This window comes from Pituophis catenifer, unplaced genomic scaffold, assembly GCF_029215685.1.
Source record: "Pituophis catenifer annectens isolate HBS135680 unplaced genomic scaffold, rPitCat1.0.hap2 SCAF_8, whole genome shotgun sequence".
Classification (NCBI taxonomy): domain Eukaryota; kingdom Metazoa; phylum Chordata; class Lepidosauria; order Squamata; family Colubridae; genus Pituophis; species Pituophis catenifer.
The window spans coordinates 27,314,034-28,467,466 of NW_027256888.1; the positions used below are offsets into that span (position 1 = coordinate 27,314,034).

The 1,153,433-nt window shown below is 42.0% G+C and overlaps 1 protein-coding gene across 2 annotated transcripts; it reads right to left on the reverse strand.

Annotated features, from left to right (window-relative positions):
- Window positions 1–118,388: 118,388 nt before the first annotated feature.
- LDB2 (LIM domain binding 2) lies at window positions 118,389–698,467 on the reverse strand. Of its 2 annotated transcripts, none has more exons than XM_070948509.1 (8): window positions 698,336–698,467; window positions 376,959–377,061; window positions 275,907–276,079; window positions 260,048–260,170; window positions 257,953–258,036; window positions 124,227–124,350; window positions 121,521–121,666; window positions 118,389–118,619 (listed from the first exon to the last, which is right to left on the reverse strand). In XM_070948509.1, the coding sequence occupies exons 1-8, from the start codon at window positions 698,465–698,467 to the stop codon at window positions 118,389–118,391; spliced, it is 1,116 nt and encodes a 371-aa protein (XP_070804610.1). The 2 variants fall into 2 exon arrangements, with proteins under 2 accessions (XP_070804610.1, XP_070804609.1); XM_070948508.1 differs by having other exon boundaries at window positions 121,515–121,666.
- Window positions 698,468–1,153,433: the final 454,966 nt, after the last annotated feature.

Genomic DNA, 1,153,433 nt, shown 5'->3' on the forward strand with positions numbered 1-1,153,433 from the left:
ACGTTTATCACGCCTTCGGAGGCGTGCGTCCAGGAATGATGTTTCATTATCACTTTGATTCGAATCAGCTGTCTCCTCTCCCTCGACCGGCACTTGAGACAATGCCAGAGGGGAGGGGCCTGGAGAGGGAGGCCTGGCTGACTCCTCTTCCTCATGCTCGGAGCTTTCTTCCTCCGATGGGACAGGCTCAGAGGGCGGGGCCACAACAATAATATAACATCTGAGGTACTGCTCCAGGAAGCCATTCATATATTCACAGCCCCTGTTAGTAGGTGCGTGATGCAAGGAGCTGAGTTCCTGAGTGGTCCCCAAAGTTTTAGGAACTCCAGCCAAACTCCTGCCAAACTGCAAAGTGCACTCCGCAATCTGAGATTATTCTTTCTGGAGCATCATGCAGCCAATAGACATGTTGCACAAATAGTTTAGCCAAAGTGCGCACAGAGGAGATTTTTTGACAGAGTAAAAACTTCACTTGTTTGGGAAACAAGTCACTGTATTTCTTGAGCTTTCAGGCAGTTTTACAATAAAATCTGTTGATATTTCTTTCCATGGTAGCAGAACTTAAAGAACTTCTTTAAATTCTGCTACCAAATGGAGAAGCCCAGTTGTTTTCCCTTGTCACCTCTTGGCAGAGGCACAAATGGGGCAGCTAGCTACATAACCCTCTATGTTCTTCTTCAATGACGGCTACCAGAATTGCTGGATGATTAGGTGCATGGTTTTTATGAAGTCAAAATGCCCCACCACTTTTGAATCATGGCTTTTTTGTAAAACAATTAATCATTGGCTTTGTGGGATATATAGTTTGGCTCCTACCCAAGCTAGACAACCTTGCACTGTACATTCCCACTTGTACATTTGGAATCACTTATCATCCTCCAAGGCTGCCTTTAGGATGCTCTTCAAATCATTGGCTACTTGGGCTTTCATTCTGGCTGGTGCCTGGAGGGTGATTGGGGCCACCAGTTGCCTGGAGGGGATGACCAGTTTAATCACCTCCAGCTTTGAACTATTATATTGTGGCAGCCTGGAAAAAGCCTCTGCTAGAAATCCCCCCCCCCGGTAGGTATTGCAACATGGTTGAATCGGTTAAACTACTGGGCTGACCAGGCCTATTTGGATTATAGTCTCAGGGGGTTGTTCAAGGTTTCTAAGTTTTTATCATCAGTCCATACTTCAAATGGGCTTTTCCTTCCTTCTAGAAAATGCCTCCAAGTTAGGAGTGTCCAGTGCACCCATAGACTTCCTTCTCTCAAGCTGCCCATCTTCACTCCATCTTATTTAGCTTTTTAGAAATATAGATGCATGACTGTAGGACACCTTGTTCATTTTCCAGTAGAAGCACCATGCCCACTGTGACATCAGTGGCATCAGCCTGAATGACGAAATTGGGGTCAGGGTGTTTCAACACTGGCTCCTCTGTGACCAGGTGCGTAAACTTTTTGAATGCAGCCTGGCATTCCATAGTTCATTTAAGCAGCTGGCTGGGCTTGGGTTTTCCCTCCCCTTTTGTCTTTAGTAGATTGGTGATGGTGAGGGCTATGTGGGAAAATGAGGGGATGAATTGATGCTAAAAGTTTGCAGTTCCCAGGAAACTTTGTAGTTGCTTCCGGGTGCAGGGAGAAATCCACTCTAGCACAACCTGTACCTTTTTGGGGTCCATCTCTATCCCCTTATGAGAAATGCAGTAGCCCAGATAGTTAATTTTACTCTGGTGAAATTTGCATTTGGACAGCTAGGCATATAGTTTGACCTCTCAAAGCTTCTTGAGTACAGCTCTGACTAATTTTATGTGTTCTGCCATGGTCTCAGTATAGATTAAAATGTCAACCAGATAAACTAAGACTCTGTGATGGTCTCCAAATTTTTTAACAACCAGTTCTCTGCCCTAATGACTGGCAGGGTGGGCATGGCTGGGTGGGTCATGTGACTGAGTGGGCATGGCCAACTCTATGTCACTTGTGTGGGTGGTACCTGTATGAGATAGGCAGGGTTGGGGAGGGAATCCAGGGGTCTCGGGTGTGGGGGGGGCAGGAGGAAAGAAAGATCCAATGTGTGTGTGTGTGTGTGTGTGTGTGTGTGTGTGTGTGTGTGAGAGAGAGAGAGAGAGAGAGAGAGAGAGAGGGAGGGGGAGGGGGAGAGAGAGAGAGAGAGACTGCATCAAATTAGACTGGAGTAAGATGGCTGTGAGAGGAAGAGAAGCTGGGTAAGCTCGACCCAGATGCTTTCCAGGCCCCCTCATCCCAGAAGAAGCAGTCTCGCACTCTCCCCTCTCTGCTAGCTCCCTTCTTCACATGGGATTGCCCAGCAGCAGAGACAGAGAGGGAGAAGGGGACAGCAGTGGCTGCTAGCATTGAGGTGAGAGTGCCACACAGAAATGGGAGCACACAAAAATGCCACCCCCTTCTCCCTCTCTGTCTCTGTTGCTGGGCGATCTCATGTGAAGACAGGGACTAGCAGAAAGGGGAAGAGGGTGAGGTTGCTGCTTCTGCGACAAGTGAACCTGGGAAACATCTGGCTCTGGCTCACCCGACTTCTCTTCCTCTCACAAATTATCTTGATTACAAAACATTTCTTCAGTGTCGGACTTCCAGTTGGCTCCATGGACTTCGCTGACGCTCCTCTGTGGGCGTCCGATCCCCGGTACTGTAAAAGCTCCAGAACAGCCGAAAAACAGCTGTCTGGGACTTGGAAACCCTCTCCCCGGGCAAAGGGGAGAGAGAAGAGCTGACAGGCGGAGGTAGAGCCCCCCAAGCGCCCTAGGAGAAATCTTGGGGCGCGAAGGGCGAGGGCTCCCTAGAAGTCTGTCAATCTGCTCCGGACCTGGGAAGACTCCGCTATTTAGCAGGGCTAGAAGCTGCGACCATTTCTGCCGATAACAAATGAGGGGATTCTTAACATCTTTAATTGTTGCAGGCAGAACAAGCCAGGAGAAGTCAGACTGCAAGTATTTACACTTAACTCCAAAGTTTATAGCCTCCTTCGGAAGTAACAAGTTAGCAATTTGCTACAAAATGGTGATTGAAGCTTGAAAGGGAAGGGCAGAGAAAGGGAAAGTTACAGAAAGTTTCGTTTCCTTGGTAGCCTCTTGTCTGGAAAGAACTGTTGTGTTGACAGAAGGAGGATTTTAAACATTAATTTATGATTGGGAAATTTTTTTTACTTTGATGAACTTTTCTTTTTGGCTTCTGAATAAAATACAACAATCAATTTAAACTGAAAATGGCCTCAAAATCTGTAAAGACCGTTCCTATAAAGGAACTGGGAGCGCTGGAAGCTCCCCAGCTCATACTCCTAGATTGCAAGCCTCTGCCCCTCTAACAGACCCATAGACTTTAACGTTTGAGATGATACAAGAAGCCCTACAAGCCACACAAAATAAAATTGCTACTGTGACTAATGAAAAAATTAATGAAACTAATGAAAAAATTAATGAAACTAATGAAAAAATACAGGCTGTTTCAGATGAGATTTTAATTCGGAATTAGCAAATCAGAGATGATATATTATTGGCATTTAAATGTTTGGCAGGTGATATTGAAATGGTGGATGATAAAGTTGAAGAAATTAAGCAATCTACGGAAATTTTGGATAATAAATTGGGAGAGACTCACAGCAGTCTTGAGAGAGCTGAAGTTGATGTAACGATGTTACAATATAGAGATATGGAATTTGCTTTAAGATTCAGAGGGGTGACGGAGAATAAACAAGAGAACTTGAAAGAAAGTTGCTGTGGGAGACGAAAACTGAGCTGGGCTGGCAGATTGACAAGGCATATCGTGTTAACTCTTGGGTGGCCAGACAGAAACATTTACCAAGAGACATTGTAATATATTTTACTACAAGGAGAGTACGCAATGAAATTTTACAGGCTACTTTTAAAAACAAGCTTCAGGTTGAAGGCCAGGAGGTGATGACAATGAAATAAATCCCCCCCAAGATGTTGAGAGCTAGAAGGGAGTATGCTTTTCTGGTGGATGAGCTGAAAAAACGTCAATTACAGTACAGATGGGAGGTCCCAAATGGTTTAGTGGTGACGTATTCTGGAGAGAGATATCGGCTTAATACAATATGGAAAGCAAGAGATTTTTACATCAATGTATTAAAGGCTGGGACACCCAAATCACCAGAAGGAAAAAGAAAGAAGGAAGTAATGGAAGGAGAGAGAGAAGAGCTACTGACAGTAGTTCAGGGGGGAGCTTTGACTGGTCAAGAAGAACCACTACAAATTCAGATGGTTGTTCAAGATGTGGATTTAATTGATATATTTGCAGAACCGAAGGATCAAAGACAGACCAGAGCAGCAACAGCTAAGCGTAAGGAAGAATTAAGACAGCAACAACAACAACAACAACAACAACAACTGCAGATAGCAACCCAAGAAACTACTAAAACAGAAGCTGTGGGAGGAGCAAGACCTAAAGGTCAAATGAGGCAAGATCATCAGAAATTGCTCCAGACGCTTCAGAGGCCCAGAGATGGGAACTAGATTTTTGACCTGTAATGTCAATGGTTTGAATTCTCCACAGAAGAGAAGGAAAATATTTCACTATCTTAAACAATTTAAGAATGAAGTAATTTGTCTACAAGAGACTCATATTAGGATACAAGATCAAAAATATTTGACAAATGCAAGATTAGGTACACATTATGTTGCAGCAGCATCAGAGAAGAAAAATGGTATAGTTATATATATGAAAAGAAACTTAATTGCAAAATTAGTTGAAGCAGATGATCAAGGAAGATTTTTAGCGATTGAACTTTTAATAAAAGGAGAAAAAACACTTGTAATTGGAGTATATGCCCCGAACCAACAACAAGAAAAATGTTATAATTTACTACACTCAAAGTTGACACAATGGAGATATAAAACTTGTATCCTATTGGAGGATTGGAATGGTGTTTTGGATGTAAAAAAAGATAAGAAGGGACCTAAACAAAATGTTTTAACAAGAGCAAAATTGCCCAAACTGTTCTGGAAGATGATGGACGACTGGGAGTTGAGGGATATTTGGCGTGAAAGAAACCCAGAAGAAAAAGATTTTATGTTTTTCTCGGATAGACATCAATCTTTTTCAAGGATTGATTTTATATTAATTACTAATGATTTATTATCTAGGGTGAAGAACACGAAGATCTGTTCAAGAACATTGACAGACCATAGTCCAGTCTGGATGAAATTGGAGTATGGGAAAGGGCCTAGGAGGTCCTGGAGATTAAATGATAATTTGTTTAGATACGAAGAAAATGTAAAAGAGTGTAAAAAAATTATGAAAGAGTTTTTTGCTATGAATATGTAAAAGGGTACATCTATGGAAATGGTATGGGATGCAAGTAAAGCTTACATGCGAGGAATTTTGATATATTTAAATAATAAATTTAGAAAGAAACAGGGGGCAAAAAGAAAAGAATTAGAAGTTGAGATTAATAAACAGGAACGGGCTTTAATAGCCAACCCAACAGATAAGAAAATTAAAGAGGCAATCAATTTATTGAAGGGTCAGTTTAATATGTTAATAGCAGATCAAGGGGCAACCAATTTACAATATGCAAAACATAATACTTTATGTAATGCCAATAAATCAGGTAGGTGGTTGGCATATTTGTTAAGGAAAAAGCAGAAAGCAAGGACAATAGAGAAAATAAAATACAAGGAGGTTTATGAGCAAGAATTGATTAAAAAAGCTTTTTTAGAGTTTTATTCAAGGCTGTATACTGGTGATAAAATTCAAGATATAGATATAGATAGATATCTGCAGAAAGAGAATATTTGTATAACTTCAAAAGAGCAGAGGGATACGACTTCCGGTTTGCTAGCCGACGGCGACGACGGTGCCTTTTTAAGGACCGCCAGCCCCGCCGCCTGTAGAGCCGCTTCGCGATCAAGAAGCGGCTCGAAAACTTCAAAATCCTGAGGATTGTTGGAGGAGAGATAGCAGGGCACAGGTCGAGCCCCTGTAACCCCCCCAGGGAACTGTTTCTGGGGAGGAAACAGGCGCGGCTCCCTCCCAACCTGCTGAGACTCCGGGCGGCGTGGGACGATTCTGCCTTTGCAGAACAAGCCGGCTGCAGTAAACATTTAAAGTGAAAGGAACCAACCTTAACAAGCAGCGGATATACATTTGAACCCTGAAACTTGGAATTGCAAGTATTAGCTCTTTGTTGACTTTTCAATTTAAGAAAAAATGCGAATGAGTGAAAGTGACTTGAAAAAATATGGCGCTCAGCATTAGAGTTAACGAGCCAGCGAGTGTGGATTGGTGAAGTCATCTTGCTTTGTTACAAAGTTACCAAGTTGCTACAAAGTTGCTTCGCTTGTAACAAGAGAAACAAGAGAAAAATTCCTCTTTTTTAATATTTGACTTTGCTTTACTCCAGTTCCCATTTGATTAAATCTGGGGGACTTTTTTAGAAGTCTCTGTGGAGGTGGGAAAGGAAAAGGGACTTCCCTCTTCAGAAAAACTAGTTTACGTGGCAGGATGGCCTCAAAGAAGCAGGAAGGGAAGGCAGCATGGGGGGGATCCCCCACACACAAACAAGAAACGCAGCTTCCCCCTGCTCAACAGTTACAGACTCAGAAAAAAGATTTTGATGTTGGAGATTTAAAAGAATTTATTTCTAAAGTTTTGGATGATAAATTTCAAAAATCCCAACAGGAAATAGATGATAAACTTCAAAAGTCTCAACAGGAAATTATGCAGGAAATTAATGAAATTAAAGATATGGTGAAACAGAATCATAGCAAGGTGACTAAAAAAATATCAGATGTGGCGTCTGGCCTTGCAGAATTTATTATCAAAGTTGATTCTAAAGTGGAAGAATTTAAATCAGAAGTCAATGTTAAGATGAAGGACAATGACTATAAAATTTCTGATGTTGATGATAAAATGCAGAGAGTTGAAAATGAAATTGTTATGATGCAATTCAGGGCAATGGAATTTGCCATAAGGCTTCGAGGAATCAGAGAAGATGACAGACAGGATTTGAGACAGACCTGTGCTGAGGCTCTGGCAGTGATTTTAAAAATTAATCCTGATGTGGTTTTTTACAAAATAGATAAAATTTACAGAGTGAATTCTTGGGTGGCCAGACAAAGACAATTGCCTAGAGATGTGGTCATATATTTTACGGACAGAGCAATAAGAAATGTTATCCTGCAAAAATCTTTTCATACTTCTGTGCAAGTGGGGGGCTCACAAATTGGAATTTACAAAGAACTACCACCTAAAATGTTGAAAGCCAGAAAAGATTTTGGCTTTCTTGTTAAAGAATTGCAAAATCAACAGATACCATTTCGGTGGGATGCCCCAACTGGCATAATTTTGAAATACAAGGGAGAAAGACATCGTTTGAACACTGTGGAGAAGGCGGAGCATTTTTACACTACTATTTTTAAAGAAAGAACACCATCTCCACGTACATCTACAGTTCTGGAGATTAAGGAGAGTGATAAGAAGCAACTTCAACAAGAATCGCAAGAACAGTCTAAGCAGGAGCCAGAGGAAATGCAGGGTGCTGAAGGAGGTTTTCTGGATGAGCCTTTGTTGGAATCTTCTCCAATCTTGGACCTGGTTCGGATGGTTGAAGTTAAGGATCAGCGTATAACCCGAGCAAAATCTAAGCAACTTAAAGAAAAGCAACAACAGGAAAGACAAGATAAAAAGGGAGCTAAGAGTACTACACAAGAGACTGGAGCCATGGGGGGAGCAAGACCAAAGATTTCGGAAGACATTCGGTTATTCTGCTCTTTGCTCCAGAAAGATAAAGATGACGATTAAGTGTTTATCTTGGAATGTGAATGGGTTGAATTCAGCACAGAAAAGGAAGAAATTATTTGCATATTTGAGACAATTTAATAATGATATAATTTGTTTACAAGAAACGCATATCACAACTCAAGATCAAAAATATTTGATAAATTCTAAATTAGGAACACATTTTATATCTTCAACTTCGCAAAAAAAGAATGGTGTGGTTATTTATGTAAATAAAAAATTAACAGCTAAAGTTATAGAAGCAGATGAAGATGGTAGATTTATAGCAATTGAATTGCTTACGGTAAATGGCCAAATTCTTCTGATTGGAATTTATGCTCCCAACCAACAACAGGACCACTTCTATAAAATGTTACATACTAAAATACTGCAATGGGACTATAGATCTATTTTAATTATGGGAGACTGGAATGGAGTAATTGATTCTAAACTAGATAAAAAGAGTTTGGCGAAGTCTAGGATCAGATTACCACAGACTTTTTTTGATATGAAAGAAGATTTGGAACTAAAAGATATTTGGAGAATACATAATCCGAAAGAATTGGACTATACTTTTTTTTCCAACAGACACAGATCCTTCTCTAGGATTGACTTTATTTTGTTGTCAGATGATTTACTTGTCAAGACAAAAAGAACAAAGATTTTTCCAAGAACCCTGACCGACCATAGCCCAGTATAGATAGAAATTGAGATAGGCAAGACTGAGAGACGCTCTTGGAGATTAAATGAGAACTTGTTCAGATATGAAAAAAATATAATAGAATTTAAAAAGCATTTGAAAGAATTTTTTGAAATAAATTTGAATAAAGGTACCCCAATTGAAATTGTGTGGGATGCAAGCAAAGCTTATATGAGAGGGGTGCTTATTTATATGAATTCTAAACACAGACTGATTCGACAAAAGAAAAGATCTGAATTGGAAGCAGAAATAAAGAATAAAGAACAGTTACTTATTAAAAACCCAACAGATGAAAGAATACGTAGTGTTATAAAACTTTTGAAAGACCAATTTCAAATGCTTATGGCGGAACAAGTTGCAACAAACTTACAATATGCGAAGCATAATACATTTTGTAATGCCAATAAACTGGACAGATGGTTGGCCTACACATTGAGGAAAAAACAGAGTATACGGACTATTGATAGTATTGATATTGGAGGGAAAGAAATTTTTCAACAAAAATTAATTAAAGAAGCTTTTGTGGACTATTACACTAAACTATATGCTAAAGAGGATGTGCAGAATGGACTTATAGAAAAATACTTAGATAATAAAAGAGTTACAAAAATTACTGACCAACAAAAGGAAAGAATGAATCATCCTATAACAGAGGAGGAGATAAGAGTAGCAATTAAACAATTAAAAACAGCCAAAGCTCCTGGAACGGATGGTTTAACTGCAGTGTATTATAAAACTTTGCAAGCAGAAATGGTGGAACAACTCAGAGATCTATTTTGTAATATTCAACAAGGGGGTAAAATGGACCCCCCCCATCATGGACAACAGCGTATATTTCTTTGATACCAAAAGAGCAAAAAACCTAAAAGATTTTAGGTTTTTTTTACCTAAAAAACCGGGGAATTATAGACCAATATCTCTTCTGAATACTGATTATAAAATTTATGCAAAAGTACTAGCCAACAGGTTGATGCCAGTAATCCAAAAGGTGATTCATGATGATCAAGCAGGATTTATCGAGGGTAGATACATGAAGGACAATGTAAGGCAAGTAATAGATTTATTGGAATATCTTGAGAAGAATAAACAGATCCCTGCAGTGCTGGTTTTCTTGGATGCAGAGAAGGCCTTTGATAGAGTGGATTGGAATTTTCTACTAAAGACTTTAAAAAAGATGGACTTTGGGGATCAATTTATACAGGCGGTTTCAGCAATTTATCAAGAGCAAAAGGCACAGATTATTATTAATGGAAGTTTGACAACAGAGTTTAAAATTGAAAAAGGAACTAGACAGGGATGTCCGCTGTCCCCACTTCTATTTATTTTAACACTAGAAGTCTTGTTAAATACAATACGGGGCTCTAATATCTTGAAAGGTATAATGATAAGGCAAGAGGATTACAGAATAAAGGCATTTGCAGATGATCTGGTTGTTACCCTAACACAGCCAATGGAATCAATAATCCAGATGAAGGACATTATACAAGACTATGGTAAAGTTTCAGGTTTTAGATTGAACCAGAAAAAAACTAAGATGATAGTTAAAAATATGACACAAGATCGTAAACACGAGCTTGAAAGGAGGGCAGGTTTTGAGATTGTACCAAAGGTAAAGTATCTAGGAGTTCAGGTTGCAGAATCAAACACGAAATTGTTTCAAAATAATTATGAGGTTGTGGCGAGAGTTGCAGAAAGATATGGAGATTTGGAAAAAACTGCAGTTGTCTCTACTTGGAAGAACAGCAGCAGTTAAGATGAACATTTTGCCAAGATTTCTTTTTTTGTTTCAAATGATTCCGGTGCTTAAAAGTGACAAACAACTGAAAGTGTGGCAAACTGGAGTGAATAAGTTTGTCTGGAACGAGAAAAAACCGAGAGTGAAATTGAAAATTATGCAAGATGTTCCAGAAAGGGGAGGTCTTAAACTTCCAAACCTACAGTTATATTATGATGCAGCAGCTTTGACTCTAACAAGTGATTGGTTTGGAAGGAAAAAGACTGGAATATTGAATATAGAAAGTTTTGATCTTGAATTTGGATGGCATGCTTACTTATTTTATGATAACAAAGTGGATAAAGTATTTAAAAGCCATATACTTAGAGACTCTTTGATGAGAGTTTGGAAGAAGCACCGACTCAAATGGGATTATAAAATACCGCTATGGCTGGATCTTGGTCATACTTTGTGGAATACAAATATAATGTCACTCGGGGGGGGGGGTTATACAAAGAGGTTCTTTTTACAGATGCGGGCAGATGGCAGCTGAAGACATTACAGACACTGTTGGCTGAAGGGATTAATTTAACTTGGCTACAATATAATCAATTACAATTGAGATGGAAAGAGGACCAAAAACTGGTATTATGTTGCATGAGGAAGAATTGGTTAGACATATAAAAGAGAAAGGTCCAATGCATATTAAAAGGCTTTATAATGTTTTGTTAGAAAGGGATTCAGAAACTGAATTAGTTAAAGATTGTATGATTAAGTGGGCACAAAATTTTGAAGAACCAGTGATGTTGGAAACATGGGAAAAAATTTGGGTTCAGAATGTAAAATTTACACAGTCGCAGAATTTGAGGGAAAATTTCTATAAAATGTTTTATAGATGGCATTTAGACCCCAAAAAATTGTCGTGTATGTACCCTAATGTTCAGGCAAAATGTTGGAGATGTGACTGTTTAGATGCTACATATTATCATGTTTGGTGGACTTGTAGGAAAGTTAAGGCTTTTTGGATAAAAATTTGGTGGGTCATGCAGAATGTCTTAAAGAAAAAAATTCAATTTTCTCCACAACTGTTTTTATTGGGTATAGTTAAGGGTTTTACATTGGGTGAAATAAAGTTGATATTGTACATGATAACAGCAGCGAGATTATTGATAGGTAAATACTGGAAAAATGAAGCCTTGCCCACTATCGAGGAATGGACTTTGAAGATGGCCAGTTTTGCAGAGATGGCGAAGATTTCAGCATATCTAAAAGACTGTTCACAAGAGACTTATGAATGGGAATGGAAAAAGTGGATAGATTATGTTCAGAACAAATACCAAACTAGGAAGTATCAAATAGCTTTCATTTGAAAATGATATATCAAGATAGAAATATGTTAATGTAATGAAGATAAAAAAGAAAATTATAAGGGGAAGGGAGGGGTTCAAGTTTTATATAAGTTTTATATAAAGGGTTTTTTTTTTTTACTTGATATGAGTATACTGTGTGGAAGTCTGGGGGGAGGGGAGGGTTAGGGAGGGTTAGGGAGGTTGGGAAGGTTGGGGTGGGTTGAGGAGGGGGGGGGGAAGGGGTGAAAATGTAATTGTAAAACTTTTGCAATAAAAAAAAAAGAGCAGAGGGATACCTTAAATCAATTGATAACTTCCGAGGAAATTATGTTTGCAATTAAGCAGTTGAAAGTGGGTAAAGCTCCTGGAACGGATGGTTTGACAGCTATTTATTATAAAAGTTTACAGGAGGAAATGGTGGAACCACTGAAGGAATTATTCAATAATATACAACAGGGAGGAGAGGTACCTCCAACTTGGAAGACAGCATTTATTTCGCTGATCCCAAAAGATGGGCAAGACTATACAGATCCTAAAAACTATAGGCCGATTTCACTTTTAAATACAGACTATAAGATTTTTGCTAAAATTTTAGCAAACAGATTAATGACAGTTATGCAGCAAATGATTCATCATGATCAAACTGGTTTTATAAATGGGAGACAAATGAAAAGTAATGTAAGGCAAATTGTTAATTTATTAGAGTATTTGGGAAGGAACAACCAGGTCCCCTCAGTGCTAGTTTTTTTGGATGCTGAAAAAGCTTTTGATAGATTGAATTGGCAATTTTTATTAAAACTAATAGAAAGGATGCAATTTGGAGAACATTTTACACAATCTATTAAGGCAATATATCAAAAACAAACAGCGCAAATAATAATCAATGGTGGTTTAACAGATAATTTTAATATAGAAAAAGGAACAAGGCAAGGCTGTCCCTTGTCTCTGTTATTGTTTATTTTGATGTTGGAGATTTTATTAAATAAAATACGTGGGACTGATATAATAAAGGGAATTAGAATTAGACAGCATGAATATAAGCTACGAGCATTTGCGGATGACCTGGTGGTTACCTTAGCGCAACCGGTACAATTGATTACAGCCTTGATGGATATAATCTGCTCATATGGACAAGTATCTGGTTTTAAAATAAATACAGCTAAAACAAAGGTAATAGCTAAAAACATGGACAGAAGCCAGAAAGAAGAGATAGAAAGGTTAACAGGATTTGAAATAGTTAAGAAGATTAAATATTTAGGGGTTTATATTATGACTGTAAATACAAAATTATATCAACATAATTATGAACCGTTATGGCAAAAAATACAGAAAGATATGGAAAATTGAAAGAAATTGCAACTGTCTTTGCTGGGTAGGATAGTCGCTGTAAAAATGAATATCTTACCAAGATTTTTATTTCTTTTTCAAATGATACCTACTTAAAAAAATGAAAATTTGAAGGAATGGCAGAAGGGCATAAACAAGTTTGTGTGGGCAGGGAAGAAATCACGAATTAATCAAAAGATAATGCAAGACACCCGAGAAAGAGGTGGTCTTAAAATGCCCAATTTAAGACTGTATTATGAAGCTGCTACCCTCTCAGCAATTACAGATTGGATAAATTTAACGGAGGAAAAGATACTGAATATTGAAGGATATGGTCTGGTCTTCGGCTGGCATGCTTATTATTGTATGACAAGAAAGTAGATAAGACTTTTAAAAGTCACATATTAAGAAATGCTCTACTGCGTGTCTGGAAAAAGTATAAATATAAACTAAAGGATAAGTTACCAATATGGACAGTACCCAGACACGCGATAGAGAATATAAATTTAGAGCAAAAGCAAGATGAGTTTACATATAAGGAACTCCTTTATAAGGAAGGAGTTAGATTACAATTAAAACCTATGGAGCAATTAAGAGAAGAAGGAATTATTAAGACTTGGTTTCAGTATCGTCAGCTGCAGGCCAGATGGAGAGAGGATCAAAAAACTGGTATTTTGCAGCAGGATGAGAATTTGATAAAGCAAATAAGAGATAAAGGTCAAATGCATATTAAAAGGTTGTATAATGTAGTAGTGGAAATAGATTCGGAAACAGAGCTAGTCAAGGATTGTATGATAAAATGGGCACAAAATATTGGTGAACCAATAATGTTGGATACATGGGGAAAGATATGGGTTAGAAATGTAAGATTCACACAAGCTCAAAACTTAAGAGAGAATTTTTACAAAATGTTTTATAGATGGCATTTATTTATTTATTTATTTATTTATTTATTTATTTATTTATTTATTTATTTTTCATATTTGTATACCGCCCTACTCCCGAAGGACTCAGGGCGGTGAACAGCCATAATAAATACAAATACATATAGAAGTTAAAAACTATTAAGAAACAGATTAAGTAATTTAGGCTCAAAGATTAAAAACATCCAAATTTATCTAAAGAGGTTTAAAACCCAATTTAAAAGCCAGTTTCAAAGCCAATTAAAAAGGGAGAGTTAGGCCAGACCAGCTTGTTGGAATAGAAATGTTTTCAGGGCACGGCGGAATATGCGTAAGTCTTGGATGTTTCGTAACTCCGGGGGAAGCCCGTTCCAGATGGTAGGTGCCCCCACAGAAAAGGCTCTCCCCCTGGGGGCCGTCAGTCGACATTGTTTGGCCGACGGCACCCTGAGGAGTCCCTCTCTATGGGAGCGAACTGGTCGGTGAGAGGCTATTGGTGGCAGGAGGCAGTCTCGTAAGTACCCTGGTCCTGAGCCATGGAGCGCTCTAAAGATAGTAACCAAAACCTTGAAGCGCACCCGGAAGACCACTGGGAGCCAGTGCAGCTCGCGCAGGAGGGGGGTTACATGAGAGTGCCACATTGCTCCCATTACCACCCGCGCGGCCGCATTCTGGACCAGTTGGAGCCTTCGGGTGCTTCTCAAGGGGAGCCCCATGTAGAGAGCATTACAATAATCCAGGCGTGAGGTGACAAGGGCGTGAGTGACCGTGCGTAACGAGTCCCGATCCAGAAAGGGATGCAACTGGCGAATCAGGCGAACCTGATAAAAAGTCCTCCTGGCTACGGCTGTCATATGCTCTTCAAAAGACAGCCGTGCGTCCAGGAGGATGCCCAAGTTGCGAACCCCATCTGTGGGGGCCAACGACTCACCCCCAATAGTCAGAGATGGCGCCAACTGACTATATCGGGACGATGGAAACCACAGCCACTCGGTCTTGGATGGGTTGAGTCTGAGTTTGTTCCTCCCCATCCAGATCCGTACGGCCTCCAGGCACCGGGACATCACTTCAAGGGCATCGTTGGGGTGGCCTGGGGTGGAGATGTACAGCTGGGTGTCATCAGCGTACTGATGGTACTTCACCCCAAAGCCACGGATGATCTCACCCAGCGGCTTCACATAAATGTTGAACAGAAGGGGCGAGAGGACCGATCCTTGTGGCACCCCACATATAAGGGGCCTCGGGGTCGACCTCTGCCCCCCTGTCAACACAGACTGCAACCGGTCAGAGAGAAAGGAGGAGAACCACTGTAGAACAGTGCCCCCCACCCCCAACCCTTCCAACCGGTGCAGCATGATATCATGATCGATGGTATCAAAAGCCGCTGAGAGGTCTAGTAGGACCAGGACAGAGGAGCAACCCCTGTCCCGAGCCCTCCAGAGATCATCAACCAATGCAACCAATGCTGTCTCTGTGCTGTACCCGGGCCTGAATCCCGACTGGAACGGATCTAGATAATTCGATTCATCCAGGTACTGAGGCAGTTGCACATCTAGCTGTCAAATTTATACCTAAATATTTCACCTTTTTTACTATCTGTAATCCTAATTCATTAACTAATCCTTCTATTTGTTTTCCTGTTATATTTTTCGTTACCATTTTAGTCTTATCTTTATTAATTTTTAAACCTGCTACTTTTCCAAATTCCTCTATCTCTTTTATTAATATTGGTCCTGTTTTTAATGGTTCTTCTAAGAAGAATACAAGGTCATCTGGAAATGCTTGGACCTTGTATTCTTCTCGTTTTACATTTAATCCTTTTATTTTTTTGTTTGATCTAATTCTTATAAGTAAATTTTCCAATGTTAAAATAAAAAGTAAAGGTGAAAGTGGACATCCCTGCCGTACTCCTTTATTTATTTCAAAGAATTTAGTAGAGTCTCCATTTACTAGTATACTTGCTTTTTGTTTTATATATAAAGCTTATGTGAGAGGACTAATGATAGCTTATAATGTAAAATGAAAAAAGGAGAGGGAAAAAGAATATAATAATGTACAAGAAGAGATTAAAAATTGGGAAGGAAAATTACAAGATAATCCTGGGGATGAGCAAATTAGAGGTAAATGGATAGCAGCTAAACATAAATTGAATATATTAGAACAGAAAAATCATGTAAAGGCACTGAAATTTATAAAACAGAACCATTTTGAGCACGTGAATAAGTCAGGGACGTGGCTTGCTTATAGATTGAGAAAAGAAAGGGAGAAAAGAATAATTCAACAACTACAGGACAAAAGGGGTAAAATGCAACATAGTTTAGAAAAGAAAAAGGAGATAGTAATTCAATTCTTTCAAGAACTTTATGAGCAAGATAAAGTGACAGCCGAAGAAATAAATCAATATCTGAGTGGGGAGAGAATGTCAGCATTAACAGAGGAAGAAAAAGAGGTGGCTGAGTCAGGCACCGTAGCTCCGGACGGTGAATGCAAGCAGCTCGTACTTGTCCTGTAGGCCGGCAGAGATGGTCAGTGTCTCCTTTGATTGTGTTGATCCTGGTGAAACAAACTGGCTTCAGATCAGTGAAACAAGGCTGTATACTCTCTTTTGTTATCCTGACTATAAGCTGAATACATATTGACGGAGGCTGGACTGGGAGAAGATAAAAAACAGAAATATGTGCCTTTAATCCAGTTTTTACTCCAGTTTTTACTCCTTAATGCCTTAGGCTGGTCACGTTCCTGCAGTTTTCATGGCAAGATTTTCAGAAGTGGTTTCCCCTTGGCTTCTTTTACCCAGGGCTGAGAGAGAGGACTCACCCAAGTCATCCCTCTGACTTCATGTTTATGGCAGAACTAAAACATTGATACACATAAAAAGTCAGTGGAGTTTTGATCATACCAACATGGCTACCATCTTCACTTTTTGACCATACCCAGTGGATACTCCCATCATGGACTTTCAGGAACTTGAAGAGGCTATCACATATCCAGCAGAAGAAAGCATCAATAGACTCCAGTCCAGAAAAGTTTCATGCAACAGGAACATGAAGGATCTAGGTTCAAAAATTTAAAATTGTTTTTGCATCTCCACTATGAAGGGCAAATGACATGGATTTTGTAATTTGTTAACAAACAGTTACTTTGTATTTTAATTTGATTTATTTTCTCTCTTTTAAAATGATGTTCAGTTTTATTCATTTTTAACGTTTCTAAATGGATAAACAAGCTGGAGACTAGCTCCAGATAAGAAAAAATTTGTTAGTACAAATTGGGGTCTGGTTTATCTCTTTTGTGAATTCCAAACAATTTTGTCCCCTTTTCCCTTACAATTATGCCTCTTCTGATGTCAGACCTCATTTTAATGAACATGTGTGATATTATGGGATGCAAATATGTAACATATTTGACTACATGTAACTGATTTCCTATGCAAAGGGGAGGTTAGTTTTATCCTGTCCAATCAACTTTCCTCTTGCATTTTCTTTGTTGTGTTAACTATAAAACGGAGTGAAATATGGGGCTCGAGGTTCTCTCTCTCTCTCCTTTTTCATAGAGAGATCCCACTTTATCAAGGTACCCTAATAAACTGCTTTTAAATTATCTTCTGATTTAATTGCTTATTGGGAAGGTAAACAGAGGCAGAACCTAGGGCGAGATTTGGCTTTCAACTTCCAGTCTGTTCCACTCATCTTAGAATCTTTATCTTTCTCTATCCTGCAGATGCATCACTGTTAGAATTCGAGGATCTAGCCCAATGATTACTCAGAGTCTTTAATAGTATTTTAATATACTTTTAATTATGTCTGTTCTCTTGCAGGAGAAACAGAGAAAAACCAAGAACCAAGGGAGTTTCACTATATATACTAAGGAGGAGTGGTCAGAGGTAACTAGGAGTGGTGATAGTGATGACAATAACTAAGTGGGAGTTGGCTATAGATATATACATTAATAAATATTAGGCATTTACATGTATGACAGAACCCCCTCTAAATGCCTAAGATAGATGAATATTTAACTTAGATCTTAAATACAAATGCTGCTTATTGGGTAAAGGTTTCGTAAGTATGTCCGCTATTTGTTCTTTTGTTTCACAATGAATGGTTTTCAAAAATCCAATGTTAGAGAGTTGTCTCGCATGCTTATGTTTAATATCGATGTGTCTGGATCTTTGACCCACTGCATCTGATCTAGAAATTTCAATTGCAGCTTTGTTATCTTCATAAATAGTGATGGGGTAGCTTGGTTCATTCCCTATGGTAGATATTAAGTCGTCGAACCATATAAGATTGTTAGAAGCCTTTGAGAGACACACAAATTCGGCCTCAGTTGTAGATGTTGCAACCAAGTTCTGTTTTCCAATGTACCAATGTACAGGGCAGTCATTGAGAAAAAAGATGTACCCGGATGTACTTTTCCTACTTTTTATATCTTCTGCCCAATCCGCATCAGTGTAGCAGGAAAGTATAGGTTTTGTTGAAGTACTTGGTTCCAATTTCAGAAATGCACTTGAACTATGTTTTAAATATTTAAGAATTCTTTTTACAGCTTCCCAATGATAAATTGTAGGTTTACTTACATATCTAGATAATAAAGTGACAGGCAATGCTATGTCAGGTCTAGTCCAATTGGCTATATACAGTAAAGACCCTATTGTTGACCTATACAGTTTGTTATTAGTAAAAGGCTCATCTTCGTTATGCATGTTTTTCACAAAGTCAGGATGCATGGGTGTGTCACAGTATTTAGCTTCACTCATGTTACATTTATCTACCAGTTCTAATATTTTCTCTTCTTGGGAGAGTTGAAATCGTTTTTGTGTTTGTGTGATGTGAACCCCTAAATATTTGTTTAATCTTCCTAAAGATTTTAGAGAGAAGTTATTGTTTAACTCTTGAGCGAAGGTGTCACATTAATGTTTTTGTTTACCTATATATAATATATCATCTACATAAATGAGAACATATTCTATAGATTCCTTATCTTTTCTAGTGAAGAAGCACATATCTGCAGGTGTGGCAGAAAAACCTATTGATTTGAGTATAGTGGACAAACAATCGTACCATTGCTTTCCGGACTGTTTCAGTCCGTACAGGCTCTTATTCAAAAGCCAGGTATCGTCTTCTGTTGGGTGTATTCCTGGAGGAGCTTTAACATATATTTTTTTGTCTAATTTGGCATGCAAATAAGTGGTTTGGATGTCGAATTGATACACATCTAATTCTAAAATGGAGGCAATTACTAATGCGCACTTTACACTTTCTATCCTAACTGTGGGCGAATAAGTTTCCGTATAATCTTCTGGGTATTTTTGAGCAAATCCCTGGGCCACTAATCTAGCTTTGTAAATTGTTTTGTCATTATCTAGGGTTTTTATTTTTACCCATTTCGTTCCAATCGGGTATTTATCCTTTGTATTTCTGATGGAGTGTATACATCTAACTCTTTTAGACTATTTAGTTCCTTTTTCATAGTCAGTTCCCATTTGTTTTTTTCTTCATATGGTAATTTTGTTACTTCGTCATATGAGTTTGGAGCAGATTTTTCTTTGTGTATGGACATGATAAAGTCATTAAATTTACTAGGTTTTTTATTTCTATTTGCTCTGGTGGGTCTATTTGGCGGAGTGACTGATTCATGAAGGTATCTTGCTTCTTTTTCAGAGAGAGTGTCTAATTTTAGTGATGGGTGGTTTTCTTTCCACTCTTTAATGTTAATCTCTCGATGATTGGGCTTGGTTGTTTGATGCTCATTGTTTTCTACACTATCTGAACTTTGTTTACTATCTGAAGTGTGTGTTGTATGAATTATTTCATTTAGATGTATTTTAGACCAATTAGTGTGTTCATGGAATGTGGCTGATCTGGATACTATAAAGTTATTCTGATTATCAATGAATCTATACCCTTTGGTGCCAGATTCATACCCCATGAATTTGAGTCTTCTGGATACCTTGTCCCCTTTTCTTCTGAGTTGTTTAGGTATGAGGACATCAGCCGTAACCCCGAAAATGTGTAGATGTGATATATTAGGTTTCTTTTTATACATTAGTTCGTAAGGAGTTGAATTTATTGTGCTGGACCATAATCTGTTGATTGTATAATTAGAATATAGTAAGGCCTCTGATCAAAATGATTTTCCTAGTCCCACATCCTCTAATATGCATCTCAACATTACCTGTAGTGCACCATTTTTTCGTTCTACAATACTGTTCTGAAAGGCCGAAAAAGGACAAGATGTGTAATGTAATATTCCCTGCTCTTTTAACCACTTGGAGAAGTCCTTAGACAGGAATTCTGAACCTCTATCAGTCATTATTTGCTTTATTTTTGTATTATGTTGGGTTTCTACTCGTTTATAAAATTCTCTGAACTTTTGATAAACTTCATTTTTGTGTTTGATGGTATATACGAATCCATACGACTGTAGTCGTCTACTATGGTTAGAAAAAACCTTTTCTTATACTTTATGGAAGGCTTAAATGGTCCAACTAAATCCATATGAACCAATTGAAAGATGGAATCAGTGGTGCGTACTGATTTTTTGGGTCTTGGTTTGGTTTTTAGTTTGGCAGATTTACAAATTGAACACTCAAGATAATTGTCACAATTTTTTAATTTTAAACCACTAGTGTATTCCTTCATCTTTTGTACTGTGGGGAAACTAATATGTCCTAATTTCCTATGCAGGAGGTGTGCACAGTCATCATGTAATAGTTTTCCTATTGAGGGCTTATTTCCTTGTGTTTCTAGTTGAGTGTCTGTTTCTACATCGTTATCAGTTGTGAGTAAGTTGGTAGATAAGTGATTGATGTCTTTTGTGCTAAGGTATGGTAAGCCATCAATGATGATGGTCTTCCCAATGCTCCTTCCGTTTTTGTTCATGTATATCTGACCTGCTTTGATCTTAATTTCTATATCTAAGTCTTGACTTAACTTTATGGCAGCTAGAATGTTATAGGGGATTTCAGGTGTGAGAAGGACCCCCTCTATTTTTCCAATTTCTGCTAAGGTTATATTTCCTTTTCCAGTTACCTTGACATTTGTTTGATTGGCTACCTTGACCACGGAATTTTCTTTTGTAAATGATGATAGTAAATTGACATCATAAGTGGTGTGGTTGGTTGCACCTGAATCAATCAACCAAATATTTTCTGCTTTGAGATGTTTACTAGTGTATCCCTGCTTTGTGAGTCCATATAGTGAGCCTGAATATCTCTCTCTGGATCTGTCTCTATGATCTTTTCTGTTGTTGGGATTAGGGGAGTCTCTGAATTTAAGTCTGCATTCTGGGGAATGTTTGTACCTGTATTCTGGCTTATCTCTATGTTGGTTGTGTTCTCTACTTCAAATGGCTTTGGGACAATCTCTTTTGTAGTGGCTTTTGGATCCACATATGTAGCACTCTGGTAGGTGACTATATCTATCTGAGGGACTTGACTTTCTATCTATTTTGTGTTCCCTGCATGACATATAGCGATCTTTCCTCAAATTATCTTCAGCAATCAGTTTACTTGAGAGGCTTTCTATGGATAAGTATTCTATGTTAAGACTATCTATCTGTGATATGAAAGTATCCCAGCTTTGATCTAAAGAATTAATAATAATACTCTTCATGCTTTCATCTGTTATGTTCTCACCTCTTTGAATCAACTCTGCTCTGGTAGCATTAAGTGTAAGCAAGTGTTCGCTCATAGACATTCCTGTTTTGAGTTTTGCTGAATGGAACTCCCTGGAAATACTAGTAGTGGTTGCCCTACTTCTGCTGTAAAATAGATTGAATAATTTTTGTATCATTTCAGGTACAGTTAGGTGGTGGCTTAAACTGGAGTAAATACAAGGGGATATGCTAGCAATTAACAAATAGAAAGCTCTGTGGTGTAAACAATCTATCTCAAAAGACCAGGGTTTTTCTGGTGGATTAGTAATTAGAAATAAAATGTTCTCTTTTAAAAAAATAACTTGCAGCTGTTGGTTCCACTCTGACAAATTAGTTCCATCTAGTTTCAGTTTAGGAAAGTCAATAGGTAAAGTTCCAGTGTTGTGTGGTGTATTACTTACTGGCAGGTGCTGTCCATGGTTAAGAATATGAGGAAACTCACAATATGGTATTGGAATACAGTTTGGTAGTCTGTACTGACTTGCTTCTATGTTCTTCTCTTCTTTTATAGGTGGTCGGTTCTGCGCATGCTCAGCTCTCATTTTTGCTCTGCAGTCGTCAGGGAAGGATTTCTCTGCAGGAGCTTCCAGCTGAGGGCCCGATTCGCCTGGGTAAAGTCCTGGTTCGGGCTTAGGGGTTCTTGGAAGGACAGAGAGGCTCTGGATTGTTGCGTGGGTCGCCTGGATGTCCCTCTGGATCGCCGTGTGTCCTGTGAAGCCTGCAGCTGCAAGAGAAACAGCCAGGAAGTCTGGTCCTGCATTCCGTCCATCTAACGAGAGTGGATCAAAGATGTCTGCTGCTGGATTGAGGTATCCCTTCTGTGTCTGCTGGATCGGTAAGTATTTTGATTGTTCTCTAGGGATCGATGTGGTCGCTGTTTGCTGTACGTGGGTGCCCCAGGGAAGTAACGCTGTTGGCGAGAGTCCGGTGTTGTTGTTGTTGTTGTTGTTGTTGTTGTTGTTATTATTATTATTATTATTATTATTATTATTATTATTTTATTTCTATACCGCCCTTCTCCTGCGGGACTCAGGGCAGTGTACAGCCAAGATAAAACATTGCATATAAAATTCAAAAACAATTTAAAAAACAATTAAATAATTTCGGCCCAAAATATTAAAAACAACCCAATTAAAACCAAATTCAATTAAAACTGAGAGGATAGGATAAAGCCAGCCCAGCTAGATGGAATAGGTGTGTTTTCAGGGCCCGACGAAAAGTCCAGAGGTCTGATATCGTGTGTATCTCAGGGGGCAGGTCTTTCCAGAGGGCGGGTGCTGCCACAGAGAAGGCTCTCCCCCTGGGGGTCGCCAGCCAACACTGTCTGGCCGACAGCACCCCGAGGAGGCCCTCTCTGTGCGAGCGAACTGGTCGGTGGGAGGCTGTTGGCGGCAGAAGGCAGTCTCGCAGATAACCCAGCCCTAAGCCATGGTGTTGTTGTAAGGCCCCCTTGTATAGGTTTCGGTTGTGTCTGTTTGGATTTGGCTAGTTTTTGGAGTGTTTGGGGGCATTTTGGGAAACTTTAGGTTTTTGCCGAAGGCTGCGGTTAGAGTTTGCATGGCCTTCTCGATGTCTTCTTTACTGGGTAATTCTTTGGGAGGGTCATAGTCATCTTCCTCGCATTGTTCATCACTGTCGGATAGGTTTTCTTGCGAGTAGCCCTCATTTCCCGCCTCATTATTTGAATTTGGGGGCCTTTTCTGTGATTGGTCGGCCACCTCTGGTGTGATTACTGTCCAAGATGGCCGCCGCGAAAAAGGTGTGAAAGTTGTTTTGGCCTTTTCTGTGGATGATAGACAAATGGGTGAGTCTCTTACCAGATGGAAGTCTTTTTGTTCTGGTTCTGGATCAGATTTGTTAGCCTTAGTCGCTGTCCACAGTCTTTGATTAGGTCTTGGAGTTTCACAATTAGGTCTTGTATTTTTGATCATTTCCAGTAGGTTATTTCTGAAGTTGTCTTCTTTGTTTGGAGAGACATTGATGAGGATTTCTTTTTCTTCTCCTTTCGTCAAGGTTTCCTTCTGGGTGCTGCTTTCAGGTGATAGTTGGGCTGCCATCTTTTGTGCAAAGGCCCGAGTAATGGTTCTTTTTCTTCTAGGTTTTTTAACTTCGTTGTTTTCAGACATATCTGGATGTATTTGGGCTATAAACCATCCTCTGCTACCATATTTGTTAGAATTCGAGGATCTAGCCCAATGATTACTCAGAGTCTTTAATAGTATTTTAATATACTTTTAATTATGTCTGTTCTCTTGCAGGAGAAACAGAGAAGAACCAAGAACCAAGGGAGTTTCACTATATATACTAAAGAGGAGTGGTCAGAGGTAAGTAGGAGTGGTGATAGTGATGACAATAACTAAGTGGGAGTTGGCTATAGATATATACATTAATAAATATTAGGCATTTACATATATGACAATCACAGTGGATCAAAGTTGCAGCAGCAATACAGAGATTGAGCAGAAAATGTGCTGTGCACTTAGAGCTTAAAAATGTGTGCTTGTGCCTGTGAGAATCATCCTGGAGGAAGATGTGTTTGGCTATTTATTTCTCGATCAATGTATCCACCTTTCATAAAATAAAGCAGTTCTATCATATAAATCCTCTTTGCAACACCATCATTTATTTTATTCATTCAGCTACATTTTAATTATTGTAGAAAAATTAAGTTGATTAAACATACATATGTGTATGTCTATCTTCTGGGGGACTGCCCCTTAGTTTCTATTTGAAAGGTAGATTTACTTGCAGAGACTTTGGATATTTACTACTGGCATTTATGACTTCTGGGACAGTTGGAAAGAACATGTGAAAAGAGAGAAAGTGAAAAAAAAAGGAAAGACATTCTGAGTCACAGTTGGAGTTAGAATCTGCTTAAAAGTGGAACAGGAGATTCATTTTGAAAGTGATTTGCACTTCTCAAATAAGAGGTCAAGCCATTGTCTCACAGAATAATTAGGAGATTTAATATAATAATTAAAAGCTAGATTCAGTGATGGTGCTTTTTATGGTGCAGGTGTTTGTGAACATTCATGGCATCTTTCACGCATAGGCATCCATTGTGCAATCTGCCAATTTAGGAAAATGTTAAACATATAGGCAGTCAAATTCTTGCTCTCTCAGGGAATCAGAAAACAACTGTAGAAGCACTAGAAGTAGTGGTGGAATTCAAATAATTTAACAATCAGTTCTCTGCCCTAATGACCGGCTGGGTAGGCATGGCTGAGTGGGTATGTGACTGGGTGGGCATGGCCAACTCGATGTCACTCATGTCGAGGAGTGCCTCACCTCACCCAGCCTCTCCTCACCAAACCTGGCCTCACCCCGCCTCCCAGCCACTCACCTCAAAGGCCTCAACGTATCTATAGTTCTGTAAAAATGCTCACCTTTTTTTAACTTTATTATTTGCATCTACATACTATAGAAGTACTTTCATGGACCACTGACAGAAGGAAATGGCTCACATGCTTTGCCCAAGAGTATGATAGGCAGATCACAAAACAGGCTTTTGAGAGGCTGTCACAAAGAAGGGGGGCAATGTATTTTTCAAAGCAGCAGAAGGCAAAACAAGAAGCAATGGATAGAAACTGAACAAAGAGAGAAGCAATCTAAAACTAAGGAGAAACTTCCTGACTGTGAGAACAATTAACCAGTAGAACTGCTTATCTCCAGAAGTTCTGGGTGCTCAATCACTGGAGGTTTTTTAGAAAAGACTAGACAGCCATTTCTCTGAAATGGTATAGGGTCCGTCCCACCCAAGGTCCCTTCTAAGTGTTATTCTGTTGATGGGCTGTATGCTACAATAAAGCCAGGTCATGGCACACACTTGAAAGTAAATCAAGGAAGACTGTAATTGTGGAGGGTGTCTGGCAAGAACGAAGAATGCTTATCTACAGGAAATATGCATATGTAAATCTTGTAACAATTCTGGGTAGTTAGAAAGCTGATAAAAGTAACAAGAGTTAGACAACTTGCAGGCCTCAGCTAAAAATTAAGAATACAGATAGCCTGCAGCCAATAAAATGTGTATTAGATAACTCCTGGGGCATTCATTAGCCAAGGCTTAGGAATAGGGACAGCTACCATGTTTCCCCGAAAATAAGACAGGGTCTTATTTTCTTTTAACCCCCCAAATAAGGGCTTGGCCTTATTATCGGGGGGAGGGGTTGTCTTATTATTTTGGGGGTGCAGGAGGCAGCGAGTGTGGGACTGGACGTCCCGTCGCTGCCATTGCCCCCTCCCTGTTCTTCATGCCAGCCACTGCCCTGATGTGTCCCGCCGCCTCCGCTTCCTTGTAGAGCAGGATTCTGCAAGGCTTGTGCCATTGTATGCACGAACTGCAGCACCGTCGTGAGCTTCATCATACTGGCACAGCTAGCGTCCTGCTGCTCGCAGCTGTGCTGGTATGTCGAACCTTGCTGCCGTTCCTGCATGCAACAGCACAAGCCTTGCAAAGTCCTGCTCTACGAGGAAGCAGTGGTGGCGGCACGACAAGTCTCACAAAGAAATACTGTCTATAAGTGTTTGGAAGGTTGATGTTTTTATGTTGTTTTTGTTTAAAAAATAAAAAACTTTTTGCAAAAAAAAAGTCTCACAAAGACTCATTTCTGGTAGGTGGGGAAGGGGAGAAGCGAGACGTGGAGCTCCCCTCATCTACTCCTCTCATCTTTCCTTTCTCTCACCCCATTCTCTCTCTTTCCTCTCTCATCCTCCCCCCTTTCTCTCTCCTTTCCTTTCTCTCATCCCATTCTCTTTTTCTTCTCATCCTCTCCCCTCTTCTTTCCTTTCTCTCACCCCATTCTCTCTCTTTTTCCTCTCTCATCCTCTCACTCTCTCTTTCTTTCCTTTCTCTCACCCCATTCTCTCTTTTTCCTCTCTCATCCTCTCCCCTCATTTCCTTTCTCTCATCCCATTCTCTCTCTTTTTCCTCTCTCATCCTCCCCCTTTCTCTCACCCCATTCTCTCTTTTTCCTCTCTCATCCTCTTCCCTCATCTTTCCTTTCTCTCACCCCATTCTCTTTTTCCTCTCTCATCCTCCTCCCTTTCTCTCTCCTTTCCTTTCTCTCACCCCATTCTCTCTTTTCCCTCTCCCTCTTCCTTTCTTTTCCTCTCTGTCTTCTTTCCTTTCTCTCTCATTTTCCTCTCTCTCATCCTCTCCCCACCTCTTCTTTCCTTTCTCTCTTCCCATTCTGTCTCTCATTTTTGCTAGAGGTGGTGGTAGGTGCCAGTAAGGAGTGGGGCTAAGGAGTGGAGCATGGGGCACGGCACTGGCTTGTCACTCTTTTTGCAGTGGCCATTGGCTTGGCGTGAAGGAGTTGAGTGCAAGACATGGCACTGGCTTGTCACTCTTTTTGCAGTGGCCATCGGCTTGGCGTGAAGGAGTGGAGCGTGAGACACGGTGCTGGCTTGCCACTCTTTTTGCAGTGGCCATCAGTTTGGGGCTAAGGACTGGAGCGCGGGGCATGGCGCTGGCTTGCTTCTCTTTTTGCGGTGGCCATCAGCTTGGTGCTAAAGAGTGGAGTGCAGGGCATGGCGCTTTTTGCACAGTAAGGGCATGTGGGGGTGCGTGGGGCATGTTTCCCCCTTCCCCCCCGGCCTCACTGCCTCACCTCATGTTGTTTGCGCTGCAGGCAACCAGATGAAATGGTGGGACTGGTTGCACATGCGTGGAAGTAGTTGGTTGGTGGGGGCTTATTTTGCGGGGGTGGCTTATATTATCACATGTGCTGAAAAGCCCGATTGGCCTTATTTTCGGGACATGTCTTATTTTTGGGGAAACACGGTATTATTATAGAATTGTAGAATATTGTAGAATTATTACTAAAATGTTTATTAGATGATATTTCTTATTATCTTGCCTTGTCCTGCTTTCTCTTTTAGTGAAAATATATAAAGCTTACTTAAACCTTTATTCTTAGCTCTTGGCATTTTGACCAGGAGCCCTTTTCCTTGGAGTACTCCAATAAAAAGCAATCAGAAAAACTGCACCTCGTGTCTGGCATCCATTATTGGCTTTGGCACCAGGCTCAGACCCGAATTGGGGACAACGTGTTATTCTGACACCTTTCCCAGGCCCTCCACTCAGATTTTGGTATCCTGTTTTCCTACCTGAGCAGGGGTTTTGACTAGAAGATCGCCAAAGTCCCTTTTAACTCTGTTATTCAGTTATTCCTGAGCTAAATACATTGGCCCTCATTGGGACCCTATCTCTTTTGCTCCCTCTGGACTAATGAGTTAAAGAGCTGCCTCTAGACATTCATTTTAATAGATTTTTAGAAACGTGCAGTTGAAAGTTCTTCACGTCTCTTTACCCTGAAGACCCAATTTCATTTGGAATTTAATCCCAAACTGATTGCCCTTTTAGCATTTTTCTTGACACTTCTCCAAAATGCACCCCCAAGAAACCACATCTCTCTCCCTCTCCCTCTCCCTCCCTCTCTCCCTCTCTCTCTCTCTCTCTCTCTCTCTCACACACACACACACACACACCAGTGGTGGGTTTCTACCGGTTTGCACTGGTTCGGAAGAACTGGTAGCTGTAATTTGGCCTGGGTCACCGAATTGGTAGCGACTGCTGGCTGGCTGCATCCCCAAACTGGTCATCCGGTTGCCGCTTGCTCACCCCGCCCACCTGCCCCACCCAGTCACTCCTCACCTCCTGGACAGCTTGCCTGCCTAAACTGCCTTCTTAACATGGTGCCTGCCTGCCCTGCACCTCAATTGAGCTGCCTCCTCCTGCCTACAGGTAATTTGTGCTAGCCCCAGAGCTTGCTCCCCCCCATCCCCCCGAGCTCACTTGGCTGGCTAAGCTGCTATGGCTTGGCATGTCTCCATGCCAGGCCACACTGCCCATAGCCTAGCTTGCTGTGCGCCCCCCACCATCCCTACTGGGCTTGCAACCTTACCTTCCTTCCATGGCTGGTGGCAGAGGGAAAGGCATGCCAGCGCCCATGAGGAACATTGTTGTTAAGGAGAACCACTCCACAGCCCTAGGCATGCATTTTCAAGCCCGGGCTATTGCAATAGCTTTTCCCTCCAAGCAGCCTGGGCTTGAAAACACATGGCTGGGGCCGATGAGCTGTCCTCCTTAACAACCTCCAAAACTGCTCCAAGCCTCGGTTCCTCGTGGGTGCTGAAAGTACCCACCTTCAACCTGGCTGTTCCTCTGTGCCTGGCTTTCCGGATGGGTCCTCAAAGCTCTGTGCTGTGAAAGATGCTCCCCAGGCAAGAGATCGGTGGAGAGAAGAAGCAGCTGCTGATCACATGGAGCATTTTTCTCTGGCTACCTGTTTTATCTCTCCTGCTCTCTTGCTGGAGGAGCATCTTTCACAGCACAGCGCTTTGGGTCCTGTAGTGTAAGTCCCATCCGGAAAGCCAGGCAGAAATTTATTTATTTATTTATTTATTTATTTATTTATTTATTTATTTATTTATTTATTTATTTATTTGTTTATTTAAAATTTATATACCGCCCTTCTCCCTGAGGACTCAGGGCGGTGTACAGCCAGAATTAAAAAACATAAAATACAAATATTAAAAAACAATTAAAATATATATAAATTTGGCCCAAAATTAAAATACAAACTAATTAAAACATTTAAAATTTCTTCTTAAGCCAGCCCGGCTTGCTGGAAAAAGTGGGTTTTAAGGGCACAGCGGAAGGCACTAAGGTCTTGGATTCTCCTTATCTCTGGGGGCAACTGATTCCAGAGGGTAGGTGCCCCCACAGAGAAGGCCCTCCCCCTGGGGGTCACCAGCCTACATTGATTGGCTGATGGCACCCTGAGGAGGCCCTCTCTGTGGGAGCGCACGGGACGATGGGATGGGTTGAATCCTGTTTCTCTCTGGCACAGCTCTTACCAGGACCCAAAGCGCAGTGCTGCAAAAAACTCTCTCTCTGTCCCAGAAAGAGAGCGGGGGAGAGAAAACAGGTCACCAGAGAACACTTGGAGGGCTTAATCATGTGCTCCCAGGTCAGTGGCTGCTGCTTCTCCCCCCTGCTTCTCTTGCCTGGGAGAGAGTTTTGCAGCACTACGCTTTGGGAGTCAGGCTCCTGTAAGTCCCATCCAGAAAGTATGCACTTTCCCTGGAGCTCCCCTTTCGGCCGCCGTCACCACCACCCTGCCTGCCACCACCTGGAGCTCCTGTTTTGCTTGCCGCCACTGCTCCCCCACCTACCACTGCCTGGAGCTCCCGTTTCAGCTGCTGCCACCACCTGCCACTGCCTGCTGCCTCCTGCCACTGCCTGGAGCTTAGCACGGCAGCCCTGGACGGGCGGGCAGATGTACCAGGTTTGCATTGCAGAAAAGCAGCAGTCACGGCTCCAGCACGGCATCTCCTCCGAGGGCCACCCGCCGTCAGCCTTACTTCACAGGCAGTCATGCCCTGGTTCCATTGGGATCTGAAGGGATTCCATTTAAGGTCGGTGGAGGCATGTGGAAGATCTAGAAGGTAAGTCCGATGCTGGTGGCGGGGGCGGGAGACCCACTGCACTTGGTCAAAGAGCCGCCTTTTGGCGTGCTCAGATTCTGTGGGGCTGCCACCTGCTTCCCTTCCCCTCCACCTCAGGTCCTGCTGCCCACATCTAGCCCATGACTGGGGATGCTTCTGGGCCGGGCCAGCCAGCGGGTGAAAGAGACAAAGAAAGAGAGAAAGAAAGAGAAAGAGACAAGAAAGAAAGAGAAAGAAAGAAAGAAAGAAAGAAAGAAAGAAAAAGAAAAGAAAGAGACAAAGAGACAAAGAAAGAAAAAGAAAAAGAAAAAGAAAGGAAGAGGAAGGAAGGAAGGAAGGAAGGAAGGGAGAGAGACAAGAAAGAAAGAAAGAAAGAAAGAAAGAAAGAAAGAGAAAGAGAAAAAAGAAAGGAAGGAAAGGAGAAAGAGAAAAAGAAAGAAAGAAAGAAAGAAAGAAAGAAAGAAAGAAAGAAAGAAAGAAAGAAAGAAAGAAAGAAAGAAAGAGAAAGAAGAAACTTTCACAGCAATCTAGGGCTGGAAGGGATCTCAGAGGTCATCTAGTGATTCTAGTCCAAAACCCTGCTGCAGCAGGAAACCTTACATCGTCTGGATTATTTTGGTGCCCCTAACAGAGAGGGAAATTACCAGAAAGAAGGAGTTTACTAGGACAAGGCTGCCATGCAGAGGAAGGCAGAGATAGTCCTTGGCTTATGACCACAACTGAGCCCAAAATTTTTGTTGCTAAGCAAGAGCATTGTTAAGTGAGTTTCACCACATTTTATTCAATCCATGACCTCTTCTGGTTCTAACAGTTATGTGCAAGCTAGGGAAGAACATCTGTTGGGGTGTGTAATGCTCGAATATACAGAAGTTATAGTTAAATGTGTGGCAGAAAGTGGACTCTGGGTGTTTTTTTCCATATGTAGTAAGTGAGGTTGAATGTGTATAGTTTTAGAAGAGCTCTCTCTCTCTGTGTGTGTGTGTGTGCATACACATACAGCATATATAGTAGATAATGTATCTTTTTGTGTGCCTATACACACTCTATACTATGTAATATGTATGTACACATATAGCATATATACATAGGATTAAATAGTATATTTTGGATGTTCAGTAACAGTAAATAAATAGACAGGGAAATTGTATCTCGTTGAGGCCTTTGAGGTGAGTAGAGGCCAGGCACCCTAACCCTAACCATTGACATGAGTGACGTCAAGTTGGCCATGCCCACCAGTCACATGACTAACCAGCCACGCCCACCCAGTCACATGATCACCCAGCTACGCCCACCCAGTCACATGACCACCAAGCCACTCCCACAGTCACATGACCACCAAGCCACTCCCATCAAGCAAGCCACACCCACAGAACTGGTAGTAAAAAATTTGAAGTCCACGACTGACACACACACACACACACACACATTCAATTTAAGCAAATTCCCTTGTTTTGCAGCCTTTCTGGTAGAGTTAAGATGACAGGCAAAGGTTCCCAGGTCAAAGATACCATTTGTATAAATAATCCACAACTGCTCAGTTTCAAAGCCATGAAATGTCCAGCAAAGAGCCTGTTGAAAGGTGAAAGAAAGGAATGGGAATAGGTGTGAAGGAGGGAACTTGTCAGATCCCTAAAAGTGATACTGCCATTCAATTGGGAGAAGCGGTGGGGTTGGATTCAATTTATTAGCATTGCTGAGTCAACAGATATTTTACAACCTATATCCTGGCGCCGAAGCGCCCTGAGATCTCCTTACCTTTGGGGAATGTTTATCACAGCCATGTGGGTTGTTTCACTTTATTTCATTTTATTTTTTTTACATATATAAACACACAAAAAACACATACACATACAAATGTGACAAATACGACATTAATAACATAAATGACATCTAAACGTAGTGTCTGATTTTATCCGACATCAATAACCTAAATTCCTCAATATATATTCCTTCCTCTCGCCTTATATAACGATATTATTTTTTAATCTTTAATTATGGGTTGTTATATCTTATTTGGTACAGAATTTTATTTTATTCTTTTAGGATCCTCTTTTGGTTTTGTTTTTCCCCTCTAACCATTGATACCACCTTTGCCAAACCAGGTAGTAGTCAGATTCTTCCTTTCCTTGAATTTCCTTGGTAAGTTTGTCCATCTCAGCACATTCCATGACTTTAGATATTATTCTATCTTGTGTTGGGATTTCTTCCAATTTCCAATTTTGTGCATAAGTGATCCTTGAGGCAGTCAAAATATGTGTGATCAAGTATATTGTTTCTCTGTCGTAATTACTTGTAAATATGCCTAATAAATATGTTTCCGGTCTTAGTGGTACTTTTTGGGCTGTTATTTGTTCCAATTGGGTTTTGATATTATTCCAGAATTGTTTGGCTTTGGGACACGACCACCACATGTGGTAGTATATCCCTTTTTGTGCTTTGCATTTCCAGCAGAGTGAAGATGTATTGGGGAACATTTTGGAGATTCGTGCTGGTGGGAGATGCCATCTATAAAACATCTTGTAAATATTTTCTTTGTACGGTACTGATAAGGTTAATTTACTGTTAATTTTCCATAGTTTTTCCCATTTGTTTAATTCTATAGGGTATCCAAAGTTCATCGCCCATGTAATCATATTTTCCTTGACTATCTCCTCCTCTAATTTATATGCCAGTAAGAAATTATAGATTTTTGTTATTAATTTCTCATTGGGGCCCAATAAGATTTTGTCCAGTTGGTTTAGTTCTTTTTGGATTCCAAATTTCTCCATATCTGTTTTGTGTCTGGATTGTAATTGTAAGTATGGCCACCAATCCATTTCAAGCCCTTGAGTTCTTAGTTGTTCTATTGTTTTTACTTCTCGGGTTGTTTCACTTTAAAGCAGTGGTGAAATCTATTTTTTTTTTGCCACCGGTTCTGTGGGCGTGGCTTGGTGGGTGTGGCTTGGTGGTGGTCATATAAGTGGGTAGGCGTGGCCATTTTTGTTTTACTTTTTAAAGCATTTTTAACTAGTAAAAAATGTAAAAAATGCTTTTAAAAGTAAAAAAAAAAGTTTCCGATGATCAGCACCTAACCAGCCTGGCCCCCCTCGCCAAGCCAGATCCAACGCCTCCTAGCCCCAAAGATTGCAAACCTTTTTACCTCAGCCACCCAGTTTGGGAGATGACGGGGGGGGGGAGAGAGAGAAACAAAGTGCTCAGCTGCTCCCCCTTTTCACTCACCCCGAGCTTCCTGTTGTGGATTTTCACACCTTGCTTCATGCACTCGGGATTGTCACCTTCATCTTCTTCTTCTTCCTCCTCTCCAAGTGGAAAAATGCCAGGAGCAAGTGCAAAAAGAAGTGCTTGCTTGCTCCTGGTCTTTTTCCATTTGTAAGGAAGCTTTCGTACCTGTGAAGGGAAGTCTGGCCTCCTGCGCTAAAAATCTCACCAGTACCGCTGTGTGCGCAGCTTGTGTGTGTGTGTATGGATGTCGGGCATGAGCTGCTGTGAAGACCAGGAGCAGAGACGCACACACAGAGAGAGGCTTTAAAAGACCTTTGAATGAAGGCAGGGGTGGATTGGAGGGGTCATTTCCTTCCCCCTCTCTGCACTGACATTCAGTGCAGCACACACACACACACACACACACACACACACACACACACAGGCTTTAAAAGACCTTTAGAGTGACTTAGGGCTCCTTCAGGTTGGCCTTCAAAGAAAAGAGGAATGAAGGTGGGGATGTCTACAAGAAGTACATATTAAAAAACAGCATGAATATCTATTGACACAACCAAAATTGGGGAAAAATTTTCATCACTAGCACAAAATAAAAAAAGAGGAGTTGTAATATATATTAAAAAAACAATTTTGGCAGAATGTAAATACTCAGACTTGGATGGAAGAATTTTGATGATGGAAATACTTGATAATAACAGAAAAATTCTTTTAATAGCAATTTATGCTCCAAATGAAAACCAAAGTGACTTTTATAGAAGACTACACAATAAAGTAATTGAAATGGATTATGACAACATATGCATGATGGGAGATTTTAAGGGAATTGTCGAGGAAAATTGGGACTACAAAACGAATAAAGCAACAAAGCACAGTAGGAAAATATTGCCAAAATCCTTTTTCAAGATGATGGAGGAAATGAATATGAAAGATATATGGAGAGAAAGAAATAAAGGAAAGAAACAATATATATTTTATTCAGACAGACATTTATCATGGTCTAGGTTAGACATGATATGGTCGACAATGGAATTGTTGTTGAATATAGAACATGTGGAAATAGAAACTAATTTATGGGCGGATCATAACCCGATGATGATAACTTGGAAAAGACAAAAAGAAGAGCTAGATGGACTTTAAATAATACAATATTAAAAGAGCAAGAGTTTGTGCAGAAGATGGAAAGAGAATTGGCCTTCTTCTTTAAAGAAAACAAGAAAGATGAGACATCTATACAAATCTGCTGGGATACAATGAAGGCATTTGCCAGAGGATTAATTATATATTATACAAGAAAAAAGAATGTAAAAAAAAGATTAACACTGAAAATTCTGACTGACGATTATTTTATTTTATTTTATTTTATTTTATTTTATTGTTTTGTTTTGTTTTGTTTTGTTTTGTTTTGTTTTGTTTTGTTTTGTTTTGTTTTGTTTTGTTTTGTTTTGTTTTGTTTTGTTTTGTTTTGTTTTATTTTGAATTTGTATACCGCCCTTCTCCCTGAGGACTCAGGGCGGTGAACAGCCAAGTAAAAACATCAAATACAAATATTAAAATACAGTTAAAATATATATATAAATTTGGCCCCATTAATTAAAACGATAAACAAAACAATTAAAAACACTTAAAAAGAATTAGGCCAGCCCGGCTTGTTGGAAAAGGAAGTGTTGCAATATTTTCAGGATCAGACTCAATAAAGATAATAGAAGTTATAGGTTTAAATATAATTCTCTTTAATCATAATAGGCATTCTATATTCGCTGAATATTCAAGATAGAAGCAAGGAAAATGGGGAGGATGGCTCCTTTTATATACAAGGGGCGGAGCCAGGAATGGGAGTGGTAAAATATGAATACATTAAAGCTCAAGTAATAAGTTAACCCCTGATGTTCCATATATACATTATTTACACATTAGAGAATAAGGCATTTACATCTGACAAATCCCCCTCTAAATGCCGGTTCGTTATACAACACCAGTTACATTCAGATTCAGGACAATATAATACATATAATTTAGAAGTTAAATATTTGTGTTGTTTAGAAGGTAAGGGTTTTGTTAATATGTCAGCTAATTGTTCAGAAGTATCACAATGTATTGCTTTGATGAATCCGTCTTGAGATAGTTGTCTCACGTGCTTAAATTTTATATCAATATGCCTGGACCTTTGTCCAATTGCATCGGATCTAGAAATTTCAATGGCCGCTTTATTATCTTCATGCATAATAAATGGTAAAGTAGGTTTCTTCCAAACATCTGTGATCAAATCATTGAACCATACAAGGTTATTTGCGGCTTTAGACAAGCAAACATATTCTGCTTCTGTGGTAGAGGTGGCTACCAGTTCTTGTTTACCAGTATACCAGTAAACTGGACAATCGTTCAATAGAAAAACATAACCAGAGGTACTCTTTCTGCATGATGTATCACCAGCCCAATCTGCATCAGCATAACAAGTAATTTTTGGTTCTTTGTCATTATTGGGTTCCAATATTAAACAAAAATCTAATGTACTTTTCAGATATCTTAAAATTCTTTTGACAGCTTCCCAATGATACAAGGTTGGTTTGCTAACATATCTTGACAATAAATTGAGAGGTAATGCAATATCTGGCCTAGTCCAATTAGATATATAAAGGAGTGAACCTATAACTGATCTGTAAAATGTGTTGTCTTTAAACTCAGGGGAAGATTCATCATTGTTTCTAAGAAAATCAGTTTGCATAGGTGTGTCACATGTTTTGGCATTATTTAAGTTACATTTGTTTAGGAGTTCAATGATTTTATCTTTTTGAGTAAGTTTGAATCCCCTTTTTGTTTTGTTAATTTGTACACCAAGGTATTTATTCACTTTACCTAGTGATTTCAATGAGAAGTGTTCGTTTAACTTATTTACAAAGATTTCCCTGCTCTCTTTATGCTTTCCAATATATAAAATATCATCCACATAAATTAATACAAATTCAATATGATCATTACTCTTTTTTACAAAGAAACAGTTATCAGCAGTGGTGGCGTTGAAATCCATGGTCTTTAGTACTTTTACCAAACAATCGTACCATCTTTTGCCAGATTGCTTCAATCCGTACAGACTCTTATTTAGTAACCAAATTTCGTTCTTATTAGTGTATTGACTGTGTGGTGCTCTTACATATATTTCCTTATCTAATTTTGCATGTAAGTATGCAGTCTGTATGTCATATTGAAACACGTCTAGATTGAGTGCAGATGCTACTACAAGAGCTGTTTTGACACTCTCTGTTCTCACTGTGGGTGAATATGTGTCAGTATAGTCTTCTGGATATTTTTGTGCATAACCTTGTGCAACTAGTCTGGCCTTGTATAAGGTATTACCTCCTTCTAAATTCTTAATTTTATAAATCCACCTGGTACCTATAATTGTTTTATCCTTAGGTGCGATCGCAGGTGTGAATACATTTAATCCTTGTAAACTTTTCATTTCTTTTTCCATAGCTAGTTCCCATTTTTCTCTTTCTTCACGGGGAAGTTTCAATACTTCCTCATATGTATTAGGTGTTATTTGTTCTCCATCCATATGCATAATATAATCTTTGTATTTATTTGGTATTTGGTTTCTATTATTTCTAATATTTCTTTCAGGTTTGCTATGGTTGTCATGCAAATATCTGGCTTCCTTTTTTGTTAATGTGTCTGTCTTTATTTTATGCTGACTATTTGTCCAAGTTTTGGTTTTGTTCTTACTTTTGTTAATATTTTGATTTTCTGTTGTTCCTTCCTCGCAAGATATATTATCTTTGCTTTTATTAGGAAAAATTTCATTAAGGTGCAACTTAGACCAATTGGCCTGCTCATGAAACACAGCTGTTCTGGATACTATAAATTTGTTATTATTATCGATGAATCTGTACCCTTTGGTTCCAGTTTCGTATCCCATGAATCTTAATCTCCTGGATACGTTTTCTCCCTTTCTCCTCAATTGTTTAGGTATGTGCACGTCTGCAGTAACTCCAAATATGTGCATGTGTGCTAATTTAGGTTTTCTATTGTACATCACCTCATATGGTGTCTTATTCACAATACTGGACCATGTTCTATTTTGAGTGTAATTTGAATAATGTAAGGCTTCTGACCAAAATTGTTTGCCTAAACCAGCATCCTCTAATGTGCATCTAATCATGGTTTGTAGTGTGGAGTTCTTTCTCTCTGCAATCCCATTTTGAAAGGCAGAAAATGGATTGGACGTGAAATGTAGCATCCCTCTATCCTTTAACCATTGGGAGAATTCTTTAGACATGAATTCACATCCCCTATCTGTCATAATTTGTTTTATTCTGATATTATGTTGTGTTTCTATGCGTTTGTAGAATTCCTTAAATTTCTGAAAAGTTTCATCCTTGTGCTTTAATGTGTAAACAAAACCATAGCGACTGTAATCATCCACTATTGTTAGGAAGTAACGTTTTCTATAGGTAATTGATGGAGTTAATGGACCAACTAAGTCCATATGTACCAAATCAAAAATATTGTTAGTTGATCTGTTAGATTTTTTTGGTCTAGGACTGGTTTTTAGTTTGGTGGATTTACATACTGAGCATTCTAAATAATTTTCACAATTTTTTATTTTTACACCTTCTGCGTGTTCAGTCATTTTTTGTACTACAGGAAAGCTAGCATGTCCTAACTTCCTATGTAAGATATGAGCACACTCATCATGAATTGGTTTACCTATTTTTGGTTTCTTCTCATTGTGTGTATTTTTGTTATCATGAGTTAATTTACATTCATCATTGTCACTGTTACTGACATTTTCATCATCTGCTTCAATACAATCTTCCATATTTGAATCAATGTTATGTAACCATCTTTCTTTGATTATTAGATAGGGTAGACCCCCTTTTATCATCACAGTGCCTACATTTGTTTTGTTCTTTTCTATAGTTGCTTTCCCCTTTGAGAAAACTATATTGATGTCAGATTCTCTGCTTAGTTTTATAGCACTTAGTATGTTGTGAGGTATTTCTGGGATTAATAATACCCCCTCTATTTTCCCTAAACCAGGCAAGGTCACATTTCCTCTGCCTAATACTTGAACCTTTTCTTGATTAGCTACCTTTATCACAAACTTATCTTCTGTAAATGAAGATAATATACTTTTGTTATTAGTGGTGTGATTTGTTGCACCAGAATCAATAAGCCAATTATTGTTCTCATCTTGTTGTGTTTTGGTGCTGTCTTGTTTATTTAGCCCATTTAGTGACCCAGATTTTCTCTCTTTTGAATTTTCTCTACCCCCTCTACTTTCTCTGTAGTTTGGTGGACTTCTATATTTGTGTCTATCTGTGGAAGATTGTCTGTAATTGTATTTGCTCCTATATTCTGGCCTATGTCTCTCCCTTGAGACTTTGGGACAGTCTCTTCTACTGTGTTCCCTGGATCCACAATTGTGGCATCTAAAGGCTTCATTATATTTATCTTGAAAGACTACTTTCCTAAAAGATTTGTGTTCTGTTTGGTTACTGGAACGATTTTTTCTTGAATTGTCTTCTGCTATCAATTTGTTAGATAGACTTTCTATTGATAAATATCCCAAATTAATGGTATCTAAGTGTGACATAAAGCTATCCCATGATGGATCAAGTGAATTGATAATAACACTTTTCATAGTTTGATCTGAAATCACTTCCCCCCTCAATTGCAGCTCAGCTCTTATTTTGTTTAGATTTATCAAATGTTCACTTATAGAAACCCCTGGTTTCACTCTAGAAGAAAAGAAATCCTTAGACATTCTTGTGGTTGTGGCTACGCTATCGCTGTGAAATAGATTAAACATGCATTGAATTATTTCTGATACAGTTAGGTTTGGTTTGATGCTATGATACATTGCAGGAGACACGCTAGAAATTATTATGAAAAATGCTCTATGATGTAAACAGTCTATTTTTAAAGTCCAAGGTCTTCTTGGAGGACTAGTTATAAAGAATAGTAAATTTTCTTTCATAAAAATAACCTGAAGCTGTTGGTACCACTCTTGTAAATTAATGCCATCAACTCTAAGTTTTGGGAAGTCACTGGGTAAGTTCCCCACATTATTTTGTCCATTACTTACAACCTGAGGCAGTCCGTGGTCTCTCAAGTGCAGGAAATTACAGAACGGCATTGGGATGCTTGTAACGAGTCTGCGCGGTTCTCTGGCCAATTCAAGTCTTTCGGGGCCGTCTACGTAGTTTTGCACATGCGCGTTGCTCATTTCTTCTTTGGCGCCGTTGTGGAAGGTTCTCTCCATTTCAGCTCTCTCGATCCGCTCCTCTTCAGATGAGTCGGTCTCTGGCTCGGTTTTTGGGGCTTTGGTGATGGCGGCGGTTCTTCTCTTTCTCTTGTGTGTGCTGGCACTCGATTCTGTCTGCGGTGTAGGGCGGAATCGGCATGGCTCTCTGGGTTCGGGTGTCGTCGTTTTCGAAGTCAGGATGGGAGCGTGCAGGTCTTGAGTTGTCGGTTTGATTTCTTGCTTCTTCGTCGATGTCTTGGAGATTTTCAATCTTGGCCCAAAAGCAGCAAAAAGCGTTTTCATTGCTGACTTTACTTGAGACTTTGTTAAATCGTCTTCACTTTCTGATTTTGGTTCATCTGAAGAGTTTGAGACTTCTTTTTCACTTTCTTCGTCTGATAGTGTTTTTCGCGCCAGAAATTTTGAACTGAGCGTTTTGATTGGCTCTGCTTCACTCTCTTTTGAAGTTCGTTGAAACCAAGATGGCTGCCGTTCAAAATTTCGCGCGGGGTCACATCTTTTCTTTTTTACAACTATTTTCTCAGTAGTCATTTCACTCACAGTTTTTTGATCTTTGGGTTTTTCTTTAATGACGCTTTTCTCTCTCGCTGCTCCGCTGTTCCTCAGCATCTCCTGGAGGTCCGCGATGAGGCTTTCATCATTCTTTTGGCTTTTTAGTATTTTTAATATTTCTGACCTGAGTTCGTTATTTTCTATTTCGATTTCTTCCTGGTCGTTATTTTCACTCATCAGTTCTTCTTCTTCAGTGGTGTATTCTTCGGATTCTCTCGAAATCGCATTAGTGGATTCGTTGATCATCTCTTGATCAGTTTCTATTTCTTTGCTGTAGGCCCTGGTGTTGGGCCTATCTTTCTTGGACATTTTTAATTACTTATTGAGTCAATTAACCATCCTCTGCTACCAGCTTGTTGCAATATTTTCAGGATCAGACTCAATAAAGATAATAGAAGTTATAGGTTTAAATATAATTCTCTTTAATCATAATAGGCATTCTATATTCGCTGAATATTCAAGATAGAAGCAAGGAAAATGGGGAGGATGGCTCCTTTTATATACAAGGGGCGGAGCCAGGAATGGGAGTGGTAAAATATGAATACATTAAAGCTCAAGTAATAAGTTAACCCCTGATGTTCCATATATACATTATTTACACATTAGAGAATAAGGCATTTACATCTGACAGGAAGGTTTTAAGGGCACGGCGGAAGGCACTGAGGTCATGGATTCTCCTTATCTCTGGGGGCAACTGATTCCAGAGGGTAGGTGCCCCCACAGAGAAGGCCCTTCCCCTGGGGGTCACCAGCCTGCATTGTTTGCCTGATGGCATCCCAAGGAGGCCCTCTCGGTGGGAGCGTACGGGTCGATGGGAGGTCGTCGGTGGCAGCAGGCGGTCTTGAAGATAGCTAGGCCCTATGCCATGGAGCGCTTTAAAGGTGAAAACCAACACCTTGAAGCGCACCCGGAAGACCACCTGGAGCCAGTGCAGCTCACGCAGGAGCGGTGTTACATGGGAGCGCCACGCTGCTCCCGTCACTACCTGCGCTGCTGCGTTCTGGACCAGTTGGAGCCTTCAGGTGCTCTTCAAGGGGAGCCCCATGTAGAGAGCGTTGCAGTAATCAAGGCGAGAGGTTACGAGGGCATGAGTGACTGTGCACAGGGAATCCCGATCAAGAAAGGGCCGCAACTGGCGAATCAGGCGAACCTGACAAAAGTTCCCCCTGGTTACAGCCATCAGATGTTCCTCCAAGGACAGCTGCATATCCAGGAGGACTCCCAGATTGCGAGCCCTCTCTGTGGGGGCCAAAGACTTACCCCCAATAGTCAGTGATGGAGTCAACTGACTATATCGGGATGCCGGGAACCACAGCCACTCAGTCTTGGAAGGGTTGAGCTTGAGCCTGTTCCTCCCCATCCAGATCCGTACAGCCTCCAGGCACTGGGACATCACTTCAAGGGCATCGTTGGGGTGGCCTGGGGTGGAGATGTACAGCTGAGTGTCATCAGCGTACTGATGGTATCTCACCCCAAAGCCATGGATGATCTCGCCCAGCGGCTTCACATAAATGTTGAACAGGAGGGGCAAGAGGACCGACCCTTGAGGCACTCCACATATAAGAGGCCTCGAGGTTGACCTCTGCCCCCCTGCCAACACGAACTGCGACCGGTTGGAGAGAAAGGAGGAGAACCACCGTAACACGGTGCCCCCCATCCCCAACACGGTGCAGCATGATACCATGGTCGATGGTATCAAAAGCCGCTGAGAGATCTAACAGGACCAGAACAGAGGAGCAACCCCTGTCCCGAGCCCTCCAGAGATCATCAACCAACGCGACCAATGCCGTTTCCATGCTGTGCCCAGGCCTGAAACCTGACTGGAACGGATCCAGATAGGATGTTTCTTCCAGGAATTGCGGAAACTGTCGCGCGACCACACTCTCAACAACCTTCGCCATAAAGCGATAGGACGATAGTTGGCCAATATTGCCGGATCCAGGGACGGCTTCTTGAGGAGAGGCTTCACCACTGTCTCTTTCAAGGCCGTGGGGAAGTGACCCTCACTCAACAAAGCGTTGATAACACCCTGGAGCCAGCCTCGTGTAACCTCCCAGGAGGCCAGTACCAACCAGGAGGGACACGGGTCCAGTAAACATGTGGCCGCACTAAGTCTCCCCAAAATCCTGTCCACATCATCGGGAGTCACAGCATCAAACTCCTCCCAGATAACATTCTCAAGACTATTCCTCATCACCCTGCCCTGATCTACCCAGTCAGAGTCCAAATCCCCCTGGATCTGAGCGATTTTGTCATACAGGTATTGTCCGAAATCCTCCGCCCTGCCTTCCAAGGGATCCTCCCGCGCTCCCGGATGGAGCAGGGAGTGGGTTACCCTGAACAGGGCAGCCGGACGATTCCCTGATGACGCAATAGAGGCGGAAAAGTAATTAAACTTTGCCGTCTTTATCGCCACTAGGTAGGTCTTAATATGCGACCTTACCAGTGTTCGGTCAGATTCAGCGCGACTGGCCCTCCAACCACTCTCTAGGCATCTTTTCCGGCGTTTCATCTCCCTCAGCTCCTCGGTAAACCAAGGAGCCGCGAGGGATCGACACCGGGTCAGAGGCCGCAAAGGCATGACTCGATCCAAGGCCCCACCAGCCGCCCGATCCCAGGCAGTTACCAGGTCCTCGGCCGAGTCGTGTGCCAGATCATCAGGAATTGGCCCAAGCTCTGTCTGGAACCTATCAGGATCCATCAGGCACCTGGGGCGGACCCATCTAATTGGGTCCGCCTCCCTGCAGTGGGGTGTAGCGGTACGAAGGTCCAGACGAAGGAGTGAGTGATCTGACCATGACAAGGGTTCCATGTCTATATCCCCTATAACAAGATCACTCCACCACTGGCCAGAGACAAAAATCAAGTCTAGAGTGTGTCCCCCCCCCCGTGAGTGAGGCCATGAACTAACTGGGTCAGGTCCATGGCCGTCATGGAAGCCATGAACTCCCAAGCCATCCCAGACGTTTCACCAACAGATGGCAAGTTGAAATCACCCATGACCATAAGCCTGGGTGTATCAACTGCCACCGTGGCTATCACGTCGAGTAGCTCAGGCAGGGCTGCTACCACACGGCAGGGAGCCAGGTACGCAAGCAGCAAGCCCATCTGAACCCCATGACCCCATCTCACGAAGAGGGACTCACATCCGGCAATCTGAGGCACAGTGGTCTCCCTCGGACCAAGACCTTCTTTAATAATAACCGCCACCCCCCGCCCCTCCCCTGGGCTCTCGGTTGATGGTATGCTCTGAAACCTGGTGGGCACATCTCAACCAGAGGGACTCCTCCCTCTGGTCCCAACCAGGTCTCCATGATACCTGCCAGGTCCGCTCCACCCTCCTGGATAAGATCGTGAATGAGGGGGGCCTTATTTACCACAGACCTGGCATTGCACAGCATCAGCCGCAGGCCCAGGTCCTGAGTATCTAAGCCACCTAGTATCCAAGAGGAGCCTTGGGGGCCGGGGCGGGCAATTGCTCTCAAACAGCAAGTGCACGTCCCCAACACATGATGTGGCCCCCTGCTCCCGCCATATCTGCCCCTCCCAACCACCGTGCTGATGGTATTTCCCTCATTGGGATAGCCCTCTGCCCCCTCCCCATTCCCTCGTCCTATATCCTCCAAACCGTTACCCCGTGCCAGGCTCAGCTCTGACCTTGATGGATTACCCCCCCATCCCCTTTGGTCGTCCTCCCGGTTCCCCTTAAAAAATTATTAAAAACCCTAATTAAATTATAAGAGACTTGAGAAGGAACTTCAGAATGATCTACATAAGAAGATTGTCAAAATTAAAATGAATACAGTAAAGCGTAAAATAAAGGTGTTGGTTACAACCTTTAAAGCGCTCCATGGCATAGGACCTGGGTATTTGTGGGACCGCCTTCTGCCGCCGATAGCCTCCCACTGACCAGTACGCTCCCACAGAGAGGGACTCCTCAGGGTGCTGTCAGCCAGGCAATGTCTGCTGGCAACCCCCAGGGGGAGGGCCTTCTCTGTGGCAGCTCCCGTCCTCTGGAACAATTTGCCCCCGGAGATAAGAAGGATAAGAAGGATATCGGATCTCCGTGTCTTTCGCCGTGCCCTGAAAACTTTTCTTTTCCATCAAGCAGGGCTGGTGTGAACCCCCCCTTTTTTAGTTTTTTAGTTGTTTAGCTTTTAATCTGTCAATGGGTTTTAATTCGAATTGTTTTATAATTGGACCAAAGTATATAATTCTTTTAATAATTTTAAATTTTGTATTGTTATGTGTTTTAGTTTTGGCTGTGCACCACCCTGAGTCCACTAGGAGAAGGGCGGTATACAAATTGAATAAAATTAATAAAATTAATAAATTTATTGGAGAAGGAAGAACTGGCTCAGAAGATAAGAAGTGCTAAACATTTTTTTTTGAAAACGCGAATAAACCAGGCAGATGGCTAGCATATAAACTGAAAAAGGAAAGAGAATTGAGGAACATAACACACCTTATTGATGAACAAGGGGAAAGCAAATTTGGACATAAAGAGATGGGAAAGATTATACATGAGTTTTACAGAAAACTTTATAAAAGAGAGACAATAGAGGAGGAGGAAGTGTCCAAGTACTTACAACATGCAAAGTTACCTCAGATTAGTAAAGATATTGAGGAGATGTTGGAAAGAAACATAACGATGATGGAGTTAATAGAAGCAATTAAGAAACAAAAAAATGGCAAAGCACCAGGGCCCGATGGCCTACCAGCTGAATATTATAAGACACTGAAAGAACCTTTGACCATCCCATTATTGGAGGTGATGAATGAAATGATGATAAAGAAGGAAATACCCAAATCATGGACAGAGGCATATATTACTTTGATTCATAAAGAAGATACGGGCCCACAACAAATAAAAAACTATAGACCTATATCCTTGTTAAACTCGGACTACAAAATTTTTGCTTCAATATTGGCAGAGAGACTTAAGAGATACTTAAATAATTTCATACATACTTAAACAATTTCATATAAAATGGATTTCTTCCAAAAAGACAAATTAGGGACAACATAAGAATAATCTTGGACACTTTAGAGTATTATGAAGCACACCCTGAAAAGCAGATGGCTTTGGTTTTTTTAGATGTGCAAAAAGCCTTTGACAACTTTAACTGGCAGTTTATGACCCTTCAAATGGAAAGAATGGGCTTTGGGAGGAAATTTGTACAGGCCATTGAAACTATCTACTCTAAACAAACGGCAAAAGTAATGATAAATGGAGAATTGACGGATGCGATTGAAATAGAAAAAGGCACGAGACAAGGATGTCCTTTATCCCCATTGTTGTTTATATTGACATTAAAAGTTTTAAATAGGCATGTCAGAGGAGAAAAAGAGATAAAGGGCATGAAGATTCGAAAGGAAGAATACAAACTCCAAGCTTTTGCAGATGATTTGGTTTTTATTATTGAAGAACCATTAACAACAATAAGTAAATTAATAGAAATTATTAGAGATTTTGGAAAAGTAGCTGGTTTGAAAATTAATAAGGATAAAACAAAAGTAATGACTAAAAATATGTTGAAAAAACAGAAAGAAGAATTGATGCAGATTTCGAAAATGCAGATTAAAAACAAAGTGAAATACTTGGGGATACATTTAACACCAAGATGTAGTGCTTTGAAAGAAAACAATTACAACAAGCTTAAACAACAGATAGGGCAAGATTTGTTGAAATGGGGCAACTTGCAATTGTCTTTGATTGGTAGGATTAAGATGAATGTCCATTAAGATGAATGTCTTGCCTAGAATCCTGTATTTATTTCAGACAATTCCAATCAAGTTGGATAAAGAATTTTTTATAGACTTTGACAATGTTAACTGGCAGTTTATGACTCTTCATTTTATAGATAAAATGATAACGAGATATATATGGCAAAGGAAAAAGGCAAGAATAAAGTTAAAGCTATTACAAGATGCTAAATCAAGGGGGGCTTCGGTCTGCCCAATTTTGAATGGTACTATCAAGCTGCTAGTTTAATGTGGATGAAAGAATGGATAACTTTGAGGAATACTAGATTATTAAATTTGGAGGGACATGATTTGTTGATGGGTTGGCATGCTTTCTTATGGTACAAAGGAACAAAAATACAAGGGTATTTTTGAAGACATCAAATACGTGAAGCTCTATGGCTGAATTGGGAGAAGGTTAAAAAACTTTATTATTTGAAAATATCTGTTTGGGTATCCACAAACATTTTTCTTATCCCGTAATATTTAGAAAGGAACAAACTATTAGGTACAGTGAATTACTGGATGAAAAGGGTGAACTCAAATTAAAACAGGAACTAGAGGAACAGAGATTTGAGATGGATTGGTTTTCATATATGCAAATATTTTCTAGGTATCAAGAAGATTGTAAGCAAGAAGGGTTCTATAACGCTTTGACTAATTTGGATAAGATTTTAATGGGTGCTGATGATCATATTATTAAAAAGCTGTATGGGGTTTTTGCTAGAGCTAAAATTGGAAGAAGAACAAGTTAGAATCAATGATAGTTTGGAGGAAAAACTTTGGTTATGGGATTGATTTAGAAAAATGGCAAAAATTATGGTCTCATAACTATAAAATGATAATGTCTACAGCATATAAGGAAAATTTGTATAAAATGTTTTGCAGGTGGCATTTATCCCCATCGAGTATTGCCAGAATGTTTCAGAACAAATCGGAGAAGTGTTGAAAATGTCATCAGAACCTAGGATCCTATTACCACATGTGTTGGACATGTCTAGAAGCAATCCTTACTGTAAGCAACGTCTGCAAAACCGTTAACCCAGAGAAGCAATCTTCGCTCTACTGAGGGGACCTTGCAAACCATGTCTCAACAAAGCAGGGAGAAACTGAATGATGGAGGGAGACATCAACTATCACCCAGCCGGATACCTGCTTCATACACCCCATCGGAGAAGATGAGGTAACCCTGGAAGATCCTGAAAAGCCCCTCTGGTCAATTGGCATCGGGAAGAAAGATAGCTGGGATGAGAGAACCAGAGGAGTCACCCTCAGCCATGGTAATCAAAAACTGGGGTGAAAACTGGAGCTAGAAGCCCTCTCTGACCAGGGGGAACTAACCGAAGCACCACCGAAGGAGGATTGGCTGAAGAGGCATATAATCCAATTGGTGATGGAAACTTTGGAAAATTTCAACATCCAAGGGGAGCCAGAACAACAGCCAAGGAGCACTGAAAGGGCAGCAGCCTTGGATGATGCCGGGGGGGCACCACCCCTCTGGAGCCCACCAATCAAGCAGAGAGTGCAGCAGCAGTGGCAGAATACCCAGCAAACCCTCCCCTCCAGGCAGCATGCACACTGACACCCATTCGCAACCAGCCCCAAGCCCTGCAACTGGAAAGAAAAACTCCCTCCTTGGGGTGAAGTTTGATGGGGATCTTCAACAATTAGGATTCTTTGTGGCACACGTGCTCAGCTACATGCAAGAGTATGGGTGTGATTTCCAAACCCAAGAATCCTGAGTGTGAGTTGTTACTGTAGCCCTAGAGGGAGCCGCTGCCAAATGGATGGTGACCCTGCATAACACCGATGCACCAGAACTGCGGGACTTCAACCATTTCATGATGGCCCTACGACGACAGTTCGAAGACCCCCTCGGAGATCGCAAAGCACGCGGCCGCATTAAGGTGGTGAGGCAGGGGTGATGGCCAGTAGCAGAGTATACTGAAGAATTCCGGGACTTCGCATGCCGTGTGAAGTGGCCAGAGGACATTTTGGTGAGCTGTTTCAAGGATGGGCTGACTGATGATCTATACAATCCCTGCATGGCCCGAGGTGCACCGAATCACCTACATGAGTGGTACCTCACCACCGAAGAAGCCGAGATCGATATGGCCAGAAACCAGTACCGAGCGGGGCAAGTGTGGAAGAAATCCCCACCCCAATGGAAGCAAGAGCCCCTCACACCACAAACTGCATTTTCTCTAAAATCCTCAGCCTGTTTCAAATGTGGAAAGGTGGGCCACTGAGCTGCAGAGTATCATTCTGAAACACCTCCCCAGAAACCAGAATGCCCGCCGGGGGGGGGGGATTGCGAAACCTGGCCAGCATGGGAAGGAGACTGCCCTGAGGAACAGGGAGATCATAGAATTTCCATGCCCCCCCCTTTGGGGAGGAAACTCTGGCATCTCAGCAGGAGGAATCACACTCATTCAGAAGCAATCCAGAAGATGAATCACTGGTAAACAAACCAATTAAACCGCTTACCCTCCCCTTAAGACTATTTATCCCAAATCAGGACAGGGAGATATATATCTCCATTTTAGTGGACTCAGGATGCACCTGCTGCTTGATCAGCCCAAGTGTGGAAAAGAGGGGCACTGAGCTGCAGAGTGTCGTTTTCGCAAACACCCGCCTGGAACCACCCACCGGGGGGGGACCTGCAAAACCTGGCCAGTGCAGGAAGGATACTGCCCTGAGGAGCAGAGAGATCATAGAATTTCCATCCCCCCACCCTCTTTGGGGAGGAAAACCTAGCATCTCAGCAGGAGGAATCACACTCATTCGAAAGCGATCCAGAAGACGAACCACTGGTAAGCAAACTAATTAAACCGCTTACTCTCCCCTTAAGATTATTTATCCCAAACAGGGACAGGGAGATAAATATCTCTGCTCTAGTGGACTCAGGGTGCACCCATTGTTTGATCAGCCCAACCCTAGTAGGGAAGTTGAGGATTAATGTAAGAAAGCTGAAAAACCCCATCACTTTCTGCCAACTAGATGGGTCAATAACAGAGCGGGGGGAGAGCCAACAGAGGGGGGGGAGAGTCAGCATCAGGAGCCATGAGGAAATACTTACATTTATACTTACTTACATGGCCCTACACACATGGGGGGAAACACACTGGACTTGGTTTTTGTCTCTGGACAGTGGCTGAGTGGTCTCGAGATAGGGGATATAGTCATCAAGCCCTTGTCATGGTTGGATCACTCTCTCCTTCGCCTTGACCTTCGAACCGCTGCACCCTGCCGCAGGGAGGCGGAACCGATAAGACGGTACCGCCCCAGGCACCTGATGGAACCTGATAGGTTCCAGATGGAGCTTGGGCCAATCCCCAAGCTTCTGGCTCACACCTCGACTGGAGATCTAGTGGCTGCCTGGGATAGGGCGGCCGCTGAAGCTCTGGATCGAGTTGTGTCTTTGCGGCCTCTGACCCGGCGCCAATCTCACCTGGCTCCTTGATTCACCAAGGAGCTGAGGGAGATGAAGCGCCGGAAAAGACACCTAGAGAGTAGTTGGAGGGCCAGTCGTGCTGAATCTGACCGGACACTGGTAAGATCTCATATTAAGAATTACCTAGTGGCGATAAAAGCAGCAAAATGCACCCATTTCACTGCTCTTATTGTATCATCAGATAATTGCCCGGCCGCCCTGTTTAGGGTGACCCGCTCCCTGCTCCACCAGGAAGCGAGGGAGGACCCCTTGGAGGGAAGAGCCAAGGATTTTGTTCAGTATCTGTATGACAAAATCACTCAGATTCGGGAAGATCTGGACTCCGACTGGGTAGATCCAGCGGGGATGACGGAGGCAGGTCCTGAGAATGTTATCTGGGATGAGTTTGATCCTGTGACCTCTGAGGACGTGGACAGGATTCTGGGTAGACTGAACATGACCACATGGTTGTTGGACCCGTGCCCCTCCTGGTTAGTGCTGGCTTCCCGGGAGGTGACGCGAGGCTGGCTCCAGGGGATAATAAATGCTTCATTGGGCGAGGGTGTCTTTCCTGCCACCTTGAAAGAGGCGGTGGTGAGACCTCTCCTCAAGAAGCCTTCCCTGGACCCGGCAGTATTGGCTAACTATCGTCCAGTCTCCAACCTTCGCTTCTTGGCGAAGGTTGTTGAGAGTGTGGTTGCGCGACAGCTCCCCCAGTGCCTGGATGAAACAACATATCTAGATCCGTTCCAGTCGGGCTTCAGGCCTGGGTACAGCACGGAAACGGCATTGTTCGCATTGGTGGATGATCTCTGGAGGGTTCGGGACAGGGGGTGCTCCTCTGTCCTGGTCCTGTTAGATCTCTCAGCGGCTTTTGATACCATCGACCATGGTATCACGCTGCACCAGTTGGAAGAGTTGGGGGTGGGAGGCACCGTACTATGGTGGTTCTCCTCCTTTCTCTCCGACCGGTCACAGTCTGTGTTGACGGGGGCAGAGGTCGACCCCGAGGCCCCTTATATGTGGGGTGCCACAAGGATCGGCCCTCTCACCCCTTTTGTTCAATATTTATGTAGAGCCGCTGGGCGAGACCATCCGTGGTTTCGGGGTGGAGTACCACCAGTACGCTGACGACACCCAGCTGTACATCTCCACCCCAGACCACCCCAGCGATGCCCTTGAAGTGATGTCCCGTGCCTGGAGGCCGTACGGATCTGGATGGGGAGAAACAGGCTCAGGCTCAACCCATCCAAGACCAAGTGGCTGTGGTTTCTGACGTCCCGATATAGTCAGCTGGTGCCATCGCTGACTATTGGGGGCGAATCATTGGCCCCCACGGAAAGGGCTTGCAACTTGGGTGTCCTCCTGGATTCACGGCTGTCTTTAGAAGAGCACTTGACGGCCGTGACCGGGAGGATTTTTCATCAAGTTCGCCTGATCCGCCAGTTGCGTCCCTTTCTAGATCGGGACTCCTTATGCATGGTCACTCATGCCCTCGTCACCTCCCGTCTGGACTATTGTAATGCTCTCTACATGGGGCTTCCCTTGAGAAGCACTCGGATGCTCCAACTGGCGCAGAGTGCAGCCACACGGGTGGTGATGGGAGCGACATGGCGCTCTCATGTAACGCCTCTCCTACGTGAGCTACACTGGCTCCCGGTGGTCTTCTGAGTGCGCTTCAAGGTTTTGGTTATCACCTTTAGAGCGCTCCATGGCTTAGGACCTGGTTGTTTACGGGACCGCCTGCTACCACCAATAGCCTCCCACCGACCAGTACGCTCCCATAGAGAGGGGCTCCTCCGGGTGCCGTCGGCCAAACAATGTTGACTGGCGGCTCCCAGGGGGAGAGCCTTCTCTGTGGGGGCACCTACTATCTGGAATGAGCTCCCCCTGGAGATACGGAGGATCCCGGATCTGCGTACCTTCCGTCGCGTGCTCAAGACTTCTTTATTTCATCAAGCTGGCCTGACCTAAGTTTTTCCCCTTTTTAAATGGAAATTTTAAATTTGGTTTTAAATTATTGGGGTTTTAAATTCAGCCAAATTATTTAATTCGTTTTATTCTATTTTAAATTTTGTATTTATATGTTTTATTCTATGGCTGTTCACTGCCCTGAGTCCTTCGGGAGTAGGGTGGTATAAAAATTCAATAAAATAAAATAAAATAATAAATAAATAAATAGTGGCACCTGGCATGGAATGGCCATTAGTCTTGGGCCTTGCATGGCTGAAAAAATGGAACCCCAAAATTAAATGGAAGCAAGGCATCATAAAATTTCAGATGCATGTTACTTTTGCCAAGAATCCACATAAAGAAACTGAGGGGGTAGAGCACTGAGAAACAGCCATACCTGGTCACACCATGCCAATCATGGGCATACCCATAGAATACAAGGATTTGGCTGAAGTTTTTAACGACAAAGCCTTGGACAAGCTCCCCCCCCACCGCGCCACTGACTGTGTGATAGAAATCTTACCCAGTGTTAAACTCCCTAAACCCAAGATGTACAGCATATCCCTGAGGCAGCTGGAAGAACTGAGAGCATTTATTGAGAAAAATCTAGCCAGGGGTTTCATCGAACCAGCCCAACTAAAAATCGCAGCTCCAGTATTATTTAGAGAAAAAAAAAAGATGGCTCAAAATGTCTCTGTGTTGATTTTAGAAATTTAAATGCAATCAGTATGGAGAACATGTACCCCCTCACCCTTATGAAAGATATGCTAGCACACCTTGCTAAAGGGAAAAAAAATTCAAAGCTGGACTTAAGGGAGGCTTACTACCATATCAGAATTAAGGAGGGGGACGAGTGGAAAATGGCATTTAACACCCCCCTTGGGTGCTATCAATTCAAAGTGTTCCCCTTTGTGTTAGAAGGGCCCCTCGCAGTGTTTATGCAATTAATAAATGAAGTGCTACATGAGCATTTGTATAGGGGGTCCTGGTCTACTTGGACAACATTTTAATATATACCGAGACCAAAGCAGAACATGTAAATCTAGTCAGGGTTGTCTTAAACTAACTCCACTCTGCCAAACTTTATGCTAAACTTTTTAAATGTGAATTCCACCAAGCAAAAATTGACTATTTGGGGTACCACATTTCACACCAGGGCATACAAATTGGCCCACAAAAAGTGCAGGTTGTACTTAATTGAGAACCACCCCACATGCGTAAACAGTTACAAAGCTTCCTGAGATTCGCCAACTTTTACCATCAGTTGATCCCCACTTTCGCTCAGATTGCCCTCCCCATTACCAAGCTCTTAAAAATGAAGTGGGAGGGCAACCCTAAACCAAAGCAGCCTTTGAACTGGACTATGGAATGTCAAGCTGCATTTGAAAAACTTAAACAGCTGTTCTCAGCAGAACCAATTCTAAAACACCCTGACATGGAAAAACCATTCGTCATACAAGCAGATGCCAGCGATGTGGCAATAGAAGCAGTCCTGCTTCAGAAGAATGAGCAAGACCAACTACAACCATGCCCTTACACATCCAAAAAGTTGAATGACACTGAGCAAAGGTGGGCCATTTGGGAGAAAGAGGCTTATGCAGTTCGTTGGGCATTGTTAACCTGGAGACACTTCCTAGAAGGCCCTAAGAACTCTTTTGAAGTCTGGATAAAAATCTAGAAGCACTAAAGACCCCAAGGAAACTCTCCCCAAAACAAATACGATAGGCTCAGTACTTTAAACTGTTTGATTTTACTCTAAAATACCTCCCCGGGGGGGAAAACTTTCTGGCGGATGCGCTATCCAGAAAACTGCAATACAATAGTGCAAAGTCAGACGTAATCAAACCCATAGTACAAAACAATTAACTAGCTGCTAAAATAGTCACCAGATCTCAGGCAAAACAAGAAACATTGATGGACAATGACACCACTCAAACTTTTAAACAAGCATTGGCCACTGATGAATGGTTTTTGAACCATAAATCCAGCTGTCTGATGAAAGAAGACTTGGCTTGGGTGGGAAGGAAGTTGTATGTTCCTGCCAGCCAAAGACTATGCTTAATGGTAAGGTGCCATGACTCCAAATTAGCTGGATATTTTGGGTTTGTGAAAACTTTATACCTGATTAAAAGACAATTTTGGTGGCATCACTAAAAAAGGACATAGAAAGCTATGTAGCTAGCTGCCCCATTTGTGCAGCAGCAAAAAAAACGTCAGGGGAAAACCCCAGGTCTATTGCAGAAAGTAGCTGAGCCTTCAGTGCCATGGAGAGAGATTGCTATGGATTTCATTGTAGAATTGCCAAACAGTGCAGGAAATACTGTCATTTGAGTCATGGGAGACCTGTTTTCAAAACAGGCACATTTTATACCTTGCCAAAAAATCCCAACTGCTAAAAGTTTAGCCAAATTATTCCTAATACACATTTATTGGTTTCATGGAACTCCACAAAGGATCATCTCTGACAGAGGGGTTCAATTCACTTCCAGATTTTGGAGGGCATTGTTGAGCTTACTTGCCACTGCCCAGGGGTTGAGCTCATCACATCACGCATGTACTAACGGCAATTCTGAGAGATTGAACTTGGTGCTAAAACAATATTTCCACAGAGAGAAAATCCAATACTTAGTTGCTTGGAAACATTTATCATCATCCCAAAACGAATGGGTCGCTAAACACCATATTAGGGCTCCTACCTTACTGAGAAACTTTCACTCCCAATACCCTAACAAAGCTTGTTAATATAGTATAATGGATTTTTTGTTTATATCTTTTCACAGGTAGATCCTTTCTTCTTCTAAGGAAGGCAGCATGTCAGATCCCTAAAAGTGATACTGCCATTCAATTGGGAGAAGGTGTGTGTGTGGGGGGGAGGGGCTGGATTCAATTTATTAGCATTGCCTGTGTCAACAGATATTTTACAACCTATATCTGGCGCCAAAGCGCTCTAAGATCTCCTTACCTTTGGGGAATGTTTATGACAGCCATGTGGGTTGTTTCACTTTAAAGGATAATGGAGGATAACAATGCTTATCCGGTTCTCAGGACAGTTGGTAAAGAAAACATCTTCACACTTGTGTATTAGCTAAAATCTGCATTCTGGCTAAAGGGAGGGATCTTTACTGCTTTAATCCTACTTGTCTTGCCTAAGAGTATTTAGACGTTGCTTTGAAGCGACATTGATGTCACTTTTTCTTAATAAAAGGTTCCTTTTGAAATACTCCATTTCAAGAGTCTTCACTTTCTTAAGTTAGAGGGAGAGGCAATCCTTACAGAACTAAACACTTCCTCTAGTGGAAACAATCAAGCTATAATCAATTTTTTTTGTTTTTTTTAAATTTTATAGACAAACAAACATACAGTACATAGTCAATTATTCAGTGTATCATCTGAGTACATCTTTTGTGTCTTCTTCTTACTCCTCCAAGTTCTCACTGAAAATTGATACTGTGCCTTTACAGGGAGGATATGGGTGTGGCCTACTGATGACAGCTAACGAGCTAGAAATGGATCTATTTAGGTCTCCCACCTAGCAGTGAGAGCTTGCTAGGTGTTAGAAAAGAAAAAAGCCCAGAACCGAGTAGATGAGATTCTACTGAGCTGGAGCTACAAAAAAAACCTTGGCTACGTAGGGAAAACCTGGCTAGAAGAAAAACACATATAAACCCTACGAAGAAGTAAGAAAATTGATAGTGTGCCTTTACAGGGAGGATATGGGTGTGGCCTACTGATGACAGCTAACAAACTAGAAATGGATCTATTTAGGTCTCCCACCTAGCAGTGAGAGCTTGCTAGGTGTTAGAAAAGAAAAAAGCCCAGAACCGAGTAGATGAGATTCTACTGAGCTGGAGCTACAAAAAAACCTTGGCTACGTAGGGAAAACCTGGCTAGAAGAAAAACACATATAAACCCTACGAAGAAGTAAGAAAATTGATACTGTGCCTTTACAGGGAGGATATGGGTGTGGCCTACTGATGACAGCTAACGAGCTAGAAATGGATCTATTTAGGTCTCCCACCTAGCAGTGAGAGCTTGCTAGGTGTTAGAAAAGAAAAAAGCCCAGAACCGAGTAGATGAGATTCTACTGAGCTGGAGCTACAAAAAAACCTTGGCTACGTAGGGAAAACCTGGCTAGAAGAAAAACACATATAAACCCTACGAAGAAGTAAGAAAATTTATATATATATATATATATATATATATATATATATATATATATATATATATATATATATATATATATATATATAATATAAATATTATATATTTATATAAATATAAATATTATATATTTATATAAATATAAATATTATATATTTATATAAATATAAATAATATATATATAAATATATATATAAATATATATATATATATTCTCTAACCAATGGTAAAATTGCTCCCATATGTTAAAGTATTCCGATTCCTCTCTTTCTTTAATTGTCAAAGTCAATCTATTCATTTCTGCACAATCCAATATTTTCTTAATTATTTCTCCCTCTGTAGGAATTTTCTCTGCTTTCCATCTTTGCGCAAATACTATCCTCGCTGCAGTTATAACATGTATAATCAAATATATATTTTCTTTAATAAATTTCTCTGGTAAGATACCCAATAGGAACAGTTCAGGTTTTAAGTCTATTTGTTGTTGTATCATTTTTTCTAACCATGTTTTAATTTTAATCCAATAATTTCTCATTTCTGGAAATGTCCACCACATATGGTAATATGATCCTGGTGTCTGATGGCATTTCCAACATTTAGCTGATTTATCTTTAAAAATTTTTGCCAATTTTTTGGGTGGCATGTGTCATCTGTAAAACATTTTATACTGATTCTCCTTATACGCTGTGGACATAATTCCTTTCCCATAGCTGCTGCCATTTATCTAACTGAATTGAGTATCCAGAATTTTTTGCCCAGGCTATCATTATTTCTTTTACCTGTTCTTCTTCTAATTCCATACTAAGTAAATGATTATATACTTTTTAAATTATTTGTTCATCTGTTCCTGTGAGTATCTTATCCAATTCTGTCATTTCTAAATAAAAAACCACATAATTTAGCATCTTTTTCATATCTTGTTTAAATTTGCATATGGGTATACCAATCAATCTCAATCCCTTGTTCTTCTATTTCTTGTTTCCCTTTCAATTCCCCCTTATCAGTTAAAATATCTTTATATTTTATGGCCATCACCACTGCTGCTTCAGCCTGCCTGTGCTGCAACAGCACCATTACCTCACTTCAGCTGGTGAGGGCTGCACTATTCCTTGCACCACTTCTTGTACCACCCTGTATGGCGGAGATTTCCAGCCCCACCATGAGCTGCCTGGTGAACCGGTGCAAACCAGCTGAATCCCACCACTGACTAGAAGCATCCTATATCATTTTCAGGTTAGTGCATATTGTTCATTCATGATCAAGGTTACATGATGTGAATCATTCTGTAATGTTTTTCTGCTGCAAATTTTATACACAATGCAAAGATATTAGATGAGGAAATATAGAAACTTTACTCATTCTTCTCCAACAATATTAAAGAGTGTTTATTTTTTTGTTATCATTTGGTTTTCCCTTAAAATTTTTCCTTCAGGGGGGAGTTTCGACGAGTCAAGAAGAATCGCTACAGATCCAGATTGCTGTTCAAGATTTGGATTTAATTGATATATCAGAAGAACCAAAGGATCAAAGACAGACTAGAGCAGCAACAGCTAAACGCAAGGAGGAATTAAGACAGCAACAACTTCAGATGGCAACTCAAGAAATTACCAAAACAGAAGCAGTGGGAGGAGCCAGACCTAAAGGTCAAATGAGGCAAGACCATCAGAAAGTGCTCCAGATGCTTCAGAGGCCCAGAGATGGGAACTAGATTTTTAACCTGGAATGTCAATGGTTTGAATTCGCCATAGAAGAGGAGGAAAATATTTATTTATTTATTTATTTATTTATTTATTTATTTATTTATTTATTTATTTTTGAATTTGTATACCGCCCTTCTCCCTGAGGACTCAGGGCGGTGAACAGCCAGATAAAAACATCAAATACAAATATTAAAACACATTTAAAAATATCTATAGATTTGGCCCCATTAATTAAAACGATAAGCAAAACAGAACAATTAAAAAACCCTTAAAAAGAAATTAAGCCAGCCCGGCTTGTTGAAAAAAGAAAGTTTTAAGGGCACGGCGGAAGGCACTGAGGTCATGGATTCTCCTTATCTCAGGGGGCAACTGATTCCAGAGGGTGGGTGCCCCCACAGATCTTAAACAATTTAAGAATGATAATGAATGAATAAAAGGAGAAAAATTACTGTTAATTGGAGTATATGCCCCGAACCAACAATAGGAAAAATTTTATAATCTTCTACATTCAAAATTGATACAATGAGGATACAAGACTTGTATCCTATTGGGTGACTGGAATGGTGTTTTGGACATAAAAAAGGATAAGAAGGGACCCAAGTAAAATGTTTTAACAAGAGCAAGATTGCCCAAATCATTTTTGGAGATGATGGATGATTGGGAGTTGAGGGATATTTGGCGTGAAAGAAACCCAGAAGAAAAAGATTTTACTTTCTTTTCGGATAGACATCAATCCTTTTCAAGGATTGATTTTATACTAATTACTAATGACCTTTTTTCTAGAGTGAAGAATACGAAGATTTGTTCAAGAACATTGACAGACCATAGTCCAGTTTGGTTGGAACTGGAGTATGGAAAAGGGCCTAGGAGGTCCTGGAGGTTAAATGACAATTTGTTTAGATATGAAGAAAATGTAAAAGAGTGTAAAAAATTTATGAAAGAATTTTTTGTTATGAATATGCAAAAGGGTACATCTATGGAAATGGTATGGGATGAAAGTAAAGCATATATGTGAGGCATTTTGATATATTTGAATAATAAATATAGAAAGAAACAGGGGACAAAAAGAAAAGAATTAGAGGAAGAGATTAGAAAACAGGAACGAGCTTTAATAGCTAATCCAACAGATAAGAAAATTAAAGAGGCAATTAATTTACTGAAAGGTCAATTTAACATGTTAATAGCAGATCAAGTGGCAACTAACTTACAATATGCTAAACATAATACTTTTTGTAATGCTAATAAACCAGGCAGGTGGTTAGCATATATGTTAAGGAAAAAGCAGAAATCAAGGACTATAGAGAAAATAAAATACAAGGGAAAAGAGGTTTATGAGCAAGAATTGATTAAAAAATTATTTTTAGAGTTTTATTCAAGGCTGTATGCCAGTGATAAAATTCAAGATATAGATATAGATAGATATTTACAGAAAGAAAACATTTACACAACTTCAAAAGAGCAGAGGGATAGTTTAAATCAATTGATAACTTCTGAGGAAATTTTGTTTGCAATTAAGCAGTTGAAGGTGGGTAAAGCTCCTGGGACGGATGGTTTGACAGCTGTTTATTATAAAAGCTTACAGGAGGAAATGGTGGAACCACTGAAGGAATTATTTAATAATATACAACAGGGAGGAGTGGTACCTCCAAGTTGGAAGACAGCTTTTATTTCTTTGATCCCAAAAGAAGGTCAAGATTATACAGATCCAAAAAACTATAGGCCGATTTCACTTAAATACAGATTACAAGATTTTTGCTAAAATCTTAGCAAATAGATTAATGACAGTTATGCAGCAAATGATTCATCATGATCAAACTGGTTTTATAAATGGTAGACAAATGAAAAGTAATGTAAGGCAAATTGTTAACTTACTAGAGTATTTGGGAAGGAACAACCAGGTCCCCGCAGTGCTAGTATTTCTGGATGCTGAGAAAGCCTTTGATAGATTGAATTGGCATTTTTTATTAAAATTAATAGAAAGGATGCAACTTGGAGAACATTTTATACAATCTATTAAGGCAATATATCAAAAACAAACAGCGCAAATAATAATCAATGGTGGTTTAACAGATATTTTTAATATAGAAAAAGGAACAAGGCAAGGTTGTCCCCTGTCTCCATTATTGTTTATTTTGATGCTGGAAATCCTATTGAGTAAAATACGTGGGACGGATACAATAAAGGAAATTAAAATTAGACAGCATGAGTATAAGCTATGGGCATTTGCGGATGATCTGGTTGTTACCTTAGCCCAACCAATACAATCAATTACAGCCTTGATGGATATAATTAACTTATATGGACAAGTATCTGGTTTTAAAATAAATACAGCTAAAACAAAAATAATAGCTAAAAATATGACTAGAAGCCAAAAGGAAGAGATAGAAAGGGTAACAGGATTTGAGATAGTTAAGAAGGTTAAATATTTAGGGGTTTATGTTATGACTACAAATATGAAATTATATCAGCACAACTATGAACCGTTATGGCAAAAAATACAGAAAGAGATGGAAAATTGGAAAAAATTACAATTGTCTTTGCTGGGAAGGATAGCCGCAGTAAAAATGAATGTTTTACCAAGGTTTTTATTTGTTTTTCAAATGATACCCATACTTAAAAAAGATGAAAATTTGAAGGAATGGCAGAAGGGCATAAATAAATTTGTTTGGGCAGGGAAAAAACTGTGAGTAAATCAAAAGATAATGCAAGATACACGAGAAAGAGGAGGTCTTAAAATGCCCAATTTAAGATTGTACTACGAAGCCGCTGCCCTCTCAGCAATTACCGATTGGATAAATTTAACGGAGGAAAGGATATTAAATATTGAAGGATATGGTCTGGTCTATGGCTAGCATGCTTATTTATTGTATGATAGGAAAGTAGATAAAACTTTTAAAAGTCATATATTAAGAAATGCTCTATTGCGTGTCTAGAAAAAGTATCAATACAAATTAAATGATAAGTTACCAATATGGACAGTACCCAGACACGCGATAGAGAATATAAATTTGGAGCAAAAGCAAGATAAGACTACATACAAGGAACTCCTTTATAAAGAAGGAGTTAGATTACAATTAAAATCTATGGAGCAATTAAGAGAAGAAGGAATAATTAGAACTTGGTTTCAGTATGGGCAGCTGTAGGCCAGATGGAGAGAAGATCAAAAAATTGGTACTTTGCAACAGGATGAGAATTTGATAAAACGGCTTCCGGTTTGGCTTCCGTCGTCGCAAGATGATCTTTTGGGACCGCCAGCCCCGCCGCCCGTAAAGAGCTGCCTTTACAGCTGAGAGGCGGCTCGAAAAACTCCGTTCTTTTAAGGAAATGTGAGAAGAGCCAGCGAGAACAGGTAGAGCCCTCTGTGAAGTCCCCAGGGTTTTATTTTTTTACTCTTGGGGAGGAAGCAGGATGAGGCTCCCTATCCAGCTCGCCGTTGCTCCGGGCTTCGGGGGAACTCTGCGCTTTGCAGAGCTAGATGATGTGACCAACCTAATCAGCAAAAACTAACAGATTGCTTAAATAAGCAGGATGAAATTCGAATTTGGGACTCTAAACTGCAAGTACTTGTAATAACCCTATGATTGATTTTAAGAATGAAGAAAGAGTGAAAGGGGAAAAAAATTTAAAATGGCGGCTGGCTTTAGAGGCTTGAGAAGAAAGCTGAAAGCGAAAGTCCTTCCGTCTGAATGGCTTAATATGCTACAAAGTATCTGAAGTAATAGTGCTGGCTGGAAGAGAAGGGGAAAAATTTCTGCTTCATGCTTCTCCTTTCTTAGAGATTTGATATTGATATTGTGTGGAGAGAAGACTTTTTCTTTAAAAAGAGTCTGTCTGTGTGGCAGGATGACGCTAAAGCTGACAAAGCCAGACAACAAAGCTGCGGGGGGGGGGTTTCCCCATTTATAAATCACAAGAGCAATTTTTGAACTTACAGACGCAGAAGAATGGTTTTAAAGACTTAAAGGAACTTGTTGTGGAGGCGTTGGCAAGACATGATGAGATTATGAACCAGAATTTTGAAAAATTTAGACAGGAAATTAAAGAGTTGGTTCAACAAAAGTATGATAACCTGAAGCGATATATTGTAACAGCTTTGAAAGGTTTTTCAGAAGTAATTGTACAAATGGATAAAAAATTGGAAGAAATCAATTTAGAAATAGAGTCTAAAATGAAGGAAGCTGATTATAAGATTTATAATTTGGATAATAAAATGCAAAGAATTGAAAATGATTTGACAATGATTCAAGAAAATAGCTTAAAAGTAGAGTCAAAAGTGAAGGAAGCTGATCACAAGACTTACAATGTAGATAATATAACGCAAAGGATTGAAAATGAAGTTACAATGATGCAATTCAGATCCATGGAATTTGCGATTAGACTGAGGGGAATAAAGGAGAATAGAAGAGAGGATTTGAGAAAGATGTCTGCTGAAGCTCTGGCTGTGATTTTAAAGGTCAGCTCTGAAGAAGTATTCTGTAAAATTGATAAGGTCTACAGAATAAATTCTTGGGTGGCAAAGCAAAGGCAATTGCCTAGAGATGTGGTGATTTATTTTACTGATAAAGGAATAAGAAATGATATTGTCCAAAAGTCTTTTAACTCCACTCTAGAAGTGAATGGAATAAAGATCCGGATATATAAAGAGCTGCCGTCTAAGATGTTAAAAGACAGAAAAGACTTTGGATTTTTGGTGACTGAGCTAAAGAAACAAAACATCCCATTTAGGTGGGATGCTCCAGTTGGTATAATATTGAGATATCAAGGAGAAAGATATCAATTAAACACTGTTGAAAAAGCGGAAGAATTTTACTGCAAGTTTTTTAAAATGGGCCCAACATCTCCACGTATGTCATCAGTGTCAGGAATACAGGAGGGTGACAAAGAAAAGCAAAATGAACAAGAGATTGCAGCTCAGGGTAAGCAGATGGAGATGGAGGTAATGGAAAAACAACAAGTTACAGAGGGCTTTTTGGATGAGCCGCTTTTGGATTCACCCTCAGAGGCTATAGTTGGATCACCTATAAATATAAGAGAGGCGGCTTTAGATCTCGATTTGATGTCTTATCAAGTTAAAGACCACCATGCAATTCAATCAGTTAACATACAAGATCTAAGCCACAACAAGTTAAGAAAAGAAGAAGTAGGTTCTACAAAACTTAAAAATTTTAAACTAAAAAAACTTTTTTTACCCAACAGACTATGCCAGTTATTTAGAGATGATTTAATATAATAAGCGGGACTTATAGAAGGCAGATACATGAAAACATAACGGAGGCAAATTATAGACTTATACTATTTTGAGAAGAATAACAGATCTCTGCAGTGCTGGTGTCTTTGGGATGTGGAAGATGGCCTGTGATTGAGTGGACTGGAACTTTCTATTATGGACTCTATGAAAGATGGACTACGCATATATTGAGCTACAAGGCAAGAGAACTATGGAATAGGGGCATGCAGATGATCTGGTTGTTACCCTAACGTAGTTGTTGGAATTAATAATCTAGACAAAAGACATTACAGAAGATACCATATGGAATATAAATATAAAGTCACACGGGTTTTTTTTTTATATATAGAAATACTTATCAATGATGCGGGCAGATGGTAATTGAAGATACTAAATACACTGTTGGAAGCAGGATTTGATGTTACCCGAACATGGTTGATGGAATTCACAATCTAGTTGAAAGACATTACAGAAGATACTATATGGAATACAAATTTAAAGTCATTTGAGGATTTTATTTATATATGGAAATATCTTTTAGTGATACAGGCAGAAGAATAAAGATATTAAATATATTATGTATGGTAGACCTGCAGGAAAGTGGGTGAAACAAAATTGATATGGTACAAGGAGATAGGTTAGGTTACTGATTGCTTAGTTTAGGAAAACGGATGTTATGTTTAGATATTAATATACTTAAAAGATTTGAATTAAGAGATATACGTATGGGGGAGGAGGAAATGGGTAGCTTATGAGTAGAATAAATGCCAAATTAGGATCTATTATATAGTTTTATAGCCGAATGCTGTTTTGAAATGTATAGTATACGGGGGATATAATAATAATGTTAGAAAGAAATGTTTAGCACATAAGGGGTGGTGTAAAAGGGTGGTAAAGTATTATATAATGTGATATCAATTTGGATTTCATCTTGGAGAAGCCATGGGGGGAGGGGAGGGGGAGGGGGGTTAGGGGGGGGGGAAGGGGAAAAATTTGTATTTGAAAAACTTTTTCAATAAAAAAAAATTTGATAAAACAAATAAGAGACAAAAGTCAAATGCATATAAAAAGGTTGTATAATGTGTTAGTGGAAATAGATTCAGAAACAGAGCTAGTTAAGGACTGTATGATAAAATGGGCACAAAATATAGGAGAACCAATAATGATGGAAACATGGGAAAAGATATGGGTTAGAAATGTAAGATTTACACAAGCCCAAAACTTAAGAGAGAACTTTTATAAAATGTTTTATAGATGGCATTTAAATCCAAAAAAACTAGCCTGTATATATCCAAACTTACAACCTAAGTGTTGGCGATGCGAATGTGAAGATGCTACGTATTTTCATATATGGTGGACATGTAAAAAAATTTAAGGTTTTTTGGATAAAAATATGGTGGATTATTCAAAATATTTTAAAGAAAAAGATTAAATTTACACCACAGTTTTTTTTGTTGGGAATAGTTACGGATTGTACTGTAATAGAAACTAAGTTGGTTTTGAATTTAATAAGAGCTGCCAGGTTACTGGTGGCACAGTATTGGAAGAAGGAAGATCCACCTACTATTGAGGAATGGACACTAAAAGTCGTGCATTTGGCAGAGATGGCAAAAATTTCATCATATCTTAAAGACCATTCAAATGAAAGATACATATCGGAATGGAGAAGATGGATCGACTATATTCAAAACAAATATCAGACTAAGAAGATTCATATAGCTTATGAGTGAAACATTTTCAATCTTTAGCTTATGTTTATAGTGTTTTGAGTTATAAGGAGTTAAAGACCTAGAAAGAATTTGAAGTCAACAATTTGTTAGCATATTTTAGTTTTATGTTTGTGAGTGCTATACCCTGTGCTTGTTCTGGGAAGTCTAGGGAGGGGGGTGGGGGGAAAGGGGATGGGGGATGGGTGGGAGGGCAAGGGGGGAAGGATGGGGTGAGGGGGGGAAGGGTGTGGGGGGGAGAAAATGTTTGTATTTCCTATAAAACTTTTCAATAATAAAAAAAAATTTCCTTCATTCTTTATGCTGCATAGATCATTTTGGCTCCAGTTGTAAGGTGCTCTGGCGAATGGTGCTCAGGTTTGTGCATTCAAACTGTTCTGCTTTGGGAGTTGTTGTTTGTGGTTTGCCTGGCATCTGCAGAGTTTAATAGAAAAAGTCAAGAAAGCAAAACCCTGATTTTGCTTACATTAGTGGTCTGGCAGCTACTGTAGATTTGATGTGTGTAAACTCAACTATTTCAATATATTCATCTACTATAGTCAAACTGTAAGGATTGCCTCTCCTTCCAACTTAAGAAAGTAAGAACTCTTGAAACGTAGTTGTTCAAAAGGATTCTTTTATTAATCAGAAATGATAGCCACCTGGTTAAAGCAAGATCTGAATACCTTAGGCAAGACAAGTAGGATTAAAGCAGTAGAGACCCCTCCCTTTAAATCAGAATGCAGGTTTTAGCCAATACACAAGTGCGAAGATGTTTTCTTTCTTAGTTTCCCTGAGAACCCGAACAACCATGCATTCACACTGTTATCCTTTAAAGTGGCTATCATAAAAATTCCTCCATGTAAAGAGGATCTCAGGGCTCTTAGGATATAGGTTGTAAAATATCTGTTGACACAGGCAATGATAGTAAATCGAATCCAAGTTTCCCCTTCCTTCCAATTGAATGGCAGTATCACTTTTAGGCATCTGACATGCTACCTTCCTTAGACAACGAAAGGGTCCACCTGCAAAAAAAACCAAATATACACAAAATTTCATGATAGTATATTAGCAAGATTTGTTAGGATATTGGGAGTGAAATTTGCTCAGTAAGATTGGAGCCCTAACATGGTGTTTAGTGACCCATTCATTGTGTGTTGATGGTAAATGATTCCAAGCGAATAAGTATTGGATTTTCCCTCTGTGGATCCTAGAGTCAAGGATTTCCTTGATTTCAAAGTGTTGTTCACCTTTAATCATGATGGAAACAGGTGGTGTAAATACGGGTGGTCTGAGGGATGAGATTACTTCTCACTTGAGGAAACTGATATGGAATACTGGGTGGACTTGCCTGAGTGTCTTTGGAAGGAGTAGTTCAACTGCTACTGGATTGATGACCCTAGTGATGGGGAAAGGTCCAATGAAATTTGGCCCTAGTTTCTTTGATGGTTGTAATGATTTCAGGAATTTTGTAGATAAGTATACTCTGTCTCCAACATGAAAAGGTTTAGGTCCCATTCTTTTCTTGTCAGCTTGAATTTTAAAAGCCTCTCTAGTTTCCTTTAAGGCTAATCTAACCACTGGCCATGTGTTTTGCAAATTATCCATCCACTCCTTAAGTGAGGGGAAGGTGGGTTCTTCTGTGGGTAGTTCAGGCATGGGACTGAAATCCTGGCCTGTCACTACTCTAAAAGGGGTAAAACCAGTGCTTGAGTGTACAACATTATTAAACGCAACTTCAGCAAAAGCAAAAGTTCAGTCCAGTTATCCTGTTGAAAATTAATAAAACATCTTAGATATTGTTTTAGCACCAAGTTCAAAATTTCAGAATTTCTATTAGTAGATGGGTGGTGAGAAGAGCTCATCCCCTGGCCAGTACCAAGTAAGTCCAAAAATGTCCTCCAAAATATGGAGGTGAATTGAACCCCTCTGTCGGAGATGATCCCTTGTGGAGCGCCATGAAGTTGATAAATATGTATTAGGAATAATTTGGCTAAACTTTTAGCAGTTGGGATCTTTTGGCAGGGTATAAAATGTGCCTGTTTTGAAAACAGGTCTGTCACAACCCAAATAACAGTATTTCCTGCACTGTTTAACAATTCTACAATGAAATCCATAGCAATCTCTCTCCGTGGCACTGAAGGCTCAGCTACTTTTGCAATAGACCTGGGGTTTTCCCCTGACGTTTTTTGCTGCTGCACAAATGGGGCAGCTAGCTACATAGCTTTCTATATCCTTTTTTAGTGATGCCACCAAAATTGTCTTTTAATCAGGTGTAAAGTTTTCACAAACCCAAAATATCCAGCTAATTTGGAGTCATGGCACCTTACCATTAAGCATAGTTGGACTTTTTGGATGTGTAAGGGCATGGTTGTAGTTGGTCTTGCTCATTTTTCTGAAGCAGGACCGCTCCTATTCCCACATCACTGGCATCTGCTTGTATGACGAATGGTTTCTCCATGTCCGGGTGTTTTAGAATTGGTTCTGCCGAGAACAGCCGTTTAAGTTTTTCAAATGCCGCCTGGCATTCCGTAGTCCAGTTCAACGGCTGCTTCAGTTTAGGGTTGTCCTCCCCCTTCGTTTTTAAGAGCTTGGTGATGGGGAGGGCAATCTGAGTGAAAGCAGGGATAAACTGGCGGTAAAAGTTGGCAAAACCCAGGAAGCTTTGTAACTGTTTACGCGTGCATGGAGGATCCCAAACAAGTACAGCCTGCACTTTTAGAGGATCCATTTCTACGCCCTGGTGTGAAATGCGGTACCCCAAATAGTCAATCTTCTCTTGGTGGAATTCACATTTGGAAGGTTTAGCATAAAGTTTGGCAGAGCTGTACATCTTGGGTTTAGGGAATTTAGCGGCGGGCAAAATTTCTATTGCACAGTCAGTGGCGCGGTGGGCAGAGAGCTCGTCTGAGGCTTTTTCGCTAAAAACTTCAGCCAAATCCTTGTATTCTATGGGTATGCCCTCAGTTGGCATGGCGTGACCAGACATGGCTGTTTCTCAGTTCTCTGCCCCTTCAGTTCCTTTATGTGGATTCTCGGCAAAAGTCACGTGCATCTGAAATTTTATGATGCCTTGTTTCCAATTGATTTTGGGGTTTCATTTTTTTCAGCCATGCAAGGCCCAAAACTAACAACCATTCCATGCCAGGAGCCACTATAAATGTAAGTATTTCCTCGTGGTTTCCGATGCCTATATGTAGAGGCTTGGTGGCAAAAGAAACTGGCTTCCCCCTTGCTACTGACCCATCTAGTTGGCAAAAAGGAATGGTGTGTCCAGTGTGTTTGTCCCCATGTGCATAGGGCCATGTAAGTAAGTATAAATGTAAGTATTTCCTCATGGCTCCTGATGCTGACTCTCCCCCCCCTCTGTTGGCTCTCCCCCCACTCTGTTATTGACCCATTTGGCAGAAAGTGATGGGGTTTTTCAGCTTTCTTACATTAATCCTCAACTTCCCTACTAGGGTTGGGCTGATCAAACAATGGGTGCACCCTGAGTCCACTATAGCAGAGATATTTATCTTCCTGTCCCTGTTTGGGATAAATAATCTTAAGGGGAGAGTAAGCGGTTTAATTAGTTTGCTTACCAGTGGTTCGTCTTCTGGATCGCTTTCGAATGAGTGTGATTCCTCCTGCTGAGATGCTAGGTTTTCCTCCCCAAAGAGGGTGGGGGGATGGAAATTCTATGATCTCTCTGCTCCTCAGGGCAGTATCCTTCCTGCACTGGCCAGGTTGTGCAGGTCCCCCCCCCCCCCGGTGGGTGGTTCCAGGCGGGTGTTTGCGAAAACGACACTCTGCAGCTCAGTGCCCCTCTTTTCCACACTTGAAACAGGTTGAGGATTTCAGAGAAAATGTGTTTTGTTGTTTGAGGGGCCCTTGCTTCCATTGGGGTGAGGATTTTTTCCATGCTCGCCCTGCTCGGTAGTGGTTTCTGACCATATCGATCAGCTTCTTTGGCGGTGATGTACCACTCATGTAGGTGATTTGGTGCACCTCGGGCCATGTAGGTATTGTATAGATCATCACTCAGCCCATCCTTGAAACAACTCACCAAAATATCTTCTGGCCAGTTCACATGACATGCGAGGTCCCAGAATTCTTCAGTATACTCTGCTACTGGCCATTGCCCCTGCCTCACCACCTTAATGCGGTTGCATGCTTTGCGATCTGCTAGTGGGTCCTCAAACCATCGTCGCAGGGCCATTATGAAACGGTAAAAATCCCGCAGTTCTGGTGCATTGGTATTATGCAGGGTCACCATCCATCTGGCAGCAGCAGGGTCACAACTCGCACTCGGGATCCTTGGGTTTGGAAATCATGCCCACAAAGAATCCTAATTGCTGTGGATTCCCATCAAACTTCACCCCAAGGGAGGGAGTTTCTCTTTCCAGTTTCAGGACTTAGGGCTGGTTGGGGATGGGTGCCGGTGTGCATGCTGCCTGGGGGGGAGGGTTTTCTGGGTCTTCCCCGCTGCTGCTGCACCATCTGCTCAATAGGCAGGCTCCAGAAGGGGGGTGCCTCCCCTGGCATCATCCGCGACTGCTGCCCTTTCAGCACTCTTTGGTTGTCATCCTGGCTCCCCTCGGATGTTGAGATTTTCCAAAGTTTCCATCACCAATTGGATTATATGCCTCTTCAGACAATCCTCCCTCAGTGGTGCTTCGGTTAGTTCCCTCTGGTCAGCAAGGGCTTCTAGTTCCAGTTTCCACCCCAGTTTTTGGTTGCCAATGCTGAGAGTGACTCCTCTGGTTCTCTCATCCCAGCTATCTTTCTTTCTTTTTTTTTTTTTATTGAAAAAGTTTTCAAATACAAATTTCCCCCCCACATTTTTCTCCCCCCCTCCTCCCTAACCCCCCCTCACCACCCATCCCCCCCATGACTTCCTCCAACAAAAACCTAATTCATAACAGATTATATAATATTTTACTATCCCCTTACATGACCCTTATTTACTAATAATATTAATAATATTATTACTTCCCCTTTTACCATACATTTCAAAATAACATTTTACTATAACATTGCGTAATAACTTCTAATTTAACATAATAATATTATTATAACTCCCAATTTAACAGTAATCTGCCCTATTTCTCCTCCCTATGCTTATATCTGTATATCTATATATTAATACAACATTTCATAACAACCTTCCCTTTTGTAAAACTATGTAATAAATCCTACTTTAACATTTAATCTTTTATATGTGTTAATATAACATTTCAAAGCAGCCTTCCCCATAAATCCTAATTTAGCATTTATTCAGCCCCATCCATTTACTCCACCCCCATAGATATATCACTTAAGCATCCCTTTTCTTAAACTAAACAATCAGTAAACTAACCTATCTCCACCCACTTTCCTACTAAGTTACCATGCACAACAATTCTTAATATCTTTAATCTACTACCCACCCTACTACAAAAAAAAATATTCCATTATATAGAATAAATCAATAACTTTAAATTTATAATCGATATAATATCTTCTTTGGTATCTATCCACTGGATTGTTGAGTACATCATCCATATTAGGGTAACATAGCATCCTAGTTGCAACAGATTGTTCCAAATCCTCAGTTGTCTTCTGCCCCCATCAGTAATAATTCTCCTATATATATAAAAAAGAAAACAACCACCCGAGTGACATTATGATTATATTCCATACAATATCTGTAATTGTGGTTTTCTTCAGGATTATTAATTCCCATCATGGTAGTGGGTAACAACCAGATCTTCTGCATGCCCCAGCGTAGTTCTCTTGCCTTATAGCTCGACATAAATATAATACATTTATCAATAAAAAAGAACTCCAGAATAGATGATTCCAATCCAACCAGTTTAAGGCTCATTTCACACCCCAGGCTTACGGCATTGCAGAGGTCTGTCACTCTCCTCAGGATATTGTTAACCAATACTTCGCCTCAACTGTCTTTTCATATATTCATTCAAAAAAAAACAACAAAAAAAAAACTGGCGTCGCTGTTGCTTAGTTTAGAAGTTTTTATATTTGTGAGACCTATATCTTTTTCTCTTTTCCTTTTGTGGGTTTGTTCTCCATCCCAATTTCCTTTCTGCAGGTTGTATATCAAGTGAGCAGTTTTCATTCTGCTTTATAACTTGATCTTGTTGATTTTGCTTTAACTCATATTTCTTTTCTGACAATTGTATATCAGCTAAATGATTATGCTTGTCTGTGACTTGATGAGTCGTAATTACATTAGAATCCGATACCACTTCTCTTTTATTTATGAATAATCCAGCTGGGGTATCTGAAAAATCCAAAGGCAATTTGTCTACAAAAACCTCTAAAGTTCGATGTTTTCCCTTTATTTCCAATTCCTTCTGCTTATCCTGTATTGTGCCTAAAGATGTTGAATTCATTTTCAAAAATTTTTGATGAAATTCTTCCGCTTTTTCAACAGTATTTAATTGATATCTTTCTCCTTGATATCTCAATATGATACCAACTGGGGCACCCCACCTGAATAGGATATTTCTCTTTTTAAGTTCAGTCACCAGAAAACCAAATTTCTTTCTTTCCGATAACATCTTGGGCGGGAGCTCTTTATATATCCAAATCTTTCTTCCAAACCATTGCAAAGTAGAGTTGTAAGAATTTTGCACAATATTATTTCTTATCTCCTTGTCTGTAAAATAAATCACCACATCTCTAGGCAGTTGTTTTTGCTTTGCAGTCCAGGAATTTATTCTATAAACTCTGTCCATCCTACAAAATACTTCCTCAGGTTGAACCTTTAAAATCCCAGCCAGAATTTCAGAAGATATTTTCCTTAAATCATCTCTGTTGTTTTCCTGCAGCCCTTTCAATCTAATCGCGTATTCAGTGAAATTATATTGCATCATTAAAACTTCTCTTTCAATCCTCCGTTGCATATTTTCTACATTACAAGTCTTTTGATCAGCCTCCATTTTAGGTTTTTCTTCTGAGCTATAATCTTGAGTATTTGTCAAATCATTTTCAATTTTTTGTATTCTATTGTCCAAATTATCCTCAGTTTCTTCCATTTTAGACTCTAATAACTTAGTATTTGTATCCAACTGGATCATAAATTCTGAAAAACCATTTACCACTTTTAAAATCTTTCGTTCCAAAAAATCAAACTTTGATTTCACCAATTCTTTAATTTCCTGCTTAAATTTTTCAAACTGCTGATTCACAATCTCATCCCTTCTTACAATCTCCTCTAGAAGAAATTCTATTATATTAAAGTCAGGTTTCTGAGACTGGAGACTTAGAACTTGTTCTTGTAATTTGTTAATGGGGGAATCCCCCCCCCGCTGCTTGTTTGTCTGACTTTATAAATCTCATTGCCATATTTCCGCCCAGACAAACTTTATTAGAAAAGAGAAGAAAACTTCTTTCCAACCAAGATCAATATCAGATCTCCAGGAGAAAAAAAAAACTCAAAAGTGAAGTTTTGTCTTCAGTTGTAGCCAAAAGTATCTATTCCGCTACTTTGTAATAATAGAAAATGGAAGGACTTTCCCTTTCAGCCTCTCCTCGAGCCGCAGCAGTCGCCATTTTAAAGAATCTTTTTTCCTCTTTTTTTTCTTTCTTAAATAAGTTTTGTAAAATAAGTAAAATACTTGCGATTCAGGATCACAGGTCCAGCTCACGTCTTCTTTAGTTAATCTGTTAAATATGCAGGTTTGCTCCTGTCGCCTAGCTCTGCATTAAGCAGAGATCTCCCAAAGCCCGGAGCGTCGGCTAGGGATATGGGGAGTCTCATCCGCTCCGTCCCAAAAGTAAAAGAAAAACTTTTGGGATTATGCAGAGAGCTCTACCCACCCCAGCCGGCTCTATCTCCGTTTCCTCATGGAAACGGAGTTTTTTCGAGCCGCCATTCCGTTGTGAAGGCGACTCTTTACTGGCAGTGGGGCTGACGATCCCGAAAGAACATCTGGCGGCGACAAGCAGCAAACCGGAAGTCACAAGCAGCAAACCGGAAGTCCCCAGCTATCTTTCTTCCCGATGCCAATTGACCAGAGGGGCTTTTCAGGATCTTCCAGGGTTACCTCATCTTAAACCAGAATGTAAATTTTAGCCAATACACAAGTGTGAAGATGTTTTCTTTACTAGCTGCCCTGAGAACCCGAATAAACATATATTCACATCATTATTCTTTAAAGTGAAACAGCCCACATGGCTGTCATAAATATTCCTCTACGTTAAGGGGATCTCAGGGCTCTTTGGCGCCAGGATATAGGTTGTAAAATATCTGTTGACACAGGCAATGCTAGTAAATCGAATCCAAGTCTCCCCCTTCTCCCGATTGAATGGCAGTATCACTTTTAGGGATCTGACAACAGGAGTCATAGTGGCACAGTGGTTAGAATGCAATTTTGCAGGCTAACTCTGCTGACTGCCAGGAGTTCAATCCTGACCAGCTCAAGGTTTACTCGGCCTTCCATCCTTCCAAGGTTGGCAAAATGAGGACCCAGATTGTTGGGGCCAATATGCTGACAAAGTGGCAGGACAGTCAGAAAGGCTGAAGAAAGGGGTAAATTATAAAATCTATCTTTAGACACAGATGAAAGGCGATATAATGAACTCAGTAACAGTAGATTAAAATTCTGCACCAGGTAAATTCCAGCCATGTGCCATTCTAAAGTAAATTCTGCAAACTGAACAATTGAAATTAAGCAAATATTCATAATTTGCTATTTTAGGTTGAATGCATTCTACTTCCTTTTCTTTCTTTTTTATTTAGTTTTATTTTTGTAAATTTTCATTCATAAACATTTTTGAAAAACAGTGCATTGTCAGAGCATCATTTACAAACAGAACAAAACCAAGGTAGTAAATCTTAGCATATAAACTAATAGCAATAGTAATATATAATAGCAGTAATAATAATATAACCAAAAAGCTTTACTAAGTTTCTTCTTACATTAGTTTATTTACATTTTTATCAATTACTATGTTTATAGTTATATACCTCTTTACTTTCAATACTTATAATATTAACATTCATAATCTTACTTTCTCTAATTTCTACCTCTTTTCTCTATCCATTCATAAAATTTATTCCATGTCCGATAGTATTCTGAATCTTCTTTATCTTTAATTTTTAAAGTTAGTCTGTCCATTTCAGCACAGTCCCAGATTTTTCTCATTTCAACCTCATCCAGTGGGATGTTCATATTTTTCCAGTATTTATCATATGTAATCCTTGCTGCCATCAGTATGTGTAACACTAAATATGTGATCGCTTTATCATAATCCTCTGATAGTATACCTAAAAGGAAGTTTCTGGTTTAAACTCAATATTTTGTTCAGTTATCATTTCTAGCCAGTTATGTATGTTCTCCCAATATTTTCTTACTTTACCGCATGTCTACCACACGTGGTAATAGGTGCCTGGGGTCTGGTTGTATTTCCAGCATTTGGTGGATAGGTTGCTGAACATTTTTGTCAGTCTTGCAGGTGGTAAATGCCACTTGTAAGACCTCTTATAAAGATTTCCTTTGTATGGTGAGGCCATAGTCAATTTGTAATTTCTGTCCCAAAGTTTTTGCCATTTCTCTAATTCTATATTATGTGAAGTTTTATGCCAAAGCAATCATTGTTTCTTTAACTATTTCTTTCTCCATTTTGTAGTTCAGTAAATAATTATATATTTTAATCAGTTTTTCATCCGTCTCCATTAAAATTTTTTCAAATGCTGTTGGTTCTTTATTTACACCTCATGTTCTAATGTCTTTCTCATATCTTGACTGTATCTGGAAGTATGGCCACCAAGCTAGATCTACCCCTTGATTCTGTAGTTGTTGCCTAGATTTAAGTTCAGCCCTCTCATTTAAAATATCTTTATAGAGTACAATTTTTTCCAGATTAATGAGGTTTGGATATATTAATGCCTCCATCGTGGAGAGCCAGACTGGTATTTTTCTATAATGTTGTGATTTATTTTTTTCCCATATGTTAAGCAATGCATTCCTCACATAATGCCTCTGAAAGTATTTATGAACCGTGTTTCTACCATACCAAAGAAAGGCGTGCCAACCTAATTGCAGATCATGTCCTTCTAATAATAATAGCCTTCTGTGTTTCAGCCATTCTTTTAACCATGTAAGAGCTGCTGCCTGATGGTATAGTGTTCAGGCTTAACAAACGTGTTTCTGGAATTATAACATGTGGTGTCAGAGAGTTAATTAAGGATTGTACTCTGTTTTGGAAATCTTTGTGGAAAAAACAAGATTGGAATTGTGACGGAGACAAATATTATTGAACCTTGATGGATTATAAATAACGTGAATTAACTGATATAAAATAAATAAATAAATAAATAAAATTCTTATCTTGATGATGTCTGGGGAAACAGCAGTCCTTATGGATTATAAATATCAATGAAGAAAATAAAAAAGATATAAAAAGAAGATACCAACTGGGCAGGAGGAAAAGATTATATTGGAGCTACTGTGGACTTTTTTGGATTACTAAAACCAATTGATCCAGGTTTGACTCTGAGCTTCTGTATTATTGAGACTCTAAAAAATGAAAGACTGACTGAAACTGGATTGAAGAAAAATGGAAGCTGTTATACTGCTTTCCCATGTGTGTGGTTCGGGGCAGGGAATTTGTGGTGGGTGGGTGGGGTGTTTGGGGATTGTTATGTGTGTTGGGCCTGGTCTTTGGATGTTATGTGAATTTTGTCTTATGGGTATACTATGTACAATGACAATAAAGTTTATTTATACCTCAATACATGGGTTATTTGTTATCTGTACTGTTGTGTATTGAAGGTGGGATATATTGATTGCATTGGAATATTTTCGGTGGTTAACTCTGGGTTGGCCCACTTTTTAGTGGATAGTAGGATTGGTGAGAATATCTACCTACTAAAAATATTAATTGCTAAAATGTCAACCTTAAATATAGCAAAAATAGCAAAGAAGGCATCTTCCACACTGTCTTCAGCATCCTTAAGCCCTTCTAACCAGAGATAGATTGAAAGTGTTTTACAGCAGTGTTTTAATTTATAATATAAATTATAAACTGACACAAGCAAACAAAAAGTTAGAAAATATTGTGATAATGTTAGGGACAGAGAAAGCTGACCACTATCTAAGGTTTCAAAATATAGAAGAGGAGAAGGGAGAAGATTTACCAGAGTTAATGAAAGAACTATTGGTGAAGGCACTAGGAATAGATAAACAGGAGATGGATATTGACGTGGATGAAACATATCGGATCTACAGAAACTATGTGAGAAGATATAACCTTCCCAGAGAAGTTCATGTAAGATTCATGAAAAAATCAATACGAGATGAGTTCCTTAATAAGGCGAGAGACAAACCACTAGACTACAAAGGGAAACAGTTGGTGGTTTTGAAACAAATCCCTAGGAGAGTAAGGGAGCTCAGAAAACAATATCACTTTCTGACCACAATATTCATTAGGCACAATGTAAATTTTAGGTGGCTGATACCTGAAGGGATTTTAGTCAACTGGCAAGAAAAAAGACACTGATTAGATTTACTTCACAAAGCAATGGACTTCTATGAAAACTACTTTACCTCAGAATAGGAACAGGAAGCAAGAGATGAAGAGCCAAGGGCCAAGAAGTACCAACAAAAGAAGACACAAGGGCCAAGAAGTACCAACAATAGAAGGGAGACACTTACAACAAACGTAGAATGAAAAGGAGAAAAAAGAACATTCAGAACAAGAAGGAGCAATAGCAAAAGAACCCAGAGAAGTAAGAGCAATCAGGACTACCAGACCTACAGTAGATATAAGTAAATTAATGGAAGAAGAAGTAAAGATGCTCTCGGTTAACATTAACAGGCAGAACTCCCTACAAAAAGGAAGAAAATATTTTCTAAACTACAAAAATTAAAATTGGACATAATAGGACTTCAAGAAGTGCACATTAAGAAACACCATAAGAAATTATTGGAACACTCCAAATTGGGAAAACTATTCTATTCACTATCACAGCAAAAAGAAAAAAGAAAAAAAAAGAGGGGTGCTACTATATGTTAAAGAGACAATAAATGCTAAACAAATTTTTAACAATGAAGAAGGGAGAATTTTGATGTTGGAGGTGGTTTTGAATAAAAAACGGACTCTCCTGGTTGTTATATATGCACCAAATACAGGACAAGAAGAATTCTATAAGAAACTTAATAAAAATATACTAGAAGTAGAATATGAAAACATTTGTATCACGGGAGACTTTAACACAATAGTTGATACAAAACTGGATTACACTAGTAAAACAAATAAGAAAACAAGAAGGACCCTACCTAGACCGCTTACTAAAATGATGAAGAACTCTCAATACATGACATTTGGAGAGAAATAAATCCTGAGAAAAAACAGTATACATTTTACTCTAACGTGCATCAATCTTAGTCTAGAATAGACATGATTTGGATGAATTCAGAATTAAGTGGGAATGTACAAGAGATTGAAATTGAACCAAATTTTTGGGCAGGCAACAATCCAATAAAAATTAGCTGGAAGGGACAAAAGAGGAAAATAAGATGGACCTTAAATCAATCAATAACCAAAAGACAAAGAATTCATACAGATGATGGAAATAGAAATGGGTTTCTTCTTTAAAGAGAATAGAAAGGAACATACTAAGAGGGGCATGGCTTGCAACTTGGTGGAACGACACAAATTCTGGGGGTCTGGAGTGAGCATCGATATCTCAGCTGTTTTGGGGGTTCATAGAGGACCATAGCTGACCTGTAGGGGGCAGAAAGGGGGCACAGGCTGGTGTGGACAGGGAATCTGCAATTTCTCTGTAACGCCAGCAAAGAGCCTTTGACTCTACAGCTGGGAAGATAGCCATTGAGAGCTGTCACAAAGCCAGAGCAGTCACGAGTGAAGAGAAAGAAAGAGGAAACAAGGCATTACATCTGGGTGAAAAAGTAATTGCTGTTTTGGAAATAAGACTTCTATTTTTTAAGAGATAATCTGAACTGTAAAAAAAATTTAATTAGAACGAAAAGGAATGGCAAGAGTGAAAGGGAAGGAAGTGGATATCTGGCTACCTCCCCATTTTTGGATCAGCGACTGTACAAGATGCTGGCCAAGAATAAAAATTAATTTTTTTAAAGAATATGAACTGATTGTGAAAATAAGAGAAAGCAGATTGGGCAGAGTGAGATTGAAATACGGATGATTTGTGGACTTTTAATTAGAAACCAGAAAGGTCTAAGTCAGAACAAAGTCTAACAAAGACTTTAGATCAGAGAAAATAAGTTGTGAAGGTGTACAGTGCCATCTAGTGATGAAAAAAATCCTTTTTTGGGGGGGGGAAGTGTGGAATGAACAAAGAATGACTTTGAGTAACATTTGAGATAAACTGTCTTATGACTCAGTGGAAGTAAAAGAGAAGGGGAAGAAGAAAAAAGATTAACAACTGACTAATAGTTCAAAGACTACTTTGTTGGAATTTTTTTTTTTCTGTCTATATATTATCTGCTGATATATTATTTTTGCTGACTACCTGGAGTGCAAATTTTTGGATCTTTTCTCTTCCTTTCCTCTATTTTTTTTCCTGTTTAAATCCTGAAATGTGGAAAAGCTAAAATTTGGATATTGTATTTTTCTTTCTTTTTTTCCCCCTTTTTTGGATTTTGCATTTCTTGACATTTAATATTTTGTATTTGGGATAACTACTCTTTTTTCTTCTATTTATTGTTTTTCATTGCATTTTGATAGCCAGATTTTTATTTTTTATTCGCTTATATTTTTACTCTCTTTTTTATACTTGGGTTTTTTATATTTTTTGGCTGATCTTTGGACTTCTTGCTTTTGTTTCTTGATTATTAAAACTTCTTTTTGGCAGTTGGTGGGTTTTTTTTTCTTTTTTCTTCCACTGCCTGGATTTTCTTTTTCTTTTCTTTTTTCTTCTTTTTTCATATTTCAGTTTCCCTTTAGGGGGAACATTAGTGTTTGATTTTGTTAATATCATTTTTTAAACGTATGGATTAGGGTATAAAGAACCTGAAGATCTGTGGTGACCAGGACAATAAACGTGGATTATAAATATTGATTTATGAAATTTGGATTATAAATTGGGCGATTTGAAAGTAAAGATTAAAATTAAGAAACAACCACAACACTTATCATCACCATTAATAACAGCAGCACCAAGCTCCGCAGTACAAAAAGCAGCAGAAACAACAAGACAACAAGACAAAATCAACATGGAATTAAAAAGCATGATACAAGCAATGCATGATGACCTTAAGGAAATTAAAGAAATGATGGGAAAAAATGAACAAAGATTGATAACAGTGGAAGAGAAAGCAGAAGCGATAGAGAAAAAGGTGGAGGAAATGGACTATAGACTCACAACTACAGATAAAAGCCAGGAAAAGACAGCTTGAGATAGAGCTTGAGATGGAGAGGGCAGCTTGAGGACAGCTTGAGATGGAGAGGGCACATTTTTACTTAAGATTCCAAAATATAAAGGAAGAAAAAGGAGAGAATTTACTAGAAAAAAATGCTGGAATATTAGCAGAAGTTATGAAAGAAAGTCCAGAAAAGATAATTAACGAGATAGATGAAATTTACAGAGTATATACAAGATATGTGATGAGGAATAATCTACCCAGAGAAATACATGTTAGATTTACCAAAAAAACATTGAGAACAGAAATTTTGCAACTTACGAGGAACACAACGATACAATATAAAGGTAGAGATATAGTGGCATTGAAACAAATTCTAAGAAGAGTGAGATATTTAAGAAAAGAATACCAATTTTTGATGAAACATTTGATCAAAAAAGAAGTGAGTTTTGATGGTTGATACCAGAAGGAATCTTGGTGAATTTACAAGAACAAAGGCACAGATTGGATACAGTAGAAAAGGCAGAGCTTTTTATCGGCAATATATAGAACAACAAGAAGAAGCAAAAGTGAGAGAAGAAGAAGGGGCAAGCTGCCAGGAAGAGAAAAGAGAACAACTAACGGAGACAACCAAGGAACAAGAGGAAAGAACATTGAGAGAGGGGGCAAAAGCAAAAGAGATAAAAGAACAAAGAGAAATAAGAGTGACTAGCTCTACTAAACAAATAAACAAGTAAAAATGGAAGAAGAAGTAAAAGTAATATCAGTGAATATAAATGGACTAAATTCAGTAATAAAAAGAAGAATATTCAATAAATTAGAAAAATTAAAATTAGAGATTATATGTTTACAAAAAGTTCATATTAAGAAACAACATAAATATCTATTGGAGCAAAAGAAAAAAAATAATAGAATATAATATGAAGAGATATGTATATTAGGGGATTTCAATGCAATAATAGACAATGAGTTGGACTATAAACCTACAAAGGTAAATAGGAAGATAAGAAAAACATTGCCAAAAACTTTTTCCACAATGATAGATGAATTAAGTCTACAGGATGCTTGGAGGCAAAGCCATTCAAAAGAAAAGCAGTACACATTTTACTCAAATAGACATCTATCGTGGTCAAGAATAGACATGATATGGATGTCAACAAAACAAAACAGACAAATGCAAAAGAAGTTAGAGGAAGAATATAATACGCACGGTCACTCATGCCCTCGTCACCTCCCGTTTGGACTATTGTAACGCTCTCTACATGGGGCTCCCCTTGAGGAGCACTCGGAGGCTCCAACTGGTGCAGAGTGCGGCCACACGGGTGGTGATGGGAGCGACGTGGCGCTCCCATGTAACGCCTCTCCTGCGTGAGCTGCACTGGCTCCCGGTGGTCTTCCGAGTGCGCTTCAAGGTTTTGGTCATCACCTTCAGAGCGCTCCATGGCTTAGGACCTGGCTATTTACGGGACCGCCTGCTGCCACCAATAGCCTCCAACCGACCAGTATGCTCCCATAGAGAGGGGCTCCTCCGGGTGCCGTTGGCCAAACAATGTCGACTGGCGGCCCCCAGGGGGAGAGCCTTCTCTGTGGGGGCACCTACGATCTGGAATGAGCTCCCCCCGGAGATACGGAGGATTCCGGATCTGCGTACCTTCCGTTGCGTGCTTAAGACGTTCTTATTTCATCAAGCTGGCCTGACCTAAATTTTTCCTCTTTTTAAATGGAAATTTTAAATTTGGTTTTAATTTATTGGGGTTTTAAAATTGGTTCAGCCAAATTTATTTAATTAGTTTTATCTCTATTTTAAATTTTGTATCTATATGTTTTATTTTATGGCTGTTCACCGCCCTGAGTCCTTCGGGAGTAGGGCGGTATACAAATTTAATAAAATGAAAAATGAAATAAGAGATTAGAGATGGAACTACAAAAAAACTCGCACAACAAAAAGATTAAAAATTTGTTGGATTTGAAAAAACATAAGATGAATTTAATGGAAAATGAAGAATTGGCAAATAGAATAAAAGCGACAAAGCAAAACTTTTTTGAAAATGCAAATAAACCAGGATGATGGTTAGCATATAAAATGAAAAAAGAGAAAGAAAAGAAACTAATAAGTCAATTAATAGATCAAGATGGAAAGATATATTATAGAAGTGAGGAAAAGAAGAGGATAATTGAGAAATATTACAATGGATTGTATCAACAAGAAATAATAAAAGAAGACGAGATAGAACAATATTTGAAGAAAATGGAATTGCCTAGAATCCTGGAAAAGTTCAAAAAATTATTAGAAGAAACAATATCTATGATGGAATTAATTGAGGAAATTAAAAGACAGAGAAATGGGAAGACACCAGGTCCAGATGGATTACCAGCAGAAGTATATGAAACTCTACAAGATGTACTAAGCAATGTGATGCTGCAAGTATTTAATGAACTATTACTTAAAGCTAAAATTCCGGACTCATGGATGGAGGCATATATAACTTTAATACCAAAAGAAGATGCAGATCTGCAACAGATAAAGAATTATAGACCGATATTTTTATTAAATGCGGATTATAAGATTTTTGCATCAATCATGGCTGAAAGATTAAAAAAAATTATTAAACGAGTTTATACATTTGGACCAAAATGGCTTCTTACCAAAAAGACAAATTAGAGATAATATGTGAACTATATTAAACACATTAGAATATTATGAATTACACTCAGAGAAACAAATAGTGTTGTTATTTTTAGATGCACAAAAGGCGTTTGACAATGTGAATTGGCAATTTATGATAAAACAGTTGAAAATGATGAATTTCGGAGACAGATTTATAAATATGATCCAAACTATATATAGAGACCAAGTGGCAAAAGTGATGGTAAATGGTGAAATGACAGAGAAAATAGATATTAGAAAAGGAACAAGACAAGGATGTCCTTTATCTCCATTATTATTTATATTGACATTAGAGATTTGAAATAGAAAAGTGAGGTAGGAAAAGGAAATAAAAGGAATGAGAATTAAAAAAGAAGAATATAAACTACAAGCATTTGTGGATGATTTGGTGTTTATCATGAAAGACCCAATAGAAACAGTACCAAAACTATTAGAACAAATAGAAGAATATGGGAAAGTAGCAGGTCTGAAAATCAATAAAGATAAGACAAAAATATTAGTTAAAAATATGAGAGAAAAGCAAAAGGAGAAGATGGAGAAACTGGACATCCAAATTGTGAAGAAAGTGAAATATTTGGGCATCTATCTGACATCAAGATGTGCAACGCTTAAGAAAGACAATTATCATAAACTGAAAAAAAACCAAATTGAAATAGACCTGGAGAAATGGAGAAACTTGCAATTATCACCAATGGGAAGAATAGCATTAATAAAAATGAATGTATTATCAAAAATATTATTTTTATTTCAAACTATACCAATAAAACTTGAGAAAAAATATTTTGAAGAGTTGAAGAAAATAACATGGAAATATGTGTGGCAAGGAAAGAGAGCAAGGATCAACATAATTGGCCTTCCGAATTGGGAATTGTATTATCAAGCAGCAGCATTAACATGGATTAAAGAATGGATTTTATTAAGGAATACAAGACTATTGACATTGGAGGGTCATGATTTACAACTGGGTTGGCATGCCTTTTAATGGTATGGGAAACAAAGGATACATGGATATTTCCAAAGACATTATGTAAGAAATGTTATCAGTGTGGGAGAGTGTGAAAGAAAAACATTATTTGAATATTCCAATGTGGCTTTCTACAATAGAAGCGCTGACATACCCAAATATTGTGAACATGGGGAATATTGTTAGATATAAAGACATTTTGACAGATCGGGGAGAACTGAAACAAAAACAAGAACTAGAGAGACAAGCGCTTGAGATAGATTGGTATACAAAACTGCAAATACAATCAAGATATGAAGATCGTACACAATATGGCTTTAACTTGGGGAAATCAGAACTGGATGAAATATTGACAGGAACAGATGAGAAAATGATTAAGAAATGGGGCATTGGTCCTACCTGATACGCCCCTTCTCGTTGGGTGGAGACAGCAGCCAGACGTGAGTTGTGCTCATTGGTCAGAGGTTGGACTGAGCCTGAAATTCTTCTTAAATCCTTCCCCTGTTGCTAGGACTCCCAGTTTTTTGTCGAAGGAGACGGAAACAGACTCGGTGTGTGGAAAGAAAAACAGGAAACAACAATAAGATAAAACCAGTAACAATAATGACCAGACTGAAGAACAGGAAGGGGCTGGCTGCTGTCTCCACCCAAGAGAAGAGGCGTATCAGGTAGGACCAACGCCCCTTCTCCCTTGAGGGTGGAGACAGCAGCCAGACATGGGACATACCAAAGATCACTGTCCCATTTCACGGGCGGGAACAGTCTGGGCAGAAGACCCCTCCCGAGTGACAACACCCTGTAACACACGCCTCCCAAAGTCAGCCTCCGCCGAGGCGAACTTATCTAGCTTATAATGTCTAATAAAGGGTGAAGGAGATGTCCAAGTTGCCGCCCTGCAGATCTCGACCAAGGAAGCCTTCGAGGTCCAAGCCGCCATGGTCGCAGCACTTCTGGTAGAGTGGGCTGTGACAGAAGCAGGAGGAGGCAACGACCGGAGTTCGTATGCTGTTGTAATCGTCGCCCGGATCCAATGCCCCACCATGGAGGTCACTCGTTGTCCTAAGGAAGATGGTAAAAATGAAACAAACAGTGATTCTGTCCGCCGAATATCAGCAGTCCTCTGGAGGTAGAGGCTAAGTGCCCGGCGGACATCCAACGTGTGTAGATGGCTCTCTACTGGATCGGAAGGAGAGGGGTAGAAATCTGGTAGGACCAGTTCCTGTAAATGATGAAATGGAGAGTTAATCTTAGTTACAAATGTAGGATCCAATCTGAGGACCACCCAATCCTCATGAAAAACACACAAATCATCTCTAATGGATAACGCTGCTAGTTCCAAAATTCGACGCGCCGACATAATTGCAACCAAAAAGGCCACCTTGCCGGACAACAGGCACAAGCTGACTGACTCGAGAGGCTCGTAAGGTAACCCCATAAGGGAGTCCAGCACGAGAGAAAGATCCCAAGAGGGATACCAATGTAGAACAGGAGGGCAGAGATTGGTTGCACCTCGGAGAAAACGTCGAATCAGAGGTTGCTGAGACAACGAATGTATTGAATTATACGTCAGGATGGAAGAAATTGCTGCAACCTGTCTCCTGAGGGTATTAGGAGACAGACCTTTGTCCAATCCAGACTGAAGGAAACGAAGGACTTGCAAGACTGAAGCTCGAATAGGAGAGAAACCATGGGATGCACACCACGAGGAAAAAGACCGCCAAGTAGCCGAATAAATTCGATCTGTCGATGCTCGTCGGGAGGCCTGGATGGTGTGGATCACGTCAGAAGGGATGTGGTCCCGCTGTAGAGCTTCCCACTCAACTGCCAAGCGGTCAGATGGAGCCACTGAGGATCCGGGTGTACAATTGTCCCTTGGCTGAGGCAATCCGGGGAACACGGAACTTTCCAAGGAGGAGACACTGACAGATGCATGAGGTCTGCAAACTATGACCTCCTCGGCCAATGAGGTGCCACAAGGATAACCTCCGCCTGTTCCAGCAATAGTTTTCGAATCACCCTCGGAATGAGGGGAATCGGAGGAAAGGCATACAGCAGTCCTTGTGGCCAAGGGGAGCGCAGAGCATCCACAGCTTCCGCCTGATGTGCAGGAAAGCGGGAGAAGAAGCGGGGCAACTTGTTGTTCTGAGGAGAAGCAAATAGGTCGATTTCCGGAGTTCCGAAATGCACTGTTATCTTCTGGAATAGGAGCGGGTGAAGACTCCATTCTCCGTGATCTAAATGTTGGCGGCTCAGCCAGTCCGCCATCACGTTCGAGACACCTGATATATGGTCCTCCTTCAAGGAGGCCAGATGCCTCTCTGCCCAAAGACCTAGTCTCTTTGCTTCCCGCATCAGCGAGATCGACCTGGTACCGCCCTGGCGATTGACGTGCGCCTTGGCCGAAGTGTTGTCGGTCCGAATCAGCACGTGTTCGTCGGACACCAGACGTTGGAAAGCCCGGAGAGCCAGGTAAATTGCCCGCAGCTCTAACCAATTGATGCTGCGGGACGCTTCCATGGTGGACCAGGTCCCTTGCGCGAATTGAGCCCCGCAGTGAGCCCCCCAGCCGGACTTGCTGGCGTCGGTAGTCACATTACCCGCTGGGGTTCCAGGAACAGACAGCCCCTGGAGAGCGCAGGAGATCTCCACCAGCGAAGGGATGACCGTACTCCCTGTGGAACTGTCACCTTGGTCAAGGAAGATCCCTTGCCCGCTTTCTGTAAAGGCAAGAGAAACCATTGAAGGTCTCTAAGGTGTAATCTGGCCCATGGGACAATGGAGATGGTCAAAACCATCTTCCCTAGTAGTCTAGAAAGAAACAGAGGGGAAACCTTCCTCTCCCCCATGACTTTAGCTACCATGGATCTCAAGCCAGCCTGCCTATCCGGGGAAAGGAAAACTTTACCTTGAGCCGAATCAATAATAGCCCCCAAATGAAGAATTCTAGTCGAGGGTTCCAGGTGGCTCTTCTCTACATTAACAGAGAAACCGTGTGATGCCAATGTCTGAATTGTCAGACAAAGATCCAACATGGCCTGCTGACGGGAAGATGACATAGTAAGGATATCATCCAGATAGCACTGGAGACGAACGGCTTGAAGCTTGAGATGGGCCGCTAAGGCTGACAAAATCTTGGTGAAACTACGGGGTGCAGAGGAAAGACCGAAGGGTAAGGCCCTGTACTGGTAGTGAACCCCAGCATAGCAAAAACGAAGGAATCTTCTATGAGAAGGGCGAATGGGGATATGGAGGTAAGCTTCTGTGAGATCTATTGAACAGAGGAGATCGCCCCTCCGTACGCCGTCCAGGATTGAAGACAAAGATTGCATTTTGAACCTTCTATAGACCACAAACTGGTTCAACCGCTTAAGGTCCAGAATAGGTCTCCACCCACCCGATGACTTAGGGACTAAAAAGACCCGAGAATAAAAACCCTGTTCCGCCTGGTCATGAGGCACACGTTGAATAGCCCTAATGGCTAGCAAATGGTTGATAGCCGACTCCATGAGGAACCGACGTTCTGCTATTGGGGACAGAGGACAGCGGACAAAAGACAAAGGGGGGGTGGAAACAAATTCAATGGCCAGTCCAGATGAAATGGAGGCCAGGACCCAGCAATCAGAAGTAGTACCCTCCCAAGCCTTGGTGAAGAGGCCCAATCGTCCGCCAATGGGAGGATCCCTGGTACTACTAACGACGGCGATGGATGGAACGACCCCCTCCCCCTCGAAAGGGCCGCCGAGGTCCGAAATTCTTCCCCCTAGCAGGTCTCTCCTGGAAATTCCTCTGCCTAGAATGCAAGGACCCAGGGTAGAAATTACCTGTGTTTCTGTGGGGACCCATTCCCCCTTCCGCCGGACAAAAATGAGAACGAGGTGGATAAGGAAAGACCCGAGGTTCCCCTCTATGGAAAACAGCCGGTAAGACTTTCCTCTTATCTTTGGTCTCAACAAGGAACTTGTCCAGGTGCTCACCAAACAGTTTTGATCCTGAAAAAGGCACTGAAGTCAGACGCCATTTATGCCTCGCATCAGCTTACCAATGGCGAAGCCACACTAAACGACGGGCCGCAATGGAAGAGGCTAGAGACTTGGCTGCAAATCGAGTGGCATGCAAGGTGGCATCTGCAGAAAACTGTACCGCAGCAATAATCTTATTCAAGTCCTATTTCAACCTAGAGTCCTCAGACGACATCTTTTCCTGCAATTGTTTAAGCCACAGAATCGTTGTCCGATTAAAGAAGGATGCGGTGGTCGCAGATTTAATGGCCCAAGCCGCACCAAGGTGGGCCCTCTGAAGAACCTATTCTGATCTGCGCTCCTCAGGTCGAAGACCCTCCTCTGGATCTCCAGGAATGGAAGACGAAGAGAGCAAAGCCGACACAGGAGCGTCGACCGAGGGAACTTGGAGTAAGGACTCCAGGTCTGAAGAAACAATGAAGTTTCTTTTGTCTGTGGAAGTTAGCACTGGAACCGAGGATGGAGAAGACCACTGCTTCTGGATGACTTCCAGGAAAAGTGGAGGTGTAGGAATGGCCGTCACTGCCTTTGGCTGCTCGGCAAACAAAGGATTCAAAGAGCCCGCAGATGGAGGCAGCTCAGGCCGAGAAGTAGGACCCAGTTGAGCCGTATTTACCGCCTTAAAGAGCAGTGATTTAAAAAGAGACTGGGGAAAAAGGCCCGTGAAGGCTGGCTGGTCAGGGGGCAATCCCTCATCTTCCAAAAGCTCAGGTTCCTGGGGTTCCATATTCACGTCCTTGGAATGATCACTGACCCCGGAAACGGATGGAGAATCTGAACCAGCTAGAGAAATGGCATCCTCCATATCGAAACTACTTAAAGATTCAGTCAGGTCTGAAAAGACCGAGCGAGAAGGAGCCGGTCCCGGAGCCGGATTGAAATGGGTAGACAACGATTGATGTACCACAATGGAAATCATTCGTTGAATGTCTTCCGGTTGCCAATTGACCAGAGGTTGACCTGGAGCCGAGCCGGCCTCCAAAGAGGCTCGGACCGGAACAGAAGGAACAGGAGGATGGACCATTGGGGAAAAGGGAGCGCTAGACTCCACTGTAGAACGAACTCCCGCCAAGGAACGGATCCCCAAACTTCTGCTGAAGAGACTGACAATGGAAAGTCCTGCAAGGACCTTTGATCCGTAGTCAAGGAAATTTCTCATCTCAAGTCCTCAGAAGACTCTCTGGCTGTCCTACACAGTGGGGCTTCATTACCACTTTGCCTTTTTGACACCTCAATGGGAGGTTTTCCCTGGATCTTAAGCACCTTGGAAGGTAGCGAGGGTCGCTTGGTGGTGGGAGCAGGAGCTCGCGCCCCTTTGTCTGGGGCCTGAACCTGGTTTTCACGCAAAGAGGCCTCCGATTGTTCGCGGACCGTGGCCTTACGGCCATGCCTAGATTTAGATTGTGCCTTAGGCATGATTAAAGAAAAACAACGAACAAACCAGGCAGGCCAATGAGGGGAATTAAGACCCCGCTGTGTACAGTAAAATACACAAGGTCAGAAATATAGGCTAGAGAGGACAGTAAAGGTCAACAGAGCGTGCCAGACAAAGAACCCCTTATGATGCGCAAAACAAGTGCCCAAACTCAAAGAATTTTACTGCCGAGGGAGGGAGAGGCTTAGTAGGCCTGCAGACTCCGCCCTCCTTCTCAAAATGGTGGCCCGACAAAGTGACAGGAAGAGCTCGAGTTCTCCTGTTACAAAATGGCACCCCAGAGAACGACCGTTAGAGCACGAGGCTCTTCAGCACACCAATGCGCTCGGCGCCAAACTGCTGGAAGTGGAGCCGGCGAGGGCGAGAATTCAAAAACAGCGAAGGGGTAGCTGAAGGCACCCCCGATGCCGAAAAACGCCTGCTAAGGTAAGAACAGACCCTTTTTATTAAAGCCGACAAGCGGCTAAGTCAGGGAGCGCGCCGCTCCGCTCCAATTACAAGCGCCAAACAGCTGAGCTAAAGGGAAAACAGCCGCCGCAACTCCGTTCACAAACTCCGAGCACTAAGCCGGCTAGCTAGCGTTAAGAACTAGCGCTCGTGAGATTGGAGTCCTTAGAAGACCCCTTGGTGTGCACGGGCTTCAAAGGCAGCTCGGAGAAGAGGAATTGTGAGAGCCGACAAGCGGCTAATTCAGGACAGCATGAGACTCCACAATATATCAGTACAGACAGATGAACTGTTGAAGCCGATGGGGAGGGGGCGCGAGGCTCCACAGGCTCCAAACGCCAGGTAACTGCGTTTAATTAAGGATTATAGGGCAAGGAGCTGCCCCTTCCCCCCAAAAGGGGAGCGAAAAGCTCCACCAGAGTTTTGACTAACCCATTTAGTCGAGGTTGATCGTAGCTGAGAGAAAGAAACTCAGCAGCTCACAAGAAGCTGCTGAAAATCAAATCCACTTAAACAATCCAGCAGGCTAGAGAATAGTCAATAGGGAATCCAAAGTCAAAAACACAGAATCAATCAGATAGAAACATAACTCTAACTCAATAAGGAGATAGAGCACACTTTCCACACAACTGTCCAGTCTGATGACTGAGCAAAAAACTGGGAGCCCTAGCAACAGGGGAAGGATTTAAGAAGAATTTCAGGCTCAGTCCAACCTCTGACCAATGAGCACAACCCACGTCTGGCTGCTGTCTCCACCCTCAAGGGAGAATAATTATTTACTGGGTATTAGATTAGAAGATGAAGAAGTAAAAGAAACAATGATAGCATGGGCAAATGCTATGGGCAAAAGCCTATAAAGAAAACTTGTATAAGATGTTTTATAGAAGGCATATGCCACCAGAAAGATTAGCTAAGATGTTTAAAGATAAATCAGCTAGAGAATAGATGGGAGAAAACAATTAGAAAAATAGAGACCCAGATTATGTCAAGTAAAAGGAGAAAGGGGAGGGGGGAGTAAAAGGGAAAACCTCTTTGGCTGAACAGGTTGTAGAAAAAATGCTTTTAAAAGCCTCTGACGATCCCAGCTGAGTTGCCTGATCGGTAGAGACTTTTAAAAGCATTTTTTTTACAACCTCTTTGGCCGAAGAGGTTGTAGAAAAAATGTTTTTAAAAGAAAAAAAAAAGCCTCTGATGATAGTGCGGCTCAGGGGGGCATGGGGTGGGGGCAGGGATTTTTGCTACCGGTTCTCCGAACCACCCACCTCCATCGCTACCGGATTGGGTGATCTGGTCCGAACTGGGAGCATTTCATCCCTGGCGCTGGAAGAAGAATATAAAAGACTTGAATTAGAGTCACAAAAGGAACCACACAAGATAGGCTTAAGAAACCAAATGGAGCTGATTAAGCACAAATTAAATATTATAGGAAAAGATGAAGTGGCACAACAAATAAAAAGAACAAAGAAAAACTTTTTTGAAAACACCAATAAACCAGGAAGGTGGCTAGCCTACAGACTGAAAAAAGAAAAAGAGAATCTAATAAATCTAATAAATAAATAAATAGAAGAATTAGATAATAAAACTACAGGATGAGAAAGGTACATTACACAGCCAACCTGAAAAGAAAAAAGACATAATACATGACTTTTATAAGATGTTATATGATGACGATAAAATACCAGAGGAAAGAATAATATAGTATTTGGACAAAGCTAATTTACCCAAAATTCCAGAAATGGTGAAGAATATGCTGGATGAAAGAATATCAATGGCAGAACTAACAGACGCAATTAAAAAGCAAAACAAACAAACAAACAAACAACAATAAAACTCCAGGACCGGATGGTGTATCAGTAGAAATTTATAAAGAATTACAAGACACCCTGAGCCTATCAATGTTACAGGTATATAATGAAGTGCTACTGGAAGCCAAAATCCTGGATACATGGAAAGAGTCCTATATCACCCTGATTCCAAAAGAAAATTCAGATATAACACAAATAAAAAAATTATAGACCAATTCTGCTATTAAACGCAGACTACAAAATTTTCGCATCAATAATTACTGAAAGATTAAAAAGATTCCTAATTGACTTTATTCATCCAGACCAAAATAGGTTTTTACCCAAGAGACAAATAAGAAACAATGTGAGAATAATTCTGGACACACTACCGTGTTTCCCCAAAAATAAGACAGGGTCTTATTTTCTTTTGACCCCTGAAATATGGCCTTGGCCTTATTATCAGGGGGTCTTATCCCTAAATCTCCTCCCCAGAGCACCAACCAGCTGCTTCACCGGTGCTACGCAGGCCGCTGCCTCCAGCAATCGTGGCAATTTTATCGTTGCTTCCCGTGCAAATAGCATGAGGTGAGGAGGCGAAGCGGGAGGGAAGGGGAGAACATGCACCACACGTACCTGCCATCCACGCAGATTTCTTTTCCTCCTGGGTGATGACAGTGTGTTCAGCTCCCCAAATCTGGCTTGCTTATCTTGGCTGACAAGGGGGAGTGGCAGGTGGGGAGGGGTTGGGGAAGGAAGGAAATGGAATGGTGTGTTTTGGCACTCCTCTTTCTGTCTACAGTCCAACGAAGTGTGCGAGCAGGTTAGTGCTGGGTGGCTATGTGGAGATGCATGGGGGGGGGCAGACTGCACTCCCCTGTCTTAACTTTGGCTGCCTCCACCACGCGCAGGCCCGACTTCAAAGACCCAGCATCTTTCTTTCAGGATTATCTGCAATAGTGTGGCTTTGTGAGAAAAGAAGAGCCCCCCCCTCACACGTCTCCATGCAGCCCCCAGCAGCTCGCAGTCTGCATGGGGCCCGCTTGGCAGGCATGGTGGTCCAGAATGGAGGCCTGTTTCCTGGAAAGGCAATGCAAGAGAAAGATGGGCCAGGCATTCCCAATCAGAGTTCCAGGTCCAAAGACTGCGGTGAAAGCCCGCCGCAGAGGCAGGGGCTGACGCCATCCAAGAAAACACTTCCAGTGAGGGGCTTCGAGAGTTAAAGTCATGGCACCTTTGCAAGAACAGAGTTCCCCTTGTAGAAAGAAAAGTCTTTCGGTCTTTCGGTGAGAAGACAAATTCGACATGTTCCTCTGCAGAGGCAGCCAAAGTTAAGACAGGGGAGAGCAGTCTGGCCATGTTCTGTTCACAGTGCACTTCATATGAAAAAAAAAGAAAAAAAGTAGAATCCTACTGAAGATGCACTAACACTTCATTGGACTGTAGGTGGAAAGAGGAGTGCCAAATCACACCATTCCATTTCCTTCCTTCCCCACCCCTCCCCACCTGCCAGTCCCCCTTGCTGGCTGAGATCGGCAAGTCACATTTGGGGAGCTGAATGCAGTGCCGCTGCCCAGGAGGAGAAGAACATCAGAAATGGGCTCTCTCGTAGCGCCTCCTTTCTCTCTTCTTCTCCTGAGTGGCAGCGATGCGTCCGACTCACTGAAAAAGTTGTTCCGCATGGATGGCAGGTTCATGTGGGGCACGTGGGGCATTTTCCCTCTCCCTTTCCCCCCCTCTCCGGCCTTGCCTCCTCATATCAAGTTGTTTGTGTGGCAGCTGCGCATGTGTCTAAGTATTGGGGGGGCCTTATTTTACCGCATGCACTCGAAAGCCCAATTGGGCTTATTATCTGGACAAGTCTTAGTTTCAGGGAAACACGGTAAAATATTATGAAACTTATAATGAAAAACAATTAACATCAATATTTTTGGATGCACAAAAAGTGTTTGATAACATAAATTGGCAATTTATGTTGCAGTAACTAAAATGTATGAATTTTGGTGGGAAATTTTTGAATACGATAAAGGCAATTTATACTCAACAGAAAGCTAAAGATTAATGGAGTAATACAAAAAATAAAATTAGGGAAAGCTCCAGGTGAAGATGGATTACCTGCTGAGTTTTATAAAGAATTTAAGGAAATAATAATACCAAAATTGCAAAAACTATTTAACGGAATTTTACATGGTGGAGAAGTTCCATTGTCATGGAACAGAACGGTGATATCTATAATCCCTAAACCAGATAAAGACTTAGAAAGGATTGACTCCTATCGGCCCATCTCTTTAATTAATCAAGATGCAAAGATATTTACTGCCATTATAAATAATAGATTAAGTAGATTTATAGATAGATATATAAGTTATAACCAAGTAGGTTTTGTGAAGGGTAGATACATGAGTGATATTGTCAGAAGAGTATTAAATATTATAGATGTTGCTGAATATAATGCTGATAAAATAGGTATAATATCATTAGATATTTTCAAAGCTTTTGACTCTGTACAATGGGAAACTATTAAAACAATTGTTGAGGTACTAGGTTTTGGTAATAAGTTTATACATGTTATTTCAAAACTGTATCAAAAAAGTAGTGCAAGAGTGAAGGTGAATGGAAGGCTGACAGAAGAGATAAGATTGGAAGCGGGTACAAGACAAGGATGTCCCCTGTCTCCAACATTATTTTTATTAGTTATGGAAATTTTGACTAAAATGATAGAAAAAGATGAAGAATTGGAAGGGTATAAGGGATATAAGATAAATCTGTATGCGGATGATACTTTGATTATTTTGAAAGATATAGAGAAAGATTTGAAAAGGATACATAAGCATTTAGAAGAATTTGAGGAAATGACAGGTTTGAAAATAAATTGGTCAAAATCTGAATTATTAATGAATAATTATGGTAAGGAGTGGGAGAATATGCAAGAACAACTTGGGATAAGGATTAAAAAAACATTGAAATATTTGGGTATAACACTTTCACTCAAAGTTAAAGAAATGAAAAAATTAAATTATGATGTGGTGATGAATGAAATTGAGAAAAAGATAGATAAATATAAAATGATAAAGTTGTCTTGGTTTGGTAGAATTGCAATGTGTAAGATGATGTTGTTGCCAAAGTTTAATTTTTTATTTGAGATGTTACCGTTAAACTTGACAGAGAAAGATATTGAAGGATATCAGAAGAAATTGGATAAATTTTGCAATGGTGGGAAAAGACCTAGATTAGTGAAGAAAATGTGGTATCAAAATCAAAAGGAAGGTGGATTAGGAATCCCCAAACTACTCGATTATTATTGGGCTTATGCTATTCGGACTGTGGTAAAAATATTTAAAGGTGAAGATAGTCATTGGAGAGATTTAGAATTAAAGGACATCAAGAGATTTGGCTCAAAATGGTTTTTAGATAAAGCAAAATCAAAATGTGTAATTAATAGCTATTGGTTAAAGGGACTGAGTAAAATTTGGAACAAATTTGTTAAAATTTTAATTCCAGATATAATTTTCTTAGGGAAGACAATTGAAAATTGGCCGATTAAAACTAATATAAGTCGTGATAGGGTAATGGAAGATGAAAATATACAAACTATAATAGATTGGTTAAAAACTTCAGAAAATGAAAGGAGGAAAAAAGAAATCATTGAAAAATTGGGTTTAGGCTGGTTTGAAAAAATACAGATAGAAAAATGGACTAAGAAGGTAAGGGACAATTGTTCGATAAGTAGAAGTAAAACTGAATTTGAATATTTAGTATTCCAAATTATGAAAGATGAAATTGGGCTAAAGGGACTCGTTAGTAAGATATATAAGATTATAAATTTTGATGGAAAACCACAAAGGGTGATGAAGATGAATTGGGAAAAAGAACTTAATATTAAAATATCAGATTTAGATTGGAACGTGAATTGGAAGAGTAGAATTATGAAGACTTTATCTGTAAGGATTAAAGAGCATAATTATAAGGTTGTTTGGAAATGGTATTTGACTCCATTAAGATTGTCATTGATGGATAAAAAAATTAGTAAACAATGTTGGAGATGTGACATGGAATTAGGGACTTATGAACATATGTGGTACAAATGTGATAAAGTTAAAAAGTTTTGGCAACAATTGGAGGAAATGATATTTGAAATGATGGGGAAAGCAATAATATTGAGACCAGAAACTATATTACTGTTGATAATTAAGGAAATAGAACCAACAAAATATGAGAAAGAATTGATTAGAATTATGATTATAATGGGTAGAATTATAATAGCCAGATATTGGAAATTAGATGTGAATTTTAGAATAGAAGAATGGTATTGTGAAATGTGGAAATTAGCTTTAAATGATAAAATGACATGTGATATTAAAATTAGAAATGGTGACTATAAAGAAGACATTTTCTGGAAAATTTGGAAATCATTTGTGGACTATGCGCTGGGAAAATTGGATGCTTCGGTACCTGTACCCCGAGAACGTGGATTTTGGCGATCATGAGGATATATCCGAAGAACCAAATCTTCCTTTCTTATGTATAGCACAGGGTGAAATATTGTATATGTTGTTTGTAATGTTAGTAATTTAAAATATAAAATGTTAAAAATAATAATAATAATAAAAAAAAGAAAGCTAAAGTATTGGTAAATGTGACAGAAAGCTTTAGTATACAAAAAAGGAACAAGACAAGGATGCCCACTCTCTCCATTATTATTTATTTTAACACTAGAAGTTTTAACCGGGAATATCAGATTAGACTTAGAGATAAAAGGAATGGAAATTAAAAATGAAAAGTATAAATTACAAGCATTTGCTGATGATTTAGTATTTATATTAGAAGAACCTTTAGAAACTGGCCCCAAACTGATAAAGAAAATTGAGGAATATGGAGAGATGGCAGGGATGAAAATAAACAAAGATAAAACTAAGCAGTGGTGGGATTCAGCCGGTTTGCACCGGTTCGCCCAAACCGGTAGCTAACCATGCCCGGCCACGCCCCTTGCCCCTCCCAGCCACTTGCCTTGGATGAAGCTGATATGTAATGCCTTTTCTCTTGCCGCACGGCCCTCCCAATCAGCAGAGGCTCCCTAAATGAGAAAGATGGCCGGGGTCAGTCCTAACTTTGCTATCCATCACAGCTAGGAATCTTAAATAAAGCCAAGAATGAATACTTGTGTTGCAGCCAATCTGGGCACTAGCTAGGCAGGCGCCCTGCAAACTCCGTGGTCTTTCGAGGAGCCTGGCCGAAGTTTCACTCGCTGAGGCACCAGGACTCCTGATGACGCGATGGGGTCCTTTGAACACTTAGTTTGGCTACCTATTAGCTCCAGCCCCACCCTCCGCTCAGCGAGTGGAACACAGCCGGGCTCCTCAGGAGACAGTTTGTAGGAGGCTGATCTAGGGACTGGTTGTAGCACAAACATTCATTCTCAGCTTTGAGATTCCTAGCTGCAATGAGCAGCAAAGCTAAGTTCGTCCCTCTGATCCAGCAGCTGGAAAAGGGGATGGAGAGAAACAGTCCCATTGCCAAAGTATGCGTGGGTCGGAGTTGGGAATAAATGCAAACTTCAGCCTCCTGGTGCAGCCGCGGGGCTTTGGGCAAAGGCTGGAGGGAAGGGCCTCTGGCTCGCTCGTGCTCTCTCCCTCCCCAGTCTAGGTTGACGCAGGTAGAAGCTCACATTGCCCTTTCCAAGCCTGCTGTCGGTGAAGCTGGGTGCTGGTGAGGGCTGGCTTTTTGCTTAGCTTTGTCCAGCTGTCGGGGGGGGGAAATGGACGGGGGCCTGGGGAGGAAGCCATGCCCCCCCGACAGTTGGACAAAGCTAGGGAAGGAGGGTGGGAGAGAGATATCCAATCCAACCTGTGTGGGGTGTGTGTGTGTGTGTGTGTGTGTGAGGGAGACGGAGAGGGAGAGGGAGAGAGATGTGGCTGGCTGGAGAATTCTGGGAGTTGAAGCCCACAAGTCTTAAAGGTGCCAAGTTTGAAGACCTCTGTTCTAGTCCAACCCCCTGTTCAGGCAGGAAAATTGAGGATGCCAAATCTGAGTGGAGGGCCTGGGAAAGGTGTCAGAATAATATTTAGAAGGGACCTTAGAGGGGACCCTATACCATTTCAGAGAAATGGCTGTCCAGTCTCTTCTTGAAAACTTCCAGCATTGGAGTGCCCAGAACTTCTGAAGACAAGCAGTTCCATTCGTTAATTGTTTTCACTATCAGGAAATTTCTCCTTAGTTTTAGATTGCTTCTCTCTTTGTTCAGTTTCCATCCATTGCTTCTTGTTTTGCCTTCTGCTGCTTTGGAAAATACATTGCCCCCCCCTCTTTCTGGCAGCCCCTTAAAAGCCTATTGCCTATCACACTCTTGGGCAAAGGATGTGAGCCATTTCCTCCTTTCAGTGGTCCATGAAAGTATATCTATAGTATGTAGATGCAAAGAATAAAGTTGAAAAAAGTGAACAACATTTTACAGAACTATAGATACGTTGAGGCCGGGGGTGACAAGGGGTGGCTGGGAGGGGAGGGGCTGGGCAAAGCGCCCCTTGACATGAGTGATGTTGAGTTGGCCACGCCTACCTGGCCATGCCCACCCATGCCCACCTGGCCATGCCCACCCAATCACATGATCACCCAGCCACACCCACCAAGCCACACCCACCAAGCCATGCCCACAGAACTGGTTGTTAAAAAATTTGAATCCCACCACTGAAACTAAGATATTAGTCAAAAATTTTACAGACAAACAAAAAAAGGAATTGACAGAGAAAATTGGTTTACAGATAACAAAAAAGGTTAAATATCTTGGTATCCATCTAACAGCAAGGTGTGTGACGATCAAATATGATAATTATATAAAATTGATGCACCAAATTAAATCTACTTCCTTTTCTGATAAGGGGCAAAGATGTGAAAATCCACCCTATTGTAAATTTTGTTTAGCTACCACCTGATTTCTAACTTGTCCTCACACTTTGACATGGAAGGACAGAAAAAGACTGGGAAAAGAGACGTGAACTCTGGGCTGCTTCATTGAAACAATACCACCTTGTGGGACTTAGGAGTGCACTTTCTTGTGGTGATCTTATGGAATGACCTTTCTCCTGATGTGATTGGCCCTAATCCTTGCTGGCTTTCAGAAGGACTGTTAAGATCTAGCAATTTCCCAGGCCATTGAGTCTTGATGTATTGGATCTCTTATGAATTATGGCATTACTTCTGTTTTGATCACATTTTATTATTTTTATTGGTTTATATACCATGGTTTCATACTTTTATAAGATTCTGTTGAATTTTCTGTAACCTGCCTGCAATCATTTTGAATGATTCCAGGCAGGTTACCTGGAATTGGGTGGCTGTACAAGTGTTTTAAATAAATTTGGTATTTTTATATGAATCAGCAGGACCTATTCCAAATAAATGTGTTTAGGAATATAATGTCCTATTAATGCATGTAATCCTTAGGAGCTTTTTCTCAAGCAATGCTTACACAAGTTTAAAACTGGCACCATTTTTGTATATCTCCATGACAGAATGGGGAATGGAGGGAATTGAATGTACATGGCAAATTTCCAACACAAGCCAAAGGTAACTTACATGGGGCTCTTCCTAAATTTTTATCACCACAACATCAGGCATATTGAACTGAGAGAAAATAGCTGATTCCAGGTCATATGGGGGAAGGGAGAGGGAGTATAGTTGACCTTGGATATAGAAAAGAATGGGCATGCCATTGAGGAGAGGGAGGCTTGCAGGAAAGATTATGAAATCCTAAAAAGAGGGAAGCCCAACAAAAAAAAACTGAAGATAATTTCACCTTGGTTTTGTTTAGTATAAGATGGGACAGACGATACTGGCAGGCTTTCAAAGTTATTATTCTATCTTATATAGAGCATTCTTGGAAGGCCTGACTGCCTGTTTCTTGAGATGGCCTACTTCAAGGGGCTGACAGCATTCAATAATGTCTGAACAAGAACCTGCATCTTTCCATTCCCCATTTTTACTCCAACCTCTTCACCACTACCCCACACTGGCTTGGACCAAAGTTACCCACATTGGCCTGGATCAAATTTACCTACCAAAAATATAACCATAAAAGGAATACAAATTAAAATCAGAAAAATTGTAAGAGAACACCTGTCAGCCTTAGATGAGTTCAAAGTACCTGATGGAGCTGGCAGATGGATCTTGGGACCATTGTACCATATATTTCAAAGATCCTGGACCTGGAGCACCCGGAAATTACCAGAGGACTGGAAAAGAGCTGATGTGGTTCCCATTGTCAAAAAAGGGGAAGAAAACAGATCCAGGAAACTACAGATGAGTAAGCATAACATCAATACCTGGGAAGATCCTGGAAAAGATACTTAACAGATCTGCAAACACCTAAAAGCAAGCAAATTTATAAACAGAAGCCAACATGAAGCTGTCAAAAACAGAACATGACAAACAAATCTTATTCTTATTTTTTAACAAAGTAACTAAATTAGTGGACATAGTATACTTGAATTTCAGTTGCATTTGATAAAGTAGAACAGAACCTACTTCTTGTAAGCTGGAAAAATATGGGATAGTCAACATCACCACCAGATGGATTTTAATAGATTAACAGAGTTGGAAGGGACCTTGTACTATAGGTCATCTAGTCCAATCCCTGCCCAAGCAGGAGACCCTATACCATTTCTGACAAATGGCAGTCCAACCTCTTCTTAAAAGCCTCTAGAGATGAAGCTTCCACAGCGTTAGAACGCAAGCTGTTCCATTGGTTGATCGTTCTCACTTGTCAGAAAATTTCTCCTTATTTCTAGGTTCAGTCTCTCCTTGATCAGTTTCCATCCATTATTCCTTGTCTGGCCCTGAATCTTGAGCCTATCATCTAGGGCTAGGTTAGTATCATCTGCAAATTCCCCTTCTATTCCCTCATCTAAGTCATTGATGAATATATCAAAGAGTACTGGACCTAAGACGGAAACTTGTGGTACCCCACTGCTTTCTTCCCTCCATGTAGACATAGACCCATTAAGGACGACTCATTGAGTAGGGTTTATCAGCCAGTTACGAATCCATCTGGTGGTGGTGCTATTTATCCCACTGTATTCTAGCTTATCAAGAAGTAGGTTGTGATCTACTTTGTCGAATGCTTTGCTGAAGTCTATTATGTCCACAGTATTTTGCTGGTCTACTAATTTAGTCACTATGTTGAAGAATGAAATAAGATTGGTTATTATCTCCTTATTTCTAGGTTGAATCTCTCCTTGATCAGTTTCCATTCATTATTCCTTGTCTGGCCTTCAGGTGCTTTGGAAAACAGATCGACACCCTTCTCAAATATTTGTAATTGGCTGACAAACTGCACTCAGCATGTAGTCCTTAATGGAACTATATCTACATCAAGGGAAATATAAGCACTGGGGCACCTCAAGGTTCTTTTTTAAGCCCAATACTCGCAACATCTTCATAAATAATTTAGATGAAGGAATAAAAGGGGAACACATAAAATATGCAGAAAATACTAATCTGGCAGAAATAGCCAACACCCCAGAAGAAAGGCTCAAAATCCAGATGGATCTTGACAGACTTGAATACCGGGGCCTGTCTAACAAAATGAAATTCAACGGTGAGAAATGTAAGGTTTTACATTTAGGCAGGAAAAACCATATGTACAGGTATAGATTAAGTGAAACAATCACTTAAATATGAGCCAAAAAAGCAGCAGCAGCCAAAAAAGCCAATGCAATTCTAGGTTGTATTAACAAAGGGACAGAATCAAGATCACGTGAAGAATTACTACCACTTTATAAAGCCTTAGTAAGACCACACTTTAAAAAACTGCATCCAGTTTTGGTCACCATAGCAGTAATATACTTTATTGATTAGCCCTTGGGCCATATCAAAGTTCCAGACACAAATTATTACTAAAATCTGATAAAAACGTTTTAAAATGGAATTGGATAAAATACAATTTAAAATGGAATTGGAATAAAATATAATTTAAAATGAAATTAGAATAAAATACAGTTTAAAATGAAATTGGAACAAAATACAATAAAGTAATATATAGATAAATAAAATATAATAAAATTATATTTTGGTGTCACCCCTACAATCTACCGCAATCAGTCCCACATATGCCAATCTCAACTGAACCATTTTGCTTAAGTACTGTGCTGTGTTAAATGCTATTTTCAGATTCTGGCTGCACATAAGATAAGTTGTTTTGATATGGGGATCCCAATGGGTCATTCCTTTGGCATATAGACCAAGGTACCTGTCTCTCACCCTCTTATACAGGCAACAATCAAACAGGACGTGAGTCAGTTCTCCTACCTCTGCTGCTCTGCAAATGCAGAGACGTCCATTGTAGGTATAGAATGGAATCTCCCATATCTGATCATTGTGTCAAGCTGTTCAAATCTTGTTCATGTAAATACCTGTCAACCCTGAAGCTGGCCTAACTGTGGCCATTTTCTTTTCTGTGGCTTTCCTCTAAGGAGGTTTCTCTTCACATTGCTTCAGGGCTGACACAGCCTGAAGCTAAGGGGCAGGGAGAGGAGTGTAGAGATAACTGGGGTGTTGTAGCCAAAATAAAATTCTTTCCCCTGGGAATCAAGGATGTTCGTGCAGGTATTTAAAAGATGGAGACTGAAGTCACCTAGCAACTGGACTATATGTTGACTGGATCATGTGACTGGTGATTTTAGGGGGAAGTGACCAAGTTTTACTTTTAATTGGGTGTAAAACTGGCGAGAACTTAGAGCTGGTTTTCTACCAAGTCTGTGCCAATTTGATATGTCCCAATAAAATGTTCTTTGAGGAATATGCCTGCCTTGGAGTTCTCATTGTTGGGGGTGTATTACTTGGAACCTTGACATTAAACCAGTGTCAGCATTCCAGAAAACCCCCGACTCCCAGTAAAGACGTGGAAGCAGGCATTTTTCAAAGTTCTCTTTATTAGAAATAGGTAAACTGGCACATCTGGAAAATCCTGAATCTGAAAAGCCTGGGCTTTCCTTCAGGAATACAAAGCTCCCAAAGCCACCCCCTTTCTCCTCAATCAATCACATGCTCCAATCAACATCCGTTTCACCTCGACCCAGCACCTGACCCTCCTCCTCCAGATGCTGGATCACCCTGACCTTAACCAATAGGAAGAATGCTATTATGTCTACTAATTCCCCTCTCCTAAATCCCCCTCCTACTTTCCCACACATGAGGAGGTGGCAGCATTGAAGCTTCCAGCCTAATATGGCTTCCAAGGCTGACAACCAGCTCTGCAAACTCTAAGGCTCCAAACTGGAGTTGCTGTCTCCGGCCACTTACCTGGTCTACCCGGGGAGCAGAAAAGACTCAGGGAAGATGGAGAAGGAAACTGGAAAGATGATGAGCACCGGACGAGCCTGTGGGGGAGTTGAGGAGAGCCTGCCATTCCCCTCAATGCCTCAGCAAGTGGCTGCGGCCAAAGTTGAGCACCAGCTGGGAGCCCGGGCCAAGGTGCATGTCAAATGGCTGGCTTCTGATGAGCTTTACCATGCGGAGGGGGACCTGGAGTCCAAATCAGCTTCCCAGGACCAAATTAACAAAAGACCAATCACATCCATGAGTGAAGTGAGAACGACGATCCTGGAGTGGAGGTCGACCGGAGTCAGGAGAATGGAAATACCAGATTTGCAGCCAAACCCTGGAGGAACTACCAAAAAGATTCAAGCAGATGAATCTAGGCAGCGTCTTCCAGCTGCAGTGAACCAGCCATGTGCTGGCAGTCCTTGGCCAGCCAATTTTTACATTTCCTGCACAGATGGACCAGTCTACCCAAGGCACAATGCCTCAAGCTCTGCATTAACCTGGAATGCAGCCAAATTTGCCCAGAAGGGACTGGTGAACTATTCAGATGACCTGAACTACCAGCCTTCCACCACCGCTATTGGCTTGGTCAAGTCCCAGTTCTTATCGGAGCTCACCCAGGTGCAGAAGACCAGCCAGCCCACTGGGCCAACCCTGGCTGCCACCAGTTGGGGAGGTGCCCCCTAGATGGGCCTACTACCCTGGACAAGGCCGGGTCCAGGTCCAGGCACAGTGGATTCCAACCCCGCTGGCTGCACCAAAGCCACTGCCACCTTGGCCCAGAGGGGAGGCTCCACTGTGCTTTTGAGCGGTGTTCAATGGGACCCCAGATAAATTGGTTTACTTTTTAAACCAAGCGTGGGCGCATATCAACTGCTATGGAGACGACTACCAAGATGACTGAGAAATAGTTTCCACCTTCACTGACAACCTGGAGGGAGAAGCATCTGAATGGGTGACCCAATTTCATGACAAGGGGGCTCCTGAACTGGGGAATGTTGATGACTTCCTACAGGAATTAAAGAGCCGATTTGAGGACATATCCCACAGGCAAGAAGCAGAGGCAGAAATCAAGAAAATCAAACAGAGAGGCCACCCAGCCAAGGAATACATCCAGGAATTTCAGAGAATCACCGGGAAGCTGAGGCGGTGGCCTGAACTGCTGCTGGTCCATTACTTTAAAGAGGGCCTGGACAAAGAACTGCTCCAAATCTGCCTTTGCTGGGGAGTTCCAGATCACATCCACAACTGGTTCCAGATGGATTTAGCAATGGACCTCAAACTACAGTGACACTAAAAGGAGACCCTGGAGAAGAAACCTAAGAGGCAATTGGGACAGTGATCCAGCCCATGCCAAGCTGAGGAGCCACTAAAAGGGAACTCCATGATGCCCATTAAATGCTTCCAGTGTGGACTAGAGGGTCACCAAGCGTCTGCATGCTTGGCCCCAGCCCCTGTGCCACAAGTCAGAGGTCAAACCTGTCAGTGTTCCAAGTAACACCCCCATTGAAAGAAAATGCTGAGGCTTGAGTTTCCTCAAAGTTACATTTTATTAGAGATGTAATATTGGCACATCTGGGAAAACTGAATCTGAAAGCTTCCAGGGTTTCCCCACCCAAAGGAAAGTTCAAGTCCCTGCCCAACACCCACAAGTCCATCACATGGTCCAATCAAAGCACCATCCCAGCTGGAGATGTCTCCAAGTTCCAACCTCCCAGGTGCAGGGCAAGATGTCCTTGAATCTCTAAGAAAGGAATGTTATTATGACTGTATATCACCCATGCTCCATACAATCCCCCCTCTCAATTTCCCACAGTGGTAAATGTGGCAGGTCTGAAGGCCCAATACAAAAGATGGCTTGCAGGCCTGACAGAACCCCCATGAAGCCAAAGAGACCACAGCGAAAGACAACAGAGAAGGGGAAATTTGCCGGACAAGCCATTGAGGTCTCCCCTCCCCAAAAGGGGAAGAGGGAACTCCAGCCCCTGACATGTGGTGACAGCAGCGACAACAGTGAGAATGACCCAATGTTAAGTGAAGTCATCCATCCTTTCACTATTAAGTCAAAAATAATAGTGCCAGAGACAGGAGCCCAAGGGAAGTAGAAGCCATCATAGACACAGGCTGCACCCATTGCCTTATCAGCCCCTCCACAGTCTCTAAGCAGGGCATCAAGACGAGACCCCTAGCAAGCCCTATACAATTTGAACAGTTCGATGGGTCACTAATAGGGTGGAGCCCAGCTGCGCTTGTCACCAAACCTGTCAAACTAGAGATAGGATGCCACTGGGAGCTGATTCTGTTAGTAGTGGTGCCAAAAATGACAGAGTCCATCATACTGGAACTGGCTTGGCTAGACAAATGGAGCCCAACGATCACCTGGGATGGGGGCTACCAAAAATTAAAGCAGATCCCTAAGAGTAATACTGCCAATCAATTGGGAGAAGGGGGAGGCTTGGATTCGATTTAATAGCATTGCCTGTGTCAACAGATATTTTACAACCTATATCCTGGTGCCAAAGAGCCCTGAGATCCTCTTAATGTGGAGGAATGTTTATGATAGCCATGTGGGTTGTTTCACTTTAAAGGATAACGGTGTGAATACATGTTTGTTCGGGTTCTCAGGGAAACTAGTAAAGAAAACATCTTCACACATGTATTGGCTAAAATCTGCATTCTGACTTAAAGGGAGGGGTCTCTACTGCTTTAATCCTACTTGTCTTGCCTAAGGGTAATCAGATCTTGCTTTAACTGGGTTGTTATTACTTCTGCTTAATAAAACAAGGACCCACTTGCAGATTGCAAAGCACGCAACTGCATTAAGGTAGTGAGGCAGGGGCGACAGCCAGTAGCAGAGTATACTGAAGAATTCTGGGACCTCGCGTGTTGTGTGAACTGGCCAGAATATATTTTGGTGAGTTGTTTCAATGACAGGCTGAGTGATGATCTATACAATGCCTGCATGGCCCGAGGTGCACCGAAACACCTACATGAGTGGTATGTCACCGCTGAAGAAGCTGAGATCGATATGGCCAGAAACCAGTACCGAGCGGGGCAAGCATGGAAGAAATCCCCACCCAAATGGAAGCAAGAGCCCCTCAAACCACAAACCGCATTCTCTCCAAGATTCTCAGCCTGTTTCAAGTGTGGAAAAGAGGGGCACTGAGCTACAGAGTTTTGTTTGCAAACATCCACCCAGAACCACCCACCGGAGGAGAACCCTGCAAAACAGGGCAGGCGTGGGAAGGAGACTGCCCTGATGAGCAGGGAGATCATAGAATTTCCATCCCCTCCCCTCTTTGGGGAGGAAACCCTGGCATCTCAGCAGGAGGAATCACACTCATTCGGAAGCGATCCAGAAGATGAACCACTGGTAAGCAAACCAATTAAACCGCTTACCCTCCCCTTAAGACTATTTATCCCAAACTAGGACAGGGAGATAAATATCTCCGCTCTAGTGGACTCAGGGTGCACCTGTTGTTTGATCAGCCCAACCCTAGTAGGGAAGTTGGGGATTGACGTGAGAAAGCTGAAAAACCCATCGCTTTCTGCCAACTAGATGGGTCAATAGCAGAGGGGGAGCCAGCTTCTTTTGCCACTGAGCCTCTACATATAGGCATCAGAAGCCATGAGGAAATGCTTACATTTATAGTGGCACCTGCCATGGAATGGTCGTTAGTTTTGGGCCTTGCATGGCAGAAGAAATGGAGCCCCAAAATCAATTGGAAACAAGGCATCATAAAATTTCAGATGAATGAAGGACTTCCAGTTTGGTGTTGCAGCGAGACAGTTGGGGAATTAGCGGGCTCCGATGAGGTCCGCGAAAACCCCGGCTGACAAACTGCTGCAGAGGGGTCTGCGAACCAGAACCGTCCTGCAGGGACGGGGAAGAAAGAGAGGCACCTCGGATGACCAAGAGGAACAGGCAAGTTCCTTGAAGGTCAGAGGAAACTCTCTGTGACTCGGTGGCGGGGGATGGCAGCCATGGCGGCTGACACGAAGCTGGGACAACCGGACTAAGCATAAAGCTGGAGAGAGGAGAGAAATGAAACAGAGTTTTTTGAAGCCGGGTGAGTGACAGTTAACCCAGGCATGAAACAACAACAAGGGAAACATCTTTCAATTATAAGACCCCTAATGATAAATAGCGGCTAAGGAGCGTGGGGCAAAAAAGACTTTGAAATGTAACTTTTAAGAGACAACAACCCGATAGAAAATTGATTTTTGAATAAACTATTTGGAAATCTTAAACAATTGGATAATGGTCAAAGAATTGAAAAGAAATAAAGAGATCTTTTTTTTTCTTTCTTCTTTCTTTTTAAATTTTAAGAAAAACAAAGGGAATGGATAATAAGCTTTTTTAAAAAAGAACTGATGTACAAATAAAAGGAAAAAAGGAGAAGAAAAAAGAAGTGAAAAGAGCTATTTAAATTTGGACTGGAATTTAAATATCATTTGATATTTTTAAACCTAAAAGAAAAAGAGAAGCTAAATAAGATTGTTATGTAATTGAAACAAAAAGGATACTTTTTAAACAACCAGAAATTGTGGATTGCAGAGAGACACCATCTGGAGTAAAAAGGAATATTGATTTTTGTTATGGAAAATGTGGACTTTACAGATAAAATCTGTGAGAACTTATGGGGGAGGATTTTCTTGCCTACAAGCAGCTTGACTTTGGGAGAAAAAAAAAAAAGAAGGTTCCATAACGAAACTCTTATAATTGGAATAATATTAATTTTAAAAGGAAAATGGCGCAGGAATCAGAAAAGGAACAAATTGATCTATTTGACTTAGACAATGGAAATAAGAGAAATAATTATAATATTGCACAGAGGACAAAAATTCGAGGATACAGAAGTTAAAATCTAGTATACATAAATGGACAAGAAAATGAAGAAGGAGGAATAAGATATAGAGGTGGAGAATAAAGAAGATAAAGACAATGTGTTTAAATATGAATAAATAATTGATCATGTGAATAGTAATAATAAAAAGGAAGTCTCTAGAGATTATATTGAGATTATAACAATATAATGATGATTACACTGGGATTAACAGTGAATGATAAAAGAATAAAAGGTTGGAAGATATTAAGGAAAATAAAAAAGTTCAGGGCTTGAATTTATAAAATGACTATATTGAGATCAATAAATGTGAGAAGAAATATGTTACAGATACTTAGAAATGAAATATGGATTGAAGTTAAAACATACAAGAAATAGACTATGTTAAAAGAAAATATATTAATGGATATAATGAATCAATTTAATATTAAGATGTTAGAAGGTATTACTTGAGAAAATTGATGGTTATAATAACTTGAGCCTTGATAGTACAGTGGTCTACACACCCTGTTATTAACACAGCTGCCTGCAATTTACTGCTGGTTCGAATCTCTCCAAGGTTCAAGGTTGACTCAGCCTTCCATCCTTTCTAAGGTAGGTGAAATGAGGACCCAGTTTGTGGGGGCAATAAGATGACTTTGTATAAATATACAAAAGTATGAAGGCTATTGCTTAACACATTGTAAGCCACCCTGAGTCTCCGGAGAAGGGCGGCATATAAATCAAATTAAAAAAAAAAAAGACCTGGGAGATTGTTTAAATAACTATAACAATTGTAACAATTTGAATACTTTTAATAATGTATTTATTTAAGTAAAAGATGATTATGCTGGGATTAACAGTAGAATGATAAAAGAAGGTTTTTAGAGATTACACTGGGATTTACAGTGGGGGAAAAAATAAAGATGATTACACTGAGATTAACAGTGGAAAAAAAGATGATTACACTGGGAATAGCAGTGGAATAAAGAAGATTACACTGGGATTAACAGTGGAATAAAGATGATTACACTGGGAATAGCAGTGGAATGATAAAAGGAAAGGTTAAATTAGACCAAGTAAAAAGGAAATATAATAATAGACATAATGAATCGATTTTTAATAAGATGCTGGATGGTATATTTGAGAAAACTGATAGCCATAATAATTGGGATATTGTTTAAATATGTATAACAATTGTAATAAATTGAGTATTTTTTACTTAAGCAAAAAAGAAAAGAAAAATTAAAACAATATATGATTATGATTTATAAACAAAAAGATTTATAAGATTTAAATTTGATAAAGTAATACTGGAATAAAGATTTAATGGGAACTATATGAAGTAATAAATAAATGTAAGGAAGTTTTAGAAATGGAAATAATTTTGACATATATAAACATGTTTAAACTGTACTGTTAACAGTGAGGACTTAGGGTAAGAATTGGGAAATGTAGTATGGGTTATTAATTGTTAAGATTTAAGGGGGGTTAATAGAAGGGTGGTTGTTTTTTGATTAAGCAAATATGAGTAAATTTTTTCTAAGATGGTATTAGTTGGAATATGTGATATAAAACTAAGAAAGAAGGATATGATAAAATAGAATATATAAAATTTTGGTAAAGATGACAAAAAATGAACAAATTGATGACCAGATCAAAGCTCTGTTCTGAAAAGATGTAATTTGTGTGTTTGGAAAAAAAATTTAAAAAAAATTTGCAAAAAAAAAAAAAAATTCAGATGAACGTGACTTTTGCTGAGAATCCACATAAAGGAACTGAGGGGGCAGAGAACTGAGAAAAAGCCATGCCTGGTCACGCCATGCCAAGTGAGGGCATAACCATAGAATACAAGGATTTGGCTGAAGTTTTTAGCGAAAAAGCCTCAGACGAGCTCCCTGCCCACCGCGCCACCGACTGTGTGATAGAAATCTTACCTGGTGCTAAACTCCCTAAGCCCAAGATGTACAGCATGTCACCGAGGGAGTTGGAAGAACTGAGAACATTTATTGAGAAAAACCTAGCAAGAGGTTTCATCGAGCCAGCCCGACCAAAAATTGCAGCTCCAGTGTTATTTAGAGAAAAAAAGATAGCTCAAAACGTCCCTATGTTGATTTTAGAAACCTGAATATGATCAGTGTGGAGAACATGTATCCCTTCCCTCTTATGAAAGATACGTTAGCACACCTTGCTAAAGGGAATTTTTTTTCAAAGCTAGACTTAAGGGAGGCTTACTACTGTGTCAGAATTAAGGAGGGGGATGAGTGGAAAATAGCATTTAACACCCCCCTCGGCTGCTACCAATTCAATGTGCTCCCCTTTGGATTACAAGGAGCCCCTGCAGTGTTTATGCAGTTAATAAATGAAGTGCTACATCAGCATTTGTATAAGAGGGTCCTGGTCTATTTGGACAACATTTTATTTATTTATTTTATTATTTATTAGTTGCATTTCTATGCCGCCCAACTCCCTAGGGACTCTGGGCAGCTTACAGCAAAAAAACAATGCGAACAATATCCCGTAAAAATTTTTTTAAAGAAAACATTAAAAACCCATACACTCCATTCCATGGCCAGGTCTCGCAAGATCGCCGTAGCGAGATCAACGGCCCCAGGCCTGCCGGAAAAGTCAGGTCTTCACCGCTTTCCGGAAGGCCAATAGGGTGGGAGCAGTCTGGACTTCAGGAGGTAATTGGTTCCAGGGAGCCGGGACAGCCACAGAGAAGGACCTCCCCCGCGGGCCGGCCAACCGACATTGTTTAGCTGATGGGACCCGGAGGAGACCAGCTCTGTGGGATCTTGCCAGTCGCTGGGAGCTGTGCGGTAGAAGGCGGTCTCGAAGATAGCCTGGCCCTGAGCCATGTAGGGCTTTAAAGGTAATAAGCAACACTTTGAATTGCGGCCGGAGATCGATAGGGAGCCAGTGCAGCTCACGGAGAATTGGTGTAATGTGGGTGTATCTAGGTGCACCCACAATAGCTCACCTGGCTGCATTCTGGACCAACTGTAGTCTCCGAACACTTTTCAAGGGTAGCCCCATATAGAGCGTGTTGCAATAATCCAACCATGAGATGACAAGGGCATGAGTGACTGTGAGGAGAGCCTCCTGATCCAAGTAGGGTCGCAATTGGTGCACCAGGCAAACCTGTGCAAAGGCCCCCTGAGCCACAGCTGTCAGATGTTGTTCCAATCTTAGCTGTGAGTCTAGGAGGACACCCAGGTTGCGAGCCCGTTCTGAGGGGGGCAATTTCTCCCCTCCCAGGACCAAGGATGGACAATCAACATAGTCTTTAGGAGGCAATACCCACAGCCATTCGGTCTTATCTGGGTTAAGTCTGAGCCTGTTGACTCCCATCCAGGCCCTCACAGCCGCCAGGCCACACACATCACATCCACTGCCTCACTGAACTGACGGGGGGTGGAGATATACAGCTGGGTATCATCAGCATATTGCTGATACCCCGCCCCGTATCGTCGGATGATTTCACCCAGCAGTTTCATGTAGATGTTAAATAGGAGGGGAGAGAGGACCGAGCCCTGAGGCACCCCGTAAACGAGGGGCCTAGAGGTCGACCTTTGTCCTCCTACCAATACCGACTGTGATTGACCAGAGAGATAGGAGGAGAACCACCACAGCACGGTGCCTCCCACTCCCAACTCCCTTAGTCGTCCCAGAAGGATACCATGGTCAATGGTATCGAAAGCTGCTGAGAGGTCAAGTAGCACCAAGATAGAGGAATGACCCCCATCTCGGGCTCACCAGAAAGTGTGACCAAGGCAGTTTCTGTGCTGTAGCCAGGTCTGAAGCCAGACTGAAAAGGGTCCAGATAATCCGTTTCATCCAATGACGGAGGAGCTGAAGTGCCACCACTTTCTCTACAACCTTTCCCACAAAGGGTAGGTTGGAGACTGGCTGAAAGTTCTTTAATTCTGCTGGGTCCAGGGAAGGCTTCTTGAGGAGGGGCCTTACAACCGCTTCCTTTAATGGTTGCGGGAAGGACCCCTCCCTCAAGGACATGTTAACTAAAGCCTGGAGCCAGCCTCGTGTCACCTCCCTGCTGGCCAAAACCAGCCAGGAGGGGCACGGGTCCAACAAACAAGTGGAGGAACTCATTGCACCTACAGCCTTGTCCACTTCCTCAGGAGTCACTGGCTCAAACTCCTCCCACACAATAGGACTAAGACCCACCCCCATCATCTTGGTCGGTATTGCCCAATCAGAGTCCAGGTCCATCCGAATATGAGCGACTTTATCCGACAGAAACTGCACAAACTCCTCAGCTCTACCCTGCAAGGGCTCCTCTGCTCCCCCTGCATTAAGGAGGGAGCGAGTCACCCTAAATAGGGTGGCTGGGCGAGAATCAGTGGATGCAATAAGTGCAGAAAAATGTGAGCACTTTGCCACCCGTATCACCACTAAATAAGTCCTAATAAAAGCTCTCAGGAGTGTTTGGTCAGATTCGGATTTACTGGTCCTCCAGCATCGCTCTAGACATCTCTTCTGGCGCTTCATCTCCCGGAGCTCCTCGGTAAACCAGGGAGCTTTCCTGGATCCACTGCCATTGAGAGGCCGCAAAAGCACAATCTGGTCCAATGCCCCAGATGCCGCCCTATTCCAGGCAGCCACTAGGGTCTCAGCCGGACTGTGGACAAGGGAGTCAGGTATCTCCCCAAGCTCCTTCTGAAACCCTTCAGGGTCCATTAGGTGTCTGGGGTGGAACCACTTAATTGGCTCTGCCTCCCTGCAATGGAGGAGTGGCATCTTAAAGTCCAACCTCAACAGGAAATGATCTGACCACGACAAGGGAAAACCTCTATACCCCTTAATTCCAGATCATGTCTCTACTGCCCTGAGAGAAACACCAGGTCGAGCGTGTGTCCCCCCTCATGGGTCGGACCCTGAACTACTTGGGTCAGGTCCATGGTTGTCATGGAAGCCATGAAGTCCTGAGCCACAGCTGAGAATTCGCCAAGTGACGGCAGGTTGAAGATTTTAATCTATACCGAGACCAAAACAGAACATGTAAAACTAGTTAGGGCGGTTTTAAACAAACTCCACTCTGCCAAACCTTATGCTAAACTTTCTAAATGTAAATTCCACCAAGAGAAGGTTGACTATTTGGGGTACCGCATTTCACACCAGGGCATAGAAATGGAACTTCTAAAAGTGCAGGCTGTACTTGATTAGGAACCTCCACGCACGCGTAAACAGTGACAAAGCTTCCTGGGTTTTGCCAACTTTTACTGCCAGTTTATCCCTGCTTTCGCTAAGATTGCCCTCCCCATCACCAAGCTCTTAAAAATGAAAGGGGAGAGCAACCCTAAACTGAAGCATCCATTGAACTGGACTATGGAATGCCAGGCGGCATTTGAAAAACTTAAACGGCTGTTCTCAGCAGAACCAATTCTAAAACACCCGGAGAAACCATTTGTCATACAAGCAGATGCCAGCGATGTGGCAATAGGAGCGGTCCTGCTTCAGAAAAATGAGCAAGACCAACTACAACCATGCCCTTACACATCCAAAAAGTTGAATGACACTAAAGGTGGGCCATTTGGGAGAAAGAGGCTTATGCAGTTCGTTGGGCATTGTTAACCTGGAGGCACTTCCTAGAAGGCCCTAAGACCCCTTTTGAAGTCTGGATAAAAATCTAGAAGCACTAAAGACCCCAAGGAAATTCTCCCCAAAACAAATATGATGGGCTCAGTACTTTAAACTGTTTGATTTTACTCTAAAATACCTCCCTGGGGGGAAAAACTTTCTGGCAGATGCTCTATCCAGAAAACCGCAATACAATAGTGCGAAGTCAGATGTAATCAAACCCATAGTACAAAACAATCAACTAGCCGCTAAAGTAATAATCAGATCCCAGGCAAAACAAGAAACATTGATGGACAATGACACCACCCAAACTTTTAAACAAGCATTGGCCATTGATGAATGGTTTTTGAACCACAAATTCAGCTATCTGATGAAAGAAGACTTGGCTTGGTTGTGAGGGAAGTCAACTCCAAATTAGCTAGACATTTTGGGTTTGTGAAAATTTTACACCGAATTAAAAGACAATTTTGGTGGCCATCACTAAAAAAGGACATAGAAAGCTAAGTAGCTAGCTGTCCCATTTTGTGCAGCAGCAAAAAGATGTCAGGGGAAAATCCCAGTTCTATTGCAGAAGGTAGCTGAGCCTTCAGCGCCATGGAGAGTGATTGCTATAGATTTCATTGTAGAATTGCCAAACAATGAGGGAAATACTTTTATTTGGGTCGTGTCAGACCTGTTTTCAAAACAGGCACATTTTATATCTTGCCAAAAGATCCCAACTGCTAAACGTTTAACCAAATTATTCCTAATACACATTTATCGACTTCATGGAACTCCACAAAGGATCATCTCCGACAGAGGGGTTTAATTCACCTCCAAATTTTGGAGGGCATTTTTGGACTTAACTTGGTACTGACCAGGGGTTGAGCTTCTCCCACCACATGTATACTAATGGAAATTCTGAAATTTTAAACTCGGTGTTAGAACAATATCTAAGATGTTTTATTTATTTTCAACAGGACAACTGGACCGAACTTTTACCTTTTGCTGAAGTTGCGTTTAATAATGCTGTACATTCAAGCACTGGTTTTACCCCTATCCCAGCCACTCCTTATCTTGCCTTGGCTGCTCACCTAGAGTGACGCCCGGGGCCCAGCCTTAGATCTGCAGTGCCACCTTGGCCTGTGCACAAGAGGCAGAGAGCATGCAGGACCTGGCAATTGGCATCCCTGGGGACTGCTTGCTGAGTGTTGCCCTTCATCCAGGACACCAGTCCTCATGCGCTTGGAGCCTGCTGTGTGCACGCCTAGGGGGCGGGGCCGAAGTGGCAGCGTGGATCTAATGCTGGCCATGGGTGGCACTGGCGCCTCCTGTCCCTGCTTGCTGGCCTTTCCCTACCCAACCCCCACATGGGAAAGCCACGTCCCTACCTGTTCATGGAGGAAAGAAGAGGTGGGAAGGAGAGGGCATGGGAACCAGGGCAGGGATTTCTGCCTGCCAGCCGCCATGGGTATGAGATCGCACAGGCTTGGCAGGGGGCACGTGGAGGTGAAGGGAGGTGGCATGTGGCTTCTGGCATTGCGTGGGGGGGGGGAGGAAGCAGAGTTTCCCTTTTGGCATCAGGCTTGGAGGCAATGAAGGGGAAGGTGGACAAAACAGGAAGCTCTGTAGGTTTTTTTTTTTTTAATGGGCAGAGCCTTATCATTTTGATCCCCTTCCCCTGTCGTTGCCTCTGTGCCTGATGGACCTCTGCATGATTCTCAGATCACCTCTACAACATGTGCATGTACCCCTTTTAGAGTAGTAACAGGTCAGGATTTCAGTCCCATGCCTGAACTACCCACAGAAGAACCCACCTTCCCCTCACTTAAGGAGTGGATGGATAATTTGCAAAACACATGGCCAGTGGTTAGATTAGCCTTAAAGGAAGTTAGAGAGGCTTTTAAAATTCAAGCTGACAAGAAAAAGATGGAACCCAAACCTTTCCATGTTGGAGACAGAGTATACTTATCTACAAAATTCCTGAAATCATTACAACCATCATAGAGACTAGGGCCAAATTTCATTGGACCTTTCCCCATCACTCAGTCATCAATCCAGTAGTAGTTGAACTACTCCTTCCAAAGATACTCAGACAAGTCCACCCAGTATTCCACATTAGTTTACTCAAGCGAGAAGTAGTCTCATCCCTCAGACCACCTGCATCTACACCACCTGTTCCCATCATGATTGAACAACATTTTGAAATCAAGGAAATCCTTGACTCTAGGATCCAGAAGGAAAATCCAATACTTAGTCGCTTGGAAACATTTACCATCAGCCCATAACGAATGGGTCGCTAAATACTATGTTAGGGCTCCTACCTTACTGAGAAAATTTCACTCCCTATATCCTAACAAACCTTGTTAGTATACTATCATGAAATTTTATGTTTGTTTTTTTACAGGTGGACCTTTTCATTTTCTAAGGAAAGTAGCATGTCAGATCCCTAAAAATGATACTGCCTTTCAATTGGGAGAAGGGGGAGACTTGGATTCGATTTACTATCATTGTCTGTGTCAACAGATATTTTACAACCTATATCCTGGTGCCAAAGAGCCCTGAGATACCGTTAACGTGAAGGAATGTTTATGACAGCCATGTGGGCTGTTTCACTTTAAAGGATAACGATGTGAATACATGTGTATTTGGGTTCTCAGGGCAGCTAGTAAAGAAAACATCTTCACACTTGTGTATTGGCTAAAATTTGCATTCTGGTTTAAGGGAGAGGTCACTACTGCTTTAATCCTACTTGTCTTGCCTAAGGGTATTCAGACCTTGCTTTGACTTCATTGCTGTCCCTTCTGCTTAATAAAAAGGTTTCTTTTGAAATACTACGTTTCAAGAGTTTTTACTTTCTTAAATTATAAGGAGAGGCAATCCTTATACCTGTTAAGAGGTTTTAATATAGATTACAGAACCTATATCAGCAATGACAAGAGACAATTTAAAATTGAATAGATGTGAAGGCATGATAATACATGTAATTTATGCTCAAGATTAAGAAAAAAATAATAAGCAGTCATTTGATGTCAAGAAGCAATTGACAAAGCAAATTTCAGAATATTTTGTATATACCAAATGCTGAAGCTCATGCCAAAAAAAAAACAATGATGTGATCCAATGATCCAATTTGCAGAAAAGGGGGTGAGGGACAATTCATGGTCCAGTCAATGTTAGATTTGGATTAGCTGCTAGATCTTACTGTCATATGAACAGGAGGTATTTTTGCTTGATGATCAGGAATCAATGTAATTGTTACAGGCAACTCCAGAAGAATTTCAGTATTGAAGCTAATCCAATACACATTTTTTATAAGCTACAATGAATATTTTTCTCATGAAATTTCTGCCTTCTTTTATGGAGTGATCTGGTACAGCTAAATAATTTTAGAATGGCAGGGATCAATTTTCCTACCATTACCTCCCAAATTTTATATCTGTTTCTGCATTCCTGAGGCCAAGAGAAAACCAACAATTAATTCCTTGTGACTAGATTGGATGGGGAAAAGGGAGTGTGGGTTAATATATAATCAAGCTGGTCTCTTTGTCGCTGAGGTACAGACCTGCTTAGCAAAGGGGCCATAAATTTTGGTTTTGAACTGTCTGGAGCTGATGGGGTTTCCTGTGTTTTAGTCAGATCTAGGTCCTTAAACCTGGAAAGTTCAGCCCAGCAATACCAGTAGGGTAGTTGAGCTGGCTTCAGTCTACACCTAAGTGCTTTCAGGGTTGAGTATTCAAATGTACTGCCTTCTGGCCAGATCTGTTTCCTATATTCATTGGTAAGCAGAGCCCACTTTTTACATAGCCTCTGTGCTTTTTTCTTTGTCATGCCCACCTGGACAGGCAACCTCTTTTCATCCTAGGCATCAAGTAAGTCTTTTATTGAGGAGCCTACCATGACCCTCGAGCTAGAGCATCCCATGTTTCCCCTCTGATATAGGGATTCAATTTGGCTCTGCCGGGTCCCAGTGAACTGAGTCTCCTAGTGAGACAACTGTCGCGCCAGCAGTTTTCGGATATAAAAAAGAGATCCATGAGGACTCTGGTTTCCTATCAGAGTATGGGCACCTCCAGTTAGGGATTCTCCTGCCTGCAGTTTTCAGACTGAAAAAAAAATGATATGGGAGGACTTTACTGGTCCCTGCTGTAAGTATGGACACCTTCTGTCACTGGCCTCTCCCTCACTCACAGTTTTCAGACTCAGGAAAGTCCAGAAGGACCCCTGCTTGTTTCCAGAGATAAGGGCCCCTTCCTCTCACAGGGCTTTTATTTACCAAGTGCTGTTGGGTGGCTCCGGTCTACCAATACCAAAGCTAGAGAGAACACAAAGAGAGTGAGATCCAGCTGTTGTTGGTAGAGGATGCCCCCCCCCCACACACTCACACAGCTGATTCCACTTTCCCCTTCAGGGAAGAATTGTTGGGAGGAAAATGCCTTCCGATGAGGATTCTTCCAGCCGGGAAACAACACTTTGAATAAATGGAATAGCAAAGCAGAGCTGCTGGAAAGAAGTCTTTTAATGGCAAGAAACCAAGACAAGTGACATTCAGCAAAGTTTCTTGGCTGAAGAAGGTAGGCTGATTGACATCCAAATATGAGTTTATATATTCTTTCTGAGCCTTTCAGTTTAACACATGTTTTTGATAATTAATTCCTGAATTTGGTGACTTTTTAATTCTATATCTATTGATGGGATAATTTTTCTTAGTTTGGCTTTGTTTGGAAGGAAAAAGGATTTATCTCTGTTGAAAAGAAATGAAGTTGGGAAATCTGACTAGTTCCTGTGCCTTGTTTGTCCTAATAATTGCTTTAACAAGATGGTAATTGGTTTCACAAGACATCGCTACTGTATTATGTGTCAGCCACTGTGTTATGCATCTGGCTACTTTGTTGCTACATTCTGGTGGTTTTGTTAGTCCTTTTGATTAGCACCCCCCACCCCCCCCCCCGCCCCCGGGGCTGTCAGTTCTGGAAATGAATCAGACAAGGCTAGTGTTTTAGTTGAAAGGATTTAAATTATGATTTAATCATTTGTATTTATTTGTATTGTGTTTGAATTATTTGCTGCCTCATGGTTTCTTCTTCTATCTGGGGAGGGGGGTCTTCCTTCACTTGCCAGTCTCATTTGACAAACAAAATTGTAAGCCGCCCTGAGTCTCCTGAGAAGGGCGGCATATAAATCAAATTTAAAAAAAAAAATGCCAAGCATGTCCTATTTGACACTGAATCAAAAATAAAGCTAAACTTGCTTCTGTAATGCAGATAAGAAACACATTTGTATATTGCTACAGAGACTTACCACATTTACCACTTTTATTGACTGAATAGTACTGAAGGTGTAGAATCATTGACAACTTTCACTCCAAATGTCTGTTTGGTTCTCCTGCATGTCAATGCCACCTTATGTTTTCCTGTAAATTCATAAAACTCTTTTAAAAAAATCATTTTATTGAAAAAAATAATGTGTTGCTCAAATATTCTGCTCTAGTAAGCTCTCTTTAAATGTACTGTACCAATATTTTTATAGCTGTATATTCTATTAGAAAGGAAATGTAAACAACATGTTTGTTAACATAGTTTATTGGCACACGTATTGGGAAAGCATACATAAAATACAATTGTATCATAACACATCAACTCACTGTATTTTTACATGATGAATTGAAAATATTATGTAAATGAAAAAAATAGTTTATTTTATAAAGTTTCACATAAATATATTATAATCAAAAATTAATTAGTTTAAGGGCTTTACAAAAAGTATTATTATACAAGAGATAACGCATGAAGAAAATCAAATAAACAATATGCAATAAAACCCAAATTGGTTTTTGTTCAAATCGTTCACAAAATTGATGGATTACATGGCTTTCAAAATTCAGATCAACAACAATTTTACAAAGCATAAACTTTCATAGGGTACAGCTACCCTCCTTTCACATAAAAATATTTGTTATGTGTTTGATGAAACAAAATGGCATTTATAATTGTTTCAGTGCTTTTCACAAGGGGATAAAAAACTTTGATTTAGAATCTGTTACATTATTTGCCTGAAAGCAATGAAGACTAGAAAAGGGAGAGAAAGAAAGAAGGCAAAAGGTCAACTTGTGTCAGAAAAGCGAAAATTATGGAGATGTTGAGAAAGACAGGGTTTTTTTACAAATACCAGCTTCAGGAGAATGAAACATGTGTAACTTTGATCTCACAATTATTCCTAGCCAGTCACATAGCTAGATATGCATGCTCACACCCCTTTCAAGAAACCTGAAGTTTTACCAATCATCTTTGGAATTGGAGTTTTCAAGTTTCAGAGTGGTAACACACTGGCTCTGCTATGGATCAGAGCCACAAAAAAAGATATTGGGGTATTGTTATGATCTTATTGCAACAGCTTAAAGAGTTATCATTTGAAATATTAAAGCTGTATTTTGTAACCAGCAACATTAGAATGATTGGATCTTTAATAAAGCCCATATTATCATAGCTGAATCATTGCTGTCCCAGAAAGCTTGGTTTTCTTCTTTGAGAAAATATTTTAACCAAATGTTACAGTAGCATTCTCCACCATCAGATCTGGTCCTCAATTGCTGATTCAGTTCGGGAAAAGTTTCAGTCCAGAATATGTAGACTAAATGCTAAAGCTTTGCTACTGTTTTTTTTAAATAACAATAAGCTGTTTTTGGAGCCTGATTAAAAAAAAATATTCTCTCCTGCCTCTTGCCTTCTCAAATGGATAGCCAGAAAAATCAATGACACGGACAGAAAATAAGGGCTGTTTCCAGATTGTCTGCTCTTTCCATTTATATTGCAGAACAAAAAAAAGCCAGGATGTCCTCTTTCATGGTAAAAAAAAAATTCATTCGATCCTGAGCACTGACAGAAGATATGGCCTTTATAGAATAAAAGGGGATTATCCTGGGGAAAAATCCTGCATCGAAATGTAAAAATTGTCATGAGGTGCTACTTACATATTTAGTTTCACTGAGGTCAGTGCCAATATCATCGCAAGTACAAGAGTTTCTGAGATCATTCCCTGGGGCTTATAAATTATTTTTCTAATTTCAAAAAAGATAGCTGTACATCTAGAAATAGCTTCTATCTCTGTCGAAAATCTAGAGGTTTTTGTTCTGCTTATCTATGGAATGCTATGAGATGGAGGTTAGTTGCTGTTACCAGTCAAGCAGGAGGTGGGTATGGAGCTCTACTGGGAAGCCTGGGGTGTGGGGTTCTCAGACTTGGTCTCCTGGTTGGTAGACGTTTTACTGTTCCAAGGACTGTTATTTCCTAGGGCAGGGGAATTGTTGAAGTCTTCATCATCATCCAGGCCATTGGCTGCATCATATTGCGTGTTCTCCAGTCTAGTGATCAATCGCTCATCTTCATCACCAAATTCTCCACCCATCAGAGTGGGTTCCCCAACAACCATCACATCCTGGAAAGGGATCCATGATTTGTTAGTTGTTATAAACTAGAGCAAGCTAAATAAAGTATCTCAATTCCTATGAGAGGATTACCCAGAATCCTTCCACACATTTCCCCATATTATCACTGCCAGGCCTCAAAGGGATATATTCAAACCTGTTGGCATTCTGTTTGTATATGCTAACTTGGAAATCCAATTTTCAAAAATTCCAAACTATTGACTGAAAGGGTTGAAAAAGTTGTGTAAAAAAGTAACATGACACTGTATAGAATCAACACATTATTTAGCAATCCACATTCATATTTGTGGGGTTTTCAGGTAGCAAAAGCAAGTAGTATCACCTCAGGAATAGTTTTGTTAATCTCAAAGACAGAATCTAGTGAAATCTGTTCTAACAAGATGCTTGGAAGCTGTCTCCTGATTAAATCAGGGGTGGTCAAAAAAAGTCAAGGTGCTGGCTGTGACTGCATGACTGAAGTCCATAGGCTCATCTTGACTTTTCTGACCATCCTCCCCATATAACCCTGCCTGACTTCTTTACATCCTAATTTATTTCTCCCTTCTTTGCTACAACCCTTTAAAGAGCTACCTTTAATGCCATGGGGAAAAAGAATGAACTCAGGACTTCATGTTCTTTGCTTTATTGGATGGTTGGTCCGAGATGCTAAGTCCTTAAAAAGACTGTTTTCCTGAGGTCTTATTATAGTGAGGTGGTTTAAGCCAGGAGATCACAAGGATTGTCTGGCTGCCATTGTGGAAGAATTCTCTGACTCTGTATTTTTGCCTGGGGGACTCCTGAGTGTAGGATTCCTATACTCTTCATAGGACCCAACATGGCAGATATACTAATCCCCTCCATAAATGGGGAAAGCTCTCCTCTTTGGAATGTAGCTGTGGCGCTCCAAAGCAGACGGTGGGACATATTCTGGAACAGTGCCCTCTGAGTGCATATCGGAGGAACCCCAAAGACCTTCTGTATGCAACTTTGTATTGAGTATATAATCTATCTCTGAATTTGTAAATAACTAGTTTAATATTTACTCTTTGACAATGTAATTCTCATGTGCTTTTTAATATTTTTGCCATTACGCTAAATAAATAAACTCCTAGCACAACTGCTTGTTGGTACTTCGTGACTCATCCTAAGCTAGCAAGAAACACACAAAGAAAGGAACTGAGCAACCTTTCTTGACCTCATGGCTAATTATGGGGAATCTTCTTCGAATGCAATAGCCATATGGGTCATGAGCATTTATGAGAAGGCTTCATGTGTAGCACAATCCCATCATGCAAATGACCTCAGTCACATCATTAGCCCATAGATGTTGTGACATGCATGGTACCAGTGTGGCTTATTCATAACCTCATTTGCTTCCTGCAATCCATCCCAAAGAAATATAGCTCTGCTGATGTTCACCCAGGAACAGAAAAGGAAAGAGCACCCTAGATTTAAAAATTCTTCCTTCCTGAAGAAAAAATTAAAGAGAATAAACACTTCTACTTCTAAACACTGTAGCTATTCAGTGAACCATGTGGTCATTAAACAAATTGAGCTTCCCACACTACTTGTTGGAAGCTAGCAGGGAAGTTGCAAATGATATTACATGACCCTAAGATGCTGCAACTGTTGTAAATACATGCAAATTGCCAAGTGCTTGAATTTAGATCATGGAAGCATGGCAATTCTGCAGTAGTGTAAGTCCGAAGACTAGTTGTAAGTCACTTTTTTCAGTGCTGTTATAACTTCAAATGGTAACTAAATGAATGGTTGTTAAATCAAAGACTACCTGCATAGTGCTCCTCTTCAGACCAGAGGTGTCAAACTCAATTTCATTGAGGGCCGCATTAGGGCTGTGGTTGACTATGGGGGGCTGGCCGGGCATGGCCAATTGGGTGGGTGTGGCCAACTAGGTGGGCATGGCCAGCTTGACATCACTCCCCAAACTGCTGGCATGTTTCCTCTTCGCAATGGGTAGACTGAGCCAAAGCCACGCTGGCCTGATCTTTCTTCTTTGCACTGGGTAGACTGGGTTGAAGCTATGCTGGCCTGATCTTTCCTCTGCACACTGGGTAGATTGTGCCAAAGCTACATTGGCCTAATCTTTCCTCTTCATACTGGGTAGACCAGGCTGAAGTTACGTTGGCTTGATCTTTCCTCTTCCCACTGGGTAGACTGGGCCAAAACTACGTTGGCCTGTTCTTTCCTCTTCGCACTGGGTAGACAGGGCCAAAGCTACATTGACCTGATCTTTCCTCTTTGCACTGGGTAGACTGGGCTGAAACTACATTGGCCTGATCTTTGGACTAGGGCTTGTTTTCAGGGTAGGTCATATTTTTGGAGAAACACGGTACTTGTCCTAGAGTAGAACTGTAAAGGCAGCCTCCAATTCAACCCTGTGTTATCTTCACTAGCTAGTTCGGTATAATAGCCACCAACCTGATTGCTTTGGGATCACCTGTGGGAGAGGGGAGACATTGAGGGACAACACAATGATATCATCATATAAATTATGTCATATGCATTGTTTGCATGGTAGCATCAAGATGTTAATGTGGTTCTCACTTGATGTTTATGCCTGCACTGCTAGCCAAGAGTGCTTGCCTGCCCTGCCCATTGTTTTTTATGAATTGGATTCAGTTTCCACAGGTATGCAGCAATGCATGGGAGCATTGCTGAGCTCTATGGAGGTCAGGTAAAGGTCCCCCTTGAGCCCAGCCCTTCCCCACTGGCCAATGCCAAGAAGCTAACTTCTGAAACCCTGCTTGGTGCTTGAATAAATTGCAGTCACTTGGGGACCCAATATGGGAAGGGGTTGCTTAATGATTTGCAGCAGTTTTTGCTCTTTTAGGGATCCTGGCCTACAGATGGTCTTACATGAGGCCTAAAAGGAAAAGGAGACTTACAGGTACCTGACTGGCAAGGCTCAAGTTCGCTGCTGCAGTTTTCTTCTTGCTGTTGGTGCTGTTGATGTTATTTCCCGCACTGCTGTTGGAGGTGCTACTGGTGGAATTTTTTCTTTTTCTCCTTTTGGTGGTGGGCTGTCTTGCAGGCTCTGCTGCGGGAGAGAAAAGGCTGAGATGCAGCACGAAGGCATACGCAGAGAGTTGAAGGAGCCAGGCTGCCATGCATGAGTCTGCGCCAGTGGTGGGTTGCCCCCGGTTTGGACAGGTTCACAAGAACTGGTAGTAAAACCGCCAACCGCCCTGGATGTCGTCATCAGCGATCTGCACATGCGCAGAAGCTTCCCGTTGCAAACTGGTTGTAAAGGTAAGTAGAACCCACCTCTGGTCTGCGCCCTCTCAAATTCATTAAAAGAGGGCAGGCACAATATTGAAAATAGGGCTAACTATTGAGAAAGTTAACCTGAGTCAAAAAGCACATATAAATTAAGAGTAGGAAAAAGAAGGAACAGTTGTTTATAGTTTGGCATCCATGATACAAAAACAATGCTCTGCTATATACTATTCTGTAATTCAGTATAGATTGTGTTGTTTTATAGTAGTGTTTTCCAACTTTAGCAACTTTAAGATATGTGGACTTCAACTCAGAATTCCCTAGTCAACCATGCTGACTGGGGAATTCTGGGAGTTGAAATCCACATAACCTTGCCAAGGTTGGGAAATACTGTATCATAATAATAGTATTTTATAGTCCTTGCACAAAGTTGCTTGCCACAGTCAACTGAGCAAAAAGAGGAGACAAATTGCTTGGATTCATAATGGGCGCTATCAAGAAATTAGATTACCTTGGCTCAGAGTCAGAATAGAAATTTAAGATTTATATCCATTCACTTTGCCCTCTAGAAGTCAATAGAAACATTAGCTTGCATGGGGTGCAGTTAGGGGTTTATTTATGCAAAGATCTCTTCTGTTCTGGATAAATCCTGAAATGGAAGGGATACACTGAATACACTGAATCAAAAATGTTTTCTACCAGAAAGACCTCATAATGGGTGTACATGTATAATGTATCATAGGGTTGGAAAGGACCTTGGAAGTCTTCCAGTCCAACCCCCTACCCAAGGCAGAAGTCCTACCATCTTGGACAAATGGTTGTCCAATCTTTTCTTGAAAACTGTCAGCAATGGAGCACCTGCACAGCTGGAAACATTTCCTAGATTCTGGTAGGCAAAACAACCAGTGATAATTTTAGGAGATAGTATGATCATGCTTTTGGTCTCAATCAAATTTATTAGTCAAAGACCAGTACAATTAAAAATGCTCAAAAGAGTATCTGGTTAAAAGTTGTAGAATAAAATAATAATAAATAAAATCTGTATTGAAATCATAATTTGGCAGCCTATATATTGGTTGCATGTAAACAAGAGTATGGCCTGAGCTATGTAACAACATTCCTTAAATTGTGGAGGCCTATAATTATTAGGTACTAAAATACAACAAGGTGATAATATGAAAAGATTTGGAGCGTTAAGTGTATAAAATGGTTATAATGGATTATTCATCAGGCTTTGGCAAATCTTTAATGCTGCTGTAGCTACATTTAGTCATCTGTTACTAAATCTTGCTGGACCATTCATAAAGGAGAACATCAATCTACAATAGCAAATGAAAGACAAAGCATGAAAATGGAATTAAAATAGTTAATTGTGCTACATGGCTGACTGAAGTCATGTGACGAAAACAGTGTTGTGACTGCAAACATGAAAGGGATGGAGTTTGCCTTGTGAAGGAGGGACATTGCTTTCATCATTTGGATGAAAGGCATCTAAGAACAGGACACTTCAAAACGTTTGCATGTAACCATGGAAATAAGTGCATATTTAAACATATCTAAACAAAGTTGTGGCACCCTTCTGGAACCTCAGAAACATCATGAAAGAGGGATCTGCTTGCAGGAGCAGAGCACAGAACAGCTGCCTTTCTGTCTCCTCCTCTCTTCTGGACATGCCAAATGTCAGGCTACAGCCACTGGGCTGAGTAGGAATTTATTCTCTTCTGGGTGGGGGTGGGGGTGGGGGCAACATAAAGATCAAGGAATGGTGCCACATGGTAAAATGAAAGGTTAAAAGGCCCACATGGACCACTTCTCACCCTTCCTCATGGAAAGACCAGTGTTACCCAAGTTTGACTTCAGGCACAATCTAAAAGCTTCACCCTCAACCATTTTTATCCCAGATGTTCTTGACTCTGCATACTGCAAAACATCTTGGGAATGTTACCTGCATACTTTAGGAATTGTGCATTTTGGGCAACCTCCACAATGGCTGGCATGCTAATTTCAAGAGCAGTTGGGTTTCCATACCCCTTTTTAAGGGTGTAGGATTACATCTGTACATGATCCAGAAGACCTGCATGCAACTAAGAAGATGGAGAAGTAGTTCCATGTGCTAGGCAGAACATATTCTTTGTCATTATTACAGTATATAATGCACACCATTTGTACAATGATGATCATCATGTGTATGAGGTCATGTACTCTCTTTCTCCATCCCCCTCTCATAGAAATGCTCATATCTAGGAATCCAATAATTCTATTGAAACACTGATTTAGAGTGAATATCTGCAGAATAGTCACAGGACTTTCAATGGTATTCCATATTCTTAAATTCTTACTCTTTCACCCACTTAGAATCAGAGACCAGAGAGAATTCCTACCTGGAGGTGCCACCATCCGCTGCCATTTTTGAAACAAACATGTTTTCAAGCAGTCCCGAGGACTTAAATTATATGTTTTATGTCTTGACATTAGTTCTTGCATTGGCTCCAATATTACACACAACTGCAAAGAAGGAACAGAAAAAAAAACCACATTTCTGGACATTTTAAGATTCAACCATTTCTTTCGTTGCTCTCCAAACTTCTTATTTTCCTGCTAAGCAGAGAATTATGAATATAAATTGTGATTAATAGGAAGTTTCCCAGTTTTAGGGTTTCAAAGATGGATTGCAGGTTCATTATTTTGTTGCAAATAAATATGAAGTGAGCAGTATAACCTTTTTGTTTGGATTTTAATCAGATCAGAAAATTCACACTTCTACTGCCAGGGGCAGATTTACAAACACTCTTCCCAATGTATGGTTGCCTTCACCATCACTGTTTCCCAGCTAATCAAATGCTCCCTACTTTCATTCCCCCCATCCTCTCCCCCAGCTAACCCAGGAGTATCAAAATTCTGCTCTTGTGTTGTAAAGATCCTTGGTGTAAGGCCCGGCCTCTCCCCCTTAATCAAGAAAGTAAAGACTCTTGAAACTTTGCATTTCAAAAGGATCCTTTTATTGAGAAAGAAGTGATAACTGGGCGAAAGCAAAGCAGGATCTGGGGTCCTTAAGGCAATACAATAGGAATAAAAGAAGTTAGAATCCCCTCCCAACAATTTGATATGGATTTAGCCAATCCGCAGGTGTGAAGATGTTTTTTGTAAGGGATGCTCTGGGAAAGTGATAAGAAGACTTTCTCAGGCTCATTTCCTGAGTGATGCAATCCACATGGCCCTCTCTCCCCACGCATTCCCTGAAAGATGAGAAAGTGCCAGGGCACTAGGCGCCAGGCTAGAAGTTACAAAACAATTAATTACATGGTAAGGATATATAAGAAAGAAGGATAGAAAAATCTAAAGGAAATATAGCCCCCACCCTCTTCCCCTGAAGAATGGCAGATTCATGGGCGTGACACTTGGCGTAGAACAGATACGTCCATTTTCTCTCCTCCAACCTGGGAAACCCGTGAGCCCAGAGGGGAAGGGGGTTCAGGCTGGGCTGGGCTGCAGGGTCCTGGTGCTCTAGGTGCTTAAGGGCTGGGCGGTCGCAGCAGTTTTTATGGGAAGAGGGGAGGGGGAAGGAAGGAGGAGGAGAAAAAGGTGCCAGTTGGATATAACAGTCGCCGGGAGCCTCTGCTGCTGTGCACACCATGGAGGTAGGATTGGTTGAGGGAGTGGGAGGAGCAAAGGCAAGTAGTGAGTTTTCAGAGTTTGGCATGGGGCACCATGGAGGCCACCATCACCACCCGCCTGCCAGCTTCCAGGCGCTTCCTCAGCGGTGCTTTCTATGCAGACTATGATGTCACCACACTGAGTGGGAGGGGGACGGGCTCTGCTCTCCACCTCCTAAACTTCAGCCTCTGCTTTAGTTCCTTGTTGGCTGGGGTTTACAAAGAAGTCTATCCAATTAGGTGCATTTGGGGCCTTGGTCTTTTGACGTAATTCCTGGGAGTTGACATAATTCCTGGGAGTTGCACTCCCCATATTGCAGAGGAGGCCATGAGAGTGTGGGGAGCCAGGCTGGAGCCAGATCAAAAGGAGGGTTCAGTTCTTGTTCTGTCCGTTGTTACCTCATGTGGGATTTGATGCCGTGAATGAAAAAGAAGCCTCTTCATTAAGGCATTGTCATCACAACTCAGAGTTGTATCAAATTGAGTCTATTTACTATATTTAAAATGCTGCAACCTCACCCCACCTGCCCTCTTAATAGCATAACCCTGTTAACTTAGGTAGTTTATTTTGAGACTATCTCTGGACTAAACTCCATCTAGAGCCCCTTTATAGCTGCTGTTACAACTTTTAAACTGTGTTTGCTTGCAATATCTGATCCATCATATTTTCACAAATCATTTTATCACCTCCAGATGTCAGTGGAGTACAGTTCATGTATTGAGTTAATCCTAGGCTTTGTATGGAAAGCTGAAAAGCTTGAAGGTTTTTTCCCCCCTTTTGGTTAACATTGATTTTTAGAAAATCCATGGGGCATTGTCGAAGTGTGCATCACAAAATCAAGGAATGCGTATTCACTCCAGAATTTTGGTTTCCCATAAGACCAGGGGTGAAATTCAGCAGGTTCTGACAGATTCTGGAGAACCAGTAGCGGAAATTTTGAATAGTTCAGAAAACTGGCAAATACCACCTCTGGCTGGCCCCAGAGTGGGGTGGGAATGGAGATTTTGTAATATCCTTCCCCCAGGAGCGGGGAATGAATGGGGATTTTGCAGTATCCTTCCCCTGGAATAGGATGGGAATGGAGATTTTGCAGTATCCTTCCCCTGCCATGCCCACCGAGCCATGCCCACCAAGCGACACCACGCCCACCAAGCCATGCCCACAGAACCGGTAGTAAAAAAAAATTGAATTTCACCACTGCATAAGACTGCCACAAATGAAAATAGTAACATTAGGATAAATTCCTAATGCAATTTGGCTCTTTCTTAGAAAAGAAATGGGTCGGTTGATTATTATTTTATTATTATTTATTTATTCAATTTATATACCGCCCTTCTCCTAGTGGACTCAGGGCGGTGCACAGCCAAAACTAAAATACATAACAATACAAAATTTAAAATTAGTTAAAAGAATTATATACTTTGGCCCGAATTAAAACAGTGCGAATTAAAACCCATTAACAAATTAAAACTAAACAATTAATAACCATTAAAAACTAAAAAAGGGGGGCGGGGTTCACGCCAGCCCTGCTTGCTGGAAAAGAAGAGTTTTCAGGGCTCGGCGAAAGACCCGAAGATCCGATATCCTTCTTATCTCCGGGGGCAAATCGTTCCAGAGGGCGGGGGCTGCCACAGAGAAGGCCCTCCCCCTGGGGGTCGCCAGCCGACATTGCCTGGCCGACGGCACCCTGAGGAGTCCCTCTCTGTGGGAGCGTACTGGACGGTGGGAGGCTATCGGCGGCAGAAGATTAAACCTCCCCCTCCCCAATATGCTGTTTAGATTATGAAAAAGCCTGGAAGAATTATTTTAATCTGGAACCTTAATTTTGGAATTTAGGCCCAGTACTGTATACAGGTAGTCCTCCATTTACAACAGTTCATTTAATGACAGTTCAAAGTTACAACAGCACTGAAAAAAGTGATTTATGACCATTTTTCACACTTACAACCAGTGGTGGAATTCAAGTAATTTAACAAACGGTTCTCTGCCCTAATAATTTCTTCCAACAACCAGTTCACCAAACTGCTCAGAAAGTTAACAACCGGTTCTCCCGAAATGGTGCGAACTGGCTGAATCCCACCACTGCTTACAACCTTTGTAGCCCCATGATCATGTGATTAAAATTCAGGTGCTTGGCAATTGGTTCATATTTATGAATGTTGCTTTATCCCAAGGTCATATATCCCCTATTACAACCTTTTAATAAGCAAAATCAATGGGGAAGGCACATTTACTTATCAAGTGCATGATTCACTTAACAACCATGGCAAGAAAGGTCATAAAGTGGGGCAAAATTCCCTTAACAAATGTCTCACTTAACAACAACAATTTCAGGCTCAATTATGGTCATAAGTCGAGGACTACCTGTACACTCAACTGGCCCTTTTAGGGCAACCATAATGCTGATGCAGCCCTCAGTGAAATTGAGTTTGACACCTCTGGCGTAGAAGAACAAGAATACAATAAACCGTGCTCTGGATAGGGTGCCAGTGCTATCTCTACTAGTTTAAAGTTCAAAGGAAAGAATGACAAAGTACCAGAGTACTCAGATTTTAATTGTGAGAAGACAAAGACTCTCCAAGATATTCAGGAGCTTCTCCAAGAAGGGGTGATATGGTCTTCCAATATCTAATGGGCTATCACAGAGAAGAGGGTAACAATCTATTCTCCAAAGCATCTGAGGACAGGACAAGAAGTAATGGATGAAAACTAATCAAGGAGAGAATCAACCTAGAACTAAAGAGAAATTGCCTGTCAGTGAGAACAATTAATCAGTGGAATGACTTGCCTCCAGAAGTGAGGGATCCAACACTGGAGGTTTTTAAGAAGAGAATGGACAATGTCTGGAATGGTAATTTGCATCCTTTTAGAGGGTCGTTGAAGCACTTGGAAGTTTATCTGAGACCTCAGGGTCACCTGTCAGAGCTGAAGAAGTTTCTTAGATAAGAAGTGAAATGTCTTCAAAAGAAAAAACAAAGTCCAGTTGCCTCCTGAGAAAGCACCTTTGTGTTTCCTTGCTATGCAATTCAACCAGCAACAAATTGGCCCAGTCATTGAGATGATCATCCAGGAAGAAAAGTGTTCAGTCCCCAAAATCTCTTGGAGGAGTTTCCCCCTTTTCTTTTCTTTTCTCTATTCCTACCCATAGGACTGGGCAGTGGTGGAATTCAATTTTTTTTACTACTGGTTCTGTGGGCATGGCAGGGGAAGGATACTGCAAAATCTCAATTCCCACCCCGCTCCAGGGGAAGGATACTTCAAAATCCCCATTCCCACCCCACTCTGGGGCCAGCCAGAGGTGGTATTTGCTGGTTCTCTGAACTACTCAAAATTTCTCCAGAACCTGTCAGAACCTGCTGAATAGCACCCCGGGACTGGGCCTTGCCAGCAGCAAGACCAGGCAACAAGAAAAAGAGTCTTTCTCTCCTTTAGCAGCGGTTGTAGCAATCTGCATGGGTTATCACCCAGGAAAATGAAACTAATTTCAGCATAGGTTGTGTACATCGCAGTTTGCTCTCCTATGGGAAACTTTATTTCAATTAATATGGGTAGAAAATGCAAATGAAATGAATGAAACCCTGAGATGGAAAGAATTTAGGAGATCAAGATTGACAGATAATTTTTGTTTATTTTTCACAACACACAAAATTCTGCTTTTCATCATATAGAAATTCAGGTTTCCCAAAATAAATCCTGTCCGATTTTGCTTCATCTGTATCATATCCAATTTGCTTTCTTGTATGTTTTTCTCTTCTTTTTCTCCGACCCTGTTTCTGTGATTAAACAATTCCTTTATCCCTCCTGTTTCTATTATTTTAATCTATTCCATTCTAATGAAAACAAATTTACCAATAATAATTTTCTTTGGATTGAATTAACTCCACAATCTTCACCATCCTGTGGCTTTAAATACTTTGACTCAGGCTGTCTTTCTTGAAATCCCTTAGTTCAGAGCAATAAATAACACTTTCATACATACAATCTGGGACTACAGATTTGTGAAATCACTAGCTATGAAAGTGGGGGGGATCAAGTTTCTTCAAGATGAAATTGACTACAAGTAACTACCTGGACATATCTGTGTTGTTTCCTTGGTATCAGGACAAAAGTAGATTCCTTCTACCAGCATCTTTTTTCCCAACTTCTCAGTTTAACCTAGAGCTTTGAGCATTCCTGGTTGCCTAGGTATGGTTGATCTACTTTCTGAGATCAGCTAATTTGTTACACATGGGAAGATGCTATAAGGACTTGCCTCTCCTATCCCCTCAAGAAAGCAGAACCCCTGAGAGACCAGTTGGTGTCACGGTGGGAACGGTCTGGAAATAGTGGAGCTCTGCCGAGCTCTGTGAAAACCAGACAGTATCTGCTTTCCAGGAGACCCTATGGGGTCAAAGGCGCCCTGGAGGGGAGGGTGAAGAAAGGAGAGGTACTTCATCAATCATGAGGAAACTGTAATTTCCTCGTTAGATCCAAAGAAAACTCTCCTGAACAGCAGAAAGGATGATGGCCATTTTGGCAAGTTTGACAAGTTGTGACAACTGGGACAATAAGATTATGTGCAGGAGCAGTTCGTGGACAGAGCATTGAAACTGGGTGAGATAACTTCTAACTTTTATTCTAGAGATCTAACCCAAATAAAAGAATTCCAAAAAAATAATCTCCAAACATTAAGAGAGCGGCAATTGGATACATGGAGAAAGATCAAAGACTCAGATGTGAAATAAATGTCTAATAGAAGCTTTAAAACATAGAAAGGCTGGAGAAGAGTTAATAACAACTTGAAAAGTAATTATTGGGAGAAACTGCTTTTCTTATTTTTACTTTTAACCCCCCTTGAACTGTTGACAGTCAGCTGTTTGATTTTTGCCCGCTGCTTAATGTTGGAATTTGGAGCAGGGGAGCCGTCTACTGGAGGGAGAATATCACTGCAGTGTGGGAAACTCATGGGAAAGTGATAATTGTTAAATATAAGCAGAGGAAATGATGGAAAGTAAATAACACCTGGAAGGCCACTTGACCTTGATTCTATTTCAGTAGGCGATTTGGATATTTGGAAATATTTAGTGACCTCTTTGAAGATCTTTAAGACAAACTGGATTGCAAATAACTAAAACTCTATTGAAACTGTTCACTGGATGGTGGATTTGAAAGATTTGAGGAGAGGGGAGACTTCAGGCAGTGATGTCACACTGTAGCAGGAAGAACAAACGGGGCTCCGCTTGTTCATACCTAATTTTCATGTTTTTGAGGCTTCTATCGGCAGGTCGGATCTTGAAGAGATCGGCAAGGTAGAGGGGTTTCCTCGGAGTTGGATTGGGGAGTAGTGCGAGCTCCCGTTCAGCAAGAGGAGCCCTCTCGATATACACAGAAGAAATCCTCCTGAAAATGGCAGATCCAGAGGCGTGACAGCCTGATGATTTGAGCAGGGAGAAAACAGTGAAAAGTGGCTTGAAGAACTGGTGAGAGGAGAAATAAGAGTGACAGAAAGGAAAAACTCTCAGGGATTATAAAACGACACTAGACAGAAGCGGCAAAGTGAGCAAAAGGTGAAGTAAGCAGCGAGTCAGTAGTGGGAGCAGAGACTGTGAGCTGTCAAAAAGGGAAAGGAAGTTACTGTGTGAGCGGGAGCAAACGAGTGGATTGGGCTTTTATTTCTTTGTTACTGTTACCAGAAAGAAGCTTCTGACTTTCAGATTATTGTTTGAAAAGAGAGAAAGTGTTGGTTGTGCTTGATGTGTTGAAGGTGACAGAACCAGGGTGAAATGTAAAAATGTTTGCTACCGGTTCCATGGGTGTGGCTTTATGGGCGTGGCTTGGTGGTCATGTGGGCGTGGCCAACTTGACGTCAATCACTGTTAGAGCCAGGACCTGCACATTTTGAAGCTCATTCTGCCCTTCTGAAGCCCCCAACGCTTTGAGTTTCCCTCCACCACCCAAGCAAACATTGGAGCCTTCTCTTGCAGAAGCAGAATCCAGGCACAGAAATGGAAAAACGAGGGGGGGAATGGGGAGGAGAAGGTGTAATTAGCAGAATCCAGCACAGATATGGAAAAACAAGGAGGGGAATGGGGAGGAGGAGGTGTAATTAGCAGAATCCAGCACAGAAATCGAAAAACGAGGAGGGAATGGGAAGGAGAAGGTGTAATTAGTAGAATCCAGCACAGAAATGGAAAAATGAGGGGGGGGAATGGAGAGAAGGTGTAAATAGCAGAATCCAGGCACAGAAATGGAAAAATGAGGGGGGGAATGGGGAGGAGAAGTGTAATTAGCAGAATCCAGGCAAAGAAATGGAAAAATGGGGGGTGGGGGGAATGGGGAGGAGAAGGTGTAAAAAGACGTTTCCTTAGATCACTGACGCTCCCAACAATGAGTTTGGCGGCGATATAAGGAAATGTCTTCCAGCTCTTCAAGATTGACTTTAAGCTGACAGCAAAAGTAGCAGGGGGGGCAACAGGGGCGTGTGCATTTGTGTGTGTGTGTATGTCCCTCCCTCTGCAAGGACTTGGAGGCAGACGCTGCCCCTCTGAGGAAAAGAGGAGGTGGCGAAGCCTGGCTGTCACCTGGGAGAGGAGGAGGGCATGTTGGGAAGGGAGTACACTGCTAGCTCCCTTCCCCGCAGTCCTGCAAAGCTTGCCTGCCTTCCACATGGCCTTCTGCTTGCCTGCCTTTGCAAGCTGGTCACGGAAAGGCTGCATGGGAAGGCAGGGAAGCATGGCAGGACTGCAGGCCATGGTCCGGTTCGGGGGCATGGCCAGCCACTAATTGCTACCAGTACGGCGAACTAGCCTCAATCTCCTCTACCAGTCCTCCCGAACTGGTCTGAACCGGTAGCATTTCACCCCTGGAACGAACAGAATCTACGCTACAGAAAGCAGAGGTGAGTGTACAGTTTTGAATAGAGAAGACATCTTGGAGGAAGGGGGTGGAAACCCCACCCCCAGACACAGGTCTTACAGAGAAAGAAGAAGAATAAGTAAAACAGAAGATATTATGAATTCAAACATTGACATATAATATCTGTCTACAAGAACTTTTAGGAAACTTTGGTTTTAGTAAAGAATTAATTGAGGAAAAGATTAAAGAGTAACAATTAAGATAATAATAATAATAATAATAATAATAATAATAATAATAATAATAATAATAATATTTATATATTAATATATTTATACTTATATACTCACTGAAATATTTATAATCGTATATTTATATATATTTATTGGAATATTTATAGATCTATACCTATATATTTACTGAAACATTTATAACCTACAATAAGTTTTGCCTACCTTTATAGTCAGATACAGTTATATATATTTAGACTTGCATATTAATATATATGTTTATTCAATCGTAAGACAAACAGATAGTATTGGAGATTATCGGGACATTAAGTCAGAAGTATAACTATTGAACATAACTGTAAATTTCCTTTTTATAATATCTATATAACACTGTAGTATATATATATAGAAATATATTTAAGACTGATCGTTGTAATTGAACTTTAAGAAAGAAGGAGTGCATTTAAGAATTAATTATTACTAATTATTTATCAATTAATTAATTATTAGAAATTGGCAATAAATCAACCAAGGTCTATATCAAGAGATTAACGGGAGGTATTATAACAATTGTATGGAAAGAACATAGAGGAATTAAGGAAGGATAGAGATTGAAAGAGAGGAATAGAAGAATACGGTTGATTATATGGTACTGTGGAAAAACTTCCTTAAAAATATTAAAATTACAAGCACAACTACCACAGTCACTAAAATAGGGGAAAAAATAACTTCAATAACTTCCCCCTCAGGATCAAGATCTGTGGAAACTATGTTGGGAGGTGAATAATCTGGTTCTACTGTTAATCTACAGAGTATGCAGGCAACTCTATTGGCAATACAGGAAACAATGCTTAAAATACAGGAGGTTATGACAAATAATCACAAAGACATTAAGAACGATATGGGAGAAGTTAAGGGGGAGATACATAAGCTAGATGATAAAATTGGCACAATGCAGGAGATAATAACTAAAAATGAACAAAAGATAAAGATGGTAGAGGTTAAAACAGAGCATATGGAAAAAAAATAGGTATAGCAACAAATAGAATGGTGGCAGAACATAGGGAATTACAAGAAGCTATAGTAAATCTGGAGATGGAAAAATCAATGTTTTACCTCTGTTTTCAAAACATTCTGGAAAGCAAAGAAAAAGAACTCCCTAAACTGATGGCTGAAGCGGAACCACTGCAAAAAAGTAAACAGGAGCTGGAAAATGAAATTGATGAAGCATATAGGATTCATACGAACTACGCTCGAAGGCATAAACTCCCGAGAGAAGTTCATGTTAAATTTGTGAGAAAGAAAACCAGAGATGAAGTATACAGTAAAACATGAGAAGACCCCCCTGACCTATAAAGGAAAAGAGATTATAGTGTTGAAGCAGATCCCGAGAAGAATAAAAGAGCAAAGACAAAGTTATCACTTCCTCTCCACACAGCTGTTAAAATATAGAGTTATGTTTCAATGGCTCATCCCAAAGGGGATGTTAATAACATGTCAGGAGAAGAAATTCCAGATTGACACCTTGGAAAAAGCACAGGAATTCTATGACCATTATATAAGTGGGGAGGATGAACAAGGTAGTAGAGAGGAAGGAGAAAGTAAAAGCCAGGAAGATCAGATATCTGAGAAAACATTACGGAACAAGATACAAGAGATCAAAAGGAAATAGAATGTCAGGTGAGAGAAGGAGCCAGAATTAGAGCACAAACCGAGAACAGAGCAAGGGGAGGACTAAGACCAACAGACAAATAATAGGATGGAAGGTGAAATAAAGATGATATCACTAAATATTAATGGCATCAATTCACCTATCAAACGTAAACAGATACTTACAAGACTTCAAAAAGAAAAGATGGATGTCATCTGCCTGCAGGAGGTATATATTAGAGAAAAGCACAGTGATCTTTTAAAATGTCCTAAAGAGGGATTGCTGTATATATAAAGGATTAGTTAAATTCTAGGAAAATATTTAGTGATAAAGATGGTAGAATCTTAATAACGGAAATAACAAACTATAAGAAAATCATTCTAGTGACGATCTACACATCAAACACAAAACAAAAAAAATTCTACAACAAACTACGTAGGAAAATAACAGAATTAAGGAAAATATTTGCATAATAGGGGATTTCAACACAGTGGCAGATAATAAAGTTGATTTTAGGACTACAAGGAAAAATAAATATAAAAGACGAAAATTACGAAGTACGTTTTTCGGGATGGTGCAAGAGCTAAATTTAAGAGATGCGTGGAGACAATTGAACCCAGAGAAAAAACAATACACCTTCTTCTACCACCCACACAATTTGCGGTCACGCATTGATATAGCTTGGATGAACCCAGAATTGATTAATAATTTAGAAGAGATGGAGATAATGCCAAACACCTGGGTGGATCATAGTTCCTTAACATTAAAATGGAAAGGTAGGGAGAAAAAAAGGAAATGGATTCTAAACCAAAGAATTATAAAAGAAAAATCTTATATACAAACAATGGAAAGGGAATTAAATAGCTTTTTTAAGGAGAACAGGAAAGAATATACAACACCGCAGAATTTATGGGACACCACCAAAGCATATATGAGGGGAATAATAGTGTATGTGGTGAGGAGAAATAAAGAGAAAAGGGAACAACAAGTGTTAATATTGGAGAAACTCAAAAAATTAGAAACAGCTCTACAGAAAGAACCCCAGAATGAGAAAATTATAGAGGAAAGAGACTTAATAAAACATAAAATCAATATATCACAACAAGAGGCAATGATACGGAATATAAAGCTGGCAAAACAAAATTACTTTGAAACAGCAAATAAACCCGCAAGATGGCTAGCCCACAAATTGAAAAAAGAAAAAGCTAAAAAGTTGATACAACACTTACAAGATGAACAAGGGAACTTGCATTACAAGATTGATGAGAAAAAAAATATTATTCAAAATTACTTTCAAACACTATACTGCCAAGAAAATATTACAGAAGAAAATATCACAAAATATTTACAAGAAAGAAAACTGCCAAATATATTAGAGGAAGATAGGGAAATGTTGAATGACAAAATTACCTTAACAGAGCTGAAAGAGGCAATTAAAAAACAACAACAACAACAAAATAAAACACCAGGGCCAGATGGAATTCCGGCGGAAGTATATAAAAAATTTCAGGAACCTTTAGAGGAAATTATGTTAGAAATTTACAGTGAGGTATTAGAGAGAGCCAAAATGCGAAACTCGTAGACAGAGGCATATATAACATTAATCCCAAAAGAAAATACAGATAATCAACATATCCAAAACTATAGGCCCATGATGGCGAACCTATGGCACGCGTGCCACAGGTGGCACGCTGAGCCATATCTGTGGGCACGTGAGCGTTGCCCTAGGTCAGCTCCAGTGCACCAGCCAGCTGATTTTTGGGCCTTCCAGGCCCACTGGAAGTTGGGAAATTGGCTGTTTCTGGCCTCCAGAGGGCCTCCAGGGGGTTGGGAAAGGCTGTTTTTGCCCTCCCCAGGCTCCAAAAAAGCCTCTGGAGTCTGGGGAGGGCGAAAAAACGGCCTACTGGGCCCACCGGTAACCTTTTTGCCGTCGTGTGCCAAAAGTGGGGGAAGCACGGGGGGAGGGGTGGGACATGCACAGGGGGGTGGGACTTGGGGAGCATTGAATTATGGGTGTGGGCACACACATGTGCGACACCCCTGCACTCCCCCTGCTTTTGGCACACGACAGCGAAAAGGTTACCCATCACTGCTATAGGCCAATCTTGCTGCTAAATGCCGATTATAAAATCCTGGTGACAATAATGGCAGAAAGTCTCAAAAAAAAAAATTAAACTAAATTATTCATTTGGACCAAAATGGGTTTTTACCCAAACGATGAATAAAAAACAATACAAGAATTATAATGAATATATTAGAGCAATATGAGGCCCACCCTAAAAAACAACTAGCACTAATACTGGTGGATACACAGAAGGTGTTTAACAACCTAAATTAGCAATTCCTAATTACACAACTAACTATGATGAAATTTGGTGGAAAATTTATAGAAATGATTAAGGCAATTTATTCAAATCAAACAGCAAAAATTATGGTAAATGGAGACCTAACAGAAAAAGTCAATATAAATAAAGGGGTCAGGCAAGGATGTCCATGATCTCCTTTCCTATTTATTTTTTCATTAGAAGTCTTACTGACTCAGGTAAGGGAGAATAAGGAAATAAAAGGGTTAAAAATTTAAAAAGAGGAGTATAAAACACAGGCCTTCACAGACGATATGGCCTTTATAATAGAGGATCCTCTGGAAATGGGAGAATTGCTATTGCAGGAAATAGAGGAATTTGGTATAGTTACTGGCTTAAAAATAAATAAAAACAAAACAAAGATTACCAAAAATCTTACGCAAAGCCAAAATAAGAAATTAGAGGAGAAATTAGGAATTCAAATAGTGAAAAAAGCAAAGTACCTGGGCATTTGGCTAACAGCAAGAACGTCTTCAATAAAGGAAGATAATTATTTTAAATTATTGCAACAAATTCAAAAAGACTTAGAGAGTTGGCCGAAATTACAAATATCATTGATTGGAAGAATTGCTACTATAAAGATGAACATCCTACCAAAAATCCTATATTTAAAAACTGAACAAAATAATTCTTAAATTTATATGGTTGGGGGAAAAGCCCAGAATTAAACTAAAACGTCTACAAGATTCTAGAATTAAAGGTGGCTTTGGCCTCCTGGATTGGGAACTCTACTATCAGGTGGCAGTAATATCATGGCTCAAAGAGTCGGTAAATTTAAAAAATGGAAGAGTACTAATGATTGAGGGACATGATTTACAGAGGGGTTGGCACACCTTTATCTGGGAGGGAAAGAACAAAGCCCACAAGTACTTTGAGAGACATCAGATGAGGGAAGCCCTGTTAGAAATCTGATTGAAGATTAAAAGAAATTTCTATACAAAAGTTCCCAGATGGTATCAACAATGGAAGCCTTGGTTTACCCCAATTTAATTGACTTAAACAAAATAGTAACCTATAAAGAGTTGTTAGATGGACAAGGGAATTTGAAATCTAAACAAAAATTATTAGAACAAGGAATTAAAATAGATTGGTGGCCTTATCTACAGATCCAAACAAGATACAAAAAAGATTTAGAACTATATGGATTCCAAAATGAACAACAAGAAATGGATAAAATATTAATAGGGACTGATGAGAAAATAATTACCAAAATATATAATTGTCTTCTCAAATTTAAAATGGAGAAGGAAGCAGTGAAAGAAACAATGATAATTCGGGTGAAAAATTTTGGATATTATATAGAATTAGAGCATTGGGAAAAAGTATGGGGAACAAATTATAAAATGACATTGTCGGCTGCCTATAAAGAGAATATCTATAAAATGTTTTATAGGTGGCATTTACCCCTGGTGAGATTGTCTAAGATGTTTCCAAATAACCCACTGCACTGTTGGAAACGTAACCATCAACAAGGGACATACTACCACATGTGGTGGACATGTCCCAAAACCAGAGATTACTGGTTAAAAATTAAAAAGTGGTTGGAAGAAATGACTGAGCAAAAAATTGACATGAAACCAGAACTATTTCTTTTGGGGATTATAAAAGAAAAAATGAGTAAAGATATTCAATACCTCATGCGCCACATAATCACTGCCGCCAGAATTTCATTTGCCCAAAATTGGAAACAACAACCTGCTCCATCAAACACAATAATCATAAAAAAGGTGCTAGAGTGTGCAAAATCAGATAAGTTAACGATGGGACTCAAAGAGAGAGAGGAAACGATTTATTACGAAACATGGAACAGATGGTATAATTGGCTGGAAAAGAAATCTAAAATCAATGTATAGTGATGGTTAAGAGAAGATATTATAGTGAAAATGCATTATTCAATGTCTAGTTGTATTTAATGTAGTGATTATATGAATAAATATGTAACAAACAAAATGCATATGTATATAATTGGCCAAAGGATAAAATGGATATTACTAAAGATGCCGGTATTGGAAAATTTTAAAAGTGTAATTAAGATTTTAAAGATGTAAATGTCGAATAAAAATATTTTAAAAAGAAAAAAGAAAGAAAGATTTGAGGAAATTTAGTGGGCAAATTTGGATTTGGATTACTAATGCTACTTGACAAAACATCCTATGAGGTGAAAGAAAGGCGAAAGAAGAAAAAAGGAAAGAAGAAAAGCTAAATAAGACTGTAAAACTTGGACAATTGGGAAGGTGTAAACTGGAAAATTATAAAGACTAAAATATCAATTTATACCTTTTAAGGACTATAAATTTAGGGGATTTGGTGGTATAATTTTGACTAAATCTTATTAATAATTGGCTTTTTTGGAGTTTTTAGATATTGGGACATTGGAATCTTAGTGGTATATGGAGTAATTCTTAATATATTAAACTATTACAAAATGACTCAACAGGGGACAATAAAAATGTATGAAGAAGTGTTATTGATGCTTAAAAGTATTTATGAAGATGTGACTAAGAATCATAAGGAAATAATGGTACTGTTCAAAGGTAAAGATGTGAATGTAGAAGATCCTCAACAAATGGGGAAAAAAGATGAACACAATATTCAGAAAACAGATGAGAAACCAGAAGAAGGGTTGGAAAAGATAAATCAAAATAAATTACAAGAAGATAAAGACATTGAAGAGATTGTAACAATAAGTATTATGAATCAAATAGATAATCCTTTAAGAGTTTATAATAGAAGAGAGAAAAAAAAAGAGAAAGATCTCCCCAAAACAATGAAAGGATTGTGGATGGGTATTCAAACGACACAGCAGAAGGAGACAAGGGTTAGGGTTAGGCACAGTGACTATTCAGTTTGTATAAAAACATTAGAAAGAGATATAAGATTCCAAGAGAGAAATATAAAAGTTACCAAAAAGTCAATAAATGATGAAATTTTGGCTTCCGGTTTGGCTTCCGTCGCCGCCGGACAGTCTTTCGGGACCGCCAGCCTCGTTGCCTGTAAAGAGCCATCTCTACAGCTGAGAGACGGCTCAAAAAACTCCATCTCCTTGAGGAGACATGAGATAGAGTCGGCGAGGACAGGTAGAGCCCTCTGCGAACTCCCCAGAGTTTTTTATTACTCTTGGGGAGGAAGCAGAATGTGACTCCCTATTCAGCTCGCCGTTGCTCCGGGCTTCGGGGGAACTCTGCTTTTTGCAGAGCCAGGCGACGGGACCAATCCAATTAATGAAAATTAACAGATTGTTTAAACAAACAGGATGAAATCCGGATTTGGGACCCTAAATCGCAAGTATTTCTAACAATTTTATAAGTGATTTTAAAAGCAAAGAAAAAAAAGTTTAAAATGGCGACTGGCTGAGGCTTGAGAAGAAAGCTGAAAGCGAAAGTCCTTCCGTTTGACAATTTAATACGTTACAAAGTATCTGAAACAATAGCACTGGCTAGAAGTGAAGAGAAAAATTCCTATTTCATGCTTCTTCCTTCTTAGAGACTTGATATTGATATTGTCTGGAGAGAAGTCTTTTTCTTTAAAAAGAGTCTGTTTGTGTGGCAGGATGGCGTTAAAACTGACAAAGCCAGACAACCAAGCTGGGGGGGGGGCTCCCCCATTTATAAATCACATGAACAAGTTTTGAGCTTGCAGATGCAGAAGAATGGCTTTAAAGACCTAAAGGAATTTGTTTTGGAGGAGATGGCAAGACATGATGAGATTGTGAACCAGAATCTTGAAAAATTTAGACAGGAAATTAAAGAGTTGGTACAACAAAAGTATGATAACCTGAAACGATATATTGTAACAGCTTTGAAAAGCTTTTCAGAAATAATTATAAAGATGGATAAAGATATCAACTTAGAAATAGAGTCTAAAATGAAGGAAGCTGGTTATAAGATTCATAATCTGGATAATAAAATACAAAGAATTGAAAATGATTTGATAAATATTCAAGAAAATAGCTCAGAAGTAGAGTCTAAAATAAAGGAAGATGATCACAAGACTTACAATGCAGATAATATAAAACAAAGGATTGAAAATGAAGTCACAATGATGCAATTCAGATCTATGGAATTTGCGATCAGAATGAGGGGAATACAGGAAAACAACAGAGAGGACTTGAGAAAGATGTCTGCTGAAGTTCTGGCTGTGATTTTAAAGGTTAGTCCTGAAGAGGTATTCTGTAAGATTGATAAGGCCTACAGGGTAAATTCTTGGGTGGCAAAGCAAAGGCAGTTGCCCAGAGATGTGGTGATTTACTTTACTGATAAAGGAATAAGAAATGATATTGTGCAAAAGTCTTTTCACTCTACTCCAGAAATGAATGGAAGGAAGATCTGGATATATAAAGAGCTGCCGTCCAAGATGTTAAAAGATAGAAAGGATTTTGGATTTTTGGTGACTGAGCTAAAGAAACAAAACATCCCATTTAGGTGGGATGCTCCAGCTGGTATAATATTGAGATATCAAGGAGAAAGATATCAACTAAATACTGTTGAAAAAGCGGAAGAATTTTACTACAAGGTTTTTAAAATGGATCCAACATCTCCATGTATGCCATCAGTGTTAGGAATATAGGAGGGGAATAAAGAAAAGCAAAATGAACAAGAGATTGAAACTCAGGCTAAGCAGACGGAGATGGAGGTAATGGAAAAACAACAAGTTGCAGAGGCCCTTTTGGATGAGCCGCTTTTGGATTCTCCTTCAGAGGTTATAGCTGGATTACCTATAAATACAAGAGAGGCAGCTTTCGATTTTAATGTGATGTCTTATCAAGTTATAGACCAGCATGGAAATCAATCAGCTGATATGCAAGTTCTAGAAAGGCAACTAGGATGGAGATCTAAACCACAAAAAGCCAAGAAAAGAAGAAGCAGGTCCTACAAAACTAAAAAATTTTAAACTAAACAACAGTCTAATGCCAGTTACTCAAGAGACGACTAAATATAATAAGCGGGATTTATAGAAGGCTGATACATGAAAATATAACTGAGGCAAATTATTGACTTATACTATTTTGAGAAGAATAACAGATCTCTGCAATGCTGGTGCTTTTGGGATGTGGAAGATGGCCTCTGATTGAGTGGATTGGAACTTTCTATTTTGGACTCTTTGAAAAATGGATTACGTATATGTTGAGTTATGTGGCAAGAGATCTATGGGATTGGGGCATGCAGAAGATCTGGTTATTACCCCAATGTAGTGGTTGGAATTAACAATCTAGATAAAAGACACTACAGAAGATACTACATGGAATATAAATATAAAGTCACTCGGGTGGTTTTTTATATATGAAAATACTTATTATTGATGGGGGCAGATGGTAATTAAAGATACTGAATATACTGTTGGAAGCTGAACTTGATATTACCCTAACATGGGTGATGGAATTAATAATCCAGTTGAAAGACATTACAGAAGATATTATATGGATTACAAATTTAAAGTCATTTGAGGATTTTATTTATATATGGAAATATCTTTTAGTGGTGTGGTGTGGGCAGAAGAACAAAGATATTAAAAATATTATGTATGTTAGACCTGTAGGAAAATGGGTGGAGATAGGTTATTGATTGTTTAGTTTAGGAAAAGGGATGTTATGTTTAGATATAAATATATGCAAAAGATTTGAATTAAGAGATATATGTTTGGGGGTGGAGGAAATGGGTAGATTATGAGTTGAATAAATACCAAATTAGGATTTATTATATAGTTTTATAGCTGAAGGTTGCTTTGAAATGTATAGTATAGTATAGTAGTATACATATTGATATATAATAGAATTTATTATATCATAAGCATATTAAGGTTAGAAGATGGAAGACTATGATTAGGTATACTTAATTGTATTGTTATTATTAACAGTGTGTAAAAAGTATATTGAAATTTATAGCTTTCAAGGACTATAAATTTAGAGGATCTGAAGATATAATCCTGGGATTGATTAATCCTTATTAATAATTGGCCTTATTGGTGTTTCTAGATATTGGGAGATTGGAATTATGATGAAATATAGAATAATTTTTAAAGTATTAAACTATTAGTGACTCAACAGGGGACAACAAATACATTGTATGAAGAAATGTTATTGATGTTTAACATAATTGATTTATGAAGAAGTGACAAAGAATCATGAGGAAAGAATGGTATTGTTTAAAGACAAAGATGTGAATGTAGAAGAACCCCAACAAATGGGGGGGGGGAGATGAGTACAAATTGGGAAAATAGCATTACACACACAGATATATAATAGAATCTATTATAATTACAATGTGCATGTTAAGGTTAGAAATTGGAAGACTCTGATTGTGTATATTTAAGTGTATTATTATTATTATTGTTGTTAGCATTGTGTAAAAAGTATATTGACCCAGTCAATACACTATCCACAAAATATGTATGGCTGTTAAAGGAAAATTACAAATAAAACATATATACAAAAAAAGGAAAAAAAGGAAGCAGAACTCTTGAAACAGGCAACATTTCAAAAGGAACTTTTATTGGGAAATGGTAATTGCAAGAAGAATAGGCAGGATCTGAAGTTCCCACTCAAAACCATTAAATTAGACATTGTAGAAATCCCTTCCCCCCTCCAGTCTGAGGCAAGCCAACCCACAGGTGTGAAGTTGTTGTGGGAACCTCGAGGTGAGAAGGTGATAAGAAGTTAGGTGCCACTTGCTCATTCCCCCGGTGCTCAGACAAAACAGATGGCCCCAAACCATTCCCTCCCTCCTCCCTAATCCAGGAAGATACATCAAAGTAAAGGCCCGAGATTTAAAAAGCTCATAAAATGTCAACAGCCCTCCTCTCCTCAGAATGGCAGCATCCCAATAGGGATCTTTCGGGACCTGACATGCTGCCTCCCCACCCCCCCAAGAGAAGGAGAGGTCCACCTGGAAGAAAAGAAAATAAGGAGGGGGAAGAGAAAATATAAATAGTTAGTTAGTCTTATCTGGATAATGGGTGTGAAACTGTTTTAGTAATCTATGGGCCCTATTATGTTTTTTATGTACCCACTCATTTTCAAACGAGGGGAAGTTTTTCCAAGCCACTAGGTACTGGGCTATACCATGGTGCTTTCTTGAATCAAGTATTTTCTTGATTTCAAAATGCTGCTTGCCCTCAACCATAATGGGCTGTGGCAGTGCAGCAGTTTTAGGCAGGGGTGAAATGCTCCCGGTTCGGACCGGATTGCCCGATCCAGTAGCGATGGAGGCGGGTGGTTCGGAGACCCGGTAGCAAAAATCCCTGCCCTCCCCCATGCTCAGCTGAGCCGCACGATCATCAGAAGCTTTTTTTCTTTTAAATGGCTCTGATGATCCAAGCTCTGATGATCCCAGCTGAGTTGCCTGATCATCAGAGGGTTTTTAAAAAACCCTCTGCCGATCAGGCAACTCAGCTGGGATCGTCAGAGCCTATTGAAAGCATTTTTTTACAATCTCTTCCCCAAAGAGTTTGTAGAAAAAATGGTTTTAAAAGTTAAAAAAAAAAAATTGGTCACACCCACCCAGTCACATTACCCCCCCCAAGCCACACCCACAGAACTGGTAGTAATAAATTTTAGATTTCACCACTGGTTTTAGGTCTTAAAGGTGAGGTTATTTCGGGCTTCAAGAGGCTACAGTGGAATACTGGATGTACTTATCTCAGGGTTTTTGGTAATTGTAGTTCCACCGTAACTGGGTTTATGATACATGTAATGGGGAAAGGTCCTATGAATTTGGGTCCCAGCTTTTTTGAGGGCTGCAGGGACTGTAGAAACAGAGCAGAGAGGTGTATCTATGACTCAGAATGGTTTAGGTTCTATTAGTTTTTTGTCTGCCTGTGCTTTGCAAGCAGCTCTTGCTTCGTCTATGGCTTTGCATATGACTGGCCAGGTGTTTCATAATTGTTCCATCCAGTCTTTCAGGGATAGTATGGTGGGTTCTTCAGCTAGAAGTTCTGGCATTTGGTTGAAGTCCTGCCCAGTAGCCATGTGGAATGGAGTAAATCTGATGCTGGTATGGACTGCATTCTTGTAAGCAACCTCCGCAAAGGGGAGGAGGTCGGTCCAGGTGTCTTGTTGGTAGTTTATGAAGCATCTGAGGTATTGTTCCAAGACCAAGTTTGTTTGTTCCATCCCACCATTCATTTGTGAGTGGTGACTCGAACTCAAACCCTGATCTGTTCCAAAAGGGCCAGAAATACCCTCCAGAAATTTGAGGTGAATTGGACCCCACAGTCTGAGATTATCCATTGTGGGGCTCCATGTAGGTGATATATGTGGTGTAAGAATAGTTTGGCCAGTGTTTTGGCTGTGGGGATTTTTTGGCATGGGATGAAGTGGGCTTGTTTCGGAAACAGATCAATCACTAACCAAATGAAAGTGTTTCCTGTTTCCCCTCCCTTTCATCTTTAGTAAGTTAGTGATGGGGAGAGTGATCTTGGTGAATGCCGGAATGAATTGCCTATAAAAATTTGCAAAGGTAAAGAAGCTCTTAGTTGCTTTCTCATGCAGGGAAGTGCCCATTCGATCACTGCCCAAACTTTCTCTGGGTCCATTTCCACTAGTGGTGGGTTTCTACCAGTTCACACCAGTTCAGGCGAACTGGTAGCAGTAATTTGGCCTGGGTCGCCAAACTGGTAGTGACTGCTGTCTGGCTACGCCCCTGAACTGGTAGCCTGGTTGCTGCTCACTTGCCCCACACCTGCCCACCCGACTGCCTAGAAGCGGCTGGCAAAGAGGTGGCAGCTGGGAGGTTTCTTGCAGTCGCATCAAAAAAGAAAAAGTGGGGCTGGCGTCGAGACGAGACGGCGGGAAGTTTTCGGGGCTCCGAAACTACCGCCAATATCTTCACCGCGGGACGATCCAAATTGGATCTCACTGTCCTGTTGAGATAGTGATAGAGGAGGGCACATTCTGTTGATCCCAGGGACTCCGCAAAGTCCCTGGTTGATCCAGAAGAAGCTCTTTTTTCCGGCGCTAAAGAGGCAGCCATTAAGCTGCTGAAATTGGGACAGCCCCGAACGGAAGAGAATGAGTGAAAGTGTTACGATCTGGTGAAAGTTTTTCTAATTTGATTTTAAGAACACCCTGAAGAGCAAATGCAATTAGGATTCAATATAGAAGTAACTTAGCGGCAGAATTGAGCCTGAATTTAAGTTAATTTTCCTAAAATATAAACTATTCCTATGTGTGGATGTCAGTGGAAAGTTTTACTTTAAAATTGACTGGACTGGACTAGAAAGGAGACTCACTTTTCTATCTGCTTAAATATTAAATTTTTGATATAGACTGAGATTATTAATTTTGGAATTAGATTTGTCATTTTTGTTTTTGGCAGACTTTTATTTTTTAACATTCTTTCTGCTTTATTGCTAATTGAAAGGAGAAGTGGAAGTGGAAGAAATAAGAGTCTGTGACCGTAAATAAATTTATTATTATAAGAGACATTGCCATCTAGTGGATTGAAACATTGTATTTTTCCTTTGTTTTTTTTTAACTGAGGGGAAAGAGAAAAAAGTAGCAACTGTGTTATTTTCCAAGGTCAATTGGCTAACTTACAGATAAAATTTAAAAAGGACATCAAAGAGCGTCTACAAGTTTGTTTATACAGGTGACTTGCTGGGAAAAGCATTGTTGAAAGGCGATTAAAACTGGAAAGAAGAAAATAACAGCGGCTCTGGAAAAGAGAGCTGTTAGATTAAGTGTGCACAAGAAAGAGATTTTGAATGTTACACAGTTGTGGACTTTTAAATTAGATGGAAATTCTTCCCCTTTCTAGTTTTACCTTTCCACTTCCCTAATATTTTCATTTTTAAAACATTGGAGCAGATATATACATATATTTTTTTCTCCCCCCTTTTTTTTCTTTTTCTTTTATTCTTTTATTCCTTCACAATAAGTGTTTACTTAATTGGATTAAGGCACATAAGAGCATGAAGAATTTTTTTTTAAATCTTTTTAATTTTGTCAAGCCATTCCCCACTCACCACACCAGGGAAAACTTCAAGGCAACGAGCTCACCAAGCAAAACCAGATGCACTCTGGAAGCTACGATTGCAGGCTGCAAGGGGGAGGGTGCATGAACAGCACATTCATGGTGAAGGGGGGTGCTGGAGGCTCGGTAGGTGGACGGTCACCCCGCGGCCGGGCTAGGGGCCGTTCGGGTCGTATCGCCTTCAAGCGTCCGGGTGGCGAAACGGTCTGCGCAGGTGCGAGGCTGTAAACCCAGAAGTAGAGGGGATTGGCTGGTTAATTAGGCACCACTATTTAAACGGCGTTGGGTTGCGATAGATCCCAACGCCGACTTTGTGTTATTGTTACTTGAACTCAGTGTTGTCTCCTGCAAACCTGGCAGATGAATAAACCTGAATCCTGTTTGAAGGCAATTTCTTGCAGCGTGGTTTGTGAAGTGCCCAGGTTTTGAAAGCGTTTCTGAGAGAAAGTCGGCGTTGCTTCCTATGCGGCGTTTTTGCCGTCCTGAGTGGCCACGGAGCGGATGGGGTGGCGGAGGGCACGACAGCTGAAGTGCCGGTCGCTGTGGAAGAGGGGGAGGATACCACCGCCATCCTGGAGAAGCTTGGTGTACAGAGCAGCAGCGAGCCCCCTGTGGTCCGACCGAAGGAAACGAAGCCTCTGCAGGTGGTGAGCACTGGCGAGGAGCAGGACCCTGGGTTGCCTAGTGGAATGAAGAGCGCATCCGGGGATTGGTGGCAGAGTTCGGCTATCACTGGCCCAGGTACGCACAGTACGCAACCCCCGTCCAAAACCCCAACCCCCTTCCAGGGCTGGAGAGAATGGAAATGGATAGACGATGATGACGGTGAGTGGAGTTGCTCCACTGGACTCGGAGCCTCCACCTTAGATATATTGAGGGAGAAGTTTGGAGAGGCCAGCTTCCGTGATGCGGCCTCATGGCAGCCCTGGATGACAGGAGGGGAGGCCGCTGAATCCTGGCATGGGGGGGAGTGAGCTCGAACCCCGTTTCAGGCTAGCAAGTCCTAGGTTCCGGATGGATAAAGGGAGTGGCAGGGGCAGGTCCACGGAGCAGCAGCTTTCAGACCCCCGAACACCCTCTGAGGGTTCTCGTGAGACAGAGCAGGATATACACCGTAGGTCAGGATATACACCGTAGGTCAGAGAGTCATACAGCCCTATGGACTCAGGTAGGCCAGCGTAGATATGAAGGGAGGGATGCGCAGGGTGCCCAGGGCGCTGGTAGTCCACCTATCTGGCTGCCCGGGGTATGGCCTCACCACCACCAGCAGCAAATATGGGGACCCCCTCCCATCCAGGCCTCTTTTGATGGTAGTGCGGATAGGGTGTCTATTTTCCTAAGCCAGATACTTAGCCATTTGGATTTATACGGCCATATGTATCCCTTGCAGTGGGCTATGATTATCACCATTACTGCTGTCTTGCATGTGGAGGTGGCTAACTGGGTTGCAGACCTCCATAGCGAGCATGCAAAAGAACTAGCTGATGTTGGCTTATTTTTGGAAGCGTTGAGAAGTCATTTTGAGGACAGTGCAAGGGTCCAGGTGATGGAGGGGGAGTTGTTGGCATTGAAACAGCGAGGGCATCTGGCTAGAGAGTATGTAAAGGAGTTTCACACTCTGGCCGGGCGACTCCGATCCTGGCCTGAATGTTTACTCGTGCACCAGTTCAGGGCTGGGCTAGATAGAGAGGTGAGGCAGGCATGCGTATATCGTGGGTGACACCAAGGCTGTCAGAATGGTTCAAGGCGGCAGTGGAGTTGGAGGTGGGGTTGAGGGAATTCCGACCACGTCCGCCTCAGCCACAATGGTATGCAGCGACCAAACCGTCGAGCCAGAGGGAGCCAGGGACAGGTGGTTCCATGTCTGTCCGACCCATGATGGCTGGGGGCAGAGGGACTTTTTGTTGTTTTCGATGCAACCAATTAGGCCATTGTGCAGCCGAGTGCCCCATACCGCCTTTACAAGCTACCCTGTCACGAGGTCCAACAGTCGGAAGCAAGGATCGGGAGCGGGTTCGTTCTACGTCTGAGCGGCTGAAGATATCCACACCAACGCCTTCTAGTGGTACCCGTTCCACATTACCGGGTGGCAAGAGCCCATTGGGCAGAGAGGGGTTGCCAGTGTTGTCAGATAACAGCGAGGAAAGTGCACCAGAGGACCCCATGGTAAGCGATCCGATTCAACCATTCATAATACCAATAACATTATGAAATATACACACCTCTGTAACAATCCAGCAAGGAGCCCTAATAGATTCCGGGTGCACTCGTTGTCTGATGCGGAGGACGGTGGTGGACAGCTTGGGTCTCTGCATGTTAAAATTGAATGCCCCTATATGGTTTGAACAAATGGATGGGTCTCTTGGGGGGGGCGGCTACGTACGTCACGGAGTGTGTACACCTGGAGATCGGGGAACATCAGGAACAGATTCATTTTGTAGTGGTAGATTGCATGATCGAGCCGGTTATATTGGGGTTGGCCTGGTTAGATAAGTGGCGTCCCACGATATGGTGGGAAAGTGGCTACCGGAAGCTGCGACTCAGTACGGGTCCAGAGCCAATCCCCGAGGTCCACTCACAAACCCAGCGATGTAGGGAGAACTTTAAAGCTGATGTAGGATATCCAGAGGTGTATAAGGATTTAGCTGCAGTTTTTGATGAGGAAGAGTGTGAAACATTACCCCTGCATAGAGCAACCGACTGTGCTATAGAGTTAATCCCTGGAGCCAAGCTACCTAAACCACGCATGTATGCGATGACTAAAAAAGAGTTAGATGAACTACGTCAGTACATAGATAAAAACTTGGCTAGGGGTTTCATTCAACCCAGTCGGGCACGTATGGCCACCCCAGTCTTATTCCATGAGAAAAAAGACGGGAGCTTACGTTTATGTGTCGATTTTAGAGAACTGAATGCAGTATGTGTTGAGCACCTCTACCCTTTACCCTTGATGAAAGACCTTCTAACCACCTTATCAACAGGGAAGATATTCACGAAGCTCGATTTGCAGGAAGCTTATTACAGGGTACGCATATGCCCAGGTGACGAGTGGAAAACCACCTTCAATTGTCCCTTAGGTAGCTATAAATTCAGAGTAATGCCCTTTGGGTTACAAGGGGCCCCAGCCGTTTTTATGCAGGTCATCAACGAGGTCTTGCATGAACATTTGTATCGCGGTGTCCTCCTCTATCTAGACGATATTCTTATATATTCGAACGATTTGGAGGAACATGTACAATTAGTGAGACAGGTATTGCTCAAACTATTAAAGGCCAGACTCTTCGTGAAGTTGTCTAAGTGAATTTCATTGCACGAAGTTGGATTACCTCGGGTATCGTATATCTGGAGATGGTGTGGAAATGGACCCAAAAAAAGTAACAGCTGTATTAGAGTGGCAAGCACCCAGGACCAGGAAACAGTTGCAAAGTTTCCTTGGCTTTGCGAATTTCTGCCGGCAATTTATTCCATCCTTTGCTCAGGTAGCTCTACCATTAACCAATCTGTTAAAAACGAAACATATGGTAGGCAGAGTAAGACCAGGACAGCCGTTACCATGGACACCAGAGTGTCAACAAGCGTTCAAGAAGGTGAAGGAGTTGTTTTCTCAAGAACCCATCCTGAAACACCCAGACCCCCTGTTACAATTCGTAGTACAAGCGGATGCTAGTGACATAGCTGTCAGTGCTGTATTGTTACAAAGAACGAAGGATGGAACTTTGTGTCCCTGCGCGTATACGTCACGCAAGCTAACCCTGACAGAGCGGGTCTGGGCTGTCTGGGAGAAAGAGGCTTTCGTGGTCAGGTGGGCGTTACTTATCTGGCGGCATTTATTGGAAGGTGTTGATATTAAATTTGAGGTTTGGACAGATCATAAAAACCTGGAGGCCCTCCAGACTCCTAGGAAATTGTCACTGAAGTAAGTACGTTGGGCGCAATACTTTCAACGGTTCAATTTTGACTTGAAATACATCCCTGGAGGAAAAAACTTCCTGGCTGATGCGTTGTCATGGATGCATCAATTTAACAGTAAAAGAGAAGATGTGGTACAAGCTATGTTGCCAAAAACCCAACAAGCAGGGCAGGTGCACAAGAGACCAACAGTCCCTACTTGGAAGGAGGAGTTACGGTGAGCGGTAGAAAGCGATCCGTGGGTAGCTGAGAACAAAACCTCAGTAACAATGCGTAACGGCTTAGCCTGGATGGGAACAAAGTTATACATACCACCAACGTTATGAACAACAGTATTAACCAAATGTCACGATGCCAAAACAGCAGGTCATTTCGGATTCCTTAAGACTCTGCATCTCACCCGTCGGCAATGTTGGTGGCCTCGCATGCATAAAGATGTCGAGTGATATGTAAAAAGCTGTAAAATATGTGCAACAATGAAAATGAGGCCTGGCAAACCACTCGGCCTATTACAATCGGTGGCAAACCCTAGTAGACCATGGGACGAGATAGGGATGGACTTTATAGTAGACCTACCCGATAGCAAAGGACACACTGTTATATGGACAATAATTGACCTTTTCTCTAAACAGGCTCATTTCATCCCTTGTAAAGGGTTGCCCTCCGCTAGAAAACTAGCCCGCTTATTCGTACGTCATGTATATCGGTTGCATGGAGCTTCCCGTCGCATTATTTCAGATAGAGGGGTACAATTCACAGCACGCTTTTGGCGTGAATTTCTCACTATGATAGGGTCGTCCCAAGGGTTGAGTTCAGCTTATCACCCAAGTACCAACGGAGCCGTAGAAAGAGCCAATGCTAGGGTGGAAAGATATCTTCGTTGTTATATTTCCTATCAACAGTCCGATTGGTCAGATCTAATACCCTTTGCTGAGGTAGCATATAACAACACGGTACACCGAAGCCTTGGTGTTACACCATTTCAGGTAGTCTATGGTCATGAATTCACTGCAATACCAGAGCTCGAGACACAGGACCAAGAGCAGGTTTCCCCAAGGGAGTGGGGGGTCCGGATTGGACATCTTTGGCCAAAAGTCAAGAACACATTACAAAAAACAGCTAAAGAGTATAAGCTATATGCTGATAGAAAACAGGCGGATCATAGGCCGTTCCGGGTGGGGGACCAGGTATATGTGTCTACTAAATATATCAAACTAAAGGTACCCAGTAGAAAACTGGGTCCCAAGTAACTTGGCCCGTTCACCATCACAAAAGTTATAAATCCAGTAACGGTTGAATTAAAGTTACCTCCTTTACTGGGTAAAGTGCACCCGTATTTCACAGCAGTCTGCTGAAACCGGTGGATGAGATACGAGATCCCCCTAGAACGTCCAGGACCGTTGGGTGAGAACCAATATGAAATTATGGGCATACTGGATTCCAAGGTACATAGGGGGAAACTAAGATACTTGGTTCAATGGAAGGGCTATATAGGGAGGAGGCGTCCTGCGCCCCAGTTGAGGCTCTTAATGTGGATAGGTTGAGAAAAAGATACCACAAAGAACATCCTCATAAACCCGGAGGCCTTGTATGAAAGGGAGTTGATAACTGTTACTAACACTTTCCTTTATTTCTTGCAGGTGGACTCCTGGTAGAGGGAGCCGCCTGTCGAGCCATTCTCCGCTTGCCACACCAGGGAAAACTTCAAGGCAACGAGCTCACCAAGCAAAACCAGATGCACTCTGGAAGCTACGATTGCGGGCTGCAAGGGGGAGGGGACATGAACAGCACATTCACGGTGAAGGGGGGTGCTGGAGGCTCGGTAGGTGGACGGTCACCCCACGGCCGGGCTAGGGGCCGTTCGGGTCGTATTGCCTTCAAGCGTCCGGGTGGCGAAACGGTCTGTGCAGGTGCGAGGCTGTAAACCCGGAAGTGGAGGGGATTGGCTGGTTAATTAGGCGCCACTATTTAAATGGCGTTGGGTTGTGATAGATCCCAATGCCGACTTTGTGTTATTGTTACTTGAACTCAGCGTTGTCTCCTGCAAACCTGGCGGATGAATAAACCTGAATCCTGTTTGAAGGCAATTCCTTGCAGCGTGGTTTGTGAAGTGCCCAGGTTTTGCGAGCGTTTCTGAGAAATTTAGTGATTGGAGACAGTTATTTGAATTTGTTTTTGGCTATTTTACACAATTGGATTAAGACATACAAGAGTCTGAAGAAACTTTTCCTTTTTCTCTTTTGGCCCTTTTTCTTTTCTTTTTCTTTCTTTTTTTTTTTTACTTGCTGATTGGAAATTTTTACTTGAATTTGTTTTTGACTATCCCAGATGATTGGATTAGGGCACACAAGAGCCTGAAGAGTGTTGTTTTTTGGGGGGTATTTTTTTTTTCTTTTCTTTTCTTCTTTTTCCTTTTTTCCTTTTTTTGGTCTCTTTTCTGGTTTTTCTTTTTATCCTTTTGTAATCTCCTGCCATCTACAAAACGGATTAGGGTTGAGAAGAACCTGAAGATATATTATCTCACTGTGTCGAGTTGGATTACTTATAGAAATGAGCAAAAAAGCAGCAGTTATTAGCTCTGCTGGATCGACCCCCTCTTCCTCACCAGCGGGAGGACAACAATCAATACAGACAATGATTCAGCAGGAAAAAGAGAAAGAATGTGAGAAAGAAAAGGATGCGACAATGCAGATGATTTTGCAAGGAATACAAGATATAAAATCAAAAATAGAGAAAACAGATGAAAAAGTGGAGAATATACAACAGATGATGAAGAAATATGAAGACAGACTTGAAAAATTTGAAGAAAAAGAGGAACAAAGAGATAAAAAAATCAGAGATATAGATAATAGATTAGAAGAAGTTGAACGTGATAGAAGCAGCTTAGGATGGGAGATGGATAAATCAGAATTTTACTTAAGATTCCAAAATGTGGAGGAAGAAAAAGGAGAAAATTTGGCAGAAAAAAATGATACAAAATTCTTGCAGGAGCTCTAGAAATTTCTAAAGAAAAAATGTTTGATGGCGTTGACGAAATATACCGAGTATATACTAGATAATGCAATGAGAAATAAACTACCAAGAGAAGTCCACATAAGATTTACTAAAAAATCAATTAAAACACAAATATTGCAGACAGCAAAAGAGAAGGCATTGCAATACAAGGGCAAGGAAATTACGGTGCTGAAGCAAATACTGAGAAGAGTAAGAGAGCTGAGAAGATAATATCAATTTTTGACAAAAATACTGCTCCAGAAAGGAGTGAACTACAGATGGCTGATACCAGAAGGATTGGTGGTTACATGGCAAACGCAAAGATTTAAAATAGATTCAATTGACAAAGCTAAAGCATTCCTTGTGGAATATATAAGAGAAAAAGAGGCTGAGCCAAGAAGGGAAAAGACATTGCTCCAACTACAAGAAGAGGATCTCCTGATGATGGGAAAGGAGGAGAGCACATTAGAAGGCGCAGTAGGAGGTGCTATAGAATACAAAGAACAACGTGAACTGAGACCTAATAGATCAACAAAACCAACGCATAAAGTATAAACATGGAGGAGAAAAAGTTAATTACAATAAATATAAATGGACTTAATATAGCAACTAAAAGAAGAAAAATATTTCACAAATTGGAGAAATTGAAAATGGATATAATCTGTTTACAAGAAGTGCATATTAAAAAGCAGCATGAATTACTTTTGGTACAGCCTAAACTAGGGAAATTATTTGCTTCACTGCCACAATGTAAGAAAAGAGGAGTGGTTTTGTATATTAAAGATACAATATTAGCAGAAAAAATTTATGAAGATGGAGAAGGACGAATTTTGATGGTGGAAATGACAGACAACAATAGGAAAATATTGCTAACAGCGATATATGCTCCTAGTGACAATCAAGAAAATTTCTACAGAAAATTACATTTGAAATTAATAGAGCTGGACTATGACAACATTTGTATGATGGGAGACTTCAAAGGAATAGTAGATGAGAAAATGGACTATAATACACAAAAGACAACAAAACAAAGTAGGAAAACTTTGCCGAAATCTTTTTTTAAGATGATAGAGGAAATAAATTTAAAAGATATATGGAGAGAAAGGAATGCAAAAAATAGACAATATACTTTTTATTCCAATAGACATTTATCTTGGTCCAGAATAGATATGATATGGTTGACAATGGACTTGACCTTGAACATAGAAGAAATAGCCATAGAGGCTAATACTTGGGCAGATCATAATCCAATGATGATGAGCTGGAAAGGACAAAGGAGAAGGTCCAGATGGACTTTAAACACTACAATATTAAAAGAAAAGGATTTCCTACAGAACATAGAGAAAAAATTAGCTATTTTTTTCAAAGAAAATAGAAAAGAGGATACATCACTGCAGAACCGATGGGACACCATGAAAGCTTATGCCAGAGGCCTGATTATTGATTATATAAGGAAAGGAAATATTAAGAAAAGGCAAGCATATAAAATTTTAGAGGATGATTATAAGACATTAGAAAAAGAACTGCAGAAGTTCCCACAAAAAAAGACATTAAAATGAAAATGGACATGATTAAACATAAAATGGGATTATTAGAGAAAGAAGAGCTAGCACAAAAAATTAGGAACGCTAAACAGAAATATTTTGAAGATGCTAATAAACCAGGCAGATGGCTAGCATATAAATTGAAAAAAGAAAGGAACTCAAGGAAAATAACACAGTTAATAGATGATCAAGGACAAATTAGATTTGGAAATGAGGAGAAGAAGAACATTGTACAAGACTATTATAAAAAGCTATATGAAAAAGAAAAGATAGAAGAGAAAAATATTAAACAATATTTACATAAGGCGAATTTACCTCAGATTCCAAAAGATGTTGAGATGATGTTAGAAGGGAATATAACAATGATGGAGTTGACAGAAGCAATTAAAAAACAAAAAAGTGGGAAAGCACCAGGTTCAGATGGATTACCGGCGGAATAATAAGACTTTGCAGGAATCACTGAGTCTCCCATTACTAGAAATTATGAATGAAGTAATGTTACAGAAGGAAATACCCAACTCATGGTTAGAAGCATATATTACATTTATTCCAAAAGAAGATACCGACCTACAACAAGTCAAAAACTATAGGCCTATATCCTTACTAAACTCAGACTATAAAATCTTTGCTACAATACTAGCAGAAAGACTTAAAAGATATTTAAATAATTTTATACATCCGGATCAAAATGAATTTCTGCCAAAAAGGCAGTTTAGAGACAATTTGAGGATAATTTTGGATACATTGGAATATTATGATGCGCACCCAGAAAAGCAAATGGCTTTGATGTTTTTAGATGCACAGAAAGCCTTTGACAATGTGAACTGGCGATTTATGATACTACAATTGAAACAGATGGGCTTTGGAGAGAAATTTGTCGAAGCTATAGAAGCTATAGAAGCTATATATTATAAACAAACAGCAAAAATAATGATGAATGGAGAGCTGACAGAATTTATTGAAATACAAAAAGGAATGAGACAAGGTTGTCCATTGTCACCACTGTTGTTTGTGTTAACATTAGAAGTACTAAACAGAAATATCAGAGAAGAAAAAGGAATAAAAGGAATGAAAATTCAAAATCAAGAATATAAATTGCAAGCATTTGCTGATGACCTGGTGTTTATCTTGGAAGAACCATTTCAATCTGTAAACAAATTGATAGACAAAATAGGAGACTTTGGGAAAGTGGCTGGTTTGAAAATAAATAAAGACAAAACGAAGATGTTGACAAAAAATATGTTAAAAAAACAGAAAGAAGAATTGGCGGAAGTATTGATACTTCCGCCAATTGGTCACGAATAAGGTTAAATATTTGGGAATACATTTGACAGCAAGATGTGGTACTCTTAAGGAGAATAACTATGATAAGCTTAAACAACAGATAGCGACAGATCTAACAAAATGGGAGAATTTGCAGCTATCATTGATAGGGAGAATATCAACTATTAAAATGAATATACTGCCCAGACTTTTATACTTATTTCAGACAATTCCAATTAAGTTGGGGAAAAAATATTTTGAAGATTTAAATAAAATGGTGTTAAAATATATATGGCAGGGCAAAAAGGCAAGGATAAAACTAAAATTGATGCAAGATGTTAGATCAGGAGGAGGTTTTGGTTTGCCAGATTGGGAATTATATTATCAAGCTTGTAACTTGATGTGGATTAAAGAATGGATAACGCTAAGGAATATTAGATTGTTGACTTTAGAAGGACATGATTTATTGTTGGGTTGGCATGCTTTTATGTGGTATAAAAGTACAAAAGTACAGGGTTATTTCAGAAGGCATATGATACGAGAATCTTTGTTATTAAACTGGGAGAAGATCAAACAATATTACTATTTAAAAATTCCAGTCTGGTTATCACCTATTGAAGCAGTCTCACACGCAATAACATTCAGAAAGGAACAAATTGTTAGATATGGTCAATTATTAAATGAAAGGGGTGAACTTAAGTCGAAGCAAGAACTAGAAGAACAAGAGTTTGAAATGGATTGGTTTTCATATATGCAAATACAGTCTAGATATGATGAAGATTCTAAAATGGAGGGTTTTTATAGTAACTTAACAAACTTAGATAAAATCTTAACAGGTTCTGATGACCATGTAATTAAAAAATTGTACAATCATTTATTAGAAGTAAAATTGGCAGAAGAACAAGTTAAAGAAACAATGATTGCATGAGGGAAAAATGTGGGTCATGGGATCGACTTAGAGAAATGGGAAAAATTATGGTTGCAGAATTATAAAATTACAATGTCAACAGCATATAAGGAAAATTTGTATAAGATGTTTTACAGGTGGCATTTACCCCCGGTGAGAATAGCCAGAATGTACAAGAATAAATCAGAGAAATGTTGGAAGTGTCATCAGACTCTGGGCTCATATTACCATATGTGGTGGACATGCGCAGAAGCTAAAAGATATTGGACTAAAATCCACAAATGGTTGGAAAAAATGACAAAGAAACATATTGACTTTAAACCAGAGATATTTTTATTGGGGATTTTACCAGAAATATACAATAGAGAAATGAGATATTTAATTGTGAATGTTTTAACAGCGGCTAGAATTGTATTTGCTAGAAACTGGAAAGGAGAGAAGATACCCACAGATGACGACATTATCAAGAAAATTCTGGAGTGTGCTGAAATGAATAAATTGACATTTGAAATCAGGGAACAAGAAGATAAACAATATTATTTATATGGGATTTATTTTAGCAATGGTTAGACAAGAAAGAATGGAAATGAAATATGAAATATGAAATGGATATGATAATAAAACATATAAAGGGGTTTTTCTTTCCCCTTATGGAGGATAAGTCTAATTATTTTTCCGCTCTTATTGCGTCATCAGAGAATCATCCGGCCACCCTGTTCAGGGTGACCCGCTCCTTGCTCCATCCAGGAGTGCGGGAGGACTCCCTGGAAGGCAGGGCCGAGGATTTCGGACAATACCTGTATGACAAAATCACTCAGATCGGGGGGATTTATTTATTTATTTATTTATTTATTTTTAAAATTTTTATACCGCCCCCTCTCCCGAAGGACTCAGGGCGGTGAACAGCCAAAATTAAAAACACACAATACAAATATTAAAATACTTTAAAACGAAATTAAATTTATCTTTGGCTTCCCCAATTTAAAACCCCTTACCCATAAAATTCCTCAATTAAAAGATTTTTAACCCAGCCCAGCTTGCTGAAATAAAAAAGTCTTCATGGCCCGGCGGAAGGTCCGGAGGTCCGGGATCAGTCGTATCCCTGGGGGTAGCTCATTCCAGAGGGCGGGTGCCCCCACAGAGAAGGCTCTTCCCCGGGGGGTTGCCAGCTGACATTGCCTGACAGACGGCACCCTGAAGAGGCCCTCTCTGTGGGAGCATATTGGCCGAAGGGAGGTTATCGGAGGCAGAAGGTGGTCTCGTAAATAACCGGGCCCTAAGCCATGGAGCGCTTTGAAGATGAGAACCAATACCTTGAAGCGCACCCGGAAGACCACTGGAAGCCAATGCAGCTTGCGCAGGAGAGGTGTCACGTGGGAACGCCATGTCGCCCCCATAAGTACCTGCGCGGCCGCATTCTGCACCAATTGGAGCCTCCGAGTGCTCCTCAAGGGGAGCCCCATGTAGAGAGCATTGCAGTAGTCCAGGCGGGAAGTAACGAGGGCATGAGTGACCGTGCATAGGGAGTCCCGATCCAGAAAGGGGCGCAACTGGCGTATCAGGCGAACCTGATAGAAAGCCCCCCTGGCCACGGCTGTCATATGCTCTTCTAAAGACAGCCGTATGTCCAGGAGGACAGCCAAGTTACGCACCCTCTCCATGGGGGCCAATGTCTCACCCCCAATAGTCAGCGATGGCACCAGCTGACTATATCGGGACGCCGGCAGCCACAGCCACTCAGTCTTGGAGGGGTTGAGTCAGAGCCTGTTCTTCCCCATCCAGACCTGGAAATGTACAACTGGGTGTCATCAGTGTACAGATGGCACTGCACCCCAAAACCACAGATGATCTCTCCCAGCGGCTTCACATAAATGTTGAACAGGAGAGGCGAGAGGACCAACCCTTGTGGCACCCCACAAACCAGGTGCCTTGAGGTTGACCTCTGCCCTCCAGCCAACATGGACTGCGACCGGTCGGAGAGATAGGAGGAGAACCACCGTAAGACAGTGCCTCCCACTCCCACTCCCTCCAACTGGCGCAGCATGATACCATGGTCGATGGTATCAAAAGCCGCTGAGAGGTCTAATAGGACCAGAACAGAGGAGCAACCTCTGTCCCGAGCCCTCCAGAGATAATCTACCAATGCAACCAATGCCGTTTCCGTGCTGTACCCAGGCCTGAAGCTGGACTGGAATGGATCTAGATAGACAGTTTCATCCAGGTACTGCGGGAGCTGTCGCGCAACCACACTCTCAACAACCTTCGCCAAGAAGCGAAGGTTGGAAACTGGACGATAGTTTGCCAAAACAGCGGGTCCAGAGAGGGCTTCTTGAGGAGGGGCCTCACCACCGCCTCTTTCAAGGCGGGAGGCAAGAAACCCTCACTCAAGGAAGCATTTATAATCCTCTGGAGCCAGCCTTGTGTAACCTCCCGGGTAGCCAGCACCAACCAGGAGGGACACGGGTCCAATAAACATGTGGTTGCGTTCAGGCTCCCCAGCATCCTGTCTACGTCCTCGGGGGTCACAGGGTCGAACTCATCCCAGGTAACAGTCTCAAGACACACCTCGGACAACCCGCCTGTACCCACCCAGTCAGAGTCCAAGCCTTCCCGAATTTGAGCGACTTTATCGTGCAGATAATGCGCAAAATCCTCAGCACGACCTTGCAAGGGGTCATCCCACGCTCCCAGATGGAGAAGGAAGCGGGTCACCCTAAACAAGGCAGCTGGGCGATTATCTGCCGACATGATAAGAGCGGAAAAGTAATTACACTTCGCCACCTTTATCACCACTAAGTAGGCCTTGATGTAAGACCTCACTAGTGTACGGTCAGATTTGGAGCAACTGGCCCTCCAACTACTCTCTAGGCATCTTTTCCGGCGCTTCATCCCTCTCAGCTCCTCGGAGAACCAAGGAGCTGGGCAGATTCGGCGCCGGGTCAGAGGCCGCAAAGGCACGACCTGATCTAAAGCACCAGCAGCTGCCCTATCCCAGGCGGCCACCAGGTCTTCCGTCTAGTCGTGAGCCAGAGTCTCAGGAAATGGCCCAAGCTCCATTTGGAACCTATCAGGATCCATCAGGCGCCTGGGGCAGAACCACCTGGTCGGTTCCGCCTTCCTGCGGTAGGGTGTAGTGGTCAGAAAGTCAAGTCTAAGGAGGGAATGGTCTGACCATGACAAGGGTTCAATGACTATATCCCCTGTATCTAGGCCATTCAACCACTGACCAGAGACAAAAACCAAGTCCAGCGTGTTTCCTCCTATGTGAGTGGGGCCCTGAATTAACTGGGTCAGGTCCATGGCCATCATGGAAGCCATGAACTCCCGAGCCACCTGAGACCCTTCACCGATGGACGGCAGGTTGAAATCCCCCATGACTAAAAGCCTGGGGGTATCAACCGCCACCCCGGCTATCACGTTGAGGAGCTCAGGCAGGGCCGCTGCCACGCAGCAAGGAGCCAGGTACGCAACCAGCAGGCCCATCTGCCTCCCATGGTCCTACTTCACAAGGAGAGACTCACAGCCGGCTATCTGAGGTACAGTGGCCTCTCTAGGATCAAGACCTTCTTTTACAATAACCGCCACCCCCCCCACCCATACCCTGGGCCCTCGGCTGATGAAATGCGCGGAAACACGGTGGGCACATTTCTACGAGGGGGACCCCCCCTCCAGGCCCAACCAGGTCTCTGTAATACCCGCCAGGTCCGCTCCCCCCTCCTGAATCAGCTCACAAATGAGGGGGGCTTTATTAACCACAACATCAGCCTAAGACCCAGGCTCTGAGAGAAGCGGCATCTGATTTCAACGTGATGATTCACCAAGTCAAAGACAAGTATGGAAATCAATTAGCTGACATACAATTGGCAAAAAAGAAATATGAGATACAAAAACAAAACCAACAAGATCAACTTATAAAGCAGAATGAAAACCGATCAGTTGATATACAACTTGTAGAAAGGAAAACAGGATGGAAATTAAACCCACAAAAAGAAAAGAAAAAAAGAAATAGGTCTCACAAAAACAGAAATTTCTAAATTAAGCAACGGTGAAGCCAGTGATTTTAAAAAAATGAATGAATATGTGAAAAGATAGTGGAGGCGAAGTATTGGTTAATATCATCCTGAGGACAGTGACAGACCTCTGCAATGCCGTAATTTTGGGATGTGAAAAGAGCCTTAAACTGTTGGATTTGAATTATCTATTTTGGATTTCTTTCTTGTATTGATAAATATATTATAACTATTCTGAGCTACAAGGCAAGAGAGCTACGTTGGGGCATGCAGAAGATCTGGTTGTTACCCATTAGGATGATGGGAATTAATAATCCTGATGAAAGCCACAATTACAACTATATGGAATATAATCATAATGTCACTCGGGTGGTTGTTTTTACTTTTATATATATATGAGGATATTCATTACTGATGGGGGCAGATGATGACTGAAGACTTTGAACAAACTGTTGCACCAGGATGCTACGTTACCCAATTATGGATGAGGGACTCAACAATCCAGTGGAAAGACATCAAAGAAGATATTATATGGATTATAAAATTTAAAGTTATTGTCTTTTTTTTAAATAACGGAATATATATATATATATATATATATATATATATATATATATATATATATATATATATATATATATATATATATATATTAGCAGAGTGGGCAGTGGATTAAAGATATTAAGAATTGTTGTGCATGGTAATTTTGTAGGAAAGTGGGTGGAAATATGTTAGTTTACTGATTGATTAGTTTAAGAAAAGGGATGTTTAAGTGATATATTTAGGGCAGTGGAGGAAATGGATAGAGTTGAATAAATGTTAAATTAGGATTTATGGGGAAGGCTGCTTTGAAATGTTATATTAATATACATAAAGAATAAATGTTAAAGTAGGATTTATTATATAGTCTTAAAGTGGAAGGTTGCTTTGAAATGTTGTAATAATATATAGATATAAGTTTTGGGGAGGAGAAAAAGGGCAGATTATTGCTAAATTGGGAGTTATAATAATATTATGCTAAATTAGAAGTTATCATACAATGTTATAGTAGACTGCTTTTTTTTTGAAATGTATGGTAAAAGGGGAAGGTAACAATATCAATAATATTTTTAGTAAGTAAGGGTCAGTATATAGAGGAGGGAGTAAGGAGATGGTAAAATATTATGTAATCTGTTATGAATTAGGTTTTTGGTGTGAAGAAGTCACAGGGGGGGATGGGTGGCGAGGGGGGGTTAGGGAGGAGGGGGGAAGGAAAAAAGGGGGAAAAATTTGTATTTGAAAACTTTTTCAATAAAAAAAAAGAAAAGCATTGGGAGCTGGAGCACGTTACTGCTTGGAGACAGCGGGTAGGCGCCCCCACAACATGATATGGCCCCCTGCTCCCACCATACCTGCCCCTCCCACCCACGGTCCTGATGACATCGCCCTCTTCCCTACCAACACCAACCCCCTCCAATCCCCGCTCCGCACCTCCCCTAACGCGACCCTGTGCCGGGCCTGGTCCCCTCCCCAGCAAATCACCCTCCCTATCCTTTGCCAAACAACCCTCCCCCCTCCCAAAACCCCTTAAAAATTGCCAAATGACAATTTAAAAAAAAACCCTCAACCCCCTCTTCGCTGCATGCCACCTCTCGGGGTTCCAAAACCCGTCATCGAGGTAGAGTGGAGGGGGGAGTCTCGCAGAACAAGAAGCTCAGCTGCCGAATACATCTTGCCACAGGAGGATAAGTGACCATGTCCCAAGGGTCCAGATGGAAAATAAAAGGTCCAGGGAGGACAAATAAATTGGGGGCATCCAAAGTCCAAGGTCCAAAGTCCACTGTCCCCTCACCACAGTGGGCAGGATCTCTTGCCAAGTCGACACAGTTCAAGGGGGATACAATCCAACCGTCTTCTCACAGTGATTGGTCTGATGGTCAATCCCCTCTACTGGTGAGATGGAAGTAGTGAACCACTGCAATGTCAAACACAGCACAAGGGGTTAAAGTCCATAACCACCCTCTCACAGTGGTTGGTTTAATAGTCCACAACCACCCTCTCATGGTGGTTGGTCTGATAGTCAATTCCCTTTGCTGGCGAAATGCAGATAGTACCATACCGACTCAGCCCAAGGGGCACAAGAACCCTGTTAGACCTCTCAGCGGCTTTTGATACCATCGACCATGGTATCATGCTGCGCCGGTTGGAAGAGTTGGGGATGGGGGGCACCGTGTTATGGTGGTTCTCCTCCTTTCTCTCAGACCGGTCACAGTTTGTGTTGGCGGGGGGGGCAGAGGTCGACCTCGAGGCCTCTCATTTGTGGAGTGCCTCAGGGGTCGGTCCTCTCGCCCCTTCTGTTCAACATTTATGTGAAGCCACTGGGTGAGATCATCCGTGGCTTTGGGGTGAAGTACCATTAGTACGCTGATGACACCCAGCTGTACATCTCCACCCCAGGCCACCCCAATGATGCCCTTGAAGTGATGTCCCAGTGCCTGGAGGCTGTGCGGATCTTGATGGGGAGGAACAGGCTCAAGCTCAACCCTTCCAAGATTGAGTGGCTGTGGCTCCCGGCATCCCGATATAGTAAGTTGACTCCATCACTGACTATCGGGGGTGAGTCTTTGGCCCCCGCAGAGAGGGCGCACAATCTGGGAGTCCTCCTGGATACGCAGCTGTCCTTGGAGGAACATCTGACGGCTGTAGCCAGGGGGACCTTCTGTCAGGTTCGCCTGATTCGCCAGTTGCGGCCCTTTCTTGATCAGGATTCCCTGTGCACAGTCACTCACACCCTCGTCACCTTGCGCCTGGACTACTGCAACGCTCTCTACATGGGGCTCCCCATGAGGAGCACCCAGAGGCTCCAACTGGTCCAGAATGTGGCCGCATGGGTAATTATGGGAGCCGCTTGGCGCTCCCACATAACACCGCTCCTGCGTGAGCTGCACTGGCTCCCAATGGTCTTCCGGGTGTGCTTCAAGGTGTTGGTTACCACCTTTAAAGTGCTCCATGGCATAGGACCTAGTTATCTTCGAGACTGCCTGCTGCTACCAATGGCCTCCCACCGACCTGTGCGCTCCCACAGAGAGGGCCTCCTCGGGGTGCCATCAGCCAAACAATGTAGGCTGGTGACCCCCAGGGGGAGGGCCTTCTCTGTGGGGGCACCTACCCTCTGGAATCAGCTGCCCCCAGAGATAAGGAGAATCCAAGACCTCGGTGCCTTCCGTCGTGCCCTTAAAACTTTCTTTTTTCAGCAAGCTGGGCTGGCTTAACTTATTTTTTAACATATTTTTAATTTTTAATTGGTTTGTTATCTTAAATTGGGGCCAAATCAATATATATCCTTTTAATTGTTTTTTAATGTTTGTATTGTATGTTTTTATTTGGCTGTACACCGCCCTGAGTCCCTCGGGAGAAGGTGTGGTATATAAATTCAAAATAAAATAAAATAAAATAAAATAAATAAATAAATAATTTACTGTTAAATAATTGGTAAATGAGAATAATAATGTAATAAACTGTTAAATAAGAAAATGTTGGACTTCCGGTTTGCGAGCCTCGGCGACGGCGGTGTTTCTTCAAAGACCGCCAGCCCCGCCGCCTGTAGAGCCGCCCCGCGATCGAGGAGCGGCTCGAAAACTCCAAAATCTTGAAGATTGAAGGAGAAGAGATAGCAGGGTACAGGTTGAGCCCCTGTAACCCCCCAGGGAACTGTTTCTGGGGAGGAAACAGGTGTGGCTCCCTTCCAACCTGCTGAAACTCCGGGCGGCGTGGGACGTTTCTGCTAATTAGCAGAACAAGCCGGCAGCAGCAAACTCTTAAAGCGAAAGGAACTAATTTTAACAAACAACGGAAATATCAACTTGAATCCAGAAACTTGAAAACTGCAAGTATCAGTGCTTTGTTGACTTTCTAATTTAAAAGAGAAAGTGAGTGAGTGAAAGTGATTTGAAAAAAAATGGCGCCCAGCATTTGAGTTAACGAGCTAATGAAAGTGGATTTGTGAAGCCTTCCTGCTTTGTTACAAAGTTATAAAGCTGCTACAAAGTTGCTCTATCTAAAGAAAAAATTTCTTTTTCTAAAATTTGACTTTGTTTTACTTCAGCTTCACTTGATTAAATCTGGGGGACTTTTTTAGAAGCTTTTGTGGAAGAGGGAAAGGAAAAAGAACTTCCCTCTTTAGAAAAATTAGCTTACGTGGCACAATGGCTTCAAAGAAGCAGGAAGGGAAGGCATCAGGGGGGGGGATCCCCCACACATAAACACCAAACGCAACTTCCCCCTGCTCAACAGTTACAAACTCAGAAAAAAGAAATTGATGTGGGAGATTTAAAAGACTTTATTTCTAAAACTTTGGATGAAAAATTTCAAGAATCTCAACAGGAAATAGATCATAAACTTCAAAAATCACATGAGGAATTTCTGCAGGAAATTAATGAAGTTAAAGATATGGTGAAGCAGAATCAAAATATGGTGACCAAAAAAATATCAGAAGTGGCGTCTGGCCTGGCAAATTTTATTGGGAAAGTTGATTTTAAAGTTGAAGAACTCAAATTAGAAGTTAATGTTAGGATGAAAGATAATGATTATAAAATTGAAGAAGCTGATAATAAAATGCAGAGAATTGAAGATGAGATTGTCATGATACAATTCCGGGCGATGGAATTTGCCATACGGCTTCGGGGAATTCGAGAGGAGGAGAGACAGGACTTGAGACAAGTTTGCTCTGAAGCCCTGGCTAAGATCTTACAAGTTAACCCTGATCTGGTATTTCACAAAATAGATAAAATTTACAGAGTGAACTCTTGGGTGGCCAGACAAAGACAACTGCCTAGAGATGTGGTCATATATTTTACTGAGAGAGAAATTAGAAATGAAATCCTCCAAAAATCTTTTCACACCTCTGTACAAGTGGGGGGCTCACGACTTGTAATTTTTAAAGAATTACCTCCTAAAATGCTGAAAGCTAGAAAAGAATTTGGTTTTCTTGTTAAGGAATTGAAAGACTTACAGATACCCTTCCGGTGGGATGCGCCAGCTGGGATAATTTTTAGATATAAGGGAGAAGGATATCGATTGAATACTGTGGAGAAGGCACAACATTTTTATAGTACTATTCTTAAGGAAAGAACACCATCTCCACGTACATCTACAGTTTTGGAGATTAAGGAGAGTGAAGAGAGGCAATTGGAAGAACAGCCTAAGCAGGAATTAGAAAATGTGCAAGGTGCAGAAGGAGGTTTTCTGAGTGAGCCCTTGCTGGATTCTTCTCCAATTTTGGATTTGATTCAGTTGACTGAAGTTAAAGATCAACGTATAACTAGAGCTCAATCCAAATTACTTAAACAAAAACAACAACAACAACAGGAAAGACAAGACAAGAAGGCAGCAAAGAGTACCCCACAAGAGAGTGGAGCTATGGGAGGAGCAAGATCGAAGCTCTTGGATGAACTTCAAATATTTTGCTCTGCGCTCCAGAAACAGGCCGATGACCCTTAAGTGTTTATCTTGGAATGTTAATGGGTTGAATTCAGCACAGAAAAGGAAGAAACTATTTATATATTTGAAACAATTTAATAATGATATAATATGTTTACAAGAAACGCATATTACAACTCAAGATCAGAAATATCTGATAAATTCAAAATTAGGAGTACATTATATATCTTCAACTTCGCAGAAAAAGAATGGTGTGGTTATTTATGTAAATAAAAAATTAACAGCAAAAGTTATAGAAGTAGATCAAGATGGTAGGTTTGTAGCAATTGAATTGCTTACAGCAAATGGTCAAATTCTTTTGATTGGAATTTATGCTCCCAACCAACAACAGGATTGTTTTTACAAGATGTTACATACTAAAATAGTGCAATGGGACTATAGATCTATTTTATTTATGGGAGATTGGAATGGAGTAATTGATTCTAAATTAGACAAAAAGAGCTTGGCAAAGTCTAGAATTAGACTACCGCAGACCTTTTTTGATTTGAAAGAAGATATGGAACTAAAAGATGTTTGGAGAATACATAATCCAAATGAATTGGATTATACTTTCTTTTCCGATAGACATAGATCCTTTTCTAGGATTGATTTTATCCTGTTGTCAAATGATCTACTTATTAAGACAAAAAGAACAAAGATTTTTCCAAGAACTTTGACTGACCATAGCCCTGTATGGATAGAAATTGAGATGGATAAGGTTGAGAGACGTTCTTGGAGATTAAATGAGAATTTGTTTAGATATGAAAAAAATACAATAGAACTTAAAAAGCATTTGAAAGAAAGACTATCGGGGGTGAGTCTTTGGCCCCCGCAGAGAGGGCGCACAATCTGGGATAGAGGATTAAGCACAAAAGATTTGTAACCGATCAATACACTTTCTGTAATTGTAATGGATGATAATTGTTTTATGTTTTAAGTTTTGTTTAAAAAATAAAAAAAACTTTCCTCCCCAAAAAAAAGAAAGAAAGAAAAAGCCTCTTTGAGAGCTGCGTTGCGGCTGCAGTGGCTGGCCACAGACCGCTAAAAACTACCAGAGGTTGCTGAAAAAGCCGCTGCCGTTGCTGCTCTATTCTTGCACTGGCTATGCACTCGCATCCCATTGCCTGCTGCGTTACGCTCGGACTGACGCAGCAGGCAATGAGATGCATCAGTGCGAGGGGAATGGGATGCAATGACAGCGGCTTTTTTGGCGACCTCTGGTAGTTTTTGGCAGCCTGCCGCCATCCACAACAGCTGCAAAGCAGCTCTCAAAGAGGCTTTTTCTTTTTTGATGCAACTGTGAGAAGCCTCCCAACTGCCACCTCTTTGCCAGCCACTTCCAGGCAGTCATGCGGGAGGGCAGGGCAAGTGAGCGGCGACTGGGCTACCTATCAAAAAAGAAAAAGCCTCTTTGAGAGTCACTTTACGGTTGTGGTGGCTGGCCTATGACGAGATCAATGCTTCGTTCTAAAAAGATGTATTTTATGTTTATGGTTTAAAAAATAAAAAAACTTTTTTTTAAAAAAAAAATTGAAATCCACTACTGATTTCCACTCCATGAGAAATTCAATAGCCCAGGTAGTCTATTTTTTCCTTGTGGAATTCCCATTTGGAGAGTTTGGTGTATAGTTTAGTAGCACAAGTTTGTTTAGAATTGCACAGATGAGGTTCACGTGTTCAGCTTTTGTTTTGGTGTATATTAATATGTCGTTAAGATGGGATGCACCAAAACCCCCTTATATAGGTGTTCATGGAGCACTTCATTTATCAGCTGTATGAACATGGCAAGGACTCCTTGTAACCCAAAGGGAAGTACATTGAACTGGAAACATCTGACGGGGCAGTTAAATATGGTTTTCCACTCATCTCCCTCTTTGTTTCTGACTCTGTAATAGGCCTCCCTGAGGTCTAATTTAGAAAAAACTTTCTTTTGACAGGTGAGCTAGCATGTCTTTCATGAGGGGAGACAGGGTACATGTTCTCCAAGCACACTGTGTTCAAGACTCCTATAATCAACACATAAGCAAAGAGACCCATCTTTCTTCTCCCGGAACAGTACCAGGGCAGCTACATTGAGTCTAGGTGGTTGGGAAACCTTGGGCTAGGTTCTTGCTATGAAGGCGTGTAACTCGTTCAGCTCTCTGGGAGTCATGGAATATAGTTTTGGCTTTGGCAGCTTAGCTCCGGGGACAATTTAAATTGCGCAGTCTGTAGGCTGTTGAGGGGGGAGCGTGTCAGAGCCTGTCTCACTGAATACCTTGGCTAGGTCCCGGTACTCGTGGGGTATGCTCTGCAGAGGCTCATTGTTCAAAGCCACAGTGGTTTCTTTAATTTGACCATCCCCCTGTTCGTGGTTGCTGCTGCTTGGAGCTGGGTCCCCTCTTGGGAACTTCAGGAATCCCTCCTTCCAATTCACCAGTGTGTTCCATTGCTTAAACCATGTTAGTCCTAAAACGAGGGGCCATTCCATCCTGGGTGCCACCACGAAAATTAGAGTCTCAGTGTGGCTCCCTATGGCTAGGTCCAAGGCCTCAGTGGCAAATGTGGCTGGGACTTCACCTGTGACAGACTCATCCAGTTGACAGAATGCAATTGGGTTTTTTAGTCTCTTCAGGCAGACCACCGGGCTCCCCACCAGGTTTGAGCTTATTAAGCATCTGGTGCGCCCCAAGTTTAGAAAGGCTCTTAGCTTGACTTTCTTTCTGAAGCTGGGGATTAACAGTTCTAGGGGCAGGGTGACCAGCTCAATCGGCCCACTTACCAGGGGGTCATCTTCAAAATTGCTATTGGATGGGCCAGGTTCCTCTTCTGATGAGGTCTGGAATTCCCACTCCTGTCTTCGGGAAGGGACAGAACTTGACAACCTTGCCACTTTTCAGGGTCGTGTCTTTTCTGTACTACATGGGTTTTGTTGGTCTCTCCCCAGTCAGGTGGTCTCCCTTCTTGGCCAGGGCTTTCACTCAGCTTTCTGTAGCTCAGTGGCCTTCCCTGCCACACTTGAAGCAGGCGGTTGAGCACAGAGGCTCTGCTGGAAGCTTAGTGGCATCTCGCTTTAAGTCGAGTGAGGACCATTTCCAGACTCGGCCGGATCGGTACTGGTTCCTCGCTTGGTCGATCTCTGCCTCCTCTGCGAGGATGTACCAGTCTGGCAGCAATTCGGGGTTCTGTGGGCAATGCAAGCATGGTAGAGGTCATCATTCAGCCCATTTTTGAAACAGCTCACAAGGATGTCTTCTGTCCAATCCATGTGACAAACCAGATCTCAGAACTCCTCAGTGTACATCCTGCCTAATGTAAGGACTTACCTTTCCTATCCCCTCAAAAGAGCAGAACTCTTGAAACAGGCAGCATTTCAAAAGGAACTTTTATTGGGAGATGGTGATAGCAAGAAGAAGAGGCAGGATCTGAAATTCCCACTCAAAAGTGTTAGGTTAAACATTGTAGAAATCCCCCTCTTTGTCCAGGCCGAGGTGAGCCAATCCACAGGTGTGTTGTGGGAACATCGAGGTGAGAAGGTGATAAGAAGTTGTTGTCAAACACCGCTTGCTCGTTCCCTCAGTGCTGAGACAAAACAGATGGCCTCAAGCCATTCCCTCCCTCCTCCCTAGCCTAGGAAGATACATCAAAGTAAAGGAAAGGCCAGAGATTTTTCACTTAAGGTCAATACCAGGAGCTGTTTTAAAGGGCAAAAAGAGTTGCCTCTTTTCTAAATTTTCTATGCTGTTGTATGCAAGCCATGGCTAGAAGATCCCTCCTAGCCAAGATGGTGATCATGACCATGTTATTGAAATGTTACCTGCTTTTTAGATGTCACACATTGTGGCTGCCATCTTGACCTTTTTTTATAACCATGCCTTGCAGATGCCCTGGGATCAAATAATTTCTCAGCAAGACATTTGAAAAGATTATTCTGCCTGTATACATTTTGTAGTATCTCAGAGATTGAATTTTGCCCAGAATTATTATGCAGGTTTTTGTATGGGATAATGTTTTTGCAGTCTAAAGGAAACACACACACACACACACACACACACACAAACTGCCAGGTTTTATTATATTTCTTATTCATATTGTAATTTTCTCCAATCTCTCATAGATTTTCATCACATACAAGCAAGGTAGACAATAATCCAACCCTCCTATCCTTTCATAAGGGCCTAAAGACATGCTTCTGCCAGTTGGCTTGGCGCTCTAATGAGAGAACAGCACAGTGAAGGTAGTTGATCAAGTAACAACAGATCCCACATTTCCCCACTTCACCCCTGCCCGCACAACGTGTCCTTAGATTTTAATGTTTGGGTTTTTTTAAATATAGAACTTGGGGACTTCCGGCGGCGACCTCAGTGCGTTAGGGATGAAAGGGACGGCGCTCCGTTCCTGAGTCTCTAATAATCCCACATCTGGAGCTGAAACAGGCGCTATCGATCTCGGAGGGATTGATAGTTTAAAGGGAAACGTCTTAGGACCTCAGAGGAGATCGCAACTCCTTTGAAGGTACAAGACAAGCCCTTAATCCAGAGTGAGGAAAAACCAGCCTTCCGAGACTGGCCGGAGGCGCTGACAACTGCGTGAGTGGGAAGCGAAGATTGAAAAAAGAAAAGAAGTCATCAACAGAGGACTTTAACCTAAAAAACCCAAAAAGCATTTGATGAAGAAGCAGACGCTGGTGGCAGAAATATCGGGAAAAGACATTAGATAAGCGGCGGCAGAAGGATTGGGTGGATTGGAGCCATTTTGAATAGATATGACAGCGCAAAAACTTTGAACAGCCGAGAGAAAAGAGAGAGCAACGAGAATTGCGGAGGATTTAACTCTGATATAACCGGATTTTATTGGGGTGGACTGGATCAAGAGGACTAAATTGAGAATAAGAATAAGAACAGATCTTGCGAGATTGAAGGAAATAAAGAGAGAGTGAGGAGAGCGGTGTGCCGGAGATCGGAAGGAGGATTCTGGACGGATTTCTACAAACTGATTGCATTGGACTCTATTGGCTTCGGCCGGGCGGATTGGACTAAATTGGAAAACCGAGTGTGAAATAGACTGAAGGAGAGTGTGGACATTGCATTGACAGAGACGAAACAAACTTCTATATAACGTATTTTGAGCGGACTTCTAGAAGCTATCAATATTTCCACCATTTCCACTGACACTTCCAAAAAACTGGGATATATAACGATCTAATCATTAAATATTGAACTATTTAACTATTGAACCATTGAAACAACTGGTGAACAAACGGACGATATAGCTATTAATGGTCTGGCTTAATCTTATTACAACATATTAGAACGCAATAGAACTAAAAGAATATTTAATAATTTAGTATTTTTTCTTTTTTCTTTTTTCTATTTGTGACTATATAAGAATAAGTTGATTATAACAATAACAAGTTGATCATCCAAACAATTATAGAGTACTATATGTGTGATAAATATTGATTGAAAGTTAATTAATTTAAACAATTTAATACAGTTATAACAATTAAGATAATTAGAAATATAAATTGACATAGAATTGATTTTAGAATTACTATAAATACTGCTAGTGAAATAGATCTCTTAATTTGCAATTAATTTAAGAATAAGGTAATTTATGAATTGCTAGAAACGTGCCCTTTCCTCGCTGTCTCCCCCATTTCTACCTTCCCTCCCCCTGCTTTTCTCTTCTTTCTATATATATTATTATATTGCTGATTGCTGATTAGAAGTATTTCCACTAATATTAATTCCAACAATAACATTTCATTTAAGCCATTAACATAAAGTAGGCAATACATAATTATATGAAATTGTGGACAAGACTAACACGTATAATAGACATGGCTACTTCAAGTATATCAACTACCATTAAAACAACCAAAAAGGTAACCCAAACCCAAACACTTCTAGTGGCCTCTCCAGTACAGCAAAAGACGGGAGAAGAAAAGACCAATACTATCATAGGCGTGCAGAATATACAGGCTGCCCTCGCAATGATACAAGAGGGAATGAAAAGGATGGAAGATAAGATGACGCTAAATCACGATGAAACTAGAAAAAACCATGAACAATTGCGACTGGATGTAGGGGAAATCAAAGATGACATTAGAAACATAGATGAGAAGATAGTGAAAATCCAGCAAACTATCATAGAAAATGAACAGAGAATACATAAAGTGGAGGAAAAAACGGAAGCTACAGCCTCTAGGCTGGAGAGGATGGAGAACCAACAAACGATGAGGAGCCGAGACACCGAAGATGCACTTACATTTCTTGAAATGGAGAAGGCATCCTTCTTCCTTAGATTCCAAAATATAGAAGAACAGAGAGATGAAGACCTGGGCAAGATTATGATCGAAATACTGGCAAAGGCAATGCACAAAGATAAGGATGAAATTAGAAATGGAATTGATGAAATTTATAGAGCCTTTACAAATTATGCAAGGAGAAATAAACTCCCCAAAGAAGTCCATATTAGGTTTACAAAAAAAACAATGAGAGAAGAAATATATAGAAGAATGAGAGAGGAGATAGTCATGTACAAAGGGAGGGAAGTTCTAACATTGAAACAAGTACCGAGAAAAGCCAGAGACAGGAGAAGAGATTGCAATTTCTTAAGTAGACAACTGAATAAACTCAAGATAAAGTTTAGATGGCTCATACCGGAAGGCCTACTTATTTCATGGGAAGGAAGGAAAATCAGAATAGATACAATAGAAAAAGCTCAAGACTTTATGGACCAATATCTAGGAAATGAAGGAGAACAGGAAAGCAGAGATAGTAGAGAAGAACATAACCCAAGTGACCAAGAGATACAAATGACAAACAAGGAAGACAAAGAACAAAAGAAGGGAAGATTGGAGAGGGAGGAAACAGTGGGGATCTCACAAAGAGTTACAAGAAACACAACAAAACTCAAAATAACAGACAAATAAATACTAGCGGAAATGGAAGAAGAAATAAAGCTCATTTCTATAAATATAAATGGTTTAAACTCACCAAGCAAAAGACATCAGATATTTACAAGGTAGCAAAAATTAGAGGCAGACATAATCCCGCAAGGGTCAGTCCTCTCACCCCTTCTGTTCAACATTTATGTAAAACCGCTAGGTGAGATCATCCGTGGTTTTGGGGTGAGTGTTCATCAGTATGCTGATGACACACAGCTATACATCTCCACCCCAGACCACCCCAATGATGCCCTTGCTGTGATGTCCCGTTGCCTGGAGGCCGTGCGGATCTGGATGGGGAGAAACAAGCTCAGACTCAACCCCTCCAAGACCGAGTGGCTGTGGCTTCCGGCGTCCCGGTATAGTCAGCTGGTACCATCACTGACAATAGGGGATGAGATCTTGCTCCCCACAGAGAGGGCCCGCAACTTGGGTGTCCTCCTGGATTCACGGTTATCTTTAGAAGATCATTTGACGGCCGTGGCCAGGGGTGCCTTTTATCAGGTTCGCCTGATCCGCCAGTTGCGTCCCTTTCTGGATCGGGACGCCTTGCGCACGGTCACTCATGCCCTAGTTACCTCCCGTATGGACTACTGTAATGCTCTCTACATGGGGCTCCCCTTGAAAAGCACCCGGAGGCTCCAACTGGTCCAGAACGTAGCCACGCGGGTGATTATGGGCGCAGCTCATTACGCCCATGTAACACCTCTCCTACGCGAGCTGCACTGGCTCCCGGTGGTCTTCCGGGTGCGATTCAAGGTGTTAGTTATCACCTTTAAAGCGCTCCATGGCTTAGGACCTGGGTACCTACGAGACCGTCTTTTGCCACCAATAGCCTCCCACCGACCAGTTCGTTCTCACAGGGAGGGACTACTCAGGGTACCGTCAGTCAAATTATGTCGACTGGCGACTCCCAGGGGGAGGGCCTTCTCTGTGGGGGCTCCAACCCTTTGGAATGAACTGCCCCCAGAGATACGGAATATCCCTGATCTCCGTGCTTTCCGCCATGCCCTCAAGACCCTGATGTTCCAACAGGCAGGGCTAAACATACAAACATGCAAATGATTTTTTAAATGTTATCTAATTCTGGGTTTTATTTAATTGACCAAACTAAGTAACAATTTTAATTAGCAATTTTATGATGTTTGTGTGTCTATATTTTTCTTGACTGTACACCGCCTTGAGTCCTACGGGAGAAAGGCGGTATAGAAATATAATAAATAAATAATAAATAAAATAATCACATTACAAGAAGTACACATAAGAAAACAACAGAAAAAACTACTTGAAAACAAAAAATTAGGAGTAATATACACATCTTTAGGAGATTGCAAAAAAAGGGGAGTGGTAACATATATTAGAGATCACATAAGATCTAAACTGATTTACACTGATAAAGAAGGCCGAGTCTTAATGGTAGAACTAAAATTGGAAATAAAAACAATATTGTTAGTAGCTATTTATGCTCCAAATGGAAATCAATTAGATTTTTACAAAAAATTACATGACAAACTAAAGGAGTTGGACTACGAAAATGTATGCATTGTCGGCAACTTTAATGCGATAGTAAACTTACGAGAAGATTACCACAACATTAGGAAGAATAAAAATAAAAAGAAGACATTGCCACAAACATTCAAAGATTTAGTACAAGAAATGAGCCTACACGACACCTGGCGAGAACTAAATATCAAAACAAAACAATATATATATTTTTCTGGCCCACATCAATCGTGGTCCAGGCTGGATATGGCTTGGATGACACCTCAACTAAGTAAAGAAACACGCGAAGTAGAAATTATGTCTAGTATATGGGCCGATCACAACCCTATCAAAATAGTCTGGAAAGGTTTTTGAAAACAGAAGAGATGGAAAATGGACACAAGTATAATAAAGGAAAAAGAATATCAGCAAATGATAGAAAAGAAAATCAAGATATTTCTACAAATAAATACAAAAGATACAACATCGTTACAAAACCTATGGGATACCACAAAAGCCTATATTAGAGGCCTAACTATTGCATATGTGGCAAGAAAGAAAAAAGAGAAACAAAGAATTAGAAATGAATTATTGGAAGAAATTAAGACAGAGGAAATTAAATTACAACAACAGCCCAACAACACGACTGTGCTACAAAAGCTAAATTTGGCCAAACACAAACTGAATCTAACCACAAAAACCGAATTGGCACAGAAAATAAGAATGGTAAAACAAAATAATTTTGAACATGCTAACAAAACTGGACGCTGGTTAGCATATAAGCTAAAAAAGCAAACAGAAAAAAGAATTATACACCAACTCCAAGACAAATCAGGAACTCTTTACCACACATATCTGGAGAAGAAAAACATAGCTAAAAATTTTTTTCAAAAACTTTATCGCCAGGAAGAGGTCCCGGAAGATCAAATAAAAAAATACCTCCAAAAAACCAATCTCACACACTTCACAGAAGATCACAGAGAGATGTTAAACCGGCCCATAACAATGCTGGAACTAATGGAAGCCCACAAAAAACAAAAGAACAATAAGACTCCAGGACTGGATGGAATTCCTACTGAATTCTATAAACTTTGTCAACAATCGATAGACCAAATACTGTTACAAGTTTTTAACGAAGCACTATTGATAGCAGAAATTCCAAAATCCTGGACAGAAACTATTATTACATTAATACACAAAGAAGACTCAGATCCGACGCAAATTAAAAATTACAGACCAATTTCATTACTCAACGTGGACTATAAGCTATTCATGTCAATACTAGCTCAGAGACTCAAAGCAATAATACATAACTATATACACCCAGACCAAAACGGTTTCATACCTAAAAGACAAATCAAGAATAATTTGAGAATGATTATAAATATTCTGGAATACTATGATCAGAAGACAAATAGAGAAATGGCCATAATCTCCCTTGATGCCCAGAAGGCCTTCGACAATTTAAATTGGTCTTTTTTCATAAAACAACTTGAACTAATGAACTGTGGAGAGAAATTTCATAACCTGATTAAAAAAAAATATTCCCAACAAACAGCAAAAATCTCAATAAACGGTGACATGACACAAATTTTTGATATTCAGAAAGGAGTACGACAAGGATGTCCCATGTCACCGCTAATATTTATAGTAGCATTGGAGGTATTATTAAATGAAATAAGGAACGAGGAAGAAATCAAAGGACTCAAGATCCGGGGAGAGGAGTATAAATTGCTCGCCTTTGCAGACGATGTAATTTTCAACTTGGAAAACCCAAGACGATCTGGACCCAGACTGATGTCGATGATAGAAGAATACGGGGAAGTCGCGGGCCTCAAATTAAACAAACAAAAAACAAAAATAATGACGAAAAATATGACCCAGACTCAGAGATTGGAATTAGAAGAAGAATTAGGAATCCAATTAGTAAAGAAGATAAAATACTTAGGTATTTGGCTGACAGCAAAAGCAACCACGATCAAAGAAGACAATTACACGAAATTACTAAAAAAAATTAAAAAAGACCTGGAAATCTGGAATAGGCTACAATTGTCATTGATGGGCAGAATCAGTTCAATTAAAATGAATATATTACCGAGAGTACTATAGGTAATACCATTACATCCAGGAAGGGACTTCTTCAAAAATCTCAACAAAATTACAATGACCTACATAGGGCAGGGAAAGAAGGCTAGAATTAAGATTAAAGCGCTACAAGACACACGAGACAGAGGAGGCCTCGCAGTACCAGACTGGGAGCTATATTATAAAGCAGCCGGATTGACCTGGATCAAAGAATGGATGAGATTAGATGACAAAAGAACTTTATATCTAGAAGGCTTTGATCTCATACGAGGATGGCACGCGTTCCTATGGGATGGACCAGACAAACAACACATGTACTTCCAAAGACACATAATTCGGGCCTCACTCTTCAAGATTTGGCAGGGAATTAAGAAAACTTATTATACTAAAATACCAAAATGGTGGTCCCCGATGGAGGCATTGATATTTCCAAATACTCTTGAAATAGGAAAGATGATGAGATACCAAGATTTACTGAATCATGAAGGAGAACTTACTCCAAGACATCAACTCCAAAATGGCGATATAAATATTGATTGGTGGCACTATACTCAAATATATTCAAGATACAATGCGGATAAAATCAAGTATGGAATTGCAAAAGATCTGAACGAACTGGACAGAATTTTATTCGGAGCAGACCAGAAAATGATTACTAAAACATATAACTACCTTTTGAGAGACAAATTAATAGAAGAAACAGTTAAACATAACATGACAATGTGGGCCAGGGACATAGGACATAATATTCAATTGGCAGATTGGGAGAAATTATGGAAGCAGAACATTAAAATGACAAGAGCCACATCTTACAAGGAGAACCTCATTAAAATGTTTTATAGATGGCACCTACCACCAGCCCGACTTGCCGAAATACACCCAAACACTCCGGCATTGTGTTGGAAATGTAAAACAAAAAAGGGGACATATTACCACACTTGGTGGAAATGTAGGAAAGCCCAACACTATTGGCAAGATATAAAAAATATTATTGAAGAAATAACGAACATTCAAATAGAAAATAGTCCAGAATTCTTTTTATTTGGCATGATAACGGCACAATATCTTAAGGAAACGAAATATCTTATCATACATATCTTGACAGCAGCAAGACTACTGTTCGCTCAAAACTGGAAATTAGACCAACACCCATCCAAAGACAAAATCATCGCAAAGATAACAGAGTGTGCTGAAATGGACAGATTGACGCTGGAACTCCAGGAAAAGGAAGAAAGAGAATACTATCTTGTATGGCACCAATGGTATCAATGGCTGGAAAGGAAAATCAGCAAAAATGTAGAGGACAGAAATTAGGGTAAAGACTTGCATAAGGAGATGAACTCATAAGAAATGTAAATTTGTAGTGTAAAGTTATAACATTGGAATTAGACATTTAATAATTACTCTTTATTAAAATATATAAGCTCAACGACATATATTCTGTTGATGACAAAAACGTATATGTAGAATGTTAGGTAGGTGGTGGGTTTTTTGTTTGTCTTTGTATTGTATTGTATTGTCTTTATATCTGTGTTTATATTTTAATAATATTTTTTTTAAAAAAAAATAAAAAATAAATATAGAACTTGGGAAAGATTCCATGGATGAAAATCCTAAAGGGGAAAACAACTCAAGAAGCTTGGGAAACTCTGAAAAATACAATCATAAAAGCCCAGTCCAGCACAATACAACTGAAAAAGAAAAACAAGAAATCCAAGAAGAAACCAGCATGTCTGCATCTTTCTGACAAATTGAAAGACAAAAAGGACAAGTACAAAAAATGGAAAGGACACATAACTAAGGCAATCAGCATCTGCAAAGATGAAATTAGGAAAGCAAAGGCTCAGAATGAACAAAGACTTGCAACAAAAGTCAAAGATAATAAAAAAAAGTTTCTTCCAACATATAAATAACAAGGAAAAAAATCAAGGTAAAAATCCACTAAAGAGAGAAAATGGCAAGGAATTAACAGCCAGCAGAGAGAAAACAGAGCTGCTTAACTCATTCTTTGCATCAGTCTTTGTGCAAAAAGAAACAATAGCCCAATCTATCAAAAACATAAATATAAAATACAGGCTAGAAATAAAAGTTAACAGAAGCAAAAAAATGGTAAGAGATCACCTGTCTGATTTTGTTGAATATAAATCACCAGGACTTGATGGATTTAATCCATCCCAGAGTTCTAAAGGAGTTGGCAGATGTCATCTCAAAACCACTGTACCATATCTTTCAAAAATCCTAGAGCACCAGAGGACTGGAAAGAGCTGATGTGGTTCCCATCTTCAAAACAACAACAACAACAACAACAACAACAACAACAACAACAACAACAACAACAACAACAGCAACAAAAACCAGAGCCAGGAAACTACAGACCTTTCAGCCTAACATCAATTCCTGGGAAGATACTGGAAAAGATAATTAAAAAAACAGATCTGCCAACATCTAGAAACAAATAAAGTAATAACTAGAAGTCAGCACAGGTTTGTTAAAAACAGATGATGCCAAACCAATCTTATTTCATTCTTTGACATAGTGACTAAATTACTAGACCAGCAAAATGCTGTGAACATAATATACTTAAAACTCAACAAGTCATTTGACAAGGTAGACCACAACCTACTTCTTGGTAAACTAGAAAAAAGTGGGATAGATAGCATCACCACCAGATGGATTCATAACTGGCTGACAAACCATACTCAGTGAGTAGTCCTTAATGCTACTATGTCTCCATGGAGGGAAATAAGCACTGGGATACCACAAGATTCTATCTTAGTCCCAAGTACTCTTCAATATCTTCATAAATGACTTAGATGAGGGAATAGAAGGGGAACTGTCACGAGTGTTTTCAGGATTGCTGTGGCTACTTGATCAGTCACAAACAGTATGGTTTAAATCAAGCCATCTCCTGTTTGCAATTACCTGCAAGCCTTCTCCGCCCTAGTTAATTGCAGGTTAACTCCCCATATAAGCAAGGACCTTTTCGCTTGCTACTTGGGCCTAAATGCTGTTTAGGCCTAGATGCAGAGCCCCTGCTGGAAGCTGGATGCAGAGCTCAGTGCAATGTTACAGAAGGGAGGAGAACACAGATAAGGACTCCAGACGCTGTTGCAGAGATACTCCTACGGATGCTTGCCTTTTGCTGTTTTGAAGCATGCAAGCTATCATCAGAACTGCTGCTGCTGGACATTCTTCCTCCCACAAGCTTCAAGCTACGTTTGCTGATTGAAATTGTTTTTTCTTCAGGTGACTTTTTTTAGCTGTGAAGTTTATGCTGCCGCCCTTCTACTACCTCGATGATGTATCGACACCAAAGCTGCTTATTGTCATGTTAACCTTTTTCTCTTGTGAACTGTTTCGGTATTGTGGAGAGGAATCTAGGGAGATAGCCTGGCTTCACATAACCAAGATAAGACTTTGTTACTAATGTGCTTTTTTAAAGACAGTGCTTTTTAAATGTTTTAAAGTAAATTATATTTTTACACAAGACACCTCTGTCAGATTTATTTCAGTCCTAGTGTGTTTGCTCATGAGTTGGTTCACGGTCCGGGGTACCCCTCAACCCCACTTCATAACAGTTGGTAGCAGAGGATGGTTTAACGAACCTACACTCATGTGGTAATGCGCTAGACTGAAATGTCTGCAGTTGAATAGATGTTGACTAGGGCAGCTGCAGCAAAAAGCATGAAGCCACAAAGTGGACTGTCTGGGGCTCAGGCCAAAAATGCTTTGGCTGAAAAACCCCAAACCTTAATTGATTTAGAGTGTAGTGGAGCTGTAGGTTTTGAAGCAGAAGCTTTAAATTCTGAAGTGCCTAAGGCAGTGAGTAAACCATCATCACCAAAAGAAGTAGAGACTGGAAGAACGCCACTTCAGGTCTCAAAAACAAAATTAGAGGTGGATGATGAATTTAGGAAGGCAATCCTTCAATTTTTAGGATTGCCCATAACAAGTCAGAATCCAATTGTTGACTTTAGCGAATCATTAAAGAATCCAGTCATAACGACAGCTAAAGGAAAGAAGATCGAAGCCTTAGAAAACACCGAATCGGTAAGAGACTTTCAATCCCTTCCTAAAACCCCAATTTCAGATGATAAGTGGAGAATGGGGGATAATAGACTGCCTGATTCGAATGTTCCTGCTTCTTTGTTAAACCAACATGGCCAAGTTGATACTGCGCCACCTGCTGTCGAAGCCATTATAGATCAGGCCATAAAAACTTTAGCTCCCTTGATGACATCAATGACTTTTGCTAAAAACTTTTTTTTTTAATTTTATTAACATAAACAAACGTAAAATACAAATACATGTAAACACTTATACATTAACAAAAAGTCCATCGACTAACTTCTAGAAAACCTTTGCATCAGTGATTAATATCCATTTAACCAATTTTCCTTAATCATACTATTTACAAATTTACTTGCTTATACCTTAATACATTCATAGAAGTTCAGCAGTATCTTTCTACGATCATATTAACCATTTATTTATACAATCCTACGGCTCATCTCATGTATCTATTTCTGCGATTCTTGAGTTATGTTCTCCTAGTGTCCTATGTTGTTGGCCCTATCCTTCCTTCTAACCATGTGTACCATTTTTGCCAAACTAAATAAAAGTCAGTGTTCTCTTTGTCTTGGAGCTCTTTTGTGAGCCTATCCATCTCTGCGCATTCATTTATTTTTGTTATTATTTTTTCTTCTGTTGGTATTATCTCGGATTTCCAATTCTGAGCGTACACTATGCGTGCCGCTGTCAATATGTGGATGGTAAGATATTTTATCTCCTTGGTACACTGTGGTGTAGTCATTCCAAATAGAAAGAATTCTGGTTTCATTTCTACTCTTTGCCTCGTTGTTTCTTCAATTATTCTCTTAATCTCTTGCCAGTAGTGTTGTGCCTTCCTGCAAGACCACCAGAGATGGTAGTATGTCCCCTTTTGTGTCTTGCACTTTCAACACATTGATGATGTGTTTGGAAACATTTTAGCCAAACGTGCCAGAGGAAGGTGCCATCTATAAAATATCTTGTATAAATTTTCTTTGTATGGAATCGACAGTGTCATCTTGACTTCTGCTAAAAATTTAAGAGACTCTTATGTTTGTTGTGGCCCCGCCCTCTGAGCCTATCCCATCGGAGGAAGAAAGCTCCGAGCATGAGGAAGAGGAGTCAGCCAGGCCTCCCTCTCCAGGCCCCTCCCCTCTGGCACTGTCTCAGGTGCCGGCCGAGGGAGAGGAGATTAGCAGGGAGACAGGTGTCTCGGATGAGAGTGAAGGAGAGACATCATTCCTGGATGCACGCCTCCGAAGGCATGATAAACTATTGCAGCAGCTCAGGAGGTGTGCTAGGGATTAGAATTGAGTCACTGGACCACACCCCAGAGACTATATAATAGAGGGTGGTGGCCAGTGATCCCTGTGACGAACAAAACTAAACCTTGGATAGTCACTAGAGCATCGTCCGAAACTGCTGAGAGGAATATTTATTTTTGTTGGACTCTTGTATGCTGAGTATATTATCTTTCTGTTTTCTGTGGAAATAAAAGCACTTGGCAGACGGTGTGTATATCGCTGCCAAGTTGGAGATAAAGACCTGGGTGTGTGCCAAGTGCTTCCTTAACCCTTGGCTGGCTGTGTTTGTGTGTGTGTGTGTGGACGGGGACAGATCATCTTGTTCGTCACCACATACTCCATCGTTAACCCACGATGGACCAACAGCTGCAGCAGCAGTTACAGCAGATGCTGGAGGCCAATCAGCTTCTGCAACAGCAAGTAGCACAGCTAACTGCCCAACTTGCTTTGGGAAATGCTCCTGCAGCTCCCCCTCCTCCCCCTCCCCGTCCAAGATGCCCAGTGAATGTGCCAGATAGGTTTTCTGGGCAGCAGGAGATGTTCCCGGCCTTCTTTGGGCAACTGTTCATGGCGATGAGGCCGGAGGATTTTCAGGATGACCGGGCTCGGGTGGCATTTGTTATCAGCTCCCTCTCTGGCACTGCCGCCCGATAGGCCACGCCCCTATTGCTGCAAGATAGCCCCTTGCTCCTGGACTATCAGGGCTTTTTGCAACACCTGCACACCATGTTTGAGGACCCCCTCCGGGTGCAGACGGCAGCGAGGCACATCAAGGACCTCCGCCAAGGCAAGCGCCCCCTGCAGGACTATATTGCGGAGTTCCGACTGCTAGGCCAGGATTCGGCTTGGAATGAGGTGGCGCTGATGGATGCCTTCCAGGATGGCCTCTCCGACAAGATGCAGGACGAGCTGGTTCGTGTGGAGGCGCCACAGACCCTCGATGCCCTGGTGACCCAATGCCTGCGCACCGATGCCCGCCTGCAACGGTGATGGCCCTGTTGGGCTCTTCCGGAACCACCGACAGCGTCGGCACCCCTGCGTTTCGCACCGACAGCGCTCCGGACCACACCACGTTTTGTGGCGACGGCTGAGGAGCCCATGGAGCTCGGAGCAGCCAGACCTCAACTGACGGCCCAGGAGCGGATGCGGAGACACCAAGGGGGGTTGTGCCTCTATTGAGGCGAGGCTGGACATTTTGCCACCTCGTGTCCCCGGAAGCGGAGTGGACCATTCAAGCTTGTTCCGGAGTCTCGGCGTGACCAGCCGGGAAACGGGCCAGGCCTGGCCTAGGGGAAACTCTGGGTCAGGCACGTGACCATGCCCCGCCGGAGTCGGTGGCTGTGGACTGTGAGCCCCCTCGGCACCTGATTTTGAACACCCGTGTGTTGTTGGCTAACCGGTCGGAGGGGCTCCAGGCGCACGCGCTGGTGGACTCTGGGGCCACCACGAACTTTATGGACCAGGCCTTTGTGGCCCATTACAAAGTCCCCTTAGTTCCAGTGGACCCTCCGTTGAGGGTTGAGACTATCGATGGGCGGGAACTCGTGGCGGGGCCCATCAAATTCCCAGCCCTTGCGCCTCGCCATTGGGAACCACAAGGAGGTGATCCAGTTTTACGTAACGGGGGATCTGCACTTTCCCTTGGTCCTGGGGATGGCCTGGCTTTGGGCGCACGACCCTCAGGTGGCATGGTCGAGAAATGCCATCTCGTTCCCGAGCCTGCAGTGTGTCGACCACCTTCGCCACACCTGTGCCAGCCAGGACGTCTCTGCCCCGAACGTCTCCTTGCCTCCGGAGCTGACGCCCTTCGCCGACGTGTTCAACGAGAAGGAGGTGGACCGCTTGCCCCCGCACCGACCCTACGACTGCGCGGTGGACCTGATGCCCAACGCGCCCCTGCCCTTGGGACGCCTGTACTCCATTTCGGAGCCCGAGCTGGCCGCCTTACAGGACTTTCTGGAAAAGAACCTGGCCCGTGGGTTCATCCGGCCTTCGACCTCCCCGCTCTCGGCCCCGGTCCTCTTCGTTAAAAAGAAGACAGGGGACTTACGCCTGTGTTGTGACTACCGGCGCTTGAATGCCATCAGAGTGCGAAATCGCTACCCCCTGCCGCTGATCCCAGAGCTGATGGAGAGGTTGCGGGAGGCCTCGATCTTCACTAAGCTCGATCTCCGAGGGGCCTACAACCTGGTGCACGTGCGAGAGGGGGACAAGTGGAAGACGGAGTTCGGCACTCGGTACGGACACTTCGAGTATACCGTCATGCCGTTCGGGTTGACCAACGTCCCCGCGGTCTTCCAGCACTTAATGAACGACGTGTTCCAGGACATGCTGGATCGGTTCGTGGTGATCTACTTGGATGACATTTTGATCTATTCCCGGACCCCGGAAAGTCACCTCCAGCATGTCCGCCAGGTCCTGCAGCACCTGCGGGAGCACCAGCTCTATGCGAAGTTGGAGAAATGCTACTTCTTCCAGACTTCCATAGAGTTCTTCGGGCACGTCATCACCCCCGAGGGCATCGCGATGGACCCGCGCAAGGTGGAGGCCTTGCGCAGTTGGGAACCCCCGCGTCGGGTGAAGGACATCCAGCGTCTGTTGGGATTCGCCAACTACTATCGGACCTTCATCCCGGGCTTCGCCACCCTGACCTTGCCGTTGACCCAGCTCCTTCGGAAGAAGGTCCCGTTCCAGTGGGGGCCCCCGCAGCAGCAGGCCTTCGAGGTCCTCAAGCAGGCCTTCATCACGGAGCCAGTCCTGAGGCACCCCAATCCACTCCGTCCGTTCGTGGTTAAGACGGACGCGTCCAACGTGGCGATTGGGGCGGTGCTGCTACAGGCTCCGGTGGATGGCGGCACTCTTTTTCCCTGCGCTTACTACTCCCGGAAACTCAATCCTTCAGAGCGCAACTACACCATCTGGGAAAAAGAGTTGCTGGCTATCAAGGCTGCGTTCGAGGCTTGGCGACATCACCTCGAGGGGGCCCGACACCAGGTGGAGGTGCGGACGGACCATCGGAACCTGGAGCACCTCACCACGGCCAGGAAGTTGAACCAGCGGCAGATCCGGTGATCGTTGTTTTTCGCCCGGTTCAACTTCCACGTCACATACATTCCGAGCAACCTCAACCAGAGGGTGGACGTGCTATCCCGTAAGCTGGAATACTTTTGCCCCAAGGACTCCCTTTCCCCCCGGACGGTGCTGCCAGCGGACTCCTTGGCCGCGGTCCAGGAACCGGTGGACCTGCGGGCTCAGGTGCTGGAAGCACAGCGACAGGACGACTGGTCGCAGCAGCGGAGAGCGGACGTCGGCCCCACGTCCCCATGGACAGTGGAGGAGGGCTTGCTCAGGCACCGGGGTTGGCTGTACGTGCCCACGAGTCCGCTCCGAGCCCTCGTCATGAACCAGTGCCATGACAACCCCGCGGCAGGGCACTTCGGCTTCTTTAAGACTTTGAACTTAGTGACGAGGACTTTTTGGTGGCCTCGGGTACGGCACGACGTGCACGCCTATGTGACGTCCTGTGTGACGTGCCGATAGGCCAAAGCCACGTCCGGCCCCCCTCCTGGACTCCTCCAGCCACTGCCAACACCGGAGAGACTGTGGAGAGCCATCTCCATGGACTTCCTGACAGACCTGCCCCTGTCCGCTATGTTCACGACCGTCCTCGTGGTGGTGGATGCGCTCACGAAGATGGCACATTTCATCCCGTGCCGCAGCCTGCCCTCGGCCCGCACCACGGCTCGCCTGTTCCTGCAACACATCTTCCGCCTCCACGGCCTGCCGGACTGGGTGGTTTCGGACCGCGGGGCCCAGTTCACGGCCCGCTTCTGGAAAAGCCTGGTGGACACGCTGGAGGTGCAGGTGTGCCTGTCGTCGTCGCACCATCCGGAGACTGACGGGGACACGGAGAAGGTCACCGGCATACTGGAGCAGTACCTCCACTGTTTTGTCAACCAGCAGCAGGACAACTGGGCCGAGTATCTTCCCCTGGCAGAGTTCGCCTTTAACAACTCCCAACACACCTCCACCCAGATGACCCCGTTCCATGCCAACGTCGGATACTATCCACGGCTTTTCCTGTTGACCATCATGGACTCCCCTGTTCCCGAGACCCGGGACTTCCTCTCGGAGCTGCAGGCGGTGCAGCAACAGGTGCGGCGGCAGCTGATCCGGGTGAAAGAGGATTATAAACGGTTCGCCGATCGCGCCCGCCGGGTGACGCCACCGCTGGAAGTAGGACATCGGGTGTGGCTGTCCACAAAACACCTCCCCACGGATCGGCCGGTGAGGAAACTGGCCCACCGCTTTATCGGTCCCTTCCCTATCGAGGCGGTCATCAACCCGGTGGCCTACCGGTTGACTCTACCCCGCTCCATGCGGCTCCACCCCATTTTTCATCGGTCCCTCCTGATCCCTGAGGCCCCCGCGAGCCATCTCCGCCGCCCGCCGACGCCTGCTCCCCCAGCCGCAGCCGACGAGGACGATGCCTCGACGTACAAGGTGGACAGTATCCGAGACTCCCGTTGGCTGAAGGGGCGCTTCCAATACCTAATCGCCTGGAAGGGGTATGGGGCCGAGGATTTCACCTGGGTGGACCCGTTCAGGCCCCTGACCTGGTGCAGGCTTTCCATGAACAGTTCCTGTCCCGACCCCATTCCGACCGTCAGACCCAGGGGAAGGGCCCTGCGGTGGGGGATAGTGTTGTGGCCCCACCCTCTGAGCCTATCCCATCGGAGGAAGAAAGCTCCGAGCATGAGGAAGAGGAGTCAGCCAGGCCTCCCTCTCCAGGCCCCTCCCCTCTGGCACTGTCTCAGGTGCCGGCCGAGGGAGAGGAGATTAGCAGGGAGACAGGTGTCTCGGATGAGAGTGAAGGAGAGACATCATTCCTGGATGCACGCCTCCGAAGGCATGATAAACTATTGCAGCAGCTCAGGAGGTGTGCTAGGGATTAGAATTGAGTCACTGGACCACACCCCAGAGACTATATAATAGAGGGTGGTGGCCAGTGATCCCTGTGACGAACAAAACTAAACCTTGGATAGTCACTAGAGCATCGTCCGAAACTGCTGAGAGGAAGACCCTGTTGTTCCGCCAGGCCGGACTATCAATACAATAGTTTTAAATTGGGGTATTTAAATTTATTGGGGTTTTAAATTTGAGCCATTTATTTAATTATTTTAAATTTTATATCATTGTTTTGTTTGTGTTTTTAAATAGGCTGTACACCGCCCTGAGTCCTTCGGGAGAAGGGCGGTATAGAAATAAAATTATTATTATTATTATTATTATTAATATTTATTTTTGTTGGACTCTTGTATGCTGAGTATATTATCTTTCTGTTTTCTGTGGAAATAAAAGCACTTGGCAGACGGTGTGTATATCGCTGCCAAGTTGGAGATAAAGACCTGGGTGTGTGCCAAGTGCTTCCTTAACCCTCGGCTGGCTGTGTTTGTGTGTGTGTGTGGACGGGGACAGATCAATGTTGAGTGTAAGGTTGCAAATGTGATAGAAACTTTAGCAACCATTTTGGACGATGGTTTGCAGGCGCCATCAGCTCAACGAATAGTAGCTGCATGTACCCCTGATGTCTGCGACTAATTCAGCGCACGCCACGAGTGGGACATATCCATCTGTGACTACATCGACATCTAGGGCGGTTCCAGAGGCTGCCTCAACTGAAGATAGGAATTTAGGAGCGCGTCCGAAAATTCCTAGAGACGTGCACCAGAGAGGACCCTCAAACCCTTGTAGTCAAAGCAGGACAAGCTTTGCATCCGCACAACATGAGGTTTTAATCCCTCCCATTGGGGAGGAACCACCGTCAGAATGCCAGATGGAAGACACTGTGTTGTGTGTTTCCATTCCAATGCCTTATTGCCCATTCCAGGACGGACCACACCCTGAACATCAATTAATGTCTGTTTCCATGTTTAATAATGTACAGGTTCTTCCTCCTAATTTTAAAAGTTTAAGTGTGAGTGGAGGAAATTTTAAGGAATGGGTTAAGAGTATTCAAGTAATTTTAATGAAAGGGAATGTTTTATCGTTGTTGTTAAAACCCCCACCTAGACCATGGTCTTTGGAAGTTGACCTTTTACATCATAAGGCCTTTTGTATCTTATTGATGTCCATTAACCCTGCACTATATCCCAGTATACCTGGTAACCTGACCGTAACGGAAGTCTGGGTAAAACTGCATAAGCTATTTTATCCTAAAAGCTCCCATGCTACAAACAGAGTTTATAGGGAGTTCTATTCCGCGAGGTTGAAGGCGGGAGTAGATATTAATGAACACTTATGTGAGTTAAACAGGTTAAGGCAGGAATTGATGTTGAAGGGGGAAACAGTGTCTGAACAAACCCTCATTACTGTTATACTCAATTCCCTTGATTCTAGCTGGGATAATTTTATATCGTGACTGGATAATGTTGATTGTAATAACTTATCTTTAGAAGTGTTATCTGGCAAATTAATAGCAGAAGATAATTTGCGAAAATGCAGGGCGGCTTTCCACAAAAAGGAAAAACCTTTAAGAAGGCCCAATAGTTCAGATAGAGCATATACTATCGGAGAATGCTTCAATTGTGGTTCAAGAGAACATTATAGAAGGGATTGCCCACAAAACGTGAACGCTAGGGCAAGTTTAAAGACACCTTCTGATAGTAAATGTAAAAGGAGGTCATTCCCCCCAGGCAGAAAGCCAAATGGAGATGTTCCTAACCACAGAAGGGGTAAAAAGCCAAATAGAGGCAACAAAGGGAACAATCTTAGGTTTAATGATGATTCTGTAGGCATAGTGGAAACTACTGAGTCAGAGTTTATGAAGGAACAGCGAGAGCAACTATGGTTAATGGATAGTGGAGCCAGTAACCATGTTGTCAGTGACCGAAGGTTGTTTGTTAATATGAAAAGGCATCAATCCATGGTCAAAGTTGCAAACGGTAAAAACGTGAATGTTGTTGGCATTAGAGATGTTTATGTCCCTGGGATAGGAGAGATTAATGGAGCATTGTATGTACCTGAGATAGATCATAATTTGCTAAGCTTAATGAGGATATGTGAGAACCCCAGAATGGAGATTCTGTCCTCAGGAGGAACAGCTGTGATCAAAAATAACAAATGTGTGATTGGGGAGGTTTTGAAGATAGGTGGTTTGCCTTATTATTCCCCCAATATGAATGCTGAGACATTTAGTGCTAGCAATTATACTATCTCATCTGGTAGTAACAATGAATCACAGTTAGAACTAGATGATGAGGATCAAGACTTTCAACAGAGGAAGCCTTGCAATGATGAATGTAAAGTTAATAAAAAGTTTACAAGTTTTAATTTAGAGTCAGATAATAGGGAACCTGAAAATGCTAATGCAATTTCTATAGGTGAGCCGTTGCACAATGAATGTGCTCACTTGATGCATCGCAGGTTAGGTCATGTGAGTTTTCCTATAGTGAAAAAGGTAACCGAACACTCAAGGGGAACCAAGATCAATGATTGTAACACATTTCTAGATTGTTCAATTTGTAGGAGTGCAAAGTTGAAAGTGAAATCTGCGCCCAAGAGGTCTTAGAGGTACTCTGAACACTCGTTTCAGCTCGTCCATATGGATTTGGTGGGTCCATTCGCACCTTCCGTTGGTAAGAGACGGTACTTCCTTACCATAGTTGACGACCATAGCAGATTTGGGTTCGTTTTCCCCTTGATGTCCAAAAACGAAACGTTGACTAAGTTTAAAGAATTTTGTAACTTAGTCGAGAACCAGCATAAGGTCAAGGTTAAGAAGATCTTAACTGACAGAGGAACTGAATTTAATTCGAGTCAGTTCTCTAGCAGGTTGAGGAGTAAGGGCATAGCCCACCTACGCACCGCGCCTTATCTGCATTTCAAAATGGCGTCGTAGAACAACGCAACGGCGTATTACAAACGATGATGCGGTGCACCCTAGAGGATGCTGAATTAAACTTCGCATACTGGGTGGAAGCAGTTAGATACGCAAATTACACCTTGAACCGAGTGTGGTCTAGCGTGGTGCAGAAGACCCCATATAAGGTGCTATACGGCCATAAGCCCAGGTTGGCACACCTCCACGTTTTCGGGGTGATGGCCGATGTTCATGTCCCAAAGGAGCTCAGGAGGAAAGGAGACCGAATCTCAGTTAAGCTGAGGTTCGTTGGTTACGAGCAGGGCTCCAAGGCATTTAGGTTTGCCTACCTTAATGGGAAACTGGTTATATCAAGGTCTGCTACCTTTCATGAAGGGGCCAATTGGAGTAAGATCCATGCCAATGAGATTCTTACTCAGAACCCTTCCCGTAGTTGTTGTAAACAAATGGAGGATGTATCGGAGAACCTACCTGATGATAGGGATACATCTGGTTCTGGGAAGCGTGCATCCCAGGTACCCTTGAAAGGGATATTAAAGCGTAAGATGGGGGAGGCCGGGAAGGATAGGCACCCAGCTTTTGAGAAGCATAGCAAGGGTCACGAGGAAGATGACTCATCAGATGACTCTGATGTGAGTGACACGCCTAGAGACAGACCAGTTAGAACTACTAGAGGCAATAAACCTAGGAGGTATGACGATTTTGTTACCTCAGTCAACCAGGTTTCAGCCACACCTCAGAAATATGAGGATGTGCTGGCCTTACCTAACTATGAACGACAGAAGTGACTTGCCGCTATGGATATGGAATTAGACAGCTTGAAAAGGCTAGACGTATTCATGCCAACAAGATTGCCCAAGGATAAGAGGGTGATCGGCACCAGGTGGCTTTTTAAGAAAAAGCCCATTGAAGATGGAGGTTTTGTCTATAAGACGAGATTAGTAGCGCAGGGATTCTCGCAGAGATTCCCTGACGATTACGAGGACACCTTCTCGCCCACGGTGCACCCTGAGAGCATGAGAATGGCTCTCACTATTGCTACCATGCGAGGCGAATATGTACATCAGTTCGATATTCAGACCGCGTATTTGCACGCCCAACTAGATAAAGAGCTGTATGTGAGGATTCCTCAGGGAGTAAGCCATCGGGAAGACGATGTTTGGTTATTGAACAAGAGCCTATATGGCTTAAAACAATCTGGTAAGCAATGGTACGAGTGTCTCACTAAAAGCCTGAGAGAGATGGGCTTCTCACCATCGTCGGCTGACGAGTGTGTTTTTGTCAAGGAAGATCAGGGCATTAGGGAAATGGTACTGTTGTACATTGATGACATCTTATATATTTGCAAATCAGACAACAGGTATAAGAAGTTCTCTGAGGACCTAAGCAAAAGTTTCGCTTTAAAACCATTAGGTCGCATTAACAAATTTCTAGGGGTGCGATTCGTAAAAACCGAGAAGGGGTTTCGGCTCTCTCAGGAAGATAAGATTCTGGAATTGCTTAAAAAATGTAGCATGGTAGAGGCAAACCCATGTGATACCCCTATGGCAACAGACTTCCTTAAGAATATGTACACTGAGAGCATGGAGTTTGAGGATAAGACCCTTTACAAGTCCGTGATTGGGTCACTGTTGTACATTGCAAATTGGACTAGACTAAGTCTAAGTGTAAATGTGTTATCTAGACATTCGGAACATCCCACACAGTACCATTGGAGTGGAATCAAACAACTCCTGAGATACTTAAAGGGTACTGTGAACTATTCATTGTTGTTGGAACCAGAAACAACTAGAGAACTAAGATTGAGTTGTTTTTTGGATGCCGATTGGGCAGGGGATGTTAGATCTAGAAAAAGTACCTCGGGGTACATCGTATACCTGAATGGTAGCCCCGTGTATTGGTACTCTGGGAAGCAGAAGCTAATTGCAACTTCCACAGCGGAAGCTGAGTATGTGAGTTTGTCCAAAGCTTCCAATAACCTAGTTTGGTTTGATGATCTTTTGGTAAGCTTATGGAGGCAGCCCATGCATCCTATAAATATCTATGAGGACAACATGGCTGCCATTAACATATCGAAAGCTGATGCTATAGGCCAGAGATCGCGCCATATTGATATCAAAAACAAACATGTGAGGCAATTGGTGAAAACAGGTTTCATTAAAACTGTATATTGTGAAACTAAGGAACAGGTAGCAGATGTGTTTACCAAACCGCTGCCCCGTGACCAACACCACTATCTCCTGGGTAAAATATCGATGGCTATGTGAATGTACTTACCATTGATGTGTACATATACCCAATGATGAATGTATGTTTTGTTAACAAATCAAATAGCCGCAGAGAAGGGGATTGTCACGAGTGTTTTCAGGATTGCTGTGGCTACTTGATCAGTCACAAACAATATGGTTTAAATCAAGCCATCTCCTGTTTCCAATTACCTGCAAGCCTTCCCTGCCCTAGTTAATTGCAGGTTAACTCCCCATATAAGCAAGGACCTTTTCGCTTGCTACTTGGGCCTAAACGCTGTTTAGGCCTAGATGCAGAGCTCCTGCTGGAAGCTGGATGCAGAGCTCAGTGCAACGTTACAGAAGGGAGGAGAACACAGATAAGGACTCCAGACGCTGTTGCAGAGATACTCCTACGGATGCTTGCCTTTTGCTGTTTTGAAGCACGCAAGCCATCATCAGAACTGCTGCTGCTGGACATTCTTCTTCCCACAAGCTTCAAGCTACGTTTGCTGATTGAAATTGTTTTTTCTTCAGGTGACTTTTTTTAGCTGTGAAGTTTATGCTGCTGCCCTTCTACTACCTCGATGATGTATCGACACTGAAGCTGCTTATTGTCATGTTAACCTTTTTCTCTTGTGAACTGTTTCGGTATTGTGGAGAGGAATCAAGGGAGATAGCCTGGCTTCACATAACCAAGATAAGACTTTGTTACTAATGTGCTTTTTTAAAGACATAGTGCTTTTTAAATGTTTTAAAGTAAATTATATTTTTACACAAGATGCCTCTGTCAGATTTATTTCAGTCCTAGTGTGTTTGCTCATGAGCTGGTTCATGGTCCGGGGTACCCCTCAACCCCACTTCATAACAGGAACTTATCAGATTTGCAGATGATACTAAATTGGCAGGAGTAGCCAACACCCTAGATGATAGGCTCAAGATCCAGATGTATTTTGACAGACTTGAATACTGAGTCCTATCTAGCAAAATGAAATTCAATGTAGAGAAAAGTCTTACACTTAGGCAAGAAAAACCAAAAGTACACATATAGATTGGGAGAAACCAGGCTTAATAGCGGTAACTGTGAGAGGGATCTTGGAGTCTTAGTAGACAACCAGTTAAATATGAGCCAGCAGTATGCAGAGACAGCCAAAACAGCCAATGCAATCCTAAATTACATTAACAGAGGGATTCAATTAAGATCATGTGAGGTACTAATACCACTCTATAAAGCCTTAGTAAGACCACACCTAGAATACTGCATCCAGTTTTGGTCACCACACTATAAAAAAAGATGTTGAGATTCTAGAAAAAGTGCAGGGAAGAGCAACCAAGATGATTAGGGGACTGGAGACTAAAACATATGAAGAATGGTTACAGGAACTGGGCATGGCTAGTGAAGAGGAGGACCAGGGGAGACATGATAGAAGTGTTCCAATATTTGAGGGGCTGCCAGAGAGAGAAAGGGGTCAAGCTATTTTCCAAGGCACCTGAAGGCCAGACAAGGAATAATGAATGGAAACTGATCAAGGAGAGATTCAACCTCGAAATAAGGAGAAATTTTCTGACAGTGAGAACAATCAACCAATAGAACAGTCTGCCTTCAGAAGTTGTGGGAGCTTCATTACTGGAAGCTTTCAAGAAGAGACTGGACTGCCATCTGTCAGAAATGGTATAGGGTCTTCTGTTTGGGAGGGGGGTTGTTCTAGTTGACCTTATTAGGTTCCTTCCAACTCTGTTATTAGATACATTTTTATGACTGTAAGCTCTCCACAGTTACTCTATGGTTAGATGGGCATCCACTACATTTTATAAATACATAAATAAAGCCACCATATTTTTACACATTCTGAACTCAAGGTGGCAGAATTAAGTCAGGAAACTAAAATCCTCCCTTGAAATTCTGCAGTAGATCACACATGGTAATTGCGTTCAGATTAATTAATTTGTTAAAGAAATACAATTTGTTTTGAAGATTTCTGGGAGGAAAAAAATGCTCTAAAACCTAAAGCTATAAGATTGAAAATCCAAAATGCAACTATTTTAATCCTTTACAGTATAACAAAGACAAATGCTTAAGATGTGGATCTGATCTTTAGTGAGACTTTATCTGGATCTCTGTTGAATCTGAATTAATTGTGCATACCTCATTCCAAAGAATGTGGTGATTCTTCTAGAACCAGAATTCTTATACAGATGTCAGCTGTGATATGCAGCAATGCTAGATAATCTGTGCCCTTGACCCTGCTGCTGAATCTGAGCTGCCAGCTCTTGTCAGCATGGCTGGAGAGTCACAGATTGCTTAAACTGGAATGCCAAGTGATTACCCACAAAGAGTTAAGCACTGGGTTTCAGAAAAAGGATGGCAGGAATTTCACTCCCTTTGGATTTGACACTCCCCAATGCATACGTCAGATTTCCTCAAGAGATATCCCAAGAAGTACTTCTAATGAAAAAAAAAAAGGGGGGGGGTTCCACTTGATTTAGAAAATGAGATTGCCTCTGGACATTTCCATAGAGTCTTTGTGCCTGTTTAGAATAAGTTCTGGATGGGTTTTGTCTCTAAATGTTGCTTGTGATTTGTGATGTGAAACCACAGCAAAATAGTTCTTTTCCCTGAAATTCTTTAGATATGCAAATTTAGCACCTCCATTTTCCAATTCTTTGAAACACAGCTGTTCTTGACTCCTGGTCTCTTTCTCTCCCTAGCCAGCAAGAGCATTTTCCCAGCAATTGGAAGTTACCAGGAGAAAAGTTACAGAAGGTTAAAAGATGATGTTAGTGGTATGAAGTACAGGTAATCCTCAAGTTACAACAGTTCACTTAACGACTGTTCGAAGTTACAACATAACACCCCCCCAAGTACTTAAGACACAATCCTGAAATTACAAATGTTGCAGCACAATAGCAGTTGTTCACACATACGAATGACCGCAGAGGCTCTGTAACATTTGCCCTGCCTATTCTCCCCCCACCCCTGCTGGATCTCTACAGGTACTAGGCCTGTGGATACTCACCTTGCAAAGATCTAGTGAGCCTTCAGTTTCTTGGCCTGTTCGGTGCTTCAAGCCTTGCAGAGAATGGAGGTGCATTTGCAGAAAATGGAGGCCTAAAGTACCACAAGATCACATGAGATCAGTTGCGTAAGATCTCACGTTACTGATCTCACCTGATCTCATGGTACTTTAGGCCTCTGTTCTCTGCAAATGGAGGTCTGGATGAGATCTGGAGCAAAAGGCTTTGCAAATGGAGTGAAGGCCTGAAGCACCGAAGCCTTCCCTCCATTTGCAAAGCCTTTTGCCGTATTTGCAAAAACCCTTTGCTGTTGAGAACGGAGGCTGGGATGGCTGCACTCGTCTCTCCAGGCATCTGTTCTTGTCAGCAAAGGCCTTTCCTCAATTCCTTTGCAGATGAGAATGGAGCCTGGGAGGGGCGTGCACATCCCTCCAGGCCTCCGTTCTTGTCGGCAAAGGTTTCCTCAAGTCGTTTGTCAACGAGAATGGAGGCCGGAGGGATGCGCATGCCCCTCCTGGGCTCAGTTCCCATCGTCAAGGGACTTGAGGAAAGGCCTTTGCTGACAAGAACAGAGGCCTGGAGGCACGTGTACAGCCATCATCCTTGTAGGCCTCAGCAAGCCTTTGCTCAAGACAAAACCATGGCAGACAGGCTGGAGAGTAGACAGCTCCATTGATAGAAATCTACGTAAGGTAAGTGACTTGTTTGGGCAAGATGGGGGTGGGAAGCATGAGTTTATTTCAGTGGGTTGGGGAAAGCACTAGGCCCCCCCATGGCCTTCCCCACCCTGAGATATCTCATGCACTTAACAACCTGCGCATTTGATTAGTGAATGTGTGGGTGAAAACAAAGAGTGATCACGTTGAAGTTACAAGAGTCACTTCTATGAATCCTCTGGTTATGAATGTAATTGGCAGGCTCCTTTACATTCGTAACTTGAGTTCTACGTGTACTGAAATTGGTCTGGGAAATTAAAATAGAAGATGCTTCAGTCTGATCATTGATAAGTGCTTTGGCAAGAAGTGAAAAAATGTAGAATCCTTGCTGCTCTCTGAACTTGGTTGTTTGCTTGCCAACATTTCATTACCCAACTAGTTATATCATCAGTGCTAGTGAATATGGGATTTGCTTCCTATTTACATACAAGGAGTGTGTCAGTGGTGAAATCCAATTTTTTTTACTACCGGTTCTGTGGGCGTGGTGTGGCTTGGTGGGCGTGGCTTGGTGGGCATGGCAGGGGAAGGATACTGCAAAATCTCCATTCCCACCTCACTCCAGGGGAAGGATACTGCAAAATCTCTATTCCCACCCCACTCCTGGGGAAGGATACTGCAAAATCTCCATTCCCTCCCCACTCCTGAGGTAAGGATACTGCAAAATCTCCATTCCCCCTCCACTCCAGGGGAAGGATACTGCAAAATCTCCATTCCCTCTCCACTCCTGGGGAAAGAATATTGCAAAATCTCCATTCCCCCTCCACTCCAGGGGAAGGATACTGCAAAATCTCCATTCCCCCTCCACTCCAGGGGAAGGATACTGCAAAATCTCCATTCCCTCCCCACTCCTGGGGAAAGGATATTGCAAAATCTCCATTCCCTCCCCACTCTGGGGCCAACCAGAGTGGTATTTGCCGGTTCTCCGAAATACTCAAAATTTCCCCTACCGGTTCTCCAAACTGCTCAAAATGTCTGCTACCAGTTCTTCAGAACCTGTCAGAACCTGCTGGATTTCACCCCTGGAGTGTGTATATAAATGGAGTGTGTGGAAGGCTGGGTGGCTACTTTAGTAGCAGGGACCTGGTGGTCTTCTAGTTCAACCCCCTGCTCCAGTCATCTCCAGTGATGGAGCACTCACAACTCCAGGAGGCAAGCTGTTCCATTGGACTACTTGGTTAGCATGGGTTGTTTTTTAATAGAGTACCTATGTATTTGTCTATTGAATTGTCTATCTAAAGAAACTGTTAAAAAAACAATCCACACTAATCAAGTGCTCCATTACCAAACTAACAAGCCAAGCTCCTGAAGGGACATAATAATAATAGAACATGTAGAATTGGTGGGACATAATAGTAGAGTCAGTAGAATTGGTTTGACTTGCTGTTTTGCTTCTGTAAGAATTGCTTTGCTAAGATTGGAATTACCTCTGCCATTTGCTTCTACCAGTGATCTCACCTCTATGTTATCCTGTTATCCTGTACCACTCTGTGCCTGATGGATATCTCAAGAAGCACACACACCCCTTCCTTGCTGCACTGCCAAAGGAAGGGAAGAGCCAGGGGGGCAGAATTGGGTACTAAGATGGTGTTTCTGAGGGTATAAAAGGATGCCATACCTTCCTCAAGGTGTGGCTATTTCCTCACATGCATTGTAACTGTATCTTCTAGATATAGTCCCACCCAGTATTTTGTTTTTGGCCATAAATAAAATCTGCTTCTTTTTGGAAGCCTCGTGTTGAGTCTCTCTCTCTGGCATTCTGGTGACTCAAGTACATTTTGGGACCTTACACTCCCACAAAAGTTGCTGTGTAAGAACACTATTCAGACTTGTACAAACACACTATAACAACCCAGAACACCAGAGAAAGGAAATAGACTGCTTCTATGTTTAGTGAGCACCTTGGCTAAAACTGAAGTGAAGCAACAATCTCAAATGAGAAGAACATAGCCAGATTATAAATTATTATTCCCTAGTTTTCTAGTTTGGAAAAAAATGCCACACAGCATCACTGAGTTATAAACTATCAGAAACTTCTATGCAAATAGTATCTCTAGGAAGCAGCACAGGAAAGGTGGATTTCCTTATGTGTTGTTTCCTGTCCCCAAAGTGTGTGATGCTGCTGTATGAGATTTCCTTCCTTTCAATTTCTCCAGAGGCAAACAATCTCTATTCAGCCACACTGACTCAGATCCAAAGATCTGATGCCCTGGGTATGGAAACTGCCAGCTTTCCCTACTTATGCAACAATGAGATAACAATCACTTTCCTGCTTTCCATTCTAGCTCCAGAGATCCTTCCATTATTGTTGGGTGATCCTGGCAGCTTCCCTTGATTGTGGTGGGGTGTGGATTTTATAAAGCTGCTTGTCTTCACCAATTACAAGCCACTGATGGGTATCTATCTATCTATCTATCTATCTATCTATCTATCTATCTATCTATCTATCTATCTATCTATCTACTTACCTACCTACCTACCTACCTACCTACCTACCTACCTACCATCTATCTCTGTAATTCACACAATGAAACATTCAGACAACTTGAATTCTGGTGAATTTAAAAATATGTTCTTCCAATGTCTGAGGCACCATACATTCATCAGTTTGTATCAAATACCACCACCAAACTATCCAAGATGGTCACATTGTCTGGCATGCTGTGAAACTAAAGGAATATTTCTGAAAAAAATAGAGAAAGAATTCTAAAAATGTAGTTGTATATGTGTATATTTGGAGGACTAAACATAATCCCTACCAATTTTATGTGCTGTATTCTTTTTCTGAGGATTTAAGATGAAGCATGTGAAGATCTCTCATTTTTTCCAGTAACAATTGCTAGATGAGGCTGGCTGGCCTGAGAAAGAATAACTGGGCCAAACTTATTATGCAGAACCAGGACCTAGCAGGATCTGGGCCTTCCTCCTGCATTACCTACACTTTAACTTGATGCTGGTTGTGAGAGGAATAGATATTGGGCAATATTAACACAAAACCCTAGAGTATTGTAATAGATGTAATTTGTAGATAACCAAACCCTCTATTTTTACTTGTTATCCAAATTAATTTTTTATAAAAGTGTTCAGATTACAGATTAACAGAGTTGGAAGGGACCTTGTAGACAGTGGTGGAATTCAAGTAATTTTACAACCGGTTCTATACCCTAATGATTTTTTCCAACAACCAGTTTGAAAACTGCTCAGAAAGTTAACAATCAGTTCTCCTGAAGTGGTGTGAACTGGCTGAGTCCCATGACTGCTTGTAGGTCATCTAGCCCAAGCAGGAGACCCTACACCATTTCTGACAAATGGCAGTCCAACCTCTTCTTAAAAGCCTCCAGAGATGAAGCTCCCACAACTTCCAAAGGCAGGCTGTTCCATTGGTTGATTGTTCTCACTGTCAGAAAATTTCTCCTTATTTCTAGGTTGAATCTCTCCTTGATCAGTTTCCATCCATTATTCCTTGTCTGGCCTTCAGGTGCCTTGGAAAATAGCTTGACCCCTTTCTCTCTCTGGCAGCCCCTCAAATATTGGAACACTTCTATCATGTCTCCCCTGGCCTCTGCTTCACTAGCCATGCCCAGTTCCTGTAACCATTCTTCATGCGTTTTAGTCTCCAGTCCCCTAATCATCTTGGTTGCTCTTCCCTGCACTTTTTCTAGAATCTCAACATCTTTTTTTATAGTGTGGTGACCAAAACTGGATGCAGTATTCTAGGTGTGGTCTTACTAAGACTTTATAGAGTGGTATTAGTACCTCACAATCTTGATTGTATCCCTCTATTAATGTAATTTAGGATTGTGTTGGCTTTTTTGGCTGCTGTTGCACACTGCTGGCTCATATTTAACTGGTTGTCCACTAAGATGCCAAGATCCCTCTCACAGTTACTGCTATTAAGCCTGGGTTCACCCAGTCTATATGAATACTTTTGGTTTTTCTTGCCTAAGTGTAAGACTACTTTTCTCTACATTGAATTTCATTTTGTTAGATAGGGTCCTGTGTTCAAGTCTGTCAAGATCCAACTGGATCTTGAGCCTATCTTCCTGGGCCATGATGGCGAACCTATGACACACGTGCCAGAGGTGGCATGCAGAGCTCTCTCTGTGGGCAAGCATGCCATTGCCCCAGCTCAGCCAGCTGGTAGTTGGGTTATGCATGTGCGCCAGCTAGCTGGTCATCAGGTTTCTGGTGATTTGGTGCGCACACACTCCTTCCGGTTTGGGCACTCTGTGCCTAAAAGGTTTGCCATCACTGTTCTAGGGTGTTAGCTATTCCTGCCAGTTTAGTATCATCTGCAAATTTGGTAAGTTCCCCTTCTATTCCCTCATCTAAGTTGTTTATGAAGATTTTTTTAAAAAAATGATTTATATGCCGCCCTTCTCCGGAGACTCAGGGCGGCTTACAATGCATTAAGCAATAGCCTTCATACTTTTGTATATTTATACAAAGTCAGCTTATTGCCCCCATAATCTGGGTCCTCATTTTACCTACCTTAGAAAGGATGGAAGGCTGAGTCAACCTTGAGCCTGGTGAAATTTGAACTTGCAGTAATTGCAGGCAGCAGATGTAAGTGGATGTTAATTAGTCTGCTGAGCCACCAGTACTCCAATTAAAGAGTACTGGCCTAAGACAGAACCTTGTGGTACCCCATTGCTTATTTCCCTCCATGTAGACATAGACCCATTAATGACTACTCATTGAATATGGTTTGTCAGCCAATTATGAATTCATCTGGTGGTGGTGTTATCTATCCCACTTTTTTCTAGCTTATCAAGAAGTAAGTTGTGGTCTACTTTGTTGAATGCTTTGCTGAAGTCTTATTATGTCCACAGTATTTCGCTGGACTACTAATTTATTCACTGTATTGAAGAATGAAATAACATTGGTTTGGCATGATCTGTTTTTAACAAACTCACACTGACTGCTAATTATTACTTACTCATTTCTAGATATTGGCAGATCTGTTTATTATCTTTCCCAGTATCTTGCCAGGTATTGATGTTAGGCTGATTGGTCTGTATCATGTTTCCCTGAAAATACGGTCAATTCAAAAAGTAAGGCCTACCCCAATTTTTTTCGAGTGGGAGTAATATATGCCCTACCCCAAAAATAAGCCCTAGTGAAAGGGCTGGGCATGGCCAGCACAGGAGGTAGCCCTTTTCTTCCCTGTTATCTCATGGCTGCTTGGCCCGTGGATCAGCTGAGCCAGCGAGGTCTGGGAGTTCTGTCTCTCTGGGTGCCTGGAGATATTTCCAGTGCATTCTTGCTAGCCCTAGCCCTGCCTACGGCGCTAGGTAACCTTGCAGCCAAGGGCATCTCTGTTCCACAGTTCACAATTTGAAAGGGTTTCCTCTGCGCCGTTTCTCTTCTCTGCTCCATCCGCCTGCCCGCCCATCGCACCTGGGCCTGCCGGGCACCATCTGCCCCAAACCAAGCAGCAGGGAGGCTTCAGGACAGCACCCTTCTAGTGCCTGCTACCCTGGCAAAGACATAGCTGAAGTAGGCAGGGCCTCCGATGGCTTCCCCACCCTTGCCCTGCTCAGGGGCAGCCCATACATGAGGTGTTAGTATGGGTTGAGTTTGGCATTTCGCCTTCCTGCCTTTTGCGAACTTTTGGCTGCATGCAAGGAAAGCAGCAGAAGCAGCAGAAGTCTTTCTTTCTCTCCCTCAAACTCCACAGCCTCTTGGAGCAGGACACTACAAGGCTTGTTGTGCCATTGCATGAACAAATGGCAGCACCGCCATGAGCTTCATGATAGCGGCACAGCTGGAATCCTGCCCCTAGCTTAGCCATCTGTCCCTTTATCAAGGGGTGGGGCAGGGGAGAAGTGAGATGCATGGAGCGAGATGGGGCTCCTTTTGCTATCTCTTCTCCCCCCCTCACCGGGCATGGCAGGGCTTCCTGCCCCTCGCTTAGCCACCCGCCCCCACCCACCTACTCTTTCTCTGCCTTTCAGCGTCAGCTGTCAAAAACGAGGATTTTCTGGGCATAAAAGCTTGCCCCACCCATCACCACCCAGGTGCCCTCACTTCCTCCAAGCCATTCTTTGCCTACTGGTACTTGATTTCCAGCTCCATTGCATTTCTTGCCGTTGTGTGCAGGGAAACAAGTTTGTGGGACTACCATAAAAAAAACTTCTCATGAGAAGTTGGAATTAATTGATTGAATTTTTTCTACGGTAGTCCCACAAACTTATTTTCCTGCACACAATGGTGAGAAACGTAATGGAGCTGGAAATCAAGTACTGGTAGGCAAAGAAAGGCTTAGAGGAAGTGAAGGTACCTGGGTGGTGGTGAGTGGGGCAAACTCTTCTGTCCAGAAAATCCTCGTTTTTGACAGCTGACACTGAAAGGCAGAGAAAGAGTGGGTGGGTGGGGGAGGGTGGCTAAGTGAGGGGCAGGAAGCCCTGCCATGCCCAGTGATGGGGGGAGAAGAGATGGCAAGAGGAGCCCCGTCTCGCTCCATGTGTCTCACTTCTCCCCCACCCCACCCCTCCCCACCTCCCACCCCCCTTGATAAAGGGAGCGGGTGGCTAAGCAAGGAGCAGGGAACCCTGCCATACCATGCTTGGCAAGAGGGGGAGACTGCAAGAGGAGCCCCATCTTGGTCCACGCGCCCCAATGAAAGGCAACAGCAGCCCGGCTGCTTCCCTTCTCTGCCCTCTCCGGCACTGGAAGCCAACAGACAGGCGTATACTCAGTTGCTCATTCATCCCTTTCTCTCTCTCCCCCTCACCAGCCAAGATCAGCAGGCTGAAATTCAGTGAGCTGAATGTGAGAATGTGAGAAATGGGCTCACTCTCAGTGCCTCCTCTCCTTCTTTTCCTCCAAGTTGTTGACAGTGCATCTGGCTCATTGAATCTGGCCTACTGATCTCGGCTGGCAGTGGCAGCAGCAATGGCTCTGACCCAATCCTGGCCGGCAATGCTCTGGGCAAGAACTGGCCACACCGATCCCGCTTCATGGCTGTGCAGACAGAGCCTGCACCGGCCACTGTTTGGAGCTCTGGCACCGGTCCCCCTCCATCCAATCCCAGGTTGACAGGGCTAGGACTGGCAAGAGTGTGCCAGAAACATCTCCAGGCGTCGGAGAGACAAAACCTATGGCCCACGTTGGATCAGCTGATCTGCAGGTCGTGGTTAAGGGGCTGAGCAGCCATGAGATGATGGCACTCGCCGCCTCCTGCACCTCATAAAAAAATAAGACCTCCCTGAAAATAAGGCCAAGCACTTATTTCGGGGGTCAAAAGAAAATAAGACCTGGTCTTATTTTCAGGAAAACACAGTAGTTTCCTGGGTCTGTTTCCCCCCCCACCACCTTTTTTGAAGATGGGAACCATATCAGCTTTTTTCCAGTCCTCTGGTAATTCCCGGTGCTCCAGGATTTTTGAAAGATGTAATACAGTGCTACTGAGATCTGCCAGCTCCTTTAAAACTCTGGGATGTAATCCATCAGGTCCCGGTGATTTGTATTCATCAAGATCAAGATTTTAATTGGTTTTAAATGGGATTTTAAATTTGGGGTTTTGTTAATTGGGCCTATTATTTAATAATTTTAATTATTTTTAAATTTTGTCTGTCTTTGTGCTTTTAATCAGGCTGTACACCGCCCTGAGTCCTTCGGGAGAAGGGCGGTATAGAAATAAAATTAATAAATAAAATAAATAAATAAGATCAGACAGGTGTTCTCTTACCATTTTTTTGCTTATTTTAACTTTTATTTCTAATCTGTCTTTTACAGTTATATTTTTGGTAGGTTACACTATTGTTTCTTTTTGTGTGAAAGCCAATGCAAAGAATGAGTTAAGCAGCTCTGCTTTCTCTCTGCTGCTTCTTTGCCATCTTCTCTCTTTATTGGACTGACTGTTTCCTTGATTTTTTTCTTGTTATTTTTATGTTGGAGGAAACTTTTTTTGATTATCTTTGACTTTTGTTGCAAGTCTTTGTTAATTCTGAGCCTTTGCTTTCCTGACTTGGTCTTTGCAGACTTCTGGCTATCTGCTGATATTCTACCTTAGTTATGTGTCCTTCTTTCCATTTTTTGTGCTTGCCCTTTTTGTCTTTCAATTTGTCAAAAAGATCTTTGTGAAGCCATGCTGATTTCTTCTTGGATTTCTTGTTTTTCTTTTTGAGTGGTATTGTGCTGGACTGGGCTTTTATGACCATATTTTTCAGTGATCCCAAGCTTCTTGAGTTGTTTTCCCCTTTAAGATTTTCATCCAAGGAATCTTTCCACATTCACTCTGAGCTTGTTAAAGTCAGCTCCTTTAAAATCTAGGACTCTGGTATCATTGTGTTCCATTTCTTACATTTGTGTTATGTTGAATTCTAGTATGACATGGTCACTCTCACCCAAGGTTATTGCGATTTCAACTATCACCTCTGTTTGTAAGAATTAAGTCCAGTATGGCTGTCCCTCTAGTTCCCTCCTACTACCTTTTGGGACAGGAACCTATTCGATTTCTCACTTGGCACAGAATTAGTCTTCCAATTGATGTCAGGATAATTGAAATCCCGCATTACTATTGTAGTGTGTTTCCTAAATATATTTGTTAGTTGGTTAGCAAATTATAGTTTATGGTGCTCATTTTGTCAAGCCTACAGGTGCTCACTTCTGGTTCCCAGTCACTGTTACCTTTGGTTCTATCCTTGTTGGTCCTCCTTCTGTTATTGCTTACCCCATTTCCTGTTTGGATACTCAGTGCCACTTGTATTTTAACAGGTCACGATAACTGCCATGATGGTACATGGCATATAAAGTTTTTCAATTGCAACTGCCCTGTTGACTGTTTTTAACCATCCTTGGCAGATTACCCCTGTACTGTAAGAAGTCTCATCATCAACAACCATTCAGCATTAGTGTCTTCTTGATTATGCATTCTAATTTCCCAATTCTAGTCTATGCTGTTGCTAATTTGGAAGGCAAATTAAAACTTTCCATATTCAATTAAGCTGCTCTCATGTGCTCTCCTGCTGGATCTAATAACTCTTGTCTTGTTTCTTTCAAGGAGCTGAGGATAGGAGGTGGGTTTACTCCAAAACTCCTTTTTTTTTCAGAAAAAAACCAGGTGGTCAATCATATACTACCTTCCTATTACTTTAAGTCTTGCTTTCCTGGCCTTTCATGAAAATAATGGAGTAAGTGGAGTAAGATTACAGTCTGTCCCATTTCTCAGAACTGTTTCCACTCTTGGCCAGAACAGTATGGTCAGTTTCCCAAGTTTTAAGGGATACTGCTAGCATTAGCACATAGCCATTTTTCTCAGCTATGTGGATTCAAAGGTAATGGTGACTGGGAAAATAGGGGTGCCCAAACCTGTGGACAATTTTGCCATTCAACAAAAGCCCAGAGGCTGCAGGAGACAGGATCTAAGAGACAAGGCTTTGTTTCTGTCAGTGGGCAAAGGACAGGCCTCCATTAGCATCTAGTACAAGCCACAATGACTATTGCTGAAACTATTCGTAATAAAGAAACACTCGTAAATGAAAGACAATATTCTTTTTAGCAAGAATACATCCTAAAACCTTTATCTCTTTCAGTATCAAATAAAAAATAGTTTGCAAAAGCTACCAGATCTAAAGAGAAAGAAGTCAAACTTCAATATTTTCAATATATTTGATACATTAAACATTTTTCAATATTTCCCTTCTCATTTTCCTCCAGAAAAATCATTTTTTTCAAAAACAGAAAGGACCCCTAGTACCAAATGTATATCCAAATCACAATAATTTAACTAGGACAACTAAAAAACCAGCAACTGCCTTTATGCAGCATGTTAAACTGGATTTCTGTTAACCTTGGCTTGTTTCTGTGAACCTTAACAAACTTGGCTCAAACCCAGGCTTGTTTATTTATGACTTAGTGGATTGTGTAAATAGGAAATGAGCTGATTCATGGCTAATTGACACTGTATGAACCTAACCAGTATCTTTTCATTGAATCAAATGTGGTTCAGCTGATTAATCAATTAATTTTTATTTGATTCATTTATTAGTAACATTGATTAAAATTTCTGAATCTTATTAGGAACTACCTACACGTGATCGTGACATGTTTCCCATTTACAAGATGCAAACCTTCTGTGTACTAAATCTCCTTCCAGGTCCATATTAAAAAATCCAATTTTTATACTAGTTTAGGCACAAATGTCATGTTTTTCACATACCTGGTTCTATTTTTAGACTGAATTGGAGGAAATCTGATGCATTAATAAATGCGAGAACTACATTGCCTGGTAACATAGTCCTTCAAATGTAGACTTGGCCTTTAGCCAAAGAATTTTTGCCTGTTGTTATAACTCTGGGAGAAGGTCTATTAGCATGATTAATAAATGGCCAAATTCTTGATCATGTAGTGCAAAGTTTTGGGTGATTTGGTGACTTGTTTTGATATTATTGTAAGACTCAATACTGTCTGTGGAGAATATCTGCAGGACTATGTGGTTGTGGTCACCAATTAGACTCCTCTGTTCCCCTCTTGTAGACAACCCTGGAGGCCTCACTCTGTTTTAAAATAGTGAGGAAAATACACATTAAAAACCACAAAATGTTCTCTAAAAGAAAAGAAAAATATTAGTAGTAGTTAACAAATTCTCCTTTTGTGGCAAACATGCTAGAAAGTATGAGTATCCTACCTGCCTAAAATCTCCCATCTTAAACGAACTTGCTTGTTCCCACAATTTCAAAGGACAGAACTCTTTCATTCTTTCTTCATCTACCCATTTTCATTACAATCTCTAGATTTGGATACTGTGGCCAGATGGATGCATATAGCTGTATTGATGCTGCAATAAATGCTAATTTTGAAGTTACACAAAATAAAGAACTGTCATGCGGAGATGGAACTTTTAATGAAATATATTTGAAGGAATTAAGAATTAATTATTTTAAATTGGAAGGAAATGTATCGCAAGGCTTTCAGCTCTGGATACCAGAACTGCATTGACAATCTAAGGTTTAGGACAATTCGCTGCATCCATTTTGCCCTAGTTCTTCACCACAGCCCCTTTACCCTAGCCTACCCACTCACCATGGGACACCTCACTATGAGATAATTCAACAATTCAATTTAATTATTTAAAATTATTTTTAAAATTATTTTAATTTTTGTCATTCACATTTCATTTTGTCCCTTCTCTGTCATCCTTTCTTTAATGATTCTAATCCACTATTTCTTCAATATAAGTGTAACTCTTGTTCCGCGAAGAGTTGTCCCACAGCGAGTTGGCCATGATGAGTTATCCTGGGGCAAGTTGGCCATGGTGAGTTGGCTTTGGTGAGTTGGCATGGCAAGTTGTGGTAGATCCCACCACAGGTGTTCCTCCTAAGGTATCCCTCCCTGTTCACCCTCCCTCCACTGCCTCATCCCGAACAATTCACTGTAAGAGAAATTACCCCAGCTGATTCACCATGGGGGACAATTAGCCATGCATGATAGCTCCTAAAACACAGATGCCAAGCAGAGGTGGTATTCGACTGGTTCGGACTGGTTCAGATGAACCAGTAGCAGAAATTTGACCTGATTCGCCAAACCAGTAAATACCACCTCTGCATGGCCCTGCCCCTGCCCTCTTGCCCCTCCTGCCCTATATATATGTTGCCTTCACCACGCAGCCCAGCTAATCACCTTGCCAGTTGCCTCTGTGCCTTGCCCGCTCTGCTCAGCTTACCAAAGGTAAGCATGCCGCCCACTCGCCTTTTGCCTTGGGTCGGCGACCGGGGCCCAGGGATGTGCCATTCCTCAAGGCCCTGGAGCCTCTGCCTGCTCGCTGTCTACCTTGGCCAGGTCGGGGAACACACCATTACCTGGCTCCGGCCTTGCCCCGGAGCTGCTGCCCACTCTCTGCCTGCCTCTTCCAGGTCGGAGAATGTGCCATTCCCCAGCTCCAGCCTTCCCAGGGCTTCCTCCTGCATGCTGCCCATCCCGCTCTCCATTTGCCACATGTCACCCCGTTTCCCCTCCTTCAGAGGTCCCGGCCATTACTCAATCTCCCCACTTCCTCCCCCATGACTGCCTCTTTCTTCGTCCTGCGGCCACAATCTTTCCTTCTTCCCACAGCTGGCTGCCAAGGAAGGCAAACAAGGGCTAAGCCATCACAGCTGGGCTCTGCTGGCACCCGCATCTTGCCCCCCTTGTCGCAAGATGCCTGCAGCAGCCACCTCTTTTTTCGGTGCGAGAAGCCTCCCAGCCACTGCCTCTTTGCCAGCTGGAACCGAGTCAGCAGCAACAGCTGGCTGCAGGCTTCTTGCGTGCAACCAAGCAGAAGAAATATATGAACTCTGGCTAACCAATGTCTGTAGGAAACACACCACAGTAATAATGGATGACTTTAGGAGACAAACTCTGCATCAAGTGGGAGATTGAATAGGTTCCTAACCAACCTAGCTGACAACTCTGTCATCCAAAGGTAGAGGAAGAAACTAGAGGACAGCTGTACTGGACCTAATTCTTATTAATAAAGAAGTGATTAGAGGCAGTTGAAGTTGCCGGAACTTTGGCCACAAGTGGCCATGTCATGTTGGAATTCAATATAATGCAGACAGAAACAATATAACATAATCAAACAACTGTCTTAGACTTTTAAAAAGCTGACTTTAACAAACTTAGAGAGAGTTTGGGAAGGATTCCATGGATGAAAATTTTAAAGGGGAAAACAACTTAAGAAAGTTGGGAAACTCTGAAAAATATTATTATAAAAGCCCAGTCCAGCTCAATACCACTGAAAAAGAAAAATAAGGAATCCAAGAAGAAAGCAGCATGATTACACAAAGAACCTCTCTAATAAACTGAAAGACAAAAAGGATAAGTACAAACAATGGACACATAACTAAGGCAGAATACAAATAGCTTGAACTTGCAAAGATGAAAGCTACCACTCAAAATGAAGTAAGATTTGCAACAAATGTCAAAAATAATAATAATAAAAATCTTTTAACATATAAAAAAACAAAAAAGGAAACAAACAATCTACTAACGAAAAAAGATGGCAAGGAAGTACTGGGTAGTAGAGAAAAAGCAGAGCTGCTTAATTCATTCTTTGCAAGTGTCTTTACGCAAAAAGATTACCCAGCCTACTAAAAACACAAGCACAGACTAGGAATACAAAGTAAAATAAGTAAGAAAATGTTAATACATGTCCACTCTAGATGAGTTCAAATCAAAGGGATCTGACAGATTACATTCCAGAGTTCTGAAGGAGTTGGCAGATGTGATCTCAAAACCATTTTAGTATATCTTTCAAAGATCCTGGAGACCGGGGAACCACCAGAGGACTCAAAAAGAGCTGATGTGGGCTTCCGCTTGGCTCCGCGAGCCTCGAAAGACGTTCTTTTGAGAGCGTCCATTCCCTGGCTCTGTTAAAGCCCCAGAACAGTTGACAAACGCTGTCTGGAGGCTTGAAATTCAAAGGGGAGAGAGAAGAGCAGGCAGGTGGAGGTAGAGCCCCCCCGAATGCCCTAGGAAAGATCCTGGGGCGCGAAGGGCGCGCGCTCCCTAAAAGCCTGTCAAGCCGCTCCAGACCAGGGACGTCTCCGCTAATTAGCGGAATTAGAAGCCGCGACCAATCTTGCTGAATGGAAATGAGGGAATTAACATCTTGAACTAACAGCAGGCGGAACGAGCAAGGAGAAATCAGACTGCAAGTATTTTTTACCTAACTCCAATGCCTAGAGCCTCCTTCGGAAGTAATCACTTAGTACTTTGCAACAATATGGCGATTGAAGCTTGAAAGGGCGGGGGAAACGGAAAGTTACAGGAAAAGTTTCATTTTGCTGGCAGCCCTTCGCCTGGAAAAAAAAAAAAGCTATTGTGCTGACAGAAGGAGGATTTTAAACGTTAATTAATATTGGGAAATCTTTTGAGGAACTCTTCTTTTGGACTCTGATTAAATATAAAGACTAATTTCAAACTGGAAATGGCCTCAAAGTCTGTAAAAACTGTTCCTACTAAAGGAACTGGGAGTGCTGGTAGCTCCCCAGCTCATATTCCTAGATTACAAGTTCCTGCTCCTCCAGCGGATCCACAGACCTTAACGTTGGAGATGTTGCAACAAGCTCTCCAAGTCACCCAAAATAAAATTGTTGATGTGATTGATGAAAAAATTAAGGAAACTAATGAAAAAATTAAGGAAACTGATGAAAAGATACAGGCTGTGTCAGATGAGATTGCAATTCGCAATCAGGGGATTAGGGATGATATATTAATGGCATTTAAGTGTCTGGCAGGCAATATTGAAATGGTGGATGACAGAGTTGAGGAAATTAAACAATCTTCTGAAATTTTGGATAGTAAAATAGGAGAAGCTCAAAACAGAATTCAAAGGGCTGAAGATGATGTAACAATGATACAATACAGAGACATGGAATTTGCTTTAAGATTCAGAGGGGTGAAGGAGAATAAACAAGAGAATTTGAAAGAAATGATGTCAGAAGCATTGGCACCACTGGTGGGGGAGTCAAAAAATGAACTGGGCTGGCAGATTGACAAGCTGTACCGCGTTAATTCCTGGATTGCTAGACAGAAACATCTACTAAGAGACATTGTGATATATTTTACTACAAGGAGAGTACGTAACGAAATTTTACAGGCTACTTTTAAAAACAAGCTTCGGGTGGAAGGCCAGGAAGTAATGACAATGAAAGAAATCCCCCCTAAGATCTTGAGAGCTAGAAGGGAGTATGCCTTTTTGGTGGATGAACTGAGAAAACGCCAGATACAGTACAGATGGGAGGTGCCAACTGGACTAGTGGTGACTTACTCAGGAGAGAGATATCGGCTTAATACAATTTGGAAAGCAAGAGATTTTTATACTAATGTATTAAAAGCTGGCACACCCAAATCAACTAAATCACCAGAAGGCAAAAGAAAGAAAGAACTAATGGAAGTTGAGACAGAAGAGCTCTTGACAGTAGTTCAGGGGGGAGCTTTGGCTGATCAAGAAGAAATATTACATATTTCTATGTAATATACTTTGTGGAATACAAATATAATGTCACTCGGGGGGTTTTTATACAAAGAGGTTCTTTTTACAGATGCGGGCAGATGGCAGCTGAAGACATTGCAGACACTGTTGGACGAAGGGATTAATTTAACCTGGTTACAATATAATCAATTACAAATGAGATGGAAAGAGGACCAAAAAACTGGTATTATGTTGCATGAGGAAGAATTGGTTAGACATATAAGAGAGAAAGGTCCAATGCATATTAAAAGGCTGTATAATGTTTTGTTAGAAAGAGATTCAGAAACGGAATTAGTTAAAGATTGTATGATTAAGTGGGCACAGAATTTTGAAGAACCAGTGATGCTGGAAACTTGGGAAAAAATTTGGGTTCAGAATGTTAAATTTACACAGTCGCAAAACCTGAGAGAAAATTTTTATAAAATGTTTTATAGATGGCATTTAGATCCTAAAAAGTTGTCATGTATGTACCCTAATGTTCAGCCAAAATGCTGGAGATGTGATTGTGTAGATGCTACATATTATCATGTTTGGTGGACCTGTAGGAAAGTTAAGGCTTTTTGGATAAAAATTTGGTGGGTCATGCAGAATGTTTTGAAGAAAAAAATTCAATTTTCTCCACAATTGTTTTTATTGGGTATAGTTAAGGGTTTTACACGGGGTGAAATAAAACTAATATTGTATATGATAACAGCAGCTAGATTGTTGATAGGTAAATATTGGAAGAATGAAGCTTTGCCTACTATCGAGGAATGGACTTTGAAGATGGCCAGCTTCGCAGAGATGGCGAAGATTTCAGCGTATCTAAAAGATTGTTCACAAGAGACTTACGAATGGGAATGGAAAAGGTGGATAGAATATGTTCAGAACAAATACCAAACCAGAAAGTATCAAATAGCTTTTATTTGAAAATAATGTATTAGAAATATTTTTATGTAAAGAGACAAAGAGGAAAAATTATATAGGGGGAGGGATGGGTTCAGGTTTATATATTAGTGTTATTAGTTAAGAGTATGTAATAGGGAAGTCTGGGGGGGGAGGGTTAGGGAGGGTTAGGGTGGATGGGAAGTTTGGGGAGGGAGGTGGGGGGGTGAAAAAAGGGGTGAAAATGTAATTGTAAAACTTTTGCAATAAAAAAAAAAAAAAAAAAAAAAAGAAGAAATATTACAAATCCAAATGGCTACTCAAGAGTTGGCGCTGATTGATTTCTCACAGTTACCAAAGGATCAAAGACAGACCAGATCGGTGACAGCTAGACTCAAGGAAGAATTAAGACAGCAACAATCCCAGATGGCAACTCAAGAAATGATCCAAGATACTACTAAAACAGGAGCAGTGGGGGGAGCAAGACCTAAAACTCAAATGAGATCAGAGCATCAGGACTTGCTTCAGAGGCTCCAAAGGCCCAGAGATGGGAACTAGATTTTTGACTTGGAACGTTAACGGCTTGAATTCTCCACAGAAAAGAAGAAAAATATTTCACTATCTCAAGCAATTTAAGAATGAAGTAATTTGCTTACAAGAGACTCATATAAGAATACCAGAAAAGAAAAATGGTATAGTTATATATTTGAAAAGAGACTTAGTTGCTAAATTAATTGAAGCAGATGATCAAGGAAGATTTTTAGCGATAGAACTTTTAGTAAAAGGAGAAAAAATACTTGTAATCGGAGTTTATGCCCCGAATCAACAACAAGAAAATTTTTATAATTTACTACATTCAAAATTGACACAGTGGGCATATAAAACTTGTATCCTGTTAGGCGACTGGAATGGTGTTTTGGATGTTAAAAAAGACAAGAAGGGACCTAAACAAAATGTGTTAACAAGAGCAAAATTGCCCAAAGCATTTTGGGAAATGATGGATGACTGGGAGTTGAGAGATATTTGGCGTGAAAGAAACCCGGAAGAAAAAGATTTTACTTTTTTTTCAGATAGACATCAATCCTTTTCACGGATTGATTTTATATTAATTACTAATGATCTTTTATCTAGGGTGAAAAATACGAAGATTTGTTCAAGAACATTGACAGACCATAGTCCAGTTTGGCTGGAATTGGAGTATGAGAAAGGGCCTAGGAGGTCCTGGAGGTTAAATGATAATTTGTTTAGGTATGAAGAAAATGTAAAAGAGTGTAAAAAATTTATGAAAGAATTTTTTGTTATGAATATGCAAAAGGGCACATCGATGGAAATGGTATGGGATGCAAGTAAGGCATATATGCGAGGAATTTTGATATATTTGAATAATAAATATAGAAAGAAACAGGGGACAAAAAGAAAAGAATTAGAAGATGAGATTAGTAAACATGAACGGGCTTTAGTAGCTAATCCAACAGATAAGAAAATCAAAGAGGCAATCAATTTATTGAAAGGTCAATTTAATATGTTCATAGCAGATCAAGTGGCAACTAATTTAAGATATGCAAAACATAATACTTTTTACAATGCCAATAAACCAGGCAGGTGGTTAGCATATTTGTTAAGGAAAAAGCAAAAATCAAGGACAATAGAGAGAATAAAATATAAGGGTAAAGAGGTTTATGAGCAACAATTGATTAAAAAATCCTTTTTAGAGTTTTATTCGAGGCTGTATACTGGTGATAAAATTAAAGATATAGATAGATATTTGCAGAAAGAGAATATTTATACAATTTCAAATGAGCAGAGGGATAGTTTAAATCAATTGATAACTTCCGAGGAAATTGCATTAGCAATTAAGCAGTTGAAAGTGGGTAAAGCTCCTGGGACGGACGGTTTGACGGCTATTTACTATAAAACCCTACAGGAGGAAATGATAGAACCGTTGAAAGAATTATTTAACAATATACAACAGGGAGGAGAGGTACCTCCAACTTGGAAGACAGCATTTATCTCGTTGATCCCAAAAGAAGGGCATGAAGATACAGATCCTAAAAATTATAGGCCAGTTTCATTATTAAATACAGACTATAAGATATTTGCTAAAATTTTGGCAAATAGATTAATGACAGTCATGCAGCAAATGATTCACCATGATCAAACTGGTTTTATAAATGGTAGACGAAGAGTAATGTAAGGCAAATTGTTAACTTATTTGGGAATTTGAGTATTTGGGAAGGAACAGCCAGATCCCCGCAGTGCTTGTGTTCTTGGATGCTGAGAAAGCCTTTGATAGATTGAATTGGCAATTTTTACTAAAACTAATAGAAAGGATGCAATTTGGAGAACAATTTGTACAATTTTATTATTAATTTATTATTTAATATTAAATATTAAATATTATTTATTATTATTTAATATTAAGGCAATATATCAAAAACAAACAGCGCAAATAATAGTTAATGGTGGTTTAACAGATGCCTTTAACATAGAAAAAGGAACAAGGCAAGGCTGTCCTTTGTCACCGTTATTGTTTATTTTGACGCTGGAAATTTTATTAAACAAGATACGCGAGATGAATACAATAAAGGGAATTAAAATTAGACAGCATGAATACAAGGTACGAGCATTTGCAGATGACCTGGTTGTTACCTTAACCCAACCGGTACAATCGATTACAGCCTTGATGGATATAACCTGCTTATATGGACAAGTATCTGGTTTTAAAATAAATGTAGCTAAAACAAAAATAATAGTTAAAAATATGGTTAGGAGCCAAAAAGAAGAGATAGAAAGGTTAACAGGATTTGAAGTAGTTAAGAAGGTTAAATATCTGGGGGTCTATATTATGACTGCAAATACAAAATTATATCAGTACAACTATGAACCATTATGGCACAAAATACAGAAAGAGTTGGGCAATTGGAAAAAACTACAACTGTCTTTGCTGGGAAGCTAGCCGCTGTAAAAATGAATATTTTACCAAAATTTCTATTTCTTTTTCAAATGATACCTATACTTAAAAAAGATGAAAACTTGAAGGAATGGCAGAAGGGCATAAATAAATTTGTGTGGGCAGGGAAGAAACCACGAGTCAAACAAAAGATATTACAAGATACTAGAGAAAGAGGTGGTCTTAAAATGCCCAATTTAAGATTGTATTATGAAGCTGCTGCCCTCTCAGCAATCACAGATTGGATAAACTTAACGGAGGAAAAGATATTGAATATTGAAGGATATGGTTTGGTTTATGGCTGGCATGCTTACTTAGTGTATGATAAGAAAGTAGATAAGACTTTTAAAAGTCATATATTAAGAAATGCTCTATTGCGTGTCTGGAAAAAGTATAAATATAAACTAAATGATAGGTTACCAATATGGACAGTACCCAGACACGCGATAGAGAACATAAATTTAGAGCAAAAGCAAAATAAGATTACATATAAGGAACTCCTTTATAAGGAAGGAGTCAGACTACAGTTAAAATCCATGGAACAACTAAGAGAAGAAGGGATTATTAGGACTTGGTTTCAATATGGACAGCTGCTGGCCAGATGGAGAGAAGATCAAAAAATTGGTATTTTGCAGCAGGATGAGAATTTGATAAAGCAAATAAGAGATGAAGGTCAAATGCACATAAAAAGGTTGTACAATGCATTACTGGAAATAGATTCAGAAACAGACTTAGTCAAGGATTGTATGATAAAATGGGCACAAAATGTAGGTGAACCAATAATGATGGAAACATGGGAAAAGATATGGGTTAGAAATGTAAGATTTACACAAGCATAAAATTTAAGGGAGAATTTTTACAAAATGTTTTATAGATGGCATTTAGATCCAAAAAAACTAGCTTGTATGTATCCAAATTTACAACCCAAGTGTTGGCGATGTGAGTGTGAAGATGCTACATATTTTCATATATGGTGGACATGTAAAAAGATTAAGGCTTTTTGGATAAAAATATGGTGGATTATTCAAAATATTTTGAAGAAAAAAATTAAATTTACACCACAGTTTTTTCTGTTGGGAATAGTTACGGATTGTACTGTAATAGAGACTAAGCTGGTTTTGAACTTAATAACGGCTGCCAGGTTACTGGTGGCACAGTACTGGAAGAAGGAAGATCCACCTACTATTGAGGAATGGACATTAAAAGTTGTGCATTTGGCGGAAATGGCAAAAATTTCATCATACCTTAAAGACCATTCAAATGAGAGATATATATCGGAATGGAGAAAATGGATTGATTACATACAGAAGAAGTATCCAAATAAGAAGATTCATATAGCTTATGAATGAAATAATATTAAGTAGTTTATGTTTGTTTTTTCTGAGTTATAAAGAGTTAAGGACCTAGGGAGAATATGAAATGTAATAATTTGTTAGCAAATTTTAGTTTTTGGTTTGTGAATGCTATACCCTGTGCTCGTTCTGGGAAGTCTAGGGAGGGGGGTGGGGGGAGGAAGGGGAAGGGAGGGTGGGAAGGGGAGGGTGGGGTTGAGGGGGGAAGGGTGGGGGGGTGAAAATGTTTGTATTTTTCATAAAACTTTTCAATAAAAAAAAAAGAGCTGATGTGGTTCCCATCTTAAAAAAAAAAAAAAAAAAGACCCAGGAAACTACAGACTAATCAGCTTGGCATCAATATCTGGGAAGATCCTGGGAAAGACAATCAAGCAACAGATCTGTGAACATCTAGAACATAGAATTGGAAAGGACCTTATATGTCATCTACTCCAACCCCCTGCTATACAAAAAAGGTAGTTATATAACTAATTGATTTATATTAAAATGTTGAATTTATATTAAACAACTGTAATATTACATAATTAACCAATGTGAGGATGGATATAAAAATAGATGACAATGGGAAGGGGTATAATATAGAATAGAAGGGAAAAATTGAATTTGATTAAGATTAAAGATGAGGATGAAGGGTAATATTGGTTTTTTACAAAAATAGATGAGGAATAAATATGGCAAAAAGGAAATATAGAAATTGTAAATTTAATTGAAATGACTAAACACTGTTTAAATTTGTGAACCGGCCAAATACTCTGTTCAAAGAAAATACATTGTATGTTTGTATGTGTGTTTCTAATTATTGTTATTTATTCATATTTGTTCTCTTTTATTCTTTAAAGTTTAACAATTCATTCTTTATCTTAATATCTTTATATTTGTTTGGGGTTGCCTTTCTTCCCTTTCATCTTTTTTATTGTACAGCAATCTTTCTCCTCAAACCTACCGCCTCTCTCTTTTCTTTCTTTCTTACTTTCTCTTCCTCCCCCTCTTCTTCTCCTCCCTACTTCCTCTTCCTTTCTCCTTCTCCTCCTCTCTTCCTCCCTCTCTTACCCTCACTCCTACTCTAATTTCCCTTCCCTTCCTTCATCCCTCTCTATTGCTGTATCCTTTTATGCATATGGACTACTCAGAGGGCTGAAAAAGTTATTTCTGACTGGTCCTCGCACTTTTGACCAGTCCTCAAACTTACGACTGTCCTCACATTTTACATTTTTGCCCTCTCTTGTCACCATGGTGAAGAGAAGCAGTTGTGAAATGAGTGACACGGTTGTTAAGAATGCTACAATGGGCATAAATGATGACCAGTCATAAGTGCGAAGACCAGTCAAAAGTGCGAGGACCTGTCAGAAATCACTTTTTTCAGCCCTCTGGATAGTCCTTTTGTGCATATGGACTATTCAGAGGGCTGAAAAAGTTATTTTTGACTGGTCCTCGCACTTTTGACCAGTCCTCGAATTTACGACTATCCTCACATTTTACGTTTTTGCCCTATCTTGTCACCATGGTGAAGAGAAGCAGTTGTAAAATGAGTGACACGGTTGTTAAGAATGCTGCACGGGCATAAATGTGAGGATGGTCATAAGTGTGAGGACCAGTCAAAAGTGCAAGGACCTGTCAGAAATGATTTTTTCAGCCCTCTGAGTAGTCCCTATACACATAGCCATGGCCATCCGGTCACATGACCAGCTAGCCATGCCCACCCAGTCACATGACCACGATTAACACAGAATTGAATTGTCCCATGTTGAGTTGTGCTGTGGTGAGTTGGCTATGGCAAATTGTCCTACAGTGAGTTGACTATGGTGAGTTGGCTGTGGCCAGTTGGCAATGGCAAGTTGGCCGCAGCGAGTTGTCCTAGACTCCCTGCAAAATGAGCAGGGAGATGTAGTGACAATTAGAGGAGTTTTTTCTTAATTTGTTTCCTTTAAATCTTCCTGAAAAGTTTTTTCCTCTTTTCTGACCCGTCAAGTATTGGAAATCAAGGTCAAGAGCACAATGCCAGTTTGTGTATATGTACAGTGCGTGTATATGTCAGATATGAAGTTTCCACAATGAGAAAATAGGTTAAAGAAACTGGATTTTTAAAAATACCAAAGAACTTGTGTCAATTTATTTACTGTGTTTTAACTGTGGGCCAAATTAATTTAATTGGATTTTAATATTGTTTTAAATTTTGTATTTTTTGTATTTTATCTGCTGGCTGTTCACCGCCCTGAGTCCTTCGGGAGAAGGGCGGTATACAAATATAATAAACATAAACATACTGTGTCATTATTACGACCTAGATTTCTGGAGTCTCTAAGCAGCTTTCATTATTAATATCAGAAGAACATGAATAAAAGTTGCATCCCCTGTAATAATTCTTCAATTTGAGAAAGAGGTGGACTGTTCCCATAACAAAGGGATGTCTCATAATTGGACAATGTGGGGAGAAAGAGAAACCATTGTTTAACTAGGCAAGCATTTGCACAGGAAAACCAGAGCTGGTTTTGATTCTTCAGTACCAAAATGGTGTATCCAATAAAGTTTTACTTTTGGGAATTCAAAACTCCTGAGAGTATTTCCTTAAATTGGGTTCACTAGTTGGACAGTTGACATTATCATATAGTTCTTTGTGCAATCATGCTGGTTTCGTCTTGAATTTCTCATTTTTCTTTCTCAGTGGTATTGTGCTTGTGAGGGATCTCACAAAGAACGATGGTTCGTTGAGGGCGCTTCCAAGAAAAGGTCAGCACGCAAGGATGCAATCAAATTAAGTCTTTATTTAGAAGTAAAAGTAGAGTAAAATAAGTTCCCAGGCATGGAGGCATCCATGCCTGGATTGAGCCCATGGCTCAGTCCCATAGGAGAGTAGAACAAGAGCAGGGAAAAAGGGCAGGGAAAAGCAAAAGGCAGGGAGCAGCCCCTGTGCAGGGGTTCTTATAGGGGCCCCTGGCCCCTCCCTTACCCATGTGTGTGAGGGGGCTGGAGGGCTATTAACTCTCCCCAATGGGGCTGCAGGGGCTGGAGCCCCTTGACCCACCAGTGGGATCAAAGGTGCCTCTTTGCCCCCATCTGGTGGCCTTTGAAGAGACTGCCATGGCTGGCACAAAACACCTAACAATTCCCCTTCTTGCCAGCCAATGACAGGTGACGGTGAATATGTCTGAGAGGGCGAGCAGATGTCATAGACATACAGATGCATCGTTTACAGGACCAAACACAAACGCTTACACAGAAGGTTCTGTCGGTCAATGGGCACAGGTTTTGTAAACAGGTCAGCTAACTGGTCGGTTGTGTTACAATGTTTGATGTGTACAAACCCAATTCTGGCAAGCTGCCTGACATTCTTGTAGCAGATGTCTATATGGCGGGACCTAGAGCCCACCGCGTATGCCCCTGAGATCCCAATTGTGACCGTATTATCTTCCTGAATTTGGACGGGCAGAGTAGGAGGTGCCCAAATGCTCGTTACCAGAGCATTGAACCAAATCAAGTCATTTGCAGTGTCTGATAGGCTGGCATATTCTGCCTTGGCCGTGGAGCAAGAAACAAATTTTTCTTGCCTAACATGCCAATGGATAGGACAGCCATTTAGCAGTATGAGGAAACCAGAGGTGCTCCGTCTACTCTTGGTGTCACCAGCCCAATCTGCATCCGAGTAAGTGGAGAGCTGGTCTGGCTTCCCCTCTCTGGCTCCAGCATAAGGAGGGCATCGGCCATGCCCCTGAGGTACCTAAGTACCCTCTTGACAGCATTCCAGTGGAATTCCTTTGGGTTTTCCACGTGCCTGGACAATAGATTCACGGCTAAAGCTATGTCAGGCCTGCTCCAATTGCTAATGTATAGCAAGGAGCCAATCACAGATCTATATAATTTGATGTCTGTGAAGTCAGGGCTGTCTTTGTGATCGTGGCCGTAGTAATCACTTTGTATGGGACTACGCGTTGGGTTAGACTCTGCCATTTTACATTTGGCCAACAATTCTTCAATTTTTTCTTTCTGGGATAATGCAAATCCCTTTTTAGTGGCCAAGATATGTATACCCAGGTACCTGTCAACCTGCCCCAAGGATTTCAGGGTAAATCTTTCCCCCAGGGCCTTGGCAAATTTGTCACACCTTTCCTTGTCAGGCCCTATGTATAGGAGGTCATCTACGTAAACCAACACCCATTATATGTCACCTTTGGTGTCACGTGTAAAAACACACTCATCGGCATGGGATGCCCTGAAACCAATTCGCTCTAAACCCTTTTTGAGGCAGTCGTACCAGAGTTTCCCCAACTGGTTGAGGCCATATAATCTTTTTTGGAGTAATCATGTATTTCCCCCCTCCTGCTGGTAACCAGGAGGGGCCCTCACATAAATCTGCCGGTCCAAGTTGGCGTGGAGGTAGGCCGTCTGGATGTCGAATTGGTAGACTTCCTTCCCCAGAGCGGCTGCAGTTACGAGGGTGGCCTTGACGCTTTCTGCCCAGACAGTTGGAGAGTAGGTCTCTATGTAGTCCTCCATGTAGCGTTGGGCGAACCCCTGTGCTACCAAGCGGGCCTTGTACAGATAGTGGCCATTGGCAAGTGGTTTGGCCTTGAAAACCCACCTTGTGCCAATGACCTTCTTCTCCTTGGGTGGCTGCCTGGGGGTGAAGACCTTGAGTTTTCTCAGGCTCTCCATCTCCTGTTCCATCGCGAGCTGCCACTTCTCCTGTTCTTCGATGGGCAGCTCCTGGATGTCAGAGAAAGTCTTTGGGGTGACCACGATGCTGTTGACAGATGCGACGTGCCCAATGTCAGTTCTCTTTGGTGGGACCCCCTTGTTGGACCGCTTTGACCTTCTGACCTCCTGCCACTCACCACCCTTTTCCTCTGCAGGTTCTTCGCCAACTGGCTGTTCACGACCGGGATGTGGAGGCCCTCAGTCCCAGGCGTTGGGCATCATGGGCCTCTGGAGCGTCGCTGGAGGCAAAGAGTCAGGTGAAGATGGCGTGTCTTCCCCCTCAGGACTGGACGGCTCATCTTCCTCATCTGGACCAGGTAGGCTGACCTTTTCGTCCTGTTCCTCGCTCTCGTCGGTGGCAGGGTCTGTGGTTGCTTCAGGCGGTGTCATGGTTGGTGTGGCTTTGCTGGGCCGGTTGATGCATGGGCCGAGATCATTTGAGTGGATCTGGGTCCAATTGGAGTCCTCTTCGAAGGAGGCAGATTGGGAGGTCACAGTCCTGCCTCCTTCTCCCAGGAATTGGTAGGCCTTCGAGCCAGGGGCATAGCCCAAGAACCTCAGTCTCTGGGAGACGGATCTCCCCTTCTTCCGCAGCTGCTTGGGGATGTGCACCCAAGCGTAGGAGCCAAACACACGCAAGTGTCCCAAATTTGGCTTCCTACCGTGGACCAGAAAATATGGGGTCTGGTTCACAACGCTGCTCCAGGTGCGGTTCAGGGTGTAGTTGGTGTAGTGTACCGCCTCCGCCCAGTACGATTCCGCAACCCCAGCATCCGCAATCAGGCTGCGCACCATAGTCTGCAGAATGCCATTACGTTTTTCTGATACACGTTCTGCGCAGGAGAAAAAGGTGCTGTACGAAAATGGTGTATGCCCTTGTGCCTTATCCAGTCCTGGAATTTTTGGGACATGAACTCGGCCCCACGGTCGCTCTGAAGCTGCGCGATCTTTGTCTTGTACTGAGTTTCCACGTAGTTGTACAATGATTTTATGGCATCAAAGGCTTCAGACTTTTCTGTGAGGGTATACACATGGCCATACCTCGAGAAATCATCGACGGCAGTGAGGAAATACTGTCTTTTTCCTAGGGACGGTGTAAATGGCCCAATCAAATCAACATGTATTAATTGATATGGGTATTGAGTTTTACGCAGTGACACCTTAGGTATTGGGACGGCCTTCCTCTTTGCCCTCTTACAGATGGCACAGTCCAGAAACACCTCACAATCCTGGAGATGAATCCCCTCAGCGAATTCCCCCATCTTTTTAACCACTGGGAAGCTCGCATGGCCTAACCTCCGATGTAAGAGGTGGGCACATTTAGTATGGAGCGGCTTTCCCACTGACACCCCTTGGCTCTGGTTGCCTTGGGCGGTGCTGGCACCTTAGGCCCTTCTTTGGGCTTACCTGCCTTAGGTGCCTGCTGAGGCTCGGGTTTCTTGCCCGCATTGGCCTTGGAAGGCCGTGGTGCCGGTTGAGGTGGCGTGGGCGCAACTGCCTCAGTCTTGTGCATCTTTGACAGCCTGGGAGCTGGCTGTGGAGCCTTTCTCTCTCTCTGCACACTGGCCCCTTCTGGGGTGGCACCCTGTGAGCTGTCTCCTGTGGCTGGATACTCGGGGGAGAAATATGGCAAACCATTTATAATGGTAACATTCCCAATGACCCTTTTGTCTCGAGTGACATGACCTCCCCCTTTGCGAAACAATACCTCCACCCTGCCATCATCACATAGCTTGGTTATGCTTAACAGGTTATTGGCTATAGAGGGAGCATGTAATACACCTTCGACATTGCCCAGCCCTGGTACAGAGACAGTGCCCTCCCCAACGACCAAAGCATTGTTACCATTTGCAACCTTAACGGAGGAGTTAATTCTCCTTAACCTCTTAAAGCCTTGCCTCAAGTTAGCAATGTGAGATGAAGCCCCAGAGTCCAGTAACCAGAGGCCAGCAGGGCCATCAGCCTTTGTGGCGGGGGTGAAATAGCTAGCATACACAAAATTGCCCTTAGCACCACCTTTGCCCCCGCCAGGCCCCCTTCTCTGCACTCTGCTCCTTCCTTGATTGGAACCACACTTCGGTCCTTGCTGGTAATGGGGGCAGTCCTTCTTCAGATGCTCCTCAGAGCCACAGATGAAACACTTGGGTAGAGCATTAACCTGCTCTGAACTCTGGTGCCTTCTGTTGATGCAATGAGTTGTGGCCCTGGTGTACTCTCCCACATCTCTACGCCTCCTGTCTTCCTCATTGAGCCTCCCTGTGAGGTAGGACAGAGTCATGGCTTCCTTTCTGGTTCCCTCTAGTGAGACAATAAAATTGCCCCAACTTTTGTCCAGAGATGCCAGAATGACAGCGATCATGTTGGCCTCAGTCACGGGGTAGTCCCTGAGCACCAGCTCTGTCCTGAGTGCCTTCAACTTTCCCAGGTGCTCAGCCATGCTAGCCCCAAATTTTAGCTTGGTGTTATAAAACTCTGTTGTGAGTCTTGTGGTGGAGCCCAAGCTATCACTATTAAATAAGCTATATAACAACCCCCAAATTTCTCCAGCTGTGAGCCCATCTGGAATGCTAGGGTACAATTTAGCATCCAGTGAGCTCAGTAGAGTGGTATAGGCTCTCCTGTGGTACCACTCTTCTTGAGGTCCCCAAGGGAAAGGTGGGGGGTCTAAAACCATTTATAGGGTCCCCTCTTTTAAGAGACATACCTGTATCTCTTTATTCCATATGTTAAAATTTTCCCCTCCCAGATGTAGCTTCTGAAAGTTATTTGGGAGAACAGACACAGCTGGGGCAGAAAATGCTGATGTATTCTGCTGTCCTTGGTATCTCTGCCTTGGTTCCATTGAAGTAAATGGGAGAGGGATCCCTCTGCTGGCCGGTGTAGGTATTTTTCTCTGATTATTTTTCTCCTTTTCACTTGGAGCGAACTGAGCATGCTCAGAGCTCATTCCAGCCCAGGAGCCAACCCGAGCAGACCTCTCCCTCTGTGCTTCAGGGCCAGGCCTGGGCCCAGGACTATGGAGCTCTGAAGAGTCTTCTGGAAGCCCCCCTGGTACTGGAACACTTACCAGGGGGTGAAGGCTGCAGGATGGGGCTGGAAAAGCCCGAAAATGCTGAGGATCGCCTGGAGGGGCCCACCACTGGTCCTGAAGACTCCGGAGGAGGCATCCATCTTGGGAGGCGGGAGGCTCGGCTGGAAGCCCCCTGAAGTCATCCAGGTGAGTCCTCCGTTACCTCGGTGGGGGTGTTGGGAAGGCTGGAGCCCCCAGGGGTTCTTTTGGGGCTCTCTGGAGGCCTGGGTCCTGGCTGGGGGGCTCCGGACTGGACACCCCCCCTCGCTGGTCCCCTGGGGGTGTTAAGGGAGGCTGGCTGCCCCCGAGGTTGAGGCCACGGTCATTGTGGCCTCCAGGGCTGCGACCAGGACTTGGATTGCAGCCCTGATGCCCGCTGCAGCAGGAGCGGCTGGGCAGACTTCGAGGCTTGCCTGTGGGGGGGGGGGCGAGCAGTTTGCATGCTGCTTTGGCTGGCTGCCATCGGTTGCTGGGCCTTGTGGCCTAGCTGAGGCCTACCAAGCCTTGCTGGAATAGGTGGCCTGAGGGCCGCCATGTTGGGGAGCCTCCTGGGCGCTGGGGAAGGACTTACCCAGTGTCCAGAGGCCCCCTGTGCTGGTGTCCCACGTGGCTGGGCTCCTGGCATCCCTTGGGCTGCTAGGAGCGTTCTTAGCAGCTCTCTGCATTCCTCACCAGTGAGCTGGTCTACACTGGGTGTGGCCTGGTCCCTGGCCTCCTCCCCGGTGTCCTGGAAGTCCTGGGTGGACTGCTGGCCTTCCATGCCTTCCTCTGTGGCTTGCAGCTGCAAGGAAGCATGTGAAGGGGTCCCTTGCGTTCCGCTGGGTCCTCTGGGGACATAGAGATCATCTGTACCCTCCTCGAAGCTCGCATCAGGGACTGGATGCAGGGTTGCTAACTTTGCTTGGAGACTCCTGGTCATAACGGGGGAAGTCCTACCATCCATCTCTTGGGAGTTCTTGCTGGAACCTCCTGGCATCTTGCTTCTGCTGGCTTGGAAGCATTGCCTCAAACCATCCTCGGCTACCACTTTGTGAGGGATCTCATTAAGAACGATGGTTCATTGAAGGCGCTTCCAAGAAAAGGTCAACACGCAAGGATGCAATAAAATTAAGTCTTTATTTAGAAGTAAAAGTAGAGTAAAATAAGTTCCCAGGCATGGAGGCATCCATGCCTGGATTGAGCCCATGGCTCAGTCCCATAGGAGAGTAGAACAAGAGCAGGGGAAAAGGGCAGGGAAAAGCAAAAGGCAGGGAGCAGCCCCTGTGGAGGGGTTCTTATAGGGGCCCCTGGCCCCTCCCTTACCCATGTGTGTGAGGGGGCTGGAGGGCCATTAACTCTCCCCAATGGGGCTGCAGGTGCCTCTTTGCCCCCATCTGGTGGCCTTTGAAGAGACTGCATGGCTGGCACAAAACACCTAACAGTGCTGCACTGAGCTTTTCCATTTGTATGTTTCAGAGTTTCCTAAGCTTCTTGAGTTGTTTTCTTCTTTAGAATTCATCCATGGAATTCTTCCCAAGTTCTTTCTAAATTTGTTAAAATCAGCTCTTTTAAAGTCAAAGACACTGGCTTGATTATGTTCTATTGCTTGTGTCTGCAATATGTTAAATTTTAATATATATGGTCCCTTTCCTCCAAAGTTCCTGCAACTTCAACCTCCTCTATCATTTCTTCTCTGTTAATGAGAATTAGGTTGAGTATAGCTGTCATTCTAGTTCCCTCCTCCATCTTTTGGATGACAAAGTTGTCAGCTAGGTTGTTCAGGAACCTTTTTGATCTCCTACTTGGTACAGTTTGTCTCCCAGTTATTTCAGGGTAGTTAAAACCCCCATTTCTACTACTGTTTCCTACATACATTTATTAATTGACAAGCAAAATGTGCATCTATTTCTTGTGCTTGGTTCAGTGACCTGTAGTATACACCTATGGCAATATCATTCTTTTTTCATTTATGTTAACCCATATGTATTCTAGGAGGCTTTCTTCCTTGGTTTAACACATTTCTTAGAGTTGTAGTGATCTCTTACATATAATGCAACTCCATCTCCTCTTATGTTAGGTCGGTTTCTTTTGAATAGTTTGTATCCTTCCATCAATACATTCCAATTGTGAGTTTCATCCCACCAAGTTTCAATAACGGCAACTATATAATACTTGCTTCTATGTACTAGTACTTCAAATTCACCCTGTTGTTTCCCAAACTTTGAGTGTTAGTTTATAGTTATCTGGAATCCTTTATGGCTGATCCTGGGTATCTTTCCTGCATCACCTAGTTTGTATCTGAAGTTTTCTTTCTTCCCCTCACTCTCTACCTCCTTGTTTGATTGGTTGTCTTGGGGTTTATGCTTGGGATTAGATCCTAAAGCTCCTGGAGATTGGTCATCTTCCTCCCTCAGTTTTAATTTAAAGCCCTTTGGTAAATTGAGGCAATTGTTTTCCAAATACTTCCTTCCTGATTCTTGTGAGGTGCAGCCCATCCCTTGCCAGAGGCCCTTCATGTAGGCAATGCAGACTGTGGTTGGTAGTACAGATGAAAACTTGTGCTCCTAACTCCTTAACTTTCTTTGCCAAGATGCTTGTAGTCTGTTGATATTGTTTTTTAGGTTATCATGTCATTCATCCCCACATGAAGGGGAAGGTACGGATAGTAATCTGTGGCCTTGATTATTTTAGTAAGGATGTCAGCTACATCTTTGATTTTTGCTTCAGGGAGACAACATACCTCCCTAGAGTGATTGTACATCTACAGCAGGGGTGGTATTCACTTACCTTTGCTACCGGTTCGCAAATGTGAGTGTGCGTGCATGCTCGCTGGCTTTGCTCGCAAGCGCCACCTCCACACATGCGCAGGGCCTTCCGTGCATGCGCAGAGCATCAAAAATGGGATGAGATGATGTCTGGGTGGGTGGGTGGAGCCTCCCACAGCCACCGCTACCGGTTCACCCGAACTAGATAGAACTGGCTGAATACCATCACTGGTCTACAGACAGTTGATTCTGTTCACCTTCTGTTTTTCAAATATTTTAAAAAATTCTGAAAGTTCTTATAAAATTAAAATATTCAAACATGTTCAAAATGTAGATTTTTTTTGTTCTTATTAGTTTGTAAAATAATTAAACCAAACATTTTTATTCTTCAGTGTTTGTCTTTGGTCCCTCTTATGGCTAATGTTGAGTAGGACTTATATGCAAGTTAGGTTGCCCTCTAGATTAGGTTGTAATCCACAGTTTTGTAAAAATGATAAATGTATATATAAAATTACAGATGACTGAAAATATGAAAGAAATTAAAAAAATCTCAGCTGAAAAGAAAAATGGTCTCTCAGCTGAAAGTATAAATGTAATATCACTTTGTAACTTGTACTAACTGAGACTTTTCCATTTTTTGCATTGCAAAATCAGGCAGTCCTTTTAGATTTCCTTAGATTTTGACACCGAACCTTTCACAGGAACTCTGGTTATTTTACCAACAGGAAAAATAGAAATAGGAATATAGCACTGATCAATTTTCTTAAAGTCTTTTTTCACTGCTAATCTGTCTCCTGTCCAAACACTGAAGGAAGGGAAGGTCACTCATCCTGAATACCAATCACATCACCTAGTCTATACAACAGAAACCTCCAAGAGAATATTTGAAAATAAGAATCTGCTTTCCTGCTAGTGGACACAACTGCCACCTACATAAAAACTAGGAAAATGCCAGTGACATCATTATGGATGGGCATTTAACAACAGGGTTAGCACTAATGGGTATAGATCTATGGTATGTGTGTATAACAGGACCCTGGCTCCCTTATAATAATGGCTAATGATTGTCTTTTTGATTCAGCAGACTTCAATAAAATGAGGAGGACTACAGTTGCTTCATGAAGAGCTATCCAGCAGGACATGAACTATTTAGAATTACATAGCATTGATGCCTTTACCATCCCTCCTGCTGACAAGGCATTTTGGCTGCCAGATTCCCATCATGGAACAACTGATTTGTTTATGCTGGGAGTAATGCTATACTCTTCAGGAGATTAATTTAATGGAACAAGGGGATGGTAGTAAAAATGGGTATTGATCTATACGCTTGTAACCATTGCTAGGCCTTCACCTTTTATGTGCATTTATTGTTATGTCATGTATTTACAACATGTATATGGGCAAACAAGACTTTAGCAAATCCATCAAATGAAACTCCAGGGAATACTCGTGGAAGATTGGATGCATAGATTCTGAGAGTTGAAGCTTGTTGACTTAACTGGCAATAACAATATTTTTCTGCTCCCCTGTTCAATGCACACCCATCTGGCTAGGGCAGATCTGGAAATGTCTCCCATACATCAAAAGGACAGAAATTTTATTGATGTGCAAGATCCAATAAATTAGTCCTGCAGAAAGGGGAGAACAACTACAAGAGTGGAAAGATGGAATATAATTTTCCAATCAATAAATGCCATTCAGAGAACAAACACTGCCGATCTTTGGGACTGGACTTAGATCTTGAACACAACTGATTTCAGGACATGGGGAACACAATTATTACAGGGATCCCTAATATTTATTTATCAAATTTAGAAACTCTCTCACCAAGAGACTCTTGAACCTCTTAGCATGAGTTTAGATTCTCCAGTTGAACATTCTATGTAGATAAAACTCTGTAGGAAAACAAAGCACATGATTTCAAATCAAGAGTTTGGGATTTTAAAAAGAGGGAATAAGAACTTGAATTACAAAGCCTTCTCCATGAGAAGAATGTGCAGGGACCCATTGAAGGAACTCAAGGAAAAAAAAATGGCATTAGCTAGGTTAAGCAGACCACCACCACGTCTCCCTGTAATCTTTCTTACATAAACCAAGCCAGTAATAAAAATACTTGGAAGGCAAAGGAATGTGGATAATGATAAGGGATACTTAGAAACAAAGAAAGCTATAGGAAGCAAGGCAAACACACCTAACAGTAATGGTCAATCTAACACAGTCTCTGGATGACTTTGAAGTCCCACATTGATTAACTCATTGCCTCTGACCTCATGGATTCCATGCGTATTTTGATTTGCATAAATCCATATAAAGGGGTTGAACTTTCTTTAGCTTCTGGTATTGAAATATGGGTAATTTAGGTTTCTATTGATGAGAATTCTAATTTCTGTTATTAAATGCTAGAATGCATATGGGTCAATATAAAAGAAAAAAAGAATGACATGGCCATAGGTATACTACAGGCCACCCAACCAAGCAGAAAAAATATGTGTACTGTATTTTCTGGCGTATAAGACGACTTTTTAACACATGAAAATCTTCTCAAAAGTCAGGGGTCATTTTATATGCCGGGTGTCGTTCTCCTGTAACCAGGCAGACCAGCCCGAAAGGCTCTGAAGAGCCTTAAGTGGCTCTGACGATCCAAGCCCTGACGATCTGCTAATCAGGCAACTCAGTTGGGATTGCCAGAGCCATGGAGAAGGGAAAAACTTTTCTCCTTTCATATGGCTCTGACGATCCAAGCTCTGACGATCTGCTAATCAGGCAACTCAGTTGGGATCGCCAGAGCCATGGAGAAGGGAAAAACTTTTCTCCTTTCACATGGCTCTGACGATCCAAGCCCTGATGATCTGCTAATCAGGCAACTCAGCTGGGATCGCCAGAGCCATGGAGAAGGGAAAAACTTTTCTCCTTTCACATGGCTCTGACGATCCAAGCTCTGATGATCTGCTAATCAGGCAACTCAGTTGGGATCGCCAGAGCCATGGAGAAGGGAAAAACTTTTCTCCTTTCACATGGCTCTGATGATCCAAGCTCTGATGATCTGCTAATCAGACAACTCAGCTGGGATCGCCAGAGCCATGGGGAAGGGAAAAACTTTTCTCCTTTCACATGGCTCTGACGATCCAAGCCCTGATGATCTGCTAATCAGGCAACTCAGCTGGGATCGCCAGAGCCATGGGGAAGGGAAAAACTTTTCTCCTTTCACATGGCTCTGACGATCCAAGCCCTGATGATCTGCTAATCAGGCAACTCAGTTGGGATCGCCAGAGCCATGGAGAAGGGAAAAACTTTTCTCCTTTCACATGGCTCTGACGATCCAAGCTCTGATGATCTGCTAATCAGACAACTCAGCTGGGATCGCCAAAGCCATGGAGAAGGAAAAAAGTTTCCCCCCTCCAGCTTGCTTACCTTAGCTGCTTGCCTTGCTTCACTTGCCTGAATCCATTCCATCAGCAAGCAACTCCCTGCCTGCAATCAAGCAGGCAGGGAGTTGTGGACTTCAACTCCCAGAATTCCTCAGCCAGCAAAACAAAGCTGGCTGAGGAATTCTGGGAGTTGAAGTCTACAAGTCTTAAAGTTGCCAAGGTTGGAGACCCCTGTTCTATTGGGTAAGTTTTTTTCCCCTTTGGGATCTTTAAAAAAATTGGTTAATTGGGTTTTTTTTTAGTTGTTCTTTTTTAGACCTAGCCATTTAAAGTTTAGGAAGTTTTAAATTTAGCTTTCATATTAAAAATAATAATAATAATAATATTTGTGCAGCTTTCTGAGAGTTAGTATGTTTTTGTAGTGTTTCACTCTAACTACACAAACACACAAAATCTCACAAAGCTGTATGTGGAATTTTGTGTGTGTAAAGTGTGAAAGTTGGGTTTTGGGGCTTTTTGTGGCTGTGTGAGGTTCCTGCTTGTTTCAGGGGCCATTTTGGGTCTAGCACAGCTGCTTTTACATTGTGGGTGAGCCAGTTGTGTTGTGTTGTGTGTGTGTAAAGTGTGAAAGTTGTTTTTGGGGGCTTTTTGTGGCTGTGTGAGGTTCCTGCTTGTTGCAGGGGCCATTTTGGGTCTAGCACAGCTGCTTTTACATTGTAGGTGAGCCAGTTGATGTTTTTTAATTTTTATTTGGTGTGCATTGGGAGAGGGGTAGTCTTATACGGTGAGTATAGCCCAAACCCTATATTTTAACAGGAAAATTCAGGGGTCGTCTTATACGCCCAGTCATCTTATACGCCGGAAAATATGGTACCTTTTGCCAACCAACTAACAAATATATATAGGAAACATACTACAGTAGTAATGGGGGACTTCAATTACCCTTACATCAACTGGAAAACGAATTCCACAGCAAATGAGAAATCGAATAGGTTCCTGACCAACCTAGCTGACAACATTGTTGTCCAAATGGTAGAGGAGGGAACTAGAGGGACAGCCACACTGGACTTAATTCTTACAAACAGAGAAGAAGCGATAGAGGGAGTTGAAATTGCAGGAACCTTGGGTGAGAGTGACCATGTCATACTAGAATTCACATAACACAAACACAAGAAAAGGCTTTGTAGCACCATAAAATGTCATTAACTAGACAATATGAAACTTCCAAGATGGGTCCCCAAAGTAATAGTGGTCTGGAATGGTCCTATATCATGACTAAATATAACATATAATTTGAGCAAACTAGTTGATATTCTCTCTCTCTCTCTCTCTCTCTCTCACTCACTCACTCACTCACTCTCACTCTCTCCACATGAACATGAGAGTGTTAATTCCAGCAAGATTAGGAGCAAACAGCCAGAAACAGATTTATAGAACAAGGAATAGGTGGAAATTTTACATTCTGCCAGAAGTAGGAAGCCTCCTGTGCAAAGATTCAATTTTGAATTAACAATAAATAGGGCTGGCATTTTGAACCTGGCAATTGCTAGAATTCTTCCTTAAGTTCTTCCAATACACTTACTTAATTAGATCTGTGTCCATGACTCATTGCCTTTACAACTTTTGGATCTGGTATCAACCAAGAGAAATCTGACAGGAGCAAGAAATGGTTATTGCTTAAGCACCAGAGCTCAAACAACAGCAAGAGCCCACAAAAGACTGGATCAGGAGAAACCCAGCTTAATTAGAATAGAATAGAATAGAATAGAATAGAATAGAATAGAATAGAATAGAATAGAATAGAATAGAATAGAATAGAATAGAATAGAATAGAAGCTGGAAGGGACCTTGGAGGTCTTCTAGTCCAGGGGAACCTATAACTCTCAGACAAGTGACTGTTCAGTCTCTTCTTAAAAACCTCCAATAATGGAGTGCCCACGATTTCTGAAGGCAAGCTGTTCCACTGGTTAATTGTCCTCACTGTTAGGAAGTTTTTCCTTAATTCCAGGTTGCTTCTCTCTTTGATTAGTTTCCAACCATTATTTCTTGTCCTGCCCTCTGGTGCTTTGAAGAATTATTTGACTCCCTCTTCTTTATGGCAGCCTCCTCAAATACTGAAATACTGCTATCATGTCACCCCTAATTCTTCTTTTCTTCAGACTAGCCAGACCCAAAACTTGCAGCCGTTCTTCATATGGTTTAGTCCCCAGGCTTTTGATCATCTTAGTTGCTCTTCTCTGAACTTTTTCCAAAATCTCAACATCTTTTTGTAGTATGGTGACCAAAATTGCTTGCAATATTTCAGGTGGTTTTACTAGGGTTTTGTAAAGTGGCACTAATACTTCATGTGATTTTGATTCTATGCCTCTGTTTATACAACCCAGGATTCAATTAGCTTTTTTGGCTGCTGCTGCACATTGCTGGTTCATATTCAAATGACCATCCACTAGGACTCCAAGGTTCCTCTCACAGTTACTGTTTTTGAGCCAGGTCTTGCCTAATCTGTACTTATACCTTTGATTTTTCCTGCCTAAATGTAAAGTTTTGCTTTTCTCCACATTAAAATTCATTTTGTTGGGAGGACTTCTGGTGGCACCGTAGGCGCCGAAGACGCTCCTTTTGCAAGCGCCAGCCCCACGATCTCATAAAGCCGCTAGAACAGTGCAAATCAGCTGTCTAACTGCTTGAAAACTTTCTCCCCAGGAAAAGGGGAGGAAGAGAGCAGACAGGTGCAGGTAGACCTCCCCAAGAAGCCCCAGGAACAATTCTGGGGCTCGAAGGGTGAGAGCTCCCTGGAAGCCCGATAGAGCTCCGGATCTGGGACGTTTCTCCTTTAAACAGAAGACGCCACGACCACCCCTGCAAACAACGCTTGGAATAAAACATCATTCGGAAGCAGGCTGAGCAAACTCAGGAGAGATCAGATTTGCAAGTACTAAACTTTAACTCCAAATGTGTATTACTTCCTTCTGATTTACTAAGGGGAGAAAGTGAAACCAAGATGGCGATTGAGCTTTAATGGGGCGTGAAAGCGAAAATTAAAAAGGAAAGTTTCATTTAGCGCTGACAGCCCCGGTCTAAAATTAGAGATTTTTGCTTGGAAAGAAAGAAGATTAAAAGTTTAAAAGACTATAGCAGTGTTTTTAAAAAAAATAAAAAAGGATTGATATCATTTAAAGACTGGAAATCTCTGGATTTGGTGGATTTGTTGTTCTGGTTGCTGCATAAATTTAAATTGGAAATTAAAAATGGCTTCAAAACAAATAAAGACTATTGTTCCTAAAAGTGCTGGGAGCTCACCAGGTCAAACGTCCAAATTGCAATCTCTCTCTGTTCCAACGGAACCACCAATATTAACACTTGAAACGTTGCAGGAAGCCCTTAAAACACAAGCCTCTGTTATAGAAAAAAAAATTACTTCGGTGTTTGAGGATAAAATTTGAGATGTTGCTGAGGAGACGGCTCAAATTAAAGAGTTCATTCAAAAACGTAATCAGGAAATTAGAGAAGATATTATCATGGCAGTCCAAGGTCTGGCAGGCCATATTGAGGCAATAGATGAAAAAGTGGAAGAAATTAAGCAGTCTAATGAGAATTTGGAAGATAAAGTGGGAGATGTCCAGAATAAGATGGAAAGAGTTGAGGCCGATGTGATAATGATACAATATAGAGATATGGAATTTGCTTTGAGAATAAGAGGCCTCAAAGAAAATAAGCAAGAGAATTTGAGAGAGATTCTTTCAGAAGCATTTGCACAGATAATGGGAGATCAAAAAGCAAATCTGGAATGGCAAATTGACAAAATTTACTGTGTCAATTCATGGGTTGCCAGACAGAAACATCTAGCAAGAGACATTGTAGTTTATTTTACAACAAGGAGAATATGTAATGAAATCCTACATGTCACTTTTAAAAATAAACTTCAAGTGCAGGGGCAGGAGGTTTTAATACTGAAAGAAATCCCCCCCAAAATGTTGAGAGCCAGAAGGGATTATGCCTTTCTGGTGGAAGAACTGAGAAACTGTCAGATACAGTACAGATGGGAGGTTCCAGCTGGACTAGTGGTGAACTATTCAGGAGATAGATATCGTCTTAACTCAGTGTGGAAGGCAATAGATTTTTTACACCAATGTACTAAAGGCTGGATGCCCACAGTCCCCAGAAGTTAGAAGGAAGACGGAAGCAGAGGGGGCAAGAAAGGGGGAGAAGGAAGAATTGCTGGCACAGGCCCAAAGGGGAGTTTTGATTACTCAAGAAGATTTAATACAACTTTTGACTACTGTTCAAGCCTTGGAGATAGAAGAACCTAAGGATCAAAGACAGACCCAAGTGGCAGCCAAGCATCAAGAAGAATTAAGAGTGCAGCAAATTCAGATGATTCAAGAAACTACAAAAACAGAAGCAGTGGGAGGAGCAAGGCCAAAAAGCAAAATGCATGGAGATTTCCAGCAGATGCTCCAAAAGCTTCAGGGGACCAAGAATGGCAACTAGATTTCTGACTTGGAATGTTAATGGCCTAAATTCGCCACAAAAGAGGAGAAAAATATTTCATTATTTGAAACAGTTTAAAAATGATGTAATCTGTTTACAAGAGACTCATATTAGAAGTAAAGATCAAAAATATTTAATAAATGCAAGGTTAGGTATACATTTTGCTGTATATGCTCCCGAGAAGAAGAATGGTATAGTTATATACCTAAAAAAAGACTTAATTGCCAAATTAATTGAAGCAGATGATCAAGGAAGATTTATAACAATTGAACTTTTAATAAAAGGAGAAAAAATACTTTTAATTGGAGTATATGCACCGAACCAACAACAGGAAAAAATTTATAAGCTTTTACATTCCAAGTTACTACAATGGGATTACAAATCATGCATTTTATTGGGCGATTGGAATGGAGTTTTGGACACTAAAAAAGATAAGAAGGGGCTCTTGCAAAATATCTCAACGTGTGCCAGATTGCCAAAATCGTTTTTTGAAATGATGGATGATATGGAGTTGAGAGATATCTGGAGAGAGAGGAACTCTGAAGAAAAAGACTTTACCTTTTTTTCTGATAGACATCAATCTTTTTCTAGGATTGATTTTATATTAATTACTAATGATCTTTTTTCTAGGGTGAAGAAGACGAAGATTTGTCCAAGAGTTTTAACGGATCATAGTCCAGTTTGGATGGAACTAGAGTATGGAATGGGATTTAAGAGGTCTTGGAGGTTAAATGAAAATCTGTTTAGATATGAAGAAAATGTAAAAGAATGTAAAAAATTTATGAAAGAATTTTTCATTATAAATATGCATAAGGGTACATCTATGGAAATGGTTTGGGATGCAAGTAAAGCATATATGAGAGGTATTTTGATATATTTGAATAATAAACATAGACGTAAACAGGAAAAAAAAGGAAGGACTTAGAAGAGGAAATAAAAAAAAAAGAACAAGCTTTGATATTGAACCCAGTAGACCAGAAAATAAAAGGGGCAATTAACTTACTGCGAGGGCAATTTAATATGTTAATGGCAGACCAGGTCGCAACTAATTTGCAATATACAATATATTTGCAATGCAATATAATACTTTTTGCAATGCTAATAAACCAGGGAGATGGTTAGCATATTTGTTAAGGAAAAAACAAAAGTCATGGACCATAGAGAAAATAAAATATAAAGGTAAAGAGGTTTATCAGCAAAATATGATTAAAAAAGCATTTTTAGAATTTTATACGAGGTTGTATGCTAGTGATAAAATTCAAAGTATAGATGTAGATAGATATTTACAGAAAGAGAATATTCCTATAATTACAAGAGAGCAAAGGGAGGGTTTAAATCAACCAATAACTTCTGAAGAGATTATGTTTGCAATTAAGCAGTTGAAAGTGGGTGAAGCCCCCGGGATGGATGGTTTGACAGCTGCTTATTATAAACACCTGCAGTTAGAAATGGTGGGACCACTCAAAGAATTATTTACCAACATACAATCTGGAGGAGATGTACCCCCATCCTGGAGGACAGCTTTTATTTCTTTGATTCCAAAGGAGGAGCAAGACCATACTCAGCCAAAAAATTATAGGCCTATATCACTTTTAAATACAGATTATAAGATTTTTGCTAAAATACTAGCAAATAGGTTAATGACAGTCATGCAACAAATGATTCATAATGATCAAACTGGTTTTATAAATGGTAGACAAATGAAGAGTAATGTAAGGCAAGTGGTTAACCTATTAGAGTATTTGGGGAAGAACAACCAAATACCTGCGGCGCTAATATTTCTTGATGCGGAGAAAGCATTTGATCGATTGAATTGGCACTTCTTATTGAAAATAATAGAAAAGATGCAGTTGGCAGAATATTTTACACAATCTATTAAGGCAATATATCAGAAACAAACAGTGCAAATAATAATTAATGGTAGCTTAACAGATACTTTTAATATAGAAAAAGGAACAAGACAAGGATGTCCCTTGTCTCCATTATTGTTCATCTTGACTTTGGAATTTTTGTTGAGTAAGATACATGGGTCGGACAAAATAAATGGAATTAAAATTAGGCAGTATGATTACAGAGTACGAGCATTCGCAGATGATTTGGTTGTTACTTTAACCCAACCATTACAGTCAACTGTAGGTTTAATGGATATAATTACGCAATATGGGCAAGTATCTGGATTTAAAATAAATGCAGGGAAAACGAAGATAATAACTAAAAACATGACTACAAATCAAAAACATGAATTAGAAAGATTAACAGGATTTGAAATAGTAAAAATAGTTAAGTATTTAAGGACTGTATGATAAAGTGGGCACAAAATATTGAAGAACCAATAATGATGGAAACATGGGAAAAAATATGGGTTAGAAATGTGAAGTTTACGCAAGCCCAAAACTTAAGAGAGAATTTTTATAAAATGTTTTATAGATGGCATCTAGATCCTAAAAAGCTAGCCTGTATGTATCTAAGTGTGCAACCTAAGTGTTGGAGATGTGAATGTGATGATGCCACTTATTATCATATATGGTGGAAATGTAAAAAAATTAAGGCATTTTGGATAAAAATATGGTGGATTATTCAAAATATTCTCAAAAAGAAGATAAAATTTTCTCCACAGTTCTTTTTGTTAGGTATAATTACAGATTGTACTGTTATAGAGACTAAGTTGATTTTAAATTTAATAACAGCAGCCAGACTTTTGGTGGCGCAGTATTGGAAGAAGAAAGACTTGCCTACTATTGAAGAATGGACACTAAAAGTAGTGAACTTAGCAGAGATGGCCAAAATTTCAGCGTATTTGAAGGACCATTCAAATGAAAGATATACATCGGAATGGAGAAGATGGATTGACTATATTCAAAACAAATATCGGACTAAAAAGCTTCAAATAGCTTATGAATGAAACCAACTTTTTCTTTTTGAATTATGTTTTGTTAGTTGAAAGGGGAGTTAAAGAGCAAGAGGGAATTAAGAGCCTACAGAAAGTTAGCATATTTTAGTTTATGTTTGTTAAATGTTATATCCTGTATTTGCTCTGGGGAGGGGGGTTGGAGGGAGAGGGGGGATGGGGGATAGGGGGTGGGTGGAGGAGGGAAGGTGGGAGGAGGGATGGGGAAAAAATTGTAATATTTGATAAAACTTTTCAATTAAAAAAAATTCATTTTGTTGGATAGGGCCAATTGTTCAAGTTTGTCAAGATCTTTTTGGATCCTGAGTTTGTCTTATGGGGTGCTGGCTATTCCTGCCAGTTTAGTATCATCTGCAAATTTGATGGCCATAAGTATATACTATAGGCCACCCAATCAAGCAGAAAAAATAGATGTAGATATCAAATCAAAGGTAGAGGAGGGAACTAGAGTGACAGCTATACTCAACTAATTCTCATTAACAGAGAAGAAATGATAGAGGAGGTTGAACTTGCAGGAACTTTGGAGGAGAGGGACCATATATATTAACATTCAATATATTGCAGACACAAGCAATAGAACATAATCAAACCAGTGTCTTAGACTTTAAAAGAGCTGATTTTAACAAACTTAGAGAGAACTTGGGAAGAATTCCATGGATGAAAATACTAAAGAGCCTTGGTGGTGCAGCAGACTAAAGTGCTGTTAAGTAGCACCAGCTGCCTGCAATTACTGCAAGTTCAAATCTCACCAGGCTCAAGGTTGACTCAGCCTTCTAGGTAGGTAAAATGAGGACCCGGATTGTGGGGGCAATAAGCTGACTTTGTATAAAAAAGAACACTGCTTAGGGGGGGCCCAAAGCCCTACTAAGCAGGTATATACAAAAGTATGAAGGCTATTGCTTAATGCATTGTAAGCCACCCTGAGTCTCCGGAGAAGGGCGGCATATAAATCAAACCAATAAATAAATAAATAAATAAATGAATAAATAAATAAATAAATAAATAAATAAGAAAACAACTCAAAGAAGCTTGGAAGACTCTGAAAAATATGATCATAAAAGCCCAGACTAGCACAATACTGCTGGAAAAGAAAGACAAGAAAATCCAAGAAGAAACCAGCATGGCTGCACAAAGATCTCTCTGACAAATTGAAAGACAAAAAGGACAAGTGCAAAAAAATGGAAAGAGGGACACATAACTAAGGCAGAATATCAGCAGATAGTCAGAATCTGCAAAGATGAAGTCAGGAAAGCAAAGGCTCAGAATGAACAAAGACTTGCAACAAAAATCAAAGATAATAAAAAAAGGTTTCTTCCAACATATAAATAACGAGAAAAAAATCAAGGAAACAGTCGGTGCACTACAGAGAGAAGACAGTAAGGAAGTAACAGTCAACAGAGAGAAAGCAGAACTGCTTAATTCATCCTTTGCATCGGTCTTCATGCAAAAAGAAACTACAGCTCAATCTACCAAAACATAACTGTAAAAGACAGACTAGAAATAAAAGTTAAAATAAGAAAAAAATAGTAAGAGAATACCTGTCCCTGATCTTGATGAAAACAAATCACCAGGACCTGACGGATTACACCAGAGTTCTAAAGGAGCTGGCATCTCAGAACCACTGCACCACATCTTTCAAAAATCCTGGAGCACCGGGGAACTACCAGAGGACTGGAAAAGAGCTGATGTGGTTTCCATCTTCAAAAAAGGAAAAAAATCAGACCCAGGAAACTACAGACCAATCAGCCTAACATCAGTACCCAAGAAGATACTGGAAAAGATAATAAAAAAACAGCAACATCTAGAAATGAGTAAAGTAATAACTAGCAGTCAGCATGGGTTTGTTAAAAACAGATCATGCCAAACCAATCTTATTTCATTCTTCAACATAGTGACTAAATTAGTAGAGCAGTGAAATACTGTGGACATAATATAATATTATGTCCATATAATATTATATGGACATAATATATTCAGCAAGGCATTCGACAAAATAGACCACAACCTACTTCTTGGTAAGCTAGAAAAAAATGTGATAGATAGCAATCACCACCACATGGATTCGTAACTGGCTGACAAACTGTACTCAACAAGTAGTCCTTAATGGTACTACATCTATATGGAGGGAAGTAAGCAGTGGGATATCACAAGGTTCCATCTTGGGCCCAGTACTCCTCAATATCTTCATGGATGAGGGAATAGAAGGGGAATTTACCAAATGTGGAGATGATACTAAGCTGGCAGGAATAGCCAACACCCTAGATGATAGGCTCAAGATCCATCTGGATCTTGACAGACTGGAACACTGGGCCCTATCTAACAAAATGAAATTCAATGTAGAGAAAAGTAACGTCTTACACTTAGGCAAGAAAACCAAAAGTAGACATGTAGACTGGGTGAAACCAGGCTTAATAGCAGTAACTGTGAGAGGGATCTTAGTGGACAATCAATTAAATATGAGTCAACAGTGTGTAGCGCCAGCCAAAAAAGCCAATGGAATCCTAAATTGCATTAACAGAGGAATACTGTCAGATCCCTAAAAGTGATACTGCCATTCAATTGGGAGAAGGGGGAGACTTGGACTCCATTTACTAGCATTGCCTGTGTCAACAGATATTTTACAACCTATATCCTGGTGTCAAAGAGCCCTGAGATCCCCTTAACGCTGAGGAATGTTTATGACAGCCATGTGGGCTGTTTCACTTTAAAGGATAAAGGAGAAACGATGTGAATACATACTTATCCGGTTCTCAGGGCAGCTGGTAAAGAAAACATCTTCACACTTGTGTATTGGCTAAATCTGCATTCTGGCTTACGGGAAGGGTCTCTACTGCTTTAATCCTACTTGCCTTGCCTAAGGGTATTCAGACGTTGCTTTGAATCCATTGCTGTCACTTCTGCTTAATAAAAGGGTACTTTTGAAATACGTTTCAAGAGTTTTTACTTTCTTTTTTTTTATTGAAAAAGTTTTACAAACATTAATTTTCCCCCATTTCCCCCCCACATCCCTTCCTAACCCCCCCAAACCTCCCTCCCCATGACTTCCCCAAGGTGAAATCCATCCACATTATATTATATCATACTTTAACAGCCCTCTATTCTCCTCCCTGTGCACTATACATTTCTACATAACAATAAGCTATTTTGCCCCCTATAAACTATACATTTCTACACAACATTTAGCTAAAAGCTATCTGGTACTTCCTAGTTTGGTATTTATTCTGCACATAATCTATCCATTTCTTCCACTCCCATGCATAAGTCTCTTGAGTCCAGTCTTTTAAGTATGCTGATATCTTCGCCATTTCTGCAAAACTGGCCATCTTCAAAGTCCATTCTTGAATTGTAGGCATATCAACCCTTTTCCAATATTGACCAATCAGTAACCTAGCTGCTGTCACCATATACAATATCAATTTTGTTTCACCCACTGAAAAACCCTTAACTATACCCAGTAAAAACAATTGAGGAGAAAATTGAATTTTTTTCTTTAAAACATTTTGCATAACCCACCAAATTTTTATCCAAAAAAGCCTTGGCTTTCTTGCATGTCCACCATATATGATAATATGTAGCATCTAAGCAATCACATCTCCAACATTTCGGTTGAACATTAGGATACATACATGACAATTTCTTAGGATCTAAATGCCACGTATAAAACATTTTATAAAAATTTTCCCTTAAATTCTGCGACTGTGTAAACTTAACATTCTGAACCCATATTTTTTCCCAAGTTTCCAACATAACTGGTTCTCCAAAATTTTGCACCCATTTTATCATACAATCTTTAATCAATTCATTTTCTGAATCTCTTTCTAACAAAACATTATAAATCCTCTTAATATGCATTGGGCCTTTCTCTTTTATCTGTCTAACCAATTCTTTTTCATGCAACATTAAACCAGTTTTTTGATCTTCTCTCCATCTCAATTGAAGTTGATTATACTGTAACCAAGTTAAATTAATCCCTTCTTCCAACAGTGTGTTCAGTGTCTTTAGTTGCCATCTGCCCCCATCATTAAAAAGTACTTCTTTATATAAACCCCTCCCGAGTGACTTTATATTTATATTCCGTATAATGTGACCAAGATCCAACCACAACGGTATTTTGTAATCCCATTTGAATCGGTGCTTCTTCCATACTCTCATCAAGGAGCTTCTAAGTATATGGCTATTGAATACTTTATCCACCTTGTTTTCATAAAATAAATATGCATGCCAACCAAATTCAAGATCGTGGCTTTCTATATTCAATATTCCAGTCTTTGTCCTTCCAAACCAGACACTTGCTTGTGTAAATGCTGCAACTTCATAATATAATCTCAGGTTTGGAAGTTTAAGACCACCCCTTTCACGAACATCTTGCATAATTTTCAGTTTAACTCTTGGCTTTTTCTCATTCCAAACAAACTTATTCACTCCTTTTTGCCATTCAGTCAAATGTTTATCACTTTTAAGCACCGGAATCATTTGAAACAAAAATAAAAATCTAGGTAGAACATTCATTTTAACTGCTGCTATTCTTCCAAGTAAAGACAGCTGCAGTTTTTTCCAGGTTTCCATATCCTTTTGTACCTTTCGCCACAACACCGCCACAGTTTTATATTTGAATCTGCAACTTGAACTCCTAGATATCTCACCTTTGATACTATTTCAAAGCCTCCCTTCCTTTCCAGTTCCTTCTTTTGATCAACTGTCATATTTTTAACTATCATCTTGGTTTTTTTCTGGTTCAGTCTAAATCCTGATACCATACCACATTCTTCTATAATGTCTTTCATCTGAATTATTGATTCCATCGGCTGTGTTAGGGTAACAACCAGATCATCTGCAAATGCCCTTGTTCTGTAATCCTCTTGCCTTATCACTATTCCCTTCAAGATACTCGAGTCCCGTATTGTATTCAACAAGACTTCTAAAGTTAGAATAAACAACAATGGGGATAATGGACAACCTTGTCTTGTGCCTTTTTCTATACTAAAATTTGTAGTTAAACTTCCATTAATAATAATTTGTGCTGTTTGTTCTTGATAAATTGCTGCAACCGCTTGTACAAACTGATCCCCAAAGTCCATCGTTTTTAAAGTCTTTAATAGAAAGTTCCAATTCACTCGATCAAAGGCCTTCTCCGCATCCAAAAACACCAGCACTGCAGAGATCTGTTTATTCTTTTCAAGATATTCCAATAAGTCTATAATTTGCCTCACATTATCCTTCATGTATCTGCCTTCTATAAATCCTGCTTGATCATGATGAATCACTCTTGAATAACTGGCATTAATCTGTTGGCTAAAACTTTCGCAAAAATTTTATAATCCGTATTCAGGAGAGATATTGGTCTAAAATTTTCCGGTTTTGTAGAGCCTGCCTCCTCTTTCGGTATCAGAGAAACAAAAGCTGCTTTCCATGAATGGGGTACTTTTCCCCCTTGTTGTACGCTACAAAATAAGTCTTTATGATGTTCAATCATTTCTGCTTGTAAAGTTTTATATTACACCGCAGTTAAACCATCAGTTCCTGGAGCTTTAGCTGTTTTCAGTTGTTTAATAGCAACAATAATCTCCTCAGCTGTTATTGGTAAACTCGTTCTTTCCTTTTGATCATTAGAAATTTTTATAACTCTCTTTTCTTCTAGGTATTTATTTATAAGTTCATTCTGTATATCATCTTTAGCATATAGTTTGGTATAATAATCTAAAAAGGCTTCTTTAATTAGTCTTTGTTGAAATACTTCCTTTCCTCTATGCTCAATATTCCCAATAGTCCGAGTACTCTGCTGTTTCCTCAGTGTTTAAGCCAACCACCTGCCCGGTTTATTGGCATTACAAAATGTATTATGTTTCGCAAATTGTAAATTAGTTGCTGCTTGTTCCGCTGTAAGCATATGAAATTGATCTTTCAAAAGTTTTATAACTCCTTGTAATTTTTCATCTGTTGGATTTTTTATAAGCAACTGCTCTTTTTTCTTTATCTCTCCTTCCAATTCTAATCTTTTACTTTGTCGATTTGATTTGTGTTTAGAGTTCATATAAATCAGTATCCCCCGCATATACGCCTTTCTCGCATCCCAGACAATTTCAATAGTGGTACCCTTATTCAAATTCATTTCAAAAAATTCTTTCATTTGTTTCTTAAGTTCATTTACATTCTTTTCATATCTAAACAAATTTTCATTTACTCTCCAAGATCTTCTCTCATTCTTTCCCAATTCTATTTCTATCCATACTAGGCTGTGGTCTGATAAAATTCTCGGAAATATCTTTGTTTTCTTTGTTTTTGAAAGTAAATCAACTGTAAGTAAAATAAAGTCAATCCTAGAGAAGGATCTGTGTCTATCTGAAAAAAAAGTAAAGTCTTTTGGGTTATGCATTCTCCAAATATCTTTCAATTCCAAATCTTCTTTCATATCGAAAAAAGCCTGTGGTAGTTTAACACATGATTTTGCCAAGCTCTTCTTATCTATTTTAGGATCTATTACTCCATTCCAATCTCCCATAAGTAAGATAGATCTATAGTCCCAGTGTAGTATTTTAGAATGCAATAATTTATAAAAATTTTCTTGTTGCTGATTAGGAGCATACATTCCAATCACCAAGATTGGGCCATTATCTGTAAGAAGTTCTATTGCTATATATCTTCCACAATCATCTGCTTCTATAATTTTTGTTGGCAATCTTTTATTATATAAATCACTACACCATTCTTTTTTTCCAAATTTGAAGCTATAAACTGTGTTCCTAATCTAGAATTTATCAAATATTTTTGATCTTGTATTCTAATATGAGTTTCCTGTAAGCAAATAACATCATTATTAAATTGTCTCAAATAATGAAATATCTTCCTCCTTTTCTGTGGTGAATTCAATCCGTTCACATTCCAAGATAAAAACTTAATTGTCATTTGCGGGCTCTTGAAGCAATAAGAGCATTTCTGTTCCACACTGATAGTCTTCAGCTTAGCTCCTCCCATAGCTTCGGATTTTTGTGCTTTACCATTGACTCCCTGTTCGTCTTGTGATAACTTAGGACTCTGATGTTGTTGTTTCTCTAAAAATTGTTTATAAGCTGCTCGAGTAATGCGCTGATCTTTAGCACTATGCAACATCAAATCAAGATCCGCTGCCACTTCTCTTGTATTTTTAGGTGGTTCAGCTAAAGACTCTAAGGGGAAGATCCAACAAAGGTAGGCCCCCTGCCGCTCCTTGAGTCTCTAGTGCCTCCCTCTCCATCTGTTTCCTCTGCTCTTCAAGCTCTTGTTCAAATTGCTTATCCTTCTCACCCTCCATTATGGCTAACACCGAGGAAGTACATGGAGATGCTGCACCAGGTTTAAAAACACTGAAATAAAATTCTTCCGCTTTTTGAAGAGTATTTAATCGATATCTCTCTCCTTGATACCTCAATATTATGCCAACTGGAGTGTCCCATCTGAATGGAATTTGTTGTTTCTTTAATTCAGTCACCAAAAATCCAAAATCTTTTCTATCTCTCAACATCTTAGATGGCAATTCTTTGTATATCCCAATCTCTCTTCCATCCACTTGAATAGTAGAGACAAAAGATTTTTGCAAAATATCATTTCTTATTCTTCTATCTGTAAAGTAGATCACCACATCTCTAGGCAATTGCCTTTGCCTTGCCACCCAAGAATTCACTCTATAGACCTTATCAATTTTGCAAAAAATCTCCTCAGGGTCAACCTTTAACATTACAGCCAGAGCATCAGCACAAACCCTTCTCAGGTCTTCTCTATTATTCTCTTTTATACCTCTGAGTCTCACAGCAAACTCCATAAATCTGAATTGCATCATTGTCACTTCATTTTCAAGCCTTTGTGTTTTATTATCAACATTAGAAATTTTTTGATCAGCTTCCTTCATTTTAGATTCCACTTCTGAGCTAAGCTGTTCCACTTTCTTATCAACTTGGAGCACTACTTCTGACAAACCAGTCACAGCTGTCAATATTTCCCGTTTCATTTTGTCATACTTTTCTTGAACCATCTCTTTAAATTCCTGCTGTGATTTTTCAAATTTCTGATCTAAAGCCCCAGCAATAAATTCCTTCAAATCATTAAATCCAGATTCTTGTGTTTGGGTCTGTGTCTGTGAACTCAAAGGCTGCTCTTTTGGTTTATGAGTGGGGGAGCCCCCCCCAGCAGCTTTAGCTGGCTTTGTTTGTTTTGAAGCCATTCTTCCACGCAGCCTGACTCTTTCTAAAAAGGATGTCCTCTCCCCCTTTCCACCACAAAAACCTTTCAAGAATTTCCCCAGCTTTAATCAAGTCCCAAGGGAGAGGGAACAAGTCAAATCACTTTTAAAAGAACTTTTCCTCTTTCTTCTGGCCAGCGCTGTTACTTTTTGTTACTTTGTAGCACAAATACACTCAAACAATTCCACTTTCGCTTTCAGCATTCCTTATTGCTAAAGCCGGGCGCCATTTTAAAAGAACTTTCACTTCTTCTCAGTTACTAAATTCATTCACAGGGCTAAGAAAAATACTTGCGGTTTAATTTTCAAGACCAGATTCCACCCTGCTTATTTTTAACAATTTTCTTGGCTTTCTCTCATTTCGTTGGTCGCGTTGCCTGGCTCTGCAACTGCAGAGTCGTCCTTGGAGCCCGGAGCCTCAGTGCGCTGTATAGGGAGCCTCACCCTGCTTCCTCCCCAGACGCTGAAAAAACGATCTGGGGACTTCAAAGGGGGCTCTACCCTGTCGCGCCGGCTCTTCTCCCGATTCCTTCGGATCGTGGAGTTTTCCAAGCCACCTCTCAACTGTAGAGGCGGCTCTTTACAAGCAATGGGGCTGGCGGCCTTAAAGGGACTGTCTAACAGCGACAACGGCTCCAACCGGAAGTCAAGAGTTTTTACTTTCTTAAGTTGGGAGGAGAGGCAATCCTTACAGAAAGCAACGTCTGCAAAACAGTCAACCCAGAGAAGCAATCTTCGCTCTACTGAGGGGACCTTGTAAACCATGTCCGAACGAAGCAGAGAACTGGGAGAAGCCGAATGCTGGGGGGAGACATTAAGCACCACCCAGTCGGATGCCTATTTCGTACACCCCATCGGAGAGGATGAGATAAACTTGGAGAATCCTAAAAAGCCCCGCTGGTCAATTGGCATCGGGAAGAAAGATAGCTGGGATGAGAGTACCAGAGGAGTCACTCTCAGCCATAGCAACTGAAAACCGGGGTGGAAACTGGAACTAGAAGCCCTCGCTGACCAGGGGTAACTAACCAAAGCACCACTGAGGGAGGATTGTCTGAAGAGGCATATAACCCAATTGGTGATGGAAACTTTGGAAAATCTCAACATCCGAGGGGAGCCAGGATGACTACCAAAGAGCGCTGAAAGGGCAGCAGTTGCAGATGATGCCAGGGGAGACACCCCTCTTCTGGAGCCCAGCTATTGAGCAGATGGTGCAGCAGCAGTGGGAGAAGACCCAGAAAACCCTCCCATCCAGGCAGCATGCACACTGGCACCTACTCCCAACCAGCCCCGAGTCCCGCAACTGGAAAGAGAAACTCCCTTCCTTGGGATGAAATTTGATGGGGATCCACAGCAATTAGGATGTGTTTTTTTGAAAAAAGTTTTTTTTTTTAAATATAAACATAAAACACATTTTTTCCAAAACGAAGCATTAATCCGGTCACAAATTAATACAAATTATTAACAAATCTTATTTTTCAATTAACACAACTTAATATTTTACTCAGTTATTTTCCTAAATTCTATCAATTTAACTATGCCATTATCCCAAAAACCCGTTACTTAAATCTTAAATCCTAACCAAATATCATTCCATTTTTCTCTTTCTTTTTGCTTAGATGGATATATTTTAACAATATAAATCATTACAGTTATTGTAAGCATTTAAAAAATATTGTAACTATTGCTCCCAATATAATCATCTTCATTACTTTACTATTAATCCTAACACAATCATTTCATTTTTACTATTCCCAACATAAACATTTTTGTTTTTTGGCTGTTAATTCCAACATAATCATTTTATTTTTACTGTTGAACTCAACTTTATCATCTTAGTTTCTGTTATTAAACCCAATTTATTCATTTCATTTTTACTGTTAATCTGAACATACTCCTCCTTATTTTGGCTGTCCTACCCAGCATAATAATTTTTATTTTTTTGGCTGTTAATCCCAGCATAGTCATTTTATTTTTACTGTTAAACCCAGCATCATTATCTTTGTCTTTGTTGTTAAACCTATCATAATCATTTCATTTTTACTGTTACTCCCAGCAAAATCATTTGTTTTGCTGTCCTACCCAGCATAATCATTTTTGGTTTTTTTGGCTGTTAAACACAGCATACTCATTTTTATTTTTTGGCTGTTAAACACAGCATAATCATAGTTAGTTTTACTATTAATCCCAGCATGGTCCTCTTTTGATTGTTTCCATCCATCTATACATTGTTTATTTCAGTTAATCATATTTATCATTATCCTTTTTTTGACAGTTTTACATTGAGACATGGTTCTTACTTAAAACATACCTTTGTATATATTTATAAATCTCTTTTAACATGCTTAATTTCTCTTATGTTCTAATTTCCATCAATATTTCAACTTTATATATCTATGTCATATTCTTCTCATATTCTTATTCATCCATATTTGCCTATAAAAAACCTCCTTTTTATTATTACTACCCACCTATACATTGTTTCATTTTTAAACACATTGTTTCAATCTTCCAGCCGTGTATTCCTTATTTCTTCATTTTCTCGCCTGCTAGCATATATTTCCTTCCATTTTCAAAGTCTTCAAATTTTGTCCTCCATATGTCATATTAAATCTTTTTCTTATTTTTATTCCGGATATAATGCACCAAGTTCCCTTCTCTTGAACCTGCACTAGATCCTTCTTTTATTCCTGTGCCAGTTTTTTAAATTATTATTATTCCAATTATAGGAGTTCCATTGTAGTTTCCTTTTCTTTTCACCAAAATCAAACTGCCTGCAGACAAGAAGAAAAACCTCCTCCACAAAATTCCAAGGCTGTTATCTGTAAAGTTCAGAATTTTCCATAACAAAGACGAATTGCAATGTTCCTTTTTAAACCAGAAGGTGTCCCTCTACAATCCACATTTTCCATTAGTCATATTCCATTTTGTTTCAATTATATAACAGTCCAATTTAATTACTCTTTTTCCTTTGATTTTAAGAATATCAAATCTTCTTCTTTTTTAAGATCCAGTTCAAATTTTAAAATATCCAGTCTTTTCACCATGTCTTTTTTTTTATTGAAGTTTTTTTTAAAAAAAATTTACAAACAATTTTCCCACCCCTCCTCCCCCCTCCCAACCCAACCCTCCTCCCCCCCCCGGACTTCCCAGAGCAAAATACAGGGTATAGCATTTAACAAACATAAGCTAACATATGCAAACTATCTATAAACTCCTATCTCCCTCTTACACTTTAACTCCCCTTTACATGACTAAATATAAGAATTCCCTTAAATATCTTTTTTTTTCATTCATAAGCTATTTTTTTTTTTAAATTTGATTTATATGCCGCCCTTCTCCGGAGACTCAGGGCGGCTTACAATGTGTTAAGCAATAGCCTTCATCCTTTTGTATATTTATACAAAGTCAGCTTATTGCCCCCACAACTGGGTCCTCAATTTACCTACCTTAGAAAGGATGGAAGGCTGAGTCAACCTTGAGCCTGGCGAGATTCGAACCTGCAGTAATTGCAGGCAGCTGGTCTTAATAACAGGGTGCTTTAGACCACTATACTACCAAGGCTCTTATTTGAAACTTTTTAGTCCCATATTTATTTTGAATATAGTCAATCCATCTTCTCCATTCCAATATATATCTTTCATTTGAGTGATCCTTCAAATATGCTGAAATTTTAGCCATCTCTGCTAAATTCACTACTTTTAATGTCCATTCTTCAATAGTAGGTAGATCTTCCTTCTTCCAGTGCTGCGCCACCAAAAGTCTGGCTGCGGTTATTAAGTTCAAAATCAAATTAATCTCTATAACCATACAATCTGTAATTATACCCAATAAAAACAACTGTGGAGTAAACTTTATCTTCTTTTTAAGAATATTTTGCATAATCGACCATATTTTTATCCAAAATGCCTTGATTTTTTTACACGTCCACCATATATGATAATACGTGGCATCATCACACTTACATCTCCAAAACTTGGATTGTAAACCTGGATACATACAAGCTAATTTTTTAGGATGTAGATGCCATCTATAAAACATTTTATAAAAATTTTCTCTCAAGTTTTGGGCTTGCGTAAATTTTACGTTTCTAATCCATATTTTTTCCCACGTTTCCATCATTATTGGTTCCTCAATATTTTGTGCCCATTTTATCATACAGTCTTTGACTAACTCCGTTTCTGAATCTATCTCTATCAATACATTATACAACCTTTTTATGTGCATTTGACCTTGGTCTCTAATTTGTTTTACCAAGTTTTCCTCATTTTGCAAGATACCAATTTTCTGATCCTCTTTCCATCTAGCTTGCAGCTGTCCATACTGAAACCAAGTTTGCTTTGAATCCATTGCTGTCCCTTCTGCTTAATAAAATACTACGTTTCAAGAGTTTTTACTTTCTTAAGTTGGGAGGCGAGGCAATCTTACAGATTCAATCAAGATTATGGTAGGTACTGAGGTTTCCGGTTACGTCATCGTGCCAAGCAAGACGGGTATGGAGATTGCTCCTGTCCCTTTTTTGTAAACTTTCCAGCCTGGGCGGCTTTTCCTTGCCGGCGGCGGCCCCGGAGAGGCGGCCGTAAGCGGAGAGGAGCAGAGAGCGCATGTGCAGTGGCAATCTGACGTGCGAAGGCGAATCTCTCCTGTCACAGGCTGGGAAGACGGCACCAGCAATGGCGTCCCTAAAGTGATGACTACCTATATTGGAAGGGAAACCCGATTGCAGACAGGCAAGGAGCCCTCTTCTAATTAAAATTAATCTACACTGAGATGGACCTTTGACCTTTTTGATCTCCCTATTGTGAGTGCTGTGGTGGTGGAGGAATGTTCTGAGTGCCCTTTTACGATTGGAGCTAAGACGGGGAAAGCGGCTGCTAGTTTATCACACCATGAACTTCGAGCCGTTATTGAATTGTGCTGACTGAAAGAAATATTGGATTTGTATTTGATTGGTGGGAAGTATTGCTGGATGGTTTATTTCCTTTCTTCCTGCTGATAAATTAAGAATTAAGAACGGCGGTCGAACGGACAGATATATCCCTTGGTAGAGAAATACTCCTTTCCCCCTTTTTTTTAATCATTAGAGGATGTGTGTGTGGAACAGTACTCTATCTCCCTCTAGTGGCGAATTGTAGAATTATATTATACATTGTGCTCTTAGGAGAGAAGAAATCTGAATCTGCTCTGTACCTGATTGTACGTGATTGAATGAATTACCCCCATTGATTATTATCTTTATTGACTAAACTTGACATGAAGGACTTGGAATATAATATATTTGTTGAATTGACTAGCTTAAAAGCTGATTAAGATATATTGAAAGTGATTGGGAATATCCCTATAAGCAAGATGTCAAGTGCAACAATTGTGACAACCACAAAAGCGGGGAAAAAAGTTCTGACACTTCCAACGGTTGCTACTCCAGTCACACCTACATCATCATCTTCATCATCATCTAAATCTTTGGATGACTTAGCTGCTGCAGGGAAACCTCCATCGTTATCAAGTCTACAGAATATGCTGCAGGCAATGTATGAAGTGATGACAAAAAATCAAGAAGTTATCTCCAAAAACTTAGAGGACTTAACATCAGACCTTAAAGGGGAGTTGGGAGCTGTTAGAAACAATATCAAAATGTTGAACGAGAGACTGGAAGGTGTTCAGGGGGTGTTGACACAACAGGAGAGTAAAGTTTAAGACATAGAGAAGAGAGTGGGACGATGTGAGGAGAGACTGGATGGAAATGAAAGAGAACAGCTCTCGGTGAATAAAGCCCCCGAAGAAGAAATTATTTTTCTTGAAATGGAAAGATCAGCTTTTTACCTGAGGATACAAAATGTGGTGGAAGAATGGGGGGAGCCTCTAAGATATTGTGGTGGATATTTTGGCTGGGATTCTGGAGATAACTAAGAAAGATGTCCTGAGAGATATAGATGACATTTTTCATGTATATACAAGTTATGCCAGTAGGCAGAGACTTCCGACAGAGGTCCATGTTAGACTATCCAAAAAAGCTCTTAGGGAAGAAGTGATTTTGAAGTCCAGAGACAAAATGGTGACATATAAGGATAAACAATTGATAATACTGAAGCAACTCCCCAGACGGGTACGGGAAATATGGCGAAACTATCATTTCTTAACTACTCAACTAAGAAAACACAAAGTATTATATACAGGTGGCTATTACCAGAAGGGTTACAATTTACCTGGGCAGATAAAAAAGTGAGAATTGATAACCTTAGAGATGCCAGAGACTTTCTGATAAGATATATGAACCCTTTAGAAGCGGATGTGGGAGAAGAGTCAGAGAGTAAGAGTGGGGAAGAATTACTAGAGGAGGAAGAGAGAGGGGAACCAGAACAGCTAGATGGGAGAAAGAAAGGAAGAGGACAGATGCAGATACAGGCAGAAATAGGAGCCGAGGGACTAAACCAGAGAGAAACAAGACAAACAAAAAAGAAACTCCAAGTAGAAGGCAAGTAAGGGCAACAGAAGGGAGAAGGGATGCGGGAGGAAATTCGTTTATTGTCAGTTAACATCAATGGGCTGAATAGCCCAAATAAGAGAAAAAAGATCTTTAATAAATTAACAAAAGCACATCTGAATATTATATGCCTTCAAGAAGTACACGTGAAAAGAGATCATCTTTATTTACTGAATTATACCAAATTGGGTCAATTATATACATCTTTAGTGGAAACTAAAAAAAGAGGAGTAGCAATTTATGTTCAAAAGCATATAAACTCGAGACTAATTTTTGCAGATGAAGAAGGGAGACTTTTGATGATTGAAGTAGAAATTTGTGGTAAAAAATGCCTACTGGCTTGTATTTATGCACCTAATGGGAATCAGAAAGTTTTTTTTCAGAATCTTTATAGTAAATTGGTAGAATATGATTACTCACACATTTGTGTAGTGGGGGACTTCAACGCCATAGATGATAAGGATAAAGACTATATATATCTGGAAATAAGAATCAGGGGGGAAAAAAGAGATCAGCAAAGAAAAGATTGCCTACTATTTGTCATCAAATATAAGAGGAATTTGAACTTAGAGACATTTGGAGGGAAAAACATCCGGAAGATAGACAGTACACATATTTCTCCGCCAGGCACTCATCCTGGTCGCGGATAGATGCGGCTTGGATGTTGGGGAAACTGAGGCAGGGAACACAGAAAGTAGAAATAGGTATCAATGAGTGGGCAGATCATAATCCACTATGGATATCATGGGGAGGTTTGAAAACAAGGCCTAGGTGGAGAATGGATGTAAGGGTCCTCAAAGATGAACAATTCTTAAATTATTTAAAGAAGGAGATGGGTTTTTTGTTTCAGGAAAATAATAAGGAAGATGTGAACTTTTTAAATGTCTGGGAAACAGCTAAAGCAGTGTTTCGGGGTTTAGTGATAAACTATATAGCTGGGAAACGGAAGAAGGAGAGGGCTAAACGAGATAAATTATTAGAAGACTTGACAAAAAGTGAGGCTATGTTGCAACAGGACCCAAACAATAGAGAACTCAATATGAATTTGAAATTAGTATGACATCAAATTAACTTATTAGATCAAGAGGACTTAGAAAAAAAAATTAGGTGGATGAAACAACGACAATTTGAAGACGCAAATAAACAGGGAAGGTGGCTCACATACCGATTAAAAAAAGAAAAGGAAAGGAGTAGAATTCACAACTTGAGAGATAGGAATGGTGAATGGATTACAGGGGAAGAAGAGAAGAAAAGAATAGCGCAGGAATTTTATACCAACTTATATAGAAAAGAGGATAAGTTCGAGCAGGAAATAAAGAAATATCTAGAAGAATCTGACCTACCCAAAATATCGGACATGTCTAGGGAAATACTGGACAGGGAGATAACTGAAGGGGAAATTGAAAGGGTTATGGGCAAACAAAAAACAGGAAAGACTCCCGGTACAGATGGCCTCCCAATAGAATATTATAAGGCACTTTGGGAAGTCTTAAGTCCTTATATGACAGAATTATTTAATGGGGTAATCCAGGAGGGACAGATTCCGAATTCCTGGTCAGAAGCATTAATAACCCTCTTGCCGAAGGAAAGCAGTGACTTATCCCTGATCCAGAATTATAGACCTATTTCGCTTCTTAATGCAGACTACAAACTATTTGCGGCAGTACTAGCAGAAAGGCTAAAAGGTTTCATAAGTCAATTTATACATGAAGATCAAAATGGTTTCTTACCTTGTAGGCAGATTAGAGATAATGTGAGAATAATTATGAACGTCTTGGAACATTATGAAACCCATATTGATAAACAATTGGCTTTGGTCTTTGTGGATGCGCAAAAGGCCTTTGATCGAGTGAGTTGGAGTTTTTTAGTGGGTTTATTACAACATATGCAATTTGGGGAAAGGTTTATCCAGGCAATTTGTTCAATCTACTCGAAGCAGTCTGCTAAAATTCTAATTAATGGAGATGTTTCTGAACAAATCTGCATTGAGAAAGGAACTAGACGGGGTGCCGCTCTCTCCGTTGTTATTCATTCTAACATTAGAACCTTTATTGAGGGAAATTAAGTGTAACTCGGGGATAAAAGGACTGCATATTAAGAACCAACAATATAAGGTACAAGCTTATGCTGATGACCTAGTATTTATATTGGAAGATCCCATTTTATCGGGCCTGAATTTGACTTACGAGTTAGAAAAATATGGAAATGTAGTGGGCTTAAAAGTAAACAAGGAAAAAACTAAGGTTATCATTAAAAATTTGACAACAAAGCAGGGGAAAGAATTAGAAGCGAACTTGGGATTCCAAATTGTCAATAAATTATGATATCTAGGTATTATATTATCAGCCAAATGCACAACAATTAAAGAAGATAATTACTTGAAATTACTTCAACGAACAGACAGGACTTAGAGAAATGGAAGAACCTTCAGACGTCTCTATTAGGTAGGATCGCAATTATAAAATCCTATATCCTCCCAAAATGGACATATCTATTTTATATAGCACCAGCTAGACTAGACAATAATTTTTTAAAAAAGTTAAATCAATGTGTCCTTAAATTTATCTGGCAAAATAAAAAGCCCAGAATTAAACTTAAAATGCTTCAAGAGGTGAAAGAAAGAGGGGGATTTGGCTTACCAAAATGGGAATATTATTATCAGGCTGCAAATTTAGTTTGGGTAAGGGAATGGATCCTGCTGAGAAGAAGACGGTTGTTGATTCTGGAAGGTTCGGGGCTACAACAGGGTTGGCACTATTTTCTTTGGCAAGATAAGGTTAAAAAACATATGAGTTTCGCAGGACATTATGTAAGGAATATCCTAATTGATACATGGAGGAAAATTAAGGGTAAACTCTACTCCTCGACCCCTTCTTGGTTGGTCCCGTTAGAAGCTATAACATATAGTTCGCTTTACAATAAAGAAAAACATCTATCCTACCGGGAATTGTTGGATGCCCAAGGCTGCTTAAAAACAAGAACTGAGTTAGAGCTTCAAGGAATAAAATTGGATTGGTGGTCTTATGCCCAGATCAGCTCTAAATATAAGAAAGACAAGGAACAAAGTGGTATAGATATGATCCAGCAAGAAATAGATAGTATTATACTAGGAAAGGAGGAAAGAATATTATCTAAGATCTATAAATTCTTAATAACCTATTGGATAGGGGATGAGACTGTTAAAGATTCAATGACTGCCTGGGGGAGAAATATTGGTTACTCAATTGAACTGATAAAATGGGAAGAAATATGGACGAAACAATTGAAACTCCTGATAGCAACCACTTACAAAGAAAACTTGTATAAGATGGTGTATAGATGGCATCTCCCTCCTGCTCGATTAGCCAAAATGTTCCCAGGACTCTCCCCAAACTGCTGGAAGTGTGGGGAGATAGGTACTTACTGGTGGACCTGCCCTAAAGTAATCGAATTTTGGAGATTTATACAGAGGTGGATATTAGAAATCACGGGATATAAATTACAATTGAAACCAGAATACTATCTATTAAATATTAGGCCAGATAAGATAGGCACGAATATATGGTGTTTGATTACATATATCACAACCGCAGCAAGAATATGGTTTGCTCAACATTGGAAGGGGAAAGACCTACCGGCTGAAGATTTGATTTTGGGGGAAATTATCGAATATGCGGAAGCTGACAGGTTAACAAAAACTCTGAGAGATCAAAAGGATTCCGTATATTTTCAATGTTGGAACCAATGGTATATCTGGTTGAATAATAGAACAAAAAAAGGATAAGGTTAGTGTAGATTTTATTTTTTATGTGTATATCTTGACTGAAGTTAATATACTGTGTAAAGCTCCCGTCGCGATCTGTGTGTGAATAAATATTTTGTTGTAAAGAAATAAATATATTTTTTTTTTAAAAAAAGATTATGGTAGGTACTAATACCACTCTATAAAACTTTAGTAAGACCACATCCAGTTTTGGTCACCACGCTATAAAAAACGTGTTGAGACTCTGGAGAGAGTGCAGAGAAGAGCAAAGAAGATGATTAGGGGACTGGAGGCTTAAACATACGATGAACGGTTGCAGGAACTGGACACAGCTAGTGTAGTGAAGAGAAGGACCAGGGGAGACATGATAGTAGTGTTCCAATATGTGAGGGGCTGCCACAGAGAAGAGAGGGTCAAGCTATTTTACGAAGCACCTGAAGGCCAGACAAGGAATAATGGATGGAAACTGAACAAGGAGAGAGTCAATCTGAAAATAAGAAGAAATTTTCTGACAATGAGAACAATGAACCTCCAGAAGTTGTAGGAGCTTCATTTATTTATTTGTTTGTTTGTTTGTTTGTTTAAACTTATATGTCGCCCTTTCTCCGAGAGGACTCAGGGCGGCTCACAACAATAAAACAGAAAAATAAAACAAAAACTCTGGGTTAAAAGTTACACAAAAAATCCTAAAATCAATTAAAATCCATTTTAAAAAAACCCCATCAGTCCAGGCCGGCCAGGCGAAATAGCCACATTTTTAGTTCGCGGCTCTTTCCGCCGCGAACTAAGCTTCATTACTGGAAGCTTTCAAGAAGAGACTAGACTGCCATCAGTCAAAAATGGTGTAAGGTCTACTTGGGTGGGGGGTTGGACTAGATGACCTACAAGGTCCCATCCAACTCTGTTAATCTGTATCTGAAGTGTATGTGATGTTCCAGAGTGTGGAATTAGGACCAGTTTAGTGCTTTTATCATTTTTACAAATAACTCAAGGTAATGAATATATTTAACATATCTTCCTCCTCCTATTATTCCCACAACAACCCTGTGAGGTGAATTGGGTTGAGAGAGAGTGATTGGCCCAAAGTCACCCAGCTGGCTTTCATGGCTAAGGCAGGGCTTGTACTCATGGTTTCCTGCTTTCTAGCCTGGTGCCTTAACCATTAGACCAAACTTCCCATTCAATTTCCCATTCAAATGGAAAACTTGCCTGTATGCCTTTGGGCCAGTTACTAGTCTGCAACCTAACTTACTTCACAAGGTGTTGTGCATTGTTTTGACACATGGGAAAACAGGAGGTAAATGCAACTGCATAATGTAGAATAAAACTATGCAAAAAAGAGTGCTATATTTATCTTTTCCTGCAAAAGATTTTAAACTTTGTAATGATCCTTCTGAAAGGCAATGGTATTAACAAAGCATATATTGTCTAAGGCAACACAAATGAAGGGGGAATAAGTATTTTCATTGTCGTAGAATTTTTAAAAATTGCCCCATCTTCTGACTGGACTAGCCAAGTTGTATCTTTTTTTTTTTTTTTTTTAAATAGTTTTTATTGAATATAAATATTAAAAAAGACATACGTAACATATACACAACAAACATTTATACACAAGTTGTATCTTTGTTGAGAAGAACCACTAAGTAGAATGTGGAGCAAACAGATTAATCCCAGATTTCCAGAAAACTAGCTTTATTAAACATTTTTGTTGTGACTTTAATCATGAAGATGATGAAGGCATGCAAAGTTTGAAGGTGAAGAAAGAACAAGAGTAATGCTTGAAACGAATCACAGAAAGCTTACCCTGAGGTAGTTGAGAGTGAAGTTAGTCAGACCCATACGAGTGATATTTTTGGACAGCTGCTCCAAAACCTGAGGGTCTTTTGCCTGCACCAAAAAATAGATATATCTTTTTATGTTTCAATGAGAGACATGCAGTACTTCAACACAGTTTGCAGTTGATCAAACTCTTACGAATCATCATTCTTAAAAAAATGATACCAAGGTATCATAGAATAGTTAAGATGGTGGCTTTGATCATAGTTGCTATCTTGAGAGGTTTTTAAATAATCTGTCACTATATGTTACCACAACACTAAAAAAAGCAAGGATACTGAAGTGATACATTTTTGACATCTTCCTGAGGAAAATATTGCTTTGAATCATAACTCTAATGTAAAGTTAAAAGATGAAGATTAAGTAAGTTAAGATTTTAACTTGATCTAATTTAGTTCATAGCTTAGGACAGTGATGGTTAACCTTTTTGCCATCACGTGCCAAAAGCGGGGGACGCGGGGGAGGGTCGCATGTGCGTGTGCCCACACCCATAATTCTATCCGCTCTGTCCCCTTGCACATGCACGTGTGACTGCCCTGCGCTCCCCCCGCTTTTGGCACGTGATGGCACAGTGGGCCCGGTAGGCCCATTTTTCACCCTCCCCAGTCTCCAGAGGCTTTCTAGGAGCCTGGGGAGGGCAAAAATGTCCTTCCCCACCCCCTCCGGAGGCCCTCTGGAGGCTGGAAACAGGTCTGAAAATCAGCTGGCCGGTGCACATATGCGTGCCAGAGCTAAGCTCGCATGCCCACCAATATGTGCCTAGGTTCGCCATCATGGGCTTAGGACATTCACAAGATAATGAACTCACATTATTCTTCTGAGGTGTTCTCCCATTGTCTTCAGGGTTTCTTAGACACTGCTTAGCACAACAATTAAAAGACTCAATTTGATTTGATGGTTTTAATGGCTTCAATCTTGAACCTAGAAGAGCATGGGTTCTAGTCTCACTTTAGGCACGCACCCCACTGGATGACCTTGGGCCAGTCCCTCTTTCAGAAGAAAGCACCTCTGAAAATATTAGCAGGAACCATGGAGTTAGCAAAACAGTAATAATGCAACTTGTCTGATGCTGATAAAACTCAATTGCATTTGGGGCTCAGAAATGAATTTACTTCATATCTAACTATTCCTAGCAATTGTTGATGTACCTTTTGATTTATTTATATTGACTGAAATATTTATATTGCTATTTAAATATGCAGTTCCCAAAACAATAAAAAAAAAAGACCCATAAGTCATTTCCATCCCTCTAAAACAAAACTATCCGGTATACAAAGAGAAAAGAATGGTATCAACTGTTATGTATACAAACCACTATTAATTAAAAACAGAACTAACTCTTCATGGCCGTTTAAAACTAAAGCCCACCTACTTTCAGGACAAAGATGTGTAGAATTCAATATAATGCACAGAAGGTTTAGTTTTGGGCCAGGTACATCAACCAATGGTTCTAGAATTTAAATTTTTTAGAATAGGAAATTGTGAAATTCCAGATATGATCCACCTTGACTCAGATCATATCTGAAAGGCCAAATTAGCCATTTGGAGAAAGCAAGAAAATTATTCTGGAAAACAGTGAAATATCCATGCCTGTAATGCAAAATTCTGTGCTAAGTAGAGAAGATGACCATTTTTAAAATAAATAAATAAAAGTGGATTCAGTACTTTTTCTGTTGGAAGAGGATTCTGAAGATAACTATCCACTGAAAAGTCCTTGCTCTTCTATGTACTATTTAACAAATCTTGAGGATGAACCTGAGAACAGGATCTTGTAGCTGATCTTCCTGGCTAGCAAGTGACTTGTTCTAACATTCAGTAATCCTGAATGTGTGCAAGTATGGCATTGAATGTACCTCTAATTTTATTTCAAAAAGCAAGGTATTAAGTGAAATTTCAGAGATATCCACCTAATGCTCTAGTTCAACACATCCCTGAACAATAACAAAGGCAATGCCACTTCTAAGATTTTCTCCTTCAACCTAAGATACATTTTCTGGGACAATAAATTATGGCTTTGATGGTCTCCAAAAGTTTTAGAAAGCAATTTGGGCTGAATACTTACATGCATGGCTAAAATACTGCGAGGGACAAGTTCTCTGTATTGTCTAATGGTAAAGTGCCATGTTTTTATTCTCATAAGGTCATCAAACATAAATTCCAAGATCAGACGTCCTTCTGTGCACACCTACAAGCATAAAATAAAGGGCAACGAGAAATGTAAATAGATTTACTAGAAAATTTTTGAAAACTTTTTCAAATGTCAATAGAGTTTGCCATTTGATTTCATTAGGGCAATTGTATCCTTTCCTGAGCAAAGAAGAATTAAGAGAAAGCAACTGATGGCAGTTGATCAAGCTGTAAATTTTATGAGTACTAAAACTTTGTTTATCTCTTCCTTCTCTCTGAAATTGCTGTTGCTAGTTAACAATACTAAGCCTGTTAGTCTGAGTGTGATCAGCAGTAGTACATTCAGGATAGCTGATTTTTGAAGTAGATGATGCATTTGTACCCATATAGGCATATGATATTGATAGGTATTGAAATACGAGTAATTATTCAACTGAATTCAATACAGACACATCTCACAGGTATTAATCTTTATCCCATTTCATTTACTGTAGTTTTCGTTTCTTTTCTTTTAGACTTTTTCTTTAGTTTTTTCCTAGTTCCTTCAGTCAGCATACCAGCCATGGTTAAAACATGCAAGTCATCCATTAATAACATTAATTTAAATAAGGATGAACTTCCTCTACCTCTACTGGGATGAGATAGCTTTTTTCTGTTGAACTTATTTAGTGAGCTACAGACAAAGTTTAAAAACTGGGTGATGCAACACCAGAAGGGGGAAAAAACCCTCAACCCATTTAAAATGGCCACCCTTCAGTCCTCCAAACTACTACATCAATTTAAAAAGAGAGCAGTGTTGTCTTCAACCAATGCTTCAGAGGTTCAAGCAGGACAATGGGCTTTTTAAAAAAATAAGCAAACAACTGGACTGAGGGTCATGTTTGCTTGAAAGAAAAAGGCATAATGGCAAAAAAGCACTGCAGAGTCAAAGGTTGCAAATCTCTGTTTTAATTATCCTTAGTCCTCTTTATTTAAATTCCTTTAAGTAAACACTGAAGGACAGTAGCCTTGTTAGGCTGGAATTCTGGAATTGCAAGGAAATTAAAGCAAGCTATCAGTCTCTACTCTCTGCTCAAGAAAGTAAAGACTTGAAACATCAGCATTTCAAAAGGAACCTTCTATTGAAGGAGAGTGATTGCGGAACAAAAGAAAGCAGGATCTTCACATGACTTGGAGGTCATGTGACTGGGTGGGCGTGGCTAGCTGGTCATGTGACCGGGTGGCCATGGCTATGTGTATAGGGACTACTCAGAGGGCTGAAAAAAGTCATTTCTGACAGGTCCTCGCACTTTTGACTGGTCCTCACATTTATGCCCGTGCAGCATTCTTAACAACCATGTCACTCATTTCACAACTGCTTCTTTTCACCATGGTGATAAGATAGGGTAAAAAACGTAAAATGTGAGGATAGTCATAAATTCGAGATCTGGTCAAAAGTGCGAGGACCAGTCAAAAATAACTTTTTCAGCCCTCTGAGTAGTCCATGTGCACAAAAGGACTACCCAGAGGGCTGAAAAAAGTGATTTCTGACAGGTCCTCGCACTTTTGACCGGTCTTCTCAGTTATGACTGGTCATCATTTATGCCCATTGTAGTATTCTTAACGACCATGTCACTCATTTCACAACTGCTTCTCTTCACCATGGTGACAAGATAGGGCAAAAACGTAAAATGTGAGGACAGTCGTAAGTTCGAGGACTGGTCAAAAGTGTGAGGACCAGTCAGAAATAACTTTTTCAGCCCTCTGAGTAGTCCATATGCATAAAAGGATACAGCAATAGAGAGGGATGAAGGAAGGGAAGGGAAATTAGAGTAGGAGTGAGGGTAAGAGAGGGAGGAAGAGAGGAGGAGAAGGAGAAAGGAAGAGGAAGTAGGGAGGAGAAGAAGAGGGGGAGGAAGAGAAAGTAAGAAAGAAAGAAAAGAGAGAGGTGGTAGGTTTGAGGAGAAAGATTGCTGTACAATAAAAAAGATGAAAGGGAAGAAAGCCAACCCCAAACAAATATAAAGATATTAAGATAAAAAATGAATTGTTAAACTTTAAAGAATAAAAGAGAACAAATATGAATAAATAACAATAATTAGAAACACACATACAAACATACAATGTATTTTCTTTGAACAGAGTATTTGGCCGGTTCACAAATTTAAACAGAGTTTAGTCATTTCAATTAAATTTACAATTTCTATATTTCCTTTTTGCCATATTTATTCCTCATCTATTTTTTAAAAAAACCAATATTCATCCTCATCTCTAATCTTAATCAAATTCAATTTTTCCCTTCTATTCTATATTATACCCCTTCCCATTGTCATCTATTTTTATATCCATCCTCACATTGGTTAATTATGTAATATTACAGTTGTTTAATATAAATTCAACATTTTAATATAAATCAATTAGTTATATAACTACCTTTTTTGTATATTAATCAATATGAACATGAATATTCCAATTATTTCCATGCAATCCAATTTCTTACAAATCAATTAATTATATTTACCAATAATAATAAACCAAATAATTTCCCCCATATATTCCTCCAAACCACAACTTAACCATTTCTGCTTTCAACACAATATACAATTAATAGTATCTCAATTATTACAATTCCCTAGTTAAATAGAGCTTTTTTTCTTTTGTGTTTTAAAATCTTGAACTCTCCTCTTTTTCCCTAAATTTCCCATTGTTTGCAGTTTTGCACCTACCTTTTTTGGTGAGGAAAAAGAAAAAGAAAACTCTCTGCCTCATTTTGTCACGTTGCAGCAAAGACCCTGCTTCCTTACTTTCAATTTCGCTTTTTCAGCATAGCTAGGGGAAAAAAAATTTGCTCCAGGAATTTATCTCTTTGCAGCTAGCTCTTTGAAGCCCTGCGGCAAGAATTTAAAGTTTTTTTCCCTCTAGCCATCAGCTGGGACTCCGGAGGCAGCAATAGATTGGGAGTGGGCGGGATAAGCGAACGGCCGGCGATCCAACAGAGCAGAGAGTGAGGGTGAGTGAAGGTGTGCGTGGGGGCGAGAGAAGGCTTTGGCAATCCCTGTGAAATGGCCGTTCGACCCCCAAAGGGGTCGCGACCCCAAGGTTGAGAACTGCTGTTCTATCCTTTTCTTGCCAGCTTGGGCTTTAAAGGCAGCTCTAGCCTTGCTCAAAGCTTTTCTTACTACTGGCCAGGTGTTTTGTAGTTGTTTTATCCACTCCTTAAGGGAGGGTATGGTTGGTTCTTCTCCTCGTAGTTCTGGCATTGGGTTGAAGTCCTGACCTGTGGCAACTCTAAAGAGGATGAAACCAGTGCTTGAATGCTCTGAGTACATGTGATGTCTGCAAATGGGAGGAGGTCGGTCCAGTTGTCTTGTTGGCAGTTGATAAAACAACTTAAATACTGCTCTAGAACACTGTTCGTTCTCTCTATCCCACCATTAGTAAGGGGATATGACTAGAACGTAGGCCCTGGATGATACCTAGAAGGCTCAGGAACGCTCTCCAGAATTTGGACATGAATTGCACCCCCTGGTTGGATATTATCCTTGGTGGGGGGACACCATGCAGCCGGTAAATGTGATGTAGAAACAGTTTGGCAAGTGCCTTGGCAGTGGGGATTTTTTGACAGGAAATAGAGTGGGCCTGTTTAGAAAACAGGTCCATTACAACCCAAATAACAGTGTTTCCCCCCACTTTCTGGCAGTTCTACGATGAAATCCATGAAGATCTCTCTCGAGGGTGCTACAATTTGCAATAATCCAGGGTTTTTTTCCTGCCTTCTTTTTGCAGCTGTGCAGACAGGGCAGCTGGTGACGTAGCTTTCTATGTCCTTCTTGAGGGATGACCATCAGAACTGCCTTTTAATTAAGTGCAGGGTTTTCACGAACCCAAAGTTGCCAGCAAATTTTGAGTCATGGCAGGCTTTCATGAGAGGAAGTCTCTAGCTGGATCGGATGTATAGCTTTCCTCCCACCCATGCCAGGTTGTTTTTAAGGAAGCAGGTATTCTTATGGGCCTAGAACCAGTCATCCTTGAGTTATGGCTTGCTTGAAAGCTTAGGTGGTGGCATTGTCCATTAGGAGGTTTTGTTTAGCTTGAGCCCTGGTTATAACTTTGGCTGCTAGCTGAGAGGCTGGGTCCAGGGGTTTAACCACCCAGTTTCTGAGGGGTCTTAAGGGTCTCGAGATTTTTGTGGTCAGTCCAAACTTGGAAAGGGATTTTATTCCCCTTCAGGAAATATCTCCATGTGAGGAGAGCCCATTGTACGGCATAGGCCTCTTTCTCCCAGATAGCCCATCTCTGTTCAGTCTCTGTTAATTTTTTACAAGTGTATGCACAGGGTTGTAGTTGGCCCTGCTCACTCTTTTGGAGTAGGACGGCCCTGATGGCAATGTCACTAGTATCTGCCTGTATGACAAAAGGTTTTTCTGGATCTGGGTGCTTTAGCACTGGTTCAGTGAAAAACAATCATTTCAGTTTGTCAAATGCTGCTTGGCATTCCATGGTCCAATTTAGGGACTGTCTTGGTTTTGGCTTGCCTCCCCCTTTTGTTTTCAGCAAGTTAGCGATGGGGAGTGCAATTTGTGCAAACATTGGAATAAATTGCTGATAAAAGTTTGCAAAACCCAGCAAACTTTGCAGTTGCTTGCACATGTGGGGAGGGGCCCAGTCAATCACCACTTGCACTTTTTCTGGGTCCACCTCCATGCCCTCATGAGAGATTTGGTACCACAGGTAGTCAATTTTATCCTTGTGGAATTCACATTTAGACAGTTTTGCATAAATCTTTGCGGCATGGAGTTTGTTTAGGACTGCCCGTTCAAGTTTTACATACTCAGCCTTAGTTTTGGTGTATATTAAAATATCATCTAAGTACACCAGAACTCCTTGGTATAGGTGCTCATGGTGTATCTTGTTTATTAGTTGCATGAACATTACTGGGACGCCTTGTAGTCCAAATGGGAGCACCTTAAACTGGTAGCACCCCAAGGGTGTGTTAAAAGCTGTTTTCCATTCATCCCCTTCCTTAACTCCGACTCTATAGTAAGCTTCCCTCAAGTCCAGTTTTGAGGAGAGGTGGGCTAACATATCTTTCATAAGGGGAAGTGGGTACACATTCTCCACACTTATAGCACTTACATTTTTATAGTCTACACATAGGTGCAAAGACCCATCTTTCTTTTCTCTGAACAGTACTGGTATGGCAATTTTGGATTGTGTTGGTTGGATAAACCCCTTGGCAAGGTTTTTATCTATGAAAACTCGCAATTCATTGAGTTCCCTGGGGGAACATGCTATACATTTTGGGCTTTGGTAGTTTGGCCCCTGGGAGGATTTCAATGGTGCAGTCTATGGGGTGGTGGGGAGTGGGAACTCGCTGAATACTTCAGCTAAGTCCTTGTATTTCCAGGGAATGCACTGAGCTGGCTCGGCCCTCCCAGCCACAGCTGTTTCTTTGTTTGGATTTTCTCCCAAAACCTCCCTTTGGTCATCTTGTCCGGTCACTCCTCATTGGACTCTTAGGGTCCCCTGCTTCCAGTTTACTCTGGGGTTCCATTTCTTCAGCCAGGTGAGAACTAGTGGACACTTCATTCTGGATGCCACAATGAATGTGAGTCTCTCATCATGGGTCCCCATAGCTATTTCTAAAGGTTCCATGGTGAAAGTGTGTGGCTCCCCCTCCCCCCGCAACTGACCCATCTAATTGGCCAAATGCAATGGGGGTCTTTAGCTTTCGCAGGTGGATGCCCAATTTCCCCACCAAGATTGGGCTAATTAACCACCAGATGCACCCTGAGTCCAGGAGGGCTGAGACATTTACTCTTTTCCCCCAGCTGGGGATGAATAGTTTTAGGGGCAGTGTGACTGGTTTGATCAGTTCACTTACCAGTGGGTCGTCTTCCAGGTCGCTTTCAAATGGGCCTGGGTCTTGTCCTGGTGGGTTTTCCCCCAGTTTTGCAAGGTGCCAAACTCCATGGCCTCTCCACTTCTCAGTGCAGTGTCTTTCCCACGGGGGGTGGGGTGGTAGTTTTCGCAGGCTTTCCATTTGACAGGCACTCAGGTTTTCGAGCAGGGATTTTTGAGTGGCACTTGGCTGCATGGTGCCCTTCCTTCCCACACATGAAGCAAGTGGATGATCACAGTGTGAGAGTGGTTTGCGGCTTGGATGGCTCTCACTTCCCCTGGGGAGGGGATATCTTCCAGGCTCTCTTTGCTCAGTACTGGTTTCTGGTTAGGTCGATTTCTATTTCTTCAGCCAGGATGTACCAGTCATGAAGGCAGTTTGGGGCCCCTCGGGCTAGGCAGGCATTTAGCCCATCCTTAAACCAGCTCACCAGGATGTGTTTCACGTTCTGATCCGGTTGCAAGCTTTTCGGTCTGCCAGGGAATTCTTGAAACAGTGGTAGAGGGCCAGCATGAAACGATTGAAATTCTGCAATTCGGGGGCATTGGTATTGTGGACGGTCACCATCCAGCAGGCGGCCGCCCCTTCCAGGGCTAGGGTGACCACTTGGACATCCGGGGTTTGGAAATCTCTCCCATATTCTTGCATATATGTGAGGACATGTGCCAGGAAAAAACCCAACTGCTGTGAATCACCATCGTACTTCACTCCTGGTGGAGGAAGGGTTCCTTTCCAGTTGTGGAGCTCTGGCCTGACTGGGGACGCTTGCAGGAGCTGGTGCTGCGCAGGGCGGGTTTGCCAGAATGGCTGCTGCTCCCACTGTGCCATCTGCTTGATCTGTGGCTGTCAGATCTGGGATGGTGGCTCTGACTCTGTCGGCTACTGCTGCCATCTCACCTCCTCTCTCATGCTGGTCCAGTTCCCCGAAGGCTTCCATCACAAATCGGTCCACTTCCCCGAAGGCCTCCATAACAAATTACATGACATGTCTTTTGAGTCGATTGTCCCTGGCCGGTTCCTTGGTCAGTTCTTCCTGGTTCGACAGGGCTTCCAGCTTACGTTTCCAGCCTGGTTTCTGCCTGCCTCAGGTAAGGGTGAGACCTTTGGTTCTCCCGTCCCAGCTGTCTTTCTTCCCCACTCCGATTGACCATCTTGACTCCATGGAGTCTCCCAAAACAGCCTCGATGTCTTTGATGGGGCACATGGACCTTGCATCTGCCTGGGTGGGGATAGAGGTTTCACCCCAGCATTCTCCCTCTCCTTGCTCACCGCTTTGCTCAGACATGGCTTGCAGGGTCCCCTTGGTAGAGCAAGTTGCTTGTCCAGGTTGACCACTTTTGCAGATCCTGCTTTATGTAAGAGTCTGCCTCTCCTCTCCATTCAAGAAAGTAAAGACTCTTGAAGCATTAGCATTTCAAAAGGACCTTTTATTAAAGGAGAGTGATTGCAGGACAAAAGAAAGCAGGATCTAAAGTTTGTCAGTGTATAAGAATTTATGAACTGGAATAGCCATAACAAGTCAGCCAATGGGAACTGTTTGGTGACTGAGGCACAGGATTTCTTGTGAGCCATGTGAGATGGCTCAGAGCCTGGCCGTGATTTAGCTTAACTGTTCTGTGTATATAAGAGTTTGTTTGTCTTTGCTTGATTGTTCTTCTCTATTCCCACCCCCCTCCAGGGGAAGGATCCTGCAAAATCTCCATTCCCTCCCCACTCTTGGGGGAAGGATCCTGCAAAATCTCCATTCCCACTCCACTCTGGGGCCAGCCAGAGGTGGCATTTGCTGGTTCTCAGAACCTACTGGATTTCACCCCTGCTTTATAGGCATATTTGGACCCTTTAATACTGACAGAGAGGGAGGATTTTATGGTTCCCATTGTTTTTTAGCAACTGGTTCTCTGCCCTAATCACCAGCTGGGTAGGCGTGGCTCGGGGGCTGTCATGTGACTGATGAAAGTGAGTGACGTCAAGTTGGCTACGCCCACCAAATGTTCGTGGAGAGTTTGGAACTTCAGCCTTGCTCTTTTAGCCCAGCGGAAGCACCAGACTGGGCCACAGCAATGCGTGGCCGGGTACAGCTAGTATGTATATAAATTTAAATGTAAATATGCATTGAGATATAAACAAAAATGTACAAAGATGCAAATATATAATTACAGGTATAATATAGTTTAATTGTAAACAATTTTTAGATATAGCTTTTATGGTTATTAGTTCATGAGTTGCTTACTTAACCACTTAAATATGTATAAATATTTCTTCAGGTCTTCTTAGTTAACTTGGTAAATTAATAAATAGTTGCTTGTTAACATTACTTTCAATGTCCAGGCAATTGCTTCTCCTTCTTCCTTTTTAATCCTCCATAGGGGTCTTGTTATCTATTAAATAGTTTTTAATCCTCTCTTCTTCCTTGTTCAACACCGAGCCCTTCTGCTCCCTCTCTGTTTTGTATCGATCTCTGTGAGTCTCCCATCTCTTATTCCGTCATTTTGGGACACCAGTTTCTTCCTACAACCTCCATCTCAAATGCTCAAGCTTCTCTCACCGCCATAGTCCGCCGTAGTCCATTCTTGCCATTTCTCACCTTTTTCCTTCTTTTCTTTTCCTGCCACTCTGGCTCACTGGATCACTCTCCCTGCTCCTCTTTTCTTCCTTTTTTCCTCTGATTTTTATCTGAATACCCGCTCGTCTCCTTTCAATCTCACCTCTCAAAAGTTTATGTCCTCTCTCCTCACTTCACTCTTGCAGTTAACTTTATTATGCTGAGTCACTGCTCCTCCTGCCGGGTCGCCACTCGTTCTTCGGGGGATTCCCCCCAACTGGAACTTCCTTTATAACTGCAAAATCAGGAGTTACTTTTATGGCCAATTATCACCTTTGCGGCTCTGAGATTTTCAGCCAGATAGAATGTCACAGTCTGTTAAGTAAATCTTCTCTTCCTTAGCCTCTCTGGCTCGTCACAGTCTTGGACCGCCAATAATGTGATGGCAGACACTTTCACATTGGGTTGACAGGGATTTCCTTCATTGCAGCAAGTAATTGCCTTTCACCTCGCTGCCGTCCAGGTTTCCCCTCTATTCCACATGGCTCTCCAGGCTCACCACGCCCCGAAGGGTCCCCAGACATGAAAAATTTGGGATCTAGGAATGGAAACCATTTTCTTTCTCCTGCACCACTATGACATCACCACCAGAAGTCCAATATATTATTTTTATGCCAGTCACCATATTATTTTAACATACTTGATAAAACCATCATTCAAATTCTGATTTCCCCTCTTATTATTATTATTACTTCTCCTTATTATATAAAATGTGTATTTTATTAATCCCCTTCCCTCTAGTTTCCATACCTATTCTAACTTTTGGTTATGCCACTACTATATTTAAACATATTCCCTTTCTAGCCATCGTCTCTTACATGCTTCAAAGCTTTAATTGCTCGTTTCTTAGCTTGCCTCCCATATTTCTCTCTTGGATCTTTATTTCTATCTACTTCCATATCTTGACTACTCATTTTAAACATTTCTCCTTTCTCTACCCTTTTCCATTGTCTAGCTTTCAAAATATCTACTTTTGTCCCTATCTCTCCTCCAGAAAAATCTTCCTGGTTCTCTGGTTCCTTTTTTAATTCCCTTAGAATACTCGCCCCTTGGCTTATTTCATCAATCCTTATTATTTTTGTTATTATCTCCTTCTTGTTTCATTTGTTTTGTCTGTTCCATTTTTTCATCTACTCTTTGATTTGGCTCCTCCTCTTCCTGGGCATCTTGATCACTCATTGTCCTTTGTATTATATTTCCCAGCTTTTCATCTATGCCCTCAATTTGGTTCATCAGTATCTCCCTTGTACTTTGAACTAACTATGCCATCTCTTCCCAAATTCCATTAATTTTTTCCTGATGAAGCATCTTGTTAAATTTTATTGTGTCCCTCCTTTGTCCAATAATCCAAAAACCATATATTCAAGCCTAAAGTCATTTCTCAAAAAATTCAATATTCTTAATTTTTTATATCCCACAATTGAGCAACCTGTTCCTCTGGATAGTCCCATAAGTTTTTCAGAACCTCCTTAAGTCCATCTTGTGATGTAATCTTCAGGGCTCATTTTAATGATAGTGTCTTTCTTATTTCCACATTTACCATATTTTTTGGTCTATAAGACACACTTTTCTCCCCCCAAAAAGTGGGTGGAAATGTCTGTGTGTCTTATACAGTGAATGTTGCCAAAGCCCCGCCCACCCACCAGGCCCCATCCTTTGGCCTCTGCCTCCTAGCAATTTACCTCCTTGCAGCAAACAGCCTGGTCAGCTTCATCACAGCCTGATTTAGCACAAGCAGCTGATTAGTGATTGGATCGGCCTCCCAGAATACTGCCTATCAGGTGTTCCAGGCTGCAGGGATTGCCACCGCCCATCGCCATTGCTGCCTATTGCTGCTGCTGCCTATCACTGCTGCTGCCTATTGCTGCCTGTGAGTGTCCCATTTCAGCCTCCATGTGCCCCATTTTTGGCTTCCGCGCATCCCCTTTTGGCCCGTTCCAGGTGGCAGGGATAGGCGGTGGTGGAAGCGATCCCCGCCACCTGGAATGGGCTAAGAATGGGAGGTGCGGAAGCCAAAAATGGGGCATGCAGAGGTGGTGATAGGCAGCAGCAGCAATGGACGGTGACAGTGCCAAAGGGCTTGTGCTAAATCAGGCTGTGCTGAAGCTGACCAGGCTGTTTGCTGTTTGCTGCAAGGAGGTAAATTGCTGGGAGGCAGAGGCAGATTTTTCCCCCTTATTTTCCTCCCCAACAGCTAGGTGCGTCTTATACTTCGGAACATCTTATAGTCCGAAAAATACGGTAAGTCTCCAGTAATCAAGTATTTCCAAGATTTTGGGAATGTATTATACTTCCTTTCATCAGCAGGTGGCACTCTTAGATTAGATTTCAATGTTAACCAATTTTTCCAGTTTTTCACAATGTAAAAATAATGTTTTTAAAGTAGATAATTCCAGCATTTCAAAATGCCTGTCCAAAACAATGTCTGTCCAATTTAAAAATCAAATTTTCTGTATTTTTACATTTTTTCTGCCTTTTTTCCTTTAATTCTTTTTCTTTCAGTTTTGAAATTTTCCTCAGAGTGTTAAGTCACTGCTGCTTTTAAAAATAGTTAAGAGCGTCTCTTTTCCTAATATTCTTTTGAAGTTAAAATTTGAATAAAAAGGATTCTTCTCACCCAGTTCCAGACACTCACCCAGTTCACCAACTTCACTCTAGCACAAGATAGATATTCCTTGACTGTCCCAGCTTCATGGCAGCCATCTTAGACTGCCTTTTCTCGCTGTGACATAGAGGGAAAAAAGCTCTGGGGTTCAGCAGGAGAGTTGCAATCTCTCAGATTGCCTGTCCTTAGCTTTGCCACCCCTACAAGGTGGCTTTGGCTCCTTTCGGAGCCCACAAACAGGGAGAAGCCAGCACAGGAATGGAGAGCTCTGTTTCTTGTGACTGGTAGTGCTGCAACGTCAGCTGGAAGTCCCCCATTTTGATTTTTTTTGTTGACCCCTTCATGTGGATATCCCATGATATGGGTAAATCTGAAAGGCCCAGATTAAAGGCTATGAAATTTGGTCTGCAAATATTAAAGGGTCCATTGGAGAACAGCAGAGGGTCTTCTGCATGTTTCTACTGTTCTCTAGTGGCTGCTGGTGGTTTTGCAGCTCAGATCTGTTTGTAGTAGTTCTAGTGACTAGTCCTAGTTCAATACTGAGAGTTTGATGTAAATATTCACCTCTTCCTAATAAAACCAATGGTGGATCATGTCCACTGAAATCCACCTCCATTAACACCAGAATTTGCATATCGCTTCTTGAACACCCTTCTTTAGGAAAAGCTGAGCAACAGCAACCCCCAGATTACAGCACACTTTATAAAGACATTCCCCTTTCCAATTTGTAGAAAAATAAAAACAACCCTAAACTTACTTTCTAATCAATTAAGGCAAAATCTTATTTGAAGCTTTCCTCCCTAGCTACCCTGCCAGCTGCCTTCCCCACAAAATCCTAAATGAAAAAGGTCTCCAATTAAGAAAACATTTTCAATTGTGCTGAATTCATGTTCCTGCACTATGAGCTCTGACATTCTGTTTCTGTGGCAACCCAAATCAGCTGATTTGTTGGCATAGTAACAGAAAAGATATAAATCTGCCAGATTGTTTCTAATCAATGCCCCCAGTACAGAGGCTCTCTAGAGAATCAACAAGAAAGGGCCCATCAGCTTTCAGCAGATCACGTGGAGGTGCTAGAGTAGGCCGGGGAGGAAAGTGGGGAGAGTGGAAAAAGAACATTTCTACAACTCACCAGTCCCTGGTTAATCCTTCCCTCTTCTTGGCTAATGATAACTATGGCTAAAATAACTATGGATTATTTTTTGACCTTCAGTTTTATTACCGAGACCAAAAACCTTTACCTGAGATATAGTTTGTATAAATGTGCAAAATAAAGTATGTGCATTTTCCTTTTTTTTAAAGTTCAGATAAAATTGGAAAACATAAATTGAACCTCAGGGTTGTACCCAAGATTGAGGAAAATGCTTCTGATTGCATAAGAAGGAAAAGTATATTTTAGTTGTATCTGGAGTATATTATTAACATTTTTATGTGCTAATGTCTATAAAGAGATTTATATTAAGCTATAAGAATATACTGACAATCTATTTTTAACCAAATCCATTTCTCTCCACCACTGAGACAAACCATAAAAGGTTATATTCCCATATGTGAAATACAGGAAAAGAATGAGGCTCAATTTATCTATGATCTAATTAAGGAGGTCTCTAAAATGTTGTTCATATAGTAACATTGGAAACAATGCTAACAACTGCAAAGAATCCAGTATAAAAGACATATACTTTAAATAGAGTATCCTTGTTCATTTCATTGAACAGCCTGCCATTGTTCAGCCTGCTATATCCTTCAAAAATCCTTTTTTTTTTTACTTTTTAAAAGCATTTTTTTACTTGGGCGAATAGGTAGTAAAAAAGTGCTTTAAAAAAGTAAAAAAAAAGGCTCCAGTGATTGCGTGGCAAAGCTGTGATCGTCGGAGCCTCTTTTTTTTTACTTTTTTAAAGCATTTTTTACTACCTATTCGCCAGAACCGGTAGTAAAAAAAATGCCTAAAAAGTTTTTAAAAAATTTCCGACGATCAGCTGAGTGATGCGTGATCATCGGAACTTTTCTTTTTACATTTTTTACTACTGGTTCAGCGAACCAGTAACATTTTTTACTACCGGTTTGGGCGAACCATTTCACCCCTGCTGTTAAATCCTGTCCAAGCTATTTATACTTCACTGAAGCAGAATTTACAAAATAAATAATCATTTATCCAGTTATGGATCAAGAGAGCTAAATACAGTAGTAAATATTTTTAAGGTACTTGAAGTCAAGCAATGCAGTGGTAATGCCTACCTTCTCTCTCTTAAAGTTTAAACATTCAAATTAACACTCTTTTAAGCCAATTTGGCCTCTAATTTTGAGTTAAATTGGGATTAAGAAGGTGAGACATAATAAAAACAATTCAGACCAGAAGCAAAGTGATCCATTAGTAGGGAAGCGGTCTTTTGTTATTAATGAATCAGCTGGGTTAAGTAATTCTTATTTATTTGGTAGCATAGCAGGGGATTACCAGCATGCAAACAAACTCCTGATTAATGGACAGTGGTATTGCGCTTAACAGTGCTGATGAAATCTAATGAAATGTTACACTTCTCACCACGTTGAGCCAGTGCCTCTGAGATGCTGATGATCAAACATGAAATGGTTGCAAGCTCCTTTGGCCAAAGAGATTGCATTTAAATAACCCTGAGTAGTAAACCAAGAAGATATGAATGAAGATACCTTTTTAGTTATAAAAAACCTGCCCAATTTTGAAACCAAAAGAAAAGTACATAGCTTTCATAAGTAGCTGAGAATGTATCACCTGTATTTAGATTTAATAAATAATTGGAAGTAGCATTTGCCAGGGTATGGGGTAGGGGAGGTAAGTAATATCATGCACATAATTATGCCACAATTCGCATCATTTGTGTGTGAAGCCATGTTGTGCCTGGCATCATTGTGGCTTTTACTGGATATTGTTATTATTGAAAGTGGCAATCATTTTCTCAAAAAGATAAAACCTGTTGCATAAGGGAGATCTCCCAAAACTTTGGAATAATGGGCAACTATTTATCTTTAAAGGTAAAATTATAGAGAAAGGATGTTAACCAGAGATATTACTGGATCACAACTTTTATCAGCTGGCTTCTGAGTGGAATTCTAGTGGTAGCTTTAACTTATTTATCCAGAAGGCTTGACACCAAGATATTTGCAGTGTCTACAAATCCCATTTTTGTAAGATGGGGGAACTATGACAATAAAGCATTGCTGAGCAACTATTCTTTTTGGAACAACCTACTTCTAGAACAGTGATGGTTAACCATTTTGGTGCCGAGTGCCCAAAGCACAAGCATGCATGCAAGAATGCATACGCCAGTGCCTGAAACCCCAAAATACAATGCAAGCACCCCCCATGCCCAGTTTTGGACCTGGAAAGCCTCCTGCACCAACCTGGAAGCCAAAATGGGGTGCGGGGGCACTGTGTGAGGCCCCCCTGCACCCCATTTTGGACCTGGAAACCCTCCTGCACCAACCTGCACCCCCCCATGCATCCACCCCACCCCTGGACATACACACATGTCCCCCTCATGCTCCCCACCCTCCATGAATGCACTGCAGAGACTCGAAGACCAGCTGGCTGGCGGGAGGCGCGCACACATGTGCAGTGGAGTTGGGTTGGGGCGATGGCTGGCGTGCCCGCAGAGAGGGCTCTGCATGCTACCTGTGGCATGCGTGCCATAGGTTCACCATCACAGCTCTAGAAGGTAGAATATGTACTTTGGTAATGGATTTCCAGAAGGTGTTAAATATAGTTGGGTAGTGATCCTTTCACCAGCCATTTTATGATTTTTAAAATTTTTTATTATTAATGCTACTTTTGATTTGATTTTAAAGTTATTTTGAGCTCTAGTGTTATGAGGGGTGTAGAGTAAAAATTTAATTATTACCTTTTCTTTGTTTACCATGGGTGTTTAATTAAAGTTGGATTTATGTCATTTTGTTCAGTTTTTAAGGAACTGGAAGCTGTAATGACTTGATGGCACTCAAATACAATGATGATGTTGTTGTTGAGGATGATGATGTATGATCATTTGTCATGGCATCTGGGATTGTTGGAATCTGTCCAGCTCCCTCAATACCTAGGCACAAAGAGTTTTTCCATTCCATTCAAGTGCATGTTCAAACATTCAGCATGAATTCTTCCCTAGCTTTACTTTCTCCAAATTAAGTAGCTCTTCTGGTGCTGCCAGACTCATTATATTTTTGGCTATCATTGTTCTCTTCCAGAATGTCTTCTGGAAGACTCTATAGATAGATAGCCTGTCCCTATATAGACTGATATGCTCATTTCCTGATAGAGAATAGGGACAGATCACCTCCAATTTAATACAATATATGGCGTGTGCATATGTTTGTGTTTGAGTAGTGCAAACTTGGTCTCTATACAACTGAGTCTTTGCATGATATGTCAAGCTCATGTTTAATGGAACTGTTGTATGACTGTCCCTTTGCTAAACAAATTGAAGTATCCATCTAGGCTTGTGTCCAGATCTGGCAGTCTCTTTTTCATACTCTTAAACAAAATATATTAAAATTAATAGCGGCGCTTTCCCCCAGTTTCTTGTTTATGACTAACAATCTAGTTATATGTCCCTTAAAAAAAGAATACTGAAGAAACCAAGAAATTCATCAACTCTCAGGAGAAAACATTTGTTATACACTGAAAAGTATCTCAAACACCCATTATTTGCATGTTTCACATCACTCTTTCCTATTACCTTTGTGAACATAGGTTTTCCATGTTGGCTGACCATGGTGCATTGATCACAATCCACTGTGATGGAGGAGCTATGATAGGATTCTTTTGAATGCTTGAGGATGTAATACAGCTCTGTCACTCCTCCTTCAAAGACAGTACTAAAATAACGAGGGATGAGGGTCCTTCCAATGGCTGTGGGGAAAATACAAAGCACATGAGCTGCTAGAGAGAACATGTTAAACTGTTGACAGCTGTTAATTGACTAGACCACATTGACTTTATAACAAACCAATCCTAATCCAAAAACAGTACTAGAGTAGCAACTGGACATTATTCATTAACAATCAGTTGCCACCGAATGGTAATTTTATTGTAACTTTCATTTCTGCACCATGGGTCTGCAGGGGTGGATTTCAAGAAAATTACGACTGTTGGGTCTATGCAATTGAAGTCCTGCATCATGTTGTATGCACTGCAAATGCATACAGTTTTGTCCATCACCTTAATTTTTGTGACAACCATACCTGCCCCTCTGGATTCTCCTGTTACATGTCTTTAAGTAAGACTTGAAAGGTGGAATATTCTTGCTTAGGATTCCATTTCATTTATCCTCTGTTCTATTTCAGAAAGACAGCATTCCAGGCCTTCTCTGCCTATTTCAAAGCAACTGGGCCCATCCTTCATTTTTCAGTTTTCTTTCTCCTTCTGCAAGGAGACTTATTTCCCTCTATTCTGGGTAGATAAAGGTGCTTCAGATACATAATGATCCAGCTATTAATACATACAGTATTATAAAATTATCACTGTATAAATAAGATTATAAACTCCTGCTCTGTTTACTGAGGTTAACAGAACTCAAGAGTTTTTTTATTGTGATTTCCATGGTTTTAGAGACCCCTCATGAATAAATTTTACTGCCTTATCAGATTTAGAATTATTCACAAGTAAGTGTGCATAAGGTTGCAAATTCACCACTCTTCTGATAACCTTGAGAGGAAGAGGCTCAAAAGAGAGTAATAGGAAGACCTTTGGGTGTCTGCTTTCTTCCATGGAACAAGTTGGAGCCCCGTTGTCTCAATTGGGACCATTATCTCTGACTCAATCACATTCATCAAGTTCTCTTGGAGTGAATTATACCTCAGTTAGTCTCCTTCAACTAGTCTTCAGACTAAACTTCCAATTATCCACCAATCCTAGTTCTTTTTAGATGAGAAGAAGGCGACCTCAAACAACGTTCAGATCCTTTCCTCACTGCTGATTATTGTTGATTGAAGTCAACTTTTGGAGGATAGAAAATTGGTTTATATTTTGCTCCTGTTTTTCAGACAGCCATGGATTCCTGCAGAAGATTCCTGCTCTTCTTAGCAGGGGACTAAGCTCCACTGGTGTGTAATACCTATATGATGTCAAAAGGTATGCCCAAAGGAGGTGGGGCTTACATCACAATGCTTTTATCATTCTGCCCCTTGCAACATCCCTTGTTGATGCTGCGAATATACTTGATTAAAACCTAAATTAGCCAGTGCCAAGTATTCACTTTTCCTATACTCTTTTACACATCACTGCATTTTATTTTTAATTACCAACACACACACACAGCAGACCAGCATCTTTTCTATTTAGTGTAGGGAAAGTATCTGCATAGTTACAAATATTTTTATTAAAAAATCCTTCCAGCTGCCAGTCTGTAAAAATGATAACCACAAGATTTAGCAGTTTGCTAAGCATTATTTCATTTATTTGTTTTTTAAAAAACATGGTAGGAAATTTTAGTATACAATACTCAGTTTAGTAACCCTCTTAAATCAAATGCGACCACAGGACAGATCCTTGCATGAAAAATAACATGAACCCACAGCAGGTAGAGAAAAACTTGCTCATTATTTAAAGGAGTGGATGTATTTGAGCAAAGGAAAGAGGTTGCTGATATAATTATCAGTAATATCCTATTAGAGATGCAAGACTATTTTTAGATTTATTAATGCAGTGCTGGAATGTGATAAAATACTTCTTCATAACTTCTCAGAATCTTGGGATACAATTTATGGAATTACTGTTAAATCACATTACTGGAATGAAGATTTATGCAGTCTTTACAGATTGAAGTACCCTCTATCTATACAATGTTCCTCAACACTAGTAATTTTAAGGTATGTGGACTTCTTCCTGGTATGGCTGGGCAGTTCAAGTGGTTGAAGTCTACACTACACATCTTAAAGTTGCTAAGATTGAGAAATACTGCTCTATAGAATAAGCTTGTTCTCTAATTAAACACACTCAGGATAGCCTGAGAACTGAAGAAGGCAAGAATGGGTTTAAGAAGAAAGCTTGATTATGGAGAAAACCTTCTGATATCATGTTTCTCTGTCAACTTTTATGGGCTTAAGAATTTTTATTAGTAAAATAGGTGAAATATTGCTGACTGGTTATTTCAACTCACATCCCTTTACGATTTGGAGATGCTTCTTTATCACTGTAAGCCAATGCAATTTCTTGTTTTGCCATTGCAACTTCCGATCAGCATGTTCTGCATTTTATTTCTCTCATTTAAAAATTAGCCAGAGAAAAGAAATGGAAGGTCAGCATACAGTTATTTTTTCAAAAAAGGCAAAACATCATGTGCTTTGCTTTATGATATAGAAATATATAAAAATGTAAAATATATAAAATGTAAAATATGCCCTATTAAATTGATTTCTTAACCTCCTGGGTTAATCAATACAAATTACATTTCAAAATAATCATGCTGTAGTTGCCATATAATACCAAACAGTTTTCCTCCTACGATTTGCCAAATATATTTGCATTGTTTACCATTATATAAATTTTAATAACTGATGATCTCAGGAAGTAAGCAGAGATAAGGAGGTCAATTTCTCTTCCACTAGGAACAGTATTGCAGTTCTCTCTGCCTAGCCCTTCAAGATACTACTGGTATTGTCATACACTGCTGGTAATGTGGTGGTCTGCACCCCAAATACTGTCTGCAAAACACCACATTGGATATGGCTGGTAAGAAGCTGGAGCTGGCAATGAAATCCCTAAAAAGATTCCGTCAGGACTGTGGGAGAGGAAGTTGTTATCTAGACAACCGATGACCAGCAGTGGTAGATCTATTTAGGTAAAGAGCCAGAGTGATGGATAAAAATGCTTTGGGATCTGTGGAAGAGATCAAAAACTGCTTGAACTGGGTGAAAGTCAAAGAGGCTTCAGCATCAGGAAGCAAAGCCATCCCTAGAAGAAAATATTCAGATACATAGAAAAGAAGAATCATTAAATGTCCCTAAAAAAGTAGCACCATCAAATGCTTCTGTGATAGATAGAAAAATGCCCCAAACCTTCCTGATGTCAGCGTTCCAAATTAGGCTCTCTTCCAGCGCTGACATAACAAGATGAACTTTTACCTAGTTTTGTATGTACAGATAGTGTTTCCTGGGAGACGAGGGTGGGGGCTACATTCCTGTGAATAGAACGTGCCGGGAGGTAGAGATGGATCTGCATGATGGCCAATGGGACATTGGGGTTGGAGAGCGGAAGAGGAGGGGGTTGGAAGGAGGGGCCAGTTTGGCTGCAAAAATGAAATCAGGAATGTCGGCTTTTTATGTTCTTAAATAAAAATGATTCATTAGAGAGATTGCGCTTGAAAATGAAACTTATTTAAGATAACACCGAAACCTGACAGACAGCCAAACTGGCCCCTCCTTCCAACCCCCTCCTCTTCCGCTCTCCAACCCCAATGTCCCATTGGCCATCATGCAGATCCATCTCTACCTCCCGGCACGTTCTATTCACAGGAATGTAGCCCCCACCCTCATCTCCCAGGAAACACTATCTGTACATACAAAACTAGGTAAAAGTTCATCTTGTTATGTCAGCGCTGGAAGAGAGCCTAATTTGGAACGCTGACATCACCTCGCCCGGGACAACCCCTACAGTGGGACCTGACCTGCCAACAGGCATTTGAGATGCTAAAAGGACTGTTCGCGAAAGAACCTGTCTTAAAACACCCGGATCCGGAACAGCCTTTTCTCATCCAAGCAGACGCAAGTGATCTGGACTGTAATAGACTTATTCTCCAAACAGGCACACTTCATACCTTGTAGTGGACTGCCTTCAGCCCGTCAGTTATCCAAACTGTTCCTGAAACACATTTACCGCCTACATGGAGTCCCCAGGAGAATCATTTCCGACAGAGGGGTCCAGTTCACAGCAAAGTTCTGGAGGGAGTTTCTACGATCCATAGGTTCATCCCAAGGGCTCAGCTCAGCATTTCACCCGAGCACCAATGGGGGGGCAGAAAGACTGAACGCTATGATAGAACAGTATTTAAGATGCTACGTCGACTACCAGCAGTCCAATTGGGCAGACCTCCTATCTTTTGCGGAGGTTGCATATAATAATGCTGTCCACAGCAGCACGGGGCTAACCCCGTTCAAAATAGTGAGTGGCATGGATTTTGTTCCCATGCCAGAATACCCGAGGGAGCCCCCTTCCTCAGTCAGTTTGACCGACTGGATGGCAATGTTGAGACAAACTTGGGAAAATGTAAAGAGGGCGCTGGCAAAGGTGGCTCAATCTTATAAGGACCAAGCAGACAAGCACCGAACTCCCCAAAGACAATTTCAGCTGGGAGAGAAAGTTTACCTCTCCACCAAGTACTTGAGACTTAGACTCCCGAGCAGGAAATTGGGCCCAAAATTTATAGGACCATTTCCTATAATAAAAATAATCAACCCCGTTACAGTGCAATTGCAGTTGCCACGGCTTTTGGGGAAAATTCACCCCGTTTTTCACAGTAGCCTTCTAAAACCTGTAGTGGGGTCTACTTTAAGGCCAACTCCACGTGAACCCCCTGGGCCCCTGGTTGTTGGGGGCCAAACGCACTACGAGGTGCAGTGGATTCTTGATTCGAGATGGCACAGGGGGCACCTCCAGTACTTCAATTGGAAGACTAATTCTGCACTAAATGAGAAATCAAATAGGCTCCTAACCCACGTAGCTGACAACTCTGTCATCCAAAAGGTAGAGGAGGGAACCAGAGGGACAGCCACACTGGACTTAACTCTTACAAACAGAGAAGAAATGATAGAGGGAGTTGAAACTACAGGAACATTGGGTGAGAGTGACCATGTCATACTAGAATTCAACACAACACAAATACAAGCAATAGAACATAATGATACCAGAGTCTTAGATTTTAAAAGAGCTGATTTTAATAAACTCAGAGACAACTTGGGAAAGATTTCTTGGATGAAAATCCTAAAGGGGAAAACAACTCAAGAAGCTTGGGAAACTCTGAAAAATATGATCATAAAAGCCCAGACCAGCACAATACCAATGAGGAAAAAACAAACAAAAAAAACAAGAAATCCAAGAAGAAACCAGCAAGGCTGCACAAAGATCTCTCTGACAAATTGAAAGACAAAAAGGACAAGTACAAAAAATGGAAAGAGGGATACACAACTAAAGGCAGAATATCAGCAAATAGCCAGAATCTGCAAAGATGAAGTTAGGAAAGTAAAGGCTCAGAATGAACAAAGACTTGCAACAATAGTAAAGATAATAAAAAAAAATTTCTTCCAACATATAAATAACAAGAAAAAAATAAAGGAAACAGTCCACTACAGAGAGAAGACAACAAGGAAGTAACAGTCAACAGAGAGAAAGCAGAGCTGCTTAACTCATTCTTTGCATTGATCTTCCTGCAAAAACAAACTATAGCCCAATCTACCAAAAGCATAACTGTAAAAGACAGACTAGAAATAAAAGTTAAAATAAGAAAAAAATAGTGAGATAATACCTGTCCCTGATCTTGATGAATATAAATCACTGGGACCTGATGGATTACACCAGAGTTCTAAAGGAGCTGGCAGATGCCATCTCAGAACCACTGCCCCACATCTTTCAAAAATCCTGGAGCACCAGGGAACTACCAGAGGACTGGAAAAGAGCTGATGTAGTTTCCATCTTAAAAAAAGGGGGAAACAAAATCAGACCCAGGAAGCTACAGAGCAATCAGTCTAACATCAATACCCAAGAAGATACTGGAAAATATAATAAAAAAAACAGCAACATCTAGAAACGAGTAATTTAATAACTAGCAGCCAGCATGGGTTTGTTAAAAACAGATCATGCCAAACCAATCTTATTTCATTCTTCAACATAGTGACTAAATCAGCAGACCAGCGAAATACTGTGGACATAATATATTTAGACTTCAGCAAGGCATTCAACAACATAGACCACAACCTACTTCTTTGTAAGCTAGAAAAAAGTGGAATAGATAGCATCACCACCAGATGGATTCGTAACTGGCTGATAAACCGTACTCAACAAGTAGTCCTTAATGGGTCTATGTCTACATGGAGGGAAGTAAGCAGTGGGATACCACAAGGTTCCATCTTAAGTCCAGTACTCTTCAATATCTTCATAAATGACTTAGATGAGGGAATAGAAGGGGAACATACCAAATTTGCAGATGATATTAAGCTGACAGGGCTAGCTAACACCCTAGATGATAGGCTCAAGATCCAGATGGATCTTGACAGATTTGAACACTGAGCCCTATCTAACAAAATGAAATTCAATGTAGAGAAAAGCAAAATCTTACACTTAGGCAAGAAAAACCAAAAGTAGACATATAGACTGGATGAAACCAGGCTAAAAAGCAGTAACTGTGAGAGGGATCTTGCAGTCTTAGTGGACAACCAACTAAATATGAGTCAACAGTGTGCAGCGGCAGCCAAAAAAGCCAATGCAATCCTAAATTGCATTAATACAATCAAGGATACAATCAAGATCAAGTTAGGTACTAATACCACTCTACAAAGCCTTAGTAAGACCACATCTAGAATACTGCATCCAGTTTTGGTCACCACACTATAAAAAAGATGTTGAGACTCTAGAAAAAGTGCAGAGAAGAGCAACCAGGATGATTAGGGGACTGGAGACCAAAACATATGAAGAACAGTTACAGGGGACTTCCGGTTTGGTGTCGTGGCGATGCAGTCAGGGAAATAGCGGGCTCTAATGAGCCCCGCGAAAACCCCGACTGACGAACCGCCGCCGATGGGTCTTCGGACCGAACCCGTCTTGCAGGGACAGGGGAAGAAGAGGTGTGCCTCGGACGGCCGAGAGGAACAGGCAAGTTCCTCGGAGGCCAGAGGGAACCCTCTGAGTCGGCGGTGGGGGGCGGCAGCCATGGCGGCTGCCATGAAGCTGTGACAAACTGGGAAAAGAATTGTGCAGGAGGAAAGAAGAAAGAATGAGGTACTTTGAAGCTGGGTGAGTGACACCAACCCTGGCGGGAAACAACATTTGAGTATGGACTTTTACCAATAAGACCCCCAGCTTTAAATAGAGGCTGTAGATTTGTGGGGCATGAAGATTTGGCAAAGTAATAAGAGGAGACAAAGACTCATTAAGGAATCTGCCTTGGTACAGGCTGACTTGGTAGAATTGATTATTAATATACTAGAAAATTGGGTTTTTCTTTAAATTGGAATTGATTTGATCCTTGGAAAAAGAAAAAAGAAAAAAGCGATAACTATGGATTTAACACCTTTAAAAGTTAAAAGAAGAGAGACAAATGGATGGTTACCTAATGGATACAAAATGGAGATTGCTGTGACTAAGTGAAAGTGTGAATTGTAGAGACTCGCCTTCTGCTTGAAAAAGAAATATTCTGACTTGCTACTTGTTCTGGATTATTTTGAAAATAATTATGGACTTTTGGATTTTGGAGATTCCTATTCTGTCTATGGGTGATTTGATAAAGAAAGAAGAAATATAATGGAGCGATTAAAATCGAAACTAACTGGCGCAGGAACAAAAGATGTGGCACAGGAAGAAAAGAAGGGAAGCTGATGGATTTTATATGGAACAGATGTTGCAAAAGAATTAAAATGAGTTATAGAGTTTCAAACATGGAAACACGGATTTTGAAGTGGAATGCCTATGGACAGATAGGGAAATGAAGAAATAAAATAGATAAAATTAAAATGTAATGTTTAAATGTTCAAATATTTAAATGACTTTTAAATATAAACAGGAGGTGCTTATAGAATAATAAAGATGGAGAATAAAAGAAGGTTATTAAAATAGAAAATTGATGTAAAGGTGGTTAAAAATGAGATCTTTATAAAAATACAAGAGTATATACTAATATAAGATAAACCTAAGAAAACTTATTAGATTATGAAAGAATAAGAAGAGAATACGCCTGGTATAATATGTTTTAATTTTAAATTGTAAACAAAGTTGAGAATGTAAATATGATTAAATTTGAATGATTAATGTATTATTGGATGATAAAACAAGATATACAATTGTGATTGAACTTAATGTATGCTGGAAATGATTAATATTTAGAAATATGTTGGGAGTCACCCTGGAAGAGTATGTTAGGAACTAGTTAAATAATAGATTAAATAGATTGAAAAGAAAACAGTTAAAATAAGATATGCTGGATATCAGCCAAACAAGAGTTGGAGAGATGGAGGAGAATATGCTGGAAATCAGCCAAAACAAAATATGCTGGAAATCAGCCAAAAAATAGGTGGAGATATGGAGGAGATTATTCTGGATATCAGCTAAAATAAAATATGCTGGAAGTCAGCCAAACAAACAGTTGGAGATATAGAGGAGAATATGTTGGAAAATACCTAAAATAATACAGAGTGAAAAAGAATATGTTGGAAGACAACTAAAATGAAGCGAAATGAGTATGAGATGAATCTGTGTAAATTGAAATGTGTATTAGATGACAAATTTAAGAAAATTAAGTGTAATTGTTAAAGTTTAAGATTTAAAGATTTGATGAAATGAGTCTAGAGATTAAGGAATATAGATAAAATTTTGATTTATAAGTTGAAATAAAAATAGAGTTGTACATATTTTGGAACTAAGATTTGTGGTGATAAAATAGTAAGGTAAACATTTAGATCAAGATGTTAGATATTTTTTAAAATTTGTGTTATTGATTTTAATGTTAAAAGATGTAAGGGAGGGAATTAAGCTAGATAGAATTTTGATTTATAATTGGATATAAGAAATGAGTAGAGTTTATTTGGAAACTAATATTTTGGTGATATAATAGACTGGTTTAGATTAAGATGTTAGAATTTGTGTTAAAAACGTTTGTTTTGATTTCTAATTTTAAAAGATGTAACGGGGAAATTGGGAATAGAGCTTGTTAAAGGAATGTAAACGATTGTACCTATCTATGACCAGATCAAGACTTCGTTCTTAAAAGATATATTTTATGTTTATGTTTGGAAAAAAATAAAAAAATATTTTTAAGGGAAAAAAAAGAACAGTTACAGGAACTGGGCATGGTTAGTCTAGTGAAGAGAAGGACCAGGGGAAACATGATAGCAGTGTTCCAATATTTGAAGGGTTGCCACTGAGAGGAAGGGGTCAAGCTATTTTCCAAGGCACCTGTTGGCCAGACAAGGAATAATGGATGGAAACGGATCAAGGAGAGATTCAACCTAGAAATAAGGAGAAGACAGCGAGAACAATCAATCAATGGAACAACTTGCCTTTGGATGTTGTAGGAGCTTCATCACTTTCAAATGGAGATTGAACTGCCATTTGTCGGGGATGGTGTAGGGTCTCCTGCTTGGGCGGAGGGTTGGACTAGATGACCTACAAGGTCCCTTCCAACTCTGTTAATCTGTCTATCTCAAAGAAGCAAGCTGAGACCTCTTATTACAGACAGACCTAACTCAGTTTGCAGCTATGGGCTTCGCAGGGTTGCTAAAAGAATACTTTCAGATGTTTTGAATGTTGCAGGCCTGTATGTTTTGTAGCTATGTTTTACTTACAAATCAAATTAAATTAATATTCTAGCACAAATCAAAGCACATGCAAGAAACTAATTCAGCCCATATTTGTTAGCAGGACATTCTGATTTATCACAGTAATCAGATTCCTAGGCTACAGGTAATGTGTTACTGATGCCCCATCTGCTGTTCATTGTGATATACAAATGCAAAAGCAGTGGTGAGGTGCATCCTTAAGTTGGGGTGTCCAAGCCACATAATGTATCTTGCATCATAAACAGAGGAAACCACAGTTGAACAATGAACTTCAATGAGTAGTTGCATTGAAGGAGTATGATGAATCTTCTCATTCTTCAATCTTCAAGTGGAAAGAGCTTTACAAATGTGCTATTAATTTAAAAGAGAAATAAAACAGATTATAAACAACTGGTCAATTCATTAAATTCTTTTCTTGAACTAGCTGGATGTACAAATGGGATTGTACATTATTATATGTGTGCTCTGCCATGTGAAGAATCAATAACTTCTTAATACTACCCTCAAAAGTTGGCTGCAATGAAATTAGGACTGCATGATACTATAGTTAGAAAACAGTTCAACACTAACTTTACCATGGAAAGATGCACAATAAGCAATCAGAAATTTCAGCCTATTTATCCCAAGCAAGAGGTTCAGCAGATCACAGACAAAAAGGTAGGTAGTCAGTTCAGGGTCAAACCAATGGGACTCAAGAGGTGGTCCAGTATGTCATCCTACTTCTGAGTAGTGCATGGGAATTAACGTTATAGAGACAAAGCATTTTAAAGGTTAAGGAAGCTAGGCAATGTCCAAAGAAAAAGATTAGGGGTGATAGGATAGCTGTTTTCCACTGCTTGAGGGTGTCAAGTTTCCGAAAGAGGAAAAAAGAAAAGAGGGGATTGACTTATTCTCCAAAGCGCCTGAGGTCAAGATAAGATGCTAGGTGGAAGCTTGATTAAAGAGAGATCCAACCAGTCTCCTGACAATTAGAACACTTAAGCAATGGAACAGTTTGCATCCTGAAATTGTGGGTGCTCCATTGCTGGAGGTTTTCAAGAAAGGATTAGACATTTATTTGTCTGGATGGTATAAGGCAGGGCTGTCAAACTTCCGGCCCATGGGCTGGATGTGTCACGCACTGGCCACGCCCACGCCAGGTTTAGTGAAGGGGAAAAAAGTCCTGATACATCACATGATGCTGCCATGACGTGAGTTTGACACCCCTGGTATAAAGTCTCCTATGTTGGGCAGGGGTTGATCTAGAAGACCTCCAAAGTACCTTCCAAATCTATGATTTTATAAAGTTCAGGAAGTCAGACACAATGCAGAAAAGATGCAAGGGCGTAATCATGTAGTATGAAGAGAAACAATATGATTTCCTGCATGAGCCATTTCAGAAAGTCTTAATGCTCTTCCCAACTTGGACAGCCTGCATTAATAATGTTAAAGATGGTGGCCAACTTGGGAAAAACAGCAAGTCCACAGTAGTAACTTTTTCCTCCAAGCTGTGATTTGGCAACTTTTGATATTTAACCAGGTACCACTGTTGTTCCTGCACCCTTAGAGGCTGCAGAAGAAAGAACACAGTCTGAGGATTCAACAGCCTGCATAGTTCCCCACATCTGCATTCAGAAGCAGGGAAGCTAATGAAAACAGTGAATTGAGGCTTCTCTCACTTCTGATCAGGATGGCAATTTGAACAAAGAAATGATTTCTAACCTGGCACTAGGTCTGGGTATTATTCAGAAGGAAAGTTGGCAGATGTTGACTTAGGTGCACAGCTCTCAGTTGTATGCAGGTGTAAGGGAACAAAATATAATCTTCTCTTTGCTAGGTTGAACATAAACCTTTGGGTTCCTTATACCACAGGAAACAAATTATATTTGGTCAGCACATTTTTACAAATCTGGTTACCTGTTCCAGTTTTCTTGGAAGATAATTCTATTATAAATATTGGACAAGTAGAGATATGCAAACTAAATATGAAAAAGGAAATATTGAGAGATGGTTCTACCAAAACAAGAAAGAAGCAAGAACTGGAAAAGATTGGACTATTTAAATCCAAATTGCAGGATCTGTGATGAGTAGGAGCAAGGAAAATGACAAGTCCTTGTATCTATTGCTAAAAAGTGTTACAACACTACAGACACTGTTATTAGGAATAGGAATAAGAACTTTTGAATCAGAGGCATCTTTGAAGACTCAATGACCTGGATCAAAGGCTGATGATCATTGAAACACATCAGAATTCAAAATGTGTTTCAGCTAAATTACCATCATGTTAAGCAGGAGATTATTCATTTACAGAAATTGAAAGTTTTGAGGAAATGTTGGATTATTTGGTTTGATCGGATGGTGGAAAATGATCAAATACTGTGAATATCTGCAGACTGTCAAGGACAGTTCCCATTGAAGGACATAACTAAAGTTCTCAATGCTTGATATGATTTTAACATAGGAAGTCTTTTAAGTGTGATAAGCTATACCACAAAAAGCAAGTTAGGTATTTGTAGTGGAGTAGGCTGGCTAAATTATACTGATGCAGATCTTACATAGTTTGTGGGTCATAGAATGATCTCTCAGATCTATTTTTTCAGCTCCCAAGTTTTAATATTGTGTTCTATGTTATCTATTGAAATGAATGATGATCCTTTATTAACACATAAAACATCCATAGCAAATAAAATATTCTTGTTATGGATAGTGGGATAGAGATCAAGCTTGAACCCAAGACATGGTGACTTCTGTAACTGTTAATAAGATCTCTTTCTCTTTTCATAGTCCCATTGCTGGGGTTCTAGCCACTGATCAAGGTAGAACAGGTTGACATGTTGTTGACAAGCTTTTATAAAATAAAAGTAACACTAGATTATCTTATAATATTCTTTTACTATTCACACTGTACTAGTCACTATGTAGAGACAGTTTGGTCTATGGGTTGAAACATTGGGCTAGACATTGGGAGACCCTGATGGTGTCTGAAGATGAAGAAGGACATAGAGTAGACCTAGCCAGCTGCCCCATGTGTGCTTCGATGAAACAGTTGCCCAGCAAGCCCCAAGGACTGTTGCAGTCAATGACCAACCCTACAAAGCCCTGGGAGCTAATCTCTATGAACTTTACTGTGGAGCTGTCAGAAAGCCCTGGGAATACAAACAAGCCCATTTTGTGGCATGCTCCAGGATTCCTTCAGCCTGGTCCTTGGCTAAGCTATTTGTGCAGCATTTATATCAGCAGCATGAGATCCCGAAGCTATCATCTCAGACTGGAGAGTGCAATTCATGTCAATGTTTTGGTAGGAATTCCTGAGTTTGATAGACTCCTCCCAAGGAGTCATCCTCAAATTAATGAGGCTTGCGCCAGTCATCCTCAAATGAACAAGGCTTGCGAACGTAGAAATTCAGTTTTGGAGCAATATCTGCAATGTTATGTAAATTATCAACAAACCAACTGGACTGAGCTTGTACCATTCACAGAAGTGGCCTATAATAAGTCAGTACATAGTAGCACCAGATTTACCTTTTTCGGGTTGATCACTGGGTTAGAGTTTGTGCCTATGCCAGAACTCCCTCAGGAGAGACCCTCATCAGCCTCATTGGCTGAATACTTTGTAAGCCCTATGGGTCACAGTATGACGTGCACTAGAAAAAGTGAGGGAAGCACAGAAGAGACAAGCAGACAGGAAAAATGCACCCCAGTTGGAGATAAAGTATACCTGTCCACGAAGCTTTTGAACTTGAGGCAACTTGCAAAAAGCTGGGACCCTCCGAATTGTCCAGATTGTAAATCTGGTGATAGTGGAATTAGAGCTGCCTAAAAGGTGCATCCATCTACCTTTCCATAGCTTGGTGTTAAGACCAGCTATGAAGCCACCTATGAAGCGGCACATCCCGCCGTTGTGGGCAGGATGCAGGATCCAAGGTGGAAGGAAGGGCAAGCAGGTGGCAGCCACTAGAGGCCCTGCAGAAACCAAGAGCCAGGCCCAAAAGGCGGCCAAGCCTCGCCGTACCCGTCACACGCCTTTCGGCCAAGTGCAGCAGGCCTGGAGTGGGTCTCCCTCCCCCACCGTTGGCCTTACCTTCCCACAGGGCTCACACTGTTATGCTCACTGTGGCTGCCCGTGAAGGTAAGGCCAACGGTGGGGGAGGGAGACACACTCTGGGCCTGCTGCGCTCAGCCGAAGGGCTGCCTTGGGGGGGGGGAACACAGTGAGGATTGGCTGTCTGTTGGGCCCGGATCTTGGCTTCCACTTGGCCTCTGGGCAGCTGCCACCTTCTCGCCCTCCCCTCCACCTCAGGTCCCGCATCCAGCCTGTGATGGAGAGATGTGTCGCTTCTGGGCCAGCCCGGCCACTCCCTCAGGGGAGTGCTGCACTAGGGTAGAGGCTGCTGCTCTGCTGCGGTGTGGCAAAGTGCATGTGTGCAGCCCTGGGACATCTGCCTGCCTGCCAGGAGTACCACCACCCATTAGGTGCTTGGCCGGTGGAGGCTCATGGAAACTCTGGAGCCCCTCAAGGCCTTTAGGACAGATCAGGTCATCCAAGGCTTTGCTCCCCAGGAAGGGTTCCATGGTGGAGGGCTGTGTGCCAGACCAGATGCTTTCTCTTGGGCCTCCTGCCCAGAGGCCCTGCAGAAGCTGAGAGCTGGGCCCTTGCTGTTTGTTCCCGCCCCCCCCCCCAAGTGGCTATTCGTCTGAGTGCAGCAGGCCTGGAGCAGGTCTTCCTTCCCTGCTGTCAGCCTTATCTTCTCAGGCCAGGCAAGGAGTGGCTTGGAGGGATGGGGCAAGGGGCAGGGTATAGCGAGGCATGCTACTCAGCTGGTTCACTGAACTGTACAAAAAGTTGGCTACCAGCCACATGCATCAATCCTGACCTCATTTCTTGGCTGGACGGCTTTCCGAAAGGGCCTCTGACAGCGAAGCAGAGGCTGGGGGCGAAGTGTGCGAGCGGCGGCAAGCAGCCACAGAAGTGGGCCAGCAGTGGATTCCTGCTGGGTGGGGCTGTCGGTGCTGCTGCTGCAAGGTAAGTCAGTGTAAGACACCCCCCTCCTCCCTGAAAATAAGACCTGGTGCCTTTTTTGTTGGCAAAATATAAGACAGGGTCTTATTTTTGGGGAAATGCGGTATTATTTATTGTTCAATATTTTGATTCCTTCCTGTTAAGGATATTGTTGTGTTACCAACCAGCAGAGTAAGTGCACAGAGAAACGGTACTGAGAGCAATGAATACAATACATACAAACTGGTTTAACAAAGATTTTACTTTGTAGTGAAAAACAATTGCATAGTCTTTTAATCAATCCAAGTCTTTAGCCATTCAAATCAGTCCGAAGTTACAGATATTTTCTTACCATACAAACAACAGTAGGTAATAAACAGCAATTCAACACTAGTAACAAATCACGATGGTAGCATATCCATCCACTTCTTCACACACAACGGTAACAGTTCCAACCAACAAGTCAAGCAATGATGAGAGCAGGTCCAACAATGACTATAGCTTGGCTTCCTTCTTATATACAGTTTACACTAGTAATTATCCACTTAAGATAAGTGAAGTCAGCAGTGCAATGACTCAACAGTACAATTATGATAATTGCAGTCAGTAGTCAGTCAGCAGTCATTAGTCACTACAATGACTCAGCAGTACAATTACTCAGCATTACATTTAAAGTTACAGAATACATTTAAAGTGATAGAACACATATATTGCCTGGACAACTTGTTAGACTTATACCATATCCTAACACTTTCTTTCTTTGTAACAGTCACTATAGAAATCGCAATACTTCATACAGATTACTTAGAATGTCATGGATACCAAAGTAGTCTGAAACAATGACTAATTGATGTTAAAAATGAAAGCTGTTTAAACTGTGCGCAGAATTTGCTAAACATCCCACTGTTAAACCTGTGGCCCATGTTCAAGTTCCTACTGAGAAGTTACTAAATATTGTAGAAAGACTCTATCCAGCTGTTCTGTTTATATTTTGGAGAGTTATTAAAAATAACATCTGTCATCTACCAGTTTATATATTCATTTCTTCTCTTTCTCTGTTTTCAATTTATATGCCAGCCATCTACCTGGTTTATTCGCATTTTCAAAGAAATTATTTTTAGCATTTTTAATTTTTTGTGCCAATTTCTCTTTATCTAGTAGATTCATTTTATGTTTTATTATGTTTTAATTTGATTTTTTAATATTTTTTTTGTTCTTTCTGTAATTCTAATTCCAGTCTCTTATGTTCTTCTACTAACGTTTTTTGATTTTGTTTCTTTTTCTTGTTTTTTCCCCTGTATATATTATACCTAATCCCCAGGGGTGGGTTCTAAAATTTTTTACTACCGGTTCTGTGGGCGTGGGTTATTTTGTGGGCATGGCTTGATGGTCCTGTGACAATTCTTTAGGATTTAGCAGAGGTACTGGTCTACCAGGTTTTAACTGCTTGCAGAACTGTACTGGTCTACTCATATGTTTCTGGAGGCACTGGTCTACCCATTTATTTTTGCAGGCACCAGTCTACTCATTTATTTTTTCAGGCACTGGTCTACCCATTTATTTTTGCAGACACCGGTCTACTCATTTGTTTTCTTTTAACACTGATCAGCTGTAGGGCAGCCGTTTGAAGCCTCGTGGCAAGAGTTTAAACAGGTTTTTTCCCTCTAGTCAATCAGCTGGGACTCAGGAGGCAGCAATAGATTGGGGGTGGGGCCAAATAAAAGGTAAGAATGATGCAGGGGGGTGGGGGGCGGGGGACAGAACCGGTCCGGTGATGTCATATTGTCACCGCTACCAGCTCGGTGGAACTGGGCCGAACCGGGAGGAACCCACCACTGCTAATCCCCCAATATATGCCTTAGCAGTGTCCCAAACATTTTGTAATGAGGTTTCTTCTTTCCTATTCTCTTTGAAGAAAAAGTCCTTTATTTTTTGAAGAAAATAAAGAAAAAACCAAAATAATAGTTAAAAATGTTACAGACACACAGAAAAAAGAACTAATGAGGAAAATAGGTATAGAGATAGTTAAGAAAGTTAAATATCTAGGAATTCAACTAATGGCAAAGTGTGTAATGATTAAAGAAGAGAATTATTACAAACTGGTGCAAAAAATTAAAAAGGATTTGGAGAAGTAGAAAAATCTACAACTATCATTGATGAGAAGAATAGCCACTTAAAAAAATGATTATGTTGCCAAGTTTATTATATTTATTTCAAATAAAATTGAAAAAAATACTTTGAAGAATTAAATAAAACAATATTAAAATATATTTGGCAAGGGAAAAAAGCAAGGATAAGTTTGAAAATGTTTCAAGGTTCTAAAAATAGAAGTGGTTTTGGGCTATCGGATTGGGAATTGTATTATCAGGCTTCAATACTTACTTGGGTGAAATAATGGATTGGTTTGAGGAACAAAAGACTATTGACCTTGGAGGGACATGATCTTGAATTAGGTTGACATCAGGGGTGAAATCCAGCAGGTTCTGACAGGTTCTGGAGAACTGGTAGCAGAAATTTTCAGCAGTTCAGATAACCGGTAGTGAAAATTTTGAGTAGTTCGGAGAACTGGCAAATACCACCTCTGGCTGGCCCCAGAGTGGGGTGGGAATGGAGATTTTGCAATATCCTTCCCCCTGGAGTGGGGTGGAAATGGAGATTTTGCAGTATCCTTCCCCTGCTACACCCACCAAGCCACGCCCACAGAACCGGTAGTAATAAAGAATGGATTTCACCACTGGTTGGCATGCTTTTTTATGGTATGGAAAAAACAAAATACATAGCTACTTCCAAAGACACTATATTAGGAATGCATTATTATTAGTATGGGAGAAAATTAAAGAACAACATTATTTTAAAATACTGGTTTGGCTCTCCACAATGGAGGCACTGATTTATCCAAATGTTATTTATATAGACAATGTTACCATATATAAAGATATTTTAAATGAAAAGGGGGAAGTTAAAACTAAGGAGGAACTGAGTGATCAAGGGATTGAGATAAAACGATGGTCATATTTGCAGATACAATCTAAATATGAGAAGGATATTAAAATGTATGCTTTAAATAAAGAATTAATAGAATTAGATCAGATTTTAATAGGGACAGATCAAAAATTAATAAAGAAAATATATAGCTATTTGTTAAGTATTAAGATGGAAGATGAACAAGTAAAAGGAACAATGATAGTATGGGCTAAAAACTTCGGCTATCTGAATGAATTAGATAAATGGCAGAAACTATGGGATAGAATCCTTTCATGGATTACTGCCTTGTCATGGCGAAGGGGCTTGCGTAGCTCAATGAATAGAATAGAATAGAATAGAATAGAATAGAATAGAATAGAATAGAATAGAATAGAATAGAATAGAATAGAATAGAATAGAACTTTTTATTGACCAAGTGTGATTGGACACACAAGGAATTTGTCTTGGTACATATGCTCTCAATGTACATACTGTAAAAGAAAAGATACATTCATCAAGAATAATAAGGTACAATACTTAATGATAGTCATAGCGTACAATAAGCAATCAGGAAACAATATCAATATAAATCTTATGGATACAAGCAACAAAGTTACAGTCATACAGTCATAAGTGGAAGGAGATGGGTGGTGGGAATGATGAGAACATTAATAGTAGTGCAGACTTAGTAAATAGTTTGACAGTGTTGAGGGAATTATTTGTTTAGCAGAGTGATGGCATTTGGGAAAAAACTGTTCTTGTGTCTAGTTGTTCTGGTGTGCAGTGCTCTATAGCGTCATTTTGAGGGTAGGAGTTGAAACAGTTTATGTCCAGGATGTGAGGGGTCTGTAAATATTTTCACAACCCTCTTTTTGACTCGTGCAGAATACAGGTCCTCAATGGAAGGCAGGTTGGTAGTAATTGTTTTTTCTGCAGTTCTAATTATCCTCTGAAGTCTGTGTCTGTCTTGTTGGATTGCAGAACCAAACCAGACAGTTATAGGGGTGCAGATGACAGACTCAATAATTCCTCTGTAGAACTGTATCAGCAGCTCCTTGGGCAGTTTGAGCTTTCTGAGTTGGCAGAGAAAGAACATTCTTGTTGTGCTTTTTTGATGACATTTTTGATGTTAGCTGTCCATTTTAGATCTTGCGATATGGTGGAACCTAGAAATTTGAAGGTCTCTACTGTTGATACTGTGTTGTCTAGTATTGTGAGAGGTGGAAGTATAGAAGGATTTCTCCTAAAGTCTACCACCATTTCTACGGTTTTGAGTGTGTTCCGTTCCAGATTGTTCCAGTCACACCATGAGGCTAGTTGTTCAACCTCCCATCTGTATGCGGATTTATCATTGTCTTGAATGAGACCAATCACTGTTGTGTCATCTGCAAACTTCAGTAGTTTAACAGATGGATCATTAGAGATGCAGTCATTGGTATATAGAGAGAAGTGGGGAGAACACACAGCCTTGTGGGGCCCCTGTGCTAATTGTACAGGTATCTGATGTGATTCTGCTTAGCTTCACCTGCTGCTTCCTGTTTGTTAGGAAGCTTATGATCCACTTACAAGTGTGTTGAGGTACTTGTAGCTGGTTTAGCTTAGTTAGAAGAATGTCTGGAATGATGGCATTGAATGCTGAACTAAAGTCTACAAAGAGGACCCTTGTGTAGGTATTTGGAGATTCAAGATGTTGTAGGATGTAGTGCAGAGCCATATTAACAGCATCATCTGTTGATCTATTTGCTCAGTATGCAAATTGCAAGTGGTCTAACAGCGGATCCGTGATGTTTTTCAAGTGGGACAGCACTAGCCTTTCAAAGTTTTTCATGATTACAGATGTTAGAGCAACTGGTCTGAAGTTATGAGCTATGCCGTGCAGGGCCACCCAAGATGGACAGGTCATAGCAGAGAGCTCTGACAAAACATGATCCACTGGAGAAGGAAATGGCAACCCACTCAAGTATCTTTGCCATGAAAACCCCTTGGACAGTACCAAAAGGAAAAAAGATATGACAGAATGATCTCAGTTCGAATCCAAGGCAAACCATTCAATATCACAGTAATCCAAGTCTATGCCCCAACCACTGGTGCTGAAGAGGATAAAATTGACCGGTTCTATGAAGCCCTACAGCACCTTAGAGAATTAACACCAAAAAGTGATGTCCTTATCATCATGGGGGATTGGAATGCTAAAGTAGGAAGCCAAAAGATAACTGGAATAACAGGTACGTTTGGCCTTGCAGTACAAAATGAAGCAGGGCACAGGCTGATAGAATTTTGTCAAGAGAATACAATGGTCAAAGCAAACACTCTTTTTTAACAACCCAAGAGATGACTCTACACATGGACATCACCAGATGGTCAACACAGAAATCAGATTGACTATGTGCTTTGCAGCCAAAGATGGAGAAGCTCTATACAGTCAGTAAAAACAAGACCAGGAACTGACTGCGGCTCAGATCATGAGCTTCTCATTGCAAAATTTAAGCTTAAATTGAAGAAAGTAGGGAAAAGTACTAGGCCACTCAGGTATGAACTAAATCATATCCCTGATGAATGTACAGTAGCGGTGACAAATAGATTTAAGGAATTAGATCCGATAGACAGAGTGCCTGAAGAACTATGGATGGAGGTTCGCAACATTGTACAAGAGGTAGCAACTAAAAGCATCCCAAAGAAAAAGAAATGCAAGAAAGCAAAATGGCTGTCTGAGGAAGTTTTGCAAATAGCTGAAGAAAGAAGGGAAGTGAAAGGCAAGGGAGAAAGAGAAAGATACACCCAATTGAATGGAGGATTCCAGAGAATAGCTAGAAGAGGTAAGAATGCCTTCTTAAATGAACAGTGCAAAGAAATAGAAGAATATAATAAAATAGGAAGGACCAGAGATCTCTTCAAGAAAATTGGAGATATGAAGGGAACGTTTCATGCAAAGATGGGCATGATAAAGGACCAAAATGGCAGGGACCTAACCGAGGCAGAAGAGTTTGAGAAGAGGTAGCAAAATTACACACAGGAACTATACAAGAACAAGCTTAACATCCCTTATAACCACAATGGGGTGGCTACTGACCTTGAGACAGACATCCTAGAATATGAAGTCAAATGGGCCTTAGGAAATCTGAGCAACAACAAAGCTAGTGGAGGTGACAGTATTCCAGCTGAGCTATTCAAAATCTTAAAACACAATGCAGTAAAAGTGCTACACTCAATTTGCTAGCAAATTTGGAAAACTTTGTGGCCACAGGATTGGAAAAGGTCAGTTTACATTCCAATTCCAAAGAAAGGCAATGCCAAAGAATGTTCAAACTATTGCACCATTGCACTCATTCCACATGCTAGTAAGGTTATGCTTAAATTCCTACAAGCTAGGCTCCAGCAGTATGTGGATCGAGAACTACCAGAAGTACAGGCAGGATTTCAAAGAGGAAGAGGAACTAGAGATCAAATTGCTTAGCGCATTGTAAGCCGCCCTGAGTCTCCAGAGAAGGGCGGCATATAAATCAAATTTTAAAAAAAAATTGCCAACATACATTGGATCATGGAGAAAGCTAGGCAGTTCCAGAAGAACATTTACTTCTGCTTCATTGACTATGCTAAAGCCTTTGATTGTGTGGATCACAACAAATTGTGGCAAGTTCTTAAAGAGATGGGAGTATCAGACCACCTTATTTGTCTCTTGAGAAACCTATATGCGGGTCAAGAAGCAACAGTGAGAACTGGACATGAAAACAGTGATTGGTTCAAAATTGGGAAAGGAGTCCGGCAAGGCTGTATATTGTCACCCTGCCTATTTAATTTATATGCAGAGCACATCATGAGAAAGGCGGGGCTAGATGAATCAATAGTTGGAATTAAGATTGCAGGGAGAAATATCAACAACCTCAGGTATCCAGATGATACCACTTTAATGGCAGAAAGTGAAGAGGAACTAAAGAGCCTCTTGATGCGGGTGAAGAAGAAGAGTATAAAAGTTGGCTTGAAACTCAACATTAAGAAAACTAAGATCATGGCATCCGGCCCTCTCAATTCCTGTCAAATAGATGGGGAAGAAATGGAGGTAGTGACAGATTTTATTTTCCTAGGCTCCAAGATCATCGCAGATGGGGACTGGAGCCAAGAAATTAAAAGACGCTTGCTCCTTGGGAGGAAAGCTACAGCAAATCTAGACAGCATGCTAAAAAGCAAAGACATCACCCTGCCAACAAAACTGTGCATAGTCAAGGCTATGGTTTTCCAGTTGCAATGTATGGCTGTGAAAGTTGGACCATAAGAAAGGCTGAGCGCCAAAGAATTGAGGCCTTTGAACTATAGTGCTGGAGAAGACTCCTGCGAGTCGGTTGGACTGCAAGGTGATCAAACCGGTCAGTCCTAGAGGAGATCAACCCTGACTGCTCTTTAGAAGGCCAGATCCTGAAGATGAAACTCAAATACTTTGGCCACCTAATGAGAAGGAAGGACTCACTGGAGAAGAGCCTGATGCTGGGAAAGATTGAGGGCAATAGAAGAACGAGACAACAGAGAAAGAGGTGGCTGGATGGAGTCACTGAAGCAGTAGGCGTGACCTTAAATGGACTCCAGAGAATGATGGAGGACAGGAAAACCTGGAGGAACATTGTCCATGGGGTCACGATGGGTTGGACACGACTTTGCAACTAACAACAACAACAAGAACAAGAATAAAACAATGGTTAAAAAAGATGGAGATATGTATGTATGTATGTATGTATGTATGTATGTATGTGTGTATGTATGTATATGTGTATTTATGTATACACACACACACACACACACACATGTCCCTTACAATCCACAACATGCTTATATAGTTATTTCCCTGCAGAGTTGCTGATATTTCCATTTCCTTAAGTAAGGAACTATTGCTTAATATCACGTCAAGGACAATTCTTGTGCTTTCTTTCATCTTAGGAAGATTCAAGCTGTCAATAATACAACTCAGGAATTTCCTGGAAGGACCATGTTTGGCAAACTTTCTAACAAATGCTGGGGAAGATAGTCATCTTTTATTATGACTGTATGCCTCCTGGAAAGATCTTCTTTTTTTTTTTTTTTTTTATTAAATATAAACTTTATTGTTTAAAAGAAAGAACATTTAAAAAAAACACATACAAGTTTCTCACAATTGAGAGACAAATTTACATATACAGTACATAAACGTCACCTATTAACTAATTTCCATTATTCTATATAAATATATATATTATATGTACATATATATAAACATACAATAAAGTATTCCATATTCTATACCTCTGACAGTGCTGTTTTTTGTTATATTGATTTCTTCTAAATTTCATCTCTAGCCATTTCCTTTCCTCTGGTTTATCCATTGGTACCATCTATTCCATGTTTCATAATATTTAGAGTCTTCCTTATCCCGTAACTCTAAGGTTAGTCTATCCATCTCTGCGCATGTATATATTTTTTGTATTAATTCCTGATCTGTTGGCAATCGATCGCTTTTCCAGAATTGTGCTAATACTAATCTTGCCGCTGTGATTATATGAAGTATTAGGTATTTTATGTCATTTCGGATGTTCTTTTTGATCATGCCCAATAGGAAAATCTCAGGTTCTAATTCAATTTCACAATCTGTAATTTCTCTTATCCATATCCTTACCTTATTTCAGTATTTCTTAATGACGGGGCAAAGCCACCAAGCATGGTAGAAGGTTCCCTGTGTTTTTCTGCATTTCCAACAAGTCGGATCTACATTTGGGTACATTTTCGCAAGTCTTACGGGGGCCAGGTGCCATCGATACCACATCTTATAATGATTTTCTTTGTAGGCCACCGATTTTGTCATGCTGTAATTAGTTTCCCAAACTCTTTCCCAGTCTTCTAGCTGTAGGCTGTGCCCGATGTTTCTCGCCCATGCTATCATCTGCCCTTTCACTAATTCTTCTGCCAAATCATATTCGAGTAAATATTTGTAGATTTTTGAAATTAATTTCCCTTCTTTAGATTCTAATAATTTATCCAACCTGTTTTGTTTCAAATCTATTCCCCCCTCCTCCTGATCCTTCCTATATCTTATCTTTATTTGTGAATAGGGCCACCAGTCTATTGCTATTCCTTGTTCTTTTAATTCTTCCCTAGTTTTTAATTTGCCCTGTGTATTCAATATTTCTCTATATCGTAATATTTTTTGTTCTGATAGTGTATTTGGGTGGGTAATTGCTTCTATTGTTGACAACCAACCGGGGATTTTCATATAATGCTTACTTTGAATTTGTTGCCATGTACTAATTAACGATTTCCTAATGGTATGATTGTTGAAATATTTATATGATTTGTTTCCAGAGTTCCAAATAAAGGCATGCCATCCCTTCATTAGGTCATGTCCTTCCAGCTTTAACAATCTTTGATTCTCCAAAGTTATCCATTCCTTGATCCATAGTAAACTGGCAGCCCTATAATATTTTTGCCACGCTGGAAAACCGAAACCACCCCTAATTTTATCGTCTTGTAATATGTTTAATTTTATTCTCGATTTTTTCCCCTCCCATACAAATTTTGAGGTTATTTTATCCAAATTATCAAAAAATTTCTTATCCAATTTTATTGGGATCGTTTGGAATAAATAAAGGAGTCTTGGAAGTATGTTAGATTTTACTACTGCTATCCTCCCCAGAAGGGACAACTTTAGTTTCCCCCATTTATCTAAATCTTCTTTAATTTTCTGGACCAAGGGTTCGTAATTATCTTGTTTTATTGTTACAGTTCTAGCTGTCAGATGGATCCCCAAGTATTTCACCTTCTTAGTTGCCTGTAATTGTGAAACCTTTACTAATTGCTCTACTTGCTTTGCTGTCATGTTTTTTGTTATCATATTTGTTTTTTCTTTATTGATTTTTAGGCCTGCTACTCTTCCAAATTTTTCAATTTCTTTTATTAATTTGGGGGTCGTTTCTATTGGATCTTCTGCAAAAAAGACAAGGTCGTCCGCAAAGGCTTGGACCTTGTACTCCTCTTTCTTAATTTTTAGCCCTTGTATCTCTTTGTTTGCCCTAATTCTAATTAATAGATTTTCTAACGTTAAAATAAAAAGCAAAGGGGATAGCGGACATCCTTGCCTTACTCCTTTATTTATTCCAAAAAATCCCGTTGGATCCCCGTTTACTAATATACATGCTTTCTGATCCTGGTATATTGATGATATCATTTTTGTAAATTTGTCGCCGAAATTCATACTTTTAATTTGATGTTTCATGAATTGCCAGTTTACTTGGTCAAACGCTTTTTGTGCATCCAGAAAGATCAGGGCTATCTGTCTCTCTGAATGCACTTCATAATACTCTAAGACATCCATTACCATCCTTAAATTATTTTTTATTTGTCTTGTGGGCAGAAAACCGTTTTGGTCTTGATGTATTTTGTTTTGTAATATTTTTTTCATTCTATTGGCAATTATATTCATTAGAATCTTATAATCGGTGTTCAACAAAGAAATTGGCCTGTAATTTTTTATCAATGTGGCATCTGCCCCTTCTTTTGGTATTAGGGAGATATACGCTTCTTTCCATGTGTTTGGTAGCTTTGCCTCCGACAGAGCTTCATTATATACTTCTAATAATATTCCGTTTAATAGTTCTCCGAATGTTTTGTAAAATTCTGTTGGTAAGCCATCAGTCCCCGGTGTTTTATTATTTTTCTGTCTCTTCAATGCTTCTTTTAATTCACCCATCGTGATCTCCCTGTTTAGTAATTCTTTTTCCTCCTCTGTTAATATTTGTACCCCCTCTCCTTTTAAGTACTGTTCAATTTCCTCTGTTGTTGCTATGTCCTTCCCATAGAGCCTCTGATAGTATTGAAGTATTATTTCCTTTTTTTTCTCTATGCTTTGTTGGATCTTCCCCTCATCATCTTGTAGTTTCTGGATTATTCTTTTTTCCCTTTCCTTCCTTAACCTATACGCCAACCACCTCCCTGGTTTGTTTGCGTGCTCAAAGTGATTCTGCCTTATATATTTCAAATTTAGTACGTATTTCCCTTGTTCTAATATATTGAGCTTATGTTTTGCCGCTATCCACTTCATCCTTATTTCTTCATCCCCTGGATTCCCTTGCAATTTATATTCCCAATTTTGAATTTCCTCCCGTATTTTATTATATTCTTTTTCTCTCTCCTTTCTCCTTTTTGCATTGTACGCTATTGTAAGGCCCCTTACATACGCCTTAGTGGTGTCCCATAAATTTTGTAGGGAGGTGTGTTGTTTTGTGTTTTCCTTATAGAACAATTCTAGTTCCTTTTCCATATATTTCTTATATTCTTTCTCTTTCATTACCTGTAAATTCATTGTCCATCTATTTTTTTTCTCTGGTGCCCCCTCCAAATCATCATTAATGGGTTATGATCTGCCCAATCGTTTGATAAGATTTCTACAGTTTCTATCTCTCTCATTAACATACCAGATACCCATGCCATGTCTAACCTGGACCAGGACTTATGTGGATTCGAGTAGTATGTGAAATTCTTGATTTCGGGGTTATAAAACCTCCAGCTATCTATCATGTTTAACTCTTCCACCATTTCTGTAAAAGTTCTAGGTAATATATTTTTCCTACTTTTATTTTGCTGGTCAGATTTATAATCTTTTTTAACATCCGAAATGGCATTAAAATCTCCAATTAAACATACATTTTCCATTTTTTGCTCTATGATTTTCTCATGTACTTTTTTATAAAATTCTAATTGTTTGCTATTTGGTGCATATATCGCTACCAACAATATATTTTTGAAATCAAGTTTTAACTCTACCATCACAATTCTACCTTCAGTGTCTGTATATCTTATATTACTATCTATCCCTTCCTTAATATATACCACTACTCCTCTTTTTTTTTCTTCTGCCAGTGATGCATATGTTATTCCTAATTTCTTATATTGTATGTAATTTATATCTTGTTTTCTTATGTGTACCTCCTGGAGACATACTATGTCGGACTTTTGTTTCAGAATCTTTTTGAAAATTTGGTGTCGTTTAGATGGTGAGTTGAGGCCATTTACGTTTACTGATAGAATTTTTAGAGTTCTTTCCATGTCTTACTGACTTTCCTGTTGTTTCTTCTTTGCTTCTTCTAATTCCTTTTTTTTGCCTCTTGTTTGTACTCCTCCTTCCTCCTGAGTCTCTCCTTCCTCCTTTTTCCCTCCCTGTGGTGAGGTTCTTTCACGTTCCTGACTCTGATTTCCTTTAATGCTTCTTCCTCTCTCCTCTCTGCTGCCATTTGTTATCTCACTGGCCATCATTTGATCGTATAGTTCTTTTGCCTTACTCTGCGAATCCACCTTTATTTTCCTTCCCTGCCACGTTACCAACATTCCCTCAGGTATCGTCCATTTAAAAGGTATATATCTCCTGTTTAGCAACGTGGCCAGGAACCAGTAGTCTTTTCGCAAGTCTCTTATTCTCTTAGGAATTTGTTTCAGAGTTATTATTTCTTTATTCTTGTAAAGCATAGGTTCATCCTTTGTTATTTTATAAACGATATCTCTCACCTTTCTTCTCACAAATCTTATGTGTACCTCCCGTGGAAGTTTGTGTTGTCGGACATAGTTTGTGTGTACGCGGTACACTTCATCTAATTCATTTATTATTTCTTCCCTTTCTCTTTGGAGAGCCTCAGCTATCATCTCCGCCATTATCATTGTCAAATCTTCTTCTCTTTCTTCGGCTACATTTTGAAAACGCAGAAAAAATGCCGCCTTTTCCATCTCCAGCTGGACCACTGTGTTCTCAAGCTCTTTATTTAATCCCGTCATTTTTATGTCCAACGCTTCCAACTTTTCTTCTGTCAATTCAGTTTTTTGTTCTATTTCTTTTATTTTTTGATCATTTCTTTGGATAATTTCTTGGATCAAGTCCATTTTTTCATCAATTTTTTGGATGTCATTTTTAACTTCCTTCTTTACCTCATCCATATCTTTCCTAGATTGTTCATGGTTTCTGGTCATGCACTCTTGCATTTTGACCATTGTTTCTTGTATTGAGATTAAAGTGGCTTGCATTGTTGGCAAACTGGATGTGCTGGATTGTTTCTCTGGTGCAAACATTCCCTCTAGAGTTTTCTGTGATACTGGTGAGGCCGATGGTCCAGCTAAGATTGATGTCGTTTTTTTCGCAGTCTTCAACGTTGTCGTGGTGGTGCTCGTCATCTCTTTCAGAATTCTATATTGTTCCACCAGTATTTTATCAACTTTCTCCCAAATCACCATCCAACTTTTATGTAATTTCTTTCTTTCCCTTTCCTTTTCACTTATAGAAGATTCAATTCAATGGTCCCTCATTTACTTTATCTATTTTCTTTGAGTAAGATTACTTTAACTAATTAATTGTCTCTTATAAAATTCTTCGTAAAAAATACAGTAAATATATAATATAGGTATTACAATATGTTAATATAGGTTAGTCTAAATAGTCTAATTATAGATATAAATAGATATAAATACATATAAATATAGATATATGAAAGTAGATAATCACAGGCTTTGCAAAGCAATTAATTCAATTAGTTCCCACTATTTCCTTCTATAACACTATAAATAAGTTTAAATAGATATAAATATAAATATATAAAAGTAGATAATCACAGGCTTTACAAAACAATTAATTCAATTGGTTCCCACTATTTCCTTCTATAGCAGTACAATTATTATGAATCCTAATTTATTATATACTATATATTGCATGTACTATTATATACTATATACTAATTTATTTATTAATGAACCCAAATACCACTATGATTCTTAATTCCGATAAATATCAATAACAAAGCAGTTATCTATATGTTGTTGTTGTTGTTTTTTAAAAGAGGAGAGGATTATATAAGAGTAATATATTTCAATGACTTTCTATGACTTTTATAAGTCTTTTTCGTCGTAATTCCAACAAAAGAGAGGTCTTTCCTGTTCCAATATGGCGATCTCCAATCTGCACAGTCACAGTCCACAATTTATTCTTTGCCAAAATACCTCTCTCCTTCCGTTAGAGCAGCCAAAAAAAAGGAGGATATAATAAATGTTCGTTCTCTCTAAGTCTTTAAATCTCTATACTTCAAATCCACCTTTCCTCACCTTCGTCTTCACTGTTTAAAGTCTTCTCCGCTTGTCTCTGTCTCGTCCTCTTCCTTTCTGCTCACCTCCTCAGTTGCCGCCCCCTTGTGCTCTGAGATCTTCTTCTCCGTGCTGCCCCTCCGGAACAATTTTTTTCCTCCTCGGGTTTGCGCCAAAGTATTTCAAAATACTCCAAAGTGACAATCCTCGCTTGCTCACCCTCGTCCGTTTTGCACTGTGCTCACTCCTCCGCTTCCCCTGCTGGTCTCAATCGGCTTGTCGGGCCTCCGGGCCAGCTGCGCTCGCAAGCTAGCTTCTTCCCGAGCCTGGATTGAGGGATCTTCTTGGTACGGCGGGAGATCGCACCTCTCCTCGCCGCCCCCGAAGTTTCCCCTCTCTATTCCCAATCTCTCCAAGATCGGTCTTCGCCGAATAAGGCACCAAAAGCTCGGAAAACCGGCAACAGAGAGAGAGCGCTTCTCTCCTGTGCCGCCACAGCCCTACGTCACCGCCGGAAGTCCCTTTCTCTGCTGGAAAGATCTTCAATTTGTTTTTGGAAGGCACTGGCCACCTCTTCTGCAAGGTTGGGAGAATGACAGTAGACACTAACAACAATAAGCACCAGGTAAATTGTGTTTAGCTTTCCTCTTACCTATTTCTGGCAAATACTTCCTACCATCCAACATATTTGTCAAATTAACTCCAGAAAACAGAACCTGTTCAGAATCCACAGTAAGGAAACCTATTTATTTGTATTCCTGCTGGTATAAAAGTAAGAGCTGGGAGCATCTTTGTTTTCTGATGTTAGCAATTATTCCTGAAAATAAATTATACTTGAGAATTAAGGACAAAACGTCTTCTGTATAGACATTGCTGCCATGTTTGACTAGAACAGATTCTTGAAGAGAAACTACACACTGCAGCAAGAAGAGACAATGAAATTTCTACCTTTCAGGACTGAATCAAAACAAACTTGTGCTCCAAAATGGTAATTTGTTATATAACAAAAGGAGAAACAGGAAATTTATACGTTGCATGTACAAATTTTATTTCAGAATTATATCCAGGATGTAATTCATATGAATATCTTACATTTCCTCCACTGTAACTAGGACAAAATCCCTATCATAGTCTAAATGTGCCCTGTTCTGTTTAAGTTTAATATGCCTGGTGTCTAAAATAATAAGCCAATATGTTCATCTCTAGCTGAAGTATGGGCACATTTTCTTTTCTAAAACAGAAAAAATAGATCAAGAGTCTAATGCAGTGGTTTATGTTTAATGATTTCTAAAAGGAAAGGAATTGGAAGGGTAATCCAATCAGTGGTGGCAGCAATTCTAATAGCATCACCAGAAGACCTTCTCTACACAATATCCTAAGAGAGAACAAAAAAGGAACAACAGTCTTTGTGACAGCTGGAAAAATATCAAAACAGCTACTGGGTGATAGATAGAATCATTCAGATGGAGAGACAGTAGCACTTTAGCTGACTGGTGATGGAATGCTTGCCTTGTGTGAATGTGGCCACTAAAACTTCTTGCTAGGAGCCAGTAGCAAGACACAAATGCTTCAGGTGGGAGACAAGGCTAGGAAATGTTTATAAACTGGAAGAAAGAGATTCTTCTTTTATATTACTATATCTATACTAAGTACTTAAACTAAATATATCTCAGTTGGCAGCAGAGGAAGGCCAACTAAGGCTTATTATGGTGCAGGTATCATGCAGGTATTGAATATATATTATTCTCTAGAGAAATATTCTCAGTAGAACCGCATTTGCCTTCTTATGCAAAGCAATGGTAAAATTCCAGATATATGGAGAATAATTTTTTTGTTGCTAATATTTCTGTCACTCTAAATCCCAACACTCAGCAGAAGGATACATTGTGGCTCTTTTAGAAATTTCTCCACCAATACAGGCAGGTGTTGTCATGGACTAACATCCAAGTGGGATCTGACTAGCATACAAATGAATAGATTTGCTATGTGGCCCACTGCCAATGGCTGGGAAAACAAGTGCACAGGTTTGAATGCAGCAGTTAGACATGGATATAAAACATGATGAGACAGCCAAGTCTCTTGTTAGCTGCTGGTGGTGGGTAAGCAGCAGGGAGAGAGAATGAGGGAGTGGAAGAAAATTGGTCCAGACTCGCATGGCAGTGAAACTTAAATTATGGAATTAAATGGAAAAGATGGAATGTCTACAGAAAAGAGTTTAACCTATGTAATTTATGCTCTTGTCCTCTGTGGTTATTGCTGTTATTTAAGCACCACTGCTGAGGGTCTGAACTCTGTAACTTGTTTTCTCCTTATTAAAAAAAATAAAAAGGGAGAACCTGCTTATACAGCAGCTGTAGCACAGCCCTGTTATGAGTAGATAGAAAGGATAGATTTGGAAGAAAAACCAGTGGAAGCATTTCTAGGGAAGGGAATCACTTTGCACACACTCCCTCTTCTGTCTGGTTCATGGTCCATCTCCCTTTCCTCCTTACTTCTCCTTTCCACTTGATTATTAACGGATTGTGGTCCGCCCAGGTATTAGTTGCAATTTCTATTTCTGCTATATCTTTTTCTATTTCTGGGTCCATCCACACCATGTCGATCCTAGACCACGAATTGTGGGGGTTGGAAAAAAAGGTACATTGATTCTTTTGCAGATTAATTTCTCTCCATACATCTTTTAAATTTAATTCTTGGACCATTTCAAAGAATGCAGTTGGTAATGTTCTCCTTTCATGGTTCCCCCCCCCTTTTATAATCTTTCTTTGGATCTACTACTGCACTGAAATCTCCTAATATACAAACATTGTCCAATTCTAATTCTACTATTTGTTTGTGTAATTTACTATAATACTCTTTCTAGTGCATAGATAACTGCAATTAATACTCTTTTTTGTTTTATTAAGACTTCTATCACTAATGTTCTTCCCTCTTTATCTTGTTTAGACTTTAGCCATTCCTTTATATATACTGCAGTTCCCCTTTTCAGCCAATGCTAGATATAATTTCCCTAATTTGGGGGATTCCAAGATACCACTTTTTTCTTTTTGGATATGCACCTCTTATAAGCATATGATGTCCACATTTAATTTTCGAAGTTTGGTGATTGTTTGTCTTCTTTTTATAGGTGAATTTAATCCATTTATATTAACCAATATTAAATTCTCCTCCTTTTCCATTCTGTTACTTATTTATATGCTCTTGTTCCTCTCCTTGGTTTTATTTCCCTTTGGTGTCTTGTCCTTGCTCCTTCTCTTTCCTGATTTTCTGTGTCTATCCTCTCTCTCAATTCTTGATCTGGTTCACTTTCCTCTGTCTGTTGCTCCTCTTGGCTCTTGGTTTCTAACTCTTCTCTGCTGTCTGATTCTTCCCCTAAACATTGCTCATAAAATTCCTGGGCTTTATCTACAGTATCCACTCTTAATTTCTTAGCCTGCCATGATATTAACATGCCTTCAGGTATTAACCAGCGAAACATTATTCTATGTTTTATCAGTTGCAAGGAGAGAAATTGGTAGCTCCTTTGTTGATCTCAAATTCTTTTCAGTAGTTGCTTAAGTATTATAATTTCCTTTCCTTTATAAATCAGTTGATCTTTTCTTGTTCTTTTGTAAATTTCATCTCACATCAATTTTTTCACGAACCTTACATGGATTTCACATGTGTGTCGTTGCGCATAGTTGGTATGTACTCAATATGCTTCGTCAATATTGTTTCGTAGTTCATGTTTGTCCATTTGCAGTGGATCTGCTAGCAATTGCATCATGAGCTTGGGAAGGTCCTCTTCGTTGTTCTCTGTTATGTTTTGGAATCTTAAATAGAAGGAGGATCTCTCCAATTCTAGATGGATTATTGTCTCTTCCAAGTCTCTGTTCACTGCTGTCAATCTCTCCTCCACTGCTTCCAGTTTCCTTTCAGTTCGTTCTGTTCTTGCCTCTACTATTTTTATCTTTTGCTCACTTTTGGCTATTGTTTCTTGAATCTTTCCCATTCTATCATCTAATTTCTTTATGTCTTCTTTTACTTCACACAGTTTGCCTTTCATTTCTTCGTGGTTATTGTTTATTGTCCTGCGTTTTCATCATAACCTCCTGAATCATATTCAATGTAGTTTGCATATTTTGTAAGGTTAATGCTGATCCTATTTTTTTGCTGTGTGACATGTCTGTTATTAATTTCTGATGTGCTGGAGAGGCTGTCATTGGAATTGTCTTCTCTGCAGTTTTAGTGACTGTGGAAGTGTTTGACATTTTTAACTTTTGGAAAAGATTATTCCACAATGCCATAAGTGTCTAATCTTCTACTCTAAAGGAACTTTCCTTAGTCACTATCTCAGTCTATACCTCCTTTTATATCTGATATTTGATCCTAGAACAATTATAATATTTTTACAATTACAATGAAAATGCAGTGTAATTCATCAATTTATGAATTAAGGCTTAGGACCTGGTTATCTACGGGACCACCTGCTACCACCAATAGCCCCCCACCGGCCAGTACGCTCCCATAGAGAGGGGCTCCTCCGGGTGGCGTCGGCCAAACAATGTCGGCTGGCGGCCCCCAGGGGGACAGCCTTCTCTGTGGGGGCACCAACGATCTGGAACGAGCTCCCCCCGGAGATACGGAGGATCCCGGATCTTCGCACCTTCCGTCGCACGCTTAAAACATTTTTATTTCATCAAGCTGGCCTGGCCTAAATCATCTCCTCTTTTAAATTTAAATTTTAAACATAAATTTTTAATCTGTTTAATTATGGGGGTATTTTAAAATTCAGCCTAAATTATTTAATTTGTTTTAATTTATTTTAGATTTTGTATTTCCTGTGTTTTATCTTCTGGCTGTTCACCGCCCTGAGTCCTTCGGGAGAAGGGCATTATAGAAATTTAATAAAATAAAATAAAAATAAAATAAATTTAGTCCAATTTATAATATCTATTTTCTGTGCACAATTGTTTATATAAATCACCATTATATATTATTCTATTTATGATTAATGTTATTTAATATACAGTACCTTAACTTAACTTAACTATTTTTTTCCTTTACTTAATCAATAGGAAATTAATATTAATCAGCAGTTATTTTCAAATCTACGATAGTGAAAAAAAGCAACCTTAATCTATTTTTAAATATATAAAAATCTATAATCAATATATAGAGAGTATGTAAATATGTAAAAAAAAGTAGAAAGAAAAAGAAATATATAAATATATTAGGTATATCTATATATATGTATATATAAAATATTAAGTTTTAAAATTCAAAGGTTCTATATAAATCTCACAGTAATAAGTATCTCTAAATTATATAAGAGTGTTTAAACGATCAAGAATATATAGATAATATAGAGGGGGGAAAGGAAAAAAATGGCTTTTAGACAAGTGAAACCAGGAGTTGTTAAAGGAGGGGGAGGTTCTCCAGTTGTGTCAGTGGTGACACAGAAAGCACAACTTCCGGTTGATTCACAGAGCCAGACTCAGAGTCAAGATGCAGCACTTAATGATTTTAAAGAAGTTATGAAAGAAGCCATGAATAATCAAGCAACAGCAATGAGAGAAGCTATGAATAACCAAGCCACAGCAATGAATAACTTAACACTACTTGTAGAAGGGAAATTTAAGAAAATTGAGGAGGATATAAGTTCGATCAAGGAAGCGGTTGCAGAGGAGCACGATAAAATAAGAGATGATATTGTTTTTGCTGTATCAGGATTATCAAATCTTGTTATCCAGCTTGATGGGAAAGTTGAAGAAATTAATGAAGCCAACTTAAATTTGGAAAGCAAAATGGGTGATGTCATGACCAGAACAGAGAAAGTGGATGATGAATTGGTAATGTTACAATACAGATCCATGGAGTTTGCTCTGAGATTGAGAGGCCTGAAGGAAAATAGCAAAGAAAATTTAAAAGACATTTGTGCTGATGCTATGGCAGAGATAATTAAAGAAAGACCAGAAGATGTGGCAATACAAATTGATAAAATTTACAGGGTTAATTCTTGGTTGGCAAAACAAAGACAGCTGCCAAGAGATGTGGTGATCTATTTTACAACTAGGAGGATCAGAAATGAAATCCTACAAGCTTCTTACAAGAATAAAGTTCAGGTGGCTGGGCAAGAGGTGGTGGTTTTGAAAGAGATTCCTCCAAAGATGTTGAGAAGTAGAAAAGACTTTTGCTTCCTGGTAAATGAGTTGAGAAATCAACAAGTGGCATACAGATGGGATGTTCCAATTGGTCTAATAGTGACTTATAATGGAGAAAGATACCGGTTAAACACAGTTTGGAAGGCAAAAGATTTTCATGTAAATGTTTTAAAGGCTGGATACCCACCCTTGCCGGGGGGGGGGGAGGAAGGAAGAAAATGGAGATGTTACAACAAGAAAAAGATGGAAAACAGATACAAACCTATGCTGAAGTTGCAGCTGGAGGAATTATCATGGAAGAAGATTTGGATCTTGGGGGCTTACCCCCAACTTTGGAACCACCTAAGAAGGGAGAGCCAAAAGTACAACGACTGACCCGATCAACTTATAAATGGCAACAACAACAATAAAAAAGGCAACAATCTCAAGATTTTTCTCAAGAAGTCCAAAAAACAGAAGCGGGGGGGGGGCTAGGCCGAAGAGTAAGGTGGAGGAGGAGCTTCAGCTGATGCTCACAAGGCTTCGAAAGGCTAAAGATGGCAACTAAATTCCTATCTTGGAATGTCAATGGCCTAAACTCACCACAAAAAAGAAAGTATTTCACTACTTGAAACAATTTAACAATGATGTTATTTGCTTGCAAGAAACACATATTAGATTATCAGACCAAAAATATTTGATAAATTCAAGATTAGGTACACATTTTGTGGCATCAGCACCAGAGAAGAAAAATGGGCTAGTCATATATGTAAGGAAAGGACTATCAGCTAATTTAATTGAGGCAGATGATCAAGGAAGATATATTGCAATTGAATTATCAACACAGACTGGAAAAATGCTTTTTATTGGAATATATGCCCCTAATCAGCAACAAGACAAGTTTTATAAATTTTTACATACTAAAATAATACAATGGGACTATAAATCTTTTATATTAATGGGTGATTGGAATGGAGTAATTGACACACAGAAAGATAAAAAAAGCTTATCAAAGATTTCAACACGTGCAAAACTACCTAAATCTTTTTTTGATATGATGGAAGATATAGAACTGAGAGATATCTGGAGAGAATGTAACCTGGAGGAAAAAGATTTTACTTTTTTTTCTGATAGACACCAATCCTTCTCCAGGATTGATTTTATACTAACCACAAATGATTTTATTTCCAGGGTGAAGAAGACGAAGATATATCCAAGAACCTTAACTGATCATAGTCCGGTTTGGGTGGAATTTGAACAGGAGAGGGGAGAAAGGAGGTCTTGGAGGTTAAATGAAAACTTATTTAGATATGAAGAAAATGTAAAAGAGCTTAAAAAACAAATGAAAGAATTTTTTGTTATTAATATGAATAAGGGTGTCAGGCTTCGGTGCTATCTTAAATAAATTTCATTTTCAAACGCAAAGTCTCTAATGAATCACTTTTATTTAAGAATAGAAAAAATCCGACATTCCTGATTCAAGCTGCAGCCAAACTGGCCCCTCTTTCCAACTCCCTCCTCTTCCGCTCTCCAACCCCAATGTCCCATTGGCCATCATGCAGATCCATCTCTACATCCCGGCACGCTCTTTTCACAGGAATGTGGCCCCCACCCTCCATCACCCAGGCAACACTATCTGTTGCATGCAGAAAACTAGGTAAAAGTTCATCTCAGCAATAAATCAACTCTTTTGCTCTCTGCTTCATTTCGTTCATGTCAGCGCTGGAAGAGAGCCTAATTTGGAACGCTGACATCCGGCCCCTCTCCCTTCACTTCTGTGATGTAACCTATCCCATAGGGAAAACCACAACAAGATAAGTATCATTAACCCCTCCTTGGCTGCGCACCCCCCTCCCAGCTTTCCCGGGTGGTCTGCATGGAATTTTGCTATAAGGCGGTCAGCTTGGATGTTTGCACTCTTCACCCAGGAAGCCTCTGACAACGGGTAGCCCTTCCATTTAATTAAGTACTGGAGGCACCCCCTGGGCCATCTTGAATCAAGAATCCGCTGCACTTCATAGTGCGTTTGGCCCCCAACAACCAGGGGCCCAGGGGGTTCACGTGGCGTTGGCCTTAAAGTAGACCCCACTACAGGTTTTAGAAGGCTACTGTGAAAAACGGGGTGAATTTTCCCCCAAAGCCATGGCAACTGCAATTGCACTGTAACGGGATTGATTATTTTTATTATAGGAAATGGTCCTATAAATTTTGGGCCCAATTTCTTGCTCGGGAGTCTAAGTCTCAGGTACTTGGTGGAAAGGTAAACTTTCTCTCCCAACTGAAATGGTCTTTGGGGAGTTTGGTGCTTGTCTGCTTGTTCCTTATAAGATTGAGCCGCCTTTGCCAGCGCCCTCTTAACATTCTCCCAAGTTTCTCTCAACATTGCCATCCAGTCGGTCAAACTGACTGAGGAAGGGGGCTCCCTCGGGTACTCTGGCATGGGGACAAAATCCATGCCACTCACTACTTTGAACGGGGTTAGCCCCATGCTGCTGTGGACAGCATTATTATATGCAACCTCCGCAAAAGATAGGAGGTCTGCCCAATTGGACTGCTGGTAGTCGACGTAGCATCTTAAATACTGTTCTATCATAGCATTCAGTCTTTCTACCCCCCAACTGGTGCTCGGGTGAAATGCTGAGCTGAGCCCTTGGGATGAACCTATGGATCGTAGAAACTCCCTCCAGAACTTTGCTGTGAACTGGACCCCTCTGTCGGAGATGATTCTCCTGGGGACTCCATGTAGGCAGTAAATGTGTTTCAGGAACAGTTTGGATAACTGACGGGCTGAAGGCAGTCCACTACAAGGAATGAAATGTGCCTGTTTGGAGAATAAGTCTATTACAGTCCAGATCACTGTATTTCCACTGCTCCTCGATAGGTCTACTATAAAGTCCATTGCAATCTCCTCCCATGATCTTGTTGGCTCAGCTACTGGTTGCAACAGTCCAGGCGGGCACCCTGGTCTTGTCTTCATCATGGCACAAATGGTGCAGCTTTTTACATAACTGTCTACGTCCTTTCTCATGTGGGGCCACCAGAACTGCCTTCGTACTAGGTGCAGAGTCTTTAGGAACCCGAAGTGTCCCACTGGTTTAACGTCATGGCTCCTCTTGAGAATCAGGATGCGTAAACTCTGTGGGACATAGAGTTTTGTCCCCCTCTATGCTAGTTCATCTCTTTTTGTCAAGAGATGTTGATTGTCCCGATACCAGGGGTCTGTCAGCGTTTCATTTTTTAATTTTGCAGTTAAGTCACTTGCAAGTTGGCCTTGCTGGTCATGTTGTTGCCATCTGGTGATCACTTGGGCCGCAGCTTGGGTGGAGGGGATGATGGCATTCACTATCTGCTCCCGCTCACTGTTGTATTGGGGCATCTGGGAGAGGGCGTCAGCCAGGAAATTTCTCCCTCCTGGGATGTGCTTAAGCTCGAAATTGAAACGATTGAAGTATTGTGCCCACCGCACTTGCCTGGGCGACAGTTTTCGTGGGGTTTTTAGGGCCTCTAGGTTTTTATGATCAGTCCAGACTTCAAATGGTTTCTGGCCTCCCTCTAGTAGGTGCTGCCAGGTCAACAAGGCCCATCTTACTGCAAACGCTTCCTTCTCCCACGCCGCCCATCGCCTCTCCGTATCGGTGAGTTTGCGGGAGGTGTAGGCGCAGGGTTGTAGATCACCTTGGTTGTTCTTTTGGAGTAACACGGCTCCTACTGCCACATCACTTGCATCTGCTTGGATGACAAAAGGCTATTCCGGATCCGGGTGTTTTAAGACAGGTTCTTTCACGAACAGTCCTTTTAGCGTCTCGAATGCCTATTGGCAGGTCAGGTCCCACTGTAGGGGTTGTCCCGGGCGAGGTTTCATCACTGGGCTTCCTGTCTTTAGGAGGTCCGTCAAAGGTTTGGCAATCTTCGCGAACGAGGGGATGAATTGTCTGTAGAAATTCGCAAAGCCTAGAAAACTTTGCAGTTGTCTGCAGGTGCAAGGGGGCTGCCATTGTAGAACTGATTGGACCTTGGCTGGGTCCATCTCTATCCCCTCGTTTGATACTCGGTAGCCCAGGTAGTCTAGCCGTGATTGGTGGAAATCACATTTTGACAGTTTGACATATAGGTTTGCTCGTAGCAGTTTTTTCAGTACTTGGCGGACGAGGGGTATATGTTCGTCTATGGTTTCCATGTAGATAAGACTATCGTCCAGGTAGACGAGGACCCCTTTGTAAAAGTGTTCATGTAAGACTTCATTTATTAACTGCATGAATACTGCCGGGGCTCCTTGCAATCCAAAGGGCATTACTTTAAACTGGAAACTACCCAGGGGGCAGTTGAATGCTGTTTTCCATTCATCTCCTGCTTTTATGCGTACTCGGTAATAAGCTTCTCGAAGGTCTAGTTTGGTGAAAATCTTCCCTTTAGCTAGGTGGGCTAGCATGTCTTTCATGAGGGGGAGGGGGTACAAGTTGTGTACGCAAACAGCGTTGAAACTTCGAAAGTCGACCACCAGTCTCATGGAGCCATCCTTTTTCTCTTTAAACATGACCGGCGCCACTACCCTTGGTTTTACTGGCTCAATAAATCCCCTTTGTAAGTTTTTGTCTATGTAGTCCCGCATTTCCTGCATTTCTTGGGGCGTCATGGCATACATTTTAGGTTTGGGTAGTTTCGCTCCCAGGATAAACTCGATGGCACAATCGGTCTCGCGGTGGGGGGGCAGAATGTCACAGTCGGCCTCGCTGAATACTTCTGCAAGGTCTTGGTACTCCCCTGGGATCTGATCTGCATTACAAGCGGTGGTGGGTGCGGCTGCCAATTGCTTTACTGTACCTTCTGGGAGGGACCCTTGTGTTGGTGGTGTTTTGTTTTGTGGTGGAGGGCTGCTTTGGGGTCTCAGCGTGGGAGGGAATTCTTCTGGTCGGGGCGGCAGGAGTTGGGGGCCCTTTGCTATTCTCAGTCTGCGGGTCCCCTCTTGCCACCAAATGATTGGGCCCCATTTGTCCAGCCACGAGAGTCCCAATATGACTGGTTCTGTCATCTTGGGGGCTATTATGAAGCGGATTGTCTCCCAGTGATCTGCGACTTCTAGTCTCACGGGTTCCGTCAAGTGTGTGGCGTACGCTCCTCCCACTAGGGACCCATCAACTTGCTCAAAGCGAATTGGTTGTTTGAGCTGTTTAGCTCGGATTCCCAATTTTAGAACTGTGGATAGGTTGATTAGGCACCGTGTGCTACCCGAGTCTATTAGGGCTTGGAAAGTCTCTTGGGCCCCTGTTTTGGGGGCTGTTAGGCGTATGGGGAAAAGAAAAGGATGGACGGGTCCACTCACCATCGGGTCATCCTCGCCTTCGTCCTCTGTGTCATAGGGTTCGGGGGACTGATCTCCCTCATCTGGGATTCCTCTGTTTTCGGTCAGATGAGCAAAAAACTCCAGGATTTGGGGAGCTTCCCGTGGTACGTGGGTGACGCGCTTGGGCCCTCGTTCCGGTCATGCTTTGGGCAGTGGAGTTGGTCCCGGTCTAGGCATTCCACATCTTGCTGCTATGTGACTGCTTCCTCCACATCTGTAGCATTTCAGTAGGCTCCGTGGGGCAGTTGGTCTGTAGGAGGGCTGTGATGTTGGGGTTTCTCGTCTGTTGAGTGGCCCCTGGTCTGGTCGGCCTCTCTCCTTTCCCTCTGGTGGTTTTGATGTGTCACTCGCCCACAGATTTTTATCGCTACCTCAGCGAGTCAGTTTGGGATGTCATGATAGGCAGTCACTTGGGAAATTCTTTTATCTAGGCTTGTTCTAAAAAAATACACCAGCAATCGCTCTGGTAGGGGAGGCAGTGTCCCAATGTCTCTCCTGAATTCACGGATATGCTCTCTGATAGGCTTCCCCCTCTGCATTAGGTTTCTGAGCTCGTCTTCCGCATAGGGGTCCTCCTCCTCCTCCTCATAACGGGCTCTCAATAGTTGCAAGAACCCATCCGCATCTTGTAGCTGGGGGGCCCTGTTTTTGTAGAGTGATGCTGACCACCTCTTTGCTTCTCCCTCCAGCCCTTCCGAGATAGCATTCACTAGGGCTCTGGGGAAAGGGTAGAGGTGTCCGAACCGCTCTATGTATATCTCAGCTGAATCGAGGAATTGGGCGAGGTTGTCTGGGTCACCATCGAACTTCCCTCTGAACTGGGATGGCTCCTCCCTCTCTGCCCTCTCCTCTCTGTGCTGAGCTCTGTAGGGCTGGCCTTGGTGTTGATAGTCCTCTGCCTCGTCTCTCATCTTGGGGTAGGGAGGTGCTGCCTTGTCTGGGCTTCGCTGCCATTCCCATCCCCAGTTCGCCCTTCCCAATTCACTTAAGGGTTTTTCTTTATCTTTTACATTTGGAAAGGGAAATCCCGCCTCTGAGGCTTTTGGCACAGTCCCCGGGTACTTATCTGGCTCATGTTTCTTTGCTTGAAGTTCTGCCGGGGGGGAAGGCAGAGAAAGTTGAACCTTTGTATTTTCCAAGTTGGCTGGGATCAAGACCGCTTCTGCTCCTCCCGTTGCTTGAAGCAGGCTTTCCTCCGAGAGCTTGGCTTCAGCCATAGTCCATCCGACCAGACGTCTGGGAGGGAACGGGATGATTTAAACTCAGCCAGCCTGGGTTTGGAGGAGTTTGGCTGTCTGTCAGGCTTCGGTGCTATCTTAAATAAACTTCATTTTCAAACGCAAAGTCTCTAATGAATCACTTTTATTTAAGAATAGAAAAAATCCGACATTCCTGATTCAAGTTGCAGCCAAACTGGCCCCTCCTTCCAACCCCCTCCTCTTCCGCTCTCCAACCCCAATGTCCCATTGGCCATCATGCAGATCCATCTCTACGTCCCGGCATGCTCTTTTCACAGGAATGTGGCCCCCACCCTCCATCACCCAGGCAACACTATCTGTTGCATGCAGAAAACTAGGTAAAAGTTCATCTCAGCAATAAATCAACTCTTCTGCTCTCTGCTTCATTTCGTTCATGTCAGCGCTGGAAGAGAGCCTAATTTGGAACGCTGACAAAGGGTACTCCTATGGAAATGGTCTGGGATGCTAGCAAGGCTTATATGAGGGGTATCTTAATACATATGAACAATAAATATAGACTAAAACAACAAAAGAAGTGTAAAGAGATAGAGGAAGAAAAGAAAAGAAAGAACAATTACTTATATCTAATCCAGGAGATAAGAAAGTAAAAGAAACAATAAATATACTACGAGGGCAATTTAATATGTTAATGGCTGATCAGGTGGCAACTAGTTTACAATATGCTAAACATAATACATTTTGTAATTCTAATAAACCAGGTAGGTGGTTGGCCTACATGCTGAGGAAAAAACAGAAATCACGAGTCATTAGTAAGATAGAATATAGAGGTAAGGAAGTTTACCAAGAGAATATGATTAAAAAGGCTTTTTTGGAATTTTATACAAAGTTATATGCTAGTGACTCAATACAAGGTATAGATATAGATAGATATTTAAAGGAAGGGAATATTTTGGAATTAACGTTGGAACAGAGGGAAGGATTGAATCAACCAATAACTTCTGAGGAGATTGTTGCGGCAATTAAGCAGTTAAAAACAGGGAAAGCTCCAGGAACAGATGGATTAATAGCTGTTTATTATAAGAACTTACAGCTTGAAATGGTAGAGCTTCTTAGGGCTCTATTTTGTAAAATTCAATTAGGGGGAGGAGTTCCACCCTCTTGGAGAACAGCTTTTGTTTCATTGATTCCGAAGGAAGATCAAAACGGTATCAAACCTGAAAATTTTAAGCCAATTTCTCTTTTGAACACGGATTATAAAATCTTTGCTAAGATATTACCAAATAGATTAATGCCAGTTATGCAACAAGTTATTCACAATGACCAATCAGGTTTTATAAAAGGGAGGCAGATGAAATATAATGTTAGACAAATTATAAACTTATTGGAATATTTGGATAAAAATAACCAGGTCCCTGCAGCGTTCATATTCTTGGATGCAGAGAAAGCATTTAATCGATTGAACTGGCAATTCCTGTTTAAAATAATAGAAAAAATGTACTTTGGGGAGTATTTCATACATTCAATTAGAGCAATATATCAGGAACAAACAGCACAAATAATAATTAATGGAGGTTTAACAGATGTGTTTAAAATTGAGAAAGGTACGAGGCAGGGTTGTCCCTTGTTGCCATTGTTGTTTATTTTAACTTTAGAAGTTTTGTTGAATAAGTTATGTGATTCTGATAAAATAAAAGGAATTGTAATTAGACAGCAGGATTATAGACTAAGAGCGTTTGCAGATGACCTGGTTCTTACTTTATCTCAACCTATAGAAGCGGCTCCCTATATGCTGGACATAGTAGCTCAATATGGCAAAGTATCTGGATTTAAAGTAAATCTTCACAAGACAAAGATGATAACTAAAAATATGTCCATAACTCAAAGAGAAGATTTAGGGAGAATAACGGAGTTTGAAGTAGTTAAAAAGGTTAAGTATCTAGGAGTATATATATTGCAGCCTCAAACACGAAATTGTTTAAAAATAATTATGAAATTCTTTGGCAAAAAGTACAGAAGAAATGGAAAAATGGAAAAAGTTACAATTATCACTACTGGGAAGGATAGAAGCAATAAAAATGAATGTACTACCTAGGTTTTTATTTTTGTTCCAAATGATACCAGTGCTTAAAAAAGATGGAAATCTGATGGAATGGCAGAAAGGGGTTAATACTTTTATTTGGGTTGGGAAGAAACCAAGAGTGAAACTGAAAATCATACAGGATATACGTGAGAGAGGAGGTCTTAAAATGCCTAACTTAAGATTGTATTATGAAGCAGCAGCTTTATCACAAATTAGTGATTGGTTTAACTTAACTGAAGAAAGAATGTTAAACATAGAAGGTTATGATTTGTTATATGGATGGCATGCTTATTTGTTATAGGAAAAAAAAGTGGATAAAGTGTTTAAGGGTCATATACTCAGAAATGCATTGTTGAGGGTTTGGAAAAAGTACCAATATAAGCTGAACTATATGGGAAAATCCCAGACATGCAATAGAAAATATAAGTATAGAGCAAAAAATAGAGGTGATTACTTATAAAGAGCTTCTTCTTTTGGAAAGGGGTAAGTTGCAACTGAAATCTCTAGATGAATTAAAAGAAGAAGGGATAATTTATACTTGGTTTCAGTATGGTCAGCTTCAAGCTAGATGGAGAGAGGATCAAAAAATTGGGGTTATGCAAAATGAGGAAAATCTGGTGAAACAGATTAGAGATCAAAGTCAGATGCATATTAAAAGGTTGTATAATGCATTATTGGAAATAGATTCAGAAACGGAATTGGTTAAGGATTGTATGATAAAATGGGCACAAAACTTTCAGGAACCAGTGATGATGGAAACGTGGGAAAAGTTTTGGGTCAGAAATGTTAAATTTATGCAAGCACAAAATCTGAGAGAGAATTTTTATAAAATGTTTTATAGATGGCACTTAGATCCTAAAAAATTATCATGTATGTACTCGAATTTGCAAGCTAAATGTTGGAGATGTGAATGTAATGATGCAACCTATATATGGTGGACCTGTAAGAAAATCAAGGCATTTTGGATAAAAATTTGGTGGGTGATGCAGAACATTTTGAAAAGAAGGTTGAAATTTACTCCTCAATTGTTTCTATTGGGCATAACTATGGACTGCACAGTATCAGAGACTAAATTGATTTTGAACTTAATATCAGCAGCTAGGCTGTTGGTAGCTTAGTATTGGAAGAAGGACTCTTTGCCTACTATTGAAGAGTGGATATTGAAAGTAACAAACCTAGCAGAAATGGCGAAAATCTCAGCGTATTTGAAGGACCACACACAAGAAAGATACGTATCGGAATGGAGAAGATGGATTGATTATATTCAAAATAAGTATCAGACAAGAAAATATCAAATAGCTTATGAATGAATGTTAGTATTAGAAGTATTAGGTTATCTATAGTGGAGTTAAGGTTTCAGGGGGGGAGTTAGTACTTGGAGGATAAGTAGATTAATCTAGTTTATGATTGATTAAATGAAATACCTTGTATTTTGCTCTGGGAAGTATGGGGGGAGGGTGGGATGAGGGGGGAAAGGGTGGGGGGAACATGGGGGGAAGAAAATTTTTGTATTTTTTTTGTAAAACTTTTCAATTAAAAAAAAAGAATATATAGATAATCAATATACACAATTGGTTTAATGAGTCCAGTCCAAAGTTCTTCACCCAAATTACCAAAGTTCTTTATTACTCAATCTCTCTGCTTTCTATATTCTCTGCTATGTCCCGTTCTCCAAGTTTAAAGATTTGCTTTAAACTCTCCAATTTGCTCAGTCACTGTCCCTCCTCCTCACTTTCTCCGTCTGTCTCCAAAAAGACCCTTTCTTTTCTTCTTTTTCCAGTCTGTTCACCACCTACACGAACCCTCAACACACATCTCACAGCCTCAGTCCCAGTGTCAGATCAGTATCAGTGATCTATTAGACCAGCAGTTCTCAACCTGGGGGTCGAACGGCCATTTCACAGGGGTCGCCAAAGCCCTCTCTCGCCCCCCCCACGCCTTCACTCACCCTCACTCTCTGCTCTGTTGGATCGCCGGCCGTTCACTTACCCCGCCCATTCCCAATCTATTGCTGAGATGGAATCAGGATAAATAAGAGAAAATAAAAGGTGAATAAAAGAAATAATCATTCCAAGTCAGATATATAAAGTCAGATCAAATCCTATGAACTCTAAGCAACCTTTGAATGAGCTTATCTATTCACTTAAAGATACGTGCTGGCTAAAAGCAGCTGGACCGCCTTATTAGTCAAATATATCTTCTGATGAGGCTCAACTGTCATCCTGACAGAAAAGTTAAGAGTGGAGTTTGGTGAATAGAACTAAGCAATTAGTTCATGGATGTCCCCATAATCACTTGACCTATGGTCCTGTGTCCAACTCTCTGATTCTATACATCTTCTTAACAGAATCAAATGTGAACATCTGGACGGATACAGGGGATGCAAAAGGTTATTTATTGTTTAAAAGTATAGTCATAATTTCTGCATTTACACATTACAGCTTTTAAAGAACAGTTGTAAAACATAAAGTGATGGGTTAGTTAAGGTATAATGGTTTAATCATGAAGTAGTGAAAATGTATAGCCAAAATAATTGTATTAAGTAGTAGGTAATGGTTTGATAATTAGTAAAGTGTAATGTAAGTGAAATGTATTTTTAATGTAACCATATATGGAAGCCGGAAAAGGCTCATGGAACTCTTTGTCTTGAAAACATATTTAAGTAATAGAAAAATGACCCATCTTCATTCAGGTTGCAAAATTCAAACATAGCCCTGAATCTTTGCGCAAATAAACAGATCTGTCTGACCCAGGAATGTGCTTCAGCTCTTTATTTCTACAACATTGCTGCCTCCTGAGTCCCAACTGATGACTAGAGGGAAAAAAACTTTAAATTCTTGCTGCGGGGCTTCAAAGAGCCGCCCTACTCTCAGCTGTTTTGCGGAGGGCTCTGTTGCTAGCTAGCTGCAAAGAGGTAAATTCCTGGAGCAGATTTTTTTCCCCCTAGCTATGCTGAAAAAGCGAAATTGAAAGTAAGCAGGGTCTTGGCTGCAACGTGACAAAATGAGGCAGAGAGATTTCTTTTTCTTTTTCCTCACCAAAAAAAGGTAGGTGCAAAACTGCAAACAATGGGAAATTTAGGGCAAAAGAGGAGGTTCAAGATTTTAAAACACAAAAGAAAAAAAGCTCTATTTAACTAGGGAATTGTAATAATTGAGATACTATTAATTGTATATTGTGTTGAAAGCAGAAATGGTTAAGTTGTGGTTTGGAGGAATATATGGGGGAAATTATTTGGTTTATTATTATTGGTAAATATAATTAATTAATTTGTAAGAAATTGGATTGCATGGAAATAATTGGAATATTCATGTTCATATTGATTAATATACAAAAAAGATAGTTATATAACTAATTGATTTATATTAAAATGTTGAATTTGTATTAAACAACTGTATTACATAATTACATAATTAACCAATGTGAGGAGGGATATAAAAATAGATGACAATGTGAAGGGGTATAATATAGAATAGAAGGGAAAAATTGATTTTTTTTTCAATTCTCTAATCATCTCTAATTAAGATTAGAGATAAGAATGAAGGGTAATATTGGTTTTTTTAAAAAATAGATGAAGAATAAATATGGTAAAAAGGAAATATAGAAATTGTAAATTTAATTGAAATGACTAAACACTATGTTGGAAGAAATATCCTTCTGGGTTCTGCTCCAAGTGGGGAAAAAGACACTGGAAACATGGAGACTGCTTGGAAAGATGGTTTAATGGTGGACAGGATCACATGGCTTGAGTTCCTGAACAGAAAAGGGGCAGATACAGTAAATCCTCAGGTTTTTATGTTTTCTCTGGCTTTGCATTTCTTGGGGCCCCAAAAGAGTATCCTGATTGGTTGTCAGACTCCCAGGGGGTGGGGGTTTTAGCTAGCCTTGCTGGCTGATGGTCACATGTGCTTCCCAGGTCACATGCTTCCCAGGTCACGTGTGGTGAGTTTGGGTTGCTAGATGGGGCCCATTTTGTTAGTTTCTGTTGCTATTGTGTTGCAAATGTCCTTTGACAAAGGATTGACTTTCTGCCTCTGGCCCATTAACAAAAGGTGGAGGGCAGGAAGGTGGGAGCTGCTTTGTCTGTAAAATATGCTTCTCCATTTCTCATCCAGGGAAATATAATATTCTGCCTTTTTAATATTTCATTCTTCTAGGAAAGGGGTGGGTGCTAACCTCCTACAACTGTTTAAATTTGTGAACCAGCCAAATTCACTCTGTTCAAAGAAAATACGTTGTATGTTTGTATGTGTGTTTCTAATTATTGCTATTTATTGCTATTTGTTCTCTTTTATTCTTTAAAGTTTAAAAATTCATTCTTTATCTTAATATCTTTATATTTGTTTGGGGTTGGCTTTCTTCCTTTTCATCTTTTTTATTGTACAGCAATCTTTCTCCTCAAACCTACCACCTCTCTCTTTTCTTCCCTTGTTACTTTCTCTTCCCCCCCTCTTCTTCTTCTCCCTACTTCCTCTTCCTTTCTCCTTCTCCTCCTCTCTTCCTCCCTCTCTTACCCTCACTCCTACTCTAATTTCCCTTCCCTTCCTTCATCCCTCTCTATTGCTGTATCCTTTTATGCATATGGACTACTCAGAGGGCTGAAAAAGTTATTTTTGACTGGTCCTTGCACTTTTGACCAGTCCTCGAACTTACGACTGTCCTCACAATTTACGTTTTTGCCCTATCTTGTCACCATGGTGAAGAGAAGCAGTTGTGAAATGAGTGACACGGTTGTTAAGAATGGTACAATGGGCATAAATGATGACCAGTCATAACTGAGAAGACCGGTCAAAAGTGCGAGGACCTGTCAGAAATCACTTTTTTCAGCCCTCTGGGTAGTCCTTTTGGGCACAGGGACTACTCAGAGGGCTGAAAAAGTTATTTTTGACTGGTCCTTGCACTTTTGACCAGTCCTCGAATTTACGACTGTCCTCACATTTTACGTTTTTTGCCCTATCTTATCACCATGTTGAAGAGAAGCAGTTGTGAAATGAGTGACATGGTTGTTAAGAATGCTGCACAGGCATAAATGTGAGGATGGTCATAAGTGTGAGGACCAGTCAAAAGTCCGAGGACCTGTCAGAAATGACTTTTTTCAGCCCCCTGAGTAGTCCCTATACACATAGCCATGGCCACCCGGTCACATGACCAGCTAGCCACACCCACCCAGTCACATGACCTCCAAGCCACGCCCACAAAATAAGCCACGCCCACAGAACTGGTAGTAAAAAAAATTAGAACCCACCCCTGGTTGGGGGTCACCACAACATGAGGAACTGTATTAAAGGGTCGCGGCATTAGGAAGGCTGAGAACCACTGTATTAGACAGTCTTTCAGATTGCCACTCGCAAACACTTTCACTCTGTTAATTCTATACTGTCTCTTTCTTCTTTCTTTTCCACTCCCACTGCTAAGGTGCCACTCTTCACACTTTGAAGGCTCACTTTGTTACTTGTTTGTAAATCCCACCAATTTAAAGAAGTAGTTCGGTATTTCACTTTATTTAAACTCTCTCCGCCATTACTTCTTGCTGTTTCTCACTTTTTTGCTTCCTCACCATTCAATCACGCCTCCAGACCTAGCCACGACAGCTGGTTTCTTCTGTGCCAGATTTTGGGGTTTTCACCCTCTGTGATGGGGGATCGCTCTTCTCCCCGCCACCTCTGGGTTATCCTCTCTCTATCGCTGTCCTCTCCAAGGTCCAAGGTCCAACTTTACCTCCAGATGTGAAAAATCAGACAAAAGGAGCGAAGTCTTGTTCTCCTGCACTGCACCATTGTGACGTCACCCCGGAAGTACCACAGATTTGAGCAAAATGGTGAGCTATGCAGAATTACTCGATGAAAAAGGAGAATTAAAACCAGTTCAGGATTTGAAAATGCAAGGAATAAATATGGCATGGTGGCCGTATCTACAAATTAAAACTAGATTTAAAAAAGACCAGGAACAATATGGTATATATGAGGAACAATTGGAAATGGATAAATTACTACAAGGATCTTGGGGGGGGGGGGAATGATCACTAAAATTTACAATTTTCTTTTAAGATATAAAATAGAAGAGGAAATAGTAAAAGAAACAATAATTAGTTGGGCCAGAAATTTCGGACACAATGTAGAATTAGAAAAATGGGATAAATTGTGGGAAAGGAATTACAAATTTACAATGATGGTAGCATACAAAGAAAATATTTACAAAATGTTTTATAGATGGCATTTGGCTCCAGCAAGATTGGCCAAAATGTTTCCAAATTTATCTCCCAAATGTTGGAGATGTGGCCATACACTAGGAACGTACTACCACATGTAGTGGATGTGCCCCAATATAAAAAAATTCTGATGTAAAATTAAGAGATGGCTGGAAGAAATTACGCAACAAATGGAGCTGTTCTTATTAGGAATAATAGACCTGAAAATGGAGAAAAATTTGCAATATATAATACTGCATATATTAACAGCGGCTAGGATTACTCTCACACCAAAGTGGAAACAGATTAATATACCATCAGAGGAAATAGTGATTAGAAAGATTCTTGAAAGTGCAGAAATGAATAAAATGACTATGGAAATAAAAGAAAGAGAAGATTCGGATTACTATAAAGTGTGGAATAGAATGTACGAGTGGCTAGAAAACAGAAACCAAAATAAGAAATAGGAGTTTAAACCTAATATCGATTAAATAAAAACCAAAAGTTATTAATTATTGTTAATGTTAAATTACTGACTATGTAAATAAGTATAGTGTAAATATATGTAACAAGTGTGGTTACAATAGTTGTTAAAGTTGTTATAAAGGATAGAAAGATAAAGTAGAAGAGTTAAGTATAAAAGCAGAATATACTGTACATGCCAATGCGGAAGGCTGTAAAAATATGACACAATGTTATGTTTGTCTTGTTTTTTACTATTTTTTTTGTCCTTTTTCTTTCTTTCTGTTTTTAAAGGTGAAAAATGCTTAATAAAATCTATTTTAAAAAAAGAAATACTATCTTGCTATGATAGTTCAAATAATAAGATGGAACTAGGAAACTAGTAAGTTTTGATTATACTGCAAAGCTCTGTTTCCATCTGTAGAAAATGTTCATATTTGACATAATAGGAAACTGAAGAATAACAACTGTGGTGAGCTTTAATTAACACTTGTGAAAAGGTTTGAATCTCTGAAGTGAAAGTAAAATATATAAAGTACATTCATGAATCAATGTATTTGTCCAAGAATATATACCTTAGGGTATAAATATTTATAAATGCTTTGTATCCAAATCCCTGGATATAAAAGAGTTCATTTGAAAATACCCTGAGAAATTGGAGAGTACAGACAGGTAGTCTTGGTACCTGACTCATGTAATATTTAAGACAGTCATACAATTTTTTTTTCTTTTTTACCTCAAAAAAAAAAAAGCTTCCCTGTTTACCACATCATGGCAGAAAAAAGAAAACAAGTTCTTGTTAGTTTGAAATGTTCTATTTTTTTTTTCCTGAAAGAAGGAAAACGCCATGATCTATCTTCCTTCCTTCCTTCCTTCCTTCCTTCCTTCCTTCCTTCCTTCCTTCCTTCCTCCCTCCCTCCCTCCCTCCCTCCCTCCCTCCCCCCTCCCCCCCTGAATATGTTTATGATGATTATGATTTATGATATGATTAACAGGATATAATAGAAACTTAATATCTAAATCTAGTCATTGCGTATTCTAGAGCAATTTGCAATGTCTTGCATTCCTAATTGAACTAATAGCACTGTAATAACTTTCTCATTTGCAAAATGAGCCTACTGCATATGGAATTTGGTATTTGCTACTAAAGGAGTAAAGCACATGTAACCAGGAGTGATACTCATCTTTCTCCTTGTGGGATCTTTTAAAGGTTAGAAGCTTTAATAGCTCCTTAGCTCTGATGCAAATAATATAGTAAATCAGGCAGGAAGAACTGTTCATGAGAAAGCGATATATATTTGTTTCCCACTTTGATTATAGCCCCCTGACCAGCCAGCCCTCCACCATTTTGTTCAGCACAATCAAGCTCAGGATTATACCTTTCCCAGAGGGACTGGTCTACCCCCGCAATATCCTGGGTGACTAGCCCTCCATTGCTCCCTTCGGCGCAGTCAAGCCCAGGACTGCAATGGAGCCCACTGAGACATCAGAGAGCAGCCAGCCCACCTGGCCAGCCCCAGCTCCCACCAAATTTTCAAGTGCCGCCTGGCTGGGTCTACTACATGGGGCATGGCTGGATCCAAGCCCAGTGGACCCCTGCCCCTGCATCGCCACCACCGCCTCCACCATCAACTCGGGTTGCAGCTCCACCACGCTTCAGAGCTACCTTTGTCAGAGACCCATACAAGCTGGCTGTCAGCCCTGGAGGCCATCTTTTCTTTTGGATCTGCCACACTTAGTCTGTGGGAAACTGGGAGGGAGGTTTATTGATAGAGGTATTTAGCCATAACAATGTTCTTTTCTCTGAGAGTCAAGGATGTTCAGCCTCCACCTGGAGTGGCGTGACTGGGAGGCATCCCTAGTTGGGATGGTGGATTGATTGGACCATGTGATGGACATGTGGGTGTAGGGGAAGGGACTTTGACTTTCCTTTGGATGGGGAAAACCCAGGAGCTTTCAGATTCGGGTTTTCCCAGATGTGCCAATATGACATCTCTAATAAAATGGAACTTTGAGGAACTGTTGGCCTTGGAGTCTTCATTGGTTGAGGGTGTTACTTGGAACCTGACATTAACCTGAATCAGAACCCCCTTTGAAGACATGGCCCATAGGCAAGAGGCAGAAGCCCAGATCAAAGCCCTGAAGCAAGCAGGCCAACCCCCAAAAGACTTTGCCTGGGATTTCCGGAAGTTGGCAAGGAAACTGAGAGACTGGCCTGAACTGTCAGATCCCTAATGTGATACTGCCATTCAAATGGAGGGAGGGGGGAGCAAGGGGATAAGCTGTATTTTTATAACCGTTTTCCTTGTGTCTAAGCACCCTGCAGTATTCTCACCTTCTTTGGAATGTAATAAGGAGGGAGGGCCATTTCAGTTTGCTGAAGGTGGAAGAAGATCCTGGGAACTGCTCCTTATCTGTTTCTCAAGATAGCCATTACAATAAACATCTTCATACCTGTGGATCAGTGGTGGGTTGCTCCCGGTTTGCACCGGTTCGCAAGAACTGGTAGTAAAACTTTTTAATAGTTTGGAGAACTGGTAATAAGATTGATTGGCCACGCCCCTGAACCGGTTCCCGGGCCAGTCTCCGGTCACTTACCCTGCCCACCATCATTGCCCGCATGCAGCCCCGGGACTCACTCTGCCCTTTGCCAGCCAGGAGCACTGCCGCCAGTCGCTCCCATGCACCCGGCTGCCTGCCTGCCTCGTCACCGCCACCATGAAGAAAGGCCCCGAAGTTCCGCTGCCTGGGATTGACATGGGCTGCTGCAGGGAGAAGCCAGGTATAGCTGGCTGGACGCTGCCTGGAGCTGAGCTCAGGGATGGCAGGAGGAGGAACGTTGCCTCTTAGCCGGCTTGACCGAGGGATAAGCCATCCGCCCCAGACACATGGGAGCAGAGCAGAAGGCGAAACTTGTCCCAGAGGCCGCCACCCCCCGCGATGCGCCCACTGCGCCAAACACAACTCACCTGGGCGCGTGGTGCCCAGCATCCCCACGACCTTCCTAGGGCCCTGGGTCTACCTGCAAGGGTCATTGTGCAGAACCCGTGGGGCAAAGACGGCGAGTTTTCCACGGGGATTTACCGGCTCTGGCCGGATCGGAGAGCCAGCAAAGGGCGTGAGATGCATGACGCATTTCCTCCGTGGGGCCGGGCCAAGTTTGAAAAAGTTCCCTGCCAGCACCGGACAGGCTCCGGTGGCTGCAGTGGCGACGGCGGTGATGTATTGTATTTGTTTATTGAATAGCCCGAAGGCCTTTTCAAACAAAACAGAAAAGAAAAAGGCAAAAAGGCAAAACAGTTACAGAAATAACAATCTAAAAATATATGATATATGACATTAAAATTTTACAATATCAGATTTCAATAGCTAAATTGCCAAGACTAGATAACCCAAATAAGATAGCTCCTCTCTAACTCAGCTCATCTTTCTTACAATCAATGAAATTCTTTTTGATATAACTGGCTCGTATTGCTGTCATCCTTTTAAGATAGCAAGTGATAGCCTTTACCATGGGAGGAGAGTCAGCCTTCAACAGAAATGCTAATTTATGCCTTATATTCCAGTGGGGAAATTTATTTATAATTGGGGACAGATATTGTTTTCTTACTTCTTGATAGAGACTACATTCGAATATTATATGCGCCATGTCCTCCACGACTTTTACCCCACATATACATGTTCTTTTGTCATACGGGATTTTCCGGTAACGGCCGAATTTAACGTTGGTATCTAAAAGTTCGAATCTAAACTTAACAAATAACTGTCTCTCCACTGATGGCATTTCTAAATGTAAATACTTTTCCAGAGTGAAAGTTGTTTTAACTGCTGTCAGCAGTTTAAGGGAGTGATTAGTTGAAAGAGTTGCCATGTCCATTTGCCCATGTATATCTTTAATCCGTTGTTTAACTTGCTTCAGTGTGTCACACAACGGGAACCCTACGCCATATCGGTTCAATATTTCTGACAGCCAGGTTAGCCAAGAATACCTTTGAGGATTTGAAATCTGCTGTTCCTCTAGGCAGATTTTGGGGAGTCTGCTGGCTTCCATCTGAGTCATTTTTAGCCAGTAGGCTACCGCCCTAGTGATTGTATAGATGTACAGTGAGAAATGTCCCAATTCAGCTCTGACGGCTGCAGCTGAAGTGGAATTGTTTACCCCGAGCATCCTCCTTAACAAATTATTTTGAGTTCTCTCCAATATGGGGGCCTCTGTAAGACCCCAAATTTTGGCACCATAGAGCATGATCGGAACAGGTTTAGCCTGAAAGACTTTACGAAAAGGTAAAATGGAGGTAGGTTGGATACGTTTACTTAATTTGGATACAAAGCTTGCTCCTGCTCTGACCTTTTGAGAAAGGTATTGATGGTGCGGAGTCCAACCTCCTGCACTGGAAAAAACAATTCCAAGATAAGTATATTGGGTAACTTGCTCAATCTTTGTGTCATTAATCTGCCAATTGTGCTTTTTATTCTTATTGCCAAAGACTAAAACTTTTGATTTAGCTACATTTATAGTCAAGTGGTTTGTAGTACAATAATGTGTGAGCTTGGCAAGAAGTCTCCTCATTCCTATTTGGGTTCTAGAAAACAGCACTAAGTCATCGGCGTACGTTAATACGTTAATAAATCTAGAGCCTATTTGGGGGCTATGCGACAGAAGATCTTCCAGCTGTGCTGGGATATCATTTATATAAAGGTTAAAAAGAGTAGGGCCCAGCAGGCAGCCCTGCCTCACTCCTCTAATTGTCGGTATGCTGTTTTTTGAGGCCCCATTTGCTGCATATCTGACTCTAATTGCCGTATTAGTATAGAGAGTCCTGATCAACAAAATAAGTCTGGGGTCCATCCCCATGACTTGTAGTTTCCTCCACAAATGGTTCCTATCTATAGAATCAAAAGCAGCGGTAAGGTCAATAAAGGCGGTATACAGCTTTTTCCACTGGGTCTTGTATTTATTAATTAAGTGGGAAAGGACAAAACAATTGTCAATGGTAGACCTACCTGATCTAAAACCTGCCTGCTCATTTGCCAGAATTTCCTTATCCAAGGACCAGTCCTCTATTTTGTTTAGCAGATGTTTCGTATACATTTTTGAAATTATATTAAGAAGACTGATGGGTCGGTAGTTGGATGGGGCGGCTCTGTCACCTTTCTTGAAAATTGGAAAAACTATAGCTAACCTCCACCCTTCAGGGATTATCCCTACTTTATCGATATAAGTAAACAGTGCTACCAGCACCGGTACCCAAAAGTCAATGTTGGACCTAAAGAGTTCAGGAGGCAGCAAGTCCTCTCCAGGGGCCTTCCCGACCTTTAAGGATTGAATTATATGTTTAACTTCGGTAGAGGTAACTGGTGTCCATTCCGGACATTTCCTTAATTCCTGCTGGAGAATATCCAGTTGCAAGACATTTATTGTATTATTACCATCAAATAAAGCAAGATAGTGCTTCTCCCATTTTACTGCTGATATATCAGTGTCCATAAATGGGGAACGTTGTTTTAATATACCAGCTATCTTATGCCAAAAGATCGTAGGGAATTGGGATTTCGCTGCCATTTCTACCTCTTTCCACATCCTGGTATTATAGCTACTTTTCTTGTTTTTCAGGAGGGATTTGTATGCTCTCCTGAGTTGAACCATATTTGAATAATCACCATCCTGTCTGGACCGATTAACTTTCCTAACTGCGGCTCTTAGATTTGACCTCAAGCTATGGCAATCGTCATCAAACCACTTTCTAGAGATCCCATCTACTTTTCTATCTTTCTGGATCATTAAGTTCTTAAGAGTAGAAGTTAGCTCTATATAAGCTGGCATTGCGGTGTTGTCTCTGGGTTTAGATTGGGAGATTTCCCTTGCTAGCTGCCTGGCTTCGTCTGAGCCCAAATAAGTGGTCACAGATTTGACATCAAGTCTGTGCCAATATAACCTTTTGTAGTTATAAACCCGGGCGTTTACTAAGGTGTCAATTTCCTCTCTTGAATGAGGCCTAACTTCTGAAGAGAGTGAAACCAGAGCCGTGATGGGAAAGTGGTCACTTTCCTCTCTAAATATAGCTCTTACATCTGAAAAATGGTGTACTAAACTAGAGGAAGTACAGATATAATCGATAGAGGTTGATGTTTTGTTGGACGAGAAAGTATAGGGATATATATACCCATCACTCAAGCCACTAAGTACTTGCATATCATTCATAAACAGCAGGGAAATTAACCTCTGGGCATATTTATTGGTCCTCTTGTCCATTGAGGACCAGGTGAACTCATTATAAAAGTATCCAGTTGGTACCAGGCCTCGGTTAGCATAGCTCTTCATTGAGGGGCCTAGTCTTGCATTAGTATCTCCAGCTAATATAATTTTTGCTTGGGGAAAGCGTCCCTTTAAGGTAGCTAATACTGAATCTAATTCGTCCCACAAATCCCTTCCTAGAAGGTGGAATAAAAAAGGAGCGATATATACATTAATTAAGATTAAGTCCATCCCCCTGAACGGAAATTTAAGAATATATTGGAATTGAGGGTCTAAAGAAATTTCTTCACCCTTCCATCCCGTATCCCTTTTGACCATCGTGGTTAAGCCCCCAATTGCCCTCCCTCTTAAATTGACTTTGCCTGCCAGTTTATGCCATGAGGCAAAGCCCGGTAAGCTGATCTGTGGATCATTAGTAGTCAGCCAGGTTTCTTGAAGGAGGATGAGATGATGTGTTGAAATCAATTTTATAAAATCCATCCGGTTTGCAATGCCTTTCCAGCCCGCTATATTCCAGGACAGGAGGGAAAGGCTAGGGATATAAGATACCCTAGTTATTGGCCATTTGTTGTCTAGTCAATCACCCCAAGGCACTACTCCTTGTATCTCTTCCTCCACCCTTCTGGTGAAGGGGTCCGGAATTACTACCACCGCCTTCTCTGGAGTGCCAAAGGAGTCAAAAGTGGCCTCTGATTGTTGCGGAAGTGCCTCCCCTGTTCTCAAGGAAGATGAGACAGATGATGGCATCCAGGCAGATCCAACAGGTGAGACCGCAGGAGGCACTGCGCAGTGCAGGTGCGCCTGTGCAAAGCAGCCTCACGGCCAGTGCCTCCTTTCCCCAGCCGGGACTGCTGCGCGTACGCCACTAGGGAACCGGCGGAGGGAGTGGGGAGGGTGGGCATGGGGGGGGTTTCCTATCCAACTGGGCTTTTGCAAAACCAGGCATGAGTTGGGGATTCTGACGCTCCATGCGCGTTTTGTGTGGCTCATGGGAAGAAGGGGGTGGGCGGGAATCCGAGCCTGTGGATTGGCTTGTTTGGGGTGGGGGCCAGGATCTCTGATGACTGGGACTTCCAGGGGATGCCCCTGCCTTTGCAGCGGAGGGGACTTTAAACCTGCCTTATCTGCATTCCTTTTCTTTGCAAAGATCCCCCCCCCAAAAAAGGACAGGTCGCCCAAACGTTTGTGCTGCTGGCTTCCCTGCCTGTCTTGGCTCTGTCAGGATTGGGTCTCTCTTGCCTGGGGAGAGGGGATATGTATGTGTGTGTTGTGTTAGGCTAGGCAGGGAGGTGTGATTCACATGGTTGTTAACTTAAGTGAATCCGGCTCCCCCACATTGACTTTGCTTGTTGGAAAGGCTGCCCCCCCATCATCGCCATCTCAGCCGAGGAGGTTGTAGGAAAAAAAATCCCTTTAAAAGCCTCTGGCGATCCCAACAGATTTGACTGATTGCAACCTCCTTAGTCGAGAAGGTTGTAGGAAAAAAAATCCCTTTAAAAGCCTCTGGCGATCCCAGCTGATTTGCCTGACTGCCAGAAGCTTCTAAAAGCATGTTTTTCTGCAACCTCCTCAGCCGAGGAAGTTATAGGGAAAAAAATGCCTTTAAAAGCTTCTGGCAATCCCAGCAGATTTGCCTGATTGTCAGAAGCTTCTAAAAGCATTGTTTTCTGCAACCTCTTAAGGTTGTAGAAAAAATGCTTTTAAAAGTAAAAGTAAAAAAAAAAAAAGTTGGCCACACCCACCCAGTCCCATTCCCCCCCCCAAGTCACGCCCACAGAACCGGTAGTAAAAAAATTTAGAACCCACCCCTTGCTGTGAATTGGCTAAATCCACATTTGGATGGGAGGAAGGGATTCTAAAGCTCTATTTCTAACTGTGTAGTTTAGGAGGGAATTTAGAGTCTGCTTTGCTTGTTATGCTATCACTTCTTCTCAATAAAAGGTTCCTTTTGAAATACCATGTTTCAAGAGTCTATACTTTCTTGGGAAAGGAGGAAAGGGAGGTCCTTACAGAAAGCAGACTCTGCAAAGTAGGTCAACCTGGAGAAGCACATTTCTCTTTACATTGAGGACCTTGCAACGATGTCTGAGCAAAGCAGCAAATGAGGAGAAATTGAATGCTACATAGATCGCTCAACCCAAAGCATACTCCTCATACCCAGTTGTGGAGTTGGGGATACCCCAAGAGGACTCCAAAAAACTGTGCTGGTCACTCTGAATTGGGAGGAAAAGAGACAGCTGGGACGGGAGGACCTGAGGAGTCACCCTAACCAGAGGCAGTCAAAAGCCTGGCTGGAAATTAGAGCTGGAAGCCCTGTCTGACCAAGAGGAAACTTTCAAAGAAACCAGGAGGGGGGACTGACTGAAGACCACATCAACCGGCTGGTAATAGAAGCACTAGAAAACATCAACCTGAGGGGGGGAACCATAACCGCCACCCAGAGGATCAGAAGCCACAGACGGCAACCGGGTGATTAACCCAGACCCTGCCGCAGGGGATCAAGCCGACACTGCTGAAATAGCTGCTGCTGCAACTAATGATCTGAGCTACTGTGAATACACCAGGTCAGCCCAGGGGCCCGCAGTTGGAGAGACAGGCACCACCCTTAGGAGTGAAATTCAATGGAAACCCACAACAGCTGGGATTCTTTATGGCACATGTACTCACCTACATGCAAGAATACGGGTGCACATTTCAAACCCAAGGTGCTTGAGTACAAGTCGTGACGCTTGCGTTAGAGGGAGCCGTGGCCAGATAGATGGTCACCCTGCACAATGCAGATGCCGCAGAGTTGAGAAACTTCAACAAATTCATGATGGCTCTACGTCACCATTTCGAGGGCCCTCTTGCTGATCAAAAAGCCCGAGACTGAATCAAAGTCGTGAAGCAAAGGAACTCGATCGAATTTTGCCAATTAGATGGATCAATATCCAGGAGAGAACCTGCCATGTTTGCTATTGAGCCCCTACAAATAACTATGGATAATCACAAAGAGACACTGACATTTGTGGTGGCACCCGGGATGGAATGGCCATTAGTATGGCTGAGAAAATGGAATCCCAAAATTAACTGGATGTCAGCATTTCAACGCTGGCATAGAGAGCAGAGAGAGAGAGAGAGAGAGAGAGATAGATAAGCTCTGAACTTCTGCCTGCTAAATCCCTTTGATGTCCGGTTGTCGTGGAAATGAAGGGGGGAGACATTCCTGGGAAATGACAAGACAAGAAGTCTGAAGAATGACTTGGAAGATAGCCAATCAGAAGCAGAGATTTGGGGATCGGAAAGGGAGGGATTGGGGGGCAAAAGGTCAGTCTTGTCCGCATCGAGTCATGATCCGGTGGCTGTGCTCAATTAAATAAAAGATTTTCTTAAAGATTGGCAGTTTGGAAATTCATTTATTTTGAGACAGCATCGAAGTCTGACACTGGAAGCAAGGGTCAATCAGATTTCAGTTATGGGTAACTTTTGTAGATGACGAAAAGGGAGACCGGAAGGGGGGGTGGGCTGACCGCAAAATAGCGATGCCTGGTTGGGGAATGCCGAACGGAGATATACCATAGGAATACAGAGACCTAGCTGAGGTTTTTAGTGAAAAGGCATCTGACGAACTCCCCCTCCGACTGCACAATCGAGATCTTGCCAGGGGCAAAGCTTCCCAAACCAAAGATGTACTGCATGTCCCCTAGAGAACTGACAGAATTAAGAGCTTTCATTGACAAAAACCTGAAAAGAGGGTTAATTGAACCAGCATGCCTGAAAATCGCAGCCCCAATACTTTTCAGAGAAAAAAAAGATGGCTCTATGACATATTGCGCATGTCCAAGATGGCAGCGCCCGCTGGGATCGCGATCTGAGGACGGGGCACCAACCTACCTTTTGGGTCTTTTGGGGGTCGTTTCAAGGACCCATGACCCCAGGACCAGTTAGGAGAGCTCCTTGCCAGTACGGAGAGGCTTTTCTTTCCTCCATGACTGAGCAGAGAGGAAGGTGCGATGTTGGGAGCAGCGGGCTGCTCAGCTGGGCGGCGGCAGCGTTTTCCACAGCCGGAGGCCATCTGAGTGTTGGAGTGGTGTTATGCTGGGGGCGCCCACCGCGTGGCGAGATTCCAAGCCTGGGGGGGTTGCCCGAAGAGTTGCAAGATATGTCGGGCACCCCCGAAGACCTCTGGGACGCTGCCAGGCTCTTTTGTGGTGCTGGTGGCGATGGCGATGGCGATGGCGGTGGTGGCTGTCTGGCGGTCAGAGGGCACTGGCGACCCCCCCCTTGGAGTTGGAGTTGAGGGGGGCAATGAAACAACAAGACCTGCAACCACGGTTGGGGCTAGGACCTGGTGTGATATCTTTTCCCAGGCCTTGGGAGGCCTCAAATTGTGGCTGTGCGGGGGCTGGGGGCTTGAGACAACTGCCCCATTTCTGCCCCATTTCTTTTTCCTCCAGCGTTCCCCTTTTAGGACTGGGCCCACCTGGCCCAGCTGTTAGCCTGTGGGACTCACGTGTCGCTATGTTTATTGTCATCTGAACCCCCCTGACTGTGGAGAGGGCTATTTCCATCTGAATTGGAGGTTGGTACATGGCTGCATCCCGTTGGCTGAGGGGCTGGACATCAGTTCAACCACCGTGAGAGGGTGGCCTGGTGTCGGGGCCCCTGGGGGCTGAACTAGGATGATTTCACATACTTATGCATTTTGTCAGCGGAGAGGACTTGACCATCGGACCAACCGCTGTGAGAGGGCAGTTTTTGGACCTGATCCCCGGACGCTATCTGTCTGCATCGGTTTCATCGCTGCCATCTCACCACAAGAGGGGGCTGACCAACTGACCTAACCACCATGAGAGGGTGGTTAGATCTACCACCCCCTTGGATTGTGGTCGTCTTGGATCTGGACTTGTCCTCTGTTGTGAGGGGACAGTGGACTTGGTCCTGTGAACATGTCTTCGAGACCCCCCATTTCTTTGTCTTCTCCCCTGGTCCTTCTCTATGATATGGCATATCCCTCAGGATATGGTCGTGTTTACCCGTTATGGTCAAGATGTACTCAGCAGCGGAGCTTCTTGGTCTGCGAGACTCCCCCCTCTCGCAGGCTTGGCCCTCCACTCTATCAAGGGCCTACCTCGATGATGGGTTTTGGAACCCCGAGAGGTGGCATGCCGCAAAGAGGGGGCTGCAGGGTTTTTTAAAATCATCTTTGTTTAATCTTTTAGGGGGATTGGGGAGGGGGGTTGGATTGGAACTAGGGTCGTGGGTTTGGGGGATAACCCACCAAGGGGAGGGTTGGGCCTGGCCATGATGCGCGATGGGGGGGTGGGGGATCCAGGGATAATGGGGGGGTTGAGCTTGTCCAGATTGTGTTTTTACCATCGGTACTGTGAGGGGGAGGGGTAGATATGGCGGGAGCAGGGGGCCATATCATGTTAAGGGAGCACGCACCCGCTGTCTTCGAGCGGTAGGGTGCTCCGGCCCCCAAGGCTCCACTCGTTCTCCAGGTTGCACAGATCCTCAGGGCCCAGGCCTTCGACTGATGTTGTGCAATGCCAGGTCTGTAGTAAATAAAGCCCCCCTCATTTGTGATCTTGTTCAGGAGGGGGGAGAGGACCTGGCGGGTATTATGGAGACCTGGTTGGGCCCAGAGGGAGGGGTCCCTCTGGTAGAAATGTGCCCACCAGGCTTCCACGCATTCAGCCGAGGTCACAGGGGAGGGGCGGGGGAGTAGCGGTTATTATTAGAGAAGGCCTTAGGCCGAGGGAGACCACTGTTCCTCAGACGGCCGGCTGTGAGTCCCTCCTTGTGAAGTGGGGTCATGGGCTTCAGATGGGTTTGCTGATCACGTACCTGGCTCCCTGCCACGTGGCAGCAGCCTTGCCCGAGCTACTCAACGTTATCGCCGCGGTGGCGGTTGATACCCCCAGACTTATGGTCATGGAGGATTTTAACCTGCCATCTGTGGGTGAAGCGTCTGAGGTGGCTCAGGAGTTCATGGCTTCCATGACGGCCATGGACCTGACCCAGCTAATTCATGGCCCTATGCACATGGGGGGAAACACACTGGACTTGGTTTTTGTCTCTGGACAGTGGTTGAGTGATCTCGAGATAGGGGATATAGTCATTGAGCCCTTGTCATAGTTGGATCACTCTCTCCTTTGCCTTGACCTTCGAACTGCGGCACCCTGCCGCAGGGAGGTGGAACCGATAAGATGGTACCGCCCCAGGTGCCTGATGGAACCTGACAGGTTCCAGATGGAGCTTGGGCCAATCCCCGAGGTTCTGGCTCACGCCTCGACTGGAGACCTGGTGGCCGCCTGGGACAGGGTGGCCGCTGGAGCTCTGGATCGAGTCGTGCCTTTGTGGCCTCTGACCTGGCGCCGATCTCACCTGGCTCCTTGGTTCACCGAGAAGCTGAGGGAGATGAAGCGCCAGAAAAGATGCCTAGAGAGTAGTTGGAGGGCCAGTCTTTCTGAATATGACTGGATACTGGTAAGATCTCATATTAAGAATTATCTAGTGGCGATAAAAGCAGCAAAATGTACTCATTTTGCTGCTCTTATTGCATCATCAGATAATCGCCCGGCCGCCCTGTTTAGGGTGACCCGCTCCCTGCTCCACCAGGAAGCGCGGGAGGACCCCTTGGAGGGAAGAGCCGAGGATTTTGTTCAGTATCTGTATGACAAAATCACTCAGATTCGAGAAGATCTGGACTCCGACTGGGTAGATCCAGCGAGGGTGATGGAGGCAGGTCTTGAGAATGTTATCTGGGATGAGTTTGATCCTGTGACCCCAGATGACGTGGACAGGATTCTGGGTAGATTGAACACAACCACATGTTTGTTGGACCCGTGTCCCTCCTGGTTAGTGCTAGCTTCCCAGGAGGTGACGCGAGGCTGGCTCCAGGGGATTATAAATGCTTCATTGGGCGAGGGTGTCTTCCCTGCCTCCCTGAAGGAGGCGGTGGTGAGGCCTCTCCTCAAGAAGCCTTCTCTGGACCCGGCAGTATTGGCTAATTATTGTCCAGTCTCCAACCTTCGCTTCGTGGCGAAGGTTGTTGAGAGTGTGGTTGCGCGACAGCTTCCCCAATACCTGGATGAAATGACGTATCTGGATACGTTCCAGTCGGGCTTCAGGCTTGGGTACAGCATGGAAACGGCATTGGTCGCGTTGGTTGATGATCTCTGGAGGGCTCGGGACAGGGGTTGCTCCTCTGTCCTGGTCCTATTAGATCTCTCAGCGATGCTTGATACCATCGACCATGGTATCATGCTGCGTCGGTTGGAGGGGTTAGAGTGGGGGGCACCGTGTTACGGTGGTTCTCCTTCCTTTCTGTCCGAATGCAGTCTGTGTTGACAGGGGGGCAGAGGTCAACCCCAAGGCCCCTCATATGTGGGGTGCCGCAAGGATCAGTCCTCTTGCCCCTTTTGTTCAACATTTATGTAAAGCTGCTGGGTGAGATCATCCGTGGTTTCGGGGTGAAGAACCATCAGCACGCTGATGACACCCAGCTGTACATCTCCAACCCGGACCACTCCAACGATGCCCTTGAAGTGATGTCCCAGTGCCTGGAGGCCATACGGATCTGGATGGGGAAAAACAGGCTCAGGCTCAACCCATCCAAGACCGAGTGGCTGTGGTTTCCGATGTCCTGATATAGTCAGTTGGTGCTATCAGGTGCTATAAAGGCAAAGGACCAGGAGGATTTTTCATCAAGTCCGCCTGATCCGCCAGTTGCATCCCTTTCTAGATCGGGACTCCCTACGCACAGTCACTCATGCCCTCGTCACCTCTCGTCTGGACTATTGTAACGCTCTCTACATGGGGCTCCCCTTGAGGTGCACTCGGAGGCTCCAACTGGTGCAGAGTGCAGCTGCGCGGATGGTTATGGGAGCAACATGGAGTTCCCATGTAACACCTCTCCTGCGCGAGTTGCACTGGCTCCCGGTGGTCTTCCCGGTGCGCTTCAAGGTTTTGGTTATCACCTTTAGAGCGCTCCATGGCTTAGGACCTGGTTATCTACGGGACCGCCTACTACCACCAATAGGCTCCCACCGGCCAGTACACTCCCATAGAGAGGGCTTCTTCGGGTGCTGTCGGCCAAACAATGTCGACTGGCGGCCCCTAGGGGGAGAGCCTTCTCTGTGGGGGCACCTACGATCTGGAACGAGCTCCCCCCGGAGATACAGAGGATCCCGGATCTGTGCACCTTCCGTCGCGCGCTCAAGACTTTCTTATTTCATCAAGCTGGCCTGGCCTAAATCTTCTCCCCTTTTAAATGTAAATTTTAATTTGTTTTTAAATTATTGGGTATTTTAAATTGTCTCAGCCAAATTATTTAATTCGTTTTTATTCTATTTTAAATTTTTGTATTTATGTGTTTTATTCTGTGGCTGTTCACCGCCCTGAGTCCTTCGGGAGTAGGGCAGTATATAAATCCAATAAAATAAATAAATAAAATAAATTATGTGTGGACTATAGGAATTTAAATACAATAAGCGTAGAAAACATGTATCCCCTCCCCCTTATGAAGGACATGTTGGCACACCTCTCACAAAGGAAAATCTTTTCAAAGTTAGATCTGAGAGAGGCATACTATCAAATAAGAATAAGGGAGGGGGACGCGTGGAAAATGGCATTTAACACACAACTGGGCTGCTACCAATTTAAGGTACTTCCTTTTGAATTACAAGGAGCCCTAGCCGTATTCATGCAACTAATAAATGAAGTGCTCCATGAACATTTATATAAAGGGGTTCTGGTTTACCTTGACGACATTTTAAACTATATGGAGACAAAAGAAGAACATGTAAAATTACTCAGGGTGGTCCTAAATAAACTCCGCACAGCAAAGCTCTATGCCAAGCTCTCTAAATGTGAATTCCACCAGGAAAAGATTGACTACCTGGGATATCACATTTCATACCAAGGGATAGAAATGGATCCCCAAAAAGTCCAAGCAGTAATTGACTGGGAAATGCCCTACACACGCAAGCAACTACAAAGCTTCCTGGGATTTGCTAACTTTTACCGCCAATTTATCCCCGCCTTTGCAATAACTGACCTCGTAAAAACAAAAGGGGAGGGGAAATCAAAGCCTAAACAGTCATTGAACTAGACAATGGAATGCCAAGTGGCATTTGAGAAATTCAAGCGGCTTTTTTTGGTTGAACCAGTTTTAAAACACCCAGACCCAGAGAAACCGTTTGTAATACAAGCGGATGCAAGTGATGTGGCAATAGGGGCAGTCCCAGTGGTGGGATTCAGCCGGTCCTGTCTGGTTCACCCAAACCAGTAGCGCTGCACAACCAGCCATGCCCCTTGCCCCTCCCAGCCACCCTGGCACTTCTTGAAGCACTGAGCTGCTTGCCTTTTGAAATTCAGTGCTGCTTCTCCAGCTTCTGAGCCTGAGCACTCTTGAAATCCAAGAGTGCTGGATTTCAAAATAAAAGCCAAGGAGCTCAGTGCAAAAGGAGAAAAATTTCCAGGAAGCCACTGTTGCTGGAGCTGAACGGCCAGGCTTTAAAGCATTTTAAAGTAGCCTGAAGCAAGAATCCCTCCCCCCCCATCTGCGCCTATCCCATTTGGAAGATATTGAGTTTTGCTGTAGCTGACTACCTCCTCCATGCTTCCTAAATGAGGTAGATCGAGTGGCTGGTGTATGTGGGTGTGAAATTAAGCCTCCTTCCTATAAAATCTATTCAGAAAACACAAAGGAGCAGATATGGTTTAATTCTGCTTCAGCCCAGATTGTGGGAGAAAAAGTAGTTTAAAATTATTATTTAATTGACTAATTCATTGGAAATTGCTATGTTATGGCTTTTCATTTGCTGTAGTGCTTATGATGGGGCTATAAACAGGTAATACTCAGCCTTAAAATTATGTTATGGAGTTAGAAAGACAATTAGATTTGCTGGCCTTTCTAGGTATGATTTTCAGTAGTCAATCTCTGCTGCTTTACACTATTAATATAATTAATACAATATAATTAAACCAAATACCTATTTCTAAATTTAAGACAGCACTAACTCTAGAACATTTTAATGGATTAGGAACAGCCATCCTGAAAGAGATATTTAGGGGGAAAAACCCTTTGTAAAGCTGTGTCCTTGTGATGAAGGGGCAGTTTATATTACATTTTGATAGATTAATCCACCAATAGAAAATAGGTAACATCCATTTGAGGTCAATCCATGCATTTAGTGAGGAGTGTTAAGGATATTGTTGTTGTGTTACCAACCAGCAGAGTGTAGAGCACAGAGAAACGTTGCTGAGAGCAATGAATAAGAGATGTGCAAACTAGTTTATCAAAAGCTTACTTTATAAGGAAAAAACAATCTCATAGTCTTTAAATAAATCCAAGTCTTTGCCAGTTAAATCAGTCCAGTGATACAAAATCTTCTTACCACACAAACAGTAGAATATTGGTTAGAATAACAAACGTACTCTGGTTCACAAACCACGATGGTAGCAGATCCATCCAATGATGATAGCACAATGGATAGCAACTCCACACACTATGGTAGCTTATCATCAACTGAATACGTTACAGTACCTTTCTTAAATACGTTCACAACTAATTACAGCATGACTCAGCATTACAATGAATCAGCAGGAAAACTTTAAAGTCACACAATACATATTCATATTAAAGTCACAGAACACATATATTGCCTGGACAACTTGTTAGGCTCAAACCATATCCTAACAAGGAGGAGGAGGCAATATTAAATCAGAGCCCCTCAAAATGGTACAAGATATCAGGGTACCAAAATGGTATCCAGTAGAAGCGCCTTGATGGTTCTGTCCAAGCAGAGACACGAGCGTGATAAGTATGGAATCTTATTAAATCAATTCATACAGAGATACAATGCTCAATATCTTTAAAGTTGGTAATTCTTTCATGTTACTGACTTGGGAGTAATCAAATGATCAGATCTCATGCTGCCTGGGGAATTCTGGGAATTGAAATCCACATGACTTAAAGTTGCTAAGCTTGAAAAACACTCAGAAGTACAACAACTTCATTTGAGCCTAGGTTATTCTCCTGCATTTTGGGAATAAGGAAATTATCCTCTTGTGCCTGGTGCAGAGATGCAGCTGAAATCTAGTTAGATGTTAATTGGAAAGTTAAAGCCACAGATGCAGATAGTCCTTGAATAACCATTTGTTTAGCCTTCATTCAAAGTTACAACAGCAATGAAAAAAGTGACTTATGACTGATCCTCTCACTTATGACTGTTGCAGCATCTCCATGGTCACGTGATCAAAATGCTTGGCAACCAGCATGTATTTACGATGGTTGCAGCATCCTGGGGTCACGTGGTTGCTATTTGCAACCTTCCCAGCTGACTTCTGACAAGCAAAGTCAATGGGGGAAGCCATATTTGCTTAACAACTGTGTGATTCACTTAACTGCAGGGATTGCTTAGCAACGATGGGAAAAAGTGTTGTAAAATCGTGTGTGGCTCATGTAACAACTTGTTTGCCTTGTTAGCAATGGAAATTCTGGTCCCAATTTTGGTCACAAGTTGAGGCCTACCTGTCATTAGATGTTTAACACTAGAACTAAGGAGAAATTTTTTAATAGCGAGCACAATTAACCAGTGGAATAGCTTCCCTTCAGAAGTTATGGGTGTTATGGATGCTGCATCACTGGAGACTTTTAAGCAGACTGGACAGCCACCGATACAGGGTCTCCTGCTTGAGCAGGGGGTTGGATAGAAGACTTTCAAGGTCTTTCCAACTTTGTTATTCTGTTATCAGAGGAATGATTTCAGTGTCATCTAATTTGGCTCTTTTAAATCTGTCTTTTGATTGCTTTGTAATATTTCAAGATTCAGTGTACGTTCAGCCTAATCATGAGAAGTTCTGAAGCTAACTGAAACTTTTTATCTGCAATATTTTATAATTTTAATGAATGGAGCATTATTCGGTAGTAGACAAAAAAATGACAATGTGAGTTGGTTTCTTGAAAGAAGCACTTCCCTACCCTCTGAGAATCAAAAATTATAAAACTCACATACTTAAATTATTGCTGGTGTGCTCCAGGGGTGCATCAAGAATAACAGGAACAAGTTAATATCAGAGCAAGATTACCAAAGATTTATTGTCCACAAATGAATTGAACCTTTTCTTATTTTTATATAGTCACTTCAAATAAATGAGTAGATAGATAAAGCAGAAGTTACATCAGCATAAATGGATATGATAACAGAGGTGAATTAGATTTTGTCTTTAACAACACTGTGAGACAAGAATCTTGGCTCCATAATTCACATTTGTTAGGCGGATTTCCAGTGGGCTTCTGCCAACAGCATTTCTTGCTCAGCAAAAAATTGATGGAACGTGAGTCTGTGCCAGCATGGGGTTTGAAAGAATTAAAATGAGCTTTCACAGATTCAATTGCTTTATATGATCTGAATGCTCATTATACAGGCTGGTATAAATGTTGTATATGAGACTGAATGTAAGGAAACTGACAATCTGTCCAGCTATTATCTGATTCCCCTGCATCCTGGCTTCCCTGCATCCCCTGCCCACTGAGATGCCGCTTAAAATCCACTTCAACTGTAGAAGCTCACTGGGTGACTTGGTCAGTCATCCTCTCTCCTCCCATCCTATCTTATAAGGTTGTTTTAGTGATAAATAATAAAAGATCAATCCCAAAAACTGGTGTGATATAAACCCAAAATCAACCTGCATAGATGTACCATTCAGAGGCATTTTTCTTGAACTGAATCTCTGTGATACAGAGATGATAGGAAGGGAGGGAGAAATAGATGGATACAGAACCTTGATGCAGGGTGTTGGGAGGCATCTGGGTGGGTTGCTCCCAGTTCGGACCGGTTCGGCCAAGCCGGTAGTGGTGACTATGTGACGTCACCAAACCGGTTCTCTTTGACTGGGAGCTGGGCCCTCCCACCCGCCCCCACTTTATTCCTTATTTATTATTTACTTTATTTCTGGTTTTTTAGCCCAGCTGATAGGTGTGGCAGAGTGGATTGCTGCACCTCAGCTGGCCAGAAACCTAACATGCTTGCATGGAGCACAAGTTTGGTCACGCATGCAAGTGAAGTGAGCATGCATGCGGCGATTGCGCGCAAAGCGTGTGCATGAAGAGAACTGGTGGTAACACCGGTTGGAACCCACCAGTGCATTGCACCCTTGCATCTACATCTGGAGGGACCCTGTCCAAGTACAATTCCAGAATTTGAAATAGTTTTAAATAGATCCAAGCTAGTGAAAAACTAATCCACTGAAATTCAACTTCATAAACCAGTTTGATTTCCCCATTTGTCATTTACTACAGTGGTGGGTTGCTATACCAGTCCCCCCCAGATCGGGCAAACCGGTAGTGGTGGCAGGAGGCTCTGCCCACCCGCCCGGATGTCTCTGTGCATGCATGTGCATCCATGAGCAAACTGATAGTGAACAAAATTGAAACCCACTACTGATTTACTGACTTCAATGGAGGATACCAGGAGCCCAAAAGAACATCTAGTCCTCAGGTCTCTTAAAATGTGACAGCCAAGCACAACAGTTACAACCTGACTCCTTTCCACTTGATTGAACACACTGGGAGGGATATTACAATATTTGTATAGATTTTGTTTTCTTCCTGCAAAGGTAGCTTTCTGTGATGTCAAAAGACACTCAAAAGCATTAAGACCAAAAATCTACTTCTTTGGCACTCACTCCAGGAATTGAAATAAGTACAAATTCTCCCAATTGTCTTGGATCCTTGCTTGTACCACCAGCATTTTTGCTGCAAGAACTAGTTGTTCTGACAGTGTTTGCATCTCATGACAAATCATCCAGAATTCTGAATTGTTTCGGACCCAAAAAGAGTGTTGAAGAAAATTCTGAGGTTGTGCTCACACTGGTTGAATTCACAGAATGCCTGCATATATGGTGTAATTAAAGGCTTGCTAGTGATGGCTGAAATCATCTCATATATTAGTTTGGGACAATGTTTGAACTTCGCCATTCTCTGTTGAGATTAGTGACAATTATTTTTTTCAATGATTTCTATTTAAACATTACACAGTTTATCACATAATGATTTCAACTATAATCCTGGTGCAGAAAAATATGGTCCTTAACATGAGTACTATACTGTAAAATGCTTATAAACTATTATGCATGAAACAATTTCTGCATTTAATTACTCAGTATATTTAATAATCAGCTAATTGATTGTTTTTCTAATGTACATAGCAATCTCAAAATAACAAAGCATAAAATTAATTAAGTTTAAGAAATCAAAATAGCTCTTTTACTCAGTTTTTGTTTATATTATAGCAACCAGGAAAATATCATTTAAAACTGTCAATATATAAAATGTCTATTATTTTTTAAAAATCTTATTACAGATTAAAATCTTATTTGTTTTTAATTTTTTAAAAAAGAAATGTTAAAATTAATTACTCTACTGGTGTTATGACTGTTTTCTAAAATATATTGCATGACGAAAAGCTGAGAAATTATCATTCAAAATATCATGAATGGAGAGCATGTTAAGTCTAGTAGTGAAGGAATCAGGCTAGAAACCATGAGTCTGTGAATTCTAGTCCCTCCTTAAGCATTAAAGATTGGCAACTTTGGGTTAACCACTCAGCAGGGGTGAAATGCTCTGAAGTCTGCTATCAGTTTGCATTGCGCACGCATGTGCAGTGCACGTCAAATGCCCGCTTCGCGGGCATGCACACTTCAAGCGCTACTGCGCAGCCCTGAAAAAGGAGGATTAAGAAGCCTTTTCTGAGTCTGCAAAGATAAGTAGAAAGCAGGATTTCCTGCTTTCTAGCAAATATAAATCACACGGCACAGCTGATTGTCGGAAATACCAGTTCACCTGAACCAGTAGCATTTTTTTACTGGTTCAGGTGAACTGGTCCGAACCGGTAGCATTTCACCCCTGCCACTCAGCCTAACCCATATTACAGGTTTGTTGTTGTTATGTGAAAAATAAATAGTATATCTAGTGTTAGGAATGCTCGCCGGCTTGAGTTACTTATAAAAACAATAAATTTGGATATCAGTCAATCAATCAATCAATCAATCACGAGCTTGGGGTCAGACCAGGGGTGAAATGCTCCCAGTTCAGACCGGATCACGATGGCGGCGGGTGGTTCGGAGAACCGGTAGCAAAAATCTCTGCACCCCCCCTCCCCATGCCCAGCTGAGCTGTGTAATCATCAGAGGCTTTTTTTTATTTTTAAAAGCATTTTTTCTATAACCTCTTCAGCTGAAAAAATGCTTTTAAAAGTAAAAAAAAAAAAGGCCTCTGAGGATCGCGCAGCTCAGCTGGGATCATCAGAGGCTTTTAAAAGCACTTTTTTCTGCAACCTCTTTGGCTGAAGAGGTTGTAGGGAAAAAAAGCCTTTAAAAGCCTCTAATGATCCCAGCTGAGTTGCCTGATCATCAGAGGCTTCGAAAAGCATTTTTTTCTGCAACCTCTTAAGGTTGTAGAAAAAATGCTTTTAAAAGTTAAAAAAAAGAGTTGGCCACGCCCACCCAGTCACATTACACCCCCCCCACCAAGTCAAGCCCACAGAACCGGTAGTAACAAATTTTGGATTTCACCCCTGTGTAGGACCCCCGTTGAATTTGGCCCCCATGACATGAGATAATTAAAAACATTTCACTTTGAACCATACTTGTCTTCGTACTATAGCATTAAAGGCACACCATATTTAATCAAAATATGATTTGTGTGGGGCCCACTCTTTTATAAACTCAGCCAATCATAATCCATTCACTAAAACATGATAAACTATGGCTTATCAATGAGTGAAGCAAACATCCAATCAATTAGGGCAGGGATTCCAAACCTGGCAACTTTACGAATTGTGGACTTCAACTCCTAGAATTCCCCAGCCAGCATGTCTTAAAGTTGTGAAGTTTATAGTCTTAAAATTACTAAGTTTGGAGACCCCTGAATAGGGTAATGTTTTTCAATTTCAACAACTTCTAAGATGCATGGACTTCAACTCCCATGCTGGTTGGAGGGTTCTGGGAATTGAAGTCCACCCATCTTAAAAGTTTCTGAGATTGAGAAACACTGCTCTCTAATAACATCACTAAAGTCTATTTTGACGCAATATTCCAGAATCAATAGAGTCCCCCAACTAGTACCTAGTTTGTTAAACTCAATTTGTTGGACAAACATTTCTTAATAATTTTTACTGCTAAAAACACATGTTTCTTTATTGTTCCATACTAGTCATTTCAAATAATATTTTACTTGGACAAATAGGAATTTTGGGGAGGGAGAGAACTTTCAGAAGTACTTCTAAAAAATCTAGTACAGGGCTGTTCATTGCCTCAGAAATAATAATTTGAAAAGGTGCCTTGGACGCGATGGAGCAAATGACACTTCTTTGCAAGTCTGCTGGAGAAGCTCCAAAGAACTCCCAGGAAGGTGTTCAAAAGGCAACTGTAATATCATTTTCCTTTTCTTCTGTAGAATCTTATCATTGAAACCATTTTGCGGTGCATGCACAAATGTTTCTACCCTGCAGCATGATTTGGCGAATCTCAAGATTCAAAGCTCATTTTTTCAGCATAATTACTGAATTGTAGTGAAATTTGGGTAATAGAATTATCAGCAAAACTTTGGCTGCAATAATAATAATAATAATAATAATAATAATAATAATAATAATAATAATAATAATAATAATGTGTTGTCCTGATTGTAATTGGAGCCCTTGGAGCAATACCCAAAGGGCTACCCCGCTATTTAGAAATTCTAAATTTGCCGGACTTGAACATTTTGACTCTACAAAAAACCACCTTACTCGGAACAGTTTACATCCTCTGACGATACCTTAACAGTTTCTAGGTCCTTGGTTAGGACTCGAGCTGCTGAGCTATTAACCAGCCTCAAAAGCTGTGAATCTCACTAAAGATTAAATAATAATAATAATAATAATAATAATAATAATAATAATAATAATAATATTTTTTAAAATTTAGGTAATTTTTTTTAAAAAATTTACCAGACTTGAACATTTTGACTCTACAAAAAACCACCTTACTTGGAACAGCTTACATCCTCCAACGATACCTTAACAGTTCCTTGGTTAGGACTCGAGCTGCTGAGCTATTAACCAGCCTCAAAGGCTGTGAATCTCACTAAAGATTAACTAATAATAATAATAATAATAATAATAATAATAATAATTAGTAGTAGTAGTAACCAAAGCGTACAATTTATTGATATTGCTGTACCAGGAGATGCCAGAGTCGAAGAAAAAGAATTGGAAAAAATCACGAAATATTGCAACCTGGCCATCAAAACTATGTGATTATGGATGAAACATGTAACAGTGATATCCATTGTCATTGGAGCACTTGGTACCATGTCCAAGAATTTTACAAAATACACCAAGAAATTGCAGCTTCCTGCAATAACATTAGTGGAACTGCAAAAAACTGCTACTCAGAACATTTTAAGAAGATACTTGGTTGATACCTAGGATGCTGGCAGCAACCCGTATCAACCATCAGCACCAGTCAATGATATTTGTGATACAGTTGACTGTGTTTCATGTTTAATGAATAAAAGAGATAATAATAATGATGATGATGTAATTATTCTCTCTCTAAATATTCTAAGCAGCAATGCTTAGAAATAATGAATACAAAAAAATTATAGCATTTATAGGTAATCTTTGACTTCCAACCATGTTTAGTGACTTTTTGAATTACAATAGCAGTGAAAAAAGTGACTTATGACTGATTCTCATTCTCATGACCTACACAGCATCACAATCAGTGGTGGGTTACTCCCAGTTCGGTCCGGTTCGGCTGGTAGCAGTGATGATATGACGTCACCGAACCGGTTCTGCCCGCCCCCCACTCCGCCCCCCACGTTATTCTTACCTTTTATTTGGCCCCACTCCCAATCTATTGCTGCCTCCTGAGTCCCAGCTGATGGCTAGAGGGAAAAAAACTGTTTAAACTCTTGCCGCGGGGCTTCAAAGGGCCACCCTACAGCTGATCAGTGTTAAAAGAAAACAAATGAGTAGACCGGTGCCTGCAAAAATAAATGGGTAGACCCAGTGGTGGGATTCTACTTTGGTAGAACTGGTTGTTAAGTAGCTAAGTAGTTAAGCCAGTGGTTCCCAAAGTAGGCGGTACCGCCCCCTGGGGGGCGGTGGGAAGCCTTAGGGGGGCAGTAAGAGACAAGGGAGGGTGGCAGGGGGCGCTAGAGGCAAAAGGGGGTGACGGGGGGCGCTAAGTGGCAAGGAGGGTGGCCCTCACCCTTTGGCCTGTGCCTCGCAGCAGTTACCTCCTTGCAAGCAAACAGCAAGAAAAAACAGCTTCAGCATAGGCTAATTAGCCCGTTGATTAGATCTGCCTCCCGACTCTCAGCTGATTTGCTCTCAGCTGTTTTGCACAGGGCTCGGCCGCTTGCTGCAAAGAGCTAAATTGTTGGAGAAGATTTTTTTTCTCCTTATGCAAATCAAGCTGAAAATGAAAATGAAAGTAAAGCAGGGTGTTGGCTGTTACGTTGGAAAATTAGGCAGAGGCAGATTTCTTTTCTTTTTCCTCACCAAAAAATAGTAGGTGCAAACAATGGGAAATTTAGGGCAAAAGAGTAGAGTTCAAGATTTTAAAACACAAAAGAAAAAAATCTCTATTTAACTAGGGAATTGTAATAATTTACAATTGTAATAACCAAGAGCCTTGGTAGTACAGTGGTCTAAAGCACCCTGTTATTAAGAACAGCTGCCTGCAATTACTGCAGGTTCGAATCTCACCAAGGCTCAAGGTTGACTGAGCCTTCCATCCTTTCTAAGGTAGGTAAATTGAGGACCCTGTTGTGGGGGCAATAAGCTGACTTTGTATAAATATACAAAAGAATGAAGGCTATTGCTTAGCACATTGTAAGCCGCCCTGAGTCTCCGGAGAAGGGCGGCATATAAATCAAATTAAAAAAAAAATTGAGATACTATTAAATATAATAGTAAATATAATTAATTGATTTGTAAGAAATTGGATTGCATGGAAATAATTGGAATATTCATGTTCATATTGATTAATATACAAAAAAGATAGTTATATAACTAATTGATTTATATTAAAATGTTGAATTTGTATTAAACAACTGTAATATTATATAATTAACCAATGTGAGGATGGATATAAAAATAGATGACAATGGGAAGAGGTATAATATGGAATAGAAGGGAAAAATTGAATTTGATTAAGATTAGAGTTGAGGATGAAGGGTAATATTGGTTTTTTTAAAAAATTGATGAGGAATAAATATGGCAAAAAGGAAATATAGAAATTGTAAATTTAATTGAAATGACTAAACACTGTTTAAATTTGTGAACCGGCCAAATACTCTGTTCAAAGAAAATACATTGTATGTTTGTATGTGTGTTTCTAATTATTGCTATTTATTCATATTTGTTCTCTTTTATTTTTTAAAGTTTAACAATTCATTCTTTATCTTAATATCTTTATATTTGTTTGGGGTTGGCTTTCTTCCCTTTCATCTTTTTTATTGTACAGCAATCTTTCTCCTCAAACCTACCACCTCTCTCTTTTCTTTCCTTTTTACTTTCTCTTCCCCCCTCTTCTTCCCCTCCCTACTTCCTCTTCCTTTCTCCTTCTCCTCCTCTCTTCCTCCCTCCCTTACCCTCATTCCTACTCTAATTTCCCTTCCCTTCCTTCCTCCCTTCTCTTCCTTCCCTCTCTCTCCTTCCTTCTTCCATCTCTCTTCTCCTTCCTTCATCCCTCTCTATTGCTGTATCCTTTTGTGCATATGGACTACTCAGAGGGCTGAAAAAGTTATTTTTGACTGGTCCTCGCACTTTTGACCAGTCCTTGAACTTACGACTGTCCTCACATTTTACATTTTTTGCCCTATCATGTCACCATGGTGAAGAGAAGCAGTTGTGAAATGAGTGACATGGTTGTTAAGAATGCTGCACGGGCATAAATGTGAGGATGGTCATAAGTGTGAGGACCAGTCAAAAATGCAAAGACCTGTCAGAAATGACTTTTTTCAGCCCTCTGAGTTGTCCCTATACACATAGCCATGGCCACCAGGTCACATGACCAGCTAGCCATGCCCACTCAGTCACATGACCTCCAAGCCACGCCCACAAAATAAGCCACACCCACAGAACAGGTAGTAAAAAAATTTAGAACCCACCCCTGATCACAATGATGACATGATGAAAATCGGGGCACTTGGCAACCTGCACACATTTACAATGGTTGCAGCATCCCAGGGTTAGGTGATTGCCATTTGTGACCTTCCTAACAGGCTTCTGACAAGCAAAGTTAATAGCAACACTGAATTCTCTTAATGACCATGTGATTCACTTAATAATTGCAACGATTTGCTTAACAACCATGGTAAAAAAAGGTCATAAAATTAGGCATTAGTCACTTAACAGACTTTTTTTGCCCCCCCCCATAAGCGATGTTTCTACAAAGTCAGCTTATTGCCCCCACAATCCGGGTCCTCAATTTACCTACCTCAGAAGGATGGAAGGCTGAGTCAACCTTGAGCCTGGTGAGATTTGAACTCGCACTAATTGCAGGCAGCTGGCAGTTAAGTGCTACATAACAGCACTTAGTCCGCTGCACTACCAAGGCTCTTCCAAATCCCACTTCTGTTCATAAAAGTCACCACAGAAGTGGGACCTTGTGATGATTTAGAGAGGCGGAGCTGACGTCGCGATGGTACAACAGACGATCTTGTAGCTCCAAGATCGTCGTCAATATCTCCGCCGCTGGACGGTCCTTTTTGGATCTCACTGTCCCGTAGAGACGGTGATAGTGGAGGGCACATTGATCCCAGGGACACCGCAAAGTCCCTGGTTGATCCAGGAGAAGCCCTTTTTTTCAGCGATGAAGAGGCAGCCATAGAAGCTGCTGAACTTGGGACAGCTCCGGAATGGAAGAGATCCAGTGAAAGTGTGTCGGCTTGGTGAGAGAACTTTTAAATAGATTATTTGAGAGAACACCCTGAGGTCTTAAGGAAGTTAAAATTGAAGACAGAATAAGAGGAAGCAGTGGAATTAAGCTTGAGTCGAAGGTAGTTTTTCTTATTTTTCCATTTATTTTTACTTGTGGATGCTTAAGGACAATTTTATTTTGTAACTTGGACTGGACTGGATTGGATTGGTGATTTCCACTCTACCTATTTAACTACTAATTTTTTAGTGCCTTTTTAGTATAAATCTTTTATTTGTTTTCTTTTTATCTATTTTTTTTTCTCTTTCTCTCCATTTTTATTTTACGGCGTATTGAATGACAAGAAGGCAGGGAGGGTGGAGAAAATAAGTAGCACTGCCATCGAGTAGATTGGAAACATTGTTGCCTTTTCTTTTCTTTGGCTTAAGAAAGTAACAACTGTGCTATTCTTCAAGGACTCTGAGCGTAGTCATAGATAAGATAGTGGGAAGAGCATCAAAGACTGTCTGCAGGATTGTTTACTCAGGTGCTCTTCTGGGAACTGTCAGTGGCAGGAGTCTGAAATTGAAAAGAAGAAGATTACAGTGACTGTGGAAAGAGAGCTGTAAATATATATTTGAGATTCAACAAAAGAATTTGTGGTTGTTACATAGTGGTGGATTTTCCCTTCAGATAGAAAGATTATGGGTTTTTTTTCTAATATTTTTTCTTTTTTGGTGCTACTTCTCCACTCTCCCTGTTTTAAATTACTTTTAACCAGACTGTGATTTTTTGAAGGACTCCTAATTTTCCACATATACATAGATTTTTTCCAAGTGTTTTGCTCTTTGTTTCTTTTTTGGTGTTTTTCTGTTCTCGTTTAATTGGATTAAGGCACACAAGAGCTTGAAGATTTTTTCTACTTCCTTTTTTTCCTATTTTTATGGTTTTTTGTGATTTTTTTTCTTTGCTTCTCTTTTGCTTACTGGTACCTGGGATAATATTTGTCCTATATATAAGTGGATTAAGGTATAGAAGAACCTGAATATTTTTTATTTGTTTGAACTTTTCCTAAGCACTCCACAGAAATGAGCAGAAAAGTAACAGCTATTAGTTCATCTACATCAACCCCTTCCTCTTCACTGTCTGGAGGACAACGATCAATACAGACAATGTTACAACAAGAAAAGGAAAAAGAACAAGAGAAGGATAAGGAAGTGACACTGCAGATGATTTGGCAAGGAATCCAAAAAATACATACAAGAGTAGAGAATATTGAACAGAGAACAGAAAAAACAGATGAAAAGGTGGAGAACATACAGCAAATGATGAAGAAATATGAGGATAGACTGCAAAAAATTGAGGAAAAAGAAGAACAAAGAGATAAAAAAATATTGACATTGACAATAGATTGGATGAGGTCAAACGAGATAAAAGTGGAATATTGGGATGGGAGATGGATAGAGCAGAATTCTATCTCAGATTTCAAAATATAGAAGAAAAGAGTGAAAACTTGGCAGAAATAATGATAGAAATTCTAGCAGAAGCATTAGAAATTACTAAAGAAAAGATGATGGATGGTATAGACAAGATATTTTGAGTCTATACAAGATATGCAATGAGAAATAAGTTACCAAGGGAAGTCCATATAAGATTCACTAAGAAATCGATTAAAATGCAACTACTGCAGATTACTAGAGAGAAAACATTGAAATATAAGGATAAGGAAATTGTGGTTTTGAAGCAAATACCGAGAAGAGTAAGGGAGATGAGAAGAGAATATCACTTCTTGACCATAATATTACTTAAGAAAGGTATGAACTACAGATGGTTGATACCAGAAGGCTTGGTGTTTACATGGCAACAACAAAAATACAGAATAGATTCAATTGATAAAGCAAAAGCTTTTTTTTTTATTGCAAAAGTTTTACAATTACATTTTCACCCCTTTTTCCCCCCCTCCACCCCCCCAAACTTCCCAACCTCCCTAACCCTCCCTAACCCTCCCCTCCCCCCAGACTTCCCTATAATATACTCATAACTCGTAAAAAAAAACACAAGAAAAAAACCCTTAATATAACACTTATGTGTAAACTTGAACCCCTCCCTCCCCTGTATAATTTTTCTTTTTACCTCATTACATTAAAATATTTCTAAAACATTATTTTCAAATAAAAGCTATTTGATACTTTCTAGTTTGATATTTGTTCTGAACATATTCTATCCATCTTTTCCATTCCCATTCATAAGTCTCTTGTGAGCAATCTTTTAAGTATGCTGAAATCTTCGCCATCTCTGCAAAACTGGCCATCTTCAAAGTCCATTCCTCAATAGTGGGCAAAGCTTCATTTTTCCAATATTTACCTATCAACAATCTTGCTGCTGTTATCATATACAATATCAGTTTTGTTTCACCCGATGTAAAACCCTTAACTATACCCAATAAAAACAATTGAGGAGAGAATTGAATTTTTTTCTTCAAAACATTCTGCATGACCCACCAGATTTTTATCCAAAAAGCCTTAACTTTCCTACAGGTCCACCAAACATGATAATACGTAGCATCCAAACATTCACATCTCCAACATTTTGGCTGAACATTAGGGTACATACATGACAACTTTTTGGGATCTAAATGCCATCTATAAAACATTTTATAAAAATTTTCCCTCAGGTTCTGCGACTGTGTAAATTTAACATTCTGAACCCAAATTTTTTCCCATGTTTCCAACATCACTGGTTCTTCAAAATTTTGTGCCCACTTAATCATACAATCTTTAACTAATTCAGTTTCTGAATCCCTTTCTAGCAAAACATTATAAAGCCTTTTGATATGCATTGGACCTTTCTCTTTTATATGTCTAACCAATTCTTCTTCGTGCAACATAATACCAGTTTTTTGGTCCTCTTTCCATCTGAATTGTAATTGATTATATTGTAACCATGTTAGATTAATCCCTTCGTCCAACAGTGTCTGCAATGTCTTCAGCTGCCATCTGCCCGCATCTGTAAAAAGAACCTCTTTGTATAAAAACCCCCCGAGTGACATTATATTTGTATTCCACAAAGTATGACCAAGATCCAGCCATAGCGGTATTTTATAATCCCATTTGAGTCAGTGCTTCTTCCAAACTCTCATCAAAGAGTCTCTAAGTATATGACTTTTAAATACTTTATCAACTTTGTCATCATAAAATAAGTAAGCATGCCATCCAAATTCGAGATCAAAACTTTCTGCATTCAATATTCCAGTCTTTTTCCTTCCAAACCAATCACTTGTTAAAGTTAAAGCTGCTGCATCATAATATAACTGTAGGTTTGGAAGTTTAAGACCTCCTCTTTCTGGAACATCTTGCATAATTTTCAATTTCACTCTCGGCTTTTTCTCGTTCCAGACAAACTTATTCACTCCAGTTTGCCAGACTTTCAATTGTTTATCACTTTTAAGCACCGGAATCATTTGAAACAAAAAAAGAAATCTTGGCAAAATGTTCATCTTAACTGCTGCTATTCTTCCAAGTAGAGACAGCTGCAGTTTTTTCCAAGTCTCCATGTCTTTCTGCACCTCTCGCCACAACACCTCATAGTTATTTTGAAACAATTTCATGTTTGATTCTGCAACCTGAACTCCTAGATATTTTACCTTAGGTACAGTCTCAAAACCTGCCCTCCTTTCTAGCTCATGTTTACGATCTTGTGTCATGTTTTTAGCTATCATTTTAGTCTTTTTTGGATTCAGTCTAAAACCTGAAACTTTACCATAGTCTTGTATAATGTCCTTCATCAAGATTATTGATTCCATTGGTTGTGATAGGGTAACAACCAGATCATCTGCAAATGCCTTTATTCTGTAATCCTCTTGCCTAATCATTATACCTTTCAAGATATTAGAGTCCCGTATTGTATTTAGCAAGACTTCTAATGTTAGAATAAATAAAAGTGGGGACAACGGACATCCCTGTCTTGTTCCTTTTTCAATTTTAAACTCTGTTGTCAAACTTCCATTAATAATGATCTGTGCCTTTTGCTCTTGGTAAATTGCTGAAATCGCCTGTATAAATTGATCCCCAAAATCCATCTTTTTTAAAGTCTTTAGTAGAAAATTCCAATCCACTCTATCAAAGGCCTTCTCTGCATCCAAAAAGACCAGCACTGCAGGAATCTGTTTATTCTTCTCAAGATATTCCAATAAATCTATTACTTGCCTTACATTATCCTTCATGTGTCTGCCCTCGATAAATCCGGCTTGATCGTCATGAATCACCTTTTGGATTACTGGCATCAACCTGTTGGCTAATACTTTCGCATAGATTTTATAATCTGTATTCAAAAGAGATATTGGTCTATAGTTCTCTGTTTTTTTAGGACCGACTTGTTCTTTTGGTATCAAAGATATATAAGCAGTTGTCCATGATGGGGGTATTTTACCCCCTTGTTGAATATTGCAAAATAAATCTCTAAGTTGTCCCACCATTTCAGCTTGCAAAGTTTTGTAATACACTGCGGTCAAACCATCCGTGCCAGGAGCTTTGGCTGTTTTTAACTGTTTAATTGCTACTATTATCTCCTCCTCTGTTATAGGATAATTCATTCTTTCCTTTTGTTGATCAGTAATTTTTGTAACTCTTTTATCGTTTAAATATTTTTCTATAAGTCCATTCTGCACCTCCTCTTTGGCATATAGTTTAGTATAATAGTCCACAAAAGCTTCTTTAATTAATTTTTGTTGAAAGATTTCTTTCCCTCCAATATCAATACTATCAATAGTCCTATACTTTGTTTTTTCCTCAATGTGTAAGCCAACCATCTACCCGGTTTATTAGCGTTACAAAATGTATTATGCTTCGCATATTGTAAGTTTGTTGCAACTTGTTCCGCCATAAGCATTTGAAATTGGTCTTTCAAAAGTTTTATAGCACTACATATTCTTTCATCTGTTGGATTTTTAATAAGTAACTGTTCTTTATTCTTTATTTCTATTTCCAATTCAGATCTTTTCTTTTGTCGAAACAGTCTATGTTTAGAGTTCATGTAGATAAGTACCCCTCTCATATAAGCTTTACTTGCGTCCCACACAATTTCAATTGGGGTACCTTTATTCAAATTTATTTCAAAAAATTCTTTCAAATGCTTTTTAAGTTCTGTTATATTTTTTTCGTATCTAAACAAGTTCTCATTTAATCTCCAAGAACGTCTCTCAACCTTATCCATCTCAATTTCTATCCATACTGGGCTATGGTCAGTCAAAGTTCTTGAAAAAATCTTTGTTCTTTTTGTCTTAACAAGTAAGTCATCTGACAACAAAATGAAATCAATCCTAGAGAAGGATCTGTGTCTGTCAGAAAAAAAAGTGTAGTCCAATTCTTTTGGATTATGTATTCTCCAAACATCTTTTAGTTCCATATCTTCTTTCATGTCAAAAAAGGTCTGTGGTAATCTGATCCTAGACTTTGCCAAACTCTTTTTATCTAATTTGGAATCAATTACTCCATTCCAGTCTCCCATAATTAAAATAGATCTGTAGTCCCATTGCAGTATTTTAGTATGTAACATCTTATAGAAATGGTCCTGTTGTTGATTGGGAGCATAAATTCCAATCAGAAGAATTTGGCCATTTGCTGTAAGCAATTCAATTGCTACAAACCTACCATCTTCATCTGCTTCTATAACTTTAGCTGTTAGCTTTTTATTTACATAAATAACCACACCATTCTTTTTTTGCGAAGTTGAAGATATAAAATGTGTTCCTAGTTTGGAGTTTGTCAAATATTTTTGATCTTGAGTTGTGATATGCGTTTCTTGTAAACAGATTATATCATTATTAAATTGTTTCAAATATGTAAATAATTTCTTCCTTTTCTGTGCTGAATTCAACCCGTTAACATTCCAAGATAAACACTTAAACATCATCTTCATCTTTCTGGAGCAAAGAGCAGAATAATCGAAGGTCATCCGAAAGCTTCGATCTCGCTCCCCCCCATGGCTCCAGTCTCTTGTGCAGTACTCTTAACTGCCTTCTTGTCTTGTCTTTCCTGTTGTTGTTGTTGCTTTTGTTTAAGTAACTTAGATTGAGCTCGAGTTATACGTTGATCCTTAACTTCGATCATCCGAACCGGGTCCAAGATTGGAGAAGATTCCAGCAGAGGCTCATCCAGAAAACCTCCTTCTGCGCCTTGCATTTCCTCTAATTCCTGCTTAGACTGTTCTTGCAGTTCTCGTTGAGGTTGCTTCTCTTCACTCTCCTTAATCTCCAAAACTGTAGATGTACGTGGAGATGGTGTTCTTTCCTTAAGAATAGTAGTATAAAAGTGCTGTGCCTTCTCCACGGTATTCAAACGATATCTTTCTCCCTTGTATCTGAAAATTATACCAACTGGGGCGTCCCACCGAAATGGTATCTGTAAATTTTGCAATTCCTTAACAAGAAAGCCAAATTCTTTTCTAGTTTTCAGCATTTTAGGAGGTAATTCTTTATAAATTCCAATTTGTGAGCCCCCCACTTGCACAGAAGTGTAAAAGGATTTTTGCAGGATGTCGTTTCTTATTTCTCTATCTGTAAAATATATGACCACATCTCTGGGCAATTGTCTTTGTCTGGCCACCCAAGAATTCACTCTGTAAATTTTGTCTATTTTGTGAAAAACCACATCAGGATTAACTTGTAGAATCTTGGCCAGGGCCTCAGAACAAACTTGTCTCAAATCCTGTCTTTCCTCTTCTCGAATTCCTCGAAGCCGTATGGCAAACTCCATTGCCCTGAATTGTACTATGACAATCTCATTTTCAACTCTTTGCATTTTATTGTCAACATCAGCAATTTTATAATCATTGTCTTTCATCTTAACATTAACTTCTGATTTAAGTTCTTCAACTTTAGAATCAACTTTCCCAATAAATTCTGCCAGGCCAGACGCCACTTCTGATATTTTTTTGGTCACCTTGTTTTGATTCTGTTTCACCATATCTTTAACTTCATTAATTTCCTGCATAAATTCCTGATGTGATTTTTGAAGTTTATCATCTATCTCCTGTTGAGATTTTTGAAATTTATCATCCAAAGTTTTAGAAATAAATTCTTTTAAATCTCCCACATCAAAATCTTTTTTCTGAGTCTGTATCTGTTGTACTGGGGGAGGCTGTGCTTTATGTGTGGGAGATCCACCTCCTGTTGCCTTCGCTTCCTGCTTCTTTGAGGCCATCCTGCCACGTAGGCTGGTTTTACTAAAAAGGGAAGTTCTTCTTCCTCTCCCACCTCCACAAAGACTTCTAAAAAAGTCCCCCAGATTTAATCAAATAAAAACCAAAGTAAAACAAAGTCCAGTATTAAAAAAGGAGAAATTTCTCTGTTATTCTCTTGTTACAAGCGAAGCAACTTTGTAGCAACTTAGTAACTTTGTAACAAAGCAAGATAACTTCACCAATCCACACTTGCTGGCTCGTTAACTCTAATGCTGAGCGCCATATTTTTTCAAGTCACTTTCACTCATTCGCATTTTTTCTTAAATTGAAAAGTCAACAAAGCGCTAATACTTGCGATTCCAAGTTTCAGGGTTCAAGTGTATATCCGCTGCTTGTTAAAGTTAGTTCCTTTCGCTTTAAATGTTTACTGCAGCCGGCTTGTTCTGCAGAAGCAGAATCGTCCCACGCCGCCCGGAGTCTCAGCAGGTTGGGAGGGAGCCGCGCCTGTTTCCTCCCCAGAAACGATTCCCTGGGGGGTTACAGGGGCTCGACCTGTGCCCTGCTATCTCTCCTCCAACAATCCTCAGGATTTTGAAGTTTTCGAGCCGCTTCTCGATCACGAAGCGGCTCTACAGGCGGCGGGGCTGGCGGAGCTTCAAAAGACACCGCCGCCGCCGAAGGCTAGCAAACCGGAAGTCCAGATAAAGCAAAAGCTTTTTATGTAGAACATATAAGAGAGAAAGAAGTGGAGATAAGAAGAGAAGAATCTTTGATCGAATTACAAGAGGAGTGTCTAGCAATGATAGAAAAAGAAGAAGGAGCAGTGGGTGGCAATGTGGAATACAAAGAGCAACGTGAACCGAGATCCACTAGAGCAATAAACCCTTCTTATAAAATATAAACATGGAAAAGAAAAAACTGATTACAATATTTATTTATTTATTAGTTCAATTTATAATAAACATAAATGGACTTAATTTAGCTACCAAAAGAAGAAAGATATTTCATAAACTAGAGAAATTAAAGATTGATATAATTTGTCTACAAGAAGTGCATATTAAGAAGCAACATGAACAAATATTGGTACAGCCAAAATTAGGGAAAATATTCTCTTCATTGCCACAATGTAAGAAAAGAGGTATTGTTTTATATATTAGAGATACAATCCCAGCGCAGCAAATTTATACAGATGAAGATGGAAGAATTTTGATGGTGGAAATAACAGAAAATATGAAAATACTTTTAATAGCAATATATGCACCTAACGATAGTCAACAAGATTTTTATAGAAAATTACATATGAAAATAATTGAATTGGACTATGATAATATTTGCATGATGGGAGACTTCAACGGTATAGTAGATGAGAAATTAGACTATAACACACAGAAGACGACAAAGCAAAGTAGAAAGGTTCTTCCGAAATCCTTTTTTAAAATGATAGAGGAAATAAACTTAAAAGATGTATGGAGAGAAAGAAATGTAAAAAATAGACAATATACTTTTTTTTTAATTGAAAAAGTTTTACAAATACAAATTTTCCCATTTCCCCCCCCCTTTCCCTCCCTAACCCTCCCTAGCCCTCCCCTCGTCCCATGACTTCCCCAAGGTGAAATCTAAATCCAAATCATATTATATCATACTTTACTGCCCATCTATTCTACCCCCTATATACTATACATTTCTACACAACCTTCAACTAAAAGCTATCTGGTACTTCCTAGTTTGATATTTATTCTGCACATAATCTATCCATTTCTTCCATTCCCATACATAAGTCTCTTGAGTCCGGTCTTTTAAGTATGCTGATATCTTCGCCATTTCTGCAAAACTGGCCACCTTCAGAGTCCATTCTTCAATAGTAAGCATAACGTCCCTTTTCCAATATTGACCAATCAGTAACCTAGCTGCTGTCACCATATACAATATCAATTTTGTTTCACCCATTGAAAAGTCCTTAACTATGCCCAATAAAAACAATTGGGGAGAAAATTGGAGTTTTTTCTTCAGAACATTTTGCATAACCCACCAAATTTTGATCCAGAAAGCCTTCACTTTCTTGCAAGTCCACCATATATGATAATATGTAGCATCTAAACAATCACATCTCCAACATTTCGGTTGAACATTAGGATACATGCATGACAATTTCTTAAGATCTAGATGCCACCTATAAAACATTTTATAAAAATTTTCCCTCAAATTCTGTGACTGCATAAATTTAATATTCTGAACCCATATTTTTTCCCACGTTTCCATCATAACTCGTTCTGCAAAGTTTTGCGCCCATTTTATCATACAATCTTTAACCAATTCATTTTCTGAGTCTCTTTCTAACAAAACGTTATAAACCCTCTTGATATGCATTGGGCCTTTCTCTTTTATCTGTCTTACCAATTCTTCTTCATGCAACATTAAACCAGTTTTTTGATCTTCTCTCCATCTCAGTTGAAGTTGATTATACTGTAACCAAGTTATATTAATCCCTTCTTCCAACAGTGTATTTAATGTCTTTAGTTGCCATCTGCCCCCATCATTAAAAAGTACTTCTTTGTATAAAAAACCCCCGAGTGACTTTATGTTTGTATTCCGTATAATATGACCAAGATCCAACCACAACGGTATTTTATAATCCCATTTGAACCGGTGCTTCTTCCATACTCTCATCAAGGAGTTTCTAAGTATTTGGCTATTGAATACTTTATCCACTTTATTTTCATAGAATAAATATGCATGGCAACCGTTCAAGATCATAACTCTCTATATTCAATATTCTAGTCTTTGTCCTTCCAAACCAATCACTTGCTTGTGTCAACGCTGCTGCTTCATAGTACAGTCGTAGGTTTGGAAGTTTAAGGCCACCCCTTTCACGAACATCTTCCATAATTTTCAATTTAACTCTTGGCTTTTTCTCATTCCAAACAAACTTATTCACTCCTTTTTGCCATTCTGTCAGCTGTTTATCACTTTTAAGCACCGGAATCATTTGAAACAAAAATAAAAATCTAGGTAGAACATTCACTTTAACTGCTGCTATTCTTCTAAGTAAGGACAGCTGCAGTTTTTTTCCAGGTTTCCATATCCTTTTGTACCTTTCGCCACAACACCTCATAGTTATTTTGGAACAGTTTTATATTTGAATCTGCAACTTGGACTCCTAGATATCTCACCTTTGGTACTATTTCAAAGCCTGCCTTCCTTTCAAGTTCCTTCTTTTGATCTTCTGTCATATTTTTAACTATCATCTTGGGTTTTTTCTGATTCAGTCTAAATCCTGATACCATACCATATTCTTCTATAATGTCTTTCATCTGTATTATTGATTCCATCAGCCGTGTTAGGGTAACAACCAGATCATCTGCAAATGCCCTTGTTCTGTAATCCTCTTGCCTTATAACTATTCCATTCAAAGTACTCAAGTCCCGTATTGTGTTCAACAAGACTTCTAGAGTTAAGATAAACAACAACGGGGATAGCGGACAACCTTGTCTTGTGCCTTTTTCTATACTGAAATTTGTAGTTAAGCTTCCATTAATAATAATTTGTGCTGTTTGCTCTTGATAAATTGCTGAAACCGCCTGCACAAACTGATCCCCAAAGTCCATCTTTCTTAAAGTCTTTAATAGAAAGTTCCAGTTCACTCGATCAAAGGCCTTCTCCGCATCCAAAAACACCAGCACTGCAGAGATCTGTTTATTCTTCTCAAGATATTCCAATAAGTCTATAATTTGCCTCACATTATCCTTCATGTATCTGCCTTCTATAAATCCTGCTTGATCATGATGAATTACCTCTTGAATAACTGGCATTAGTCTGTTGGCTAATACTTTTGCAAAAATTTTGTAATCCGTATTCAGGAGAGAGATTGGTCTAAAATTTTCCGGTTTTGTAGAACCTGCTTCCTCTTTTGGTATCAATGAAACAAAAGCTGCTTTCCATGAAGGGGGTATTTTACCCCCTTGTTGTATGCTACAAAATAAGATGTTCAATCATTTCTACTTGTAAAGTTTTATAATACACCGCAATTAAACCATCCGTTCCTGGAGCTTTAGCTGTTTTCAGTTGTTTAATAGCAACAATAATCTCCTCAGCTGTTATTGGTAGACTTGTTCTTTCCTTTTGATCACTAGAAATTTTCATAACTCTCCTTTCTTCTAGATATTTATTTATAAGTTCATTCTGTATATCATCTTTGGCATATAGTTTAGTATAATAATCTAAGAAGGCTTCTTTGATTAGTCTTTGTTGAAAAACTTCCTTCCCTCCATACTCAATACTGCCAATAGTCCAAGTACTCTGTTGTTTCCTCAGTGTGTAAGCCAACCACCTGCCTGGTTTATTAGCGTTGCAAAATGTATTATGTTTCGCAAATTGTAAAATAGTTGCTGCTTGTTCCGCTGTGAGCATTTGAAATTGATCTTTCAAAAGTTTTATAATTCCTTGTAATTTTTCATCTGTTGGATTTTTTATGAGTAACTGTTCTTTTTTCTTTATCTCTCCTTCCAATTCTAATCTTTTTCTTTGTCGATTTGATTTATGTTTAGAATTCATATAGATCAATACCCCCTGCATATACGCCTTACTCGCGTCCCAATCAATTTCAATAGGGGTACCCTTATTCAAATTCATTTCAAAAAATTCCTTCATTTGTTTTTTGAGTTCATTTACATTCTTTTCATATCTAAACAAGTTTTCATTTACTCTCCACGATCTTCTCTCATTCTTTCCCATTTCTATTTCTATCCATACCGGGCTATGGTCAGTTAAAGTCCTCGGAAATATCTTTGTTTTCTTTGTTTTTAAAAGTAAATCAGCCGTAAGTAGGATAAAGTCAATCCTAGAGAAGGATCTATGTCTGTCTGAGAAAAAAGTAAAGTCCAATTCTTTTGGGTTATGCACTCTCCATATATCTTTCAATTCCAAATCTTCTTTCATATCAAAAAAGATCTGTGGTAATTTAACACATGACTTTGCCAAACTGTTTTTATCTTTTTTAAGATCTATTACTCCATTCCAATCTCCCATAAGTAAAATAGATCTATAGTCCCATTGTAATATTTTAGAATACAATATTTTATAGAAATTTTCTTGTTGCTGATTAGGAGCGTAAATTCCAATCACCAAAATTGGACCATTATATGTATAAAGTTCAATTGCTATATATCTTCCACAGTCATCTGCTTCTATAATTTTAGCTGGCAATCTTTTATTTATATAAATCACTACACCATTCTTTTTCTCCGGATTTGAGGCTATGAACTGTGCTCCTAATCTAGAATTTATCAAATATTTTTGATCTTGTATTCTAATATGAGTTTCTTGTAGACAAATAACATCATTATTAAATTGTCTCAGATAATGAAATATTTTCCTTCTTTTCTGTGGTGAGTTCAATCCATTCACATTCCAAGATAAAAACTTAATTGTAATTTGTAGTCTCCTGAAGCGTTGAGAGCATTTGCTGAAGTTTCTGTTCCAGCAGCTTAGCTCCTCCCATAGCTTCGGATTTTTGTGTTTTACCATCGACTCCCTTCTTATCTTGTCGTGGCTTAGACCTCTGCTGTTGTTGTTTCTCTAAAATTTGTTTTTAAGCTGCTCGAGTTATACGCTGGTCTTTAGCTTTATACGACATCAACTCGAGATCCACTGCCACTTCTCTTGTATTTTTGGGTGGTCCACCTATAGCCTCTAAAGGAAGATCCAGCAACGGTTCATCCAAAACACCCCCTGTTGCTCCTTGAGTTTCCATTGCCTCCACCTCCATCTGTTTCTGCTGCTCTTCAAGCTCTTGTTCAAATTGCTTCTCTTTATCACCCTCTTCTATACCTAACACTGAGGATGTATGTGGAAATGTTGCGCCAGTTTTAAAAACATTGAAGTAAAATTCTTCCGCTTTTTCAACAGTATTTAATCGATATCTCTCTCCTTGATACCTCAATATTATGCCAACTGGAGCATCCCATCTGAATGGAATTTGTTGTTTCTTTAATTCAGTCACCAAAAATCCAAAATCCTTTCTATCTCTTAGCATCTTAGGCGGCAACTCTTTGTAAATCCCAATCTCCCTTCCATCCACTTGAATAGTAGAAACAAAAGACTTTTGCAAGATATCATTTCTTATTCTTCTATCTGTAAAGTAGATCACCACATCTCTAGGCAATTGCCTTTCCCTTGCCACCCAAGAATTCACTCTATAGACCTTGTCCATCTTGCACAAAATCTCCTCAGAATTAATCTTTAGCATCACAGCCAGGGCATCAGCACAAACCCTTCTCAAGTCCTCTCTTTTGTTTTCTTTTATTCCTCTCAGTCTTACAGCAAACTTCATGAATCTAAATTGCATCATTGTCACTTCATTTTCAATCCTTTGCGTTTTACTGTCAACATTAGAGATTTTATAATCAGCTTCCTTCATTTTAGATTGTACTTCTGAACTAAGTTCTCCCACTTTTTTATCAATCTGGACAACTACTTCTGACAAGCCAGTCACAACTGTCAGTATGTCACGCTTCATCTTGTCATACTTTTCTTGAACCACCTCCTTAATTTCCTGTTGAGATTTTTCAAATTTCTGGTCCAAAACTTCATTTTGATTCATCAGAGCCGCAGCAATAAATTCCTTCAAATCTTTAAAACCAGTCTCCTGTGCTTGGCTCTGAGTCTGCAAACTTAATAGCTGCTCTTGTGACTTATGAGTGGGGGAAACCCCCCCCCCGCAGCTTTAGTGGCTGGCTTTGTCGGCTTTGAAGCCATTCTGCCACGCAGTCTAACTCTTTCTAAGAAGGAAGTCTTCCCTCCCTTTTCACCACAGAGTCCTCTCAAAAATTTCCCTGGCTTTAATCAAGTCTCTAAGGGAGAAGGAACAGATCAGAATCACTTTAAAAAGAACTTTTCCCTTTTCTTCTAGCCAGCACTGTTGCTTTAGATACTTTGTAACGTATTAAAACACTCAAGCAAATCCACTTTCACTTTCAGCTTTTTTCCTCGCTGAAGCCGGACGCCATTTTAGCAAACTTTCACTTTTTCTCCATTCTTAAATTCAATCACAGGGCTAATACAAATACTTGCAGTTTTGAGTTTCAAGTCCAGATTCCACTCTGTTTATTTTTAATAATTCTCTTGGCTTTCACTGGTTATGTCGGTCACGTCGTCTGGCTCTGCTAGATGCAGAGTTGTCCCCGGAGTCCTGAGCCTTGGCGAGCTGGATAGGGAGCCTCACCCTGCTTCCTCCCCAGAAGCAAATAAGACAATCTGGGGGCTTCGCAGGGGGCTCTACCTGGTCTCGCTGGCTCTCCTCACATTTCCTCAGGAACATGGAGTTTTTCAAGCCACCTCTCAGCTGTAGAGGCGGCTCTTTATGGACGGTGGGGCTGGCGGTCTTGAGGAGACCGTCTAGCGATGATGACGGCACCAACCAGAAGTCCTGACAATATACTTTTTATTCAAATAGACATTCATCATGGTACAGAATAGATATGATATGGATGACAAGGGAATTGGTTTCTAATATAGAAGAAATTGACATAGAAGCAAATACCTGGGCAGATCATAATCCAATGACAATGAAATGGAAAGGACAAAGGAGAAGATCTAGATGGACTCTAAATAATACAGTATTAAAAGAAAAGGATTTTGTACAGAAAATGGAGAAAGAATTGGCCTTCTTTTTTAAAGAAAATAGAAAAGAGGACACATCAATGCAAAATGATGGCATGCGGCAAAGAAGAGACTGAGGGGTTTTTAAAGTGGGTTTTTCATCAAAATTTTAAGGGGCTCGGGGGGACCAGGGTGGGTTTGGGGGTAATCCACCAGGGTTAAGACCGGGCCCTGCGAGGGGCTGTGGCACTAGGGATACAGGGTCGGATGTTAGGGAGGGGGCTGGAGTTCAACTTAGGGAGGGCCGTTCTATCAGTACTGTGAGTGGGAGGGGCAGATATGGTGGAAACAGGGGGCCATATCATGTTCGGGTAGTGTGCACTCGCTATCTTTGAGCGATTGCGCACTCCGGTCCCCAATGCTTTTCTCGTTCCCCAGGTTGTTCAGATCCTCAGGGCCGGAGCCTCCGACTGATGTTGTGCAACGCCAGGTACATGGTAAATAAAGCCCCCCTCATTTATGATCTTATTCAGGAGGGGTGTGTGGACCTGGTGGGTATTATGGAGACCTGGCTAGGCCCGGAAGGGGGGGTGCCCCTTGTTGAAATGTGCCTGCCAGGTTTCCGGGCATTCCATCAGCCGAGGGCTCAGGGAAGGGGCGGGTGGTGGTGGTGGTTATTATTAATGAAAGTCTATGTCCGAGGGAGGCCACTATTCCTCAGATAGCCGGATGTGAGTCCCTCCTTGTGAAGTGGGGCCAGGGGGTGCAGGTGGGCCTGCTGATTGCGTACCTGGCTCCCTGCTATGCAACAGCGGCCCTACCTGTGCTGCCTGACGTGATAGCCGGGATGGCGATTGATACCCCCAGGCTTATGGTTATGGGGGATTTCAACCTGCTATCGGTCGGTGAAACGTCTATGGCGGCTCGGGAGTTCATGGCTTCCATGACAGTCTTGGACCTGACTCAGTTAGTTCATGGCCCCACACACACGGGGGGGACACACTTTGGATCTGATTTTTGTCTCTGGTCAGTGGCAGAATGATCTAGAAATAGGGGACTTAGTCACCAAGCCCTTGTCATGGTCTGATCATTCACTCCTCCAACTGGACTTTCAAACCGCTAACGTTCGCCGCAGGGAGATGGAACCGGTTAGATGGTTCCATCCCAGGTGCCTGATGGACCCGGATAGGTTTCTGATGGAGCTTGGGCCATTCCCTGAGGCTCTGGCTCACGGCTCGACTGAAGAACTAGTGGCGGCCTGGGAGAGGACAGCTGCTGGGGCTTTGGGTCGCATCGTGCCTTTGCGGCCTCTGACCTGGCGCCATTCTCAATTGGCTCCTTTGTTCTCTGAGGAGCTGAGAGAGATGAAGTGCCGGAAAAGACACCTGGAGAGCGGTTGGAGGGCCAGCCATTCCGAATCTGACTGAACACTGGTAAGGTCCTATATTAAGACCTACCTAGTGGCGATAAAAGCGGCAAAATGTAATTATTTTTCCGCTCTTATTGCATCATCAGATAATCGCCCAGCTGCCCTGTTTAGGGTGACCCACTCCCTCCTCCACCTGGGAGCGCAGGAAGACCCCTTGCAGGGCAGGGCTGAAGATTTTGTGCAATATCTGTATGACAAAATCACTCAGATTCGGGAGGGTCTGGACTCCGACTGGGTAGATCCGGATGGGGTGATGGAGGTGGGTCTGGAGAATGTTAGCTGGGACGAGTTTGACCTTGTGACTCCCGAGGACATGGACAGGGTTCTGGGTAGATTGAACGTGGCCACATGTTTATTGGACCCGTGCCTCTCCTGGTTGGTACTGGCTTCTCGGGAGGTTATACGAGGCTGGCTCCAGGGGATTGTCAATGCTTCTCTGAGTGAGGGTTTCTTTCCCGCCGCCTTGAAAGAGGCGGTGGTGAGGCCCCTCCTCAAAAGCCTTCTCTGGACCCGGCTGTTTAAACCAAACTATCGTCCGGTCTCCAACCTTCACTTTGTGGCGAAGGTTGTGGAGAGTGTGGTGGCGCGACAGTTTCCCCAGTACCTGGATGAAGTGGACTATCTAGATCCGTTCCAGTTGGGCTTCAGGCCTGGGTATAGCATGGAAACGGCATTGCTCGCATTGGTTGATGATCTCTGGAGGGCTTGGGATAGGGGCTGTTCCTCTGTCCTGGTCCTATTAGATCTCTCAGCAGTGCTTGATACCATCGACCATGGTATAATGCTGCGTCGGTTGGAGGGGTTAAGGTGGGGGGCACCGTGTTACGGTGGTTCTCCTTCCTTTCTGTCCAAACGCAGTCTGTGTTGACAGGGGAGCAGAGGTCGACCCCGAGGTGCCTCGTTTGTGGGGTACCGCAGGGGTCGGTCCTCTTGCCCCTCCTGTTCAACATTTATGTGATGCCGCTGGGTGAGATCATCCGTGGCTTCAGGGTGGACTTCCATCAGTACACTGATGATACTCAGCTGTACATTTCCAACCTGGGCCACCACAATGATGCCCTTGAAGTGATGACCCGGTGCCTGGAGGCCATACAGATCTGGATGGGGAGAAACAAGCTCAGGCTCAACCCCTCCAAGACCGAGTGGACCGAAGAGCGAGGAATGACCTCTGTCCCGAGCCCTCCAGAGATCATCCACCAGCGCGACCAATGCCGTCTCCATGCTGTATCTGGGCCTGAAACCCGATTGGTATGGATCGAGGTACTCCGCTTCATCCAGGGCCATCGGGAGCTGATGTGCCACCACGCTCTCAACAACCTTCGCAAGAAAGCGAAGGTTGGAGACTGGTCGGTAATTACTCAAAACAGCCAGATCGAAGGCAGGTTTCTTGAGGAGGGGCCTCACCACCGCCTCCTTCAAGGCTGCAGGAAACGTTCCCTCCTCCAAGGAGGCAGTTATCACCACCTGGATCCAGCCTCGTGTCCCCTCCTGCGCTGGGTAAACCAACCAGGAGGGACACGGGTCCAATACACATGTGGCCGCACTCAGCTTCCTCATGATCATGTCCACTTCTTCTGGGGTAACAGGATAAAACTCTTCCCAAAGAACAAGACCCACCGCCTCCTCCCCATCTGACTCTGTCCAGTCAGAGTCCAGACCATCCCGAATCTGAGCGATCTTATCCAGCAGATGCTGACTAAACTCCTCAGCGCATCCCTGCAAAGAATCGTCCCCCGCCCTCTGATTTAGGAGGGAGCGGGACATCCTGAACAGGGCAGCCAGGCGATTATCTGTGGACGCGATGAGGGCGGAGAAGTATGCCCGCTTCGCCGCCTCCATCGCCACCAGATAGGATCGTGTGAACGATCTCAACTGGGAATGGTCGGATTCGGAACGGCTGGCTCTCGAACCGCTCTCTAGGCCTCTCCTATGGCACTTCATCTCCCGCAGCTCCTCCATGAACCAAGGAACTAGATGGAGTCAACTTGTCAGATATCAAATTTGTTAGTTGTTTTATCAGCTGAAGAAGCATAGGTACATCAGCAAAAAAGTAATTAATGTCCAGTGAGATTGGACTGGGCTACATATGAAAAGATTTATCAAGGGGAGGGGGAACATTCCTGCTGTCACAACTAATTTTTATTAATTGCACAACAATTAACTGGCATTAGTTCATGAGAGAGCAAATTCATAAACTTGATCTTAAAGTGAAAGACAAAATACTTGCAAGTGGGCTTAAACAGTTGTATTGTTTGGTACAGCTCTTTCTCAATCCAATTACAACAGGGATGCTGTTGGTGGGTGTATTTGGGGGTTGTGTGATAGCTGTCTTTTTCAAAACAAGCTGGAACTTAGTGACTCTGAGGAATGCCCCCTGTTCCTGGGAGTGGCCTGTTGGCCTAGCGAAGGCCTACCTTAATGACGGGTCTTGGGACCCGGAGAGGTGGCATACAGGCTCTAAGGGTTTTTTTAAGGGGACACTATATTGTTTTTTAACTAAATTTTTAAGGGGATTGGGGAGGGGTATTGCCGGCGGGTGGCTGGGGGGGCTCCGTCAGGACAGCAGCAGTTCAGGCTTTGGGGGGAGAACGGTGGAGGGGGAGTGGGATGGGGGGCCCTGGGGGCCCTAAGGGAAAGGGTGGGAGCTCATATTCTGGTTGTGATTGGGAATGGAGGCAGTTGGATCAATGGAGGGCCATATCAAAACTCAGGAGCTCGTCCCCGCTCTCTTCGAGTGGTAGCATGCTCCGACCCTCCTGGTTCTATCCGACTTCCTGGGGATTTGAGAGACAGGAACACTGGGCTCCAGTTGGTCTATTTTAATGCCAGGTCTGTGGTTCACAAAGCTCCCCTCATTCGGGATTTGATTGAGGTGGAAAACGCAGACCTGGTTTGCATTACGGAAACCTGGTTGGGCTTAGAGGGAGGTGTCCCTCTGACTGAACTTTGCCCACCAGGTTTCGGGATGCTACACCAACTGAGGGCCCAGGGAAGGGAAGGCGGGGTGGCGGTTGTTATAAGGGAAGCCCTTAGTCCGCGGGAGGTCACTGTTCCGCAGATAGATGGATGTGAAACCCTCCTCATGAGATGGGGTCCACAGGGTCAGTTGGACCTGCTGATCACGTACCTATCTCCCAGCTGCATGGCAGTGGCCCTGCCTGGCCTACTCGATGCCCTGTCGGGGTTGGTGGTGGAGCTCCCCAGACTTATGGTACTAGGGGACTTCAACCTGCCTTCCCTGGGCAGGGGGTTGGGGGTGGCTCAGGAGTTCATGGCATCCATGGCGGCCATGGACCTGACTCAGATTATTCAGAGACTGACTCATGAGGAAGGGCACACACCCGATCTTGTTTTTATTTCGGAGCAGTGGTGTGTTATGCTCGGGGGGGGGGGGTATTTGTCATTTCCCCCTGTAATGGACTGACCATCATGTCCTCCGGTTGGACTTCCAGAATGCCACCCCACCTTGCTGGGATGCGGAACGGACCATCTGGTTCCGCCCCAGTCGCCTGATGGACCCGGAGAGGTTCCAGACAAAGCTTGGGATGATCCCTCTCTCTCTCTCCACGCCCCGGTCGAGACCCTGGTGGAGGCCTGAGATAGGGCAGCTGCTGGGGCTCTCAACTGTGTCATGCCTTTGAGGCCTCTGACCTGGCGCAGACCCCGGCTTGCCCCTTGGTATACTGAGGAGCTCCGGGGGATGAAGCGCAGGAGAAGAGGCCTAGAGAGCTGTTGGAGGGCTAGTTGTTCCAAATCTGACCAAGCCCAGCTAAGATCGTTCACACGGTCTTACCTGGAGGCGATGGCGGCGGCGAAGTGTACATACTTCTCCGCCCTCATCGCTTCCGCAGATAATCGCCCAGCTGCCCTGTTTAGGGTATCCCGCTCCCTCCTGTATCAGAGGGTGGGAGAGGACCCTTTGCAGGGGCGAGCTGAGTTTAGTCAACATCTGCGGGACAAGATCGCTCAGATTTGGGATGGCTTGGACTCCGACTGGGCAGGGTTGTACGGTGGGGAGGTGGCAGGTCTTGTTATCTGGGAAGAGTTTGACCCTGTTACCCCAGAGGAAGTGGACAGGATCATGAGGAAGCTGAGTGCGACCACTTGCATACTGGACCCATATCCCTCCTGGCTGGTTTATGCAGCTCAGGAGGTGACATGCAGTTGGATCCAGGCAGTGATAACGGCATCCTTGGATGGAGGGAGTTTTCCCGCTGCCTTGAAGGAGGCGGTGGTTAGGCCCCTCCTTAAGAAACCTGCCTTGGATCCAACCATTTTGGGTAACTTTCATCCGGTCTCCAACCTTCGCTTTTTGGCGAAGGTTGTTGAGAGCGTGGAGGCACGTCAGTTTCTGGTGGCTCTGGATGAAGCAGATTACCTAGACCCATGCCAATCGGGTTACAGGCCCAGTTACAGCACGGAGACGGCATTGGTCACGCTGGTGGATGCTTTCTGGAGGGCTCGGGACAGGGGTCATTCCTCGCTCCTGGTCCTATTAGATCTCTCGGCGGCTTTTGATACATCGACCATGGTATCATGCTGCGACGCCTCAAGTGGCTGGCACTGTTTTACAGTGGTTCACCTCCTACCTCTCGTGTCGTACACAAGCGGTGTTGGCAGGGAGGCAGAGGTCAGCCATGAGGCCCCTTACTTGTGGGGTGCCCCAGGGGTCGATCCTCTTGCCCCTTCTGTTCAACATTTACATGAAGCCGCTGGGAGAGATCATCAGTGGTTTTGGGGTGGGGTATCATCAGTACGCTGATGATATCCAGCTTTTTATATCCACCCCGAACCAGCCCAGTGATGCCCTCGACGTGATGTCCCAGTGCCTGGAAGCAGTATGGATCTGGATGGGGAGTAACAGGCTTCGACTCAACCCGGCCAAGACCGAGTGGCTGTGGATACCGGCATCTCGGGCCGAGCGAGAAGTTCCAATGCTGTCTATTGGGGGGCGAGGTATTGCCCCCCATAGACAGGGCGCGCAACTTGGGCATCCTCTTGGATTCACAGCTGAGTTTGGAGGGACATATCACAGCCGTGACCGGGGGGGGGGGCGTTTGTCCAGGTTCACCTGGTGTGCCAGTTGCGACCATACTTGGACTGAGATGCCCTACACATAGTCACTCATGTGCTAGTCACCTCCCGGATCAACTACTGCAATGCTCTCTATCTGGGGCTGCCCGTGAAGACCACCCGGAGGCTTCAGCTGGTACAGAATGCGGCCGTGTGGGTTGTTGCGGGAGGGATCCGATACTCCCATATTACACCTCTCCTGCGCGGCTTGCATTGGTTGCCGGTTGCCCTCTGGGTGAGATTCAAGGTGCTGGTGTTAACCTATAAAGCCCTTCATGGCTTAGGCCCAGGCTATTTGTCGGACCACCTGCAACCAGCATCAATTTCCCATCGCCCGGTGCGCTCTCACAGAGAGGGCCTACTCAGGGTGCCGTCGGCTAGACAATGTCAGCTGGTGACCCCCAGGGGTAGAGCACTCGGTCTTGTCTGGGTTAAGTCTGAGCCTGTTGACTCCCATCCAGATTCTCACAGCCTCCAGGCACTGGCACATCACATCCACTGTTTCACTGAAATGATGCGGGGTGGAGATATACAGCTGGGTATCATTGGCATACTGCTGATATCCCACCCCGTATCGTTGGATGATCTCCCCCAGCGATTTCATGTAGATGTTGAATAGAAGGGGAGAGAGGACCGAGCCCTGAGGCACCCCACAAACGAAGGGCCTAGGGGCCGACTTCTGTCCTCCTACTAACACCGACTGTGACCCACCAGAGAGATAAGAGGAGAACCAGTAACACGGTGCCTCCCACTCCCAACTCCCTTAGTCGGCCTAGTAGGATACCATGGTTGATGGTGTTGAAAGCTGCTGAGAGGTCAAGTAGCACCATGATAGAGGAATGACCCCCATCACGGGCTCGCCAGAGATCGTCCATCAGAGCGACCAAAGCAGTTTCCATGCTGTAGCCAGATCTGAGGCCAGATTGAAAAGGGTCCAGATAATCCGTTTCATGTCCATAGGAGCTGAAGTGCCACCACTTTCTCTACAACCTTCCCCACAAAGGGTACTTTGGAGACTGGACGAAAGTTCTTTAATTCTGCTGGGTCCAATGAAGGCTTCTTGAGGAGGGGCCTTACGACCGCTTCCTTTAATGGTTGCAGAAAAGACCCCTCCCTTAAGGAAGCATTAACTAAAGTCAGGAGCCAGTCTCGTGTCACCTTCCTGCTGGCCGAAACCAGCCAGGAGGGGCACGAGTCCAACAAACAAATGGAGGAACTCATCGCACCCTCAGCCTTGTCCACTTCCTCAGGAGTCACAGGCTCAAACTCATCCCACAGAATACGACTAAGACCTGCCCTGGTCATCTTGGTTGGAATTGCCCAATCAGAGTCCAGGTCCATCTGAATCTGAGCAACTTTATCCGACAGAAACTGCACAAATTCCTCAGCTCTACCATGTAAGGGCTCCTCCGCTCCCCCTACATTAAGGAGAGAGTGAGTCACCCTAAACAGTGCGGCTGGGCGAGAATCAGCAGATGCAATAATTATTTATGTGATGTGTGATAATTCTCCTTCTTTTGCCACATAATAAGAAAATGTTGAAAAGTAGAGATGGCTGGCCTACCATAAAGCAAGAACAAATCATGTCATATCAGTAAATAATAATTTAATGATTAAGGTCTGCTAAGGACCTCCCTTCATTTCAGAAACCCAGACAGAAAAGTAGTTCTAGAATAGCTTCAGGTATGTCAAATGGACAAACAAGCTGAAAGGGAATCCTGCTTTAAGACTAAAGGCTTTGTAAGTATACAAAAATGTTCCTATTTTTTTATATGATGAGTAGTCTTTGAATTGACTCTTGAAGACCATAACAGAAGAACTACTCAGAAACATAAAACACTCATGTAGTTAACTGCACCAGTGATATCTTTTTTCTTTTGCATCAAGTAACTGTAAGTCATAATTTGCCATTATTTGAGAACTGGATTAGAATGAATCAAAAGTACCATGATAAGATTACACAGTATAATATAAAAATTCTGCAACTGAAACTCTCTTTTAAAAAGAGTTGGGCTTATGGAAATATTCTGGGAAACAATCTATGACTGCTCCCTCCCACTTACAGGCTTTTCTTGTTTCTTTTATTTGTGTCAGAAATAGACCAGAAGCCTTTCTTTTCACATTATCTGCCTGCCCATGATGTTTGTATCAATCTCCAATTCAGCTTTCCAAATAAATGCCATATATATGAAGTTTACTCTCCTTATTCAAATACAGACTGGATGCTTGGAAGGGATCATTTCATTTCATTTTTACTTTAGCCTCTAAATTTGGTCAGAAGAAGAGTTTCATAATCAATATAACCCACAATTGAAGGAAGACTTTATATATCTCCTCACTTCATTACTGATAAGTTTTAGCTCTGCCACAAGCTAGTGAAATATTAAAATATATTTTTTTTCCTTACTGTATCGCTTTGGTCCATCTTCCAAACAAAAGGAAAGTGTTAAGGTTGCATCATCTTCAAAAAATTCTGTCGCAAAGGCATCCCACCACAGGTTGTCACTGTCCTGAGAGAGAGAAAAATGTTCTTTTTACAGGAAAGATATATTTTACTATTTTAAAAACAATATCTGTTCTTATCTAAATATCAAGAAAGGGAAATTACTACATATCAGTAATCTACAGTTAGATTTACAGCTTAAGACTGGTAGATATTTAATAAGGTTCTAACCAAGGAGCTAAGAATTATTAAGATAGGATCTAAGAATATAGGCAATTCCAAGCAGGGTGGGATTTTGGAAAAGTAGGGTGCCCAGGTCTGATAAATTCTATATTCCCAAATATAGAGGAATTCCTTTAAATATCTCTCTGAGGGCTCCAGGCATGATTTCAATGGATTTCATTTTCCATAAGCATTCAACTTGTATTCAACCTGTGATTCCCAGTATTTCATAATTTATTATTATTTTTTAAATATTGCTAATAATGAGGGGCCTCTGCATTGGGAGGGGGAGTTAAAGACATTGGATGGGACTGTGCAATCAAAGTCCTGCTCTTCTTAAGGTATCTCATGCATAAACAAGGAATAAAACCTGGACCATACAATTTAGGGGCACCTCTTGACTTTTATAACCCACATACATCCAGGATGCCTTTATTAATAATTAAGAATGCCCTGCATCTTACTTATAATCTCATATGAGCCTTGGTGGTTCAGTGGTTAGAATGCAATACTGCAGGCTACTTCTCCTGACTGTTGGCTGCTTGCAATGTGGCAGTTCGAATCTCACCAGGCTCAAGGTTGACTCAGCCTTCCATCCTTCTGAGGTTGGTAAAATGAGAACCCAGATTGTTGGGGACAATATGCTGACTCTGTAAAACCACTTAGAGAGGGCTGTAAAGCACTATGAAGTGGTATATAAGTCTAAGTGCTATTACTACTGCTATTTGCTAACATATCAAACAAATATTTTTAAAGAATAATTTTATATTAAATGACCAAATAGGATAAATGTAAGTATGCAATAGATTCCATCTCCAGTTTATTATTTGTGCTTCACCTTGTCAGGCAACACCCTGAGCAAGACTTTCAGTACATTAAAAAAGAAGATAGATTTTAACTCTTTTTGTTCAAACATGAGCCCTGCTCGTGAGTGTGATCCTATTTTCTCTATTTTCTTTTTTCACCACAGCAAAAGAACAAGTTGTCAAGTTAGTGAAATATTTATTCATGTGAGATTATTAAAGAATGCTTAAGATAAATATCAGGGACCTCAGCTGCCATACTTATTATGCTAAAATAAATCTCACATTGCAATGACACTTCAAACAGGGTGTAATATCTAGAAATATTACCCTAGAACAAGCAATGATCCTCTATTTCTGTAAATGTTGGCACCCAGTCTCACTTCCCAAGAAAGATCTCAAAAGCATAGGCAATTGGGTCAGGTAGAAGTAAAAAACAGGTTTTGCAGATACTTCAATAAATCTTTCCTTCCTTCCTTCCTTCCTTCCTTCCTTCCTTCCTTCCTTCCTTCCTTCCTTCCTTCCTTCCTTCCTTCCTTCCTTCCTTTTTATATGAGGGAAAACCAGTAAGATATACAATGCATTCACTGAATTAGTGTTATGCTTAGAGCACACCATCCTATGCACATTTGTATGTCTATGTGTATGTGGTAGAGTAGAATAACAACATACACATTATCATACAAATTAACTAATTTGTTTCAGTTGAGCAATGACATCACTATAGCGTCTACCGGACACCTGTCCTTTTCTATCACAAAATGTAGTTGAAGTATTTCTTTTTAAATCAAGCTTAAATTACCTTTAAGTCTTGTGAATTTACCCTTGACATTCAAAACAAGGGAAGAACTATGCAAACTAGCTAACAAATATTGAGTTATACTTTTTTTTTTTAACAAAATTGTGATTATTCTGCACTAGAATATTAAAATATATTTTAACTCAATATTTTCAGCAAGTAAATAGCATAAAATCCTTCTTGAATTGCTTTGAAAGAAAAACAATCATTGAATTACTTATTTATTTATTGTACATTTGTACCCTGCCAGTCAGAGACTTTTAATGGATTACATAGAACATAAAACTAAATAAAACTTTTTAAATTGACCAACTATTGAAGTGCTAAGTTCCTACATGTAATAATTTGAGGAACACCTTGTATATTATATAGTTCAAAATTAATAAAGGTTTGGGTTCAGTGGTGAAATCTGAACCTGTTTGCCACCAGTTTGCTGGTCACGAATGCGCACTGCATGCCAAGCGTGCTATCAGCATTCCAGAAAACCCAAACTCCAAGTAAAGACGTGGAAGCAAGCATTATCCAAAGTTCTCTTTACTAGAATAGATAAACTGGCATATCTGGGAAAACCCAAATCTGAAAGGTCCGGGTTTTCCCTCAGTAAATCAAAACCCCCAAAACCATCCCCTCTGTTGATCACATGCTCCAATCAACATCCATCCCATCTCAATTTAGCCCTCCGACCAATCCTTCTCCACATGCTGGATCGCCCTGACCTTGACCGACAGGAAGAATGCTATTATGTCTACCAACAGCCCCTCTACTAAATCCCCCCTTCTACTTTCCCACACATGAGAAGGTGGCAGCATGGAAGCTTCCGGCCTAATATGGCTTCCAAAACTGACAGGCGTCCCCCCCTGCAGAAAAAACCACATCCTGAAAAATAAAATAGACAAAACACAAAAGAAGGGGTTAACATCTTGTACAGTACCCCTTAACCCCCTTCCCCCCCCAGGGGAACTTTTTGGTTTCTCAGAAAATTTATCATGAAATTGCTTCACTAGCATATCAGCATTCACATCCCAACTTTTCACCCAAGTAGCTTCAGATAATAGGTACCCTTTCCAGTGCACCAAATATTGTAAGAGTCTAGAGTCAAGGATCTTCTTCACTTCATAATGAGTCTCCCCTTGCACTACTAAATGAGGGGGGGAGCAGCAGGGCCGGATTTTCCTATAGGCTAACTAGGCTTCAGCCTAGGGCCTCAAGATCAAGAGGGGCCTACACAGTGGTGGGATTCTGGGGGTTCTAGGGGGTTCGGCCGAACCCTTTGTTAAATTGCTGGCTCGCCCACCCCTCGCCTCCCACCCGCGCGGCGCCAGCCTACTGTAGCCAGGGGTAGGCAATTGTGGCTCTTTTACAACCTGTGGACTTCAACTTCCAGAATTCCTGAGACAGCTTGGCTGTCTGAGGAATTCTGGGAGTTGAAGGCCACAGGTTGTAAAAGAGCCACAATTGCCCACCCCTTCCCTAGCCTGAGTTCCGCTGCCTGGGATCCACGTGGGCTCCGGACGCAAGAGAGCAGGATGGAGAAAGCAGCTTCCACGCCTTCACTCACCCTCCCTCTCTGCTCTGTTGGATTGCCGGCCGTTCGCTTACCCCGCCCACTCCCCATCTATTGCTGCCTCCGATGGCTGGAGGAAAAAAAAACTTCAAATTCTTGCCTCGGGGCTTCAGAGGGCCGCCCTAGAGCCAGTGCTGCAGCCGAACCCTTTGTTAAATTGCTGGCTTGCCCCGCCCCTCCGCACCACTATTTATTGCCAATAAATAGTGGTGGGCAAGGGGCGGGGGAGCCAGCAATTTAACAAAGGGTTCGGTGTTTTTTTTGTAATTTTATTGGTCCCCGGAGCTTCAGCAGAGGCTAATTAGCCCTTGCTTAGATCGGCTCCGGACCCCCAGCTGATTTGCTCTCAGCTGTTTTGCTCACGGATCTGCTCCTTGCTTGCAAAGAGTGCTGATTTTTTTCCCCCTAGCTATACTGAAAAACGAAAGAGAAAGTAAAGCAGGCTGTTGGCTTTGCACGTTGGAAAATTAGGCAGGCAGATTTCTTTTTCCTCACCAAAAAAGGTAGGTGCAAACAACAGGAAATTTAGGGAAAAAGAGGAGATTTTAAAACACAAAAGAAAAAAAGCTCTATTTAACTAGGGAATTGTAATAATTGAGATACTATTAATTGTATATTGTGTTGAAAGCAGAAATGGTTAAGTTGTGGTTTGGAGGAATATATGGGGGAAATTATTTGGTTTATTATTATTGGTAAATATAATTAATGGATTTGTAAGAAATTGGAATGCATGGAAATAATTGGAATATTCATGTTCATATTGATTAATATACAAAAAAGATAGTTATATAACTAATTGATTTATATTAAAATGTTGAATTCATATTAAACAACTGTAATATTACATAATTAACCAATGTGAGGATGGATATAAAAATAGATGACAATGGGAAGGGGTATAATATAGAATAGAAGGGAAAAATTGAATTTGATTAAGATTAGAGATGAGGATGAGGGTAATATTGGTTTTTTACAAAAATAGATGAGGAATAAATATGGCAAAAAGGAAATATAGAAATTGTAAATTTAATTGAAATGACTAAACACTGTTTAAATTTGTGAACCGGCCAAATACTCTGTTCAAAGAAAATACATTGTATGTTTGTATGTGTGTTTCTAATTATTGTTATTTATTCATATTTGTTCTCTTTTATTCTTTAAAGTTTAACAATTCATTCTTTATCTTAATATCTTTATATTTGTTTGGGGTTGGCTTTCTTCCCTTTCATCTTTTTTATTGTACAGCAATCTTTCTCCTCAAACCTACCACCTCTCTTTTCTTTCCTTCTTACTTTCTCTTCCTCCCCCTCTTCTTCTCCTCCCTACTTCCTCTTCCTTTCTCCTTCTCCTCCTCTCTTCCTCCCTCTCTCTCCTACTCTAATTTCCCTTCCCTTCCTTCATCCCTCTCTATTGCTGTATCCTTTTATGCATATGGACTACTCAGAGGCCTGAAAAAGTTATTTCTGACTGGTCCTTGCACTTTTGATCAGTCCTCGAACTTACAACTGTCCTCACATTTTACATTTTTGCCCTATCTTGTCACCATGGTGAAGAGAAGCAGTTGTGAAATGAATGACATGGTTGTTAAGAAAGCTGCACGGGCATAAATGTGAGGATGGTCATAAGTGTGAGGACCGGTCAAAAGTGCAAGGCCCAGTCAGAAATGACTTTTTTCAGCCCTCTGAAAAAAGTCTATGCACATAGCCACGCCCACCCGGTCACATGACGAGCTACCCATGCCTACACAGTCACATGACCAGCTAGCCACGCCCACCCAGTCACATGATTGCCAAACCACACCTCCAACTAAGCCACACCCACAGAACCTGTTGTTAAAAAATTGAATCCCACCACTGGTGAAAGGGCCTCATAAATGGAATAGCCTAGGGCCTCTTTCAATCTAAATCCGGCCCTGGGGAGCAGCTGGTAAGGGCCTTAAGTTAGATTCTTTTGCTGGTTTCAATAAGCTACCGTGAAAAACTGGGTGCACTTTCCCTAATATGCGAGGGAGGCAAGTTGGACAGTCACTGGGTTAATCACTTTCACTATAGGGAAAGGACCTATGAATTTGGGTTCAAACTTCTTGCTAGGTAACCTCAATCTTAGGTACTTCGTTGACAAATACACCTTATCTCCTATTCGGAAAGGTGGTTAGAGACACCGGCGTTTGTCGGCTTGGGCCTTATATTTCTCTGGTGATTCAGCTAAAGCTTTCTTAGTATTCTCCCAACCCTTTTCAACAAGTTCATCCATTCTGTTAGAGACATGGAAGTGGATGGCTCTCTAGGCAACTCAGGAATCAGCACAAAATCCATGCCCGAAGTTATCTGAAAAGGAGTCAACCCAGTACTGCTGTGTACTGCATTATTATAAGCCACTTCTGTGAATGGTAGTAAGTCTGCCCAGTTTTCTTGTTGATAATTTACATAACACCTAATGTATTGTTCCACCATTGAGTTCAACTTCTCAGCCGATCCATTAGTCGATGGGTGGAAAGCTGAGCTAAGCCCCTGGGATGACCCAATAGACTGTAGGAACTCTCTCCAGAACTTAACGGTAAACTGGACCCTTTGATCCAGTATTATTCTCCTTGGAAACCCATGTAACTAGTAGATATGTTTCACAAACAGCTTTGCCAGTTTCTTGGCTGAGAGTAGTCAGTCCATACTTCAAAAGGCTCATTAACACCCTCTAGAAAGTGTCTTCAGGATAGGAGAGCCCATCACACCACAAAAGCCTCTTTCTCTCATACTGCTGATCTGTGCTCAGCATCTGTTAACTTCCTCGGTACATAAGCACATGGCATCAGATTGTTTTGGGCATTCCTTTGCAGTAAAACAGCAGCCACTGCCACATCACTCGCGTCCACCTGAACCACAAATGGCTTATTTGGGTCGGGGTGCTGTAGGATCGGCTCCTCAGCAAATAGGCATTTTAACTGTTCAAAGGATTTTTGACAGCCCATTGTCCAAGCTAGGGGTTGGCTAGGTTTTGGCTTGGTGGGGGACGGATCGGTTTTTAGCAATTCTGTCAAAGGGAGAGGAACCTCAGTGAAGGCAGGGATGAATTGTCTGTAAAAGTTTGCAAACCCCAGAAAGGTTTGAAGCTGCTTAGGAGTTCGGGGGGTGGGTTGCCAGTCCAACACTGCCTTCACCTTCCCTGGGTCCATTTCGATTCCTTGATTCGACACCCTGTATCCCAGGTAGTCCAAGGACTCCTTATGGAACTCGCATTTGGACAACTTCACATAAAGCTTGGCTGCTAGGAGCTTTTTCAGCACTTGTCTGTCGAATTTGACATGCTCTTCCATACTTTTGCTGATTATAAGGATGTCATCAAGGTAAACAAGGATCCCCTTATACAGGTGCTCATGCAAAACTTCATTGATCAGTTGCATGAAGACTGCAGGGGCCCCTTGGAGTCCAAAAGGCATGACCCGGAATTGGAAGCTGCCCAAGGGGCAGTTAAAAGCAGTCTTCCATTCGTCTCCCTCCCTTATGCGAACTCGGTAGTAGGCTTCCCTTAGATCCAGCTTGGTGAAAATCTTGCCTTTTGACAAGTGGTTCAGCAAGTCTTTCATTAGTGGTAGGGGGTAGCTATTTTGTATGCAAATGCTGTTCATGCCCCTAAAATCGACACACAATCTCAGCGTACCATCTTTTTTTTTCTTTAAACAATAGTGGGGCAGCCACCCTGGATTTCAAAGGCTCGATGAATCCTCTGACTAGGTTGGTGTCAATGTACTTCCTCAACTTAGTCATTTCAGCAGGTGTCATGGAGTACCTCCTGGGTTTTGGCAATTTGGCTCCTGGTTCTAATTTGATGGTGCAATCCGTGGGCTGATGAGGGGGGAGGAGGTTACATTCCTCCTCACTGAAAGCTTTGGCTAAATCTGTATATACCTTAGGAATCTGGTGTTCGCCTGGAGGCCTGTCTGAACAAGCCACTGCTGTTTCTGGCAGCTGGCCGTTATGAATAGGCTGCTCATTGGGAGGAGGGCCAGCGGGTAATGGGCCAACCCCTATTCTGATTTTTCAGTTATCCATCTTCCCATTTGATGGTGGGGGGCCATTTGTCCAGACAAGACAAGCCCAATATGACAGACTCTGACATTTTTGGGGTTACTATAAATCGTATAAGTTCATGATGCCTTCCGATTTCTAATTTAACCAGTTCTGTAATATGGGTGGCGGGGACCCTCCCAATTAATGTTCCATCCACCTGGTGAAATTTAATTGGGTGTTTTAAGGCTCCTGTTCTGATCTCCAATTGTTCAATAACTGGAAGTCCAATTAGACATCTGGTGCAGCCAGTATCTATTATTGCTGGCAGTTCTGCTTGCCTCCCTATCTCTGGCACCACCAGTTTCACTTTAATTGAAAAGGGGAGAATGGGTGGACTCACCATCGGGTCTTCATCTTTGCTAGCCTTGCCAGGAGGGGCTTCTTTAGCCGGAGGATCCTTGCTCTCTTCAGCAGGGAGGGAACCACTACAGCTTGTCAGGCAAATCGGCTGGTGTCTGGGGCTTTTCTTGGAGCCTTCCTGCCTCGTGCAGCTGAGGCAGGATGTTGTTGTGGAACTGGGGCAGGGGCCAGGCACTCAGAAGCTCGATGTTCCAATTGTCCACACCAATAGCATTTAATTGCACCTGCCGGTTGAGAGGGGGTGATTTCAGTAGCCTTTGAAATGGGCCGTCTAGATAACGCTCTCTGCTGGGGGTGGATTTCTTCTTTGCTGTGGGGGTGAATTTCTCTGTCTAGAGCTATGGACATGGCATACCAGTCGTGCAGATGCTCAGGCACCCCCTGGACCCCACAGGCTTTTCTGACTTCCGGATCAATAGCTTCTTTAAAATAGTGTAGGAGTATGCGATCTGGCCAATGCCCCAGGTTCCTGGCAACTCATGTAAAGTCCCATACAAAATCTTTTATGGATCGATTACCTTGCTTCATCACTTTTAGCGTGGCTTCACTTTCATTTATTTGGTCTGGGTCTTCAAATCGGGCCCGAAGCAGCTCAATAAACCCCTCGGCATTATTCAGTTCCTAGCTGCACAATAGGCTATCCATTCAGAAGCCTGCCCCTCATTCATCCCATTGGAAATCACCGACACCAAGTTCCAGTCTTACTCATATTGGTCTCTGTACTGATCCACAGGGGCCCAGACCCTGCTGAGGAAATAAGCCAGTTTGGCAGGCCTACCATCAAAGGTTTGCTCTGAAGCGGGGTGGTGTTGGCCTCATGGGTGGAGGGCCCCTGGTAGCGGTTGGGTGAGCTGGAACTTGTTGCAGAGCTGTTCCTGGTTCCTGCTGTACTCCAGCCGGCTGCTGGGGGAGGGGGTCCAGCCACTGAGCTGTTCTCTCCAGCCCAGCAAACAGCCGAGTTTGCTCGGCTGGGGGGGGGCACTCCAGCCAGCTGCTGGACTAGTTCCCCCTGTTGTGCTGGGATTGTTGGGCTATATTGGGACCATGGGGATCCCTGGAAGCTTGGAACAGATGGCGCTGGATACCACTAGCACTGGACCCATCCCTGGCCGGTATAAAATCCCCAGCCTGGCGGTATACTCTTAGCAGGAGGTAGCACAAAGGCAGGCTGGCAAGGGGCTCCAAAAGAGGTTTTTTGCATTTTGTATGCTGGCTGTGTTTGGTGTCTCACAACTGCAGGATGGCCAGGCTGTGCTGATCCACTCGTTTCGCCCCTGGCCAGGTAGAGAGGTGTCTGCACCCTACTAATTCTCCCTCCAGGTCCTGGATCAGGGAAGGTGAATGTAAATTACGCTAATCTCCATCTCACCTCAACTTCCATCCATTCAAAACGCTCCAGGAGCCCAATTAAGGATTGGCTTCACATTGGGCGCAACAGGTCCCAGTCCCAGAAATCTCCGGATCCCACAGCTGTCCCCATTCTCCACTCTGGCTCCCGGAGCTGGGTCAGACTGGTGACTCTTCCAGGAATCTGATGCCTTGGGCCAAGCCCTAGCTTTCAGGCTTCCTCTGCAGCCTCAATGGCTCGTACCATTTCCTCAGAAGGAGAAAGCAAGGACTCAGTAATTCCTTGAGCATCCGTCCCCATGGCCCCCTCTACAATTTCTCCTTTCTCCTCCATCTTCACTGAGTCTTCGCACCACCCAAGATTTAGGTAGATGCTGGGGCTCAGTACCCCCAACAGCCCCCTTATGGGGTGCCGTTAGGCTTTAAGAGAGATTCGGGTTAATGTCAGCATTCCAGAAAATCCCAACTCCAAGTAAAGATGCAGAAGCAAGCATTTTCCAAAGTTCTCTTTACTAGAATTAAATTAAATTAAATTAAATTAAATTAAATTAAATTAAATTAAATTAAATTAAATTAAATTAAATTAAATTAAATTAAATTAAATTAAATTAAATTAAATTAAATTAAATTAAATTAAATTAAATTAAATTAAATTAAATTAAATTAAATTAAATTAAATTAAATTAAATTAAATTAATCTTTACTCTTTACTAGAAACTGGCACATCTGGGAAAACCCGAATCTGAAAGGTCCGGGTTTTCCCTCAGTAAATCAAAACCCCCAAAACCATCCCCTCACTCCTCAGTCGATCACATGCTCCAATCAACATCTGTCCCATCTCGACTCAGCACTCTGACCACTCCTTCTCCAGATGCCGGATCGCCCTGACTTTGACTGACAGGAAGAATGCTATTATGTCTACCAACAATCCCTCTACTAAATCCCCCCTTCTACTTTGCCACACATGAGAAGGTGGCAGCATGGAAGCTTCTGGCCTAATATGACTTCCAAAGCTGACACGTGCGCTGCATGAGCGCATGCACAGTGTGCGCCAAAAGGACGCTTGGGAAGGTAAGTAGAGCAGTGAGGGGGGAATCAGCTGTGCTGTGTGATTTAGATTCACTAGAAAGTAGGATTTTCTGCTTTCTAGCAATTTTAAATTGCGCAGCAGAGCTGATGGTTGGAAATACCAGTTTGGAGGAACTGGTAGCTTTTTTTACTATCGGTTCGCCCAAACCGGTAGTTTTTATCACTACCAGTTTGCCTGAACTGGTGCAAACTGGTAGCATTACACCACTGGTTGGGTTGAACAATTGCTTGATTTCTGCTCATTTCATGTGCTTATTGCTTTTATTTACAACTCAACATTCTAGGTCAGTGGCCTCCAACCTTTTGGGCACCAGGGCCTGGTTCCATGGAGAGGTTTTTCTGTGGACCAGAGGGCAGTGTGGTTTTGTGTGCTGCTTGTATTCCGTGGATGAGGCTTTGTTTGTTTGCATAGCCCAGTTTCTGGCATCCACGGACCAATGCCAGTCTGTGGACTGGGGATTGTGGTTCTACCTGCAGTAAACTATAGAAAATACCTTAATGGCTTCTATGTAGGGAATCCACACACAAGCTCATACATTCACATAAAATCCTTTATGTGTACTTTTCAGGTACAAGTTGAACACTAGCCAAGATTTTTAATCAGATCTTCATGCTATAAATCAACAGAAAGAAAAGTGAAGCCATCCTAATATATATATATATTCCCCCATTTTTAAGAGAAAGAGTAGAGGCTGCCCTAGTCATCCTTAACTCAAGCACTGACAGGTTACCTGGGATTTTTTGGCAGAGTAATTATTTTCCAATTCAACAATAATGAGATATTTCCATGGCAACCCTTCTTTCACATTGCATTAATGCTCTCCAACACTGAAATAATGGACAAAAAAATAATACTTAGAAGAGTACTTTAAAGATATATTTAATGTATGGGACAAAAGAAGGAAAAAATACAGAAGAAATTCCACAGAAGAGGACTTACCTGTGACCATTAAAAACTAACTAGAGATTTTTATTTTTTTAAAAAAATCCATTTTAATTTTCCTTGTTGTTTTCCCCCAAAATCTATGTTCAAATAAAAGAGAATTTTTTAAAAAGATTGCTAGATTTCATTGTTGCCATTTTCTTGAAAATACGGAAGCTAGGAAATATAAGCTTCTGTTAGGGTCTCTTCTCTAAGTTATAGATTTCTGTGACATTCCCCCAAATTTTACTCTTTGACATCAAATATTAAGATGGGACCTTTTAGCCATAGTCCAACTCTTACCATAGACTTTAAATACGGATGTGCCTTTGCAGGCACATCAAATCAGCAGGCAGGGGGCTAGAGCAAAAAAGATGAAGCTCCAGGTCATTTCTGCTTCTGCACATGAAACCTCCAAATTGGATTAGGTTAACAATCCTAATTGTTCTAATTTTAGGCTAGCTCAATTTTAGGTCCCTTTCAGACATTGCATTTGCATAGCACTAGAGACTGCTGGGAAGAGCTGCTCACTGTGAGTTCAGGAGGACTGAGACCAGTGGTGGGATTCAAATAATTTAACAACTGGTTCTTTGCCCTAATGACCGGCTGGGTGGACATGGCCATGGTTGGCATGGCCAGGGTGTGTGACAGGCAGCACTCGGTCTCCTGCATCCTCCAGGGAGCAAAAACGGGCCATGGGGGGACGCGCCCCCCGTGTCTTGTTTTGGGCCTAGTAGGCCTCCCTGCACTTACCTGGGAGCCAAAATGGGGCATGTTGGATCCTTGGAAGGGACATTTTCTTGGCAGTCAGCAATTTAACTACTGATTTACCTGAACCAGCTGAATCCCACCACTGAGTCTGAGATGAAGTCCAGTGGACCAAGATAGGCACCTGGGAGCTGAGTTACTGGTTGCATCTGCATTGCATTTGCATACCACCAGAGACTGCTGGGAAGAGCTAATCAATGTGAGTTCAGGAAGACTGAAAGGAAATCCAGTTGACCAAGGTAGTGGCCCATGTGCCTAATGGTGTGCAAATCATATAACTGAAAATCAACAGTGTTTCATCCTTGGTAAGTGCTTCTGTGATTGCAATTTTATTTTAGAATGTCTGGCTTAGTTCAATGCAATATTTGTTTTGCAGCTGTCTTTCACGGTACTCTTTTTAAAATTTGGATATTGTCCTATCTGTAAGCAAATTGCTAGTCTATCTGGACAGGTTGCTTATCTAGACTCTCTAATCTGTGCTCTCCAGGCAGAAATTAGATGTCCAATTTAGCCGTTCTGTTCTATTGAGCTGTCTCACTATCAGCTCCCTCTACCACAAAATCCTGCAGGAGAAGGGCAGTAAGGATAACTGTGTAATTTGGCAGGGTGATAGCTGTGAGCCATACACACAAAGCTTTTGGTATGTCCTTGTATAACAGATAGAGTGCCCTTGCTGAATAGGGATAGCAGAGTGGCAGGTCAAGCTGTTTGTGACAATGATAACTGTCAGCTGCTCATCTTAGCTTTCTTTGAAGTTTGCTAACAACTGTCATAACCAGGGGGGAGGGGGCATCTGGGAAGGGAAGCATGCTGGAGGTGTATAAGAATGCCATGGGAAATTGGGAAGTATTTATTTATTTATTTATTTATTTATTTTCATTTATTTATATGCCGCCCTTCTCCCAAAGGACTCAGGGCGGCGAACACAAATTAAAAACATACAATAATAAAAAATCCTAATTAAAAACCAATTAAAACAGGATAAATAAATAATACAACCCAAGAATCAGACTCAGCCCAGTTGTTGAAACAGCCAAGTCTTTAGGCCTTGACGGAAGGAGCGTAGATCAGGGGCCATCCAGAGTTCAGTGGGTAGCTCATTCCAGAGGGCAGGGGCACCCACAGAGAACGCTCTACCTCTGGACATCGCCAGCCAACATTGTCTGGTTGACAGTACCCTGAGGAGAGCAGCCCTGTGAGAGCGGACAGGATGGTGGGAGGCGGGTAGGAGATGGTCCTGCAAATACCCCGGACCTAAGCCATGTAGGGCTTTAAAGGTAAGTACCAGCAACTTGAAGCGGATCCGGAGGACCACTGGTAACCAATGCAGCTTGCGTATGAGAGGTGTTATGCGGGAGTAACGGGGAGCTCCCGTAACAACCTGTGCGGGCACATTTTGGACCAGCTGGAGCCTCCGGGTGCATCTCAAGGGCAGCCCCATGTAGAGGGAGTTGCAGTAATCCAAGCAAGAAGTAACCAGGGTGACTGTGCGAAGGGCATCTCAGTCTAGGAAAGGGCGCAACTGGCGCACCAGGTGAACCTGCGCAAAAGCCCCCCTAGTCACGGCCGTCAAATGATCTTCCAGCGACAGCCGGGAATCCAGGAGGACACCGAAGTTGCGGGCCCTTTCAATGGGGGCAAGTACCTCCCCCCCCCATCACAAGTGATGGGACCTCTAGACCACGAGGTGCCGGCATCCACAGCCACTCTGTCTTGAAGGGGTTGAGTCTGAGCCTGTTCCTACCCATCCAGGACCGCACCACCTCCAGGCATCGGGACATCATGGAAAGGGCATCCCCGGGGTGGTCCGGGGTAGAGATGTATAACTGAGTATCATCAGCATATTGATGATACCTCATCCCGAAACCATGAATGATCTCACCCAGTGGCTTCATATAGATGTTAAAGAGTAGTGGGGAGAGAACCGAACCCTGCGGCACCCCACAGGTTAGGGGCCTCGGGTTGACCTCTGCCCCCCCCCCCCGCCCATACAAACTGCGAGCGACCTGAGAGGTAGGAGGAGAACCACTGTAAAACAGTGCCTCCTACCCCCAACCCCCCAAGTCGCTGCAGTAAGATACCATGGTCGATGGTATCAAAAGCTGCTGAGAGGTCAAGTAGGACCAGAATGGACCACAACCTCCATCCTGGGCCCGCCAGAGATCATTCACCAGAGCGACCAATGCTGTTTCCGTGCTGTGCCCATGCTGGAACCCTGATTGGTATGGGTCTAGGAACTCCGTTTCCTCCAGGAACTGTGGAGCTGTTGCGCCACCACGGATTCAACAACCTTTGCTATAAGACGAAGGTTGGAGACAGGCCGATAGTTATTAAGTGAGTCTGGATCCAGGGCAGGCTTCTTGAGGAGGGGTCAAACCACCGCCTCCTTAAGAGAGGCAGGGAAGACCCCCTCCCTCAGAGAAGTGTTGACAATTGCCTGGATCCAGTCCCCAGTCACCTCATGGGCAGCCGAAACAAGCCAGGAGGGACACGGATCCAACAAACACGTGGAAGCACTCAGTCTACCCACTATCCTGTCCAGTTCATTGATGGAAACAGGGTCAAACTCAACCCAGATACTACTTCCAAGGCATGCCCCAGTCTCCTTGATGGATTCTGCCCAGTCAGAGTCCAATCCAGTCCTGATCTGAGCGATTTTATCTTGTAGAAACTGTACAAAATCCTCAGCTCTGCCCTGTAAGAGGTCTTCCCTCGCTCCCTGATTGAGAAGAGAGCGGGTCACTCTAAACAGGGCTGCTGGGCGGTTTTCTGCAGATGCAATGAGAGCGGCGAAGTGATCCCGCTTCGCCGCTTCCATCGCCACAAGATAAGACCTAATATGGGTTCTTAACTGTGTTCGATCAGATTCAGACCGGGAGGACCTCCAACGCTCCTCTAGGTGTCTTTTCCGATGCTTCATTTCCCAGAGCTCCATGGAAAACCAAGGAGCCACCCGGGATATGCATCGGGTCAGAGGCCGCAAAGGTGCGATTCAGTCCAAGGCTCCGGCAGCCGCCCGCTCCCAGGATGCTACCAGTGCCTCAGCCAAATCGCGGGATTGGGAAGCAGGAAATGTCCCAAGCTCTGTCAGGAATCTCTCTGGGTCCATCAGGTGCCTGGGGCGGAACCATTTTTCTGGTTTAGCCTCCCAGCGGTGAGGGTTGGTGGGTTGAAAGTCCAGTCTAAGGAGAGAATAGTCAGTCCGTGACAGGGGGACAATGGAGAGTTCCCCCCTACCCCGTCCATTTATCCACTGCCCAGAGAGAAAAACCAGGTCAAGTGTGTGTCCACCCCTATGAGTTGGGCCCTGCACCACCTGAGTCAGGTCCATGGCCGCCATGGAGGCCATGAACCCCTGAGCCATCTCCGATGTCTCACCAATCGATGGCAGATTGAAATCTCTCACAACCGGAAGGCTGGGGAGTTTAATTGCCACTTCAGCCCAGACATCGAGCAGTGCGGGCAGGGCAGTGGCCACATAGCTGGGAGATAGGTATGTGACCAACAAACCCGACTGAACTCCAGGGTCCCACTTCAATAGGAGAGACTCACATCCACCTATCTAAGGAACAGTGACCTCCCTAGGACTAAGACTTTCTCTAATAACCACCGCCACCCCCCCACCCCTTCCCTGGCATAGCGGCTGGTGCAGTATACGAAAGCCTGGGGGGCATAAGTCAGAGAGAGGCACTCCCCCCTCCTGCCCCAACCAGGTCTCCGTAATGCAAGCCAGGTCTGCGCCCTCCTCATCGATAAGATCTTGTACGAGGGGGACCTTATTCGCTATGGACCTGGCATTCATATACACCAGTCGGAGTCAAGGGTTCCCTGCTCTCGCATCCCCAGGGAAGCAGGATGAACAGTGGGAGCAGGAGCGCGCCACCACCCGAATACAATGGGTGCAGGGTCCCCGGCCCCCACTCCCATCTCATCTGCCCTCCCTACCATCACAGGTATAAAATGTCCCTCTCCTCTCCGAACTTCATCTTCACCATCCCCACCCAACCCGTCGAGCCCATCCGACTGGCTGGGCTGTTGATCCTTAAGAGGCCCCCCAGCCTCATTATTTACATTAGAAACACTCTCCTCCCAGGTCCCCTTAAAATTGACGCTAAAAATCTATTTAAAAAACCCCAAAGCCCCCGGTTCTTAGCACACCACCTCTCGGGGTTCCAAAACCTGTCATCAAGGGCAACCCTCGATAACTGAGAGGGCCAAACCTGTGAGAGGGGAGAATCTCGCAGTGCAAGGAGTTCCGCAGTTGAATACATCGAGGACAGGAAAGGACTGGAGGTGATGCAAGACAGTTCTTCTTCTTTAGGGTGTTGAAGATGGTTAAAACAGAAGGGAAGGAGGCTATTATACAGAAAGACCAAATACAGTGGAACATCGGAACACCACTGTCTTCTCACGGCGGTAGGAAATCTTGTGGCTATAATAAGTCAATCCAGGGGGGGAATAAAGTCTCAATGACCACCCTCTCACAGCGACCAGTCTAGAATCACAAAGACGAAAGAGAGGATGGTCAGTCCCCCCAGCGATGTAATGAAGAAATAATCCAAGACTCTCGGTATCCGTGATTCCTACCCTCCTAATACCAGTGAAAGCCGAGGATTAGGTCAAAAAGACAAAATGGAATAACAAGGCGCAGTGAAACGAGATTGAACAGCCAGAGTAAGACAGGGAGGAAAAAGATGTTTAAGTGGAGGCAGCCAAAGCCGATCGAAAAATGTCTAGTTTATGCTGAGCAGCCATACTAGGCCGAGGCCTAATGGGGGGGGGACAATCAAAGGGAGAGACCAAACCATCATCCCCCTTCTAGCAGTCCTCAGCCCTACACCACAATCCCGGATCTTCTGCTTTAGGGTACTCAGTTTAACTAGTTTAATAAGCCCCCCCGGAACTTCAAAAAGTATAGACACTAACAGGAACCATAGGTGCCAAAGTGAGCCATATGCCGAGCTTTAAGGATGCCAGTCCTGGGAAAGAAATTTACACCAGCACCTGAAGTACCAAGTTCCCAAAACATCGGAACAAGACCTGATTGGACTGGACCCTTCCGGTGGCTCCGCCAACGCCAAAAGACGCTCCTTTGTGAGTGCCAGCCCCAGGTTTCCGTTAGAGCTGCTAGAACAGCGAAAATCAGCTGTTAGCGGCTTGAAAACTTTCCCCCTGGGAGAAGGGGGGAAAGAGAGCCGACGGGTGTGGGTAGAGTTCCCCAAGAGTCCCAGGTTTCTTCTTAAATCTGGGGCTTAAAGGGTGAGAGCTCCCCGGGAAGCCCGTCACTGCTCCGGACCTAGACGTTTCTGCTTCAAGCAGAACTAGACGTCGCAATCACCCCAGCAACTCAACTTTAAAGAAAAAAAAATTTGGACTTGAAAGCTGGCAGAGCAAATACAGGAGAAACTAAAATTTCAAGTACTAAACTTTAACTCTGAAAAGTCTATCACTTCCCTCTGAATTTCTATGGGAGAAAGGGAAAGTAAGATGGCGTTTGATTCTAACGGCGTGTGGAGAAGTTAAAGTTAGATACAAAGTATTATGTGGTGCTGAAAACCTCTGTTTAAAAGAAGAGGATTTTATTTTAAAAGGAGAAAGATTTAAAAATCATTTAAAAAAAAAAGACTTGTACCACTTAAGGATTGCAATAATTGATTTAGTTGCTGGAAAAGTATAAAATGAAAGTTTTACTGGGGAAAAAAAATGGCTGGCTTTTCTGAAAGTGATGAAGGCTCACCATTACATACATCAGCAAATACACAAATACTGACTGTGGATCTTTTTGAAGAAATTTTAGAATCATTTACCTCCGCGTTTGTGGAAAGAATGGAAGGGTTTTTCAATAAGAATTTTACACAAATTCAAAACAAAGATACAAGTGAAGATACTGTATCGTTTCAGTTGTCAAACAATAATGAGTTGCTGAATGAAGAGGCGGACGAAACAATCCTGTCTAATGTGCCTTTGGAAAATGAAATGGAGGCTTTTCAAATTAAGAAGGAAAGGCAGAGAGGCTTGAAGGAGCGTAACCAGGAAATATTGAGAGACATTTCTTCAGAGGCTTTGATACAGACAACTGGAAAATTGTCAGGAGGTGTTGGGATTTCTTATATAAGAAGGAAGATTCAAAGTGGAACTTTACAATTTTTTTACAAAAATGGATTCCCAATCACAGTTAAAGAGGTGTTTTTACTGAAAGGAATTACTTTGCGAAGAGAACAGGATTGTGAGGTTCAGCAACTTCAGTTAAAAATTCAAGAACTTATAAAAATAAAAAAAGGTGGAGGAAAAAGACTGAAGCAGAAGGTTCGCAAAAAAGTCAGGAAAAAATGGAGAAGGAAAAATTACAATCCTCTTTCTTGGGGAGGATAGTAATAGTGAAAATGAATGATTATACCTGTATTTAGAGACATGATTTGTTTTGAAAAGTTATATTATAGTGAAATGAATGATTTACTTATATTTAGGGACATGATTTGTTTTGAAAAGTTATATTATATAATGTTATGGTTGAATTGTTATGAATTGGTGAAGAATTTATATAAGTTTATGGGTTAAAAAGAAAAATATTGTGGATGTAAAAATTATGGACAGTGTAGATCATTCAATATAAGTTTATGGGTTAGAAGAAGGATATTACTTAAACCTTTATACTTTGTTTTAAATTATATTAATACTATATTAAAGAATGCTTTGTTGAAGAATAAATATAAACTTGTGGGGTATAAGGAAAATATAAGTGGTGCAAGGGTTGAGGGAAGGTTTTTGACAATATTTTATATAGATATTAAATAGTGAAGATGTTATTTGATTATACGTAGTGGATTTGTAGAGAATATGATGAATAAGTTTATGCAAAGCTATTAAGCAAGGAATGTTTTCAGGAAGAATTAATATAAATTTATGGGGTAAAAAGTAAAAATAAGGTTTTTACAATATATTTTATTTGAGATTGGTTAAAATATTTTGTTAAGGTATTAATATATGTAAGGGTTGGAGATCTGATGGTTAACTGTAGCTGGGCTCCGATTGTGTAATGCTGGAAGAAAGAAGACTTGCTTATTATTGAAGAACGGACAAGAACAAAGTTGGATTGATCACTTTCAAGCAATAATTGGTCTAAATAGTTATATTTAGATATGAATAAGGGGAGTTAAAGTGCAAGAGGGAGATAAATCTGTAGTTAGCTTATGTTTTTTTTATGTTTGTTAAATGCCATACCCTGTATTTGCTCTGGGAAGTCCGGGGGGGGGGGCGGGAGGGTTGGGGCAGGAGGGGGGAGGAGAGGGGGGAAAATATGTGTAAACTTTTTTAAAAAACTTTTCAATTAAAAAAAAAAACTGATTGGACTGCTCTCCCAGAGGAGGAGGTTTTGAACACTGGGGATTCCTTTCAATATATGATTTTCACTAGGGGTGAAATCTAAATTTTTTTGCTACCGGTTCTGTGGGTGTGGGATTGCAGGGATTACAGCAAGGTGTTGCGACCAGCAGCTAAGGTAAGCAAGCTGAGGGGGGGAGGGGAGGGATTTTTGCTACCGATTAGCAGGCAACTCATCTGGGGTCGTTAGAGCTTGGATCGTCAGAGCCATTTAAAAGGAAAAAAGTTTTTTTCTTTTACATGGTTCTGGCGATCCAAGCTGAGTTGCCTGATTAGCAGGCAACTCAGATGGGATTGTCAGAGCTTGGCTCATCAGAGCCATTTAAAAGAAAAAAAAGGCTCTGATGATCGTGCAGCTTAGCTGGGCATGGGGGGAGGGGCAGGGACTTTTGCTACCAGTTCTCCGAACTGCCCGCCACCATCGCTATCTACTCGCCCAAGCCGGGAGCATTTCACCCCTGATTTTCACAGTTTCTCATCAGAACTTACCTCATCCATGCTACACTCAGCATCTCTAATAAAGGGGGTGTTGGTCCTACCGTGAACACCGTTTCTCCAAGGCTGCGGAATGGGTCAGGAATGGGTACATTTCTCTAAAACCTATCGGGTCAAGGGTTATTCTTTCCTAGGGAATAGCTGGGTCCAGTCTGACAATAACTCAACTTAGCAGGAGATCATGATCTGAGAGAAAGAAGTTGTTCTGGATAGGGGAAGGTATGAATCAGATATTACAAATCAATCATGTGAGGTGAGGAGGTATCTAAAAAGAGAAGCTACCTTCAGGTTGGCGATTCAATTGTAAGAGATGTCAATTTAGGAATGGATGGGGAGATTTTGAAAGAGGTGAGGTGATCTGATGAAATGTTGTACAAAAGAGATGGTTTGCATCCATCAAACAAAGGGAGTGACTTACTTAGTACTAAATTCAGGGGTTTTCTGTAGAAATATGTAAACTAAACAATGGGGACAGAGAGTTAATTGACACAGATCATTTCTGTCCCCAGCAATCTAAAACTAATAGGGTTATCAGTACTTCTAACAGATGATTGTGCAGTTAAGAACATCAACCTTACTGTCAAGGAAAATCAAGTTTTTGATAGTACATAACATAACATGTGCTGGTATGTGGTAAGAAAGAATGGGAATTCAGAAACAAAACAGATTATGTAGAAAGTAAACACAAGGTCAATCAAAAAGGACTGAAATGTCTATACACCAAAGCACAAAGTGTAAGGAATAAAAAGGGTGAACTAGAAATTCAAGTAAATGAAGGCAGATATGATATTGCTACCATTATGGAAACTTGGTGTGAAGAAACCTATGAATGAAATATATAGCTAGAGAGATTTAACAGATTAACAGATTTGGAAGGGACCTTGTAGGCCATCTAATCCAACCCCCTGCCCAAGCAGGAGACCCTACACCATTTCTGACAAATGGCAGTCCAATCTCTTCTTGAAAGCCTCCAGTGATGAAGTGCCCACAACTTCCGAAAGCAAGCTGTTCCATTGGTTGATTGTTCTCACTGTCAGAAAATTTCTCCTTATTTCTAGGTTGAATCTCTCCTTGATCAGTTTCCATCCATTATTTCTTGTCTACCCATGTCCAGTTCCTGTAATTGTTCTTCATATGTTTTAGTCTCCAGTCCCCTAATCATCCTGGTTGCTCTTCTCTGCACTTTTTCTAGAGTCTCAAACATCTTTTTTTATAGTGTGATGACCAAAACTGGATGCAATATTCTAGGTGTGGTCTTACTAAGGCTTTATAGAGTGATGTTAGTACCTCACTTGATCTTGATCGTATCCCTCTGTTAATGCAGTTTACAATTGCATTGGATTTTCTGGCTGCCGTAGCACACTGCTGACACATCTTTAAGTGATCATCCAATAAGACTCCAAGGTCCCTCTCACAGTTACTGTTTTACTGTTTTGTCTAATTTGTACTTGTACCTTTGGGTTTTTTTGGCCCAGGTATAAAACTTTGCTTTTCTTGACATTAAATTTCATTTTATTGGATAGTGCCCAGTGTTCGTCTGTCAAGATCTTTTTGGATCCTGAGCTTGTCTTCTGTAGTGTTAGCTACTATTGCCAGTTTAGTGTCACCTGCGGATTTGATGAGTTCTCCTTCTATCTAAATCATTTATGAAGAAATTGAAGAGTACTTGGGCCTAAGATGGAACCTTGTGGTACCCCACTGCTTACTTCCCTCCATGTGGATGTGGTACCATTAAGGACTACTCATTGAGTACAGTTTGTCAGCCAGTTATAAAATCCACCTGGTGGTGATGCTGTCTGTTCCACAATTTTATTTTATTTTATTTATTTGTCAAGCATATATAAGATAACAGGTAAAAGTATAAACATAATTTGAATACATGAAAAGAGTAAGAGTAAAAAGGAATGTTAAGACAGGGACGGTAGGCACGCTGGTGCACTTATGCCTGCTCCTTACAGACCTCTCAGGAATGGGGTGAGATCAACAGTAGACAGTTTAAGGTTAAAGTTTTGAGGGTTTGGGGAAGAAACCACAGAGTCAGGTAGTGCATTCCAGGCATTGCCCATTCTATTACTAAAGTCATATTTTCTGCAATCAAGTTTGGAGTGGTTTACCTTGAATTTGTATCTATTATTTGCTTGTGTACTGTTGTGGTTGAAACTGAAGTAGTCATTGACAGGTAGGAAATTGTGGCAGATAATTTTATGTATTACCCTTAGGTCAGACCGAAGTTGGGATAGTTCTAAGTTGTCTAAGCCCAAAATTTGAAGTCTGGTGGCATGAGGTATTTTATTGTGGGTAGAGGAATGGAGGACTCTTCTTGTAAAATATCTCTGGACTCTCTCAATTGTATTTATGTCCGATATGCAGTGCAGGTTCCAGACAGATGAGCTGTATTCGAGAATTGGTCTAGCAATACCAAGTAGTAGGTTGTGTAGTAGTACAAGTAGTAGTGGTCTGCTTTGTCAATTCCCTTGCTGAAGTTTAAATGTACTATGTGCATAGTATTTCGCTTTTCTACTAATTTAGTCACTTTGTCAAAGAATGAAATAAGATTGTTTTGGCATCAATCTGTTTTTAACAAATTGGTACTGGCTACTAGTTATAACTAGTAGAATTGCACTATATAACTAATATGTATGTATATATGTGTGTGTGTATATATAAATAGATAGATAGATAGATAGATAGATAGATAGATAGATAGATATAACTAATAGAATTGCACTATATATAAGAAATAACTACTACAACAGAGCAGAACAATGATGAAAACTATCTTCAATGCATTTAAGGTGAAGGTAAAGGTTCCCCTCACACATATGTGCTAGTCGTTCCCAACTCTAGGGGGCAGTGCTCATCTCCATTTCAAAGCCGAAGAGCGCTGTCCAAAGACATCTCCATGGTCATGTGGCTGGCATGACTAAATGCCAAAGGCGCACAGAATGCTGTTACCAAAGGTTGTCCCTATTTATCTACTTGCATTTTTTACGTGCTTTCAAACTGCTAGGTTGGCAGAAGCTGAGACAAGTAACGGGAGCTCAGCCCGTTCCGCGGCACTAGGGATTTGAACCGCTGAACTGCTGACCTTTCGATCGATAAGCTCAGAATCTTAGCCACTGAGCCACCACGTCCCTTGCGTCAATGTATTTAGGTCAACATAAAGGGGGGGGGAGAGAATGACATTTCCATAGAACATTGCCCTGAACCATGGGGCAGCTGGCAATGCAGCTGGCAGCTGGCAATGCAGACTGCAGGGAGCGGGGAGCTGGGTATATTTTTTTAAAAAAATAAATCTTTAATTTTTTTTAAAGATTCGGGTTAATATCAGGGTTCCAAGTAACATCCCCAGGAGAAATACAACTCCAAGGCAGGCATTCTCCTCAAAGTTCCATTTTATTAGAATGTCATATTGGCGCATCTGGGAAAACCTGAATCTGAAAGGCCTCCGGGTTTTCCCCACCCAAATCAAAATCAAAGTTCCTTCCCCTGCACCCACATGTCCATCATATGGTCCAATCATGTCCCCGTCCCAACTAGAGTTGCTTCCCAGTCACACCTCTCCAGGTGCAGGCTTAACATCCTTGACTCCCAGGGAAAAGAATGTTGTTATGGCTATACATTTCACCCTGTCTCCATCCACCACCCCTCCCATTTCCCACAGCATGCCCATCCACCAAGTGTGGCAGCCCTGAAGATCCAAAGTAAAGATGGCCTCCAGGGCTAACAAGTGCATTATAAATTCAGTGAAAACTAGAGATCTAGTGATAGGTTAATTCTTTGTTTGTTTTCAATTTTAATGTACTCTACACCAAGGAATCAGCTTTCCACTTGAATCTATAAGTGACTAAAGTATAGCTGACATAAACTAATAGACTGTATGGCATACTGCCATACAAAACAAATGGAATCTATCAGCCTTGGCAAAACAGTCATTTGAGGAACCAGTATCAGTGCTTGTACAATGAAACCATTGCCAAACAATAGGAACAATAGATAGGCTTTGCAGGAACATTTGATAACCCTAGGAGTGGTTTGAGAGTTTCTGTTAAACCTTCTATAAATGATTTCTTCAGTAAATTGGTAAGAATCAGTGAATGTAAAGCAAACACCTAGAAGAGCACATACACAACCAAATAATATTATTAGCAAGAGAAAAGTAAGAAATGAAATAGTAAACCTGAACAAATTATAATTGGGGGCTACCATAGACTTATTCAATTTAGGAAACTGCATTCATACAAAGAAATTTCAGCTTGGGTAAATTTAACGTGGCTGTATTAGAAAAGTGTTATCTACGATTTTTCAGAAACAGATTCAGAAACAGAGCTAGTTAAGGATTGTATGATAAAATGGGCACAAAACATTGAAGAACCAATAATGATGGAAATGTGGGAAAAAATATGGGTTAGAAATGTAAAGTTTACGCAAGCCCAAAACTTAAGAGAGAATTTTTATAAAATGTTTTATAGATGGCATCTAGATCCTAAAAAGCTAGCCTGTATGTATCCAAGTTTGCAACCTAAGTGTTGGAGATGTGAATGTGATGATGCCACGTACTATCATATATGGTGGACATGTAAAAAAATTAAGGCATTTTGGATAAAAATATGGTGGATTATCCAAAACATTCTCAAAAAGAAGATAAAATTTACTCCACTGTTAGGTATAATTACAGATTGTACAGTCATAGAGACTAAATTGATTTTAAACTTAATAACAGCAGCCAGACTTTTGGTGGCACAGTAGTGGAAGAAGGAAGACTTACCTACTATTGAAGAATGGACATTAAAAGTAGTGAATTTAGCAGAGATGGCAAAAATTTCGGCATACTTGAAGGACCATTCAAATGAAAGATATATATTGGAATGGAGAAGATGGATTGACTATATTCAAAACAAATATTGGACTAAAAAGTTTCAAATAGCTTATGAATGAAACCAACATTTTCTTTTTGAATTATGTTTTGTTAGTTGAAAGGGGAGTTAAAGAGCAAGAGGGAGTTTGGAGCCTACAGAAAGTTAGCATATTTTAGTTTATGTTTGTTAAATGTTATACCCTGTATTTGCTCTGGGAAGTCCGGGGTGGGTGGGTGGGGGGGGGGGGGTTGGAGGGAGAGGGGGAATGAGGGATGGGGGGTGGAGGAGGGAAGGGGGGGAGGAAGGAGGGCAAAAATTGTTGTAATACTTGATAAAACTTTTTAATAAAAAAAAATACAAGAGAGGAATCTATTCCAAATGCTTTGATTGCATGGTGAGTCTTTCAAGGTTGATAAGAATGAGAACAACTTATTGACTAATTTTTCAATGAAGAAAGAACTAAATGAACGAATGTAGCAGAGACTTTCTATAGACATACTCATTCTATTCTGGAAGGAAAAGAAAAACATAATCTTATGTAGTTAAATATTCAAATCATTTCATATTCAACAGGCGTCCCCAATCCCTGGTCTGTGGCCTGGCACCAACTGAAGGTCCACCAGGAACCATGCTGCATAAGCAAGTGAAGCCCTATTCATGCACGTGTGGGATCCAGGCAGCATGCAAAACCACACCCCTCCTCCCGGTCCATGGAAAAACCGTCCATTGCAAAAAGTATTATGTTTAGCATATTGCAAATTAGTTGCGACCTGATCTGCCATTAGCATATTAAATTGCCCTCGCAGTAAATTAATTGTCTCTTTTATTTTCTTGTCTGCTGGATTCAATATCAAAGCTTGTTCTTTTTTTTAAATTTCCTCTTCTAAGTCCTTCCTTTTTTTTCCTGTTTACGTCTATATTTATTATTAAATATATCAAGATACCTCTCATATATGCTTTACTTGCATCCCAAACCATTTCCATAGATGTACCCTTAAGCATATTTATAATGAAAAATTATTTCATAAATTTTTCACATTCTTTTACATTTTCCTCATATCTAAACATATTTTCATTTAACCTCCAAGACCTCTTAAATCCCATTCCATACTCTAATTCCATCCAAACTGGACTATGATCCATTAAAACTCTTGGGCAGATCTTCGTCTTCTTTACTCTAGAAAAAAGAACATTAGTAATTAATATGAAATCAATCCTAGAGAAAGATTGATGTCTATCAGAAAAAAAGGTAAAGTCTTTTTCTTTAGAGTTCCTCTCTCACCAGATATCTCTCAACTCCATATCATCCATCATTTCAAAAAACGATTTTGGCAATCTAGCACGCGTTGAGGTATTTTGCAAGAGCCCCTTCTTATCTTTTTTAGTGTCCAAAACTCCATTCCAATTGCCCAATAAAATGCATGATTTGTAATCCCATTGTAGTAACTTGGAATGTAAAAGCTTATAAAATTTTTCCTGTTGTTGGTTCGGTGCATATACTCCAATTAAAAGTATTTTTTCTCCTTTTATTAAAAGTTCAATTGCTATAAATCTTCCTTGATCATCTGCTTCAATTAATTTAGCAATTAAATCTTTTGTTAGGTATATACCTATACCATTCTTCTTCTCGGGAGCAGATGCAACAAAATGTATACCTAACCTTGCATTTATTAAATATTTTTGATCTTCCGTTCTAATGTGAGTCTCTTGTAGACAGATTACATTGTTTTTAAACTGTTTCAAATAATGAAATATTTTTCTCCTCTTTTGTGGTGAATTTAGGCCATTAACATTCCAAGTCAGAAATCTAGTTGCCATTCTTGGTCCCCTGAAGCTTTTGGAGCATCTGCTGGAAATCTCCATGCATTTTGCTTTTTGGCCTTGCTCCTCCCACTGCTTCTGTTTTTGTAGTTTCTTGAATCATCTGGAGTTGCTGCACTCTTAATTCTTCCTGATGCTTGGCTGCCGCTTGGGTCTGTCTTTGATCATTAGGTTCTTCTATTTTTTTGAGTACCTCCAAAGCTTGAGCAGTAGTCGAAAGTTGTATTAAATCTTCTTGAGTAATCAAAGCTCCACTTTGGGCCTGTGCCAACAATTCTTCCTTCTCCCCCTTTCTTGCCCCCTCTGCTTCCGCTTCCTTCTAACTTCTGGGGACTGTGGGCATCCAGCCTTTAGTACATTGGTGTAGAAATCTCGTGCCTTCCACACTGAGTTAAGACGATATCTTTCTCCTGAACAGTCACCACTAGTCCAGCTGGAACCTCCCATCTATACTGTATCTGACAGTTTCTCAGTTCTTCCACCAGAAAGCCATAATCCCTTCTGGCTCTCAATGTTTTGGGGGGAATTTCTTTCAATGTTAAAACCTCCTGCCCCTGCACTTGAAGTTTATTTTTAAAAGTGACTTGTAGGATTTCATTGCGTATTCTCCTTGTTGTAAAATAGACTACAATATCTCTTGGTAGATGTTTCTGTCTGGCAACCCATGAGTTGACACGGTAAATTTTGTCAATTTGCCATTCCAGATTTGCTTTTTGATCTCCCATTATCTGTGCAAATGCTTCTGAAAAAATCTCTCTCAAATTCTTTGCTTATTTTCTCTGAGGCCTCTTATTCTCAAAGCAAATTCCATATCTCTATATTGTATCATTATCACATTGGCCTCTGCTCTTTCCATCTTATTCTGGACATCTCCCATTTTATTTTCCAAGTTCTCATTAGACTGCTTAATTTCTTCCACTTTTTCATCTATTGCTTCAATATGGCCTGCCAGACCTTGGACTGCCATGATAATATCTTCTCTAATTTCCTGATTTCATTTTTGAATGAACTCTTTAATTTGAACTATCTCCTCAGCAACATCTCAAATTTTATCCTCAAACACCGAAGTAATTTTATTTTTTTCTGTAACAGAGGCTTGTGTTTTAAGGGCTTCCTGCAATATTTCAAGTGTTAATACTGGTGGTTCCGTTGGAACAGAGAGAGATTACAATTTGGGCGTTTGAGCTGGCGAGCTCCCAGCACTTTTAGGAACAATAGTCTTTATTTGTTTTGAAGCCATTTTTAGTTTCCAATTTGAATTTATTCAGCAACCAGAACAACAAATCATCCAAATCCAGAAATTTCCAGTCTTTAAATAATATCAATCCTTTTTTAAAAGCACTGCTATAGTCTTTTTAGCCTTTTAATCTTCTTTCTTTCAAAGCAAAGATCTCTAATTTTAAACAGGGGCTGCAAGCGCTAAACAAAACTTTCCTTTTGAACTTTCACTTTCACGCCCCATTAAGACTCAATCGCCATCTTGGTTTCACTTTCTCCCCTTAGTTAGTCAGAAGGAAGTAATACACATTTGGAGTTAAAGCTTAGTACTTGCAAATCTGATGTCTCCTGGCTTTGCTCAGCCTGCTTCCAAATCCAATGTTTATTCAAAGCGTTGTTTGCAGGGGTGGTCACGGCATCTTCTTCTGCTTAAAGCAGAAGCATCCCGGATCCAGAGCTCTGTCGGGCTTCCAGGGAGCTCTCACCCTTCAAGCCCCAGAATTGTTCCTGGGGCTTCTTGGGGAGCTCTACCTGCACCCGTCTGCTCTCTTCCTCCCCTTTTCCCGGGGAGAAAGTTTCCAAGCCACTAGACAGCTGATTTGCGCTGTCCTAGTGGCTTTACGCGATTGCGGGGCTGGCGCTCACAAAAGGAGCGTCTTCGGCGCCTACGGTGCCACCGGAAGTCCATTCCTCTCTTGTATTAATGTCATCCTCACATTAGATAATTCAACCACCTGAGTATATGAAAAGCTTGTTCATATTACAAGCAGTGAACTTGTTTGTGTCCAATACCAAAATTACAGAGAGTGGGCAGCCGTGGTGAGCAGAGAGGTGCGAGTCCTGCAGGCTGGAAGGCAAGGATGACAGTGGGGGAGGGAGACCAGCTCTGTGTCCGCTACACTCAGATGAAGGGTGTGGGCAACATTGGAGGGGACGGCAAGGCTCAGCTGCCTTTCGGAAGCCTGTTTTCTCTGGCAGAGCGCTCGGACTGCCACAGGCGCCCCTGACATGAGTAACATTGAGCTGGCCACCCCTACCCTGGCCACCCCTCCACCCCCCAAAGTGAAACACAAGCCTGATGCGGCACTCAATAAAATCGAGTTTGACACCCCTGGTGTAGGTGTTACCTAGCTCAATAGTAGTAATTGTGAGAGGGATCTTGGAATCCTACTGGACAATCACTTAAATATGAGAAAGCAGCTTGCTGCAGCTGCCAAAAAAGCTAACAGTCCTAGGCTGCATTAACAGAGGGATAAAATCAAGATCATGTAAAGTGATTAATACCACTTTATAATGCCTTGGTAAGACAACACTTAGAATACTGCATTTAGTTTTTGTCACCACAATATAAAAAAGGGTTTTTTTTGCAAAGATATTCAGGTCTAATAATGTTCTGACCTAGGCTCCCTTAACAAGCAGGAGGCAGGAATTGGTCCCGGCAAAACCTCTTTTATTTACATGACTGTGAATTACATTCATTCACAGTCAGCAAGGTTTATCCAAACAGTTTTTCAAAGGAATATTTCTCAACACACCTTATCTCGTTTGGCAAGCTGCCATGTAACTTATTTCCAACTGCAGTATAAGGCAAAACTTGGCACAGAGTCCCTCAGAGTCACGGAATGAACAAATTGTTTCCTGTAAAAGCCCACTCCCTGTTCGCTCCTTTTTTATTTCCTATGGGAGGGGCCAATCACTTCCAAAGTGTGGCTTTACTCCTAAGTTGACCCTGCTTTCTGAGTTGTTATTGTCTTCTGGCAGCTCTGCGCACGCGCACACTGGGAACAGGCTCCAGGTGTTCCTCTGCCTCGCTGCTGTCTAACTCTCTCTCTGTCTCCAACGCAAAGCCCTCACCGAGCTTTCCCCAGTCCCCAGGACTGGCCCAAGTTCCTCCCCAACCTCCTCACTGTCCGAATCTGCAGCCAACTCTGCTGGCTGCCAGCAGGCCACAACAAATAAGTCCACAATTTCCATGTATCTAGGCAACCCTTTGGGTATTACCCAAGTGCTCCTATTACTATTGGTACAACCATTGATTTCTTCCTCCATAGTCACTCAACTTCAATTTGCAAATCATTATTATTATTGATCATTACACAGTCAGCCAGATGTTCAGACTTAGTTTGGCATTTTTGTCTACCTATCAAGTCCTTGCCAGGGACCTGGGATAGGCAGAATTGGATGTTTGACAGTTTTTACAGATATCATCACAGGATGGAAATTGTTCTAAGTAAAGCTGCCTTCTGAAATTGATTGATGGTGAATTTGTCAATGCCAATGGTATTCAAGTGGTGCTTCAGTTGTTTTGGGATTGCATCCAAGGTACCTATTACTATTTGTACTATCCTTGCTTGCCTTTGCCATAGTCGTTCTATTTCTATTTGTAGGTCTTTGTATTTTGTTATCTTCTCCAGTTCTTTCTCTTCTCTTCTGCTGTCTCCATGCACTGCCATATCCATTATTCAGACTTTTTGTCTTTCTTATCGATAATTGTTAAATCTGGGGTGTTGTGTGACAGATGATGATGACGACGATGATGATTATAGAAGGGGGCATAAGGAGCAAAAGATGGGGTAGCAAAAGTCTTGATGACTATTAAATGGCTGCAAAAAGTTTGAGTTTTCTAAAAAAATTTTCTGTCATTTTTTATTGTCATGTGGATGTTAAATTAAGATAGGGCTAATTTAAAAAAAAACTCCTGATTTTTTTTTTTTTTTTTTTTGTTGGATTGACAGAGGATAATTCAGCCCAGCATTATTTTTCCCAAAAGACTTTAGTCTCTTGCTTTTGGGAATTCTGAAAACAGAACATAAAGCCAAAAATGCATTGCATTTTTCCCTCTTATGTACTGATTCCAAATATGGATAATCCATTTTGATTTTATGGTATAGTATAGTACAGGGATCCCCAGCCCCTGGGTTGCAAACCAATACTGGGCTACAGCCCATTTGGAACTGGGCTGAGGAAGTGGCTGGCAAGCAAGTGTACGCACACAGCTCCACTTACATGAATGATGTGCGAGAGCATACACCACAGCTTCACTTTTATGAATGGCAACATGCGTGCACAGCTTCATTGATGTGACTGGCAGATATGCATAAATGGAAGTGCATGCACTCACCCACCACTCACACAGAACCATTCCCTCCCTCTCCCACCGGTCCACAAAACCTAAAACTTGAGGAATTCTGGTATCATGTATTAGATGCTCTCCTTTGTCTATAAATTGGAGCAGGGAGGCAACTCTTCCAATTCAAGCTCTGAAAACTGCTTCCACATATGTATACCTTCTACAGTTGCGTCCCTTTCTGGACTGGGATGCCCTGCGCACAGTCACTCATGCCCTCGTCACATTCCGTCTGGACTACTGCAACGCTCTCTACATGGGGCTCCCCTTGAAGAGCACTCAGAGGCTCCAGCTGGTTCAGAGTGCGGCCGCGTGGGTGGTTATGGGTGCAACTCGGCGCGCCCATGTAACACCCCTCATGCGCGAGCTGCACTGGCTCCCGTTGGTCTTCCGAGTGCGATTCAAGGTGTTGGTCACCACCTTTAAAGTGCTCCATGGCTTAGGACTGGGATACATACGAGACCGCCTTCTGCCATCAACAACCTCCCACCGGCCAATACGCTCCCATAGAGAGGGGCTCCTCAGGATGCCGTTGGCCAAACAATGCTGACTGGTGACACCCCTTCTCTGTGGGGGCACCAGCCCTTTGGAATGAGCTGCCCCTAGAGCTTCGTCTTAGCCCTGACCTGCGTACTTTTTGCCGTGCCTGTTTCAGCAAGCCGGACTGGCCTAATATGAATTTTAAGTGGGTGTATGTGTGTTTTAATTTGAGGGCCAAATTGTATATATTTGTTTTAATTGGTTTTAAATTTTATAAATTCATGTGTTTTAATGTGGCTGTACACCTCCCTGAGTCCCCTGGGAGAAGGGTGGTATAGAAATCCAATAAACTCTAAACTCTACAAATGAACAATTAGTTTAATTAAGCATTATGTAAATATGTTTATATAATAAATACTTTTTATTTTCTGTCTTGAATCCTCTTTAACTTGTCAGTACACTTCAGCTTGCTTATATGTGAAAATAGTGCCATTTCTAGCTCCCTCCTATATACTATAGCTCAATCATTGTTTTTTAATTGAATCATTTTTATTTTCTGAAGAAAGCACAGATTAGTTCCAAGCTGACACTTCAACAAAAATGCAACTTAATTAATAAATCAGTTGCAGAATGAGTCTTAGGCTCTATAAAGTAGATTTCCTGGCAAGTCACAGGATAAGTATCATTAAATCAAAAACATGTTGTTCCTCATGCCAAGCTGTTAAATTTTTCTGCTAGTTTAAACATACACTATTGCAGAGATGGCGATGAGCCATCTTTGAGAATGAAAAAAGCTACTAAGGCTGTTAAGGTTAAACCAAAAGATAGAGAATTTACAAATTGTAAATTACAATTTAGGCATTTCTGTTCTGGCTCACCGGCGGCCAGCACAACTGGCAGCAGAGTCTGACAGTGAGGAGGTTGGGGAGGAACTTGGGCCAATTTTAATAAGGGATGAGCAAAGAGTGAGTGCAATGACAGAAGATTCAGTTTATTTATTAGTATAACATAATATGTCAGTCGCTCTTAGTTTTTAAAAATAATTTTATTGAAAGTTGTAATTACAATAGTAAAAGAAAGAAAAAAGGAAAGAAAAAGATGTAAGAAAGGAAAGAGATAAAAATAGAGACAGGACAGAAAAGAAAAGCTAAGAAAGAAATGTCCCACCTTCAGCATGACAACTGTAAACAATTTCATAATCTCTTTGTGTACTTCACAAGAACCAGGAAGGATGGGGATGACCAGTTGGTGTCGTGGCGGTAACGGTCTGGAAATAGTGGAGCTCCACCGAGTTCCATGAAAACCAGACGGTATCTGCTTGCCAGGAGACCCTATGGGTCAAAGCTGCCCTGAAAGGGTGGTGAAGAAAGGAGATGTGCTTTGTCAATCACTAGGAAACTGCAATTTTGTTAGATCTGAAGAAAGCTCTCCTGAATGGCAGCAGGGATGGAGGTCATTTTGGCAAGTCGTAAACTGTGACAACTGTGACAATAAGATCCAATATGTCCCAGAACAAGTCCAGGTGCAGGCGCCACTCTGAATGGTCTATGGTGGCCCTGCTCAGCCAGTCTGCTTGCACATTCCTCAACCCCAAAATGTGTTCGGCCTTGATGGAAAGTACGTTCTTCTCTGCCAAATGACAAAGCCACTCTGCCTCCTTCATGAGCGCTTTGGAGTGTGTGTCCCCTTCTCTGCTTATGTGTGCTTTGGTGGCCACATTGTCAGTGAGGATGAGGATATGGTGGCCTGCAATCTGCTCCTTGAATTCCTTCAGTGCCAGGCGAGCCGCTTTTAGCTCTAGCCAACTGATATTTTGGCGTAAGTCCATCTGCAACCACTTCCCTTGGGCCACCAAGTTCTGGAGATGGGTTCCCCAGCCCCCCAGGCTGGTGTCTGTGGTAATAGTTAGACGTTTCTGTTCCTTGAAAACACAGCCCCTGTCCAGGAGGTCTGATTCCCACCAGAGGAATGATCTCAGTACCGCTGTCAGGACCCGAACTCTCACAGGTGAGTTGCTCCTGCCTGACTTCTGGAAGGGGAGCAGAAACCACTGCAGGTGTCTGGCATGGAACCAAGCCCAAGGAACTATCCCTATGCAAGATATCATCTTGCCTAGGAGCTTGGATAGTAAGGCGGGGGGCACCCTTTCCGATCTGATCTGTCTTGTTATTGTCTTGATGCTCTCCCGTCTGTCTGGTGAAAGAAAAACCTGACCTGCTAAGGTGTCTGTTATCACTCCCAGATGTAATAGGCAGGTAGCTGGTCTCAGGTGGCTCTTCTTCACATTTATGGAGAAGCCATGGCTTTGTAGAAGCCATGCCATGACCCCTAGGTCTTCTTCTGCCCGTCTGTGAGAGACGGATTGTACTAGTACATCATCCAGATAACATTGTATCCGGACTGGTATTGCCCTGAGAAAGGCCCCCAGTGCTGCCAAGAACTTGTTGAACACTCTGGGAGCTGATGCCAGTCCAAAGGTAGGGCCCTGTACTGCAGATATCTGCCATTGTAACAAAACCTCAGGTACTGTCTGTGGGGTGGTAGAATCGGTATGTGAAGATACGCCTCCATGAGGTCGATGGAGGTCAAGAAATCTCCCTCTCTGACATTCTCCAAGAAGGACTGTAGAGAATGAATCTTGAACCTCCGGTACCATAAATATTTGTTGAGTCCTTTGAGGTTGAGAATTGGTCTCAAGCCCCCCGAGGCTTTCTGAATCACAAATAGCATGGAATAATAGCCCTGTCCCTCTTGTTCTACTGGAACCATCTCCACCACCTTATATATCCAGTAGATTCTGGATGGCAGCTTCCATGCTCTTTTGGTCATATCCTTGGATACAGGACAGCAGATAAAAAATCTCGGGGGAATGGAAAGAAATTCTAGAGAGAGACCTGATCTTATGGTCTCCCTGACCCAAGCGTCCATAGTTGTTTCGTCTCATTGGTGAGAGAATAGTCCTAGTTGGCCACCAATGGGAGCTGTGGCCCTGGAGTCATTGTGAGCAACGAAAGGGCGATTGCCCCCCCCCCTCAAAAGGGCCGCTTGTTCTGGGGTTGTGACCAATTCTTATCTGTGAACCCCTGCCCTGGTTGGTTATACTGCCTAGGCACATAACTCCTCTGCTGTCGCTGAAAACCTGACCCCGCTTATGGTCAAAAATAAGGCTTACAGAAAGAAGGGAGGGGCAGCGGTCAAACCTCCTGGAGATCAATGGCAAAACTCTCCTTTTGTCCCTAGATTCCACCAAAATTGGTTCTAAGAACGCTCCAAATAACTTGGCCCCTTTAAATGGCACAGATACCAACTTTACTTCCTCTTAGTATCTGCCTGCCAGTGCTTGAGTCAAAGGAGATGTCTTGCCATGACAGAAAAGGCAATAGCTCATGCTCCAAATTTTGTAGAATTTAGCATGGCATCCGCTGTGAATTCCGCGGCAGCCACCACTTTATTAAAATCTAGATATGTCTGGAGGTCACTGGGTGGTATCCTCTCCTGCATCTGCTTTAGCCAAAGCAGTGATGCTTGGGTAAAAAAGGAAGCCGCCGTGGCAGACTTGACCAGCCAGGCAGTCGCCTGGTGGGCCTTGTAAAGCATAAACTCCACCTTTTTTTCATCTGGCTTTAGGATGTCCTCAGCATCTGTGAGAGTAGCTGAGGGGGATGCTAACACCATCACCGGCTTGTTAACCTCTGGGGTCTGCAGAAGCTCGGTGAGGTCCGGAGTGACATTGTAAAATTTCTTCTCAAATGATGTGGGATTGGGATAAACCCCAGGACAAGCCCACTGACGTTGAATTACGTCCATAAATAGTTGTGGCACTGGAATGGTCTCTGTCTCTGCTGTAGGCTCTGAAAAAGGAGCTCAGTGGGATCTGCTGTCTCCTGAGAAGTCTCAGGCTTAGTCGAGTCCGTACCCAGCCGGGTTGAAGTTTTTGCCTTAAACAGTAGCATTTTAAATAAATGTGGCTGGAACAAACCCTTGAAGGTAGGTTGCTCAGGCACCATTCCCTCATCTTCTGATAACTCCTGATCAATCAGGCCCTCTTCCTTGGAGATAGTCCCGATATAGTCAGTTGATGCCATCACTGACTATTGGGGGCGAATCATTGGCCCCCACGGAGAGGGCTCGCAACTTGGGCGTCCTCCTGGATTCACGGCTGTCTTTAGAAGAGCACTTGACGGCCGTGACCGGGAGGATTTTTTATCAGGTCCGCCTGATTCGCCAGTTGCGTCCCTTTCTGGATCGGGACTCATTACGCACGGTCACTCATGCCCTCGTCACCTCCCGCCTGGACTATTGTAATGCTCTCTACATGGGGCTCCCCTTGAGGAGCACCCGGAGGCTCCAACTGGCGCAGAGTACGGCCGCGCGGGTGGTAATGGGAGCGACATGGCGCTCCCATGTAACACCTCTCCTGCGCGAGCTGCACTGGCTCCCGGTGGTCTTCCGGGTGCGCTTCAAGGTTTTGGTTACCACCTTTAAAGCGCTCCATGGCTTAGGGCCTGGTTATTTACGGGACCGCCTACTACCACCAATAGCCTCCCACCGGCCAGTACGCTCTCATAGAGAGGGGCTCCTCCGGGTGCCGTCAGCCAAACAGTGTCGACTGGCGGCCCCTAGGGGGACAGCCTTCTCTGTGGGGGCACCTACCATCTGGAATGAGCTCCCCCCAGAGATACGGAGGATCCCGGATCTGCGCTCCTTCCGCCGTGCTGTGAAGACCTTTTTATTCCATCAAGCGGGCTTGGCCTAATCTCTTCCCTTTTTAAATATGTAAATTTTAATCTGTTTTTAAATTATTGGGGTATTTTAATTTGTCTGGGCCAAATAATTTAATTTGATTTTATCGGGTTTTTAAATTTTGTGTATTTATGTATTTTATTGTTGGCTGTTCACCGCCCTGAGTCCTTCGGGAGTAGGGCGGTATACAAATCAAATAAACTAACTAAACTAACTAACTAACTAGAATTATCACTCCTTGTGGAAGAATCTGGAGAACATGGACCGATACTCAGCTATGTCCCCTGACTCCTGAAATGATCTCCCCTGCACTGGCAACTCAGGCACCATCGATAGTTTCTGAAAATGCTGCCTGCCGGCCTCAAAGCCTCGCTGAACTGCCTCAGAAATCCACTGCTGTACTATTAGTGGCATTCCTGTGTCACCCTCTCCTTCTTGACAGAGCCCCACCACAGTAGGAGTGAAAGTGGCCTCTGGCGTATGCCTTCTATGACTGCCAATTGCCCTATCTTGTGGCAAAGATGACACGGACTGAGGAGGCCACATATTGCTAGTCAAAGGGCCAGGATCTGCCATCAGCACTGAACCTGCCCTACTCCTGGGTGGCCCATCCTGGAAATTTGAACCTCCTGTTATGCTGACATTGTCTGGCTCCGATATTTGGTTGGAAGAAGGAACTGCAATAATGCCCTTGTCCACTAGTGGGCTTAGCTGCGTTATCTTCTCTGCAGCTTTAGCCACTTTTGCCACCTGCTTTTCTAAGGCCTTCTGAAGCCTCTGCTCTGCCTTCTCTTGGGCCTTACATGGTTTCTTGCTAGCGGCTGCCTTGATTCTAATCTTGGTTGCCGCTCCTCTGATCAGCCAGTGGTGGGTTGCTCCTGGTTCGCACCGGTTCTCAAGAACTGGTAGTAAAAATTTTTAATAGTTTGGAGAACCGGTAATAAGATTGGCTGGCCATGCTCCCGAACTGGTTCCGGCCTGGTCGCCGTTCGTGTACCCCGCCCACTCCCAATCTATGCTGCCTCCTGAGTCCCAGCTGATGGCTAGAGGGAAAAAAACTGTTTAAACTCTTGCCGCGGGGCTTCAAAGGGCCGCCCTACAGCTGATCAGTGTTAAAAGAAAACAAATGAGTAGACCGGTGCCTGCAAAAATGGAAAAAAACAGCTCCTTTCAGCTTCAGCATAGGTTAATTAGCTCAAGTTGATTAAATCAGCCTCTCAGCTGATTTGCTCTCAGCTGTTTTGCTCAGGACTCAGTCTGTTGCTAGCTGCAAAGAGTGCTGGAGCAGATTTTTTTTTCTACTACCTATGCTGCAAAAACAAAACTGAAAGTAAAGCAGGTTCTTTGCTGCAATGTGACAAAATGAGGCAGAGAGATATTTCTTTTTCTTTTTCCTCACCAAAAAAGGTAGGTGCAAACAATGGGAAATTTAGGGCAAAAGAGGAGAGTTCAAGATTTTAAAACATAAAAGAAAAAAAGCTCTATTTAACTAGGGAATGTAATAATTGAGATACTATTAATTGTATATTGTGTTGAAAGCAGAAATGGTTATGTTGTGGTTTGGAGGAATATATGGGGGAAATTATTTGGTTTATTATTATTGGTAAATATAATTAATTGATTTGTAATGATTGCATGGAAATAATTGGAATATTCATGTTCATATTGATTAATATACAAAAAAGATAGTTATATAACTAATTGATTTATATTAAAATGTTGAATTGTATTAAACAACTGTAATATTACATAATTAATCAATGTGAGGATGGATATAAAAATAGATGACAATGGGAAGGGGTATAATATAGAATAGAAGGGAAAAATTGAATTTGATTAAGATTAGAGATGAAGATGAAGGGTAATATTGTTTTTTTTACAAAAATAGATGAGGAATAAATATGGCAAAAAGGAAATATAGAAATTGTAAATTTAATTGAAATGACTAAACACTGTTTAAATTTGTGAACCGGCCAAATACTCTGTTCAAAGAAAATATATTGTATGTTTGTATGTGTGTTTCTAATTATTGCTATTTATTCATATTTGTTCTCTTTTATTCTTTAAAGTTTAACAATTCCTTCTTTATCTTAATATCTTTATACAGTATTTGTTTGGGGTTGGCTTTCTTCCCTTTCATCTTTTTTATTGTACAGCAATTTTTCTCCTCAAACCTACCACCTCTCTCTTTTCTTTCCTTCTTACTTTCTCTTCCCCCCTCTTCTCCTCCTCCCTACTTCCTCTTCCTTTTCTCCTTCTCCTCCTCTCTTCCTCCCTCTCTTACCCTCACTCCTACTCTAATTACCCTTCCCTTCCTTCATCTCTCTCTATTGCTGTATCCTTTTATGCATATGGACTACTCAGAGAGCTGAAAAAGTTATTTCTGACTGGTCCTCGCACTTTTGACCAGTCCTCAAACTTACGACTGTACTCACATTTTACGTTTTTGCCCTATCTTGTCACCATGGTGAAGATAAGCAGTTGTGAAATGAGTGACATGGTTGTTAAGAATGCTACAATGGGCATAAATGATGACCAGTCATAAGTGCAAAGACTGGTCAAAAGTGCGAGGACCTGTCACAAATCACTTTTTTCAGCCCTCTGGGTAGTCCTTTTGTGCATATGGACTACTCAGAGGGCTGAAAAGTTATTTTTGACTGGTCCTCGCACTTTTGATCAGTCCTTGAACTTACGACTGTCCTCACATTTTATGTTTTTTGCCCTATCTTATCACCATGGTGAAGAGCAGCAGTTGTGAAATGAGTGACATGGTTGTTAAGAATGCTGCATGGGCATAAATGTGAGGATGGTCATAAGTGTGAGGACCAGTCAAAAGTGTGAGGACCTGTCAGAAATGACTTTTTTCAGCCCTCTGAATAGTCCCTATACACATAGCCATGGCCACCCAGTCACATGACCAGCTAGCCACACCCATCCAGTCACATGACCTCCAAGCCACGCCTACAAAATAAGCCATGCACGAGACTTCCGGTGGCCCCGCAGACGTCGAGGACGGTCTTCATAGACCGCCAGCCACCCGATCTGTAAAAACCGCCCTGACAGCGCTAAACAGCTGTCCGGCGGTTTGAAAAAACTCTCCTTCGGGCAAAGAAGGAGAGGAGAGCCGGAGGGGGTGGGTAGAGCTCCCCGATAGTCACTGGATTAACTCCAGGGACTCGGAGGGTGAGAGCTCCCCAGTTCACCCCTCCCATCGCTCCGGATCGCTGGTGCCTCTGTCTTCAGAGCAAGACGTCTGTGTCCAATTCTGCCGGCAAACAGTGAGTTTTAATGATTTTCAACAAGGCAGACAGAGCGGAAGCAAGAGTGCAAGCTTTTTAAGAGAAACAGAACTTAACTCTGTGATTACATTGTTGCAAACGGAGCTCTCTGGAGCTGGAGGCTGGGAGGAAGCCTTTGTTATGGGCGGAAGGGAAAGTGAAAGTTAAAAGGAAACTGCTTGTTAATAGCCCTCTGCCTGAAGAGAAAACTACTGGGCTTTGAGTATAGTTTGAAGAGAGGATTGTTTATTTTGGAAAAACTTTTGAATATACTTTCTAAGACTGTTTACAAGATTTTCTGGCTGTAAAAGGAAAACTTTTTTTTAAATAAAATGGCTGCTAAACAACTAAAGCCACCAACTTCTAAAGGGGGAGGAGGTTCCCCTGTAGTGACTCAAAAACAACAACTTCCGGCTGATACACAGTCACAAGACCTTAAAGAATTTATAATGGGTGCCCTGAATAATCAGACAGAAATGATGAAAGGATTTTCAGAGGAGTTAAAGAAACTTACAAGTGTGGTGGAGGAAAAACATGATGAAATAAGAGATGACATTGTCTTTGCAGTTTCAGGACTGGCTACTCATATGTTAAAGATTGAGGAGAGAGTGCGGGAAATTGATGATGCTAATTTGGAGATTGCAACTAAACTGGGAGAGGTTATGATACAGACAGAGAAAGTGGATGACGAGATGGTTATGTTACAGTACAGGTCAATGGAATTTGCCCTGAGGCTGAGAGGTTTGAAAGAAAAGAGTGGTGAAAATTTAAAAGATGTTTGTTCCAATGCTTTAGCAGAGCTGATTCCAGAAAGGCCAGCAGATGTGGCAATTCAAATGGACAAAATTTACAGGGTCAACTCCTGGCTGGCAAAACAAAAGCAGCTACCAAGAGATGTGGTGATCTATTTTACAACAAGGAGAGTTAGAAATGATATTTTGCAAGCGTCTTATAGAAATAAGATTAAAGTGGAAGGACAAGAGCTGGTGATCCTGAAAGAGCTTCCTCCTAAAATGTTAAGAGATAGAAAGCAGTTTGGCTTTTTGGTGAACGAACTAAGAAACCAGCAAATTCAGTACAGATGGGATGTCCCATTTGGGATAATAGTGCCATACGCTGGGCAAAGACATCGCTTAAACACAGTTGGAAAAGCAAAAGATTTTTATGCCAATGTTTTAAAGGCTGGAAGGCCACCCTCACCAGGGGGTGCTAGAAAGCAATTGGAAATTACTCAACAAGAGAAAGATGGAGGGCAACCACAAACCTATGCTCAAGTATTAGCTGGAGGAGCTATTCTGGAAGAAGATCCATTACTGACTGGGGGTTCACCACCAACTTTGGAGTCATTAACGATGATTCAGCTGCCAAAAGATCAACGACTGACAAGGGCTACCTATAAACAACATATGGCGCAACAGCCTCAAGATCCAACTCAACAAGCCCAAAAAACGCAAGCTGTGGGAGGAGCTAGGCCGAAGTCTAAAATGGCGGAGGAGGTTCAGCTGATGCTCTCGAAGCTTGGAACGCCTAGAGATGGCAAATAAATTTCTATCTTGGAATGTTAACGGTTTAAATTCGCCACAAAAAAGAAAGAAAATATTTCATTATTTGAAACAATTTCAGAACGATGTTATTTGTTTGCAAGAAACGCATATTAAATCTTCAGATCAAAAGTACTTGATAAATTCGAAATTAGGTACACATTTTGTGGCATCAGCACCAGAAAAGAAAAATGGCCTAGTAATATATGTTAAAAGAGGCTTAGTGGCCAATTTAATTGAGGCTGATACTCAAGGTAGATATATCGCAATTGAATTAATAACACAGAGTGGGAAGCTGCTTGTAATTGGAGTATATGCACCTAATCAACAACAAGATAAATTTTACAAACTTTTACATACTAAAATACTACAATGGGACTATAGATCCTTATTTTTAATGGGTGATTGGAATGGGGTATTAGATACCCAGAAAGATAAAAAAAGTCTTTCCAAGATCTCCATGCGTGCTAAGTTGCCTAAATCTTTTTTTGATATTTTGGAGGATATGGAGCTTAGAGACGTTTGGAGAGAAAGGAATGTATTGGAGAGTGATTTTACTTTTTTCTCAGACAGGCACCAATCTTTTTCGAGGATTGACTTTATATTAATTACAAACGATCTTTTTTCTAGGGTGAAGAGTACGAAGATATGTCCAAGAACTTTAACTGATCATAGCCCAGTTTGGGTGGAATTAGAGCAGGAGAGAGGAGAAAGGAGGTCTTGGAGGCTAAATGAGAATTTATTTAGATATGAAGACAATCTGTGTGAGCTTAAAAAACAAATGAAAGAATTTGTTATTAATAATATGAACAAAGGAACATCGATGGAGATGGTATGGGATGCGTGTAAGGCTTATATGAGAGGAACATTAATCTTTTTGAATAATAAACATAGATTAAAACAACAAAATAGACGGAAAGAGATAGAGGAGGAAATTAAAAAGAAAGAACAATTACTTATAATTAATCCAGGAGATAAAAAGGCAAAAGATATGATTAATATTTTAAGACAGCAATTTAATATGTTAATGGCGGGGCAAGTAGCAACTAGTATACAATATGCCAGACATAACACATTTTGCAATGCTAATAAACCTGGGAGATGGTTGGCTTACACGATGAGGAAAAAACAGAAATCACGTATTATAGATAAAATAGAATTTAGAGGTAAAGAGATTTATCAACAGAATTTAATAAAAAAGGCTTTTTTGGAGTTTTACACAAAACTATATGCTAAAGATGCAATTCAAAATGTTGATATTGATAGATATCTAAAGATGGAGATTCCTGAATTAACGTTGGAACAGAGAGATAGATTGAATCAGCCAATAACTTCTGAGGAAATTGTTGGAGCAATTAAACAATTAAAAATAGGTAAGGCTCCGGGAACAGATGGATTAACAGCTGTTTACTATAAACACTTACAATCCGAAATGCTAGAACCACTAAAAAACTTATTTAATAAGATACAATTAGGAGGAGGAGTACCACCCTCTTGGAAAACAGCCTTTGTTTCATTAATTCCAAAGGAGGATCGAAATTCCACTAAACCGGAGAATTTTAGGCCAATTTCACTTCTGAATACTGATTATAAGATTTTTGCTAAAATATTAGCCAATAGACTAATGCCAGTTATGCAACAAATAATTCACAGTGATCAATCAGGGTTTATAAAAGGTAGACAAATGAGATACAATGTTAGACAAATTGTAAACTTATTGGAATATTTGGAAAAAAATAACCAAGTCCCTGCAGCGTTTATATTCTTGGATGCAGAGAAGGCATTTGATCGTTTGAACTGGCAATTTTTGTTTAAGATAATAGAGAAAATGCGCTTTGGGGAATATTTTACACAATCAATTAGAGCGATATACCAGCAGCAATCAGCACAAATCATAGTTAATGGAGGTTTAACAGAGGCTTTTAAAATTGAGAAAGGAACAAGACAGGGGTGTCCTCTGTCCCCATTATTATTTATTCTGACTTTGGAGGTATTACTGAATAAGATACGTGATTCACAAAAACTGAAGGGTATTGTAATTAGACAACAAGATTATAGATTAAGAGCCTTTGCAGATGATTTGGTTATTACCTTATTTCAACCTACAGAGTCGGCTCCATACATATTGGATATAATTAATCAATATGGGAAGGTATCAGGATTTAAAGTTAATTCACATAAGACAAAGATGATAGTTAAAAATATGACTACACTTGAAAGAGACAAATTAGCAAGATTAACAGATTTTGAAATAGTTAAAAAGGTTAAATATCTAGGGGTATACATAGCAGCTTCAAATACAAAATTATACAAAAATAATTATGAGGTACTTTGGCAGAAGGTACAGAAGGATATGGAAAATTGGAAAAAATTACAGTTGTCTTTATTAGGAAGAATTGCTGCAATTAAAATGAATGTTTTACCTAGATTTTTATTTCTGTTCCAAATGATACCTGTGCTTAAGAAAGATGAAAATCTGAGAGAATGGCAGAAAGGTGTTAATACTTTTATTTGGGCAGGGAAAAAACCCAGAATAAAAATGAAAATTATACAAGATACACGTGAAAGAGGGGGTCTTAAAATGCCTAATTTAAGATTATATTATGAAGCAGCGGTTTTATCACAAATCAGTGATTGGTTTAATTTAACTGAGAGGAGAATTTTGAATTTAGAAGGTTATGATTTGTTATATGGATGGCATGCTTATTTGTTATATGACAAAAAAGTGGATAAAGTATTTAAGGTTCATATATTAAGAAATGCTTTGTTAAGGGTTTGGAAAAAATATCAATATAAGTTAAATTATAAGATACCTTTATGGGCAAATCCTAGACATGCAATAGAAAATATAAGTATAGAACAAAAACAGGAGGTGATTACTTATAAAGAGCTTCTTATTATGGAAAGGGGGGCAATGTATTTGAAATCTTTAGATACACTGAGAGAAGAAGGTATAATTTATACATGGTTTCAGTATGGTCAACTTCAAGCTAGATGGAAGGAAGATCAAAAAACTGGCTTTGTGCAAAATGAGGAGAATTTGGTAAAACAAATTAGAGATCAAAAACAAATGCATATTAAAAGGTTGTATAATGCTTTATTGGAAATAGATTCTGAGACAGAATTGGTTAAAGACTGTATGATTAAATGGGCACAAAATTTTCAAGAGCCAGTAATGATGGAAACTTGGGAAAAGATTTGGATTAGAAATGTGAAGTTTACACAAGCACAAAATTTAAGAGAAAACTTTTATAAAATGTTTTATAGATGGCATTTAGATCCTAAAAAATTATCATGTATGTATTCTAATGTGCAAGCTAAATGTTGGAGATGTGACTGTGATGATGCAACTTATTATCATATATGGTGGACTTGTAGAAAAATCAAAGCATTTTGGATAAAGATTTGGTGGGTGATGCAGAATATTCTTAAAAAGAGACTGAAATTTACTCCACAGTTGTTCTTATTGGGTATAACTACGGACTGTACAGTTGCAGAGACTAAATTGATTTTGAACTTGATAACAGCAGCAAGATTGTTGGTAGCACAATACTGGAAGAAGGACTTTTTGCCTACTATTGGTGAATGGATACTGAAAGTAACTAATTTAGCTGAAATGTCTAAAATTTCAGCATATCTGAAGGATCACACACAAGAAAGGTACATACAGGACTGGAGAAGATGGATTGATTATATACAAAATAAGTATCAGACCAAAAAATATCAAATAGCTTATGAATGATTTTTTTTATTTGTATAAGCGTTATATAAGTGACATTAGAAGTATTATGTTTAAGAAATGGGATTTTATATATGGGGGGTTAAGAATTTTTTTTTTTAGGGATGTTAGTTTAATGATTGGTTATGCAATTTAGATTATTGTTAGAGATCAATAGAAATACCTTGTGTTCTGCTCTGGGAAGTCGGGGAGGGGGCGGGGGGGTTGTGGGGGGTGATGGGGGGTTGTGGGGAAAATATGTTTGTTTTTTAAAACTTTTTCAATAAAAAAAAAAAAATAAGCCATGCACACTGAACCGGTAGTAAAAAATTTTAGAACCCACCCCTGTGATCCCCCTCTTAGATTTAGAGGATCCATATCTGGAGCCTCGACTGACAGCCCTGTCTGACTGATTGTGGTTGACTGACTGATTATAGTCACTAACAGAAGCTGTAGACACTATCGTATGACCTGGTCTACCAGCTTGCTTCTTCTTCTTCTTCTTCTTCTTCTTTTTTTGTCAAAAGCCTGAAGGCTTCCAGCCAAAAACAATTATCTCACCACTCCCAGCAGGTCTTCTAAGGCTTCTAGAAGTCGGAGGTCCCAGTCTACCTCCCAACTGGGCAGGCTGCCTGAAGGAGCCTCTCTACGCCCTTCGTGGTAGATGCTGCTCAGGATCTGCGCTCCCTCCTGGGCAGGCAGCTGAGAGAGCTCCTTTTCCTTTGTGCTTCCAGCCAGCAAATACTCTAATCCGACCCAAGGCGCCAACAGCGGCTTCTGTTGTTTCTGTTAAGCTCTGCGGCTTGATAACACCTTCCTGCCGCTGGAGCACTCCCTCTGAGTAGCAGGCTCGAGCCTACGGCCCTTCACGCTATTCACAATCAATCTGGCACCTGGCCACTTGGGTCTTTCTGCCCGCTGTAGAGTTCATGCCAAAAATCAACACCCACATCGACAAGCTCTTCAAAATGGCGCTGGCTGCTAAAGGAGCCTCCTGCGCTCTGAAAATCAAGTCTCTGCTGCCCTTAAAGCTGCAATCCTCAGCAGCCCAGCTAGTAGCTCCTTTTAAGCTTTTTCCTGCTTCGGGGTAGTGGGCTTGAGCCAGTGGCCCTTCACGCTGTTCCCCAGAATGGTGCTGGCAGCCAGAGGAGTTTTTTACTAACCTCCATTCTTTTGCTTGCCAATCTCCACAGCTGACAGCGGGCTTGAGCCAGTGGCTCTTTACACTGTAAATATGTAATCTCCTGCTATCTTGAAAAGAACCTGCCTAGGTAAATAAAAACCTATTTCTAATCAGCTTTCCCTGATATGTCTAGTCGAGCTTTAGACTGAGTCGAAACTGAGGACTGTGAGCAGAAGGTGTGTCTTCAGTTTGAACTCAGTCTAAAGCCTGGAGTCTTATCGGAACCTCACTGGAAAAAGTATTAATAGGGCAAGCATTTGCACGGGAAACCAGAGCTGGTTTCATTTCTTCAGTACCAACATGGTATATCCAATAAAGATTTACTTTTGGGAATTCAATTCTCCCAAGAGTATTTGCTTGTTTTTGGTTCACTAATTGGACAGTTGACATCTGTGCTAGATGTGAAAGTTCCTGGATATCTGGTGAAAAATGGGCTACAGGACTCAAGACTGTTGGCTGAGCAGTCCTGAGAACCAGCCACTGCAGAACTATTGGAAGAAAGGGTGTTTACCCATCACAAATATACAGTGATTGAAAACAACAACAACAACAACAACAACAACAACAATCTGTTATTACAGATCATGTCCAGCAAGAAGAGAATATTTGAAACAAATGCACCAGCTCTGGAAAGAACAACATCCAGAATTAGAGATAACAGAACAAAGGCTAGCAGATCAACATCAATTTATAACATGAAATAAAGTATTCACAGAAGCAGAATTGGAAGAACTACAAAAGTTTACCCAGGGCAAGGAAATCAAAGACTTGCCAGAAGTAACTCAGAATGTAGAAGCAAACCAGGGGAAGTTCACAGTAGAGGAATCCAGCAAAGATAAACAATTGTTTTCATTTGGAAACCAGGCACCCACTCTTCTGCCTCAGGAAGAACAAAGCCTTCTAAACTAAAGAAATAAAGACTTCAAACAAAGAATAATTGAGCATCTAGAACAGCACAAAAACATCAGAATAAGGCTGTCTGCATTGAAGCTTGTTCCAAAGAAACAGCGAGCACACACATTAAAAGATTTAAATACTGCAATATCAAGTATAAGCACTGCAAGAAACAAACCAATTAATTTACAGCACAGTTGCAGTTATAACTGAATACTTGGGATGCAAAATCAACAGAGAAGAAAAAAACCCAAACAGTGCTCCACAAAAATGGAAGATTAGACTGGAAAATAAGATCAGCAAGTTGAGATCAGATGCAAGTAAACTAGAACAGATGAAAGAAAAGAAGCTGAAAAACAATAAGACCAAAGAATACCTAATCAAGAAATACCACAACAAGGAAGATCAAGGAAGCACTAGAAATAATAAAGCAGCAAATAACAGCTATAGCAGGGGTGGGTTCTAATTTTTTTTACTACCGGTTCTGTGGGCATGGCTTATTTTGTGGGTGTGGCTTGGAGGTCATGTGACTAGGTGGGTGTGGCTAGCTGGTCAGAGTCATTTCTGGAAGGTCCTCGCACTTACGACCAGTCCTCGCACTTACGACCCGACTCATTTGTTTGCTTTTAGCACTGATCAGCTGTAGGATGGCCCTTTGAAGCCCCACGGCAAGAGTTTAAACAGTTTTTTTCCCTCTAGTCATCAGCTGGGACTCAGGAGGCAGCAATAGATTGGGGGTGGGACCAAATAAAAGGTAAGAATAACATGAGGGGGTGGAGGGGGAGGGCAGGGGGGAGAACCGGTTCGGTGACATCATATCGTCACCGCTACTGGCTCCTCCCCACCGAACCGGGAGGAACTCACCACTGAGCTATAGCCAAGATCAGCAGATACAAAGCTCGAATTGCAAATTATAGGCAGAACCTCCCAATTTCAATCCAATCAGAAACATTTCTACAATCTATCAATGGAAAATGGAAAACAGAATCAGTTAGTACCTGACAAGGAAGAAAGGGTGCAGTTCTGGTCATAGATATGGGATAATCCAAAGATATACAACAAAGTTAAAAGCGGTGGATAAGAATAAAAAACAAGTTGAAATGAAAATAGTAGTACCCGCAGAAATGGTAGAGAAAAGAGCAAGGAAGATCAAGAATTGGTCAGCACCAGGTGAAGATGAACTGCATAGTTTTTGATTGAAACATCTAACTGGTCTATACACATATATACATCTATATTGTCCCAGCAAAAGGGAATATTATTTTGTTTTGGGAGATCTGTCAGAAAGATATTCTTTGTGTTTCCTTAATGTTGTTTATACACAACATTACCATCAGAGATTTAACATTTCTGGAAAAGAGTTGCAAATATTCAGAGAAATTCCAATTACAACATTAAGGAAACACAAAGAATATCTTTCTGTGGAGATGGGAGCCACAGCTGGAATCCCTGGAACATCCTTTTTATAACAGATGCATTGCAAGATTCTGACATGGAATGTTAATGGAGCAAATTCCACACAAAAGAGAAAGAAATTATTTCATTATTTGAAAAAAGAGAACCATGATACAATATGTTTGCAAGAAACTCATATAAAAAGGACTGACAAAAAATATTTAATAAATAATACTGGTCTGGAACTTATTTCTGCTAATTCTAAGCAAAAAATTAATGGGGTAGTTTTGTATATAAAACTCCAATTACATCCACATTTGTTTGCTGATGATCAAGGCAGATATGTAATTATGCAAATTAAATTACAGGGAATAAAATCTATTGTGGTGGGATTATACACCACACAGCAAGAAAAAGGCAAGTTTCTTAAACATTTGTCTGAACACTTATTCTCCTATTCTTTTCAGTATTGGTGTATAATTGGAGACTAAAATAGGGTAGTAACCCCACAATTGGACAGATCACTTGATAAAGGAATGAAAGAAACCCGAACATTTTTTTGAGCTGACCAATACTTTAGGTTTGATTGATGTTTGGAGGTGTAAAAATGACACAAATCCTTTTCTAGAATCAATATGATTTGGATTACAAAAAATCCAATTCACAAAACAACTAAATTCTTCCAACAACTTTTTCTGATCATAATCCAGTGTCTTTACATCTTAAATTTGGTCCTCAGTCTTTTAAATGGAGATTAAATTAGTCTGTTTTGCAGAGGCCACAAATTATACTTTTTAAAGTATGTAAAAAGGTACAGTATTTGGGGGTGACTCTTACTGAGGAAAATTATAAGCTTTATAAAAATAATTATGGTAAAATATGGAAGGAGATGAAATTTGATTTAAATAGATGGGAAAAATTCGATTTGTCATTAATGGGATGAATTTCAGTAATTAGAATGAATGTACTTTTGTACTACCTAGAATGATATTTTTATTTCAGACTATACCGAAATTTATTTGGCAAAATAAAAAAAAATTAAATTAAAAATAATTAAATCTAAGCTGCTACAAAATTCCAAAGATACAAGAGGTCTGGGTTTATTTATTTATTGGTTCGATTTATATGCCATCCTTCTCCGGAGACTCAGGGCAGATTACAATGCATTAAGCAATAGCCTTCATACTTTTATATATACCTGCTTAGTAGGGCTTTCGCCCCCCCAAAGCGGTGTTCTTTTTATACAAAGTCAGCTTATTGCCCCCACAATCCGGGTCCTCATTTTACCTACCTCGAAAGGATGGAAGGCTGAGTCAACCTTGAACCTGGTGAGATTTGAACTTGCAGGCAGCTGGTGCTACTTAACAGCACTTTAGTCTGCTGCGCCACCAAGGCTCCTTTGTTGTCTGGTATGGTTAAAAGATTGAATAACTTTAAAAAATTCAAAGCTGTTAGACCTTGAAGGTTTTGATTTGAGATTTGGGTGGTATGCCTATTTGCGGTATGACAAAGTAAAAATGAATCCTAGTTTTAAGATTCATACTATTAGGCAAATGATTGCATGTTATTTTTATTATTATTTATTTATTATTTATTAAATTTTTATACCACCCTTCTCCTGAAGGACTCAGGGCGGTGTACAGCCAAGATAAAAACCAACAATATAAAAGTTAAAAACAATTTAAAATTATTAAATAGTTTGGCCAATAATCTAAAATAAAATAACCCATAAAATAATATTTTAGGCCAGCCCTGCTTGATGGAATAATAGTGTTTTAAGGGCGCGGTGAAAGGTACGAAGGTCAGGAATCTGACGAATTTCCCGGGGCAGCTCGTTCCAGAGGACACCTGCTTTTGTAAAATGATGTTTTGCTTGTGGGGCTAAAGGGCATATAGCTAAGTATTGTAAGAATAAGAAAATGTCTGTTGGGGACAATAATAGACCCAAGAAGGGTTGTAATTTAGCTATATCCAGTTCAACTACTAAAGTGAACCAGGATTGGTGGGTTGTTGATAGTGGTGCTTCTCAATCTATTACTAGGAATAGAAATTTTTTTGTGGAATTGAATAAGGTAACCCCAGCAAATCGTATCAATGGTTTTAAAACCAAAAAGCCATTAGAGATAGTGTTTGTAGATTTGATTGTACCCAAAAAACCCAGTATAGGAGGAGCCTGCTATATCCTAAGCATAGTAGATCATTACTCTAGATACGGATTCTGTTATCTAATGAAAACGAAATGTGAAACATTCCAGCATATAAATAACTGGCTGCAATTTGTAGAAAGGAAACAGAAGTTTAAAGTAATGTGCTTAGTAACTGATAATGGCACAGAATTCACTAACCAAAGGTTAGAGAAATTTTTGCAAGAGGCAGGAATACAACATAAATGATCTGTACCGTATAGACCACAACCCAATGCTTATGTTGAGAGAAGGGGTCAAACATTACAAGCTATGACTAGAACAATGTTGGCAGATTCTGGTTTGCCTGAAACCTTATGGGGTGAGGCTGTTATGTGTGCTAATCATGTACTAAATAACGTTGTACATTCATCTACGGGTGAAATACCATTTACATTATGGCATGGGAGGAAACCAAACCTTAGTTACTTGCACACATTTGGAGCCCCTGCTTGGGTACATATTCCATCTAATGTGAGGAGGAAGGAACAACAGAGAGCCAAAAAAATGTTTTTTGTTGGCTATGACTCAAATCATCGGTCCTTTAGATTTTGGGCACCAGGAACTACTAATGTTTACTGTAGTACAAATGCAAAATTTCTGGAGCATGAAGGATGGGAGAAACTTGAGCGTGCAGATTACAGACAGGATGACAATAATGTTAGTATTGAGCATAAAATGTTTAACGATACCCCTGATGAGGATATAGACAATGTAGAGGTCTCTATTAAGGATGAAGTAGAGGAAGTAGGTTTAGGGGAGGAGATACCTGAAATGAGTCCTGAATTGCCTAGGAGATCTAATAGGGAAAGACATCCACCTGATAGGTATAAAGCAACCGTAGTTTGTCAGGTTAACATAGAACCTTCAAATTATGAGGACATCAAGATGTATCTGAGAAGGAGCAAAATGCATGGAAGGAGGCAATGAGTAAAGAAATCAACTCATTAACTAAATTAGGAATTTATGTAAATGTTAAATTACCACCTGGAGAGAAATTGATTGGTTGTAGATGGGTGTATAAATTAAAGAAAGGTATAGATGGGTCTGTAACCCATAAAGCTCGCCTTGTAGCTCAAGGTTTTGCTCAAACTGAAAAAGATTTTGATGAGGTGTTTGCTCCGAGTTTAAGAGCTAGCACACTAAGAACAATGCTAGTGTGGGCGGCAAAGAATAAGTATATAATTAACCATATAGATGTGGAGACAGCATACTTGCATGCTCCATTACAACATACCATTTATATGAGAAAGCCGTTAGGAGTTAAAACAAATAATCAAACTGATTGTTGGAAATTAAAAAGAAGCCTTTATGGTTTAAGACAATCAGGGTCTGAATGGAACCAGTGTATAGTTAAGAGCTTAATAATATTGGATTTCAGGAAGGTGTAGCAGACAAATGTCTCTTTAAAGGAGAGAATGATGGTTTAATATCATTTTTGCTATTATTTACTGATGATATAGCAATAGTAACTAAAACTGATAAAGAAGCAATGGAGATTATTAGAAAGTTGCAAGATAAATTCAAGATCAGGAATTTAGGTCATATTAGACATTATTTGGGCCTTGATATTGTTCAAACAGCTAGAGGATATAAATTGTCTCAGTCTAGCAAGATAAGTCAGATGTTCAACGCTATAGTATGGAGCTATGTAAGCCAGCTAAAACACCTATGGCACAGGATTTCCAACATGGAGAAATCCAAAGTCCTGGATTTAGTAAGGAGATCTATCAATCCCTAATAGGAAGTCTATCATATATTAGCAATTGGTCGAGACCTGATATTTCATATAGCGTAAACCAATTAGCAAGATATAATGCAGAGCCAACAGATCGGCATTGGGAGGCCGCAAATCCAATAAAGCTATATGGTCCAGCTGGAATATTATATGTCCGAAAATAATATTGCCGATAATTTCACCAAAGCGCAGGGTGCAGTCAAACATAAGATGTGTTGCGAAAGCTATGGCTCGGGAATATGAACTGTTATATATTGGCCTGTCCAAAGGGGAGAATGTTAGGATATGGTGTATGCCTAACAGGTTGTCCAGGCAATATATGGACAATATATGTGTTCTATGACTTTAACATGAATATGTATTATATGACTTTAAGAGGTACTGCTGAATCATTATAATGCTGAGTCATTGTATCCTGATTGGGTAAGCTCTGTTGTAACTGTATTTAAGAAGGGAGCTGAAATGTAGCTGAAATGTCATTGATGATATGCTATCATCGTGTGTGGATATGCTCCCATCGTGTGTGGAAATGCTATTATCGTGAGTGGATATGCTACCATCATGATCTGTTACCAGCGTGAATGTGCTGCTATTTATTACCTACTGCTGTTATGTATGGTAAGAAGACTTTTGTATTACTGGACTGATTTGACTGGCAAAGACTTGGATTGATTAAAGACTATGAGATTGTTTTTCACTACGAAGTAAAAACTTTGATAAACCAGTTTGTATGTATTTTATTCATTGCTCTCAGCACCGTTTCCCTGTGCTCTACGCTCTGTTGGTTGGTTAACAATATCCTTAACAGGTGGCAGAAGGCGGTCTCGTAAATACCCAGGTCCCAAGCCATGGAGCGCTTTAAAGGTAGCAACCAGCACCTTGAATCGCACTCGGAAGACCATCAGGAGCCAGTGCAGCTTGCGCAGGAGTGGTGTTACATGGGAGCTTCGAGTCACTCCTGTAATTACCCGCGCGGCCATATTCTGGACTAGTTGGAGCCTCCAGGTGCTCTTCAAGGGGAGCCCCATGTAGAGAGCATTACAATAGTCCAGACAGGAGGTGACGAGGGCGTGAATGACTGTGTGTAAGGAGTGCCGGTCCAGAAAGGGATGCAACTGGTAAATCGGGCGAACCTGATAAAAAGCCTCCCTGGCCACAGCCGTCAGTTGGTCTTCCAAGGACAGCTGTGAGTCCAGGAGGACACCCAAGTTGCGAGCCCTCTCTGAGGGGGTCAACATCTCACCCCCAATAGTCAGTGATGGAGTCAACTGACTATGACGGGACGCCAGAAACCACAGCCATTCGGTCTTGGAAGGGTTGAGTCTGAGCTTGTTCTTCCCCATCCAGATCCGTACAGCTTCCAGGCACCGGGTCATCACTTCAAGGGCATCATTGGGGTGGTCTGGGGTGGAAATGTACAGCTGAGTATCATCAGCATACTGATGGAAATCCACCCCGAAGCCACGGATGATCTCGCCCAGCAGCTTCACATAAATGTTGAACAGGAGGGGCAAGAGGACCGACCCCGGTGGCACCCCACAAACTAGGTGCCTTGGGGTCGACCTCTGCCCCCCTGCCAACACAGACTGCGTACGGCTGGAGTGGAAGGAGGGGAACTACCGTAGAATGGTGCCCCCCACTCCTAACCCCTCCAGCCGGCGCAGCATGATACCATGGTCAATGGTATCAAAAGCCGCCGAGAGATCTAACAGGACCAGGACAGAGGAACAACCCCTGTCCCGAGCCTTCCAGAGATCATCAACCAATGTGACCAATGCCGTTTCCATGCTATACCCAGGCCTGGAAACCCGACTGGAACAGATCTAGATAGTCCGCTTCATCCAGGTGCTGAGGAAGCTGTCATGCCACCACACTCTCAACAACCTTCGCCACAAAACAAAGGTTGGAGACAGGACGATAATTTGATAAAACAGCCGGGTCCAGGGAAGGCTTCTTGAGGAGGGGCCTCACCACTGCCTCTTTCAAAGTGGCGGGAAAGAAACCCTCACTCAAAGAAGCGTTAATAATCCCCTGGAGCCAGCCTCGTGTAACCTCCCGGGAAGCCAGCACCAACCAGGAGGGACACGGGTCCAACAAACATGTGGTCGCATTTAGCCAGGATTCTGTCCACATCCTCAGGAGTCACAAGGTCAAACTCCTCCCAGCTAACACTCTCAAGACCCACCTCCATCACCCCATCTGAACCCATCCAGTCAGAGTCCAAGCCTTCCTAAATCTGAGTGATTTTGTCATGCAGATATTGCACAAAATCCTCAGCCCTACCCTGCAAGGGGTCTTCCTGCGCTCCCAGGTGGAGGAGGGAGTGGGTCACCCTAAACAGGGCGGCTGGGCGGTTATCCGCAGACGTAATCAGAACGGAAAAATAATTAAATTTTGCCGCTTTGATCGCCACTAGGTAGGTCTTAATATGAGACCTCACCAGTGTTCGGTCAAATTTGGAACGGCTGGCCCTCCAACCACTCTCCAGGCGTCTTTTCCGGCGCTTCAACTCTCTCAGCTCCTCGAAGAACCAAGGAGCCAATTGAGATCGGCGCCGAGTCAGAGTTAATAAGGTGGTTAAATATTTACAATGTTATAGGTGACAAAGTTGATGCTGCTGACAATTGGTCTGAGTGGAGTTTCCTCTTTGTGGATTTTGGGGAATCCGTGTATGCATGGGGTGGCTTCCCCAGGGTAAAGATGATAATATTGTGGCTTGTTGATGGCATTGTCCTTCAGCAGGTATTGCAAGAAATCAATCACCATTTTCTTGTAACTGCTGGTGCGGTGTCTCTTCTGAGTCTCATACGTAGTAATCTCCTTCAGAAGATTGTTCACATTGGCCTTGTACTCATCTTCCTTTATCAGCTGGCAGGATGGTGATGTTTTGGTCTCTTCCTATCGAGCTCTCCTTTCTTGAATTCTTTCTTGTCAACAATTCACAGGACCACCAGCAAAGTTTGGAAACCAAACTGAACCTGGATGGAATCATGGTTTCCTATGATGTGATTTCTGTCTTCACCTGCATTCCAACAACTGAAACTATCATAGTAGTGAAAAGATGACTGCTACAAGACAGCACCTTAAGTGACAGAACCAACCTCAGCCCAAACCATGTATGTGTCGTACTAGACCTCTACTTGACCACTACCTATTTTAAATATAATGAAGGTGTCAGATAGAATCTCTTTCTTTTTTTCAAACCTTATCGCTATTCAACTTGACAATGAACTGAAGGGAGAAACCAGAGCTGGTTTTGTTTTTTCAGTACCAAATGGTGTATTCAATAAAGATTTACTTTTGGGAATTCAAAGCTCCCAAGAGTGTTTACTTGTTTTGGTGCATTAGTGCATTACAGCTGACATTAAACCAACTCTCTTTAATTTAATGCAGCCTACTTGGATGCCTCTAAGAGAGTTATGACATAACAATGTCCAGTACAGAGCAAAAAGTTGATGCCACAGCAAAGCCTGGATCTGGCCATCCATGGGAAGCATTCGAAACAGCCCAGGAGGACTCCGGGACCCAATCCAAGCTAAGGGTGGAGAAGACAGAGCAGCCACCAGTGCAAGAGGAAGGAGCCATGGCAGGATCCCTCCACCTTGACCCAAAAATGCGATGGCCAGTTGGGGTGGGGAAGGCAGCTGAAATAGAATTCCCCTTGATCCTGCCTAGGGTTGCGGTGACTCGAGGAAGCAAATGGAAAGCCAGGAGAGATGCAGACTGAGAAGAGCCAGCAGAGTGGAAATTCCTGACTGCATAACACAGCCCTTCGGTACAGCAGCTGCATGACAGATTTGTCGGAATGAAGATGCAGGAAGCAGTGTCAATGAAATTATCGGTCCTGGGAGCAGGGCTTGGAACTGGCCAAGTATCAGCAGCCTCATCCTCATCTCCACCCCAACTGGTGACGCCAGGGCACATGGGGCAAGGAGCTGGGGGTCCCAGAGGGGTGGCTGCATTCCCTCCAGAAAGACAAGCCCAAGGGGTCCCTGCAGTGGCAGGATCTCTGGCTCATGCGGTCTCAAAGGTAATGGGGCTGCCACCGGGCTATGTGCCAGTCCAGAATGACTGAGAACCCCTGCCTCTGAAAGCCATGTTCGATTGGTGGCCAAAGAAGTTAGCCTATTTCCTGAACCCGGTGTGGAACCACTTGGAGCGATGCAGAGCAATATACCTAGATGAAGTTGCCTGTGTGAAGTTGCAATTACTTCAAATCTAGAAGGAGAGACTGTGGACTGGGTGATGTTTCTCCACAATGAAGGGGCCCCAGAGTAGGGAAATGAGGATGCCTTCCTAGATGAACTTCGAGCTAGATTTGGACACACCGCCCAAACCTGCCAAGCAGCACCTGGAATCCGTGCCATAAACCATAGCCAAATACATTTGGGAGTTCCATAGCCTGGCTGGGAAGCTAAGGAGGCCAGAGCATTTCTGGTCTATCACTTTCAAGATGGAGTAAATAAGGAACTATACCAAAAAACTGCCTATCCCGGGGAATTCTGGACGAGCAACATGTGTGGTACCACCTGGCAACCACAGTGAAGCTAGATCTGTTGGAATATCAGCAGCACACAGCGCATCACGGTTGCGCCTGACGAAGCCATGAGAAGTGCCTTCTGGTGCTCAAAGGGGAAATAGCCCCTCCCTCAACCCCAAAGTAGAGTCTATGACACCCTTCCAGAGCCTGCTTCCAATGTGGGAAAAAAGGCCATTGGGCTGCAAATTGCCTAGCCCCACAGCCCATGTCAGTGCTCAGTCTTCCAAGTCAACCGAAGGCCAAAAGGACACCAAGAAAGACAAAGGAGAAGATGCAGGTGGCACAACAGGTTGTGGAGGTCTCTCTCTCCATTCAGCAAGGGGGACAGAACTCCGATCACCAGCAAGCCTAATCTGGTCCTCTATGACAGTGACAGCAAGGAGGATGATGATCCGATGGTAAGTGGAACTATCGGCCTTTTGACCATGCAGGTGGAGATGTTAGTGCCCTGCTCAGGAGCAAGGGGGTCTTCACTGCCCTGGTAGACTAAAGTGGCACCTGCTTGGCTGCTTGGTCAGCCTATGAACGGTAGAAAAGATGGAATTGAGACTTAAGAAATTGAGGCAGCCTATGAACTTTGAACAAGTTGATGGTTCACTCAGGGGTGTGCGTGCCTGCAACGTACCTAACAGAGCCAGTGAGACTGAAGACAGGGAGCCATGAGAGACCATTTGGTTTATAGTATTCCCAAAATGGCAGAGACTATGATATTAGGGTTGGCGTAGCTGAAAAAGTAGAATCCAACAGTTAACTGGAAGCGCAACAATTGGTGCTTGAGAAGTATAGCAGGCGAACTACAGTGAATGGGGATGATGCACAAAGTTGGCAAAATATCATTGGTGGGGAAGGGGAAGACAGAGCCCATTAATGAACTAGCTGAGAGTGCTAGTATGGTCGAGCATCTCAAAAAAATACCGGGACCTAGCAGAAGCATTTAGCAAGCGGGAGTTGGATGTACTCCCTCCCCATCACCCAATGGACTGCGCAATTGAAATACTGCCTGGGGCAAAATTAGCCAACTAAAGATGTACTCAATGACCCCAAGGGAAATGGAGGAGCTCAAGAACTCTGTGGACAAAAATCTAGCTAGGGACTTCATCCAAATGGCAAAATCCAGAATGGCAGCCCCCGGTGATCTTCAAGGAAAAAAAAAAAAGGTTCTTTGAGATTGTGCATGGATTTTTGAGGAATTAATAGAGTCTGCATGGAAAATATGAAACCCCTCCCCTTGTGAAGGACATGTGTCAGAGTGTTTACAGCACACACACACACACACACACACACACACACACACACACACGCTAAGCAAAGCCAGGCAGGCAATCAGTCTTCTTCAACTCTACATGGAGAACTACAATGCAGATACACGAGGAGAGAGTGATACACGAGAGAGAGAGAGAGATGCCCACTAATGGCCTCCTTTATATAGACAGCTTCTTAAAGGGCAATAACCCTGCTGACTCATCCTCAGTCTTAAAGGGCCACATCCTTACAACGGCTGGTCAGCTTTAAATCTACATTACCGACACTCCTCCCATTTAAAACTGAACATCTGATAATCCAAATGCTTTAACATGTTCCTGATTTTTGTACAAAGATATAGGCTTCATTAATATATCAGTTATATTATGGTCAGTAGAACATTGCTGTAATCTTATTAGTTTCTCCTTTACAGCCTCCCTAACAGTACAATATTTGATGTCTACATGTTTACTCCTGCTTCCAATGCGATCGCCTGTTGCCATCTTTATACATGCAACATTGTCTTCAAACACTGGTATGGCTTCTTTTACATTCCTTACATCCTTCAGCAATTGTACATACCAGGTTATTTCTGAACAAGCTTCACACAATGCTATGAATTCCACTTCAGCAGTAGAGAGTGCTACTGAAGGTTGTTTTCTGGATTTCCATCCAATTATAGTAAATAACCAATAACACGCAAATAACACAACAAACCCTGTGTTTGATTTTCTATCCTGTATATCATTTGCCCAGTCACTATCTACATAGCATTTTAATGAGAGGTCATCGGATGGTTTTATCCACAGTCCTAAGTCCATTGTTCCTTTTAGATACCTTAATATTCTTTTTACTCCTAACCAGTGGTGGTGTTTTGGTGCTGCAGTGTGCCGACTTAATATACTAACAGCATTGGTTATATCAGGCCTTGATTGTCATTCTCTTTAACTCTGGCTTCCTCCATTTATCTCGTTGTTCATTAGGCAATGACCAGGACCATACTGTATCTCTTGGTAATTATGGGGTTCATTCCTAACACTATCTACTCTAACCTCCCTTGCAGTGAACTGCTCAGGAGTTAACCCTTTATCTTACCCTTCAGGTCTCCTATGTATACCTCTGTTTGTTTGCCTTGGGTTTTTCTTACTCACAGGACACACCCTGTATTTTTCCTTACAAAGGGAACACAAACAGCAAACAGCACGTTCTACATACATCTTGCACTGCTTTGGTTTTTGCTGTGGCTCATGCCACCTAACTAGGTCTGGCATTTTCTGCAACTCTCTAACACTCGCATGCTCCACCTCCCTATGCAACAAACGAACAGTTACCATGTGTGGCAGCATTTGTACAAGTTCGTGCACAACTATTCTCCTGCCTTCCTAGAATGTACAGGCCACTTCTTAACCCCTCGTGCACGTATCCTTCCACCTTTTCTAATGGAGTACTGCCCTCCTGCAAACAATATTTCATAACCCTGCCTGTCTAATCTGGATACACTTAACAGATTATGATTTAATGCAGGTACATATAGAACATTGTACATACATCTTGTGTGCCTCAGTAAACATCCTCTAACTCAAGAAATGTCCCTCTCATAGCCTGCAGATGTGTGGACATGCTTTCCCCCTGCTTCAGTTGTGCTTTATACAGTCTTCTTGTCAGCAACACTTTACTGCACACAGTCTCTCTCATATACACACTGCGCGAAGCCTCCCAGCACTCTTTCACAGGCTGGAGACCCCTCATGTGTATCAGCTGACTGTCTTCTAAAGTCAGAATTATGTTGGCTAATGTCTTTTCATTTCTCCTCTGGTCTCCATCATCCAGGACTGATGATGGATTAGAAATGATCATTCACAACTCCTCCCTCTGCAGGTACATCTCCATCTTTACACTCCAGGAGAGGTAGTTTGTCTCATTCAGCTGAGACACTATGAAACCTCCTCCCATTATGCCGATAGAGGCCATGTTGCCTGCTTTCTTTCACAAGCCACTAACCATTATCAAACTGTGATGCACAACCCCTCTGGCTCTGGTACAAGCTCTCACTGGGTTTCTCTTCTCTCTAGTCTCTCTAGTCACTCTGGCCTTTTCTCTGGACTGGGCCTATAACCTGTCAGAATGTTTACAGCATGACTACTATTTTGAGACAAATATATATACACTGCTCAAAAAAATAAAGGGAACACAAGCAGAAGACATCTGAGATCTGAATGAATGAAAAAGCCTTATTAAATACTTTGTTCGTTACATACAGTAGTTTTGTGTTCCCTTTAGTTGTTTGAGCAGTGTATTTTTTTTTTTGAGCAGTATACATACATATGTTAAGCAAAGCCATGCAAGCAATCGACATGGAGAACTACAATGCAGATACACGAGGAGAGAGTGTGATAAACGAGGAGAGAGAATGATACATGAAGAGAGAGAGAGACTCTCTATAATGGTCTCCTTTATATAGACAGCTTCTTAAAGGGCAATAACCCTGCTGACTCATCCTCGGTCTTAAAGAGCCACATCCTTACAATGGCTGGTCAGCTTTAAATCTGCATTATCCTGACAACACGGTAGGATACCTGGCCAAGAAGGTGTTCACCAAACTGGACTTGACAGAAGCATACTACCAAGTGAGAATTAAGGAGGGGGAAGAGTGGAAAACAGCCTTCAATTTCCCCTTAGGGTGTTACCAATTCCCAGTGATGCCCTTCAGACTGCAGAAAGCACCTGCAGTGTTCATGCAGCTGATAAACAAAATGCTGCACGAGCATCTGTATAAGAGGGTGTTGGTGTACCTGAACAACATCCTCATTGATTCTGAAATGATGGAAGATCACGTAAAGTTAGTGTGGGAAGTGGCAAGGCAATAACAGGCAGTAGGGAGAAAGCAGAGCTGTTTAACTCATTCTTTGCATGTCTTTATGCAAAAAGAAATTATAGCCCAATATACCAAAAAAATTACTGTAAAAGACAAACTAGAAATAAAAATTAAAATAAGTAAGAAAAGGACCTCAGACCTCAGAGAGGAGGTAAAAGATATCGAAATAGCAGCAAACACCTGGGCAGATCATAACCCCATTAGAATAATATGGAAGGGACATCGAAAGCAAAGGAGGTGGATGATGGACACGGGAATAATAAAGGATAAGGAATATATACAGATGATCGAGAAAGAGGTTAAAATGTTCCTACAAATAAACACTAAAGAACAGACATCACTTCAAAATCTTTGGGACACAATTAAAGCATATATAAGAGGTCTTACAATCGCGTATATGGCAAAAAAAAATAAAGAGAAACATCAGTCAAGAAATAAGTTGTTAGAAGAACTCAGAACATATGAATTAGAATTGCAGAAGGATCCCCAAAACAAAACAATAAAAACAAAATTAAACCTTACTAAACATAGAATCAATCTGACTACCCAGACAGAAATCGTACAGAAAATTAAATTAGCAAAGCAGAAACACTTTGAGCATGCAAACAAAACGGGGCGCTGGTTAGCGTATAAATTGAAAAAAGAAAAAGAAAGGAGAACAATATTTCAATTGCAAGACGAAACAGGACAAATATATTATACCAACCTAGACAAAAAACGTATAGTTAAAGATTTCTTTCAAGGTCTCTACAAGGGAGAAGAGATTCGGGAGGAAGATATTAAGGAATACCTATGTAAAACAAACATCATAAAATTAGAGAAGTCCCACAGAGAAGCATTAAATAGACCAATTACGATGTCTGAGCTGGTGGAAGCAAGGAAAAAGCAAAAAAATAACAAAGTTCCAGGCCCGGACGGGATACCAACGGAGTTTTATAAGAACTGTCAAAATGCAATGGATGAACTGTTACTCCTGGTTCTCAACGATGCATTATTAGAGGCAGAAATTCCCAAATCTTGGACTGAAACCATCATTACACTTATCCCTAAAGAAGACACAGACCCCACACAAATTAAAAATTATAGGCCGATTTCACTGCTTAATGTAGATTATAAACTCTTCATGTTGGTCATAACGCAAAGATTGAAAACAATTATTCATAAATACATACATACGGATCAGAACGGTTTTGTCCCAAGAAGACAGATCAAAAATAACATAAGAACAATTATTAATGTCCTGGAACATTACGAGAAAAGAAACGATAAACAAGCAGCCCTACTTTTCTTAGACGCACAAAAGGCCTTTGATAATTTAAACTGGAACTTCCTCATATCGCAATTAGAAATTATGGACTTTGGTGCTAAATTTTTACAAATGATTAGAAGAATATATTCCCTCCAAACGGCCAAAGTTATGATTAATGGAGATATGACTGAAAACTTAGATATACAAAAAGGAGTGAGACAAGGCTGCCCCTTATCCCCACTATTGTTCATAATCTCTTTGGAAATATTATTAAATGAAGTCAGGAAAGACCCCGAAATAAAAGGTTTGAGAATACGGAAAGAGGAGTACAAATTGCAGGCCTTTGCTGATGACGTGGTGTTTATAATGGAGCAACCGGAAACAACAGGAGCCAAACTTTTAGCGAGGATAGAGGAATATGGAAGAGTTGCAGGGCTCAAAATTAACAAACAAAAAACTAAAGTGTTAACAAAGAACTTGACAAAGGTACAAGAGATACAATTAGAAGACAAATTAGGAATACAAATTGTAAAGAGAATAAAATATTTAGGAATTTGGCTTACTGCCAAAGCAATAACAATCAGAGAAGACAATTACAATAAATTAATGAAACAAATTAGAAAAGACCTGGAAGCGTGGAATAAATTACAACTGTCATTCCTAGGGAAAATTGCATCCATAAAAATGAACATACTCCCTAGATTACTCTACCTTTTCCAAGTAGCCCCAATCTGGCCAGGAAAGAATTTCTTTAAGGACCTTACTAAAATAACAACAAAATTTATTTGGAATGGGAAAAGGGCCAGAATTAAAATAAAATGTATGCAAGATACCCGGGAAAAAGGAGGCCTAGGCCTACCGGACTGGGAGCTATATTATAAAGCAGCGTCGCTAAACTGGATAAGGGACTGGATAGATCTTAAGAATAAAAGAATGTTATCACTAGAAGGCTTTGATTTACAACGCGGATGGCATGCCTTTCTCTGGGAGGGAAAGGATAAGCACCATGGGTATTTTCAGCAACATATCATTAGAGAAGCACTGTACAAATCATGGCAAGAGGTTAGGAAACACTACACCAAGATCCCACGATGGTTATCGACAATGGAAGCACAAATATACCCCAATGCCATGGACATAGCGAAAATGAGGACTTATAAAGAACTATTGAACAGTGAAGGAGAATTACAAACAAGACAAGAATTACAGAATCAGGGTATAGACATTGATTGGTGGCCATACATGCAAATAGAATCAAGATACAAAACTGATCGGGCACAATTCGGATTCCAAAATGAACCAAATGAATTGGATAAAATATTACAAAGTGCAGATGAGAAAATGATTACCAAAATTTATAAGTACCTACTACAATACAAATTGGAAGAGGAGGTTGTCAAAGAAAGCATGATAACATGGGCCAAAAACATAGGATATACTATTGAATTGGATAAGTGGGAGAATTTGTGGAAGATAAACTATAAGATGACACTGTCCATACCCTACAAAGAAAACCTTTATAAAATGTTCTACCGATGGCACCTCCCACCGGCGCGTCTAGCCAAGATGTTCCCAAATACATCTTCGATGTGTTGGAAATGTAAATCACAGAAAGGGACATACTACCATCTCTGGTGGCTATGCCGAAGGGCAAAACAATACTGGCAACAAATCAAAACAATGATTGAAGAAATTACGAAACAAAAACTTGAAATGAGACCGGAAACCTTTTTATTGGGAATCATCACAGCAAATTATACCAAAGAAATTAAATATCTAATCATTCATATCCTCACAGCAGCACGTATACTCTTTGCCCAACATTGGAAATCTGAACAGTTACCTACAGAAGACAAAATAATAGCTAAAATTACAGAATGCGCAGAATTAGATAAGCTTACAAAAGAAATACAAGAGAAAGATGATACTGATTATTATTTAGTATGGCAAAAATGGTACGGCTGGCTGGAGGCAAAAATAGGAATACAAAGATAGTTTATGATTAATCAATGGAAATGTATAGAAGTAAACAAGGAATCAATTATATATATATATATATATAACCATATAAACAGATGATTATAGATATTAATATAAATTGAAAAATGGAAAATACTCCACCGTTATAGTAACTTCTAAGAGTCAGTCATTGGACTGAATCGATGTTTGTTAGTTTTGTATGTCATTTTATGTATTTATGTTGGTTTTGTTTTTTCTTTTTATTATTAATAAAAATTAAAAAAAAAAAAAAGAAAATGGTAAGAGAACACCTAGCTAACCTTGATGAATATAAATCACTGGGACCTGACAGATTACATCCCAGAGTTCTGAAGGAGCTGTCAGATGTTATCTCAGAACACCAGGGAATTACCTGAGGATTGGAGAAAGGCTGATATGGTTTCCATCTTCAAGAAAGGTGGGAAACAAAGCCAGGAAACTACAGACCAATCAGTCTAACATCAAGACTCAAAGAGAAATTTTTGCTCTTCCATTCTGTCTGGCAGAAAGATAATGGTGGTGTTTTCCAAACCCAGTAGCAAAAACAGTGATTACATGAGGGTGCAGAAATGCAAAATAAATGCACCTGCTTTATAACAGGCCAACTTTAAAGTTATCATCACTCCTAAAATGTACAAAGCACAAGCCACTGATTATTTTTTTAAAAAAAAAACTGCAATACAGCTGCATTTTAAGAAAAATGTTTCTCCAAAAAGTCACTTAGAAAGGGCCATGTGACTCAGTAATTGAGTTTAGAAGAATTCTGTTTTTTTAAAGAAACCCTCTAATTATGGCTCTTACCCCCATCCATAAACTAAAGTGTAAGCTTATCATTGCCTTAATATGTTAAGATAGACTAGACTAGACTAGACTAGACTAGACTAGAATTCTTAATTGGCCAAGTGTGATTGGAGACACAAGGAATTTGTCTTTGGTGCATATGCTCTCAGTGTACATAAAGAAAAAAAAATACATTCATCAAGAATCATAAGATACAACACTTAGTGACAGTCATAGGTTACTAATAAGCAATCAAATCATATTAGGAAACAAATAAAACAATATAAATTGTAAAGATAACATGGTTATAGTCGTAAGTGGGAAGAGATAGATAATAGGAAGGATGAGAAGAATAATTGTAATATAGTCTTAGTAAATAATTTGACAGTGTTGTGGGTTTAGCAGAGTGATGGCATTCAGGGAAAAACTATCCTTGTGTCTAGTTGTTCTGGTGTGCAGTGCCTATAGTGTCGTTTTGAGGGTAGAAATTGAAACAATTTATGTCCAGGATGTGAGGGGTCTGTAGATATTTTCACAGCCCTCTTTTTGACTCATGCAGTATACAGGTCCTCAATGGAAGGCAGATTGGTAGCAATTGTTTTTTTCTGCAGTTCTAATTATCCATTGAAGTCTGTGTCTGTCTTGTTTGGTTGCAGAGCCAAACCCGACAGTTATAGAGGTGCAGATGACAAACTCAATAATTCCTCTGTAGAATGAGCACAATTACCAGACACAAACTCTGTAGATGAGCACAATTGCCAGCTGGTTAATTTTATTTCTAAATACCAGCCATTTTGCCATTTCTACTTTTTAAAAAATCACATTTTAACTCTGTTTTTAATCTTTGCACTAATAAATTGATATCTGAAAAAGGACAGAAATTCCCAGTGTTGTCAAAGATTTAGAAACTTCAAAGCAGCAAAAGCAGCAAAGACAAAGTGACACTGAAGCTTTTGTTGTGCTCCTGATAGAGGATGCTAGTTGCCAAAATGGGCCAGTTGTGAGAATGAAGTCTTCTAAATCCATCTGGATCTGCTTGGGAGAGGGAACTGACCCCCAGAATTTCATTCACTGACCAGCTGCAAAGGGCACACAAGCTGCTCAGCTTCAAGAGTATGAAAAGAAAGTAAATGGATTTATAGAGATTCTCACTCATCCAGGTCATGGTTGTCTCAAAGGTGCTTTTTCCAGAGGCAACTGGACTTCGTTTTTTCTTTGAAGACGTTTCGCTTTTCATCCAAAAAGCTTCTTCAGCTCTGACAGGATGCTTCAATTTGTGTTCGTTGCAAATAGCTGGTCATTTGCATCCTTTTGGAGGGTCGTTGGAGCATCCTGTCAGAGCTGAAGAAGCTTCTTGGATGAGAAGCAAAACGTCTTCACAGAAAAAACAAAAAAGGCCAGTTGTCTCCAGAAAAAGCATCTTTGGGACAAATAATAATAATAATAATAATAATAATAATAATAATAATAATAATAATAATAATAATAATAATAATAATAATAATAATAATAATAATAATAATTTTATTTCTATACCGCCCTTCTCCCGAAGGACTCAGGGCGGTGTACAGCCAATTTAAAAACACAAGACACAACAATAAAAAATTAAAATAATTAAATAAATTTGGCCGATTTAAAACCCCAAAAATTTAAATACCCCAATTTAAAATTATTAAGTCGATAGCCCGGCCTGGCGGAACAACAGGGTCTTCAATGCGCAACGAAACACCCGGAGGTCGGAGATCTTGCGTATTTCCAGGGGCAGTTCATTCCACAGGGCTGGGGCTCCCACAGAGAAGGCCCTCCCCCTTGGTGTCGCCAGCCGACATAACTTGGCTGATGGCACCCTGAGGAGACCCTCTCTGTGGGAGCGGACTGGTCGGTGGGAGGCTATTGGTGGCAGAAGACGGTCTCGAAGGTACCCGAGTCCTATGCCATGGAGCGCTTTAAAGGTGGTAACCAACACCTTGAATCGCACCCGGAAGACCACTGGGAGCCAGTGCAGCTCGCGCAGGAGGGGTGTCACACGGGCACAACGGGTTGCGCCCATCACCACCCGCGCGGCCGCATTCTGGACCAGTTGGAGCCTCCGAGTGCTCTTCAAGGGGAGCCCCATGTAGAGAGCATTACAATAGTCCAGCCGGGAGGTGACAAGGGCATGAGTGACTGTGCGCAAGGCGTCCCGGTCCAGAAAGGGCTGCAACTGGCGGATCAGGCGAACCTGATAAAAGGCCCCCCTGGCCACGGCCGTCATATGCTCTTCTAAAGACAGCCGTGCATCCAGGAGGACACCCAGATTGCGAGCCCTCTCTGTGGGGGGCAAAGATTCACCCCCAATAGTCAGCGATGGCACCTGCTGACTATATCGGGACGCCGGCAGCCACAGCCACTCGGTCTTGGACGGGTTGAGTCTGAGCCTGTTCCTCCCCATCCAGACCCGCACGGCCTCCAGGCAGCGAGACATCACAGCAAGGGCATCGTTGGGGTGGTCTGGGGTGGAAATGTACAGCTGAGTATCATCAGCGTACAGATGACACTTCACCCCAAAACCACGGATGATCTCACCCAGTGGCTTCACATAAATGTTGAACAGAAGAGGCGAGAGGACCGACCCTTGTGGCACTCCCCATGCGAGATGCCTCGAGGTCGACCTCTGCCCCCCTGCCAACACGAACTGCGAGCGGTCAGAGAGGAAGGAGGAGAACCACCGCAGAACGGTGCCCCCTATTCCTAACCCTCTTAACCGCCGCAGCATGATACCATGGTCGATGGTATCAAAAGCCGCTGAGAGATCTAATAGGACTAGGACAGAGGAGCCCTCCAGAGATCATCCACCAACGCGACCAATGCCGTTTCTGTGCTGTGCCCCCGCCTGAAGCCCGACTGGCACGGGTCTAGATAGATAGCTTCATCCAGGTGCCCGGGCAGTTGTCGTGCCACCACACTCTCAACAACCTTCACCACAAAACGAAGGTTGGAGACCGGACGGTAGTTAGCTAATTCAGCCGGGTCCAGGGAAGGCTTCTTGAGGAGGGGCCTCACCACCGCCTCTTTCAAGGCGGCGGGAAAGGCACCCTCACTCAGAGAAGCAGTTATAATCCCCTGGAGCCAGCCTCGTGTAACCTCCCGGGAGGCCAGTACCAACCAGGAGGGACACGGGTCCAATAAACATGTGGCGGCACTAATCCTACCCAGAACCCTGTCCACATCCTCGGGAGCCACAGGATCAAACTCCTCCCAGATAATATTCTCAAGGCCTGCTCCTGTCTCCTCCCCTGGACTCATCCAATCGGAGTCCAAGCCATCCCGAATCCGAGCGACTTTATCATGCAGGAATTGCACAAAATCCTCAGCGCGGCCTTGCAAGGGATCTTCCCGCACTCCCCCCCGGAGGAGGGAGTGGGTCACCCTAAACAGGGCGGCTGGGCGGTTCTCTGCAGATGCGATAAGAGCGGAGAAATGATTAGATTTCGCCGCTTTTATCGCCACTAGGTAGGTCTTGATATAAGACTTCACCTGTGTCCGGTCGGAATCGGATTGACTAGTCCTCCAAATGCTCTCTAGGCGTCTTTTCCGACGCTTCATCTCTCTCAGCTCCTCAGAGAACCAAGGAGCCAATTGAGATCGGCATCGGGTCAGAGGCCGCAAAGGCACGACGCGGTCCAAAGCTCCGGCGGCCGCACTCTCCCAGGCGGCCACCAGCTCTTCAGTCGAGTCGTGTGCCAGAGTCTCAGGAAACGGCCCAAGCTCCATCAGGAACCTTTCGGGGTCCATCAGGCGCCTGGGACGGAACCATTTGGTCGGTTCCGTCTCCCTGCGGCGGGGGAAAGCGGCAGGAAAGTCTAAGTGAAGGAGCGAATGATCTGTCCATGACAAGGGTTTGATGTCTAGATCCCCTCTACCAAGATCATTCAACCACTGACCAGAGACAAAAATCAGGTCCAGAGTGTGTCCCCCTATGTGAGTTGGGCCTTGAACTAACTGGGTCAGGTCCATGGCCGTCATGGAAGCCATGAACTCCCGAGCCGCCTCTGACGCCTCACCCACAGACGGAAGGTTGAAATCCCCCATGACAATAAGTCTGGGGGTGTCAACCGCCACCCCGGCAATGACGTCGAGTAGCTCGGGCAGGGTCGCTGCCACGTGGCAGGGAGCCAGGTACGCAGTCAGCAAACCCATCTGCACCCCACGGCCCCACTTCACAAAGAGGGACTCACATCCGGCTATCTGAGGAACAGTGGTCTCCCTCGGACAAAGACTCTCCCTAATAATCACCGCCACTCCCCCACCCCTCCCCTGGGCCCTTGGCTGATGAAATGCACGGAAACCTGGTGGGCACATTTCAACGAGGGGGACCCCCCCTCTTGGCCCAACCAGGTCTCCGTAATACCTGCCAGGTCCGCACCCCCCTCTAAAATAAGATCACAAATGAGGGGGGCTTTATTAACGACCGACCTGGCATTACACAACATCAGCCGCGGACCCTGGGCCTGAGATTCTGCACAACCCAGGACACGAGTCGCGCATTGGGGGCCGGGGTGCGTAATTACTTGTAGACAGCGTGTGCGCACCCCCAGCACATGATATGGCCCCCTGCGCCCATCATACCTGCCCCTCCCACTCATTGTTTCAATTACACAGCCCTTCCTATCGTCCCCCTGCTCCCCGGTTAAATTTCCTTTCACGACCCCTCTGTTGCAGCCAATCGACCCATCACCATTTTTTCTCTAGATCAGGGGTGTCAAACTCTATTTCATTGAGGGCCACATCAGGGTTGTGTTTGACCTCAGGGGGCTGGGGTGGGATAGGCATGGCCCTCTGCCAGTGAAAATGGAGCTCAGGAGGCCATGCACGGCCCCCGGGCCCCATTTTTGGCTGGGACAGCTTCCTGAAGCCCTCTGCCAGTGAAAACGAGCTAAAAAGAATCTGTTTTCATTGGTAGAGGGCTGCACGAAGGCGTCCCGGCTGAAAATGGAGCCAGGGAGGGTCGCGCACGGCTTCCTGAGCTCTGTTTTTGCTGGCAGAAGGACTGCGGGCCAGTCCTTCACTGTTTCCAGGGTATCCCTGCAGGCCAGATCTAAGGCCCGTGAGGGCCAGATCCAGCCCCTGGGCCTTGAGTTTGACCCCCCTGCTCTAGATCCATGACTCATTCAGATTGTTCTGGAAAGATGGGATGGGTATAAAAAGTGCCCAGCAATAGGGTCAGTTTGCAAAGAAAATTATTAGTCAAGCAGAGTTCCTTGGACTCCTTTCCAAAGAAGATTGCAAAACAATAATATCTGCTTGTTTGCACCAAGAACTCTGCTAAAGCTAACATATTCAGGGATTCCATCTGTTCTCTCCCTTCATCTATATAAATAAAAATGTAAATGTCTGTTTGTTCATAACCACACATCTCCGAAAGTTCTTCACTGATTGCTTTCAAATTTTGACACAATGTTACATTCGACTACGGGCATGTTTTTATATACCTATATTATATACATGTCACACCTATGACAGGTAAAAACATGAAAAACATTGGAAAACATGGAAAGACATTGACAAACATTGACAAACATTGAAAAACAGCACCATCTGCTGGACGTAAAACCAACATGGCAGCCTCCCAGCCCAGATTACGCTCAACAGATTTCTGCTCCTTATATTTAGACTCTCCATATTGCTTCCAAGAAACTGTGCATTTGGAAGGCAGAGACGCCCGAGGGCCATATCCTGCCACCAGGCTCGGCAGGTAGGCAGCCGGCTCCCTGCCGGGAAGCCCTCGCAGCCAGCGCTTTTAGGGTGGGCTGGGGCCCGCCCGAGCCTGGCTCTGACCTCCCCCTTCCCTGGCTGCCCTGCGAACTAGCCTTGCCCACCGCTGCTGCCCATCCCCCTCACCAGCCACTCTTGGGGCTCCCTCCAAAGAACACCTGGCAATCAGGCTGCCTGTGTCTGCCGAGTGGGAACCCTCCATCCCTCGCCTGGCCCGAATTGCACCTGGCCCAGCGCTACCACGGGCCCCGAGGTCAGAAAGACCAGCCGCTAACCGGCGCTATGTGAATCCGGTCGGTAAGCAGGAGATGGAGGCCTTTGATTTCCAGGTGGGTGCTCTGGCAGTTCACGGAGCCTACACAAAAATTTCGGCCTGTGCTTCGAGTGGGACCAGCCAAGAGGGGATTGAAGAGTAAAATTTACCCTTAATTTTCCTCCAGGACTCAATTAGAATATTCCTCACATAATGTCCTGCAAGGCACCTGTGCTTTGGGATTTTGTTTTGCCAAAGAAAACAATGCCAACCTTGATGTAGCCCCTCCCCTTCCAAGATCAACAACCTCCTTCTTCTCAACAATATCCAATCCCTGATCCAGACTAAATTTGCGGCCTGATAGTAGTATTCCCATTTTGGAACACCAAATCCTCCTCTTTCTTTAAGCTCTTGAAGCATTTTAAGTTTGATTCTAGTTTTTTTATTTTGCCAAATGAATTTAAGGACATAGTAATTTAGTTTTTTTAAAAAATTATTATCCAATCTAGCTGGTGCTGTATAGAATAGGTATATCCATTTCGGGAGTATGTAAGTTTTTATAATTGCTATTCTACCTAGTAGGGATATCTGCATGTTCTTCCACTTCTCTAGATCCTGACCTGTTCTCTTGAGAAGGTTCAGATAGTTGTCTTCTTTGATCGTGGAGTATTTGGCTGATATAATAATACCTAGATATTTTAGTTTATTTACAATTTGGAACCCCAAATTCGCTTCTAATTCTTTCCCTTGCTTTACTGTCAGATTTTTGGCAATAATTTTAGTTTTTTCCCTATTGACTTTTAATCCCGCCACCTTACCATATTTTTCTATTTCCTGGGTCAGACACGGTCCCGATATCAACGGATCGTCTAATATAAATACTAAGTCATCAGCGTAAGCCTGCACCTTATATTGTTGATTTTGGATATAAAGACCTTTTATCCCCGTATTACGTCTAAATTCCCTCAGTAGGGGTTCTAATGACAAAATAAATAACAACGGGGAAAGTGGACACCCTTGTCTAGTTCCTTTCTCAATATCAATTTGACCGGATACATCACCATTAATTGAAATTTTAGCAGTCTGCTTCGAGTAAATTGCACGGATTGCCCGAATAAATCTTTCTCCAAATTGCATATGTTGCAGTAAACCTATTAAAAAGCTCCAGTTCACACGATCAAAGGCCTTATGTGCATCCATGAATACCAGGGCCAATTGTTTATCAATATGGTAGTATCGTAGTATTCCAAAACATTCATAACTATTCTTACATTGTCTCTAATCTGTCTGCCTGGTAAGAAGCCATTTTGGTCTTCATGTATAAATTGGTTAAGAAATCCTTTGAGTCTCTCTGCTAAAACTGCTGTGAATAATTTATAATCTGCATTAAGGAGCGAGATGGGCCTATAGTTCTGAATCTGAGATAGGTCACTATCGTCCTTTGGCAAAAGAGTTATTAGTGCTTCTGTCCATGATTTTGGGGTCTGTCCCTCCCGAATCACCCCATTAAATAACTCAGTCATATGCGTACCTAGTATTTCCCAAAGTGCTTTGTAATATTCAGTCGGTAGGCCATCTGTACCGGGAGTTTTCCCTGTCTTTTGTTTTCCCATGACCCTTTCAATTTCCCCCTCTGTAATTTCTTCATCCAATACTTCCCTAGATAAACCTGGTATTTGGGGTATGTCTGATTCCTCTAAGTATTTCTTTATTTCCTGCTCAGACTTATCATCCTTACAATATAGGTTAGTATAAAATTCCTGTACAATTATTTTCTTCCCTTCTTCCCCTGTAATCCAATTGCCTTTCCCATCTCTCAAGTTATGGATTCTATTCTTTTCCTTTTCTTTATTTAGACGGTAAGTGAGCCACCTCCCTTGTTTGTTTGCCCTTTCGAAGTATCTTTGCTTCATCCACCTTATTTTTTTCTCCAAATCCTGTTGATCTAATAAATTAATTTGGTGTCGTGCTAATTTCAAGTTCATTTTAAGTCCTATATTGCTTGGATCCTGCTGTAACATAGCCTCACTTCTTACCAGGTCATCTAATAATTTATTGCGCTCAGCCCTTTCCTTCTTTCGTTTCCCTGCCATATAATTAATCACCAAACCACGAAACACAGCCTTCGCTGTGTCCCATACGTTGAAAAAGCTTGCATCCTCCCTGTTGTTTTCCTGAAAGAAGAACCCCATCTCTTTCTTTAAGTGTTTTAAAAATAACTCATCTTTAAAAACTCTTATATCCAATCTCCACTTAGGCCTTATTTTCCGGCTTCCCCATGTTATCCAAAGAGGGTTGTGGTCTGCCCACTCATTGACGCCTATTTCTGCTTTTTGTATCCCCTGACTCAATTCCCCTGACAACCACGCCGCATCTATCCACGACCAAGATGAGTGCCTGGCGGAGAAGTATGTATATTGTTTATCATCTGGGTGCTTTTCCCTCCAAATATCTCTGAGTCCAAATTCTTCTTGTATGTGATGCCAGATAGAAGGCAACCTTTTCTTTACCATATTCTTTTCCCCTTCCTGCTTCCTCTTTCCAGATGTATAATCTTTGCTTTTATCCTCTATAGCATTAAAGTCTCTCACTACACAGATATGTGGGTAATCATATTCAACCAGTTTAGAGTGCAAGGTCTGAAAAAAAACTTTCTGATTTCCATTGGGTGCGTATATACAGACCAATAGACATTTTTTATCACATATTTCTACCTCAACCATCAGCAGTCTCCCGTCTTCATCTGCAAAAATCAGCCTCGACTTTATATGTTTTTGTACATAAATAGCTACTCCTCTTTTTTTTGTTTCTGCTAGGGATGTATATAATTGACCCAGTTTATTATAATTCAATAAATAGAGGTGATCTTTTTTTATATGTACCTCTTGGAGGCATACTATATTCAAACGTGCTTTCATTAATTTAGTGAAAACCTTTTTCCTTTTATTTGGACTATTCAATCCATTGATATTAACAGACATTAAACGCATCTCTTCCCCCATCCCGTCTTCCTTGCTTGCCTTCTGCTTGAGGTTTCTTTTTTGATTGTCTTGTTTCGACACCCCTCTCTACCTGAGTCTGAGATTGTCCTTTCTCTTTCTTCCTTTCACCTACTTGTTCTATTTCCCTTCTCTCTTCCTCCTCTAGTACTTCTTCCCTGCTCTTGCTCTCTAGCTCTTCTCCCACGTGTAATTCTGAGGGGTTCAAATGTCTAATAAAGAAATCTCTAGCGTCTCTAAGGTTGTCGATTCTCACCCTTTTTTCTGCCCAGGTAAATAATAACCCTTCCAGGAGTAGCCACCTATATAATATTTTATGCTTTCTCAGTTGGGCCGTTAAAAAGTGATAATTGCGCCGTATTTCCCGAACCCGCCTAGGGAGTTGCCTTAGGAATATCAATTGTTTGTCCTTATAAGTTACTGTTTTATCTCTGGCCTTCACAATCACATCTATATAACGTATAGGCCTTTATATAACAAAGAAAATCATCTCTCTTACCGGGAACTTTTGGACCCCCATGGTAGTCTGAAATCAAGAAATGAGTTGGAGTTGCAGGGAAGACAACTGGATTGGTGGGCTTATGCCCAAATTTGCTCGAAATTTAAAAAAGATAGGGAACAAGATGGTATTAATTTGAATCAGCATGATCTGGACAATATTATTCTAGGAAAAGAGGACAAAATGTTATCAAGGATATATAAACTTTTAATAGACTATTGGATAGGGGATGAAATAGTTAAAGACTCTATGATTGCCTGGGGGAGAAATATTGGCTATCCAATTGATTTGACAAAATGGGAAGAAATCTGGCTTAAACATATGAAATTCCTGTGGGCAACATCATACAAAGAAAATGTGTACAAGATGCTGTATAGATGGCACCTTCCACCTGCTCGTCTTTCTAAAATGTACTCAAATCTCTCACCAAACTGTTGGAAGTGTGGGGAGATTGGCACCTATTTCCACATGTGGTGGACCTGCTCCAGGACGACTGAATTCTGGAAAATTATACAGGCATGGATCATGGAAATCACAGGTTATAACCTAATTCTGAAACCAGAGTACTATCTACTGAACATCAGGCCAGACAACATAGGCACAAATATATGGTGTCTGTGTGTATTTATCACCACGTCAGCAAGAATATGTTTCGCCCAACATTGGAAGGGGAAAGATCTGCAGGCTGAAGATTTGATTTTGGAGAAAATTTTGGATTATGCGGAAGCTGACAGACTGACTAAAGCATTGAGACATCAAAAGGACTCCGTATATTTCCAATGTTGGGACAAATGGTACGTTTGGTTGAACAACAGACGCCCAAAAAGTCAAGTATAACCAGGATTATGTTTAATATATGTTAAATCTGACTGAAACCTACATAACGTAGAAAGTGTAAATATCATGTAAAGTTCCTGTCGCGATCATTTGTTTGACTATTTCTTTTTTTTTGATGTATTGTTTTAAATAAATAAAAAAATAAAATAAAAAAAAAATAAAATTTCGGCCTGTGGCAGAAAAGGGGCTCCAGGGAGGCTTTGGGGGATGGAAATGGCCAGGAGGGAGGATGGCCGGCCCTCCTTCGTTTCGCCTGGAAGAGCAGGGGATTTAATCATTTCCCTGCCCTTGGCAGGCGGGGGAGGAGAACTGCGCAGCAGGGGTCCAGCGGGGTGTGCGTGGCTCCTAGCTTTGCTGCTTTCTTCCTTCGGGCGGGAAGCCCCAAACCAGCCTCAAACCCCCACCACACCCCCTCCCTCCCTTCCCTTCCCTTTCTTTCTCTGCTATGCATCTCCCCATCGAGCCCCCAGAGAACATCTGTGTAGGGAGGACGGAGGGGGCCCCTGAGTTTCTGCTGTGGTGCGGAGAGCTGGGAAGGCCTGGCCTGAAAAGGTAAGGGTGATGGCGGGGGATGCAGAAGAGGCCGGGCCAGAGACAGAGATAAACAGAGAGAGGGAGAGAGAGACATAGAGAAATACAGAGACGGTGGGGGGGGGGAGAGAGAGACACATACAGAGATACAGAAGGAGAGGGTGGGAGAGAGAGAGACATAGAGAGATACGGGGGAGAAAGAGACACAGAGAGATACAGAGGGGGGGAGAGAGAGACACATAGAGAGATAGAGAGAGAGGGGGAGAGAGAGAGAGACATAGAGAGATACAGAGGGGGGGAAAGAGAGATAGAGAGATACAGACGGGGAGAGAGACATAGAGAGATACTGATGGGGGAGAGAGAGAGAAATAGAAAAATACAAAGAGAGGGGGGAGACAGAGAGGGAGGATTTTGTGGTTCCCATTGTTTTTTAGCAACTGGTTCTCTGCCCTAATCACCAGCTGGGTAGGCGTGGCTCGGGGGCTGTCATGTGACTGATGAAAGTGAGTGACATCGAGTTGGCCACGCCCACCAAATGTTCATAGAGAGTTTGGAACTTCAGCCTCGCTCTTTTAGCCCACCGGAAGCCCCAGACTGGGCCACAGCAACGCGTGGCCAGGTACAGCTAGTTATTAATGAAATAGGAACTGTAAAAGTCTGTTCAAAATGTGGAGTAACCATCTTTCTTTTTCTTTCTTTCTTTCTTTCTTTCTTTCTTTCTTTCTTTTTCTTTCTTTCTTTCTTTCTTTCTTTCTTTCTTTCTTTCTTTCTTTCTTTCTTTCTTTCTTTCTTTCTTTTTTTTCTTTCTTTCCTTTCTCTTTCTTTCTGCCCTCCCATTTCTCCATTTCTCCCTATTTACCTTTTTCTGTTCACTCCTCTCTTCCTCTCCCACATCTTTCTGTCTTCCCCTCCCTCCCATTTGTGTTCCCCTCCCCTTTCTTCCTTCTCAGCATATTGACTGTTTTCTCCTGTAACTGGGAATATGTACTTTCTACCAATGCTCTTCATCTTGCAAAGCATTCTGTAAACAGCAACAGCTGGTATTGATTTATAAACAGCAGAGCCAGCTTGTGATTTTGGGTATTATTTTCCCAACACCCCAGCTTAATTATTTGCAGACAGTTATTCAGCCTACTGGATGGCACTCTCCCTTGTGCTTAGGGAAAGAAGTAGAACCGTATTTCTTAACACCACCTGCCACATTCTGCAAAAGTGTGACATGCACTTCTAGTATAGTTGTAATTTTCAAGGTCATGCACAGTTTTGGTTCCGAAAAGCAATTAATTTCTAGGCTCAGTATTTCAAATATGAAGCCACACTTAACATTGAATGTTATTCTCTCATGGTCTGTAAACCCTTCCAAAAATTGCATTGCCCAGTATTTGCATATTTATTAATTTCAAGATATTGCATATTGCACCACATGCATATTATGGAGAATTATGGAGGAAAAAAAAAAGAAAAATCACAGCAAAAGATCACTAAATTAATGAAATAAATATTTTAAACTGCTCCTTCCATTTTGCATAGTGGCTGCAGACACACCCACATATACTAAAATCAGAGTAAATAATTTTTAATTAAAACAAATAAATATTTAATAACAACACAGAAACTCAATCCTCTTAGCTGAGGATTTTGTGCAGTATCTGTATGACAAGATCGCTCAGATTCGGGAAGGCCTGGCCTCTGACTGGGTAAGTCCAGACGGGATGACTGAGGCAGGTCTTGAGAGTGTTATCTGGGAGGAGTTTGATCCTGTGGCTCCCGAGGACATGGACAGGATCCTGGGACGGATGAACATGACCACATGTTTATTGGACCCGTGCCCCTCCTGGTTGGTACTGGCTTCCAGGGAGGTTACACGAGGCTGGCTCCAGAGGATTGTTAACGCTTCTCTGAGTGAGGGGGTCCTGCCGGCCACTTTGAAAGAAGCGGTGGTGAGGCCCCTCCTCAAGAAGCCCTCCCTGGATCTGGCTATTTTGGCTAACTATCGTCCAGTCTCCAACCTTCGCTTCGTTGCGAAGGTTGTTGAGAGTGTGGTGGCGCGGCAGCTTCCCCAGTACCTGGATGAAGCTGTCTATCTAGACCCGCTCCGGTCCGGCTTCCGGCCTGGGCACAGCACAGAAACGGCATTGGCTGCATTGGTGGATGATCTCTGGAGGGCTCGGGATAGGGGTTGTTCCTCTATCCTGGTCCTGTTAGATCTCTCAGCGGCTTTTGATACCATCGACCATGGTATCATGTTGCACCGGTTGAAGGGGCTGGGGGTGGGGGGCACCGTTCTGTGGTGGTTCTCCTCCTACCTCTCTGACCGGTCGCAATCCGTGTTGACAGGGGGGCAGCGGTCGACCCCGAGGCGCCTTGTTTGTGGGGTGCCACAAGGGTCGGTCCTCTCGCCCCTTCTGTTCAACATTTATGTAAAGCCGCTGGGTGAGATCATCCGTGGCTTTGGGGTGGAGTTCCATCAGTATGCTGACGACATTCAGCTGTACATCTCCACCCCAGGCCACCCCAACAATGCCCTTGAAGTGATGTCCCAGTGTCTGGAGGTTGTGCGGGCCTGGATGGGGAGAAACAGGTTCCAACTCAACCCTTCCAAGACTGAGTGGCTGTGGCTTCCGGCGTCCCGATATAGCCAGCTGGTGCCATCGCTGGCTATTGGGGGCGAATCACTGGCCCCCACGGAGAGGGCTCGCAACTTAGGCGTCCTCCTGGATGCACGGCTGTCTTTAGAAGAGCATATGACGGCCGTGGCCAGGGGGGCTTTTTATCAGATTCGCCTGATACGCCAGTTGCGTCCCTTTCTGGATCGGGACTCCCTATGCACGGTCACTCAAGCACTCGTCACTTCCCGCCTGGACTACTGCAATGCTCTCTACATGGGGCTCCCCTTGGGGTGCACCCAGAGGCTACAGTTGGTCCAGAATGCAGCCGCGCAGGGGATTGTGGGAGTGACGGGGTACTCACATATAACACCTCTCCTGCGCGAGCTGCACTGGCTTCCTGTGGTCTTTCGGGTGTGCTTCAAGGTGTTGGTGACCACCTTTAGAGCGCTCCATGGCTTAGGGCCGGGGTATTTGCGAGACCGCCTTCTGCCGCCAATAGCCTCCCACCGACCGGTTCGCTCGCACAGAGAGGGCCTCCTCAGGGTGCCGTCAACCAGACAGTGCCGTCTGGCGACCCCCAGGGAGAGAGCCTTCTCTGTGGTAGCACCTGCCCTCTGGAATGACCTGCCCCCTGAGATACGCATGATATCAGACCTCCGGACTTTTCGTCAGGCCCTGAAAACACACTATCTAGCCGGGCTGGCTTGATCCCATCCTCTCAGTTTTTAATCGAATTCGGTTTTAATTGGGTTGTTTTAAACTTGACCCAAAATTATTTAATTGTTTTTAAAGTTTTTTTTAAATTTTATATGCTATGTTTTATCTTGGCTGTACACCGCCCTGAGTGCCGCAGGAGAAGGGCAGTATAGAAATAAAATTAAATAAATAAATAAATAAATAAATAAATAAATAAATAAATAAATAAATTCAACATAGAAACACTACTATAAAGGAATACTTTCTTTTAACCTATGGAGAAGAAGGACCAATTGATATCATCTCTTATTACTCTTGTGATTCTCAAAAGGTATAAATTTGGTTTCCAGGTTCTGTATTTTTCTATCCAGATCCTGCACAATTATCAGCATGGTGCCAATATCTTATGCTTTAGGTTATGCTGTTTTTATGTCAGATCCCTAAAAGTGATACTGCCATTCAAGTGGAGGAAGGGGGGACTTGGATTCGATTTACTAGCATGGCCTGTGTCATCAGATATTTTACAACCTATATCCTAGCGCCAAGGAAGCCTGAGATTCCCTTTACCTGCAGAAATTTTTATGATAGCCATGTGGGTTGTCTCACTTTAAAGGGTAGTGGTAGGAATGCATGTTTGTTCGGGTTCTCAAAGGAAATAGTAAAGAAAACATCTTCACACTTGTGTATTGGCTGAAATCTGCATTCTGCCTTAAAGGGAGGGGTCTCTACCACTTTAATCCTACTGCTTTGCCTAAGGGCATTCAGATTGTGCTTTAGCTGGATGGTTTTCACTTCTGCTTAATAAAAGAATCCTTTTGAACAACTATGTTTCAAGATTTCGTACTTTCTTAAGTTGGAAGGAGAGGTGATCCTTACAAAAAGCACAATCTGCAAAACGGTCAACCCAGAGAAGCAATCTACTGAGGGGACCTTGCAAACCATGTCTGAACAAAGCAGAGAGCTGGGAGAAACCGATTGCTGGGGAGAGACAGCAACCGCCACCGAGTCAGATGCCTGTCTCGTGCAACCCATCGGAGAGGATGAGGTAACCCTGGGGAATCTGGAAAAACCCCACTGGTCGATTGGCATTGGGAAGAAAGATGGCTGGGATGAGAGAACCAGATGAGTCACCCTCAACCATGGCAACCGAAAACTGGGGTGGAAACTGGAACTAGAAGCCCTTACTGACCAGGGGGGACTGACCGAAGCACCCCTGAGGAAGGACTATCTGAAGAGGCATATAACCCAATTGGTGATGGAGACTTTGGAAAATCTTAACATCCGAAGGGAGCCAGGACAACAACCAAAGAGCACTGAAAGGGCAGCAGTCGTGGATGATGCCAGGGGAGGCACCCCCCTCCTGGAGTCCGCCTATCGAGCAGATGGTGCAGCAGCAGCGGGAGAAGACCCAGCAAACCCTCCCCCCCAGGCAGCACGCACACCGGCGCCCATTCCCAACCAACCCCCGACTCCTCAACTGGAAAGAGAAACTTCCCCCCTTGGGGTGAAATTTGATGGGAATCCGCAACAATTAGGATTCTTTGTGGCACATGTGCTCACCTACATGCAAGAGTATGGGCGTGATTTCCAAACCCAAGGCTCCCGAGTGCGAGTTGTGACCCTAGCCCTAGAGGGTGCTGCAGCCAGATGGATGGTGACCCTACATAATGCCAACGCACCAGAACTGCGGAATTTCGACCGTTTCATGATGACCCTGCGACGTCGGTTCGAGGACACACTGGCAGATCGCAAAGCACGCGACCGCATTAAGGTGGTGAGGCAGGGGCGATGGCCAGTAGCAGAGTATACTGAAGAATTCCGGGACCTCATGTGTCGTGTGCACTGGCCGGAAGATATTTTGGTGAGCTGTTTCAAGGACGGACTGAGTGATGATCTATACAATGCCTGCGTGGCCCGAGGGGCACCGAATGACCTAAATGAATGGTATGTCACCGCCGAAGAAGCTGAGATCGATATGGCCAGAAACCAGTATCGAGCGGGGTGAGCATGGAAGAAATCCTCACCCCAATGGAAGCAGGAGCCCCACAAACCACAAACCGCATTCTCCCCGAGATCTTCAGCCTGTTTCAAGTGTGGAAAAGAAGGGCACCGAGCTGCAGAGTGTCATTCGCAAACACCCACCCGGAACCACCCACCGGGGGAGGGTCCTGAAAAACCGGGTCGGCGTGGGAAGGAGACTGCTCTGAGGAGCAGGAAGACCATAGAAGTCCCATCCATCCCCTCCCCTCTTTGGGGAAGAAACCCCGGCATCTGAACAGGAGGAATCACACTCGTTCGGAAGCGATCCAGATGATGAGCCACTGGTAAGCAAACCAATTAAACCGCTTACTCTCCCCTTAAGACTATTTATCCCAAACCAGGACAGGGAGATAAGTATCCCCACCCTAGTGGATTCAGGGTGCACCCGTTGTTTGATCAGCCCAACCTTAGTAGGGAAGTTAGGGATTAACGTAAGAAAGCTGAAAACCCCCATTGCTTTCTGCCAACTAGTTGGGTCAATAGCAGCAGGGGAGCCAGCTTCTCTGGCCACCGTGCCTCTACATATAGGCATTGGAAGCCACGAGGAAAGGATTACATTTATAGTGGCACCTGGCATGGAATGGCCGTTGGTTCTGGGCCTTGCGTGGCTAAAAAGATGGAACCCACAAATCAATTGGAAACAAGGCATCATAAAATTTCAGAGGAAGGTGACTTTTGCTGAGTATCCACATAAAGGACTTGAAGGGGCAGAGAATCGAGAAACAGCCATGCCTGGTCACGCCACACCAACTGAGGGCATACCCATAGAATACAAGGATTTAGCTGAGGTTTTTAGCGAAAAAGCCTCAGATGAGCTCCCCCCCCACCGCGCCACTGACTGTGCAATAGAAATCTTACCCGACGCGAAACTCCCTAAACCCAAGATGTACAGCATGTCACCGAGGGAGTTGGAAGAGCTGAGAACATTCATTGAGAAAAACCTAGCAAGGGGTTTCATCGAGCCAGCCCGACCAAAAATTGCAGCTCCTCTGTTGTTTAGAGAGAAAAAAGATGGCTCAAAACGCCTATGTGTTGATTTTCGAAACCTTAATACTATCAGTGTGCAGAATATGTATCCTCTCCCCCTTATGAAAGATATGTTAGCACACCTCGCTAAAGGGAAATTTTTTTCAAAGCTGGACTTAAGGGAGGCTTACTACTGTGTCAGAATTAAGGAAGGGGATGAGTGGAAAACGGCATTTAACAACCCCCTCGGCTGCTACCAATTCAAGGTGCTCCCCTTTGGGTTGCAAGGAGCTCCTGCAGTGTTTATGCAGTTAATAAATGAAGTGTTGCATCAGCATTTATATAAGGGAGTTCTGGTCTATTTGGACGACATTTTAATCTATACCGAGACCAAAGCAGAAAATGTAAAACTAGTCAGGGCAGTTTAAACAAACTCCGTGCTGCCAAACTTTATGCCAAACTTTCCAAATGTGAATTCCATCAAGAGAAGATTGACTATTTGGGATACTGCATTTCGCACAAGGGGGTTGAGATGGATCCTCTAAAAGTGCAGGCTGTACTTGATTGGGACCCTCCACGCACATGTAAATAGTTACAGAGCTTCCTGGGGTTTGCAAACTTTTACTGCGAGTTTATCCCTGCGTTCGCTCAGATTGTCCTCCCCATCACCAAGCTCTTAAAAACAAAGGGGGAGGACAACCCTAAACCAAAGCAACCATTGAACTGAACTATGGAATGCCAGGCAGCATTTGAAAAACTTACACGGCTGTTCTCGGCAGAACCAATTCTACAACACCCGGACATGGAGAAACCATTTGTCATACAAGCAGATGCCAGCGATGTGGCAATAGAAGCAGTCCTGCTTCAGAAGAATGAGCAAGACCAACTACAACCCTACGCTTACACATCCAAAAAGTTGAATGAGACTGAGCAAAGGTGGGCTATTTGGGAGAAAGAGGCGTATGCAGTTCATTGGGCATTGTTAACCTGGCGGCACTTCCTAGAAGGCAGTAAGACCCCTTTTGAAGTCTGGACTGATCATAAAAATCTAGAAGCCCTAAAGACCCCAAGGAAACTCTCCCCAAAACAAGTACGATGGGCTCAGTACTTTAAACAGTTTGATTTTACTCTAAAATACCTCCTGGGGGGAAAAACTTTCTGGCGGATGCGCTATCCAGAAAACCGCAATACATTAGTGCAAAGTCAGACGTAATCAAACTTATAGTACAAAACAATCAACTAGCCGCTAAAGTAGTCACCAGATCCCAGGAAAAACAAGAAACAGTGATGAACAATGACATCACCCAAAATTTTAAACAAGCATTGGCCACTGATGAATGGTTTTTGAACAACAAATCCAGCTGTCTGATGAAAGAAGACTTGGCTTGGGTGGGGGGGAAGTTGTATGTCCCTGTAAGCCAAAGACAATGCTTAATGGTACGGTGCCACGACTCCAAATTAGCTGGACATTTTGGGTTTGTGAAAACTTTACACCTGATTAAGACAATTTTGGTGGCCATCACTAAAAAAGGATATAGAAAGCTATGTAGCTAGCTGCCCCATTTGTGCAGTAGCAAAAAGATGCCAGGGGAAATCCTCAGGTCTATTGCAGAAGGTAGCTGAACCTTCAGCGCCTTGGAGAGAGATCGTTATGGATTTCATCGTGGAATTGCCAAACAGTGAGGGAAATACTGTTATTTGGGTTGTGACAGACCTATTTTCAAAACAGGCACATTTTATATCCTGCCAAAAGATCTCAACTGCTAAAAGTTTAGCCAAATTATTCCTAATACACATTTATTGACTTCATGGTGCTCCACAAAGGATCATCTCCGACAGAGGGGCTCAATTCACCTCCAACTTTTGGAGGGCGTTTTTGGGCTTACTTGGTACTGGCCAGGGGTTGAGCACATCTTTTCATCCTTGTACTAATGGTAATTCTGAAATTTTGAACTCGGTGCTAGAACAATATTTAAGATGTTTCATTAATTTTCAACAGGATAACTGGACCAAACTTTTGCCTTTTGCTGAAGTTGCATTTAATAATGCTGTACATTCAAGCACTGGTTTTACCCCTTTTAGAGTAGCAAGAGGCCAGGATTTCAGCCCCATGCCTGAACTACCCACAGAAGAACCCACCATCCCCTTACTTAAGGAGTGGATGGATAATCTGCAAAACACGTGGCCAGTGGTTAGATTAGCCTTACAGGAAGCTAGAGAAGCTTTTAAGATTCAAGCTGACAAGAAAAGGATGGAACCCAAACCTTTTCATATTGGAGACAGAGTATACTTATCTACAAAATTCTTGAAATCATTACAACCATCAAAGAAACTAGGGCCAAAGTTCATTGGACCTTTCCCCATCACTAGAATCATCAATCCAGTAGCAGTTGAACTACTTCTTCCAAAGACACTCAGGCAGATCCACCCAGTATTCCATATCAGTTTACTCAAACAAGAAGTAATCTCATCCCTCAGACCACCTGCATCTACACCACCTGTTCCCATCATGATTGAAGGTGAACAACACTTTGAAATCAAGGAAATCCTTGATTCTAGGATCCACAGAGGACAAGTCCAATACTTAGTTGCTTGGAAACATTTACCATCAGCATACAATGAATGTGTCGCTAAACACCACGTTAGGGCTCCAATCTTACTGAGAAAATTTCACTCCCAATACCCTAACAAACCTTGTTGATCTACTATCATGAAATCTTGTGTGTATATATATATTTTACAAGTGGGCCCTTTTGTTTTCTAAGGAGGGTAGCATGTCAGATCCCTAAAAGTGATATTGCCATTCAAGTGGAGGAAGGGGGGACTTGGATTTGATTTACTAGCATGGCCTGTGTCATCAGATATTTTACAACCTATATACTGGTGCCAAGGAAGCCTGAGATTCCCTTTACCTGCAGGAATTTTTATGATAGCCATGTGGGTTGTCTCACTTTAAAGGGTAGTGGTGGGAATGCATGTTTGTTTGGGTTCTCAAAGGAAATAGTAAAGAAAACATCTTCACACTTGTGTATTGGCTGAAATCTGCATGCTGACTTAAAGGGAGGGGTCTCTACCACTTTAATCCTACTGCTTTGCCTAAGGGTATTCAGATTGTGCTTTAGCTGGATGGTTTTCACTTCTGCTTAATAAAAGAATCCTTTTGAACAACTACGTTTCAAGAGTTCGTACTTTCTTAAGTTGGAAGGAGAGGCGATCCTTATAGGTTTTAGCATTTTGAAGAAGCTGCAGTGATGTCACATGTTATGTTGTCGTGCAAATGACATGAATGAAGGCACTTTGATGAACACTATCAATTACATTGTTGCAACAACCATTCTGAATTATTTTTATTTCTCCTGCATATCATTCAGCTTCATCTTTGGTAACAATGTTTCAATATTTGAGGGGTTTCCATAGAGAGGAAGGGGTCAAGCTATTTTCCAAGGCACCTGAAGGCCAGACAAGGAATAATGGATGGAAACTGATCAAGGAGAGATTCAACCTAGAAATAAGGACAAATTTCCTGACAGTTTTTTTTTTTTTTAATTTGATTTATATGCTGCCCTTCTCCGGAGACTCAGGGCGGCTTACAATGCGTTAAGCAATATCCTTCATACTTTTATATATTTATACAAAGTCAGCTTATTGGCCCCACAAACTGGGTCCTCATTTAACCTACCTTAGAAAGGATGGAAGCCTGGTAAGATTTGAACCTGCAGTAATTGCAGGCAGCTATGTTAATAACAGGGTGCATTAAATCACTGTACTACCAAGATTCCTAGTGAGAACAATCAACCAATTTAACAGCTTGCCTTCAGAAGTTGTGGGAGCTTCATTGCTGGAGGCTTTCATGAAGAGATTGGACTTCCATTTGTCAGAAATGGTGTAGGGCAGGGGTCCTCAAACTATGGCTCATGAGCCACATATGGCCCGCTGACTCAGTGTATCTGGCCTGCGCAGTGGTTCAGCCCTATCCCTTGCCCCACCCCTCTCCTTCCATTGCTGGCTTTTCCTGGCTGACCGGGGGAGGAGGTGCCTCGCCAAACACAAGCCTGCACCTCCCCCATTGCCCCTCCTCCAGCCGTAGGCCTTATCTTCCAGAATCCATCGGAACTTCTGCTCATTTCAACCGCACCACAGCTGCCTGCAAAAGTAAGGCCAAAGGGTGTGGGCAAGTGGGTGGGTGGCTGAGGGCCAGCTGGCAGAAGGGTGATGTCAGCAGCACAGCCATGTGCTCCGGGGCAGGCAGAGAAGGGGTGGCTGGGGGAGGGATGATGCTGGCAGGGGGTGGACTGATACGCACGGGGAGGAAGGGGAGCGTGCGGGAGAGGGTGGCGTCAGAACCCTCCCTGGTTCTTCTCTAAAATGCCTTGCACCAGCCGAATCCCCTGACCTGAATGCCACCACCGCCACTTCCCGCCTTGCTTGGGACACTCACAGCTGCACTTCGGATAGGACAGCAGTGGCGGGGGGGTTAGTGAGGCTTCCCGGAACACCACGAGGCCTAAGTGGCCAGGGCGGCGGCGGCGGCAGGTGGACTGATGTGCGCAGGGAGGAGAGCTTCCCCTGAAGCGCCTCGCACCAGCTGAATCCCATCCCGAATGCTGCCGCCACTCCCTGCCTTGCTAGGAATGTTTTCGGTGGCACTTCAGGCAGGGAGGTTAGTGAGCTTCCTGGAATGCTCCCTGGCTCTTCCCTGAAGCGCCTCGCACCAGCCAAATCCTCTGCCCCAAGTGCCATCACCGCTTCCTGCTTTGCTTGGGATGCTCGCCCTTCGCTACCCAGTTCCAGTGGGACGGGCAGTTTAATATCTGCCCCTGGGGAGCATGTCAAGGGGGAGCTGGAGTAGCAAGATCCCTTCCAGGAGGCCCTCACAATAAAGAGGGCCCATCGCCCCTACTTTGCCTGTCAGGTGGCTGTGAGGTACCCCCAATCTCTGGCTCTGTGGATAGTGCCTCTGCTGTGGTTGGGCTTGCACAGTGGCAATGGGAGCAGGAACCTGCAGTAAAGGTGATCTTCCTCTTCCCCACTCAAGAAAAGGGTTTTGGTGCAGCATTCTGAAAAAGCGGCAATGTAGATTTTAAGTTTTCTTAATTGCTTCCGTGCTCCCCTATCCCTCTTCGTAGTTTTTAGATTGAGGCTATGGGCTCCTTGATCAAGAGTGGGGTTGAGGGGAAGCCAGCCTTAATTTCAGTAGCCAAATTGTGAGCGGGGGAGAGAGAGGCAGAACTTTCTGGGAAGGTAGGCCAGTCTAGTAATTCCTCATTTTCCCTTCCCCCACCAATTAAGTGGGCAGGCAGGCTACTATACTTGGTAGTTTAACTCAGCCCAGGAAGGCAGAGGAGACCCTTGTGCCCGAAGGGATTTGCCTGGGTCTCATGGCTTCTGCTTCAGCCATAATAAAACACATTATCTTGGCAAGGGAGCTATTGGGGAGGGGGCAAAGGAATCAAGCCCAGAGGCGAAGCACCCCTTTTCCTTCTTGTCTGTTCTGAGGCATGAGGTGGAGCAGCAGTGGAGGGAGAGCAAAAGGAGCCCTTGCTGGTTAGGAGACTTGGCCAGGGAACAGTTCCAAGTATGTGGGCGGTTGCTGCTGAGGGATACCCAGGGCAGGATTTAGATTGAAAGAGGCCTTAGGCTATTCCACTTATGAGGCCCTTTCACCAGTGGTGGGATTCAATTTTTTAACAACAGGTTCTGTGGGCGTGGCTTAGTTGGAGGTGTGGTTTGGCAATCATGTGACTGGGTGGGCGTGGCTAGCTGGTCACGTGACTGTGTAGGCGTGGGTAGCTCGTCATGTGACCGGGTGGGTGTGGCTATGTGCATAGACTTTTTTCAGAGGGCTGAAAAAAGTCATTTCTGACTGGGCCTCGCACTTTTGACCGGTCCTCACACTTATGACCATCCTCACATTTATGCCCGTGCAGCTTTCTTAACAACCATGTCACTCATTTCACAACTGCTTCTCTTCATCATGGTGACAAGATAGGGCAAAAATGTAAAATGTGAGGACAGTCGTAAGTTCGAGGACTGATCAAAAGTGCGAAGACCAGTCAGAAATAACTTTTTCAGGCCTCTGAGTAGTCCATATGCATAAAAGGATACAGCAATAGAGAGGGATGAAGGAAGGGAAGGGAAATTAGAGTAGGAGAGAGAGGGAGGAAGAGAGGAGGAGAAGGAGAAAGGAAGAGGAAGTAGGGAGGAGAAGAAGAGGGGGAGGAAGAGAAAGTAAGAAGGAAAGAAAAGAGAGGTGGTAGGTTTGAGGAGAAAGATTGCTGTACAATAAAAAAGATGAAAGGGAAGAAAGCCAACCCCAAACAAATATAAAGATATTAAGATAAAGAATGAATTGTTAAACTTTAAAGAATAAAAGAGAACAAATATGAATAAATAACAATAATTAGAAACACACATACAAACATACAATGTATTTTCTTTGAACAGAGTATTTGGCCGGTTCACAAATTTAAACAGTGTTTAGTCATTTCAATTAAATTTACAATTTCTATATTTCCTTTTTGCCATATTTATTCCTCATCTATTTTTGTAAAAAACCAATATTACCCTCATCCTCATCTCTAATCTTAATCAAATTCAATTTTTCCCTTCTATTCTATATTATACCCCTTCCCATTGTCATCTATTTTTATATCCATCCTCACATTGGTTAATTATGTAATATTACAGTTGTTTAATATGAATTCAACATTTTAATATAAATCAATTAGTTATATAACTATCTTTTTTGTATATTAATCAATATGAACATGAATATTCCAATTATTTCCATGCATTCCAATTTCTTACAAATCCATTAATTATATTTACCAATAATAATAAACCAAATAATTTCCCCCATATATTCCTCCAAACCACAACTTAACCATTTCTGCTTTCAACACAATATACAATTAATAGTATCTCAATTATTACAATTCCCTAGTTAAATAGAGCTTTTTTTCTTTTGTGTTTTAAAATCTCCTCTTTTTCCCTAAATTTCCTGTTGTTTGCACCTACCTTTTTTGGTGAGGAAAAAGAAATCTGCCTGCCTAATTTTCCAACGTGCAAAGCCAACAGCCTGCTTTACTTTCTCTTTCGTTTTTCAGTATAGCTAGGGGGGAAAAAATCAGCACTCTTTGCAAGCAAGGAGCAGATCCGTGAGCAAAACAGCTGAGAGCAAATCAGCTGGGGGTCCGGAGCCGATCTAAGCAAGGGCTAATTAGCCTCTGCTGAAGCTCCGGGGACCAATAAAATTACAAAAAAAACACCAAACCCTTTGTTAAATTGCTGGCTCCCCCGCCCCTCGCCCACCACTATTTATTGGCAATAAATAGTGGTGCGGAGGGGCGGGGCAAGCCAGCAATTTAACAAAGGGTTCGGCTGCAGCACTGGCTCTAGGGCAGCCCTTTGAAGCCCCGAGGCAAGAATTTGAAGTTTTTTTTTCCTCCAGCCATCGGAGGCAGCAATAGATGGGGAGTGGGCGGGGTAAGCGAACGGCCGGCAATCCAACAGAGCAGAGAGGGAGGGTGAGTGAAGGCGTGGAAGCTGCTTTCTCCATCCTGCTCTCTTGCGTCCGGAGCCCACGTGGATCCCAGGCAGCGGAACTCAGGCTAGGGAAGGGGTGGGCAATTGTGGCTCTTTTACAACCTGTGGCCTTCAACTCCCAGAATTCCTCAGACAGCCAAGCTGTCTCAGGAATTCTGGAAGTTGAAGTCCACAGGTTGTAAAAGAGCCACAATTGCCTACCCCTGGCTACGGTAGGCTGGCGCCGCGCGGGTGGGAGGCGAGGGGCGGGCAAGCCAGCAATTTAACAAAGGGTTTGGCCGAACCCCCTAGAACCCCCAGAATCCCACCACTGTGTAGGCCCCTCTTGATCTTGAGGCCCTAGGCTGAAGCCTAGTTAGCCTATAGGAAAATCCGGCCCTGGGGATACCTGTTTCCAGGTTCTGGTGTAGACATAAATCTGCTCCTTTGCCTCTCTAAGGAAGCCCAGCTCTTGGGCTGTATCCCTTGCCTCCCACCCACCCAAAACAAGGAGAGGCAATGCCTTCCCTTGTTTGATCTACTTGTTGATTGTAAGCTCTTAGGGGCTGAGAAGAATTGCTGCAAAACTATAATACATTTAAATATGCCTAATCATAGTCTTCCACCTCCTAACCTTAATATATTTGTGGTTATAATAAATTCTATTATATGTCAATATGTATACTACTATTTCCCCAATTTATACTTTCTACTTTTTTCTATTAGTTTTAATGCAGTCACTGTATTACAAGATATTTTATCTCTATCCATTCTTAACCTTTTTAGAATTTCATCATTTATTGACTTTTGATAACTCTTTTATCTTTCTCTTTTGGAACCTTATATTTCTTTCTAACGTTTTTGCACAGACTGAATGTTCTCTCTGCCTTACCCCTTGTATCCTTCTGCTGAATCATTTGAATACCCATCCATAACCATTTCCTTATTTTTGGGAGAGCTTTCTTTTTTCTCTCTGTTCTATTGTAAACTCTTGAAGGATTAACTATTTGATTCATAGTACTTATTGTTACTGTCTCTTCAGTGTTTTTGACTTCTTGTAACTTATTTTGATTTTTCTCCTCCACCACTCCTTCTAATTTCTCATCTGTCTTCTGAATATTATGTTCATCTTTTTCCACCATCTGTTGAGGGTCTCCTACACTCACATCTTTATCTTTGAACAATCCCATCATCTCCTTATGATTCTTTGTCACATTTCCATAAATACTTTTAAGCATCACTAACATTTCTTCATACATCTTTATTGTCTCCCGTTGAGTCATTTTGTAATAGTTTAATATAAAAGTTGTTCAATATACCACTAAGATTTCAGTGTCCCAATATCTAAAAACTCCAAAGCCAGTTATTAATAAAATTCAGTCAATCGCAAAATTATACCTTCAAGTCCGCTAAATTTATAGTCCTTAAAAGCTATAAATTGATAACTTACAAACTTTATAATTTTCCAGTTTACACCTTCCCAATTGTCCAGATTTTAAAGACTTATTTTTTTTTCTTCTTTTCTTCTTTTTTTCTTCTATCACCTTTCTTCTTTTGCCTCGTAGGATGTTCTGTCAAGTATCATTAGTAATCCAAATCCAAATTGGCCCACCCAGTTTTCTCAAGTCTTTCAAATCCACCTTCCAATAAACAGTTTCAGTACGGTTTTAGTCATTTGCAATTCAATTTGTCTTAAAAATCTTGAGAGAGCTCATTAGATATTTCCAAACATCCAAATAGCCTACTGAAATAGAATCAAGGTCAAGTGGCCTTCCAGGTGTTGCTTACTTTCTCTCCTTTTCTTTGTGTATATTAAACAATTATCACTTTCACTGAAGTTCCCATGCTGCAGTAATCTTCTTCCTCCAGTAGATGCTCCCCTGCTCCAAATCCAATATTAAACAGCGTACAAAAAACAGCTGATTGTCAACCAATGGGGTGGGGGATTAGAAATAAAAGTAAAAAGAGCAGTTTCTCCCCATAATCTCCGCTTTTAAATGGGAATTTTAAATTTGGTTTTAAATTATTGGGGTTTTAAATATGGTTCAGCCAAATTTATTTAATTTGTTTTATCTCTATTTTAAATTTTGTACTTCCATGTTTTATTTTTATGGCTGTTCACCGCCCTGAGTCCTTCGGGAGTAGGGCGGTATACAAATTCAATAAATACAAATACAAATACAAATACAAATAATCACTCTTCAAGAAGTTGTTAAATCTTTTTCCAGGCTTTCTATGTTTTAAAGCTTCCCTTAAATATTACTTTCACATCTGAGTCTTTAATCTTTCTCCATGTATCCCATCACCATTTTCTTAACGTTTGGAGATTATTTTAAAAAATTCTTTTACTTGGGTTAGATCTCTAGAATAAAAGTTGGAAGTTGTCTCATCCAGTTTCAATGCTCTGTCCATGAACCGCTCCAGCACAAATCTTATTGTCCCAGTTGTCACAGCTTATGACTTGCAAAAAATGGCCATCGTCCTGCTGCCGTTCGGGAGAGCTCTCTTTGGACCTAACGAGGAAATTGTGGTTTCCCCTGTGGTTGATGAAGCACCTATCCTTCCTTCACCACACCTCCAGGGTGGCTTTGACCACATAGGGTCTCCTGGCACGCAGATACTGGCTGATTTTCATTGAGCTCAGCAGAGTTCCACTATTTTCAGCCGCTCCTGCTGCAATGTCGACTGGTTCTCAAAAGTCAACAAAAAGAGCACATGCAAACAAAAGCAAATAAAACACCCCCCAGGAGCAAAACAAATTAAACTTTAATTTGTGTGTATTGTTTAATGGACTGCTAAATTGGTCATGCCCACCCAGTCACATGACCACCTAGCCACACCCACCCAGCCAGTCTGGCCCCCCAACAGTCTGAGGGACCATGATTTGGCCCCCTGTTTAAAAAGTTTGAGGACCCCTGGTGTAGGGTCTCCTGCTTGGGCAGGGGGTTGGACTAGATGACCTACAAGGTCCCTTCCAACTCTGTTAATCTAATCTAATCTAATCTAATCTAATCTAATCTAATCTAATCTAATCTAATCTAATCTTGTCATCTGCAATAAGGGGGAATACTGCCAGTAGAAAAGTATTTTTACAAGGTTGTAAGATTAAGGCAACATAATGAAACTGTCAAAGGTTCTTTGCATTATTTTTAATAACAATAAAAATCACACTATTTAAATTTATTTATTGGTATTGGTGATGTATAGGTGTATGGGAGCTTTTTAAATCTTTAATTTTTAAAGGACTTTTTATTCTTCATACATTCTATTTTGGAAACAATTTTGAGTCAATAGAAGTGTTTTTTTTAAAAAAATCAGCTGCTTTGAGAATTTGGCAAGGTGGAAATTAAACACATAAAAGATACTGTGAACAAAAATCTCAAGATTTATTCTGATTAAAAATTTAACCGATTGTGAAATAAAATACCAATGTACAATTAATTTCGTGTATCTATGTACATTTTGGTGGAAAGCTTAGCATAGAATGAGTGATATTTTAATTTTAATTTGTGGTGTAATATAAGCTTTTCCAACAAACCAATAAAACAAACTCAAGACCTGATGGCTGGAGCAAGAAGCAGAATTTGTTTGCTTCGCAGAACAGTCCAGATTCAATTAGGTCACAGGTGTCATTTGCACAATTATAAAACCCAGAACAAAACTATAAGTTAGTGGCACCTTATTAAAAATAACAAAGGTTGTTGGAGTATAATGAGTAGAAGGAATCAGAATGGGACAACATGCCATGGCCAGCTCACTGGCTAGTAGAGGCAATGTCAACTCGTGGAGCATCCCTGACCTGCTCTCAAGTTGCCATAGGCAAGGGGGATGGGGAATCGAACCTTGCAGCTGCATTAAGGAACTTGCATTTCAATCAACCTTGGGGGTAAGTGATCACACAATATTGGAATTCAACATTATGCAAACACAAGTAGTAGAACAAAGTCAAACTAGAGTCTTGGACTTTAAGAGAGCTAATTTCAATAAACTTAGAGAGAGCTTGAGAAGTATTCCATGGATGAGAATCCTGAAGGGGAAAACAATTCAAGAAGCTTGGGAAATTTTGAAAAGTGAGATTATAAAAGCCCAGTCTAGCACAATACCAATGAAGAAGAAAAATAATAGATCTCAAAAGAAACCACTATGGCTGCATAAAGAACTCTCTAACAAATTGAAAGACAAAAAGGACAAGTATAAAAAGTGGAAAGAGGGGCAAATAACTAAAGCAGAATATCAGCAAATAGCCCGAGCCTGTAAAGATGAAGTGAGGAAAGCTAAAGCTCACAATGAACAAAGGCTAGCGACTAAAGTAAAAAATAACAAAAAAAGCTTCTTCCAACATATTAAAAACAAGAAAAAAGTCAAGGAAACAATTGGCCCATTGCTGGGAGAAAGTGGCAAGGTGACAAGCAACAGGGAGAAAGCAGAACTACTTAATTCATTTTTTGCATCTGTCTTTACACAAAAGGAAAAAACAGTCCAACCTATCAAAAACAGCACCACAAAAAACAGATTAGGAACACAAGTTAAAATAGGGAAGAAAATGGTAAGTGAACACCTGTCTACCCTAGACGAGTTCAAATCACCAGGACCAGATGGATTACACCCCAAGATACTGAAGGAACTGGCAGACAAGATCTCAGAACCACTGAACTATATCTTTCAAAGATCCTGGAGCACAGGGGAACTGCCAGAGGATTGGAAAAGAGCTGATGTAGTTCCCATCTTCAAAAAAGGGAAAAAAATAGATCCAGGAAACTACAGACCTATCAGTCTGAGCTCAATACCAGAGAAGATTCTGGAAAAGATAATCAAAAAATGAATCACCGAACACCAAGAAGCAAACCAAGTAATAACCAAAAGCCAACATGGGTTTGTCAAAAACAGATCATGCCAAACTAATCTTATTGCATTCTTTGACAAAGTGACAAAATTAGTGGACCAGAGGAATGCTGTCGATATAATTTACTTGGACTTCAGTAAAGCATTTGATAAAGTAGATCATAACCTACTACTAGATAAAGTAGAAAAATGTGGGTTAGACAGCATCACCACGTGGATTCGTAACTGGCTGACCAACTGGACTCAACGTGTAGTCCTCAATGGAACTGCATCTACATGGAAGGAAGTATGCAGTGGAGTACCCCAGGGCTCTGTTTTAGGCCCAGTGCTCTTCAACATCTACTGCAATGCTCTCTACATGGGGCTCCTCTTGAGGAGCACCCGGAGGCTCCAACTGGTGCAGAATGCGGCTGCACAGGGGATTATGGGAGCAAGAGGGCGCTCCCATGTGATGCCTCTCCTGCACAAGCTGCATTGGCTTCCAGTGGTCTTCCAGGTGCGCTTCAAGGTATTGGTTACCACCTTTAAAGCGCTCCATGGCATCGGACCTGGGTATTTGCGAGACCACCTTCTGCTGCCGATAGCATCCCACCGACCAGTACGCTCCCACAGAGAGGGACTCCTCAGGGTGCCATCAGCCAGGCAATGTCGGCTGGCGACCCCCAGGGGGAGGGCCTTCTCTGTGGCAGCACCTGCCCTCTGGAACGATTTGCCCCTGGAGATACGAAGGATACCAGATCTCCGGGCCTTTCGCCATGCCCTAAAAACTTTTCTTTTCCATCAAGCAGGGCTGGCGTGAAACCCCCCTCCCCTTTTTAGCTCTTTTTAGCTTTTTAAGTGTAAATTGGGTTTTAGCTGTATAATTCTTTTAATTGATTTTAAATTTTGTATTGGTATGTTTTTTATCCTTGGCTGTGCACCGCCCTGAGTCCAAAAGGAGAAGGGCAGTATATAAATTGAATAAATAATAATAATAATAATAATAATAATAATAATAATAATAATAACAACAACAACAACAACAACAACAACAACAACAACAACAACAACAACAACATCTTCATCAATGACTTGGACGAGGGGATAGATGGGGAACTCATCAAATTTGCAGATGACACCAAGCTGGCAGGAATAGCCAACACTCCAGAAGATAGGCTCAAGATACAGAAGGATCTTGACAGACTTGAACATTGGGCGCTATCTAACAAAATGAAATTCAACAGTGAAAAAAGCAAGGTTCTACATTTAGGGAAGAAAAACAAAATGCACAGGTACCATATATGTGGTACCTTGCTCAAAAGTAGTAACTGTGAGAGGGATCTTGGAGTCCTAGTGGACAATCATTTAGATATGAGCCAGCAATGTGCAGCAGCTGCCAAAAAAGCCAACACAGTTCTGGGCTGCATAAACAGAGGGATAAACAGAATTAAGATCACGTGAAGTGCTAATACCACTTTATAATGCCTTGGTAAGGCCACATTTGGAATATTGCATTCAGCTTTGGTCGCCACGATGTAAAAAAGATGTTGAGACTCTAGAAAGAGTGCAGAGAAGAGCAACAAAGATGATTAGGGGACTGGAGGCTAAAACATATGAAGAACGGTTGCAGGAACTGGGTATGTCTAGTTTAATGAAGAGAAGGACTAGGGGAAGAAGAGGGAGTCAAACTATTCTTCAAAGCACCTGAAGGTAGAATAAGAAGCAGTGGGTGGAAACTAATCAAGGAGAGAAGCAATTTAGAACTAAGGAGAAATTTCCTGACAGTTATTTATTTTTTTTAAAAAAAGTTTTTATTATTTTTCTTAAAACATAAACATAAAATACATCTTTTAAGAATGAAGCTTTGATCCGGTCACAAATAGATACAATCACTTATCCCTCTTTGTCAAGCTCTTTCCCAAATCTCCACCATTACATCTTTTAAAATAAAAACCAAAACAAATTTTTTTTACCATAATTGTAATATCTTAATCTAAACATTTACCTATTATATCATCACAAATCTTAATTTCCAAATAACACAACTCAATATTTAATTACAATTATTACCCTAAATTCTATCTGTATAACCATATCCTAGGACTCATTACAATAAATCTTTAAATCCTAATCTCTTTTAATTTATATCTATATTTCTTAAACTTATCACACATTACACTCTTGGTTTTACAGAGAGTCATTTCATTATTATAATCCAATTTAAGTCATATTTATTTTAACTATTTGTCTCTTGATCATCTTCTTTTGGCTGTTTTACAGCATATTCATTTTTATTATTTGGCTGTTTCCCAGCATCATCAACTATTGTTTTGGCTGTTTCCCAGCATATTCATATTGTTTGGCTGTTTCCTAGCATATTCATATTATTTGGCTGTTTCCCAGCATTGTTATTTGGCTGTTTCCAGAATATTCATTAAGCATATTCTTAATTTTACTGTTTATCTCTGTGTAATTCCCTATTTCATTTTACCTTCCATCTATACATTAATTGTTCATATTTAATCATATTGTCATTCTCAACTTTATCTGCAATTTAACATTGAGACTTAATTGTTTCATCAAAGAGCCTTGATGGTACAGTGGTCTAAGCACCCTGTTATTAACACAGCTGCCTGCAATTACTGCTGGTTCGAATCTTTCCAAGGCTTAAGGTTGACTCAGCCTTCCATCCTTTCTAAGGTAGGTGAAATGAGGACCCAGTTTGTGGGGGGCAATAAGCTGACTTTGTATAAATATACAAAAGTATGAAGGCTATTGCTTAACGCATTGTAAGCTGCCCTGAGTCTCCGGAGAAGGGCGGCATATAAATCAAATTAAAAAACAAAACAAAAAAACACACATCCCGATATAAATCAATAAAATTTCTTGGATTCTTCTCTTATTCATATACATTCTTATTTATCAATATAATCCATTTTTATTTTAATCACATTGTTTTATTTGCCACCCTTATACATCTCTAAACACCTCCTTTTTATAATTAATATTCATCTAAGCATTATATTTTCATTTTTAAATCAAACTATTTTTATATTCTCTTTCCCCAACCGTGTATATTTTATTTCTTCATTCCCTTGTCTATCAACATATATTCCATTTCAAATTCAGTATTCTCAAGTTTAATTCTCCATAAGTCATTTTAGTTCTTTTTGTTAATTCTATTCCGTGCAAAGTACATCAGCTTTCCTTCTTTTGTTCCTGCACCATTTTCTTTTGTTCCTGCGCCAATTAATAACAGTTGTAAAAGTTCCATTTTATTTCCTCTTTTTTCCCCCCGAAGGAGCCGTCTGTAGACAAAGAAAAAACCTCCAACACCAAAATCCCACAGCTATTATTTGTAATTTCAGAATGTTCCAAAGCAAAACAGCAAGTTACAGTGTTTTTTTTACAAGGAGAAGGTGTATCTCTGCAATCCACACTTTCCCTTAGTCATGCCAGTATCCATTTTGTTGCAGTTATGTGACAGTCCAATTTGACTCTCTTCTTCTCTTGAATTTTAAAAGTGTTGAATCCTTGTCTTTTTCTTTTTTTTTTCCAAAGTCCAATTCTAATTTGAAAATTTTTTCCAGTCCTTTCAGCATGCCTCAATGTTTAATTGTTCCAGTTAAATCTATCCCAAAATAAATTCCCTAGCGGGTCTTTCCCTCCTGAAGTTATTTTTCCAAATCTTCTATGCCCCTCAAATCCACAGCCACTGTTTTAAGGCTAGGGGTCTTACAAATAACAATCATTGCTCTAGCGTTGTTTCAAGCCTGAGTTGGTGTCACTCACCCGGCTTCAAAGAACTTCGTTCTTTTCCTCCTTCCTCCTGCTCATCACTTAGTTCGGTTTGTCCCAGTTTCGTGGCAGCCGCCATGGCTGCTGCTCCCCCCGACTCACAGAAAGTTCCCTCCGACCTCTGAGGAACTTGCCTGTTCCTCTTGGTCGTCCGGGGCACCTCTCTTCCTACCCTGTCCCTGTAGGACGGTTCTGGTCCGAAGACCCATTGGCGATGGTTCGGCAGTCGGGTTTTTCGTGGGACTCCTCAGAGTCCGCTATTTCCCTGTCTCGCAGCAACGTCAAACCGGAAGATGAAATTTCCTGACAGTTAGAACAATAAATAAGTGGAACAACTTGCCTGCAGAAGTTGTGAATGCTCCAACACTGGAAATTTTTAAGAAGATGTTGGGTAACCATTTGTCTGAAGTGGTGTAAGGTTTCCTGCCTGGGCAGGAGGTTGGACTAGAAGACCTCCAAGTTCCCTTCCAACTCTGTTATTCTATTCTATTCTATTCTATTCTATTCTATTCTATTCTATTCTATTCTATTCTATTCTATTCTATTCTATTCTATTCTATTCTATTCTATTCTATTCTATTCTATTCTATTCTATTCTATTCTATTCTAAACAAAGCACATTCCAGCTGGTGATGTCAAGGTCATCTCCACAGGAAGACACAGTAGCCGGAGTGACTTCTACAACCCACAAAATTGCTTCGTTGGGAAATGTGACTGATGACACATCTTGGGGGGAGGGGGAAACAGGGTCAGAGCCAAAGCACTAATTATGTGAGGTCAGAGTTGGCTCCATTTGGACAATGCCGACATGAGGCTCCTAATAAATAACTCAATTTCCTTTGAAGCTTGGCCTGAGGCTCATTATTTAATTAGGGCATTGGTTGGAACCCTGACAGACAATTGAGAAGAGGACACAGCTTCTGCTGTCTCTGGTATGGCTCCAGCTGCCAAAGTCCTTGATCCTTCCGCCTATTGGGAGTTGCCTTTTCTTCTCTCTGGGACCCTGGGAGAGGAAAGAAGAGAGATCCCATCTGCCCCTCCCTTCCACTGCTCCATTCATCTGGACCAGCCCTGAACTCCAACTTGAGCTGAGCTTGGTTGCCCTGGTGTCCACTTTCCTAATGCAGGCAGGGACTGGATTTCAGCCTAGGTGTGGAAAGAGAGTGTGGGGTGTGGAGGCCGAGTGTTGAGGAAAATATTGCTTGGTGCAGGTGCACAGAAGAGTCCAGAGATGTCTTCAATGCTGATGCCGCCTGAATAATACCTGAGGGAACACCAGCTTAGCAGATGTAATAGAGGTGTTGGAAAGAATAAAATGCAAATGACCTTAAAGGCGAGGCTTGAAAGACTGGAGCGTCCAACACACACACACACACAGGCCATTCTGAGTTTGGGAATTTTTATTCACTTCCAAACTGGCAAACTAAAGCCATTATCTAAATGCCTGGGATCAATCTTGACTCTTTCTAAAGCTGTGATCACCCAAATTAATCCAGTATCCGAGCTTCCAATCATGCCTGGGCTTGGGGAGTAGGAGCTCTTCTTCAGCATGCTGTTGCAATGGACATGTATGGCTCCTGGGCCAGGAGAGGGGCAAGCAGGGACAGTGATAGGCTGACTTGCTCCTGACAGCCATCGCTATGAAGGTTTTTCCTGCTGTCCAGCTCGGAATAATGGCTCCCACTCAGCCCACCTTTCACAGGGGTGGGGTGGCTCTGGCAAGTGAGGCATGTAAGCTTTCAGAGGAGTGCAGGCTGGTGGGAACTTTCACCTTCCTTAAACCAGGCCAGCTTTGGAAACCAAAGTGGAAGGTTCAGCCTTGATTTAGTTAAACCAATGCTGGTGCAACAATGGCCCACAACTTCAGCGCAACCAGCTCCGGTTCTCTCAGTCTCTTCCCATTTTTTCCAAGCAGCATGGGTTCCTCGAGGGATCAGAGTCATGTGCTAATGATTTTAATAAAACTAAGAAAGGAAGAAGAGGCAGACAGTTGCCCTAATAATATTAAGAGAGGAATGGGTTCTTTCCTCCAATGTACTCTATAAAGTTATCCCACACTGAACTATGCCATGTTGAATTGTCCACATCGAGTTGTCCTAGACCCAGAAAGAATAATCTTAAGGAACAGGAGAAGAGTTGCAACCAAGAGAACAATAAATAAGAGAAGTCTAAGTCCAGACTAGAATGGTACCCAGTGTAAGCATCTGAGACAAGATACTTATAGTTCTCACAAAGATATAGAGAGAAAGGAGGAAAGTATATTCATTATACCTCAATAAAAGTATTATCATGGAGTCTTCCTGTTGATGTCGCAGCGAGATTGGACATGAGGAGCGGATCTCCACAGTCCCATGCCAAGTTCTCCCCATTAGTGGGATCTGAAAGGAGCCAAAGCCACCCTGTAGGGCTGGTGAAGCAAAGAGGGGTGCCCTGTGAGGTCGCAGAGAGTTACAACTCTCCTGTCTGAACCAGGGTTCCCTTTCCCTCTCAGCCACAATGAGGAGAAGAGGCAGCCTAAAGATGGCTGCAACGAAGCTGGGACAGCTGAGGAACAACTAAGACTGGTGCTGGAGTGAAGTAGGTGAACAGTGACTGGAACTGAGTGAGAAGATTCCTTTTTACTTAAAACCTAACCCCAAGGAACAATTTAGAACTATTTGCTCAGAATTGTTTGTTAAAGCAGTGATTAAGCATTCTGAGAAAAATACCAGACTAGAAGGAAAAGACCTAAAGAGAGAAAAACAATAAATTTCTACAAATACAGAAGATTGGACTCTTAAACTGGGAAGCTGTGGTAATGGGAAGGCATTTTAAAATGCTGGAATTATTTACTTTAAAAACTTACCCTGCTTCTATAATTGAATTACAATTAAAATTATGATTAAAATAACTAAAATTAGACTGACTAGAGGCAACATTGAAATTTAAGTTGAGAGCGCCACCTGCTGACAAAAGGAAAATATACATGTCTGGGAATACTTATATGAAGGATTGTGAAAATATCTACTGGGTTATATCTAACTACTCCATTACTACTGGAGACTCAAATATGAGAACAAGGAAGTTATTTAATTAAAGTGATCCCTGAATGTTATGCTAGAAGATTGAATCTGTAAAGGGGGTGTAAAGAGGCTTTTGATAACTTCTGGGACCATTTAAACAGAACTGATTGATTTCTTAGGGGATACAAAGAACTGTGATTAGTGTACTTCTTGAAGGGCAATTTTAGGTTTGAATAAATGGTTCTTGTACTGAACAAAAGTGGGTTTTTTTAAAAAACAAAATAAGATGCTTCATAAGGAAGAATTGAGTGGAACTTTGAAGGAGATGGAACTGATTTTCCAAAGCACAAACGACATCATGGAGAAAGGATTTAAGGAGACCATGGGAAAAAATGGAAAATACTATACAAGGGATGATGAGTAAAGATCTAGACCAGTGATTTCAAACATGGGGCCCACGTTCCAAAGGGGGACAATTTGATAATGAGCTATTAATTGAATTTTTAAAAGCCTGCTAATTGTTCTTATATATTTGTGATGAAACAGCTGTGTTTCATTTACCTATTGTTGTCTTTGTTAAAGTGCATTTTCTAGGGCCTGGTCTGAAAAGGATATCCCAGCTGGGGAGAGGAGGGAGCAACTGCCAGACAATCAGATGTGTTCCCATTAAGGATCATGGGACTAGCAGTCTCTCTTTTTCCTATGGGCTTTGCTGCTGGGTGATTGCAGGGATTGCTGACAGAGTGGATGGCTGCTGGGGGAAGGCCAGAGCCAGGACCCAAGTTTAAGTAAGAAATTGTTAGATTTACACTTATTTTTAGTCTGTATTTTCCCAGGCCGTGTTTTACAAGACTTTTCCTCTCAGAGCAATCTGCAGCTGGGCCACGCGTGCATAGGCCTTGCCAGACCTGTGTGATTCACCTCCACCTACTGAAGTACCAAAGCATTTCTCCACTAAGCTGCAGGTTCAAACCATGTGGGCGAGTAGGGGGATCATAGGTTACAACCCCCCTTTCGTTCATGACAATCTTATTATTCATAAATTAAGCTAAGAATGTTTTTTAAATTTCCTTCTTTCTGCGCCATCTTCTTTTAATAGTTATTTCTTTAAATAATTTGCACCATTTCATAAGTTTTTCCTCACATTTATTTCTTTTAGTCACAAACCCTATGCATAAAATGAGTAGTGCAAGCAAGAAAAAAGTTCCTCAGTATTCACAAGAATATTTAAAACTTGGCTTCATACCCGCTACCCATGATGAACCAATGAATCAATGAAACGAGGTCGTCTTGAGGCTAGTTATGAAATTTCTTTACTCATTGCTAAATCTGGAAAAAATCATACTAAAGGGCAGGGGTGAAATGCTCCCGGTTTGGACCGGCTAGGGCGAGTAGGTAGCGATGGCGGCGGGCAGTTCGGAAAAATCCCTACAAAAATCCCTGCCCCCCCCATGCCCAGCTGAGCCGCGCAATCATCAGAGCCTTTTTTCCTTTTAAATGACTCTGACGAGCCAAGCTCTGACGATCCCAGCTGAGTTGCCTGCTAATCAGGCAACTCAGCTTGGATCGCCAGAGCCATGTAAAAGAAAAAAACTTTTTTCCTTTTAAATGGCTCTGACGTAGCAAAAATTCCTCCCCCTCCCCCCCTCAGCTTGCTTACCTTAGCTGCCTTGCTGCAATCCCCGCAATCCATTGCATCAGCAAGCAACTGAATCTCCCTGCCTGCAATCAAGCAGGCAGGGAGTTGTGGACTTCAACTTCCAGAATTCCTCAGCCAGCAAAGCAAAGCTGGCTGAGGAATTCTGGGAGTTGAAGTCTACAAGTTTTAATGTTGCCAAGGTTGGAGACCCCTGTTCTATTGGGTAAGTTTTTTTCCCCTTTGGGAGCTTTAAAAAAATAGTTAATTGGGGTTTTTTTTTAGTTGTTCTTTTTTTAGACCTAGCCATTTAAAGTTTAGGAAGTTTTAAATTTAGCTGCTTTTATATAAAAATAAAAATAAATTAAAATAAAATAATATTTGTGTAGCTTTCTGAGATTTAGTGTGTTTCTGTAGTGTTTCACTCTAACTACACAAACACACAAAATCTCACAAAGCTGTATGTGGAATTTTGTGTGTGTAAAGTGTGAAAGTTGTTTTTTTGGGCTTTTTGTGGCTGTATGAGGTTCCTGCTTGTTGCAGGGGCCATTTTGGGTCTAGCACATCTACTTTTACATTGAGGGTGAGCCAGTTGTGTTGTGTTGTGTTGTGTGTGTGTAAAGTGTGAAAGTTGTTTTTTTGGGCTTTTTGTGGCTGTGTGAGATTCCTGCTTGTTGCAGGGGCCATTTTGGGTCTAGCACAGCTGCTTTTATATTGTGGGTGAGCCAGTTGTGTTGTGTTGTGTTGTGTTGTGTTTTGTAGGTTAAAAAAGGGCAAAGCAGTGACATTGACTTGGCCACGCCCACCTTACCACCAAGCCATGCCCTCCCAGTCACCTTACCACCAAGCCATGCCCACTAATTAAGCCACGCCCACAGAACTGGTAGCAAAAAAATTTAGATTTCACCCCTGCTAAAGGGGATGATTTAATTAAACCATCAATATCAGCATTTCTTAAAACAGTTCTGGAAAAAGATGACAAAGATGTGAAAGCCATGCCACTCAGTAACAATACTGTTAGCAGAAGAATAGATGTAATGAGCGAAGATATTGAAACACAACTTGTTGAAAAGCTGAAATCAAGAAAATTCTCAATATAAATGGATGAATGAACTCTATCTGATGTTTCAATGCAGTACCAAGAAGAACTCTTGGAAATGCAAAATGATGAGTCATTTAAAACTTTATTCAATATAAACGGAGCAATGGCATGGCTTTGTGATGAGACAGAAACTAAGTACCCAAATTCAACCTACTTTTCAAGAAAACTGCTGTTACCATTCCCATCTTCATATTTAGCTGAATGTGGCTTTAGTGCTGTAAATGATTTGCTACTGAACAAATTGACTGGATATCACTGAACGAGGAGACTTGAGAATGAAGCTGACTAAATTGGAGCCTAATATAAAATCTCTCTGCAGCAGGCATCAAGCACAAGCATCTCACTAGCTTAAGTAGACTAAAGTTGCACTTCTAAAATTGCAAAACACTTTCCCAGGAGTAAGCCCCATTGAAGACAATGGTGCTTACTTCTGAGTAGACATGCATAGGATTGCGTTGTAAATATGATCTTGAAGTGAGCTCAAATTGTATTTTGAATTTGTTAGATACCTTTATTTTAATACTAGCTGGATACCCGTGCTTCGCTACCAAACTATGTGATCGGGCTTGATAAATCAACACTTACAGCTTGAAAATTAACGAGTAGTTATGATCGGCCTCTCCTCTCCCTTCTCTCCCTCAGCCTTGCCCCACAGAACCCTATCCTATCCTATCCTCTTCTCTCCCACAGCCTTGCCCCACAGAAGCCTCCCCTATTCTATTCCCTTCTCTCCCTCAGCCTTGCCCCACAGAAGCCTCCCCTATCCTATCTCCTTCTCTCCCTTAGCCTTACCCCACAGAAGCCTCCCCTATTTTTTTTTTAATTTTGATTTATATGCTGCCCTTCTCCGAAGACTCAGGGCGGCTTACAATGTGCTCAGCAATAGCCTTCATCCTTTTGTATATTTATACAAAGTCAGCTTATTGCCCCCACAACTGGGTCCTCAATTTACCTACCTTAGAAAGGATGGAAGGCTGAGTCAACCTTGAGCCTTGGCGAGATTCGAACCCTGCAGTAATTGCAGGCAGCTGGTCTTAATAACCAGCTTAATAACAGGGTGCCTTAAACCCCTGTACTACCAAGGCTCCTATCCTATCCCCTGGTTGCTTCTGTGAAAGTAAAACTGAAAGTGAAACTCCTCTCCTCTGCTTGTGTTTTGCATTTGGAACAGATTTCTTTTCAGGTGGGGAGAGGGAGTAGAACTCCTTAGCATCAGAGCATGTTAATCATAATATAGGAAATACTAATGCTCTGATGGTCATTTCGAAAAATCCTTTCTTAGTGAGCACCTAGAAGCCGAGAGGAACATACGTGGCAAATTTCAAGTTTATAGACTTTATAGTTCTGGAGATTTTGTGATTACGGCGTGAGTGATTTTTGCTTTTATATATATAGATGTATAGTAATTAATATGATCAAAGTATTACAGAAAAAGCTTTCATTAAAATTATTTTATATTTATGCATTTCAGTTCTCTATTATATGTTTTGAAACTTTATTTGCTGCTTTTTCATATCCTTTCATATTTTTTAAGTTCCTCAGTACTTCTACTGTCTTTTGTTTTTTTATTTTTCTCTTTCATGGATGCCATGTTCTTTGGAACCTTGTTTAAACCAAGTTAATGACCTTTTAGGCTTCCTCCACATGAGTAGGAGTTCACTTTTTGAATAGTAAGAATTATATGTCATGGGGGGGGGCATCAGGATTTTACAGATGCTTAGGTGGGGCATGGCCAAAATAAGATTGGGAACCACTGATTTAGATGCTCAGAAAAAGGAGGAGCTAACAGAAGGAATTGAAGAAAAGATAGAACCGAAGAACCAGTGAATAAAAGAAGACAAGGAGGAGATAATAATAAAAATAACAGTGGTTGATGAATTAAACGGGGGGGGGGGAGGATATTTTAATAGAGCTGAAAAGAGAATTGGAGATACAGGAAGATACTTTTGAATGGGAGATAGGGGTTTAGGCAGATACTTTGGAAGCTAGGCAGTGGAAGAGGATAGAGATGGGAGAAATATTTAGACTGAATAGCTAAAAAGTAGATGCAGACAGAGATAAAGATCCAAGAGAGGAATATGGGAGGCAAGTAAAAAAAAAAAGCATAGCAACTAAAATACTGAAGCGGGCAAGAGACAATGAATAGAAAGGAAAGGGTTTATCTTTTTTTTGATGTCTTAATTTGCTTTGCTTTTCTCTCCCCCCCCCTTTTTTTTTTTTAAGAATAGTGGCATGATTAGAAGTTAGCTAGAAATAAGAGAAAGGGGAAACATTTGTATAAGCATACCTTTACATAATGGAATAAAAGTAATAATAAAATGGGAAAATTAGAGATTGAATGATGGTATTATTAAGTAATTTTTAATAATATTGTGATTGGCATCAGAATAATATATTGAAACATTGAGCAATTAAATAATGATAGAACATATTTAATATAAATGTGTATTACTATCAGAATTATATAATTTGATGATTGTAAAGAATATGGTTACAATAATTTTGTATGTCTAAATAATATTGGGATTGGTATTAGAATTGTGTATTGGAACATTGAATAATGAAATAATGAATGATTGTATCTTAATACAAATAGATGTAAAGAGTGAAATATGGGAGGTAAGTTAAAAATGAACAGGATTCAAAGAACCAAAGTGGGCGAGAGATGTTGGACAGAAAGAAAACGTCTTTTAATAAAAGGGTGACATGATTAAAAACTTAGAATAGAGATAGAAATAAGAGAAAGGGGGAATGTTAGAATATATATATTTACATAATAAAATAAAAAGAATAACAAGAAGGAAGCTTAGAAATTGAATGGCGGTATTATTATATATGATCAAATAATATGGTGAGTGGCATTGAAGCAATATATTAAAACATGGAATAATTAAATAATGATAAACTACAACTTAATATAAATGTGTATTATTATTAGAAATATATACAGTAAGTTGGTTGAATGTAATAACTATGATTATTTTACTAGTTTTATTTGTATTAGAATGTATGACACCCAGGTGCTTCACTGTTCACTCATTGATATGTATATGTAAAATAAAATTAAAAACTTGAAACAAAGCAAAAAAGTATTATCATGGATAGCTTTGGTTTCCTAGTCTAGTCTACCTTGAAGAGCTGATAAGGATTTCAGTGCAAGTTCCAATATAAAGTTTTTTGAGAACCAAACTGGTACATTCAGAGAAGTACATAGAAAACAGAACCATTGGAGGAAAGATAAAATATACAGGGTGACCATTAACTCTGTTTTATTTTTCTTCCCTTCAACATTGGTTTTTAATCTTAATTTCCCCTTATTTTTAAAGATGACAGAGTTGGCAAAGGCTGCAGTCCTACACACAAATCCTACTGTTACAGAAGGGAGGAAGTCTATAGGACAACCACCTTAATTGTTTCATGAATAAGCTATAATTTCAATTGAGATCGACCCAGTTTCCAAACATAGGGGCTTCAAGAACCAAATGGTTCTGCAATCAAAAGAAAAATAAAATTTTATCAAAAGCAGCATTTTCTCTTTCAGGCTTTCTAATATACAGATTCAGGCAATGGACATAATTAAGGAATAGTTGAATGATAAGTCACTTTAATGTGTTATTTTGCAACATGCCATTAAAATGAAGATTGCTGCTATCAGAAGTGAAAAGCAGAGCTTAATGAGTCCATCCACTTTGGTAATAGCTTCAAGCAAATAACAACCAAAATTTGGGCACAGTACATTATTTTCAAAAACATTGGATCATAGCTGTTTGAAGTAGATTTTAACAGCAGCTGCTTAAAGTCTCCAAATTCAAGACATTCCAAAATCAACTTTGTCTTTTATTCACCCACTATACTTAGTAATATAAATTACATGTTAGACAAATCACCAACTGCTCTAAACCCTTCTGAAATGAAGGATAGATAGTCCTTGAGTTACGAATGTAACACAGCCTACTAATTACATTCGTAACCAGGGCCGGATTTTCCTATAGGCTAACTAGGCTTCAGCCTAGGGCCTCAAGATCAAGAGGGGCCTACACAGTGGTGGGATTCTGGGGGTTCTAGGGGGTTCGGCCGAACCCTTTGTTAAATTGCTGGCTCGCCCGCCCCTCGCCTCCCACCCGCGCGGCGCCAGCCTACTGTAGCCAGGGGTAGGCAATTGTGGCTCTTTTACAACCTGTGGACTTCAACTTCCAGAATTCCTCAGACAGCTTGGCTGTCTGAGGAATTCTGGGAGTTGAAGGCCACAGGTTGTAAAAGAGCCACAATTGCCCACCCCTTCCCTAGCCTGAGTTCCGCTGCCTGGGATCCACGTGGGCTCCGGACGCAAGAGAGCAGGATGGAGAAAGCAGCTTCCACGCCTTCACTCACCCTCCCTCTCTGCTCTGTTGGATTGCCGGCCGTTCGCTTACCCCGCCCACTCCCCATCTATTGCTGCCTCCGATGGCTGGAGGAAAAAAAAACTTCAAATTCTTGTCTCGGGGCTTCAAAGGGCTGCCCTAGAGCCAGTGCTGCAGCCGAACCCTTTGTTAAATAGTGGTGGGCGAGGGGCGGGGGAGCCAGCAATTTAACAAAGGGTTTGGTGTTTTTTTTGTAATTTTATTGGTCCCCGGAGCTTCAGCAGAGGCTAATTAGCCCTTGCTTAGATCGGCTCCGGACCCCCAGCTGATTTGCTCTCAGCTGTTTTGCTCACGGATCTGCTCCTTGCTTGCAAAGAGTGCTGATTTTTTCCCCCCTAGCTATACTGAAAAACGAAAGAGAAAGTAAAGCAAGCTGTTGGCTTTGCACGTTGGAAAATTAGGCAGGCAGATTTCTTTTTCCTCACCAAAAAAGGTAGGTGCAAACAACAGGAAATTTAGGGAAAAAGAGGAGATTTTAAAACACAAAAGAAAAAAAGCTCTATTTAACTAGGGAATTGTAATAATTGAGATACTATTAATTGTATATTGTGTTGAAAGCAGAAATGGTTAAGTTGTGGTTTGGAGGAATATATGGGGGAAATTATTTGGTTTATTATTATTGGTAAATATAATTAATGGATTTGTAAGAAATTGGAATGCATGGAAATAATTGGAATATTCATGTTCATATTGATTAATATACAAAAAAGATAGTTATATAACTAATTGATTTATATTAAAATGTTGAATTCATATTAAACAACTGTAATATTACATAATTAACCAATGTGAGGATGGATATAAAAATAGATGACAATGGGAAGGGGTATAATATAGAATAGAAGGGAAAAATTGAATTTGATTAAGATTAGAGATGAGGATGAGGGTAATATTGGTTTTTTACAAAAATAGATGAGGAATAAATATGGCAAAAAGGAAATATAGAAATTGTAAATTTAATTGAAATGACTAAACACTGTTTAAATTTGTGAACCGGCCAAATACTCTGTTCAAAGAAAATACATTGTATGTTTGTATGTGTGTTTCTAATTATTGTTATTTATTCATATTTGTTCTCTTTTATTCTTTAAAGTTTAACAATTCATTCTTTATCTTAATATCTTTATATTTGTTTGGGGTTGGCTTTCTTCCCTTTCATCTTTTTTATTGTACAGCAATCTTTCTCCTCAAACCTACCACCTCTCTTTTCTTTCCTTCTTACTTTCTCTTCCTCCCCCTCTTCTTCTCCTCCCTACTTCCTCTTCCTTTCTCCTTCTCCTCCTCTCTTCCTCCCTCTCTCTCCTACTCTAATTTCCCTTCCCTTCCTTCATCCCTCTCTATTGCTGTATCCTTTTATGCATATGGACTACTCAGAGGCCTGAAAAAGTTATTTCTGACTGGTCTTCGCACTTTTGATCAGTCCTCGAACTTACGACTGTCCTCACATTTTACATTTTTGCCCTATCTTGTCACCATGGTGAAGAGAAGCAGTTGTGAAATGAGTGACATGGTTGTTAAGAAAGCTGCACGGGCATAAATGTGAGGATGGTCATAAGTGTGAGGACCGGTCAAAAGTGCGAGGCCCAGTCAGAAATGACTTTTTTCAGCCCTCTGGGTAGTCCTTTTGTGCATATGGACTACTCAGAGGGCTGAAAAAGTTATTTTTGACTGGTCCTCGCACTTTTGACCAGTCCTCGAACTTACGACTGTCCTCACATTTTACGTTTTTGCCCTATCTTGTCACCATGGTGAAGAAAAGCAGTTGTGAAATGAGTGACATGGTTGTTAAGAAAGCTGCACGGGCATAAATGTGAGGATGGTCATAAGTGTGAGGACCGGTCAAAAGTGCAAGGCCCAGTCAGAAATGACTTTTTTCAGCCCTCTGAAAAAGTCTATGCACATAGCCACGCCCACCCGGTCACATGATGAGCTACCCATGCCTACACAGTCACGTGACCAGCTAGCCACGCCCACCCAGTCACATGATTGCCAAGCCACACCTCCAACTAATCCACGCCCACAGAACCTGTTGTTAAAAAATTGAATCCCACCACTGGTGAAAGGGCCTCATAAGTGGAATAGCCTAGGGCCTCTTTCAATCTAAATCCGGCCCTGTTCGTAACTTGAGGATTCGTAGAAGTGAATCATGTAACTTAAATGTGATCACTTCTGCTTTCTTCCATGCATTCACTAATTGAATGTGTGGGTCGTTAAGTGCATGAGGTATCTCAGGGTAGGGAAGGCCATCAGGGGCCTTCCCTACCTAGTGCTTTCCCTGAACCCACTGAGATATCTCATAATCCCCACTCTCCTGTCTGACCGGGTCACTTATCTTACATACATCTCAATGATCAAAGGAGCTTTCTCCACTCTAGTCTCTATGCCGTGGTTTTCCTGGAGCAAAGACTTGCCAAGGCCTACAGGGATGAAAGATTGCATCCCTCCTGGCTTCAGTCATTTTTGCAAAAAGCCTTTGCCAACAAGAACAGAGGCCCAGAAGGACACATTCGGCCATCCCAGGCTCCATTCTCATCAGCAAAGGGCTTGAGGAGGCTGATGAGAATGGAGGCCTGGAGGGAAGGGCGCATCCCTTGCGGCCTCCATTCTCAGCAGCAAAGGATTTTTGCAAATACAGCAAAAGGCTTTGAAAATGGAGGGAAGGTTTCAGTGCTTCAGGCTCCGGTTGTTTTTGCAAAAAGCCTTTGCCGATGAGAACAGAGCCTGGGATGGCTGTATGTGTCCTTCCAGGCCTCTGTTCTCATTGGCAAAGGCCTCCTCAAGCTCTTTGCTGATGAGAACGGAGACCATGGCCTTGTGTTTCCCTCCCGACTTGAGGAGGTCTTTATTGATGAGAACAAAAGCCCGGAGGAATGGGAGGAACCAGCTGCAGTCGTCGTGGACAGGTGTGCGAGTGGGCTCTCTGCAGAGCATAGCCGATTTCTGTCCATTTGAGGGGCTCCTTGGAGCCAAAGTTGCCCTGTAGGGGTGATGGGAGAGGAAGGGCTCTCTGTTGATCACAAATAGGCGGTGGTCTGTTTTGCTGGTCAGGAGTAATCCTTCCTGAAAGAAGGTGGAGAAGAAGATGGCCATTAATGGCCGAACCAAAGTAGTGACAGCTGGTCAGAGCAAGCGGTGAGAAAGTGGAAGAAAGCAGTGGATTGGACCTGGATGAAGTTTCTTTCCAATTTCCACCAAAGTGAGTGAATTTCCCTATGCTGATTTAAGAAAAGAGACTCCAGTGAGGAGGGGGTGGGATTTTCTTCTCCCTCCATCCACCTTTGAAGCAGTGAGGAAAAAACACGGAGCAGTTACAGATCCATAACAATAAGGAAGGAGTAAAGGGAGAGTTGTTGTGATAAAAAAAAACATGGAGAGACTGAACTGGTCTGGAGTTTACAAAAAAAGATTTGGACAGAGTTAACTTTGAATAGAGATAATCTGAGTCGCTTTCCTGGACTGTGGGTTAGAATAGGGAAAATAAAATGGCTTTCCCTTCTTGCATTGACATATAAACCACTCTGAGAAGAGAAGTAAGGAGCAAGGAGGACATCTACTGGGCAAAGAGGATATATAACTGAAGGATGGTGGAATTGACGAATACCGCTTCTTTGTTTCTCTCTCTCTCTCTCTCTCTCTCTCTCTCTCTCTGTTCCTGGATATCTTATAACCTATAACTTTGGCTGACTGGTGATGGATTACAAATAACGTGGACTAAGGCCAAGTGCTGTCTGGCTACATTTCTTTGGAATACTGAGACACTGAAGCAATTTATCAGGCCCTGTGGATTATAAATACTCTTGATGAACTCATAATACTATTGGACAGATAAAGCAGAATGCTAAAGACAAGCAGAGTGGTCCCTCTTGGATTACAAATTTCTTTTTCCTATTCTGGGCCCAATATTATTATTATTATTATTATTATTATTATTATTATTATTATTATTATTACTATTACTATTATTATTTACACAAAAATGACAGAATACACAGCAAACGAGATAACCATGCTGGGTTTTGTATCACAAATCACTAGTCAAACACTTCCCAAGTGTTTAGGACTGTGTGATGTATTGGCGGATTATGCGAGCAGATCCCAGTAAGGTCACCAATGGTGATCTTGTCAGTGCCAATTGTTTTTAGGTGCTTGCCTAGGTCTTTAGGCACAGCACCCAGTGTGCCGAGTACCACTGGTACCACCTGCACTGGTTTATGCCAGAGTCTCTGCAGTTCGATTCTCAAGTCCTGATATCTGGTGACTTTTTCAAGTTGTTTCTTGTTGATTCTGCTGTCACCAGGTATGGCAATGTTGATGATCCACATTTTATTCTTCTCCACAATTGTGATATGCGGGGTATTGTGTTCCAAAACTTTGTCAGTCTGTATTCGGAAGTCCCACAGTAGTTTTGCATGCTCATTTTTGACCACTTTTTCAGTCTTATGATCCCACCAGTTCTTTGCTACAGGCAGATGGTAGTTGTGACATAAGTTCCAGTGGACAATCTGAGCGACTGTGTTATGACGTTATTTGTAGTCAGTCTGAGCTATTGTCTTGCAACCGCTCTGTATATGATCAATGGTTTCATCCGCTTCTTTGCAGAGTCTGCATTTGGGGTCATCAGCAGATTTTTCTATCCTGGCTTTGATTACATTCGTTCTGATGGCTTGTTCCTGGGTTGCAAGAATCAAGCCTTCTGTCTTTTTCTTCAGTGTTCCATTGGTCAGCCATAACCAGGTCTTTTCCTTATCTACTTTTCCTTGGATCTTCTCAAGGAACTGTCCATGCAGTGCTTTGTTACACCAGCTTTCAGCCCAAGTTTGCATCGCTGTTTTCCTATATTGAATCTTGGTTTGCTGCACTTTGAGCAGCTTCCTCTTGTTGACCTCCAGCAGAGCTGGTTCAACATTGTCTTTCACATAATCTGCCAGAGCATGCTTCTCTTCTTCAATTGTCTGCTTTACTTGCAGAAGTCCTCTGCTGCCTGCATTTCTGGGCAAATATAGCCTGTCGACATCACCACGTCAAGGTGGGGTGCCGCCTTGATGTGGCGGGGGGCTTAACTGCTCCAATGAAGCTGAGAGCTGTGCTGGCAGTACTGTAAACTACCAGCAGAGAGGTCTAGGCTGAGGAGCAGAACTGAGTGCACCCAACAATCCATGCAATGAAGCATGGTGAAACACAACCGAATGAAGCCTATACTGGCTCGGTTGTCGCCTGGGTTAACAAGGACCGCGTCAGGTGTTGGGGAACCTGGACATCCACTGACAAGTGGGCTACAGGCTGCGGGTCCCATAGCTGACCAACCAGGGCATGGGCCTGCAGAGCGACTGGAAGATGAACAACCTCAGAAGCGGCAGAAATACACCATGTCAGAGAACCACAATGTAATGAAATGCTATTACAAAGCAGAACCAGAAAAACGAGGCTACCAAAAAAGGATGTACCAATTATGGAAACAAGAATACCCAGACTCAAGGATAACTGAATTACGATTAGCCGATCAGCGACAATTCACCACTCGGAACAAAGTGCTCAGTGAAGTCGAACTTGAAGAAATACGGAAAAATTATTATTATTATTGTTGTTGTTGTTGTTTCTTTTAATTGCATATAAAACATTGTGGATTACAAAAAGAATGGTCTAAAGGAAGGAATGAAGTGGGATTGGATCTGAAAGAAGTTTATGTCTTTGCCTATATCTATAGCTCAAGCGAAATTGGAGTGCTGGAGGGTTATATACCTGTTAAAAGGTGGTGGAGGTGTTGGATACAAAAAAAATCTGAGATAAAATTGTTGACTATGACAAGCACTACAAACTTAACAAAGATAGGGATAGGGAGGAAACCTGCCTCCACACCATCATTGGCCATCTCAAGCCAATCCAATCAGAGGTCAATAGTAGATATGTTGTAAAGGGAGAGATCAAATTCATTTAAGGAATTGCTGGCTATGCTCCAATTGATGCAGGAATCCATGACAAAAAACCATGATGAAATGAAGAGAGAAATAGTAGAAGTGGGAAACAACATGGGAGAATTAAAAGAAAAGATACAAAAGATGGATGAAGAGTTTGAAAATTCCAGCAATTGATTACAAAAAGTGAACAGAAAATACAGGAAATAGAAGAGAGGATGGAGAAAGAGGAAAAAAGAGTAGATGAAATAAACAATAGACTAACCCAGGAATTTAAAGAGTTAGAAACCACAGTAATACTGCTAGACTCAGAAAAAGCAGCACATTATCTGAGATTCAAGAATATGGAAGAGGAGAAAGGGGAAGACCTACCAGATGCTATGGCAGAGTTACTAGCAAAGGCATTGGGGACAGAGAAAGATGATAGAAATCGATGAAACATACAGAATACATACGAACTATGCAAGGAGACACAATCTACCAAAGCAGATGTATGTAAGATTCATGAAAAAATCGATGAGTAAAAGGCGAAAGATTTATACGATCTGAAGAGAAACCAGAGTATAATATAATAGAACTTAAAAAGCAGATGAAAGAATTTTTTGAAATGAACTTGAATAAGGGTACCCCTATTGAAATCGTGTGGGATGCGAGTAAAGTGTATATGAGAGGGGTACTCATTCATATGAACTCTAAACATAAATTGAATCGACAAAAGAAAAGATTCGAAATGGAAGCAGAAATAAAGAATAAAGAACAGTTACTTATAAAAAACCCAACAGATGAAAGAATACGAGGAGCTATAAAACTTCTGAAAGATCAATTTCAAATGCTTATGGCGGAGCAAACAGCAACAAATTTACAATTTGCGAAACACAACACATTTTGCAACGCTAATAAACCGGGCAGATGGTTGGCTTATACACTAAGGAAGAAGCAGAGTACACGGATCATTGACAGTATTGATACTGGAGGGAAGGAAATTTCCCAACAAATATTAATTAAAGAAGTTTTTGTAGATTATTATACTAAATTATATGCCAAAAATGATACACACAGTGGACTTATAGAGAAATATCTAGAAAATAAAAGAGTTACAAAAATTACCAGTCAACAAAAGGAGAGAATGAATTATCCTATAACAGTTGAGGAGATTATTGCCGCAATTAAACAATTGAAAACTGCTAAAGCTCCTGGGACGGATGGCTTAACTGCGGTGTACTATAAAACTTTACAAGCAGAAATGATTGAACATCTTAAAGATTTATTTTGTAGCATACAACAAGGGGGTAAAATACCCCCATCATGGAAAACAGCTTATATTTCATTGATACCGAAAAAGCAAATAGGTCCTAAAAAACCTGAGAATTTTAGACCAATATCTCTACTGAACAATGACTATAAAATATTTGCAAAAGTATTAGCCAACAGGTTGATGCCAGTTATTCAAGAGGTGATTCATTGTGACCAAGCTGGATTTATAGAAGGCAGATACATGAAGGACAATGTAAGGCAAGTTATAGATTTACTGGAATATCTTGAGAAGAATAAACAGATCCCTGCAGTGCTGGTTTTCTTGGATGCGGAGAAGGCCTTTGATAGAGTGGATTGGAATTTTCTACTAAAGACTTTAAAAAAGTTGGACTTTGGGGATCAATTTATACAGGCGGTTTCAGCAATTTATCAAGAACAAAAGGCACAGATCATTATTAATGGAAGTTTGACAACAGACTTTAATATTGAAAAAGGAACAAGACAAGGTTGTCCGTTATCCCCATTGTTATTTATTTTAACATTAGAAGTCTTGTTGAATATAATAGGGACTCGAGCACCTTGAAAGGAGTAGTGATAAGGCAAGAGGATTATAGATTAAGGGCATTTGCAGATGATCTGGTTGTTACCCTAACACAGCCGGTGGAATCAATAATCCAGATGAAAGACATTATAGATCAATATGGTACAGTATCAGGATTTAGATTGAACCAGAAAAAAACTAAGATGATAGTTAAAAATATGACACAAGATCGAAAACAGGAACTTGAAAGCAAGTCAGGTTTTGAGATAGTACCAAAGGTTAAATATCTAGGAGTTCAGGTTGCAGAATCAAATATGAAACTGTTTCAAAATAATTATGAGGTGTTGTGGCGTGACGTACAGAAAGATATGGAGACCTGGAAAAAACTGCAGCTGTCTTTACTTGGTAGAATAGCAGCAGTTAAGATGAACATTTTGCCAAGATTTCTTTTTTTTGTTTCAAATGATTCCGGTGCTTAAAAGTGATAAACAACTGAGAGAATGGCAAAGAGGACTGAATAAGTTTGTCTGGAACGAGAAAAAGCCGAGAGTTAAACTGAAAATTATGCAAGATGTTCCAGAAAGGGGAGGCCTTAAACTTCCAAACCTACAATTATATTATGAAGCAGCAGCTTTGACTCAAGCAAGTGATTGGTTTGGAAGGAAAAAGACTGGAATATTGAATATAGAAAGTTTTGATCTAGAATTTGGTTGGCATGCCTACTTATTTTATGCGAACAAAGTATTCAAAAGCCACATACTTAGAGATTTTTTGATGAGAGTTTGGAAGAAGCACCGACTCAAATGGGATTACAAAATACCGTTATGGCTGGATCTTGGTCATATCATGTGGAATAGAAATATAATGTCACTCGGGGGGGGTTTATATAAAGAAGTTATTTTTGCAGATGCGGGCAGATGGCAACTGAAGACTTTAAAAACGCTGTTGGAAGAAGGGATTAATTTAACTTGGTTACAGTATAATCAACTTCAATTGAGATGGAAAGAGGACCAAAAAACTGGTATAATGATGCATGAGGAAGAACTGGTTAGACATATAAAAGAGAAAGGTCCAATGCATATTAAAAGGGTTTATAATGTTTTGTTAGAAAGGGATTCAGAAACTGAATTGGTTAAAGATTGCATGATAAAGTGGGCACAAAATTTTACAGAACCAGTGATGTTGGAAACATGGGAAAAAATATGGGTTCAGAATGTTAAATTTACACAGTCGCAGAATTTGAGGGAAAATTTTTATAAAATGTTTTATAGATGGCATTTAGATCCTAAGAAATTGTCGTGTATGTACCCTAATGTTCAACCCAAATGCTGGAGATGTGACTGCCTAGATGCCACATATTATCATGTGTGGTGGACTTGTAAGAAAGTGAAGGCTTTTTGGATAAAAATTTGGTGGGTTATGCAGAATGTTTTGAAGAAAAAAATTCAGTTTTCTCCACAATTGTTCTTATTGGGTATAGTTAAGGGTTTTACATTGGGTGAAACAAAGTTGATATTGTATATGATAACAGCAGCGAGATTACTGATAGGTCAATATTGGAAAAAATGAAGCTATGCCTATTATTGAAGAATGGACTTTGAAGATGGCCAGTTTTGCAGAGATGGTGAAGATTTCAGCATATTTAAAAGATCGCTCACAAGAGACTTATGTATGGGAGTGGAAAAAGTGGATAGATTATGTGCAGAATAAATATCAAACTAGGAAATATCAGATAGCTTTTAACTGAAAGTATTATATAGGGATAGAATAATAGAATTTTGTGAAGATGTGAAAAATATACAGGGGGTGGACGGGTTCAAGTTTTATAAAAAGGGGATTTTGATTTGGATTATATTTGGAGGAAGTCTGGGGGAGGGGAGGGTTAGGGGGGTTAGGGAGGGTTAGGGAGGTCAGGGAGGGTTGGGGGGGGAAATTGGGGAGAAAATGTAATTGTAAAACTTTTTCAATAAAAAAAAATCGATGAGTGATGAATTCAGTACAAAGGGAAACAATTGGTAGTTCTAAAACAGGTCCCAAGAAGAGTTAGAGAGTTGCGGAAGCTGTACCAATTTTTAACTACATTGTTGATTAAATATAATGTTAATTTCAGATGGTTGACTCTGGAAGGGATACTGGTCACATGGCATGAAAAGAGACATAGAGTGGGCTCACTGGATAAAGCGATGGAGTTTTACAATCAGCATTTCGGTACCGAAGAGGAACTGGAGGAGGGGGAAGTAATAGAAGATAGAGATCAAGGGATGCCTGCTACAGAAAAAAAGAAACTGCAGCAAAGAAAAGTGAAAAAGAGAAAAGGGACAGAACAGAGAGCAACAGAGTAAGACCCAAAGAACTGAGAGAAATAAGAACAAGAAGGAGTATAAGACCCAGATAAAGATAGAACAATGCAAGAAGATCTTAAGATACTATCATTAAACATCAACAGATTTTCACCCATGAAAAGAAAGAAAACCGTCAATAAATTACAAAGATTGAATCTAGACATAATATCACTACAAGAAGTCCATATAAGAAAAACATAAACAACTACTGGAGTATTCTAAATTGGGGAAACTATTTGTGTCGTTATCACCAGGGGAGTGGTGTTATTTGTTAAAGAAACTATTCAGGCTAACCAAATATTTAATGATGAAGAGGGAAGGATCCTGATTGTGGAAGTAACACTAAATCAAAAGAGGGTACTCCTAGTTGCAATCTACGCACCAAATAGTGGACAAGAACAATTTTATAAAAATCTACATAATACTATACGTGATATGGAGTATGATAGTCTTTGTCTCCTAGGAGACTTCAATGCAATAATAGACAAAAAAAATTGGACTATAAAAGTAATAGAACAAGGAAAGGAGTAAGAAGTATTCTACTTAGAACCTTCTTTAAAATGCCAGAAGAGTTAAACATACAAGATGTATGGAGAAAGAGGAACCAGGGGAAAAACCAATACGCATTTTATTCTAACAGACACCAATCCTGGTCCAGAACAGATATGGTATGGATGTCGATGGAATTAAATACTAATGTATATGAGGTAGAAATAGATACAAATCTATGGGCAGATCACAATCCAATGAGAATCAGCTGGAAAGGATGAAAGAAAAGTACAAGATGGACTCTGAACTGATCGATATTAAATTATATAGAACTTAGGCAGACGTTGGAAAAACAAATGAGATTCTTCTTTAAAGAAAATAGGAAAGAAGATACGTCATTACAAAACCTATGGGACATAGTGAAAGCATATATGAGAGAAGTTGCTATAACATTTATAGTGAAGAAAAAAATAAAAGGAAGAAGCAACAACAAAGAATGTTAGAAGAAGAATATACAGTAGAAGACTCGAAGCAGAGTTACAAAAGGAACCACAAAAAATAAATTTAAAACAGCAAATGGAGCTAACTAAACACAAATTGAATATCCTTGAAAAAGAAGACCTGGCGCAACATATAAAAAGAATGAAGCAAAACTTTTTTGAGAATGCAAACAAACCAGGGAGATGGATAGCTTACAAATTGAAAAAGAAGAGAAAAAATTGATAAGTAAATTGCAGGACAATGAGGGAACTTTACGTTATCAAATTGAGGAAAAGAAGAATATTATCCAGGACTTCCACAGGAAACTATTTGATGATGATGAGCAACATTCAGAAGAAAAAATATTACAATACCTGGAAAAAGCTAACTTGCCTAAGGTTCCAGAAGCAATGAAATCTATTCTGAACAAGAGGATAACAATGACAGAATTAGCAGAGGCAATTAAAAAACAAAAAAATAACAAAACACCTGGTCCAGATGGGCTACTAGCAGAAATATATAAAGAACTACAAGATCCTCTAGGCCAATCATTATTAGAGGTATACAATGCAGTCCTATCTGAAGCGAAGGTACCACCATCATGGGTGGAAGCTAACATTACTTTGATACCAGAAGAGGATTCAGACTTAATGCAAATTAAAAACTACAGACCCATATCCCTACTAAGTGCCGATTATAAAATATTCATCTCAATAGTAGCAGAAAGACTGCAGAGTTTTTTGAAGGAGTTCATACACTCTGACCAAAATGGCTTCCTACCCAAAAGGCAGATAAGAAATAATATGAGAACAATATTAGATACATTGGAATCAGGGGTGAAATCTATTTTTTTTTGCTACCGGTTCTGTGGGCGTGGCTTAATTAGTGGGCGTGGCTTAATGGTAAGGTGACTCAGAGGGCGTGCCTTGTTGGTCAAGTGGGCGTGGCCAAGTCAATGTCACTTCTTTGCCCTTTTTTAACCTACTAAACACAACACAACACAACTGGCTCACCCACAATATAAAAGCAGCTGTGCTAGACCCAAAATGGCCCCTGCAACAAGCAGGAATCTCACACAGCCACAAAAAGCCCAAAAAACAACTTTCACACTTTACACACACACAACACAACACAACACAACACAACACAACTGGCTCACCCACAATGTAAAAGCAGCTGTGCTAGACATACAAAATTCCACATACAGCTTTGTGAGATTTTGTGTGTTTGTGTAGTTAGAGTGAAACACTACAGAAACACACAAAATCTCAGAAAGCTGCACAAATATTATTTTATTTTATTTTATTTTTATTTTTATATAAAAGCAGCTAAATTTAAAACTTCCTAAACTTTAAATGGCTAGGTCTAAAAAAAAGAACAACTAAAAAAAAAACCAATTAACTATTTTTTTTAAAGCTCCCAAAGGGGAAAAAAACTTACCCAATAGAACAGGGGTCTCCAACCTTGGTACCTGAAAACTTGTGGACTTCAACTCCCAGAATTCCTCAGCCAGCTTTGCTTTGCTGGCTGAGGAATTCTGGGAGTTGAAGTCCACAACTCTCTGCCGGCTTGATTGCAGGCAGGGAGATACAGTTGTTTGCTGATTCAATCGATTGCAGGGATTACAGCAAGGCGTGGTGACCAGCAGTAAGGTAAGCAAGCTGAGGGGGGGAGGGGGAGGGATTTTTGCTACCGATTAGCAGGCAACAGCTGGGATTGTCAGAACTTGGCTGGTCAGAGCCATTTAAAAGGAAAAAAAATTTTTCCTTTTACATGGCTCTGGCAATCCAGGCAACTCAGCTGGGATCGTCAGAGCTGGGCTCTCAGAGCCATTTAAAAGAAAAAAAAGGCTCTGATGATCCTGCGGCTCAGCTGAGCATGGGTGGGGCGGGGGCAGGGTTTTTTGCTACCGGTTCTCCAAACTGCCCGCCGCCATCGCTACCTACTCGCCCGAGCCGGTCTGAACCAGGAGCATTTCACCCCTGATTGGAATACTACGAAACGCGTAGTGAAAAGCAATTGGCACTGTTGTTTTTGGATGCCCAAAAGGCATTTGATAATGTGAACTAGCAATACATGTTACAACAGTTAAGACATATGGATTTTGGAGATAAATTTATAAATATGTTCAAGGCAATATACACAAAGCAGAAATCCAAAGCGGTTGTGAATGGTGAAGTGACTGAAAATTTTTCAATTCAAAAAGGTACACGGCAAGGCTGCCTATTATCTCCATTGTTATTTAACACTGGAAGTACTAACCAAAAACATCAGGCAAGATGAGCAAATCAAAATCAGAAGAGAAAAGTACAAATTATAAGCATTTGCAGACAATTTAGTTTCCATATTAGAGGAACCGTTAGAATCAGGCCCGAGACTCATAGAGAAATTAGAGGAATATGGAGAGGTTGCTAGACTAAAAATAAATAAGGAAAAAACCATAATGATAGTTAAAAATCTTACAAATAAACAGAGGGATGAATTAAATAAAGAAAATGAATATCCAGATAGTGGAAAAAGTCTATCTAAGGAATCTATCTAACAGTAAGATGTATAACAATCAAAGAGGACAACTACACAAAATTAATGCATCAAATTAAACTGGATATGGAGAGGTGGAAAAGCTTGCAACTTTCCGTGATGGGTAGAATAGCTACAATAAAGATGAACATATTGCCGAAGATACTTTTTTTTTATTCCAAACAATACCAATAAAACTAGAGAAAAAATATTTTGAGGAATTGAATAAAATAATGTTGAAATTCATTTGGCAAGGAAAAAAACTGAGAATAAAACTGAAACTACTGCAAGAGTCAAAAGGGAAAGGAGGTTTTGGTCTGCCTGACTGGGAACTGTACTACCAAGCAGCTGCACTCACATGGGTGAAAGAGTGGATAATGTTGAGGAATAGAAGACTATTATTATTGAAGGATCACGATCTGCAACTAGGGTGGCATGCGTTTCTCTGGTATGGGAGAAATATGGCACATCGATATTTCCAAAGACATTATGTAAGAAACGCATTATCAGTGTGGGACAAAATTAAACAACAAAGCTGTAAGGAAATACCAGTCTGGCTCTCCACCTTAGAAGCATTGATACACCCAAATCTTATAAATATGAGAAAAAATGTTTCTTATAAGGATATATTAAATGAGAATGATGAATTGAAAACCAGATTAGAACTAAAAGACCAAGGGGTGGAATTAGAGTGGTGGTCGTACCTGCAGATACAATCGTGTTATGTGAAAGATGTGAAAACATGGGGTTTTTATAGAGAATTAACTACATTGGACAAGATTTTGGATACAAATTCATATGTGGTTAGAAAAAATGACCAGACAACATATAGAGTTTAAGACAGAATTATTTTTATTAGGCATTATATCAGATGGTTATGATAAAGGGACAATATACCTAATATTACACATCTTGACCACAGCAAGAATTGTGTATGCACAGCAATGGAAGAGCGAAAACACCCCTTCAGTGGAGGAGACAATAAGGAAGATATCAGTCTGTGCGGAAATGGACAGACTAACGCTAAAAATAAAAGATAAAGGAGATACAGAATACTATGCTACATGGAATCGATTCTATCAATGATTAAAAACATGAGGTAGAAGTTGGAATGCAAAAGAATTAGGTTAGGTGGACATGGAAAAAGATACTATGTATCAGGGGTGGGTTCTAAATTTTTTTACTATCGGTTCTGTGGGCGTGGCTTATTTTGTGGGAATGGCTTGATGGTCATGTGACAGTGGGCATGGCTTGGTCATGTGACTGGGTGGGTGTGGCCAACTCAATGTCACTCATGTCAAGGGTGCCTCACCTGGCCCCTCCCCTCCCAGCCATTCCTTGTCACACCCAGCCTCAACGTATCTATAGTTCTGTAAAAATGTTGTTCAGTTTTTTCAACTTTATAATCTACAGACTATAGATGTACTTTCATGGACCACTGAAAGGAGGAAATGGCTTACATGCTTTGCCCAAGAGTGTGATAGGCAACAGGCTTTTAAGGGGTTACCAGAAGGTGGGGGAATGTATTTTCCAAAGCACCAGAAGGCAAAACAAGAAGTAATGGATGGAAACTGAACAAAGAAAGAAGCAACCTAAAACTAAGGAGAAACTTCCTGACACTGTGAACCAATATAGGTGCAAAAATATTTCAGTCATAATTTCACATATAAAATAGCCATTTGTGTAATACAACCTGCATATTGTTCAAAACAGTCATTAGTATTATGGCTGATGTTTGACAGCAAGCCTAAAAGTCAAAGACCACAAGAGTGCTTCTTTCTCTGTATGTATACAAAACATCACATACCAGGAATAGCATATTAAGATGGATTTATGCAATCTGATGTACAAATAAACACGTACATATTTATGCTCTGGACCAGTGGTCCCCAACCTTTTTATCGCCGCGGACCAATCAGCCTTTGATAATTTTACCGTGGCCCGCTGAGCGCGCGCAGGGGTGGGGGCTTTGGGCCACACGTGCGTACCTGCGCGGGGCTCTCTTCCCTGGAGCCTTTGCGCACGGCCCAGGAGCTTTTGCGCACGGCCCAGGAGCTTTTGCGCACGGCCCAGGAGCTTTTGCGCACGGCCCAGGAGCCTTTGCGCTGCAGCGTTCATGTCCCCCGGCCGCTGCGCGGCCCGGTGCCAGGTACTCCATGGCCCGGCACCGGTCCGCGGACCGGGGGTTGGGGACCACTGCTCTGGACTATAGTCATTGAATGCATGTAAATCTCTGAAAAATATGTGGTAGCCCTGGGCAAAAGAAAAGCAGTAAAATAATTCTAGGTGTAGGGACAGGGTAAAATATTAACACATGATAAATAATGGAACAATTAAAAATAATAGCACAGTTTTTTTCTCTCTCTCTTCCTTCCTCTTTCTTTCTCTTCTATCTCTCTCTCCTTCCCTCTTTCTTTCTTTCTTTCTTTCTGTCTGTCTGTCTCTTTCTCTCTCTCTCACTCACTCATTCACTCTCTCACACATACACCCCCCCCCCCCGGTCTGGGCACAAAGTATCTGTTGTTACAGAAGTTCTCATTTCTGTCTATAATACACCTCATACTAATCGATACCCTATCTCTCAACTATGTAAAGCCTATGCATGTTTACTTGGCAGTAAGGCTACTCTCTTTCAGTGGGATTTACTACAAATAGATACACATGATTGCAGGCAGACAGCTAGCTCCATTGTTTAATAGGCTGTAAGTAAAATTTCTATATTAACAAAATTTATACCTAAACAACAGAATATATGTCAATATATGTTTTCAGGATTGCTGTGGCTACTTGATCAGTCACAGTATGGTTTCAATCAAGCCATCTCCTGTTTGCAATTACCTGCAAGCCTTCCCCGCCCTAGTTAATTGTAGGTTAACTCCCCATATAAGCAAGGACCTTTTCGTTTGCTACTCGGGCCTAAACGCTGTTTAGGCCTAGATGCAGAGCTCAGTGCAACGTTACAGAAGGGAGGAGAACACAGATAAGGACTCCAGACGCTGTTGCAGAGATACTCCTACGGATGCTTGCCTTTTGCTGTTTTGAAACACGCAAGCCATCATCAGAACTCCTGCTGCTGGACATTCTTCCTCCCACAAGCTTCAAGCTACGTTTGCTGATTGAAATTGTTTTTTCTTCAGGTGACTTTTTTTAGTTGTGAAGTTTATGCTGCCGCCCTTCTACTACCTCGATGATGTATCGACACCGAAGCTGCTTATTGTCATGTTAACCTTTTTCTCTTGTGAACTGTTTTGGTATTGTGGAGAGGAATCTAGGGAGATAGCCTGGCTTCACATAACCAAGATAAGACTTTGTTACTAATGTGCTTTTTTAAAGACATAGTGCTTTTTAAATGTTTTAAAGTAAATTATATTTTTACACAAGACGCCTCTGTCAGATTTATTTCAGTCCTAGTGTGTTTGCTCATGAGCTGGTTCACAGTCCGGGGTACCCCTCAACCGCACTTCATAACAATATAGGAGCAAAAAATCATAGCAGTAGTCTGAGCTATGCTTTTCTTCTTTAAATGGAAGTTTAAACCATTTTAACCAGACATTAAAACTCATTAGTTTTGAATACTAGTATGGCTTGCACTGAACTTTGACAGTATTTGCTTTCCTTAGAAACTAACTCAACTTTCTATCTTTTAAATCTTGCTTTCGTTACACACTGCCCACTTTGGACCAAGAGCTCCATTTTTAGGTAAAGAGAGTGGACTGGAGGGGGGTGGGGGCTTTGGAAATAAAAGCGCAGCAAGAGAAAAGGGGAAAGGTGTGCTCTGGATTCCGGACTCTGAGCCTTCCCTGAGCTGGGAAGCCCTCCTCGTTCTCATTCTTCCCAATCCCTTCCCTTTCCACTCCCGGATCCTTCTTTTCCCCTCCCCCCTCACTTTCTTTTGCTTGAAACTCCTTTCACGGTGGGAGGGAAAGCCAAATAAAAACGGGAAGGAGGCAAGGAGAAAAAATGGTGCATGGCTGCAAAATAGGAGGGCATTTTTCAGCCGCTTTCTGAAACTGAAAAGTTGACGGGACTCAAGGAAGCAGCATCCAGCCGGGACTAAGAAGACCTCCGCTCCCACCCCCTACCATCCCACGCTGCCTTCTTTTTCTCTCCCCGCCCCTGCTCGTCTCTCTCCCAGGAAGAAGGGGACTAACCTTAAAAAAAAAAAAAGAAAGCTCTGCTGCTGAGCAGAGAAAGCAGTAGCTGGGAAGGATGCTGCTACAGAGTTAAAACAATGAAAAAATTGCCCTTCCCCTGTTCCTACCCTCCCTCTTTTTCTCACCACCAGTTGCTTTTAGCTTTGGCTCCGGTGCCAAAAGAGGGAATTCTCTTTTGTTTGTGAAGTCCCCCTCCTTTTTTTCCTGCCCAGCTGGAAAAAGACAGAGGGCTGCTGCTGCCCCTATCAGTCCCAGTGCAGCGGCTGCATGCAACGCCACTGGCCGGCAGGGAGAGGGAAGCCGGCCAAGCAACCTTTGTAGCCACACAGCTGCCAAGTTTATTAATTAATTAATTAATTAATTAATTAATTAATTAATTCAATTTATATGCCGCCCTTCTCCAGAGACTCAGGGCGGCTTACAATGCATTAAGCAATAGCCTTCATACTTCTGTATATACCTGCTTAGTAGGGCTTTTGGGCCACCCTAAGTGGTGTTCTTTTTTTATACAAAGTCAGCTTATTGCCCCCACAATCTGGGTCCTCATTTTACCTACCTCAAAAGGATGGAAGGCTGAGTCAACCTTGAGCCTGATGAGATTTGAACTTGCAGTAATTGCAGGCAGCTGGCAACTAAGTGCTACTTTAACAGCACTTAGTCCACTGCGCCACCAGGCTCCAAGCTTCCCTCATCCCCTGCCCCACCTGCCACCCCAAATTGCGCCCCACTGCAAGACGCGCATTTTACTGGAGAGTGGCACCTCTGGGTCATCTCTCAGCCAATGTGTGCAGGGAGTGCGAGGCAATTAACTTCTCGCACTCAGAAGTTTTCCTTTACTTTGCAAGACTTTTCCCTGCACACAACGGCTGAGAGACGACCTGGAGCTGACAGTCTGCGCTCTGCCAGGCGAGCAGTAGAGCGAGTAAACCAGCGATCTGCCGTCTTCCTGTAATCTGCAGTTTACTCGTGAGCATCATGCTCACGAGTAAACTTGCTCATGAGTAAACTGCAGATTAGAGGCAGCCAGCAGCTCGCAGGCAGCAAAAGAAACTGCTGCCTCCTGCCTCCGTGCATCGAGGAGGCTGAGCAGCAGTGGGAAAAGCATGGGATGGGAGACACAGGAAGTGGCTGCCAGCGATGTCCTCAGGTGAAGATGGTGTGGGCAGGGAGGCTCAACCCCCACTTAGGAGCCTCAGTTTACTTGTGAGCAGCATTGGCCTCTCTCCCTGCCTCTCCCAGTCAATGTTGCTCATGAGTAAACTGCAGCTAGGATCTCCCGCATGCTTCCCTCGCAGGCCAGGCTGGCTGGGGGAAGAGCTCCAGTGCCATGACCTTCCGCATGTTCTCCTCCCTCCCTGCGTGCATGGGTCCACCACTCCCTGCTGGTATCACTCCTCCACCAGCTCTCCCTCCCCCTGGCCACCCGTGCCCTTCGGCCTTACCTTTGCCAGCAGCAGTGAGCAGAAGTATGGGGGTAAATTCTGCAAGTAGTGGCTGGATGGGTGGGGCGGACAAGCATCAGGTGGGCGGGGTGAGCGAGTGGGAATCGGTTCAGGGGCGTGGCCAGCCAAAGGTCACTAACAGTTCGGGGAAACACACCAAATTTCCACTGATGGTTATCCCGAACTGGTCCGAACTGGTAGCAACCCATCTCTGCTATGTATGTATTAGAATGTACGTAGGTAATAGAGTGATAAATTGACATTCTAGAATATGATGGTCAGAAACAACTGTATAACACTAGCACTGTTTAAAATAGTATCCTGTATATGTTATTCTGTTTTTACCTTTGTTTCATGGCCAGTGGAATGCCAGGACAACTGTATTCAACATATTTATATAAAATAAATATATTTTATACAATAAAAATATATTTTAAAAAACTTTTAAAAACTCAGGGATTACCTATATATAATTGTCAGAAGAGAAATTAAAAACACAATTGTGAATTTGTTCTTTGAATGTTCTGGCTTCTGTGGATTTAGTTAAACCCATAATGTGTTTACTCTTACTCAAATCCCACCCCAGGTCACCAATTCTTTTACCCTTCCTTTCCTTAGTGATCTCTTTCTCTCTCCCTCCTCCCCCCCCCTCACATACACACACACTACATATAGTCTGGAACAGTTTTTTTTTGTGATGCCTCAAATAACTACAAGAAAGATTTCATTTCTATTCGTGTTGTTGGTAAATCAAAGGCTTGTGTTCTCTACTTTCTCTACAGCACTATCTACAGTATTTAGCTCTTACCTCTCTGTGTATGGCACAAACTGACATTTTAAGAGAAACTAGGGAAGAACTTGGTCTTGGACCAATGGCAACAGACATTCATTTCACAAAGCTAATTTCAATATTAGAACATTCCATACATATCTGGCTACAATCCCTCCCTCCACATGTTGCAGACATACACCAGTATAGAACTGAACTACTGCATTTCTAGGAATTTCTTCAGCTTTGCTTCACATTGCTGGCGTCCTGCCATAAAAGGTGGGAACAAGGCAAGGAAACACAGGAAGGGGGAATGACAGGAACCACAGGTGCCAATCAGAGACAATGGTTGAGAGATCCAAGGACACAACCGTGAGAACAGAATGCAAGCATCCATCAAAGAGGTGCCAAAACCAGAACTGTTATGGAAACAACTAATTTGAATGCTATTGGACACTGACCCATGATGAAAGGAAGGGAGGACCTGGGAGAAGCTGGGAGAAGGGAAATACACTAAATTTGTGTGGGAATATTCAGATCTTACAGATTGACAGTGTTGGAAGGGATCTTATAGGTCATCTAGTCCAACCCCCTGCCCAAGTAGGAGACCATACACCATTTCTGACAGATGCCAGTCCAATCTTTTCTTGAAAGTCTCAAGTGATGAAGCTCCCACAACTTCCGAAGGCAAGCTGTTCCATTGGTTGGTTGTTCTCACTGTCAGAAAATTTCTCCTTTTTCCAGGTTAAATTTCTCCTTGTTAGTTTTAGTCTCCAGTCCCCTAATCATCCTGGTTGCTCTTCTTTGAACTTTTTTTAAGAGTCTCAACATCTTTTTTATAGTGTGGTGACCAAAAGTGGATGCAATACTCTAGGTGTGGTCTTACTAAGGCTTTAAAGAGTGGAATTAGTACCTCACTTGATCTTGATTGTATCTCTCTGTTCATGCAATTTAAGATTGCACTGGCTTTTTTGGCTGCCGCTGCACACTGCTGGCTCATATTTAGCTGGTTGTCCGCTAAGAGTCCAAGATCCCTCTCACAGTTACTGCTATTAAGCCTGGTTTCACCCAATCTATATGTGTACTTTAGGTTTTTCTTGCCTAAGTATAGGACTTTACTTTTCTCTACATTGAATTTCATTTTGTTAGATAGGGCCCAGTGTTCAAGTCTGTCAAGATCCATCTGGATGTTGAGCCCATCTTCTAGGGTGTTAGCTATTCCTGCCTTTAGTTAGATCTGGCTTTGTTTACACTGTTACCACTTGACCTTAGTAAAAGCATACCTTTTCTCTACACATGGAGTCAAGGATCTTTCTTTTCTAAGTGCTCAAGATGGGGCAGGGCTGACATTAAGCCAGATCTACAGTAGTGATCCACCTAGAGACTCATACTACTATGGGGACCATGCATAGAATGTCCATTCATGAGAGTGAACAGGAGAAGATGAAGAATTGGGAGGAAACTACCTTGAAACCCAGGAGCAGGGAAGACTACCCCAGACTGGGAGAGGAGGAGAAAACCGGGGGACCCCGGTGGTCTATAGGCATCAGAAAAATGGATTGGGAAGAGAAGCCTTCTAGGGTGACTTTTACCCGAGGGAGCTGAAGAAGCTGACCACTGTGCCAGTAGCAGAAAAAGTATGCAGGGTGTGTAAGAGAAACCGGACCCCACAATGTTATCTTCAAGAAAGCCATAGATTTCTTGAGGAATGCATTCAACTGGTTGCGGGAAACCCAAGAATAGACAGCACAACCACCAGCCCAGCTGGCCGACACAACAGTGGTAGCGGCTACAGCCCAAGCCCTCCCTCTGGTGGCTTTAGTGCAGCAAATAAGAGGGACCCCTGCGACCCAACCACACCACCAGCTTGGGCAGCACTCCCATAGAGGAGAGAGAGCCAACCACTGGCCCTAGGGGTGAAATTCAACAGCAACCCAAGTTGAGATTTTTCCTAACCCAAGTGTGGACCTATATGCAAGAGTATGAACAGGAGCTCCCAACCAACCTGGCCAAAGTAAGAATTGTCACAATGGCATTAGACGGCAAAGTAGGAGAGTGGATGGTGGCCCTTCACAATGAAGCCGATGAACTACATAACTTCAATGGTTTAATGGCCGTCCTGTGAAAGCAGTTCAAAGACCTCCATTGCTGACCTGAAGGCCAGGACTAGAATCAAGATTGTGAGGGAGAGCAGGTGACCAGTCACTGCCTACATTCAAGACTTATGGGGCCTGGAATGTAAGCTACTGGCCATAACTGGCCATAAGACATGCTCATTGACTGTTTCCAGGATGGCCTAAACAACGAGATCTTCTACGTATGTCTCTCCAAGGATGCACCACAACCACTGCATGGGTGGTATGTCCTGGCAAACAAAGTGGAGATTAATCTGGCTGGATACAGCCACGCCAATCGAGAACAGTGATGCTCCATTCCTATAAAAAAGATACAGTAAGAGGTGCCAAAGGCAGGGAAAAGAGAGCCAAACCTCCACTGTCACCCCACCAGATGCTTTCTCTGTGGCAAAGAGGGCCATCGGACAGCCAAATGCCAAGTCTACCTGGCCAGCATTCAGACTTGCACAGAGAGGAGGCAAAGGCCCTGTAAAGCCATGAGAGACAGCCCTTATGGGAATGAAAGTCTTCGATTTCACCCCACCACCCAGTGATGGCAATGGAACTCTGACCAAACTCACCCTCCTGGAAATGGAGAATGACAGCAGAACAGATGACAATCCTTTGGCAATCACCCCATAATACTATACCCATTAAACTAAGAATACCTTCCTTGGGGCTGAAGAATACCTTCCTTGGGGCAACTTAGTTGCCTTGCTGGACTCAGGCTGCAACAGGTGCCTAGTCAGCCGCTGGCATAGTCAATCAATCAATCAGAGCAGACCTGGAAAGGAGCTTGGAGGTCTTCTAGTCCAACCCCCTGTTCAAGCATGAGACAGTATACCATTGGTAGCTATTCATCTACCATAGGTAGCTGTCCAGTCTTTTCTTAAAAACCTCCAGTGACAAAACACCTACAATTTCTGAATGCAAGATATTCCTCTGGTTAATTGTCCTCACGGTTACAAACATTCTCCTTAATTCCAGGTTGCTTCTCTCCTTGATTATTTTAGTTTCCATCCGTTGTTTCTTGTCCATTGTTCAATTTTACTTTAAAAGCCCTTTTGTTCAGATAAGAACTTTTAGGAGAGAAGCTGGGGATGCAGCTAAGGGGGTTAAAAGTCCCATGGCATTCTGTCAGCTCGATGGCTCAGTAGGGGGTGGGGTGTGTTCCCCATAATTTACATCACTGAGCCAGTAAAGACGAAGATGGGGCCTCACAAAGAAGCCATCAGTTTCACAGTGGCACCAGGCATGTACCAACACATACTATTGGTCCTGGCATGGTTATTAAAATGGAACTCCTCCATAAATTGGAGGAAACCAATCCTAAAAATCAGCTGGAAGGGAGACAGGTCAAAAAGCTGATTTTGCAGCACCATACACTGCCAGTTAAGAAAGTGAAAGGGAAAGCTGTTGCGGCAGTGGAAGAATCAACAAAGGCAGATCCTCGAATCTCTAAAGAATATTGGGATTTGTGGGAAGTCTTCAGTGACAAGAAACTCGGATATATTCCCCTGTCATCATCCCACAGACTGTTCTATAAAAATAGTGCTGGGGCAAAACTGCCTAAGCCAGTGCTGTACTCAGTGACTCCAAGGGAGCTAGACAACTCTGAGCCTCCACAGACAAGACACGAGGCTTTATTAGGCCACAAAGTTGTGTATGGCAGCACCTGTACTATTTCGGGAGAAAAAAGATGGGTTCCTCCGTCTATGCATTGATTACTGTAGGCTGAATGCCACATGTGTCGAAAATGTCTATCCCAGCAGTTCTCAACCTGGGGGTCGCGACCCCTTTGGGGGTCGAACGGCCATTTCCCAGGGGTCGCCAAAGCCCTCTCTCGCCCCCCCATGCCTTCACTCACCCTCACCCTCTGCCTCTGCTGGATCGCCCGGTCGCCGTTCGCTTACCCCGCCCACTCCCAATCTATTGCTGCCTCCGGAGTCCCAGCTGATGGCTAGAGGAAAAATAAAAGCCCTTCTTGCCGCAGGGCTTCAAAGAGCTAGCTGCAAAGAGGTAAATTCCTGGAGCAGATTTTTTTCCCTCTACCTATGCTGAAAAAGCGAAATTGAAAGTAAGCAGGCTGCAACGTGACAAAATGAGGCAGAGAGATTTCTTTTTCTTTTTCCTCACCAAAAAAGGTAAGTGCAAAACTGCAAACAATGGGAAATTTAGGGCAAAAGAGGAGGTTCAAGATTTTAAAACACAAAAGAAAAAAAGCTCTATTTAACTAGGGAATTGTAATAATTGAGATACTATTAATTGGTTAAGTTGTGGTTTGGAGGAATATATGGGGGAAATTATTTGGTTTATTATTATTGGTAAATATAATTAATTGATGTGTAAGAAATTGGATTGCATGGAAATAATTGGAATATTCATGTTCATATTGATTAATATACAAAAAAGATAGTTATATAACTAATTGATTTATATTAAAATGTTGAATTTGTATTAAACAACTGTATTACATAATTACATAATTAACCAATGTGAGGAGGGATATAAAAATAGATGACAATGTGAAGGGGTATAATATAGAATAGAAGGGAAAAATTGATTTTTTTTTCAATTCTCTAATCATCTCTAATTAAGATTAGAGATGAGAATGAAGGGTAATATTGGTTTTTTTTAAAAATAGATGAAGAATAAATATGGTAAAAAGGAAATATAGAAATTGTAAATTTAATTGAAATGACTAAACACTATGTTGGAAGAAATATCCTTCTGGGTTCTGCTCCAAGTGGGGAAAAAGACACTGGAAACATGGAGACTGCTTGGAAAGATGGTTTAATGGTGGACAGGATCACATGGCTTGAGTTCCTGAACAGAAAAGGGGCAGATACAGTAAATCCTCGGGTTTTTATGCTCTCTCTGGCTTTGCATTTCTTGGGGCCCCAAAAGAGTATCCTGATTGGTTGTCAGACTCCCAGGGGGTGGGGGTTTTAGCTAGCTTTGCTGGCTGATGGTCACATGTGCTTCCCAGGTCACATGCTTCCCAGGTCACGTGTGGTGAGTTTGGGTTGCTAGATGGGGCCCATTTTGTTAGTTTCTGTTGCTATTGTGTTGCAAATGTCCTTTGACAAAGGATTGACTTTCTGCCTCTGGCCCATTAACAAAGGGTGGAGGGCAGGAAGGTGGGAGCTGCTTTGTCTGTAAAATATGCTTCTCCATTTCTCATCCAGGGAAATATAATATTCTGCCTTTTTAATATTTCATTCTTCTAGGAAAGGGGTGGGTGCTAACCTCCTATAACTGTTTAAATTTGTGAACCGGCCAAATTTACTCTGTTCAAAGAAAATACGTTGTATGTTTGTATGTGTGTTTCTAATTATTGCTATTTATTGCTATTTGTTCTCTTTTATTCTTTAAAGTTTAAAAATTCATTCTTTATCTTAATATCTTTATATTTGTTTGGGGTTGGCTTTCTTCCTTTTCATCTTTTTTATTGTACAGCAATCTTTCTCCTCAAACCTACCACCTCTCTCTTTTCTTTCCTTCTTACTTTCTCTTCCCCCCCTCTTCTTCTTCTCCCTACTTCCTCTTTCTTTCTCCTTCTCCTCCTCTCTTCCTCCCTCTCTTTCTCTAAAATTCCTACTCTAATTTCCCTTCCCTTCCTTCATCCCTCTCTATTGCTGTACCCTTTTATGCATATGGACTACTCAGAGGGCTGAAAAAGTTATTTTTGACTGGTCCTCGCACTTTTGACCAGTCCTCGAACTTACGACTGTCCTCACAATTTACGTTTTTGCCCTATCTTGTCACCATGGTGAAGAGAAGCAGTTGTGAAATGAGTGACACGGTTGTTAAGAATTGTACAATGGGCATAAATGATGACCAGTCATAACTGCGAAGACCGGTCAAAAGTGTGAGGACCTGTCAGAAATCACATTTTTCAGCCCTCTGGGTAGTCCTTTTGTGCACAGGGACTACTCAGAGGGCTGAAAAAGTTATTTTTGACTGGTCCTCGCACTTTTGACCAGTCCTCAAACTTACGACTGTCCTCACATTTTACATTTTTTGCCCTATCTTATCCTATCCATGTTGAAGAGAAGCAGTTGTGAAATGAGTGACATGGTTGTTAAGAATGCTGCACAGGCATAAATGTGAGGATGGTCATAAGTGTGAGGACCAGTCACACTGGGGATGAGTGGAAATCAGCTTTCAACACCCTGCTGTTTTCATGTAATTAATGAGGTACTGCATGAACATCACTATAAAGAGGTCCTAGTTTACTTGAACAACATTTTTATTTATACAGAGACAAGGAAAGAACATCTCAGACCAGTGAGAACTATATTGAAAAAACTGTATGCTGCCCAACTATATGTCAAATTGTCCAAATGTGAATTCCACAGGGAGAAAATTGACTACTTAGGCTATCACATCTCCCACGCAGTTTGCACAAATAGCACTATCTATCACAAACCTTCTAAAAACTAAGGGGGAGGGAAAAGCCAAGCCAAGCCATCTCCTTAAATGGACTATGGAATGTGAAGCAGTGTTCAAAAAGTTTAAATGCCTGTTTGCAGTGAACCTGTACTAAAGCATTCAGACCTGAATCCCCAGTTTGTCATTCAAGCCAATTCTAGTGATGTAGCTGTCGGGACTGTCCTATTCCAGAGAAATGAACAGGGGGTCCTATAACCATGTGCTTACACCTCTAGGAAAGTGTCTGAAGCTGAGTGAAGGTGGGCAATCTAGGAAAAGTAGGTTACACCGTGCAATGGGCCCTCCTAACATGGAGACATTTTTTGGAGGGTAGTAAGGCCCATTTTGAAGTATGGACAGATCATAAGAACCTGGAAGCCCTGAAAAAAACCCAGAAGCTATCCCCAAAGCAAGTGTGATGGGCTCAGTATTTCAACTGCTTTAACTTTATGCTACAATATCTCCCTGGGTGGGTGGGTGGGACTTTCTGGCTGATGCCCTGTCCTGGTTGCCTCAATATAATAGCTCCACGGCTGAAGTCCTCATCCCAATCATCCCCTCCACTCAACCTGCTGCCCTGGCTATCACTTGGGCCCAAAGAAAAGCTAAGCCCAATTAGCAGATGAACTATTAGTGATACTCAAGAAAGCCTTAAACAAAGATGAATGGATCAAGAACAACCAATAGGAATGTACTATGCGAGATGGTCTCCCTTGAGTTGGGACCAAATTGTATTTTCCCGAGAGCCATGCTGATTCTGTAATGCAATTGCAACTCAAAAATGACCCAGCACTTTGGATTCATAAAGATCCTACATTTGATAATGTGCTGGCTCTCTTTGAAAAAGGACATTGAGAGGTATGTTGCCAGCAGATGCTCTTTCATCAAAGGGCAACCGGGGGAAATGCCTGGCTTCCTGCAACCCATAGCAGAACCCAAGCACCATGGAAGAAGATCTCTATGGACTTGGTATACTGGAGCTACCAGAAAGCTCTGGGAATACAGTGATCTGAGTGGTCATGGATTTATTCTCTTAACAACTGCATCTCATACCAATATCCAAAATTCCCTCAGCACATTAGCCAAGCTGTTTGTACAATGCATTTACAGACTCCACTGTGCTCCCCAATGAATCTCAGACCATGGAGTGCAATTCACATCGCAATTTTGGCAGGAATTCCTAAAACCTCTGGGCATGATTCAAGATCTCAGCTCCTCACATCACCATCAGATGTATGGAGGCTGTGGATGTGTGTTTGGTGTTCTAGAACAATACCTTCACTGCTATGTTAATTACCAGCAGGACAATTGAGTCAATCTCCCCCCCACCCCCTTCAGAGGTGGCATATAATATAATAATGAAATACACAGCAGCACAGGATTGACGTCCTTCCAAGTTGCAACAGGTCAAGATTTTATCGCCATGCCAAAGCTACCCCAGATCAACCCCCAAAACTCATCCCTGACAGAATGGATCAAAACACTGCAGAGTACCTGGCCGATAATGCGCAAAGCACTGAAAAAGGCATGGGGAAAGGTACAAGAATCAAGCTGATAAAAACATGCTAAACCAAAAGACTTGAAAATTGGAGATGAAGTCTACCTTTCTATCAAATATCTGCAGTCTAGGCAACCCTCGAAAAAACTTAGAGCAAAATATATCGGACCTTTCCCCATAATTGAAATCATTAACCCAGTAAAGGTATCTTTAGACCTGCCAAAAACCTTTAAATGCATCCACCCAATCTTCCACTGCAGATTTTTGAAACCAGCAGTCACTTCCTCCTTGTGCCCAATGAAGGGACCACCTCTAACTCCTGTGCTTATCAAGGGAGAACAAAATGTTGAAGTTAAAGAGATCTTGGACTTCCGCAAACACAGAGGGAAGCTGCAATACTTAATTGCCTGAAAAGACTTCCCTCTGGACAAAACCTAATGGGTCAATGCCCAACATGTTAAAGCTCCCTGACTCCTTCACAAATTCCATAACAAATATCCAAACAAACTTCACTGAAATTGAATTAGAACTGTAACCCTTTCTTTTTGTTTCCATTTCAGGACTAAACCATTTTCAAGCAGGGCAGAATGTCAGATCTGCCATCAAGTCGCTTCAGCTTCGCTTCACATTGCTGGAATCCTGTCATAAAAGAGGGGAGGGGCAAACAAGGCAACAAACACAGGAAGGGGGGGATTACAAGAACCAGAAGTGCCAATTGGAGACAGTTGAGAGATCCAAGGACACAATGTTGAGAATAGAATGCAAGCATCCATCAAAGAGGTGCCAAAACCAGAACAACTAATTTGAATGCTATTGGACACTGATCAAATGACCAAAAGGGAGGACGCTGGTATTCTCATCCAGGATCAAAGAGAGCTCTTTTAACTATTCATTCAATTTTCCCAAGACCTAGGAATGGGTTAATACCAGTCGTGGTAGGCCTAGAAGAACAGGAAGAAAAGTCCACATCAGTCCAGATCTCCTTACCTTGTGATTTATGACCAACATTTCTGACCAAGCTATTTATTGCACTGTTCTTGTAGGTCTATCATTTTTATTTACTTGCTTATTTGCTGCTTTGATACATGCCTTTCCTCTGAGAATGCAGTGAAACTGGGAGTTGAGATTTATTTTATCTTCACAGAATTGACCCCATGAATTTGAGCTGGTTAGAGAGAAAGTGGCCCAGTATCATGGAGGGACCTTGTGGCTGAATGTGCAACTTGAATCTGGGCCACAAAAGGTTACAGTTCATAGTTAACCTATTTTCACCTTCTCTCTCTCTCTCACACTCCTTCTCACTTTCACTCACATATGCAAACATTTCCATGCACACACACACACACACACACACACACACACACACACACACACACAGGGCCGGATTTAGATAAAAAGAGGCCCTAGGCTATTCCACTTATGAGGCCCTTTCACCAGTGGTGGGATTCAATTTTTTTAACAACAGGTTCTGTGGGCGTGGCTTAGTTGGGGGTGTGGCTTGGCAATCATGTGACTGGGTGGGCGTGGCTAGCTGGTCACGTGACTGTGTAGGCATGGGTAGCTCATCATGTGATCGGGTGGGCGTGGCTATGTGCATAGGGACTACTCAGAGGGCTGAAAAAAGTCATTTCTGACTGGGCCTCGCACTTTTGACTGGTCCTCACACTTATGACCATCCTCACATTTATGCCCGTGCAGCTTTCTTAACAACCATGTCACTCATTTCACAACTGCTTCTCTTCACCATGGTGACAAGATAGGGCAAAAACGTAAAATGTGAGGACAGTCGTAAGTTCGAGGACTGGTCAAAAGTGTGAGGACCAGTCAAAAATAACTTTTTCAGCCCTCTGAGTAGTCCATATGCACAAAAGGACTACCCAGAGGGCTGAAAAAAGTCATTTCTGACAGGTCCTCGCACTTTTGACTGGTCTTCGCACTTATGACTGGTCATCATTTATGCCCATTGTAGCATTCTTAACAACCATGTCACTCATTTCACAACTGCTTCTCTTCATCATGGTGACAAGATAGGGCAAAAACGTAAAATGTGAGGACAGTTGTAAGTTCGAGGACTGGTCAAAAGTGCGAGGACCAGTCAGAAATAACTTTTTCAGCCCTCTGAGTAGTCCATATGCATAAAAGGATACAGCAATAGAGAGGGATGAAGGAAGGGAAGGGAAATTAGAGTAGGAGTGAGGGTAAGAGAGGGAGGAAGAGAGGAGGAGAAGGAGAAAAGGAAGAGGAAGTAGGGAGGAGGAGAAGAGGGGGGAAGAGAAAGTAAGAAGGAAAGAAAAGAGAGAGTTGGTAGGTTTGAGGAGAAAGATTGCTGTACAATAAAAAAGATGAAAGGGAAGAAAGCCAACCCCAAACAAATATAAAGATATTAAGATAAAGAATGAATTGTTAAACTTTAAAGAATAAGAGAACAAATATGAATAAATAACAATAATTAGAAACACACAACAAACATACAATGTATTTTCTTTGAACAGAGTATTTGGCCGGTTCACAAATTTAAACAGTGTTTAGTCATTTCAATTAAATTTACAATTTCTATATTTCCTTTTTGCCATATTTATTCCTCATCTATTTTTGTAAAAAACCAATATTACCCTTCATCCTCATCTCTAATCTTAATCAAATTCAATTTTTCCCTTCTATTCTATATTATACCCCTTCCCATTGTCATCTATTTTTATATCCATCCTCACATTGGTTAATTATGTAATATTAGTTGTTTAATATAAATTCAACATTTTAATATAAATCAATTAGTTATATAACTACCTTTTCTGTATATTAATCAATATGAACATGAATATTCCAATTATTTCCATGCAATCCAATTTCTTACAAATCAATTAATTATATTTACCAATAATAATAAACCAGATAATTTCCCCCATATATTCCTCCAAACCACAACTTAACCATTTCTGCTTTCAGAAATATACAATTAATAGTATCTCAATTATTACAATTCCCTAGTTAAATAGAGCTTTTTTTCTTTTGTGTTTTAAAATCCTGAACTCTCCTCTTTTTCCCTAAATTTCCCATTGTTTGCACCTACCTTTTTTGGTGAGGAAAAAGAAAAGAATTCTGCCTGCCTAATTTTCCAACCTTGCAGCAACAGCAAAGCAGTTTCAGTTTCGTTTCTCAGCATAGCTAGGGGGGAAAAAATCAGCACTCTTTGCAAGGAAGCAGAAGAGCCCTGAGCAAAACAGCTGAGACAAATCAGCTGAGAGCCGGGAGGCTAATTAGCTTATGCTGAAGCTCCGTGGGCCAATAAAATTACAAAAAAAACCCCACCGAACCCTTTGTTAAATTGCTGGCTCCCCCGCCCCTCGCCCACCACTATTTATTGGCAATAAATAGTGGTGCGGAGGGGCGGGGCAAGCCAGCAATTTAACAAAGGGTTCGGCTGTACCACTGGCTCTAGGGCGGCCCTTTGAAGCCCCGCGGCAAGAATTTGAAGTTTTTTTTTCCTCTAGCCATCGGAGGCAGCAATAGATGGGGAGTGGGCGGGGTAAACGAAAGGCCTGCGATCCAACAGAGCAGAGAGTGAGGGTGAGTGAAGGCGTGGAAGCTGCTTTCTCCATCCTGCTCTCTTGCGTCCGGAGCCGGTGGGGAACCACGCGGCAGCCCACGTGGATCCCAGGCAGCGGAACTCAGGCTAGGGAAGGGGTGGGCAATTGTGGCTCTTTTACAACCTGTGGCCTTCAACTCCCAGAATTCCTCAGACAGCCAAGCTGTCTCAGGAATTCTGGAAGTTGAAGTCCACAGATTGTAAAAGAGCCACAATTGCCTACCCCTGGCTACGGTAGGCTGGCGCCGCGTGGGTGGGAGGCGAGGGGCGGGCGAGCCAGCAATTTAACAAAGGGCTCGGCTGAACCCCCAGAATCCCACCACTGTGTAGGCCCCTCTTGATCTTGAGGCCCTAGGTTGAAGCCTAGTTAGCCTATAGGAAAATCCAGCCCTGCTGTCCCCCCATCCACCCTCACCTCCTCCTCACATCTCACCTGCCCTGAGAAGATTAGGGCGGTGGAGGTGTATGGAGACTCGCTCCGTATTTCAGAGCAGAAGCGAAGCACCTCTCTGCTTGCCTCTTTTTCCTGCCCTTGTTGAGAGATGCACGACTTTCTCTACCCCGAGACATCAGCTGGGCCGCCCCAGCCGATGCTCCGCATCATAATGGGCTCCAGGAGGAGGAGGAAGGGATGCCGTCTCCCCCATTGTGCAGCATGCTGAGTTTACATGCAAGAGCAGTAAGCAGCCATGGAGGCGGAGAGAGGAATATGGTGAGATGCATGACCTTATCTGCCCTGAGACACTGGCTGGGGCGCGTCTCCCCATATTCCTCTCTCCACCTCCATGGTTGCTTGTTGCTCTTGCATTTAAACTTAGCAAGCTGCACAATGGGGGAGACAGCATCCTCTCCTCCTCCTGGAGCCCATTACAACACCCAGCTGCAACTGGGTGGCCCAGCCAGTGTCTCGGCGCAGAGCAAAGTCATGCATCTCCCCCAGTGGCCGAGGTGCGCACAGCACCAACAAGGGCCAGAAAAAGAGGCAAGCAGAGGGACACTTTGCTCCTGCTCTGGACTACGGAACGAGTCTCTATCCATCGCAGTCACCCTTCTCTTCTCTGGGCAGGCAAGGAGGGAAGGGGAGGGGAGGGTCCACCCAGTGGTGGGATTATCCTTCAGGGAGCTGCAGGAGAGGGCCCAAAAAGCCGCATGCAGCTCTAGAGCCGCACGTTACCGACCTCCGGCATAGGCAAACATTTCCTTTTCTCCCCTGGACCTCCCATTGTCTATTGACCACAATCAGTTGCACTTGCTTTATTTTGGAAATGGCCTATATGTCTCTGATGTTCCCCAATCAATGACCTTGGGGTTTGGGTCTCAAGCACTGGTCTGACCAATTTTGCATGCTTTTCCTTGGTTTCTGTATATCAATATATTGTCCAGATTTACCAGGACTCCCTTGTACAAGTGCTCATGCAGGACTTTATTTATCAGCTGTGTGAACACTGCCTCCCCTCCCTCATGTCCAACTTTGTGAAATCCTCCTCTTTGCAAGGTGACCCAACATGTCCTTCATTAGAGGGAAGGGGTACATATTCTCCATGCATATATAGTTTAGCCCTCTGTAGTCAATGCACAACCTAAGGGATCCATCTTTCTTTTCTTTGAGCAGCACAGGGCAGTGATGGCTAACCTTTTTGCCATCATGTGCCAAAAGCGGGGGGAGCACAGGGGGTTGCGTGCATGCGACTCCCCTGCTTTTGGCACTCCAGAGCCTTTCTAGGAGCCTGGGGAGAGTGAAAAATGGGCCTTCCCCATCCCCCTGGAGGCCCTCCAGAGGCCGGAAACAACCTGCTTCCTGACTTCCGGTGGGCCCAGAAGGCCCGAAAGTCAGCTGGCCGGCATGCACATGTGCGCTGGAGCTGAGCTCGTGTGCCCACCGATATGGCTCTGCGTGCTACATCACGGGCATAGGGGCTGCCATCCTCAACTTAGCTGGTTGAATGAATCCCCTGGCTAAATTTTTGTCTATGAATGTGCGGAGCTCCTCCATGTTCCTAGGTGTCATTGAATATAGTTTTGACTTTGGCAACTTAATCCCAGGCACATCTTAATTGCACAGTCTGTGGGGTGGAAGTGCATTGGATTCCTTCTTACCAAAGACCTCAGCCAGGTCACATTATTCCTTTCTTTTATGTACACTGAGAGCGTATGCACCAAGACAAATTCCTTGTGTGTCCAATCACATTTGGCCAATAAAGAATTCTATGCTATGCTATGCTATGCTATGCTATGCTATGCTATGCTATGCTATGCTATGCTATGCTATGCTATGCTATACTATTCTGAATCAGCAGTTCTAAGCTACCACTTCCCTCTACTTTATTGGCAGGTTCCACTTTTCCTTTCTTGGCTGGTTGGGTACTTCCCTTTGCATCACCACTTGTCTCAATACCAATTGACAGATGGGCTCCATTTTTTCCACCATGTCAGGCTGGGGAACATGGCCTCTGTCATCTCCAGGGCCACAACAAATCGAATAGTCTCTATTTGGGTTTAGATTTTTAGATTCACAGGCTCAGTTAGGCAGGTTGCTGGCACTCCATCTGTTATTGAACCATCTAGCTGGGAAAATGCTATGGGCTTCCTTAGCTTTCTTACCCTCATTCATAACTCCTCATTTCCAGCCTCACTTGGGGGCTGGCCAGACATCTGGTGCACCCCGAGTCCAACAAGGCCATAAGAATCCCCTTTACTCCTGAGGACACCAAAATTTCCAGTCTAGCAGTCATGGGAATGATGTGGCCACTTACCATGAGGTTGTTTTTGCCTTTACTGTTGCTTTCATAGAAGACTGGTCCTGTCTTGACAGAGGCCGCAGTTCCTTCCCCTTCACTGGACAGAGGGGAGACCTCTACGACTTGTTGCTCCATGTGCATTTTCTCTTTTGGCTTCGGAGGAGCCTTTTTCTTCTTCAGTTGGATCAGAAGCGGGGGGTGAGTGGTCATTGGCCATGGTGCAAGGCATTCGGCAGAATGGTGCCCCTCCTTTTCACAATGAAAGCAGCCATTAAGGCTTTGGTGGAGTTTGCTGCACCCCCTTTTCCTCTCCTAGGAGCCACTTACCTCTCTGCTAGCCAGCTGGACCAATTCTCTTGTCCACTGTGTTCGTGGAATTCAATCAGGTTGATCTCTGCCCCTGTGGTCACATGGTAGCATGCTCAAAAGTTGTGCAGCATCCTTGGGGTAGGAAATTCTGATACAGTTCCTTGTTTAGCCTCTCTTGGAAATGGTGGACCAGCAAGCACTCAGGCCAGTCTCCCAGATGGATGGGGGAAGCCTAGAATGTACTCCATCACTGGTTGCTTCTCTTGCTTTAGGGCATGGATATGAGCATCTGCACATCAGGCCACCATGGGGTCCTCAAACCATTCTTGTAGGGCTTGTATAAAAGCATTGAGGTCATCTATCTCAGGGCACCCTCATCATGCAGCAACACTAGCCACTCTGAAACAATCTCTTCCAGGTTAACCATGATGACATGGACCCATATCATCCTGATACATCATTCCATAGCATTCCATGTGATGACAGGCTTGAGCCAAGAAATGGGTACCCATTGAAGCAGACCTCCAAGGGGGGACTCTCATTCTTCCCACACTAGGATGTATCCTGGGATGGAATGCTAGCTGCACTTACAAGTGCTGGGATTCTGACTGTGATCACTGGTGCCAGAGCCCCAACCCTGGCCAGAGCCATCAGCACTGCCAGTTACAATAGGGGAAGATGCGTGGCAAAGGCCACTGTGGCTGGCACCGAAGCTCTGACCATAGCCACAGCTGTTGGTGTCTACAACTGAAGGCTAGGAGAGGGAGTTGCCAGGACTTGGAATCATGGCTGCGGCCATGGGTCCTGGTGTTGCCGCAGCATGAATATTCATCCCTTCGAACTTCTTTCTCAGCTGCTCCATAGAAAGGCTGTAGCTGGCAAACAAGATCTTCCACTTGTCAGGGTCATCCCATTCGGCTAGCCGCTTTGCTTTGCATCTATCACCTTGGACCACATTGACTCCAGCAGGGAGAAGGGTGTCTTTGGCCTCTGCTGCCTTGCCCACATTCATTACCCAGTGGGTTTTTGATCCTTGGTATGAGGCATCTCTCACTTGCTCCTTTGTGGCTGCTGGTGGCTTTTCGGAGTTCTCAGGTCTTGGTTTTGAGAATGTGCTCTTCCCAAGCTGGGATCTCTCCTGGCTTTTTTTCTTCCATGTCTTTGGCTGTAGCTAACATCTAGAGGTTGATTTCTTGGTAGAGTCCAGGTAGGCTATTATTGTGAGAACTGGCTTAATGTCAACCGTCCCACTGTATTAAATAGCAAAAGAAACTCTTGGGACATTTTTTCCCCCAAGGGTATAATTTTACTGTGAAGCCATATGGGTACAGAAATAGAAAAGCCAGTTTTGGTGTTTTCACATGCAAACAGCATAGAAAAACTCCCCCCCTCCCAACCTCCCATTGTCCATTGTACACTAATCAGTTGCACTTGCTTTATTTTGGAAATGGTCTATCTGCCTCAGACATTCCCCAGTCAAACCTTGGGGTTTGAGTCTGTCTCACACTTCCAGATGGCACACTTGCATTCCAGAGTTTCCTCCCAAACTTCCCTTACATTCCAATGCCTTCCCCCCCTCCTGGGTTACTGTTATCGGATTGCAAGCAGGGCTGTGTAGTGTGTCAACCATGACAATGCCACAATTACAAGTGAAATTCCTATGAACAGAAGTTAAGTCAATATATTTCACTCCACTGAAATCAATTAGAAATTCTTCTCATAAAAAAAAGAAACATCTACTAATATCCACTGATCTACAATTTTAGGAGTAAGATAGCATCTTCTTCTCCATCAGCTTGGACCACTTGCCATCCAACCTCCTTTTCCTGAGTTTTCTCCAGGAGCTACAAAAATCCTGTAGCTGTATCTTGATTCTGGTCTAACTCTGAAATCCTCCATTTCAGAACACAATAAACTACAGCATTGATCATTCCATTTTGTAATTCCTAAAAGGATATTGGAGTTGAGATGAGCTTGCTAACTTAAGAATTTGTGTTCTTGGACTTCCGCTGGCACCGCTGGTGCCGCTGCAGCTCCTTTGTGAGCTCCTACTCCCGGGATCTGTAAAACCGCCAAAACAGCGTAAATCAGCTGTTTTGGCGGCTGGAACTTCCCCCTCGGGCAAAGAGAGGGAGGTGAGTGCTCAGGTGTATAGGGTAGAGCCCCCCAAAACCTCCAGGATTAATCCTGGAGGTGCAGAGGGTGAGGGCTTCCCAAACGCCTGGAAAGCAGCTCCAGACTCGGGATTCTGTCTTTGATGGATTAAGGCGTCGCGACCATCCGTGTGAAACAAGTGATTTCAAGGATTGATTTTTACGCAGGCAGAACAAAACAGGAGAGCTTCTCGCAAGTATTTTTCTTCCTTTAACTCTGATGAATAATAAGTCCTTTCAGATTCGAGTGAAAGTTTTAAAGAGATTCAAAATGGCGCTGATTGAGAATGGAAGCTTAAGAAGAAAGTGATTGTTAAAGCTTGTTTGCACTTGTTAAGGTCATTATAGCTGTCAGTACTTTGAAGCTTTGCTGAATGAAGTTTGCAGCATAAGAAAAGATGGCAGAGGCAAAGATTTTTAAAGAGAATGGAGGTTTCTCAGGACATAATGCATCAAGTGTACAAATACTGACAGTGGATTTTTTGGAAGCATGGCAAAAATCATTTATGGAAAGACTGGATGAGATCTTTGAGAAGTTTATTACTCAAATTGAATTACTTAAATCCTCCTCTTTGTGGCAGCCCTTCAAATATTGGAAGACTGCTATCATTTATTTATTTATTTATTTATTTATTTATTTATTTATTTATTTATTTATTTATTTATTTATTTATTTATTTATAATTAAATTTATATACCGCCCTACTCCCGAAGGACATGGCGGTGAACAGCCAAAAAAGTAAAATATACATAATACAAATGTTAAAAACCATTTAAAATACATTAAATACTTTGGCCAGATTTAAAACACCCCAATTATAAAACCAATTTAAAACCAATTAAAAGGGAGGTTAGGCCAGACCAGCCTGCTGGAATAGAAATGTTTTTTTTTTTATTGAAAAATTTTAAAAAAATTTACACATATTTTCCCCTCCCTCCTCCCCACTCCTGCCCCAACACTCCCCCCCCCCCGGACTTCCCAGAGCAAATACAGGGTATAGCATTTAACAAACATAAAAAAAAACATATGCTAACTATCTATAGATTTATCTCCCTCTTGCACTTTAACTCCCCTTGTTCATATCTAAATTTAAACCAATTATTGCTTGAAAGTAATCAATCCAACTTCGTTCTTGTCCATTCTTCAATAATAAGCAAGTCTTCTTTCTTCCAGTATTACACAGTCAGAGCCCAGTTACAATTAACCATCACATCTCCAACCTTTACATATATTAACACATTAACAAAATATTTTAACCAATCTCAAATAAAATATATTGTAAAAACCTTATTTTTACTTTTTACCCTATAAACTTATATTGATTCTTCCTGGAAACATTCCTTACTTAATAGCTTTGCATAAACTTATTCATCTTATTCTGTACAAATCCACTACGTATAATCAAATACCATCTTCACTATTTAATATCTATAAAAAATATTGTAAAACCTTCCCTCAACCCTTGCACCACTTATATTTTCCTTATAATCCACAAGTTTATATTTATTCTTCAACAAAACATTCTTTAATATAGCATTAATGTAATTTAAAACAAAGTATAAAGGTTTAAGTAATATCCTTCTTCTAACCCATAAACTTATATTAAATGATCTACACTGTCCATAACTTTTACATCCACAATATTTTTCTTTTAACCCATCAGCTTATATAAATTCTTCAACAAAGCATTCCTTGAAATATACTTCAAGACAAAAGTGAAAGTTTAGTCAGTGGCCCATAACATTACTTAATATAAATTTTCAAATCATGTCCCTAAATATAAGTAAATCATTCATTTTCACTATAATATAACTTTTCAAAACAAATCATATCCCTAAATACAGGTATAGTCATTCATTTTCACTATTACTATCCTCCCCAGCAAGGAGGGTTATAATTTTTCCATCTCCATTTTTTCCTGACTTTTTTGCGAACCTTCTTCTTCAGTCTTATTCCTCCGCCTTCTTTTATTTTTATAAATTCTTGAATTTTCAACTGAAGTTGCTGTACCTTACAATCTTGTTCTCTTCGCAAAGTAGTTCCTTTCAGTAAACACACCTCTTTAACTGCGATTGAGAGTCCATTTTTGTAAAAAAGTTGTAAAGTTCCACTTCGAATCCTCCTTCTTATATTAGAAATCCCAACGCCTCCTGACAATTTTCCAGTTGACTGTATCAAAGCCTCTAGAGAAATCTCTCTCAGTATTTCCTGGTTATGCTCCTTCAAACCTCTCAGCCTTTCCTTCCTAATTTGAAAAACATCCATTCCATTTTCCAAAGGCACATTAAACTGGATTGTTTCTCCCACCTCTTCATTCAGCAGTTCACTATTATTTGGCATCTGAAATACCGATACAGTATCTTCACTTGCATCTTTCTTGCAAATTTGAGTAAAATCCTTCTTGAAAAACCCTTCCATTCTTTCCACTAACGTGGAAGTAAATGATTCTAAAGTTTCTTTAAAGAGATCCACAGTCAGTATTTGTGTATTTACTGATGTATATGATGGTAAGCCTTCATCACTTTCAAAAAAGCCAGCCATTTTTTTTTCTTCCCAATAAAACTTTCACTTTATACTTTTCCAGCAACTAAATCAATTATTCCAATCCTTAAGTGGTACAAGTCTTTTTTTAGAAATAATTTTTAAATCCTTCTCCTTTTAAGATAAAATCCTCTTCTTTTAAACAGGGGCTTTCAACACAACATAATACTTTGTATCTAACTTTCACTTCTTCACGCCCCGTTAGAATCAAACGCCATCTTACTTTCCCTTTCTCCCATAGAAATTCAGAGGGAAGTGATAGACTTTTTGGAGTTAAAGTTTAGTACTTGCAATTTTAGTTTCTCCTGTATTTGCTCTGCCAGCTTTCAAGTCCAAAATCTTTTTTAAATTTGAGCTGCTGGGGTGGTCGCGGCGTCTAGTTCTGCTTGAAGGAGAAACATCCCGGGTCCGGAGCAATGACGGGCTTTCTGGGGAGCTCTCACCCTTTAAGCCCCAGATTTAAAAAGAAACCTGGGGCTCTTGGGGAGCTCTACCCACACCCGTCGGCTCTCTTTCCCCCCCTTCTCCCAGGGGGAAAGTTTTCAAGCCACTAGACAGCTGATTTTCGCTGTTCTAGCGGCTCTAACGGAATCCCGGGGCTGGCGCTCACAAAGGAGCGTCTTTCGGCACCGGCGGAGCCACTGGAAATCCCTGGAATAGGAATGTTTTGAGGGCGTGGCGGAAAGTGCGCAGATATGGGATTCTCCGTATCTCTGGGGGGAGCTCATTCCAGATGGCAGGTGCCCCCACAGAGAAGGCTCTCCCCCTGGGGGCCGCCAGTCGACATTGTTTGACCAACGGCACTCTGAGAAGACCCTCTCTATGGGAGCGTACTGGTCGGTGAGAGGCTACTGGTGGCAGAAGGCGGTCTCATAGGTACCCTGGTCCTAAGCCATGGAGCGCTTTAAAGGTGGTAAGCAGAACCTTGAAGTGCACCTGGAAGACACCGGGAGCCAGTGTAGCTCGCGCAGGAGGGGAGTCACATGGGAGCGCCATGTCGCTCCCGTAACCACCCGCGCGGCCGCATTCTGTACCAGTTGGAGCCTCAGGGTGCTTCTCAAGGGGAGCCCCATGTAGAGAGCATTACAGTAGTCCAGGCGGGAACTGTGGATCAGGCAAACCTGATAAAAAATCCTCCCGGCCACAGCCGTCAAATGCTCTTCTAAAGACAGCCATGAGTCCAGGAGGACACCCAAGTTGCAAGCCCTCTCTGTGGGGGCCAACAACTCACCCCCAATAGTCAGTGATGGCAGTGATGGCAGTGATGGGATGTCGGAAACCACAGCCACTCGGTCTTGGATGGGATCCATACAAGATCCATACAGCCTCCAGGCACCGGGACATCACTTCAAGGGCATCATTGGAGTGATCCAGGGTGGAGATGTACAGCTGAGTGTCATCAGCGTACTGATGGTACTTCACCCGAAACCATGGATGATCTCACCCAGCAGCTTCACATAAATTTTGAACAGAAGGGGAAAGAGGACCGACCCCTGTGGCACCCCACATACAAGGGGCCTTGGGGTCAACTTCTGCCCCCCTGTCAACACAGACTGTGACCCCCACCCCTAACTCTTCCAACCGGTGCAGCATGATACCATGGTCGATGGTATCAAAAGCCACTGAGAGATCTAATAGGACCAGGACAGAGGAGCAACCCCTGTCCCGAGCCCTCCAGAGATCATCGACCAATGCGACCAATGCCGTTTCCGTGCTGTACCCAGGCCTGAAGCTCGACTGGAATGGATCTAGATAAGCCGATTCATCCAGGTACTGAGGAAGCTACCACACTCTCAACAACCTTCGCAACAAAGCGAAGGTTGGAGACTGGACGATAATTATCCAACACTGCCGGGTCCAGGGAAGGCTTTTTGAGGAAAGGCCTCACCACCGCCTCCTTCAAGGTGGCGGAGAAGACACTCTCACTCAAGGAAGCATTAATAATCCCCTGGAGCCAGCCTCGCGTAACCTCCCGGGAGGCCAACACCAACCAGGAGGGACACGGGTCCAATAAACATGTGGCCGCGCTCAGTCTACCCAGTATCCTGTCCACGTCTTCGGGAGTCACAGAATCAAACTCTTCCCAGATAATATTCTCAAGACCTGCCTCCATCATCCCCCCTGAATCTACCCAGTCAGAGTCCAGGTGTTCCCGAATCTGAGCGATTTGTCATACAGATACTGTACAAAATCCTTGGCTCTACCCTCCAAGGGGTCCTCCCGTGCTTCCTGGTGGAGCAGGGAGCGGGTCACCCTAAACAGGGTGGCTGGGCGATTATCTGATGATGCAATAAGAGTGGAAAAATAATTGCATTTTGCCGCTTTTAACACCACCAGGTAGGTCTTAATATAAGACCTTACCAGTGTTCGGTTGGATTCAGAACAGCTGGCCCTCCAACTGCTCTCCAGGCATGTTTTCCGGTGCTTCATCTCCCTCAGCTCCTCAGTAAACCAAGGAGCCAGGTGAGACTGGCGCCAGGTCAGAGGCCGGTGCCAGTCTCCCCTGGTCATGTCTCCCCTGGTCCTTCTATTCACTACACTAGCCATGCCCAGTTCCGTTCACCGTATGTTTTAGCCTCCAGTCCCCTAATCATCTTGGTTGCTCTTCTCTGCACCCTTTCTAGAGCAGGGCTGCCAAACTCCCAGCCCGGGGGCCAGATATGTCATGAGCTGACCATGCCCATGCCCAGTTTAGCAAAGGGGAAAAAAGTCCTGATATGTCACATGATGCCGCCGTGACAATGTGAGTTTGACACCCTTGTTCTCGACCAGGAGTGTCAAACTCAATTTCATTGAGGACCACATCAGGATTGGGTTTGACCTTGGAGGGCTGGGCGGAGGTGTGGGGTGGGCGTGGCCATGGTGGGCATGACATAGAACTGCACCTCTGCAGACATGTTTTTAAACACTTATAAAAATAGGGTTTCATGTTCTGCAAACGATGGGCAATAACGGAGGCAAGACGGAGGCTAACAGGCTAACAGTAAGTTTTATTTCTAACAAGGTGGCTAACAATTCTCTAACAAGGTGGCTAACAAGGTTGCTGGAGCGATAGCTAACAATTTTCCGCTCAGCTGTCCGCAATAGCTGAGTTCGCACCAGCCGGCTATTTATACCTGGCTGTCAAACCCATTAACTAATTGATGAGGAGAACCGATCGCGCAGGGGCAGGATCTTGAACCGTTGTAGGCAGCAGGCAGTGACTCAAGGCGTTAGTGTGTGATAGGTATTTGCTTGGTCTGTAGAACAGCGAATAGTCATAGGCAGCAAGAAAGGCAGTCCAACAGGTCATCCAGGGGGACAGTACTTGCGGTGTCTGATGGTCACCAGCCAGTAGACCTAAGAGTGGCTTATGATCTGTAATCAACTTGAAATGATGGCCATAAAGTTATTCATGGAATTTTTTAATTCCAGCTACCATAGCCAGAGCCTCTTTATCGAGCTGGCTATATTTCCTCTCAGTAGGAGAAAGGGTTCTTGAAAAGAAAGCTATGGGAGCCTCAGCGCCATTTGGAAGACAATGGCTGAGTACAGCCCCAACCCCATAGGGGGAGGCATCGCAGGCTAAAACTATTGGCAATTTCTTGTTATATTGAACAAGAATGCTGTCAGATGTTAGGAGAGCTTTGACAGCTCTAAATGCTTTGGCTTCCTTGGTTCCCCATGACCAAGGGGCTTTAGCATCTAACAGTCTATGTAGGGGTTCTGCTACGGAAGTCTTATGAGGAAGGAAAATGCTATAAAAGTTAAGCATTCCCCAAAAGGCTTGTAACTCAGCCATTTGGGTGGGAGTTGGAGCTTCCTTGATGGCCTTTATCTTTTCAGCTGTGGGATGTATTCCACAGAATTTATCAAATAACCTAAAAATTCTACCTTAGGGAATGCAAAATGGCACTTCTCTTTTTTTAATTTCAATCCTACATTTTGAAATCTTTGGAGTACTGTTCTCAAACAGTGCAGTAATTCCTTGTTATTTGTTGCTGTAACCAGAACATCATCAAGCAAGGAACTACTCCCTTTATTCCTTGTAAAAGCCTCTCCATTAAGCTGTGAAATATTCCCAGGGCCACACTGACTCCAAACTGGAGATGGTGGCACTTAAAAGCACTTCTATGGGTTACTATGGTTTGGGCTAGAGCAGTAGTTTTGTCGACGGGAAGCTGCTGATAAATTTGGGCCAAGTCTAACTTGGCAAACACTTTGCCTTCCCCTAGGGCAGGGGTGGGCAATTGTGACTCTTTTACAACCTATGGACTTCAACTCCCAGAATTCCTGAGAGAATGAAGCTGTCTCAGGAATTCTGGGAGTTAATTAATTTAATTTAATTTAATTAATTCAATTTATATGCCGCCACTCTCTGAAGACTCAGGGCGGCTCACAATACATTTTAAAAAATCATTATATAAAAAAAAACATTTAAAAATTTAAAAACATTAAAAACATTAAAAATTCATTCATGCCATTCATGGCTGGATCTTGCCAGATCACAAGAGCAAGATCAACGGCCCCAGGTCTGCCGGAAAAACCAGGTCTTCACCGCTTTTTGGAAGGCCAATAGGGTGGGGATGGTCCGGACCTCAGGCGGTAACTGGTTCCAGAGAGCTGGGGCAGCCACAGAGAAGGCCCTCCCCCGCGGGTCTGCCAGCCGACATTGTTTAGCTGATGGGACCCGGAGGAGACCAACTCTGTGGGATCTTACCGGTCGCTGGGAGCTATGCGGCAGAAGGCAGTCTCGAAGATAACCTGGCCCTGAGCCATGTAGGGCTTTAAAGGTAATAACCAACACCTTGAATTGTGACCGGAGACCAATAGGGAGCCAGTGTAGCTCACGGAGAATTGGTGTAATGTGGGTGTATCTAGGTGCACCCATGACAGCTCGCACGGCTGCGTTCTGGACCAACTGTAGTCTCCGAACACTTTTCAAGGGTAGCCCCATGTAGAGTGCGTTGCAATAATCTAACCGTGAGGTGACAAGGGCACGAGTGACTGTGAGGAGAGCCTCCCGATCCAAGTAGGGTCGCAATATGTGCACCAAGCGAACCTGTGCAAAGGTCCCCCTAGCCACAGCTGTCAGATGTTGCTCTAATCTTAGCTGTGATTCTAGGAGGACACCCAAATGGCGAGCCCGTTCTGAGGGGGACAATTTCTCCCCCCTCCAGAACCAAGGATGGACAATCGACATAGACTTTAGGAGGCAATACCCACAGCCACTCGGTCTTGTCTGGGTTAAGTCTGAGCCTGTTGACTCCCATCTAGACCCTCACAGCCTCCAGGCACCAGCACATCACATCCACCACATCACTGAATTGACGCGGGGTAGAGATATACAGCTGGGTATCATCCACGTATTGCTGATACCTCACCCCATTAAATAGGAGGGGAAAGAGGACCAAGCCCTGAGGCACCCCGCAAACGAGGGGCCTAGGGGTCGACCTCTGTCCTCCTACCAACACCGACTGTGACCGACCAGAGAGATAAGAGGAGAACCACCGTAACACGGTGCCTCCCACTCCCAGCCCCCTTAGTTGTCCCAGAAGGATACCATGGTCAATGGTATTGAAAGCCACTGAGAGATCAAGTAGTACCAAGATGGAGGAATGACCCCCATCTCGGGCTCGCCAGAGATCATCCATCAGCGTGACCAAAGCAGTTTCCGTGCTGTAGTCAGGCCTGAAGCCAGACTGAAAAGGGTCTAGATAATCCATTTCCTCCAATGACCGCAGCAGCTTAAGTGCCACCACTTTCTCTACAACCTTCCCCACAAAGGGTACGTTGGAGACTGGACGAAAGTTCTTTAATTCTGCTGGATCCAGGGAAGGGTTCTTGAGGAGGGGCCTTACAACTGCTTCCTTTAATGGTTGCGGGAAGGCCCCTTCCCTCAAGGATGCATTAACTAAAGCCTGGAGCCAGCCTCGTGTCACCTCCCTGCTGGCCAAAACCAGCCAGGAGGGGCACAGGTCCAACAAACAAGTGGAGGAACTCATCGCTCCTACAGCCTTGTCCACTTCCTCAGGAATCACAGGCTCAAACTCATCGCACACAATGGGACTAAGACCTGCCCCTGTCATCTAAGTCGGAATTGCCCAATCAAAGTCCAGTCCATCCGAATCTGAATGACTTTATCTGACAGAAACTGCACAAACTCCTCAGCTCTACCCTGCAAGGGCTGCTCCACTCCCCCTACATTAAGGAGGGAGTGAGTCACCCTAAATAGGGTGGCTAGGCACGAATCAGCGGATGCAATAAGTGCGGAAAAATGTGAGCATTTTGCCGCCTGTATCGCCACTAAATAAATCCTAATAAAGGTTCTTAAGAGTGTTCGGTCAGATTTGGAGTTACTGGTCCTCCAGCGTCACTCTAGACGTCTCTTCTGGTGCTTCATCTCATGGAGTTCCTCGGTAAACCAGGGAGCTTTCCTGGATCCACCACCATGGAGAGGTCACAAAGGCACAATCCGGTCCAATGCCCCAGATGCCGCCCTATTCCAGGCAGCCACCAGGGACTCGGCTGGACTGTGGACCAGGGAGTCAGGTATCTCCCCAAGCTCCTTCTGGAACCCTTCGGGGAATTAGGTGCCTGGGGCAGAACCACTAAATCAGCTCCGCCTCCCTGCGATGGAGGAGCAGCGCCCTGAAGTCTAACCGCAGCAGGAAATGATCTGACCATGACAAGGAAGAAGCATCTATACCTCTTAATTCCAGATCATATCTCCACTGCCCCGAGAGAAACACCAGGTCAAGTGTGTGTCGTCCCCCCCATGTGTCAGACCCTGAACTACTTGGGTCAGGTCCATGGTTGTCATGGAAGCCATGAACTCCTGAGCCGCATCTGAGGATTCGTCAAGTGACGGCAAGTTGAAGTCCCCCAGTACCATAAGCCTGGGGAACTCCACCGCCAGCCTGGCTACTGCCTCTAGCAGCACAGGCAGAGCTGTCATAACGCAGCTGGGAGGCAGGTACGTCAACAAGTCCAACTGAGCCCGAGTTCAACCTCAAGAGGAGAGACTCACACCCAACAATCTCAGGGGCAGGGATCCTGCGAGGGCAAAGACTCTTCTGGACAATAGCTGCCACTCCTCCACACCTTCCCTGGAGTCACGGCTGATGCAATATCTGGAACCCGTCTGGGCACATCTCTGAGAGGGGCACATCCCCCTCCTGGCCCAGCCAGGTCTCAATTATGCATGCCAGGTCAGCCCCCTCCTCCAGGATTAAGTCCCAAAAGAGTGGTGCCTTGTTAACAACAGACCTGGCATTAAACAGCAGCAGTCTGAGACCAGGGCCCTGACATCCCAAGTCACCAGGTATATGAGGCGAGCCTGGTGAACCAGAACCAGAGGGGCTGGAACAAGTAATTGCTTTGAGACAGCGAGTCCTAGTTCCCCGAGAGCGGCCTACCCCTTGGATCCCGCCATATCTACCTCTCCTGGTCATAACCGCAATACTCCGGCTCTCCAACACCCCAGAGATCCCTTCCCCCACTTCAATGGCCCCCCTCCTCCCCGGCAGGCAAGGCACCCCACTCATACCAAGCCAGGGGTCATATCTGAGCCCCCATCTGCTTCTGTTTGCACACTCAGCAGAGGGGGCTCCATACCTTGCTCCTAGCTCCCTCATTCTCCCCAAATTCAGCCACTCCAAACCCATTCCTTCCATCCAATCCATCCCAACACCCTCACACATACACACACACACACCCTCCCCAAGATAAAATTAATGTATTGAGCAAAAAGATATCAGGTGAGTTAAAACAAATCTAAAAATACTCTGGAGACTCCACCGATGGCTTGAGAGGAGCCACATATTGAGGTATCCCAGCAAACAGTGGATGCCCTCCAGCCGTTGAACCTTGGCCCCGTCCAGTCCTTTCCAAAAGCCGACGGCCACTCCACCATCTTGCCTTGGGGACCCCGTGGATTTCACAGAAACCTCCCATTTTTCCTTCAGATATTGCTCCTGGTTAAAGTCCTGCTTTCCTCTCCACCAGTACAGTCTAGGGAGCCACGACTTGGCTCTATTTAAAAATATTGCATGTGGAATAACCCTGGTTCTCTCCAAAAAAGGTCTCTGGCCCAGGATATCTGTTTTACCAGCAACGTGGAAAGTGGGGATTAAAGTCAATTAAAGTCAATTTGGTTGAAAATTTTCCCAAAAAGGACTCACCATTGCAAGAATGCTAGTTAACTTAGTAGGTTCCTCTGCATCTACTTTCAGCTTACTTAGTGATATTTCAGATCCTGAAGTTGCTGACTCATTTCTCAAGTAAACCACAACTCAGCTTGTCCATAGATTAAGGGTCGTCCAGGCTTACAGTTGCTCCAGACGTTAGCTTCTTTCTTCCCTGAGCTGCTCCCCAGCCAGCCAGCCCACCCTAGTGAAGCCGAGGTGATAAACAACCTTGGGTGATAAGAAGGGCTCTAGGATGCAGGGGAATAAGGGCAGGCAAACTCTGGGAGCCAAACTGCAAATTTGAAATTTGAGTTGAAGTCCACAGGTTGTAAAAGAGCCACAATTGCCCACCCCTGCCCTAGGGAGTGTAACAGATGTTGCACGACAGGAACTGGGTATGAATCAGTAGTGGGTTGCTCCCGGTTCACACCGGTTTGCAAGAACCGGTAGTAAAAATTTGTAGTAGTTCGGAGAACCGGAAATAACATTGGCTGGCCATGCCCCCGAACCGGTCCCCGGCCCAGTCGTCACTCGCTTACCCCCGCTCACCTCATCAGAGGCTTCTTTTTTTTTAACTTTTAAAAGCATTTTTTCTACAACCTCTTCGGCCGAAAAAATGCTTTTAAAAGAAAAAAAAGCCTCTGATGATCATGTGGCTCAGCTGGGATTGTCAGAGGCTTCTAAAAACATTTTTTCTACAACATCTTCGGCCGGAGGCTATAGAAAAAAAAATGCCTTTAAAAGCCTCTGGTGATCCCAGCTGAGTTGCTTGATTCCCAGAGGCTTCTAAAAGCATTTTTTTTCTGCAACCTCTTAAGGTTGTAGAAAAAATGCTTTTAAAAGTTAAAAAAAAAGTTGGCCATGCCCACCCAGTCACATTACCTCCATCAAGCCACACCCACAAAATAAGCCACGCCCACAGAACTGGTAGTAAAACTTTTTAGAACCCATCCCTGGAATGAATATGCCTGTAAAGCCCTATTTAATGTGCATTTATAGTCTGTACAGACTCTCAGTGAGCCATCAGGTTTTATTGGTGTCACGATGGGTCTTTCCCATCTGGCATGATCTATAGGCTCAAGAATACCCTGCTGAATAAGTTTGTCTAATTCAGAATTTAATTTACTGTGGAGTGCAAATGGAACTCGTCTTGGTTTGAGTCGAATTGGAGGTACTAGAGGATCCAAATTAAAAGATATTGGAGTGCCTGTGTATTTTCCTAAACCTCTCTTAAATACTGAGGGGAATTCCTTGTATAGCGAGTCCCAGTCTGTACTGTTTATATGGTTTACTCCTGCAATTCCTAACCCTAAAGGCTGGAACTAGTCTAAACCAATCAAACTGGGTAATTTTCCTTTAATCACAGTTAGTGGAAGTCTGCCTGAGAAATTATTAAATTCTACTTTGAATTTATGACTGCCAATGATGGGTATATAGTTAACCTGATAGTCTCTGATTCGTAAATTATTACTTCTAAGCCAACTTTTTGCTATCTTGGGCACAAGCCTTTTAGTGGTGCTCCAAGATACCAAAGACCAGTGGTTCTCAACCTTCCTAATGCCGTGACTCTTTAATACAGTTCCTCATGTTGTGGTGACCCCCAACCAGGGGTGGGTTCTAAATATTTTTACTACCGGTTCTGTGGGCGTGGCTTATTTTGTGGGTGTGGCTTGGAGGTCATGTGACTGGGTGGGCGTGGCTAGCTGGTCATGTGACCGGGTGGCCATGGCTATGTGTGTAGGGACTACTCAGAGGGCTGAAAAAAGTCATTTCTGACAGGTCCTCGCACTTTTGACTGGTCCTCACACTTATGACCATCCTCACATTTATGCCCATGCAGCATTCTTAACAACCATGTCACTCATTTCACAACTGCTTCTTTTCACCATGGTGACAAGATAGGGCAAAAATGTAAAATGTGAGGACAGTCGTAAATTCGAGGACTGGTCAAAAGTGCGAGGACCAGTCAGAAATAACTTTTTCAGCCCTCTGAGTAGTCCATATGCATAAAAGGATACAGCAATAGAGAGGGATGAAGGAAGGGAAGGGAAATTAGAGTAGGAGTGAGGGTAAGAGAGGGAGGAAGAGAGGAGAAGGAGAAAGGAAGAGGAAGTAGGGAGGAGAAGAAGAGGGGGAAGAAGAAGAGAAGAAGAGGGGGAAGAAGAAGAGAGAGGTGGTAGGTTTGAGGAGAAAGATTGCTGTACAATAAAAAAGATGAAAGGGAAGAAAGCCAACCCCAAACAAATATAAAGATATTAAGATAAAGAATGAATTGTTAAACTTTAAAGAATAAAAGAGAACAAATATGAATAAATAACAATAATTAGAAACACACATACAAACATACAATGTATTTTCTTTGAACAGAGTATTTGGCCGGTTCACAAATTTAAACAGTGTTTAATCATTTCAATTAAATTTACAATTTCTATATTTCCTTTTTGCCATATTTATTCCTCATCTATTTTTGTAAAAAACCAATATTACCCTCATCCTCATCTCTAATCTTAAATCAAATTCAATTTTTCCCTTCTATTCTATATTATACCCCTTCCCATTGTCATCTATTTTTATATCCACCCTCACATTGGTTAATTATGTAATATTACAGTTGTTTAATATAAATTCAACATTTTAATTTAAATCAATTAGTTATATAACTACCTTTTTTGTATATTAATCAATATGAAAATGAATATTCCAATTATTTCCATGCAATCCAATTTCTTACAAATCAATTAATTATATTTACCAATAATAATAAACCAAATAATTTCCCCCATATATTCCTCCAAACCACAACTTAACCATTTCTGCTTTCAACACAATATACAATTAATAGTATCTCAATTATTACAATTCCCTAGTTAAATAGAGCTTTTTTTCTTTTGTGTTTTAAAATCTCCTCTTTTTCCCTAAATTTCCTGTTGTTTGCACCTATCTTTTTTGGTGAGGAAAAAGAAATCTGCCTGCCTAATTTTCCAATGTTGCAGCAACAGCAAAGCCAACAGCCTGCTTTACTTTCAGTTTCGTTTTTCAGCATAGCTAGGGGAAAAAAAATCTGCTCCAGCAAGCAGCAGAGCCCTGAGCAAAACAGCTGAGAGCAAATCAGCTGAGAGTCGGGAGCCGATCTAATCAAGGGCTAATTAGTCTATGCTGAAGCTCCGCGGGCCAATAAAATTACAAAAAAACACCAAACCATTTGTTAAATTGCTGGCTCGTCCACCACTATTTATTGGCAATAAATAGTGATGCGGAGGGGCGGGGCAAGCCAGCAATTTAACAAACAGTTCGGCTGAACCCCCTAGAACTGGCAGAATCCCACCACTGGCTATAGGGCGGCCCTTTGAAGCCCCGCGGCAAGAATTTAAACAGTTTTTTTTCCTCTAGCCATCAGCTGGGACTCCGGAGGCAGCAATAGATTGGGAGTGGGCGGGGTAAGCGAAAGGCCGGCAATCCAACAGAGAGTGAGGGTGAGTGAAGGCGTGGGGGGGGCAAGAGAGGGCTTTGGTGACCCCTGTGAAATGGCTGTTCGACCCCGAAAGGGGTCGCGACCCCCAGGTTGAGAACCGCTGATATAGAGGATCCTGAGTCTACCTCCATGGGGCAAGAGGCTCTTCTACTTTAATGTTTAGAAAGATTTTCTTAAGAGGAGTTTTGGTAGTTTGATTCGCAATAGGGGCCGTATGATCTTTATAAACTGTGACAAGCTTCAGGTTGTTTAAATGCTTTCTTAGAGTATTTCCTAGGGAACCCTCTATTATTAATCTGGGCTGAATTGGGCAGAGTTGCCTGGCATACTTTGGCCATGTGACCCTTTCTCCCACAATGCAAGGAAATGGTGTTTTTAAATTTGCATACTGAGTAGGGATGGGTAGCACCACAGCCCATGCAAAGGGACTGAGGAACATTTTTCTCACCCAGCCGGCTTTTCCTGATCACAGGCTTGAAGGGATGGATGTCTTCGTCCTCGCTGTCATCTGGAGCTTCTCCAGACTCGGGCTCTTCGTAATGCACGGTTAGAGGCTTTCTGTCGAGACTCGGGCTGTTCAGCTTCTGGATGACAGCTATGGAATTTTCTGACATCTCGGTCGCTCGTGCTTCATCCAGTTCCATTTGCAGGGTAAGGTCATGTTTAGCCAAGAGATAGCGCTGCAGCTGGAGGTCTCGAACTCCACAGACAAATCTATCCAACAGGACATCATCAAGATCCCTGAAATCACAGTATAGGGCAGCTACCCTGAAGGCTGCCATAAATTGATTAATGGATTCTTCCTCAGCCTGATTTCTGCAGTGAAATGTATGTCTATGTCCAATGTGTGACGGTTTGGGAGCACAGTGACTTTGTAATTTGGTTAGTAATACGTCCCAATGAACATCTCTAATGGGCTGAGGTGCTACTGGAGCCCGTGTCATTTCAAATACGGCATTTCCACAAAAACTAAGGAAATATGCCTTTTTCCTTTTATTTGACAGTTTGCCAAAATCATTAGCTAGCAGGAAACATTCAAATCGGGCCACATACAAATCCAAGTTTCAGTGGCTGATTTGAATACTGCAAATGTTGTTAATGCAGACATTCTCTTATTACTCCTAATAGTTTAGATTGAATTGGCCATTTTTGCCTGTTTTTTTGCCTCTTCTAACCCCCCCCCCCCCACACACACACACCTGCACAACCATTCTGCAGGCTAAAATTGTTGAGCTTACCTTTTGGTTCCAGCCCACAGGTCTCCCGAAGGCAAGTCCTGCGCTCTGCTGAAGCATGGGTGGGGTATTGTGGGCGGGGCAACCTCATGGTGCTCCGCGAGCCGGATTAATTGCTTCAGCGGGCCACATGTGGCCCGCGGGCCATAGTTTGAGGTCCCATGTTCTAGTGTCTCAACATCTTTTTTATAGTGTAGTGATCAAAACTGGATGCAATATTCTAGATGTGGTCATACTAAGGCTTTATAGAATAGTATTAGTACCTCACTTGAGCTTGACTGAATCCCTCTGTTAATGCCACTTAAGATTTCATCAGCTTTTTTTGGCTGCTACTGCATACTGTTGGCTCATATTTATTTGGTTGTCCACTAAGACTCCAAGATCCCTCTCACAGTTACTGTATTGAGCCAGGTTTATACGATCTATATGTGTATTTTTCTTGCCCAAGTGTAAGACTTTACTTTTCTCTATATTGAATTTCATTTTGTTAGATAGGGCCCAGTATTCAAGTCTGTCAAGATCCATCTGGATCTTGAGTCTAAAGTCTAGGGTGTTGGCTATTCCTGCTAGCTTAGTATCATTTACAAATTTGAATAGTTCCCCTTCTATTCTTTCATTTAAGTCATTTATGAAGATATTAAAGAGTATTGGGCCTAAGATGCAACCTTGTGGTACCCCACTGCTTACTTCCCTCCATATAGACATAGTACCATTAAGGACTACTTGCTGAGTATGGTTTGTCAGCCAATTACAAATCAATCTGATAGTGATGCTATCTATTCCACTTCTTTCTAGCTTACCAAGAAGTGGTTTTGGATCAAAACCAAAACATTAACAATGAAAAAATAAATATAAAATCTAAATACATTCTTGTTTTAGTCCTCGAAGACTGGAACCACACAAATAATAATAAAAAAAAGACCACACTTCACCTCCCAGCCCAAAGGTCAGTGGGAGCAACCAGTTCTTTAATGCCTTATGAAAGACCAATAGAGTCAGGGCCATGTGGATGCTGATCGATAGAGCATATACTATGACATACAATGCCCTTTTGACCATGAGCCAACTAGCTCTTGCATAGCAGAAGGCATTGTTGTCTTTGGTAGGAGATGCTGCAAAATGAGGTCATGTTATTGAACAGGTTTCTTATAGAAAAAATAACCCACCAACATTCACACCAAAATTCAGTTCATACCAGAGAAAGGCAAGGAAATGTTAATTCTTCATGTTTCATGCTTTCAAAAGAGATATTTAGGCAAAATGAAATTGGAAGCAATATTGAGAAAGGGGTGAAGAATCTAACAAGATACTGGATTTCAAATTAAGAAATGAAATAGTCTCTTTCTTATTTGTGATCCCTATGGAATAATAATATCAAGTTATTATTTTAACTTTATTGTGGAAACTATGTAATGTGATTCACTCTTTGCTTTTCACAGAACCTAGGAAACAGATAACTGTCCTAAAGCCAAGTCACCAATCTCAATTTGACTTCTTCTCCCTGAGAAATAATTGCCTATGTCAGGGGGGGGGAGGGGGTGTGTGATTTAAAAATATGGCATTTTTGAGTATGCAATCAAGAACCCACCCCCTTAATACATTGCATGTGTAACACATGTAGAAAGGGAGGCATTTGATCACATGATCACAGTCTCCATCTTGATTATTTTTAATATGTCCCTGTGGATACTTACAAACAGATCAAACCTTTCTGGTTTATAAAAATGCTAGCAGCATATATCCTTATCTTACTTCTTTTAAGGTGATTTTTAAACACTTTCTCTGAAGTGTACCTAATTTTAGATAAATCAGACTTGGTAGTCTTGCAATAATTTTGTAATAATAGAGGTAATAGTGCTAGTTACAATACCAACAGTGATATTTAAAGGTGGTATTCTGATTTTTTTTAAACTCAATGTAATAATTTTTAGAAAGCCTTCCCAAATTAAAATTTATCCAAATGTCAAAATAAATTAAGAAGTCCAAAACAGGTCCTCTAAAATTTCTCTAGGTGCTGAGGCAGAATATATAAGATTAAGATCAATTTAATACCAAGTATGATCCAAATTACAAGAGATCTTCCTATTTTTATTACTTGACATTATTTTAAATGACTAATCAATTATTGAACCATTCTCTTTGGCAGAATCACCCTCCAAAATTCCCACTGAATAAATTTAATTGCCTGTTGAGAAACAGAGCTGTCATTTTCCACATTTGCGGAACATACATATATATTTTGGCTCCATTGCAGATTATAATGAAAAATTTCAAACTTCTGCTCCTCTTTGAATTTGAGTACTACTGTCACCTGCCTATACAAGGTGAAATATCATCAAAATCCTGATATTGATGGTACATCTCTATCCACATCCATCCAGATGAAGCTGTCAACTATTGCCCCAGTGTCTGCGGACTGTAAGGTTCTGAAGGGGGAAGAACATCTTATGGCTCAACTCTGCCAGGATAGAATGCCTGGGGTTCTGAGTCCCCTGGATCCAGAAATTGGATGTTTCTATCAGCCTTTCCAGATAGATGCAGTGGTGGGATTCAGCCTGTTCACACCACTTCAGGAGAACCGGTTGTTAACTTTCTGAGCAGTTTGGTGAACTGGTTGTTGGAAGAAATCATTAAGGCAGAGAACCGGTTAAATTATTTGAATCCACCACTGGATAGACCCAACAGGAAACATGATCAGATCAGCTAATTCTATTTATTGTAAGACTACATTAAGAGAATCTTACAACTCTGAATGTACAATTCTCCTGCTGTCTCCTTAGTGGCCTGAGAAACTAGGGAGGTCTCATCTGAGCCTCTTGCCCACACACTTTTCAGCAGTAGCTACATTGTCTCTTATTTAATTGTTCCCTAGGCAGCATTTCTTTGCTACATCTCCCAAGATCTTTTCCACATATCATAGCAGTTTCCACCTTTGACTCTGGACTGGGTGGTCTGCCCTGTTCAGATTTAGTGCACAATCTGGGGATCCTCCTGGACTCATACCTGCTGCTCCAAAAACCGGAAACTGCTGTGGTCAGTATAGCCTTTGCACAACTCCAACTTGTACACCAGTTTGTGCCCATTCCTGAACCAGGAGGCCTTGTTCATGATCACTCTTGCCTTAGTCACCACCCAATAGAACTATTGTGTTGTACTCTACAGGGATCTGTCCTTGTTAAGAAATAACTGAGGACTTTTGGCAGAGGGGCTTGTGATGGATTCTGTCTATGAAGGAGGAGGTAGTGTAAAGGGCTACACTGAAGTGGTAGATTCCCATGAAGGAGGGAGCACATTCCAAGAAGGGAGGTGAGTCAAGAGACGACACAAACCGGAGCTGGATTGGAGAGGAAGAGATATAGGATGTAGAATTTCCCAGGTGATATCTGTTAGGGGGAAAGTGGTATAGGTTTAGTCTGGCAAGATTCTATCTATTGCAGGCATCCTCAACTCCTGGGCTGCGGCCCATTACTGGGGCTTGAGCCTTTCAGAATGGGGCCATGGAAGTGGCAGGCGGGAGCATATGTGCATCCTCACTTGCATGAATAGTGGGCAAGTGCGGGCACGCAAATTCCATTTTGTGAGCAGCAGGTGGGCGTGCCCACTGCTTGCACAAAGGGAGCTGTGGGGGTGTGCACACTTGCCCGCTGCTCACATGGATCCATCCCCTCTCCACCCCTGGCTGGTCTGCAAAGCCAGAAAGGTTGGGGAACTCTGATCTATTGGATGTAAGCAAAAAAAAAAAAAGAACTGAACTTTGGCTAGATTGCTCTATATTGTTCTGAGGGGAGCTTGACAGAATATAAAATAACTGGAAGGGACCTTGGAGGTCTTCTAATCCAAAACCCCTGCTTGAGCAGGAATTCCTATACCATTTCAAACAAATGGCTTCCAGTCTCTCCTTAAAAGCCATCAATGATGGAGAACTCACAACTTCTAAAGGCAAGCCATTCCACTGGTTGATTGTTCTCATTAGGAATTTTTTCCTTACTTCTAGGTGGCATCTCTCCTTAATTAATTTCCATCCATTGTTTCTTGTCTTGCTTTCTGGTACTTTGAAAAGTAAGCTGTCCCCTCTTCTTTGTGGTATCTCCTCAAAAATTTGAACACTATTATCATGTCTCCCCTAGTCCTTCTTTTCACTAGACTAGACATACCCAATTCCTGCAACTGTTCTTCATGTTTTAGCCTCCAGCTCCCTAATCTTCTTTGTTGCTCTTCTCTTCATTCTTTTTATATTGTGGTGATCAAAACTAAATGCAGTATTCCAGGTGTGGCCTTACTAAGGCTTTGTAAAGGGTTACTAATACTGTACATGATCTTAATTCTATCCCTTTATTAATGCAGTTTAGGATTGCATTGGCTTTTTTGGCTGCAGCCACACACTATTTGCTCATATTTAAGTGACTGCCCACTAAAACTCAAACAGTCCCTCTTACAATTACTGGTATTGAGCCAGGTTTCAGCTAGTCTATAACTGTACAATTGATTTTTCTTCCCTAAGTGTAAAACCTTACTTTTCTCTACATTGAATTTCATTTTGTTAAATAGGGTCCAGTGCTCAAGGCTGTTGAGATCCATCTAGATGTCATGGCCCCATTTAATCCCATTTCAGAAGAGGAGGAGGAGTTGGAACTGGGACAGAGATGGCACATCTCCTTTGGAATGTTTGAAGAGATCAGGGGCTGAGGACAATGCTATCCCAGGCCCTTCAGGCATTGGGTGAGGTGGTTGACCAGACAGAGAGCTGCCTGCCCTAATAGATACAGGGAACAATTGGCTGCAGACAGACAGTGGTGCTGAGAGGCAGCAGATTCCTTCTGATGAGGAACAGCTGCTTCCCCCACTCAATTCAAGGGTATGGAGAATAAAGTGAAGACAAGTTCAAAGGAGGGCTGCAAGACTGCTCAGGAGGTTACCAGCCCCTCTTCACAAAGAACAACTGGCATGGGTTGACTTAAGGAGAAGCTGGGGGAGTTTGTCTTTGTCAGGAGCAATTGTTTCCTTTGGTTTACGCTCCCCTGGCTTTGGAAAAATTCAGCCTTGACTCTTGTTTCTGCCTTGCCTTTGCCTCAAGGACTTGCTTTTGGCCTCATGAACTTTCCTGACCCTGTCAAATTGCCTTGCCTTTGGGACCTTGACTCTGGACCTTGTCCCATGAGTTTGCACCTTCTCTTTGGACTTCTTTGCCTTTGCAAATTGGTTTTGTTTGTTTACTGGCTTTTGTTTGTGGGGCTGAGGGAGGCTACCTTCAGGGAAGTATGGGGTGGAGCCTTACCGACCACTGTAGGGCGTTTGTTGTGGCAGTTAACAGAGCAATGAAGGACTCTATCATTACCTGTCTCTGCCAAGGTGACCTGGAACATAACAGTGGATCATGAACCTATCTTCTGAGGTGCTGCCTATTCTGCAAATTTGATGAGTCCCCCTTCTATTCCCTCATCTAAAATATTTATGAAGCTATTGAAGAGTAGTGGGCCTAAAACAGAACCTTGGGGTAACCTACCGCTTAATTCCCTCAATGTGGATGTAGTTCCATTGAGGACTACACATTGAGTATGGTTTGTCAGCCAGTTACAAATCCATCTAATGGTGGTGCTGTATATCCCACTTTTTTTAACTTACCAAGATGTAGGTTGTGGCCTACTTTGTCAAATGCCTTACTGAAATCCAAGTATACTATATCCACAGCAATTTGCTGATCCACTGATTTAGTCACTTTGTTAAAGAATCAAATAAGATTAGTTTGGCATGACTTTTGACAAACCCAGGTGGCTAGAGTTTAATCACCTTATTTGCTCTTCTTTGCACTTTTTGTAAAGTCTCAACATTTTTTTATTTTTTGGTAATGTGGTGACCAAAACTGGATTCAGTATTCCAGGTGTTGTCTTACTAAGGCTTTATAAAGTGGTACTAATACTTCATGTGATTTTGATTCTTTGTTGTTAGATCGGCACAGGAATGGAAGACGCGACCAGCTCGTTACATTAATAACTTTATTTAGAAACAGTAGCAAGACTGGCTGCGCGCTGCCGGAGCTCTCCTTATATTCTCTGCGGCAGTCGCACCGCCCCTGACAGTGATTCAAACTTTCCCGCCCGATGGCTGGCAGCCAATCCGGGCGGATGTCCTTATAAGGACATAACACTCCTCCCCTCTTAGTCCGAAAACAGTCAATGTTCATCAATAAAAGTCACGTAATCACGCAGGTACGTAGGACGCCTCGGCACCCTAGTTGACCTGCGCAGTCTCACTTCTTCCTTGTCCCCGACCCGGACGGACGGGGCTCCTGTGTCTCCTGGTTCCCTCCCCGGAACCGGGCTCGGTTCGGCTGGCGAGTGTGCGGCGTCACCCTCAGCGCCTCCGGCCGGACCGCAGACCTTGGATGGCTGGTTCTGGTGGTCTTCCTCCTGGCCTGTGGATCTATCGTCTCGTCGAGGCTCCTCGGTTCCGACCCGGGAAGAGCGTCTGAGTCTCGGTAAGTCCCAGGCTGTCACTTGCTCCTCCCCGGTCTCCCGGGCGCTGCGATTCGGCTCGTTGTCGTCTGGGGGGTGGTTCGGATCAGTGCCCTCGGGTCTGGTCTGCCGGCGGTGGGTGGTGTTGGCTCGGGTCGTGCTGTCCAACCTCGCAGGGGTGGCGCAGGTCCCCTTGGTCGGGTTGGCATTGGCCTACCCCGTCGGGTCGGCGGTGGTCGACCTGGTCGGGATGTCGTTGTGGGGCTACCTCCGCGGGTCGGTGGAGGTCTCCCCTGCCGGGGTGGCGCAGGCCTCCCTGGCCAGGTTGTTGCCAGCTTTCCCTTCGCCTTAGTCCCTGGTCTACCGCAGGTTGGTGGCTGGGATCATCTGGGCTGGGTTGTTGTTGCCAGGTTGTCTTCTGTGCTGGGCGGGGGTCCCTCTCGCCGGGGAATTGTGTGCCACCCTCACCCATGGGCTGTGGTGTGCCCACCTCGGATGGTCCCCGGTCTACTTGCCTGTAGTGGAGGTCTCCCTGGCAGGGCTGTCGCTGATTGCCTTTGCCGGATGGGTGCGATGCTCCCTTTTGGGGTATGTCCCGGTCTACTCGTGGGCTGTTTTGGTGGTCCCTCGCCCTGTCGTGCCGGGTGCCCACCTCACTGGGTTGGTGTTGCCATCCCCCATGCGGCTGGCCCCGGTCTACCGCTCTGGACTGTCGGTGTGTTAGCGCCTGGTAGTGTGCTTGGCCGACCTCGTCGGGGTGGCGGTGGTCTGCCTTGCCGGGGTGTGGTAGGCCTACCTCGTCGGGGTGTCGTAGGCCTACCTCGTCGGGGTGTTGCAGGCCTACCTCGTCGGGGTGTTGCAGGCCTCCCTCGTCTGGCTGGTTTTCTTGCGCTTCCCCCCACCTTTTCCGGAGCTGGTCGATGTGACGTCTACAGACCTGTCCATCTTCCAGCTCCACGGTGTAGGACTTTGGGCCGGTTGTGCTGTCTATCTTCCCCTTCAGCCACTTAGGAGAGCCGTGGAAGTTTAGCGCGAAAACCGAATCTCCCTTGCTGAAGGCGCGAAGCGGGCGGCTGGCCGTTGCGGTCACTTCTGGGCTGTATTGGGGGTGAAGCCGGTCCAATGGTGACCTCAACCTTCTGCCCATCAACAATTCGACCGGGCTCTTGTGGGTGGTGGCATGCGGCGTGATGTGCTGGGTGAGGAGGAAGTTGTCTATTCTTTCCTGCCAGTCGCCCGTGCCCATCTTGGTGAGTGCCTCCTTGGTGAGTCTCACCATTCGTTCCGCTTGTCTGTTCCCAGCCGGCCTGTACGGGGCGGACAGGGCATGGCGGATGCCCAGTCCTGCCAGGAATGCCTCCATGGCCAGGGATGTGAGTTGGGGGCCGTTGTCAGAGACCAGCACATCCGGCAGTCCATGGGTGGCGAAAAGGCGGCGCAGGGCCCGGATCGTCGCTTCCGTTGTGGTAGATGCCATGGGTACCACCTCGAGCCACTTGGAGAAGGCATCGACGACGATGAGTAGGTGGCGCCCTTGCATCGGACCCGCGAAGTCGATATGGATCCTCGACCAGGGGTTGCTGGGGGTCTCCCACTTCGCTGTTTCGGCTTGTGGTGGCGCTGGGCGTACTTCTTGACATGGGTCACATCTGGAGACCCATTCTTCGATGTCTTTGTCCAGTGAGGGCCACCAGACGTAACCAGGGCCAGGGCCTTCATGCGGACGATGCCGGGGTGCCCTTTATGTAATGTCTCTAGCGCCCGCCGTTGCAGAGTGCTTGGAATCAGCACCCTGTCTCCCCATAGCAAACAGCCCTTCATTGTGGACAGCTCCTTCTGCTTCCTGACGAATGGGCTGAACTTTTCCTCCGTCTTCTCAGATGGCCACCCCCTGAGGACCCAGGACTTCACTTGGCGGAGTGTGGAGTCCTTTTGGGTGTGGACGGCCACATCTGCGGACGAGACTGGACAGCAGGCGTCGTCTATGTGGAAGAGGTGGAGCGTGGGGGCTGGGTCTTCTACTGGATCCTTCAATGGGCATCTACTCAGCGCGTCGGCGTTTCCTATGGTTGTGCCTGGCTGGTGCACGAGCCTGTAGGAGTAGCCGGCTAGGAAGATGGCCCATCTCGTCATCCGCGGGGACATGAAGGTCGGGGTGGGTTGGTCGCCTGCGAGGAGCCCCAGGAGTGGCTTGTGGTCGGTTACTATGGTGAAACTCCTCCTGTAGAGGTATTCCCCCAAAATCGACAAGCTTTGAGTGTAGTGGCTTCAGGTCTCGTTTGCTGATGCTGGGTTGCAGGCACTTCAGCTGGTGCCAATCCATGATGGAGTAGACCGAGCCCGAGTCTACCTCCATTGAGCAGGGTGATCCCTCCATGTGGATGGTCACGTGGAACTTGGTGGCATTGTCCAAGTTTGTGTGGGCGATGGTCATCTGGTGGACTGCTCCGCTCCGGGGAAATTCGTCGTCTCTGCGTCTAGATGGGCCAGAGGACCATTTGGATGATCTCTGGTATTCTTTTCGATTTTCGCGGGGACAGTGGCTGGAGGGTTCTGGGGCTGGTTCCTCGGCTCTGCAAGCTTCATCGATGTGTACCCCTTCTGTTGCAGCGTCTGCAGGTCGCATCTCTCCACTTGCAGGTTGCCCTGGCATGGTCCCCTCTGCAGCTGGCACAGCGCTCCCCCTTGTAACTTCTTTGAGCGGTTTCCCGCCTTGGGGGTCTGGATATTTTGTAGACGGTGGGCTCCTCCTCCTCCTCCGATCCAGCTGTGGAATCCTCAGTTGATGATTGCTTTGTGGTGCGAATCTTGTGGATTCCCTTTGCTCTGCTTACCGCGGCTGCCGCTTTCTCTGAGATTTCGGATGCGGTGGCTTCCTCCACCACATCCTTGAGCACGAGTTTCTTCCTGCTCAGGAATTTCTTTTGCAGGCCTCTGTCCCTCATGCCGAAAACCACATGGTCAGCAATGGCGTTGTCCACATGGTCAAATTCGCAGCTGGCTGCAATTTGGCGCAGGGCAGCCACGAATTCTTTGATGGTCTCACCTTCCTTCTGATCCCTCTGATGGAAGGTGAAACGGTTCACCACTGGTGTTCCTGTTGGGGCATAATGGTCCTCCAGGATCTGCAGCAGGTCCGTCCATGGTACTTCTTCGATGTCTCGTGGTGCTACAAGATCGATGGCCATGTCGAGAACTTCGGAGCCGCAGTTGGCCAGGAAGATGCCCTTTTTTCGGTCATCGTCGGCATCCCTGATGTTGCTGCCTCTCAGGTATTGCCGAAATTTGACCACGTAGGATTTCCACTTGTCCTTCCCTGGGCGGAAAGGAGCAAGGGCTGGCAAAGTGACTTCAGCGGATGCCATGCCTTCGGAAATGCCTACTGGTGGTTTCGGGTGCCGGTGTCTTGGTCTTGTTGGCTTGGCGCCACGAGGTTCGTCTCTTGCTCTAGTCCTTCGTCGCCAGTGTTAGATCGGCGCAGGAATGGAAGACGCGACCAGCTCGTTACATTAATAACTTTATTTAGAAACAGTAGCAAGACTGGCTGCGCGCTGCCGGAGCTCTCCTTATATTTGCTCCGGCAGTCGCACCGCCCCTGACAGTGATTCAAACTTTCCCGCCCGATGGCTGGCAGCCAATCTGGGCGGATGTCCTTATAAGGACATAACATTTGTTATAACTTTGTTTACTTCTAGGTATTCGAGACCTGTTGCTTGATTATCTTTTCCAAGATTATTCCAGGTATTGATCTCAGGCTTATTGGTTTATAGTTTCCTGGATGTTTTTCTTTTTCCTTTTTTGAAGATAGGAAGCAAATTGGCTCTTTTCCAGTCCTCAGATAGTTCCCCAGTGCTCCAAGAACTTGGAAAGATATGATTCAATGGTTCCAAGATCACATCTACCAGTTCCCTCAGAACTCAGGAATGTAATCCATCAGGACATGGTGATTTGAATCAGCCTAGAGCTGACAGGTGTTCTTTTACTTGATTTTTGCTTATTTTCATTTGCATTCCCAGCCTGTCTTTTAGTTGTTTTTGTAAAGTTGATTTGTATTTTCTTTTTGCATGAAGACAGATGCAAAGAATGAATTAAGGAGTTCTGCTTTCTCTATACTGCCCATTATTTCCTTTCCATCTTTCTTTCTTTCTTTCTTTCTTTCTTTCTTTCTTTCTTTCTTTATTTATTTATTTATTTATTTATTTATTTATTTTTCAATTTATATACCACCCTTCTCCCTGAGGACTCAGGGCGGTGCACAGCCAGAATTAAAAACATGAAATACAAATATTAAAAACAATTAATATATATATAAATTTGGCCCAAAAATTTAAAAAACCACAAACCAATTAAACATTTAAAAAATTTAAAAAATTTAAAAAATTTCTTCCTAAGCCAGGCCGGCTTGCTGGAAATCTTCTTCCATTAGTGGACCAACTGTTTTTTCTTGGTTTTGATGTGTTGAAAGAAACTTTTTATTATTATTTTTGACATTTACTGCAAGTCTAGCCTGGATCTCAGCTATCTTATCTTGATCCAGATTTTTTTCAGTTATTTTGGGCAATTTATTTAACCTGAAAACCTGTTACTTAGATTAATTGGCCCTGATGGCATCTCTGCAACTCAACAGTATTTCTTCAAGAGAAATTGAAGGTAATAGCTGAAATTGGTCTTATTCCTGGTTCTTCTAGATTAATGGCTTAAATCTGTTTTTACAAAGGAGTGACTGATTGTTTTAAAAACTGTGTAATTCTAATTTCTAATATTAAATTATGATTAATATCACAGGAAGTTTTATTCTTTGCATGTTGTATCATACAATATTTACTGGTTGTTAGTATTAACCCTTATTTTGGAACAACAGAAGCTGGGACATTAACTCATATGGTTTTCACTTAAATTCATGTATTTGTTAACCTGATTTTAGAGTGATTATTACTACTCATACCATCTTCTGGATTCTGATTTCACTTTTTGGAATTTAATAAGGCTTCAACAATTCTGGATTTACACACATGAGTATTAGCAAACTTAATTATTATTCAAGACTGAAAAACTAATCATTTGCAGCAGTAGATTAACGTCTGAAACAGTTCACATTTGAAACAGTATTTTTGCAGTAAAGAGGCAAGAATTTTCAGCAATGTGATCAAATATTCTTGTATTCTTTCATCTATGAAAATGTTTTCTTTTGTTTTGTTTTAAACCTGAACTTGACATACTATGTTTCTTATCATGGCAACTTGTATAATTTGTTAATATTTTATATAAGACAATCAAAATAATTTAACACTTTTAGCTACAACAATATTACGTTATCATTACAATTTGTTTGTCTAATAAAGCAAAATAACAAATTCTGGTCACCTACCCCCTACATTACACGCCTATGAGACATTAATACCTCTCAGAAAACAAATATTGGGGGGCAGGGGTTTCCTGTGATCAATGCTTTTTTTTTTAGAATTTTATTTTTTTCAAACACACACACAAACAAACAAACAGTACTTTTTTTCTGAACAGAGTATTAGCCAAGTCAAAATTTGTACAGCCTTTAGTTTTCTCCAAGACAATTTATATATTTCACTTTTTGCCATAATATTCTTTCTCTCTAATTTTTTATTTTATTTTCCTTCTGTTTCTTCTGGTATATAACCAATATTACCATTCGCCCTAATCTCTAATCTTAGTCAATTTTTCTTTTTTTCCCCCTCTCATTACTTTTTTCAAATTGAAACTCTTTAATTTAAAGTCAATCATTTTCTTAAAACCTAACCCTAACTCTAAATCATCTTATTCAAATATTTTCCCACTGCTCCCTTCTCACAACATATTTTCCCTAGATTCCATTATTCCAATTATGGATATTAGTATTCATACAATTTTACATATATAACCCATTTCCTTCCCTCTTTTCCATTTCTTTCCTTTATCAGTTTATCTAAATATTACAATCAAATATATTACTACAATTCACTTAAGTATATATCATTAAAGACATTCATTTCTATTTCTCAATTCCAGTTGTTTTTTAAAATAGACCCAATTTTCCATTGTTTTTTCAAATATATATATACTATCTACACCTTTTCATAATAAACCATAATCAGTAATATTTCCCCCTCTTAAAAGTTAATTTCGATTATTGCTAACGGTGTCTTAATCTCTTCATGTTAAACAGTAAACAAAGTCAATTTTCATCTTTTCCCTTTCCCTTCTCCTCTTATTTAATAATCCATTAATCCCTTTTCACAATACAATTTCAAATGCTTTAGCTGAATTCCATTATTACAATTAAAGACATTCCAAGTATTACAATCACATATATTAAACTTCCTACAATTCATTATAAGGGAAAATATGTTTTATATTTAGAACTATAAATGAATTAAAGTAAGATTTATAATTATAAATCTTACTTAAATTCATTTATAGTTCTAAATATAAAACATATTTTCCTCTTTCCTTTCCATTAACTACTCCTTTCTCTCTTTCTCTTATTTTCTTCTTTTTCCCTCCCCCCCAATTTTAAAGTCCCTTACTCTCCTGATTTGCCCTGTATTTCCATCTGCTCGCCTTTCTCCCCTTTTCCCCTTATTTTCCCACTGTTGATCCAGTGTAATCATTTGAATTTTTTGTGTTTTGTCTCTTCCCCTCTTTTTTCTCTCCTTGTCTCTTTCCACCCTCTCTATTTTTGTCATTGTTAATCCCAATGTAATCTTTAAAGTTCACATTTGTTCCTAATCTTTTCCCATTTTCTTTTCTTCACTCTCTTTGTTTCCTTTTTCCAGTTAATTTTCTCCTAACTCCTCTCTTTTTTTCATTATTACTCCCAACATGATCATTTAATTTTTCATAATCAATGTCTTTATCTTCAGTATTAATTTCTTGTTTCTCATTCATAGTTTCTTTATCCACTTCGGTATGTTCTAATGCAATCTCTAATTCATCAGGCTTAGGTTTTCCATACATCATTATAATCATTTCATTTAATTCCAATTTGAATGATATATGCATCGTTTAAATAATTTCAATTAGTTCCTGTGCCATTTTGTTGTTTCTGGGTTGTCGTTGTTTCAATTTTAAGTTTTATTATAATCCACCTTCTTTAGTTGTCGAGATCAAGCAGCTTAAAAGAAAATAAATCCTCCTCAAAAGTTCCCACTGCTCTTATCACTTTAAGAAGTTTTTTTCCAAAATACAAAGTTAAGCGTTGTAATGTTTTTTTCCGCCCATAGATATCTCTCTCCAATCCACAATTCCAATCAACAAACTAAGAAAATATCCATTTTATTTATTAAATCCACTTTACCAATATTTGCCAATTTCCATCTTCTTCTTGATTTTGTATTTTCCAAAAACCAATTTAAAATCTAGTTCCAAATCCAATTAAGAGACTTCTGTTACAGGGCTTTAGTTTTAAATTTTTCTTTGTTCTTCCTTCAATGGTCAAAGTTTTTAAAGTTATTTCCAGTCCTCTTCATAGCTATTTCGGGTTTCTTCTTCTAATAATTTAATTATCTCCACTCAAATTCTAATCCAAAAATCAGGTTCCGTTTTGGGCTTTAATACTTTAAATTTCCACTTTGTTCTTCTCTCTCCATTAATATTCCCCCATGCCCATTAGCTGTTTCTTCACTGGGCACCTTTTAACAATTTTAAAATATTTCTGTTTTTACCTGTGAGCTGGCAATCACTCACCTGGTACCAGTACTCCATTCAAATCACTGCTCCTGCTCAAAACTTAGTCCAGTTGCCCCAGCTTTATGGTGACCACTATGGCCCCCACCCCCGAATCGAAGAATTTCCTCCTACCTCTGAAGAATTTGCCTGTTCCTCTTGGTCATCCAAGGTGCCTCTCCTTCTTCTCCATCCCTACAGGACAGATCCATTCTGAAGACCCCCTTCCAGCGGTTTGTCAGTCTGGAATTTTGCAAGGCTCATTAATTCCCAACTCTCTCGTTGCGACGCTTCCAGTCGAATCCTGAACAATGCTTTTTAACTCTATTTTTTAAGGTATATATTAGGAATAGAGGCAGATGGAGGCTGCAGATCACAAGACAGTGAGGCAGTTGTATGAATGCTCCACAATTGACCTACTGTAGCACAATCTTCGATATTTACTTTTCCCTATCCAATGGAGATAAAGGAAAATGTAAAATGTGCATCTCAAGCACTGTTTTTCATAATCATGTTGATTGATTCTTTAATGGCTGAACATAGGGTTGAAAGATGCAAAAGTTAAAGGAGCTGACTATTGCTGCTGCAACCTTTCTCTCTATCTCTTTCTTAATACAAACATGATGAATGAGAATGTACTCTGGAAGCTGTTGGCACATGGTAGGGCATTAAAAAAGCAAATAAAAAAAACAGGGTAAGCAGGAGATACTTCCAAAGCTTGTATAAATGCATGGGCAATAGTAAAATAACATTAACCGACTCAATGGTTTTTTTTTTTTTTTTCAAAATATAATAGTTAGGTGCATGTACATAGTAATAATAGGGGGAAACTCTTAGCTTTTTTGGATATTTAGGGACTTGCTTTTGGCTAGGCTCAAATGGAAGTTGAATGGTGTGCTGGTTTGGGCTCAAAAATGTTAAGAGCAAAGCACATTTCTTTCAGCATTCAGTCCATAATGAACGCTGGGCTTACCGTGAACATTCGTTCTATGTGCGCTGCAGGAGAGTCCAAGCATGGGTTCAATTTGTGTGATTGGTCAGAGATTGAGTTGGAAATTCTTTGGCCATGCCTACATCTTCCAGCTGAGCTTCAGTTTTTTCAACTAAGACCAAGAACTGGAGAAGATGAAGTCCAAGCAACATCACGACCACTCCTGGACCCCAGACCATAATAAGCCAGGGTGGGATTGGACTCTCCTGCAGCGCACATAGAACGAACATTCATGGTAAATCCAACGTACATTCTCCTGTGCGTTGCTTGGAGAGTCCAAGCATGGGATATACCCAAGCTAAATTGTTGTAGGGTGGAAAACAGATTGGTCCAGGGTCCCCTCGGCCAGTAGGACTTACTGTAACACCCGTCTCCCGAATGCCGCCTCCGCAGAAGCGAACTGGTCCAACTTGTAATTCCTCACAAATGGAGAAGGTGAAGTCCAAGTGGCCGCTCTGCAAATTTCCAGAATGGAAGCTTGTGTAGCCCAAGCAGCTGAAGTGGCCGCACTGCGAATCAAGTGTGCCGTAACGCGGCATGGCACAGGACGAGCTTAATGTTCATAAACCAGTGTAATACAAGCCTTAGGCCAACGTCCAATGGTGGATGGCGATACTTTCTTACCAATAGACCATGGTTGGTATGACACGAACAAGGCCTCTGTTCTTCTGAAAGAAGCTGTACGTTTAATATATCACTTGAGAGCCCTGCGGACATCCAAGGAATGCCATCGTTTTTCACGCGGGTGTCTCGGGCTCGGGCAGAAGTCTGCTAGAATAACTTCCTGTGTCCTGTGGAACCAAGTATTACCTTTGGCACAAATGTCAAGTCTAAACGAAGTATGACTCTATCCGGGTGAAAAATGCACAAATCGGAATGCACCGAAAGAGACGCCAATTCTGAAATTCTGCAAGCCAAAGTGATCGCCACCAGGAAGGCAACCTTGAAAGTAAAAAGCCGTAAACTGGCAGCTCCCAAAGGCTCAAATGGAGGCAAGGTGAGTGCCCTCAACACTACAGACAGATCCCAGGTCAGATATCTGTGGACCGTTGGTGGTAACAGGTTAGTGGCCCCTTTCAAATAGCTGCTGACCTTTGGATGCTGAGAAAGCGAAACTGGCCCCTCGCCAGGCAGAATGGTAGCCAATGCCGCGACTTGTCGGCGGAGAGTATTAGTGGCTAACCCTTTCTTAAGGCCACTCTGCAAAAAGTCCAGGACTTGTGGGGTGGAGCCTGACAGCCTGATGAGCCGGTAAGAGTTTTTCCTGGCTCCGGAATAGTGGGCCGATAAAATTTATCATCTAACTAAAATGGACAGAAATTTGTGAAGGATTGTTTATGATTACCTGGGCCAACAGCGGAGGAAAAAGAGAGTTGTTTGGGACAGTGAAAAACCAATAAATAATGTTTAAAGTGTGGGGTCTAATCGCTGTTGTTGGAATGCCACAGAAGAATATTTGGAATTGTTTTTAGACAGCAGCGTGCTTCAAGGAGTGATTAATAACTGTACAATCTCACATGGTTAAGCAGCCAGTTTTATTATGGATAAAAAAAAAAAACCACCCGCTGGAAGCAGAAGGTTTATTTGATTGTTGCCCAGGCTTTGAAGATTTATGCCATCGAAAAAACAAAAAAGGGTTAGTAAATATAAGTGGCAACGTATCCGTCCTTCAAATCACACCGCAGCACGATTAAAAAGACAATCTCTGGGTGAATCGGAGCAAGAGAGCTCAGAGAGTGAAACAATAATGATGGCGAAAACTGGCTCACAGCCAGCAACAGTGGATGAACTCAGAGAAATGCTGACTAGCACTAAAGAGGCGATTTTCAAAAGAATGGATGATTATGCAGAAAAAGTTGACAAGCGCATGGACCAATTGTGGGAATGCGGTGGCCATAAAACATGTTTAAACCAGTTTAACTGGTTGGACACTTGTATGGAGCTTAGCACCGAAATAACCAGACAATGAAAAGCGGGTTCACATGGATACTATATGAAGGGCCCTATTCATTCTCTCATTGTTTTTAACATAGGATGTGCCTGCAAAAGTAAAGATATCTCCTTGTATAAACATCCTGGGATACAAAGTAAAAATATCTCTTATCTCCTTCCTGAGAATCACATTCCTGAGAAGCAGATAACGGAGATGGGCCTCTCGCCTAATAATATCTGAGAATTGTAAAAAGCCAGAGTTAAAGTTCCGCTTTGCATCATTACTATTGTTTTCCCATCTCTTGTACGTAATGTGAGATGTGTAGTCATAATAACGCCTTCTGATGACGCTGTATTTTGGTACCTAATAAAAGAGATTGTAGCCTTTTGTTTGCTGCTCTCTCATCCCGAGAAAACACTTGTCCTGTGTTTTTTCTAAACTGGAATCCACATGAGAAGCCCACCAGGATGAAATCAACATCTGGTGACCCCGACGTGATCTCGTGAAACAGATACGTCTCGACGTGATAACCCGCTGAGGCTATACGTTTCTTGGAACCCCTGTTCTCACCGCCTGGAAGAGGCTGTGCACCTCGATTTCGTCTGAAACACGACGACAATCTTTCGTGAGTATGGGGGGGGGTCTTACCAAGCAGCAAACGAAGCATTTGCAAGAGCTTGGTGAGATATCCAAGACTAATATTACTATTTTAAAAGATAAAGGGAAAGTCCTGCCCATGATATCAAAAGAGAATTTGGTCTACCTTCTAAAATATGTTTGGCAAAATTACCCGGCTTATCCGGAAAAGGGCTCTTTAAAAGTAAAGACGTGGAAACACATGGGAAATTGTCTCCACGAATCTCCTCAAGCCCCTGAAAAAATTCTGACACTCTGGAGATTGGTATTAGAGTGTTTAATGATACATGAAAAAAGCCTCCAGGACACTGAAAAGTCTCCCGAACTTCCGCCGCCATATGACGGCTCTTCTCCTAAACCTAACCTCTCTCCATCTAAATCTCCTGTTCCTCCTACAGCCCCCGCTTCCCCCTCCCCTGAGATGTTTCCTTTGTCTATTCCTGATCCCCCTGCTTCCGCATCTCCCCCCTGTGCTGTAGGTGCTGTGCAGTCTGCTATAGTAAGAGCCTATAGAGATGGAGAATTAGAAGATGATGAAATGATTTCAGCCTTTCCCTTGGTATTTGTAAATCAGGGAGGAGCACAAATTCCGCAATGGGAACCGCTCCCTATTAAATTGATAAGGGACATTAAACAATCCTGCATAATGTATGGTATCCAAGCCCCTTACACCCAAGGCTTGTTGAGAACCATGGCAAATGCCTACCTCATGATTCCGGCTGATTGGAAGAATTTGTTTAATATGATTCTAACAGGGACTCAGTATGTTGTTTGGCAATCAGAATTCCAACGCCATGCAATCTCCTTAGCAGCTAGGAATCCCCCTGTCACGGTTGAGGAAATCTGTGGCGAGGGACAGTTTCTGCCTCCTACTGCTCAATACGTTTTACCAATTCCTACTCTTAATTTAACTTCTCAAGCTGCTCTTGAGGCTCTTATTCGAGTGGATGACCCTGGAACCTCCAAACAATCTTTTGCAAAAATTGTTCAGGGTTCAAATGAGCCCTATTCAGACTTTGTTGAGAGACTGCAAGTTGCGCTCTCACGTCAAATCACCAATACAGATGCACGGAATGAAATTATAATGAAATTGGCCTTTGAAAATGCAAACAATGATTGTCGTGCCTTGCTCTCCCCATTAGTTAATACACCAGGTGTCACACTGGCTCAATATCTGACCGCCTGTCGTGCCGTTGGCACGCAAGCTTATCATGCTGAACTTATTGCTTCAGCAATACAAAAGGGGAATGAGAAAAAAGCATCTGGTAATTGCTTTAACTGTGGAAGACCTGGTCATTTTAAATCTCAATGCCGAGCACCTGGTGGTGGAGCGGCACGTAATTCAAATTCAAATCGCAGAGAAAAGCCAAAAACAATCTGCCCAAAATGCAAAAAGGGTTTTCATTGGGCAAATCAATGTCGAACAAAACTCTCTGACCAGGGAAACTAGGTTTGGGGCCAGCAACCAGCCCCGTCTCAAAGGTTGCGCAGGATCAACCAACTTCAGCACCATTAACAATTCAATATCCAATTTCCTTTGATCTACCGTATGCGTTGTGTACTGTCTTTGTTACACCTTCTTTGCATTTTGATGATAGTGTCTCTGTTCTGATTGAATCTCACCCAAATGCCCAACTAAAAGGCATTTCGGTTTTTCCTACTATTTTTTCTTCACCATTTCCCTCGCAATTCCAACTTCACCTATCTTCCACCTTGCCTCAAAATCTATCAGCTGGGGATGTAGTCGCAAAAATGATAATTGTATCAAAAGACTTAGATAACACAGAAATTTTAGCTGTTACCACCTCTATAACCGAAACTAAGCCTACACTAAAGGTAGTCATTAAGGGAAAAACCTTTTCTGGCCTTTTAGATTCCGGTGCTGATGTTTCGGTGATCAGAGCGGAGGAGTGGCCCCTCTCTTGGCCAACTGAAAATTCTCCATCCGTAAGAGGAGTGGGTGGAATCCAACCGGCTCGCATAAGTAAAAATTGGCTTCGAGTGTCTGCAGCAAATGTTACAGGCATAGCTAACATCAAACCTTTGATCTTACCTCTGCATACAAATTTGTGGGGTAGAGACCTTCTTTCTCAATTAAATGCAAAGTTGCTTTTAGAATGACTACTATCCCTCCGCTTAAGCTTTCCTTGTCCACTGACGCCCCCGTGTGGGTGGACCAGTGGCCACTAACTTCTGAAAAACTCCTCGCGTTACATTCTTTAGTACAGGAGCAGCTCTCCCTGGAGCATATAGAACCTTCCTTAAGTCCTTACAACACCCCTGTATTTGTTATAAGAAAGAAATCAGGAAAATGGAGACTCCTTTGCGATCTTCGTTCTGTGAATGCTGTAATTCGACCTATGGGACCCCTCCAATGCGGGATGCCCAATCCAAATTTAATCCCTCGAGATTTCGATCTGATTGTCATAGATTTGGCTGATTGTTTTTTCTCTATTCCACTCCATAAGGAGGACAGACAATTATTTGCATTCACCATTCCGGAACCTAACAACATTAAGCCCACCAAACGGTTTCAATGGAAGGTATTACCACAGGGAATGTTAAATAGCCCTACTATGTGCCAGTATTATGTGGACAAGGTTCTAGCTCCAATTCGACAGCTTTACAAACACTTTCTTATTTACCATTATATGGATGATATTTTGATTGCAGCCCCGGGCCCTATGGGCACGGTGGCGCAAAAATTACCAACAATAATGAACCATTTAAAGGAGTATGGTTTAAATGTGGCTCCAGAAAAAATCCAAACTCATTCACCCTTTAAATACTTAGGTCATAAACTACTCTCTTCTCATGCTGCTCCCCTTACTCCTGTGCTAAAGCTTCCCTCTGAGACTACTCTTGTGCAATTACAACAATATTTAGGTGCCATCAATTGGACTCGTCCGTTTTTTGGTATCTCTACTTCTGCACTTTCGCCTCTTTTTGATGCCCTGAAAAAAGGAAAGCAACCAGGAGACAGGATTAAATTAGGCCAAGAGCAATTGAATGTGGTAGAGTTAATACAAAAAACCATGGAACAGCAATGGGTGGATCGTTGTGAGAAAGACACACCTATTGCTTTAATAATTATTAACACTCTAAATTTACCCACTGCAGTACTCGCTCAAAAAACTGACAAACTTCTAATTATTGAATGGCTCCATTTACCGCACACACCTCGAAAAACAATCACTACAAAACCATCTCAATTTGCTCAGCTAATCCAAAAAGGACGTCTTCGCTCTAAAGCCCTTATGGCAATAGAACCCAGCACCCTGTATCTTCCCTGTTCATTAGTAGATTGGGAAGTCATGTACATTAATTCGGATCCCTTACAAAATTCTTTGGCACAATGGCCGGGGGAAATTTCCTGTCATCCCCCTTCTGATCCACGACTGGCTCTTCTAAAAGCAGTCCCGTTTGTGTGGCAATCTCCCATGGCAACCCAGCCGATTCCAGACACACTTACGGTATTTGCAGATGGTAGCAAAACATATGGTGCTTGTGCCTGGAACGTTGATGGGCAATGGCACACAAAAATTACCTCACCCCAAACATCTGCGCAGCGGGCTGAGCTTGCCGCTGCTATATTGGCCTTTCAGCACTTTGCTCACACACCTTTCAATTTGATTTTAGACAGTCTGTATGTTACTCAAATTATAAAACAAATTTATTATTCCTATTTGTCTCCTGCATTGGATTCTGATCTGTTAACCTTAATGCTTACTTTACAGAAATTGATTTCAGATAGAACTCAGCCATTCTTTGTGGCCCATATAAGAAGTCATCAGCCCTTCCCGGGCCCCCTCCAGGAGGGAAATGACAAAGCTGATGCTGCTGCAACTGCGCTCATGGTAATATCTCCTATTACACCATGGGACAGTCATGCCTATTTTCATCAAAATAAAAAAGCATTAGTGAAACAATTTGGTCTCACGGCAGCCGAAGCGACTGCCATCATACAACAATGTCCTACCTGTAGTCAACAAGCTCATTCTATCCCTATGGGTGTTAACCCCAGAGGGCTTAAAACTTGTGAAATCTGGCAAATGGATGTAACTCAATACCCATCCTTTGCCCCATGGAAATATTTGCATGTTTCCGTGGACACTTATTCAGGATTTATTATGGCATCTCCACAAAGAGGAGAAGCAACCAAACATGTAATAAATCATTGTATTCGGACCTTTGCATCGATGGGACGCCCAATTGAACTCAAAACTGATAATGGATCTGCGTACACCAGTACTGCCTTTGCAGACTTTTGTAACAAATGGTCCATCAAACACAAATTTGGCTTGCCCTACAATTCTCAGGGCCAGGCAATTGTAGAAAGATCTAATCAGACCCTCAAAAACGCCCTGGATAAATTGAAAGAGGAAAAATGCCTCGGCCTCCCATCCATGCAAAACAAACTCAATCTTTGTTTATATACTTTGAACTTTCTTAACCTGACTGGACAGCCTCCCACGTCGGCTGCAACCCGTCATTTTTCTGCTTCTCCATCAGCTACTCCAAAGCCGAAGGTATATTTCCGCCAACTACCTGATCCTGCATGGAGAGGGCCCGCTGACCTTATTACCTGGGGCCGTGGATACGCTGCTGTCCAGCATAACGATCGCATCATTTGGGTCCCCGGAAGACACGTAAGACCATTTCATTTACAACAAAAAGAAGGAGAAACCCTTGGTGCTGAGACAGCAACAGACTTTTAACGCATGGTGGTGATCATCAGCTTTGCAGGACTACACCGGAAGCTAGTCCCCTGTGCACAGCGGAAGATTCATCAGGAGGAAACTTCATATTGTACATATACATTTTAACACTTTCTTATACATACTAATGTTAGTAGAATTGTTTTTCTGATTTTGCTAGTAATTTTGTTTCACACGTATAAGTAACTATGATTTGTTTATGGCTTTTTATATTGTTAGCTATGGGACTCTCAAGTGACCATGCAAGGAACATCAAATCCCCACATACATACACTTCAAGTCAAGTACGCTCTCGCCAAAAACGCATTGTCTATGCACGAGGCCCTTACTTTCTACCTAAGTCTACTTCACCACCTAAGGTTCCCATATTGACATTTCCAATTAAAGAGGGAATGAATAAGGACAATGGGCCTCTGCAACAATTGCATAAAGGAAATTATATATCACGGATTCTGGAATTAAGTCAAGATCTTGTTAATCAGCATAACCCTACCTTAGGTGAGAAATGCTGGTTATGCTTATCTGCTGACCCTGCATCTTATCATGCTATTCCTGTAAAACCACAACTTTGGGTAAAAACAAAGGCAACAATTCTCCTTGAAAGGGATAGTAGAGATAAAAAACCTGTCTCACCAATACAAGGAGATTTTTATGAAGCATTCAAACGATTGGGAAAAAGTCGTCTTCCTATCACAGGCCCAATTGCTACAGGTGTAGACCTCATAGGAACACCTTCTTTATGTGTAAAGAGACATCAGAAACTCGGTAGGCCTGTAGGATCCCTGACAGACGAACAATGTCATTCAGCAATATATATAGGCCCAAAAATAAATTTGGTGGACATAAAATTAACAAAGGGAGTTTTTCCCTCTGCCTACCGCAAATTTCAACAAAAGGTTACTTTTTCAACTCCACCAGAACTACACTTTAGAAAGGACAGGTGGGGTGGATGGAATATGTCTGTGGAAAGCTGTCCAAAACCATTTCACCCTCCAGGATTTCCCATTTGGTTCAATTTAAAATCCAAGGCAGGTATATGTATCCTTTTTCCACCGGGAAATACTACCTCTCGATATATTTTTGAAGGACCGATTCTCAGAGATAAACAGAAGGACCTATCACTAGAAATCCCATTACAACCTTTAGCGGGAATGTTTGTAGCAGGCACTATGGGAGTCTGGACTAATGAAAACAATCGTAGACTCCATGCCTTCTCCATGAACATCGGAACATGTGTGGAAGAAAAAGGAGTGTTTTTTTTGTGTGGAACAAATGCATATCTGTGTTTGCCAGCAAACTGGACAGGAGTGTGTACATTAGCCCACCTTTTTCCTAAAGTGGGTGTTGTCAGTGCTGAGCACTCTATCCCTGTTCCCCTTTTGGGACATGTTCAAAAGAGGGTTCCCATTCTCATCCCACTATTAGCGCTTCTAGGGATGGGAACAGCTGTTGGAACAGGAGTAGCCGGCGTCACGCACTCTGTAATCCAGTTTAAACAGATACCAGAGGAGTTGCAGGGAAGTTTGAATCAAATAGCTGGCACTTTGATTGAGGTCCAAAATCAAATAGACTCCCTGGCTGCTGTGGTATTACAAAACCGACGTGCCTTAGACCTCCTGACAGCAGAAAAAGGAGGAACATGTATATTTTTAGGTGAAGATTGTTGTTTTTACATGAACAAATCAGGTGTGGTCAGAGAAGGTGCTCGGGAATTACAGGATAGGGCTTCCAAGATAACTCAGAGGTTACAAACTCCTGACATGTGGTTTTCTTGGGTGCCTGGATCCGGATGGATTAAGCAAATGATATTTTTGTTCATATGCGCAATAGCTGGTTTAACGTTCATCCCATGTGTGATACCAATCATTAGACAATTATCTATCAGAGCGGTAAAAGAGATTCAAGTTGAGAAGGAACTAGCTTTGACAGAACATCTTCTTGATCAACTTGGTCCCTGCCCTATGGAAGAACTTACAGATTCTGAGTTAGATTCATATGTGGTAATGGGATCAGGGGAATAAAGGAGACAATCTCCCTATGACTTAAGAAACTAACTATAATAACATGTATAACCATTTGTATGCCTTTCTTATTGCTTTGCTTATTTTTGTATGTATTCAATATATTCCTGCTTTGTTTGCTATGATGATAGACATGTTTCCCAGGCATAAAGAGAACATCATAATAACAATACAGCTGAACCTAGTTGCAAAAAAAACAAAAACAGAGGAAATGTGGGAATGCGGTGGCCATAAAACATGTTTAAACCAGTTTAACTGGTTGGACACTTGTATGGAGCTTAGCACCGAAATAACCAGACAATGAAAAGCGGGTTCACATGGATACTATATGAAGGGCCCTATTCATTCTCTCATTGTTTTTAACATAGGATGTGCCTGCAAAAGTAAAGATATCTCCTTGTATAAACATCCTGGGATACAAAGTAAAAATATCTCTTATCTCCTTCCTGAGAATCACATTCCTGAGAAGCAGATAACGGAGATGGGCCTCTCGCCTAATAATATCTGAGAATTGTAAAAAGCCAGAGTTAAAGTTCCGCTTTGCATCATTACTATTGTTTTCCCATCTCTTGTACGTAATGTGAGATGTGTAGTCATAATAACGCCTTCTGATGACGCTGTATTTTGGTACCTAATAAAAGAGATTGTAGCCTTTTGTTTGCTGCTCTCTCATCCCGAGAAAACACTTGTCCTGTGTTTTTTCTAAACTGGAATCCACATGAGAAGCCCACCAGGATGAAATCAACAACCAATTAGCTATAAATATTGGTCATAATGATAAAGAGATTAAACTCCTTAGAGTGGAAGCTGACCAATTAGGGAAACAAATGAGGCAGATGGAAGAAAAGCACTCTCTGGAGTTTGATTAGCATGAGAAAAGACTGATTTCTCTGGAAGATCAAAGCAGACGATCATCAATACAAATTTGAAACTTACCAGAGATGACAGGAGAGGACATGAGGAATTTGATCCCACGATGGTTTAAAGAAATAATCCCTAACCTGACCACGGGAGAAGAGGACATTGAGCGCGTCCACAGAGTGGGCGCTTTCAGAGCTGGGTGTCGTCCCAGAGACATTTTGGTAAAATTTTCTAATTATTATAAAAAAGAGCAGCTGATGATGAAACTGAGGTCGTTAGCTTTGTTGAAGTTTCAAGGATCTACACTTCAAGTTTATAACGATCTTTGTCACCAAACAATTAAGTGGAGGCGTAGTGTTAAATCAATCACCGAAGAGCTCAAAAGAAGGGAGATAAAGTACGCATGGGGAAACCCAGTATTTATGAGGTTTATGTATGATGGGAAACAATATAGGATTACCTCTTTGGAGCAAGGCATTGAGCTACTTAAAAGTCTGGGGCTGGAATTGCAGGGCGATGCTGCTCTTAAAAGTGCCAATGGTGGAGGAAGAGGAGCCACGGCAAGTGGGAAGTGAAATCGACATGACTGAGATGATAAATCTGTAACATATTAATACTAGAAGGCTTGCTGGTTCTGAACTGTGGCTTCATCTCCCCCCCCCCTTTAAGGGAATGGCTGGAGCATTAGGCTACCGGGGATTTAGTGGGGGGAAAAGAGTTTGGGGAGACTTGAGGGTGGGGAAGGGGGGTAGGTTATGAGGGTTATTTAGTTAGAGTTTGTTTTGTGTTTTTTTATATGTTGGTTTAAGTTAAAGTGCACAAGGGATCGTAAAGAATTGGTATGTGCTGAATATGGATAAAACTATAAGAATTACAACACTCAATGTCAAAGGTTTGGGGGCAGTGGTGAAAAGGAAGAGAATTGAACAATTGTTAAACAAGGAAAGATCTGACATCATTTTTTTGCAGGAAACTCACCAGGATAAGGATGGAGTAAATGAAGTTGGTTTGAAGTGGTCACTCCATTATGAAAAGTCACTGGGGACTTCAAAAAAAAAATGGAGTGGCCATACTGATTTCTAAAAGAACTGGATTTACTATAGGAACTACATTTCTTTTGGCACACCAACGGCAAAATGATGCCCACGTAGCATCATAAATCTGGACCGTTGAAGCTTTCCTTGAAGCAAGCATAGTGGAAATTACGTCTCCTGAAAAGTGTTCCTTCCAGAGGACTTCCCATTCAAGTGCCAAACGGCCAACTGTAGCCACTGAGAGTCCGGTTGTTGAAGGGCCTCTTGGCTGAGGGAGATCCTGTGAGGTGGAATTGTCCAGGGACGGGAAACGGACAGTGACATCAGATCCACAAACCATGGACGTCGTGGCCAGTGAGGAGCTATCAACAATACCTCCACTTCTTCCTCTAAGATCTTCTGAACCACCCTCTGGATCAGAGGTATGGGAGGAAAGGCATACAACAGACCGGGTGGCCATTGGCAACAAAGGGCATCGGCCGTTAGGAGTCCAGAACTGGGAGAAAAACCTTGGAAGTTGAGCGTTCTGCAGACTGGCAAATAAGTCCGGAACCGGAGTCCCGAACTTGATTGTTATGAAGTGAAAGAGATCCGGATGAAGTCGCCATTCGGACTGGTCTATGGTCGTTCTGCTCAACCAGTCCATTTGGGAGTTGGACTTCCCAGCAATATGCTCTGCTCACAATGACAGCAGATGTAGTTCCGCCCAGCTCCCCAGGGCCATAGCTTCTCGCATCAGGACCCTGGAATGAGTGCCCCCGTCTCTTGACATGCGCCTTGGCAGTGACACTGTCCGTCAACAAAAGTACATGGTGTCCTAACAGGTCGGCTTGGAAGTGGCGCAGCGCAAGGTGAGCTGCTCTCAGCTCCAGCCAATTGATGTCATTGAACAAATCTTGCTGAGACCACCTCCCTTGTGTCACTTTGGATTCCAGATATGCCCCCCATCCAAATAGACTAGCGTCCGATGTCAGGACCTGTCTGGGAGGCTCCCAGAACAGACATCCTTTCACCATTGCTGCAGATGTCCACTAAGTCAGAGAATGAAGGACCTGCTGTGGGACCCTGATCTTGGAGAGTGAATTGCTGTGTCTCAATTTCTGACTGGGCAGAAGGAGCCATTGTAGGGCCCGTGTGTGCAATCGGGCCCAAGGGACAATAGCGAGGCAAGATATCATCTTTCCTAATAACTGGGAAAGTAGTAACAAGGGAACTAGGTCTAAGGACCTGACTTGTGCCACTATCCCCTTTATGCTGCCTATGTGTTCCTGAGATAGGAAAACCTGTGATAACTGAGTGTTGATCATTGTCCCCAAGTGGGGAAGTCTGGTGGAAGGGGTCAGATTACTTTTCTCCCAGTTCACGGAAAATCCATGATCCTGCAGAGTTTGGACAGTGACTTGAACATCCAACATTACCTGACTGATGAATGATGATTGAATTAATACATCGTCCAGGTAACATTGCAGGCGGATGGACCTGGCCCGCAGACAAGCTGCAACTACATCTAACAGCTTGGTGAAAGTTCATGGGGCCGAAGAGAGGCCAAAAGGGAGTGCCCGATATTGCCAGTGGTGGCCTGCAAAGGCGAACCTGAGGAATTGCCTGTGGGACAGTCTGATGGGGACATGAAGATATGCTTCCTTGAGATCTATCGATGTTAACAGATCTCCCTGTCTGATGCAACCCAGGATTGTCTGAAGTGATTGCATCTTGAACCTTTTGTACCTTACATATGCATTCAGTTCCTTTAGGTTCAGAATGGCCCATTGGCCTCCCGAACTTTTGGGAATTAGAAAAAGAACAGAATAGAAGCCTAGACCCCTCTGCCCCACTGGAACTGGTTCTATGGCCTCGATATCTAGCAAGTGCTGAATCTTGGCCTCCATCATGGCCTTTTTGGCCACATCTTTGGGAACTGGACACTGAACAAAATTCTAAGGTCAGGCCAAGACTTACTGTTTGCAAAGCCCACGCATCGGTGGTGGTCTTCCGCCACTGGTCGGCAAACATCCTTAACCTGCCGCCAATGGGAACCTGTGATGGTGAGTCACTTTGAATGACAGTAAGGCTGGCCACCGGCGCCCCGATAGGGTCGTCTGGCCTGTGGTTGACGAGCCCTATCTCTGAAGGCTTATCTGTCCTGAGCCCTGTCCATACTTTGGGAATACTGCCTGTGGAACTGTGAGGCAGAAAACCCTGCCTCCGAACCACGAAAGGGCTGCCTGTAATAAAAGGGGGTGGATTTCCTATCCATCCTTTTAGAAACATGAGGCAGAACTTTTCTCTTATCCTTACCCTCTACAAGTATAGGGTCCAACACTTCCCCAAATAATTGACCAATCTTAAAGGGTGCTGCAGCTAACCTCCATTTGGATTTCACATCAGCTGGCCACTGATGCAGCCACAATAACGTCTGGAAGTGACATTTGAGGCTAAAGCCCTTGAGGCAAATTTGGCTGAATTAAGAGTCGCATCAGCCAAATACTCAGTTGCAGCAATCAATTTACTGATATCCTGTTGCAGGCGGATATCCTCAGGAGAGGCCCTGGCCTGCATTTGTTTCAGCCATAGTAGTGATTCTGGCAAAAAAAGAAGCTGCAGTGGCTGACCTAATTGCCCAAGCTGCCGCTTGATGAGTCTTGCGGGCAGACAACTCTGCTTTCTTATCCTCTGTTTTCAACCCCTCTGCAGTGTCTGAAGGGAGAATAGCAGGGGAAGTCAATGTAGTTAGAGGAGCATCTACAAATGGAATTTGGAGGAGTTTGGCATGATTTTTGACAAACCCAGGTTGGCTACTGGCTATTTACTTTCTATAGACTTTAATCATCTTATTTGCTCTTCTTTGCACTTTCAACATTTTTTTTTTTTTGTAATGTGGTGACCAAAACTGGATTCAGTATTCCAGGTATTGTCTTACTAAGGCTTTATAAAGCGGTACTAATACTTCATGTGATTTTGATTCTATGCCTCTGTTTATACAATCAAGGATTGTATTGGCTTTTTTGGCTGCTGCCGCACACTGCTGGCTCATGGTTTATTTTATTTTTATTTTATTTTAAATTTATATACCGCCCTTCTCCCTGAGGACTCAGGGCGGTGTACAGCCAGAATTAAAAAACATAAAATACAAATATTAAAAACAATTAAAATATATATAAATTTGGCCCCAAATTAAAAATACAAACCAATTAAAACATTTAAAATTTCTTCTTAAGCCAGCCCGGCTTGCTGGAAAAAGTGGGTTTTAACGGCACGGCGGAAGGCACTAAGGTCTTAGATTCTCCTTATCTCTGGGGGCAACTGATTCCAGAGGGTAGGTGCCCCCACAGAGAAGGCCCTCCCCCTGGGGGTCACCAGCCTGCATTGATTGGCTGATGGCACCCTGAGGAGGCCCTCTCTGTGGGAGCGCATGGGACGATGGGAGGTCGTTGGTAGCAGCAGGCGGTCCCGAAGATAGCTAGGCCCGATGCCATAGGCCCGATGCCATGGTTAAGTGATCGTCCACTAGGACTCCAAGATCCTTCTCATAGTTACTGTTTTTGAGCAGGGTTTTGCCTATTCTATAATTGTGCCTTTGGTTTTTCCTATCTAGGTGGAAAACCTTGCTTTTCTTCACATTAAACTTCATGTTGTTGGATAGGGCCCATTGCTCAAGTCTGTCAATATCTTTTTGGATCCTGAGCTTGTCTTCTGGGGTGTTGCTATTCCTGACAGCTTCATGTCATTGCAAATTTGATGCATTTCCCTTCTATTCCCTCATCTAAGTTGTTTATGAAGCTATTGAAGAATATTGGGCCTAAGACAGAACCTTATGGTCAGTGGTGGGCTGCAAATTTTTTAACACTGGTTCTGTGCCCTAATGACTGGCTGGGTGGGCATGGTTGGGTGGGCATGGCCAAGGGGCATGACAGCACTCAGCCTCCTGCAGCATTCTGCCAGACAAAACGGGGTGCGGGGGTTAATTACAAGTGACATCCAGATCCAGTGAGCAAGGGGTGTGAACTGCACAGAAAATACACTTTTGTTTGGTTATGAAGAAATATCCCCAAAGTCAGATGTACACTAAATGTAAACTGACTTTTAGCTACACATCTTCCTAGCAAAGAGCAAATTTTGAAGCTCCAGATAAAGAGGATTCATTTTAGGATGAGTAACCAGTTTACATGTTGGAGGTTCCTAAAGGAATGCTGGGAAACTCTATTTTAAAGAACATTTGAGGGAGTTGTGCAGAATAGCCCTTCTCTGCCTGAGGCTATAGAGACCTGGCCCCAAGCAAAACACTGTTTGTGAAGCAACCGATCAACACTGACAGGGTAAGCCATTGGTGTATAAAAATAAGAGCAAACTCCACTCCCTTCTAGTACTGATGTTACCTAGTTTGGTAATGTTGGATGAAATATCCATCTGGGTTCAGTTCCAAGTGGGAAGAAACACTGGAAACATGGAGACTGCTTGGAAGGATGGTTTTAATGCTGGACAAGACCACATGGTTTGGTCCTGGGCAAAATGAGCACATGGGTGAGAGAGAAGGATAGATTTATATCCTCTCTTGGGCTATGACCTTGCTTCCTGTTCCTGTGACAAGGGCAAGTATCCTGATTGGTTGTAGGCTACCACGTGGCCATGTGAAGTCATGGGCCATAATTCTGATGTAATGATGGACTTTATTTGTGCCATGTGGTGAGTTGGGTAGTGGACTAATCCTATCATGTCCTGAGGGTGAGGTTCTTTTTTTTGTAGATGAGCTGGCCCAACCTTTTGTCTTGCAGATAGGTTGGCACCAAAATATCTGCTGGGGCGATCAACAAAGGCAGGGGCTGCTTTCCATGAGCATATTTCTCCTTTTCTCATCCAGGGAGGTATAATATTCTGCCTTTTTAATATTTCCTAGAATATTTCATTCTTCTAGGAGAGGGGTGGGTGCTAACTTTCTACAGTAATGAAACATCTGCAAGAAAACCATCAAGCTCAGAGAGCACCAAGAACCCCAGTTCAACCCTGAGCTACAAACATTCTCTTCTATTGATAAACACTTTTTGGTTAGAGGGACTCAGAGCCTGCCTTATATGAGATGGCTCCCAGTAGATTTAATTTTAACTGTTTCCCTTCATAATCTAGTGGTTCGTCTCTCATCTTATTAAGGATCTCATCTTGTATTGATTTTTTCATGAATCTTACATGCACTTCTCTGTGAAGATTATATCTTATCGCATAGTTTGTGTAGATCCTATATGTTTCATCCACTTCAATATCCATCTCCTGTTTATCTATTCCTAGCGCCTCCGCCAGTAGTTCTTTCCTTATCTCTGGTATATCTTCTCTTCTATATTTTGAAACCTTAGATTGTGGTCAGCTTTCTCTGTTTCTAACATTATCACAGTATTTTCTAACTCTTTGTTTGCTTGTATCAGTTTATAATTTATATAATCTACTTTCTTTACTTGTTCTGTTTTTTCTTCCATTTTCTGGATTCTTTGCTCGTTTTTTATGATCATTTGTTGAAAGCTCTCAAGTTTTTTATCCATATTTTGGATTTTCCCCTTCATCTCTCCCATATCGTTTCTCACTTCACCTATATCTTTCCTTATTTCGTTATGACTTTTTGTCATAGATTCCTGTAATGCCTGTAGCAATGTTAATATCTCCTTTTGGGATGAGTTAGCTTTCTCCAGCTGTAAAACACTTTCAATCTACCTCTAGTTAGAAGGATTTGAGAATGCTGAAGATGGTGTGGAAGATGCCTTCTTCCCTATTTTTGTTATATTTAAGGTTGACATTTTAGTAATTAGTGTTTTTAGCAGGTAGATATTCCCACCAATCCTACTATCCACTAAGAACATGGGCCAACCCAGAGTTAAGCGCCTAAAGTATTCCAATACAATCAATATATCCCACCTTCAATACATAACAGTACAATAATAAATAACCCCCGTGTTGAGGTACCAAGGTAGAAAAGCAGTATAACTGCTTCCACTTTTCTTCAATCCTGTTTCAATCAGTCTTTCATTTTTCAGAGTCTTAATAGTTCAGAAGCTCAGAGTCAAACCTGGATCCATTGGTTTTGGTAGTCCAAAAAGTCCACAGTAGCTCCAATATAATATTTTCCTCCTGCCCAGTAGCTATCTACTTTTTATATCTTTTGTATTTTCTTCATTGATATTTATAGTCCATAAGGCCCGCTATTTCCCCAGACGTCAGCAAAATAACTTTTTTTTTTTACTTTTATATCAGTTAACCCAAGCTATTTATAATCCATCAAAGTTCAACAGTATTTGTCTCCATCACAATTCCAAACTTGTTTTTCCCACAGGCTTAAACTTCCAATTCCAAAACTCAACCAAGTCCACAGAGATTCAGAAGCATGAATTCTGGATTGATGTCACTACAGTTCCCTAACTCCTATTCATAAACTTTCAAAACCCACTGGGGAGTAGCACATACAGTACTTCAGTTCAAGACTTTATTTGAACTGAATACTTTATTGGGCCAAGTGTAATTAGATATACAAGGTATTTATCTCCAGTACAGAAGCACTCAGTAACTTTATTACAATAAGGAGTTCAGGAGGTGACTAGAAGTGGAAGATCACTGGAATGAATCTGTAAAATTATCTGGATCCATTCCAGTCGGGTTTCATGCCTGGGTATAGCATGGAAACGGCATTGGTCGCATTGGTTGATGATCTCTGGAGGGCTCGGGACAGGGGTTGTTCCTCTGTCCTGGTCCTGTTAGATCTCTCAGCGGCTTTTGATACCATCAACCATGGTATCATGCTGCGCCGGCTGGAGGGGTTAGGAGTGGAGGGCACCGTTATACGGTGGTTCGCCTCCGTCCTCTCCGGCCGTACGCAGTCTGTGTTGGCAGGGGGGGCAGAGGTCGACCCCAAGGTGCCAAGTTTGTGGGGTACCACAGGGGTCGGTCCTCTTGCCCCTCCTGTTCAACATTTATGTGAAGCCACTGGGCGAGATCATCCGTGGCTTCGTGGTGGATTTCCATCAGTACGCTGATGATACTCAGCTGTACATTTCCACCCCGGGCCACCCCAATGATGCCCTTGAAGTGATGACCCAGTGCCTGGAAGCCGTACGGATCTGGATGGGGAGGAACAAACTCAGACTTAACCCATCCAAGACCGAGTGGCTGAGGTTTCCGGCGTCCCGTCATAGTCAGTTGACTCCACCACTGACTATTGGGGGTGAGATCTTGACCCCCTCAGAGAAGGCTCGCAACTTGGGTGTCCTCCTGGACTCGCAGCTGTCCTTAGAAGACCATTTGACAGCTGTGGCCAGGGGGGCTTTTTATCAGGTTCGCCTGATTTACCAGTTGCGTCCCTTTCTGGACCGGGACTCCTTACGCAAAGTCACTCACTCCCTTGTCACTTCCTGTCTGGACTATTGTAACGCTCTCTACATGGGGCTCCCCGTGAAGAGCACCCGGAGGCTCCAACTGGTCCAGAATGCGGCCGTGCGGGTAATTATGTGAGTGACTCGACGCTCCCATGTAACACCATTCCTGCGCGAGCTGCACTGGCTCCCGGTGGTCTTCCGGGTGCGCTTCAAGGTTTTGGTCACCACCTTTAGAGCGCTCCATGGCTTAGGACCTGGTTATTTACGGGACTGCCTACTACCACAAACAGCCTCCCACCAGCTGGTCTTTAAAGTGCTCCATGGCATGGGACCTGGGTATCTATGAGACTGCCTTCTGCCACCGATAGCCTCCCATCAACCGGTACGCTCCCACAGAGAGGGGCTCCTCCAGGTGCTGTCAGCTAGGCAATGTCGGCTGACGACACCCAGGGGGAGAGCATTCTCTGCGGGGGCCCCCACCCTCTGGAATGAGCTGCCCCCGGAGATTCATAGGATTCCCGACCTGCGTACCTTTCGTCGCACCCTAAAAACATTATTATTCCAACAAGCAGGGCTGGCCTAAATAATAATAATATTTTTACTATTTTAATGGGTTGTTTTATTAGAGTTTTTGGCCAATTGATTTAATTGTTTTAAATTGCTTTTAATTTTTATATTGTCATGGTTTTATTTCTGGCTGTACACCGCCCTAAGTCCTTCAGGAGAAGGATGGTATAGAAATTTAATAAAATAAAAATAAAATAATAAATAAAATAGGCTCCTGTGATCGATTTAGTCTGTCTTCAGTCTCCATTTTCAGATCAAGTCTAAATTGCATTATCTCAGGGCCACAAACCCTGGCAAAATATTGAAAGTTGTTTATTGTGTTTCACAATCTCTCTGTTTCTTTTAAAATCTTGTAGTTTGAAAGAGCATGTGATACAATTCAAACGCTTTCAAGAGCAGCTATAGATTTTGGGTTATTGAACCCATGTCTTGAAATACGCCAATTCCGCTTTATTTTATTTATTTTTATTTATTTTTTTTAATTTGATTTATATGCCGCCCTTCTCCGGAGACTCAGGGCGGCTTACAATGCGTTAAGCAATAGCCTTCATTCTTTTGTATATTTTATACAAAGTCAGCTTATTGCCCCCACAAACTGGGTCCTCATTTCACCTACCTTAGAAAGGATGGAAGGCTGAGTCAACCTTGAGCCTTGGAGAGATTCGAACCAGCAGAAATTGCAGGCAGCTGTGTTAATAACAGGGTGCACTAAACCCCTGTACTATCAAGATATTAAGAATATATTTTATTCTTAATGTTAATCTGTTCATTTCTGCACAATCTAAAATCTTCTTTATTACTTCACCTTCTGATGGGATTTTTTTCTACCTTCCAATTTTGTGCAAATACATTGTGCAAATTCTTGCTGCTGTTATTATGTGTATAATTAAATACATATCTTCTTTACTATATCTCTCTGATAAAACACCCAATAGAAAAATCTCTGATTTTAATTCTATACGTTGCTGTAACATTTCCTCTAACCATGTCTGTATTCTAATCCAATAATTTTTTGCTTCTATCAATGACCACCACATATGATAATATGATCCTGGCAAGTGCAAATATTTCCAACATTTAGCTGATTTATCCTTAAACATTTTTACTAGCCTTTCTGGTGACATATGCCATATATAAAACATTTTATATAAGTTTTCTTTATATGCAGTAGTGCCATCAGTAGTGAAATCCAAATTTTTTTACTATCGGTTCTGTGGGCATGGCTTGGTGGACGTGGTGTGGCTTGATGGGTGCAGCTTGGTGGGCGAGGCAGGGGAAGGATACTGCAAAATCTCCATTTCCATCCCACTCCAAGGGAAGGATATTGCAAAATGTCCATTCCCTCCCCTCTGGGGCCAGTCAGAGGTGGTATTTTGCCAGTTCTCCGAACTATTCAAAATTTCCGCTACCACTTCTCTAAACTGCTCAAAATTTCTGCTACCAGTTCTCCAGAACCTGTCAGAACCTGCTGGATTTCACTCCTGATTGCCATTGTAATTTATAATTCCTTTCCCATAATTGTTGCTATCTAATTCTATTGTGTAACCAAATTTTTTTGCCTTTGTTATCAATGTCTCTTTTACTTCTTCGTCTTCTAATCTAATTTGCAATAAGTAATTATACAATTTCTTAATCATTTTTCATCTGTTCCAGTCATTATCTCGTCCAGTTCTGATTTTCCCAAATTAAAACCATTTCAAGTTTTTATTGCATGTTGATTGTATTTGTAATTGTGTATACCAGTCTCTCTCAATTCGTTGTTTTTCTAGTTCTTGTTTCTGTTTTAATTCTCCCTTCTCTGTTAAAATGTCCTTATATCTCACAATATTTTCCATGTTAAATCATATTTGGATGTATCAACGCTTCTATTGTTGAAAGCCACATTGGTATTTTCATATAATGTTTTTCTTTCACTCTCTCCCATAATGTTAACAAGCCATTCCTTACAGAATGGAAATATCCATGAATCCTATTTTCCCCGTACCATAGAAAAGCGTGCCAACCTAATTGCAAAACATGTCCTTCCGAAATCAATAATCTTGTATTTCTCAATAAAATCCATTCTTTAACCCAAGTTAATATCGCCGCTTGGTGATAGACTTCCAAGTTTGGTAGGCCAAATCCTCCTCTGATTCTAGAATCTTGGAGCAGTTTAAGATTAATAATTGCTTTTTTTTAACTTGCCATATATATCTCCACATCATTTTATTCAAATTTTCAAAATATTTTTTCTCCAACTTTATCAGAATCATTTGAAAGAGAAACAAAATTCTTGGTAATATATTCATCTTAATTAACGCTATTCTTCCCATTAGTGATAATTGCAAATTTTTCCATTTTTCCAAATCTATCTCAATTTGATTTCTCAATTTATAGTAATTGTCTTCCTTCATCATAATACACCTTGAAGTTAATTGGATGCCCAAATATTTTACTTTCTTCACTACTTGAATATCTAACTTCTCCATTAGTTGCTTCTTTTGTTTTTCTCTCATATTTTTAACTATAATTTTTGTCTTATCTTTATTAATTTTCAGTCCCACTACTTCTCCATATTCCTCTATTTGCTCACTTAACTTTGGACTCATTTCTGTTGATTCTTCATAATGAATACTAGATCATCCGCAAATACTTGTAGTTTATATTCTTTTTTGATTTTCATTCCTTTTATTTCTTTATCTTGTCTTATTTTTCTATTTAAGATTTCTAGAGTCAAAATAAATAATAACAGAGATAGCGGACATCCTTGTCTGGTTCCTTTTCTAGTGTCCACTTTTTCTGTCATTTCACCATTTACCATTACCTTTGCTGATTGATCTTTATATATAGTTTTAACCATATTAATAAACCTATCCCCAAAGCAGGGGTGAAATGCTCCCAGTTCAGACCAGATTGCCAGATCCGGTAGTGATGGTGGCGGGTGGTTCGGAGAATGGGTAGCAAAAATCCCTGCCCCCTCCCCCACATGCCCAGCTGAGGCACACGATCATCTTTGGCTGAAAAAATGCTTTTAAAAATTTTTTAAAAGCCAAAAAAAATGCTTTTAAAAGAAAACAAAACCCTCTGACAATAAGGCAACTCAGCTGGGATCATCAGAGCCTTTTAAAAGCATTTTTACAACCTCTTTGGCTGAAGAGGTTGTAGAAAAAATGCTTTTAAAAGTAAAAAATAAAAGGTTGGCCATGCCCACCCAGTCACATTACCCCCACCACCACCAAGCCATGCCCACAGAACTGGTAGTAACAAATGTTACATTTCACCACTGCCCCAAAGTCCATCTTTTGTAGTTGTGTAGTCATAAATTGCCAATTCACATTATCAAATGCTTTCTGTGCATCTAAAATTAACAATGCCATTTGTTCCTCTGAATGTGCTTCAAAATATTCCAATGTATCCAATGTCAGCATTCCAGAAAAACCCCAACTCCAAGTAAAGACTCTGAAGCAATCATTTTTCAAAGTTCCATTTACTAGAATAGGTAAACTGGCATATCTGGGAAAACCTGACTCTGAGAGGTTCGGGTTTTCCCTCAGTAAATCAAAACTCCAAAACCATCCTCTTGCTCCTCAGTCGATCACATGCTCCAATCAACTGCCATCCCATCTCAAGACATCACTTCAACCACTCCTTCTCCAGACACAGGATCGCCCTGACCTTGAATGCCATTATGTCTACTAACAACCCCTCTACTAAATCCCCCCTCCTACTTTCCCACACATGAGAAAGTGGCAGCATGGAAGCTTCCGGCCTAATATGGCTTCCAAGGCTAACAGGCGTCCCCCCCCCCCGCAGAAAAAAACATACCCTGAAAAATAAAACAAGCAAATCACAAAAGAAGGGGTTAACACCTTGTACAGGACCCCTTAACCCCCTCTCACCACTCCAGGTGGACCTTTGGTTTCTCAGGGAATTTATTATGAAATTGCTTTATAAGAGTATCAGCATTCACATCCCAACTTTTCACCCAAGTGGCTTCAGACAACGGGTACCCTTTCCAATGTACCAAATATTGTAACCGACCCCTGTATAGTCTAGAGTCAAGGATCTTAACTTCATAATGAGTCTGCACTTGTACTACCAAAGGAGGGGGGGAGTAGCTGGTAAGGGCCTTATATTAGATTATCTTGTTGGTTTCAATAAGCTACTGTGAAAAACAGGGTGCACTTTCCCTAATATGTGAGGGAGGCTAAGTTGGACAGTCACTGGGTTAATCACTTTCACTATAGGGAAGGGACGTATGAATTTGGAGCCAAACTTCTTGCTAGGTAACCTCAATCTTAGGTATTTGGTTGACAAATACACCTTATCTCCTATTCGGAAAGGTGGTTGGAGAGACCGGCGTTTGTCGGCCTGGGCCTTATATTTTTCTGCTGATTCAGCTAAAGCTTTCTTAGTATTCTCCCAACTCTTTTTTAATGAGGTCATCAATTCTGTTAGGGACATGGAAGTGGGCAGCTCTCTAGGCAACTCAGGCATCAGTACAAAATCCATGCCCATGGTTATCTGAAAAGGAGTCAACCCAGTACTGCTGTGTACTGCATTATTATAAACCACTTCTGCGAATGGTAATAAGTCTGCCCAGTTTTCTTGTTGATAATTTACATAACATCTAATGTATTGTTCTACTATTGCATTCAATTTTTCAGCCAATCCATTAGTCAATGGGTGGAAAGCTGAGGTAAGTCCCTGGGACGACCCAATGGACCGCAGGAACTCCTTCCAGAACTTAGCAGTAAACTGGACACCGCGATCTGATATTATTCTCCTTGGAACCCCATGTAGACTGTAGATATGCTTCATGAAAAGCTTTGCCAGCTTTGCTGAGGGTAGTCCATTGCAGGCAGTGAAGTGTGCTTGTTTGGAGAATAAATCAATGACAGTCCAAATCACCTTGTTCTCTCCGCTATCAGGGAGTTCGACTATGAAGTCCATTGCAATCTCCTCCCAGGGTTTGGTGGGTTCGCCACGGTCTGGAGAAGCCCAGGGGGCTTCCCTGGTCTGGACTTCATGGTGGCGCAGCTTTTCACATAGTCTTCTACATCAGCTTTCATTCTTGGCCACCAGAAATGTATCCTAGTCAAATGGAGGGTTTTTAAAAATACAAAGTGGCCCCCTAGTCAAGAATCATGACCCTTCTTTAGCACCAGGAGTTGCATGCTGCTGGGCACATAAATAATAAATAAATAAATTTATTTCTATACCGCCCTTCTCCCGAAGGACTCAGGGCGATGTACAGCCTATTAAAAACACAAAGACAAACATCAGTTAAAAAATAATTAAAATTATTACATAATTTCGGCTCAAATTTAAAACCCCAAAATTTAAAACCCAATTTAAAAATCATTACATTGATAGCCCGTCTTGGCGGAACAGCAGGGTCTTGAGGGCACAACGAAATACACGGAGGTCGGAGATCTTACGCATATCTGGGGGCAGTTCATTCCAAAGGGCAGGGGCTCCCACAGAGAAGGCTCTCCCCCTGGGTGTCGCCAGCCGACATAACTTGGCAGATGGCACCCTGAGGAGACCCTCTCTGTGGGAACGAACTGGCCGGTGGGAGGCTGTTGGTGGCAAAGTCGGTCTCGGAGGTACCCGGGTCCTATGCCATGGAGCGATTTAAAGGTGGTAACCAACACCTTGAATCACACCCGGAAGAGCCAGTGCAGCTCACGCAGGAGGGGTGTCATATGGGCACAACGGGTTGCACCCATAACCACCCGCGCGGCCGCATTCTGGACCAGCTGGAGCCTCCAAGTGCTCTTCAAGGGGAGCCCCATGTAGAGAGCATTACAATAGTCCAGGAGGTGACAAGGGCATGAGTGACCGTGCGCAGGGCATCCCGGTCCAGAAAGAGCTGCAACTGGCAAATCAGGCGAGCCTGATAAAAAGCCCCCCTGGCCATGGCCGTCATATCCTCTTCTAAAGACAGCCGTGCGTCCATGAGGACGCCCAGATTGCGAGCCCTCTCTGTGGGGGGCAGAGATTCACCCCCAATAGTCAGCGATGGCACCAGCTGACTACATTGGGACGCCGGAAGCCACAGCCACTCGGTCTTGGAAGGGTTGAGTCTGAGCCTATTTCTCCCCATCCAGACCTGCACGGCCTCCAGGCAACGAGACATCACATCAAGGGCATCGTTGGGGTGGTCTGGGGTGGAGATGTACAGCTGAGTGTCATCAGCGTATTGATGGACTCTCACCCCAAAACCACGGATGATCTCACCCAGTGGCTTCACATAAATGTTGAACAGAAGGGGCGAGAAAACCGACCCTTGCGGCACTCCCCATGTGAGGCGCCTCGAGGTCGACATCTGCCCCCCTGCCAACACAAACTGCGAACGGTCGGAGAGGAAGGAGGAGAACCACTGCAGTACGGTGCCCCCTATTCCTAACCCCCTCAACCACTGCAGCATGATACCATGGTCAATGGTATCAAAAGCCGCTGAGAAATCTAATAGGACCAGGACAGAAGAGCAACCCCTGTCCCGAGCCCTCCAGAGATCATCCACCAATGCGACCAATTCCGTTTCTGTGCTGTACCCCTGCCTGAAGCCCTACCGGTACGGGTCCAGATAGATAGCTTCATCCAGGTGCCGGGGAAGCTGTCGTCCCACCACACTCTCAACAACCTTCACCAAAACGAAGGTTGGAGACCGGACGGTAGTTAGCTAATTCAGCTGGGTCCAGGGAAGGCTTCTTGAGGAGGGGCTTCACCACTGCCTCTTTCAAGGTGGCAGGAAAGGCACCCTCACTCAAGGAAGCACTTATAATCCCCTGGAGCCAGCCTCATGTAACCTCCCGGGAGGCCAGTACCAACCAGGAGGGACACGGGTCCAATAAACACGTGGTGGCACTAATCTTACCCAGAACCCTGTCCACATCCTCGGGAGCCACAGGATCAAACTCCTCTCAGATAATATTCTCAAGACTTACCCTCGTCTCCTGCCCCGGACTCATCCAGTCGGAGTCCAAGCCTTCCCAAATCCGAGCGACTTTATCATGCAGGAATTGCACAAAATCCTCAGCTCGACCCTGCAAGGGATCTTCCCGCACTCCCCCACCCCCCGAAGAAGGGAGTGGGTCACAGAGCGGCTGGGCGGTTCTCTGCAGATGCGATAAGAGTGGAAAACTGGTTAGATTTCGCCGCTTTTATCGCCACTAGGTAGGTCTTGATATAAGACCTCACCTGTGTCCGGTCAGAATCGAATTGACTAGTCCTCCAGATGCTCTCTAGGCATCTTTTCCGACGCTTCATCTCTCTCAGCTCCTCGGAGAACCAAGGAGCCAATTGAGATCAGCATCGGGTCAGAGGCCGCAAAGGCACGATGTGGTCCAAAGCCCCAGTGGCCACACTCTCCCAGGCGGCCACCAGGTCTTTGGTCGAATCGTGTGTCAGAGTCTCAGGAAATGGCCCAAGCTCCATCAGGAACCTTTCGGGGTCCATCAGGCGCCTGGGACGGAACCATCTGGTCAGTTCCAGCCACCAGGTCTTCGGTCGAATCGTGTGTCAGAGTCTCAGGAAACGGCCCAAGCTCCATCAGGAACCTTTCGGGGTCCATCAGGCGCCTGGGACGGAACCATCTGGTCAGTTCCGTCTCCCTGCAGTGGGCGGAAGCAGTTGGAAAGTCCAAGTGAAGGAGCGAATGATCTGTCCATGACAAGGGTTTAATGTCTAGGTCCCCTCAACCAAGATCATTCAACCACTGTCCAGAGACAAAAATCAAGTCCAGAGTGTGTCCCCCTATGTGAGTGGGGCCTTGAACTAACTAGGTCAGGTCCATGGCCACCATGGAAGCCATGAACTCCTGAGCCACCTCTGACGCCTCACCTGCAGATGGTAGGTTGAAATCCCCCATGACAATAAGTTTGGGGGTATCAACTGCCACCCCGGCAATAACGACGAGCAGCTCGGGCAGGGTCGCCCCCACATGGCAGGGAGCCAGGTACGTAGTCAGTAAACCCATCTGCACCCCACGGCCCCACTTTACAAAAAGGGACTCACATCTGGCTATCTGAGGAACAGTGGTCTCCCTCAGACAAAGACTTTCCCTAATAATCGCCGCCACTCCCCCACCCCTCCCCTGAACCCTTGGCTGATGAAATGCACGGAAACCTGGTGGGCACATTTCAATGAGGGGGACCCCCCCCTCCTGGCCCAACCAGGTCTCCGTAATACCTGCCAGGTCCGCACCCCCTCCAAAATAAGATCACAAATGAGGGGGGCTTTATTAATAACCGACCTGGCATTATATAACATCAGCCGCGGACCCAGGGCCTTAGGCTCTGTGCAACCTTGGACACGAGTCGTGCATTGGGGGCCGGAGTGCGCAATCGCTCGTAAACAGCGTGTGCACACCCCCGGAACATGATATGGCCCACTGCGCCCATCATATCTGCCCCTCCCACTCATTATTTCAATTGCACTGCCCTTCCTATCACCCCCCTGCTCCCCGGTCAAATTTCCTTCCACAACCCCTCCGCTGCATCCAATCAACCCATCACCCTGCTCAGTGGCTATATGGACCCCCCCAGGTCCACCTTTACAACCCCCTCCCCTTCTCCCGGGTCCCCTTAAAATTTTCATTAACAATTTTGCTAAAAAAAACCTCAACCCCCTCTTTGCTGCATGCCATCTCTCAGGGTTCCAAAGCCCGTCATCAAGATAGGCCCTCGATAACGTGGAGGGCCAGGCCTGCGAGAGGGGGGGGGGTCTCGCAGCACTAGAAGGTCGGCTTTTAAAAGCATCATCCAAACCGGACTTCCGGCGGCTCCGCAGGACGTTGTGGACACTTCTTTGTGGAGCGCTAGCCCCGCGACTTTGTTAGCCGCTAGAACAGCGAAAAAACAGCTGTCTAGCGGCAAAGAACCTTCCCCCCCGGGAGAAGAGGGAGAAGAGAGCAGCTAGGCGCAGGGTAGAGCTCCCTAAGAGCCCTAGAATTAATTCTGGGGCTTGAAAGGTGAGAGCTCCCCAGGAGCCGGGGAAAGCTCCAAAGCAGGGACGCCTCTGCCAAAAGGCAGAGCAAAACGCTGCAACCGCCCCTGCTACAAAATTGAAACAAATTGAGAACTGAAGCAGGCAGAGCAAAGACAGGAGGCTACATAATTGCAAGTATTTATACCTCAATTCCATTGAACATCGCTTCTTTCCGAGCCTACAATAACGGAGGTGAAGCGGAAAGGGGGGGGAAGATGGCGCTGGCTTGTTAACACAAAGAGACGAAAGTGAAAGTTAAGAAGAAAGTTTTTATTGACTCGTTAACTCATTAGCGCCTTTCAGCTACCAGCCCTGCTCAAAATTTTTTGGATTTAATTCTGTATTTTAGACTTTGGGATTTAAAATTTAAAGATTTTCTGTATTTTCTTCACTGGCTTTATGAACTGATTCTGAGACTGTGTGATTTTAAAATGGCTTCAAAGCAGATAAAATCTGGGCTGCCTAAAACAGGGAGTGTGGGAAGTTCTCCCGCCCAGACTACCAGGCTGCAAACTTTATTGTCCCCAGCAGATACACAAGATCAAGCTCAATCATAACCACAACCACAAACATTAACACTTGAGATGTTTCAGGAAGCCATGAAAGAAATTAAAGAAGGATTTAAAGAAGATATTGCATTTGCATTTAAAGGAGTCTCAGATCAAATGGAAGAAATGAAGGACATAATTAAGACAAGAAATAAACATATAAGGGAAGACATAGTTGTTGCACTTCAGGGACTGGTAAAGCATGTTAATTATGTAGAGGATAGAGTTGAAGAAGTTGCTCAAGCTAATGAGATTCTGGACGGTAAATTTGAGGAAACACAAATTAAGATTGATAAAACAGAAGCTGAAGTGATGTTGACAACAATATAAGATGATGGAATTTGCTGTAAGAATAAGAGGCTTGAAAGAAGATCCCAAAGTACACTTGAAAGAGATCTTTGTGGAAGCCCTGACACAGTTTATAGGAGAGCCCAGAGGAGAACTTGAATGGCAAATTAATCGGATCTATCGCGTTAACTCATGGATAGCCAGACAAAGGAAATTACCAAGAGATGTTGTAATCTACTTTGTTACCAGAAGGATTAGAAATGAGATTTTACAAGCCTCTTACAAAAACAAGCTGCAAGTGGCAGGACAAGAAGTGGCAGTATTCAAAGAAATACCACCTAAAATGTTGAAATCCAAGAAAGAGTATGCATTTCTGGCAGATGAATCGACAGATACAATACAGATGGGAAGTTCCAGTCGGATTAGTGGTGAACTATGCAGGAGAGCGATATCGCCTTAATACAATTTGGAAAGCAAGAGATTTCTACACTAACATACTAAAGGCTGGATACCCACCATCTGTGGGAGTTAAAAAAGTAGGAGATGCAACAGAGGGAAGGAAAGAGGATCTGCAGAAGCAAGCAGAAGGTGGAGCTATGAGTATGCAGGATGAATTACTGCAACTTTCAAGTGCTGTCCAAGCATGGGATATAGTTGAAAAACAAGAAGTTAAAGATCAAAGACAAACCAGAGCAGTTACTAAACGTAAAGAACAAGAATTAAAAATGTTACAAGTGCAGGCCTTATTACAAGAAAATGTGAATACCGGTACAGAAGCTGTGGAAGGGGCAAGACCGAAAAAGAAATTCCAAGCGGATTACCAAGCGGCTCTTGCCAAGCTTCGAGAGTCTGAAGATGGCTTTTAGGTTTTTAACCTGGAATGTCAATGGTTTAAATTCACCACAAAAAAGGAAGAAAATATTTCACCATTTGAAACAATTTAAAAATGATATAATATGCCTGCAGGAAAGGCATATAAGGATAACTGATCAAAAATATTTAATAAATGCAAAACTGGGAACACATTTTGTTACGTCTGCCCCGGAAAAAAAGAATGGAATAGTGATCTATCTGAAAAGAGACTTAACGGCTAAATTAGTTGAAGCAGATCAACAAGGAAGATATTTGGCAATTGAGTTACTGATAGAAGGGAAGAAAACACTTTTAATGGGGATATATGCACCTAACCAACAACAAGAAAAATTTTATAAATTGATACATACAAAATTATTACACTGGGATTATAATTCATGTATGCTGATGGGGGATTGGAATGGAGTAATAGACCCCAATATTGATAAAAAAAAGACTTTTACAATCTATTAAATTGCGAGCGAGACTGCCTAAATCTTTTTTCGATATGATGGAGGATATGGAATTAAGAGATATTTGGCGTGAACAGAATTACAAAGAACAAGATTTTACATTTTTTTCAGATAGACATCAATCTTTTTCGAGAATTGATTTTATATTAATTACAAATGAATTTTTTTTCTAGGGTAAAGAAGACAAAGATTTGCCCCAGAATTTTAACGGATCATAGTCCAGTTTGGATGGAACTGGAGTGTGGGGAATGGTCTAGGAGATCTTGGCGGTTAAATGAAAATCTTTTTAGATATGAGAAAAACGTAATAGAATGTAAAAAATTAATGAAGGATTTTTTTGTTTTCAATATGAATAAGGGAACATCTATGGATATGGTATTGGATGCTAGTAAAGCATATATGAGAGGAGTTTTGATAAATATGAATAATGCATATAAGCATAGACAGACGGAAAAAAGGAAGGAATTAGAAGAAGAGATTAAGAAAAAAGAAAAGGTAATGCAGAGCTAGGCGTCAAAAGCAAGCCTGCGAATTTGACAGATTACTCAAAGAAAATGTGAGCTGGACCTGTAATACTGAAGCGCAAGTATTTTACTTATCTTTTAAAAATTACTTAAGAGAATAGAGGAAGAGAAAGAGGAAAAAAGGTTTTTTTTAAAATGGCGTCTGCCGCGGCTGGAGAAGAGTTTGAGAGGGAAAGTTCTTCCGTTTTTTATTCTTACAATGTAGCGGAATAAATACCACTGGCTACATTTGTAGACAAAACTCCGCTCCTGTTTTTGTTTTTCTCTTTTTCCCCTGGAGGCCTGATTGTTGCTGGCTGGAAGTCTTTTGTCTTGTTTTTTTTTTTTCTTCTAACAAAGCCTGCTTAGGCGGAAACATGGCACTGAGGCTTGTGAAGTCAGACAAAAAAATAGGTGGGGGGGATTCCCCCACTAAGAATTTAAAGGAACAAGTTTTAACTCTTCAGTCCCAGAAACCTGATTTTAATATAATAGAATTTCTCTTAGAGGAGATTGAAAGAAGGGATGAGATTGTGAATCAGCAACTTGAAAAATTTAAGCAGGAAACTAAGGAATTGGTGAAATCCAAGTTTGACTTTTTGCAGCAAAAAATTTTAAAAATGTCAGAATTCATGATTCGGTTGGAAACAAATGCTAATTTACTAGAGTCAAAAATGGATGAAATTCAAGACAAATTGGACAATAGAATTCAAAAAATTGAAAATGATTTGTTAAATATTCAGGATTATAGTTCAGAAGAAAAATTTAAAATGGATGCTGATCAAAAGTCTGGTAATGTAGAAACTCTGCAACAGAGGATTGAAAAAGAGGTTCTAAAGATACAATATAATTTTACAGAATATGCAATAAGACTTAGAGGTTTGCAGGAAAATAACAGAGATGACTTAAGGAAAATATCTTCTGAATTTCTAGCTGGGATTTTAAAGATTCAACCTGAGGAAGTGTTTTGTAGGATTGACAGAGCTTATCGAATAAACTCCTGGACTGCCAAGCAAAGGCAATTGCCTAGAGATGTGGTAATCTATTTTTCAGATAAAGAAATTAGGAATAAAATTGTGCAAAATTCCTTCAATTCTAATTTGCAATTGTATGGAAGAAAGATTTGGATTTACAAGGAACTCCCACCTAAGATATTAATGGAAAGGAAGAAATTTGGCTTTCTGGTGTCTGAGTTAAAAAGGAGAAATATTCAATTCCGGTGGGACGTCCCAGTTGGTATTATATTGAGATATCAAGGAGAAAGATACCAGTTAAATACTGTTGAAAGAGCGGAAGAATTTTATCAAAATAGGTTGAAAATGAATTTAACGTCTTCAGATATAATACAGGATAAGCAGAAGGAGCTGGAACTAAAGACAGAGACTGTACCAGATAAATTGCCTTTGGATTTATCGGATACCCCAGCTGGATTATCTACAAATTCGAGAGAAGTGCCATCTGATTTTAATGTGATGACTTATCAAGGCAAGGACAAGCATGGAAACCAATTAGAGGATATACAAGGGATAAAAAAGAAACGCGAGACACAAAAAATTAGGATGGAAGTCAAACCCACAAAAAGAAAACAAAAAAGAAATAGGTTGTGCAAAAATAGAAATTTCTAACCCAAGCAACAGTGAAGCCAGTGATTTTAAAATATGAATGATTATGTGAAAACATAGAGGAGGCGACACATTGGTCAATATCATCCTGAGGATAGTGGCAGATCTCTGCATTGCCGTAATTTTGGGACATGGAAAGAGCCTCAAATTGATGGTTTTGAATTATCTACTTTGAAACTTCTTTTTGTGTTGATAAATATATTATAATTATTTTGAATTATAAGGCAAGAGAATCATATTGGGACATGCAGAAGATCGGGTTGTTACCCAATACGATGATGGAAATTAATAATCCTGATGAAACCCACAATTATTATTATATGGAATATAATTATAATGTCACTCGGGTGGTTGTTTTTACTTTTATATATATAAGAAGATGTTTACTACTGATGGGGGCAGATATGATTGGAGACCTTGAATAAACTGTTGCATCAGCAAGCTATGTTACCCTATTATGGATGTTGGTTCTAACAATCCAGTGGAAAGACTTCAAGAAGATATTATATGGACTATAAATTTAAAGTTATTGTCTTTTCTTTTTTTATTTAGATATAATGGAATATATATATATATATATATTTAAGTAGTGTGGGCAGTGAATTAAAGATATCAAGAGTTGTGTATGGTAAATTTGTAAGACAGTGGGTGAATAAGCTAGCTACAGATTGATTAGTTTAAGAAAAGGGATTTTTAAGTGATACATTTAGGGGAGTGGAGGAAATGGATAGAGTGGAATAAATGTTAAATTAGATTTTATGGGGAGCCCGCTTTGAAATGTTATTAAAGTAGGACTTATCGTATAGTTTTAAAGTGGAAGGTGGTTTTGAATTGTTGCAATAATGTATAGATATAAAACACTATTATGCTAAATTAGAAGTTATTTTATAATAGTTATAGTATAATGTGTTTGTTTTTTGTTTTGTTTTTTTCTCTTCTTCTTTTCTGAGATGTATGGATAAAGGGGGATTTATAATACTTTTAGTAAGTAAAGGTCAGTATTTTGAGGAGGGAGTAAGTAATCTGTTATGAATTAGGGTTTTTTTTTTTGTTACGAAGAAGTCACAGGGGGGGAAGGGTGGGGAGGGGGGGTTAGGGAGGGGGGGGGAGGGGGGGGAAAAAGGGGGAAAAATTTGTATTTGAAAACTTTTTCAATAAAAAAGAAAAAAGAAAAGGTGTTAATACATAACCCAGGGGATAAGAAAACTAAAGAAGAGATTACTCTATTACAAGGGCAGTTTAATATGATGCTCTCAGATCAAGTGGCAACTAATTTACAATATCCTAAACATAATACCTTTTGTAATGCAAATAAACCAGGTAGATGGTTGGCATACATCCTGAGGAAAAAACAAAAATCTTGTACCATAGAGAAAATAGAGTATAAAGGTAAAGAGGTTTATCACCAAAATATGATTAAAAAGGCATTTTTAGAATTTTACACAAGATTGTATACTGCAGACAAAATACAAGGTGTAGATATAGAGAGATATTTGGATAGATAGAATATTCCTATAGTCACAGAGGAACAAAGAGAATGGTTGAACCAATTAATAACAGAGGAGGAGATCCTCTTAGCAATTAAACAGTTAAAAACTGGCAAGGCTCCTGGTACGGATGGATAAACGGCTGTGTATTATAAATATCTACAATTTGAAATGGTTGTACCTCTTAAAGAATTGTTTAACAGAATACAGTTGGGAGAAGGGGTACCACCTTCATGGAAAACAGCCTTTATTCCAAAAGAAGATCAAGATTTGACACACCCAAAGAATTATAGACCTATATCATTATTGAATACAGATTATAAGATATTTACTAAGATATTGGCAAATAGGTTAATGTCAGTAATGCAAAAAATGATTCATGCTGATCAATCTGGTTTCATACAAGGGAGGCAAATGAAAAATAATGTAAGACAAATTGTTGATGTATTGGAATATTTGGAAAGGAACAACCAAATCTTTGCGGTGCTTATATTTTTAGATGCGGAAAAAGCTTTTGATCGATTGGATTGGCAATTTTTTTTTTATTGAAAAGTTTTATAAGAAATACAAACAATTTTCTCCCCCCCACCCTTTCCCCTTCCCCACATAATAGAAATTGTACACTTTCTTATACATAAGAAATCCTACTTATACATGTTTCCCTTTAAAAAAGCATTAAATAAAACATTTTAATTACATTCGGATTTGCTCTTTTTTTCTCCCCTCATTCCACAACAAACCTTCTTCTTCTCCTCCTTTCTTTCCCTTCCCTCCCTCCTCTTCTCTCCTACTTTTTCCTGCCTCCTCTCCCACCTCATCCTACTTCCCTTCCCTTTCCCACACTTCTCTCTTCTTTTCCCCCTTCTCGCCTTCACTCCTACCCGTCCCCTTCCCTTCCCTCCTCCTCTCCTTTCTTCCATTCCTCACCCTCCCTCTCCTCTTCCTACCCCCTCCTCCTCTCTCCTTTCTAACTTCTCTGCTGTGAAATATTTTCCTCCTTTAGTGTCTGAGCAACTCCTATATTCTACTCATATTGGCCCCTTTTCCCCCCCACATCCCTTATCCCACCCTCCCCACCCCCCCCCACCCCCGACTTCCCAGAGCAAAAACAGGGTATAGCATCTAACAAACATATGCTAAAATAAACTAACAAATTATAAAGTTCAAAACTCTCACATGTTCTTTAACTCCCTTGCTCCAATTCATCAACCTCCCTTTTATATATTCTCAAAACCAATTAAATTAAGTTCATTTTTCCTACTTTAAAAAAAATTTTTTTTCCTTAATGTATAATCCGATACTTTAGCAGTTTTACAAACAGTAAAAATCATGAATAAATTCCATTTCTATACAAACATTACTCCCTAGTGAAATTCTAAATTTAACATTAATCCTCTTCCTTCAAAGAGAAAAAAAAAAAAGAAAAATTTTCCATCTTAAAATCTATATCTTTTAAAATAATATAACCTTATGTTAAGCATTCTATAAATCTCTTAATACTATTAAAACACATATTTGTCCGATGCCAATTTCAAAATCCACAGGAAGACATCTTTCTTAATCTTCTATTCTTCTCTTCTTTCTATATTTTTTCCATTCCTTTTTTTTTAATAAATTCTTTCAACAGCCCCCCCAGTTTTATTTTTGAAACTTTTAAAATGGTGATTTGAGGTTGATGTTTCTGAAATACTCACTCTCTTCTTGAGATCACGTTTTCTAACTTGAATTCCCCAGTTCGTCTCTTCTTGCTTGTATAATCATTCAATCCATTTCTTTGTCCATATAGCCAAAATTTGTTGCCATAAAGATTGTCAGCTTGCAATAAAGAAACTATTTGTTGCTTTTCTGTCATTTGAATGGAAACGTCCACCAAAATCTTTGTTTCAACTGTGCCAGCCAGTCCCTTAAACCTGTCCATCTTCTGATCTTCCAAAAACAAATTCTTCTGAATAATTTCCTGCTGTCCCGCTAACAACTGCTTATATTTTCCCAAGCTGTTTTTTGAAAAAGCCCTCTCAATTGTATTCAGCAGGGCTGAAGTAAAAGAGTCTAAAAGTTCTTGAAAAGCCTGGACTGTCACGGCTTGGAAATTTGCTGATTCACCAGCCCTATTGTCAGCCATATTTCAGCCACTTTGTATTCATCCAGCTATCTGGACAACAATTCAACTCTTTTCCACACAGTATAAAAACCAGATTTTAATTAAAGTCAGTACCAAATTCTTTTCCTCAATACCAAATTCTTTCCATGGACGCTTCCCCTTTAAAACTTTCCCTTAGGGTGTAATCCAGTAGCTGTATCACTGTTGCAAACTTTAACAAGCCTTAACAAACATTTTCCCTGGTAGTTTCCTCCTCCCGCCCTCAGGCGTCATTTTCTGCATTTTAAAGCGGAGTTAAAGTGTTACTTGCAAATTCCTTTTGTTTTCTCCTGATTTGCTCTGTCTGCAATCAAAGTACAAATGTTAAAAGTCCTCCCGTTGATTTTCAGCAGATTTTGGTTGCAGCTTCTAGCTCCGCTTTCGCGGAGTCGTTCCTGGTCCGGAGCAGCTTGGCAGGCTTCAATAGGGAGCCCACACCCTTTGCGCCCCAGGATTTCTCTTAGCGCACTTGGGGGGCTCTACCTCCGCCTGTCGACTCTTCTCTCTCCCCTTTGCCCGGGGAGAGGGTTCCAAGCCTCCAGACAGCAGTTTTTCGGCTGTTCTGGGACTTTTACGGAACCAGGAAACGGGCGCTCAAAAAGGAGCGTCTTCAAAGCTTGCGGAGCCAAGCGGAAGCCCCTGGATTGGCAATTTTTATTGAGAGTGGATGCAATTTGGGAATTGCTTTATGCAATCTATAAAAGCAATATATCAAGAACAGACAGCTCAGATAATTGTTAATGGCAGTTTAACAGAAACTTTCAAAATTGAGAAAGGTATGAGGCAGGGATGCCCCTTATCGCCATTATTATTTATATTAACTTTAGAACTGTTGTTGAATAGAATACGTAATATAGATGAGATAGAGGGAATTAAAGTTAGAGATCATGAATATAAGGTACAGGCATTTGCAGACGATTTGGTTGTGACCTTAACTCAACCAGTGGAATCAGCAAAGGTTCTGATGGAACAGTATGGTCAAGTGTCTGGGTTTAAAATAAACGTTGGAAAAACAAAGATGATAGTTAAAAATATGACAATAAATCAAAAAGAGGAGTTACAAAGGGTAACGGGATGTGAAATAGTTAAAAAAGTTAAATACCTAGGTGTTCATATTGCACCTTCTAACGGGAAACTATAAATATAATTATGAGTTGTTATGGCATAAAATACAAGTTGAAATGGATAAATGGAAAAAATTACAATTGTCCTTGTTAGGTAGAATAGCAGTTATAAAAATGAATGTTTTACCTAAGTTTTTATTCCTCTTTCAAATGATACCAATACTAAAAAAGGATGCAACCTGGAAGAATGGCAGAAAGGTATTAATAAGTTTGTATGGCAAGGTAAGAAACCAAGGATAAAATTGAAAATAATGCAGGATATACGAGAAAGAGGGGGGTTGAAAATGCCCAATTTAAAATTATATTATGAAGCAGCTGTCTTATCAGCAATTAGTGATTGGATTAATTTAACAAATGGAAGGATTCTGAACATTGAAGGGCATGATTTGGTTTACGGTTGGCATGCTTATTTAGTGTATGATAAAAAGGTGGATAGAGCATTTAAGAGCCATATATTGAGGAATGCTTTATTGCGTGTCTGGAAGAAATATCAATATAAGTTAAATGAAAAAATACCTATATGGACAGGACCCAGGCACGCAATAGAGAATACGAGTATAGAAAGCAGACAGGATGTAATTACATATATAGATATTCTTAATATGGAGGGAGGTATATTAAAATTAAAACCTTTGAATGTGTTGAAAGAGGAGAAAATAATTCAAACTTGGTTTCAGTATGTACAACTACAAGCCAGATGGAGAAAAGATCAGAAAATTGGTATTATACAAAGCGATGAAAATTTAATAAGACAAACTAGAGACCAAAGTTCAATGCATATAAAAAGATTGTATAATATATTGATAGAGATAGACTCGGAAACAGAGCTAGTTAAAGATTGTATGATAAAATGGGCGCAGAATTTTGAACAACCAATAATGATGGAAATATGGGAAAAAATATGGGTAAGAAATGTGAAATTTACACAAGCACAAAACTTAAGGGAGAACTTTTATAAAATGTTTTATAGATAGCATCTAGATCCAAAAAACACTATCTTGTATGTATCCGAATGTACAACCAAAATGTTGGAGATGTGATTGTGAGGATGCTACATACTTTCATATTTGGTGGACATGTAAAAAGGTTAAAGCGTTCTGGATAAAAATTTGGTGAATTTTACAAAATATTCTTAAAAAGAGGTTAAAATTTACACCACAGTTGTTTCTGCTGGGTATAGTTACGGATTGTATGGTTATAGAGACTAATTTGATTTTGAATTTAATAACTGCAGCAAGATTGTTGGTGGCACAATATTGGAAGAAGCAAGATTTACCTACAATCCAAGAATGGACCATGAAAGTAACAAACCTAGCGGAGATGGCAAAAATTTCGGCGTACTTGAAGGAACATTCAAATGAAAGATATTTAAGGTACTGGAGAAGATGGATAGATTATATCCAAAGTAAATACCGGAATAAGAAGTTGCAGATAGGTTATGAATAAATATGTAGATATTTGGTGTGTTTTTTTTTTTTAATTTGATTTATATGCCGCCCTTCTCCGAAGACTCAGGGCGTCTTACAATGTGCTCAGCAATAGCCTTCATCCTTTTGTATATTTATACAAAGTCAGCTTATTGCCCCCACAAACTGGGTCCTCATTTCACCTACCTTAGAAAGGATGGAAGGCTGAGTCAACCTTGAGCCTTGGCGAGATTCGAACCCTGCAGTAATTGCAGGCAGCTGGTCTTAATAACCAGCTTAATAACAGGGTGCCTTAAACCCCTGTACTACCAAGGCTCTTTTTAGGTAATTAAGTTAGCAGGGTAATTAGGGAATTGAAGGAATAAGAAATGCTGAATGTTATAATTATTTAGATTAGGATGGATTATGATTGTTGAATGTTATACCCTGTAATTTGTCCTGGGAAGAGGGGTGGGGGAGGTGGGCGGATGGGAAGGGGAAGGGGTGGGGGAGGGGTGGGGGGGTAAGGGAGGGGAGGGGGTGGGGTGGTAGGGAAGGGGGGGAATAAACATGTAAACCTTCTGTCAAACTTTTTAATAATAATAATAATAATAAAAAAAGCATCATCCGAACCAAGGATGAGAAAGGAGGGCCAGTTCGGGGTTCCTCCATAGTCCAGAGAGATAACCATGCACAAGATCACAAAATGTCCATCGTAGAGCTGGACTCCACTGTCCTCTCATGACAGGGAGAAGGTCCAATGTCCTTTGTTTTTTCACCCAACGGAGGGCCATATCCAAACCATCCTCTCACGATGGTTAGTCTCCCTAGAGATGGTTACACCAGAGATGATGTTCCATCTCCTCCATTGGGGTATAAAAAGGGTATATAAATAACATAAAGCTTACTCCCCTTCCAAGCCAATCCCTCTCTTAGGATTAGTTCCGTCTGGTTTTCCTCGAACCAGGAGTCAGTTGAGAGTGCCGCTTTTAGCTCTGCTGTCAACTTGTCTTCAGGGAGGTTGGAACTATGGCATGTTTGCGCTCTACTGCAGGCTTGGGCTGCTGGCTGAGTTTCAGTGAACATGGCATGAAATATCTCTTCTCATCGGCTGTCAAACTGGGGCTTATGGGAGAGAGCATCAGCTAATAGGTCCCCCCCCCGGAATGTATTTCAGGTTGAAGTTAAAACATTTGAAATACTGAGCCTAGCAAATCTGCTTGGGCGAAAGCTTCTGTGGGGTCTTCAGTGCCTCGAGGTTTTTGTGGTCAGTCCACACTTCGAAAGTCTCCTTAACCCCCTTTAAGAAGTGTTTCCAGGATAGGAGAGCCCATGGCACCGCAAAAGCCTCCTTCTCCCATACCGCCCATCTGCACTCAGTGTCCGTTAGCTTTCTTGATATGTAAGAACACAGCATTAGTTTGTTTTGGGCATTCCTTTGCAGTAGAATAGCAGCTACCGCCACATCACTCACGTCAGCCTGGACCACAAATGGTTTATTTGGGTCTGGGTGCTGGAAGATTGGCTCCACTGCAAATAGGCGTTTTAATTGTTCAAAGGATTTTTGACAGTTCATTGTCCAAGCTAGGGGTTGGCTAGGTTTTGGCTTGGTGGGAGACGGACTGGTTTTTAGTAATTCCGTCAAGGGGAGAGCAACCTCAGCGAAGGAAGGGATGAATTGTCTGTAAAAATTTGCAAACCCCAGGAAGCTTTGAAGTTGCTTACAGGTTCGTGAGGGTTGCCAGTCTAGCACCATATTCACGTTCCCCAGGTCCATTTCGATTCCTTGATTTGATACCCTGTATCCCAGGTAGTGCAAGGACTCCTTATGGAACTCGCATTTTGACAGTTTTGCATAAGGTTTGGCTGCTAGGAGTTTTTTCAGCACTTGCCTGACTAATTTGACATGTTCTTCCAAAGTTTCATTGAATATAAGAATGTCATCAAGGTAAACAAGGACCCCCCTTATGCAGAACTTCATCAGTTGCATGAAGACTGCGGGGGGCCCTTGGAGTCCATAAGGCATGACTCAGAATTGGAAGCTGCCCAGGGGGCAGTTAAAAGCCATCTTCTATTCATCTCCCTCCTTTATGTGAACCCAGTAGTAGGCTTCCCTTAGACCTAACTTGGTGAAAATCTTGCCTTTTGACAAGTGGTTCAGCAAGTCTTTCATTAGTGGTAGGGGGTAGGTATTCTGTATGCAAATGCAATTTACTCCCCTAAAGTCGACACACAATTTCAGCCCCCCATCTTTCTTTTCTTTAAACAATACGGGGGCGGCCACCCTGCATTTTGCAGGCTCGATGCACCCTCTGGCTAGGTTGGTGTCAATGTACTTCCTCAACTTGGTCATTTCAGCAGGCGCCATGGAGTACATCCTGGGCTTTGGCAACTTGGCTCCCGATTCTAATTCGATGGCACAATCCGTGGGCTGATGAGTGGGGAGGAGGTTACATTCCTCCTCCCTGAATGCTTCAGCCAAGTCTGTATATACCTTAAGAATCTGGGGTTTGCCTGGAGGCTTGTCTGAACAAGCTGCTGCTGTTTCTGGCAGCTGGCCTTTATGGGTAGGCTGTTCCTGGGGAGGAGGGGCATGGGGGAGTCGGACGACACCCATTATGATTTCCGGTATCCATCTTCCCATTTGATGGTGGGGGCCCATTTGTCCAGCCAAGCCAGGCCCAGTATGACAGATTCTGACATCTTTGGGGTTACTATAAATCGTATAAGTTCATGATGTCTTCCAATTTCTAATCTAGCCAGTTCTGTAACAGGGGTGGCGGGGATCCCTCCAATTAACATCCCTGGTGAAATTTAATTGGGTGCTTTAAGGCTGTTGTTCTGATGTCCAATTGTTCAACAATTGGAAGTCCAATTAAACATCTGGTGCAGCCGGTATCTATTATTGCTGGCAGTTCTCCTTGCTTCCCTGTCTCTGGCACCAGTTTCACTTTAATTGAACTCACCATCGGGTCTTCATCTCTGCTAGCCTCGCTGGGAGGGGCTTCTTTGGCTGGAGGTTCCTCGCTCCCTTCAGTGGGGAGGGAAACCTCTATGGCTTATCTGGCAAATCGACTGGTGTCTGGGGCCTTTCTTTGAGCCCTTCTGCCTCGTTCAGCTGTGGCAGGACATTGCTGTGGAACTGGGGCAAGGGCCAGGCACTCAGAAGCTCAATGTCCCAGTTGTTCACACCGATAGCATTTAATTGCCCCTGCCAGTTGAGAGGGTGTGTGTGACTTCAGCAGGCTTTGAAAGTGTTCTGCCCCAGCTACGGACCCCAAAGAACGCAGCACACACAAAGTCTGTACAAACCTTAGTTTACTAAATTAAATCAGTCTTTTTCAAACAAAGGCTGTTAATTAACTTTCTTAACAGCCTACAAGAATCCAAAGAATAAATAATCGTAATCTTACTATGGTTGGCAGAAAGCCCAGAAGCAATTTGCAGGAACCTCATAAGAGAATTAAGATCGAGACACGAAGGAGAGTTGTTCCCTGCAAATTGCCTCAGTCGTCGTCCTTCCTTAAATAGGCTAAGAGAGTGGCCAATTAGCCCCAAGCCTTACTCTCAAGGAGACCTCCTCCTGTGGAGCCACTCCTGCCTTTTGGCAGCTCTGTGCGCCCGTGCATCGAGAAGAGGCTCCTCCTCTTCTTCCTCTTCACTTATAGGAGCTTCTGGAGGTTCTGAAGGCCCTGGCTGAATCCCCACCTATGGCACATCTTCTCCAGCCTCCTCATTGTCTGACTCGTGTGCCAGCTGCAAAGGCTGCTGCTGGCACAGCACCACACCAGCCTCCTTGCTGTCGGAATCAGGTAGTAGCTGCACAGGCCGCTGACGGGCCACAACAAAAAGGGGCTGTCTAGCTAAAGCTCTCCGAGGAGGTTTCTCTGCTGGGGTTTTGCAGTGGTTGTGAATTTCTCTATCCACAGTTATGGACATGGTATACCAGTCGTGCAGTCGCTCAGGCACCTCCCCCACCCCCCGGACCCCACAGGCTGTTCTGACTTCTTGGTCAATGGCCTCTTTAAAATAGTATAGCAGCAGGGTGGATAAAAATCAATGATTTTTAAAAAAAAATCAAAAAAATCAGATTTTTTTGATTTTTATCGAATTTATTTTAATAAAAAACTTTTGGGGTAAAAATCTATCGTAAGATAGTTTTCTATTTAAGATACATTAATAATTTAGTTTATTCAGCATGAAATGGAGCTTAGTTATGTAGCATGAGGCTGTATATTCTGCAACACTGGGACTATCGGTGAGTCAACAGTGGGTCAAAGGAGTAGCAGAGATGACAGTTGCTCTTTAAAAATATGATTTAAATCGAGTTGATTTAAATCAAGCCTTTTTACTAGTGATTTAAATCATGATTTAAATTGTGATTTAAATCAACTCAATTTAAATCAAATCCACCCTGTGTAGCAGTATGCGGTCTGACAAGTGCCCCAGGTTCCCTGCGACCCGTCTAAAGTCCCATACAAAGTCTTTTATGGGTCGATTAACTTGCTTCATCGCCTTTAGTGTGGCTTCATTTTCATTTATTTGATCTGGGTCTTCAAATGTGGCCCGGAGCAGTGCAACAAACCCATTGGCATCATTTAGTTCTGCAGTGCCCTCATTGTGCAGCTGGGCTATCCATTCAGAAGCCTCCCCCTCATTCATCCCGTCAGAAATCGCCAATACCAAGTCCCGGTCTGACTCGTATTGGTCTCCATACTGATCTACATGAGCCCAGACCCTGCTGAGGAAGTAAGCCAGTTTGGCAGGCGTACCATCAAAGGTTGCTCTGAAGCGGGGTGATGTTGGCCTCACAGGTTGATGGGGCCCGGCAATGGGTGGCTGAGCTGGAACCTGTGGTGGAGCTGCTGCTAGTTGCTGGACTCCAGCCAGCTGCTGGGGGAGGGGGGCCGGTTGCTGAGCTGCTTGCTGGGCTGGAGAGAGAGGGGTGACTCCAGCTGGCTGCTGAATTAGCCCCCCCTGTGGTGCCAGGATCATTGGGCCATATTGGGGCCATGGGGATACCTGGAAACGTGGAGCAGGCTGGATACCACTGGCACTGGACCCACCCCTGGCCGGGATAAAATCCCCAGCCTGGGGGTATACATTCAACAAGGGGTAACACAAAGGCAGGCTGGCGAGGTGCTCCAAAAGGGGGGTTTCGCATTTCCCCATGTTGGCTGTGTCTGAGGTCCCCCAGCTAATCACTGAAGTGGCTATCGGGTCAACCATCATCGCGTTCCTGATTGATGACGATGCCAGACGTGCTTCCACCTGACCTCTGGGAGACCTTTGGATTGGGTGATTGATGATGGACAGTGGGAGGGGATGCTTTCTATATGCAACTTTCGTGCCTATTGCTTTAGTTTCAGCTTTTCTTTGGTTGTGTTCATTTCATTTTCCAGTAAAAGTACATTACTCTATAAAATATGGAGTTTGGCTCATTCTTTCCTGGACTTTGAAGGAAGCACACCTGACAGAGAGGAACAGAAGAAAGGGGAAAGGAGAGGAAGAAAGGGAGGGGAAAAAGAGTAGGAGAGAAGGTTAGAAAGGGGGGGAAGAAAGGAGAAGAGGGGAAAGGAAGGGGAAGGAGAGAAGAGGAAGGAGAGGTGGAAAGAAGAAATTAGAAAAGGATAGAAAGAGGTACAGAAGGGAAAGAGAGGAGAAGGATTGTTGTAAAATAAGGAAGAAGAAAGGGTAGAAGAACAACCCCGAACATAATTAAAAAATCTTTTTTTTCTGTGGAAAATATATGTATATGTGTGAGTAATTATGAATAAGAGAATGTACATTTACAATTTGTTTGTAAGAAATAAAATAAAAAACTTTTTTCAAAAAAAAAAGATTTTGGATTATTTATCCTTCAGGAAGAAGATCAGCTTTATTTAGTTTTGATTGACTGAGTTAGAAGCTTTGAAGACAATTCTGACTGGGTTTCTCCTCCTATGTGCATGCAACATGGTTTCCCTGATCCCAATTCCTTCCAATTTATGGAGCCTTCTCCAAGCCAAACATACTAGACAGTTCTGCTCAGTATATCTCCCGGGTACAGCATGGTGCATTAGGAATCATGGTCTGCCCATCTCTGAAAAGGCTGGCAGGTGAAAGTGTGAAGGAAGTCATTCACCTGCATTATTTTTCTCAAATCCCTATAAATGCTAGGTAGCTAAGTGAGGAAAGGGGTGATAGTGCTTAGAGCACCAGCAAATTGAATTACATATAGCTGTTTATAATGTCCTCCAAGATCCATTTGGCCTAGTTTGGAATGCTGAAATTTTCTTTTCCCCAAAGAAGCTAAAATAAACAAGGAAATAATTTCAAACAGGAGGAAAACAAACGGAAGGAAAGGCCACTCACCCTCCCATGTTGCCAAAATTAAACAGTTAAGGCCCTTTGGAAGCAAAAACAATGATGAAAATGCTGAATTTAACCCTCATGTCATCAAACGGAAAAGAAAAAGGATAAGGATCACAAAATGGAAAAAAGAACACCGTGTGGCTCTGCAAATTCAATGGTGAATTTATCAATCATCTGCAATGACTGGAGTCATCCTGTCTTTGTGGCAATCAGATTCTGAGAACCAAGGCCTTGGATTTCCAGACAGGAATTCTAGATAATGCAGATGTGATAGGGCCATGTGACTGGGTGGGCTTGGCTTGGCGGTCATGTGACTGGGTGGGCATAGCTGGGTGATCATGTGACCGGGTGGCCGTGGCCAACTTGACGTCACTCACATCAAGGGTTAGGGTTAGGGTTAGGGTTAGTGTGCCTGGCCTCTCCTCGCCTCAAAGGCCTCAACGAGATACAATTTCTCTATCTATTTATTTACTACTACTGAACATCCAAAATATACTATATAATCCTATGTATATATATATAAAACCAGCCATCCTTTTTTCATTAAGTTTGTTTTCAGAGGCCGTGTGGCACTATGGTTAAAATACAGTAAAGTACAGGTAAAGGTTTCTTCTGTCCAGTCGTGTCCGACTCTAGGGAGCAGTGCTCATCTCCTTTTCTTAGCCGAGGGAACCAGCATTGTCCAAAGACATTTCTGTAGTCATGTGGCCAGTTTGACTATGCACACAAAACTCTGTTACCTTCCCACCAAAGTGATACTTGTTTGTCTACTCACTTTTGCATGCTTTCAAACTGCTAGGTGGACAGGAGCTGGGGCAAGAATGGGAGCTCATCCCCATTGCACAGCATTCAGATCTCCAACTGAGCTGTCAGCTTTCCAGTTGACAAGGTCAGCATCTTTAACCACTGAACCATCATGTCCACACTAAAATCCAATACTGCAGGCAAACTGTCATCCATCACAGTTTACTTAGTAAAGAAAGACCTCTGGTTCATTTCTTTTTCCAAGAGTATACTTTACTAAGAACAAAGTGGTTACAGATTAGAGCAGGCAGAATCTGTTGGCTTGGCACAAAACGATGCAATTAACTTTCCCTTTTCCCCTGGCAATCCCCCTGTTATCAGTCAAAGTCTAATTAAAAAATTTCAGGTTGTTGTGGAAATGGACCCTGCATTCGTACCTTTCTCATCTCCACATTCCTTTTGCTGAGCTTGTGCTTGAGTGATACTTCTCATAGTCAGGGCCAGCTCTGCTTCAAACCAACCCCTTTCCAACAACCCACATTTCAATCTCTCCCTCCTGCCATTGCTGATATCAAGCTGGCAAGATGCAATGCGAAGTAAGTAACAATGACAGCTATGACATAAACTCTGCCCCCAGCCTGGAGTTCAATCCTGACAGGAATCAAGGTTGACTCAGTCTTCCATCCTTCCAAGATTGGTAAAATGAAGATCCAGATTATTTGAGGCAATATGCAAATAATGCTTTTACATTGTAAACTGTTCTGTCCCCCCACCTCACATAGGCAGACACACGAGCAAAAGATGTCTATCAGTAATTTAATTTTACAAGCCGACCTGAATCCCTTTGGCAGATAAAAATTCTGGCAGCTACTTTCCGAATGCCTGCCAAGTTTCTTATCACCTCTAGAAACAGGAGTCAGCGTATCTGTAGTCCGTTGCTGGGGCAACCAAGAGTTCAAAGAGTAGTCAGAAGTCATTCACAAAGTCCAAGCCTTAATTCCAAACAATATCCCATCCAAAGCTCACGATATGCAATTTTTGTCCATCACAGAGCCTGCAGAGCAACCCCACCCACTTTTATCCCCTGTGCGGCATGGCTCAGTGACTCAGCAATCTCTGGCCCTTCCCCACCTCTTCCTTTGCTGTGCACGCCTCTCCCTCCAACAGGTTCCAGCTCCCTCAGCTGGAACCTGAGGCGTTGCCAGAAAGGAGGGTCCTGGAGAGGGAGGCCTTGTCAGTTCCTCCCCATCACTTTCAGAGTTATCTTCCTCCATGAGGACAGGCTCGGGAGCCGGAGTCACAACACTAAACTGCCCAGAGACTCTTGGGCGGTATATAATCCAAGTCAGGGGTATCAAACTCAATTTCATTGAGGGCCACATCAGGATTTGGTTTGACCTTGGAGGGCCAGGGGGATGGGCATGGCCATGTGGCTGTGGCCATGGTGGGCATGACATGGAACCGCATCTCCACAGACATGGTTTTATAAACTTATAAAAATAGGGAGGCATACATTTCTGTGATTTTGTTTTAATACTTACTTGATTTACCTGATCACCTTATGAGAGAGACCAGATCAAGAAACTGACTCCATAGGAAGACTAGAACTTTAATTATTGACATAGGCTAGTAGCAGAATCCTGAAAGCCTGAAAGGTAAAATATTTTATTTTTCCTCCCTTTTATAATCTTCTGAGTCAAGGATGGCCTCTACAAGTACTCCAGAGGCCCCGTTTTGGGCTTGGAAGGCCTTCTGGGTCACTCCGGAGGCAGCATTTTGGACCTGGAATGCCTCCTGGATGACTCCGGAGACCCCGTTTTGGGCCTGGAAGGCCTCCTGGACCACTCTGGAGGCCAAAAGTGGTTGCAGGGGAGGGTGCCCTCCCACACCCTATTTTTGCTAGCAGAGGCACCGTGGGCTGGTCCTTTGCTATTTCCAGACCAGCCCCATGGGCCAGATCTAAGCACCCCGCAGGCCGGATGTGGCTCACGGGCCTTGAGTTTGACACCCCTGATCTAAGTACTATTGCTATTAATTCAAGCAACCCTTCCAAAAAGTCCATCCAATCAAATGATGAAGTGATTTTATATGTTACAATTATTTGTAGAAAAGCAAGATCTCAAGAAAGCCTGGCCTTCATCAAAGCCTGAAATATAAAGGTAAAGCCCCTTTGACTCGTGATAACTGGATGGTTCAAGTTTCATTAGATTTAAGACAGAGATGGGTGGAGACTTGTAGTAATTGACTCTGCCATTGTTTCAGTAGTTTATTTGACATGGTTGCCATGCTGTTCAAAGGCTCACACATCATAATCTTAGCTTTTATGCAATGGCTGAAGTATGTTCAACTCCAGAAAATCAAAAGTTTTCAGTTTCAGACAGGAGATCATTAGTAAAGAAGGGAGAACGGCTGTAAGGAGCTCTCCCAAAAGCAAATTAGGTTTTTCTTTTTAATGTTTTAAAGTATTTTTATATTTTTAACTCACTTTTAATCTATTTTTAATCTATCCCGGACTCTTACAAAGCACATATAGTGTGGCTACTGTTTGTTTTAGACATATTTTAACAACACTACAATCTGCATTCCTAGCCTAGGCTACTCCTGTGACTCCTCCTTGCAAGGCCTGAAATTCGGATTACCGGACTTGTTGACAAACCTCACTGGAGGCCCCTAACTTCGGAGGGGATTTTGAGCTGTTTGTTCTTGGAACGAGTACAATAAGGAACTGGCTGCAGATGCTCCCGGTAGGCCTGCCTTTAATGAAACCTTATCAGATTTTTAGTCTCCTTCCCCCACATATTTCCCTGTGAAATAATTTAAACAATTTAAACATTTCTGAAAATAGATGATAGCAAAGAAGTAGGAGTAAAAGACAAGCCGTTGTTTGGAAAGGAGATTGGTTTTTACCTCTGTGGTGCCTCGGCTGAGACCATCATTAAAGCCTACCTTAACTAGGATTGCCAAGGGAGGATAAATTATTGCGATATTTAATTTCGCTGGGAGATACTGGATCAACTATCTACCAGAATGGGAAAGAAAAGTAAGAGGCAGAGAGCTTGCTCTCTCCCCCCAAAATCTATGACAGAACTTAATTACTCCAAGCCTCTTAAACAGTTTAAATTGGATGACTTTATGGAGAGGTGTAATCCAGAACCCCAATCTGAACTTCGAACTTTGTCTCTGTCGACTGTATCATTGGGAGAGGGAGATACAGAAGGGGAGTTTTCTTCCCGGATTTCAGATTCAAACTCGCCTGCTAGAATGGGTGATTTTTCAAGCTCTATCCCCTCTCCTACTTCTAGCTGCTTAAAAGAAGTTCCGACATATTCAGACCTCAGAGAGATGGTCTGCACTCAGAGTATGTTAACTGCGCACACAGTAGATTCAATATATGACTTACTGACATCGATCAAAAGAGACATCGAGAGGATCTTCCAATTCTTAAATGGCCCTCACTCTGCAGCTAAGGAGGGTGAGATTGCACACCATCCTGATGCGCGGAGAGAGTGGGAGGGTGTAAGACCTCAACCCAAACAACAAAGCATTGCAAGTACTGATGCTAACCCTCATCAAGGAAGAAGGTTGTTAAAGAAACAAATCGCTTTAAGGATAAGGAAAATCCCATGCAATAGAGGACGATGGACTTCAAAGGAAAGGATAACCCTCTCACTTGCACAGCTATTGAAATCTGATCCTTTATTAATAGATCTACTCAGATATGAAAAACTTCCCCAGCATAGCAATTGTGTTTGACTAATACTGCATTTTGACAGCAATACTATACCGAACGCTGTAATGAAAAGAAAAGGATCCCTGCTCAGATTTGAAGTCATTCCTACAAGAGTCTTCTCGAGTGAGCCTATTAAACCGCTTTTACAAGGACTTAACCAAACATCAAAAATGGTACCTAGGAACCACTCTGCTACCTCCAGGGTCTTTCCTCCAGAATCTGGAGAAACTATGGAGGCAGGCCAGATCAGGGAGGTCCCACATATGAAAGCAAGCACCGATAAACCAGAGGATGTTATAATCAGCGAATTTGTCTCCTTGTCTCCAAAGGAGCAAAGGTCGATGTTAATTGAATTTGATTTATTAAGATCTTCGCTAGCAGAAGCCTGTAGTTCAACGAGAAGGCTATCCAAGTCAGAAGAACGGGGAAAGCATGTGCAGACAAGGCCTAAAGTCGTTAAGTCCATCCAGCGGGATAGAAGGGAAGGCAAAAGTCTTTTCAAAGAAACAAAGACCATGAACGTAGCGGCAGAAGTTCACCCTCCCCCAACAGTGCAACTGCCTTCACCTGTCTCATCTTCCGTAAGAATGGAGGAGGCACTTCCGCAACAAACAGAGGCCACTTTTGACTCCTTTGGCACTCCAGAGAAGGCAGTGGTAGTAATTCCGGACCCCTCCACCAGAAGGGTGGAGGAAGAGACACAAGGAGTAGTGCCTCGGGGTGACTGACTAGACAACAAATGGCCAACAACTAGGGTATCTTATATCCCTAGCCTTTCCCTCCTGTCCTGGAATATAGCGGGCTGGAAAGGCATTGCAAACCGGATGGATTTTATAAAATTGATTTCAACACATCATCTCATCCTCCTTCAAGAAACCTGGCTGACTACTAATGATCCACAGATCAGCTTACCGGGTTTTGCCTCTGTTAGGTTCAGCTTGTAGCTTACTCCTAACTTGTTGGTCAGGCAATATATCTGTTTCTTTAAGAAACAACTGAGCCACGTAATCAGGGTTTGCTGAACCCTGTAATTAGGCTACAGTGCATAAATAAGCAGCGCAGAGAAGCGTTCTTTGTTCCTGATTGATTGATCCTGTTCCTGTTGCTTCCTGCGTCTTCTGCTGATTGATGTTAGACTGAATTGGTATATGGTACTGTATACCAAGAGTTACTAAAGTCTGTTTGCTTTGGTAAGGGAAGATACTTACTGGACTGATATTACTGTTTATGACCTTGGACTGTTTTACCTACATCGAGACTGCTTCTTATCTTGTATATAAAGTATTTTTCTCACACGAGCCGCACGTTTATCTCCTTCCCTGTGTGTGTCTGCTCTGCTCGTTGCACAAGCAACAAATACTTTTTACACACACCCTAACATTGGTTATGGGCCCAGAACGTTCCAGGGCTCTTTAATTTGTTTTTGCGGAAGTGAGAAGTGCAGGCAGTGGGTGTAGTAGTCAAGATGATGGCTTTTGAGCAAGGTACAAGTTATTCTACCATAACCCGGTTGGATGGTACAAACTATGTTACCTGGTCCACAAAATGCTGTCTACTTTTGCGAAAAGAAGGACTGTGGGACATGGTTAATAATCCACCGGACATAACTGCATTGAATGCTGCTGACGAAGAAGATGCCAAAAAGATAGCAAAGTTTCACAGGGACAACGAGCGTGCTTTATGCATCATTGGCCTGACACTGGGAGACCAGCAACTTGTCCATTTCCGGGGCGAAGAGTCTGCTGCAAGGTGTTGGACAAAGCTAAAGAAGCTCTACGTTCGTGACTCTGTGGGTGTCCATATCTACCTTTCGCTTACATCTTCAGAAAGGAGGAGACATGATGGCTCACCTGGACTCTATGACAGAGCTTTTCCAGGAGCTACATGAGAAAGACCTTGTGTTTACTGAACTGCAGCAAGTTTATATTATTCTTTCATCATTGGATGAGTTATGACTCTTTTGTTTCATCATTAGAAGTATTGTCTAGAGATGAACTAACATTGGCCAGTATAACTGGTAGGTTACTGGATGAGGCCAAACGTAGGCAAGAACGAGACCAGCTAAGGATGCAACAGCAACCAAAAGTGGAAGCTGTATATGAGAATGTCAATATTGTTAAACGCTGTTATGCATGTGGGGCTAAGGGGCACATTGCAAAATATTGTAAAAATAAGAAAGTGTCTGCTAGAAACTCTGCTAAACCCAGGAAAGGGTGTAATTTAGCAACCAGTTCATCTAATAATATAAAAGATAATTGGTGGGTGATTGATAGCGGTGCCTCTCAATCCATAACAAAAAACAGAAAACTGTTTCTAAACATGAAGAAAAGTACTAAAAAGGTCAAATTAGCTAATGGCTGGAATGTGACTGTAGCTGGGGAGGGACTTGTTCAATGTTCTATTAGTAAGCACCCTTTACCCATGCTTTATATCCCTAGTTTGAAATATAACCTTTTATCTGTAAAGTCATTACTACATTCTGGGTTTACAGTAACTTTTAAAAACAACAAATGTTTGCTGGAATGTGAAGGCACTGTAGTTACTGCAGAATTAGAAAACGACTTATTTGTCATTAGGGATAAGTCATTACTGTTAGTTCAGTCAAAAGCTAAATTTGGAAATGTAAAGCCGCATGATGAATGCGTACATTTACTACATAGAAGGCTTGGTCATCTGAATTTCAGGTTGTTGCATTTGACTGTTAAGCAGTCTAAAGGCATTAAGTTAAGGGCTTGCAGCAAATACCTGAACTGTAATACTTGTAACCAGCATAAAAGTAAAGGTACACCTGCAAACCGCTGCAATGGGTTTAAAACAACTAAACCTTTGGAGGTAGTCTTTTTAGACTTAATAGGGCCAAAGAAACCCAGTTTAGGGGGAGCATGCTATATTTTGAGTATAGTTGATCACTTTACCAGATATGGTTTTTGCTACCTTATGAAGTCCAAAAGTGATACGTTCCAATGTATCACAAACTGGCTTCGTTTTGTAGAAAGGAAGCAGAGGTTTAAGGTGAAATGCATTGTTACTGACAATGGAACTGAGTTTACTAACCATCAGTTGGCTAAGTTTTTGAAGGATGCTGGGATACAGCATAAACGTTCTGCCCCTTTTCGGCTGGAACATAATGCATATATAGAACGAAGAGGCCAGACCCTACAAGCTATGACTAGGACTATGCTGGCTGATGCTTGTTTACCTGATAAATTGTGGGGAGAAGCAATACTATGTGCCAATCATATTTTAAATAATGTGGTGCACTCCTCTACAGGAAAAATACCTTTTACTTTATGGCACGGGAGGAAGCCTGATTTAAGTTATATACATACTTTTGGTGCACCAGCCTGGGTGCATATACCGGTTAGTCAGAGAAGGAAGGACCAACAGAGAGCAAAGAAAATGATATTTGTTGGCTGTGAGGCTAACCATAGGTCCTATAGGTTCTGGGGAAAAGGAACAACAAAAGTTTTGTGTAGCGCTAGTGCTAAATTCCTAGAACATGAAGGCTGGGACAGGTTAGAAAAAGCAGACTATGGTTTTACAGATGTAGATGTTAAGATAGACCATATTCCTGATGATAGTTCATCTGAGATGGATGATAAACCATCTATTAAGGTTGAAGAACAGGAACAGGAATCAGGGTTAGGGGAGGATGAACCCAATATACCTGATGTTAGTCCTGTTATGCCTAGACGATCTTCCAGGGACCGGCATCCACCAGATCGCTATAAAGCCACAGTGGTTTGCAAAGTAGATATCGAACCATCCAGTTATCATGATATAAAATTATATCCAGAAAAGGAGCAAAAAGCCTGGCAAGAGGCAATGGATAGAGAAATTGATTCATTGAAGAGGCTTGGTGTCTATGAAGTTGTAAGAATACCACCAAATGAGAAACTTATAGGCTGTAGGTGGGTCTACAAGGTAAAGAAAAGTATAGATGGGGTAGTAACCCATAAAGCTCGGCTTGTTGCACAAGGGTTCTCACAGACAGATAGAGACTATGATGAGGTTTTTGCTCCAAGTTTACGAGCGAGCACTTTGAGAACGATGCTGGTTTGGGCAGCTAGAAATAAATGCTCTATTACTCATATAGATGTTGAGACAGCTTACTTGAACGCTCCGTTGAGGCATACAATATATATGAAGAAACCTCCTGGTTATGATACACAGGATAGCACTGAGTGTTGGAGGCTACAAAAAAGCCTATATGGTTTAAGGCAATCAGGTTACGAGTGGAACCAATGTATAGTGCAGGAATTACATAACATTGGGTTCTATGAGGGCGTAGCAGATAAATGTTTGTTTAAAAAAGAACAGGATGGATGTGTTTCATTCTTGTTACTCTTTACAGACGACATTGCCATAATTACCAGAACTGACGCTGAGGCCAGAGAGATTATCGGTCAGTTGCAAACAAAATTTAAACTTAGAAATCTAGGACATATACGGCATTATCTAGGGCTGGATATCCTGAAAACATCTAGAGGATTTAAAATTTCACAATCTAATAAAATCTGCAAATTGTTGAAAAAATATGGGATGGAATTATGTAAACCTGCCAAGACTCCTATAACACAAGAATTCCAACAGGATAGTTTGCAGAGTCCACAGTTCAGTAAAGAACTGTATCAATCATTAATAGGCAGTTTGTCGTATTTGAGCAACTGGACACGGCCTGATATAGCTTTTAGTGTTAATCAACTAGCACAATATAGTTCAGAGCCTACTGATAGGCATTGGCAAGCTGCAAAACGTATTCTTAGATATCTTAAAAGAACGTTACATTTTGCTATGTATTTAGAACCAAATGCCAATATGGTGTTAAAGGCATATGCTGATGCCAGTTTTGCCAGAAAATCTACATCTGGAATAGCAATCATGTTGGATAACTGCCTGATTGGATGGAGATCAATTCGCCAGAAACACATCAGTTTGTCTACCATGGAAGCGGAGTTTTCTTGTCTATCACTTACATGTACTGAACTGATTTATTATAAACAGTTGATGGAAGATATTGGATTCAAAATGGACTATCCTATTACGGTTTATGGAGATAACCAGGCAGCCATTACAATGGCAACGAATCTTGCTGTAAAGACAAGGACTAAATACACTGATATACGTTATCTGAATGTTTGGCAATGTGTTAAGGATAACATGATTACATTGGAATATTGCGCATCAGAGGACAATATTGCCGATAATTTTACCAAAGCGCAAGGTGCCATTAAACATACCAATTGTTGTGAAAGATTTGGATTAAGAATCTGAAACGTAACTGATACCACTGTACAATGTATGATTTGGATGTGTATTTTTGTTTCTGTATCTATTGTGTATATTTTCCTGCCCAATGGGGAGAATGTTAGGTTCAGCTTGTAGCTTACTCCTAACTTGTTGGTCAGGCAATATATCTGTTTCTTTAAGAAACAACTGAGCCATGTAATCAGGGTTTGCTGAACCCTGTAATTAGGCTACAGTGCATAAATAAGCAGCGCAGAGAAGCGTTCTTTGTTCCTGATTGATTGATCCTGTTCCTGTTGCTTCCTGCATCTTCTGCTGATTGATGTTAGACTGAATTGGTATATGGTACTGTATACCGAGAGTTACTAAAGTCTGTTTGCTTTGGTAAGGGAAGATACTTACTGGACTGATATTACTGTTTATGACCTTGGACTGTTTTACCTACACCGAGACTGCTTCTTATCTTGTATATAAAATATTTTTCTCACACGAGCCGCATGTTTATCTCCTTCCCTGTGTGTTTCTGCTCTGCTCGTTGCACAAGCAACAAATACTTTTTACACACACCCTAACAGCCTCATGGCATAAACCGGCAGGCAAAGTCAATTTAAGAGGGAGGGCAATTGGGGGCTTAACCACATTGGTCAAAAGGGATACGGGATGGAAGGGTGAAGAAATTTCTTTAGATCCTCAATTCCAATATATTCTGCCTATTAGATGTATGTTCAGGGGGATGGACTTAATCTTAATTAATGTATATATCGCTCCATTTTCATTCCACCTTCTAGGAAGGGATTTGTGGGATGAATTAGATTCAGTATTAGCTACCTTAAAGGGACGCTTTCCCCAAGCAAAAATTATATTAGCTGGAGATACTAATGCAAGACTAGGTCCCTCAATGAAGAGCTATGCTAACCGAGGCCTGGTACCAACTGGTTACTTTTATAATGAGTTCACTTGGTCCTCAATGGACAAGAGGACCAATAAATATGCCCAGAGGTTAATTTCCATGCTGTTTATGAATGATATGCAAGTACTTAGTGGCTCGAGTGATGAGTATATATATCCCTATACTTTCTCGTCCAACAAAACCTCAACCTCTATCGATTATATCTGCACTTCCTCTAGTTTAGTACACCATTTTTCAGAAGTAAGAGCTATATTTAGAGAGGAAAGTGACCACTTTCCCATCACGGCTCTGGTTTCACTCTCTTCAGAAGTTAGGCCTCATTCAAGAGAGGAAATTGACACCTTAGCAAACGCCCGGGTTTATAACTATAAAAGGTTATATTGGCACAGACTTGATGTCAAATCTGTCACCATTTATTTGGGCTCAGACGAAGCCAGACACCTAGCAAGGGAAATCTCCCAATCTAAGCCTGGAGACAATACCCCAATGCCAGCTTATACAGAGCTAACTTCTACTCTTAGGAACTTAATGATCCAGAATGATAAAAAAGTAAATGGGATCTCTAGAAAGTGGTTTGATGATGATTGCCATAACTTGAGGTCAAATCTAAGAGCCGCAGTTAAGAAAGTTAACTGATCCAGACAGGATGGTGATTATTCAAATATGGTTCAACTCAGGAGAGTATATAAATCCCTACTGAAAAACAAGAAAAGTAGCTATAACACCAGGATGTGGAAAGAGGTAGAAATGGCAGCAAAATCCCAATTCCCTACGATCTTTTGGCATAAGATAGCCGGTATATTAAAACAACGTTCCCCATTTATGGACACTGATATATCAGCAGTAAAATGGGAGAAGCACTATCTTGCTTTATTTGATGGTAACAATAAAACAAATGTCTTGCAATTGGATATCCTCCAGCAAGAATTAAGGAAATGTCCGGAATGGACACCAGTTACCCCTACCAAAGTTAAGCATATAATTCAATCCTTAAAGGCCGGGGAGGCCCCTGGAGAGGACTTGTTGCCTCCTGAACTCTTTAGGTCCAACACTGACTTTTGGGTACCGGTGCTGGTAGCACTGTTTACTTATATCGATAAAGTAGGGATAATCCCTGAAGGGTGGAGGTTAGCTATAGTTTTTCCAATTTTTAAGAAAGGTGACAGAGCCATCCCATCCAACTACCGACCCATCAGTCTTCTTAATATAATTTCAAAAATGTATACGAAACATCTCCTAAATAAAATAGAGGACTGGTGCTTGGATAAGGAAATTCTGGCAAATGAGCAGGCAGGTTTTAGATCAGGTAGGTCTACCATAGACAATTGTTTTGTCCTTTCCCACTTAATTAATAAATACAAGACCCAGGGGGAAAAGCTGTATACCACCTTTATTGACCTTACCGCTGCTTTTGATTCTATAGATAGGAACAATTTGTGGAGGAAACTACAAGTCATGGGGATGGACCCCAGACTTATTTTGTTGATCAGGACTCTATACTAATACAGCAATTAGAGTCAGATATGCCTCAACAAACAGCATACCGACAACTAGAGGAGTGAGGCAGGGCTGCCTGCTGGGCCCTACTCTTTTTAACCTTTATATAAATGATATCCCAGCACAGCTGGATGATCTTCTGACGCACAGCCCCCAAATAGGCTCTAGATTTATTAATGTATTAATGTATGCTGATGACTTAGAGTTGTTTTCTAGAACCCAAATAGGAATGAGGAGACTTCTTGACAAGCTCACACGTTACTGTACTGCAAACCACTTGACTATAAATGTAGCTAAATCAAAAGTTTTAGTCTTTGGCAATAAGAATAAAAAGCACAATTGGCAGATTAATGACACAAAAATTGAGCAAGTTACCCAATATACTTATCTTGGAATTGTTTTTTCCAGTGCAGGAGATTGGACTCCGCACCATCAATACCTTTCTCAAAAGGTCAGAGCAGGAGCAAGCCTTGTATCCAAATTAAGTAAACAAATCCAACCAACCTCCATTTTACCTCTTCCTAAAGTCTTTCAGGCTAAACTTGTTCCAATCATGCTCTATGGTGCTGAAATTTGGGGTCTTACAGAGAGAATTTTGGGGTCATATTAGAGAGAACTCAAAATAATTTGTTAAGGTGGATGCTTGGGGTAAACAATTCCACTTCAGCTGCAGCTGTCAGAGCTGAATTGGGACATTTCTCACTGTACACCTATACAATCACTAGGGCGGTAGCCTACTGGCTAAAAATGACCCAGATGGATGCCAGCAGACTCCCTAAAATATGTCTAGAGGAACAGCAGATTTCAAATCCTCAAAGGTATTCTTGGCTAACCCGGCTGTCAGAAATATTGAACCGATATGGCGTAGGGTTCCCGTTGTGTGACACACTGAAGCAAGTTAAACAACGGATTAAAGATATACATGGGCAAATGGACATGGCAACCCTTTCAACTAATCATTCCCTTAAACTGCTGACAGCAGTTAAAACAACTTTCACTCTGGAAAAGTATTTACATTTAGAAATGCCATCAGTGGAGAGACAGTTATTTGTTAAGTTTAGATTCGAACTTCTAGATACCAACGTTAGATTCGGCTGTTATCGGAAAATCCCGTATGACAAAAGAATATGCATATGTGGGGTAAACGTCGTGGAGGACACAGCGCATATAGTATTCGAATGTAGTCTCTATCAAGAAGTAAGAAAACAATATCTGTCCCCAATTATAAATAAATTTCCCCACTGGAATATAAGCCAAAAATTAGCATTTCTGTTGAGGGCTGACTCTCCTCCCCTGGTAAGAGCGATCACTCGATACCTTAAAAGAATGACGGCAATACGAGCCAGTTATATCAAAAAAAATTTTATTGATTGTAAGGAAGATGAGCTCAGTTAGAGAGGAGCTATCCTATTTGGGTTATCTAGTCTTGGTAACTTAGCTATTGAAATTTGATATTGTAAAATTTTAATGTCATCTATCATAAATTTTTAGATTGCTATTTTTGTAACTGTTTTATCTTTTTTTTTTTTTTTAATTTGATTTATATGCCGCCCTTCCCCGGAGACTCAGGGCGGCTTACAATGCTTTAAGCAATAGCCTTCATTCTTTTGTATATTTTATACAAAGTCAGCTTATTGCCCCCACAAACTGGGTCCTCATTTCACCTACCTTAGAAAGGATGGAAGGCTGAGTCAACCTTGAGCCTTGGAGAGATTCGAACCAGCAGAAATTGCAGGCAGCTGTGTTAATAACAGGGTGCACTAAACCCTTGTACTATCAAGGCTCTTTTTCCCTTTTTCTTTTCTGTTTTGTTTGAAAAGGCCTTCGGGCTATTCAATAAACTATACTATACCATTAGTAAAGATCATTACTAGAGCATGGGTGTCAAACCCGCAGCGTCACATTGCCATCATGTGATGTATTGTGGCATTTTTTCCCTTTGCGGAGATGGGATGGCCGTGGCCTGCACGTGATGCATCCAGCCCATGGACCACTATTTTGACATTTCTGACCTAGAGGATGGCCATGTAGAACTTCGTGGAAAGAAATCAGGGCACGTGCCAAATATAATATTATTCTAAGAAGTTATGCATAATAATTTATAGCATTTGTTTCATTTTACCAATGTTAATAACACTGTTACCTTAGATGAGACAAATGAAAAATCATTATGATCTTTGCTAAATCTTAAAACGTTTAGAATCCTTCTGCTTTCTGGAATTGAAGAGCAACCAATAACCTCTTGCCATAAAGAGCACCACAACCTCCGTCCTGCAGTCCCCAATGGCTTCCAACTTTACTCTGATAAAATTTAGTGGCATCTCACAAGTTATGGCAACATGATTTTAGCTTTTGAATTCTCTTTGAATTAAACAATGCAGTGAGGCAGCTAATGATTCAATGCACCTTGACTTTTTTTAAAAAAAATGCAATGGCGGGAATTCTACTTACCATTTCTTGCTGATGCCTCTTAGTGATGAAAAAAAAACAAAAAACACTCTTAGTCTTATTAAACCCAGTAAAATATAGTTTTCAAACCTATAATTCTGTAACTTATAATTTTAAAATCTTTTTTTTAAAACCCAAAAGGATAGCCAGAAGAAGGAATACAGAGAAGACAAGAGAAATTAGAATGACTATCTGGAGATATAGAACTTTTAAAGCCATTTATGGATGAGTACATGTCAAAAAGCCAAGAGCACATCCAAAATGTCAGATTACAGCTGGAAACCAAGTTTGATTCACTCACAAGGGAACTCTGGGAAGAAATCAAATGTCTGAAAGGAACATGAAACAGGTGAAAGCCAGAGTAGATTGTAAGGAGCATGGATAGGAGAAGACAAATGCTTTTGTGAAGCCGAACTGGATGAGATAACAACTCTGGAAGCTCACATTAGAGAATTTCAATTAAGATTTTGTGGAATACCTGAACAACCAGGTGAATATATCAGATTAAAAATGGTAAAGGCTTTGGCTCAGTTAATTTTTTTTTCCAATTTTTTTTTTATTTTTCAAAACACAAAACATAAAATACATCTTTTTAGAGCAGGTGCTTGTTTTGTCATATAATAAGTACAATTATTAAGATTCCCACAATCAATTTTGTTCCCATTTTTATCCAATTACATCTTTAAAAAAAAAAATCTTATTCTAAACATTTATCATTTAATAATTTTGCCGAACATTCTAGACTATAAACACCATTCTAAATCTCTATCATTTTAACAATCAATATTTCATATACATTTCTCAATTTAAGACCCATTACACCAAACCTGTATTTCACCTCTTCTTGATCACAACTAATATCCAAATCTTATCAAAAATTTATTTCCCTTTTCTCTTAGTAGTTTATATAACTCCAATCTGATTATTTAACTGGTTCACAGTTATATTATTATTTTCCTGTAAAGTTTCTTCCACTTCCTCCTAAGTTTATTTTTTAGCTGGTTCACATCTTGATCTGCTGCTTTCCAGCAAGGCTTACCTCCACTCCTGACCTTATTTATTTATTTATTTATTATTGCGATTTATATGCCGCCTTTCTCCCTAGGGACTCAAGGCGGCTTACAAAATGACAAATTCCAATACAAATCACAATGAAATAAAATTAAAATCAGCAACCCTATTAAAAACAGTTTAAAATTATGACAGTGTATCCCCAAACGGATCAGTTGAGTTGACGAAAGAGCCATGTCTTTGTCACTGCGTTATTTTATTTACCAGCTGAGCTAGTTATTTCTGGACTGTCAGACTTTCCGTAGCTTGCCAACTTCTTATCAGTAAGCTACATGTTTCCGGATCCACCCACATTCCTTCACACATTCTTTCCTTTGTTCTCATGCCACGGCTGCCGGTTGCTGGAAAGCAGCACGAATTACTTTCAAAATGTAGCAATTATCTTTCTTAGTTAGTGAGATGTTTATTTTCTTTATAACAAATAAATGAGTTTTATTAGAGAACTTCTCTTCGGGTTTTCTTTTCAGAATATTGCAACTTGGAGAAAGCCTCGATCCATCCTCTAATTAAATCAGGGTGATTTTTCCCAGAACCAAAGATGGGATTAATCGATGCCCTGACATCTGGTAGCAGAGGATGATTGATTTATGGCTTTTTTCCTTGTTTTGTTATTTCTGATAAGAGCGCATAGGCAATTAGTTTTTAGCTACTGAGGTACACTAATTATTTTTGCTAAGATGTCAAAACAGAAGAAAAAGGGAAAAATGAAACTCAGAGCATTCCCTATTAATGATTTCAACCTCTCCTACGAAGAAGAGACAGACAGGAGGTTTTCATATTCCCAGCCCCTTGTTACAGCCACATGCCTGGAACAAGAAGAAGCTGTGGGAGAAGGAACGAAGAGAGATAACAGAGAAATTGCTTTTGAAGATAACGTGGTGGTGTTTATTACTTAAAGCTAAAGCCTAAAACACAAACACAGGCAAGTATACAAACTCCAAAGAGGGAAAGCACAGGCCCAGAGAGAGATGCTCCAGAGAGAGATCCTGTTGCTACCCCAAGGCTCCTAAAGCCAACAAAAAGAGAATTGGTAAACAGGTTGCTCAGAACAAGCCTGAGGTTCCACATAAAAATGTTACTGTTGAGAATTCACTAACTGGTAAACCTTTGCATTCCAGGTGTATCCATAAATGGCATAGAAGATTGGGGCATGCCAGTTTCCGTGTTCTTAGGAAGATGCCAGAGTTCGCAAAAGGTTTGGATCTAAAGGGGTGTAAGGTGTTTTTGGATTGTGCTGTCTGCAAAAAGGCCAAATCCAAAGCAGCAGCCATTCCCAAACGCGCTACACGCCTGTCAACACGCATTTTTGATTTGGTTCACACTGATATAGTTGGTCCTTTCCCGCCATCATTTGGTGGTACAAAATATTTTCTAACAATTGTTGATAATTACTCTAGATATGGATATGGATATCCTATGAAAGAAAAATCTGAGACCTTTCAGATCTTTAAAGACTTTGCAGCCCTTGTTTCTATCCAACACCAAGTTCGCATCGCCAGAATCCAGAGTGATTGTGGTGCCGAATTCATGTCTCAGTGTTTCCAGGACTGGATGCGTAAGAATGGAATTATTCATCAGACGTCGGCCCCTTACACACCGGCTCATAATGGGGTCGCAGAACGAAGACAAGGGGTACTGCAAACCATGATGCGTTGTCTCCTAGAAGACGCCAACCTTGGTAAGATATACTGGGGTGAAGCTATAAAATATGCAAATTACATTGTCAATCGTACTTGGAGCAGTGTAACAAATCAGACTCCTTTCTTCATGTTGTATGGCTACAAGCCCGATCTTAAAAACATCCATATTTTTGGTTCATATGCTATGGTGAACATTCCCTTAGCTCAAAGAAGGAAAGGAAGTCCAGCAGCAAAGAGACTGAGATTTATGGGTATTGATGATAACTCAAAATGGAGCAAATTTATTGACTCTAAACATGTAATTGTGATTTCCCAATCTGCTAATTTTGAGGAAGATATTGACTGGTCCAGGATTCATTCCAATGATCCTGGAGTTTATTTTCCTAGAGATGATACTGCTGATGCTACGCAGATTGATGATCAAGATTCCACCGGTTCTTCTCAACCCGATGTTCTGTCTTCGCAAGCCGCGGATGCTGACGCTAGCGATGAAAGTGAGGACGAGGATGAAGCAGAAGAAGACTGGACAATTGTCCCGAGACGTTCCAAGAGGGCCACAAAAGGAATCCCTCCACAACGATATTCTTGGCAAGAGACAAAAGCACCTTTGCCTTTGATTTGCAATGTTACACTTCCACCTGATAATTTCACACAAATCAAGCAGCTCCCTGATTCAGAGCAAGACAAATGGTATGAAGCAATGCAGGTTGAAATGGACAGTCTAAAGAAACTTAAAGTATTTACACCTGCAAAACCTCCAGCAAACAAAAAGGTCATTGGCACTCGATGGGTCTACAGAATCAAAAAGAAACCAAATGGTGAGTCATTGTACAAAGCCAGACTTGTAGCTCAGGGTTTCGCTCAACGTTATCCTGAGGACTACACAAATACTTACTCAACGACAGTCAGAACTGAGAGTGTAAAAATTGCTTTAGCAACTGCAATTATCCTTGGTTTAGAAGTTTTCCAGTTTGATGTTGATACGGCTTATCTGCATGCAGACCTAGATGAAGAGATCTACGTGAGAAGTCCTCCAGGATTCCGACAGCAAGAAGGGGATACCTGGTTCCTAAACAAAAGTCTTTATGGTCTGAAACAATCTGGTTTAATGTGGTACTTATGTCTTACTGACAAACTAAATTCAATGGGCTTTATTAAGTCCGAAACTGATGAGTGCGTGTTCACAAAAAGATCTAACAATGCATATGAGATAGTTCTTGTTTATGTTGATGATATTGTTTATATTGGTCCAAATAAGCAAATGAGTGAAATTTTTGCCAAAGCTTTGCAGAGATACTTCACATTGAAATCATTAGGTCACATTAGCACTTATTTAGGTGTTCAGATTGAAAAAACACAGAAGGGGTTTAGTCTTTCACAAGAAGATAAAATTGAACAAGTTTTGCATCATTGCAACATGAAAGATGCTAACACAACAAAGACATCCATGCAAACAGATTTTCATAACTTGACACAAGAAGCAAGTCCTGAGTTCGAGGATCGAACTTTATCGTTCAGTCATTGGGTCACTATTGTATATTAGTAGTTGGACCAGACCCGACATTGCACTTAGTGTTAATCTTTTGTCTCGACACGTAGGTAAGGCAAAACAGTTTCATTGGACATGTATTAAGAAATTATTGAGATACCTAAAATACACTAAACACATGAAGTTATTGTTAGAACCAATACATACTGATTATGCAGAATTATGTTGTTATGCAGATTCTGATTGGGCAAGTGATAAGAAATCATGTAAAAGTACTTCAGGTTATATGATGTTCTTAAATGGATGTCCTGTTTATTGGCAAGTACGTAAACAGAATTTTGTTTCTTGTTCATCTACTGAAGCTGAATATGCTTGTGTTTCAGATGCATGTAATTCTCTAACTTGGTTTGATGCTTTAGTCACAGATATCTGGACACACCTGATCCGACCGATCACCGTGATGGAAGACAATGAATCGGTGGTTTATATTTCTGAATCTCATTTCACAGGTTCTAGGTCCAGACACATTGACATCTGTTACCAAAACATAAAACATTTAGTGAAAAAAGGTTTTGTCAAAATGCAATATGTATCTACACATGATCAAATTGCTTATATCCTCAACAAACCACTCCCAGCAGCTCAACACGAGTATCTGCGTAAGAAGATGTGCCTTATTTGATGATGTACTGATATTCGCTCAACTGGCAAAAGAAGGGGAATGTCACTGCGTTATTTTATTTACCAGCTGAGCTAGTTATTTCTGGACTGTCAGACTTTCCGTAGCTTGCCAACTTCTTATCAGTAAGCTACATGTTTCTGGATCCACCCACATTCCTTCACACATTCTTTCCTTTGTTCTCATGCCACGGCTGCCGGTTGCTGGAAAGCAGCACAAATTACTTTCAAAATGTAGCAATTATCTTTCTTAGTTAGTGAGATGTTTATTTTCTTTATAACAAATAAATGAGTTTTATTAGAGAACTTCTCTTCGGGTTTTCTTTTCAGAATATTGCAACTTGGAGAAAGCCTAGATCCATCCTCTAATTAAATCAGGGTGATTTTTCCCAGAGCCAAAGATGGGATTAATTGATGCCCTGACAGTCTTCAGCTCGCGACGGAAGGAAAGAAGGTCAGGGGCTATCCTGAGCTCAGTGGGCAATCCATTCCAGAGGGTCGGGGCTCCAACAGAGAACGCCCTCCTCCTAGGGGCCGTCAGCCGACATTGTTTGGCCAACGGCACCCTGAGGAGGCCGACTCTGTGAGAGCGCACAGGACGGTGGGAGAGCGGCTGGAGATGGTCCTGCAAGTATCCCGGGCCTAAGCCATGAAGGGCTTTATAGGTGAGCACCAGCACCTTGAAATGAATCCGGAGCGCCACCAGCAGCCAGTGCAGCTCACGCAGGAGAGGTGTTACACGGGAGTATCTAGACGCCCCCGTAACTACTCACGCGGCTGCGTTCTGGACTAGCTGGAGCCTCCGGACGCATCCCAAGGGCAGCCCATATAGAGGGTGTTACAGTAGTCCAACCTAGAGGTAACGAGGGTATGAGTGACCGTGGCGAGGGCATCCCGGTCTAGAAAAGAGCGCAACTGGCGCACAAGACACACCTGTGCGAAGGCCCCCCTGGTTACAGCCGTCAGATGGTCCTCTAAGGACAGCCGAGAATCCAGGAGGACACCCAAGTTGCGGACCCTATCGGAGGGAGCAAGAGTTTCTCCCCCGATCATTAGAGATAGAACCTCCAGATCCCGGGATGCCGGCATCCACAGCCACTCAGTCTTGGAAGGGTTGAGTCTAAGTCTGTTCCTCCCCATCTAAACCCACACCGCTTCCAGGCAGTGGGACATCACAGAAAGGGCATCCCTAGGGTGGTCAGGGGTGGAGATATAAAGCTAGGTATCATCAGCATATTGATGATACCTCACCCCAAAACCACGAATGATCTCACCCAGCGGTTTCATGTAGATGTTAAAGAGCAGAGGGGAGAGAACCGATCCCTGAGGCACCCCACAAGTGAGAGGCTTCTGGGAGGATCCCTGATCCCCCACCCAAACAAACTGCAGACAACCAGAGAGATAGGAGGAGAACCACTGTAAAACAGTGCCTCCTAACCCCATCTCCCCAAGCCGCTGCAGCAGGATACCATGGTCGATGGTATTGAAAGCCGCTGAGAGGTCAAGAAGGACCAGGATGGAGGAACAACCCGCATCCCTGGCCCGCCAGAGATCATTTACTAGGGTGACCAATGCCGTTTCCGTGCTGTCACCACGCCTGAAACCAGATTGGTAAGGATCGAGGTAGTCAGTTTCCTCCAGAAATTGAGGGAATTGCTGCGCCACCATGGACTCAATAACCTAAAAAGTGAAGGTTGGAGACTGGACGGTAGTTGTTAAGAATGTCAGGGTCCAGGTTAGGCTTCTTAAGGAGGGGTCGAACCACCGCCTCTTTGAGTGCAGCGGGGAAGCCACCCTCCTTTAATGAAGCGTTGACAACAGCCTGGATCCAGTCTCCAGTCACCTCTCTGGCTGCCGAAACTAGCCAGGAGGGACAAGGGTCCAATAAACACGTGGAGGACCCCAGCCTACCCATAATCCTGTCCATGTCATCCAGCGAAACAGGCTCAAACTCAACCCAGATGTTTCCACCAAGACTAGCCCCTGTCACCTCAACGGACTCTGTCCAGTCGGAGTCCAACCCGGTCCGAATCTGAGTGATTTTATCTTGCAGAAACTGTGCAAAATCCTCAGCATGACCCTGCAAGGGGTCCTTCCTCGCTCCCTGATTAAGGAGGGAGCGGGTCACTCTAAACAGGGCTGCTGGGCGGTTTTCTGCAGATGCAATGAGAGTGGCGAAATAGTTACATTTCGCCACTTCCATCGCCACAAGATAAGACCTAATATGGGTTCTTAGTTGTGTTCGGTCGGACTCGGATCGGGAGGATCTCCAACCACCCTCCAGGAGTCTTTTCCGACGCTTCATTTCCCTGAGCTCCGCAGTGAACCAAGGAGCCGCCCGGGATCTGCGTCGGATCAGAGGCCGCAGCTTGTTCCCAGGATGTGACAAGGGCCTCGGATGAATCGTGAGCTAAGAAGGCAGGAAATGACCCAAGCTCCATCAGGAACCTTTCGGGTTCCATCAGGTGCCTGGGGCGGAACCATCTTACCAGTTCCGCACCCCTGCGACGGGGGATGGCAGTGGGAAAGTCTCCTCCACTCCTAACTTTATATTTTTTGGCTAGTTCACAGTTTAGCTTTAGCTGTTACCCAATATATGCTTTCCTCCACTCCTAATCTATATATTAATTGGTTCACAGCTTTACTTTAACTGTCTTCTAGTGCATATTTTCCTCCGCTCCTACCCCTATTTTTAACTGGTTCACAATTATATTTCAATTGATCCCCAGGTATAGTCTCCTCCATTCCTACCTTTTTATTTTTAACTGGTTCACAGTTCATATAAACTGTTACCCAGCATATGCTTTCCTCCACTCCTAACTCTGTTAATTGGCTGGTCCACAGTTGCTTTAACTGTTTTCCAGCTCATGCTTTCCTCCACTCCTAACTCTTATTTTAATTTTTAACTAATTCCAAGCTTTATTTCAACTGTTTTCTAATATAATACCTTCCTCCACTCCTATTCTCTTGTTCAATCTGTTAGCTTCAAATTATTTCACAATGTATTACCCATATTGTTTTTCCATTTATTCTTCTCCATATTTCTAACTTAAAATAAAAATATATTTTAACAAATATCTTCCAATGTCTTAAAAAACCTTTTCTTCTAAGTTGATGAATCTATGAAAAATTCAAAGTTTAAGAAAAAGTTAAAGCCTCCAGAGATTGTATTTTTCTTAGCCAAATTATGTGTGTGTGTGTGTGTGTGTGTGTGTGTGTGTGTGTGTGTGTGTGTGTGTGTATATATATATATATATATATATATATATATATATATATATATATATATATATATATATATATATATATAAACAAGGTGGTGATAGTAATAACAAGGAAAATAATAATAGTAATTACAATAAAAAAAAATAAGGAAGTAATAGAGACATCAGTAAAAAGGGAAAAGGGAGTTTAAAAATAACAAAAAAAAAGAATTAAACAATTATATTAGAGAGAGAAAAGAGAGAAAATAGAGAGGGAAGGAAAAAAAGCAAATGAGAAAAGAATAAAACAAAGAGAAAAAAAAGATAGGAAATAAAAAGCATGGAAAAGAAAAGTATCTCCTAACATTAATCATTCACCCAATAACCATTACATCCATTTGAATCAAAATGTGATATTTTGTTATCTTGTTACTTGATTTATTCCCTTGTTTTTTTTTTCCCCTCCAATCTGTCCAAATGTATTTCTTTCCCTTTCAGTGTCATCAAAGTTATAAATTCTGTAAAGTTAATTCTGGAACTATTCCATATATGGAATCATCATGTCTTCCTTTTGTTGCCACGCCTTTCTCTTATAATCATTTTTATTTAGTTCAGTTTCCATTATTCCATTAAATTTCTTCTTTCAAATCTTCCATAAGTCCTCCAGTGAACAGATTATGTATCAGAAACCAATGTCTCTAAGTCTTTTCTCAGTATCAATTCAGTACAAGTAACAAGCAACATAGTTTCTCTTTTCAATTAACAAATAGTCTGGGATTCATACTTTCCCTTCAGAGCTAGCAGCCATTTTATCCATCACAGTTTGTCTTTTGTCTTTACTTTTAAAACATTGTTATTTCCTCTTCTCCTTCCTCTCTTCCAGATATAATCCAGTCTCATTCCACAAAATCAGTCTAGCCTCATTTATCCACAGGAAAAAAAATAAAAATAAAAATTGTTTTAAAAATTGTAACTAAGCCATTTCCACACGGTCATAATAAGTGCTTTCTATCAAACAGGTCCTTTGTCTTTTAGCCCCTGTAGTTGTTAGCCACTATTAAAACAGGGGCTCACTTGTTGCAATCCACATCTGAGGGCAGCTCCCGCCTGGGCAATTGTTAAACTCACCCGGCATACAAGTTCCCTGTTCTTCTCCACTTCTCCTCCTCTCCTCCAGCACAATCTTTGTTCCCGGTTCCCGCCGTTTCGGGACAGCCGCCATGGCTGTCGTTCCACTGCCGCCGGCATAAAGGGAAAGCCTCCGGCGCCGAGGAACCTGCCCGTTCCTCTCGGCCACCCAAGGGGTCCCTTCTTGTCCCCCTGTCCCTTCAAGACAGGGAAGGTCCGAAGACCTGTCGGCAGCAGCTTGGCAGACAGGGTTTTGGCAGAGCTCCGCGGAGCTCGGCTTTTCCCCGTCTGTGTCCCCGCGGCACCAACTGGAAGTCCGGCTTTGGCTCAGTTAATTAATAAAGTGGGAAATGAAATAGAATTTGATCTTGATAAGATATACAGAATAAACTCCAGATTTGCCACAACAAGAAAGTTACCAAGAGATGTTCGAGTTCAGTGATGGCGAACCTTTTAGGGACCGAGTGCCCAAACTGCAACCCAAAACCCACTGATTTATCACAAAGTGCCAACATAACAATTTAACCTGAATAATGAGGTTTTGTGAGGAATTTCAATCACTCTTTCACAACTTGACTTCTCCCTGGTGGCACTGGATATTTTTAACAGCACAACTCAGGAATGATGGGAGTGTAGTGCAGTAGCCTCTGGAGGGCCATCACATCCTTATTCCTTCCTTCCTTCTTTTCCTTCCTTCCCTCTCTCCCTCCCTTCCTTCCCCCCTCCTCTGATTTCACCTTCCTTCCTTTAATCCTGTATATTATGGTTCGTTATTGTCAGTTTTATTAAAGAATGCTGTGTAGCTTAGAAGCTCTCAGCAAAAATAACAGCAGCTGTTGTTTGTAGCTGAAGCTATCCTGGGCTGTTATTTACACACACACACACACACACACACACACACACACACACACACACACACCTATTTTTATTCCACTTTCCCTGGGTCCTTGGGAAAGGAATGGCATCTTTTTCCCATCCCTGTCTTTAATAGCCCCTCCTGAAGCCTTTTAGTTACTATTGTCCCATCTTGCTTCCTCCTCCTTTTAAAATGAGGCTAGGGAAGAAAGCCAGGAGGGGAGAATCTAAGGGGGAGGGAAGAAGAGACCTAGACAGATCCCTCTCTGAATAGTCTCCCGCCCAAATTTCAACTGATTTCCTCTCCGATTCTCCAACAAACAGACTCCACCCCTTTTTTGGGACTCTGGACCAGTGGGCTTTTATTTTCCCATTTATTGGAGGAAATTGGATTTTTATTGGGTCTTCCCCCCACTCCACGCCAAAAGGAAAGCCAGCCGGACTTCTCCTCCTAGAAGCCTCCTACCCTACCCTCTGCTTCCTGCTCCCTTTCCCCTAACTCCCACTCAATCCCACTTCGGGACAGAGGAATGCATGCTGGAAACATGTTAGGGCGACATAGGAGCGTGCCTTCTGACGAACCGGCTCTTGGCCCGCAACTCTCCGTGCTCCTCCAGGCCCGGCTTGCTGAGGAGCGGGGAGCAGGCCTGACACCTCCGTTGCCCCCTCCCACGGCCCCAGCCATCACTGTCTGGCTTCCTCAAAGGTGCAGCACATTTCAAAAGTGGCAGATCACATCTGGAAATGCCAAACAGCAGGACAGCTGCGAGAGCCGGGCCAGGCCTCTCCACCATCCAACTCACCAATGGGGCCGCTTCTGTTGGGCCAGCCACCCCCCTCCTGCTAGGCTTTTGTGGTCAGTGCTCAGCCAGAGGAGGGGAATGCTTCCCTATGCCACCCCCTTCATTCTCTTGGCCCCGCTGACAAGGGAGGAGGAAGGCCAGGTTTAGGGGATGGCCCCCACCCTACAAGATCCACCCCCACCATTCTCTCCCAGCCCTCTTTGCTGGCGGCAACAGCAAATGTAGCGAAGGCGGAATGCTGTTGCCACACAAAGGCAAGTGCAGGGGCGCTTCGCTCCTGCACTGAGGCTCCGCCTATTGCCACTGTGGCAACAGGGCAACAGCTCTTTCATCCCTCTGCCGTGTCAGGGTGCCACAGCAGAGGGGTGAAAGAGCCGCATGGGTCACATTGTGGGTCCACGTTATAATGGGCTTCAGGAGGAGGAGGAGGGGACCCCGCCTCCCCCATTGTGAAGCATGTGAGTGAAAAAGTTCACTGAATCAATTCCAACTTCGTGAGATCTTTTTCTTTCATGAGAAGTTGGAATTGAACATCATTGGAGCTGGGCTGGGGTGATGGCATGCATGCCCACAGAAGGGCTCTGCATACCACATCTGGCACACATGCCATAGTTCGCCATCATGGTTCTAGTTCATTTTGCAAGAAGAATAACAAGGGATCATTGCCATTTTAAATACAGGCTGAAAATGGAAAATATAGATATTATTGTTCTGAAGGAAATTCCGGTCAGAATTTTGAGATTACTGATATCCTGAAGTAGACAAACATTTTATTCCATTGGGGTAAATTGGAAGGGGTGATATTTACTTAACATGAGCAAAGATTTAGGCTGAATTCCATAGAAAAAGCTAAGGATTTTTTGATCAGATATAAATTAATTCCAGATCCATGTGGAGAAATGGGTATAGAAAAGAAATTAGAAAAGAAGTTAGCAAGACCCAAAAGATGGCTTTGAAGAAGATGTGGCAGAAAGAAGTAGAAAGAAAGAAGAAGATGTGGTCAAGATAGTTGTACAGGAATCTATTACAGTGCTTAAAGATAAAGATTAAGTCTATCCCATGGAATATTAATGGAGCAAATGCCCCATCTAAGCATAAAAAATTGTTTCACTATTTGAGGAAACTTAATTTGGATATAATTTGTCTTTAAGAAACACATATTAAGAAACAAGACAAGAAATATTTGATAAATAAGTGACTAGAAGATGAATTTATATCAGCTGGTGTAAAAAAGATTAATGAAGTTGTTTTATATATAAAACCCCAATTCAAACCTAAGTTTAATTATAGCAGGTGAATATGGTAAATTTGTAGCAATGGAAATTGAATTTAATGGAATAAATTCAATAGTGGTGGGTGTGTATAGGCCAAATGATGATAGAAGCACATTTTTTGATCATTTAATGGATCAGTTAGTGCCTTTCTCATATTGAAACTGGCTTATGTTGGGGGAATGGAATGGAGTGACTACATCAGCTTTGGATAGAACATCCATCAAAGGGGTTAAACCCTCACAGGGTAAATTACCTAAGACTTTCTTTGAGAAGATGGATAATCTAGTACTAATAGATTCATGGAGATATAAAAATGAAGATGCCAGAGAATATACCTTCTTTTCTGAAAAACATAAATCTTTTAGCCGCCCTGAGTCTTCGGAGAGGGGCGGCATATAAATTAAATTAATTAAATTGAATTAAATTAAATTTTTCAAGGATTGACATAATATGGATATCTAAAAGTCTCGCAAATAAAATTCTGAAAGTGGACATTCTGCCTAAATCTTTCTCTGACCATAATCCTGTGATTTTGGCTTTAAAAGGAAAAAGTTTGAGTTTCAGTTGGAGATTAAATGAAGCTATTTTACAAAAGGAAAAGATTGTAAAAACAAATGGCAGGAATACTTTGGGAATAATTTGGGTAAAGGGACAAACTTAACGACATTATGGGATGTTAGTGAAATGGTTATGAGGGGCTATTTTATACAATACAATCACTTAGAGAAGAAAAATCCCAGGAAAAGATGCAAAGGATATTGTTGTGGTCCGCCAGCAGCCTATGGAGCTGGCAGCAGAGTCAGACAGTGAGGAGGCTGAGGAGGACCATGGGCCAGTCCTGGAGTCTGGGGAAGGCTCGGACGAGGGCTCTGCGTGGATGATATTAGACAGAAAGAAATTCAGCTGCAAAGGACATCTATAGATTCTAAAATTTTACACCATATTAAGTTGCTATGGCAACAATTATCTATGTTAACTGTACAGTTAAATAGAAACAAAATTGACCTATGCAAAACAAAGACATTTCAAATTTGCAAATACAGCAGGCAGATGGTTGGCATATAAATTAAGAAAAGAAACAGAAAAGACAATGATTGGAAAAATTTATGAAGGCAATAATATAATAAGAGACAATGAACTTATTAAAAAGTCCTTTCATAATTTCTATTCAAATTTGTATAAAAGGCAGGAGATAGATATGTTAAAATAGATGAATATCTTTTAAGACAAGTTACCTAAACTATCACAAACTCAGAAACAACTTATGAATGATCCAGTATCAGAAGCTAGTAAAAAAATGAGGTCAGGCAAAGTCCCAGGCCCAGATACTCTCATAAACCAATATTATAAGTGCTTTGGGGATGAACTTCTTCAACCACTAAAGGACACAATGAATGATATATTACAGAGGGGAAATATACCCCAGACCTGGAAAGAAGCCAGCATTGTGTTGCTCCCAAAGAAGGGTCAAGATGTTACAAAGACAAACCAATTTCATTATTAAACAAAGATTACAAACTCTTCACCGCCATTCTGGCAGAAAGACTAAAGAAGTACATACATGAAGACCAAGCAGGCTTTCTGCTGAAAAGACAGCTAAATGATAATGTGAAGACTGCCTTAAATATTATGAATTCTTACAATATTATAATGAGGAACAGGCTGCCTTAATATTTTTAGATGCAGAGACAACCTAAATTGAGCCTTTGTGTTTAAAGTGTTGGAAGAAACGGACTTTGGAGTGAATATTATTCAAGGAATGAAAGCAATCTACATGTCACAGAATGCAAAAATTGTTATAAATGGTGATCTAACTAACTCATGTGAAATTCAAAAGGGAATAAGACAAAGGTCCTTTGTCCCCTCTGATGTTTATTTTGGTATTGCAAGTTCTGAATAGAGATATTAGACAAGATGATAAAATAAGGGGTATAAATAGTAAGAAAGAAGTTTATAAATTGAGGGCTTTCACTGATGATCTGGTTATATTTTTACAGGATCCATAAAATTATTTTGAATATTTGATGAGGAAATTGAATGAATTTGGGGCTTTGGCAGGTTTCAAAATAAACAAACAGAAAACAACAATGCTGATGAAGAATATGCTTTCTCAGGCTTCTGATGGTGCTGTTGGGGCGGCGCAGGGGGAAAAGGACGAGCTCTGTCTTTTACCTCTGATTTTTTCATATTCAGAGACCCTTCGAAGGCGTGCTATGCTTGGAGAGCCGCGCGAAACATAGGGGAAGCCCGGAGGTCAGTGAGGTGGTGCGCAACCGCCCGCTGGAACGAGGGATCCCTCTTTAATCCGCCACGAATGTGTCCTGTCATTTCACTTTGACATGGCGGACTTGAGGCCATGACAGCTCACAAAAGGATTGGAAGAAAAAAGATTTCTAGCAGACTGTGTCCATTCATGCTTGCGAGGAACTCCCTTACTTGTAGAGATCGGAACTGTCATAGTGAGTAATTCTAAACTTTTTTTTTTTTCCGGTAAAACTGAAAGGAGTTCCGGTAGAAAACTAGCGGCGTCTAAGAGGCGAGCCGTGACTCATCAAAATCAACTGCCAAGTGAGGGGAGTTAAAAAGGAAAGAAAGACTGATATAAGACTATAAATGGAAGAGTGGGAGCGGGAGAGTGCATGACAACGGAGGATGAAAAGAACTAAGAAAAGGCGAAAAGAGGAATCTACACTTTAATCTACATTTTGACAATTGATATGATCACTGGAGGCTCGAAGGAGAGGATTTAAGAAAGGAAACAAACAGGCGAAAAGGGAGAATTCAAGAGGCAAGAAGAAATCCTGGACAGGAAAATAAGACCAGACGGAGCTTTGAAAGATTGATTTAGGGAGAAGAGGCTAACAACAATACATAACAAGAAAGAGAAAGCAGAGCGACATCCATGGAAGTAAAGACATTGGAGAAAGATAGTGAGTGAGCGGTGAGAAGAAGGAGGAGGAGGATTTGTAGTGACAAAGAGACTTGGACATAATATTAAGTGACTAAGCAGGAAAGAGGACAAAGGTGGTGTTGGAATTGAAGACATAAATATTAAGAACAGTGTAAGACTTTGGAAATCCTAAAAGTTACAGTAGAGACTTTGTTCTGGATGGAATATTAAATAAATTGTCATATTATATTTATTGTATGTGGTGATTATTAGGTTAGTAACAGTTTTCTTCTTTTTCAGAACATGTTTATGATATTGCTTTTGCACTAAGATGGTATTCATAAATATATAGATTGGTATTAATAGAAGTTCTTGACTAACTAAACCATACTGGGGATATTATATTTAATAGTAACTTATTTACAAATAATATGTATTAAATCAGAGACATTTATTATAAATCAGAGATATTTAATATAGTTAATTTAGTTTAATCTATATTAATTAATTAAATTACTTTATTTGATTGAATATAGAGGAAGTATATTGAATTATCTCTAAGTATATTGTATTATATTATATATTTGTATATTGATATACAGTTATATAGTTTTTCTTTGTTACGTAAGCAATTAAAGATAATAGAAAACTAGAGTTTAAAATAATTGTAGAACTATAAGTAACATATAGATAACTGAACTAAATTTTGATAAAAGAAAGAAACATAAATTTTTGATCGGGGGAAAAAAAGCAGTGGATGGTAATTTGGGAAAAAATCTATAAAATTTTGGGAGAACAAAGTAGAATCTTAAAAGAAATGACTAGTATCACTACCATAACATTGAGAACAGGGAAAAAGGCGGCATCCAACCTGATGGTGGTGACAGCTTCTCCGTCAACTCAAAGAATGATAGAAGGGATGCTGCCTGATGAAAAATTGAGTTTTAACTTAACCGCTCAATCGATGCAGTCTACCCTGGTAATGATACAGGAAACCATGATGAAGCTTCAGGAGACAATGATAAAAAATCATGGGGACCTGAAAATTGATATACAAACTATGGATAATAAAATGGACTCAATTCAAGAGACGATACACAGAAATGAACAAAAAATCAAGGCGGTTGAAATGAAAACCGAACAAACTGAAAAAAAAGTAGAACAAATAGTTCAAAAATTGATGGCAACAAATAAAGATCTGTAAAGTTTGCTGATATATCTCGAAATGGACTGAGCCTCTTTTTACTTGAGGTTTCAAAACATCCAAGAAACAAAAGAAGACGATCTAGGAGAAGCAGGGTGGATAAATATAAAAAATGTTATAACATGAACAGAGTTGAGAAAAAGACCTTAATCCTATTGTTCTACAAACCTATGAATACAGAATCAACCCCTTCAGTGCTAAGTTTCAAGAAGTTCAGTGAATAGAATAGAAACAATATTTTTCTGATTGTTTGGAGTGGAATAGATCTGCACAAGAAGAAAGTGAAACTAAGTGTGAGGAGGAAGAGGCAAGCAGACAAGCAGTACAAAATGAAAGGGAAACTTTCTGAGCACAATACTGCACAGCCACAGACAGACAAGTCTTTGGATCTTTTTGTGTGACCTGAGGTTTATCACATTCTTTCCTTGGAGGAAAAAACCTATAATGGCAGCAGGCCGTAAAAGAGACCCAGTTTGGCAATATTTTAATGAAGTTCCTTTACCTATCGGTAAGGCAGGCATGCGTGCAAACTGCAAACACTGCAACAAAGAAATGCAAGGCCTGGTGGCCCGAATGAGGCAACATCATGAGAAGTGCTGTGATGAAGATGACCAAAGAAACACATTTGAACAGGCAGGATCTTCAGGTTGGTAAACATTTTTATTGAATCATATTTCTAAAGACTGCCTTGAACTGTCATGTTTGAGCAAAATTATATTTCTTATTATTACTGCATGTTACTGTCATTTGGTACAGTTATGAAGAAAAGCAAATATTCCTTTTGGGGCAGTGCTGTGTACAATAAGCAGAAATTGTATAAACAATAAAATAACAGCATTGACTTTTTTGTTTAGGGGAATTCATGGAATCTGGAAACTATCCACCTTCAAGATCACCATCCTCCTGTTCTACAGTTTCAGAGTTATCCATCCAGGATAGTGCTTCATTAACATCTTCATCATCAGACACCCACAGCCACATATCACTATCACCTAAAAGAAAGAAAAAACCCTTCCCTCCTGGAACCACCATAGATAAATTTGTGATAAAAACTAGCAGATTAGAAAAAGAGTTAATTGATGAAAACAATGCCCAGTTTGTTTATGCAACAAACTCTTCTTTCCGTCTGACTGAGAACCCACATTTCATTAATATGGTTCAGTCACTGAGACCAGGATACAGTCCACCCAGCAGAGCAGATGTTGCAGAGAAACTGCTGGATAAAGTGTATGACAGAGAAATGGAGCAATGTGCAACAGCTCTGGAGGGTAGAATTGTTAACCTAAGTATTAATGGGTGGAGTAATGTCCACAATGATCCTATTGTATGTGCTTGTTTAACAACAGAAGAAGGGAAAGTCTTCCTTGCACAAACAATTGATACGTCAGGAAATGCACACACAGCAGAATACTTACAAGAAGCGGCAGTAAAAGCTATAATAACACGTGAACAAACATTCAAATGTCTAGTACGCAGTTTGGTCAGACAATGCTGCAAATGTATCCAAGATGAGAAGAAATTTAGAAGAGCAGGAAGGGAATACAAAGCTAATAACATATGGTTGCAGTGCTCATTTGCTGGAACCTCTTAGCCAAAGACTTAAGTGTTCCAGAAATAAAGACTAATGTTGTTGAAATTGCTAAATAGTTCCGTAACAATCATTTTGCTGCAGCAGCTCTGAAAAGGATGGGTGGAACCAAGCTAACGCTCCCACAAGATGTTAGATGGAACTCTGTGGTGGCCTGTTTTGAGCAGTATATCAAGAACTGGCCTGATTTCTTACCTTGTAGGCAGATTAGAGATAATGTGAGAATAATTATGAACGTCTTGGAACATTATGAAACCCATATTGATAAACAATTGGCTTTCGTTTTTGTGGATGCGCAAAAGGCCTTTGATCGAGTGAGTTGGAGTATTTTAGTGGGTTTATTACAACATATGCAATTTGGGGAAAGGTTTATCCAGGCAATTTGTTCAATCTATTCGAAGCAGTCTGCTAAAATTCTAATTAATGGAGATGTTTCTGAACAAATCTGCATTGAGAAAGGAACTAGACAGGGCTGCCCGCTCTCTCCGTTGCTATTTATTTTAACATTAGAACCTTTATTGAGGGAAATTAGGCGTAACTCAGGGATAAAAGTATTGCATATTAAAAACCAACAATATAAGGTACAAGCATACGCTGATGACCTAGTATTTATATTGGAAGATCCCATTTTATCGGGTCCAAATTTGATTTATGAGTTAGGAAAATATGGAAATGTAGCGAGCTTAAAAGTAAACAAGAAAAAAACTAAGGTTATCATTAAAAATTTGACAACAAAGCAGGGGAAGGAATTAGAAGTGAATTTGGGATTCCAAATTGTCAATAAATTACGATATTTAGGTATTATATTATCAGCCAAATGCACAACAATTAAAGAAGATAATTATTTGAAATTACTCCAACGAACAGAACAGGATTTAGAGAAATGGAAGAATCTTCAGACGTCTCTATTAGATAGGATCGCGATTATAAAATCCTATATCCTCCCAAAATGGACATATCTATTTTATACAGCACCAGCTAGACTAGACAATAATTTTTTCAAAAAGTTAAATCAATGTGTCCTTAAATTTATCTGGCAGAATAAAAAGCCCAGAATTAAACTTAAAATGCTTCAAGAGGTGAAAGAAAGAGGGGGATTTGGCTTACCAAAATGGGAATATTATTATCAGGCTGCAAATTTAGTTTGGGTAAGGGAATGGATCCTGCTGAGAAGAAGACGGTTGTTGATTCTGGAAGGTTCAGGGCTACAACAGGATTGGCACTATTTTCTTTGGCAAGATAAGGTTAAAAAACATATGAGTTTTGCAGGACATTATGTAAGGGATATCTTAATTGATACATAATTATTATTATTATTATTATTATTATTATTATTATTATTATTATTATTATTATTATTATTATTATTATTTTATTTCTATACCGCCCTTCTCCCGAAGGACTCAGGGCGGTGTACATGGAGGATAGTTAAGGGGAAATTCTACTCTTCGACCCCTTCTTGGCTGGTCCCATTAGAAGCTACAACATATAGTTCGCTTTACAATAAAGAAAAACACTTATCCTATCGGGAATTGTTGGATGCCCAAGGCTGCTTAAAAACAAGAACTGAGTTAGAACTTCAAGGAATAAAATTGGATTGGTGGTCTTATGCCCAGATTAGCTCTAAATATAAGAAAGACAAGGAACAAAGTGGTATAGATATGACCCAGCAAGAAATAGATAGTATTATATTAGGAAAGGAGGAAAGAATATCTAAGATCTATAAATTCTTAATAACCTATTGGATAGGGGATGAGATTGTTAAAGATTCAATGATTGCCTGCGGGAGAAATATTGGTTACTCAATTGAACTGATAAAATGGGAAGAAATATGGACGAAACAATTGAAATTTCTGATGGCAACCACTTACAAAGAAAACTTGTATAAGATGGTGTATAGATGGCATCTCCCTCCTGCTCGATTAGCCAAAATGTTCCCAGAACTCTCTCCAAATTGTTGGAAGTGTGGGGAGATAGGTACTTACTATCATGTATGGTGGACCTGCCCTAAGGTAATCGAATTTTGGAGATTTATACAGAGGTGGATTTTAGAAATCACGGGATATAAATTACAATTGAAACCAGAATATTATTTATTAAATATTAGGCCAGATAAGATAGGCACAAATATATGGTGTCTGATTATATATATATCACAACCGCAGCAAGAATATGTTTTGCTCAACATTGGAAGGGGAAAGACCTACCGGCTAAAGATTTGATTTTGGGGAAAATTATCGAATATGCAGAAGCTGACAGGTTAACAAAAATTTTGAGAGATCAAAAGGATTCCGTATATTTTCAGTGTTGGGACCAATGGTATATCTGGTTGAATAATAGAATAAAAAAAGGATAAGGTTAGTGTAGATTTTATTTATTTGTATATTTTGACTGAAGTTAATATATTGTGTAAAGCTCCCGTCGCAATCTGTGTGTGAATAAATATTTTGTTGTAAAGAAATAAATAAAAAATTAAAAAAAAAAGAATTGCCCTATTCTGATGACAGTTTGTGAAGAAAATCGAGATAAAATAGATGGCACTGTCACGGCCAAAATCCTCAACATTGGGCTTAAGAGAAATGTTGAACATATGCTGAGCATCCTGAAACCCATCTCTGAAGCTTTAAACAAAATACAGAAAAATAGCTGTTTTATTGCTGATGCTGTTGAAATTTGGAAGGAACTGAGTGAACACTTAAAAACAGAACTACACATGGACAGAATTAAATTACAAGCATTAAAAAAACGAATGGGACAAGTACTGTCTCCAGCTCATTTTTTGGCAAATATTGTCAATATCCAGTATCAGGGTCAAAACTTAAGTGCTGAGGAAGAGGAGTTAGCTATGACATGGGTATCCAGCAATCATCCATCTGTAATGCCAACTATAATAAACTTCAAAGCTAAGGGGGAACCCTTCAAGAAATATATGTTTGCTGAAGATATTTTAAAGAAAGTCACACCAGTGAACTGGTGGAAGTCACTTAAACACTTGGATTTAGAGACTGTTCAAGTAATGATTTCACTTTTAACAGCAGTAGTTTCTTCTGCAGGCATTGAAAGAATATTCTCTTTCAACGCTTTCAAATTTTGGATAAAGATAAAGATAAAGATAAACAATATTATTTGATATGGGATTTATTTTATCAATGGTTAGACAAGAAAGAATGGAAATGAAATATGAAATATGAAATGGATAAGATAATAAAACATATAAAGGGGTTTTTTTTCCCCTTATAGAGGACAATTTACTGTTAAATAATTGGTAAATGAGAATAATAATGTAATAAATTGTTAAATAAGAAAATGTTGGATAGAGGATTAAGCACAAAAGATTTGTAACCGATCAATACACTTTCTGTAATTGTAATGGATGATAATTGTTTTATGTTTTAAGTTTTGTTTAAAAATAAAAAAAAATTCCAAAAAAAAAAAAGGAAAAGAAAGAATATTCTCTTCCTTTGGACTCATTCATTCTAAATTGAGAATTCTTTGGGACCCGATAAAGCAGGAAAGCTTGTTTTTCTTTTCCAGATTATGAACAAAGAAGAAGATGAAGATGATGAGTGAGCTACAGAGAACAGTATTTAAGTTTTTCATGTGTAGGCTGGGCTGACAGTCTAAGTTTCTTAAAATATATATATTTTGTTTAGCCAAATTAGTTAACAAACATGGATGTTTGTTTAAGCAAATAACATATGCTGTAATGTTATTGTTTCAGTTGAATAAATCTATTTAAATTGTTATTATTAAGGTAATGATTATTTTTCTCCTTCCTAAGTACAACAGAAAAGTTGTCCAAATATGAATGATTAACCTATTAAACTGGGGATAAAAAAACTAATATGAAAAGTTGTTATTCTAAAAATCTTCATCTACTTGCATATTAAAGTTATACCAGCAAGAATTAGTCTTTATGTAGAAAACTATTATTTAAATCAAGCCTTACTGACTAGTGATTTAAATCGTGATTTAAATCAGTTTGATTTAAATTAAATCCACCCTGAGGAGAAGTAATGGTGGGACTGATCGCAGAAGTTCTTCAAAGAAATAAGAGGGAGATTATAAATGAATTGGAAGAGGTATACAGAGTCCAAACCAATTACGCGAGGCACCATCATTTGCCTAGAGAGGTACATATTAGATTTGCGTGTAAAAAGGTTCGCACCACCATATACAAAATTACAAGAGAAGAACCTATGTTCTACCACGGAAATAGAGATCATAAAACTGAAACAGATTCCCAGACGAATTCGGGAACAGAGAAAGGACTATCGATTTTTAGCATCTCTATTGAATAGAAGGAAAATACTATTTAGGTGGATCACTCCAGAGGGAATGCTGATAAATTGGCAGGGTAAAAGAATTAAAGTGGATGACCTAGACCAGGGGTGGGCAATTGTGGCTCTTTTACAACCTGTGGACTTCAACTCCCAGAATTCCTGAGACAGCCAAGCTATTGGCTGCCCACCCCTGACGTAAACAAAGCTCAAGAACTGTATGACCAATTAATGGAAATGGAGGATTCAACCAGTAGAAAGAAGTTAGAGGTCGCTAGCCTAGAAGATCAGAGACAAGAATTGGGAGGCGAAGAAATAGAAGGAAGTTCAAAGGCAATAAAAGAAAACTGAGATGAAAAAAAGGGTACCAGGACTAGACAACAAAGAATCACCAGAACAGCTAGAAATCAGAGATCGGCAAATAATTAGGAAAATAGAAAAAGAAACCCAATTATTATCAATAAATGTGAACATATTAAATGACCAGGTGAAAAGGAAAAAAATATTCAATAAATTAACTAAACAGAATGTAGATATTATATGTCTCCAGGAGATACATATTAAAAAGCAAGATCAGAACTATTTGGGATACAATAAATTGGGAAATTTGTTTGCAGCACTAGCAGAGAAAAAGGGAGGGGTAGTGGTATATATTAGGAAAGAAATAAAAGCCAAGGTAATTTATGAGGATCCAATCAATTATTGATTGAATTGATACTGGGGGATACCAAAATGTTATTAGTTAATATATATGCCCCCAATAAAAAACAAAAGGGAATTTTATAAGAAAACACATGAAAAGATTATCGAGGTAAGTTATAAAAATATATGCATAGTGGGTGATTACAATGGAATAGTGGACAGAAAAAAATGATTATGTTTGTAATAAACAAAAAACAAAAAAAAAGGAATGTATTACCAAAAACTTTCTTTGACATGGTTGAAGAACTAAATTTGATAGATGCGTGGAGATTATTAAATCCCAAAGGAAAAAAAAATACTTTCTACTCTAACCCACACAAATCCTTTTCGAGAATTGATATGATGTGGGCAAATAGAGAAATAACTAAAGAGGTTGAAAATTTAGAGATACTCCCGAATGTTTGGGCAGATCATAATCTCTAGAGAATAATTTGGAAAAAGAAAAAAGAAAAAATAGGAGATGGACTCTGAATCGGCAAATACTTCAAGAAGACGAGTATATGCAGAAGATGAAGAAAGAATTGACTTTATTCCTTGACGTTAATAAAAAACAACATACCTCATTGCAGAATTTATGGGACACAATAAAAGCATTTACAAGAGGGATAACAATAGCATATACATCAATGAGGAATAAGAGAAGGTGGAAACAACAGGATGTAGTATTGAAAGAAGTAGAGTATTTTAAAAAAAATCAATTAAGGACAGATGATGTACAGTTTAAGGAAGAGCTAACATTAGTTAAATATAAACTAAATTTAATAGAACAAACAGATCATGTTAAAAATGTCAAATACGCGAGGCAATATCAATTCGAAAATGCAAACAAACCTGAGAGGTGGTTGGCATATAAACTAAAAAAAGAAAAAGAAAGTAGAATAATACACCAACTACAGGATGAGACAGGGAATTTACAAAACAATGAGGAAGAAATTAAAAAGATTACATCAGAATAGTTCAAGAACCTGTATAATCAAGAGGAAGTGGATATGGGAAAAATAAATGACTATTTAAAAGAGGAAGGTATGCCCATATTGGGGGAAGAGATGAGGATGATGTTAAATAGAGAGATTACATTGGTAGAGTTAAAAGAGGCAATCCAAAGACAAAAAAATAATAAGACACCAGGACCAGATGGTTTGCCAGGAGAATTCTATAAAAACATGGGGGAAATATTAGAACCGATTTTTTTAGAATTGTACAATGAGGTTACTGGAAGCAAAACTGCCCATCTCGTGGAGAGAGGCATATATCACAGTGATCATAAAGGAAGGTACTGATGCAAACCAAATTCAAAATTATAGACCAATTTCTCTTTTGAACATAGATTACAAGATATTTATGACTGTCCTAGCAGGAAGGATGAAAAAAATATTAAATGAAATTATCCACTTTGATCAAAATGGCTTTCTCCCACTGAGACAAATCCGAGACAATACAAGAACAGTTATGAACATACTAGAGTATTATGAGGCCCATCCAGAGAGACACTTGGCTCTTGTCTTTCTGGATGCGCAATTTAAATTGGAAGTATATGATAAAACAAATTAAAGAAATGAAATTTGGAGAAAAATTTGAATGATGATTGAAACAATTTACTCTTCTCAAAAAGCAAATATAATAATAAATGGGGAAATTACAAAACCATTCGAAATAAAAAAGGAGTTCACCAAGGATGCCCTCTGTCACTTCTGCTTTTTATTTTGACTTTAGAGTCGTTATTGAAGAAAATTAGGGCAAACTCAGAAATTAAGGGAATTAAAATTAGAAAGGAAGAATATAAACTAAAAACATTTGCAGACGACTTGGTGTTTTTATCAAAGACCCAAAAGAGACAGGACATATTTTAATAAGGGAGATAGAAAAATTTGGAGAAGTGTCAGGTCTTAAAATTAACAAAACAAAAACAAAAATGATAGTCAAAAATATGATACCACAACAAGAAAAAGAATTAAAGAAAGAATTGGGACTACAGAGCACGAAAAAAATTAAATATGTAGGAATATGGTTGACAGCAAGGTGTTCCTTGATTAAAGATGACAATTATGTAAAATTAGTGCAACAAATACAATTGGACTTGGAAAGATGGAGTACATTACAATTATCTATATTAGGCCGAATTGCTACTATTAAAATGAATGTTCTCCCAAAATTGCTTTACCTCTTTCAAACCATACCCATAAAACTAAGTAAGAAATTTTTTACAGATTTGAACCAAATTACAACAAAATTTATATAGACTGGCAAAAAAGCGAGAATAAAACTAACAGACCTTCAGGATAGCAGAGCAGAGGTGGCCTTGGGCTTCCAGATTGGCGACTCTATTATAAAGCAGCAATCTTATCCTGGGTTAAGGAGTGGATTAATTTGAGAAATAAAAGTTTACTGACATTGGAAGGACATGATTTACAAAAAGCCTTCCTATGGGATAATGAAAATAAAACACATTCATATTTTTTTCATTATAAGGTATGAGAAGCATTAATGCAAATATGGCAAGAAATCAAGAAAAAACATTATATGAAAATGCCTGGATGGGTGTCGACAATGGAGGCGATGATTCATCCCAACACTATGGATATAAATATAGGGCCTTCTCTGTGGGAGCACCTACCCTCTGGAATCAACTGTCCCCAGAGATAAGGAGAATCCAAGACCCCGGTGCCTTCCGCCGTGCCCTTAAAACCTTCTTTTCCAGCAATAAGGGATGGCCTAACACTTTTAAAATGTTTTTAATTGTCTGTTATTGTTTTTAATCATGGGGCCAAATTTATATATATCTTTTTAATTGTATTTTAATGTTTGTAGTTTATGTTTTTACTTGGCTGTTCACCGCCCTGAGTCCTCAGGGAGAAGGGCGGTATACAAATTTAAAAATAAATAAATAAATAAATAAATAAATAAATAAATAAATAAATAAATAAAATAAAATGGCCAAATACAAAGAAATTTTAGATTCTCAAGGAAATTTAAAAAGTAGACAAGATTTAGAAAAACAGGGAGTAAATATAGATTGGTGGCCTTATTTGCAGTTAAAGTCACGATACTTAAAAGATAAAGAAGAATATGGAATTGAATTGGTCCCACAACAATTAGACAGATTTTTTTATTGGCCCAGATGAAAAATTGGTAACTAAATTTTATAATTATTTATTAGAATTTGACAGAGCCGAGGACATAATGAAAGGAGCAATGATAGCTTGGGAAAAAATGTAGGACATAACATCAAATTAGAGGATTGGGAAACAATTTGGAACAGAAATTATAAAATAACAAAATCAGCAAAATATAAAGAAAATCAATACAAAATGTTTTATCGCTGCTCTTTGGCACCTTCAAGATTGGCAAAGATATATCCAAATTTAACCCCAAATTGTTAGAAATGTGGACAAAAGCAGGGTACCTTCTTTCATGCATGGTGGTTATGCCCAAAATCAAAAAAATATTGGAAAAAAATACAAAACTGGTTACAGGAATTAACTGGTGTCCAAATAGAATACACTCCGGAACTGTTTCTTCTGGGGATAACGAAAAAGAAATACGACAAAAAAACAATGTACATTATTCTACCTATAATAATGGCAGCAAGACTAGCCTTTGCACAGTGTTGGAGAAACAAAAATATACCCTCGGAAGACTTAACAATCAAAAAAGTCTTGGACTGCGTTGAAATGGACAAGATGACACTTGAGCTGAAAGGATTGATGGATTTGGAATATTATATAATATGGGAGAAGTGGCATAAATGGATTGAGAATAGAATTTTTTTTAGATAAAATAGGATTGAATTTAGTTAGAATGTATAGAGTATAAGTGAAATATAGTAATATCTCATATAAATGGTCACAGTTATGCACAAACTTCCTTCTTTTTGTATTTTAATTGTTGAAAATCAATAAAATATTTATTAAAAAAAAGAATATGCTTTCTCAAGATAGTGATACATTGAACAAAAAGTCGGGTTTTAGGGTTCAGAAAAACATGAAACACTTGGGGTTTATGTTGACAAATACAAATATAAAACTGCTTCAAAACAACTATGTCCCTCTTTGGAGGGATATTAAAACAGGATTTTCAAAGATGGGATAAATTGTACGTATCACTATTGGGCAGAATCTATGTAATCAAGATGAATATTTTACAAAAGATGCTTTTTTTATTTCAAACGTTGCCAATACTTACAACTGGCAAACCATTTAAACAATGTCAGAAGGATATATCTAAGTTCATATGGCAAGGGAAAAAACCAAGAATTAGATATAAGCTACTGCAAGATGCTAAGGAAAGAGGGTTTGGGTCCACCAGATATGAAATTGTATTTTGATGCATGCTGTTTGACCTCAGCCAAAGAATGGGTGAGTCTCTGGAATAAGAGGTTACTTGAATTAGAGGGCCATGAATTAAGGTTTGGATGGCATGGCTACTTATGGTATGATAAAAGTTAATGTTGATTTTAATAATCATTTTGTTAGACGTGCCATACTAGGAGTTTGGAATAAATATAAAACAAGGCTCTGTATGAAGCTGCCCCTTTGGGTGTCACCCCAGGAAGCTTTTCTTAGAAAATAAATGGTGGCAAATCCAGACTTCAACCAGTCTGGCTGATAAACTTTTTATCTCTCGACATATGATAAAATTTTATCTCTCAACTCCGGTGACCCAATACTAAAGCTGAGGGAAGAACTTGAATCAGGTTATGTTTGCCATTGGTTTACTTGTCAGCATTCCAGAAAACCTCCAACTCCCAGTAAAGACGTGGAAGCAGGCGTTTTCCAAAGTTCTCTTTACTAGAAATAGGTAAACTGGCACATCTGGGAAATCCCGAATCTGAAAAGCCCGGGCTTTCCTTCAGGAATACAAAGCTCCCAAAACCACCCCCTTTCTCCTCAATCGATCACATGCTCTAATCAATGTCCGTTCCACCTCGACCCAGCACCTGACCCTCCTCCTCCAGATGCTGGATCACCCTGACCTTGACCAATAGGAAGAATGCTATTATGTCTACTAATTCCCCTCTCCTAAATCCCCCCTCCTACTTTCCCACACATGAGGAGGTGGCAGCATTGAAGCTTCTGACCTAATATGGCTTCCAAGGCTGACAGGCGTCTCCCCCTGCAGGAAGAACCACATCCTGAAAAATAAAACAGACAAAACACAAAAGGGGTTACCGCTTAGCATCAATCCCTTTAACCCCCCCTCCCCCCACCAGGAGGACCTTTCGGTTTGTCAGGAAATTTGTCATGAAACTGTTTCACGAGCACATCAGCCTTCACATCCCAACTCTTAACCCAATAGCTTCAGTCAAAGGGTAACCTTTCCAGTGCACCAAATATTGTAATCGACCCCTGTAGAGCCTAGAGTCCAGGATTTTCTTCACCTCATAATGAGTCTCCCCTTGTATTACTAAAGGAGGGGGCGGAGCAGCTGGCAAAAGTCTGAGGGTAGATTCTCTGACCGGTCTCAATAAGCTACTGTGGAAAACAGGGTGTATTTTCCCTAATATGCGAGGGAGTCTAAGTTGGACAGTCACCAGGTTAATCACTTTCATTATAGGAAAGGGAACTATGAATTTGGGTCCAAACTTCTTGCTGGGCACTCTCAATCTTAAGTACTTGGTTGACAAATACACCTTATCACCTATTCGGAAAGGTGGTTGGAGACCCCGATGTTTGTCGGCTTGAGCCTAATATTTTTCCACTGACTCCGCTAAAGCTTTTTTTGTATTCTCCCAACCCTTTTTCAATGAGGTCATCCAGTCCGTTAAGGACATGGAAGTAGGCGGCTCTCTAGGCAATTTAGGCATCGGCACAAAATCCATGCCCGTAGTTATCTGAAAAGGAGTCAAGCCAGTACTGCTGTGTACTGCATTATTATAAGCAACTGCTGCGAACGGTAGCAAGTCCACCCAGTTCTCTTGTTGATAATTCACATAACACCTAATGTACTGCTCCACCATTGAATTCAATTTTTCAGCCAATCTGTTAGTCGATGGATGAAAAGCCGAGCTAAGTCCCTGAGATGACCCAATGGATCATAGAAACTCCCTTCAAAACCTAGTGGTAAATTGGACCCCGTAGTCCGATATTATTCATCTTGGGACTCCATGTAGCCTGTAGATGTGTTTCACAAATAGCTTTGCCAGTTTTTTAGCTGAAGGTAGTCCACTGCAGGCAATGAAGTGGGCTTGCTTGGAGAATAAATCAATGACAGTCCAAATGACTCGGTTGCCCACTGTTGGGGAGCTCAACTATGAAATCCATCACAATCTCCTCCCAGGGCTTGGTAGGTTCGACCACAGTCTGGAGAAGTCCAGGAGGCTTCCCCGGTCAATATTTCATGGTAGCACAGGTGGCACAGCTCCTGACATAGTCTTCCACTTTGGTTTTCATTTTTGGCCACCAGAATTGCCTCCTAGTCAAATGGAGGATTTTTAAAAACCCAAAGTGTTCCCCTAAGCGAGAATCATGACTTCTCTTCAGTACCAGGAGCTGTAGGCTGTGGGGCACGTAAAGTTTATTCCCTTTCCATGCCAACCTGTCCCTTAGGGTGAGGTCCGCCTGGTGCTCTTTGAACCAGGAATCATCTGAAAGCGCCGCTTTTAGCTCCGCTGTCCATTTGTCTTTGGGGAGGTTAGAACCCTGGCACGTTTGCGCTCTGGTGTGGGCTTGGGCAGCTGGCTGAGACTCTGAAATCATGGCGTGATTTACCTCTTCCCGTCAGCTGTCAAATTGGGGTTTGCGGGAGAGAGCGTCAGCCAGAAGGTTCTTACCCCCTGGGATATATTTCAGGTTAAAGTTAAAACGTTTGAAATATTGAGCCCAATGAACCTGCTTTGGAGAAAGCTTCCTTGGGGTCTTCAGTGCCTCGAGATTCTTGTGGTCAGTCCAAACCTCAAAAGGCTCATCCACCCCCTCCAGGAAATGTCTCCAGGACAGGAGAGTGCAAACGCCTCTTTTTCCCATACCGCCCATCTGTGCTCAGTGTCCGTTAACTTCCTGGATACGTAAGCACACGGCATTAGATTGTTCTGGGGGTCTCTTTGTAGAACAGCCGCCACTGCCACATCATTTGCATCAGCCTGAACCACGAAGGGTTTAGTTGGGTCAGGATGCTGTAGGATCGGCTCCATCGCAAATAGGCATTTTAACCGTTCAAAAGATTTTTGGCAGTTCATTGTCCAAGCTAAGGGCTGGCTGGGTTTTGGCTTGGTGGGAGATGGGCCAGTCTTTGGCAATTCTGTCAAAGGGAGTGCGACTTCAGTGAAGGAAGGGATGAATTGTCTGTAAAAGTTTGAAAAACCCCAGGAAGCTTTGGAGCTGCTTACGGGTGTGTAGGGGCTGCCAGTCCAGTACTGCCTTCACCTTACCTGAGTCCATTTCGATACCCTTATTCAATACCCTGTATCTTAGGTATTCCAGGGCCTCCTTGTGGAACTCGCATTTGGACAATTTTGCATAAAGTTTGGCTGCTAGGGGTTTTTCCAGCACTTGTCTGACTAATTTGATGTGGGTCTTCAATATTTTCGCTGAATATAAGAATGTCATCGAGATAAACAAGAACTCCCTGATATAAATGCTCATGCAAAATCTCGTTGATCTGTTGCATGAAGACCCCTGGGGCCCCCTGGAGTCCGAAAGGCATGATCCGGAATTGGAAGCTGCCCAAGGGGCAGTTAAATGAACTTTGGGCTTACCTTGAACATTCCATCTATGTGCACTGCTGGAGTGTCCAAGCGTAGGTGTTTATCAGTCAGTTATGATATCACTGAGTTGGAATTTCTTTGGCCACGTCTTCCTCCTTCCAGCCGAGCCTCAGTTTTTTCAACGAAACCAGAACCAGGGAAGACGCCATCCGATAGAAGAACCGACCACTCCTGGACCCCGGACCAGTACAAGCCAGGGTGGGATTTGGACACTCCAGCAGTGCACATAGATGGAACGTTCAAGGTAAGCCCAACGTTCAATCTCCTGTGCATTGCTTGGAGTGTCCAAGCATGGGATATACCCAAGCTAAATTGAGGATGGGAGGGAAGAAGAGGGGGCCGGGTCCCCTCGGCCGGCAGGACTCTCTGTAAGACACGCCTCACAAACGCTGCCTCCGCTGATGCGAATTAGTCCAACTTGTAGTACCTCACGAACAGTGAAGGAGTAGTTCAAGTTGCGGCTCTGCAGATGTCCAAAATGGATGCTTGTGTAGCCCAAGCAGCCGAAGTGGCCGCGCTACGAGTAGAGTGTGCCGTGATGCGACATGGCACTGGACAAGCTTGATGTTCATACACCAAGGCAACGCATGCTTTGAGCCAACGGTAGATGGTGAAACTTTCTTCCTCATCGACGTGGGCTGAAATGACACAAACAGGGCCTCCGTCCGTCGAAAGGGGGCTGTCCACTTGACATAACGCCGCAAGCCTCTGCGCACATCAAGCGTATGCCAACACTTCTCAGTCTGATTCCTAGGATTAGGGCAAAAATCCGGTAGAATACGTTCCTGTGCCCTATGGAACCAGGAATTAACTTTTGGTACAAATGTAGGGTCCAAGTGTAGAATGACACGGTCCGGTTGAAAAATGCACAAATCCTGGCGGACCGAAAGTGTCGCTAGTTCAGAAATTCTGTGTGTAGAATAGCCACTAAAAAGGCAACTTTAAAAGTGAAAAGCCTAAGTGTTGCAGTCCGCAAAGGCTCAAAGGAAGGCAAGGTGAGCGCTTGCAAGACTAGTGAAAGGTCCCAAGTTGGGTAGCGGTGAACCACGAGCGGCAACAAGTTGGCAGCACCTTTCAAAAAGCTGCGAACCTTGGGATGATGTGAAAGTGGAAAAGGTCCCTCACCTGGTAAAACAGTTGCCAAGGCTGCAACCTGACAACGCAGTGTATTGGTGGACAATTTCTTTTTCAGACCGTGCTGCAAAAAGGTGAGGACCTGTGGAACCATCGCGACTGTTGGCACAAAGTTCTTTTTAGCGCACCATCAACAAAACGCTGCCAAGGTGGCTTGATAGATGCGAACTGTTGACTGTCTCCTAGAAGCCAAAATGGTGGAAATTACTTCAGAGGAGTAGTTTTCCTTTTGGAGAGCTGCCCGCTCAATTGCCAGGTGGCTAACTTGAGCCATTGAGGATCTGGATGGTGAAGGGCACCCTGACTGAAGGAGACCTGGTGCGGTGGTAGTATCCGGGGTCGCTCTGTCGACAGCGAGATGAGGTCTGCGAACCATGGGCGTCTCGGCCAATACGGTGCCACCAGCAACACCTCCGCCTGCTCCTCCAGAATCTTCCCGATCACCCTCTGGAGCAGGGGAATCGGGGGAAATGCGTACAGCAACCCGGTTGGCCATGGGCAGCGAAGGGCATTGACCTCTTCTGCCACCGGAGTCCAAAATCTAGTGAAAAACTGCGGCAGTTGAGCATTCTGTGGGGTAGCAAACAAGTCCAGTATCGGGTCCCCGAAACGAATTGTGATGAGTGTTAGCCTCCGCTTTTTCCTGCTTTGGCTGCCATGGCAACGGGGGGAGGGGGGAGTTGTAAGCATGCTGGACAGAGAAACGAAAGTAAATCCTAAGATATAGTATTGCATCTTTGAAGCTGGTATCGGGTCAACGGCCACAGCATTCCTGATTGATGACACCGCCAGACGTGTGCTTCCACCTGACCCTTGGGAGACCTTTGGATTGGATGATTTACGTTGGACAGTGGGAGGGGATGCTTTCTATCTGTAATTTTCGCACTCTTGTCTCAGATCCTGCTTTTCTTTGGTTGCGATCACTTCATTTTCCAGTAAAAGTACCTGCTTCTATAAACAATGGAGTCTGGGTCATTCTTTCTTGGACTTTGAAGGAAGCACACCTGACATTAAGCAGGATCTCATTTCTCCAGCCATTCAGGATAACTACCGAGGGGGCTGAACTCAAACTATGTCTGATCAAGAGAGTGATGGAGACCAGATGGGGGCTTCTGGCTCTACGATAACTTCACTTCAAGCAGAAAAGGAAGCTGCGGAATGGATGGAAAAAATTCGGCTGAGAGAGGAGCCAGAGGAAGCCAGATGGTCGAGGGGAGTAGGAAGGCTGCCGGACCTAGCAAGGACCCCCCACTGAGTAACCAGCTCCAGACCTCATAAGGGAGAGGCAGTGTGGCTGCAAGAGCAAAAGGAGAGCCTCATGATTGCTCAGGCTAAGCATCTCCTCCACAATGCTGAAGAAAGCCGGAAAAACCATGAGTCTTATGCATTCCTTAGTGGGAAGGGAGGAGACTACCTCAGAGTGGACCCTGAAGAGACTGCTTGTGGGGGAGAGGAAGAGGAAGCTGGAGAAGGAACATCTCAGGCTTCTGGGACCCAAGCGAGGGATGCAGCAGCCCAAGGACCCCCAGCCTTGCAGGCCCCACTCCAGAGATGCAAAAAGCCAAAAATTTCCCCCCTAACTGAAAAGTATGGAGGGAATCCGAAGACCTTGGGGCTTTTCCTGACCCAGGTGTGGAACCACATGCAGGATTGGGGGGAGGACTACCTGTCAGATGCAGCACGAGTGAGATGCGTCACCAATACCCTAGAGGGAGTGGCAGCTGAATGAATGGTGGTCCTCCACAATAACAACTCCCCCTTGCTGAGAAACTACAACCTATTCATGGGGGCCCTTAGGAGGTGGTTTGAAGACCACCTAGCTGAGCAGAAGGCGAGACTCTGAATGAAGGGTATCCAGCAGGGGCGGAGATCGGTGGCAGAATACACCCAAGAGTTCCGCGAGCTGGCACCTTTTAGGCCAGGGTGGTCGGAAGCGACCCTACTGGAGAGTTTTAAGGATGGGTTGAATGAAGACGACTACAAAGACTGTAGAGCACGGGGGGTCCCCGAAGATTTGCAGAGTTGGTACGTAGTAGGAGGACGTGGAGATCGATCGGGCCCGAAGCCGACTCCAAGGGGCCCGTACAGGGGACCAGTCATCCTCCTACTACTGCAAAGGAGCGCCCAAGATGGCCGGGGGGAGAGCGGAATTCAAACCCAAGTCAAAGCCCTTCATGTGCTTCAAGTGTGGCAAGGAAGGTCATCGGGCTGCTGAATGTTTCTCCAAGCCAGTGCCAAAATCTACCGGCTCGGTGCCAAAGAAGACTGACAAAGTGTCCGCAAAAGCCTGCGAAGCCGCCCTGAAAGGGAAAGTTGTTGAGTTCGCTCCTCGAAACCAGGGTGAGTTGGGAACTCCAACCACCGCGGACGACGGCGAGACGGACTCCGACTCTGACGAACTGGTGAGTCACTGAGGGCCCCATGCTCGTTCCCATAGAAATAAGGGTGCCGTCCACAGGGGCACACACAAAGCTGCTAGCCCTATTAGACTCTGGGTGCACCAGGTGCCGATTAGCCCGAAAGTGGTGGAGAAAATGGGCCTGAGACTAAAAACGTTAAAAAGGCCCATTGCGTTCTGTCAGCTGGACGGATCAATAGCAGGAGGGGGCCCAACCAGTTTTGTGACTGAACCTATTGAAATGCAATTGGGGGATCATGTAGAGACTCTCAGTTTTATTGTGGCCCCTAGCATGGAACGACCCCTCATACTTGGACTGCCCTGACTCCGTAGATGGAACCCACGTGTTAACTGGAAAATGGGGGTTCTGCACATCCGCATCAGAAACCCTGGACTAGAAAGGGAAGAACCCCCTTTGAGGACGGAGTAGAACACGAAGGGGCGGAGGTGGCAATAGGTCACATTGAAGGGGAGGATGGCAAAAATGAAACAAGTCTGGGTGAAGGCGCCATTTGGCCTGGTCTATTGTAGTCCGGCTCAACCAATCCGCTGTGGAGTTGGACGTCCCGGCGATGTGTTCCGCCTTCAAGGACCGAAGGTGCTGCTCCGCCCAGAGACATAGCTTCCTCGCTTCGCGCATGAAGTCTTTCGAATGAGTGCCTCTCTAACGGTTGACATGCGCCTTGGCCGTGACATTGTCTGTTAACAGCAGAACATGTTGATCTGACAGCTCGGCCCGAAAGTGTCGAAGCGCCAGGTGTGCTGCCCTCAGCTCCAGCCAGTTGATATCGTTGCGGAGATCCTCCTGAGACCAACGTCCTTGAGTCACGGAGGACCCCAGATGTGGGCCCCCCCCCCAACTGAAAAGGCTGGCGTCCGATGTCAATACCAATCTGGGAGGATCCCGAAACAGACATCCTTTCTCCAAGGCCTCCGACAGCCACCAATCCAAGGAGCGAAGCACCTGTGGAGGAACCCTGATCCTGCCCAGTGAGTTGCTGCACCCTAACTTCTGACTGGGGAGGAGGAACCACTGTAAGGCCCTGGTGTGAAACCGAGCCCAGGGAACTATGGCCAGGCAAGATATCATCTTCCCCAGCAGTTGGGAAAGAAGAAGAAGGCAGTCACAAGAAGCTGGGAAAGAAGAAGAAGGCAGTCAAGGATCAAGCAACCTTGACGCTTGAACCTGCCTTATTAGCTGTCTTATATTGTCCCTGTGGTCCTGTGACAGAAACACCTGGGATAACTGGGTGTCTATTACCGCCCCCAAATGTACCAGCCTGGTAGAAGGAGTCAAATGGCTTTTCTCCTAGCTTACTGAGAAGCTGTGATCCTGCAGGGTCTGGATGGTGAGATGTAGGTCCCGTTCCGCCTGGCTGGGGGGATGATGACTGGATCAGCACATCGTCCAGATAGCACTGTAGGTGGACAGGATGGGCTCGCAAGCGCACCGCCACCACATCTAGTAATTTGGTGAAGGTGCGGGGTGCTGATGACAGGCCAAAGGGAAGGGCCCGGTATTGCCAGTGATGGCCCACAAAGGCAAACCTGAGAAACCTCCTGTGGGATATCCTTATGGGCACATGGAGGTAGGCCTCTTTGAGATCTATCGATGTCAAAAAATCCCCTTGCCCGAGGCCTCCCAGGATCGAATGTAAAGAGTGCATTTTGAACCTCTTGTACTTTATATGAATATTGAGGTCTTTCAGATTCAAAATTGCCCTTTGACCCCCCAAACTCTTGGGTACGAGAAAGAGTACGGAGTAAAACCCCAAACCCCTTTGACCAATCGGTACCGGTTCTATGGCTGAGATATTCAGCAAATGCTGAATCTCGGTCTCCATCATGGCCCTCTTGGTGGCCTCCCTGGGTACTGGACACTGAATGAAATGATGAGTGGGTCTGGAACAAAATTCTAAAGTTAGTCCGAGAGTCAGAGTTTGTAAGGCCCACGCGTCCGTGGTGGAATACCTCCACTGGTTGGCAAACATCTTTAACCTGCCGCCAATAGGGATGTGGGCCCAAAAGTCACTTGGAACGGCGGTAAGGGCGTCCCCCTGAATCCCTGTATGGGCGCCTGGACTGTGGCTGCCGAGATCTATCTCGGAACCCTGACCTGTCCTGAGATCTGTCTCCTCCCTGGAAATAAGGTCTCTGAGACTGGGAGGCGGGGAATCCTGCCTCCGTATTCCGAAAGAGCTGCCTACGATAATAAGGAGTTGGTCTCCTATCATATCTCCTATGCAGCTGGGGTAGCACCTTCCTCTTGTCTTTCCCTTCCACCAGGATGGGATCTAACACATCTCCAAAGAGCTGTTGTCCCTTAAAGGGTGAAGCTGCCAGACGCCCTTTAGACCTGGCATTTGCCTGCCATTGGCGCAGCCATAACAAACGTCTAGATGCCACATTAGAAGCTAGAGCCCTGGAGGCAAATTTTGCAGCAGTAATAGAGGCATTTGCTGTGTATTCTGTTGCAGCAATCAGCTTACTAAGATCTTGCTGTAGGCGGAGATCCTCTGGGGAAGCCCTGGCTTGAAGCTGCTTGAACCATAGGAGTGATGTCCTGGCCATAAAGGAAGCTGCAGTAGCAGATCTAATCACCCAAGCAGCAGCCTAATGAGTTTTACACGCGGCCAAATCCACCTTCCTATCCTCTGACTTCAACCCTTCTGCGTTATCAGAGGGAAGAATAGAAGCAGAAGCCAAATTAGTCAAGGGAGAATCCACTGTAGGAATTTGGAGAAGATCCTCAAGTTCCTTTTCCACTGAATACATCTTTTTATCCATGCCACTAGGAGGAGGAACAGAGATAGGATGTTCCCACTGTCTTTTAATTGTATCCACAAAAAATTGTGGAGATGGGATAACCTCCTGAGTAGTGACCTGTTCTGAAAACAGGCTAGCACAAAGATCCTGAGAATCCTTAGGAGCTGAAGCAGATTTATCCACTTGGCCCATATTAGCAGTCATTTTAGCCTTAAGCAATAAGGTTCTGAAAAGATGAGGGCGGAATAAACCAGAATAAACTGGTTTGTCCTGAGCAATGCCCTCATCCCGACATCTCAAATTCACCTAATTCCTCCTCAACTTCCAGTGAATCTTCACTGCGAAGGGATTGAGTATCATGATATGATTCCTCCCTGTGATCCCTATGCCTAGGTAGCTGAGTCACAGGGGCTGCCCTGGAAGGTCCAGGATGGGAAGGAGCCAAAATACCTCTCTGGGCTAATGCCTCATCAATACCCTGAGTAATGGTTTGTAGAATGGCAAAACGTAATTCTGAGGACTAACTTTGCTGCACTGGCTCCAGAGGGCGGAGTCCTGCTGCTGTGGGCATAAAGGTGGCCGAAGGCACAGAGCCCTGTCTGCCTGGCACCTGAGAAGTCTCAGCAGGGGGCTGAGCAGTGGGTAAGACATAACCTTCCTGAAAAGGAACAGCTTGAAACCCATGTTGTTCCTGAATAATAGTGGGAGACCAGTTAGGTTGCTCCTCTTGTATTTATGAGTTATTATAACAGTGGGAAAAATATGAGAAACCCCACCCTGATCCCTTGAACCCACAGGGGATTTGGGAGCTGCAGCCTGTTGTTTGAGCTTTTGCAAAATGCTTTTCCAAGGCTTTTTGCCTTCTCAGGGCATCCTTATCAGCAGCTACAGAGGATTTAGTCTGTTTAGCTTGGGTGCTAACAGAAGGCTTATTGGATCTCAATCTTGGCTTATTAATGTTAGAGCCTTCTGGCTGAGGTTGAGGTGTAGAAGACCCCTCAGGATCACTGCTATTGGCCATAATGGACGCAAATTGAGAGATTCAACCCAAAGAATAAGGTAATAAGAAAAGGGGTTACTCACTGCGCAGTTCAGGGCTCTTAAATTGCTAAACCGGCAACACGGTTTGTTTGCAATAATAATAAGCAGCAGCAGCAGCAATAGAAGGGCACTCCAGGAGTTAAGGAGACAAAAAGGCTGCTACACAAAAACACAGGACACAAAAACATTGATCCCAAGAAGAAAACATAGTTTACTTGTGTGATAAGAATGTAAAGGCTCCCAGATTGCAGATCTTCACCCAGCTGCTTTCAAAGGAGTATTTTGCTGCGTTGTAAACCCGAACAAAATGGCTGCTGCCAACAAAATGGCAGCTATCGGTCGTGCAGTCAGCGCTCTCTCTCCAGCAATCCGCAGCGCTCCAGCAGCAATCTGTGGCGAAATCCAAAGCCTCGGACCTCTCTGAGGCTAAAAATGACCTCCTCACGCTCCCAGCTGCTATTGTAAGTCAGGGAGCAATGGCCGCTGCCACAGCGATCTTATCCCTGCCTTGCAGAGCACGCAGCGCTGACTCACAGCTCACTCTCACTGCCTCAGCCACCCAAGCCGATTTTAAAGAGACTCGGGTTTTGGGTTTGTTTGTTTTTTTTTTTGGCCAATTATATATTGAATTTTAAGCAAAAATGAAGAACCAACTCTAATAAGTCTTTCCTGTCTGACTGAGTTGGAAAAACTGAGGCTCGGCTGGAAGGAGGATGGCGTGGCCAAAGAAATTCCAACTCAGTGATGTCATAACTGACTGAAAAACACCCACGCTTGGACACTCCAAGCAGTGCACAGGAGATAGCGATTTTCCATTCGTCTCCCTCCTTTATGCAAACTTCTCTTAGATCTAGCTTGGTGAAAATTTTTCCTTTCGATAGGTGGTTGAGTAAGTCTTTCATTAGTGGGAGAGGGTAGGTATTTTGAATGCAAATTGTGTTTATGGCTCGAAAATCGATACACAACCTCAAAGTGCCATCTTTTTTCTCTTTAAATAATGTTGGGGCGGCCATGGTGGATTTCGCAGGCTCGATGAACCCTCTGGCTAAGTTGGTGTCAATGTACTTCCTCAATTCAGTCATCTCAGCAGGTGTCATGGAGTACATCCTAGGCTTCGGCAATTTAACCTCCGGTTGTAATTCGATGGCGCAGTCTGTGGGCCGGTGAGGGGGGAGGTGGTTACATTCCTCCTCGTTGAAAGCGTCGGCTAAGTCTGCATATACCTTGGGGATTTGGTGTTCGCCTGGAGGCTTGTCTGAACAAGCTGCTGCTGTTTCTGGCTGCTGGTCATTTTAGGTAGGTTGGTGGTTGAGGGGAGGGCTAAGGGGTGTTGGGCCAACCCCTATCCTGACTTTTCGGTATCCACCTTCCCATGTGATGGTGGGCCCCCATTTATCTAGCCAAGCCAAGCCTAGTATGATAAATTCTGACATCTTTGGGGTTACTATAAATCATATGAGTTCATGATGTTTCCCCATTTCTAATCTAATCAGTTCAGTAACATGAGAGGAAGGGACTCCCCCAATTAGCGTGCCATCAACCTGGTAAAATTTAATCGATTTTTTAAAGGGTGTTGTTTTGATGCCCAAGTGTTCTACAATTTTAAGGCCGATTAGACATCTGGTGCAGCCCGTGTCTATTACTGCTGGGAGTTCTGTTCTTTCCCTGTTTCTGGCAGGACTAGTTTTACTTTAATTGAGAAAGGGGTGATGGGGGCACTCACCATCGGGTCTTCATCCCCGCTGGGCTCGTTGGGAGGTGCTCCTGTAGCCGGAGGGCCCCCCCTCTCTTCAGTGGGGAGAGGAATCTCCATGGCTTGTTTGGTGAATTGGCTGGTGTCTGGGGTTTTCTTTGGAGCTCTCCTCCCTCATGCAGCTGTGGCGAGTCGTTGTTCTTTGGAACTGGGGCAGGGGCCAAGCACTCAGAAGCTCAATGTCCTGTTTGTCCACAGCGATAGCATTTGATCACCCCCCCTTGTGGAGGGGGGGTGCGATATGCAGGTTTTGAAATGGGCTTTTTTGCTAATGCCCTACGAAGTGGCTGCTGAGCTGGTGTTTGGCTTGGGGGGGTGTACTTCTCTGTCCAGCGCAATGGACATGGTATAATAGTCGTGGAGATGCTCAATAACTCCCCGGATCCCACAGGCTTTTCTGACTTCTGGGTCGCTGGCGTCCTTGAAGTAGTGCAGGAGTATGCGATCAGGCCAATGGCTCAGAGTGCCTGCGACTTGCCTAAAGTCCCATACAAAGTCTTTCATCGGTCGATTACCTTGCTTCATGAGTTTTAGTGTGGCTTCGTTTTCGTTTATACGGTCTGGGTCGTCAAAGCGGGACCATAGCAGTGTGATAAAGCCTTCAATATCATAAAGTTAAACAGCACCCTCATCATGTAGCTGGGCTATCCATTCAGAGGCCTCCCCCTCATCTATCCCATCTGAGACTGCCGACACCAAGTCCTGTTCTGCTTTGTATTGGTCACTATACTGATCAACGTGAGCCCAGACCCTGCTGAGGAAGTAAGCTAGCTTGGCTGGTGTTCTGTCAAAAGTTGCTCTGAGGCGGGGTGGTGTTGGCCTCGTGGGGGGGGCATCAGCTGCGGGTGGTTGGGGGAGGGGGGCTGGTTGCTGAGCTGCTTGCTGCACTGGAGGGGAGGGCATTGCAGCTGGCTGTTGGATTAGTCCCCCCTGTAGTGCTCCTGGTTGTTGCATTCCAACAGGCTGGTGTGAAGGTAGCTGGGTTGGAGGGGCGGCAGGTGACGGTGTCGGTTGTTGGGGGAGGGGAGCTGGTTGCTGAGCTCCTTGCTGTGCTGGAGGGAAAGGCATTCCAGATGGCTGCTGGATTAGCCCCCCCTGTGGTGCCAAGATTGTTGAGGCATAGGAGGGGGGCCAGGGGGATCCCTGGGAGCTTGGGACAGACGGCGTGGGATACCACTAGCACTGGATCCATCTGTGGCCTGGGTAAAAAGCCCAACTGGGCGGTATGCTCTCCACAGGAGGTAACGCAGGCTGGAGAGGGCCCCAAAAAGGAGGGTTTTGGAATCCCACTGCTGCAGGGTTGCCATGGTGTGTCGATCTTTCCAATTCGCTCCTGGCCATGGGGGTGGGGGCTGCATTCCACTAACCCCCCATCCTTGTCCCAGGCCAGGGAAAGAGAAAGTAGGTTGTGCTAGCCACCATCTCTACTCAAGGGGTTTTGAAGAGGGTGCGTATTTCCCCACTTCCATCCATTCAAAGCATTCAGGAAGTCCAGACAAGGACTGGCTCTGCGTGGGATCCAGCCGGTCCCAGTCCCGGGAGTCGCTGGAGCCCACAGCAGCCCCTATCCTCCAGTCACTCTCACATGGCGACTTCAAATCCCCTCCTGAAGCTGGGTCAGACTGGCAACTCTTCCAGGACTCTGATGCCTTAGGCCAAGTCCCGAGCCGAAGGGCTTCCTCTGCAGCCTTCATGGCCTGTTCCATTTCTTCAGCAGAAGAAAGCAAGGGGTCGGTACTTCCTTGAGGCCCCAGGCCCCCGACAGCTCCTTCCTTCTCTTCCATCTTCACTGAGTCTTCGCACCACCCAGGGTTTAGGTAGATGCTGGGGCTCAGCACCCCTGACAGCCCCCTTACGGGGTGCCGTTAGGTTTTAGAGAGATTCAGGATAATGTCAGTGTTCCAGAAAACCCCCGACTCCCAGTAAAGACACGGAAGCAGGCGTTTTCCAAAGTTCTCTTTACTAGAAATAGGTAAACTGGCACATCTGGGAAATCCCGAATCTGAAAAGCCCGGGCTTTCCTTCAGGAATACAAAGCTCCCAAAACCACCCCCTTTCTCCTCAATCGATCACATGCTCTAATCAATGTCCGTTCCACCTCGACCCAGCACCTGACCCTCCTCCTCCAGATGCTGGATCACCCTGACCTTGACCGATAGGAAGAATGCTATTATGTCTACTAATTCCCCTCTCCTAAATCCCCCCTCCTACTTTCCCACACATGAAGAGGTGGCAGCATTGAAGCTTCTGGCCTAATATGGCTTCCAAGGCTGACAGTCTGGCTGATAAACTTTTTATCTCTCAACGTATGATAAAATTTTATCTCTCAACTCTGGTGACCCAGTACTAAAGCTGAGGGAAGAACTTGAATCAGAAGGTTATGTTTGCCATTGGTTTACTTATCAACAACTGAAAGAAAGTTTTAAACTGGACAAAAAGTGCTATGGATTTGACTTTGTTAAAAATGAATTGGAAATTTCATTATGTGGCAACGATGAACATATTATTGCTAAGATCTATAAAATGCTATTGAAATTGAATTTGGAAAATGAACATGTAAAAACATTGTATAATTCAGTGGGCAAGGAATCTTCGATATAATGCGTTGCTTGAACAATGGGAAAATATGTGGAAAAAGGGTTTTAAATTTACATTGAATTATAATCTAAAAGGAAATTTCTATAAGATGATGTATCATTGATATATAAGACCAGATAAGTTATCTAAGATGTATAAAGGTATGTCAAATGAATGTTGGAAGTGTAAAAGTAAAGAATGGACTTTTTATCATCTATGGTGGACATGTGATAAAGCAAAACAATTTTGGAGAATGATTCATATTTCAATACAGAAAATTTTGAAAATGGTGATAAAAATGAAAACAGAAGTTTTCCTTTTGGGCCTAATGGAAAAAAAACTAGAGATAAAATTTGGAACTTCGTTATTATATATGTTGACAGCAGCAAGACTATTGTATGGACAAAAATGGAAGGACACTTTGATCCCTACTATGGACGAATGATTTCAGAAGTTGATGGAGTTGGCTGAAATGGCAAAATTGACTACTTTGGTTAAGAAAAGAACATAAATACTTATGTTTTCACATGGAGATCACTTCTGAACTTCGTGCTTGAAGTGGAAAAGAATGAAACTTTGATTTTGAGTTTTACTCAGTAGATCGATAGATCTTTACAGAAATGGCTTGTTCATATTATTATGAAAAAACAAATGCTTGTGATTTGATGTTAAAGCCTTATTTTATTGCAACAGAGAGAGTCGGAAGCCAATGTTTCTTTTTCTTTCTTTCTTTCTTTCTTTCTTTCTTTCTTTCTTTCTTTCTTTCTTTCATCAAGCATGTGTTAGGTAACAGATATAAGTATAAACATAATTATGAATACATGAAATGGATACGAATAAAGGGGAACATTAGGACAGGGACGATAGGCATGCCCCTTAAAGACCTCTTAGGAATGGGATGAGGTCGACAGGAAACAGTCTTAAGGTTAAAGTTTTGGGGGTTTGGGGAAGAAACACAAGAGTCAGGTAATGCATTCCAGGCATTGACCACTCTGTTGCTGAAGTTGTATTTTGTGTAATCACATTTGGAGCAGTTTACCTTAAATTTGTATCTATTGTGTGCTCATGTATTGTTGTGGTTGAAGCTGAAGTAGTAATTGACAGGTAGGACATTGTAGCAGATAATTTTATGTACTATGCTTAGGTTGGACCGAAGGCGGCAAAGTTCTAAATGTCTAAGCCCAAAATTTCGAGTCTGGTGGCATAAGGTATTCTGTTGCGAGTAGAGGAGTGGAGGACTCTTCTTGTGAAATATCTCTGGACTCGTTCAATTGTATTAATGTCCGATATGCAGTGCAGGTTCCAGACAGATGAGCTGTATTCAAGAATTAGTCTAGCAAAAGTTTTGTATGCCCTAGTTTGCGGTACAATACTTATCCTTCCTCACTTCTCTTCCCCGTTTTCCTCCCCATTGCTTTTCTATTTCCTTTTGTATTTTACAATATTTTATAACTCAATAAAATCTTAAAACTGAAAAAAAATTAAAACCAGATGGCTCTAGCTACAAAACGACTGCCCTCAAATGATTGGTTAGAGGATTCAAATTGTAGAGATCCCAAAGGCTGAGTTGCAGAGCATTCTTTCAAATTTTCCAAGCAAGCAGGAGAAAAACAATCATCCCTGCTTCTTGCTCTTTTCCTCAGACATTCTGAGGTTAAAAGAATGACACTAAACAGCAGCTTATGGTACAAGCAGTCTTAACCAAATATGGGTTAGAAAGGCACTTTTTTCTGATTGAGGACAACATCTCACTTTGAGCGCAGTACCAAGGCTACAGGAGATATCTCCAATAACCTGCTAACTTCATCAAAAATTAAACCCCAATGCTCAACTTGCTTATGAAAAGCAAAGAGGTCATTCCTCTAGCTTATTCATACCTTCACTGCAACAATGCCATAGTGTCATAGTGCCTTCTTTGTAAAAGAGGGGGACACAGTCTAGAAGCCAGAACAGGCTGAGTCTCAGTGATGAGGAGCCATAGAGTCTAGAATTTTGTTATTTCTTCTGAGCCACTACTTGGGGGATCTGTTGCCTACCTAAGGAGGAACCCGAGCTGGATCCCAAGGGGAGAGAGCCTCACCCCAGGAATAGCATCTAGGTCCTATGTAGAGGGGCCCAAAAAGTGACAGAGAAGGAAGGTATAACTCACTTGCTCACGTTCCTAATGATCCATTAATCTAATGGATCCATTAACCACCTCCTATTTCTCATGGGTTGGTGTTCACTAGCTTTACTCCTATCTTCTCCGTGTTAGAACTTTTGTGGAGACATGGATCCCAGTTGCAGCCTTTGAGATGCCACTTCTATTTCCAACGTATGGATTTCCTTTATGCAACTAGTATGTGGATGCCCCTACTTAATGCATTTAATACTGTCAACACACTTGTCCTGATGGATGAAAATACCTCTGGTTTAACCACTAGTCTTCTGCTTCCTTTGCATTTCTCTGCGTTTGGGAGCTGCTTGTCTGACAAACAATTTGGAGAGCAGAAGTCAGTCTGAAGATGGCCACCATGTGACAGCTCTTTTAGTGAGTTCCTTACCATCTTATTTTAGTTACTGTTATATAGGGTTGTAAAATGATTTATTTTTATCTATTTTTATCTAATATTATTAACTAATAAGGTTAGTTTTCTTTCACAAGGAGAAGTAATTTTAGGCTTTTAGATTTAGGATTAGATAGGATTAGGTTTTAGACTACAAGTTTTGGAACTTATCAGCTCCAAACATTCGTCTGATGAAGTGGGAGTATGTTAAAATCCTTTAAACCATCCAAGGATGCAAAAACAAAAGCTAACAATAAAAGCAAAAAGGGACTTGAAAAGAAAGTTTAAAAGGAGTAAGTCTTCTTTTTTCTCGTCTCCCCTTGTAACCTCTGTAAACAAGTCCTGCTCCTAACTGGATTGGGAGGAGGAGCATTGCCATTTTGTGGAAAATGAGGCTTCATCAGGAGACAGAGGGGTCAGGGCACAAGAATAATATTAAGAGCAATTTTAAAGGACACTTGGATTTGGTTGCTAAGAATTGCCTCTTGACAGCACAAACAGTTATGGAAGTAAATAGCAAAGCCCATGCTCCAAAACTTACTTTTAGAGACAGTTCACGTGGATCGGGGGCTGCAAGATGGAGAAGACACAGAAGAGAGGCTAGTGCTACAAAGACTTAGGATTGTACTCCAAGTTGCTGATATTCCTTTGAACAGGGGCAGGCTGCATAATAACATGCATAGGTGGCATAGTAATATTGAACTCTCTTTCCCAACTTCTACACTGCAGGGTATATTCTAATGAACTAACAGAGATTTCTTGGCTCCCCAGCTAAGACATGGGTGTAAAAGAATATTGTTAACCTTTGGGCAGATTGTTCTTCCATCGATGTTATTCAGTCTTGAAACCTTTCTAAGGAAATATTGTATTCGGCCAATACGGGTGTTTTATACCACCCAAATCCAACCTCTGCTAAAAGTCTGGGCAGAGAGCCAAGACAGCGAGGGAGGCCTACTCTAATCTTGAAAATTCTAAAACATTAACAGCCAAGCAAAGAATCCCTCTATTAACAAGGATAGAACACGATAAGGATAATAAAAAGAGAACTCAGATCTACTTAACAGACAGTAACAGTTTATGGAGGATGAAGAAGAATTCATTCATCAGTTTGCCACCCTTTGCCCAGAAGATCAACAGCTGATTTTAAAGAAAATCAGAATAATCAGTTCAATATCGAAATTGACAACTAATGCAACAGAAACCTCCCCTCTAGCTGCTCTTCTGCAGAATTGTTACTAAGCTCTATTTCTGAAAGCACCAAATCCCCAACAAAATAAAAAGGGAATATGTGTCAGCCCAAAGCAAAAAGTAAAGAAAAGAATACTCAGCAGGATATAACAATATAAATCCAAATCCAGCCCCAAAAATAAGTTGACATTCAGTACCCTTATTCCCTAGTCAACAAACCCAGTCAGAATATCTTGCTTTCAGGAGTCCTATACAAATTGTGACTTTGGAACATAGCTGGGTGGGAAGAAGTGGCTGACAGTGGACTAGTGAGTTTCTTATCTAAATTTGATGTAATAGCCATCCAGGAATGTTAGTCAGGATGGGGCTGGATTCTCTCTCCCAGAGCCACAAGAAGGACCGTATCAGGTAGGACCAATGCTCCTTCTCCATTGCACTGGGGAGAGAGAATCCAGGAATGGGACTTACCAAAGCCGGCCTGTTCTATGGGTGGGAAGCAGTGTGGACCCTCTGGAGGACTCACCTGCCAAAGGCAGCTTCAGCTGAAGCGAAGGCATCCAACTTGTAATGTCTGATGAAGGGGGATGGAGGACCATGTCGCTGCTCGACAGACCTCCTCTATAGAGGCCTGTGTCACCCATTCAACTGTCATGGCCATGCTTCTGATGGAATGGGCTGTCACATTCCAAGGCACTGGAAGAGTCTGAACCTAATAGGCCTTGGCAATGCATGCCCAAATCCACTGTCCCACCATCGATGGAGTGACCCTGTTGCCCAGAATAGAGGGCTGGAAGGAAATAAACAGGGACTCTGTCCTCCTGAGGGGGGAAGTCCTCTTAATATAAATGTGAAGGGCCCTCTTAACGTCCAAAGTGTGCCATTTCTTTCTCCAGAGCGTGTTTTGGCCCAGAGCAGAAGTTGGGCAGTATCAGTTCCTGGGCCCTATTGGACCAGGAATTCACCTTGGGAACGAAGGAGGGGTTCAACCGCAGGACTACCCTGTCACGGTGGAATATATATAGGTCTTTCCTCACAGAAAGAGCCATCAGTTCTGAGATCTGTCTGGCCGACATGATGGGCCACAAGGAAGGCTACCTTACATGTGAAGAAGCGCAGGCTAGCCAATTTTAGTGGCTCAAAGGGTCCCTCAATGAGGGCATGCAAAAACTTCATCAGGTCCCAGGTGGGGTACCTGTGGACCACAGGAGGCCTCAAGTTCGTAGTACTCCTGAGGAACCTGCATATGGTAGGATGTTTAGTGAGAGACTCGACTCCAAGACCAAAGACAGTGCTGCCACCTTCCTATGGATGTTATTAGGTGTCAACCCTTTGTCCAATCCTTCCTGGAGTAACTCCATGACTTGAGCCACTGACACCGAAGAAGGATCAGCGTACATCCTGGAGCAACAGGTGCAAAAGGCCTTCCAGGTAGTATCATATATCCTGTCGGTGATGGCCTCCTGGAGGCCTGTATGGTTTGGATGACCCTGGAAGAAAGGTTGCCTTACTCAGGACCTTCCACTCAAGCGTCGGATGGTCAGTTAGAGCCACTGTGGATCAGGGTGGATCAGAGCCCCCTGGCTGAGAGAGATTCTGTCCTGAGGTATCCTCCAGGGTCAGGCCACCAACAGGTTGACCAGATTGGCAAACCATGGTCTTCTGGGCCAATGGGGGGCCAATAGTAATATCTTCGACCTTTTCATCAACACCCTCCTGATTATCGCTGGAATTAGCAGGAGGGAAGGCGTACAGGAGCCCCCGGGACCATGGACTGCGGAGGGCATTGACCCCTTCCGCCCCCCGTGATGCAAACCTGCTGAAGAACTTTGGAAGTTATTATTGTTTCTTTCACCTGTTCCTCCTCCAATTCAATATATAACAAAAAATTATTTAAAAATTTTATTAATTTTTTTTCTGTTCCTGTTAGTATCCTATCTAACTCAGTCTTTTCCAAATAAAAACCATGTAACTTAGCATCTTTTTTATATCTTTTTCTTATCTGGATATACATATACCAATCTATCTCAATCCTGTTCTTCCAGTTCTCGTTTCTCTTTCAATTCCCCCTTATCTGTTAACAAATCCTTGTATCTAACAGAATTTCCAAAATTAAAAACATTTGGGTGTATTAAAGCTTCCATCCGAATTAATAGTATTTGCGCTGCACCAAGGAGGCCGAGGCATGCCGAGAGCTTGACCTGTTGCAGCTGCGGGCAAGCAAACAGTGGGACAGTGAGGGCGGGGCCAGCAGTAGCTGCGCTCCCACTCCCATCAGGCCCCGCGCTCGCCACCTCCTGCACTAAAAAAACAAAAGACCTCCCTGAAAATAAGCCTGAGGGCCAGTTTGGTCTAGTGGTTAAGTCTAGTAGTTTATTTTTATATTAATAGCCTTATTAAGAAGAGGATTTTTGGTTTTTTACAAGTCATGATAGATTAAAACTGTCAGGTGGATTCCCATCCACAAGATCTGTTAACATATGACCCCACCCTCAATTAGAAGCAGTTCCTTTCAGTATTATCTTCCCTTGCTTTGTTTCCTTCCAACTCTTTAATGTTGATCCTTACAATTTTGTTTTTATCTGAATGTTCTGTATGTAAAAATAACACACAGGAATCAGGAGTGGTATTCACTTACCTTTGCTACCGGTTCACAAATGAAAGCATGCATGCCACCTCTGCACATGTGCAGGACCTTCTGCGCATGTGCAGAGCGTCAAAAATGGGACGTGATGACATCCGGGTAGGTGGACGGAGCCTCCCGCAGCCGCCGCTACCGCTTCACCCAAACCGGATAGAATTGGCTAAATAGCACCACTGACAGGAACACAGAAAATGACAGACTGTTCTCTGGTTTATTGCTATAATGAGAAATGAGACAATGGCCTACATACTAACAGTTGTACTCTTTGCAGAAGCAATTTTTCCCTCAGTCCCTTTTCAGGCCACAGACATGAATTTTCTGCAACTCCCAAAGCCAATCATTGCACAAATGTATCTGCTTTATTTTCATTTATTGAAATTGGTAATCAATTAAAAGCTAAAATAGTACCATATTTCTTACCTAAATTAATAAATCAAATAATTTATATTCAATTATTTTTCTCCTTAAAGAGTACTAACACATCCTGAACATCACAATTCAAGAAAAGCTCTTCAACTGTGCTTCAAACTGTAAAATTACAATAAATATGTCATTATGCTAGAAAATCACAATTCACTACACAAAACTGTAGTGAAATAAGAATCTGTAGTGAAATAAGAAAAACAGTGTCACCACATTCCTCACCAGGTTTGGTCTAGTGCAGGTTTATTGTGGGAGGAGATCCTATTGCAAAAATGGACATCCTTCCAAAGTCAGGTTTAACTCTTGGCATCAATACAGAAGGGATTTCCTGGAGACATATTATACCAGTTTTTAATTTTTGTAATTTTGAAAAGATCCTATTTCGTTTTATTGGAGCATTTAGTCCATTAATATTAATCGAAATCAAATTTCCAATCTTCTCCATATCCTCACTTTGTTGTGGCTTTCGCCTTTGTTGTTTGTCTTGTTTCTCGTCGGGTTCCTGGGATTTCATCTTCACTTATATTACTCTTTCCTCCTTTTGTTGTCTCTTTCAGTTTCCCGCCCTTTTCCGTTCTGTCACTCTTTTGGTTCTCGCAATTCTTTTGTTCCAGTTCTTCTTCATTACCGGGTTCGCTTGCATTAACTTGGTTTTCATAGAAATCATGTGCATCTCGAAGGTTCTCAATCTTCACTCTCTTTTCCTGCCACGTCATCATCAATCCCTCTGGGAGCAACCACCAATAAGGAACCCTATATTTCCTTAATTGTTCTGTCAAGAACTGGTATTTCTGTCTTTGCTCACGAACACGTCGCGGGACCTGTTTTAATATCACAATTTCTCGGTCCTTATAAGTAATCTTTTGATCCCTAGTTAGATCCCCTAACGATTTTTTGCTAAATCGGACGTGTATTTCATGAGGTAATTTATTCCGCCTAGTATAATTTGTATAGACTCGGTAGACCTCGTCTATATGGCGCTGTACCAATTCCTTCTCTCTCCCAAGCGCACCAGCTACTATTTTCCCAATTATATCTTCAAGCTGCTCGTCTTTCGCTTCCGTCATGTTCTGAAATCTATGATAGAAGGCAGCGCTATCCATCTCCAAATGAATTATCTCCCCTTCTAACTCTCGATTTACTTCCATTAATCGTGCTTCACATCTGTCCATTTTATTCTCTGATTTCTCCACTTTTGTTTCTACTCGGTCAAATCTTTGTTCATGAGCCACTAATATTTCTTGAACTTCCTCATATTTTGAGTGGATGTGCATGATTTCCTGTTTGATACTTGCCATTTCCTCCTGCACATCTTCAAACTTTTTTTTTATTTAAAAAGTTTTACAAATACATTTTCTCCCCAATTTCCCCCCCAACCCTCCCTAGCCCTCCCTAACCCTCCCCTCCCCCCATGACTTCCTCAGAATATAGTCCAAATCAAAATCACATTTTGTAAAACTTGAACCCTTCCACCCCTGTATATTATTCAAATCTTCATGAAAATTCAATTATTCTGTCCCTATATAGCATATTCAGCTAAAAGCTATCTGATATTTCCTAGTTTGATATTTATTCTGCACATAATCTATCCATCTTCAAACTTTTTCATTGTCTGTTCCTGATTCTTTGTAATAGTGCTTTGTATCATCTTTAGCATATTTTGAAGTTCCTGTCCTCCAACCTTTTTCCGGGGGTCTTATATCATCCACCAATCCTCTTAATGCTGGAGATGTCACCGTGGGGGTAGGCACCGTTGAAAGGGTTAAGACCTTCTTCTTTGTCACTGTCGACATAATTGCAAGCTTCCACCGCCTACCCCACTCTTGCATACACTGGCTCTTTATCCAAAAGGATTACAAAGTAATTTCAGAGTCAAGAGCCAGAAATCCAATTTTCTACTCAATTCAATCCCCAAGAACCAGAAATCGTGTGCAATGTCTGAAAGTGAATCAGCCAAAAAAACCCTTTTTCCTCTTTTCTTGCACAGTAAATTTCCAAGCCACCACAAAGTGGTGCTATTGCCTCAGTTTCAGTTAGATCAGCTCTTCCTACCTCTTGTCCCAGCGAAGTTCTTACTATTCAGCACTTCCGGAGAAACTCAAAAATGCAAGTCACAATGGCTCCTTACTCACTATCAAGCCCAGGCAAGTCCAACTAAGTCTAATTCACGAATATAGAGAGTCCCAGGATTTTCCACAAGACACTTCAGTCACAGCACTCTTGAAAACACCCACGCCTATCTTCTCAAAAGGTAATCTTAACAAGTACAGCCTCTGCTGCCGCTTAATCACTCCAGCCTGTCAGTCGATTTGCCACTTTCAATGGAGCCTCCCACGCTCCCTCTTGTCGGCTTTCCCTCGTACACACACACCTCTCTCCAAGCAGTCCGATCCCAGCACAGGTTCCTCCGCTTCACTTATCTCTGTGTTGTGGGCAAATCTTCTTCCACTGGGTGCGAGCCTGGCTTCGGGGCTACCATCTGGAGCCCTCTTCCTCCGCTGGCATCCCGAGGAGGGATTTCCCTTCGCAAACCCCGCCGATCACACTTCGGTGGGTTCGCTAGAACTTCTCCTCTACTATACCCACCCCAACGAGGTGGGCAGTGGCCAATTCACGCCGCTCAGCGGGTAAAATCCAGCTAAGGGACCAGGAGCGATCCACCTTAGCTGTAAATGTCACACCCGGAAACTGGTATAATATGTCTCCAGGAGGTCCACATTAGGAAGAAACACATGGATATATTAAGATGTTCATGATTGGGTGAGTTATACATATCTCTGGCGGACCAAAAGAAGCGGGGTGTGGCAATTTATGTTCAAACTTATATAGAATCTAAAAAGATATACTCAGATGAAGAGGGAAGATTGTTAATGGTCGAAGTAACAATGTATGGTAGACATATCTTGCTAGTGGGTGTTTACGCCCCTAATAGTAATCAAAGGAAGTTCTATAAAAGGTTATATAAAAATTGGTAGAATTAGAGTATGAACATATTTGTATTATGGGGGATTTTAATGCTATAATGGATAGAGAGAAGGATTATAAATCTGGAAAGGGGAGGAGTGAAAAAGAAAGGTAGGAAGACATTGCCGGCAATTTGGAATCAATTAAGGGAAGAATTTGGACTACAGGATATGTGGCGGAACTTTTATCCGATAAGCGAACCATTTACCTTTTTCTCTCCCAGGTATAAATCATGGTCCCGCATTGATATGATATGTATGTAGTTGGAATTAGGAGAAATGGTACGGGAGGTTGAAATTTTAGGGAATGATTGGCATTTCACAACCCTTTAATGCTTGCCTGGAAAGGAGAGCGCAGCAGAGGACGATAGATGATGAGGACAGAACTGTGCAAGGATAAGGATTTTGTGGAGTTGTTAAAATGAACGTTGGGCTTACCTTGAACGTTCCATCTAGGTGCACTGCTGGAGTGTCCAAGCCTGGGTTCTTGTCAGTCAGATATGATGTCACTGGATTGGAATTTCTTTGGCCACGTCTTCCATCTTCCGACCGAGCCTTCAGTTTTTTCATCGAAACCGGAACTATGGAAGACGCCATCTGATCAAAACCGACCACTCTTGGACCCCGGACCAACACAAGCCAGGGTGGGATTTGGACACTCCAGCAGTGCACCTAGATGGAACGTTCAATGTAAGCCCAACGTTCAATCTCCTGTGCACTGCTTGGAGTGTCCAAGCCTGGGATATACCCAAGCTAAGTCGAAGAAGGGAGGGAAGCAGATCAGTCCAGGGTCCCCTCGGCCAGTAGGACTCTCTGTAAGACACGCCTCCCAAACGCTGCTTCGGCTGATGCGAACTGGTCCAACTTGTAGTGCCTCACGAACGGCGAGGGAGAGGTCCAAGTCGCGGCTCTGCAGATCTCCAAGATGGAGGCTTCCCTAGCCCAAGCAGCTGAAGTGGCCGCACTATGAGTAGAGTGTGCCGTGATGCGACGCGGCACTGGACAAGCTTGATGCTCATAGGCCAATGCGATGCAAGCCTTGAGCCAGCGACCAACTGTAGATGGTGAAACCTTCTTCCCCATTGACCTGGGCTGAAACGAAACAAACAGGCCCTCCATCCGTCAAAATGAGGCCGTCCTTTTGACATAGCATCGCAAGGCTCTGCGCACATCAAGGGTATGCCAGCGCTTCTCAGTCTGATTCCTAGGATTAGGGCAAAAATCTGGTAAAATAAGTTTCTGTGCCCTATGGAACCAAAAATTAACTTTCGGAACAAACGTAGGGTCCAGTCTTAAAATGACCCAGTCCGGATGAAAAATGCACAAATCCTGGCGGACCAAAAGCGCCGCCAATTCAGAAACTTTGCGTGCAGAAGTAATAGCCACTAAAAAGGCAACTTTAAATGTGAATAACCGAAGAGTGGAAGATCTTAAAGGTTCAAAAGGAGGCGAGGTGAGCGCCTGCAAAATTAGAGAAAGGTCCCAAGTTGGGTAACGGTGGACCACGGGCGGCAACAAGTTGGCAGCACCTTTCAAGAAACTGCGAACCTTGGGATGGTGTGAAAGGGGAATAGGACCCTCACCTGGTAAAACAGTTGCCAAGGCGGCAACCTGATGACGCAGCGTATTAATGGACAGCTTCTTCTTCAAGCCGTGCTGCAAAAAGGCGAGAACCTGCGGGACCGTCGCAGCTGTTGGTACGAAGGAATTCTTTGCGCACCAGCGACAAAACACCGCCCAGGTCGCCTGGTATATGCGAAGCGTTGACTGCTTCCGAGAAGCTAAAATAGTGGAAATTATCTCGGAGGGGTAGTGTTCCCTCTGGAGAGCTTCCCACTCAATCGCCAGGCAGTTAACTGGAGCCATTGAGGGTCTGGATGTTGAAGAGTGCCCTGACTGAGGGAGACCTGGTGCGGTGGCAACCTCCAGGGGCGCTCCGTCGAAAGAGACATGAGGTCTGCGAACCATGGACGTCTCGGCCAGTACGGCGCCACTAGTAACACCTCCGCCTGTTCCACCAGAATCTTCCCGATCACCTTCTGGAGCAGGGGAATCGAAGGAAATGCGTACAGCAACCCGGTTGGCCATGGGGAGCGAAGGATATTGACCCTTCGGCCGCTGGAGTCCAAAATCTGGTGAAAAACCTTGGAAGATGAGCATTCTGAGGGGTAGCAAACAAGTCCAGGATCGGGTCCCCGAAACGAACAGTGATGAGATGAAACAGGTCCAGGTGAAGACACCATTCGGCCTGGTCTATCGTAGTCCAGCTCAACCAATCCGCCGTGGAGTTGGACCTCCCGGCGATGTGTACTGCTTTCAAGGACCGAAGATGTCGTTCCGCCCAGAGACACAGCCCCGCCTTGCGCATGAGGACCTTCGAACGGGTGCTGCCCTGACGGTTGACATGCGCCTTGGCCATGACATTGTCTGTGAGAAGTAGAACATGTTGATCCGACAGCTCGGCCCGAAAGTGTTGAAGCGTCAGGTGCACTGCCCTCAGCTCCAGCCAGTTGATGTCGTTCTGGAAATCTTCCTGAGACCAGGACTTCCGGTGCAGCTCTCAAGGCGGAAGATCGGCGCGGTGCGAGCTCCGTTGTGCCGATCAAATTTCTTGAAGCTCCACGGCTTTTTTTAGCTGCTCTCAGCCCCGGAGAGGCAGGGGGAGCAGAGGGGCTTTCTTCGGAGGCGAGGAGAGGGTGTGCGACCCCCTCACTGCAACGAAACGTGAGCCCCGAGGATCCGGAGATCAAGAAGAAGGCCGCATATAAGTGGCCCCGAAGCCAATGACGCTGCAGTTTTGACCGGCACGGGGAGACAGGACAGAACGTGAAGGGAGAAGAAGAAAGAGATTGGATCGAGAATCGCAGGGGCTGTACAGCGACTGAAGAGAATAGCGGCAGCCCAGATAAGAAGGGAAGGAAGTTTCTATTCACGAAGCTTTTGGTGATCTCGCTGCTGAGGAACTGGAGAGAAACGGAAGGGCGAGTGAATTGGATTAAGTGTTGGTGACTACTGGAGTGAGTAAAAACTCCTAGCTGGGATAAGAACTAAAACTCAGCGGATTAAGGAGCAATATATAATGATTAACTTTATAAAGCTAATGATGATTTGGGGGTGAATCTCTTTTCTCCGAACCCCCCTTCCTCCCTAGGAGTTTAGCGTGACAGTGAGCCTTTTCCTGTTTATCTTAATCAGCTGGACAAACGGAAATAAGAGTGGGGATTAAGGAAGCTTTCTTTTTTCTTTGAAGATATAATCAACTCTTGGTATAAGTGTATATAATAATCATGATCTAATAGATTGAGTATTTAATTACCTATTTAGATTTATTACTTAACATAAATTGATATAATAATTTGTACATATAGTCATATAGATTTTAGCTAATTATAGATATACTGTATATGATAAGATTTAATTGACATATGGTTATAAATATTGGAATTTGAGAGTGTATTTTGATAGGAATGAAATAAGGGAGAAAGTGGATTGAATGTGTATATTTAAATAGACTTCATAACAATATTTAATAATAATAATACGTAATAATAGTAGTGTATGATAATTTGGAAAAGCTTTCTGTGTTTAGCAAATATGTCAACCACAGTAACCTCCACCAAAGTGACTAAAAAGCATATAGCTTCTACAGTGGCATCCTCACCGATTACAACGCCTCCAGGGCTAAGAAAATCAGCTGAAAATTTACCAACAGCAGAGAAACCAATCACAATGCAAGGAATGGAGACAATGTTCCAAAATATCCAAGAATTAATTGAAAAGAATCAAGAAGCTACATCTAAAAATTTCGAGGACCTGAAAACGGAGATGAGTGAATTAAGAGGAGAGATGAAACAAATCAAAGAGACATTGGGAGAGATGAGAACAACTCTGACTAAACATGAGGAGAGATTGACTGAGGTTGAAAAAAATACTGAAAGAGTTGAAACTCAAATAGACAATTGTGAAAGGAGATGTGCTCAAGCGGTCGGGAAACTCGAAAAGGAAGTAGTATTCTTAGAGATGGAGAAGTCTGCTTTCTTCTTACGTTTGCAAAATGTGGCGGAAGACAGAGAGGAACGGTTGGAGGAAATTGTGGGAGAAGTGATTGCAGAAGTAGTGGGGAGGAAGAAGGAAGAAGTCTGTGGCGAGATAGATGAGGCCTATCGTGTTTATACCAACTATGCGAGACAGCATAATCTACCCAAAGAAATCCACATAAGACTTACTAAAAAGGCGCTCAGGGATGAAACCCTTCATAAGGCCAGGGATCAGAACATTACATATAAGGGATGGCAAATTACATTTTAAAGCAGATCCCTAGAAGGGTGCAAGAACAGAGACAGAGTTACCAGTTTATAACCTCGCAATTAATAGAAAACACAAAGTGCCTTATTGATGATTATTGCCGGAAGGACTTTTGGTGACTTGGCAAGACCGAAAGATTAAAATTGAAAACATACAGGATGCACACGATTTCTGTGAAAACTTCTTTGGACCCACTGAAGGTGAAAGAGAGAAAGAAACAGTTAAAAAGAATCAGAAAGATCAGAAAGAGGAGTGGAGAAACGAGAGAGGAATACAAGTATACCAAGGAAAGGGGAAACGAAATGGGAGGAAGGGGGAGGAAGGAGAATTAGAAGAATACGGGAGAATCGTCTAGCAGCTAAAATTAAAGGGACCAATAGATGGGGATGGACCAAGGAGTGAGACTATTGACAGTAAATGTCAATGGCCTCAATGCTCCGGCAAAGAGGAAACGTATATTAACTAAAATTGTGAAAACTAATGTGGATATTGTCTGTATGCAAGAAACACACATCAAACTGTCATATGTTAACTTACTGAAATGTCCTAAAGCAAGGAAATTGTTTGTAGCGGCCTCAGAGGAGGGAAAGAGAGGCGTTGCAATGTATGTAAAGGAATATCTCTTCCCGAAACAACTTTTAGCAGATGAAGAGGGATGAATATTAATGTTAGAGGTGGAAATATTTCAGAGTAAAGTTTTATTGATAGGAATTTATGCCCCAAATACTAAATATAAACTGTTCTTCTGGAAAATACAAAGAGAAATCCGTGACTTGGACTATGAGCAGGTATGTCTTCTGGGCGATTTCAATGCAGTCGTTAATAGGATACAGGACTACAAAACAGGGAAAAGTCAAAAAAGAAACGGAGGACAAGATGGGATAATCTTACCAGTCATTTGCAATGAAATGAGAGAGGAATTAGGACTGAAAGACACATGGCGTGAGCACAATCCGACCAAAGAACAATTTACTTACTACTCATCTAGACACAAATCGTGGTCCAGGCTGGACATGATTTGGTTGACACAAGAATTTAACTCTTTAGTAGCAGAGACTAGAATTATGCCGAACGACTGGGCAGATCATATTCCAGTACTAGTTATATTAAAGAAAGAGGAGAAAAATAGAAGGAGGTGGATGATGAGGTCAGAGATCTTAAAAGAGACTGAGTTCATACAGAAGCTTAAAATAGAAATACCCGTTCTTTCAAGAGAATAAAACACCGGGAATGCCACTTCAAACAATATGGGACACCACTAAAGCTTTTATAAGAGGGTTTAGCATTAAATATATGGCCAATAAACATAAAAAAGAAGAACAAGAAAGAGGTGAGCTAATAAGTAAACTAATAAAAGCTGAGGAACAATTACAAGATAACCCACTCTCTACAGGGGCAAAAGAACAGATAATACTACTAAGGCATCAGCTTAATCTCCTGGAATTGGATAAATTGAAAGATAAGATAAAGAGAGCAAAACAAAAACACTTTGAATCAGCTAATAAATTAGGAAGATGGCTGACATTTAGATTAAAAAAAGAAAAATTTTCACAATTTTGGCGAATAGATTAAAAGGGTTTTTGAATGAATTCATACATATGGACCAAAATGGATTCCTACCATCACGACAATTACAGGATAATATGAGATTTATGCTAAATACATCGGAATACTATGAAGAACACCCAGGCAAACAGGTTGCATTAGTTTTTATAGATGTCATGAAGGCATTTGATAGAGTTAATTGGGATTTTATAATAGTGCAACTAGAATATATGGGCTTTGGGCAGAGGTTTATAAATGCGATTAAAGCCATCTACTCTAGACAAATGGCCAGATTATTGATAAATGGGGACTTGACGGAAGAATTTCCTATTGGTAAAGGCACAAGACAGGGATGTCCCCTATCTCCCTTACTTTTTATTTTATCATTAGAAACGCTATTACGTAAAATAAGGAATGAAGAAAAAATTAAAGGCCTTAGAATTGGACAACAGGTATATAAAACCCAGGCCTTTGCTGATGATATGGATTTTATTTTGGAAGAGCCCATAGAATCCTGTTTATATTTATTAGAGACAATTGAAGAATTTGGGGCTGTAGCAGGGTTATTAATTAATAAAAACAAAACAAATATATTAACTAAGAATATCCTAGAAGAATCTAAGAGAGAGCTACAGGAGGTAACTGGATTAAAAGTAGTTAATAAAGTTAAATACTTGGGAATTTGGCTAACTGGTAGATGTTCGAGTATACAGGAGGACAATTACAATAAATTACTAATTCAAATTTAAAAAGATTTAGATAGATGGGGTAAAATACAACTCTCACTACTAGGACGAGTTACAACAGTGAAATCCTATGTTTTACCGAAATTCAATTTTTTATTTCAGACTGCACCAGTGAGTTTATCTAAAAAATTTTTTATGGAGTTGAATCGAATAATATCGGAATTTGTCTGGCAGGGGAAGAAACCGCGGATCAAAAGAAAGATGATGCAAGAAGTAAGAGAAAGAGGAGGCTTAGGATTACCATGTTGGGAGAATTATTATTCAGCTGCTTTATTAACTTGGGTAAAAGAATGGATTACCTTATCTAATAACCGTCTCCTTAAAATAGAAGGCTTTGATATACAACAGGGTTAGCATAAGGCACTTTGGCGTGAGAATACCCCACAGAGTAAATGGTTTACCCGACATTATATAAGAAACATTTTAATCCGAAATTGGGAAAAAGTCAGTAAAAAATATTATATTAAAACGCCTTGTTGGTTAGCACCTTTAGAAGCAGCGATATATCCCAATTTATACAACGTGGCTAAAAAATTAATATATAAAGACTTGCTGAATGTACAAAGGAGATTAAAGTCTAAACAGGAATTAACCTCCCAAGGAGTGCAAATAGATTGGTGGAGTTACCTGCAGATTCAGTCTAAATACCAAAAGGATAGGGATGGAAGAGGTATTGATGGTGAATTACAAGAACTAGATAAAATCTTGATGGGCCAAGAAAAAGGCATGATTTCAAAATCGTACAAACTGCTTATGAATAGGTGAGGAAATAGTCAAGGATTCTGTTCTGTCCCCGTCCCCACACACACACAAACAGCCAGCCGGGGGTTAAAGAAGTACTCGGCACACACAAGGTTCGTTATCAGGAACTTGGCAGCAATACGATAACCGTCTGCCAAGTGCTTTACTACAAGAAGAGGGAGTGTTCCTCCACCAGATAACACCAACTAATACACACAGTTTTCAAAACAGTCCAGCTCAAACATGAAACCTTCAGCAGATCAGGCGTTGTACAAAGTGACTAGCCAGAAGTTAGCTTTGTCCGTCACAGAGTCTAAATGGCCACCACACTCTCTTATATAGCCTGTGGGGTGTGGTCCAGTGACTCAGCTTAATCCCTGGCACGCCTCCTCATCTGCTGCAAACGTTTATCTCGTCTTCGTTGGCATGGATCCAGGAACGACTTATCCCCCTCATCGCTGTCATCAGAGACACCTGGCTCCTGGTCAATCTCCTCTCCCTTGGCAGACACCTGAGGCATTGCCAGAGAGGAGGGGCCTGCAGAGGGAGGACTGGCCGGCTCCTCTCCTTCATGTTTGGAGCCTTCTTCCTCTGATAAGATGGGCTCGGGGATCGGAGCCACAACAGATTCCATGATCGCTTGGGGGAAGAATTTTGGGTACCCAATACACTTAGATAAATGGCAAGAGATTTGGTGGGATAATATGAAATTAGTAGTATCTATGGCCTACAAAGAAAATATCTATAAAATGATATATAGGTGGCACCTGCCTCCCGATAGACTAGCTAAAATGTTCTCAGGGCAGTTGGCGGATTGTTGGAAATGTGGAGGGGAGCATGGCACCTACTATCACCAATGGTGGTCGTGTCCGAAGGCAGTGATATTTTGGGGGAAAATTAAAAAATGGCTCAATGAGATATTAATGTTAAAAATCGACTGGCAACCAGAGACATGCCTGCTCGGCTCTAAACCGGAAAATTTAAAAAGGGACTTATGGTATTTGGCATTACATATCATTACAGCGGCGAGAGTGACATACGTGCAACTTTGAAAAATCAAAATATCCCAACAGAGGAGGCTATTATAAAAATAATTTTAGAATGTGCGGAAGCAGATACGCTAACTAAAAAACTACAGGATAGAGAGCAAACACAAGTAGGTTTGGCATGGGACAAATTCTATAAATGGTTAGAAAAGAGGAAACTATAACCCACATTAGATGAGGAATGGTATTTAAAGAGAAATTTATATTATATAAGTGTGGTCGGATAAACCTAAGTGATATACTAAGAAATATAAGTTGTTCTGTGTTCTCCGGAATATAATTTAGAGCTATAGTACCGAATACTTGTTCATTAAGGTACTATATGGAAGTAGGAAGTACGTATGTTTATTGTTGTATTGTGTTTCGTGTGTCATTTTATGTTGTGTTGTTTTTTCTTTTTAACTGAAATATAAATAAAGATTATTATTTTTTTAAAAAAAGAAATCTTCCTGAGACCAACGCCCTTGCGTCATGGAGGCTCCCAGATGTGCTCCCCAACTGAAGAGACAGGCGTCCGATGTCAAGACCAGTCTGGGAGGGTCCCGAGACAGACATCCTTTCTCCAAGGCTACCGACAGCCACCAGTCCAAGGAGCGAAGCACCTGTGGAGGAACCCTGACCTTGCCTAGAGAATTGCTGCTCCCTAACTTCTGACTGGGAAGTAGGAACCATTGTAAGGTTCTGGTATGAAACCAAGCCCAGGGAACTATGGCACGGCAAGATATCATCTTTCCCAATAGTTGAGACAGGAGAAGAAGGGGCACAGTGCCAGACGCCTGAATCTGCCCTATCAACTGTCTGATGCTGTCCCTGCATTCCTGCGACAGAAACACCTGAGATAACTGGGTGTCTATTACCGCCCCCAAATGCACCAGTCTGGTGGATGGAGTCAGATGGCTTTTCTCCCAGTTTACGGAGAAGCCATGATCCTGCAGGGTCTCACTGTGCCTGTCTGGGAGATGATGACTGGATCAGCACATCGTCCAGGTAACACTGCAGGCGGACTGGATGGGCCCGCAAACGAGCTGCCACCATGTCTAGTAATTTGGTGAAGGTGCAGGGTGCTGATGATAGGCCGAAGGGCCCGGTATTGCCAATGACGGCCCGCAAAGGCAAACCTGAGAAACCTCCTGTGGGATAACCTTATGGTCACATGAAGGTAAGCCTCCTTGAGGTCTACTGATGTTAAGAGATTCCCATGTCTGAGGCCTCCCAGGATCGAATGCAGAGAATGCATCTTGAACCTCTTGTATTGAATGTGAACGTTGAGGTCTTTCAGGTTCAAAATAGCCCTCTGGCCCCCCGAACTCTTTGGCACCAGAAAGAGTATGGAGTAGAATCCGAAACCCCTTTGACCAATCGGTACCGGTTCTATGGCAGCGATATCCAGCAAATGTTGAATTTTGGTCTCCATCATGGCCCTCTTGGTGGCATCCCTAGGAACTGGACACTGAAGGAAACAATGAGGGGGTCTGGAACAAAATTCTAGTGTTAGTCCGAGAGTCACAGTTTGTAAAGCCCATGCATCCATGGTGGAATCCCTCCACTGGTCGGCAAACACCTTCAACCTGCCGCCAATGGGAATGTGAGCCCAAAAGTCACTTGGAACAACGATAGGGGCGTCCCCCTGAACCCCTGTAGGGGCATCTGGACTGTGATTGCCGAGATCTATCTCGGAACCCTGACCTGTCATGAGGTCTATCTCCTCCCTGGAAATATGGTCGCTGAGATTGGGAGGCAGAGAACCCTGCCTCCACACTCCAAAAGGACTGCCTACGATAGTAAGGAGCCTGTCTCCTATCATATCTCCTATTCAGCTGTGGCAACACCTTCCTCTTGTCCTTCCCTTCTACTAGGATGGGATCTAACACATCACCAAACAGCTGTTGTCCTTTAAAAGGTGCAGCTGCCAGCCGGCCCTTAGACCTAACATCTGCTTGCCATTGGCGTAGCCATAACAAGCATCTAGACGCCACATTGGAAGCTAAAGCCCTGGTTGCGAATTTTGCCGCAGTAATGGAGGCATCAGCTGTGTATTCAGTAGCAGCAATCAACTTAGTAAGGTCCTGTTGCAGGCAGATATCCTCAGGGGAAACCCTGGTCTGAAGCTGTTTGAACCAGAGGAGTGAAGTTCTGGCCATGAAGGAAGCCGCAGTAGCAGATCTAATCACCCAAGCCGCGGCCTGATGAGTTTTGCGCGCGGCCAAATCTGCCTTCCTATCCTCAGATTTCAATCCTTCTGCGTTATCAGAGGGAAGAATAGAGGCCGAAGCCAAATATTTTTTTTTTTATTGAAAAAGTTTTACAATTACATTTTCTCCCCAGTTCCCCCCCTCAACCCTCCCTAACCTCCCTAACCCTCCCTAACCCACCCCTTCCCCCCGGACTTCCACAAAATATAATCCAAATCAAAATCCCCTTTTTATAAAACTTGAACCCCTCCACCCCTGTATATTTTTCACATCTTCACAAATTCTATTATTCTATCTCTATATAATACTTTCAGTTAAAAGCTATCTGATATTTCCTAGTTTGATATTTATTCTGCACATAATCTATCCACTTTTTCCACTCCCATACATAAGTCTCTTATGAGCTATCTTTTAAATATGCTGAAATCTTCGCTATCTCTGCAAAGCTGGCCATCTTCAAAGTCCATTCATCAATAGTAGGCATAGCTTCATTTTTCCAATATTGACCTATCAGTAATCTCGCTGCTGTTATCATATAAAATATCAACTTTGTTTCACCCAATGTAAAACCTTTAACTATACCCAATAAAAACAATTGTGGAGAAAACTGAATTTTTTTCTTCAAAACATTTCTTCTGCATAACATTTCTTCTGCATAACCCACCAAATTTTTATCCAAAAAGCCTTCACTTTCTTACAAGTCCACCACACATGATAATATGTGGCATCTAGGCAATCACATCTCCAGCATTTTGGTTGAACATTAGGGTACATACACGACAATTTCTTAGGATCTAAATGCCATCTATAAAACATTTTATAAAAATTTTCCCTCAAATTCTGCGACTGTGTAAATTTAACATTCTGAACCCATATTTTTCCCATGTTTCCAACATCACTGGTTCTGCAAAATTTTGTGCCCACTTTATCATGCAATCTTTAACCAATTCAGTTTCTGAATCCCTTTCTAACAAAACATTATAAACCCTTTTAATATGCATTGGACCTTTCTCTTTTATATGTCTAACCAATTCTTCCTCATGCATCATTATACCAGTTTTTTGGTCCTCTTTCCATCTCAATGGAAGTTGATTATACTGTAGCCAAGTTAAATTAATCCCTTCTTCCAACAGCGTTTCTAAAGTCTTCAGTTGCCATCTGCCCGCATCTGCAAAAAGAACTTCTTTATATAAACCCCCCCCGAGTGACATTATATTTGTATTCCACATGATATGACCAAGATCCAGCCATAACGGTATTTTGTAATCCCATTTGAGTCGGTGCTTCTTCCAAACTCTCATCAAAGAGTCTCTAAGTATGTGGCTTTTAAATATTTTATCCACTTTGTTCTCATAAAATAAGTAAGCATGCCAACCAAATTCAAGATCAAAACTTTCTATATTCAATATTCCAGTCTTTTTCCTTCCAAACCAATCACTTGCTTGCGTCAAAGCTGCTGCGTCATAATATAATTGTAGGTTTGGAAGTTTAAGGCCTCCCCTTTCTGGAACATCTTGCATAATTTTCAGTTTAACTCTCAGCTTTTTCTCATTCCAGACAAACTTATTTAGTCCTCTTTGCCATTCTCTCAGTTGTTTATCACTTTTAAGCACCGGAATCATTTGAAACAAAAAAAGAAATCTTGGCAAAATGTTCATCTTAACTGCTGCTATTCTTCCGAGTAGAGACAGCTGCAGTTTTTTCCAAGTCTCCATATCTTTCTGTACGTCTCACCACAACACCTCATAATTATTTTGGAACAATTTCATATTTGATTCTGCAACTTGAACTCCTAGATATTTGACCTTTGGTACTATCTCAAAACCTGCCTTGCTTTCAAGTTCCTGTTTTCGATCTTGTGTCATATTTTTAACTATCATCTTAGTTTTTTTCTGATTCAATCTAAATCCTGATACTGTACCATATTGTTCTATAATGTCTTTCATCTGGATTATTGATTCCATCGGCTGTGTTAGGGTAACTACCAGATCATCTGCAAATGCCCTTATTCTGTAGTCCTCTTGCCTTATCACTATTCCTTTCAAAGTGCTCGAATCCCGTATTATATTCAACAAGACTTCTAATGTTAAAATAAATAACAATGGGGATAACGGACAACCCTGTCTTGTTCCTTTTTCAATATTAAAGTCTGTTGTCAAACTTCCATTAATAATAATCTGTGCCTTTTGTTCTTGATAAATTGCTGAAACCGCCGAAGCCAAATTAGTCAAGGGGGAATCCACAGTAGGAATCTGGAGAAGATCCTCAAGTTTCTTCTCTACAGAAAACAACTTCTTATCCATGCCATTAGGAGGAGAAACAGAAATAGGGTGTTCCCGTTGCCTCTTAATTGTATCCACAAAGAACTGTGGAGATGGGATAACCTCCTGAGTAGTGACCTGAAAACAGGCTGGCACACAAATCCTGAGAATCCCTAGGGGCAGAAGTAGATTTATCCACCTGGCCCATATTAGCAGTCATCTTAGCCTTCATTAATAATGTTCTGAAAAGGTGAGGTTTGAATAAACCAGAATAAGTAGGCTTATCCTGAGAAAGGCCTTCATCTCCAGACATCTCAAATTCACCTAATTCCTCCTCACCTACCAGGGAATCTTCACTGTGAATAGATTGAGTATCCCGATAGGATTCCTCCCTGTAATCCCTATGTCTAGCTGGCTGAGTCACAGGTTCTGCCTGGAAGGCCTTGGGTGAGCAGGAGTTGAAAAACCCCTCTGGGCTAATGCCTCATCAATGCCCTGAGTAATGGTTTGCACAATGGCACAATGGTTTGCACAATGGCAAAACGTAAGTCTGAGGACAAAACCTGCTGTGCAGGCTCCTGTGGGCGGAGCCCTGCTGCTGTGGGCGTAAAAGTAGCTGAGGGAGCAGGGCCCTGAGCATCTGGGGCCTGGGAAGGCACAGGAGTGGGCTGAACAGTAGGCAAGACATGACCTTCCTGAAAAGGAACAGCGTGAAACTCCTGTTGTTCCTGAACAATAGTGGGAGACCAGTTAGGTTGCTCCTCTTGAGGCCCTTGATTTATAATAACAGTGGGAAAAATATGGGGAGCCCCACCTTGATCCCACAAGGGATTTAGAAGTAGCAGAAACAGTCTGCAGTTGAGCTTTTGCAAAATGTTTTTCTAAAGCTTTTTGTCTTCTCAAGGCATCTTTATCAGCAGCTGCAGATAATTTAGATTGTTTAGCCTGGTTGTTAGCAAAAGGCTTGCTGGATCTCAATCTTCTAGAGCCTTCAGGCTGAGATTGAGGAGCATAAGTTTCCTCAGAATCACTACTATTGGCCATGATGGACACAACATAACAATCAAAATAAGTCAAATGTAAAAGGATTACTCACTGCGCAGTTCAGGGCTTATAATGAATTGCTAAACCGGCAACACGGTTTTTATACAATAATCAGGCAGCAGCAGCAGCAAGAAAGGGCAGCCCAAGTAAATACAGGCACAGAAGTCTAGTTATACTGTTGCCAAGGCCACAATTGTAGAAAAAAATACTGGAACACATTTACTTGTGTGAGCAGAAGCAGATCCGGCTCTCCAAAGCTGCAATCCTCTCAGTTTTCGCCCAGCTGCCTTCCACAATAGTTTGCTGTGCCTTTAAGCCCAAACAAAATGGCCGCCGCCAGCGAAATGGTGACTATTGGCCATGCAGTCAGCGCGCTCTCTTTCCTGCAGCAATCCGCAGCGAAATCCGAAGCCTCGGACTCCCCCGATGCTTTAAAAGGCTTCCCCAAGCCTTTCCTGTGATCCTGGCTGCACTTAAGAGAAAAAGGCCGGCTGGGAGCGATCTATTAGCCTCCTCTGCAGAGCGCTCAGCTGCTGACTCACACTCACTCACTCAGCCACCCAAGCCGAATTCAAAAGGCTTGTTTTGTTTTTTTTTCAAGAATTAAAGAAATTGGCCAAATTAACTAAGAAAAATACCTTTAAATTTAAATAAATTTAAGAGCTAACTCTAACAAGACTTTCCTCTGACTGAGTTGGAAAAACTGAAGGCTCGACCAGAAGATGGAGGGTGTGGCCAAAGAAATTCCAACCCAGTGACATCATATCTGACTGACAAGAACCCAGGCTTGGACACTCCAAGCAGTACACAAGGGATCGGGAGCTGGCTCTTTTCTTCCAGGAAAATAGACGAGAGGATACATCTTTACAAATAATATGGGACATGGCTAAGGCAGTGGTGAGAGGGGTCATGATTAAATATATGGCCAAAAAATGAAGGAAAATAAGCAGGAGAGACTAGAGTGGGCAGACAGGTTGGAGAAATAGGAAATGAGATTACAAAAGGAACTGACAGATAAGATAGCGAAAGAAGCAAGAGGATAGGCGAGGCACCATATGAATTTATCGGACCAAGCTGATGATAGAAGAATATGGTAGAGAGGCTGGGTTAAAAATGAATAAGGATAAAACCAAGATATTGGTCAAAAATATTCCAAAGATGCAGAAGGATATATTAGAATCTAAATTGGATGTTCAAATTGTAAATAAAATTAAATATCTAGGAATTTGGCTAACAGCCCAACGCTTTACAATTAAGGAAGATAATTTTGTTAAATTATATGATCAGACTGCAAGAGACCTGGAAAAGTGGAAAAATTTACAATTGTCCTTGATGGGATGGATAGCAGCAATTAAGACACGTTTTGCCTAAATGGCAAATTTTATTTCAATAAATTTTTATTTCAATCAGCTCTGGCGAGGCTAGATAAAAGGTTTTTTAAAGGTCTGGATCGAGTCGTGCTGAAATTTATTTGGCAGGGGAAAAGGCCTAGGGTGAAGCTCAAAATGTTACAAGAGCATAGAGAGAGGGGGGGCTTTGGCCTCCCCTGCTGGGAACTATATTATCGAGCTTCATTGCTGGCCCGGATGAAGGGTTGGGTATTATTGAAAAGGAGGTTTTTAATAGATTTAGAAGGGCACGACCTATAACACGGCTTGCATGCACTGCTATGGAGAGAGAAAGTGCAACAGTATAAGTATTTTAAGAGACATTACCTAAGGCGAATATTGCTGGAAACCTGGGATATATTCAGAGGAAAATTCTATACTAAGATTCCAACCTGATTCTCAGCAACAGAAGCGATGACATACCCAACAGCTCTTAAACAGGATAATATTTTTAGATATAAAAATCTTGTGGATGCCCAAGGGATATTAAGGTCTAGGGGAGATTTGGTTAATAAAGGAATCAGGCTAGATTGGTGGACCTACGCTACAGTTCAATCTCGTTACAGGAGAGATAGAGAAAATTATGGGATATATGTGATGGAACAGAGTTTTGATAAAATACTATTGGGAGAGGACCATAAATACATAACCAAAATGTATGCAGAATTGCTTGAGCGAATGATAGGAGAGGAGGTTGTAAAAGATACTATGATTGTCTGGGGGAGGAATTTTGGGTACTCGATTCCTTTAGAAAAATGGCAACAAATGTGGGGGGGGGGGAAATATTAAAATGACTACGGCAACGTCTTTCAAGGAAAATATATATAAAATGTTGTATAAGTAGCACCTCCCACCAGCAAGAATTACTAAAATGTTTCCAAGTGCATCAAAGTTATGTTGGAAATGTGAGAAAACCAGAGGTACGTATTTCCATCAATGGTGGACTTGTATAATGGCAAAGAAGTATTGGAGAAGGATTAGGAATTGGATTAAGGAAATTACTAATGTGGACCTCCAATGGAAACCTGAGATATATTTACTAGGTATTCGCCCAGAGGGGCTGAGTAAGAAAAAATGGTATCTCACTCTACATATTTTAGTCACAGCTAGAATAGTGTTCGCCCAACAGTGGAAAGAAAAAGAGATACCGGCTAGTGCCCAAATTATAAATAAAGTATTAAAGTGCGCTGAGGTGGACAGAATGACATGTATGTTGAAAGAAAAAGAGGATTCTGAATTTTTTCAAAGTTGGGACAGTTGGTATCGGTTGTTGAATAAAAGGATTGAGATGAAGTGAGGGCCTAAATCAATATGAGGAGAGATATACTTATCTAGATTGAAAGATAATTGTATGAAAACCATATTTGGGGATTATTTACTTTATTCTGTGTTGTGGGCATAATTATTTATTAATGAGGGCAGGAATATTATCTGCCGGGATAGACGTGTTTGTATGTTTAGTGTTATGAATGGGGGAGGGAGGGAGGGGAATGTATGGTTTTTGTTTTTATGTATAATCAATGTTTTTGTCTCATGTTGATTTTAACCTGGAAAACTTAATAAAATTTATTTAAAAAAAAATACAGAAGGGATTTGTGGTTGCCTTCCTCCAGTTTGTTTTTGCAAGTTGTCAATCTAGACTGCCCCCTGGGAATTCCCTGCTGGTGCCTCATTCAAATATAAATCAAGTCTAACCATATAGACCAGGCACATCCAACCTTTTGTCTTGCCTGGGCCACATTAAGTGAAGAATTGTCTTGAGTGACATATAAAATATAGAATATAGTTAATGTATATGAATAACAAACTTCCGTTATTTGGAGGTGGGGAATCTTGTGGGGCCGCATTACTAGTTGTCCAGGGCTGCATGTGGTCCACCGAATGTGGACTGAACACCCCTGATATACTGGTACTTTCAAAAATCTCCTCAGACACATGATGCATTCTGCTGTTCATAGTCCTAAGGATCTCTGCTGATTTGCATATTAGCAACTGCAGATATTAAAGAATAAAGATATTCTTTATTTCCCAATAAAGAAGCAGGTTTATAAGCCCTGCAAGGGAAGGAAGGGTGCTTATTGTTTAAAATTGTTGTATTAGCATGTTAGGTGCGCAGAATAGGTCCTTGGTATACAATGGTCTGTGCTTTTTATCAACAACTTAATATTGTTTGCAATCACAAAGGGTTCAATCTGTTATGAATAACAAAATGGTTAAAACTGCAAACAAGGAAAAGTGTGTGCCTCTGTCTTTATGTTGGGTGAGAGCCCATCTATGTTGGGTTGAATGATAAAATCATAAAATAGAATCATAGAATCATAGGGCTAGTAGGAACCTTGGAGAGTCTTCTAAAACAGGGGTGAGCAACTTTATGACCTGTGGACTTCAGTTCCCAGAATTCCTGAGCCATGTATCACTGTAATAAACAAAATGTTGGATACAAGGGATCAGAGGGCAGATAAAATCTAATGAAGCAACGTAAGAGACATTTGCCCCCTCCCTTCTTGGGAACATAACACCAGTAGTAATTTCTCATCCCACTGGATTGGTACTACCGGTATAAGAATAAACCCATTCCAATCTCAGATGTCTGCTGAGAGAGATTATGTGACATCATACAAACATCCTACTTGTGTTCAAAATCAGGAAAAATGGAAATACAAAAAAGGCAGAATTCACAGTGTTTTCTGATCCTTTTTCATACCTGTGTGTACCTATGATCCTGAATACAATTAAAGTATAGCAGTTCCTGCTACAAGAGTGGAATAGTGATGCTCTGAGATTTGGTTACTGTGTTAAAACAAAATGTTGAATACCAGGGATCAGAGGGCAGATCAAATCTAATAAAGCTAAATAAAAGACATTTTCCCCCTCCCTCCTTGGTAATATAATACCAGTAGTAATTTCCGATCGCACTGGATTGGCAAGAAAGCCTCTCATCTCACCATGTATGTAAAATGTTCAAGTTTGTCCTGCCTGTGAAACAGGAAGTTCTTAAGTTTGTAGAATCCTAGGACTGGAAGGGACTTTGGAGGTCTTCAAGTCCAACCTCCTGCCCAAAGCAGGAGTCCTTATTTATTAACGTTGCTAGACGTTGAAGTTATTAAAGTGAGAAAAAAATACCACAGACACAAGAATGGGAACCAAAAGCAAGAAGGAATTCCAAGCAACTGAATATACTGTATTCAACAGCCAACATGTCAATGAGGATTTCAGTCATAGATTATTTTTAATGTTTGTTTGTTTTTTTAAATGCCAGGCCTTAAATGCACTCTGTGAATACCAAGTGTCTTTTGGCACCTCCACATTCAGGTAAAAAACCTCATGCAAAATAAAGCCCAAGATTCATGCTCACAACACAGAAACATTAGATCCAGTCCTCTACAATCTGAATTTTTATCACTATTTGTTGCTATGAAGATAATTAAGAGCTGTAGCAGTATATTTATCCCGCTCTCATTTTTTCTCACAGAGGAACCGGAACAGTTTAGAAAAGAATAAAAAGAGACCTAAATAAAATCATGCCAATAAGATCAATTATGTGGAGAAACAAAATTACAAAAATTAAATTTTAAATTAAATTAAATTAAATTTTGCCGAGAATGACCTGGCTGCATGGACAGTTTGGGAACCCCAGATGTTGATATTGAACTCAGAAAGAAAATAATGAAACCTTCAGTGTTCAAGGGCCAGAGATAAATCTCATATCATCCCCCTTGGAACACAACCATCATCACACTCATCTACCAACTGATGTATTGAAATGATATTCTACTATCTTCTTCAAGATGGCTGCTGTAATTCCCTTTTTTAAAAAATTCTCCCCAAAAAGTCTTGATTTATTGGTATATTGTAATCTCTATACTATATAAAATATTTGCAGATGGCTATCAATACAAAGGAACAAGTCTATCTGACAAAAAATGATATGAATGTAAAACACAACCAAAGCAGTATTAAATCAGGCTGAATAAAATTAAAAAGGAAAATTAAATGTTCTTTCAGTAGTATGGGAAAACAGAGATGTGCATCTGATGTGGGTAATACTGCACTATGAAGTCAGTTTCTTCCACAGGCCACACCTTTCCCTGCAAATCCTAGAAGGAATTGGCAGGGGTGGGGGCAAAAAATGTTAATATGGTGATCACAATCATCCATTCAAAGGCTACCCTTTAAAACATGCCCTGCAACTCTCTCTGCTTTTCAAAACATTTCTTGCTGCAAAGAAATAATGAGGACATGACCATGGATAGTAAGGACTCTGGCTGGGCCACTCTAGGACATTCAGAGTTGTCCCTAAGCCACTCCTGTGTTGTCTTGGCTATCCCTGGTGCTGAAACCCCACCCACCCACCCCCCAGCATGATGCTGCCACCATCATGGTTCCCTGTTGGGATGGTATTGGGCAGGTGATGAACGATGCCTGGTTTCCTCCAGACATAACTTTTAAAATTGAGGCCAAACAGTTCAATCTTGGTTTCATCAGACCAGAGAATTTTGTTCATCACTATCTGAGAGTCCTTTTTTTCCAAACTCCAAGTGGGCTTTTGTATGTTTTGCATTAAGGAGAGGTTTCCGTGTAGCCATTCTGTCATAAAACCCAAATCAGTGGAGGGCTGCAATGATGGATGTCCTTCTGGAACTCTGTCCCATCTCCACACAGAATCTATGCCAGTTGTCAAATACCCAAAATCTGATCATTGACCATAGGGGAAGGGTATCAGCCATTGTAACTTCAAAATCAAGTCGTAAGTAATTTTTGCCGTCTGTAATAACTTTAGTCACTGAGCGACCAGTCATAAGTTGAGGACTACCTGTACAAATTGCCTAGTAATTTCTTTCTAATTTTTTTTAATGTCAAAAAGCAAGGCTGCTGGGAAAAATAATTACGCTTTGGACTCTAGAAAGGGTCCACTTCCACCAGTGGTGATAATGTCTTTGCAATCCTTCAGGTAAACAAACACCAGGAACACTTCCAGTCCCTGCACACTAAGTCCAGCACATGGAAATGCTGAAGAGGAGATGCACTACATACAGCTCTCTCCAGAATCTGGGACCTGATTGTGCAATGTTTGTATTGCACAGGAGCAGCACATCACTGAAGCCCACACAAGACCAGGTTTAGTCATGATATCTCAATGAACACCTGGAGATTAGCAAGAATGCAGGGAAGTAGGTGTGCAAGACCTCTAGCTGCATTTCCTCCCTCACACATCGGCAAAATGCTACCCCTCCATTTTTAGTCTGCCCAGTGTCCTGTTCAAGATGCAGATGTACTGAAACACCCACAGTGGAGGAATAGATTGCAAGGATGTCAGAACTGGCAGAAGAAGAACTGACCTGGTTCATCAGGAAAAAAATAACAATAAGAACTTTCATAAAAGTCTGGAAAACTTTTATGGACATTTTGCTGAAAATGGAAAAGAATGAAACAATTTGTGGATTTGATGCCTGAAAAAGGATTAAATAAGGGACTGAAGGAGTATTTGTAACATTGATAGGAGAGGTCTAAGTTTGTAACTGCTGAGATCAGACATCATTTCCTTTTCCTGACTCTTGTTAATTGAATAATCTTTTTTCTTTTACTGTACTGATTTCTGCATTTTTTTTCTTTATTTTCATACTTGTCTTTTATCTTTGTAAAAGATAAAACACATACCCAAGCACTCATGTTCATAGACCCAGAACCTGGCTCTTAGTGGGGCTATCCACAAATGAGGGTTTGTATGAGGTAGCTAAAAAGGGTGGGGTTTAGGTGTGGTGCACATAACAAGGGCAGGACTGCAACCACACTCTTTTGGCTGCTGCCTTGAGTGTTGAAACAGTACTGAAATACATCATGATTGAGCTTATATTTAAGAGTACAAAGACCAAAGAAAAGAAATTCAGTTCCATTCAGAACAAACTACTACTTTACAATCAAGAATCAGCAAATGAAAATTCTTAATGTTTCGTTTTTATCTTTTCCTCCCCATTTCTTTTTCAGATAGGTTTTTTAACAAACCTATCTGAATTTAACAAAGTATTTGGAAAAAAATGTATACTATTTTTTTTCATTGATGCTGGTTGCTTTTTATTAGCAGCATAGTAATTTTTGTCTGTGCTCTGGACCTTCAAATCAAAGATCCATTTCTCTTCTTAAAAAGTGCTGCCACCTTAAAGGGTCTTGATTATCTCTAAGGATCTTTTTGTTCTAGTTTAAAATCATTAGAAGCAAATTTCCTACATTTGTTATGGCTCTGCTAATGCAAATCCAAACCCTTCACTTAATATGCCTACCTACCTGTGATTAAACTTTTCTAAATTCTGTCAATATTATTATATATTTCAGAACTGGAAACTTAGTCCATATTCAGACTCCTCAAGGAATATTTGAGGGACTTCCGGTCTGGAGCCGTGGCGCTACAGTCGGGGAAATAGCAGGCTCTAACGAGCCAGCGAAAACCCCAACTGACAAACTACCGTCCAATCGGTCTTCAGACCGACCCCCAACTTGCAGGGATGGGGGGTGAAGAGGAGCGCTTCGGTGTGCCAAGAGGAACAGGCAAGTTCCTCCGAGGCCAGAGGGAATCCTCGAAATCGGCGGTGGGGGTAGGCAGCCATGGCGGCTGCCACAAAGCCGCGGCAGACCGGCACACAAGATCGTGCAGGAGAGAAGATGAAGAAAGAGCGAGTATCTCGAAGCCGGGTGAGTGACACCAACTCAGGCAAAACAACATGATTATTTGGATTTTTTTAAAAAAAAATAAGACCCCAAACTTTAAATAGTGGCTACAGATCTGTGGGGCTTGAAGATTAAAATTGGGGGGGAAATGGAAATAAAGACCCAAGACAGACCTTGCTTTAGTAAATTTGGCTTGGAAGAATTGGCTTTTAACAACTTAGAAAAGTGATTTTTCTTTTATTTGGAGTGGATTGGAGAAATGTATCTCTGGGAGTTTACACCTTTGAAAGTTAATGAAGAAAGACAGATGGATGGCTACATAATTGCCATGGAGTCTGCGGTGACTAAGCAGGAGAGTGGATTGAAGAGATTTCCCTTTCTGTTTGGAAAAGAAACTTTTAAATGGCTTTTTACCTTGGATTACTTTGAAAATAACATTAGATCTATGAAATTTGGAGATCCCTATTCTGTCCTGGATGATTTTAAGAAGAAAGAAGGAATATTTTGGACATTTGACAATGAAAATTAACAAGCTTAGCAAAAGAAATTAGGTGTGGCGTAGGAACAAAAGACAGGAAGTTGATGCATCACACATGGAACAGACATTATAAAGCATTAAAGGGACATACAGAATTTTTTAATTTGAACAGATGAACTTTGAAATGGAACATTTATGGACAGATAGAAAAAGGAAGAAAAGGAAAAAATAAAGTAGATAAATTGAAATGTAACTAAATTGAAATGTAAAGTTTAAAAGCCTAAAGGTATATATGATTTTTGGATAAAAACAGGAGGGACTCTAATATCTTGAAAGGCATAACGATAAGGCAAGAGGATTATAGAATAAAGGCATTTGCAGATGATCTGGTTGTTACCCTATCACAACCAATGGAATCAACAATCCTGATGAACGACATTATACAAGACTATGGTAGAGTTTCAGGTTTTAGACTGAATTCAAAAAAGACTAAAATGATAGTTAAAAATATGACACAAGATCGTAAACATGAGCTTGAAAGGAGGGCAGGTTTTGAAATTGTACCTAAGGTAAAATATCTTGGAGTTCAGGTTGCAGAATTAAACATGAAATTGTTTCAAAATAATTATGAGGTGTTGTGGCGAGAGGTTCAGAAGGATATGGAGACTTGGAAAAAGCTGCAACTGTCTCTACTTGGAAGAATAGCAGCAGTTAAGATGAACATTTTGCCAAGATTTCTGTTTTTGTTTCAAATGATTCCGGTGCTTAAAAGTGATAAACAACTGAAAGTTTGGCAGTCTGGTGTGAATAAGTTTGTCTGGAACGAGAAGAAGCCGAGAGTGAAATTGAAAATTATGCAAGATGTTCCAGAAAGAGGAGGTCTTAAACTCCCAAACCTACAGTTATATTATGATGCAGCAGCTTTAACTTTAACAAGTGATTGGTTTGGAAGTAAAAAGACTGGAATATTGAAAGCAGAAAGTTTTGACCTTGAACTTGGATGGCATGCCTACTTATTCTACGATGACAAAGTTGATAAAGTATTTAAAAGTCATATACTTAGAGACTCTTTGATGAGAGTTTGGAAGAAGCACCGACTCAAATGGGATTACAAAATACCGCTATGGCTGGATCTTGGTCATACTTTGTGGAATACAAATATAATGTCACTCGGGGGGTTTTTATACAAAGAGGTTCTTTTTACAGATGCAGGCAGATGGCAGCTGAAGACATTACAGACACTGTTGGATGAAGGGCTTAATCTAACTTGGTTACAATATAATCAATTACAATTGAGATGGAAAGAGGACCAAAAAACTGGTATTATGTTGCATGAGGAAGAATTGGTTAGACATATAAGAGAGAAAGGTCCAATGCATATCAAAAGGCTTTATAATGTTTTGCTAGAAAGAGATTCAGAAACTGAATTAGTTAAAGACTGTATGATTAAGTGGGCACCGAATTTTGAAGAAACAGTGATGCTGGAAACATGGGAAAAAATTTGGGTTCAGAATGTTAAATTTACACAGTCGCAAAACCTGAGAGAAAATTTTTATAAAATGTTTTATAGATGGCATTTAGATCCCAAAAAGTTGTCATGTATGTACCCTAATGTTCAGCCAAAATGTTGGAGATGTGAATGTTTAGATGCCACGTATTATCATGTTTGGTGGACCTGTAGGAAAGTTAAGGCTTTTTGGATAAAAATTTGGTGGGTCATGCAGAATGTTTTGAGGAAAAAAATTCAATTTTCTCCACAGTTGTTTTTATTGGGTATAGTTAAGGGTTTTACACGGGGTGAGATAAAACTGATATTGTATATGATAACAGCAGCAAGATTGTTGATAGGTAAATATTGGAAGAATGAAGCTTTACCCACTATCGAGGAATGGACTTTGAAGATGGCTAGTTTTGCTGAGATGGCGAAGATTTCAGCATATTTAAAAGACTGTTCACAAGAGACTTATGAATGGGAATGGAAAAGGTGGATAGAATATGTTCAGAACAAATACCAAACTAGAAAGTATCAAATAGCTTTTATTTGAAAATAATGTATTAGAAATATTTTAATGTATTAGAAATATTTTAATGTAAAGAGATAAAGAGGAAAAATTATACAGGGGGAGGGATGGGTTTAAGCTTGTTTACTAGTGTTACTAGTTATGAGTATATAATAGGGAAGTCTGGGGGGGGAGGGTTAGGGAGGGTTTGGGGAGGGAGGTGGGGGGGCGAAAAAAAGGGGTGAAAATCTAATTGTAAAACTTTTGCAATAAAAAAAAAACAGGAGGGTTTTTGGAGTAATAAAAATAGAAAATAAGAGATGGCAACTAAAATAGAGGATGATATATAGGTGATTAAAAACAATAAAGAAGAGTATATATTAATGTGAAACAACTTTAAGAAAATTTACTGCTTGATGTAATATGTTTTAATTTTAATTTGCAAACAAATGCTAGATTGGTGATTACGCTTGACTAAGGTTTTATTGAACAAACTATAAGATACACAGCAACAAATTGTGATTTAATTTAATATATGCTGGAAATGATGATTATTATGAAATATATTGAGAATTAATTTGAAAGAGCATGCTGGGAAACTGACACAAAATAGATAATCATATTGTAAGAGAAAATTAAAATAAGAGGGATGGATACCAACTAGATAAGAGCTTGAGACTCGGAGGAAATACATTGGAAACTAGTTAAAATGCTGAGAATCAGCCAAACGCTTACAGGAGAGTTGGAGGAGACTATGCTGGAAATCAGCCAAACATAATATGCTGGAAATCAGCCAATAAAATGCTGGAAATCAGTCAAGCAAATAGGAGGGGAGTTGGAGATTATGCTGGAAATCAGCCAAACAATGGAGGGAGTTTAGGAGGAGACTATGCTGGAAATCAGCCAAACATAATATGCTGGAAATCAGCCAATAATGGTGGTAGACTTGGAGGAGACTATACTGGAAATTAGCCAAAAATAGTTGGTGCTCTGGAGGAGACTATGCTGGGAATCAGCCAAACATAATATGCTGGAAAGCAGCCAAACAATAGAGGGAGGTATGGAAGAAAATATGCTGGAAATTAGTTTAAATAAAACATGTTTTTGTGATAAACCTGTGTAACATGAAAAGTGTAATAGATGATAAGTGGGATAAAATCAAGGATAAATTGATAAAGTTTAAGATATTAAGATTCGAGGAAAAGGGTCAAGAGATTAAGAATTAGATAGAATTTTGTTTTATAAAGTGTAATAAAAATGGAGTTGTATTGAATTTGAAATTAAGATTTGTGGTGATAAAATTGTAAGGTAAATCATTAGAATAAGAGGTTAGAATATTGTTAAAAATTATTTTGACATTGATGGTAAAAGATACAAGGTGAAGAACAAGAAGATATAATCAGGATTGATATATAGATATAAAAATGAGTGAAAGTTAATTTGAAATTAAAATTGTATTGATATAATGGATTTGTTTAGATGAAGATGCTAGACTTTATGTTAAAATTTGTTCTTTTATGTTTTGAATTTTTATCCGTAAAAGATGTAATGGGAAATTGTGAATGGAGCTTGTTAAAGGAATGTAAGTGTGGTAACCAACTATGACCGGATCGAGACTCTGTTCTTGAAAGTTATATTTTATGTTTATATTTGAAAAAAAAATATTTACAAAAAAAAAAAAAGGAATATTTGAGGGAAAAAATATAAACCTTGGATTTTATACATTTACTGGTCATTTACCGAAATCTCAAAAAGTGTCAATCCAGCTCAATGCTACTATTGGTAAGTTTGATACTGTTAAAGGTAGCACCACATCCTTGAAGGAAACACCATTAGTGCTAGACAGGAAACAAGAGCCCCAAAAATGGAGTTCAGGGAACTTTTTCTATCATCACAAGATTACTATGATTTTGTTTTTGCCGATTAGTAAGATTTGACCTTTCATATTTATCTGGTGCTTTTGAGATTTCCAAGAACTGTATGTGTCATGTATTCCAGACTTCCTTTGGCAGGATCAGCAATTACTCAACCAGTGCTGAAGCTACGTAGGATCAGCCCTACTTGGTAAACCTGGAAATACCAGGGCTGTAGCAAAATCAGAGAGTTGGAAAAACTGCAGAAAATTACGTGAAGAAACTTGCATGGATAGGCCCAGTAAGCCACCTGAAAAGTTGAAGCATTTTGGAAGAAGGTAGTTATGACTGCCTACACAGTTAGGGTTTAAGTATTGTACATATTCATTCATTCATTCATTCATTCATTCATTCATTCATTCATTCATTCATTCATTCATTCCCACCTTTACTATTTTTACAAATAACTCATTTCAGACAAATGATTGTCCAGGCTCTTTTTGAAAGCCTCCAGTGATGGAGCTCTGAACTTCTGAAGGCAAGCTTGGTTGATGGTTCTCATTGTTAAGAAGTTTCTCCTTAGTTCTAGGTTGCTTCTCTTGTTGGTTAGTTTCCAACCATTGTTTCTTGTCTTGCCTTTTGGTGTGCTGGAAAGTAGTTTGACCCCCCCTCATCTTTGTAGGAGCCCCTCAAATATTGGAACAGTGCCATCACCCATAGTCCTTTTCATTAGACTAGACATACCCAATTCCTGTAACCGTTCTTGGTATGTTTTAGGCTCCAGCCCCCTAATCATTTTTGTTGTTCTTCTCTGCACTTTTTCCAGAGTCTCAACATCTTTTTTGGATTGTGGTGACCAGAACTGAATGCAGTATTCCAAGCGTGGTCTTACTAAGTAAAGCTGTACTAGAATGTCACGTTATCTGATTCTATCCCTCTATTAATGCAGTTTAGGATTGCATTGTGTTTTTGGGCTGCTGTCACACATTGTTGGCTCTTATTTATGATTGTCCACTAGGACTCCAAGATCCTTCTCACAGTTAAGCCAAGTTTCACCTAGCCTATACCTATACAGTTGTTGTTTTTTTGCCTAAGTATAAAACCTAACTTTTATCTATGTTGAATTTCATTTTGTTAGATTGGACCCAGTGTTCAAGTCTTGTCAGATCCGTGTATCTGCCATTCTTCGTGGAAGAAGGAGGGGGGGGGGGATTTGGAGTTGTCACGTTTAGTTCTTTTCCTATGTATCCTAAGTATCCTATTTCCTGTCTGGCCCTCTTTGTATAAACTTTACCCTGATTTATAACCGTTTCCTGGCACCAGGAATGCCTGGAGAATTCTCACACCTTGGGAAAGGGAAGGTGGGGGGGAACGGGTGGATTGAAAGATGACCCTAAGCAGCTCTTCGTATCTGTTTCTCAGAGAGGCTGGTGCAATTCGTATTCACACCAACGGATTGGTCGGAATCCACATTGGAAGGTGGGGAGGAGGATAATTTCCTTTATCCTGAACTGCATGCCCTGAGGGACCCCAGAGCCTGCTTTGAGTTTTGACTTGCTTTCATCCCTTTCAATAAGACTCCTTTTGAAATACAAAGTTCTCAATAGTTTGTACTTTCTTAGAAGGGGGAGGAGAAGCTGGTCCTCACAAGTCTGTCAAGATATTTTTGGATCTTGAGCTTGTCTTTGGCTATTTCTGCCAACTTAGTGTTGTCTGCAAATTTCATAAATTCCCCTTCATTTAGATCATTTATTAAAATATTGAAGACTATTGGGCCTAAAATGGAAACTTGGGGTATCCCACTGCTTACTTCCCTCCATGTGTAGTTCCATTGAGGACTACACATTGAGTATGATTTGTCAGTCAGTTACAAACTCACTTGGTGGAGGTACTTTCTATCCCACATTTTACTAGATTGCCAAGAAGTCGGTTGTGGTCTACTTTATCAAATGCTTTACTAAAATTTAAGTATTCTATGTCCACAGCATTTCACTGATCTACTAATTTGGTCACTTTGTCAAAGAATGAAATAAAATTTATTTGGCATGATCTGGTTTTGACGAACCCATGTTGACTACTGGCTATAACCTTGATTGCTTCTAGAGGTTTGCAGATTTGTTGCTTGATTATTTTTCCAGGTATTGATGTCAGACTGATTGATCTGTAATTTCCTGGATTTGTTTTTTCTCCGGGTTTTTTTTTTTTTTTTTTTTTTGAAGTTGGGGACCACATCAGCACTTTTCCAGTCCTCAGGTAGTTCCCCGGTGATCTGAGAACTGTGAGACTTGTTTCAATGGTTCTTGTCGAGCCATTGCCAGGGCCTTAGTTCAGCCTATCACCCTAGTACGAACGGTGTTGCTGAACGCACAAATGCCATGGTAGAACGATACTTACGCTCCTACGTTACCTACCAACAAAACGATTGGGTTGATTACCTTCTATTTGCTGAAACGGCATACAATAACGCAGTACATCGGAGTACCGGATTTACACCGTTCCGGGTAGTCATGGGGAGGGACTTCCCTGCTATCCCGGAGTTAGACCTTTCCCTCCAAAAACCTATGACTCCCAACGACTGGGCTACTAACGTGAATGCTGTGTGGCCTCACGTGAAAACCGCTTTGACACGGGCAGCCGATGAATACAAGCTCCAGGCAGACAAAAGGAGGGCTACATGTCCACCTTTTCAGATCGGAGACCTGGTTTATTTGTCAACAAAATACTTAAAGCTACGATTACCAAGTAAAAAGCTAGGACCCAAATATATAGGCCCATTTCCTATCATTAGAGTAATTAACCCCGTAACATTCATGCTAAAACTACCCCCCTTATTGGGAAAGACCCATCCGGTATTCCACTCTAGTTTGTTAAAACCGGCCACTACACCCACTACAACACCAAAACCACCTCCTGGCCCGGTAACCGGTGCCCACTATGAAATACAAGACATCATAGATTCCAAACTACGTAGAGGCCAGTTATACTATTTAGTTCGCTGGACAGGGTATCCTGATAGTGAAGCATCCTGGGTACCTGTAAAAGACATAAACGCCCCAAGATTACTGAGAAAGTTCCACAAAGCAAACCCCCAGAAACCACATCCCTTACCTGACCATTAATATCATCTCTTTTTGTCTCCTCCTCTTAGACGGACGCCTGGTAGGGGGAGCCGCCTGTCGAGCGTCAAGAAGCACTCAACATCGTGTCCATGCATCGGCAGAACATGGATACCCAGATGGAAGGGGGGGGTTGAGCCACATGGGTGATGGTGATGGAATAGGCTTCCGAGTAGGCGTTTATGTGCACGGGTGCCTTATGGGGTCGCGTGGGATTAGCTTACCACTCTGAGAACACTCTAGAAAAGTGACGGCATCCCAGTACGTCCGAAGGAAATGAGGAAGTACGAGACCTTCCAGCTGAATGTAATCTGGAAGGAACTATATAAGGACTCGCTTGCAAGGGCGTGACAGTTACATCTTTGTTTTGCTATGCTTTGCATTCCGGTTTCTGTAAGCGCTGATTGCCACGATTAAATGAAGATACACCAGCTTGGCTTTAAGCGTGTTCTTTGAGCGTGGACACAGTCCTAGGGGAGCCGAGAGTTCTGAAATTACATTGCCATTTCCTTCAGAACTCTGGGATGCAGTCCATCAGGACCCAATGATCTGAAGCCATCTACAAGTGACAGGTGTTCTCTTACCTTATTTTCTGCATATTTTAATTTGCAAACATATGCAGCACACCTTCCTCCTTTTATTTTCCTACAGTAACAACCCTTTGAGGTGAGGTGAGAAAGTGACTGGCCCGAGGTGACCCAGCTGGCTTTCATGGCTAAGGTGGGATTTGAAAGTGGTCACCTGCTTTCTAGCTTGGTGCTTTAACCATTAGACCAAACAGGATCTTGTGATCACTAACATGACTCTTCAAAACATAGAAGTGTGATTGCTCCCATACTTAGTTTAGAGCAGTGATGGAGAACATTTGGGCACTGAGTGCCCAAACCAGAACACACGTGCATGTGCACGCACCTGAGTGCCAGAAACCCAAAGACCAGCTGGCCGAAGCATGCATGCCTGGTTTTTTGGCCGTTTTTCAGGCCGTTTTTCAGGGACAAAAATGGCCGGAAAACAGCCCGAAAAAGGCCCGTTTTTTGGCTGCTTTTGGGGGACATTTTCAGGCCATTTTTCGGTGCTCCGGAACCCGCAAATACCAGCTGGCCAGCACTGGAAACCAGAAGAGCAGCTGGTGACAGTGCGCATGCCCACAGAGATGCGTGCCATAGGTTCGCCATCATGGGTTTAAAGGAAAGAAAAGGTGAAATGGAGAGAACAAAGGTTCATTGCAGACCATTTTCTATGTTTGTGATGGATACAACCAGGGACAGCTGAAGGGAGAGAAGAGTTCAACAAAGTCTGATGGCAGCATTGACTGTGTGATCAAAGCTCCACCTTTCTTTTTGCACACATCTTAGTAAATAACCCAACATCATCTAATTCATTATTTCACCTTTTCAGTTACTAAATGACAATAGCTCAATAACTGTTGGTCAACATTTCCATTCAACTAATCATCCAAATGTCAAAGTGTTTTAGAATTACTCATTTAACATCTTAGAAATCTGGAGAACTAAAGCATAGAAACGTATTATGTGAATGCTGGCAAAGATGCTTTGTATAGAAGAGAACCCAACTCTGATTGTTATTCTTCTTAGAAAAGAAATGATAGCCAGGTAGTTCAGAAGCTAAGAGGTAGACAGGTAACAGAGGATGCTAACTGTTGGAAAAATACCCCATCCCAGATCACTAGGAATTTAAGAAATCCATCTCAATGGTGTCTGATACATTAGTCCTGTAAGGAGGTATTTAGATGTTATGGAAACGAAAAAATAAAGCTAATTGTTATGATTCCGCACATGTTCTAAGGCACCATCATATACCATGTGTTCTGGCATGAAATGACCTTCCAGGACTGAAATCAATTCTTCACAAATTCAAGCAATTGCTGAAATGATAGTACTCAAGATCATTGACAAGTTCACAAAAGTTAAGATGCTGTATGAAAATATTTATAATAAAAGTACACACATATTCATGTTTAATACAAGTATCTCATATAAAATATAAATCATATAAATATGATATATTTATATAAAATATAAATATCTTTATATTTTAAATCATATAAATGATTTATATAAATCAAACTAATAAATAATAAATAAATCTCACATTGTCATCCAAAATTGCCAAGTTGTCTGAGATGACAACTAATACTTTGACAAACTTTTGTTTAGAAAGTTCTCAAAAATCAGGAGGCTGATCACACTTTTCAGACTAACAAATGTCATCATTTGTGGCACAATGAATGTCAAAGGCTTTCTAATGCCTATTAATAACATTAGTTAGTCAGAAAATATGTGACCAGTCCCGATCTTTGGATGCCATTGGTTAATATAAATTGACATGTTTAGAAATCACCGACTGCTGAAACATATTGCTACATGTAATTATGAAGACTCACTACCAAATGTAGAATGTTAATAACAAATGGTTCAATTCTATTCATACCTTTAACACCTGATTATAATAAGAAATCCTGTGACAGACTGTAAGTAAACCCATTTATAGATAATGGAGCAGTGAACCCAAGCTCCTACATCTGATAATTTTTTGTGGTGAAGATCCATTCTTTATGAAGATGACATGCTGATGGAACATTATTTTCCCTCTATACTGGAATGTGTACAAGAGCAGAACTAGTGGTGGTCAGTCCTCTCACCCCTTCTGTTCAACATTTATGTGAAGCCGCTGGGTGAGATCATCCGTGGTTTTGGGGTGCAGTTCCATCAGTACGCTGATGACACTCAGCTGTACATCTCCACCCCAGACCACCCCAATGATGCCCTTGAAGTGATGTCCCAGTGCTTGGAGGCCGTGCGGGTCTGGATGGGGAGAAACAGACTCCGACTCAACCCCTCCAAAACTGAGTGGCTGTGGCTTCCGGCATCCCGATATAGCCAGCTGGTGCCATCCCTGCTATTGGGGGCGAGTCTTTGGCCCCCATGGAGAGGGCTCGCAACTTGGGTGTCCTCCTGGATGCATGGCTGTCTTTAGAAGAGCATATGACGGCTGTGGCCAGGGGGGCTTTTTATCAGGTTCACCTAATCCCTTTCTGGATCGAGACTCTCTGCGCACAGTCACTCATGCCCTCGTCACTTCCCGACTGGACTACTGCAATGCTCTCTACAAGGGGCTCCCCTTAAAGAGCATCCGGAGGCTCCAGCTGGTCCAAAATGCGGCCGTGCGGGTGATTCTGGGAGCAGCAGGGCGCTCCCATGTAACTCCTCTCCTGCACGAGCTGCATTGGCTCCCAGTGGTCTTCTGGGTGCGATTCAAGGTGTTGATTAACATCTTTAAAGCGCTCCATGGCTTAGGACCTGGGTATTTACGGGACCGCCTTCTGTTACCGACAGCCTCCCACCAGCCAGTACGCTCCCACAGGGCGGGGTTCCTCAGGGTGCCGTCGGTCAGACAATGTCAACTGGCGACCCCCCCCGGGGGAGAGCCTTCTCAGTGGGGGCTCCTGCCCTCTGGAACGAGCTGCCCCCGGAGGTACGGAGGATCCCGGACTTGCAAACCTTCTGCCATGCCCTGAAGACTTTGTTATTCCAGCAAGCCAGGCTAGCCTAATTTTAACGGTTTTAAATTTTAAATTGGATTTTAATGGGATGTTTTTAATTGTGGGCCAAAGTATTTAATCTGGTTTTAAATTGTTTTTAATTTTTATATTTATGTATTTGATCTTGGCTGTTCACCGCCCTGAGTCCTTTGGGAGAAGGGCGGTATATAAATATAATAAATAAATAAATAAATAAATAAATAAATAAATAAATAAATAAATAAATAAATAAATAAATAAATAAATTTAAAAAATTCAGAAATAGGTAGTTTTGAAGCCATCAAAGTTTTAAAGAAGTCTGCAAAACTCAAGAGAATATCTTAGCATTGTCCTTCCTAAGAACCAGGCACACCAGGTGACGGCAATAGGTAACCAGACTATAAAACTAGAATCTTATCAATTCAAGCTAATAAGCTTCAATCTTTGTAAATATATTTTCAAAACTTTTTTTAGTGTAAAATGAAAGCGATCTCCAAAAGAAACAACTTGTAATCATGGAAAATATCAGTTGCAAAATTCACAAAATTTAATTTGCAAGCTTAAACTAGTGGAAGGAGAATCTAGGAACTGCTAGTAAAAATTTGCAGAAAAGTATCAGCAGCTATGCCAGGCTTCATTACCTTCCCTTATTATCAAATATTTCAGGAAAGCAGGATTTTCCAAAATGTTGAGGAAATGGAATGACTATCAGAGCACACGCATTTGCGATTGCAAGCCATCAGGACCTCAACTTTCTTTCAACTTCTGTGAAAGCTGACACCAACCCCCCAAATCTAAACAGAAACTACAACGACGGTTGGAAAGGAAACAAACCCACAAACCCAGTTTAGTGTCTGGAAATCTAAGCCATTGTCCTTAGAAATCAGCCAGAAAGGAGGTCACATCTTGATCTCCTAACCCGCAAAGCAGCTTCTGGTTCGACAACTCGGAGTCCCTTCCCCGCCTTCGCCAACCTAACCAAACCTCCTTTTGCAAGGCAGCCATTCCCCAGCCTCAAAAATGTAACTTCAACCTCCAAGAGAAAACTTGGAAAGGAACAGAAAAGTAACTGAGCTATTGAATTCCGGAAAGGACTAGTTCCGCCCTGGGAGTAACGGCTTCCTTGCCCTGCGCGCAAGAGCAACTTGACCTAAAAACAAGAACCATCCAGGACACCCGTTTCTGCTCTGGGACCAGCAGGGAGAATCGTGTTGGGTGAGCCTCGAGGGAAAGATACCCTCGCACATCAGATCCTCCAAAACAGAAGTGGGGGGTGGGGGGTGGCCACCCTTTACGGGGCCATTTCTGCTCCTCCGCCGCAACCTCCGGCAGCAAGTTGGCCAAGTCGCCTTCCAAATCACGCAACTGGTGAGCGCGGGTGGGTTGGCGGGGGGTCGCAGACAAGCAACTGAACACCCCACAACCCCGCCGCTGAAATCTTGCGACGATGCATAAGTGCCCAAGAAAGAGAGCGAACCTAGGCGGGAAGTGCGCCCCCCGCCCACCTCCCGGTCTTCCAGGCGGCGTGGAGTTGCAGTGCACCGGGCCAAAGACGGGAGGTGAGCCGGTCCAAGGCGCAGCGGCTGGCCTGGCTGCGCGCACTCACCTCGGAACGAGCCTGCAGCCGCTTGTTCATCTCGTAGATTCGGTACTCAGGCTGCACCATGTAGGGCGTATGGCGCCGGTAGAAGGGGCCGAAGGGCGAGGAGTAGAAGGGATCGTGCGACACACTGGACATCGTGCCTGCTGGCCGGGGCTAGAGACGAGGCCCGCAGGAGGGGAGCGCCGAGCGAGCACATGGGCTGGGGGCTCTGCGCCCTGCAAAGTAAGCAGCGCAAGGCGGGGGCAGGCGGGGAGGAAGGGAGGCGGGGTAAGCGACTGGCTGGGAAGCGCCGCTGCCGCTGGAGAGGGAGAGGCGGGGGGGGGTCAGCTGCTAGGATGCGAGCTCTCCACCTGAGTTGGAAAGCGGCGGCGGCAGCAGAGGATCACTTCCCGGCCACACGGGAGCCCCTGCGAGGACCGAGCCTAAAGATGCAGGGAGAGAGGCAGAGCGGGAGATGGAGAAAAGGAGAGACCGCGCAGGCGGGCGCGCGCGCGCACGGGCCCGGGAGAGAGGCGCCCCCCCCTCCCCGTGCCAAGCGAGGACTCCGCTCGGCGTTACCCCCTCTCCTCGGAAGAGGGTCCGGGCACACCTGGGCTTGGTGGGGGGACGCTATTCCGCGCTGCCCGAAGAATGCCTTGCTTCTCCGACCCCGTCTTGGCGCGGGCTTCAGATTGGTTGAGGGATGGCCCAGCTTTCTCTGCGCTCCGCTGTCCGGCTTTGCTTCCAACACCCGAAGCAGCAGCTTTCATAGGACGGGAAGTAAGAGAGCAGAAGGCATGTGCTTAAAAAAGAAGCTGCGCCGAAAGTTTGGCAATTAAAGACGTCGGCAGGGAGGTATCTGCCAGGTATCCGAAAGAGGGCTTCGCGCAGCCTCTCGAGTTGATTCCCTGCAGTCTAAAGCATTTGGAAATGCAAACGTCCCGGGACGCAATTGCTTAAAAGGGCTTTGAAGACTAAATGTGCTCAAGCCACACAACAGCTCTGTGAGGTGTACTGGACGAGCCTCAAAGTGTTGTGCTTAAATGCCTCGCCCGTTCTTTCCCCATTTTTTAACACTAAGCAAAATTCCCCGCCTGTGGCGCCATTTCTAATCTTTTGAAATCTATTCGGACCTGACAATTCTTCTTAGAGCTTTTCAGGATCTCTACGGCAAGCACATGCACACCTATGCCCACATTCCCAAGTTCTCAGTTGTTCCACTGATTAATTGTTTTAACTGTCAGGAAATTTCTCCTTAGTTCTAAGTTGCTTCTCTCCTTGATTAGTTTCCACCCATTGCTTCTTGTCCTACCCTCTGGTGCTTTGGAGAATAGCTTGGCTCCCTCTTCTTTCTGGCAGCCCCTGCGATATTGGAACACTGCTATCATGTCTCCCCTAGTCCTTTTCATTAAACTAAACATACCCAGTTCCTGCAACCGTTCTTCATGTTTTAGCCTCCAGTCCCCTAACCATCTTTGTTGCTCTTCTCTGCACTCTTTCTAGAGTCTTAACATCTTTTTTACATTGTGGCGACCAAAACCGAATGCAGTATTCTAAGTGTGGCCTTACCAAGGCATTATAAAGTGTTATTAACACTTCACATGATCTTGATTCTATCCCTCTGTTTATGCAGCCTAGAACTCTGTTGGGTTTTTTGGCACCTGCTGCACACTGCTGGCTCATATTTAAATGGCTGTTCACTAGACTCCAAGATCCCTCTCACAGTTACTACTATTGAGCAAAGTATCACATATACTGTACCTGTCCATTTTGTTTATTTTTAAAACAAAATAATCTTCAATCTTAATGAAAAACAATAAACAAAATCATAAGTACAAGCTAAAAACACCCTAATTTTTATGGAAAAGAGGTGTGCATTTTTGGCACTGCTGGAAAGAAACGTTTCGCAATCTGATATTTTACATAAATATTATTTGTTTAATTTCCTTCCCATAGGAAGGAAATTCCTAGATTTTAAAAAATGAAATTCCTAGATTTTGCAAAGTAAGTTTCCTGAAGACTTGTCTAATCCCCTCTTCCTTCCTTCCTTCCTTCCTTCCTTCCTTCCTTCCTTCCTTTCTCTTTCTTTTCCTTCCTTGCTTCTCACCATTTCTAGACTTTCTAACTGCCCCACTCTCAACAAAGTCTCATTGCAATAAAACAGCACTGCAATTACAGTAAAACAACAACAAAATTACTAATACAATTCCTATAAAATCCATTTATTAAAAGCCATTATAATGTCTCCCTTCAGGCAGAGTGGAAGAACAAATTTGTTTCATTTCCTTGCAAAAAACTAAGGGGGGCTACTGCCAGGCCTCTAGAGGGAACAGGTTTTACAGTTATCATAAGCGATACTAGTGAAGTGTGAAGTTTCTGAAAGATGCCCTAATTAATTCATGAGCCATGAGCCAAACTTTAAAAGAAATACAGTCATTTATTAGGAGCACCATTTCAGCAATATTCGGATGCAGTTAGAACTAATCCCACGTAGATTTACGTTCCCCTATGACCCTGTCTTTCCCCTCCTCCCTGACCGTGTCATAAATCACATTCTCCAATTACCCACTTTGGCTGGTTGTGAAATCCAACACCCTTCTTTTAATTGCAGAAGAAAGCATGTATGGAATGTAGCTTTTGTTAGGGAAATCAATTAGCTCTATCAGTTCTCCCTCCCTCCTGCTCATGGCAACTTGAAAACTTTGCAAGTTGACATTCGGCTCCCCTCACTTCCCAAGGGTGACCTGCACAAAGCAAAACAATTTTAGTACAGATGTAGAGTTTAGGGATGTGACCCCCCACCTGGCTTGTTTGGATTTTCCACATGAAATTTGGCTATCAGGCGATCAGCCTGGATGTTTCAACTCTTTACTCAAGATGCCTCTGATAAGGGGTAACCCTTCCACTTGATTAAATATTGGATTGTCTCCTGTGCCACCTCGAATTGAGGATTTGCTGCACCTCATAATGGGTCTGGCCCCGTATGACCACGGGGTCTGGGGGCTCACAGAGTAGTGGCCTCAGGGCCGATCCGACCACGGGTTTTAAGAAGCTACTATGGAATGCCGGGTGTATCTTCCCTAGCAGTCGGGGCAACTTCAATTGCACCGTGACCGAGTTGATTATCTTTACTATGGGGAATGGTCCCATAAACTTTGGCCCCAATTTCTTGCTAGGGAGTTTTAACCTCAAATATTTTGTGGAATGGTAAACCTTCTCCCCCAATTGAAATGGCCTTTGGGGAGCTCGGTGTTTGTCTGCCTGTTTCTTGTAGGTTTGTGCCGCTTTAGCTAGCGCTTTCTTGACATTCTCCCAGGTTGCTTTCAGTGTCGCCATCCAATTGGTCAAGCTGACTGAGGAGGAGGGTTCCCTTGGGTACTCAGGCATTGGGACGAAGTCCATGCCACTCACTACCTTGAACGGGGTTAGCTCCATGCTACTGTGAACAGCATTATTATACACAACCTCAGCGAAAGACAGGAAGTCTGCCCAATTGGACTGCTGCTACGTGCTGATAGTTCACGTAGCACCTCAGGTACTGCTCTACCATAGCATTCAGTCTCTCTGCCGCCCCCCCATTGGTGCTTCAATGAAAGGCTGAGCTAAGGCCCTGGGATGACCCAATGGACCGTAGGAACTCCCTCCAGAACTTAGCCGTGAACTGGGCCCGTCTGTCAGAGATAATTCTTCTTGGTACTCCATGGAGGCAGTAGATGTGTTTCAGGAACAGTTTGGCCAACTGGTGGGCTGAGGGTAGTCCGCTGCAGGGTATGAAGTGTGCCTGTTTGGAAAATAAATCTATTACAGTCCAGATCACCGTGTTTCCCCCACTTTTCGGCAACTCCACTGTAAAGTCCATTGCATCTCCTCCCATGGTCTTGTAGGCTCTGCTACTGATTGTAGCAGTCCAGGGGGTTTTCCTGGTCATTTCTTCATCATGGCGCAGATGGTACAACTTTTCACATAACTGTCCACGTCTTTCTTTATGCTGGGCCACCAGAACTGCCTCCGTGCTAAGTGTAAAGTCTTTAGGAATCTGAAGTGGCCTGCCACTTTAATGTTGTGGCTCCTCTGGAGGATCAGGGTACGTAGGGATTCCGGGACATAGAACTTTGTCCCCTTCCAGGCGAGGTCATCCCTTTTTGTCAGGATGTGTTGATTGTCTCGGAACCAGGGGTCTGCCAGCAGTTCAGTTTTGAGTTTTGCCATTAGATCGCTTGTTGGTTGGTCGTGCCGGTCGTGGCATCATCTGGTGGTTACTTGGCCCGCTATTTGGGTAAAGGGAACAATGGCATCCACTATCTGCTTCCGCTCACATTTGTACTGGGGCATGCGGGAGAGGGCATCGGCTAGAAAGTTCCTCCCCCCTGGAATGTGCTTTAGCACGAAGTCAAAACGGTTGAAGTACTGAGCCCAACGGACTTGTTTGGGCGATAGTTTTCGCAGGGTCCTGAGAGCCTCCAGGTTTTTGTGGTCAGTCCAGACTTCGAATGGTTTCTAACCCCCTTCCAGCAGGTGTTGCCAGGTTAGCAGTGCCCATCTCACCGCAAATGCCTCCTTTTCCCATGCTGCCCATCATCTTTCTGTGTCTGTGAGCTTGCGGGAGGTGTAGGCGCAGGGTTGTAGATTTCCTTGACTGTTTCTTTGGAGTAGCACTGCTCCAACTGCCACGTCGCTGGCATCTGCTTGGATGACGAAGGGTTGTTCGGGGTCAGGATGCTTCAACACCGGTTCCTTCGCAAACATTTCTTTTAGTGTTTCAAATGCCTCTTGACAGGTTAGGTCCCACTGTAGAGGTTGACCCAGGCGGGGTTTTGTTCCTTGGCTCCCTGTCTTTAGGAGGTCCATCGTGGATTTGGCAATCTTTGCAAAGGAGGGGATGAATTGCCTGTAGAAGTTTGCGAACCCTAGGAAGCTTTGTAGCTGTCTACGGGTGTGAGGGGGTTGCCAGCCTAGGACTGCTTGCACTTTGGCTGGATCCATCTCTATTCCCTCATTTGACACTTGATAACCCAGGTAGTCTAGCCGTGCATGGTGGACTCACATTTTGACAGCTTGACATACAGGTTGGCTGCCAGAAGTTTTCCCAGTACCTGGCGGACAAGAGATATGTGGTCATCCATGGTCTCAGTGTAAATGAGGATATCATCTAGGTAGACGAGAACCCGATTGTAGAGATGCTCATGCAGCACCTCATTTATTAATTGCATGAACACAGCTGGGGCTCCCTGCAGTCCGAAAGGCATCACCTTGAATTGGAAGCTACCTAGGGGACAGTTGAATGCTGTTTTCCATTCATCTCCCTCCCTGATGCGTACTTGGTAGTATGCTTCTCTGAGGTCTAGTTTGGTGAAGACTTTTCCTTTGGCCAGGTAAGATATCATGTTCTTCATGAGGGGGAGGGAATATAGGTTGTGTACACACACTGCATTGATATCTCAAAAGTCGACAGACAATCTCATAGTCCCATCTTTTTTTTCTTTGAAGAGGACTGGCGCTGCGACCAGTGGTTTGGCTGGCTCGATGAACCCCCTTTCTAGGTTTTTGTCTATGTAGTTGCACATTTCTTGCATTTCCCGAGGTGTCATGGCATACAGTTTGGGCTTGGGTAGTTTTGCCCCAGGGATGATTTCGATGGTGCAATCTGCCTCGCGGTGGGGAGGCAGAACGTTGCACTCGGCCTCGCTGAATACTTCTGCAAGGTCCTAATATTCCCTCGGGATCTGGGGTTTTGTCGGATGTGGCTGCCAGTTGTTCTGGTGTGCTGTTTTGGAGGGTTCCCTGCATGGGCGGTATTTCCGCTCACTGGTGTGGGATGGGTTGGGGTCCCCTTGTCCTCAGTCTGTGGGTACCCCCTTGCCACCAGATGGTTGGTCCCCACTTGTCTAGCCAGGAGAGTCCCAGTATGACTGGATCTGTCATTTTGGGGGCTATTACAAATCGAATTACTTCCCAGTGATCTGCTAGCTCTAGCCTCACTGGTTCAGTCAGGTGAATGGCATAGGCTCCCCCCATTAGGGACCCATCAACCTGTTTGAACCAGATTGGGTGAGTCAGTCTTTTTGCTCTGATCCCCAGTTTCAGGACTGTGGTTAGGTTAATTAAGCATCTGGTGCAGCCTGAGTCTATCAGGGCTTGAAAGGCCCCCTGGGTCCCCATTTTTGGGGCTGTGAGGCATATTTATTTATTTATTTATTTATTTATTTATTTATTTAAATTTCTATACCGCCCTTCTCCAATATAGGACTCAGGGCGGTGAACAGCCAAAGTAAAAACAAGTCATACAAAATCTAAAAACTGTTTCAAATAATTAAATATTTTGGCCGTAATTAAAACAATTCCAATTTAAAATCAGTTTAAAATTTAACTCAAGCCAGCCCAGCTAGTTGAAATAAATGGGTTTTCAGGGCTCGACGAAAAATCCGGAGGCCTGTTATTGTACGTATCTCTGGGGGGAAGTTGTTCCAGACGGTGGGCGCCGCCACAGAGAAGGCTCTCCCCCTGGGGGTCGCCAGCCGACATTGTCTGGCGGACGGCACCCTGAGGAGGTCTACTCTGTGTGAGCGTACTGGCCGGTGGGAGGCTATTGGTGGCAGAAGGCGGTCTTGTAAATACCCCGGCCCTGAGCCATAGAGCACTTTAAAGGTGGTCACCAACACCTTGAAGCGCACTCGGAAGACCACCGGGAGCCAGTGCAGCTCGCGCAGGAGAGGTGTCACATGGGAGCGCCCCATCGCCCCCATAATCCCCCGCGCGGCCGCGTTCTGGACCAGCTGGAGCCTCCGGGTGCACCCCAGGGGGAGCCCCATGTAGAGAGCATTGCAGTAGTCCAGGCGGGAAGTGACGAGTGCCTGAGTGACTGTGCGTAGGGAGTCCCGATCTAGAAAGGGGCGCAACTGGCGTATCAGGCGAACCTGATAAAAAGCCCCCCTGGCCACGGCCATCAAATGATCTTCTAAAGACAGCCGTGCATCCAGGAGGACGCCCAAGTTACGAGCCCTCTCCGTAGGGGCGAGTGATTCACCCCCAATAGCCAGCAATGGCATCAGCTGGCTATATCGGGACGCCGGAAGCCACAGCCACTCGGTCTTGGAGGGGTTGAGTCGGAGCCTGTTTCTCCCCATCCAGGCCCGCACGGCCTCCAGGCACTGGGACATCACTTCAAGGGCATCATTGGGGTGGCCTGGGGTGGAGATGTACAGCTGGGTGTCATCAGCGTACTGGTGGAACTCCACCCCGAAGCCACGGATGATCTCACCCAGTGGCTTTACATAAATGTTGAACAGAAGGGGCGAGAGGACTGACCCTTGTGGCTTCCGGTTTGCGAGCCTCGGCGACGGCGGTGTTTCTTTAAAGACCGCCAGCCCCGCCGCCTGTAGAGCTGCCCCGCGATCGAGGAGCGGCTCGAAAACTCCGAAATCTTGAAGATTGAAGGAGAAGAGACAGCAGGGCACAGGTTGAGCCCCTGTAACCCCCCAGGGAATTGTTTCTCGGGAGGAAACAGGCGTGGCTCCCTTCCAACCTGCTGAAACTCCGGGCGGCATGGGACGTTTCTGCTAATCAGCAGAACAAGCCGGCTGCAGCAAACGTTAAAGTGAAAGGAACCAACCTTAATAAGCAGTGGAAATACCAACTTGAATCTAGAAACTTGAATCGCAAGTATTAGTGCTTTGTTGACTTTTTAACTTAAAAGGAAAAGCGAGTGAGTGAAAGTGATTTGAAAAAAACATGGTGCTCAGCATTTGAGTTAACGAGCTAGTGAGAGTGGATTTGTGAAGTCATCCGGCTTTGTTACAAAGTTACAAAGTTGCTACAAAGTTGCTCCATTTAAAGAAAAATTCCCTTTTTTTAATAATTTGACTTTGCCTTACTTCAGTCTCTATTTGACTAAACCTGGGGGACTTTTTTAGAAGTCTTTGTGGAGGTGGAAAAGGAAAAAGAACCCCCCTTTTCAGAAAAACTAGCCTACGTGGCAGGATGGCTTCAAAGAAGCAGGAAGGAAAGGAAACACAGCTTCCTCCTGCTCAACAGATACAGACTCAAAAAAAAAGATTTTGATATTGAACATTTAAAAGAATTTATTTCTAAAGCTTTGGATGATAAATTTCAAAAATCTCAACAGGAAATCATGCAGGAAATTAATGAAATTAAAGACATGGTGAAACAGGATTATGGCAAGGTGACTAAAAAAATATCAGAGGTGGCGTCTGGCCTTGGAGAATTTATTATTAAAGTTGATTCTAAAGTGGATGAACTTAAATCAGAAGTCAATGTTAAGATGAAAGACAATGATTATAAAATTTCTGAAGTTGATGATAAAATGCAGAGAGTTGAAAACGAAATTGTTATGATGCAATTCAGGGCAATGGAATTTGCCATAAAGCTACGAGGAATCAGAGAGGATGATAGACAGGATTTGAGACAGATTTGTGCTGATGCTCTGGCAAGGATTTTAAAAATTAATCCTGATGTGGTCTTTTACAAAATAGACAAAATTTACAGAGTGAATTCTTGGGTGGCCAGACAAAGACAACTGCCTAGAGATGTGGTTATATACTTCACGGATAGAGCAATAAGAAATGATATCCTGCAAAAATCTTTTCTTACTTCTGTGCAAGTGGGGGGGTGCACAAATTGGAATCTACAAGGAACTACCACCTAAAATGCTGAAAGCCAGAAAAGATTTTGGCTTTCTTGTAAAAGAACTGCAAAAACAAGAGATACCATTTCGATGGGACGCCCCAACCGGCATAATTTTGAAATACAAGGGAGAAAGACACCGTTTGAATACTGTGGAGAAGGCGGAGCATTTTTATACTACTATTTTTAAAGAAAGAACACCATCTCCACGTACATCTACAGTTCTGGAGATTAAGGAGAGTGACAAGAAGCAACTTCAACAAGAACCGCAAGAATAGTCAAAACAGGTGGAGCTAGAGGAAACGCAGGGTGCGGAAGGAGGTTTCTTGGATGAGCCCCTGTTGGAATCTTTCCCAATCTTGGATCCGGTTCAGATGGCTGAGGTTAAGGACCAGCGCATAACTCGTGCAAAATCTAAGCAACTTAAAGAAAAGCAACAACAGGAAAGACAAGACAAAAAGGGAGCTAAGAGTACCACACAAGAGATTGGAGCCATGGGGGGAGCGAGACCGAAGATTCCGGAAGATATTCGGTTATTCTGCTCGTCGCTCTATAAAGATAAAGATGACGATTAAGTGTTTATCTTGGAATGTGAATGGGTTGAACTTCGCACAGAAAAGGAAGAAGTTATTTGCATATTTGAGACAATTTAATAATGATATAATTTGTTTACAAGAAACTCATATCACAACTCAAGATCAAAAATACTTGATAAATTCCAAATTAGGCACACATTTTATATCTTCAACCTCGCAAAAAAAGAATGGTGTGGTTATTTATGTAAATAAAAGATTAACAGCTAAAATTATAGAAGCAGATGAAGATGGTAGGTTTATAGCAATCGAATTGCTTACAGTGAGTGGCCAAATTCTTTTGATTGGAATTTATGCTCCCAACCAACAACAGGATTATTTTTATAAAATGTCACATACCAAAATATTGCAATGGGACTATAGATCTATTTTAATAATGGGAGACTGGAATGGAGTAATTGATTCTAAATTAGATAAAAAGAGTTTGGCGAAATCCAGGATTAGACTACCACGGACTTTTTTTGATATGAAGGAAGACCTGGAATTAAAAGATATTTGGAGAATACATAATCCAAAAGAACTGGATTATACTTTTTTTTCTGATAGACATAGATCCTTCTCTAGGATTGACTTTATTTTGTTGTCAGAAGATTTACTTGTTAAGACAAAAAGAACAAAGATTTTTCCAAGAATTTTGTCCGACCATAGCCCAGTATGGATAGAAATTGAGATGGGTAAGATTGAACGACGTTCTTGGAGAGTGAATGAAAACTTGTTCAGATATGAAAAAAACATAATAGAACTTAAAAAGCACTTGAAAGAATTTTTTGAAATAAACTTGAATAAAGGTACCCCAATCGAAATTGTGTGGGATGCGAGCAAAGCATATATGAGAGGGGTGCTTATCTACATGAACTCTAAACACAAAATGAATCGACAAAAGAGAAGACTTGAATTGGAAATAGAAATAAAGAATAAAGAACAGCTACTTATTAAAAACCCAACAGATGAAAGAATACGTGGTGTTATAAAACTTCTGAAAGATCAATTTCAAATGCTTATGGCGGAACAAGTTGCAACAAATTTACAATATGCGAAGCATAATACTTTTTGTAATGCCAATAAACCGGGCAGATGGTTGGCTTACACTTTAAGAAAAAAGCAGAGTACACGGACTATTGATAATATTGATATTGGAGGGAAAGAAATTTTTCAACAAAAATTAATTAAAGAAGCTTTTGTGGACTATTATACTAAACTATATGCTAAAGATGATGTGCAGAATGGCCTTATAGAAAAATATTTAGATAATAAAAGAGTCACAAAAATTACAGACCAACAAAAGGAAAGAATGAATTATCCTATAACAGAGGAGGAGATAATGGCGGCAATTAAACAATTAAAAACAGCTAAAGCTCCTGGAACTGATGGCTTGACAGCAGTGTATTATAAAACTTTGCAAACAGAAATGGTGGAACAACTTAGAGATTTGTTTTGTTATATTCAACAAGGGGGTAAAATACCCCCATCATGGACAACAGCATATATTTCTTTGATACCAAAAGAACAAGCAGGTCCTAAAAAACCGGAGAATTATAGACCAATATCTCTTCTTAATACTGATTATAAAATTTATGCAAAAGTACTAGCCAACAGGCTGATGCCAGTAATTCAAAAGGTGATTCATGATGACCAAGCGGGATTTATCGAGGGTAGATACATGAAGGATAATGTAAGGCAAGTAATAGATTTATTGGAATATCTTGAGAGGAATAAACAGATACCTGCAGTGCTGGTCTTTTTGGATGCGGAAAAGGCCTTTGACAGAGTGGATTGGAATTTTCTATTAAAGACTTTAAAAAAGATGGACTTTGGGGACCAATTTATACAGGCGGTCTCAGCAATTTACCAAGAGCAAAAGGCACAGATTATTATTAATGGAAGTTTGACAACAGAGTTTAAAATTGAAAAAGGAACAAGACAGGGATGTCCGTTATCCCCATTGTTATTTATTTTAACACTAGAAGTCTTGTTAAATACAATACGGGACTCTAATATCTTGAAAGGCATAACGATAAGGCAAGAGGATTACAGAATAAAAGCATTTGCAGATGATCTGGTTGTTACCCTAACACAGCCAATGGAATCAATAATCCAGATGAAGGACATTATACAAGACTATGGTAAAGTTTCAGGTTTTAGATTGAATCAGAAAAAAACTAAGATGATAGTTAAAAATATGACACAAGATCGTAAACATGAGCTTGAAAGGAGGGCAGGTTTTGAGATTGTATCAAAGGTAAAATATCTAGGAGTTCAGGTTGCAGAATTAAATATGAAATTGTTTCAAAATAATTATGAGGTTTTGTGGCGAGAGGTGCAGAAAGATATGGAGACTTGGAAAAAACTGCAGCTGTCTTTACTTGGAAGAATAGCAGCAGTTAAGATGAACATTTTGCCAAGATTTCTTTTTTTGTTTCAAATGATTCCGGTGCTCAAAAGCGATAAGCAACTGAAAGTCTGGCAAACTGGAGTGAACAAGTTTGTCTGGAACGAGAAAAAACCGAGAGTGAAATTGAAAATTATGCAAGATGTTCCAGAAAGGGGAGGTCTTAAACTTCCAAACCTACAGTTATATTACGAAGCAGCAGCTTTGACTTCAGCAAGTGATTGGTTTGGAAGGAAAAAGACTGGAATATTGAATATTGAAAGTTTTGATCTTGAATTTGGATGGCATGCTTACTTATTTTATGATAACAAAGTGGATAAAGTATTTAAAAGCCATATACTTAGAGACTCTTTGATGAGAGTTTGGAAGAAGCACCGATTCAAATGGGATTATAAAATACCGTTATGGCTGGATCTTGGTCATATTATGTGGAATACAAATATAATGTCACTCGGGGGGGTTTTATACAAAGAGGTTCTTTTTACAGATGCGGGCAGATGGCAGTTGAAGACACTACAGACACTGTTGGACGAAGGGATTAACTTAACTTGGTTACAATATAATCAATTACAATTGAGATGGAGAGAGGACCAAAAAACTGGTATTATGTTGCATGAGGAAGAATTGGTTAGACATATAAAAGAGAAAGGTCCAATGCATATCAAAAGGCTTTACAATGTTTTGTTGGAAAGGGATTCAGAAACTGAACTGGTTAAAGACTGTATGATTAAGTGGGCACAAAATTTTGAGGAGCCAGTGATGTTGGAAACATGGGAAAAAATTTGGGTCCAGAATGTTAAATTTACACAGTCGCAGAATCTGAGGGAAAATTTCTATAAAATGTTTTATAGATGGCATTTAGACCCCAAAAAATTGTTGTGTATGTACCCCAATGTTCAGCCAAAATGTTGCAGATGTGATTGTTTAGATGCTACATATTATCATGTTTGGTGGACTTGTAGGAAAGTGAAGGCTTTTTGGATAAAAATTTGGTGGGTCATGCAGAATGTTTTGAAGAAAAAAATTCAATTTTCTCCACAATTGTTTTTATTGGGTATAGTTAAGGGTGTTACTAAGGGTGAAACAAAGTTGATATTGTACATGATAACAGCTGCAAGATTATTGATAGGTAAATATTGGAAGAATGAAGTTTTGCCCACGATTGAGGAATGGACTTTGAAGATTGCCAGTTTTGCAGAGATGGCGAAGATCTCAGCATTTTTAAAAGACTGTTCACAAGAGACCTATGAATGGGAATGGAAAAAGTGGATAGATTATGTTCAGAATAAATATCAAACTAGGAAGTACCAAATAGCTTTTAATTGAAAATAATATCTTAAGATAGAAATATTTTAGTGTAATGAAGATGAAAATTTACAAGAAGGAGGGAGGGGTTCAAGTTTTATATAAGTTTTATATCAAGGGTTTTTTTTTACCTGATATAGTACATTGTGTGGAAGTCCGGGGGGAGGGGAGGGTTAGGGAGGGATAGGGAGGTTGGGAAGTTTGGGGTGGGTAGAGGGGGGGGAAAAGGGGTGAAAATGTAATTGTAAAACTTTTGCAATAAAAAAAAAAAAGCAAGTTGCCTCGGGGTCGACCGCTGCCCCCCTGTCAACACAGATTGCGACCGGTCAGAGAGGTAGGAGGAGAACCACCGCAGAACGGTGCCTCCCACCCCCAACCCCGCCAACCGGTGCAACATGATACCATGGTCGATGGTATCAAAAGCCGCTGAGAGGTCTAACAGGACCAGGATAGAGGAGCAACCCCTATCCTGGGCCCTCCAGAGATCATCCACCAATGCGACCAATGCCGTTTCCGTGCTGTGCTCAGGCCGGAAGCCGGACTGGAGCGGGTCTAGATAGACAGCTTCATCCAGGTACCGGGGAAGCTGTTGCGCCACCACACTCTCAACAACCTTCGCAACGAAGCGAAGGTTGGAGACTGGACGATAGTTAGCCAATACAGCCGGATCTAGAGAGGGCTTCTTGAGGAGGGGCCTCACAACCGCTTCTTTCAAAGCGGCCGGCAGGACCCCCTCACTCAAAGAAGCGTTAACAATCTTCTGGAGCCAGCCTCATGTCACCTCCCGGGAAGCCAGTACCAACCAGGAGGGACACGGATCCAATAAACATGTGGTCGCGTTCAGCCGTCCCAGAACCCTGTCCATGTCCTCGGGAGCCACAGGATTGAACTCCCCCCAGATAACACTCTCAAGACCTGCCTCAGTCATCCCGTCCGGACATACCCAGTCAGAGGCCAGCCCTTCCCGAATCTGAGCGATTTTGTCATACAGATACTGCACAAAATCCTCAGCTCGGCCCTGCAAGGGGTCTTCCCGCACTTCCAGATGGAGGAGGGAGCGGGTCACCCTAAACAGGGCGGCTGGGCGATTATCTGATGACGCGATAAGAGTGGCAAAATAGCTAGTTTTCGCCGCTTTTATCGCCACTAAGTAGGTCTTAATATGAGACCTCACCAGTGTTCGGTCAGATTCGGAGCGGCTGGTCCTCCAACTACTCTACAGGCGTCTTTTCCGGCACTTCATCTCCCTAAGCTCCTCGGAGAACCAAGGAGCTAGGTGAGTTCGGTGCCGGGTCAGAGGCCACAAAGCCACGACTCGGTCCAAGGCCCCGGCAGCCGCACTATCCCAGGCGGCCACCAGGTCTTCAGCCGAGTCATGAGCCAGAATCTCAGGAAATGGCCCAAGCTCCATCTGGAACCTATCAGGGTCCATCAGGCGCCTGGGGCGGAACCACCTGGTCGGTCCCGCCTCCCTGCGGCGGGGTGCAGCGGTTAGAAAGTCCAGTCGAAGGAGCGAGTGGTCAGACCATGACAAGGGTTCGATGGCTATATCCCCTATATCAAGGCCACTCAACCACTGACCAGAGACAAAAACTAAGTCTAGAGTGTGTCCCCCTGTGTGAGTGGGGTCATGAATTAACTGAGTAAGGTCCATGGCCGTCATGGAAGCCATGAACTCTCGAGCCACTTCAGACATTTCACCGATAGATGGCAGGTTGAAATCCCCCAGGATGACAAGTCTGGGGGTGTCCACCGCCACTTCGGCTATAACGTTAAGCAGCTCGGGCAGGGCCGTTGCCACGTGGCAGGGAGCCAGGTACGTGACCAACAAGCCCATCTGTACTCCACGACCCCACTTCACAAAGAGGGACTCGCATCCGGCTATCTGTGGAACAGTGGTCTCCCTTGGATCCAGACCTTCCTTTATAATAACCACCACCACCCCGCCCCTGCCCTGAGCCCTCGGCTGATGAAATGCACGGAAGCCTGGTGGGCATATATCCACGAGGGGGACTCCCCCCTCCTGGCCCAACCAGGTCTCCGTAATGCCCGCCAGGTCCGCCTCCCCCTCCTGAATAAGATCGTGAATGAGGGGGGCTTTATTAACAATGGACCTGGCATTGCATAACATCAGCCGAAGGCTCTGGCCCTGAGAATCTGGACAACCTGGGGAACGAGAAAAGCATTGGGGACCGGAGTGTGCAATTGCTCTAAGATAGTGAGTGCGCATTCCCTGAACATGATGTGGTCCCCAGCTTCCGCCATATCTGCCCCTCCCACTCACTATACTGATGGAACAGCCCTCTTTAAATCGAACTCCAACCCCCTCTCCGACCTCCGGTTCTACGTCCCTAGTGTCGTAGCCCTTCGCTGAGGCTGGTCTTGAAACCGGTGGATTTCCCCCAGAACCCACCCTAATCCCCCCCGAACCCCTTAAAATTTTTGTTAAAAACCCACTAAAAAACCCACTTAAAAAACCCCTCAAACTCTTCTTTGCCGCATGCCATCTCTCGGGGCTCCAACGCCCGTCATCAAGATAGGCCCTCGATAACGAAGAGGGCCAGACCTGCGAGAGGGGGGAATCTCGCAGGGCACGAAGGTCATTCACCGAGTACATCTGAACATCAAAGGGAGGTGATAGTCCATGGCCAATAGCCAGGGGCCAATTTGATGTTATCACAGTCAGAAGGAGTGAAATGCCGGACTTCAATAGAATTCCAATGGAGCATGTGGGACCTCATTGCCCTCTCACGGCAATGGCGGGAGTAAAATGCTGTTTCGATCCGGCAGAGGGTGATCCAGCCCCCCTCTCACGGCGGCTGGTCAACCACGATCGTCCAAAAAGCTGGAATTGAGACAGCAGCTATAGACCCACTCCACCAAGACTTGAATCCCCAGATGTAAACCTCCATTCAATGGAGGGAAAGAATGGGATCAGGTCAGTCCACATAGTCCAAACAGGCTCAAACAGCGGAGATCATAACCGTCATTAACTCCGGGGAGGTCAAGATGGCACCTAGACCCGGAGATGATTGTTCAGCAGGCATACGCAGCATGGCATCACCACATTCAGGGGGATGGGGGTGAAAAAGAGCAGAGGCAACAAACGCCACAGGGGGAGAACCCCTCAGTCATAGTCCAGCTCTCCCCAACCCCTCCCAGATCTTCCTTGTGACCATGCTGCTTGCCTCGCCCAGCCTCGCCCAGCCTCCATAAATCCTCATGGAGGTCTCTGGGATGACCAAGGGGCCAAACAATGCTCCACGGTCACCCAGGAGATCCAACACAGCAAGCGAGCAACTGCCAACCTCTCCGACGCTCCCACACTCCAAACTGTGGCGGCTTCTTCCTTGTCCTGGCGGCCACCATTTCCACGCTGCCAGCATTGCCGCCGCTGCCGCCAGCCTCCCCGCCGTCACCTCGCCCCTCCCCTCCGCCCCTAGCACATGTCCAGGGCGGATTGGGCTGGCGAGGATCCCGGCGAGGGTGCCGCATCGCTGCCACCGCCGCGGCGCTGACGCCGTCATCCTGGCTCTGCCGCCTTCGCATGGAGAGTCTGCCGCCGCCCCTCCTTCGGGCCGCTCTCGCCGTCCTACGGTCTCCGCGAGCCTCAAGGGCACTCTGAGAAGCCGGAGATCCCTCAACAGAGAGCCCCGACACTCCTACAGCTGGGCCAGGGCTGCAACGATCGAAATTCAGCCCTCCAAAGGCCCTCTGGAGCCATAATCACCCCCCCAGGATCACCGGGATCACAGGGAAGTCGCCATCTTGCGCATGCGCAGAAGAGTCAAAGCTCTATCCCAATATCAGATATTGGGAAAACAAAAGGGTGGACTGGTCCCCTCACCATTGGGTCATTTTCGCCCTCGTCCTCACTATCATAGGATTCTGGCAACTGGTCATCGTTACCTGGTGTTCTCCCCCCTTCGGCTGGGTGAGAAGGGACCTCTTCAGCCTGGAGGGCCCTCCAGGACGTGTTGGTGGCTCGTTTGGGGCCTCATTCCAGCTGTGCCCTGGGTGGTAGCTCTGGCCTAGGCCTTGGGGCTGGGGTCGTGCACATAGATACCGTGTGGCCCTTCCCTCCACATCTGTACCACTTCAGCAGGCTTCAAGGGAGGGCTGGTTTCGGGGTCTGCCGTGGTGCTGTGGTTCCCCATTGGCTGGGCGGTTTCAGGTCGAGTTGCCCCCTCTCTTTCGTGTCTGGTTGCTCTCTCGTGCTGTTGGCATGCAATCCACTGTCGACTTTTATTGCTACTCGGAACCACTCAGAGAGCTGGTTTGGGATGTCCAAGTAAGCGGTTACCTGGGCAATTTGATTGTCCAGGCTTGTTCTGAAAAAGTGCACTAGCAACCGCTCTGGCAAAGGGGGTAGCCTCCCAATGACTCTCCTAAATTCGCAGATGTGCTCTTTAATGGGACAGCCCCTTTGCTTTAGATAGCTGAGCTCATCCTCTGCATACAGGTCTTCCTCTGCCTCCTCGAATCTGGCCTCTAGCAGTCGTAGGAAATCATCTACATCTTGCATTTGGGGGGCTCTCCTCTTGTGGAGGGTTGCTAGCCATTCCCTTGCTTCCCTCTCTAGCCTACTGCGATGGTATTCACCATGGCTCTGGGGGATGGGTAGACGTGTCCATAGCATTCTAGGTGGATCTCAGCTGAGTCAAGGAATAGAGCTAGCTGGTCTGAGTCCCCATCAAGCTTTCCTCTGAACTGGGGCAGTTCATTCAGCACTGCTCCTCTCTCCCCCTGTTGGCCTCTGTATGCTTGCATTTGATGTAGCTGGCCCTCTTCCTCAGCTCTAGTTTGGAGGGAGAGAGGGGTTTGTCTGCCCTGGGCAGCCTGCCTGCTGCATGGAAAAGACACTGGTTGCAGCCTCCTTCTGATGGGTGGAGAAGGGGGGCTGTGCTCCTGCCTGCTTCTCCTCACTTCAAAAGGATCCACTGCTCCTCCCCTCTCCTTTGACTTGCATGACGGCCCGTCATCAGGAAGGGTGGCCTGGTCAAATTCCTCCCTTGGCTGCTCTCTGGAACTCCTCAGGGGCTTTGGGAGCCTGGTTTGTTTCCACTCCAACCTCCATTCCACTCTTCCCAGCTCGCTCAGGGGCTTCCCCTTTTCCCAGGCATTGGGGTGGGGGAACTCAACCTCAGCTGCTTTAGGAATTAACTCCCACCAATACTCCCCCCCTCTCACAGGCCTGGCCCTCCACATTATTGAGGGCCTATCTTGATGACGGACTTTGGAACCCCGAGAGATGGCATGCAGCAAAGAGGGGATTGAGGGGTTTTTTATTGGGATTTTTAAGGAAAATTTTAAGGGGACCCGGGAGGAGGGGAGGGGGTTGTAGAGGTGGACCTGGGGGGGGTTCATATAGCCACTGGGCAGGATGATGGGTTGCTTGGGCGCAGCAGAGGGATCACGGAAGGAAATTTGTCTGGGGAACAACGAGGTGTTGGGAAGGGCAGTGCAATTGAAATAGTGAGTGGGAGGGGCAGATAACGATGGGCGCAGGGGACCATATCATGTTCCGGGGGTGCGCATACGCTGTCTACGAGCGATTGCGCACTCCGGCCCCCAATGCGCGACTCGGGTCCTGGGTTGCACAGAGCCTCAGACCCTGGGTCCGCGGCTGATGTTATGTAATGCCAGGTCTGTTGTTAACAAAGCCCCCCTCATTTGTGATCTTATTTTGGAGGGGGGTGCAGACCTGGCAGGTATTACAGAGACCCGGTTGGGCCATGAGGGGGGGTTCCCCTCATTGAAATGTGCCCACCAGGTTTCTGTGCATTTCACCAGCCAAGGGCCCAGGGGAGGGGTGGGGGAGTGGCGGCGATTATTAGGGAAAGTCTTAGTCCAAGGGAGACCACTGTTCCTCAGATAGCCGGATGTGAGTCTGTTAGGATGTGGTTTGAGCCTAACTAGTTGTCCAGGCAATATATGTGTACTGTAACTTTAATCTGTAAATGTATTATGTTACTTTAAAGGTATTCATTGTAATGCTGAGTCATGCTGTAATTAGGTAATGACTGGTTGTGAGAGTATTTAAGCAAGGTATTGTAATGTATTCAATTTGATGATGAAGCTGCTGTGATAAGCTACCATTGAGAGGAGTTATCTGTAATCATCGTTTGATGGATCTGCTACCATCGTGGTTTGTGAACCAGAGTGAGTTTGTTATTCTAACCAACTACTGTTTGTTGGGTTAGAAGATTCTGTAACTACTGGACTGATTTAAATGGCAAAGACTTGGAATTTGTTTAAAGACTATGAGACTGTTTTTCTACTATAAAGTAAGCTTTTGATAAACCAGTTTGCATAACTCTTATTCATTGCTCTCAGCAACGTTTCCTTGTGCATTTACTCTGCTGGTTGGTAACACAACACCAATATCCTTAACATTGGTTATGGGCCCAGAGCCAACCAGAACTAACAAGGATTGTTAAAAGGCTAAACTGAGAGTTAATGTGAATAGTACAAACTGTGTTTGTGATAAACAATCCAAGTGAAGATGGAACTTGAACAAACAGCAAATTTTTCCACGATAACCCATCTGGATGGAACAAACTATGTATCCTGGTCTGCAAAATGTAATCTACTTCTGTGTAGAGAAGGACTGTGGGATATAGTTAATAATCCACCAGATGTAACAGCATGGGATCCTGCTGATGAGGAAGATGCGAAGAAATGCATGCCAAGTTTAACAGAGACAATGAACGAGCTCTTTGCATTATTGGATTAACACTGGGTGACCAGTAGCTTGTCCATATTCATGGCGAAGAGTCTGCTGCTAGGTGTTGGACCAAGTTGAAGAGACTATATGTTCGTGACTGTGGGTGCTCATATTTATCTCACACGGAGATTATTTAAACAAAATCTTCTTAAAGGTGGAGATATGATGGCTCATTTGGAATCCATGACCAGAATTTTCCAGGAGTTGCATGAAAAGGAACTTGTTTTCTCAGAACTACAAGTTTATATAATTCTTTCTTCTTTGAACGATAGTTATGACGACTATGTTTCTTCATTAGAGGTTTTGTCCAGAGATGAACTGACATTGGCTGGCATAACCGGTAGGTTATTGGAAGAATCCAAAAGAAGACAAGAAAGGGATCAGTTGAGAGTGCAACAACCAAAAGAAGAAAAAATGTATTCAACTGCCTATTTTGTAAAACGTTGTTTTGCTTGTGGGGCTAAAGGGCATATAGCTAAGTATTGTAAGAATAAGAAAATGTCTGTTAGGAACAATACTAGACCCAAGAAGGGTTGTAATTTAGCTATATCCAGCTCAACTACTGATGTTAACCAGGATTGTTGGGTTGTTGACAGTGGTGCTTCTCAATCTATTTCTAGAAATAGAAAATGTTTTGTTAAAATGGAGAAAAGTAACCAACATGTTAAACTAGCAAATGGCTGGAAGGTTAAGGTAGCTGGAGAGGGTATTGCTCGTTGGTCATTTAGTAATGAACCATTGCCTATGTTATATATTCCTGGGTTAAAATTCAATTTATTATCTGTTAAATCATTATTGAAATTTGGGTTTACAGTAACATTTAAAAATGATAAGTGTTTTATTGAGAAAGATGGCAAAGTTGTTACTGCAAGTTTAGAAAATGATTTATTTGTTTTAAGGGATAACCCAGTATTGGTGGCTAAGTCTAAGTCTGTTTATAAGAATGTTAAACCACATGATGAATGTATTCATCTGTTACACTGGAGACTTGGGCATTTAAATTTTAGGATGTTAAGGAAAACAGTTCAGTTATCTGAAGGGATAAAACTACAAGCATGTAGTAAATATCTAAATTACAATGCCTGTAGTCAGCAAAAAAGTAGGGTTACACCAGCAAACCGTGTTAATGGTTTTAAAACTAAAAATCCATTAGAGGTAGTGTTTATAGACCTAATTGGACCCAAAAAACCTAGCATAGGAGGTGCCTGCTATATTCTGAGCATAGTAGACCATTATTCAAGATACGGATTCTGTTATCTTATGAAAACAAAAAGTGAAACATTCCAGCATATTAACAACTGGCTACGTTTTGTAGAAAGGAAACAGAAATTTAAAGTTAAATGCTTAGTGACTGATAAAGGTACAGAATTTACCAACCAAAGGTTGGAAAAGTTTTTGCAGGATGCAGGGATCCAGCATAAACGGTCCGCGCTGTTCAGACCACAGCACAATTCTTATATTGAGAGACGAGGTCAAACATTACAAGCCATGACTAGAACTATGTTGGCAGATTCTGGTTTGCCTGAAAATTTATGGGGTGAGGCTGTTATGTGTGCTAATCATGTGTTAAACAACGTGGTTCATTCCTCTACAGGAGAAATACCATTCACCTTATGGCATGGGAGGAGACCAAATCTTAGTTACTTACACACATTTGGAGCCCCAGCTTGGGTACATATTCCATCTAGTTTAAGGAGAAAGGATCAACAGAGAGCCAAAAAAAAAGTCCCTCCTCGTGAAGTGGGGCCGTGGGAGGCAGATGGGTTTGCTGACTACGTACCTGGCTCCCTGCCACGTGGCGGCGACCCTGCCCGAGCTGCTCGATGTTATTGCCGAGGTGGCGGTTGATACCACCAGACTTATTGTCATGGGGGATTTCAACCTGCCATCTGCAGGTAAGGTGTCAGAGGTGGCTCGGGAGTTCATGGCTTCCATGGTGGCCATGGACCTGACCCAATTAGTTCAGGGCCCCACTCACACAGGGGGACACACACTGGACTTGATTTTCGTCTCTGGTCAGTGGTTGAATGATCTTGGTAGAGGGGATTTAGACATTAAACCCTTGTCATGGACAGATCATTCTCTTCTTTGCATGGACTTTCCTGCCATTTCCCCCCGCCGCAGGGAGATGGAACTGATTAAATGGTTCCGTCCCAGGCGCCTGATGGATCCCAAAAGGTTCCTGACGGAGCTTGGGCCATTTCCTGAGACCCTGGCACACGACTCGACTGAAGACCTGGTGGCCGCCTGGGAGAGGGCGGCCGCCGGGGCTTTGGACTGCGTCGTGCCTTTGCAGCCTCTGACCTGATGCCGATCTCAATTGGCTCCTTAGTTCTCCAAGGAGCTGAGAGAGATGAAGCGTCAGAAAAGACGCCTAGAGAGCATTTGGAGGACTAGTCAATCCGATTCCGACCGGACACTGGTGAGGTCTTATATCAAGACCTACCTAGTGGCAATAAAAGTGGCAAAATCTATTTTTCCGCTCTTATCGCATCTGCAGAGAACCGCCCAGCCACCTTGTTTAGGGTGACCCACTCCCTTCTTTGGGGGGGAGTGTGGGAAGATCCCTTGCAGGGTCGAGCTGAGGATTTTGTGCAATTCTTGCATGATAGTCGCTCGGATTCGGGAAAGCTTGGACTCCGACTGGGTGAGTCCAGGGGAGGAGACGAGGGTAGGTCTTGAGAATATTATCTGGGAGGAGTTTGATCCTGTGGCTCCCGAGGATGTGGACAGGGTTCTGGGTAGGATTAGTGCCACCACATGTTTATTGGACCCGTGTCCCTCCTGGTTGGTACTGGCCTCCCGGGAGGTTACACGAGGCTGGCTTCAGGGGATTATAAGTGCTTCTCTGAGTGAGGGTGCCTTTCCTGCCACCTTGAAAGAGGCAGTGGTGAGGCTCCTCCTCAAGAAGCCTTCCCTGGACCCGGCTGAATTAGTCAACTACCCTCCGGTCTCCAACCTTCGTTTTGTGGCAAAGGTTGTTGAGAGTGTGGTAGCACGACAACTGCCCAGGCACCTGGATGAAGCTATCTATATGGACCCGTACCAGTCAGGCTTCAGGCAGGGGTACAGCACAGAAACGGCATTGGTCGTGTTGGTGGATGATCTCTGGAGGGCTCGGGACAGGGTTTGCTCCTCTGTCCTGGTCCTGTTAGATCTCTCAGCGGCTTTTGATACCATTGACCATGGTATCATGCTGCAGTGGTTGAGAGGGTTAGGAATAGGGGGCACCGTTTTGCGGTGGTTCTCCTTCCTCTCCGACCGCTCGCAGTTCGTGTTGACGGGGGCAGAGGTCGACAGGCGCCTTGCATGGGGAGTGCCGCAGGGATCGGTCCTCTTGCCCCTTCTGTTCAACATTTATGTGAAGCCGCTGGGTGAGATCATCCGTGGTTTTGGGGTGAGAGTCCATCTGTATGCTGATGATACTCAGCTGTACATCTCCACCCCAGACCACCCCAACGATGCCCTTGATGTGATGTCTTGCTGCCTGGGGGCCGTGCGGATCTGGATGGGGAGAAATAGGCTCAGACTCAACCCCTCCAAGACCTAGTGGCTGTGGTTTCCGGCGCCGTGGTATAGTCAGCTGGTGCCATCGCTGACTATTGGGAGTGAGTCTTTACCCCCCACAGAGAGGGCCCGCAATCTGGGCGTCCTCCTGGATGCACGGCTGTCTTTAGAAGTACATATGACAGCCGTGGCCAGGGGGGCCTTTTATCAGGTTCGCCTGATCCGCCAGTTGCGGCCCTTTCTGGACCACGACGCCTTGCGCACAGTCACTCACGCCCTTGTCACCTCCCGACTGGACTACTGCAATGCTCTCTACATGGGGCTCCCCTTGAAAAGCACCCGGAGGTTCCAACTGGTCCAGAATGCAGTCGTGCTGGTGGTTATGGGCGCAACTCGTTGTGCCCATGTGACACCCCTCCTGCGCGAGCTGTACTGGCTCCCGGTGGTCTTCCGGGTGTGATTCAAGGTGTTGGTTAAAGCGCTCCATGGCATTGGACCTGGATACCTTCGAGACCGTCTTGTGCCACCAGTAGCCTCCCACCGGCCAGTTCGCTCCCACAGAGAGGGTCTTCTCAGGGTGCCATCAACCAAATTATATCGGCTGGCAACACCCAGGGGGAAGGCCTTCTCTGTGGGAGCTCCTGCCCTTTGGAATGAACTGCCCCCAGAAATTCGTAAAATCTCTGATCTCCGTGTATTTTGCTGTGCCCTCAAAACCATGTTGTTCCGCCAGGCTGGGCTATCAATGTAAAGATTTTAATTGGTTTTAAATGGGATTTTAAATTTGGGGTTTTATAAATTGGGCCTATTATTTAATAATTTTAATTATTTTTAAATTTTGTCTGTATTTGTGTTTTTAAATAGGCTGTACACCGCCCTGAGTCCTTCGGGAGAAGGGCGGTATAGAAATAAAATTAATAATAATAATTAATAATAATAATAATAATAATAATTAATAATAATAATAATAATAATAAAAGCTCCTGGGCATTCTACGCAAAATGAGTTACAGGGCTCAGCTCCCTCTGCTAGGCAACCAGGGCATCGAGCTGACAAGCTACTGGAAGAAAAACCCAAAAAGCGAAAAATCTGGACCAGGGAAGAAAACACCTCTATTATGGAAACTTACTATCAGTCTGAACCAAAAAAACATGGATTTCAAAAACGAATGTATCAGAATTGGAAGATGAACCATACGGACTGTGACACCAGTGAACAAAGGTTAATGGACCAATGACGTGTAATCCTAAACCACAAATTTTTCATTACAGAAGAATTAACAGCAATAGAAGAGAAAGCAATTAATGGTCTGAGTACATCAACAAAGAAGAGTAACATCAAGAATGATTTCCAGACTCAAAAGCAAATTGAGGAAGAAAGGGAAGAAGAGGATACTGAAATGGATGAAGATAAAGAACAAGGAAGCACTAAAGAACAAACACCAACAGATAGTGCTCAATTAGCTGGAAAAATAAAGCACCAAATGGAAGATGCTGAAAGAACACGTTTGCCAAAGCTGAACCAAGTGAACCAGAAAGAATTGAGAAATGTACTAAAAAAGGTCAATGAGGCTGTGCAAACTATTCGAACCACTACATTAGCCGAAACAAACCAACTGATGTATGCAGCAGCCGTCATACCCACCAAAGAACTGGGGTTGAAAATACAGAAGAACCAAAGAGGCAAGAAGGGGAAACCTAAGTGGAAAATTCGGTTAGAATTGAAGATCAAAAAAGTACGTGGAGATTTGAACAACTTGAAGAACCTAAGGCAAGGTCAGTTAAAGAACAAGCAGGTCAAAAGCAGCCTGGAAGCAAGATACGATCTGAGGAATAAGGAGATTGCGGTAGTAATTGGAGAGCTGAAGCAGAGGGTTGTTGCCATCGCTGAAAAGATTAAAAGGTATGAAACCGAGTATCTCAGTTCAAGGAAAACTCACAGTTCAGAGCAAATCAGCACTGGTTTTATAAGAGCTTAGAAAATGGAGTCAGAGTAACAACAAATGAAAAGCCTGATAAAGAGAAAGCTCTGAAATTCTGGAAGAATTTGTGGGAAAACAACAAGAAGCACAACAGAAATGCAAAATGGATCAAACAGGTTGAGGACTCTATTAAAGTGCATAAAATGGAAGACGTGAAAATAACAAAAGCAATGGTGCAAAGACAGTCAAGAAAAGTGAAGAACTGGAATGCACCTGGACCGGATGAGCTGCATGGCTTCTGGTTAAAGGCACTTACAAGTCTGCACAAAAGATTGACAACCCAGATGAACCAGATCCTAAAAACACCTGAAAATGATGAATGGATGACAACTGGAAGGACATTTTTGATCCAAAAAGATAAAGAAAAAGGAAAGGACCCTGGAAACTATAGACTAATCACCTGTTTGCCAACAACATACAAGCTTCTTACTGGTATCATTTCAAACCAAATCTATGGATACCTGGAAAGAAATAACTTGCTTCCTGTAGAACAGAAAGGATGTTGCAAAAACTCAAGAGGAACAAAGGATCAATTGCTGATCGACAAGCTAATTCTAAAGAACTCAAAGAAAAGACGAACCAACCTGTTCATGGCTTGGATAGACTATAAGAAAGTGTTTGATTCAGTTCCCCATAGCTGGATCAAGAAATGCCTGGAAATCTTAGGCATCAGCAGCAACATACAAAAATTCATGGAATCTTCAATGAACCTCTGGAAAATGAAACTTATGGCTAATGAAGAAGAACTGGGTGAAGTTGAAATTAAACGAGGCATTTTCCAGGGCGATTCCCTTTCACCCCTACTTTTTATACTCTCAATGCTACCACTGACAATCATTTTGAAGAAGATGAACTGGGGATACGAACTTGCAAAGAAAGGACTGAAAATCTCGCACTTGATATACATGGATGATTTGAAGCTGTTTGGTAAAACAAAAGCTGAACTGAATTTATTAATTGAAAACACAAAAGAATTCAGCCAAGACATCAGTATGCAGTTTGGAATTGACAAATGTGCAACAATAGCAACCAAAGCAGGCAAGATCATAGAAGAGGATGGAATAGAACTAGAGAATGAAGAAATGATAAAGGCAGTAAAATCAGAAGAAGGCTACAAGTACTTGGGGATTTTAGAAGCCTCTGACTTAATGCATAATAAAGTCAAGAAATTAACTTCAGCCAATACATTCGGCGAATTCGTAAGATGTTAATGTCCAAATTGAGTGGAGGAAACATCATAAAAGCCATAAATACCTGGGCTATACCTTTGATTAGATACTCTGCAGGAATAATTGACTGCACCCAGATGGAGTTAGACAATTTGGACAGAAAAACAAGGAAGCTTATGACAATGAATCATGCCTTGCACCCTAAAAGTGATGTTGACCGATTATATTTACCAAGAGCAGAGGGTGGTCGAGGACTCCTACAAGTAAAGCAGACTGTGGAAGAAGAAAAATGCAGCTTGAATGGTTACATCCAGAAAAGTGAAGAACCAATGATTAAGGAAGTAAATAAAGGAGGCCTTTTAAAGACAACTAAAACAAAAGCAGAATATAAGAAAGAAGTAATTGAGCAGCGAGCTGAAAATTGGAAACACAAAGCTCTGCATGGCCAATACTTGAAAAGTATTGAAGGCAAAACTGACCAGAAACTAACTTGGAACTGGTTAAGATCAGGAGTACTGAAAAAAGAAACAGAAAGCTTTATTTTGGCAGCTCAAGAACAAGCCCTAGCCACAAACTGCATGAAGGCAAAAATTCAACATGTTACCACCAACAGCAAATGCCACCTCTGCAATGAGAAAGATGAGACAGTTGACCACCTAATCAGTGGGTGCAGCAGAATTTCACAAACTGACTACCTACAACGCCATGACCATGTTGCTAAGATCATTCACTGGAAATTGTGCCAGAAGTTTGGATTTGAGTACAGCAAAAACCACTGGGAACATCAGGTTGAGAAAGTTTTAGAGAATGAGAAACTCAAGATCTTGTGGGACTTCAGGATTCAGACTGACAGGCACTTGGTCCACAACACACCTGACATAATAGTTGAAAAGAAAAAAGTATGGTTCATTGACATTGCAATACCTGGTGATGCGCGGATTGAAGATAAGCAGCAAGAAAAAATCACAAAGTACCGGGACTTGCAAATTGAAGTTGAGCGACTGTGGAAAAAGAAATCGTGTGTTGTCCCGATTGTAATTGGAGCCCTTGGAGCAATACCCAAAGGGCTACCCCACTATTTAGAAATTCTAAATTTGCCGGACTTGAACATTTTGACTCTACAAAAAACCACCTTACTCGGAACAGCTTACATCCTCCGACGATACTTTAACCGTTCCTAGGTCCTTGGTTAAGACTCGAGCTGCTGAGCTATTATTTATTTATTTATTTTATTTATTTATTTTTATTTCTATACCGCCCTTCTCCTGCAAGACTCAGGGTGGTGCACAGCCAAAATAAAACATCGTATACAAAATTTAAAAAACAATTTAAAAACAATTAAATAATTTTGGCCCAAATAATTTAAAACAACCCAAATTAAAACCGAATCAATTAAAACTGAGAGAACGGGATCAAGCCAGCCCAGCTAGATGGAATAAGTGTGTATTTAGGGCCCGACGAAAAGTCCGGAGGTTTGATATCGTGCGTATCTCGGGGTAGGTCGTTCCAGAGGGCTGGTGCCGCCACAGAGAAGGCTCTCCCCCTGGGGGTCACCAGCCGGCACTGTCTGGCCGACAGCACCCTGAGGAGGCCCTCTCTGTGTGAGCGAACCGGCCGGTGGGAGGCTGTTGGCAGCAGAAGGTGGTCTCGCAAATACCCCGGCTCTAAGCCATGGAGCGCTTTAAAGGTGATCACCAACACCTTGAAGTGCACCCGGAAGACCACAGGAAGCCAGTGCAGCTCGCGCAGGAGAGGTGTCACGTGGGAGCGCCCCGTCGCTCCCATAATCCCCCGCGCGGCCACATTCTGGACCAACTGCAGCCTCCGGGTCCACCCCAAGGGGAGCCCCATGTAGAGAGCGTTGCAGTAGTCCAGGCGGGAAGTGACGAGTGCTTGAGTGACTGTGCGTAGGGAGTCCCGATCCAGAAAGGGACGCAACTGGCGTATCAGGCGAACCTGATAGAAAGCCCCCCTGACCACGACCGTCATATGCTCTTCTAAAGACAGCCATGCATCCAGGAGGACGCCTAAGTTGCGAGCCTTCTCCATGGGGGCATATGATTCACCCCCAATAGTCAGCGATGGCACCAGCTGGCTATATCGGGATGCCGGAAGCCACAGCCACTCGATCTTGGAAGGGTTGAGTCGGAGCCTGTTTCTCCCCATTCAGGCCCGCACGGCCTCCAGGCACTGGGACATCACTTCAAGGGCATCGTTGGGGTGGCCTGGGGTGGAGATGTACAGCTGAGTGTCGTCAGCATACTGATGGAACTCCACCCCAAAGCCATGGATGATCTCGCCCAGCGGCTTCACATAAATGTTGAACAGAAGGGGCGAGAGGACCGACCCTTGTGGCACCCCAGAAGCAAGGTGCCTCAGGGTCGACCTCTGCCCCCCTGTCAACACGGATTGCGACCGGTCAGAGAGGTAGGAGGAGAACCACCGCAGAATGGTGCCCCCCACCCCCAGCCCCTTCAACCGGTGCAACATGATACCATGGTCGATGGTATCAAAAGCCGCTGAGAGATCTAACAGGACCAGGATAGAGGAGCAACCCCTATCCCAAGCCCTCCAGAGATCATCCACCAATGCGACCAATGCCGTTTCCATGCTGTGCCCAGGCCGGAAGCCGGACTGGAGCGGGTCCAGATAGACAGCTTCATCCAGGTACTGGGGAAGCTGCCGTGCCACCCTTAACCAGCCACTCTTAACCAGCCTCAAAGGCTGTGAATCTCACTAAAGATTAACTAATAATAATAATAATTGTCAATTCAGCTTACATCAGTATGCCAATTCCAATCTTATATGGATAGAGCCAGCTTTGTCATTACAATTTTTTTTTTTATTTATTTATTGATTAGCCCTTTGGGCCATATCAAGTGCAGAATTACAAAGACAAATCATTACAAAGGTTTGGTAAAACAAATTAAGTAAGATTGGAATAACTCGCAATTAAAATACAATTAGAATAAAATACGATCTAAAATAAAATCGGGATAAAATACAATAATTTAAAATACCATTTAAATATAATTAAATTTATATTATAATGTCGCCCCTGCATCTACCCAATCAGTGTTAACTGCTCTTGAAATTACATTGTTAAATCAAGTGATCATTCTTACAATCTACCGCATTTTGCTGCACCAACTTTGTCCTCCTTCTCATCAACTTTACCACAAATTTAGCAATCCATTTTACCAACTGCAAGTTGGAACCTAACAAACAATATCGCAAAAAGTGCTCTTTAGACTTGGGGATGCTGGTATAAAAGATCCTGCCCAGTTGATGTCCCCTCAGGTCTGAATATAGGGGGCAATCAAAAATTACGTGGGACGTTGTTTCGACTTCCCCTGTCCCACATAGACAGACCCTTTCCCTTACAGGAATACCCTTATATCTACCCCAGAGCATATTTGTTCCAAGTTGGCCCAACCTCAGTTTTGTAAAGAATCTTCTCAGGATGGGAAACAAAGGCACAGCTAAATATTTTTCTATTTTGAAGATTTGTTTATTGGCTGATAACCAGGGGCAAACTTTTACTGCTGTCACCTGTGCAATATCCGATTGGGCACTTATGTCCTTAAATCTCTGTGCAATCCAATTTCGGATCTGACTGTAGTCGTACTGCTGCCAATTTAAAGGGATACCAGAGCTAGATACCTGCTTCAGAACTCTTGATAACCAGTTATTTTTATTACTTGAGATAATCTGCTCCATTAGCGCTAATTTTGGTAACCTCCCTTCCTCCATCTCGATTATTCTCAACCAATAATAAACAGTCTTCAACAAGGCCCTAGTGCCAGTCGCATGGACTCCTGTTTCTGCCCTTACTACACATGCTGGGGTTCCAGGGGACACTGCCAAAATTCTCCTAAGGAACTTATTTTGAGGGGTTTCCAGCCCATGCAGCTTAACTGACCCCCATATTTCTGCCCCATAGGTAAGTACTGGTTCGATTTTCTCCTGGAAGACCTTTAGCACTGGGATTAATGAAGATGGAGTTTTCTCTAAAATAAGTTTGTTTAATTGAGCCATCCGAGCCATGGCCTTCCGAGCTCCGGCTTTTACCTGCTTATTCCATTTGCCATTTGTCTGAAATACTAGCCCTAAATAGGTAAATGACTGAACTTGTTCTATTCTTCTGTCATTTAAAACCCATCTCCTTATATTTTGTTGCCTGCTAAATATCATTACCTTTGATTTCTCTATATTAATTGTCAGGCGATTTTTTATACAATATGCTGCCAACCTCCCAAGTGACCTTCGTAGCCCCACCTGTGAGGCCGACAACAAAATTATATCATCAGCATATAACAAGCAATTGACCTGTCTTGTTCCTATACTAGGTCCATGGAGTGATGTATCTTCCAGACATTTTGGGAGGTCATTTAAATATAAGTTAAAAAGTGTTGGGGCTAAAATGCAACCTTGTCTGACGCCCTTTTTTAATGGGATTGCATTTGTTACCGATCCTGACCTATTCACTCGAACTCTTACTTGGGTTTCCATGTATAACAGTCGGATTAAATATAACAATTTCTTTTCTATTCCCATAGCCTCTAATTTATCCCATAAAATTTTTCTATCAATTGTATCAAAGGCTGCCTTCAAATCTATGAATGCCACATACAGAGGTTTTTTCCAAGACTTAAACTTTGTTATTAGATGGTCCAGCACAAAACAATTATCCATAGTAGATCTTCCGCTCCTGAAACCTGACTGCTCTTCAGCTAAGATGTTATTTCTCATTATCCAGTCCTCTAATTTATGAAGCAAGTGCTTAGCATAAATTTTTGCTGAAATATCGATTAGACTAATTAATCGAAAATTATCAGGATTATCTCTAGAACCTTTTTTATGTAAGGGGATAATTATTGATGAACGCCAACTGGCAGGAATTTGCCCTGTTCTATTGATAAAAGTAAAGAGACCCGCCAAGACAGGCGCCCACCAGGCTATGTTATCTTTAAATAAGGATGCCGGGAGCGCATCCTGTCCTGGAGCTTTGTTTGTCTTCAGGGAGGAGATTAAACGCCTCACCTCCGTGATTGACACTTCTTCCCACTGCGGTAAGGCTTCATATTCCTGTATCAAGCTCGGAGAGGATATAAGCTCATCAGAGTTTTCCACTACTGCTGGCGTGGCCAAATGCTTCTCCCATCTTTCTGCACTAATGTTTGGGTCACTTATTGGTTTTCTATCTCTAATAATTTTTGAGACCTCCAACCAGAATAGTGTGGGGGAGGCCAGCTTTGCTGCCTGTTCTAGACCAACCCATAGGTTGTCGATATAGGAGGCCTTTTTTCTCTTCAGTAGCTGCTTATATTTCTGCCTTATGGTAATATACTCCTTCTGTAGTTCCATGTTTGGGCTGCTTAAGTATCTCCTAAGTGATTTCCTAAGCTGTTTTTTCTTTTCCTTACAGTCACTGTCAAACCATGATGAGTTACTAGAATCAGACGGGCCCATTGGCTTGGTAGTCATGGAAAAATGCTTCAATTTATGGCATATTTCCGCAAAACAAACTATAGGCTCTTGTTCACCCGTACTGTTTGCGCATATATGCGCTAAGGCTTCCATACATGGTGAATTCATAAATTCAGTCACTGCTTTGCTATCAACCCTCTTCCATGTTAATCTTTTCTCTTGGGCTATTTCTAAGTTGAGGCCTATTTGTTGGATTGATTGATTCCTTTTCCTTAAATCTGAAGGGATTGCCCGGGACGTCGCAATAGGAAGGTGATCACTTTCTGACCTTGGTAACGTCAAGACCGAAGTTGCCCCTGCTACTAGGCTGTGAGAGACACAAAAATAATCAATAGAACTACATGCCTTGGGGCCAAAAAATGTTATGGGGTACCTTCTGAGCTCTGAGTACTGGCCTACAATTTGGAGGTTACAGTTATATATCATAGTTAGAAATTTCCCCCCATCTTTGTTCTTTTTCCTGTCTTGGGAGACCCATGATTGTTGGTTATGTAAATATCCCTCAGGAATTGTACCGTTTTCAACAAAAGGTTCCAACGAGGGACCCACACGCGCATTAAAGTCTCCTGCCAAAATTAGAGGTGTTTTTGTGAATTTTTTCCGTATTTCTAATATTTTTACCTCTAGAGCCTCCTACAAATCCCCCATTGCTGGGTTGACGTACACATTTGCAAATATCATTGACTTCCCTTCGTATTCCAAATGGATTGCTTGAAAAAATAGAGGGCCATCCTCCAAGCATATCTCATTTCCCTTCCATCCTAGTTCGGCTTTCACCAAAATGCCCAAACCTCCAGAGGCTCTTCCTTTTTTAGCTACTCTCTTTGCTGGCAGCTGCCAAATATTAAACCCCGGGAGCTCAATTGGGGTCTCATCGTTGCTAACCCATGTCTCCTGCAAGGCAATTACATGGTACCTATTTAAAAATTTAATACAATCATCTGTGCACCAACCTCCTCTCCATCCTGCCACATTCCAAGAGAGGAAGTGCATTCTTGAAGGATGTAGTTGCTCACTATTTCCTAGTCAGGCTTCTTGGATAATCTCTCCTACCCCTCCTCCCTCGTTTACACACGCACACCCATTTAATCGCCTGAGTTCAATAGAAGTCTGTTTGGGCATCATTGCACTGCCTGTTACTTTCAGACTTGCAGGTCCATGGGCTCTATTAATTTCTGCCTCCACGGTAAATGATTTTGCATGAGGCACCGCGTTTGTGTCGTTTCTTGGTATCGTCTTTGCCGCTAAGGGGGATTGGGGGATTCCTTCCTGGGTGCCTTCCATCTCCGATGTTTGTCCCACAACACTTTGTGTTATAAAATCTATTGTCTCTGGTACCTTGTGCTGTATAGACGTGGGCATCAGGCTTCCTGGGTTTATAGGCTGCTGGCTCTCCGGAGCTGCCTCGTGCCTTGAAGGGGGTAGAGCTATCGACGCTAAAGGCGCGGCAGAAGAAATAGTCTGCTTCAGCAGCTTCCTCGTCTCTTTAAGTTTTTTAAGTACTTCTTGCTGCTCCATTTGTGAAAGTGAGGAAAAAGTTTCCAAACAGGCAGAATCAAATGTCTCATCTTGTACCAAGCCAATTGAAGGAAGTTTCACTTCAGCTGGGTCCAACACCCTAACCGACATTTCCTCTGTAACGCTAAATCTCCTCCCTACATTGGCCAGCCTGCTTTCCCTATTCAGTCCACTTTCCCAAACAGCTGTCCCATGCACTACCACACTCTCCCTAGGGGCTCTCTGAATTAGCGGAATGGCCTCACCACTGGAAAAAACTCGGGTAGGTAAAATAATCATTACAATAATCTGACTTTGAAAATAGACCGGAAACTTCCTTTATATGCAGTTAATCCCAAACAGGATGCTTAAACAATGAAATGGGATTGGCAAATACAACTATATTATCCTAAATATTGATTATGATTCTTTTTTGAATTGGAGGAAAGGCAATGATAAATGCATTGTTATTCTTCCTTTCCTTTCCCTCCCTTTTTTTTAAACAAATAAAGAGACATTATCGAACACAAGATTTTTGAGATTGTCTTGAAAAAATTGAAGAACAGAAGATGGCAGACACATATTATATATTTTGAGGAACAATACAATTGTTAGGAGAAACACATATTAAAACAGTAGAAAAAAAGCTGCTGGGTATGCTCTTTAAATGAACTATACATGTAATTTCAGCAAATTCAAAGTCAAAGGCATTTTAATTGGTATTGGAGGCATTAACTTCATTGCAAAGAGAGAATTACAGAATCATAGTGCTGGAAGAGACCTTGGAGGTCTTCTAATTGAACCCTCTGCTCAAGGCAGGAGACCTTAGACCAGTGGTTCTCAACCTGTGGGTCGCGACCCCTTTGGGGGTTGAACAACCCTTTCACAGGGGTCACCTAAGACCATCGGAAAACACATATTTTCGATGGTCTTAGGAACCGAGACACCATTCCTCTTCCGGGTTTCTGGCACACACATGCACATTGGCCAGCTAGACTTCTGGTACTAGAGTGCATGCGTGCATGACGATCAGCTGACTTTCACGTGTGCGGCAATGCCAGAAACTGAAAGATCAGCCAGCTAGCTGATTGTCGCGCACGCATGCGTGCCAGTAAGCAGAAGACTAGCTAGCTTGTGCACATGTGTGCCCCAGGACATCCACCCCCTTGCCAACCAGGAGCACTCCCCCAGTCGCTCCCCTGCCTGCCTACTTTGTCATCGACACCACAAGGAAAGGCCCCAAAGCTGCACTGCCTGGGATCCACATGGGCTGCCGCAGGGAGGAAGGGAAGCCCCGGCCTGCCTGGCCTTGCTGCTGCCACCCCCTCACCCCTGGCAATGGGGGTTCCCTCACTTCTGCTTCCCTGGCGGCAGCAGGAATAGTGGCCTGGGGCTTCCATCCCTCCCCACTGGAGGCTTGGGGCCGCTCGGGCGGGGAGACAGGGAAGCCCCGGCCTAGCCGGCAGCTCTGCTCCTTTTCCTCTTCTGGGTTCCGGCATGCCCCTTCACCCCTCGCAGCCAGGAGAAGGAGAAGTGAGCTACCCCCAGGAGGACCAGAGGAGAGTGCGGTAAGCGCTAAGAGGTACGCTGGCTGGGAAGCAGTCATGTTCCCTTGGAAAAGGTGGCTGGAGAGGGTTGCACCAACCTTTGCTGGCATGAATGGCCATGCTGGATGCTGCCTGGAGCTCGAGGCTGGCAGGAGGAGGAGGAGCAGCGGTGGCAGACTGTTCGTACCAGCAAAGTTTGGTGCAGGAGCCTTTCCAGCCCCAAAACGGGGCATATGTGCGGGTGATGGCAGCAGCATCTTCACTGGGCCACTTCGGCCTCTGAATGCCCGGGCTCCGCCACCCTGCCTGGGCTCCTCCTGCTGAGAGCCGTTGGACAAGCAGGTGCGGCTGGCAGGGCTTTGGCGGACCAGTAGCTGGTGAGGGCGGGGGGGGATGGGCTGCCTGCGCAGGTGACCACATGGCCGCCATCAAAGCAGGGCTGAGAAACCCTCTTGGCTTGCTCAGCCAGTCGCATGTGTGCCCTGGACTGTGGGCGTCACCACCTCCCTCTGTGGCGGCCGGAGAGCCTGGCTCGGCGGCGGTCGGGCGGAAGTGCCGTGCCACCTGCGGTTGGATCCATTGCCCGATCTCTACCATGCCCGCTGCTGGGCTGCTGGCCGAGCCAACGCCAGAGAAGGACCAGCAGGCGGGACAGCTGGCCGCCCTTCTACTCCTTCCCTGGCTTTGACTCAGGGACACAACTGCGAAACCCATCCGGAATTGAGAGGGGACTTCGAGACAGGAACGCGATCATTGCCCCGCGTCCTCCTTGGCTTGCAACAGATGGCTCGGGTGGGCGCAATAAGGCGAAGCCGGTAGAAGTGGCTGCTGAGCGCAGTGTGTGTGTGTGTGTGTGTGTGTGTGTGTGTCCGTCCTTGAGACGCAGAGAAGCCAGTTGGGTTTGAATTGCGGGATGGGAGGTGTTGAAAAGTTAACCTTCGACTCTCTGCAGATCCCCCCTACCCACCCACCAGTGCCTGGATAGGTTTGCTGAAAGTAGAGGCGCCTGTAAATTAACATGCAGCTGCAGTGTGGGTTCAGTTCATGTCTGAAGGCTACTCAAGAGAGATTGTTGGCTCAGCTGGTGGCACAGCGGCAGACATGGTGGAAGTTGGGCGAGGGGCCCAACCACAGGCGGTGTGGCACCCCTGCCCGATCCCCACAACGCTGGGGAAGGAGCAGAAGGACAGCCAGAATTTCTTCTTTCTCCACACCCTGAAATCTTTTGAGACTAAGAAGAATCTTAAATCTCTCAGGAGAGATCAGGACCAGGGTGCTTATTTGCCGAATCAATTTTTCAGAAGGAAAAGAGAGGGGGGGATGGAGTGGGGAGGGGGAGAGAGAGAGAGAGAGAGAGATTCAGATTCTTCAGGTATCAGTTTTAGTTTGGTCTCAAAAGATTTCAGGATTTCATGCCTCCGTCTGCCTGTCTCTCAGCGAGGAAGCTTCCCGAAGAGGCAGCCGAAAGCTCCATGTGGAGGCCGCCAATCATAAGCCCCAGGTGTGCCTGCTTCCAAGGGAACAGCTCGGCTATTTCAAAGTGAGTGGTCAGGAAGCCGAGAGACAGGCAGACAGACGCTGCACGTGCTCTTGCCTCACTCGCTGATTGAAAACAGTGCTAAGCTGTGAAGAATGCCAGAATTGAAAGAGGCTGAGGAGAGGCAGGGCCGGGATTGGAGTCAACCAGGGGGAAAGGGAGGTGTGAGGTGCCACTTCCCCCTGTAAGCGCAGCGTCCGTCTGCCCCTCTCTTGGCGAAGAAGTTTCCTGGTCGCTCGCTTTGAAGTAGCCGAGCTGTTCCCTTGGAAGCAGGCACCCCCGGGGCTCGTGTTTGGCATGGAGCTTTCAGCCACCTTTCCCTGGAACCCCGAGGCATAGCAGCTGCCTGCTTCTCCCTCTCTGCCTCCCGACTGCCCTCAGCCCCGCAGCAAAGTTTCAGAAGCATCCGGGAAAGTTTATGCACTGCACTCGGGGCAGGAAAGCAAACCACCACTGTCGCCAGCATCATGGCGAGCAGGCCAGCTGGGTCGGAGGAGGCTGCCCAACCAGCTCCCTCCTCCTCCGGCAGCTCGCTTCTTCCCCGGAGAAGGGACGGCGGAATACAGCAGAAGTGCTCTCGGCCCCAACAGGGAATGCACAGCTTGGAATCATCCCTGCTGGGAGCCGCAGGCTGCAGGGGGAAGGGCAAGAGCGACCGGCCGACTCAGGTGCATGGGGCAGCAATTGCTGGCTGGGCAGCTGGCTGCCCCGTCAGCTGCTGCTTCTCCAGCATTGGCTGGGCTGGCAGTGCAGGAGCAGGTGTGACAGGGGTTGGGTGACAGGCCCAACTGCAGACAGTGCAGTGCTGGGTGTTGGGTGGGGGTGACACGCCGAGCCAGGGAACAGCAGCTCCCAGGGGGAAGGAGCCCAGGCAAGCCGTGCATTCGGAGCTCACTGGCTGCTGGTCTGCCAAAGCCCCACCAGCCTTCTTCTCCTTTTTTTCGACCAACCTGCGGGCCCGGCAGGCCTGTTAGTACTGGGTGGGGGAAACCAGTGCAGGGGTGCAGGCAGCCCAAGGACAGGTACGTCCTCAAAAGGCGAGGTGAGCGAGGGTGGCTGAGCCTGGCGGCCAGTGAAGGGCGAAATTTGCCGGGGGTGGTGGTTGGTGGCCCGCGGCGTGGGGGCTAATAACAGTAGCAAAATTACAGTTTTGAAGTAGCAACAAAAATAATTTTATGGTTGGGAGTCACCACAACATGAGGAACTGTATTAAAGGGTTGCGGCATTAGGAAGGTTGAGAACCACTGCCTTAGATCATCCAGCCTTAAAAACCTCCAATAATGGAGCACCTACAACTCCAGGGATCACAAATGATGAAGATAAGTATACCTTACATGAAGTGATGCAGTGTATGATTTTTTTATTTTTTTATTTTAAATGAGAAGCTCTAGATTTGGCCCTAATTAAACATGTAGCAATAAGTGATCAATTATAAATATGACATTATGCCTAAACACATATTGTTGATTTTTTTAAAAAATAATGTTATTGTATTTAACTAATTAACAAAGGAAAAATATAACTATGTATAATGGAATTTATTCCATTAATTAATGTAGTTTCAAAGTCAATAACTGTAATAATAAAAAAAAGAAGGAAGGCCCTGGAAAATTAGGTTTTACGCTTTAAAATGTTATATTTGTATTCTGCCTTTTTTCCAGGAACTTGAGATGACTTCTGTATGGGCTTTTCTTCATTTTATCTGAACAACAACCATGGGAGCTCCTGTCTCAGCTCAATGCTTAAGTACCTGCTTGCTGTCTTGTACACATTGTAAGCCATGCAACTGAACTGCAACCTGGGGCTCAGAGAGTAACAAAGTTTACTCTCTTGAAATCTCTTTGTCTCTGATTTTGCCACTGTGGGGGAAGGAAAGAAGATAAGAGTTTTTTGCAGACAATCTCTCATTTCCCTGGTCCTTTCCTGCTCCAGCACAATCACATTGCTCCAGATGCATAGAAGAGCTTGCTCTCTTGAAATTCTCTTCAATCTCTCCAGGGGAAGACAAAAGAGAGATTCCCTACAAAATTTCTTGCTTTTTTTCTCCCCTTTTGCAAAATAGAGAGATTGGAGAGAGAGATTTCAAGAGGATTCTGCAAGCTGTTTATGTAGCACACCACAGTCCCTAGCTCTGAGCTCTGGATGCAGTCAAATTGTTTTCAACATGTAGAAGAGCAAACAGCTTACTTTCTTGAAATCCATTTCTTTACTATCAATCTGCTCTGCAAGGGAAAAAATAAAATACCACAGGTCAAGCATAGGACAACACAAATTGACTATAATAGTAATCACTTGATTGAGGGACCCTGAAAAGATCATAAATGATTGTAAAAGTTATTTTTCAGTACCATCATCATAAGTTAGCATAAGGTTGCTAACTGCTACTTGATTAACATTTGTTTATATGTCCCAATGTATAGCTAAATGTCTATGGAAATTCTTAGTCATCCAGGTCATGGATGTGACAGCCATGACCTGGATGACTGAGAATCTCCATAGACGTTTGTTTATATGGTTGATAACTAATAAATATAGTATACAAGCCCTCCCTGGACCCGGCTGTGTTAGCAAATTATCGTCCTGTCTCCAACCTTCGCTTTGTTGCGAAGGTTGTTGAGAGTGTGGTTGCACGACAGCTGCCTCAGTACCTGGATGAATCTACTTATCTAGATCCATTCCAGTCGGACTTCAGGCCCGGGTACAGCACAGAGACGGCATTGGTCGCATTGGTTGATGATCTCTGGAGGGCTCGGGACAGGGGTTGCTCCTCTGTCCTGGTCCTATTAGACCTCTCAGCGGCTTTTGATACCATCGACCATGGTATCATGCTGCACCGGTTGGAAGGGTTGGGGGTGGGGGGCACTGTTTTACAGTGGTTCTCCTCCTTTCTCTCTGACCGGTCGCAGTCTGTGTTGACGGGGGCAGAGGTCGACCCCGAGGCCCCTTGTATGTGGGGTGCCGCAAGGATCGGTCCTCTTGCCCCTTCTGTTCAACATTTATGTGAAGCCGCTGGGTGAGATCATCCGTGGTTTTGGGGTGAAGTACCATCAGTACGCTGATGACATCCAGCTGTACATCTCCACCCCAGACCACCCCAATGATGCCCTCGAGGTGATGTCCCGGTGCCTGGAGGCCGTACGGATCTGGATGAGGAGGAACAGACTCAGGCTCAACCCATCCAAGACCAAGTGGCTGTGGTTTCCGACGTCCCAATATAGTCAGTTGGCGCCATCTCTGACTATTGGGAGCAAGTCGTTGGCCCCCACAGATGGGGTTTGCAACTTGGGCGTCCTCCTGGACTCGCGGCTGTCTTTAGAAGAGCATATGGCCAGGAGGACTTTTTATCAGGTTCGCCTGATTCGCCAGTTGCGTCCCTTTCTGGATCGGGACTCGTTACACACGGTGACTCACGCCCTTGTCACCTCATGCCTGGATTATTGCAATGCTCTCTACATGGGGCTCCCCTTGAGGAGCACCCGGAGGCTCCAATTGGTCCAGAATGCAGCCGCGCAGGTGGTGACGGGAGCGATGTGGTGCTCCCATGTGACCCCCCTCCTGCGCAAGCTGCACTGGCTCCCAGTGGTCTTCCGGGTGCGCTTCAAGGTTTTGGTTACCACCTTTAGAGCGCTCCATGGCTCAGGACCAGGGTACTTACGAGACCGCCTTCTGCCACCAGTAGCCTCTCACCGACCAGTTCGCTCCCATAGAGAGGGGCTCCTCAGGGTGCCGTCGGCCAAACAATGTCGACTGGCGGCCCCCAGGGGGAGAGCGTTCTCTGTGGGGGCACCTGCCATCTGGAACGAGCTCCCCCCGGAGATACGGAGGATCCAAGACTTATGCATCTTCCGCCACGCCCTAAAAACGTTTTTATTCCAACAGGCTGGTCTGGCCTAACTCTCCCTTTTAAATTGGCTTTTAAATTGGGTTTTAAATGTTTTTTAGATAAATTGGATGTTTTTAATTTGTTTTTTGAGCCTAAATTATTTAATCTGTTTTTAATAGTTTTTTAACTTTTGTATGTCTCTGTATTTTATTTTGGCTATTCACCGCCCTGAGTCCTTCGGGAATAGGGCGGTATACAAATATGATAAATAAAATAAAAAAATAAAAAAATAATACAACAGGGGTGTCAAACTCGATTTCATTGAGGGCCGGATTAGCATTGTGGTTGTTATGGAATGATGAGACCAAACAGCATTCCTGGTCAGCCAGAGACAGTTTATTGCGCAGTTTCAGAATCAGATTTGTACCTGCAATTCTGAACCAAGAAGAGCTCTGATACAACTGCTTTTCTTTTTATTGAAAAAGTTTTACAAATACAAATTTTCCCCATTTCCCCCCCTTCCCTCCCTAACCCTCCCTAACCCTCCCCTCCTCCCATGACTTCCCCAAGGTGAAATCCGTCCACATTATGTTATATCATACTTTACCACCCTTCTATTCTCCCCCCTGTGTACTATACATTTCTACATAACAATAAGCTATTTTACCCCCTATATACTATACATTTCTACACAACATTCAGCTAAAAGCTATCTGGTACTTCCTAGTTTGATATTTATTCTGCACATAATCTATCCATTTCTTCCATTCCCATGCATAAGTTTCTTGAGTCCGGTTTTTTAAGTATGCTGATATCTTTGCCATTTCTGCAAAACTGGCCATCTTCAAAGTCCATTCTTGAATTGTAGGTATAACATCCCTTTTCCAATATTGACCAATCAGTAACCTAGCTGCTGTCACCATAATATCAATTTTGTTTCACCCACTGAAAAGCCCTTAAGTATACCCAGTAAAAACAATTGAGGAGAAAATTGAATTTTTTTCTTCAAAACATTTTGCATAACCCACCAAATTTTTATCCCAAAAGCCTTTGCTTTCTTGCAGGTCCACCATATATGATAATATGTAGCATCTAAGCAGTCACATCTCCAACATTTTGGTTGAACATTAGGATACATGAACGACAATTTCTTAGGATCTAAATGCCACCTATAAAACGTTTTATAAAAAGTTTCCCTCAAATTCTGTGACTGTGTAAATTTAACATTCTGAACCCATATTTTTTCCCACGTTTCCATCATAACTGGTTCTGCAAAATTTTGTGCCCATTTTATCATACAATCTTTAACCAATTCATTTTCTGAGTCTCTCTCTAACAAAACATTATAAACCCTCTTAATATGCATTGGGCCTTTCTCTTTTATCTGTCTAACCAATTCTTCTTCATGCAACATTAATCCAATTTTTTGATCTTCTCTCCATCTCAATTGAAGTTGATTATACTGTAACCAAGTTAAGTTAATCCCTTCTTCCAACAGTGTGTTTAATGTCTTTAATTGCAATCTGCCCCCATCACAAAAAAGTACTTCTTTATATAAAACCCCCCCGAGTGACTTTATATTTATATTCCATATAATGTGACCAAGATCCAACCACAACGGTATTTTATAATCCCATTTGAGCCGGTGCTTCTTCCATACTCTCATCAAGGAGTTTCTAAGCATATGGCTGTTGAATACTTTATCCACCTTGTTATCATAAAATAGATATGCATGCCAACCAAATTCAAGGTCATAACTCTCTATATTCAATGTTCCAGTCTTTATCCTTCCAAACCAGTCACTTGCTTGTGTCAACGCTGCTGCTTCATAGTACAGTCGCAGGTTTGGAAGTTTAAGACCACCCCTTTCACGAACATCTTGCATAATTTTCAGTTTCACTCTTGGCTTTTTCTCATTCCAAACAAATTTATTCACTCCTTTTTGCCATTCCATCAACTGTTTATCACTTTTAAGCACCGGAATCATTTGAAACAAAAATAAAAATCTAGGTAGAACATTCATTTTAACTGGTGCTATTCTTCCAAGTAGAGACAGCTGCAGTTTTTTCCAAGTTTCCATATCCTTTTGTACCTTTCGCCACAACACCTCATAATTATTTTGGAACAATTTTATATTTGAATCTTCAACTTGAACTCCTAGATATCTCATCTTTGGTACTGTTTCAAAGCCTGCCTTCCTTTCCAATTCCTTCTTTTGATCAATTGTCATATTTTTAACTATCATCTTAGTTTTTTTCTGATTCAGTCTAAATCCTGATATCATACCATATTCTTCTATAATGTCTTTCATCTGAATTATTGATTCCATCGGCCGTGTTAGGGTAACAACCAGATCATCTGTGAATGCCCTTGTTCTGTAATCCTCTTGCCTTATCACTATTCCCTTCAACGTGCTCGAGTCCCGTATTGTATTCAACAAGACTTCTAGAGTTAAAATAAACAACAACAGGGATAATGGACAACCTTGTCTTGTACCTTTTTCTATACTGAAATTTGTAGTTAGGCTTCCATTAATGATAATTTGTGCTGTTTGCTCTTGATAGATTGCTGAGACCGCCTGTACAAACTGATCCCCAAAGTCCATTTTTTTAAAAGTCTTTAATAGAAAGTTCCAATTTACTCGATCAAAGGCCTTCGCCGCATCCAAAAACACCAGCACTGCAGAGATCTGTTTATTCTTCTCAAGATATTCCAATAAATCTATAATTTGCCTCACATTATCCTTCATGTATCTGCCTTCTATAAATCCTGCTTGATCATGATGAATCACCTCTTGAATAACTGGCATTAGTCTGTTGGCTAATACTTTTGCAAAAATTTTATAGTCCGTATTCAGGAGAGATATTGGTCTAAAATTTTCCGGTTTTGTAGAACCTGCTTCCTCTTTCGGTATCAAAGAGACAAAAGCTGCTTTCCATGAAGGGGGTATTTTCCCCCCTTGTTGTATACTACAAAATAAGTCTTTAAGATGTTCAATCATTTCTGCTTGTAGAGTTTTATAATACACCGCAGTTAAACCATCCGTTCCTGGAGCTTTAGCTGTTTTCAGTTGTTTAATAGCAACAATAATCTCCTCAGCTGTTATTGGTAGACTCGTTCTTTCCTTTTGAACACTAGAAATTTTTATAACTCTCTTTTCTTCTAGATATTTATTTATAAGTTCATTCTGTATATCATCTTTAGCATATAGTTTAGTATAATAATCTAAGAAGGCTTCTTTGATTAATCTTTGTTGAAATACTTCCTTCCCTCCATACTCAATACTACCAATAGTCCGAGTACTCTGCTGCTTCCTCAGCGTGTAAGCCAACCACCTGCCCGGTTTGTTAGCGTTGCAAAATGTATTATGTTTCGCAAATTGTAAATTAGTTGCTGCTTGTTCCGCTGTAAGCATTTGAAATTGATCTTTCAAAAATTTTATAATTCCTTGTAATTTTTCATCTGTTGGATTTTTTATAAGCAACTGCTCTTTTTTCTTTATCTCCCCTTCCAGTTCTAATCTTTTTCTTTGTTGATTTGATTTATGTTTAGAATTCATATAAATCAGTACCCCCCGCATATACGCCTTACTCGCATCCCAAACAATTTCAATAGGGGTACACTTATTCAAGTTCATTTCAAAAAATTCCTTCATTTGTTTTTTAAGTTCATTTACATTCTTTTCATATCTAAACAAGTTTTCATTTACTCTCTATGATCTTCTCTCATTCTTTCCCATTTCTATTTCTATCCATACCGGGCTATGGTCAGATAAAATCCTCAGAAATATCTTTGTTTTCTTTGTTTTTAAAAGTAAGTCAGCCGTAAGTAGAATAAAGTCGATCCTAGAGAAGGATCTATGTCTATCTGAAAAGAAAGTAAAGTCCAATTCTTTTGGGTTATGCACTCTCCATATATCTTTCAGTTCCAAATCTTCTTTCATTTCAAAAAAGATCTGTGGTAGTTTAACACATGACTTTGCCAAACTCTTTTTATCTTTTTTAGAATCTTTTTTAGAATTTTAGAATCTATTATTCCATTCCAGTCTCCCATAAGTAAAATAGATCTATAATCCCATTGTAATATTTTAGAGTATAATATTTTATAAAAATGTTCTTGTTGCTGATTAGGAGCATAAATTCCAATCACCAAAGTTGGCCCATTATCTGTAAAAAGTTCAATTGCTATATATCTTCCACAATCATCTGCTTCTATGATTTTTGATTTTATGTAAATCACTACGCCATTATTCCTTTTCTCCAAATTTGAAGCTATAAAATGTGCTCCCAATCTAGAATTTATCAAGTATTTTTGATCTTGTGTTCTAATATGAGTTTCTTGTAAGCAAATAACATCATTATTGAATTGTCTCAGATAATGAAATATCTTTCTTCTTTTCTGTGGTGAGTTCAGTCCGTTCACATTCCAAGATAAAAACTTAATTGTCATTTGTAGTGTCCTGAAGCGTTAAGAGCATTTGCTGAAGCTTCTGTTCCAAATTAGTAGTCTTCGGCTTGGCTCCTCCCATGGCTTCGGATTTTTGTGCTTTGCCATTGATTCCCTGCTTGTCTTGTGGTGGCTTTGACTTCTGCTGTTGTTGTTTCTCTACCATTTGTTTGTAAGCTGCTCGAGTTATACGCTGGTCTTTAGCATTGTGCAACATCAAATCAAGGTCCGCTGCCACTTCTCTTGTATTTTTAGGTGGTTCACCTATAGGCCCTAAGGGAAGATCCAGCAGCGGTTGATCTAAAAAACCCCCTGTCGCTCCTTGAATTTCCATTGCCTCCAACTCCATCTGTTTCCGCTGCTCTTCAAACTCCTGTTCTAGTTGCTTCTCTTTCTCACCCTCCTCTATATGTAACACTGAAGATGTGCGTGGAGATGTTGTGCCAGCTTTAAAAACATTAAAGTAAAATTCTTCTGCTTTTTCAACAGTATTTAATCGATATCTCTCTCCTTGATATCTCAATATTATGCCAACTGGAGCATCCCATCTAAATGGAATTTGTTGTTTCTTTAATTCAGTCACCAGGAAACCAAAATCTTTTCTATCTCTTAGCATCTTAGGTGGCAATTTTTTGTAGATCCCAACCTCTCTTCCATCCACTTGAATAGTAGAAACAAAAGACTTTTGTAAAATATCATTTCTTATTTTTCTATCTGTAAAATAGATCACCACATCTCTAGGCAGTTGCCTTTGCCTTGCCACCCAAGAATTCATTCTATAAACCTTATCAATCTTGCACAAAATCTCCTCAGGATCAAACTTTAACATTGTAATGCAAGAGCATCAGCACAAACCCTTCTCAAGTCCTCTCTGCTGTTTTCTTTTATGCCTCTGATACAACTGCTTTTATACATATCCAAGACAAAGGATTTTGTGAGCACAGCAGTTTTCCATATATGGTTAACATACATTTGTTACATGATAATTGATACTTTCTAAATTACTAAGTTCCTACATTATTTTCTAGTTCATAAGATTATCTTAACTAAACAACCTTCCTCAGTTCTGTGATTGCTGATGCGTAGATTCATGGCTGCTTTGGATAATAAGTAACTTTTGTTTCATATGGATGTCCTTGCATTCTTGATAACTAGGCCCCTCAGAAGATATATATTACCAAGAATGGAATTTAGCTGATTTAGTGTAATCTCTAAACAAGCACATTTCTTTCTTATAATAATGTGAATAAAGAGGGTCCTTCAGTGTTCATATAGCTGACCCTGTACTATTCCTACATCATTCACATTATGGTTGTCCTCTGGGGGATGGGGATGGGGGGGAAGGGTGGTCATGGCTGACTGGGTGTGGCCAGCTTGACATTGCTTACATGGGTGGTGCCTGTGGTGGTCAAGCGGGGTTGGGGAAGGACTCCAGGGGTTTCTGGTGGGTGGGGCAGGAGGCTCATCCCATGAGATGAAGTGGGGCGAGGCAGGGGCAGCTACACCTGGAAACTGTCGGCCCCCACGCACTTGCAGCCCTTGGGGGGGGGCGATGATTTCCATCTATAACAGAACGGGGAACGGCAGGGGAACGACAGAAAGGGCTGTGTAATTGAAATAATGAGTGGGAGGGGCAGGTATGACGGGCGCAGGGGGTCATATCAAGTGTCAGGGGTGTGCACACGCTGTCTCCAAGCGATTGCACACTCTGGCCCCCAATGAGTGACTCGTGTCCTGGGCTGTGTAGAGCCTCAGGCCCAGGGTCCGTGGCTGATGTTATGTAATTCCAGGTCGCTGGTTAATAAAGCCCCCCTCATTTGTGATCTTATTTTGGAGGGGGGTGCGGACCTGGCAGGTATTACGGAGACCTGGTTGGGCCAAGAGGGGGGGTCCCCCTTGTCGAGATGTGCCCGCCAGGTTTCCAGGCATTTCATCAGCCAAGGGCCCAGGGGAGGGGTGGGGGAGTGGCGGTGATCATTAGGGAGAGTCTGTCCGAGGGAGACCACTGTTCCTCAGATAGCCGGATGTGAGTCCCTTTGTGTGAAGTGGGGCTGTGGGGTGCAGATGGGTTTGCTGACTACATACCTGGCTCCCTGCCACGTGGCAGCGACCCTGTCCGAGCTACCCGATGTCATTGCCGGGGTGGCGGTTGATACCCCCAGACTTATTGTCATGGGGGATTTCAACCTTCCATCCGCGGGTGAGGCATCAGAGGTGGCTCGGGAGTTCATGTCTTCCATGACGGCCATGGACCTGACCCAGTTAGTTCAAGGCCCCACTCACATAGGGGGACACACTCTGGACTTGATTTTTGTCTCTGGTCAGTGGTTGAATGATCTTGGTAGAGGGGACCTAGATATTAAACCCTTGTCATGGACAGATCATTCACTCCTTCAATTAGACTTTCCTACCGCCTGCCCCCACCGCAGGGAGACGGAACCGACCAGATGGGTCGGAGCTTGGGCCGTTTCCTGAGACTCTAACACACGACTCGACTGAAGAGCTGGTGGCCGCCTAGGAAAGGGCGGCCGCTGGAGCTTTGGACCGCGTCGTGCCTTTGTGGCCTCTGACCCGATGCCGATCTCAATTAGCTCCTTGGTTCTCTGAGGAGCTGAGAGAGATGAAGCATCGGAAAAGACGCCTAGAGAGCATTTGGAGGACTAGTCAATCCGATTCTGACCGGACACAGATGAGGTCTTATATCAAGACCTACCTAGTGGCGACTTCCGGTTTGTTTCTCGTCCCTGCCAAATGGTCCCTCGGGACCGCCAGCCCCATTGTCTGTAAAGAGCCGCCTTTACATACGAAAGGCGGCTCGAAAAACTCCATTTCCATTAGGAAATGTGAGACAGAGCCGGCGGGGGCAGGTAGAGCTCTCTGCGAAGCCCCAAAAGTTTTTTTTTTTACTTTTGGGGACGAAGCAGATGAGGCTCCCTATTTCCCCTGCTGCTGCTCCGGACTTTGGGAGACCTCTGCCTTTTTGCAGAGCTAGGCGACAAGAACAAGCCTATTAAAGAAAACTAACAGATCAATTAAAGAGGATGAGAGTTGGACCTGTGACCCTGAAACGCAAGTATTTTCATTTATTTTATAAAAGTTACTGAAGAAGGAAAAAAGAGTTTTTAAAATGGCGACTACCGGGCTTGAGAAAGGGCTGAAAGGGAAAGTCCTTCCGTCTCCTATTAAGATACAAAGTAGCAGAATAAATACTCCTGGCTACAATTGAAGATAAAGCTCCACTTTTGTGTTTTCTTTCCTGGAGATTTGGTATTGATCTTGTTTGGAAAGAAGCTTTTTTCTTTTTACTTTGCTTTTCTTTTCTTTTCTAAAAAAGTTTGTCTGTGTGGAAATATGGCGTTTAGGCTTACAAAGCCAGACAAACAAGCAGTGGGGGGGGGATTCCCCCATCCACAAATTATATGAACAAGTTTTTAACCTACAGTCTCAGAAAACTGATTTTAATATAATTGAATTTCTTCTGGAGGAGATTGTAAGAAGGGATGAGATTATGAATCAGAACTTTGAGAAATTTAAACAGGAAATTAAAGAAGTGGTGCAATTAAAGTTTGATATTTTGCAACGAAAGATTACAAAAATGGCTAATGGTTTCTCAGAATTTATGATCAAGTTGGATACAAATATTAATTTATTAGAGTCTAAAATGGAGGAAATTGAGGACAATTTGGACAATAAAATACAAAAAATTGAAAATGATTTGATAAACACTCAAGACAATAGCTTAGAAGAAAAACCTAAAATGGAAGCTGATCCAAAGATTTGTAATGCAGAAAACATACAACAACGGATTGAAAAGGAAGTTTTAATGATGCAATATAATTTTACTGAATATGCGATTAGACTGAGAGGATTACAGGAAAATAACAGAGATGACTTAAGGAAAATATCTTCTGAAGTTCTGGCTGGGATCTTAAAGGTTCAACCTGAGGAGGTATTTTGTAGGATCGATAGAGTTTATAGAATAAACTCCTGGATTGCAAAGCAAAGGCAATTGCCTAGAGATGTGGTGATTTATTTTACAGATAAAGAAATAAGAAATAATATTGTGCAAAAATCTTTTAATTCTACTTTGCAATTGTTTGGAAGAAAGATCTGGATATATAAAGAACAACCGCCTAAGATGTTATTGGAAAGAAAGAAATTTGGTTTTCTGGTGACTGAGCTTAAAAAACGAAATATCTTATTCAGATGGAATGCTCCAGTTGGTATAATATTGAGATATCAAGGAGAAAGATACCAATTAAATACTATTGAAAAAGCGGAAGAATTTTATCAAAAAATTTTAAAAATGAACTTAACATGTTTATGCACAACACAAGACAAGCAGAAGGAGTTGGAAATAAAGGAAAAATATCGAGTTACAGAGGCCTCTGTAGATGAATTGCCTTTGGATTCTTCAGACACCTCAGCTGGATTATCTATAAATAAGAGAGAAGTGGCATCGGATTCTAACGTGATGATTCATCAAGTCACAGACAAGCATGGAAATCAATTAGTTGATACACAACTCATAGAAAAGAAATATGAGTCACAAAAGCAAAACCAACAAGATCAAGTCATAAATCAGAATGAAAACCGATCAGTTGATATACAACTTGCAGAAAGGAAATTAGGATGGAGATCAAACCCACAAAAAGAAAGGAAAAAAAGAAACAGGTCTCACAAAAATAAAAACTTCTAAATTAAGCAACAGTGAAGCCAGTTATTTTTTTAAAAAAATACATGACTGAATACATGAAAAGATAATTGAGGCGAAGTAGTGGTTAATATTATCCTGAGGAGAGTGACAGACCTCTGCAATGCCGTATTTTTGGGATGTGAAAAGGGCCTCAAACTGTTGGATTGGAATTATCTATTTTGGTTTTCTTTTCATTGATAAATTTATTATATTTATGCTGAGCTATAAGGCAAGAGAGCTACGCTGGGGCATGCAGAAGATCTGGTTGTTACCCCATTATGACGGTGGGAATTAATAATCCTGAAGAAAGCCACTATTACAGATACTATATGGAATATAATTATAAAGTCACTCGGGTGGTTGTTTTCTTTTTTTATATATACAAAGATATTTATTATTGATGGGGGCAGATGATAACTGAGGATTTTGAACATTCTGTTGCAACCGGGATGTTGTTACCCTAATATGGGTACTGGAGTCAGCAATCCAGTGGAAAGACATCAAATAAGACATTATATGGATTATAAGTTTAAAGTCATTGATGTTATTTATATAAGGGAATATCTTTTTAGTAGGGTGGGCAGAAGAACAAAGATATTAAGAATTGTTGTGTATGGTAATTTGGTAGGTAAGTGGGTGGAGACAGGCTAGTTTATTGACTGTATAGGTTAAGAAAAGGGATGCTTAAGAGATATATTTATGGGGGTGGAGGAAATGGATAGAGTTGAATAAATGTAAAATTAGAATTTAGAGAGAAAGCTGCTTTGAAATGTTATATTAATATATACAAAAGATTAAATGTTAAAGTAGGATTTATTAAGATTGTTCTGAAATGTTATATTAATATACAGACATAAGTATGGGGGAGGAGAAAAAAGGGCAGATTATTGCTAAATTGGGAGTCATAATAATATTGTGCTAAATCAGAAGTTATTATACAATGTTATAGTAGAATGTTATCTTGAAGTGTATGGTAAAAGGGGGAAGTAATAATATTAATAATATCATTAGCAAGTAAGGGTCAGTATTTGGAGGAGGGAGTAAGGGGATGGCAAAATATTATATAATCTGTTATGTATTAGGTTTTTATTTTGAAGAAGTCACGGGGGATGGGTGGTGAGGGGGGGTTGGGGGGGAGAAAAAAGGGGGAAAAATTTGTATTTGAAAACTTTTTCAATAAAAAAAAAAAGACCTACCTAGTGGCGATAAAAGCGGCAAAATCTAACCATTTTTCTGCTCTTATCGCATCTGCAGAGAACCGCCCAGCCGCCCTGTTTAGGGTGACCTACTCCCTTCTTTGGGGGGGGGAGTGCGGGAAGATCCCTTGCAGGGTCGTGCTGAGGATTTTGTGCAATTCCTGCACGATAAAGTCGCTCGGATTCGGGATGGCTTGGACTCTGATTGGATGAGTCCACGGGAGGGGACAAGGGCAGGTCTTGAGAATGTTATCTGGGAGGAGTTTGATCTTGTGACTCCCGAGGATGTGGACAGGGTTCTGGGTAAGATTAGTGCTGCCATGTGTTTATTGGACCCGTGTCCCTCCTGGTTGGTACTGGCCTCCCGGGAGGTTACACGAGGCTGGCTCCAGGGGATTATAGGTGCTTCTCTGAGTGAGGGTGCCTTTCCTGCCACCTTGAAAGAGGCGGTAGTGAGGCCCCTCCTCAAGAAGCCTTCCCTGGACCCGGCTGAATTAGCCAACTATCGTCCAGTCTCCAACCTTCGTTTTGTGGCGAAGGTTGTTGAGAGTGTGGTGGCACGACAACTTCCCCGGCACCTGGATGAAGCTATCTAGACCCGTACCAGTCAGGCTTCAGGCAGGGGTACAGCACAGAAACGGCATTGGTCGCGTTGGTGGATGATCTCTGGAGGGCTCGGGACAGGGGTTGCTCCTCTGTCCTAGTCCTATTAGATCTCTCAGCGGCTTTTGATACCATCGACCATGGTATCATGCTGCAGCGGTTGAGGGGGTTAGGAATAGGGGGCACCGTTTTGCGGTGGTTCTCCTCCTTCCTCTCCAACCGCTCGCAGTTTGTGTTGGCAGGGGGACAGAGGTCGACCTCGAGGTGTCTCGCATGGGGAGTGCCGCAAGGGTCAGTCCTCTCGCCCCTCCTGTTCAACATTTATGTGAAGCCGCTGGGTGAGATCATCCGTGGTTTTGGGGTGAAGTGCCATCTGTTCACTGATGATACTCAGCTGTACATCTCCACCCCAGACCACCCCAACAATGCCCTTGGTGTGATGTCTCGCTGCCTGGAGGCCGTGCGGGTCTGGATGGGGAGGAACAGGCTCAGACTCAACCCCTCCAAGACCGAGTGGCTGTGGCTTCCGGCGCCCCAATATAGTCAGCAGGTGCCATCGCTGACTATTGGGAGTGAATCTTTGCCCCCCACGGAGAGGGCTTGCAATCTGGGTGTCCTCCTGGACGCGCGGCTGTCTTTAGAAGAGCATATGATGGCCGTGGCCAGGGGGGCCTTTTATCAGGTTCGCCTGATTCACCAGTTGCAGTCCTTTCTGGACCGGGACGCCCTGCGCATGGTCACTCATGCCCTTGTTACTTCCCGGTTGGACTATTGTAATGCTCTCTACATGGGGCTCCCCTTGAAGAGCACTCGGAGGCTCCAACTGGTCCAGAATGCGGCCGCGCGATGGTTATGGGCGCAACTCGTTGTGCCCATGTGACACCCCTCCTGCGCAAGCTGCACTGGCTCCCAGTGGTCTTCCGGGTGCGATTCAAGGTGTTAGTTACCACCTTTAAAGCGCTCCATGGCATAGGACCCGGGTACCTCCGAGACCGTCTTCTGCCACCAATAGCCTCCCACCAACCAGTTCGCTCCCACAGAGAGGGTCTCCTCCGGGTGCCATCGGCCAAGTTATGTCGGCTGGCGACACCCAGGAGGAGGGCCTTCTCTGTGGGAGCCCCAGCCCTGTGGAACGAACTGCCCCTGGAAATACATAAGATCTCCGACCTCCAGGTGTTTCGCTGCGCACTGAAGACCCTATTGTTCCGCCAGGCCGGGCTATCAACATAATAGTTTTAAATTGGGGTATTTAAATTTTTTTGGGTTTTAAATCTGAGCCAAATTTATTTAATTATTTTAAATTTTGTTGTTTTGTCTGTATTTTTAAATAGGCTGTACACCGCCCTGAGTCCTTCGGGAGAAGGGCGGTATAGAAATATTATTATTATTATTATTATTATTATTATTATTATTATTATTATTATTATTATTATTATTATTATTATTATTATTGCAGTCTGCTGGCCCCTCAGCTGGAACACACTGTGGCTCCAGAGGCTTCTGCTGCCACCGGGCTGACTGTCCAAGCAGCAGGCAGAGGATGGGGAGGCACATGATGCAGACCACAGGACCATACTAACTCTGTCCCACTGTTTTGGCTTGTGGTTAGAGAGGAGGTCATTGCTGGTCATCTTCTCTGCCCCCTCAAGGGTCTTGCCCTTGGTCTGCACATGGAGCATGTTCCCCTCGCGCACCGTTGCACTTCAGTCCCACTACAGGCTGCTGCTGCCGCCATTCAGCAAACCCGCCCAGCCTAAAGGAGGCAAAGTGGCCAACTAGAAAGACTGAGGAGAGGTGGTAGACCATGCCCAGGCCCAGCAGGCAAAAGGCAGCCACCGTGCCTGGGGAAAGCTGGATCCCCATTGGCATCATGGCCGTCCAGGCCCAGCCGGGATTGCATGCCTCTCCCACATCTCTGCTGGGCCTGGGCAGCCATGGCGCCGATGGGGATTTGGCTTTCCCCGCTCATGGTGGCTGCCTTTTGCCTACTGGGCCTGGGCATGCTTATCACTTTTCCTCAGCCTTTGCAGCTGGCCGCTTCGCCTTCTTCGAGTTGGTGCTTCAGACAGCGACGGCAGTGGCCTAATGTACCCGCACGAGCTGCTGGCGGCCTTGTTGGTGGCAGTGGCCCACAGTAGTGGCACAGTAATGCCACCAAGATTTGTCAGGTGCATGAGGGGAATGTGCTTCACACATGGGCCAAGGGCAAGACCCATGAGGGGCCCAAGGAGATGGCCGAGGAGATGATCAGTAGCAACCTGCTCTCCAACTGCAAGTAGGCAGGCTGATGGTGTCTGGTAGCAACTACCCCATCCTCTCTATCATCTTGTTTCGGCCCACAGCAGCAGCAGAAGCCAGAGGTAGAGGTGCAGGGGAGAGCCACACGATCTGACCTGTTGGATGCGCCAGGCAGCTCCCTTCCCCCACTCCAGCCACATAGGATAGAGCAGGCACATCCGGTGGTCCACATCACGTGCCTCCACCCAACTGCCTGGTGCTGCCACCATCATGCCTACTTCTTGGAGGGCCAGCTGCGGAGCCACTGCTGCCAGACATCTCCCCCCGCCCACCTGCGCACATGCATGCACACGCACACACACACACACATATACACACACACACACACACACACACACACAAAAGGCCAGAGACATGGGTGCAGCACTTACCTGATGACATCCATGCCAGGATGGAGTGGGACGGGCCGAGATGACACACACACACATTGGGATAGAGTGGGCTGGGCCAAAGTGACGCGGGCCAGTCCTTTACAGTTTTCAGGACAGCATCATGGGCCGAATCTGCAGGCTGGATCAGGCCCGCGGGCCTTGAGTTTGACACCCCTGGTATACAAAATATATGCTATCCTTGTTGATATTTCTTGCTGACATATTCATAAAGGCTATTTCATAAAGACTAGCCCTCTGAGTTCCATCAAGGAAGTACATAGAGATGATACATCCTCTACTCATGTCTGTAATAACTGATTTATTGATTATGTGCCATCAAGTTAGTGAGGTCACCAACTAGACAATGTGTTCCAACCCTGATCTTGCAGGTCTTCTAATGGTCCCCCTGTTGCCACTGCAATTGAAAAAGTAAATGTAAAGTCTAATCAAGAATGATACCTTATAACTACATGTTATGTCAGACCTGCCCCAGTTTACTCTCTCCAGAAAGTAAAACTCGTGACACCATTCTGTTGAAGCAAAGGAACTTGCAGGCTCTCCTTCTCTCCAGGGCTGGTCCTGCAGGTGCTCGCTGCCAGGCAGCCATCTCCAGTATTTGGTGGGGGATGGGGGGTTGGCAGCTGCCACTGTTGGACTGGCTGAGGTGCCAGCCATCACAGCAGGGCTGGATGTTATGTCGCCATCTGGGGGGGGGTGTAGATGCACATCAGGTTGCCCCATCCGAGCCAGGGTTTTGCACGCTTTGAGGTTCATGAAGAGCCCGCACATGAACTTTATAGCTTCTTCCATCATACAGTCTGCCCAGTCTCTCTCTCTGCACTCCTCATTTCTCCCAATCCCTAGAGACCATTGGGATCTTGGCAGGTTGTCTTCCTTCCAGCTACTCAGACAGATCCAGTCCTCCCAGAGAGGATCTCGTAGATGCCTCTGCCCAGGTTTCAATTTGTTCTTGGTCGCTCCCTTGAGTTGACATTGTATGCACAGTCCCCACTGTAGAGGTAAAATCCTCTCCAGGTTAACCAAGATTGCAGATTCCACCTAATGTCAGACCTGCCCCAGTATGCTCTCTCAGGAAAGTAAGACGCATAACTAGTTTGTTGAAGCAAAGGAACTTTTACTGAAAGAAACTGGTTGCAGCAAAGTCAAGCGGAATCTGGTGTTCCCATGGAAAATGCAAAGCTATTCTTTCCAACTGCCAATCCCTCTCCTTATGACCAGTCCACTGGCCAGCCAATGTGATCCCAGTATGATGTTTTGAGTAACTCTGAGGAGTGAAATTGGTAACATTCCAATTTTGGCCATGAAGATCCTAGTACAAGCCAGTTTGGTGATCTGGTCGTCTTCCATTATCATTTCCCTCTCCCCCATTTCCCCCCATTAGATACACAGATGTGGATTGCCCCAAATGTCTCCCCTTTCCCTTCCTCTTTGATGGCAAGAATTTAGCAAGGTGCCAGGCCAACACTGGAGATCCTGACATGGTATGTAATTCATGGTGGTTTTTTAATCTGAGATCTAATCAAGTGTAATCCTAAGAAGGGTTTTTTTTTTTCATTTTAGAATAGTTTGTCTGAGTTGGTAGTTCCTTGATTGGGGTATTGTTTACTGCTTGATTATTGATTTGGTATTGATCCCTGCTTATCTAGATGTTGAATGCTTCCAAGGGGGTGTTCTGATCAGATTGAAAAGATCTGAAGATGTTTAGAGTTGCTGTAGATCTTTAGTAAAAATCTGCAGATTCAGACTCAAGTATATGTTAAAAATTAAAAATAAATAACTGCTTTACAAGGTAACTTATTTCTCATGGGACAGGAAGGAAGCATTGTGAATTCTTATACATCAGTCTAAAAACTGGCAGATGTTTTCATCTCAGCAACTGAAACTGTTGGTGTTACTCAAACACAGGTTGAAACTGAAATAGAAATCAGTGATTAAACTTGACTGTTTTCTCATTATTTTGTCTTTAGGAATAAATATTTAAGTCAAATTGGAATCTGCGTGTATGCTTTAATTTACAATTCACAAGTCTGCAGATGGGGAAAGTGTCACTAGGAAGAGAATTTATTTACACACTTAGAGGTACAGATGGATTGTTTGCTTTTATACACAACTCCAGTGAATATTTTGCTAGCAAGAGGAAGATGCAAATTTAAAAGGTTGGTTGTACACTGCTGAGAAAGAGATGTTTGTACAGCTCTGATGTCATTGCTCAGTATACAAAGTAATATCTAAACAGGCTGAATCCTAGAATCCCCTCCTTATTCTTGGATATAACTGTTGATGGCTCTGATTTACTGAAAGACAGTGATTGAAGATTTGTCAGGTTTCTTCTCTTCTCTCCTCTTTCTTTCACCCTAAGTGAATTGACCATGCCAGCTCTAAATCTGAGATATAGCCAGGGCTAAGTTGAGGTATATCTGAAGACCAGGAAGATGGATTGACCGTGGGCCCCTTTCTCCCCAAAGGCACACCTTGGTTTTCCCTTCCCTTCAGCTCTGGTATCAGGAAGGAGACAGCTATAGTAGTTTTTGTAGAAACTGGGAGAACATGTGGAAGTCTGATCGCCTGCCCTGCCTTGGGAAGGGAAAATTCAGAAAACATGACTCTTGTATGTTTCAGTAGAAGAAAATATCTGTAACTCACGGTGAAGCTGTGAAGTTCTTGGTACTCTCTGGCTTGGTGGTTGGTTTGTAGACATTTCATTATTCAGGTTACATAATCAGTGTAGTATTGCCAAAGAACATACAACTGTAGCAGTGGTGGGTTGCCCCCGGTTCAGACCGGTTTGACATCCGGTCACCGCCCCGGATGCCATCATAGGCGATCTGCGCATGCACAGATCCCAATGCGATCCCATTGCGAACCGGTAGTAAAGGTAAATAGAACCTACCCCTGAACTGTAGGCTAAATCGGTCTGTCAGTGTACATGTCAGAAAGTTGAAATGGTCTACATCTTTCTCTACCTTCACACTCCCATCTACTGGTAATTTGCTGCTATATCCACTTTCAGAGAAAGGACAGTTGGACTGAGTGAACACTTTCATCAATCTTGAATTTCTCCTTTGGGGGGATTTTTCAAGATTGTTTGAAAGTGTTTGTGCAGGATGATGTAGTGGTAGTGTAATTAGCTTATAGTAGTAATCAGTTTATAAAGGAGGGTGAACTTTTAATTTTCAAAGAGCATCATTTACCATTTCACATAAGTTTCATTATATCAACTTGTTTGCCAGGGCTTTATTTGTATAGCACACTAAACTTTCAATCATGGTTTATGAACTCGAATGACATAGTGTATCTTAGCCTGACCTGATGTATATATCAAGTGACTTTGTTGAGCTGTAATTTGGCTTAGCAGTGTAATTTGTTCATCATTTAAGTGTTAGAGTTATGCAAACTCAGTTTAAAGGTCCTTTGTTGGCTGAGCACACTCCTTTAATGAACAAGAAAGTGGCACTTTCCATGTAATGATAAGAAACAACATGCAGGAAAGAAATTCAAAACTAAGAGGCAATTCTCCTGATAGTTATGGTTTCAGATTTCAAAATAAAATGTAATCTGGATTTCAATGCACAATAGCGTTAGGGTGGCGAGCAAAAAAGGCAAGATGGCAGCCATGATCATGTAATCACAGTCTCATTCCTTTTGGTACTGCTCTCCCACCATGGATCTTCCTGTGTAGCATTGTACATTGTTTGAAAAATGACTTGGAAGAAGTGCTCCTCTCAGGCATTCAGGTAAGCAACCTGAATTTTTTTCCCCTGCATCCCTACCTGCTTGAACAAAAGATGCAGTTCCTTTGAGGAATCGACTCAGATAAAATCAGATATAGATGCAGGCCTCTTTCTCTCATATATAACTTGTATTATTTAATCAATGTATAAAATGCAAAGAAAAATAAAAATAGGGAGTTAAGGGAAGAAAAAAGGAGAAAGAAAATATGAGGTACAATGGAAGAAAGAAAAAGGCATTGATTTCTGGTTTCTTTTTAGCACAATACAACATACCATTACAACCTGAACTTTTTACTTTTACACATTAGTATATAACTAGCCATTTCTATAACAACAAATCTATCTAATTGGCTAAACCAAAGTTTCATTTTATGTCATCACAAACACAAAATCCAGAAGTGATATCCAAATAAAAAATAAATATATTCTCCTCTTTGAATAGATCAATTTAACCATTACTGCTTTATCTTGCTATTGAAGTAATATGTATTTCTATTTGCAATTAATCTTTATAAACTATCACTGTTTATATTAACAAAATTCACTGTATTCTTTCAAGTTCCTTAACCTTAAAGGGAAAAATATTTTTTCATTCATTTTAAAACACTAATCTTTTCTTTAAAAACATTTCTTAAATTAAAACATTCTAATACATCTTTTTTTAACTTCCTCTTAGCATACATCCTTTAAAGTTCACTTTCAGACCAATAAATTTCCAACTAACTCCAATTAACTCATTAAATTTAGATCACTCCCTCGAAGTTATCCTCAGAATAATTTTTTTCTTCATATATACACCCAGTCACTCTTTCCAGCTTGTCTTAATGGAATATAATCTTTTTCTTGTCTGGAATGTTTGTCAAGTAGTTATAAGCTTCTCTTTTTCTTAAGGATTTCTCTATCTTGTTAATATCCGTGAGGGAAAAGTCTCAAACTTATCCTTTTAAAAGTTACAAATTTTCTTGGAGCTCTTCTTTCAATTGTGTTGGGAGGCTTCTATTTAAATCAAAGTAATAAAAATTGGTGTCAGGTTTATATTCCAAAATTACAGTTGACTCCTCTGCATTGTCAGCTGCTTGTGAAATTGCCTCAGTGGTTTGGTAACTTTCTATACAAATTTGTATCTCTGAAGTAGTTTGAGTAGTCTTTTTAACATCCTTGGAGCATAGCTGTTCTATGAACTGATGGATGTTATTTAAAGATTTTTCAAATATATTTCTAATAATTTGCTCCTCCATCTTCTAAACTCCATCTTTAGTCAAAGAGTAGCTTTTTTGTAAGTCACTTAACAATTGCTGATCAATCAGGAATCATAAAAATTGATCAACAATTGCTGATCAATCAGGAATCATACTGGATCTCTAGTATGGGATTCTACTTTGATGCATGCTTGCTATTGGCTGCCATAGTAACAGGGAGGGGGGGCATGGTATTTGGGTTGGGGAAGTGAGCTGGTGAGGTGAAGTCCCATGGGAATTAAAAGGGAGGTTTGCTCTCAAGAATTACTGCGCCGCTGAGTGGAGTTGTTTACACCCTGTCAAGGCCAACCGTCCTAGGATTCCAGATAGGCAAAATACCTGAAGATGAGCTTCACACAACATCATACTGGACGTTGATTGGACACTCAGCAAGGGACCCTGAGGGGAGAGGTTTTGGCAAACTTTCAGTCTGTAAATTTCCCATGTTTTGATTCAGATCTTGCCTTGCTTTCACTGCTATCATTTCAAACTCAGTAAAAGTACTCCTACTCTATCTCAATGGAGTTAGGGGTTTTCTTTCTTGGGTTTTGAATGGCAGCAGGCCTGACAATCAAAAAGTTTTAATTTTAGCCACCCACAGCAAAGCAGACCAAGCTACAAATTACTAAAAATAATAAACTAGAACCACAACTTTCTGCCTTATATATTTCTCCATATTTTTTTTAAAAAGATAGTTCACACTTCCTTATTTTAGCTTGCCTTAGTAGCTTTCTTCCTTGTTATTTAACAAGAATGACACAAAATGACTTCAAATCAAGCCTCTTTTCGCTTAATAAAGATTAATAGTCCTTAAAATTGATTAAGAAATGAAAAGCACAACTTACTGTCCATTTGAAAAATGAATTCCAAAATGGCTGCTTCTTCAACCACAAACTGATTGCAGCCCCACCCCTCAGCTTTCAGCACACAAACTGCTTTGAAACGTAGCTCCTGAAACTACTTGTAGAGCTTTGCTGTATTGGAGGAGCTTGAGGAATAATTCTGGGACTTTCCCTAACCCACAAAAGTCATATAAATTAAAGGAATGTAGGTTCCTTCTGTTGATAGTTGAGGAAGCTACATTCCAGAGAAAATCCCCTCAGGGATCCTTCCCAGAGCTTGTAGTCAGTGGTCCATCATTTCACTGGAAGTGATGAAGGCCTCTTTCATCAGGCCCATAATTGTCTGAGAGCATTCCTTTAATGAACAAGACTGTAGTGCTTTATACTGCTTCCTTCAAAGTAGTTATGTGAAACAAAGAACGTGCAGCAAGAGAAGAGGTTCAACTAAGGAGCTAAGATAACTTGGAAGCTTAGCCTTCTATAGTTCTGCTTCCAATGTTATACAGATACAGATTAACAGAGTTGGAAGGGACGTTGTAGGTCATCTAGTCCAAAGCCCAACCCAAGCAGGAGACCCTACACCATTTCTGATAGATGACAGGCCAGTCTCTTCTTGAAAGCTTCCAGTGATGAAGCTCACACAACTTCTGAAGGCAAGCTATTCCATTGGTTAATTGCTTGCACTGTCAGAAAATTTCTCCTTATTTCCAGGTTAAATCTCTCCTTGTTCAGTTTCCATCCATTATTCCTTGTCTGGCCTTCAGATGCTTTGGAAAATAGCTTGATCCCCTTATCTCTGTGGCAGGCCCTCAAATATTGGAACACTGCTATCATGTCTCCCCTGATCCTTCTCTTCACTAGACTAGCCATGCCCAGTTCCTGCAACCGTTCACTGTATGTTTTAGCCTCCAGTCCCCTAATCATCTTGGTTGCTCTTCTCTGCACTCTTTCTAGAGTCTCAACATCTTTTTTATAGTGTGATGACCAAAACTGGATGCAGTATTCTAGGTGGGTTGTACTTACCTTTACTACCAGTTTGCAATGGGAGTGTGCGCTTCTGCGCATGCACAGATCACCCATGATGACATCGTGGCGGGTGGACAGCCTCCCAGCGGTTTTACTACCGGTTCTATAGAACTGGACCGAACTGGGAGTAACCCACCACTGGTGTGGTCTTACTAAGACTTTATAGAGTGGTATTAGTACCTCATTTGATCTTGACTGTATCCCTCTGTCAATGCAACTTAAGATTGCATTGGCTTTTTTGGCTACTGCCACACACTGTTGGCTATATTTAATTGGTTGTCCACTAAGACTCCAAGATTCCTCTCACAGTTACTGCTATTAAGCCTGGTTTCACCTAGTCTATATGTCTACTTTTGGTTTTTCCTGTCTAAGCGTAAGACTTTACTTTTCTCTACTTGAATTTGATTTTGTTAGATAAGGCCCAGTGTTCAAGTCTGTCAAGTCTGTCATCTGGATCTTGAGCCTATCAACTAGGGCAGTGATGGTGAACCTTTTAGGGACTGAGTGCCAAACTGCAATCCAAAACCCACTTATTTATCACAAACTGCCAACATGGCAATTTAACTGAATAATGAGGTTTCGTGAGGAATTTCAATCACTCTTTCACAACTTGACTTCTCCCTGGTGGCACTGGATTTTTTTAACAGCACAACTCAGGAATGATGGGAGTGTAGCGCAGTAGCCTCTGGAGGGCCATCACATCCTTTTTCCTTCCTTCCTTCCTTCCTTCCTTCCCTCCCTCCCTCCCTCCCTCCCTCCCTCCCTCCTTCTCCTCTAATTTCACCCTCCTTCCTTCCTTCCTTCCTTCCTTCCTTCCTTCCTTCCTTCCTTCCTTCCTTCCTTCCTTCCCCCCTCCTCTGATTTCACCTTCTTTCCTTTAATCCTGTATATTATATGGTTTGTTATTGTTAGTATTTATTAAAGAATGCTGTGTAGTTTAGAAGCAAATGTACCTCAATGAAAGCAGAATGCTGTTGCCACACAAAGGCAAGTGCAGGGGCACTTCGCTCCCACACTAATGCTCCGCCCATCACCACCGCCATGACAGGGCGACAGCTCTTTCATCCCTCTGCCGTGACAAGGTGACGGGGAGCCGCAGCAGAGAGGTGAAAGAGCCTCATGGGTCGCATTGTGGCTCCATTTCATAATGGGCTTCAGGAGGAGATGGGGTTCCTCCCCATTGTGAAGTGCATGAATGAAAAAGTTCATTCAATCAATTCCAACTTCACAAGATCTTTTTCTTTCATGAGAAGTTGGAATTGATTGAGTGAAACACGATGGAAAAATGCAATTGGAGGTGGGCTGGGGCGATGGTGCATGTGCCCACAGAGACTGCTCTGTGAACTGTAGAAATCAGGATCCAGGCATTTGCTCTGTGCGAAGATGTCTCTCTCCCCTTCGCAATGTTTATTGCTTTTTATACAGTTTTTTACAAGCAGAAAAGGCAAACCAGCAACAGTGTTTTAATTGGTAGATACTATTCACCTCCCTTAAGATGTCATCATCCTGCATCCTCCTAATAGTGAAGGCAAGGTGAGATAATGCAAATCAGAGCCAGAATGAGATCATACAAGCGGGCAAGATTCATAGTGTCTGAGCCAAGGCAGTGTGCTGCACTCAGCCTGGCACCATGACCTTTTACCTCTACATCTCACTCTGTTTTGTTTTGTTTGTCAGGGCATCATAATCAAGAGAGGAATATCCCTGCAGTTGCTTATACAAGGCATAAACCTGATCCTGAGGCAGCGTAAGAGGGGGTTTGGGGCGAAATGCAGTAAAACATGTTACAAAAAGAGGGAAGACACTGAACAAAACACCCACCAATCAAAATAGCACAAATAATGACTGAATAACGTAGGATGTTTCCCAATAAGCCTGTAGGTAACCAAGACCAAAGGCTTTCCCACCAAGATCCTAAAGTATCAATTTTTAAATCAGAGGCCAAATTATGTAAAATGTTAAGTTGATGCTGAATGTTCTGTGACTCATCTGAAATGTTAAAGCAACAAAGTCCTTCAAAACTTTCACAACCCAGGACTTCCAGTGGCACCGCAGGCGTTGGAAAACGTTCCTTTGGGAGTGCCAGCCCTGGATCACGTTAAAACCACTAGGACAGTGCAAATCAGCTGTTTAGCGGTTTGGATACTTTCCCCTTGGGAAAAGGGGGGGAAGGTGAGCAGCCGGGCGAAGGTAGAGCTCCCCAAGACCCCCAGGAATAATTCTGGGGCTCGAAGGGTGAGAGGTCCCTAGAAGCCTGACAGAGCTCCGGATCCAGGACACTTCTGCTTTAAGCAGAACAAGATGCCGCGACCACCCCTGCAACAATTTCTTAAAAAACATTGATTCAAAAGCAGGCAGAGCAAAGGCAGGAGTGATTATAACCACAAGTACTAAACTTTAACTCTGATTGACCATTACTTCCTTCTGAGATCATTAAAAGGGAGAAAAGAAAAAGGGAAAGGAAGATGGCGCTGTAACCTTAACGGGGTGTGGAAAAGTGAAAGTTAAGAGGAAAGTGCTCGTTAGCGCTGGCAGCCCCGTTCAAAATTAATGGACTTTACCTCAGAAGAATTAAGATTTAAAGATTAAAGAATATAGTACTGATTTTTTATAAAGTATAATATTTACAATTAATTGGATTATTGGACTTGCTGATTTGGCTCTGGAAAAAGTGCAATTTGAAATTTAGAAAATGGCTTCAAAGCAAATAAAAACTGGTGCTCCTAAAAGTGCTGGAGGATCACCAGCTTTACCATCTAAAATGCAGTCTTTGCCAGCCCCAGCGGATTCACAAACATTGACACTTTGAAGTCCTTCAGGAGGCTTTAAAGGCGCAAGCCTCTGTTTTAGAAGGAAAAATCACATCTGTTCTCGAGGAGAAAATTAAAAATGTGTCTGAGGAGATGGCTGAAATTAAGGAGGTAATTCAAATTCAAAATAAAGAAATAAGAGAAGACATTGTTTTGGCACTTCAGGGTCTGGCAGTCCATATCGAATTGTTGGAGGAAAGGGTGGAAGAAATCAATCAGTCCACTGTGAGCTTGGAGAATAAAATGGGTGAGGCTCAAGCCAAGATGGAAAAGGCAGACGCAGAAGTTACAATGATACAATATAGAGAGATGGAGATTGCCCTGAGGGTAAGAGGTCTGAAAGAAAACAGTCAAGAGAACTTGAAAGAGATTTTTGCAGAAGTCTTCGCACAGCTAATTGGAGATTCAAAGGTAGAGATTGGATGGCAAATAGACAAAATTTACCGTGTCAATTCATGGCTTGCCAGACAGAGACAATTACCAAGAGATATTGTAATCTACTTTACTACGCGGAGGACACGAAATGAAATTTTACAGGCTTCTTATAAAAACAAACTTCAGGTGGCAGGACAGGAGGTTTTTGTACTGAAAGAAATCCCCCCAAAAATGCTGAGAACTAGGAAGGATTATGCCTTCCTGGTCGAAGAACTCAGAAATAGCCAGATAAAGTACAGGTGGGAGGCTCCAGCTGGATTAGTGGTGAACTACTCAGGAGAAAGATATCGTCTCAATACAGTTTGGAAGGCAAGAGATTTTTATATCAATGTGCTAAAGGCTGGATGCCCACTGTCTCCAGAAATTAGAAGAAAAAAAGAAGCAGAGTTGGCAAGAAAGGGGGAGAAAGAAGGGCTTCAGGCACAAGCTCAAGGAGGGGCCTCGATTACTCAAGAAGATTTATCGTAACTTTTGGGTACTGTTCAAGCTGAACCAAAGGATCAAAGATAGACTTGAGCGACAACCAAACGTAAAGAGGAGGAATTAAAGATACAGCAAACTCAGTCGATAATCCAAGAAATTACAAATACAGAAGCAGTGGGAGGAGCAAGGCCGAAGAAGAAAATTCAGGAGGATTTTCAGTTGGCGCTCCAAAAGCTTCAAGGTGCCAAAAATGGCAACTAGATTTTTAACCTGGAATGTTAATGGTTTAAATTCACTGCAAAAGAGGAAGAAAGTATTTCATTATTTGAAACAGTTTAAAAATGATGTAATTTGTTTGCAAGAAACACATATTAGAACAAGAGACCAAAAGTATTTAATAAATGCAAGATTGGGAAGACATTTTGTTGCAACTGCTCCAGAGAAGAAAAATGGTATAGTTATATACTTAAAGAAAGACTTAATGGCTAAATTAATTGAAGCAGATGTTCAAAGAAGATATACAGCAATTGAATTGTTAATAGAAGGGAAGAAATTGGAGTATATGCACCTAATCAACAACAAGAAAAATTTTATAAGCTTTTGCATACTAAATTAATACAATGGGATTATAAATCGTGTATATTACTGGGTGATTGGAATGGAGTATTGGATACCCAGAAAGACAAAAAAGGACTCTTGCAAAATACCCAAACGCGTGCTAAATTGCCCAAATCTTTTTTTGATATGATGGATGATATGGAACTGAGAGATGTTTGGCAAGAACGGAATGTTGGAGAACAAGATTTTACATTTTTTTCTGACAGGCACCAATCCTTTTCTAGAATTGACTTTATATTAATTACTAATGATTTTTTTTCTAGGGTGAAGAAGACGAAGATATGTCCAAGAATTTTAAATGACCATAGTCTGGTCTGGATGGAATTAGAACATGGCAAGGGTCTTAGGAGGTCTTGGAGGTTAAATGAAAATTTATTCAGATATGAGGAAAATGTGAAAGAATGTAAAAAATTAATGAAAGAATTTTTTGTTATGAACATGCATAAGGGTACACCCATGGAAATGGTTTGGGATGCAAGCAAAGCATATATGAGAGGTATTTTAATATACTTGAACAATACATACAGACGTAGACAGGGATTGAAACGGACAGAGCTAGAAGAGGAAATAAAAAAGAAAGAGCAGGCGTTAATATTGAACCCAGTGGATAAGAAAACAAAAGAAGCAATTACACTATTGCGGGGGCAGTTTAATATGTTGATGGCAGATCAGGTTGCAACTAATTTGCAATATGCTAAACATAATACCTTTTGTAATGCGAACAAACCAGGTAGGTGGTTAGCATATTTGTTAAGGAAAAAACAAAAGTTACGTACTATAGAGAAAATAGAATACAAAGGTAAAGAGGTGTATCAACAAAATATGATTAAAAAAGCATTTTTAGAATTTTATACAAGGTTGTATGCTAGTGATAAAACCCAGGATATAGATATAGATAGATATTTACAGAGGGAGAATATTCCTACAATTTCAGATGAGCAAAGGGAAAGATTGAATCAACCAATAACCTCTGAGGAAATTCTCTTGGTAATCAAGCAGTTAAAAGTTGGTAAGGCTCCTGGAACAGATGGTTTGACAGCTGTTTATTACAAAAATTTGCAATTAGAAATGGTGGAACCACTTAGGGAACTATTTAGTAAAATACAATTCGGAGGAGAAGTACCCCCATCTTGGAGAACAGCCTTTATTTCTTTGATCCCGAAAGAGGATCAAGATCATAGTCAGCCAAAAAATTATAGGCTTATATCGTTATTTAACACAAACTACAAGATTTTTGCTAAAATATTAGCAAATAGGTTAATATCAGTTATGCAACAAATGATTCACAATGATCAATCAGGATTTATAAATGGGAGACAAATGAAAAGTAATGTAAGGCAAATTGTTAATATATTAGAGTATTTGGGGAAGAATAACTAAGTCCCTGCAGTGCTTATATTTTTGGATGCGGAGAAAGCATTTGATCGATTGAATTGGCATTTTTTACTGAAAATAATACAAAAGATGCAGTTTGGAGAGTATTTTACACAATCCATTAAGGCAATATACCAGAAACAAACAGCACAAATAATAATTAATGGTAGCTTAACAGAAACCTTTAACGTTGAAAAGGGAACAAGACAGGAGTGTCCCCTGTCTCCATTATTGTTTATTTTGACTTTGAAACTTTTGTTGAATGAAATACTTGAGTCAGACAAAATAAAGGGAATTAAAATTAGACATTATGATTATAGACTAAGAGCATTTGCAGATAACTTGGTTGTTACTTTAACCCAACCAGTGCAATCAGCTATAGGCTTAATGGATATAATTAATCAATATGGACAAGTATCTGGATTTAAAATAAATATGGGGAAAACAAAGTTGATAACTAAAAATATGACTATAAATCAAAAAAATGAATTAGAAAGAGTAACAGGATTTGAAATAGTAAAAAAGGTCAAATATCTAGGGATTTATATTATGACCTCAAATGTAAAATTATATAAGTATAATTATGAACCGTTATGGCAAAAAATTCAGAAAGAAATGGACAATTGGAAAAAACTACAATTGTCTTTGTTGGGAAGAATAGCAGCAGTAAAAATGAATGTTTTGCCTAAATTTTTATTTCTCTTTCAAATGATACCTATACTTTAAAAAGATGCAAATTTGAGGGAATGGCAAAAGGGTATTAATAACTTTGTTTGGGCAGGGAAAAGACCGAGAATAAAATTAAAAATAATGCAAGATATAAGTGAAAGAGGAGGTCTTAAAATGCCCAACCTAAGACTATATTATGAAGCAGTAGCCTTATCAGCAATCAGTGACTGGATTAATTTAACAGAAAGAAGAATATTGAATATTGTGGGATATGATTTGATATATGGATGGCATGCCTATTTATTATATGATAAGAAGGTGGATAAGACTTTTAAAAGTCATATATTAAGGAATGCTTTATTGCGTGTCTGGAAAAAGTATCAATACAAATTAAATGATAAGATACCTGTATGGACAGTACCTAGACATGCCATAGAGAACATAAGTGCAGAACAAAAACAAGATGTGATTACATATAAAGAGCTTCTTAATATGGAAAGAGGTATATTACAGTTAAAAGTCTTTGAATGTATTAAAAGAAGAAAGGAAAATTCAAACTTGGTTTCAGTATGGACAGTTACAAGCTAGATGGAAAGAGGATCAGAAAATTGGTATTATGCAAAATGAGGAAAACTTGGTAAAACAAATCCGAGATCAGAGCCAAATGCATATAAAAAGTGTTGTATAACACTTTGATAGAAATAGATTCAGAGACAGAGTTAGTTAAAGATTGTATGATAAAATGGGCACAAAATATTGAGGAGCCAATAATGATGGAAACGTGGGAAAAATATGGGTTAGAAATGTAAAATTTACACAAGCCCAAAATTTGAGAGAAAATTTTTACAAAATGTTTTATAGATGGCATCTAGATCCTAAAAAGTTAACTTGTATGTATCCAAGTCTGCAATCCAAGTGTTGGAGATGTGAGTGTGATGATGCCACATATTATCATATATGGTGGACATGTAAAAAAATCAAAGCATTTTGGATAAAAATATGGTGGATTATGCAAAATATTCTTAAAAAGAAGATAAAAGTTTACTCCACAGCTGTTTTTGCTGGGTATAATTACTGATTGTATGGTTATAGAGTCTAATTTGATTTTAAATTTAATAACCGCAGCAAGACTTTTGGTGGTGCAGTATTGGAAGAAGGAAGACTTGCCTACTATTGAAGAATGGACACTAAAAGTAGCGAATTTAGCAGAGATGGCTAAAATTTCAGTGTATTTGAAGGACCATTCAAATGAAGGATATATTTTGGAATGGAGAAGATGGATCAACTATATTCAAAACAAATATTGGATTAAAAAGTTTCAAATAGCCTATGAATGAATAAAGAGATTTTAGAAAGTATTTAAATTTAGTCATGTAAAAGGGGAGTTAAAAGTACAAGAGGGAGATAGGAGTCTGTAGATAGTTAGCATATGTTAGTATATGATCGTTAAATGCTATACCCTATATTTTGCTCTGGGAAGTTGGGGGGGAGGACAGGGGAGAGAGTGGGGGATGTGGGATGGGAAAACATTTGTAAAATTTTTAAAAACTTTTTAATAAAAAAAAACTTTCACAACCCAAGCAAATAATCAACAGCAGCGCGATTTTGAAGAATAGCTTTTTTAAAAGCTTGCAGCTCATGGTTGATTGCTGAAATCGCTGAAGAAGTGGCATTAATGGTTTTTGCTAGATTACAAACAATAGCGTTAATATTCAGATGAGCGTGAACAGCAAGTGCTGGCACACCCACCATAGATACAGCCAATGCTATATATTCTGCTTGATTAAGTAAAGCTGTTTCAGAGTCACAAGTGTCCTCTAGGGTGACCCCACGCTGAATACAGCTCGAGTGAAGTTGTTGTTTAGAAAGCAAACCAGGAATCAACCGGCTAAGACAACACTATGCTTCACTAATATTAGCAGGAATATAATTAAAGGTTTCTTGGACACATGTAAAAAACCACCCTTGCGGTAGCCAAACATGAGCAAAATTAAAGGAAGTCTCTTCAAAAGCTGTACAGTTTAAAACGGGTGAACTAATGCGAAGACAGTGAGGATTTTTGCTTGATGTAGTACAATTAACCATTTTTACACATGTTACATTTTCAGGGACCGCCACCATTGGAGTATGCAAATCAATTGCATTAGGAGGTGGATTATATGCAGCTACCCCCCCAACTAGCTATAGTCTTATAGTTATAGTGCCCTTCTAACAAATACTTACCCAAGCCAGTAAGGTTCTGAATTACAGTAGTAGGGGTTCAAACAGGGATTAAACATGTAGAAATCAAATATCATAACAAACAAAAAGCATCAGTTTTTGTGATGTTTGCAAGCTGCACCCATAGGTTTTGTTTCATCCGTTGTTCAAGAGAATGTTTAGGTGGAATGACAGCTGCTGTTGCCAAAGTACAGTTATCAACAATCAAGCACAAACACATTATGACTAAGGAATTGACAGTTAAAACCGCAAAAATGGCAGCGCACAAATTCTCAGGTGTTTGTTCGACTTGTTGCTGCTGCAGCACTGCCTGCGCTTTGGTGGTCAAATTCTTCACATCTCCCCATGTCACTGGATGACTGGCATGACAGGATTGGATTGGTCGCTGCGCCATCTGTAGAGTCACCTTTGCCATCTCGGAGGTAGGATTCAGGGGTTGGTGTCATGACATCCTTGGCTGGGCAAACACAATGTGCTGGAATCCACAAGGGTCCTGTAGGGGTAAGCAAAGCCTCCAAGTAATCAGAGGGACCAGTCCTAACCATGTTTTGTCTGGTAATGCCTGATAATATACCAGAGGAAGAGGCAAACTTGTTTTTTGTTGAAAATGTCTCTGATAAGCAGTCAAATTAGAAATTGAAAAATTCAATTGATTTAAGGTAAATAATACTTTTGTAACCTGTTGTTACCCATGACAAATTTGGTACCCGAGAGCCATCTTTTTTTATTTGTTTGTGAAGGCAGTCCTTAAAGGACCTATTAGCATGTTCCACAATGGCTTGACCTGTGGAATTATAGGGAAGACCATGAGTAAGAACAATATTCCAGGTTGTACAAATTGCAAAAAAGCCTGTGAAGAATAGGGAGGCCCATTATCTGTTTTTAAAGAAGAAGGCTTACTCAAAGCCGTAATGGCCAAAAAAAGATGAGAAATAACATGATTAGCTGTTTCCCCTCATTGAGGCATAGCCCAAATTGCTCCGGAATAGATATCAATAGATAAATGAATATATTTCCAGGGAGCCAAAGAGGGAACATGGGTAACATCCATTTGCCATAGTTGATTAGAGGTGAAACCATGGGGATTAATTCCTGCGTCTCCCGAGGGGGATGCCCCAGAACATTGGGGACAGGATGAAACAATTTGCTTAGCTTGATCTAGTGGAATATGGCAAGCTTGTGCCAGCCCCCTGGCATTTTGATGGAAAAAAGAATGACTAAAAAACGGATCTGTGAACAAAGTAGGTAAAACATGAACAGCAGCATCAGCGTGACTGTTGCCTTCAGAAAGAGGACCAGGGAAGGATGAATGACTGCGTATGTGAGAGACAAAGTACAAATGTTTCCAGTCTTGTAGCAGTCACTGCAAAGTGAGAAATAGGGCCATAAGATTGGAGTCAATCCTAGGTGTGATATAAGCACCTGGAAGATTAAAAATAAGTTGACACACATACTGAGAGTCAGAGATCAAATTAAAAGGCTGTTGAGAAAAAGTGTGGAAAGCCAAGATAGCAGCAGACAATTCTGAATGTTGAGGTGAAGACTGCACTGCAGTGTAGGACACTTTCCAGATATCATCATGAGGATCCTTGTAAGCAATCACTCCTCTCGTTCGTCCTCCATCAGAAAAAACAGTAAGAGCTTGCGATAGTGGAGAAGGAGAAAGCAGTGGGTGGACAGGAAAGGAAGAAGTCATTAAACAAGTAAGCCGAGGATCTTTAGGCAGATGATATGAAATATAACCTACATAATCAGTTAGAGCACACTGAAGAGATAAATTATTCTAAAAATAAAAGTGAAAGTCAGATTTTGAGATAGGAAGAACAATATTTATTAAATCAGTTCCATTTCTTCGACAAGCTCGAGTGTGCCCCAAGGTTATAATTTCAGCAATGGCTTGAATAAAAGGCAAAACATTTTGAGATGGTGTATGAGGCAAATAAAGCCATTCAATACAATATACTTTTTGTTGTTCTAAAAACAGCCAATACTCTCGTGGGCAGCTTACTAGTAGGGAATATTAAAAGAGATAACTGACAATCTCTATGAGGGATAGGATCCACAAACTGAGTAGTCAAGATGTTATTAATTTTTTTAACTGTAGCAAACATTACATCTACATTACATACACATTTACTTACATTTACTATAAGTAAATGTGTAGGCAGAGAAAAATATGGGCGAACCCAATTAACGGTACCCAGCAATTGTTGCAAATTAACCAAGGAAATAACTGTGGGTAAACTTAAATGAGGAAAAGCTGGAGCAGAAAACCATTGCAACATTTTATGTGCTAAATACAGATAAGGAGTGTGCAACTGTATTTTTTCCGGGGCAATTTGCAATCCATAGACACATAAATCATTTTGTATTTCAAAAAGCCAGTTAGATTGTATTTTTGGTGCTCCAATTAAAATGTCATCCATATAATGATATACCAAAACCAATGGATGACATTTGCGAAAAGGGGCTAGTGCCTCAGCAACATAAAATTGACATAATGTGGGACTATTCAACATTCCCTGTGGTAAAACTGTCCAGTGATAACATTTATTGGGTTCTGAATGGTTCACCGCAGGTATTGTAAATGCAAACTTTTCCTGATCAGAGGGACATCAAGGAATGGAAAAGAAACAATCCTTTAAGTCAATTACCATCACCTCATGATCTTGGGGAATCAGATTAGGATTTGGTGTCCCACACTGCAAGGGGCCCATAGGTTGAATACATGCATTCACAATGCAAAGATCATGTAAAAAATGCCATTTGCCACTTTTTTCTTTTTTATTACAAACACAGGTGTATTCCATGGACTAGTGGATGGCACAACATGACCCGCAAGCAGCTGATCTTGTACTAACTGGTGGAGAGCCATTAATTTTTCATGTGACATGGGCCATTGATCAAGCCACACAGGCTCTTTAACCATCCAAGTCAGAGGGAGAGCAGTAGTTTCAGTCCTCCAAAGTGAGGGTGGCCCCCAATTTACTGAGCAGGTCGCGTCCCCAAAGGCTGACATGAATATCTAATATAAAAGGGTGGACCTGAATGACCAAATCTGAATTAGGCAAGTGAGCCGAAAGAAATCCTGCACTTTGATGTGCACTTTGTCTGCTTGGCAGAGATCACTGAAACATCCTCTCCTGTGTCCAAAATCCCCTCAAAGGCCTTACCCTGCAACACAATGATCTGACGGGGCCGTTGGGATGTTATCGGGGTAGTAATGGCAGCTATGATAGAAGTGGCTGGGTCAGTAGAACCAAAGCCACCTTTCCCTCTCTCCTTTTGCTCTCCCACTGCCGGGACAAAATAAGGCAAAAGCAAGAGTTGAGCAGGGCTAGTATAAATGGGCAAAGTTTGGGGCAAATTGGTCCACAATTGAACATAAATAATCCCAGTGTAGTCTGAATCTATCACTCCAGGAATGACAAAAATACCTTTTTTATCCATGCTTGACCATGGGAGTACAAGTCCTACATAATTTTCTGTTAGGAGGCCTGATAATTGGGATGGAATTACTTGAACCTCCCCAGGAAATTTAAAATTCACTTCCTCCTGCAGGATTAAATCAATACCAGCACTACCTTTTGTAGCTGCAGGAGTATTTTCTATTGTTGGTTTGTTGTCTCTGTTTGGACTGGGGCCAGAGACTGGACCAGCTGGCCGTTTCCTGAACCCGAACAACATTTGCTTGTCCAATGATAACCCTTCTGACACTTTGGGCATTTTGTTTTCAGTTTTGATCCCTGGTGAAAGGGAGGGCGAAATGTTGCAGACATGCCCCCCCCCCGGATTTCGACACTCCCTTTTAAAATGACCAGATTTGCCACAATTGTAACATTTTCCTTGAGGTTTGCTGCCTTGTGATAAAGCAGCTGCTAACAAATTAGTTTGGTAAGAGGATGTTCCTATATCTTGACACGCTTTAATCATATCTGCCAAATTAGGATCTTTTCCCAGACCAACAATTGCCCTTCGGCATTCAGAAGTGGCGTTGTCTTTTGCCAGCCTCATCAACAACTCATTTTGAGCTGCGGGATTATCTATCTGACTCCTTAAAGCATCCTGTAATCTGTTAATAAAATCAGGTTATGGCTCATTAGCCTTCTGCCTGATATTAGAGAAGGCTTGTTGAGGCTTGCCAGAGACAGGCACTTTTCCAAAGGCTCGATAAGCACATTCAGAAGAAACTTGTAAAGTGGTAGCTGGTAGAATAATCTGAGCATCAACTGGAGCAAAAGGACCAGATCCATACAATTGATCAGAAATAAAAGCTCCTCCCGAGTGGAGAGCACGCATGGCACATTGATGTGTAAATTCACTATCCCAAACTACATATTGCACTGGAGTAAGCAACATGCGAAAGGTAGTTTTCCAATCTTCAGGTACTAAGATATGATTTCTCATCAGGGCTTCTAACATCCCCTGCATATAGGTACTTCCCAACCCCATATCTCTAATTCCTTTTCTAAGTTCTGTTAAAATTGCATAAGACAAAGGGCAATATTCCACTATTTGAGCCCCATTCTGATCTACTTGTCCCGTAACGTGTACTGGACAAACAGAAAGCATATCAGCAATTTCTTCTATATCCCCCCCCACTTTGTCTAACTGTTCCTCTAAAATCTGCCTAATGGGGGTATACAGTGGCCGTGGAGCAGCAATAGAACTAACTCCTTCAGGAAGAGTTGATGGTCCAATTAGAGATGGTTTTGGGGTGACAATTTTAACTTGATCATAATCAGATGGAGGGCTTGTAGTTAACTGTTGCCCTGCTGAAGCATCAGAGCCAAATTTTTCTATTGCTTGACAGCATTGATACTATTGATATAATATTTGCACTGGAGCCCGAGGTTCAAGATGTAACATATGCCCTATCTTTGTCCAGTCCCACAAATGAAGCGTCCCCCGTTCTGGGTACCAGGGACAATGCAGGCAAGCAGGCAAGGTTCATAGCATCTGAGCCAAGGCAGTGTGCTGCACTCAGCCTGGCACCATGACCTTTTACCTCTACAGCGTACCACATCTGGCACATGTGCCATAGGTTCACCATCATGGATCTAGGGTGTTGGCTATTCCTGCCAGCTTAGTATCATCTGCAAATTTGATGAGTTCCCCTTCTATTCCCTCATCTAAGTCGTTTATGAAGATATTGAACATTACTGGGCCTAAGACGGAACCTTGTGGTACCCCTCTGCTTACTTCCCTCCATATAGATGTAGTAAGGACTACTCGTTGAGTACAGTTTGTCAGCCAGTTACAAATCCATCTGATGGTGATGCTATCTATCCCACTTTTTTCTAGCTTACCAAGAAGTAAGTTGTGGTCTTCTTTGTTGAATGCCAAGTATATTATATCTACAGTATTTAAAAAGTCTACTAATTTAGTCACTATCTTATTATATAGTCTCTCTCTTTCCCTCCCCCTCCGTCCCTCCCTTCCTTCCCTTCCTCCTTCCCTCTTTCCTTCTACGGCTATGAGACCCACCCAAAACAAAAGCTCCTTTGGATGAAACTTGCCATTGTCATCCGACTTATTCAACCCAAGACACACACACACACACACACACACACACACACACACACACACATTCAAAGAAACTTCTGTGATGGTAAGCTGCAAAATGCAAACTAATGAAAATTCTTTTTTTTTTTTTTTGGACTTCTGATTGGTGACCCATGGTGACATGGCGCTGTGAGAGTGATCACCACTCTGCAGCACCGTTTTTTCGCCGTGCTTTCGGGACCTTAAGGGGCGAGAAAGCCCGGAGAGCTTCTCGGACAATAGGGGAAATCTGGAGAGCAGAAAAGCAAGGTGCAAGCACCTTCTGCTTGAATGTCTAACTGGCACGGGCGTGTCTGCCATTCAGTGGCAGACCCAAAGCCACGATAGCCAGCAAACAATGGGGAAGTGAGAAAATCAGGGCGGCTGACGTGGAAAGAAGACCTAAGCCACAATTCCTGGTGACCATGGGGATTGATCTCAAAGGATATAGCAGGCTGTGCCGGGTAGAAGAATTCATGGTGAGTGGAAAGGTGGCGATTGAAAGTGACGGAGCAGATTGGAAATGAGCGAGGCTTCCGGTTTGGCTTCCGTCGCCATCAGACGGTCTTTTGAGACCGCCAGCCCCGTCGCCCGTAAAGAGCCGCCTTTAAAGCTGAAAGGCAGCTCGAAAAACTCCATTTCCTCAAGGAAATGTGAGACAGAGCAGGCGAGGGCAGGTAGAGCCTCTGCAAAGTCCCCAGAGTTTTTGTTTTACTCTTGGAGACGAAGCAGGATGAGGCTCCCTATTTCCGCTCGCCACTGCTCCGGGCTTCGGGAGAACTCTGCCTTTTTGCAGAGCCAGGCGATGGGACCAGACCAATTAACGGAATTAACAGATTATCTGAACAAGTAGGAGGAAATCCGGATCTGGGATCTTAAACTGCAAGTATTTCTAACCCTAAGACTGTTTCTAAAAGTAAAGGAGAATGAAAGGAGGAAAAAAGAGAGTTTAAAATGGCAACTGGCTGAGGCTTGTGAAGAGCTGAAAGTGAAAGTCCTTCCGTTTGAGATGTTACAAAGTATCTAAAACAATAGCGCTGGCTAGGAGTGAAGAGAAAAATTCTTATTTTATGCTTCTTCCTTCTTAGAGACTTGATATTGATATTGTCTGGGAAGTCTTTTTCTTTAAAAAGGGGAAAAAAATCTGTTTGTGAGGCAGGATGGCGTTAAAACTGACAAAACCAGATAATCAAGCTGTGGGGGGGGGGTTTTCCCCCACTCATAAATCATACGAACAAGTTGTGAGCTTGCAGACGCAGAAAAATGGCTTTACAGACCTAAGGGAATTTGTACTGGAGGAGATGGCAAGACATGATAAGATTGTGAATCAGAATCTTGAAAATTTTAGACAGGAAATTAAAGAGCTGGTTCAACAAAAGTATGATATCCTGAAGCAACATATGAAAAGTTTCTTAGATGTAATTATGAGGATGGATAATGAGTTCAATTTAGAAATAGAGTCTAAAATGAAGGAAGTTGATCACAAGATTTATAACTTGGACAATAAAATACAAAGAATTGAAAATGATTTAATAATGATACAAGAAAAAAGCCCAGAAGCAGAGCTTAAAAAGTTTAAAAAAATAAAGGAAGCTGGCTACAAGACTTACAATGTAGATAATATAAAACAAAGAATTGAAAATGAAGCCACAATGATGCAATTCAGATTCATGGAATTTGCGGTCAGAATAAGGGGAATACAGGAAGATAAAAGACAAGATTTGAGAAAGGTGTCTGCCGAAGTTCTGGCTGGGATTTTAAAGGTTAGTCCTGAAGAGGTATCCTGCAAGATTGATAAGGCTTACAGAGTTAATTCTTGGGTGGCAAAGCAAAGGCAGTTGCCTAGAGATGTGGTGATCTACTTTACTGATAAAGAAATAAGAAATGATCTTCCGGGTTTGTCTGCCACCGGCGAAGACGGTCGCTTCTGAAGGACCGCCAGCCCCGCCGCCTGTAGAGCCGCTCCGAGCGAGGGGAGCGGCTTGAAAACTCCAAAATCCTGAGGATTTGAGGAGAAGAGGAAAGCAAGAGGCAGGTTGAGCCCCCGTGAACCCCCAGAAGTCTGCTACTGGGGAGGAAACGGGCGCGGCTCCCTTTTAACTTGCGGAGACTCCGGACGGCGTGGGACGACTCTGCCTGTCAGAGCAAGCCGGCTGCAGCAAACATTTAAAAAATAATTTTGCTATAACACAACCTCAACCCCTAAACCAAGAAACTGCAAGTATTTTCCTGTTTTTGAACTTTTGATTTGGGAAAAGTTAGAGCGAGCGGAAACGGCTTGAAAAAATGGCGCCGCTCCAGTGTTAACGAGCTGAAAGGGAGAGTGATCTCGCAAAGCTATTTCAACAAGCTACATTGTAGCATTGCTTGTAGCAAGCGAACAGAGAAGAGTGGAAGAAAAATTCCTTTTTAAAATAAACCTGAGCTTGCTCCAACTTACTTAATTTCTAATTTGATCAAATCTGGGGGACTTTTTTAAAGGACTTTGTGGAGGTGCAAAGGGGGAAAAAAAAAGACTTCCTTTTTTCAGAAAAGTTAATTTACGTGGCAGAATGGCTTCAAAGAAACAGGAAGCAAAGGTTGCAGGGGAGGGATCTCCCACTCACAAACCGGAACAGCAGCCCCCTCCCAGTCAGCAGAGTGAGGGAAAGGATTTTGATGTACAAAGTTTGAAAGATTTTATTACCCAGGCTCTGGATGATAAATTTCAAAAATCACAACAGGAAATGAAGAAAGAAATTAATGAATTTAAAGAGGCAATGAAAGAAAATTATGACAAGGTGTCTGACAAATTGTCAAATGTGGTTTCTGATTTGGCAGAAACCATTACCAAAGTGGATTCCAAACTGGAAGAATTTAAATCAGAAGTTAATGTCAAAATGAAGGATACTGATTCTAAAATTGTTGATGTGGACAATAAAGTGCAGAGAGTTGAAAATGAAATTACAATGATACAGTTTCGATCCATGGAATTTGCTATAAGGCTTCGAGGAATAAAAGAGAATGATAGGCAAGATCTGAGACAGATTTGTTCGGATGCCCTGGCTGTATTGTTAAAAATTGACCCAGCAGACGTGGTTTATAAAATAGACAAAATTTACAGAGTGAACTCATGGGTGGCTAGACAAAGAAAATTGCCCAGAGATGTGGTGATATATTTTACTGACAGAAGAATAAGAAATGATATTTTGCAAAGATCCTTTCTTTCCTCTGTACAAGTGGAGGGAGCTCAAATTGGAATCTACAAGGAATTACCACCTAAGATGTTAAAAGATCGAAAAGAATATAGGTTTCTAGTGAATGAATTGCAAAAGCAAGATATACCATTCCGGTGGGATGCCCCAACTGGTATAATTTTGAAATATAATGGAGAGAGCCATCGATTGAATACTTTTCAGAAGGCGGAATATTTTTATTATAATATTCTTAAAGAAAGATCATCATCCCCACGTACATCTACAATGTTGGAGACAAAAAGTGACAAGGAAAAGCAACCTCAGCATGAGAGGGAACAACAGTCTAAGCAGATGGAATTAGTGGAAATGCAGGGAGCTGTTGGAGGAGGAGGTTTTATGGAGGAATCCCTGTTAGAATCTTCACCAATTTTGTCAACAAGAGATGCCGCTTTGGATCTAGCTCGGATCCCTGAAGTTAAGGACCAGCGCATAACTCGTGCAATTTCTAAGCAAATAAAAGAAAAACAACAACAAGAAAGTCAACATAAAAGGGGCGCTAAAAGCACCACACAAAGTGAAGCCATGGGGGGGAGCGAGGCCGAAGACCTCAGAAGAAGCGAGGCAAGGCAGCTCATCGCTTCAGAAAGGTCAAGATGACAATTAGGCTTTTATCTTGGAATGTTAACGGATTAAATTCACCACAAAAAAGGCAGAAGTTATTTACATACCTGAGACAATTTAATAATGACATAATTTGTTTACAAGAAACTCATATTCGAACTCAAGATCATAAATACTTGATAAACTCTAAATTAGGAACACATTTTATAGCTTCAACCTCGGAAAAAAAGAACGGTGTGGTTATCTATGTAAATAAAAGATTGTCTGCTAAAATCATAGAAGCAGATGAAGGTGGTAGGTTTATCGCAATTGAATTGCATACGGCAAGCGGTCAAATTCTTTTGATTGGAATTTATGCTCCGAACCAACAACAGGATCATTTTTATAAGACTTTACATAATAAAATATTGCAATGGGATTACAGATCTATTTTAATAATGGGAGACTGGAATGGAGTAATCGATTCTAAACTAGATAAAAAGAGTTTGGCGAAAGTAAGGCTCAGACTACCACAGACTTTTTTTGACATGAAAGAAGATTTGGAATTAAAAGATATTTGGAGAATTTATAACCCAAAAGAATTGGACTATACTTTTTTCTCTGATAGACATAGATCTTTTTCCAGGATTGATTTTATCTTGTTATCAGATGATTTACTTGTTAAAACAAAAAGAACAAAGATATTTCCAAGAACTTTAACCGATCATAGTTCTGTATGGATAGAAATTGAGATGGGAAAGACTGAGAGAAGGTCATGGAGACTAAATGAAAATTTGTTTAGATATGAAAAAAATATAACAGAACTTAAAAAACAGATGAAAGAATTTTTTGAGATGAACTTGAATAAGGGTACCCCAATTGAAATTGTATGGGATGCGAGTAAAGCGTATATGAGAGGGGTACTCATCTATATGAATTCTAAACACAAACAGAATCGACAAAAGAAAAGATCCGAATTGGAAGTAGAAATAAAGAATAAGGAACAGCTACTCATTAAAAACCCAACAGATGAAAGAATATCTGGTGCTATAAAACTTTTGAAAGATCAATTTCAAATGCTCTTGGCGGAGCAAGCTGCAACAAATTTACAATATGCGAAACATAATACGTTTTGTAATGCTAATAAACCGGGAAGATGGTTGGCCTACACTTTAAGGAAGAAGCAGAGCTTGCGGACTATTGAGAGTATTGATATTGGAGGGAAAGAAATTTCTCAACAAAAATTGATTAAAGAAGTTTTTGTAGACTATTATATTAAATTATATGCTAAAGATGATATACAGAATGGACTTATAGAAAAATATCTAGAAGAGAAAAGAGTTTCAAAAATTACTAGCCAACAAAAAGAAAGATTGAACTATCCTATAACTGTTGAGGAAATAATCGCAGCAATTAAACAACTGAAAACAGCTAAAGCTCCTGGAACAGATGGATTGACTGCAGTATATTATAAAACTTTACAAGCAGAAATGGTGGAACAACTTAGAGATTTATTTTGTAATATACAACAAGGGGGTAAAATACCCCCATCATGGAAATCAGCATATATCACTTTGATACCAAAAGAACAAGTAGGTCCTAAAAAACCGGAAAATTATAGACCAATATCTCTTTTAAATAATGACTATAAAATTTATGCAAAAGTATTAGCCAACAGACTGATGCCAGTAATCCAAGAGGTGATTCACGATGACCAAGCGGGATTTATAGAAGGCAGATACATGAAGGATAATGTAAGGCAAGTTATAGACTTATTGGAATATCTTGAGAAGAATAAACAGATCTCTGCAGTGCTGGTTTTTTTGGATGCGGAGAAGGCCTTTGATAGAGTGGACTGGAATTTTCTACTAAAGACTTTAAGAAAAATGGGATTTGGAGACCAATTTATACAGGCGGTCTCAGCAATTTACCAAGAACAAAAGGCACAGATTATTATTAATGGAAGTTTGACATCAGAGTTTAATATTGAAAAAGGGACCAGACAAGGCTGTCCGTTATCCCCATTGTTATTTATTTTAGCATTAGAAGTCTTGTTGAACACAATACGGGATTCGAATAACTTGAAAGGTATAGTGATAAGGCAAGAGGATTACAGAATAAGGGCATTTGCAGATGATCTGGTTGTTACCCTAACACAGCCGATGGAATCAATAATCCAGATGAAAGACATTATACAAGATTATGGTATAGTATCAGGTTTTAGATTGAATCAGAAAAAAACTAAGATGATAGTTAAAAATATGACACAATTTCGACGACATGAACTTCAAAATAAGGCAGGTTTTGAGATTGTACCAAAGGTTAAATATCTAGGAGTTCAGGTTGCAGAATCAAATATTAAATTGTTTCAAAATAACTATGAAGTACTGTGGCGAGTTGTACAGAAAGATATGGAGATGTGGAAAAAACTGCAGCTGTCTTTACTTGGGAGAATAGCAGCAGTTAAGATGAACGTTTTGCCAAGATTTCTTTTTTTGTTTCAAATGATTCCGGTGCTTAAAAGTGATAAACAATTGAAAGCTTGGCAAACTGGAGTGAATAAGTTTGTTTGGAACGAGAAAAAACCGAGAGTGAAATTGAAAATTATGCAAGATGTTCCAGAAAGGGGAGGTCTTAAACTTCCAAACCTACAGTTATATTATGAAGCAGCAGCCTTAACCTCAGCAAGTGATTGGTTTGGAAGGAAAAAGACTGGAATACTGAATATAGAAAGTTTTGACCTTGAATTTGGATGGCATGCTTATTTATTCTATGACAACAAAGTGGATAAAGTATTCAAAAGCCATATACTTAGAGATTCTTTGATGAGAGTTTGGAAGAAGCACCGATTCAAATGGGATTATAAAATACCGCTATGGCTGGATCTTGGTCATATTATGTGGAATATAAATATAATGTCACTCGGGGGGTTTTTATACAAAGAGGTTCTTTTTACAGATGCGGGCAGATGGCAGCTGAAGACTTTACAGACACTGTTGGATGAAGGGATTAATTTAACTTGGTTTCAATATAATCAATTACAATTGAGATGGAAAGAGGACCAAAAAATTGGTATTATGTTGCATGAGGAAGAGCTGGTTAGACATATAAAAGAGAAAGGTCCAATGCATATTAAAAGACTTTATAATGTTTTGTTAGAAAGGGACTCAGAAACTGAACTAGTTAAAGACTGTATGATTAAGTGGGCACAAAATTTTGAAGAACCAGTGATGTTGGAAACATGGGAGAAAATTTGGGTTCAGAATGTTAAATTTACGCAGTCGCAGAATTTGAGGGAAAATTTTTACAAAATGTTTTATAGATGGCATTTAGATCCTAAGAAATTGTTGTGTATGTACCCTAATGTTCAGCCAAAATGTTGGAGGTGTGATTGTACAGATGCTACATATTATCATATTTGGTGGACCTGTAAGAAAGTTAAGGCTTTTTGGATAAAAATTTGGTGGGTCATGCAGAATGTTTTGAAGAAAAAAATTCAATTTTCTCCACAATTGTTTCTTTTGGGTATAGTTAAGGGTTCTACAGTGGATGAAACAAAATTGATTTTGTATATGATTACAGCAGCGAGATTGTTGATAGGTAAATATTGGAAAAATGAAGCTTTGCCTACTGTTCAAGAATGGACTTTGAAGATGGCCAGTTTTGCTGAGATGGCGAAGATTTCAGCATATTTAAAAGACCGCTCGCAAGAGACTTATGAATGCGAATGGAAAAAGCGGATAGATTATGTGCAGAACAAATATCAAACTAGGAAGTATCAAATAGCTTTTCACTGAAAGTAGTATTATATTAAGATAGTATTATATTATATTATATTATATTATATTATATTATATTATATTATATTATATTATATTATATTATATTAAGATAGAAATATTTGAACTATCTGAAGATGAAAAATGATATGGGGGTTGGGGGGGGTTTAGAGTTCAAGGTTTTTTTATATAAAGGGGATAATGATGGGGTACATTCTATGGAAGTCCGGGGGGAGGGGAGGGCTAGGGGGGGCTAGGGAGGGGGGGGTTTGGGGAGGTTGGGGTGGGTTAGGGGGGTGAAAATGGGGTGAAAATGTAATGGTAAAACTTTTACAATAAAAAAAAAAAGAAATAAGAAATGATATCGTGCAAAAGTCTTTTAACTCCACTCTTGAAATGTATGGAAGGAAGATTTGGATATTTAAAGAGCTGCCGCCCAAGATGTTAAAAGACAGAAAGGATTTCGGATTTTTGGTAACTGAGCTAAAGAAACAAAACATCCCATTTAGGTGGGATGCTCCAGTTGGTATAATATTGAGATATCAAGGAGAAAGATATCAACTAAATACTGTTGAAAAAGCGGAAGAATTTTATTACAAGGTTCTTAAAATGGGCTCAACATCTCCATGTATAACATACGAGGGGAATGAAGAAAAGCAAAATCAACAAGAGATTGAAATCCAGGCTAAGCAGATGGAGGTGGAGGTAATGGAAAAACAACAAGTTACAGAGGCCTTTGTGGACGAGCCGCTTTTGGATTCTCCTTCAGAGGTTACAGTTGGACTATCTATAAATACAAGAGAGGCAGCTCTGGATTCTAATGTGATGACTTATCAAAGTATAGACCAGCATGGAAATCAATTACTTGATATACAACTCATAGAAAGGCAACCAGGATGGAGATCTAAGCCACAAAAAGTTAAGAAAAGAAGAAGCAGGTCCTACAAAAATAAAAACTTTTAGATTAAACAACAGTGTAATGCCAGTTACGTAAGAGATGATTGAATATATGAAAATATAGTTGAGGCAAAGTATTGGTTTATACTATTTTGATGAGAGTGACAGATCTCTGCAGTGCTGTACTTCTGGGATGTGGAAGATGGCCTTAAGTTGAGTGGATTGGAATTTTCTATATTGGACTCTTTGACAAATGGATTACGTTTATGTTGAGCTATAAGGCAAGAGAACTATGGGATTGGGGCATGCAGAAGATCTGGCTGTTACCCTGACATGGTGGTTGGAATTAATAATTTAGATGGAAGACATTATAGAAGACACTATATGGAATATAAATATAAAGTCACTCGGGTGGTTTTTTATATATGAAAACATTTACTATTGATGGCGGCAGATGGTAATTGAAGATACCGAACATACTGTTGGAATTAGGATGTGATGTTACCCTAACATGGGTAATGGAATTAACAATCCAGTTAAGAGACATTATAGAAGATATCATATGGATTACAAATTTAAAGTCATTTGAGGATTTTATATATATATGTAAATATTTTTTTAGTGGTGTGGGCAGAAGAATAAAGATATTGAAAATATTATGTATGTAGACCTGTAGGAAAGTGGATGGAGATAGGTTAGTTTATTGATTGTTTAATTTAGGAAAAGGGATGTTATGTTATGTTATATCAATATACGTAAAAGATTTGAATTAAGAAATATATGTATGGGGGAGGAGGAAATGGTTAGATTATGAGTTGAAATTGCTAAATTAGGATTTATTATATAATTTTACAGCTGAATGTTGCTTTGAAATGCATAGTATAAGGGGGATATAATAATATTGTTAGAAGGGTGGAGATAGGTTAGCTTACTGATTGTTTAGTTTAGGAAAAGGGATGTTATGCTATATTAATATACATAAAAGATTTGAATTAAGAGATATATGCATGGGGGAGGAGGAAATGGATAGATTATGAGCTCAATAGATGAAATTGCTAAATTAGGATTTATTATATAATTTTACAGTTGAATGTTGCTTTGAAATGTATAGTATAAGGGGGATATAATAATATTGTTAGAAAGAAAGGGTCAGTATATGGGAGGTGGAGTAAAAGGATGGTAAATATTATATAATCTGTTATTAACTTGGGTTTTATTTTGGAGAAGCCACAGGGGGAGGGGAGGGGGAGGGGGGGGTTAGGGAGGAGGGGGGAAAAAAGGGGGAAAAATTTGTATTTGAAAAAGTTTTTCAATAAAAAAAAAAGGAAATGAGCGAGTTACCGGCAAACCTGCAAAGAAGAAGCAGAGATTGTTCAGGCGGAGGGACAGCACAGTTAGAAGATCGTTGGGTAGTTTTAGACAGCAAAAAAAGAGAACTGTGACGGTGACTGTAGATTGGATTGGATTGCAAGTTTGTGAAAATAATAATTTGGATGTTTTGAGGAAAGAGAAACCAGAAGTGCAGCCATGATTTGAGTTTGACAGCAGATAGGCTCACCTCTACAAAACCTAGCCAAATTTCTCGCCAAACAACTGCAGCCCTATGCAGAATCCATCACCTCATACGTAAAAAACTCATTCCAGTTCATAGACATCATAAAGCAACAAAACTTACAGCCCAGTGACCTACTCGTGAGCTTTGATGTCATATCCCTCTTCACCCAAGTACCAATCAAAGAAGTCTTGACAGTTATCCAAAACAAATATAACCCCCCCAAGCACATCTTAGATCTGACCAACCACTGCCTATCCAACACATACTTCATCTATAATGGACAGAAATACAAACAAACAGAAGGAGCACCCATGGGATCACCCCTCTCACCTCTATATGGAATACTTTGAAACCCAAGCTCTAGAAAAATCCGATCACAAACCCAAACTCTGGCTCAGATATGTGGACGACACCTTCATAATCTGGCCACATGGGAAAGAAAAACTGGACAACTTCCTCACACATCTCAACAGCCTACACCCCAAAATACAGTTCACCATGGAAACAGAAGTGAACAACCAACTTCCCTTCCTGGATGTCTTAGTCTACAGAAAATCCAATGGCTCCCTAGGACACACTATATACCAGAAGAAAACACACACAAACCGCTATCTGCACGCACTCTCACACCACCACCCTGCCCAGATCAACTCTGTAGCCAAGACACTCATTTCCAGAACAAAACGCTTAGCTGACGAACAACACCTAAAAACCGAACTACACACCCTCACTAACGTACTCACATCCAATGGATTCCAAAGAAATAAGATCACCAACCTAATCCAAAAAGAAACCCCCACTAAAATCCAAGACAGAGAACAAGAAAACGGCAAGGCCCTCCTCCCATACATAAAAGGCACCACAGACAGAATAAGCAAAATCCTCCACAAACATAACATCAAGACAGCATTCTGCACAAACCGAAAAATATCCACCATCCTAAGGAACCCCAAAGACAAAATTGAGTTAGAAAATCAAGGAGTATATGAAATCCCATGCACCGCCTGCCCCACCACATACATCGGACAAACCAACAGACGAATAAGTGCACGCATAGAAGAACACAAGAACTCAGTCAGAAAAGAGGAACCAACTTCTTCCCTGGTCCAACACCTTAAAGCCACAGGACATGATATTGACTTTAAAAAGACCAGAACTATCGCCAAAACTGAACACTTTAACAACAGAATAATCAGAGAAGCCATTGAGATAGAAAAACGCCCACACAGCATGAACAAACGAGACGATACCTCCCGCCTACCAGCCATTTGGAAACCCGCCCTTATTGACAAACGAGTCCCTAACACGACGAATGACACCAGACCCACACTCACGAGTGCCACACCTGATGTCACCACCACACATCCACGCAGAAAGCAGACTCAAACCCACACTGATAATGAGCCACGACCAAGGACCAGAAGCCAGACCGCAGCTGCATCATTAGCCACTTTAAACCCCTCCAATCCATACATGAAGCAGACTGACACCCACCATGAAGAGCTCGCACGGCCACAAACACGAAGCCAAACAACAACAACGCAGCTCACCAGCTCAAATCCCCCTGCAACTCAGACTAAGCTGAGCACAACCAAGCCCCCACCCAAACAGAACACAACCCCAGCCAATCAGAGCACAGCCAAGCCCCTAACCAATCAGAACACACCTCCACCCAATCAGAACACAGCCAAGTTCCCACCCAATCAGCTCACACCTCCACTAGCAGTTAAAAGGAAGAGACAGCTGCGATCTCACATTGCTCCTGGAAGCACGAAGCCGAGAACACCAGCCTGAAGATGACGAATGAGACTTCGTCGAAACGTCGCCAAGACACTTCCAATTTTACGTGGGAGAAGACCCGAATAACCAAAGACCTATATATATATATATATATATATATATATATATATATATATATATATATACACTTAGCTACCTAGTTATAAGACACTTTAAACAACTTTCCCTGTCTCTTTTTATATAGTTTAAATAGACTTAGATTTACATACACATATACATATATTTAACTTAACTATTTAATCATAACTGAGGTATACTGAGGAGCTGAGGGAGATGAAGCGCCGGAAAAGACGCCTAGAGAGCAGTTGGATTCGTTCTGAATCCGACCGAACACTGGTAAGATCTCATATTAAGAATTACCTAGTGGCGATAAGAGTAGAGAAGAGTAACTACTTTTCTACTCTTATTGCATCATCAGATAATCGCCCAGCCGCCCTGTTTAGGGTGACCCGCTCTCTGCTCCATCAAGAGACGCGGGAAGACCCCTTGGAGGGTAGAGCTGAGGATTTTGTACAATATCTGTATGACAAAATTGCTCAGATTCGTGAACAGCTAGACTCTGACTGGATTGATCCAGAGGAGATGACAGGGGCAGGTCCTGAGAATATTATTTGGGAAGAGTTTGATCCTGTGACTCCCGAAAGCGTGGACAGGATACTGAACAGACTAAATGCGACCACATGTTTATTGGACCCGTGTCCATCCTGGTTGGTACTGGCCTCCCGGGAGGTGACACGAGGCTGGCTCCAGGAGATTATAAATGCTTCTTTGAGTGAGGGTGTCTTTCCCACCGTCTTGAAAGAGGCGGTGGTGAGGCCCCTCCTCAAGAAGCCCTCCCTGGATCCAGCTGTATTAGCAAATTATCGTCCTGTCTCCAACCTTCGCTTTGTTGCAAAGGTTGTTGAGAGTGTGGTTGCACGACAACTGCCTCAGTACCTGGATGAATCGAATTATCTAGATCCGTTCCAGTCAGGATTCAGGCCCAGGTACAGCACAGAGACAGCATTGGTCGCATTGGTTGATGATCTCTGGAGAGCTTGAGACAGGGGTTGCTCCTCAGTCCTTGTCCTATTAGACCTCTCAGCGGCTTTTGATACCATCGATCATGATATCATGCTGCACCGGTTGGAAGGGTTGGGGGTGGGGGGCACTGTTCTACAGTGGTTCTCCTCCTTTCTCTCTGACCGGTCGCAGTCTGTGTTGACAGGGGGGCAGAGGTCGACCCCGAGGCCCCTTATATGTGGGGTGCCACAAGGATCGGTCCTCTCGCCCCTTTCTATTCAACATTTATGTGAAGCCGCTGGGTGAGATCATCCGTGGTTTTGGGGTGAAGTACCATCAGTACGCTGATGACACCCAGCTGTACATCTCCACCCCAGACCACCCCAATGATGCCCTCGAGGTGATGTCCCAGTGCCTGGAGGCCGTACGGATCTGGATGGGGAGGAACAAACTCAGACTCAACCCATCCAAGACCGAGTGGCTGTGGTTTCCGTCATCCCGATATAGTCAGTTGGCGCCATCTCTGACTATTGGGGGCGAGTCGTTGGCCCCCATAGATGGGGTTCGCAACTTGGGCATCCTCCTGGACTCACGGCTGTCTTTTGAAGAGCATATGACGGCCGTAGCCAGGAGGACTTTTTATCAGGTTCGCCTGATTCGCCGGTTGCATCCCTTTCTGGATCGGGACTTGTTACGCACGGTCACTCACGCCCTTGTCACCTCACGCCTGGATTATTGTAATGCTCTCTACATGGGGCTCCCCTTGAGAAGCACCCGAAGGCTCCAACTGGTCCAGAATGCGGCCGCGCGGGTGGTAATGGGAGCAATGTGGTGCTCTCATGTAACCCCCCTCCTGCATGAGCTGCACTGGCTCCCAGTGGTCTTCCGGGTGCGCTTCAAGGTTTTGGTTACTATCTTTAGAGCGCTCCATGGCTCAGGACCAGGGTACTTACGAGACCGCCTCCTGCCACCAATAGCCTCTCACCGACCAGTTCGCTCCCATAGAGAGGGACTCCTCAGGGTGCCGTCGGCCAAACAATGTCGACTGACGGCCCCCAGGGGGAGAGCCTTTTCTGTGGGGGCACCTACCATCTGGAACGGGCTTCCCCCGGAGTTACGAAACATCCAAGACTTACGCATATTCCGCCGTGCCCTGAAAACATTTCTATTCCAACAAGCTGGTCTGGCCTAACTCTCCCTTTTTAATTGGCTTTTAAACTGGCTTTTAAATTGGGTTTTAAACCTCTTTAGATAAATTTGGATGTTTTTTAATCTTTGAGCCTAAATTACTTAATCTGTTTCTTAATAGTTTTTAACTTCTATATGTATTTGTATTTATTATGGCTGTTCACCGCCCTGAGTCCTTCGGGAGTAGGACAGTATACAAATATGAAAAATAAATAAATAAATAAATAATAACGTATATTGACTTTATTTACCTATATTAACATAGTGTATATATCTTAATTAATATTTTTAATAAGCTTGTGTTATAAGTGTGGTGAGAATTGAGAATAATTAAGGACAGAATGTTAATGAATCAACAGTAACCCATTGGCTTGGATAAGTATAGTTCTCTTACATCTTTACATAGCTTTGATTGACAATAATTGAATGAATTGTAACTGTTATTATAAATTTGGATTGATTGAGGTGAATTGATAAACTGGGCAATTCTGCTATCGGAACAATATATGAAATAAGAAAAATAGGATGAATTAGGCATTTTTTGCAATTAGATAAGGAATAGATAGGAAGAAGGGGAGAAAAAGAAAAGAAAAAAAAACCCTTTTTTCCTTAGTGGATGATAATTTGGAGGAACATCGAGAAGATTGTGAGAGATCAGAAAAGAGTTCTGAAAGAAATGACAAGTATCTCATTGACTGTACTTAAGGCAGGAAAGAAAACTACCTCCAATAAAAACTACCTCCGGATAAGGATTATAGGAGTGGAAAAGAAAAAGAGGGAAAAGCTGCCAAAAGCCTTCTTTGAACTAGTGGACAAGCAAAACTTAGTGGATATATGGCGGGTTCTACACACGAATGAAAAGCAATATACCTTCTACTCGAACCCCCAGAAATCTTGGTCAAGAATTGACATGATGTGAGTCAGTAGAAGTTTGGGGATGGAAATTGATTCAGTGGAAATAACCCCAAATATATGGGCTGATCATAGTCCACTAGAGATAAGGTGGAAAAGCTCACATAGGGAAAAACAGAAGAGATGGAGGCTAAACACCCAAATCCTGAGAGACAAGGAGTATACTAAAAAACTCGAGGGAGAACTAAAATTATTCTTTGTGGAAAATGAAAGTCAAGAGATCCCTCAAGCGATTGTTTGGGATACAATGAAGGCATACTTAAGAGACCTAGTAATATCACACAATATTTATAAGAATAAAGAGAAAAGGAAGATAGAAAGATTTGGTAGAGCAGCTAGGAGAAGCAGAAAAGAGACTACAGCGAGACCCAGGTGATGAGGCAAAAAAAGAAAATTGGATGACAATAAGACACAAATTAAATCTATTGGAACAGGAAGAACTGGCATGTAAAATTAAACAATCCAAACAATATTATTTCGAGAACGCAAATAAACCGGGGAGGTGGTTGTCATACAAATTAAAAAAGGAGAAGGAAAAGAGGATTATTCAACAACTGGAAGACCTGGAAGGAAAGTTATTGAACAAAGAGGAGGAAAAACTTGAATTTGCTCGACAATATTATGAGGCTTTGTATAGGGAGGAGGAAACCCCAATCGAGAACATTAAACAATATTTGGCAAAGGAGAAACTCCCACAGATAAAAGAGGAAGAAAGGGAAATGCTCAATAGAGAGATTACAATGGAGGAACTAAAGGGGGTAATATCTAAATTAAAGAACAATAAATCACCAGGCCCAGATGGTCTCCCAGGAGAGCTGTACAAAAATCGAGATCTGGAAGAAATACTCACATCAAAATTGTTGGTAATATGCAATGAGGCTCTGAGGGGATCCAAGATTCCAGACTCATGGAGGGAGACGTACATCACTTTAGTGTTAAAAGAAGGTACCAATTCGAAACAAATTAAAAATTACAGGCCGATCTCCCTACTCAATACAGATTATAAAATATTTATGAGCGTAATCGCAGGAAGGATGAAGATGATATTGAACAATTGGATCCATTCTGACCAAAATGGATTTCTTCCGGGAAGGCAGATTAGAAATAATCTGAGGGTAGTGATAGATGTTTTAGAATATTATGAGACACATTCTGAGAAATAAATGGCACTAGCCTTCCTTGATGCCCAGAAGGCATTTGATAATGTAAATTGGGGATTCATGATTCAGCAAATTAAAAGGATGAATTTTGGAAAAAATTTTGAGAATGCGATTACAACAATATATGATAAACAGAGAGCAAATATTAAATTAAACGGCGATATGACAAAAGCCTTCCAGATTAGCAAGGGAGTGAGACAAGGCTGCCCGCTGTCACCACTTTTATTTATACTGGCCTTGGAGGTTCTGCTAAGAAGAATTAGACATAACAACAAGATAAGAGGATTGAAAATTAGGAGTGAAATATTTAAAATCCAAGCATTTGCTGACGATGTTGCATTAATTATGGAAGAACCGTTAGCAACGGGACTAAAAGTATTGGAAGAATTGGATGAATATGGGAAGCTATCTGGATTTAAATTGAATAAAACCAAAACGTTAACCAAAAATATACCAGAAGGGCAACAGAAAATATTAGAAGAAACTTTGGGCATACAAATAGTTAAAAACATAAAATATCTAGGAGTCTGGATAATGGCTAGGTGTTCAGCCTTAAAGGAAGATAATTATGTACCATTATTAGGCAAAATTAAGCAAGATTTGGAACAGTGGGGGAAGCTACAAATATCACTGCTAGGTAGGATAGCTACCATAAAGATGAGCATCCTACCTAAACTGGTATATTTATTTCAAACTATGCCAGTCAATATAGATAAAAAATATTTCTTAGATTTGAATAGGACTATCAGGAAATTTATTTGGGGAGGAAAAAAGCCGAGGATCGCACTTTGAACACTACAGGAAAAAAGGAATAGAGGTGGATTTGGGCTCCCAGTGTGGGAGATATATCATAGAGCTGCCAACCTAGTGTGGTTAAGAGATTGGGCTACATTAGGAAATAAAAGAATTTTGACACTGGATGGGTATGACCTGCAGAAAGGCTGGCATGCCTATTTGTGGGACAAAGGAAAAGGGGCAGAGACGTATTTCCATAGACACAAAATTAGAGATGTATTAATGCGGACCTGGAAGGAAATTAGACATATACACTATACAAAAATCCCAAAATGGACCTCCACAATGGAGGCAATGATTTATCCGAATATGCTAGGCATGGAGAAAATGTTTAGATACCAAGATATTTTAGATGATAGTGGCAATCTTAAAACAAATGAGGCCTTGGAGGAGCAAGGGATCCACATTGGCTAGTGGCCCTATCTACAAATTAAATCACGATATAGAAAGGACAAGGAGGAATGTGGCATAGAAATGGGAATTAATGGATTCGATAAGATATGGATGGGAGTAGAGAATAAATTATTAGCCAAACTATATTCGTACTTACTTGAATATGACAGGGAAGGAGAAATACTTAAGGATCAGATGATTGCTTGGGGGAAAAATATCGGACAGAACATAAATTTAGACGATTGGGAAGAAGTGTGGAATAATAATCTCAAATTGACAAGAGCAGTAACATAAAAGGAGAACCAGTACAAAATGCTGTATAGGTGGCACTTAGCACCATCCAGGATAGCAAAAATATACCTGAATGCAAACCCAAAGTGCTGGAAGTGCGGCCATTGTCAAGGTACCTTCTACCATATGTGGTGGACGTGTCCTGAAACGAGGAAATTTTGGAGAACAATACAAAAATGGATTCAAAAAATAATAGAGGAGAATATTAATCTGTCGCCAGAAATTTATCTCCTGGGAGTACTAAAAAGGGCATACGGGAAGAAGAAGAAATACCTAATTATACATATCATTACAGCCGCTAGATTATCATATGCAAAACATTGGAAAGAGAAAGGATGCCCAACGGAAGAACAGATAATCAGTAAAATATTAGAATGCACAGAAATGTGCAGGTTAACACATGTGCTAAACGAGAATGAGGACTCGGAATTCTACACGGTATGGGAAATGTGGTATAGGTGGCTGGAAAATAAAAGTAAAAGTTAATTTTAATTAAGAGGGATAGTATCAAACCATCTATGTAACTCATATATTCTAACGTAATACCATAATTCACACTGTAATAATTTATAAGTATTCTATATCTGAATTTCAAAATATTTATGTAATATATTAGATACCACTTATACAATATATATAGCATGATTGCACGTTGCCAAACCGAAAATGTTGAACTATAAGATATTGTTTACTTAATAAAAAATCAAAAAGAAAAAAGAAAATTCTTTTTTTTTTTTTTTTGCAATGCTAATGTCAGCGTTCCAGAAAAAAACCCCTCTCCAAGTAAAGACACGGAAGCAAACATTTTCCAAAGCCCCCTTTACTAGAATAGGCAAACTGGCACATCTGGGAAATCCCGAATCTGAAAAGCCCGGGCTTTCCTTCAGTAATTCAAAGCTCCCAAAACCATCCCATTTCTTCCCAGTCAGTCACATGCTCCAATCAACGTCCGTTCCACCTTGACTCAGCCCCTGACCTTGACCGATAGGAAGAATGCTATTATGTCTACTAATTCTCCTCTCCTAAATCCCCCCTCCTACTTTCCCACACACAAGGAGATGGCAGCATTGAAGCTTCCGGCCTAATATGGCTTCCAAAGCTGACAGGCGTCCCCCCCCTGCAGAAAAACCACATCCTAAAAATAAAACAGACAAACACAAAAGAAGGGGTTAACGCTAGCACCAATCCCTTCAACCCCCCCATCCTTCCCCCTGGAGGACCTTTCGGTTTGTCAGGAAATTTGTCATGAAACTGTTTCATGAGCACATCAGCCTTCACATCCCAACTTTTAACCCAAGTAGCTTCAGCCAAAGGGTAGCCTTTCCAGTGCACCAAATATTGTAATCACCCCCTGTAGAGTCTAGAGTCTAGGATTTTCTTCACCTCATAATGAGTCTCCCCTTGTACTACTAAAGGAGGGGGTGGAGCAGCTGGCAAAGGTCTGAGGGTAGATTCTCTGACCGGTTTCAATAAGCTACTGTGGAAAATGGGGTGTATTTTCCCTAATATGCAAGGGAGTTAAGTTGGACAGTCACCGGATTAATCACTTTCACTATAGGAAAGGGACCAATGAATTTGGGTCCAAACTTCTTGCTAGGCAATCTCAATCTTAGGTACTGTCAGCCTCAGCTTGCCTGCTTCAGCTGCCATAAGAAACGGAGAGGGATTAGTTATGGAGCAAAGGGGGGGGGGAAGGGAGCAGGAGGTGGTTTTGTCTTTGTAGGATGGGACTTCGTGAGAAACGAAACTGAATCTTCAAAAGGGAACGGCTGACCAACTGCCCTACATTCCTGATGAATGACGCTGCCAGACGTGTTGCCACCTGACCTTTGGAAGACCTTTGGATTGGCTGATGATTTATGAACACGAGGGTGGGGGAGAAGCTTAGTAGATGCATTTTGCGCGTTTTGCTCACTTCCAGCTTTAACTGGGCTGCTATTCATTTCATATTCAGTAAAAGTACTAAATTCTTCAAAATGCTTGAGTTTGGGTTTTCCTTTCCTGGATACTGAAGGAAGCATACCTGACATTAAGCTGGAAGTCACAACCAGGCATCCTGGACAAAACCCGAGGGGACTGAAAATCCAAAGTATGTCAGATCGAGGGAGTGATGAAGAAGAGAAGATGGGGGCAGCGAGTTCAACCGCCCTCCAGTCGGAAAGAGAAACTGCAGAATGGTTGGAAAAACTCCGTTTGGAGCCGGAGGAAGCTAGATGGTCCAAAGGAGTGGGGAGACTACCGGACTGGGGGGAGAACCCCCGGGGAGTGACGACTTCCAGACCCCGTAAAAAGGAGGCAGTGTGGATGCAACAGCAGAAGGAACGTCTCATGATAGACCAAGCCTTGCAGCTTATCCGTGATGTGGAAGAAAGCAGGAAAAACCGTGAGTCTTTTGAAATTCCTGTGGAGAAGGGGGAAGCAGACCCCAGGGGGGAGCCCGAAGAGACAGCCTGCGGGGGAGAGGAAGAGTTTGAGGAGGGAACATCCCAGGCTTCGGCAGCTCGAGGGAGAGATGCAACCGGCCAGAGAACCCCAGCCTTGCAGGCCCCCCCCGCAGATGTAAAAAGCCAAAAATCCCCCCCCCTTCCTGGGAAGTTTGATGGGAATCCTAAAGCCTTGGGATTTTTCCTGACCCAAGTGTGGAACCACATGCAGGATTGGGGGGAGGACTACGAAACAGAGGCGGCTAAAGTCAGAAGCGTTGCGAATGCCCTAGAGGGAGTAGCGGCTGAGTGGATGGTGGTTCTCCACAATAACAACTCCCTCTTACTGAGAAATTACAACCAGTTCATGAGGGCCCTTAGAAGACGTTTTGAAGACCATTTAGCTGAACGAAAGGCGAGACTCAGAATGAAGAGTATTCAGCAGGGCCGGAGGCCGGTGGCAGAGTATATCCAAGAGTTTCGTGAACTGGCACCCTATATGACAGGCTGGTCAGAAATGGCTCTTTTGGAGAGTTTCAAGGATGGGCTGAATGAAGAGATATATCGGGACTGCAGAAGCATGGGGGTCCCCGATGATTTGGATAGATGGTACATAGTAGCTGAGGACGTAGAGATCGAGCTGAGACAGAGCGAACTCCGAGGCAGGCGGATGGGGGACCAGTCATCCTCTTTCCACCGTAAGGGGGCACCCAAGATGACTGGTGGGAAGACTGAATTCAAACCCAAGTCAAAGCCCTTCACCTATTTCAAATGTGGGAAAGAGGGTCACCGGGCTGCTGAATGTGTCTCCAAGCCACCGCCAAAAGCCACCGGGGCCGGCCAAAAGAAAGGCGACAAAATACCTGCCAAAACCCGCGGCACCGCCCTGAAAGGAGAAGTCATTGAGTTCACTCCCCGAAACCAGAGTGAGTTGGGAACTCCGACCAACGATGATGACAGCGAGACGGACTCCGACTCCGACACCGACGATCGGGTGAGTCACACGGAAGAACCCTTACTTATTCCCGTAGAAATAAGAGTGCCCTCCACAGGGGCTCACACGCAATTGTTGGCCCTGTTGGACTCGGGGTGCACTAGGTGCATAATTAGCCCCAAAGTAGTGGAGGAAATGGAACTGAGACTAAAAACTTTAAAAAGACCCATTGCATTTTGTCAATTAGACGGGTCGATTGCAGGAGGGGGCCCAGCTAGCTTTATGACTGAACCCCTTGAATTGCAGTTGGGGAACCATGTAGAGAATCTCAGATTTATTGTAGCCCCTGGTATGGAAAGACCCCTCATTCTAGGACTGCCCTGGCTTCGCAAATGGAACCCACGAGTAAATTAGAAAACGGGGGTCCTACGCACCCCCGAGGGACGACATAAGACCAGAAAGGGCGGCAGTAGCCATTAACTATATTGAGGGAGAAGAGAAAATTCCAAAGGAATATTGGGACCTCAAGGAAGTGTTTAGCGAAAAAGCATCAGATGCTCTGCCTCCCCACAGGGCCACTGACTGCACCATTGAAATACTCCCAGGGGTGAAGCTTCCCAAACCAAAAATTTACCCCAAGTCACCTCGAGAATTGGAGGAATTGCGAAATTTTATTGACAAAAACTTAGAATGGGGATTCATCGAACGAGCCAAACCCAAGGTGGCAGCGCCAGTAATGTTCCGCGAAAAGAAAGATGGATCCTTCAGATTAGTAGTTGATTATAGGAACATGAACGCCATTTGCGTAGAAAATGTCTATCCCCTCCCATTCATGAAGGACATGTTGGCCCATTTAGGGAAGGGAAATTTTTTTACCAAACTTGATTTAAGAGAGGCATACTACCGAGTGAGAATAAAAGAGGGAGATGAATGGAAGACAGCATTTAATTGCCCACTGGGATGTTTCCAGTTTAGAGTACTCCCTTTTGGACTACAGGGGGCCCCGGCTGTATTCATGCAGTTGATCAACGAAGTATTGCATGAGCACCTATATAAGGGGGTGTTGGTCTATTTGGATGATATTCTAATTTATTCTGACAACATGGCCGACCATGTAAGATTGGTTCGAGCGGTCTTGAATAAACTCAGAGCAGCTGAACTCTATGCCAAACTTTCTAAATGTGAATTCCATCAAGACAAAATCGACTATCTTGGATATCGTATATCACATGAGGGAATTGAGATGGACCCGGAAAAGGTCCGGGCAGTGATGGAATGGGCCGCACCACGCACCCGTAAACAGTTACAGAGTTTCTTAGGGTTTGCTAATTTTTATAGACAATTTATCCCCTCTTTCGCGAAAATCGCACTGCCAATTACAAACTTGCTAAAAACCAAAGGGGAAGTAAAACCCAAACCCTCAAAACCACTAGAATGGACTATGGACTGTCAAGCTGCTTTCGAAAAACTGAAACGACTGTTTGCAGCTGAACCTGTGCTCAAACACCCCGACATAGAACAACCTTTTGTAGTACAAGCTGATGCTAGCGACGTCGCCGTAGGAGCAATACTCTTGCAAAAGAATGAGAATGGAATATTACAACCCTGTGCTTACACATCCCGTAAACTATCAGAGACGGAAAGGAGATGGGCCATATGGGAGAAAGAAGCGTTTGCAGTTAGATGGGCGCTGTTAACATGGAGACAATTTTTAGAAGGGGCGAAACACCCGTTCGAGGTGTGGACTGATCATAAGAATCTAGAAGCATTAAAAACTCCACGCAAACTATCACCCAAACAGGCACGCTGGGCCCAACATTTCAAGCGTTTCAATTTCACTTTACGTTACCTTCCTGGGGGAAAAAATTTCATGGCGGACGCACTTTCCAGATTGCCACAGTTCAACAGCATAAAGAAGGAAGTGGTTCAACCAATGATCCCCTTAACGCAATTGGCAACACCTGTCACTACCAGAGCGCAGAGTAAAACCGAACCAGAACTCTCGGGGGATTTACTCGAAAAATTACGAGAAGCACTAAAAACTGACGAGTGGTTTAAGACCCACTCGAATGAATGCACACTTCGCGACGGACTAGCTTGGGTTGGATCGAAATTGTATGTTCCAACCACATTAAGACCAACTGTATTGAAATATGCTCATGATGCCAAGGCCGCAGGACACTTTGCGTTTGTCAAGACTTTACATCTTGTTAAGAGACAATTTTGGTGGCCTGCACTTAAAAAGGACATAGAGACATATGTGGCTAGCTGTCCAGTATATGCCTCAGCTAAAAGACCTCCAGGAAAATCCCCTGGATTACTGCAAAGTGTGGCTAGACCGAACGCCCCATGGAAGGAAATATCTATGGATTTTATTGTGGACTTACCAGACAGTAAGGGCTGCACTGTCATTTGGGTAGCAACTGATTTGTTTTCCAAACAAGTACATTTCATCCCTTGCTCAAAGATCCCTTCAGCAAAAACCCTCGCAAAATTGTTTATTCGGCAGATTTACCAACTACATGGATCTCCAAAAAGAATAATTTCTGACAGGGGTGTGCAATTTACTTCCAGTTTCTGGAGGGAGTTTTTGAAATTGATAGGCTCCGCACAGGGTTTGAGTTCCAGTCACCACCCTCAGACAAATGGGGCTTGTGAAAGAACCAATGGGGTGCTCGAACAATACCTTAGGTGTTACGTAAATTACCAGCAAGACAATTGGGTAGACTTGTTGCCATTTGCAGAAGTGGCATATAACAATTCTGTACACAGTAGCACCGGATTCATCCCTTTTAAGGTCGCATCGGGCCAGGATTTTGTACCCATTCCCGAGCTACCTCAAGATGATCCCCAAAATCCCTCCTTGATGGATTGGATTGAACAATTAAAGAGCACCTGGGCAGTGCCTCGCAAGGCATTAGATGAGGCACACCGGGCTCATAAGGCGCAAGCCGATAAGAAAAGGTCCCCAGCTCACATTTATAAAGTGGGGGACAAAGTTTATTTGTCTACCAAATACTTACAAACCACCCAGAAGTCCAAAAAGCTGGGGCCTAAGTATGTAGGACCATTCCGTGTGATTAGATTGATTAATCCAGTAACAGTTGAATTGGAATTGCCAAAAACCTTGAGACGAATACATCCTGTATTTCATGTTAGTTTATTGAAACCTGAACACTCATCTCCCCTAAGGGCTGATCAAAGCACCCCTCCAATTCCCATTCTCATAGAGGGGGAGCAACATTTTGAGGTTAAGGAAATCTTGGACTCTAGAAAACACCATGGTAAAGTCCAATATCTTATTGCCTGGAAACATTTTCCTTTATCTCAGGCTGAATGGGTGAATAAACGGGATGTCCGAGCTCCCAAGAAAGTACAACAATTCTATACCAAATACCCAGATAAACCATAATTATTGTATATATTCTGTTTCTCTCTCTTTTCTTTCCTTTTATTTAGGACTAACGTCTCTTCTGCAAGGGGGGCCGAATGTCAGCCTCAGCTTGCCTGCTTCAGCTGCCACAAGAAACGGGGAGGGATTAGTTATGGAGCAAAGGGGGGGAAGGGAGCAGGAGGTGGTTTTGACAGGTACTTGGTTGACAAATACACCTTATCACCTATTCTGAAAGATGGTTGGAGACCCCGGTGTTTGTCGGCCTGGGCACCTACTTTTCTGCTGACTCCGCTAAAGCTTTTTTGGTATTCTCCCAACCCTTTTTCAATGAGGTCATCCAGTCCATCAAGGACATGGAAGTAGGTGGCTCTCTAGGCAACTCAGGCATCAGCACAAAATCCATGCCCATAGTTATCTGAAAAGGAGTCAACCCAGTACTGCTGTATACTGCATTATTATAAGCAACTGCTGCAAACAGTAGCAAGTCCACCTAGTTCTCTTGTTGATAATTCACATAACGCCTAATGTACTGCTCCACCATTGAGTTCAATTTTTCAGCCAATCCGTTAGTCAATGGGTGAAAAGCCGAGCTAAGTCCTTGGGATGACCCAATGGATCGTAGGAACTCCATCCAGAACTTAGCGGTAAACTGGACCCCGCAGTCCGATATTATTCTCTTTGGGACTCCATGTAGCCTGTAGATGTGTTTCACAAACAGCTTTACCAGTTTTTTGGCCAAGGGTAGTCCGCTGCAGGCAGTGAAATGGGCTTGCTTGGAGAATAAATCAATGACAGTCCAAATGACCTGGTTGCCCCCACTGTCTGGGAGCTCAACTATGAAGTCCATCGCAATCTCCTCCCAGGGCTTTGTGGGTTTGGCTACAGCCTGGAGAAGTCCAGGGGGCTTTCCTGGTCGGTATTTCATGGTGGCGAGGTGGCACAGCTCCTCACGTAGTCTTCCACATCAGCTTTCATCTTTGGCCACCAGAATTGCCTCCTAGTCAAATGGAGGGTTTTTAAAAACCCAAAGTGACCCCCTAGGCGAGAATCATGACTTCTCTTTAGTAACAGGCTGCAGGGCACGTAAAGTTTAGTCCCCTTCCAGGCCAACCCATCCCTTAGGGTTAGGTCTGCCTGGTTTTCTTTGAACCAGGAATCATTAGAGAGTGCTGCTTTTAGCTCCACTGTCAACTTGTTTTCAGGGAGATTTGAACCCTGGCGCGTTTGTGCTCTGGTACGGGCTTGGGCGGCTGGCTGAGTCTCTGAGATCATGGCGTGAACTACCTCTTCCCGTCAGCTGTCAAATTGTGGTTTATGGGAGAGAGCGTCAGCCAGAAGGCTCTTACCCCCTGGGATATATTTCAGGTTAAAGTTAAAGCGTTTGAAATATTGAGCCCAATGGACCTGCTTTGGAGAGAGCTTCCTCGGGGTCTTCAGAGCCTCGAGATTTTTGTGGTCAGTCCAATCCAAACTTCAAAAGGCTCATCCACCCCCTCCAGGAAATGCCTCCGAGACAGGAGAGCCCATTGCACCGCAAATGCTTCTTTTTCCCATACCACCCATCTAATGTATGTAACTTCCTGGATACATAAGCACACAGCATTAGATTGTTCTGGGGGTCCCTTTGTAGCAGAACAGCCACCACTGCCACATCACTTGCGTTCGCCTGAACCACGAAGGGTTTAGTTGGGTCAGGATGCTGTAGGATTGGCTCCACCGCAAATAGGCGTTTTAATCATTCAAAAGATTTTTGGCAGTCCATTGTCCAACCTAAGGGCTGGCTAGGTTTTGGCTTGGTGGGAGATGGGCCGGTCTTTGGCAATTCTGTCAAAGGGAGTGCGACCTCAGCAAAGGAAGGGATGAATTGTCTGTAAAAGTTTGCAAACCCCAGGAAGCTCTGGAGGTGCTTACGGGTGTGTGGGGGCTGCCAGTCCAGTACTGCCCTCACCTTACCCAGGTCCATTTTGATGCCCTTATTGGACACCCTGTATCCCAAATAGTCCAGGGCCTCCTTGTGGAACTCGTATTTGGACAATTTTGCATAAAATTTGGCTGTTAGGAGTTTTTTCAGCACTTGTCTGACCAATTTGACATGGTCTTCCATATTTTTGCTGAATATAAGAATGTCATCGAGATAAACAAGAACCCCCTGATATAAATGCTCATGCAAAATTCCATTAATCAGTTGCATGAAGACTGCGGGGGCCCCTTGTAGTCCAAAAGGCATGACCCGGAATTGGAAGCTGCCCAAGGGGCAGTTAAAAGCGGTCTTCCATTCGTCTTCCTCCTTTATGCGAACTAGGCTAGGTTGGTATCAATGTACTTCCTCAATTCAGTCATCTCAGCAGGTATCATGGAGTACATTCTAGGCTTTGGCAATTTACCCCCGGTTGTAATTCAATGGCGCAGTCTGTGGGCCGGTGAGGGGGGAGGAGGTTACATTCCTCCTCGCTGAAAGCTTCAGCTAAGTCTGCATACACCTTAGGGATTTGGTGTTCGCCTGGAGGCCCGTCTGAACAAGCCGCTGCTGTTTCTGGCTGCTGGTTATTTTGGGTAGGTTTATGTTTGGGAGGAGGGGCAGGTGATGTTGGGCCAACCCCTATCCTGATTTTTCGGTATCCATCTTCCCATGTGATGGTGGGGGCCCATTTGTCTAGCCAAGCCAGGCCTAGTATGATAGATTCTGACATCTTTGGGGTTACTATAAATCGTATAAGTTTGTGATGTTTCCCCATTTCCAATCTTATCAGTTCAGTAATATGAGTGGAAGGGACTCCCCCAATTAGTGTGCCATCCACCTGGTAAAATTTAATCGGTTGTTTTAAGGGTGTTGTTTGATGCCCAGTTGTTTTACAATCTCAAGGCCAATTAGGAGCCTTGGTAGTACAGTGGTTTAATGCACCCTGTTATTAACACAGCTGCCTGCAATTTCTGCAGGTTCGAATCTTACCAGGCTCAAGGTTGACTCAGCCTTCCATCCTTTCTAGGGTAGGTTAAATGAGGACCCAGTTTGTGGGGGCAATAAGCTGACTTTGTATAAATATACAAAAGTATGAAGGCTATTGCTTAACGCATTGTAAGCCTCCCTGAGTCTCCAGAGAAGGGCGGCATATAAATCAATTTTTTTTAAAAAAAAAATTAGACATCTGGTGCAGCCGGTATCTGTTACTGCTGGGAGTTCTGTTTCTTTCCCTGTTTCTGGCAGGACTATTTTTACTTTAATTGAGAAAGGGGTGATGGGTGCACTCACCATTGGGTCTTCATCCCCACTGGGCTTGTCGGGAGGTGCTCCTGTAGCTGGCGAGTCCCCCCTCTCTTCAGTGGGGAGGGGAATCTCCAGGGCTTATTTGGCAAATCGTTCGGTTTCTGGGGCTTTCTTTGAAGCCCTCATCCCTCGTGCAGCTGTGGCGGGTCATTGTGGAACTGGGGCAGGGGCCAGGCACTCAGAAGCTCGATGCCCTATTTGTCCACAGTGATAGCACTTAATCACCCCCCCCCCGGTAGAGGGGGGTGAGATTTGCAGGTTTTGAAATGGGCTTTTTAGCTAACGCCATACGAGGTGGCCCCTGTGCTGGGGTTTGGCTGGGGGTGGGGTGGACTTCTCTATCTAGACCAATGGACATGGTATATCACTCATGGAGACGCTCAGGCACTCCCCGGATTCCACAGGCTTTTCTGACTTCTGGGTCGATGGCTTCCTTGAAGTAGTGCAGGAGTATGCGGTCAGGCCAATGGCCCAGATTCCCTGCGACTCACCTAAAGTCCCATACAAAGTCTTTCATCAGTCAATTACCTTACTTCATGACTTTTAGCGTGGCTTCATTTTCATTTATGCATTCTGGGTTGTCAAAGTGGGACCGTAGCAGTGTGATAAAGCCATCAATATCATATAGTTCAACAGCGCCCTCATCGTGCAGCTGGGCTATCCATTCAGAGGCCTCCCCCTCATTCATCCCATCTGAGATTGCCAACACCAAGTCCCGTTCTGATTCGTATTGGTCACCATACTGATCAACATGAGCCCAGACCTGCTGAGGAAATAAGCTAGCTTGGCTGGCATCCCGTCAAAAGTTGCTCTGAAGCGGGGTGGTTGGGGGAGGGGGGCTGGTTGCTGAGCTGCTTGCTGTGCTGGAGGGGGGGCATTCCAGCCGGTTGTTGAATTAGTCCCCCCTGTGGTGCCCCTGGTTGTTGCATTCCAACAGGTTGATGTGAAGGTAGATAGGTTGGAGGGGGGGGCGGGCAATGGCATCGGCTGTTGGGGGAGGGGGCCTGGCTGTTGAACTGCTTGCTGTGCTGGAGGGAAGGGCACTCCAGCTGGCTGCTGGATTAGCCCTCCCTGTGGTGTCAGGATCGTTGAGCCATAGGAGGGGGCCCAGGGGGATTCCTGGAAGCTTAAAATAGACAGTGTGGGATACCACTGGCCCTTGATCCATCCCTGGCCAGGACAGAAACCCCATCCGGGCTGTATGTTCTCAGCAGGAGGTAACGAGAAGGCAGGCTGGCAAGGGGGGTTTTGCATTTCGTATGCCAGCTGAGCCTGATGCTCCACTGCTGCAGGATTGGAATGCTGTGCTAATCCTCTTGTTTGGCCTCTGGATGGGTAAGCGGTGGTCTGCATCCTACTAATCCCCCCTCCATGTTCTGGATCAGGGAGGGTGAACGTTGGTTTCGCTAGCCTCCAACTCACCTCCAGGGGTGGGGAAGGGGGGTGAAAGTCCCCACTTCCATCCTCTAGTCTGGCTCACGGGGTGACTTCTTTTCCCCTCCTGGAGCTGGGTTGGAGTGACAAATCTTCCAGGAATCTGATGCCTCGGTAGCCTCCATGGCTCGTCCCATTTCTTCAGCAAGAGAAAGCAAGGGATCGGCAAATTCTTGAGAATTCGGGCCCCTGGCAAGCCTCCCTCTGATTTCTCCTTTCTCCTCCATCTTCACTGAGTCTTGCATCACCCAGGGTTTAGGTAGATGCTGGGGCTCAGTACCCCTGACAGCCGCCTTATGGGGTGCTGTTAGGTTTAGGGACAGATTTGGGATAATGTCAGCGTTCCAGAAAAAAAACCCTCTCCAAGTAAAGCAAGCATTTTCCAACATCCTCTTTACTAGAATAGGCAAACTGGCACATCTGGGAAATCCTGAATCTGAAAAGCCCAGGCTTTCCTTCAGTAATTCAAAGCTCCCCAAACCATCCCATTTCTCCCGGTGCCATGTCGGTGACATGCTCCAATCAACGTCCGTTCCACCTCGACTCAGCCCCTGACCTTGACTGATAGAAAGAATGCTATTATGTCTACTAATTCTCCTCTCCTAAATCCCCCCTCCTACTTTCACACACACGAGGAGATGGCAGCATTGAAGCTTCCGGCCTAATATGGCTTCCAAGGCTGACAGCTTGTTTTTCTCAGCCCCAAGCCTCTCCCAATGTTTTCTTCTCCTTCATCACAGCGCTGGGCTGCAAGGGGGAAAACCTTAGGCATGCGCACTATCAAAGAGGATCTTGGGCACTGCGCTCAATAGGGAAATAAGAAAGGGAGCTGCCAGCATGAGGGAAAGGCAAACAGCAGGCAAAGAAAAAAAGTGGCTTCCTTCCCTCACGTTGGCTGCTCTGTTTCCCCTCCCCATTAAAGAGGATCCTGGGCACTGTGCTCAATAGGGAAATGAGAAAGGGAGCTGCCGGCATAAGGGAAAGGCAAATGGCAGGCAAAGAAAAAGTGGTGGGGCCATGGGTCACATGGAAGGGAATAGGGAAGGCAGGTAAGCGGGCCTGGCCACGGGGACCAACGGGAAGGCCACGGGGAAGGCCGACAAGCATGCCTGGCTCATGGGGGAGGTAGTTGGGGACAAGCGAAGGAAGACTCACCAGGCAGAGATCAGCTGGGCGGCATGGTCGAGGCAAGCAAGGGAACCAGAGACCAGCAGCAGCTATGCCACAGGCGTGACTCTAGGCAGGCGAGGCACAAAAAGGAGTGAGTGGGAGGGGCGGGCTAGCCAGTGGTGGCATTTGCTGGTTCACTGAACTGTGCATAATCATTACTATCAGCTTATGAGAACTGGTCTGAACCGGCTAAATATCACCTTTGCATAGGACTATAATGTAATCAGTACATTTGTCCCATATTGAAATCTGGGTTTTTCCTAATATAAGAATAACTTGACTATCTCAGTGAAGAGATTGGAGTGGGTGGGTGGGGGGAACAAATTCAATTAAAATTAAACTACCATATTTTCAGAGTATAAGATGTACTTTTTCCCCCCTAATAGAGGGTGAAAATTTGGGTGCATCTTATACACCGAATATAGTGCCACTTACCTGCCAGCTCCCAGCAATTTACCTCTTGTAGCAAGCAGCAAACTGCAAACAGCCCGTTTCAGCTTCAGCACAGCCTGATTAGCACAAGCAGTTGATTTTCTGTTGGATTGGCCTCCCGGCCCTCAGCTATTTCAGGCTGCAGGGATTGCCATTGCCAATTGCCCTGCGGGCCTCCTGCAAGCAGGCAAATTGCTGGGAGGCAGATTTTTTTCTTCTTGTGCTAATCAAGCTGTGCTGAAAACGAAACTAAAGCAGACTGTTTGCTTTGCTGGGAGGCAGAGGCAGAGTTATTGTGAGTGTTTTATGAGTCTTATTTTCTTCTTTGTGTCCTTTTGAGGTGGAAATGAGGTAAATAAAAGAAAATAAAAGCTGAATAAAAGAAATAATCATTCCAAGTCAGGTATATAAAGTCAGATCAAATCCTATGAACTCTGAGTAACCTTTGAATGAACTCATCTATTCACTTAAGTATACGTGCTGGCTAAAGGCAGCTGGACTTCATTATTAGTAAAATATATCTTCTGAGGAGGCTCAACTATCATCCAGCAGGAAAGTTAAGAGTGGAGTTCTGGTGAATGAAACTAAGCAATTAGTTCATGGATGTCCCCATAATTACTTGACCTATGGCCCTGTGTCAAACCCACTGATTCTATACATCTTCTTAATAGAATCAAATGTGAACATCTGGATGGATATACATGGGATACAAAAGGTTACTTATTGTTTAAAGTATAGTCATAATTTCAGCATTTAAACATTACAGTACTTAAAGGACAGTTGTAAAACATAAAGTGATGGGTTAGTAAAAGTTGTAATAGTTTAATCATGTTTAATGTGTAAATGGTGGAGTAGTGAAAATGTGTAGCCTAAATAATTTTATTAAATAGTAGGTAATGGTTTGATAATTAGTAAAGTGTAATGTAAGTGAAATGTATTTTTAATGTAACCATATATGGAAGCCGGAAAGGCTCATAGAACTCTTTGTTTTGAAAACATATTTAAGTCATAGAATTATAATCATTCTCTGTTCAGGTTGCAATAACCAAACATAGCACTGAACCTTTGCGCAAATAAAGATATCTGTCTGACCCAGGAATGTGCTTCAGCTCCTCATTTCTACAACATTTTCTGGCGACCACGAAGGGACTGAGGAACAAAGAAAATTGTTCTGCCTGACAGCTGCTCCCGGCAGGGATCGACGCCTTCCCAAGGAAAGTTCACAGGCCGGCCACAAAGACTCCATTGGAGTCTACGGAATCTTTCAGTGAGAAGATGCCGTAAACCCTGCTGCTAGAAGCAGACCAGTCAAGGATCCTCAGGTCAGACCAGATCCATAACTTTCTACAGGTGGCCACCAGGACAGAAGAAAGCCATCAGGCAAGTATAAGTAAAAAGGGTTACCTACCCATTTTGGGTAAAAGGGGGGGCTGATCATCCCCCTAGGAGGCAAGGTGTCATCCTAAAGCTTCCAGTAAGGAATTTCTTTTGGCGTGGGTGGTTAAACCTCTGCGGTTCCCATAGACGACTGTCGGAACGTCCAGCGTCGTGGGCCAGGGGTAGTGTTGTTAGGATGGGTGGAAGTAACAGTGTCCCCAGGACACTGTTGCAATGTATGTTAGCCAATTTTAAAAGTGCCTACAGTGGAACTTATGGTGATTCCCCATGTAATCCCGAAACCTTGAAGATGTTATGTAAAAAAACCTGGCCTGCCCTTGGCATAGGGTGGTCAAAAGAAGGGTCATTGGATCCAATAGTGATATCCAAGGCACATCGGGTCATTACTCGGGAGGGCCATTGGGACCAGTTTCCATACATAGATCAGTGGCAGATTGCTCAAAAGGCAGCCCCCCCATGGCTTAAGAAATGTCAGCAGGAGTGTGTGAAAGTGTGTTTGATGAAAGAGAAAAATAAAACCAACAGAAAGATATTTAAAAACAAAGTTTTCAGTCAGGAGGAAGAAGAAGTTAGTCACCCTCCCCCCTACGCTCCCCCTCATCCTATACCCCAAAGGCAAAACCTTTCCCCACCGCTGCCAGCAAATGCAACGCCAAGAACTATTCAACCTCAGAAGCGTCATTTGCAAGTCAAAAGAGAAGTCAAAAGTGAAGGGGAAGAGACAGACGGAGAATCTCAACCTGTTAGCTCCCGAACTAGAAGTCAGACTAGTCTTAAGAAAGCAGAAACGCTGGCCCCTTTAAGGGAGAGGTTAACTCATGAAATGAATGGCCAAGGGCAACCTGCCATCCGTTCCTCATTTCAATACCAGCCCTTCACAACTACAGACCTCCTTAATTGGAAGCAGCAATATGGCCCGTTCAGCAAAAAACCTCATGAAATCATAGATCTTTTCAACACCATAATGCAAACCCATAAACCCACCTGGGGAGATATTCAACAACTGTTAAATACCTTACTCTCCATGGAAGATAGGGAAAAATTCAAGATTGCTAAAGAAAAGGTATTAACTTGTATGTTTCCTGATGTAAATCAAGCAGCTATTAAGGCTAGAGCAAAGGCTGAGACCGACCCCCAGTGGGACGCGAACAATGCTCAGCATTTAAGTCAATTAAATGACTACCGCCTCTTATGCGTAAATAGTTTAAGAGAAGCTGCAAAAGTTCCTGTTAATTATGCCAAGACCACGACAGTACTTCAAGAAAAAGATGAAGGTCCTGAAGGCTTTTTAACCAGATTAGTAGAATCCTATAAAATAAATATGGGAATAAACATAGAAGATCCAGCAAATAGATTCATGTTAAACGAGCGCTTTATAAGCCAGAGTGCTCCAGACATTAGAAAAAAATTACAAAAGCTGGAAGGAGCTTTGGGCAAGAATACCAGTGAACTCTTAGAAGTTGCTAGAAAAGTATATCTGAACAGAGAGAAAGAAGAGGAAAAACGACAAGCTGCTAAAGAGAGAAAGAAGACAGAAATGTTAGCTCTGGCACTCGGGGGGGGGTCATTTTGGGACCCAATCAATGTGCAATTTGTAAAGAAGATGGGCATTGGCAGAGAGAATGTCCCCGTAAAAGAAGGGAATCCAGAGAAGAATCCTACAGGTGTGGGTCACAGATGGTGAGAGGAAGTCAGAGAGGTGTTTTTCGAGGATGAAATTTGAGAGGAAATAAAGGAGATTGCAGAGGAAGGAGGGGGGCTGACAGGCAATTCATTCCACCCAGCCAGTCACACCGGAATGAGGAAGTAATCGGCCTGGCTGAAATGGAATGGGATGACTGAAGAGGCCAGGGCCCCACGGACCCACCCCCGGAGCCCATGATGGATTTATGGGTAGAAGGACGCCAAGTCCGCATGATGATCAATACCGGAGCCAGTCGATCAGTAATTAATAAACAAGTGGCCCCTTTGTCAAAGGAGAAAGTCAGAGTCCAAGGAGTGTCAGGCATGCCAGCCACACACAGCCTTCTGAAACTGGTTAAATGCAAGATTGGGAACGGCCTAGTAGAGCACCAATTCTTGTATATGCCTGAATGCCCAGTTCCGCTGTTAAGTAGATATCTACTTTTTAAATTGAGAGCCACCATGTCCTTCAATGAAAATGGACAGTACTTGACAGTGTCACATCCAGTGGAAGAAACTTGGCGATTAATGTTAATGCAAGATTCAACTCAGGAAAGTATATGGAAAGAATTTAATGTTCCTACCCTGTGGGCAGAGGATAACCCCCCTGGGCTAGCTAAATTTGCCTCCCCAGTAGAAGTTAAACTGAAATTGGGATACAAGCCCATCAGAGTACCTCAGTATTATGTTCCTCAAGAAGCGGCAGAAGCCATTCAAGTTTTAATTGACAAATACTTAGCCGCCGGGATACTCAGAGAAACTCAATCCCCATGGAATACAGCAATTTTGCCAATAAAAAAACAGGATGGGGGGTGGAGACCAGCCCAGGATTTATGACCAATTAATAATGCCATGGTCACGCTACACACAATAGTCCCGAATCCCTACATTTTGCTGGGGACCATCCCTCCTTCAGCCGCTTGGTTTTCCGTCATAGACCTGAAAGATGCTTTCTTCACTATACCCTTACATCCTGATAGCCAAGACTTGTTTGCCTTTGAATGGAAAGACTCTAAATTGCGGAGACATTGTCAGTATACCTGGACAAGATTACCCCAAGGCTTTAAGAATTCTCCTACCCTTTTTGGGCATGCCTTGGCTCAGGACTTGCAATACTTCCAACCTGTTCAGGAAGGGGACTGTCTCCTTCAGTATGTAGATGATGTGTTAGTAACAGGAACTACTCAGGATAACTGTTTCAAAAATACCCAAACCCTCCTTGAATTACTGAAAGACTTGGATACAGAGCTTCAAGGAAAAAGGCTCAATTAGTAAAGAAAGAGACTACATATTTAGGATACACTCTATCTCAAGGTCAGAGAAATTTAGGATTACCTAGGAAACAGGAGATCTTGCAACTGCCCCTGCCGAAAAATCGAAAAGAACTGCGAGGCATTTTGGGAGTCATGGGCTTTTGTCGCTTATGGATTCCCAATTTTGCCTTACTTGCCAAACCCCTGTACGCTTCAACCCGGGGAGCAGAAATAGACCCGTTTGAATGGGGCAAAGAACAAACAAATGCATTAAGTCATTTAAAGGAAGCACTTACATCCTCTCCAGCTTTAGGGTTGCCAGACCTTTCCAAACCCTTTCGTCTTTATGTGGATGTCCGTCAGAATGTGGCAATAGGGGTATTAACTCAACAGCAAGGATCATGGCAACGGCCAGTGGCTTACTTATCCAAACAGTTGGACAGCCCGGCTCAAGGCTGGCCACACTGTCTTAAAATTTTGGCCGCTGTGGCAGAACTTATGAGAGACACAAACAAACTAACTTTTACCTCAGAAGTAGCAGTCTACACATCCCATGTGTTGCAAACTATCCTAGAAAACAAAGGACACTTGTGGATAAGTAACCAGAGATTGCATAAATATCAGGCTCTGCTGTTAGAAAACCCCCAGATAAGTCTTCACCAATGTGCCACCATTAATCCAGCTACCCTTATGCCTGTCCCTGATGCATCCCTCCCGCTGCATGACTGCCTACATGTGTTAGATCATCAGTATTCCTGTAGACCAGACTTAACTGACACCCCTCTTCCAAATGCCCAGCTTACATGGTTCACTGATGGCTCAAGCTTTATGGAAAAAGGAGCTCGTTATGCAGGATATGCTATAGTTAGCCAACATGCAGTTATTGAAAATGCCCCTCTTCCAGTGGCTACCAGTGCCCAAGCAGCTGAATTGTGGGGACTCATCCAAGCATTAGAATTAGCCACAGAAAAGACTATTAATGTGTACACGGATAGTAAATATGCCTTTTTGACTATTCAAGCACATGCGGCTATTTACAAGGAAAGGGGCTTCACTGATTCTACAGGCAAATCAATTCAACATGCCCCTTTAATCAAAAGGTTGATTTCTGCTGCACAACTTCCCAAATCCTTAGCTGTCATCCATTGTCCGGGTCATCAGAAGACGGATACACTCGTTGCACAAGGCAATCGATTTGCTGATAGAGAGGCCAAATTGGCAGCACACCTGCCTCTGGATAGGAATGATTATTATCTCTATATGGCACAAGAAGTTGAATCCTACATTGAAAGATCTTATCCACCTATACTCAGGTAGAGAAGGAGAAAGCCGAAGGAGATTTGAAAGCCAATCTGGTGAAGGGATGGTATACCCTTCCAGACAATCGCTTAGTCATACCAGTTTCACTCGCCTGGCCTTTAGTATCAGAGGCACACCAAACCTCACATAGTGGCAAAACTGCTTTGGCCCAACAGTTGCAAGCAACATTCTACATACCTAACTTGCAGAGTCTGGTTGCCAAAGCAACTTCCCAATGTCCTACGTGCGCACAAGTAAATGCTAAGCAAGGACCGTGTTTACCACCAGGACAGCAGCCAATCTCCTACTTATCCATGGACTATTTAATGGTGGATTTTACTGATATGCCCAAATGCAATGGTTATAAAGCATTGCTCATTTTCATTGACACTTACTCTGGATGGATGGAGGCCTTCCCCACTCGAAATAAGTTAGCTATACAAGTAGCATGCTTTCTTTTAAAGGAAATAATCCCTAGATTTGGATGTCCATCTACCATCAGCTCTGACAATGGCCCAGAATTTGTGCAACGTATAAATCGCCACTTGGCTGAAGCTGCAGGCCTGAAATGGAGGTATCACTATACGTTTCAGCCTCAATCAGGTAGGAAGAGTGAAAGGGCTAATCGCTCATTGAAAGCAATCATTACAAAACTGTGCTTAGAAACCCACTTGCCATGGCTTCAAGTTTTCCCCATGGCCTTGTATATTTTTAGAACAGCCCCTCAAACCAAATACCAGCTGTCTCCTTTCGAACTTCTGTATGGTAGACCCCCTGCCTTGTTTAAGCACCACTTTCAAGGCTGGCCAGATTTAGTTCAAAAAGGGGGGATAGAAGCAAGAAAATTACTTTTGCAGTTACAACAGCACAACAATCATGTCAACAAACTGAGGCATTATATGCAGGAATGTAGACCCCCCCCCCCATTACAACTGCAGGTCACAACTACAAACCAGGTGATAGAGTATGGATAAAACATTGGAAAAATGAGTCTTTAAAACCTAGATGGAAAGGGCCATATTGTCAAGAGCCCCTCGACAACTCACAGGCAATCCTAGCCTATGCCTTCTGGAGCACGCAGCCGGGCCTTACCAACCGTCAGCGGCGACAAATGGGGGGTGGCCGGGTGGCAACGCAAGGGCACACTGGTGGTGGGGGTGTTAGGGGCTAACCATAGGCGGCCGGTCACGCAGCGGCCGGGATAGGGATTGTTTTGACACTTTCCGCCCGATGCCGGCGCCACAGCGAGAGATCTGCTTCGCGTGCATGCGCTGTAGCCAGGATACCCGGAAGGGCGTGGACATAACTGGCGCGAGTATTGAAAAGGGTGTTGGGAGGCAGCCGCTCCCAACGCCGACTTTGTGTATGTTAAGCACTGAAGTCACTTGCCGATATAGCTGCAGAGTGGGCGGATTAAAAGAGCTAAGCAACCACCAGCTGGTAGTCGAGTATTCTTTCACCCTGCTCTCTTCAGCGTTCGGAGGTTTGACAGAAAGTCGGCGTTTTCCATTTGGTCCGGTATAAGCGGCTGGAAGTGTGCTGGATATGGCGGAAGGCACGACAGCCGGTTCACCGGGTTTCGAAGAGGATGCAGCAGAGGACGCCGCCGTGGCGGGAGCTGCGTCAGACGCCCAGACGGAGGGGGGACAGAGCCGACGGTACGACCGAAGGAGAAGCCACCTCAGACGCAGGAGAGCGTGCCGCGGGAGGCTGAGGCGGTTGGCTCCAGTGCGGGGCGGTTCGAAAAAGGGGAATGGTGGCAGAGCCCCGCTATTGCTGGGTCCAGGCAGCTGACTCCCCAGGCCAGTGAGCCCTCTTTCCAGGGGTGGAGAGAGAGGCGCTGGTTGGACGATGACGAGGTCGATTGGAGTTACTCTACAGGAGTGGGGGCTTCCACCTTGGAGGTGTTGCGTGAGAAGTTTGGCGAGGCAAGCTTTAGGGATGCCCACTCCTGGCAGCCATGGGCGCCGGGACAGGACACGAGGCAAGGGAGAGGGGAGGTCCGGAGCAGCACCGACTCCCGCTTTCGTCTCACCAGCCCAAAACTTCGCCTTGAGAAAGGGGGATATAGGCCCGACAGTAGGACCCCTCCATCGACTGGACTGTCATCAGCAACGGTAGGAGGGCCCTCGCAGGGGGGGACCATATAGCGCCCCGGCAACAAGGGCACACTCGGGGGGGACAGGTAGACACCCGTGGTTGGACTGGGCCAGAACAATGGAAGAACACTTTGCTGTCAGCGTTCCAAATTAGGCTCTCTTCCAGCGCTGACATAACAAGATGAACTTTTACCTAGTTTTGTATGTACAGATAGTGTTTCCTGGGAGACGAGGGTGGGGGCTACATTCCTGTGAAAAGAACGTGCCGGGAGGTAGAGATGGATCTGCATGATGGCCAATGGGACATTGGGGTTGGAGAGCGGAAGAGGAGGGGGTTGGAAGGAGGGGCCAGTTTGGCTGCAAAAATGAAATCAGGAATGTCGGCTTTTTATGTTCTTAAATAAAAATGATTCATTAGAGAGATTGCGCTTGAAAATGAAACTTATTTAAGATAACACCGAAACCTGACAGTTGCGTTAGTACGACAGGTGTTGTCTAAACTGCTTCGTGCAAAGTTATTCGTTAAACTGTCAAAGTGTGAATTCCACCGCACAAAGCTGGACTATCTGGGATACCGTATTTCTGGGGCTGGAGTGGAGATGGACCCTAAAAAGGTGAGCACAGTGTTGGAATGGAAAGAACCCACAACACGAAAACAGTTGCAGAGTTTTCTCGGGTTCGCCAACTTCTATAGGCAATTTATCCCCGCTTTTGCACACATAGCCCTCCCATTGACTGATCTGCTGCGCACAAAAGCATCGGGGGTAAAGGCGAGACCAGGTCAAGTACTCTCCTGGACCCCTGACTGCCAAAGAGCCTTTGAGGCATTGAAGACCTTATTTTCGCAAGCGCCCATCCTACGACACCCTGACCCCGCTCTACCGTTTGTAGTACAAGCAGACGCTAGCGATGTAGCCGTCGGAGCGGTTTTACTGCAGAAAATGTCTGAAGGGGAAATGCATCCGTGTGCCTATACGTCACGCAAATTCACCGTTACCGAAAGATGCTGGGCGATTTGGGAAAAAGAAGCCTTCGCAGTACGATGGGCTCTCCTTACATGGCGACATTTGTTAGAAGGCAGTGGTATTCAGTTAGAGGTATGGACAGACCACAAGAATTTAGAAGCCCTCCAAAACCTCAGACGATTGTCCCCAAAACAGGTTCGGTGGGCACAGTACTTCCAACGCTTTGACTTCAAATTACGGTATATACCGGGCGGTCGGAACTTCCTAGCGGATGCGTTTACCGCAGTTTAATAGTAATTTAATAGTAAAGAAAAAGACATAGTGCAGGCGATGGTACCAGAGAAACAACGGGCATGCCAGACGTTTCATATGGGCCTGGAATCAGCATGGAAGGATGAGTTGCAACGGCAACTGGCAACCGACACCTGGTTAACAGACCATAAGACAGCAGTGACCCATCGGGATGGTTTTGCTTGGATGGGGGCTAAACTGTATATTCCTGAAACACTGTGGCAGTCTGTGTTACACAGGTGTCACGATTCCAAAGCAGCTGGTCACTTCGGCTTTATAAAAACATTACACCTAGTGCACCGCCAATTCTGGTGGCCACACCTAAGGAAAGATGTTGAGCAGTACGTGAAAGGGTGTAGGATATGTGCCATTGCGAAACCCCGACCGGGAAAGCCCCTCGGTCTTTTGCAAACTGTAGCAGAACCCACACAACCCTGGGATGAGATTGCTATGGATTTTATCGTGGATCTCCCGGAGAGTAGCGGTAACACAGTGATATGGACTGTAGTGGATCTCTTTTCTAAGCAGGCCCATTTCATCCCATGCCCTGGGCTGCCGTCGGCTCGCAAGTTAGCCAAGTTGTTCGTATGGCATATCTATCGACTACATGGAGCGCCTCGACGTATCATATCAGATAGGGGTGTCCAATTTACCTCAAAGTTTTGGCGCATGTTCATAAAGATGATAGGGTCGTCTCAAGGGTTAAGTTCAGGTTTCCATCCCTGTACCAATGGAGCGGTTGAAAGAGCGAATGCTCTGGTACAGCGGTACCTGCACTGTTACGTATTGTACCAGCAGTCCGATTGATCAGAATTACTCCCATTCTCTGAAATAGCATACAACAATGCTGTCCATGGTAGTACAGGATACACCCCCTTTCTGATTGTGTCCAGTAAAGAGTTTTCCGCAATACCTGAACTTAGCATGCTTTCTGCCATGCCCTCAAGACCCTGATGTTCCAACAGGCGGGGCTAAACATACGAACATGTGAAGGATTTTTTAAATGTTATCTAATTCTGGGTTTTATTTGATTGACCAAACTAAGTAATAATTTTAATTAGCAATTTTATGATGTTTGTGTGTCTATATTTTTCTTGACTGTACACCGCCTTGAGTCCTACGGGAGAAAGGTGGTATAGAAATATAATAAATAAATAAATAAATAAATAAATAAATAAATAAATAAATAAACAAACAAACAAACAAACAAACAAACAAACAAACAAACATAGACAAACAGGAACAACTGTCACCTGATAAGTGGGCTACTCACATATGGGAACAGTGGCCACATATAAGAAAGGCTTTGGACAAAGCGACAAGCACATACAAACATCAGGCAGATAAAAAAAGAGCAGGCCACAAACCGTTTGTAGAGGGGGACCGCGTTTACCTGTCTACGAAGTACCTAAAGTTGAGAACACCTAGTCGAAAATTAGGGCCGAAGTATCTCGGACCTTTTCCCATAGTATGGGTAGTTAATCCAGTAACTGTGGAACTAAAACTACTACCACTATTGGGTAAGATTCTCCCTGTGTTTCATAGCAGTCTCTTGAAACCACTTGAAACTATTCGAGATACCCTGACCAGGCCCGGGCCAGTAAATGGGGATCAATATGAAGTGGAGGAACTCTTAGATTCTAGATACAGGAGAGGTAAATTACAATACCTAGTCAAATGGAAAGGATACCCTTTCGAGGAAGCTTCATGGGTTAATGCTAGTGAAGTAAGAGCCAGTCGCTTGATTAGGTGCTTTCACAATGACTATCCCCTTAGACCCAGACCGTAAGGATGGTTCGTCACTTGACACCGCTGTTAACCTGTCCATTTATGTTTTCCAGGAGCAGCCCTGGTAGGGGGAGCCGCCTGTCGAGAGTCCCTTGACTAAGCTAAGCAACCATCAGCTGGTAGTCGAGTATTCTTTCACCCTGCTCTCTTCAGCGTTCGGAGGTTTGACACATATACTGTTGTGATGTGTTCACCTCTTGCAGTTAAGACCTTGGAAGGACGGTCCTGGATCCACTGGACGAGACTGAAGCCCGCAGACCAAAGTGATCCAGTCACATACCAGGTGACAACAACTGACTGGCCCTTGGTGTTGAGGTTCAAGAAGAATACACCCTGCTGAGTCCTACCGGCAACAGACTCTCAACACATGGTGGTGATCGTCAGCCTTGTTGAACCACCCCGGAAGCTGGTTCCCTGCGCACGGTCGAAGCTTGAAACAGAGAAAGACAACATTCCATGATTGTAAATTGTAATGTAAAACCCATTAACAGTGATAGTATCCAGCAAGCACTTATTAAAAACACACTCATGGTTGGGGAAGATTGGGTGTGGGGACTCTGGGCCACCACTGGTTAGTACTTCTGGGAGTATTGTTTTATATATATAAGGACCTGCTCTGTGGGAAACCTAGGGATCCAAGTGATATTGACCTCACCCAAGTTACATATACTTCTACAGCTCTTCCTGACCTGGTGATCTTGTAAACTTCGGGTCTTGTGCTATTAAGGCCTTGTGGGTGTGGTAATAAAGTCACTATGATTTATTTGGGGTTGTGGGTACTATTAGCCAAGGGTCTAGTGAGTGATGCTAGCTTGAACAGTAGTTCCCCATGTTGTGTGGATGTTCAAGAAATTCCCCTTGTCCCTGTAGAAGGAATTAAAGATGCCAAGAATCCCAGGGGAACCAACAACATCAGGACACTGAATGGGGACACTTTGGGTAAAGTCCGCTCCCGCCAACAGGAGGGTATCATAAGGTAGGGAGGGAGCCTTAGACCTAAACCCACTCCTAAACCTGAGGTCAATCCCAGTACCTGGGGGAATAGAAAAGGAGAATGGGCCCATGCAACAACTAAGAAGAGGAGACTACATATCAAGGATACTGGAATTGGGTCAAGACCTTGTTAATCAATATGACCCTAACCTCGGTGAAAAATGCTGGTTGTGTTTATCTGCCAGCCCCTCATCTTAGCATGCAGTTCCTGTCAAACCACAACTCTGGGCAAGGACAAAGGCTACAATAGTCCTTGAAAAAGATAGTAGGAATAAAGCACCAGTATCTCCGATACAAGGAGATTTTTATAAGTCATTCCAACGGCTGGGAAAAAGCCGCCTCCCTATTGCTGGCCCAATAGCCACTGGTGTGGAACTCATAGGAACACCTTCACTGTGTGTAAAGAGATATCAGAAACCTGGTAGGCCTATAGGATCCCTCACAGAAGAACAATGTCCATCAGAAATTTCCTTTGGTCCTAAAATGGACCTTATGGATGTAAAACTAACCAAAGATCTTTTTCCTTCTGCACATCACTCATCTCATCATAAGGTCACTTTCTCACTACCACCTACTGCCACAGTCACAAGATGGGGAGGATGGAAGGGATCCGGGAATGCCTCCCTGGAAAGATGCCCCAGTCCATTCCAACCCCCTCGTTTCCCTATCTGGCTCTCCATTAGATCCAGCACAGGCCTATGTATCCTCTTTCCCCCTGGGAATAATACCTCCTGATATCTTCTAGAAGGCCCAATCATCAGAGTTAAGCAAAGGGACCCTTCACTAGAAGTCCCATTACAGCCCCTGGCCGGAATGTTTGTAGCAGGGACTTTGGGGGTCTGGACTAATGAAAAGAACCATCGAACCCATGCTTTCTCCATGAACATAGGCGTGTGTGTAGGGGAAAAGGGTGTTTTCTTTTTCTGTGGAAAAGATGCTTATTTATGTTTACCAACAAATTGGACTGGAACATGCACACTAGTACACCTTTTTTTTTTTTAATTTGATTTATATGCCGCCCTTCTCCGAAGACTCAGGGCGGCTTACAATGTGCTCAGCAATAGCCTTCATCCTTTTGTATATTTATACAAAGTCAGCTTATTGCCCCCACAAACTGGGTCCTCAAGTTTTCCTAAAATAGGTGTTGTCAGTGGAGAACATACCATTCCTGTTCCTCTCATGGGGCATGTTCAGAAACGGGTACCAATCCTAGTCCCACTATTAGTAATCATGGGGATAGGAATAGGGATAGGAACTGCAGTGGGAACAGGTATAGGTGGTTTAACACACTCAGTAGTACAGTTTCAGCAATTATCAGAAGAATTTCAAGAAAGCCTGAATCAAATAGCTGGGACTTTGGTGGAAGTCCAAGATCAGATAGATTCATTGGCTGCAGTGGTCTTACAAAATCGACGTGCCTTAGACCTCCTAACCGCAGAGAGAGGAGGTGTGTGTGTATTTCTGGGAGAAGATTGTTGTTTCTACATGAATAAATCAGGTGTGGTCAGAGGAATTGCCAAGGAATTGCAGGATAGGGCATCCAAGATAGGTCAAAGATTACAAACACCGGACATGTGGTTTTCTTGGGTGCCTGGATCTGGGTGGATTAAACAAATGTTATTTTTGTTAATTTGTGCTGTGGCGGGCCTAGCTTTTATTCCTTGTGCAATCCCTGTGCTGAGATAGCTATCTATCAGAGCAGTGAAAGAGATACAAAAGGAGAAGGCGTGTTGACAGAGCGCTTTATTGAAGAAAAAGTTCATGATACAGACACATATGTCGAAATGGGGTCTGGGAAAGAATGGAGAGAGTACTATCTTGCCTAGATTAATCATATGTTGTGTATTGTGTGGAATATTATATATTAGCTTTGTGTATTAGAAGACATAGAGTGTTGTGTAAGCAGTAATGAAAGTTTATGCATGGAAAAACTTCCATTAAGGGGGGGAATGAGGTGGAAATGAGGTAAATAGAAGAAAATAAAAGGTGAATAAAAGAAATAATCATTCCAAGTCAGGTATATAAAGTCAGATCAAATCCTATGAACTCTGAGTAACCTTTGAATGAACTCATCTATTCACTTAAGTATACGTGCTGGCTAAAGGCAGCTGGACTTCATTATTAGTAAAATATATCTTCTGAGGAGACTCAACTGTCATCCAGCAGGAAAGTTAAGAGTGGAGTTCTGGTGAATGAAACTAAGCAATTAGTTCATGGATGTCCCCATAATTACTTGACCTATGGCCCTGTGTCAAACCCACTGATTCTATACATCTTCTTAATAGAATCAAATGTGAACATCTGGACGGATATACATGGGATACAAAAGGTTACTTATTGTTTAAAGTATAGTAATAATTTCAGCATTTAAACATTACAGCACTTAAAGGACAGTTGTAAAACATAAAGTGATAGGTTAGTAAAAGTTGTAATAGTTTAATCATGAGTAAATGATGGAGTAGTGAAAATGTGTAGCCTAAATAATTTTATTAAATAGTAGGTAATGGTTTGATAATTAGTAAAGTGTAATGTAAGTGAAATGTATTTTTAATGTAACCATATATGGAAGCCGGAAAGGCTCATAGAACTCTTTGTTTTGAAAACATATTTAAGTCATAGAATTATAATCATTCTCTGTTCAGGTTGCAATAACCAAACATAGCACTGAACCTTTGCGCAAATAAAGATATCTGTCTGACCCAGGAATGTGCTTCAGCTCCTCATTTCTACAACACTTTTGTTGTAAAATTTCTGTCTAGAATCAACAATTAACTGGAATTTAAAAAGCATTTCACTAACTTAGTTAAAATGTTACCTGAAGGAAAATAAAGAGAGGGGGGAAAAGCTTTACATCTAACAGATTGTGTGCTGAATAACTTACTGATTCTGATTACAATACCAATCTATGCAAAGAAAAAAACTTAAAACAGTTCCAAACTGGTAAAATTTCATATTATTTCCCATATCCATGCACTAGCGTATATCTTGTTTTCCTCCCCAAAAAAGGTAGGTGTGTCTTATAGTCTGGAGCATCTTACGCTCTGAAAAAAAAATGTCTTCAAAAACAGCCAATTCACTCTAACATTAACAGGAGAAACCAATTGCATCTCTTAGGAAAAACTTACTTGTGTTTTTACATTTCATTTCTTTTTCAAAAGAGGAACTTTATTAGTTTTTATTCTTTTGGAGAATAGGATTCCGTATAAACATAATGGGCTATTTGTAGCAAAGCCAGAAGTGGATGAAACATATTGCATTGTTTTTAGAAGATCTAGCTGGATTGTTTAAAAGGAATTATTCTATACAATCCTGAAGGAGATGAGGAAAATCTCTTTTCAATGGAATTTTATATATTTTCATTTAGGATTATGAGTCTTTCTTGCACATTTTTATTTGTTCATTTCTGTTTATAAATAGGAATTTACCAATTATTTCAGGGGGCTGATTTGAGAATCATTTGATTGAACTATAGTTGATTGTTTTATTTTATGCAAAGTCATGTGAGTCATTTTCATTAGTTACATTATACGCACATTGCATGGCAAAATGAAAATACTGCAGTCTTTGAAAACCACATTTTCAGGAAGTTAGACAAATGCAATATAATTGGCTGGAAAAATATGTCTCTCCTTATTGCTGGTCAAATATATTTAAGTTTTCCTCTTTCTCCTTCTTGTACCCTTCTTGACCAGAACAATAACTAATGGAGCCTAAGAGACATACCTGTATGTGAGAATATATTCTTGCATGTGTATGAGCACATGCACTTTCTTACACTTTCATTTAGCTTTTTTTTTTTTTTTTTTTAATAAGCTAAGTATTCTTAGTGGAAAATGCCACCATTTACATTAAAATTGATGTTTACGGTAAGTGTCAAAATTACCTGGTAGTAAATGCTATTTATTAACACAATTAATTCTATTTTTTTATCATTGTAGAATGATATAAATTATTCTGTTATAAATTGCTACAGATACTTTAATTTTTTTCCTAATTTTCCTTAGCATGGCAAAACTACTGCAGGGGATCAAATTAACAGAAAATACCAGCACAAGGGCTACTGCCTGGTTGTAATGGTTCTGAGTCTCTGTGGAGTTCCACATATCCTGCTTCTTGGGAGAAGCAGCAGGAACAGCCATGAAATCGATGCCTTTGCCCATTCTACTTTCAGTCATTGACCTTCTTCACCAGTTTGCAATTGAAATAAATCCTGTCACTTGTTTTGATCCATATGAAGATATCCACTTGCTTTAGGATCCAGGAAACAAATGCATGGAAATATTTTTGAAGTGTGTGGAAGGAGGGAAGGAGGTAATGAATTGCCTTTCATTGCTGAAGTTAAAGCATTTCAAAAGTAGCACCAGGTACATACTGTAAACTGAATCCGCCCCCCCCAAATGTTATGTAATATTGAAGAGTAAAATTTATAAAATCTGGTTGGGAAGATGGATGGATGGATGATGTCAGATCTCTATCGTGATACTGCCATTCCTGTGGGGAGAGGCCCTGGATACATTTATTAGCTTATTGTTGTCTTCCCATACATCCTGTATCCCCCTAGTTTATAGCCTTTATCCTGGGACCTCTGTGCCCTAAGCTTGATTTACCTTTGGGGGAATGTAATAAGAGGGGAGGGCCATGTATTTTGTCTCAGTCCTGAAGCTTCCTGCAAGATGAGCCTGGGAATTGCTTATCTCTTTCTCAGGCTTGCCATTCTAACAACATCTTCGGACCTGTGGATTGGCTCATTCAACCTTGGACTGAGGGGAGGGGTTTCTAACTACTTTATCCTAACTGTATTGCCTGAGGGGGACTTTAGATCCTGCTTTCCTTTGTCCTGCAATCACTCTCTTTCAATAAAAGATTCCTTTTAAATTGCTGAAGTTTTAAGAGTTTTTACTTTCTTGAATGGAGAGGAGAGACAGACCCTTACAGATGGAGAAGAACTTTTAACTAACTGGGGAATTATTATCAGAGTTAGAAATAACATTAAGTAAATAAATAGCAATCCCGGTTATTTCAGTTAGTGCCTGTAATGGTTTATATCAGTGGTTTTTAATGTGGGAATATGGCATGGACCCTCAAGGGTCCATGCCATATTTCTCAGGGGCCTTAATCTCCTGCTAGATTTTTTGTGTTTTTAAGAATTTTGTTCACTATGACACAATTATGTCTGAACATAATTCATCATTTTTGTTAGCTACTACAAATATTTTGTCTTTATAATATAAAGACAGGTTATATTGTATGTGTGCACTGTCTGTTTTCAATGGTAGTGTTGGAAGAAATGTCCATCTGGGTTCAATTCCAAGTGGGGAGAAAGACACTGGAAACATGGAGACTGCTTGGAAGGATGGTTTAATGGTGAACAGGACCACAAGGGTTTGAAGTCTTGGGTTGTCTGTGTCCCAGGCTTGGTTGAATGTTGCTGGGTGATGCAATGAAGGGCAATTTCCTATTGTGGCTGAATGGCTTTGCCCTGAAGGATAATCCCATCATCCTGGAGCTGAGGTATTTTATTTTGTAGATAGACTGGCCCAGTCTTTTGTCTTGTAGATAAGCTGGCACCAAAATATCTGCTGCATATCTTGCACTACCTTTTTCTCCTTTTTTCCCCCCTTTGTCATGGCCACCTGGACAGGCAACTGCCTCTTTTCATCCCAGGCATCAAGCAAGTCTTTCATTGGGGAGTCATGACCCTCGAGCTAGAGCATCCCATGTTTCCCCTCTGATGTAGAGATTCAATTTGGCTCTGCTGGGTCCCAGTGAACTGAGTCTCCTAGTGAGACAACTGCCCCACCAGCAGTTTTCGGACCAAAAGGGGGTCTGGGAGAACTCTGGTTCCCTATCAGAGTATGGACACCTCCTGTAGGGATTCTCCTGCCTAGCACTTTTCAGATCCAAAAGGGGTCTGGGAGGACTCCACTGCTCCCTGCAGTGAATACAGACACCTCCTGTTACCAGCTTTTTGTTTGCTCACACTTTTCGGACTTAGGAGAGTCCGGAAGGACCTCTGCTTGCTTCCAGAGGTAAGGGCCCCTTCCTCTCACAGGGCTTTTGCTCAGTGACTTCCCCACTGGTTCTCCAAGTTTAACTCTCTCATTCACTTTTCCATTCCATTTTCACACACTCACTCTCTCCTTTCCCTAACAGAAGGTCCTGTGCTCTGGCAACACCTCCCCACCACCACCACCAAATGCTCTGCAGACTCTGTTGGTAGACCAGAGCCTTTATGCAGTTAGGAAATGCACAGAGAAAGCACGATCCAGCTGTGATTGGAAAAGGGATCTATATGTCAGGTATGCTTCCTTCAGTATCTAGGAAAGAAAAACCCAAACTCAAGCATTTTGAAGAATTTAGTACTTTTACTGAATATGAAATGAATAGCAGCCCAGTTAAAGCTGGAAGTGAGCAAAACGCGCAAAATGCATCTACTAAGCTTCTCCCCCCCTCGTGTTCATAAATCATCAGCCAATCCAAAGGTCTTCCAAAGGTCAGGTGGCAACACGTCTGGCAGCATCATTCATCAGGAATGTAGGGCAGTTGGTCAGCCGTGCCCTTTTGAAGATCCACTTTCGTTTCTCATGAAGACACATCCTACAAGGAAAAAAAAACACCTCCTGCTTCTTCCCACCCTTTGCTCCATAACTAATCCCTCCCCCCCGTTTCTTATGGCAGCTGAAGCAGGCAAAGCTGAGGCTGACACTATACATCTTTAGCTGAGAAAAAAAAAGAGGCGTAGCAGTGTTTTGTTTGTTTTAATGTTTGTTTTGTTTGTTTTATTAAATTTGTATACCGCCCTAGTCCAGAAGGACTCAGGGCGGTGAACAGGCACAGGATAAAATACAGAAATACAAAAGTTAGAAACAATTTAAAACCAAATTAAATAATTTAGCCCAAGACAATTAAAATCCCAATAATTTAAAACAGCGTTCAACTGCCCCCTGGGAAGTTACCAATTCTAGGTGATGCCATTTGGGCTACAGGAAGCCCCAGCCGTGTTCATGCAATTGATAAACGAAGTTCTACATGACCACCTGTACAAAGGGGTCCTCGTCTATCTAGATGACATTCTCATTTACACGGAGACCATAGATGAACACATACTCCCCGTACACAAAGTGCTGGAAAAACTGCTGAAAGCGAACCTCTATGTCAAACTGTCAAAATGCAAGTTCCACCGATCGCGTCTGGACTATTTAGGTTACCGAGTGTCAAACGAGGGGATAGAGATGGACCCGGCTAAAGTACAATCAGTCCTAGACTGGCGACCCCCGCGCACCCGCAGGCAACTACAAAGCTTCCTAGGGTTCGCGAATTTCTACAGGCAATTCATCCCCTCCTTTGCAAGAATTGCCAAACCTCTGATGGACCTCCTAAAGACAGGAAGTCCAACAACGAAACCCCACCCAGGACAGCCTCTACAATGGGACTCGGCCTGCCAACAGACACTAAAACAAATGTTTGCAAAAGAACCGGTCTTGAAGCATCCTGACCCCGAACAACCCTTCGTCATCCAAGCAGATGCCAGCAATGTGGCAGTAGGGGCAGTCCTACTCCAAAAGAACAGCCAGAGGGACCTGCAACCTTGTGCCTACACATCCCGCTAACTCACCGACACAGAAAGACGATGGGCGGCATGGGAAAAGGAAGCGTTCGCGGTGAGATGGGCGCTGTTAACCTGGCAACACCTGCTAGAAGGAGGCCAGACACCGTTCGAGGTCTGCACTGACCACAAAAACCTAGAGGCCCTCAAGACCCCACGGAAGTTATCGCCCAGGCAAGTCCGGTGGGCCCAATACTTCAATCGTTTCAACTTCGAGCTGAAGCACATCCCAGGGGGGAAGAACTTTCTGGCCGATGCCCTCTCCCAAATGCCTCAATACAACAGTAAATGTGAGCAGATAGTGAATCCCATCATCCCTTCTGCCCAAGGAGTGGGCCAAGTAACCACCAGACGGCAGCATCGAGACCAGCACGGCCAACCCCCGAGTGACCTAACAATGAGGCTCAAGGCAGAAATGTTGGCGGACCCCTGGTTCCGAGACAATCAACATCTCTTGACAAAGAGAGATGGCCTAGTATGAGAGGGACAAAACTTTATGTCCCAGATACCTTGCGCACCTTAATCCTCAAGAGAAGTCACGATGTCAAACCAGCGGGACATTTTGGCTTCCTAAAGACTCTGCACTTAGCTCGGAGACAGTTTTGGTGGCCCCACATGAGAAAAGACGTGGACAGCTATGTAAGAAGTTGTACCATCTGTGCCACGATGAAAACCCTACCAGGAAGGCCTCCGGGGCTGCTGCAGCCAGTAGCTGAACCGTCAAGGCCATGGGAGGAGATTGCTATGGACTTCATAGTCGAACTGCTGAGGAGCAGCGGAAGCACAGTGATCTGGACTGTAATAGACTTGTTCTCCAAACAAAGGAAAGCAAAGGAAAAAAAATGTGTAAAAGGGAAAACAAACCGCACCTCCCCCCCGTTTTTCTACTTCTCTTGTTCAGAACAAAAAGAAACGGGAAATATAGGGAGGAAAAATACTACTCCTGTCTCCAATTAACATCGTAAATACCTCTTCCTAATTCTACTTCTCCATAGGATCTCCCTCATCTCTCACTTGCTCATTCAAACACTTGCTATTACAACATAACAACAACTACAACAACAAACTCTTGCCACTCACTATTTTATTATACAAAAGGAGATCTCTCAGGGGTTCAACGCACAGGCATTTACAAATATCAGGATCACCCTACCACCCCCATTTAAGGGCTTACCACACACACTCATATTTATTCTGCAATCAGACCGTTTAGTGTATTCCAACACACACATGCCTTCTCCCTACCAATTAGTCAGCATAAATACTTCAGGGAGCTTTATTATCATTCTCAGTATTATTATTTTTTTACAAGACAATGAGCTCTATTGCCTATACAACTCTCATTACACACACATACCATTTAACAACATTTTCAAACCTGGAATAAAACCTGGGAAGGTTCCATCCCTTCAGATACCCATTTCATTTTCATCCTTGACATCTTGTAGCCTATTCCTCAAGCAGTGGAAAACTTCAGGATGCGGTTTTTAATCAAAAACTTGATTTCGGGCCCTAACCACCATCGGTCCTCCACAGCTCCAAGCCTAAGCCAAGACGGTCACTTAATTAGCCGGCACACACATATCACCATCACATCACATTAATCAAAGACAAAATATTTGCATTCAACCTCAGGTAGGAAGAACAATAAACCTTCCTTACTACATTCCTACAGAGTTTTCTGCCTCATCCAAGAACAAGAAAGATCTGTATACCAAGCTCACATCCGAGAAGAGACAATGCATCCCTCCCAAGCAGATTAAGACCTACTTCTGGAACAAATATCACATCCAAACGTATAATACACTTTCCACAACTCAATTGCACATTCTTCACCAGTGGCACATCAAAAGGTATACCCTTGACACCCCTTTATCTTAATAGTTACACCTGTGGGATGCACTCCTCTAGGCAATTTACAAATAGAGGTTCTAGTCACACCCGTATCTATTAGACACACATGATCCTCCTCCTCTGGACCCACTAATCATCCTCTTCTCAGGACAAATTCTAGCAAAATGCCTCTTCTTTACACACACAAAACACTTTTTGCTTTCCAATCCACCAACACTAGGCTTTCTTCCACTGGAGTAATCCTCTCCCAATTCCAGGACACTGTCGCCGCATTGCAACAGAAGTTTCACAAAACCTTTTCCTCTTCTACCTAATTCCTTTCCCTCTCCTGTCTATTGCAACCCAGACACCATCATTTGACTTTTCTTTCTTTCTTTTTCTCTTCTAGTCTTGGCCTCGTCCCTATTCACATAGACCTTTTGAGCTTCTTTCAACAGAGCAGCAATATCAGTAGTAGCCCAATTTTTAAGCTTCTGTATGTCTGGCCATGATTTCGTCACAAATTTCATTTTCATTAAGGACTCATAAGCCGGCGTTTCAGGAGAAAGACCAGTGTGCTTATTCAAATTGTCCTTAATATTTTCCAGAAACACAGACGGTGTTTCTTCCCACAACTGTTCCACCTCAAAAACTTTTGTTAGAGTTTCTTCCTTGAGGTACAGCTGTCTTAACTCCCTCCATTTGCTCCCAATCGGCTAAATTATTATTATTCCAACCAGGATCAACTAATGGAGACTTAACATCACAGCAATGGGCTGAGCAGCCCCCACTTGGATTTTATCCCAAAAAAGCCATAGCTGCCTTTCAAATTTGTGACCTCTCCTCAGGGGAGAACAAATAACCCAATATATGCTGTAACTCGACAAAAGTATACAGATTGGGTCCCAGGAATAAATCCAATGACTCGGACAACTTGATCAAATCCACCTGCAAAGACGGTATATTTCTTTTATAATCTTCCAGATCAGAAGATGTCAAAGACACATTCACAAAAGTCGCAATACCATTTGGCATTCCTCTTAAAGGAAACGTTCCTTTAGTTTTTGAACATGTAACACGAGGAGAAGTGGATGGATTCTGTTTCACAGTTACTGACAATTCACCCAACTCCTTCTCCAGCTGCCTATATTACTGCCCTGCCAAAGTCTCTTCCTTTCTGCTCCCAGCAGCAACATCAATTCCACCCACAACTTGGATTATACGAAGGAGGGGGAGGTGAGCATGTAGCATAAACTAAAGGATCCCAGCCTTCCTCTTCTTCTTCCTTCCCATACAAAACTCTAGAACTTCTCTGGGAAGAGGGTCTAACTACTGAACATGGAACTGAGGTTCAACATATAACAATTGAGCTTTCAACTTCTTTTTTCACCAAAACGTTCTTCAAAGCATTGATCCAATATGGGTCTGACTCCCCAAATTTACTCCACCTATAATTAGGCTGTATCAATACAAACATCAGCCAAACCTCCTTACAATAATTAATCATAGTCACCTTATCTAATACCTTTGTATAAGCTTTCAACCAATCCTCTGACCACTGTGTTAACAATTTCCCTAATGGAGATATGGGGGATGGAGGGTATTTCAGTCTCAGCAGCACTTTTCCCTAGTAAAGGCCCCATACTGTCCCTAGCCTGTATTACACTAATTATACACACAAATCATACAGGCCATACACACACAAATATACACAAATCCAAACCACCAAAAAGAAAACATATACTCACTCCTGGTGCACCGAAGCCTTCAGGAACGTTCCTCTCTGTCCAGACATTCACGTCTCCGCCTCAAGGTTCATAGAAAAGCAATTATATTTCTCACATCTAGCAAATCTAAATTGCACGGCAGAGCTGATCGTCGGAAATACTGGTTCAGACCAACCAGTAGCTTTTTTTTTTACTACTGGCTCACCAAATTGGTAGCTTTTATCACTACCAGTTTGCACAAACCGGTGAGAACTGGTAGGGTTTTACCACTGTCCAGGGGCCCATTGACCATGGTGAATGCCAGGGGGAGGATCAGTAGAGGAGAAAAGTGAACTGTAAATAGGCTGAGGTGGGTGGCTAGCAGCAAAGGAGGCATGACCAATGGTCCATGCCTAAACGTCCCATTCCGAAAGCCTGCTATAATGCATATGGGTCAACATAAAAGGAAAAAAGAATGACATTGCCATAGGTGTATATTTCAGGCCACCAAACCAAGCAGAAGAAATAGATGAACTATTGTTTGCTAATCAGTTAACAAATGTTTGTAGGAGAAACACCATAACAGTAATGGGAAATTTTAACTATTCTAACCAGTGGTGGGTTGCTCCCAGTTTGCACTGATTCTATAGAACTGGTAGTAAAACTGGCGGGAGGCTCCACCCACTGACCCTGACATCATCAAAATGCTTCTGCACATGCACAGAAGCTTCTGCACTTGCTCAGAAGAATGCACGTGCATGTGAGCTTTGCTCGCACACACGCACAGCCCTGTTGCGAATTGGTAGTAAAGGTAAGTAGAACCCACCCCTGATTCTGACATCAACTGTGAGACAAACTCTGCAATAAGTGGGAGGCTGAACAGGTTACTGACAAACCTAGCAAACAACTTGGTCACCCAAAATGTAGAGGAGGGAATTAGAGGGACAGCTACACTGGACCTAATTCATACTAACAGAGAAGAAGTGATAGAGGGGGTTCTAATTTCTAATTTCAATTTATTATTACAATCTTAGACCAGAGACCAGAACAAATAAAAACACTCAGTATATATACACTTAAAAATTCTAGTATAAAATAATAAATAACAACTAAAATATATAATAAAATCCAGTGTCAATTATACATAGTCTGACTATACGATAGTTGCAATCCCTAAACTGTGTGGCCTGTTGTAGATTCAACACTAAAAGGGAAATGACTGAGCAGTGCAAAGGATTTGCCACAATTGTTATATAACATCACTATAATGGCACGTGTTTGCGATGAATCACCAGTGTTGCTGCGCAGAATCTAGCCACCTACACTGTAGTTATGGACTGTTCATCCTTAAGCAGCCTGTTATGGTCCGCCAGCAGCCTGCGGAGCTGGCAGTGGAGTTGGACAGCAATGAGGCTGAGGAAGAACATGGGTGTTCTGTCCCCGTCTCCACACACACACACACAGCCAGCCGAGGGTTAAAGGAAGCACTTGGCACACACAGTTTGTTTATCAAAAACTTGGCAGCAATACGAGCACCGACTGCCAAGTGCCTTTACTTCAATAAACGGAATATCCCTTCACCAAATAAACAGAAATACACACAGTTTGCAAATGTCCAGTTCAAAACAAGAAACCTTCAGCAGATTTAAGCGTTGTTCAAAGTGACTAGCCAGAGTTAGTTTTTGTCCGTCACAGAGTCTTAAATGGCCACCACACTCTCTTATATAGTCTCTGGGGTGTGGTCCAGTGACTCAGCCTAATCCCTGGCACGCCTCCTCAACTGCTGCAACCGTTTATCACGCCTTTGTTGGCGTGGATCCAGGAACAACAGATCGCCTCCATCGCTATCATCAGAGACACTTGGCTCCTGGCTAATCTCCTCTTCCTCAGCTGGCGCCTGAGGCAGAGCCAGAGAGGAGGGGCCTGGAGAGGGAGGCCTGGCCGACTCCTCTCCTTCATGTTCGGAGCCTTCTCCCTCCGATAAGATAGGCTCGGAGGACAGAGCCACAACAATGGGCCAGTCCTGGAGGCTGGGGAAGGCCTGGATGAGGGCTCTGCGTCGGAGGCAGAGATGGGGCCAGGGCCATCGGGGAGTGATGGGTGGACTTCGGAGCCTCCAGAGGCTGACAGTAGAGGCAGAGGAACAGGAGGAGCTGGTTCCTAGTGCACGTATAAGAAGAGCTGCCAGAAGGCAGGAGCAGCTAAAGCAGAGAGGATGACTTGGGAGTAGGGCCAAGAGATGATTGGCCCCTCCCATAAGGCTTAAAAGGCCAGCAATGGCTCTTGGCTTCTTTGCCGGAAAACAACCGTTGAGAGAATTGCTTCTTGTTTGGCTGTAGTTATTTCTTCTGTTCCTGAACTATTGCCAAGAAAAGCCTTTTCAGTTTGCCTAATTATCCCAAGGTCAGAGATAAACTAAAGACTGGTATTTTGAGGACTTTGCTTTCATTTAATTTAGAATACGTTAAGAATGAGTTAATTCTCAGCTGTTTTAATAAAATCTGTTTGTTTTTTGGAACTGTTTTGCATTTAATATCAACTATATGGGCCTGGGTCACAACACAGCCACTGAAGATAGGTAGTGTTGGAACAGCCAGAATACCTAACAGTTATTGGCAGAATATGTTTTTTCCTAATCTCTGTATAAAAGGAACATCCAAGGAGCATGTGACCCACAGTCTCCATCTCGCCTAAGCTGCAGGGACAGAGTCTTTCAGTGAATGGTATCCTTTTATAGTGCCGTACAGGACTGCCGATGGAAGCTCATGGTACCGTGGAGTGCACATGCTTTACGGTGGTTTGCTGACTCCAACTGACTAAGATAGCTGGCAGGAGCAACAACACATCTAATGGCATCTGGAGCCAGAAACAGCATAAGTCCACCTGCCTCTCGATGTCCTCCACCTTTGTCGCAAGGTTTGTCTTGTTAGATCATAGTCTATCTTGATTATTAAAACTGGGGAGAAGCCTAGTTTGGCAAGGTTGGACTTGACAGCCTTGATCCATGATGAAGAGAATTTGTCTTGGAGGATTAATAGAGCAAGACCTTGCGGAAAGAAGTTAAGCTTTAGCCAGAGATTTAAGGACGCTATACAGATTATTGCTTCAACTTTTCTCAATCCTGTCTCCAGGTGCAGAAGTGCATTTGAGACACAACACAGCATCTGGAGAATTGATCTAATGAATTTGGATTGAACTATTTCTAATAAAGTGAATAAAATAATAAGGTGAATGGGAATAAAGTGAATAAAGTAGGAATCATACAGAGTCAGTTACATGAACTCTAAAGGACACTCTTTATTCACTTTATTATAAGGGAGAAAGGGTCAGTTAAAGGACACTCTCTATTCACATTATTATAAGGGAGAAAAGTGCTTGGAGATTGTATTAAAAATCAGCTAAGTCCCATTATTGGTAATATATCTTCTGATAAGGCCTAGCTGTCACGGAAGGACAGCCATATGGAAAACATTTAAGGGGCCTCACTGTCAAAGACACAAAGACATGTATGTTACGAAGAGTTAATTAATACCTAAGGACAGCAATAAATCTCCCATATTAGTAATTACAGAACTAAGGAAGGTTCTCTAGCAGAACTAAGGAAGGTTGTCTGGCAGAACTAAGGAAGGTTGTCTAGCTAAAGATAAAATAATTACAGAACTAAGGAAGGTTGTATAGCTGAACATAACCTTATAAACTAGAAAATAATGGTTTAGTAATGGTTTAGTAATTAGGAAGTGTGTCAATTATCATATAACAAGTGTATGTTAACCATATATGGAAAATGCATGAGCTCACTAAACCCTTTGTCTTGGAAACATATATAAACTGTCTATCAGAGCTCTTTCTTTGTTCAGAATTGCAGATACAAATTGGTTCTGAAACTGCGCAATAAACTGACTCTGGTTGACCCAGGAATGTTGTTCAGTCTTCTCTTTCTACAACATTTTCTGGTGACTTGCACGAAGGGACTGAGGAACAAAGACCATTGTTCTGCCTGACGGGCTGCCCCAGCGGGGACCGACGCCTTCCCAAAAGAAAGTCCATCGGCCGGCCACTAGGACTCCATTGAAGTCTACAGAATCTTTCGGTGAAAAGGTGCCGTGAACCCGCTGGAGAAGCAGACCAGTCAAGGATCCTCATGGTCAGCCAGATCCAGAGACCTCAACAAAAGTCCAAGAGGAAGATGCCTGCAGGCAAGTATAAGTCAGGGAGTTCGAATCTCCCTGTTAAGGGGTACCCACCAATTTAGTGGTGGAAGAGGGGGCGTGATCACCTCCCTAGGAGACAAGGTGGCGTCCTAAAGTCTCAAATAAGGAGTTCAAGTCTCCTTAGGATTGTGTGGGTGGTTAAACCGTTGCAGTTCTCATTGGTGACCTTCGAGTTTCAGGCGCCGTGAGTCAGCGGTAGTTTTGTTAGGATGGGTGGTCATAATAGTGTCCCCAGGACACCATTACAATGCATGTTAGCCAATTTTAAGAGTGCCTTTAGTGAAGACTATGGTAATCCCCCGTGTGATCCAGATACCTTGAAGATATTTTGTATAAATATATGGCCTAACTTTGGCGTAAGTTGGCCAGAAGAAGGATCGTTGGATCCAATAGTGATATCCAAGGTACATCGGATCATTACCTGGGATGGCCATTGGGACCAATTCCCATACATAGATCAGTGGCAGATCACTCAGAAGGCAGCTCCCCCTTGGCTTAAGAAATGTCAGATGGAATGTGTGAGAGTGTGTTTGATGAAAGAGAAAAATAAGACCAACAGAAAGATAGTTAAAACCAAAGTTTTTAATCAGGAGAATGAGGAAGATGTTAGCCATCCTCCCCCATATGCACCACATCCCGTGCCCCCAAGACGAAACCCCTATCCACCCTTGCCAGTGGATGTGGTGCCAAGAACCATCCAGCCCCGGAAACGCCAACAGCAAGTTAAAAGGGAAGTTAAGAGTGATGGGGAAGAAGAGACAAAAGAAGAATCTAAACCCATTAGTTCTCGAACTCGAAGCCAGACGAGTTTGAAGAAGGCAGAGACTCTAGCCCCCTTGAGGGAAGTTTTGAGTCATGGAGCTGATGCCCAGGGACACCCCATCATTCATCCCTTGCTGCAATATCAGCCATTTACAACTACAGATCTACTTAATTGGAAACAGCAATATGGCCCGTTTAGCAAAAAGCCCACAGAAATAGTAGATCTATTTAATACCATAATGCAAATGCATAGACCCACATGGGAAGACATCCAGCAACTATTAAACACCTTGCTCTCCTTGGAGGACAGAGAAAAATTCAAAATCGCTAAGGAAAAAGTCCTGATCCATATGTATCCAGACATTGCCAATGCAGCGCAAAAAGCCGAAGCAGCTGCAGAAGTAGATCCAAATTGGGATCCCAATGATAGACAGCACCAACCTCTATTAGCTGCCTACCGCCTCCTATGCGTAAACAGCTTAAGGGAAGCAGCAAAAGGTCCCGTTAATTATGCAAAAACCGCCACACTATTCCAAAAAAAGGATGAGAGTCCTAAGGGTTTTTTATTCAGACTAGTAGAATCCTACAAAGTCAATACTGGGATAGACATGGAAGATCCGGCAAATAGATACCTGCTAAATGAACTGTTTATCACTCAAAGTGCCCCGGATATCAGGAGAAAATTGCAGAAATTAGAAGAAGCTCTAGGAAAAAATACCAGTGAACTCCTGGAAGTTGCCAGAAGGGTCTACCTGAATAGAGATAGAGAAGAGGGAAAAAAAGGAAGATATTAGAGAGAGAAAGAGGACTGAAATGTTAGCTTTGGCCCTGGGAGGAGTTACCTTAGGGCCCAACCAATGTGCCATCTGTAAAGAAGAAGGACATTGGCAAAAAGAGTGCCCCCATAGAAGAACAGAATCAAGAGTACTCTATGAGCGTGGAAGAGCTATGTTGAGAGCAAGAAGTTTTAGAGGAACCCCGAGAGGAGCCTTTAGAAGAAGAGGAGATACTGACAATCGACAACCCAGCCAGTCATACCAGAATGAAGAAGTAATCAGCTTAGCTGAGATGGAATGGGACGACTGAAGAAGCCAGGGCCCCATGGACTCACCCACGGAGCCCATGATGGATTTATGGGTGGGAGGACGTCAAGTCTGTATGATGATCGATACTGGAGCCAGTCAATCAGTAATTAATAAATAAGTGGCCCTCTTGTCAACTAAGAAAGTCAGAATTCAAGGAGTGTCAGGTACACCAGCCACACACAGCCTCCTGAAACCGGTTAAATGCAAGGTTGGGAACGGCCTAGTAGAACACCAATTCTTGTATATGCCTGAATGCCCAGTTCCGCTGTTAGAAAGAGTCTACTTTTTAAAATGAGAGCCACCATTTCCTTCAATGATAATGGACAGTACTTGACAGTGTCACATCCAGTGGAGGAAACTTGGCGATTAATGTTAATACAAGACCCAATTCAGGAAAGTACATGGGAAGAATTTAATGTTCCTACCCTGTGGGCAGAGGACAATCCCCCTGGGCTAGCTAAATTTGCCTCCCCAGTAGAAGTCAGTATTATGTCCCTCAAGAAGTGGCAGAAGCCATTCAAGTTTTAATTGACAAATGCTTAGCCGCAGGGATACTTAGAGAAACTCAATCCCCATGGAATACCGCAATTTTTATTGAAAAGTTTTACAAAAAGTTTACATATTCCCCCCCCCCTTCCCTACCTCAACCTCCCCCCTCCCCCCTCCTCTTCCCAGAACAAATTACAGGGTATAAACTTCAACAATCATAATCAATCCTAGTCTAAACAATTATGACATTCCACATCTCTTGTTCCTTCAATTCCCTAATTACCCACCTAGCTTTATTACTTAAAGACACACCAAATATCTATATAATCATTCATAACCTATCTGCAATTTCTTATTCCGGTATTTATTTGGAATATAATCTATCCATCTTCTCCAGTCTCTTAAATATCTTTCATTTGAATGATCCTTCAAGTACGCCGAGATTTTTGCCATTTCCGCTAGGTTTGTAACTTTCATTGTCCACTCTTGGATTGTAGGTAAATCTTGCTTCTTCCAATATTGTGCCACCAACAATCTTGCTGCAGTTATTAAATTCAAAATCAATTTAGTCTCTATGACTGTACAATCCGTAACTATACCCAGCAGAAACAGCTGTGGTGTAAATTTCAACCTCTTTTTAAAAATATTTTGTAAAATCCACCAAATTTTTATCCAAAACGCTTTAACCTTTTTACATGTCCACCAAATATGAAAGTAAGTGGCATCCTCACAATTACATCTCCAACATTTTGGTTGTACATTCGGATACATACGAGATAGCTTTTTTGGGTCTAGATGCCATCTATAAAACATTTTATAAAAATTCTCCCTTAAATTTTGTGCTTTGGTAAATTTTACATTTGTCACCCATATTTTCTCCCACGTTTCCATCATTATTGGCTGTTCAAAGTTCTGCGCCCATTTTATCATACAGTCCTTAACTAACTCTGTTTCCGAGTCCATCTCTATCAATATATTATACAATCTTTTTATGTGCATTGGGCTTTGGTCTCTAATTTGTTTAATTAAATTTTCATCACTTTGTATAACACCAGTTTTCTGGTCTTTTCTCCATCTGGCTTGTAATTGTACATATTGAAACCATGTTTGAGTTATTTTCTCCTCTTTCAACACATTCACAGATTTTAATTTTAATATACCTCCCTCCATAATGAGAATATCTTTATACGTAATTATATCGTGTCTACTTTCTATACTCGTATTCTCTATTGCGTGCCTGGGTGCTGCCCACATAGGTATGTTTTCATTTAACTTATATTGATATTTCTTCCAGACACGCAATAAAGCATTTCTCAGTATATGACTCTTAAATGCTCTATCCACCCTTTTTTCATACACTAAATAAGCATGCCAACCATAAACCAAATCATGCCCTTCAATATTCAATATCCTTCCATTTGTTAAATTAATCCAATCACTAATTGCTGATAAAACAGCTGCTTCATAATACAATTTTAAATTTGGCATTTTCAATCCTCCTCTTTCTCGTATGTCCTGCATTATTTTCAGTTTTATCCTTATCCTATTTTCAGTTGGGTGAAGGGGTACCACCTTCATGGAAAACAGCTTTTATTTCGCTAATTCCGAAAGAAGATCAAGATTTGACACATCCCAAAAATTATAGACCCATATCCTTATTGAATACAGATTATAAAATATTTGCTAAGATATTGGCAAATAGGTTAATGCTAGTAATGCAAAAAATGATTCATGCTGATCAAACTGGTTTTATACAAGGTAGACAAATGAAAAATAATGTAAGACAAATTGTTGACATATTGGAATATTTGGAAAGGAATAACCAAATCCCTGCGGTGCTTATATTTCTGGATGCGGAAAAAACTTTTGATCGATTAGATTGGCAATTTTTATTGAGAGTGGTCAATAGGATGCAATTTGGGAATTGCTTTATGCAGTCCATAAAAGCAATATATCAGGAACAGACAGCTCAGATAATTATTAATGGTAGTTTGACAGAAACTTTTAAAATTGAAAAAGGTACGAGGCAGGGATGTCCCTTATCGCCATTATTATTTATATTAACTTTGGAGTTGCTGTTAAATAAAATACGTAATATAGATGAGATAAAGGGAATCAAAGTTAGAGACTATGAATATAAGATATGGGCATTTGCAGATGATTTGGTTATGACCTTAACTCACCCAGTGGAATCAGCAAAGGTTTTGATTGATATAATAAAACAGTATGGTCAAGTATCTGGGTTTAAGATAAATATTGGAAAAACAAAGATGATAGTTAAAAATATGACAGCTAATCAAAAAGAGGAGTTACAAAGTGTAACGGGATGTGAAATAGTTAAAAAAGTTAAGTACTTAGGAGTTTATATTGCATCTTCTAATGGTAAATTGTACAAGTATAATTATGAACTGATATGGCATAAAATACAAGCTGAAATGGATAAATGGAAAAAATTACAATTGTCCTTGTTGGGTAGAATAGCAGTTATAAAAATGAATGTTTTACCTAGGTTTTTATTCCTCTTTCAAATGATACCAATACTAAAAAAGGATGCCAGCCTGGAAGAATGGCAGAAAGGTATTAATAAGTTCGTATGGCAAGGTAAGAAACCATGGAATACCGCAATTTTGCCCATAAGGAAACCAGATGGGGGTTGGAGGCTGGCACAGGATTTGAGACCCATCAACAAGGCGGTGGTCTCACTCCATGCGATAGTCCTGAACCCCTATATTTTGTTGGGGACCATCCCTCATTCAGCCGCATGGTTCTCAGTTATAGACCTGAAAGATGCTTTCTTCACTATACCCTTACGCCCTGATAGCCAAGACTTGTTCGCCTTTGAGTGGAAAGACTCTAAATTGCATAGACATTGTCAATATGCATGGACAAGACTGCCCCAAGAATTCTCCAACCCTTTTTGGTCACACCCTTGCCTTGGACTTGCAGCACTTTCAACCAGTTCAGGAAGGAGACTGTCTCCTCCAATATGTAGATGATGTATTAGTAACAGGAACCACTCAGGATAACTGTTTCAAAAATACCCAAACCCTCCTTGAATTACTGAGAGACTGTGGATACAGAGCTTCAAGGAAGAAGGCTCAATTAGTAAAGAAAGAGGTTACATATTTGGGATACACTCTGTCTCAAGGTCAGAAAAATTTAGGGTTACCTCGGAAACAGGCAATCTTGCAACTGCCCCCGCTGAAAAATCGAAAAGAACTGCGAGGCATTTTGGGAGTCATGGGCTTTTGCCGTTTATGGATTCCCAATTTTGCCTTACTTGCCAAACCTTTGTACGCAGCAACCCGGGGGGCAGAAACAGAACCTTTTGAATGGGGCAAGGAACAAGCAAATTCATTAGGCCATTTAAAGGAAACACTTACATCCTCTCCAGCGTTAGGGTTGCTAGACCTTACTAAGTCCTTTCACCTTTATGTAGATGTTTGTCAAAATGTGGCATTAGGGGTATTGACTCAACAGCAAGAATCATGGCAACAGCCGGTGGCTTACTTTTCCAAACAGTTGGACAGCCCTGCCCAAGGCTGGCCACACTGTCTTAAAATTCTGGCCGCTGTGGCAGAACTTATGAGAGACACAAACAAACTGACTTTTACCTCAGAAGTAGCAGTCTACACATCCCATGCGTTGCAAACTATTCTAGAAAACAAAGGACACTTGTGGATAAGTAACCAGATGTTGCAAAAAGATCAGGCTCTGCTGTTAGAAAACCCCCAGATAAGTCTTCACCAATGTGCCACCATTAATCCAGCTACCCTCATGCCTGTACCTGAGGCATCCCTCCCGTTGCATGACTGCCTACATGTGTTAGATCATCAGTATTCCTGTAGACCAGACTTAACTGACACCCCTCTTCCAAATGCCCAGCTTACTTGGTTTACTGATGGCTCCAGCTTTGTGGAAAATGGAGCTCGATATGCAGGATATGCTATAGTTAGCCAACATGCCGTCATTGAAAGTGCTTCTCTTCTAGTAGGTACAAGTGCCCAAGCAGCTGGGTTGTGGGGACTCATCCGAGCATTAGAACTAGCCACAGAGAAGACTATTAATGTGTACACGGACAGTAAATATGCCTTTTTGACTATTCAAGCACATGCAGCCATTTACAAGGAAAGGGGCTTCACTGATTCTGCAGGCAAACTAATCCAACATGCCCCTTTAATTAAGAGATTGATTTTTGCTGCACAATTTCCCAACTCCTTAGCTGTCATCCATTGTCCAGGTCTGTCAGGGCGTTGATTAATCCCATTCTGCTTTTGGGATAATCGTGCCTGATTACGAGGAGTGGATCGAGACCTTTTCCTTGCTGCATACTTTAAGAAAACAAACCCCAAAGAAAATATCTTCTAATAAAACCCATTTATTTGTTATAAAGAAAATAAAACATCTCACTAACTAAGAAAAGTAATTGTAATTGAATTATATTCAAAAGTAATTTTGAATATAGTTCGTGCCAGCTGCTTTTCTCAGCAGCCGGACCTCCTGGCAAGAGAACAAAGGAAAGAGTGTGAAAGAATGTGGGTGGACATGCGCAGTTTAGCTTATTGATAACAATTCTTGGCAAGCTACGGAAAGTCTGATACTCCAGAAATAATGAGCTCAGCTGGTAAATAAAAGAACGCAGTGACAATCCCCTTCTTTTGCCAGTTGAGCGAATATCAGTACATCATCAAATAAGGCACATCTTCTTACGCAGATACTTGTGTTGAGCTGCTGGAAGTGGTTTGTTGAGCATATCAGCGATTTGATCATGTGTAGATACATACTGCATTTTAACAAAACCTTTTTTCACTAAATGTTTTATGTTTTGATAACGGATGTCAATGTGTCTGGACCTAGAACCTGTAAAATGTGATTCAGAAATATAAACCACCGATTCATTGTCTTCCATCACGGTGATCGGTCAGATCGGGTGTATCCAGATATCTGTGACTAAAGCATCAAACCAAGTTAGAGAATTACATGCATCTGAAACCCAAGCATATTTAGCTTCAGCAGATGAACAAGAAACAAAATTCTGTTTACGTACTTGCCAATAAACAGGACATCCATTTAAGAACATCATATAACTTGAAGTACTTTTACGTGATTTCTTATCACTTGCCCAATCAGAATCTGCATAACAACTTAATTCTGCATAATCAGTATGTGTTGGTTCTAACAATAACTTCATGTGTTTAGTGTATTTTAGGTATCTCAATAATTTCTTAATGCATGTCCAATGAAACTGTTTTGCCTTACCTACGTGTCGAGACAAGAGATTAACACTAAGTGCAATGTCGGCTCTGGTCCAACTACTAATGTACAACAGTGACCCAATAACTGAACGATAAAGTGTTTGATCCTCGAACTCAGGACTTGCTTCTTGTGTCAAGTTATGAAAATCTGTTTACATGGGTGTCTTTGTTATGTTAGCATCCTTCATGTTGCAATGGTGCAAAATTTGTTCAATTTTATCTTCTTGTGAAAGACTAAACCCCTTCTGTGTTTTTTCAATCTGAACACCTAAATAAGTGCTAATGTGACCTAATGATTTCAATGTGAAGTATCTCTGCAAAGCTTTGGCAAAAATTTCACTCATTTGCTTATTTGGACCAATATAAACAATATCATCAACATAAACAAGAACTATCTCATATGCATTGTTAGATCTTTTTGTGAACACGCACTCATCAGTTTTGGACTTAATAAAGCCCATTGAATTTAGTTTGTCAGTAAGACATAAATACCACATTAAACCAGATTGTTTCAGACCATAAAGACTTTTGTTTAGAAACCAGGTATCCCCTTCTTGCTGTCGGAATCCTGGAGGACTTCTCACGTAGATCTCTTCATCTAGGTCTGCATGTAGATAAGCTGTGTCAACATCAAACTGGAAAACTTCTAAACCAAGGATAGTTGCAGTTGCTAAAGCAATTTTTACACTCTCAGTTCGAACTGTCGGTGAATAGGTATTTGTGTAGTCCTCAGGATAACGTTGAGCGAAACCCTGAGCTACAAGTCTGGCCTTGTACAATGACTCACCATTTGGTTCCTTTTTGATTCTGTAGACCCATCGAGTGCCAATGACCTTTTTGTTTGCTGGAGGTTTTGCAGGTGTAAACACTTTAAGTTTGTTTAGACTGTCCATTTCCACCTGCATTGCATCATACCATTTGTCTTGCTCTGAATCAGGAAGCTGCTTGATTTGTGTGAAATTATCAGGTGGAAGTGTAACATTGCAAATCAAAGGCAAGGGTGCTTTTGTCAGTTGCCAAGAATATCGTTGTGGCCCTCTTGGAACAACTGTCGGGCCAACTGTCGGGACAACTGTCGGGACAACTGTCCAGTCTTCTTCTGTTTCATCCTCATCCTCACATTCGTCGCTAGTGTCAGCATCCATGGCTTGCAAAGACGGAACATCAGGTTGAGAAGAACCAGTGGAATCTTGATCATCAATCTGTGCGGCATCAGCAGTATCATCTCTAGGAAAATAAACTCCAGGATCATTGGAATGAATCCTGGACCAGTCAATATCTTCCTCAAAATTAGCAGATTGGGAAATCACAATTACATGTTTAGAGTCAAATAAATTTGCTCCATTTTGAATTATCATCAATACCCATAAATCTCAGTCTCTTTGCTGTTGGACTTCCTTTTCTTCTTTGAGCTAAGGGAATGTTCACCATAGCATATGAACCAAAAATATGGATGTTTTTAAGATCAAGCTTGTAGCCATACAACATGAAGAAAGGAGTCTGATTCATTACACTGCTCCAAGTATGGTTGACAATGTAATCTGCATATTTTATAGCTTCACCCCAGTATATCATATCAAGGTTGGCGTCTTCTAGGAGACAACGCATCATGGTTTGCAGTACCCCTTGTCTTCTTTCTACGACCTCATTATGAGCCGGTGTGTAAGGGGCTGAAGTCTGATGAAGAATTCCATTCTTACGCATCCAGTCCTGGAAACGCTGAGACATGAATTCAGCACCACGATCACTCTGGATTCTCGTGATGCGAACTTGGTGTTGGGTAGAAACAACGGCTGCAAAGTCTTTAAAGATCTGAAAGGTGTCTGATTTTTCTTTCATAGGATATACATATCCATATCTAGAATAATTATCAACAATTGTTAGAAAATATTTTCTACCACCAAATGATGGCGGGAAAGGACCAACTATGTCAATGTGAACCAAATCAAAAATGCGTGTTGACAGGCATGTAGCGTGTTTGGGAATGGCTGCTGCTTTGGATTTGGCCTTCTTGCATACAGCACAATCCAAAAACATCTTACACCCCTTTAGATCCAAACCTTTTGTGAACTCTGGCATCTTCCTAAAAACATGGAAACTGGCATGCCCCAATCTTCTATGCCATTTATGGATACACCTGGAATGCAAACGTTTACCAGTTAGTGAATTCTCAACATTAACAGTTTTATGAGGAACCTCAGGCTTGCTCTGAGCAACCTGTTTACCAATTCTCTTATTGCTGGCTTTAGGACCCTTTGGAATAGCAACAGGATCTTTCTCTGGAGCATCTCTCTCTGGGCCTGTGCTCTCCCTTTTTGGAGTTTGTATACTTGCCTGTGTTTGCGGTTTAGGCTTTGCCTTTAAATAATAAACACCACCAATTAATATGGTTTCAGCAACAATATCTCCATCTTTAACTATGTAACTTGCTTTTTCAAGGTGGTGAACTTGGAACTTTAATGCTCTAGACAAGTGACACTGACTAAGCAAATTACTGGTTGCTGTTGGTATGTAATAAACATCAGGAATGAATGCATCGAGCTCTTCAACATAAACAGTTCCTTTTCCTTTGACCTGACAAGGATGATTTGAAAAAGAATAAAGTTCACCTAGTTCAGGTTCAGGCTCGTGCATCTGTGTAAAAAGTTCCTTTCTGTAGGTAACATGCAATGCTGCACCACTGTCCAAAGTCCACAGGAGTCGTCTGTCGTACTCTGGTTGAGGTTGTGGATCATTGATTAAAGCCAATGTGGCGAGTGGAGCTTGTGGATCACGCCGGGGACCACGATGACCTTATCTTCCACCTCTGCCTCTGCCTCTGGAGTCTGTTCCTCTGGGCTGGTACGTGACGGGAGCTGGAACTCGTTGGGGACAATCCCGGGCGGCATGTCCCACATGATCACAGATGTAGCATCTTGGCATCCTTGCAGTGTAGGTCCTTCCTCGGAAGGGGCACCTAGCTGGAGCTCTTGATGCGGGTGGTCCTCTCAAATGTGGCATGGCTAGCATGAGTGCTTCTTCTTCAATTAAAAGTCTGCATACATTGTCCACTGTGCATTGAGCAATAGGGACTTGGTTAATCTTTGTAATGGCATCTTTCCATTCATAGTTCAAAGAGTTAATAATAATGCTGATCATTTGAATATCATCAATGTTATAGCCTCTTTCTCTCAATTCTCTTCTCAGTCCTTTCAGTTTGGTCAAATGTCCTCCAATTTGTTCACCAGGTTTCAATCTCGAACCATGGAATTGAGACATGAGCAAACATGAAGATTCAATTGAAACAGGCCTGTAGCAATTTTCCAATTGGGCCCAAATTTGTTGGACTGTTGCATCAGGCGAAAATGTAACCTGCAGTTCAGTATCCATGGACATCAATAATGTTGTACAGGCTTTAGTCTCTAAGTCTCTTATTGCAGGGGACCAAGGCTGAGCAGGGGGGTTAAAAATCATACAGTGAGTGCCTTCTCTACGAAGTAGCAATCCAATCTCACTGACCCAGACCTTATAATTCTGTCCTGACATTTTTAATTTGGACTCACCAGCTAGTGGAGCAACAGAAAATGCCTGTTGAGGAATGTGCATTTGAAGTGCTGGCTGTGGAAGTAAAGGCACTTGTTGCGCTGGAGGTGGACCAGGAGCTGGCCCTGGTTGTATAGCTGGAGGCATGTGTGCATGCATTTGTGGCTGCTGTGGCTGTTGCACTGGAATCTGCTATGTTCCAGCTGCCATTTGTGCTTGAGCTGCAATATTAGCATGACCTGCTGGAGATGCAGTCATTTGCCTTTGCTGCATTAAGCTTTGTTGTGTTCCATCTAAAAGGACACCAGCACCACCAGGGGGTGCTTGAGTTTGGGCCTGTGGAGACACTTGTGGGATTGCAGCCTGAATCTCTGAGTGAGTTAGAGACAGGTTTGCCAGGGTCTGCTGTAATAATTCAAAATGCTCATGTAGACTATGTTGCCTTTCAGCTTTCTCTAGTAAATTACTTTCGCCAGCAGATGGTGCTGCACCTTTAGTTTCGGGCAGCTCTGCATACCTGGCACTTGTAACTTTAGAGTAGGAGTGATTATGTAAGACATGTGATGTGTGCACTGCTGTCTGTTCTGATTGGCCTGACACAAAATCCACTAGGGGGAGTGTCTTTGGCTCCGAAAGAGAAGGCAAAATGGCGTTTTTAGACATTTTGAAAACACTAGACTGTCTCTCATCTTTCTCAAGCATAGCTAAATCCATTTGTGCCTGGGATAGCTCATGTTGATAGAATTCTATATGAGTACGATAAGCTTTTATAGCTTTCTGACGCTGGGTGAGCTCAGGGCTTGGAGGAGAATAATGAATTGTTTCTCTCTCTGCATGGGAGGAAATATACTCAGCAGTTTGCTTTGGCCTTGCACCGAGCGTTACAAATTCAGAAGGTTCTGGGAGGACTTTTTTAGAGCTTGCATATTCAGAAGAAGACGTCACTAACCTCAGTTCCAGTGCGTTATCTTCAAAAGCAGCTTCTGTCTTATCTCCCTCCATTTCTGCTCCCACGGCTTCTTCTTGTTCCAGGCGTGTGGCTGTAGCAAGAAGAAGCCATGGGAGCAGAAACAGGAAGCAGTGACAAGGTCATCAGGAGACAGACACTCTTGTTGCACAAGGCAATCAATTTGCTGATAGATAGGCCAAATTGGCAGCACACCGTCCCCTAGATAAAAATGATTATTATCTTTATCTGGCCCAAGAAATAGAATCCTACATCGAAAGATCTCATCCCACCTATACTCATGTGGAGAAGGAGAAGGCCGAAGGAGATTTGAAAGCCACTCTTGTGAAGCCACTCTGATAATCGCCCAGTGGTGCCAGTTTCACTCGCCTGGCCTCTCGTATCAGAGGCACACCAAACCTCACATATAGGCAAGACTGCTTTGGCCCAACAGTTGCAGGCAGCATTCTACATACCTAATTTACAGAGCCTGGTGGCCAAAGTAACTTCCCAACGTTCTACTTGTGCTCAAGTGAATGCTAAGCAAGGACCACGTTTACCACCAGGACAGCAGCCCATCTCCTACTTGCCCGTGGACTACTTAGTTGTGGACTTTTCTGATATGCCTAAATGCAATGGTTATAAAGCCTTGCTCATTTTCATTGACACTTACTCTGGATGGATTGAGGCCTTCCCCACTCGAAATAAATTAGCTATACAAGTGGCACACTTTCTTTTAAAGGAAATAATCCCTAGATTTGGATGTCCATCCACCATCAGTTCTGACAATGGCCCAGAATTTGTGCAGCGTATAAATCGTCATCTAGCTGAAGCAGCAGGCTTGAAATGGAGATATCACTGTGCTTTTCGGCCACAATCTGGAAGCAAAATTGAGAGAGCGAACAGGTCATTGAAAGCAATCATTACCAAACTGTGCTTAGAAACCCACTTGCCATGGCTTCAGGTTTTTCCTATGGCCTTGTACATTTCTAGAACAGCCTCATGAACCAAATACCAGCTTTCTCCTTTTGAACTTCTGTATGGTAGACCCCCTGCCTTGTTTAAGCACCATTTTCAAGGCTGGCCAGACTTAGTTCAAAAGGGGGGAGTGGAGGCAAAGAAATTACTTTTGCAGTTACAACAGCACAACAATCATATCAATCAACTGAGGCAATATATGCAAGAATGTAGACCTCCCCCTATTACAACTGCTGGTCACGATTACAAACCAGGTGATAGAGTATGGATAAAGCATTGGAAAAATGAGCCCTTAAAACCTAGATGGAAAGGACCATATACTGTTGTGATGTGTTCACCTCTTGTAGTTAAGACCTTAGAAGAAAGATCCTGGATCCACTGGACGAGACTGAAGCCTGCAGACCAGAGTGATCCGGTGACATATCAGGTGACAAAAACAGTTAAGCTATTGGTGCTGAAGTTCAAGAAGAATACACCCTGCTGAGTCCTACGGCAATGACTCTCAACGCATGGTGGTGATCATTAGCCTTGTTGAACCACCCCAGAAGCTGGTTCCCTGCGCACAGCCGAAGCTTGGAATGGAGGAAGACAATATTCCATGACTGTAATTTGTAATGTAAAATCCATTAACTGTGATAGAATCCAGTGAGCAATTCTTAAGGACACTCATGTTTGAGGAAGATTGGGTGTGGGGACTCTGGGCAACAACTATTTTAACCCTTCTGTTGGTATTGTTTTATATATATAAGGACCGGTTCTGTGGGAAACCTAGGACTACGATTGATATTGCCCTCCCCCAAGTTATGCATACCACTAACCCTCTGCCTGATGTGGTGAATTTGTAAACTATGGGTCTTGCGCTCTTAAGGCCTTGTGAGTGTGGGAATTAGGTCATTATGTTTTATTTATGGCTTTGGGTATTATTAGCTAAAGGTCTAGTGAGTGACACTATCTTGAACAGTAGTTCCCAATGTTGCATCAGTGTCCAAGAAATCCCCCTTGTCCCTGCAGAAGGATTTGAAGATGTCAAGAATCCCAGGGGACCTAGCAGCATCAGGACACTGAATGGGGACACTTTGGGTCAAGTCTACTCCCTCCAACAACGTGGCATCAGAAGGTGGAGTGGGTACCTTAGTCCTAAACCAACCCCCTAGACCTGAGGTTAAGAGTTTGACAATCCCAGTAAAGGGAGGAATAGAAAAGGAGAATGGGCCCCTGCAACAATTGAGAAGAGGAGACTACATATCAAGGATACTGGAATTGGGTCAAAACCTTGTTAATCAGTTCACCTCGGTGAAAAATGCTGGTTGTGTTTATCTGCCAGCCCTTCATTTTATCATGCCGTTCCTGCCAAGCCACAGCTCTGGGCTAGGACAAAGGCTACAATAGTCCTTGAAAAAGATAGTAGAAACAAAGCACCAGTATCTCCGTTACAAGGAGATTTTTATAAGGCATTCCAACAGCTGGGAAAAAGCCACCTCCCTATTGCTGGCGCAATAGCCACAGGTGTGGAAATCATAGGGTCACCCTCTCTCTGTGTAAAGAGACATCAGAAACCTGGTAGGCTTGTAGGATCCCTGACAAAAGAACAATGTCCATCAGAAGTGTACCTTGGTCCTAGAATGAACCTTATGGATGTAAAACTAACCAAATATCTTTTTCCTTCTGCACACCACTCATTTCACCATAAGGTCACTTTCTCACTACCACCAACTGCCATCATCACAAGATGGGGAGAATCGAAGGAGTCTTGGAATGTATCCAAGGAAAGGTGCCCCAGTCTATTCCAGCCCCTTTGCTTCCCTATCTGGCTCTCCATTAGGTCCAGCACAGGTTTATGTGTCTTCTTTCCCCCTGGGAATACTACCTCCCGGTATCTTTTTGAGGGTCCAATCCTCAGAGATAAGCAAAAGGACCCTTCATTAGAAGTCCCATTACAGCCGTGTGGAAATGGTGTAATCTCAGTTGTCGGCAAACCGCGCTGAGTAAACAATGTTAACACAAAGTCCTAATCTTATCAGGAATGTAAAAACAGGATGTCTGGCAGAGACCCTATATCAAGATATGCAAGGCATGGGGACCCAACACGTAAGCATTGTTTGTCACAGGAAAGAACATGAGGAGAACGCGAGGAATTCACGAGCTTCCTTTAGCCAATCAGTATCAGTATACGTTGATTAATGTTTTGCCATGATAGTTGTAAAATGACAATAAAAGGAAGCCTTTTGAATGGGGTCAGGGTGCCTTGATCAAGGTGCCTTCCAACCGAGGGGCCTTCCCGTGACCCATCTTCCTGCCTATGCGTCTTTCTTCATCGAAACAACATCTGGTGACCCCGACGTGATACCTCCTATGCTTACTCGGCTGGAGGTGCACCTCAGCGAACTTCGCTCCCAAACAAAGAAAATTTTGTGAGTATGGGAGGGGAAATCTCAGTTCCGCAGAAGTTTCATGCACAAGAACTGAGGAAAATACTTAAAAGTAATGGAATGGCAGGAATTAAGTTAAGAGAGTTAAACTCACTGCCACAAGCAGAAATAAAGCATTTGTTGCTGTGGCAAAAACGTAAGGAAGCAGTAGAGGTTATGGGGACTCATAAACTCAAGGCATTGTCACCCTCTCTCTCTCTGTCTTCTGATCAGGGGTCTGCTCCCCCTCCCCTTTATTTTCAGCTGACTTTGCCGGCTTCACAGCCAGAACTGCTCCCTTATCGGTTTCTCCTTTACAGGAGATGTTTTCAGCTGTCAGAGCAGGGTTTGGAATTACTGAACTGTCTTTTTTAACTCCTTCACCTCCAAGTTATTCCAATGCTGTTGTCTGTCCTCCTTCCTCTCCAAAATATGTGATTCTGCCTCCTTCAGCTCCTACTGACATAGGTCAGATTGCTAAACCTTCTAACTCTGTTGTTCAGTCTTCTTTTCAAAACATGGTGAAATCCTGTAAACAGGATTCCTCCATGCCTGGGGAAGAACTTGCTGAATTATTATCTGTACAATATCATCAGGGCCAGGGCCAATTGGCAGGACAGCAGATTGCAGAATGGGAAGGACTGCCTTATCAAAATGCCAACGCTGATTGTAAGCAAGCTTTGCAGCTTTTAAAAGCTATCAATCATTATACCTTGGCTGATATGCTGCGGGTTTGCCAGGATATTGGTTCTCAAACTTATAAAATGTACCTTTTAGCTGCTATTATACAAAAAGGGCAGCGTCCTGCTGGCAATTGTTTTAAATGTGGTAATTTTACTAGAGGCTTGGTGGAAGGAATAAACCATGAATATATTTTGTTTCCTGAAGATTGGAAGCAAGTTTTTCTAATGATTTTGACTTCAATACAGTATGTTGTTTGGGACAGAGCAAAAAAGAGTGTCTTTCCTATAGTCATGTCTCCTCCTCCTGTCTCTTATCTGCAGTTACAGCAACAGCAGATAATGCTGGGCTTGATTTAATCACTCAGGAATCTGTGGAATTTAAATTTCCTTTGGAGCTTAAAAATATAACTTAATTGGATTTCTGAAATATAAAATGATTTATGTGTCTATGGATTGTAATTTGCTTCAGAATAAATACAGCTGCACGTTTCTTATCTGTACTTAGGACATAAACTGTTGCAGTTTTTTTTCTGCTCTGGCTTTTCCTCATTTAAAGTTACCTAAAGTTACTTCTTTAGTAAATTTGCAACAATTGCTGGGTACTATTAATTGGGTCCGCTCATATTTTTTGTTACCTATGCATTTACTTAATACATTATTTGAATTATTGACTAAAGGAAAAAAGCCAGGAGATTTAATTATAGTTCCATCTGTAGTATGTGCTACAGTTGAGAAAATTAATAACATCTTGAGTATTTAGTTTGTGGATCAAATCCCTCATAGAGATTGTCAGTTATCTCTTCATATTTCCTCCTAGTAAACTACCCACAAAAATATTGGGAGTTTTAAAAACATTGGGAGTTTTAGAACAGCAAAAAGTATATTGTATTTTTTTTTTATTGAAAAAGTTTTATTAGTGAAACAAATACAGTTTTCCCACAACCCTCCCACCCAACCCCCCCTCCTCCTCCCCGACTTCCCAGAGCAGAACACAAGGTATTTCTATTAACTTTTAACAATAAACTAAATTGCTTAACCAACCATTAAACTAACACCCCCTAAAAAAAAAATTCTTAACCCCCCCCATAGATAAAATCCTACTTCTTAGACATAATACTTCTAATATCACTTATATAGTGCTTATACAATTAAAAGAAATCATTCATAAGCTATTTGATATTTTTTAGTCTGATACTTATTTTAAATATAATCAATCCATCTTCTCCAGTCCTGTATATACCTTTCTTGTGTGTGATCCTTCAAATATGCTGAAATTTTAGCCATTTCAGCTAAATTAGTTACTTTCAATATCCAGTCATCAATAGTAGGCAAAAAGTCCTTCTTTCAATGTTGTGCTATCAACAATCTTGCTGCTGTTATCAAGTTCAAAATCAGTTTAGTCTCTGCAACTGTACAGTCCGTAGTTATACAAAGTAAAAACAACTGCGGAGTAAATTTCAGTGTTTTTTTAAAAATATTCTACATCACCCACCAAATCTTTATCCAAAATGCTTTGATTTTTTTACAAGTCCACCATATATGATAATAAGTTGCATCATCACAGTCACATCTCCAACATTTAGCTTGCACATTAGGATACATACATCATGTATGATACATGATAATTTTTTTGGATCTAAATGCCATCTATAAAACATTTTATAAAAGTTTTCTCTTAAATTTTGTGCTTGTGTAAATTTCACATTTCTAGTCCAAATCTTTTCCCAAGTCTCCATCATCACTGGCTCTTGAAAATTTTGCGCCCATTTAATCATGCAATCTTTAACCAATTCCGTCTCAGAATCTATTTCTAATAAAGCATTATACAACCTTTTAATATGCATTTGTTTTTGATCTCTAATTTGTTTTACCAAATTCTCCTCATTTTGCACGAAGCCAGTTTTTTGATCTTCCTTCTACCTAGCTTGAAGCTGACCGTACTGAAACCATGTATAAATTATACCTTCTTCTCTCAATGTATCTAAAGATTTCAAATACATTACCCCCCTTTCCATAATAAGAAGCTCTTTATAGGTAATCACCTCCTGTTTTTGTTCTATACTTATATTTTCTATTGCATGTCTAGGATTTGCCCATACAGGTATCTTATAATTTAACTTGTATTGATACTTTTTCCAAACCCTCAACAAAGCATTTCTAAGTATATGGGCCTTAAATACTTTATCCACTTTTTTGTCATATAACAAATAGGCATGCCATCCATATAATAAATCATAACCTTCTAGATTCAAAATTCTCCCCTCAGTTAAGTTAAACCAGTCACTAATTTGTGATAAGACCGCTGCTTCGTAATATAATCTTAAATTAGGCATTTTGAGACCCCCCCCTTTCACGTGTATCTTGTATAATTTTCATCTTTATTCTGGGTTTTTTCCCAGCCCAAATAAAAGTATTAACACCTTTCTGCCATTCTCTCAAATTTTCATCTTTCTTAAGCACAGGTATCATTTGGAACAAGAATAAAAATCTAGGTAATACATTCATTTTAATTGCTGCAATTCTTCCCAATAAAGACAACTGTAATTTTTTCCAATTCTCCATATCCTTCTGTACCTTCTGCAGGGCCGGATTTTCCTATAGGCTAACTAGGCTTCAGCCTAGGGCCTCAAGATCAAGAGGGGCCTACACAGTGGTGGGATTCTGCCGGTTCTTAAATTGCTGGCTCGCCCCGCCCCTTGCCAATAAATAGTGGGGGCGGGGCGGGGTGGGGTGAGCCAGTAATTTAACAAACGGTTTGGGTTTTTTTTAATTTATTGGCCTCGCAGCAGTGGTGGGTTGCTGCTGGCTGGCCACGCCCCCGAACCGGTCCCACTCGCTCGCCCCAGCCGCCTGATGCTCGCTCGTCCCACCCCCTCCACCCAGTCACTCCTCAGTGATCCTGTGTGGGTCCTCGCTTGCAGCTTGCCTGCCTGAAGTACTGCGCCTGCCAGGTAAGCCTGCGAGTCATGGCAGAGGTGGCAGGATCGCGTGGCTCACTTCAGCGCTGCCAAACACACACACACCCCTTCAAAGCCTTTTCTTTTCTTCCCCCCCCTCCTGCAGCCACCTCGAGGGCTTTGGGGAGGGAAGCGGGACACGTTAAAGGCTGGCTGAGGAACTCTGGGAGTTGAAGTCCACAAGACTAAAAGCTGCAAAGGTTGGTGACCCCTGCCCTAGACCACAGACTTGTATCAAATAATATTCAAAGAAAATATTCAAGTGGCCTTCCCCAATGTGGAATCAATCTTACGGCTGTTTCTCAGTTTAATAGTCACTAATTGTACTGGAGAAAGGTCATTTTCAAGACTTAAAAATATCAAAAATCAATTAAGAAGCACAATGACCCAGAAGAGGTTGTCTTCATTGAGTATTTTGTGCATTGAAAATGAGACCCTAAGAAAAATAGATTTTGATGAACTTATAGAAGAATTCTGTGTGAAAAGGTTTAGAGAGAAATTCTTCTAATCTACTATTTCGTTTTAAATGTATACTTGGATTAAATCAGTTCTTAAATAAAATAACTATTAACATAAAATTTAATATGATATACAATTTGATATTTTCTTTTTTGTGATCTGGATTTTGTTTGAATAAAGTTCCATTTTTGGTTTAGTTTAAGACTTAAAATTCATAATAATTCATACTTAAACTTTAAATGCGAATTATTATGAAATAAATTTATCTGAATTGAATTTGGTTTAATCTTCAATGTATTGAATATATTTAATTTAATTTGATAGAAAATATGATAATTTTTATTGCATATTTTATTTTTGTAGTCAAAGATTTTCATTATTTGAATTTTGTTTCTTTGTAAATGTTGTGTGTTATGTTTGATTAGTTATTGTTACAAGTACTATATATGGTGCTGAGAATAAATGTCCAAATAAGTGTTCTCGACTTTTTTTTATTTATTATCCGTGCCACATTTTTATAAAGGTTAGTACCAATCACAACATGTTTCATTTAACATATTGATATATATCACAGTAATGATGTATTTTATTATCTCTCATGTAATTTACAAACTTAAAAATGGGAGGTGAAAGGGCCTCATAAGTGGAATAGCCTAGGGCCTCTTTTCATCTAAATCCGGCCCTGACCTTCTGCCAAAGATCCTCATAGTTATTTTTGTATAATTTTGTATTTGAAGCTGCTATATACACTCCTAGATATTTAACCTTTTTAGCTATTTCAAACCCTGTTATTCTTGCTAGTTCATCTCTTTCAAATACAGACATATTTTTAGTTATCATCTTTGTCTTATGTGAATTAACTTTAAATCCTGATACTTTCCCATATTGATCAATTATATCCAATATATATGGAGCCGACTCTATAGGTTGAGATAAGGTAACAACCAAGTCATCTGCAAATGCTCTTAATCTATAATTTTGATGTCTAATTACAATACCCTTCAATTTTTCTGAGTCACGTATCTTATTCAATAGCACTTCCAAAGTCAAGATAAACAACAATGGGGACAGAGGACACCCCTGCCTTGTTCCTTTCTCAATTCTAAAAACCTCTGTTAAACCTCCATTGACTATTATTTGTGCTGTTTGCTGCTGGTATATCGCTCTAATTGATTGTGTAAAATACTCTCCAAAATGCATTTTCTCTATTATTTTAAACAAAAATTGCCAGTTCAAGCGATCAAATGCCTTCTCTGCATCCAAAAATATGAACGCTGCAGGGACTTGGTTATTTTTTTCCAAATATTCCAGTAGGTTTACAATTTGTCTAACATTATATTTCATTTGTCTCCCTTTTATGAACCCTGATTGGTCATTATGAATTATTTGTTGCATAACTGGCATTAATCTATTAGCTAATATCTTAGCAAAAATCTTATAGTCGGTATTCAAAAGTGAGATTGGCCTAAAATTCTCAGGCTTGATGGAGTTTTGATCCTCCTTTGGAATTAGTGAGACAAAAGCTGTTTTCCAAGAAGGTGGTACTCCTCCTCCTACCTGTATTTTATTAAATAAGATTTTAAGTGGTTCTAGCATTTCAGATTGTAAATGTTTATAATAAACAGCTGTTAGTCCATCTGTTCCCGGAGCTTTATCTATTTTTAATTGTTTAATTATCCCAACAATTTAATACAATATATTGTATTGAATGGCTTTATTTGCCTCATTATTCAATATTAAGCAGAAACTTAGGCAGAGTTTCAGCCCCCACCTTTATCAATGGGTCATTAAGAAGCTGAAGCCACCTTATTTTCCACAACAAAAGAAGGACAAAATCACAGGGGCCAGCAACATTTAAGCAGATATAGGACACAGAAAAGAAAAGCACACACCCAAGAAGGAAAAGAAATCAAGTCAAAGTAACTAGAATTTTTAACACATGAGAAAAGGAGAAAAACACAGAAATAGCAAGCTGAATAATTATAGGGAATGAACAACTACAAAGGGCTAGGAAAAACAGAGAGTAGACTACAAAACAATTATTTATTAAGAATTTCAAAAGACTTTAAAGGGTCACATAGAAAATCAAAAGATGTTTTAGAATATAAAAAAGGGTTACTCTTACAGTTCAAACAGGCTAGCCTTGAAATGCTGTGCTTGCATTTATTTCTTGCTTGTCTTCCTATAAACAACAAATTGATTCTACTCTCAAGCAGCTCGACGCAGCACCAAATGGCTTACGGTAACAGCTCTTGACGGCAAACACACAGCCCAATTAAAGCCTGTTATTCTCCCCATTCATGTAAATCTGTGGGGGAGAGATTTGATGTTGCAGTCTCAAGCAGCTGACCTCCAATCATTTTGAAGCAATCTCCCAGCCGGGAGTTTTGAATTCAAGAAGCGAAAGCTCTGCCTCCTAGCAATCCTTAAAGGGAAAGGCTTCTTTTTCCTTCTAACACTTTTATTTAAGCTACTGCTGAAATTATAACCTTAGGGCGTACTCGAACCTATTGAAGAAATGGAACTGACTTAATAAATATTGTTCTTTCTATCTTAAAATCTGACTTTCACTTTTATTTTCAGAATAATTTATTCAGTGTGCTTTAACTGACTATGTAGGCTGTATTTCATATCATCTGTCTACAGATCCTAGGTTTATTTGTTTAATGATTTCCTCCTTTCCTATTCATCCATTGTTTTCCTTCTCCACTATCGCAAGCTCTTTGCTTTTCTGATGGGGGAGGAACAAGAGGAGTGATTGCTTACAAAGATCCTCATGACGACATCTGGAAAGCTTCCTCTCAATGTTCAGAATTGTCTGTTGTTATTTTAGCTTTCCACATTTTTTCTCAACAGCTTTTTAATCTGATCTCTGACTCTCAGTATGTGTGTCAACTGATTTTTAATCTCCCTGGTGCATATGTTACACCATCTTTGGATGAGGATCTCTTGTCCCTCTTTTTAATGTTGCAACAGCTTTTGCACTTCAGAAAGATATTTGCTGTCATAGGCCTACCTTCTACATTAAAAACAAACAATGGCTTGCATATTGTAGTCAGTCCTTTGCTGAATTTTGTGACAGATGGCAAATTAAACACCTTTTTGGCATAACTTTTAACTCTACAGGACAAGCCATAGTGGAGCGCACAAATTTTACATTAAAGTCTGCTTTGGATAAACACAAACAAACAGGAGGGATTCCTTTAGGTCTCCCTGGTAAACAGGAATGGTTAAATAAAGTTCTGTTTACTCTGAATCATCTTAATATTACAAATTTATCAACTCCAGTAGATGATCATTTTGGAAGTAGAATAAGTCATCCCCAGCCACAGGCAATGTATAGATTATTGCCTAACCCCGAATGGCATGGACCTGTTCCCTTATTGACATGGGGAAGGGGATATGCTGCTGTGCTTACGCCTACAGGTCCAGTGTGGATCCCTGCTCGGTGTGTGAAACCGTGGAAGGATGGCGTGGCACCAAGGACTGAAAAACCCAATCCCGAACTTCTCACTCAGCCTGCAGAACCTTCAGCAGGATCGGGATCGAGCACCTCGCCAGGTTCATCAAGTGTCCTGGGGACAGATTAAAGCTCTTTCTGATCAATCTACAAAATTGCTACAGGAAAAGAACATGCCGCAGATGCCAGAGAACTTTTTAGTAGCGGCTTTTGCTTGTTTAAATGCTAATTCTGTAACCATTATAATGTGTATTCTTTTTATGTGTATTTTCCCTCCTTGCGTCGCTACAAAGACTTTGCAACATGGAATTCCAGAACAAGGTCTTTGGGAACGAAATTCCTATATATGGGATATGCAGAATATCTCTCGATTAATAAGTAAAACTGATTGCTGGATCTGTATGCACATTCCCCCACATGCCAGAGGAGGACTTTTAATACATGCTATTCCTTTTAATGAAACCGGATGGAATCAACATCCTTGGATCCCTGGAATGCTACGAAATGAAAATGTTAATTATCCTATTTAGTTATGCTTTTTTTTTTATTATTTAAATTTTTTATTAAAAATTATTAAAAAATACAGAAAAAAATATAATAATATGGATAGAATTGCAGAGAGTAATATGATACATATAGAGTTTTAAAGTATCAATTTTCGCCTGGAGAAAGTACAAACTTCCATTAAGCTAACTCATCAAAAGAAAGGAAGGTTTAACCAGAAAAAAAATTCTCAATCGTCATGCAGTACTCCTGGAAGTATTTACCCACGTTCACATTAAGGTTAATATTTTCGTTCTTCTTAAGATTTCTTTTTTTGCAGCCAAGCATACCATCTGTCCCAGCTCCTATATAACCCCGATTCTTGTCTATCTCGCAAAAGTCCAGTAAGCTTGTCTGCTTCTGCACAGTCCATGATCTTTGCAATTAACGTAGCCTCCGATGGGATATTTTTAGATTTCCATTCTTACGCGAACGAGATCCTGGCTGCAATGATGATGTGGAGAGCGAGATACCAATTAGATTTGTTTAAATTCTCTGGTTTCATGCCTAATAAAAACGTTTCCGGGTTCAAATCTATTCTACATCCTATGATTTCTAAAATCCATTTTTGAATTCTAACCCAATATTCTTTTGCTCGGGGACAGGTCCACCAACTATGAAAGTAAGTTCCCATAGCGGCGTTGCATTTCCAGCAAACCGGAGAGGTCCCCGGGAACATCTTCGATAATCTAGCCGGGGGCAGGTGCCATCTATATAGCATTTTGTATATATTTTCCTTATAGGAAACTGACATTGTTAATTTTAAGGTTGTCCCCCAGATTTCTTCCCATTTTTCAAGTTCAATCGAGTATCCCAAATTTCTCCCCCAGGCAATCATTGAGTCTTTGATGACCTCCTCTCCAATCCAGTCCATTAAGAGGAATTGATAGAGTTTGGATAATACCTTCTCATCCTTCCCCAACAAGATCTTATCAAGTTCCTGTAGAGAATTATAAATTCCTCCTTTATTTTTATCCTGAGCTGTCCTGGATTGGATCTGATTGTATGACCACCAATCTAGCTCATAGCCTAATTCCCCCAGCATATTTCGAGATTTTACTTTGCCTGAAGGATCCAACAGAGCTTGGTAGATTAGTGGTTTATTTCTGTTGTAAAGAGTCGGGTGTGTCATTGCCTCTAAAGGGGAAAGCCAAATCGGAGTCATCAGGTAAAATTTATTTCTTATTCGATCCCATATGGTCATCAAAACCTTTCGAATAAAGTGGTCCATAAAATATTTATGTTTTTTGGGCCTTTCCTGACTCAGATAATAGTGCCACCCCTGTTGCAAATTGTGGCCTTCCAAGCTAAGGATTCTCCTCCTCCTCAAGGCAATCCAGTCTCTGATCCAAGTTAAGACAGCTGCCTGATGATAAAGCTCCCATTTAGGTAGACCAAATCCTCCCCTGGAAGGGGATTCTTGAAGCATTTTCAATTTAATCCTTGGTTTTTTATTCTGCCATACAAATCTATGTATACACTGATCTAAAGAATGAAAAAAATTTGTATCTACTAAAACTGGGGCTGTCTGAAAGAGAAAAATCCATTTAGGCAGGATATACGTCTTAACTACTGCAATTCTACCTAATAATGATAGCTGTAAACTTTTCCATCCTTCCAACATTTCTTTAGTTTGACTAAGTAGTTTTTGGTAGTTGTCTTCTTTAATGGTCGAGCATGTTATGCTTTAAATGTTATTCTAGCAGCCAAGGGTGGTGTATGTGCTTTGATTCATTCGCATTGTTGTATGTATATTACTGATCATAAAGCTAATATTTCAGCTACAATTGAGCACATGGAAAACATGATTGCAGATAATCCAATTGGCTCCACTATTCCACAATCCCCATGGGAGTGGTTATGGTCTTGGCTCCCAGATTTTGGATGGGTGCGACAAATAGTATCCATCGTTATACTAGTAATCATTGCTTTGATTTGTTGTTGCTGTTGCATACAATGTTTGCCTGGGTTATTAGTGATATTTCATCCAAGAATTCGGCCCTCCAAATCTGAAATTATGTATGCTTGCAAAATATTAAAAAATAAAATAAAAGAGGAGGACATGTGGGAATGGTGTAATCTCAGTTGTCAGCAAACCGCGCTGGGTAAACAACATTAACACAAAGTCCTAATCTTATCAGGAATGTAAAAACAGGATGTCTGGCAGAGACCCTATATCAAGATATGCAAGGCATAAGGACCCAACACGTAAGCATTGTTTGTCACAGGAAAGAACATGAGGAGAACATAAGGAATTCACGAGCTTCCTTTAGCCAATCAGTATCAGTAAACATTGATTAATGTTTTGCCATGATAGTTGTAAAATGACAATAAAAGGAAGCCTTTTGAATGGGGTCAGAGTGCCTTGATCAAGGTGCCTTCCAACTGAGGGGCCTTCCTGTGAACCATCTTCCTGCCTACACGTCTTTTTTCATTGAATCAACACAGCCACTGGCTGGAATGTTTGCGGTGGGGACTTTGGGGGTCTGGACTAATGAAAAGAACCATCGGACCCATGCTTTCTCCATGAACATAGGCGTGTGTGTAGGGGGAAAAGGAGTATTCTTCTTATGCGGGAAGGATGCGTATTTATGTTTGCCAACAAATTGGATCAGAACATGCACACTAGAACACCTTTTTCCTAAAATAGGTGTTGTCAGTGGAGAACATACCATCCCTGTTCCTCTCATGAGACACGTTCAGAAACGGGTGCCAGTCCTAGTCCCACTATTAGTAATCATGGGGATAGGAACTGCAGTTGGAATAGGTGTAGGTGGAATGACACACTCAGTAATACAGTTTCGGCAATTATCAGAGGAGCTCCAAGAAAGCCTGAACCAAATTGTTGGAACCCTGGTAGAAGTCCAAGACCAGATAGATTCATTGGCAGCAGTGGTCCTACAAAATTGATGTGCCTTAGACCTCCTAACCGCAGAGAGAGGAGGTGTGTGTGTATTTCTGGGAGAAGACTGTTGTTTCTATATGAATAAATCAGGTGTGGTCAGAGAAGTTGCCAAGGAATTGCAGGATAGGGCATCCAAGATAGGTCAGAGGTTACAAACAACAGACATGTGGTTTTCTTGGGTGCCTGGATCCGGGTGGATTAAACAAATGTTATTCTTGTTGATATGTGCTGTGGCAGGCCTAGCTTTTATTCCTTGTGCAATCCCTGTGCTGAAACAGTTATCTATCAGAGCAGTGAAAGAGATACAGACTGAGAAGGAGTTAGTTTTGACAGAGCACTTTTTTGAAAATAAAGACCCTGAAACAGACACATATGTAGAAATGGAGTCTGGGAAAGAATGGAGGGAGTACCTCCAAAGATTAAGAGAGTGAAGATCAAGAAATACCTATCTCTTGCCTAGATTAGTCATATTTTGTTAGATATTAAATGTTAGCTTTGTTTATCCAAAGGAATGGAATGATATTTACTAAAGAGTTAAACATGTAGGGAGTAGTGGAAGTTTCTGCATGGAAAAACTTCCAAAGGGAGGAATAAAGTGAATAAAATAATAAGGTGAATAAGGTGAATGGGAATAAAGTGAATAAAGTAGGAATCATACAGAGTCAGTTACATGAACCCTAAAGGACAGTCTTTATTCACTTTATTATAAGGGAGAAAGGGTCAGTTAAAGGACACTCTCTATTCACATTATTATAAGGGAGAAAAGTGCTTGGAGATTATATTAATAATCAGCTAAGTCCCATTATTGATAATATATCTTCTGATGAGGCCTAGCTGTCATGGAAGGACAGCCATATGGAAAACATTTAAGGGGCCTCACTGTCAAAGACACAAAGACATGTATGTTACAAAGAGTTAATTATTACCTAAGGACAGCAATAAATCTCCCGTATTAGTAATTACAGAACTAAGGAAGGTTGTCTAGCAGAACTAAGGAAGGTTGTCTAGCTAAAGATAAAGTAATTACAGAACTAAGGAAAGTTGTATAACTGAAGATAATCTTATAAACTAGAAAATAATGGTTTAGTAATGGTTTAGTAATTAGGAAGTGTGTCAATTATCATATAACAAGTGTATGTTAACCATATTTATTTATTTATTTTTATTTTATTTTATTTTTATACCGCCCTTCTCCTGCGGGACTCAGGGCGGTGTACAGCCGAGATAAAACATTGCATATAAAATTTAAAAACAGTTTAAAAAAACAATTAAATAATTTCGGCCCAAGATTTAAAACAACCCAATTAAAACCGAATTCAATTAAAACTGAGAGGATGGGATCAAGCCAGCCCGGCTAGATGGAATAAGTGTGTTTTCAGGGCCCGACGAAAAGTCTGGAGGTCTGATATCATGCGTATCTCAGGGGGTAGGTCATTCCAGAGGGCAGGTGCTGCCACAGAGAAGGCTCTCCCCCTGGGGGTCTCCAGCCAGCATTGTCTGGCCGACAGCACCCTGAGGAGGCCCTCTCTGTGTGAGCGAACCGGTCGGTGGGAGGCTATTGGCGGCAGAAGGCGGTCTTGCAGATACCCCGGCCTTAAGCCATGGAATGCTTTAAAGGTGGTCACCAACACCTTGAAGCACACCCAGAAGACCACAGGAAACCAGTGCAGCTTGCACAGGAGAGGTGTCATATGTGAGCGCCCCGTCGCTCCCATAATCCCCCGCGCTATGGGGATTTTCCCCTGCGGAAAATCCCCATTTTCCATATATGGAAAATGCATGAGCTCACCAAACCCTTTGTCTTGGAAACATATATAAACTGTCTATCAGAGCTCTTTCTTTGTTCAGAATTGCAGATACAAATCTGGTTCTGAAACTGCGCAATAAACTGAGTCTAGCTGACCCAGGAATGTTGTTCAGTCTTCTCTTTCTACAACACTAATGATGTAAAACATGAAGCTGACGGTCTGAGCAAGGTCTCATAAAGAAGCTGTGCTAGTGACTTGGCCAGAAAAAGCTTAATTGCAGCAGGGATGTAATATCCTCCCTTTGTGCAGAAAAATTTAAGAATGGTGTTTGCTGATCTTTGGCCCAAGGCAGCTGCATATTCTCCATGTGCTTTTCTTGAACCATTGGCCTAAATGACCACCCCCAGGTCTTTGAAGGTGATTACCTGCTCTATTTTATGACCATTTAGATACCATGAATAAAGTTTTGGCCTTTTTGCAAAGGTCATGATCTTTGTTTTCTCATAATTTATGTCCAGTTTATTGTAATTACAATACTGGAGAAGGGCTTGCAAGGCTCTTTTAAGGCCTACTGGCATCCTGGAGATGATCACAGTGTCATCTGTATAGAGCAGGAGGGCGATGCTTCGGTCACCTATTTTGGGGGGGTGTGATTTGGTTTGTTTAGCCATTTTACCATGTCATTTATGTAAAAGTTGAAAAGCGGGGGGGGGGGCAAAATGTCCCCTATTTAACTCCCTTTTGAGTTTTAACTGACTTCGAGAGGGACTTAATAGCTTAATAACTTAATACTACTAAAAAAGAAAACCAAGAAAACCAAGAAAAAAACATCGTTGCTGAAATGTAGTGGGTTCCAATAAGCCAGGCAACTCCAAGTGACTTCAACTCTTCTTTTATTCCATATTAAAAGCAAGTAAAAAAGACTAGAACAAGCTTACTTAGCGAGGAACAGACCGAGAATATATATTCTTTGGGCGTCCGCCACAGGCTGGCCACTGAGTGGAGTAATTGACCAACAAAGCTGATTGGACCTAAAACCCCGGCCAGCCCTTGGTCCTAAAGCCCCGGCCACCTATTGGTAGAATCAGGAAACCACCGGCTGGGGCCGTTGCAACCCGGAAGCACAGCCAAAGCCGATCCTGAGACACAACACTCCTCCCCTCTAAGTGCGAATTGCCCCACAGACATAGTCTTTGAGGTGTATGGGCAACCGCCGCTCTCGGCACGACCTGCGTGGCAAGGTCTTTTCTGGGTAGGTGGCCCCCTCCCCAGTTGTAGCTGGAATATTGGCCACCAGGGGTTCCACAATCACATCCGCCGGCCCCGTCTCCGGCTGAGATCGACTGGCCTCCAAATTAGCGGGGGTCTCCAACCTTGCCGGTTCTTGCTTCAGCCCTATCGGGCTGGGTGGGGCAAGTTCCCGCTGTGGCTCTGGGAGGTACGGGTACTCCAACACTTCCGTCTCCTCCTCTAGAGGAATTACCCTCCACCTCAACTGATCAATATGACGTCCCCAGATGGCCCCCCACTCTGTGGAAACCTCATATGAGGTGGGCCCCTTGACCTGTACCACGTGGCCAGGCATCCAAACCGGGTCAATGCCATGGTTCTCAACATATACTGGGTCCCTGGGGAAGAACCCCCTTGGTGCTCCCCTTTTCTCCCTATTGGGCCTTAGGAGGGATGCCCTGTTGGGATGGAGCCTATCTAATAAGGTGGTAAGCCTTCGCCCCATAAGCAGCTCGGCAGGGCTATAACCCGTCGCTGTGCATGGGGTGGTATGCTGTGCGATTAAAAATTGGGCTAAACGATGTTGTAAGTCCCCATCCCCCAATCGCTTGAGCCCCTCCTTGGCCGTACGCACCATACGTTTGACCTGACCATTCGTGGCGGGATGGAACGGCGCCGACCGTATGTGTCGGATGCCGTACCTCTGAGTAAACTCTAAGAACTCCCTTGACGTGAAAGCTGTACCATTGTCTGACACAAGTGTATCAGGCAGCCCAAAAGTGGCAAACAGCTTTCTCAAAGCTCTAACCATAATGGCCGTGGACGTGGTGGAGATGGGGACGACTTCTAACCATTTTGAGTGGGAATCCACCACTATGAGGAACGTTTGTCCCCGTACTGGCCCAGCAAAATCAACGTGGAGGCGGGACCATGGTTTCCGGGTGTCCTCCTATGTCTGCCCTGGGGCCCAGGAAGGAGCTGGATGTGACTCCTGACAGGGCACACAACCCCGAACCCACGTCTCAATTTCTTTATCGATCTTGGGTCATCACACATAACTTCGGGCAAGGGCTTTCATTCGCACGACCCCAGGATGTGCTTCATGCAGCACTTCCATGACCCGTTTGCATAGTGGGGGTGGAACCACCACCCTTCATCCTCACAACAGACACCCCTTATGCACTGATAGCTCCCCTTGCTTCTCAACATATGCCGTAAACTCTGGGCCTGGCTTAGCCTCCGGCCACCCCCTCCCCACCCAATCCAGGACCCGGGAGATGACTCGGTCCCTAGATGAATATTTTGCAATGTCCTTGGCATGGAGGGGCGAGTCTGGGAGGTCCTCCAGGTGCATTATGGCATGAGCGGGGGCGGGGTCAGGCCCACTCTCTGGTAATGGAAGGCGACTCAGTGCATCCGCATGCCCCATGGCTTACCTCTAAAGACTTTAATTGCAATATACCTCTTTCCAAAATAAGAAACTCTTTATAAGTAATCACATCTTGTTTCTGCTCCACACTTATATTCTCTATCATATGTCTAGTTATTGTCCAAACAGGTAATTTATTATTTAATTTCTATTGATACTTTTCCCATACACGTAATAATGCATTTCTTAATATATGACTTTTAAAATTCTTATCCACCTTTTTATCATATATATGATAAAAATAAATATGCATGCCATCCATATAACAAATCATACCCTTCAATATTCAATATTCTCTCTTCTGTTAAATTAATCCAATCACTAACTGCTGAGAGCACAGCTGCCTCATAATACAATCTTAAATTAGGCATTTTGAGACCTCCTCTTTCACGTATATCTTGCATTATTTTTCGTTTTATTCTTGGTCTCTTTCCTGCCCACACAAAATTAGTAATACCCTTCTGCCATTCGTTCAAATTTCCATCTTTTTTCAGTATTGGTATCATTTGGAAAAGAAATAAGAACTTTGGCAAAATATTCATCTTCACTGCAGTTATCCTTCCCAGCAATGATAATTGCAATTTTTTCCAACTTTCTATCTCTTTCTGGATTTTTTGCCACAACAATTCATAATTACACTTATATAGTTTCACATTTGATGTTGTAATATAAACCCCTAAATACTTAACCTTCTTAACTGATTCAAATCCTGTTATTCTTTCAATTTCTTCTTTTTGACTTGCAACCATATTTTTAATTATTATCTTCATTTTCCCTGCATTAATTTTAAGTCCAGAGACTTGTCCATATTGATTAATTATATCCATTAAACCTATAACCGAATTTATTGGTTGGGTTAAAGTCACAACCAGGTCATCTGCGAATGCTCGTACCCTGTAATCCTCATTCCTGATTTTAATTCCCCTTATTTTATCTGAACCACGTATTTTATTCAACAAAAATTCCAGAGTCAAAATAAATAATAATGGAGATAAGGGACATCCCTTTTCTATATTAAAAGTTTCCGTTAAACTACCATTAATTATTACTTGTGCTGTTTGTTGCTGATATATTACCTTAACAGATTGTATAAAATACTCTCCAAATTGCATCTTTTCAATTATTTTCCATAAAAAATTCCAGTTCAGTCGATCAAATGCTTTTTCCGCATCTAAAAATATAAGCACCGCAGGGACCTGGTTGTTTTTTCCCAAATACTCCAATATATTAACTATTTGTCTTATATTACTCTTCATATATCGCCTATTAATGAAACCAGTTTGGTCATTATGAATCATTTGTTGCATAACTGGCATCAACCTATTTGCCAATATTTTAGTAAAGATCTTGTAATCTGTATTTAACAATGATATAGGCCTATAGTTTTTTGGCTGAGTATGATCTTGGTCTTCCTTTGGGATCAGGGAAATAAATGCTGTTCTCCAAGAAGGAGGCACTTGTCCTCCAGTTTGTATTTTATTAAATAGTTCTTTAAGTGGTTCCACCATTTCTGCCTGCAAATTTTTATAATAAACTGCTGTCAACCCATCCGTCCCGGGGGCTTTTGCCACCTTCAATTGTTTAATTGCTAAAATAATTTCCTCAACAGTTATCAATTGATTCAAACCTTCCCTTTGTTCTTCTGAAATTATAGAGATATTCTCCCTCTGTAAATATTTATCTATATCTATACCTTGAATCTTATCACTAGTATACAACTTTGTATAGAATTCTGAAAATGCTTTTTTAATCATATTTTGCTGATACACCTCTTTACCCTTATATTCTATTTTCTCTATAGTACGTAGCTTTTGTTTTTTCCTAAGCAAATATGCCAACCATCTGCCAGTTTATTCATATTACAAAAAGAGTTATGTTTGGCATATTGCAAATTAGTTGCTACCTGGTCTGCCATCAACATATTAAATTGTCCTCGCAATAAATTAATTGCTTCTTTTGTTTTCTTATCAGTTGGGTTTAAAATTAATACTTGCTCTTTATTTTTTATTTCTTCTTCTAACTCCTTCCATTTCCTTTCCTGTTTACATCTATATTTATTATTCAAATAAATTAAAATACCTCTCATATATGCTTTACTTGCATCCCAAACCATCTCCATAGGTGTAACTTTATGCAAATTCATAACAAAAAATTCTTTCATAAATTGTTTACATTCTTTCACATTTTCCTCATATCTAAACAAATTTTTATTCAGCCTTCAGGACTTCCTGGGTACCTTTTCATATTCTAATTCCATCCAAACCGGACTATGATCTGTTAATGTTCTTGGACATATTTTCATTTTCTTCACCCTAGAAAAAAATTCATTAGAAATTAATATAAAATCAGTCCTGGAAAATGACTGATGTCTATCAGAAAAAAAGGTAAAATCTTTCTCTTCTCCGTTCCTCTCACACCAAATATCTCTCAGCTCCATATCCTCCATCATATCAAAAAAAGATTTAGGCAATCTAGCATGTGTTTGAATATTTTGTAGAGATCCTTTAATCCATTGACATTCCAAGTTAGAAATTTACTTGCCATTTTTGGCAATTTGAAGCTTTTCAAGCATTAGCTGAAGGTCATCTTTCACTTTGATCTTCGGCCTTGCCCCTCCCACTGCTTCTGATTTTGTAGTTTCTTGTGCTTTCATCTGGGCTTGCTGCACCTTTAATTCCTCTTGGCGTTTATTTGCTGCTCGAGTCTGTCCTTGGTCCCTTGGTTCCTCTATTTTGCCAAATAACTCCATATCTTGGGCAGAGCTCATAAATTGTAATAAATCTTCTTCAACAATCGAAGCCCCTCCTTGAGCCTCTGCCTGAGCCTGGGTAATTTCTTTCGCTCCCATTCTTGCTTCCTCTATTTCCTTTCTTCTTCTGATTTCTGGAGAAGAAGAACCTCCAGCCTTTAATACATTAAAGTAAAAATCCCTTGCCTTCCATAATGTATTAAGACGGAATCTCTGTCCTGAATAATCCACCACCAATCCAGTTGGAATCTCCCATCTGTACTGTATCTGACGTTTTCTAAGTTCATCCACCACAAAAGCATAGTCCTTCCTTGCTCTCAACATTTTGGGAGGGATTTCTTTTAATGTTAAAACCTCCTGCCCTGCCACTTGAAGTTTATTTTTGTAGGAAGCCTGCAATATCATATTTCTTAGCCTCCTTGTTGTAAAGTAAATTACAATGTTTCTTGGTAAATTTCTCTGCCTGGCCACCCATGAATTAACACGATAAATTTTATCCATTTGCCAATCCAGATCCTCCTTTCTTTCTTGAGTTGTACAGAAGCTTCTGCAAAGATCTCTCTCAAATTCTCTTGGGTATTTTCTTTCAGGCCTCTTACTCCTGTGTAAGAGGCAAATTCCATCAATCTATATTGTATCATCATCACCTCTGAGTCTGCTCTTTCTATCTGTGTCTGAACCTCTCCCATTTTATTCTCCAAATTCACGTTTGATTGATTAACTTCCTCTAATCTTTCATCTAACCCTTCAATGTGGCTTGCCAAACCTTTAAATGCAAAAATAATGTCTTCTCTAATTTCCTTATTTCGAGCTTGAATTTTATCCTTGATTTCTGTCACTTCTCCAATTACTTCATCCATTTTATCAGTCACCACTTTCATTTTTTCATCAAGAACAGCAATAATTTTTTCTTCTAAAGAGAAGGCTTGCAGCTTTAAGGCTTGCTGCAAGGCTTCCAGGGTTAAAACTTGTGGTTCTACTGGAGCTGTCAAAGATTGTGGTTTGGGTGGTGGAATAGGGGAACTCACAGTAATTTTAGCCCCAGCAGTTTTTATTTGCTTAAAAGCCGTTTTCCAATTTTCAGTTCCAGATTAAAACTTTTACAACAGCCAATCCCAGAAATTAACTCAATTTCCAATTAGTTTCAGTCTTCAGTAAATTTAAATTTATCTACAGTCCAATTTAATTCTTCTTTCTTTTGAGACAAGTTCCATTTATTAGCAGCAGAGACTGTCAGTGCAGATGAGTACTTTGAAGTTAACTTTCATTACCACACCCAATTAAGACTTGGCGCCATTTCCTTTCACTTTCTTCCCACAGCAATCAAGAAGGAAGTATTCAATACACAGGAGTTAAAGTTTAATACTTGCAATTGAAGTTCCTCCTGACTTTGCTCTGCCTGCTTTTGTATCCAAAATTCTGTTAAAATGTTGCAGGGATGGTTGCGGCGTCTTGTTCTGCTAAATGCAGACGCGTCCCGGGTCCGGAGCTTGTGTCAGGCTTTTAGGGAGCTCTCACCCTTCGCGCCCCAAGAATTACTCCTGGGACTCTTGGGGAGCTCTACCTAAGCCTGGCTGCTCTCTTTCCCCTCTTTTCCTGAGGGGAAAATTTTCAAGCTGCTAAACAGCTGTTTTTCACTGTTCTAGCGGCTTTGACGAGATCACGGGGCTAGCGCTCCGAAAGGAGCTGCCATCGACGATGTGTTGCCACCGGAAGTCCAAGACACAGATTCTTCAGGGTGCCCACGACAAGGCTTTGGAATACAAAGGGAAAGAAGTCACAGTTTTGAGACAAATTCCAAGGAAAGTGAGAGAGATAAGAAGGAAATATCAATTCTTGACCAAAGTTTTGTTGCAAAAAGGGATTAACATTTAATGACCAAATTTATAACAGCAAAGAAAACAATGAATTCTGACAATTTCTCGCATTTTACAATCGTTGTGGCATCTCCATGTCATGTTATCAAAATTCAGCTACTTGACAACCATCATATATTTACAATGGTTGCTGAATCCTGCGGCCAGATGACCACCAATTGCAACTATCCAAGCAGACCTCCAATAAGGAAAGTTAATGGAGAAAGCCGGATGCGTTTAATGACCATGTGATTCACTTAACAATTGCAGTGATTCACTTAACAACCATGGCAAAAATATCATAAAATTAGGTGTGACTTACTTAACAACTACCTTACTTAGCAATAGAAGTTCTGGTCCCAATTGCAAGGTTGTAAATTGAGGATTACACACATAGATTTCATATTGATATGATACAGAGATTTTAGGACAGACTAGAATTCGCTCACACCAATTTTTTTTTCAACCCAACAGCATGTGTATATATAGAATAGAATAGAATAGAATAGAATAGAATAGAATAGAATAGAATAGAATAGAATAGAATAGAATAGAAAAGTTGGACGGGACCTTGGAGGACTTCTAGTCCAACCCCCTGCCCAGGCAGGAAACCCTACACCACTTCAGACAAATGGTTATCCAACAACTTCTTAAAAATTTCCAGTGTTGGGGCATTCACAACTTCTGCAGGCAAGTTGTTCCACTTATTAACTGTTCTAACTGTCAGGAAATTTCTCCTTAGTTCTAAATTGCTTCTCTCCTTGATTAATTTCCACCCATTGCTTCTTGTTCTACCCTCAGGTGCTTTGAAGAATAGTTTGACTCCCTCTTCTTTGTGGCAACCCCTGAGATATTGGAACACTGCTATCATGTCTCCCCTAGTCCTTCTCTTCATCCAACTAGACATACCCAGTTCCTGCAACCATTCCTCATATGTTTTAGCCTCCAGTCCCCTAATCATCTTTGTTGCTCTTCTCTGCACTCTTTCTAGAGTCTCAACATCTTTTTTACATCATGGCGACCAAAACTGAATGCAATATTCCAAGTGTGGCCTTACCAAGGCATTATAAAGTGGTATTAACACTTCACGTGATGTTGATTCTATCCCTCTGTTTATGCAGCCCAGAACTATGTTGGCTTTTTTGGCAGCTGCTGCACACTGCTGGCTCATATCTAAATGGTTGTTCACTAGGACTCCAAGATCCCTCTCACAGTTACTACTATTGAGCAAGGTACCACATATATGGTACCTGTGCATTTTGTTTTTCTTCCCTAAATGTAGAACCTTACTTTTTTCATTGTTGAATTTCATTTTGTTAGATAGCGCCCAATGTTCAAGTCTGTCAAGATCCTTCTGTATCTTGAGCCTATCTTATGGAGTGTTAGCTATTCCTGCCAGCTTGGTGTCATCTGCAAATTTGATGAGTTCCCCATCTATCCCCTCATCCAAGTCATTGATGAAGATATTGAAGAGCACTGGGCCTAAAACAGAGCCCTGGGGGTACTCCACTGCATACTTTCCTCCATGTAGATGCACTTCCATTGAGGACTACACATTGAGTGCGGTTGGCCAGCCAGTTACGAATCCATTTGGTGGTGATGCTGTCTAACCCATATTTTCCTACTTTATCTAGTAGTAGGTTATGGTCTACTTTATCAAATGCTTTACCAAAGTCCAAGTAAATTATATCGACAACATTCCTCTGGTCCACTAATTTTGTCACTTTGTCAAAGAATGCAATAAGATTAGTTTGGCATGATCTGTTTTTGACAAACCCATGTTGGCTTTTGGTTATTACTTGGTTTGCTTCTTGGTGTTCGGTGATTCATTTTTTGATTATCTTTTCCAGAATCTTCTCTGGTATTGAGCTCAGACTGATAGGTCTGTAGTTTCCTGGATCTATTTTTTTTCCTTTTTTGAAGATGGGAACTACATCAGCTCTTTTCCAATCCTCTGGCAGTTCCCCTGTGCTCCAGGATCTTTGAAAGATATAGTTCAGTGGTTCTGAGATCTCGTCTGCCAGTTCCTTCAGAACCTTGGGGTGTAATCCATCTGGCAGTTCCCATGTGCTCCAGGATCTTTGAAAGATATAGTTCAATGGTTCTGAGATCTCATCTGCCAGTTCCTTCAGAACCTTGGGGTGTAATCCATCTGGTCCTGGTGATTTGAACTCATCTAGGGTAGACAAGTGTTCACTTACCATTTTCTTCCCTATTTTAACTTGTGTTCCTAATCTGTTTTTTGTGGTGGTTTCCGATAGGTTGGACTGTTTTTTTCCTTTTGTGTAAAGACAGATGCAAAAAATGAGTTAAGTAGTTCTGCTTTCTCCCTGTTGCTTGTCACCTTCTTGCCACTTTCTCCCAGCAATGGGCCAATTGTTTCCTTGACTTTTTTCTTGTTTTAATATGTTGGAAGAAGCTTTTTTTGTTACTTTTTACTTTAGTCACTAGCCTTTGTTCATTGTGAGCCTTAGTTTTCCTCACTTCATCTTGGGCTATTTTTTGATATTCTGCCTTAGTTATTTGCCCCTCTTTCCACTTTTTATACTTGTCCTTTTTGTCTTTCAATTTGTTAGAGAGTTCTTTATGCAGCCATATTGGTTTCTTTTGAGATCTATTATTTTTCTTCTTCATTTGTATTGTGCTAGACTGGGCTTTTATAATCTCACTTTTCAAAATTTCCCAAGCTTCTTGAGTTGTTTTCCCCTTCAGGATTCTCATCCATGGAATACTTTTCAAGCTCTCTCTAAGTTTATTGAAATTAGCTCTCTTAAAGTCCAAGACTCTAGTTTGACTTTGTTCTACTACTTATGTTTGCATAATGTTGAATTCCAATATTGTGTGATCACTTGCCCCAAGGTTCCTGTAGCTTCAACACCTTCTATCATTTCGTCTCTGTTAGTGAGAATTAAGTCCAATATGGTTGATCCCCTTGTTCCCTTCTCTACTTTTTGGGAAACAAAGTTGTCTGCTAGGTTTGTTAGGAACCTGTTGGATCTTCCATTTGGTGCAGAGTTTGTCTCCCAGTTGATGTCAGGGTAGTTAAAATCCCCTATTACTATTGTGATGTGCTTCCTACATACCTTAGTTAGCTGACCAGCAAAAAGTTCATCTACTTCCTCTGTTTGATTGGTTGGCCTATAGTATAGACCTATGGCAATGTCATTCCCCCCCCCTTTAATATTGACCCAAATGCATTCAGGATAATTTTCATCATTGTTGTGCTTTATTTCTGTAGAGATGTAGTTATTTCTTATATATAGTGCAACTCCACCTCCTCTTTTATTTGGTCTATTTCTTTTAAATAATTTATATCCCTCTAGCTATATGTTCCATTTGTGGGTTTCATCCCACCAAGTTTCCGTAATGGCAACAATATCATATCTGCCCTCATTTACTTGAATTTCTAATTCACCCTGTTTATTCCTCATACTCTGTGCATTGGTATATAGACATGTGAGTCCATTTTGATTGACTCTATTGTTTACTGTCTACATAACCTGTGTTGTGCCTGACTGTCCCTGCTTTCTTGCCACCTGTTTGATTAATGCACATGGTATGGCACTCGCTATTAAATGCTTGGTTTTGGTTGACAGCAGGGGTGATAATCTTACTCGCACAGGCATCTATGTTACATGCACTGATAGCCCTATTAATTTTGGATTGCTGGGGAAAGAAATGTTCTGTATCAATTAATTCTCTGTCCCCACTGTTCAGTTTAAATGTTTATCCAGAAAATCTGTAAATGTATTGCTGAGTAACTCAGTCCCTTTCTTTGATGGATGCAATCCATCTCTTTTGTACAGTTCTTCATTGGACCAGTTGCAGACATCATGACTAATAAATGCACTAATTGCTTAGCGCATTGTAAGCCGCCCTGAGTCTCCGGAGAAAGGCGGCATATAAATCAAATTAAAAAAAACAAAAAAAAAAAACCAAAGCCTTCCCTTCTACACTATTCCTTTAGCCATACATTAAACTCTGCTACATGCTGGCCTTTCCCTTTTTGTTCCTTATATACCTGTAAAACCTCTGAAAAGATAAGCCTACAACCTACACTACTAAATTCATACCACAAGCTCTGGAAATCATTCTGCACAGAAAGTACATCCTTTTGGAACAGATCATTTGTGCCAAGGTGTATAATAACATCAACATCATAGTCCTTAGTGGCATTCTTGGCTATCTTAAAAATATGCCTCTTGTCTCTGCTGGCAGTAGCACCTGGCAGACACCTGACCTCTTTCAAAACCTCCATATCTTTTCCTAAATTTACATCCCTTACAATTGAATCACCAACCAGAAGGTGGCTTCTCTTTTTGGATACCATGCTCTTCTTGTGTGACTGATGTGTAATACCTGGTTCACAGTTTCCCCTTTCCAAAGTAAGTTCTTCATCTCGGACCATGATCCCCTGCTTATTTGAGTTATCAGTATCACAACTACCTTGACCTGTCACTTTAGTGTTCCTATTAAGGTCAGAAAGGGCACTGTATCTGTTATTCTGGGACACAGCAAAAGCTTTGTGTTTATGGTTCACAGTTCTCACCCTGCCAGATCCCATGGTTGTCCATACTGCCCTTCTCCTGCAGGATCTTTGTGGTAGAGGGGACTGATGGGGTGGCAGCTCAATAGAGTGGAATGGCTGATTTGGGCACCTAATTTCTGCTTGGAGAGCACAGATTAGTGATTCTAGATAGGTAATCTGTCCATGTAGACTACTAATTTGTTTACAGAGGACAGTACCCAAATTTGAAAAGAGTACTGCGAAAGACAGCTGCAAAACAAGTATTACACTGAACTAAGCTGGTCATTTTGAAATAGAATAAAATCACAGTCTCAATTGCACTAACCCTGAATATATTATTGCTATTTTTGGTTTATAGTTATATGATTATAACTAGCTACCTTTCTCCTCTGTACTCACTCAGACCCCCCGCTCACAGGCAGTTGCTCCTCCCTCTAGCTCCTGTGAAGTGAAATATAATAGAGGCAAGTTTCACTCTGCTTTTTCTCTGTACTCACTCAGACCCCCCCCCCCATTCAAATATGGATTTGAATGAACCAGTATATAGAAATAAACTTCTGTTGATTTCCTATAGCCTGTATTATCCTACCAACATGCAGTTTAAATGTTTAGTTATTGCATCTTGTAATCATCAAAAGGTAACAGTAGCATAAATGTTGTATGATTCTCTGAAGGCACTTTAATTGTACATTGAATTGCACAGTCCAAAAGATGAAATTACACGAAGTAGGATTATATTCAGTTATGTTTCCTTAGTATTTAAGGAAGTGGTTGATAATTGCACTTCAAAGCTCTCAGAAGCTTGCTCCAAAGAAATGCAGAAATTTCTTTTAAATTATTTATATATTCAGCTACCTCAGAGAGATTTGAGGCCTTAAGCTATAGGAATGTTCTGATTTCCTAAAATGGATTCAATTGTCTTTGTCAGTGTGGGTAAGGCTGAGAGGACCACTTATTATACATTATAGTTAGAGCAAACATGCAAAAAATTGTTTGTAAACTGTGTAGAAATTTGATAAAGAAATAAAAAAACCCCTGTGTGTCAGCCTCAGCTTTTCTGCTTTAGCTGCCATAAGAAACGGGGAGGGATTAGGTATGGAGCAAAGGGGGGGAAGAGAGCAGGAGGGGATTTGTCTTTGTAGGAGGGGACTTCGTAGGAATCGAAACTGGATTTCAGAAGTGGATGGCTGACCAACTGTCTCGACATTCCTGATGGATGACGCTGCCAGACGTGTTGCCACCTGACCTTTGGAAGACTTTTAGATTGGCTGAGAAAATATAAACACGAGGGGGGGAAGAAGCTTAGTAGATGCATTTCGCGCGTTTTGCTCACTTCCAGCTTTCCTGGGTTGTTAATCTTTTCATATTCAGTAAAAGTACCAAATTCTTCAAAATGCTTGAGTTTGGGGTTTTCTTTCCTGGATACTGAGGGAAGCATACCTGACATTAAGCTGGAAGTCATTCCAGTCATCCCGGACAAAACCCGAGGGGACTGAAAATCCAAAGTATGTCAGATCGAGGGAGTGATGAAGAAGGGAAGATGGGGGCAGCAAGTTCAACCGCCCTCCAGTCGGAAAGAGAAACTGCAGAATGGCTGGAAAAACTCCGTTTGGAACCGGAGGAAGCTAGATGGTCCAAAGGAGTGGGGAGACTGCCGGACTGGGGGGAGAATCCCCGGGGAGTGACGACTTCCAGACCCCGAAAGAAGGAGGCAGTATGGGTGCAACAGCAGAAGGAACGCCTCATGATAGATCAAGCCTTGCAGCTTATCCGTGATGTGGAAGAAAGCAGAAAAAACCGTGAGTCTTTTGAAACTCCTGTGGAGAAGGGGGAAGCAGACCCCAGGGGGGAGGCCGAAGAGACAGCCTGCGGGGGAGAGGAAGAGTTTGAGGAGGGAACATCCCAGGCTTCGGCAGCTCGAGGAAGAGATGCAGCCGGCCAGAGAACCCCAGCCCTGCAGGCCCCCCCCCGCAGACGTAAAAAGCCAAAAATCCCCCCCCCCTTCCTGGGAAGTTTGATGGAAATCCTAAAACCTTGGGATTTTTCCTGACCCAAGTGTGGAACCACATGCAGGATTGGGGGGAGGACTATGAAATGGATGCGGCTAAAGTCAGAAGCATTGCGAATGCCCTAGAGGGAGTGGCGGCTGAGTGGATGGTAGTTCTCCACAATAACAACTCCCTCCTGCTAAGAAATTACAACCAGTTCATGAGACCCCTTAGAAGACGTTTTGAAGACCATTTAGCTGAACGAAAGGCGAGACTCAGAATGAAGAGCATTCAGCAGGGTCGGAGGCCGGTAGCAGAGTATATCCAAGAGTTTCGTGAACTGGCACCCTATATGACAGGCTGGTCAGAAATGGCTCTTTTGGAGAGTTTCAAGGATGGATTGAATGATGAGATATATCGAGATTGCAGGAGCATGGGGGTCCCCGATGATTTGGATAGATGGTACATAGTAGCTGAGGATGTGGAGATCGAGCTGAAACGGAGCGAACTCCGAGGAAGGCGGATGGGGGACCAGTCATCCTCTTTCTACCGTAAGGGGGCGCCCAAGATGACTGGCGGGAAGACCGAATTCAAACCCAAGTCAAAGCCCTTCACCTGTTTCAAATGTGGGAAGGAGGGTCACCGGGCGGCCGAATGTTTCTCCAAGCCACCGCCAAAAGCCACCGGGGCCAGCCAAAAGAAAAGCGATAAAATACCCGCCAAAACCCACGGCACCGCCCTGAAAGGAGAAGTCGTTGAGTTCACTCCCCGGAACCAGCGTGAGTTGGGAACACCGACCAACGATGACGACAGCGAGACGGACTCCGACTCGGACACCGATGAACGGGTGAGTCACACGGAAGAACCCTTACTCATCCCCGTAGAAGTAAGGGTGCCCTCCACAGGAACTCACGCGCAATTGTTAGCCCTGTTGGACTCGGGGTGCACTAGGTGCATAATTAGCCCCAAAGTAGTGGAGGAAATGGGACTGAGACTGAAAACTTTAAAAAGACCCATTGCATTTTGTCAATTAGATGGGTCGATTGCAGGAGGGGGCCCAGCTAGTTTTATGACCGAACCCCTTGAACTACAGTTGGGGAATCATATAGAGAAGCTCAGTTTTATCGTAGCACCTGGCATGGAAAGGCCCCTGATTCTAGGACTGCCCTGGCTTCGTAAATGGAACCCACGAGTAAATTGGAAAACGGGGGTCCTGCGCATCCGTACGGCAGAACCAACTCCGGAAAATGAAGGCCCCTCCCTAAGGGACGACATAAGACCAGAAGGGGCCGCAGTAGCCATTAACTATATTGAGGGAGAAGAGAAAATTCCGAAGGAATACTGGGACCTCAAGGAAGTGTTTAGTGAAAAAGCGTCTGATACTTTGCCTCCCCACAGGGCCACTGACTGCACCATTGAAATACTCCCAGGGGTGAAGCTTCCCAAACCAAAAATATACCCCATGACACCTCGAGAATTGGAGGAATTGCGGAATTTTATTGACAAAAACTTAGAACGGGGATTTATCGAACGAGCCAAACCCAAGGTAGCAGCGCCAGTCATGTTCCGCGAAAAGAAAGATGGATCCTTCAGATTAGTTGTTGATTATAGAAACATGAACGCCATTTGCGTGGAAAATGTCTATCCCCTCCCACTTATGAAGGACATGTTGGCCCATTTAGGAAAGGGAAAATTTTTTTACCTTAGGTGTTACGTGAATTACCAACAGGACAATTGGGTAGATTTGTTGCCATTTGCGGAAGTGGCGTATAACAATTCTGTGCATAGTAGCACCGGATTCACCCCTTTTAAGGTTGCATCGGGCCAGGATTTTGTACCCATTCCCGAGTTACCTCAAGATGATCCCCAAAATCCCTCCTTGATAGATTGGATGGAACAACTAAGGAGCACCTGGACAGTGACTCGGAAGGCATTAGATGAGGCACACCGAGCTCATAAGGCACAAGCCGATAAGAAAAGGTCCCCCGCTCACATTTATAAAGTGGGGGATAAAGTCTATTTGTCTACCAAATACTTACAAACCACCCAGAGATCTAAAAAGCTGGGGCCTAAGTATGTAGGACCATTCCGTGTGATTAGATTGATAAATCCAGTGACAGTTGAATTGGAATTACCAAAAACCTTGAGACGGATACATCCTGTATTTCATGTTAGTTTATTGAAACCTGAACACTCATCTCCCCTAAGGGTTGATCATAGCAACCCTCCAATTCCCATCCTCATAGAAGGGGAGCAACATTTTGAGGTTAAGGAAATCTTGGACTCTAGAAAACACCATGGTAAAGTCCAATATCTAATTGCCTGGAAACATTTTCCACTATCTCAGGCTGAATGGGTAAATAAACGGGATGTCCGAGCTCCCAAGAAAATACAACAATTCTATGCCAAATACCCTGATAAACCTTGATCATTGTATATATTCTGTTTCTCTTTCTCTTTTTTCCTTTTATTTAGGACTAACGTCTCTTCTGCAAGAGGGGCCGAATGTCAGCCTCAGCTTTTCTGCTTTAGCTGCCATAAGAAACGGGGAGGGATTAGGTATGGAGCAAAGGGGGGGAAGAGAGCAGGAGGGGATTTGTCTTTGTAGGAGGGGACTTTGTAGGAATCGAAACTGGATTTCAGAAGGGGATGGCTGACCAACTGTCTCGACATTCCTGATGGATGACGCTGCCAGATGTGTTGCCACCTGACCTTTGGAAGACTTTTAGATTGGCTGAGAAAATATAAACACGAGGGGGGGGAAGAAGCTTAGTAGATGCATTTCGCGCGTTTTGCTCACTTCCAGCTTTCCTGGGTTGTTAATCTTTTCATATTCAGTAAAAGTACCAAATTCTTCAAAATGCTTGAGTTTGGGGTTTTCTTTCCTGGATACTGAAGGAAGCATACCTGACACTGTGTCAATAAACCCAGGAAAGTCTGCTTTTTATAATATACAAGATGTCATTTTAATGTCTTGATGCTTCATTTCTCATAGATTCTGTATTACATGATGTAATTTGGGTTCTTTTTTGTTAATTTAGATTTAGAGGCAAGAGAAATAAAAGACTGAGAAAACTGTAGGTCAATATTTTTTCCCCTTCTTTGTACTGATCTGCTAGGAACACCACAAGATTTTTTGTTCCCTGCAGGATAGAGATGTGATGGATTAACACTAGTAAATCAGAAGCCAGAGATCACACATATCTCCTTCTGGGTTCATAATATTTGACTATGTTCAGTGAAATTTGGATTTTTAGCTATGATCCTTCTGCTATCCTCTCTGTCAGCTCCAGCGTGCTGTCAGTATGGAGCTGCCATTCTTGGGGGGAGGAACACACAAACCTCATTTCAGCTCAGCATCTACTTCATCGAGCCGCCCAGGAACTGATAGGATTGATGGGAGGGAATAGCTGGGGGATGACATCATCATGGCCAGCTGGAAATACTCGTGAATTAACTGCTTAGATGCTGGTTGTAAATACTCAAGGATTAAACATAAACCAACTTCCGGGTCACATGGGAGGGAGCAGTGCGCATGATTGGGTGGGTGGTGATAACTAATGGATAAATGGTGGTGGGAAGCACAGGGCAGTAGCCCTAACAAGATTTTCATCTGCGATTGTCAGTGAGTGCCAAGAAGTGATTAAACTAAGGCAGCAGCCATCCAGGTTTGTCTCCTTTTATTTCCTTCTGTTTGGAACCTGACAGATTCGTTAGGGCTCATTTCTTTTCAATGGCTGAGGGCACGGTGCCAGGGTTGGAGGCAGCTGACCTTGAAGAGTCAGTAGCTCCAACTGAAGCTACTGTGCTCGAGACCTCTTCTCCTACAGAGGAGCCTGTGGCCACAATCAGGCCAAAGGACAGGTCAGGTGGGAAGAGCTCACTGGACAGAAGGCTGCAAGTAGCAGTAGAGGCAGAGCAAGGTGATTCCAGGGATTGGTCGCTGAACACCAAGACAGCAGACCATCGAGGGCGGCCACTTCCTGGGCCACTACTCCCACCTTCAGGACAACACTTCACTCAATGGAGAGAGAGATGAATCTCTGAGGACTATGACTGGAGTTACTCCACAGCACTGGGAAACCAGACCATTGAAGTGCTTCAGGAGATGTATGGAGCGGCTGGGTTCTGAGAGCTGACCCAAGGTAATGTGTGGCAGAGGCCAGGAGTGGGACTGCCTCCTTTGCCCAGAACCAAAGGAATGGATGGTCCTCCACTTTGATCCAGGCTGCCTGGGAAGGGCAGGCCATATGACCTCCCAGGGGCTTTAGGGGTCCCATAAAAACCCATCCCAGAGGACGCTGGGCTGAAAGGACATCAATATGAACCACAGGTGCCAGGGGTACAGGAGTACATGGGCCAACTGCCCAACCTCCCAGCTGACCAACCAGCCCAGCAAGGCCCTGTATATATGGGCAGGTGGGACCTGCCGCCTTTGCGAGCGTCATTTGATGGCAGCTTCAAGAAGGTGCCTTTGTTTCTAGGCCAGGTCCTCAATCACTTTGACCACTACAGCAGACTGTACACCTCCCAGTGGGACATGATTATTGCAGTGACAACAGTCATGGAAGGGGAGGCGGCAAACTGGGTGGCGGATCTATATAGAGACCATGCAGCTGAGTTGGGTGATTTAGGCCTGTTTCTATCTGGCCTCCAGGAGAGGTTTGAAGACTGTACTGGAGCACAACAGGCCGAGGGAGATCTACTGAAGATAAAACAGAGGGGAAGGCCTGTGGCAGAGTACATCAGGGAATTTAGAAAGCTGGCTGGTAAAGTGCGGGGGTGGCCTGAGAGACTGGTTGAACACCATTTCAAGGTGTACCTAGATAAGGCCTTACATCAGGCTTGTACATGCAGGGGCTTGGCTCCAGGGTTGGCAGCTTGGTTCCAAGCGGCCACTGAACTGGATGCTTGGAATTTTGAATTTTGAGATGATTGCCAATGGAGAGAGTGGGGTTCCAGGGGCCAATGTTCAACATCCAGGCTGCCTAGTCGAACCTTAGTACCACCTTCTCTGGCTCAGGTTCCCCAAACATCAACGGTACAACCAACGAGACCAGTAATGACATGTTTCCAGTGTGGAAAACCAGGCCACAGAGCCGCGGACTGCTAGGATGGAACCAAGACTACACTGGGTCCTAGCAGTACAAAACAGGGATCTGCTAGGAAAACCATCCGACCCACACCAGAACAGTCCCGGGGAACACAACAGGTACCAAAGACGCCACTAACCCCGTTGGAGGAGAGGTCCCCTCCCACTGAGGACTTGGAGACCAGTGATAGTGAGGATGACATTGATCCAATGGTGTAGCCCTCATTGACTCAGGTTGCACATGGTGTCTAATAAGCATGGGGGTGGCTATGGACCCCAAAGAATGCAGCACAAAGTCTGTACAAACCTTAGTTTACTAAATTAAATAAGTTTTTTTTCCAAACAAAGGCTGTTAATTAACTTTCTTAACAGCCTACAAAAATCCAAAGAATAAATAATCTTAATCTTACTACGATTGGCAGAAAGTCCAGAAGCAATTTGCAAAGAACTAAGATCAAGGCACGAAGGAGAGTGAACGAAGTTGTTCCCTGCAAATTGCTTCAGTCAGCATTCCTCCTTAAATAGGCTAAGGGAGTGGCCAATTAGCCCCAAGCCTTACTCTCGAGGAGACTTCCTCCTGAGGAGCCACTCCTGCCTTTTGGCAGCTCTGCGTGCCCGTGCATCGAGAAGAGGCTCCTCCTCTTCATCCTCTTCACTTAAGGGAGCTTCTGGAGATTCTGAAGGCCCTGGCTGAATCCCCGCCTCTGGCACCACATCTTCTCCAGCCTCATTGTCTGACTCGAGTGCCAGCTGCACAAGCTGTTGGTGCAGCATCACACCAGCCTCCTCGCTGTCCGAATCAGCCACAAGCCACACAGGCCGTGTACAGGCCACAACAGGGTCTTTGTTGGGGGGTCAACCAGCAACCCATGTCACCAGCAAAATGATAATGGAAATAGGTCAACATAGGGAGGAAATACACTTCATTGTAGTACCCAGAATCACCAAGGAGATAGTCCTCGGTTTGGCTTGGTTGGATAAGTGGGGCCCCACCATATGGTGGGGAGGTAGTTGTCGGCATCTACAGATAGGGCTAGGTCCCAATTCACTCCCACATGAAAGCCACCCACATGCCAGGGGCCCAACTGGTAGTGAGGAGCATAGGACTCAGTGTAAGAGGGTAGAGGGGTGGCTTTCCCTGTGGAGTACTCTGACTTAAAAGATGTTTTCAGTGAAAAGGAGTGTGATGTTCTACCACCTCATTGCCCCATCAATTGTAGTATTGAGATTATCCCAGGGTCATCTTTACCAAAACCTAAAATGTACTCTATGACCCCAAAGGAGTTGGCAGAAATGAGATCTTACATCGAAAAGAACTTTAAAAGGGGATTTATTCAGCCTGCTAGGTCCCGGGTAGCAGCCCCTGTCCTATTCTGGGAAAAGAAGGATGGTGGGTTGCGCTTGTGTGTTGACTTCAGGGACATCAATGTATTTTGTGTGGAGCATTTATATCCTCTCCCCTGATAAAAGACATGATGGCCAGGCTTTCGGAGGGTCGTTATTTCATGAAATTAGACATCCGCGAAGCTTATTATAGGGTCAGGATTAAAGCAGGGGATGAGTGGAAAACAGCATTCAACTGTCCCGTGGGCAGTTACCAGTTCCATGTAATGCTGTTTGGGCTTCAAGGGGCACTGGCAGTGTTCATGCAGCTCATAAACGAGGTGCTACATAAACACTTGTATAAGGGCGTGCTTGTCTATTTGGGCGACATCCTTATATATACTCAGACGATGGAAGAACATGTCAAGTTAGTTCGCCAAGTGCTCAGGAAATTGTTAAACGCCCGTTTATATGTCAAACTCTCCAAATGTGACTTTCACCGGATGACCCTTGACTATCTGGGTTTTAGGATATCACCACAAGGAGTAGAGATGGACCCCAATAAGGTCAAAGCGGTCTTAGATTGGCAAGCCCCAAAAACCAGGAAACAGTTGCAGAGTTTTCTGGGGTTTGCTAATTTCTATCACCAATTTATACCCTCGTTTGCACAGGTAGCCCTCCCCCTTACTGCTTTACTATTGTGAGAAAAATAAGAATTATTCCTGTAAAAGCATAACCTGAGTTACGCCATTTTAAAATCATGTTAAGGCTTTGTTTTACCTTGTATAACCTGATTATATAATTTAGCTGACATTTAAGAACATGAGAAAGGAAGTGTGTAATTCCTGTGTTTTTTAGAGGATGTTTATCTTGCAGGAAATATGCTCTTGGGTTAACTTGCCCTCATTAATTAAAGGAAGTACGCAATTGATGTTTTTGAGGGGTATTTCTGTTGGGAATTGGGGAATTTCCAGGGTGGATTATGTACTACATATGTTATATAAGATGTTATGTAAGATCTGAAACTGATTCCCAAGGTACTTTATTGACGTGTATTCTGATGTTCCTGAAGACTATAAAAACTCGTGTAAATTGTTTTATTTCCATCTTTCTCTACTCTAGAGAGAAAGGCCCTTTGCAAAGTAAATAAAAACTCTGTCCCAGGATTATTTTAGTTTCTGTCTCTTTAAAACAATAATGGGGTTTACCTGTTGACCACAATTGGTGCCCGAAGGGACTGAAAACATTCTGTCTGGAATGGAATTCCCTGATACGTGCGCACAAACACTGATTTCAGTGAGATGGGGTTATTTCCTTTCCAGCCGGAATTGCTTTTCTATGAACCTTGAGGTGGAGACCTGAATGCCTGGACAGAGAGGAACGTTCCTGAAGACTTCGGTGCACCAGGAGTGAGTATATGTTTTCTTTTTGGTGGTTTGGATTTGTGTATATTTGTGTGTGTATGGCCTGTATGATTTGTGTGTATAATTAGTGTAATACAGGCTAGGGACAGTATGGGGCCTTTACTAGGGAAAAGTGCTGCTGAGACTGAAATACCCTCCATCCCCCATATCTCCACTAGGGAAATTGTTAGTACAGTGGTTAGAGGATTGGTTGAAAGCTTGTACAAAGGTATTAGATAAGGTGACTATGATTAATTATTGTAAGGAGGTTTGGCTGACGTTTGTGTTGATACAGCCTAATTATAGATGGAGTAAGTTTGGGGAGTCAGACCAAAGTTGGATCAATGTTTTGAAGAACGTTTTGGTGAAAAAAGAAGTTGAAAGCTCAATTGTTATATGTTGAACCTCAGTTCCATGTTCAGTAGTTTAACCCCTCTTCCCCAAGAAGTTCTAGAGTTTTGTATGGGAAGGAAGAAGAAGAGGAAGGTTGGAATCCTTTAGCTTATGCTACATGCTCACCTCCCCCTCCTTCGTATAATCCAAGTTGTGGGTGGAATTGATGTTGCTGCTGGGAGCAGAGAGGAAGAGACTTCAGCAGGGCAGTAATATGGGCAGCTGGAGAAGGAGTTGGGTGAATTGTCAGTAACTGTGAAACAGAATCCATCCACTTCTCCTCATGTTACATGTTCACAAACTAAAGGAATGTTTCCTTTAAGAGGAATGCCGAATGGTATTGCGGCTTTTGTGAATGTGTCTTTGACATCTTCTGATCTGGAAGATTATAAAAGACATATGCCATCTTTATAGGCGGATTTGATCAAGTTGTCTGAGTCATTGGATTTATTCTTGAGAACCAATCTGTATACTTTTGCAGAGTTACAGCATATATTGGGTTATTTGTTCTCCCCTGGGGAGAGGTCACAAATTCAAAAGGCAGCTATGGCTTTTTTTGGGGATAAAACCCAAGTGGGGGCTGTTCAGCCCGTTGCTGCAGAAGTTAAGTCTCCATTAGTTGATCCTGGTTGGAATAATAATAATTTAGCTGATCAGGAACAAATGGAGGGAGTTAAGATAGCTGTACCTCAAGGAAGAAACTCTAACAAAAGTTTTTGAGGTGGAACAGTTGTGGGAAGAAACACCGTCTGTGTTTCTGGAAAATATTAAGGACAATTTGAATAAGCACACTGGTCTTTCTCTTGAAACGCCGGCTTATGAGTCCTTAATGAAAATGAAATTTGTGACGAAATCATGGCCAGACATACAGAAGCTACTACTGATATTGCTGCTCTGTTGAAAGAAGCTCAAAAGGTCTATGTGAATAGGGACGAGACCAAGACTAGAACAGAAAAAGAAGGAAAGAAAAGTCAAATGATGGTGTCTGTGTTGAAACAGACAGGAGAGGGAAAGGAGTTAGGTAGAAGAGGAAAAGGTTTTGTGAAACTTCGGTTGCAATGTGGCGACAGTGTCCTGGAATTGGGAGAGGATTACTCCAGTGGAAAAAAGTCTAGTGTTGGTGGATTGGAAAGCAAAAAGTGCTTTGTGTGTGTAAAGGAGAGGCATTTTGCTAGAATTTGTCCTGAGAAGAGGATGATTAGTGGGTCCAGAAGAGGAAGATCATGTGTTTCTAATAGATACGGGTGTGACTAGAACCTCTATTTGTAAATTGCCTAGAGGAGTGCATCCCACAGGTGTAACTATTAAGATAAGGGGTGTCAAGGGTATACCTTTTGATGTGCCATTGTTGAAGAATGTGAAATTGAGTTGTGGAAAGTGTATTATACGTTTGGATGTGATATTTGTTCCAGAAGTAGGTCTTAATCTGCTTGGGAGAGATGCATTGTCTCTTCTGGGATGTGAGTTTGGTATACAGATCTTTCTTGTTCTTGGATGAGGCAGAAAACTCTGTAGGAATGTGGTAAGGAAGGTTTATTGTTCTTCCTACCTGAGGTTGAATGCAAATATTTTGTCTTTGATTAATGGGATGTGATGGTGATATGTGTGTGCCGGCTAATTAAGTGACCTTCTTGGTTTAGGCCTGGAGCTTTGGAGGACAGGTGTGGTTAGGGCCCGAAATCAAGTTTTTGATTAAAAACCGCATCCTGAAGTTTTCCACTGCTTGAGGAATAGGCTACAAGGTGTCAAGGATGAAAATGAAATGGGTATCTGAAGGGATGGAACATTTCCAGGTTTTATTCCAGGTTTGCAAATGTTGTTAAATAATATGTGTGTGTAAAGAGAGTTGTTTAGGCAATAGAGCTCATTGTCTTGTAAAAATTAATAATGCTGAGAATGATAATAAAGCTCCCTGAAGTATTTATGCTGACTAATTGGCAGGGAAAAGGCATGTGTGTGTTGGAATATACTAAAAGGTCTGATTGCAGAATAAATATGAGTGTGTGCGGTAAGCCCTTAAATGGGGGTGGTAAGATGATCCTGATATTTGTGAATGCCTGTGCGTTGAACCCCTGAGAAATCTCCCTTTGTATATTGAAATAGTGAGTGGCAAAAGTTTGTTGTTGTAGTTGTTGTTATGTTGTAATAGCAAATGTTTGAATGAGCAAGTGAGAGATGAGAGAGATCCTATGGAGAAGTAGGATTAGGAAGAGGTATTTGCGATGTTAATTGGAGACAGGAGTAGTGTTTTTCTTCTCTATTTTTCCCCCTTCTTTTTGTTCTGAACAAGAGAAGTAAGAAAGGGGGGGGAAGGTGCGGTTTGTTTTCCCTTTTACACATTTTTTTTTCCTTTGCTGAGTTTGTCTGAGAGAAAGGAGGGGCGAATGGGTAATTTGATCCTGCATTGTTTCTGACTGCATTGGCAGCTATGCAGATGTATTTCCTGTCCTGCTTTAGAAAAGTGACATTGAAAGTTTGAAATAATTATTTTTGGGAGTAGAGACCCGGAGTACCTCTATTAGGTGATTTTCTTTTGCTTTTTGAAGTTTTTTATTACCCTCTTTTATGTTTTTATGTCTGTGTATTTTGAATGATTTTGAATACTGAGAAGGAGATTTCTAGATACTGGATAGTCTGGGGAATAGTTGATGCTAAATGTTATTTAGCTTAGTGTTGTCTAGATAAAGGATGTTCCCTTGAGGGAAGAATTACTGGTAGAAGGTAAAGATGGACTTTTGGTCTGGTTAGCTAGGAAGTTACTTGTAAGTTAGTCTGTATAGACTTGTGAATTTAGATTAAGCTTTGCATTTCTTTGAAGCTTGTGGAAATAGTTTAGCTAATTTGTGATAGAGGTGTGGTGTGATTCCTCTGAAGTGGGGAGAGTTGAGTATTTATTGAGACTTTATTGATTTATTGATAGTTAATTCTAAACTAAGTTGTTTGGAAGAAAGGTTGAAGAGTTGAAGAAAGTAATAATATAGTGTTGCTCCAGTGTTATGTTTGCCTGGTTTAAGGAAAAAAATTCCACTTGTCTGTAGTAGTGGAAGATGGTATAGCCAAAGGAGTGTTGGTTCGCATGTGGACTGGGAACTAAAAGGTGGTGTACAAATGCTAGGTTTTTAAAATTGTCTCAAGAGAGTTTGGTTCTCTTGACCAATAGGAGAGAGATGGGACGATGTGGAACGAAATTGTGTGGTTATGAATAAATGAATTGAGAATGGGATGAGACTGGATGTGTCAGATGTAAATGCCTTATTCTCCAATGTGTAAATAGTATATGAACGGGGTATCAGGGGTTAATTTATTCTTCACTCCTTAATGTATTCATAATTCACCACTCCCACATCTAGCTCCTCCCATTGTATATATAAGGAGCTGTCTACACCTTTTTCTTTGCTTCTATCTGAGAATATTCAGTGAATATAGAATGCCTGCTGTAAATAAAAGAAAATATATTTAAACCTCTAACTCTCACTAATCTTATTGAGTCTGATCCTGAAAATATTGCAACAAGCTGGTAGCAGAGGATGGTTAATTGACTCAATAAAAACTTAAAAATGTCTAAGAAAGATAGGCCCAACACCAGGGCATACAGCAAAGAAATGGAAACAGAACAAGAAATATTCAACGAATCCACAAACGCAATTTCGAGAGAATCCGAAGAATACACCACTGAAGACGAAGAAATTATAGATGAAAATGATGACCAGGAGGAAATCGAAATAGAAAATAACGAACTCAGGTCAGAAATATTAAAACTATTAAAGAGCCAGAAGAATGATGAAAGCCTCATCGCGAACCTCCAAGATATGCTGAAGAACAGCGGAGCAGTGAGAGAGAAAAACATCACTAATGAAAAGTCTAAAGACTCAAAAACAGTGAGTGATATGACTGAAGAAAAAAATATTGTGAAGAAGAAAAACGGTGATCCAGCGCGAAATTTTGAATGGCAGCCATCTTGGTTTCAACAGGCCTCCAAGGTGAGCGAAGCAGAGCCAATCAAAAAGCTCAATTCAAAATTTCTGGCGCGAAAAACGTTATCAGACAAAGAAAATGAAAAAGAAGATTCAAACTCCTCAGAAGAATCAGAATCAGAAAGTGAAGATGATTCAACAAACTACCAAATAAAATCAGCAATGAAAACGCTTTTTGCTGCATTTGGGCCAAAACTAAAAATCACTAAAAAGCTAACGAAGAAACGAGCGAGCAAGCCAATGCCTCAAGACCTGCCCGCTCCCATCCTGACTACGAGAGCGCCGACGCCCGAACCTAGAGAGCCCTGCCGATACCGCCCCACGCCACAGACCGAAGCAAGCACCAATGCCATCGGAAGAAAAGGAAGAGCAGCTGCCGCCGTCAGGACTCCCAAAGTCGAACCTGAGACCGATTCATCTGAGGAGGAGCAGAACGAGCGAGCCGCGGTGAGGAGAACCTTTCACGACGACTTCAAGGAAGAAATGGACAACGCGCATGCGCAAGACTACGCAGACGGCCCGGGAAGACATGAACTGGCGAGGAGACCGTGCAGGCTCGTTGCGAGCATCCCCATGCCGTTTTGTAACTTTCTGCATTTACGAGACCACGGACTGCCTCAGGTTGTAAGTAATGGACCTAATAATGTCGGAAATTTACCCAGTGACTTCCCAAAGCTAAGGGTAGATGGCATTAATTTGCAAGAATGGTATCAACAGCTCCAGGTTGTCTTTATGAAGGAAAACTTACTATTTTTTATCACTAGTCCCCCAAAAAGACCTTGGACTCTAAAAATAGATTGTTTACATCATAGAGCATTTTTCTTATTAATATCTAGTGTGTCTCCTGCAATGTATCACAGCATTAAGCCAAATCTGACTGTTTCAGAAATTATTCAATGCATGTTTAATTTGTTTCACAGTAACAGTGTAGCTACCACCACAAGGATGTCTAAAGATTTCTTTTCATCTAGGATAAAACCAGGGGTTTCCATAAGTGAGCACTTAATATCTTTAAACAAAATAAGAGCTGAGCTGCATTTGAGGGGGGAGGTGATTTCAGACCAAACAATGAAAAGTGTTATTATCAACTCACTTGATCCATCATGGGACAATTATATAACACATTTAGACACAATCAATCTAGGATACTTATCCATAGAAAGTCTATCCAACAAATTAATAGCAGAAGACAATTCAAGAAGGAATCGTTCTAACAATCACATAGAACACAAACCATATAGGAAAGTAGCTTTCCAAGAAAAATACAATGAAACATTTAAATGTCATAACTGTGGATCCAGGGAACACAATAGGAGAGATTGCCCCAAAATTTCAAAGGAAAGACATAAGTCAGAATATAGAAACAAATACAATTATAGACAGTCTTCCATAGATAGACATAGATATAGAAGCCCACCAAATTACAAAGAGAATAGAGGGGGCAGAGATAATTCAAAGGATAGAAAATCTGGTTCACTAAATGGATTAAATAAACAAGACAACACTAACATACAGCAAAATGAGAACAATAATTGGCTTATTGATTCTGGAGCAACTAATCACACCACTAATAACAAAAATATATTGTCTTCATTTATAGAAGATAAATTTGTAATAAAGGTAGCTAACCAAGAAAAGGTTCAAGTATTAGGTAGAGGAAATGTAACCCTGCCTGGTCTAGGAAAAATAGAGGGGGTATTGTTAATACCTGAAATACCTCATAACATACTAAGTGCCATAAAACTAAGTAGAGATTCTGACATTAACATTGTTTTTTCTAAAGGAAAAGCAACTTTGGAGAAAAATAAAATAAATATAGGCACTGTGATGATTAAAGGAGGCCTACCTTATCTGATAACAAAGGAAAAATGGTTGCATAACATTGATTCAAATATGGAAGATTGTATTGAAGTAGATAATGAAAATATTAGCAACAGTGACAATGATGAATGTAAAATATCTCATGATCACGTAGATACACACAATGAAAAAAAACCAAAAATAGGTAAGCCAATTCATGATGAGTGTGCTCACATCTTACATAGGAAGTTAGGACATGCCAGTTTTCCTGTAGTACAAAAAATGACTGAACACGCAGAAGGTGTTAAAATAAAAAATTGTGAAAACTATTTGGAATGCTCAGTATGTAAATCTACAAAACTAAAAACTAGTCCCAGACCAAGAAAATCTACTAGATCAACCAACAAAATTTTTGATTTAGTACACATGGACTTAGTTGGTCCATTAACTCCATCAATCACCTATAGAAAACGTTACTTCTTGACAATAGTAGACGATTATAGCCGCTATGGATTTGTTTATACATTAAAACACAAAGGTGAAACCTTTCAAAAATTTAAAGAATTTTATAAACGCATAGAAACACAACACAATATCAAAATAAAACAAATTATGACAGATAGGGGATGTGAATTCATGTCTAAAGAATTCTCCCAATGGTTAAAAGACAAAGGAATGTTACATTACACATCTAGCCCATTTTCTGCGTTCCAGAACGGGATTGCGGAGAGGAAGAACTCAACATTACAAACCATGATTAGATGCACATTGGAAGATGCTGGCTTAAGCAAACAATTCTGGTCAGAAGCCTTACATTATTCAAATTACACACAGAATAGAACCTGGTCCAGCATTGTAAATAAGACACCATATGAAGTGATGTATAATAGGAAACCAAAATTAGGACACATGCACATATTTGGAGTCACTGCAGACGTACACATACCTAAGCAATTAAGAAGAAAGGGAGAAAACGTATCCAGAAGACTCAGATTTATGGGTTACGAGACAGGCACTAAAGGATACAGATTCATTGATAATAATAACAAATTTATAGTCTCCAGAACAGCTGTGTTCCACGAACAGGCCAACTGGTCTAAAATACATCTTAATGAAATATTTCCAAATAACAACAAAGATACAAAATCTCATGAGAAAGAGACTATAGAAAAGCAAGATATCAACAAATATAAAAACAAAACCAAAACATGGACAAATAGCCAACACAAAATAAAAACTGATACACTAACAAAAAAGGAAGCAAGATATTTGCATGATAACGATAGTAAACATAAAAGAACTATTAGAAACACCAGAAATCAAATACCAAATAAATACAAGGATTATATAATGCATATGGATGGTGAGCCAACAACACCTAATACATATGAGGAAGTGTTAAAACTCCCTAGTAAAGAAAAAGAAAAATGGGAATTAGCGATGAAAAAAGAGATGGAAAGTTTACAAGGACTAAATGTATTTACACCTGCAGTTGCACCTAAAGATAAAACAATTATTGGTACCAGGTGGATATATAAAATTAAGAACTTAGAGGGAGGTAATACCCTATACAAAGCTAGACTAGTTGCACAAGGTTATGCACAGAAATATCCAGAGGACTATACTGACACGTATTCCCCCACAGTAAGAACAGAGAGTGTCAAAACAGCTCTAGTGGTAGCATCAGCACTCAATCTTGATGTATTCCAATATGACATACAGACTGCGTATCTACACGCAAAACTAGATAAGGAAATATATGTAAGAGCACCTCACAGTCAATACACAAACAAAAATGAGATTTGGTTGTTAAACAAGAGTTTATACGGATTAAAACAATCTGGTAAACAATGGTATGACTGTTTAGTGAAAGTACTTAAAACCATGGACTTCAATGCTACCACTGCTGATAACTGTTTCTTTGTAAAAAAGGGTGATGATTACATAGAATTTGTATTGATTTATGTGGATGACATTTTATACATAGGAAAACATAAAGAGAGAAGAGAAACTTTTGTATCTAAGCTAAATGAACATTTCTCGTTAAAATCTCTAGGCAAAGTAAACAAATATCTTAGTGTTCAAATTAATAAGACTAAAAGAGGATTCAAACTTACTCAGAGAGATAAGATCATAGAACTTTTAAATAAATGCAATCTAAATAACGCCAAACCTTGTGATACTCCTATGCAAACTGACTTCCTAAGAAACACTGATGAATCTTCTCCCGAATTCAAAGATAACACATTTTATAGATCAATCATAGGTTCACTTCTTTATATATCTAATTGGACAAGACCAGATATCGCTTTACCACTCAATTTGTTATCAAGACATGTCAGCAAGCCAACAATGTATCACTGGGAAGCTGTTAAAAGAATTTTAAGATATCTGAAAAGTACACTAGACTTTTGTTTAATGTTAGAACCTAACAATAATAAAGAACCAAAGCTTACATGTTTCGCAGATGCGGACTGGGCTGGAGACACCTCATGTAGAAAAAGCACATCTGGCTATATATTCCTCTTAAATGACTGTCCAGTTTACTGGTACACTGGTAAACAAGAACTAGTGGCCACTTCAACGACAGAAGCAGAATATGTTTGTTTATCCAAAGCTGCAAATAACCTTGTATGGTTCAATGATTTAATTTCAGATGTTTGGAAAAAACCTGCTTTGCCTTTTGTTATGCATGAAGACAACAAAGCAGCCATTGAAATATCTAGATCTGACGCCATTGGACAAAGGTCCAGACACATAGATATAAAATTTAAACATGTGAGACAATTATCTCAGGATGGATTTATTAAAGCAGTGCATTGTGATACTTCAGAACAATTAGCTGACATATTGACAAAACCTTTACCTTCTAAGCAGCACAAATATTTAACTTCTAAATTGTATGTTTTGTATTGTCCTGAATCTGAATGTAATTGGTGTTGCATAACGAATCGGCATTTAGAGGGGGATTTGTCAGATGTAAATGCCTTATTCTCCAATGTGTAAATAGTATATGAACGGGGTATCAGGGGTTAATTTATTCTTCACTCCTTAATGTATTCATAATTCACCACTCCCACATCTAGCTCCTCCCATTGTATATATAAGGAGCTGTCTACACCTTTTTCTTTGCTTCTATCTGAGAATATTCAGTGAATATAGAATGCCTGCTGTAAATAAAAGAAAATATATTTAAACCTCTAACTCTCACTAATCTTATTGAGTCTGATCCTGAAAATATTGCAACAGGATGGTTATGCAGTTGTGAAGAGACACTATTGAGATATTGGAAGCTGGAAAGTTACCGTTTGAATGGTCAGTGCAGACATGTGAGGTTTTTGCTTTATTGTAAGCATTGCACATATTAATTAATGAGGTAGGGAATATTCATGCTGATTTAACCTATGCTTATGGTATCTTACATACTTTTGGGATAATCTGGATTGAAAGGGGGTTAATATTTAGTAAAAGGAATTGTGATAGGTGGAACTTACCACAGCTGTTTTAAAGGCAGCTGAGGATCCTTCTAAACTTGATATTATATAAATAGTGGATGATTAAAGATGGAGTGAAAATTTTTACTAAAGTTGTGATGTGGAATGTGATTGAATGAGTGCATGAGGGAACCCATTGGGGAACGCAAGCACTTATTGATTTTATTAACTGTATATGCATATATGTGTCTAGGGGTGTGTATACAATAGTTATACAAATGGTACGGAAATGAATACATTGTGTATGTAAAAAACATGTAGAGATTTGACTATTTGGCCTTTTCAGTGAATCTAAGTAGATTACATTGAAATGCTGGTGGTGTGACCATTGATATATGTAATAATAGTGGATTATTTTACTGGATAGGTTGAAGCCTTTCCTTGTGTAAAGACAGATGCTCAGAAGATTGTTAAATCATATTGGAGCGAATAATACCCAAATATGTATTGGTTGATCTTATTGATAGTGATAGGGGTATACATTTCATTGTCCAAGGTGATGAAGATTATGGAACAATTAGGAATTGATTGGCAACTACATTTATTGTTTATGCCAAGTTCTACAGGGCGTTGTGAATGTGCTAATCAGATAAGTAAATCTATGTTATAAAAATTAATGTTAGAGCTTCAACTACCTTGGATGAAGTGTTTTCTTTAGCTCTATTAAGAATAGGAACTAGTCCTAGGAAAGATCTGGGGATATCTACGTATGAAATGATGTTTGGATTGCCATATGCGGGGAAAATTGAGATGCCTAGGATAGAATTGAAGGATGTTTTTTTCTGAGAAAATATATACAGGGACTGTCCCAGTGTTTTTCTCATTTAAGGTAAAAAGGACAGAATCCACCTCTTGATTTCCAAGCACATGAATACAAAAGTGGAGACTGGGTCCGATAAAAGCCATTACTGAGAAGAAGTTGCAGCTGGTGTGGGAAGGACCGTTCCAAGTTCTGCTAACTACAGGGTCGGCTGTAAGGACTAAGGAACAAGGTTGGGTATGCTATTCCAGAGTCAAGGGACTGGTGGCTTTGCCTTATGGAAGGACAGTTGCTACGGAACCTGCAAACCCTCTTAAATTGACTTTTTGATGATAAACCTTAGAAAATTGGGGACCAATGGATAGAAGAAGGGATTTGTATTTGGCTAGGAGTGGTAATAATTCTTGTTGTGTTTCTGATTGTATTGAGGAAAGATATTATTGATTGGTGTAAATCTATGTTTTGGTATCCAGTGGATGTAAGTTCTCCTTGATTGATTGATGAATTGGAGGTAAGATAATAATCTTTTATCTCTTTGGACAATATGTTGGGGGAGCTAGTTCACTAGGAATAATGGGGTTTTTTGTGGTAATGTTTGTTATTCTACAAGTGCGGATAGGAATGGGGATTTTGGCTGTGTTGCCTAGTTACCCTATAACATGGTAGCAGCTATGTTTCCATACTGAATTCGAGCACCGTTATTCTTTTATAGAAACACCACTAACCCTAATAGACACCACTGAGGAAGCTGAGATATGTATTAAGTCATCTTTTGAAGATGGTGTGTGCCAAGTGCAACCGTACATATGAGATAGTTCCTCAATACATTGGCCTTACAAATAGAATGGAATTTTTATATAAGCAATGCACTGAGCTATTTGGTAATTATACACCTTCATACAAGAAGTTTCGGATTTTGGAGGAAGGGTTACATTTTCTATCTTTAAGGATATAAGTTCCCTCCAAGTTAATGTTTTTATGTGGTAACATGACATTGACCAAATTACCTATTGTATGGAGAGGAGTTTCTATATTGTTACAGGATGTTCATAATTTACAGGAATAAACTGATAAAGAGAAGAATTGGGGATTGTGAGAAAAATAAGAATTATTTCTGTAAAAGCATAACCTGAGTTACGCCATTTTAAAATCATGTTAAGGCTTTGTTTTACCTTGTATAACCTGATTATATAATTTAGCTGACATTTAAGAACATGAGAAAGGAAGTGTGTAATTCCTGTGTTTTTTAGAGGATGTTTATCTTGCAGAAAATATGCTCTTGGGTTAACTTGCCCTCATTAATTAAAGGAAGTACGCAATTGATGTTTTTGAGGGGTATTTCTGTTGGGAATTGGGGAATTTCCAGGGTGGATTATGTACTACATATGTTATATAAGATGTTATGTAAGATCTGAAACTGATTCCCAAGGTACTTTATTGACGTGTATTCTGATGTTCCTGAAGACTATAAAAACTCGTGTAAATTGTTTTATTTCCGTCTTTCTCTACTCTAGAGAGAAAGGCCCTTTGCAAAGTAAATAAAAACTCTGTCCCAGGATTATTTTAGTCTCTGTCTCTTTAAAACGATAATGGGGTTTACCTGTCGACCACAACTATGGACAAAACATCTGAATAAAACCCCACACCCGAACTATCCACTTATATGGACGATCAAGTGTCAGGAGGCTTTCGAATATTTAAAATCATTGTTTGCAAGAGAGCCAGTTCTAAAACATCTGAATCCTTCCAGGCAGATGCTAGTGACATGGCAGTTGGGGCAATGCTCCTCCAGGCCAATGAGGAAGGGGCACTCCAACCGTGTGCATATACATCTCAAAAGTTGAACAACACCGAACGCAATTGGCCCATTTGAGAAAAGGAGGCATTCGTAGTTCAGTGGGCTCTCTTAACGTGGAGGCACCTGTTAGAAGGGGTTAGTATCCCTTTTGAGGTCTGGATGGACCATAAAAATCTAGAGGCCCTACAATCCCCGCGAAGACTATCCCCCAAAAAGTTCGGTGGGCCTTGTATTTCCGTAGGTTTAATTTCACCTTGAAGTACATTTCAGGTAGAAAGAATTTTTTGGCAGATGCGTTATCTAGGAAGCCACAGAATGAGAGCAACAAGGAAGCAGTAGCACAAGCGATACTCCCGGTACAATCACTCCAGCCGACCACCACATCTGTGCTGAGTTGTGCCGGAGGGGACGTACCACAAACCATATGGGAGGCACTAGACACAGATACATGGTTTAAGGATAACCAAACGTGGCTAACAAAATGAGAGGGGTTGCTTGGAAAGGGTCCAAGATATATGTCCCTAAAGAGGTACACCTGACCATATTAAAACAGTACCATGATGTCTGGACAGCTGGACACTTTGGATTCCTAAAAACCTTCCATTTAGTGAATAGACAGTTCTGGTGGCCAAAGACGTGGAAGGATATCGAGGAATATGTCCGTAGTTGCATCATGTGTAATACTATGAAGGCCAGACCTGGGAATGTCCAGGGCTGTTACAGCCAGTGGCTAATCCAACCCAGCCCCGGTAACAAATAGCCATGGATTTCATAGTCGAGTTGCAATTCACTGCCAAGTTTTGGCGGAAATTCCTAGAAAGGGTGGGTAGCAAGCAAGGATTGAACTCAGCATTTCATCTCGCTACCAACGGGGAAGCTGAATGGGCAAATGCAATGATAGAAAGATATCTGCATTGTTACATGAATCACCAGCAGACTAATTGGACCGAACTTCTTCCATTCGCGGAGATTGCGTACAACAACACAGTACACAATTCACCCCATTCAAAATAGCTACAGGCAGAGAGTTCATGCCCATACCTGAATGTCCATCAAATACCACAGTGGATACCAATTGCACGAGTGGTTAGCCCAGGCAGAACAAGTGTGGCAAATTGCCAAAAAAGCCTTACAGAAGGCATCGGATAATTACAAACATCAGGCTGATAAAGCCAGATGGGCATTGCCACCCTTTCATGTAGGCCAACAAGTATTTCTATCTATAAACTATCTGAACCTACACCTCCCGAGTAGGAAGTTAGGTCCCAAATATATTGTGCCCTTCCCGATGGTGCAGGTGAACAACCCCATAACTGTACAACTCCAATTGCCCAGAGTGTTGGGAAAAACGCACCCAGTGTTCCACTGCAGTCTGCTGTGCCCAGCCCACTTATCTACACTCAGGGAGACCCCGTTGCAACCATCTCCACCACTGATGGTGGATGGAGAACAGCAGTACGAAGTAAAGAATGTGCTGCATACCTGATGGCGTAGGGGTAAGCTCTAATACCTTCTTTTATGGAAGGGATATCCTCTGTCAGAGGCCTCCTGGGTACCCAAACACAATATACAAGCTCCCCGATTGATTGATAAGTTTCACAGGAAATACCCAGGGAAGCCGGGTGGACCCATGGATCCACGACATATTACTTAATGTGCATTTCTGTTTCAGAAGCCATCTCCATGGTAGAGGGGCCTCATGTCAGCTCCAGCATGCTGTCGGCATGGAGCTGCCATTCTTGGGGGGGGGGGGAGGAACGCACAAACCATGTTTCATCCCAGCATCTGCTTCATCGAGCCTCCCAGGAACTGATAGGATTGACAGGAGGGAATAGCTGGGGGATGACATCATCATGGCCAGCTGGAAATAACAAGTGGATTAACTGTTTAGATGCTGGTTGTAAATACTCAAGTGAATTAACTGTTTAGTTGCTGGTTGTAAACACTCAAGAATTAAACAGAAGCCAACTTCTGGGTCACATGGGAGGGAGCAGTGCACATGATTGGGTGGGTGGTGATAACTAATGGATAAATGGTAGTGGGAAGCACAGGGCAGTAGCCCTAACAAGATTTTCATCTGCGATTGTCAGCGAGTGCCAAGAAGTGATTAAACTAAGATAGTTTGTCTCCTTTTATTTCCTTCTGTTTGGAACCTGACACTCTCTCTGCCTCATTTCCAATATCCATAAATACATGAATACACCATATGGTATTTTTGGAAAGCATTAAAACAAGTGCTATTAATAGTATGGAGCTCTTTACTGGGCATGCACAAAAGCATCCTTTTCCTTACATTTGTTTCAGTGGAACTTGTGAAGTGGACTTCTGAAGTGATAATTCAGATTTCTGAGCCATTATCCTTCTACCTAAGTCAATTGGATGGCTCCTTCTCTTCAACCAAGTCCTGTGGCTTTGCTAAATGGCTTTGCATAAAGCAATTGGTTTGCTTTCTGCTATCTGCAAATCATAGATTTTCAAAACCTACTCTCTCCAGATCTGCTAAGGTAAGGACAGTTACAGTATATTGTCAAGGTTCCGACTGACGAACCCAACCATCAAGCACTGATGAGACAATCCAATCTCTTAATGCAAAGCTTTATTGAATACATCATTTCAGCACAGCATGAAAACAAAACCTGCTCCGGGGAATCCCCAGGCAATTCAGTATAATTAAAGTATAGACTCCTCTCTCCCCTCATTAGTGTAGGTCACATTGTCCAGGTGTTGTTGTGGAAAGATCTGGTGAGCACTGGTTGAAATGTCCTTGGTTCGCATGACACCAATTCTCGTTATTGTCTGGAATGCACATTCCAATGTCTCCCTCCCTTCCCCCCCTGGTTTGTTGGAAAGATGTGAAGCATTGAAAATGAAAGCAGTTTGAATACACATCAAAGCTTGATTTAGTTTAGAATGCAGATGAGTGATAGAGATTGTGCAGAGAAGTGAAATTCTCTTCCCCAAAGAGTTTTCCATTATCTAGCAGAGTGGAGGTTATATCTAGAACAGGAGTAGATACTTTCTATCAGAGATGGAACTCAACCAGATTTACTCCCCAAAACTCCCCATGTGGGCAGGCAGAAGGAGCATTTTAAGAAGTGAAACAATTATCTTAAGTATATTCATCCTGCTCTTTAAAGAAAAGTGCCATTTAAAAAAACCCACTACAAAGCTCCAAAGCAATTTTTTTTTGAAAATGCAAATAAACCAGGATGATGGTTAGTATATAAAATGAAATAAGAGAAAGAAAAGAAATTAATAAGTCAATTAATAGATCAAGATGGAAATATATGTTATAAAAGGGAGGAAAAGAAAAGGATAATTGAGAAATATGCAATGGATTGTATCAACAAGAAATAATAGAAGAAGACGAGATAGAACAATATTTGAAGAAAATGGAACTGCCTAGAATCCTGGAAAAGTTCAAAAAACTATTAGAAGAAAGAATATCTATGAGGGAATTAATAGAGGGAATTAAAAGACAGAAAAAAGGGAAGACACCAGGCCCGGATGGATTACCAGCAGAGGTATATAAAACCCTACAAGATGTACTAAGCAATGTGATGCTGCAAGTATTTAATGAACTACTACTTAAAGCTAAAATTCCAGACTCATGGATGGAGGCATATATAACTTTAATACTAAAAGAAGAGGCAGATCTGCAACATGTAAAGAATTATAGACCGATATCTCTTTTAAATGCGGATTATAAGATTTTTGCATCAATCATGGCTGAAAGATTTAAAAAATTACTAAACGAGTTTATACATTTGGACCAAAATGGCTTTTTACCAAAAAGACAAATTAGAGATAATATGCGAATTATATTAAATACATTAGAATATTATGAATTACATTCAGAGAGACAAATAGCGTTGTTGTTTTTGGATGCACAAAAGGCATTTGATAATGTGAATTGGCAATTTATGATAAAACAGTTGAAAATGATGGATTTTGGAGACAGATTTAAAAATATGATCTAAACTATATATAGAGTCCAAGCGGCAAAGGTGATGGTAAATTGTGAAATGACAGAGAAAATAGATATTAGAAAAGGAATAAGACAAGGATGCCCTTTATCTCCATTATTATTTATATTGACATTAGAGATTTTAAATAGAAAATTGAGACAGGAAAAGGAAATAAAAGGAATAAGAATAAAAAAAGAAGAATATAAACTACAAGCATTTGCGGATGATTTGGTGTTTATCATGGAAGACTCATTAGAGACAGCACCAAAATTATTAGAGCAAATAGAAGAATATGGGAAAGTAGCAGGACTGAAAATCAATAAAGACAAAAATATTAGTCAAAAATATGAGAGAAAATAAAAAAAGGAGATGACGGAGAAACTGGACATCCAAATTGTGAAGAAAGTGAAATATTTGGGCATTTATCTGACATCAAGATGTGCAACGCTCAAGGAAGACAATTATTATAAACTGAAAAAACAAATTGAAACAGACCTGGAGAAATGGAGAAACTTGCAATTATCACTAATGGGAAGAATAGCATTAAGAAAAATGAATGTATTACCAAAATATTATTTTTATTTCAAACTACACCAATAAAACTGGAGAAAAAATATTTTGAAGAGTTGAAGAAAATAATATGGAAATATGTGTGGTAAGGAAAGAGAGCAAGAATCATCATAAAGATGCTACAAGATGCAAGAACTAGAGGTGGGTTTGGCTTACCGAATTGGGAATTGTATTATCAAGTGGCAGTGTTAACATGGATTAAAGAATGGATTTCATTGAGGAATACAAGACTGCTTTGGAGGGTCATGATTTACAACTGGGTTGACATGCCTTTTTATGGTACAGGAAACAAAGGATACATGGATATTTCCAAAGACATTACATAAGAAATGGCTTGTTATCAGTGTGGGAGAGAGTGAAAGAAAAACATTATCTGAATATATACATGGTTAGAGGGAATGTTGCAGCAACATATAGAGTTAAAGCCAGAGATAATCTTACTGGGAATTTTAACAGAGAATTACAGTAAAGAAGATACATATTTGATTATTCTTATAACAGCGACTAGAATTGTATTTGCACAAAATTGGAAAGCAGATAAAATCACGTTGGAAGGAGAAATTATAAATAAAATTTTAGAATGTGCAGAAATGAATAGCTTAACATTGAGAATAAAAGATAAAGAGGAGTTGATGTATTTCAAGACATGGGAAATTTTTTATGATTGATTAGAAAGGAAATATGAATAAGAGTATAGAGATAAAATAGGTAGAGAACAGATGGGAGAAAACAACTAAAAAAAATAGATATCCAGATGATGCCAAGTAAAAGGAGAAAGGGGAGGGGGGTAAAAGGGAAAAAAGTGAGATATTATAAAAATATACACAAATGATGAAATAAAAATAAATATTAATTGAATAAGAAATTGAAATGAGAATAAAGATAATTAGAAAATCGGGGCTGCTCGAATACCACTTTAAATTGAACTGAAAAGGGAAACAATGAGAGAGAGGGGAAGGAGGAGAGAGAGAGGAAGGGAGAAGAGAGGAGAGAAGAAAGAAGAAAGGGAAAAGGAGAGGAAGAAAAGGGAGGGGAAAGAGGAGAAGAGAAGGTTAGAAGGGGGAAGAAGAGAGGAGTGGGGGAAGGGAAGGGGAAGTAAGAAAGAGAAGGAGAGGAAGAAAGAAGAAAGTAGGAGGAGAAAGAGGAAGGAAGAGAAGGGGAGGAAAAGAAGAAAGGTTGGAGTAAATTTAAATGGTAAAAAAGCAGCCCCGAAAAATTAAAAATGAAAGTTAAAAGATAAGGTGAATGAAAAAGGATGGATAAATGACTGTACATGTAAATGTGTTTATGAGAAATAAAAATAAAAAAACTTTTTTTAAAAAAAGAACTACTCAAAATTTCCGCTACCGGAACCTGTCAGAACCTGCTGAATAACACCCTTGCTGTATAGTCACAGGGTTTATCACTTTCACTATTAGAAATGGCCCCAGAAACTTGGGAGCTAGCTTTCGACTTGGCCACTTCAATCTCAAATACTTTGTTGAATGGTACACTTTATCCTCAACCCAGAAAGGAGGTTGGGGGGGGAGCGGCACTTGTTGGCTTGCTCTTTATAGGTTCTCACTGCTTTCACCAGGGCTCATTTGGTATTTTCCCACCCCTTCTTTAGGGAATCCATCCAGTCACTCAGGGACATGGATGATGGTGGCTCCATGAGCAGTTCCAGCATGGGGACAAACTTCATGCCTCTGGTAATCTGAAATGGGGTCAGGCCGGTGCTACTCTGCAAGTCTGCAACTCTGCCCAGTCAGATTGCTGATAGTCCACATAGCATCTCAAGTACTATTTCACCATGGCATTTGCTCATTCTACCACCCCATTCGTGCTCAGATGGAAAGCCGAGCTGAGGCCCTGGGTGGACCTATGGCCCTCAGGAACTTTCTTCAGAACTTCGCTGTAAATTGGACTCCCCTGTCTGAGATAATTTGGTGGGGAACCCCATGGAGCCTATAGATTTGTTTTATGAACATCCTGGCCAACTTTTTGGCAGAGGGCAGACCCGTGCAGGCAGTGAAGTGGGCTTGCTTCGAGAATAAGTCAATCACAGTCCAAATGACCATGTTCCCACCTCTCTTGGGAGCTTGACTATAAAATACATGGCAAATTCCTCCCAGGTACAAGTTGGCTCAGCTACTGGCTGAACGAGTTCAGGGGGCTTCCCTGGTCTTTTTATTTTCTAATCACCCATTATTTAATTCAAGCATGTTTTTATGCTTATTTGATAATACTCATTCAAATTCTAATTTTCCAATTAAAACTTAATTCTTCTTCATACCTCTGTTCATATTTCCCATTCTTGAAATTCTACTATTAATACACATGTTTACATTAAAATATATTCTTCCATTATCTAATCACTTGTTATTTAATTCTAGCATCTCACTATTAGCCATATTTTTATACATATTTAACTTCCACACTACATGCAAAGTAATTATCCATTATATAGTTCTAATATTAATGCACATTATTGAAATATTTTCATGAAATATCTTTTGCTTTACTTTACTTTTCTTTTTCCTTTATCCATCTTCCCATATCCAAATTTTTAGTTGCCTTCTTTTTTGGGGAGGGACGGTTACCTCCCATATCCTTCTTTTAATTCTTTTATTTCAACTACATTTAAGTCTATTTTTTGGCTACGTATTCTAGCTTTTTCTCCCCTCTCTACCTTTCCCCACTGTCTAGTTTTGAAGCTGTCTGTTCTAGCCCGTCTCTTTTCTCCAACTATCTTTCTGTTTCTCCCATTCCCTTTTTAAATCTTTTAAAATATTTTTCTCTTGTTTTAATTCCTTAGTCACTGTTAATTTTATTAATGTCTCCTCCTTGTTGTCTTCTTCTTGCTGATTTCTTGGTTCTGCTGTCATCTCCATTTCTTCTAGTAGCTCCATTTGTTCCTCAGTATCCTGGTCTTTGGTCATTGTTCTTTTTATTATATTTTCCGATTTTTGGTTTATGCAATCAAATATTTCCATCATCTCCTTATATTATTCTTTTATGAAATCCTTAATATTTTGATACATCAGCTCCATTTCATTATCTCCACTTGCTTCCATCATATATTATGTCTTTGCTTAACAGCTCTCCTTTTAGGCCAATTGTCCAGAAATTATTAAAATCACAATGTTAAATGTCTAATCAACAGTCAATCCAATTTTTTAAAAAAACAGGGGGTTATCCACACCTCTTCCAATCACTTTTATTTATTCAACTATGTTCAGGGGTCTCTTGACTAAAGATCTTGTTTAATGTCCAATGGTTTTGATGTAAATATTTGTAATCTAGCAAATGTAGATGATTATTCCCAAGATTGCACAGTTCTCCTTTTAGCAGCTCCGGCATGCGAGCCAGCCTGGAGCTGCCATTTGGAGGGGAGACAGCCACCACTGTCCCTGGCCATCCTGAAAAATCCTGGATGACTGGCCGGGAAGGGTCCTCCTGTAAAGGCTGTCTGGCAGTAAAGGTTGCCTGACAGCAAAGGAAGAGGACCAGTCCTCCTTAAAAACTTACTGGCAGCAGAGGAGGAGGGAAGGTAGGCTGGACTTAAGGCAGATGTGTCATCCCCTGCTCATTTCAGGGTCACGTGGGAGGGAGCTGAGCGCATGAATGGCTGGGTGGTGCTTATAGTTTAAAAGATGGTGGGGAGCACGGGCAGTTAGCCCTAACAAGAAGTTCCTTTTGCGATTGTCAGTGCATTCCAAAAAAGAAGTAAAGCAGGTAGGGACAAACCAGGGTTTTGTTTGGATGTGTTTCTTTTTCTTTTTGTTTGGAACCTGACAGCAAATGGCATTCTAAATTCAACTTACTGCAGCCTCTCTGTGTATTGCCAACAGTTCCAATTTTAATTATTTATAATTGTAAATCCAATAACTGAGCAGTATTAATAAAAAAGGATTCAGGATCTAATTCCAATGTTTTACAATGCCTTTTCAATATCACATCTTGCACTTTGAGAGTTTGAATTTCTTTTTCTTGTTTTTTAAGGAAATTTGGTTGAAAAATATGAAATTAACCATGGCCTCCTCATATAAAGAAAACATATATAAAATGGTCTACCGGTGGCATCTCCCCCCGGCGAGATTAGCTAAAATGTTTCCCGGGACATCTGCCTGCTGTTGGAAGTGCGGTTACAGCAATGGAACCTATTTTCACCAATGGTGGACCTGCCCGCAGGCGGTTAAATATTGGAAAAAAATACGGCAATGGATTTTGGAAATTACACAGATTAATTTGGAACTAAGACCTGAGATTTTCCTATTGGGGGCAAAACCTTTGAATATTAAATCAGATATATGGTTCTTGTTGATTCACATTATCACTGCAGCAAGATTAGCGTATGCGCAGGAGTGGAAAAATCAATACTTACCGATAGATTTGAAAATAATATATAAAATTAATGAGTGTGCGGAATCAGATAGATTAACTAGATTGATCAATGGTAAAAAAGATTCAGAATTTTATAACAGTTGGAAAGTATGGTACGATTGGGTCCAGAAAAGGTGGGATAGAATAGATATATGATGATGTATATATATATGGTGGCAAATATGTATGTATAAAGGAATGATTTTATACTTATGGATAATGTAATCATATTATACCATGGTGGCAGGATTGTATATTTTATTTGTGTATTAGTGCATAGAATATATTAATAAAAATTATATTAAAAAAAAAAAAGAGAGAGTTTGAATTTCTTTTTCTTGTTTTTTAAGGAAATTTTCTCTTCTTAAATTCTCCGTGAGTTGGGTTTTTTTTTTTTTTAGCATTCTTATCTGCCACTGGCAAATGGTTCTAAAGATGCTTCCCCCTTGGATATCTTGGGGTCATTTTCCAATAAAAAAGTATTTTCTCATCCAGTTCACACACCACTCACTTTCTCCACTCCAGCACTGTCTTAAGTGTTCAGGCTTTCTTCAGCTTCATGGCAGCCATATTTGCTGCCACTGCTACAAGTCTTCGTGAAGGGGCTTTCCTAGTCAGGGAGGAGAGATGCAGCTCTCCTCAACCTGTCAGGCGGTCCCCCTTTACTTCACCACCCCTCCAGGACGGCTATGGCTCGATTTTGAGCCCTCTGATGAGGAGAGATCAGAGCGGGGCCACAGAGGTCACAGTCCAGCTCCGAAGGTGCCGGAAGTATAACAGGAAGTTAGTATAGCTCTATAGTCTGTCAGTGGTCTATCACTTCCCCAGAGGCTCAATTATCTTTGATCTCAGAAAGTCGAGCTGAAAACCATTTACTCAATCCAGACATTTCTCGTCAGGGAAAACAGTAATATAGTTTTTTATGTCCCACAGTTAGTCAATTTAGCACTTTTTAGGTAATCCAGAATGATTTCCAAATGTTTCCTTAAGTCCACTTAAGTTCAATCATAACTCCTGATGTTTGAAAGTCACTTTAATTAGATGTCTTCTGTGTTTTCACCATTAGAACTCCAGTAGTCTTGGAGGAGATAAGTGTAGAGCAATAGATAGCACAGCAGTCCTCCAGGTGTTATTTCCACTTTCTCCTCTGTCTTAACAGTATTGCCAGTAAAAATTAGAGAGCCAATCTTTCTATGTTTTTAAAAGGTTTTGTGATCTCTTCTTAAAATCTTTTCTTTTGGTTCTGTAATTTCTCTCTCTGTAATTGTTTGTCACTTAAACAAACTTTTCAAAGAATCTCTTTTCCAGAGTTAATTTCTTGGGGTAGGTTTTAGGTAAAAAAAGTCACCTCACCCAGTTGCAGTCACTGTTCATCCATACCGCTCCAGCACATTCTTTGTTTCTTCAGCTGCTCCAGCTTCACGGCAGTCATAATGGCTGCCATACCTCTTCATTGCCTGAGAAGGAATTAGCCCTGGGTCAAGCAGGACAGCTCTCCATGGCCTGCAGGGCACCCCTCCACTCTTCATCACCCCTACAGGGTGACTTTAACCCCTTATGGGGCCCTCCAATGTCTGATAGCGCCACAACATCAACCGGAAGTTCTAAAAGACATCACTTTGAACTGGAAGCTGCCTAGTTCATTTGAAGGCTGTGTCCTTCTTTAATCCAGACTCTATAGTATGCTTCTCACAGGTCTAGCTTGGTGAACACCTTTCCTTTTGCTAGGTGGGCTAACATGTCCTTCATTAAGGGCAGGGGTAGGTGTTTTCCATGTAGATGGTGCTGATTCCATGGAAGTCCACACTGATCATTGATCTATCCTTCTTTTCTTTCAATAGCACTGGGGCTGCAATCCTGGACTTGGTTGGCTAGATGAAGCACCTTGCCAAGTTGGTGTCGATGTAGTTCCTTAGCTTGTCCATCTCTCTGGGGGTCATGGAATACATCTTGGGCTTTGGGAGTTTAGCTTCTGGCATGAACTCTATCGCACAGTTAGTGAATCAGTGAGGGGGGAGGGTGTTGCAGACTTGCTCATTAAATGCATCAGCCAGGTCCCTGTACACTTTGGGCACCAGGTGACAGCCGGGCAGTGCGCTAGTGACGACGGTGGCTGTCATGAGGGTTCGGGTCATGGAACGGCTTCGCGTGGCTAGTTTTCCCACTGGTGTGGGATGGCAACAGGCCCACCCCTACTCTTAGCTTTCTATAACCATCCTCCCATGTGATGGTGGCTGCCCATTTGTCCACCTAGGCTAGGCCCAGGATGATTGATTCAGTCATTTTCGGCACTGCTACATAGCAGATGAGCTCCCAGTGGTGACCCATTTCCAGTCTCACCGGCTCGGTGAAGTTTGAAGGAGAAATAATTTATACCAGTGTTGCTCAACCTTGGTAGCGAAAGAAACCACCGCCTCCTGCCTCCACGCATCGAGGAGCCCAAACAGCAGCTGGAAGAGCATGGACCTCCTGATGCAGGAAGCAGCTGCCAGTGATGCCCTCAGGTGAAGATGTTGTGAGCGGGGATGCTTGACCCCCCCCACCACCTTAGGAGCCTCAGTTTACTCATGAGCACCATTGACCTTTCTCCCTGCCTCTCCCGGCCAATGTTGCTCACGAGTAAACTGCAGCTAAGATCTCCCGCGTGCTTCCCTCACAGGCCAGGCTGGCTGGGGGAAACACATGGGAAGGGCTCCAGTGCCACGATCTGCCATGTGCTTCCTTTGCAGGCCAGGCTGGCTTGGGGAAACACACAGGAAGAGCTCCAGAGCCGCGATTTCCCATGCACTCCCCTCCCTCCCCATGCGCATCTGTCCACCTTCCACTGGTATCACCCCTCTGCCAGCTCTCCCTCCTCTGCCCACCCGCTGCCCTTCAGCCTTACCTTTGCCAGCAGCAGTGAGCAGAAGTACGCAGCTAGATTCTGCAAGTAGTGGCTGGACAGGGGGGTGGGCCAGGGTGGGCGAGCAGGTGGGGTGAGTGAGCATTGGGCAGGTGGGGTGAATGAGTGGGGACTGGGAATTGGTTCAGGGGTGTGGCCAGCCAGAGGTAGCTACCGGTTCGGTGAACCATGCCTAATTTCCACTAACGGTTTGCCTGAACCCCTGCGAACTGGCTGAATACCACCTCTGGCATAGTTTCATGATGGTTTCTGTGGACACGGAATGTTCTGTGGTGGTATTATCTTTGTTGGTATAGTGCAGTGATGGTGAACCTTTTCGGCACCGAGTGCCCAAACCAGAACATGTGTGTGTGCATGCACACACATGCGCTGGAATGCCGGAAACCCAAAGACCAGATGGCCAGGTGTGCATGCTGGTCTTTGGGTTTCCAGCACTTTGGTGCATGCAAAGACCAGCTGACCAGTGCACTGCATGCGCCAGAAACCAGAAGAGCAGCTGGCAAGCATGCCCACAGAAAGGATCTGTGTGCCACCTCACATGCCATAAGTTTGCCATCACAGATATAGTGACTAGGTGGTATATGATTTCATTAGCCAGGTCAATGTCAATTGAGGTGAAGAGCGCAGTGCATATCAGGGCTAATAGCAGAAATAGTCATGCAATGACTTGAATCCATAGCTCTACCCACCATCCGACCAAAATTCTGGACACGCTACATTGATGGTATCTTCGTCATGATCAAATGCTTCCAAATTGAAGAAACACACCACTTACTCAATAACATATTCCCTGGGATCAAATTCACATGCAAAGAGGAAACAGGCAACAGACTCCCTTTCCTCAACATCAAAATAAGGAGACTAGAAAACAGAGAACTGGAAACCCATAAATTTTAAATTTTAAAATTTTAAATTTAGTTATGTTCTTACAAGATGGCTACACTCAAGAGGATGGAGAAAATGGGAAGAATATCAGGAGATGCAGAATCTTAAAGACCCTTTTTGGATGAATATACATCTAAAACACATGAATTAATTCAGCCAATAGGAAGAAAATTTAAAGCAAAACTTGACACAACCTAAAAGGAACTTCGTGAGGAGATACAGCATGACTGGAGTTATTAAACAGTTGAAGGATAGAGTGGATCTTATGAAAGATAAATTCAAGAAGTGAGACGTTCAGTACCAAGTTGATTTGGATGAAAGGGCCCTTTTTGTCAGCTGATCATTCTTCGGCACTGGCGGTGTGGCGGGGCACACCAAGGCAGCACGGGCCAGCCATCTGGTAGCGGGGAGCACAAAGACCATGGCTACTGTGGCAGTGCTGGAATGTCCAGGCCCAGAGCAATGCCCTGAGCAACACCCAGAGCAATGCCCAGAGCAACGTGGCCGCCTGTCAGCTGTTCACCCCTGCGGCTGCCCACATGTCTCCATGCATCCAGCCCTGCAGTCCAGGACTCTACCAGTGGCCTGAGGTCAACACCCAGCTGTCAGCCACAGATGGCCAGATGCTGGGTGGCCAGCAGGCATGGCTGGGTGATCAGGGTGTGTGGCCCTGAGCTATAAAATCTTCTGGGAGGCAAGAGCTCCCAGCTCTGACTTTGCACGGCTCTGTGCGTTATACTTAACATGTACCAAGGCTCCGGCCTATGAGTGAGAAATAAAACCTGGATTCTTGAGTTGCTGAGTTTCCTGTGTATGTTTGCTTGACTCCTTCCTGCTTGACTCTCCCGGGCCTGGACTGTTTGAGAGAAAGTCAGCACTCTTTCTTTTCCTTTCCCCCCCCTGGTATTTGCTAGGTTGGAGAAAAGGAGGTAGGCCAGTGCGATGGCAGAAGGGACAGTGCCAGAGGCGGCTATGGTGGTGCCAGCTGCAGAGGATGAGGTGCCCAAGCTGGAGGCATCTGGGGACAGTGCAACCGGTTGTGAGACTGAAGGAGAGTGAGGCAAGGTGAGTGGGGCAGCTGACTGAGAGCCACCAGGGACCTAAGGCCAGCAAGGTGCCGGGCCCATTGGGAGTGGTGGCATAGTACATCGGTGACTAGAGTTTCAGGGCCAAGGGTGCCTACCCTTCCTCATGCTGGGGCTCCTTTGACTCAGTGGTGGGAGTGGCAGTGGACAGACAATGATGAGGGGGAGTGGAGTTATTCAACAGCTCTGGGCAGCAGTACCATGGACATCCTGTGGAAGCGGTTCAGGGAGGCCAGCTTCTGGGACACCCCACCCGTCCAGGCATGGGAGATGGGAGCAGAGGCTGCGGGGACATGGCAGTCATTCAGAATGGGGACCCAGTCAGCTCCACTGCCGCAGTCCCGATTTCATCTGGCCAGCCTGAAGTTCTGCCTGGACCCGGCTTCCAGGTGTTCCCAGGACACAATGCAGGGGGCCCTGTGGGAACAGAGTTCATCACTGGCTGACTTGGTAGGATGACCAGAGTGGCATCCAGAGGGGCCAACCACAGCTGGGGACCATGAGCCCCAGAGTTGGAGGTGGTGCCCAGGGTCCCAACAGCAGGAGCAGCATACACCAGCAGGCGTCGACCCACGCCAGGTGGATTGGGGTCCCTAGGATGGCATGGGGCCTGCCCCCATTACAGGCAACATTTGACGGGAATCCTGACCGAGTGGCCTTGTTCCTGAGCCAAGCCATCAGCCATTTGGACCAGTATACTCAGTTGTATCCTTTGCAGTGGGCAATGGTGGTAGCCATCACTGTGTTGCTGGAAGGTGAAGCTGCTGAGTGGGTGGTGGATTTGCATAGCGAGCATGCCAGGGAGCTGGTGAATGTGGGCCTTTTCCTGGATGTGCTTCGGCTCTGGTTTGAGGATGGGTCCTGCACACAGTGGGTGGAAGGAGACCTCCTGGCACTGAAGCAATAGGGCCTGCCAGCAATGGAATACATGCGGGAGTTCCGTTGAGTTGGACCCTGATTTCCGCAGGCTTGTGTTTACTGGGGTCTTCCGCATCAGCTGCAACAATGGTTCCAGGCGGTCATTGAGCTGGATGCGGGCTTAGGGAGAATTCTGTCCCAAGGGAGACATGGGCTACAAGCCCCAGAGGGCCCTGGAGAGGCCGACAGGTGGAACATGTGCCATCCCCAGTACCCCAGGGACATTGGTACAGCCTGTGCCACTACAGTGTTTCTGGTGCAATCAAATGGGACACCGTGCTGCTGAATGCACAGCCCCATTACCACAGTTGCTACTATTACCAGCTGGTGGCTCTGGCAAGACTGCACGACCTCCCCAACAGATCCTGGGGAGCACATCAGGCGGAGTCCTTATTGATCACCTCAGGAGAGGGGGAAGCAACGGTAGTGGGGAAGCTCCCAGTGGTGCCTTACGACAGCGAGGACGATAGCTGGGAGGACCCCATCCATCCTTTCATCATCCCTGTCACCATTGTGAGGGCCCAGTCAGCACAGCCTGGGGAATACGGTGCTCTGATAGACATGGGGTAAACCCGATGCCTTATCAGCCAAGCAATGGTTGCTGCCCTAGGGATCCAGGTGAGGGAGATGGCCATTCCAATTAGGTTTGAGCAGGTAGATGGCTCCTTGCTGGGGGGGGGGCACCAGCTAACCACCTAACGAAACCAGTGTGGTTGGAGATGGGGGGACATAGGGAGGAACTGAGATTCATCGTAGCATCAAAAGTGATGGAGTCTGTTATACTGAGCCTGTCATGGCTGGATAAATGGGGTCCCATGATATGGTTGGAGGGGGACTATAGGAAACTGAGGATATGAGTAGGCCCTAGGCCACCCCCCACAAGTGGGGTCTGAAAGGGATCAAGAGTGAGATGAGGGAAAGATCTGGGGAGGCCTCAGAGGAGGCTTGCCTCACTCCCCGACTGACTACGCTGACCTGACAGAAGTATTCAGCGAGAAGGAGTGAAAAACCCTACCTCCACACTGCCCTACTGACTGTGGGATCGAACTGATACACGGAGCTACCCTGCCGAAATCGAAAATGTACTCAATGACAATGAAGGAGATGGGGGAACTCTGGCAGTACATCGACAAGAACCTGAGCAGGGGCTTTATCCAATCAGCCCATGAATAGCTGCTCTAGTGCTGTTCAGAGAAAAGAAAGATGGGACCCTGCGCTTGTATGTTGATTTCTGTGGTATCACAGTGTCTGTGTGTGGTGTGTGTGGAGCATATGTACCCCTTGCCCCTCATGAAGGACATGCTCGCCCATTTGGCGAAGGGGCATTTTTTTTTACCAAACTAGACCTTCGAGAGGCCTATATTGAAAGAGCCTTGGTGGCACAGCAGACTAAAGCACTGTTAACTAACACCAGCTGCCTGCAATTACTGCAAGTTCAAATCTCACCAGGCTCAAGATTGACTCAGCCTTCCATCCTTTCGAGGTAGGTAAAATGAGGATCCGGTTTGTGGGGGCAATAAGCTGACTTTGTATAAAAAAGAACACCGCTTGGGGGGGGCGAAAGCCCTACTAAGCAGGTATATACAAAAGTATGAAGGCTATTGCTTAACGCATTGTAAGCCGCCCTGTATCTCTGGAAAAGGGCGGCATATAAATCGAACCAATAAATAAATAAATAAATAAATAAATAAATAAATAAATATTATCAAGTGCGCATTAAACCCAGGTGGAAGACCACGTTCAACTGCTCATTGGGGAACTACCAGTTCTGAGTAATGCCGTTTGGATTACAAGGGGCTCCTGCTATATTCATGCAGCTAATTAACGATGTGTTACATGAACACCTATACAGAGGGGTCCTTGTATATCTTGCTGACATACTCATTTACTCTCCTACCATGGAGGAACACGTATGATTGGTGAAGGAGGTGCTACAGAAATTGTTGGCAGCGCAATTATATGTGAAACTCTCAAAATGCAAGTTTCACCCAACCCCTCTGGCTACTGCTACTGCAACCCCTCTCGCTACGGCTACTCTGGCTACCTAGGCTACTGCATCTCCAACACAGGGGTAGAAATGGACCCCATAAAGTTCAGGCAGTGTTGGAGTGGTAGGCTCCAAGAATGCGCAGGCACCTGCAGAGCTTCCTTGGCTTTACTAATTTCTATCGGCAATTTATTCGATCATTTGCCAAAGTGGCATTGCCATTAACTGATTTATTCCTCATGAAGCACACGCTAATGAAGCCCTGCCCATCAACCACTCCAGTGGATGATGGATTGTCAATGGGCCTTCAAAATGCTAAAAGCCCTCTTTGCTCGGGAGCCAGTCCTGAAACACCCCGACCCTGAGCACCCATTCGTTATCTAGGCTGATGCCAGTGATGTGGCTGTGGGAGTCATCCTTTTGCAGAAAAATGAGCGAGGCCAGCTGCAGCAGTGCGCATACATGTCGTGAAAGCTCACAGAGACAGAGCAGGGCTGGGCTATTTGGGAGAAGGAGGCTTTCATTTGCGCTGGGTATTGATGATGTGGCAGCATATTTTGGAAGGGGCCAGAAATCCATTTGAGGTCTGGACCAGCCATAAGAACCTTGAGGCATTCCAGACACCACAACGGCTGTCCCCAAAGCAGGTCTGATGGGCACAGTATTTTCAACAGTTTCGTTTCCTATTGAAGTACATCCCTGCAGTGGTGAAATCCAAAAATTTTCCCTACCGGTTCTGTGGGTGTGGCATGGTGGGCATGGCTTGGTGGACGTGGCTCGGTGGTCATGTGACTGGGTAGGCATAGTTTCATGGTCATGTGACCGGGTGGGCATGGCTTGGTGGTCATGTGATTGGGTGGGCGTGGCCAACTTGACATCACTCACTGTTAGAGCCAGGAGATGTCATGGATTGAGTAAAATGTGGTGAAACTCACTTAACAATACTCTTGCTTAGCAACCAAAATTTTGGCCTCCATTGTGGTCATATGTCAAGGACTATATCTGCCTTCCTCTGCATGGCAGCCTTGTCCTAGTAAACTCCTTCTCCTTTCTGCAATTTTTCTCTCTCTTAGAGGCACCAACATAATCCAGAGGAATGTTTCCTGCTGCAGCAGGGGGTTGGACTAGATGACCTCTGAGATCCCTTGCAGCCCTAGATTGCTGTGCTGTTTCAAAGCATTTTTGAAGCCACGACTAGTGCCAGTGTTTGTGTTGCTTCCTTCCTCTTCTTTCTCTCTGTCTCTGTCTCTGTCTCTGTCTCTGTCTCTGTCTCTCTCTCTCTCTCTCCCCCTTCCTCTTTCTTTCTTTCCCCTTTTTCTTTCTTTCTTTGTCTCTTTCTCTTTCTTCCCTTTCTTTCTTTCTTTCTTTCTTTCTTTCTTTCTTTCTTGTCTCTGTCTCTCTTTCTTTTCTCTCTCTGTCTCGGTCTCTCTCCCTTTCTCTTTCTTTCTTCTTCTTTATCTCTTTCTCTTTCTTTCTTTCTTGTCTCTGTCTCTCTTTCTTTTCTCTCTCTGTCTCTGTCTCTCTTCCTTCCTCTTTCTTTCTTTCTTTCTTTCTTTCTTTCTTTCTTTCTTTCTTTCTTTTTCTTTCTTTCTTTCTCTTTCTTTCTCTTTCTCTTCCTTCCTTTCTTTCTTCTCTCTCTCTCTCTCACACATACACACACTCTTTCTCTCTTTCTCTCTCACATACATACACCTGGTCTGAGCAGCAGCAGTGGTGGGAGAAGGAAGAAAGTGAGCAGCAGTAGAGCTCCAGGAGGGTGGGTTACCTAGCTCAGAAGTGGTGTTTCCTGCATCCTGGGCTGGATGCAGGCAGCGGGATCTGAGGCGGAGGGGAAGGCAAGCAAGCAGCAGTCGCATGCCAGGCCCAAAAGGCGAGTGAGCCTTGCCATGTCCCCCTGAGGCTTGCCTGCCTTCACAAGCTGGTCAAAGAGACGTCAGGAAGGCCACGTGGAATGCAGGCAAGCATGGCAGGGCTGTGGGGAAGGGATTAGGCTGCTAGCTCCCTTCCCTGCAATCAGGAGGCCCCAACATGCTTGCCTGCTTTCCACGCAACCTTCCTGGCAGTCTCTGTGGCCAGGCCCGCTTGCCTGCCTTCGCAAGCTGGCCACTGGAATGCCGGGAAGGCCATGTGGAAGTCAGGCAAGCATGGCAGGGCTGCAGGGAAGTGACTAGGCTGCTAGCTCTCTTCCCCATGGCCAGGCAGTCCTGACATGCTTGCTTGCCTTCCATGCAGTCTTCCCAGCAGTCCCTATGGCCAGGCCTACTTTCCTGCCTTTGCAAGCTGGCCATGGGGATGCTGGGAAGGCTGCGTGGAAGGCAAGCAATTATGTCAGGGCTGTCCAGCTGTGGGCCATGGGGAATGGAAAAAGGGAGGCCTTCACAAGTGGGCCTGGCCATGGGGACACTGGGAAGGCCGCGTGGAAGGCAGGCAAGTATGTCAGGGCTGTCCAGCTGTGGGCCATGGGGAATGGAATAGGGGAGGCCTTTGCAAGTGGGCCTAGCCATGGGGACCACAAGGAAAGCCATGTGGAAGGCAGGGAAGCATGGCAGGGCTGTGGGCCGCAGGGAAGGGAGTAGGGAAGGCAGGCTGGGATGGTGGGGGTGGGGCAGGGACAGCTAGCTAGTTCGCTTACCTGGCAGGCAGATCAGGGCCACTCAGTTGGGGTGCAGCGCTTCAGACATGCAAGCTGCAGAGCAGAGACTGGACGGGGTGGGGCGAGCAAGCGGGGCTGGTAGGGGAAGACAGTTACGAGATAGACTGGGTCCTAGACTCACACCTCTATAGGGGAAAGCTGCAGTACCTGGTACGATGGAAGGGGTACCCAGTCACTGATGCTTCTTGCATGGCAGAGCAGGATGTGCAGGCCCTGTGCCTGGTTACCCGGTTCCACAGATGCTATCCCGACAAAATGGGGGGGGGATGCATGTCAGGGTGTTGTGCCTACCCCTCTGTCTCTTATCTTCCAGGTGTGGTCCTGGTAGAGGGGAGTCACCTGTCAAGTCCCGATCTGGGGCTCGCCATACCTGGGAGTGGGGGGGCACATCACTGTTTCTTTCGCCGATGGGTGAGCAGAGAGCAAGAGTAGCTGCAGAGGCTGTGGTGGCAGAACACGCCAGGACAGCATCGACCGGCCACTCATCAACTGATAATTCTTAGGCACTGGTGGTGGTGGCAGTGGGGCATATCAAGGCAGCACTGGCCAGCCATCCAGCAGTGGCAGTGGGGAGCACGAAGACCATGGCTACTGTGGTGGCGCTGGGATGTCCATGCCTAGATCAATGCCCAGAGCAATGTGGCCGCCCGTACGCTGTTCACCCTGTCAGCTGCCCATATGTCTCCATGCATCCAGCCATGCAGTCCAGGACTCTACCGGTGGCCTGAGGCCTGCACCCAGATGTCAGCCACAGACAACTGGATGCTGGGTGGCCAGCAGGCATGGCTCGGCAAACAGCAGGCATGGCCCTGAACCATAAAACGTGCTTGGAGGCAAGAGCTCCCAGCACTGACTTTACACAGCTTTCTGTGTTATACTTAATGTGTACGAAGGCTCCTGCCTATGAGTGAGAAGTAAAACCTGGATTCTTGAGTTGCTGAATTTCCTGTGTGTGTTTGATTGACTCCTCCCTGGCCCCGGCCTGGACCATTTGAGATTAGAATTTAAGCAGCTTCAGTTAAGATTTTGGGCAGTTCCTGAATAGTCTGAAGAGGATATCAAATCAAGGATGATTAAAGCCTTGGCCCCATTAATTAATTGGGGGGGAAATCCTTGACCTTGAAATAGACAAAATTTATAAACTCCAAATTTGCTACTATGAGAAAATTACTAAGGGATGTTTTAATCTACTTGGTAAGAAGAATGAGAGATCATGTTTTGGATTGCCACTTCAAATTTAAACTAAGAATGAAAAATGTGGATATAATTGTTTTGAAGGAAACCCCCATTAGAATTTGGAGATAAAGGAAATTTTATTCCTTCTTTACTGATATTCTGAAGAAGAGAAAAATTCCCTTCCGCTGGTAGGAGTGATATTCACTTATCAAGAGCAAGGATTTACACTGAACTCTTTAGAAAAAGCCAAGGATTTGTTGATCAAAGATAAATTAATCTTGGACCCAGCTGAAGAAATGGACACAGACAAGCAATTAGGTGTAGATCAACCTCAAAAACTTTGAAAGAAGAAGATTGAAATGAGATGTTAGTAGAAGAACCTGCTATTTTACCTAAAGGTGGAGATTAAGTTTATTACATGGAATATCGATGGAGCAAATGCCCCTTTTTAAGCATAAAAAATATTGTATTACCTAAGGAAATTCAATGTTGATATAACTTGTTTTCAAGAAACACATATTAAGAAACAAGTTAAGAAATATTTAATAAACAAAAGATTAGGGGAGGAATTTATATCTGCTGGTTTAAAAAAGATTAATGGAGTTGTTCTATATATAAAACCCCAATTCAAACCTAAGTTACTTTTATCAGATGACCAACATTAGATTTCTAGCAGTGGAAATTGAACTTAATGGAATAAAATCAATAGTAGTTGACCTTTATGTGCCAAATAATGATAAAAGTAAATTTTTGAATACTTTATGGATCTCTTCTTACCCTTTTCATATGAGAATTGGCTTACTTGGGGGGATTGGAATGGAGTGATTTCCCCAGATTTGGATAGAACATCTGCCAAAGGGATTAAAGCATTCCAGGGTAAATTACCAAAGACTTTTTTGAGATTATTTATTTATTTATTTATTTGTTTAAATTTCTATACCGCCCTTCTCCAATGTAGGACTCAGGGCGGTGAACAGCCAAAGTAAAAACAAGACATACATACAAAGCATACAAAATCTAAAACTGTTTAAAATAATTAAATAATTTTGGCCGTAATTAAAACATTCCAATTTAAAATCCGTTTAAAATTTGACTCAAGCCAGCCCAGCTAGTTGAAACAAATGGGTTTTCAGGGCCCGACGAAAAATCCGGAGGTCTGTTATTGTACGTAGCTCTGGGGGGAGGTTGTTCCAGAGGGCGGGCGCCGCCACAGAGAAGGCTCTCCCCCTGGGGGTCGCCAGCCGACATTGTCTGGCGGACGGCACCCTGAGGAGGCCCACTCTGTGGGACCGTACTGGCCGGTGGGAGGCTATTGGTGGCAGAAGGCGGTCTCGTAAGTACCCCGGCCCTAAGCCATGGAGCGCTTTAAAGGTGGTCACCAACACCTTGAAGCGCACCCGGAAGACCACCGGGAGCCAGTGCAGCTCGCGCAGGAGAGGTGTCACGTGGGAGCGCCTCGTCGCCCCCAAAATCCCCCGCGCGGCCGCGTTCTGGACCAGCTGGAGCCTCCGGGTGCACCCCAGGGGGAGCCCCATGTAGAGAGCGTTGCAGTAGTCCAGGCGGGAAGTGACGAGTGCCTGAGTGACTGTGCGTAGGGAGTCCCGATCTAGAAAGGGGCGCAACTGGCGTATCAGGCAGACCTGATAAAAAGCCCCCCTGGCCACGGCCGCCAAATGATCTTCTAACGACAGCCGTGCGTCCAGGAGGATGCCCAAGTTACGAGCCCTCTCCGTGGGGGCGAGTGATTCGCCCCCAATAGCCAGCGTTGGCGTCAGCTGGCTATATCGGGACGCCGGAAGCCACAGCCACTCGATCTTGGAGGGGTTGAGTTGGAGCCTGTTTCTCCCCATCCAGGCCCGCACGGCCTCCAGACACTGGGACATCACTTTAAGGGCATCATTGGGGTGGCTTGGGGTGGAGATGTACAGCTGGGTGTCATCAGCGTACTGATGGAACTCCACCCCGAAGCCACGGATGATCTCACCCAGCGGCTTTACATAAATGTTGAACAGAAGGGGCGAGAGGACCGACCCTTGTGGCACCCCACAAGCAAGGTGCCTCGGGGTCGACCGCTGCCCCCCTGTCAACACAGATTGCGACCGGTCAGAGAGGTAGGAGGAGAACCACCGCAAAACGGTGCCTCCCACCCCCAACCCCGCCAACCGGTGCAACATGATACCATGGTCGATGGTATCAAAAGCCGCTGAGAGGTCTAACAGGACCAGGATAGAGGAGCAACCCCTATCCCGGGCCCTCCAGAGATCATCCACCAATGCGACCAATGCCGTTTCCGTGCTGTGCCCAGGCCGGAAGCCGGACTGGAGCGGGTCTAGATAGACAGCTTCATCCAGGTACCGGGGAAGCTGTTGCGCCACCACACTCTCAACAACCTTCGCAATGAAGCGAAGGTTGGAGACTGGACGATAGTTAGCCAAAACAGCCGGATCCAGAGAAGGCTTCTTGAGGAGGGGCCTCACCACCGCTTCTTTCAAAGCGGCCGGCAGGACCCCCTCACCCAAAGAAGCGTTAACAATCTTCTGGAGCCAGCCTCGTGTCACCTCCCGGGAAGCCAGTACCAACCAGGAGGGACACGGGTCCAATAAACATGTGGTCGCGTTCAGCCGTCCCAGGACCCTGTCCATGTCCTCGGGAGCCACAGGATCGAACTCCCCCCAGATAACACTCTCAAGACCTGTCTCAGTCATCCCGTCTGGACATACCCAGTCAGAGGCCAGCCCTTCCCGAATCTGAGCGATTTTGTCATACAGATACTGCACAAAATCCTCAGCTCGACCCTGCAAGGGGTCATCCCGCACTTCCAGATGGAGGAGGGAGCGGGTCACCCTAAACAGGGCGGCTGGGCGATTATCTGATGACGCGATAAGAGCGGCAAAATAGCTAGTTTTCGCCGCTTTTATCGCCACTAGGTAGGTCTTAATATGAGACCTCACCAGTGTTCGGTCAGGTTCGGAGCGGCTGGTCCTCCAACTACTCTCCAGGCTTCTTTTCCGGCGCTTCATCTCCCTAAGCTCCTCGGAAAACCAAGGAGCTAGGTGAGTTCGGTGCCGGGTCAGAGGCCGCAAAGGCACGACTCGGTCCAAGGCCCCGGCAGCCGGACTATCCCAGGCGGCCACCAGGTCTTCAGCCGAGTCATGAGCCAGAATCTCAGGAAATGGCCCAAGCTCCATCTGGAACCTATCAGGGTCCATCAGGCGCCTGGGGCGGAACCACCTGGTCGGTCCCGCCTCCCTGCGGCAGGGTGCAGCGGTTAGAAAGTCCAGTCGAAGGAGCGAGTGGTCAGACCATGACAAGGGTTCGATGGCTATATCCCCTATATCAAGGCCACTCAACCACTGACAATCTAGCACTAATAGACTCATGGAGGCAAAGAAACAGTTCTGCTCAAGAATATACTTTTGTCTCAGAGTGACACAAATATTTTTCAAGGATTGATATGATATGGACTTCTAAAAATCTTACCAATAAAATCCTAGAAATTTACATTTTACCTACATCTTTTTCTGATCACAATCCAGTTTTTTGGTACTTAGAAAAAAGAGTTGGAGTTACAGATGGAGATTAAATGAATCTATCTTGCAAAAGGAGATGATTGTAAAGGAATTTAACAATTGTAAAAAGAAATTAAATGAATATTTGGATAATAATCAGGACAAAGGAACAAATTTAATGACTGTTTGGGATGCTAGTAAAGCAATTATGAGGGATTATTTTATACAGTATGATTGTCTATAGAAGAAAAAAAATCCCAGGAAAAGATATTGGATAAAATTAGACAGAAAGAAATTGAATTGCAAAAGACACCTATGGACTCTAAAATTTTACATCAAATCAAATTGTTACAGCAATAACTATGTTACAAGAAATAGAAATAAAATTGAGATTAAAATAAATGTTGATTTTTATAACCACTTTGTTAGACGTGCCATTCTAAGAGTTTGGATTAAATATAAAACAAGGTTTTCTATGAAGATGCCTCTTTGGGTGTCTCTCCAGGAAGCCTTTTTCAGAAAAGAAATGGTGGTGAAGCTGGACTGGTGGACTTATTTTCAAATAATAGCTTTTCATTGTGGTGATCCTATCTTCAAGTCTAAGGAGGAGTTAGAATCAGAAGGACATGTCTGCCATTGGTTTACATATTTACAATTGAAAAAAAAGATTTAAATTAGATAAAAAGAATTATGGGTTTGACTTTGTTAAAAATGAATTGGAAATCCTACTGTGTGGTAGTGATGAACATATTATTGCTAAGGTCTATAAATTGTTATTGAATTTGAATTTGGAAAATGAATATGTAACGGATTGTATGATTCAGTGGGCAAGGAACTTTGGATATGCTTGAACAATGGGATGAAAGATTAAAAATTTACACTAAATTATAATTTAAAAGAAAATTGTTATAAAATGATGTATCATTAGTATTTAACCCCAGATAAGTTGTCAAGAATGTACAGTATAAAGGTATTTCAAATGAATGTTGGAAATGCAAATGTAAAGAAGAACTTTTTATCATTTATGGTGGATATTGCGGGGCCTAAGGAATGCAGTAGGTGGTGTACGATCGGAACCGGGTAAGCACTCTGTTGGAGAGCCTTATTGATCGTACACTTATAATCCATGCAGATGCACACAGACTCATCAGGCTTAACAGGGGTCACTATTGGGGTCTCCCACCGGGCATGATCGACTGGCACTAGCACCCCTTGCTTAATCAATTTGTCCAGTTCCACAACGATCTTGGGCTTTAGGGTGAATGGTACCCTCCTGGGTTTCAACCGGATGGGGGCAATATTGGGGTCAAGGTTGAATGAAATAGGGGTCACCACATACTTGCCAAGCTGCTCGTCGAACACGTCCTGGAACTCCTGCATCAGGTCGTCTTTCAGGGTGCTTCGCACGTTGTGGACTCCAATGAATCCCATGCCCAGGGCCCTAAACCAGTCCATGCCCAGGAGACTTGGGAGCTTCCCACTGACCACGGTGAGGGGAAGCTTCTCCCGGAATTCCCCGCACTCCACCTGGAACTCGCCGATTCCTTCCACGGGGATGCAGTTCCCCTGGTAATCGCGCAGTCCGAGCCGCTGGTGCCGTAGGTGCTGCTTCTGGATGCTGGGGACGGCCTTTCATAGCTTGTCTCAGGACATGATGGTTATTGGGGATCCGATGTCGATCTCCATTACACACTCATGTCCCTCAATTTCGACCGTTGTATAGGTCTTCTCTCTGGGGGATGTGCAGGTCCGGCCGATTCTAATGGTGCAGGCTTTGAGGTCCTCGGATTTTGTGCCATTCCTATGGCCACCCTTCTGATGGGTCTTCTTCCACTGTGCTGTCTCTGGTTGGCTAGCGCTGCTTGTAGTTGGGAGACTGCTTGGACCTGCAGACTCTAGTGATGTGACCCTTCCAATCGCATTGCCAGCAAATGGCGTCTCGGAACTTGCAGGTCTGGTGCGGATGGGGTCCCCCACAGCTGGCACAGGTGTCTCGGTGACCTCGACTGTCCTGCCGGTCCTGTTCGGTTCTGCAGACCTCTTCATCTGACTCTTCCTCGCTCTCCATGCATATGGTCTCTTGATGAACCGGTGCTGACCTCTGTGTCGTTCTGACCTGAGTCGTCCCCTGTAGTCTCTCGGCTGCTTTGGTAGAGGATTCTTGAGCCTCGCCTCATCTAGCGCGATGCTCAACGTTAGATTTGTCTTTGCGAGCAACCTCCTCTGCAAGCGAATATCTCTCACTCCGCAGATTAGTTGCTCTAGGAGCATCTCATCTAAGTCTCGGTACTCGCACTGGTTTGGAGCCTTGCGCAGGGCAGCGACGTACTCGCTGATCTATTCTCCCTCCTGCTGCATGCGTTGCCGGAACTCAGGTCCTCAGGAGAATAAGAGGTACTAATTTTAGGTTGCTTTGAATCAGACAGTATTGGAGATTGGACAGCATTGGAGTAATAATTCCTCAAATATTGTCCATTTTCATCTTCAGATTTTGGATAATTCACCATATTCTTGGTCTCTCTTTCTCCAAAAATTATATCTACTCTTACTCTTACTCTTTTCCCAAATTGTTGTGGATATTTCTGAAAACTCGCCTAAGAATCCCAGCTGTCATATGAGAACAGTTATTTTCCTCAGCTCCCATTGATAAAAAAGATCCTTTTGGATGATTAACAACCCATCAGCCGAAGGCAGGATTATCTCCAGAAGGTATTTACTGTAACTAGTTCAGAAAGTGAACCTTTGCTTCAAGGTTATTTGAGCTTCAGAGCATCTAACAGGACAAATGGAGATATAACAAATAATAAGGTGAAAATATTCCAGGATACATCTTGCAAACGTCTTGCAAAAAATGGAAAGAAAAGACTTTCAGTGGCTATTTTAAATGTATGACATGACTGTGAAAAGCAATACAAAAATCTAACTATAAATAGAAAACAGTTGCTAGGTGAGCTTCTGTGTTGTTTGGTTGGTAGCTGGATGAGTTCCCCAGATTACAGTGCAAGGCAGATCTAAGCAGCTGTAAAAATGATTAAAATGTTAATGATTAAAATATTATTTATTCTTAATATTAAAAAGAGGCAGGATAAAGCATTTCCCCTAAAGGAGAAAAAATCTTAACAAAGGGAGGAAGCAGCTCCAGTCTTCCTGCCAGTGTGTAGACGGGGACAGATCAGTCAATTTCCCAATACCTCTAATTGATACTCTCTCCACAGGACCCTGGATAACTAGGACATGCCTACCAGCTATAGACTATCTAGCTACAAAATGTACTCATTGGGAGAACTCCTCAAACTGCGAGATGCTCCCCTCTCGCAGGTCTGGCCCTCTTCTTTATCGAGGGCCTATCTCGATGACGGACTTTGGAGTCCGGAGAGATGGCATACAGCAAAAAGAGGGTTATGGGGTTTTTTAGGGAAATTTCTTAATAAGATTTTAAGGGATTCTGGGAGGGGGGGTAGATTACGTGGGTTCGGGGGAAGACCCGCGGGGGAGGGTATCTGGGCCAGCCGTAGGGCATGGCATGGGAGGTGTGAACTCTGGGGTCAAGGAGATGATTAGATACAGATGCCCATAACATCGATACTGTAGGTGGGAGGGGCAGATATGGCGGGAGCAGGGGGCCACATCATCCTACGGGAGTGCGTCCTCGCTGTTTACAAGCGGTGGTGCGCTCCGACCCTCAAAGCTCTTCTCGTTCCCCAGGTTGTATGGAACCTCGGGCCCCAGGCCTTCGGCTGATGCTGTGCAACGCCAGGTCCGTGGTAAATAAAGCCCCCCTCATTTGTGATCTTATTCAGGAGGGGGGTGCGGACCTGGCGGGTATTACGGAGACCTGGTTGGGCCAGGAAGGGGGAGCCCCCCTTGTTGATATGTGCCCACCAGGTTTCCGTGCTTTCCATCAGCCAAGGTCTCAGGGGAGGGGCGGAGGGGTGGCGGTTGTTATTAACGAGGGTCTTGGACCAAGGGAGGCCACTGTTCCTCAGACGGCTGGATGTGAGTCCCTTCTTGTGAAGTGGGGTCATAGGGTGCAGTTGGGCTTGCTAGTCACGTACCTGGCTCCCTGCCATGTGGCAGCAGCCCTGCCTGAGCTGCTTGATGTTATAGCCGCGGTGGCTGTTGACACCCCCAGGCTTATGGTCATGGGGGATTTTAACCTGTCATCAGTTGGCGAGATATCTGAGGTGGCTCGGGAGTTCATGGCTTCCATGACGGCTATGGACCTGACCCAGTTAATTTATGGCTCTACTCACATGGGGGGACACACACTGGACCTTGTTTTTGTCTCTGGATAGTGGTTGAGTGATCTCGAGATAGGGGATATAGTGATTGAACCCTTGTCATGGTCAGATCACTCCCTCCTTCGCCTGGACCTTCGAACCACCACACCCCGCCGCAGGGAGGTGGAACCGACCAGGTGGTTCCGCCCCAGGTGCCTGATGGATCCTGAGAGATTCCAGATGGAGCTTGGGCCATTTCCTGAGGTTCTAGCACATGACTCGGCTGAGGACTTAGTGGCCGCCTGGGATAGGGGGGCGGCTGATGCTTTAGACCGAGTCGTGCCTTTGCGGCCTCTGACCCGGCGCCGGTCTCACCTGGCTCCTTGGTATACTGAGGAGCTGAGGGAGATGAAGCGCCGGAAAAGACGCCTAGAGAGCAGTTGGAGGGCTAGTCGTTCTGAATCCAACCGAACACTGGTAAGATCTCATATTAAGAATTACCTAGTGGCGATAAGAGTAGAGAAGAGTAACTACTTTTCTACTCTTATTGCATCATCAGATAATCGCCCAGCCGCCCTGTTTAGGGTGACCCGCTCTCTGCTCCATCAAGAGACGCGGGAAGACCCCTTGGAGGGTAGAGCTGAGGATTTTGTACAATATCTGTATGACAAAATTGCTCAGATTCGTGAACAGCTAGACTCTGACTGGATTGATCCAGAGGAGATGACAGGGGCAGGTCCTGAGAATATTATTTGGGAAGAGTTTGATCCTGTGACTCCCGAAAGCGTGGACAGGATACTGAACAGACTAAATGCGACCACATGTTTATTGGACCCGTGTCCATCCTGGTTGGTACTGGCCTCCCGGGAGGTGACACGAGGCTGGCTCCAGGAGATTATAAATGCTTCTTTGAGTGAGGGTGTCTTTCCCACCGTCTTGAAAGAGGCGGTGGTGAGGCCCCTCCTCAAGAAGCCCTCCCTGGATCCAGCTGTATCGTCCTGTCTCCAACCTTCGCTTTGTTGCAAAGGTTGTTGAGAGTGTGGTTGCACGACAACTGCCTCAGTATCTGGATGAATTGAATTATCTAGATCCGTTCCAGTCGGGATTCAGGCCCGGGTACAGCACAGAGACAGCATTGGTCGCATTGGTTGATGATCTCTGGAGGGCTCGAGACAGGGGTTGCTCCTCAGTCCTTGTCCTATTAGACCTCTCAGCGGCTTTTGATACCATCGATCATGATATCATGCTGCACCGGTTGGAAGGGTTGAGGGTGGGGGGCACTGTTCTACAGTGGTTCTCCTCCTTTCTCTCTGACCAGTCGCAGTCTGTGTTGACAGGGGGGCAGAGGTCGACCCCGAGGCCCCTTATATGTGGGGTGCCACAAGGATCGGTCCTCTCGCCCCTTCTATTCAACATTTATGTGAAGCCGCTGGGTGAGATCATCCGTGGTTTTGGGGTGAAGTACCATCAGTACGCTGATGACACCCAGCTGTACATCTCCACCCCAGACCACCCCAATGATGCCCTCGAGGTGATGTCCCGGTGCCTGGAGGCCGTACGGATCTGAATGGGGAGGAACAAACTCAGACTCAACCCATCCAAGACCGAGTGGCTGTGGCTTCTGTCGTCCCGATATAGTCAGTTGGCGCCATCTCTGACTATTGGGGGCGAGTCGTTGGCCCCCACAGATGGGGTTCGCAATTTGGGCATCCTCCTGGACTCACGGCTGTCTTTTGAAGAGCATATGATGGCCGTAGGCAGGAGGACTTTTTATCAGGTTCGCCTGATTCCCCAGTTGCATCCCTTTCTGGATCGGGACTCGTTACGCACGGTCACTCACGCCCTTGTCACCTCACGCCTGGATTATTGTAATGCTCTCTACATGGGGCTCCCCTTGAGAAGCACCCGAAGGCTCCAACTGGTCCAGAATGCGGCCGCGCGGGTGGTAATGGGAGCAATGTGGCACTCTCATGTAACCCCCCTCCTGCGCGAGCTGCACTGGCTCCCAGTGGTCTTCCAGGTGCGCTTCAAGGTTTTGGTTACTATCTTTAGAGCGCTCCATGGCTCAGGACCAGGGTACTTACGAGACCGCCTCCTGCCACCAATAGCCTCTCACCGACCAGTTCGCTCCCATAGAGAGGGACTCCTCACGGTGCCGTCGGCCAAACAATGTCGACTGACGGCCCCCAGGGGGAGAGCCTTTTCTGTGGGGGCACCTACCATCTGGAACGGGCTTCCCCCGGAGTTACGAAACATCCAAGACTTACGCATATTCCGCCGTGCCCTGAAAACATTTCTATTCCAACAAGCTGGTCTGGCCTAACTCTCCCTTTTTAATTGGCTTTTAAACTGGCTTTTAAATTGGGTTTTAAACCTCTTTAGATAAATTTGGATGTTTTTTAATCTTTGAGCCTAAATTACTTAATCTGTTTCTTAATAGTTTTTAACTTCTATATGTATTTGTATTTATTATGGCTGTTCACCGCCCTGAGTCCTTCGGGAGTAGGGCGGTATACAAATATGAAAAATAAATAAATAAATAAATAAATAATCCGAATAATGGTCCACTATTATCAAGTGCTCTTTCCCTGCATAATTAAACAAGTCCATACTAATGATCTGCCAGGGTCGGGATGGTATCTCGTGTGACATCAACCAACGCCCCCGCGGTCTTCCAGCACTTGATGACCATGTGTTCCGGGACATGCTGGACTGGTTCGTGGTGATCTACCTGGATGACATTTTGATCTATTCCCGGACCCCGGAAAGTCACCTCCAGCATGTCCGCCAGGTCCTGCAGCGCCTGCGGGAGCACCAGCTCTATGCGAAGTTGGAGAAATGCTACTTCTTCCAGACTTCCATAGAGTTCCTCGGGCACATCATCACCCCCGAGAGCATCGCGATGGACCCGCGCAAGGTGGAGGCCTTGTGCAGTTGGGAACCCCCGCATCGGGTGAAGGACGTCCAGCGTCTGTTGGGGTTCGCCAACTACTACTGGACCTTCATCCCGGGCTTCGCCACCCTGACCTTGCCGTTGACCCAGCTCCTTCGGAAGAAGGTCCCGTTCCAGTGGGTGGCCCCGCAGCAGCAGGCCTTCGAGGTCCTCAAGCAGGCCTTCGTCACGGAGCCGGTCCTGAGGCATCCCAATCCACACCGTCCGTTCGTGGTCGAGACGGACGTGTCCAACGTGGCGATTGGGGTGGTGCTGCTACAGGCTCCGGTGGATGGCGGCACTCTTTTTCCCTGCGCTTATTACTCCCGGAAACTCAATCCTTCCGAGCGCAACTACACCATCTGGGAAAAGGAGTTGCTGGCTATCAAGGCCGCGTTCGAGGCTTGGCGACATCACCTCGAGGGGGCCCGACACCAGGTGGAGGTGCGGATGGACCATCTGAACCTGGAGCACCTCACCACGGCCAGGAAGTTGAACCAGCGGCAGATCCAGTAGTCGTTGTTTTTCGCCCGGTTCAACTTCCATGTCACGTACGTTCCGAGCAACCTCAACCAGAGGGCGGACGCGCTATCCCGTAAGCCGGAATACTTTTGCCCCAAGGACTCCCTTCCCCCCCGGACAGTGCTGCCAGTGGACTCCTTGGCCACGGTCCAGGAACCGGTGGACCTGTGGGCTCAGGTGCTGGAAGCGCAGCGACAGGATGACTGGTCGCAGCAGCGCAAAGCGGACGTCGGCCCCGCGTCCCCATGGACCGTGGAGGAGGGCTTGCTCAGGCACCGGGGTCGTCTGTACGTGCCCACGAGTCCGCTCCGAGCCCTCGTCATGAACCAGTGCCATGACAATCCCGCGGCGGGGCACTTCGGCTTCTTTAAGACCTTAAACTTGGTGACGCAGACTTTTTGGTGGCCTCGGGTACGGCACGACGTGCATGCCTACGTGACGTCCTGTGTGACGTGCCGACAGCCCAAAGCCACGTCCGGCCCCCCTCCTGGACTCCTCCAACCGCTGCCAACACCAGAGAGACCATGGGGAGCCATCTCCATGGACTTCCTGACGGACCTGCCCCTGTCCGCTACATTCACGACCGTCCTCGTGGTGGTGAACGCGCTCACGAAGATGGCACATTTTATTCCGTGCCGCGGCCTGCCTTCAGCCCGCACCACGGCTCGCTTGTTCCTGCAACATATCTTCTGCCTCCACGGCCTGCCGGACCAGGTGGTGTCAGACCGTGGGGCCCAATTCACGGCCCACTTCTGGAAAAGCCTGATGGCTGCGCTGGAGGTGCAGGTGTGCCTGTCATTTTCGCACCATCCGGAGACTGACGGGGGCAAGGAGAAGGTCATCAGCATACTGGAGCAGTACCTCCGCTGTTTCGTCAACCAGCAGCAGGACAACTGGGCCGAGTACCTTCCCCTGGCGGAGTTCGCCTTTAATAACTCCCAACACACCTCCACCCAGATGACCCCGTTCCATGCCAACGTCGGATACCATCCACGGCTTTTCCCGTTGACAATCTTGGATTCCCCTGTTCCCGAGACCCGGGACTTCCTCTCGGAGCTGCAGGCAGTGCAGCAACTGGTGCGGCGGCAGCTGATCCGGGCGAAAGAGGATTATAAACGGTTCGCCTATCATGCCCGCCAGGCGACGCCACTGCTGGAAGTCGGAGATCGGGTGTGGCTGTCCACAAAACACCTCCCCACGGACCGGCCGGTGAGGAAACTGGCCCACCGCTTTATCAGTCCCTTCCTTATCGAGGTGGTCATCAACCTGGTGGCCTACCGGTTGACTCTACCCCACTCCATGCGGCTCCACCCCGTATTTCATCGGTCCCTCCTGGTCCCTGAGGCCCCCACAAGCCATCTCCACCGCCCACCGACACCTGCCCCCAGCCGCAGCCAACAAGGATGACGCCTCGACGTACGAGGTGGACAGCATCTGGGACTCCCGTTGGCTGAAGGGGCGCTTCCAATACCTCATCGCCTGGAAGGGTTACGGGCCCGAGGATTTCACCTGGGTGGACACGTCTGCCATTCAGGCCCCTGACCTGGTACGGGCTTTCCACGAACAGTTCCCGTCCCGACCCCATTCCGACCATCAGACCTGGGGGAAGGGCCCTGCGGTGGGGGATAGTGTTGTGGCCCCGCCCTCTGAGCCTATCTCATCGGAGGAAGAAGGCTCCGAACATGAGGGAGACGAGTCAGCCAGGCCTCCGTCTCCAGGCCCCTCCCCTCTGGCACTGTTTCCGGTGCCAGCCAAGGGAGAGGAGATTAGCCAGGAGCCAGGTGTCTCGGATGAGAGCAAGGAAGGAGAGCCGTCGTTCCTGGATGCACGCCAACGAAGGAGTGATAAACGGTTGCAGCAGTTAAGGAGGCATGCTAGGGATTAGAACTGAGTCACTGGACCACACCCCAGAGACTATATAAGAGAGGGTGGTGGCTGGTAAAACTCTGTGACGAACAAAAACTAACTCTGGCTAGTCACTTGAACAACGTCTGAAGCTGCCGAAGGGATATTGTTTTGCTGGACCATTTGCAATGCGTATGTAATTTTATGTTATCTGTTGCAGTAAAGCTCTTGGCAGACGGTGCTTATATTGTTGCCAAGTTTGAGATAATGACCTGTGTGTGTGCCAAGTACTTTCTTAACCCTCGGCTGGCTGTGTTTGTGTGTTTGTGTAGACGGGGACAGATCAATCAATTTCCCAATAATCCGAATAATGGTCCACTATTATCAAGTGCTCTTTCCCTGCATAATTAAACAAGTCCATACTAATGATCTGCCAGGGTCGGGATGGTATCTCGTGTGACATCATAGTTTCTTTCTGTTGCCGATATGCATATTCATTACAGATGGTACAATTACTGACAAAATCCTCAATTTCGCCTCGCATATTCGGCCAGTACAATGTGTCACAGGCTTGTCTATAGCATGCCTCCCCACCAATATGGCTTGAATGGATGCGCAATAACATCTCCGGTCTCAATAACTTTGGCACTATAACTCTTGGACCCTTATACAGAATGTCATTTTGTACAGCGATCTCATCTCTGAAGGACCAGTATTCAATCATGGGAACTGCTTCTTTCACATCCGGCCACCCACTCAGCACGATATTCTTTAGTGTCTGTAGGGCCACGTCAGCATCCGTATGTTGCCTCAACTGCTGTAACCGCTGATTCGTAACATTAAGATCATCTGCTTGGTTAATTTCAGCAAAACATATTTGTTCCTGTCACAGCCAACAAACTGTCTGATATTCATGTTCTCCTCCCGTAGCTGTCTGATCTACTGTGGCTCTACTCAGAGTATCACTGATATACATTTCACGTCCTGGCTTAAAAACGACATCAAGATTATAATGCTGTAAACTGAGCATCATGCTTTGCAAGCGCTTCGGGGCACACAGAAGAGGCTTTTTGAATATAGTTATTAATGGTTTGTGATCAGTTTCAACTGTAATTATATCTCTACCATAAAGGTAATAATGGAAACGCTGGCAAGCAAATACGATACTTAAACATTCTTTCTCGATCTGAGCATAGTTTAACTCTGCTGGCGAAAGCGCTCTGGACGCGTATGCAACTGGCTGACCTTCTTGTAACAGACAGCATCGCAGACTGTTCTTACTTGAGTTGCTTTGAATCGTAACCATCTTTGTGACATCATAGTATTTTAATACTGGAGCAGTAGTAACCAAGCATTTTATCTCTTGCACTGCCTGGTCATGTTTAGGGAGCCAGTGCCAAACTGCGTCTTTATCCAACAGATGTCTCAATGGCTGGCACACCTCCGATAAGTGTGGCAAGAATTTTGCTAGATATGTAACAAAGCCAATAAATCTCTGCACTGCTTTAGCATCAGTAGGCGGTGGCATGTTCACAATAGCTCTGATCTTGTCTGGGTCCGCCTTTAACCCTTGTGATGTTAAAATATGTCCATGAAAGCGGACTTCTTGCACTTTAAACTGCAGCTTCTTTATACTGAGCCTCAGCTTCACCTGCTTACACCGCTCCAATAGTGCCATCAATTTCCCGTCATGATCATGCTCCGCTTCATCATCAGTGTCGCCACACCCAACTATAAGGATATCGTCAGCTATAGGCTCAATTCCACTGAGGCCACTCAATAATTCCTGCTGCTTCCTTTGATAGGTCTCTGGTGCTACAGATACACCAAAGGGCAGTTTAAGCCACCTCTTTCTGCCCCAAGGAGTCCAAAACGTAGTCATATAACTGCTCTCTTCGTCCAGTTTACACTGTAGGAAGGCATCCCTGGCATCAACAAGTGTAAAAACCCGTGCCTTAGGCAGCTTGTGCAAAACATCCTTTAACGTTGGCATTGGGTAATGCAATCGTTTCAAAGCCATATTCAAAAACTTGGGATCGATGCAAATTCGGATCTTTTCCAACTTCCTAATCACTACCATATTACTTATCCAGTTGGTTGGCTCGGCTACTGAAACAATATGTCCCTCTGCTTCATATTTATCCAACTGTGCTTTAACCTGTGCCTTAATGGCTATAGGGACATTGCATGGGGCACTTTGTACTGGAGGGACAGCTGGATCAAGTTGAAAGTGAACCTCTCCTGGAACGGATGCAATAGGGCCCTCAAACACCTCCCTATAAACTTGGAGGACTTGATGCTTTATCAATGGTCTCCCCAAGGCTTTGGAGGAATAGGTTTCAACATTATGCAGCTCCCTCAGAATGGTAAATCGCATCAGTCCCAAACGCTCACACGTTGAGCCTGACAGTAACGGCTTTTTTTTTTATTGAAAAAGTTTTCAATTACAAATTTTCCCCCTTTCCCCCCCCCTCCTCCCTAACCCCCCTCACCACCCCACCACCCCTGTGACTTCTTCAAAAAAAACCCTGATACATAACAGATTTTATAATATTTTACCATCCCCTTACCCCTCCTCCAAATACTGACCCTTACTTCTAATGATATTATTAATATTATTACTTCCCCCTCTTACCATGCACTTCAAAATAACATTCTATTATAACACTATATAATAACTTCTGATTTAACACAGTAATATTATTATAACTCCCAATTTAGCAATAATCTGCCCTTATTTTCCTCCTCCCCCATACTTATGTCTATATATTAATATAACATTTCAAAACAACCTTCCACTTTAGAACTATATAATAAATCCTACTTTAACATTTAATCTTTTGTGTATATTAATATGACATTTCAAAGCAGCCTTCCCCATGAATTCTAGTTTTACATTTGTTCTGCTCTATCCATTTCCTCCACTCCCATAAATATATCTCTTAAGCATCCCTTTTCTTAATCTATACAATCAATACACTAGCCTGTCTCCACCCACTTTCCTACAAAATTACCATACACAACAATTCTTAATATCTTTGTTCTTCTGCCCATCCTACTAGAAAATATTCCCTTATATAGACAAAATCAATGACTTTAAACTTATAATCCATATAATATCTTCTTTGATGTCTTTCCACTGGATTGCTGACTCCATCATCCGTATTAGGGTAACATAACACCCCAGTTGCAACAGAATATTCAAAATCCTCAGTTATCATCTGCCCCCATCAATAATGAATATCTTCATATATATATAAAAAAAAGAAAACAACCACCCGAGTGACTTTATAATTGTGTTCCATATAATATCTGTAATAGTGGCTTTCTTCAGGATTATTAATTCCCATCGTCATAATGGGGTAACAACCAGATCTTCTGCATGCCCCAACATAACTCTCTTGCCTTATAGCTCAGCATAGATATAATACGTTGATCAATGAAAAGAAAACCAAAAATAGATAATTCCAATCGAACAGTTTAAGGCCCTTTTCACATCCCAAAATTACGGCACTGCAGAGGTCCGTCACTCTCCTCAGGATGATATTAACCACTACTTTGCCTCAATCATCTCCTCAAATATTCAGTCATGTATTTTTTAAAAATAACTGGCTTCGCTGTTGCTTAATTTAGAAATTTTTATTTTTGTGAGACCTGTTTCTTTTTTTCCTTTCTTTTTGTGGGTTTGATCTCCATCCTAATTTCCTTTCTGCAGGTTTTGTATCAACTGATCGGTTTTCATTCTGATTTATAACTTGATCTTGTTGGTTTTGCTTTTGTGACTCATATTTCTTTTCTGTAAGTTGTGTATCAATTAGTTGATTTCCATGGTTGTCTGTGACTTGATGAATCATCACGTTAGAATCCGATGCCACTTCTCTCTTATTCATAAATAATCCAGCTGAGGTGTCTGAAGAATCCAAAGGCAATTCATCTACAAAGGCCTCTGTGTCTCGATGTTTTTCCTTTGTTCCTAACTCCTTCTGCTTTTCTTGTGTTGTGCATAGAGATGTTAAGTTCATTTTTAAAAATTTTTGATAAAATTCTTCCGCTTTTTCAACAGTATTTAATTGATATCTTTCTCCTTGATATCTCAATATTATACCAACTGGAGCATTCCATCTGAATAAGATATTTCTTTTTTTAAGCTCAGCCACCAGAAAACCAAATTTCTTTCTTTCCAATAACATCTTAGGCGGTAATTCTTTATATATCCAAATCTTTTTTCCAAACAGTTGCAAAGTAGACTTAAAAGATTTCTGCACAATATTATTTCTTATTTCTTTATCTGTAAAATAAATCACCACATCTCTAGGCAATTGCCTTTGCTTTGCAATCCAGGAGTTTATTCTATAGACTCTATCGATCCTACAAAATACCTCCTCAGGTTGAACCTTTAAAATCCCAGCCAGAACTTCAGAAGATATTTTCCTTAAGTCATCTCTGTTATTTTCCTGTAATCCTCTCAATCTAATCGCGTATTCAATAAAATTATATTGCATCATTAAAACTTCCTTTTCAATCCGTTGTTGTATATTTTCTACATTACAAATCTTTGGATCAACTTCCATTTTTGGTTTTTCTTCTAAACTATTGTCTTGAATGTTTATCAAATCATTTTCAATTTTTTCTATTTTATTTTCCAAATTGTCCTCAATTTCCTCCATTTTAGACTCTAATAGATTAATATTTGTATCCAACCTGGTGATAAATTCTGAGAAACCATTAGCCATTTTTATAATCTTTCGATGCAAGATATCAAACTTTAATTGCACCAATTCTTTAGTTTCCTGCTTAAATTTCTCAAAGTTCTGATTCATAATCTCATCCCTTCTCACAATCTCCTCCAGAAGAAATTCAATTATATTAAAATCAGTTTTCTGAGACTGTAAGTTAAGAACTTGTTCATATAGTTGGTGGATGGGGGAATCCCCCCCCCCCGCCTGTTTGTCCGGCTTTGTAAGCCTAAACGCCATATTTCCACACAGGCAAACTTTTTAAAAAGAAAAAGAAAAAAAAAGCAAAGCTTCTTTCCAAACGAGATCAATATCAAATCAAGTCTCCAGGAAGGAGAAAACACAAAACACAAAAGTGGAGCTTTTTCTTCAATTGTAGCCAGGAGTATTTATTCCGCTACTTTGTGGCTTAATAAGAAACGGAAGGACTTTCTCTTTTCAGCTTCCCTGCTCAAATTTCGGCAGTCACCATTTTAAAAGTTCTTTTTTACTTTGTTCAATATCCTTTGCAAAATAAGTATAAATACTTGCAGTTTAGGGTCACAGATCCAGGTCCAAATCTCATCCTCTTTGCTTAATCTGTTAGTTATCTTGAAAAGCTTGTTTTCGTAGCCTTGCTCTGCAAAAAAGCAGAGGTCTCCCAATGCCCGGAGCAAACGGCGAGTGATATAGGGAGCCTCATCTGCTCGCTCCCAAGAGTAAACAAAAACTCTGGGGGCTACACGGAAAGCTCTACCTACACTCACCTGCTCTATCTCACATTTCCTCCTGGAAATGGAGTTTTTCGAGCCGCCTTTCCGTTGTAAAGGCGGCTCTTTACAGGCGATGGGGCTGGCGGTCCCGAGGGACCATCTGGTGGCTACGAGAAGCAAACCGGAAGTCAGACAGTAACGGCTTTTGATCTACATCCACAATTCCAATTTGTGAGTAACCCCACGTATGTTACACTCTGTATAAAATAAGCCTAGTGACTCCATCAGTTCCCCCAAATATAACTTTAATGTGGCACTACTAGGCTGAAGGGGTGTCGCAGGTGCCTATTTCCTTTTATCCTTTAGGCTCATCACATCGCATGTTGCCCCCGAGTCCAACTGACAAGATTGAGTTATATTATTAAATTGAAGATTAACAAACCACTTTTGCCTTCTGAATGTACTGCACCAATGCATTCTTTCGTATAGATCGCATCTGTGGTAAACAGTGATACATCCTCTAAGTCCGGCGTTTGCTCGACCATATGCAACTTCCTTGCTGCCAGACACACCCCAGCAAAATGGTTCAGCCTCCCACACACGCTACAGATTTTACCATACGCCGGACACCGATCTTTCCCACGTGCATGCACATTGTCACAGTATTTACACGGTGTGTGGTTGTCTGCTGACAAATTGCGAGGCTTCTGTTTAAACTGCTGCTGTTGCTGATGATTCCTCACATTTGGCTGGTGCCTGGAAGCTACATTAACACAGTTGGTCTGTTTATCTCACTCCAACGCCATCAGCCGTTTATCTGTAAATTCAGTAGTCCGACATATTTCTATGGCTAATTGCAAAGTTAAACCATGTTCCCTTAATAAACGGCGGCGTGTACTTTCCTTGGCAACACCCAAAACTATTTTGTCTCGGATTAGTTCATCTCTCAGGGAACCGTAATCACAGCTCGCCGCTCTTTCCTTTAAGCGTGTTACAAAGGCGTCTATCATCTCCCCTTCTTCCTGCATGCAGCTGCCAAAAAGATATCTTTCATATATAACATTCTTATGCGGTCTGAAGAAAGCTTCCAAAGCATCCAAAATAGCCTTAGTATCAGTCCTCTGCTCTTCTGTAAGAGTTAAACTATGCTTATAAACATGAAGACATTCTGCACCCATCAATCTTCTTAATGTGGCAGCTTGTACTGCTGCTGGCTTATCATTTAAGCCTGTCGCCAAAGAGTAATCTTCAAACTCTGCCCTAAAGTTTTCCCAATTAGTGCTAGAGTCCTCACTTACTCGCATGGGTTGCAGCAGTGGTGTATTATCTGCCATGGTGCTATATTTCTTACTTCAAATGCTCCACTTTCAGAACCGAACCACTTCTGACACCATGTTTCGGATAAGCTTTTATTAACAAAGTAAAACTAACAAACAACATTTATAAAGCGTCTTCAAAGGCAACACCCAGGAACTGGAAACACCTCATAGAGGCACATAGAGATAAAGATTAAAAGCAACACAACCCCATAACAACCACTTCGAAGATCCCCTTGCCGATTGCAAAGCCTGCGACTGCATCAGAGTCGTAAAGCAAGGCCGCCGTCCTGTAGCTGAATACCCCGAAGAATTCCGGGACCTGGCCAGCCAAGTCAACTGGCCAGAAGATATCCTAGTCTGCTGGTTCAAAGATGGACTCAACAACGACCTGTACACTGCCTGCCTGGTCCATGGCGCTCCTAACCGCCTGCATGAATGGTACCTGATGGCAGAGGAGGCAGAGATTGACATGACCCAAAACCAGTACCACACTGGCAGGGCTTGGAGAAGATCCCCACCCATCTGCGCAGCTGCAAAAAGATGACAAGGAAAGTCCCCAGGACTCTTACAAACTGTAGTAGATCCTTCAGTACCTTACAGAGAGATTTCTGTGAATTTTATAGTGGAGTTGCCTGAAAGCACAGGAAGCACAGTTATTTGGGTTGTAATGGACCTCTTTTCAAAACAGGTCCATTTCATACCCTGCCAGAAGATCCCAACTGCCAAGGCATTAGCAAAAATGTTTTTAGTCCACATTTATCGCCTCCATGGAGTTCCCCAATGGATTATCTCAGACAGGGGTGTCCAATTCCCCTCTAAATTTTGGCGGACTTTCTTAAATCTATTAGGCTCTGCCCAGAGGCTTCACACCACCCCAAAACAAATGGGGGGGGGTTGAAAAAACTAATGGCATAATAGAACAATATTTAAGATGTTTTATTAACTACAAACAGGACAATTGGACTGACCTGTTACCTTTTGCTGAAGTAGCTTACAACAACTCTGTACACAGTAGCATTGGTTTTACCCCACTTTAGGTAGCCACAGGAAAAGAATTTAACCCCATGCCAGAGCTACCAGCTAAGGAACCTGACATCCCCTCCCTTAAGGAGTGAATAAACAACCTACAAACCACTTGGCCAGTGGTCAGACTAGCTCTACAAGAGGCTAGAGCAGCTTTTAAAATTCAAGCTGACAAGAAACGCTGTGAACCCAAACCATTCAAGGTTGGGGACCACGTATATCTATCCACAAAGTTTCTACAATCCTTACAACCATCTAAGAAACTGGGACCAAAATTCATTGGCCCATTCCCCATCACCAGAATCATAAGCCCTGTCACGGTAGAACTCCTCCTTCCTAAGACACTTAGGCAGGTTCATCCAGTGTTTCAATGCAGCCTACTCAAGCCACAAATCACTTCAAAAGTCAGACTCCCTTTGCTCACACCTCCAACCCCCATTATGGTGGAAGAAGAATAACATTTTGAAATCAAAGATATCCTTGACTCCCGCACTCACCACACCTCCACACAATATTTAGTGGCATGGAAACACCTACCATCCTCTCAGAATGAATGGGTAGCCAAAAAACATGTAAAAGCCCCCACACTGTTAAGGAAATTCCACCTGAAATACCCACACAAACTATCCTAAATTTATTATTTATTTATTATTTATTAGCCGCATTTTTTTTTTATTGCAAAAGTTTTACAATTACATTTTCACCCCTTTTTTCACCCCCCCACCTCCCTCCCCAAACCCTCCCTAACCCTCCCTAACCCTCCCCCCCAGACTTCCCTATTATGTACTCATAACTAGTAACACTAATATACAAGCTTGAACCCATCCCTCCCCCTGTATAATTTTTTCTCTTTATCTCTTTACATTAAAATATTTCTAATACATTAAAATATTTCTAATACAATTCTAATTCTAAAATATTTCTAATACATTATTTTCAAATAAAAGCTATTTGATACTTTCTAGTTTGGTATTTGTTCTGAACATATTCTATCCACCTTTTCCATTCCCATTCATAAGTCTCTTGTGAACAGTCTTTTAAATATGCTGAAATCTTCGCCATCTCAGCAAAACTAGCCATCTTCAAAGTCCATTCCTCGATAGTGGGTAAAGCTTCATTCTTCCAATATTTACCTATCAACAATCTTGCTGCTGTTATCATATACAATATCAATTTTATCTCACCCCGTGTAAAACCCTTAACTACACCCAACAAAAACAATTGTGGAGAAAATTGAATTTTTTTCTTCAAAACATTCTGCATGACCCACCAAATTTTTATCCAAAAAGCCTTAACTTTCCTACAGGTCCACCAAACATGATAATACGTAGCATCTAAACACTCACATCTCCAACATTTTGGCTGAACATTAGGGAACATACATGACAACTTTTTAGGATCTAAATGCCATCTATAAAACATTTTATAAAAATTTTCTCTCAGGTTTTGCGACTGTGTAAATTTAACATTCTGAACCCAAATTTTTTCCCAAGTTTCCAGCATCACTAGTTCTTCAAAATTCTGCGCCCACTTAATCATACAATCTTTAACTAATTCCGTTTCTGAATCTCTTTCTAGCAATACATTATAAAGCCTTTTAATATGCATTGGACCTTTCTCTCTTATATGTCTAACCAATTCTTCCTCATGCAACATAATACCAGTTTTTTGGTCCTCTTTCCATCTCAATTGTAATTGATTATATTGTAACCAAGTTAGGTTAAGCCCTTCATCCAACAGTGTCTGTAATGTCTTCAGCTGCCATCTGCCCGCATCTGTAAAAAGAACCTCTTTGTATAAAACCCCCCCGAGTGACATTATATTTGTATTCCACAAAGTATGACCAAGATCCAGCCATAGCGGTATTTTGTAATCCCATTTGAGTCGGTGCTTCTTCCAAACTCTCATCAAAGAGTCTCTAAGTATATGACTTTTAAATACTTTATCAACTTTGTCATCGTAGAATAAGTAGGCATGCCATCCAAATTCAAGGTCAAAACTTTCTGCATTCAATATTCCAGTCTTTTTACTTCCAAACCAATCACTTGTTAAAGTTAAAGCTGCTGCATCATAATATAACTGTAGGTTTGGGAGTTTAAGACCTCCTCTTTCTGGAACATCTTGCATAATTTTCAATTTCACTCTCGGCTTCTTCTCGTTCCAGACAAACTTATTCACACCAGACTGCCAAACTTTCAGTTGTTTATCACTTTTAAGCACCGGAATCATTTGAAACAAAAACAGAAATCTTGGCAAAATGTTCATCTTAACTGCTGCTATTCTTCCAAGTAGAGACAGTTGCAGCTTTTTCCAAATCTCCATGTCCTTCTGAACCTCTCGCCATTCTTTTTCTGCAAAGTTGAAGATATAAAATGTGCTCCTAGTTTTGAGTTTATCAAATATTTTTGATCTTGAGTTGTGATATGCGTTTCTTGTAGACATATTATATCATTATTAAATTGTTTCAAATATGTAAATATTTTCTTCCTTTTCTGTGCTGAATTCAACCCATTGACATTCCAAGATAAACACTTAAAGGTCATCAGCCTCTTTCTGGAGCATAGAGCAAAATATTTGAAGATCATCCGAAATCTTCGATCTCGCTCCTCCCATAGCTCCACTCTCTTGTACAGTACTCTTAACTACCTTCTTGTCTTGTCTTTCCTGTTGTTGTTGTTGCTTTTGTTTAAGTAGCTTAGATTGAGCTCTGGTTATACGTTGATCTTTAACTTCAGTCAACTGAATCAAATCCAAAATTGGAGAAGAATCAAACAAGGGCTCACTCAGAAAACCTCCTTCTGCACCTTGCACTACTTCTGATTCCTGCTTGGACTGTTCTTGCAATTGCCTCTCTTCACTCTCTTTGATCTCCAGAACTGTAGATGTACGTGGAGATGGTGTTCTTTCCTTAAGAATAGTAGTGTAAAAGTGTTGTGCCTTCTCCACGGTATTCAACCGATATCCTTCTCCCTTGTATCTGAAAATTATCCCAGCTGGTGCGTCCCACCGGAAGGGTATCTGTAGATTTTTCAATTCCTTAACAAGAAAACCAAATTCTTTTCTGGCTTTCAACATTTTAGGAGGTAATTCTTTAAAGATTTCAAGTCGTGAACCCCCCACTTGTACAGAAGTATGAAAAGATTTTTGCAGGATATCATTTCTAATTTCTCTCTCTGTAAAGTATATGACCACATCTCTAGGCAGTTGTCTTTGTCTGGCCACCCAAGAGTTCACTCTGTAGATTTTGTCTATTTTTTGAAATACCACATCAGGATTAACTTGTAAAATCTTGGCCAAGGCTTCAGAACAAACTTGTCTCAAATCCTGTCTCTCCCCCTCTCGAATTCCCCGAAGCCGTATGGCGAATTCCATCGCCCGGAATTGTATCATAACAATCTCATCTTCAATTCTCTGCATTTTATTGTCAACTTCATCTATTTTATAATCATTGTCTTTCATCTTGACATTAACTTCTGATTTAAGTTCTTCAACTTTAAAATCAACTTTCCCAATAAATTCTGCCAGGCCAGACACCACTTCTGATATTTTTTTGGTCACCTTATTTTGATTCTGTTTCACCATATCTTTAACTTCATTAATTTCCTGCATAAATTCCTGATGTGATTTTTGAAGTTTATCATCTATCTCCTGTTGAGATTTTGAAAATTTATCATCCAGAGTATTAGAAATAAACTGTTTTAAATCTCCCACATCAAATTCTTTTTTCTGGGTCTGTAATTGCTGTGTAGAGGGAAGCTGCATTTCTTGTTTATGTGTGGGGGATCCCCCCCCTGCTGCCTTCCCTTCCTGCTTCTTTGAAGCCATCCTGCCACGTAATCTAGATTTTCTAAAAAGGGAAGTTCCTTTTCCTTTCCCTCCTGCACAAAGACTTCTAAAAAAGTCCCCCAGATTTAGTCAATTAAAAACTAAAGTAGAACAAAGTCCAATATTAGAAAGGGAGAAATTTTCCACTTGCTTCTCTTGTAGCAAACAAGGCAAGTTTGCAACAACTTGGAAACTTGTAACACAAAATAACTTCACCAATCCACACTCATTGGCTCGTTAACTTTAAGGCTAAGCGCCATGTTTTTTTCCAAAGCACTTTCACTCACTCAAATTTGTCTCAGTTTAAAAAATCAACAAAGCGCTGATACTTGCGTTTCCAAATTTCAGGGTTCAGATAGGTTCGCTGTTTGTTAAAGCTGATTCTTTTCAAATTACGTTTCCTGCAGCCGGCTTGTTTTGCAGAAGCAAAATCGTCCCACGTCGCCCGGAGTTTCCGCAGGTTGGGAGGGAGCCACACCCGTTCTCTCCCCAGAAACAATTCCCTGGGGGACAACGGGGGCTCAACCTGTACCCTGCGATCTCTACTTCTTCAATCCTTAGGATTTTAAAGCTTTCAAGCCGCTTCTGAGTAGCGAAGCGGCTCTACGGGCGGCGGGGCTGGCGGAGCTCCGAAAGACACCGCCGTCGCCGAAGGCAGCGAAACCGGAAGTCTATTAGCCGCATTTTTATGCCACCCAACTCCCAAGGGACTCTTAATGTAAATCTTAATGTATTATATGTTTTATGTCTTTCTAGGTGGATTTTCCATTTTTCTGAGGAGGGCAATACATCAGATCTGTGTATCTGCCATTCTTCATGGAAGAAGGGGGGGATTTGGAGTTGTCACATTTAGTTCTTCTCCTATGTGTCCTAAGTATCCAATTTCTTGCCTGGTCCTCTTTGTATAAACTTTAACCTGATTTATAACCATTGCCTGGTACCAGGAATGCCTGGAGAATTTTCACACCTTGGGAAATGAAAGGGGAAGGGGGGGAAACAAGTGGATTGTAAAATGATTAGGAGGGGGTTCCTAATTTCCTTTATTCTGAATTGCATGCCCTAAGGGACCCCAGAGCCTACTTTGAGTTTTGACTTGCTTTCATCCCTTTCAATAAAAGATACCTTTTGAAATACAAAGTTTTCAAGAGTTCGTACTTTCTTGGAAGCGGGGGGAGGAGAAACTGGTCCTTACAGCTATATTGATATATATAGATGCCTGCAAACATACATTTTGTGTATTTTTGTTGCCTTTTCCTTTTATAATGTTCTGTATACTTTTTCTTTGTGTTTAGTTAACAAAAGATAGCAGTTTCTCCACCAAATACTAAAAGGTTAAATGGGGGCAGTGTTCTTAAAAATACTCTCTTTTTGCAGCCTAACCTTCAGCAGTCAAATTCAGAAATGAACTGGAGAAGCTAGAGCAAATTTTAGTATCAGTCTGCAACAATTAACAAGAACGTTATGTGAAAAAGTCTTTTCTGAGTTGTGTTAAATTTATATTTACTGACAAAGAAATAAAGGGAGACTAGTAGAGATCTATTTCAAGTTATTTAGCTCATCAGCTAGCCATACCCTTCTGGGATTCGAACCTGGGCTGCCAGAAGCACATGGCTAGCTGACGAGAGCTAAATAGCTTGAAATGGATCTATACTAGTCTTCCTTTATTTCTTTGTTGGTAAATATAAATTTAACACAAAAATAGTTTGTCGCGAAAGTGACTGCTTGCAAAGGCTCTTGGATTGGAGCTGAAGGGCGAAAGCATAAGCAGTATGCTCCATCCCATATTTGGGTAGACCAGGTTACCCTGATAAAAACACTTTCTCTTCTGAGTTGAGCTTAACTCCTTAACTATGAAAACCCAGCAGAAAATCTCCCACTACTTTGCAAAAGTTTAAATTTGAGACATCACTGTGATGCAAAAGAAGAAGAGAAGATATTATCAAGTAGGACCAACTGAATAGGTTTTCATTTCCACCAGATCTTTGGACTGTGGCCTAGTATATGGAAACTGGTTATATGCAAGAATCTAGTCAGTGTTTTCTCATGTTTTTGAGCTGGGAAGATCCTCACAAGGTTTTCAGAAATCTGAAAACTGAGAGTTGCTTGCTATCTCTGACTTGAATGCATGTCAGGCGGGAGAAAATAGTAGAAAGATCTTGCCTTGGGTGCATCAATGTTGTGGCCCCCATGTTGACTTTTTCCAAACTACAGGTAGTTTCTGGCTTATGACCATTTGTTAATGACCATTCAATGTTGTGATGACACAGGGGAAAAATGAGTCATGACTGGTCCTTGCACTTATGACTATCACAGCATCTCCATCATCATATCCTAAAAATTAGATGCTTGGCAACTGGCATATATTCACAATGGTTGCAGCATCCTGGAGTATGGATTGCCATTTTCAACCTTCCCAGCAGACTTTAGACAAGCAATGGGAACATCCATATTTGCTTAAGAACTATGTGATTCATTTAACAACTACTGCAAAAATGCTGTATGACACAATAACTGCAATTCTTAGTGACCAAAGTTTCAGTCCCAATTGTGGGTCATAAGTCAAGGACTATCTGAACTTTGCAGATGCCCCTGTTGGTCTAAATCCTCAGTTAAATACTTATCCCTATGTTTTTATAGGGACAAATAAAAACAAAGCCCAAGAAGTTAGTTTCTAGGATAGTCAATTTTGGCTGAGATATGTTAATTTTTGAAGAAGGTGTCTTTATGACTAAGTAGCTTTCAGTCATATTATATAAATTTTCAGGCATACAGCCCCTAGACCTTGAAGAAAACATTCCCAGAGGTTTACCAAAACAATAGAAGAGATCCAGCCCCAGCAGCTTGCCCTTCATTTGTGTTAACAACACTAGGATATCAATCTGTCTTCAGCGGACAAAAATTCTGCATCACTCCCCTTGCCCCACTTTGCAGAGGTGAAATCCAATAGATTCTGACAGGTTCTGGAGAACCAGTAGCAGAAATTTTGAGTAGTTCGGCAAATACCACCTCTGGCTGGCCCCAGAGTAGGGTGGGAATGGAGATTTTGCAGTATCCTTCCCTTGGAGTGGGGTGGGAATGGAGACTTTGCAGTATCCTTCCCTTGGAGTGGGGTGGGAATGGAGACTTTGCAGTATCCTTCCCCTGCCATGCCCACCAAGCCATGCCCACCAAGCCATACCATGCCCACCAAGCCACGACAACAGAACCAGTAGTAAAAAAAATTGGATTTCACCACTGCCACTTTGCCCCAATCCATTCAGTGGGAGATCAAGGGCAGAAAGTATCAGCTTTTCCTACTGTCAAAAGAAGGGCAGAGACAGAGAGTTTCGGGGCTAGAATTCTCTTTTTACCTCCTTTCAATGTGCCTCTGCTGAATTGCATGCAGTTGTACCATAAGGATGAGTCAAAGCAATGGCTTTGCTATGTATGGTGCCATATCCTATGGTGGAGGTGTGATCAAAGCTACTGCTATGCCATATTAACCCTTCATAACCCATAGTGAGGGTTTCTTCCCCTCTGCCTTGAAAGAAGTGGTGGTGAGGCCCCTCCTCAAGAAGCCTTCCCTGGACCCAGCTGTTTTAGCTAATTATCGTCCAGTCTCCAACCTTCGCTTTGTGGCGAAGGTTGTTGAGAGTGTGGTGGCGCGACAGCTCTCCCAGCACCTGGATGAAGCTATCTAGATCCATTCCAGTCAGGCTTCAGGCCCGGGTACAGCACAGAAACGGCATTGGTCGCTTTGGTTGATGATCTCTGGAGGGCTCAGGACGAGGGTTGTTCCTCTGTCCTGGTCCTATTAGACCTCTCAGCAGCTTCTGATACCATTGACCATGGTATCATGCTGCGCCGGTTGGAGGGGCTGGGGGTGGGGGGCACTGTGTTGCGGTGGTTCTCCTCCTTTCTCTCCAACCGGTCACAGTTCATGTTGGCAGGGGGGCAGAGGTCGACCTCAAGCCGCCTTGTTTGTGGGGTGCCACAAGGGTCGGTCCTCTTGCCCCTTCTGTTCAACATTTATGTGAAGCCGCTGGGCGAGATCATCCATGGTTTTGGGGTGAGGTTCCATCAATACGCTGATGACACTCAGCTGTATATCTCCACCCCGGACCACCCCAATGATGATCTTGATGTGATGTCCCAGTACCTGGAGGCCGTGCGGATCTGGATGGGGAAAAACAGGCTCAGACTCAACCCCTCCAAGACCGAGTGGCTGTGGCTTCCGGCGTCCCAATATAGCCAGCTGATGCCATCGCTGACTATTTGGGGTGAGTTTTTGGCCCCCACAGAGAAGGTCCACAACTTGGGTGTCCTCCTGGATGCACGGCTGTCCTTGGAAGAACATCTGACAGCTGTAGCCAGGGGGGCCTTTTATCAGGTTCGCCTGATCCGCCAGTTGCATCCCTTTCTGGATCGGGACTCCTTGTGCACGGTCACGCACGCCCTCATCACTTCCCGCCTGGACTACTGTAATGCTCTCTACATGGGGCTCCCCTTGAAGAGCACCCGGAGGTTCCAACTAGTCCAGAATGTGGCCGTGCAGGTGATTGTGGGAGCGATGTGGCACTCCCATGTAACACCTATCCTGCGTGAGCTGTACTGGCTTCCGGTGGTCTTCCGGGTGCGATTCAAGGTGTTGGTTAACATCTTTAGAGCGCTCCATGGCTTAGGACCTGGATACCTACGAGACCGCCTTCTGCTACCAATAACTTCCCATCGGCCAGTACGCTCCCACAGAGAGGGTCTCCTCCGGGTGCCATCGGTCAGGCAATGTCAACTGGCAATGCCCAGGGGGAGAGCTTTCTCTTTGGGAGCACCTGCCCTCTGGAACGAATTGCCCCCAGAGATTCGGAGGATCCCGGACCTACGCACCTTCCGCTGTGCCCTCAAGACTCTGCTGTTCCAACAAGCCAGGCTGGCCTAACTCCAATTCTTTTCAACTTTTAATCTTTAATTTTTAAATTTTTTAAATCTTGAGGTCTAAAAATGGGTTTTTAATTAGTTACGGGCCATATTCTTTAATATATATTTTAAATTGTTATTAATTTTTCTATTTGTGTGTTCTTATTCTGGCTGTACACTGCCCTGAGTCCTTCGGGAGAAGGGCGGTATATAAATTCAAATAAATAATAAATAAAAATAAAATATTGTATGTTAGAAGTATGAACTTGAGCTCTCTTTGAATCATAGAGGGAAGCCATGCTCTTCTCTTGACCCATCAAGACATTATGTATTTGTGCTCACATCAATAAAGGCATAAATGATAATACAACTCACAGCTGGCAAAGCAATTTATCCCATCATTTGCTCCCAGATTTCAGCACTTGTAAGGGTCTCAATGAAAAAACAAGGATTTATTCTCAGTTTCTTTTGTACAATATACCATTGATTGCAGTATTATGCATTAGGGCAAAACAATTAGAAATACAGCTCCCAGATACAATTTGCATTTATGTCCTTAATCAGTGATATAAATTGCTGATAGGGAGGAGTAAGCAAGATTCTGGTTTGTTTTCTGTTTAAATTTTATTGTTTTAAGACTTCTAAGAGGCATCAATGCATGCCCTGGGAATGTTTATGTGGAATATTAATCTGCTATAGATTCATGAATGAAATGCTCCGGAAAACTAATTGTCATTTGTATGCAATCAACATCACCAGGTTTAGTATACACATGCAGCCTTATATACTTATAACCCATATCCACAAAGGAAGAGCAGAATTTTGATTTACTACCCACAAAGCGAGTGGATAAGATAACATTTTATGAGTTAGATATTTTTATAAATATGTAGTACATAAAAATGTAGTACAAGTGGGATATGGCCTTATCATCAATAATCCAGTGTATGTTAGGAATAAATATGATGTGTAATAAAAAGGTAATTAAAAGTACTGATTCACAAAGCTGCATCAAGAAAACATTCTCACAATAGGCTCTATTTGAATGGCTAGCTCTACTGGCATTCTGATCCAGAAAGCTATAAAAACCAGGCAATTTTCAGAAGTTAGTTTTGTTTTTGTTTTTAAATCCCCCTAAAGTGCAACAGTGTGTCACTTCAAAAAAGCATACCCTGAGTAAACCATTATTAAGCTCAAATGAAAGAAGATAAAAGAGTCTGCAAGCCCTTCAGTACAGTGCACCAGACAAGTTACTTTCAAAATACAGCTGGAAAAAAAAAATCCTTAGTCTTCAACAAATCTGTCCTGAGACTGTCACAGCCCTAACCCTAAACCTTTTCTTGAAAAATGCTACCTATAAAATCAATTAATAATTGCTTGATCAGATTTATATACAACCATTCCTCCTGTATTTAAAGTAGCATATACAGCTCTTCTCTAATGTCCCACAATGACAGACCAATGGAATAGATTCATCTGACCAAGAAGAAAGCCAACCAATGAGTATTGTTGGAGAAAAATTCCTGAGTTTTCTTCAGCATTCCTTTCCATTCCAAGTTACCTTAGTCAGTGTTTGTGAACCTTGGAAACTTTAAGATGAGTGGATTTTACCCAGTAAAGAAGTCCACATAGCTTAAAATTACCAAAGCTAATAAACACTGACCTAATTGCCAAACATAAAATCAATACCTTCATGGCTTAGGCCCGGGATACTTGCAGGACCATCTCCAGCCGCTCTCCCACCGTCCTGTGCGCTCTCACAGAGTCGGCCTCCTCAGGGTGCCGTCGGCCAAACAATGTCGGCTGATGGCCCCCAGGAGGAGGCGTTCTCTGTGGGAGCCCTGACCCTCTGGAATGGATTGCCCACCGAGCTCAGGATAGCCCCCGACCTTCTTTCCTTCTGTCGCGAACTGAAGACGTGGCTCTTTCGTCAACTCAACTGATCTGTTTGGGGATACACTATCATAATTTTAAACTGTTTTTAATAGGGTTGCTGATTTTAATTTTATTTCATTGTCATTTGTATTGGAATTTGTCATTTTGTAAGCCACCTTGAGTCCCTAGGGAGAAAGGCGGCATATAAATCGCAAAAATAAATAAATAAATAAATAAATAAATAAATAAATAAATAAATAAATAAATATCAAAAGACTACGAGCAGCTTGGCAAGAAAGTTAAGGAGTTAGGAGCACAAGTGGTGTTTTCATCTGTGCTTCCAATAAAAGGTCAATATCCAGTGAGGGAACAAAGGATTTTCAAAATGGACCACAAGCTCAAGGGTTGGTGCCACCAAGAGAACTTCTGATTCCTACACCTCAGATTGCCATTACTGAAACTTGGTGGGATGAAACTCGTAACTGGAATGTACTGATGGAAGGATATAAACTGTTCAGAAGAAACAGGCCTAACAAAAAAGGAGGTGGAATTGCATTTTTATTTTATTTATTTATTTTCAATTTATATACCGCCCTTCTCCCTGAGGACTCAGGGCGGTGCACAGCCAGAATTAAAAACATGAAATACAAATATTAAAAACAATTAAAATCTATATAAATTTGGCCCAAAATTTAAAAAACCACAAACCAATTAAACATTTAAAAATTTAAAAAATTTCTTCCTAAACCAGCCCGGCTTGCTGGAAAAAGTGGGTTTTAAGGGCACGGCGGAAGGCACTGAGGTCTTGGATTCTCCTTATCTCTGGGGGCAGCTGATTCCAGAGGGTAGGTGCCCCCACAGAGAAGGCTCTCCCCCTGGGAGGTCGTCGGTAGCAGCAGGCGGTCTCGAAGATAGATGCATTATATGTAAGAGTCACTACATCACTGCAAAAATGCATAAAACCAAGGATGAAAACTTCCTAGAATGCATATGGGTTATATAAAATTTAAAAAAGAATGACATTGTCATATGTGTATACTATAAGGCCGCCCAACCAAGCAAAAGAAATAGATGAACTTTTTGCTAATCAATTATCAAATGTATGTAGAAAACCCACCACAGTAGTAATGGGAGACTTTAACTACCCTGACATCAACTGGGAGACAAACTCTGCATCAAGTGTGAGATCGAATAGATTCCTAACCAACCTAGCTGGCAACTTTGTCATCCAAAAGGTAGAGTAGGGAACTAGAGAGACAGCTATACTAGACCTAATTCTTACCAACAGAGAAGAAGTGATAGAGCAGTTGAAGTTGCTGGAACTTTGGGCAAGAGTGGCCATGTCATATTGGAATTCAATATAATGCAGACAGAAGCAATAGAACATAATCAAACCAGTGTCTTAGACTTTAAAAGAGATGATTTTTAACAAACTTAGAGCTTGGGAAGGATACCATGATAAAAATCTTAAAGGGGAAAACAACTCAAGAAGCTTGGGAAAATCTGAAAAAATATCATTATAAAAGCCCAGTCCAACATAATACCACTGAAAAAGAAATCCAAGAAGAAACCAGCATGGTTGCACAAAGAACTCCCTGATAAACTGAAAGACAAAAAGGATACGTATTTAAAAATGGAAAGAGGGACATACAACTAATATTGAATACCAATATATAGCCCAAATCTGCAAGGAAGTAAAGAAAGCTAAGATTCAGAATGAATTAAGACTTGCAACAAATGTAAAAAATAATTAAAAAGTTTCTTTCAATATAGAAAAAATATGAAAATATTATCCCCCGTTAGTCCTTGATTGTCCAATCATATTCAAACTAGATGTTGTTGGAACAGTTATGTAGTATGTGACTACATTCCTTCATGAGTGGTTGTCCTTGAATTCAAATCTCCAGCTGGTACAGTGATCCTCCTCCCCCCTCCCATTCAGCTCCCCCCTCCCCATAGCTGGCACCAAAGCATAGGCATAAGGCAAATGTGAGGTGGCAGTTCTGACATTCTGCCCCCCTAAGAACAAAGGCTAGACCTGGGGAGAGAAAAGAGAGAAAGTTAATTAGCAAGGCTTCTCAGGATAATTGACATAAAACATATTGCCTTTAGTTTAGAGATATAATATTTGCTTCTGTTGAAACAGATTCTGCCTTTTACTTCTTAGTGTCAGCGTTCCAGAAAAACCCAACTCCAACTAAAAACTCTGAGGCAAGCATTTTCTCAAAGTTCCATTTATTAGAGTAGGTATACTGGCACATCTGGGAAAAACTGAATCTGAGAGTTCTGGGTTTTCCCTCAGTAAATCCAAATCCCCAAAACCAACCCCTCACTCACCAGTCCATCACATGGTCCAATCCCCATCCATCCCATCTCGAGACATCACTCCAACCACTCCTTCTCCAGATGCAGGATTATCCTGACCTTGACCGAAAGGAAGAATGCTATTTTGTCTAACTACATTCCCTCTCCTAAATCCCCCTTCTACTTTCCCACACACAAGAAGCTTCCAGTCTAGTATGGCTTCCAAAGCTGACACTTGGGATCCATTGTGTTAAGTATTAAGTGACAGTTCAAATGAGCCAATCAGGAGTGAATCCTGAGAGCGGGAAATTCGGGGAAGTGTCAGTGGTTGAAGCCGGGGACAGCTCCTGTTTGAAAGGAGCTGCCACGTCTAGAATCCACATTGCTGTTATGGAGCCTAATAAAGCGTTTAACTCTACTGCGTGTCCAGTCCTTCTTTCAATCGCCCACGATCTAACACTGGCGACAAGGATGGGATCTTGAAGGACAAGGAACGCAACATCGAACTCCAAAGCAATCAACAGCCACTCAGATCGACAACACCATTACCGGTCAGATCATCGGCTACCGAGATGTCTGCAATCAGTCCACCTACTCCATTTAACCCGGCCGGAGAAGATTGGGAAGCATACATGGAGAGATTCTATATGTTTATGGAGGCAAACAACCTATTAAGTTTGTCAGAGCAGAGAAAGAGAGCCCTCTTCCTCACGCATTGTGGACCGGCTGTATTCAAGATGGCCAAAGCACTCACTGCGCCGGCCGACCTGAGAGCGATGACTTGGATGACCCTGCAAGACATCCTAAAGGCACACTATGCGCCACAAGCGTCCTCTCTGGTAAGAAGGCATGAGTTTTACCAGAGGGACCAAAGGGAGGGTGAGATGATCAGCGAGTTCGTGGCGACCTTAAGGGAGATAGCCACCGCATGTGACTTTGCGAACCTGGAGGAAGCCATGAGGGATCAATTGGTACTGGGACTAAAAGACCTCACGCTACAGAGCAGGTTGCTAGCCAGGCCACAGATAACATTCAAGGAGGCTTTGGAAGAGGCGTCAGCAACCGAAGCATCCCAGAAATCCGTGGTGGCCATGAAAAAGATGAAAAATGGGCCACCAGGAAAGGATGAATCCTTAGTGCATTATGAGGAATTTTAATACGGAATCGGATGAAGAAGAGGAAGACGAGGTCCATCACCTACGTTCCGAGCATAAGGAAAAGCAACAAGGCAAAGGGAGAAAAGAATTCTGGTGCCCGGGATGCGAAGGCAACCATCTGCGAACCGAATGCAGGTTCCGCGATGCCATATACCAGAGATGTGAGTGGAAGGAGCACATAGCAAGAGCCTGCAGGGCATCCCAACCAGCATCCAGAAGGAACCGACCACCCCGTTCGCCGCCCAGTAACAAAAAATTCCAGTCCAGCGGAAGGAAACAGATGTTTGGGAGAGGCCATAGGAGTGAGGAACACAGAGCAGACCGAGGAGAGACCCACCAGACCATCATGGTGGGCCATACCAGCGCGGGAAGGGCGAACAAGATGGCGGCGACCATTTTTATAGAAGGGAGACCCTGCAAGATGGAGGTTGACTCGGGATCCTGCCTATCAATGGTCTCCTGGACAACAATGAAGAAGCTGATACCGCACATCACCACCAGCGATCTCAAACAACAAGGTTGTTTGAGGTTAACACTCATCGACTACCAAGGACACCAAATTCCTGTAGTGGGCACCAGCATGTTCAACGTTGCCTACAAAACTTTCAAAGCCACGCTACTTCTCACCATAGTGGACAGAGACAGACCCAGCCTACTGGGCCTGGAGTGGTTTGAGCCGCTAGGACTTGCAATTACTGGTATCGACCACATCGGAGATGACGGCTGGGAAGAAGACCTGATGAGAGAGTTTGAGGAAGTTTTTAACGGCGAGCTAGGCAAGTACAAGGGGTCCCCGATCTCATTTAGCTTAGACCCCAAGTAGGCCCTGTCCGGATAAAGCCCCGAAGGGTCCCATTTGCTCTAAGGCCCAAGATAGATGAGCAACTAGACAAACTGGTTGCTCAGGGTGTCTTAGAACCTACAGATCACGCAAAGTGGGAAACTCCTATAGTGACACCCATCAAGCCAGATGGGTCGGTACATTTGTGTGGGGACTACAAAAGTACCATTAACAAGGCACTTCAGCAAAACGCATACCCCGTGCCAGTGATGCAGCATCTGTTACACTCGTTGGGCCAGGGAAAGATTTTTGCAAAGCTGGACCTAGCACAGGCGTACCAACAACTTCCAGTAGACGATGCCACACCTGAAGCCCAAACAATTGTCACCCACAGGGGGGCATTTAAGTGCAAAAGGTTGCAATTTGGGGTTAGCGTAGCGCCCGGACTATTCCAGAGCCTGATGGAATGACTATTACAAGGAATCGAAGGAGTCGTTCCTTACTTCGATGATGTCCTTATATCGGCAATAGACCTACCCCAATTGAAGCAGCAATTATGAGAGGTACTGGCGAGATTCCAGAAGGTGGAGCTTAAAGTGAAGAGAGACAAATGCCATCTAGCAGAGAAACAGGTCGAATTCCTGGGGTATCTAATTGACGGGTCAGGAATCAGGCCCACAACAGGAAAGCTGAGAGCCATCAAAGAGGCCCCCACACCCAAGAATAAGACAAAACTACAGGCATTTTTGGGTTTACTTAATTTTTATAATATATTCCTGCAGCAGAAAGCTACTACTGCTGAACCACTCCACCGGCTACTGGACAGAATGGCGGAATGGAGATGGGGGAATCAGGAGAAGAAGGCATTTGAAGACATCAAAAGGCTGCTAACTTCAGACAGAATTTTGGTGCAATACAACGGGACATTGCCAATAAGACTAACGTGCGATGCATCACTTTTCGGCATCGGAGCTATATTGAGCCATAGCATGCCAAACGGAAAAGAAGCCCCCATTGCATTTTTCTCCTGAACTCTGTCAAAGCCAGAATGAAACTACAGCCAATTGGACAAAGAAGCATTGGCTGCAGTAGCCGGAATAAAGAGATTTCATGAATACCTCTACGGTCGGCAATTCGAACTCACAACTGACCACAAAACGCTACTGGGCATCATAGCGGGAGACAGACCCATGCCTCCTATCCTCTCGCCCAGAATGCTCAGGTGAATAGAATTCTTAGCAGCCTATAGTTACACACTCCAGCACAAACCTGGAAAGACGATTGACCATGCGGACGCGCTCAGCAGATGTCCGCTTCTGGAAACAGGAGATGATCCAGCTCCAGCAATGACCACACTCCTCATTGAGAAAATGGAGAAACCCTGGATATCGGCAGCAAACATCGTGAGAGCCACTGCAAGGGACAAAACACTGGCACGTGTTTTAAATTGGATCTGGAAAGGATGGCCAGAGAAAGGCGTAAACCCGGAATTCCAGCCATTTAAAACAAGACAAACGAACTCTCTGGGCTGAAGGGTTGTGTGCTATGGGGAGACAGGGTCATTGTTCCAGAGGCACTGAGACAGGATACACTAAAACTGCTGTCAGCCTTCCAAATTAGGCTCTCTTCCAGCGCTGACATAACAAGATGAAGCAGAAGCTTGATTTATTGCTGAGATGAACTTTTACCTAGTTTTTGTATGTTACAGATAGTGTTTCCTGGGAGACGAGGATGGGGGCTACATTCCTGTGAAAAGAACGTGCCGGGATGTAGAGATGGATCTGCATGATGGCCAATGGGACATTGGGGTTGGAGAGCGGAAGAGGAGGGGGTTGGAAGGAGGGGCCAGTTTGGCTGCAATTTGAATCAGAAATGTCGGATTCTGCTATTCTTAAAATAAAAATGATTCATTAGAGAGTTTGCGCTTGAGAATGAAGTTTATTCAAGATAGCACCGAAACCTGACAGACAGCCAAACTCTCCTCCAAATCCAGGCTGGCTGAGTTTAAATCATCCCGTTCCCTCAAAGACATCTGGTCGGACGGACTATGGCTGAAGCCAAGCTCTCGGAGGAAAGCCTGCTTCAAGAAACGGGAGGAGCAGAAGCGGTCATGATTCCAGTCAACTTGGAAAATACAAAGGTTCAACTTTCTCCGCCTTCCCTCCCCGCAGAACTTCAAGCAAAGAAACGTGAGGCAGATAAGTACCCGGGGACTGTGCCAAAAGCCTTAGAGGCAGAATTTCCTTTTGCAAATGTAAAAGATAAAGAAAAACCCCTAAGTGAATTGGGAAGGACGAGCTGGGGATGGGAATGGCAGCGAAGCCCAGACAAGGCAGCACCTCCCCACCCCAGGATGAGAGACGAGGCAGAGGACTATCAACACCAAGGCTGGCCCTCCAGAGCTCAGCACAGAGAGGAGAGGGCAGAGAGGGAGGAGCCACCCCAGTTCAGAGGGAAGTTCGATGGTGACCCAGACAACCTCGCCCAATTCCTCGATTCAGCTGAGATATACATAGAGCGGTTCGGACACATCTACCCTTTCCCCAGAGCCCTAGTGAATGCTATCTCGGAAGGGCTGGAGGGAGAAGCAAAGAGGTGGTCAGCATCACTCTACAAATACAGGGCCCCCCAGCTACAAGATGCGGATGGGTTCTTGCAACTATTGAGAGCCTGTTATGAGGAGGAGGAGGAGGACCCCTATGTGGAAGACGAGCTCAGAAACCTAATGCAGAGGGGGAAGCCCATCAGAGAGCATATCCGTGAATTCAGGAGAGTCATTGGGACACTGCCTCCCCTACCAGAGCGATTGCTGGTGTATTTTTTTAGAACAAGCCTAGATAAAAGAATTTCCCAAGTGACTGCCTATCGTGACATCCCAAACCGACTCGCTGAATGGTTCCGGGTAGCGATAAAAGTCGACAGAGGGCTGCAGGCGAGTGACACGTCAAAACCACCAGAGGGAAAGGAGAGAGGCCGACCAGACCAGGGGCCACTCAACAGACGAGAAACCCCAACATCACAGCCCTCCTACAGACCAACTGCCCCACGGAGCCCACTGAAATGCTACAGATGTGGAGGAAGCGGCCACATAGCAGCAAGATGTGGAACGCCTAGACCGGGACCAGCTCCACCGCCCAAAGCACAACTAGAACGAGGGCCCAAGCGCGTCACCCACGTACCGCGGGAAGCTCCCCAAATCCCTGAGTTTTTCACTCATCTGACCGAAACCAGAGGAATCCCAGATGAGGGAGATCAGTCCCCCGAACCCTATGACATGGAAGACGAAGGCGAGGATGACCCGATGGTGAGTGGACCCGTCCATCCTTTTCTTTTCCCCATACGCCTAACAGCCCCCAAAACAGGGGCCCAAGAGACTTTCCAAGCCCTAATAGACTCGGGTAGCACACGGTGCCTAATCAACCTACCCACAGTTCTAAAATTGGGAATCTGAGCTAAACAGCTCAAACAACCAATTCGCTTTGAGCAAGTTGATGGGTCCCTAGTGTGAGGAACGTACGCCACACACTTGACTGAACCCGTGAGACTAGAACTCGCAGATCACTGGGAGACGATCCGCTTCATAATAGCCCCCAAGATGACAGAACCAGTCATATTGGGATTCTCATGGCTCGACAAATGGGGCCCAATCATTTGGTGGCAAGAGGGAACCCGCAGGCTGAGAATAGCAAAGGGGCCCCAACCCCTGCCGCCCCGACCAGAAGAATTCCCTCCCACACTGAAACCCCAAAGCAGCCCTCCACTACAGAAGAAAACACCACCAACACAAGGGTCCCTCCCAGAAGGTGCAGCAAAGCAATTGGCAGCCGCACCCACCACCGCTTGTAACACAAACCAGATCCCAAAGGAGTACCAAGACCTTGCAGGGGTATTCAGCGAGGCCGAGTGTGACATTCTGCCCCCACACTGCGAGACCGATTGTGCCATCGAGATTATCCCAGGAGCGAAACTACCTAAACCTAAAATGTATGCCATGATGCCCCGAGAAATGCAGGAAATGCGGGACTACATAGACAAAAACTTACAAAGGGGATTTATTGAGCCAGTGAAACCAAGGGTAGCGGCGCCGGTCATGTTTAAAGAGAAAAAGGACGGCTCCATGAGACTGGTGGTCGACTTTCGAAGTTTCAACGCTGTTTGCGTACACAACTTGTACCCCCTCCCCCTCATGAAAGACATGTTAGCCCACCTAGCTAAAGGGAAGATTTTCACCAAACTAGACCTTCGAGAAGCTTATTACCGAGTACACATAAAGGCAGGAGATGAATGGAAAACAGCATTCAACTGCCCCCTGGGTAGTTTCCAGTTTAAAGTAATGCCTTTTGGATTGCAAGGAGCCCCGGCAGTATTCATGCAGTTAATAAATGAAGTCTTACATGAACACCTTTATAAAGGGGTCCTCGTCTACCTGGACGATATTCTTATCTACACCGAGACCATGGACGAACATATACCCCTCGTCCGCCAAGTACTGAAAAAACTGCTACGGGCAAACCTATATGTCAAACTGCCAAAATGCGATTTCCACCAATCACGGCTAGACTACCTGGGCTACCGAGTATCAAATGAGGGGATAGAGATGGACCCAGCCAAGGTCCAATCAGTTCTACAATGGCAGCCCCCTCGCACCCGCAGACAACTGCAAAGTTTTCTAGGCTTTGCGAATTTCTACAGACAATTCATCCCCTCGTTCGCGAAGATTGCCAAACCTTTGACGGACCTCCTAAAGACAGGAAGCCCAGCGATGAAACCTCGCCCGGGACAACCCCTACAGTGGGACCTGACCTGCCAACAGGCATTTGAGACGCTAAAAGGACTATTCGCGAAAGAACCTGTCTTAAAACACCCGGATCCAGAACAGCCTTTTGTCATCCAAGCAGACGCAAGTGATGTGGCAGTAGGAGCCGTGTTACTCCAAAAGAACAACCAAGGTGATCTACAACCCTGTGCCTACACCTCCCGCAAACTCACCGATACGGAGAGGCGATGGGCGGCGTGGGAGAAGGAAGCATTTGAAGTAAGGTGGGCCTTGTTGACTTGGCGGCACCTTCTAGAGGGAGGCCAGAAACCATTTGAAGTCTGGACTGATCATAAAAACCTAGAGGCCCTAAAAACCCCACGAAAACTGTCGCCCAGGCAAGTGCGGTGGGCACAATACTTCAATCGTTTCAATTTCGAGCTTAAGCACATCCCAGGAGGGAGAAATTTCCTGGCTGATGCCCTCTCCCGGATGCCCCAATACAACAGTGAGCGGGAGCAGGTAGTGAATGCCATCATCCCCTCCACCCAAGCTGCGGCCCAGGTGATCACCAGACAGCAACGACGTGACCAGCAAGGCCAACTTGCAAGTGACTTAACTGCAAAATTAAAAAATGAAACGCTGACAGACCCCTGGTATTGGGACAATCAACATCTCTTAACAAAAAGAGATGAACTAGCATGGAGGGGGACAAAGCTCTATGTCCCACAGAGTTTACGCATCCTGATTCTCAAGAGGAGCCACGATGTCAAACCAGCAGGACACTTCGGGTTCCTAAAGACTCTGCACCTTGTACGAAGGCAGTTCTGGTGGCCACACATGAGAAAGGACGTAGACAGTTATGTAAAAAGCTGCACCATTTGTGCCACGATGAAGACAAGGCCAGGGTGCCCGCCTGGATTGTTGCAACCAGTAGCTGAGCCAACAAGACCATGGGAGGAGATTGCAATGGACTTTATAGTAGACCTACCGAGGAGCAGTGGAAATACAGTGATCTGGACTGTAATAGACTTATTCTCCAAACAGGCACACTTCATTCCTTGTAGTGGACTGCCTTCAGCCCGTCAGTTATCCAAACTGTTCCTGAAACACATTTACCGCCTACATGGAGTCCCCAGGAGAATCATTTCCGACAGAGGGGTCCAGTTCACAGCAAAGTTCTGGAGGGAGTTTCTACGATCCATAGGTTCATCCCAAGGGCTCAGCTCAGCATTTCACCTGAGCACCAATGGGGGGGGGGGGCAGAAAGACTGAACGCTATGATAGAACAGTATTTAAGATGCTACGTCGACTACCAGCAGTCCAATTGGGCAGACCTCCTATCTTTTGCGGAGGTTGCATATAATAATGCTGTCCACAGCAGCACGGGGCTAACCCCGTTCAAAATAGTGAGTGGCATGGATTTTGTTCCCATGCCAGAATACCCGAGGGAGCCCCCTTCCTCAGTCAGTTTGACCGACTGGATGGCAATGTTGAGACAAACTTGGGAAAATGTTAAGAGGGCGCTGGCAAAGGCGGCTCAATCTTATAAGGAACAAGCAGACAAGCACCGAACTCCCCAAAGACCATTTCAGCTGGGAGAGAAAGTTTATCTCTCCACCAAGTACTTGAGACTTAGACTCCTGAGCAGGAAATTGGGCCCAAAATTTATAGGACCATTTCCTATAATAAAAATAATCAACCCCGTTACAGTGCAATTGCAGTTGCCACGGCTTTTGGGGAAAATTCACCCCGTTTTTCACAGTAGCCTTCTAAAACCTGTAGTGGGGTCTACTTTAAGGCCAACGCCACGTGAACCCCCTGGGCCCCTGGTTGTTGGGGGCCAAACGCACTACGAAGTGCAGCGGATTCTTGATTCAAGATGGCACAGGGGCGCCTTCAGTACTTAATTAAATGGAAGGGTTACCCATTGTCAGAGGCTTCCTGGGTGAAGAGCGCAAACATTCAAGCTGATCGCCTTATAGCAAAATTCCATGCAGACCACCCGGGAAAGCCGGGAGGGGGGGTGCACAGCCAGGGAGGGGCTGATGATACTATCTTGTTGTGGTTTTTCCCTATGGGATAGGTGATGTCGCAGAAGTGAAGGGAGAGGGGCCGGATGTCAGTGTTCCAAATTAGGCTCTCTTCCAGCGCTGACATAACAAGATGAAGCAGAAGCTTGATTTATTGCTGAGATGAACTTTTACCTAGTTTTTGTATGTTACAGATAGTGTTTCCTGGGAGACGAGGATGGGGGCTACATTCCTGTGAAAAGAACGTGCCGGGATGTAGAGATGGATCTGCATGATGGCCAATGGGACATTGGGGTTGGAGAGCGGAAGAGGAGGGGGTTGGAAGGAGGGGCCAGTTTGGCTGCAATTTGAATCAGAAATGTCGGATTCTGCTATTCTTAAAATAAAAATGATTCATTAGAGAGTTTGTGCTTGAGAATGAAGTTTATTCAAGATAGCACCGAAACCTGACAACTGCTACATGAAGGACACCCAGGGATCGTAAAGATGAAGGCTTTGGCCAGGAGCTACATGTGGTGGCCCAGGATGGACAAAGAAATTGAAGCATAGGTGTCAACCTGCGAACCCTGCCAAGAATCCCGAGCAGCCCCAAAATCAGCACCCACTCACAACTGGGAAAACCCGGGGGCACTGTGATCCAGACTACATATCAACTTCGCAGGGCCGTGCAAGGGAAATACATTCCTGATCATTGTAGACGCTTTCTCGAAATGGCTGGAAGTAGTCCTCATGACATCTACCACGTCAGAAGCAGTCATAAGGGTACTGAGAAGACTATTCACCACACATGGCCTACCAGACCTTGTAGTCTCAGATAACGGGCCCCAATTCACAGCAAACTCTTTTGAAATGTTCCTAGCTGATCAAGGAATACGGCACGCATTGTCAGCACTGGGAAAACCATCCATGAATGGGCTTGCAGAACGGATGGTTAAGATCAACAAAGGAGACACTGATGAGGCTGGGGCCAGGGGACATACAAGCTAAACTAGATAAATTACTGGCCATACAGCACATCGCACCAAATGCTACAACCCACCAGAGCCCAGCAGAATTGCTAATGGGGAGGAAGTTAAGGTCCCCACTGGACAGACTACACCCACAGTACAGCACGGAGAAGCCGACCGATTCTACAAGCTGGGCTCGGGAATTTTAGGCAGGAGATAAAATATATGCCAAGAACTTAAGCGGAAACCCCCTCTGGGTACCTGCAGAAATAACACAAGTAACGGGCCCTTTATCATACAGAATCCAAACTGAAGACGGACAACACTGGAAGAGACACATAGACCAAATCAGAGGAAGGGTAATGAGAAATGAGAGCGAGCTGCAAGAAGACTGCCAGGAGAGGAGGAAAGATAAGCGGGCAGCAACAGGTCAGGCCCTACTACAAACACCAGTGCAAGAGAGTGCAAACTCAAACCTGGAAAGGAACAGCGGACACTTATCTGGGATCCAGGAGGAAGAGCCGAACGCCGGGGAGAATCCACAAGGGCAGCTGAGGGAGGAGGAAAACTGAAACGAGTGGAATAAATCCAACCCAGCACCAGAGTTCAAGAGAGTTCTGGAGGCGATTCCAAGAGAGCGGCAGAACTCGACCTCTCACTCTGAGAACGCCAGAACGACTGATCTGCACAAGTCCAGTCGAGCCCAAGGGGACCCACCTACTTATGTGATTATGTTGCATAGCAGACACTGGACTGGTGGACACTTAACTAGAGGGAAGGAATGTTAAGTATTAAGTGACAGTTCAAATGAGCCAATCAGGAGTGAATCCTGAGAGTGGGAAATTCGAGGAAGCATCAGTGGCTGAAGCCGGGGACAGCTCCTGTTTAAAAGGAGCTGCCACGGCTAGAATCCGCATTGCTGTTACAGAGCCTAATTGTCAGATGTAAATGCCTTATTCTCTAATGTGTAAATAGTATATGAACGGGGTATCAGGGGTTAATTTATTCTTCACTTCTTAATGTATTCATAATTCACCACTCCCATATCTAGCTCCACCCATTGTATATATAAGGAGCTGTATGCACCCACTTCCTTGCTTCTATCTGTGAATATTCAGTGAATATAGAATGCCTAATGTAAATAAAAGGAGATATATTTGAACTCTTAACTCTTACTTGATTTATTGAGTCTGATCCTGAAAATATTGCAACAAGCTGGTAGCAGAGGATGGTTAATTGACTCAATAAATACTTAAAAATGTCTAAGAAAGATAGGCCCAACACCAGGGCATACAGCAAAGAAATGGAAACAGAACAAGAAATAATCAACGAATCCACAAACGCGATTTCGAGAGAATCCGAAGAATACACCACTGAAGACGAAGAAATAATAGATGAAAATGATGACCAGGAGGAAATCGAAATAGAGAATAACGAACTCAGGTCAGAGATATTAAAACTATTGAAGAGCCAAAAGAATGATGAAAGCCTCATCGCGAACCTCCAAGATATGCTGAAGAACAGCGGAGCAGCGAGAAAGAAGCACATCACTAATGAAAAATCAAAAGACCCAAAAATAGTGAGTGATATGACTGCAGAAAAAATTATTGTGAAGAAGAAAAACGGTGATCCCGCGCGAAATTTTGAATGGCAGCCATCTTGGTTTCAACAGACCTCCAGGGTGAGCGAAGCAGAGCCAATCAGAAAACTCAATTCAAAATTTCTGGCGCAAAAAACATTATCAGACAACGAAAACGAAAAAGAAGATTCAAACACCTCAGAAGAATCAGAATCAGAAAGTGAAGATGATTCAACAAACAATCAAATAAAATCAGCAATGAAAACGCTTTTTGCTGCATTTGGGCCAAAACTAAGAATTACAAAAAAGCGAACGAAGAAGCGAACGAGCAAGCCGATGCCTCAAGACCTGCCCGCTCCCATCCTGACTACGAGAGCGCCGACACCCGAACCCAGAGAGCCCTGCCGATACCACCCCACGCCACAGACCGAAGCAAGCACCAACGCCCTCAAAAGAAGAGGAAGAGCAGCCGCCATCGTCAGGACTCCCAAGATCGAGCCAGAGACCGATTCGTCTGAGGAGGAGCAGAACGAGCGAGCCGCAACGAGGAGAACCTCTCACGACGACTCCAGGGAAGAAATGGACAACGCGCATGCGCAAGACTACGCAGACGGTCCGGGAAGACATGAATTGACGAGAAGATCATGCAGGCTCGTTGCGAGCATCCCCACGCCGTTTTGTAACTTTCTGCATTTACGAGACCACGGACTACCTCAGGTTGTAAGTAATGGACTTAATAATGTCGGAAATTTACCCAGTGACTTCCCAAAGCTAAGGATAGATGGCATTAATTTACAAGAATGGTATCAGCAGCTCCAGGTTGTCTTTATGAAGGAAAACTTACTGTTTTTTATCACTAGTCCCCCAAAAAGACCTTGGACTCTAAAAATAGACTGTTTACACCATAGAGCATTTTTCTTATTAATATCTAGTGTATCTCCTGCAATGTATCACAGCATTAAGCAAAATCTGACTGTTTCAGAAATTATTCAATGCATGTTCAATTTGTTTCACAGTGACAGTGTAGCTACCACCACAAGGATGTCTAAAGATTTCTTTTCATCTAGGATAAAACCAGGGGTTTCCATAAGTGAGCACTTAATATCTTTAAACAAAATAAGAGCTGAACTGCATTTAAGGGGGGAGGTGATCTCAGACCAAACAATGAAAAGTGTTATTATCAACTCACTTGATCCATCATGGGACAATTATATGTCACATTTAGACACAATCAATCTAGGATATTTATCCATAGAAAGTCTATCCAATAAATTAATAGCAGAAGACAATTCAAGAAGGAATCGTTCTAACAATCACATAGAACACAAACCATATAGGAAAGTAGCTTTCCAAGAAAAATATAATGAAACATTTAAATGTCATAACTGTGGATCCAGGGAACACAATAGAAGAGATTGCCCCAAAATTTCAAAAGAAAGACATAGGTCTGAATATAGAAACAAATACAATTATAGACAGTCTTCCATGGATAGACATAGATATAGAAGCCCACCAAATTACAAAGAGAATAGAGGGGGCAGAGATAATTCAAAGGATAGAAAATCTGGTTCACTGAATGGATTAAATAAACAAGACAACACTAACATACAGCAGAATGAGAACAATAATTGGCTTATTGATTCTGGAGCAACTAATCACACCACTAATAACAAAAATATATTGTCTTCATTTGTAGAAGATAAATTTGTAATAAAGGTAGCTAACCAAGAAAAGGTTCAAGTATTAGGTAGAGGGAATGTAACCTTGCCTGGTCTAGGAAAAATAGAGGGGGTATTGCTAATACCTGAAATACCTCATAACATACTAAGTGCCATAAAACTAAGTAGAGATTTTGATATTAACATTGTTTTTTCTAAAGGAAAAGCGACTTTGGAGAAAAATAAAATAGATATAGGCACTGTGATGATTAAAGGAGGCCTACCTTATCTAATAACAAAGGAAAAATGGTTACACAACATTGATTCAAATATGGAAGATTGTATTGAAGTAGATGATGGAAACATTAGCAACAGTGACAATGATGAATGTAAAATATCTCATGATCACAAAGATGCACACAATGAAAAAAAACCAAAAATAGGTAAGCCAATTCATGATGAGTGTGCTCACATCTTACATAGGAAGTTAGGACATGCCAGTTTTCCTGTAGTACAAAAAATGACTGAACACGCAGAAGGTGTTAAAATAAAAAATTGTGAAAACTATTTGGAATGCTCAGTATGTAAATCTACAAAACTAAAAACTAGCCCCAGGCCAAGAAAATCTACTAGATCAACCAACAAAATTTTTGATTTAGTACACATGGACTTAGTTGGTCCACTAACTCCATCAATCACTTATAGAAAACGTTACTTCTTGACCATAGTAGACGATTATAGCCGCTATGGATTTGTTTATACATTAAAACACAAAGATGAAACCTTTCAAAAATTTAAAGAATTTTATAAACGCATAGAAACACAACACAATATCAAAATAAAACAAATCATGACAGATAGGGGATGTGAATTCATGTCTAAAGAATTCTCCCAATGGTTAAAGGACAAAGGAATGTTACATTACACATCTAGTCCATTTTCTGCGTTCCAGAACGGGATTGCAGAGAGGAAGAACTCAACATTACAAACCATGATTAGATGCACATTGGAAGATGCTGGCTTAAGCAAACAATTCTGGTCAGAAGCCCTACATTATTCCAATTACACACAGAATAGAACCTGGTCCAGCATTGTAAATAAGACACCATATGAAGTGATGTATAATAGGAAACCAAAATTGGCACACATGCACATATTTGGAGTCACTGCAGACGTACACATACCTAAGCAATTAAGAAGAAAGGGAGAAAACGTGTCCAGAAGACTCAGATTTATGGGATATGAGACAGGCACTAAAGGGTACAGATTCATTGATAATAATAACAAATTTATAGTCTCCAGAACAGCTGTGTTCCATGAACAGGCCAACTGGTCTAAAATACATCTTAATGAAATATTTCCAAGTAACAACAAAGATACAAAATCTCAAGAGAAAGGGACTATAGAAAAGCAAAATATCAACAAATATAAATACAAAACCAAAACATGGACAAATAGCCAACACAAAATAAAGACAGACACACTAACAAAAAAGGAAGCAAGATATTTGCATGATAACAATAGTAAACCTGAAAAAACAATTAGAAACACCAGAAATCAGATGCCTAATAAATACAAGGATTATATAATGCATATGGATGGTGAGTCAACGACACCTAATACATATGAGGAAGTGTTAAAGCTCCCTCGTAAAGAAAAAGAAAAATGGGAATTAGCAATGAAAAAAGAGATGGAAAGCTTACAAGGGTTAAATGTATTTACACCTGCAGTTGCACCAAAAGATAAAACAATTATTGGTACCAGGTGGATATATAAAATTAAGAACTTAGAGGGAGGCAATACCCTATACAAAGCTAGACTAGTTGCACAAGGTTATGCACAGAAATATCCGGAGGACTATACTGACACGTATTCCCCCACAGTAAGAACTGAGAGTGTCAAAACAGCTCTAGTGGTAGCATCAGCACTCAATCTCGATGTATTCCAATATGACATACAGACTGCGTATCTACACGCAAAACTAGATAAGGAAATATATGTAAGAGCACCTCACAGTCAATACACAAACAAGAATGAGACTTGGTTGTTAAACAAGAGTTTATACGGGTTAAAACAATCTGGTAAACGATGGTATGATTGTTTAGTAAAAGTACTTAAAACCATGGACTTCAATGCCACCACTGCTGATAACTGTTTCTTTGTCAAAAAGGGTGATGATTACATAGAATTTGTATTGATCTATGTGGATGACATTTTATACATAGGAAAACATAAAGAGAGAAGAGAAACTTTTGTAACTAAGCTAAATGAACATTTCTCATTGAAATCTTTAGGCAAAGTAAACAAATATCTTGGTGTTCAAATTAATAAGACTAAAAGAGGATTCAAACTTACTCAGAGAGATAAGATCATAGAGCTCTTAAACAAATGCAATCTAAGTGATGCCAAACCTTGTGATACTCCTATGCAGACTGACTTTCTAAGAAATGCTGATGAATCATCCCCTGAATTCAAAGATAACACATTTTATAGATCAGTCATAGGTTCACTTCTTTATATATCTAATTGGACAAGACCAGATATCGCTTTACCCCTCAATTTATTATCCAGACATGTCAGCAAGCCAACAATGTACCACTGGGAAGCTGTTAAAAGAATATTAAGATATCTGAAAAATACACTAGACTTTTGTTTAATGTTGGAACCTAACGATAATAAAGAACCAAAGCTTACATGTTACGCAGATGCGGACTGGGCTGGAGACACCTCATGTAGAAAAAGTACATCTGGTTATATATTCCTCTTAAATGACTGTCCAGTTTACTGGTACACGGGTAAACAAGAATTAGTGGCCACTTCAACGACAGAAGCAGAATATGTTTGTTTATCCAAAGCTGCAAATAACCTTGTATGGTTTAATGATTTGATTTCAGATGTTTGGAAAAAACCTGCTTTGCCTTTTGTTATGCATGAAGACAATAAAGCAGCTATTGAAATATCTAGATCTGACGCCATTGGACAAAGGTCCAGACACATAGATATAAAATTTAAACATGTGAGACAATTATCTCAGGATGGATTTATTAAAGCAGTGCATTGTGAAACTTCAGAACAATTAGCTGACATATTGACAAAACCTTTACCTTCTAAGCAGCATAAATACTTAACTTCTAAGTTGTATGTTTTGTACTGTCCTGAATCTGAATGTAATTGGTGTTGCATAATGAATCGGCATTTAGAGGGGGATTTGTCAGATGTAAATGCCTTATTCTCTAATGTGTAAATAGTATATGAACGGGGTATCAGGGGTTAATTTATTCTTCACTTCTTAATGTATTCATAATTCACCACTCCCATATCTAGCTCCACCCATTGTATATATAAGGAGCTGTATGCACCCGCTTCCTTGCTTCTATCTGTGAATATTCAGTGAATATAGAATGCGTAATGTAAATAAAAGGAGATATATTTGAACTCTTAACTCTTACTTGATTTATTGAGTCTGATCCTGAAAATATTGCAACACTAATAAAGCGTTTAACTCTACTGCGTGTCCAGTCCTTCTTTCAATCGCCCACGATCTAACACATTGGAAAAGTGAAGGAGGCTTTCCTTTCATCAGCTAAGCTCCATTTTGCTCTTAAATGACTACAGAGAATTGAAAATAAGATTAAAAAATAATAGTAGCATTGGATTAATGCTATGATGGCTTTTATTTTAAAAATGCTCTAAAGCAAGGGTCCTCAAACTTTTTAAACTGGGGGCCAATTCACAGTCCCTCAGACTGTTGGGGGGCTGGACCGGCTGGTTGGGCGTGGCTAGGTGGTCTTGTGACTGGGTGGGCATGGCTAGGTGGTCATGTGACTGGGTGGGTGTGGCTAGGTGGCCATGTGACTGGGTAGGCATGGCCAATTTAGCAGTCCATTTTGCCAATTTAACAGTCTATTAAACAATACACACACATGAAACTTTCATCTGTTTTGCTCCTGGAAGTGTTTTATTTGCTTTTGTTTGCATATTGCTCTTTTGGTTGGCTTTTCTTTTTACTAGATCGTTTTTTAAGTTGTTTAGTAGTCCACTTCAGAATACTCAATTTTGCAGCAATTTTTCTCAGCCCCAAGGAGCTTACAATCAACAAGCCTCTCTCTCTCTCTCTCTCTCTCTCTCTCATCTCTATATCTACCTATCTCTGTGTGTGTGTGTGTGTGTGTGTGTGTGTGTGTGTGTGTGTGTCTCTCTCTTTCCATCTCTCTCTCTTTCCACCTCTCTCTCTCTCTCTCCTGGGGCATCTTCTGCAGGATCCACTTCAATCCTGGCAGTGCACTGGGATACCTCATTGAATTCAATTCCATTCCTTTCCTTTCCATTTCCATTCCATCCCGTCACATTCCCATTCCCATTTTATCCTATTGCTATTGCTATTGTTATTCCATCCCATCCCATCCTATTCCCATTCCCATTTCATTCTCTCCTATTTCTATTCCATTGCATGCCCTTTCTGACTCCCACTCCAGGGGCAGGCTGCCTCACCGGCCACCACCAGGACTAATATCTATGTGTGGTAGCTAAATTTCACAAAGGAAATACAGTAGATTTAAGCGGGAAGAGATCTGATCCGTCAAAAACAAAAAACAAAAAAATCCACCTGCGGAAGGAGCCGCCATGGGCAGTGGGGCTGGACTCACCTCTGGTTGTCCCAGCGCGAGTAATGTCCCTTCGCTGACAGCGCACGATGCTTCATGGTGGCAGCTTTGCTCAAACTGGGGGTGGGGGAGAGAGGTTCAGCTGTCACAAACATCTCTTGACTGTTTCTTTATGGATCAAGGGGGGAATCTTTGCTTGTTCGGAAGGTCAATTTTCTCTGTCAACAGTAAGGCAATTTGTGTTTGGGAGAGATTTCGGGCTTGGAATGAGAATCAATCAGGAATCAGGTGAACCTCCCTCCTTTCTGTGGATCTGCACAATGTGGGATTCTTTGAACACCCCCCACCCTGCCCTCATTTAACTCCACATCTCCGATCTGGATAACTCTGGAATGAAGGATGAATTTATGAGTGAAAGTACATTTTATCTAATGGAGGGGAGGGGAGGGGAATGTGCGTGTCCCAACTTCTTCCATCCTCCTTGGAATCCGCCCTCCAGGACCTCCTGAAGCCTCAGCCTAGCATCCTTGCCCAATCATTAGAACAAAGGCCAACAAGTCCCGCTCTTTATCAGCGGGGGAGGACGGGACTATGCAAAAGAACGTTCGCCTTAATGATGGGGGGGGGATATTTGAATTTGCATCCACTGGTAGCGCTACCCCAATGGCTCCTATAGTCATAATGAGAGATTTGACGGGGCAGCAGGGCAGAACAGCCAAAGAAAAAAAGAGCGAAGAAATTCAGCTGTTACAAGTGGATTATTGTACATTTGAACATTCTGATGGAATGTTTCTTGTTATATATCCCCCCCCCCGTTTGGCTTCAGCCCTAATTCTTTCATAGCTCTGAGAATTCTGAGAATTGGAGTCCATCGGTCGTAAAGGTGCAGGGAGCCCCCGTTTCTACCTCTCCCACATGGGAGATCAGGAAGCGCAAAAAACCCAGAAGCCCCAGAAGAGAACAGCGTCTGCGCGCTGACATTTTCTCTGCAGGGCGCAGCCTTTTTTCTTCTACTTTTGCTCCAGGTTCGTCACCCTCTGGGCAGCCCTATCTGGGGAACTGCCAGCCCTTCCACCGGAACTGTGAAGAGTGTGAGGAGAGAAGCGGAAATGTGGGTGGGGGGTGTTCAAAGAATCCCATGTTGTGCAGATCCACAGAAAGGAGGGAGGTTCACCTGATTCCTGATTGATTCTCATTCCAAGCCCCAAATCTCTCCCAAACTCAAATTGCCTTACCGTTGCCAGAAAAAATTGACCTTCCGAGCAAGCAAAGATTCCCCCCCCCCCCTTGATCCATGAAGAAACAGTCAGGAGACAGTTGTGACAGCTGAAACCCACCCCCCACCCCTGTTTGAGCAAAGCTGCCTCCACAAAACATCACAAGGTGTAATTACGCAGCAAGTGCAGGCTCTCCTGTTGGGACCCTTCGATTCCCCCCCTCCCAGTGAAGCAATGGTGGACCAAAGTCCCTGGCAAATCTTTTTTGCCAGCCGAGGAAAGAGTACTTTCCTCGGCTGGCAAAAGGCGCAGCCCATTTTTGGCTTCCCCCACGCCCCCCAGACAGCCAAAAAGAGGGCACGTGGACACTTTCCAGGGCCTCCACCCACCCCTTTTTTTGCCTCCCCCGCTCCCCAGAAGCACTCTGCCAGCCCTCGCAAACCTAAGCCCTTCCCATGGCCGAAGGGTAGGGGCCAGCAGGTGGGTGTGGTGATGTGGGCGGGGCAGCCTTGTGGTCCCGCAGGGGCCAGATTAATGGCTTTGGCAGGCCGGATCTGTCCCGCGGGCTGTAGTTTGAGGATGCCTGCTCTAAAGAGACACTTATGTCTCTTTAGAGCATAATAACTACACTTATTTTTCCCCACAAAAATATCCTAGTGAGAGAGATTGGGCCAAGAGGAAGAGGGCACTCAAAGTCCCCAGGGCATTTCCATGGCTGAGAGGGTAATAGAACCTAAACCTCCCCTCTCCTATTCTAGCACCTTCCCCATTAGACCTGATTCATTCTTCGGTTGAGAAGGAGGGACTAGCTCAAATTAAACAATAAGCTTCCATGATTGACTGGAATTAGAATCTGGGTCTCTCTATTCCATGTTCAGGACCTACTCCATTATATCAGGCTGGTTCTTCAGTTGAAAGAGAATGACAAGTGTAGGAAATGGCTATGTCTCCCAGAGAGGATTAAAACAGTGGATAGCCATATCCACTGTTCATTCTGTTGCTAAATATCTAACAATCTTTATCTTAGGATCTTTATATTATTCAGGATCTTTATATCTTTATATTGTCCAAAAGCATGAGGAATACAAATTTGGGAGGTGGGGTGAAACCACCATAATCACCCCCCCCCAAAAAAAAGGCTTCTTTGTTCTGGAAAAAGCCAGCCCATCAACAGAGGCATTGTCTCATCATATCAAGCCATGGACCAGGATATATAGATCAACTGACATTTTAGTGTGAGTAGACAATAGCAAGTACAGAATATATAAAGGCAGAGAAGAAAGCGATAAATTAAGCCTACAAGAAGGAAGGGAGGAAAGGGATAATTATAGAACATTCCATTACAGGCTAAGAAAGAATCTTGCATTAAGCCCATTCAACACTGAAAATTTTTAAAATTGGACAACTTAAATGATCTGCTAGAATTTTAAAATTTTAAACTAGACAATTTTGAACTATAGAACTTTAAATCCTTAAACTAGACAATTTTGAACTGTTAGAACTTTAACCTTTTACCTAGAGTTTCCCTCCCAAATTTTAAATTTTAAATGATCTGTTAGAATATCAAAATTCTAAATTGGACATTTTTCCCTTTTAAAAATCTGTGGCAAATCCTTCTACACCTTCATCTTCATTATTTTAAAAAAATCCACTCCTGGAAAAAGAAACTGATATTATTGTGATCTGTAGAACATATTCCATGTATACACTTATGCCCATAGAATACCTAAACTATATATGTACCAAATATAAACTAATCAAGTTACTGGAAGAAAAGAGCCTTGGTACTACAGTGGATTAAAGCACCCTGTTATTAACACAGCTGCCTGCAATTTACTGCTGGTTCGAATCTCTCCAAGGCTCAAGGTTGACTCAGCCTTCCATCCTTTCTAAGGTAGGTTAAATGAGGACCCAGTTTGTGGGGGCAATAAGCTGACTTTGTATAAATATACAAAAGTATGAAGGCTATTGCTTAACGTACTGTAAGCCGCCCTGAGTCTCCGGAGAAGGGCGGCATATAAATCAAATTAAAAAAAAAAAAAAAAAAAAGTAAAGGGTCTAGAATCGTGATGGCGAACCTATGGCATGCATACCACAGGTGGTACGAGGAGCCATTTCTGCAGGCACACAAGCCATTGCCCTCGATCAACTCCACCACGCATGCTCATGTGCCTCCCGCCAGCCAGCTGATTTTTGGGTCTCTGCCACACATGCAGGAGATGTGTGCGCTTGCCCATCCTGCCCCACCCCTCCCACCAGTCTCCACACGGCCCGTTTTGGGTGCCAGGTAAGTATAGGGCTCACACGGAGGCTCTGGAAGGGCGAAAAACAGGCCTACCAGAAGTCCGGAAACGGGCCATTTCCTGCCTCCAGAGGGCCTCCGGAGGGTCGGGGGAGGCCGTTTTCACCCTCCTGGAGCTCAAGTAAAGCCTCCGGAGCCTGTGGAGAGTGAAAAACAGGCCGTTTCTGGCCTCCGGAGGACTCAGGAGGCCCAGGGGAGTCTGTATTTGCCCTCCTGGAGGCTCCAGGAAAGCCTCCAGAGTGCCGGGGGAGGCTGTTTTCACCATCACTGGTCTAGAGGAAACTCTAACCACTCTGAAACTCAACCTACAAAATGAAAAACCCCAAATCTTGCAAGAAGAATATGCCTAAATTGAACATAATAATGATCAAACAACTTCTAAAAGAATTGACCCCTTAGAGAAAGAAGAAGACAGATGGAAACATGTCACTCATAGAAGAGAAACACAAACCTAGTACAAAACCCATGTCCAACCCAACCCATTCTGATGCAGCCCCACTGGTGCTAAGCAATCAATTTCATGGACTCTTGCTAGAAAACAATATGCAGACACATAGAAAAGAAGCATCATCAAATATCCCTAAAAAAGTAGCACCATCAAATGCTTCTGTGATAGATAGTAAAATATGACTGTTGGTGATAGGGGATTCAATTCTCAAGGGAATAGAACCAGCCATCTGTATTTTATTTATTTATTTATTTATTTATTTTATTTTATTAAATTTCTATACCGCCCTTCTCCCAAAGGACTCAGGGCGGTGAACAGCCACAAGATAAAACACATAAATACAAAAATTTAAAATAGATTAAAAATGAATTAAATAATTTGGCTGAATTTAAAATACCCCATAATTTAAAACAAATTAAAATTTATATTTAAAATTTATATTTAAAAGGGGAGAAGATTTAGACCAGGCAGTCTGTAGACCAGGCAGTCAATCAAGAGAGGTAAGCTGGAGCAAAAATCAAAGGATGTGGCTGAGAACTGAACCAAAATAATAAAGCCCACAGATTACTACCCTTTTATACTTCTACATGTAGGGACAAATGACACAAAAAGAATTTGAAAACAATATTGAGTGACTATGAGCAGCTAGGCAAGAAAATCAAGGACTTAGGTGCACAAGTCATTTTTTCATCTGTACTGCCAATGAAAGAACATCTGGTAACAGAATAAAGAATTTCAGAAGAGAACCACTGGCTAAAGGGTTGGTGTCACCAAAAAAATTTTGGATTCCTGGACCATGGTCTATACGATCTCCATAATGGGCTTTTGGCAAGGAATGGACTGCACCTCACAAAGACTGGGAAAAATGTTTTCTGAAAACGACTGGTTTAACTTATCAAGAGGGCTTTAAATTAAAATTGAGGGGGGAGGGTGACAAAACTTTAAGATCTCAGGGCCTAATTCCAAGCAAAAACCCCTAGAAAGCAAGTCAAATAATGATGTAAGGAGGGATGGGAAGGACATCAAATAGGAGACATAGGAAGCATACCCAGAATCAGACATAAAGATCTCAAGTCCCTATATACAAATGCACAAAGTCTGGGGAACAAATAGGGTGAACTTGAATTATTAATACATGAAAGTAGATATGATATAGTCAGAATAACAGAAACTTGGTGGGATAAAACCCATGACAGGAACATACTGATAGAAGGATAAAAACTTCAAAAAAACCAGACCCCATAAAAGAGGTGGAGTTGCACTATATGTAAAGGACCACTATATTGCTACAAAAATGCATGAAACCAAAGACAAAAACTTCCTAGAATGTATATGGGTCAATATAAAAGAAAAAAAGAATGATACGGCTATAGGTGTGTACTATAGGCCACCCAATCAAGCAGAAAAAATAAATGTCCTTTTTGCTAATCAGCTAACAAATATATGTAGGAAACACACTAGAATAGTAATGGTTGGACTTTTCACCCCAGGGGTGAAATCCAAAATTTTTCCCTACTGGTTCTGTGGGCATGACTTTGTGGGCATGGCAGGGGAAGGATATTGCAAAATCTCCATTCCCTCCCCTTCTGGGGAAGGATATTGCAAAATCTCCATTCCCACCCCACTCTGGGGCCAGCCAGAGATGGTATTTGCCGGTTCTCCGAACTACTCGAAATTTCTGCTACTGGTTTTCCAGAACCTGTTAGAACCTGCTGGATTTCACCCCTGAATTACCCTGACATCAATTGGAAGATTTAATTCTGCACCAAGTGAGAAATCAAATAGGTTCCTAACCAACCTAGCTGCCAACTTTGTTGTCCAAAAGGTAGAGGAGGGAACTAGAGGGATAGACATACTGGACTTAATTCTTACAAACAGAGAAGAGATGATGGGGTTGAAACTGCAGGAACCTTGGGTGAGAGTGACCATATCATACTAGAATTCAGGGGTGGGTTCTAAAATTTTGTACTACCGGTTCTGTGGGTGTGGCTTATTTTGTGGGCGTGGCTTGGTGGGGGGATAATGTGACTGGGTGGCACGGCCAACTTTTTTTTTTTCTTTTAAAAGCATTTTTTCTACAACCTTAAAACGTTACAGAAAAAAATACTTTCAGGAGCCTCTGACGATCAGGCAACTCAGCTGGGATCGCCAGAGGCTTTCAAAGGCATTTTTTTTTCTACAACCTCTTCGGCCGAAGAGGTTGCAGACAAAATACTTTCAGAAGCCTCTGATGATCCCAGCTGAGCTGCACGATCATCAGAGCCTTTTTTTTTTTACTTTTAAAAGCATTTTTTCGGCAGAAGAGGTTGTAGAAAAAATGCTTTTAAAAGTAAAAAAAAAAGCCTCTGATGAGATGGGCGGGGTAAGCGAGCAACGACTGGGCCGGGGACTGGTTCGGGGGCATGGCCAGCCAATGTTATTACCGGTTCTCCGAACTACTACAAATTTTTACTTGCGAATCGGTGCGAACCAGGAGCAACCCACCACTGCTAGAATTCAACATAACTCAAACAGAAGCAATAGAACATAATGATACCAGAATCTTAGATTTTAAAAGAGCTGACTTTAACAAACTCAGAGAGAACTTGGGAAAAATTCCTTGGATGAAAATCCTAAAGGGGAAAACAACTCAAAAAACTTGGGAAACTCTGAAAAAATATGATCATAAAGGCCCAGACCAGCATAATACCACTGAAAAAGAAAAGCAAGAAATCTAAGAGGAAATCAGCATGGCTGCACAAAGATCTCTCTGACAAATTAAAAGACAAAAAGGACAAGTACAAAAAATGGAAAGAGGAACACACAACTAAGGCACAATATCAGCAGATAGCCAGAATCTGCAAAGACGAAGTCAGGAAAGCAGAGGATCGGAAAGACTTGCAAAAAAAAAAAAAAAAAAAAAAACCAGATCTGCCAACATCTAGAAATGAGTAAAGTAATAACTAGAAGTCAGCATGGGTTTGTTAAAAACAGATCATGCCAAACCAGTCTTATTTCATTCTTCAACATAGTGGCTTTAATTAGTAGACCAGAGGAATACTGTGGACATAACTGGGTGCGCTTCAAGGTTTTGGTTACCACCTTTAAAACGCTCCATGGCTCAGGACCTGGGTACTTGTGGGACCGCCTACTACCACCAATAGCCTCCCACCGGCCGGTATGCTCCCATAGAGAGGGGCTCCTCCGGATGCCGTCGGCCAAACAATGCCGACTGGCGGCCCCCAGGGGAAGAGCCTTCTCTGTGGGGGCACCTACTATCTGGAATGAGCTCCCCCCGGAGATACGGAGGATCCCGGATCTGCGCACCTTCCGCCGCACTCTAAAGACCTTTTTATTTCACCAGGCAGGCCTGGCCTAATTTTCTCCCTCTTTTATAAAAGATTTTTAATTTTTAATATTTTTTAGTATTTTATATATTCAAATTTTAAAATTGGTTTTAAATTGATTGGGGTTTTAATTTGTCTGGGCCAAAACTATTTAATTTGATTTTAATTCCACTTTTTAAATTTTGTATGTATGTATTTTATTGTTTGGCTGTGCACCGCCCTGAGTCCTTTGGGAGTAGGGCGGTATAAAAATAAATAAATAAATAAATAAATAAATAAATAAATAAATAAATAAATAAATAAATAAATAAATAAATAAATAAAAATACTTAGACTTCAGCAAGGCACTCAACAAAGTAGACCACAACCTACTTCTTGGTAAGCTAGAAAAAAGTGTGATAGATAGCATCACCAACAGATGTATTTGTAACTGGCTGACAAACCATACTCAGCAAGTAGTCCTTAATGGGTCTACATCTACATGAAGGGAAGTAAGCAGTGGGGTACCACAAGGTTCCATCTTAGGCCCAGTACTCTTCAATATCTTCATAAATGACTTTGATAGGAGAATAGAAGGGGAACTTACCAAATTTGCAGATGATACTAAGCTGGCAGGAATAGCTAACACCCTAGATGATAGGCTCAAGATCCAGATGGATCTTGACAGGCTTGAAAACTGGGCCCTATCTAACACAATGAAATTCAACGTAGAGAAAAGTAAAGTGTTACACTTAGGCAAGAAAAACCAAAAATGCACATATAGACTGGTTGAAACCAGGTTTAATAGCAGTAACTGTGGGAGGGATCTTGGAGTCTTAGTTGACAACCAGTTAAATATGAGCCAGCAATGAGCGGCGATAGCCAAAAAAGCCAATGCAATCTTCAGCTGCATTAACAGAGGGATACAATTAAGATCAAGTGAGGTACTAATACCACTCTATAAAGCCTTAGTAAGACCATACCTAGAATACTGCATCCAGTTTTGGTCACCACAGTATAAAAAATATATTGAGACTCTAGAAAAAGTGCAGAGAAGAGCAACCAGGATGATTAGGGGACTGGAGACTAAAACATATGAAGAACAATTACATGTCTAGTCTAGTGGAGAGAAGGACCAGGAGAGACATGATAGCAGTGTTCCAATATTTGAGGGGCTGCCACAGAGAGGAAGGGGTCAAGTTATTTTCCAAGACACCTGAAGACCAGACAAGGAATAATGGATGGAAACTGATCAAAGAGAGATTCAAACTAGAAATAAGGAGACATTTTCTGACAATGAGACCAATCAACCACTGGAACAGCTTGCCTTTGGAAGCTGGAGACTTTCAAGAAGAGATTGGACTGCCATTTGTTAGAAATGGTGTGGGGTCTCCTGCTTGGGTGGGGGATTGGATTAGATGACCTACAAGGTCCTTTCCAACTCTGTTAAACTGTTAATCTCAGGAGACTGCAAATTCTAGTCTTGCTGTTGAACCAGTGACTCTCCCTCCCCTCCCTGCCCCTCTCCTTCCCTCTCCCTCTCTCTTGCCTAAGAAGGCAAGGACAAATACTGTTAAGAAAATGGCAGGGATCTATCCAAATAATCACCAGGTGTAAAAACTGACTTGAATGCATAAAAAAACGCAAATCATAAATATGCAGAGCACACATACACATGCACTTTGTACATTTCAGTTCATTCTGAGCTTTAACTTTATTTATTTTATTTATTTTATTTATTTATTTATTTATTTATTTATTTATTTATTTATTTATTTATTTATTTATTTATTTATTTATTTATTTATTTATTTATTTATCAAATTTGTATACCGCCCTACTCCCGAAGGACTCAGGGCGGTGAACAGCCAAACAGTAAAATACATAAATACAAAATTTAAAAAACAGGATAAAATCGAATTAAACAATTTGGCCCAGACAAATTAAAACACCCCAGTCGTTTAAAAACAGATTAAAATTTGCATGTTTAAAAAGAAAAGAGGGAAAAAGATTAGGTCAGGCCCGCCTGGTGAAATAAAAGGGTCTTCAAAGCGCGGCGGAAGGTGCGCAGATCCAGGATCCTCTGTATCTCAGGGGGAGCTCATTCCAGACAGTAGGTGTCCCCACAGAGAAGGCTCTCCCCCTAGGGGCCGCCAGTCGACATTGTTTGGCTGATGGCACCCGGAGGAGCCCCTCTCTATGAGAGCGTACCGGCCGGTGGGAGGCTATTGGTGGTAGTAGGTGGTCCCGTAGGTAACCAGGTCCTAAGCCATGGAGCGCTCTAAAGGTGGTAACCAAAACCTTGAAGCGCACCCGGAAGACCACCGGGAGCCAGTGCAGCTCGCGCAGGAGAGGTGTTACATGGGAACGCCATGTCGCTCCCATTACCACCTGCGCGGCCGCACTCTGCGCCAGTTGGAGCCTCTGGGTGCTCCTCAAGGGGAGCCCCATGTAGACAGCATTACAATAGTCCAGGCGGGAAGTGACGAGGGCATAAGTGACCATGCGTAAGGAGTCCCGATCCAGAAAGGGATGCAACTGGCGAATCACGCGAACCTGATGAAAAATCCTCCCGGTCACAGCCGTCAAATGCTCTTCTAAAGACAGCCGTGAATCCAGGAGGATGCCCAAGTTGTGAGCCCTCTCCATGGGGGCCAATGATTCGCCCCCAATAGTCAGTGATGGTGTCAACTGACTATATCGGGATGTCAGAAACCACAGCCACTCGGTCTTGGATGGGTTGAGCCTGAGCCTATTCCTCCCCATCTAGATCCGCACGGCCTCCAGGCATTTCTGTAATAGTGTGTATATACTCTTCTTTAGATCTACCCCATCTATATGCACAGTATATAGGGATGCAGAAAATGTTACCTACTATCCAGACCAAACAGTCATTTGTATGAATAACTTTCACTTTTGTCTGTCTTTGATTGTTCATTTTGAGATTCACATCTAAATATCTTACATGCAAGAACTGACTAGGTTTACAATGTGCTAAACTATAAATATTTTGTTTGATTTTGGCTTAGTGTAAGGATCGCCTCTCCTTCCAACTTAAGAAAGTACGAACTCTTGAAACGTAGTTGTTCAAAAGGATTCTTTTATTAAGCAGAAGTGAAAACCATCCAGCTAAAGCACAATCTGAATGCCCTTAGGCAAAGCAGTAGGATTAAAGTGGTAGAGACCCCTCCCTTTAGGTCAGAATGCAGATTTCAGCCAATACACAAGTGTGAAGATGTTTTCTTTACTATTTCCTTTGAGAACCCGAACAAACATGCATTCCCACCACTTCCCTTTAAAGTGAGACAACCCATATGGCTATCATATAAATTCCTGCAGGTAAAGGGAATCTCAGGCTTCCTTGGCGCCAGGATATAGGTTGTAAAATATCTGATGACACAGACCATGCTAGTAAATCGAATCCAAGTCCCCCCTTCCTTCACTTGAATGGCAGTATCACTTTTAGGGATCTGACACTTAGTATGTTGTATTAGCTTAATCATTATGGTTTGGGCTCACTGAAAATTGTGGCTTATTCAAGAAATCATGAATAAAATAGTTGCCTAGTATCAATGGTGAATACAGCCAATACAGAGTGAAGAAATTGTACCAGGGTTTCTTTTTTTTTTAATTTTTTTTTTAAAAAAACTTAAACATAAAATACATCTTTTCAAAATGAAGCATTGATCCGGTCATAAATTGGTACAAATCACTAACAAATTTAATTTTCAATTAAAACAACTTAATATTTTACTCAATTATTTCCCTAAATTCTGTCTATTTAATAATGCCGTTATCCCAAAAATAACAGTTTGGTTAGATTAAATCCTAACCAAATATCATTTCATTTTTCTTTTTCTTTTTGCTTAGATGAATGTATTTTAAAAATATAAATCATTACAATTATTATAAACATTTAAACAATATTTTAAATGTTGCTCCCAATATAATCATCTTCATTGCTGTTTATCCCAACATAATCATCCTAATTTTAATTATTAATCCCAACATAATCATCTTATTTTTACCGCCAGTCCCAGCGCAATTATCTTTATTTTAGCTATTTATCCCAACACATCATCTTCATCTTAATCATCATCTTTTACTATTAATCTCAGCATAATCATCTTTATTTTTACTGTTGAATCCAGCATAATCATTTCATTTTAACTGTTAATCCCAGCATAATCCTCCTTATTTTTGCTGTCATACCCAGCATAATCATTTTTGTTTTTTTGCTGTTAATCCCAGCATAATCCTCCTTATTTTTGCTGTCATACCCAGCATAACCATTTTTGGGTTTTTTGCTGTTAATCCCAGCATAATCATCTTAATTTTACTGTTAATCCCAGCATAATCATCTTAATTTTACTGTTAATCCCAGCATAATCATCTTTGTTTTTACTGTTAAACCCAGCATAATCATTTTTATTTTTGCTGTTAATCCTAGCATAATCATCTTTTTTTAATTTTAAAAACAAACTTTATTAAATTTAAAAATATTAAAAAAGAAAAAATATACAAATTTTCTCAATCATAAAATTACATAATCAATATACACCACAAACAAACTAAATACATGTGATTATATATACACATATATACAAACAGTGATTTATTACCTATTCTATCTTTCTGAGGTACTTCTTTGTTACGTTAATTTCCCCTAATTTTTGTCTTTACCCTTTTTTCCTTTGATTTATCCACTTGTACCATCTATTCCATACTATAAAATATTTTGAGTCTTCCTTGTCTTTTAATTCTAAAGTTAATTTATCCATTTCTGCACATGTATAAATTTTTTGAATTACTTCCTGATCTGTTGGCAAACAATCTGTTTTCCACAATTGTGCTAGTGCCAGTCTAGCCGCCGTAATTATATGTAGTGTTAAATATTTTATGTCTTTACTAATATTCTCTTTAATCATGCCTAATAAGAAAACTTCTGGTTCTAATTCAATTTCTTGGTCTATTATTTCTACTATCCATGTTTTTATTTTTTTCCAATATTTCTTTATTTCTGGGCAAAGCCACCAAGCATGGAAGAAAATACTCTGGGCTTATTTACATTTCCAACAAACAGGATTTACATTCGGGTACATTTTCGGTAGCCTCGAAGGAGCCAGATACCATCTGTACCACATCTTATAATGATTCTCCTTATATGCTACCGATTTTGTCATACAGTAATTGTTTTCCCATACCCTTTCCCATTCTTCTAACTGTATGCTGTGCCCGATGTTCTTTGCCCATGCTATCATCTGTCCTTTAACCAGTTCTTCTGCCAAATCAAATTCTAGTAAGTATTTATAAATTTTTGAAATTAGTTTTCCTTCTTTGGATTCTAATAATTTGTCTAATCTGTTTGGTTTTGGATCTATTCCTCCCTCCTCTTGATCTTTTCTGTATCTTATTTTTATTTGTGAATAGGGCCACCAGTCTATTGATATTCCTTGTTCATTGAGTTCTTCCCTTGCTTTCAATACTCCTTGTGAATCTAATATTTCTCTGTATCTTTTTTTTTTATTGCAAAAGTTTTACAATTACATTTTCACCCCTTTCCCCCCCCCCCACCACCCACCCCAAACTTCCCAACCTCCCTAACCCTCCCTTAACCCTCCCCTCCCCCCAGACTTCCCTATATTATACTCATATCTGGTAAAAAAAATAAAAAAAACCCTTAATATAAAACTTGTGTAAAAACTTGAACCCCTCCCTCCCCTTCATAATTTTTCTTTTTACCCTCATTACATTAAAATATTTCTAATACATTATTTTCAAATAAAAGCTATTTGATACTTTCTAGTTTGATATTTGTTCTGAACATATTCTATCCGCTTTTTCCATTCCCATTCATAAGTCTCTTGTGAACAATCTTTTAAGTATGCTGAAATCTTCGCCATCTCTGCAAAACTGGCCATCTTCAAAGTCCATTCCTCAATAGTGGGCAAGGCTTCATTTTTCCAATATTTACCTATCAACAATCTTGCTGCTGTTATCATATACAATATCAGTTTTGTTTCACCCAATGTAAAACCCTTAACTATACCCAATAAAAACAATTGTGGAGAGAATTGAATTTTTTTCTTCAAAACATTCTGCATGACCCACCAAATTTTTATCCAAAAAGCCTTAACTTTCCTACAGGTCCACCAAACATGATAATACGTAGCATCCAAACATTCACATCTCCAACATTTTGGCTGAACATTAGGGTACATACATGACAACTTTTTGGGATCTAAATGCCATCTATAAAACATTTTATAGAAATTTTCCCTCAAATTCTGCGACTGTGTAAATTTAACATTCTGAACCCAAATTTTTTCCCATGTTTCCAACATCACTGGTTCTTCAAAATTTTGTGCCCACTTAATCATACAATCTTTAACTAATTCAGTTTCTGAATCCCTTTCTAACAAAACATTATAAAGCCTTTTGATATGCATTGGACCTTTCTCTTTTATATGTCTAACCAATTCTTCCTCGTGCAACATAATACCAGTTTTTTGGTCCTCTTTCCATCTCAATTGTAATTGATTATATTGTAACCAAGTTAGATTAATCCCTTCATCCAACAGTGTCTGCAATGTCTTCAGCTGCCATCTGCCCGCATCTGTAAAAAGAACCTCTTTGTATAAAAACCCCCCGAGTGACATTATATTTGTATTCCACAAAATATGACAAGATCCAGCCATAGCGGTATTTTATAATCCCATTTGAATCGGTGCTTCTTCCAAACTCTCATCAAAGAGTCTCTAAGTATATGGCTTTTAAATACTTTATCAACTTTGTCATCATAAAATAAGTAGGCATGCCATCCAAATTCAAGATCAAAACTTTCTGCATTCAATATTCCAGCCTTTTTCCTTCCAAACCAATCACTTGTTAAAGTTAAAGCTGCTGCATCATAATATAACTGTAGGTTTGGAAGTTTAAGACCTCCTCTTTCTGGAACATCTTGCATAATTTTCAATTTCACTCTCGGCTTTTTCTCGTTCCAGACGAACTTATTCACTCCAGTTTGCCAAACTTTCAATTGTTTATCACTTTTAAGCACCAGAATCATTTGAAACAAAAAAAGAAATCTTGGCAAAATGTTCATCTTAACTGCTGCTATTCTTCCAAGTAGAGACAGCTGCAGTTTTTTCCAAGTCTCCATGTCTTTCTGTACCTCTCGCCACAACACCTCATAATTATTTTGAAACAATTTCATGTTTGATTCTGCAACCTGAACTCCTAGATATTTTACCTTTGGTACAATCTCAAAACCTGCCCTCCTTTCAAGCTCATGTTTACGATCTTGTGTCATGTTTTTAGCTATCATTTTAGTCTTTTTTGGATTCAGTCTAAAACCTGAAACTTTACCATAGTCTTGTATAATGTCCTTCATCAGGATTATTGATTCCATTGGCTGTGATAGGGTAACAACCAGATCATCTGCAAATGCCTTTATTCTGTAATCCTCTTGCCTAATCATTATACCTTTCAAGATATTAGAGTCCCGTATTGTATTTAGCAAGACTTCTAGTGTTAAGATAAATAAAAGTGGGGATAGCGGACATCCCTGTCTTGTTCCTTTTTCAATTTTGAACTCTGTTGTCAAACTTCCATTAATAATGATCTGTGCCTTTTGCTCTTGATAAATTGCTGAAATCGCCTGTATAAATTGATCCCCAAAGTCCATCTTTTTTAAAGTCTTTAGTAGAAAATTCCAATCCACTCTATCAAAGGCCTTCTCTGCGTCCAAAAAGACCAGCACTGCAGGAATCTGTTTATTCTTCTCAAGATATTCCAATAAATCTATTACTTGCCTTGCATTATCCTTCATGTATCTGCCCTTGATAAATCCTGCTTGATCATCATGAATCACCTTTTGAATTACTGGCATCAACCTGTTGGCTAATACTTTCACATAAATTTTATAGTCTGTATTCAAAAGAGATATTGGTCTGTAATTCTCTGGTTTTTTAGGACCAACTTGTTCTTTTGGTATCAAAGATATATAAGCTGTTGTCCATGATGGGGGTATTTTACCCCCTTGTTGAATATTGCAAAATAAATCTCTAAGTTGTTCCAGCATTTCAGCTTGCAAAGTTTTGTAATACACTGCGGTCAAACCATCCGTGCCAGAAGCTTTGGCTGTTTTTAACTGTTTAATTGCTACTCTTATCTCCTCCTCTGTTATAGGATAATTCATTCTTTCCTTTTGTTGATCAGTAATTTTTGTAACTCTTTTATCGTTTAAATATTTTTCTATAAGTCCATTCTGCACCTCCTCTTTGGCGTATAGTTTGGTATAATAGTCCACAAAAGCTTCTTTAATTAATTTTTGCTGAAAAATTTCTTTCCCTCCAATATCAATACTATCAATAGTCCGTATACTCTGTTTTTTCCTCAATGTGTAAGCCAACCATCTGCCCGGTTTATTAGCGTTACAAAATGTATTGTGCTTCGCATATTGTATGTTTGTTGCAACTTGTTCCGCCATAAGCATTTGAAATTGATCTTTCAGAAGTTTTATAGCACCGCATATTCTTTCATCTGTTGGATTTTTAATAAGTAACTGTTCTTTATTCTTTATTTCTATTTCCAATTCAGATCTTTTCTTTTGTCAAATCAGTCTATGTTTAGAGTTCATGTAGATAAGCACCCCTCTCATATAAGCTTTACTTGCATCCCACACAATTTCTATTGGGGTACCTTTATTCAAATTTATTTCAAAAAATTCTTTCAAGTGCTTTTTAAGTTCTGTTGTGTTTTTTTCATATCTAAATAAGTTCTCATTTAATCTCCAAGAACGTCTCTCAATCTTATCCATCTCAATTTCTATCCATACTGGGCTATGGTCAGTCAAAGTTCTTGGAAAAATCTTTGTTCTTTTTGTCTTGACAAGTAAATTATCTGACAACAAAATGAAATCAATCCTAGAGAAGGATCTATGTCTATCTGAAAAAAAAGTATAGTCCAGTTCTTTTGGGTTATGTATTCTCCAAATATCTTTTAGTTCCAAATCTTCTTTCATATCAAAAAAGGTCTGAGGTAACCTAATCCTAGATTTCGCTGAACTCCTTTTGTCTAATTTAGAGTCTATTACTCCATTCCAGTCTCCCATGATTAAAATAGATCTATAGTCCCATTGTAGTATTTTAGTATGTAACATTTTATAGAAATAATCCTGTTGTTGGTTGGGAGCATAAATTCCTATCAAAAGAATTTGGCCATATGTTGTAAGTAATTCAATTGCTACAAACCTACCATCTTCATCTGTTTCTATAACTTTAGCCGTAAATTTCTTATTTACATAGATAACCACACCATTCTTTTTTTGCAACGTTGAAGATATAAAATGTATTCCTAATTTGGAGTTTATCAAGTATTTTTGATCTTGAACTGTAATATGCATTTCTTGTAGACAAATTATATCATTATTAAATTGTTTCAAATATGTAAATATTTTCTTCCTTTTCTGAGCTGAATTCAACCCATTCACATTCCAAGATAAACACTTAAGCGTCATCTTCATCTTTCTGGAGCAAAGAGCAGAATAATCGAATGTCATCCGAAAGCTTTGATCTTGCTCCCCCCATGGCTCCAGTCTCTTGTGCAGTACTCTTAACTGCCTTCTTGTCTTGTCTTTCCTGTTGTTGTTGTTGCTTTTGTTTAAGTAACTTAGATTGAGCTCGAGTTATACGTTGATCCTTAACTTCGATCATCCGAACCGGGTCCAAGATTGGAGAAGATTCCAGCAAAGGCTCATCCAGAAAACCTCCTTCTGCGCCGTGCATTTCCTCTAGTTCCTGCTTAGACTGTTCTTGCAATTCTCGTTGAGGTTGCTTCTCATCACTCTCCTTAATCTCCAAAACTGTAGATGTACGTGGGGATGGTGTTCTTTCCTTAAGAATAGTAATGTAAAAGTGCTCTGCCTTCTCCACGGTGTTCAAACGATATCTTTCTCCCTTGTATCTCAAAATTATACCAACTGGGGCGTCCCACCGAAATGGTATCTGTAGATTTTGCAATTCTTTAACAAGAAAGCCAAATTCTTTTCTGGTTTTCAGCATTTTAGGAGGTAATTCTTTATAAATTCCAATTCGTGAGCCCCCCACTTGCACAGAGGTGTAAAAGGATTTTTGCAGGATGTCATTTCTTATTTCTCTATCTGTAAAATATATGACCACATCTCTGGGCAATTGTCTTTGTCTGGCCACCCAAGAATTCACTCTGTAAATTTTATCTATTTTGTGAAAAACCACATCAGGATTAACTTGTAGAATCTTGGCCAGGGCCTCAGAACAAACCTGTCTCAAATCCTGTCTTTCCTCTTCTCGAATTCCTCGAAGCCGTATTGCAAACTCCATTGCCCTGAATTGTACCATCACAATCTCGTTTTCAACTCTTTGCATTTTATTGTCAACATCAGCAATTTTATAATCATTGTCTTTCATCTTAACATTAACTTCTGATTTAAATTCTTCAACTTTAGAATCAACTTTAGTAATAAATTCTGCCAGGCCAGATGCCACTTCTGATATTTTTTTGGTCACCTTATTTTGATTCTGTTTCACCATATCTTTAACTTCATTAATTTCCTGCATAAATTCCTGGTGTGACTTTTGAAGTTTATCATCTATCTCCTGTTGAGATTTTTGAAATTTGTCATCCAGAATTTTAGAAATAAATTCTTTTAAATCTCCCACATCAAAATCTTTTTTCTGAGTCTGTATCTGTTGTTCAGGGGGAGGCTGTGCTTTATGTGTGGGAGATCCACCTCCTGTTGCCTTCGCTTCCTGCTTCTTTGAGGCCATCCTGCCACGTAAGCTAGTTTTACTAAAAAAGGAAGTTCTTCTTCCTCTCCCACCTCCACAAAGACTTCTGAAAAAGTCCCCCAGATTTATTCAAATAAAAAGTAAAGTAAAGCAAAGTCCAGTATTAAAAAAGGAGAAATTTCTCTCTTATTCTCTTGTTACCAGCGAGGCAACTTCGTAACAGTTTAAAAGCTTTGTAACAAAGCAAGATAAGTTCAGCAATCCACACTCGCCAGCTCGTTAACTCTAAGGCTAAGCGCCATGTTTTTACAGTTCACTTTCACTCATCCGCATTTTTTCGTTCAGTTTAGAAAGCCAGAAAACTCTAATACTTGCGATTCCGAGTTTCAGGGTTCAAGTAAAAATATACTGCTTGTTAAGGCTGGTTCCTTTCCTTTGAATTTGAAGTTTCCTGTAGCCGGCTTGTTCTGCAAAAGCAGACTTGTCCCACACCGCCCGGAGTCCAGCAGGTTGAATGGGAGCCGCTCCTGTTCCCTCCCCTATTCCCCGGGGGGGTTGCAGGGGCTCAACCTGTGCCCTGCGATCTCTCTTCAAAAATCCTAAGGATTTTGAAGTTTTCGAGCCGCTTCTTAGTCGCGAAGCGGCTCTACAAGCGGCGGGGCTGGCGGAGCTTCGAAAGGCACCGCCGCCGCCGAAGACGAGGAAACCGGAAGTCCCTCTCTCTCTGTATCTTAACGGTTTTTGTTTTGCTAATATGTTGGGGTATGTTATTGCTTCTATCGTTGATAACCAGCCAGGAACTTTCATGTAGTGTTTGCTTTTTATCTCTTGCCATATACCAATTAATGATTTCCTAATAATATGGTTATTAAAATGTTTGTATATTTTATTTCTAGGGCTCTATATAAAGGCATGCCATTCCTTCATTAAATCATGACCTTCTAAATTTAATAATCTTTGATTTCCCAGGGTTACCCATTCTCTAATCCATGTTAAACTTGAGGCTTTATAATATTTTTCCGATGCCGGGAGTCCAAATCCGAATTCCAGGTAGTATTCCAGTTCCCATTCCACTAATATTGTTGAAAGTTGCAGTTCTGCTTCAATCTGGAGAGCCACTGCACCACCAAAGCATCTGTTCCAGCTCACTTCTAGAGACTGGAATCCACGTGCCATCTTTTTTTCCCCAGCAGAAGAGAAATCAGGGCCAGCTAGGGGCGAGTGGGGCAGGGTCACATTGTGACCCCACATTGTAATGAGCTCCAGGAGGAGGAGGGGACCCCATCTCCCTCATTGTGACACATGCTGAACTTCACTGTGCTGCACAAGGCATTGTGTGAGCAATGGTAGGCCACTTCACCCATGAGGTGGCAACAGCAGCAGCGTCAGCCATGGTGTGGGGTGGGCCGGTATCTCAGGGCAGAGAGCAGGTTGCATGTTTCCCCGAGTGACCAAATCACATCCATTAGCAACAAGGGCCAGAAGAATCTGTCTGCCATGTTGTGCTGCAGTCTGTCAGGTAGCGAGACCCAGTAAGAGATAACACACTGGAGAATCAACCCCAGCTACTTCTCTCTGCCACAGTGCTTCTTGGACACAGCTTACAGCTCCAAGCCTGAAGTGGTGGGAGGCAAGGGCTGCTTTGGCCACCACCAGCTGGAACAAATGTACCACGATGAAGGCAGAATACTGTTGCCTTCAAGACAAGTACAGGGGTGCTTCGCTCTGGCACACCAAGACTCCCGCCATTGCCACCATTGCTTTGGCCCACCTGCGCTGCCCCACCTTGCTGCAACTGCACCATTACCTTGCTCTGGCTGGCTGTGCTATTTCTTGCACCACTTCTTGTACCAAGAAGGCGCCCATTCCAAGACTGCCCGAACTTTCTCCGAATCCATTTCAATTCCCTCATGCAATATGTGGTAACCCAGATAGTCAATCTTACTTTGATGAAACTCGCACTTTGACAATTTAGCATACAGCTCAGCAGCCCTGAGTTTTTTCAGGACTGACTGCACTATTTTCATGTGTTCTTCCATGGTCTCAGTGTAAATAAGAATGTCATCTAGATAGACCAGGACCCCTTTGTAGCACCTCATTAATCGGTTGCATGAACACCGCCAGTGCCCCCTGTAATCTGAATGGAAGCACCCTAAACTGAAAACAACGCAAAGGGCAATTGAAGACAGTCTTCCATTCATCCCCTTCCTTAATTTGAACTCTGTAGTAAGCCTCTCTCAAGTCCAGCTTAGTGAAAATCTTCCCCTTGGCCAGATGAGCTAACATGTCCTTCATAAGAGGCAGTGAGTAAACATTTTCTACACAAATGGTGTTCAGGTTCTTGTAGTCAACACACAGGTGAAGAGAGCCATCTTTTTTCTCCCTGAACAGCACTGGGGTGGCCACTCATGGCCTTGCTGGTTGGATGAAGCCCCGTCTCAGGTTTTTATCAATAAAATTTTGCAACTCCTCCAATTCATGAGGGGTCATGGAGTAGATCTTTGGTTTAGGGAGTTTCACCCCGGGATGATTTATTTTATATATATAGAGAGACAAGTTTTATTTAAAATTTTTTTTTTTCATCATACATATTTTATGAACAGAGTGTTGACCAGGTCACATCTTATACATAATCAAAATCATCACTATAATATATCTTAATCTTCCCATTTTTTCCAATATTCATCTCTTTTGTATATCTTTTATCACAAATTTATCATTTTTCTCCATATCTTCTTATTTCAACTTCTGCCATATTATTTTCTTTCCATTATTTTTTATCATTTTCAATTTTATATAAATAATATCACTTTATGCCTTATGCTTCTTCTCAGTTACAATTACTCCAGTTGTTTTCATTCTTTCTTCATTTCCAGAAGTGTCTCTCTAATTCCTTCTACCCAATCATTAACAATAAAATATTCATCTTAATTTATATTGTTATCAAAATTAATAATATCCTTAGATTACTTATTTTCACCTTTCCATCTGCTGTGGTTTATCACAAACATGTTCTATTTCAACACTGTTATTCTCTTTACAAATAATAATAATAATAATAATAATAATAATAATAATAATAATAATAATAATAATAATAATAATAATAATAATAATAATTTTATTTCTATACCGCCCTTCTCCCGAAGGACTCAGGTCGGTGTACAGCCAATTTAAAAACACAAGCCACAACAATGATTAAAAATTAAAATAATTAAATATATTTGGCCGATTTAAAACCCCAAAAATTTAAAATACCCCAATTTAAAATTATTATGTTGATAGCCCAGCCTGGCGGAACAACAGGGTCTTCAATGCGCAACGAAACACCCGGAGGTCAGAGATCTTACGTATTTCTGGGGGCAGTTCATTCCACAGGGCTGGGGCTCCCAGAGAGAAGGCCCTCCCCCTGGGTGTCGCCAGCCGACATAATTTGGCTGATGGCACCCTGAGGAGACCCTCTCTGTGGGAGCGGACTGGTCGGTGGGAGGCTATTGGTGGCAGAAGACGGTCTCGAAGGTACCCGGGTCCTATGCCATGGAGCGCTTTAAAGGTGGTAACCAACACCTTGAATCGCACCCGGAAGACCACTGGGAGCCAGTGCAACTCGCGCAGGAAGGGTGTCATGCGGGCACAACGAGTTGCGCCCATAACCACCCGCGCGACCGCATTCTGGACCAGTTGGAGCCTCCGAGTGCTCTTCAAGGGGAACCCCATGTAGAGAGCATTACAATAGTCCAGCCGGGAGGTGACAAGGGCATGAGTGACCGTGCACAAGGCGTCCCGGTCCAGAAAGGGCTGCAACTGGCAGATCAGGTGAACCTGATAAAAGGCTCCCCTGGCCACGGCTGTCATATGCTCTTCTAAAGACAGCCGTGTGTTCAGGAGGACACCCAGATTGCGAGCCCTCTCTGTGGGGGGCAAAGATTCACCCCCAATAGTCAGCGATGGCACCTGCTGACTATATCGGGACGCCGGCAGCCACAGCCACTTGGTCTTGGACGGGTTGAGTCTGAGCCTGTTCCTCCCCATCCAGACCCGCACGGCCTCCAGGCAGTGAGACATCACATCAAGGGCATCGTTGGGGTGGTCTGGGGTGGAGATGTACAGCTGAGTATCATCAGCGTACAGATGACACTTCACCCCAAAACCACGGATGATCTCACCCAGCGGCTTCACATAAATGTTGAACAGAAGGGGCGAGAGGACTGACCCTTGTGGCACTCCCCATGCGAGACGCCTCGAGGTCGACCTCTGCCCCCATACCAACATGAACTGCGAGCAGTCGGAGAGGAAGGAGGAGAACCACCGCAAAACGGTGCCCCCTATTCCTAACCCTCTCAACCACCGCAGCATGATACCATGGTCGATGGTATCAAAAGCCGCTGAGAGATCTAATAGGACTAGGACAGAGGAGCAACCCCTGTCCCGAGCCCTCCAGAGATCATCCACCAACGCGACCAATGCCGTTTCTGTGCTGTGCCCCTGCCTGAAGCCCGACTGGCACGGGTCTAGATAGATAGCTTCATCCAGGTGCCCAGGCAGTTGTTGTGCCACCACACTCTCAACAACCTTCGCCACAAAACGAAGGTTGGAGACCGGACGGTAGTTAGCTAATTCAGCCGGGTCCAGGGAAGGCTTCTTGAGGAAGGGCCTCACCACTGCCTCTTTCAAGGCAGCGGGAAAGGCACCCTCACTCAGAGAAGCACCTATAATCCCCTGGAGCCAGCCTCGTGTAACCTCCCGGGAGGCCAGTACCAACCAGGAGGACACGGGTCCAATAAACATGTGGCGGCACTAATCCTACCCAGAACCCTGTCCACATCCTCGGGAGCCACAGGATCAAACTCCTCCCAGATAATATTCTCAAGACCTGCCCCTGTCTCCTCCCCTGGACTCATCCAATCGGAGTCCAAGCCATCCCAAATCCGAGCGACTTTATCATGCAGAAATTGCACAAAATCCTCAGCACGGCCCTGCAAGGGATCTTCCCGCACTCCCCCCGCAAGAAGGGAGTGGGTCACCCTAAACAGGGCGGCTGGGCGGTTCTCTGCAGATGCGATAAGAGCGGAGAAATGGTTAGATTTCACCGCTTTTATCGCCACTAGGTAGGTCTTGATATAAGACCTCACCTGTGTCCAGTCGGAATCGGATTGACTAGTCCTCCAAATGCTCTCTAGGCGTCTTTTCCGACGCTTCATCTCTCTCAGCTCCTCAGAGAACCAAGGAGCCAATTGAGATCGGCATCGGGTCAGAGGCCGCAAAGGCACGACACGGTCCAAAGCTCCGGCGGCCGCACTCTCCCAGGCGGCCACCAGCTCTTCAGTCGAGTCGTGTGCCAGAGTCTCAGGAAACGGCCCAAGCTCTGTCAGGAACCTTTCAGGGTCCATCAGGCGCCTGGGACGGAACCATTTGGTCGGTTCCATCTCCCTGCGGCGGGGGAAAGCGGTAGGAAAGTCTAAGTGAAGGAGCGAATGATCTGTCCATGACAAGGGTTTGATATCTAGGTCCCCTCTACCAAGATCATTCAACCACTGACCAGAGACAAAAATCAGGTCCAGAGTGTGTCCCCCTATGTGAGTTGGGCCTTGAACTAACTGGGTCAGGTCCATGGCCGTCATGGAAGCCATGAACTCCAAGCCGCCTCTGACGCCTCACCCGCAGATGGAAGGTTGAAATCCCCCATGACAATAAGTCTGGGGGTGTCAACCGCCACCCCGGCAATGACGTCGAGTAGCTCGGGCAGGGTCGCTGCCACGTGGCAGGGAGCCAGGTATGCAGTCAGCAAACCCATCTGCACCCCACGGCCCCACTTCACAAAGAGGGACTCACATCCGGCTATCTGAGGAACAGTGGTCTCCCTCGGACAAAGACTCCCCCTAATAATCACCGCCACTCCCCCACCCCTCCCCTGGGCCCTTGGCTGATGAAATGCACGGAAACCTGGTGGGCACATTTCAACGAGGGGAACCCCCCCTCTTGGCCCAACCAGGTCTCCGTAATACCTGCCAGGTCCGCACCCCCCTCTAAAATAAGATCACAAATGAGGGGAGCTTTATTAACGACCGACCTGGCATTACACAACATCAGCCACAGACTCTGGGCCTGAGACTCTGCACAACCCAGGACATGAGTCGCGCATTGGGGGCCGGTGTGCGTAATTGCTCGTAAACAGCGTGTGCGCATCCCCAGCACATGATATGGCCCCCTGCACCCGTCATACCTGCCCCTCCCACTCATTGTTTCAATTACACAGCCCTTCCTATCGTCCCCCTGCTCCCCGGTTAAACTTCCTTTCACGACCCCTCTGTTGCAGCCAATCGACCCATCACCCTGCTCAGTTGCTATCTGAACCCCCCCACCAGGTCCACTTTTACACCCCCCTCCCTTCCTTCCAGGTCCCCTTAAAATTTTGGTTAAAAATTTAGCTAAAAAACCCCTCAACCCCCTTCTCGCACCATGCCATTTAACATTTTAAATGTCCATTTTAATTTACATTGATATCAAAATTAATAATATTGTCAAATTGCTTATTTTCACATTTCTATCTATTAAGATTTAGTGTAGACAAACTCTATTCATTCACCTTTATCATATATTCATTTATAATCATTGTCCGCCATATCATATTTTTTCAATTTCTACCATATTATTCTTACATATTTCTTTATCATTTCATTTTCAATGCTTTCATCTAGCTAATATCACAATATATCCTATAATTGTTCTCTTTTACCACTACTATAACAATTAAAATTCCATTCTAATTTTAAAAAACTGTCAAAAATACTATTATTATTATCTACTTTCCCATTCCCATTTATTAATCTATCTCATATATATTGGCCAATTTTACCCCATCATCCTTCATCTTTAACCATCATCTCTAAATCTTTTAGCATCCCCTTTTCTAATAATTTTTTGCACGACCCTTTATCTCGCTCTAACTTCCCAATTCTCTTTTTTATTTTTTTATGTATGTTATATTTCATCTTCTGTCTTCCTTTTATCTTTTTTTGTTGTATTATTTGAGCACCCCTCACCAAAACTTGTCTCGTCCAGATTTTCCCCTTCTTTCCTTTGGCCTGTTTCTTTTTTAGGGGGAATTTTCCCCCTTTCCTTTCTGCTCTTTTTACATTCCCAACCATTTCTATAATGCTCTCTATCTGATTTCTGTTTTTTAACATTTTCTCTTCAACATTGCTAATTTCTTGTTTCTAATTTAAATTTCCCTCTTCCAACTTCTCTTCATTTTCTTTTTCTGTATATTTAAATGAATTTTCTATTTCTTTTTTGCCTATTAAAGATTCACACATACTTTTAAACATCAAAAGTTACTCTTCATGCATCTGCAACTCCATTTTATGACAATTTAAAAGGTTACTAATACCTCCCCAATTGTATTTCTATGCACTTACCCAGAATTTTAAGACAATATAGTTTGTATCTCCTCCTCTTCTTTTCTTCTTTTCTTCTTCAATTATTCCTTTGTTCTTTAAGTTAAAATATTCTTCTCAATTATTAATTATTGTCCAAATTCAGTAACAATCAAATCCAATTATAAAGCTATCTTCCAAAAGAGAAGGGAAATAAAACAACCACCCAGATGTAAAACACAGTCGCTCCTTCAATATTTTCACAGTGTCCAAATTATGTTCTTCTATATGGCCAAGTTCAAAATTTCCAGCTGCTATTTCTTCTGTTTTGACTATTTGAATAGAATGTTACAGTACTTTTTCTTTCCTCCGGCAGATGTCACACTCTGTTTCTACTCCATTACAAAGCAGGCTATTTTATCCAATTGTTTGTCAAAATGTCCAATGATTTTTAAAAGTTCTCTTATAAATTATTGTTTTCTTCCGAAAATCATTTTTTTCCTTTTTAAAATATTTTGCTTTTCCCAATTTTCCAAATCCCACACTCTCTCTTAGATTCTTTATATTACAGTCCATGCCTTCTCTTTGTTCCACATGTATGTTTTTCCCTCAAATGCCAAATAGCTGCTAATCAAAGCTCAGAAATTCTTTTAAAGCTTCAATTTCAATCTTTCTTAGTATAAATTGGCATTTATCTCACCCAGTTCTAGCACTCTGTCCAGTCGCCATTCCAGCACAATTTTTCAGTTCAGTTGTCCCAGCTTCAAGGTGGCTACCATAAGATGGTGAGCCACCACTGTCTCTGCGTTAAGTGTTTGCCAGCTGAGCTCCCATTCTAAGCAGTATGGTAGTTTGCCAGGGAACTTATCTGTAGCTGAGATAAGGCTGATCTTGTGAGACATTGGACTACTGCGCATGTCTGCATTCTTTCTTTTCTAACTTCCTGATTTTCTTCCTTTGTCCGGTAAGATGTACTTAGCTAGTTTTGTACTTTTATAATAAAATGTTTCTTAGAATATATACTTCGGGTTTTCTTTTTTTGAGAGTATACTCCATGGAAAACAAGGTCCCGTCACCTCTAATTAATTACAGTTTCCCCAGGGGGGGAACGAAGCTATTCACGCTTCGACAATGGTAGCAGAGGATGGTTTGATTTATTTTGTTTTCCTTGGCTGTTTGTTACTCAACTGATAAGCAAATAGGCTATTAGGCAATTAGTTTTCAGCGACTGCGGAACGCTGATTATTTATTGCAAATATGCCAAGAAAGAAAAAGAAAACAAAATACAGGACACTGTCTGCTGAAGACATAGATATCTCTGATCTCTCTGATGAAGCGGCTAAAAGAATTTTAAAGAGACTTTCAACTTTTCAAACAGCGCTTGCTTCAGCAACCAGAATTGATGAAGGTGCTGTTGGGGGAGCTGCTCTTGAAGAAGATCTGCTGAGGTCAGTGACACCTTCTTATATTTCTTCAAGCCCCCAGTTAATTACTAAAGAATGTACTAAAGAAGCCCAGGAATTTGAAAGGCTTGGTGCCAAACCTAAAATTCCACAAGCGGCTGGGTTTTCTTTACCCACAGAGAGAGGTGATATTCATTATTCTCCTCCTACTCCTGAAGAAACTCTGCATGATAAGGCTGTGCGAAGTTATTGTGATCAAATGGAGTTTCTAGAACATGAGCTGCACAAGGCAAAAGCTTTTGTTTCTATGCTCAAGCCAGATAAGAGGGACTCTCATCTTTTTGAAATTCCTAAGTCCTCCATCTTGTCTTCTCCTTCGAAGCCAAAGCCACTCCTCCAGGAGGGTTTTGTGTCAGGCAAATCAGAACAGAAAGCAGTGTCCACATCACATTTAACTCGTGATGCTGGACCTTCTCTGATTACACATGACTTTGCAATGCCTGAAACTAATGTTGCACACCACCTGCTGGTGAAAGTAATTTACAAAATAAAGCTGAAATGCACTCCAAGATGCAACAGCAGTTAAGCAAATTACATCAAACTATTTCAACGATGTCTCTAAATCAATCAGTTCTTCAGGTTGCAACCGAGCCTCCACAGGCTCAATCATCAGTGCCCCTTGGTGGTACTGATGACTTTTTTGTCCAAATTCCTAATTTAGATGGGGCACAGCAACGCTTAATGCAGCAAAGACAAGTGTCAGCGCCTCCAGCAGGTCATATTAATATTGCAGCTCAGGCACCAGCGGCAGCTGGAGCACACCAACCACAAATCCAAATACATCAGCCTCAGGTTCAACTACAAATGCCTTTAGCTGCACAGCCTGCTCAGCCAGACCAGCACCTGTTCCAATGGTACCACAGGTGTTTCCTCAACAGGCAACATCTATTGTTCCACTGGCTGGTGATTCAAGATTAAAGCATTCAGGACTAAATTATAAAGCATGGGTCAGTGAGGTTGGACTTTTACTCCATAGAGAAGGTACCTATTGCATGGTGTTTAATCCTCCTAACCAGCCATGGACTCCTGCAATAAGAGACTTAGATACTAAAGCTTGCACAACATTATTGATGTCCATGGATACTGAACTGCAGGTTACTTTTCCATCTGATGCAACTGCCCAACAAATTTGGGCCCACTTAGAAACATGCTACCAGCCTGTTTCAATTGAATCTACATATTTGCTCTTGTCTGAGTTCCATGGTTCGAGATTGAAACCTGGTGAATATATTGGAGAACATTTAACAAAAATGAAAGGAATGAGAAAGGAATTGGGCAAAAGAGGCTATAATATTGATAATTTTCAAATGATCAGCATTATTATTAACTCATTGAATTATGAATGGAAAGATGCCATTACAAAGATTAATCAACTGCCCATTCCTCAATGCACAGTGGATCATGTATGCAGAATTTTAACCGAAGAAGAGGCATTTATGCTTGCTACACCACATTTGAGAGGACCACCCACATCAAGAGATCCAGCAAGGCATCCCTTCTGAGGAAGAGCCTACGTTCCAAGGATGTCAAGATGCTACATCTGTAATCGTGTGGGACATGCCACCTGGGATTGTCCCCAACGATTTCCAGCTCCCGTCACGTACCAGCCCAGAGGAACAGACTCCAGAGGAGGCAGAAGCAGAGGTGGAAGACAAGGTCGTTGTGGTCCCAGGCGTGATCCGCAAGCTCCACTCACCACATTGGCTTTAACCAATGATCCACAACCTTGTCCAGAATACGACAGACAACTTCTGTGGACTTTGGATAGTGGTGCAGCATTGCATGTTACTTACAGAAAAGAACTTTTTACAGAGATGCACGAGCCTGAACCTGACCTACGTGAACTTTATTCTTTTTCCAATCATCCTTGTCAGGTCAAAGGAAAAGGAACTGTTTATGTTGAAGAGCTCAATGCATTCATTCCTGATGTTTATTATATACCAACAGCAAATAGTAGTTTGCTTAGTCAGAGTCACTTGTCTAGAGTGTTAAAGTTCCAGGTCCACCACCTCGAAAAAGCAAGTTATATAATTAAAAATGGAGAAACCATGTTAATTGGTGGTGTTTATTACATAAAGCCAAAGTCTAAAATGCAAGCACAGGCAAGTATTCAAACTCCAAAAGAGAAGAGCACAGACCCAGAGAGAGATGTTCCAGTGAGAGATCCTGTTGCTACTCCAAAGGCTCCTAAAGCCAACAAAAAGAAAATTAGGAAACAGGTTGGTCAGAGCAAGCCTGAGGTTCCTGACAAAACTGTTAATGTTGAAAATTCACTAACTGGTAAACCTTTGCATTACAGATGTATCCATAAGTGGCATAGAAGATTGGGGCATGCCATTTTCCGTGTGCTTAGGAAGATGCCGGATTTTGCGAGAGGTTTGGATCTAAAGGGGTGTAAGGTGTTTTTGGATTGTGCTGTCTGCAAAAAGGCCAAATCCAAAGCAGCAGCCATTCCAAAACGCGCTACACGCCTGTCAACACACATTTTTGATTTGGTACACACTGACATAGTAGGTCCTTTTACGCCAACACTTGGTGGTAAAAAATATTTTCTAACAATTGTTGATAATTACTCTAGATATGGATATGTATATCCTATGAAAGAAAAATCTGAGACCTTTCAGATCTTTAAAGACTTTGCCGCTCTTGTTTATACCCAACACGGAGTAAGCATCGCCAGAATTCAAAGTGATCGAGGTGCTGAATTCATGTCTCAGCGGTTCCAGGACTGGATGCATAAGAATGGAATTCTTCATCAGACCTCGGCCCCTTATACACTGGCTCATAACGGGGTGGTAGAAAGACGACAAAGGGTCCTGCAAACCATGATGCGTTGTCGCCTAGAAGACGCCAACCTCAGCATCCCATACTGGGGTGAAGCTATTAAATATGCAAATTACATTGTCAACCGTACTTGGAGTAGTGTAATAAATCAGACTCCTTTTTCATGTTGTATGGGTACAAGCCCGATCTCAAAAACCTCCATATTTTTGGTTCATACGCTATGGTGAACATTCCCTTAGCTCAAAGAAGGAAAGGAGGTCCAGCAGCAAAGAGGATGAGATTTATGGGTATTGATGATAATTCAAAATGGAGCAAATTTATTGACTCCAAACATGTAATAGTGATTTCCCAATCCGCTAATTTTGAGGAAGATGCTGACTGGTCCAGGATTCATTCCAATGATCCTGGAGTTTATTTTCCTAGAGATGATGTTGCTGATGCTTGCAGTCTGATGATCAAAATTCACAAGCAAATGTTCCAGCCACTAGTTCTTCTCAACCTGATGTTCCGTCTTCGCAAGCCGCCGATGCTGACGCTAGCGATGATGGTGAAGATGAGGATGAAACGGAAGAGGAATGGACGGTTGTTCTGAGGCATTGCAAGAGGGCCACAAAGGGGATCCCTGAACAGCGATATTTGTGGCAACTGACAAAAGCACCCTTGCATTTGATTTGTACTGTTACACTTCCTCCTGATAAGTTCACACAAATCACACAAATCTTCCTGACTCAGAGCAAGAGAAGTGGTATGAAGCAATGCAGGCTGAAATGGACAGTCTAAAGAAACTTAAGGTGTTTACGCCTGCAAAACCTCCAGCAAATAAAAAGGTCATTGGCACTCAATGGGTCTACAGAATCAAAAAGAAGCCAAATGGTGAGTCATTGTACAAAGCCAGACTTGTAGCTCAGGGTTTCGCTCAATGTTATCCTGAGGACTACACAAATACCTACTCACCGACAGTCCGGACTGAGAGTGTAAAAATTGCTTTAGCCACCACCACTATTCTTAGTTTAGAAGCTTTCCAGTTCGATGTTGACACGGCTTATCTACATGCTGACCTGGATGAGGAGATCTACGTAAGAGGTCCTCCAGGGTTCCGACAGCAAGAAGGGGATACCTGGTTTCTACACAAAAGTCTTTATGGTCTGAAACAGTCTGGTGTCAGACTTCGATGCTATCTCAAAATAAATGAATTTCCAAACTGCCAATCTTTAAGGAAATCTTTTCTTTAATTGAGCACAGCCACCGGATCATGACTCAATGCGGACAAGACTGACCTTTTGCCCCCCCAGTCCCTCCCTTTCCGATCCCCAAATCTCTGCTTCTCATTGGCTATCTTCCAAGTCATTCTCCAGACTTCTTGTCTCGTCATTTCCCAGGAATGTCCCCCCTCCTCATTTCCACGACAATCCGACTTCAAAGGGATTTAGCAGGCAAAAGTTCAGAGTTTATCTCTCTCCTCTGCTCTCTATGCCAGCGTTGAAGCGCTGACATCCGGCCCCTCTCCCTTCACTCTCCCAGCGGGGCCTGCATGAGATAAACAACAAGTTTAGTACCTCACCCCCTTCGAGGGGGTACCCCACCCCCTCCCGGCTTGTCCGGGTGATCTGCATGGAATTTAGCTATGAGGCGGTCAGCTTGGATGTTTGTGCTCTTCACCCAGGAAGCTTCTGACAAGGGGTAGCCCTTCTACTTAATTAAGTACTGGAGGCGCCCTCTGTGCCACCTCGAATCGAGAACTCGCTGTATTTCATAGTGGGTCTGGCCTCCAACAATTAAGGGCCCTGGGGGATCCCGTGGCACCGGCCTTAAAGTTGACCCTACTACAGGCTTCAGGAGGCTACTGTGAAAAACGGGGTGTATCCTCTCTAGTAACCGGGGCAACTGCAATTGTACTGTGACCGGGTTGATTACTTTTACTATTGGAAATGGCCCTATGAATTTCAGCCCCAGTTTTCTGGTCGGGAGTCTGAGTCTCAAGTACTTGGTGGAGAGGTAGACCTTTTCCCCCACTTGGAACGGTCTCTGGGGGGCTCGGTGCTTATCTGCTTGTTTCTTATAAGACCGTGCTGCCTTGTCTAATGCCCTCTTGACGTTCTCCCAGGTTTCTCTTAGCATTGCCATCCATTCGGTCAAGGTAACTGAGGAAGGAGGCTCCCTCGGGTACTCTGGCATGGGGATGAAATCGATGCCGCTCACTATCTTAAATGGGGTTAGTCCTGTACTACTGTGGACAGCATTGTTATATGCGACCTCAGCAAACGATAAGAGGTCCGCCCAGTTCGATTGTTGGTCGTCAACGTAGCACCTCAAGTACTGCTCTATCATGACATTCAATCTCTCCGCCCCCCCATTGGTGCTCGGGTGAAACGCTGAGCTGAGGCCTTGGGATGATCCTATGGATCGAAGGAATTCCCTCCAGAACTTCGCTGTAAATTGGACACCTCGATCAGAGATGATTCTTCTGGGTACTCCGTGCAGGCAGTAGATGTGTTTTATGAACAGTTTGGCCAATTGGCGGGCTGAAGGTAGTCCGCTGCAGGGTATGAAATGTGCCTGTTTGGAGAACAAGTCTATTACAGTCCAGATCACTGTGCTTCTGCTGCTCCTCGGCAGTTCGACTATGAAGTCCATAGCAATCTCCTCCCATGGCCTTGACGGTTCAGCTACTGGCTGCAGCAGCCCCGGGGGCCTTCCTGGTCGGGTTTTCATCATGGCACAGATGGTACAACTTTTTACATAGCTGTCCACGTCTTTTCTCATGTGGGGCCACCAAAACTGTCTCCGTGCTAAGTGCAGAGTCTTTAGGAAGACAAAATGTCCCGCTGGTTTGACATCGTGACTTCTCTTGAGGATTAAGGTGCACAAGGTGTCTGGGACATAAAGTTTCATCCCTCTCCATGCTAGGCCATCTCTCTTTGTCAAGAGATGTTGATTGTCTCAGAACCAGGGGTCCGCCAACGTTTCTGCCTTGAGCCTTGTCATTAGGTCACTCGCGGGTTGGCCCTGCTGGTCTCGATGCTGCCATCTGGTGGTTACTTGGCCCACTCCTTGGGCAGAAGGGATGATGGGATTCACTATCTGCTCACGTTCACTGTTGTATTGAGGCATTCGGGAGAGGGCATCGGCCAGAAAGTTCTTCCCCCCTGGGATGTGCTTCAGCTCGAAGTTGAAATGATTGAAGTATTGGGCCCACCAGACTTGCCTGGGCGATAACTTCCGTGGGGTCTTGAGGGCCTCTAGGTTTTTGTGGTCAGTGCAGACCTCGAACGGTGTCTGGCCTCCTTCTAGCAGGTGTTGCCAGGTTAACAGCGCCCATCTCACCGCGAACGCTTCCTTTTCCCATGCCGCCCATCGTCTTTCTGTGTTGGTGAGTTTGCGGGATGTGTAGGCACAAGGTTGCAGGTCCCTCTGGCTGTTCTTTTGGAGTAGGACTGCCCCTACTGCCACATTGCTGGCATCTGCTTGGATGACGAAGGGTTGTTCGGGGTCAGGATGCTTCAAGACCTGTTCTTTTGCAAACATTTGTTTTAGTGTCTCGAATGCCTGTTGGCAGGTCGAGTCCCACTGTAGAGGCTGTCCCGGGCGGGGTTTTGTTGTCGGACTTCCTGTCTTTAGGAGGTCCATCAGAGGTTTGGCAATTCTTGCAAAGGAGGGGATGAATTGCCTGTAGAAATTCGCGAACCCCAGGAAGCTTTGTAGTTGCCTGCAGGTGCGTGGGGGTCGCCAGTCTAGGACTGATTGTACTTTAGCCGGGTCCATCTCTATCCCCTCGTTTGACACTCGGTAACCTAAATAGTCCAGACGCGATCGGTGGAACTCGCATTTTGACAGTTTGACATAGAGGTTCGCTTTCAGCAGTTTTTCCAGCACTTTGCGTACGAGGGGTATGTGTTCGTCTATGGTCTCCGTGTAAATGAGAATGTCATCTAGGTAGACGAGGACCCCTTTGTACAGGTGGTCATGTAGAATTTCGCTTATCAATTGCATGAACATGGCTGGGGCTCCCTGTAGCCCAAATGGCATCACCTTGAATTGGTAACTTCCCAGGGGGCAGTTGAACGCTGTCTTCCACTCGTCTCCTTCCCTGATGCACACTTGGTAGTAGACTTCGCAGAGGTCTAGTTTGGTGAAAATCTTCCCCTTGGCCAGGTGGGCTAGCATGTCCTTCATGAGGGGGAGGGGGTATAAGTTGTGTACGCAGACCGCATTGATGCCCTGAAAGAAGCATAGAGCCGTCTTTCTTCTCTTTGAAGAGGACCGGTGCCGCAACCCGCGGTTTGACTGGCTCAATGAAACCCCTTCATAGGTTTTTGTCTATGTAATTTCGCATTTCTTGCATTTCACGGGGCGTCATGGCATACAATTTAGGTTTAGGTAGTTTCGCCCCAGGGATGATTTCGATGGCGCACTCGGTCTCGGTAAATACCTGTGCTAGGTCTTGGTAGTCTTTTGGGATTTGCTCTGTTTCATGGGTACTGTTGGATGTGGGCCCCAGCTGCTTCGCGGTGCCCTTCAGGAGGAGCCCTTGCGTCGGTGCCATCTTCTTTTGTTCAGGCAGGAGACGTTGGGGCTGTGGGGGGTGTTTGTTCTGGTTGGAACGGCAGAGGTTGGGGCCCTTTGGCTATCCTCAATCTGCGGGTCCCCTCTTGCCACCAGATAATTGGACCCCACTTGTCTAACCAGGAAAGTCCCAGTATGACTGGATTGGCCATCTTGGGGGCTATTATGAACCGTATCATTTCCCAGTGATCCCCTAGTTCTAGCTTCACTGGTTCGGTCAGGTGTGTGGCGCAGGCTCTGCCTACTAGGGTCCCATCAACTTGCTCAAATCGAATTGGGTGGTTGAGCTTCTTAGCTCGGATCCCCAATTTTAGGACTGTGGGTAGATTAATCAGGCACTTAGTGCAGCCCAAATCTATCAGGGCTTGGAAAGTCTCTTGGGTACCTGTCTTTGGGGCTGTTAGGCGGATGGGGAAAAGTTAAGGGTGGATGGGTCCACTCACCATTGGGTCGTCTTCACCCTCGTCCCCGCTGTCATACGGGTCGGGGGATTGGTCTCCATCATCCGGGACTCCCTTTGTCTCGGTCAGGTGGGTGATGACCTCTGTGCCGGGGAGGAGACTTTGTGGCGCATTGGTGACTCGCTTGGGGCCCCGTTCTCGTTGTGCCTTCGGCTGAGGATTTGGCCTCGGGCCCGGGGTTCCACAGGCTGCTGCTAGATGGCCCATTCCTCCACATCTGTAGCATCTCATTGGGCTCCACGGAACAAAAGGCCTTTGGGTAGGCCGTGGTGCCATGGTTCCTCGCCTGGTTTGTGGCCTCGGGTCCGATTGGTATCTCTCCCTGGCCTCTGGTTGCTTTAGCATGTCATTGGCTCGCAGTCCCCTTTCAACTTGCATCGCCACGTGGAACCATTCGGAGAGTCGGTTCGGGATGTCCCGATAAGCGGTCACTTGAGTTATCTGCTTATCTAGGCTCGTTCTGAAAAAATACACTAGCAGTCGCTCAGGTAGGGGAGGCAAGGTGCCCACGACTCTTCGGAACTCACGAATGTGCTCCTTGATGGGCTTCCCTCTCTGGATTAGACTTCTGAGTTCGTCTTCCACATATGGGTCCTCCCCTACTTCCTCGTACCTCGCCCGCAGTAGTTGCAAGAAATCATCTGCGTCTTGCAGTTGGGGGGCTCTATTCTTGTAGAGGGCTGATGACCAAGTCTTTGCTTCTCCCTCCAGCCCTTCTGAAATGGCATTGACCAGGGCTCTGGGGAATGGGTAAAGGTGCCCATAGCTCTCGATATAGACCTCAGCTGCATCGAGGAACTGCGCCACTTGGTCTAGATTCCCATCAAATTTCCCTCTGAACCGGGGTGGCTCTGCCCTCGGTGGCCCATCCTCCCATGGTGGGGCTCTGTGTGCCTGTCTGGGGTATCGTTGGGCTTCTTCCTCATCTCTCATTTGGGGGCGGGGGGGTGATGCCTTGTGTAGGCTGGTATGCTTTCTGGGCAGAGGAGGAACCCATGGGTGCAAACTGGGGCTTTCCTTCCTTCTGGTATGGGAGGGGGAAGGGCTGGGCCCCCTTCTATGGTGACTTAGTTCAACAGGGTCAGCTGGCCTCCTTCTATCTTTGGGCCTGCAGGATGGACCGTCTTCCAGGCTGACGGCATGTTCAAAATCTTGCTTTAACTCCTCCATGGGGCTTTCGAGTGGCAGGGTTGAAATTTCTTTCTGTCTGGCCTTCTGCCAATCCCATAACCAATCCGCCCTTCCCAATTCATTCAGGGGCTTCCCCTTACCTTTAGCATCTGGAAAGGGGAATTCAGCTTCAGCAGATTTTGGCAAAGTCCACCAAGGTTCATCATTTTTTCTTCTCTTGGGCTGGAGCATGATCGTCTGTCCTTGGTAATTCTGTGGCAGTGGGGGGGAAGGGGGGGTTGCAGCTTTGCTGGGGGAGGGGGTGGCCCCGTTGCATCCAAGCTGGCTGGAGTAGGGGGGGTGGCTGGTTCAGGGGGTGGTCGAGGAATGGAGCAACCCCTCTTGCTCAGAAATGGAACCCTCATGTGAATTGGAGGAAGGGTTAGTTTTATTTATTTATTTATTTATTAGATTTTTATACCGCCCCCTCTCCCGAAGGACTCGGGGCGGTGCACAGCCAAAGTTAAAAACATACAATATAAACAATTAAAATACGTTTAAAACAGAATTAAATCTAAAATGGCTCCCCAATTTAAAATGCCTTACCCATACCCCTATAAAAAGACAAATTTAAAATTTAAAAATTTAAAATTTCCACATTTAAAAAGGGGGAAGATTTAGGCCAGGCCAGCTTGATAAAATAGAAAAGTCTTAAGCGCGCGGCGGAAGGTGCGCAGATCCGGGATCCTCACAACCCCACAGGGGAAGGAAGGGAGAAAACCCTTCTGCATGGCCAAAGACACAAAGGAGCTGGCAGAGGCAGTGAGTGAACACATTGCTGGGGAGGAGAAAATTCCTAAGGAATATTGGGACCTCAAGGAGGCATTCAGCAAGAGGGTGTCAGATGTGCTCACAGGTGTCAGGTCGGCCCACAGACTGCAGTATAGAAATCCTCCCAGGGGACTTCCGGTTGACATCGCAGCAGGAATGGACTGGAAAATAGCGGGCTCTGATGAGCCATGTGAAATCCAGCCAGAAGAACTGCTGCCAGGAAGCTTTCGAGCCATAGCCATAGCCGTCTTGTAGGGACAGTGAAGAAAGGAGAGATATTTTGTGGATTGCGAGGAATTGGCAATTTCATCACTGGAACAGAAACAGCTTTCCCAAAGCAGAAGTGGGGGCGGCTGTCGAAGTTGCCCCATCCATCTGGTATGCCAGAACAGTTGACCTTGACTGGCTATCAACAAGTCCATTCAGCTGTGCAGAAAATGATGAGAGCATCCTTTCCTTTTCCTCCCTTTTCGGTCACATCACAAGACCTCTCCACCAACTCGCTTCCTCGCACCCAAATACCTATACATCCACCCCTTGTTACTATGGCAAGCAAGCATCATAGAAGCTGACATTTAGCCCTCCTGCAGAAGAGACGTTAGTCCTAGAAGAAAAACAAAGTAAAATGGACAGGGTAGATACCTCCCAAAAGCATCAAAGCATAGACAATACAATCATAGAGAATAATATAATCAAGGCTTATCAGGGTATTTGGAGTGGAATAACTTCAAAAGCTTCCTTCTCCCAGATTGCCCATCTCCTTTTGATTTCAGTTAATTTACGGGAGGTGTAGGCGCAGGGTTGTAAAGTTCCAGCAGCATTTGCTTGAAGTAGCACTGCCCCCACAGCCACATCACAAGACATCTCCACCAGCTCACTTCCCCCTACCCAAATACCTATACATCCCACCCTCCGTTTCTATGGCAGCAATAGCAAGCAAGCATCATAAAGCCACTGAGGTTCAAAATAAATCAAAATAACTAGGAAGAAGAGGGAAGGACTGATATTCTGCAGAGCAGAATAAGGCAAATAGATAATTTTCTTTAGGTTCACTCTTTGGAGCAAATGAACAAAGTTCTTATAGGGTTCAGATTTCAAAGATAAACAGAAAGAGATAAATAGCCAAATGCTTATAAAAAGAGAAGATGCTGCCTGATCCCCACACACTTCCAGGAAAGATAATTATTCTTCAAAACCCAGGAAGATGTAATGCAATATTTTGTTTCTATCTGTTCAGATCTCTTATCGAAGCATGAAGGCAACCCTTGACTCACAGCCCCTCTCTAGCACCTCATATTCATCATTGTATCATGGCTGAGGCTGAAGCTGTCATTTAATTTTTATGCTTAAATAAGTAAATTAATGTCTACAGCACCATGATCATAAGACTATTGGCAAGATAAAAGCAACATAAAATATCCATAGTAAAAATAACTAAACCTTCTGTAAAACTATAAAATAAATAATCTCTAAAAAAATCAACTTTCAGTCAACATGTAATATTCAGAATAAGCTAAAAAAAATAGCTAAAAAGACCCTTTGGAAGAGGTTCAATTTAGCCAGCTTCCAGAAGCCAATTAATGTTGGGGTGAGTTTTAACTGTTAGAAGAGAATTTTTATCTAATTATTGGGAAGTTATATAGATCAAAGTAGAAAATGTTCTCTTCTCTGCTTACTTTTCTATCTGTATAGCCATTTAAAAATATTCATCCCTCTGTACCATATTGAAAGTATTACATAAATGGGACCATTATTCAAAATGAGATTGTCAGATCCCTAAAAGTGATACTGCCATTGAATTGGGAGAAGGGGGAGACTTGGATTTGATTTACTAGCATTGCCTGTGTCAACAGATACTTTACAAACTATATCCTGGTGCTAAAGAGCCCTAAGAACCCCTTAACACTGAGGTATGTTTATGACAGCCATGTGGGCTATTTCACTTTAAACAATAAAGGAGAAATGATGTGAATACATACTTTTCCAGTTCTCAGGGCAGATGGTAAAGAAAACATCTTCACACATGTATTGGCTAAAATCTGCATTCTGGTTTAAGGGAGGGGTCTCTACTGCTTTAATCCTACTTGTTTTGCCTAAGGGTATTCAGACCTTGTTTTGAATTCATTGCTGTCACTTCTGCTTAATAAAAGGGTCTTTTTGAAATACTCCGTTTCAAGAGTTTTTACTTTCTTAAGTTGGGAGGAGAGGCAATCCTTACAGAAAGCAAGGTCTGCAAAACAGTCAACCCAGAGAAGCAATCTTTGCTCTACTGAGGGCACCTTGCAAACCATGTCTGAACGAAGCAGAGAACTGGGAGAAGCCAAATGCTGGGGGGAGACAGCAACCACCGCCCAGTCAGATGCCTGTTCCGTATACCCCATCAGAGAGGATGAAGTAACCCTGGAGAATCCTGAAAAGCCCCGCTGGTCAATTGGCATTGGGAAGAAAGATAGCTGGGATGAGAGAATCCGAGGAGTCACCCTCAGCTGTGGCAACCAAAAACCGGGGTGGAAACTGGAACTAGAAGCACTTGCTGACCAGGGGGAACTAACCAAAGCACCACTGAGGGAGAATTGTTTGAAGAGGCATATAACCCAATTGGTGATGGAAACTTTGGAAAATCTCAACATCTGAGGGGAGCCAGGATGACAACCAAAGAGCGCTGAAAGGGCAGCAGTCGCGGATGATGCCAGGAAATGCACCCCCCTCCTGGAGCCCGCTTATCAAGCAGATGGCACAGCAGCAGTGGGAGAAGACCCAGCAAAACCTCCCCCCAGGCCGCATGCACACCAGCGCCCATTCCCAACCAGCCCTGAGTCCCGCAACTGGAAAGAGAAACGCCCTCTCTTGGGGTGAAGTTTGATGGGAATCCACAGCAATTAGGATTCTTTGTGGCAGACGTGCTCACCTACATGCAAGAGTACGGGCATGATTTCCAAACCCAAGGATCCTGAGCGTGAGTTGTGACCCTAGCCCTAGAGGGTATCGCTGCCAGATGACCCTGCATAATGCCAATGCACCAGAACTGCGGGATTGCGACCATTACATGATGCCCCTGTGATGATGGTTTGAGGACCCACTAGCAGATCACAAAGCATGCAACCACATTAAGGTGGTGGACGATGGCCAGTAGCAGAGTATACTGAAGAATTCCGGGACCTCGCATGTCGGATAACCTGGCCAGAGGATATTTTGATGAGTTTTTCAAGGTTAGGCTGAGTGATGATCTATATAATGCCTGCGTGGCCTGAGGTGCACCGAATCACCTACGTGAGTGGTACATCACCGCCGAAGAAGCTGAGATCAATATGGCCAGAAACAGTACCGAGCAGGGCGAGCATGGAAGAAATCCCCACCCAACAGAAGCAAGAGCCCCTCAAACCACAATTTTCTCCAAAATCCTCAACCTGTTTCAAGTGTGGAAAAGAGGGGCAGTGAGCTGCAGAGTGTCGTTCGCAAACACCCGCCCGGAACCATCTGCCAGGGGGGAAACTTGCAAAACCTGGCCAGCGCAGGAAGGAGACTGCCCTGAGGAGCAGGGAGATCATAGAATTTCCATCCCCCCCCCTCTTTGGGGAGGAAACCCTGACATCTCAGCAGGAGGAATCACACTCATTCAGAAGCGTCCCAGAAGATGAACCACTGGTAAGCAAACCAATTAAACCACTTACCATCCCCTTAAGACTATTTATCCCAAACCAGGACAGGGAGATAAATATCTCCGCTCTAGTGGATTCAGAGTGCACCCGTTGTTTGATCAGCCCAACTCTAGTAGGGAAGTTGAGGATTAATGTAAGAAAGCTGAAAAAACTCATTGCTTTCTGCCAACTAGATGGGTCAATAGCAGGGGGGGAGCCAGCTTCTTTTGCCACCGAGCCTCTACATATAAGCATCGGAAGCCACGAGGAAATATTTACATTTATAGTGGCACCTGGCATGGAATGGCCGTTAGTCTTAGGCCTTGCATGGCTGAAAAAATGGAACCCCAAAATCAATTGGAAACAAGGCATCATAAAATTTCAGATGCACGTGAGTTTTGCTGAGAATCCACATAAAGGAACTGAGGGGGCAGAGAACCGAGAACAGCCATGCCTGGTCACACCATGCCAACTGAGGGCATACCTATAGAATACAAGGATTTGGCTGAAGTTTTTAGCGAAAAAGCCTCAGATGAGCTCCCTCCCCATTGCGCCACCAACTGTGCGATAGAAATCTTACCCAGCACTAAACTCCCTAAATCCAAGATGTACAGCATGTCCCCAAGGGAGTTGGAAGAACTGAAAACATTTATTGAGAAAAACCTAGCAATGGGTTTCATCGAGCCAGCCTGACCAAAAATCGCAGCTCCAGTGTTATTTAGAGAAAAAAAAGATGGCTCAAAATGTCTCTGTGTTGATTTTAGAAATCTGAATATGATCAGTGTGGAGAACATGTATTCCCTCCCCCTTATGAAAGATATGCTAGCACACCTCGCTAAAGGGAAAAAATTTTCAAAGCTAGACTTAAGGGAGGCTTACTACCGTGTCAGAATTAAGGAGGGAGAGGAGTGGAAAACGGCATTTAACACCCCCCTAGTACTAGAAATTCAAGACCTTTGGGTACAAGGAGCCCCTGCAGTTTTTAGGCAGTTAATAAATGAAGTGCTACATCAGCATTTGTATAAGGGGGTCCTGGTCTACTTAGACAACATTTTAATCTATACCGAGACCAAAGCAGAACATGTAAAACTAGTCAGGGCAGTTTTAAACAAACTCTGTCTGCCAAACTTTATGTTAAACTTTCTAAATGTAAATTCCATCAAGAGAAGATTGACTATTTGGGGTACCGCATTTCACACCAGGGTATAGAAATGGACCCTCAAAAAGTGCAGGCTGAACTTGATTGGGAACCTCCACGCACACATAAACAGTTACAAAGCTTCCTGGGTTTTGCCAACTTTTATCACCAGTTTATCCCTGCTTTCGCTCAGATTGCCCTCCCCATTACCAAGCTCTTAAAAATGGAGGGCAACCCTAAACTGAAGCAGCCTTTGAACTGGACTATGGAATGCCAAGCGGCATTTGAAAAACTTAAATGGCTGTTCTCAGCAGAACCAATTCTAAAGCACCCAGACATGGAAAAACCATTTGTCATACAAGCAGATGCCAGCGATGTGGCAATAGGAGTGTTGCGTAATTTTAAGGATCAAACTCAATAAATGATTCAAGAATGAAGTATTCAAACATTAACACTATTTATTTACAGTAGGCATTCTATATTCTCTGAGTGATAGTAGATAGAAGCAAGGAGGAGGTGCATACAACTCCTTTTATATTAACAAGGTGGAGTAAAGGATGGGAGTGGTTACATATGAATAAATTAGGAGAGGAAGAATAAATTAACCCCTAATACCCCGTGTATATACAATTCCCCTATTAGAGAATAAGGCATTTACTTATGACAAATCCCCCTCTAAATGCCGATTCGATATACAACAATAATTACATTCAGATTCAGAACAATACAGAACTTGCAATTTAGAAGTTAAATATTTGTGTTGCTTAGATGGTAAAGGCTTAGTTAAAATGTCAGCTATTTGTTCTGATGTTTCGCAGTGAACTGCTTTAATAAATCCATCTTGAGATAATTGTCTCACATGCTTGAATTTTATATCTATATGTCTGGATCTTTGTCCAATAGCATCAGATCTAGATATCTCAATAGCAGCTTTATTATCTTCATGTATGACAAATGGTAATGAAGGATTTTTCCAAATATTTGATAACAAATCATTAAACCATACAAGATTGTTGGAGGCTTTAGATAAACAAACATATTCTGCCTCGGTTGTTGATGTAGCTACTAAATCCTGTTTTCCAGTATACCAGTAAACTGGACAGTCATTAAGAAAAAATATATAACCTGATGTGCTTTTTCTACATATGGTATCACCTGCCCAATCCGCATCAGCGTAACAAGTGAGGACGGGCTCTTTAATATTATTAGGTTCCAGTAGTAAACAGAAGTCTAAGCTGTGCTTTAAGTATCTTAATATTCTTTTAACAGCTTCCCAATGATACATCAAGGGTTTGCTAACGTACCTAGATAATAGATTAAGGGGCAAAGCAATATCAGGTCTGGTCCAATTAGAAATATACAAAAGAGAACCAATAATTGATCTGTAAAGTGTATTATCCTTAAATTCAGGGGATGACTCATCTATGTTCCTTAAGAAATCTGTTTGCATAGGGGTGTCACAAGACTTAGCATCATGCAAATTACACTTTTTTAGGATTTCTATAATTTTGTCTTTCTGAGAAAGTTTGAATCCTTTTTTAGTTTTACTGATTTGAACTCCAAGATATTTATTTACCTTCCCCAATGATTTTAAAGAAAAATGTTCATTTAGTTTTGTTACAAATGTATCTCTTTTTTCTTTATGTTTACCGATATACAAAATATCATCCACATAAATTAACACAAATTCTAAGGAATCACCCTCCTTTTTGACAAAGAAACAGTTGTCTGCAGTGGTGGCATCGAAATTCATAGTTTTGAGTACTTTGACTAAACATTCATACCAACGTTTGCCAGATTGTTTCAATCCGTACAAACTTTTATTCAATAACCAAGTTTCATTTTTGTTTGTGTATTGACTATGAGGTGCCCTTACATATATCTCTTTATCAAGTTTTGCGTGTAGATACACAGTCTGTATGTCATATTGAAATACATCAAGGTTAAGTGCAGATGCTATAACTAAAGCTGTTTTGACACTCTCAGTTCTCACTGTGGGAGAATACGTGTCTGTGTAATCCTCAGGATATTTTTGAGCATAACCTTGTGCAACTAATCTAGCTTTGTACAATGTGTTGCCTTCTTCTAGGTTTTTAATTTTGTATATCCACCTGGTGCCTATAATAGTTTTATCCTTAGGTGCAGGAGTAGGTGTGAATACATTTAATTCTCGTAGACTGTCCATCTCCTTAGCCATGGCTGATTCCCACCTTTTTCTTTCTTCAGTGGGGAGCTTTAACACTTCCTCGTATGTATTTGGTGTTGATGTTTCACTATCCATGTACATTACGTAATCTTTGTATTTGCTTGGCACCTGGTTTCTGTTACATCTGATTGTTTTTTCTAGTTTGCTATCGTTATCGTGTAGGTATCTTGCCTCTTTTTTTGTTAATGAATCTGTCTTTATTCTGTGTTGACTATTTGTCCATGTTTTATTTTTGTTTCTATGTGTGTTGTGAGTGCGTTCTTCTCTATTTATTTTATCTTTATGCTCAGTGTCTAAATTTGTGGTTGGGAATATTTCATTAAGATGTATTTTAGACCAATTGGCCTGTTCATGAAATACAGCCGTTCTAGAAATTATAAATTTGTTGTTACTATCAATGAATCTGTACCCTTTTGTGCCTGTTTCGTATCCCATGAATCTAAGTCTTCTGGATACGTTCTCCCCTTTACGCCTCAATTGTTTTGGTATGTGTACATCCGCTGTGACTCCAAATATGTGCATGTGTGTTATTTTGGGTTTTCTATTGTACATTAATTCGTATGGTGTCTTGTTTATAATGCTGGACCAAGTCCTATTTTGTGTATAATTGGATTATTGTAATGCTTCTGACCAGAATTGTTTTCCTAAGCCAGCATCTTCTAATGTGCATCTAATCATGGTTTGTAGTGTCGAGTTCTTTCTCTCTACTACTCCATTTTGGAATGCAGAGAAAGGGCTAGACGTGAAATGTAACATCCCTTTGTCTTTTAACCATTGGGAGAATTCTTTTGACATGAATTCAGATCCCCTATCTGTCATGATTTGTTTTATTTTGATATTATGTTGTGTTTCTACACGTTTGTAAAACTCTTTAAATTTTTGAAATGTTTCATCTTTGTGTTTTAAAGTGTAGACAAATCCATAACGACTATAGTCATCTACAATAGTCAGAAAGTATCTTTTTCTATATGTGATTGATGGTGTTAATGGACCAACCAGATACATGTGTACCAAATCAAAAATTTGATTAGTTGATCTTGTTGCCTTTCTTGGTTTGGGACTAGTTTTGAGTTTTGTGGACTTACATACTGAGCATTCCAAATAGTTTTTACAATTTTTTATTTTAACACCTTCAGCATGTTCAATCATTTTTTGTACTACAGGAAAACTAGCATGTCCTAATTTCCTATGTAAAATATGCGCACATTCATCGTGGATTGGTTTTCCAATTGTAGGTTTTTTATTATTGGATGTGTCATTAATAGATGTGCCTTTGTGGCTATGAATTGTTTCATGTTCCTCATTATCACTATTGCTATTGTCATCTTCCATGTTAGAATCAATATTGTGTAACCATTTTTCTTTTATAACTAAATATGGTAGACCTCCTTTGATAGACACACTACCCAAGTTTGTTTTGTTTCTCTCTAATGTTGCCTTTCCTTTTGAGAATACTATGTTTATGTCAGAATCTCTACTTAGTTTTATTGCACTAAGTATGTTATGGGGTATTTCTGGTATTAATAATACCCCCTCTATTTTCCCTAGACCAGGTAAGTTTACATTTCCTCTACCAATAACTTGAACCTTTTCTTGATTGGCTACTTTAATTACAAACTTATCTTCTACAAATGAAGATAATATGTTTTTGTTATGTGTTGTGTGATTAGTTGCCCCAGAATCAATGAGCCAATCATTATCCTCTGAATGTTGTATGTTAGTTATATTATGTTTGTTTAATCCATTTAGTGATCCAGATTTTTTATCTCTCGAATTATCTCTGCCCCCTCTATGTTCTCTATAATTAGGTGAGCTTCTATATCTAAGTCTATCAATGGATGATTGTCTGTTATGGTATCTACTTCTATAGTCATGTTTTTGTCTTTCTCTAAGAAATTTAGTACAATCTCTTCTACAATGTTCTTTGGATCCACAATTGTGACATTCAATTGGTTCTCGATATTTCTCTTGAAATACTACTCTCTTACTTTGTCTATGTTCTATATGATTATTATAGCGACTCCTTCTTGAATTATCTTCAGCTATTAGCTTATTTGATAAATTCTCTATGGATAAATATCCTAAATTAATTGTGTCTAAATGTGATATATAGTTATCCCACGATGGGTCTAAAGAATTAACGATAACACTTTTCATTGTTTGATCTGAAATTATCTCTCCCCTTAAATGCAGCTCTGCTCTGATTTTGTTTAGAGAAATCAAATGTTCACTTATAGTAACCCCTGGCTTTATCCTAGCAGAGAAGAAATCTTTAGACATTCTTGTAGTAGTTGCTACACTTTCACTATGAAACAATTTAAACATGCATTGAATAATTTCTGAGACAGTCAAATTATGCTTAATACTATGGTACATAGCAGGAGATATACTAGATATTAATAAGTAGAATGCTCTGTGGTGCAGGCAGTCCAATTTTAGAGTCCAAGGTCTTTTGGGGGGGTTAGTTATAAAGAATAATAAGTTCTCTTTTAGAAAAACAACCTGAAGTTGTTGACACCATTCCTGCAAATTAATACCATCTATTCTCAGTTTTGGGAAATCATTGGGCAAGTTCCCAATATTATTTGTTCCATTATTTACAACTGGAGGTAGTCCGTGATCTTGCAAGTGTTGATAGTTGCAGAATGGTGTGGGTATGCTTGCAGTGAGTCTGAATGGCTCTCGCTGCTCTTCATGTCTTCCGTAGTTGTCTGCGTGTGTTTGCGCATGCGCGTTGCTCATTTCGCTTCTGAAGCTGTTGGAAGAGGTTCTCGCTGCTGCAGCTCCCTCGTAGTGTTCCTCCTCTGATGATTCAGTCTCTGGTTCGATCTTGGGTGTCCAGGTGACGGCAGGCGCTTGTTTCTTTTCGCTGAAGTAGTTCTTGTTGAGATCTCTGGTTCCTGGAGTCGTCTGTGGCGTGGGGGAGTATTTGCAGGGTTCTCTGGGTTCAGGCGTAGGTGTTCTCGTCGTCTGGATAGAAGCGGGTAGATTCTGAGATGTTTGCTTGCTTGCTTGTCTTTTCTTTATTTCTCGATTGCTAGCTTTTGTTGATTCTTTTGTAATTCTTAATTTTGGACCGAATGTTGCAAAAAGAGTTTTCATTGCTGATTCTATTTGCATTTCGATTGAAGTTTCTTCGATGTCTGTGTCAGATTCTTCTGAAGAGTAGATTTTTTCTTTTTTGCCTTTTGCATTATGTAGGGCTTTTCGCGCCAGACATTTTGAATTCTGTTTTCTGATTGGCTCTGCTTCGCTCATCTTAGTGGTCTGTTGAAACCAAGATGGCTGCCATTCAAAATTTTGTGTGGGACCGTTAGTCTTCTTTTTCGTTATATTCTTATCTACGGGTAATTCGCTCACCATTTTTGATTCTTTAGATTCATCTGTTACGATGTGTTTTTCTCTCGCTGCTCCGCTGTTTTTTATGATGTCTCGGAGGTTCGCGATGAGATTTTCGTCATCCTTTTGGTTTTTCAAAAGTCTCAGTATCTCTGACCTGAGTTCGTTGTTTTCTATCTCGTTCTCTTCTTGGTCATCAGTTTCATCAATTATTTCCTCGTTGTCTGTAGTGCAGTCTTCAGATTCTTTTGATATTATAGTTGTGGATTCATCGATCATTTCTTGATCCATTTCCATTTCTTTACTGTGTGCCCTGGTGTTGGGTCTTTCTCTTTTGCTTGTGGAGTTTTCTCTCTTAGGCATATTTGATTTTTATTGAGTCAATTCAACCATCCTCTGCTACCAGATTGTTGCGTAATTTTAAGGATCAGACTCAATAAATGATTCAAGAATGAAGTATTCAAACATTAACACTATTTATTTACAGTAGGCATTCTATATTCTCTGAGTGATAGAAGCAAGGAGGAGGTGCATACAACTCCTTTTATATTAACAAGGCGGAGTAAAGGATGGGAGTGGTTACATATGAATAAATTAGGAGAGGAAGAATAAATTAACCCCTAATACCCCCTGTATATACAATTCCCCTATTAGAGAATAAGGCATTTACTTGTGACAAGGAGCAGTCCTATTTCAGAAAAATGAGCAAGACCAGCTACAACCATGCACTTACACATCCAAAAAGTTGAATGAGACTGAGCAAAGGTGGGCCATTTGGGAGAAAGAGGCTTATGCAGTTCATTGGACACTGTTAACCTGGAGACATTTCCTAGAAGGAAGTAAGACCCCTTTTGAAGTCTGGACTGACCATAAAAATTTAGAAGCCCTAAACACCCCAAGGAAACTCTCCCCAAAACAAATACGATGGGCTCAGTCCTTTAAATGGTTTGATTTTACTCTAAAATACCTCCCTGGGGCAAAAAACTTTCTGGCAGATGTGCTATCCAGAAAACCGCAATACAATAATGTGAAGTCAGACATAATCAAACCCATAATACAAAACAATCAACTAGCTGCTAATCACCAAATCCCAGGCAAAACAAGAAACATTGATGGACAATGACACCATCCAAACTTTTAAACAAGCATTGGCCACCAATGAATGGTTTTTGAACCACAAATCCAGTTGTCTGATGAAAGAAGACTTGACTTGGGTGGGAGGGAAGTTGTATGTTCCAGCCAGCCAAAGACTATGCTTAATAGCAAGGTGCCACAACTCCAGATTAGCTGGACATTTTGGGTTTGTGAAAACTTTACACCTTATTAAAAGACAATTTTAGTGGCCATCATTAAAAAAGGACATAGAAAGCTATGTAGCTAGCTGCCCCATTTGTGCAGCAGCAAAAAGATGTCAGGGGAAAACCTCAGGTCTATTGCAGAAATTAGCTGAGCCTTCAGCACCATGAAGAGAGATTGCTATGGATTTCATTGTAGAATTACCAAACAGTGCAGGAAATACTGTTATTTGGGTCATGACAGACCTGTTTTCAAAACAGGCACATTTTATACCTTGTCAAACGATCCCAACTGCTAAAAGTTTAGCCAAATTATTCCTAATACACATTTATCGACTTCATGGAACTCCACAAAGGATCATCTCCGACAGAGGGGTTCAATTCACCTCCAAATTTTGGAGGGCTTTTTTGGACTTACTTGGTATTGGCCAGGGGTTGAGCTCCTCACATCATGCGTGTACTAATGGTAATTCTGAAAGATTGAACTCAGTGCTAGAACAATATTTAAGATGTTTTATTAATTTTCAACAGGATAACTGGACTGAACTTTTACCTTTGCTGAAGTTGCGTTTAATAATGCTGTACACTGGACTTCCGGGTTTGTCTGCCACCGGCGAAGACGGTCGCTTCTGAAGGACCGCCAGCCCCGCCGCCTGTAGAGCCGCCCCGAGTGAGGGGAGCGGCTTGAAAACTCCAAAATCCTGAGGATTTGAGGAGAAGAGGGAAGCAAGAGGCAGGTTGAGCCCCCGTGAACCCCCAGAAGTTCGCTACTGGGGAGGAAATGGGTGCGGCTCCCTTTTAACTTGCGGAGACTCCGGACGGCGTGGGACGACTCTGCCTGTCAGAGCAAGCCGGCTGCAGCAAACATTTAAAAAATAATTTTGCTATAACACAACCTCAACCCCTAAACCAAGAAACTGCAAGTATTTTCCTGTTTTTGAACTTTTGATTTGGGAAAAGTTAGAGCGAGCGGAAACGGCTTGAAAAAATGGCGCCGCTCCAGTGTTAACGAGCTGAAAGGGAGAGTGATCTCGCAAAGCTATTTCAACAAGCTACATTGTAGCATTGCTTGTAGCAAGCGAACAGAGAAGAGTGGAAGAAAAATTCCTTTTTAAAATAAACCTGAGCTTGCTCCAGCTTACTTAATTTCTAATTTGATCAAATCTGGGGGACTTTTTTAAAGGACTTTGTGGAGGTGCAAAGGGGGGGAAAAAAAAAAGACTTCCTTTTTTCAGAAAAGTTAATTTACGTGGCAGAATGGCTTCAAAGAAACAGGAAGCAAAGGTTGCAGGGGAGGGATCTCCCACTCACAAACCGGAACAGCAGCCCCCTCCCAGTCAGCAGAGTGAGGGAAAGGATTTTGATGTACAAAGTTTGAAAGATTTTATTACCCAGGCTCTGGATGATAAATTTCAAAAATCACAACAGGAAATGAAGAAAGAAATTAATGAATTTAAAGAGGCAATGAAAGAAAATTATGACAAGGTGTCTGACAAATTGTCAAATGTGGTTTCTGATTTGGCAGAAACCATTACCAAAGTGGATTCCAAACTGGAAGAATTTAAATCAGAAGTTAATGTCAAAATGAAGGATACTGATTCTAAAATTGTTGATGTGGACAATAAAGTGCAGAGAGTTGAAAATGAAATTACAATGATACAGTTTCGATCCATGGAATTTGCTATAAGGCTTCGAGGAATAAAAGAGAATGATAGGCAAGATCTGAGACAGATTTGTTCGGATGCCCTGGCTGTATTGTTAAAAATTGACCCAGCAGACGTGGTTTATAAAATAGACAAAATTTACAGAGTGAACTCATGGGTGGCTAGACAAAGAAAATTGCCCAGAGATGTGGTGATATATTTTACTGACAGAAGAATAAGAAATGATATTTTGCAAAGATCCTTTCTTTCCTCTGTACAAGTGGAGGGAGCTCAAATTGGAATCTACAAGGAATTACCACCTAAGATGTTAAAAGATCGAAAAGAATATAGGTTTCTAGTGAATGAATTGCAAAAGCAAGATATACCATTCCGGTGGGATGCCCCAACTGGTATAATTTTGAAATATAATGGAGAGAGCCATCGATTGAATACTTTTCAGAAGGCGGAATATTTTTATTATAATATTCTTAAAGAAAGATCATCATCCCCACGTACATATACAATGTTGGAGACAAAAAGTGACAAGGAAAAGCAACCTCAGCATGAGAGGGAACAACAGTCCAAGCAGATGGAATTAGTGGAAATGCAGGGAGCTGTTGGAGGAGGAGGTTTTATGGAGGAATCCCTGTTAGAATCTTCACCAATTTTGTCAACAAGAGATGTCGCTTTGGATCTAGCTCGGATCCCTGAAGTTAAGGACCAGCGCATAACTCGTGCAATTTCTAAGCAAATAAAAGAAAAACAACAACAAGAAAGTCAACATAAAAGGGGAGCTAAAAGCACCACACAAAGTGAAGCCATGGGGGGAGCGAGGCCGAAGACCTCAGAAGAAGCGAGGCAAGGCAGCTCATCGCTTCAGAAAGGTCAAGATGATAATTAGGCTTTTATCTTGGAATGTTAACGGATTAAATTCACCACAAAAAAGGCAGAAGTTATTTACATACCTGAGACAATTTAATAATGACATAATTTGTTTACAAGAAACTCATATTCGAACTCAAGATCATAAATACTTGATAAACTCTAAATTAGGAACACATTTTATAGCTTCAACCTCGGAAAAAAAGAACGGTGTGGTTATCTATGTAAATAAAAGATTGTCTGCTAAAATCATAGAAGCAGATGAAGGTGGTAGGTTTATTGCAATTGAATTGCATACGGCAAGCGGTCAAATTCTTTTGATTGGAATTTATGCTCCGAACCAACAACAGGATCATTTTTATAAGACTTTACATAATAAAATATTGCAATGGGATTACAGATCTATTTTAATAATGGGAGACTGGAATGGAGTAATCGATTCTAAACTGGATAAAAAGAGTTTGGCGAAAGTAAGGCTCAGACTACCACAGACTTTTTTTGACATGAAAGAAGATTTGGAATTAAAAGATATTTGGAGAATTTATAACCCAAAAGAATTGGACTATACTTTTTTCTCTGATAGACATAGATCTTTTTCCAGGATTGATTTTATCTTGTTATCAGATGATTTACTTGTTAAAACAAAAAGAACAAAGATATTTCCAAGAACTTTAACCGATCATAGTTCTGTATGGATAGAAATTGAGATGGGAAGGACTGAGAGAAGGTCATGGAGACTAAATGAAAATTTGTTTAGATATGAAAAAAATATAACAGAACTTAAAAAACAGATGAAAGAATTTTTTGAGATGAACTTGAATAAGGGTACCCCAATTGAAATTGTATGGGATGCGAGTAAAGCGTATATGAGAGGGGTACTCATCTATATGAATTCTAAACACAAACAGAATCGACAAAAGAAAAGATCCGAATTGGAAGTAGAAATAAAGAATAAGGAACAGCTACTCATTAAAAACCCAACAGATGAAAGAATATCTGGTGCTATAAAACTTTTGAAAGATCAATTTCAAATGCTCTTGGCGGAGCAAGCTGCAACAAATTTACAATATGCGAAACATAATACGTTTTGTAATGCTAATAAACCGGGAAGATGGTTGGCCTACACTTTAAGGAAGAAGCAGAGCTTGCGGACTATTGAGAGTATTGATATTGGAGGGAAAGAAATTTCTCAACAAAAATTGATTAAAGAAGTTTTTGTAGACTATTATATTAAATTATATGCTAAAGATGATATACAGAATGGACTTATAGAAAAATATCTAGAAGAGAAAAGAGTTTCAAAAATTACTAGCCAACAAAAAGAAAGATTGAACTATCCTATAACTGTTGAGGAAATAATCGCAGCAATTAAACAACTGAAAACAGCTAAAGCTCCTGGAACAGATGGATTGACTGCAGTATATTATAAAACTTTACAAGCAGAAATGGTGGAACAACTTAGAGATTTATTTTGTAATATACAACAAGGGGGTAAAATACCCCCATCATGGAAATCAGCATATATCACTTTGATACCAAAAGAACAAGTAGGTCCTAAAAAACCGGAAAATTATAGACCAATATCTCTTTTAAATAATGACTATAAAATTTATGCAAAAGTATTAGCCAACAGACTGATGCCAGTAATCCAAGAGGTGATTCACGATGACCAAGCGGGATTTATAGAAGGCAGATACATGAAGGATAATGTAAGGCAAGTTATAGACTTATTGGAATATCTTGAGAAGAATAAACAGATCTCTGCAGTGCTGGTTTTTTTGGATGCGGAGAAGGCCTTTGATAGAGTGGACTGGAATTTTCTACTAAAGACTTTAAGAAAAATGGGATTTGGAGACCAATTTATACAGGCGGTCTCAGCAATTTACCAAGAACAAAAGGCACAGATTATTATTAATGGAAGTTTGACATCAGAGTTTAATATTGAAAAAGGGACCAGACAAGGCTGTCCGTTATCCCCATTGTTATTTATTTTAGCATTAGAAGTCTTGTTGAACACAATACGGGATTCGAATAACTTGAAAGGTATAGTGATAAGGCAAGAGGATTACAGAATAAGGGCATTTGCAGATGATCTGGTTGTTACCCTAACACAGCCGATGGAATCAATAATCCAGATGAAAGACATTATACAAGATTATGGTATAGTATCAGGTTTTAGATTGAATCAGAAAAAAACTAAGATGATAGTTAAAAATATGACACAAGATCGACGACATGAACTTCAAAATAAGGCAGGTTTTGAGATTGTACCAAAGGTTAAATATCTAGGAGTTCAGGTTGCAGAATCAAATATTAAATTGTTTCAAAATAACTATGAAGTACTGTGGCGAGTTGTACAGAAAGATATGGAGATGTGGAAAAAACTGCAGCTGTCTTTACTTGGGAGAATAGCAGCAGTTAAGATGAACGTTTTGCCAAGATTCCTCTTTTTGTTTCAAATGATTCCGGTGCTTAAAAGTGATAAACAACTGAAAGCTTGGCAAACTGGAGTGAATAAGTTTGTTTGGAACGAGAAAAAACCGAGAGTGAAATTGAAAATTATGCAAGATGTTCCAGAAAGGGGAGGTCTTAAACTTCCAAACCTACAGTTATATTATGAAGCAGCAGCCTTAACCTCAGCAAGTGATTGGTTTGGAAGGAAAAAGACTGGAATACTGAATATAGAAAGTTTTGACCTTGAATTTGGATGGCATGCTTATTTATTCTATGACAACAAAGTGGATAAAGTATTCAAAAGCCATATACTTAGAGATTCTTTGATGAGAGTTTGGAAGAAGCACCGATTCAAATGGGATTATAAAATACCGCTATGGCTGGATCTTGGTCATATTATGTGGAATATAAATATAATGTCACTCGGGGGGTTTTTATACAAAGAGGTTCTTTTTACAGATGCGGGCAGATGGCAGCTGAAGACTTTACAGACACTGTTGGACGAAGGGATTAATTTAACTTGGTTTCAATATAATCAACTACAATTGAGATGGAAAGAGGACCAAAAAATTGGTATTATGTTGCATGAGGAAGAGCTGGTTAGACATATAAAAGAGAAAGGTCCAATGCATATTAAAAGACTTTATAATGTTTTGTTAGAAAGGGACTCAGAAACTGAACTAGTTAAAGACTGTATGATTAAGTGGGCACAAAATTTTGAACAACCAGTGATGTTGGAAACATGGGAGAAAATTTGGGTTCAGAATGTTAAATTTACACAGTCGCAGAATTTGAGGGAAAATTTTTACAAAATGTTTTATAGATGGCATTTAGATCCTAAGAAATTGTCGTGTATGTACCCTAATGTTCAGCCAAAATGTTGGAGGTGTGATTGTACAGATGCTACATATTATCATATTTGGTGGACCTGTAAGAAAGTTAAGGCTTTTTGGATAAAAATTTGGTGGGTCATGCAGAATGTTTTGAAGAAAAAAATTCAATTTTCTCCACAATTGTTTCTTTTGGGTATAGTTAAGGGTTTTACAGTGGATGAAACAAAATTGATTTTGTATATGATTACAGCAGCGAGATTGTTGATAGGTAAATATTGGAAAAATGAAGCTTTGCCTACTGTTCAAGAATGGACTTTGAAGATGGCCAGTTTTGCTGAGATGGCGAAGATTTCAGCATATTTAAAAGACCGCTCGCAAGAGACTTATGAATGTGAATGGAAAAAGTGGATAGATTATGTGCAGAACAAATATCAAACTAGGAAGTATCAAATAGCTTTTCACTGAAAGTAGTATTATATTAAGATAGTATTATATTATATTATATTAAGATAGAAATATTTGAACTATCTGAAGAAGAAAAATGATATGGGGGTTGGGGGCGGTTTTAGAGTTCAAGGTTTTTTTTATATAAAGGGGATAATGATGGGGTACATTCTATGGAAGTCCGGGGGGGAGGGGAGGGTTAGGGGGGGCTAGGGAGGGGGGGTTTGGGGAGGTTGGGGTGGGTTAGGGGGGTGAAAATGGGGTGAAAATGTAATGGTAAAACTTTTACAATAAAAAAAAAAAATGCTGTACACTCAAGCACTGGTTTTCCCCCTTTTAGAGTAGTGAGTAGTTTTCCAGAGGAGGGCGGCATATAAATCAAATTTAAAAAATTAAAATTAAAAAAAAAACATCTTCACATGTGTATTGGCTAAAAACTGCATTCTGGCTTAAGGGAGGGGTCTCTACTGTTTTAATCTTACTTGTTTTGCCTAAGGATATTCAGACCTTGCTTTGAATTCATTGCTGTCACTTCTGCTTAATAAAAGGGTCCTTTTGAAATACTCCATTTCAGGAGTGTCAGATGTAAATGCCTTATTCTCTAATGTGTAAATAGTATATGAATGGGGTATCAGGGGTTAACTTATTCTTCACTTCTTAATGTATTCATAATTCACCACTCCCACTTATAGCTCCACCCATTGTATATATAAGGAGCCACCTACACCCTTTTCCTTGCTTCTATCTGTGAATATTCAGTGAATATAGAATGCCTATTGTAAATAAAAGGAAGTATATTTAAACCTTCAACTCTCACTAATATTATTGAGTCTGATCCTGAAAATATTGCAACAAGCTGGTAGCAGAGGATGGTTAATTGACTCAATAAAAACTTAAAAATGTCTAAGAAAGATAGGCCCAACACCAGGGCCTACAGCAAAGAAATGGAAACAGAACAAGAAATAATCAACGAATCCACAAACGCAATTTCGAGAGAATCCGAAGAATACACCACTGAAGACGAAGAAATAATAGACGAAAATGATGACCAGGAGGAAATTGAAATAGAGAATAACGAACTCAGGTCAGAGATATTAAAACTATTAAAAAGCCAGAAGAATGATGAAAGCCTCATCGCGAACCTCCAAGAAATGCTGAAGAACAGCGGAGCAGCGAGAGAGAAAAACATCACTAATGAGAAGTCTAAAGACCCAAAAATAGTGAGTGATATGACTACAGAAAAAGTCATTACGAAGAAGAAAAACAGTGATCCCGCGCGAAATTTTGAATGGCAGCCATCTTGGTTTCAACAGGCCTCCAAGGTGAGCGAAGCAGAGCCAATCAAAATGCTCAATTCAAAATTTCTGGCGCGAAAAACGTTATCAGACAACGAAAATGAAAAAGAAGATTCGAACTCCTCAGAAGAATCAGAATCAGAAAGTGAAGATGACTCAACAAAATCCCAAATAAAATCAGCAATGAAAACACTTTTTGCTGCATTTGGGCCAAAACTAAAAATTACCAAAGAGCCACCGAAGAAGCGAGCGAGCAAGCCGATACCTCAAGACCTGCCCGCTCCCATCCTGACTTCGAAGGCGACGACGCCCGAACCCAGAGAGCCTTGTCGATTCCGCCCTACACCACAAACCGAAGCAAGTGCCAACGCCCCCAAAAGAAAAAGAAGAGCAGCCGCCGTCGTCAGAACTCCCAAGGTCGAACCAGAGACCGACTCGTCTGAAGCAGAGCAGAGCGAGCGAGCCGCAGCGGAGAGAACCTTCCACGACGACTTCAAAGAAGAAATGGACAACGCGCATGCGCGAAACTACGCAGACGGTCCGGGAAGACATGAACTGGCGAGAGAACCACGCAGACTCGTTGCGAGCATCCCCATGCCGTTTTGCAATTTTCTACACTTGCGAGACCACGGACTACCTCAGGTCGTAAGTAATGGACAAAATAATGTCGGAAATTTACCCAGTGACTTCCCAAAACTAAGGGTTGATGGCATTAACTTGCAAGAATGGTATCAACAGCTACAGGTTGTCTTTATGAAGGAAAATTTACTATTTTTTATCACTAGTCCCCCAAAAAGACCTTGGACTTTAAAAATAGATTGTTTACACCATAGAGCATTTTTCTTAATAATATCTAGTGTGTCTCCTGCAATGTATCATAGCATCAAACCTAATCTGACTGTTTCAGAAATTATTCAATGCATGTTTAATTTGTTTCACAGCGATAGTGTGGCTACCACCACAAGAATGTCTAAGGATTTCTTTTCATCTAGAGTGAAACCAGGGGTTTCCATAAGTGAGCATTTAATATCTTTAAACAAAATAAGAGCTGAGCTGCATTTGAGGGGGGAGGTGATTTCAGACCAAACAATGAAAAGTGTTATTATCAACTCACTTGATTCATCATGGGACAGTTTTATGTCACATTTAGACACTATCAATCTAGGATATTTATCCATAGAAAGTCTATCCAATAAATTGATAGCAGAAGACAATTCAAGAAGAAATCGTTCTAGCAATCACACAGAACACAAACCTTATAGGAAAGTAGCTTTCCAAGAAAAATATAATGAAACATTTAAATGTCACAATTGTGGATCCAGGGAACACAATAGAAGTGATTGTCCCAAAATTTCAAAGGAAAGACATAGGTCAGAATATAGGAACAAATACAATTATAGACAGTCTTCCATAGATAGACATAGATATAGAAGCCCACCAAATTACAAAGAGAATAGAGGGGGCAGAGATAATTCAAAGGATAGAAAATCTGGTTCACTAAATGGATTAAATAAACAAGACAACACTAAAATACAGCAAAATGAGAGCAATAATTGGCTTATTGATTCTGGAGCAACTAATCACACCACTAATAACAAAAATATATTGTCTTCATTTACAGAAGATAAATTTGTAATAAAGGTAGCTAACCAAGAAAAGGTTCAAGTATTAGGCAGAGGAAATGTAACCTTGCCTGGTCTAGGAAAAATAGAGGGGGTATTGTTAATACCTGAAATACCTCATAACATACTAAGTGCCATAAAACTAAGTAGAGGTTCTGACATTAATATAGTTTTCTCAAAGGGAAAAGCGACTTTGGAGAAGAATAAAATAAATATAGGCACTGTGATGATTAAAGGAGGCCTACCTTATCTGATAACAAAGGAAAAATGGTTGCATAACATTGATTCAAATATGGAAGATTGTATTGAAGCAGATGATGAAAATATTAGCAACAGTGACAATGATGAATGTAAAATATCTCATGATCACGCAGACGCACACAATGAAAAAAAACCAAAAATAGGTAAACCAATTCATGATGAGTGTGCTCACATCTTACATAGGAAGTTAGGACATGCCAGTTTTCCTGTAGTACAAAAAATGACTGAACACGCAGAAGGTGTCAAAATAAAAAATTGTGAAAACTATTTGGAATGCTCAGTATGTAAATCTACAAAACTAAAAACTAGTCCCAGGCCAAGAAAATCTACTAGATCAACTAACAAAATTTTTGACTTAGTACACATGGACTTAGTTGGCCCATTAACTCCATCAATCACCTATAGAAAACGTTACTTCCTGACAATAGTAGACGATTATAGCCGTTATGGGTTTGTTTATACATTAAAACACAAAGATGAAACCTTTCAAAAATTTAAGGAATTTTACAAACGCATAGAAACACAACACAATATCAAAATAAAACAAATTATGACAGATAGGGGATGTGAATTCATGTCTAAAGAATTCTCCCAATGGTTAAAGGATAGAGGAATGCTACATTACACATCTAGTCCATTTTCTGCGTTTCAGAACGGGATTGCAGAGAGAAAGAATTCCACATTACAAACCATGATTAGATGCACATTGGAGGATGCTGGCTTAAGCAAACAATTTTGGTCAGAAGCCTTACATTATTCAAATTACACACAAAATAGAACCTGGTCCAGTATTGTAAATAAGACACCATATGAAGTAATGTATAATAGGAAACCGAAATTAGCACACATGCACATATTTGGAGTCACTGCAGACGTACACATACCTAAACAGTTGAGAAGAAAGGGAGAAAACGTATCCAGAAGACTCAGATTTATGGGATATGAAACTGGCACCAAAGGGTACAGATTCATTGATAATAATAACAAATTTATAGTTTCCAGAACAGCTGTGTTCCATGAACAGGCCAACTGGTCTAAATTACATCTTAATGAAATATTTCCAAATAAATGTAAAGATACAAAATCTCATGAGAAAGGGACCATAGAAAAACAGAATATCAACAAATATAAAAGCAAAACCAAAACTTGGACAAATAGCCAACACAAAATAAAGACAGACACACTAACAAAAAAAGAAGCAAGATATTTGCATGATAACAATAGCAAACCTGAAAGAGTCATTAGAAACAACAGAAATCAAATGCCAAATAAATACAGAGATTACATAATGCATATGGATGGTGAGCCAATAACACCTAATACTTATGAGGAAGTGTTAAAACTCCCTCGTGAAGAAAAAGAAAAATGGGAATTAGCTATGAAAAAAGAGATGGAAAGTTTACAAGGATTAAATGTATTTACACCTGCAATTGCACCTAAAGATAAAACAATTATTGGTACCAGGTGGATATATAAAATTAAGAACTTAGAAGGAGGCAATACTCTATATAAAGCTAGATTAGTTGCACAAGGTTATGCACAGAAATATCCGGAGGACTATACTGACACGTATTCCCCCACTGTAAGAACAGAGAGTGTCAAAACAGCTCTAGTGGTAGCATCAGCACTCAATCTTGATGTATTTCAATATGACATACAGACTGCGTATCTACACGCAAAACTAGATAAGGATATATACGTAAGAGCACCTCACAGTCAATACACCAACAAAAATGAAATTTGGCTGTTGAACAAGAGTTTATACGGATTAAAACAATCTGGTAAAAGATGGTATGATTGTTTAGTAAAAGTACTTAAGACCATGGATTTCAACGCTACCACTGCTGATAACTGTTTCTTTGTCAAAAAGGGTGATGATTACATTGAATTTGTGTTGATTTATGTAGATGACATTTTATATATAGGAAAACACAAAGAGAGAAGAGAAACTTTTGTAAATAAGTTAAATGAACATTTCTCGTTGAAATCTCTAGGTAAAGTGAACAAATATCTTGGTGTTCAAATTAATAAAACTAGAAGGGGATTCAAACTTACTCAGAGAGATAAGATTATAGAACTTTTAAATAAATGCAATTTAAACAATGCCAAACCCTGTGATACTCCTATGCAAACTGATTTTCTTAGAAATACTGATGAATCTTCCCCTGAATTCAAGGATAACACGTTTTATAGATCAATCATAGGTTCACTTCTTTATATATCTAATTGGACTAGACCAGATATCGCCTTACCACTCAATTTATTATCCAGACACGTCAGCAAACCAACAATGTATCACTGGGAAGCTGTTAAAAGAATTTTAAGATATCTGAAAAGTACATTAGATTTTTGCTTAGTATTAGAACCTAGTGATAATAAAGAACCAAAGCTTGCATGTTATGCAGATGCGGACTGGGCTGGAGACACATCATGCAGAAAAAGTACATCTGGTTATATTTTTCTCTTAAATGACTGTCCAGTTTACTGGTATACTGGTAAACAAGAACTAGTAGCCACTTCAACGACAGAAGCGGAATATGTTTGTTTATCCAAAGCTGCAAATAACCTTGTATGGTTTAATGATTTAATTTCAGATGTTTGGAAAAAACCTGCTTTGCCTTTTGTCATGCATGAAGACAATAAAGCGGCCATTGAAATATCTAGATCTGATGCCATTGGACAAAGGTCCAGGCATATAGATATAAAATTTAAACATGTGAGGCAATTATCTCAGGATGGATTTATTAAAGCAGTGCATTGTGATACTTCAGAACAATTAGCTGACATATTGACAAAGCCTTTACCTTCTAAGCAACACAAATATTTAACATCTAAATTGTATGTCTTGTATTGTCCTGAATCTGAATGTAATTGGTGTTGTATAACGAATCGGCATTTAGAGGGGGATTTGTCAGATGTAAATGCCTTATTCTCTAATGTGTAAATAGTATATGAATGGGGTATCAGGGGTTAACTTATTCTTCACTTCTTAATGTATTCATAATTCACCACTCCCACTTATAGCTCCACCCATTGTATATATAAGGAGCCACCTACACCCTTTTCCTTGCTTCTATCTGTGAATATTCAGTGAATATAGAATGCCCATTGTAAATAAAAGGAAGTATATTTAAACCTTCAACTCTCACTAATATTATTGAGTCTGATCCTGAAAATATTGCAACAAGGAGTTTTTACTTTCTTAAGTTGGGAGGAGAGGCAATCCTTACAGAGATCTTTCTTTCCTAACAATTTCACTGTTGTTAGAGCATGAAACAAAACAAATGACTCCCAAATGTAACTAAATGCAAAAATAAAAAGTAACCACTCAACTTTAATAGTTTTTTAAAAATGCCATTAAACATAATAGCTCTTTGAAATTGAAACAGCTCTACATTTAAAGTGATTTTCATTTTTAGAGCATACTATTTTATTTACATTTTAAATATTGATAGTGTGTAACATTGCACTCAGATAGCAAAACGATAGCCAAAAGTAATTAATATGATTACAGTTTTAAGTCAGAATCTTTCGGCTCCCAGTTCTGGGGAGACTTCAAATAAATGCAAAACATTTGCCTTTATTTCAGATAAGGTATTTATGCCTAAAGTGTAGAAGATAATATGAATGAGCAGGTAATATATTTTGATGTCTTCCTAAAGGAGAATTATAAACTTCTTCTTTTTAAAAAAATATTTTTATTGTGATTTTTCCTTTTCCAAAACTCTAATACATAATCAAACAGACAGTGTCATTTTTATAGATGTTGGATTAACAGTTCATATGAGATCTACATTATATACATATATATATATATACAACATCAACTTCCTTATAAACACTACCTATTTTTATTTCTATTGTCTATCCACCCATACCATTTTTCCCACACAGCATAATATTCCGAATCATCTTTTTCTTTTAATTCTAAAGTTTATTTATTAATTTTGGTACATTCAAATGTTTTTTGAATAATCAATCCCTCTGGTGGTAAGTTATGTTCTTTCCAATATTACACGAATGCAATTCTTGCTACTGTACATGTAGAATCAAATAGCTTATTTTTTTGTCATATTTGGGTTTTTAGTACACCCAGGAGAAATGTTTCCGGAATTAACTCAATTTGGCAGTTTGTTAAATCTTGTAACCAGTGTTGTATTTTGCTCCAATACTTCTTCGCTTCGGGGTATAGCCACCATGCATGAAAGAAGGTACCCTTCTTCCAACACACTTCCAACACTTGGGACTTAGGTTCAGGTATATTTTAGCCAGTCTTGCTGGTGCTAGATGCCAATGATATAGCATTTTATATTGATTTTCCTTATATGCTGCCAATTTTGTTAACGTATAATTTTTATTCCAAACAGTTTCCCATTCATCTAAGTTTATATTGTGTCCTATATTCTTGGCCCAGGCAATCATCGGTTCTTTTACCACCTTCTCCGCTCTGTCAAATTCTAATAAGTAATTCTATAATCTGGATATTAATTTTCTTTCGGGGACCCATCAGCAATTTATCTAAATGATTTGGTTCTATGGCAATACCAAATTCTTCCATATCTTTCTTATATCTGGATTGTATTTGTAAGTATGGCCACCAATCAATGGGCATTCCCTGTTCTTTTAATACCTGGTTACTTTTAAGTTTTCCTTGTTTGTCTAAAATTTCTGAGTATCTAAGCATTTTGCTAATATCTACTGCGTTGGGGTTGATCATAGCTTCCATGGTTGATAGCCAGCCCAGAATTTTCATATAATGCTTCCTTCTTACTTATTCCCAAACTCGTATCAATGCATTTCTAATTTTATGTCTAAAATAGTATGAATGTATCCTGTTCCTTTTGTCCCAACTAAAAGCATGCCACCCCTTTTGTAGGTAATGTCCTTCCAGAGTTAAAATTCTTCTATTCCTTAAATTGATGCAATCTCTTACCCAAACTAACGTAGCTGCTTTATGATATATTTCCCACGCTGGAAGACCAAAACCACCCCTACATCTACTATCTTGAAGCAATCGTAATTTTATCCTTGCCTTTTTCCTGGACCAGACGAATTTGGTACTAATTTTAATGAGTTCTATGAAGAATTTTTTATCTAATGGGATGGGTATCGTTTGAAATATATATAGTAGTTTAGATAGGATATTCATCTTAATAGATGCTATCCTACCTAAAAGCAATATTTGTAACTTCTCCCACTTTTCTTTTCTTTTTTTTTTAAAAAAAATTATTTATAACAAACATAGAAAAAACAAAACAAAACATAAAATGTCCATCATTCAAATACAATTACAAACAGTATGTTGATTGTTTAAAAAATTTTTGTGCTCAGTCTCTCCTCCCAAATTTCAAGTTATTTAATTTCTCTCGTTTAACGGTATATATATTTGTTTTTCTTTCTTTTTCGTAGGTTTTATGTGTATGTCTCTTTAGCGTAGGTTCTACCTACGTAAACCAAGATATTATTCACAATTCACAATTCAGTGAATTGTGATTTCACTGAACTAGGGCTGCATAATATCTTGGTTTATGTAGGTAGAACCTGGCTAAAAACACACACACACACACACACACACACACACACACACACACACACACTCACTTAGCCATTATTGAACAGAAAGAAGAGAGAATAAAAACAAAAGGAATATCACTTCATATATTTTTATCTTTATATTAATTCCTATTTCATTTTTTATCTCCATGTTTTATTATCTAGCCATTGATAAAACAAATCCCAAATTAAGTAATATTGTTTATCTTCCTGTTCCCTAATTTCAAGTGTCAATTTACTCATTTCAGCACAGTCCATAATTTTCTTAATAATTTCATCTTCAGTAGGTATCTTTTCACCTTTCCAATTTTTAGCAAAGACAATTCTAGCCGCTGTTAAAACGTTCACAATTAAATATCTTAACTCTTTACTGTATATTTCTGGTAAAATCTCTAATAAAAATATTTCTGGTTTAAAGTCAATGTGTTTTTTTGTCATTTTTTTCCAACTATGTGTGGATTTTAGTCCAATATCTTTTAGCTTCTACACATGTCCACCTCATATGGTAATATGATTCTGGGGTCTGATGACATTTCCAATATTTCTCCGATTTATTCTTGAACATTTTGGCTATTCTCATCGGGGGTAGGTGCCATCTGTAAAACATCTTGTACAAATTTTCCTTATATGCTGTGGACATTGTCATTTTATAATTTTGCAACCATAATTTTTGCCATTTTTCTAAGTCAATCCCATGCCCAAAATTTTCCCCCCATGCTAACATTGTCTCTTTAACTTATTCTTCTTCCAATTTTACCTCTAGCAAATATCCATATAATTTTTTAATCACATAATCATCAGAACCCATTAAGATCTTATCTAAAGTAGTCATAACATTGTAAAAACCTTTCTGTTTAACATCTTATTCATATCTAGAGCGTATTTGCCAATAAGAAAACCAATCCATCTGAAAACCTTGTTCTTCCATTTCCTGTTTCGACTTAAGTTCACCCTTTTCATCCATTAATTCACTGTATCTAACAATTTGTTCTCTTCTAAATATTACAGAATATGAAAAGGCTTCAATTGTTGAGACCCAGATTGGAATTTTCAGATAATGCTGTTTTTTCATCTTCTCCCAATTCAACAATAAAGCCTCACATATATGATGTCTTCTAAAATACCCCTGTATTTTTGTCCCCTTATACCATAAATATGCATGCCACCCCATCAACAAATCATGACCTTCTAAATTCAATAATCCAGTATTCCTTAATGTTACCCATTCTTTGATCCACATCAAACTTGTCGCCTGGTAGTAAAATTCCCAATTCGGTAGGCCAAAACCCCCTCTCATTCTAGCATCTTGCAGCAATTTTAGTTTTATCCTCACCTTCTTTCCCTGCCAAATATATTTTAACACCATTTTGTTCAATTCTTCAAAAAAATCTTTCCCCAATCTAATTGGAATTGTCTGGAATAGATATAGAATTCTGGGTAAGATATTCATCTTAATGGTAGATATCTTTCCAATCAAAGAAAGCTGTAAATTTTCCCATTTTGCTAAATCTATCCCTATCTGTTGTTTAAGTTTATTATAATTGTTTTCTTTAAGTGTGCTACATCTTGCTCTTAGATATATCCCCAAATATTTAACTTTATTTGTGACCTGCATTTTTGAAATATCCGCCAACTCTTCTTTCTGCTTTATCAACATATTTTTAATCAATATTTTCGTTTTATCTTTATTAATTTTCAAACCGGCCACCTTCCCAAATTCTCCAATTTTATCTATCAATGTAGTTATTGATGTTAGTGGATCTTCAAGAATAAAAACTAGGTCATCAGCAAATGCTTGCAATTTATCTTTTCGAATTTTCATTCCTTTTATATCTTTTTCTTCTCTTATGCATCTATTTAGCACTTCTAAGGTTAATATAAACAACAGGGGGGATAGTGGACAGCCTTGTCTAGTGCCTTTTTTTTATCTCAATGGAATCTGTCAATTCTCCATTTATCATTACTTTTGCTGTTTGTTTATAATATATAGCATCAATTGCTTGAGTAAATTTTCTTCCAAAACCCATCTGTTCCATTTGAAGCAACATGAAACACCAATTTACATTGTCAAAGGTTTTCTGCGCATCTAAAAATATCAAAGCCATTTGCTTTTCCGGGTGTGCTTCATAGTATTCCAAAGTATCCAGAATTATTCTCATATTGTCTCTAATTTGTCTTTTAGGCAGAAACCCATTTTGATCTGAATGTATAAAGTTATTTAAGTATCTTTCAAGTCTTTCTGCCAGTATTAAAGTGAAGATTTCATAATCAGAATTTAGCAGGGAAATTGGTCTATAGTTTTTGATTTGTTGTGGGTCTGTATCCTCCTTCGGTATCAATGTGATGTAAGCCTCAGACCATGATTGTGGTATTTTCTTATCATGCAAATATTATTCTATTCCATTTCTATTATTTTCATGTGCAATTTTCTATAAAAGTCACTTTGATTATTATTTGGAGCATATATTGCTACTAAGAGGATTTTCATATTATTGTCCATAATCTCCACCATCAAAATTCTTCCTTCATTATCCACATATACTTGCTCGGCTGGTATTGCATTTTTAATGTATAAAACCACTCCTCTTTTTGTACATTGTGGTAATGATGTAAAGATTTTCCCTAATTTAGAATGTACAAGTATCTGTTCACATTGTTTTTTAATATGTACTACTTGCAGGCAAACTATGTCACATTTTAATTTTTCTAATTTGTGGAATATCTTTCTTCTTTTTACTGCCGAATTAAGTCCATTTATATTTATTGAAATTAATTTTCTTTTTTCCGTATTCATACTTTATATGTAGGCTTTGTTGCTCTGGTTGATATTAATTCCCTCTGTTCTTTTTGTTCCACAGCCCCTCCTACTGCCCCTTCTACTTTTTCCATCATTGCCAATTCCTCTTCTTGGAGTTGTATTGGAACAACTGTTGATTGAAATTCCATTTCTGTTTCTTTCTCTTTAAAAAAATCGGTATAGAATACTCTTGCCTTGTCTATTGTATCAATTCTATATCTTTGAAGTTGCCATGTTAATATAAGACCCTCTGGTACCAGCCATCTGTAGCTCACACCTTTTTGGAGTAATACTTTGGTCAGAAATTGATATTCTCTCTGCATCTCTCTCACTCTTCTGGGTATTTGTTTCAAAACCGCAATTTCTTTCTTCTTATACTTCAACATTTTTCCTCTGGCAATTTGCAGTATTTGTGTTTTAATTGATTTCTTAGTAAATCTTATATGAACTTCTCGTGGTAGCTTGTTCTGCATTGCGTACTTCGTATAGACTCGATATATCTCATCAACCCAGTCCATCTTCTCCTTGGTAATTTCTAATGCCTCAGCCAAAATTCCAATCATTATGTCCCTCAAATTCTCTCCTTTTTCTTCTTCCACATTTTGAAATCTGAGGTAAAAATCTGATTTATCCATCTCCCATCCAATTAATCCACTCCTATTCCGTTCAACTTCTCCCAATCTGTTGTCTATATCTTTAATTTTTTCCTCTTTTTGCTCCTCTTTTCTCAAGCTTTTGCAACCTCTCGTCATATTTCACCATCATTTGCTGCGTGTTCTCTACTTTTTCATCTATTTTAAGTATTTGTTGTTCCATCCTCTGCATTGTTTGAAAGATCATTTGTAATGTTACTTCTTTGTCTTTATCCTTTTCCTTGTCGTTCTCCTGCTGAAGCATCAACTGAATTGATCGCTGTCCTCCAGATGGAGACGAGGCCTCATTTTATCCAATAGTCAAAAACACCAACAGCCAGGGAAAAAATCCAAGAAAATAAACAATAATAAATAAAAAAGGAAAAAAGGAAAAAGAATAAAAATGAAAAGCGTAAGAATGAAAAATCAATTCTTCAGATTCTTCAATACCCTAATCCACTTTTTTAAAAAAAGAAACATAGGAGAGAAAAGAGAAAAAAAAATAAGAAAATCAAAATATAAAAATCAGCAACAAAAAGAAAAATTAATCCAAATAGTAGCAAAATTACGCCAAAATTTCAATCAATTTCAAAAATAGCCAACTTGAGGAAACAGCAAAAGAAAAAGAAAAAAAAAGAGAAGAAAAAAATCAATATTTCATCTTCAGACTCTTGTAGTCCTAATCCAATACAGTTATTTGAAACCAATTAAAGGAAGAGTGAATAAAAGTACCATCAAAAATATTTAAACTAAGGGAACTTACAGAGAGTTATCATTTAGCCAAAATATTAGGAAAAAAACCCAAATATTAGAAGGTCAAAAGGAAAAAATATCTCACTCTCTACAGCAATACATTAACAAGCCTCTCTCATTTGCCTCAGACTCCTGCTTCAAATATATCTCCAAAGAACACCTGAATAAACACAACCAATAACTCCAACTCTCTTAGATGTTCTTCCCACACTTCTTAACAGCAGTGAAAGTTCAGTTCAGCATCTCTACTTGGCAACAATGTTATGTAATTGTTTCAGCTTGTTACTAATAAAAAGGGAAAGTTAGCAATGTTTCCGTCCAGCAGATAGCAGTAAATAGCAATGTTACACACTCTCCTAGTTCCTTTTATAGTCCAACTATTCTTTGTTAAAAGAGAAAAAAGTCAAAAATTTTAACAAAACAATCCCCAAAAGAGAAGAAAAAACAAAACAAAAAAAAGAAAATCCAAGTAAAAAGTTAACTCCAGGAGTAAAAATATTCACTTTTAAAACACAAAGGCTTACAAGTCTCAATTCAATCAGTTTTCTCAGTCTGGTCCCAGTCAGAAATAAAACTTTAAAACTCACTAACTTAACTAGGTAGAAGATAGAAAAAATAGCTCCTGTTTAAATTCGCCGCTTGGTTTCTTTTGAATCCAATTCTAAGTCCATTTCAAGTCAGGGTGTTGTTAATTAAGTTAAAAGTCTCTCACTGCATCGGCTTACTGTTATTTCTCTTCCTCTTCCAGAGCTTGTCCCAGCTTCAGCAGCTCAATGGCTGCTGCTCCGCTGTTAGGGACTTTGTGATGTCCCTGAGACCCACAGGATGTGCCCTCTGCTAACACAGTCAAAACGAGACTGTGTGGTCCGAAGTGGACTGTCCAGCAGCGGAGATTTCGGTGGTGTCCCTGGAGCCCAGGAATCACCCGTCCATTTTGCCGCAATGTCAAGCCCCTCCCCCCACTTTTCCAGATCCCTTTTTATTTTTTGGACCAAAGCCACATAGTTATCTTCCTTTAGGGATGAACATCTCACTGTTAACCATATCCCTAGGTATTTGATTTTTTTAACAATTTGTAAGTCCAATTCCTTTTCTAATTCTTTTTTCTGAGTTGTTATTAAGTTCTTAACTAACATTTTGGTTTTCCCTTTGTTGATTTTAAGCCCTGATACTTCCCCATACCTTCCTATTTCTTGTAATAAAACTGGGCCAGATTCCAGAGGTTCCTCAATGATAAATACCACATCGTCTGCAAAGGCCTGTGCCTTATATTCTTCTCTTTTAATTTTCATTCCCTTTACCTCACAATTTGCTCTAATTCTATTTAATAGGATTTCTAATGTTAGAATAAATAGCAATGGTAATAATGGGCACCCTTGTTGTACCCCTTTATTTATCTCAAACTCTTCTAGGAACTTGTTTCAAGGTGGTGATTTCCTTTCCCCTGTAAATCATAGGCTCTTCTCAGGTTATACTGTATATTACTGTATGTCACGGACCCTCTTTCTAACAAATCTGATATGGACCTCTCTGGGCAGTTTATGGCATCTGGCATAATTCATTTGAATTTGATATACCTCATTTATTTCCATCACAATTTCTTGTTTATCCCTCTGTAAAGATTCTGCTATAATCTCTGTCATTATCTGCCCAAGATCTTCATCTTTTGCTTCAATCACATTTTGGAATCTCAGATAGAACGATGCCCTGTCCATTTCCAGCTGAATCAGAGTCCTCGAGGTCTTTATTTAAGGCCATCATCTTCTGATCTACCTGATCCAATTTTTTTTCAGTTTGCTCAGCCTTAGCTTCAACAATTTTTATTTTTTGTTTGTTCTTCTGAATTGCTTCCTGGATTGAGTTCATTTTACTATCTAATTTTTGAATATTGGCTTTCATTTCGCCATGGTTGCTGAACATCATTTCTTGCATCTTTACCATTGTCTCTTGAATCAATGTCAGGGTTGTCTGCATTGTTTGCATATTTGGAGCCGTTGTAGATTTTTCCGTCTTTGAAGGCCCCTCAGTCGATCATTGGTTTGAAGGAGACGCCATTGTTATCGTTGGATTCAATGCTGTTTTTTTCCCTGCCTTTAAAGTTGTTGTTGTAAGACTGGTCATCTCTTTCAATACTCTGCTTTGCTCTCCCAAAATCTTATAAATATTTTTTCACACTGTCATCAACCAAATACTATCTACTTGTTGTTATTATTGTTGTTATTATTTTTGTTATTATTATTAATATAGCTATAAATATACAAAAGTGCAGGTAGGATAAATAACAATATCAATACTCTATATTAATTAATCAAACTATCTTAGGTCACTGAACAAGTCTATATGTATATCAATTTCAGAATCAATACTAGCAATTAGGATTAGAGTATCTATTAGCAGTCAAGTAGGTATATATCCCAAGTTAATTCAAAAATATAAATCTCAATGTATACTAAATTAAACAAATTAATATCAATTATCAATACTTCATATATTCACAAAATCTATATTATCTATATCTAATATCTATAAACTGTTTACACTCTTTATAAGATATAAATTTTATCAATATTACTACTGTCTAATATTTGCAATTAATATAATTATAATATAATTATTATTACCAGATATAAATATAATTAAATCTTCTTGATTAATTCACAATTATTCACTTGGTCACTAAGAAAGTTATAAAATGGTTTAAGTATACATTAAGACAACCAATTTCTTAGGAGTATAAATCTTATGTCTTCTCCAGTGCCTTCTTTCAAATACCTCTCTTGACTCCTCCCAAGTCTCTTGTGCCTCAGTAGTGTAGTTGGTATATAATTTTATAGGTTTTATATAATTCCTTGGATCACTTTTCTTCCCCCTTGCACTTTAATTTCTCCTTAATGTCCTTTGGATCCTCTATTCCAGTGGTTCTCAACCTTCCTAATGCCGCAACCCTTTAATACAGTTCCTCATGTTGTGGTGACCCCCAACCAAGGGTGGGTTCTAAATTTTTTTTACTACCGGTTCTGTGGGCGTGGCTTATTTTGTGGTTGTGGCTTGGAGGTCATGTGACTGGGTGGCCATGGCTATATGTATAGGGACTACTCAGAGGGCTGAAAAAAGTCATTTCTGACAGGTCCTCTCACTTTTGACTGGTCCTCACATTTATGACCATCCTCACATTTATGCCTGTGCAGCATTCTTAACAACCATGCCACTCATTTCACAACTGCTTCTCTTCAACATGGTATAAGATAGGGCAAAAAACGTAAAATGTGAGGACAGTCGTAAATTCGAGGACTGGTCAAAAGTGCGAGGACCAGTCAAAAATAACTTTTTCAGCCCTCTGAGTAGTCCATATGCATAAAAGGATACAGCAATAGAGAGGGATGAAGGAAGGGAAGGGAAATTAGAGTAGGAATGAGGGTAAGAGAGGGAGGAAGAGAGGAGGAGAAAGAGAAAGAAAGAAAAGACAGAGGTGGTAGGTTTGAGGAGAAAGATTGCTGTACAATAAAAAAGATGAAAGGGAAGAAAGCCAACCCCAAACAAATATTAAGATATTAAGATAAAGAATGAATTGTTAAACTTTAAAGAATAAAAGAGAACAAATAGCAATAAATAGCAATAATTAGAAACACACATACAAACATACAATGTATTTTCTTTGAACAGAGTATTTGGCCGGTTCACAAATTTAAACAGTTGTAGGAGGTTAGCACCCACCCCTTTTCTAGAAGAATGAAATATTTTGGGAAATATTAAAAAGGCAGAATATTATATTTCCCTACCTGGATGAGAAATGGAGAAGCATATTTTACAGACAAAGCAGCTCCCACCTTCCTGCCCCCCACCCTTTGTTAATGGGCAAGAGGCAGAAAGTCAATCCTTTGTCAAAGGACATTTGCAACACAATAGCAACAGAAACTAACACAATGGGCCCCATCAAGCCATGTGATCCTGTCCACCATTAAACCATCTTTCCAAGCAGTCTCCATGTTTCCAGTGTCTTTTTCCCCACTTGGAGCAGAACCCAGAAGGATATTTCTTCCAACACAGTATTTAGTCATTTCAATTAAATTTACAATTTATATATTTCCTTTTTGCCATATTTATTCCTCATCTATTTTTTTTAAAAAAAACAATATTACCCTTCATCCTCATCTCTAATCTTAATCAAATTCAATTTTTCCCTTCTATTCTATATTATACCCCTTCCCATTGTCATCTATTTTTATATCCATCCTCACATTGGTTAATTATATAATACAGTTGTTTAATACAAATTCAACATTTTAATATAAATCAATTAGTTATATAACTATCTTTTTTGTATATTAATCAATATGAACATGAATATTCCAATTATTTCCATGCAATCCAATTTCTTACAAATCAATTAATTATATTTACCAAAAATAATAAACCAAATAATTTCCCCCATATATTCCTCCAAACCACAACTTAACCATTTCTGCTTTCAACACAATATACAATTAATAGTATCTCAATTATTACAATTCCCTAGTTAAATAGAGCTTTTTTTCTTTTGTGTTTTAAAATCTTGAACTCTCCTCTTTTGCCCTAAATTTCCCATTGTTTGCTGTTTTGCACCTACCTTTTTTGGTGAGGAAAAAGAAAAAGAAATCTCTCTGCCTCATTTTGTCACGTTGCAGCCTGCTTACTTTCAATTTCGCTTTTTCAGCATAGCTAGGGGGAAAAAAATCTGCTCCAGGAATTTACCTCTTTGCAGCTAGCTCTTTGAAGCCCCGCGGCAAGAATTTAACGTTTTTTTTCCCTCTAGCCATCAGCTGGGACTCCAGAGGCAGCAATAGATTGGGAGTGGGCGGGGTAAGCGAAAGGCGACCAGGCGATCCAACAGAGGCAGAGGGTGAGGGTGAGTGAAGGCGTAGGGGGGGGTGAGAGAGGGCTTTGGCGACCCCTGTGAAATGGCCATTCGACCCCCAAAGGGGTCACGACCCCCAGGTTGAGAACCGCTGCTCTATTCGAAGGTTCATTTGGAATAAAAGAAAATTCTTTCCTTTCTTTTACAGTTCAAGCACTTCTCCGATCAGCTCCTCTTACTGTTGAAACACGGCAATGTCAGCCCTCACTTCTTCTCCTTTCGATTCTGATCCTGTCCTTTTCTGTTGCTCTACTATACCAGCTCTCTCTCCTTCTTCGTCTTCTATTTTCTTTTCTCACCAGTTATCAACAATCTTGCCACACCTTCCCAGTCTTCAGACATTTCTCCTCATCGCTGTCTTAACAGTTAGATGTAATATGCTGACTCATTTTTCCTTCCGCCAAATCGCCGCTCGCTCTCTCCCTGGAAATCTTTTAACCAGCTAAAACCGGACTCAGTTCTTCAAAACGATCTTTAATCTTGCGGTATTCAAATGACACCATCTGCTGTAAAAATCTTCTCTTCCCTATACTCACTGGCTCATCGCAGCCTCAGGTCTGCCATAACAAGCTGTCAGACACATTCACGCTGGTTCGACAGGGGTGTCCATTCGGGCAACGAGTGATCGCCCTTCACTTTGCCACACTCTGGACTCTCCCTCTAGTTCGCAATGCCCTCCAGGCTTTCTGCGCCCTGAAGGGTCCTCAAAACAAGAAAAAAAATTAATATTTCCTAGAATATTTCATTCTTCTAGGAGAGGGGTGGGTGCTAACTTCCTACAATGGTTAAAAAACATCAAGATGGTGGCTATGATGATGCTTTGCTTCTTTTTATGTGTGGGGCAGGCAAAACAATCAAAGTTTTGATTGCACCATTGGAGCTTAATTTTTTTTACCACACCATGCAAAAACCCCTGGGACCATTTTATGCTTTGCTTTGGGCTACCCGTGAACAGTTTTTAAAACTTTTCAGGATCCTTAAGAAAGATTTTACTGCCCACCTGTTATTTTATAGATATTGGATATTTATGTATATATTCAGAAAGAAATTGTGGATTCAGTTAATTGTAGAAGTGGGACTTTAAAATGCAACATTGGCTCATATGATGAAGTGTTGAATTACAGTGGCTCCCTTTTGAATCAACATTATTTCATATATTAATTTTGTTTTGGAAATCTTATTTCAGAGATGTTCAGACTGCTTTGACCTAAATATTAATAAATGAAACAACAGGGCTTTAGGATTGCAAAAAGTCCACATTACAAGGAGAGAAGGCTCCCCATTTTCCCTGAACAACACAATGGTCTCAAAATGTACCTGTATGTACCCAGGTTCACTTCAGAGAGAGGCCTTGGTATGTACAAACTGTAATTTCTTTGCATGTAGCTCCTTGCACACCCAGTTGAATGATCAAAAAGCAAGGTCAGGGGAATACAAACAATGCAGGGCACATAGAGGCACATTTATTTATCATTCCTTTTTTGTATAAAAACTACAATTTCCCTTTAAAAAGTACACAAAGCATATCAGATTAAAGCCCTGGGATAAGTGCTGGGATTCAGCCGGTTCGGGTGAACTGGTTGTTAAATTGCTGGCTGGCTCCGCCTCGCCCTGCCCCACCCCACCAGTACTTATTGGCCTCGCACGCTTTTACTGGTGCCTTAGAGTCACACCGTGGCATAGCTGCAGTTGCTCTTTGGCTCCCTTGCCTCGACTATGTGGCCAGCCTGCTTGCTGCCAACAATGCGGCCTATGATGCGGCGGCCTCCCACTCATCTTGGCCTGCTCCCAAACACCCACCTCGGCCTGTTCCCAACAGCTCCAGCAACAGAACAGGTAAGTACAGCCTAGTGCCCCCTTGGGGAAGTGGGACTGGGAAGGGTGGTCATCCTGTGCCCACCCAGCCACTAGCTGCAGCCTACCTCCATCCAATTGCCTCGCCCTGCATTCAGTCCCACAGGCCTTCGCCCACTTCTCACCAGAGTGGTGGCTGTCTACCTTCGTTGGATCACCTCGCCCTGCAGCTGGCTGTATCCATGCCCAGCTGAATCCCAAGCAGCGATTCCAGCACCGGTCTGGAGGCCGCCACCACCTTGCGAGCCAGGCAGCCTGCCTAGCCTAAGCCCAACAGACTCCTGGCCAGTCTCCTGGGAACCGGGTGATTCTCTGCAGCTGCTGGGTCTCACCTGCCAGTGGGTGGGGGGCAGGGGGTGACCAGGGAGCATGAGGCTATGTGTCCCACATCTCGCCTCTGCCACCCACCCCTCCCTCACCTGCCCGCCAGGCTGAACTCTTTGGCCGGGTGCGAACCACAGCTGTGAGAACGGTATAAGCCCCATGGGCCAGAAGGTAAGGCTGATGGCGGGGTAGGAAGATCTGCTCCAGGCTTGCTGTACTCATTCAAAGGGCCGCCTCGGGGGGGGGGACATAGTGAGGCTCAGCCATCTTTCAGGCCCAGCTTTGGCTTCTGCAGGGCCTCTGGGTGGGAGGCCTGAGAGAAAATGCCTCCTGTCGAGTGTCAAACAACCCCTCGACACAATATCCTGGGGAATATGAAACACCTGAACATGAGCATCTGTGCAGATCCAGAATGAGATGGAACAGACCCGGAAGAACACACACGGTGGAGGGGGTGTTATAGCGTGTAGGATGGCACGGTGATATTAGGTGATGGACGATATAAGGGAAAAGGGGGGGGAATAAATCCATCAACATCAAACAGATCCCAGTGACAGGAGAAGATAGTAAAAACCCGGAAGTAAGGGCGACCTGTAGGTAGCCAGAATGGGATAAGCAGCATGGTTACTTTAAATTTGTAATAGAGCAAAGGAGGGGCTCTTGAAGGGCGTTCTATAAAGCCGGAGGCATGGGAGAAACAGCCGTCTCCAACTTTGTTTCTCATCAAAGAACTTCAGCGCTTACTGTTTGACCATCATGTAAGCTATGATTAAACCGGATAGATTCCTCTTCTGAGCATGAGTGTGTGTGTTTATCCAGTGCAGCACAGGTGGTTCCAAGTGGGGCTGACACCTCCTTTAATTGTGTGTTGCCCACTCACCCATCTGCCAACCGGGCTGGCCTGGAAGTAGCATGTCACCTTGTCACGGGGTAGATGCAGGACCAGAGGCAGAGCGGAAGTTAAGCAGGTAGCAGCCCAGAGCAGGGCCCGAAAGGAATCCTCGCCTCACCATGTCCCCCACCCCCCAACAAGGCAGCTCTTCAGCTGAGCGCAGGAAGCCCGGAGCGGATCCTCCTTCCCTGCCATCAGCCTTACCTTCCAGCCAATGGGGCTCACACCATTCTCACAGCGGCCAAAGTGCACAGGCCGGCAGTTGGGTGAGGGAGGGGCAGCTGGCAGAGGGGTGATGCGGATGGTGTAGCATCATGCTCCCTGGTCACCCCCCAACCCCCCACCCATTGGCAAGCAAGGCCCAGCAGCTGCAGAGAATCCGGGCAGGGGGCAAGATGTGGGTTGAGGGTAGCTGAGCGGTGACAGATCAGTCCTGGCTGGCTCGCCTTCCCTTCTGCCACCAGCTGCAGGAGGAAGGTAAGGTTGCAGCCAGTTGGGAAAGCCGAACCATTGCCTAGCCCTTAGCTGCCAGCAGGATGGGCGAGGCTGCAGTGCATGCCTTGCTTGAAGTTCCCAGCCCTTTGTTTATAAATCTCCCCAAAAGAGGGAGGGGAGAAAGTCCCACCCCGACCCCTTTGTTGGACCTGGAAGCCTTGCTTGTCAGCCTTTCCAGGCAATGCGGGACTGGGCATGATCGTCCCTTTGCACCTGGTCCCCAGGAGAGTGGCCAGGAACACCTGGGAGACTCGGGCTAGGCAGGCTGGCTGGCGGGCTAGCAAGCCAGTGGTGGCCACAAGACCAGTGCTGGGATCACTGCTCGGGATGAAGCCGGGCCTGGATACGGCGGATCCTTTTCTTGCAAGTACGTACAAACATCATTAAAGGGAGAAATGATGAGTGAAGGAGAAGGGAAGTTCTGTAACCAGAAAAACTGAGAATGAAAACAATGTATTCCAGTTAAATTAGAAGTGGTTCTTTGTTTGTGTTTTTCAAAAAAGTTTTTTTTATTTTTATTTCTCATAAACACATTTACATGTACAGTCATTTATCCATCCTTTTTCATTCACCTTATCTTTTAACTTTCATTTTTAATTTTTCGGGGCTGCTTTTTTACCATTTAAATTTATTCCAACCTTTCTTCTTTTCCTCCCCTTCTCTTCCTTCCTCTTTCTCCTCCTACTTTCTTCTTTCTTCCTCTCCTTCTCTTTCCTACTTCCTCTTCCCTTCTCCTCTCTTCTTCCCCCTTCTAACCTTCTCTTCTACTCCGCTTTCCCCTCCCTTTTCTTCCTCTCCTTTTCCCTTTCTTCTTTCTCCTCTCCTCTCTTCTCCCTTCCTCTCTCTCTACTCCTTCCCCTCTCTCTTGTTGTTTCCCTTTTCAGTTCAATCTAAAGTGGTATTCGAGCAGTCCCAATTTTCTAATTATCTTTATTCTCATTTCAATTTCTTATTCAATTAATATTTATTTTTATTTCATCATTTGTGTACATTTTTATAATTCTCACCTTTTTTCCCTTCCCCCCCCCCCCTTTCTCCTTTTACTTGGCATCATCTGGGTATTTATTTTTTTAGTTGTTTTCTCCCATCTGTTCTCTATCTATTTTATCTCTATACCCTTATTAATATTTCCTTTCTAACCAATCATAAAATTTTTCCCATGTCTTGAAATACATCAACTCCTCTTTATCTTTTATTCTCAATGTTTATCTATTCATTTCTGTACAGTCTAAAATTTTCTTTATAATTTCTCCTTCCAACGGGATTTTATCTGCTTTCCAATTTTGTGCAAATACAATTCTAGCCACTGTTATTATATGAATAATCAAATATGTATCTTCTTTACTGTAATTCTCTGATAAAATTCCCAGTAAGAATATCTCTGGCTTTAACTCTTGGCACATGCCCCAAGATGGCGCTGTCTGTGTGAGCTACGCCTGATGATGGGATAGTTTCTGGTCATTTGGGGGCTTTGGGGGCTGATTTAACCATCTGCGGCTCCAGCCCCGGCTAGGGGAGTCTCTGCCCAGCCTGTTGAGGGCTTTTTTGCCCTCCAGAATGACATGGCTGGGTTGGAGCCGATGCAGGAGGTGCCGCGGGATGGCGGCGGCAGCAGCCTGAGTGCGGCAACCTTCTTCAGCGCCAGAGGTTGCAGAGGCCAGAGCGGCAGTGGCTGTGGGTGTGGCGGCGGTGGTATGGAGCGGGCCCCCCCTCCCAGGCCCTGGATATTTTGCTGGTGGTCCTGGGATGTGCTGAGGGGTCTGGGTCCAGATGGCGTCGACGGCGGCAGCCGGGGCGGCAATGGCGGTGGCGGCTTGATGGTGAGGTGATGGCAGTGGCAGCCTGGTGCCTAGCAGCCAAGTAGAGGGGGAGATATGGCTGGCTTATTTCTGGCCTTACCATCACCTACCAGCGGGGGCTGCAGGGATTTACAGGCCCCATTGTGATCTGGGGGCCGGAGCCTGGAAGTTGGGGACATGACTGGGAGGATTTATAAAGTTCTGGGGGTTGGAGAGGCTGGAGGGTGGCCAAGGACTGGTCATCTGGTCACCTCGGGTGCTCTCCCCCCCCCCGTCTGTGGCCTGGTCTTTGGCTTATATGGCCATGTACCTCCAGATTGTGTCCAGCTGCATGTTATCCCTCTCCTTTTTGAACATCTTTCCTCCCTCGAGGTCTAATATCATCTTGTCTCTATGGACCAGTCTCCTTTTTCATCTGAGCCCCAGCCGGAGGATGTCTGGGCAATTGTTATGTGGGAGCTGAGGGAGCTGTTGCCTTTCACCAATGGAGAAACAGACTATCTGACTTTCCTGAGCCATTTCCATCCGGGCTAGCCACTGTGAGAGGGTGGCTTGGATCCTTACCTCCAGTTTTGGAAAAATGACACGGGACTCCTCCTACTGCCGTGAGAGGGCAGTGGAGTCCAGCTTACTGACATTCAGATCCATCTTGCTCCAGTACTTTTAAACTTTTCATCATACCCCTGACCGGATTTTTTACCTCCCATCTATGTTTATGTTTATTGGATGTACACGGCAGCTGTCCTTCTTGCACTGCAAGACTCCCCCCTCTCGCAGGCCTGGCCCTCCACTCTATCGAGGGCCTACCTCGATGATGGGTTTTGGAATCCCGAGAGATGGCATGTGGCAAAGAGGGGGTTGAGGGACTTTTTAACTTCTTTTTTAATCAAAATTTTAAGGGGTTCTGGGAGGGGGGATAGGGTTGTGGGTTTGGGGGATAACCCACTGAGGGGGAGGCTGGGTCCGACAGTGGGCTATGTAATGGGGGTGCGGGGTCCGGAGTCAATGAGGGGGTTAGAGTCCATACTGAGGAGGGCGATACCATCAGTACTGTAAGTGGGAGGGGCAGATATGGTGGGAGCAGGGGGCCATATCTGGTTATGGGAGCGCGCGCCCGCTGTCTCCAAGTGGTGGTGCGCTCCGGCCCCCAATGCTCCTCTCGTTCCCTGGGCTGCGCAGATCCTCAGGGCCCGGGCCTTCGGCTGATGTTATGCAACGCCAGGTCCGTTGTAAATAAAGCCCCCCTCATTTGTGATCTTGTTCAAGAGGGGGGAGCGGACCTGGCGGGTATTACGGAGACCTGGTTGGGCCAGGAGGGGGGGGTTCCCCTTGTTGAAATGTGCCCACCAGGCTTCCGAGCATTCCATCAGCCGAGGGTTCAGGGGAGGGGCGAGGGGGTAGCGGTTGTTATAAAGAAAGGTCTTGGTCCGAAGGAGGCCACTGTGCCTCAGATAGCCGGATGTGAGTCCCTCTTTGTGAAGTGGGGTCATGGGGTGCAGGTGGGCCTTCTGATCACATACCTGGCTCCCTGCCACATGGCGATGGCCCTGCTTGAGCTGCTCAACCGGGATGGCGGTTGATATCCCCCAAACTTATGGTTATGGGGGATTTCAACCTGCCGTCCATCAGTGAAACGTCTGCGGCAGCTCAGGAGTTCATGGCTTCCATGATGCCCATGGACCTGACCCAGTTAGTTCATGGCCCTACACATATAGAGGGACACACTCTGGACTTGGTTTTCATCTCTGGCCAGTGGCTGAATGGTTTAGATATAGGGGATGTAGTGATTAAACACTTGTCATGGTCTGACCATTCTCTCCTTCAACTTGACCTTCAAACCACTACACCCCACCGCAGGGAGGCGGAATTGACTAGGTGGTTCCGCCCCAGATGCCTGATGGATCCTGATAGGTTCCAGACAGAGCTTGGGCCATTCCTTGAGGCTCTGGCTCATGACCCGGCTGAAGACCTGGTGGCCGCCTGGGATAGGGCGGCCACTGGAGCTTTGGACCGTGTTGTGCCTTTGCGGCCTCTGACCCGCCGCCAATCTCACTTAGCTCCCTGGTTCTCTGAGGAGCTGAGGGAGATGAAGCGCTGGAAAAGATGCCTAGAGAGCAGTCGGAGGGCTAGCCTTTCCAAATCTGACCGAACACTGGTAAGGTCTCATATTAAGACCAACCTATTGACGATAAAAACAGCAAAGTTTAATTATTTTTCTGTTCTTATCGTGTCTACAGATAACCGCCCAGCTGCCCTGTTCAGGGTGACCTGCTCCCTGCTCCATCCAGGAGCGCGGGAGGACCCCTTAGAGGGCAGGGCTGAGGATTTTGTGCAGTATCTGCATGACAAAGTCACTCAAATTCGGGAAGGCCTGGACTCTGACTGGGTAGATATAGGTGGGGTGACGGAGACAGGTCTTGAGAGCATTATCTGGGAGGAGTTTGACCCAGTGACCCCTGAAGACGTGGACAGGATTCTTGATAAACTTAGCATGGCCACATGTTTATTGGACCTGTGTCCCGCCTGGTTGGTGCTGGCTTCCCGGGAGGTTACACGAGGCTGGCTCCAAGGGGTTGTTAACGCTTTGTTGAGAGAGGGCTACTTTCCTGCCACCTTGAAAGAGGCGGTGGTGAGGCCTCTCCTCAAGAAGCCCTCCTTGGACCCGGCTGTTTTAGCAAATTATCGTCCAGTCTCCAACCTTCGCTTTGTGGCAAAGGTTGTTGAGAGTGTGGTGGCGCAACAGTTCCCCCAGTACCTGGATGAAGTGGTCTATCTCGATCCATTCCAGTTGGGTTTCAGGCCTAGGCACAGCACGGAAACAGCATTGGTCGCATTGGTTGATGATCTCTGGAGGGCTCGGGACAGGGGCTGTTCCTCTGTCCTGGTCCTGGTAGATCTCTCAGCGGCTTTTGATACTATCAACCATGGTATCATGCTGCGCCGGTTGGAGGGGTTAGGGGTGGGGGGCACCGTGTTGCAGTGGTTCTTCTCCTTCCTCTCTGACCGGTCACAGTTTGTGTTGATGGGAGGCCAGAGGTCGACCCCGAGGCGCCTTGTATGTGGGTACTGCAGGGGTCGATCCTCTCGCCCCTTCTGTTCAACATTTATGTGAAGCCGCTGGGTGAGATCATCCGTGGTTTCGGGGTGAAGTACCATCAGTATGCTGATGACACTCAGCTGTACATCTCCACCCCGGACCACCCCAATGATGCCCTTGAAGTGATGTCCCGGTGTCTGGAGGCCATACGGATCTGGATGGGGAGAAACAGGCTCAAGCTCAACCCTTCCAAGACTGAGTGGCTGTGGCTCCTGGCGTCCCGATATAGTCAGTTGGTGCCATCTCTGACTAATGGGGGTGAGTCATTGGGCCCCACAGAGAGGGCTCGCAACTTGGGTGTCCTCCTGGATGCATGGCTGTCTTTAGAAGAGCATGTACGGCCGTGACCAGGGGGGCTTTTTATCAGGTTCGCCTGATTTGTCAGTTGCGTCCCTTTCTGGATCGGGACTCCTTATGCATGGTCACTCATGCCCTCGTCACTTCCCGCCTGGACTACTGCAATGCTCTCTACATGGGGCTCCCCATGAAGAGCACCTGGAGGCTCCAACTGGTCCAGAATGCGGCCGCATGGGTGATTATGGGAGCGTCATGGCACTCCCATGTAACACCTCTCCTGCGTGAGCTGCACTGGCTCCCGGTGGTCCTCCGGGTGCGATTCAAGGTGTTGGTGACCACCTTTAGAGCGCTCCATGGCTTATGGCCGGGATATTTGCGGGACCGCCTTCTGCCACCAAGAGCCTCCCACCGGCCAGTACGCTCCCACAGAGAGGGGCTCCTCTGGATGTCGTCGGCCAAACAATGCCGACTGGCAGCCCCCAGGGGTAGAGCTTTCTCTGTGGAAGCACCTGCACTTTGGAACGAGCTCCCCCCGGAGATATGGATGATTCCAGACTTACGTACTTTCCGTCGGGCCCTCAAAACCTTTTTATTTCATCAAGTCGGGCTGGCCTAATCTCTCCAATTGTGTATTTTAATTTGGATTTTTAATGGGGGATTTTAACTGTCGGGCCAAATTGTTTAATTCATTTTTAAATTTTTTTAAATTTTGTATTTGATGTTTTTTGCTTCTGGCTGTTCACCATCCTGAGTCCTTTGGGAGAAGGACGGTATATAAATTTAAATATTAAATTAAATTAAATTTAAATTAAACTGTATATGTGGCTGCAACATTCCCTCTAACCATGTTTGTATTTTCACCCAATAATGTTTTGCTTCTTTACACAACCACCACATATGATAGTATAACCCCGGCAACTGGTAACATTTCCAACAGTTAGCTGATTTATCTTTAAACATCTTAGCTAATCTTTCTAGTGGCATATGCCATCTATAGAACATCTTATATACATTTTATTTATAAGCTGTTGCCATTGTTAATTTATAATTTCCTTCCCAAAGTTGTTGCCATTTCTCCAATTCTATGGTGTATCCAAAATTCTTTGCCCATGTTATCATTGTTTCTTTTACTTCTTCATCTTCTAGTCTGATCCGCAATAAATAATTATATAATTTCTTAATCATTTTCTCATCTGTTCCTGTCAATATTTCATCCAGTTCTGATTTCCCCAAGTTAAAGCCATATTTTCTATGATCTGCTTCATATCTTGATTGTATTTGCAGTCTTGTACACCAATCTATCTCAATCCCTTGACTCTCTAGTTCTTGTTTTTGTGTCAGTTCTCTCCGATTTGTCAAGATGTCCTTATATCTAACAATATTCCCCATATTCACAATATTTGGGTATGTCACTGCTTCTATTGTAGAAAGCCACATTGGTATATTCAGATAATGTTTTTCTTTCACTCTGTCCCACACTGATAACAAACCATTTTTTATGTAATGTCTTTGGAAATATCCATGTATCCTTTGTTTCCCGTACCATAAAAAGGCATGCCAACCCAGTTGTAAATCATGACCCTCCAAAGTCAATAGTCTTGTATTCCTCAATGAAATCCATTCTTTAATCCATGTTAACACTGCCGCTTGATAATACAATTCCCAATTCGGTAAGCCAAACCCACCTCTAGTTCTCGCATCTTGTAGCATTTTTATGTTGATTCTTGCTCTCTTTCCTTGCCACACATATTTCCATGTTATTTTCTTCAACTCTTCAAAATATTTTTTCTCCAGTTTTATTTTTGAAATAAAAATAATATTTTTGGTAATACATTCTGTGAGATGTAAATGCCTTATTCCCTAATGTGTAAATAATGTATATATGGGACATCGGGGGTTAACTTATTCTTTGGTTCCTAACGTATTCATAATTCACCACTCCCATTCTTGGCTCCACCCCTTGTATATATAAGGAGCCACCTTCACCATTTTCCTTGCTTCTATCTGTGAATATTCAGTGAATATAGAATGCCTGTTATAATTAAAGAGAAATATATTTAAACCTCTAACTCTTATTATCATTATTGAGTCTGATCCTGAAAATATTGCAACAAGTTGGTAGCAGAGGATGGTTAATTGACTCAATAAATACTTAAAGATGTCTAAGAAAGATAGGCCCAACACCAGGGCCTACAGCAAAGAAATAGAAACTGAACAAGAAATAATCAACGAATCCACAAACGCGATTTCGAGAGAATCCGAAGAATACACCACTGAAGAAGAAGAACTAATAAATGAAAATAATGACCAGGAGGAAATCGAAATAGAAAATAACGAACTCAGGTCAGAGATATTAAAACTATTAAAAAGCCAGAAGAATGATGAAAGCCTCATCGCGAATCTCCAAGAAATACTGAAAAACAGCGGAGCAGCGAGAGAGAAAAACATTGCTAAAGAGAAACCCAAAGACCAAAAAACTGTGAGTGATATGACTACAGAGAAAGTCGTTATGAAAAAGAAAAGATGTGATCCCGCGCGAAATTTTGAATGGCAGCCATCTTGGTTCCAACAAGCCTCCAAAGTGAGCGAAGCAGAGCCAATCAAAATGCTCAGTTCAAAATTTCTGGCGCGGAAAACGTTATCAGACAACGAAAGCGAAAAGGAAGATTCAAACTCTTCAGAAGAACCAGAATCAGAAAGCGAAGACGACTTAACGAAATCCCAAGTAAAGTCAGCAATGAAGACGCTTTTTGCTGCATTTGGGCCAAAATTAAAAATTTACAAAGCGACAACGAAGAAGCTAGAGAACAAGCCGATACCTCAAGACCTGCACGCTCCCATCCTGACTTCGAGAGCGACGACGCCCGAGCCCAGAGAGCCATGTCGATTCCGCCCTACACCGCAGACCGGATCAAGTACCAACGCACACAAAAGAAAGAAAAGAGCAGTCGCCGCCATCAAAACTCCTAAAACCGAGCCAGAAACCGACTCGTCTGAAGAGGAGCGGAGCGAGCGAGCTGCAATGGAGAGAACCTTCCACGACGACGCCAAAGAAGAAATGAGCAACGCGCATGTGCGAAACTACGTAGACGGTCCGGAAAGACTTGAACTGGCCAGAGAACCGCGCAGACTCGTTGCGAGCATCCCCATGCCGTTTTGCAATTTCCTGCACTTGCGAGACCACGGACTACCTCAGGTTGTAAGTAATGGACAAAATAATGTGGGAAACTTACCCAGTGACTTCCCAAAACTTAGAGTTGATGGCATTAATTTGCAAGAATGGTATCAACAGCTTCAGGTTGTCTTTATGAAAGAAAATTTACTATTCTTTATCACTAGTCCTCCAAGAAGACCTTGGACTTTAAAAATAGATTGTTTACATCATAGAGCATTTTTCTTAATAATATCTAGCGTATCTCCTGCAATGTATCATAGCATCAAACCAAACCTAACTGTTTCAGAAATAATTCAATGCATGTTTAATCTGTTTCACAGCGATAGTGTAGCTACCACTACAAGAATGTCTAAGGATTTCTTTTCTTCCAGAGTAAAACCAGGGGTTTCCATAAGTGAGCATTTGATATCTCTAAACAAAATAAGAGCTGAGCTGCATTTGAGGGGGGAAGTGATTTCAGATCAAACAATGAAAAGTGTTATTATCAATTCACTTGATTCATCATGGGATAGTTTTATGTCACACTTAGACACCATCAATCTAGGATATTTATCCATAGAAAGTCTATCTAACAAATTGATAGCAGAAGACAATTCAAGAAAAAATCGTTCCAGCAATCACACAGAACACAAATCTTTTAGGAAGGTAGCTTTCCAGGAAAAATACAATGAAGCTTTTAAATGCCATAATTGTGGGTCCAGGGAACACAATAGAAGAGACTGTCCCAAAATCTCAAAGGAGAGACATAGGTCAGAGTATAGGAGCAAATACAATTATAGACAGTCTTCCACAGATAGACATAAATATAGAAGCCCACCAAATTACAGAGATAGTAGAGGGGGTAGAGAAAATTCAAAAGAGAGAAAATCTGGTTCACTGAATGGACTAAATAAACAAGACAGCACTAAAACACAACAAAATGAGAACAATAATTGGCTTATTGATTCTGGGGCAACCAACCACACCACTAATAACAAAAATATATTGTCTTCATTTACAGAAGATAAATTTGTAATAAAGGTAGCTAATCAAGAAAAGGTTCAAGTATTAGGCAGAGGAAATGTGACCTTGCCTGGCCTAGGAAAAATAGAGGGGGTATTGTTAATTCCAGAAATACCTCATAACATACTAAGTGCCATAAAACTAAGCAGAGATTCTGACATCAATATAGTTTTCTCAAAGGGGAAAGCAACTTTAGAGAAGGACAAAACAAATGTAGGCACTGTGATGATTAAAGGAGGCCTACCCTATCTAATAACAAAAGAAAGATGGTTACATAACATTGATTCAAATATGGAAGATTGTATTGAGGCAGATGATGAAAATGTTAGTAACAGTGACAATGATGAATGTAAAATATCTCATGATCACGCAAATACACACAATGAGAAGAAACCAAGAATAGGTAAACCAATTCATGATGAGTGTGCTCACATCTTGCATAGGAAGTTAGGACATGCAAGTTTTCCTGTAGTACAAAAAATGACTGAACACGCAGAAGGTGTCAAAATAAAAAATTGTGAAAATTATTTGGAATGCTCAGTATGTAAATCCACTAAACTAAAAACTAGTCCCAGACCAAAAAAATCCAACAGATCAACTAACAAAATTTTTGACTTAGTACATATGGACCTAGTTGGTCCATTAACTCCATCAATCACTTATAGAAAACGTTACTTCCTAACAATAGTAGACGATTACAGTCGCTATGGTTTTGTTTACACATTAAAACACAAGGATGAAACCTTTCAGAAATTCAAGGAATTCTACAAACGCATAGAAACACAACATAATATCGGAATAAAACAAATTATGACAGATAGGGGATGTGAATTCATGTCTAAAGAATTCTCCCAATGGTTAAAGGATAGAGGAATGCTACATTTCACGTCTAGTCCATTTTCTGCGTTCCAAAACGGGATTGCAGAGAGAAAGAATTCCACACTACAAACCATGATTAGGTGCACATTAGAGGATGCTGGTTTAGGCAAACAATTTTGGTCAGAGGCCTTACATTATTCAAATTACACTCAAAATAGAACCTGGTCCAGTATTGTGAATAAAACACCATATGAGGTGATGTATAATAGGAAACCCAAATTAGCACACATGCACATATTTGGAGTCACTGCAGACGTACACATACCTAAGCAGTTGAGAAGAAAGGGAGAAAACGTATCCAGAAGATTAAGATTTATGGGATATGAAACTGGCACCAAAGGGTACAGATTCATTGATAATAATAACAAATTTATAGTCTCCAGAACAGCTGTGTTCCATGAACAGGCCAATTGGTCTAAATTACATCTTAATGAAATATTTCCAAATAAATGCAAAGATACAAAATCTTGTGAGGAAGGGACAATAGAAAATCAAAATATCAACAAAAATAAAAACAAAACCAAAACTTGGACAAATAGTCAGCACAAAATAAAGACAGACACATTAACAAAAAAGGAAGCAAGATATTTGCATGATAACCATAGCAAACCCGAAAGAGCTATTAGAAACAATAGAAATCAAGTACCAAATAAATACAGAGATTACATAATGCATATGGATGGTGAACAAATGACACCTAATACATATGAGGAAGTATTAAAACTCCCTCGTGAAGAAAAGGAAAAATGGGAACTAGCTATGAAAAAAGAGATGGAAAGTTTGCAAGGATTAAATGTGTTTACACCTGCGATTGCACCTAAAGATAAAACGATTATAGGTACCAGGTGGATTTATAAAATTAAGAATCTAGAAGGAGGCAATACTCTATACAAAGCTAGATTGGTTGCACAAGGTTATGCACAAAAATATCCGGAGGACTACACTGACACATACTCCCCCACAGTGAGAACAGAGAGTGTTAAAACAGCTCTAGTAGTGGCATCTGCACTCAATCTTGATGTATTTCAATATGACATACAGACTGCGTATTTACACGCAAAACTAGATAAGGAAATATATGTAAGAGCACCACACAGTCAATACACTAATAAGAATGAAATTTGGCTATTGAACAAGAGTCTATACGGATTAAAGCAATCTGGCAAAAGATGGTACGATTGCTTGGTAAAAGTACTTAAGACCATGGATTTCAACGCTACCACTGCTGATAACTGTTTCTTTGTAAAAAAGAGTGATGATCATATTGAATTTGTATTAATTTATGTAGATGATATTTTATATATAGGAAAACACAAGGAGAGAAGAGAAACCTTTGTAAATAAGCTAAACGAACATTTCTCGTTGAAATCTCTAGGTAAGGTAAACAAATACCTTGGCGTACAAATTAACAAAACTAGAAGGGGATTCAAACTTACTCAGAAAGATAAAATCATTGAACTTCTGAACAAATGCAATTTAAACAATGCCAAACCCTGTGACACTCCTATGCAAACTGATTTCCTTAGAAACACTGATGAATCTTCCCCTGAATTCAAGGATAATACATTTTATAGATCAGTCATAGGTTCACTTCTTTATATATCTAATTGGACCAGGCCAGATATTGCATTACCACTCAACTTATTGTCAAGATATGTTAGCAAACCAACAATGTATCATTGGGAAGCAGTCAAAAGAATTCTAAGATATCTGAAAAGTACATTAGACTTTTGCTTAGTATTAGAACCTAGTAATGGTAAAGAACCAAAACTTACATGTTACGCAGATGCGGATTGGGCTGGAGATATATCATGCAGAAAGAGCACTTCTGGTTATATTTTTCTATTAAATGACTGTCCAGTTTACTGGTACACTGGTAAACAAGAACTGGTAGCCACTTCGACCACAGAAGCGGAATATGTTTGTTTGTCCAAAGCTGCAAATAATCTTGTATGGTTTAATGATTTGATTTCAGATGTTTGGAAAAAACCTGCTTTGCCTTTTGTTATGCATGAAGATAATAAAGCAGCCATTGAAATATCCAGATCCGATGCCATTGGACAAAGGTCCAGGCATATAGATATAAAATTTAAACATGTGAGACAATTGTCTCAAGATGGATTTATCAAAGCAGTGCATTGTGATACCTCTGAACAATTAGCTGACATATTGACGAAGCCTTTACCTTCTAAACAGCACAAATATTTAACATCAAAATTATATGTCTTATATTGTCCTGAATCTGAATGTAATTGGTGTTGTATAGCGAACCGGCATTTAGAGGGGGATTTGTGAGATGTAAATGCCTTATTCCCTAATGTGTAAATAATGTATATATGGGACATCGGGGGTTAACTTATTCTTTGGTTCCTAACGTATTCATAATTCACCACTCCCATTCTTGGCTCCACCCCTTGTATATATAAGGAGCCACCTTCACCATTTTCCTTGCTTCTATCTGTGAATATTCAGTGAATATAGAATGCCTGTTATAATTAAAGAGAAATATATTTAAACCTCTAACTCTTATTATCATTATTGAGTCTGATCCTGAAAATATTGCAACACATTCATTTTTATTTTTAACTAATATCTTTGTCTTATCTTTACTGATTTTCAGACCTGCTACTTTCCCATATTCTTCTATTTGCTCTAAAAATTTTGGCGCAGTCTCTATTGGGTCTTCCATGATAAACACCAAATCATCCACAAATGCTTGTAGTTTATATTCTTCTTTTTTGATTCTCATTCCTTTTATTTCCTTTTCCTGTCTCACTTTTCTATTTAAAACCTGTAATGTCAATATTTTTTTAATTTAAAAATTTTATTAACATACATAAATCATAATATATAATATATAACAATATACACAATACAAACAATCAACGTGCTCCCCCACCCCTTGAGATCATTCCTGCTTCCAAAATCTTAAAGCTTCTTCTGGTGGTGGTATTCCCCTTCCTTCCATATATTAGGAACTGTTTCCAGATTCCATTGAATTCATTTACTTTCATTATGCCCCTCCTTACTTTAATATTCCTTCAATATTACAAGTCAGTTTATCATTTATGGTAATATCCCATACTTCCTTATACCATTCTTCCAAACAATAATCACCTTGTGTCTTCCAGTTCCTAGAAATCATTAACCTTGCTGCGGTCAACAAATTTGTTATCAACTCTTTAGTCTCTTTTTTACACTTTATATCTTTCAATAGTGAGAGTAATGCTACCTTTGGTGCCTCTTCTACCTTTATTCCTACAATTTCTTCAATCTCCTTAAACACCATCTTCCACAATTTTTGCACAAATTTACAATCCCACCACATATGTAAATACATTCCTTTTTCCCCACAATCTCTCCAACAGTTATCTGAATAGTTCTGATTCATATTGCTTAATCTAACCGGAGTTAAGTACCACCTCCATACTGTTTTATAATAATTCTCTTTTATTCTTACTGACATATTTCTCAACACTCTTTGTTGCCAAATTCTTTCCCAACTCTGTTGCCCTATTTGTATCTTCAAATCAGTTTCCCATACCATCTTTCCTAAATTTTCCCTTTCCTCTTCCTCCAACAATATTTTATAAATTCCACTCATTAAGCCTTTTATCCCTTTATTTTCTTCCTTTACAGTTTCATTTTTTTCAATTAATTCCTCGAACCTTGTTAACTCTCTACACTCTCCATTTTCTCTTATCCAGTTTTTAGTCCATTGTTCCACTTGGCTGTAATTTAACCAAGACAACCGTTTTCCTCCTAGAACCTCTTCCAATTCCCCACGTGTCCTCATTCCTCCTAACCATTCCCTTAGTTTCATTTTATTTTTCTCTTTTAAAATTTTATTCACTTTATTCTTCAAATTCCCTGGGAACTTTTCCAAGATTACTACTGGTGATAATGGAGAGTTCTTCGGAAGCAGCCTCCCTTTATATTTACTCCAAATTTCCCAATGAAACTTCAGGAGAGGATTGCTTATGCTCTCAGCCCATTTCTTTCCACCTTCCATAAAAAATATATTTTCCAGCTTCCATTCTAATTTGGTTTTAATTTTAGATTTATCTTCCAACCATTCCAATTCGCCTATTCCTAAAATTGCCTCTATAACATGTCTAAGCCTATTAGCAACATAATATAATTTAATATTTGGGAGTCCTAAACCCCCCTTTTTGGGCTTAGATACCACTTATTTTTATTTATCCCCGCTTTCTTATTCCCATTACAATAGTTATTCAATATATTCTGTCAGATGTAAATGCCTTATTCTCTAATGTGTAAATAATGTATATATATGGAACATCAGGGGTTAACTTATTCTTTGGACTTTAATGTATTCATAATTTACCACTCCCATTCCTGGCTCCACCCCTTGTATATAAAAGGAGCCATCCTCCCCATTTTCCTTGCTTCTATCTTGAATATTCAGCGAATATAGAATGCCTATTATGATTAAAGAGAAATATATTTAAATCTTTAACTTCTATTATCTTTATTGAGTCTGATCCTGAAGATATTGCAACAAGCTGGTAGCAGAGGATGGTTAATTGACTCAATAAGTAATTAAAAATGTCCAAGAAAGATAGGCCCAACACCAGGGCCTACAGCAAAGAAATAGAAACTGATCAAGAGATGATCAACGAATCCACTAATGCGATTTCGAGAGAATCCGAAGAATACACCACTGAAGAAGAAGAACTGATGAGTGAAAATAACGACCAGGAAGAAATCGAGATAGAAAATAACGAACTCAGGTCAGAGATATTAAAAATACTAAAAAGCCAAAAGAATGATGAAAGCCTCATCGCGGACCTCCAGGAGATGCTGAGGAACAGCGGAGCAGCGAGAGAGAAAAACATCATTAAAGAAAAACCCAAAGATCAAAAAACTGTGAGTGAAATGACTACTGAGAAAATAGTTGTAAAAAAGAAAAGATGTGACCCCGCGCGAAATTTTGAATGGCAGCCATCTTGGTTTCAACGAACTTCAAAAGAGAGTGAAGCAGAGCCAATCAAAACGCTCAGTTCAAAATTTCTGGCGCGAAAAACGCTATCAGACGAAGAAAGTGAAAAAGAAGTCTCAAACTCTTCAGATGAACCAAAATCAGAAAGTGAAGACGATTTAACAAAGTCTCAAGTAAAGTCAGCAATGAAAACACTTTTTGCTGCTTTTGGGCCAAGATTGAAAATTTCCAAGACATCAACGAAGAAGCAAGAAATCAAACCGACAACTCAAGACCTGCACGCTCCCATCCTGACTTCGAAAACGACGACACCTGAGCCCAGAGAGCCATGCCGATTCCGTCCTACACCGCAGACAGAATCGAGTGCCAGCGCACACAAGAGAAAGAGAAGAACCGCCGCCATCACCAAAGCCCCAAAAACCGAGCCAGAGACCGACTCATCTGAAGAGGAGCGGATCGAGAGAGCTGAAATGGAGAGAACCTTCCACAACGGCGCCAAAGAAGAAATGAGCAACGCGCATGTGCAAAACTACGTAGACGGCCCCGAAAGACTTGAACTGGCCAGAGAACCGCGCAGACTCGTTACAAGCATCCCAATGCCGTTCTGTAATTTCCTGCACTTGAGAGACCACGGACTGCCTCAGGTTGTAAGTAATGGACAAAATAATGTGGGGAACTTACCCAGTGACTTCCCAAAACTTAGAGTTGATGGCATTAATTTACAAGAGTGGTACCAACAGCTTCAGGTTATTTTTATGAAAGAAAATTTACTATTCTTTATAACTAGTCCTCCAAGAAGACCTTGGACTTTAAAAATAGATTGTTTACATCATAGAGCATTTTTCATAATAATTTCTAGCGTGTCTCCTGCAATGTATCATAGCATCAAACCAAACCTAACTGTATCAGAAATAATTCAATGCATGTTTAATCTATTTCACAGCGATAGCGTAGCCACAACCACAAGAATGTCTAAGGATTTCTTTTCTTCTAGAGTGAAACCAGGGGTTTCTATAAGTGAACATTTGATAAATCTAAACAAAATAAGAGCTGAGCTGCAATTGAGGGGGGAAGTGATTTCAGATCAAACTATGAAAAGTGTTATTATCAATTCGCTTGATCCATCATGGGATAGCTTTATGTCACACTTAGATACCATTAATTTGGGATATTTATCAATAGAAAGTCTATCTAACAAATTGATAGCAGAAGACAATTCAAGAAAAAATCGTTCCAGTAACCAAACAGAACACAAATCTTTTAGGAAAGTAGTCTTTCAAGATAAATATAATGAGGCCTTTAGGTGCCACAATTGTGGATCCAGGGAACACAGTAGAAGAGACTGTCCCAAAGTCCCAAGGGAGAGACATAGGCCAGAATATAGGAGCAAATACAATTACAGACAATCTTCCACAGATAGACACAAATATAGAAGTTCACCAAATTACAGAGAAAGTAGAGGGGGTAGAGAAAATTCAAAAGAGAGAAAATCTGGGTCACTAAATGGGCTAAATAAACAAGACAGCACCAAAACACAACAAGATGAGAACAATAATTGGCTTATTGATTCTGGTGCAACAAATCACACCACTAACAACAAAAGTATATTATCTTCATTTACAGAAGATAAGTTTGTGATAAAGGTAGCTAATCAAGAAAAGGTTCAAGTATTAGGCAGAGGAAATGTGACCTTGCCTGGTTTAGGGAAAATAGAGGGGGTATTATTAATCCCAGAAATACCTCACAACATACTAAGTGCTATAAAACTAAGCAGAGAATCTGACATCAATATAGTTTTCTCAAAGGGGAAAGCAACAATAGAAAAGAACAAAACAAATGTAGGCACTGTGATGATAAAAGGGGGTCTACCCTATCTGATAACCAAAGAAAGATGGTTACATAACATTGATTCAAATATGGAAGATTGTATTGAAGCAGATGATGAAAATGTCAGTAACAGTGACAATGATGAATGTAAAATAACTCATGATAACAAAAATACACACAATGAGAAGAAACCAAAAATAGGTAAACCAATTCATGATGAGTGTGCTCACATCTTACATAGGAAGTTAGGACATGCAAGCTTTCCTGTAGTGCAAAAAATGACTGAACACGCAGAAGGTGTAAAAATAAAAAATTGTGAAAATTATTTAGAATGCTCAGTATGTAAATCCACCAAACTAAAAACCAGTCCCAGACCAAAAAAATCTAACAGATCAACTAACAATATTTTTGATTTGGTACATATGGACTTAGTTGGTCCATTAACTCCATCAATTACCTATAGAAAACGTTACTTCCTAACAATAGTGGATGATTACAGTCGCTATGGTTTTGTTTACACATTAAAGCACAAGGATGAAACCTTTCAGAAATTTAAGGAATTCTACAAACGCATAGAAACACAACATAATATCAGAATAAAACAAATTATGACAGATAGGGGATGTGAATTCATGTCTAAAGAATTCTCCCAATGGTTAAAGGATAGAGGGATGCTACATTTCACGTCCAATCCATTTTCTGCATTTCAAAATGGGATTGCAGAGAGAAAGAACTCCACACTACAAACCATGATTAGATGCACATTAGAGGATGCTAGTTTAGGCAAACAATTTTGGTCAGAAGCCTTACATTATTCAAATTACACTCAAAATAGAACATGGTCCAGTATTGTGAATAAGACACCATATGAGGTGATGTACAATAGAAAACCTAAATTAGCACACATGCACATATTTGGAGTTACTGCAGACGTGCACATACCTAAACAATTGAGGAGAAAGGGAGAAAACGTATCCAGGAGATTAAGATTCATGGGATACGAAACTGGAACCAAAGGGTACAGATTCATTGATAATAATAACAAATTTATAGTATCCAGAACAGCTGTGTTTCATGAGCAGGCCAATTGGTCTAAGTTGCACCTTAATGAAATTTTTCCTAATAAAAGCAAAGATAATATATCTTGCGAGGAAGGAACAACAGAAAATCAAAATATTAACAAAAGTAAGAACAAAACCAAAACTTGGACAAATAGTCAGCATAAAATAAAGACAGACACATTAACAAAAAAGGAAGCCAGATATTTGCATGACAACCATAGCAAACCTGAAAGAAATATTAGAAATAATAGAAACCAAATACCAAATAAATACAAAGATTATATTATGCATATGGATGGAGAACAAATAACACCTAATACATATGAGGAAGTATTGAAACTTCCCCGTGAAGAAAGAGAAAAATGGGAACTAGCCATGGAAAAAGAAATGGAAAGTTTACAAGGATTAAATGTATTCACACCTGCGATCGCACCTAAGGATAAAACAATTATAGGTACCAGGTGGATTTATAAAATTAAGAATTTAGAAGGAGGTAATACCTTATACAAGGCCAGACTAGTTGCACAAGGTTATGCACAAAAATATCCAGAAGACTATACTGACACATATTCACCCACAGTGAGAACAGAGAGTGTCAAAACAGCTCTTGTAGTAGCATCTGCACTCAATCTAGACGTGTTTCAATATGACATACAGACTGCATACTTACATGCAAAATTAGATAAGGAAATATATGTAAGAGCACCACACAGTCAATACACTAATAAGAACGAAATTTGGTTATTAAATAAAAGTCTGTACGGATTGAAGCAATCTGGCAAAAGATGGTACGATTGTTTGGTAAAAGTACTTAAGACCATGGATTTCAACGCCACCACTGCTGATAACTGTTTCTTTGTAAAAAAGAGTAATGATCATATTGAATTTGTATTAATTTATGTGGATGATATTTTATATATTGGAAAGCATAAAGAAAGCAGGGAAATCTTTGTAAATAAGTTAAACGAACACTTCTCATTGAAATCACTAGGTAGAGTGAATAAATACCTTGGTGTACAAATTAACAAAACTAAAAGGGGATTCAAACTTACTCAGAAAGATAAAATCATTGAACTACTAAACAAATGTAACTTAAATAATGCCAAAACATGTGACACACCTATGCAAACTGATTTTCTTAGAAACAATGATGAATCTTCCCCTGAGTTTAAAGACAACACATTTTACAGATCAGTTATAGGTTCACTCCTTTATATATCTAATTGGACTAGGCCAGATATTGCATTACCTCTCAATTTATTGTCAAGATATGTTAGCAAACCAACCTTGTATCATTGGGAAGCTGTCAAAAGAATTTTAAGATATCTGAAAAGTACATTAGATTTTTGTTTAATATTGGAACCCAATAATGACAAAGAACCAAAAATTACTTGTTATGCTGATGCAGATTGGGCTGGTGATACATCATGCAGAAAGAGTACCTCTGGTTATGTTTTTCTATTGAACGATTGTCCAGTTTACTGGTATACTGGTAAACAAGAACTGGTAGCCACTTCTACCACAGAAGCGGAATATGTTTGCTTGTCTAAAGCTGCAAATAACCTTGTATGGTTCAATGATTTGATCACAGATGTTTGGAAGAAACCTACTTTACCATTTATTATGCATGAAGACAATAAAGCGGCCATTGAAATATCTAGATCCGATGCAATTGGACAAAGGTCCAGGCATATTGATATAAAGTTTAAGCACGTGAGACAACTATCTCAAGACGGATTCATCAAAGCAATACATTGTGATACTTCTGAACAATTAGCTGACATATTAACAAAACCCTTACCTTCTAAACAACACAAATATTTAACTTCTAAATTATATGTATTATATTGTCCTGAATCTGAATGTAACTGGTGTTGTATAACGAACCGGCATTTAGAGGGGGATTTGTCAGATGTAAATGCCTTATTCTCTAATGTGTAAATAATGTATATATATGGAACATCAGGGGTTAACTTATTCTTTGGACTTTAATGTATTCATAATTTACCACTCCCATTCCTGGCTCCACCCCTTGTATATAAAAGGAGCCATCCTCCCCATTTTCCTTGCTTCTATCTTGAATATTCAGCGAATATAGAATGCCTATTATGATTAAAGAGAAATATATTTAAATCTTTAACTTCTATTATCTTTATTGAGTCTGATCCTGAAAATATTGCAACATATTCTTTTTTTTTATTATTTCCAATTTATATACCGCCCTTCTCCCTGAGGACTCAGGGCGGTGTACAGCCAGAATTAAGAACATGAAATACAAATATTAAAAAACAATTTATATATATATATATATATATATATATATATATATATATATATATATATATATATATATATATGTAGGTCTTTGGTTATTCGGGTCTTCTCCCATGTAAAATTGGAAGTGTCTTGGCGACGTTTCGACGAAGTCTCATTCGTCATCTTCAGGCTGGTGTTCTCGGCTTCGTGCTTCCAGGAGCAATGTGAGATCGCAGCTGTCTCTTCCTTTTAACTGCTAGTGGGGGTGTGAGCTGATTGGGTGGGAACTTGGTTGTGTTCTGATTGGGTGGAGGTGTGTTCTGATTGGTTAGGGGCTTGGCTGTGCTCTGATTGGATGGGGGTTGGTTGTGCTCTGATTGGCTGGAGGTGTGTTCTGTTTGGGTGGGGGCTTGGTTGTGCTCAGCTTAGTCTGAGTTGCAGGGGGATTTGAGCTGGTGAGCTGCGTTGTTGTTGTTTGGCTTCGTGTTTGTGGCCGTGCGAGCTCTTCATGGTGGGTGTCAGTCTGCTTCATGTATGGATTGGAGGGGTTTAAAGTGGCTAATGATGCAGCTGCGGTCTGGCTTCTGGTCCTTGGTCGTGGCTCATTATCAGTGTGGGTTTGAGTCTGCTTTCTGCATGGATGTGTGGTGGTGACATCCTGTGTGGCTCTCGTGAGTGTGGGTCTGGTGTCATTCGTCGTGTTAGGGACTCGTTTGTCAATAAGGGCGGGTTTCCAAATGGCTGGTAGGCGGGAGGTATCGTCTCATTTGTTCATGCTGTGTGGGCGTTTTTCTATCTCAATGGCTTCTCTGATTATTCTGTTGTTAAAGTGTTCAGTTTTGGCGATAGTTCTGGTCTTTTTAAAGTCAATATCATGTCCTGTGGCTTTAAGGTGTTGGACCAGGGAAGAAGTTGGTTCCTCTTTTCTGACTGAGTTCTTGTGTTCTTCTATGCGTGCAATTATTCGTCTGTTGGTTTGTCCGATGTATGTGGTGGGGCAGGCGGTGCATGGGATTTCATATACTCCTTGATTTTCTAACTCAATTTTGTCTTTGGGGTTCCTTAGGATGGTGGATATTTTTCGGTTTGTGCAGAATGCTGTCTTGATGTTATGTTTGTGGAGGATTTTGCTTATTCTGTCTGTGGTGCCTTTTATGTATGGGAGGAGGGCCTTGCCATTTTCTTGCTCTCTGTCTTGGATTTTAGTGGGGGTTTCTTTTTGGATTAGGTTGATGATCTTATTTCTTTGGAATCCATTGGATGTTAGTACGTTAGTGAGAGTGTGTAGTTCGGTTTTTAGGTGTTGTTCGTCAGCTAAGCGTTTTGTTCTGGAAATGAGTGTCTTGGCTACAGAGTTGATCTGGGCAGGGTGGTGGTGTGAGAGTGCGTGCAGATAGCGGTTTGTGTGTGTTTTCTTCTGGTAGATAGTGTGTCCTAGGGAGCCATTGGATTTTCTGTAGACTAAGACATCCAGGAAGGGAAGTTGGTTGTTCACACTATCTACCATGCTGCTCCCATCACTACCCGCGCTGCTGCATTCTGGACCCATTGGAGCCTCCGGGTGCTCCTCAAGGGGAGCCCCATGTAGAAAGCATTGCAGTAGTCAAGGCGAGAGGTGACGAGGGCATGAGTGACTGTGCACAGGGAATCCCGATCAAGAAAGGGCCACAACTGGCGAATCAGGTGAACCTGACAAAAGGTCCACCTGGTTACAGCCGTCAGATGTTCCTCCAAGGACAGCTGCATATCCAGGAGGACTCCCAGATTGCGAGCCCTCTCAGTGGGGGCAAAGACTCACCCCCAATAGTCAGTGATGGAGTCAACTGACTATATCGGGATGCCAGGAGCCACAGCCACTCAGTCTTGGAAGGGTTGAGCTTGAGCCTGTTCCTCCCCATCCAGATCCACACAGCCTCCAGGCACTGGGACATCACTTCAAGGGCATCGTTGGGGTGGCCTGGGGTGGAGATGTACAGCTGGGTGTCATCAGCATACTGATGGTATCTCACCCCGAAGCCACGGATGATCTCGCCCAGTGGCTTCACATAAATGTTGAACAGAAGGGGCGAGAGGACCGATCCCTGCGGCACTCCACAGATGAAAGGCCTCGAGGTCAACCTCTGCCCCCCTGCCAACACAGACTGCGACCGGTCGGAGAGAAAGGAGGAGAACCACCTCAACACGGTGCCTCCCACCCCCAACTCTTCCAGCCGGTGCAGCATGATACCATGGTCGATGATATCAAAAGCTGCTGAGAGATCTAACAGGACCAGAACAGAGGAGCAACCCCTGTCCCGAGCCCTCCAGAGATCATCAACCAACGCGACCAATGCCGTTTCTGTGCTGTGCCCAGACCTGAAACCCGACTGGAACGGATCTAGATAAGATGTTTCCTTCAGGAATTGTGGAAACTATCGCGCGACCACACTCTCAACAACCTTCGCCATGAAGCAAAGGTTGGAGACAGGACGGTAGTTGGCCAATATTGCCGGATCCAGGGACGGCTTCTTGAGGAGAGGCCTCACCACCGCCTCTTTCAAGGCAGCAGGGAAGTGACCCTCACTCAACGAAGCATTGATAACACCCTGGAGCCAGCCTCGTGTAACCTCCCAGGAAGCCAGTACCAACCAGGAGGGACACGGGTCCAGTAAACATGTGGCCGCACTAAGTCTCCCCAAAATCCTGTCCACATCATCGGGAGTCACAGCATCAAACTCCTCCCAGGTAACATTCTCAAGACTATTCCTCGTCACCCTGCCTTGATCTACCCAGTCAGAGTCCAAATCTCCCCGATCTGAGCAATTTTGTCATACAGGTATTGTCCGAAATCCTCCGCCCTGCCTTCTAAGGGATCCTCCCACACTCCCGGATGGAGCAGGGAGCGGGTCACCCTAAACAGGGCGGCAGGATGATTCCCTGATGATGCAATAGAGGTGGAAAAGTAATTAAACTTTGCCATCTTTATCGCCACTAGGTAGGCCTTAATATGCGACCTTACCAGTGTTCGATCAGATTCAGCGAGACTGGCCCTCCAACCGCTCTCCAGGCATCTTTTCTGGTGCTTCATTTCCCTCAGCTCCTCAGTAAACCAAGGAGCCGCCCGGGATCGGCACTGGGTCAGAGGCCGCAAAGGCACGACTCGGTCCAAGGCCCCACCATCCGCCCGATCCCAGGCGGCTACCAGGTCCTCGGCTGAGTCATGTGCTAGATCCTCAGGAAATGGCCAAGCTCCATCTGGAACCTATCAGGATCCATCAGGCGACTGGGGCAGATCCATCTAATTGGGTCCGCCTCCCTGCGGCGAGGGGTAGCGGTTCGAAGATCCAGGTGAAGGAGTGAGTGGTCAGTCCATGACAAGGGTTCCATGTCTATATCCCCTATAACAAGACCACTCAACCACTGGCCAGAGACAAAAATCAAGTCCAGAGTGTGACCTCCTCTGTGAGTAGGGCCATGAACTAACTGGGTCAGGTCCATGGCCGTCATGGAAGCCATGAACTCCCGAGCCACCTCAGATGTTTCACCAACGGATGGCAAGTTGAAATCACCCATGACTAAAAGCCTGGGTGTGTCTACTGCCACCGTGGCTATCACGTCGAGTAGCTCAGGTAGGGCTGTTGCCACGCGGCAGGGAGCCAGGTATGTAAGCAACAAGCCCGTCTGAACCCCACGGCCCCACCTCACAAGGAGGGACTCACATCCGGCAGTCTAAGGCACAGTGGTCTCCCTCGGACCCAGATCATCGTTAATAATAACCGCCACCCGCGGCCCTCCCCTGGGCCCTCGGCTGATGGAATGCTCTGAAGCCTAGTGGGCACATTTCAACCAGAGGGACACCGCCCTCCGGGCCCAGCCAGGTCTCCGTAATACCCGCTAGGTCCGCTCCTCCCTCTTGTATAAGATCGTGAATGAGGGGGGCCTTGTTTACTATGGACCTGGCATTGCATAGCATCAGCCGAAGGCCCAGATCCTGAGTATCTAAGCCACCTAGTATCCGAGCAGAGCCTTGGGGACCGGGGCAAGCAATTGCTCTCAGACAGCAAGTGCGAGCCCCCAACACATGATATGGTCCCCTGCTCCCGCCATATCTGCCCCTCCCATCTACCGTGCTGATGGTACAACCCTCATAGGTGTTGTCCCCTATCCCTTTCCCAATCCCTCGTCCAGCGCCCCCCAAATCGTTACCCTGTGCCGGGCTCGGCTCTGACCCTGGTGGATTTCCCCCCCCATCCCACATAGTCATCCTCCCAATTTCTCTAAAAAGATTATTACAACCCCCCCAGAACCCCTTAATATCGTAAAAAATTTCCCTAAAAAATCCCACAAATTCTTCCTTGCTCCATGCCATCTTTCTGGACTCCAAAGTCCGTCATCAAGATAGACCCTCGATAATGTGGACGGCCAAACCTGCGAGAGGGGAGAATCTCGCAGGGCGAGGAGTTCCGACACCGAATACATATAATCATCAGGGGAGACAAAGTCCAAGGGTGGGGGACCATCGATGTTACAAACATAGGGAAAATTCCAGTCTATGGTCAGGCCGCCAAGCTCCATTGTCCTCTCACAACAGTGGCGAAGAAGGTGCGTGTCATTCGACCCCAGAAGTTTCCAGGGCAGCCGTCCTTTCACCTAGGCCGACCCATAGAAACTTTGATGGAAAGCTTAGGGGTGAAGATAGCCATATTCCACCTCCAACCGGCCTTGCGTCCATAGAACCAGTATCCCTCTTGGGATTAGTAGCATCAGGGAATCCAACATCCTGCTCATAAGGAGGTTTAAGTTCGTAAATTTACGTCAGAGAAGTTTTACATGGCAGGGAATCCAGACAGGCTAGATAAAGGTGGGGAAAATTAGGAATAATTCAGCAGGCCAGGATAGATGGGTAGTTATAGCCGTAATAAGGCCAATAGGCCTAAATTCGGTCCAAAGGAAGGAGGAGGGAGGGGAAATTCAAACTGCATAAGTTTGTAGTCATTTTCCAACCCCTGTAAATCCCTCAACCTTCCATTCTGATGAATCGAGCTCCCTTATTTCGTTCCCCCCGTCCAGCTCACCCTGGGGGGTCTCTGGGTCTCCATGGAGGTAACCCTTCCCCCAAGGGTCAAACACTCTCCAATCACCCAGGAATCAGGTCTAAGTCTGCCGCTGAAGGGTCCTATGCCATCTGTTTTAAGGTCTGCAGGCCTTTGGGAGCCTCCCCGACATCAGCCGCCATCACCGCAGTTGCCGCCGTGGCAACCGCAGTCACCATCGCCGTCGTCACCATCGGCCCCCCCACATACGTCCCCAACTGCCCCCTGCCTCCGCAGATCCACCTCGAGGCATCCAGGGGTGTGGGGAACCTCCGTAGGGGCCTCACAACGTCGACATCATCAAGAGGCTGCCACCGCCGCTACCATGATCACCCATAGCTGCCGATGCCAGCACCGCTCCCCGCAGGCCGCATCCATTCACGCCGTCACCCGCCGCCGTCTCGACGTCATCCTCCTCGGAGCTGGGGTGATCCGGAGAGCCAGCAAAGCTCCCAATGGGCTCCCCAGATGCTCCTTTACCCGGACAGGGGGTCATGGATGTTCAAAATGACCCCCCGAGACCCCCCAAGCCAAGGCATCGCCCCCTGAAGATCCGAGATTCAGCGCCGGAGCGCCATCTTGGACATGCGCAGAAGAACCTTTCATATTCTGCCAACTCTTTAACTCTAAATCTGATATTATTATTGGTAGCATCCTAAAAGCAAAATTAATCTTTGCTAAAATCTTCATTTTTACTAAAGCAATTCTTCCAAACCATGATAAATTCAACCTTTTATATTTATTCAAACTTTCCAAAATCTCCTTCTTTAAGCTGCCTAGATTTTCCTTTTCTAACTTCTCCAAATTTTTTGTAATTCTAACTCCCAGGTATTTAATATGATCTTTAATTCTTGTTTCACTTTGCTTCCCTTCCCAATCCTTCTCTTCCCTTTTAGTATAATTAAACAACATCAACTCAGATTTTGACCAATTTATTCTTAATCCAGTTATTTCTTCAAATTCTTTTAGATGCCATCCAATCCTTTCCATCTTATCTACTATGTTCTTAACTGTTAACAATGTATCATCAGCAAACATATTTAGTTTTATTTTACCTATCCCTTCTATCTCCCCATCATCTCTCAATGCATTGGCCAATAGTTCCATAACCAATACAAATAGGACAGGTGAGAGTGGGCACCCTTGCCTTGTTCCTCTGGCGAGTTGTATCTTGTCTGTAACTCCATCATTCACTACCACTAAGGCAGAGTTCCGAGAATATAATTGATCTATTAAAACTTTGAATTTGTTTCCAAACCCCATTCTGTCTATTACCATCTTTAATGCTTGCCAGCTCACACAATCGAAGGCCTTAAAAATGTCTAAGGCTAATATCCCCACTTTAAGCTTTAGATTTTTAATCTCATAAATTACATTTAACACTCTTCCAACCAAATTATGCATTTGTCGACCCATTACAAATCCACATTGATCTTCCCTTATATAATTACCTATAAAATTATTCATTCTTCTTGCTAAAATAGTTGAAAAAAATTTTGCATCTTGATTTATTAATGATATAGGTCTGTATGAGACAGGGAGCGTTGGATCCTTATCTGGTTTAGATATTAATATTATTAACAACTGCTCCCATGATTCTGGAATCTTTTCCCCTTCTAATATTGCATTATACAGCTTTAATAATTTCAGTACTAATAATGTTTTAAATATTTTATAGAATTCTGTTCCTAATCCATCTACCCTGGGTGATTTACCCACCTTCAAACTTTCAATTACTTCTACAATTTCCCTTTGCGATATACTCCTTTCCATTAATTCTTTGTGCTCCGTTTCCAGACCCCTTTTTATATATTTTCCAATTTAAGCTTCCATTCTATCCTTCTTAACCTCCTTACCTTTGTACAACTCTTGATAAAATTCCTGGAATATTTTTAACTTTCCTTTCATTGTACTACAATAATTCCCCAATTTATCTTTCACTATACTTATTGAATTTTTAGCTTTCTCCTTTTGTGTGAGCCTGGCAAGCATCTTAGAATTTTTATTACTATTTTCAAAAAATTCTCTTTTCATGTATATTAAATTATTCTGAACTTCCTCTAAATTTTTATTCTCTAATTCTTTTTTCTTAGCTTGTAATTCTATTAATTTGTTAATTCTGTTTATTTCTTGTATGCCAATACTCTTTTTCCAATTTCTTGATCTGTTCCTCTAATTTTTCCCGTAGTACAGCTTCTTGCCTTTTAACACTACAAGCTTCCCTAATACATATTCCCCGTGTCACTGCCTTCATGGTGTCGCACACCAATCTCGTTGCTATTTCTCCTTTTTCATTAATTTCCCACAATTCTGATATCTCCTTTTGCATTTTCTCAACCACTTTCTCATTTTTAAGAATCCTTGTAAACTTCCATCTAACCGCTTCTCTATAGTCTTTTTTTACCATGAAGTCTAAACTAACCACCGCATGATCTGTTACTATAATTACTCCCACTTCCATTCTATGCAATTTAGTTGCCATATCCCTAGAAACGAAAACATAATCAATTATAGAATAAGATTTATAAGTTGGGGAATAATATGTAAAACCGGGCTCCCCACCTTTAAGAAAATGCCATCCCATCCCATCTTTTTCTTTTATTAATTTATTTAAAATGGTGATATTATTCCTCCTTTCAGCACTTGTGGGATTGGTCCTATCCAATCTATTATTCATAACCATATTAAAATCTCCACCTAAGATGACATATCCTTCTTTAAATTCACTTCCGGCGTGTCCCAAGATGGCGGCGGTCGGCTGAGCTCCGCTGAGGAGATGGAGAGGTCGCTGGTGTCAGGGGTCTTCGGGAGCCGCTTTAACTATCTCCGGCTCCAGTCCCAATGTGGGGAATGCCCACCCTGCCTGCTGAGGGCTTTTTCGCCCTCCGGAATATCAGGGCAGGGCGGGACGCGCTGTTTGAAGCCGCCGCGGGAGATGGGGCGGTGGCCTGCTAAAAACAGCTGTTTCCGGCTTGTCAGCGCCGGGAGGAGTGGAAGCCAGAGCGTTCGGCGGCGGTCGGCATTGCTATGCGGCGGCAGCGGCTTGGAGGTGCCCTTCACCCCCTCGCCCCTCAGGGATCTCTGGGACGCTCTCCGGATGTTTTTCGGGGGTCCTGGAGGCGCCATGGGGAGCCCAGGGTGCCGGTTGCGAGCCGGCGGCGGTGGTGGCGGCAGCGGTGGCGGAAGGCAATGGCAGCCATGGATCATCCAGCTGAGGAAAGAGCTTGCAGCAGGTGGATGGGGGAATACGGACAGCCTTGCCCTCAGGATTACCATCTGCTCTTTTTTGAGCCTTGACCCCTGTTATCCGGGGTTTGTTTGTCATCAGAGCTGAGACTGGGGATTTGGGGAGTTTGGGACAGGAGAGGCGGGAGGCTGACTAGGGCTCTATTGGTTGCCTCGGGTGGCTTCTCCTCCCCCCCCTTCTTCCCCCAGGTATGGGTGGGTGTTGGCCTTTGATGGCCACCCACCCTTGGACTTGGACTGGTTTTTTTGTCTGCTACCCCTACTCTCGCCCCAGGGAAGAACTTGTGCCTGTGGGATTATCATCATTGTCTTTAATAACTTTACAAATTGGTGGCTTCTTGTGCGACCCCAAACTGGAGAACTGGGCAAAATGGTGTGCAGGTGCTGAGGGGGCTGTTTGTCATCCGCCAGATGAAAGGATGGACTATTGTGACTTTATTGTCGATGTCATCTGCCCCAGTCACTGTGAGAGGGTGACTGGGATAATTATCCTCCAGATGTGGGGGGATGTCACTGGCCCCTTTCACTGTCGTGAGAGGGCAGTGAACCAGCTCCTGATATGAAGATCTACTTTGACCCAGTATTATTGGACGATCTGGTGAAGCCCTGACCAGTTGACTCTCCATCTCTGTTTTGTGCGATGTTTACGGCTGCTGATCTGCTTGTGCTGCGAGACTCCCCCCTCTCGCAGGTTTGGCCCTCCTCACTATCGAGGGCCTACCTTGATGACGGATTTTGGAATCTCGAGAGGTGGCATGTGGCAAAGAGGGGGTTGTGGGGTTTTTTGGGGAAATTTTTAGATAAGGTTTTAAAGGTTTCTGGGAGGGGGGTGGGTTCGGTGGGTTTGGGGGAGAACCTGTCGGGGAGGAGGCCAGAGCCGGCTGAAGAGCACGGCACTAGAGATGCGGGAACCGGGGTCAAGGAGGGGGTTAGAGCTTGTGTTGTGGATGGACATTACATCAGTACTGTGGGTGGGAGGGGCAGATATGGCGGGAGCAGGGGGCCACATCACGTTGTGGGAGCGCGCGCCCGCTGGCTCCAAGCGGTGGCGCGCTCCGGCCTCCAATGCTCCCCTCATTCCCCAGGTTGCACAGACCCTCAGGCCCTGGGCCTTCGGCTGATGCTGTGCAATGCCCGGTCTGTGGTAAATAAAGCCCCCCTCATTTGTGATCTTGTTCAGGAGGGGGGAGCGGACCTGGCGGGTATTACGGAGACCTGGTTGGGCCAGGAGGGGGGGGTCCCCCTCGTTGAGATGTGCCCACCTGGTTTCCGCGCATTCCATCAGCCGAGGACACAGGGGAGGGGCGGGGGGTAGCGGTTGTCATTAGAGAAGGTCTTGGTCCAAGGGAGGTCACTGTTCCTCAGACGGCTGGTTGTGAGTCCCTCCTTGTGAAGTGGGGTCATGGGGTGCAGATGGGTGTGCTGGTTACGTACCTGGCTCCCTGCCATGTGACGGCAGCCCTGCCTGAGCTGCTCAACGTTATAGCCGCGGTGGCGGTTGACACCCCCAGGCTTATGGTCATGGGGGATTTTAACCTGCCATCCATCGGTGAGGCGTCTGAGGTGGCTCGGGAGTTCATGGCTTCCATGACAGCCATGGACCTGACCCAGTTAGTTCATGGCCCTACTCACATGGGGGGAAACACGCTAGACCTGGTTTTTGTCTCTGGTCAGTGGTTGAGTGATCTTGAGATAGGGGATATAGTGATCGAGCCCTTGTCATGGTCAGATCACTTCCTCCTTCGCTTTGACCTTCGAACCGCCGCACCCCGCCGCAGGGAGGCGGAACCATTGAGGTGATACCGCCCCAGGCGCCTGATGGATCCTGATAGGTTCCAGATGGAGCTTGGGCCATTCCCTGAGGCTCTGGCACACGGCTCGACTGAGGAGCTGGTGGCCGCCTGGGATAGGGCGGCCGCTGGAGCTTTGGATCGGGTCGTGCCTTTGCGGCCTCTGACCCGGCATCGATCTCGCCTGGCTCCTTGGTTCACCGGGAGGGAGATGAAGCGCTGGAAAAGACGCCTGGAGAGTGGTTGGAGGGCCAGCCATTCTGAATCTGACCGAACACTGGTAAGGTCTCATATTAAGACCTACCTGGTGGCGATAAAAGTGGCGAAGTATAACTATTTTGCCACTCTTATTGCATAATCAGATAATCGCCCAGCCGCCCTGTTTAGGGTGACCCGCTCCCTGCTCCACCAGGAAGCGCGGGAGGACCCCTTGGAGGGTAGAGCCGAGGATTTTGTACAGTATCTGTATGACAAAATCACTCACATTCGGGAACACCTGGACTCTGACTGGGTAGATTCAGCGGGGAGGACAGAGGCAGGTCTTGTGAGTATTATCTGGGAAGAGTTTGATTCTGTGACGCCCGAAGACGTGGACAGGATACTGGGCAGACTGAGTGCAGCCACATGTTTACTGGACCCGTGTCCCTCCTGGTTGGTGCTGGCCTCTCGGGAGGTTACACGAGGCTGGCTCCAGGGGATTATAAATGCTTCCTTGAGTGAGGGTGTCTTCCCTGCCGCCTTGAAAGAGGCGGTGGTGAGGCCTCTCCTCAAGAAGCCTTCCCTGGACCCGGCAGTGTTGGCAAATTATCGTCCAGTCTCCAACCTTCGCTTCGTTGCAAAGGTTGTTGAGAGTGTGGTAGCGCAACAGCTCCCCCAGTACCTGGATGAATCGTCGTATCTGGATCCGTTCCAGTCGGGCTTCAGGCCTGGGTACAGCACGGAAACGGCATTGGTCACGTTGGTTGATGATCTCTGGAGGGCTCGGGACAGGGGTTGTTCCTCTGTCCTGGTCCTATTAGACCTCTCAGCGGCTTTTGATACCATCGACCATGGTATCATGCTGCACCGGCTAGAGGAGTTGGGGGTGGGGGGTACCGTCCTACGGTGGTTCTCCTCCTTTCTCTCTGACCGGTCGCAATCTGTGTTGACAGGGGGGCAGACGTCGACCCCGAGGCCCCTTGTATGTGGGGTGCCACAAGGGTCGGTCCTCTCGCCCCTTCTGTTCAACATTTATGTGAAGCCACTGGGTGAGATCATCCGTGGTTTCGGGGTGAAGTACCATCAGTACGCTGATGATACTCAGCTGTACATCTCCACCCCGGACCACCCCAATGATGCCCTTGAAGTGATGTCCCGGTGCCTGGAGGCCGTGCGGATCTGGATGGGGAGAAACAGACTCAGGCTCAACCCATCCAAGACCGAGTGGCTGTGGTTTCCGACATCCCAATATAGTCAGTTGGTGCCATCACTGACTATTGGGGGCGAGTCATTGGCCCCCACGGAGAGGGTTCACAACTTGGGTGTCCTCCTGGACTCACGGCTGTCTTTAGAAGAGCACATGACGGCCGTGGCCAGGGGGACTTTTTATCAGGTCCGCCTGATTCGCCAGTTGCGTCCCTTTCTGGATCGGGACTCATTAAATACGGTCACTCATGCTCTCGTTACTTCCCGCTTGGACTACTGCAATGCTCTCTACATGGGGCTCCCCTTGAGGAGCACCCGGAGGCTCCAGCTGGTCCAGAATGCGGCCGCGTGGGTGGTTATGGGAGCGACGTGGCGCTCCCATGTGACCCCCCTCCTGCGCCAGCTGCATTGGCTCCCAGTGGTCTTCCGGATGCGCTTCAAGGTTTTGGTTACCACCTTTAGAGCGCTCCATGGCATCGGACCGGGGTATCTACGAGACCGCCTTCTGCTACCAATAGCCTCTCACCGACCAGTACGCTCCCATAGAGAGGGGCTCCTCAGGATGCCGTCGGCCAAACAGTGTCAACTGGCGGCCCCCAGGGGGAGAGCCTTCTCTGTGGGGGCACCTACCATCTGGAACGAGCTCCCCCTCAGAGATACGGAAGATCCCGGACCTGCGCACGTTTCGCCGTGCTCTCAAAACTTTTCTATTTCAGCAAGCTGGCCTGGCCTAACTCCCCTCTTTTAAATTATTTTTTAAATTTTTTAATTCGTGATTTTATAAATTGGGTGTTTTAATCTGTGTTTCGGCCAAAATATTTAATAATTTTAAGGGATTTTTAATATTTGTATTATCTGTATTTTATCTTGGCTGTTCACCGCCCTGAGTCCTTCGGGAGTAGGGCGGTATAGAAATTTGATTAAATAAATAAATAAATAAATAAATAAATAAATAAATAAATAAATAAATAAATAAATAAAATAAATTCTTCTATTACTTTAAACAATTCTAAAAAAAATTCTCTATGTCTCACATTTAGGGCATAAACATTAACCAACGTATATGCTGTACTTTCAATTTGACCTTTAATCATAATAAATCTACCATGCCCATCTTTTTATATATTCTCTATAGCAAATCCAGTTCTTTTAGAAATCAGTATGGCCACCCCATTTTTTTTGAAGTCCCCAATGACTTTTCATAATGGAGTGACCATTTCAGACGAACTTCATTTACTCCATCCTTATCCTGGTGAGTTTCCTGCAAAAAAATGATGTCAGATCTTTCCTTGTTTAACAATTGTTCAATTCTCCTCCTTTTCACCACTGCCCCCAAACCTTTGAAAAGTGTTGTAATTCTTATAGTTTTATCCATATTCAGCACATACAAATTATTTACGATCCCTTGTGCACTTTAACTTAAACCAACAAATATAAAAGCACAAAACAAACTTAACTAAATAACCCTCATAACCTACCCCCATTCCCCACCCCCCACCCCCAAATCACCCCAAACTCTTTTCCCCCCACTAAATCCCTGGTAGCCTAATGCTCCAGCCATTCCCTTAACGGGGGGGGGGGATATGAAGCCCACAGTCCAGAACCAGCGAGCCTTCTAGTATTAATATGTTACAGATTTATCATCTCAGTCTTGTCAATTTCACTTCCCACTTGCCGTGGCTCCTCTTCCTCCACCATTGGCACTTTTAAGAGCAGCATCACCCTGCAATTCCAGCCCCAGACTTTTAAGTAGCTCAATGCCTTGCTCCAAGGAGGTAATCCTATATTTTTTCCCATCATACATAAACCTCATAAATACTGGGTATCCCCATGCGTACTTTATCTCCCTTCTCTTGAGCTCTTCGGTGATTGATTTAACACTACGCCTCCACTTAATTGTTTGGTGACAAAGATCGTTATACACTTGAAATGTAGATCCTTGAAACTTCAACAAAGCTAACGACCTCAGCTTCATCATCAACTGCTCTTTTTTGTAATAATTAGAAAATTTTACCAAAATGTCTCTGGGACGACACCCAGCTCTGAAAGCGCCCACTCTGTGGACGCGCTCAATGTCCTCTTCTCCCGTGGTCAGGTTAGGGATTATTTATTTAAACCATCGTGGGATCAATTTTGTCATGTCCTCTCCTGTCATCTCTGGTAAGTTTTGAGTTCGTATTGACAATCGTCTGCTTTGATCTTCCAGAGAAATCAGTCTTTTCTAATGCTCATCAAACTCCAGAGAGTTCTTTTCTTCCATCTGCCTCATTTGTTTCCCTAATTGGTCAGCTTCCATTCTAAGGAGCTTAATCTGTTTATTATTGTGACCAATATTTATAGCTAATTGGTCCATGTGCTTGTCAACTTTTTCTGCATAATCATCCATTCTTTTGAAAATCGCCTCTTTAGTGCTAGTCAGCATTTCTCTGAGTTCATCCACTGTTGCTGGCTGTGAGCCAGTTTTCGCCGCCATTATTGTTTCTCTCTCTGAGCTCTCTTGCTCTAATTCACCCAGAGATTGTCTTTTTAATCGTGCCGTGGTGTGATTTGAAGGATGGATACGTTGCCACTTATATTTGTTAACACCTTTTTGTTTTTTCGATGGCATAAATCTTCAAAGCCTGGGCAACAATCAAATAAACCTTCTGCTTCCAGCGGGTGTTTTTTTTTTTATCTGTAATAAAACTGACTGCTTAACCATGTGAGGTTGTAAAGTTATTAATCACTCCTTGAAGCATGCTGCTGTTTAAAAACAATTCCAAATATTCTTCTGTGGCATTCCAACAAACAGCGATTAGGTCCCACACTTTAAATATTATTTATTGGTTTTTCACTGTCCCAAACAACTCTCTTTTTCCTCTGCTGTTGGCCCAGGTAATCATAAACAATCCTTCACAAATTTCTGTCCATTTTAGTTAGATGATAAATTTTATCAGCCCACTATTCCGGAGCCGGCAAAAACTTTTACCGGCTCATCAGGCTGTCAGGCTCCACCCCACCCCCCAATGTCAATATAAATAATAATGGAGATAAAGGGCATCCTTGTCTTGTTCCTTTTCTAATATCTATTTTCTCTGTCATTTCACCATTTACCATCACCTTTACCGCTTGGTCTCTATATATAGTTCAGATCATATTTATAAATCTGTCTCCAAAATCCATCATTTTCAACTGTTTTATCATAAATTGCCAATTCACGTTATCAAATGCCTTTTGTGCATCCAAAAATAACAACACTATTTGTTTCCCTGAATGTAATTCACAATATTCTAATGTATTTAATATAATTTGCATATTATCTCTAATTTGTCTTTTTGGTCCAAATGTATAAACTTGTTTAATAGTTTTTTTAATCTTTCAGCCGTGATTGATGCAAAGATCTTATAATCCACATTTAATAGAGATATCGGTCTATAATTCTTTATATGTTGCAGATCTGCCTCTTCTTTTAGTATTAAAGTTATATATGCCTCCATCCATGAGTCCAGAATTTTAGCTTTAAGTAGTAGTTCATTAAATAGTTGCAGCATCACATTGCTTAGTACATCTTGTAGGGTTTTATATACCTCTGCTGGTAATCCATCTGGGCCTGGTGTCTTCCCATTTTTCTGTCTTTTAATTCCCTCCATTAATTCCCTCATAGATATTCTTTCTTCTAATAGTTTTTTGAACTTTTCCAGGATTCTAGGAAGTTCCATTTTTTTCAAATATTATTCTATCTCATCTTCTTCTATTATTTCTTGTTGCTGCAATCCATTGTATCAATGGATACAATGCTAGGATGCTAGGTGGCACAGATACTCAGGATCTGGGCCTTCGGCTGATGCTATGCAACGCCAGGTCTGTGGTAAATAAGGCCCCCCTCATCCACGATCTTATACATGAGGGGGGAGCAGACCTGGCAGGTATTACCGAGACCTGGTTGGGCCTGGAGGGAGGGGTCCCCCTGGTTGAGATGTGCCCACCAGGCTTCAGAGCGTTCCATCAGCCGAGGGCCCAGGGGAGGGGAGGGGGGTGGCAGTTATTATTAAAGAAGGTCTCGGTCCGAGGGAGACCACTGTGCCTCAGATTGCCGGATGTGAATCCCTCTTTGTGAGATGGGGTCATAGGGTTCAGATGGGCTTGTTGCTTATGTACCTGGCTCCCTGCCACATGGCAATGGCCCTGCCCAAACTACTTGACGTGATAGCCACGGTGGCAGTTGATACACCCAGGCTTATGGTCATGGGTGATTTCAACTTGCCGTCCATTGGTGAAACATCTGAGTTGGTTCAAGAGTTCATGGCTTCCATGACGGCCATGGATCTGACCCAGTTAGTTCATGGCCCCGCCCACAGGGGGGGTCACACTCTGGACCTGATTTTTGTCTCTGGCCAGTGGTTGAGTGGTCTTGTTATAGGGGATATAGACATGAAACCCTTGTCATGGTCAGATCACTCGTTCCGTCACCTGGACCTTCAAACCACCGCACCCCGCCACAGGGAGGCAGAGCCAATAAAATGGGTCCACCCCAGGTGCCTGATGGATCCTGATAGGTTCCAGATGGAGCTTGGGCCACTTCCTGAGGATCTGGTGCATGACTCGGCCGAGGACCTGGTGGCCACCTGGGATCGGGCGGCTGGTGGGGCCTTGGATCGAGTTGTGCCTTTGTGGCCTCTGACCCGGTGCCGATCCCTCGTGGCTCCTTGGTTCACCAACCTGCTCCGGACCTGGGACGACTCCACTGTTTAGCGTAGCCAGAATTCATGACCAATTCTGCTGATAACAAGTGAGGGGATTCTTAACATCTTCAATTGCTGCAGGCAGAACAAGCCAGGAGAAGTCAGACTGCAAGTATTTACACTTAACTCCAATGTTTATAGCCTCCTTCGGAAGTAACAATTTAGCAATTTGCAACAAAATGGCGATTGAGGCTTGAAAGGGTGTGGAAAGTGAAAGTTACAAGAAAGTTTCATTTCGCTGGTAGCCTCTTGCCTGGAAAGAACTTTTGTGCTGAGAGAAGGAGGATTTTAAATGTTAATTTATGATTGGGGAAATCCTCTGATTTTAAGGAACTTTTCTTTTTGGCTTCTGATTAAAATATAATGACCAATTTAAACTGAAAATGGCCTCAAAACCTGTAAAGACCGTTCCTATTAAAGGAACTGGGAGTGCTGGAAGCTCCCCAGCTCATACTCCTTGATTGCAAGCCTCTGCCCCTCCAACAGACTCACAGACTTTAACGTTTGAGATGATACAAGAAGCCCTACAAGCCACACAAAATAAAATTGCTACTGTGATTAATGAAAAAATTAATGAAACTAATGAAAAAATTAATGAAACTAATGAAAAAATACAGGCTGTTTCAGAGGAGATTTTAACTCGGAATTGGCAAATTAGAGAAGACATATTATTGGCATTTAAATGTTTGGCAGGTGATATTGAAATGATGGACGATAAAGTTGAAGAAATTAAGCAATCTACGGAAATTTTGGATAATAAATTAGGAGAGACTCACAACAGACTTGAAAGGGATGAAGTTGATGTAACGATGTTACAATATAGAGATATGGAATTTGCTTTAAGATTCAGAGGGATGAAGGAGAATAAACAAGAGAATTTGAAAGAAATGATGTCAGAGGCATTGGCACAGTTGCTGGGGGAGACGAAAACTGAGCTGGGCTGGCAGATTGACAAGGCATATTGTGTCAACTCTTGGGTGGCCAGACAGAAACACTTACCAAGAGACATTGTAATATATTTTACTACAAGGAGATTACGTAATGAAATTTTACAGGCTACTTTTAAAAACAAGCTTCAGGTTGAAGGCCAGGAGGTGATGACAATGAAAGAAATCCCCCCCAAGATGTTGAGAGCTAGAAGGGAGTATGCTTTTCTGGTGGATGAGCTGAAAAAACGCCAATTACAGTATAGATGGGAGGTGCCAGCCGGCCTAGTGGTGACTTATTCGGGAGAGAGATATTGGCTTAACACAATATGGAAAGCAAGAGATTTTTACATCAACGTATTAAAGGCTGGGGCACCCAAATCATCAGAAGGAAAAAGAAAGAAGGAAGGAGAGAGAGAAGAGCTACTGACAGTAGTTCAGGGGGGAGCCTTGACTGGTCAAGAAGAACCGCTACAAATTCAGATGGCTGTTCAAGATTTGGATTTAATTGATATATTAGAAGAACCAAAGGATCAAAGACAGACCAGAGCAGCAACAGCTAAGCGCAAGGAAGAATTAAGACAGCAACAACTTCAGAAGGCAACCCAAGAAACTACCAAAACAGAAGCTGTGGGAGGAGCAAGACCTAAAGGTCAAATGAGGCAAGATCATCAGAAATTGCTCCAGACGCTTCAGAGGCCCAGAGATGGGAATTAGATTTTTGACTTGGAATGTCAATGGTTTGAATTCTCCACAGAAAAGAAGGAAAATATTTCACTATCTTAAACAATTCAAGAACAAAGTAATTTGTTTACAAGAGACTCATATTAGGATACAAGATCAAAAATATTTGACAAATACAAGATTAGGTATACATTATGTAGCAGCAGCATCAGAGAAGAAAAATGGTATAGTTATATATTTGAAAAAAGACTTAATTGCAAAATTAGTTGAAGTGGATGCTCAAGGAAGATTTTTAGCGATTGAACTTTTAATAAAAGGAGAAAAAACATTTGTAATTGGAGTATATGCCCCAAACCAACAACAAGAAAAATTTTATAAGTTACTACATTCAAAGTTGACACAATGGGGATATAAGACTTGTATCCTAATGGGGGATTGGAATGGTGTTTTGGATGTAAAAAAAGACAAGAAGGGACCTAAACAAAATGTTTTGACAAGAGCAAAATTGCCCAAACCATTTTGGGAGATGATGGATGACTGGGAGCTGAGGGATATTTGGCGTGAAAGAAACCCAGAAGAAAAAGACTTTACTTTTTTCTCAGATAGACATCAATCTTTTTCAAGGATTGATTTTATATTAATTACCAATGATCTCTTATCTAGGGTGAAGAACACGAAGATTTGTTCAAGAACATTGACAGACCATAGTCCAGTCTGGCTGGAATTGGAGTATGGAAAAGGGCCTAGGAGGTCCTGGAGGTTAAATGATAACTTGTTTAGATATGAAGAAAATGTAAAAGAGTGTAAAAAATTTATGAAAGAATTTTTTGCTATGAATATGCAAAAGGGTACATCTATGGAAATGGTATGGGATGCAAGTAAAGCGTACATGCGAGGAATTTTGATATATTTCAATAATAAATTTAGAAAGAAACGGGGGGAAAAGGAAAAGAATTAGAAGATGAGATTAATAAACAGGAATGGGCTTTAATAGCCAACCCAACAGATAAGAAAATTAAAGAGGCAATCAATTTATTGAAGGGTCAGTTTAATATGTTAATAGCAGATCAAGTGGCAGCCAATTTACAATATGCAAAACATAATACTTTTTGTAATGCTAATAAACCAGGCAGTTGGTTGGCATATTTGTTAAGGAAAAAGCAGAAAGTAAGGACAATAGAGAAAATAAAATATAAGGGTAAGGAGATTTATGAGCAAGAATGGATTAAAAAATCTTTTTTAGAGTTTAACTCAAGGCTGTATACTGGTGATAAAATTCAAGATACAGATATAGATAGCTATTTGCAGAAAGAGAATATTTATATAACTTCAAAAGAGCAGAGGGATAGTTTAAATCAACTGATAACTTCCGAGGAAATTTGTTTGCAATTAAGCAGTTGAAAATGGGCAAAGCTCCTGGAACAGATTGCTTGACAGCTATTTATTATAAAAGCTTACAGGAGGAAATGGTGGAACCATTGAAGGAATTATTCAATAATATACAACAGGGAGGAGAGGTACCTCCAGCTTGGAAGACAGCATTTATTTCGCTGATCCCAAAAGATGGGCAAGACTATACAGATCCTAAAAACTATAGGCCTATTTCACTTTTAAATACAGACTATTTGCTAAAATTTTAGCAAATAGATTAATGACAGTTATGCAGCAAATGATTCATCATGATCAAACTGGTTTTATAAATGGGAGACAAATGAAAAGTAATGTAAGGCAAATTGTTAATTTATTAGTGTATTTGGGAAGGAACAACCAGGTCCCCGCAGTGCTAGTTCTTTTGGATGCCAAAAAAGCCTTTGATAGATTGAATTGGCAATTTTTATTAAAATTAATAGAAAGGATGCAACTTGGAGAATATTTTATACAATCTATTAAGGCAATATATCAAAAACAAACAGCGCAAATAATAATCAATGGTGGTTTAACAGATAATTTCAATATAGAAAAAAGAACAAGGCAAGGTTGTCCCTTGTCTCCGTTATTGTTTATTTTGACGCTGGAAATTTTATTAAGTAAAATACGTGGGACGGATATAATAAAGGGAATTAAAATTAGACAGCATGAGTATAAGCTACGAGCATTTGCGGATGACCTGGTGGTTACCTTAGGCCAACCAGTACAATCGATTACAGCCTTGACGGATATAATCTGCTCATATGGACAAGTATCTGGTTTTAAAATAAATACAGCTAAAACAAAGATAATAGCTAAAAATATGGACAAAAGCCAGAAAGAAGAGATAGAAAGGTTAACAGGATTTGAAATAGTTAAGAAGGTTAAATATTTAGGGGTTTATATTATGAATGTAAATATGAAATTATATTAGCATAATTATGAACCGTTTTGGCAAAAAATACAGAAAGAAATGGAAAATTGGAAAAAATTACAACTGTCTTTGCTGGGTAGGATAGCCGCTGTAAAAATGAATATCTTACAAAAAATTTTATTTCTTTTTCAAATGATACCTATACTTAAAAAGGATGAAAATTTGAAGGAATGGCAGAAGGGCATAAACAAGTTTGTGTGGGCAGGGAAGAAACCGCGAGTTAATCCCTTAAAACCCACTTTTTCCAGCAAGCCAGGCTGGCTTAGGAAGAAATTTTTTAAAATTTTTAAATGTTTAATTGGTTTGTGGTTTTTTAAATTTTGGGCCAAATTTATATAGATTTTAATTGTTTTTAATATTTGTATTTCATGTTTTTAATTCTGGCTGTGCACTGCCCTGAGTCCTCAGGGAGAAGGGCAGTATATAAATTGAAAATAAATAAATAAATAAATAAAAAAATCAAAAGATAATGCAAGACACCCGAGAAAGAGGTGGTCTTAAAATGCCTAACTTAAGATTGTATTATGAAGCCACTGCCCTCTCAGCAATTACAGATTGGATAAATTTAACGGAGGAAAAGATATTGAATATTGAAGGATATGGTCTGGTCTACGGCTGGCATGCTTATCTATTGTATGACAAGAAAGTAGATAAGACTTTTAAAAGTCATATATTAAGAAATGCTCTATTGCGTGTCTGGAAAAAGTATAAATATAAATTAAATGATAAGTTACCAATATGGACAGTACTCAGACATGCAATAGAGAATATAAATTTGGAGCAAAAGCAAGATAAGATTACATATAAGGAACTCCTTTATAAGGAAGGAGTCAGATTACAATTAAAATCTATGGAGCAATTCAAAGAAGAAGGAATTATTAGGACTTGGTTTCAGTATGGTCAGCTGCAGGCCAGATGGAGAGAAGATCAAAAAATTGGTATTTTGCAGCAGGATGAGAATTTGATAAAGCAAATAAGAGATAAAGGTCAAATGCATATAAAAAGGTTGTATAATGTATTAGTGGAAATAGATTCGGAAACAGAGCTAGTCAAGGATTGTATGATAAAATGGGCACAAAATATAGGTGAACCAATAATGATGGAAACATGGGAAAAGATATGGGTTAGAAATGTAAGATTCACACAAGCTCAAAATTTAAGAGAGAACTTTTATAAAATGTTTTATAGATGGCATTTAGACCCAAAAAAACTAGCCTGTATGTACCCAAATTTACAACCTAAGTGTTGGCGATGTGAGTGTGAAGATGCTACATATTTTCATATATGGTGGACATGTAAAACAATTAAGGCTTTTTGGATAAAAATATGGTGGATTATTCAAAATATTTTAAGGAAAAAAATTAAATTTACACCACAGTTTTTTCTGCTGGGAATAGTTACGGATTGTACTGTAATAGAGACTAAGTTGGTTTTGAACTTAATAACAGCTGCCAGGTTACTGGTGGCACAGTACTGGAAGAAGGAAGATCCACCCACCATTGAGGAATGGACACTAAAAGTTGTGCATTTGGCAGAGATGGCAAAAATTTCATCATACCTTAAAGACCATTCAAATGAAAGATATATATCGGAATGGAGAAGATGGATTGACTATATACAAAAAAAGTATCCGAACAAGAAGATACATATAGCTTATGAATGAAATATTTTTAAGTAGTTCATGTTTATAGTTTTTTGAGTTATAAGGAGTTAAAGACTTAGGGAGAATATTAATGCAATAATTTGTTAGCATATTTTAGCTTTATGTTTGTGAATGGTATACCCTGTGCTTGTTCTGGGAAGTCTAGGAAGGGGGTGGGGGGAAGGAGGGGAAGGGGGGGTGGGAGGTAGGGGGGGTGGGAGGGGTTGAGGGGGAAGGGTGGGGGGGGAGAAAATGTTTGTATTTCCTATAAAACTTTTCAATAAAAAAAAAATAATAAGATGGGTCTGCCCCAGGTGCCTGATGGATCCTGATAGGTTCCAGATGGAGCTTGGGCCACTTCCTGAGGATCTGGTGCATGACTCAGCCGAGGACCTGGTGACCGCCTGGGATCGGGTGGCTGGTGGGGCCTTGGATCGAGTTGTGCCTTTGCGGCCTCTGACCCGGTGCCAATCCAATATTGATTTCAGACAATACCTGTATGACAAAATCGCTCAGATCCGGGGGGATTTGGACTCTGACTGGGTAGATTCGGGCAGGGTGAAAAGGAACAGTCTTGAGAATGTTATCTGGGAAGAGTTTGACTCTGTGACTTCTGATGACGTGGACAGGATTCTGGGGAGACTTAGTGCGGCCACATGTTTACTGGACCTGTGTCCCTCCTGGTTAGTACTGGCTTCCCGGGAGGTTACATGAGGCTGGCTCCAGGGAATTATCAACGCTTCGCTGAGTGACGGTTACTTCCTTGAAAGAGGCGGTAGTGAGGCCTCTCCTCAAGAAGCCTTCCCTGGACCTGGCAGTATTAGCCAACTACCATCCTGTCTCCAACCTTCGCTTCGTGGCGAAGGTTGTTGAGAGTGTGGTCGCGCGACAGTTTCCACAATTCCTGGAGGAAACGTCTTATCTAGATCCGTTCCAGTCGGGTTTCAAGCCTGGGCACAGCACGGAAACGGCATTGATCGCATTGGTAGATGATCTCTGGAGGGCGCAGGACAGGGGTTGCTCCTCTGTTCTAGCCCTGTTAGATCTCTCAGCAGCTTTTGATACCATCGACCATGGTATCATGCTGCACTGGTGGAGGAGTTGGGGATGGGGGGCACCGTGTTATGGTGGTTCTCCTCCTTTCTCTCAGACCGGTCGCAGTTTGTGTTGGCAGGGGGGCAGAGGTTGACCTCGAGGCCTCTCATTTGTGGAGTGCCTCTGGGGTCGGTCCTCTCGCCCCTTCTGTTCAACATTTATGTGAAGCCGCTGGGTGAGATCATCCGTGGCTTTGGGGTGAAGTACCATCAGTACGCTGATGACACCCAGCTGTACATCTCCACCCCAGGCCACCCCAATGATGCCCTTGAAGTGATGTCCCAGTGCCTGGAGGCTGTGCGGATCTGGATGGGGAGGAACAGGCTCAAGCTCAACCCTTCCAAGACTGAGTGGCTGTGGTTCCTGGCATCCCGATATAGTTAGTTGACTCCATCACTGACTATCGGGGGCGAGTCTTTGGCCCCCGCGGAGAGATCGTGCAATCTGGGTGTCCTCCTGGATACGCAGCTGTCTTTAGAGGAACATCTGACGGCGGTAGCCAGGGGGACCTTTTGTCAGGTTCACCTGATCCACCAGTTGCAGCCCTTTCTCGATCGGGATTCCCTGTGCACAGTCACTCATGCCCTCGTCACCTCGCACCTAGACTACTGCAACATGGGGCTCCCCTTGAGGAGCACCCGGAGGCTCCAACTGGTCCAGAATGCGGCCGCGCGGGTAATTACGGGAGCTGCCTGGTGCTCCCACATAACACCACTCCTGAGTGAGCTGCACTGGCTCCCAGTGGTCTTCCGGGTACGCTTCAAGGTGTTGGTCACCACCTTTAAAGCGCTCCATGGCATAGGACCTAGTTATCTTTGAGACCGCCTGCTGCTACTGATGACTTCCCACCGACCTGTGTGCTCCCACAGAGAGGGCCTCCTTGGGGTGCCATCAGCCAAACAATGTAGGCTGGTGGCCCCCAAGGGGAGGGCCTTCTCTGTGAGGGCACCTACCCTCTGGAATCAGCTGCCCCCAGAGATAAGGAGAATTCAAGACCTCGGTGCCTTCCGCCGTGCCCTTAAAACTTTCTTTTTCCAGCAAGCCGGGCTAGCTTAACATAACATTTTTTAAAAACATTTTTAACTGGTTTGTTATTTTAAATTGGAGCCAATTTAATATATATCCTTTTAATTGTTTTTAATGTTTGTATTGTATGTTTTTAGCTGGCTGTACACCACCCTGAGTCCCTCGGGAGAAGGTACGGTATATAAATTCAAAATAAAATAAATAAAATAAATAAATATTTCTCAATTATCCTTTTCTTTTCCTCACTTCTATAACATATCTTTCCATCTTGATCTATCAATTGACTTATTAATTTCTTTTCTTTCCGGCTATATCATCAGTCCCAGTCACATATATAATGCCTTGCTGTGAGGAGAGGCTTAAGCCTGGGTGTGGTCACCGAGGGAGTCACCTTGCTATTATTGCCACTGAATTAGACCTGTCGATACCAGCCGCCGTGAGAGGGTGGCTTGGTCATTGCTTTTCGGGTCATCGGCTTGAGACTCCTCTCCACTGCTGTGAGAGGACAGTGGAGTCCCGGTTTTGATCCGCGCCAAAATGGTGAACTGTCTCTCCTGGACCTTTAAATGTACCATCATTGAATCCTTAGCCTTATTCCATTTCCCCAGGCGGACTTGCAGGAATGTATTCACCGGCTGAGCTCTTTGCCTTGCGAGACTCCCCCCTCTCACAAGCCTGGCCTTCCACGTTATCGAAGGCCTACCTCGATGAAGGGCTTTGGAACCCAGAGAGGTGGCATATCGCGAAGAGGGGGTTGAGGGTTTTTTTATATAAAGTTTTAACGAATGTCTTAAGGGGTTCCGGGGGGGAGGGTTGGATCAGAAGTAAGGCCGTGGGTATGGGGGATAACCCACTAAGGGGAGGGCCAGGTATGGCTGTGGAGCACGGCACGGGGGGTGGGGGGCCCGGGGTCAAGGGGGGGGGGCTAAAGTTCATCCAGATAAAGTTTTTACCATCAGTACTGTGGGTGGGAGGGGTAGATATGGCAGGAGGAGGGGGCCATATCGTGTTAGGGGAGCGCGTGCCCGCTGTCTTCAAGCGGTGGCGTGCTCCGGCCCCCAAAGCTCCACTCGTTCTCCATGTGGCGCAGATCCTCAGGGCCTGGCCTCCATCTGATGTTATGCAATGCCAGGTCTGTAGTAAATAAAGCCCCCCTCATTTGTGATCTTGTTCAGGAGGGGGGAGCGGACCTGGCAGGTATTACGGAAACCTGGTTGGGCCAAGAGGGGGGTCCCTCTCATTGAAATGTGCCCACCAGGTTTCCGTGCATTCCATCAGCTGAGGTTGCAGGGTAGGGGCGGGGGGGGTAGCGGTTATTATTAACGAAGGTCTGAGACCGAGGGAGGCCACTGTTCCTCAGACGGCCGGCTGTGAATCCCTCCTTGTGAAATGGGGTCACGGGGTTCAGATGGGTTTGCTGATCACGTACCTGGCTCCCTGCCATGTGGCAGCAGCCCTGCCCGAGCTACTCAGCGTCATCGCTGTGGTGGCGGTTGAGACCCCTAGGCTTATGGTCATGGGGGACTTCAACTTGCCGTCCGTCGGTGAGGCATCTGAGGTGGCTCGGGAGTTCATGGCTTCCATGACAGCCAGGGACCTGACCCAGTTAATTCATGGCCCTACCCACACAGGGGGAAACACGCTGGTTCTGGTTTTTGTCTCTGGACAGTGGTTGAGTGATCTCGAGATAGGGGATATAGTCACCGAGCCCTTGTCATGGTCTGATCACTCTCTCCTTCGTCTCGAACTTCGAACCGCTACACCCCGCCACAGGGAGGTGGAGCCGGTAAGATGGTTCCGCCCCAGGCACCTGATGGAACCTGACAGGTTCCAGATGGAGCTTGGGCCATTCCCTGAGGCTCTGGCACACGCCTCGACTGGAGACCTAGTGACCGCTTGGGATAGGGCGGCCGCTGGAGCTCTGGACCGGGTCGTGCCTTTGCGGCCTCTGACCCGGCGCCGATCTCATTTAGCTCCTTGGTTCACTGAGGAGCTGAGGGAGTTGAAGCACCGGAAAAGACACCTAGAGAGTAGTTGGAGGGCCAGTCTTTCTGAATCTGACCAGACACTGGTAAGATCTCATATTAGGAATTACCTAGTGGCGATAAAAGCAGCGAAATGTAGCTATTTTGCTGCTCTTATTGCGTCATCAGATAATCGCCCGGCCGCCCTGTTTAGGGTGACCCGCTCCCTGCTCCACCAGGAAGCGTGGGAGGACCCCTTGGAGGGTAGAGCCGAGGATTTTGTTCAATATCTGTATGACAAAATCACTCAGATTTGGGAAGATCTGGACTCCGACTGGGTAGTCTCAGGGGGAGGGACTGGGGCAGGTCTTGAGAATGTTATCTGGTATGAGTTTGATCCTGTGACCCCTGAGGACGTGGACAGGATTCTGGGTAGACTGAACGCGACCACTTGTTTATTGGACCCGTGTCCCTCCTGGTTAGTGCTGGCTTCTCGGGAGGTGACACGAGGCTGGTTCCAGGGGATTATAAATGCTTCGTTGGGTGAGGGTGTCTTTCCTGCCGCCTTGAAAGAGGCGGTGGTGAGGCCTCTCCTTAAGAAGCCTTCCCTGGACCCGGCAATGTTGATAAATTATCGTCTGGTCTCCAACCTTCGTTTTGTGGCGAAGGTTGTTGAGAGTGTGGTTGCGCAACAGCTCCCCCAGAACCTGGATGAAACGATGTATCTGGATCCGTTCCAGTCGGGCTTCAGGCCCGGGTACAGCACGGAAACGGCATTGGTCGCATTGGTTGATGATCTCTGGAGGGCTCGGGACAGGGGGTGCTCCTCTGTCCTGGTCCTGTTAGATCTCTCAGCAGCTTTTGATACCATCGACCATGGTATCATGCTGCACCGGTTGGAAGAGTTAGGGGTGGGAGGCACTGTGTTGCGGTGGTTCTCCTCCTTTCTCTCTGACCGGTCGCAGTCTGTGTTGACAGGGGGACAGAGGTCGACCCCGAGGCCCCTCAGTTGTGGGGTGCCGCAAGGGTTGGTCCTCTCGCCTCTCCTGTTCAACATTTATGTGAAGCCGCTGGGCGAGATCATCTGTGGTTTCGGGGTGGAGTATCATCAGTACGCTGACGACACCCAGCTGTACATCTCCACCCCGGATCACCCCAATGATGCCCTTGAAGTGATGTCCCGGTGCCTGGAGGCCGTACGGATCTGGATGGGGAGGAACAGGCTCAGGCTCAACCCATCCAAGACCGAGTGGCTGTGGTTTCCGACGTCCCGATATAGTCAGTTGACGCCATCACTGACTATTGGGGGCGAATCATTGGCCCCCACAGAGAGGGCTCGCAACTTGGGCGTCCTCCTGGATTCACGGCTGTCTTTAGAAGAGCACTTGACGGCTGTGACCGGGAGGATTTTTCATCAGATTCGCCTGATTCGCCAGTTGCATCCCTTTCTGGATCGGGACTCATGACGCATGGTCACTCATGCCCTCATCACCTCCCGCCTGGACTATTGCAATGCTCTCTACATGGGGCTCCCCTTGAGGAGCACCCGGAGGCTCCAACTGGCGCAGAGTGCAGCCGCGCGGGTGGTAATGGGAGCGACATGGCGCTCCCATGTAACACCTCTCCTGCGTGAGCTGCACTGGCTCCCGGTGGTCTTCCGGGTGCGCTTCAAGGTTTTGGTTACCACCTTTAAAGCACTCCATGGCTTACAACCTGGTTATCTACCGGACCGCCTACTACCACCAATAGCCTCCCACCGGCCAGTATGCTCTCATAGAGGGGGACTCCTCCGGGTGCCATCAGCCAAACAGTGTCGACTGGCGGCCCCTAGGGAGAGAGCCTTCTCTGTGGGGGCACCTACCATCTGGAATGAGCTCCCCCCAGAGATATGGAGGATCCCGGATCTGCGCACCTTCCGCCGCGCTGTGAAGACCTTTTTATTCCATCAGGCGGGCTTGGCCTAATCTCTTCTCTTTTTAAATGTGTAAATTTTAATCTGTTTTTAAATTATTGGGGTGTTTTAATCTGTCTGGGCCAAAATGATTTAATTTGATTTTATCTGGTTTTTAATTTTTTTTTTTTTATTGCAAAAGTTTTACAATTACATTTTCACCCCTTTTTTTTCACCCCCCCCACCTCCCTTCCCAAACTTCCCGTCCTCCCTAACCCTCCCTAATCCTCCCCCCCCCAGACTTCCCTATTATGTACTCATAACTAATAACACTGATATATAAACCTGAACCCATCCCTCCCCCTATATAATTTTTCCTCTTTTTCTCTTTACATTAAGATATTTCTAATACATTATTTTCAAATAAAAGCTATTTGATACTTTCTAGTTTGGTATTTGTTCTGAACATATTCTATCCACCTTTTCCATTCCCATTCATAAGTCTCTTGTGAACAATCCTTTAAGTATGCTGAAATCTTCGCCATCTCTGCAAAACTAGCCATCTTCAAAGTCCATTCCTCGATAGTAGGCAAAGCTTCATTCTTCCAATATTTACCTATCAACAATCTTGCTGCAGTTATCATATACAATATTAGTTTTATTTCACCCCGTGTAAAACCCTTAACTATACCCAATAAAAACAATTGTGGAGAGAATTGAATTTTTTTCTTCAAAACATTCTGCATAACCCACCATATTTTTATCCAAAAAGCCTTAACTTTCCTACAGGTCCACCAAACATGATAATACGTAGCATCCAAACATTCGCATCTCCAACATTTTGGCTGAACATTAGGGTACATACATGACAACTTTTTAGGATCTAAATGCCATCTATAAAACATTTTATAAAAGTTTTCCCTCAGGTTCTGCGACTGTGTAAATTTAACATTCTGAACCCAAATTTTTTCCCATGTTTCCAACATCACTGGTTCTTCAAAATTTTGTGCCCACTTAATCATACAATCTTTAACTAATTCAGTTTCTGAATCCCTTTCTAGCAAAACATTATAAAGCCTTTTAATATGCATTGGACCTTTCTCTCTTATATGTCTAACCAATTCTTCCTCATGCAACATAATACCAGTTTTTTGGTCCTCTTTCCATCTCAATTGTAATTGATTATATTGTAACCAAGTTAAATTAATTCCTTCATCCAACAGTGTCTGTAATGTCTTCAGCTGCCATCTGCCCGCATCTGTAAAAAGAACCTCTTTATATAAAAACCCCCCGAGTGACATTATATTTGTATTCCACATAGTATGACCAAGATCCAGCCATAACGGTATTTTGTAATCCCATTTGAGTCGGTGCTTCTTCCAAACTCTCATCAAAGATTCTCTAAGTATATGACTTTTAAATACTTTGTCTACTTTGTCGTCATAGAATAAATAAGCATGCCATCCAAATTCAAGATCAAAACTTTCTGCATTCAGTATTCCAGTCTTTTTACTTCCAAACCAATCACTTATTAAAGTTAAAGCTGCTGCATCATAATATAACTGTAGGTTTGGGAGTTTAAGGCCTCCTCTTTCTGGAACATCTTGCATAATTTTCAATTTCACTCTCGGCTTCTTCTCATTCCAGACAAACTTATTCACACCAGACTGCCAAACTTTCAGTTGTTTGTCACTTTTAAGCACCGGGATCATTTGAAACAAAAACAGAAATCTTGGCAAAATGTTCATCTTAACTGCTGCTATTCTTCCAAGTAAAGACAGTTGCAGTTTTTTCCAAGTCTCCATGTCTTTCTGGACCTCTCGCCACAACGCCTCATAATTATTTTGGAACAATTTCATGTTTGATTCTGCAACCTGAACTCCAAGATATTTTACCTTAGGTACAATTTCAAAACCTGCCCTCCTTTCAAGCTCATGTTGACAATCTTGTGTCATATTTTTAACTATCATTTTAGTCTTTTTTGAATTCAGTCTGAAACCTGAAACTCTACCATAGTCTTGTATAATGTCGTTCATCAAGATTATTGATTCCATTGGTTGTGATAGGGTAACCACCAGATCATCTGCAAATGCCTTTATTCTATAATCCTCTTGCCTTATCATTATACCTTTCAAAATTTTAGAGTCCCGTATTGTATTTAGCAAGACTTCCAATGTTAAAATAAATAAAAGTGGGGACAACGGACATCCCTGTCTTGTTCCTTTTTCAATTTTAAACTCAGTCGTCAGACTTCCATTAATAATAATCTGTGCTTTTTGCTCTTGATAAATTGCTGAAATCGCCTGTATAAATTGGTCCCCAAAGCCCATCTTTTTTAAAGTCTTTAGTAGAAAATTCCAATCCACTCTATCAAAGGCCTTCTCTGCATCCAGAAAAACCAGCACTGCAGGGATCTGTTTATTCTTATCAAGATATTCCAATAAGTCTATTACTTGCCTTACATTGTCCTTCATATATCTGCCCTCAATAAATCCCGCTTGGTCCTCATGAATCACCTTTTGAATTACTGGCATCAACCTGTTGGCTAATACCTTCGCATAAATTTTATAGTCTGTGTTCAAAAGAGATATTGGTCTGTAATTCTCTGGTTTTTTAGGACCAACTTGTTCTTTTGGTATCAAAGATATATAAGCAGTTGTCCAAGATGGGGGTATTTTACCCCCTTGTTGAATATTGCAAAATAAATCTCTAAGTTGTCCCACCATTTCAGCTTGTAAAGTTTTATAATACACTGCAGTCAAACCATCCGTGCCAGGAGCTTTGGCTGTTTTTAACTGTTTAATTGCTGCTGTTATCTCCTCCTCTGTTATAGGATAATTCATTCTTTCCTCTTGTTGATCAGTAATTTTTGTAACTCTCTTATCCTTTAAATATTTTTCTATAAGTCCATTCTGCACCTCTTCTTTGGCATATAGTTTAGTATAATAGTCCACAAAAGCTTCTTTAATTAAATTTTGTTGAAAAATTTCTTTCCCTCCAATATCAATACTATCAATAGTCCGTGTACTTTGTTTTTTCCTCAATGTATAAGCCAACCATCTGCCCGGTTTGTTAGCGTTGCAAAATGTATTATGCTTCGCGTATTGTAGGCTTGTTGCAACTTGTTCCGCCATAAGCATTTGAAATTGGTCTTTCAAAAGTTTTATAGCACTTCGTATTCTTTCATCTGTTGGATTTTTAATAAGTAACTGTTCTTTATTCTTTATTTCCATTTCCAACTCAGATCTTTTCTTTTGTCGGAACAGTCTATGTTTAGAATTCATGTAAATAAGTACCCCTCTCATATAAGCTTTACTTGCGTCCCAAACAATTTCAATTGGGGTACCTTTATTCAAATTTATTTCAAAAAATTCTTTCAAATGCTTTTTAAGTTCTATTGTATTTTTTTCATATCTAAACAAGTTCTCATTTAATCTCCAAGAACGTCTCTCAACCTTATCCATCTCAATTTCTATCCATACAGGGCTATGGTCAGTCAAAGTTCTTGGAAAAATCTTTGTCCTTTTTGTTTTAACAAGTAGATCATTTGACAACAGGATAAAATCAATTCTAGAAAAGGATCTGTGTCTATCAGAAAAGAAAGTGTAATCCAATTCATTTGGATTATGTATTCTCCAAACATCTTTTAGTTCCATATCTTCTTTCATATCAAAAAAAGTCTGTGGTAGTCTAATTCTAGACTTTGCCAAGCTCTTTTTATCTAGTTTAGAATCAATTACTCCATTCCAGTCTCCCATAATTAAAATAGATCTATAGTCCCATTGCAATATTTTAGTATGTAACATCTTATAAAAATAGTCCTGTTGTTGGTTGGGAGCATAAATTCCAATCAAAAGAATTTGACCATTTGCTGTGAGCAATTCAATTGCTACAAACCTACCATCTTGATCTACTTCTATAACTTTCGCTGTTAATTTTTTATTTACATAAATAACCACACCATTCTTTTTCTGCGAAGTTGAAGATATGTAATGTGCTCCTAGTTTTGAGTTTATCAAATATTTTTGATCTTGAGTTGTAATATGCGTTTCTTGTAAACATATTATATCATTATTAAATTGTTTCAAATATGTAAATAATTTCTTCCTTTTCTGTGCTGAATTCAACCCATTGACATTCCAAGATAGACACTTAAAGGTCATCAGCCTCTTTCTGGAGTGCAGAGCAAAATATTTGAAGTTCATCCGAGAGCTTCGATCTCGCTCCTCCCATAGCGCCACTCTCTTGTATGATACTCTTAACTGCCTTCTTGTCTTGTCTTTCCTGTTGTTGTTGTTGCTTTTGTTTAAGTAGCTTGGATTGAGCTCTAGTTATACGTTGATCTTTAACTTCAGTCAACTGAATCAAATCCAGAATTGGAGAAGAATCCAACAAGGGCTCACTCAGAAAACCTCCTTCTGCACCTTGCACTATTTCTAATTCCTGCTTAGACTGTTCTTTCAATTGCCTCTCTTCACTCTCCTTAATCTCCAAAACTGTAGATGTACGTGGAGATGGTGTTCTTTCCTTAAGAATAGTACTGTAAAAGTGTTGTGCCTTCTCCATGGTATTCAACCGATATCCTTCTCCCTTATATCTAAAAATTATCCCAGCTGGTGCGTCCCACCGGAAGGGTATCTGTAAATTTTTCAATTCCTTAACAAGAAAACCAAATTCTTTTCTAGCTTTCAGCATTTTAGGAGGTAATTCTTTAAAAATTTCAAGTCGTGAACCCCCCACTTGTACAGAAGTGTGAAAAGATTTTTGCAGGATATCATTTCTAATTTCTCTATCAGTAAAGTATATGACCACATCTCTAGGCAGTTGTCTTTGTCTGGCCACCCAAGAGTTCACTCTGTATATTTTATCTATTTTATGAAATACCAAATCAGGATTAGCTTGTAAAATCTTAGCCAAAGCTTCAGAGCAAACTTGTCTCAAATCCTGTCTCTCCTCCTCTCGAATTCCCCGAAGCCGTATGGCGAATTCCATCACCCGGAATTGTATCATAACAATCTCATCTTCAATTCTCTGCATTTTATTGTCAACCTCATCAATTTTATAATCATTGTCTTTCATCTTAACATTAACTTCTGATTTAAGTTCTTCAACTTTAAAATCAACTGTCCCAATAAATTCTGCCAGGCCAGACACCACTTCTGAAATTTTTTTGGTCACCTTATTTTGATTCTGTTTCACCATGTCTTTAACTTCATTAATTTCCTGCATAAATTCCTGATGTGATTTTTGAAGTTTATCATCTATCTCCTGTTGAGATTTTTGAAATTTATCATCCAAAGTTTTAGAAATAAATTCTTTTAAATCTCCCACATCAAATTCTTTTTTCTGAGTTTGTAGCTGTTGAGCAGGGGGAAGTTGCGTTTCATGTTTGTGTGCGGGGGATCCCCCCCCTAATGCCTTCCCTTCCTGCTTCTTTGAAGCCATCCTGGCTCGTGATCTAGTTTTTCTAAAGAGGGAAGTTCCTTTTCCTTTCCCTCCTGCACAAAGACTTCTAAAAAAGTCCCCCAGATTTGATCAAATAAGGGTTAAAATAAAGCAAAGTCCAGTATTGAAAAGGGAAAAATTTCCCAGTTGTTTCTCTTATAACAAGCAAGGCAACTTTGTAGCAACTTGGAAACTTTGTAACAAAGCAAAGCAACTTCGCCAATCCACACTCGCTGGCTCGTTAACTCTGAGGCTAGGCGCCATGTTTTTTCAAAGCACTTTCACTCACTCGCATTTTCTCAGATTGAAAAGTCAACAAAGTGCTAATACTTGCGTTTCCAAATTTCAGGATTCAGTAGTTTCGCTGTTTATTAAAGCTGGTTCTTTCGCTTTAAGTTTCCTGCAGCCGGCTTGTTCTGCAAAAGCAGAGTCGTCCCACGTCGCCCGGAGTTTCAGCAGGTTGGGAGGGAGCCACGCCTGTTCTCTCCCCAGAAACTTCCCTGGGGGGTTACAGGGGCTCAACCTGTGCCCTGCGATCTCTCCTTCTACAATCCTATGGATTTAGAAGTTTTCGAGCCGCTTCTTCGTCTCGAAGCGGCTCTACAGGCGGCGGGGCTGGCGGAGCTTCAAAGAGCGCCGCCGTCGCCGAAGACAGAGAAACCGGAATGTATCTATGTATTTTATTGTTGGCTGTTCACCGCCCTGAGTCCTTCGGGAGTAGGACGGTATACAAATCAAATAAACTAAACTAAACTAAACTTTCTCTTTTTTCATTTTATATGCTAACCATCGTCCTGGTTTATTTGCATTTTCAAAAAAAAATTGCTTTGTAGCTTTTATTTTATTTGCCAATTCTTCATTTTCCATTAAATTCATCTTATGTTTTTCAAATCCAACAAATTTTTAATCTCTTTTGTCGTGCAGGTTTTTTTTTTTTTTTTGTAGTTCCATCTCTAATCTCTCATACTCTTCCTCTAAATTCTTTTGCATTTGTCTGTTCTGTTTATTTCATTTTCCTAAAAATGTCATTCCCAATCCTCTAATGTATGCTTTACTGGTATCCCATACATTGTCTATTATTGCATTGAAATTCCCTAATATACATATCTATTCGTATTCATATTCTATTATTTTTTTATGTTATTTCCCATAATATTCTTCTTGATTATCATTTGGAGCATATATTGCCACTAACAATGTTTTTTTTTATTCATAGTTATTTTGACCATTAGTATCCTTCCTTCCTCATCTTTAAAAATCTGTTTGAATTGAATTGTTTTTTTAATATATAATGCTACTGTCAGAAATAAATGCCTTGCCTCTGACCCAGGGCTAGAGGCAGGGGGGCTGGGCAAGCCAACCCCCAAGGTCCACCCTACCCCAATAACCCCTGCTTACCTTAGCCATGCCCAGGGGATACTTAAGGGTCAGCCATGCAGTCCTGCTCCAGTTCCAGACCTGTACCTGTAATGATAAGATGCCTTGTTAATAAATACTACTTGTATTGATGAATACCTGCTTGTTGGAGTCATTGGGTGTGATCCTTGAACACCCTTAACAATATGGTAGCAGAGGATGGTTTAACAGCCCAATTCTAATACTCCAGAACATGCAAAGGACCACGACAGACAGGGTGAATACCAGGGCATTCACCAAGAAGATGGCAGAACGGCCTGCCCAACCTGAAGACACGCAAGCAGAGGCACCCAAAATGAGTGGCCTACTCCACCACCCATGCACCCCGACCAGATGCGACGAGGGGTGGAAGGAACAGAGAGCCCGCCAGGAGAAATGCACGACCTAAAAGGAAAACTTCTGAAGCTAATAGACTCGGCACAAAGCAACACCGACCTCATCGCGGAACTCCGAAGCCTGGTAAAAGGCTGCGAAGCAGCGAGTGAGGAAGATGAAGATGAGTCCGACTACAGCGACGAAGACGCGGTAAGAAAGGACAGCCCCCATCAGAAACCCACCGAAAAGGCCGAAGAAGAATTCGCGCCCTTTTTGCGGCGGCCATCTTGGGAGGTGACTTCACCAAAGATGGCTGACCAACCACCAATAGATTCCCGAGATTTAAATCTCATGGCGGGAATCGGGGCCTATTCCAAAGTAGCCACCCAAAACTATCACAACAAACAGGAAAGCCCAAAGCCTAAACCTACGGGCCCGCCTACCGAGCCCGAGGTCAACAAAGCAATCGAACTAATCACCGCGGCCCTAGGGGACAAAATGAAGTTACCGGACACACACCCCGGTGCCAGGCCAAAGCGCAAAGGGGACCCTAACGCGAGGAGGGCCAGCACCGGTGCCCACCCAGGGGAGCAGATCGCCACCGCGCAGACCCAGCACTACCCAGGACTCCCAGGGAGCCCACCCATAGGAACGGGGCACCGAGGGCGATGGGACCACTCACCGGACCGACAACCGGGACCAGATCCAGGACCCGCGGGACCATCCGCAGGCAGGGGACGTCCATCGGCGGGCAGGGGACTCGGCCCGACACCCGGAGGTGACACCACGCGAGGCCGGGCCATCCGGGACCATTCGCGGCCCCAGCGGGACTTCCGACCTTCCCCGGCGATCCTCACCGCTTCCCGAGGCTCCAGACGGCGATCCGCGATGATTTCGAACAAGCGAGGCCAACCAAGGAAGAACCGAAGGCCCATCCGGAAGATTGGGGCCTTCACCCGGGAGCTGCCGAGACGAGCTCCTCACTCCACGGCGGCTGGACAGGAATGAACTTCACGCATGCGCAGTGCCTCCCTGCAAGAGAAACGGAGCGAGACATAGAGCTATACTGACGAAAGCACATAGAAGCAAGTCAGTTCAGACTTGCCACAGTCATCCCCCTGCCTTATTGCAAGTATCCTTACGTGAGGAACCATGGACAGCGACACAATGTAAGTAATTTAACTTACAATTCAGGGACTTTGCCAAGTGACTTTCCCAAACTAAGACTAGATGGAGAGAATTTCCTGGACTGGAACCAGCAGCTCCAAGTCACCCTGCTGAAGGAAGACCTATTATCCCTATTCACTGACCCCCCAGAAAAACCCTGGACTTTTGAATTAGATTGCACTCACCATAAAGCATATTATATTGTTATTGCTAGCATTACCCCCGCATTTACCCTAGCATTAGCCACCACTTGACTGCTCTAGAGGTAATACAGAGGATGCACAAACTATTTTACTGTCAAAGCATAGCAAGCACCACTAGACTATCCAGAGAGTTCTATGCCACCAAACTCAAAGCAGGGACCCCAATGAGCGAGCATTTATTGTCCCTAAATGCCACCAGGGTCCAGCTGACCCAAAGGGGGAAGGTCATAAGTGAGAGAACTATGATAAGCATTATTGTGAATTCCCTGGACCTCAGCTGGGACACCTTCATCACACAGATAGACAACCTAGGGTCAGGGAAACTCTCACTGGAATTACTAACAAGCAAACTCATAGCTGAAGACAGCATCAGGAAAGACCGCTCATTAAGCCGCAGGGAGCAGAGACCCAGCAGAAGAGCCACAGGGTAGGAGCCACAGTAACACAGAGTGCTACATATGTGGGTCAAAAAACCATTACAAAAGGGACTGCCCTAGAAACGCAGGGGACAGGGACAGGTCACACCGAAGGGACAGACCAGAACAAAGGGCAAGATACAGTGACAGACACTCGCCAGAGGACAGACACAGGCGCAGAGACTCCCCTAGCCCCAGGGACAGAAGAAATCACAGGGACAGCTCCAGGGAGAGCCAGACTGGGTCACTGTATGGACTGGGAGATCAAGAACAACACAAAGGTCAGGACAGGAAGGAAGGCACATGGCTACTGGACTCAGGAGCCACAAACCACACCACATATGACCGTAACTTAGTAACCTCATTTACAGAAGAAAACTTTATAATAAAAGTGGCTAACCAGAACAATGTGCAAGTGACAGGGAAAGGTAACGCATACGTGCCAGGGGTAGGGATAATACAAGGGGTGCTATTAGTGCCAAATATACCCTATAATATCCTTGCCACACTAAAACTGAGCAAGGACAACAATGTCAAGGTGACATTCAAAGAAGGAAAGGCACATGTAACTAGAGGGGGCAAAAGCATAGGAAAAACAGTGATCAGTGGGGACCTGCCATTCTTCCACCCAGTCAGAGACACGCAACCCAAGGTAAACAACCACCAGAAGGTAAAACCCGACAACCCAGACAACACAAGTGAGGAAGTAGAGGGAGTTAGCCACACACACACCACTAGTGACTCAAGTGAGCAGGGGACACCCAGGAAGGAAAAGCCAGCGATAGGGAAGCTAATGCATGACAACTGTGCACACCTACTACACAGAAGACTAGGGCACATTAGCTTCCCTGTGGTGCAGAAAATGATGGAATGCTCCGAAGGTGTAAAAATAAAGAATTGTGAGAACTATCTCGAGTGTTCTATTTGTAAAAGCTCCAAATTAAGAACCAAACCCAGGCCCAAAAAGTCAGTACGCACAACCAATTCAATCTTCCAACTCATACATATGGACCTAGTGGGGCCACTAAGGCCCTCCATCAAATACAGGAAGAGGTTCTTCCTGACCATAGTGGATGATTTCAGCCGCTATGGCTTCGCGTACACTCTAAAGCACAAAAACAAAAATTTAAGGAATTCTATGCAAGGGTGGAAACACAACATAACACCAGGATCAGACAAATAATGACAGACCGGGGGTCTGAATTTTTGTCAAGCGACTTCTCGCGATGGCTGAAGGCACGCGGGATAGTCCATTACACGACTTCTCCGTTCTCCGCCTTTCAAAATGGCGTTGTAGAATGAAAAAATGGAATACTGCAGACCATGATGAGGTGCGCACTAGAGGATGCCGGTTTAGGGCAGCATTTCTGGTCAGAAGCACTCATTTATTCGAACTACACTTTGAACAGGCTATGGTCCAGCGTACTGAATAAAACTCCATATGAGTTGATGTACCAAAGGAAACCACAGGTGTCACACTTACATATATTCGGGGTCACAGCAGATGTGCACATCCCCAAGCAATTGAGACACAAGGGAGACAAAGTATCCAGAAGGTTGAGGTTCATGGGGTATGAACCAGGGACGAAGGGATACAGATTCATAGACAGCAACAACAGGTTTGTGATATCACGAATAGCTGTCTTCCATGAAAATACCAACTGGTCCAAGATACACCTCAATGAGGTGTCCCTTAGCAAGGATGGACCAGGGGATGGCCAAAAGGAGATAAAGCACAATGCAGGAAAGGACACAGAGCAGGAAAAGGGCAAACCCAAGAGGCAGGAAATATTAGTGAAGGAGTGGAAGGAGAACCATCCATGCATCAAAGTGGACTCACTCACAGAGAGAGAGAAGCTAGGTATCTGCATGACACTGAGACACCCCCTGCCAGGCCAATCAGGGCAAACAGGGGCAAAGTGCCAAAAAGGTTAGGGGACTACGTGTTATCCCTCCACACTAACCAATTAACTCCCAACACATATGAGGATGTACTGAAGTTACCAGATGGGGAAAGAGCAAAATGGGAACAAGCCATGGAAAGGGAAATGAACAGCCTGAGGGAACTAAACGTATACACCCCCTCTGAAGTCCCAGCAGACAAAACGCCCATAGGCACTAGGTGGGTCTACAAAGTTAAAACATTAGAGGGAAACAAAGTCCTCTACAAGGCTAGACTGGTGGCACAAGGGTTCGCTCAAAAATACCCTGATGATTACACTGAAACATACTCCCCCACAGTCAGGGCTGAGAGCGTAAAATGTGCGTTGGTAATTGCATCACTACTTGGGCTAGAAGTGCACCAATTCGATGTACAAACCGCTTACCTGCACGCTGAGCTCGATAAGGAGATATACGTGAGAGCGCTACCTAGCCAAAGCACCAGGAAGGGGGAAACCTGGGTCCTGAACAGAAGCTTGTATGGACTCAAACAATCAGGGAAACGCTGGTACGAATGCCTATCCAAGACTCTGAAATCCATGGGGTTCTCAGCCACCTCGGCCGACAACTGCTTCTTCACCAAGAAGTCAGGCAACTCTCTCGAATATGTCCTGATATACGTGGACGACATACTGTATATCGGCGATCAGTCTAGCAAATGCAATGACTTCGCCAGTGAACTGGGGAAACACTTTTCACTGAAAATATTGGGTAAGGTAGATAAATACTTGGGGGTGCAAATTACAAAGACTGACAAAGGTTTCCAACTATCACAGAAAGACAAAATTTTGGAACTGTTACATAAATGCAATATGACGAACGCCAAAGCGTGTGAAACACCAATGCAGCCAGACTTCATAAAGGACATGTACAATGAGGCTGAGGCGTTTAAAGACAACACATTATACAGATCCACCATAGGCTCTCTATTATACATTGCGAACTGGACAAGGCTCGACATCGCCCTGCCAGTTAACTTGCTATCTCGACATGTAGGTAACCCCACTGTATACCACTGGGAAGCCATCAAAAGGGTATTGAGATATCTAAAGCATAGCGCCGATGCCTGCCTATCACTAGAGCCCGAGAACACCACAAGACCCACACTCACATGCTACGCTGATGCTGACTGGGCTGGGGACGTGAAAAGCAGGAAGAGCACTTCAGGTTACGTATTCTTCCTCAACAACAGCCCAGTACATTGGTACACGGGCAAACAGGACCTGGTAGCTACATCCTCAACAGAGGCCGAATACATATGTTTGTCCAAAGCTGCCAACAACCTGGTCTGGTTTGATGACCTGCTCACGGACATATGGGCCGAACCCAACTATCCAATTACCGTACACGAGGACAATAAAGCCGCTGTGGAAATATCAAAGGCCGAAGCAGTTGGTCAGAGGTCGAGGCATATCGACATAAAGTATAAACACGTTAGACAGTTCGCAAGCATAGGATTCATAAGAGTTATACATTGTGACACAGAAGAACAGACAGCGGACATTCTAACAAAGCCATTGCAAAACAAACAGCATACATATCTGACATCAAAATTGGGTGTCCTCTCAAAAACGACATCTCAGGTACACACCATCCAAGAACACCTTGGCCAGGCATTTAGAGGGGGTTTTGTCAGAAATAAATGCCTTGCCTCTGACCCAGGGCTAGAGGCAGGGGGGCTGGGCAAGCCAACCCCCAAGGTCCACCCTAACCCAATAACCCCTCCTTACCTTAGCCACACCCAGGGGATACTTAAGGGTCAGCCATGCGGTCCTGTTCCAGTTCCAGACCTGTACCTGTAATGATAAGATGCCTTGTTAATAAATACTACTTGTATTGATGAATACCTGCTTGTTGGAGTCATTGGGCGTGATCCTTGAACACCCTTAACAGCTACCCCTCTTTTACTTTGACTGGCAAGTGTTGTGTATAGTCTTCCCAATTTCGTTTGCTCCAATAGATATTTATGCTGTTGCTTAATATGAAGAAGTGGTTCTTTGTGAAGGATCTGTGAAAGTTTTGGAATACTGCAATAACGCCAAAAAAAATAAAATAAAATAATAAAGCAGAAAGATTTAATTAAAAGAGAAGAGAAAGAATGGTAAGACATCCACTGACTACTTTGAAAATGCCTTTCAAATTTGTTTTCATGTACAATGGATTTGAAATATTTGCTTGACTATATGCTTTGATGTTCAAAAAGAATAATCTTTATCAGTATAAGCAGAGATGTGTTCTTCAAGCTTTAGTGCATTTTGCAAAAATCATTGTAGTAAACTGAATGCCACTGTAGAATATCATTTCTCACCAAAAATGCAATTTAATGGAGAGTAAAGTAAGATTTTACACTTAAGCAAGAAAAAAACCCAAATGCACAAGTATAGAATAGGTGGTGCCTGGCTCAAATGGAAGTTTACTGTGAGATGGATCTGTGAGATGGAAACTTATCAAACAGATCCAATGTAGAAATAAGAAGAAATTTCCTGACAGTGACAAGACCCAGTGGCCTAGAGGTTGAGCTCTTGCCTCACAATCAGGAGGAATGGGATGCCTTCAGAAGTTGTGGGTATACCATCACTGGAGATTTTTAAGAAGAAACTTGTCCATAATAATATTGGGTCTCATGCTTGAGCAGAGGTTGGACTAGAAAACCTCCAAGATCCCTTCCAACTCTGTTATTCTTTATAAATCTTTATAAATCTCTCCATTCAGTCCTACCAAGAGAAGGATCGTTGGTCTTACCTGATACGTTCCTTCTCGTTGAGTGGAGACAGCAGCCAGCGTGGTAGTGCCCATCCAATCAGCTAGAAGGACTGAGCCTGCCAATTATTCTTAGTCCCGCCTCTGTTGCCAGGCAGGCCAGCTTTGGCGAAGACTGAAGACAGACTCGGTGTGTGGGACCAAGAAGAAACCAAGATAGAAAGACAGAAAACATGCCGAGTTTAGCTCAAAGACAAAAAGGGGAGGGTCTGGCTGCTGTCTCCACTCAACGAGAAGGAACGTATCAGGTAAGACCAACGATCCTTCTCCATTGAGAGTGGAGACAGCAGCCAGCGTGGGACATACCCAAGTTCACTGTCCCGATGTCAGGGGGGGATCACGCTGGACCGCATTGTCCTCTCCGGCAACAACCCGTTGTAGAACCCGGCGACCAAAGGAGGCTTCGGCCGACGCAAACTGGTCGAGTTTGTAGTGCCGGATGAAAGGGCTAGGAGAAGTCCACGTGGCTGCCCTACAAATTTCTAGCAAGGAAGCCTGAGTTGCCCAAGCTGCCGTCGTAGCTGCACTTCGGGTGGAGTGAGCTGTCAAACCTGAAGGACGCGGAAGGGATCTAACGTCATAGGCTGTGGCAATCGTCTGGCGAATCCAACGGCCGATAGTTGAAGACGAGACCTTACTGCCTTGAGATGTAGGTAAGAATGAGACAAAAAGCGACTCCGAACGACGGAAGGGGGCTGTCCTCTTTAGATAAATTCGCAGGGCCCGTCGGACATCAAGGGAGTGCCAACGACGTTCCCGAGGATGAGAAGGTCGGGGGCAGAAATTTGGCAGAACTAGCTCCTGTGCACGATGAAAGACGGAATTCACCTTTGGCACGAATGTCGGGTCCAAACGGAGTACCACTCGGTCTGCGTGGAAAACACAAAGGTCCGAACGAGTGGACAAGGCGGCGAGCTCGGATATGCGGCGAGCCGAAGTAATGGCCACTAGGAAGGCAACCTTGCAGGTGAGAAGTCTGAGACTGGTGGTCCGAAGTGGCTCGTACGGAGGACTCGTAAGAGACTGTAAGACCAGAGGGAGATCCCAGGTCGGGTAGCGATGCAGAACAGGGAGGCATAAGTTCTTTGCTCCCCAGAGAAAACGCCGAACCAAAGGGTGATGAGCCAGAGACGGCAAGGAGCCGCAGGTAAGTACTGAAGATAATGCTGCAATGTGACGGCGGAGAGTGTTGGGGGAGAGACCTTGGGAGAGACCCTTCTGCAAAAACATCAGAATATGTATAATAGACGGTTGTAAGGGTGAGACACCAACCCGACTACACCAGCTGTAGAAACTCCGCCAGGTGGCAGAATAAATGCGTTCCGTAGACGGCCGTCGGGAGGATAGTAAGGTATGCACAACATCTGCCGGAATTTGAACTTCCCTCAAAGTGCACCGCTCAACCTCCAAGCGGTTAGATTGAGCCAGGCCGGATCTGGGTGCTTCAGGGCGCCTTGCGAGAGAATATTGTCCGAGAGAGGAATGCGCCACGATGGGGTCACCGATAGGGACACGAGGTCCGCAAACCAGGGTCTCCGAGGCCAATGAGGAGCCACAAGGATCACTTCCGCTCGCTCGGATAGAATCTTGCGTATGACCCTGGGAAGGAGGGCCGTCGGGGGAAAAGCGTACAGAAGGCCCGGCGGCCATGGAGTTCGAAGAGCGTCTACGCCGGCTGCTCGAGGATGAGGGTATCGCGAGAAGAACAGCGGAAGTTGAGAGTTCTCGTGAGTCGCGAACAGGTCGATCACAGGATGGCCGAAGCGAAGAGACAGCTCCCGGAAGAGGAGCGGAAGGAGACGCCATTCCGCATTGTCTATCTGACGGCGACTCAACCAGTCCGCTTGAACATTCTGAACCCCGGAGATGTGTTCCGCCCGAAGGGAACACAGGTGACGCTCTGACCAGATACCCAACGCGACTGCCAGGGTTAGAAGAGACTTCGATCTGGTGCCCCCCAGTTTGTTCAAATGAGCCTTTGCGGCGACATTGTCCGTGAGGACGAGGACATGAGCTCCGGCGACCAGACTGCGGAACGACTTTAGAGCCAAGAAGACCGCCTTCAGTTCCAGCCAATTGATGGGATGTCGAGCTTCCGAGGGACTCCATGTCCCTTGAGCCAGTTGACCCTGGCAATGGGCTCCCCAGCCCAGGAGGCTGGCATCTGTCGTCACCACCACCCTCGCGGGCTCGAGGAAGAAGCAACCTGCTGAGAGAGCGGGGGAGCGCCACCACCGAAGGGATCTTCGTACCGCAGGAGGGAGAGGGATCGGCTTCGATGAAGTGCCTCTGCCGGCCTTCTGCAAGGGTAAGAGAAACCATTGGAGTTCCCTAGCGTGCAGTTGAGCCCAGGGAACAATAGCTATTGCAGATATCATCTTACCTAAGAGTTGAGACAAAACATAGGGTGAAACCACCCGACTCCCCTCAACCCGGGAAACCAACTGCCTTAGACTAGCTTGTCTGTCGGGAGAAAGAAAAACTTTGCCCTGAACAGAGTCAATCAGGGCACCCAAATGCACTAATCTAGTGGAGGGAGAGAGATATCTCTTTTCCAAATTAACAGAAAATCCGTGAGCTGCCAGAGTCTCAACCGTCAGACGAATATCTAAAACAGCTTGCTGTACAGAAGGGGACAACAAAAGAATATCATCTAAGTAACACAGGAGACGAACTGAACGGATACGGAGTTGAGCCGCCAAGGCAGCCAACACCTTCGTAAAGGTGCGGGGGGCCGAAGAAAGGCCAAATGGGAGAGCCCTATATTGGTAGTGAGCCCCGTCATAACAAAACCTTAAAAACCGTCTATGGGAAGGGAGGATAGGGATATGAAGGTAGGCCTCGGTTAGGTCAATGGAGGAGAGGAGATCGCCCCTCCGAACACCGTCCAGAATTGACTTTAATGATTGCATTTTAAATTTTCGGTACACAACGTATTTGTTTAAACGTTTGAGGTCCAGAATGGGACGCCACCCCCCCCGATGACTTAGGGACTAGAAACACCCTTGAATAGAATCCTGAACCCTCCTGACCGAGGGGCACAGGTTGGATAGCCCTGATGGTCAGGAGATGCTGAACCGATGAATCCATAAGGGACTTCTTGACTGGATTACGAGAAATCGGACAGCGGACAAAGGTGAGCGGGGGGGGCAACAAATTCAATGGCCAAGCCGGATCTTAAAGTGGCGAGGACCCACTTGTCCGAGGTGGATTCCTCCCAGATAGCGGCAAAGAGACCCAATCTACCGCCAATGGGAGGATCCGAAGGGCAATCAGCGACGGCGACGGGCGAAACGACCTCCTCCCCCTCGAAAGGGCCACTTAAAGTTAAAGGGACGTCCTCTGAATGATCTATCGGAGGAACCCCTCTGCCTGCTGAAAGACCCATCCCTCCTAAAGGTGGGAAAAGGAGAAGAAGAGGAGGACCCCCCATCCGCACCTCTGGAGTAAGAACGAGAAGGGTAGGGTGAGAAACGGGGCGCTCCTCTCCGGAAAACAGCAGCTAAAACCTTCTTTTTGTCCCTGGTTTCTGTGAGGAAAGGATCTAAAGCATCTCCGAAAAGCTTTGTGCCTTTAAAGGGAACCGAGGCCAATCGCCACTTATGTCTGGCATCAGCCTGCCAGTGATGGAGATACAACAAACGCCTAGCCGTGACTGATGAAGCTAGAGATTTCGCTGAAAACCTGGCAGCGTTCAGAGTAGAATCAGCTGAAAATTGGACGGCAGCTACGATTTTATTCAAGTCTTGTCTGATACGAGCATCTCCGGGGGCAAGCTTATCTTGTAACTGGCGCAGCCAAAGCAACGTTGTTCGATTAAAGAAGGATGCTGTAGTGGTAGCTTTAATCGCCCAGGAGGCGCTTTGAAAGGTCTTTTGAAGAACCTGATCAGATCTGCGTTCATCAGGACGGAGGCCTTCGTCCGGCTCGCCTGGGACATTGGAGTTAGGAAGAAGAGCTGCAACCGGGGCATCCACTGAAGGAATTTGAAGAAGAGCCTCCAGATCCGAGGAAACTTGAAAATTTCTCTTGTCATTAGCTGAAGGTAGGGAAGCAGAAGCCGGAGATTCCCACTGTCGTTTGACAACGTCCAGAAAGAGGGGAGGAGTGGGAACGGATGTTATAGGCCTAGCTGGTTCCGCGAACATCGGGTCCAGAGATCCAGAGGAAGACGAGGGAGGAACAGGATCCGCATTCGGAGAGGATAAACGGGCCGTATTGACAGCCTTGAAGAGCAACGATTTAAACAAGGCTTGAGGAAAGAGACCTGTGAAAGCCGGCTGATCCGGGGGAAGGTTCTCATCCTCCAACAGGTCGGAATCAGGATCTCCTTCATCGATGAAGGCTGAAGGATGGCTGTAATGGGAAGAAGTAGGAGAAGCGGAGCGAACAGACTGTGAACATCCTTCGTCACTGCGGCCAGCCGAACAGGGTGAAGTCTCTCTCATCGAACCATGTCGACTGGATAGGCCCGAACGGGCGGCCAAGGACCGTTGAACCGCCGCCTCGATCATTTGTTGCAGCTGATCTGGAAGAATGGAAGGATCCAAGGAGCGGACAGGAACAGGGTCAGATGAAGGAGCCTCCTGTACTATTGCTGGATCAGGCACCGGCTGTTGAGAAACAGAGTCAGGACCCCACAAATTTTCCTCAGAGATAGTCACTGGACAATCTTGCAGGGAAAGCTGGTCAGGAGAAGGCGAATGAACGGCGACTGGAGGTTGATTAGAAGAGGCAGGAGGTTGAAGAGTGGATGGAGGCAACTGGGCACATGCCTTATCACATAACCTGGTCAAAACTTTGTCTCTACGTTTTTCCACTTTAGAAGAAGAGGATGACACGTCACGAGTGGACGACTTGTGATGAGAACGTGAGGATTGAGAAGTTCTAGAATGAGATCTGGAATCTTCCATGGCAGAATGCTGGGTAACAGACGTGGAGTCTGATTGGCCAACTTTACCTGCACTGGCCTTACGGCCGTGCTTAGACTTAGAAAGGGCCTTAGGCATGGAAGCCAAAAAGATAGGTAACCCCTCACACACCAGACTGTGTCTCACTTATCAACTCTGAATAGATAAGAGGGAGCAAAAGGAACTCCACACAAGGAAGCTTCGAATAAGCTGCCAGTAATTATTATAAACCAAGGTCAGAGATATCAGAAGGGAGCGTAGCGACTCCACGGCCTGGAAGGGTGTGGGAGGGGAGAGGGCCTGTAGAAGCGTCTCAGGAGGAAGAATATTAATCAATCCAGCCAATAGACCAATCAAGGTCACAAACTTGTGACCGTTATAAGACAAGAACACAAGCGGGGGCGCGAAGCTCCACTAGTCTGTAAGGCAGGCAGGACCCAAACCACAATGGCTGCAATAAAGAGGGGGCGTAAAGCTCCACTGGGCAGAATTGAAGGCCTCCGGATCAGGGCCTCTGTAGTAGCGAAGGGGGGGGGGAGGGGGGCGCGAAGCCCCTCAGCTGCAGAGCGCAGCCAGCAATCCAAATAAATTGCGCAGAGTGGCCACGAGGTATTTCCAAATAAGCCGCAGAAGCGCAGAGGTGGGGGCGCGAGGCTCCTCAGCAAAATAAATAGGCCCACCACTCTTAAATCTTTAAAGTAATTTGGCCGCAAAAGGAGCGTTCCAGGAGGAAATGAGGCTAGCAGGCCGCAAAACTGGCGCTCTCCCCCCAACGGATCGAAATTTAGAAATCCAAAATGGCGGGCGCCACTGATTGAAAGCCCGCCGAAACTGCCGATCACAAAAAGGGGCCAGAAACAGAATTAAACAAGGGAATGAGGAGATCTTAAAAGGGAGACTGTCCCTCGAAGCTCAGATTATCGAACAACAGGATCTTCCTTGAGAGGATAGAGGGAGAGGAATCCCACGCCCCTGGCAAGGCCAGGGGAGGCCGATGTTAACGAGGCCTATTAAAGTACTCACAAAACCTTCAACTCGATGTCAGGACAGTCCAGGTCAGCCGAAGAATGCAGATAAAGCTCAAATCGAATCACGAGAGAATAGTCAAACAGTCCAAGTCAAGAAAACCGAAGAAAATCCAACACAAAAGAGGTAAAAGTAGATTTTTAGCAGAGAGCAGTCCCACACACCAGCCAGCGCTGAAGGACTGAGCCAAAAGCTGGCCTGCCCGGCAACAGAGGCGGGACTAAGAATAATTGGCAGGCTCAGTCCTTCTAGCTGATTGGATGGGCACTACCACGCTGGCTGCTGTCTCCACTCTCAATGGAGAATGGTGATAAACAATACTTGGAAATGTACATCAGGTCTTCTGATAGGAAAATCTCATCTTATTGGCTAGTGTCAAGGGGAAGATAACTTTGAAAAAGCTTCCTCTCTCACCATAACATGCAAGACAAGGTGAGGACTGGCTGGGAGGGGAGGGGCGAGAAGAGGAGAGGAGAGGCCAGGTGACATACCCTTCGATATGAGTGACATCGAGTTAGCCACACCCACCAAGCCACGCCCATAGAACTAATTGTTAAAAAAATTGAATCCCACCATTGCCTGGGATGGGTGCATTTTAGATTAAATTCCTTTTGTAACAATGTAATAGGCTGTGTCCAGGGGTGAAATGCTCCCGGTTTGGACCAGATCCCCTGATCCGGTAGCGATGGCAGTGGGTGGTTTGGAGAACCGGTAGCAGCCCCCCCCCCATGCCCAGCTGAGCCACAAGATCATCAGCGGCTGTTTTTTTACTTTTAAAAGCATTTTTTCTAAAACCACTTTGGCCGAAAAAATACTTTTAAAAGTAAAAAAAAAAAAAAAAAAGCCTCTGATGATTGCACGACTCAGCTGGGATCATCAGAGGCTTTTAAAAGCATTTTTTCTACAACCTCTTCAGCCAAAAAAAATGCCTTTAAAAGCCTCTGGCGATCCCAGCTGAGTTGCTTGATTGTCAGAGGCTTTTAAAAGCATTTTTTTCTGCAACCTCTTAAGGTTGTAGAAAAAATGCTTTTAAAAGTAAAAAAAAAAAAAAGTTGGCCACACCCACCCAGTCACATTTCTCCTCCACCAAGCCATGCCCACAGAACCGGTAGTAACAAATTTTAGATTTCAACCCTGGCTGTGCCTCACTTAAAGAATTTGGAGCACTGTGACCCCCAAAAATAAAAATTTGTAAAAAAAAATCCTTAAAAAAAATCAACTGAGTCTATCGGTCTTAAACATAAACAGTTCTCTGCCTGGCCTGTTGTTTGGGATAGTCCAAATTTCATGAAATCACTTAAATAAATAATGGCAGAGTGTTAGGAAATTGTTATTGCCCAACTGGTTGGTCAGGCAATATATAAACCAACATTGTGTGTTTGTAGCTAAAAGTATTATGTAGCTTTAAAAACTGTGTTGCATCATCATGCATCCTGATGGGCTGAGCTCTGTAGCCAATGTACTTAAGGAAAGCTGAATTATGGTTTGTGTGGACACTACACCATTTTACCTGCTGGTATGCTGTAACTCTATATTTGATCTCTCTGCATGATCATTGCTTGATCATGGCTATTTGTTGCTTTTCTAATATTTATTGACTGTTTTTATATTGAACTTTGATCCTGATTGAAACTAAAGAAGATCTGTTTTACTGTATTTTTCTACAACTGGTAAGAAGACTTTATAAATGGAAAATATCCCTGGACTGATCTTTATCTCACTTTATATGTGTATGACTTGGATTGTTTTTGGACTATGATTTTGCTTTTTCCCTAAAAGTAAAATATTATCAAAACCCAGTTTGTTTGTATGTGAACTGTTATTATCCACAATCATTCTCAGTCGCTTTCGTGCGTAAACTCAAAGGGTACTCTGCTCAATAACCCACAACATCAGTTGTGAGCCAAGAATATCCTTAACACAGAGTATTATGAGAGTTTAGTTTCAACTTTTCTCTGCAGAGTTCTCTCCCTTTTTTTCCAACAGAAGAAAGGATTCTTAACCCTGTTTTTTTTTGTTTTTGTTTTGAGAACCATCTAACAATCTCATATTGTTTTGATAGCAAATATACATTGATCCTTTGCTATAAAAATGGTTTGCATAAGATTCTGATTATAAACTAAATATTGCTTTGATGGTCTTTGAGGAAGTTTATAAGTCAGGGAGTTTAATTTAGAGAAAATGAAACATTTCCATATAAACGACACTATTTCTGGAAACCTTGCTTTCAATCTATTTGGATTAATATTGCTACCTTCCCTTTCTTGCTATTTTCTTGAACTTTCTTTCTATCTGGGAGTGTGAAAAATGCTCCAGCCCAGTACTGCCAAAGTTCAGCGTTTAAGGTTCCTCTGCTTTAATGGGAAAGATTTAAACATGGATTTAATTCTCCCCCCCCCCCACCCCCCAGCAATTCTTTTGCAATTTTTAGAGTACCAAATTTGAGCTTTGAAGCATAACAGGATTGTTCCATCTCAGGATTAAATGAGGCATTTCAAGGCTTTTATCACTTCCCAAGAATCTTCAGGGGCAAAAGAATAATTACAGGCATTCCTTGACTTACAACAGTTTGTTTAGTGACCATTTGAATTTACAATGGAACTGAAAAATAGTGACTTATAACCAGTGGTGGGTTGCCCCCGGTTCGGACCAGTTCGCAAGAACTGGTAGTAAAACCGGTGGGAGGCTCCACCCACCGCCCCTGATGTCATCATCGGTGATTTGTACATACGCAAAAGCAAGGCACATATGCGAGCAAAGCGTGCGCATGTGATCCCATTGTGAACCGGTAGTAAAGATAAGTAGAACCCACCCCTGCTTATAACCATTTTTCACGCTTAGGACCATTGCAACATCCTCATGGTCACATGATCAAAATTCAGATGCTTGGCAACTGACTGATGTTTATGATGGTTGCATTGTCCCAGGGTCACGTGATCACCTTTTGCAACCTTCTGATAAGCAAAGTCAATGGGGAAACCAGATTTACTTGATAGCTGTGTTACTAAGTTAACAACTGCAGTGATGCATTTAGCAACTGTGGCAAGAAGGGTTGTAAAATGGGACAATGCTCACTTAACATCTGTCTCACTTAGCAACAGAAATTTTGGGCTCAATTGTGGTCATAAATTGAGGATTAACTGTAAAAGGGAGAAACACACATTTTAATTTAGGGGTATCTGTAGAGTATAGTCAAGGACTCAAAATGCTGTCTATATAATTATATTTAATAATTATATAATATAAATAAAACTGTATATAGAGTATCAGAAACAGTTTAGTAAGTGTTGAAATTGCCTTATTGCTAAAAATGTAATTCAAGAATTGAAGTGTTGACCCATGTCACACAAAGGATACTTGGTAAGTTTAAGTCCAGATTTTTATATATACAATTTCCTTGCATTTCCATTTGATTTTAGGCAAACATACCAATGAACACTGCTGATATTGAAATCCAAAATGGTGTTCTGAGAGACCCTGCAACAAATAGGCTGTATGTATTTAAACATCTCTTGTTAATAAATGTGCATCTAATTAAGCAAGGGAATAACCATATAGTGTCAACAGTGCAATATTATACATGTTTATTCAGTAATCAATCCTATATAGCTCAATTAATCTTATTTACAGATAGATGATTACACTCTTAACTATCCTAATGCTAACCAATTAGTTTTCATAGCATTTCTATGTATACACACACACAAACAAACACACACATCTAGATCATGCGAAACATGTATACCTATATGCTGGAGAGAGAGATTTATTGAAAAGTAAATTTAATTGAAAGAGGCATGAAACGTTTAGACAAGATTGCTACTATAGACTTCCGGTTTTTGCTGGCTCCGGTGAAGACAGTGCCTTTTTAAGGACCGCCAGCCCCGCCGTTTGTAGAGCCGCTTCGATCGTGAGAAGCGGCTTGGAAACTCCAGAATCTGCAGGATTTGAAGGAGAGAGTAAGCAAGGCGCAGGTTGAGCCCCTGTGAGCCCCCAGAAGTTTGCTATTGGGGGGGAAACAGGCGCGGCTCCCTCCCAACTTGCGAAGACTCCGAGCGGCGTGGGACGACTCTGCTTTCTGCAGAGCAAGCCGGCAGCAGCAAACACGAAAATCGAATGAAACTAACTTTACCAACTAAAAAAAAAACCTGAACCCTGAAACCAAGGAACTGCAAGTATTCTTTCTCTTTGTGATTTCCCGATTTGACTAAAAACTAACACGAGCGGAAGCGGCTTGAAAAGATGGCGCCGCTCCAGCGTTAACAAGTTAACAAGCTGAAAGGGAGAGTGATTTCCTAAAGCTATTCCAACAAGTTACATTGTTGCGCTGTTTGTAGCAAGCACAGGAGAAGAGGGGGGAAAAAATCCCTTTTTAAAACAAGTTGATCTTACAGTCTAATTCTACTTCTAATTTACCTAAAACTGGGGGACTTTTTTAGAGGACTTTGTGGTGTTGGAAGAGGAAAAAGGATTTCCCTTTTTAGAAAATCTAACCTACGTGGCAAAATGGCTTCTAAAAAACAGGAAAGCAAGGCAGCAGGGGGGGGATCCCCCCCACACAAGCCTGAAGAGCAGTTTGATTTTGAAAATTTTAAAAAAATTATCACTCAGGCTTTGGATGATAATTTTCAAAAATCTCAACAGGAAATGGATGATAAATTTCAAAAATCTCAACAAGAAATTAAGCAGGAAATTAGTGAAATGAAAAATTTGGTGAAAGAGAATTATGATAAGGTGACTGATAAATTATCAAATGTGGTTTCTGGCCTGTCAGAAATTATTATTAAAGTGGATTCTAAATTGGAAGAATTTAAATCAGAAGTGAATGTCAAAATAAAGGATACTGATTTTAAAATTGCTGATGTGGATAATAAAATGCAGAGAGTTGAAGACGAAATCACGATGATGCAATTCCGGTCCATGGAATTTGCTATAAGAATTAGAGGTATCAAGGAGAGTGATTGGCAAGATCTGAGACAGGTTTGTGCTGATGCCTTGGCTGTGTTGTTAAAAATTAATTCTGATGAGATTTTTTACAAAATAGATAAAATTTACAGAGTGAATTCGTGGGTGGCCAGACAAAGACAATTACCAAGAGATGTGGTGATATATTTCACAGATAGAAGAATGAGAAATGATATTTTGCAAAAATCTTTTCTTTCCTCTGTGCAAGTTGAGGGAACTCAAGTTGGAATTTATAAAGAATTACCGCCAAAGATGCTGAAAGATAGAAAAGATTTTGGTTTTTTAGTAAAGGAATTAAACAAATTAGAGATTCCATTCTGGTGGGATGCCCCAACGGGTATAATTTTGAAGTATCATGGGGAAAGATATCGACTGAATACTGTTGAAAAAGCGGAACATTTTTACCATACTGTTTTTAAGGAGAGATCACCATCTCCACGTTCATCTACTGTATTGGAGATAAAGGAGAGTGATAAGGAGAAGCAACCCCAGCAAGAGTTGGAAGTGCAGCTTAAGCAGGTTGAATTAGATCCAATAGAAGCGCAGGGTGCTGTAGGAGGTTTTCTGGAGGAGCCCCTGCTAGAATCCTCTCCAATTTTGACTACAAGAGATGTGGCTTTGGACCTAGCTCGTATGGCTGAAGCTAAAGACCAGCGAATAACTCGTGCGGTTTCAAAACAACTCAAAGAAAAACAACTGCAAGAAAGAGCTAAGGTACAACAATATAAAAAAGGAGCTAAGAGTACTACAGAACACAGTGAAGCCATGGGGAGAGCAAAGTCGGTGGCCTCGGAAGACATCTGGCAATTCTGCTCGTCGCTTCAAAAAAGTATACATGATGGTTAAGTTTTTGTCTTGGAATGTGAATGGACTGAACTCACCACAGAAAAGAAAGAAAATATTTACATATTTGCAACAATTTAATAATGATATAATTTGTCTACAAGAAACTCATATCAGAACGCAAGATCAAAAATACTTGATAAACTCCAAATTAGGATCACACTTTATGGCCTCAAACTTGGAAAAAAAGAATGGTGTGGTTATTTATATAAATAAAAGATTATCAGCTAAAATTATAGAAGCGGATGAAGGTGGTAGGTTTGTAGCAATTGAACTGTATACTGTACATAGTCAAATTCTTGTGATTGGAATTTATGCTCCTAACCAACAACAGGATCACTTTTATAAAATTTTGCATACTAAAATATTGCAATGGGATTATAGATCTATTTTGATTATGGGAGACTGGAATGGAATAATTGATTCTAAATTAGATAAAAAAAGTCTGGCGAAGTCTAGGATTAGACTACCACAAACTTTTTTTGATTTGAAAGAAGATTTGGAATTAAAAGATGTTTGGAGAATATACAATTCAAAAGACTTGGACTATACTTTTTTTTCTGACAGACATAGATCCTTTTCAAGGATTGATTTTATTTTATTATCAAATGATTTACTTGTTAAAACAAAAAGAACTAAAATCTTTCCAAGAATTCTATCTGATCACAGCTCAGTATGGATAGAAATTGAAATAGGAAAAATTGAGAGAAGATCATGGAGATTAAATGAAAATTTGTTTAGATATGAAAAAAATATAATAGAACTTAAGAAGCAGATGAAAGAATTTTTTGAAATTAATTTGAACAAGGGTACCCCTATTGAAATTGTCTGGGATGCAAGTAAAGCGTATATGAGAGGGGTACTCATTTATATGAACTCTAAACATAAACTGAATAGACAAAAGAAAAGATTAGAAATTGAAGCAGAAATAAAGAAAAAAGAACAGTTACTTATCAAAAATCCAGCAGATGAAAGAATATGTGGTGCTATAAAACTTTTGAAAGATCAATTCCAAATGCTTATGGCGGATCAAGTTGTAACAAATTTACATTATGCAAAGCATAATACATTCTGTAATGCCAATAAACCGGGCAGATGGCTGGCTTATACATTAAGGAAGAAACAGAGTATGCGGACTATCGACTGTATTGATATTGGAGGGAAATAAATTTATCAACAAAAATTAATTAAAGAAGCTTTTGTAGATTATTATACTAAACTATATGCTAAAGATGATATACAGAATGGACTTATAGAAAAATATTTAGAAAATAAAAGAGTTACAAAAGTTACTAATCAACAAAAGGAAAGAATGAATCACCCTATAACAGTGGAGGAAATAATTGCAGCAATTAAACAACTGAAAACTGCCAAAGCTCTGGGAACAGATGGCTTGGCTGCAGTGTATTATAAAACTTTGCAAACAGAAATGGTGGAACAACTTAGAGACTTATTTTGTAACATACAACAAGGGGGTAAAATACCCCCATCATGGAAAACAGCTTATATTTCTTTGATACCAAAAGAGCAAGCAGGTCCTAAAAAACCGGAGAACTATAGACCAATATCTCTTCTGAATAATGATTATAAAATTTATGCAAAAGTACTAGCCAACAGGTTGATGCCAGTAATTCAAGAGGTGATTCATGATGATCAAGCGGGATTTATAGAGGGTAGATATATGAAGGACAATGTAAGGCAAGTTATAGATTTATTGGAATATCTTGAGAAGAATAAACAGATCCCTGCAGTGCTGGGTTTTTTTGGATGCGGAGAAGGCCTTTGACAGAGTGGATTGGAATTTTCTATTAAAGACTTTGAAAAAGATGGACTTTGGGGATCAATTTATACAAGCGGTTTCAGCAATTTACCAAGAGCAAAAGGCACAGATTATTATTAATGGAAATTTAACAACAGATTTTAATATTGAAAAAGGAACAAGACAAGGTTGTCCGTTATCCCCTTTGTTATTTATTTTAACACTAGAAGTCTTGCTGAACACAATACGGGATTCGAATAGCTTGAAAGGTATAGTGATAAGGCAAGAGGATTACAGAATAAGGGCATTTGCAGATGATCTGGTTGTTACCCTTTCACAGCCGATGGAATCAATAATCCAGATGAAAGACATTATAAAAGATTATGGTACAGTATCAGGATTTAGACTGAATCAGAAAAAAACTAAGATGATAGTTAAAAATATGACACAAGATCGAAAACATGAATTTGAAAGGATGGCAGATTTGAGATTGTACCAAAGGTTAAATATCTAGGAATTCAGGTTGCAGAATCAAATATGAAACTATTTCAAAACAATTATGAGGTGTTGTGGCGAGATGTACGAAAAGATATGGAGACTTGGAAAAAGCTGCAGCTCTCGTTACTTGGAAGAATAGCAGCAGTTAAGATGAACATTTTGCCAAGATTTCTTTTTTTGTTTCAAATGATTCCGGTGCTTAAAAGTGATAAACAACTGAAAGAATGGTAAAGTGGAGTGAATAAGTTTGTTTGGAACGAGAAAAAACCGAGAGTGAAACTAAAAATTATGCAAGATGCTCCAGAAAGGGGAGGCCTTAAACTTCCAAACCTACAGATATATTATGAAGCAGCAGCTTTGACTCAAGCAAGCAATTGGTTTGGAAGGAAAAAGACTGGAATATTGAATATAGAAAGCTTTGACCTTGATCTTGGTTGGCACGCTTACTTATTTTATGAAGACAAAGTGGATAAAGTATTTAAAAGCCACATACTTAGAGATTCGTTGATGAGAGTTTGGAAGAAGCACCGATTCAAATGGGATTACAAAATACCGTTATGGTTGGATCTTGGTCATATTATGTGGAATACAAATATAATGTCACTCGGGGGGGTTTTATATAAAGAAGTTCTTTTTACAGATGCGGGCAGATGGCAACTAAAGACATTAGAGACACTGTTGGACGAAGGGATTAACTTAACTTGGTTACAGTATAATCAACTTCAATTGAGATGGAAAGAGGACCAAAAAACTGGTATTATGTTGCATGAGGAAGAATTGGTTAGACATATTAAAGAGAAAGGTCCAATGCATATTAAAAGGCTTTACAATGTTTTGTTAGAAAGGGATTCAGAAACTGAATTGGTTAAAGATTGTATGATTAAATGGGCACAGAATTTTGCAGAACCAGTAATGTTGGAAACATGGGAGAAAATATGGGTTCAGAACGTTAAATTTACACAATCGCAGAATTTGAGGGAAAATTTCTATAAAATGTTTTACAGATGGCATTTAGATCCCAAGAAATTATCCTGTATGTATCCTAATGTTCAGCCAAAATGTTGGAGATGTGATAGTTTAGATGCTACATATTATCATGTTTGGTGGAATTGCAAGAAAGTTACGGCTTTTTGTATAAAAATATGGTGGGTTATGCAGAATGTTTTGAAGAAAAAAATTCAATTTTCTCCACAACTGTTTTTATTGGGTATAGTAAAGGGTTTTACATTGGATGAAACTAAGTTGATATTGTACATGATAACAGCAGCGAGATTATTGATAGGTAAATATTGGAAAAATGAAGCCTTACCCACTATTGAAGAATGGACTTTCAAGATGGCCAGTTTTGCGGAGATGGCGAAGATTTCAGCATATTTAAAAGATCGCTCACAAGAGACTTATGAATGGGAATGGAAAAAATGGATAGATTATGTGCAGAAAAAATACCAAGTTAGGAAGTATCAAATTGTTTTTCACTGAAAGTTATATAAAAATAGAAATGTATGAATTGTGAAGAGAGAAAAAATTATAAGGGGGCTTGAGGGGTTCAAGTTTTTATAAAAAAAAGGGGATTTTGATGGGATTATATTCTGTGGAAGTCAGAGGGGGAGGGTTAGGGGGGGTTTGGGGGGTTAGGGTTGGGAGTGAGGGGTGGGTTGGGGGGGAAAGTGGGGTGAAAATGTAATTGTAAAACTTTTGCAATTAAAAAAAAAAAGATTGCTACTATAAATAGCCCTGTGGGATTATTAGGATGGGCTGCTATCTTGTTGGGAGCTGTAGCTGCCAAGATTTTATTGCTGTCCACCATAGACGGAATTAGTTGAAGTGAAGGCAAACAAGGCCATTCCTGAAAGGAAGAGAAAACTGTGGATGACCTGAAGGTTTAGGCAGGACTCATCCTTACTTTGGGACAGGACCCTCTGAGTCACAATTTACACTACAAGTACACTTTCTTCCATCAGATATAGTTTGGACTCCTGAGAAGGAATAATAGAGTTGGAAGAGACCTTGGAGCTCTTTTAGTTCAAGCTTCTGCTCAAGCAGGACATCTCAATTAAATTGCTGTGTCATGCCTCCAGCATAAAGTTCATGTATATAATTTGTGTATTTTTATTGCTATTGTTGTTCTTTAATGATCCTGAGCTCCATCTGGTGGCCAAACACAAATCTTTTTGCTTTGTTTGAGCGAGGTGAGAAGAGGCGAGACAGTATCTAATAACAATTACCTTTATTAGGCAAGACCTCAGGCCATAACAACAGCAATTAACCATTACAGTAAGAACAAAGGAACGAGGCAACAATTCCTGTCACGGCTGCTATTTATACAGCAGCTGTCAAAAGGGCGGCCAATCATGCTATCTCATTTCTCCTGCTGGCCGAGCTGTCACTTCACAGCCAATAGGCAACACTTCCGTGTTGCTGGGCAGAGGCGTGGCTGCGTATGATGCACTTTTATTGTTTGGAAATTGATCTGACCCTTCAAGGCATCCATACTCCCATTATTCCTCATTCTAAAAACAAGTACATCTTGGGAAGCCAGACTCCATTTTGTAACATTCTGAGGAAACAGAAGCACCAGGAAGAATCCAGCCTAATGCAAGACACATTCATCTGAAGACAAAAATCCACATCCCATACATACAGCATCGCTGGTGAGGTTTGGATTTATCTGTCTTTGTTAATTGTTATACTCACCAGCAATTCAACACTGTTTATTTTGTATTTGGGCTCTTACTGTATGTATTTCTATTTTTCCCAGTTTTCCCATCCTGTTCCTTTAATAAAGCATCAAAATCTACACACACGGTCTGATTTATTGAAGGATATGTGAGTTTAGCTGCATGTTAAGCTACACGCAGCGTAAGGTGTAGCAGAGACAGAACAGGCTGTGCAATCTCTTCCTAAAAATGTCAGTGATGGAGCACCCACAACTTCTGGAAGGAAACAGTTCCACTGATTAATTGGAAATTTAATTTACCAATAGGAAATTTCTCCTCAGTTCTAGGTTGAATCTGTTGTGACCTAGGCTTCCTGAGTAATTAAAATACACAAGTAGTCCCAAAAACCTCTTTTATTGCAACAGCTGTGAGTTACGTTCATTCACAGCTGAGTCCCAATTAATTGCAAAAAGTCCTTTGGGATAATCACCAACCTTTATCTCCCTTGACACTCTGCCAGAGACCTACTTGGCAAAGCCACACTGATTCCACAATCAAACAGAGATGCCGACTGGGAACAGAATTAACAACGTTGCTTTCCTGCAAAGTGTCCACATGCCTTTGCTCCTCTTTTAAGCCTTATGGGAGAGGCCAATCATCTCCAGGCCTTACTCCTGAGTCGTCCCTTTTGTTTTAACTGTTTGTGCCTTCTGGCAGCTCTGCACATGCACGCAGTACGAACAGGCTCCTCCTGTTCCTCTACCTCTCTGCTGTCCGACTCTGGAGGCTCCAGAGTCCGTGCATCACTCCCAGATGGCCCTGGCCCCATCTCTGCCTCCAACGCAGAGCCCTCGTCTGGGCCTTCCTCAGACTCCAGGACTGGCCCATGTTCCTCCCCAGCCTCTTCACTGTCCAACTCCGCTGCCAGCTCTGCAGGCTGCTGGCGGACCACAATAGAATCTCTCTTTAATGATCTTCCAGCCATTAGTTGTCCTGTCTGTCCTCATGTGCTTTGGAGAATAAGTCACCCCCTCATCTCTGTGACAGCCCCTCAAATATTGGAAGACTGCTATCATGTCATCCTTACTCTTCTTCATTAGAATAGATGTATTTATTTCCTGCAACCTTTCATTGTATGTTTTAGCCTTCAGTCTGGATTAGTTAAGTGATTTGATAGTGTTGAGGAATTTGCAGAGCAACCCTTGAGTAGCAAGGGTATGCACATGAAAAGTGATTGAGAGTAGTTAGGAATAACACAGCCAACACACAGATACACTGAGTTGTGTTTACTTTCAGGAAATAGTAATAAGGCATAGTCCAATAAACAGTCCAGGTCATTCACATATAAAGCAGTAGATAGTAAAATAATAATCCAGGGATAATCCAATAACAAAGTCTTCTTACCAGTCATAGTCATACACATTAACAGTTCTTCTATATTTGCAAACAGTAGCAAACACAAATATTAGAGAGCATGAACAGCAAAGATCAGTAACGATTGGCAAAGAGAAGCAAAGAGAATCAAACCAGGTTTCTAGCTCCCTTTCAAGGACATTGGCTACAGAGCTAACCAATCAGAACACAGTATGATGCAATACAGCAATACAGCAGTCTTAAAACTATATTGATGGTTTATATATTGCCAACCCAACAAGTTAGATAATAATCATTTCCTAACAGATAGGAGCAAAGAGAAGGGAAGAAGAATCCTGTAATCAGGTCAATTGTGCAGGGGGGAAAAAGCAGAGAATGCACACTCAAAGTCTTAACATTTTAAGTGCAGGGAAGTAAAAATAGAAAAATCAATTAGACAATGGTGCATATTAATTTCTGAGCAAAAGTAAGGCAACCTGAAGCAGAATTATCCTTCTTTTCTCAAATTACCTTAGGAGTATAATGGATTTCTTCAATCCTTTGATATGTTGTATTAGTGTAAAAGATGTTTTTCAACAAATATATTAAAAAAAGACTGTAGGTGGTCCTCAACTTACAACCATTCATTTAGAGACCATTTGAAATTAACAACAGCACTGAAAAAGGTTACTTATGACAATTTTTCACATTTATGACCATTGCAGCATCCCCATGGGCACATGATCAAAATGTAGGCACTTGGCAACTGGCATGTATTTATGACAGTTGCACTGCCCCAAAGTCATGTGATCATCATTTGTAACCTTCCCCAACTGCTTCCAACAAATCAGTAGTGGAAACCACATTTGCTTAATGACTGCATGATTCACTTAACAACTGCAATGATTCACTTAGCAACTGCAATGATTCACTTAGCAACTGCAATGATTCACTTAACAACTGTGGCAAAAAGGTCATAAAATGGAAGGGTCTGCTCAATGGATGGTCACTCTCCACAACAACAATACCCCAGAGCTGCAAAACTTTGATCATTTTATGACAACACTCAGAAAGTACTTTGAAGACCCAGTGGCCAACTGCAAAGCCAGGACAAGGATCAAGATCAGAAGCCAGAGTCGTTGACCTGTGGGCACTTACACCTAAGAGTTCCAAGACCTGGCCTACAGGCTAACCAACTAGTTGCAGGACATGATAATAGAGTGCTTCCAGGATGGGCTGAATGACAATGTCTACAACACCTATATTTCCAGAGGCACCTCACGCATCCTTCATGGCTGGTACATACTGGCTGAAGAGGTTGAGATCGATCTGGCCTGATCCAGTTACCAATCATGGATGGTGGATGTCCTTCCCAGAAAAGAAGGAAACCCTAAAGCCACTGTCCTGTGATCAAAGACTGTGCTGATGTTCTACTGGCTATTTCAGGTGTGGGGAAAAAAGGGTGCCAAGCCGCACACCCGGCCCAAAAAGCTGCCTAAGGGCCCGCCAAGCAATCAGCGAAGCCAGCACCAAGAACCAGAGAAATGGCCCTGGAAGAAGTAAAAGTCATCGAGTTCACTCCATCTCCCAATGATGGTGAGAAAACTTCAGTCACTCCAACCCAAGAACCACTGGGGAGCAAGACAGATACAGACAATGACTCTTTGGTAAATCACTCTGTAATCCCAGTGACCAGCCATATAGTAGTGCACTCCACAGGGCATAAGGGAAGCCTGGTTGCCCTCTTGGACTCAGGTTGTACCAGATACTTGGTCAACCCCACATTAGTTGAGAAACTAGGCCTATGGCTTCAAGAATTTAATGTGCCATGGTGTTTTGCTAGTTGGATGGGTCGGTAGCAGGGGGCACCTGCAACATTTGTCACTGAACCAGGGGTGAAATTCAGCAGGTTCTGACAGGTTCTGGAGAACTGGTAGCGGAAATTTTGAGTAGTTCAGAGAACCAGCAAATACCACCTCTGGCTGGCCCCAGAGTGGGGTGGGAATGGAGATTTTGCAGTATCCTTCCCCTGCCATGCCCACCAAGCCACTCACACAGAATCAGTAGTAAAAAAATTGAATTCCACCACTGCAACTGAACCCATAGAGATGAGGTTGGGGGCCCACACAGAAACCTTGAGCTTCATTGTGGCACCAGGCATGGAGAGGCCCCTAGTCCTGGGTCTAGCATGGCTATTGAAATGGAATCATTATGTGAACTGGAGGAGGAGGCTATTAAAGATTTGGTGAAAAGTGCTTAAGGATGAACCCAAGCGGAGGATGCCAGCACCACTGGGGGAGAAAACAAAGAAAGAGATGGTGGCAGCCATGTGAGAATGCCCTAAGGGGGACCCCAGAATACTCAAGGAGTACTGGGACTTATAGGACTTGTTTAGTGAAAAGGGTTTGGATGTGCTCCCCTCTCATCACCCCACTGACTGTGCCATAGAAATCCTACAGGGGCTAAACTTCCCAAGCCCAAGCTGTATTCAATAACCCCAAGGGAGCTCAAAGAACTGCAATCCTTCATAGACAAGAATTTAAAGCATTGGGTTCATACAAACAGCCAGACCTGGGTGCCCCACCCCCCCGACCCAGTCCATTTCAGAGAAAAGAGAGATAGGACCCTATGTCTGCACGTAGACTATCACAGACTTAATGTTGTTTGCATGGAAAATGTTTGTTCACTATCCCTCATGAAGAATGTGCTAGTGCACCTAGTCAAAAGAAAAGCTTCACAAAGCTGGATTTGTGAGAGGCATATTATCAGGTCCAAATTAAGGAAGGGGATGAATGGAAAACTGCTTTTAATTGCACCCTGGGTTGCTTCCAATTTCAGATACTCCCTTTTGGATTGAAGGGTGCCCAGCTGTGTTCATGCAGCTGATAAATGAGGTACTGCATGAGCACCTGTATAAAGGGGTTTGAGTTTATCTGAATGACATACTGATTTACACTGGAAATAAGACCATGACTGAATACATAAAACTGGTCAGAGCCATGCTAAAGAAAGTTAGGGCAACCCAGCTATAAGCCAAGCTGTCCAAATGTGAATTTCACCGGAACAAAATTGACTATTTGAGGTACCACATCTCATGACGGCATAGAGATGGATCCCGAAAAAGTGTGGGCCATCTTGGACTGGCCTACGCTCCATAAGAGGAAGCAGCTGTAAAACTTCCTGGGTTCTGCCAAATTTTACCACCAATTTATCCCATCATTCCCATCAAATAGTGCTGCCCATCACAAACCTTTTATACAGCAAAGGCAAGAGACTTCTGGTTGATATCACGGCAATATCAGACACAAGGAACAGGTCTGCATTCCCTGTGCTGAATTCTTCCTGTTTGTGGGCTCCTCCGAGAGGAGCCAAAGCTGCCTTGTAAGGGTGGTGAAGCAAAGAGAGGCACCCTGCGGTCCAGGATGGAGGCCCGTTTCCTGGAAAGGCGATGCGAGAGAGAGATGGGCCAGGTCCTCCCAATCAGAGTTCCAGGTCAGAGGTGAAAGCCCACCACAGAGGCAGGAGCTCACACCATCCACGAAAACACTTCCAACGAGGGGCTTTGAGAGTTAAAGTCATAGCACCTTTGCAAGAACAGAGTTCCCCTTGTAGAAAAAAAAGTATTTCGTTTTTTCGGTGAGAAGACAAATTCGACATGTTCCTCTGTGCATGGCAGAGGCAGCCAAAGTTAAGACAGGGGAGAGCAGTCTGACCATGTTCTGTTCACATTGCACTTTATATGGAAAAAAAGAAAAAGAAAAAAGTAGAATCCTACTGAAGACACACTAACCTGCTTGCACACTTCATTGAACTGTAGGCAGAAAGAGGAATACCAAAACACACCATTCCATTTCCTTCCTTCCCCACCCCTCCCCACCTCCCACTCCCCCTCGCCGGCCAAGATCAGCAAGCCAGATTTGGGGAGCTGAACACACTACCGCCTCCCGGGAGAAGAACATCTGCATGGATGGCAGGTGTGTGGGGGGCATGTTCCCCCTTCCCCCCGCGCCTCGTCTCCTCACCTCGTGCTGTTTGCACAGGAAGCAATGAAAAAGCTGCCACAATTGCTGGAGGCAGCAGCCTGAGTGGCATCAGCGAAGCAGCTGGTCAGCGCTCCAGGGCCAAGGTTTAGGGATAAGACCCCCTGATAATAAGGCCAAGGCCATATTTCTAGGGTCAAAAGAAAATAAGACCCTGTCTTATTTTTGGGAAAACACGGTAGAAGTTAGGTAGGATAAAAAGAAAACATTTTTTAATAAAGGGTGACATGGTTAAAAGTTAGAATAAGAGATAGAAATAAGAGAAGGGGGAATATACACTTTTATATAATAAAATAAAAGCAATAATGAGAAAACAAGGAATAATTGGATAACGTCAGACTGCAACTTAATATAAATGTGTATTATTAATAAGAAATATATAAATTGATTGAATGTAATAACGATGATTAATTCTACTAGTTTTATTTGTGTTAGAATGTATGACATCCAGGTGCCACACTGTTCACGCATTGATATGTTTGTAAAAAAATAAAAAACTTGGGGGGAAAAAAGAGCAAAAGCCAATCCCTAAAGTGGTCTATGGAATGTCAGGAGCCATTCAAAAAACTCAAATGTTTATTTGCAGTGGAGCCAATCCTAAAGCACCCTGATCCAAATGCCCCCTTCATAATTCAGGCAGACGCTACTGATGTAGCAGTTGCAGCTGTATTACTCCAAAAAAACAAGCAAGGTGCATGCAGCCATGTGCATACAGCTCCAAAAAGTTCACTGAGACTGAACGCAGATGGGCAGTATGGGAAAAGAAGGCATATGCGGTATGCTGGGTATTCCTCAACTAGAGGCATTTCCTAGACAGGAGTAAAGGGAGTAAAGCCACTTTTGAGGTATGGATCAACCACAAAAATATGGAGGCCCTAAAAAACCCCAGGAGGTGGTCTCTCAAGCAGGGCCACTGGGCTCAATATTTTAATCAATTCAACCTCACACTACAATACCTCAGGGGGGTGTTGTGTTAGCAGATGCTTTTTCCAGACTGCTGCAATATAATAGTTCTAAACCCAAAATTATTAGACTGGTTATCCTATCCTGGCAACTGGCACCTATGGTGCAAGGGAGACTCAAACCCCAGATAGTGGAGGACCTATGCAGCACATTAAAAGTGGCACTAGAGAAACATAAATGGTTCCAAACCCATAAAAATGAATGCATGCAAGATTGTCTAGCCTGGGTAGGGGCCAAACTGTATATCCCAAACAGCTAGCAGTATAACAGACCTACAGAAAAATCATGACTCAAAATTGTCAGGGCATTTTGGCTTCATAAAACCCCCACACCTTGTGAAACACCAGTTTTGATGGCCATCATTAAAAAAGGACATACCGAGGGGCCTTCATGATCTAAGTTGTCCTGTAGGGACAACAAACAAGAGGAGCACATACTGGTCGATCCAGGGGGGCTGCAAATCCCCTAGGAAAACTAGAAGAAGCTCCTCAAATTGGACACAGTGGGAAAGCGACCAGGAAGTTGCTAAAAGGCTGTGGTGGCCATACCAGAAGAGAAAGTAAAGAATCAGCCTGTGACATTGAGATGAGACTGACTTGATTTTATCACTTGAAAGTTTCTCTTAAACTAACTGGATGATCAAAAGGGTGGAGAAGAGAGGCTGAGAGTGAGGAGTGGGTGCGGGTAGGTGCTCACAACCACATCTGGAAAACTGGGGCAGCAAGGTACCCATGACTGAGAGCCCATTAAAAAAAATTTCTATTAAACTTTTACTGTAAAAAAAAAGATTTGGAGACTTTAAAAACAATTGGTACTTGGACATTTGGATATTAAAGCTTTGAATGACTGAATGGATTACTTATTATTTTTTCTTTTTTTTTGAATGGACTGTTACAATGTTGATTGCTTAAAAGATACTTTGTTTAAAGAAGTGAAAGTATTGGAAGCCTTGTTTAAGGCAGAAAGGTAACCTGCAGTGCTATCTAGTGGCAGAAGAAAATAATTAAAAAGACACATATATTTTAAAGAAAGCCTAATAGATACCTGACCTTGACATTTTAACTAAGAAGATAATAGAACAACTGTGGAAAGTTAAGAGATTAGACTTTAAACGTGTTTTGGAACTTCTTTTTTCATATTGGCCTTGTGGAATGTAACTTTTTATTTTATTTTATTTTACCTTTTTATTTCTGGGTTGTTTAGTTTTGCTTCGAGAACTTTAAAAAAGTCTTTAAGTTTGTCTTTTTACTTTTCACTTTTGTCTCTTTTTTGGTTGGAGATTTTTTTTATGGAATTCAATAGAATTGGTTTCCTCTTTTTAAGTATTACCTTTTTGTGGATTGAGAATTGAAGAGTCAGAAGAAACTTTTGGGTTTTTTTAATTTTCACTTTTTTTCCCTTATGGACACTTGTTTTTGATTTTGATTTTAAAATTTTATTTTTTATTTTTTTTTCCTTTTAAAACAGTTGGATTACAATCTCTTTTTTTTTCCTCCCTCTCTTCCAGCTTGTTTCCCCCCCCCTTATTTTTTCCTTATATTTTTGAAGGGAAGGGATGATTTGAGAATTTTTACTTTGTTCTTTTTTTCTATTTCTTTTTTAATTTTTTGCCTACTAATTTAATTATTGAATTAGACATTTGGATTATAATTAAACCATAAGTGGATTATCAATTATTTACATTAAGCTTTTGGAGAAGTGGAAATGAAGAAATACATGCAGCCAGTACCAAGTCCCTCAGCAGCAGAAATGCAGAAAATTTCCGAGATGATGGAGTTGCACAAATTTATGCAATCACTCCACAATTATATTAAACAGGAACTGCAAGAAAATAAAGAAATAATGGGGAAGAATGAGGAGAGAATTAAGAAAGTAGAAGAAAAAGTGGAAATGACAGAGAAAAAAGTTTAAAATTTGGTTTCCGTAGACAAAATCCAAGAAAGGACAATTATTTTGCTGGAAATGGAATGCTCTGAATTTTACTTAAGATTCCAAAATATAGAAGAAGAAAAAGGAGAAAATTTATCAGAAATAATTGCAGAGATTTTGGCTGAAGCCTTGGAACAACCCAAAGAAAAGATTTTAAATGAGATAGATGAAGCCTTTAGAATCTATACTAGATATGCAGTAAGGAATAAATTACCAATGGAAGTACATGTAAGATTTACAAAGAGAATGATGAAATCAGATATACTTCAAGCAGTAAGGACCACAGCATTGAAACACAAGGATAAAGAACTTGTGGTTCTACGACAAATACCTAGAAGAGTTTGAGGAGAGAATACCAATTCTTAACAAGATTTTTAATATCCAAAGGAGTGAGTTTTAGATGGTTAATACCTGAAGGGATTATGGTGACATGTAGAGAACAAAGACACAGACTTGATTCAATTGAGAAAGTGAAGTTATTTTATCAACAACTTTGTGGATCAATGGAAGAAGATTTGGGAGCTGTAGGCATTGCAAAAGAGAAAGATGAAGAAAAGGATAGAGGAAAAAGCGAAAGAAGAGAGGGCTTGGAGAGAAGGGGCAAGAGCTAAAGACCCAGTCGAACAAAGAGAGATGAGGGCAATGAAATTAAAACCTAGTAATAAGTAAACATGGAAGAAAAAATAAAAGCAATATCCTTAAATGTAAATGGATTAAATGCAGTGATAAAAAGAAACAGATTATTGACTAAATTAAATACTCTGAAGATGGACATTATATGTTTACAAGAAGTTCATATTAGAAAAGAACACATAAAACTATTACAATATCCCAAACTAGGAGTTTTATTTACATCACTGATACAACAAAGTAAAAGAGGTGTGGCATTATATATAAAAGAAAATTTAGAACCTAAATTAATTTTTGAAGATGAGGAAGGCAGGATTTTGGTGCGTCTGGCTGAAGAGGTCCAAGAAGGCCGAAATAGTGCCATCCCAGTCTCCCATAAGTCTCAGAAGAAACAACATAAAATGTCTGACAGGCCTGAAAGCGATGAATAGAGATTTCATCCCACCATGGCCATTTAACATCTTTCAACATAGGAAAAAACCCTGATTGCAAAAATATCACACATTTATACCTATGAATTAAAATAAATAAATATTTGACCTCTACAGGGAGGAGTCATAAAATATGGATGTGTCTGGCTGAAGAGGTCCAAGAAGGCCGAAATAGTGCTACCCCAGTCTCCCATAAGTCTCAGAAGAAACAACATAAAATGTCTGACAGGCCTGAAAGCGATGAATAGAGATTTCATCCCACCATGGCCATTTAACATCTTTCAACATAGGAAAAAACCCTGATTGCAAAAATATCACATATATATACATATACATATACATATACATATACATATACATATACATATACATATACATATACATATACATATACATATACATATACATATACATATATACCTAACTTATTTTTTGAACTGTATTGAACTGTAAAATTGTCTATATACCATAATTAAGAATTTGATAGTGTGCTATATTATATTTAGGTGAATATTGATATAATAATTGAATGAATTGTACTTGTTGATTTACAGATTGGGTGATTTTATAATTAGATGAATTAGAAATTTTTTGCTGTTAGAGAGAGAATAGTGGATGATAATCTGGAGGAATATTGAGGAGATTTTGAGAAATCAGAAGAGAGTTTTAAAAGAGATGACAAGCATCTCATCGGTGGTGTTTAAGACAGGAAAGAAAACACCATCCAACCCTGCAATAACAATGTCCTCTCCAGCGTTGCAAAAATCTGTTGAAGGGCTAACAAAAACAGAAAAATCAACAATGTTACCAACTATGCAAGCAATGCAAGTGACCCTATCAACGATACAAGAAACCACGCTCCTATTGCAGGAAAAAATAACAATCATGTAGAATTGAAAACAGACATCCATTCTATTGATCAGAAAATGAGTGGACTTCCGGTTTCCTCGTCTTCGGCGGCGGCGGTGCCTTTTGAAGCTCCGCCAGCCCCGCTGCTTGTAGAGCCGCTTCGTGACTAAGAAGCGGCTCGAAAACTTCAAAAATCTTTAGGATTTTTGAAGAGAGATCGCAGGGTACAGGTTGAGCCCCTGCAACCCCCCCAGGGAACAGTTTCTGGGGAGGGAACAGGAGCGGCTCCCATTCGACCTGCTGGAACTCCGGGCGGCGTGGGACAAGTCTGCTTTCGCAGAACAAGCCGGCTACAGGAAACTTTAAATTGAAAGAAAAGAAACCAGCCTGAATAAGCAGCATATTGTTACTTGAACCCTGAAACTCGGAATCGCAAGTATTAGAGTTTTCTTGGCTTTCTAACTTGATTGAGAAATGCGGATGAGTGAAAGTGAACTGTAAAAATATGGCGCTTAGCCTCAAAGTTAATGAGCGGGCGAGTGTGGATTGCTGAACTCATCTTGCTTTGTTACAAAGTTTCTAAACTGCCACGAAGCTGCTTCGCTTGTAATTTTTTTTTTACAAGAGAAATAAGAGAGGAACTTTTCAATATTGGACTTTGCTTTATTTTGGTTCTTATTTGATTAAATCTGGGGGACTTTTTAAAAAGTCTTTGTGGAGGTGGGAGAGGAAAAAGAACTTCCCTCTTTAGTAAAACTAGCCTACGTGGCAGGATGGCCTCAAAGAAGCAGGAAGTGAAGGCAACAGGAGGTGGATCTCCCACACATAAAGCACAGCCTCCCCCAGCACAACAGATACAGACTCAGAAAAAAGATTTTGATGTGGGAGATTTAAAAGAATTTATTTCTAAAACTTTGGATGACAAATTTCAAGAATCTCAACAGGAAATAGATTATAAACTTCAAAAATCACATGAGGAATTTTTGCAGGAAATTAATGAAGTTAAAGACATGGTGAAACAGAATCAAAATATGGTGACCAAAAAAATATCAGAAGTGGCGTCTGGCCTGGCAAATTTTATTGGGAAAGTTGATTTTAAAGTTGAAGAACTCAAATCAGAAGTTAATGTTAGGATGAAAGATAATGATTATAAAATTGATGAAGTAGACAATAAAATGCAGAGAATTGAAGATGAGATTGTCATGATACAATTCCGGGCGATGGAATTTGCCATACGGCTTCGGGGAATTCGAGAGGAGGAGAGACAGGACTTGAGACAAGTTTGCTCTGAAGCCCTGGCTAAGATTTTACAAGTTAATCCTGATTTGGTATTTCATAAAATAGATAAAATCTACAGAGTGAACTCTTGGGTGGCCAGACAAAGACAACTGCCTAGAGATGTGGTCATATACTTTACTGAGAGAGAAATTAGAAATGAAATCCTCCAAAAATCTTTTCACACCTCTGTACAAGTGGGGGGCTCACGACTTGTAATTTTTAAAGAATTACCTCCTAAAATGCTGAAAGCTAGAAAAGAATTTGGTTTTCTTGTTAAGGAATTGAAAGACTTACAGATACCCTTCCGGTGGGATGCACCAGCTGGGATAATTTTTAGATATAAGGGAGAAGGATATCGGTTGAACACCGTGGAGAAGGCACAACATTTTTATAGTACTATTCTTAAGGAAAGAACACCATCTCCACGTACATCTACAGTTTTGGAGATTAAGGAGAGTGAAGAGAGGCAATTGGAAGAACAGTCTAAGCAGGAATTAGAAGTGCAAGGTGCAGAAGGAGGTTTTCTGAGTGAGCCCTTGTTGGATTCTTCTCCAATTTTGGATTTGATTCAGTTGACTGAAGTTAAAGATCAACGTATAACTAGAGCTCAATCCAAGTTACTTAAACAAAAGCAACAACAACAACAGGAAAGACAAGACAAGAAGGCAGCTAAGAGTACCCCACAAGAGAGTGGAGCTATGGGAGGAGCAAGATCGAAGCTCTTGGATGAACTTCAAATATTTTGCTCTGCGCTCCAGAAACAGGCTGATGACCCTTAAGTGTCTATCTTGGAATGTTAATGGGTTGAATTCAGCACAGAAACGGAAGAAATTATTTACATATTTGAAACAATTTAATAATGATATAATATGTTTACAAGAAACGCATATTACAACTCAAGATCAAAAATATTTGATAAACTCAAAATTAGGAGTACATTATATATCTTCAACTTCGCAGAAAAAGAATGGTGTGGTTATTTATGTAAATAAAAAATTAACAGCAAAAGTTATAGAAGTAGATCAAGATGGTAGGTTTGTAGCAATTGAATTGCTCACAGCAAATGGTCAAATTCTTCTGATTGGAATTTATGCTCCCAACCAACAACAGGATTATTTTTACAAGATGTTACATACTAAAATATTGCAATGGGACTATAGATCTATTTTACTTATGGGAGATTGGAATGGAGTAATTGATTCTAAATTAGACAAAAAGAGCTTGGCAAAGTCTAGAATTAGACTACCGCAGACCTTTTTTGATATGAAAGAAGATATGGAACTAAAAGATGTTTGGAGAATACATAATCCAAATGAATTGGATTACACTTTCTTTTCCGATAGACATAGATCCTTTTCTAGGATTGATTTTATTTTGTTGTCAAATGATCTATTTGTTAAGACAAAAAGAACAAAGATTTTTCCAAGAACTTTGACTGACCATAGCCCTGTATGGATAGAAATCGAGATGGATAAGGTTGAGAGACGTTCTTGGAGATTAAATGAGAACTTGTTTAGATATGAAAAAAATATAATAGAACTTAAAAAGCATTTGAAAGAATTTTTTGAAATAAATTTGAATAAAGGTACTCCAATTGAAATTGTTTGGGACGCAAGTAAAGCTTATATGAGAGGGGTACTTATCTACATGAATTCTAAACATAGACTGTTCCGACAAAAAAAAAGATCTGAGTTGGAAATGGAAATAAAGAATAAAGAACAGTTACTTATTAAAAACCCAACAGATGAAAGAATACGAAGCGCTATAAAACTTTTGAAAGACCAATTTCAAATGCTTATGGCGGAACAAGTTGCAACAAGTTTACAATACGCGAAGCATAATACATTTTGCAACGCTAACAAACCGGGCAGATGGTTGGCTTACACACTGAGGAAAAAACAAAGTATACGGACTATTGATAGTATTGACATTGGAGGGAAAGAAATTTTTCAACAAAAATTAATTAAAGAAGCTTTTGTGGATTATTATACTAAATTATATGCCAAAGAAGAGGTGCAGAATGGACTTATAGAAAAATATTTAAAGGATAAGAGAGTTACAAAAATTACTGATCAACAAAAGGAAAGAATGAATTATCCTATAACAGAGGAGGAGATAATAGCGGCAATTAAGCAGCTAAAAACAGCCAAAGCTCCTGGCACGGATGGTTTGACTGCAGTGTATTATAAAACTTTACAAGCTGAAATGGTGGGACAACTTAGAGATTTATTTTGCAATATTCAACAAGGGGGTAGAATACCCCCATCTTGGACAACTGCTTATATATCTTTGATACCAAAGGAACAAGTTGGTCCTAAAAAACCAGAGAACTACAGACCAATATCTCTTTTGAACACAGACTATAAAATTTATGCGAAGGTATTAGCCAACAGGTTGATGCCAGTAATCCAAAAAGTGATTCATGAGGACCAAGCGGGATTTATTGAGGGCAGATACATGAAGGACAATGTAAGGCAAGTAATAGACTTATTGGAATATCTTGATAAGAATAAACAGATTTCTGCAGTGCTGGTTTTTTTGGATGCGGAGAAGGCCTTTGATAGAGTGGATTGGAATTTTCTACTAAAGACTTTAAAAAAGATGGGCTTTGGGGACCAATTTATACAGGCGATTTCAGCAATTTATCAAGAGCAAAAAGCACAGATTATTATTAATGGAAGTTTGACGACAGAGTTTAAAATTGAAAAAGGAACAAGACAGGGATGTCCGTTGTCCCCACTTTTATTTATTTTAACATTGGAAGTCTTGCTAAATACAATACGGGACTCAAAAATTCTGAAAGGCATAGTGATAAGGCAAGAGGATTATAGAATAAAGGCATTTGCAGATGATCTGGTTGTTACCCTATCACAACCAATGGAATCAACAATCCTGATGAACGACATTATACAAGACTATGGTAGAGTTTCAGGTTTTAGACTGAATTCAAAAAAGACTAAAATGATAGTTAAGAATATGACACAAGATCGTAAACATGAGCTTGAAAGGAGGGCAGGTTTTGAAATTGTACCTAAGGTAAAATATCTTGGAGTTCAGGTTGCAGAATCAAATATGAAATTGTTTCAAAATAATTACGAGGTGTTGTGGCGAGAGGTTCAGAAAGACATGGAGACTTGGAAAAAGCTGCAACTGTCTTTACTTGGAAGAATAGCAGCAGTTAAGATGAATATTTTGCCAAGATTTCTGTTTTTGTTTCAAATGATTCCGGTGCTTAAAAGTGATAAACAACTGAAAGTCTGGCAGTCTGGCGTGAATAAGTTTGTCTGGAACGAGAAAAAGCCGAGAGTGAAATTGAAAATTATGCAAGATGTTCCAGAAAGAGGAGGTCTTAAACTCCCAAACCTACAGTTATATTATGATGCAGCAGCTTTAACTTTAACAAGCGATTGGTTTGGAAATAAGAAGGCTGGAATATTGAATGCAGAAAGTTTTGATCTTGAATTTGGATGGCATGCTTATTTATTTTACGACGACAAAATAGATAAAGTATTTAAAAGTCATATACTTAGAGAATCTTTGATGAGAGTTTGGAAGAAGCACCGACTCAAATGGGATTATAAAATACCGTTATGGCTGGATCTTGGTCATACTTTGTGGAATACAAATATAATGTCACTCGGGGGGTTTTTATACAAAGAGGTTCTTTTTACAGATGCGGGCAGATGGCAGCTGAAGACATTACAGACACTGTTGGACGAAGGAATTAATTTAAATTGGTTACAATATAATCAATTACAATTGAGATGGAAAGAGGACCAAAAAACTGGTATTATGTTGCATGAGGAAGAATTGGTTAGACATATAAGAGAGAAAGGTCCAATGCATATTAAAAGGCTTTATAATGTTTTGCTAGAAAGGGATTCAGAAACTGAATTAGTTAAAGATTGTATGATTAAGTGGGCACAAAATTTTGAAGAACCAGTGATGTTGGAAACATGGGAAAATATTTGGGTTCAGAATGTTAAATTTACACAGTCCCAGAACCTGAGGGAAAATTTCTACAAAATGTTTTATAGATGGCATTTAGATCCCAAAAAGTTGTCATGTATGTACCCTAATGTTCAGCCAAAATGTTGGAGATGCGAATGTTTGGATGCTACGTATTATCATGTTTGGTGGACCTGTAGGAAAGTTAAGGCTTTTTGGATAAAAATTTGGTGGGTCATGCAGAATGTTTTGAAGAAAAAAATTCAATTTTCTCCACAATTGTTTTTATTGGGTATAGTTAAGGGTTTTACACGGGGTGAAATAAAATTAATATTGTATATGATAACTGCAGCAAGATTGTTGATAGGTAAATATTGGAAGAATGAAGCTTTGCCTACTATCGAGGAATGGACTTTGAAGATGGCTAGTTTTGCAGAGATGGCGAAGATTTCAGCGTATTTAAAGGATTGTTCACAAGAGACTTATGAATGGGAATGGAAAAGGTGGATAGAATATGTTCAGAACAAATACCAAACTAGAAAGTATCAAATAGCTTTTATTTGAAAATAATGTATTAGAAATATTAAAGAGGAAAAATTATATAGGGGGAGGGATGGGTTCAGGCTTATATATTAGTGTTATTAGTTATGAGTATGTAATAGGGAAGTCCGGGGGGGGCGGGTCAGGGAGGGTTAGGGAGGATGGGAAGTTTGGGGAGGGAGGTGGGGGGGTGAAAAAAGGGGTGAAAATGTAATTGTAAAACTTTTGCAATAAAAAAAAAAAAGAAAAGAAAAAGAAAATGAGTGAGATCCAAGAGTCCATCTATAATAACGAGCAAAAGATAAAGAAGGTTGAGACCAGGGTGGAGCAGAATGAAAGAAATCTTGACTCTATGGACCAGAAACTAATGGCACAAAATAGAGAGCTGTAGGACTCCATAATTCAGCTTGAGATGGATCGGGTTTCCAAAACGTAGTAGAGGACAAAGATGAGGATTTGGGCCAGGTTATGGTAAACTTAATAGCTGGAATACTGCAACAGGACAAGGATGATATTATAAAAGAGCTGGATGAAGTCTATAGGGTGCAAACTAACTATGCTAGGAGGAATAAGCTCCCTAGAGAAGTTCATGTTAGATTTGCCCGAAAGAAGGTGAAAGATGTACTATATAATATAGTAAGAGATGACTGTGTAACTTATAAAGGAAAAGAGGTGATAGTACTGAAACAAGTCCCGAAGATAGTTCGAGAACTGAGAAGAGACTACAGGTTCCTGGCTATACAGTTAAACAAGAGGAATATCCCCTTCAGATGGATCCTACCAGAGGGGATGCTGATTACCTGGCAAGAGAAAAGAATCAAAATAGACAGCCTAGAACTTTTGGACCAGCTGAGGGGTGCAGAGGAAGACCATAGCAGTAAAGATGAACTGGATGTAGCCTCTCAGGAGGTAGACAGCGTGCAGCAAAGGAAATCCAAAGAAGGAACACCAGAGGAACAGGAGATAGAAGAGAAGGAAATTAAAGAAACCAAAGGAAAGAGACAAAGACCACAAAGAGCCGTTCGAGTAAACAAAAACTAGACAGGTTTTATAGAGAGATGGAGGGTTGGAAGTTGCTGTCTGTTAATGTTAATGGTTTAAATAATGGTAGGAAAAGGAAACATATATTTTCAAAATTAATAAAACATAAGGCTGAAATAATATGTCTCCAAGAAGTGCATATAAAAAGAGAAGAGAGGAAGTATTTAGAATTTGCGAAATTTGGTAAGACTTTTACCTCCCTAGCGGAGAAAAAAAAGGGGGGGGCATAGCATTATATGTAAAAAAAGGGATTTCTGCCGAACTCAAATATTCAGATGATAAAGGGAGAGTACTGGCAATTGAAATTAGGAGAGGAAGTACCCCAGTTTTAGTTGTCGCTATCTATGCGCCAAATAGGAACCTAGGAGAATTTTATAAGAAATTGGGTCACAAAATAAGTGAATTGGAATATAGGAATGTTTGCATAGTTGGGGATTTTAATGGGGTAGTAAACCCGGAAAAGGACTATAGGAGTGGAATAGAGAAAAAGAACAAGAGGGAAAAGCTTCCAAAAACCTTTTTTGATTTAGTTGATGAGCACAACTTAGTAGACATATGGCGAGTATTACACCGAACGAAAAGCAATTTACCTGCTACTCGAACCCTCAAAAATCCTGGTCAAGGATTGACATGATCTGGGTCAGTAGGAGTTTGGGGTTGGATATCCACTCAGTAGAAATTACCCCAAATGTATGGGCTGACCACAACCCATTAGAGATAAGGTGGAAGAGTTTAAATAGGGCCAAACAGAAGAGATGGAGATTAAACACCCATATTCTTAGAGATAAAGAGTTTACTAAAAAAAACTCCAGGGAGACCTAAAATTGTTCTTCCTGGAAAATGAAAGCCAAGAAATCTCTCAAGCATGTGTCTGGGACACAATGAAAGCCTATTTAAGAGGGCTAGTAATATCGTATAATATTTATAGTAATAAGGAAAAAAGGAAGGCACAGAAAGATCTGACAGCTCAGCTGGGAGAAGCAGAAAAGTGACTACAACGAGATCTGAGTGATGAGGCAAAAAAAGAAAAATGGATGATAATAAGACATAAACTAAATCTACTGGAACAGGAAGAACTGGCAAATAAAATTAAACAATCTAAACAGTACTATTTTGAGAACGCAAACAAGCCAGGGAGGTGGTTGTCATATAAATTAAAAAAGGAGAAGGAAAAAGGGATTATAGATTGTTTGGAGGATCTGGAAGGAAGGATGTTAGATAAAGAGGAGGAGAAACTCAATTTTGCTAGACAATATTACGAGACCCTGTATAGACAGGAGGAAACCTCAATGGACAATATCAATTAATCAATATTTGGCAAATGAAAACCTCCCACAGATAAAGGAGGAAGAAAGAGAAATGCTCTATAGAGAGATCACAATGGAGGAATTAAAGGGGGTAATATCAAAATTAAAAAATAATAAATCATCTGGCCCTGACGGTCTTCCAGGAGAATTATATAAAAACCAAGAATTGGAAGAAATACTCGTACCGAAACTGTTGGTAATATGTAATGAGGCCCTGCGAAGCTCTATGATTCCAGACTCGTGGAGGGAGGCGAACATCACATTGGTAGAAAAAGAAGGTACCAACCCGAAACAAATAAAAAACTATAGACCGATTTCCCTATTCAACACAGATTATAAAATATTTATGGGTATACTTGCGGGTAGGATGAAGATAATATTGAATAATTGGATCCATCCTGATCAAAATGGATTCCTTCCGGGACGGCAGATTAGAAGTAACATGAGGGTGGTGATAGATGTTTTGGAATATTATGAAGTACACTCTGAGAAACAAGCGGCATTGGCCTTCCTTGATGCCCAGAAGGCCTTCGACAACTTAAATTGGAGATTTATGACCCAGCAAATCAAAAGGATGAATTTTGGGGAGCACTTTGAGAATGTGATAAAAACAATTTATGATAAGCAGAGAGCAAACATCATACTCATGGAGATATGACTAAAACCCTCCAGATTGGCAAAGGAGTAAGACAAGGTTGCCCGCTCTCACCACTCTTATTCATATTGGCATTGGAGGTGTTGTTAAGGAAAATTAGGCAGAATAATGAGCTAAGAGGATTGGAAATAAGGAAAGAAAAATTTAAAATTCAAGCAATTGCCGATGATGTGGCATTGATCATGGAGGAGCTGCTAACAACCGGAATAAAAGTATTGGAAGAGATAGATGAGTATGGGAAGTTATCTGGTTTTAAATTAAATAAGACTAAAACCAAAATGTTAACTAAAAATATTCCAGCAGGAGATCAGAAAATCTTAGAAGAAAATTTGGGCATCCAAATAGTTAAAAAGATAAAATATTTAGGGATTTGGATTACGGCTAGATGTTCAACCCTGAAAGAGGACAACTATATACCGCTACTGGCAAAAATCAAGCAAGATTTGGAACGATGGGGGAAGTTACAAATTTCACTGTTAGGTAGGATAGCTACCGTTAAAATGAGTATCCTCCCCAAATTGATATATTTATTCCAAACTACGCCAGTCAATGTAGGAAAAAAATATTTTGTAGAACTAAATAAGATAGTCAGGAAATTTATTTGGGGAGGGAAAAAGCCAAGGATTGCACTCCGAACATTGCAGGAAAAAAGGAATAGAGGTGGATTCGGGCTCCCAGTGTGGGAGATATACCACAAAGCCGCTAATCTAGTGTGGCTACGAGATTGGGCTACACTAGGAAATAAAAGAATCTTACAACTGGAAGGGTATGATTTGCAGAAAGACTGGCACGCCTATCTTTGGGATAAAGGAAAAGGGGCAGGGGTATATTTCCACCGACATAAAATTAGAGACGTATTAATGAGGACATGGAAGGAAATTAGACGCATACATTATACAAAAATTCCAAAATGGACCTCCATAATGGAGGCAATGATCCATCCAAATACGCTAAGCAAGGAAAAAATGTTCACTTATCAAGATATCCTAGATAATAGCGGCAACCTTAAAACAAATGAGACCTTAAAGGAGCAAGGGATTCACATTGATTGGTTGCCCTACTTACAAATTAAATCCTGATACAGGAAGGACAAGCAGGAAGATGGTATAGAAATGGGGACAAATAGCTTTGACAAGATATGGATGGGCGGTGAGAACAAATTATTAGCTAAATTATATTCATACCTGCTTGAATATGATAGAGAAGGGGAAATACTTAAAGATCAGATGATTGCTTGGGGAAGAAATATCGGATCAAAAATAAACCTAGACGATTGGAAAGAAGTATGGAATAACAACCTGAAATTGACAAGAGCGGTAACTTACAAGGAGAATCAGTATAAAATGCTGTATAGGTGGCATCTAGCACCATCTAGGATTGCAAAAATATATCCAAACGCAAACCCCAAGTGTTGGAAATGCGGTCATTGGCAAGGTACCTTCTACTATATGTGGTGGACGTGTCCTGAAGCAAGGAAATTCTGGAAAATGATACAAAAATGGATCCAAGAAATAATAGAGAAGGATATTACCTTCATACCAGAAATCTACCTCCTGGGAGTACTAAAACAAGCATATGGGAAGAAGAAGAAATATTTAATTATCCACATCGTTACAGCTGCGAGACTCTCTTATGCACAATATTGGAAGGAGAAAAGTTGTCCAACTGAGGAACACATAGTCAACAAACTATTGGAATGCGCAGAAATGTGCAGATTAACATATGTATTAAATGAGAAGGAGGATTCAGAGTTTTATACGGTATGGGATTTGTGGTATAGGTGGTTGGGAAATAAATGCAAAAGTTAACTACTAAGGGGGACAACGCTTAACTACCAATTTAACTTATGTATCATTATATTATAATTTATAATGTATTAATTTCATAATTCAAATATGGATATTCATAGGATATTTCAAATATCCTATGTTTTAATTGTAAATCATTTATATAACCTATTAGTTACCACATTTATAAGCATATAGTATGACTACACGTTGCCAAACCGAAAAGGTCGAATTGTAATATATTTGTCTACTCAATAAAATTAAAAGAGAGAGAGAGGGGGGGGGGAGAGAGAGAGAGAGAGAGAGAGAGAGAATGGGGTCCTAGAACAATACCTCAGATGCTATATTAACTAGCAGCAGGACAACTGGGTGGACCTCCTCCCATTCACTGAAATGGCTTATAATAATGCAGTACATAGTAGCACTGAATTCACCCCTTTCAACGTAGCCACTGGGCAGGACTTTTTATCTATTTCTGAGCTACCCCAGGCTACCCCACAAACTGTGTCCTTAAAGGAATGGATTACACAATTACAAAATTCCTGGCCAGTAGTTAGAAAAGCTCTAGAAGAAGCAGAGATCATACAAAAAACAGGCTGATAAACCAAACCAAAAGACTTTAAAATTTGGGACAAAGTCTATCTGTCCACCAAATATCAACAATCTTGACAACCTTCAAAAAGCTGGGTCCAAATAAAAGGGTTATTAAGTCACTGACTGTTGAACTTGAATTGCCAAAAACCCTCACACATGTTCACCCGGTATTCCACTGCAGCCTGTTAAAACTGGCAACCATTTCTCCTCTCCATCTGGGAACTAAACCACCTCCTGATCCCATTATGATTGAAGGGAAGCAACATTTTGAAGTCAAAGACATTTTGGATTCATGCACATACTAGGAGAGAACCCAATACTTGGTGGCATGGGAAAACTTTCCACCTTCTGAAAAAAAATGGGTAGATTCGCAACACCTTAGTGTTTCCAAATTACTTAAGAAATTCCATGAACAATACCTGGACAAACCTCATTGAACATCAATTAAACTTGCATTTGTATTTGTCTCTTTTTTTCCCCTTCTGCTTGAGTTTTCTCTAGTGGTGGGCTTCAAATAATTTAACAACTGGTTCTCTGCCCTAATAACCAGCTGGGTAGGCATGGCTGGGTGGTCATGTGACAGTGGGAGTGGCCAACTTGTTATCACTCACATTGAGGGACCTGTACAAAAATACAAAAAGCTTCTTTGCTTGCAAAAAGTTGCCCTAAATACCAATCATTAGATTAGAAATGGGGGAATACACATTGAAGATCAATGAGTCACAGCTGTCATGGAAACCTAAACCATTCTGTCTGAATATCTTCCTTTTCCTCAGCAATAACTGCAACCCAGAGTTACAAATCAGTCAGGGTGCCAGGGCACATTGAGGAGTTAAAATAGTTAAAATACAATCAACTCTTGCTCATAAAGTGAAAGCCTTTAGCAGAGAGGTCATTTAAGTTCTCCAGAAAGTGGGTGGGCATATTTGGACTACAAAATGTTGAGCTAAAGAGACAAATTAACAAATTAACATCTTCAGTGAGGGCTAATCCCAGGGGTGAAATGCTCCTGCTTCGGACCAGATCGCCCGATCCAGTAGCGAAGGCGGTGGGTGGTTCGGAGAACCGGTAGCAAAAATCCCTGTGCCCCCCCATGCCCCCCTACTCTGATGATCGCCGCACGATCATCAGAGGCTATTTTTTTTACTTTTAAAAGCATTTTTTTCTAAAACCTCTTCGGCCTAAAAAATGCTTTTAAAAGTAAAAAAAAAGCCTCTGATGATCACGCGGCTCAGCTGGGATTGTCAGAGGCTTTTAAAAGCATTTTTTTCTGCAACCTCTTCAGCCAAAGTGGTTGTACAAAAAAAATGCTTTTAAAAGCCTCTGACGATCCCAGCTGAGTTGCCTGATTGTCAGAGGCTTTTAAAAGCATTTTTTTACAACCTCTTCAGCCAAAGAGGTTGCAGAAAAAAATGCTTTTAAAAGTAAAAAAAAAAAGTTGGCCATGCCCACATAGTCACATTATCCCCACACACACACCATGCCACGCCCACAGAACCAGTAGTAACACATTTTACATTTCACCACTGGCTAATCCCATTCTGTCTTTGTTCAGACCTTGCTGCAGGGAACGTTTGCCTATGAATATAGCTATCTATCTCTTTATCTCTTAAGTGCTGACATCTACTGTGGGTTATTAAGGAAGGTGGGGGCTGCTTTCTCCCTCTAAGAAAACATGTTTCTCCATTTCTCATCCAGGGAAATATATTCTTTCTTTTTAATATTTCTCAAAATATTTCATTCTTCTAGGAGAGGGGTGGGTGCTAACTTTCTACAATTGGTGCCATGTTACTATGCCATTTTATCATGAGAGCAAACTATAACAAATTGGAAGGAGGATCCACTTATTATCAGTGAGCAATCATGTAAGTTGGCCACTCTGAAGCAATGCAAACGACTCCTGTTCCAAAGGTGCTTTTTCAAGAGGCAACTGGACTTTCTGGAAACCAAGAAAGTCCAGTTGCCTCTTGAAAAAAGCACCTTTGGGACAACCATGACCTGGATAACTGAAGAATCCCTACAGACAAGCAACTCCTGTGCTCAGTGAACTGACAAAGCATCCTTTCCCACCCAGGAGAAGCAATCCTTACATCCATTTGCACCATTTAAAGATACTCACCTCACAAGATATCCTTAGGTAATCATCCAGATTTAAGGAAAGATCACATGCCCCCAGAAAGACAGTAAAAAAAAAAAAACCAGACAGAATGCCAACCTTTCATCCTGCCTCTCAGCCATTTCTTCTATGGCTATGTCAACCATTTTGTAAATAGCTTTTTCAAGCTATTTATTCAAGGAATAAAAGTACCACAAAAAACTCCAGTGGGGGTGGGGGGATGACTCCAAAGAAGCTCAGCTACAGACAGAAAGTCTGGGTATATTGCCAAGAACTATTAAGGGTGTTACAATGTAACAAAGCTTAACCCAGAGGCAATTTCTGAAAACACTTAAAGCAGCAGGGGTGGCAATTAAGATAAGGATTATGCTAGAAATACAGGCACACTAGAATCTTTCCTTTCTGCATTCCTTGCAGGATTAACCCTGTAAAGAGGCAAAAGATTTCTTCCAACAACCGGTTCTTCAGTGTCACTGCGTTTTTTTATTTCCCAGCTGAGCTTCATTATTTTTGGACTAATAGACTTACTGTAGTTTGCCAAGTTCCTTATCAGTATTTTACTATGCATGTCCATCCACCCACATTCCTTCACACTCCTTCCTTTGTTCTCTTGCCAGAAAGGTCCGGCTGAGAAATAACCGGCAAAAGCTATTTCAAAATGTAACAATTTATCTTTCTTAGTTAGTGAGGTGTTTTATTTACTTTATAACAAATAAATGAGTTTTATTAGAAACTTTTCTTCGCGTTTCTTTTCAGAATATTGCAACAAGGAGGAAGCCTCAATCCATCCTCTAATTAAACCAGGGTGATTGGTCCCAGAGCCAAACATGGGATTAATCAATGCCCTGACATTCAGACTACTCAGAAAATTAACATACGGTTCAGGAAAACCGGCGCAAACTGATAGGAGCCCACCACTGGTTTTCTCTGCAGGACAAACATCCCTGAAAAGAGGGGCAGAATATCAGATCTGCCATTTTCAGCTTGGCACCTTGCTGGCATCCTGCCCTCAATCATTGTGGGGACAGAGGAAGTAGACAATTGGCATGAAGAGGGTAGAGATGACCTAAAGGTGTGGTTACAGATTTGACAGAGACCAGAGGTGTGAGAACCAGTCTTCAAGGCCATGGAGCCTGAGAAAGGAATGTGAATGGCACTAAGACACACCAAACATCTGAGCGGTTCCCAAAACACCTATTTGGCACACCATTGGTTGAAGACAAACCAGTCAAGGGTGGAGGACCATGGAGAAAAGGAAAATTTGTAACCTTTTGCACAGGAACTTTAGTTCTAGCTTGCTTTTGCTGCAACCACTAGTTCTTAGTAAAAGAACCTATCATTTCAACCAAATAGAGTTGAAGGTCTTTCTTTCCTAGTAATCTAGCTGGGGCAAACCAGACAGCATCTGCAGAAGGAAGCAATGTCAGAAAAGTCAAGATAATGGCCATGGCCATGATTATATCATCTTTTCTTTTTTGACATCTCTCATCCCACTGGATACCCCTGATCAGAACTGTCCAATTTTAGAAACCCCTGCAGGAACTAAGATTAGAAGAAGAGGCCAATGGGCAGCCAATTACATAATTGCTCAAAGGTATATGAGATATGAAGAGTAGATTTGCTAAAAGGTTTTTATAAATATTTCACAGCAGCTCCATTACTCTAGAAGAGTTAATTTTTTTGCCATTATATTTCTTAATGTATGTAATGAGAGAAAAATTAATTTCCATACTTAAAATTTAAAAGTAAATAGGAATTAAATTATTTATCTCAACATTCCAATTATTTCTAATGTGCATCTTGCTTATGTTAACTAATGTACATTAATTAACCTGCTAAGGAACTGAGTTTTGATTTAGTAGTTCAGCCCATGGAAATTATATCTTACTTAACTTATGTGTTAACCACCTTGCTTGGAAAAAGAGCCTGTAAAATAAATCACTTTAGAACACCTATCAGAATAAATGTGTATTAAGTGCTAAATGCAAGAGAAAAATATGGAGGACAAATTAGGTCCTTTATATAGTTTATGGAGGAGGAGGGGGAGAGAAAGCTGGGTGGGATAGGGAGTGGAGGAGGAGAAGGGGCAGGAAGGGAGGGAGGAGGAAGAGGATAAAATGCCAAATCCAGGCTAAGCTTTGTTATATTATGTTTTTATATTAGGTTAAGTCAGTGATGGCTAACCTTTTTGCCATTGCGTGCCAGGAAGTGGGGGGCAGGGGAGGTTTGTGCGCATGCGTGGCCACACCCGTAATGTGCGCATGCGTGCCCACACTTGAAGACTTGGCTTTTCAAACAAATAGGTTGAGATTGATTCCGGGCTTTATTATTTACTACTAATTAATTATTTGGATTAAATTATGATTTTATTGTACTTGTTTCTTAACTTGTGTTTGCCGCCCTCAGTCCTTCGGGAGAATGGCGGCATATAAATACATGTAATAAATAAATAATAAATAAATAATGCTATGAGCCCCACCCTGTGCATGCATGCGTGACCCCCCATTGTCCCCTCCGCTCCTGGCATGCAATGGCCCAGTAGGCCCATTTTTCTTTCTCACCTGGCTCCAGATCCTCTCTATGCATCTGGAGATGGCAAAAACAGCCTTCCCCACCCCCTCGGAGGCCCTCCGGAGGCCTGAAACGGCCCATTTTCCAACTTTCAGTTGGACAGGAAGTGACGTTTTTTGCTGTCCCCAGCCTCCAGAGACTCCTAGAGAGGCAACTTGCCCAGCTCCACCCAAGAGGCCTACCCAAGAGCATGGAGGCCATTGAAGCAAGGTGAACGGAGAGGCAAAACACACCAGCGGAGAACAATGAGGCAAGCCGGTGAGCGAGTGGGGCCCAGCTGTGGAGCAGGGAGGAAAACAATCCATGGGGCAAAGAGGACAGCCAACTAAGGGCAAAGCAATGACTGGCAGAGAAGGAAAAGATGAGCCGGTGAGAGAGAGAGAGGAGCAGGGAGGAGGTGGAGGAGAACTGGCTGTGGAGAAGAGACAAGAGGCGAGCTTGTCATGGGCCATCCGGGCAGTCCTGTTGCTGGGAGAAACAGCGCAAATGGGAGCCACATGGCTGAGGAGCCAGGAGCAGTGGCAGCACAGCAGACGGGAGAGCCAGCAGCAAGAGGCAGCACAATGAAGCAGATCCTGAGGAGCGTGGAAAGCAACGGGAGAGCATTGGTGCAGCTAGAGGCTGTTGGTATTGGTGCAGCATTTCAGCACAGCGGATCAGAGAACCGGTGATTGAGAACGGCAACAAAGCAGCATGGGAGACCCACAGGTGAGGGGGGGAAATGCCATGAACTGAGAAAAGCAGGGAGAGCTGAATACACGGTAGTGGCAGGAGAAAAACAAGTAGGAAGGGAGGATAAAAAGACAATACAGGACACAAGGCAAAAGAAATTCAAAGGCAAGTAGACAATAGCTAATACAGAACATATAAAAGCAGAGAAGTAAGAGATAAATCAAGCCCACAAGAAAGCAGGGAGGGAAAGGATCACAAGAAGGAAGGGACAATCAAAGAACATTCCAGTACAGGCTAAGAACGAACCTCGCACTTAAGCCCACTCAACACTAAAAAAAAATTAAATTGGACAATCTAAATGATCTGCTAGAACCTTAAAATTTTAAACTAGACAATTTGAACTATAGAACTTTAAATCCTTAAACTAGGAATTCTTTAAATGTTAGAACCTTAAACTTTGGCTAGACTTGAGTCCCCCAAATTTTAAATTTTAAATGATTTGCTAGAACATCTGTATTCCAATTTGGACATTTTTCTCTTTTAAAAATCTGTGGTAAAACCCTCTACATTTTCACTCTCGATTTTTTGTAAATCCACTCATAGAAGAAGAAACTGATACTATTGTGATCTGCAGAACATGTTCCATGTATATACCTATGCCCATCGAATACCCAAACTATATATGTACCAAATGTAACAGTGGTGAAATGTAAAATTTGTTACTATTGGTTCTGTGGGCGTGGCTTGGTGGGGGGTAATATGACTGAGTGGGCGTGTTGAACTTTTGTTTTTTTACTTTTAAAACCATTTTTTCTACAACCTCTTCGGCTGAAGAGGTTGTAAAAAAATGCTTTTAAAGCCTCTGACGATTCCAGCTAACTTGCCTGATCGGCAGAGGCTTTCTTTTTTTTTTAAAGCCTCTGATGATCTCAGCTGAGCCTCTGATCATCAGATGCTTTTTTTTTACTTTTAAAAGCATTTTTTCAGCCAAAGAGGTTGTAGAAAAAATGCTTTTAAAAATAAAAAAAAGCCTCTGATGATTACGCAGCTCAACTGGGCAATGGGGGGGCAGGGATTTTTGCTACCGATTCTCCGAACCACCCACCTCCATTGCTACCGGATCGGGCAATCCAGTCCGAACCGGGAGCATTTCACCCCTGAAATGTAAATTAATCAAGTTACTAGAAGAAAAAGTAAAGGGTCTAGAAGAAACTCTAACCACTCTGAAACTCGACCTACAAAATGAGAAACCCCAAACCTTGCAAAAAGAATATGCCCAAATTGACCCCTTAGAGGAAGAAGACAGATGGAAACATGTCACTCATGGAAAAAAACCACAAACCTAGTACAAAACTCCTGTCCAAACCAACCCACTCTGAAACAGCCCCACTGGTGCTAAGCAATCAATATCATGGACTCTCACTAGAAGAAAACATGCAGACACATAGAAAAGAAGCACCTACAAATGTCCTTAAAAAGTAGCACCATCAAATGCTACTATGATAGATAAAAAAACATCCCAACCTACCTAGGAAAAAAAGGTGAGTGTTGGTGATAGGAGATTCAATTCTCAAGGGAACAGAACCTGCCATCTGTAAACCAGTCAGTCAGTCCAGAGAGGTATGTTGTCTCCCTGGAGCTAAAATCAAAGATGTGACTGAGAACCTAACCAAAATAATAAAACTAACAGACTACTACCCCATTCTAGTCCACATGTAGGGACGAATGACACAAAAAAGGACTTGAAAACAATATTGAATGATTATGAGCAGCTAGGGAAGAAAGTCAAGGACTTAGGTGCACAAGTAGTTTTTTCATCTGTACTGCCAATGAAAGGACAGCATCCGGCAAGAGAACAAAGAATTCCAGAAGAGAACCACTGGCTAAAAGGTTGGTGTCAGCAAAAAAAACTTTGGATTCCTGGACCATGGTCTGTATGATCTCCATAATGGGCTTTTGGCAAGGGATGGGTTGCACCTCACAAAGACTGGGAAGAATGTTTTTGGAAAACAACTGGCTCAACTTATTTTTATTTTTTATTTTTTTTATTTCGAATTTATATACCGCCCTTCTCCCGAAGGACTCAGGGCGGTGTACAGCCACAAATAAGAAACATAAAATACAAACATTAAAAACAATTAAAAGAATATATATTTATTTGGCCCCATAATTTAAAAAGTGACAAACCAATTAAAAAACATTTTAAAAATTTTTTTAACCCATCAGGAGGGCTTTAAACTAAAATTGAGGGGAGAGGGCAATTAGTCTTTAAGATTTTCAGGACCTAATTCCAAGCAAAAACCCCTAGAAAGCAAGGCAAATAACAAAGTAAGGAGGGATGGGAAGGAAAACAAACTCAAATACCAAATAGGAGACATAGGAAGCATACCCAGTCAGGCATAAAGATCTCAAGTGCCTATATACAAATGCACAAAGTCTGGGGAAGCAACAGGGTGAACCTGAACTATTAATACATGAATGTAGATATGACATAGTAGGAATAACAGAAACTTGGTGGGATGAAACGCATGACTGGAACATACTGATAGAAGGATACAAACTCTTCAGAAAAACCCAGACCCCATAAAAGAGGAGGTGGAGTTTCACTGTATGTAAATGACCACTATATTGCTATAGAATTGCATGAAACCAAAGACGAAAACCTCCTAGAATGCATATGGGTCAACATAAAAGACAAAAAGAATGACACGACCATGGGTGTATACTATAGACAACCCAATCAAGCAGAAAAAATAGATATCCTTTTTGCCAACCAACTAACAAATATATGTAGGAAACACACTACGATAGTAATGGGGGACTTCAATTACCCTGATATCAATTGGAAAACTAATTCTGCACCAAGTGAAAAATCAAATAGGTTCCTAACCTATTTGTTGTCCAAAAGGTAGAGGAGGGAATTAGAGGGACAGCCATACTGGATTTAATACTTACAAAAAGAGAAGAAGTGATAGAGGGAGTTGAAACTGCAGGAACCTTGGGTAAGAGTGACCATGTCATAATAGAATTCAACATAATGCAAACACAAGCAGTAGAACAAAATGATTTTAAAGTCTTAGATTTTAAAACAGCTAATTTTAGTAAACTCAGAGAGAACTTGGATGAAAATCTTAAAGGGGAAAACAACTCAAGAATTTTGGGAAACTCTGAAAAATACGATCATAAAAGCCCAGACCAGCGCAATACCACTGAGAAAGAAAAAGAAGAAATCCAAGAAGAAACCAGTATGCTTAACAAAGATCTCCCTGACACATTGAAAGACAAAAAGGACAAGTACAAAAAATGGAAAGAGGGACACATAACTAAGGCACGATATCAGCAGATAGCCAGAATCTGCAAAGACGAAGTCAGAAAAGCAAAGGGTCAGAATGAACAAAGACTTGCAACAAAAGTCAAAGATAACAAAAAAAGTTTCTTCCAACATATAAATAACAAGAAAAAAAATCAAGGAAACAATCGGTCCACTAAAAAGAGAAGACCGCAAGGAAGTAACAGGCAACAGAGAAAAAGCAAAGCTGCTTAACTCATTCTTTGCATTCTTCACGCAAAAAAAAAAAAACTATAGCCCAACCTACCAGAAACATAACTAAAAAACAGACTGGAAATAAAAGTTAAAATAAGCAAAAAAAATAGTAGAGTTTACTCGACTTGAGTTTATTGATTAGTCCTTGGGCCATATCAAAGTGCAGAGTTCTAGACACAACTTATTACTAAAATCTGTTAAAAATCATTTAAAATGGAATTGGATAAAATACAATTTAAATGAAATTGAAATAAAATATGATTTAAAATGGCAAAAGCCTCCTTTTTCCATATTGACAATCTCTGTTCAGTTTCAGTTAACTTCCTAGAGGTGTGTGCACATGGTTGTAATTTGCCTTCTTCGTTCTCTTGGAATAAAACAGCACCGACTGCCACATCGCTGGCATCGGCCTGGATTACAAATGGTTTCTCTGGGTCTGGGTGTTTTAATACAGGTTCAGCTGAAAATACTTTTTTCAGTTTTTCAAATGCTGCTTGGCAGTCCATAGTCCAATTCAGTGGTTGGTTAGGTTTCAGTTTATCTACCCCCTTGGTTTTTGATAGATTTGTAATCAGCAATGCTATTTGGCAAAAGAGGGGATAAACTGCCTATAAAAGTTAGCAAACCCCAAGAAATTCTGCAATTGTTTGTGAGTATGGGGGGGGGTTTCTCATTCGAGGACTGCTCTGACTTTTGCAGGATCCATTTCCCCCACCTGTTGAGAGATTCTGTGTCCTAGGTATCTATCTTATTGTGGTGAAAATCACATTTGGAGAGTTTGGCAAACAACTTAGCTGCCCTTAATTTCTTCAAAACCTCCCGCACCAATTTAACACATTGTGTCTTAATTTCAGTATAAATCAATATCAATAGCCTCTCACCGCCCAGTATGCTCCCATAGAGAGGGGCTTCTCAGGGTGCCGTCAGCCAAACAGTGTTGACTGGCGGCCCCCAGGGGGAGAGCCTTTTCTGTGAGGGCACCCACCATCTGGAACGAGCTCCCCCCAGAGATACAGAAGATTCCGGATCTGCGCACTTTCCGCCGTGCCCTCAAAACATTCCTGTTTCAGCAGGCCGGCCTGGCCTAACTTTCCCTTTATATTGCTTTTTGATTTTATTTTAAACTGGGATGTCTTGAATTATCTAGGACCAGAGTGTTTAGTATATTTTAATTGGTTTTTTATTAATGTTTGTATTACATGTATTTTTTATCGTTCGCTGTTCACCGCCCTGAGTCCCTTAGGAATAGGGCGGTATATAAATTTAATAAATAAATAAATAAATAATAAATAATATATCATCAAGATAAACCACAACTCCCTTATACAAGTGCTCATGCAGCACCTCATTAATTAGCTGCATGAAAATGGCCGGAGCCCCTTGGAGTCCAAATGGCAAAACCTTGAACTGAAAACATCCTAGCATACAATTACAGTGAGGAGAGGCCAGGCGAGGCACCCCTTGACATGAGTGATGTCAAGTTGACCACACCCACCCAGTCATATGACCACCCAGCCATGCCTACCCAGACGGTCATTAGGCAGAGAACCAGTTGTTAAATTATTTGAATCCCACCACTGCCTGGAGTCCTTGGGGGGGGTTGCATTGCCAGCTGCTTTCCAACTCCTGCCCAGCTCCCCTCACTTCCCCAAAGCATCCATTCACTAACCTGCTTTCCAGCACCTTTCTCTGCAGCTGTGCAAAGAAGACTGTGGGACTACAGTAAAAAAAAGTTAAATCAGACCTTCCAAGTCTTTTTTTTGTGTGTGAGAAGTTGGAAGGTCTGATTTAACTTTTTTTTCCTCCAGTAGTCCCACAGTCCCACATCCAGAATGCCAAATCCTAAGCCCCACCCCACCCAGAGCAATCACAATGCCAAATCCTAACCCCCACCCACCCCAGAACAATCACAATGCTTTCACTAACCTGCTTTCCAGTTCCATTCTCGGCCACCATGTACAGGGCAACAAATGTACATGTACAGGACTGTGGGACTACTGGTAAAAAAAAAAGTTCAATCAGACCTTCCAACTTTGCGAGATCTTTTTTTTTCATGAAAAGTTGAAAGGTCTGATTGATTTTTTTTTTTTTTTAGTTGCACAAACTTCTTTTGTTGCCCTGCATGCAGTGGCAGAGAATGGACCAGGAAAGCAGGTTAGTGAAGGAATGCTTTGGGGAAGCAAGGGGAACTGGGCGGGAACTGGAAAATCCCCCAAGGGCTCCAGGCAACAAATGGTGGAATGTGAGTCGCAGCAGGAGGCGCCCCCCCCGGCCGCCATTGCCAGATTAGATGGGGAAGGAGCTGCTCGGGTTGCCACTACCTCATTCCGCCAGCATCAAGATGGGTGGCCAAGGATACTCTTGAGGCTTCATCCTCCACCACCCCCACTGTCTTGCTTAGTGGCCGTGGCACCCACTCAGCCTCTTACTCTGTTGCAGCAGCAAGGAGAAGAAGCTTCGTCCTCCATCCCCCACCACTTCATTTCATCCTCCACCCCCACCTTGTCTCTTGCTCCGTTGCGGCCGCAAAAAAAAATAAGACCTACCCTGAAAATAAGCCCTGGTGTTTATTTTGGCGACCAAAATAATATAAGACCAGGTCTTATTTTCAGGAAAACATGGTAGCCCCTTCAGAACTCTGGGATATAATTCATCTGGTCCCAATGATTTATATTCATCAAGATCAGACAGGTGTTCTCTAACCATTTTCTTGTTTATTTTAACTTTTATTTCTAGTCTGTTTTTACAGTTATATTTTTGGTAGGTTGGGCTATAGTTTCTTTTTGCATGAAGACTGATACAAAGAATGAATTAAACAGCTCTGCTTTCTCTCTATTTCCTGTTACTTCCTTGCCATCTTCCCTCTTTAGTGAACCAACTCTTTCCTTGACTTTTTTCTTGTTATTTATATGTTGAAAGAAACTTTTTTTTAATTATCTTTGACTTTTATTGCATCTCTTTGTTCATTCTGAGCCTTTGCTTTCCAGACTGATATTGTGTAGGACAGGGGTGTCAAACTCAAGATCTCTGGACCAGATCTGGCCTGCAGGGCCTCCCTGGAAACAGTGAAGGACCATCCCGTAGTGCTTCTGCCAGCAAAAGTGGAGCTCAGGAGGGCCAACCACAGCCCTCCTAAGTTCTGTTTTTTGCTGCAACAGCCTCCTGGAGCCCTCTGTCAGCAAAAATGGAGCCTGGGGGGCCCTCCAAGATCAGTTTTCACTGGCAGAGGGCTCCAGGAGGCCGTCGTGGCCAAAAAGAGAACTTGGGAGCCTGTTTTTGCTGGCAGAGCACTTGCGCCCCCACAGGCGCCCCGATACAAGTGACTTCAAGCTGGCCATGCCCACCCTGGCCATGCCTACCTCAGCCCCCCAAGGTCAAACACAACCCTAAGGTGGCCTTCAATGAAATTGAGTTTGACACCCTTGGTGTAGGAGAAGAGGGGAGGTAATCTATGGGGTTGATTGTTTTAGTAAGGGTCTCAATTACATCTTTGATTTTTGCTCCAGGGAGATAACATACCTGCCTAGATTGACTATCTGGTCTACAGATTATTGTTTCTGTTCCCCTAAGAATTGAATCTCCTATCACCAATACTCGCCTTTTTTCCCAAGGAAAGTTTGGAAGACTTTCTCAACATCAGAGTCTTTTCCAATGAGTATAATCACCATAGGTAATCTATATTGATATGTCATTGGTTCATAAATTGTTGGTAATATGAATTCTGCAGTCCAGCTGGGCCACATGTTTATCTTTCCAATTTTGAACAATAAGTCTTTTAGCTTTAAGTAGGATACTGAAAATTCATTTTTTTTTGTCTAAATGCCAACTCCCATGTGATACGAATAAACTTCAAAAGAATATGAACCCTGAAAATTGATTATGTTCTATCAAGTCATTTTTGATTCTTAGTGACCACATAGATAAATCTTTAATCTCAAAATTGTAGGTTGATGTGCAGTCATCACAAAATTTCTGAAGACAGCATGGTACTTGTATATCTTCTGCTAGGATTTATGGAACCTTGGGAAAATGGCCTGGAACTACTTGACTAAATAGTCTAGAAGGACACCATCTTTTGCTTTTTATGAAACCAGCCATGAGCAGATTCTATTTTCAGATCTGATCTAGAGATTCCTGTACTTAAAAATAACACTATGTGACATTAATACCTTGCCAACAATTGAGCAAAAGAGAAAAAGGGAGGGAAGGAGAAAACATATAAGATATAAATAGGATTTCCAAAGACTGTTCTCCTTATACAGTTCAGGAAATAAGATGTGGCCAGGTGTCACCAT

What these genes read in the sequence shown, in the direction of transcription:
- LDB2 (XM_070948508.1), bottom strand. Translation starts at nt 698,467, where the DNA reads ATGTCCAGTGTGTCGCACGATCCCTTCTACTCCTCGCCCTTCGGCCCC. An exon ending in GGCTGCAGGCTCGTTCCGAG is followed by an intron (nt 377,062 to 698,335) that starts GTGAGTGCGCGC and finishes TCTCTCTCTCAG; the next exon opens with GACAGTGACAACCTGTGGTG. An exon ending in GCCTTGCCAGTCAGGTACCT is followed by an intron (nt 118,620 to 121,514) that starts GTAAGTCTCCTT and finishes ATCCCTTTCCAG; the next exon opens with GATGTGATGGTTGTTGGGGA.